Consider the following 999,468-nt stretch of genomic DNA (forward strand, 5'->3'; position numbering starts at 1 on the left):
TAATTTTCTTTGCAGAGTAAATGATCATAATGGGTATCAGAATAAACGAATGTCTATGAATTGAAACAAAGTATGGAAATATCAGTGTACGTATGCAATGACCAAATGTATCAGTGGCCACCGAGCTACGTAATGCAATTAGTTTTAAGTTTTTTCTTTCAGCGACCAGTGTGTCGTCACAGCGCAGAAGACGAGAATTACGTCGAGAGTAGCGGGTACCAAATGAAGAAATGGGCCGCACCTCATATAAACAATTTAGTTATAGGGATATTTATACAAAGGTCATAAGGCAAATGAAAATATACACATAAACATTTAAGCATAAGATTTTACAAAAACCAATTTAATCCTGTCACATGAAAGCTTGAATAATAATATTTCCAGGTATTTGAAAAAGATATGTCTACGATGGTTAAAATGTCATATTTCACACTAAGCTACACGTGATTTGAAGTAAACAGCACTAGCATATGAACAAACATGATACTACACCAATGATTAGTCAGTGCATATTATTTCCATGAAACTAAAGTTCCTTAGCAACTAGTCCATGATTGTACGAGTAACATTTTCCTCGTAAATCCTTGAACAACTAAAGGAGTATATCCCCTTCTTCCCTTCCAAACAAAGGAGACAACGCCAAGCATAGTTAGGCCAGCAATGCATGGTGTTTTTTAGTCCTCTTTCCAATGTTTTTCTACCTCCTCTACCTAAAGAAGAAATGAGCTCCCATAAGTGATAAAAGCCTATCTATAAAATGAAACATAAATGTATCATATGCTTGTAGTGTATCATGATGATGTGTATGTCATTAATTTGTGTATGTGATGTGAACGAAGATAAGTTGAAGCTAACAAACAACTGTAGTAACAAAACCCAGTTACTGAAAAATTTATGATGTTTTAAAACTTAAGAAATTTATGTTTGTAGTATAAGCAATGGATGGAATGTCAGCCGTAGGTATAAGCTATCATGTTATGTATATTGTCATAACTGAATACTTGTATGAATTTTCATTGGAAACCAAACTCTATATGAAGAAATGAACTTCAAAGACAAGCAATTTATACAAGGTTTTGGATGGCTATGTGTGTCTTTCAACAAGTGGACGGTCAACTGTGACGACATTAACATGCATGTGCAATGAAGTAATTTCTGAGTATCGTGGCTCACAACGCTTGACACTAACAAATGAACTATATAGTTGTTTGAGCACCTACTCACCTCATTGACGAATGTGCTGTTGGTTGGAGTTCTCTCCGCTAAAAATGCGAGTATGATGGGTGATGATAATGGATTTTGAACAATGGGCGCACACCCAATGCACCCAGAAAGAAGACAAATGCTATAGCAATGCTTCGATATGTGACACTCCGGTGAAAGTGACACTCAATGTGAAATAAACACTAAGAAAACAAGTGCGCACACGTGTGACAGTAGCAGCTAGCACGCAGACAGTTAGTGTCTAGCTCTTAGTCGCCAAAGTCAACCAGTGTGCCAGCGCGAAACCCGGCAGCGAGAATGAAGCAAACTGAACATTATTGTTAGTGCGCTAAATTCAAATATTTAATAGAGTATCATATTATCTATAATCTTTTAATTTCTTGCAGAAATTTAACTTACTTGGGATACGCTGACACGTCCATTCCATTAAATAAAAACAAAGCTGACAATAAAGGTCATTGACCTCTATCAGCAAATGTAAAAAACTGTATATCCCCATACCACGTCAACGTACATTGTGGGGACAATGGCTTAGGTCCATGATGAAAGACTCCCAGAATACCGTGAAGTTAATGTTTTTTAATAAACAAAAAATGAAACACCAATCGACCAGAAGAGATTGCAAAGATGTTAATTAGAAATGCACGGTAAGGCGCAGATAAACAATAAAAACATTCATTCAATTATTTGTACAAGTTTTTTTTTAACACATACACCCACTCTCGTATGTACAAGAATGATGGAGATGTGTGATTTTAAATATGAAGTATTATGAATTCTATTTATCATATGTGTGCATGAATAATAGTATACTGAACAACAGTATGAAGTATTTTTTATACACTTAAGTGGAGGGAAGATCATATAAGGAGGATTTTCTTGATTATGACAAGCACTGGTGTTCTCAGAGTCCGCTGCCTGCAACTACAATTGAAATGTATGCGAAGTCCGATAGCCAAGAAAAATTCAAATAAGCACAGAACATTTCTAACAACACAGTCATATTATATCCTACAAAAATGTGTCTTCATATGAATATTTAATAATATTTATTAATAATACTGTCATTTTTTATTTATTTCTTTTATTAATACAACACAACAGGACTCCTTACTGTAAATGTGGTACTATTGATGGCTATGGCAAAGAGTGTAACACTTAAAATACTGCCCTGAGGAACACTAGTCTCCTGCTCAAATCAATCAGACAGCATGTTACCAACTCAGGTCCCAAAAAACAGTTGAGACTGGAAAGACCGTATGAAGATGGGGCGGTGGCCACGAAAGCCCCATCGATGCAGTTGGGCGAGAATACAGTGTCTCCAAGTAATGTCATATGCCATACTTATATCGCAGAATATGCCAATACAATGATGCTTACAGAGGAAAGCCTGCTGAATAGCCGCCTCTAGGTGCTTATGGGGGTGGGGGGTCAGACTGTCGACAGTAGACCGAAATCTTCGGAATCCACACTGAGATCAGCTAAGGAGTTGCCTGGTCTCTTAACAAAAAGGCCAGATGATGGTTAACCATTTGCTCCAGGGTCTTTCCTACACAACTCGTTAAGACAATACTCTGATAACTACTAGGACATGTGCAGTCCTTTCCTGGTTTGAGGAGAGGGATTAGAATTGCCTCCCTCCACGAGTTGGGGAAGTTGCCTGAATGCCACATTAGATTAAAACATTAGAGGAGGATTTCTTTTGGTGTCACTGGCAAATATCGAAGCATTCTGTACTAGATTTGGTCATAAACAGGTTCAGTGTCACAAATCTGTCAGTGCTGAAAGTGGAGTTGTAGGCCTCAGAACTAATGGACCTGAAGTCCAACTTTTCCCTCTCTAGAGTCACACGATAGCAATGAAATTCTGGATCCTGGATTGCATTGGCAGTAGTTTGTGCAAAATGTTCGGTCAGCGTCTGAGCAATGTCTCTGGGTGTTTTTGGAGGCAGCCCTGTTTCAGCACTGCTGCTATCGGTAAACGGCTGTGTTTACCAGAAATCCTCCGGATGGCTTCCCATACTTTTATAGAAGAAGTGGAACGATTGATGGAGTCCAGGAACACTTGCCATGACCTCATCTTAACTTCCCTAATGACACGTCGTGCCTTGGCCCTCATGACTCGAAAGGCCTGAGATGGTCTGCTGTCGGTCGTCATTTAAAATATCGAAGAGCCACATGCCTTTCCCGTATCGTGGAATGGCACTCATCTGTCCACCAAGGTACTGGTTGCCTCCTAAGATGACCTGAGGTCTGTGGGATGAGAAGTCAGTGGCGTGAAGGATCACTCACTCATGTGATGCGGTCCACCCATCCTTGGATGCTATCCCACTGATTGAACACAGCCAGCTGGCTGAAACATGCCCAATTAGCCCTACTGATCATCCATTTTCAGGGCTTAACTTCAGGTGGTGAGCCATTTAGTAGGTGAAGGCGAATTGGGAAGTGGTCACTGGAATGAATGTCGTCAATGACCTCCCACTGAAGAGAGTCAGCAAGGACGGGAGAACAGAGAGGACGATGGCTGAGAATGACACAGTAGCAGTAGAGAAATGTGTGTGAGTACCCACGTTGAGGATGCACAGCTCATGAGACATCATGAGGCCCTTCAAAACCCGACCCCGAGGGCAAGTACTGGTCAAGCCCCACAGGACATGATGGGCACTGAAATCTCCCAGGAGGAGGAATGGTTGCAGGAGTTACGTGATAAGATCTGTGAGTGCCTCAGAGTCTAGTGCATCTTGCAGAGGTAAATACAGTGAACAAACAGTGATCCTTCGACATGAATTTGAGCTGCAACTGCTAGCAGGTCAGTAGCCAAGGGGAGGGCAGAGAAGTGGTGCGCACTGGTGACAAACACTGCAACACTTCCCTTGGCCCTTTCCCCTGATTCGTCATCCTTGCGGTATAGTGTATATCCTTGTAGCACAGGGACATCTACGTCTTTAAAATTCATTTCTTCTAAACAAAAGCACAAGGGACATACCTGTGATAGGAGTTTCCAGGTCCTCCAAATGAGTCTTGAACCCATTCACGTTCCACTGTAGTATGGAAGCCATGTCATCAATGCAGATTTAATTTACCCCTATCTTTGCACCGGGGATGTGAGGTATTTTAAGAGCAAGGGGGAGTGGAGGGGCTGCCTGGATCCAATGCATCTTACTCTATGATATCCTCCTCATCAGTTAAGACAGGGAAGAATGATGTCTGATGGCACTCGGGACAGCTTTTGACCTGAATGTCGTGAGCCTTTCCCTGCACCCTGTCCCTCTGAGGATGAGGGGGGGAGGGGGGGTTGTGTGTTGAGAGGCACTCTGCTTTTCTTGTACCTTTTGGATGCTCGCTGTGGAACTACTGTTGGTCTGTCCTGGAGGAATATGAGGAGTCAAAGACAGGGTGCTTCATCACCTTATATTCTTTTTTGGCTTCGGCACAGGGGATCTGCTTGGTCACTTATCTCCTGTGTTTTGCATTCTTCAGCAGAAACAGGGCAGTCTCGACTCCAGCCTGGGTGGTTTCCAGAGCTGTTGATGCACATCACATCACCGGAGATGGGCAGTCAGTCCCAGCGTCATAGCGGGTTTTCCATAGTTCACGAAAATCACTTCACCTCCACAACTCATGGTTGTATGGCTGAAATGCTCGCATTTATAGCACCACATAGGGTTTGGAATGTAAGGCTGAACCCCATCATAAGATGTTCAGGCAGTGTCAGAGAATTGAATGTGACAATGAAAGTGGCAGTCTTTCAGTTGCTCCATTATTCTTCTGAGTTTGTTGCTCCACATTGACTACTCCCTGGGATGCCCATTCTTGCTTCAGTTCTGGTATGTCCACGTCCATGACATCTCAGCATGTGACAATGACCTTACTGGAGCTGAGAGAGAGGTGTGAACCTCAACAATGATATCATAGTCACCCAGTTTCTGCCATTTCTTAAGAAGGTCTACCGGCTTTGACCTGTAAGTTTCAACCAACAATGTGCCACTACACAATCATGTTATAGATTTTGATGCTCCAGGAATGCCTTCCAAACCCTTATGGATATAAAAGGGGGACACTTCCTCTAATGTCCCCTGCTTCCTCTTTATCACCACAAACACATTGTTATTCATGACTCCATCAGCCCTGTTACTGCAGTCCAAAGTATTCTTATCATCTGGAGGACTAGCCTCTCATTCTTTTGGATGGATGGATGGATGGATGGATGGATGTAAATACTCCCAGGTGGTACACCCTACCCACTGGGAGGAGAGAATATTCAAGGATTCCATTTCAGTCCCATGAGCAGCTAGGGAAACAAGGGTCTACTCAGACAAAGTCCCGCGTGCCTGAGTAACCCTTATACAACGGAGGTGCAGCAGGATCCCCACACGTTGCCCAATAATGACTGTTCCACCTCAACAGCCATGCATACCATCAGCGCACAGCAGAAAAAACCAAAAAGATACACTTTGGTGGCACATACACCTCTGCATTTCTAATGGTCTCATTTGAGGTGCTACAGGTCCTGGCTCAACGGCAAGTTGATAAACAACAGAAAAGCTTGTGTGACTGATTTCTTCTGCCCGGGAATGCTTTTTGATGCAGCATAATGTTCATTACAGTTAAAGACGCTATGGGTAAAAATCCTGTACATCAGCTCATGTTACGACTTTTGTGACATGGTGGAAAGATATACTTATCAAGTAACTTATCACATCTACATGCATTGAAAAGTCCTTGACACACTAGTCTCAAATGTAAATGAAATCAGATATCAAAGTGTGTCCACACCAAGAAACTCATCAAAATTACATTGAGTGCATTAGCAGACTGACTTATCGATATTATCACTTGATTATCTAACAAAATGAGTCTTAACAACAGGTTGAAAGCTATTAATATTGTAAAAAGGCACAATGATTATTAATTACATTCTATACTATCAATCCTTTAGGATAGAATAAGGTTCGTGTACCTCTGCTAAAATTACATTCTTCAGGTATAAGAAGTCTCCAAGTTCACTGACTCAATTCTATTGAAAATGCCATTTTTTTTGCATTGCAAGTGATTATTTATTTTTTGTGACCAGTGAGAGAGGTTTGTCACACAAATTTACTTGGTAATGGGAAAATTTTACAGAAATTTTCACACTATTCAAGCTCTTTCACAGTTACATATGTTACAATAGTTCCATCACATTACCTTTATCAATATATAGGTAAGTTGGTACATATATAGATAGTTACATAGATGGATCTGTAATACATTGCTGATGACAATCATATATTCAATGGACTTTCAGCAATGTATCAGCATATTGGAACTCAGTACTTGTTTCATATTCACACATATCAAGGGCAATCTCACAGCTCTCCTTCACAACACGTTTTGGATCCTGCAGGTAATCCTTTAGTATTTCAAAGCATTCCGGAGATGCAATAGCTCCCAGAGCTTCTGCACATTCATGGCGCACCATTTCATTTTCAGAAGCATCTTTCAAGGATGCCTCCAGAAACGGAACAGATACCGCACTTTGTATTTGTCCTAATACAAAAGCAATCTCGTGACGAAATAGGGCACCTCCGACTTTTAGCCCTACAAATCAAGAAATGTTTGAAGATTAGGCATTTTGTCAGAAAATTCAATCTCAAGACAGTTTGACAATTACAGAATTTAAAAAACACTCACCTTCACATAATGCCAATATGCTTTCCTCTGTGTTAATATTTCTTAAGGCAAACATAGCCCTGTATCTATCAAACAGACTGCTATTCTCATCCAACAAGATGTTCTTCAGATGGGGTACATCATTTTCAGATGATGGTGGAGCTGGGTCCACTGAAGCATATGGACTCTTCCGCTGATCATTTGGTTCCCTGGATTTATGAAACCACTCAATCCTTGCTAAAGCTAATTGGCATGTTTCAGCTACTTCAACAGCTGGATCTTCAACATATTTCCTTAGAATGTCAGATACTTCCATTGATCCTATTGCTCCAAGTGCTTCAGCTAAAATATGAAAAAAACCTTTATCTTAAGTGAATACTTTTATCTTTTTAGAATCTAACAACAACACAACAATGGTAATCATTTCAATGTGTCAGGAATTTTTATTATATGCACAGTGAATTGCAAGGTCAAAATATTTTATAATATGTGTGGTTATCCAATGGAAATAAATTTGTAGTAACCCCACGATATTCACTACCATGAATGTTGCTGCGAGTAGAAATGAGGCACTCAATGGTGGACAAGTACAAAAATCTTTTACATATTTGGGTCTACCCAACCATTGGCCAAATTTGATGCCTTGTTTGTTGTTTTATGTTCTACGAGATAATGTCAAAGTCTTTTTAACCACCAAAAATCTTTTCTTTCTGGTGATCAGTCTCCCGAATTGTTAGATGGGGCCCACCATGTCATCCAATCCTCTGTCAATGTCTTCACCATCACAGAATAGCACATAACAGCCAGTGTCTTCAATTATTTGTTAGATATATTCCAACATTTCTTCCCCTACAGTTTTATCATCTAAAGCAATCACTAAATCATGGAAATTATTCCTTGATGTCTTAACACATTATCCAACCATTCTGTCTCTTCTTGTCAATATTTTAAGCAGTCTTTTCCTCACTCATTCTGTGGAGATCCACTTCCATTTCTTATTTAATCTGTTCATCTAATTTACTGATAATACTGTATAAGTCTCACTTTCAAGAAAGTCATACTTTGTAATGCATACCTGAAAATGTTGTTGTCAGGGATACACACAAAAAAATATCACAATATATTTTTGGAGATGCTGCCAAAACCTCTACATAAATTACCATGCTTTTCACAAAGAAGATAATGTGAAGAAATGACATCCCATTGAATGGCTGGACTTTTAAACTCCAATTTTGAAAACTGAGGACCACTTTAACATACTTCAAAAGATAACCCTGATACTAAATTACATAGTTCCCCCAACATTCTCTGTGTCCAGTAGGTTACATGGAACAAAACTATCCATTTAATATGCTTGATGGAGCTACACACTATTGTATCAAAAGCGTTTATTCTGCAGAATTGAGTGATAAGAATACTATGTAAAGCTGACAACAAAAGGTTATGCAGCAGCCTCTTGTGGAATCACAAACAACTGCATCAGTCATGTTATCTATGTTTACTAACAAAAATTAAGTTTCAGACAAACCAAAATAATTACAACATAAAGTAAAAAAGACTTAAAATTGGATTTTACTTATTTGGCTTGGTGCCAAACTGAAGTTCTCTGTTCTTGTCCAAAAGCTTTTTTTGCTAGTTCTCGACGTAATAGTAACCCCAATTTACCCAAAGATTCAACAACCACTTCCACTAATTATCTATATCCTGATGCTGCAACTGTCTCGACACCACCACCAGGCACAGGCTTCCTAGTGCAATATATTCATAATTATTTTCCTCTGATAATGTACACTTGACAGCAAAAGAGGTTGTAGTGGAAAGTCACAGCCAGATTCAAAGTCCAGTGCAGCACCGACACGGATGATATGCGAGGTGCCATTTATCCAAATTACATTGAGAACATGTGTAAAGGCAGTATTACTTGAAATATTATGCAAAACTATTTCTGTGTGTATTCTGGACCTATTCCAAGGACTGATACTCATTAGCTGTAGATACATTACAGAGACCCTTACCAGGGAATTTTTTGGTCGGTGTGATGTTTTCATGGCCTATCGGAGTAAACAACAGAGTTTACTGCAGCCAGAGGTCTTACTCCTTTTGATTATGAGTAATGTTAATGACAACATGCAAACAGACCAATGAAATCCATTGTTAGAGTTGAATTACTATACAGATAAGGGCATCCGTACAGCAATACCATTGACAGCAGATTAGCATAAACAAACAGTCTATAAGAACACAAATTGTGTGGCTTACTGTGCAGCTTCCAACACATCTTTCTGGCCAGTGTCACACAATGGGAACTCCATGTTGGAATATCAACAATCTTAAGAAAAGTATAGATGACACGTTAAGCTGCAGACAGGCACAACGAAAAGACTGTTAGACATTTAGCTTTCAACCAAAGCCTTCCTCAGAAAAAAAAAAACACAAATCACAAAACACACACACACACACACACACACACACACACACACACACACAATTCACGCAAGCAAGCACATCTCATGCACACACGACCAACACATGTGGTTGAGTAGTTGGCCGCTTTGATGGCAGCGTTGATTTTCCTTTTTTCATGGGAGATATCTGCAAAAGAAATGAAGTCTACAGCAGTAAACATACATTTTAATATATAAAATGGTATGCAAGCAGAAATGAAGAATCATATTTTCTGTTACTCGAACATAAATGCTTGCAAGGTTCTGACTGTATAAAAGCCTGTGCAGCATGCAAAGCTTTGGACCACTATGCACAAAATGCCCTGTTACTACTGGAGCTCTTAGCCCTTATGAAAAATTAATGTTCAAAGGCAGAATTCTCCTACACAGCCTATGATTAATGACTGGCCACTGCCAGATAATGATGATGATGATTACTATTTGGGTAGATAGGGCACTCGACATCATGGTCTTCAGTACTCTAATGAAAAGTCAGCCCACAAATCTCACGTGTGGGGACAAAGGCTGTCCGCACATGTCAAGCAGTTTATAATATATTAAAGACTGCCACCCTTTCCCACCAATTTAGGGATTAGGTCTGACAGTTCACAAAATTTCACCACCCTTGTAACACTGTAACCGGTATCTATGAGGATGGTGGGCAGATCTCCAGTATCAGTATATAGGACACACGTAGCCACAATATGCCAAACTGAAAGTGGCATGCCACAAACTTTACAGAGTGGTGGTTCCTCCCGCCAGAGGAGGAAGTCATGTGCTAATGTGCAGTCTCGTAAGCAGAATCTCCTTCCAGTGGCGAGACTGACTAGAAATTCACCATGCATTTGTGGTCGATTTGCGTGACCGCAGTTTGTTGTCTGTCACTTGCAACCATTCAGTCTCCCACTGACGCAAGATACATCTGTCAGAAAATGAGATGATGACATGCAACAGTATGGGACATTGATGGACAGCAGTATCCCAACATGCTTCCTTGGTAGCTTTGTCGGCCATGTCATTGCCCTGTATTCCAATGTGGCCATGTACCCAGCAAAAGATCACCTCCTTGCCAAGGTGTTGGTGCCGCTATAAGGAGTCATGGATGAACTGAATCAGCTGGTCCACTGAATACATTAGACGAAGTGCTTGCGGTGTACCAAGAGAGTCAGAACAGACAAGAAACCTTCCACAGCGATGACTGAACCCTCTCCACTGCCGTAAGAGTGCCATATAATTCCTCATCATAATCTGTAAATTATTGTGGAAGAGACACTTTAAAAACCCCATCAGGGAAAACATCAGAAAAATCGAGAGCATTCTCTTGCTGGGCTCCACCTGTACAAACAAAGATAAAACAGTGGTATGAACTTAAAATGGACAGAAAAAGTTGTAAGAACAAAATCTGGAGTACAAGTTTTCTTGTACTGTGAAAATCACTTTGGGCCTCTGAAGAAGCCTAAGTGGCAATGTGTTCCATCCCTGGCTGTGTATTTTGATGCCTGAGAGATCCAGATTCTTGAGACAACTGTAGAACGTATACCAAATGGCTTGGTTGCATGGGGCCAATTCCTGAATAGTTGTTCAAAGGTGGGTTGGACCACTGAACTGAATGTCAATGGCTGAGGTGACACTGAGTTTTCAGCCCCTGTGAGCCAAAAGGATACGTTGCCGAATCCAGTGTGGTGGTTCACCAGCCTCTGCACACAGACTCTGAACCGGGCTGGTCCAAAAGGCTTCAGTCGATATCTGAATGTCCTCGTGGTGGATAGCATCTAACATCCTGAGGTAGGAAGGACAGCCTGAGCCATAGATCATGATGCCATAATCTAAAAATGATTGAACAAATGCCCTATAAAACTGCAGGAGTGGGAACTGTCAGCTACCCATGTTTTTCCACTAAGCATTTCAAAATATTCAATGACTGGAACCCCTTTGTTCATAGGTCTTTCATGTGTGGGAGCCAAGTTAATTTCGAGTCAAATAAAAAACCCAAAAAGTGAACAGTGCCTTGAAAACATAAAATATTGTCCTCCAGTGTGAGTACTGGTCGGCTAAAATGCCGACGAGCACGGTTAAAATTGACACACTTAGTCTTCTTCGGTGAGAAGTGAAAACCAGTTGTCTTGGTCCAGACTGTGAGGGTCTAGATATGATGGGTGCCCAACAGTGAGGTCAGCACTGTCCTTACACTAATGAAAACAAACGAACGTGGAGATTATCTAAAAGTGTTGGACACGCATGCACTCGAAATGACCGCACAGTTACTCTGTACCACATGCACTCTCATATGCACTAAAACTAATTAGGAGGGAAGAGAACTAATGGGAAGGAAAAAAAAACCATAGGGAAATGTGACTGGCTGACCACTTACAAAAATCTAGGATCAGCCAGCCACCCTTTGACAAATTAAGAACATCTTCCTTAAATCTTGTTAAAAATGTTGGACACTTAACAAAACTTTAAAACCCTAACAACATTAGTTTGATCATTATATAAAATAGATGGCAGATCTGCTGGCAAATCTGCCACAGTCCACTGCTCGACAAATAAAATGCAGTCCTATAAAATGTGGTGCACTGTGATCTGCACGCCACAGGCACCACACATAGGAGGGTCCTTTCGCTGGAGTAAGAATGCATGTGTCATAGAGCTGTGGCATCCGCCCCTTGGTAGCCGAGTGGTCAGCACGACAGACTGTCAATCCTAAGGGCCCGGATTTGATTCCTGGCTGGGTAGATTTTCTCTGCTCAGGGAATGGGTGTTGTGTTGTCCTAATCATCATTTCATCCTCATCGACGCGCAAATCGCCGAAGTGGTGTCAAATCGAAAGACTTGCACCAGGCGAACGGTCTACCCAATGGGAGGCCCTAGTCACAGGCCACATACATACACATAGAGCTGTGGCCTATGCGAAGATGGGTTAGAAGGATCTCATCCTGCTAACTTGGCTGGAAGGAAGTACTCCACAGCCGAGTTGTGGGCTTGATGACACGGAGCTTGTTATCGGTTACTGCCAGCCATTTGTCTTTCCCATCAATTCATGACTTTGTACCTCAACAGTGAAGTGTGCGGGTGAAGGTGGGGCTGCAAGGAACTTACACACCTGACGAACCGCGCTGCCACCAGGTGGTAAGCGGCAGTTCCCCTGCCTCAGCACAGATGCTAGGTATGAGACTGGTCCGATAAGCACCTGTGGCCAGCCGAATCCCCTCATAACGGACAGCATCAATGATCCGCAAGTAAGAGGGCCTCGCTGACCCATGCACCATGCAACTATAGTCCAGCCACGAATGCACAAAAGCCCAATAAAACTGAAGGAGATGTGCTCTGTCCGCTCCTCAAGACCTGTGGCTAAGACACTTGACGATGATCAATGCCTTCAGGGTTCTGGCTTTCACGTCTCGCAGGTGCGGTAACCACGACAATTGGCAGTCAAACACGAGGGCCAGAAATGGCACTGTGTCTCTAAAATGTAGGATGATGTAGCCCATATTCAAGACAGGCAAAATAAGACGGCGATGAGAATGATTAAAAAGAACTCGCACGCACTTATGTGCAGTAAACTGAAAGCCAATTTTTGCAGCCCACTCCTCTAAACTACACATTTTAAGTTGCAACAGATGGCTCATTGTTGTAACACTGGAGGACGAACAGAAAACAGCAAAATCGTCTACAAATAAGGAGCACTGTATAGGACTCCTTACCATAGATGTGATACAGTTGATGGCTGCCCTGAGGAACATCATTATCCTGTTCAAATTTATCAGACAGTGTGTTACCAACTTGGGTCCAAGAAGCAGCCTCTGCAACAAGATCAAAGATTGTACCAGAATGCCACAAAGTCCTTGTGGAGCTAGTGGAAAGTGATAGGGTAAACCTATTGTGGGTCTCTGCTCACTCAGGAATTAGTGGTAATGAGCAAGCTGATAGGTTGGCCAGGATAGGGACAATGACACCATTTATTGGACCAGAACCCATCCTGACAATCACCAAGGCAATGATCAAAATAAAACTTCGAGACTGGACGAGGAGTCAGCATGCAGAATATTGGGCTAAGGTCCAAAAGCAAAAACATGGCAAGGTATTGATGCCGAAGCTATGTTCTAAAAGACGTGTCTCAATCCTGGGCTTGAACAGGGGAGAAATGATACTCATGGTTGGACTATTGAAAGGCCATGGGAACTTCAAAAAACACCTACATACAATGGTGATAATAGAAGAAGACCCCCAAATGTAGGATGAGTGGTGTGGGTGAGGAAATTGCATCACATTTGATCTTCGAATGCGAGGCATTGGAGATTAAGAGACACAGAACATTCGGATCAACCAGACCTGAAGAAACTGTGTCTAGCAAAGCACTGGTAAAGGATCTCCTTGCACCATTCAAGGGCATTGGTTGGCTTTACTAGACACACAGGGAATGATACCACACAATAAACTCTGTTTTGGTGTGGGCACCAGCGGGCTTGACCAATGCTGTATTCACTACCCTGATAAAATCAAATAAAATCAGGTGTCTTCTGTGTTGATGGTCCACCTTGGGAATAGGTTTCTACACCATGGAAGGTGCCAAAGACAGGCAGTTTTGTTGCCTTACATTCTGTTTTCAGCATAGGCATAGGAGACCCGCTTGGTCACTTTTGTTTCCTGTACTTTGTGTTCTTCAGCAAAAAAAGGGCAGTTTCAGCTCCAGACTGGGTGGTTTCCTGAGCAGTTGATGCAAATAGCCGGAGATGAGCAGTCAGTCCCAGTGTCATAGTGGCTTTTCCACAGTTTGCGTTATCTCCACAACTCATGGTTGTATGGCTGAAACGCTGGCATTTATAGCACCATTTAGGGTTTGGAATGTAAGGTTGAACATAAAGTTGAAGGAACCCTGCCATAAGATGTTCAGGCAGTGTCTGAGAATTGAATGTGACAATGAAAGTGGCAGTCTTTCAGTTGCTCCATTATTCTTCTGAGTTTGTTGCTCCACATTGACTATTCCCTGGGATGCCCATTCTTGCTTCAGTTCTGCTATGTCCACATCCATGATATCTCAGCATGTGACAACACCCTTACTGGAGTTGAGAGAGGTGTGCATCTCAACAATGATATCATATCAATCAGTTTCTGTGATTTCTTAAGAAGGTCTATCTGCTTTGACCTGTTAGTTTCGACCAATGATGAGCCATTACGCAACTGCGTCATAGATTTTAATGTTCAGCAAGGCCTTCCATACCCTTATGGATATAAAAGAGGGACACTTTCTCAAATGTCCACTTCTTCCTCTTTATCACCGAAGCACATTGTTATTCTTGACTCCATGAGCCTTGTTACTGCAGTCCAAAGTATTCTTATTATCAGGACTAGCCGCTCTCATTCTTTTGGATGAATGTGTGTAGATACTCCCAGGCGGTACACCCTTCCTGCTGGAAAGAGAAGAAGATGATTTCGAGAGTTCCATCTCAGTCCCACGAGCAGCAAGGGAAATAAGGATCCACTCAGACAGAGCCCTGTGTGCCTGAGTAAGCCTTATACAACTGATGTGCGGCAGGTTCCCCAGAGGCTGCCAGCTAACGACTGTTCCATCTCAACAGCCATGCATCCCTTTTTTTCCCTTTTAATTCTGTCCTTGCGTTCCAGGAAGTCAAGTCCAGATCCCCATTCCCTAAGCCACAACGTTCCACCACCGTGCCACACGTTGGTTGCAGAAGCATACCCAGAGCTTATGGAGACGGGGGATTGGCAGTGCTTACCAGTCCCCAGCTAAGGAACCCCATGGTCGCCAAGCCCATACGCAGCAAATCAATGCTGAGCCCTTGAGAGCCCACAAAATGGTGGCCCAAGGTGTTGGAGATAGCAACAGAGTCCACGATTACCTTGTCTGCTACTGTCAGGCTCGAAATTGGCCAATGGATCTCGGTCCTAGAGAGCCACCGGAGGTTGGCCCACATGACAGACCAAGGGGCGGAACTGTTAAAAGTACTAGTGAATGAAACCCGGCTAGCTTTTTTGCTATCCTGAAGAATGCAATAACACTTTTCATGCATCTGCTTATAATGAATGCAGTTTTCCATTGTAGGATGACTGTTAAAAACACAGAGCATGTCTCCGCGCACGAATTGCATTGCAGCATGTCTCAGTCCACCAAGGGACCAGGACACAGCATGATAAAGAGGAAGTGCGAGGAATGGACTGTTCTGCTGCGGTATGGATAATGTTTGTAAGGTAGTCCACCTGGTCATCACAACTGTGGAAGGTCGTCAGGGAGGAGTAAAGCCACCAGTCGGCCTTAGTAAGCCACCATTTGGATGTGCACACAGGTGGGGTAGGAGTCAGCAAATGGGTAGCACACGGGAAGTTGTCGCTCGAATAGGTGTCAGAAAGAATGGACTGCTCGAGACTATGGGCAAGCTGGGAAGTACAGGATAGTTCCAAATGGGAATAAGTGTGTGAGGAGTCGGAAAGGAATGTGGGTGCTCCTGTGTTAAGGCCAAAGAGGTTAAGTTGATTAAGAGGTTCAGTCAAAAGGGCACCTCTCCAACAGGACCTGGGAGAACCCCAAAGGGGATGGTGCATATTAAAGTAACTGAACAGCAGAAATAGGTGAGGAAGCTGCCCAATAAGTTGGAGGTAGTCTGCCCTCCTGACACCGAATGACGGAGGGATATGAATGGTACAAAGGGAAAAGGTCAAGTAGGGAAAGAAATGGTGAACTGCAACAGCTTGAAGCAGCCGGATAGTTAGGGACATCGTGCGACTATGAATGTCATCCCGGATGAGCACCGTGACTCCCACACATCAGGGAATTCAGTTCTCGGTGGGAGGGGGTGGGGGAAGGTCAAAACAAACCAGAGAGAAATGCAAGAGGTCACAGTGGTTGTGAGGACGCAGTTTTGGTTCCAGGAGACAGAGAACAAGCGGATGCTGTGATTCTAAGAGCAGCCTCAGTTCTCTTTCTCGGATCGAAGGCCAAGAAGGAAGGAGAGTAAGGAAAAAATGAAGGGTTCTCACCTCAGCTGCTGCCGAGTGCCAGCCTTCAAAGACTCACTACTACAGGGTTGGTTGGTTTAAAAGGAGAAAGGGGGGGGGGGGGGGGAAGAGACCAAACTGCAAGGTCATCGGTCCCTTGTTTCCACTAGAACCTTCACCCAAGGGAAAGAAGAAAACAAAGAAGATGTACGGCACAATAACAGGAGAAATTAAGAACCAGAAGGACAACAAACACTACAATGGGCAAAACAGGACAAGAAAACCACAGAGAAATGCAAGAAACAGGGAGAAGCGATTAAAAACAAGTAAGCAGATTACCATGAGAATAAATAAGGAGAAGTCAGCCACTCTGCAACATATTAAAACCTCCACCCTAAAAGCCCTAGTGTGGAGGACACAGAGGGACAAAGGACACGCACTAAAACTCAGATCAAATGATAAAACTCACCCTCACCAATAAAATGTAAAACTAAAGCTGCTGTTGAGGCACTGTCGTCCAACACCGAAGGTAGAGTGCTGGGGAAAAAAGTCTGCCGCAGAGAGAATAAAAGTGGGCAGTCCAGCAAGATGTGGATGACTGTCATTTGGGAGCCACAGCGACACTGAGGTGGGTCCTCGCGACGACGGAGGTGACCATGTGTGAGCCACCTATGGCCAATGCAGAGCCGACAAAGGACAACTGATTCCCGAGAAGCCTGCAGGGAAGACTTCCACACGTATGCAGTCTCCTTAATGACATGCAGTTTGTTGTACATACTATTATGCCACTCTGTCTCCCAAAGCTGAAAACCCTTGCGGTGTAAGACAGAATGCAAGTCAGTTTCAGAGATGCCCATTTCCATGAGCAGTTTCTGCGTAGCTGGTTTGGCCAGCCTGTCAGCAAGTTCACTGCCTGGGACTCCGATCTGTCTTGGGGACCACACAAACACCACTGAACGACTAGACCGCTCCTGGGCAGAGATGGACTCCTGTATGTTCACTACCAAAGGGTGGCGAGGGTAGCACTGGTTGATAGCTTGCATGCTGCTCAGCGAGTCAGAACAGAGAAGAAACGACTCACCAGAACAGGAACAGATGTTCTGAAGTGCACAAGATATAGCCACAAGTTCTGCAGTGAATACGCTGCAACCAGAGGGCAAGGATTGCTGTTCAGTATAGCCTCTGCAGACATAGGCAAAGCCAACGTTACCATCAGTCATCAAGCCATTGGTGTAAATAACTTCAGAGTCTCGGAACAAGTCAAGAATCGAGAGGAAGTGACAGTGGAGAGTGGCGGGGTTAACGGAGTCCTTAGGGCTGTGCGAAAGGTCCAGACGAAGATTCGGCCGAGGTGTACACCATGACACCATGAAGGTGTACGTGAATGGACCTCAAGTAGAGATGGTAAAGGGAAGGACTCCTGTACGGAGAGAAGGGATCGCAAGTGAACCGCAATTGTGACCCTTGACCTGGGCCACCAATGAGGGAGATTAACTGCCACGGGTGGGAAAAGGAGATGGTAATTCGGATGCTCAGGAGAACTACGAATGTGTGCAATATAACTGGTGAGCAGTTGTGCACATTGGATCCTTAATGGAGGACTCTGGCCTCCACTAGGACATTGGTCACCCAACTCATTCTGAAAACTCTCGTTCCTAGGCGAACGCCACAGTGGTGCACTGAGTCCAGTAAATGCAACGCTGAGGGCACTTCCACACCGTAAACCAGACTCCCACAGTCAAGGCAGGATTGAACAAGGGCTCTGTAGAGCTGCTGCAGCGTAGAGCAATCTGTACCCCAGTTGGTGTTGCTCAGGCAGCGACGAGCATTGAGGTGATGTCCGCACTCCTGCTTAAGCTGACGAAGGTGAGGTAGCCAAGTCAAACGGCATCAAAAAACACTCTGAAGAATCAATATGTCTCCACTACAGTGAGTGGATTGTCATTAAGATAAATTTCAGGTTCCGGATGAGCGCTACAATGCTGACAGAAGTGCATGACACACAACTTTGCAGCTGAAAACTGGAAGCCGTGGACTAGAGCCCATGACTGCACCTTTTGAATGGCTCCCTGTAGGCACCGCTCAGCAACACCAGTACTGGAGGAGCAATATGAAAGGCAGAAGTCATCTGCGTACAGAGAATGGGAGACTGATGGCCCTACAGCTGCTGCTAGACAATTAATGGCCACTAAAAATAGAGACACACTCAATTTGGAGCCCTGCAGAATGCCATTCTCCTGAATATGGGGGAACTATAGGAGACATCAACTTGGACATGGAAAGTACGGAGTGGCAGGAAGTTTTGGATAAAAATCAGGAGCGGGCCCAGGAGACCCCACTCACACAATGTGGCAAGGATACGATGTTGCCAGGTTGCGTTGTATGCTTTACCTAAGTCAAAAAAGGTGGCAACCAGGTGTTGGCATCTGGAAAAGGCTGTTCAGATTGCAGACTCAAGGGATACAAGATTATCAGTGGTAGAGCAACCCTGGTGGAAGCCGCCCTGACATGGAGCCAGTAGGCCACGAGACTCCAGAACCCGACCCGACCCAACCCAACTGCCAACACACAGTACATCCCAGCAGCTTACAGAGAACGTTGGTGAGGCTAATGGGCCAATAGCTATCCACATAAAGCGGATTTTTACCATGTGTTAGCACCAGAATGATGGTGCTCTCCCGCCATTGCGATGGAAAGACACCATCGCATCAGATCCGGTTGAAGATGACAAGGAGCTATTATCGCTTGTAGTCAGACAAGAGATGTTTGATCATCCGACTGTGGATCCGATCTGGCCCAGGAGATGTGTCGGGGCAATGTGCAAGGTTGCTGAGGAGCTCCCACTCTGTAAATGGGGTGTTACAGGGTTTACTGAGGCGTGTAGTGAACAAGAGGACTTTCCATTCGCCATTTGGGGTTGTGAAAGGCTGGGGGGTAGGTCTCCAATGCAGAGGCTCGAGCATAGTGCTCAGCAATCGCGTTTGCATCAGCAGAGAGCACATCATTGATGTTAACACCAGGGACACCTGTTGGGGTCTGGTACCCAGAAGACGTCTGATCTTCGTCCAGACTTGAGAAGGTGATGTATGGCACCCAATGGTCGACACGTACCTCTCCCAACACTCCTGTTACCGTCATTTTATAAGCAGGCAAACACGCGCACGGAGCGGCTTGAAGGCTATTAGGTTCTCTAGAGAAGGGCGTCACTTATGTCACTGTAGAGCTCACTGATGCTCTTTAATTGCCTCAGCAACTTCTGGCGACCATCAAGGGACTGTCTTTTGCCTGGGGCACCCTAGAGAACAAGGGATCGCGTTTTCTGCCGCAGAAATTATCATTTAGTGACCTGCTCAATCATAACATTGATGGCACCATGTGGTGGAGATTCATTGGTGACAGCAGAGGTTGCCTTGGTGGTGGTTGTTGGATGTTTAAGGGGGACTAAACAGCGAAGGTCATCAGTCCCCCATTCCAAAATCAGGCGAGCCGAAAATCTACGAAGCAGATAAAAACCAAAGGGGGAGGAGACGTCCCCCCAGGCGCTAAAAGAACACAAATGCAGCAACGAACACTACAGACAAGAACAGAACAGAGGAACACCAGACAGAAAGAAACAGAAGAAAGGAAGAGGGCCGGAGACTGGTTGACTGACCACGAGATCAAAAAAGGGAAAGAGTCAACCATCTCACGGCCTACCAGAACAGCAACAGACACGAGGACAAAAGACACAGAAAGGGAAAGGCGCAGGACCTCCCTAAATCGAACCATAAAAAGGACTACCACGGATAAAATTTAAAACGTCATCAGCCATGGAGGCATCGTCAGATAAAACCAAAGCCAAAGTGCCCGAGAGATTAAAAGATTGCCGGAGTGTGCGCAGTCGAGGACACTCCAGCAAAATGTGGCCGACCGTCAGCCGGGACCCACACTGACACAAGGGGGGATCCTCCCGACGCAAGAGATGGCCGTGCGTCAGGTACGTATGGCCGATGCGCAGCCGACACAGGACTACCGAGTCCCTGCGAGAAGCCCGCAGGGAGGAACGCCACACATCGGTCGTCTCCTTGACAGCCCGCAGTTTATTCGGGGCTGTCATGCCACGCCACTCAGCAGCCCACATCCCAAGTACCTTACGGCGCAACACCAGCTGCTGGTCGCGAGCCGTTAGGCCGATCTCCAAAGCTGGGGCGTCTATCGCCCCTTTGGCCAGCCTGTCTACACGTTCGTTCCCTGGGATGCCAACATGACCGGGCGTCCAAACCAGGACCACTGAACCACCAGAACGGGCAATGGCGGAAACAGCCTCCTGAATGGAGGACACCAGAGGAGAGGAGGGATAGCAGCGGTCGATGGCCTGAAGGCTGCTCAGGGAGTCACTGCAGATGACAACGGACCTACCTGAGCAGAAACGCATGTGCTCAAGAGCGCGCAAGATGGCCACCAGCTCTGCAGTAAAAATACTGCAGCCAGCCGGCAAGGAGCGTTGCTCAATATGGTCAGAGTGAGCAAAGGCGTAGGCAGTGCGACCATCAACCAGGGAACCATCAGTGTAGACAGGCTCACAGCCCGGAAATGATTCGAGGAGCGCAAGAAAACGGCGACGGAGGGCCACAGGCAGAACCGAGTCCTTAGGGCCCTGTGCCAAATCCAGACGGACAGACGGCCGGGACAAACACCAGGGAGGCGTAGGTGTATGGACCCGGAAGGGAGGCAGAAGAGGGAATGACCCCAGTTCTGACAGCAGGGACTGGACACGGACAGCTACGGAAAGCCCAGACCTAGGTCGCCGTTCGGGCAGATGGAGGACCATGGCAGGGAAAAGCAGGCGACGATTGGGATGGCCTGGCGAGCAATGCACGTGGACAGCATAGTCGGCGAGCAGTCGATGGCGGCGAAACCGCAGCGGGGGAACCCCGGCCTCCACCAGTAAACTATCCACGGGGCTCGTACGAAAAGCGCCAGTTGCAAGCCGGACCCCACAGTGGTGTATGGGGTCTAACAACTTCAACACTGAGGGTGACGCAGACCCATAGGCCAGGCTCCCATAATCAAGCCGGGACTGCACAAGGGCTCTGTACAATTGCAGTAGCGTGCAGCGATCTGCACCCCAAGACGTGTGGCTAAGGCAGCGGAGGGCGTTGAGGTGCCGCCAGCATTTTTGCTTCAGCTGAGTAACATGAGGAACCCATGTGAGCCGGGCATCAAACACGAGTCCCAAGAAGCGGCAAGTGTCCACCACGTCAAGCAGGTGGCCGTCGAGGTAAAGTTCAGGATGAGGGTGGACCGTCCGACGCCTGCAGAAGTGCATAACCCGAGTCTTGGCAGCAGAGAACTGAAAACCATGAGCCAGAGCCCATGATGCTGCCTTGCGAACGGCGACTTGCAACCTGCGTTCGGCGACTCCCGTAGTCGTGGAGCTAAATGAGATGCAGAAGTCGTCGGCATACAAAGAAGGAGACACCGACGACCCCACTGCTGCAGCCAGACCATTAATGGCCACTAGAAATAACGAGACGCTCAACACCGAGCCCTGCGGGACCCCATTTTCCTGTATATAAGAGGAACTAGAGGTGGCACCGACTTGCACCCGGAAAGAGCGGCGCAATAAAAAGCTTTGAAGAAAAGCCGGGAGCCGACCACGAAGACCCCACCCATGCAACGTGGCGAGGATGTGATGCCTCCATGTGGTGTCATACGCCTTCCGCAGATCGAAAAATACAGCAACAAGGTGCTGACGTCGGGCAAAAGCCGTACGGACAGCAGATTCCAGCCGCACCAAATTGTCCACTGCAGACCGGCCCCGACGGAAGCCACCCTGGGATGGAGCGAGGAGACCGCGCGACTCAAGGACCCAACACAAACGCCGCCCCACCATACGTTCGAGCAATTTGCACAAAACATTGGTGAGGGTAATGGGACGATAGCTGTCCACCGCCAGTGGGTCCGCACCGGGCTTCACGACGGGGACAATAAGACCCTCTCGCCATTGCGACGGGAACACGCCCTCGTTCCAAATGCGGTTAAAGATGGCGAGGATGTGTCTCTGGCAGTCCCTGGAGAGATGCTTCAGCATCTGCGCATGGATGCAGTCCGGTCCTGGTGCTGTATCAGGGCAATCGGCGAGGGCAGCGAGGAGTTCCCTCTCGCTGAAAGGAGCATTGTATGTTTCATAATGACGCGTGTGGAATGAGAACGGCGTCCGCTCGGCTCGCTCCTTTAGAGAGCGAAAGGCGGGGGGATAGGATGCAGTCGCAGAGCTCTGAGCAAAGTGCGCGGCTAGCCGTTCAGCAATGGCGGCAGCGTCCGTGCAGACAGCGCCGTCCAAGGACAGCCCAGGGACACCCACAGGGGTCTGGGAGCCATAAATCCGCCGGATACGGGACCACACGTGCGAGGACGAGACACGGGAGCCCAGGGAGGAGACGTACCTCTCCCAGCACTCCTGCTTACGCCGTGCAATAAGTCGACGGGCGAAGGCACGGAGCCTCTTAAAGGCGATGAGGGTCTCCAGAGACGGGTGCCGCCTATGACGCTGGAGAGCCCGCCTACGGTCGCGAATAGCCTCAGCAATCTCCGGCGACCACCAGGGGACAGCCTTCCGCCGAGGGAGGCCAGAGGAACGGGGGATGGTAGCCTCGGCCGCTGAAACGATGGACGTGGTTAAAACACGGACCACCTCGTCAATGTCACCCTGTGGGGGAGACGCAATGGTTACAGCGGAAGTAAAAGCTGGCCAGTCAGCCCTGTGGAAAGCCCAGCGGGGCAAGCGCCCAGAAGAATGACACTGTGGCAGTGACAAATAGATGGGAAAATGGTCACTACCACACAGGTCAGGATGCACCCTCCAGTGGAGGGATGGGACAAGTCCAGGGCTGCAAATAGAGAGATCGATGGCCAAGAACGAGCCATGGGCCACACTGAAATGCGTGGGAGCACCGGTGTTTAAGAGGCTAAGGTCGAGCTGAGCCAACACATGCTCCACGGCCCGACCACGATCATCGGAGACAGTCCCACCCCATAGAGGGTTGTGGGCATTGAAATCGCCCAGCAGCAAAAAAGGTGGCGGCAGTTGTGCTATCAGAGCAGCCAGGACATGCTGCGCGACAGTACCATCAGGTGGAAGGTAGATACTGCAGACGGTGATAGCCTGTGGCGTCCACACCTGAACAGCGACAGCCTCTAAAGCTGTTTGTAGAGGTACAAACTCGCTGTGAAGAGAGTTCAGGACATATATGCAGACGCCACCAGACACCCTTTCGTAAGTTGCCCGGTTCTTAAAATAACCCCGATAGCCACGGAGGGCGGGGGTTCGCATTGCTGGAAACCAAGTTTCCTGCAGAGCAATGCAAAGGAAAGGATGACGGCTGATAAGTTGGCGGAGCTCAGCTAAATGGTGGAAGAAACCGCTGCAGTTCCACTGGAGGATGGTACTGGCCATTGCTGGGAAAGGCGTGACGGGACGGGGAAGGCAGATTACGCCACTGGGTCACCCGCTGCCTCCAAGTGAGCACCTGTGCCAGTGCTTTCCATGGCGTCGGAGGGACCGGCGAGATCGAGGTCCTCAGCGGACGCCAGGATCTCCACCTCGTCCTCAGACGCAGAGGGTGAAGGTTGCGGTAGGACAGGTGCCACCGCAATGTCAGGATGCTTGGGAGCCTTTTTCTTCAACGGCTTCGCACGCTGTGCCTTGGGAGGGTCTGGCTGGGAGGGCCCCACTGGGTCAGTCTCAGGGACGGACGACGACCGTGAAGCCCTATGACCAGCGACCGGTTGTTGCTTCAAAACTTTGCGGGTATCCGCTTTGACACTGGGCAAAGCCTGGGAAGGGAGGGCCCCAAGGGACCCCTTCCTGGCTAGAGTAGCCGAAGAAGCCCTACGCTTCTCCGGCTGGGAAGGGGGGACGAATGTCCCCGATGGTTGGGGTGGTGTCGCTCCTGGAGTAGATGGAGCAACAGAGGGCGAAGTGCTCCCCACAACCAAGGGGGCCGGGTCATTTTGACATAGCTGAGAGGCAACAGTACGTGACGACACGGGAGAGGATCGGACCGCTGTTGCAGCAGCGGCATAGGTGGATGTCATGGGCACAGGATGGAGCCGCTCATATTTCCGCCGTGCCTCTGTGTAGGTCAGGCGGTCCAGGGTCTTATATTCCATTATCTTCCTTTCCTTCTGGAAGATCCGACAGTCCGGTGAGCAGGGGGAATGGTGTTCTCCACAGTTAACACAGACAGGAGGCGGAGCACATGGAGTATCAGGATGCGAAGGACGTCCGCAATCCCGACACGTGATGCTGGAAGTACAGCGAGATGACATGTGCCCGAACTTCCAGCATTTAAAACACCGCATCGGAGGAGGGATATATGGTTTCACATCACAACGGTAAACCATCACCTTAACCTTTTCGGGTAAGACATCACCCTCAAAGGCCAAGATGAAGGCACCGGTGGCTACCTGATTATCCCTCGGACCCCGATGGACGCGCCGGACGAAGTGAACACCTCGTCGTTCGAGGTTGGCGCGTAATTCATCGTCGGACTGCAGAAGAAGATCCCTATGGAATATAATACCCTGGACCATGTTGAGACTCTTATGCGGCGTGATGGTAACTGAAACATTCCCCAACTTGTCACAATTGAGCAACCTCCGTGACTGGGCAGAGGATGCCGTTTTGATGAGCACAGAGCCAGAGCGCATCTTGGACAAGCCCTCCACCTCCCCGAACTTGTCCTCTAAATGCTCCACAAAAAACTGGGGCTTGGTCGACACGAACGATTCTCCATCAACCCGTGTACACACAAGGTACCGGGGTGAATATTCGCCACTGCCTTCTTTAGCAAGACGTTCCTCCCATGGAGTAGCTAGGGAGGGAAACGATCTCTGATCCAATTTCTTCCCGTTGAGGTTAGACCTCGATCGCTTAGAGACTGCTGGTGGAGGCCCACCAGCGATAGATGATGTACCACGCTTCATTGCGGGTCATCCGCCCTGATGCCACCTACTCCGACCAAGGGCCCTCCCCACGGGCGCCACCCAGCCACAGCAAAGGCCACCTGGCAGGATGGCCGTTGCCGGGAGTCCCGATGCCCCAGGGAGATGGGCATCTACTCCTTGGCATACGTGGGGAGTGAACGGCGCAGGCATCAGTAGAGCGATCCCTGTGTTGTCAGGGGGCTACAACCAAGAGGGTACATGGCGACCCCACCACAACGGACTGGCTACCGTGCTGGATCTTAGGTGCAAAAATGGCCAAGGTCGTCGTCACAGTTAAAAGAAACACTGCAGAGTGCAGCGTGGTAATCGCCCAAGAGATCGAAAACGAGCGGGACACCATTGCAACGACGAGAAAGACGGCTATAGGTCTAATTGCACGAAGGATACAGTGCACCATGTAAGGTGCCCTTCCCCAATTGGCTCGCTCTTCGGAATAATTTAGATAGATGGAGGTCAAACCCGAGAGGGGACCATCACATAAGGCCGAAACGTTTGAGACTCCTTTTAGTCGCCTCTTACGACAGGCAGGAATACCGCGGGCCTATTCTAACCCCCGAACCCGCAGGGGGGGTTGCCTTGTTTAAAGCCCACCTCGGTAGGTGTCCGTGGGCTTGACGTTGGGTGAGTGACAGGAAGATGGCGAAGTGGTCACTACCACACAGTTCATCATGTGTTCTTCAGTGGATAGATGGGAGAAGTCCTGGGCTGCAAATTGATAAATCAATGGCCGAGTAACTACCATGAGCCACACTGAAATGTGTGACGCCTCCAGTATTTCAGAGGCAGAGGTCGAGTTGGGATAGTAAATTCTGGACATCTCCGCCATGGCCAGTAAGCATGGTGCCACACCACAAGGCGTTAAAACCTCCCAAATGTCGGAAAGGTTTAGGGAGTTGATCAATCAATGCAGCCAAGACATTCAGGGGTACCAAACCATCTGGAAGGATATATATGTTGCAGACACTTATTTCCTGCGTTGTCCGTATCCTGACAGCCACAGTTTCAAGTGGAGTTTGAAGGGGCACAGGTTCACTAAATACTGAGTTCAGGACATAAACGCATACTCCACCTGACACACTATTATATTCGCTATGGTTCTTGTACTATCCCCTGTAGACGCAAAGGGCAGGGGGCCGCATTGCTGGGAACCAGGCTTCCTGGAGGGCAATGCAGGAAGCAGGTGTACAGTTTAAGAGTTGCCGTAGCTCAGCCAGCAATTCCAATAGAGGATGACGCGATCGCGAGACTGGGAAGGCACGAAACACTCAATGAGGCAGTCTATGCCTCAGGGTCACCTGCTACCACTGACTTATTTGCTGAACAGCCTATATCCATTGTGTCTGAGGGTCTGGCGAGATCTAGGTCCTGAACAGACACCAGCGTCTTCACCTCATCCTCAGATGTAGAGCTTGTAGGCAGCAACGGTGCAGATGCAACGCAATTCCCTTAGGCTTGGGGGTTTTCTTTCTGGATTTCTCTTGTTGATCCTTGGGTTTCTCTGGCTGGGAGGGCTTCACTTATTCAGTCTCCAGGACTGAGGATGATCATGAAGCCCTTTCGCCTCTCCGGTTGAGAAGTGGGGACTGGTGTCCCTGATGGTTGGGGGGACAGTGCTCCCGATGTGGGAGCATCAGGGAGGGAAGTGCCCCCCGCCATCAAGGAGGCAGGTGCAGTCTTCCAGCACTGAGAGCTGACTGGAACTCGCCATAGTGATGGGGCTACAACTGTTCTTGTAGCGGTGCCATAAGAGGAGGCCATAGCCACAGGATGTATGTGCTCAAATTTCCTCTTGGCCTCAGTGTAGGTCAGTCAGTCCAGGGTCTTGTATTCTATGATTTTCCTTTCTCGCTGTAAAATCCTGCAGTCTACTGAGCAAGGGAATGATGTTCTCCACAGTTGACACAGATGGGAGCGGGTCACATAGAGAATTGGGATGGGATGGACATTTACAATCTCGACATGTTATGCTGAAAGTACAGCGGGAAGACATATGACCGAACTTCCAGCGCTTAAAGCACCGCATTGGGGGAAGGATATATGGCTTGACATCACAGCGGTAGACCATCACCTTGACCCTCTCGGGTAATGTGTCACCCTTGAAGGCCAAGATGAAGGCACCAGTGGCAACCTGATTATCCCTCAGGCCCTGATGGATGCGCTGGACGAAATGAACTCCTCGTCACTCTAAGTTGGCGCGCAGCTCGTTGTCAGACTGCAAAAGAAGGTCCCTGTGGAATATAATACCCCGGACCATATTTAAGCTCTTATGAGGCGTGATGGTAATGGAAACGTCACCCAACTTGTCACAAGCGAGTAATGCTCGTTACTGGGCAGAGGATGCCGTTTTTATCAAGACTGACCCCGACTGCATTTTGGACAAGCCCTCCACCTCCCCAAACTTGTCCACTAAATGCTCTACAAAAAACTGAGGCTTCATCGAGACAAAGGAGTCCCCACCAGCTCTTGTACATATGCGGTACCGGGCTGAATAAGGTTCACTGCCATCCTTAGCCTGGCATTCCTCCCATGGTGTGACCAGGGAGGGGAACGATTTAGGATCGTACTTCCTTCCATTGTACTGAGACTTGAAATGCTTAGAGACTGCTGGCGTTTGATCACCAGCAAGTGATCACGTACTACACTTCATGGCGTGTCATCTGCCCTGATGCCACCCACTCCGACCACCGCCCTCCCCAGGGGCATCACCCAGCCTCAGTAAAGGCCACCTGGCAGGATGGTCATTGCCGGGAGTCCTGATGCCCCAAGGAGATGGGCATCTACTCCATGGCATACAAGGGGAGTTAAATGTGCAGGCATCAGCAGAACGATCCTTGTGTAGTCAGGGGTTACAATCAACAGGGTACATTGCAGCCTCACCACAATGGACTGGCTACCGTGCTGAACGTGAGGTGCAGAGAATTCCATGGTCATCGTTGGCACAGAAAACTATATTGCATAATGGGTGGAGGAAAACGCACCCAGGAAGGTGTCCTTGCTCAAGAGATGGAGGGTGAGCAGGACTGCAATGCCACGACGAGAAAGTGGGCTAAAGATCTACATGCATGATGGACACGGTGCACCATGTAAGGTGGGACATGATGCATCATGTAAGGTGCCCTTCCCCAATCGGCTCACTCTTGGGCAAAATTTTGAAAAATGGAGGTCAAACCCTACGTGGGACCATCACATAAAGGACAAAACGTGTGAGACTCCTTTTAGTCACTTCTTACGACAGGCAGTAATACCTCGGGCCTATTCTAACCCCCAGGCCCACAGGGGGACTACTACAGGGCACAGTGGCTGGAGGACCCTGCTCTGTGAGATCTACAGAGGCACTGCCATTCTCCTTCTGTCAGTCTGCGGAGTCCAGGGCAGAAAAACTGTTGGTGGTATGCACCAGCAACATGGACGACGGCTGGGTGAGGGTACCACATGGCGACACCATTGAAGAGGAACTTCAAGTCGGCAAAGGATATGACTGTTTGCCTTTGTTTGACGCCTTGGAGCCTTTCCGGTTGGCAAAGGGGGGCTCAGATGTTGGTTGGCTGGAGGGACATATTAAGTCATGGGAGTATTCCTTCCATTCTTTCCGGACTGCTGGTTGTGTAGCAGGTGACTTCACCCAAAGTTTTGTGGCTTGCTGCACAGCTGGAGGAGGAGACTGGGCTGCTACCATAACACTGAGCGATTTTACAATTGCAATGCTGTATTTGAGGTCGTTTGTCTGCAGAACCGTGTCGTTCATGGAGCAAGAAGCAGCAAGAACAATACTTTTAAGTGCTGGGTGGTAGAATGCAGGGTTTCCGACTAGCCAACAACTTGTGAGCGAGCGGAGAAGGCACTTTTTCCTTCAACCAGATCTCCTGGTCAGCCCACTCGTCGAGATACATGGAACAATCTCTGGAGGCTGCGGCATGGTCGCCAGTGCAGTTGATACACCGGGAAGGAGGAGGTGGACAATTGCTCTCGTGAGCATCCCTACCACAGATGACACATTGGCCAGTTGTCGACCGGAGACTCTAGAGTGGTTGTAACAATGACACAGGTAGCAGCGCATTGGGTTCAGAATGTACAGACTGAGAGTGATAATTTCATAACCTGGTTTGATATTTGATGGGAACACCAGAGAAAAGTCAGAAAATGAGTGCTTTTGTCATTAAAGAGGCATTCCCCTTTATCATCGCCTGACGGACTGCAATGAAACCCTGATCAGAGAGGTATATTTGGATTTCTGTCTCTGTCACACCATCGAGCAGCCTAATGTAAATAACATTACAGGAAGAATTCATCATTCAATGGGCCTCGACATGAACAGGATAGCCATGGAGAGGCAGAGCTGCAACCAGTTGTTATGCTTGAGAATCACAAGTAGTCTTCAAAAACAAAGTGCCATTGCGTAAATAAGAGCAGGATTTCACAGGGCCAGCAATTGCATCAACAACTTTCTGAATAATAAAAGGATTTACCAATGCAAAGGACTGCATCTTCAGTACGTGAAACCATGAGGTACCGTGGTGCCACTGGAAGGGTCTTTGAATTGTTTAACTACTTCCATTTACATTTTGTAGACTTTTGACTGTAAAGAAGATAATTGGCTCATTGCAAGAAAATCCACCATGATTGCCAGTGTGTCTGGTGGTGTGATCCTTCCAATTAGGGGCCCCCTTCAGAAGGGGACGCATCCACCTTAGGTGATTGTTCACACCTCAAGCCACGCCTCCCAAACAGCTGACAGAGGGACCAATCGGCAATATGGGAAGGTAGCAGCTCAGGCAATCACCCTTCCCTGGGCCTGGCCTGTACCAGGCGGTATGTGGAAACCCTACCTGTCAACCCAGGCATGGGAATTACGTGTTACCTTCACCTGTTACATATCAGATGTGTGAGCTGGCCTTCAGGAGTGCACAGGGAGGAAGAAGAAAAAGAGGAACCTCAAATGCTGAAGTGGCGGAAGGATAGGAGAAAGTGAATGAAGAAAGAAGAAAAAAGGAATGAAAAACAGTGGTGAGACTGTTCTGATGTCAGTCACTGAAAATGCAGAGTACATTACGAAAAATACCCCAGACATGTTCCCCAAGGGAGGGGAAAAAGAACAGCAAGAGGACAGACATGCATCACGGAAGGGAAAAGATGTTGCAAAGGCTGGGGACACTTGGTAGTCAAGCGCAAACCTGCCAAAGATAGGTGAGCCCCCGAAGGGGGGGTTTCAGGGTGTGCCCATACCAGCCATTTCCAATTGTGGAATCACAGTACTCTTTCCCAAAATGAATACCACAACCATAAATGCACAGCAGCTGATTATACTAATAAAGTCTGAGTTTAAATTTCTGGTATGCACTATTAATAACAAACTGTAATATTTTTGTTGTGTCTCCTAGGGTCATACCAACATGGCCCTAGAGTGCTGATCAATGCTTAGCCCATTATAGTGACCTACAGTGGTGTATTCCTGGATATATGCCAATCTTCAGTCTCCTCATAGGCTGGAATCCACGTGAACTGTGACATCCTTGGTTGCCACAGACAGACATCCAGAAAAATCTGAAGACATTCTGCAATGCTTGCTCAAATGAGATTATATTCAAATGAGATCATAATCAAATGATGCACTAAGATGCAAAACAACAAAGCCACCATATGTAGAAGATATCTGTGGTAATATATTGCCTCAAATATGTCTGCAATCAATAAAGTTTTATTTGACTGCAGAATATAATGGCAGTGCTGTTCTTGTCAGCTGCAAGGAATGTGCTGGCCACAAAAACTTGGCCTCTCTGTTCACACAATCTATTCCAAGCCTCTTTTAAAACCACTGAAACACTCAACATTTTTTGCAAACTTTGACTTCAAAACCAAGGAACCAACTGCACGACAATTCTCCTCAAAAGAGAGTACAAATCCTGAATGATATTAATGACAGTAACTAAACAACTCTATTAATCCCTCCACCAGGAGATCATCCCAATACTATCTCAAGACATCGCTGCTAATGTTGTACTGGAATATGCTGATCTCTATTCCCGAGCCCTGAAACAATCAGGGGATAGAGTACTTTTCTACTACATGTCATTCATATGCAATACATTGCATCATCCTGTTCCATTGCACACTCTATCAACTAAGTTCCTGTAGCTCAATTGGCCCATGATGTTAATCGAATGAGACCCAATGCCGTGCAAGTTATACAATATGAAATGATCAAAATGTGTGTACGAATGGGAAGGTGAACAAAGTCAAACTTGTACAAAGCCCACTCTGCACCATTGTTGAATTCCTGATACCAATTAACATTGATTCTATGTACAAAACACTATTCCGTAGAACAATGAGTGTTATTTGTAATGGCAAAATACGATAAAACTGGGGCCAATGTTTGCTGCTAGCTCACGTGTATGGGATGGCTCTGAAAACTATGCAAAAAACTATAATACTAATAATACATTAATTCCGTAAGTCTACCATCAGCAGCTGAGTATTCTGTCTACACAACAGCTGCATATTATCTTACAATTATATTACGGAATTCTGATAAGGGGTGGATACACACAACTAACCAAGGATTCTGATGCGCTTTGACACATTGACAGTGGACCATTCAAAAGTAACTCTTGTGAAACAATTTAGGTGACTAGGTCTTAGCTATATAGGTAAAAATATAGGTAACTGTAATGTTTATTGTTTCATATTACTGTTCAGGCAGCCTCTTCCTGAACTTTGTCTTTATGTGTCTAATGATAAATGTCAAAGGCACTCAAAACACAAAAATTTTCTGCACCACAATTACTAGCAAGATAGTTCTTTTTTCCAGATGATACTAGTATTGTAATCAATCCAAGCATACATACAGCAACCATAGAAATGGTAAATGAGGTTCTTAAAAGCATCATTGACAGATTTTCTGCAAATGGTCTCACCTTCAATTTTAAAAAGACAACATATTCAGTTCTGTGCAGCTAGGGGTATTACAGCAACGATACATGTAACAAATGGTGAGGAAATAATAAATAGAGTCAAAACTTCAAAATACATAGGTTTCCATATTGATTAGAGTTTAAATTGCACATTTTGGAACTCCTAACACAACTAAGTCATTCAACATTTGCACCTAGAATCACTGCAAATCTTGAGGACACACAAAGCAGTAGGTTCACATATTTTGCACGTTTTCATTCAATAATGTCACACAGAATAATGTTCTGGGATAACTCATATTTAGGAAAGGTAATCTTCTTCGCTAAAAATCATGCTGTAAGAACAATACATGGTTCTCACCCACGATCATCTTTTAGACGCCTGTTTAAGGAGTTGGGAGTTTTGACTATTGCTTCAGCCATTTAGTCTCTCATGAAATTTTTTGTAAATAATCAAATGTACTTCAAAAGGAACAATGATGTATATAATTATGATGGCAGAAGGCAAAGGAAAAATGACATTCACTACTCCACATTATGCTATTCTTTAGACTCCACATTATGCTATTCTTTAGCACAAAAAGGGGTGCACATGACAACTAAAATTATCTATAACTTGCACAGTGATATAAAATGTCTGACACAGCAAAGTAAAATTTGAAAATGAATTGAGGATAAACCCTTTGGCAACTCCAATTCCATAGAGGAATCTCTCTTATTGTAGTGTGTAAAAGGCTGTGGGCAGGAATTGCTAACTCATGCCAGTATATTTAATAATAATAATAATAATAATAATAATAATAATAATAATAATAAACAAAACAAAAATGTTCAGCACATCTACAAATTAATTTGTGATGTGAATGTAAAATGATTCATTTCACATAATTACCATTTTATCATGCAAATGATCCATGTAACATGGAACTAACTGTAGCTGTACTTTGCTTTATTTTTACCTGCATTATTAGATTTTCCCGTAATTATCACACAAAGTACAGTTTTACTAAACACTTCTAAAACTGTTAACTTTAGGGATTTGAACCCACAATGTCCAGGTGAGCAAGTAATCCACCTAATGCCCCATCAACTCTCCAGTCCTAACTAGTCATCAAATGTGATGACTGTAGACCATGTTTCATTCATTAACCAAGGCTTAGTGATCTAAACTGTGTACAGGGCTAAACATTTTAGCAGCATCATACCTGAAGGGGAACATCATTCTGGTGTAATATATAACATTGGACATTACCCCTGCTTGTGGTGGCATAACCTACTACATTGACCGACATTTTAACATGGCAAGTTATATTGGTCACCACATATTAGGTTGCTAACTATTTCAATTGCACAATATGGCAGAAGAAAAACACTATAACTGATCAGCATGTAGGCACATTTACAAAGTACTTTATGATGTGAATATAAAATGATTCATTCTAAATCATTGCGATTTATTGTGGACGTTATAAATGGAACACTGACTGACTGACTAACCAGCCACATGTCTGTGGCAATTTGGACGTGGATGTCTTCATGTGGAGTTTGGATGTTTCACAGGACATATGACTGGCTTGATGCTGCCCAGCATACACTCACCAAGAATTTATACCAAACCTCAGCCCCAATGCCAACATATTGACAGAGATGAAATGGACCATGTGAAACACTGTGCAAGTTTTAAGGCTAAAAATATCTCAATAAGGAATGTCCCCCCCCCCCCCCCCCCCCCCATGAACCATGGACCTTGCCGTTGGTGGGGAGGCTTGCGTGCCTCAGCGATACAGATAGCCGTACCGTAGGTGCAACCACAACGGAGGGGTATCTGTTGAGAGGCCAGACAAACGTGTGGTTCCTGAAGAGGAGCAGCAGCCTTTTCAGTAGTTGCAGGGGCAACAGTCTGGATGATTGACTGATCTGGCCTTGTAACAATAACCAAAACGGCCTTGCTGTGCTGGTACTGCGAACGGCTGAAAGCAAGGGGAAACTACAGCCGTAATTTTTCCCGAGGTCATGTAGCTTTACTGTATGATTAAATGATGATGGCGTCCTCTTGGGTAAAATATTCCGGAGATAAAATAGTCCCCCATTCGGATCTCCGGGCGGGGACTACTCAAGAGGATGTCGTTATCAGGAGAAAGAAAACTGGCGTTCTACGGATCAGAGCGTGGAATGTCAGATCCCTTAATCGGGCAGGTAGGTTAGAAAATTTAAAAAGGGAAATGGATAGGTTGAAGTTAGATATAGTGGGAATTAGTGAAGTTCGGTGGCAGGAGGAACAAGACTTCTGGTCAGGTGACTACAGGGTTATAAACCCAAAATCAAATAGGGGTAATGCAGGAGTAGGTTTAATAATGAATAGGAAAATAGGAATGCGGGTAAGCTACTACAAACAGCATAGTGAACGCATTATTGTAGCCAAGATAGATACGAAGCCCACACCTACTACAGTAGTAGAAGTTTATATGCCAACTAGCTCTGCAGATGACGAAGAAATTGAAGAAATGTATGATGAAATAAAAGAAATTATTCAGATTGTGAAGGGAGACGAAAATTTAATAGTCATGGGTGACTGGAATTCGAGTGTAGGAAAAGGGAGAGAAGGAAACATAGTCGGTGAATATGGATTGGGGCTAAGAAATGAAAGAGGAAGCCGCCTGGTAGAATTTTGCACAGAGCACAACATAATCATAACTAACACTTGGTTTAAGAATCATGAAAGAAGGTTGTATACATGGAAGAACCCTGGAGATACTAAAAGGTATCAGATAGATTATATAATGGTAAGACAGAGATTTAGGAACCAGGTTTTAAATTGTAAGACATTTCCAGGGGCAGATGTCGACTCTGACCACAATCTATTGGTTATGAACTGTAGATTAAAACTGAAGAAACTGCAAAAAGGTGGTAATTTAAGGAGATGGGACCTGGATAAACTGACTAAACCAGAGGTTGTACAGAGTTTCAGGGAGAGCATAAGGGAACAATTGACAGGAATGGGGGAAAGAAATACAGTAGAAGAAGAATGGGTAGCTTTGAGGGACGAAGTAGCGAAGGCAGCAGAGGATCAAGTAGGTAAAAAGACAAGGGCTAGTAGAAATCCTTGGGTAACAGAAGAAATATTGAATTTAATTGATGAAAGGAGAAAATACAAAAATGCAGTAAATGAAGCAGGCAAAAAGAAATACAAACGTCTCAAAAATGAGATCGACAGGAAGTGCAAAATGGCTAAGCAGGGATGGCTAGAGGACAAATGTAAGGATGTAGAGGCCTATCTCACTAGGGGTAAGATAGATACTGTCTACAGGAAAATTAAAGAGACCTTTGGAGATAAGAGAACGACTTGTATGAATATCAAGAGCTCAGATGGAAACCCAGTTCTAAGCAAAGAAGGGAAAGCAGAAAGGTGGAAGGAGTATATAGAGGGTCTACACAAGGGTGATGTACTTGAGGACAATATTATGGAAATGGAAGAGGATGAAGATGAAATGGGAGATATGATACTGCGTGAAGAGTTTGACAGAGCACTGAAAGACCTGAGTCGAAACAAGGCCCCCGGAGTAGACAACGTTCCATTGGAACTACTGACGGCCTTGGGAGAGCCAGTCCTGACAAAACTCTACCATCTGGTGAGCAAGATGTATGAAACAGGCGAAATACCCTCAGACTTCAAGAAGAATATAATAATTCCAATCCCAAAGAAAGCAGGTGTTGACAGATGTGAAAATTACCGAACTATCAGTTTAATAAGTCACAGCTGCAAAATACTAACACGAATTCTTTACAGACGAATGGAAAAACTAGTAGAAGCCAACCTCGGGGAAGATCAGTTTGGATTCCGTAGAAACACTGGAACACATGAGGGAATACTGACCTTACGACTTATCTTAGAAGAAAGATTAAGGAAAGGCAAACCTACGTTTCTAGCATTTGTAGACTTAGAGAAAGCTTTTGACAATGTTGACTGGAATACTCTCTTTCAAATTCTAAAGGTGGCAGGGGTAAAATACAGGGAGCGAAAGGCTATTTACAATTTGTACAGAAACCAGATGGCAGTTATAAGAGTCGAGGGACATGAAAGGGAAGCAGTGGTTGGGAAGGGAGTAAGACAGGGTTGTAGCCTCTCCCCAATGTTGTTCAATCTGTATATTGAGCAAGCAGTAAAGGAAACAAAAGAAAAATTCGGACTAGGTATTAAAATTCATGGAGAAGAAATAAAAACTTTGAGGTTCGCCGATGACATTGTAATTCTGTCAGAGACAGCAAAGGACTTGGAAGAGCAGTTGAATGGAATGGACAGTGTCTTGAAAGGAGGATATAAGATGAACATCAACAAAAGCAAAACAAGGACAATGGAATGTAGTCTAATTAAGTCGGGTGATGTTGAGCGAATTAGATTAGGAAATGAGGCACTTAAAGTAGTAAAGGAGTTTTGCTATTTGGGGAGCAAAATAACTGATGATGGTCGAAGTAGAGAGGATATAAAATGTAGACTGGCAATGGCAAGGAAAGCGTTTCTGAAGAAGAGAAATTTGTTAACATTCAGTATTGATTTAAGTGTCAGGAAGTCATTTCTGAAAGTATTCGTATGGAGTGTAGCCATGTATGGAAGTGAAGCATGGACGATAAATAGTTTGGACAAGAAGAGAATAGAAGCCTTCGAAATGTGGTGCTACAGAAGAATGCTGAAGATTAGATGGGTAGATCACATAACTAATGAGGAAGTATTGAATAGGATTGGGGAGAAGAGAAGTTTGTGGCACAACTTGACCAGAAGAAGGGATCGGTTGGTAGGACATGTTCTGAGGCATCAAGGGATCACCAATTTAGTATTGGAGGGCAGCGTGGAGGGTAAAAATCGTAGAGCGATACCAAGAGATGAATACACTAAGCAGATTCAGAAGGATGTAGGTTGCAGTAGGTACTGGGAGATGAAAAAGCTTGCACAGGATAGAGTAGCATGGAGAGCTGCATCAAACCAGTCTCAGGACTGAAGACCACAACAACAACAACAAGGAATGTTAACTGTTAGTTACATTAATTTTGTGTTCTATGGATTCAACAAGTTAAATTAAAACAGAAAAAATTGCCAGAGGTGTGGTATGATTCAAATCCTGCGATCATATGATTACTTGGAAGTCTGCTGACTATGCTACTGAACTGTGAAGTCACTATACCCTAATCATGTAAGAGTAAATGGAATCAATTCCACGCCAAGTGGTCTACAGGTTCCCACATGACCATAATGGAGATTGATAAAATTTTGTATGAACAACCATACATGTCCCCAATGACACTAGTAAATTTTCATAATTATTAATTCAATACTTCCGGTTGTGTAGTAATTTGTTTGACACCACAATTCAGCTTTTGGAAATCAATAGGAGAATGAAATTTTATATTCTAAGGCATTTATTTCACTCAGGAGAGTGCAAGAAGTTGCACAAGGTGGTCTATTTCTGTTTCTTTCAAGAAAATATTTCCGGAGATACTACGTCGCAGTTTTGCCGAAAACTCACTTTTGCACAACAGGATCAAACAAATGACTACGGGTATATCTCTGCAAGTATTAAACTACTGGAAGTAAAAACTCCAAATGTTCACTGGGAACATGTGCAACTGTTCGCACAAAATTTCAGAAAAACCTGTGATGGTCATGCTGGAATTTATTCTGAAGTTTTTTTCTGAAATTAGACCACTTGACATGGAATGGTCCTATTACATGATCTGGGACTATACTAAATTCTGTGATATTCAGATATTTCTTAGTGCCATTCCACCCCGACTCCACCTCAAGACTTCACATGAGTTTTTCATGTGTGGAATCCTAGGAATGACACTGAGCAGATTTTCTTGTGCGTTTTTAGAGAGAGTGTGCTTTGTGCCAAGAGCTAACAGGACATAATTAGTCACAGTTACAAGTAACCTTTACTTTTATGAGTAGTAAGCTAACTGCACATCTGGAGTGAGGGTCATTCCATGTCAAATCAACACACTGATTCAGACTTGATGTCTCAGATTTCCATGATTTTTGGTATGCAGCGATATATCATAGACTTAAGGAAAAATACCCAATTTCAGTTATGAAGCACAATTATTTTTGAAGTTATTAATTTTCAAAGATTAAAATTTTTATGAAGAAATTTCAAAATGGCCGCCGAGTGAGATCACAGGTATTTTCTTTGTCCGCTAAAAGAACTTATTTAAGAGGAAATAGAGTCAACTTAAATTTTCTTTGTTTTGTATACTTGCTGTAGTGTCCGTTCTTGACACACAACTGAATATTAGCATCCCAGCTGTGCTTGTTCTTGAACAAACTTGTACTTTAGCTGAAGTCCCGATAATTACGACATACCCTGAAATTTTGTGTGACAAACACAAAAAATTCTATGCAAGTTTTCTTGACAGAGCAAAATTTGTTTACAAAAGGCTGCTACTAGTTTCATCAGTGTCTATTGTTGCAATAAAAGTGTAACATTTCTAAATCGTACTTAACTGACACACTTCGTATTGCTTACCAGTTAGATAGGCGCGATCTTGGCCTAAATTTTCCGAGTTATAAACTTTCAAAAAACTGACGAAACAAACTTGATAACGTAAATTCTCTAAAAGCAAATTAATTACAAATTCAGTCTTCTGTCATTTTATCTCTAGATCAGTACAAAAAAATAACCACTGCATGTAAGACCTTTGTGTCTTTTTTGTTTACACACAACCAATCTCGCGTCCTTGGCAAATTTAAAACATTCTTTAAACTTAATTATTCTTTTGAAACTGACTGAGTGAGAAACGTGGGAGCTGTTATAGGGTAGCGAGTACAGGGATTTGTTGCCAATCTTGTAGGAAATATTTTCACTGGGGGGGGGGGGGGGGGGGGGGGGCAGTGGGGAGAAGAGAGGTTCTGCTGGAACTGCAGAGTATGCAGTAGGAACATTTTGATTGGGGAACAGGAAAGGAAAATCTGTGCCCTTCAGACACAGTTGGAGGAAGCAAGGAAGGAACTCATAGGGATCAAGGGAGATAGGAGGGGAGGAGGGTGGCTAGGAACTGGCAGCTGGTAGGAGGACAGGAAGAAAGGACGCGATCTGACAGTTTTATCAACATCAAAAACGGGTATCTACCACTGCCAGAGTTTAGTGGAAAAGAGCCTCAGGTAGAACGAGGAGCAGGAAATCTGCAGCACACTTCAACCAAGGCCAAGAAGCCTAGGAATGTACAAAGTGTTAGGAAGAAGAAAGTGCTGCTGCTAGGTAGTAGCCATGGGCAAGGTGTAGGCCCTCAGCTACAGGAAAGTTTAGGGGCAGCGTACCAGGCCACCAGTATCTTCAAGCCAAATGCAGGGTTGTCATGTGATGGAGGAAGTAGGGTCTTTATGTAAGGACTTTACAAAAGAGGACCATGTAGTGATCGTGAGTGGGGTGGGAAACAGTTTGGACAGGGATGGGGTACATGACATAGTTGGTGATCTGGACAAGAAAGCTTCCCTGACTCATGGCATCAACGTACACTTTGTTGAGCTGTTCCGGCATCATGATCAACCACACCTTGATGGAGCTGTGAGGCGAATCAATGTGGGGTTAGGGATGGCTCTGAGGACAGCCAACTTTGCTCGTGTTTCTCTGGTGCCTGTCGGAACTATCAACAGATGGGGTTTCACTAGGCATGGCCTACACCTAAACATGACTGGGAAGGGAAGATTGGTACAGCTGATTCATGAAAGTATAGGGTGTGGATCTTGGGCCACAAATGGTCAAATACCTGTTGTCATAGGTAGGAAAAGTAGGTCTTTTTTAGGATAAATCCAGACAACTGGTTCCCCTGCCTAAAGAGTATCTCCAGCATTTTAAAAAATACTGAAACAATCACTCACAAGACAGATTTTAACAGCTAAAATATCACATATACCAGATTTCACAAAGAAAAACAAACCATTGGAAAGAGTAACATGGGGCATTTCACAGACTTAATCATCCATCAAAACATGCAATCAATAAAAAATAAAATACAACTATTAGAAGTTGAGCTCCAGTCTTTGAACTGGTGTAGAGACACAGAAATCCAACATGTAGTATTATCTTTGTATGGAAGGGCAATTCAAGGAGTGGAGGATCATGCATTTATATCAGAAAAGGAACACAGTTCAAATCAAGACATGACCTCAGTACTGTATGTGAAGACAAACACTTTGAAATATCAGCTATTGAATTAACAGGGCTTGATATCACCAAGAAATTAATCATTTTGTTTATGTATAGATCTCCCAGTGGTAGAGTGAACACATTTTTCAGTAACCTAACAGAAGTTTTAGATAAAGTCTCAAGTAAAAAAGGTCCACATAATTCTGTGTGGGGACATTAACATCAACACTAACAACATAAATGAATCCTTCATAAACATCCTTCAAAGTTTTAGCATGTCCCTATTGGTCAATAGTGCAACAACGGTTACCACGACAACTTCATCAGTAATTGACCATGTGGTCACAAATATGGACAGGGAAAAATGTGATGTAGCTGTAAAAGATCTCTATCAGCCCATCTCTGTCAAAAAAACAACAGTAAAATTGGGCATCGAATCATTCCCTAAACTACAAGCCTACAAACGACATCTATCAGAAATCAAAATAAAAGATTTTTCAAAGGAACTAGAAAAACAAAGCTGGGATGAAGTGTATAAGGAAACCAATTTGAATATGAAATTCTCTAATTTCTCCACAGTGTTTAAATTGAACTTTGAAAAGGCATTTCCAAAAGTATGCATGACTGTATCAACATCCCACAAAAACAGATGGATAACAGCAGGTGTTAAGAAGTCCTCCCAAACAAACACCTCTGTTCCATGAAAAAGATTTGCAATTATCCAGAATTCTTAAATTTCTATCACAGATCCAAAAAGATCTATAGGAAGTAGCTGCAAAAAACTCATTTAATGACAAAATAATATATAATGCAGAGAATAAAAGCAAAGCAGTTTGGGATGTTATAAAAAAGGAAACAGGGAGAGCAAACAAACAGAATAAAATACTGCTAAGGGAGGGGGATGAAGTAATAAATGATCCACAGCACTTAGCAAACTATGTAAATGGGCATTTTTCAAGTATTGCAGAGAAGGTACAGCAAAAATTCCCCAAACAAATATAACACCTGTAAATAATGTTGCCCTAAAAACAATGATGTTATTTCCAACCACAGAGAATGAAGTCAGTAAAACAATTCAAAAACTAAAAAATAAAAAGTCAGTAGGCTTAGATGAAGTACCAATCTGTGTACGGAAACAATGCATAGGGATTATACAAGGCCCCTTAACAAATATAATAAATGAATCCTTCACATCAGGGACATTTCCAGAGCAGTTAAAACAGGCAAGAGTTACACCTTTGCTTAAGAAAGGTAATGCAGAAGACATAGAAAATTACCGGCCCATTTCCCTGCTGTCAGCATTCTCAAAAATAATAGAAGCAATTATGAAAGACAGATAAATGAATTGCCTGAATAAATACAATCTTTTAAGTGAATCACAGTTCGGTTTCCGAAGTGGCAAAAATATGGAGTCAGCGATAGTAGAATTCACAAAAATTGTACTTGATGTTCCTGGCAAAGATGAGTGTGTCACAGGCATATTTTTGGATCTTTCTAAGGTGTTTGATACAGTTGACCACAAGATACTATTAAATAAATTATAAGCATTAGGAATAAGAGGAGTAGCTAATGACTAGTTACAATCATACCTAATACATGAGGTACAAAGAGTAGAGGTAACACATACTTCAAATAGATCTAAACATTTACTAAAACACTTATCAGAACCAAAATACATTAATATAGGGGTTCACAAGGTAGCATATTAGGACCAATATTGTTCCTGGCTTTCTCAGTAGTGTTACTCATGGCGAAAAAATCCTCTTTGCTGATGACAGCAATATTATAGTCACTGAGAAAACAAGAGAACTCCTTGCTGTGAAAGCAAATGAAACTCTAAAGGAAGTTTATGATTGGTCAATAAGTAATAAAGTGACATTGAACCTAAAGAAAACTAATGCCATGAATTTCAATTTGAAGAGGAAAAATGACAATGTTAAATTAAATGTAGATGGCACCTCTACAGACTGTAACAAATGCAAAATTTCTAGGAATGAATTTCAGTTGAAGTGGTGTGAACACACAAAGGTACTTGCAAACAGAATGTCATCAGCATGTTATGCCCTTAGAATCCTATCATCAGTGTGTAACATGCAGTGCCTTCTAGTTACATATTATTCATATGTACACTCAGTTATTAGCTATGGCATTCTTTTTTGGGGAACAAATGCACACAATATGAACACAATTTTCAAACTTCAGAAAAGAGCCGTAAAACTAATAACCAAAATTACAAGTCGAGCTCATTGTAAAGATCTGTTCAGAACATTGGGGACTGCTCCATGTGAATACATTTACCAGTCAGTTGTACACATCAAAAATAACATTGGCAATTACTGCACAAACAGCTCTGTCCATGACCATGCAATGAGAGAGAGACTCAACTTACATTTACCAAGAAAAAATACACATGAAACTCAAAATAGCATTTTCTACCAAGGAATAAAACTATAATAAATTACCACACTAGAGATTAACAAAATTGCAAAAACACACTTATTTAAAAAGGCAGCTAAAAGTACCAGTTATGTAACACATTTTATACACTGAAGGATTACTTAGCTAACACAGTATGGTTTGGATAAAAAATGTTATACAAATAATAATAATAATAATAATGATTATAAAATATCCAACATTCTACATAACACCTTCCACTTTATATGTTTTTCCCCTTCTTTTTTTCCTTTCTAGAAATACTTTTTCCTTCTTTTTTTCCTTTCTAGAAATACTTACCCCCAAGCTATGCATGGCACAATACTAAAACCTCTTCATATTTCTGAGCTCAACATCTGACTCATTATGGAGGGATGCTGACTCAGTTTTTCAGGATAGCAAATGGGAAGTTGCGGTACAGAAAATGGCCCAGAGATCACCAGATTTAATACGTTATTTATAAAAAAAAGTATTGTATACCAGGAGTAAATGTAATGATTGTCTCTAACTAGAAGTTGGTAAATATATGTGTATACGAATTAGCTTATTTTAAATTGATCTAAATTTGTAAATACTTTGACATGTCCTATATCCTAGTAAAAAGATATCTGCAATAAATAAAGCTGCTGCTGCTGCTGCTGCTACTACTACTGCTTCTACTACATGTTTTGGCACCTTTGGATGCCTATAGGCTAGCAACCAGTGATGATGTAAACCTGGGAGTGGTCTCATTTTAAAGCTGTTGAATGGGGCTTTAATATGATATGCCACAAGATAGGGATTACAATTCTTTTAAAAAAATTGTAAATTTTAAAATCTAAATTTCTCAAAAGTGGCAATCTTAAAAATTCCAAAACATTATTAAATACAGTTTGTAAGGCCTTAATACATATAGCAAAATTTTATCATGGGTTCAGGAGATATAGGACTTCAGAAATACATGTTTTGTGAAAAATACCAGAATTAGTATCACTTCAGAAAATTTTGAATAGTTCATTGAATGAAACAAGCAACACATTACAATGAAACAAGCAGTAGCAATTATTTTTAGATTTTTTAGTGGAAAAAGGTCACATACACGTATAAGTGTAACTTCAAAAATCCAATATTATCAGTAAAGTTAAGGGTTAACAAATTAATTCATTGAGACTTCAATCAGTGGAAGATACCCACACATTTGTTCACTTCACTGTCTGGTAAACTATATTTCAGACAGTCTGTGTGACGGGGTTCACTTTGCATATCACATCTGCAAAAGGGATCCATGGTGTATCATGTGGTATGGGATATATAAGTGTGGGTGATGGACCTGAGGAATGGAGGAATGTAACTTGCACTTTACTGCAATCTTCATCTTTATCCAGAACATAACTCAACCACCAAATGTCGCCACAGATTGATGTTACATATCTACTAATATCTGCTGTATGTCCTTCACAACAGGAAATATGTTTCAAACAACTGCAGAAGAAAATAATTTCACATTTACTTTGGTTCCACATTTCAGAGGTATGAAGGCATGAAATTTCTGGGTGTGTGATCTAGTTCCAGTGGTATTGTACCAGTTGGCCAGTTCTTCAGTTTTAACGTATTCTTCAAGGGTCACAAATACAAAGTCTATGTTAGATATGTTCTGATGTGACCATTCATACAGTTGCCTTGCGTCCATAATTTGGTCCTTATACGGTCTTTGTAGGCTTGCTCTGGCTGCTAGTCTTTTTACTGTGGCCCCCAACCTATCGCATGGTCCTTTGCCATGTGCTGTTGCTGAAAAATGCCTTTCAGCCTCAGCTCCAAAATCTTGCTTGTGATTACACAAGTTAATAAAGTTTTATTTTTGTATAGATAGACGGCTGTGTTGTTGTGGTTGAGGCAATCTGATATTATTACAAAATTTAAATGTTTGGCTTCTTTCTCTTTAAAATACACCACAACAGGGTGAATGGTTGCCTGACTATTTGACCAATGATAGGATTGGATTGTGCCTCATCTTGAAAAATGATCAAATAATTCTAAGAAAAGTCACAAATGACAGTCACTTCACATTCCACAAGATTTTCCTCAGTATGTCTCAGAAATGCACTTTGTTCCTTTGCTGTGAAGTTGTGACGAAGTAGGACAGGAAGTTTTTCACAAAATACATCAGCAAATTCACCTACTGGTTTTTGAATTATTTCCAAGTTACATCGCTCCACAGTCTGTATGTGACAGTCTCAATTGCATTGTCTTTATATGCTTTTTCCAAAAGTTCTCTAATCCTTTTGGTACCTGGACATGAAACAATTTGAAAAGAAGCAGTCAGTTGATGGTGGGCTGCAAACCATCATTTGCAGGCAGTCCTTGTATGTTTTAATTCTGCCATCCATCACTGAACTCATTCTTGCATTTTCAAACATAAGCTTCACATTCCGTTGAGTGGTGCACACACAGACTGAGTGTGTTCTACTCTCGCCCGCTAGCACACAATTTTTAGGCCTAAGTTCTGCAAACTTAGAAAATCTCACTTCTACAGGTGGGAATTTTTCTTTGAAAACTATGTATATAGTGTATGCTTCTTTTAAATTAAATTATTAAGCATCAACCTTTTTTAAACATATTATTTCCACCTGTGCTGTTGTCTTCTTTCACTGATATAAAGTCTTTCATCCCTGGTATCACTCTACTCATTTCATAACTTGTAAAAAATCCTTTAACAATATGAATGGTATGATTTGATAGACCTTTTCCTGATTTCAGATCAGGACCAGACAAGGCGCCCTTTTTTTCTACGTCTTGATTTATTGAACTAAGTAGTTAGAGGCCAAAAATTCCTGCATTACTTTTCCTTACACTCCAGCTGTCAGGCATAAGAGTCAGCAGTTGAAGCTTCTTCTTCTTCCTACTATTGAAGCTGTTGTACACCTACTTTACATGTGTTAAGAACTCATCTTGTGAACCATCATTCTCATCATTGCTAGATGCATTCACTAGCAGTTTTCTCTTGCCAGGCACATTGATTCTGTTGGCCTTCTCAGTAGAGTAAATTTTGGATTGCATCCTCTTTTTGTCTACAGGCGACTCTCCCATCTCTAAAAGAGAGCTGTTAGAGCTTCACATTCATTTGAAAATGGCATATAAATAGCTTCTTCAATTTCAGTATCAGACTGACTTTCTTCATGTATGTTGCTAGTTCCAGTGGAAATTTCTCTATGTTTTTCATTTTTCAACTTCTTCAGCTGCTTCCTACAATGGTCACAGACCTCGGATAACTCAGGTGTTCCTGGAATCAAGTCAAACGTCCATGAAGTAACGTGTCTGAAACCTTTTCTTGCATGGGAGTGATTAGGTTTATTAAAAGGATTAAAACAATCCATTCTCACTATCTTGTCAGTGGTATTCATCCTGCAAGGGAAAAACAGTGAGAAATTAACAAGGAAAAGTATAGTGGCCAAGAAATGGGTTGTGTTCTAAATATACAATAACACAGGAAACATCAAATGAACTTCATACAAACAACTCTGATGCTACACTGGCTATAAATGTGGTCTTGTCTGCTTAACCAATCAGCTTCCACCTTGTGAAAGGGGATTTCCCACGAGGGAAATCCCCTTTTTATCTGAGTAAAAGGGGATTTCCCTCTATTTGTATGGCAATCAGCTCCTGTTTTCTTTTAAAGAGAAGTTTCCAAATATGGTACACTATAAAGTAATCATTGTGTTTTATTAATTTAATAGTGTACTGCATACTGCATAGCAAAATTAGTAATTCAAAAATAAAATTTTACTAATTTGGTACTTTTTTTTACAAAACGTGTGTGTATCTGAAGCCCGTGTATCTGATCCCATTAGATCCCATGATAGAATTTAGCTATATGTATTAAGACATTACAAACTATATTTGATAATTTTTGAAATTTTTAAAATCGCCACTTTTAGAGAAATTTAAATTTTATAATTTTCAATTTTTTAAAAATTGTAATGCCTATCTTGTGGCATATCATATTAAAGCCCCATTCAACAGCTTTAAAATGAGACCACTTCCAGGTTTTACATCCTCAATGGTTGCCAGCCTATGGGCATCTAAAGGTGCCAAAATACGAAATTTTTTAAAAAATTTTAATCTTTAAAAATTAATAGCTTCAAAAATAATTGTGCAGTATAACTGAAATTTGGTATTTTTTCATAAGTCTATGATATATTGCTGCATACCAAAAATCATGAAAATCTGAGACATCAGTTCTGAAAAGCTCCCGAAATTGTGTTGATTTGACATGGCATGACCTGTGACTGGTTTCAGTGGAAAGAGTGGGCAACTTAACTTTCAGCAACTACCACTTTCTGCTGTCAAATGTACATAGTGAACAATGAAGTATGCAATATAGTGGGTACCAGTTTGAGATTTTGAAGTGAAGATATAGTACAGCAAGTGCCATCTATTAATTTCGCACTTATTAATCACAAAATGGAAAATTCAGGCTTGAATGTAACAATCTTATGAAAAGGATAATTGCTACTCGTGATAGAGTAGAGTGGAGATGCTGAGTCGCAGATAGGCAGAATGAAAAGATTGTCAGAAAGTGAGCTTTTGGCGAGCAAGGTCTTTGTCGAAAACTGACAACCCCCCCCCCCCTCCCCACACACACACACACACACACACACACACACACACACACACACACACACACACAGACAGACAGACAGACAGACAGAGAGAGAGAGAGAGAGAGAGAGAGAGAGAGAGAGAGAGAGAGAGAGAGAGACGACAACAGCTTCCTCTGGCAGCTGAAGCCAGACTGTGAGCAGAAGTGCATGGTGGGAGAGGCAACTGGGTGGTGGGGGTGAGGTGGAGGCTGGGGTGGGATAGCAGGGTAGGGGTAGAGAACAGCGAAGTGCTGCTTGTGGGAGTGCGCAGGGATGAAGTGGAGAGAGGGCATGTAACTAGGTGCAGCCAGAAGGTTAGATGGAGGGCAGGGGAGAGTGCGGGTGATGGAAAAGGAGAGGAGTAAAGAGACTGGGTGCAGTGGGGGAATAGAGGGCTGTGTAGTGCTGGAATGGGGACAGGGAAGGGGCTAGATGGGTAAGGTCAATGACTAACGAAGATTTACACCACGAGAGTTACAGGAACATAGGATATATTACAGGACAGTTCCCATCTGTGCAATTCAGAAACATCACATTGGGTGGAGCGCTCAGCAACAGGGTGGACAAGCTGTTTCTTGGCCACCTTCCCGTCGGTGGCCATTTGTGCAGACAGGCAGCTTGTTGGTTGTCATGTCCACATAAAATGCAGCACAGTGGTTGCAGCTTAACTTGTAGATCACATGACTGGTTTCACAGGTAGCCATGCCTTTGATGGGATAGGTGATGCTTGTGACAAGACTGGAGTAGGTGGTGGTGTATGCGACAGGTCTTGCATCTCTGTCTATTACAGGGACATAAGCCATGAAGCAAAGAGGAGGGAGCAGGAGTTGTGTAGGGATGGACAAGGATATTGTGTAGGTTCGGTGGGTGGCAGAATACCACTGTGGGAGGGGTGGGAAGGATAGTGAGTAGGACATTTCTCATTTCAGCACACAAGAGGAAATCTACACACTGATGTATGTAACTCAGTTACTCCACTCTGGATGGTACTGAGTGGCCAGACGATGGGACTTTGTGAGGTGGTGGGTGACTGGAAAGGTAAGGCACAAGATGTCTGTTTTTGTACAAGGGTGGGAGAGTAATTACGGTCTGTGAAGGCCTCGGCGAGAGATTCAATATATTTTGAGAGGGACTACTCGTCACTACACAACCCATGCTCTCAACCCCTTGCCTCATGGCTCATATCCCCGTAACAGACCTAGATGCAAGACCTGTCCCATACATCCTCACACTACCACCTACTCCAGTCCAGTCACAATCCTCATCTACCCCATCAGAGGCAGGACTACCTGTGAAACCAGACATGCAATCTATAAGCCAAGCTGCAACCATTGTGCTGCATTCCATAAGGGCATGACAACCAACAAAAGCTTATCTCCACATAAAAGGCCACCAACGAACTGTGGCCAAGAAACAGTTGGACCACCCTGCTGCTGGGCATGCCATGCAACGTGACACTCTTATTTCAATGACTACCTCACAACCTGTGTCATCTGGATCCTTCCCACCAACAACAGCTTTTCTGAATTATGCAGGTGGAAACTCTCCCTGCAGTATATCCTACGTTCCCGTAACACTTCTGGCCTTAATCTCCGTTAGCCATTGTCCTTATCCATGTAGCCCCTTCCCTGCTCCCATTCTAGCACTGCACAGCTCTCTATTCCACCAACACATCCAATCTTTTTACTTCTCTCCATTTCTGCTACCCCCACTCTCCCCTGCCCTCCACCTAACTCCTGACTGCGTCTAGTTGCACGCCCTCTCTCCACTTCATTCCTGCACGCTACCACAAGCAGCACTTTACTGTCCTCCAATCCTACCCTGCTATCCCTTCCCATCCACACCCCAGCCTCCTCATCCCCACCATCCAGTTGCCTCTCCCATCACACACTGCTGCTCGCAGTCTGGCTTCAGCTGCCAGATGAGACTGTAGTCGCGCACGTGTGTGTGTGTGTGTGTGTGTGTGTGTGTGTGTGGGGGGGGGGGGGGGGGGCTGTCCATTTTCAATGAAGGCCTTGTTGGCCAAAAACTCACTTTCTGACAGTCTTTTCGTTCTGCCTATCTGTGACTCAGCATCTCCGCTCTTTGGTTAGTAGCAACTATCCTTTTCATAATATTATTACCTTCGAGCATGGATTTTCCGTTTTTGATTAATATGTGTGACACTAATAAAGGGCACTTGCTGAACTATATCTGTACAGCACTGTATGAAGGACTGACTCTGCATACAAGAAAGTAACAACAATGTTTGGTGAAATTAAACGCAAGGGCAGTAACATTAACACTGTAATGGGAATTCCACCTTTAAACGCAGAAGAGAGGGCAGTTAGGTGGAAAGAGTGCAACGGAGGCCTCTACGAGTTGTTTGATAATGTGATAGAAGAAGAAACATAAGTCAACAGGACAGAGATATGTAATACAGTATTCGATGGAACTTATGGGTACTTAACAGCAAGGTGATCAGTGTCGAGTATTATACTCAGAATTTAAAAGAGCTTTGGATGACTTAATACCAAATAAAGCAGAAGGGATAAATAGCATTCCATAGGGATTTCTAAAATCATTGGGGGAAGTGGCCCCAAAACCACTATTCACACTGGTCTGTAGAATGTATTGACTGGTGATGTACCAAGCGTTGGCAAATGCGAGTGTTATTGCACAATGAGCTTAACAGCTTATGAAGCCAAGTAGCTGACAAAAATAATATACAGAAGAATGGAAAAGAAACTTGAGGAGCTGTTGGATGATAATTTGGCTTTAGGAAAGGTAAAGGCACCAGAGAAGCACTTTTGATGGTGTGTTGATAAGGAATGAAGACTGAAGAAAAGTCAAGGCACATTCACAGGATATGGCGACTCTGAAAAGCTTTCAACAGTGTAAATTGGTGCAAGATGTTAAAAATTCTGAGAAAAATAGGGGTAAATTACAGCAAAAGACAGGTAATATACAATATGTAAATAACCCAACAGGGAACAATAACACTGGAAGACCAAGAACGAAGTGCTCACATTAAAAAAGATGTAAGACAGTGATGTAGTCTTCTGCTCTCATACATTGAAGAAGTAATGGTGGAAATAAAAGAAAGGTTCTAGGGTGGGTTTACAATTCAAGATGAAAGGTATCAGTGATAAGATTTGCTGATGACATTGATATCCTCAGTGAAAGTGAAGCAGAGTTATAGGATTTTTTGAATGAACAGTATAATGGGCACAAAATATGGACAGAGTAAATCGAAGAAAGATGAAAGTAATGAGAAGCAGCAGAAATGAGAAAAGCGAGAAACTTATCATCAGAATTGGGGATCACAAACCAGATAAACTTAGGGAATTCTGGTACCTAGACAATAAAATAAGCCATGACAGATGGAGCAAGGAGGATGTAAAAAGCAGACTCGTTCTTGAGGCAAAACAAGCACTGTATGATTGTAAGAGGTACAGAAGTGTGCGAGTGTGCTGGGGCTTACCCCCATTCACTACTACCAGCGCCACATCATCAGAACATATCTGTGCTCAACAGTCAAAGAATTGCATCATAATCTAAGGGAGAAATTGAAAAATTAAAACAACTTTCCAAACTTTGTCAGTGTATTCTTCAGTATGTTAATGTTAACATCATAAGGACTCAGAATGATCAAATGAATATATTAGGCATAATATATGATCCAAAGAATAAAATAAGTGGCACCAAATAATAAGACTAAGAGGCTGAAATAAGGTACCTCTGCTAGTTTTCAAATTTTTACTGAAAACCGAATTGGAACAAAAACATTTTTATTCATAATAGATTAAGTATTGTTTGTATTTGTAACAGAAAGTTCTAATTATAGCACTTCATTATATTCATAATATAATAAAGCTGTACAAAGTTTCAAGAATGTATTGTAAATAACTATTAATACAAGGAATCTTAAAAAGGCAGTTCAAAGGCCATGTTCTACTATCAGATCCATACTAAAATTTTAGCCAGCAAAGTTTAAACACAGTAGAGCAAAAACTTTTTCAGTAACTAAAGAAAAAAATTACTGTCTTTATATAAAAATTAAGAAGATTGTAAATTGTTAAACAGAGCTATTAATTAATACATGTCCAAGAAGGGGCCATTTAGATGCTGCTACTTGTGCCTAGGTCGGTAGATAGCACACATTCCTTTTGGACATCTGCTGTGCATAAATACAGCCAGCGAAGCAGTTAGAAGAGACACTTTGCACAAAGATACCAGTCTGTCCGTGTCAATCAAACGCCTGTGTGTGCTGTGCTTCAGATGACATCAGAGCCATGCAGCTATCAAAAGTGTTAATGGTAAAATTAGGAAGTGAACTCATGAGGACCAAACACTGTTGTGGGTCGCTAAGATTTCACGGACGTAACTGTTTGTGTGTTGCCCGTCATGTTGACAAAACCACAAGGCAAGAGGAGAGATCATTTCTACTTTTCAGACAAGTAATTAACTTTTGGTTAGAAGTCAGGGCAATAGACCATTTAACTTGGAACTTACTATACAGGTCACCTCTGAACTGTTAATATTGCTGTTTCTGATAGGGACATCATCATATTTTGTGCATGTCAACCTTTAAAGAATGTATCAATCAGTTAAAACTCAGAACTTTTAATTACAGTCACAGTTCCTGATCCAACTGGGTAAACAGCAAGTAGGAATTTTTTTCTTTCAATGAGTTCAAAGAGTTATGTGGACTGGAAGACTGGAAATAATGTTCAATATGTTTTCCACCACTTTCTCACTGACTGCAATTATCATTTTCAGGCTTTTGTAAATGGTGAAGGTAGATTTAAAGCACACAGGTACACAATTTAAGTGTCTTTTCATGGTGACATAACAAAGGTAATGACCATTTTGATTATTTACCTGCTGTCCGCCACACTGGCAAAAAGGGCATTCCTGACAAAGAGAAGTCTGCTAGTAACAAATATAGTCTTTGAGGAAGAAATGTCTGAGAATGTATGTTTGGAGCACAGGACTATATGGTTGTGAAACAAGGACTGTGGGAAAACTGAAGCAGAAGAGAATCTAAGCATCTGAGCTGTGGTGCTACAAAAAAATTTTGTAAGTTAGGTGCACTGGGTAAGGAATGAGAAAGTTCTCAGCAGAATTGGTGAGGAAAGGAATATATGGAATACTTGGACAAGGAGGGACAGGATGATTGGACATCTGTTAAGACATCAGGGAATAACTTGCATAGTACGAGAGGGAGCAGCACATGGTAAAAACTGTAGAGGAAGACAGACTGGAACACATCCAGCAAATAATTGAGGACATAGGTTGCAACTGCTACTCTGAGATGAAGAGGCCTAAAAAAAAGCATGATGAGGTGGAAATCACTTGCTGCCAAGTGTAGGCTGTAGGACAGATGTTGAAACATGTACAATTTCAACTGATTCAACAGTTATTCTTGGTATATTGCACTTCTTGGCAAATAATTAGTGTGTCAATTCGAAGTGTTCACTTTGTAAGACTGCCCACGTAGCTTGGACTTTACTACAAGTAATTTTTCACTATTTAATGCATCCAAAGTGCCTTGGGTTCCAGCACTGACAAAAAAATTTCAAGATGTTATCACTGGCTAAGTGAGATCTAACATGCAGAAACTTCGAAAGGCTTTATCAACTAGTAGAGATAATCTTTAAGCCCAAAAGATTCGCATATAGTAGTACAAAGAAGTGTAATCAACATCTTTCTAATAAATTTTCTTTTCCCCTTCTACAGTATTTTACTTACATACCACTAGGCCCTACTACTCATACAGCCCATGTAAAAAAAAGGAAAAGGTCCCATATACACCAGGCATCATAGGTACTATTTCGTCTACTAGCAAATATAAATAAACAATGAGAACTTTCAGTAATGAAGTAGATCTGACTTAGCCTATTTCAACTGCGTTAAGTATAGGGACTACTCTACGAGAACATACCACTTCAAAGGTAAGAAAATATCACACAAAATTGTGAGAAACCGCTGACGTGCATATTCTTGAAACAAAAGAAATATCTTTACTAATGCTTTCCGTATCGATAACGATTTGAGATAACATTGCTGTTACACTATCAAATATCACATAGTCTAATGTTAATTTCTCTACGGTATAGGGTCTTGCATTGAAAATACTGTAGTTCTCAACAAAATTAACTGATATGTCATTAAAAGTTCCACGACTAATGTAACCTGACCTGCTTCATGTCTGACCATGGGCTCCTGATTACGGTCTCTCAAAATATCTATCAGAATAGGATTTGCGATGGGATCCTGCATCTGCCCAAGGCAGTATGCCAGTTCATGTTTCAGTAACGCCGAAGGATCATTAAAACATTGCTTAATACATTCAACAGCAACAGGTCCGCCTATGTTTTTCAATGTGAATAATGCTCTAAATCTTTCTTTCAGCGGCCTTTCCTGGTCGTTCAACACTGATCCAATAGCTCGTATTCTCTCTTCAGGAATCAGACTCAAACTCATCTTGCTGCAATATTATAACGAACTTAATTCACAACATACACAGTTACACACTTCGTTTCAACGTCACATCATCAGTCACCAAGACGGCAAGACATGTGACAATCACAACCAACGCATATCGCTGAAAGCTGTTAGGTTGTCACATGTATTGTTTTTATAATTTTTCCCTCTAATTTCCCTTTAACACAAAGTAAACTATTCCTGCATATTTTCTATTTATTTGACTAATTTGCTAGTTCTATTTGGAATGGTTTTCTATTCATTTTCACGCTGTGTCACTGCCGCCTATATTACGGGCAGCCGCGACTTCGTTCACTGTCATGTGTAAACATCGAGTGTAGCGTGGTATAGAGCCCTTATAAGTTCCTGTGTTTACAAACACTAGACAACCACGACCGCAGCTGCGTAGCACTATATTTTTGTTGTGAACAATGTTAGTGATGTATAGATATCTTATTGGTCTATAGGAGAAAACCATCTCTTCTTCGTAGTGTAACAGAAGTGGTGTTCGAAATATTGCGTCCTTCTGAGACATGGCAAGTAGCAGATTAGAAAAAGTTGGAACCATATATTCAAGGTAAATTTTAGTAGTTTTGCTACTACCTCACATCGTGTGGTCTTAAGTTGCATATGATGACAATAGTGTAGTTCACAGGTAGAAACTATGTCCGTGTTTCTCGTTCGCAGGGTTACCGGTCTTCTGAAGTCTGGTGCCATGAAGAATGAAGATAGACCAATTTGGTACGATGTGTACAAATCCTTTCCACCGAAGTACGAGCCAACCTTCTCCAGACCTGCTCCAAATGTACCCATAAGGAATATCTTTTACCCCGAGGATAATTTGCGAGCGTAAGAATTTCAATTAACTCAAATACTCTGCGCTCTGGGCATGCTTCGGCGATCTCAGTGAGCACTGCACAACGGTAGAATGTTATATACCACGGCAGATCTTGGCGCTATCATGTGAATCGTAAAGGTGTTAGAACACTACATAAAAAACGGCCTCAAGGTGTGCTAATGACATGCTGATTTGGTGCGTGGCTGTAAATGTGGAACAGATGTTTGTGGACAAACTCTGGGGCAATGAAATGAAATGTGGGGCAATGAAATGAAATGATCGTATGGCATTTATTGGCCGAGATATCCCCTTCAGGTTTCGGCCGCCGTATTGCAAGTTTTTTTAGTTGACGCCACTTCGGTAACTTGCGTGTCAATGATGGTGAAAATGGTGATTAGATTAGATTAATACTAGTTCCATGGATCATGAATACGATATTTCGTAATGATGTGGAACGAGTCGAATTTTCCAATACATGACATAATTAGGTTAATTTAACAACATACTTAAGTTAATATAACTACTTTTTTTGTTTTTTTTATTTTTTTTTAAATTTTTTTTATCATTATTTTTTTTTTCTTAATTTATATCTAAAAATTCCTCTATGGAGTAGAAGGAGTTGTCATTCAGAAATTCTTTTAATTTCTTCTTAAATACTTGTTGGTTATCTGTCAGACTTTTGATACTATTTGGTAAGTGACCAAAGACTTTAGTGCCAGTATAATTCACCCCTTTCTGTGCCAAAGTTAAGGTGCGTTTACACTGCCATTTGTATCGGCACATGTATGAGATACATGTATATGCGACTTTGCGACATGTATCGCGACTTGTATGAGTTGACAAGTATCAACCTCATACATGTATGAGCGTGCGTTTACACTGGTTGATATGAATCACTGTGCGATAGCTTTCGACGACGATTTGGAAGATTTCACATTTTTATGTGTTGGTACACTTGCTCTTTTGGAAGATGATAGGAAGAAAAGGCGGAGGAAGCGTAGATGGTGGCAGAGAGAGTTTCTCGCGAATTAACGCTAAAGGATGGCGCATATTTTAGAAATTATGTTAGGATGAGTATGGAGGATTTCCGCGGTTTGTTATCACTTGTGGCTCCTCTTGTGTCCAAAACCAACACAAACTTTCGGGAAGCGATTCCACCAGAGGATCAGTTGGCAGTAACACTCCGTTTTTTGGCCACTGGGGATTCCTCTTGAAACGAAGATTTCATTACAAAACATTTGCATTGTCGCACGATTGCTAATGCCAACGTCTCACACACGATTGTCGGCATCCGCTGTCAACATTATCACGCGAGGCCGCCGGAATAATAGCAAAAAATTGATATACGTGCCAGATGAATGAAAAAATTATAGAATGTATTACATACTCTGATATATATATAAAACTTTTACCTTCACTTCTTGGGATAAAACTTGCACAGTAGCCTCGCAAACACGAAGAATAATGTTGCATATGGCACTTTTTGATGTTCTATGCAGATACATTAACGTCGAAACGATAGTCGGCACCTCCAAAACTCAAACAGCCACCAAAGAGCCTGATACTACGCATGCGCTAATCGTCAAAATAAGCGGCAGGTGACAAGACGACAGGAAATGATGGTACTGCGCGTGCGCGAGTTCTTCAAATGTCGCTCATACATGTCGCGTATATGGCCAAAAAGCGATATACAAAATGTATACGCGACATGTATGAGCTCGAGGGTCCGCATACAAGTTCCGTGAATTTTTGTATGAGGTGATGTATCGCGACATGTCAAATTGACATGTCGCTCATAAGGTACGTTTACACTGGGATACATGTATCGCGACATGTATAGGTGCGTTTACACTGCCATTTGTATCGGCACATGTATGAGATACATGTATATGCGACTTTGCGACATGTATCGCGACTTGTATGAGTTGACAAGTATCAACCTCATACATGTATGAGCGTGCGTTTACACAGGTTGATATGAATCACTGTGCGATAGCTTTCGACGACGATTTGGAAGATTTCACATTTTTATGTGCTGGAACACTTGCTCTTTTGGAAGATGATAGGAAGAAAAGGCGGAGGAAGCGTAGATGGTGGCAGAGAGAGTGTCTCGCGAATTAACGCTAAAGGATGGCGCATATTTTAGAAATTATGTTAGGATGAGTATGGAGGATTTCCGCGGTTTGTTATCACTTGTGGCTCCTCTTGTGTCCAAAACCAACACAAACTTTCGGGAAGCGGTTCCACCAGAGGATCAGTTGGCAGTAACACTCCGTTTTTTGGCCACTGGGGATTCCTCTTGAAACGAAGATTTCATTGCAAAACATTTGCATTGTCGCGCGATTGCTAATGCCAACGTCTCACACACGATTGTCGGCATCCGTTGTCAACATTATCACGCGAGGCCGCCGGAATAATAGCAAAAAATTGATATACGTGCCAGATGCATGAAAACATTATAGAATGTATTACATACTCTGATATATATAAAACTTTTACCTTCACTTCTTGGAATAAAACTTGCACAATGGCCTCGCAAACACGAAGAATAATGTTGCATATGGCACTTTTTGATATTCTATGCAGATACATTAACGTCGAAACGACAGTCGGCACCTTCAAAACTCAAACAGCCGCCAAAGAGCCTGGTACTACGCACGCGCTAATCGTCGAAATAAGCGGCAGTCGACAAGACGACAGGAAATGATAGTACTGCGCATGCGCGAGTTCAAATGTCGCTCATACATGTCGCGTATATGGCCAAAAAGCGATATACAAAATGTATACGCGACATGTATGAGCTCGAGGGTCCGCATACAAGTTCCGTGAATTTTTGTATGAGGTGATGTATCGCGACATGTCAAATTGACATGTCGCTCATACATGTCGCGATACATGTATCCCAGTGTAAACGTACCTTATGAGCGACATGTCAATTTGACATGTCGCGATACATCACCTCATACAAAAATTCACGGAACTTGTATGCGGACCCTCGAGCTCATACATGTCGCGTATACATTTTGTATATCGCTTTTTGGCCATATAGGTGCGTTTACACTGCGATTTGTATCGGCACATGTATGAGATACATGTATATGCGACTTTGCGACATGTATCGCGACTTGTATGAGTTGACAAGTATCAACCTCATACATGTATGAGCGTGCGTTTACACTGGTTGATGTGTATCACTGTGCGATAGCTTCCGACGACGATTTGGAAGTTTTCACATTTTTATGTGCTGATACACTTGCTCTTTTGGAAGATGATAAGAAGAAAAGGCGGAGGAAGCGTAGATGGTGGCACAGAGAGTTTCTCGCGAATTAACGCTAGAGGATGGCGCATATTTTAGAAATTATGTTAGGATGAGTATGGAGGATTTCCGCGGTTTGTTATCACTTTTGGCTCCTCTTGTGTCCAAAACCAACACAAACTTTTGGGAAGCGATTCCACCAGAGGATCAGTTGGCAGTAACAATCCGTTTTTTAGCCACTGGGGATTCCTCGTAAAACGAAGATTTCATGACAAAACATTTGCATTGTCGCGCGATAGCTAATACCAACGTCTCACACACGATTGTCGGCATCCGTTGTCAACATTATCACGCGAGGCCGCCGGAATAACAGCAAAACATTGATATACGTGCCAGATGCATGAAAAAATTATATAATGTATTACATACTCTGATATATATAAAACTTTTACCTTCACTTATTGGGATAAAACTTGCACAATGGCCTCTCAAACACGAAGAATAATGTTGCATATGGCACTTTTTGATATTCTATGCAGATACATTAACGTCGAAACGACAGTCGGCACCTTCAAAACTCAAACAGCCGCCAAAGAGCCTGGTACTACGCATACGCTAATCGTCGAAATAAGCGGCAGTCGACAAGGCGACAGGAAATGATAGTACTGCGCATGCGCGAGTTCTTCAAATGTCGCTCATACATGTCGCGTATATGGCCAAAAAGCGATATACAAAATGTATACGCGCGCGTATATGGCCAAAAAGCGATATACAAAATGTATACGCGACATGTATGAGCTCGAGGGTCCGCATACAAGTTCCGTGAATTTTTGTATGAGGTGATGTATCGCGACATGTCAAATTGACATGTCGCTCATACATGTCGCGATACATGTATCCCAGTGTAAACGTACCTTATACGCGACATGTATGAGCGACATTTGAACTCGCGCATGCGCAGTACTATCATTTCCTGTCGTCTTGTCGACTGCCGCTTATTTCGACGATTAGCGCGTGCGTAGTACCAGGCTCTTTGGCGGCTGTTTGAGTTTTGAAGGTGCCGACTGTCGTTTCGACGTTAATGTATCTGCATAGAATATCAAAAAGTGCCGTAAGCAACATTATTCTTCGTGTTTGCGAGGCCATTGTGCAAGTTTTATCCCAAGAAGTGAAGGTAAAAGTTTTATATATATATCAGAGTATGTAATACATTATATAATTTTTTCATGCATCTGGCACGTATATAAATGTTTTACTATTATTCCGGCGGCCTCGCGTGATAATGTTGACAACGGATGCCGACAATCGTGTGTGAGACGTTGGCATTAGCAATCGCGCGACAATGCAAATGTTTTGTCATGAAATCTTCGTTTTACGAGGAATCCCCAGTGGCTAAAAAACGGAGTGTTACTGCCAACTGATCCTCTGGTGGAATCGCTTCCCGAAAGTTTGTGTTGGTTTTGGACACAAGAGGAGCCACAAGTGATAACAAACCGCGGAAATCCTCCATACTCATCCTAACATAATTTCTAAAATATGCGCCATCCTCTAGCGTTAATTCGCGAGAAACTCTCTGTGCCACCATCTACGCTTCCTCCGCCTTTTCTTCCTATCATCTTCCAAAAGAGCAAGTGTATCAGCACATAAAAATGTGAAATCTTCCAAATCGTCGTCGAAAGCTATCGCACAGTGATTCATATCAACCAGTGTAAACGCGCGCTCATACATGTATGAGGTTGATACTTGTCAACTCATACAAGTCGCGATACATGTCGCAAAGTCGCATATACATGTATCTCACACATGTGCCGATACAAATCGCAGTGTAAACGCACCTATACATGTCGCGATACATGTATCCCAGTGTAAACGTACCTTTAGATTTAATCTTGAATAGTGAAGATCGTCCTTTCTCCTAGTATTGTAGTTATGCACACTGCTATTACTTTTGAATTGGGTTTGGTTGTTAATAACAAATTTCATAAGAGAGTATATATACTGAGAAGCTACTGTGAATATCCCTAGATCCTTAAATAAATGTCTGCAGGATGATCTTGGGTGGACTCCAGCTATTATTCTGATTACACGCTTCTGTGCAATAAATACTTTATTCCTCAGTGATGAATTACCCCAAAATATGATGCCATATGAAAGCAATGAGTGAAAATATGCGTAGTAAGCTAATTTACTAAGATGTTTATCACCAAAATTTGCAATGACCCTTATTGCATAAGTAGCTGAACTCAAACGTTTCAGCAGATCATCAATGTGTTTCTTCCAATTTAATCTCTCATCAATGGACATACCTAAAAATTTGGAATATTCTACCTTAGCTATATGCTTCTGATTAAGGTCTATATTTATTAATGGCGTCATACCATTCACTGTACGGAACTGTATGTACTGTGTCTTATCAAAATTCAGTGAGAGTCCGTTTACAAGGAACCACTTAGTAATTTTCTGAAAGACAGTATTGACAATTTCATCAGTTAATTCTTGTTTCTCAGGTGTGATTACTGTACTTGCATCATCAGCAAAGAGAACTTACTTTGCCTCTTCATGAATATAGAATGGCAAGTCATTAATATATAATAAGAACAACAAAGGACCCAAGACTGACCCTTGTGGAACCCCATTCTTGATAGTTCCCCAGTTTGAGGAATGTGCTGATCTTTGCATGTTACGAGAACTACTTATTTCAACTTTCTGCACTCTTCCAGTTAGGTACGAATTAAACCATTTGTGCACTGTCCCACTCATGCCACAATACTTGAGCTTGTCTAGCAGAATTTCATGATTTACACAATCAAAAGCCTTTGAGAGATCACAAAAAATCCCAATGGGAGGTGTTCGGTTATTCAGATCATTCAAAATTTGACTGGTGAAAGCATATATGGCATTTTCTGTTGAAAAACCTTTCTGGAAACCAAACTGACATTTTGTTAGTATTTCATTTTTACAGATATGTGAAGCTACTCTTGAATACATTACTTTCTCAAAAATTTTGGATAAAGCTGTTAGAAGGGAGATTGGACGGTAATTGTTGACATCAGATCTATCCCCCTTTTTATGCAAAGGTATAACAATAGCATATTTCAGTCTATCAGGGAAAATGCCCTGTTCCAGAGAGCTATTACACAGGTGGCTGAGAATCTTACTTATCTGTTGAGAACAAGCTTTTAGTATTTTGCTGGAAATGCCATCAATTCCATGTGAGTTTTTGCTTTTAAGCAAGTTTATTATTTTCCTAATTTCAGAGGGAGAAGTGGGTGAGATTTCAATTGTATCAAATTGCATAGGTATGGCCTCTTCCATTAACAGCCTAGCATCTTCTAATGAACACCTGGATCCTACTATATCCACAACATTTAGAAAATGATTATTAAAAATATTTTCAACTTCTGACTTTTTGTTCGTAAAGTTTTCATTCAATTTGATGGTAATACTGTCTTCCTCTGCTCTTGGTTGTCCTGTTTCTCTTTTAATAATATTCCAAATTGTTTTAATTTTATTATCAGAGTTGCTGATTTCAGACATGATACACATACTCCTGGATTTTTTAATAACTTTTCTTAATATAACACAGTAGTTTTTATAATTTTTGATAGTTTCTGGGTCACTACTCTTTCTTGCTGTCAGATACATTTCCCTTTTCCGGTTACAAGATATTTTTATACCCTTAGTAAGCCATGGTTTGTTACAAGGTTTCTTACGAGTATATTTAACTATTTTCTTGGGGAAGCAGTTTTCAAATGCATTTACAAAAATGTCATGAAATAAATTATATTTTAAATTGGCATCAGGTTCACGGTACACCTCATCCCAGTCTAACTGCTGTAGGCTTTCCCTGAAATTTGCAATTGTTAAATCGTTGACTGAACGTACTACTTTGGAGGACTGTGATGAAGTACACACAACACCCAGTCCTCTGCAGCAGCTGCATGTCGCTTGCTTTCCAGTGTGCTGATTCTGTCCGCATGAAATCTTTATTGGAATGATTCACTGATCTCGTAAAGTAGTCTGGGGTCTCGGTTATGTTGGAACAGGACAGTTTGGCTGTGAGTTGATGAAGCCAATGTATGTGAAGACGACATAAATACTATATTAACAAATTCCTCTGTAGAGTACCCAGAGGTGTACATTTGCTTCATACATAACGCAATTTCGTTAAATTTAAAGTAGCATGACAAAAGTTTTGAAAAATCTTCATTATTTTTATATTCGATGTGCTTTTTCAAGATTCGCTGGAAATTTGAAATCAGTCGAAAGTTTCAAAAATAGGTCATCTCCAACAGAGACCACCTTCTCCAATCAGCCTTCATTGGTGTTGAATGTTAAAACAGTTTTGGAGGTGTAACTATTTTGGCATCCTGTTGGAATAATTTCCTTGGTGTCCCAGCTCTCCCTGTCATTTTGTTGTTCCTGCCCCCCCCCCTCTTCCCCTTCCCCCATTCCCTACACCAGAAAGAGTGAGAAATATAGATAAGAGTAACAACAAATAACAAAATGTGCAAATTTAGGATATCAAGAAATAACAACAATAATATGAGTGTATTGTGTTGTTGTTTTCAGACCTGAGACAATTTTGATTCATTTATTCATGTTAGCCCAACCTAAACAAGTTCCTTCATCTGTTCACCAACTGCAACCCATTGTCATTTCACGCCTACTTAATTTATTCAACCTTGGCATCTCTGCAATTTTTACTTTTTGGTCATTCCATGTCAAGATGGCCAGAGGTCCCCACTCGACCATCTCCAAATCTAATGAAATTTTGTGGGAAGGTTCTATATGGTCTTTGATGGTTATATAACAAATTTCAGTTCAGTACCTTCAGTGGTTGAATTCTTAGGAGCTTTTAAAGAGAGGCTATTCATCTTCGCATCGTGTACAAAGGCATAAATGTGCTAAGTTTGGTAGGCGTTTTTAAAATTTCTAGCAAACATTTGGTCATGTACATTAATATACACAGACAACTTTCTATGCTGAATCACACCATGACAAAAATGTGAGATTTAGCCACTCCTAAACATAGATACAAGCCTCTAAAGTGGCTAAAAAATTTGTCGCACTATTTTAAGAGCCAAGGTTTGACCAACCACTGCTTGTTTTCGTATGGACCAATCACACCAAAACTTCAGAGGATTATTCCTACCTATGATGTCTTTATATGTATCAAATTTAATTAACATTGGATGCCTTGATGAGAAGGTATGCATCTGCAAGTTTGGCCAAAATTTTCTAAGTGCAAATTGTAGCGTATTTTTGGGGGGCAATATCTCAACTGTGTCTTGTTCAATCCATTTTTTTCTTGCCACAGCTGGAAAGAACATGCTTAAGCTTTCAAAGCTATATTATTTAATTTCTGGAGCTTACATACTGATTAGTAAGAATACATTCCAGAAGTTATTATTTTAGCACTTCCTGAAGATCGAAAAGTGAGATATTTTGCTCATTAAGTCCTCTAATAAATTTTTTATTTAGTATATAAATCAGTTTCAAACATTAATTTAACAAACGCCATACACAACACAAGCAAATTTGCAAAACAAAAACACTAAAGTGTCAGCTCCATTTTTGGTTAAATCGTTCTACAATTTTGTCAATGACAGACTGAGGAAAACTGTATTGTCTTCCTGATGATGATGGTGCTTCTAAAGTCATGAAAAATGTTGCTCAGAAATCCAGCAGGTGTCTTGAGCAGTTGGCCAGTGCAAGGAACGAGCAGAACCATGTGGGTTCATAAAGCTGATGAGGACATCATCTTGTTCATATGAAACTTTTCCTACCCACCAAAAATTGTCTTACACCCATGCAACACACTGTCCTGGTTGTAAACTTGCAGTTGAGATTGTTGGAATTTCTTCATCTACTTCAGAGGCATTAACTGTGATTGCTGTAGCATCTTTGGAAACTCTTCTTGTTGCTTGATCAAGCTGAACTTTTTCAAATTTTTTTTATACGCAAAAAACTATGCCTGGAATACTGTCACCATAGAATTTGAAAAAAAATCGTATGGCATCAATATTTGGTTATCGAAGGGCCTCTGCAAACTAGCACAGGTTGCTAGTCTTTCTGCTGTTCTCACAGTGCCAGCACAAGGCGATTTACTGTGGCTTGTTCCAGAAAAATTCCATTCAACATTGATGGCAAAATTTTTTCATGCATACATAAATTGATGAAATTTTTGAAATTCTTTTATTGAGCTGATGAACCATCACTAAAGATGTTTTCGTTCTTTATCTTTAAATATGCTATTAACATTATTTGAAAGGGGTGGACAGCAATGGCATCATGATGAAGACAGTCGCTGATAATACAAATGCTAATACTCTGACATTCTTTGCCACCAAAATAGATAAGAAACAGATGTAATGTGGTCCGGCTATTCTCCCAATGAAATCCTTGCACAGCATCTTGAACAACAAATGAACAAGTTTCAGCAAAATCCATTAATACAATTAATTCATTTCCTGCAAGATTTCTTTTTAGCTGCTTAAGGTATAAACTTCAGTGTTATGTCACAAAGTGATGGCTTCTTAAACCAGTAAGTTTCCAAATCAGTGCCTCCATGAAACCTTCAACAGTTCTCTGGCATGTCTCTAATGTGCCTCTGTCAGAATGGACACACTGCTTGTATTACATTGTTTCTTCAAGGTCATAATCTTTAAAAGCGTCTTTAAGAAAAGCCTCTAGTTGTATTTTTCCTGGACATTTGTCGCAACGTTGCAGTATATAATTTTTTGATTCCAAGCTGCATGTAGTTTCTTCTCAAAACCTTGTAGTCGTCTCGGATGGACGTTTCTGAAGCCAACATTAATTTGACATTTTGATAAATTGCACATACACATACTGAATGTGATCTAGAAGCACCAACTGTAGTGCACCATTTCAGCCCGAGCTCACAAAATTTTGAGAAGCTCAGTTCATTTCCATATTGCTTACAATAAGCAATGAACATTTCTTACAGGTTACAAAGGAGCGGTGGTTCCTGCTTGTGAATCTTTTTCCCAGTTACTCTTACTGCATCATAATCCTTTCAGCTGGGCATAAATGAGAAAACTCATCATCTCCAAACAAGTGAGGACATTTTGTTTTACTTCATCACTGAGCTTTTTCCAATTTTGGTTTGCAGGTGTTGCCAAAATCCAATCTTCCATCTTTAGTTTCCTAGACTTTTTCACCATTTTAGTTGAAACAGCAAATTCTTTAGCCATTTTTTTCAATAGTCCAGCTATTTGTGTCCAGGATCAAAATTTGAACTTTACTGCAATTTCTTGAAGCCTGAAGCTTAATCTTAAGTTCTTCAATTAAGGTGTCTTTATCTTTAAGTTTTTGGCACTCTTCCATTTTTATTTGAACAATATCTACTTGGCTCACACCAGCAGCTGTGGCAATTACCTTAGTAATGCTGCCTTGGGCCTTTAGAACTTTGTGCTTTATGTATCCCATTGAATACCTTTTGCTGATCCATTGAAGCTCTAATGGTGACTCTTCAATTGGTGATAATGAAGTATTAACAGTAAAGCAAGCATCAATGACACCCATGTCTTCAGTGGATGGACTTATCCTGGTAAGATGATGTAAAATATACAAATTAGTCCATCAATACATACTGTTTTAGTGCTTACCTTTAGCTACAACAATGATTATTGATTATTCAAACACTCAGTACTCAACACTAAGATTGTACAGTGTCAACACCAAACATCACTCTGCACAGAAAATTGACTCTGTGAAAATTGCTAATAATGAAAGCAATAATTGAAACTGGTGATTCAGCAATGTATCACTGCTGCGTGGATAGAGCCTTAAAAAACTATTGCTGCTTTATAATGCTGATGGAAACTGATTTACAGTACATATATGCACCACCATGCAGTGTGGGATTACAACATTCCAAAGCAACATAACATTCCATTACGATATACTGTAAAATGATGTATAAACACTTCTTATTAGCATAGTTACATTCCCTAAACTACAAGCAAATCTTATACTATTAAAAGACACTACAATGACATTTTTTGATTTACAGCTTCATATTGTATTAATTTTTTGTATTTATCGATAATCCATTTTCCCCACTTTTGATAGGTATTCTTACTATCAATATGCGAGATCCAAAAATTGGAATAGCTTCTCATTCTTCTTACCAAAGTTAAATATTAGCTATTGGCTGCTCTTCTTTTTACTTTTTTGTACACTTTCATGTAGGATTGTTTACCTGCCTCTCAACTAGAGAGATTAATGGTGCTTGGCTATTGATATTTGTATCTTGATCCAGTAAATCGTAAAACTGTATTTCTTTGTCACCAGTGTTACTCTCTCTTGGGTGGATTGTGTAACCATCATCTCTGGATGCCTTTGGAAAATACATTTGGTTCAGTGTGTTACGCAACATTGTCCATGCTACCCATTCTCATTTTAAAAGAGTGCTTCTTCCAGTATGTGGCTGGCTGGTACTATCAATAGCCTATATCATCACCAGTAAATTGAAGTGCAATATTTTGTAACCTTCAGTGGTGCAGTTTACCGCTGTAGTACTTACTGTGGGCACCCGATGGGAACACAGGATTACGGTGTAGTTTTGCTCCAACTTTGAAGGTAATCTTCACCAGGATTATCATATGTTCATACTCTTTGTAATTATTTAATTAAACATAACTCAGTTTTGTATGGCAGTAGTTCCTTTGCTAGTACTTGTCTGTCCAGCCAATTTAACAATATTTCTTCCATTCAGAAATTAAGAATGTTCTCATACATATTAATGTCTGGTTACAGCCACCTATCTGTACCAAGTATTATGTTTGCATTTATGGTTGATGAGTAAGAGAAATTCTGAGCTGCTTCCCTGAATGCGTTTGCAGTTAACTAATGTTATGTAACATTTTCTTTTTCCTGACCTGCAAGACTGTATATTACTCCTCCCCCCCCCCCCATACATACTAAATACAGATAACTCATTATTTTGTCTATAGAGCTTCATACTTATTCCTTATTGGCCCTACAGAGGGTTTCTCTAACTTAAGATGTGTTCATTTACATGCCACACATTCTCTGCTATCTGAGTAGCTGCTTTCTAGGTGTAGTGCATGACTGACATCTTCAGGAAGACCCAAAAATTTCTGCCTTAGTGTGCAGGTCTAGCTATATGAAAGCACAATAATCACAGATTTGATAATTTTCAAGTTCTGTGGTTTGTTGTTTAAATGTCTCCAGTTTAAGCTGATTACCTGAATCCAAGCCATTTCCTGAAGACATACATTTAATTTCAGTCGCATGAAACATACATACACATATTTCATCTTCAGCAATGAGTAATGTTTTAGGTGATACTTATGATTTTGGATGATTCATATTTATCTCTAGGACTGGAGTAATGTTGCAGATTTAGAGACATAAAGGACATCAGTTCTTTTTTATTTATTTATTTATTTATTGTTCCGTAGGACCAAATTAAGGAGAAGTCTCCATGGTCATGGAACGAGTCAATACATGAAATTATAACACAATATTAGAAACAGATAAAATGAAATATAAAAAAACACATTCAGGTGACAAGTCATAAATTTAAATAAAGAAAATCAACAATGTAACACTGGAATTTGCTTAATTTTTTAGCTCTTCCAGGAGCTCCTCGACAGAATAGAAGGAGTGAGACATGAGGAAACTCTTCAGTTTAGACTTAAAAGTGTGTGGGGTACTGCTAAGATTTTTGAGTTCTTGTGGTAGCTTATTGAAAATGGATGGAGCAGAATACTGCACTCCTTTCTGCACAAGAGTCAAGGAAGTGCATTCCACATGCAGATTGGATTTCTGCCTAGTATTAACTGAGTGAAAGCTGCTAACTCTTGGGAATAGGCTAATATTGCTAACAACAAACGACATTAAAGAAAATATATACTGTGAGGGCAATGTCAGAATTCCCAGACTATTGAATAGGCGTCGACAAGAGGTTCTCGAACTTACACCATATATAGCTCGAACAGCCCGTTTTTGAGCCAAAAATACCCATTTTGAATCAGAAGAATTACCCCAAAAAATAATACCATACGACATAAGCGTATGGAAATATGCGAAGTAGACTACTTTTCGTGTTGAAGTGTCACTTATTTCAGATACTGTTCTAATGGTAAATAAAGCAGCATATAGTTTCTGAACAAGGTCCTGAACATAAAGCCTTCGTTAAATCAAAGAAAACACCCGTTCGCAACCTTTTATTTAATCCGTCCAAAACCTCACAGAGAAAAGAGAATATAGCATTTTCAGTTGTTAAACCATTTCTAAAACCAAACTGAACATTTGACAGCAAGTTATGTGAATTTAAATGCTCCAGTAACCTTGCATATACAACCTTCTCGATAACTTTAGCAAACACCGATGGCATAGAAATAGGTCTATAATTGTCAACATTATCCCTGTCTCCCTTTGTATAAAGTGGCTTCACTACCGAGTACTTTAATCGGTCAGGAAACCGACCACTCCTAAAGGAAAAGTTACATATATGGCTAAGTACTGGGCTAACATACATAGAACAATACTTCAGTATTCTGCTAGATACCCCGTCACATCCATGACAGTTCTTGGTCTTTAGTGATTTAATTATTAACTCAATCTCCCTCTTGTCAGTATCATGGAGGAGCATTTCAGGTAACAGTCTCGGAACACTTTTTTCTAAGAGTGCTATATGATTTCCGGCTGGGACTAGGTTTCTATTTAGTTCACCTGCTATATTCAGAAAGTGATTATTAAATACTGTACATATATGCGACTTATCAGTAACACGGAAATTCCCACTACGCACTGATTCTATATCCTTGACCTGTCTCTGCAGACCAGCCACTTCCTTTACGACTGACCATACGGTTTTAATTTTATCCTGAGACTTAGCTATTCTATCTGCATACCACATACTTTTTGCCTTCCTAGACATTTTTAAGCACCTTACAATACTGTTTGTAATGGGCTGCTGCATTTAGATTTTGACTGTTTCTAACGTTTTGATATAATTGCCACTTTGTTCTACAATATATTCTTATCCCTCCAGTCAGCCACCCAGGCTGCCTGTTTGTGCTAGTACCCTGTTTTGAACGTTCTAACGGAGCACGAGAAAAGTCTTGAGAAAACCATTATATTTATCGTCTACTGTATCAGCGCTATAAACATCTTGCCACACTTGTTCCTTGATAAGGTTTACAAAGGTCTCTACAGCAACTGGATCAGCTTTGCTAAACAGCTGATGACTATATTTAACACGTGTTGCAGCACAAAAATCTTTTAGAGTTAAAATTTGTGCATCATGATCTGAAAGGCCATTCACCTTTTTGCTAACAGAATGCCCTTCTAGTAATGAAGAATGAACAAAAATGTTGTCTATGGTTGTTCTACTGTTCCCTTGCACTCTCGCTGGAAAGAATACGGTTTGCATAAGATTATATGAATTAAGGAGGTCTACCAGCATCCTCTTCCTTGCACAATCACTTATACAATTAATATTGAAGTCACCACATATAACTAACTTTTTGTATTTCCTATAAAGTGAATCAAGAACTTCCTCTAGCTTTAGCAAAAATGTTGTGAAATCGGAGTCTGGGGATCTATAAATAACAACAGTTAGAAGTTTAGCTCCGTTAAATTTAACCACACGTGCACAACATTCAAACACCTTTTCAGTGCAATTCTTTGAAACATCAATTGACTCAAATGAGATGCCGTTTTTCACATACATGGCTACTCCCCCACACCACAATGAGCTCCTCGAAAAGCTCCCAGCCAACCTGTATCCTGGTAAAGGAAGCCTCCTTATTTAAGAAGTGTTTAGATATACCAATAATTTCAGAGTCAACACTAACTTTATCTCTAATACTTTGTATATTTTGATGAAATATACTAATTCCCTCATTACTCGGATACCTAAGCTTTGTCAAAAGTGGTTCCTTTGTTAGAGAGACTTCCCTTAAGCAGGCATACATATCAGCTGACTTCAATCTAAAAAAGGTGCAGCTCTAACACCCACTACTGTAGGAATTTTCCAATGAGTGATCCCACCAACCCCACCTATGCTGTCACCTATAAGCTTTGCCAACCTCCTCTTCCCATACCTGTTGAGGTGCAGGCCATGTCTAGTGAAACCCGTCCTGCTGATAGACTCCACCGACACCACTGAAATGTGACCCATGCTTTCTGTCATCAGCGCACCCCCAAGTCTCATGTTATTATGCCTGACGGCTGTATTAAGATGAGGCCGATCATGATGCTGAAACAGTTCCACGAAATGCACATTCGTGTTGCCAGTCTGAGTGGCTATCTTTTCCAGGTCACCATCTATGTCATACTCCCCATCCCTATCAATACTGTTACCAGCCCCACCCGCAATCACTACCTGATCCTCTTTAGTAAAATCCCTACATAACCCCCCTATGTTAACAGTCACCTGAGCCAATCCTGCATTAGGCTTCACAATGCTGGTGACCTGGTACTCACTCCCCAGCACTTCCTGCAACTGCTGGCCTACACCTCTGCCATGAGAACTACCTAACAGCAGAACCTTCTTCTTCCTCTTCGACTTTGCAACTGTTCTAGCCACCGTAACTACTGAGGTCTGCTGTGTACTTCCTACATCTACAGCTACTAGAGATTCCTCTCCACTAGACTCTGACAGTTGGTCATATCTATTGTAAACACCAATAGTAAAACTATCTGAAAATCTTCTTCTCCTAGCAGATCTCTTGCCAACAGCCAGCTCCCATTCCCCAACCCCCTTCTCCCTCCTCATCCTATCTAGCTCCTCCTGTGCGTTTTCCAACTGCACCTGAAGGGCACAGATCTTACGCTCCTGCTCCTCTATCAACTTACTCTTGCTACATAACTTGCAGTTCCAGGAGAGGATCTCACCAGAATGCCCACTGGCTTCCCCACTGCATTCGCCCCCAGTGAAAATACTTCGAACAAGTCTCACACCGCAATCCACTACTCACGAACCTACGGCAAAGCCCACACTTCTCACTCATGGTAAAATTTTACTTTTCTAAGTTCCGGTGCTACAATAAGAAGATGTTAAAAACCTGACTACAATAAACACAAACTTACTCTACAAGGGAAGTAACTACTATTATTAACAGTATTAATAAACAACAAATGTGAATAAAACAAAAGACTAATACAGAAAGAGAATAAAACGTCTAATGAGACTGTAACAAAGCTGAAAACAGTTCCCAAAAGGTTCTTCTGAAATTATTTCACCAGAAAACATTAAAAACTCCGGTTGAAGACTACTATAGTTCCTAAATAAACCACTATACACAAACAATTAATTAGTACTTAGCTTTCGATGCGCCGCTACAGCAGTAACTGGTCAGCGCGGAATGTAAACACAGGTGAAAGGTTACGTTGCTCGATGCGAAACACTCACAAAGTTCTTATGTTTGGCACGGTGTACCATATGTCTATATTAACAAATTGTGAGGAAATAATATTGTTATAACTTCCTTGCTCACTGTGTGGTTCTTTAGTGGGTACAGGTGTGAGGAATGGACACTGTTCATGAACAGAGAATTCAGATATTAATTTATTCTACATGTTGTTGTTGTGGTCTTCAGTCCTGAGACTGGTTTGATGCAGCTTTCCATGCTACTCTATCCTGTGCAAGCTTCTTCATCTCCCAGTACCTGCTGCAGCCTACATCCTTCTGAGTCTGCATAGTGTATTCATCTCTTGGTCTCCCTCTACGATTTTTACCCTCCATGCTGCCCTCCAGTACTAAATTGGTGATCTCTTGATTCCTCAGAACATGTCCTACCAACCGGTCCCTTCTTCTAGTCAAGTTGTGCCACGAACTCCTCTTCTCTCCAATTCTATTCAATACCTCCTCATTAGTTATGTGATCTACCCATCTAATCTTCAGCATTCTTCTGTAGCACCACATTTCAAAAGCTTCTATTCTCTTCTTGTCCAAACTATTTATCGTCCATGTTTCACTTCCATTCATGGCTACACTCCATACAAATTACTTTCAGAAACGACTTCCTGACACTTAAATCAATACTCGACGTTAACAAATTTCTCTTCTTCAGAAACGCTTTCCTTGCCATTGCCAGTCTACATTTTATATCCTCTCTACTTCGACCATCATCAGTTATTTTGCTCCCCAAATAGCAAAACTGCTTTACTAATTTAAGTGTCTCATTTCCTAATCTAATTCCCGCAGCATCACCCGACTTAATTCGACTACATTCCATTATCCTCATTTTTGCTTTTGTTGATGTTCATCTTATACTCTCCTTTCAAGACACTGTTCATTCCGTTCAACTGCTCTTCAAAGTCCTTTGCTGTCTCTGACAGAATTATAATGTCATCGGCGAACCTCAAAGTTTTTATTTCTTCTCCATGGATTTTAATACCTACTCCGAACTTTTCTTTTGTTTCCTTTACTGCTTGCTCAATATACAGATTGAATAGCATCAGGGAGAGGCTACAACCCTGTCTCACTCCCTTCCCAACCACTGCTTCCCTTTCATGTCCCTCGACTCTTATAACTGCCATCTGCTTTCTGTACAAATTGTAAATAGCCTTTCGCTCTCTGTATTTTACCCCTGCCACCTTCAGAATTTGAAAGAGAGTATTCCAGTCATCATTGTCAAAAGCTTTCTCTAAGTCTATACATGCTAGAAACGTAGGTTTGCCTTTCCTTAATCTTTCTTCTAAGATAAGTCGTAGGGTCAGTATTGCCTCACGTGTTCCAACATTTCTCTGGAATCCAAACTGATCTTCCCCGAGGTTGGCTTCTACCAGTTTTTCCATTCGTCTGTAAAGAATTTGCCCTAGTATTTTGCAGCTGTGACTTATTAAACTGATAGTTCGGTAATTTTCACATCTTTCAACACCTGCTTTCTTTGGGATTGGAATTATTATATTCTTCTTGAAGTCTGAGGATATTTCACCTGTCTCATACATCCTGCTCACCAGATGGTAGAGTTTTGTCAGGAGGCTCTCCCAAGGCTTTCAGTAGTTCTAATGGAATGTTGTCTATTCCCGGGGCCTTGTTTCGACTTAGGTCTTTCAGTGCTCTGTCAAACTCTTTCTGCAGTATCGTATCTCCCATTTCATCTTCATCTACCTCCTCTTCCATTTCCATAATATTGTCCTCAACAACATCGCCCCTGTATAGACCCTCCATATACTCCTTCCACCTTTCTGCTTTCCCTTCTTTGCTTAGAACTGGGTTTCCATCTGAGCTCTTGATATTCATGCAAGTGGTTCTCTTTTCTCCAAAGGTCTCTCTAATTTTCCTGTAGGCAGTATCTATCTTACCCCTCATGAGATAAGCCTCTACATCCTTACATTTGTCCTCTAGCCATCCCTGCTTAGCCATTTTGCACTTCCTATCGATCTCATTTTTTGAGACGTTTGTATTCCTTTTTACCTGCTTCACTTGCTGCACTTTTGTATTTTCTCCTTTCATCAATTAAATTCAGTATCTCTTCTGTTACCCAAGGATTTCTACTATCCCTCATCTTTTTACCTACTTGATCCTCTGCTGCCTTCACTATTTCATTCCTCAAAGCTACCCATTCTTCTTCTACTGTATTTCTTTCCCCTATTCCTGTCAATTGTTCCCTTATGCTCTCCCTGAAACTCTGTACAACCTCTGGTTTAGTCAGTTTATCCAGGTCCCATCTTCTTAAATTCCCACCTTTTTGCAGTTTCTTCAGTTTTAATCTACAGTTCATAAGCAATAGATTGTGGTCAGAGTCCACATCTGCCCCTGGAAATGTCTTACAACTTAAAATCTGGTTCCTGAATCTCTGTCTTACCATTATATGATCTATCTGAAACCTTTTAGTATCTGCAGGGTTCTTCCATGTATACAGTCTTCTTTCATGATTCTTCAAACAAGTTTTAGCTACGCTTAAGTTATGCTGTGTGCAAAATTCTACCAGACATCTTCCTCTTTCATTTCTTAGCCGCTATTCATATTCACCTACTATGTTTCCTTCTCTTCCTTTTCCTACTGTCGAATTCCAGCCACCCATGACTATTAAATTTTCATCTCCCTTCACTACCTGAATAATTTCTTTTATCTCATCATACATTTCATGAATTTCTTTATCATCTGCAGAGCCTGTTGGCATATAAACTTGTACTATTGTAGTAGACGTGGGCTTCGTGTCTATCTTGCCCACAATAATGGGTTCACTATGCTGTTTGTAGTAGCTTACCTGCACTCCTATTTTTTTTATTCATTATTAAACCTACTCCTGCATTACCCCTATTTGATTTTGGGTTTATAACCCTGTAGTCACCTGACCAAAAGTCTTGTTCCTCCTGCCACCGAACTTCACTAATTCCCACTATATCTAACTTTATCCTATCCATTTCCCTTTTTAAATTTTCTAACCTACCTGCCCGATTAAGGGATCTGACATTCCACACTCCGATCCGTAGAACGCCAGTTTTCTTTCTTCTGATAACAATGTCCTCTTGAGTAGTTGCCGCCCAGAGATCTGAATGGGGGACTATTTTACCTCCGGAATATTTTACCCAAGAGGACGCCAACATCATTTAATCATACAGTAAAGCTGCATGCCCTCGGGAAAAATTACGGCTGTAGTTTCCCCTTGCTTTCAGCCGTTCGCAGTACCAAAACAGCAAGGCCGTTTTGGTTAGTGTTACAGGGCCAGATCAGTCAATCATCCATACTGTTGCCCCTGCAACTACTGAAAAGGCTGCTGCCCCTCTTCAGGAACCACATGTTTGTCTGGCCTCTCAACAGATACCCCTCCGTTGTGGTTGCACCTACAGTACGGCTATCTGTATCGTTGAGGCACGTAAGCCTCCCCACCAACGGCAAGGTCCATGGTTCATGGGGGGGGGGGGGTTATTCTACATCTAAGATCAAATAGTAAAAATAATAAATAACTTTGTTGCTGTAGTTGGAATGTCAGCTGCTAATAGTAGTTTTGATTGTTTAAATACATACAGATACTGCAGATTTATAAATCAGTCAGTCTTCAATTCAATAACTATTCAGTAGATCATGAGCCCTGGCCACTATGGAAGTCTGTAAATGTTACTCAACTGGCAAACATACAAAATGGAGTCAGTGCAAGTATGTTTGAACTTAAGTACACCCGCTGCTGAAGCTCCAGAGAGGGGATGCTTGCATCTCATTGGCAGTGGTGTAATCATTCATGGTAGTGTGCTTGTGCTGCCGTGCTTGCTGTAGGAAAGGTGGCAGCGTAACTGGCGTTGCTCGAATTTGGATATGCGGCCGACCAGATAGTGGCCGATACTGCCTCTCTCCCTGACTAACTTGGAGGGTGTGGGTGAAGGCGTGTGCTGTGTATAGTGATGAGGCTGGGTATGTGTCTGGGGGCAGAGCAGACCGAACCGTATCCAGACACTGCAGCTTGCAAGCACCAGGGAAACTGCCTTGGAAAGCCAGGCGCATGATGCGTCCAACGACTTGGAGGGTGCTGCAGAGGGTGCCGGCAACTAGCTGATGGTGACAGCATTGATATCCTTGGAAGAGATGACCTGCAACGTTGGCAGCAATGGCAGTGCAGATGGGCAGGCAGAGACTTCCATCACTGACTTGGCCATGGGTTGAGACACCCGCTCGGTTAGTTGCATAGGAGGATGCATTTGCATCAGACAGATGTGGCTGCATCACAGTAGCCGGACGTCATGCTGTGAAGAAATCTAAAACAGTTTGATCTACTGCAGGATCACTGAATTCGTGGTGCCGTAGCTGATTTTGATGGTGCTGATGCATACCTGCACTGCCACGAATAGTGTACTGTGCTCTGTCAGCTGATCTGAGAACAATGCTGGATCTCCATAGTTGTGGCTTGTTGTACACTTGATATTGAACTCTGACATTTGGGTGCAACTTCATGCTGAAGTCTGAAGCTGGATCAGAGCAAATGCAGCAAAGTTCTGTGGCATCTCCCATGCAAACATTCTGTCAGAAAACTGTTGGGAGCTAGCAAAGTGTTATATAAACTCAGAAACATCTTCATGTGAATGTGAAACTCGAAGTTTTGACATTTGTGTTGTGAACATTTGAACAAAAGTTTGGTCATGCCAGTAGGCTGTGGCAAAAACATTGCTGTCCTGACATGCTGTATTCCATTGCACGTGTAAAATTGTTAAAATTCCTTGGAAGGAAAACAAGGTCCATTGCCAGAAACAATTGTTTAGTGGGATAACAAAAGGATATTTGTAGTTGGCATCGACAATAACTGACCAGCCTGTTTACCAAGAGGGACCAGCAGAGTCTATATGGAGGCATCGCCATGCAGTATCAGAATGCGGCTAGGAGAAAAAGTCCTGGCGCAGAGCAGCCTGATTGTCGTCCACGCAAGCATGACATTTTGCTGTCACGAATTCTGTTTCCTTATCTAAACCAAGCCATGTACAATGTTGGTGCACCAGCTGCTTAGTGCGAACTGTTCCTGAATGAACTCTGTGTAGATGACTTAAAACTTGCTGTTGCAATGAGGTGAGGATTAACACTCTTGTTTGGTCTTTGGGCATGAGAAGCAGAATCACATCATTCAGAAGAGAGAAACTGTTGCAGTACACAAAGTATTTTCACACTAAAGTTGTCTTGTGACAGCCAGAGCGACAGCACCAGCAGCAGCGAGTACTGTTTGTATAAAGCGTTTATTTTGCATTTTGTTTACGACCTTCCACTAAGGAAGGGGTTCTATTTGTGTTTATCTGCTCTGCATAGTAACTAACAGTTCTTGATAAAACTTTACGTAGTTTTCGTGTTAGATTTCTTAGTGTTTTCTTGATCGTTTAGAACAGAAAGCGCCCTAAAACCGTCTTTTGTTTGTTTCGCGGCCGTTAGCCACTAGTCACTTGAATCAGCAGTTGTCTTGTGACAGCCAGAGCGACAGCACCAGCAGCAGCGAGTACTGTTTGTATAAAGCGTTTATTTTGCATTTTGTTTACGACCTTCCACTAAGGAAGGGGTTCTATTTGTGTTTATCTGCTCTGCATAGTAACTAACAGTTCTTGATAAAACTTTACGTAGTTTTCGTGTTAGATTTCTTAGTGTTTTCTTGATCGTTTAGAACAGAAAGCGCCCTAAAACCGTCTTTTGTTTGTTTCGCGGCCGTTAGCCACTAGTCACTTGAATCAGCAGTTGTCTTGTGACAGCCAGAGCGACAGCACCAGCAGCAGCGAGTACTGTTTGTATAAAGCGTTTATTTTGCATTTTGTTTACGACCTTCCACTAAGGAAGGGGTTCTATTTGTGTTTATCTGCTCTGCATAGTAACTAACAGTTCTTGATAAAACTTTACGTAGTTTTCGTGTTAGATTTCTTAGTGTTTTCTTGATCGTTTAGAACAGAAAGCGCCCTAAAACCGTCTTTTGTTTGTTTCGCGGCCGTTAGCCACTAGTCACTTGAATCGGCAGTTGTCTTGTGACAGCCAGAGCGACAGCACCAGCAGCAGCGAGTACTGTTTGTATAAAGCGTTTTTGTACTTATTTGCTGCGCTTAGCTTTTAAATAGTTTTTCTGGGAAAACCTAGCGTAGTTTTCGCGTCTCGTATTTCAGTGAGTGTTTCTTGATTATCAGAGTAGCTCATCAGAAGATTATCTTGGGAATTTGTCACCGTATAGAGTAGGGTAAACATAGTCATGTGTAGGGGCTGTGGTTGTTGTGAGCGGACGCAAGGAGAATTGGCCACTCTTCGGGGGCAGGTGGAGGCTTTGTCTGTTAGGCTCATCGAGCTCGAGGCGCAGGCGTCGGCTCGTAGTGGCGTTGGGGCAACTGTGGTGAGACCTATGCCTACTTCGGTGGCCTTGGAATCACATGGAACCCCTGATGTCGCTGCGTCTTCCGGCAGTGAGCATCTTACCGGTCAGCCATCACTCCAGGGTGAATGGCGGACAGTGGTGGGCTCGCGCGTGCCTGGCCGAAAGGCGAAGGTGGGATCTGGCCGCGTGGCAGCTGCCTTACCCCTTTCCAACAGGTACGGGGTGCTTCCTAGTGGTGATGACATCGTTTCCGAGCCACCACAGGGTGCCTCGCCTGTTGGGCCAGTGGCCGATTCTCCGGCAAGGTCCCGACAGTCACAGAGGGCGGGCCTATTAGTTATAGGGAGCTCCAACGTTAGGCGTGTTATGGAGCCCCTCAGGAAAATAGCGGGTAGGTCGGGGAAGAATGCCAGTGTGCACTCGGTGTGCTTGCCGGGGGGTCTCGTCCGTAATGTGGAGGAGGCCCTTCCGGCAGCTATTGAACGCACTGGGTGTGACCGGCTGCAGATAGTAGCACATGTCGGAACGAATGACGCCTGCCGCTTGGGTTCTGAGGCCATCCTTGGTTCCTTCCGGCGGCTGGCTGATTTGGTGAAGACAACCAGCATCGCACGCGGAGTGCAAGCTGAGCTTAATATCTGCAGCATAGTGCCCAGAGTCGATCGCGGTCCTCTGGTTTGGAGCCGTGTGGAGGGTCTAAACCAGAGGCTCAGACGACTCTGCGACTATAATGGTTGCAAATTCATCGACCTCCGTTATTGGGTGGAGAACTGTAGGGCCCCCCTAGACAGGTCAGGCGTGCACTACACACCGGAAGCAGCTACTAGGGTAGCAGAGTACGTGTGGCGTGCACACGGGGGTTTTTTAGGTTAGAGGGACCCCCCCTTGGGCGAAACGATAAAATACCTGACGGCTTACCAGAGAGGACATTATCATCGTTGATAAAGAATGTCCGTCCTCAGAGACCAAAAACAGGAAAAGTTAACGTAATATTGGTAAACTGCAGGAGTATCCAGGGCAAGGTTCCTGAATTAGTATCTCTTATTGAAGGAAATAGTGCGCATATAGTATTAGGAACGGAAAGTTGGTTAAAACCGGAAGTGAACAGTAACGAAATCCTAGACACAGAATGGAATATATACCGCAAGGATAGGATAAACGCCAATGGTGGAGGAGTATTTATAGCAGTAAAGAATTCAATAATATCCAGTGAAGTTATTAGCGAATGCGAATGTGAAATAATCTGGGTTAAGTTAAGTATCAAAGGTGGGTCAGATATGATAGTCGGATGCTTCTATAGACCACCTGCATCAGCAACCGTAGTAGTTGAGCGCCTCAGAGAGAACCTGCAGAACGTCGTGAAGAAGTTTCGTGATCATACTATTGTAATAGGGGGAGACTTCAATCTACCAGGTATAGAATGGGATAGTCACACAATCAGAACTGGAGCCAGGGACAGAGACTCTTGTGACATTATCCTGACTGCCTTGTCCGAGAATTACCTCGAGCAGATAGTTAGAGAACCAACTCGTGAAGCTAACGTTTTAGACCTCATAGCAACAAATAGACCGGAACTTTTCGACTCCGTGAATGTAGAAGAGGGTATCAGTGATCATAAGTCAGTGGTTGCATCAATGACTACAAGTGTAATAAGAAATGCCAAGAAAGGAAGGAAAATATATTTGCTTAACAAGAGTGATAGGGCACAAATCGCAGAATATCTGAGTGACCACCATCAAACGTTCATTTCTGAGGAAGAGGATGTGGAACAAAAATGGAAAAAATTCAGAAACATCGTCCAGTACGCCTTAGATAAGTTCGTACCGACTAAGGTCCAAAGCGAGGGGAAAGATCCACCGTGGTATAACAATCATGTACGAAAGGTACTACGGAAACAAAGAAAGCTTCATCATAGGTTTAAGAGTAGTCGAATCATAGCTGATAAGGAAAAGCTGAACGAAGCGAAAAAGAGCGTAAAGAGAGCAATGAGAGAAGCATTCAACGAATTCGAACATAAAACATTGGCAAACAATCTAAACAAGAACCCTAAAAAAGTTTTGGTCATATGTAAAATCGGTAAGCGGATCTAAATCCCCTATTCAGTCACTCGTTGACCACGATGGAACCGAAACAGAGGACGACCGAAGAAAGGCAGAAATACTGAATTCAGTGTTCCGAAACTGTTTCACTGCGGAAAATCGTAACACGGTCCCTGACTTCAGCCGTCGCACGGACGCCAAAATGGAAAATATTGAAATAAACGATATCGGAATTGAAAAACAACTGCTATCACTTAGTAGCGGAAAAGCATCCGGACCAGACGAGATACCCTTAAGATTCTACAGTGATTATGCTAAAGAACTTGCCCCCTTTCTATCAGCAATTTATCGTAGATCGCTGGAAGAACGTAAAGTACCTAGCGACTGGAAGAAAGCGCAGGTCGTTCCCATTTTCAAGAAGGGTCATAAATCAGATGCGAATAATTATAGGCCTATTTCGCTTACGTCAATCTGTTGTAGAATAATGGAACATGTTTTGTGTTCTCGTATTATGACGTTCTTAGATAATACAAATCTCCTTCATCATAACCAACATGGATTCCGCAAACAGAGATCATGTGAAACTCAGCTCGCCCTATTTGCCCAAGAAATTCACAGTGCCGTAGACACTGGCGAGCAGATTGATGCCGTATTCCTGGACTTCAGGAAGGCATTTGATACGGTTCCGCACTTACGTTTAGTGAAAAAAATACGAGCTTACGGAATATCGGACCAGGTTTGTGATTGGATTCAGGATTTCCTAGAAGAAAGAACACAACATGTCATTCTTAACGGTTCAAAATCTGCAGATGTAGAGGTAATTTCGGGAGTACCGCAGGGAAGCGTGATAGGACCTTTATTGTTTACAATATACATAAATGACTTAGTTGACAACATCGGTAGCTCCGTGAGGCTATTTGCAGATGACACGGTTGTCTACAAGAAAGTAGCAACATCAGAAGACTCGTACGTACTCCAGGAGGACCTGCAGAGGATTAATGCATGGTGCGACAGCTGGCAGCTTTCCCTAAACGTAGATAAATGTAATATAATGCGCATACATAGGGGCAGAAATCCATTCCAGTACGATTATGCCATAGGTGGTAAATCATTGGAAGCGGTAACGACCGTAAAATACTTAGGAGTTACTATCCGGAGCGATCTGAAGTGGAATGATCACATAAAACAAATAGTGGGAAAAGCAGGCGCCAGGTTGAGATTCATAGGAAGAATTCTAAGAAAATGTGACTCATCGACGAAAGAAGTAGCTTACAAAACGCTTGTTCGTCCGATTCTTGAGTATTGCTCATCAGTATGGGACCCTTACCAGGTTGGATTAATAGAAGAGATAGACATGATCCAGCGAAAAGCAGCGCGATTCGTCATGGGGACATTTAGTCAGCGCGAGAGCGTTACGGAGATGCTGAACAAGCTCCAGTGGCGGACACTTCAAGAAAGGCGTTACGCAATACGGAGAGGTTTATTATCGAAATTACGAGAGAGCACATTCCGGGAAGAGATGGGCAACATATTACTACCGCCCACATATATCTCGCGTAATGATCACAACGAAAAGATCCGAGAAATTAGAGCAAATATGGAGACTTACAAGCAGTCGTTCTTTCCACGCACAATTCGTGAATGGAACAGGGAAGGGGGGATCAGATAGTGGTACAATAAGTACCCTCCGCCACACACCGTAAGGTGGCTCGCGGAGTATAGATGTAGATGTAGATGTAGATGTAAAGAGTCAGGAATACATTTCTGAAAGCATGGCCAACCTTTGTGAATGTAACTTTCTAGCAATGGTAGTGATTGGTCACGCTCCGTGGCTTGCACTATCTGCTGTGAATCACCAGGAAAAGAATCCAGTGATTGCAAACCACTAGAATCAGTAAGTACAAAAGAAGATTCCAGTGCACCGAATGCTGCATCTGTGCTGACAGGTAAACAAGACAGTGTTTCAGCGTGTGTGTGTTGCACTGTTGGGCGATACAGAATTTCATACTGATAATTTGACAATAATAGCAAACAACAATGAAGCTTTTGTGCTGCGTGGTTGGCAACTTGTTTCGATGGATGAAACCTTGCAGTCATAGGCTAGTGGTCCGTGACCAGGAATAATTTTTTGTCAACACATAATGATGTAATTGGGTGACACCATATATTATAGCCAGGGCTTCCTTCTCCAGCTGACTAATTAATCTGAGCACTGTTCAAATTTTGAAGCAAATGCGATGGGGTGTTCTGTTTTGCCAATTTTATGGGACAAAACCACACCAACACCATGGGATGAGGCATTGGCCACAAGCACAAGTGGTCTGATAAAGCAACGTTGACAAAGTAGTGCATTTTTCAGTCTTTGAAAAGCTTAGTCATAGTCTTTTGACCACTGGAACAGAACATTTTTACATCTGAGGTGGTTCAGAGGCATGGCAATTTGTGCTTCATTAGGAATGAACTCCAAGTAGTGAGTCAGTTTTCTAAAAATAACTTGCAGTTCATGTAAATTCTTAAGAGATCGCAGTTGCTGAATTGCTTGCAAATGTTTCATCATAGGACGAGCATAATTGGCATCAATGATATGCCGTAAGTATTCAATGATTGTGTTAAAAAAAGAACATTTCTGCAAGGTATGTTTGAGGCCCACAAACTTGAAAAAGACAGTCCAAATTTTTAAGGTGTTGTTCCTCTGTTCATCCAGATGTCATCAAAATAATTAAAGTTAGAAGACATATTGGATGTTACTTGTTAAAGGAATTTTTGGAACAACACAGGTACAGAAGCCTTTCAGGAAGATAGGCATTGATATTCAAACATACTGACATCAATATTCACAACAAAAATATTCTTTGTCTCTTCATCCAGTGGTAATTGATGATAGGTTTCAGCAAGATCAATTTTTGAGAAGAACTGTCTTCCCTCTAGGTGATCCAAACATTTTGTCTACACATAGGAGCAGTAGGAATCAATGATTGTCTGTCGAACAAATGTTGATACATGTCACAGAGTTGTTGAATTGTGGCATGGGAAACTTTTGTGTCAGTGACATGCACATTGTCCTGCACATCCTATCGGTAGGAATCAAACACAGCCATGCTGAAAATATTTGGACTTGCCCGTGAGCAAACTACAGTGAAAGGGACTTCCTTAGTCATGTTTTTGTATTTTGCAGGTAAGCAGTGTGTTGCAAGCACTAAAACACTATTGTTTTATATGTGGTGAGATGCAGACTTGATTTTTGCAAAGGTGGTTGGCCAAATTTCTTATGTGTGAAGCAGTAGTTTTTTCATAGGTTAAGCGACGTGACAGAAGCTCCAGTAGCTAGTTGAAAAGGCACTGACTGATTACAAATTTGCAGTTTAATCCACATCGTGTGATGTGTTTTCTGAATACAATTGTCCATTCTGTGTTTTGGAAAACTGTCCTCTGTTTTGCTTGCATCTCATTGGCAGTGGTGTAATCATTCATTGCAGTGCCCTCGTGTTGTGTTGGCGGCTGTAGATAATGTGGTGGGCTAACTGGCAGCACACGCATTTGACTGTGTGGCCGACAAGATAGCAGCCGGTACTGCAGATACATAGGATGGAAACTTCAGAATTTAAACTGGTATAAACACATTTTGGAACTCCTAAAAAATCGTAGTCAGCCACATTTGCACTTAAAATCATTGCAAATTGTGGGAAGACAAATCAGTAAATTAAATTTTTTTGCATATTGACATTCAACAATGTCATATGGAATGATGTTTAGGGTAATTCATCTTTAAGAAAGAAAGTCTTCATAGCTCAATAATGTGCTGTAAGAATATTATGTGGTGATTATCCCTGATCATCTTGTAGACATCTGTTTAAGAAACATTGTGTGTTCAGCATGTAGCCATGTTTACCATTTAATTTATTATGTGACTGTAAAATTATTCATTCCACAACATTAAGATTTTGTGTGCAAAACGATCCATGGAACATGAAACTAATTAACTTTGATTATAAAAGTAACATATACTTTGTCCATTGCACAGGGAATGACTGTTAATAACCGCAGAAATGTGATCAACTTGAAATCAGTATCAAGCATGCAAGACACATGTATCCTCTTGGAAAGCAACTTTGAGCCTCTTACAAGTTAGTCAGATGATTATGCTACTTTCTAGATACTTTGAAAAAGAATAGTACAAAAACATGGTGAGCCAACTTTTATCCTACATGATAATTGTATTTATTCTGAGTCCATACATAAAATAACTTTATAAACATATACAGATAGTGATCAAAACACAGCTCCTCTCTTGTACACTAACTAACATCCTCATTGGAAAATGGACCTAAAAACACCACATTAATAAAACACTGTTGCTATGGGTTGTTAATATATTCAGTATTATGTCACCTGGAGAAAATATGTTACTTTTCTACAGGCAAGAAGCAAAAATTTACAGTGAAAGGTCCTGGCTGTAGAGGCAGTGAATAGGAAGTCCCAGAAAAGTTGTTTGGACACTGGGACAAGGGTTGCAATATAAAAATTCCATATATCTGATACCTGTATGTGTATTTGTCTGTGTATGCATTTTTCCATGTTTACTGTAATATGTACTTGCTTTTTCCTAGAAAAGCCAGTTGATTTGAAGAATTTTTGTCATTTTTGTTATTTTCTTTTTCTTAAGATTTCCCTTTTGATTGTATTTTGTCTCAAAATAAATTGACATCTTGATATCATAGCTTAAATTCTTTTTTCAGACGGTTCCACAAGGAATATTCCAATCTCATGACAACAGTTAACATCGCTGATGAGAGCAGAAGTTCAGTGACACAGAAGTTTCTGTCATTGTATAAAAAACTAGAAGAGGAAGGAAATACTGCTGAAGAGGATTTGTTTTTGTCAGCTGTTGAGTTGCTGGAAGCTGAGAGAGAAAGCAGAGTGAAGCAAGAAGAGAAGAATTTTGGAGAAGATCATGGAGAGGAAAAAAGTGATTTGGTTTCATCATTCAAAGCAGCTCAGAGAGAAATGGATAGAAGTGGCAGTGAAAAATTAATACTTTCTGAAATTTTGAAAGAATAGTGTTTATTGCCATGTAATGTACAAACCTGTTGTAAAAATGACTAGAATAAAATGTAGTGTTAAGATGTTTTATTGGTATTATTGCTTGAAAACTCTGACTCATTGAAATATGCCCGTTATGTTGAATGAACATTACAATGAACAATATTCACATGGAACAGTAACGAAGACTGGCTATATTTACTTGTGAAGCTCCTTGGGGTTGATTGATGGATACTTTGTGAAGGATTTGTTTACACATGTTTATTAGCAAACAACAACCATGAAGGAACCATCAGAATATTTTAAATTCTGCTGCAATCCTTTACAAATAATGAGGATGTTATAAGTCATCAATATCAGTGGTTCTCATTGCAGTTTTATTTATTATTGTGTCTTGTAAAATCCAGTTCCAAACTTTAATCTGACACTTGCAAACAAAAATGTGGGCTTTGGATGTGATCATTTCACATTTTTTGCGAAGAGGGGTGGGTTATAGTTTTATCGTTTGTAATTGTTCCTTATTTGGGATTGTTTGCATGGAAACTTACTATTCCCACGCATGTTGGTAATATTGAATTGTGTTCGAGTTGGACTATCTCTGTTTGGATGCTTTAGTTACATCTGGTTTAAGGCCAAATGCCTTGTGTGTGGGTAGTAAATTCACACACCTTGTGCTTTCAGTCAAGCATCTTTTACATAAGTGATTTCTAAAAAGTAAATAATTTGGAAATAGAGGAGTTGATTCACCAAACAGTAGAAGTGTTGGGCCGTTGACAGGCACACGCAAAAGAGTGAAAACTTGCTAGCTACGGAAAAATTATTTCACAGGGTAAATTACACACAAACACACTGCATCATCCCTGTATGTATCTGTATAGTCTCAGATTTGAGTTCCTTGATTTCCCATTGTTTTAACTTTTTGCACTTGAAATTTCTTGCATATCATTGTAGCGGAGCAGGTTGGTTGATGCTGCAGACTTGTTTAATGCTGGAATTGAACTACTTGAAGATGTGGAAATTTTATCAATAAATACAAAGAGTTTCTTCTGGAATGATTTCTTTATATTGTTCTGTAAAATACAACTTCTTCCATTCAGAACTTTACAATCCAGGAAACAACATAGAGAAGGTGACTTATCAAGCTCTGACATAAAAATGTAACATGAATAAATATTGTGTGTTCTTGTCCTGATCTCACACAGTGTTGTTATGCTGCACCCATTTTCTATGAGATTACATTTTACTCCAACATGAGATGACAATGCCACGCAGATACTTCATCTAATGGAGATACTGCGGTCACAGCCCACTGTATACTCATTACTTGCAAAAACAGATAACAAAACCTTTCACTTTCACATTCGTAATTAATAAATTGCTATATTGCTTAAAAGTCTTGATGAATCGTTCATCAGCTAGGTAGACGTATGGTTCCACATCACTCTACTGGAGAGATATGTAACACACATCCCTCTACTCGGATGAATGATGTCAGAACAACTACATAAACCTAAGTAGTTAAATGTCCAATACTGTATACAGCTGAATCCTATAGTAATTGTTTCTAATATGGAGTCACACTGAAAAGTGATGCCTTTAATTTCTTTTAAACATGCTCAATATTGGTTGGGTAATTATAAGTCATACATTTTACTTGGTTGACTTTCCCACTTCCCTGATGCAAGTTGCAACCATCTACCTCTAGAGGAGTCCGAATTGTAGCGTGTAATATGGCAGTGTGTAACGTAACTACGTCACTTCATGAGAAGAACTGGAAGCACAAATTTGAAGAGATCATCTGCACATGGAGTACTCTCTCCTGCAGCATGACAACAGTATGTCACACATGAGCACTGTGACATGTACAATAATCTGACAGCTATCATTAGTCATCCTCAGTCAGTCCCAACTTGTCCTCACTGGCTCTGTCAACAAACTCAAACATTCTACAGTGACAATATCAATGAGAAATGTGTTTGTCACCAGGGTGACTATTATGAGAAGTAAATATATAAATATGAAAAATAAAGATGTAGAATGTTAATTAAGTTAATTTTATTTCGAAAGCTGTATGAGCTTTTACATAAAAGATTGAGAGGCATTACTTTTCAGCACACCCTCAACATAATATCTCTGCCTAACTCTAGAGAATGTGTCAGTAGGTTTATGTTGATTTTTCTATTCAAAACCCTTTTAATCTTGTTCTTAATATCACATTGCCAGGTTTTAATGGTTCATAATGATAATATGAATAAACCTGCAACTCACAGATTTTCACCCTAAATTAAATTTATCATTTACCCATACTCTAATGTTGTTTGGTTTTGTTGGTTCATAATGTTTCGTCTCTTTCTTATCCATGGTGCAGATACACAGATATATCGATACGAAAAGTTGTCCTGTTTGTTGATTTGTTTATTATTCTTCTGTATGCATTAAAGAAACACTTTATTTCACTATTGCCCACAGCGTGTATCTTCGATCCACTTTTGTTGGCTCTCCCTTTTTGACTCTAAATATACCTCAAAGAAACTTTCCCCTGCTGAAATCTTGGCATTCGTTAACCTCTTGGAACTGCCATTGAAAAATAATTGCTTTTCTTTCAATGGAAAAATCTACAAATTAAGAAATTGCGTAGCTATGGGTGCCAGCATAACAGGAATTATAGCTGAAATTTTTCTCAAGCACCTAGAGCACAAACTTTCCACAAGGAAAGTCAGCATCCACTCCAAAAGATCAGTTCTACAGAAGATACATAAAGGATACATTTCTAGTCACTGACAGGATAAACAAAGATGACATCCAAGACACCCTCCAGACCTTCAACAAAATGCACAGTAAATGGGAAACAAATAATATCATTAACTTCCTTAATCTAACCACCTGAAAGCAAGATGACAGATATGTCTTCCAAATCTATGGGAAGCCAACCATCACTGACATAAACATACATGTTTCTTCCTGCCACCCCAACATGCACAAACTAGCGGCATACCACTTGGTGATTCATAGAGCACTAAAATCCCATGGAGTAATGAGAACCTCTGCGATGAAATGAGAATCATAAAACAAATAGCTACATCTAACAGGTATAAACCCACACTAATAGACAATTTAGCTAAAAAAGTAAAAAAAAGGAAGATAATCATCAAGAAACAGGAATATACAACATAAATCCCCTTCCTTGGTAATATCTCCCAGAAAGTTGCCAATATCTTCAAATGGCGCAAAATAAGAAATGCATTTCAAACAAAAAATAAAATTTGCCACCAGCCAAGATAAATTTTCATCCTCTGGCATATACTGGGTGTTTCAAAACTGAATGGCAGAACTTCAGGAATTGATCCCCTATATAAGAAGTAGAAGAAAGAAAAGGATAATTGCCAAGTTATTCTAACTTGTTACTGTTACACATTGCATATTGTCAAGTGTTGTTTGCCAGTGGAAAGTGTATAATTCTGGTTTTTCAATCAAATTATGAATCAATGTGATATGGGCCTGAATATCCTTCAGAACGTGCAGATGAAGTACAGTGGTCACCAGTTAAATATTTACATGGATAGTAATTGTGATATGCAGTCTGCTCTGAAGTGAATCGGAAAGTTAAATGTATGAGTAGCCATTAGCAAAGGTGTGTATGGGGTGGTTTAATTCCCTGTGCTGATGGCTTGCAGTCTGGAAATATACACCAAGCAGTAGCTCGCAACCATGCATTACATGTATGATTTGGCAGGTGGCAGTGCATTGGAGGCATGTCACGTGTACCAGGAATGCTACTCAATGTGCAGATTACCGGACCAAAAGACATATGAAGGAATTCATTGCCACCTCTGTGATTACGGAGGTTTCACACATCTACCAGGCAGCGGTAGTTGGCCAAAATGTATAGCACCAAAAGATGAGGAAGGTCTATTCAATGTTGTGGAGGAAAATGCTGGAGCTGTTGTTTTATTCACATGGAATCCAAAACTTGTATAACCAGCACCTGTGGGTGGGCACAAATCCCCATACAACTTTTCGATTGTCTCACCAACAGAGGTTCTCCCTTAACTGGGTAGCCATTGTTGGTGACTGCTTCTGGGCCCTTAACATCTTCCAGGGAGACTTACTGTGTAGAACTACACAGAGTTCCTGCATACCGCATTGCCTGAAGACTTACCGTGTGCATCCCATCAACAACTACATTCTATATATGGTCGTACTCTTGCAAAATTCAGTCTGACTGCCTGGAAGCATACGAGTGCACAATTTCATGAGTGCTGGATAGGCAGAAGTAGAACAATTGGTTAACCGCCCTGTTTGCCTGACGTAAATCCTGTGAACTTTCACGTAAAGTCTCTCGTGTATTTGACTGCTGTTGTGGGTGAACCTACTCTCCATGCATGCATTGTGACAGCCTTTCAGACAGTGTGAACTACACCAGGCAATAATTTGTGATATATTTCAATGCACAGCAATTTATTTAATCACATACTCCAATAAGTTTTCTGTTTCTTTAGAAGTTTCATTACAGTGACACTGTACCATTGAGGGTCCCCACCTGTATGAACTCTTCTGTTGGGTACTTATGTATCCTGTCCATGCTCAACTGTTCTTTTAAACTTTGTATATACCTGCAATGTATATGTACGATCTTTTTTTAATCAGCCTTGTCACATAAGAAAGCACCTAAAATATAGACATCTAACACTGCATTTAAGAAAAATGTTTCGCCTGCAACATTAAATTGCTAATTGTTTAATTTTTTCCTTTAAATCCATAATACATTTATAATTAGCAATAAGTCTAAATTCAGTAATAACACACTAAATTACCTTTCTTTTGTACTTACGCCCATGTCCCTATTCTGTTACAGCCCAATCATACTTTTAAAAAAAGGTGGAACATATTTATGTACACATTTAATATAATAACTGAATTCATTCTGCAGCATTTCTTCATCTTCAAGCTTCCTCTTGCCATTCCTTTTAGCACTTCTTGCTTCTATGGTAACTTGAAGAGCGAATCTTTCAGCTTCATGCCCCCATTGTCTGCCACATGCAAGCAATTGATCTTCCACATTAGAGCCACATTTTATGCCTAAATTTCTCAGGACTTCCAACCTTCCTATAACTACACCACTGAAACATATCACTGCATCTGGTACACCAACTTTTAATTTAGTTCTACAATAACAATTTTGGGTAATCTTTCCTATATGCAATTGCTGAAACATTCAATTATATTGTGAGTTCCCCATGAAGACATTACTAAGCAAAACAGGGTCACTCAGGGGTCTAAAAATTGGTTTTATTTCATTCATAACAGGCTCAGACAGAGAATGCTTATGATGGTATATTTGACCACTTTCTTTTGCTTTTTGGTAACCACACCAAAATTCTGCTCCTTTATGGCAAAGTCCGTGAACAGGGTGATCATCTGTGGACAACTTATGAAAGTAGGTGACCCATACAGCCTTTTCTCATTGCTGTAAAATCATTCAGAGGTGCAGTTCGTCTAATGGCCAGTCCATAATAACTCTGAAGAAGGTCTATTTCAGTTTCTGCCAGTCTGCCTCGGTCAGACAGAGATTTTCCATCAAATAGCAAGTTTCCTTTCATTTCTCTTCGTAGCTTCCTCAATCTAGCACCCATCCTCTTTCTCACATGTCCGCAACACTCCAGTTTTGTTACCAAGGAATCACCATAAACACTGAGCTCATTAATTTTATTGAAAGCCTTAGAGTCCCCATTGCCTAGGTACTTCGTATATCTAACATTATAAATGGGCACCGACCTCCGAAATAATTTTAGAGCTCCATCACACTTCATACCTCCAATGTAACCATCATAATTCTTAGAACAGTGATGTACAATATGTCCTTCAGTGTTATTGTGGCAGTACTTAGATAATCACTCAACATCAACATGTTTTCATTCTCCAGAGGACATGGCATTGTCCTCGAGATTTCCATGTCATATCAAGTGCAACAGCAATGTCCCTGGTTCCACTAATATTTACAGTTCCTTCTACTGCATGTTTCATAGATGCTTTAGACACAACTGTCAAGGCACCTAAAAGTATTTTTATGTACTTTCTGAACCTACTGGGAGGACAAGGAAGGTCCATCAAACCACAAAACGTGTGAGCCGTCTTTTTTCCTTTTCCTATTGCATATACTAACTTCAAATTCACATCATATGAATTATGCACAATGTTTCGAAGTCATTTTCGAGGTAGATTTATTGCAGGATTTACAAAGAACAACTAATTTTGATGCAAAATCCTTTCTGCTACTTTGTTGTTCAGTTATTTCCAGACAGACTACACCATCACATTGTTTACATTTCGCCACTTACTTTATCAAAGAAGATAAGGTGCCCACATCAACAACACATCCACTACAAAAGGCGTCATTGTTAACACAAAAATTTGAATTACCAGGTGGCATGCCACGTGGGACTTTCTTCCCTGAAGAACTGATACAGAGGTTACTTTCAACAGTGTGGCTGGCTTTGTTTGTGAACCGGTTACCACGGAATTTCCTTTTATTGAATTTGTTGATGCGTGGCATAGTTTGTATTTATTGCACACTAAGGGATATGCACCCCTCCCTCCCCCACATGAATTATGGACCATGCTGCTGGTGGGGAGGCTTGCGTGCCTCAGTTACACAGATAGCCATACCATAGGTGCAACCACAACGGAGGGGTATCTGTTGAGAGACCAGACAATTGTGTGGTTCCTGAAGAGGGGCAGCAGCCTTTTCAGCAGTTGCAGAGGCAACAGTCTGGATGATTGACTGATCTGGCCTTGTAACACTAACCAGAACAGCCTTGCTGTGCTGGTACTGCAAATGGCTGAAAGCATGGGGAAACTACAGTCGTAACTGTATGGTTAAATGATGATGGCGTCCTCTTGGGTAAAATATTCCAGATGTAAAATAGTCTCCCATTCAGAACTCCAGACGGGGACTACTCAGGACGACGTCGTTATCAGGAGAAAGAAAACTGGTGTTCTACGGATCGGAGCATTAAATGTCAGATCCCTTAATCGGGTGGGTAGGTTAGAAAATTTAAAATGGAAAATGGATAGGTTAAAGTTATATATAGTGGGAATTAGTGAAGTTCGGTGGCAGGAGGAACAAGACTTCTGGTCAGATGAATACAGGATTATAAATACAAAATCAAAAGGGGGTAATGATGGAGTAGGTTTAATAATGAATAAAAAATAGGACTGCAGGTAAGCTACCACAAACAGCATAGTGAACCCATTATTGTGGGCAAGATAGACACAGAGCCCATATCTACCACAGTAGTACAAGTTTATATGACACCTAGCTCTGCAAATGACAAAGAGATTGATGAAATGTGTGATGAGATAAAAGAAATTATTCAGATAGTGAAGGGAGACGCAAATTTAATAGTCATGGGTGACTGGATTTCGATAGTAGAAAAAGGAAGAGAAGGAAACGTAGTAGGTGAATATGGATTGGGGGTAAGAAATGAAAGAGGAAGCCGCCTGGTAGAATTTTGCACAGAGCATAACTTAATCGTAGCTAACACTTGGTTCAAGAATCATGAAAGAAGGTTGTATACATGGAAGAACCCTGCAGATACTAAAAGGTTTCAGATAGATTATATAATGGTAAGACAGAGATTTAGGAACCAGGTTTTAAATTATACAATATTTCCAGGGGCAGATGTAGACTCTGACCACAATCTATTGGTTATGAACTGTAGATTAAAACTGAAGAAACTACAAAAAGGTGGGAATTTAAGGAGATGGGACCTGGACAAACTGACAGAACCAGAGGTAGTAGAGAGTTTCAGGGAAAGCCTAAGGGAACAATTGACAGGAATGGGGGAATGAAATATGGCAGAAGAAGAATGGGTAGCTTTGAGGGATGAAATAGAGAAGGCAGCAGAGGATCAAGTAGGTGAAAAGACGAGGGCTAGTAGAAATCCTTGGGTGACAGAAGAAATATTGAATTTAATTGATGAAAGGAGATAGTATAAAAATGCAGTAAATGAAGCAGGCAAAAATGAATACAAATGAGATCGACAGGAAGTGCAAAATGGCTAGGCAGGGATGGCTAGAGGGCAAATATAATGGTGCAGAGGCATATCTCACTAGGGGTAAGATAGATACTACCTACAGGAAAATTAAAGAGACCTTTGGAGAATAGAGAACCACTTGCATGAAAATCAAGAGCTCAGATGGAAACCCAGTTCTAAGCAAAGAAGGGAAAGCAGAAAGGTGGAAGGAGTATATAGAGGGCCTATATAAGGGCGATGTACTTGAGGACAATATTATGAAAATGGAAGAGGTTGTAGATGAAGATGAAATGGGAGATACAATACTGCGTGAAGACTTTGACAGAGCACTAAAGACCTGAGTCGAAACAAGGCTCTGGGAGTAGACGACATGCCATTAGCACTACTGACAGACTTCGGAGAGGACAAAACTGTACCATCTGGTGAGCAAGATGTATGAGAGAGGCGACATACCCTCAGACTTCTAGAAGAATATAATAATTCCAATCCCAAAGAAAGCAGGTGTTGACAGGTTTGAAAATTACCAAACTATCAGTTTAATAAGTCACAGCTGCAAAATACTAACGCGAATTTTTTACAGACGAATGGAAAAACTGGTAGTAGCCGATCTCAGGGAAGGTCAGATTGGTTTCTGCAGAAATATTGGAATGTGTGAGGCAATACTGACCCTACAACGTATGTTAGAAGATAGATTAAGGAAAGACAAACCTACGTTTCTAGCATTTGTAGACTTAGAGAAAGCTTTTGACAATGATGACTAGAATACTCTCTTTCAAATTCTGAAGGTGGCGGTGGTAAAAGTCAGGGAGCGAAAGGCTATTTACAGTTTGTACAGAAAGCAGATGGCAGTTATAAGAGTTGAGGGACATGAAAGGGAAGCAGTGGTTGGGAAGGGAGTGAGACAGGGTTGTAGCCTCTCCCCGGTGTTATTCAATCTGTATATTGAGCAAGCACAAATGGAAACAAAAGAAAAATTCGGAGTAGGTATTAAAATCCATGGAGAAGAAATAAAAACTTTGAGGTTTGCTGATGACATTGTAATTCTGTCAGAGACAACAAAGAACTTGGAAGAGCAATTGAACGGAATGGACAGTGTCTTCAAAGAAGGATATAAAATGAACATCAACAAAAGCAAAACAAGGATAATGGAATGTAGTCGAATTAAGTCGGGTGATGCTGAGGGAATTAGATTAGGAAATGTGACATTTAAAGTAGTAAAGGAGTTTTGCTATTTGGAGAGCGAAATAACTGATGATGGTCGAAGTAAAGAGGATATAAAATGTAGACTGGCAATGGCAAGGAAAGCGTTTCTGAAGAAAAGAAATTTGTTAACATCGAGAATAGATTTAAGCGTCAGGAAGCCGTTTCTGAAAGTGTTTGTATGGAGTGTAGCCATGTATGCAAGTGAAACATGGACGATAAATACACTCCTGGAAATGGAAAAAAGAACACATTGACACCGGTGTGTCAGACCCACCATACTTGCTCCGGACACTGCGAGAGGGCTGTACAAGCAATGATCACACGCACGGCACAGCGGACACACCAGGAACCGCGGTGTTGGCCGTCGAATGGCGCTAGCTGCGCAGCATTTGTGCACCGCCGCCGTCAGTGTCAGCCAGTTTGCCGTGGCATACGGAGCTCCATCGCAGTCTTTAACACTGGTAGCATGCCGCGAAAGCGTGGACTTGAACCGTATGTGCAGTTGACGGACTTTGAGCGAGGGTGTATAGTGGGCATGCGGGAGGCCGGGTGGACATACCGCCGAATTGCTCAACACGTGGGGCGTGAGGTCTCCACAGTACATCGATGTTGTCGCCAGTGGTCGGCGGAAGGTGCACGTGCCCGTCGACCTGGGACCGGACCGCAGCGACGCACGGATGCACGCCAAGACCGTAGGATCCTACGCAGTGCCGTAGGGGACCGCACCGCCACTTCCCAGCAAATTAGGGACACTGTTGCTCCTGGGGTATCGGCGAGGACCATTCGCAACCGTCTCCATGAAGCTGGGCTGCGGTCCCGCACACCGTTAGGCCGTCTTCCGCTCACGCCCCAACATCGTGCAGCCCGCCTCCAGTGGTGTCGCGACAGGCGTGAATGGAGGGACGAATGGAGACGTGTCGTCTTCAGCGATGAGAGTCGCTTCTGCCTTGGTGCCAATGATGGTCGTATGCGTGTTTGGCGCCGTACAGGTGAGCGCCACAATCAGGACTGCATACGACCGAGGCACACAGGGCCAACACCCGGCATCATGGTGTGGGGAGCGATCTCCTACACTGGCCGTACACCACTGGTGATCGTCGAGGGGACACTGAATAGTGCACGGTACATCCAAACTGTCATCGAACCCATCGTTCTACCATTCCTAGACCGGCAAGGGAACTTGCTGTTCCAACAGGACAATGCACGTCCGCATGTATCCCATGCCACCCAACGTGCTCTAGAAGGTGTAAGTCAACTACCCTGGCCAGCAAGATCTCCGGATCTGTCCCCCATTGAGCATGTTTGGGACTGGATGAAGCGTCGTCTCACGCGGTCTGCACGTCCAGCACGAACGCTGGTCCAACTGAGGCACCAGGTGGAAATGGCATGGCAAGCCGTTCCACAGGACTACATCCAGCATCTCTACGATCGTCTCCATGGGAGAATAGCAGCCTGCATTGCTGCGAAAGGTGGATATACACTGTACTAGTGCCGACATTGTGCATGCTCTGTTGCCTGTGTCTATGTGCCTGTGGTTCTGTCAGTGTGATCATGTGATGTATCTGACCCCAGGAATGTGTCAATAAAGTTTCCCCTTCCTGGGACAATGAATTCATGGTGTTCTTATTTCAATTTCCAGGAGTGTAGTTGGGATAAGAAGAGAACAGAATCTTTCGAAATGTGGTGCTACAGAAGAATGCTGAAGATTAGATGGGTAGATCACATAACTAATGAGGAGGTATTGAATAGAATTGGGGAGAAGAGAAATTTGTGGCACAACTTGAACAGAAGAAGGGATAGGTTGGTACAACATGTTCTGAGGCATCAAGGGATCACCAATTGAGTATTGGAGGGCATTGTGGAGGGTACAAATTGTAGAGGGAGACCAAGAGATGAATACACTATGCAGATTCAGAAGGATGTAGTTGCAGTAGGTACTGGGAGATAAAGAAGCTTGCACAGGATAGAGTAGCATGGAGAGCTGCATCAAACCAGCCTCTGGACTGAAGACCACAACAACAACAACAAGGGATATGTACTTCCACAAAAATATGTAGCACTTGGGCAACAAACATTCAGTAAAACAAAAGTAAATACTAGCAAAGATAGTAATTTACAGACACTATAAACATGCACTGTTAGCAATGTATACAATGTATCATATATATAAGCGCTGAAAACAGAAAGTTCACAGACCTTTTCTAAATAGTACCGGTTTCTATAACAGAAATAAAGGGGGCATGGTGGCATACATGATCATAACTTTAAAATTTGGTATATATAGGTCATTTTCATTTAAAACCCTATAATGTATATATCAATGTAATGAGGAAAGACTATAGAATTGAATAAAATCCTGAAAAATTTCGATTTTTTCACCATTTATAAGTGCCCGGTATCATTCACAACACCTTCACTTAAGTAAAATTACCAAATAGAAAACAGGCAGGCTTTCAAGGATAACAGTTCGAGTTTAGTAAGATTACCAAACAGAGAACTGGCAGGTCTTCATGAATAACTGTTTTAGTTAAGTTAACAAAGGGTTTGAATTACCTCCTCAAAGTAGAAGACTTATACACAAGGAACACATGACTACACCAGATAGGAAGGCCAAAAAAGGTTATAACGAGAGGACTGGCTTTCCAAGCCCACTTTCGTTGGGGACAGACTGACAAAGGAAATATTAACGCAGGAAGCCTCTACAACGACGATGAAACCTCCAAAAGAAAACTAAGCTGCCTAATCCAATCACACAGCCTGAGCAATTGCAAATTTTGAGAGCAGGCACCTCCTAAGCCACTATAATTAACAGAGTGGTGACGTCTGCAATGCACAAAGATGTCTTGCAACCGGCACCCGGCCACATTACGTGACAAAAGTTCTTACCTGGTGTTCGAAGACGTTTGCCAGGACCGTCGGCTAAAACTCAATCATCTAGGTACTGCTTGACGATGGAGGGTCTGGCCACACCACAGAAGAAACACATTATCGCTCCAGGTCAGGAAACACCATCGGCTCACACTGTTTAAGATATCCTGTTAACAAACAACCAAGACCAGTATCGACCCAGGAAAAGCAAACAGCCACAATTCATGGAACCAACTGGTGGTGAAGTAGATCATCTAAGAAATCTCAATGATCGCACAGACCTATAGGTATCAATGAGAAAATAACAGTGAAGACCTCAAAATCCAAAACTTAACTGAAGTTCAGAAATCGAAGCTGAAGCTTGCTGGTTCCATAGAGGGCCCAGAATTCGGCACAGCAAAACTGGTTTCAACCCTGTCTCATCAGTGTGCCATGTTCCAGAGCTGGCTGGCCAGGCTTCGCATGAAGATGGCACTCAAAGTCAGCCACGGATTCAAATCGGCCCACAAATATGTCCAGTAACCACGCACCGGAATCTCTGTCTTGCTTCTGCAAGTGTCCGCCTTAGTTACTGGGTGAACCTCACACCCCATCCTCTTCGCTCTGTTACCACTCCCCAACTCGCCACGCCACAACACTCCTGTCCCCATCAACAACCTCGAACAAAGATCTTAGCGGCCTCAAACCAGAGGGACATCACATGACAGATCGAGCTAGTGGCGCCAGGAATTGGAAAGGCGACGCCAACAACCCCACCACGGCTCAACCTCCCCCCTTAAACCAATAGGCACTTGTCCAGCATACAGAAGAAGAAGGGGAAGGCTAATTAATGGGCGTAAGTCGATTCAGGTGCACTTTGAGAACCTTATCAGTGGCCAAATGCCTGACAAGTACTAGAAAGTCGTCTATCTGCATTCACAATCTAGTATATGGTACTTGAAAAGTAGTGGAGGGATAATTCAGCGATGATACAGACATTGGGAAGCATTCCACTATGTCACTGGCTGGCGTTGAAATTATGGAGCAATTGGTATACTTTGATGTACGGTATATGGCTGGATGTACGTACTGCGTAATCATCTATTTGCACTCACAATCTAGTACATGGTACTTGCAAAGTAGTGGTGGGGTGATTTAGGAATGATGCAGAAACTGGGAAGCAATCTGCTGTGTCATTATCTGGTATTGAAATTACGTAACAAATGTATTACAGTACATTATTCCATGTCAACAGTGTCTTTCCCATTCCTTCGATCCACTGGTGAGTTGTTGATTACCACTTAATAATTGACTGAAACTCTTGATTGAGATGGAGGGAGCCTTGGCAGAACACTCGATATCTGCTACTTGTCACGGATATCTGCTACTTGTCCGTTTGGAGCATGGTATTAATGTAGAGCTCATCATCTTCAGATAGTTGTTCCTTGGTACTGTGGTCTTGTTCTATTTCCGTATGCTGCGTTGCCCTCCACACGTTTTTTCCTTTTCGTTAATAATATAACAGTACCTCTTTTTGTTTCTGTTACCTCACGCATGTTGTGAACAGGATCTTCTGGCGATGATCAACACTGGAACAGTAATCATGTACATGACTGCAAAATGAGGAACCAATGTTCTTTGAAATGGAGCATCGAGGAATCCGCTACCCCATCGCTGTGGAAGATGAGATTGACTGTAAAGGACATCACCTTCAGACAGCTGTTGGAATTGCTCTGCAATGCTGGGATAGGGTTTGAAGGTGGATCCACCACCCATTGTATCTGGAGCAGTGTTTGGATGCAGATTCACAATATACCACATTCGAGTTAGAATTCGAGTGTGGATCTGCTGCGCACTATATATATCCGGACCAATGTTCAGAGGTGGATTCATCACATGTCACATCTGTGATAGGGCTATCAGGTGGAGCAATCACACGTTACGTCTGAACAAGTGCTCTCTGTTCGAAGTTTGGTCCACCAGCGGTGGGGAGAGGGTCCTGGGAGCCTTCTGTGACACATGCATATATACAGTCACACAGAAAACAGAGCAGACGCTCTCCAAATGTGGAGGTGACTGGATACAATCGAGTACAGTCCTATTCTACGCCTCCCGATCAGTGAATTTGGGCTAGCTGTTTGCAGATGTACTACATTTACAAGCAATTTTAGAACACAGAACGAGAGGTTACGTCATGATCGCATGGATGAAACTGACATAAAATTTGATACAGCTGCAAAAAATGATGGGGGGATAGGTATAAATTGACCGAATATACACAAAAATGCGGGGAAATTGAGGAAGTACTTGCGTATCTTCTGATTGGCGCAGAGAAATTTGTACATGGGAACAAGTATGCAGCACCAAGAGGAATTCGAGAAAACGTCGACATGGAAGCAAACTGAATCAGGGAAGCAGCCAATTGTTTTTCCGCCGAGGCAGCTTTATACTGCGTGTCTATTGAGGTACCAGTGATACACGCGAGTTGACTACTGTATTTGATGCTTTTCAGGAAGACAGGGAACCATCTGCCTCTAAACTTACATGCATCTGCGTTAAAGGATGACAGAGAGTGGACGTGGTGATCGATTGAGATGGAGCTATAACAAGGTACGATTTAATGGTAGACTGATGATGCATTCTAGAGAGGGAGAATTTGCTGTAGGTCAATTTTTCCACTGTACCGTCAGGATGCATCAGTTGTGTGACATAGCCTGTGTTTGACTCTTATATAGCCATGTGTTCTATATGTGATTTAAAGCACTGTCTACTTGCGATCGTTAACGGTAAATTTGTCGGTCATCAGAGGACTTCCATCTCATGTGTGATGAAACGTGACACATTCCTCTAAACGAACTATGATTTAGGCGGTGTACTCCATCCCCCGGTCGCAGTTTGGATGTAAAATCGAGACTTCAGCTTCATAAATAAGTTAGCGATAGGTTCTTGTGAAGCACTGCAATCCCTGTGTATACATTTCCCTGACAGATGTGCTGTTTACAGAGTTAGTGGTGGAATGACGTAATTTTCATATGTCGGACGCTTCTGCTATGTAACAGGTATTCCCCATTACTAACGATAATTTTATATAGGTATGATGCAGGCAAAGTATAATTTCTGAAGCGTGATCAGATGTGAACAGTGGACGCTATACATCTCTGGAAAGCTATATTGTGATCGTATCACACTGAGCCAATGTTTTAAGGAAGTGGTTTTTCGTTTTACGGTTCGATAACATAGTTTATCGTAGAGAAACCGGGAAGAAGGATGTGTGTCTTGCACTTCAAATATATTTCTTACATTGGAATATTAACAGCGCTACATTCCATATGACTGATAGGTCGGAAACGTAAGCGATCTAACATTATAGCCCGTTTTAAGTGCAGAACGTTGTAGCCTAAGGAGTGCGTGGGTATATGTTCTCTCTTACCAGTAACTTCCAGGTACTGTTCCTGGGCTCTGTAATAATACTTTAAAATTGATAGCTTGGTTGATTTACATCAAAATGATTCGAACTCCATCCATCTGGGGCTCCATCGCGCATAAAAATCATCCGTTTCTTGCTCTTCTTCACCGTCTGCTATTACATCATAACACTCAAATCTGTTACTATACATCGATAAGGAATGCTAACCTCCTCGACATACCGCATCTCGAGAAATCTTGTGCACTTGGATGCGCGAGGACTCGGCAAGCTCCATTCATTCACGAAGAGTGGACTGTAGCGGTCTACTTGTGGTCGATTGCAGATTAAATTGGTAATGGTACTGCAGGATGGGTTGGTCAATGAAAGTGTGAGGGGAGTGTTTCAGTCTCTAATTTTTACCCTAAGACTGCGAGAATGCTCTGTGACTTTCATCAGCATAGAGGAAAATCGTAAATTAAGCACTATGCTCGAAGTGTTAGAAATCTGTAGAGCGCTGTCTGATACACTTTGACGACGGATGTGTTCGAGAATTAACAATGAATGGACGTACTGCACACTCATCTGTCCACATTCGCAATGATACTCGCAAAGTGGGGAGGGAGTGGTTTAGCTATGATACCGAAATTGGGAAACATTTTGTCACATCATTGATCGGTGTTGAAATTACTGTAAAATTGCTAAAATTGTTCTCACAATCAACTGTAATGCTTATTATTTCAGTACATTGGGGGTGTCATTTCCATCCCATCCGTCCACTGTCATGCTGTTGGTTACCATATAATCGTGGGGGGTGTCATTTCCATCCCATCTGTCCACTGGCATGCTGTTGGTTACCATATAATGATTGACTGACAACACTTGTTTGAGTTGGAGAAAGAGTTTTGTGGAGGGGTGACACCTTCTAGTGATGGCTAGCACCAAAACAATGATTGCGTACATGACTGCAGTATGAGGAATCAGTAGAAATGGAACGCAGAGGAATCTGCTTTTCCATCAGTGTCACAGATGAGTTTAAATGTAGTCTGGAAACCAACGCCAATGCCGCAAATCTCTTCCAATTTCCTCATGTTGTAAATCACTTTTGTTTAAAATTATCCCGTGTGTGCAGTGTGTTATGGTAACAGCTGTAACAATATGATTTACGCAGTGCGACATCTAGAGGTAACCCAGTTGACCTATCTTCCCTCCGAAATTCAAACTTCCCGCCAGGAGGGCTTGGCAGTGGCAGTGTGCTTAATAACCATCTTGGGTAACGGTACTCGCGTCATCAGCTGACGTCACAAAAGCCATCGTGAATTACGTAAATCGCTTCACAGTGCGAAATCTTGGATAACGGTACTTTGGGGTGATGTCCTTGTTGTCTGCGAGAGGCTGTGGATCAGAATGTCTTAATGAATGACGTCAATCGCGTCATCAGCTGACGTCACAGCAGCCATCTTGAATGACGTCAATCGCGTCACAGTGCAACGTCTTGGATAATGGTACTTGGGGGTGATGTCCTTGTTGACTGCGAGAGGCCATGGATCAGAACGTCTTAATGTCAGTTTGGAACCTGAGACAGACCTCAAAGTCGTGGCAGAAAAACAAAATGTTTGGTAGTATACAAAGCGTATTAGAGCAGAAAAAAAACAATGTTTCAAACAACGAGACAGGGCCACAGGGAGCGTCTCTTGCAACTTACAATATAGTCCGTGGGATACGATCATCCTCCTACAGTACAGGTGATGAAACTTTAAACTGGTCCTTGCAGTTCATCATTACCTGTATTTAATCGGATCGTCACATGTGCTCGAAGCCTGCACGCACGCGGTATTTGTTTTCGAGACGTGGGAGGTGAAAGCTGCAGTATCAGTATCATCTAGTTATCTATCGGATGAATTTAGTTGAGCTTTTATAGTTCATAATTTTTCTCTGATGGATGGCACAGAATAACGAAGATAGCATTTTGGGGAGATAGATGTGAATGGACGTGGATCTGTAGTACTTGTATGTAGTTTGGGAGTGCACCACAGTACAGTAGTAAAAATCTTCAGCCTTCTCTCAGTTCCCGTTTCCATCAGATGGTCAAAACACAGTCCTGCCACAGTAATGCAGCTTAGCCTCTTTCCTGCGGTATGCAGAAGGTGGTAGATATAGTTTCCTCTGACTTCTACTCAGTTCTGACTTGCATTGGAATGATAACATGCGGAAAGCTGCAGGTATGGTAACGCAGAGTCTGAGAGGGCTGTTGCACGATGGCTAGGGACTACCTAAAATGTGGCTGGAATTTTACTATAGCAGATAGGTTCGAGAGAGGTGACTCTATTCGAGATATGAGAGTGTCATAAATCTGTAATCATTAAAGCACTTCTTCACAGGATCCAATGCAGGTATGTGGTTGAATGGAGGGACTTAATTCCAAATCGTAGAAATCATTTCTAGCAGACAGCGTGATACTAGAGATCTGAAAAGATAGTGTATATTTCTTACGACATCAACCAGCCCAACATCTACTACTGTTTGTGATCCTCCTCAATCAGTCATCACCTATAGCTCAGTGGATTTATCACTTAACCTCTGACATGGTATCAAGACAGAATATGTCACAAATACTGGAGAAATATCTAGCGGCGTGAGGGAGTTCCAAATACCGGTTTCAAACCACGTTCTTTAGCCGAATCACTTTCAAAATTCAGCGATTTTATCTTGAGGTTGTATCATGGGCTATGTGTACCCAGACTACTGGTCTGATAATATACACTCCTACAATCACCGTCGTGGTATCTATCTGGAAAAACCAATTCATTTAAAGGTAATGCCATACCTCGATTTATAAAGCCAGTGTAGCTTTTAACATGGATACTTGTGTGCACCTGTAGAGCCAAGACTGCTTGTGACGGTAATATGGTTGTGTTTTTTAACATCTGACGGGTTGTAAGACGATTACGCCTTTCTTTCTAAGACACAGCGGTACCAGTCACAAGAAAAACTTATGACACATATCCACTAATGGTTGATTTTCAGTCAGTATTATTTTGTACCACTGGCAATCAGTTATTGACGAGGTATTATACTTAGTAGTAGGGGATGTTGGATAGGTTTGCCTTGGGCATCAGACTTAGTATGTGTTTGTGTTCAGACATGTGCAAATGAAGGTATGGATTTGATGTGGAATACTGTGACAGCAAAGGGAAGAGTATGTCAGGTCATAAGAATGGTACAGATATTTCTATTTCCAGAACCACAGCCATCAGCAGGATGTATTTCAGATACTTCGCTCATTGTCGAATGTCGTTCAATTGAGACTGCGACTGTAAAATTTAATTGTAAGTACAATGATAAAACATACATGTGACCAGTTTTCTATGATGATTGTGCCTTTGTACGCTTGGCATGTGGAGCCAGTCATGGTTTCATGTCTTTAGTTTACATTCATTACTGCCTGGGAATGCACTGCTTGTTCTGAAAAGTCAATAATTTTGGTTTTTTGTTTCTGTAAGTAGTAGGACAACAGGGCTATGGCCCCAAGTTGCATGATGCCAGATTTATTTCAATATGGATGATCCAAGATGGTGGCCATAGATGTGGCAATGTCGCAATGACATCATGGTGGGAAGTTCAAATTTTGTCAGGAAAATAGGTCAATTGGGCTACCTCCACTATCCTAACCCACTCCACTCCCCTCCCCTCTCTCTTTCCCCATTTGTATATTGGTGAGAAAAGGATTCAGGCTGTGCTGAGCTGCTGGATAGGATGGACATGAGTCTTTACTCTGTATGCATTGCTCCCCTCCCCTCCCCTCCATCCCTCATCTGCACATTGGTTGGAAAAGGACTCAGTCTGTGTTGGGCTGCTGGATAGGTTGGATGTAAGTCTTGCATGCATTGTTTATGTAAACAATTTGAGTTGTCACAGGTACTAGCTCCATCCAGTGTGTTCACCATGAGGTCCAGAGTCCAACTGTCCTAGTTCACAGTACCACTACCAGAGGGTGCTGTCATCCCTTTCCCTCTCCCCTCCAGTGACGTAATCCAAGATGGCGGCCTGGGCAAAAATGGTGGGAAAAGGACTCAGTCTATGTCTAGTGGCTGGACTTAGAGGATGGACGTTATTGTTTATCATCTTCAATGGACGAGATGTTTGCACCGTAAGAGGAGGTGTATATGAGCATCTGCTGGCTGTATTGATAGCTTTGATATTTGATGAAGATAAATATGGGCTAATTTACACTTTGCAACTCATACTGATAAAAGCACAAGACGCAAGGTGTTCACCCCACAGTCGCTGTACCCCGCTGGAAGAGAGGCAATGCGCTGGGCTACCTACTCCAAGAGTAACTGTGCTGGCTTATGATTTGACCATCTGGTAACCACTAAGCACATCCTGCCACATTGGAAATATCTGTGGCCCCTTCCGTTCCCATCCCCAGAACATGGACATTGTTTGCCCTTAAACACAATCTGCTTCAGGAGCTATTACATCTTGTGTTGCGGAATAATGCCACATACATAACTTGAGTATATCACCGGAACTAAATGTACCACTGCATAAAGAGAGAGAGAGAGAGAAAGTTTGGCAGGGTGGTGGGAAAACGGCTGGGGTGTAAGGTACTATCATTAGTCTTTTTGGTGGGAAATATGTTCAACTAACAAGGTGCTGGTGTTCGACAGAGAGGAGGTTAATAAGTTTATTACGTAGCAAGCAGACAGCGGAGGACAGTGTCTACCATTGTTTGATGTCAGAGTTCGCTACAGACACCTGCTCAAAAATCACCCTGCAGCTCAGGTAATCGAAGACAATATACCCTACCACAGATGATGGAAAAATGCATCACAGTTCTAATTACACTTCAAAATTGTCTTGAAAAAAAAAAAGCCAGCAGTTGTAATGAATGGGTCATAATGCAACACATGGACTGGGGAGAATCATCATTCCAAAAGACAGCAGAGAGGGTGATAGCTGAACATGCCTTCTCCTCGGTAGGAGCCCACTTATTGCTGATAATCGAGGTTCCTCTTACCTACCCTCATTCCTCCCATTCCTCCCTCCAGCCATCCATCCACCCTCAGGGAGGATACAGGCTTTTTCAAGTCAACTGTTATGGCCGAGTGGCCGCATGAGGGCTTTCCCCATAACATCTCCGACACACCCTGCTTCGAGGCAATGGTCCTTTGGGAAAAAAAACACCAACCAGGTACAGTTAACTAAACAATAGGAGATAAAAAGACGGCCATCCCAAGGGCAACTTGTTCGTCTAAAGTGTAGCGACCCAGCTTCAGGGGGGAGGGGGGATGGGCACCTGCAGCGACGGCCTGACACAAATGAGACAGGCCCTCAACGCCACCAATAGGCCTGTCGTTCTACTATGGAAACCACATTTATTTAATGTCAACACAATTCTTTCTTGCAGTCTGTTAAACGTATTTCTCGCAAAGACTAGATCCTTCTTGAACAACAACGAAATTCTAGAGAACAGTCTAGATGGTTATAAGGGATAGCTATCCCGACCGCAGATTGTTTGTCTAAATGGAACTCCTATGGAACTCGGCCACCACGCTGTACTGAGCACTGGACTGTAAAATTTATATTTAATATCAACGCGTCTCCTATAATCGAGCATCTATTACAAAAGGAAAACACAATAGCGATGATAATAAATGACCTCTTTCCACGGAAGTAGATGCAGTCCATTTTCTTTTAGTTTTATGAGCAAAATCGGTTTAGTTTCTACTTTCAACTGCAGGATACAATTCGCATCTCATTATTTTGCGACATCCAGCGAAGTGCACCGCCGCCGATCACAAATGTCAGCAGAGGCATGTCCAACCTGAATAAAATCGGGAAAAAAACTTCCACTATTTTTATGCGAAAACTACGGATCACCGCAGAATGTGGACAAAAAATGGCTCTGAGCACTATGGGACTTAACTACTGTGGTCATCAGTCCCCTAGAACTTAGAACTACTTAAACCTAACTAACCTAAGGACACCACACACATCCATGCCCGAGGCAGGATTCGAACCTGCGACCGTAGCGATCGCGCGGTTCCAGACTGTAGCGCCTAGAACCGGTCGGCCACTTCGGCCGGCGAATGTGGACAAATTACTCGACCTGAGAGCATCACTCGCATTCAAATCAGTGTCTGCAAATAGACTGTCATGCACGTATGTATTACCAACAGTTCAGATACGTGAAATAATATTAGAGAATACAATCTTTCAAGCCATCAGCTCACATGTCCGAAAAACTACAATCATTTTACGTTTGGCAGCAACAAGCTATAATTCAAGAGATGGCTCTGAGCACTATGGGACGTAACATCTGTGGTCATCAGTCCCCTAGAACTTGCATATTGTCTTTGAGCAAATTACTTACACATGTATCGCTCTATTCGAGCTGGGGGGCCAGTGCTCGAAGTCGTTTGCACGGATCTGCACAAAGTTTTGTCGTCTGTACTGGAGGAAGCCCATGTCCAGCAGACTATCAATCACATGAGAGGCCTCCTGTACTATTCCTTCGTAAGCAATGTAAAAAAGATCATTCATTACCATTATGGCTATCGCAAAAAAATGGTTCGAATGGCTCTGAGCACTATGGGACTTGACATTTGAGGTCATCAGTCCCCTAGAACTTAGAATTACTTAAACTTAACTAACCCAGGGACATCACACACATCAATGCCTGAGGCAGGATTCGTACCTGCGACTGTAGCGGTCGCGCCGTTCCAGACTGAAGCGCCTAGAACCACTCGGCCACAACTGCCGGCTTGGCTATTGTAGTTTTCCATGTCAAATCCATACCTTCCCTTAAGACAGGACATTTTCATTTTCTTTTCATAGATCGGAACACACACATACTTTACAAGCCTGTTGCTCAAGGCGAATCTATCATACATTTCCTACTATTAAGTATAATATTTCATCGATAACTGAATGCTGGCAATACGAAACAATACTGATCGAAAATCAGAGATGGGTGGACATGTCTCATAAGTTTTTTCTTGCGAGTGGTACCACTGTGTCTTAGATAGAAAGGTGTAATAGCCTTACAAGCCGCCAGATGTTAAAAACACGGTTGCAACGGCTATGTTACTGTCACAAGCGGTCTTGGTTCTACAGGTGCTCTCAAGTATTGCTAGCGATATCCATATTAACTAACTGTACAAGCCTTACAAATCGAGGTATTGCATTACCTCCAAATGAAGTGGGTTTTCAACACTGCGACACTGAATATAGACGGTGATCGCTGGAGTGTGTACAGGGCTATTACAAATGATTGATGCGATTTCATAAATTCACTGTAGCTCCATTCATTGACATATGGTCACGACACACTACAGATACGTAGAAAAACTCATAAAGTTTTGTTCGACTGAAGCCGCACTTCAGGTTTCTGCCGCCAGAGCGCTCGAGAGCGCAGTGAGACAAAATGGCGACAGGAGCCGAGAAAGCGTATGTCGTGCTTGAAATGCACTCACATCAGTTAGTCATAACAGTGCAACGACACTTCAGGACGAAGTTCAACAAAGATCCACCAACTGCTAACTCCATTCGGCGATAGTATGCGCAGTTTAAAGCTTCTGGATGCCTCTGTAAGGGGAAATCAACGGGTCGGCCTGCAGTGAGCGAAGAAACGGTTGAACGTGTGCGGGCAAGATTCACGCGTAGCCCGCGGAGGTCGACGAATAAGGCAAGCAGGGAGCTAAACGTACCACAGCCGACGGTTTGGAAAATCTTACAGAAAAGGGTAAAGCAGAAGCCTTACCGTTTACAATTGCTACAAGCCCTGACACCCTGACAAAGTCAAACGCTTTGAATTTTCGGCGCGGTTGCAACAGCTCATGGAAGAGGATGCGTTCAGTGCGAAACTTGTTTTCAGTGATGAAGCAACATTTTTTCTTAATGGTGAAGTGAACAGACACAATGTGCGAATCTGGGCAGTAGAGAATCCTCACGCATTCGTGCAGCAAATTCGCAATTCACCAAAAGTTAACGTGTTTTGTGCAATCTCACGGTTTAAACTTTACGGCCCCTTTTTCTTCTGCGAAAAAAACGTTACAGGACACGTGTATCTGGACATGCTGGAAAATTGGCTCATGCCACAACTGGAGACAGACAGCGCCGACTTCATCTTTCAACAGGATGGTTCTCCACCACACTTCCATCACGATGTTCGGCATTTCTTAAACAGGAGATTGGAAAACCGATGGATCGGTCGTGGTGGAGATCATGATCAGCAATTCATGTCATGGCCTCCACACTCTCCCGACTTAACCCCATGCGATTTCTTTCTGTGGGGTTATGTGAAAGATTCAGTGCTTAAACCTCCTCTACCAAGAAACGTGCCAGAACTGCGAGCTCGCATCAACGATGCTTTCTAACTCATTGATGGGGACATGCTGCGCCAAGTGTGGGAGGAACTTGATTATTGGCTTGATGTCTGCCGAATCACTAAAGGGGCACATATCGAACATTTGTGAACGCCTAAAAAAACTTTTTGAGTTTTTGTATGTGTGTGCAAAGCATTGTGAAAATATCTCAAATAATAAAGTTATTGTAGAGCTGTGAAATCGCTTCAATCATTTGTAATAACCCTGTATTAACAGACCACAGTGCGATTACACATCACCGACGGTGCAAGCTCGTAATAAAATCACCGAATTTAGAAAGTGATTCGGCTAAGGAACGTGGTATGAAGCCAGCGTTTGTAACTCCCTCGTGCCACCGCTAGATATTTCTCCGGAATTTGTAATGCATACTCGATTAGATTTTTACCACATCTCTCTCTTCCGATATATCGAAAACAAGTACTGTCTGTGTGCCAGCATCGAGCATATGCAGTAATCTTGTTAAATTTACAGATATTGACCCACTGGAGCAGGTGGTCAGTGATCGAAGTCGCTTGCACAGACCAGTGTAAAGTTTCATCATCTGCATTGTACGAGGACCATATCCCACAGACTATCAGTCACAAGAGAGGGTCCCTGTTTCGTGGTTTGCTATTCTACTTTTTCTGCTTTAACACGCTTTGTACATTGCGATACTTTTCGTTTTTTTTTTCCGCCATGACTTCGAGGTTTGTGTCAGGTTTTAAACTGACATTAACACGTTTTTATCCATTGGCTCTCACAGAAAACTAGACATTGCACGGTGTAAATCATGTTGTTGCTGCTGCTCCCACAACACACACACTAGGTGATTAAAATAAAGACAGTCACAAAATAAGGAAACTGAAAGAGTTTTCAGGCATTATAGAGCATTTCCAAACTGCTGTCCGAACGTGTTTGACGACCTCTACATTTAAACTCATCATTCACAGTGACGGGATAGCTGATTGTGCTGTGTTCAATTTCGATTGATCCCTCATATTGCAGTCACGTACGTGATCACTGTTTCGGTGCTAGCCGTCCCCAGAAAGTGTTGCCCCTCCGCGAAGACTCTTTCTCCATCTCAAACAAGCGACGTCAGTCAATCATTATGTGGTAATCAACAGGTTATCAGTGGACAGATGGGATGGAAAAGACACCGTCGATGTATTGTAATAATAAGCGTAAAAGTTGATAATGCGAACAATTTTAGCAATTTTACCGCAATTTCAACACTGTCCAATTAAGTGGCAGGACGCTTCCCCGTTTCTGTATCATCACTAAACAGCCCCTCCACTACTTTGCAAGTACCACTGCAAATGTAGATAGATGGCTGTGCATGATTTTTAATTCTCGAACACATACACCAAAGTGTACCACACAGCGATCTACATATCTCTAGAACTTCGATCATAGTACGTAATTTATGATCTTTCTCTATTCGATGGGAGTCACAAGGCGTTCTCGCATTATTAGGACAAAGTTAGAGACCGAAAAATCTGCTTGCATTGTCTTTGATCAACTCTTCTTGCACCACTGTCACCGATTTAATCTGCAGCTAACCAGAAGTAGACCGCTAAATTCCGCATCTCGTGAAGGAACAGTGTGAATCGAGTCTACAACAGCTGTCCCGCACCCATCCAAGGGCATGAGATTCCTACAGATGCACGAATGCTGAGGAGGTTAGCAGCACTGCGCTAACAATTACAAAGTATTGTTATACTGTCTGGCGTCAGTGGGAAGAACGTATTGGTAAGAGAGAACGTAAACACATGAACACGGCTATAATGTTAGATCGTTGCGGTTTCCGACCTATTAGTCGTGTGGAATGCGACGCTGTTACTATACCAATGTAAGAAAGCGCATGACACACATTCTCCTTGCAGGTTTCTCTACGATAAACTATAGTGAGAAACTGCAAAATGAAAAACTACTTCCTTAAAACATAGATTCTATGTAACACACGTAGAATAAAGTTTTCCAGAGGCATATAGCGCCCACTGTCCACGCCCGATCAAAGGTAAGAAATTATGCTAGGCTCACATCAGTTCTATATAACATGATCTCTAGTAATGGAGAATGCCTCTTACAAAGAAACAACAAGTGCGTAGCAGCAGTGTTTGATATAGAATTACACGTTATGCCGCCACTAACTCCGTAAACAGGACGTTTGTCAAGCAGATATATACATGGGGACTGCAGTACCTCACAAACACCTGTCGCTATCTTAGAATAACCGTAGTTATTAAACTGAAGACTCGATTTTATGACCAAGATGCGGCAAGGGAATGGAGTACATCGCATAAATCTTCTTTCATCTTCTGTCCGGAACCTCGCGGCTGCTACGGTCGCAGGTTCGAATCCTGCCTCGGGCATGGATGTGTGTGATGTCTTTAATTAGGTTTAAGTAGTTCTAAGTCTAGGGGACTGATGACCTCAGATGTTAAGTCCCGTAGCGCTTGGAGCCATTTGAACTTCTTTCATCTAGAGATATGTATCAAAACAGGACGGTCATGTTTCATCACACATGGGGTGGAAGTCCCCTGATGATTGAGAGTTTTGCTGTTAATGATCGCAAGTAGATAGTGCTCTAAGCCACACACAGAACACACAGTTGTATGCGAGTCAAGCGCTCGTTATGTCACACAACTGATGCATCCCGACAGAACACGGAAAAAAGGATGTTGAAATGAACTGCAGCAACATGGCCCTCTGTCTCTAGAATGTACCATCAGTCTACTATTAAATCCTACCTCGTTACAACTCCATCTCAACCGATTGCTCCATCTACTCTCTGTCATCCTTTAACGAATGTGCAAGTAAGTTTAGAGGCAGATGGTTCTCTTTTTTCCTGGAAAACATCAAAGACATCAGTCAACTCGTGCACATCACTATTACCTCAATAGATATAGAGAATAATGTTACTTCGACGAAAAAAAAAAGACTGTTTCCCCAATTCCCGGAGTTTCCATGTCAACGTTTTTCATATTCCTCTTGCTCTCGTTCTGCACCAACTAGAAGACATGCAGGTATTCCCTCAATTTCCCGCCATTTCGGCGTATTTTCTCTCAATTTATACGTATTTTCCGTCATTTTTCGTAATTTCATCGATGTTATGTCACTTCTACCCATGTGATCTTGACATCACATCTCGTTCTGTATTCTAAAACTGATGTAGTAAAGTTGCCAACACCTAGCGCAAATGCACTATTTTTCTGATTGGGCGGTGTATTACAGTACTGTACTCGAATGCATCCAGTCACCTCCAGCCACGTATTCTACGGCTGCTGCGCGTTCGCTCTGTTTTCTGCTTGTCCACGAGATTATGGGGAAAGGCTGGATGTGGGCAGCGGCCGCTTGGCTGTAGCAGTTGACCATCTGAAAAAGGGAGGAAGGGAAGGGAAGTATGAGGGGAGGTAAGAGGGACTCGGTTTTCGGCAGTAAGTGAGCGCCTACCGAGGAGAAGGCACATTCAACTACCGCCACCTCTGCAGTCTTTTGAGACGACGAGTTTCCCCAGTACATGCGTTGCATTATGACCTGTTCATTACGAGTGCTGGTTTTTTGAGGACAAGCTTCCCTGAATGAGGGACAGCCGGCCCACAATGCCGTACACACATTTCCATTTCACTTAAGAGTATTAAACTCCTCTCTGTCGAACACCAGCATCAGTTGAACATATTTTTCGCCAAATAAGAATAAAGATACTACCTTACACCCCCAACCGTTTTCCCACCATCTTGTAGATGAAGGGTATAGTTTGAGTGTGTCTGTCACTAGTTTCGGGTGGCATTGTGAAATTTTTTCCCAGCAGGATAGCACCATTTGTATGGTATCGCCAATTTTGGAGCTGTATTGTGATTTTAGACTGTCGTTATGTAGCACTATTCATGTAGTTGTCTAATTAGGCCCAATCTTTATGATTAATTACGTAACTAGTACCGATCTTTACGTCAGCTTCCAACCCAATATAAATAAAGTTCACTAACCTAACTTTCCTCTCATGCATCTGAACAGTTTCCTTGTGTTGGGGAGACCAATTGCGCTTTCCATCCAGATCTATTTTTAGAGTCCATGTTAGAGTGTGGCAGTATACATCGCAAAACTGAGGCAAACTACGGTGCATCTATCAGTTTGAAAGTGTGTTTAGAGACAGATCAGTTGGATTTAGTAACTGCTGAAGCAGTTCATACTCAAAGACAAGTGTTTCTCCCACAAAAGTGCACAAAGTGTCCCTGGAACGGTTTCGCAACTGTGTCGCTATCTTTTCCTTTTAGAGTTCGCGTTCAAGTGTGGCGGTGGCAATTTTCCTCGGAATAAAATTTGTAATTGTTTAAATATTCTCGTGTTATCTGCAAAACCTTCTCTCTCTTTGTGCAGTGTGCAAGATGTATTAACTCCTGAAGCAGTTCAAAGACAAAGGGTATCCATGTGCTGGGGATCAGAATGGCGGAGGCCGCAGGATGCGCTTAGCAGCTAACGCGTGGCTGTGCTGTACGATGGCGCAGAGACTCTAGGAGCATGTAGCCCTGCACATTGTCTCTCTTCCAGTGGGGTGCAGAGACTCTGGGGTGAATGGCTTGCCTCTTGAGCTTTGGTTTGACTTTTGTCGAATGATATATATTTACAGCACACGCATTTATCAGTATGAGTTGCGAAGTGTAAATTAGCCCATATTCATCTTCATAAAATATCAATGCTTTTGACACAGCTCGCAGATGCTAATATACACCTCCTCCTACAGTACAGACATCTCGTCCACTGAAGATAGCAAAAAATAACGTCTGTCCTCTAAGTCCCTCAGACAGACACAGACTGAGTTCTTTTCCTGCCATTATTTCCCCAGACAGCCATCTTGGATTACATCGCAAAAGAGGAGAGGGGAAGAGATGAAAGCACTCTCTGTTGGCAGTACTGTGAACTAGGTCAGTTGTTACTCCGGACGTCTAGGTTAACACACTGGATGGAGCTACTGCCTGTGACAACTCAAATTGTTTATGGATACAGGATACTTATAAATGGTGGAAAAATCGAAATTTTGTATGACTTTATTAAATTCTAAAGTCTTTCCTGATTACATTGATATATACATTATAGGGTTTCAAATGAAAAGTGCGCTATATACATAAAATTTTAAATTTACGGTCATGTATGCCGCCACGCCCCCTTAATTTCTGTTTTCCAGCGATTATACGTATGATACATTATCAAAAGCTTTTGATTGTGTAAATCGTGGAATACTTCTAGATAAGTACTGTGTATGATAAGTACTGTGGTATGAATGGGACAGTGCTCAAATGGTTTAAATCATACATAACTGGAAGAGTGCAGAAAGTTGAAATAAACGGATCACATAATATGCAAATACTGGTGATTTCTCAAACTGGGGAACAATCAAGAATAGGGCGCCGAAAGGTTCAGTCTTAGGTCCTCTGCTGTTCTTAATATATATTAATGACTTGCCATTCTACATTCACGAAGATGCAAAGCTGGTACTTTTTGCCGATGATACAAGTATAGCTGTCACACCCAACAGACAAGAATTAACTGGTGAACTTGTAAACGATGTTTTTCAGAAAATCATTAAGTGGTTCTCTGCAAATGGGCTCTCATTAAACTTTGACAAAACACAGTATATACAGTTCCACACAGTAAACGGAATGACCCCATTAATAAATGTAGACTTCGATCAGAAATCGGTAGCTAAGGTAGAATATTGAAAATTTCTAGGTGTATGCATTGATGAGGGGTTGAACTGGAAAAAACACACTGAGGATCTGCTGAAACGTTTGAGTTCAGCTACTTATGCTATTAGGGTCATTGCAAATTTTGGCGATATACATCTGAGTAAATTAGCTTACCACGCCTATTTTCATTCTCTGCTTTCGTTTGGCATCATATTCTGCGGTAACTCATCACTGAGTAAAAGAGTGTTCATTTGCACAAAAGCGTGTAATCAGAATAATTGCTGGAGGTCATCCAAGATCATCCTGCAGACACTTATTTAAAGAGCTAGAAATCTTCACTGAAGCCTCACAATATATATATTCACTTATGAAATTTGTTATTAACAATCCAAACGAATTCAAAAGTAATAGCAGTGTACATGGCTACAGCACTAGGAGAAAGGATGATCTTCACTACTCAAGGTTAACTCTAACTTTGGCTCAGAAGGGGGTAAATTATGCTGCCACAAAAGTCTTTGGTCACTTACCTAATAGCATCAAAAGTCCGACAGATAGCCGTACAGCATTTAAAAGGAAGTTAAAAGAATTTCTTAATAGCAACTCCTTCTACTCATTAGATGAATTTTTCGATATAGTAAGTGGGTAATTTCCCAACCTCCACAAAAAAATATTGAGTGTCATGTAATATTTTGTCTAATGTAATATCTTGTATAGACACCTTTTATTAAGCGGAAACGTTCCACATCATTACGAAGTGTTGTATTCATGATCTATGGAACAAGTACTAATCTAATCTAATCTGTATGTGGTAATAGTGCAGGTTTCTAGTGTCTGTAAATTATCATCTTTGCTGATATTTACATTTGTTTCGCTGAAGCAGTTTATTCATGTGTTACTGAATGTATGTTGCCCAAGTTCTACATATATTTGTGGAAGTACATATCCCTTAGTGTGCAACAAATTCGAACTATGTCATGCATCAACAAATTCAATAAAGAGAAATTCCGTGGTAACCAGTTCACAAACAAAGCAAGCCACTCTGCTGAAAGTAACCTATGTATCAGTTCTTCAGGGAAGAAACTCCCACATGGCACACCTCCTGGTGATTCAAATTTTTGTGTTAACACTGACGCCGTTTGTAGTGGATTTGTTGTTGTTGTGTGGGATCTTATCTTCTTTGATAAAGGAAGTGACGAAATGTAAACAATGTATTGGTGTAGGCTGTGTGGAAATAACTGAACAACAAAGTAGCAGGAAGGGCTTAGCGTCTATATTGGTTGTTGTTTGTAGACCCTGCAATAAATCTACCTCAAAAGGACTTCGAACATTGTGCATAATTCATATGATGTGAATTTGAAATTAGTGTATGCAATGTGTGAAATAGGAAAAGGGAAAAAGGCTGCTCAAACGTTTTGTGGTTTGATGGACCTTCCTCCTCCTCACAGTAGGTTCAGAAGTTACATAAAAATACTTTTAGGAGTCTTGACGGTTGTGTCTAAAGCATCTATTAAACGTGCAGTAGAAGAAACTGTAAATGTTAGTGGAGCCATGGACATCGCTGTTGCACTTGATGGGACATGGCAACGTCAAGGACATCGATCCTTGAATGATGTTGTAAGTGCTACTTCTCTGGAGAATGGCAAAGTTGTTGACGTTGATCGCTTATCTAAGTACTGCCCCACCTGCCACAGTAGCACTGAAGGACATATTATATATCAGTGTTCTAAGAATTATAATGGTTACAGTGGAGGTATGGAGTGTGATGGAGCTCTAAAAATATTTCAGAGGTCGATGCCCGAATGTTGGATATACATAGGCAATGGGGACTCTAAAGTTTTCATTAATATTAATGAGTTCAATGTTTATGTTGATACCTTGGTAACAAAACTGGAGCGTTGTGGACATGTGCAAAAGAGTATGGGTGCTAGATTGAGGAAGCTACGAAGAGAAATGAAAGGAAAGTTGCTATCTGACGGAAAATCTCTGTCTGGCCGTGGCAGATTGACAGAAACCGAAATAGACTTTCTTCAAAGTTATTATGTACTGGCCATTAGACGAAATGCACCTCTGAATGATGTTACAGCAATGATAAAAGCTGTATGGGCCACCTACTTTCATTAATTGTCCACAGATGATCACCCTGTTCGGTGGTCAGATATACCATCTGCTATGTATGAAATAAAAGCAATTTATAGAGACCTGAGTGACCCTGTTTTGTTTAGTAACTGTCTTCATGAGGGCAGTCAGAATACAAATGAAACTTTCAACCATTGCATGTAGGAAAGATTACCCAAGAATGTTTTTGTAGGAGTAAATACATTAAAAGTGATATGTTTCAATGATGAGGTGATAGGAATGTTGGAAGTCCTGAGAAATTTAGGAACAAATCCTAACGTTTGTAAAGCATAGATCTAATTTTTTTCTGTATCTTGCAATAGTCCATACTTATGTAGTAGACCTAAGCTTTATTTCAGATTCAACTAAATTAGGAATAAACAACATTTTTACTAGGAAAAAATTATAAAAAATAAAAAGTAAGATGTGATATTTTTTATCCTTGAAATACACATAATAGGTGAAATTAAATAGGTCTAGTACCTCAGCCATCATGTCAAGCATATCTGGTAAAAATTTGATCTCCTTAAAATGTATAACATTGGATTAAATGGTACCTCAATTTGAGGAAGCATTTTGGAAAAAAACTGCATCCATTTCTTTGTATTTTTTTAATAACCATAAGGAGGTTGAAAAATATTTAAAATACTTCTAATCTGTTTAGCAAGTGTGCTGAAGTACCTGATATCAACTAAAAATCTGTAGAACGTAACTTTATAAACAGAGGCTGAAAGAAATAGGTGTTGATTTTTACATAATATTGAGCCAGAAAAGTGCCCTGTATCCTTCAATAAACAATGCATGCACAATAAAGACTTACAGCTATCCTATCCAGCAGGCTAACACAGACTGAGTCCTCTTCCCGCCAATTTGCAGGTGGATGAGGGGGCGGGGGGGAGGAGAGCTATGCGCGCAAAGTGAAGACTTACGTCCATCCTATCTGGCATCTCATCTCAGACTGAGTCCTTTTTCCGCCAATTTACAGGGGAGGGGACGCGGGATTGGAGAGGTTAGGTTAGTGGAGGTAGCCTGACTGAACTTTTTCCCAATAAAATTTGAACTTCCTACCACGACGTCATTGTGACATTGCCATTTTGGATCCGCCATCTTTAATAAATTTGGCAATAATACAATGTGGGGCCACAGTCCTGTTTCCCTACTACTGCTCTATTGTGTTGAATAACAATCTGCGGGTCTACCATTCGCAGCAACTCTGTGTGATTTTAATAAACGAACAGTCAATATTAGTCCTTCGGTTTGAGCCCACATTATTATTCTATGGATCACGTTCTTAAATGTTTTCCCTTTAATGTTTTCAACTGACATATCATTTTTTTATATTCACTGATACGTCTGGGCTAAATTAATGTGACTCGTGATAGATTCATGCTTTTATAAGTGCTTAAAACAACAGTGCATGATCGACACCTTCTTGTTCAGATGAGCCATGTACAACTTCAAAGTAATGTTTGCACTCTAATCATTAGGTAGCTACGAATTACTGTTGACTGGCAGTTAATGTCTCATCTTAAATTGTTGCCAAATCCGCAGTAGCGTTGCAATACTAACAAACCAATGTATGGTCATACATTTGACGTGTTTTTCCGAGTTTACGTTATGTTTGCTCAAAATTAACTCACACAAACGACTTATTGTAATGGGCCTACATCTGTTAGAGAGTGTTGTTTGCTCATGGTGCATGTTGTTGAATGAAATGTTGTTTTATTCGTGATTGAAGGTATTTATTAACATTTAAGAAGCAAACATATTCTTGTACATCAGTCTGAAACGGTTCCAAAATTTATGATTATTAGGAATTCGAATACCAACGCTGAAAATTTATGATATGAAAATATCAAAGTAAGAGTGAAGGACTAGTAGAGGTATGAGAATTGGGAAAAAGTAACCACAGCCGACTTGTTGACAGTAAGACTTCATCTCTTTTCGTCCAGAGTAATGTAGTCGAATATAATTTTTTCTAACTACTATCTTCATGTGAATTAGTTAAACTAGGCTTTATACTTAGGGAGAGCTAAATGTGAGTTTGGAAGTTCCGATCCACAGAACTCAAATTCTTGACTGGGACAAAACAAAGAGCTATCGGAAATAGCTGAACTGGTTTCACCGTGTGACGTAACTGTTTTTCTTCACGTAATACTGTGGAACTTTGCAGTCACGTAGTGAAACTCAAAATTCGTGTCACAAGTGTTCAGTGTTACTCCTTGATAATTCTGCAGGTACTCTGTTCCTTCCATATTCTACGGATAGTATTCATTGTGCTCGAAGGCACTTCCCCCTCTTCCCTGCCCACCCCCTTTTACACAGAAAAAAAAATGAATTTCAAAGATCGGACTCGCATCCTACTCTGCCATACAGACAGACATACCAATTCAGTATCAACTGAAGATAGGAGGAATTTGTAATGGATACTCACTAGTGGCATGTGTACCCAGAGTCATTTGTCATGAAGTCTCATAATTGTTTCACCATTCAGCGCAATTCCAATGATTTGCATCCTGCTTCCTTCTCCCATCAATCCCTAGCTTGCTCCTAGATTGCCAAAATTCCAGTATAAAGTGCTGGAAAACACATCTCATGAAACGTCAAATAACGCTTACGTTTCCATATGTGCGAATATTGTCTGTGAGGCCATGTAAACTTACGGTGAAAAATAACGGTGCTAATATACTTACTTGAAATATCTTTAGATGCTATATTTGCTTCTAAAGCTGTTTCCTGTTGAAATAATGCGCTGACTTCTGTTTTCTAGGAAGGCGCTTACACAGGGTACTTCAATTCTACAAGACAAATGCTTTTTCTCGGAAACGGTGCATCCGATCATTTTCGGGTGAAATGTGTTTTAGCCAAACAAATAAGCGAATCGAAATTGAGATTTATATTCACTGGAAACTGCCAGAAAATGGAGAAAACTAATTCATTTTAAGAATTTCAGATGGAATATGGGAGAAATTTTACCACTGAAATGTGCTTTCAAAACTAAACATTTTTGTCCAAAGTCTTTACATTTTGCGCATTTTCGATGATTCCGTCAAAAAATGCTTCCTGGGGCTGACGATTTGGATAGATTAAAGGAAATAAAAAGAAAGTTTGATAATTAATGAGCTTTTTAATATTGTAGAGGGAAGAAAACAAAGTCTTACAGCATTCACTTTTAATAAATTCTATCTGCAATTTTAACGTATAACAATATATCTAAAAAAATCACATTTTTATTTATCAGTTTAAGGTGATAGGTGTTCAAACTGCTAGCAGTGTCCGTCATTGTGCATTTTGAGAATTGCGAAGTATCTTTGTATCTGGGAGCGACCGCCATGCTTCGTGTATAGTATCTTTCATCTCATTTCGTAATGTAGGACGCTGTGTCTTCCATGAATGAACGTAGTGGACATATCACTGACTTTCATCTTCCATTTCATCGACAGTTAAAGTTTGCTTTACAGTACGCCTGGCTACCAAGGTAAAGCTGTAATCAGGATGGGACAGTACAAAACGCAAAGAAGACTTTTTATTTAGGAGATGTGATACTATCAGATGATCTTTACGCGATATTCCAATTGTATCATTACTTGCTTACTGTATCTATGAAAACCAATTAACTTCTCATGAAATTAAGTGCACAATAAATAATCCCAATAAATTAATGGAAGGATTATCATACAAATGTTAACCAAATGTAAATACGGGGAACATTCTTTGTAGAATAATATACAACAGAACAGTAGTAATAAACATAGAACTTAATGTAAGACACCGAAATCATATTAGCATCAAAATTAATGGAAATAATGGTGTAATAATGAAGTATTAATTGAGGTAGTCAATGTACATTTAATGAAATTTCAGTGTAAAAACAGAGTTATTTCAACAAGCAATTTACATCAGACATATTGTCACGATATGTTAAGATCCTATCCGTAATTAGATTTATGAAAGCACGTAAATTTCGGTTGTAAGTGTAATTATACTAAGTGATCAAAAGTATCCGGACACCCCAAAACATATGTTTTTCGTGTTAGGTGCATTGTGCTGTCACATACTGCCAGGTTCTCCATATCAGCGACCTCGGTAGTCAGTAGACATCGCGAGAGAACAGAATGGGGCGCTCCGCGGAACTCACGGACTTCGAACGTGGTCAGCTGATTGGGTGTCACTTGTGTCATACGTCTGTACGCGAGATTTTCACACTCCCTAGGTCCACTGTTTCCGATGTGATGGTGAAGTGGAAACGTGAAGGGACACGCACAGCGCAAAAGGGTACAGGCCGACGTCGTCTGTTGACTGACACAGACCGCCGACAGTTGAAGAGGGTCGTAATTTCTAATCGGCAGACATCCATCCAGACCATCACACAGGAATTCCAAAGTGCATCAGACACCACTGCAAGTACTTTGAAAATTAGGCGAGAGGTGAAAAACTTGGGTTTCATGGTCAAGCGGCTGCTCATAAGCCACACATCACGCCGGTAAAAGCCAAACGACGCCTCGCTTGGTGTAAGGAGCGTAAACGTTGGACGACTGAACATTGGAAAAACGTTTTGCAGAATGACGAATCACGGTACACAGTGTAGCGATCCGATGGCAGGGTGTGGGTATGGCGAATGCCCGGTGAGCGTCGTCTGTCAGCGTGTGTAGTGCCAACAGTAAAATTCGCAGGCAGTGGTGTTATGGTGTGGTCGTGTTTTTCGTGGAGGGGGCTTGCACCCCTTGTTGTTTTGCGTGGTACTATCACAGCACAGGCTACATTGATGTTTTAAGCTTCCCACTGTTGAAGAGCAATTCGGGGACGACGATTGCATCTTTCTACACGATCGAATACCTGTTCATAATGCACGGCCTGTGGCGGAATAGTTACGCTACAATAACATCGCTGTAATGGACTGGCCAGCACAGAGTCTTGACCTGAATCTTATAGAACAACTTTGGGATGTTTTGGAACGCCGACTTCGTGCCAGACCTCACCTATCGACATCGATACCTCTCCTCAGTGCAGCCCTCCTTGAAGAATTCCCCAAGAAACCTTCCAGCACCTGATTGAACGTATGCCTGCAAGAGTAGAAGCTATCATCAAGACTAAGGGTGGGCCAACACGATACTGAATTCCAGCATAATCGATGGTGGGTGCCGCGAACTTTTAAGTCATTTTCAGCCAGGCGTCCGGATACTTTTGATCACATGGTGATGGTTCAGTTTAAACAACACTTAGAAAGATGGTGTAATTGTTGGATCTTATATAAGGAGCAGTGGCGGCAGCGATGTTTCGCCAGTTATTAGCGTGTTAGTTTCACTTGAGTACTGCTCCAGTATTACCTTAGATTTAGCTCAGCATTGGGCCAGTATTGTGTTAGCCCTGGGTGAGATTTTGGTGTATGTCTTTGTAGAAATATAAGGGGCGATCAAGAAGTTTCCATTTGAGAGCGTTGCTGCAGCGTACAAGCAAAGTAGCGCGACTCCGATTCGGGTATATAAGCACCTACATGCGGGCAAGAGATCAGTGTGGCATTCGGGTCTTTTGGGCGTGCGTGTGGCAAATGGGGAAACGTGAACTATGGTGACGTTATTGCCAAATGCGTCCAAACAAGAGCAACGTGCTGTTATTCTTTTCTTGGTTGCCGAAGGACAAGCTCTGGTAGACATTCATCGAAGAACGAAAGATGTTTCTGGGGCAGCTTGTCTATCGAAAACCACCGTTGCAGAACGATGCGCCAAGCGGCACTGCTGCTTCATGGTCACGCACGTCCCCATATCGCAAATGTCATAACGCAGAAGTTACGCCAACTCAAGTGAGAGACACTTCTAAAAATGTTCAAATGTGTGTGACATCTTATGGGACTTAACTGCTAAGGTCATCGACCCTAAGCTGACACACTACTTAACCTAAATTATCCTAAGGGCAAACACATATACCCATGCCCGAGGGAGGACTCGAACTTCCGCCGGAACCAGCCGCACAGTCCAAGACTGCAGCGCCCGAGACCGCTCGGCTAATCCCGCGCGGCAGAGACACTTCTCCCTATGCGATAATCAAACTGTCGGTCTCTTAAAAATGGTTCAAATGGCCCTGAGCACTATGGGACTCAACATCTGAGGTCATCAGTCCCCTAGAACTTAGAACTACTTAAACCTAACTAACCTAAGGACATCACACACATCCATGCCCGAGACAGGATTCGAATCTGTGACCGTAGCGGTCGCGAGGTTCCAAACTGTAGCGCCTAGAACCGCTCGGCTACACCGGCCGGCGTCGGTCTCTTTAAAAGGCCTTGAAGTTTCGAAGATTCCTGTCGGATGAGGATGTGCAGCAGGCACCTACGGACTTCTTCACGCAGTAGGACACGGTGTTTTACCAAACGAATATCTACAGCATGGAGCGTCGGTGGAATGACGGCCTGATTGCTCATGGCGATTTTGCCTGATTGGCATACCACTTATGGAGCGTACGGCCTTCGAACGGAAATTCTTTCATCGCCCCCTATAAATTGGCGAAATATTAACTTCAAGGTGTCGACTACATCATTTTAATAATTAATCTACCGAAAGAACTGTCTTGATACGCAAAATGTGGATACCTGGCATGTTTTATAAAGGATGGATTATTCATTTTATGGAAAGTTACACCACCGGTTCGACGGAAAGCATATACGAAACTTTAGGTAGGCTATTCGCGTTTATTCCCAGAAGCAGCGGCAAATTATAAAATGTGCTGGACATCCATCATGCTGCGACCACAATAACAATCCTTTTACTAGTAATCTGTCTTCTAGCAGCTCTGTCAGTGTATGTTGGAGAAATTCAGAGCACAACTCACCGGAAAAATAAGGTAGGATAACGTTGTAAGAAACGGAGATTTCGGTTTAACGTTTCGTCGACGCCGAGGTGGTCAGTGACGGAGCACAACCTCGGATAGAGGAAAGCAGTCATCCGTATCCTTTCAAAGAAGCCATCTGAACTTCACCCTAAGTGATTTATGGAAAGCATGGAAAACCCAAATCAGGACGGCTGTACTGGGATCCGAATTACCATCCTCCGGGACATGATTCCGGTATCCTATCATTGAACCATCTCACTCGCTGCAATAACTTCTTCATGGATGAGTTTACAACAGGCGTTTACGCTCCGCAACTGCTGGCTGTTTGCTGCGCTAACCACTGATGGATTTATCTTCACCATTAGTGAGGACTGTAGGTGTTTGCATGGGCGTTAGAGCTGAAAATGGCGTTATCAGTCCACAATGAGACAATCGTGGATTCCAGATTCTGATTTGTAGAGCAGGTGCAGAAGGCGATTCTTGTCTTAAAGTCATCTTTGCTTAATGCTCGATGAACATAGACCCGAAAACGAACGGATGCACCGTTTCCGAGAAAAAAGGGCCAGTGCGGGTAATCTAAAGTATCCTGTATATGCGACTGGGCTGAAGACTTCCTAGAAAACAGAATTCAGTACACAGAAATTAACGGGCAACGGCGTTAGAAGTGAAAGCAGCAAACAGTATACCTCAAGGAAATGTCTGAGAACAGTTACTTTTTACGACACATTTAAAACGTGCCGAAATGTTAGTAGCTCTGTGAAGCTACTCGCTGACGACGCAGCTATACTCGTATATATGTGGAGCTCACCTACTTGAAAACTGTCAGGTACTGTGGAAGGACTTGCAGACTGTGAGTAGATCGTGCGAAAACAGGCGTCTGGCGCTCAACACAATGAAATGATGAAAATTAATGTGAGAAAGTAGACGAAGACGCTGTAAAATCAATAATGTGTCATTAGAGCCAGTCATAATCGCCAAATATTTTGCTGTTATCTTTCCAAAGCGAATTAAGTTAAACTGTGTTAGAGCTAAAGTCACATGTAAACATATAACCTCCCACTCTAAAAATTCTTTGTGTACAACCAGTCTATATTTGATTTCCGATGCAGCATTACAGCCGGAATTGTTTAACCTGTACTTGAAAGACTTGTGCTGCAGACTTTTAGAGGATTATGCACCGTATGAGACCTTCGTTGTTGCTGTCAGCTGCTGTCTTTGTCGTCATGCTATTGCTTTTTTGAACGAATCTTGCTCAGCGCTGCAATATTTATCCTTCTACCTTGGCTAGAGATGCCGTTCTCTTTAGCTCCATATAGCAGCCGGTAGGACGGGCGAATCATCTGGTTATGCGACGACAGCGGCCATTCACTCTTATCGGTACCTTCTAGCAGCATCTCGATCATTTGCTCCTGCAAGACATTTGCCTTTAACGCTTCTTGACGGGCATCTTTCAGCGCTCCTTAGTTTGTATGTCAAGTAATACTCACGTTAATATTACATCGTAGCAGGACTTTTTCAAGAATTACGGAGGCGTTTGTGCACTTTTAGCTTCCTGCGTTTGATCTCACTAGTGACGTCACGAGAATATACTCATACAGCACAAACTTGCGTGTACTCGAGTTAAACCGGAGTCAGATCCTAAGTGAGGAGAACTGGTAAGTTATACGAGTTAAGCTGGGTATGAATTTAATCGGCTGTTCAGACCTTTAGGCAAATACCAAGCTGGTTTGCCATATCCGTTTCGCGTCTGGTACGCTGCCTGCACAGAAACAAAGTTCGATCCAGGGTGAGCAAAAACATATCAGACCTGGACCCCGCTAAAACAGAAAACACGACGAAAGAAAGGATCTTTTCAGTATGAGGGGCAGTCAAATAAAAATGTGACAGATGGAAAGGAGTTAGTAAACTGTTCATTATTTAAAAAGTAATCGCATAACTATTAATACATTTATCCCTCTGTGAGACAAGACGATCAGTGCCTTTAATAGAAAAATGTTTGCGGTTGCCTACGGAATCATGACTGTCCTGTGGCGTGCACCTTTTTTTTTCGAATCAAATAGACGCCACGATTGTCTTTATTCAGGGCTCCAAAAATATGGCAGTCGCGTGCCTACGGAGTATCGCCTCAGTTGTGCGACTGGATTCGTGATTTCCTGTCAGAAAGGTCACAGTTCGTAGTAATAGACGGAAAGTCATCGAGTAAAACAGAAGTAACATCCGGCGTTCCCCAAGGGAGTGTTATAGGCCCTCTATTGTTCCTGATCTATATTAACGACATAGGAGACAATCTGAGTAGCCGTCTTAGATTGTTTGCAGATGATGCTGTCATTTACCGTCTTGTAAAGTCATCAGATGATCAAAACGGCTTGCAAAATGATTTAGATAAGATATCTGTATGGTGCGAAAAGTGGCAATTGACCCTGAATATAGAAAAGTGTGAAGATATTCACATGAGTACTAAAGGAAATCAGCTAAATTTCGATTACGCGATAAGTCATACAAATCTGAGGGCTGTAAATTCAACTAGATACTTAGGGATTACAATTACAAATAACCTAAATTGGGACGATCACATAGATAATATTGTGGGTAGAGCAAACCAAAGACTGCGATTCATTGGCAGAACACTTAGAAGGTGCAACAGCTCTACCCAAGAGACTGCTTACACCACGCTTGTCCGCCCTATTCTCGAGTATTGCTGTGCGATGTGAAATCCGCTTCAGGTGGGACTGACGGATGACATCGAAAAAGTACAAGGAAGGGCAGCTCGTTTTGTATTATCGCGAAATAAGGGAGATAGTGTCATAGACATGATACGTGAATTGGAGTGGCAATCATTAAAACAAAGGCGTTTTTCGTTGCGACGGGATCTTCTCATGAAATTTCAATCATCAGTTTTCTCCTCCGATTGCGAAAACATTGTGTTGGCACCCACAAACATAGGGAGAAATGATCATCACGTTAAAATAAGATATCAGGGCTCGCACAGAAAAATTTAAGTGCTCGTTTTTCCCGCGTGCCGTTCGAGAGTGGAACGGTGGAGAGACAGCATGAAGGTGGTTCATTGAATCCTCTGCCAGGCACTTTATTGTGAATAGCAGAGTACTCACGTAGATGTAGATGGATTGAAATCGGGACTGTATGGGGAACGTGTAAGGATTTACCAGCGAAATTTCTGCAGCGTGGTTGGGACAGCCTTGGCAACATGTGGACATGAAGGGACTGACCGTCTTGTTTCACGGCTGGGTAAATGTATTAACAGTTATGGCGATTACTTTTGAAATAATGAACAGTTTACTTACTTTTTCTCCATCTGCCTCGTTTTCGTTTGATTACTCTTACACTTAACTGAAGACTTATATATGTTCTGCACTATAACACGAATTAAAACAACTTTGATCGCACGGCAGCTTCATTTATGCGGCGTCCATTGGTTTTTTGCTTCAACAGGTACTATTCATTTATCTATTTTACGTGTGTAAATAACCCTTCACGTATCATGAAACAGACAGAGTTAGTACTTTTTGTAGATGACTTAAATGCTTTAATTAATCCTGTAATAGAAAAAGGCATAGAGTAATTTGTTAATACTGTTTTTCAGAAAGCTGCTAAGTGATTCTCTGCAAATCGGCTAACCATTAAATTCGAAAAAAAGAACAGTATATTCAGACTCATATAACAAATAGAATAACACCAACAATTAATTCAGTATCAGCAGTGAAGTTATTGAATAGGCTAAATGTTTCAAATTTTTGAGTGTAAACGGTGATCAAAGTTAGAACCGGAAGGAATGTTTTACTAAAAAAGGCCAACTTTGTGAACTTCTGTTCTTGGCATAACTGCTAGATTCGGAAACAAATGAATGTATATTTCCACTTATTCATGTTTTAAGATATAATTTTCTGGACTAGCCCATTAGTTACAAAGACAATATCGATTCCACAAAAGCGACTACTGAGAAGTAATAAGTAGTTTCCAGCAGCAGTCATTTTGTAGGGCACCTCTTCAAGTAGTCATTCTATCGCGCTAAAACACACACACACACACACACACAAATCGTTGATCATGTGCCCGTGACGTAACATATCTGAGAGCTAGTAGAGTAAATTGTAAATCTAGCCTGCAATAATTTCTTCTGATCTACTTATTATAATCAGTACTCGAATTTTTGTTCAACAACCAATAGAATACACAGTACAAAAGAGAAAGTTTTTTCTTTTGTCATTAAATTTAAGTGTGTTTTATTAGTAACACGAGTGGTGCCACATTATAATGTAATATGTTGATTAAAAGAAAATCATCTTTACATTGCCTGTAGACTGACTCGTTCAACGTTATTTCGACAGTAGTAGTGTTATTGTTCTAGGAACAGGAAAGTAGCTAACTAATTATACACTTTTCTCACGGCCAACGTTTCGCAATGGTACAGCCTATCGGGTTAGGTGGCCCACACAACGAGAGCTTCAGACATGTTGCACGCAGCGAAGGCCCACTCCAGCACGTAGACAGCCTTAAGCTGTAACAGGTAGCACGCATAGCAGACTATTGTTGCACATACACTGAGATGACAAAATTCTTGGAATACCTCCTAATATCGTGTGGGACCTCCTTTTGCGCGGAGTGCAGCAGCAGCTCGACGTGGCATGGGCTCAACAAGTCGTTGGAAGTCCCCCGCAGAAGTACTGAACCATGCTGCCACTATAGCCGTCCACAATCGCAGAAGTGTTGTCGGTGCAGGATTTTGTGCACGAACTGACCTCTCGATATGTCACATAAGTGTTCAAAGGTATTTATGTCAGGCGATCTGGGTGCCCAAGTCAATCGCTCGAACTGTCCAAATGTTCTTCAAAACAACAAAAATTCCACCGTTGTTTGGGGACATGAAGTCCACGAATGGTTTAAAATGGGCTTCTCAAGTAGCCTAACATAACCATTTTCAGCTAATGATCGGATTAGTTGGACCATGGGTCCCAATTCATTCCATGTAACCACAGCCCACACCACTGTGGAACAACCACCAGCTCGGGCAGTGCCTTGTTGACAACATGGATCCACGGCTTCTTGGGATCTGCGCCACACTCGAAGCCTCAATTATCAGCCCTTACCAGCTGATATCGGGACTCATCTGACCAGGCCACGGTGTTCCAGGCGTCTAGGTTCCAAACGATATGGTCACGAGCCCAAGAGAGGCGCTGCAGGCGATGTTGCGCTATTAGCAAAGGCACTCGCGTCGATAGTCGGCTTTCACATTTCTGAAATTGCTATGTTTCCTGCAGATTATAAATCTTGATCTTACGTTGTCATGCTTAGTAAGAGACTGAAAAGATGATTAAAAATCGTATGATGTCTTCTTTATGTGCTGAGAATTGTGGTAAACCCAAGAATTTCGATATGAAGGGCAGAGGTTACCATAGAAAACATTTACACTGGTGTATCTCTACTTTTTCAGTAACCTTTCTTTTCTAAACAGATATTATATTACGTGTATTACCTTTTTACTAAGCTCCCCCTATACTTAATTTTAACTGTAGTGGTTATTGCAGTGTCAACAGATAAATAAAAAAAAGTAGTAAACAACATTCCAGCATCAAAATCAAAAGAAATATTTTCTATCTGTCTTAGGCACAAGCGAGTTTAATTAATTGCAGCGGAAGCAGAAGGCTATAAAAGTGCTCTTTTTGCACCATCAGTCGCTCATTGGTGTGTATTGATGTAAGTAATATGAATACGAGAACATGGTTGCTTCATTTCAGGAACGCTTGTTATGTGTACCCAACCGAAAATCAGGAAGATTAGATAAAATTTCTATCAAAGAAATGCTTTGTCAAGAATAATACAAATTTCTATAGATCTGCGGACACTGATTTCGCAAAGAATACGGCAAAAACTTTGTCCTATATTACATACACCATGTATCTGAAATTTATTATGTCTTGCTTGCATTTCGGGTATTTGAACAACAAACTGATAGCCAAAATGTATGTTTTCTAGAAGCCAATAATAAAAACGTAAACAACAAAATCTATATCTCTATTATGGATCAGGAATATCATGGAGCGTACTGCGCATGTTGCCAACATCAGTCAGGAATAGTCACCTGACATCGGTATAACGCTGATCATTTACATGTTGCGCCAAGACCTAATTGATATTACACTTGTTTGCCCGATGTTTACTCATTTAGTAACACCATTGGTGAATAATTTTTGCTACCTCTCATGCAAATCTAAATACGTCGGACGAGGAGAAGTTAGTTTTTATAGGTAGTAATGAAGTTATCTCAGTAATGAGAGGAAATTTGTGTATTACAAATAATGAGACCTAATATAACATAGAGTTAATGCTACAGTGCTAATTTATGTGACTATACTGTCGTACATGGTGTGTCTGTTTTAAATTGAGACAACTAAATATCTTGAAAACGACGCAAGACACTGTCCATTCCGTTCAACCGCTCTTCCAAGTCCTTTGCTGTCTCTGACAGAATTACAATGTCATCGACGAACCTCAAAGTTTTTACTTCTTCTCCATGAATTTTAATACCTACTCCGAATTTTTCTTTTGTTTCCTTTACGGCTTGCTCAATATACAGATTGAATAACATCGGGGAAAGGCTACAACCCTGTCTGGCTGGCGCTATAACTGACGAATATCAAGTGTGTTTGCTTTTGCAATCAAGAATCGACACATTTGATTCTACGTTTCTTTTACGACTTGAATGTAATACTCTGTGTTATAACGGTTGGTTTTTATGTCCGAAATTTTGTTTAGTGTTGCAAATGTGATTCTGCAATACAAATAATACCACTAGACAATGACCTTTCTGGCAAATAAGCTGCTTGTATGGTAACGTTGCTTTCTGTTCCCTACGGGTTGATTGTGTTAAGTCCCCAAACCATTGGAATACTTCATCTCAGAGGCCGCCCTCGAACCCCATCATCAGGTTGATTGATTTCGGTGTGTGTTTCCATCCAACTGCCGTAACTTTCGTGCTTTTTATATATATATATATATATATATATATATATATATATATATATATATATATATATATATATATATAATGGTTCAAATGTCTCTAAGCACTATGGGACTTAACATCTGAGGTCATCAGTCCCCTAGACTTACAGTTACTTAAACCTAACTAACCTAAGGACGTCACACACATCCATTCCCGAGGCAGGATTCGAACCTGCGACCGTAGCAGCAGCGTGATTCTGGACTGATGCGCTTAGAACCGCTCGGTCACAGCGGCTCGCACGCGGTTATCGCCGAAGTACAAATCACAACCATTGTAATAAGGTAAAACGTCAGCGAAGTGACAATGACAGACGCACCTTCCATGAATAAACACACACTGTACAAACACTCACATGCTCGTCCCGCCGCTCAGCGCCCCACCACGTGGCGTGCTCCGCCACAGTCGGAGCCTTTGTAAGTACGACACCGAATATCTCGGCACAGCTGCCGGTCTGGAATCCTGACAGTGTTTACTTGCCAACACGTGCGCGTCGTTCGTAACGGTCACGAGTTCTACTCATTGTTGCTGGTCGTAGTGCCTGAGTCGACGTTGATTTGTCGTTTGCCTTCTAAGGAGTTGTTGTTTTTTGTAAGTGTCTCGGTCAATTTGGGATTTATAGGCGGCAGGAGTTACGGTATTTGTCAGCCGGGGCCCTAGCTGTCAGTGGGGCCGCGGCTTAACATGAAAAAGGCCAATGACAAGAATCCGCGGCTTGGTGAATCTTCCGCCGTCCCTCCAAGTGGCAATGTAGCACATACAGATCGACGTCCGTGCCGGTATGATGTCGGAGGCGCCGATAGCCACACTACTCAAAAGGCACCGATAGCGACACTACCCAACGGGCTAAGGACCGATCGTGTCGTGCCCCCCACCACAAGTCACCGGTAACCACTGATACCTATTCACGAGAACCTTGTCCACAGTCCCACATAGGAGACCTATCTTCCACCTTGTCATTCGACGACTCGCATGGCCTCCTGGTAATAGACGTCTCAACCACTAACTATCATGGCATGTCGGCACCAGACACTGCTGCAACCATCACGTGGACGCACCATCGAGTTCGGATTCGGATGCCTCCTACCAGCGGAAACTGCACTTGCTTGTGTCATGGACCAGGGCACTGGTCCCCATCCCAACTGCAAGCCACCAAAAAAGAGAAGATACCTCCTATCATGGTTTACTATTCCACGAATTACATTAAACTGAACACTGAACTGCAACGTCTATTACAAGCTAATTGCAAGTAATTTACCAGAAAGACCATGTCAAGCACTTGCTTGACACAAAGGACGACTATTTCACAGCCCTTAACTTTGTGATGTCGTGGACAATGGATTATTACACCCATCTGGCTCTGGCGACAGAAGAATAAAAATCATAATGAAAGACCTTCCCTCCAAAGTTATGGAAACTGATGTTAGGTGTGAATTACTCCATTTCCTTTGGTCCACCAATATAACAGGAGGGACGCTGAGAACTGGAAGTTAATCCCTATGCCAACCCGTGTTGTCTCCCTTATGAGGAGAGAAAGCGTCGAACATATCTACCAAATGAGGTACCTCCTGTGCACCAAGGTGCATATTGAATCATCGGAAGACCGTAACGGTCCATCCATCTGACGTAGGTGTTAACGTTTGCGACACATCAGTAATTACTGCTCATGGCGTTTCTGGTGTGCCAAGAGTGCCAGCCCGCATGCTTTAGAGGACTGCAAACTCCCAGCCTCAGCCGGCCGGAGTGGCCGTGCGGTTCTAGGCGCTACAGTCTGGAACCGAGCGACCGCTACGGTCGCAGGTTCGAATCTTGCTTCGGGCATGGATGTGTGTGATGTCCTTAGGTTAGTTAGGTTTAATTAGTTCTAAGTTCTAGGCGACTGATGACCTCAGAAGTTAAGTCGCATAGTGCTCAGAGCCATTTGAACCATTTTTGAACTCCCAGCCTCAGACAAACCCATGTGCACCTGAAGTTTGGGCACCTCTCACGACCCCACCATTTGGCCTCCTGGAAGGGTCATCCTGTATAGCAGAAGGCGAGGAAGTCTTCCCACCCTCCAAGAAGGAAACCAAGGACGAATCGGCCGCCACCGCCACTACAGGACCGCACCAAATTCCCCGTTTTATGGGGAAAACCGGACGACCGTCAAACTGTAGATGCTCAGGCATCTTGAAAGGTGGACATATGTAGGTGGAATGGACATTTATTACCACATAGTTCGAGAATGAGTGTAAATTTCGTGTTATGAAAGCGAAGCAGTCAACTTATGGCAGTAGCAGTAGTATTTCCGAATTTGTTTATCTTTGGCTCAGTTGTAGAACGAAGAGTATTCGAGCTTTGGACATAGAGTGAGCTGGCAGAACTTTAAGCGTAGTGCGTATTGGAGGCGAATTTTGTTGAAGAAAATTCTTAGAAATTATTAACACGGTGGAAGAGCGCAGCATTTATTGAACAAGAGAATGGATTTGCACTATAGATATGTTTCCAAGGTAATGATTTTTGCTGGCACGTGCTGATAATGTTAGAGATTATTGCAACAGAACAGTCCGCCTCCCCACCTCAGTTTAGGTCATTTCAAGTTAATTCATTTCAAGTTGCATAATCGGAAAAGATTTTTGTAAAGAAAATAAACTTTTTGGTTTTCTGTGAGTTTTATGTCCTAGTGAAACAAGAGTTTAAAATACCGCATTGTCCTTGTAATGAACGGATTAGTATTTTCATTTCAACGAAGTTTTTGTTTGGTACACGAAAATCATACCAATCTTTCTCTCAGTAGATTAGTTTTACTTTAGCATATTTTAGTTGGCGCGATCTCTTCACGCTGTGCTGTTGCTGATTATGCTGCATTTTTCAGGTGAAATTTTTTTTTCCCCCTCAATTCACGTTTCCATTGAGCTAATTCTAAGCATTTTATTTGTAATTCAGTGTTTTAATGGGCCAGTGAACAGTGTGTGTTACTATGTAATTGCAATGTTACAATTTTTTTGAGTAGTGCACAGTTTGATTTTGTTAATGGTTTTTGAGTAACATTTTTGAGTTAATTCCTGCACAATGAACGCCAGTTACTTTTGTCTTTATGTAAATGTATGCACTGAGACACGATGTTCGCAATAGTAATTTTAGGTCAACCTTTTTACACCAAAAGATAATGCATTCAGTTCTGAGTAACAAGCAGGCAAACATTTTAATGCTCTTGAACGAACGAACGACAAAAGACAGAGCAAATAACTTTCACTTGTCTAGTGCCGCTTCGGATTGACCGTTGGCACTTTTGAAAAGCAGTCAGGTAATTTTATATTCTTTTGCTACGACACATAGCAAATAGCATGTTTATTGTACTAATAATTTCATGCTTCTTTCCTTACAGTTATTTTTTGTGTAACTGTTACGTGTGAAATTTTCTATGTTTTCATGTACGAATATTCATCACGTGTGACAAATATTCAGTACGGGTGGTGAAGTTCCATTACCCGTAAAAATTTGACTATTGGGATACGCTGTTACACGACGGTTACGCCGTATTTTCAGTTACTGCATTTTTTTAGAAATTTATTGTGAGCGATAAACCATATTAAATTTTAGCATTTTTTGGTAACGGTTGTAGTCTCATTTCGTTACAACACTCCATACTAGACGCGTTCAGAGCAGTGACGAACAGCAACACAACCTGGCGCAACACAGCGAAAGTATGTCATTTAACTCTGTTAATAATGAACAATTACCGTTAAGCATCAATACTGTAACCGACACGGAACATAATCTAACTACGCAAGTACAGGGAAACGTGTCTACACCTGAAATAGAACAAAATTTCGAAACGAGCGACAGTTGTCAAACCGAAGAAGAATCGCTAGGCAATAAGTCGCCAGTTTATAATATGCAAACCGGCAAATAGTGAATAACACTGTTAGAGACATGCAGCTGAATAACACAGATTCAGATTTTGCATGGTTTGTCTCCGGTAGATCGGACTCTGTCACTACTTCGAACAATGCGAATTCAGATCAAAGAGTAACATTGATGTTTCAAACACTACTTGAACAGCTTAAACAGTCGCCACTGCGACAAGAACGAACATGCGAACAGACCAAAATAAAAACCGCAAGAACAAACTATTGAGCAGTTTAAACAGACGAAAGAAAATTTAAAAAGCTTATCAAACGAACTCAGGCAAGAAACAAAGAAAGATTTTTAATCAGCGTTTAACGGTGTTGCTAACCGATTACAAGTTTTAGAAGCCGACATTGAGCAAATTAAAAACACACAAAAAAAACCGACCGCGCAGAAATAATGGCGAAAATTAGCGAGGTCGTCACCAACAAAATAGTTACCGAGATAAAAGAGCAGACCGTATTGTTATAAGAAAATGTCAAAGATATTACCGAAAAATTAGGAAGCTAACACTCACAAGTACAGAAAGAACGAATAAGTAACATCTCCGAACAAATAGATGAACTATGCACAAAAATGACAAATTTGTCTGCCAACAATGGTCGAGATTCCGATGACACAGTATTTGTGCACTTCGTGGATGCAGCCGAATACCACTGTTTGAAAAATTTCAATAAAAATAAGGTAAAAACCAATAAACAAGAAAAGAATGACACGCGTGTTTTAATCGATCCTCTTCGTCATCTGGCCGGCCGAAGTGGCCGTGCGGTTAAAGGCGCTGCAGTCCGGAACCGCAAGACCGCTACGGTCGCAGGTTGGAATCCTGCCTCGGGCATGGATGTTTGTGATGTCCTTAGGTTAGTTAGGTTTCACTAGTTCTAAGTTCTAGGGGACTACTGACCTCAGCAGTTGAGTCCCATAGTGCTCAGAGCCATTTGAACCATTTTATTTTTGTCTTCGTCATCTTCCTGCATCCTTTTGCTTCAGAGCGTTTTAGCTGCATACATCACTGTCAGGATACAGTTCTTCAAAATCATTTGCTTCCCACTCTTCTTCTTCTTTAGTGCAGAACGTGCAACATTCATCACTCCTAAACCCAACTAAATTTTTCCACGCATAGTTTTATCAACTGCAAATGCTGCAATGCGTTAATGCGTTGACCCATACCAATATCCTTTCTTCTGCGTATCGTCTTAGCCCTATCAGCTAAAATCCTGTCTGCAATGTGACGACCTGGGAGATCTTTATTTGAAGCGTATGCAATGTCGTGTTCCTTACACGCTCCGTCGAGCAGATTAATGCCCTTATCACCTTTGCGAAGCGTTTTTGAAGCTTTGTTCCACGTCCACAGAATGTGTAGTTCCACTGGCAGTTTGTCTAGAATACCACCACATCCTATAATGGTTTTCCTAGCACATTTGTTACGCTACTGTGCTGGTTGTGGACTGCTCACCCCATTATATAGTAAATCGTTAGCATCATCCCAACTGTTTTGTGGTGCAGGAAAACCAAGCAATTTGACTAGTTAAAATGTTCAAATGTGTCTGAAATCTTATGGGACTTAACTGCTAAGGTCATCAGTCCTTAAGCTTACACACTACTTAACCTAAATTATCCCAAGGACAAACACACACACCCATTCCCGAGAAGCAACGTGCAATTTTTTCACCTTTACTACCTTTCAAGATACAAGTTCTAGGATTCGTTCTTTGCACTTTTGAAACTATAAATATCTCTGTTGAGCAGTTTTGCAGGTATGATTTCCCGAATGCTATCTTGTGTTTTGAGATACATACCAAATCACCTACATTAAATTTCTGTTTGCGTTGATCCAGCATTTTAATGTAATGAGTCCATTATCATGAACATCGGTTGGTCCCATTTTTATTGTGCAATGTTTGGTTCTATTATACTGAGCAATTATTTCTGGGAGGATGTCTGTCCATTTCTATGAGCTACTAAACTTAAAACGCTTCAACATTTGACCTTTAAAATTGTTCTATTCATACGTTCCACGATAGTCGCCTTCAGGTGGTTGACTGCTGAGTAGTGACGTATTCTACACAGCTGCATCACAGTCTAGAAATACCTATTGTAAAATTCTGCACTGTGATCGGTTTGGGGTTTCTTCGGGTATCGATTCGTCCCTGTTTGTAACAAACGCTCAAACACATCCTCAACATTCCACCCTCCCCCCTTTTTGTTTTAACGGTAATGCCCAGGCAAATTTAAATATATTTGAATCCATTAATCTCATATGAATATTCCCTCATATCGTACAGGATCAGGCTGCCATAACTCATCCAAATCTTCAATCATAACATACCTACAAGGGTATGTTTTGCGAGCTGGTTTGTGCAGTTCTCGAACTACCGTCTCAATACTTACTTGATGATATCTCTCTCTATAAGCTTAGAGAATACCGAAACAGTCTCATTCGAATGAGCGGTATTGCCTGCAGCAGCTGATGCTATGAGCAGACACAGTCGATCTATAAGCTCGTTGGGGTCGTCATAATACATTGAAGCGCCAACGAACCTGGTACAAACATGTGTATTCTAATAAAGAGGTATATAAACAGGCAGAATAAGGCGCTGAGGTCTGCAACCCCTGCAAGAGACAACAAGTGTCTCGCGCAGTTTTTAGATCGGTTACTGCTGCTACAATGGCAGTTATCAACATTTCAGTGAGTCTCAACGTGGTGTTATAGTCGGCCCACTAGCGATGGGACATAGCATCTCCGAGGTAGAGAGGTAGTGGGAATTTTCCCATACCACAATTTCACGAATGTACCATGGATATCAGGAATCCGGTAAAACAACAAATCTCCGACGTCACTGAGGCCGGAAAAAGATCATGCAAGAACGGGACCAACGACGACTGCAGAGAATAGTTCAACGTGACAGAAGTGCAATCCTTCCGCAAATTGCTGCAGATTTCAATGCTCGGCCATTAACAACTGTTAGCGCGCGAACCATTCAACGAAACATCATCGATATGGGCTTTCGGAGCCGAAGGCCCACTCGTGTATCCTTTATGACTGCACGACTCAAAGCTTTACACCTCGCCTGGGCCTGTCAGCACCGACATTGGACTGTTGATGACTGGAAACATGCTATCTGGTCGGACGAGTCTCGTTTTGAATTGCACCGAGCAGATGTACGAGTACGGGTATAGAGACAACCTCAGGAGTCCATGGACCCTGAATGTCAGCAGGGGACTGTTCAAGCTGGTGGAGGCTCTTGAATGGTGTGGGGCGTGTGCAGCTGGAGTCTTATGGGACCCCTGGTATGTCTAGATACGACTGTGGCAGGTGACACGTACGTAAGCATCCTGTCTGATCACCTGCATCCATTCATGGCCATTGTGCATTCCGACGGACTTCGAAAATTCCAGCAGGACTGCACTCCACACGTCCAGAACTGCTAAAGAGTGGCTCCAAGAACACTCTTCTGAGTTTAAACAGTTCTGCTGGCCACCAAACTCCACAGACATGAATATTATTACGCATATCTAGGAAGCCTCGCGACGTGCTGTTCAGAAGAGATCTCTTTCGGATTTATGGACAGCCCTGCAGGATTCATGGTGTCAGTTCCCTGCAGCACTACTTCAGACATTAGTCGAGTCCATGCTACGTCGTGTTGCGGCATTTCTATGTGCTCGTGTGGACCCTACACGATATTAGGCAGGTGTACCGGTTTCTTTGGCTACTCAGTGTATAATCATGCAGCAGCAGACAATTGCCTCAAACTCCTCCTCACCAGTCCTTGTCAAACTGAGTGATGAAGTTACTTTTCATGGATATATGTATACAAATTCACTGTGTAACCAATATAGTTCAGTTGGTTAAGTGATGGAGCTATAATGGCTACACATCTTATTACCCTCCTCACAAGTATGTCTTTCTATATATGCCCATTACTTGTCGGTCCTTTTGTAGTCGTTATCATGGCATGTTGAGCGAAACATCCTCGTCACAAGGATTTTGCGGTTGATGACAGGTCCTGTGAAGATGCAAAAGAAGTCCTGGAAAAAAAGAAGAAGAAAAATGGAATAATCCTTCCTGATAATATGTAATGTACATGTCTGTGGAGTTTGGTGGCCAGCAGAAAACTGTTTAAACTCAGAAGAGTGTTCCTGAAGCTACTCTGTAGCAATACTGGACGTGTGGGGTGTCGCACTGTCCCGCTGGAATTGCCCATGTCCGTCGGAATGCACAATGGGCATGAATGGATGCAGGTGATCAGACAGAATGCTAATGTACGTGTCACCTGTCAGAGTCTTATCTAGAAGTATCAGGGGTCCCATATGACTTCAACAGCGCACATCCCACACCATTAAAGAGTCTCCACCAGCTTGAACAGTCCTCTGCTGACACGCAGAGTCCATGGATTCGTAAGGTTGTCTCCATACCCGTACACATCGATCTGCTCAATACAATTTGAAACGAGATTCGCCCGACCAGGCAGCATGTTTCCAGTCGTAAACAGTCCAATGTCAGTGTTGACAGGCCCAGGCGAGGTGTAAAGCTTTGTGTTGTGCAGTCATCAATGGTACACAAGTCGGTCTTTGGCTCCGAAAGCCCATATCGATGATGTTTCGTTTAGCATGCTGACACTTGATGATGGCCCAGCATTGAAATATGCAGCAATTTGCGGAAGGATTGCACTTCTGTCACGTCGAACGATTTTTTGCAGTCGTCGTTGGCCCTGTTCTTGCAGGATCTTTTTCCAGCTGCAGTGATATCGGAGATCTGATATTTTCCGGATTCTTGATATTCATGGTACACTCATTAAATGGTCATACGGGAAGATCCCTACTTCATCGCTACCTCAGAGATACTGTGTCCCATCGCTCATGAGTTGACTATAACACCACGCTGAGACTCACTGAAATGTTGATAACCATCCATTGTAGCAGCAGCAACCGATCTAAGAGCTGCACCAGTCACTTGTCTTATATAGACGTTGCCGACCACAGTGCCGTATTCTGCTTGTTTACATACCTCTGTATTTGAATACATGTGCCTATACATTTTCTTTGTCGCTTGAGTACAGCATTGAAAATAATGATATTAATAAATGTAATACATGGACTATAATGAGAGAGGTATGAAATAAAATACAAACAAGTTTGAGACTTATATATATCATATATCAGATGCAGTATTTAAGAATAATAATTAGAGTCTTTCTTTATCTTATTTGCACCCGTACAATGTTTCCTAAACAATTTTTGACATGCTATAAATTCCATTTGTATCTACTTCAGACCGATGGGTACCTCACAATACTTTGGTTTTTCACATACATATTTAACCTGTTTCTCTTTCGGCTCTGCGTTTTTGCAGAAACAAAGCTACTGCTTCAAATCATCAACATGTACAGTATGCACACATAGAACTTTTACATCATTACTAACGACTCATTCTCTACAATGCAAGGTGTAGCGCCATATCCCCACTGTATAAGTTCATAACTGTGGTATGCCATAGATAAACACATTTGTCACCTCATTTCAACACAGGGCAGAGTCATCATACACTGTTGTAATAAATAGTGTCACACCAGTAAGGCAAATGTCTGGGGTGGTACGAGTTGAATAACACTCTGTGGTCACTGGCGACTGATATGGCGCTCTGCATGACATATTTCGTACCAGTCGAACTTAGATGTAAGAACTTTTACACCATTCGATGCATTTTCGAGTTATACCCTCACATTTAAATGTTTCGTTCCATTAGGAGTTAAACTGTATGTAGAACTGAAAATCAGGGGTACACTTGATACCTTCTTATCCACAATATCCGCATTCTGTCCCTGTACTAACACAAGGGCGTTCTTCTGAGATGGGTCGCATGTCAGTGACCGGTACTGTATTCTATCTTGTTGTTTAGAACCACCAGCAACAATCGAGACATTGGCAGCAGACTGCACATTCTTATCACACAATTCAATGAGTGGGACAGGCAATAACAGCTCCTTGTCCTGCTCCAGTGGGTGGGCATGTGTAGAACCTTCTTATCCACAGCATCTGGACTCTGGCCCTGCACTACAACAGGGATGTTCTGATAGGACAGGTCATATATCAGTGACCAGTACTCACCCGCATTTTGCTGTTGTTTAGGATCATCAGCAGCTTTCGAGATGTCAGGAATAGACTGGGTGTCCTAATCACACAAATCAATAAGTGGGACAGACAATAAAATATCCTTGTCCTGTTCCAGAAAGTGGGCTATGTGTGCTACAGGATACCACTTGGTCGCTGCAGGTTCAGACTCGCTGGAGGTTGTTGCTGCTGCAGGTTCAGAGGTTAGTGCAGGTGTCAACAATCGACAAGATGGCAGCTGTGTTTGCTGTGGGTGCAAATGTGGCAGAGGTCGGTATGTTGGTGCTCACTCATGAAGGCCTTGACATTTCGGTGGCTACTGCTGAACAAGGAGGAGGAAGTGTTACACACAGACCAAGACACAAAAACAATCAATAATAGTACTAAATACAGAAAAGATGTGAGATGAAATACTTACTTTTCTGCTTCTTGCTATTTTACATTGCTGTGCAGGATCTGTTTTGCTGCTACTCACCCTTCATGGTTCTTTTTCTTCTTCATCTTCTGCAGCTGCTGCTGCTGGGTGACTGGTGAGACTGAGCCCACTCTATATTTCCTCTGATGATGCCACCACATGCTGCCATTGTATTGGCTGAAACCTATCACATGATCAGATTCAGCATTCGTATTGGTACCTACCCTTTTTCTCGGCCACCATATCGAGTTATATTACTGGAGGGGAAGGGAGGGGGAGGGCCAATAGCATTCTCTTGTGGCGTTATTGTGAACTAGGCTAGTTGGTCTCTAAACCTCAAGGTGAACACCTATGGTTCATTATGGAATAGGGCAAAGTTGATGTGGGGTGTTATACAATTTCAAAAAAGGTAGGCAGTTCCAGAAGGATCATATATCTGCATGAGTTCTGAAATGCATCTTCTTGCCATCCTGCTGTAATGTCATTATTTGTTGAAAGTATTCACCACATGCCCATCTATTATCTTTTCTTTCCACTCATTGTGTAGGAGGCTGTGGATAGTCCTCAGCTGTGTGCTTGCATGTAGTACACTTATTAAATCAATTTCTGCTCTTCACCAGCATTTTCTCAAATGAACACATGGATGCTTGCAACCAGAGTGTGTGAACATCTTACCTCTTGCACTTCAGAAAACTGATTGGACTTTTATCAAATGATCTATAGTTACAGCACACGCGTTTATCAGCATGGAGCAGCGAAGTGTAACTTACCTCCAACCTGCTGCATCTTCATTATTTTATGAAGTGTACTCATCTTCTTTACACATTCACCAGACTGCTTGGTTACAGCTAATATATCCATTAAACTCCTCCTTCTCCAGCACAGACGTCTAATCCATTGAACACATAATACACAGAAAACAATTATGTCTGTCCTCTCAGGAAGCTCAGCACAGACTGAGTGAATTCCATTTTTTCCCTAGGTCGCTGTCTTAGACTGTGTCACGGGTTGGGAGAGGGAGGGTGGGGGGGAGTAGAGGGGAGAGAGCCAACAGTGTTATGAGCTAGGTCAGTTGGACTCGGAACCTCAAGACAAATGTACTGATTGGAGCTACTGTCTAGTGCTTGATCAATGACAACTCAAACTGTTTAAATAAACAGTATACCAAACTGCATACAAAACAAAGATTTATGTCCATCCTATCTGGCAGTCAAGCACAGACTGAGTCCTTTCTCCACCAATTTCCAGATAGGTGAAGGGAGGGGAGGGAAGGGGAGTGGAACAGGGAGGGGGGGAGGATAGAGTGAGGGTGGAATTAGGTCAGTGGAGGTTGCCTAGTTGGCCTATTTTCCCACCATAATCTGAACTTCCTGCCAAGATGTCAATCTGATGTTGGCACATCTATGGCCGCCATCTTGGAGCTGCAGAGAAGTTTGGTGTGTCCTTTGCCCCACCTGACTTTGAGTCACGGGGTTTTTCTTGTGCAGTTATCTAAAGAACAAAGTGTATACAGAAGTACGAATTACTAGACAGAACATGACTGAATGTTCATAAATGTTTGCGCAAACGTTCCACCAGACATTCTTTTAAGTTGTGTTCATACATTCCACACATAAATTAATAAATGTAGCGAAATGGAAGGTCATCAGTTTGAGAATTTGTTGTGAATTGCAGTTATGTTGAGAGGCAAAGCGATTCACCGAAATCAAGCACGCCAATGCAGAGAGTCAAGAGGCTCACTGATATCAAGCATCCTCCTGGGAACAGAAAAACTATTCCATCCACGTCATTGTTGCTGGATAATGCTAAATGTAGTTTCTAAGCAGACGTTGAAACAGCTAAACATATTGTGTCGTATAATCAAATTTACAATATTAAAGTATATTTCGAACATAATTATCAGCCATTAGAAAACAAAGGTTTACATTCACATCATAAATGAAATGTAGAATCAAATGCGTCGCTTCTTAATTGCAAAAACGGTCACACTTGACATTTGACGAAGAATCCGAATATCTAATAAAAAGGGGGGTCCTTTATAAAGAGACAAAGTTGACCCCACCCACACAGGAGGGGTGCTTAAGAGATAGCCAGTTGTAGCACAGACAGGTGTCCCCTTTACTAATAATGATTGTTTACGTAGAACATTTTTTTTGTGCGATGCGTCGTTTTAGAGATATTTAGCTGTCTCAAGTTAAAACAAACACTAGGTATTTGTGAGACAAGTGCAGGTAAAGACGATAGCGTGTGAATGTGCCGCCACTCAGTCCGTTGAATGTGTACACATTATGAGTAATTTTTACCTACAGATATGACCGATTTAGCTATTACATCCAGATTATACGGATTTCCTAACTATTGTTAAAGTAGCCACAATTGGAAAATGTACTGCTAGTTGCTACGGGAAGTGGACGAAAAGCACAACACATTACCAATGCTAATACGGAGTAGGAAGACCGTTGGCATCGAAAACAGCTCCACTCGTCCCAGAATGAATAAATACAGGCCATGTGTGGTTTTAAAGGCAAGCTTATACCATTCTTCCTGCAAAATAGTCGCAATTTCAGGTAACGATGATGGGTGTGGGTAGCGATCACGCACCCTTCTCTCCAAAGTGGACTTCAATAATATTGAGTCTGATGGCTGTGGCGGCCAATGGAGATGGGACAACTCATCCCTCGTGTTCACAAAATCAGTACTGGTCGATGCGAGTTGCCCTATTATCCTAGAACTCAGCATAACCATGTTGGGAGAAACACTGTATCATGTGGTGGACATGACCAGCTAAAACAGTCACATAATCCTTGGCGGTAATGTGCGGTTATAGAGTACATGGTTATAGCTACCCAAATCATCACTGAAAACCCCGACATGTTTCACTCTTGGGACATAAACTCGGCCAACAGCTGGAAACAGTGTGAAAGAAGACTCATTCTTCCATTGCTCCATAGTCCAGATGTTATGGCTTCAGCACCACGTTTTCCGGTAGCAGGCATCTGCATCACTGGTGAGTGGTTTTGGAATTCCACCCCTCTCCGAAAATCCCTGCTTCTGGAGCTGCTATTGCGTTTTTCTGGTGGTGACAAGGTTGCGAGTGCGACATTCAGATCTGAAGTGACTTTTACAACTGTCGTCCTCTTATTTTTCATTACATATCTCTTCAATGACCGTCCATCAGAAACATTCAACACACACTCGCATCGCATTGTGACTTAGCGGATGTTTTTGCGCTTTCCCTGTATGGAATCTAAACCTTCGATACGATGACTCTTGAAACATCAAACACTTCAGCTTCCTTGGTGATAGAAGCACCCACCATAGGAGCACTAAAAATTTTCCTACGTTCGAATTCACTTAGCTCCGACGTAATACACTGACAACTACACCAAATACAGTTCTGACCACACCTGTCTCTTGAAACGTATTGGGGACAATGCACAGGCGCCGATCGTCGCCAAATGGAACAGCGCAATTTGCAGGTTTGCCTAGCGTCTGTATTTATGTTCAATGCTACGTTTCTCACGGTGTTTCCTAACTTTTGTCCAACCCTGTATGAAGTGGAGAAATAGTACACTGAGGTGATAAAAGTCATGGGATACATCACAATATCGTGTCGGATCTCCTCATGCCTGGCGTAGTGCAGCAACTAGACGTGAAATTGACTCCATACGTCATTGGAAGTCTCTGCAGAAATATTGAGCCATACTGGCTTTATAGTTGTACTTAAATGAGAAAGTGTTGCAAGTGCAGGATGTCGTGCACGACTTGGTTTCTTGATCATGTTATATAAATCATCGATGGGATTCATGTCAGGCGTTCTGGGTGGCCAAATCTTTCGTTTCATATATCCACAATGTCCTTCAAACCAATCGCGAACTACTATGACCGATTGGCATGACACATTGTCATCCACAAAAATTCGATTGTTGTTTGCCAACATGAGCTCCATGATTGGCTGCAAATGGTCTCCAAGTAGCCGAACATAACCATTTCCAGTCAATGATCGGCTGAGTTGGACCAGAGGACGCTGTCAGTAGTGGGACAAGTTTCGTGTCACCCCAATCTCCATTGTTGCCAAACTTATACAAGATGGCGGCGAAGACGTCATCCACGATGGGGGCATGTAGATTTGGGAACAGCGCATGACGTCATCCAAGATGGCGGCATTTGGCGGGAAAATAGGCCAATTGTGCTACATTCACTAATCTAACCTCCAGAAAAAATGGTGGCAATTTTGAATTTTGGCGGGAAAGTAGACCAATTGTGCGATGTCCACTAACCTAAGCCTCCAGAAGAAAAAATGGCGGAAAGTTTGAATTCCAACAGGATAATGCTTGCAAAACTGTACCTATCTTTATTATTATTGATTATCATTTATTAACATTCATTATCATTTATTATTATTTATGATCATTTATTATCATTTATTATTATTTATTGTTATTGACCTGCCTCCACTAGAAAATTCCCTTGAAATTCAAATTCCAACATGATAATGGCGGCAAAACCTTACCTTTGTTTATTATTATTCATTATCATTTATTAACATTCATTATCATTCATTGTCATTTTTTATCATTCATTATCATTTATTACACTGGTCAACACTCATTTTCTTGCCAAGGATATTTGAGTGGCTTTAGGATGGGTTAGTGGTGCTGAGGACGAATATAGCAACCATTTATGCAGTTTGGCTCTAGTTTTTGAGATAATGCATGATTTATTCAAAAAATTAGAAAAAATTGCTAATACTGAACTCGAGCGCTACAAACTACAATGAAAAAGGAAAATAATCTTTATAAATAGCTTCTATGAAAACCTGATAGGCATTTGTCCACGTATAAAACATAATTGAAAAGTTTCTCTATAAGTATATCATTTTCCGTCCATGACGACCCGCTTTCTGCACGCTTTCCTTTTATAGGTCTCTTCAGAACAGTCACGTTGCAGATTCCAGCAATAATCTGCCATCATATGCCTGTCCCATCTTCCTTTATATCTTTCCTCTATTCCTTTCATATCTTGATGGAACCGCTCTCCTTGTTCCTCACTGAAATCACCTAGATTACGAGGAAATCGATCCAAGTGGCTGTGAAGGAAGTGCAATTTTATGCTCATGTTAGCTCCTAAGTTTTGAAAGTTAGTGAGCATGTTTTTGACCAGTTCCTCGTAATTGGGAGCTTTATGATTGCCCAAAAAACATTTTACAACAGCGACAAAACTGTTCCAGGCCGATGCTTCAGTGACAGTCATGACACTTGTAAAATTGGTATCGTTGATGAGCCTGCGAATTTGAGGACCATCAAATATTCCTGCCTTAAGTTTTTCACTACTGAGTCCAGGGAACGTATTGCAGATGTATGTGAAGCAATTACCATTTCTGTCTAAAGCTTTGGTGAATTGCTTCATTAGTCCTAACTTAATATGTAATGGTGGAAGAACAATCTTGTCCCTACTAACCAGAGGTTCATTAATGATGTTTGCTTCACCAACAGCCATATGTTCCCTTGGAGGCCATGTTTTCTGCTTCCAATGTTCGTGCTTTGCCCTACTATCCCACATGCAGATAAAACATGGGTGCTTTGTGTATCCACTTTGTTGTCCAAGCAAGAAGTTCACCATTTTCAAATCAACACAAATCAACCACTGGTGCTGCATATACTGAATTTTCTGCTGAACCATCTTGATGTTAGTATATGCTTCACAAAGTTTTGTTGAGTGGGCAATTGGAATAGATGCGTAACGATTGCCATTGTGTAGGAGAACACATTTTAAACTTCTAGTGGAACTGTCTATGAAGAGACGCCAGTCCTCTGGTCTATATTCCGGCAGCCCCAATTCAAGTAAAAGTCCAGGTATATTGCTGCAATACACTATAACCTCTTCTTGGTTGAAGTATGGAAGAAGGTTTTCTTCTCTCGTCCGGTAAGCTGTTATTTTAACACTTGGATGAAGACAGTTCTTTTCCTTAAGCTTGGATGCTAAGAGTTCTGATGCTTGCTTTGAAAGATTGAGTTCTCGTATCAAGTCACTGAGTTCCTTCTGGTCGAACTGCTGGGGTTGTGTCTCACGTCCTTCGTATTCCGAACCACTACTTGTACATTCCTCGCCGTGCACATCGTCATCTGATGATGTTATCGTGGGTAATGTTGTGAAGGTTGGTACAGGAACATCGTTGCTGTGCACCACCGGTCTTCTTGCTGACTCCAAATCGGGATATTCCCACTTTCGTTTTTTGAACCTATTAAAACCTTTCACATTAACAATGCAAAAATAGCAATCATCTGTATGGTTCTTCTGCTCTCGCCATACCATAGGCACTCCAAAGTTTAAGCTTTTCCTTTTTCGTTTTGTCCACTGCCGTAAGCACTCCACACAGCATTTACAAACTTTATGGGGTGCCCACGCCTTGTCTTGATCTCCAAGTTTAATTCCGAAAAATGCAAGATACGCTTCCTTCACAAAAGGAGTGATATTCTTCTTGTTCTTTTGAAGAACGTATTCACCACAAATGTAGCAGAACTCATCTGGATGGTTCACGCAAAGACGGCGTGAAGAACTCATGTTTTTCTAAAACAAAATTGCACAAATACTACATATTATGCAGAACTTTCTTGTATTTGCATGTCAATCACATCCAACAAACATCATTAATTGTTTTGTGTGAAATGAATACTCACCTCTTATTTGCTACGTCACGATGAAAAGGTTCTATCTCCTTGAAGCTGCACTGCACATGTGTGTGACTTTCGACCATCGCCATTTTTCTTGTTTACACTGAACGCTACCTATCGGCTGTTGCGGGGATTACCTAGGCCAACAAATGAATGTCGAGTACCGCCGAATTCAAATCTGCACAACCCTCAATATCTTCAACACACGCACCGCACAACAGGACTGAACACATGCTGACAGTGTGATGTTTGCATGATGTAATCCTCAACCACACAGATGCACTCCCTGAGCACAATTGTTTAATAAAGATAGTACAATATCACTAATTAAAAAACAGGTAGCAAATACATTACACCATATATGGACCCTGCAGTCGATATTATCCACATGAAACTCTCATTTCCACAAATAACCTATATCTCAAAAACCAGAGCCAATTTGGAAAAAGTACAAATATACTTGGAATGAGTATCATAACAATATCCCATTTTCGTTCAAACTTCCCTGGCAACGAAAAAAAAATTTTATTTTGTAGAGCTGTGTTATCATAATTATTTATTATTATAGGCCTACCTCCTCTAGAAAATTGCCTCAAATTCAAATTCCAGCATGATAATGTCTCGAAAACTGTACTTCTATTTATTATTATCATTTGTTATTTATTCAAGATGTCCGATTTTCTCGGCGAGAAAGCCATTTTCCTTACATCCATAACAAAAATTTGTCACAAGTTTAAATCCCAACACCATAATTGATCGCATGTACGAACTTTCTCTTTCACTTATCTTTTTTCACTGGTAGCCTATCATAATCGTGTCAAATAACAAACTGCACTTATAGTAACGTAAGTCACATCCTTTGATTTTGCAGATGGGGAAGGGACTGAAGACTTTATTTCAAGCAGTACAGTCATCACTTGTTTGCCAACACAGTCAGCACACACCTCTTTGATATCGCAGTGCAGTTGCCACTACATCCGCGCTCCAACTGAATTAGTTCATATCCTCGCCATCCCCTGGCCAGCACACAGAAACACTGCCGACGCCTGTCACGTGAGGCGGCCGGCCACTCGCGCTGGACTGGCGGTACGCTGGGGGCGAGCCCAGCGATTGCTCCCACGTCGTAAACATGTTTTCGCTGGACACGCTGGAACTTGCCGATTTTGACGTCACAGCGGTCCCTTGTCCGCTCACCACGTGTATTCGTCGGCTCCGCATGTTTCCCGCCAAAATTGTTTGCCTCGGAACTGAATCACACAACGGTCGGCCGTTCCCTCCCACACTTTTGGCGCCAAAGTTGTTTTCCTGGACACGTTCAAACCTGTCGATGCTGACAGCTCACCATCCACCACGTGTCCTTGTGCAAGTGAGAACGCAGTGCTACACTTTTGGTGGCAAAGTTTGCTCGACAGTGGAATCCGCCATGACTATATAACAGCACGTTTGGTCCGCACTAGAACGCTCGCTAATTGACTCTCTCTCGCACGCGCATAATAACTGTACAATCGCTGCGCCGCCGCCCCGCTTACGTTACACACCCTCCATACACGCGACGGACATAGTCTTCTGTAAATACCTAATTACTTAATTCCATTTCGATTTTAATCATATTAAATAATTCAATTTACAATTTCATATACATATGCAAAGGTGTTCAACTACCTAATTTCAACTACTTTTCGAGGACCAGACAGCCACCTCTCCCTAGGAACCAGCGCCAAGTTTGAAATCTGCCGGTAAACAAAGCTCATTTGCGCTTCCGCCACCAACCTAAGAAAATTGTTGCAAGTGAAGCTCATCACCACTAAACTAACCCAACAGCACTCAACCTCTTCCTACATGTTTCGAGTAAAAGGACTCGCCCTGCACTAGGCCCATGGATGGAGGAACCAATTTACTTTATTTAGGAATGGAGTATATGTATCACACCGACATGTTCCACACCATAGAGACGTGCAAAACACTCCTACATAACTCATTTATAATACTCTAGACACACACTTGCTAATTGTAAACAGTTAAAAATAACCCATAGCACAGCCTACAGACATGCGAACCGCTCGTAAATATTGCACACCATTTACATCCAAATAGCCAAACAACTCCTAATTTTCGCAAATAATTTCAGTGCATAGGCTGATGGAAGGAGTAACGAGTGTACTTTATTTATTTGGCACAAGTATTTTTGAAACTTTTGCTTCTCATAGGTTTCAATATGTAAGGCTGACCTAAGGCATGTTCTGAACTCCAAAACACTTGGCAACACAACCTCACCCATCAAGATATTCATTCCAATCCAGACCTTAAACTGCTCCACAGATAAATTTGTCCAGTTATCTGTCGACTCACTCACAATCTCACCAATTTGCAGTTTTTTGCGCAAAAACCTATCAGACTGCGCTGTGCTGCTCGGGGAAGTAAGGAAGGACTGCACACTATTTATTTGGATCCCTTTTATTTAGTCGTGGAGTATATTTGTCACAAAACACCCGCACTGATCCGACTGTGCTCATCTGACACAGGGCACAAACATGTAAAGAACTCCTAATTTCACCACACAATAGCAAACAGCTCTTAAATAATGCAGTACACAATATCAGCAGACGAGCTCTGTACTCTTGAACTCTCCAAATACAGCACCGCACAGTGCACATACATGCTCGCAAAATAGTGCAACAGACGCGCCCAAACTCCCCCAGCTGCCAAACCGACCAAACATGACCTCAACATGACCTCAACACAGTCGCATTTGCACCTAACACCGGAGAAACTGATATCGCCTATGCGCCTTAGATTACGCTCCAAGGCCACGCACGCGTGTGGTCGGCAGGGGTGGGGGTTCCAGAGTCTCCAGTCAAGTTCAGCTTCCGAGCGCTCGTGACAGCCGACCAGAAAGGGCACTCTCTTCTGACACATGTCAAAGCTGCATTGTTCTTCTCATGTATACCGCCGGCGTCTCAGGTCCGGACCTGCCTTCACGTCTTTTGTCAGAATAGCTCACAGCTCGTTGACACACACGATTAACACGACCGGGAAAACATTTACTACTCACATGCAACCGAGATGGTGACGCAAAACCAATCACTCTGATCTATGCTGAGGGCGCGTGTAATCATTGAGAACACTATATTTTTCGAACAACTTATTTAACCATACAGTACATCTATCATGCTATCACAAAACACCCACCCAGATGTGCCCTGGGCCATGTTGCACAGCCCACAGACACGCACCCAATCATAATTTCAGTACACACTATAGCAAACTGCTACTAAATAATTCCTCACACAGATGTGCAGATACGCTCAGTACTCGTAAACTATCCTAATAACGCATAGCAGAGCCTGCAGATCCGCTCGAAAAATAACTCAGCAGACGTGCGCAGGTACCCCCCTCCTACCCCCCCCCCCCCCCCCTCCGCACCCTGCTCACGGGATCGTGAAGTCACCCATCCGTCTGATTTCAGACCTCGCACAGCCCCTGCTCGGCTTCCGCAAGCGTGAGTTGGCGCGGTCAACGCGCTCGTCAGCGGTCAAAGCACACACATACGTCCGTCCAGGACCGCGATCCGTCACAATCCCGAGCCGCGACCACCGAACGAGGGTGAAAGTCAACTTTATATCTTTTTTTTTTGGTCATCAGTCTACTGACTGATTTGATGCGGCCCGCCACGAATTCCTTTCCTGTGCTAACCTCTTCATCTCAGAGTAGCACTTGCAACCTACGTCCTCAATTATTTGCTTGACGTATTCCAATCTCTGTCTTCCTCTACAGTTTTTGCCCTCTACAGCTCCCTCTAGTACCATGGAAGTCATTCCCTCATGTCTTAGCAGATGTCCTATCACGCTGTCCCTTCTCCTTATCAGTGTTTTCCACATACTCCTTTCCTCTCCGATTCTGCGTAGAACCTCCTCATTCCTTACCTTATCAGTCCAGATAATTTTCAACGTTCGTCTATAGCACCACATCTCAAATGCTTCGATTCTCTTCTGTTCCGGTTTTCCCACAGTCCATGTTTCACTACCATACAATGTTGTACTCCAGACGTACATCCTCAGAAATTTCTTCCTCAAATTAAGGCCGGTATTTGATATTAGTAGACTTCTCTTGGCCAGAAATGCCTTTTTTACCATAGCGAGTCTGCTTTTGATGTCCTCCTTGCTCCGTCCGTCATTGGTTATTTTACTGCCTAGGTAGCAGAATTCCTTAACTTCATTGACTTCGTGACCATCAATCCTGATATTAAGTTTCTCGCTGTTCTCATTTCTACTACTTCTCATTACCTTCGTCTTTCTCCGATGTACTCTCAAACCATACTGTGTACTCATTAGACTGTTCATTCCGTTCAGCACATCATTTAATTCTTCTTCACTTTCACTCAGGATAGCAATGTCATCAACGAATCGTATCTTTGATATCCTTTCACCTTGTATTTTAATTCCACTCCTGAACCTTTGTTTTATTTCCATCATTGCTTCCTCGATGTACAGATTGACGAGTAGGGGCGAAAGGCTACAGCCTTGTCTTACACGGTTCTTAATACGAGCACTTCGTTCTTGATCGTCCACTCTTACTATTCCCTCTTGGTTGTTGTACATATTGTATATGACCCGTCTCGCCCTATAGCTTACCCCTACTTTTTTCAGAATCTCGAACAGCTTGCACCATTTTATATTGTCGAACGCTTTTTCCAGGTCGACAAATCCTATGAAAGTGTCTTGATTTTTCTTTAGCCTTGCTTCCATTATTAGCCGCAACGTCAAAATTGCCTCTCTCGTCCCTTTACTTTTCCTAAAGCCAAACTGATCGTCACGTATCGCATTCTCATTTTTCTTTTCCATTCTTCTGTATATTATTCTTGTAAGCAGCTTCGATGCATGAGCTGTTAAGCTGATTGTGCGATAATTCTTGCCGTCTTCGGAATCGCGTGGATGATGCTTTTCCGAAAGTCAGATGGTATATCGCCAGACTCATATATTCTACACACCAACGTGACTAGTCGTTTTGTTGCCACTTCCCCCAATGATTTTAGAAATTCTGATGGAATGTTATCTATCCCTTCTGCCTTATTTGACTGTAAGTCCTCCAAAGCTCTTTTAAATTCCGATTCTAATACTGGATCCCCTATCTCTTGTAAATCGACTTCTGTTTGTTCTTCTATCACATCAGACAAATCTTCACCCTCATAGAGGCTTTCAATGTATTCTTTCCACCTATCTACTCTCTCCTCTGCATTTAACAGTGGAATTCCCGTTGCACTCTTAATGTTACCACCGTTGCTTTTAATGTCACCAAAGGTTGTTTTGACTTTCCTATATGCTGAGTCTGTCCTTCCGACAATCATATCTTTTTCGATGTCTTCACATTTTTCCTGCAGCCATTTCGTCTTAGCTTCCCTGCACTTCCTATGTATTTCATTCCTCAGCGACTTGTATTTCTGTATTCCTGATTTTCCCAGAACATGTTTGTACTTCCTCCTTTCATCAATCAACTGAAGTATTTCTTCTGTTACCCATGGTTTCTTCGCAGCTACTTTCTTTGTACCTGTGTTTTCCTTCCCAACTTCTGTGATGGCCCTTTTTAGAGATGTCCATTCCTCTTCAACCGTACAGCCTACTGCGCTATTCATTATTGATGTATCTATAGCGTTAGAGAACTTCAAACGTATCTCGTCATTCCTTAGTACTTCCGTATCCCACTTCTTTGCGTATTGATTCTTCCTGACTAATGTCTTGAGCTTCAGCCTACTCTTCATCACTACTATATTGTGATCTGAGTCTATATCTGCTCCAGGGTACGCCTTACAATCCAGTATCTGATTTCGGAATCTCTGTCTGACCATGCTGTAATCTAATTGAAATCTTCCCGTATCTCCCGGCCTTTTCCAAGTATACCTCCTCCTCTTGTGATTCTTGAAGAGGGTATTCGCTATTACTAGCTGAAACTTGTTACAGAACTCAATTAGTCTTTCTCCTCTTTCATTCCTTGTCCCAAGCCCATATTCTCCTGTAACCTTTTCTTCTACTCCTTCCCCTACAACTGCATTCCAGTCGCCCATGACTATTAGATTTTCGTCCCCCTTTACATACTGCATTACCCTTTCAATATCCTCATACACTTTCTCTATCCATCTTCAGCTTGCGACGTCGGCATGTATACCTGAACTATCGTTGTCGGTGTTGGTCTGCTATCGATTCTGATTAGAACAACCCGGTCACTGAACTGTTCACAGTAACACACCCTCTGCCCTACCTTCCTATTCATAACGAATCCTACACCTGTTATACCATTTTCTGCTGCTGTTGATATTACCCGATACTCATCTGACCAGAAATCCTTGTCTTCCTTCCACTTCACTTCACTGACCCCTACTATATCTAGATTGAGCCTTTGCATTTCCCTTTTCAGATTTTCTAGTTTCCCTACCACGTTCAAGCTTCTGGCATTCCACGCCCCGACTCGTAGAACGTTATCCTTTCGTTGATTATTCAATCTTTTTCTCATGGTAACCTCCCCCTTGGCAGTCCCCTCCCGAAGATCCGAATGGGGAACTATTCCGGAATCTTTTGCCAATAGAGAGATCATCATGACACTTCTTCAATTACAGGCCACATGTCCTGTGGATACATGTTACGTGTCTTTAATGCAGTGGTTTACATTGCCTTCTGCATCCTCATGTCGTTGATCATTGCTGATTCTTCCGCCTTTAGGGGCAATTTCCCACTCCTAGGACAAGAGAGGGCCCTGAACCTCTATCTGCTCCTCCGCCCTCTTTGACAAGGCCGTTGGCGGAATGAGGCTGACTTCTTATGCCGGAAGTCTTCGGCCGCCAATGCTGATTATTTATCAAAATTTAGGTAGTGGCGGGGATCAAAGCCGGGACCGAAGACGTTTTTGATTATGAATCAAAGACGCTACCCCTAGACCACGGATAATAATATCAACGTAGCATAATTCCAAAGCGCAGCCTCTATACGCTAGACACATCATAGCAGCACATGTCTTTACCTCCTATGACACAGTAGCACACTGCGCATTGTTCCTGACACGACATTACACGGCACTTTAACTAAACATAACTACACATCCCTGCTCTCGCCTCGTCGCGTGATCAGCCATCTAAAACCGTCTCAATGTTATTCTTACTTTACAACAATAAAAAAAAAGATCTAATTTACACCTCCCGCCCCACCTAACCTCACACCCGTCCCACCATAAACATACGCAAACGTCCTCAGCCCTATCTTGACACTCATATTTCACCCCACAAACCATGTCCATCAATCAATTTACCATTCTCATCCCCTATTTTCGAATTACAAACGTAGCCTCTATCTAAACACCAATCAACTCATCTTTCTCGCACTTTCAACAGTAAAATTAATTTTACACACACCCAGAAATACCAAACGCATTTAAAGAGTCAAACTTTTATACAGAGCATCAAGCATATACGACACTCACACCAATATTCAAAGCCTGGTCCATATATACCACCTCCACCTTGAATTAAATATTATTACCATTGCCAAAACATTTTGCCAGCGCTCGATTTGTACCTATTTTTCCGCTCTTAACTGTTGTCACTAGCGGTCGAATATCACTATCTATAGATTGCATAAATTTCCACATAAAAAAAAATCTCGCCCCGCCGTTTAGAGATTCCTATAACCGAACACATAGCATCATTCAACTATCACTTGCTCTTATCTAATAACTCATCCATCAGGTCTGGGGGCAAAGTCATCACTAACTTTCTTTCTTTATTTCTTTCTTTCAGCAGCAGACAGCTATCTTTTTGACAGTGGTAGCTAAATTGCGCCATCAACTTAACATCACCATTTGCGAAACATATCTTCAAATACGTAAACACTCTTACTCAATTACACAGCGGTGCCGCTGAGGACATGACCTTCAATATTACAATTCTTAATCCAATAACCACCGAAACAAGTACTAAATGCTCAAACTAATCCCATAGTGCCTTACAAAGCGAGCATCCGAGCGCCGCCGCCGGCATGTCAAAGCCACATAGCTGTCCATCTAAAAAGCCGTCCACTCAGTCCCCAGGACCATCATGCTGAAGTGGGCTCTCCGTATACCTGCTCTCCAGCTGTTGTCTAACGACATACAGTGCACAAATGGATTCCTGAATAGCGCAGATCTCTATCTCCCCCTTGCATCTCCAACAGGACATGTAAACAGTGTCTCCCCCAGCCAGCGAACCCGACGTCATTCACCCTTTGCTGACAATTTCCACTCACAAATCTTGAAACACTCGCATATATAAAACCATATTCACTCCTGCCAAAACTCACTTAATAATAAAAAAGCATTCTCCCTTTCTAAGCGTAGATGAGTATGCCTTTATCTTCACCCATCTGATCTCTGCAATTTAAGTCGGAGAAAGACATATCTATTACCTTCTGCAACCTGTCTATAAACAGAACGATCTCAGTTACTACAACAGGACCTTGTTTTGACCATTCGCCGTAAATGCGCGCAATGTTGTACCCCTCAAACTAGGTACAAGTACAACAGATCCTCAACACCCTATCATCTTTATCCTCTACCATCAAACAGTGAACGAAGGCTCCAATGCGATCCACCTCCAGCGCAGACAAACAGAATTCACAATACTGTCCCTGAATAACTCCATGTGAAGTGCGACCATCCAAGAATTCTTAACAGCTCGCCAAGTCCGACACCTCAAACTACAGATGCCTATATGAATAAGACCATATTAAATATACACACACTGCAGAGACCCCTTTAAAGTTTGATCACCCATACTCTAAGCGAATGAGAAGCTGCCTCTGGCCCTTGTTGAAACAGTGTTTTGTAACACGCTTTTGCACACTGCCGAGCATTTCGTCTTTCTGCCGCGACTTCAAAGTCAGTGTCTGATTCTAAACAGACATTAACATGGACTGATGCACGGCCTCTCACAGGAAACTATACCTTGCACCTTGTAAATCATATTCTTACAGTCGATAGCATAACACTGAATGATTTTAAACAAAGGACAGCCACAACACAAGGAAACTAGAAGAGCCTGGTGGCGTTGTAGCGACTTCCCTCGAAAGTGATTGACCACCTCTACATTTAAACACATATGTCGCAGTGACCGAATAGTTTATAACTCTGCGTTCCATTTGTAGTGATTGGTTCTTTCCTCACATGCAAGCCCCAGTGATAATGTGATTTTACATCCGCATTTAAATGTTTTGTTCCATTATGAGTTAAATTGTATGTAGAACTGAAAATCAGGGGTACACTTGATACCTTCTTATCCACAACATCTGCATTTCGTCCCTGTACTAACACAATGGTGATCTGCTGAGACAGGTCATATATCAGTGACCAGTACTGTATTCTATCTTGTTGTTTAGGACCACCAGCAACAATCGAGACATGGGGAGCAGACTGCACATTCTTATCACACAGTTAAATGAGTGAGACAAGCAATAACAGCTCCTTGTCCTGCTTCAGTGGGTGGGCTATGTTCAGAACCTTCTTATCCACAGCATCTGCACTCTGCCCTTGAACTACCACAAGGATGTTCTGGTAAGACAGGTCATATGTCAGTGACCAGTACTGACCTGCATTTTGCTGTTGTTTAGGACCATCATTAGCTTTCGAGACGCCAGGAATAGACTGGGTGTCCTAATCACACAAATCAATAAGTGGGACAGACAATAAAAATTCTTGTCCTGTTCCAGAAAGTGGGCTACGTGTGATACAGGATACCATGTGGTTGCAGCAGGTTCAGACTCGCTGGAGGTTGTTGCTGCTGCAGGTTCAGAGGTTAGTGTAGGTGTCAACAATCGACAAGATGGCAGCTGTGTTTGCTGTGGGTGCAGATGTGGCAGAGGTCGGTATGTTGGTGCTCACTCATGAAGGCCTTGACATGTCGGTGGCTACTGCTGAACAAGGAGGAGGAAGTGTTACACACAGACCGAGACACAAAAACAATCAATAATAGTGCTAAATACAGAAAAGATGTGAGATGAAATACTTACTTTTCTGCTTCTTGCTATTTTACATTGCTGTGCTGGATCTGGACTGCTGCTACTCACCCTTCATGGTTCTTTTTCTTCTTCATCTTCTGCAGCTGCTGCTGCTGGCTGACTGGTGAGACTGAGCCCACCCTATATTTCCTCTGATGATGCCACCACATGCTGCCATTGTATTGGCTGAAACCTATCACATGACCAGATTCAGCATTCGTATTGGTACCTACCCTTTTTCTCGGCCGCCATATCGAGTTATATTATTGGAGGGGAAGGGAGGGGGAGGGCCAATAGCATTCTCTTGTGGCGTTATTGTGAACTAGGCTAGTTGGTCTCTAAACCTCAAGGTGAACACCTATGGTTCATTATGGAATAGGGGCAAAGTTGATATGGGGTGTTATAGAATTTCAAAAAAGGTAGGCAGTTCCAGCAGGATCATATATCTGCATGAGTTCTGAAATGCATCTTCTTGCCATCATGCTTTAATGTCATTATTTATTGAAAGTATTCACCACATGCCCATCTATTATCTTTTCTATCCACTCATTGTGTAGGAGGCTGTGGATAGTCCTCAGCTGTGTGCTTGCATGTAGTACACTTATTAAATCAATTTCTGCTCTTCACCAGCATTTTCTCAAATGAACACATGGATGCTTGCAACCAGAGTGTGTGAACATCTTACCTCTTGCACTTCAGAAAACTGATTGGACTTTTATCAAATGATCTATAGTTACAGCACAAGCGTTTATCAGCATGGAGCAGCGAAGTGTAACTTACCTCCAACCTGCTGCATCTTCATTATTTTATGAAGTGTACTCATCTTCTTTACACATTCACCCGACTGCTTGGTTACAGCTAATATATCCATTAAACTCCTCTTTCTCCAGCACAGATGTCTAATCCATTGAACACATAATACACAGAAAACAATTATGTCTGTCCTCTCAGGAAGCTCAGCACAGACTGAGTGAATTCCATTTTTTCCCTAGGTCGCTGTCTTAGACTGTGTCACGGGTTGGGAGAGGGAGGGTGGGGGGGAGTAGAGGGGAGAGAGCCAACAGTGTTATGAACTAGGTCACTTGGACTCGGAACCTCAGGGTGAATCTACTGATTGGAGCTACTGTCTAGTGCTTATCAATGACAAGTTGTGTAAATAAACAGTATACCACACTGCACACAAAACAAAGATTTATGTCCATCCTGTCTGGCAGCCCAGCACAGACTGAGTCCTTTCCCCACCAATTTCCATATATGGGAAGGGAGATGAGGGAAGGGGAGTGGAACAGGGAGAGGGGAGAGGAGAGGGAGGGGTGGAATTAGGTTAGTGAAGGTAGCCCATTTGGCCTAGTTTCCCACCAAAATCTGAACTTCCTGCTAAGATGTCAATGCGATGTTGCCACATCTATGACCGCCATCTTGGATCCGGCATCTTGAATAAATTTGGCAACCATGCAGAGGGTGTGGTGTGTCCTTTGCCCCACTAATCACCTGACCTTGTGTCATGGGTTTTCTCTTGTGCAGTTATCTAAAGAACCAAGTGTATACAGAAGTACCAATTACTAGACAGAACATGACTAAATGTGTCATAAATGCTTGCGCAAACGTTCCATCATACATGCTTTTAAGTTTTGTACATGCATTCCACACATAATTTAATAAGTGCAGCGAAATGGAAGGTCATCAGTTTGAGCATTTGTTGTGAACTGCAGTTATGGTGAGAGGCAAGGAGACTCACCGAAATCAAGCACCTCAATGCAGAGAGTCAAGAGGCTCACTGATATCAAGCATCCTCCTGGGAACAGAAAAACTATTCCATCCACGTCATTGTTGCTGGATAATGCTAAATGTATTTTCTAATCAGACGTTGAAACAGCTAACCATATAGTGTGGTATAATCAAATTTACAGCATTAAAGTAAATTTCGAACATAAATATCAGCCATTAGAAAACAAAGGTTTACATTCACATCATAAATGAAATGTAGAATCAAATGCATCGCTTCTTAATTGCAAAGACGGGCACACTTAACTTTGACGAAGAATCCGAATATGCAATAAAAATGGAGGTTCCTTTATGAAAAGACAAAGTTGACCCCACCCACACAGGAGGGGTGTTTGGGAGGTAGCCAGTTGAAGCACAGGCAGGTGTCCCCTTTACTAATAATGATTGTTTACGTAGAACATTTTTTTCGCACGATGCGTCGTTTTAGAGATATTTAGCTGTCTCAAGTTAAAACACACACTCCGTATTTGTGAGACAAGTGAAGGTAAGGACGGTAGCGTGTGAATGTGGAGCCACTCAGTCCGTTGAATGTGTACATATTATGGGTAATTTTTACCTACAGATATGACCGATTTAGCTATTACATGAAGATTATACGGATCTCCTAACTATTGTTAAAGTAGTTACAATTGTAAAATGTACTACTAGTACCTACGGGAAGTAGACGAAAAGCACAACACATTACCAATGCTAATACGGAGTAGGAAGACCGTTGGCATCGAAAACAGCTCCAGTCGTCCCAGAATGAATAAATACAGGCCATGTGTGGTTTTAAAGGCAAGCTTTTACCATTCTTCTTGCAAAATAGTCGCAATTTCAGGTAACGATGATGGGTGTGGGTAGCGATCACGCACCCTTCTCTCCAAAGTGGACTTCAATAATATTGAGTCTGATGGCTGTGGCGGCCAATGGAGATGGGACAACTCATCCCTCGTGTTCTCAAAATCAGCACTGGTCGATGCGAGTTGCCCTATTATCCTAGAACTCAGCATAACCATTTTGGGAGAAACACTGTATTATGTGGTGGACATGACCAGCCAAAACAGTCACATAATCCTTGGCGGTAATGTGCGGTTATAGAGTACATGGTTATAGCTACCCAAATCATCACTGAAAACCCCGACATGTTTCACTCCTGGGACATAAACTCGGCCAACAGCTGGAAGCAGTGTGAAAGAAGACTCATCCGACCAAATGAGATTCTTCCATTGCTCCGCAGACCAGGTGTTACGGCTTCACCACCACGTTTTCCGGTAGCAGGCATTTGTATAACTGGTGAGTGGTTTTGGAATTCCAGCTCTCTCCGAAATTCCCTGCTTCTGCAGGTGCCATCGTGTTGTTCTGGTGGCGACAAGGTTTCCGACTGCGACATTTAGTTCTGCAGTCACTTTTACAAATGTCGTCCTCTTATTTTTCATTACATATCTGTTCAATGACCGTCCATCACAAACATTCAACACACACTCTCACCGCACTGTGACTTAGGGTGTGTTTTTCCACTTTTCCTGTATATGATGCAAACCTTCGATACGATGCCTCTTGAAATATCAAACATTTCAGCTTCCTTGGTGATAGAAGCACCCACCATAGGAGCACTAAAAATTTTCCTACGTTCGAATTCACTTAGCTCCGACGTAATACACTGACAACTACACAGAATACAGTTCTGACCACGCCTGTCTCTTGAAACGTATTGAGGACAATGCACAGGCGCCGATCGTCGCCAAATGCAACAGCACAATTTGCAGATTTTCCAAGAATTTGTATTTATGTTCAAGGATACGTTTCTCACGGTGTTTCCTTACTTTTGTACGACCCCTGTATGAAGTGGAGAAATAATACATTGAGGTGATAAAAGTCATGGGATACCTCCCAATATCGTGTCGGATCTCCTCTTGCCCGGCGTAGTGCAGCAACTAGACGTAACATTGACTCCACAGGTCATTGGAAGTCCCTGCAGAAATATTGAGCCATACTGGCTTTATAGTTGTCCTTAATTGTGGAAGTGTTGCAATTGCAGGATGTCGTGCACGACCTGATTTCTTGATCATGTTCTATAAATGTTCGATGGGATTCATGTCGGGCGTTCTGGGTGGCCAAATATTTCGTTTCAGATATCCACAATGTTCTTCAAACCAATCGCGAACTACTATGACCGAATGGCATGACGCATTGTCATCCACAAAAATTCCATTGTTGTTTGCCAACATGAACTCCATGATTGGCTGCAAATGGTCTCCAAGTAGCCGAACATAACCATTTACAGTCAATGATGGCCTCAGTTGGACCACAGGAAACCGTCCATTCCGTGTCAACACATCCCATAGCATTATGGAACCACAACCAGTCTGCAGAGTGTCTTGTTTGACAACTTGGGTCCTTGGCTTCTTAAGGTCTGTGCCACACTCGAACCCTACCATCAGCTCTTACCAACTGAAATTTGGACTCGTTTGGCCAGGTCACTGTTTTCCAGTCATCTAGGGTCCAACCGATATGGTCACTAGCCCAATAGAGGCGCTTCAGGCGATGTCTTGCTGTTAGCAAAGGTATAGACGTTGGTCGTCTGCTACCATACTCCATTAACGACACCTTTCGCCGCACTGTCCTAACGGACACATTAGTTGTACATCCTATAACTGATTTCTGCGGTTATTTCACGCAATGCTACTTGCCTGTTAGCGCTGTTAAGTGAATGCTGTTGGCCACTGCGTTGTCTGTGGTGAGAAGTAATGCCTAAAATTTGGTATTATCGGCACATTCCTGTCACTGTGGTGCTCGGAATGCTGAATTCCCTAACCATTTTCCGGATGGAATGTCCCGCACGTTTAGCTTCCGCTACCATTCCGCGTTCAGAGTCTGTTAATTTCCATCATTCTGCCATAATCAGGCTGGAAATCGTTTCACGAGACTCAGCTGTGTACAAATGACACTTCCGCCAGTGCACAGCCCTTGTATACATTGTGTACGTGGTACACGGCGGAGGAGCGGACAGAGATACAGGGCACTCTGTTGCCTTTGGTGTGGGAAATTGTCCCCAAAGGCGGAAGAATCAGCAATGATCAACGACATGAGGATGCAGAAGGCAATGGGAACCACTGCATTAAAGACACGTAACGTGTATCCGCAGGACATGTGGCCTGTAATTGAAAAAAGTGTCATGATGATCTCTCCATTGGCAAAAGATTCCTGAATATTCCCCCATTGTGATCTCTGGGAGGGAATTGCCAATGGGGAGGTGACCATAAGATAAAGATTGAAAACCAATGAATGAATAATATTCTACGAGTCGGGGCGTGAAATGTCAGAAGCTTGAATGTGGTAGGAAGCTAGAAAATCTGAAAAGGAAAATGCAAATACTCAGTGTAGATATAGTAGGGGTCAATGAAGTGAAATGGAAAGAAGACAAGGTTTCTGGTCATATGAGTATAGGGTAATATCAATAGCAGCAGAAAATGGTATAACGGGAGTAGAATTCATTATGAATAGGATGACGAAGCAGAGAATATCTTAATGAGAACAATTCAGCGATAGGATTGTTCTTATTAGAATCGACAGCAAACCAACACGGGCAACGATAGTTCAGGTGTAGATGCCGATGTCGCAAGCTGAAGATGAAGAGAGAGGGCGTATATGGGGATATTGAAAGGGTAATACAGTATGTAAAGGGGGATGAAAATCTAATAGTCATGGGGGGACTGGAATGAAGTTGTAGGGGAAGGAATAAAAGAGTAGGTTACAGGAGAATATGGGCTTGGGACAAGAAATGAGAAAGGAGAAAAACTAATTGAGTTCTGTAATAAATTTCAGCTAGTAATAGCGAATACTCTGTTGAAGACACACAAGAGTAGGATATATTCTAGGAAAAGGCCGGGTGATACAGGGATGTGTCAGTTAGATTACATCACTGCCAGACAGGGATTCCGAAATCAGATACTGGATTGTAAGGCGTACCCAGGAGCTGATATAGACGGATCACAATGCCGTAGTGATGAAGAATAGGCTAAAGTTTAAGAGATTAGTCAAGAAGAATCAATAGCCAAAGAAGGGGATACGGAAATACGAAGGAATGGTGAGGTACGCTTGAAGTTCTCTAAGGCTATAGATACAGCAATAAGGACTAGCGAGTGGGCAGTAAAGTTGAAGAGAACTGGACATTTCTAAATAGGCAGTCACAGAAGTTGGAAAGAGAAGCATAGGTACAAAGAAGGTAACTGTGAAGAAACCATGGATAACAGAAAAAATACTTCAGTTAATCCATGAAAGAAGGAAGTACGTTCGACAATTTATTCATTTTATATTTTATTTGTTTATTCATTTCATTAACAGTACAGAGTAACCCACTGGCTTGAAATATAAAGTGGGTCGGATGCTTCTCAATCTAACAGCAAAGACTTCTCATTGTTACAATCTTAATGGTATATAGTTGTTAGTGCTTTTGTTTATAAATAATATAAAGAACATTAAACATAAAAATTTCTCTGAGGTTACAGCGAATTGAATGCTTAACAATTGTTAAAATGGCTCCATATAATTTGTAACTACGTAGTTTTTGACGATATAATTTATATAATGCAAATGTCAAAGAAAATAGAAAAGAAAATGTAATACAATGAGTGTAGTGAAAACAATTTGCAGTATGTAGAGGGAAGTGATATGCTGTATCTGGATGTGTAATACAGTCTAAGTTGCATGTTGGTTGATAATGGCCTATTTCTGCCCATTTCAGTTGAGAAGGTCTCGGTAAAACCTCGAGCTATTCTCATCTGAAATGGTTTGTGCTTATGTATGTTTACACAGATTATACAGATTAAATACTGATTGAGCACTTCATACGTTGAATACATGAATTTTAGCTTTACATGAGAAATAAACTTACGTTTGTAATTTGTTAGTAGAAATAGAACGTCGTTCATTGCTACTTGAATGCATTATTCTTTAAATGACTTAATACATTCCATTTTTAGTGTTATACGTACTTTATACAGAAAACACATTTGATATATAAAATTCGTTGACTGTAGCTTTGAACGGAGAAGAGAATATGCTTCTGTCCGCACACTATACGTTACTACTTGTGTGCAGTATACTTAAACACTATGCAGTATGCCATTGGGGGGGGGGGGGGGGGGGGGAGCCTCGGAATAAAAGTTTTTCGAGTCTTCTCCTCCCAAGTGACATTACATTATTACTACAGTTTTATTATGTGCTATCGGAGTTTGTTTTATAATTGTTGTATTGTTTGTGACTTTTTTGTGGCATGCAGTGTCATATACCGCTGGTTTGGATTCCTTACATTTTGATCCTTTCTGAGTAATGTTCACTTAGTGTTCCTTCCTTGGTTTCGGAATCTGTGCTCGTGCTTGTGTCCTCCCATGTGATTTGTTGTGTGGTTTTTTCTTGTTTACGCCTCCTTCCATATGGCGCTTGTATTCTTCGTGCAGAGTTTTCGACACAATATCGGCTACGCTGTTTATTGCGTTCCAGTCATCGGGATTACGTATTATTCTGACGATGTCATTGTCGTTCTGTATAGGTCTCACTTGTGATGAGTGTTGCACAGCAGTGTGACATGTTCTGATGTCCCAGTTTCTGCGCAGACGCATACTTCATCGTTGGTTAATCCCATGTGGTTGAATTGTACTGGATACGGCCCACGGCCTGTCAGCAAGTGGACCATCCCCCGGCTTGGGTCGACATGTTTCTTGTAGTTTTTCGCGTACATCATGAAAGAAAGAGTGTACGTGGTGACCCTTGTCGGATGCATTCCACTCTCTCTGCCATGTTTGCATCCGCCATTGTTTCATTTGTATTTTGTTCATAATATTGGTTCCCATAATTTCGGTGAGCCCAAGGACTTGTGGCGAAGTATGCGATGGACTGAAATATTGTTCGACAATGTAAAATAGTGCAAGATATTTAAAATTTTGAGAAAGATACGGTTAAGCTGTAGGGAGAGACGGGTAATATACAACATGTACAAGAGCAGAGAGGGAATAATAAGAGTGGACGACCAAGAACGAAATGCCCGGATTAAAAAGGGTGTAAGACAGGGATGTAGTCTTTCACTCCTACTGTTCAAACTGGACATCGAAGAAGCAATGATGGAAATAGAAGAAAGGTACAGGAGTGTAACTAAAATTCAAGGCGAAAGGATATCAGTGATATGATTCGCTGATGATATTGTTATCCTGACTGAAAGTGAAGGAGAATTAAATGATCTGCTGAATGTAATGAACGGTCTGATGAATATAGAATATGGATTGAGAGTAAATCGAAGAAAGACGACGGTAATGAAAAGTAGCAGAAATGATAACAGCGAGGAACTTAACATCCGGATAGAGGGTCACGTAGCAGATGAAGTTAAGGAATTCTACTACCTACGCAGCAAGATAACGAGTGACAGACGGAGCAGGAAGAACATCAAAAGCAGACTAGCACTGGCAAACCACGTATTCCTGGCCAAGAGAAGTCTACTAGTATCAAACATAGACCTTAATTTGAGGGAGAAATGTCTGAGAATGTACGTTTGGAGCACAGCGTTGTCTGGCAGTGAAACATGGACTGCGGGAAACTGGAAATGAAGAGAATCAAAGCATTTGAGATATGGTGTTACAGACGAATGTTGAAAATCAGGTCTACTCACAAGATAGGAAATGAGGGATTCTGTGCAGAATCGAAGAGGAAAGGAGTATGTGGGAAACACTGACAAGGAGAAGGGACTGGACGATAGGACATCTGTTAAGACATCAGAGAATGACTTCCATGGTACTAGAGGGAGCTGTAGAGGGCAAAAACTGTAGAGGAAGACAGAGATGGGAATACATCCAGCAAATAATGGCGAACATAGGTTGCAAGTACTACTCTGAGATGAAGAGGCCGTAACATGAGAGGAATTCGTGGCGGGAAAAAAAAAGAAAAAAAAAAGAAACCGATAGTACCGCCGCTATTAGTACGCTTGCCTAGCGCTATCCCATGACTTGTAGTTTTAGTGTATGTGCGATTAATATTTTAGTTTAATTGAGACTGAACTAAAAGTGCAAATATTGTAGCAGAAGTAAAACTGGGAAATAGGAGGAACTTTCTCCCTAAACATATTTTAATGCGTTATAATTTATTAATCTGCTGCTTGTCATAGCTCCAAACTGGGAATTTTTCCGGGCTCTTGTACTTAGGGTCATTAGGAAGCCAGGTCGGAAAGTCACAGCATAATTTATTATTACAGAGACTCATTAATGATGAAGTGCACTAGAAACCTAAAAAAATCCTGTCTTTGACTATAACAAAAGAACTGGTGACATCTGAGCTATCATAATTGTCACAATCAAGTGAAATCCCTTGCATTTGTCTCTTCGAATGTATCGAATACAAATTACACTGTTGGCCCTTAAAAATGAAATATTATGGAACCAACAACTAACAAACGTCATATTAGCTTGAGGTGTACCGCGTGTTTAGATATGCAAGTGACTGGAGGTGCAGTGCACCCGCACACCGTATGTAGGAGAAACGCCGCCTACAATCTGTATGGATAGATCGATATCCAGCGATCACAGGCCCTGCAGACCACGCGCTGCTTCCACAAACTGCCTCCGTTTCGTCGTGTTTTGCGCCCGGTTCCACCAGGTGTCTTCAATTCCCAGGGCTGCTAGGTCCTTCGCCAGGTCGTCCATCCAGCGCTGCCTTGGTCGTCCAATGGGGCGTTTGGTGTTTGGTTTCCCCGCTAAATCTTTGCCTGTCTTCCATCTGGCATACGGACTACATGGCCCACCCATTGTAATCTTTTGCTCTTTACCTTCTGTAGGATAGTTGTCGCATCAGAAGGTAGATTTCCTCGTTTTACCTCCTCCTCCATTCTCCGTCATCTAAAACTGGTCCCCATATCTTCCTCATTACTCTTCTTTCAAATATTAGTAGTTTTTCCCTTTCTCACTTAGTCATGCTCCATGTTTCTGAACCGTACGTTACTGCTGGGCATATCGCTGTGTTGTACATTTTCATCTTCGTGTTCACTGAGATCAATTTAGAGCCAAGCGTCTCTCTGAGGGTATGCATGCATTTCATTCCACTGCTATTCTTTCCTTGATGTCCATTTTTATGTTGTTGTCTGTGGTAAACCATGATCCCAAGTATTTGAACTGGTCTACTCTCTTGAACCTCTTGCCATCTATCTCAAGAAATTCTATCTGCTCTTGTCTTCTTCCTAATTGCATGAACTCTGTTTTGTCTCGATTCGCTTTGAGCCCTACCTTCTGTGCGTAATTGTCCATTTTCTGGTACATTTCTTTCAGCTTGCGTGCTTTGATTCACTTAATAGTACTATGTCATCTGCATATGTGAGACAATTGAAGTTACCGTCCATCTGTACTCCAGCCCACTCCTGTTGCCTACTCTCTTTTATTACATTCTCTAAGATGACATTGAACAGAACACATGAGAGAGCATCCCCTTGTCTGAGGCCTGTCTCCGTCTCGAATGTTTCTGATGTGGCTCCTCGGAAACATACAAACTGTATACAAGAAAAAATTAAGCAGTGGATTTATCATTCAGAAATTGCATTTGAACATTGTTTGTCTGCTAGAAGGCCCTCTTATGAGAAGATCGTTGCCTGTCGAGGCTGGGTTTTAGCTTTATGTGATATAGCCACTTGCGTTGATCGCAATCCCACTCCAATTATGTGGATATGGAATCGATGGCTCCGTGAAGACCATACTTAACGCTATGCAGCATCTCACCAGCTCAGCACGTCGAGCAGTCCGATAGGACAGCATGCGTGGCCATGCAGGAGTGTACAGCCACGACATGTGCTGCTAGATGTTTCTTCTTCTTAGAAGACGGCGTAACATGATCTTCTAGCAAACCTCGAGTGATGAAATAGCCTTGCTTGCAGCAATACTAGTGACCACACTCATAGTACGACGACGTCTTGAGCAGCCCGAGTTTTCAGAACGACTGCCATTGTTCCCTTAAGGCGACAACAGCAAAGCGCCCAACGACAACACGAACAGATGTTTTCGAAATGTGAGAGATCTGAATAATATAAAGGCGTACACTCCAGTACGGAAGCATACTGTCGCAATGCCAGTAGGGATTCTCAGTTGTCAAACGATAATGGATCTTAGGAATACTATCCTGCAGCAGTAATCACTCCTCACCGAGTTCTGTATCCTGCACCGTAGCATTAGCTTGCTCCTTCTAGCAGCAACAGCGAACCATCTTTCGAGGATGGTCATATGGCTCTGAGCACTATGGGGCTCAACTTCTGAGGTCATTAGTCCCCTAGAACTTAGAACTAGTTAAATCCAACTAACCTAAGAACATCACACACATCCATGCCCGAGGCAGGATCCGAACCTGCGACCGTAGCGGTCTCGCGGTTCCAGACTGCAGCACCTAGATTCGCACGGCCACTTCGGCCTGCGAGGATGGTCAGTGAGTACTTATCCTCTGTGGGGGTATACAGGATCTGTAACACTAGTTATAATTATTATTACCTGCTGTTTATGTATATACTGTAAGTGCTGTCGTAAGTGTGGGGAAGAGCTGTGCACATTGAGTGGAAGGTGTTGTGCAAATATTTGCATAACAAACACTATTAATAATAGGAGCCCAGACCAGGAGGTTATAAGATATAAGCACACACGCGCATCCAAACCTGACCCGGACGCAGAAGACGAATTAACCACTATTAGTTTCATAGACTCACCTAAAGCAAGGAAAGGAAAGACACAGTCACCGACCTTATCCATAATGTCAAGGGCTCCCACCCCCATGGTAGAATCCCCAGCAATGCGAACAGATAAAAGATAATTTTAATTGTAAAAATAAAAGGTGTAATGTAAAAGAAAAATCCATGGAAAAAGTATGAAGAAATATTTAATTGATATGTATTTAAAAAAAGTAATTCCTGTATTACGTAAAAAGTGATGAATGTAAAAGGCAAATTACAATTTTCAATGCTGTAAAAAGAATGTTACCTCCGAGGACGGAGCTTATAAAATTTCCCCTGGGGGAGGGAGGAGTTGCGAATCTCAATCAGCGACGAGTACAAATTAAATGTATTAGGACTTATTCAGCGGGAGAGGCAGCTAGACGTACAATCCAGTACGGAAGCACTGCGACAGTATTTGTCGATGGGCCAGCGCCGACAAAGCGGTGCCAGGAGACAAATAGCGTTACGTGACTAGCTGGACGCTCTAGCCGAATGCATAACAGGGATCAAAGTAGCTTTCTCACAGCACCTGATGATGGAAATATACCAGGTACGTGGTTAGCCTCCAGGGAGGAGGTATAGAACATTCTAGAAGCTTTCTGTAACGCACGAGGGTAGTATAAATAGGCGGTCAGGAGGACCCTATAGTCAGTTGAGATGTGCCGAGTATAACGACGCAAGTTCCGTGTCGTTCTACGACAGAAATGGGTTCAAATGGCTCTGAGCACTATGGGACTTAGCTTCTAAGGTCATCAGTCCCCTAGAACTTAGAACTACTTAAACCTAACTAACCTAAGGGCATCACACACATCCAGGCCCGAGGCAGCACTCGAACCTGCGACCGTAGCGGTCGCGCGGTTCCAGACTATAGCGCCTAGAACCGCTCGGCCACGACGGCCGGCACAGAAGTGGGAATTTAGTACGATTCGCTAGCCTCGACTCCGCAACAACCAGGTAGATAGAGTCCAAAGTAAGAGATTCAACTGACAGAAAGTAGTGCAAGATAGTGCCAGTAGGGATTCTCAGTTATCAAACTATAAGGGCTCTTACGAATACTACCCTGCAGCAGTAATCACTCCTCACCGAGTTCCGCATCCTTCACCTTAGCATTAGCTTGCTTCTTCTAGCTGTCGGAGTTGCAGAAGCTGCCCACGCCTCCTTCTACTCTTCGAGAAGATCGATTGAGGTAAGTAAGACCCCTGAATCTAATTCGCGTCAATCTCACTCCCTCTCGGGACACGACAAGGCTAACACAGAGCTGAAGCAGCACTGAATGATGTACCCATATATATTACCTAATCTCAATTTGAATAGACGTCTAGACAGATTAGAGAAGTTATTTCTACCAGAGAGGGCAGCTCTATGTTCCAAATATCACACCCTCTGTATCCTTAAATCACACACAAATTTAATTTGTATACTTCCAACTTTGCTGTATCGCACAGTAAGTTAGATTTCGTTATTTGCTGTTGTTCCTGATGTTGCAGTTTTAGTGCCACGAAATGAATCTTGGTTTCCAATGCAGAACACTTTTTTCGTGGTAATTTATCCCAAGGATCTTAGTAATTCTGAAGGTACGAGGATATCACCTACCAGGTGCTGTTGTGCCGCAGAAAGATATCCTGGGCGAATGAAAAAGTTTTGAACTCTCTTCCTGGTCATCACCGAGCCAAGCCGAGTGTGGCTCGTACACAATGTCTGCAGTGGAATGCCATACGGGTAGGAGACCCAATCCTGCAAATACCGCGACACATAACTGAGACCACTGGTGCACATTGCTGGAGCAAGATGTCTGAATTGCTAGTGCAGCAGTATTGCCCCATGTGAAGAGAGCGTAATGTCATTTTGCCAACCGTGCATAGCGGACTAACAGCACATAAATCATATGCAAGAACGACTTTCATCCCACTGCCACTGCATAATGTGACGTGCTGAAAGCCTGAAACGAAAGGTTGGGACACGGTGATGCAGCGAAGAATGGTGACGGTCACAGAAAACCAGGCCCCATTCAGCCATCCTCGCAGAGGGATAACATTATTGCCCCTGACAGACAGTTACAAATACTTGCACTTTCGAGCCCTTCTCGTATTCATTTGCCGTGAACAAGATTCAAGGCGGCACCTGTATGCACTGACTACAATTCGCCAGACGACTTCTACCTTTGAGGCACCAGCCTGCTGAACTTAGCTATTGTTAGCTGCCATCCTCTTCTCCACTAATATGAAGACTCAGAGCCTTCTACTACCTGCTCACTGGAGTCCAGATTGATGATGTTTGGCTCATGTTATAGGAGGTGTGCTAGCTCCTGCTATCCACTGACCTGGATCGTGATAGGACACCAGCCTCCACTGCCTTCCTCTAGTGGAAAGGCTACAACACAACTTTGCACAGCCAGCGCCATCTCGTGCAGAAACCTGGGATCTTAGTGGGGCCCTATCTTCGAAGTCCACGAGTGTGTCCCAGTAGACGTTGTTGTCGAACTGTTGGGCGTCATTGCTGGACGAGTAACGCCTGCCACCAGCTGGGCTGGCTACTTTGCACGACGCCGCTCTTACTGTGTTCGCGGCCTTGATCATATCGACCGCCTCGAGACTGCTGAGGTGAACGCATCAGCACATTTCAACCCGCCGTGTAGCTTCTGCTGTCGTCGCGATTGCCGCGGCGAAGATGATTCAATTGCAGAACTAAACAATAAATGAGTAAACCGTTAATGCTGTCTCATTAGCACTCTGGGAACCAGAACCTTCCATACTTCGTCATCCCGCATGCGTAGGGGTCACATCACCGCCGACCCTCGCAGTGCTATGTCAAATTCTTCTCACAGTGTTTCGTCACACATTTCATCTTCATCCACTTCCCTTCTTTTTCCATAGTGTTATAGTCAAGTTTCTTCGATTTATATAGCCCTTGTATACGCGGTGAAGTAGCAGTGTCGATTAATGTAAAGGCCAAACTTGTAATTGGACAATATGTGACAATATTTTCACTATGAAAATGCACCCGTGCATCCTGTTATAGCGAGATATCGTAAATCTTACCCACGGAACATTCAGATGCATAAACTGAAGTGAGCTATTATTATTAGTAGACTCATTTGGATGAGACAGTTCACAGGCCTGAGGAAGGGAATGGTGTACCAACACCCGTATGGTCTACTCAGTAAAATAGTACAGTGTTCAGTCTCCGGTTCCATGTTCGTTGTACTTGCTACCAGAAATAAAGAGAATCGGAGAGGTGGTGGACTGTCGCATATGTGGTCGCCGAGTAAGAAGTGAGAGGCGCTCTTTATGAGACTCGGGAGAATGGAGAGGGGTGGGAGGGATAGGGTTATTGAAAGAAGAATGTGAGAAACTGAAATAAGAACAGCAAGACGCAATCGCGACGGCCTGGGGTGAGGCTAGGCGTCCCGCCGGCCGTTACGATCGTATTTCCATCAACGTCAGCGCCGGCCCGACTGTAAAACGAGCGCGTGCACGGAATGGGCGCCGGGTGGAGGGGGCAGCGAAGGTGAGGGGTTGGGGGCGGGGGAAGCTCATTAGACGCCGGAGAGAGGTGGGGGGGGGGGGGGGGCAGCGACGCGCAGACGGATTTTACGACGCCCGGCCGGCCTGTGGGTGCGGCGCGGCGCGGCGCGGCGTGGCGGGAATTGGGCTGCGCCGTTTTGCTCCTGTCGTGTCTGCGCCGGCCGGCAGCCGCCGCTCAATGGGGTCCGGAGCCCAGCCCTGGTCGGCCTTTTGCTATCCTAGGCCGCGACAGTCCGCGGTTCCCGGAACTGGGGGACGCTGACCGCAGTTCACTCACCGCCCAGGTGTCTCACCTTGAGAATATCACACCGTGTGTGCATTGATTGGCTGTCAGCATTACACGCTGAGAAGACGAGTATCAGATCTCTGGCTCTGCTGTGGCGAGACGCAGGCTGGAAAGAGTTCTCATTTTGCGATATCACTGCGTGTACAATCTGTTCTTTTACACTGAGGTGGTAAAAGTCATGGGTTAGCGATATGCACATATACATATGGCGCTAATATGGCTTACTCGAGGTATAAAAGGGCAGGGCATTGGCGCAGCTGTCATTTGTACTCAAGATGATTCACGTGTAAAGGTTTCCGATGTCACTGTGGCACCACGACGGGAACTGACAGACTTTGAGCTGCCATTCCTAACGAAAAGCGACATTGCATGAAATAACCGCACAAATCAGAGTGGTACGTACGTTAGTGGGACATGCGTTAACGGACTGTAGCAGTAGACGGCCGACGCGAATGCCGTTGCTAACAGCACATCGCCTACAGCGCCTCTCCTGGGCTCGTGACCATATCGGTTGGGCTTTAGATCAGGGGTCTCCAAACTACGGCCGGCAAACCGGCCCGCGTTAGCTGGCCGGACATCCCCGGTATCCGGCCCGCCAAATATTTGAAGTGGTACCTCTACTGCCAACAGTTGAGTTTCGAGGCCTATCGCGACCAATACACCGCGACATTGTCGGACACAATCACGCAACAGAACTATCAAATATAATATGCTCTGGCTCTGCTACTCGCTACAAGTCTACATAACTGAACTTACTGTTGCGCCGCTTGAAATAACAATGCGTTGATATTCTCTATCTCTTCGTCTTGCAGTAATAGTGTTGCCAACAATGATTTTGAGATTTCGTTAACTTTGCAGGACGCTTTCGTGAAGAATGTGCAGTGACATACTTTTTTGTCGGTGAAACTCGTCAGAATAAAATACGCCATAATTTCGTTCAGGTACGTCCACCAATCGAAATTATGTAATTAAATAAAAATCGTAGTTCGTTTCAGTGTTAGCTATTCCCAGAACCTTAGATTTTTGCGATTTCATCTTTCCGTTAGCCTTACATTACAGTGATCATGGATTGCTAGGGTGCTTTAGTCCCACTAGGTAGATCATGGCCCTTATGACTTCGTGGGGGAGTCAATGTGGCCTGCGGACTAAAAAGTTTGGAGACCCGTGCTTTAGATGACTGGAAAACTGTAGCCAGGTGAGATAGTCATGATTTCAGTCGGTAAGAGCTGATGGTAGGGTTCCAGTGTGGTGCAGATCCCACGAAGCCATAGACCCAAGTTGTCAACGAGGATTGTGCAAGCCGGTGGTACCTCCCTAATGGTGTCTGCCTTTGGTCCAACTGAGTCGATAATTGACTGGAAATGGTTTTGTTCGGTTAGGTGGAGACCATTTTCTGCCATTCATGGACTTCATGTTCCCAAAGAACGATGTAATTTTTGTGGATGACAATTTGCGATGTCGCCGAGCCACAGTTTTTCGCGATTGGTTTGAAGAACATTCTGGACAATTCGAACGAATGATTTGGCCATCCGAATTTCCCGACATTAAAACCATCGAACGTTTATGGACGTAATCGAGGGGTCAGTTCGTGCAGATCATCCTGTACTGGTAACACTGTCGCAGTTATGGACGGCTATAGTGGCTGAATGGGTCAATAAGTCTGCAGGGGACTTCCAACGACATGGGGGAGCCCATGCGACATCGAGTTATTGCACTAAGCCAGGCAAAAGTGGGGCCGACACGATATTGGGAGGTCTCTCATGACTTTTGTCACTTCAGGGCATTTGTATTTGTTGTTCACGTTAATGCAAATTTGTCAAATTAACTATTTCTTTAACTAATATAGACGTTTATCAATAGACAGAGGAGTTCAGTTCACTTGCAAAACCTAGACCTCTGCCTACTTTTGCCTTCAGTATTGTTAGTGCAGTCAGATACCCGATTCTTTTTTTTTTTTTAATTCTTAGTCATATCACGACCCATCCGACATAAGTCTTACGCGGTATAGTCGTTTATTTTTTGTATTGTCTCCGTCAAAAACAAGTAATACATATAAGAGAGCGTATAAGGAGAAAAAGTATACAAACAAGACACTGTGCGGCAACAGCTTGGTGTTGCAAGAATATAGCCAAAGAAAGTATTAACTCGTTTGCTTAGCACCTTTTCTTAAAATCATTTGACTGGTCTTGGGCACACATCGCCACTTTCTTTTTTTTTTCTTTTTCTTTCTCTTGGCGCTTGACTGCTCAAGTGTAAGTGTCGTGTAAGGCATTTTATGTCCATAATAACGGTATTTCGATTCAAACGTGTTTAAAGGAATTCATTTAAAAATCATTACATTAAAGATAGCCAATCAACGTATTCGAAGTTTATCGTATGTATAAAAAACTGGGAGTGCAGTATCACTAAACATTATTATATGATTCACAAAGAACCTGTTTTCTACTAAACGAAGTCTGATTATATCCCAATTAGCATTTGAGTGCATCAGAATGTCAATAACTTTACATGGTGAAATGGTACTAAAAATGATGTCAGCCAACATTGTACATTGGCCTGATTCGCATAAGAATTTGCCATGGGAATATTTTTTGAAAGTTATTTTGAAGTAACTTATTTACATATTTGCCTTAGTTTTCCGTCCCATTGCTTTTGAAGTGTCTGTTTTGATGCAGCTCTCCATGGTGCTCTATGCTGTGGAAGCCTCTTCATCTCCGAATAACTACTGCAATCTACATCCTTCTGAATCTGCTTAGCATATTCATCTTTTGGTTCCTCTCTACGATTTTTACCTTCCGCACTTTCCTCCAGTAATAAATTGGTGATCCTTTGACGCCTCAGAACATGTCCTACCAACCGATCTCTTCTTCTGGCCAAGTTATGCCACAAATTCCTCTTATCCCAAATTCTGTTCAGTACCTCCTCATTAGTTACGCGATCTTCTCATCTAATCTTCAGCATTCTTCCGTAGCGCCACATTTCGAAAGCTTCTATTCTGTCCTTGTCTAAACTGTTTATCGTCCATGTTTCACTTCCATATATGGCTACGCTCCATACAAATACTTTCAGAAGAGACTATCTGACACTTAAGTATATACTCAATGTTAACAAATTTCTCTTCTTCATCTTTTTGATTTGCAGATTTGCAGCTCCTTGTATTGGCCGTGTTTGCAGTTACAATTTTTGGATGTGAGGTCCGCCAACAAACAACACACACAACTTCACAATATTCAGGAAACCGACAACCACGAGCACTACCATTCACAACCTATCAAACCATCCATTGACACATAAGCATGCAAACTTCAGATTCATGCTCCACAGATTAAGCAGAACACCCATGAACAAACAGAACTACACATAAGAACTAAACACAATAAAACATATAGCAGTAGAAAATGGTTATACTACCCATATGGTAGACAAGTTAAATAAAATATGCAAACAGCACAAAAATGAACACATTAAACACACACACAAATCCTCAGCCAGCACAGAACAATACAAAACACAAACAATGACCACACACGAGACACAACAGAGCAACAACACACACACAAAACGAAATGGCACATACTCACCTACAATAACAAGATTGTTCACAGAATAGGCAACATATTAAAGAAACAGGGATTCCAAATAGGATACAGGACGGAGAATACAACACAAAAAGATCAGAACATAAGAAACACCCATGGATATATTTAACAGATCAGGAATATATGAACTCACATGCAACACTTGCCAGTCAGTGTACATAGGACAAACATGCAGAAACTTCAAAACCAGATATTCGGAACATCTCAGAGCTTTAAAAAGCAACAGCTCCCATAGCACATTTGCTGACCACCTTATAGCCAACAATCTCCACCCAACCACAATAGAAACGGACTTAAGAATACTAAAAGCCATCCAGAACCTATACAGAAAACTGACCATTGAGGAAAACTTCCAGATACAGAAGGCAATAGCAGAAGGAAAACAGGTCTTAAACGAATACACTGCACTCTGCAAGGGCCCACTATTTAACACATTAAAGGAACTTTACAAATAAAAACAGCACAAACAGATAAAGTCTACACACACGAACACACACACACACACACACACACACACACACACACACACACACACACACACACACGAAAAATAGATACACTAAAATCTGCAAAGACGCACCATTTACACACAAAAGAAATACCATATAAAAGACAACACACACATCTAAGAAGCACATACACACACACACACACACACACACACAAGGATAAAATGCAAACAAAATTCAAATTTGGTGCCGAACTCTCTGGTGAACAAATGAACACTGACTGGGCTGGGACACATAACAAACCACACTCACACTGTGTTCAGGTGTAGTGAAAAGTGTTTTAGTACGTTATTTGTGGAAAATAGTTGTTATAGTTACATATGCATCACAACATCTCAGCGTCCGCATCTCGTGGTCGTGCGGTAGCGTTCTCGCTTCCCACGCCCGGGTTCCCGGGTTCGATTCCCGGCGGGGTCAGGGATTTTCTCTGCCTCGTGATGACTGGGCGTTGTGTGATGTCCTTGGGTTAGTTAGGTTTAAGTAGTTCTAAGTTCTAGGGGACTGATGACCATAGATGTTAAGTCCCATAGTGCTCAGAGCCAATTGAATTGAACAACATCTCAGCATGATGTGGAGAATAGAAGTGCCTGCCACACGAAAACTTAAGTAATTACGAAAATAGGCGCGAACACATCGCAAAAAACTAAATTACATTCTAGAAGATAGGTTAACTCCCAGCACAAGACTTTCTCATCAACATCGTTTGTTTGCAGATGACAAGCTACCTGTAGTAATTAACACAAAAGTGATCCAGAAAATTCATGCAAATGTTGTTTGAACTAAAGTACACATAATTTTATAATTATTTAACAAAAATTTTCACTTTGCAGAATAAATAAAAACGAAAACCCACTGATGATGGCACAGTGGTGCCGAAACATGTTTGGGTACTGAGAAAAGCGGTGTTTCGCATAACTGGCGGACCTCACATCCAGAAATTCTCTTCTTCAGAAACACATTCCTTGACATAGCCAGTCTACATTTTATATCCTTTCTACTTCGACCATCTTCAGTTATTTTGTTCCCCAAATAGCAAAACTCATTTTCTACTTTAAATGTCTCATTTACTAATCTAATACAATCAGCGTCACCTGATTTAATTAGGCTCCATTCCATTATCCTTGTTTTGCTTTTGTTGATGTACTTCTTATATCCTCCTTTCAAGACACTGTCCATTTCGTTCACCTGTATAACATCGGGGATGGGCTACAAGCCTGTCTCACTCCCTTCCCAACCACTGCTTCACTTTCATGCCCCTCGACTCTTATAACTGCCATCTAGTTTCTGTACAAATTGTAAATAGCCTTTCGCTCCCTGTATTTTATCCCTGCCACCTTCACAATTTGAAAGAGAGTATTCCAGTCAACATTGTCAAAAGCTTTCTCTAAGTCTACAAATGCCAGAAATATAGGTTTGCGACGACTTACAGATATGATAATTTTAAATAAATTTTTATTCTTTGCATACTTTAGAGATTAATCTAAAGTTACCATAAAATGTGGGCGAGAAGGTACGTTTCAGCGGGACACTAAATGATCTGACTTCTGGGCACTGCTAACAGTTTGAAATATAGTACGAGGGTGAGTCAAATGAAAACCTTAAGTTTGTAATAACAAATCGAAATTTCGCGCCGTTATCCTGTAAGTTGCTAAGCGTGCTACAAACAGCGTGCAGAATGGCCTGTAGGTGGCAGCATAGTGCAGATGCATGCATACCGTCGCAATATCAGTATAAAGATGGCCGCCCCCCTTGCGACTTGCACCAGGGAAGAACAGCGTTCTGTTATTCGGTTTTTGGGAAGGGAAGGTGTGAAATCTATTGAAATTCATCGACGAATCAAGGTTCAGTACGGTGATGCATGTTTATCACACCAGCAAGTCTACGAATGGACTGGGAAGTTCGCAAATGTGACTTCGGTGGAAGATGCTCCTCGTCCAGGTCAGGCACGAGTTGTGACAGCACAGAAAATTGCAGCAGTTGAGTGACACTGAATGACATTGCAGCTTGTTTACAGATTAGTCATGGGCCAGCGCACCACATTGTGCATGCTGTGCTCCAGTTTCACATAGTGTCTGCAAGATGGGTGCCACGGCAGGTGACTCCTGAAATGAGAGAACGACGTGTTGATGCTTGTGAAGAACTTCTTTGGCGCTTTGAACGAGAAGGTGATGGCGTCCTTGCAAGAATCGTTACTGGGGACGAAACCTGAGTTCACTTCCATTTTGAGTGTCTTCCTCATCCACCATATCCACCAGACCTTGCCCCAAGTGATTTCCATACGTCTGGACCACTCAAAGACGCAATGGGAGGAAGGAAGTTCAGTTCTGATGAAGAGATACGCCACGCGGTGCATGAGTGGTTGCGCGGACTACCAAAAGAATTTTTTTCTAATGCAATTAATGCACTTTGTAAGCGCTGGATGATTTGCATTGAGCGTGGGGGAGATTATGTAGAAAAGTGATACAGTTTTGTACCACTTCTGCACAAAAAATAATATTGAAAAATATTTAAGGTTTTCATTTGACTCACCCTCGTATGTATTCACCTCAAGAACGGTCGAATAAATGAAAGTTCGGAAAAGAATTTCTGAGTGCGTCGACTATGGTAACCAAGGAAATTAGAATGTGGTGCGGAAGTGGCACTGGTCACTCTCCAGAGCATACCATAAGGTGGCTTGCTGAGTGTAGATGTACAGTAGATGTAGATGTAAGTGTAGAGATCGCGAACAGCCAATGAACGAAAGAGATGCCTCAGCGCATCTCTGTACTGTAACTTCCGTAAATACGCAGCCTCGTGGCTTCCGCTGTTGTATTACTGCTGCGCTACTGTTTGCTGATGTGTGTTTCAACTTCTTTACCCCCTACCTCCACTCCGCCCCCCCCCCCCCCCAAAATGGTTCAAATGGCTCTGAACATTATGGGACTTTACATCTATGGTCATCAGTCCCCTAGAACTTAGAACTACTTAAACCTAACTAACCTAAGGACATCACACACATCCATGCTCGAGGCAGGATTCGAACCTGCGACCGTAGCGGTCGCGCGGTTCCAGACTGAAGCGCCAAGAACCGCACGGCCACACCAGCCGGCACCCCCCGCTCCCCTCTCTCTCACCCTCTGATTGGCCGCGAGTTCTTTTAGTACTTTTCCATGACGGTGACCGATTTTTGTGCCCGCTAACTTGTTCGTTCCGTGCTTTCTTTAGTGGTGATGAAAAAACCGTGAGAGGCAGGCGAATTGTAGGTGTGTGCACAGCGCCCGTCGTCGTACTCAGTTCACACAGTAAGGATTTTTTGTAGGTGGGTTTATTAGCCATAGATCTCAGAAAGACTACAGGAAAACCATTCTTTTTTTTTTTGCAAGATATTGCACACTGCTCATCTGCAGAGATGCACATAACAATTAATTTCATTCCTCTCTTAGAAATCAGAACGATAAACGGCAATGACCTTACAACTAGTATGCTAACTTCGTTCATAATAGCCGGCCGGAGTGGCAGAGCGGTTTTAGGCGCTTCAGTCTGGAACCGCGCAACTGCTACGGTCGCAGGTTCGAATCCTGCCTCGGGCATGGATGTGTCTGATGTCCTTAGGTTAGTTAGGTTTAAGTAGTTCCAAGTTCTAGGGGACTGATGACCTCAGAAATTAAGTCCCATAGTGCTCAGAGCCATTTCGTTCATAATATAAGGAAATACATATGTAATGATTGAAAATGTACTTTATTTGTTTTGGCTCTTATGTCCTTGTCCCACCGATTTTTGGTACCATCAGTTCCTAAGCCCCAATTTTCTGCAAATTGGGCCTGGCAACGCTAATTATTTTTGACAGCTCAAAGCAAGTCGCTTGCAGCACGTGCCGTTAGTAATGGATTCTAATGTCTGCATACAAAATTACTGAGTATCAGGTCTGCCTACCATGCCAATATTGTTTCTTATATGAACCCAAACATGTTTCTCCACTTTTGTGACGTTGTCAGCGACGAAAACGGAACGAGATAGCAGTTGACGCTGTCATTGCTGACATTGTCACGCAGCTCGTCGTTGGACGCCGCATGACTCTCGTTCTGTCGAAGGCGTCGATTACCTACAACACCCGCATGTTGTGGAATGTTGCTGATCTTCCCCTTTGCCTATGTCGGCGCACAGGAACATCCAAAAGCCCGCTTCACATTTTCGATCGTATAACAGTCAACTGCATTGCCATTTAGTGAAGTCAGAACATGGGGAAAACGAATTTGTGTATGTTGCTCAATGTGAGACACTTTGTACGAAATATTTTTCCTCATTTACGACTCACGCCGTATATGTATATAAAGGTAGATGAAACTCTGTTCAGTGCTTTTCTTTGCTGGCTGATGTCAGTCGTTCAGACGCTGACTTGCTTGCATTTTTGGCTTACTTGAGATGATGTTAGTCTTCACTGTCTAGTTCTCCGGCAGGCTTTCCTGACGAGGCCACAACAAGCGACTTCATATACCTGAAGCCACCACGGAAGTCACTGCAGTGGGCAACCCTGCCTGGGGTACATTTACGATGTCGTGAGTCTCCATCCCTGCCAGACAGGCCGACAATGCCAGCTGACCACTCCAGTGGGGATCGTTCTCCTTTTGCCCACCTCAGTAGCCTAGGTCACTAATGCATACAAGCCTATGTAGTGGCTGGAGATTCGGAGGTAAATCGATTCAATCCCAGTGGAGAACAAAGCACTCATCATAAAGTTTTTGGCCATAAAGGCGAGGAGAGGTGTTCTCATGAAGTGACGGCATTTGATACCATAGATACTGAACCATCTGTCGGCCCCTTTGTGCTATTTCAGAGAAATAGGCTATGTGCCAGCACATCTCCTTCTCTCATCACCATCATCATCATATAACACAAACACTACAATACAGTATACGTGCATCCATTACTATCACCTACACTCTACAACTTCACATACTACACAACCAAAAGAAAAGGGGCCAGTGTGTGTGGAGGAACAACATCCTTTCTGACAGGTGTCTGAAGCCACCTTGTGGCATATTCCAGCCAACGAGGCCTATAACATTTACGTTCCACATTCTGATTTTGCATCGGCCAGAGGCAACACTGTGGAAGAGGAATATTGGTGAACTATTCTTTGCCACACACTCTTATATTCAGGGGCGAACATGGAAAAATTATGTGCACTTAATCTTCCTGACACGTAAAGCGCTCTGAGTTGTACAGTGCGATAGTTTAATCCCCTTGTTTGTTAGGAAAAGTAAAGCAACAAAGCATATGTCTGTGTTAATGTACAGTTTTTGTTCTCTGTTATCTACTTTTCGTTTAAATAACCTCTTTGTAACCCAATAAATTGATCATTGATGGTTTACCTTCAGCAATCCGATGCCCAGTCTTAAAACGTGACTGATAAGAGCAGAATTCTACTACACACTCCAGTCACATTAATGTGATCACGTCCTATGTTTGACAGCAATGTGTAATAATCACTAATAGAGAGGTGGTGGCAGCACTAACAGAGGAGGGTACGTAACACATACCTATGGGACGTGGAAAACAATGCAGTCAGTGTCGTAAAGTAGAAATGGAGCAATTTATCTGACGTCCAAAAGGGCACGATTACCCGTTTTTGGGTCAATGGTGGAAGCATTTCAGAAAGAGCTAAGCTGGTAAAATGTTCACATGCCGCCATTGTTAGAGTATACTGTGCATGGTAAAATGGCGCTATCCAAAACTGGTGCCGAGGCAACAGTGGTGCACTATGGGCCATAGGAATGAATGACGGCTGTGGAGATGTGTACTTGGGAATAGACGTGCAACAATTGAGCAGCTGATCCCTCAGATGAACCAAGAGGCTACCAATGACCAGTCAGCGAACATTGCTATGACGGCCCTCTGCAGCAGGCGCCGGGTTTATGTACCCATGCTGACTGCCGTTCATCGGCGCTAAAGGATGAAATTTGCACGCCAGTACCACAGCTGGACGTCCACTGAGCTAGAACAAGTGACCTTTTCAGATTAACCTTTTTATGCTCCATCAGACAGAAAGCAAACATCCAGCAATGTTGGAAGAGCCTAGCCCAGAGTAGGGAGCATTATGGTATGGGGAGTGTTGTCGTGGCATTCCCCAGGAGATGACGTCATTCTGAAAGACGCAATGGATCAACACAAGGAAGCATCTATCATTGGGAACCATGTCCACCACTGCATACAGTTTGTTTTAACACAACACGAAGGCATCTACTAGCAGGACAATGCAACGTGTCTCACAGCTCACAGAGCATATATATGATTCATAGGGCACCATGATAAGTGTAATGTACTCCACGAGCCACCAAACTTCCCTGATTTAAACACAATCGAGAATCTGTGGGACCATCCTGATTGGGCTGTTTTTTACCATGGAGTCTCAAGCGAGAAACCTGGTGCAGCTGTCCATGACGCCAGAGTTGTCATGGCTCCACATCCCTGTCGGTACCTTCTAGATGCTCACTAATTCTCTTCACGATGTCTCAAATGGTCCACGCTGGAGAAGGTGGTTATTAAGGCTTTTGGTCACTTTAAAGTGAAGGAACATTAGAGCATAAAACAGAACTTTATCATACAACGAGTTTATATCGGTGTCTTTGTGTATGCTAATTAACTCATGATGACGATGATGATGTCCTGGATGCTTTTCGATACCATTGATATTAGAAAGCTCCTCAAATAACCGAAGCATTTTCTTTTCCTCACTGCAGGCAATCATGGAGGGTGTGTAAACTATAGTGGTGTGTACACAAAATGGGACACAGTGCCGAACATCGAATATTCGTCGGCACCCACAAGATCAACACTTATGCCATGATAGCAGGTCTACAACCATGACCCAGGTGATAGGGCAATAATTGCCATTTCTTGACATTTCGATGGTGCTTGGTGGGCAGCATACAAGACCTGCCTCGTCTTCTATAAAAGCAGGCCTTTCAGCAAAGCTGCGCAAGTTGACATCACTGGCTCTTGAATGATCAGCTACTGTTCGTTGGCTTCCGCTGTGAAGCCACCCCAATCGATCTGTCATCTTATTGGAACCTCTTGCTCAGAGTAGCAGGGCAAAGAGAGAACAAGGACAGTTAGTTTTGCAGTTGCATACATTCAGGAACAAGTGTACATTCAGGGGCAAACCTATTGTTATACTAATTTATTTATGACACCCTGAGGGTTGCTTTATGACTCTATGGGAATAATCCATCCTCTTGAGAAACCCTCCATCCCCCCTCTATCCCTCCCTCTCCCCCTCCCCCTCCTCTTCCCCTATCCCTCTGCAAAATCCCCAACCCTCCCTCCCTCCCCTCACTGATACAAGAAAACTTTTGATATCAAATTAACTGACTAATTAATTAAACTGATCAATTAATTACCCCCTCCCACCTTGGAAATCCCCTAGCCCTAACCTCCCATCACACACACCCCCTCTCCCCATCTGGAAATACACCATACTTAAACAGGTGGGAAAAAGACTTGGTCTGTGCTCAGCTGCTGGAGAGGAAGGACACAGGGTAGTTTATTTTCTCTATTTTGGCTGCCACACTGCTGGAAATTGGCAGGAACAGCTCAGCCCTCCCATCCCCCCCCCCCCCACTCTCCCCTCATCATCTAGAACAAAATTGGTGTGAAAACCTATGCAGAACTGTTGGCATGGAAGGTGCAAGTATTGTCTTGTCCAGCAATTACATGCCCTAATTACTTAATTTCACTGATCTAGATTGGGGATGTAATGTTCTTTGAAAATTTTTGTATGTGTGCTCATCTTGACATGTGAGGATCGACTGAGCTGCTGCACAGTGCCACCACCACAAGATATTCCACACCCTGTCCCCTCCCTCTTCACCCCTCAGAGAAAAATTGGTAGGAAAAAGACTTAATCTGTGATGGAGGGGAAGGATCTCACTACACGAAATTCAAAACAATGTCAATAATATATTGATGGATATACTTTATTTAATCAGTTGCAAGGGACAGGGCTCCCACACCAGGGTAGAGCTCACATCTGCTCCTCCCTCCCCCCCCCCCCCCCCCCTCGCCCGCCTCCACCCGCGCTTCCCACAAGGTAATAACTGTAAGCACTGATAAATGTAATAAAATGTGGTATAGTAATCGCCATTTGGGGTCACCTGCACATGTGTCGGTTGTCCGGGAACAGCCATGGATGTCAAAAACCACCCAGTGTCCTAATTACAGGTCATGATACTAAATGCCACCAACCACAGACATGATGTCGGCGTCCTTTGATCTCATGGCTCTAAACAAACCATCGAATGGCAGCATTCTGTTGACTGGGAAATTCCAAAATCACTTCCTGTCTCTGTCTCTCTCAAGAGCCTACTTCCTGTTTGTGTGTGTGTGAACCAACGTCTCCAAACATGTAGATGGAGGTTTTCATCTCACCCTAGAATAATGTGTTCCTATTGGCTAATGCTGGGAACAAAGGGAAAGCTGATACATTTCGATATCAAAAATAGGGGTAAATAGTCTATTTGCACTACACTATAATTTACTGGAGTCAAATAGATCGCTTAGAGCACTGATTACCACCTTAGAATGATACTTCTTTGTAATAAAAACATATTTTCAATGTTTGAGAACCACACTCAAGCATTTTACAAATCAAGTAATTAAATATCTGCCACAAGTAGATCGTAGTGCTAAATATATCTGAAGTCTGTATGCTCCAACGTTTGACAACACAGGCACCCTCCTCCACCACAGCGTTTCCACCAAATATATCTGGTGAAAAAACCTTACTGATCACACACTCTTGAGACTGCAAAAAGTGCACTGTCTGCCGCTGGGCTCGCGACTGCACCGCACCGCAGAGAAACCCCTGTGCCAGGCGCATCGACCGCAATCACAGTCAAGCACCAATCTTCTGGTATTCGCATGCCTGTCATACCAGATGCTCAGGACCACAGAGAGTATCACCCAGCCATTAACTGATCAATTTACATGGGGGGATAACAGTCCAGCGCAAACACTCTCCACACTTCGGTCACTGATCTACCAGCATACTGTCCAGTTCGCTATTCAGCTATCCAGAGGGAGCTGCGAGAGCCACCGCTAGAGCTTGTCCCTAAGGGTGCGGGCAGGAGCTGACTAACCAGCAGCTGGAATCTTTTCTTTGTACTCGCCACTCACTGGAGGCTAAGCCAGTCTGTGACTTCTGGTCAACCGAAGCTTCATGTCCACTAACAGCGCCAGCCACGGCGCACTACCAAACAAGCAGGTATGGCTCGCACATATAGTTGTAATTACATTTCCTCCACTCACAGATTCTCTCCAATTTAAAAAATCAACTTTACCCAATCTGAGACAGGGATGTTGTTGATCATACACTTATAGTTTTTCATGCGTAATGTAGATTTCTCCATTTTATACGAATTATTTTCGAAGGCAGAAGAAATCGGGTCATGCAAACGTTTCCACATCGTTACTATATCGTAACTTGCTGCGAAAATCCTGTAACACTACTGCATAATGTGCTCCCTGCCGCCTTTGGACAAGCAGCTGCCAGCAGCACGTCGTATACTCTTAGCTCACTTATTTGTAACATAGTTTAATTCTTAATTTCTTTGCGTGTTTTTGGGTACGTGCATTGTTTAATTCATAAATTTCTGGGAGTATCATAGTATTTGAGACTTGTAGCATTGCGTTTTAGTACCCGAATAGTGTAAAATCGCGAAGTCTCCTGCCACCGAGCAGTGTGTCAGCAGTGCACAAGTAGCAGCATTACTGCATTTACTAGACAATCTTGTATTTTAATAACCGTTTAAATTTTGTGTCGAATTGTTTCTGCTCTCTGTAGATTAGTTCACACGTTCTTTGCACAACAGTACTAGCATGGATAGGGACTGCGACTGCTATGTTCAGATGCTGGCAGAGTTGGCATCCCTTCGCTCCCAGCTTCAGGCAGTGTTGGCTTCGGTCACACAGCTTGAGGTTGTTGCCAATGGGCATCATTGTGGGGGTCTGGATGGAGGACGGCCAGCTCGTCCCACGCATCCCCAAATCGGACTACGGCTGTGGCTGCCCGGGATACTGCCCACATTGAGGCTGACCCCTCACCCGTGGTAGAGTGGGAGGTCGTCTCGAGGTGTGGCAGGGGGCAAAAGACCTTCCGGAGGGCTGAACGGAAGGCCTCTCCAGTTTGTCTGACGAACCGGTTTCAGGCTCTGTCTCTGGCTGATACTGATCTTCGGTCGGACATGGCTGCTTGTCCTGTTCCAGAGGTTGCCCCTCAGTCTGCAAGATCTGGGCGGTCGCAGAGGGTGGGCATACAGGTAGTTGGGAGCTCCAACGTCAGGAGCGTAATGGGGTCCCTTAGGGATATGGCAGCAAGAGATGGGAAGAAAACCAATGTGCACTCCGTGTGCATACCGGGGAGATTCATTCCAGATGTGGAAAGGGTCCTTCCGGATGCCATGAAGGGTACAGGGTGCACTCACCTGCAGGTGGTCGCTCACGTCGGCACCAGTGATGTGTGTCCTATGGATCGGAGGAAATCCTCTCTGGCTACTGGTGGCTATCTGATTTGGTGAAGACTGCCAGTCTCGCTAGCGGGATGAAAGCAGAGCTCACCATCTGCAGCATTGTCGACAGGACTGACTGCGGACCTTTGGTACAGAGCCGAGTGGAGGGTCCGAATCAGAGGCTGAGACGGTTCTGCGAGCGTGTAGGCTGCAGATTCCTCGACTTGCGCCACAGGGTGGTGAGGTTTCTGGTTCCGCTGGATAGGTCAGGAGTCCACTACACGCAACAAGCGGCTACACGGGTAGCAGGGGTTGTGTGGCGTGGGCTGGGCGGTTTTTTAAGTTAGATGGCCTTGGGCAAGTACAGAAAGGGCAACAGCCTCAATGGGTGCGGAGCAAAGTCAGGACATGCGGGGACCAAGCAGCAATCGGTATTGTAATTGTAAACTGCCGAAGCTGCGTTGGTAAAGTACCGGAACTTTAAGCGCTGATAGAAAGCACCGAAGCTGAAATCGTTATAGGTACGGAAAGCTGGCTGAAGCCAGAGGTAAATTCTGCCGAAATTTTTACAACTGCACAGAAGGTGTTTAGAAAGGATAGATCGCATGCAACCAGTGGTGGCGTGTTTGTCGCTGTCAGTAGTAGTTTATCCTGTAGTGAAGTAGAAGTGGATAGTTCCTGTGAATTATTGTGGGTGGAGGTTACACTCAACAACCGAGCTAGGTTAGTAATTGGCTTCTTTTACCGACCTCCCGACTCAGCAACATTAGTGGCAGAACAACTGAGAGAAAATCTAGAATACATTTCACATAACATTTCTCAGCATGTTATAGTCTTAGGTGGAGATTTCAATTTACCAGATATAGACTGGGACACTCAGATGTTTAGGATGGGTGGTAGGGACAGAGCATCGAGTGACATTATACTGAGTGCACTATCCGAAAATTACCTCGAGCAATTAAACAGAGAACCGACTCGTGGAGATAACATCTTGGACCTACTGATAACAAACAGATCCGAACTTTTCGACTCTGTAAGCGCAGAACATGGAATCAGTGATCATAAGGCCGTTGCAGCATCCCTGAATATGGAAGTAAATAGGAATATAAAAATGGGAGGAAGGTTTATCTGTTTAGCAAGAGTAATAGAAGGCTGATTTCAGACTACCTAACAGATCAAAACGAAAATTTCTGTTCCGACACTGACAATGTTGAGTGTTTATGGAAAAAGTTCAAGGCAATCGTAAAATTCGTTTTAGACAGGTACGTGCCGAGTGAAGCTGTGAGGGACGGGAAAAACCCACCGTGGTACAACAACAAAGTTAGGAAACTACTGCGAAAGCAAAGAGATCTTCACTGCAAGTTTAAACGCAGCCAAAACTTCTCAGACAAACAGAAGCTAAATGATGTCGAAGTTAGCGTAAGGAGGGCTATGCGTGAAGCGTTCAGTGAATTCGAAAGTAAAATTCTATGTACCGACTTGACAGAAAATCCTAGGAAGTTCTGGTCTTACGTTAAATCAGTAAGTGGCTCGAAACAGCATATCCAGACACTCCGGGATGATGATGGCATTGAAACAGAGGATAACACGCGTAAAGCTGAAATACCAAACACCTTTTTCCGAAGCTGTTTCACAGAGGAAGACCACATTGCAGTTCCTTCTCTAAATCCTCGCACAAACGAAAAAATGGTTGACATCGAAATAAGTGTCAAAGGAATAGGAAAGCAATCGAAATCACTCAACAGAGGAAAGTCCACTGGACCTGACGGGATACCCATTCGATTCTACACAGAGTACGCGAAAGAACTTGCCCCCCTTCTAACAGCCGTGTACCGCAAGTCTCTAGAGGAACGGAAGGTTCCAAATGATTGGAAAAGGAGCACAGGTAGTCCTAGTCTTCAAGAAGGGTCGTCGAGCAGATGCGCAAAATTATAGACCTATATCTCTGACATCGATCTGTTGTAGAATTTTAGTACATGTTTTTTGCTCGCGTATCATGTCATTTCTGGAAACCCAGAATCTACTGTGTAGGAATCAACATGGATTCCGGAAACAGCGATCGTGTGAGACACAACTCGCTTTATTTGTTCATGAGACCCAGAAAGCACTACATACAGGCTCCCAGGTAGATGCCATTTTCCTTGACTTCCGGAAGGCATTCGATACATTTCCGCACTGTCGCCTGATAAACAAAGTAAGAGCCTACGGAACATCAGACCAGCTGTGTGGCTGGATTGAAGAGTTTTTAGCAAACAGAACACAGCATGTTGTTCTCAATGGAGAGACGTCTACAGACGTTAAAGTAACCTCTGGCGTGCCACAGGGGAGTGTTATGGGACCATTGCTTTTCACAATATATATAAATGACCTAGTAGATAGTGTCGGAAGTTCCATGCGGCTTTTCGCGGATGACGCTATAGTATACAGAGAAGTTGCAGCATTAAAAATTTGCAGCGAAATGCAGGAAGATCTGCAGCGGATAGGCACATGGTGCAGGGAGTGGCAACTGACCCTTAACATAGACAAATGTAATATATTGCGAATATATAGAAAGAAGGATCCTTTACTGTATGATTATATGATAGCGGAAAAAACACTGGTAGCAGTTACATCTGTAAAATATCTGGGAGTATGCGTGCGGAACGATTTGAAGTGGAATGATCATATAACATTAATTGTTGGTAAGGCGAGTGCCAGGTTGAGATTCATTTGGAGAGTCCTTAGAAAATGTAGTCCATCAACAAAGGAGGTGGCTTACAAAACACTCGTTCGATCTATACGTGAGTATTGCTCATCAGTGTGGGATCCGTACCAGGTCGGGTTGACAGAGGAGATAGAGAAGATCAAGAGAAGAGCGGCGCGTTTCATCACAGGGTTATTTGGTAAGCGTGATAGCGTTTCGGAGATGTTTAGCAAGCTCAAGCGGCAGTCTCTGCAAGAGAGGCGCTATGCATCGCGGTGTAGGTTGCTGTCCAGGTTTCGAGAGGGTGCGTTTCTGGATGAGGTATCGAATATATTGCTTCCCCCTACTTATACCTCACGAGGAGATCACGAATGTAAAATTAGAGAGATTCGAGCGCGCACGGAGGCTTTCCGGCAGTCGTTCTTCCCGCGAACCATACGTGACTGGAACAGGAAAGGGAGGTAATGACAGTGGCACGTAAAGTGCCCTCCGCCACACACCGTTGGGTAGCTTGCGGAGTAAAAATGTAGATGTAGATGTAGACATAGACTATATTTCTTCTCAGTATTCTCTCACCAGATAAAAAAATCTTTTCTAAACAGCTTCATATCTGTTTCATCCTGCGTCACAGGACTGGAATATTAAACTCATTTTTGGCTCATGACGAAGTGCTAAGGCCTACCTCTGTCACAGAATGCTTCTTCACTTTCGAACTCTGTTAAAATAACCAAAAGCTTCGTCAAGTGCGAAATCTCTTAAGGTCAGCACAGAAACCGATACAGGGACACACACATACACAAAAATAGGCAGCTGCGCTATGCGTTGACAACTGTACAACATTTGCAAGCAATTTTGGAATACTTAGCGAGAAGTGATGTCATGATCACATGAGCGTAAGTGACATAAATTCGGTAAAATTACAAAAATTCACGGAAAATATGTATGAATTGAGGGAAAAGACGCAACTGAGGGAGAATGAGGCAGCACTTACGTGTCAGCTTGGTGCTGTAAAATACTTGTACATGGGAAAGAGTATGGACAGCAAGAGGAATATTAGAAATGGCTGACCTGGAAACACCAGGAACCAGGGAAACAGTCATTTTTCATGGACGGCGATAAGATGGCTTGAATAGGTTGTTTAACGTGGATGACCACCAAATATAAAGTAATAAATTTATGTATGTCATTTCAGAAGCCCAGATGTGACCTCAAAGTTATCGGCAAGCGCCTTATAGATTTTTATAAAGTGTCCTTTGCTAAGCAGCGTATGTATTACCACCTTTGGGCCGCAGTATACAACTACAGAATGCATTGTATGTTTGAACCTGTTTCATGTTTTAAACTCTAACAAACAGTATTTACAATGTGCTTCTCTGTACTCTCTGTGTGGTGTCAGCTAAGAAGAGTTGCTGCATGGTTTCTAACAGCATTCTACTGTACATCTATTGAGATAATACTGATATATACAAGTTGACTGCTGCCTTTGATACTTTCCTGAAAAAGAGAACCATCTACCTGTAAATTGACATGGATCTGCATTAAAGGATGATAGAAAGTAAATGGAGTTGAGAGGGGTCATAATGAGGTGTGATTTAATGGTAGACTGATGATACATTCTAGAGAGAGGGAGATGTTGCAGCAGTTCGTTTATCACACTTTTAACCATTTTTTCCATTCTTCTCTTGGCCTGTAACAGGTGTGTGGTATAACCTACGTTCAATTCATATACAATTGTGTGTTCGTTGTGTGACTTATAGTGATATCTACCTGCAATCGTTAACAGCAAATCTCTCCATACTGCAGCCAGCAGCAGACTTCCAACGCCTGTATAATGAATCATGTCTGCCAAACTGATGAAAAATTCTATTTCGGCATCCTCCTCTAGATGGACGAAGGTGTATGGGAAGTACTCCATTCCTCTGCCACATCTTGGGCGTAAAATGAGCCTTCAGTTTAATAACTGCAGTGATTCTAAGTTAGTGATGGGTTTGAGAGGTCCTGCTATCCCTGTGTATACATTTGCTTGACAGATGTCATGTGTGGAAGAGACCGTGTTCTGTTCACAGACTTGAGCAGCATGACATGTGATTTCACATGTCAAACACCGCTGCTATGCGTTTTTCAATTTCCTCATAGATGTCATTGTTTCATGCATTTTCCGATGCTGACGATCAATTTATATGGCTGATGTGAGCTTACCACAATTTATGAGCTGTAATCAGATATGAACAGTGGATCAGTGCATGGGTCACAAGGAATCTATGTTTTGTCTTTGGTGTAGAAGGTAGCAGTAGTTTTATCATCTTAAAGTTTCTCACCATAATGAGTGGAATAGAAAACTTGCAGGGTGAATGTATGTCGTGTTGCAAATACATTTCCTGTATTGGAGTATTAACAGCGTTTCGTTCCACGTGATTAACATATGGAAAATCATACTGCTTTAACATCATAGCATGCATAAGTGCAGAACCACATAGCCTTAGGTTCAAAATGGTTCAAATGGCTCTAAGCAATATGGGACTTAACATCTGAGGTCATCAGTACCCTAGACTTAGAACTATTTAAACCTAACCAACCTAAGGACATCACACACATCCATGCCCGAGGCCGGATTCGTACCTGCGACCGTAGCAGGCCCGCGGTTCCGGACTGAAGCGCCTAGAACCACTCGGCAACAGCAGCCGGTTGTTGGCAGCAGATCGCCAGTCAAGACCCAAAACTGGGGCAATAAGCGGTGTTCCGACACATTTCTACGACTCGAGCTAGACTACATATGTGATCTCACCCGCAACAAGACCTGCCTTGTATAACAGCTGGTCGTTCGGCTATGCATGTCGACAGAGCTAGGCTTTGAATCATTCTCCACTATACGTTGGCTTCCACCGTGGTGCCGGCCATATCCGTCTGCCATCTCGTCGGGACCTCCTGCTGGAGTGCAGCCATAGAAGGGGACGAGGAAATTAAACGAAACTTCACAGGTTAGGAGGGTATGTGATGTGTTTCCAGCTACTACAAAATCGAGTCAGCTTTTCAACTTTGCAGTATCAGCCCACTTATCAGCATGACGGTGCACCTCATTTAACTTGTATGCATGCACTGATTCGGTTGGGAAGAGTGTCATAAAGCCGTCGTATCCCCTCTTGAGCAAGTTCGCCCACAACGTTGTAACTGGTTCCTAATATTCTGCATACTGGAACAAGGACGGGGTTAACGTCCAAGCTGGTCACATATATGTTCTGCCAGGGACAGATCTGGGAATCTTGCTGGCCAGGGGAGTACCTCATCGTCATACAGACGGTTCATAGAGACATGCGCCGTGTGTGGACGAGCATTATTCTTTTGAAAAATGGCACAACAATGTTCCCACATGAAAGGTAGGGGATGAGGTTGCGAGATGTCTGTGATACATCATTGTGCCGCCAAACTTCCCTCAATCAGTACCAACCGTGTGACCTGAAGTCATACCAAATGTCCCCCCACACCACGACGCCCGGAGTAACACCACTATGCCTCTCTAAAACATTGGAAGAATGAGAGCTCTCTAAGGTCACCATCATGCTTTTCGATAATGGTCGTCCGGGGTAGGGCAGAAACGCGATTCATCGCTAAACATAATGCGACCCCATTCCTCAGCAGTCCTTGCTTCTCGGTCACACCGCAACTCCAAACCGAGCTGTTTTTGTTGTGGTGTTAGTGGAATCGGTGATGCTAATTTCCCAGTTTTCGTGTAACGGCGGCGCTTGGCGAAGCGCGAGTTTTCACGTGAGCTATGCCATTTCTGCCTATTGATCCGTTATCGTGCATTTTCAGCAGAACTTCAGTCTTCTTCAAGCAAATCCATTCTATCAATTTATGTAATTATCAGGAACAGTTACCAACTTCTCCCAGAAGCTATCTGGGAGTTCTCCTTTTAATATTTTAAGTACATTTGTGGAAGTAGTGGAAGATATTTCTTGATCCCAGTTTTTTGTTTTTTTGTTTCGTGCTTTTCGAGATAAGCACGCAAACTGCTTTGCTTACTGTTATAGGTCGTGGGATTGTAAACTTCCTTGCGTAGAAGCTCCTGGTGACCTTTGGGCCAATTATTTGCTAAGAAAGCTTTTACGAAGTCATTGTACGTGGAATTTTTTCTGATGTTTCTACGGCCCAAAGTGTCGAATTGCCTTTCATATACCTAATTACAGTCTTCAAATTTGAGGCTATTCCGACTATTTGGAAAGATGCCACGAAATTATTTAGCTACGAGATGTACCTCCCACCGTCCTGCTGTGAACGTAATAAATTGTCTTTGCCTAAGCATGTTTTCTTCATCATATAGGCGAGAATACAAGCAGTTGCACCCATAGGGTAAGATATATCTGATGTTCAAATACCGCTTGGTGTATTAGCGTCTTTAGAACCATTATTAATATTGTTCCCATTGTATCTGCTAATGCAACACACACTATTGTCAACTAAGACAGACAGGATGGCGTCTAATAATTTCAAATTTTTCTTTAAAATGAGGTATTTTACGATTCTTGGTTTACTCAGCTGACTCTATCGTTTACTGTGTGTACCTCTTTTTGGACACAATCAACGCCGTCGTCGCGATTAATTTTATCTGTCTTCAGATGCTCTACTTGGGTTACATATTGTGTTTACTTGACTTATAAGTGACTGCTGACCGTGTTTTCGACTTCATTATGAAGTTATTTAGTTTATTCCATGGGTAATTTTTCTATCTTTATAATCTTTTCATCTGTCTTTTCGATCAGTCCGGTTAAACATTTCTCCTTCATTGAAGAAACCCATTCTTCAAGTTTCTCGTCAAAATGCTTTTCAGTCTGGATTGTTCCTTTGACGAGACGAATCAGCAACAGCTGAGTTAATTGAACTTGGCCTTCGTCAGTGTTATCTATTTTCTCTACTTTTTGTTCAACGCTGTTCTATTCCTCTACGATGGTAGCTACAACATCCACAACTGAAGCAGAATAACTAAAGCTGAGACTCATTGCGGAATTCATAACTGCAATAATTTTTATAATGAACATGTTCAGATCCAGCGACGATTTTTGTTGATTTAACTTTTATCTTCCTAAATTTTTCCTTTTGTCTCTTTTCCTGTCTTTTTCTTCCACAGTCCGAGTTGTGTCCCATTCAACAAAATCACAAAAATATTTTTGTTAGACAATTGAAAAAACTTAAATGTAGACACATTTAAATTGAAACTAATCATCTTATATAGTTGATATTGTCCTTCAACGCCGGAACCAGTTTTCTTTATAAGATAGAACGCTTGCTTTCCTAATATAGGATCCGTGTGCCACCAAACAGACAGATAAATTTGGAGCACATCTTATAAAAAATAATTTGGACCTCGGAGTAGAGAAACGATCTCGAAACACAATTTTAAATGGGAGTAATATCGTTAGTCAAATAATAATAAAAGGTTATATACACCTTTTTTATTCATTTTTCAAGACCAGCACGATAATGTTCAAATGTGCGACGTTTAATCCTTTGACATGTAAGAACTAAATTCAGTCATTCTTAATTTTTCCTCAATCATGTCAGCATAATTCTTCAGTTGGATCCGCTTCATTCTGCAGATTGATACAATAGCGACTAAACACCATTTCTCTCGAATGGCGGTATCGAACTCTTTCTCAAAAATATGGATATATATCGTCTTCCTCAACAGAAGGAAAAACGAGACGGCAGCCAGACATGTACGTTTGGTCTTTATCCGTGACTTTACGTTATCTCGGATCGTGACTACGCACTGAATTGCTACTTTCATGTTCCAGTAAATAACGGCTCTTAAATGCATTCCTTAAGAGCTATGGGCATTTGTTCAGTAGAAGAGATGTGTCTGAAAGAAGCGAAGATGAACAGGTGATCATCGCTCTGAAGGTACGCATTTTAGAACCAATTTCTTTTGGTTTGGTCCATCTCCTCCAGAAATATGGAAACCAAAGCGCTTGCAGTAGAAGAGATGAGTTTCAAACTGTCGAAGATGAACATCTGCTCATAGCTCAGAATTTAGGAAGCGAAAACGATAGGGCTGTCCTGGGTGTGTTATGTGTACCAAGCTCTCGCCATATGAGGCTACGTAATGGACCCTGGAACGTAGTCGGAAATGATCGTTTTGGTGGTTCAAGTGTTACGCTGTGTGGAGGCATAATGTTACATGAGCGCACTGACCTCCAAATCTTTGAACACGGTATACTCAGCAGTCAACGTTATTGTGAAACGGTACGCCTTCCGTACATGCGTCTTTCGCTAGTGTATTCGGCTCTGACTTTATTTTTCGTTGGTGACAACGCGCGACCGCTTCGAACTGCGCAGGCGGAGGAGCTCTTGGAACGAGAGGACATTTCGCGAATAGTCTGGCTTGCCAGTTCTTCCAACTGTTTTAAATCGCTTCGAGCACGTGCGGGATGACTGGGGAGAGGTGTTGCAGCACGTCCACGTCCCCAACGATCATCCAATTGCTATCAATCGTTCTGATGGAGGACTGGGACGCCCTACCACAAGAAGTCGTTACCAACATTGCCACCAGCATGGCAGCATGTCGCATAGCATGCACTGCCGTCCGTGATGATCACACATCCCACTAAGACGCACGTCCACCCTTTTGCAATGTCCAGAGGCCGTTATAAATCGTGATGACTTCAGTGCAATCATTGTGTTTGAATAAAAGTGTCATTTCTGTTCGTCTCATTGCGTATTTCTTTCAGTTACCTTCTATGTGTGGTCCACATTTCATCGAGCTAAGTTACTTGGCAGTGACACATCACTTTCATCCTCAAGTTTCGTGCACCAGTGTTTTTACTGGTACATTAATTACATTACTGTACTGAAGATGTACAGTAGTGGTTGCCGACCAATAACTTCCTTAGACAGCTTTTAAGTTGCCGGAAAATTGCTGAAAATATGTGTTCGTGAATAATGGGCGTCTTTCTGGACCAGAGTAAATGGCTATAATCTATGTGAAGATTATTCTAGTTTCTAGTATTGATTCCGTGAACTGAGCAGTTGATTTGAAATAGAGACATTGTCTACGACAAATTTAATTAACAATGTTACTTATAATCCGTCTTGATTGCAAAATTTTGATTCATATGACCGGTTTCGGTTCATCTAGAACCATCTTCAGATCTGTAACGATAATGATACTCATTTACTATTTCACGAATGCTAATCTTTTTCATCTTATCTAATGAACATCAAATGTACCAGAACGTACCTGATATTTCGGTTACAGGAGTAACTCGTCCAAATCCAGCAACTTTCACATGCTGTGTCACATAAAATTGGTTGGCAGAATGCACATCATTTATATTAACTATAACACTATTACCGACAGGTGGCGTCTGGTACATTTGTTACATTACATATGCACTTACTATATTCTGTAATTTTTCTCATTAACTTTTATCTCCAAAAATACTTAGTTAAAACCTGTAGATCTCAAGGTTAAAATCTGTACTTATCAAAATTAAAAACCACAGTAAAATTATCACTTTTATACGATCTAAAAACATATGGCGATTTCTATATCTATGGCGCTGGTGTAGACTTGTTTTCCTCCGCGGTCTGCTTCCTTGGTTCCCGGCATTTCGGTGTTATGCCGCGAGCCGCTCAGTTGTCTGATGTCCGTCGTCGTGGGCAGAAATAAATATATTGGGATGGAGCAGTTAGTACCCGAGTTCACTGAACAGGTCTCTACTCGACGTTCTTGAATTCACACCACAAATAATTCGGATTACGCGATTTTGGAAAGCTTTAGCCAGATTTGATAAGTAATCCCAAAACATGATTCCGGAAGTTAATAAGCAAAGTATGCTAGCTTTCTAATTTTTATATAACCTGTGTCTGACAACATCTGCACTGCAAATACAGATTTGTTTAGGTTTTTCGTCAGTTGTGAGGTATGTTCCTGGGAGGAGATTATTACAAACCTTTGATATTAAGAATTTAACACTGTCAACCTCTTCTATCGACAGGGTGGTTGTAATTAAAGTTTCGCTAATTGAGCCAGTGTAGGTGGAAAACTATTTACCGAATGGATACTGAACTTTATAGGAATGATGTTCAGACTGTGCGCTGCAGGATTTGCGTTTCAGTAGCGTTAGTGTCATTATAGTTGCAGACAGTCAGCATGGGCGTGCACACGGTGAGCACGGCTTTAGTCGTAAAACTATTTGGTCAAAACTGTAGTGTCAGTCCTGTTGCTCTTCGCGAGTATCGACACATTAAATGAATACGGCGTGGTTCTCTTTCTGCACCGGGGTTGAAGATCATGATTCGTAAGTTCGAATTAACTGGCGATTTGGGAATTGCTCCTGGGAGAGACCGAAGACCAATTTTTCCACAAATTGTTGAGGAGTTAGTGTTTCCATGGCTGAGAATGCTGGACGTAGTGTGCGATCTTCAAGGAGTGCACGAGCTGTGTCAGGACGGCTAAACATTCCATGGTCAACCGTTCGAAAAGTGTAGTGAATAACTGTGAAATGATATTACCAGCACGATTCCAGGCTGTCACGGATGCAGATGATCATCACACTGAGTAAAGTTTGTAACCTGTAAGGTAAAAATGGTGTGCAATTAACAAAAGTTACACTCTCACTTCTAAATTAACATTGTTTCTTTCAATGGATTTTTCGTTATTTCTCTTCCACATGTCGTTACACATGTTTCCACAAAGTTTCATTGTCCCACGATAAGTTGTTTTTCATGGGGGCCACTCAAGTAGCGAAAGTTTAATTATAACCACCCTGCACTTAGCCTTATGTTTTGGGCACATACTAGAGGGAAACCTCTTACAAACTGTGTGTTTCTTCGAAATTTAGTGACAGGGAAGTAGCTAGGAACTATTTATTAATGTCCGTGAAAATTTTACCAAGCGAACTTTTTAAAACTGTGCTATCAACTTATGTATCAGCCGCAGAAGAAACAAACTTGGCATCTGGTTAATGATGAACGACCGTTTATATATACAAGTTGAAAGGTTTTCGATTCAACCAAATATCTAGGGATTACAAATCTAACAACATAAGCTGGAACCATCGGATGGAAAATGTTGTGGGGAAGGTAAATCAGAGACTGCTTTTCATTGGCGGAGCTCTCCGAAGACTCGACGAATCTACGAAACAGACTGCCTATATTACGCTTGCCCGTCCTCTGCTAGAGTACTGTTGTAAACTTGGGATCCTCTCCAGATAAGACTGACGGAGGATATCGAAGAGGTTCAAGGAAGGGTAGTTCATTCTGTATGATCGCGAATTAGGGGAGACAGATACGATACGCGAGCGGGGGTAGCAACCATTGAAACATGGCGTTTCACGTTGAGATGAGATGTTTCCACGCAATTTTAATCACCAACTTTCTGATTCGAATGCGAGAATATTTTGTTTACTCCCACCTACATAGGGGGAAATGACCACTATAGTAAAATAAGAGAAGTTACAACCGGCATGGAAAGATTTAGGTGTTCAATTTTACCACGTATTATTCGAGAGCGGAACGATCAGAAATAATCTGACAGAAGTTCTGTGAACCCTCTGTTAAGAATTTGGTTGTGAATTGCAGAGTAGCGAAGTAGACGTAAAGACAAAGTAAGGACCCTGAAATTGAACCTTGTGAGACCCCTTAATAATAGTTCCCAGTTAGATGATCTTAGATGGCTCTTTCCTATTGACATCCTCTGTTTCCTATCAGATAAGATTTGAATCATTTCAGAGAATTTGCTGTTCCACGGTAGTACTCTAATTTACTTAAATGTCACTGCGATTTACACAGTCAAATGCCTTTGACAGGTCATAAAATATGGGAGTAGCCTGTAATTTATTGCCTAACGAATTACATTCTCGTTGTACTTATGTGTAGCTAGACTTCTCAACATCGGAACCATTCAGAAATCCGAACTATGACTTCGACAATATATTACTTGTTGTCAGATGATTAAGAAACCGACTGTATTTTCGAGAATAAGGAATTGGAAGAATGTTGGTGGTATTTCCGTATCTCATTTCTTGCATAGCAGCAGAAAGAGTTATCTTTGATCACTGTCCGATTTAGGCCGGCCGCTGTGGCCGAGCGGTTCTAGGCGCTTCAGTCCGGATCAGCGTTGCTGCTACGGTCGCAGGTTCGAAACCTGCCTCGGTCATGGATGTATGTGATGTCCTTAGGTTAGTTAGGTTTAAGTAGTTCTAAGTTCTAGGGGACTGATGACCTCAGATGTTAAGTCCCATAGTGCTCAGAGCCATTTGAACCATTTGTCCGATGCAAGTGGGAAGGAGCTCAACTATGATTCATACACATCCGGACCAGGATAGTTAACAGCTATGTACTCATCTGACGTTTTAGAAACCAGGAAGAGTTTCTAATTACTGTTTGCGTTGCAGCATAGTACTGACCCTCTTGGAAGATTGAAAGGTGCCAATTCTCTGCTCATCCTTCCTCGTCCAATTTGTGTGTCCATACCCTTATAGATTTACTGGGTTTCCATCTGAGCTCTTGATATTCATACAAGTCGTTCTCTTATCTCCAAAGGTTCTTAACAGAGGGTTCACAGAACTTCTGTCAGATTATTTCTGATCGTTCCGCTCTCGAATAATACGTGGTAAAATTGAGCACTGAAAGACCTGAGTCGAAACAAGGCCCCCGGAGTAGACAATATTCCATTGGAACTACTGACGGCCGTGGGAGAGCCAGTCCTGACAAAATTTTTCCCGAGGGCATGCAGCTTTACTGTATGATTACATGATGATGGCGTCCTCTTGGGTAAAATATTCCGGAGGTAAAATAGTCCCCCATTCGGATCTCCGGGCGGGGACTACTCAAGAGGATGTCGTTATCAGGAGAAAGAAAACTGGCGTTCTACGGATCGGAGCGTGGAATGTCAGATCCCTTAATCGGGCAGGTAGGTTAGAAAATTTAAAAAGGGAAATGGATAGGTTGAAGTTAGATATAGTGGGAATTAGTGAAGTTCGGTGGCAGGAGGAACAAGACTTCTGGTCAGGTGACTACAGGGTTATAAACACAAAATCAAATAGGGGTAATGCAGGAGTAGGTTTAATAATGAATAGGAAAATAGGAATGCGGGTAAGCTACTACAAACAGCATTGTGAACGCATTATTGTGGCCAAGATAGATACGAAGCCCACACCTACTACAGTAGTACAAGTTTATATGCCAACTAGCTCTGCAGATGACGAAGAAATTGAAGAAATGTATGATGAAATAAAAGAAATTATTCAGATTGTGAAGGGAGACGAAAATTTAATAGTCATGGGTGACTGGAATTCGAGTGTAGGAAAAGGGAGAGAAGGAAACATAGTAGGTGAATATGGATTGGGGGACAGAAATGAAAGAGGAAGCCGCCTGGTAGAATTTTGCACAGAGCACAACATAATCATAGCTAACACTTGGTTTAAGAATCATGAAAGAAGGTTGTATACATGGAAGAACCCTGGAGATACTAAAAGGTATCAGATAGATTATATAATGGTAAGACAGAGATTTAGGAACCAGGTTTTAAATTGTAAGACATTTCCAGGGGCAGATGTGGACTCTGACCACAATCTATTGGTTATGACCTGTAGATTAAAACTGAAGAAACTGCAAAAAGGTGGGAATTTAAGGAGATGGGACCTGGATAAACTAAAAGAACCAGAGGTTGTACAGAGATTCAGGGAGAGCATAAGGGAGCAATTGACAGGAATGGGGGAATTAAATACAGTAGAAGAAGAATGGGTAGCTTTGAGGGATGAAGTAGTGAAGGCAGCAGAGGATCAAGTAGGTAAAAAGATGAGGGCTAGTAGAAATCCTTGGGTAACAGAAGAAATATTGAATTTAATTGATGAAAGGAGAAAATATAAAAATGCAGTAAGTGAAACAGGCAAAAAGGAATACAAACGTCTCAAAAATGAGATCGACAGGAAGTGCAAAATGGCTAAGCAGGGATGGCTAGAGGACAAATGTAAGGATGTAGAGGCCTATCTCACTAGGGGTAAGATAGATACCGCCTACAGGAAAATTAAAGAGACCTTTGGAGATAAGAGAACGACTTGTATGAATATCAAGAGCTCAGATGGAAACCCAGTTCTAAGCAAAGAAGGGAAAGCAGAAAGGTGGAAGGAGTATATAGAGGGTCTATACAAGGGCGATGTACTTGAGGACAATATTATGGAAATGGAAGAGGATGTAGATGAAGATGAAATGGGAGATATGATACTGCGTGAAGAGTTTGACAGAGCACTGAAAGACCTGAGTCGAAACAAGGCCCCCGGAGTAGACAATATTCCATTGGAACTACTGACGGCCGTGGGAGAGCCAGTCCTGACAAAACTCTACCATCTGGTGAGCAAGATGTATGAAACAGGCGAAATACCCTCAGACTTCAAGAAGAATATAATAATTCCAATCCCAAAGAAAGCAGGTGTTGACAGATGTGAAAATTACCGAACTATCAGCTTAATAAGTCACAGCTGCAAAATACTAACACGAATTCTTTACAGACGAATGGAAAAACTAGTAGAAGCCAACCTCGGGGAAGATCAGTTTGGATTCCGTAGAAACACTGGAACACGTGAGGCAATACTGACCTTACGACTTATCTTAGAAGAAAGATTAAGGAAAGGCAAACCTACGTTTCTAGCATTTGTAGACTTAGAGAAAGCTTTTGACAATGTTGACTGGAATACTCTCTTTCAAATTCTAAAGGTGGCAGGGGTAAAATACAGGGAGCGAAAGGCTATTTACAATTTGTACAGAAACCAGATGGCAGTTATAAGAGTCGAGGGGCATGAAAGGGAAGCAGTGGTTGGGAAGGGAGTAAGACAGGGTTGTAGCCTCTCCCCGATGTTGTTCAATCTGTATATTGAGCAAGCAGTAAAGGAAACAAAAGAAAAATTCGGAGTAGGTATTAAAATTCATGGAGAAGAAATAAAAACTTTGAGGTTCGCTGATGACATTGTAATTCTGTCAGAGACAGCAAAGGACTTGGAAGAGCAGTTGAACGGAATGGACAGTGTCTTGAAAGGAGGATATAAGATGAACATCAACAAAAGCAAAACAAGGATAATGGAATGTAGTCTAATTAAGTCGGGTGATGCTGAGGGAATTAGATTAGGAAATGAGGCACTTAAAGTAGTAAAGGAGTTTTGCTATTTGGGGAGCAAAATAACTGATGATGGTCGAAGTAGAGAGGATATAAAATGTAGGCTGGCAATGGCAAGGAAAGCGTTTCTGAAGAAGAGAAATTTGTTAACATCCAGTATTGATTTAAGTGTCAGGAAGTCATTTCTGAAAGTATTCGTATGGAGTGTAGCCATGTATGGAAGTGAAACATGGACGATAAATAGTTTGGACAAGAAGAGAATAGAAGCTTTCGAAATGTGGTGCTACAGAAGAATGCTAAAGATTAGATGGGTAGATCACATAACTAATGAGGAAGTATTGAATAGGATTGGGGAGAAGAGAAGTTTGTGGCACAACTTGACCAGAAGAAGGGATCGGTTGGTAGGACATGTTCTGAGGCATCAAGGGATCACCAATTTAGTATTGGAGGGCAGCGTGGAGGGTAAAAATCGTAGAGGGAGACCAAGAGATGAATACACTAAGCAGATTCAGAAGGATGTAGGTTGCAGTAGGTACTGGGAGATGAAAAAGCTTGCACAGGATAGAGTAGCATGGAGAGCTGCATCAAACCAGTCTCAGGACTGAAGACCACAACAACAACAACCCTTATAGATGGATGGTAGACTGACGCAAAGGATAAGTTAGGTGAACTGTAGCAATCGCTGCTTATCGAAACAGATAATTTCATATCCCTTGTTGAAAAGAAGCATTCTGATCCTGGTTTTGTAGAACAACCTGCGATAAATAAAACTTCATATGTTATCCTGAAAATCAAATTCTCTACGACAGGGAATTCGATCAATAGGCTAAATAATATGTTAATCAAAAGACTGCACGTCTGTCTTGACGAGCATCTGACATTTAGAGATTACAGTAAAGTAGTGACCGAAAGAGCTTCAAAAATTATGCATAAAATCGCCAAATAGCCCCATTTTAGTGTAAGTGTCCACCTGGAAACATTTGGTAACATGAGGAAATCCTAGAGGCTGCAGTTGTTTTCGAAACCAGTGCCTGGGCACATAAGCCAAAGCAGAAAGCCAATAAAGCTTTTGCGAAAAATTCAAAGTTCATATACGACTGACAGAACGATGCCAGTAGAGTTCCTACGTTTGATATCGATATTATGCCCCATATGTGTGACGACCGTAACTGCTTAGTGCAAGTGCAGAACCGAGAGAATGGACAGGCAATATGGGGAAATACGTGTACTACCTATAGGGTTTGTTCGCCTCTGGCATTATGTAATAACACGATGCATTTAATTCTCACAAATGGTGTAATGCACTTCAACACTGGGAATGGGTCGTAACCTTCGTATTTAAACAAAATTCAGATCAGCGAAAATGGCAGCCGTGTGTGGGTTTAGATTACAGTCTCGAAACGTCACTTTTCATTGTATGGCTACAGATCCTGGTTCTGAAGGCTACAGGCGTTGACTTCACAGGACTGTGTGCTTCCGAAGTGCTGCGTTCCAGAGAGGCACGTGGGCCGTTACGGAGTCTTGCAGGCTATCGGGCACAAGTGGAAATGCAAGCATCACGGCGAAACGTGCAACACGATAGCCCGACGACAATGAAGCACGACGGCTGCAGGGAAGTTGAATGCCTGCCACAACAAGGACGCTTGCAGGATATGGGAAAGTATCCGATAACGTAAACGCGCTACTAAAACATGCAAACGTGAAATTAGCCTTCAAAACAGCAAACAATGTTAGCACAAATCTATGTTCAGGAAAAGCCACACTCCCGAAACACTTAAATCCTGGAATTCACAAAAATAACTGCAATAACTGCACAGAAATTTATATAGGACAGACGGGAAGAAATCTCGTCATCAAATTCAGATAACGCACGAGAGAAATAGCAACCAATCCACCTTCCTTACAAACCTTAAACAATGAAAACACGAAGTTGAGGACATTGAAAACGCACTACAAATCTTGCACAAAACCGCAAAACATCCAATCATGAATATTTTGGAGGAATTTGAAATATTCATATACACTAACGGTGTATATATGCTAAATGGAGTGACCGATTTCAAGTATACACAGTTTTTTAAAAAAAATTATTGATATTTTGTATAGCAATAGCGTATAATCAAAACCACCTATATTACAAACACATCAGTTACAGTTGGATAGATATACGACCCGCAGCAACATAAATATAAACAACGAGCTGTCGAACTAATTCCTACGACTCTCAAAATACTAAAAAAAAAGCGTATTGTAATATATGTGAAACATCAAACCATCAGCTGTAAAACGTTACTGTAAAAATATTACATTCAAAAATGGCTCTGAGCACTATGGGACTCAACTGCTGAGGTCATTAGTCCCCTAGAACTTAGAACTAGTTAAACCTAACTAACCTAAGGACATCACACACATCCATGCCCGAGGCAGGATTCGAACCTGCGACCGTAGCGGTCTCGCGGTTCCAGACTGCAGCGCCAGAACCGCGCGGCCACTTCGGCCGGCTATTACATTCAACAATTAAGAACAGCAGTGATAGTTTGCTCAATGTTGATGTTTATCCATCTACAACGCCAAGACGTGAGTACAATATCTAGTGTAAAACACCTTTTAAAATTATATATTATGTAAAATATAAATAAATGCGATTGTTTGCAGATGTATTGATGAAGGCAATAAAGCCGAAATAAGCTTATACACAAAAATGAAGCATCAGTCAGCGTACTGTGAAGTAATTCTCTGCATAATGTCCTGTTCTGATATAATGTATGCTGCAGATCCCATAATAAAAATAACTTATGGCAATGCGCAGACACGCATAACGCGCTCCTATAACGGCCAGCTCCGCGGACCGCCTGTAATTTACGCCGGATGGATTTCTTTCGGTCGCATTCTCGTGCGTTGGAAAGGAAACACAACAAACGCGAAGCGAAAAATCAGTCCTAACGCTTTACAAGGCTTCATAAAAATATTAACTATACATTCTTGGGTCTCGTTACAGTGTGTTGCAGAGACAGAGTGCCGTGGGCAACATCTTGTGACATTACACTTCATCTCTTGAAAATGAAATTTTCTTGGAGGTTAGTGGTATAGTAGGAGCTACTAAGGAATGGTAAGCTGCCGGACTACACTGAATTAAGACAGCCTTTGGAATAAATTTATTAAAAAGCAGTTCTTACTCAACAGTTATTAGGAAACATATTGCCCGACGTGTGTATTTATTATTTTTTATTTATTTATTTTTTGTTAAGGGCACCAATTACAAGACTTACTCTTAATAATATTTTCAGTGATCCAACGTGGGTGATACGGTAGTGCTGAATTTGAGTCCAAAGCAATTATAACATAATTAAAAGTTTTAACTCAAGCTCGATAAGTGTTGTGATAAAAGATTTAAAATACCGAAGATAATTTCAAAATGCATTTAGTAAACTTTTAAACAAATTTATAGTAACAAAGTGACATCAATGCAAACCTAAAACAGTATTCAGATAATTGTAATTTAACAAAGCACTTGAAATACGCAACAAATTACAGCGGGAGCATCTTATCGCAAATTTTGTACATGCCAGTTTTTCTCGTTGATCATTTACTGTACACGAATACCGAAAAATTTCAAACAAGTTTAGGTGCAGACTTCTTCAGACGAACGCCAAATTTAGAGGTGTAACTAGTTCAGTTCAAAATGGTTCCAATGGCTCTGAGCACTATGGGACTTAACTTCTGAGGTCATCAGCCCCCTAGAACTTAGAACTACTTAAACCTAACTAACCTATGGATATCACACGCATCCATGCCCGAGGCAGGATTTGAACCTGCGACCGTAGCGGTCGCGCGGTTCCAGACTGTAGCGCCTAGAACCGCTCGGCCAATAGTTCAGTTACAAAAGATAATTACTTAACTCAAGAACAAATCTGCAGCATTAGAATTCATCCATTGCTACCTCAGTTGGTTTACAGAGCCGTGATCTTGCCATCTTATTTCATGTCACACGTCAGTCTTGCGCACACTTCCTGAGAATACGTTACATGCATCACTACATTGGCATGATAAGCCGTGAAACCTAAGTAAGTTACCACTGGTCCCACACAAGCATACAAATAATGGGCCCCTGCAGGGCAAACTCAATGACAACCTTGTAACATGAACAGTTAAAACAAACAAATGACCATTCACGAAATAGTGGAACTAATGGCAACCCACAAGAGCAAACTTCATCAGAAGTTTGCAAGATGGGCAAGAACTCAATAATAAGGGTACTCAGCTTCACGTGGAGTTATCCACTACTCGTGTGCCAAAGCAACCAGGGTACAGCGACAGTATAGTGACGGCTGTACAGACCTCCAGCCGTTGCTTTAACCGCCGATCTCCTTCGGGCAACACCAGTATTGTGCAACCGAAACGCTCTTGCGTGCAAAAGGGGAGCTTCCTTCCAAAATGCAGCTCCCAAACCACAGCTCCCAACTACAACTAGGCTGCGCTAGCACACCAGCTGTGGCCAAGTAGTTTTCGGGCACATACGTGGGCTGCTTCCAACACGGGGCCCGGTCGCCACCTTCCTCGTGCCGCTGCTAACTCAAGACTCCATCCCTTCTCGAGCCACGACGCCTCCCGGACCACATTCGCACCACAAGCCTCTCTGGCAAAGAGATTCTACACAACAAGCGATTCCACCAGAGAGGCACAAAGTCGAGAAATACCAAACTTTGCGGAAGGTTTCGATGCACGGAAAGTAAGTAACAGATTCTCTGCAAATGGACTGACACTAAACTTGGATAAAATGTACTGCGTGCAGTTCCGTTCTTTACAAGGCCTGACCATACGACTAGAAGTAATGCGTGATAGTAAATTGATAAATGGAACAGAATTTTCTAAATTGTTAGATATTAATACTGATAGGAACTGCGCTTGAGCTCTGCAAAATGATCGATGGCCGTGAGGCCCCTTCCGGCTAAGTTCGGCCTCTAGGTGCAAGTCTTACTGAAGGTGACGGCACACAGCGCGACTTGCGCGCCGGTGAAGATGAATGATGACGAGGACAGCACAACATCCAGTCCACGAGCGGAGAAAATCTACAACCCGGCTGGGACTCTAATCCAGATCCACTGCATAGCAGACGAACACGTTGCCCCTCTGCTAAGTTCTACAGATTTTGCACTACGAATGAACAGGTTTTGGAGATAAAAATGTCAAAAAGTTTACTTACTTTTCTTATTTTCACTCACTTATGTCTCATGGCATCAAATTCTGGGGCAGCTCCGCATTGGTGATGGAATTATTTGTTACGTAGAAGCAAGTGATATGGAAAATATGTGGTTTCTGTAGAGCTTCTTCCTCAAAGCTCTTTAAACACCTGGGTATAAGGACAAGAGATTCACGGGGATTTTACTTCTTATGAAGGTCATTGTTAACATTCACTTGCAGTTCAAATAATCTAGTAATATTCGTAAGTGTTATCGTAGAAGAAGAAATGATTTACACTATCGCTCATTCGACCTTATTGTGGTCAAAAAAGGAGTGAGACATTCAGCCATAAAAATCTTTGACTTCATACCCCGTGACGTAAAGAATTTAACAGATTGTAAAATAAACTTAAACTATCAAATGAAATCAAATGAAATCATATTTGTTCTGCTTCACAGCTCCTTCTATTCCGTAGAAGAATTTTTGAATGTGTTGTAATCTAATGCACGTTTCTCTCTCTCTCTCTCTCTCTCTGTGTGTGTGTGTGTGTGTGTGTGTGTGTGTGTGTGTGTGTGTGTGTGTATGTGTGTGTTTGTGTGTGTGTGCGCGCGAGAGGGGGAGTAATTGAAAGACAAAAAAAATGTAGCTTAAGATGATAGAGTAAGTGGTCAGTAAGTTGTTATACTTTTAATCAAGTAAGTGTAGTGTACCCCTCAGACCACAAAGTTTCGTTACTGGATTAATAATAAATAGTGAGAAGTTAAGATGGTGGTTTCAGTGCTTTATGTGGTCTGTGTAGTCTAGTGATGTTGTTCACCTCGTGCATCACATTTACACCTTCTTCGGTCTTGGCGAACCATCCGAGACCCATTTTGCAGTTTGTAATTTTTTCGTAGTTTCGTACTGATAACGTCATCTCTAATGGCCTCGTTGTCGATGGGACATTAAACTGTAATCTTTCATTTCCTTTCGTATTGATAACATCAAATCTCATGACCCGTGAAGATTTTTCCAGAAATGATTCGTCCACATTTTCCAATGTAATCCAATCGTGACGGGTGCCCACGCTTCGTTTCTCGTTGCGGAGTCAAGGCGTGAGACCAAATCTAGCACGCACTCTTCTCTCCTTCGAAACATTCGAGAGAATGTCTTGAACACTTGATTTAGAGAGCCGGCCGGGGTGGCCGAGCGGTTCTAGGCGCTTCAGTCTGGAACCGCGCGACCGCTACGGTCGCAGGTTCGAATCCTGCCTCGGGCATGGATGTGTGTGATGTCCTTAGGTTAGTTAGGTTTAAGTAATTCTAATTTCTAGGGGACTGATGACCTTAGAAGTTAAGTCCCATAGTGCTCAGAGCCATTTGAACCATTTTTTGATTTAGAGATATTTAGTTCGTTACTCCATTGTCATACGTGGCACAACATCATTGACACATCACTGTCGTAGGCACACTAAATACTGCCTGCTCACAAGTAACAAATCAAATGCACATCTGTTCTGACACGGAAGTTACTGCGTTGACATTGCTTGTACGCTATGAACAAAATCTGTCTCAAAACTTTTTGGATGGATGAAATAATTGTAAAACTGACTTGTTTCACGTCATAGGCAGAAATCACAATTATAATCCATTGAACATCTAGCCAACTAACTAACTCCTCTACAACTGGATTTGGGTGTGAGAATCTCATGGGGTTCTCTATTGTTTTTTTCTTTAACATCTTATGAAAACTTGATATAAATGTGAATTCGTAAGTCAGAATTAACAATAGAACACAGTGAGACTGCTGAAAACGGATTTAACACCCTGAGAGAGGACAAGTTACTCTCTCACCTATTTTTCGCTTACAGAAAATTATTAAAGATTTTATTACAACATGATGCACCTTGAGCGAGGCTCCAGAAAGTCAACGACCTGAGCAGACGTTGATGCAGCCTGGTAGGGCACTAAAAGTATGAGGTCTTTTTATGATTCTTAGCTCGTAGAAACGGCTTGTTGGGAGCTGAAAGCAATTGGCGGTAAGCCCAGCCCTTAGTACATCTTGCCAGACAGGCCCACAACCATTCAGGGCAGACAGGGTCTCCCCTTATCGAGGCAAGGCTCCAGCAGAACAATGCCACACTACCTGCCACGGTGCCAGCAGAAGCCTGGGCTGGGGTGACGGTCTAAAGGAATGCATATACACAGTGGAGTTGTAAACCGGGTGTTGTGTGTAGAGCCACATGTAGTAAAATATCACATGTTTTCGTGTTCACCTATAGTGCAAATAGGCAGCACTTCCCTCGACCGCCTCGGTTGTATAAGAAAACTCCGGCGTCTGAGAAATGTTTATAGATAGAATCTTTATTTCACCTCATAGCTAGGACTAACAAGCTCCAAGGCACAGGCGAGTTAGATAAAGATCTTTTATGATTGCATCTGTTTTCTTGTTGCTGTGGGAAGAGACAAGATTTTGGAAAAAAAATCATCTCTTCCTCCTCAGAAAAAACTAAAAAAAAGCCAGTAATTGGCGGTTTCTTTTTTTCAGAGATGCAGATTTCTTAACTCTTGCCCTGGTTCGATATGAGTTTGTGCTATCATGTGGGAGGGGAGATTTTGCGCCTCTAGGGCCTTGTAATTGGCTCAAGATGGGGCGAAAGCAGTGTCGTTTGTGCACTTTGCGGGAAAATGGAATTTTTTTCTAGAGAGGTGCTAAGCACTATGGTGCAGGACTTTGGTCTGTTGAGGACTTCTGGTCGAAGCTCTGACATGTGTGGTTGGTGCTTGGGACCTGTCCTGAAACTGACTTCACTAGCGATTAGTTTGGACTGGGGAGTCTGTGGTGAAGTTCATACTGTACCGAAAGTGTGACTTCAAACGTCTCGGACGACTCATTTGCCAAGGGCACACTTATTCGATTTCTTTGGTTTACCAGTCTTGACGTTTGCTATCCTTGTGCACTCTGTCGTATAAGTGAGCCAAATTGGTCCTTGGTACGACCAGCGAACGGGTGTGTCACACACTGAAATCTACTGTAATTCAGGGCTCTGGTAGAGAGTAAGTTGCGATCCGTCTGCCAGATCGCTAGACCGTGAGATTTTTGCGTTTCTTTCGTGGCCGCGATCGATTCACCGGTGCCGCCTCCACATCTCACCTCCGCCGCATACATCTCACCAGCTGCAAGTCACGTCACCCATAAAGTACACAGGGTAACGTACTGCCGCTCCGACATTGTCAGGACTTACAGATCTCAATCGCAACTTTCAGTAGATTTGATCAATCGAATTCTGCTCACCGTCAGATCAATTCAGCTTGCGTTATCCACATTTTTAGGGCTAGAGTACTTGACTCGCTGATCACCTAGTTAAACTGTCTTTTCCTCCCTGGATTCACCCAGTGTAGAATTAAAGCACCTGTTAGTTGTTTAGGGTATTCAATCTATAACTTGTTTAGTATAATTCATGTCTTTTTTGGGAAAATAAATGTTGTTAGCACACTAGCTCTTGCCAACATTCTCAATCAATTAAAAAGTCCCACCAAACTTACCTTGCAACCCCATTGCTTAGAAAATTCAATGACTTGAGTGTTACATTTTAACTGTCAGTACGAAAATGAGAAGACACGATTTATAAGGAACGATGAAAAAGTTTCCTTTCGAAGGCTGTACAGTCCATGACTGATATTATTATTGTTATTATCGTATGCATCAATGACAGTAATACACATTTAGCAAAACAAAGAAATATATATAAAAATGAACATGTGAAATTATATACAGTACACAAGTTTTAAAACGGCTCAGACTACACTCGGATGTTGATGGACTCGATCCAGCGGAGTGCCTCGTGGGATGCTTGATGGAGCTTCTCAATGCCACCAGGGAAGCGTCTGATTGGACATTCATTCACAATGTGGCTGATTGTTTGGGTGTCACCACAGTCACACACACTGTCACTTGAAAAGCCCCACTTATGCATGTTGTATTTCACCTACCCTCTTCAGTCCGATATTTGTGTAACTGCACCCACACCCCCCTTGGTAGGTGGAAGCCTGGAAATGGAACTGTTGGACAGTCTACAAGTTCGTGGTTTCGGGTTCTTGTAGCTTGCCACTCACGTTCCCACTCTGCGTCCTGGTCGAATCCTGTGGACAGCATTTCGACTCCCATTTCATATGCTGGTCTTCTAGATTTGAGGCGTTTCCTGGGCAGTGATAGCAAATCGTCATGAAGAGGGACCGAGTTGTTTTCAGAAACTTACTGACAGAGGTTGTAAAGAGCAGCCTTTCGACGGAGGTCTGGTGGACAGATGTTTGAAAGCACTGGTAGCCAGCAAGTAGGTGTGGACCGGACTGTACCACTAATTACTCTCATAACTGAGTTCAGTTGGACGTCTACTTTCGCTACGTGGGCGCTTCGCAGCCAAACTGGTGCACAGTATTCTGCTGCAGAGTATACCAGTCCTCAGAGGACTGATGTGGTTGCTCCCCATGTACTGCCTGCCAGCTTTCTCAAGAGGTTCACTCGTGTTTGTATCTTCTTGGCCAAGCTGGAAAGGTGTTTTTTGTATGTTAAAAACTGATATGCCAGTGAGGGAAAATCGCCATGAGCAATCAGGCTATCATCCCAGCAACACACCATGTTGAAGATATCCGTTTGGTAAGGTACCATGTTCTGCTGCGTGACGAAGTCCGTAACTGCCTGCTGCACATCCTCGTCCGGCAGGAATCGTCGACCCTTGATCTTTTTTAACGGACCCGGTTTGATAATCACTTGGGGAAAGATCATGACTAGAGGGCAGGGCGAGTGTTCGAGTGTCTCTCATCTGAGTTGACATAACTTCTGCGTTACACATTTGAGATGTGGGGACGTGCGTTATCGTGAAGAAGCAGAGGGATTTTGGCACACTATTCCACAACGGTGGTTTTCGAATGATTCCCTGCGACGTATACGTTCTTCACTGTCTGATGTATGTCTACTGGAGTTTGTCCTTTGCAGCCAAGAAAAGAATAATGGCACGTTGGTCTTGTTTCAACGCACTTGATAATAATGTCGCTGTGGCTCACGTTTCTGCAATCACAGCACCCATGTCGGAAAGACACACTAAGCTCTTGCCAACATATTGGTGCTTGTACTGTGTTGCGTATACACTGTAGCAGTTCGCTGAAATGGAAAATTTTTTATCGCACCTTATAATTACTGATGACTCTGGCTTCATTTATCAGCGCTCCAGCTGTTACCTGTTCTGATAACGTAATGAACTGTACGATCATAAGCTTCTCCGTATACGGGAATAATGGTAAAACTTTACAACTTGTAAAGTTGGCCACAGACTGGAAACATCCCCCAGGCTGTGGCTAGGCCATGACTCTGTAGTGTACTTTCACCCAGAGGTGCTGATTCTGCAAGTTTCGCAGGAGAGTTTCTGTGAAATTTGGAAGGTAGGAAACGAGGTACTGGCAGAATTTGAAGTTGTGAGGACGCGTCAGGAGTTGTGCTCGGGTAGCTCAGTCGGTAGAGCACTTGACCGGCAAAGACAAAGGTAATGAGTTCGAGTCTCGCTCCGGAACACAGTTTTAATCTGCCAGGAAGTTTCATATTTGAGAAAGATTTGCGCCGTGCTTTTTATGTGCAGATTTGTTATTATTATTGTTCTAGGATGAATTTTTTAACTATTTAAACCGATTTGCATAAACTATTATCAATACTGTGTGGAGAAAAATTATTTGAGCCCCACTGTTTAAGTGCAGCTTTATCATTATTGTTCCAGGATTAAACTATTTAAAAAAACTAATGTTATGAATAAGGCTCCTCGTTTGTTGTGGGATAAAATCACTAACTATTTACTGTTGGAATAAGCTTTGGCTATTTAAAAGGGCTGACTGCCTGAGTACACTGTTATTAATTATTTTGTTGTTCGATAAACGTAGTCAAAATGTCATTGTCTTAGATATGAAAATTGTTTACTGTTTAAAGTTGCTTCCTAATTAACCTAGGAAGCTTGTTTTGTTGATTGTAACCAGATTTAAACTAGGCAGTGTATGTAAATGTGAATGCGGCTGTCCTTGCATATTTCCTGGTCCAACCTTCCAGTTCACAGCCATTTGCGCTGCACCTTGCGTCGTTTTAACCCAAAGAGACGCAACGGTGCTAATTAAGTCGATAAAGGAAGACGGTATCGACTTTTTTCTTAACAATTATTTCTCAGCACAAGCTACCCGGCGATATCATTACAGGTTTTTCAGTCCATTTTTGACTACCTTGTATAAAAGCTTCCCTTCACTGTATAAAGCGAAAAGAGTACTCTGTCTGTTTCTAAGGTCTACATTGATGAGAACCGGTCATATAAATGTTAGTCGAACTGCATTCTTACTGTCAATCAGTCGTGTAGGTGCTTCTCCTTCCATAGCTGTCAGGGTAATTCGGATTAGAAAAATGTGTCCTGTCTCCAAATCGCACAATACATGTTACGAACACTCATTATTTTTGCTTACCACCAGTGGGCAACCTGTTGCCCGTACATATGATGACAGCTGCCTATTCTGGCGCATTGCCATAGAAGATAGATCAAACGATCTCAACTGGTAACCCCAACAGCACAGTACGATCGTAAAATGTCTCCAGGTCTTCGATGTTCACGCACTGGCAGCAAGGTGCGCGCGCATCAGAGTAGTAACCTCTCCATCGACTGTGCACGGCTTTGTTTACGGCCTCTCCTCGGTGCGGTGTAAGTCATGAGCACAAGCGCGCATTGTCTAGCCGCGCCTTGCCATCCGCTGTACAATATATCACGACGCCCACCACGTCTCCGGCTCACTGCGCCTGACACTACCAGCAGAATGGCCGGTGTCTCCCATTTAGCGGCTGACAACCGATATACACGGCAACAGCGGAAACCTCGTTTTATTAGCGAACAGAGACTGAAGTATATAAGTTTAAAAGGCCGTTATAATCGTTATTTCATTTGGCGAAGCAGTCGATACACAGTACTATCAAAATTGTCATCACCAACTCAGTGTAAGAACCTACTGTAAAGTAAGAAACACAAATCAGTCAAACGTAATTACTGGAACTCTTGATCATGAAGCTGTAATCAAACAGGATAATAATGTGTCGCATTTGAAAGAGTTTCTGATTTGTATTGCGAAACAATTAATTGCATAAAAACGTGATGTTACAGACGAATATCGTGCGAATGAGCCACGTAGACAGGAGAATTTTTCTACAGGACAACGAAACACTGATTTTAGGTACATAATTAAATTTTGTTCGAAAATAGTATTTATTAACGCCAAGAAATCTCGTTAAGCGTTATTCCAGTAAGTAGATATCACCACTGAAACACGAGTCTTCAAGAGCTGCCAAATATCCATAACCTCTTCATTGGCCTCAAAAGTTTTTAATTCAGAAATTGTTTTAGATACGGAAATACCTGGAAGTCAGAGTAAGTTTGTACATCAGATGTCTTAGTTTTGCTATTGCCAAAGCACGTTTGTGGGTTTTTTCATTTTCCTGACGAAAGGCGATTCATTTCTTTTCCACCCCAAGCCGCGTATCAAGTATTCTTCCATATATAGGATAACTACAGCTTATACAGAAACCAGGCTACAGCTGTACATTGAGTAACAGTAAGGCGAATCAAAGAGAAATTTGGAAAAACAATTAAAGTTCAGGGAGAAGAAACAAAAACTTAAGTATCAGAAAGACATTGCATTTCCGTAATGGACTTGAAGATCAGTTGAACGCAGTGGAAAGCACATTGAAAAATGTTATAAGATGAATATCAACAAGAATAAAAGAAGGCTAATGGAGTACGTTTCCTACGATCTGCCGCTTGGCATCGCCAACGAGCTATAAATACGTGAATCAAACTGAATCCCACTGCTTCACAGTTACGAGGAAGGATTATCCTATGATACCATTTTTGTGGTGTCCTGCCTGCTCGTCGAATATGGGGTGCTTTCTCGGATTGCTAGACAACAATTCAAGCAAATCGTATTAATGAATTTTTATTACAGTAAGATAAATGACAATACTTAACTTAGAGACTTTACAATGTTGTGTCGCCAGCAATCTCATCAGTATAGACAGTGCCTAATACAAGTGAAATTACACAGTTCCTAAGTCGCTGCTGTAGAGCTCGTAGAACGGCTAGTCTCCAATTGGGCTGTAGCCAGGCGGCGCGGCGTTTATGTTCTTCTCTTCGCCTTGAGGCCGCTGCTGTCCCGGTGTCGTCCTAGAGAGGAGTCGGTCAGCGTACTGTTGGCTGACGTCGTCCAGCAGCCCTCTCTGCTCTACCATTCTTGACCGACGTGCCGGGCCTTGACGTTACGCCGGAACATTCCTCTTCCCCAAAGCGACGGACCACCGTCGCATAGGGAGCTCGACAACGGCGGGGGAGGCAGGAGTGTGGACGCTGCTCTGGACCGGAAGATGTGGCTGCAGGGGACGTCAGGCTTTCGGTCGTACCCCGCCATCCGGCCTTCGCGCTGGCGGAAACGTCCCCCGGAAAACAACCAGAAGGGTACGCGTCCACCTTCTGAGGCCCCTAACCAGATATAGAGGGCGTTGGCTGTTGCGGTGTGGGCGGGTCCAGCTCCATCGGTAGGACGAGAGGAGGCGGAGGAGACGAAGGTTTCGTCTACACCCTCTCGCGGCTACTGTGGCCGCGCTGTTCTTGGGCTCCGTGGATCTGGGCGAAGAGACACAGAAGGATCACCGTGCACATGACAGCGGCGAATTTGATTGTGATGGCGGCGCTGCAATCCGCCTGGGCCTGAAATGAGATACATGCATCGCCAAGTCGGCGAAGAATCTCGCATCGCACCCACCGTCTGCTGCCACTAAAAACCCTGTAAAACACAGTATCATGAGGAGCGAAGCGATACTTTCGGCCTTCCTTCGGCGCCGGATGCTGAGGAAGGTGGAGCAGTGTCCGATGCCGGCGGCCGTAAGGCAACTCCACCGGCGATGGTCCATCTGGTGGATGCGACGATAGGAGGCGAGAAACAGTTACAATGCTTGATCCCTGGTGAGTGCGGTGCGAAGTTTAGCCAACTGCTGCTTGAAGGTTCTGACAAAATGTTCCGTTTCGCCGTTGGATTGTGGATGGAACGGTCCAAGGTTAGATGCTGTTTGCCACTGCATTCAGAGAATGTTTCAAATTCATTTGACGTGAACTGGGGGTCGTTGTCCGACACTACGGCTCCAGGCAAATCTTCGAGGCAAAAAATAGAGGACAACGCCTGAATTGTGCTACGTTACCTTGATGAGTTCATGGGCACAGCAAAATGAAACTTGTTGTATAAGTCTGCCACAATCAACCAACGAGTGTTCTAAAAAGGTCCCGCAAAGACTATGTGCACAGGTTGCCATGGTGATTGTGACTTGGGCCAAGCAGAGAGTTTTTGTGGCGGAGCGGACTGATTTTCCGCATATGCGTGACGCTCTGTCTGGGTGTCCATACCCTGCCAGGTATAGTGTCGACGCACTAACTTCTTTCGCACGAACAATCCCCCAGCGACCTTAGTGAAGTAACAGCAACACTTATTTTTAAAGCTTTAGGGATCAAACACGTGACTGGCTACTGTCATTCTGAACAAGAATCACACCTTTCTGTATAGCGAGACTATGCCTACGTGCAAAGTATCGGGGCCCTACAGACTTCTTTATGCTATGCAATATGCAAATGTATTTTAGCAGAATGTTCAAATCTGAATCAGCTTCCGTGACCTGTGCAATTTTCCGATAGTTCAGAGGAAATGATTGAAGCAATTAAGAATACTCAGCATCGATGTGACAACAAGATGCAGCAGAAGCGTCACAATCTGTATCAGGGTCAATCGGAAGACGTGAAAGTGCGTCCGCATTACCATGTTGAGCTGTCGGACGATACACAATCTCATACTGTTATTGAGACAGCAACAAAGCCCATTGATGCAATTTTCGGGCAGCTCGTACAGGAATCGTCTTCGTCGGATGAAACAAGGACTGCAATGGCTTGTGATCCGTTACTGTGTAGAATTTTCTGCCATACAAATAATGGTGGAATTTGGTGACACCATACACAATAGCTAATGCATCTTTCTCTATTTGTGAAGAGTTGCACTGTGCTTTGGACAACACTTTTCATGCGAAAGCGATAGGTCTTTTTTTGTCACCAAATCTGTGCGAAAGCACTGCACCGATTCCGCAAGAGGAAGCATCAACTTGCAATACGACTGGTTTGTCAGAATCAAAGTGAATCAAACAATTAAACATCGATCACTTAGCAACGCATCTCTAAGTTTTTGAAAAGCTTCTTGGCACTCATCTGTCCAAACAAAGGGGACATTCTTGCGATAAAAGCGATGCAATGGAGCTGCGATTTGTGCAGCATTCGGTATGAACTGGATATAATGATTCATTTTCCCTAAGACTAACTGCAATTCTGTGACGTGATGAGGAACTGGCAAATCACGTATGGCTAACAAATGTGACTGAAGAGGATGTAAACCATGACTGTTTATGACATGACCAAGATACTGCAACTCAGGTTTAAAAAAATTACTTGTCCAGTTCACACTTAGTCCTGCATCAGATAACACACGAAACAAAGCACGTAGATTTTCAATATGTTCTTCAAGTTTACGACCAGCTACGACAATATCGTCCAAATAGTTTGAACTGTTTGGTACTTGAGCAATCAGCTGTTCCAAATACCACTGAAAAATAGTGGGTGCGGAAGCACTGCCAAAAGGCAAACGCAATTATTTAATCAAGCCTAAATGAATGTTCACAACACACACTTTTTGAGATTATTCTTCTAATGGTATTTGAAGATATGCATGCAAATCAATTACAGAAAAGTAGCGGCCAGCGCCTAATCTGTCCATGAGATCCTCTGAGAGTGGCAATGGATAAGTATCAATCACAGTCTGGGGGGGTGACTCTAGATTTAAAGCCAACACAGAGGCGAATGCGACCTGAAGGTTTGGGGAGCAAAACCAGTGGACGTGCCCACTGACTAGCTTGTATGGGCGCAATAGCTCCGCTACCTTGCGTTTGTTTAAGTTCAGCAGTGACTTCGTCCTGTAATGCAATGGGAAGAGTTCTATCCTGGCAAAATTTTGGCTGAGCATTGTCTTTCATTATAATATGAGCAACAAGATTTTTAGCCTTCAGAAAAGAGTTCAGGGAATTCTTTCAGCAAGCTAGCTACACTGTCTGTGGCAATGAATGCAGTCACTGACAACACATTGTCCTGAATTTTAAAGCCAAGCAAATCAAATTAATCAAGACCAAATATATTCTCACAATCATGTGATTGTAGCACAGTGAAAGTTACAGTTCACGTAAGCAATCGATCATGGCAGCCAAAGTAAATTTTCTGACAATAGGAGTGTTGTGTCCATTATAAGCCGCCAGGTGCGTGCTAATTTTAGACAGGCGTGGGCAGCCTAACAGTTCTTATGTTTGACCATTCAGCATTGTAACAGAGGCAGCCATGTCCAACTGAAATTTCGCACGTTTTCCACTTATACGCAAATGTATAAAATGTTTGCTGGACTGGCATAGCACTGAAGAAACTGTTTGCTTGCTAGTTTTGCTAATGTCCACAGCAGGCTTTGAATATATTGCATTAATTACATGGGCCTTCTGACTAGAATTTTGAGAGTGGGCAAAATTCTTATGTTAGTTCTGTCGCAGACATAGAGATTGTACACGACATTTCTCGCCGGAAGCGTAACACTATACTTACAGGATGGGCAGTCTTGGTGTTTGTGCCGCGACTCGCGACTGGCACTGAGGGCATGACTTAATTCCGTTCACCTGTTTATGTGGCGTAGAGAATTGTTTATGCGGCGTGCCGTGTGCTAGGTGCCACTGGCTAAGGGGCCGGTCATGAGCAAGCGGCGACTCAACCTGACAAATCTGTGGCCGCCCAGATTTATCGGCCGACACGGCACCTGAATCGTACTGATCTAATATTTGTGCTACTTGCTGAAATGATGAATCGGACTGTTTCAGAATCTGTTCTCTGTGTTTGACATCAGTTACATTGTATGCGATCGCATCACGCAACATAACATCTGAATATAAAGCACCACAAGCACATTTGAATTCACATTTCCTTGTCATACCCTTCAAATGTGTTACCCACTCGCGAAAAGTTTTTCTATTTCTTGCAGTTAAAGAATTGGTACCTAGCTGCTTCCACATTCACTTGTTGGTCATAATAGTTAGTTAGCAAATCTACAACCTGATCACATGAAAGTTCACTCGGAGTGGCGTTAGGAAATACACTCCTGGAAATTGAAATAAGAACACCGTGAATTCATTGTCCCAGGAAGGGGAAACTTTATTGACACATTCCTGGGGTCAGATACATCACATGATCACACTGACAGAACCACAGGCACATAGACACAGGCAACAGAGCATGCACAATGTCGGCACTAGTACAGTGTATATCCACCTTTCGCAGCAATGCAGGCTGCTATTCTCCCATGGAGACGATCGTAGAGATGCTGGATGTAGTCCTGTGGAACGGCTTGCCATGCCATTTCCACCTGGCGCCTCAGTTGGACCAGCGTTCGTGCTGGACGTGCAGACCGCGTGAGACGACGCTTCATCCAGTCCCAAACATGCTCAATGGGGGACAGATCCGGAGATCTTGCTGGCCAGGGTAGTTGACTTACACCTTCTAGAGCACGTTGGGTGGCACGGGATACATGCGGACGTGCATTGTCCTGTTGGAACAGCAAGTTCCCTTGCCGGTCTAGGAATGGTAGAACGATGGGTTCGATGACGGTTTGGATGTACTGTGCACTATTCAGTGTCCCCTCGAGAATCACCAGTGGTGTACGGCCAGTGTAGGAGATCGCTCCGCACACCATGATGCCGGGTGTTGGCCCTGTGTGCCTCGGTCGTATGCAGTCCTGATTGTGGCGCTCACCTGCACGGCGCCAAACACGCATACGACCATCATTGGCACCAAGGCAGAAGCGACTCTCATCGCTGAAGACGACACGTCTCCATTCGTCCCTCCATTCACGCCTGTCGCGACACCACTGGAGGCGGGCTGCACGATGTTGGGGCGTGAGCGGAAGACGGCCTAACGGTGTGCGGGACCGTAGCCCAGCTTCATGGAGACGGTTGCGAATGGTCCTCGCCGATACTCCAGGAGCAACAGTGTCCCTAATTTGCTGGGAAGTGGCGGTGCAGTCCCCTACGGCACTGCGTAGGATCCTACGGTCTTGGCGTGCATCCGTGCGTCGCTGCGGTCCGGTCCCAGGTCGACGGGCACGTGCACCTTCCGCCGACCACTGGCGACAACATCGATGTACTGTGGAGACCTCATGCCCCACGTGTTGAGCTATTCGGCGGTACGTCCACCCGGCCTCCCGCATGCCCACTATACGCCCTCGCTCAAAGTCCGTCAACTGCACATACGGTTCACGTCCACGCTGTCGCGGCATGCTACCAGTGTTAAAGACTGCGATGGAGCTCCGTATGCCACGGCAAACTGGCTGACACTGACGGCGGCGGTGCACAAATGCTGCGCAGCTAGCGCCATTCGACGGCCAACACCGCGGTTCCTGGTGTGTCCGCTGTGCCGTGCGTGTGATCATTGCTTGTACAGACCTCTCGCAGTGTCCGGAGCAAGTATGGTGGGTCTGACACACCGGTGTCAATGTGTTCTTTTTTCCATTTCCAGGAGTGTAGTTCCTGAACGAGTCTAAACACTGCACTTCCTACCGAGGACACTAGATAAGGGAGTTTCACAGCACCTGGTATATTGTGAGCAATTACATGGGCTTCAAACTGTTGCAACCACTCGAGCCATTCCTGTTCTTGTTCATGAAACTGGCGAAAAGGCGGTACAGCTCTTGGAATCACGGATAGTGGTTGTTGTTCTGTTGGGCATGCAGCAGTGGCCAATAGCTGCTGCACCATGTTTAGCAGTGTCGACATTTGCTGACACTGAAACTGAAACATCTGCATTAGCTGCGTTGCATCTATCGCTTGGAGCTGTGGCGCCTGAGCAGGGGGTGGGATAGGTGGGTTGCTCATATTGGAAGATACAAAGGCAATAAACAGACAAAGTATGCAATAAAAATAAATACAAAAGCATAGAAAATTTCTTCAATGCTCACCTGAAAACACTGATTAGCGAAAACACTATAAAAGATACTGTTACATCATGTAAATAAACCCCCGCAACAGAGAAGCAAATCTAGAATTAAGGCGCCAGCAAAACACAAGAGCCCACGAAAAGAAAACAGAAAATCTGTGGTGGCTGTTGCTATGGGATCCATTGACCATCTCGTCGTCAACTGTGTTCTGCCTACTCATCGAATATGGGGTGCCTAGGAAACTTGCTTTCTCGGATCGCTAGACAACAATTCCAGCAAATCGCATTAATGAATTTTTATTACGATAAGATAAATGACAATACTTAACTTTGAGACATTACAATGTTGTGACAAGCAATGGGCGACAGACAAAATAAGAAATCTCAGCAGACAGACGATGTCTAGTGCAAGTGAAGTTATAGAGTTCCTAAGTCGCTATTGTAGAGCTTGTAGGATGGCTAGTCTCCAACTGGGCCACGGTCTGATGGGGCGGCGCTTATGTTCTCTTCACCTAGAGGCCGCTGCTGTCTCGATGTCGTCCTAGAGAGGGGTCGGTCAGCGTGCTATTGGCTGACGTCTCACAGCCCTCTCTCTCTGCTCTACCGTTCTTGACCGGCATGCCGGCGGTTGACGTTACGCCGGAACAATTTTGATCCACCTTCCAAATTTCATCGAGTGAGTGGATGGATGAATCAGTTTGATTTTAAAGTTACACTAGCAAAAAGAGAGTAAAGTCCAGCGTGCAAGAGCTATATCAAACATATTTTGATAGTTGTACAACTGACAGTAAACATAGGGTATGTCAGCGATATTCTGTTCCTTTTCATCCTTGCTGTCAGGCAGTTGCCGAGAAAGTAATGGTTCTTGTTTCTGCGTGCACTTAACGAGAATGGGCCCTCAGGAATCTGTAAACGATGTGGGACTTTTCTGGTGGTCAGTGCGTTATAAGTAAGGTAAACAATCTTTCTTCAGTTTACTGATTGTGTAGTGTCATACAACGATACCATACTCACCAGCGTTTCACAGTTAGCAACGGAAACGCACGTTCTCGATATACATCAATAGTGGTTGCATGGGGACCCGACAGATCCAATGATGTGCGCCCACTGAGCCAAGCTTTCAGCATCTCCGATTACAAACGCCCTCTGTCACCGCTGCGATACAGGGTGGCCAGGGACAGCCACATGGCCCAGTCTGTCTGTCTGACTGTCTATCTGTCTGTCGCAGTCTTCGACAGTCTTCATTCTCAGTTGCAGTCTCAAGTTTGTCAGCCTTCGATAGTTTGCTCGTGCAGTGGTAGTGGGAGCCTCATACTGCACAATCTCTTTGCATCTTATAATAGCTCGACCTTATTCCTGTTTGTTCTTTTGCAAAGTTTCTTCGCAGCGCTCGGGGAAAGCTATAAGTATACCTTCTGCTTACTGTTCAAATGTGTGTGAATTCCTAAGGGACCAAACTACTGGGGTCATCGGTCCCTAGACCTACACACTACTTAAATTAACTTATGCTAAGAACAACACAACACCCATGCCCGAGGGAGAACTCGAATCTGCAGCGGGAGACATGGCACCTCAAACTGTGACGCCACCCTGCGTGGCTCTGTATGCTGTATTTACGTGTTCATTAATCATTTCTACTCCTGTCCAGCCCCCTAGGATGACAGCTGGTGCACTACTCTGTAGCCCACCTCTCCTTACCGTTGCGTATGAAGTAGTACTCAACAGACACATTTTTGAGTTAGGCTTTGAGTTGATATTCCGTCATGTATCAGGTCTCAACAGGTTTCCATTTGAAGCTACAACTCAAGTTATTACATGAAATTATATGAATTTGTGTGGTGTCTGCGGATAGGTGGCACTCGATGGAAGTGTGGATCGGCTGTGATTTCTCTGCCTCGTGATGACTGGGTGTTGTGTGATGTCCTTAGGTTTAAGTAGTTCTAAGTTCTATGGGACTGATGACCACAGATGTTAAGTCCCATAGTGCTCAGACCCATTTGAACATTTGATCGGCTGTGAGGCGAGACGAGATATTCCGTACAGCTGCGATAACAGAGGGTCCCGAATGGCGCAGTTGTTACCGCACCTGCCAAGTAAGCAGGAGATCCTGGGTTCGAATCTCGGTCCAGTACACATTTTCACTCGTCGCCGCCGATTCCGCACAATGTCTCAATGCAGCTGACAGCAGTGATCCATCCCCTTTCCTTCCCTTCTTCACCTTCAATTTACATATAATCAAGTCATTTCCACAATTACATTTTTGGTTTCATTTAATTAATTTCGTGTTTAGAATGGATTTTGGGGAAGTCGGCTTTGACCTAAGAAGATGCAACCACGTGTGCTTATAGATCAATGAGTTTCGCCACTTGAGTTGTTAATTTACTCCTGAATTGAATACTAATTCGTTCATAAAACTTGTACAATCTTTTCTTTCGGAATTTGTGTGTTTTTAATGTGTTCAGTCGTGTTGTATTCTTGATCGTTCATCAATGTTTACGCCACAAGATACTTTAGTCAATTGAAACTCACCCTAAGCTGATTTGATGAATGCATTGTCGCCTTCAGCGAGTGCATTTAGATATCACTCGGTCGCATTTTCGGAAAATTTTAGCCAAGTTAAGGGACTTCCATTCAACGCTGAACAAATAGCCTCAAGCAGATCTTGGCAGTGTCTTTTATTTTGGATTCAGAAAGTAATACTGTACTTCATTTTGTACTACGCAAAATTACTGTCCAAACGAGTACCAACATGTGTAGCGAGTTTCTTCTCTAGTGCATTTATAGAATTTAAGATGTCTTTTATCAGTTCGGTATCTGACAGGTAAGATGACTGTATTCGCCTTGTTTGTACTCCAGTCGATTTGATTGTTGAATACCTATAGATCCCCATTAGATCAAGCGTGAAAAGCGAACATCTGCAAAGAATATGCAACACAAAATAATTATAAATTTTCATATTTGTTGGTAACCCCTAACAGATTTGAAATGGTGGAAGGATGATTAGAATATAATGTCCCTTTGAGAACAAGGGCATTAGTAATGGATCACAAGCTTGAAAGGCTAAGGGTGAGGAGAGAAACTGACCATGTCCTTCCAAAAGAACTATCCCGGTAATTGCCTTAAACGATTTAGGGAATCCATGAAGAAGCTGTATGGTGCGAAAAGTGGCAACTGACCCTGAATAAAGGAAAGTGTGAAGCTATTCACATGAGTACTAAATGAAATCCGCTAAATTTCGATTACGCTGTAAGTCACACAAATCTGAAGGCTGTAAATTCAACTAAATACTTACGGATTACAATTACAAATAACCTAAATTGGAACGATCAAATAGATAATGTTGTGGGCAGAGCAAACCAAAGACTGCGATTCATTAGCAGAACACTTAGAACGTGCAACAGGTCTACTAAAGAGACTGCTTACACCACGCTTGTCCGCACCGTTCTGGAGTATTGCTGTGCGGTGTGGGAGCCGCATCAGGTGGGACTGACGGATGACATAGATAAAGTACAACGAAGGGCAGCTCGTTTTGTATTATCGCGAAATAGGGCAGATAGTGCCACACACATGATACGTGAACTGGAGTGGCATTTATTAAAACAAAGGCGTTTATCGTTGCGACGGGATCATGTCATGATATTTTAATCTCCAGTTTTCTCCTGCGATTGCGAAAACATTCTGTTGGCACCCACCTAAGTAGGAAGAAATGATCATTACGATAAAATAAGAGAAATCAGGGCTCGCACAGAAAAAATTAAGTGCTCGTTTTTCCTGCGCGCCGTTCGAGAGTGGAGCTGTAGAGAGACAGCTTCGAAGTGGTTCACTGAACCTCTGCCAGGCACTTCAGTGTGAATAGCAGAGTAATCACGTAGATGTAGATGAGAATATAAACGTTTTACAAATTTCCTACATGGTTTGTTTTTATCAATATGCACACGTAAGAACTTACAATTTTCTATCCTGTTTATCATCATTTCTTGTTCGTATACTCAGTTACTGGGAAGTGGGCTATTTTTGACAGTACAAAGCTGAGTGAAATGCATTTGTTTCAACGTTTAAAGCTAGCCCATTTATGCAAAACCATTCAATAACCTTCACAAGAACATAATTTACTATTTTCTCTGATGCTTCTTTCTTTTGATTCATAATGCATTTGTCATCTGTAAAGAAGGCTAATTCTGTCTCCTAATTGAGCGTACATTTGAGAAAACGACAGAAGATGTCAGTTTAAACTAGACTGACAGTCACAGTATAATAAACAGAAGATATATCCTCTAGAATATTGAAGACTAGCTTGAAAATGTATTACGCGTGGAAGGTGACACAGAAGTAGAGTAAAAGATGTCTTTCACAATTTTAATTTAATTGGAAACTCATAACTCAACTGTATCACTAAGTATGAGGAATTACACTTTACGTTAGGGAATGTGTACCTATGATAAAAGAAGAGGAATTTGGAATACATTAACAATCAAAATAAAGTAAATAAGTACGATGAAAAATGTACGTAAAGACTGGAACAAACAGCATAGGAAACATTGGAAAAAACTGTTCTCAGTGGTATACTTCGTTAAATTATAGACCGTATATTTATACGAGGGTTTGTCAGAAATAACCTAACTGAGTGGATGTCCAGTTATTTCCCTTCCAGAAGAGTTGGTTTTACTTCCGAATCGTATGAACGTGGATTTCACCTAGTCACTAAGTTATGCAAATCACACAAAACTGTTACTAATCCTGTAAACACAGTAGAGTTAGGCTATAAATCCGTTCTAATCCCTGTAAACAACAACAAAGAAGTTATTGCTCATGAAAGTATGATAAAATGACTAAGTACGATGTAAACATAGCTTGTGTGGTTTGACAGCTGTCACGTTGTAATATCCATGACACTATGTTCTAGCCACAAGATGTTAAAATGAACTAAGTGAACAAACTTCAACAAATATTATCGATACTACGTATAAAAAGACTGTATCGCGTAAAAATGACGATAATTAGTTCATTATTTCTGTAATAATTTAATTTCTATGTGAAATAAAATTATTGTCAGAGAACTACACTCATGGGCAACGACAATTATAATCTATTTTTTTGTTATCTGTGATAACTGTTGTTCAGTTGTTCTTCCTGTACTAACCAATGAACTGTCCGGACGTGAGACGTGTGAGGTCTGGAAAGACAAAACCTATATTTATATATATTGTTAATTATTATTTGAAAAATATAGTCGCTCTTGTCTAGACGTGGATTTGTACTTATTTCAATTGTAATCCAATCTAATTAACGTTTTTAAGTGTTAATTTTCAGCTCCGCAATTAGGAGCGCAGCCATTAGCGCTAGTAACTTACAGCGGAGTTTACTAGTAGCTGGTATAAAAAATATGTCGGTATTTATCATTGAAAATGATTTTAAATGGTAAAGAATAGAGACAAAAGGCTTAAAGAGTTTTATCTAAATATATTAACCTTGGTAACATAAATCGAGAATAATAATAGACAAATTGACTATCATCTGTCTGCCGCCATCTTAGCAAAAATATCTCCGCGGCAGTTTTGAATCGAGAATTTTAACAAACATAAATGTTGTTAGAAATAAATGAATGGAAATAAATATGCACCGTTGGTCCCGAATCTACTTTAAAAGACAGAATTCAACTTACATTGAATCTTTAAAAATAGTGTTCACAGCACGTTACGTAGTATCAATTTCTTATTTGCTGATGTATGAAGCCTAATTATTTCGGACGATTTACATGAAATATTTTAATAGGAGACATACGTCAGTGTTGTGCGCGGGTAGTATTTTGTGACTAAATGTTCCCTTTGCTAGAGAAAAGTGCATCCATCTTAAGTAACAGTTGTGTAAAATCTGATAAATGATATGCAAATTTAGTGCCACTCACAGGACTTTACAGACAACATTTCTACACAACGCCAAGTGGAGATTTCTTTAAATTCTGTTGGTCGATGCCCAGAAACTCAATGCGGACGCCGCGACCTTACCTAACATTAAAGTATGCCAACTCACTTCGATATTACCACTGCACACGCGTTTGTAACAGTTACCTTCAAGAAGCACGTGAAATATATGCAACTACTGCAGCTTTAATTGTGAAGAAAAAGATAGTTTAAGTAAAACAAAACTTCTTGTACGTAATGGTAAGTCAACAAAGCTACATTGAAAGTTAATAGTTCACTTCCAGCAATTTTATTTACTGAGAAGTAATAGTTTAATAATGGAAACAAACGATTTGCAGTATGAAATGCTGAATTCTGTGTGACCTCAGATGTTAAGTCCCACAGCGCTCAGAGTCTTTTTTTTTTTTTTTTTTTTTTTTTTTTTTTTTTTTTTTTTTTTTTTTTTTTGAGATGATGACGGCGGCTCGCGATGTTGCTGATAAAGTTATTGCAGCAACTCTGTCATATTTCCATGACGAAGTGCGCTGGTGAAGTCTCTTCTCGGTTATACTGCAAAGACAACTGCATTGCCATTTAACAAAAAAAAAAAAAAAAAAAAAAAAAAAAAAAGGCTCTGAGCACTATGGGACTTAACTTCTGAGGTCATCAGTCCCCTACAACTTAGAAGATGTTAAGTTCCATAGTGCTCAGAGCCAAGCCATTACTTTCATTACGCACTGCGACATTAATTCCAATCGTCAATCGTTAGGTTCGACGATTCGCTGTTGACCGGCCGACGCTGCAAATTTTTGCATCTCAAATCAACAATCCCGCCATAGTGTCGCGCTAAATCCCCCTCCCCCCCCCCCCCCCCCACACACACAATACCACCCCATCACTGTATAACATTGCTCCCTCGTTACTCTCACGATTTACTTAACAGTTCTCATAAGTTAATATTACAAATGCAGATAAAAAAAAATTTTCCATATTAAAGTCTCATGTTCGGAAAAAAAATAGAACACCTTGAGCAACTAGAGGTAGGACGTTCATTGTTCCACTGTTGCGCCAGAGTACAAGTCGCTCTAATCCATTACCTTCGGTTTACAGCGACAACGGGAACGGCAGGCACATTTCACGGGTAGGTAGTGTTGCGCCGCGATATCGATGTTGACCTTGAACCCGGTTGGTTGTGTTTGGGGGGAGGAGACCAGACAGCGAGGTCATCGGTCTCATCGGATTAGGGAAGGACGGGGTAGGAAGTCGGCCGTGCCCTTTCAAAGGAACCATCCCGGCATTTGCCTGGAGTGATTTAGGGAAATCACTTGAACCCGGGGGCCGACATGGCTCAAACGCTAATCATTTCTGTAGAACACACTAATGTACATCTCCTGTGAACATGAACGTCCTACCTCTAGTTGTTCAAGGTGCTCCGTTTTTTTCTGAACGTGAGTGTAAAAATAAGAAAACATATTTATCCATTAGAGAAAAGGAAATAAATTGCATTTACTTTTTAACATTATTATCAAACACAGCTATGCTACACCATCAAAGATTTGAGTACTTAGTCCAAGACAGCGATAATAATGACAGAAGAAAGAAAAAAAGTACCTATGACAGACTTGAAAGAGGTTTAGCAGAGGAGAATTGTTAATCTGAGTTAATGTACCAGGAGTTTATTGATCTCCAGAGATTCCAAAAAAATCAGTATTTCGCAAATTCCAACAAATTCAGTATTTCGCCATCTGTTCGCCAAGTGTGTGACTGTAGCTGGTAGCTGTGAGGATGGCAATAAAAATCCCCGTTTGGCCATTCCTAATTAGTTCTTCGTTATTTCTAAATAGCTGAAGGTAAATGCTAAAAAGCTTCCTCTGAAAGATCATGGCTGATTTCCTGCCCACTCTTCCCCTTTTCGAGCTTGTGCTCAGTCTCTGATAACCTCGACGTCGACGAGGCGATAAGCCCCAACCACCCTTCCCTCTTCACCCCACAACTAGGATATTTCGCGGGCAACTGTGCGGTTATTTACAGATCAGATATCTGTATGTACCCTTCTCAGACTTGACTCTAATGTATTGGCAACGGTTGAGGCAATTTACTGTTACTAAGTAGAAAAGATGTTTGAAGTCCAAAGTTTACAGTGCTCACGAGCTTTAACATCACTGTAGCTTGACAGCCGTCTGTAGAAGCTTCAATACTATAATGGGATTCGTTGCCAACTGTAAACACTGACGGAAGTTTGGTGTCTGAAAACCTGGTTTCTTCTTTAAAGTGGTTGTTGTGCTTAGTTTCATATAGAAAGCTGGTACACTTTGGCTAGATGCTGTAACGCCGGAAATGCATATCCTCCTATTTCCATCTATTGTACTATAAATTTTTTTCCTTATTTTGTTACGTGAAGATATGACATTTCGGTGCCTTTATATATTGTAATTTTTTTACTATATATATGCATTTATGTCGATGTATAATTGGTTTCAGAATGAGATTTTCACTCTGCAGCGGAGAGTGCGCTGATATGAAACTTCCTGGCAGATTAAAACTGTGTGCCCGACCGAGACTCGAACTCGGGACCTTTGCCTTTCGCGGGCAAGTGCTCTACCATCTGAGCTACCGAAGCACGACTCACGGCCGGTCCTCACAGCTTCACTTCTGCCAGTATCTCGTCTCCTACCTTCCAAACTTTGCGGAAGCTCTCCTGCCAACCTTGCAGAACTAGCACTCCTGAAAGAAAGGATACTGCGGAGACATGGCTTAGCCACAGCCTGGGGGATGTTTCCAGAATGAGATTTTCACTCTGCAGCGGAGTGTGCGCTGATATGAAACTTCCTGGCAGATTAAAACTGTGTGCCCGACCGAGACTCGAACTCGGGACCTTTGCCTTTCGCAGGCAAGTGCACTTGCCCGCGAAAGGCAAAGATCCCAAGTTCGAATCTCGGTCAGGCACACAGTTTTAATCTGTCAGGAAGTTTTATAATTGGTTTGTTTTGTAAATATTATTTGTATTTTTATGCTGGGTCTGGCCGTGGGAAAACTATGCTATCGAACGATTACATCGATAGGTCGTGTGGAGAACCAAAGTGTTTACGATCTCTGGTAGTGTTAACTCTGCCGCGTGGAGCGCGGGCAGAGCAGAGTCTGGCTGGAGTAGGGCGGTGGAGCAGGTGTGTTGTGTGACGCTCCCGCGAGTTGCCGCGCTTTCGGGGTTTGGCAGCATGTAATTGCGCTCGACTTGCTATGATAGTTTCTGACACGGTGTCGCGGACGGGAAGCATTAGCTGGCGCACATCAAGAGCCCGTTTCGCCTGGTGATCGTGTCGAGAAGAAGGCGCGCAAACATCCAGCCTCTGCAACAGCGACGGTCGACAATGAGTGACTGTCGCCACCTCCCCGATCGACGACTGCAAACCTTGAATCAACCAACAAGGAAGACTAAAAGCATGTAAAGTTTTAGAACTGTATGGCGCTTTTCAAACTGTTGCATCACAAAAATACAGCAACTTAGCATGAACCTTTGTTGCTCATTGCCCCGATTGCATTACCAAGCAGGGTCCCTTCCTTTTCTGGAATGAACACGAGTGTCGTTGAAATTCACACGCCAGCATTAAAGTAATATTATTCCATTTCAATGCTTTAATTTCAAAGTTCAGTTAAAGTATTCATAGCTGGCTACAATATTTAGATTACACAAGCAGAAATTAAGAGTGCGAGTTTTATTACCATATTTTAGCTTACCTGTGACTGCAGCTCAGCTTTGTATGTACTAAATTTTACTATTGTTAATTGTTCAGAATCATTTAATTCAAGTTCAAAGTTAAATCTCTTATTTCTAAATTGCGTAGATTCAAGTAGCTTTTGAAATGATTGTTGAGGTAGCCCAAGACTAACCTTATTTTATCTAATTTCGTAGTGCTTCAGAAACAAAGTTCACTATTAATTTCAATCACTAAATTAACTTTCAATTTTCCGGTTTTATTAATTCTTTTGCTAAATTAAGTCAGAGTGTAGCGAAATTTATTACTTCTGACAAACATTCAGTTTTCACACAACACGTGTCAACCTTCAGTTGCCACGCTTTTAGTGCTAATTATATGTGCATTAATCTTTCATTTTCAGTTATTATAGTAGTTGTCCAAATCTCAAATATCTAATTAACGCCAATTAATTGTTAATGTAATGACCGCACATTTACTTTCTTTATTAATTTTACCCTTTTCTCAAAATTAATTTCTACCAATTTCATTTGCATTTTTCCTTTCATTTAGATGTAACACTTTTCTCCCTCTTTACCGACAAATTAACTTCGGTGACGATTGCTTTTCCCAAATTTCCATTAGGTGCACGTGGTTTAATTTTTCACTGCTATTAAGGTCGATAAGTGAGGGGTAGGTTACAATACGTCCTGTGGGATTCTGAAAGATAGAAGTTCTTGTGAGGGGTTAATAAAGTGACGGACCGTTAGGACTTCCAGGATCACGAAGAAAACAGTTCGTTAGTGTGGTTGACAAAGATCCAACGAAATGATGCAGGATCTTTTAAGATCCAGAATGAATTTTCACTCTGCAGACGAGTGTGCGCGCCGATCTGGAACTTCCTTTCGGATTAAAACTGCGTGCCGCACCAGGACTCGAAGCTGAGATCTTCGCCGTTCGCGGACAGGTAGTCTCCCAACTCAGTTATCCAATCACGAATCGCGAACCACTCTCACAACCGTACTTCCATCAGTACCTCATCCCATTTCTTCCTACCTTGCCCGCGAAAGGCAAAGTTTGAGTCCCTATCCAACAGCCAATTTTAAACTACCCGGACAGGTTTATCTTTGATCAGCTTTCAAAGTAGTCTAATCTTCTTCAAAGACTTATAAAACGAACTACTATACTTCGTGTTGGAAATCTCATATTCACAACGTCTTCTTTTTATGTATTTTCTTCATTCACTTCTCTGTACGAGGTAATACAGCCTGCTCAAATTGTTGATATACACTGACGGTAAAAATCGTAAAACAAGAAATAATTAATGTAGAGATATAAGATTTCGGCAATACATTTGTCTAGTTCATGTATTTTACTAACATTACAACAGCACAGGTTAAGATAAGCGCGAGATAAGCCATTAAAAATGTCAAATGCTGGTACGTTAATAACCTGTGTAATCGAGAGAATGTTGAATGCAAGCATGCAAGCATTCATGCAATGCGTTGTGCAGGTGTCGGATGTCACTTCGGGGCATAGAAAATGGTTCAAATGGCTCTGAGCACTATGGGACCGAACTTCTGAGGTCATCAGTCACTTAGAACTACATAAACCTAACTAACCTAAGGACATCACACACATCCATGCCCAAGGCAGGATTCCAACCTGCGACCGTAGCAGTCGCGCGGTTCCAGACTGTAGCGCCTAGAACCACTCGGCCATTCCGGCCGGCTTGGGTCATAGAGTTCCATGCCTGATGCACCTGGAAGGTCATTACAAGGACGGTTAATGATGGTTGCGGATGACACTGGTGATATCCAATGACTCCATATGTGCTCGACTGGAGACGGATCTGACGATTGGGGAGGCCAAGGCAATGTGTCGACGCTGTGTAGGGCATGTTTCGTTACCACAGCGATATGTAGGCGAGCGTTATCCTGTTGGAAAACACACACTAGAACATTGTTAGTGAATGGCAGCATAATAGGTCGAATCACCACAATGATGTACAATTTTGCAGTCAGGTTGCAGCCACAGCAATACGCCGGTAGTGGCAGGGGACGTTCATAGCCCAGTCTTCTTACACACACAACAACTGAAAAACATCAAACACAACAGAAACCAAGTGCAGACAAACACACAACAACAGTTGGCAACACTACACACTGAAAACACACATACGTTAATCACCTAATGGATGTGAAAGTGAAACATGCTATGTGACAAAGGTGTATAAACAACGCCATAATTCGGCCAGGTGGAGTATGAAGAGCAACAAATACATCTCCAGGAACACATACATGTGTTAACAGCGCTCGAAATCGTAAGTACACCGAACGGTACATTCACAATACGGAACTTGTGCTACAAAAGTTGCTTGTAACCTAAAACGCAAGAGAAAAACACAACAAATTGTAATATATCAGCATATTATATCTGTCACATAACACGTTTATTGCATGTATTAAAAGAAAGATGTGTTTCAGGCCACTGATGATACTTCCCAAATAAATGAAGGGAAACGTGTGTAGCAACAAACATACTGCCTTCATTTAGTTGCATGGACGGTACATACCTCCACGAATTTAGAGCAACTAAGCGAAAGTCGGAAAACAGATAAAACGACGATGTTGCAGAAGAGCTTCAAGTTACTTACGGCATGCGGCCAGAGAAAGTCGAATCTAGGAGCGACGTAACAAGTGATTGCCTTGGGAAATTGCACACATTTTACAAACAAATGAGTGCCGCTGTTAGTGAGCTGAGTGAGACATTATCAGGGTGGTCATCGCTGTTAGGTGTGAATAAAAGAATAAATGCCACATTCAGAATACATCCATAAAGGAAACGAGGCGCACTTAATGTAATACGAGAGAGATAAAAAAATGTTATGTCTGAGAATGACCTGTTTGACCAAACTGGTAGTGTTTCAATAAAGAAATTACTTACAGCTGTTGTGCCAATTAATAATTTTTGCAAAGCGTTTAAAGACTCCTCATGATGCACACAGGGAGATGTGCCTTGCTGGTACTTATCGAGAATTGCATCAAGGGACAGTGACCTATTTTCGGGCTGGGAAGCTTTGTGAGGGTCTCTAGCGCGGTGGTCAGTGGCGAGAGGTGGTTATCGACTGGAGTGGGGCAAGCCGGAAACATGACGGGCACGGCTCGGCTGGTGGGCCGAGGGAATTGGCCGGAAACAAGTTGAGTGTTTGAAGCCCTGCTCAAACAGTGTTATTGCAAAAGTATGAGTGCTTGATCGGAAGACATGACAGCTGCATTTTGTGGCAGTGTAAGCACATACGAAGCCAACGTTTGAATTAAGGTGTGATTGTAGAGTCCCTCTGCTGACAGTTTACTGAAAAGCCTCTCGGAACTGTTCACTGCTGTTGTCAAGGTTTCTCTTTTGTGAAATACAGAGTCTATTTGTGGCTCGGAGACAAGGTGACACTGTGCGTAGTGGCCGTGCGGTTTGAGGCGCCATACCACGGATCGCGCGGCTCCTCCCGCTGGAGGTTCGAGTCCTCCCTCGGGCATGGGTGCGTGTGCTGTTCTTAGCATAAGTTAGTGTAAGTAGTGCATAAGTCCAGGGACCGATGACCTCAGCAGTTCGACCCCTTAGAAATTCACACACACACACACACACACACACACACACACACACAAGGTGCTGAATTTAATGTGTCAATACTGTTTTAAAAGTAATAGACAGGTGTTTCTCGAATAGTGTTGGTAGCAGTCTGACGCCACTGACCTCATTCTGGTTGCTTGCATATCATTTGTTAAACTGATGAAATGTCGTTGTTTCCAATGTGTAACATATACATGTTGCAGGTTAATGAAACCAATATCTAAGTCCTACGTATACGAGGACATCGTCTGTGCAGATGAACTTCATGTAATGCTGCTTCTGTAAAAGGAAAACACGCTTTATACACCTTCTATGCTGTTGAACTATTGGTCAGGGGAGTGGCGGCGGTTCTGGCGTGCTGCAACAGAAGGGAAGCATCATTTTGAATTCATAGCAGATTTCTGTATTTCTGTAAATGCTGTTCAGCTACAGGGTTCTAATCTGGATCGAAAGACCAATGGGTTCCATGATTACGGTTTGTCTGATATAGGGGATAAATCCACTGGATTGTGTTATGGTTTTATAAAAGTAATAACTTTGGATGTGTTGTTTTTTAAAGATTCTTAAAATCTTGTTGTCTTTGATTATCCGAAATTATATTATGGAAGTCAAAGGCTGCAAACTGCTTTTTGATAAGATTTTGGGCCCCAAGTCCCTACAACCATAATACGAGGTGTGGCTAGAAAAAAACCGGACTAGTACTGGTGAAACAATAAAACGAATGCAATAAGGCTGAAAGTCACGTGGCCTGTCACGTGACTCTCGCTCCGCCTACTGCTCGAGTTTCATCTGCCTCCTGCACTCAGTCTGCCTGTGGCGTCTGTTTTAAGTAGTTGACGTTTTGTCTGTGCGTCGGAAAATGTTGAGTGTACAGAAAGAACAGCGTGTTAACATCAAATTTTGTTTCAAACTAGGAAAATCTGCAAGTGAAACGTTTGTAATGTTACAACAAGTGTACGGCGATGATTGTTTATCGCGAACACAAGTGTTTGAGTGGTTTAAACGATTTAAAGATGGCCGCGAAGACACCAGTGATGACACTCGCACTGGTAGACCATTGTCAGCAAAAACTGATGCAAACATTGAAAAAATCGGTAAACTTGTTCGACAAGACAACAAGTCACCCCTGTTAACTCAGACACTGCTCTGATTGTTAAACGGCGATCTTGTCGAACAAGTTTACCGATTTTTTTCAATGTTTGCATCAGTTTTTGCTGACAATGGTCTACCAGTGCGAGTGTCATCACTGGTGTCTTCGTGGCCATCTTTAAATCGTTTAAACCACTCAAACACTTGTGTTCGCGATAAACAATCATCGCCGTACATTTGTTGTAACATTACAAACGTTTCACTTGCAGATTTTCCTAGTTTGAAACAAAATTTGATGTTAACACACTGTTCTTTCTGTACACTCAACATTTTCCGACGCACAGACAAAACGTCAACTACTTAAAACAGACGCCACGGGCAGACTGAGTGCAGGAGGCAGATGAAACTCGAGCAGTAGGCGGAGCGAGAGTCACGTGACAGGCCACGTGACTTTCAGCCTTATTGCATTCGTTTTATTGTTTCACCAGTACTAGTCCGGTTTTTTTCTAGCCACACCTCGTATAGTAAAGCGTTTTCCTTTGTTGTAAACCATAAGATGGCATTGTCATGAAGGACGCCAGGTAACAGAAACCATTGTCAGGGACTATGACACTTGGAACATAAGAATAACATGAGGTAGAAGCTGGCAGATTAAGGAACTATTCAATGCACATAGAAGACACACTCAGAGAGAGAGGGGGGGGGGGGGGGAAGGGACGGGAAGGGGTGAGAAGGGAAGGGGGGCTAGGGGTGGCGATGGGAGGGGAAGGGAGCGAGAGGGAAGGGTGAAGCGAAGTGTGAATTGAAGGGAAGGGAAGGGAAGGGAAGGGAAGGGGGAAGAGAGGGGAAGAGGGAAGGGAAGGGGCAGGGGGAAGGGTAGGGTGAAGGTGAGGGGGAAGGGGAGGAGGAAGTGCAGGGGAGGGGGTTGGAGAGGAGGGGAGGGGAGGGGTGGGAAGGGTGGTGAAGGGAGGGGAGGAGAGCCAGTGTGGGAAAGAGTGCATATCTAGTACCAGAATGATTTTTTCCCTTCTAGGGTAGTGTACACGGAAATATGATAGATTCCATTCTGTGTAACCTTGTAATTCTCTAATTTGACTGTCGTCGTCATTATGCAAAACGTATGCCACAGAAAGTAAAGGTACCTTGACTCGTAATCTTTTCTACATGTTTTGTTATTCAGCTTAATAACAGTACCATATCTTCGAACAATACTAAAGAACTGGTACAACGAGTGTAGTATAAGCAACCTCCTTTGCGAAGGAATTATAAACAGATCCTTTGTTCGGTTCAGTCTGCTGTCTGCTTTTCGACAGTAAGATTTGTGTGTTGTTCCGCTTTCAATCGCTCCTTACAGACACTCACACATACTTTACGTTGTGGCGGAATCCACGATGGTAGCATGTCGTGTAGTCAAACGAGGTCGGGTCTGTGTGTCTTTGAGCCCAATGCAATATGTTTATTTATGCTGCCAATCCGCTGCTAGTTTTTCCACCAAGCGCTGATCATTTTCAGCTGCTCTTGCACTTTGTAGAGTATTCTTGGCAGCATTGCCTGTGAACAGTCACAGAAAATTACGAACTTCCTATACCGCGTCACTGTCAGGTAAGTGAGTGCACTGTACCCTTGCATCTACATCTGTAGTCCGCAAGGCACCGTGTTGTGAGTGGAGGAGGTTACTTAGGGTATAAGTGTTTTGTCCCCCACCCTTCCTGCTCTTCTTTTTTCCTCGAGTCATCAGTCTTCTGATTGGTTCGGTGCGTCCCGCCACGAATTCCTCTCAGGGAAGGTATGCCAAAGACTTCTTATCGGCCACAATTTCTGATTTTAGTCTCGTGGCCACTGTATGTAATTGGAGGCAGTACCTTCTTAAATCGTTTTGTAATGTGTGCTATCGTAATTATATTAGTATGCTATTCACGATACACGCTGTCTCTTTTGTAACGTCCCCCGGAGCAGTTTTGTAAACTCACACGTTGTCTAGAGACTCTTATGACAAATTGTGCATCTCTTGCTTGGATCATTTCTTTTCTTCTGTTAATTCATCACAAACAGCGATAACTGGTCGTACGAAGGTTTCGCAAGAGACCTCTTTCGTACACACACTACATTTCCTTGGCATCTATCTGCCCACCCGGGTACAGGTGGGCCCGCTCATGCCGGTAAATGTAAGCCCACTCATATTTTGCCAAGGCTGTTTCGAATACGCTCCAGAAGTTTCACTGGGAAGCCCTCACACATACTCCGTAACAGTTCAGATTTGTCCACATGCAATTTCCATATTTTTGGAACCCTGAAGAAAGATATTCGTGGCCGTCGATTTGCTTCGGACGAAGTGTAGCGGCAGCCGCCGAGCCGAGAGGTCGTGCAGCAGGGCAGCAGCAGCACTTGTGTGATAAACTGTAAATTAGTTAAGTCTTTGTTTTTTGCTTATGTGCTTTTGCAAACTGTGTAGACTAGTGGTTAGAAAATTAATCGTAGTTTATGTTTTTGCGTAAGTCTTGTGAACATCCTTGTGTAGTGTGGCTATTTAAGGTTGGTTGGTTGGTTGGTTTGGGGAAGGAGACCAGACAGCGTGGTCATCGGTCTCATCGGATTAGGGAAGGATGGGGAAGGAAGTCGGCCGTGCCCTTTCAGAGGAACCATCCCGGCATTTGCCTGGAGTGATTTAGGGAAATCACGGAAAACCTAAATCAGGATGGCCGGACCCGGGATTGAACCATCGTCCTTCCGAATGCGAGTCCAGTGTCTAACCACTGCGCCACCTCGCTCGGTAAAGGTAAATTTTCTGCGTAGAGAAATTTGTTTCTATTTAATAGGTTGCCGGTCTCGGAGTTCGCTGAAAAATCTACACATCAACTTTTCGTGTTACTTTATTCACCTTTGGTATATTTTCAAACTCAGTTGCGCCATTTGAGACCTCATAGCTCTCTCATACACATTACGATATGGCTAGGGGCTGTGCTTGTTGTGAGCGAACACAAGGAGTGTTGGCTGCTGTCCGTAAACAGCTGGAAGCTGGGTTGGCTTCCGTCGACAAGCTTCTGGATAATGCTCGAAGTTGCGGTGACGTCGGGGCGCCAGTGACGAGACCTGCGACACCTTTGGTGTCGCTGGAATCCCCTGGTGGCCCGTAAGTCACTGTGGCTTCCGACACGCAACGTCTGCCTGGTCCGTCCTCACTTCAGAGTGGGTGACAGACAGTGGTGGGTTCGCGTGTCACTGGGCAGAAGGCGAATAAGGGAACAGGCCGTGCGGCTGGCTCCCTACGTCTTAGCAACAGGTACGAGGTGCTTCCCAGTGTTGATGATAACTCTGAGCCAGCACGGGATGCCTAACCTGTTGGGCCAGCGGTCGATTTTCCTGCCCAGTCCGGACAAGTACAGAGGGTGGGTATGCTAGTCATTGGGAGCTCCAATGTTAGGTGGGTGATGGAGCCCCTCAGGGAGATAGCAGGCAAGGCGAGAAAGAATTCCAGTGTGCATTCGGTATGTTTGCCGGGAGGTCTCATCCGTGCGCTATCGAGCGCGCTGGGTTCAACCAGCGGCATGTAGTGGCACATGCCGGCACGAATGACGCCTGCCGCTTGGGTTCTGAGGCCATCCTCGGCTCCTTTCGGCGGCTGGCTGATATGGTGAAGGCAACTAGCGACGCACACGGGTTGCAGGCTAAGCTGTCTATTTGTAGCATCGTACCTAGGGTTGATCGCTGTCCTCTGGTTTGGAGCAGAGTGGAAGGTTTAAACCAGTGGATCAGACGGCTCTACGTCGTTATCGGATGCAACATTCTCGACTTCCGCTATCGGGTGCAGAATTGTAGGGTTCCCCTTAATAGGTCAGGCGTGCACTACACACATGAAGCGGCTACTAGGGTAGCGGATTACGTGTGGCGTGCACATGGGGCTTTTTTAGCTTAAAGGACCCCTCCCTTGGGAGAAAACACGATTTGCCTGTTAAATCAGCCACAGCGACCTCAGAGAATCTTGGCCCTCGCAGATCAGCGATAGAAAAGATTAATATGATTTTAGTAAACTGCAGAAGCGTCCAAGGAATGGTCTCAGAGTTAGAATCGCTTATTGGAGGTTATACTGCACATACAGTATTGGAACAGAAGGCTGGTTGAAACCAGACGTCAGTGACAACGAAATCCTAAGTTCAGTCTGGAATGTTTATCGTAAGGATAGGTCAGTCGCCAATGATTCAAAATGGCCCTGAGCACAATGGGACTTAACATCTGAGGTCATCAGTCCCCTAGAACTTAGGACTACGTAAACCTAACTAACCTAAGGACATCATACACATCCATGCCCGAGGCAGGATTCGTACCTGCGACCGTAGCGGTCACGCGGTTTCGGACTGAAGTGCCTTGAACCGCTCGGCCACCGCGGCCGGTGGTCGCCAATGGTGGCGGCGTGTTTATTGCAGTAAAAAAATCGATTAAATCTAGCAAGGTTATCACGAATTCCGAATGTGAATTAATCTGGATGGAACTGAGTATCAAAGAACGGTCAAAAATGGTGATTGTGGTGATTGGATGCTTTTATAGACCACCTGGGCCAGGATCTGTAGTTGTAGAGCGCTTCAGACAGAACTTGCAGAATATCATTAGTAATTTTCCTGATCACGCCGTTGTAATAGGGGATGGCTTCAGCTTGCCATGTGTAGATTGTGAGTGTTGTGCCATCAAAACTGGTGCCAGAGTCAGGGAATCGTCTGGCATTGTTCTGGATTTCTTGTCCGAAAATTACCTTGAGCATGTAGTTAGAGAACCAACTCGTGAGGGTAACGTCTTAGACCTCCTGGCAACAAACAGATCTAAGATTCAGTTAATGTAGAGGACGGTATCAGTGATCATAAGGCTGTGACAGCGTCTACGACGACGGGTCCTACAAGGAATGTTAAGAAAGGGTGACAGGATACAGATTTCTGAATATCTCAGCAGTCAGCATGAAATATTCGGCGATGAGGACGAAGATGTGGAGAACAAATGGAAAAAAAATTCAAAGACATTGTTCAATATGCCCTAGACAAGTATGTTCCGAGTAAGGTTTTAAGGGATGGGAAAGATCCACCATGGTTTAATAGCCTTGTTAGAAAAGCGCTACGTAAACAAAGAGCACTTCATCTCAGATTCAAGATAAGTAAAAAACTAGCTGACAAACAAAAGCTGAACGAAGTGAAAATGAGCGTAAGGAGAGAAATGAGAGAAGCTTTCAATCATTTCGAAAGTAAGACCTTTTCAACCGACCTGTGTAGAAACCCTAAGAGATTTTCGTCGTATGCGAAATCAGTAAGCCGGCTGGAGTGGCTGTGCGGTTCTAGGCGCTACAGTCTGGAGCCGAGCGAACGCTACGGTCGCAGGTTCGAATCCTGCCTCGGGCATGGATGCGTGTGATGTCCTTAGGTTAGTCAGGTTTAATTAGTTCTAAGTTCTAGGCTACTGATGACCTCAGAAGTTAAGTCGCATAGTGCTCAGAGCCATTTTTGAAATCAGTAAGTGGGTCAAAATCATCTATTCATTCTCTCAGCGACCACACCGGCACCGAAACGGAAGATGACAAAGAGAAGGCCGAAATACTGAATCGGTTTTCCGAAGTTGTTCCACGGCGGAAGATCGTAACACTGTCACTCCTTTCAATCGTCTTGCGTACGTCGAAGTGGCAGATATTAAATTAACCGATCGCGGAATTGAAAAGCAGCTACAATCGCTTAGTAGTGGAAAGGCTTAAGGACCGGATGAGATACCTATAAATTCTATAAAGGTTATGCGAATGAACTTGCTCCCCTTCTAGCAGTAATTTATCGTAGATCGCTTGAGCAACAAAAGGTACCTAACGACTGGAGAAAAGCGCAGGTCATTCCCGTTTTTAAGAAAGGCCTTAAGACAGATCCACAGAATTATAGACCTATATCGTTAACGTCAATATGTTGTAGAATTATGGAACATGTTTTATGCCAAGAATTATGACGTTCTTTGAAACTGAACATCTCCTCTATAAAAATCAACATGGATTCCGCAAACAGAGATCCTGCGAAACTCAGCTCGGCCTGTTCCTCCATGAGATCCACAGCGCAGTGGACAACGGCGCTCAGGTTGATGCCGTGTTCCTTGACTTCAGTAAGGCTTTTGACACAGTGGATGTGAGAAGTCTGAATATAGTGGGAACGTAGAAAGCCTGAGGGGAAAAAAATGCTTAAGTTCAATCTAGATACAGTGGTAGTCAGTGTAATGAAATGGAAAGAAGACAAGGATTTCTGGACAGATGAGTATAGGGTAACACCGACAGCAACAGAAAACGGTACAACCGAAGTAGGATTCGTTGTGAATAGGAAGGCATGGCAGAATGTGAGTTACTGTGAACAGAGTATAACAACCCTTTTCCTCTCTGGGTGGTAGACTAATTAAAGAATTACCGTGTTACTAATGGTTTAATATTAATATGCGATAATGGTTCAAATGGCTCTGAGCACTATGGGACTTAACTTCTGAGGTCATCAGTCCCCTAGAACTTAGAACTACTTAAACCTAACTAACCTAAGGACATCACACACAACCATGCCCGAGGCAGGATTCGAACCTGCGACCGTAGCGGTAGCGCGGTTCCAGACTGTAGCGCATAGAACCGCTCGGCCACCCCGGCCGGCTATGCGATAATGCATCGAATCCGAAATGAAAGTATTACCTGTAAGAAGTCAGATACTGTTATAACTTGATCATTATTGTACGATTTACTTTGCGCAGTAACAATCTGCAGAAATAAAAAATGTACAAAATAACATAGAAACTAGCTAGCGAAATTTTGGTCCGAAATGATGGATTAATTTTGACTCTGTTTGAAAACTACTGTAAATGAACGGTCGCTAGCTCACTTAGTATTGTAATATGCTGGCCTGCATGGACAGACGCAAAAGCATTGACTCGCGATCATTGTCAAAACACAGTGATCACCCAGAAAAATTTGTCGTGAACAAAAACCAAACTTGCAGTTACTTCATGAAACTAATTACTAGTTCTTTACACTACCTACGCAAGATCTGAACTGCGTTTCTCACTGTAATAGTAACTGCTATTAGACACTTTTGCAAAAGGAAAACTTATCGAAAAGAATAATTTTAGTATTTAAATTGACTGCTCCACAATAATAACTGGTTTTTAAAATGATTACGGAGTTGGCTCCTTCAACTTATTGTAACATAAATTACTTGTCATACAAAACTGTCTGAACAGGAAGTATTGTTAAATATACCACTTTCTCAAATTACTTGTCAATAATCTGCACTTAGTTAGCAAGTCCAAAAAAACTAAATTTTTTGTTTGCTTTGAATTAAACTAATAATCAATTCGATAACTTCGCTCTTCTCATCATTTACTTTCTGTTCATTGAAGACACACTCGGTTGGTTATAAATACGAAGAGAATCCTGTCAGGTTGTTGTTACTGAGGATTACACACCTTAACACACGTAAGTTGCTAAAGTATTTATTATTTGACGATTCGCGGAGAACACTGGCAAGTCTTTTACAATTCTAAATGATAAACTGGCCGGGAGTTACATCATAGCGGTGCGGTCGGTGAGGCAAGGTCTATTATCCCACAACAATGTCGGCCACAGGATCTTCACTACAGTTAACTTTGGGCCTCCAGCGGTCTTCTCAAACACTAGTTAACCTTGATACTTTGCGCTGTGCCAATTACTTCTCCACATTATGCCTGGTCATACCAAACGTGCGATCTTGCAGTGAACCAAGCCTGGCAGCAGAATTCCTCCTTTTCGTCCAACCCGCTCGCTAGCTACTAACAGACTCTCCTTACCACCTGACACACTGTCCGAACGCTTTGCACTCCTGTGCTCTGCGACGGTACGACATTAACAATAACCTCTTTGGTTTACATAACCATATTCCCTGAATTGGCCAATGCGCGTTCTACAATTCATTGGTTATTTTACATACACGAAATTCTTAAAACATACATACACCACAATAATTCACACAACGTATTTATACGTTTCATTCAAGTGTACATATATAACAAAGCAGAAAAAAATTATGTGGACACTGTATTGTTGTGTTACAAGGTCAGTGATGTTACAAGGCCAGTGAGACGGTTGTTCTAATCCTTACTGACAGAAAACCAACACAGAGACCGATAGTTCCGATATACACGCCACCGTCGCAAGCAGAGGACGAACGGATGGAAAAAGTTTGAGGATACTGAACTGGTAATTCACTACGTAAAGGGAGATGAATATGTCATATTCAGTTAGGATTGGAACGCGGTTGTATGGGTGGGAATATAAGAAAGTGTTACAGGAGAATATTGGATATGTAGTAGGAACGAGAGAGAAGAATAATCGAGCTCTGCCATAAAAATCAAGTTACTGATAGTGAAAATCTGTTCAAGAATCACAAGTGGAGGAGGTATTCTTGGAAAATGACGGGAGGTACGGGAAGATTCCAGTTAGGTTACATCATCGTCAACAGAGATTCCGAAATGTGATACTGAGTTGTAAGGCATGTCCAGGAGCAGACACAGACTCACACAATTTGGTAACGATGGAGAGTAGCCTGAAGTTTGACTTGTCAGAAAGAATCAGTGTTCAAAGAGGGGGGATATAGAAGCACTAAGGAATGAAGAGATACGCTCATTGTTAACTGTTGTTCTTATGGTCTTCAGTCCTGAGACTGGTTTGAAGCAGCTCTCCATGCTACCCTATCCTGTGAAAGCTTCTTCATCTGCCAGTACTTACTGCAACTTACATCTTTCTGAATCTGCTTAGTGTATTCATCTTTTGGCCTCCCTCTATGATTTTTTCCCCTCCACGCTGCCCTTAAATGCTAAATTTGTGATCCCTTGATGCCTCATAACATGTCCTAGTAACCGGTCCCTTCTTTTTGTCAAGTTGTGCCACATACTCCTCTTCTCCCCAATTCTATACAATACTTCATCATTAGTTATGTGATCTACCCATCTAATCTTCAGCATCCTTCTGTAGCCCCACATTTCGAAAGCTTCTATTCTCTTCTTGTCCAAACTATTTATCGTCCATGTTTCACTTCCATACATGGCTACACTCCATACAAATACTTTCAGAAACGACTTCCTGACACTTCAATCTACACTCGATGTTAACAAATTTCCCTTCTTCAGAAACGCTTTCCTTGCCATTGCCAGTCTACATTTTATATCTTCTCTACTTCGACCATCATCAGTTATTTTGCTCCCCAAATAGCAAAACTCCTCTACTACTTTCAGTGTCTCATTTCCTAATCTAACTCCCTCAGCATCACCCGACTTAATTCGACTAAATTCCATTATCCTCGTTTTGCTTTTGTTGATGTTCATCTTATACCCCCCTTTCAAGACACTGTCCATTCCGTTCAACTGCTCTTCCAAGTCCTTTGTTGTCTCTGATAGAATTACAATGTCATCGGCGAACCTCAAAGCTTTTATTTCTTCTCCATGGATTTTAATACCTACTCCGAATTTTTCTTTTGTTTCCTTTACTGCTTGCTCAGTATACAGATTGAATAACATCGGAGAGAGGCTACGACCCTATCTCACTCTCTTCCCAACCACTGTTTCCCTTTCGTGCCCCTCGACTCTTACAACTGCCATCTGCTTTCTGTACAAATTGTAAATAGCCTTTCGCTCCCTGTATTTTATTCCTACTACCTTTAGAATGTGAAAAAGGGTATTCCAGTCAACATTGTCAAATGCTTTCTCTAAGTCTACAAATGCTTTCTTCTAAGATACGTCGTAAGGTCAGTATTGCCTCACGTGTTCCAATATTTCTACGGAATCCAAACTGATCTTCGCCGAGGTCGGCTGCTACCAGTTTTTCCATTCGTCTATAAGGAATTCGTGTTAGTATTTTGCAGCTGTGACTTATTAAACTGATAGATCGGTAATTTTCACATCTGTCGACACCTGGTTTCTTTGGGATTGGAATTATTATATTCTTCTTGAAGTCTGAGGGTATTCCGCCTGTCTCATACATCTTGCTCACCAGATGGTAGAGTTTTGTCAGGACTGGCTCTCACAAGGCCGTCAGTAGTTTTAATGGAATGTTGTCTACTACCGGGGCCTTGTTTCGACTCAGGTCTTTCAGTGCTCTGTCAAACTCTTCACGCAGTATCGTATCTCCCATTCCATCTTCATCTACATCCTCTTCCATTTCCATAATATTGTCCTCAAGTACCTCGCGCTTGTATAGACCCTCTAAGTACTCCTTCCACCTTTCTGCTTTCCCTTCTTTGCTTAGAACTGGGTTGTTGTTAACTAAGGCTATAAATACTGTGATAATGAATAGCTCAGCAGGCAGTTCAGCTGAAGAGGAATGGACATCTCTAAAACTGGGAATCATAGAAGTTGGAAAAAGAACCTAGATACAAGAAAGGCAACTGCGAAGAAACCATGAATAACACAAGAATTACTTCAGTTGATCGAGGAAAGAAGAGGAATGAAATAAACAGGAATTGCAGGGAAGCTAAGGCGAAACGGCTGAATGAAAAATATCAAGAAATCGAAAAAGAAATGATTGTCGGTAGGACTGACTCGGCATATGGAAAAGTCAAAAGTTCCTTCGGTGACCTAAAAAGAAGGATGGTATCATTAAGAGTGCAATGGGAATTCCACTGTTAAATGCAGAGCAGAGAGCAGATAGGTGAAAAGAGTACATTGAAGGAATCTATAAGGTAGAGGACCTGCTTGATGACGTGATGGAGGAAGAAACAGGAGTCGATTTGGAAGAGATGGGGATTCAATATTAGAATCAGAATTTTGAAGATCTTTGGAGGAGTTAAAATCAAGTAAGGCAGGAACGATCGGAATTAATAAAAACTTTCGGGAAAAAGACAACAAAACGACTATTCGCGTTGGTATGTAGAAAGAATGACTCTGGCGACATACCATCTGACTTTCGGAAAAATATCATCCACACAATTCCGAAGACTGCAGGAGCTGACGAGTGCGAGAATTATCGCACAATCAGCTTAGCAACTCATGCATCCAAGTTGCTCACAAGAATAATATACAGAAGAATGGAAAAGAATATTTAGGATGCGTTATATGACGATCAGATTGGCTGTAGGAAAGGTTAAGGCACTAGAGAGGAAATTCTGATGTTGCGGTTGATAATGGAAGCAAGACTGAAAAAAAAAGTCAAGACACGTTCATAGGATCTGTCGACCTGCAAAAAGCGCTCGAAAAGTAAAATGGTGCAATAAGTTCGAAATACTGAGAAAAGTAAGGGTCAACTATAAAGAGACACAGGCAATATACGATACGTACAAGAGCCAAGAAGGAACAATAAGAGTGGAAGACCAAAAATGAAGTGCATGGATTAAAAAGGGTGTAAGACAGAGATGTCTTTTGCCCTGCTATTCAATCTACACGTCGAAGAAGCAATGAGGAAAATAAAAGAAATGTTTGAGACTGGGATTAAAATTCAAGGTGGAAGGCTCAAATGGTTCAAGTGGCTCTGAGCACTATGGGACTTAACATCTATGGTCATCAGTCCCCTAGAACTTAGAACTACTTAAACCTAACTAACCTAAGGACGTTACACAACATCCAGTCATCACGAGGCAGAGAAAATCTCTGACCCCGCCGGGAATCGAACCCGGGAACCCGGGCGCGGGAAGCGAGAACGCTACCGCACGACCACGAGCTGCGGACCAAGGTGGAAGGATATCAGCGTTAACATTCGCTGATAACACTTCTATCTGCCGTGAAGAAGAACTAAAAGGCATGTTGAATGGAATGAACAGTGTAATGAATGCGGAATACGGATTGAGAGTAAATCGGAGAAAGACGAAAGTAATTACAAGTAGCAGAAATGAGAACGAGTAACTTAACATCAGGATTGATGTTAAGGAATTCTACTACCTAGGCTGCAAAATGACCCATGACGGACGGATCGAGGAGGACGTACAAAGCAGAATAACACTGGCAAAAAAGGCATTCCTGGACAAGAGATATCTGCTATTATCAAACACAGAGTTTAATTTAAGGAAGAAATATATGAGAATGTATATCTGGAGCACAGCACTGCGTGGTAGGAGACATGTGCAACGGGAAAACGGAAACAGAAGAGAATCGAGGCCTTTGAGATGTGGTGCTACAGAAGAATGTCGAAAAGTAGGTAGACTGATAAGGAATCAGGAGCTTCTCCGCAGAAACGACGAGAAAAGGAACATATGGCAAACACTGTAAAAGAAGGGTAAATGGCATCTATAAAGAAATCAAGGATTATCTGCTGTGATGTTGGAGGGAGCTGTAGAGGGTAGAAACTGTTGGGGAAGACAGAGATTGGAATACATCGAACAAATAATTGAGGACGTAGGTTGCAATTGCTACCCTGAGATGAAATGGTTGGCATAGGAGAGGAACTCATGGCGGGCCGCATCAAACCAATGCCTTCGCCTTTATGACGGCTTGAACTCTAATGGCAACTTTTTGAGGTCTGAATGTGTGCATAGGAATAGCAACTCATTCTTCATTAAGAACCGAAAGGAGGGAAAATTTGGAAATTTGTGTTAAGGACTATGGGACCAAACTGCTGAGGTCATCGGTCCCTAGGCTTACGCACTACTCAATCTAACCTAAACTAACTTACGCTAAGGACAACACACACACGTACCCATGCCCGAGGGAGGGCTCCAACCTCCGACGGGGGCAGCCGCGCGAACCGTGACAAGACGCCCGAGACCGCACGGATACCCCGCGCGGCGAAAGAAGGGAAGAGAGTGATGTTGGATGCTGGAGTCCGGAGTGAGGCTGACGTTCTAATTCATCCCAAAGCTGTCGCTAAGGGAGCGGGTCGGCACTCTGGGCAGGTTAGCCCATTTCAGACATTGCTTCACGACTGGGTGAATTGCCTTGCTGATGCATTCATCGTCTCCGAAGTATTGCTCAAATATAACAGTACACAGCGATACAAAATGTGTTCATATGCTTCCGCATTCAGCGTTTTCTTAAGTACAATAAGGTGAGCACACGTTAATAACGAAAAGCATCCCCACTCGGTACTTCACTGTTGACACTACACATGATGGCATTTGCCGTTATCCTCGCAATCGCCAAACCAAAGGCTTCCGTCCTACTGCTACAGGATAAAGCGTTATTCATGATTCCAATTCGCAGGTTTCAAGTCATCCACTGTCCAGCGCCGTCGCTCTTTACATCACCTTTAACGTTGCTTAGAATTAACTACAGAAACGTGTTGTTTATGTGGAGTTATTCGACCATTGTATTGAATTGTTTTTAACTAAGCACAGTCATTGTGCTATTTGGTAGGGCTTTGGAACTGACGGTTGATGTCTTCCACTGATTTCAGTCGACTGTCGTAACCACGCTCCGCAGTGTTCGACCTTCCTGGTCTTGTTTCAGCCGTGGGTGTTCCTTCGCGTTTCCATTTCAGTCACATCGCCAACAGGCAACTTGGGCAGCTTTAGAAGGGTTGAAATGTCTCCGATGTATTTGTTACGCAGGCGACATTCAGTTAATAGTTAAATTTCGAAGTAACTGAGCTCTTCTAATGACCCATTCTGCCATTACTGTTTCTGTGCCGACAACACAACGTGCTCCGTCTCATTTTGTACTGACGCCTCCGCCTCTCGCGATGTCTGCTGGTTAATTCCACATTACGTAGGGGTGTCCAGATACTTTTGATCAGGTAATGTATACCCTTCCGTACAAACCCTGTTTTGTCTCCGCAGCCACTGCGTGAGATGTGCACTGGCGGCAGTAGAATCGTTCTTTAGTCTGTCGGAAAGTCCAGTTCTCTAAACTTTCTCAATACAGTTTCGCACAAAGAACTTCTTTTTCCCATCACGGATTCCCAGTTTTACTCACAGAGAATTGACGTAATATTCACCTCGTGTTGGTCGAACCTACCAGTAAAACATCTATCAGTATGTGTCTGAACTTCTTCGATGTCTACTTTCAAATTCACCAAGTGAGAATTCAGACCACTTGAGCAGTATTCAACAATGGGGAGCAGTATTCTGTAACCCGTCTCCTTTATACACGTACTACACAGTCCTTGGATCTACATCTACATCTACGTCCATACTCCGCAAGCCACCTGACGGTGTGTGGCGGAGGGTACCTTGAGTACCTCTATTGGTGCCGACCGCGGTGGCCACGCGGTTCTAGGCGCTGCAGTCCGGGACCGCGCGACTGCTACGGTCGCAGGTTCGAATCCTGCCTCGGGCATGGATGTGTGTGATGTCCTTAGGTTAGTTAGGTTTAAGTAGTTCTAAGTTCTAGGTGACTGATGACCTCAGATGTTAAGTCCCATAGTGCTCAGAGCCATTTGAACCATTTGAACCTCTATTGGTTCTCCCTCCTATTCCAGTCTCGTATTGTTCGTGGAAAGAAGGATTGTCGGTATGCCTCTGTGTGGGCTCTAATCTCTCTGATTTTCTCTCATGGTCTCTTCGCGAGATGTACGTAGGAGGGAGCAATATACTACTTGACTCCTCGGTGAAGGTTTGTTCTCGAAACTTCAACAAAAGCCCGTACCGATCTACTGAGCGTCTCTCCTGCAGAGTCTTCCACTGGAGTTTATCTATCATCTCCGTAACGCTTTCGCGATTCCTAAATGATCCTGTAACGAAGCGCGCTGCTCTACGTTGGATCTTCTTTATCTCTTCTATCAACCCTATCTGGTACGGGTCCCACACTGCTGAGCAGTATTCAAGCAGTGGGCGAACAAGCGTACTGTAACCTACTTCCTTTGTTTTCGGATTGCATTTCCTTAGGATTCTTCCAATGAATCTCAGTCTGGCATCTGCTTTACCGACGATCAACTTTATATGATCATTCCATTTTAAATCACTCCTAATGCGTACTCCCAGATAATTTATGGAATTTACTGCTTCCAGTTGCTGACCTGCTATATTGTAGCTAAATGATATGGGATCTTTCTTTCTATGTATTCACAGCACATTACACTTGTCTCCATTGAGATTCAATTGCCATTCCCTGCACCATGCGTCAATTCGCTGCAAATCCTCCTGCATTTCAGTACAATTTTCCATTGTTACAATCTCTCGATGTACCACAGCATCATCCGCAAAAAGCCTCAGTGAACTTACGATGTCATCCACAAGGTCATTTATGTATATTGTGAATAGCAACGGTCCTATGACACTCCCCGGCGGCACACCTGGAACCACTCTTACTTCGGAAGACTTCTCTCCGTTGAGAATGACATGCTGCGTTCTGTTATCTAGGAACTCTTCAATCCAATCACACAATTGGTGTGATAGTCCATATGCTCTTACTTTGTTCATTAAACGACTGTGGGGAACTGTATCGAACGCCTCGCGGAAGTCAAGAAACACGGCATCTACCTGGGAACCCGTGTCTGTGGCCCTCTGAGTCTCGTGGACGAATAGCGCGAGCTGGGTTTCACACGATCGTCTTTTTCGAAACCTATGCTGATTCCTACAGAGTAGATTTCTAGTCTCCAGAAAAGTCATTATACTCGAACATAATACGTGTTCCAAAATTCTACAACTGACAGATGTTAGAGATATAGGTCTATAGTTCAGCATATCTGTTCGACGTCCCTTCTTGGAAACGGGGATGACCTGTGCCCTTTTCCAATCCTTTGGAACGCTACGCTCTTCTAGAGACCTACGGTACACCGCTGCAAGAAGGGGGGCAAGTTCCTTCGCGTACTCAGTGGAAATACACCGAATTTGACAATTCACATTCCAACAACCGAGCTTTTTACGTAGTTCTTCCATTCCATGTCGGTTTACAACGTTACGTCTAGATATTTAATGGACGTGTCTGTGTCAGTCAACCCACCAATAATACTGCATTTGAACTTCACAGGGTTGTTTTTCCTGCTGGTTTGTATTACCTTCCATTCTTCCAGATTCAGGCAAGGAATTCATCCTAACGAACAGAAATCCAGTATATGTCATCCCGTATCCTCCTGCAGTCACTCAACGCCGAAACTATCGCATACGCTACAGCGTCATCATCGAACAGTCGCCGATCACCCCATCCGACGGATCGCTTACATATATAGCGAACAAGAGCGGTATATTAAACTTTCCTGGTGCACTACGGACGATACCCTTGTCTGTGATGAACACTCTCCGTCTTTGTCAGCGTATTTGGTTCTATTGAGAAGTGGTGAACCAATCACATATCTGAGAAATTATTCCTATGTTAGCACCTTCGTTAACAATGTCCACTGTGGCACTGCACACAATCATTCCCGCAAATCTAGCAGTATTGAACCTGCTAGCTGCCCTTCATCCATGATTCACAGGAAACCGCGCGAGTTAAAGGCGAGTTCTGCACGTGCGGTTCTTCCAACAATTTTGAGTCTAGCTCTCGCCTTTAACGCGGCTAGATTTACGTTTGCGCTCACCTTCAACCAGTGCAAACAGAAGGTGCTAGATACTAGAAGGCAGCAAGTGATTTTAGGCACTGGCAGCACTTCCTTGAGTTATAATTGACGCTTCTTCCGTTTCATGCTATGTGTTCCCCTTGAGAATAACGTAATGAGCTATTTCCGATAAGAAATCTTCACTCAAAAATATTATTAGAATTACTTAGAAAGCAGAAAATTTTGGGACCGAAATCTTGGGAGACGGACATGTGTCCCCAGGCGAGCTCGGAGCGAGCGGCCAGCTGCAGAGGTGAGGCCCCCGGTGCGTGACCTTGCCGTGACCTCTAGCGATAACATCTCCAGACACGGCAGCAGCAGCGCGAGCAGCAGGACGCCGCAGCCAGCCCGCGGTCATCTCTCTAATTCTATCCTCGCACTGCTGCCGCACAAACGCGCTTGTCATACATGTCAGCGTCTCGCTCACCCCTATCGTTGGAACGAAGTAGCAGGATCAGCGATTTTGTTTTTCGTAGACGCCGAGGTTATTAGAATGAGTAGAAGACCAGACTGTGGAAGGACAAGGAAGGAAATCGGCCGTGTCATTTCGAAGAAATGTCTCGGCAGTTATCTTAGGCCACTTAATGGTCAGACGGGGATTTGAACCATTGTCCTCCAGAGTACGAGTCCAGTGTCTTAACCAGTGTACCACATTGTGTACCGTGGAGAAAGAGTGCGCTTTCTCCGAGTTGCAGACGGAGATTACTATCCGTCGACGGGCCAGTGCCGAACCCCAGAGTCGAATCTGGGAGGCCGCATGGGGCCAGCATTTAATCGCCAAGAGGAGAATTACTTCGCCTGGCAATGAAACTGAAAAAGCCCTTTACCAGACCTTCTTCCAGTTAGTTGATTGCGTATCTATTCACAGTTGTCATAATCACTTCGTTGGACTCGTCGGTTATCGAGACAAACGTTTCATTAGATGTGAGAATTGCTGGGATTCAAAGCATGCGCATCTAGTGAGGCAGAGAGAGTCGGGGTGGGGAGGACCAGGGGGTGGGGGGGGGGGTGTAGACAATCAAGCTCGTACTTTAGATGCCTAAATTTTTCCGTTGGCAATGCATGTTAGCCCAAGCATTCTCCTGACAATTCTATTGTCATTGTTTCGTGCATTTTTCATCCTGCTGGACAAGAAATCTTGTAGTATTCGCTAGTTACTTTTTTTTCGCGGAGCCACTGTATTCATTACACTGCTTTGATTCCCGTTTCATTTCTGTCGCATCTTCTCATCCACAATAAGATTCTTGTTAAAAAGTCCCAAGATGGCTAAGAATTTTGTTTACGTGTTTCGTTGTGTTCATTGTTCAACAAATGTTATAACTATCTGGAGCAAAATGTTTTTCACACTAAATGGATCTTGTAAAGTGTATCTTCTTCTGATACATTTACAGTATGAGCTACTTTTTTTTTTCATCAGGTTTCTGGCTAGCTTGATGCGGCCCGCCACGAATTCGTCTCCTGTGCCAACCTCATCTGAGTAGCACTTGCTACTTACGTCCTCAATTATTTGCCGGATGTATTCCAATCTTTGTCCTACCCTACAGCGTTTACCCTCTATAGCTCTCTCTAGCACCATGCAAGTCATTCCCTGATGTCTTAACAGATGACCTATCATCCTGTCCCTTCTCCTGTCAGAGGTTTCCACATATTCCATCCCTCTCCGATTCTGCGAAGAACCTCGTCATTCGTTACCATATCACTCAACATAATTTTCAACAACGGTATGTATCACCACATCTCAATTGGTTCGACTCCCTTCTATTGCCGCGCCGTGTGGCCACGCGCTTTGAGACGCCTTGTCACGGACCGCGCTCCCTCCGGAGGTACGAGTCCTCCCTCGGACATGGGTGTGTGTGTATCGTTCTTAGCATAAGTTAGTTTAAGTAGTGTGTAAGTTTAGGGACCGATGACCTCAGCAGTTTGGTCCCTTAGGAATTCATACACATCTGAAAATTTTTTCTCTTCTGTTCCTGTTTTTCTACAGTCCTTGTTTCGCTACCATACAATGCTGTGCTCCAAACGTACATTCTTACAAATTTCTTCCTCAAATTAAGGTCTATGTTTCATACTAGTAGACTTCACTTGGCCAGGAATGCCCTTTCTGCCAGTGCTAGTCTGATTTGATGACCTGGGGTAGCCACGCGGTCTAAGGGGCCTTGACACGGTCCGTGCGGCTCCCCCAGTCGGAGGTTCGAGTCCTCCCTCGGGCATGGGTGTGTGTGATGTCCTTAGCATAAGTTAAAGTTATATTAAGTAGTGCGTAAGCTTAGGAACCGATGACCTTTTCTTTTATTTCCATCATTGCTTCTTCGATGTACAGTATAGGGTGACAGACTACATCACTGTCATACACCATTTTTAATCCGAGCATTTCGTTCCTGGTCGTCCACTCTTATTACTCCCTCTTGGCTCTTGTACATATTCTGTATAACCGACCTCTCCCCCATTTTTCTCAGAATGTCGAACATGTTGCGCCATTTTACATTCTCGAAAACTTTTCACAGGTCGATGAACGTGTCTTCAATTTTCTTTAGTCTTGCTACCATTATAGAACGCAACGTCAGAATTGCCTCTCTGGTCTCTTAATCGTTAATAAAGCCAAACCGATCGTCATGTAACACATCCTCTATTTTAGTTTCCATTGTTCTGTATATTATTCTTGTAAGTAACTTAGACACATGAACTGTTAAGCTGGTAGTGCGATAATTCTCGCCCTTTTCAGCTCTTGCAGTCTTTGAAATTTTGTAGATGATGTTTCTCCGAAAGTCAGACGGTTTGTGCCCAGACTCATACATTCTACACACGAACGTGAGTAGCCGTTTTATTGCCACTTCCTCTAACGATATTAGAAATTCTGATGGAATGTTGTCCATCCCTAACGCCTTATTTGAACTTAAGTCTTCGAAAGCTCTCTTAAATTCTGACTGTAATATTTTGATCCCCTATCTCTTCTAAATAAACTCCTTTTTCTTCTATCACCTCAGACAAATCTTCCCCCTCATAGAGGCCTTCATCGTACTCTTTCCACCTATTCGCTCTCTCCTCTGCATTTAACAGTGGAATTCCTGTTGCACTCTAAATGTTACCACCCTCGCTTTTAATTCCACCGAAAGTTGTTTTGACTGTCCTATATGCTGTGTTAGTCCTCCCGACAATAATTTCTTTTTCGATTTCTTCGCATTTTTCATGCAACCTTTTCGTCTAACTTATTTCATTTCTCAGAGTCTTTTATTTCTGTTTTCCTGAATTTCTGTGAACATTTTTGTACTTCCTTCTTTCATCGATCAACTGAAGCATTTCTTCTGTTACCCAGAATTTCTTCGCAGTTACCTTCTTTGTACCTATGTTTTTCTTTCGAACTTATGTGATTGCCCTTTTTAGAAATGTCCAATCGTCTTCATCTGTATTGCCTTCTGGACTACTTTATACGCCTTTAATGTACGATCGTCTGCTGATCCCTTTGATGTTTGCTGGTGTGGTGGCAGCCTAGGACGACCGCACCGTGGAGCGACCTGAACAGAGGTACCGTCACACTGACATTCAGCTGTCCATGTCTTAACTGTTCTTACTGAACGAATTTGGGTGAATTTTTATCGGCGAGAAACTCCCAGAAACAAAGAATTTTATGGCCACACGGTGTTCTAGTTTATCCATTAGAATGGAACATACGAAAGACACTGTTTTCAAAAATTGTGTAAATAAAACTAACACACTGGTAGGCAAGAACAAACTATTACCCAGTACCGAAACAGTAAAGCGTTCGGGTGTGCATGTTTTGCTTGATATATTGTGGATGTATACGAGTATGAATTCATATGAATCCCGGTGCATTGCTCCGCTACTAAATAAACGATAATGAGTGTTTGTAAAGTAAAATGACAAAGAAAAGAACATTAGGTCTGAACGACTTATCGACAATAAGGTCATTAGAGAGGGGACGCTAGCTCGAATTGGACAAGGATATGGAAGAAAAGTGAGTTTGTTCTTTTCGCCTTGAGGCAAAGCCGAAAGCAAACCAGTACACCAACGAAGCGATACAGAGGACATTTGAAATTAATCTCACATGTTGTTGTTGTTGTGGTCTTTAGTCCAGAGACTGGTTTGATGCAACTCTCCATGCTACTCTATCATATGCAAGTCCGTTCATCTCCGACTAACTACTGTACCATACATCCTTCTGAATATGCCTGCTGTATTCATCTCCTGTTCTCCCTCTACGATTTTTACGCTCCACGCCTCCCACCAGCCTGATACCTTGATGCCTCCAAACGTGTCCTACCCCGTATCCCTTCTTCTAGTCAAGATGTGCCACAAATTCCTCTTCTCCCCAATTCTATTCAGTACCTCCTCATTAGTTACGTGATCTACCCACCCAATTTTCAATATTCTTCTGTAGCACCACAGTCCGAGAGCTTCTATTCTCTTCTTGTCTAGACTATTTATCGTCCATGTTTCACTTCCATACATGACTACACTCCGTACAAATACTTTCAGAAACGACTTCCTGACACTTAAATCTATGGCTCAAATGGCTCTGAGCACTATGCGCCTTAACTTCTGAGGTCATCAGTCGCCTAGACCTTAGAACTACTTAAACTTAACCTAAGGACATCACACACATCCATGCCCGAGGCAGGATTCGAACCTGCGACCGTAGCGGTCGCTCGGCTCCAGACTGTAGCGCCTAGAACCGCGCGGCCACTCCGGCCGGCACTTAAATCTATACTCGATGTTAAGAAATTTCTCTTCTTCAGAAACGCTTTCCTTCCCATTGCCAGTCTACATTTTATATCCTCTCTACTTCGACCATCATCAGTTATTTTGCTCCCCAAATAGCAAAATCATTTACTACTTTAAGCGTCTCATTTCTAATCTAATTCCCTCAGCATCACCAGACTTAATTCGACGACATTCCATTATCCTCGTTTTGCTTTTTTTTAATGTTCATCTTATATCCTCCTTTCAAGACACGGTCCATTCCGTTCTGCTGCTCTTCCAAGTCCTTTGCTGTCTCTGACAGAATTAAAATGTCATCGGTGCACCTCAAAGTTTTTATATCTTCTCCATGAATTTTAATTCCAACTCCGAATTTTTCTTTTGTTTCCTTCAATGCTTGCTCAATATACAGATTGAATAACATCGGGGACAGGCTACAACCATGTCTCACTCCCTTCCCAACCACTGCTTCCGTTTCATACCCCTCGACTCCTATAACTGCCACCTAGTTTCTGCACAATTTGTAAATAGCCTTCCGCTCCCTGTATTTTACCCCTGCCACCTTCAGAATTTGAAAGAGAGTATTCCAGTCAACATTGTCAAAAGGTTTCTCTAAGTCTACAAATGCTAGAAATGTAGGTTTGCCTTTCCTTAATCTATTTTCTAAGATAAGTCGTAGGGTCAGTATTGCCTCACGTGTTCCAACATTTCTACGGAATCCAAACTGATCTTCCCCGAGGTCGGCTTATACTCGTTTTTCCATTCGTCTGTAAGGAATTCGTGTTAGTATTTTGCAGTTGTGACTTATTAAACTGATAGTTCGGTGATTTTCACATCTGTCAACACCTGCTTTCTTTGGGATTGGAATTATTATATTCTTTCTGAAGTCTGAGAGTATTTCGCCTGCCTTATACATCTTGCTCACTAGATGGTAGAGTTTTGTTAGGCCTGGCTCTCCCAAGGCTGTCAGTAGTTCTAATGGAATGTTGTCTACTCCCGGGGCCTTGTTTCGACTCAGGTCTTTCAGTGCTCTGTTAAACTCTTCACGCAGTATCGTATCTCCCATTTCATCTTCATCTACATCCTCTTCCAATTCCATAATATTGTCCTCAAGTACATCGCCCATGTATAGACCATCGATATACTCCTTCCACCTTTCTGCTTTCCCTTCTTTGCTTAGAACTGGGTTTCCATCTGAGCTCTTGATATTCATACAAGTGGTTCTCTTTTCTCCAAAGGTCTTCTTAATTTTCCTGTAGGCAGTATCTATCTTACCCCTAGTGAGATAAGCCTCTACATCCTTACATTTGTCCTCTAGCCATCCCTGCTTAGCCATTTTGCACTTCCTGTCGATCTCATTTTTGAGACGTTTGTATTCCTTTTTGCCTGCTTCAGTTACTGCGTTTTTATATTTTCTCCCTTCATCAATTAAATTCAATATCTTTTCTGTTACCCAAGGATTTCTACTAGCCCTCGTCTTTTTACCTACTTGATCCTCTGCTGCCTTCACTACTTCATCCATCAGAGCTACCCATTCTTCTTCTACTGTATTTCTTTCCCCTATTCCTGTCAATTGTTCCCTCATGCTCTCCCTGAAACTCTGTACAACCTCTGGTTTAGTCAGTTTATCCAGGTCCCATCTCCTTAAATTCCCACCTTTTTGCAGTTTCTTCAGTTTTAATCTACAGTTCATAACCAACAGATTGTGGTCAGAGTCCACATCTGCCCCTGGAAATGTCTTACAATTTAAAACCTGGTTCCTAAATCTCTGTCTTACCATTATATAATCTATCTGATACCTTCTAGTATCTCCATGGTTCTTCCATGTATACAAATTTCACATATCCGTCCGAAATCAGGAAGGTCATCATGAATCCAAACAGTAAAAGTTCATTGTATGGCGTGAACAATATCTCCAATAAGACAGTAAAAAGTTGGGGCCCTATGATATGTAATGTTTGTAGTCACTGTAGTAGTCCATCATTAATTCTATAATTTTCCCAGACAAATTAAAATATGCCATTGTTGGACCTGTGCATAAGAAGGTTGATTCCATAGTTGTCAATAACAACGGCCTGGTATAATTCATTATATTATTTTCTACAGTACTGGGGAAAGTACTGTACTCGGGGTTGCTATCCACCTATATACCGATGGAATACTTACCCAATAAATTTAGTTTTCAAAATGGGAACTCTACTGAGATAGCTATTTATTTACTGAGCACATAAGAGTGACATGATTATCTCAACAAGAAAGAAGTAGAGAGGAACAACTGGAACAACAATTGGCGAGGAACGATTGAGGAGAGTGGAGAGTTTCAAGTACCTAGGAAGCCTGATACAGGAAGATGGAAAAAACGACAGAGAAATAATCGAGCGGGGGAGAAAGGCAGAAGCATTGCGGAAGAGTGTCAGAAGCCTGATATGGAGCAAGGCTGTACCCCAAATCAGTAAAAAGGTTATATACCGGTCATACTATGTCCCAATCCTGACATATGCGTCAGAAACCTGGATTATGAAAGGAAGACAGAAAAGCAAAGCACAAGTTCTTGAGAAAAAGTATTGGAGTGATAAAGATAGGCAGGTTAAGAAATGAGAGGATCAGAGAGTTAAGGTGGAACCATTACAGGAGGAGATAGAGAAATCAAGGCTAAGAGGTATGGACACGTTAAGAGAATGGAGGAAAAGAAGATATCCAGGAGGATACACGAGATGAAACTGGAAAGAAGAGACCAAGAGGAAGGCCGAGAGACAGATGGCTGAAAGGAGTAGAGGAATGCGTCCAGAAGAAAGGAGAAGACTGGACCAAGGTGAATACGGAGACATGGTGGCAAGACAGAAAACGATGGGGAGGCCTATATTCCATACAGACCCGACCAGAGGCTGGAAACTGTCCAAGATGATGATGATGACTGAGCACATAAGATATCTTAAAATAGTAATGCGTCACCAGCTGGTCTTCCGTGACGTACTGAGAGCATTTGTTTTGTCACTTTGAGAAGTTAAATGTGTATGAAATTCGTAGTTCGTATATGCATGGTTTCGTTCTTTTTTAGAAATTAGAGTGCAGAAAGTTACCCCAGACTCCTCTAAGTGAAATGTCTTATCAACAATCCATCAGAGTTTGGGACAACAGGGACATTCACAAGTACTCTTTAATGAAACTAACTTCGCACAGAAAGGAATGAAATACGTAGATATCAAACAATTTAACCACGGAAATAAAATAACTATCAGAGTTTGAGAGTAACAGATATTTACAAGTAGCCTTTGATGAAGCTAACTTAGGCACAGAAAAGAGTAAAATACGTAACTATAAAACTCTTTGAAAATCTACCCGCGGAAGTAAAACGTCTGACAGATGTCAGAAGGGTTTTGAAATGTTGATTAAAGAAATTCTTGCTTAATAGCTCCTACCATGCCACAGAGGAATTTTTAAATAGAAATAATTAGTTATTTACACAGAAAAAATACCTATAAATGGCCAGCATGTAGCCATGTAAATAATTTTTCCACTTTCTTTTTATTTTTACTACGCTTTTACGTTTTTTCAAGCGACACGTTCCATAATTAGCGTCTATATTGCATATGATTTATGGAACAAATAATTATACAAATAACTAATCGCCCAGAACATTTACATCTGCGTTGCCGCATGGGATTTTAATTTCCGCTCTTCCGGATAAGAGAGCCGCGCCCTTACCTCTACGCCACGTTTTTGTGGTCAAATGAATAACAGTGATAGAACCAGGTCTTAGTGTTTCAGGAGTAGTTAATAGTTGATGATAGCTGACTGTTGTAAGAAATCCTTTCTGGTATGCATACGTCTTACTTTCGAAGTAAACGTGTTTTATATGTCCTATTGTTGCTCCATGAAATTCAAAGCAAGGATTACTTAGTAGTTTGAGAATGAAAACATGACATCATTAGGACGAATTCTTTTAATTATCTATCCAATTGGCCAGTTTCAATCTTTCGCCATTTTCAAGCACCTTTAATACGTTCAAAAATGTCGCCCCCCAGTATGTATATATATAATGTTACTGGTTCTAATGTACGATATGACGTATTTCTTACATTAGAATTGTTTAGTTTTATAGACTGACCGGCACACATCATTAAAAGACCTGACACAATCTTTTATAGTCTCATCTATTTACTGTAATTCATAATATTACATATGGTATGACACATGATGTATGCGTTTCGATCCACTACTTTTAATAAGATAACACATGTAAGAATAGCGAACATAATTTGCCGGTGAATATGGCGCCAGTAGTTTACCTAATGCTATCGACCGTTCATAGATAGGTTTCTAAACATATTTAGTTATAACAGCTATGACCATACTATAAGATAACATATTTCTGTTCGTGTCAGCTAATAGATGTAAACACGTACAATAATGTTTTTGTACCAAATAAGCATAGCAGTAAGATGCATTCCTGTCCACATAATTATTGTTGTGGTGATCTTAGTCAGAAGAATGATTTGATGCAGCCCTCCATGCTACTGTACGATCCTTCGCAAGCCTCTTCATCTCCGAATAACTGCTGGAACCTACATCGTTCTGAATCTGCTTATTGTATGAATCTCTTGGTCTCCGTCTACGACTTTTACCCCCCGCGCTTCCCGCCAGTACTAAATTTGTGATACCTTGATGTTCCAGAATGTGTCTTACGAACCGATCCCGTCTAGTCAGGTTGTGCCACAAATTTTTTTCTCGCCAGTTCTAAGCAGTACTTCCTTGTTAGTTACGAGGAAGAACCTAGATATAGGAACCGTTGGTGTAACAGTTGTAAATTGTCGTAGCTGTGTTGGGAAAGTACCAGAGCTCCAAGCCCTAATAGAATGCACAGATGCTCAAATCTTTATAGGCACTGAAAGCTGGCTAAAGCCGGAGATAAGCTCAGCCGAAATTTTTGCGAAGAACCTAACGGTGTTCCCAAAGCATAGGCTAAACACGGCTAGCGGTGGCGAGTTTGTTGCTGTTAGAAGTAGTTATCTTGTCGCGAAATTGAAGTAGATAGTTCCTGTGAGTTAGTATGGGCAGAGGTCATTGTTGGCAACCGGAATAAAGTAATAATTGCATCCTTTTACCGAACTGCCAATTCAGATGATACAGCTGAGATAAAAGGTTCAAAGAAAACTTGAGTTTGATTTCAAACACGTATCCGACTCATACGATTATAGTTGCTGATGACTTTAATTTACCGTCGATGTGTTGGCGAAAATACATATTTAATTCCGGAGGACACATAAAACATCATCCGAAATTGTGCTAAATGCATTCTCTGAACATTATTTTGAGCAATTAGCTCATGAGCCCACGCGAATAGTAAACGGTTGTGAAAACACCCTTGAAAAATAATCCTGAGTTAATAACGAGCATCAAAACGTATACAGGGATTAATGAACACAGGGTTGTCGTACCGAGATTGAATATTGTAACCACCAAATCCTCCAAAAATAAACGAAAAATATGCCTATTCAAAAAGCAGATAAAAATTCACTTGACACTTTCTTGAAAGACATTCTCCAATGCTTCCAAATTAGTAATATTAAGTGTAGACCAGATGTGGCCTGAATTCAAAGAAATAGTATCAGCAGCAATTGAGAGACTTACACCAAATAAATCAACAAACGGCGGAGCCGATCTTCCATGGTACACAAAACCGGTCAGAACACTGTTGCAGAAACAACGAAACAAACATGCCAAATTTAAACAGACGAAGAAATCCCAAGATCGGCGATCTTTTACAGACGCTCGAAGATTAGCGCTGACTTCAACGCGAGATGCTTGTAACAGTTTCCACAACGAAACTTTGTCTCGAAACCTACCAGAAAATCCAAAGAGATTCTGGTTATGGTAGCGGCAAGAACCAATTAATGCCTTCTCTGCGCGATAGCAATGGAAATACTATTGAAGACAGTGCTGACAAAGCGAATTACTAAGCACAGCCTTCCAAAATGCCTTCACAAAAGAAGAAGAAGTAAATATTCCAGAATTCGAATCAAGTACAGCTGCCAACATGAGTAACGTAGAAGTAAATATCCCCGGAGTAGTGAAGCAACTTAAAATCACTTAATAAAAGCAAGTCTTCTGGTCCAGACTGTATACCAATTAGGTTAACCGTTCGCTCTTACGAAAGATCCGTACCCAAAGACTGGGAAGTTACACAGGTCACACCATTATTCAACCCCCAAAGGTAATAGGAGTAATCCACTTAATTATAGGTCGATATGCAGTAGGATTTTGGAACATGTATTGTGTTCGAATATTATGAATTACTTCGAAGAAAACGGACTATTGACACAGTCAACTTGGGTTTAGAAAACGTCGTTCTCGTGAAACATAACTAGTTATTTATTCGCATGAAGTGTTGAGAGCTATTGACAAGGTATTTCAGATCGATTCCGTATTTATGGATTTCCGGAAGGCTTTTGACACTGTACCACACAAGCGGCTTGTAATGAAATTTGTGCTTATGGAATATCGCCTCAGTTATGTGACTGGATTTGTGATTTCCTGTCAGAGAAGTCACAGATCGTAGTAATTGACGGAAAGTCATCGAGTAAAACAGAAGTGATTTCTGGCGTTCCCCAAGGTAGTGTTATAGGACCTTTGCTGTTCCTTATCCATGTAAACGATTTGGGAGACAATCTGAGTAGCCGCCTTAGGTTGTTTGCAGATCACACTGTCGTTTATCGACTAATAAAGTCATCAGAAGATCAAAAAAAATTGCAAAACGATTTAGGAAAGATATCTGAATAGTGCGAAAAGTGGCAGTTGACCCTAAATAACGAAAAGTGTGAAATCATCCACATGAGTGCTATGAGGAATTCGTTAAACTTCGGTTACACGATAAATCAGTCAAATATAAAGGCCGTAAATTCAACTAAATACCTAGGAATTGCAATTAAAAACAACTTAAATTGGAAGGAATACACAGAAAATGTTTTGGGGAAGGCTAACCAAAGACTGTGTTTTATTTCCAGGACACTTAGAAAATGTAACAGCTACTAAGGAGACTGTCTACACTACTCTTGTCCGTCCTCTTTTACAATACCACTGCCCGATGTGGGATCCTTACCAGATGAGACTGACGGAGTATATCGAGAAAAGTTCAAAGAAGGGCAGCACGTTTTGTATTAACGCGACGTATGGGAGAGAGTGTCACTGAAATGATACAGGATTTGGGCTGGAAATCATTAAAAGAAAGGCGTATTTCGTTGCGACGGAAGCTTCTCACGAAATTCCAATCACCAACTTTCTCTTCCGAATACGCAGATATTTTGTTGACACCAACCTACAGAGGGAGAAACGATAACCAGGATAAAATAAGAGAAGTCAAAGCTCGTACGGAAAGATGTAGGTGTTCGTTCTTACCGTCCGCTGTACGAGATTGGAATAATAGAGAATTGTGAAGGTTGTTCGATGAACCCTCTGCCAGGCATTTAAATGTGATTTGCAGAGTATCCACGTAGATGTAGATGTAGATATACTTTGTGTCTCATTTCCTAGTCTAATCCCCTCAGCATCTCGAGATTTAATTTGACTACATTCCATTATCCTCTTTTTGCTTTTGCTGTTTTGCATCTTATATCCTCCTTTCAAGACACTGTCCAATCCGTTCAGCTGCTCTTCCAGGTCCTTTGCTGTCTCTGACAGAATGACAATGTCGTTGGCAAAACTCAATGCTTTTATTTCTTCTCCCTGGACTTAAATTCCTACTCCAAATTTTTCTTTTGTTTCCATTACTGCTTGCTCAGTATACAGATTGAACAACATTGGGGATAGGCTACAACCTTGTCTCACTCCCATCTCAGCGACTGATTCCCTTTCATGCCCCTCAACTTATATTACTGCCAACTGGTTTCTGTACAATTGTAAATAGCTTATTGATACCTGTATTTTGACCCTACCACCTTTAGAATTTGAAAGACAGTATTTCAGTCAACATTGTCAAAAGATTTCTCTAAGTTTTCAAATGCTATAACGTAGGCTTGCCTTTCATTAACCCATCTTCTACGAGAAGTCATCGGGTCCGTATTGCTACATTTCTCCGGAACCCAAACTGACATACCCCGAGGTCGGCTTATACCAGTTTTCCATTCCTCTGTAAAGCATCCGTGGTAGTATTGTGCAACCATGAAGCATTAAACTGATAGATCGGTAATTTTCATACCTGGTCAGCACCTGCTTCCTTCGGAATTTGAGTCTGAGGGTATTTCGCCTGTCTTATACATCCTGTTCACAAGATGTAAGGGTTTTGTTTCGGCTGGCTCTGCCAAGGCTATCAGTAGTTCTAATGGAATGTTGTCTACTCCCAGAGCATTGTTTCGACTTAGGTCTTTCATTTCTCTGTCAAATTATTCACGCAGTATCATATGTCTTGTCTCATCTTCATCTATGTCCTCTTCCATTTCCATAATATTGCCCTCAAGTAAATCTCCCTTGTATAGACCCTCTATAAAATTCTTCCAAGTTTTTGCTTTCCCTTCTTTGCTTAAGAGTAGTTTTCCACCTGAGCTCTTGATATTCATACAGGTGGTCTTCTCTCCAAAAGTCTCTTTAATTTTCCTGTAAGCGGCATCAATCTTTCCTCTAGTGATATATGCTTCTAAATCCTTCAATTTGTCCTCTAGCCATTCCTGCTTAGAGATTTTACACTTCTTGTCAAGCACATGTTTTAAAAATTAATGTTCCCTTTCGCCTGCTTCACTTACTGCATTTTTTAATTTCTCCTTACGTCAATTAAATTCAATCTCTTGTGTTGCGCGGCACCTGTGGTCGTGATCGAAGACACACCGACAGCTGCGAACCACGTGCATCCCTTCATGCTTGATGTTTATCCCGACGGCGATGTCATCTTTCAGCAGAATAATTGTCGTTTCTTCGAAGTCAGACCCGTACTACAGTGGTTTGAGGAGCATTATAGTGAACTCTCGTTGATGTCTCGGCGAACAAATTGCCCGATGTAAATTCTATGGAACCCATCTGGGTCGCTATCGGTTGCCATCATCGCGTTCTCAAATCAGTGGTCCCTTATTTACACGAATTACATGACTTGTGCGTAGACTTCTAATGCCACATATCCCCACGAACGAACCAATAAACTGACGAATCCATGACATGCAGAGTCAGTGGTGAATTTCGGTCCAAAGACAGATAAATAAGCTGTTAAGCAAGTGGTCATAATGTTTTGGCACATCAGTGTATGACTAAGCAGACAATATTTTAAAGAAAATAACATTTGCTACAGCAGTGAAAAGATATGATGTAGAAAGAAACAATCAGAATTTTAGGCCAATAGCAAAACTTCTGGGAAAGACTTGTAAGTTCAATTACGATGTCATCTTTTTCTGTTAGTTTCTAAGCGGTTTCCTTTAATAGCTGCAGGTCTAAAGAAGCTTACATTTAATTCCGACGACTAAAAGAAGACCTCTGTTGATAGCGCACATGCCGAAGCATTACCATCAAGGGATTGTCAGTTTGGTAGTGGAAGTGTGAGTGTGTGTTTGGGGGTTAGTGACCAAGGCTTCTCGACAAGAAGTAGGTTCAAAAAAGTGTTGGTTGCAGTAGAATGAAAGGCTTGCACAGAATACACCGACATGTTTTCGGAATGAAGAGCAAAGTAGCAGCTATCTCACGTTAAAATGTTCGAAAAACTGAGGGCTGTCGTATGCTCAAAACTTGTAGTAATGGCTCTCTACGTCCTTCAAAAGTAACCGTCGGTCAGAGCGACAACCTGCATCGCACACTGTTCAATCCGCCACGTGAGGAGAAAAACTCGGTCAACTGCTTCATGACGCAGACGAATTCGAGAGCCCTGGGTGCTCAGTACTGTAAAATTAAAGTAGCAGTTTCACTGTTGATACCTACGAGCCCCAGAAAAATCAGCTGTCTCGCGTAATAACTGTAAGTGTTCAAGCTTCATGAAACTTCAAGTCTGGAATAAATGTCAAGTCTCTACTCACTCATGACAAGCTGACAGTCGTCTCTATCTATATAGCTCTCTGCAAATCACACTTCAGTGCCTGGCTGAGGATTCATCGAACCACCTTCATTTCTAATTCTCTATTATTCCACTCTCGAACAGCGCGCAGGAAAAACAACCATCTGTATCTTTCCATGCGAACACTGATTTCCCTTACTTTATTATGATGATCGTTTCTCTCTATGTACGAGGGGGCTGTTCAATAAAGAATAATGATAATTTTAATGGTCATAATTTCTCGCACCTACCCCCATGAACCATGGACCTTGCCGTTGGTGGAGAGGCTTGCGTGCCTCAGCGATACAGATGGCCGTACCGTAGGTGCAACCACAACGGAGGGGGATCTGTTGAGAGGCCAGACAAACGTGTGGTTCCTGAAGAGGGGCAGCAGCCTTTTCAGTAGTTGCAGGGGCAACAGTGATTGGATGATTGACTGATCTGGCCTTGTAACATTAACCAAAACGGCCTTGCTGTGCTGGTTCTGCGAACAGCTGAAAGCAAGGGGAGACTACAGCCGTCATTTTTCCCGAGGCCATGCAGCTTTACTGTATGGTTAAATGATGATGGCGTCCTCTTGGGTAAAATATTCCGGAGGTAAAATAGTCCCCCATTCGGATCTCCGGGCGGGGACTACTCAAGAGGACGTTATTATCAGGAGAAAGAAAACTGGCGTTCTACGGATCGGAGCGTGGAATGACAGATCCCTTAATCGGGCAGGTAGGTTAGAAAATTTAAAAAGGGAAATGGATAGGTTGAAGTTAGATATAGTGGGAATTAGTGAAGTTCGGTGGCAGGAGGAACAAGACTTTTGGTCAGGTGAATACAGGGTTATAAATACAAAATCAAATAGGGGTAATGCAGGAGTAGGTTTAATAATGAATAAAAAATAGGAGTGCGGATAAGCTACTACAAACAGCATAGTGAACGCATTATTGTGGCCAAGATAGACACAAAGCCAATGCCTTCTACAGTAGTACAAGTTTATATGCCAACTAGCTCTGCAGATGATGAAGAAATTGAAGAAATGTATGATGAGATAAAAGAAATTATTCAGGTAGTGAAGGAAGACGAAAATTTAATAGTCATGGGTGACTGGAATTCGAGAGTAGGAAAAGGGAGAGAAGGAAACATAGTGGGTGAACATGGATTGGGGGAGAGAAATGAAAGAGTAAGCCGCCTGGTAGAATTTTGCACAGAGCATAACTTAATCATAGCTAACACTTGGTTCAAGAATCATAAAAGAAGGTTATATACATGGAAGAATCCTGGAGCTACTAGAAGGTATCAGATTATATAATGGTAAGACAGAGATTTAGGAACCAGGTTTTAAATTGTGAGACATTTCCAGGAGCAGATGTGGACTCTGACCACAATCTATTGGTTATGAACTGTAGATTAAAACTGAAGAAACTGCAAAAAGGTGGGAATTTAAGAAGATGATACCTGGATAAACTGCCTAAACCAGAGGTTGTACAAAGTTTCAAGGAGAGCATAAGGGAACACTTGACAGGAATGGGGGAAAGAAATACAGTGGAAGAAGAATGGGTAGCTCTGATGGATGAAGTAGTGAAGGCAGCAGAGGATCAAGTAGGTAAAAAGACGAGGGCTAGTAGAAATCCTTGGGTAACAGAAAAGATATTGAATTTAATTGATGAAAGGAGAAAATATAAAAACGCAGTAAATGAAGCAGGCAAAAAGGAATACAAACGTCTCAAAAATGAGATCGACAGGAAGTGCAAAATGGCTAAGCAGGGATGGCTAGAGGACAAATGTAAGCATGTAGAGGCTTATCTCACTAGGGGTAAGATAGATACTGCCTACAGGGAAATTAAGAAGACCTTTGGAGAAAAGAGAACCACTTGTATGAATATCAAGAGCTCAGATGGAAACCCAGTTCTAAGCAAAGAAGGGAAAGCAGAAAGGTGGAAGGAGTATATAGAGGGTCCATACATGGGCGATGTACTTGAGGACAATATTATGGAAATGGAAGAGGATGTAGATGAAGATGAAATGGGAGATACGATACTGCGTGAAGAGTTTGACAGAGCACTGAAAGACCTGAGTCGAAACAAGGCCCCGGGAGTAGACAACATTCCATTGGAGCTGCTGACGGCCTTGGGAGAGCCAGTCCTGACAAAACTTTACCATCTGGTGAGTAGGATGTATGAGACAGGCGCAATACCCTCAGATTTCAAGAAGAATATAATAACGCCAATCCCAAAGAAAGCAGGTGTTGACAGATGTGAAAATCACCGAACTATCAGTTTAATAAGTCACAGCTGCAAAATACCAACGCGAATCCTTTACAGGCGAATGGAGAAACTAGTATAAGCCGACCTCGGGGAAGATCAGTTTGGAGTCCGTAGAAATGTTGGAACACGTGAGGCAATACTGACCCTACGACTTATCTTAGAAACCTACATTTCTAGCATTTGTAGACTTAGAGAAAGCTTTTGACAATGTTGACTGGAATACTCTCTTTCAAATTCTGAAGGTGGCAGGGGTAAAATACAAGGAGCGAAAGGCTATTTACAAATTGTACAAAAAACCAGATAGCAGTTATAGGAGTCGAGGGGTATGAAAGGGAAGCAGTGGTTGAGAAGGGAGTGAGACAGGGTTGTAGCCTGTCCCCGATATTATTCAATCTGTATATTGAGCAAGCAGTGAAGGAAACAAAAGAAAAATTCGGAGTCGGTATTAAAGTCCATGGAGCAGAAATAAAAACGTTGAGGTTCGCCGATGACATTGTAATTATGTCAGAGACAGCAAAGGACTTGGAAGAGCAGTTGAACGGAATGGACAGTGTCTCTAAAGGAGGGTATAAGATGAACATTAAAAAAAAAGGCTAAACGAGGATAATGGAATGTCGTCGAATTAAGTCGGGTGATGCTGAGGGAATTAGATTAGGAAATGAGACACTTAAAGAAGTAAAGGAGTTTTGCTATTTGGGGAGCAAAATAAGTGATGATGGTCGAAGTAGAGAGGATATAAAATGTAGACTGGCAATGGCAAGGAAAGCGTTTCTGAAGAAGAGAAATTTGTTAACATCGAGTATAGATTGAAGTGTCAGGAAGTCGTTTCTGAAAGTATTTGTATGGAGTGTAGCCATGTATGGAAGTGAAACATGGACGATAAATAGTTTGGACAAGAAGAGAATAGAAGATTTCGAAATGTGGTGCTATAGAAGAATGCTGAAGATTAGATGGGTAGATCACATAACTAATGAGGAGGTATTGAATAGAATTGGGGAGAAGAGGAGTTTGTGGCACAACTTGACAAGAAGAAGGGACCGGTTGGTAGGACATGTTCTGAGACATCAAGGGATCACCAATTTAGTTCTGGAGGGCAGCGTGGAGGGTAAAAGTCGTAGAGGGAGACCAAGAGATGAATACACTAAACAGATTCAGAAGGATGTAGGTTGCAGTAAGTACTGGGAGATGAAGGAACTTGCCAGGCTAGAGTAGCATGGAGAGCTGCATCAAACCAGTCTCAGGACTGAAGACAACAACAACAACAACAACAACAGTTTCTCGCTCTAAAATTTAATCTTATGATATTCTGCTAGCTTAATGCGCAACAAACAAGCCGTAGTAATTTCATTGTTGGGACTCCCGGTTCCCGCCTGTGAGTGTCAGGCAAGGTCAGACAGGTTCAATACGCCTACCGCTGCAGTGAAGGTCACAAGCGAGGAACAATGTGCGGCTTTGAAATTCTGCTTTCGCCTCAACAAATCTGCAGCTGAGGCCTATGCAATGTTACAGGAGGCCCATGGAGAGTTTGTTCTTCCGTACAGCACAGCTCGAAGATTGTTTAAAATGTTTAAAGATGGGAAACAATCAATTTCAAGGGGAGGTGGACCCGGTGCTCCAATTACTGTTCTTACGGAAGAAAACCTCAACACTGCCGCTGTCATTGTGAGAAGGGATCGACGAATATCTTTAAGATCACTTCCTGAAATACTGAACATTTCATTGGGTGCCACCCACAAGATGGTGACAGAAAAATTATACATGATACGTGTTTGTGCGCGATAGGTTCCAAGACTGTTGATTCCCGAACGAAAGGACATTGCCGTGCAGGTCTGCATGCAGTAAAAGTTGATGTTAGAGGAAGATCCGGAGTTTCTTTCTAATGTAATCACTGCTGATGAAACTTGGCTACATCATTTTGATCCTGAGAGCAAACATCAAAGCTCAGTGTGGAAATCTCCTTCATCACCAACCCCCAAAAAAGCAAAAGTGGTTGCTTTTGCTGGGAAAGTTATGGTCATCTCATTCTTTAATATTCATCGAATGGTTTATCAGCATGTTGTACATGCACACTCATCAGTAACTGGGCAATACAACAGGGATCGCCTGAAAAAATTGCAAATCCATATCAGGCGCAAAAGACCACATTTCCGTGAAGTAGGCTGGATGCTGCACCACGATCATGCGCTGCCGCATATTGCCGAAGTTTTTGCTGAATATCTTGCAAAAATCAACGTGGAGTGTATCCCTTACCTTCCCTATAGTCAGGATTTAGCCCCATGTGACTTTTCTCTATTACCTAACATGAAGAAACGCCTTCGTGGAAGGCATTATCAATCATTAGAAACAGTGGTGAAGGCTGTGGAGGCGATTTTGAAGGACCTCTCAAAAAATGGTTTCCAGCATGTATTTGAAGACTGGCAGAAAGGCTGGGACAAATGCATCGCATTCATGGGAGACTACTTTGAGAAGGAGCATCAAAATTACGTGGATCAGTAAAGATATGTAGTAAGAAAAAAATTATGATCATTCTTTGTTGAACAACCCTCGTAGATCGGCGTCAACTATTTGCATTCAGAGGAGAAAGTCGATGAGTGATGTTTCTCGAGAAGATCCCGACGTAACGAAAAACGCCTGTGTTTTAACGACGTCCAATAGACATCCTGAATCATGTCAATTACATTATCTGCCGTATTTCTCGATAACAGGAAACATGCTGCCCTTCTTTGAACTTTGTCGGTATACTTTGTTAATCCTGTCTGGTAAGGATCCTACACTGCACAGCAATAAGGGAGAGTAGTACAATGTGAAACATGGTATACGGTGAAAAATTCCATTTCAGCTGTTTCTAGTAATATTTTTTCTTCCTATTGATAACACTGTACATCGACCTTTAACAAAGACATGTCTTTCTGCAATGGTGGAAAATTTAGTGTGCTATATATTAATATTTCTTTATATGTTATTACATCTTTTTGATATTCATAAATTACAATTAGCAAAGACTTATAAGTTAAATATTTTCTTTAATGCTTCGAACTAACAGTAATTTGTTGTTTTATGGTCAAACATACAGTTTTAACATGTTGACTTGCTTTACATGTGGTAGGTGAGCCGATGAGGGGTTGCTGCGTCACCCTTCGAATTCCTGGCGCCATTAGCTCAATCTATCGTGTTATGGCCCTCTGCTCTGAGACCATCAAGGTCTTCGCTCGAGGTTGTTGATGGGGGACGGGGCGTGTTGTGGCGTGGTGTGTTGGCGAGTGGCAACGCAGCGAGGAGGACGGGGTGAGATCTCCGCCCGGCGCCTTAGCGACGACTTGAGCAAGCGTCTTTGGCATTGAGTCCAGCGAGTGGTTACTGGGCATATTTGTGGGCCAATTTGAATCCTTGGCTGACTTAGAGTGCCGTTTTAATGCGAAGCCTGGCGAGCCAGCTTTGGGACGATGTACACCGAGGAGAGAGTTGAAGCCAGTTTTGCTGTGCTGAATTCTGGGCCCCGTTTGGAGCTGGCAAAGTTCATGAACTCCAGTTAAATTTTGGATTTTGAGATCTTAACTGTTATTTTCTTGAAAATTCCTGGCAGATTAAAACTGTGTGCTGGACCGAGACTCGAACTCGGGACCTTTGCCTTTCGGGGCAAGTGCGCTACCAACTGAGCTACTCAAGCACGACTCATGCCCCGTCCTCACAATTTTACTTCCGCCAGTACCTCGTCTCCTACCTTTCAAACTCCACAGAAGTTCTTCTGCGCAGGAGAACTTTTGTGAAGTTTGGAAAGTAAGAGACAAGGTACTGGCGGAAGTAAAATTGTGAGGACGGGGCGTTAGCAGTTCTTGGGTGGCTCAGTTGGTAGAGCACTTGCTCCCGAAAGGCAAAGGTCCCGATTTCGAGTCTCGGTCCGGCACACAGTTTTAATCTGCCAGGAAGTGTCAAGTCAGTGCACACTCCACTGCAGAGTGAAAATTTCATTCAGTTATTTTCTTATTGATACCTAAAGGTCTGTTGCGATCATTGCGATTTCTTAGCTGATCTGTTCCTTGAATTGTGGCTGTTGTTTGCTTTTCCTGAGTCGATACTGCCCTTGGTTGATTAACAGGATATCTTAACCAGTGTGAGCTGATGGTGTTCCTGAACTGGAGCCAAAACGTGTTTCTTGCATGCTGTGGCCGTCCTCGCCCCCTCCCCGCCCACGCCCTGCCAAACGTCTCTGAACACCAGATAAGTACCTTTCTCCTGCAATACGTCCAGCTACCGGTTTCGAGATGTCTTCAGGCATTGCAGACATCATCGTTCGGTTAATTATGGTTGCTTAGAAGGTGCCTGCGTCTCAAAATTTGCAATTGGTGAGGCTATGTAATTGGATTTGGCAGCCTAGTTTTCTTTCAGGCGTTTCGCCGTCGTTGTAAGAGGAGATATTTTGCGACGCCGGTATACCATTTAGCTAATTATTGTTGCTTTAACATAATTAACCTTGCTGTGTTAGTATTTCTTTTGTCGTCTCTATCTAACTAAAAGGGCCTTGGAAGGCCAGTCATCTCGTTGTAGCCTTTCTTGGCCTTCCTATTAGTGGTAGTCTAGTGCTCCTTGCGTATAAGCCTTCTGGTGCACCCCTTGTGAGGAGACAGTTCAAACTCCTGCTTACTTAACTGAAGCTCTTACATATGAAGGCCTACCTGTGTTCTGTTTGGTAACTTTGCTTAACTGAAGCCGTTATCACTGCAGGCCTACCGTTTCCTATATGGTAGTCCTATTTAACTGAAGCTGTTATTAAACGCGGCCTCGGTTCTAGGCGCTCAGTCCGGAGCCGCGCGACTGCTACGGTCACAGGTTCGAATCCTGCCTCGGGCATGGATGTGTGTGATGTCCTTAGGTTAGTTAGGTTTAAGTAGTTCTAAGTTCTAGGGGACTGATGACCTAAGATGTTAAGTCCCATAGTGCTCAGAGCCATTTGAACCATTCCAATTCCTAAACGCGGCCTGCCTGTTCGTATTTGGTAATTTTACTTAACTAAAAATGTTACTCAAGAAGGCCTGCCTATTTTCTATTTGCTAATTTGACTTAACTAATGCTGTTATCATTGGCAGCCTGCCTGTTCTCTTTTTGTAAATCTTCCTTAACTGAAGCTGTTGTTACTGAAGGCCTACCTGTTCCCTTTTAATTGAATTAAGGTGAGCCGAAATGCTTATTAAGCAAGACCTACCTGTTTTTATTGTGCTATTATTGAGATCTGATATCTTACTGAATCTGTGTTGTAATTAACAATAATTGTGATGGCAAAGGGCCACCTGTTATGGAGGTATTCATGACAATAAGGTAGTAACACGAAATGACACATGACGGCACACACACAGTCCCGGACCTATTGCCTTACTTCTCTATCCATAATTGTAGTTTTCAGTAGGTATGTAGGATGTGAAACTTAACTAATTTTTTAGTTGTTGGTGTATTTAGTACACAGTGAAACACTTGTATATAGTAGACAGTGAAACAGTGTAGACTTATAGATGCTGAGAAATTCAAGCCTATGACAATGTATCATTTGCAGAATATGTTAGTGGAAGTTTTCTTAAGTCAGTGACACCAACAAATGTAACTCCTGGGTTTAGAAAATGCAGAATTTATATATTTAATGTCAACATCTTTGATGAGTCAAATTGCCTTACGTTTGCAATTTCAGACCAAATATTAAATGCTGATTGTATGCCTAACCCAGCAGATCCCTGCCGGCCGCGGTGGTCTCGCGGTTCTAGGCGCGCAGTCCGGAACCGTGCGACTGCTACGGTCGCAGGTTCGAATCCTGCCTCGGGCATGGATGTGTGTGATGTCCGTAGGTTAGTTAGGTTTGAGTAGTTCTAAGTTCTAGGGGACTGATGACCACAGCTGTTAAGTTCCATAGTGCTCAGAACCATTTGAACCATTCAAATTCAGCAGATCCCTTCCAAACACTCATGAAGATAATATGCACAATGAACAGGGAGCCAGTTTCAGTACATACAACGATAAAAGCAGCACCAGCCGATCATTTATTTCACCAAAGGGGTTTCATTGTTTCCCAAAAGTAATTGTAAGTTCTCTTGTTAATTACCTTCCAAATTATTTTTTTCCCTTAATGTGGGCAAGGAATTGTCATTTTAAATAAGTACAAACGTTTTGTTCTGTAAGAAACAATTTCTTCCGGATCATCAAAAGCATAATTTTTGTTTCCCTCCAAAGAGGGACGGACAAGTGAAGTTCAGCCAGTCTCTTTAGTAGATCTGTTGCATCTTCTAAGTTCTTTGCCAATAAAAGGCAGTCTTTGCTTCGCCTTTCCCACAACATTCCCTGTGTGTTGTTTCCAATTTAAGTCGTCCGTAATTGTAATTCCTAAGTATTTAATGGAATTTACGGCCCTTAGGTTGGATGTATTTATTGTGTAACCGCAGTTGACTTCATACTTTTAATTATTTAGGGTCAACTGTCAATTTTCGTACTATCTTATCTAAACCGTTTTGCAATCGGTTTTGATCTCCGATGACTTTACTAAGACAATAAAATATAGCATCATCTGCAAACAGCCTAAGACGGCTGCTCAGATTTTCTCCTAAATCGGTTATGTAGATAAGGAACAGCAGAGGGCCTATAACACTATCTTGGGGAACGCCAAAATCACTGCTGTTTTGTTCGATGTCTTTTCTTCAGTTACAATGAACCGTGACCTCTTTGACAGGAAATTACGCGTCCAGTCGCATGACTGAGATGATATCGTGTTTCACAAGAACGATGTCTTCTAAATCTGTGTTCACTGTGTGTCAATAGACCGTTCTCTCTGAGGTCATCCACAATGTTCATACATAATATATGTTTCAAAATACTGCTGCATATCGACGTTAATTATATGGGCCTGTAATTTCGTGGATTACTCCTACTGCCTTTCTTGAATATTGGTGTGACCTGTGCAACTTTCCAGTCTTTGGTATGGATCTTTCGTTGAGCGAGTGGTTGCATATGTTTAAGTATGGAGCGATTGCATCAGCATACTCTGAAAGGAACCTAATTGGTATACAGTGTGGACTGGAAGACTTCCTTTTATTAAGTGATTTCAGTTGCTTCACTACTTCGAGAATATGTTTCTAAGTTATTCACCTTCTTGATTCGGATTCTGGAATATTTACTTTGTCTTCTTTGGCGAAGGTCTTTCGGAAGGCTGCTTTTAGCATCCCTGCTTTAGCAGCACTGTCATAAATAGTATTTCCATTGCTATCGTGCAGAGAAGACTTCATATAAGACCAGCATCTCTTTGGATTTTCTGCCAGGTTTCGAGACAAAATTTCGCTATGGGAACTGTTATAAGCACCTCGCACTGAAGTCCGCGCTAAATTTCGAGCTTCTGCAAAAGATCGCCAATCTAAAGGGTTTTGTGTTCGTTTAAGTTTGGCATGCTTTTTTTGTTGTTTCAGCAACAGTGTTTTCTCCTGTTTGTGTACCATGGAGGATTAGCTCCATCGTTTGTTAATTTATTTGGTATAAATCTCTCAATTTCTGTCAATACTATTTCTTTGAATTCAAGCCAAATCTGGTCTAAACTTTCATTGTTAATTTGGAAGGAGTGGAGATCGTCTGTCAGTAAGGCGTCAAGTGAATTTTTCTCTGCTTTTTTTGAATCGGTGGATTTTTCGCATACTTTTGGAGGATTTGGGGGGTTACAGTATTCAGTCTCGCTACAACAACTAATCCCCGTATCCGTGTTGATGCTCGTTATTAGCTCAGGATTATTTGTTGCTAAGAGATCAAGTGTATTTTCAAAACCGTTTACTATTCGCGTGGGCCCATGACCTAATTGCTCGAAATAATTTTCAGAGAACGCGTTTAGCACAATTTCAGACGATGTTTTATCCGTACCTCCGGAATTAAACAATTATTTTTGCTAACATATCGAGGGTAAATTAGTCACCACCAACTATAATCGTATGAGACGGCCGTGTTTGAGATCAACCTCAAGTTTTCTTTGAACACTTCAGCAATTGTATCATCTGAGTTGGGAGGTCGGTAAAAGGATCCAATTATCAGTAAAAGGATCCAATTATTATTTTATTCCAGTTTACAAAAAGACCTCTACCCATACTAACTCACGGGGACTATCTACTTGAATTTCGATACGAGAATAACTATTTAGAACGGCAGCAAACACGCCACCGTTCTGAACACCGTTAGGTCCTTCGCAAAAATTTCGGCTGAATTTATCTCCGGTTGTGGCCAACTTTCAGTGTCTATAACGATTTGAGCATCAGTGCTTTCTACCACCGGTTGGAGCTGTGGTACTTCCCCAACATAGCTACGCGAATTTACAACTCTTATACTCATGGCTCCTAGATCTACTTTCATCCTGTGTTCAATCTGCACCCTTTGAAACTGAAGCCCTTTGTTTACCCGAGACCTCTAATCTGTAAAACTGCCCAGTCGACGCCACAGGCACACCGGTAGTACCCTTGAAGGGGCCTCCTACATGTAATGGAATTCTGACCTATTTAGCGAAACCCGAAACTTCATCACTCTATAGCGCAAGTCGAGGAATCTACAGTCTACACGGTCGCAAAACCATCTGAGCCTCTTATTCAAATCCTCCACTACTCTCTGTAACAGAGGTCGGCAATCGGTCCTATCGACTATGCTGCAAGTGAAGAGCTCTGCTTTCATCTCGGAAGCAAGACTGACAGCATTTACCTTTTCAGACAGCCTCTCGAAACTAGAGATACTAAGCGACGCATATCACTGGTACCGATGTTAGCCACCACATGCTGTTGGCAGCACCTTGTTTTCTTCATAGAATACAGAAGGAACAGTTTCACGTTTGAAATGACTCCACCCAGAATGCACAAGGAGTGAACATTGGGTCTTCCCTTCCTTGGCAGCCATGTCCCTAAGGGACCCCATTACATGCCTAACATTGGAGCTTCCAATAATACCACCCTCTGTGACTGCCCAGATCGTGCAGGCTGGGAGTTACATCTGAAACAGGACAAGAGACTGTATCTGACTGTGGAACATTGTCAGCGACAGATAGCATTTGAAACCTGTTTGTCAGACTACCTGGGGTGGCATTGATTTCTATCCCCTGGGAAGTCTTTCACAGCCTACTACACCCTGAGGCGACCTCCCACTCGACCAAGGGTGAGGGGTCAACGTAAATGCGAGCAGTAACGGGGCTGGCCAAGGGTACAGACCGACTGGTGGATTGCTGGGTCGTGCTGGATGTTCGTTGGATCCCCATGTGCGACCTACAGCAGTAACGTCCATCTACTGCAGCCTCAAGCTGTGTAGCCAAAGCCAACACAGTCTGGAGCGTAGAGTGAAGTGTCATCAACTCAGCTCGCATTTGTACACAGAAATCACAGTCCCTATCTACACTAAAGACGATGCAAAACTAAACTATACAGTCAAGCAAGAAATGGAGCGAGCCAGTTGAGAGGTATGCGTGCCATGAAACGGAGTTGTAGTCACGGTGCTTGGTGACTGGGTGGTAACTGTCAATTGGAAACGATAATTACCATTTTAGGAGCATTATCTAGTCTAGTTATTAGTGTTTTCAATGTCAACAGTAACTGGTGCCACTGCTAAAACTGTAAAACTCACTCGTTCCCCGTCATAATGACAGGTCGCAACTGACATCAATGAAACCCGACTTTTAAAATATTACGGTACCATTTCAATAGTCAGTGATTGTGTATCACATCTGGAAACTATTTAGAAAAAACTAAACAGATGATGAAGAAAACTATAGAGTGGGAAGGGGAGACTAAGAAGAGTGTGCCTTTAATATCAGGTGTCAAACTTCACCAGAGTAAATTACTAAAATTTCTGTCAGCAATCAAGTATAGCGGCAACATTACTGCTAAGTCTTTCTGCAATATCGCAGAAGTAATATCCAGCTTCTCGTAGCCCTTTTACTCAAACTCATTGAGGTGTCGATAATGGCGTCTTTGTCGCCTTAGACATTCTTGTCTAACATCGAATGACCACTTCCAATCTCAAAGGTAACGAAATCTCACGATCGTTACAGCATGTATTTAAATCAAACCTGATTTGCATCCCTATGTGGAGCTACTACCGCCACAGTTACAGTCCTGCACTGTGACGTCTACATATAAGCCTCCGAGCAGGGAGTTCAGATTCAGTGAGCCAACCAACTTCAACTCACAACCAACGAAAATAGTAATGGGCGACTTCAACTGCCATGGATCAGCCTGGGGGTACAGGCACACCGACCTAGAAACCTGGGCAGACTCAACTGGCCTTAAATTAATACACGACCCCAAACTTCCATATTCCTTCAACAGCAGCAGGTGGAACCGTGGATACAATCCAGATAACATCTTTGTCAGCGAAAACGTAGCACATCAAACCAGGAAGGATGTGGGAGAACCCCTCCCACATACACAGCACCGAGCTATATTATGTCTGGTTGAAGCAGTTGTTAAACCAGCTATCACCTATTTCCAAAGACGTTTTAATTTTAAACGTGCCCTATGGGACAAATTCTCTGAAGAACTTGACAAAGAGGTGCAGAACCTTGATGCTAGCCCGGAAAAATATGACACTTTCATTGAATTAGTTAAAACTGTCTCCCGAAGAAATATCCCCCGAGGCTGCAGAGCTAGTTATATCCCTGGACTTGACGGAAACTCAAAGGTTCTTCTGGAACATTACCAACAGCTCTTCGAGGAAAACCCTTTTTCAGAGGAAACAACTATGGCGGGAGAAGAACTCCTCCAGGCCATATCAGCCTCAAGAACAATGAAATGGTGTAATCTAATCACAAACCTAGACATGAAACAGAATAGCCGAAAGGCCTGGCAACTCCTTAAAAACATCAATAATGACCCGTCATCTAATACACAAAATTTGTATAAGGTCACACCAAATCAAATAGCAAATCAACTTCTACTTAATGGTAAAACCAACAGGAAGCACCCAAGAAAGAAACTACAGAGAGGCACTCAAGAAAAAGACCACCTAGGCACCCCCTTTACTCTGAAAGAATTAGAAGATTCCATCTCCATAATGAAAATTAATAAAGCCGCTGGCCTAGATGATCTACGCCCAGAACAAATAAAAATGTTCGGACCTGTTACCAGACGGTGGTTACTAGATATGATGAACAAATGTGTTCTTGAAATGAAAATCCCCAAGACTTGGCGGAAGGCAAATGTAGTAGCTATACCAAAACCTGGAAAAAACCCCACAGACCCTAAAAATTTTCGGCCTATCTCCCTGCTTTGTCAGCTCTATAAAGTCTTAGAAAGAATGATCCTTAACCGCATCTCAGAACATGTAGACAAGAATATAATTAAAGAGCAAGCAGGATTCCGCCCAGGAAGGTCATGCTGCGGACAAATCCTCAACCTTACACAGTACATAGAAGATGGATACGAGCGGAAACAAATTACAGGTGCAGCCTTTATCGACTTTACAGCAGCTTACGACACCATAAACCACAGTAAGTTAATATCAAAAATATATAACACCACAAAAGACTACCGACTGGCGCAATTCATCCACTGCCTGTTGCAGAATAGACGGTATTTTGTCACGCGGCAGTCGAAGAGGAGCCGATGGCGGACCCAGAAAAACAGCCTACCTCAAGGTAGCGTCCTCGCCCCATTGCTGTATAATATTTATACCAATGACCAACCGATCAGCATGGACGCTCGCTCCTTCATCTATGCCACCCAGGGAAAAACCTTTGAAGAGGTAGAAAGTAAATTAACTTTAGCGATTGAAAAGCTGGGTGACTATTATGATAATAACCATCTCAAGCCAAACCCAGCAAAAACCCAGGTCTGTGCTTTTCACCTATATAATAAGGAAGCAAGGAGGAAACTCAACATAAGCTGGAAGGGACAACATCTATCTCACTGCGACACACCAAAATATCTTGGGATTAAACTTGACCGTGCTCTCACCTACAAGGAACACTGTTTGGCCACAAAGATGAAAGTGAGTGCCAGGAACATCATCATCCGCAAGCTAACAAATAGCAGATGGGGAGCGCAACCTACAGTTCTCCGCACGTCAGCTTTAGCTTTATGTTTCTCCACTGCGGAGTACTCGGCACCCGTTTGACAAAATTCCACCCACGCTGAACAAGTAAATATAGCATTGAATGAGACTGGACGCATCGTGACAGGATGCCTCCGCCCAACTCCCACAAAACAGCTGTACCACCTCATGGGCATAGCCCCGCCAGACATCAGAAGGAGGACTGCCGCAGAAATCGAGAAACATAAACAGGAGACATATCCCAGGCATCCAGTGTTCGGATACAATCTTCAACCTCGCCGACTTAAATCAAGGAAGAGTTTCCTACGAACAACTAAGCAACTCTTTTATCGCCTAGAGCACGACGAGAAGAGCTGTGGTACAATGTGGACCCAGGAAGACCATGGAATAGCCCCAGGGAAGAACCCACAGCTGGCTCTGAACTCCCATATACGACCTGGAAAGCCCTGAATAGACTACGAACAGGCGTATCAAGATGCAGAGCAAACTTGGAAAAATGGGGCTACATCAGTGCAGACGAGCCCTGCGAGTGTGGAGAACAGCAAGACCCACAACACCTACGGGTCTGCAGGAAACTAAACAACCCGTGTTCGACTCAAGACCTATTTGAAGCAAATGACAAGGCTATTCAAGCTGCAGTGTATTGGGCTTCACGTGGGATATGAAAATCGCTCTGTTTCGCATCCTTAGCGCTTATCATTATATGTTACATACTTTTCTATATTATTATAGTTAATTTACCTTATAACCATGTATTATTGTATTATAACTGCTTCTCTTGCATTGTAATATAATTTTTTGTAAAATGGTGATGGATACGATAAATAAATAAAATCTCTTGTTTAAAATCTCGCAGATGGTTTCTGCTGTCTAGTCGGGCATTTGATGAGTACTTGGGAAAAAAGAATACGACATAGCTATCCTGTTTTATTTCTTTTCAGATCAGAAAACTCTTCCTTTTTCCTGTCATACCTTCAACAATTTTTGTGATGTGTGCATACATGGGTGAGTGATTTCTAATGTTTCGGTGGAGGTCAAAGAAATTTCATTTCTTCAAAGTAAAGTGGTACTAACCTCACCAGGTGCCTTACTTTATTTATTTGCCATTAGTCTTCTGACAAGTTCGATGCGGGCCGCCACGAATTCCTCTCCTGCGCCAACGTGTTCACTTCATAGTAGTGCTTGCACCCTACATCCTTGGTTATTTGCTGGATGTCTTCCATTCCGTCTTCCCCTCGTAGCAGTATGGATGTTATTCGTCGACGCCTTATCATCGTGTTCCTTCTTCTTGTCACTGTTTCCGATATGTTCCTTTCCTCGCCGATTCTGCAGATAACCTCCTCATTCCCTGTCTTATCAGCCCGCCTATTTTCAGCATTCTTTTGTGTCCCTTGCAGAGATTTCCAGTAGCATAACGTGCTTCTTTAGACTCAGAGCTTTCCCCGCTTTTAATTCGTTCAACTCACTAGATCCACGAATAATAAAACTCCCCCACCATGTAAAGATAAAGCGGTCCCGACAGCAACACCCATCTTTTTTTTAAGTTACTCTTGTTCCGGCCACTGACTGGTGTCTCGTTCTTCAGAATATGGTCCGTCTTACAAGTTCAGAGTGCTTTATGTATCATCAAGTGCGAATTGCAATGAGGGAACTAACGCATTTATATCGATTTAGCAGTCAACAATGGTTCTGATGAACACCGCGTTTTATTCTAATAGAATCTGTTTGTAGTACGGATAAGACCGCTTGCACACAGCACGTTTTGTCTAAGTTCAACGTTTTCCATCGTGTCTAATAGTTTATACATGCTAGTTCGCTGAGTGTGACTTTTATCGGAGTGTGTAATATCAATGAAATGTCTCGGATATGACAGAATGTGTGTATCATGAAAGGCCCCTGTGCTGCTTTCCAGTGTAGAGTTCCCTTTTCAGACTGTTAATTAATCACCTTCAGTAATTTACTCACAATACTGGCACGCGATTTCCGTTGGTTAATCGTGTTTACACTATCGCACGTCCTCTAGACTATACTGGCCCTTTGTGTGCTATGGACCACCATATATAACGAAATACGGCATTTGCTGTTACAGAACATTGCGATTAGATAGTGCTAAATTTAATGAATAAAACGAAACCCTATACATAAGGCAACATTTACATGAACTAGATTTTATCGAAATTGTGTTTTTACGGGTTGATTTTGTACTCGATTTCTAACTTCAGTAATTTTCTCGCATCACATAGTGCCAAATTTTCCTAAGAAAAACTATTTCCTATGTGTATAGAAGTATTTCCATATGCCGAGATTATGCATTGTTGTTGAGTGGAGCGGACTTCGGTTCCCATCTGTGTGATCCCCAGTGATCAAAGGACTTTATTGTACTGGTATAGTGTGTAGTAACTTCCTGTAGTTTCGTGTTTTGTGTATGATCACTTAAGGTGCGATGCAGCATTATTCATATCTTAGCAAATCCTGGAAGTTACACGTTAATCTTCTCGTAAGGTGCCTATGCTGATGATTATGTTAAGGAATTTCATAAAAATTTCACCGTGTGTGTGAGATTGTGTGTAAGGTATTATATACAGGGTAATTTTTTTCCACCGTGTACAAACTCCAGGGATCGTTCGATGAGAAGATATGGAACAAAAAAGGTCTAATGAACTTGTTTCCGAAAATGCATAGTTTCCACGCTAGAGAACATTTATTCAATCATACTTTGTTACAGACACTGCGGTTTAATGCGGGCTTTACCATGCAGCCATAGCTCCACTATGCATGGTTTCCTCCCAGAGGGTGGTGCTGTTCTTCATTCGTCATGCCCTAGCGCCCTCTCCTGTCACAGTAATTGGTAATTTTGAGTCTGATGCACTTCTCTTGCTGACTCACCTTGTAGTGGATGTGATACAGCGTTGTACAAAACTGTTCCGTATTCGAATCGAGAGCTTGCCGACATGGTGTTTACTTAAGGAAAGCCAAATGGCAACGGGCGGCAAGGTTGTCCTATTCCTGCCGACAACAACTACAGCACTGAATGTGTGCAACAGTGTTTCGCATTTCGTTTGAGACAGGGTCCTTTCAGGAAGGAGGAAAACATGAAGGACGTAGCCGAAATGTTCGCACACCAGTCTTGAAGGAAAATGTGGAAGACGACCGCCGTGTCAGTATCAGGCAGTTGGCCCGCCAGTAAAGGGTAAGTCAGACGACCGCGTGGACACCCTCCATGACAACTGTTACTACCCTTATCACTTACAGCATGTTCAGTGCTTACTAGCGACAGGCTATCCACATGGGGAGCAGTTTTGTCACTGGTTTCTTCACCAGGCAACCACGATTCCTGGATTTGTCATCCATCCTAATCACAGATGAGGCCACCTTTACGTGGAGGGGTATCTTCAACTTTCTTAAGCCATTTGTGGGATGGTATGCAGAACCCCCGTGGTATGGTGACAGCGAATCATCAACATCGGTGCAGCCGGAATGTGTCGGCCGGGATAATTGGCCACCGTATTTTGGCACCAGTCTTCCTCCCAGACCGGAACTGTAAGCATTTCTTGCGGATGACTCCGCCTCCTCTGCTGGAAGAAGTGCCATTGATGATTCGAAGGTTTATGTGGCTGCTACAAGATGGTTCTCCAGCCCAATTCACCGTTAATGTACGGACGCATCTCAATAGTGTCTTCTCTGGTCTATGAATCGGACGAGAAATCCAGTTGCATGGCCTGCTCGTGCACTGGATCTCAACCCGTGCGATTTCTGGTTACGGGGCCATCTCAAAAGTATCGTGTGTGCAGAGCCCATTCTAGATGTGGAGACGCTGGAGCAGCATATTTATGCTGCCTTTGACGCTGTTCGGGTGCAGCCTGGCCGATGTGAACGTGGGCGTATACACACATGGAATGAGACACATGGAAATTATTTTCAACACATACTGTAACTATGGCTGCGTGGTAGAGTGCTTATTAGACCACAGTCTCTGTAACGAGTATGATTGAGTCAATGGTCTCTATCATGGAAACCATGCATTTCCAGACATAAGTTCATCAGATCTTTTTTGTGCCGTATTCTCTCATCGATCAATCCCTAAAGTTTGTACACGGAGGAAAAAAATCACCCTTTAGAATTAACATTAATCTCATTATGTATCCATTTTATTTTACATAGCGGTAGAGTAAAATTGTAAATAATGACCATTTGATAAAATATGATCTATTGTTAGCCTTACTTCGTCTCACGCCTTCATTTCTCCTACAATTTCGAGAATTTCAGTGACCAGGGCCACCAAGCTCAGGAAAGACTTTCTTGTCTTATAGAATTCAGAAAGGGCTAGTTGCCCCGCTGTGTATCACGAACTCTCAAGGAATCAATTGTCGCCGGCCGTTGTGGCCGACCGGTTCTAGGCGCTTCAGTCTGGAACCACGCTGCTGCTACGGTCGCAGGTTCGAATCCTGCCTCGGGCATGGATGTGTGTGATGTCCTTAGGTTAGTTAGATTTAAGTAGTTCTAACTCTTGGGGACTGATGACCTCAGATGTTAAGTCCCATAGTACTTAGAGTTATTTTTTTATTTAATCAATTGTCACTATGTAATCAAGTCAAAGTCATAGCGATTTTCGCAGCACATTTGAAAATTTAGATGTCAGATTGTCACAGTTTAATAAATAACTTTAACACAACTTCGGACGACATTGCATACAAAGTGTGCGACAGCGAGACCAAAAGAGATGAATAAAATTCTTTCCCCATCATCAGAGACATCAGATCGTTCAAACAAGGCCATGCTGTATGGGGAAATAGGTAATTTAATGAATGACAACTGTTAGTGTAAAGGAAGGAAACAATCCAAAGCCCGTTTTACCAACCCCCTATGAAAGCATAATCACTAACGTGAAGTAGGGATGTTTTTTAAGATACTCGCCAGGTATCAGTTCTGCATCGTATGCATCGCTCCAAAGCTATCTGGAAGTGCACTGTTAATCAGTCACAGAGAGAAAACCTGAGAAATCACAGCAGTGTGCTCTTTTAATGGTATGACTAAAATTTTCCGGCGAGCTTGTGCAAATATACATTAAGCTGTATCAAAAGACAATAATTAGGAATATTCGTAATAATGTAATGTATCCATATAAAATATAAATTACTCCAAAATCTGTAAGTCGTCTAGAACTGGAGCGCCCTTTTGGCAGACGTTTTAATACTATGACTTGAACGGAATAGGTAGGAGAGTACAGTTAAGTCGCAGCTAATCTATCGCAAGTACACAGGCCAGGCAAACGAAAACAATTCAGCGACACACCTATAGCTTTCCTGAAGCTAAGTTCTTGTTTTCTCCTTGAATGGTCCATCGTAAGAAGTGAAACGTCCACCACAGAACTGTAACTTATCAGTGAAGCTATCGGCAGTCTGCTAGGACCAAATTCAGTGTAGCTCACTGTTAACTACCGTCATGATGAGGGGATTCTTTATTACGTCTGAAGCAGTGTTAGGAATTTTTCCTCTGTTCTATTTTCTGCTTCAGTATGGCTTATTTTTTCCTTTCGGCGCCGATAGGCCTACTTTTTTTTGCACCGACCATGATTATATCCCTACAGCTGCCTAAGCTGGCTAGGCCGTGCGGTTCTAGGCGCTGCAGTCTGGAGCCGCGAGACCGCTATGGTCGCAGGTTCGAATCCTGCCTCGGGCATGGATGTGTGTGATGTCCTTAGGTTAGTTAGGTTTAACTAGTTCTAAGTTCTAGGGGACTAATGACCTCAGAAGTTGAGTCCCATAGTGCTCAGAGCCATTTTTGAACCTAAGCTGGCTACTGCGTGTGATACAGACAAAAGCCCTATCTCTTGCCTGCAGTATTCTCTGGGCATGCGCCTTAACTAATCGTTGTAGGCAACCCTCTCCTTGTCAAACGAACCTGCAGGAGGAAGCAGAACTGAGATAATCCTGCACATTGTCACGTACAGGCTGACTTGTGATATGCACCTGCAGGCGTTGAGTCTGTGCATCCCTCCTTCACATATTTAATTAATTTTTGTGATTTTAAAGGCGATTCTATATTGAGAAGCGGCTGCAACGTACGAGAGGAGTACCTGCTACTGAAACTACGAAACTACGAAATCTGAAAATCAGAAAAACTGTTGCACCGGTGTTAAGAAAAAAACACAAATGTATATTAAACCGAGGAATCTGCTAGCTTTAGTCGTGCCACAGTATACATTGTAGTGACGGTTTGTGAAATGTTTACGTGGAGATGTAATAATGGGAGATGACGCTACAGACTTACGCTGCACGTTGCTTTGAAGGCGGCGCAACCATGTTAGATGCCCTAAGACATTAGCAAACTACTGTTTACGATCGCTTCTTGTTTTTGATTTCTGTCGTATGCACGTGACAGCTGTTTCAAACAGAAAATGTTGCAGTACGTCTGTGAATAACACTGCATTAGGAAGGCATTTTCAGACTTTTTTCTGATCTTAAAAGCATATCTGATCCAGTAATATGACACATTTAGTCTCTTGATGTAACGTCCGTTTTGTTTTATTTTTCGAATAATAAAGAAAGGTATGTGAAATGGAAAGACTGCTTTCGTAACCCAGCGTTTTCCTTAATACGTACCGCAAAATTGATGTACAATCTATTTTCTATGACAGAAATAAAACTACAGTAAAATAAATGGTGAGACCAAAATTCATATATGTAAAAGAAAATATTGCTTGAACAAATGAAATGTGATTCCTTTACACTCTAGACTAGAATCCGAATGATTAGTATACCCGTAAATGACGCAGGCTGGCTTTTCTTTTATCATAACACTTCCGCCGGGATGTGGTGTTTGGGGAAACTAACAAGGGGGTTGACAACTCACCTTATTGTGCCCTCACAAACGTTACAACACGTTTTAAATAATCTCAGTGATCACGACATGGAAGCCTGTGGAACTTATTTATGATTACAACATACGTCCATTTTAACGATCCATAAGTTTTGACATTTGCTTGCGGGTACACTCGACAGCAAAAAAAGTGGGTCACGCCTGAATTCCAGCGCGTAGGCTGCACCTGAATGTATGCAACCAACATAGCATATCTGTGTTGCACATCGTCGCAACCCTCCACAGTACAGTCGTTGTAAGATACACAATGGGTACCGCTAGAGACTACTAGAGAACATTGGTCTTTATGACAGTCCGTCCAGCTGTAAAGTAACACCACGATATTACAGAAGAGATCAGACAGTCCTTAACGTTTGTAAACTAAACTTAATTACAATAAGTGACATTTCAAACGTTATGGGACAATTAATGTTGTTACTGAAGTTACATAAATCGTTCAGTAATCCTTAGGCAGAATTAAATATTTGAGACAGTATATGGATTTATAAAGTTGTATGGCAATTGGAAACAAGTACTTTGCTGTCTAAAATGTTTACCCAACACATGCTGAACGTCGTTCAACGTTCAACGGGGAGTGGTTTCGCATCAAGTTTATGTAATACTAAGCAGTTAAAAGAAAACGTGATTAACGACGGCAAGCACCCTACGGAAATCCCAACATTAACAGCGAATCACAAGTAATATCATTGTTCACATTACTCAACAACAGTTACTTGTACACAAAGTTGTACATTAAATGACATGACCAACGTCTTCGTTCTGGATCTGGATGCAAACCCAGAACGTAAAGCCATTGTTAACCAAGCAAAGCTTTGTTTCTTATCGAGACTTGATCACTAGGTAGAAAGAGACGTCAAATATTGACGTTTGCACCAGTATCAGTTCAATTCTCAACTTGAATGTAAATGACGATAATGTTTGTATGAAACCAGGAACCCTAACATGACAATTACCTTCTCGGTAATTAACCTCTAAAGACGTTGTATATTGTTGCATTGTCAAAGAACACAGGATGAACATGTTTAAAATTGAAATGCCATCATGTGATGCTGGTGACAAGGATGCGAACCCAGCACCTTATCGGATTGTTGAATAAGTACGCAAAATCAGAATGTAGATATCACAGTTTGTCACCAGTAGTGAGGTTGGAACCTTAAATGACGACTGAAGTTATATTGCCTGACCGGGATTCGAACCCGGCACTTACCGCCGTCGTTGTGTAACCAGGAACGGACGAGAAATGTCCAATGTTGGTACACCATTAGCGAGATGTGCGCACGTTTAACCAGAAATAAGGCGACGAAAACGTCTATGCTGACTGAGAGTCGAACGCTGCACACACGGTTATGAAGACACGTTAATAATCAAATTCTTATTCAGTAGTAGCTAGGAGTAGCATGTTTAGTTGGAAACCTTAAGGCCTTACTCATCCCTAGTAACGGGTTGCCTAATATATGCGATATCATGGTGTTAATTTACAAGTGGATTGACTGCCGTAAAGAGCAATGTTCTCTAGTAGTGGTGCATCATTGAGATGTAAATGAAGTGCCTCAGCAGAAAGTAATTTCCGTCGTGCAGCACGTATTGTTTCAGAGACACTGAGTACATGTTAAAGTGCACAAAATGTGTATTATGTACTACGTATATACTATTATTTGTAGAAGCTGCCGCCAAACCTGTTTACTTTTACATTCCGCTTAGTTGTCGTGGTTGAATATACGTTTTCTTAAGGCTACATCTAATGCAGAGCGCTTACAAGAAAGAATAGTTTCCTGCGTCATGCTATTGCTAGCTAGGTGAAATATTTTCTGGTAGCTATGTTTAAAATGAATGTATTTTTGAACGTATTGTTCGTCAAATATTTGAATGAATCGTCAACTGCAGGTGTGCGTGCACATATTATAGCATAATAGCTGTAGCTCCGTTAGTTTATACTACAGACTTGGGTAGGTTAGGTGTAACTTTTGATCCTTCAAGGGGTGATCGTGGCCTTGCGGCTCGGGTCTGTACTAGCCGCAAGTCGAGAGCTACGGGCCAGCCAGTCTGGCCGAGGCGAGACGGAAGTGAGCGAGCTGGCGGTGGCGTTGGTGGGCCAACAGCGCGGGACGAGCCAGTACGGCTGCGCCGCATGCCTCTGCCTCTGCCGCTCCGTTTGACGTAAGTATGTTTACCTCCTCTCCTGGCATCAGTATAAGAACGGCAAGCAGAAATACACATCAGGCTGTCTGCCGTAATGGCTCACTGGCATACGTCTATTCGGGATAGTCGCTCTCGTTGAAGAAGGAGGATGTTCCATCAGAGAAGCTGGCAGACGGTATAGTGTACCACATACCACTGCAACAAGATGGTGGAGGATCTGCCTTGAAAGAAGCACCACCAACAGGGCCCCTGGCTCAGGCAGGAAGAGAGTGAGCTCACAGTAGGAAGGCAAGGACCTAGTGTCTAGGAGCAGAGAAAATCCCTTTCTGAACGCGAAGCAGTTGCGGCGGGAGACCAACTTCTCCGGCTCCAGTGAAACGATTCGCCGAAGGCTGAGGGACGCTGGACTGCATGCACGACGATCCACTGTGAAACAAGAGCTAAGCGAAGACAACGTTTTGTACCGGCTAGCATTTGCGGAGCTCCATCTGAGAGCGTCGTGGGACAGCGTCATTTTCACTGATGAGAAGGTGTTTTCCACCAATAACGACGGTCCACGAATCGTTTACAGGCCGCAAGGGACTCGCCATCGACGCGAATATGTAACCTCGACGAGAAGAAGTGGCCGGCTATCTGTTACTGCTGGGGTTGCAATTCTGCGAGAGGGGTGGGAGTTCTTCACAGGATAGAAGGAACTCTGGACAGCGTGCAGTATGCCCGCATATTGGAAAATGTTTTGCTTCCATCAGTGAGAATGCTGTACGCAGAAGGTGACGTCACATTGGAAGAGGGCCATTCTCCCATTCACAAGTCTGCATTTGTTCAGCAGCGGCTCTCCACGTCATGGACTGGCCGCCACGGGCGGCTGATATCAACCCCATGGAAAACATGTGGGCTGAGGTCGCCAGAACATTAACAGAGAACTGGCCACGAAACCAATCAACTACTGCGGACGCTCTTTGGGACTGCGTCCTGGATCCCTGGGAGGAAGTTGCTTCTTCAGGCTGTTACGTCCGACGGCTTATACATTCTATGCCAAAACGTATGATAGGAGCACAAAATAATGAAGGATTCTGGATAAAATATTAGATTCCTTAAAAGGTTTTGTTATGTCTTCTTTTTCGTCATTTTTCCTCATTGGCAGCTAGTGGAAGATCGCGTGGCAACAGAAAAGCTACAATATGAGTTAGCTTTCCTTTGAGTTGCCCTTCTAATTCAAGTGGGTTTCTTTTGAATATACAGTTTGTTAAGTATTCTATTTTGATTTCATTTATACCCTGTCTAGATACTTACAAACTAATCAGCGTAGATTGTCACAGTAGTTTTTCTTATTTCAAATGCATCTCTCTCTTCCTTCTGAAAAATGCCCTTCCTTATCTCTCGGTCCTAAGATAAAACGAACTGTGGCACACATCTAAATAAGCAATACTTTGCAAGCATTTCACGCTGATGTTGTGCACTTCTGCACTTATATCCATTCCCAGATCCCGCGCTCCTTCCTGTTACCCGTCCCTTGACATCTGCATCCACATCTAAATGAATACTCTGCAATTCATAATGATGTGCTTGGCAGGGGGTTCTGTGCTCTGGTGGATTAATCTTGTATCAATGTGTAAAACGTGTAGGTTCACATATCACGTCAGGCGTAAATTTTTAACACACCCAAGTAACTCTCCTTCACCCCTAGTAACGCCAAGTGCAGAACGCCAGTAAGCTCCGTAGTTCAACATCCGCAGTAAAGATAACATCCCTTCGCTGCCGACTGGGGCAGAGCGCATTCGTTTGAGCTGTGACAGTTGGAGAATCCCCGGAAGGCAGAGACTCTGTCATCAGCAAGTCATCGTAAACTATAAAACGTATTTCATTTAATGAACCAATGGCCATGTAAGTTCACAAGGCTCTTACTTTATTTGAAACTGAGACGTTGAAAATTGTGGTGCTGGACTGGGATTCGAATTCGATTTCACTGTGTTCACCAAGATTGCAAACTCTTCTAGGCCTCCTCGAAAGGCACCTATTCTGGTTTCGAATACTGATCAGCACAAAATATTCATTATTTCATTTCAAGCCCTAGCATGTGCACTCCGAACTATAGTGAAAAATAGTTGCATTTTCAACGTCTCTTCGTGCGTTGTCAGCTGTAACGTGTTCGTTTCAACTTACAGCCACATGATGAGCTTTTTATCACAACATTACAAGATCAAACGTTTCCTTACATCTTTTCAAGTTCAAACATCCCTCTCCATCCCACTGGTGAAAACGGATTTGAGTTTGACATTGCGTTCGTTGTGATCACCAACGACGATATGTTGTGGATTCAAATTCTAGCCAGCAGAGTATTTTCCATCACATCATTGAAAGTACAAACATGCCACTCCTAGCTATTATTGGAAAAGAATTTAATAGTTAAAATGTCTTCATGACCACATGTGCGAGGTTTGAATTCCATTCAGCACAGAACTTTTCGTCGCCTGATGTCTCGCTAAACATGCGCACATCTCGCTACTGGTGAACCAACAATAGCTATTTATTGTCTGTTCCTGGCTAGAAAACGACGGCGCTAGATACTGGGTTCGAATCCCAGTCAGGCAAAAACAATTCTATCGCCATTTAAGGTTCCAACATCTCGCTATTGGTGAAAACATTTGCTATTTAAATTCGGATTTTACGTACTTCGTTAACAATCCGATTAGGTGATGGGTTCGCATCCCTGTCACAAGCTGTACATGATGGCATTTCAATTTTAAACATGAGCACACCTTGTTCCTTGTGAATGACACCATATTAAACATCGTTGGGGGTAGTTCCCAGGAAGGTAACTGTTATGGCAGGATTCCCAGTTCAGTACAAACATTTTCGTCATTTATTTTCAGGATCTGAAATGATAGCTGATACTGGTGCAAACGTCTGTACTTCACGTCTCTTTATGCCTAGTGATCGGGTCTCAATAAGGCACAAACAAAGCTTAGCTTAGTTAGCAGTGGCTGTAGGTGCTGGGTTTGAATCCAGGTCCAGAACGACGACGTTGGTCATGTCATTTAAAGTTCAAACCTGTGTACCCTAGCTGTTGGTGTGTTACGAGATGAATGATATTACTGGTGATTCGCTGTTATTGTTGAGATTTCCATAGAGTGCTTGTTGCCGTTAATCGAGTTTCTTTACTGGTTCGTCCAATATCCTGTTTCCAGAGCCACTCGGCGTTGAGCGACGTTCAGCACATGGATGGAAAACATTTTCGAGAGCGAAAACTTTTTTCCAATTGCCGTACAGCTTTGTAACTTTCAAGTATTTAATTTTGACTAAGGATTACTGTACGATATATGTAAAATAATGCGTTTTTTCATAACTTTTGGGATGTCACTTGTTGTAATTAAGGTTAGTTTATGAGTGTTATGGGGTGTCTCATCGTTAAGAACATGTTTTCTAATATGTTTTGTAAGACGATATTCGTTGACGCTTAGACTGACTGCCATAAAGACCTTTGGTCTCTGGTAGTCTCTTGCGGTACCCAGTGTGTGCAGTCAAACGACTATACCCCACAGGGTTTTGGTGTTTAGAGGACCTGCAACACAGACAGCTACGTTATGTTGGTTGTATTCGGCAGTGACCCACTTTTTTTGCTGTCAAGTGTACATTAGCGCTCAGAAAATTGCGTCAAGTTGTTTTGAGGAACTTTTGCCTGAGAAGTGATAAAATGAAAAATTTCACTCACCACATGTGTCGAAAAGTTTATTAGTACGGCGGAAACACTTCGGCAAGTTCTGTGGATAGAGTGGTGCACATGAGCAGTCCCTACAAATAAATTAGTAATACAATTTCTCATCTCATTTTTTCGTAAATATGAAGTTTGTATAGTAAGATGTTCAGTTATGGGCACTGAACCCGATGGTACAGTGGGAAGGTACTGTAGCCGTATTTCGGAGGAATACGATACAAATCCATGTTGAGAGATCGCGAGGCAGATTTATGATGATATCTCTAAACTGTTTGAAGCGAATTCCGGGTTGGTTCCTACGAAACCTCACGGACGATTTCCTTTTCCAGCCTCCTTCATTTCGAGGTTGTATTCCATTGCGCTTGTCGTCTACGGGACATTAAGTCCCAGTGTTCTTTCCTTTTTTGCTTTTCAGTATTTTTAAGCTATTCCACGATCTGAGTGACTTTATCTTAAGGCGGATCTGTTCCGTCGCGTTACATCATCTCTCACATCCTTCCATCGTACACACAAAATGGCAGTACGTTAGCCGCGCGGGATTAGCCAAGCGGTCTGGAGCGCTGCGGTCATGGACTGTGCGGCTGGTCCCGGCGGAGGTTCGAGTCCTCCCTCGGGCCTCGGTGTGTGTGTTTGTCCTTAGGATAATTTAGGTTAGGTAGTGTGTCACCTTAGGGACTGATGAACTTAGCAGTTAAGTCGCATAAGATTTCACACACATTTGAACATTTTTTGCAGTACGTTATAGTTTGCTTGTTTTGCTGTTCTCTCAGATTATGCAGTCAGAACACTAATGTACTAAATTCTTTGATGTGAAACACTCACGCTGTGACATTTATCTTTCGTGGACGCTTCCATCCTAGGCTCTATGGGTGACGCCAATATCATCCAGCAAGAGGAGCAGCATGGTTCGCTAAGTTGCGAAGTATCGCACAGAAGACTAATCTGCCTTGTTCATATCTTTCTTTCCTCTGAGCTTCATCGTTCTTCAAAGTGCTTTCACTTGACTTATGTCAAACCATTTTCAGTGCAATGACTAGCTTGATAGCAGTCCGATCAGCTTCATCGTGCAAGAGGCAGGGTTGTTATCCAGTGCGTCAAGGCTCTGTGGAGCTAAACTCACTTCTGCTCATATCTGTCTATACATTTACACACTATTCAGGCACTTTGCAACAACGATTATTATTTTCTGTGTTCTTTGCTTATTGCTGTTGATGTAGAACGTAGTATGTACTTCAGTGCTATAGGCTGGGCTTCTCTCAGCACCTCATTTTGTAAAATTATCATTTGTGCTGCTGTCCGTCAATGCTCCGATACGAATAATTCCCACACCTAATTGTGTCGGGTTTTGATATCGTTGCGGCCACCTCACCGCACGATATACGTGGTCACGTAATAAGTGACATACGTATCTTAGGAATTCGGTTATCTGCTTTCTAACCTTTCATTGTGCTTCCAGTGCCTCTAGCTACCCCTTCGTAATTAATCCTGATTTCGCTCATTTAACGGAGAAACCAAGAGAACACAACCAAGTAAGTAATTCAGGGCACATGAGCACAATTAATAGTACTCCCTGTGTGAGAGCAAGTGAGGGCTGATTAGCGCAAAGAACAGTAGTAGCTAGAAAACGTCCATGTTAGTAATTAAACCTTGCATGCAGAACACTCCCATCTCGCATGCGTGAAGTGCGATACCTTTGAGATGCCCCTGGTAAAACGTGCCACGTTTGGGCGGAGTTGCGAGAGATGAGCTTTCTCACATGTGTGTCAAGCACCTCGTTCCCCCACACCCACTGCATCACGGAACGTTCATAATGGGAGGCAGGGACAGAGGAATCTAATGAAACGTTGCAGTTGGATTCGTGTTTACGGACGCCAGCTGTCGCCGTATCGGAGGGACAGGGCGGCAGAGTTATTTCTCAGTATGCTGCTGGGCCATAAACTTGAAAGCAGCCGCAGGCTCACCCACTGCATTCCTCCGGAAGCGCACAGGCTTACCTAATTGCCTGTCCGGCCCGTGACACCGCAGCTAGCGCCTCGCTGCAGACTGCAGGCAGCCGCCTGCCCCCTGCGGGCAGAGTCCAGGCTCGTTCACACGGCCGCCTTCTGCTCTCTCTGACACTCACGTACACTGACAGAAATGGAAAGTGTTACGTCATCAACACCTTGGCCAAACGCTACCCAACTGATACTCCAGTACTTCCATGACCGTGGGATGATTAAAATTTCATGATTATGCAAACTTATTTTCTGTAAAGGTAAAAGCTATTCCTAGTGTTGAAGACTGGCGTACGTATACGATGGCTATTGGGTTTATTTAAACGGGCCCTTCACACGTCCAGTATCTATTGCGCAATAATAATGACCGTTTAAGAGCTGTACTGACGTTTGACACAATATGTTGAAGAGACCATTGGACTAAAGAAATACTGAGTTTAGCCAAATATATTGCGCAGTATGTTATACTCTCTAAAGGGAAGTACACTGAGGTGACGCAAGCATGGAATACCTCCTAATAGTCGGCCGCTGTGGTCGAGCGGTTCTAGGCGCTTCAGTCTGGAACCGCACGACCGCTACGGTCGCAAGTTCGAATCCTGCCTCGGGCATAGATGTGTGGGATGTCCTCATGTTAGTTAGGTTTACGTAGTTCTGAGTTCTAGGGGACTGTTGACCTTATATGTCAAGTCCCATAGTGCTCAGAGCTATTTGAACCATTTTGAACCTCCTAACATCGTGTCGGAACTCCTTTCGCCTGGCGCAGTGCAGTAACTCGACGCGGCATGGACTCAACGAGTCGTTGGTGGTCGACTGCAGATGTATTGAGCCATGTTGCCTCTATAGCCGCCCATAACTGCGAACGTGTTGCCAGTCCACGATTTTGTGCACATACTGACCTCTTGATTATGTCTCATAAATGTTAGATGGGATTCAGTTGGTTGGTTTGGGGTGGCCAAATCACTCACTCAAACTGTCGAGAATGTTCTTCAGACCAATCGCGCACAAATGTAGCGTAGTGGCATGTTTGGGAACATGAAGTCCATGAATGGTTACAGATGGTATCAAAGTAGCCGAAAATAACTATTTCCAGTCATTAACCGGTTCAGTTGGGCCAGAGGACCCCAGTCTATTCCCTGTAGACACAGCGCACACCATTATGGAGTCACCACGAGCTTGCACACTGCCTTGTTGACAACTTGGGTCCTTGGCTTCGTAGGGTCTGTGCCACACTCGAACCTGACTATCAGCTCTTACCACCTGAAATCGGGACTCGATTGACCAAGCAACGGTTTTCCAGTCGTCTGGGGCTCAACCAATATGGTCACAAGCCCAGGAGAGGCTCTGCAGGCGATGTCGTACACTACTGGCCATTAAAATTGCTACACCAAGATATACTAGAACTGACATGTGATTAGATTTTCACGCAGTTTGGGGCATAGATCCTGAGAAATCAGTACCCACAACAACCACCTCTGGCCGTAATAACAGCCTTGATACGCCTGGGCATTGAGTCAAACAGAGCTTGGATGGAGTGTACAATTACAGCTGCCCATGCAGCTTCAACACGATACCACAGTTCATCAAGAGTAGTGACTGGCGTATTGGGACGAGCCAGTTGCTCGGCCACTATTGACCAGATGTTTTCAATTGGTGAGAGATCTGGAGAATATGCTGGTCAGGGCAGAAGTCGAACATTTTCTGTATCCAGAAAGGCCCGCACAGGACCTGCAACATGCGGTCGTGCATTATCCTGCTGAAATGTAGGGTTTCGCAGGGATCGAATGAAGGGTAGAGCCACGGGTCGTAACTCGTCTGAAATGTAACGTCCATTGTTCAACGTGCCGACAATGCGAACAAGAGGTGACCGTGACGTGTAACCAATGGCACCCCATACCATCACGCCGGGTGATACGCCAGTATGGCGATGACGAATACACGCTTCCAATGTGTGTTCACCGCGATGTCGCCAAACACAGATGCGATCATCATGATGCTGTAAACAGAACCTGGATCCATCCGAAAAAATGACGTTTTGCCATTCGTGCACCCAGGTTCGTCGTTGAGTACACCATCGCAGACGCTCCTGTGTGTGATGCAGCGTCAAGGGTAACAGCAGCCATGGTCTCCGAGCTGATAGTCCATGCTGCTAGAAACGTCGTCGAACTGTTCGTGCAGATGGTTGTTGTCTTGCAAACGTCCCCATCTGTTGACTCAGGGATCGAGACGTGTCTGCACGATCCGTTACTGCCATGCGGATAAGATGCCTGTCATCTCGACTGCTATTGATACGAGGCCGTTGGGATCCAGCACGGCGTTCCGTATTACCCTCCTGAACCCACCGATTCCATATTCTGCTATCAGTCATTGGATCTCGACCAACGCGAGCAGTAATGTCGCGATAGGATAAACCGCAATCGCGACAGGCTACAATCCGACCTTTATCAAAGTCGGAAACGTGATGGTAGGCATTTTTCCTCCTTACACGAGGCATCACAACAACGTTTCACCAGGCAACACCGGTCAACTGCTGTTTGTGTATGAGAAATCGGTTGGAAACTTTCCTCATATCAGCACGTTGTAGGTGTCGCCACCGGCGCCAACCTTGTGTGAATGCTCTGAAAAGCATATCACAGCATCTTCTTCCTGTCGGTTAAATTTCGCGTCTGTAGCACGTCATCTTCGTGGTGTAGTAATTTTAATGGCCAGTAGTGTACAAAGACACTCGCTTCGGTCGTCTGCTGCCATAGCGCATTAACGCCGGATTTCACTGCACTGTTCTAACGGATACATCGGCGTACATCGTATACTGATTTCACGCAGTGTTACTTGTCTGTTAGCACTGATAACTGTACGAAAATGCCGCTGCCCTCGGTCGTTAAACAAACGTCATCGGCTTGCGTTGTCCGTGCTGAGAGGCAATGCCTCAAATTTGGTATTCTCGGCACGCTCTTGACACTGTGGATCTCGGAATATTGAATTCCTTAACGATTTTCGAAATGGAATGTCCCATGCATCTAGCTCCAACTACCATTCCGCGTTCTAAGTCTGTTAATTCCCATCTTGCGGCCATAGTCACGTCGGAAACCTTTCCAATTGAATCACCTGAGGACAAATGACAGCTTCGCCATTGCACTGCCCTTTTATAGCTTGTGTAGCGATACTACCGCCATCTGTATATGTGCATATTGCTGTCCCGTGACTTTTGTCGCCTCACTGTGGTTGCGCAATAAATGAAAGTTCCTGTCGAGAACGAGTCAAATTCAATTCGTTCAGAATGAATTTCCGTTAAGAACTGAAAAGATAAATGACAAAATATCATGAAGTCTATGGGAGGATGTATATTAAAGCACCATGCGGTGCGGTAATCACTAAGTAAGTGTTTTGTTTGCAATAGTTGTTACAGTAGAGAAATACATAGAAAGCAGCTCGAGTACACGACAAATTACTCAAATTGTGCCACAAAAAGACATCATGGGCAAATGTAAAATTTTCTTAGTTTTCTCCAACCAGCGCCGAGCTAACAAGGGGAGGCCGCCAATTGTGAAATTCAGATTCAATTCATACTGCGCATAATAAAAGCTCATGGTCAGACGTGTAATGTGGCAAAGCACCAAGATGCACTTCTCAGCCGTTGTTGAGAAAATCGACAGTTAAAAGAAACCGTTGCGGTGAAATACTCTCAACGATTAATGATTATCTACAGCGTCGTGGCGCAGAGGTAAGCGCCCGGGTTCGTAATCCGAAGGTCGCCGGATCGAATCTGGCGCCATGCAAGTTTTTTTTTTTTTAGTATTTGTTTTTTGTAATTCAAATGTGTGTACACACACGCACACACACACACACAAACACACACACACACAAACACACACACACACACACACACACACACACACACACATATATATATATATATATATATATATATATATATATATATATATATATATATAATTCCCGGCAATCAGTTGCAACAATTATGCATATAGTAAGTTGTTGAAAGTCGTTTGTCGTGGAAAAACTGGCGACTTCGAACATCATTATGTTTTCCGCAAACAAAGTTGTATTTCACAAATGTTATTAATTGTCTTCATAATGTTAACCACGTATAGTTAACGGAAGACGTAGAAACGATTTTCCGAAACGAATACGTATAGCGTAAGTCAAACGTTCGAATTAGAATAGAAACCCCACGAACAAAAATTTGCTGTGGCAGGTATGAAATATAAACTCCGTTACTCGCTCGTTACACTTGAAGGACAGATGTTGAATGGGCCGAAACGAGCCGCCGCATAACAGCGTAGTTGGCTGCCAACTTCGAAAGAAGGTAGATGCGGTCCCTAGCGCAGCTTATAACATCGTCGAAAATCAGCGCGGACGTGAGAGCTTTGGTACACCATGTTAAACAAACGGAGAAATGGAGGCGGTACAATTGGAGAGCGATCCGCCTTCACCAACATGCATAAGCAATTCATTAATAGTTTTTACATATATGTATATATATATATATATATATATATATATATATATATATATATATATATATATATATATTTGAATTACAAAACGCATTCGGGAGGACGACGGTTCAATCCCGCGTCCGGCCATCCTGATTTAGGTTTTCCGTGATTTCCCTAAATCACTCCAGGCAAATGCCGGGATGGTTCCCCTGAAAGGGCACGGCCGACTTCCCTCCCCATCCTTCCCTAATCCGATGAGACCGATGACCACGCTGTCTGGTCTCCTTCCCCAAAACAACCACCCAACCAATTACAAAAAACTAATAATAAAAAAATGTTGCATTGCGCGAGATTCGATCCGGCGACCTTCGGATTACGATCCCGAGCGCTTACCGCTGCGCTACGACGCTGTATAAAATTATTAATCGTAGAGACTATTTCACCGCAACGGTTTCTTTTAACTGTCGATTTTCTCGACAACGGCTGAGAAGTGCATCTTGGTGCTTTGCCACATTACACCTCTGGCCATGAGCTTTTATTATGCGCAGTATGAATCGGATCTGAATTTCACAATTGGCGGCCTCCCCTTGTAAGTTAAACTATTCCCGCGTGCTGTGTAGCAATCAGAATGACAAACAGAGAGAGAGCCGATACTTCAATTAATATGACTATTGCTTCACCTCGCTAGGCCGAGAAGTCTGAATCGTTAACTCAGCAACTTGACGTCACCGAGGAAGAATGATAACGCCATTACTGAGAGAGGTGGCACAGCGGTTAGCACAATGGACTCGCATTCGGGAGGACGACGGTTTAATCCCGCGTCCGGCCGTCCTGATTTGTGTTTTCCGTGATTTCCCTAGATCACATAAGGCAAATGCCGGATGGTTCCTTTGAAAGGGCACGGCCGATTTCCTTCCCCATCCTTTCCTAATCCGAGCTTGTGCTCCGTCTCTAATGACCTCGTTGTCGACGGGACATTAAACACTAATCTCCTCCTCCTCCTCGATAACGTCATTCTGAGAGTGCGTTGTGAAATCGTGAGAACAAGTAAATGTTCTCTAAGAATGTTTCAGGTCGCCGATGTTGCGGGAAAGCACCAAGCTGAGGTTCTGAAAGCCGCTGTTGTGATACCGAGGTGCAGTGAAGAGCGTTGATGAGCGATGAAACGGACAGATTCGGTAATCATGGGCCAAACGTAACTCGTTGTCTTGGGCGCACAGTAATAAATACTGAGGCTTCTAAGTCCGTATGCTTTTCAGTTACATAGAGCCAGCCACGATGCCGATCCCGTGACATGCTGTCGAGCCTACTGCGTGCCTGCCCTACCAAATGTAGTCGCTGTAAGCTGCCAACATCTCATCTACTGATGTTGTAACACCAATATCGATTGTAAGTAGTTTGTACAGTGTAATTATCTGTATGTGATTATGAAGTGGTTGTTCTTTACTAGTTAAGATCTTTGAATTGTCAGAGGGAGGTTGAAGTTTCTAATGTACTTACTGCAAAAAACTTAATAATGTTTAAAAGTAATGAAACTTAATAAAATATGAATGTTAAGAAAGAGAAATGTATATGTAAAAAACTGGTTCATGGTTAGGGATCTTGTATTGTAAAGTGAAAAAGGTGTAACGAACCCCCTCCGCTACGGAAGTGGCCTGGCGCGCGCTAAAATGTCGATTTGGCGATCGATCTGGGCCGCTACTGGGGGAGCACGCTACTCAGTCAGTGGCTATCCGTTGTACGGCTAACATCAAGGGTGCCAAGTGAGGCATTTGAAAGCCAAATTATATTGAAATTGCCTCGGATGTGGTTTCAGATGTCGTATGGTGCTCTTGTTATAATGGAATGGCTCTAAAACGAGGATAATACGTCGCCAAGAAGAATTTATAAAGATCATTCAACAGCAAGAGTGTGAGACTAAATAGCCGCCACGTGCTTGCCACCACTATTGCGCCACTGCTCCGCCTGCTTCAGGACTCACATATATATCATAGTATGGACCAGTATGTTTGTGTGAGTGGTTTTCAATAATAATTCCAGTGATATAATCATCTGTGTGAACCCTAAAATGGTCCTGATCATGAAACCAATGGAGGGTCCCGTCCTAAACGTGCAGAAGACCGAGTACCCTGCTTCTGAATAACTATTGACTTGTGTCTGCATTAAATGTGCCTAAGTTCAGTGCCAAAGTGTATAAATGCTGCTAGTTAAATTACCTGCTTCACAGGCAGTGAGAAAGGCACACAGATTGAACTTATATGAAAGTAAATTTGCTTTGATTATTACTAAGAACTATTTTCTGAAGTTAATTGAACTTAATATTTGAATTACTTGATTTAAAGTATGAACATATAAATTGTTTCAAGTGGGGTTGGAAATCAATATTGGCAAATTACAATTTGTTTCTGAAATAATCACAGAATTTGCCTGTACAGTTTATGGGTCCCCACTATATTCTTTACTATTATAAGAAAGATAAACGGAATATTGCACTTGCTAAAGAAGCCTGACATATTTCCATAATAGTGAGAGTATATTAAGTGTTTACGTAGTGTTATTTAACTTCATTTGTGGTGTTTGTATGTTAGTTAAACCAGGGCCCTTGTCATCCCCAATTTTAGTTTCGTGATGTCATGAGTAACATCTTTGTGCTGAATTGGTTAATGATTGAGATAGCAACTATTATTGCTATGAGTGAAATATCATTTAACTTTCTATGATTGCTGATTTGTGGAAATAGTAACTACTGCTACCCACTACTCAGTTCGTCTGGTAGTCGTGTGTATTCATTGCACTATTTAAAAAGAGTGTTAATGAAAGTTACTTTAGCAAATCAGTTTCATTTTTGTTTAACCTTAATGTCTCAAATTATTATGTCTAATTAGGCTGGCGACCGCTTGTTGTTTCATTCACGTGAACTTCACCACTTTCATTACTTTCCAAATAAAGCCTTTCAGTTTTCTATTAATTGCCGTAGATATGAAATTACTGTTTCGATGCCCTCTGTCCATTAGGTATACACAAGGTGAAATAAATACAAAAATCCTCACAGAGGGTAACACTAAGCTGCGAGCATAGCGTTATACTTCGCACAAACTTGCAGCATAAGTGTTATACTTGGTGTCGCGTGACAGGACTTTCGTTAGTTTTACTTACCAGTACAGTCCAGGACACAAATATTGAACCAAAAACAATAGTAAGACGAGTATTGAATGTCCAGCGGCACGAATTTGCAGTACATAAGGCAAAAAAGTTAATAGAAGGCTCTGTAGGTATTTGAAAGATAAAATATAAAATAATGATAAAGTAAAAATGGATATAAGTACGTCAGTCGGTCTGAACAAGCAGAACGAAAAAGTACAGGGTGCACTAGGTGGCAGTAGATCGCTAAACGCAAACACAGATGACACCACGAGACGGCAACAGGCTTACGTGGAGTATCATACTCACGTAAATGATCAAATTCAAATGATGAACTCACCACAAGTACAACAAGGCAGGAAAGACGACATAACTAGAGACAGTGGTTATATTAACGATTCGATGGATATGTTTAATTCATCGAAAGTCGGAAGTGAAACTAATGAAACGCAGGGGGCAGAATCCGAAAATGAGGACACATTAGAACGGGAAAGCGAAAAACCACTGAATATCACTGAATTGTTAAAAATGTTGTCTGTACCAATTACAGCACAAGGTCACCAAATTAAAGCACAAGGAAGTTATATAAACAACCAAATTGAAAAACAAGTAGCGGCACATAGTAGCAATATTAATAACCAAATTGCAGCACATAGTTGTAATATTAACAGCCAAATTAAAGCACTTGAGAAAGCACAAAGTTATCAAATTGAAAGGCAAGGTGTTAAAACCAGCAAACAAATCGAAGAGGTAGATTCAAAAGAAGGTGTTCTAAGCAACGCAATCAGGGATTTAGAAAGTGAGATAAATATTTGACACAGAAATAATGAAAATCCGAGACAATATAGAACCTTTGGTAATAACTAAAGTTGACGAAAAAGTTTTTGGTCTCAAAACCGAATTAATAACTAAATATAACACCGAAATTTCTCAATTGAGACAAACGGTGACTTACTCCGAAAAGGAATTGAGTAAACAAGTAGCAACCTGCGAACGGAAGTGTGAACAAAACACTTCACAGATTCAAGCCAAAGTGAGCGATCTTGAACTAGAGATTAGAGAAAAACCAAATTATGCTACTGAAAGAATAATTTGTAACAAATTGCTGGAGGGCGAAGAGTGATTCGGTCTGGCTAAAAGATATAATGGATGTCATCCCTTAGACTTTTTGAAAAATTGCGAGAGGTTCAAATGGTTCAAATGGCTCTGAGCACTATGGGACTCAACATCTTAGGTCATAAGTCCCCTAGAACTTAGAACTACTTAAACCTAACTAACCTAAGGACATCACACACACCCATGCCCGAGGCAGGATTCGAACCTGCGACCGTAGCAGCCTCGCGGTTCCGGACTGCAGCGCCAGAACCGCACGGCCACCGCGGCCGGCAATTGCGAGAGGAATTTTCCTGATTATTTGATGGATTAGGAAAGTATTAACTAGTCATCAGTGCCTTAGCAGGTGATGCAAAAAGATGGGGGTTAAACCAAAATATGGACCAGATGTCATTTGATGAGTTTAGGCAAAAATTTATTAAGGAATACTGGTCACAACAAAAGCAGGACTACTTATGGAGAGAATTCATTATGGCAAGACTATATAATAATAGTGACAAGAACTCTATGAAAGAATTTTGCGAAATATGGTACCGAAAATTGACCCATTTAAGAACTAGGCGAACAGAACCTGAGGCAATGTGGGAGCTATGGAACATCCTCCCAGAGGATTCGAAACGGTATGTGGGAAGCAACCACAAAAGCTTCTCGTCATTTTTGGAGAGAGTAGAAGACGAAGACCACTGGAGAGGAACCCGTGATTATCGTCATAGCAGTAACAACCGAACAAGGGAAAATCACTACCAGAATCAACAAACTGAAAACGAAAGTTACCGAATAAATGTGATACAAAGAGTTAGAGGCAGGGGTCACGGTAATGTATCATTTCACGGTAGGAGATTTGTACCACGAAACTTTCAAGATAGAGATGGTATGGCAAACTGAGGCCCGTGTGTATTATTGGCCAGATTCGCGTGGACAAGTTTTTTGGGCCCAAACTGAAGAAACGTTACCGGGTAAAGCAAGATGAATGTAATGTAGAAACGTGTCACGAGGCGGTGTACGCCGAATGACAGGTGCTGACATATATGTGTCATACAGAGGCGACAAAGCGACAGGCAGTAGCATGCGCACTAGGCCACAGCGTCCACTGAAGTTTGCCGCTGTGAGACTGAAATAGCTGCAGTAAAAAGTGATGATGTAGTGAAAGAAGTCAGTGGACCTCTTTCGGTGAAGAATATCACTGAAACGAATGGAGGATCAGACAGGTTAATCAATAAAAGTAAAAAGGAGGACAAGTTGTGCAAAAGGGAGTCGTCAGGGATCGAAAAAGGGCATGACGATTTAATTAACGGTATAAAACAGTATGAGAGGGAAAAGGACCAGCCGGCCAGAGTGGCGGAGCGGTTCTAGGCGCTACAGTCTGGAACCGCGCGACCGCTACGGTCGCAGGTTCGAATCCTGCCTCGGGCATGGATGTGTTTGATGTCCTTAGGTTAGTTAGGTTTAAGTAGTTCTAAGTTCTAGGGGACTGATGACCTCAGAAGTAAAGTCCCATAGTGTTCAGAGCCATGTGAGCAATTTTTTGAAAAGGACCATAGAAGGACCATAGAAAATGGCCCAGAGGGCCCATATCACATTTGGCCAACATAAAAAAGACGAAAACGTTTTTCAAGTGTAAGAGGTAGGTAGAAATCATTTTTTTGTGTCATGTGCCTTCAAATGTTGAAAGGTAATAAACACGAGGGAATGGAACTCACCTGTGCTTCCCAAGCCATCTAGGTATGTGTGATGGGACGTAATTCCTGTACCAGTGTCAGTACCTCCTTTCCTCTTCCAGTCGCGAATGGTTTGTTGTAAGAACGATTGATGGTAAAAGATCATGAAAATAAAATTAGAAACATTGGAGATCATACATAGGCTTATCAACAGTCGTTCTTCCCCGTCATTGTCGTCTGGAACAGAGAACGAGGAAGTTGATGTATGTAGCTTGAAAGGGTTTTTTACCTTTATTTTTTTATTTTATTCACCTCATTTATTTAGTGAAATTTTCTAAGTTAATAGAAGGGTTACACCCCTAGCTTTATTTTTTCAAAACATAGGCTTTTCCTAAGCTCACACACTTTAATGAGACTTGCGGAGTTTAGACATAGATGCATAACATAAAAATTCTCGAAATTTTAAAAGTGAATCCCGTCGTGATGTAGAGCGCCTATCTCATTTCGTCTGTCACTGGAGTCGGATCTAACGTTTTTGCACTGAATTAAACGAACCCGACAAACCACCAGCATTACGCAGGAAAAATGTGTCAGCAACTTATTTTGCTTTATTAAAATCACTATTTGTGAAGCTGTCGAAGTTGCGAAGAGAAATATCCTTTATTAGCGGTGACTAGTTTCGGACGTTAAGTCCATTATCAAACCATCGCTTTGTATTTAAATTCTTACCATGTTTTGGTAAAGAACATTACGTCCGAAACTAGTCATTACTAATAAAGGATATTTCTCATTACAACTTCAACAGCTTCACAAAGAGTAGTTTTAATAAACTAACCCGTGACGAAACGCTCCCTCCTTCAAGAGATGTGTATTTCCTACGTGCAGCGGTCCCACACTGAGCAGCAGTACTCAAATATCGGTCAGTCAAGAAGCCATGTGGGCTACAAGTGTGGACAAAAGTACGGAAACACCAAAAACACTTTACATCTACATGATTACTGGGCAATTCGCAATTAAGTGCCTGGTAGAGGATTAATCGAAACATCTTTAAACTACACTTGTGTCCAAAATGAAAGCAAGAAACCGAAGGCCGGCCAGTGTGGTCGAGCGGTTCTAGGCCGTTCAGTCTGGAACGGCGCGACCGTTACAGTCGCAGGTTCGAATCCTGCCTCGGGCATGGATGTGTGTGATTTCCTTAGGTTGGTTAGGTTTAAGTAGTTGTAAGTTCTAGGGGACTGATGACATCAGAAGTTAAGTCCCATAGTGCTCAGAGCCATTTTGCTACCCATTAGTAGCCACTACACTGGCACGATGACTAATGCTACTGCACGGACTACCTTAGAACAATGCCCTCCCCGACACAAACAGCAATTCATACCTCCAACTTTTTTTTAACCCTTGTTAGATCGTCACTGTCGCCGAGGCTCTCCAGTCTCGGAATAGCATCCCAGCGCTGGATGTTATGGGGAAGCCCTGTATCTCAGCTGTAAGTGAGCTATAGGTCATATAGGCCTAATTAAATTTTCCGCGACACATTGAGTCTCATCTTTATCTCCGATAATGATGGTTGAACAAATGAATTAAAATTTGTGCCACAGAGGTCTCCTTGCTTACGAGGCAGAAATGGTTGCCAATACACCTCCACACTGTTATGGCTAACATTGCTGCACAGACGAAACAAGTCCAATTCCATGTGGTGGTGTAATGGGCAGCATTCCTTCCTAGTAAGAAAGGAGACCTGGGTTTGAGTCCTATTCGTATCACTGTTCGGACTACGATTGACACTTGCTTTCGTGGTCAAGTACAAGAGCACAACCTGCAGGTTGGCTAGCATCTGCATTTATGTTCAAGCATGCATTTCTCGCAGTGTTTCCATATTTTTCAGCAAGTATTATACCTTGTGACATTACGAGAGCCGGTTGTTGCTGCAAGAGCCGGCAGAGGGTGTGTTACCTGTCAGAGGTGAGTGCAGTGGCCGGGCAGGGCTGGTCTGTTGACCAAGCGGAGTGACTGGTGAGCGCGGGACTCTCCCCCACGTGTCCACGCAGGCATAAATCAAGAGGATGGAGGAGACATAATGGCGACCACAAAATGGCTCTAAGCACTAAGGGACTTAACATCTGTGGTCATCAGTCCCCTAGACTTAGAACTACTTAAACCTAACTAACCTAAGGATATCACACACATCCATGCCCGAGGCAGGATTCGAACCTGCGACCGTAGCAGCAGCGCGGTTCCAGACTGAAGCGACTAGAACCGCTCGGCCACAGTGGCCGGCAATGGCGGCTACAGGATGAAAGTTGCGTTTCAAGGTAAATACGTTACAGATCTTACGAACATTACACATTAAAACTAAAAAAAAAAAAAAAAATCGCGGCGATGAGACGAGGTCATTGCAATTCTAGAATGATTTCACGGGATGTATTACGATAGTTACTACCATTTTTAATTATGAATAATATCCTGAACAACAGAAATTAATAACAGTTAAATCACTGAATCGATCACATCATGTGAAGTATCAAATAAAATCTGACGATGTCAGCAAACACCACGATATGCTACATTTCTAGTCCTGCAGGTATATAGAAAAGTGACAGTCGATTTTGTAAAAGCTTAGTATGTCACAGCCTAGCCGGCCGGGGTGGCCGAGCGGTTCTTGGCGCTACAGTCTGGAACGGCGCGACTGCTACGGTCGCAGGTTCGAATCCTGCCTCGGGCATGGATGTGTTTGATGTCCTCAGGTTAGTTAGGTTTAAGTAGTTCTAAGTTCTAGGGGACTAATGACCTTAGAAGTTAAGTCCTATAGTGCTCAGAGCTATTTTTTGTCACAGCCTAAATTCACCGCAAGCTGCATTTAGTATCAAGGCATCTGAAGTTACCTAGTTCGTCTCCTATTCATCCCACAAGTAACCATTACATACACTGATAAGCCAAAACACTGTGACCACTGTCCACCGCGACGTTGGATGCCGCCTGGAGGCGCTAGAGCAAGTGTCGCGGTAACAAAACTATGTAAGCGGAGTGGACACCGACGGGGGATCACCATAGCGAAGATATGGGCTGCAAATGGGGAAATCTATTGAGATAAGCGACTTTGACAAAGGGCAGATTATTATTATGATGTGCCTGTGAACGAGTATCTCGAAAACGACGAAGCTGGTCGAATTTCACGTGTCTATCTGCTCTGTAAAGTAGGATGGATGGTGATCTGTGGCATTTCTGCCGAAAGAGCACAATTCTGGTGCATGCACAAGTGTTTCAGTGCACACCGTCCATTGTAGGTTGTGGAACATGGAGCTCCGCAGCAGACCACACCTGTGTGTTCACATGATGACCATCGACATCGTCAGATAAGACTGCAGTGGGTACGAGACCATCGAGATTCGACTGTCGATCAATGGAAACGTGTCGGCTCTTCGGGTGAATCACATTTTTGCTACTCTAGGTCGATGGTCGTCTTCACAAACGCGGTCACCGATGTGAACGGCTGTTCGAAACGTGCAGCGCGCCACGGACACAGGAAAGTAGGAGCAGTATTATGGTACGAGGGACATTCTCCTGGGCTTGTTTGGAACCAGCGATAGTAATCGAAGACACGCTGTCAGCTGCGAACCACCTGCATCCCTTCATGCTTGATGTCTTCCCCGACGGCGATGTCATCTTTCAACAGTATAATTGTCCATTTCTCGGAGCCAGAACAGTGCTACAGTGGTTTGTGGAGCATTTTAGTGAACTCAAGTTTATGTCTTGGCTACTAAATTCGCCCGATGTAAATTCTATGGAACACATTTAGATCGCTATTGGGAGCCATCATGGCGTACGCAAATTAGCGATCCGTTATTTACACGAATTATGCGATCTGCTTGTAGACATCAAACGCCATAAACCTCCAAACACCTACCGACAGACTGTCGGATCCCTGGTACGCAGAATCAGTGATGTATTTCGTTGCAAAGTCAGACAGACAAGCTATTCAGCAAATGGTCATAATGTTTTGACTCATCATTGCATACTTCAAGTGATTATCTACGTAAACGGCCATTAATAAAAGGTATTAAATCATTATGGAAGTGCGAATAATAAAAAGTAAAACGCTTTGCATGAAGAAACATGTGTCCAGAGGGCAGAAAAAGACATTTCCTTCAGACTGAGTATATGTATTTTGGAATTCTGATGTAATTATTTTGTACTGTAATGCAAGAACGGCTAGCAATTTTGCTTTTTTAGGTAAGTACCGTTTTGCCACACCGCGGCCGCAGCGCTGCGGTCGGCGTTCTGCGCATGCGCACTGGGTCCCTACATCTGTTGTCTACTCATTGACAGTATTACAGTCTGATTCTTCCTTGTTTACGTTGAGTACTGAGTGTTTAAGATGCCTCGGATAATCGTGAGTACCGCCGACTGTGAAGTACGGGCTGTTATAAGATTTCTTAGTGCTAATGGCCTAAAAGCCATCGATATTCATCGTGGGATCTGTGCAGTTTACAGAGAAAACATTATGAGTGATGGAATGGTAAGAAAGTGGGTGAGACCATTTAAAGATGGCCGCACAAATGTGCATGATGAACAATAGAGTGGGCGTCCTTCGGTCGTTAATGAAAGTTTGGTGGGAGAAAGCAGACACTTTACGATTTCCTCCTTGTGGGATGACTTTCCTAATGTTTCTTGTAGTGTTTTGTATGGAATTGTGACCGAGCACTTGAATTACCGAAAATTGTGCGCACGTTGGGTATCGAAAATGTTGACGGATGTGCACAAAACCAAACGTTTAGACAGTGCATTGACTTTCCTTGAGCGGTACCACAACAACAGTGATGATTTCTTAAGCCAAATTGTTACAGTCGAGGAAACATGGATGGCCTACGTCACACCAGAATGAAAGCAACAGTCCATGGAATAGTGGCATTCAGATTCACCCAGAAAGTGAAGTCTAAGCAAACAATATCTGCCCAGAAAATCATGTGCTCAGTTTTATGGGACAGAAAAGGAGTATTGCTTGTGGAATTTCTGCCTCATAATGAGACAATCAATGCAGCAGCTTACTGTAAGACATTGCACAATCTGCGCCGTTCAATTCAGAACAAAAGACGTGGCAAGTTGAGCAAGGGCATCGTTTTGCTGCAAGGCATTGCCCGTCCGCATGTGGCGAATCAGACCAAAGATCTCATCATATCTTTTCGATGGGAAACTCTAGATCATCCTCCGTACAGCCCCAATCTTGCGCCCAGTGGCTACCATCTGTTCCTGCACTTGAAGAAACACCTGGGCGGTGAGCGTCTTCAAGACGATGACGAAGTCAAAACAGTGGTGATGCAGTGGTTAACAAGTCAGGTGGCAGACTTCTATGAGGAGGGTATTCAAAAACTGGTACAATGTTATGACAAGTGCCTCAATATTGACGGAAATTATGTCGAAAAGTAGATTAAAGTATAGGCTTTCATGTAGAAATAAAATTATTGAGATATCTTAGCATGTCTTTTTTTAATTTGAAAACGGTACTTACTTAAAAAAACACACCTTGTATTATGCTGCTTTTCTAATAAGAGGTCGAAAAGTGCTTGTAATAGTTGTAGATGTATTCTAATAAATGTGTATACATGGTGAAGAAATATTCGCGCACTCGGCCTTCACAGCGCGATTCCCCACATACTAGCAATGCAAAACTGTCTCTCACAAAATTTAGTCGTCCGCCTATTTTGGGGAGTAAATGAACGTTAAATATTGGCAATAAATATTGGCAATCTGGCAACATTGTAATCATATGCACGGTAATTATCTCTCTCAGCATATATACTACTGCTGCGCAGTTGGTGCAATAGCTAGCGTTTTGGTTTTAGAGTGCAAGAGGTCCAGGGTGCGATGCCAGGTTGAGGGTATATGTTTTTATTTGCTTCTGTAGTCAACATCGTACAATACTTGGCGTCTTAAAAGTCATACAGCGATTACAGTGGGACATCTACAAAACATTTGCAGTTACGTATTACGAACACTGAAATGGAAATACAATCGTTTTAACTGGTCAGCTTTTAAAGAAGCCTTTAGTACGTTGTGGACGCGATTGTTTCGCACCACTTCATCGACTAGATTCCAGACCTGTTTTCTGTGTACCCTCACTCTGTGGGTCCACCGAAATTATTTGCAAAGCACGTTGCTAGTCCTGCATAAAGTCCTAACGAAATGTAATGGACGTGCACGTGGCAAGAAAAATAATTTCTATTAACCGATGGGACCATTAGGGGAGGGTACACACAAAACAAGTTTGGAATCTAGTAGATGCAGTGGTGCTAAATAATTCTCTTTCATGACGTGCGAAAGGCCTCTTTCCAAGCTCACCAATGAAAACGATTGTACTTTCATTTCTGTGTCCATATTACGTAACTGCAAATGTTTTGAAGACGATTCAGATACCAGATACCGTACCACGCAGACCACACGTGGCAAATAAAAATAAATAAAACTCTACCTTGAATGGAATCCTTGACCGATTGCAGACTAACTCCCAGTGCTATCCAATGCACCATGTGCACTGCACTACGACACGCTCCGGGCAAAGTTAGTTTACGTTCTTGCGATTACAGTGTTACCAGATTGCCAATCTTTAACGTCCATTTACTGCCTGAAATATGCGCAGGACGAAATTTTGTGAGACATTTTTGTATTGCTGGTATGTGAGGAATCGCACGGGGTAGTACGAGTGCGTGAATTTTGATCATGCTTTCAAAAACATGGTTCAAATGGCTCTGAGCACTATGGGACTTAACATCTGAGGTCATCAGTCCCCTAGAACTTACAACTACTTAAAACTAGCTAACCTAAGGACATCACACACATCCATGCCCGAGGCAGGATTCGAACCTGCGACCGTACCGGTCGCGCGGTTCCAGACTGAAGCGCCTAGAACCGCTCGGCCACAACATTACTTTCAGTATTTAATAAGGATTTTGTAGTGTGTGACGTCACAGACAGTATTTAACGGTGAGCAGACGTAGCAACAAAAATACAGTCTATGTCGGTAGCTTATCATCGCTGCAGTTTTCGTGTTTTTCGAGTGGTACGGCATAGGATGACACGCTTTGCGGCATTCGAGAGTTTCTGGGCAGCGTAGCAGCCACGCTAGTTAACAGTTTAATTTTTCGTTGTTTTGGGCGATCACAGAATCATACTTTAATTTTCCACAGGACTTAGAATGTTTTACGGTGATTTTCAATCATTGAGGTTGAGCGCCCATAAGATTTTAACGTTATTTGTGGGACTTGACGCCGCTGAGAACTTTATTTTGCTGCAGTTAATATTAAGGCTCAGGTGTGATTGACTTGTGTGCTTCTTTTTGCAGTGATTAAAGAAGACAATGAACTTCAGTTTAACCTCGCGAATTGCAGTGAGTATCTGAGCTGTCGGACTTTAGTTTGCCTATGAATTTCGTGATTAATGGCCTGTTAAAAGCACTATGCGTGGACGTGTTTTTCTACTCCGCATCCATTGTTACTTATCTTTAATTTCATTTGAATCCACAGTTATTTTATAAGGTCACCATTTGGAAGTGTGTGAATTATTTGCAGTAAATATTTATTGTATTTAAGCGATAATCATTTTCTTTCGGTAACATTATAAATTACACAGGATTTAACTGCGCAGTTTATTTATTTATAATTTATTTAGCTAATCTGCCTACTACATTATAATAATGTTCTTTATTAAATGCATCGTCTTTAAGGTGCTGGTGTAAAATTGCCCCCTATGACTCACATTACAGCGATCCAAGGTAAGGTGGTGCGTTTCCCACATCAAGAGCGGATTATAGAACTGTTGGTGCAGTTTTAACCCCCTTCCTCTGTGGACAGCAGTTCCGGACTCCTGCAGTGAATTTCAGTATCACACTCGGCTTTTCTACTACCTACTAGTTTTATGGCGTCTCTCTTTCTCGCTCTGTCCCAGCGTTTAAACAGTCTGATGGAGTCAACTCTTTTCATGATTTGGCAAATTTGTTGTATTTTATTTTTGGCCTGATGGCCTAACTATCGCTACACTCGTCGGTTAATCTAACGGAGAGAAGTCGCGTACGCCTTCGTTCTGGTTATCGCGTCAGTGTATCTTCGTGTTTAAAATGTTTGCCTATCGTAGTTTCGGAGGTAGGGTCCCCTAACTTTAAACGAACCTGGAAAAACTGAAAATTCTCAGGCTGACCAGTTGTCATAATCCGACTTAAATTAGTTGGTACACTCTTGAGCTAACGTGCTGGACTTTAGTACACAAAAAGGAGCCTGACGGTATAGGCTTTCACTGTGTTGTCACTTCTGCTGAGTAAACTATTGTGCATTCAGTTCTCTAGTAGTGAATGGCGCCTGAAGCAAAATTTTTGTCAATTTCGAGAAAAAATGTAAATCCTGTCCTGATAAAAATTAAGAACCGTTTTAGATTTTCTTAGAGGAAATTACAGAGATCTGTACAATACGCAAATTTCATAACTGTTCAAATGTTTTAACGTCCTCTTAGAAAAATTATAAATGACTGTGCTTAAACTGACACACAATATTTTTAGCGCGACGCAATCTGACTTTTAATAATCCCTACAAAAGAAAGGCCCTGACTAACATTAACCTGTACCTTTCACAAATAACTTACCTCACAAAAATCTCCGTTACTCAAACTACTGCAATACAGCGAGCGCCACTACTGCCAGCTAAATAAAAGATTCAAACTACTGAAGGCACTAACTACTGATAGGCATAGTTAGCAGATGAAAGATTTTGATAAAGAACAAACAATGTATTTACCTTAACAGTGTTCAAAAGTCATAATATATATCAGTTCATGACATCCAGTCTTACACATTTACTGTTTCTGATGGACACACGTCCAGATCATCCGCTCTCAAAACTCCGCCATCTTTTTCCCCACATCCACCACTGCTGGCGGCTCACCTCCAACTGCGCAACGCTACGCGCTGTTCACATCCAGCTGCCCAACACTACAATAGCAAACAACAATGCAAAACAGCCACAGACTGCACCCAACACAGCCAGTGATTTTCATACAGAGCTCTACGTGGTGTTACCAAAAAAAAAAAAAAAAAAACCTATACAGCCTACTTACAGGTTCAAATGGCTCTGAGCACTACGGGACTTAACTGCTGAGGTCATCAGTCCCCTAGAACTTAGAACTTCTTAAACCTAACTAACCTAAGGACATCACGGCACCAACCTTGTGTGAATGCTCTGAAAAGCTAATCATTTGCATATCACAGCATCTTCTTCCTGCCGGTTAAATTTCGCGTCTTAGCAACTCATCTTCGTGGTGTAGCAATTTTAATTGCCAGTAGTGTAGTTTAAAATCATAGTATAGTCTGAAGTGCGGATTCGATCGGAGTTCGATTCACCTAACTGTCTCCGAAACTAGCACGCTGCGCCTTAAGCTAAGCGAGCAGGTGGATTTCACTTCATAAGTTCGTTCCACTCTGAATACAAGTGTCTGCAAAAGGTGGCTGTGGAGCGGACGCAAGAAGCAGGCGGCGGCACGCACGCCGTTACCGCCACCCAGCGGCGACCAGTTCCGCCAATTTGACGGCACTCGGCAGCCGCGACGTGCCTGCGCATGCGCACTGCCGGTAAGGCGCGACCCGTTCCGCGACGCACGCACCGACAATGGCCGAGCACTCGCCGCCCGACACTCAAAAACAATGTCGACAACTATAGCAGCCAGCCGCGGGCGCTACAACACCTGTAAACGGGCGCGGAGCCGCCTTCTGTACCAATCTGTGTCTCTATGTTCTCTGCTGCCACATCGGGACCTACATCGAGATTTTATGTCCGATGGACTGCAGCGATCGCTTTCTGAATAGTGTACCAAATTTATTCACAATATTCAGAATTTACTGACCGACTTTCCGTTATTAATAAACTGCATCATTACAGCAGAATCGCTGTAACAAATATGTGTATTTCAGCTAGGAACATCCGGTAAAATGTGTGGTTTAGCCCGCACCAGCGGCCATTTGTGTAGCCATTCGAAAATGGCGTCCAGGTAGATCATTCGAATAGATTAATTCCTTTAGCAAAAGCTTGCAATTGGGCTGAAATTAATGTTCAGCAAATAGCACCCGTCGGATTTAGGAGCAAAAGCAATCACCCTCGTTCGAATTTTACCTCCAAAAACAGCAATCCTAAAATTAGTCCGGAGAGGAGTCAGACTTATGGTTCAAATTAGGTCCACCGGTGTATCGGACCTCGGTCTAACAAGGAACACCTTAAATGCTAGGTCTCAAAAGGCCAATCACGTTTTTGGCATTCCAAGTTTTAACCGTCTGGAAAACTAATACTTCTTTTGGATTTTACGTTTCTTTACGTGCGCCGCTTCTACATTTCAAACTTGTGTGAGTCGGTTCACATTGAGTAAGAAGGTAGGCAAATACAGTAATTAATGGCCGTCTTTTTTTTTGTGGAAGCTTTGCACTGTATAGTGGTCTAAAGTTCCACCTAAAAAGCACGTAAAATCTGAAATCTGGTTTTAGGCGAATCACACATGCTGCAATGGTTTAAAGTGATACAGATGATAATAAAAATATATTATTAACCTAACCGCAAGAAGCGTTCGCAAAATCTTTTATCATTCAAGTCTTACGTGCGAAAAATCGCGCGTTTGCTCATGAAACTGTGTTTCGTAGAAATGCATTTCATTTTCAGCGCTTCATTTGGACATAATTTAAAAACGTAGTTATTACAGTTGATTATCGTTTCGTTGTTCATACGTTCAAAGATTTTATTCACCAGTGGCTTAAAACTGTCGAAAAATCTTTGGACGTGCAAATCAATGCATGTACAAAGCAGAATTATGTCCACACTTGTACAAAATGCTATACTGTTTGATGCGCATTTAAACCTTTAGCAATGACCACGCGGAAAATTAAACTAACCCGAAAACAGAAATAAAAATAATTTCCAGAAGAAGGTCACCTTATATCTAACTAATGGAACATGGTTCAAATGGCTCTGAGCACTATGGGACTTAACTTCTGAGGTCATCAGTCCCCTAGAACTTAGAACTACGTAAACCTAACTAACCTAAGGACATCACACACACCCATGCCCGAGGCAGGATTCGAACCTGCGACCGTAGCGGTCGCGCGGTTCCAGACTGAAGCGCCTAGAACCGCTCGGCCACCCCTGCCGGCAATAGAACAAGTTTTACAGAGTTTTCTTCAAAAACTACTTTGCTAACTTGTTCAATGTTGTACAGGATTGGAAAGCTGATAGTTCCTTGTCTTCCTTACATAGTTTCACAATTCTTCTCCTTATTTCAGCCAATCTTACTCATATTTAATTCGGATTGCTTGTTGTAACATTTTGAGGCAAAATTATTCAAGTGAGTGTTTGTAGCAGTGGGTTCTTAATTTATGATTTTTATTACTCCATACTTCAAATGAGAGATGACAAGAATTTTAAGATAAGAGGTAATAATAAGATGTATGCATTTAGACAGTTTATTAGTTGTTGCGTGAATTGTTCAGTAAGTAAGCGATGTAGTAATCTTTTAAGTAAGTTTATCTATGCAATATGGTCGTATCGTAAGTTCGTCTACTTAAAATAAGGCATTATTTCATGTATTTCACACAGTAATATTTCTTTCGGTGTCATATTTATGTTTACTGTTATTTTGTGCACTGTATTACGTATTTATGGTTATTTTTCATATGTTTGCGTGTACACTCTCAGACGTAGCCTATGTAAATAAAATGCGTGCAGTATATAACACAAAATTTAAAAAAAAACAATGAAAATTAAACAAAATTGAAAATAATTAAAAATATGAAACAAAACAACAAAATAAAAAATAGAAGACATGAGAAATAAAAAACCGTTTACCTGGTGGTGAGGATTGTGTTCTCTGAGGATACAGTAGGTTATACCCGGCGGAGGTTTGAGTCCTCCCTCGGGCATGGGTGTATGTGTTTGTCCTTAGGATAATTTAGGTTAAATAGTGTGTAAGCTTAGGGACTGATGACCTTAGCAGTTAAGTCCCATAAGATTTCACACAGATTTGAACATTTTTTTAGTAGGTTATACTGGACAGGTTCAACCATACCAGGCAGGCAAACGTAGAGGAGCCAGGCTAACTATACCCAGCTCAAGACATATGGTTCGAAAGTCAACAAAAAACCTACAACAGATCAGTCGCCGCTAGAGTCAACAAAACTCTACATCGGTAGCCGGCCGGAGAGGCCAAGCGGTTCTAGGCGCTTCAGTCTGGAACCGCGCGACCGCTACGGTCGCAGGTTCGAATCCTGCCTCGGGCATGGATGTGTGTAATGTCCTTAGGTTAGTTAGGTTTAAGTAGTTCTGAGTTCTAAGGGATTGATGACCTCAGATGTTAAATCCCATAGTGCTCAGAGCCATTTGAACCATCTACATCGGTTGCCAAGATGTGGTGGTGTAATGTCAAAATTATGCTGGAGCAAAAGCAGGGAACCAGAACGAAAAATGCTCCTATGATAGTGCAAAAAAGGCGATTATGTCCTGGGCAGAGTTATGGACGTAAAAGAAGAGAACTACCTTTTGAGTTATCTGGTGGCTTCAAAGACATATAAATCAAAATATCTTGACGTATTCGCGCCTTTTTACGAGTTAAATACCTCACTGACCTCTCTTGGCTGCAAGGTGTTGGCACACGTGCATCTTGGAATTTATAGGCTAAAGTGTCCGATCCCGTGTCAAACTCCATAAGATTAGCCAGCCGTAGTAAACAACGTATAGTATCACATGACTGAAGAGAATAGCGTAATAACTAAAAATGGTTTTTTTTGGGGGGGGAGGGATAAAATTTCTAGGGTCGGATTTGTTCTTAGGGGGAACAAATCATATGAGGATGCGTACATTCTAAACTTGAATGACACGCTGTGTCATACTGGACGACATGTTGGATGACATTGTGGTATGTCATGTTATATGGCATGACATCACACATCATCTTGCTTTACTTGGCACGATGTATTATCGTGCATGATATGACTGCTAATACGAAAAAGCAAAAAAGCGCGAATATATCAAGATGTTTTCATTTAAATACCTTTGAAGCTGCCAGGTAAGACGAAAAAGCTAGTTCTCTTCTTTTACATCCCTGAGTCTGCCCTGGACATAGTCACTATTTTGTGCTAAAATAGGAGCATTTTTTGTTCTGGTCAAATTGTTTGTGAAAACTGCAACCCCGGGAAGGGTGTATGAAATGGAAGTATTATTTTAATTAAGTTCTTGAATTTACGCAAATTACAGAACAGTGCATGATATTTGACTTTTGGTGTTCCAATCAAAGCATGTTACCACCGCGGCATGAAGTCGAAATGGGAGTCACTGCCTTCTTATAATGATATTGCCATCTGGGTACACTAACACAGCCAGGTCAAACTTACAGGATTGCTCTTCACCAAATTGCTAAGTAATTTAAAGCACAAATTTCATTGTCATAAACAATAACAATCAAGTATAGTGTCCAAAAAATCTTTGTACCTCAGGTTAATTAACTAGTTTCTAAATAATCAAACTATAGACACACACACATATACACACACATACACACGTATTATATGCAGTCCATGTGAGAGGCCACACAACCTGGGGAGCTGTATTAGCATCCTTTTGGATACTTCATATGTGAGTTCGTTACGTGAGGATAGTTGCTGTCCGGTCAATCACGAGCACATCAGAGACGCGGCACAAGTTCGGATTGTGGAAAGGAAAGGAAGGATGTCGACCACATTATTTTCAAACAAATCGTACCAGTATTTCCCTGAAAGCTGGTTTAGCTATAACGCGAAAAATTAAATTTGGATAGACGGATGGAGACCTCAGCCGTCGCCCTCTCGAATGCGAGTTCATTGCGTGCTAACTTCTTCCCCACCTCCCTCGGAACGGTCTTACCGCTGTCACCCTCTGGTGGGATCGTCAACGACTGCATTTTCCCATCAAAAATCTTAGCCGGAGAATAATTAGCCGTCCAACCGTATCTCAACTATATTCAATGGGCGATACGTCAAGCCAGGGAGCCAGCAGTCCCTGTTGTTTTTGATGGAAGGACTGCACACTCCTTGCCACGAATTACCTCCTACTGTCGTGCTGGAAGTACGCTGCGCAGCAGAACTGAAGGATTACTTTTTCGAAACACCGTAATTTCTCCCATTGCGACGCAAAAGTTTGAAATGTGGTGTCACCGCCAGACACCACACTTGCTAGGTAGTAGCCTTTAAATCGTCCGCGGTCCGTTAGTATACGTCGGACCCGCGTGTCGCCACTATCAGTGATTGCAGACCGAGCGCCGCCACACGGCAGGTCTAGAGAGACTCACTAGCACTCGCCCCAGTTATACAGCCGACTTTGCTAGCGATGGTTCACTGTCTACATACGCTCTCATTTGCCGAGACGACAGTTTAGCATAGCCTTCACGTTCGTCATTTGCTACGACTTAGCAAGGCGCCATATTCAGTTACTATTCTGAACAGATAATATTGTGAATCATGTACCGTGAAGAGCGACGTTCATCATTAATGGATTGAAGTTAAGTATGAAACTACTTTCGTCCGCTTTCTAAATTCTAATTCCTTGTCATGTTCCAGACCTCACGTCAGTATAGTTCTTCCCTCCTCACGCCAGCCTGCGTGAGCTAAAACGCGTGCATTTCGACCTCCTCTAGTAACACGGTGTTGGCACTAGTGCCAACACAACGTGAAATATGGCTCAAAGGTCTCTACAACCTTCCTCTGTAACGGTGCAAAAGCATGGCGCCCTGCGACGACACCCTCGGGCTCGACGAGGCCTCAGACAGCGAGGTGTGGACGCGAGCGAAACAAAGGCCAGAGCTCATGAGTTCATGTGACGTCTAAAGTGGCTTATTGATATCACGTTGGTACCAAATTTAACCAAAATTCTGGCCAACTCGACAGCGGACGAGTCACACGATGGTCACCCCTTCTTTTGACGCCCCTGCGTTGGAGGCCAGAGCCGCGACGCCCACCATTGAAATCACGTAGGGGAACTCGGGGCAGAACGGGATAGCGGAGCACAATGGGAAATTGCTCTTTTCTAGACCGGACAATGCTGCAACTTGTTGTATGGGCATGTACCTATTTCTCCGAATGGAAGGGAAGTCAGGGTAGCCATTTTGATTTAGTTTGAAGTGCGAGATCTAAGTGAATTGTTGTCCGTCATGTTACCGCTTGCGTTGTTCTGACGTTTGGTGAATTTCAGCGCCAGGTAAGCTGTTAATAGTATACCCTAAAATGACACATTCCCTTAAAGTGCATGACATTTGTTATACTTTAGTTATTAAATGCGTTTAAATACGTCAGTTATTACACTCCATAGAAGTTGTTAACCTCAAAAATGCTGTTGGGGCGGAACGGGATGGTGCAGAATGGGATAGTGCCCCGTTCTGCCCCGTCATATTTTGATGCAAGTAGAAAGCAAACTATATTCTTTTTTCTTTCCCCCTTGCTGTTCCAGATGGTGCGAACGTACATGAAAAAGACTAATAGACAGCAATGGGACGTAAAAGCGATGGAAATGGCAGTTTCAGCCGTTTCATCTTCCCAAACGGGATTTTTAAAAGCATCTAAGCAGTTCAACGTACTGAAATCAACATTGGAAATATATGTGCGGAAAGCTACGAATAATCCTGACTACATAATTGACAAATCAGATAGGAAATGTAAAAAGGTGTTCATGGCAGAACAAGGACATGAGCTGGTAACATATCTCAAGTCAATGGAAAGATCTCGGATCAATAGCCTATCAACTAGCCGAAAGAAATGGCTTTCCCCACAGATTTGACAAACAAACTTGTCTAGCTGGACAAGACTGGGTTAAAGGATTTATTACGAGGCATCCTACACTGTCTATCCGTAAGCCAGAAAATCCTTGTCGCGCTCGAGCAATGGGATTCAACAAAGTATCAGTTTCACAGTTTAACTCTCTTCTCAATAATGTTATTGATAAGTACAAGCTGATTGCTGACAAAATATTCAACTGTGATGAAAGTGGCTTGACAGTTTATTCTAAAAGTCAGTCGATGATAATAGCACTGAAGGGAAAAAGGCAAGTAGGAGCGGTAACATCTTCAGAACGTGGAGAAACCGTTACAGCAGTCACCTGCATGTCTGCATCCGGGTTATACATGCCGCTCATGCTTATCTTTCCAAGGAAGAAGAAGAAACAAGAATGTGAGTTTGGATTGCCTCCAGGAGGCTGGTCTGAACTTCACCCCTCGGGGTGGATCACTAGCAAATTATTTCTATATTTTGACTAAAGTTCAGTCTTGATCACATGTTTTAATGATATAGATAACCGGTTTCGGTTCTTTCTACAAAACCATCATCAGACCCAGTTGACTGCGTAGCAGCGAGGAGAGCTCCGCCTACCATCCTAAGGGAGCCATGGGTCTGATGATGGTTTTGTAGAAAGAACCGAAACCGGTTATCTATATCATTAAAACATGTGATCAAGACTGAACTTTAGTCAAAATATAACAATTAATTGATCACTGCTTTCCAAAAATGTTTATCAAAATTGTGAATTATTTCTAGTATGATTTAGAAAGTTTGTGGGATTTTCTAAGCCACGAAAGAATCCCCTGTGCTTCTAATTGTTGATGTACATTCAACTCACACCAAAAACCTGAAGCTGCTTGATATGGCTAGAGACAATGGTGTAGTCCTCCTTTGTTTACCGCCACACACTTCACATAAATTAAAACCCCTGGACGTAACGTTTTTCAAGCCCCTGAGTTGTTATTACAGTGAAGAGATAAAAAAAATGGCTACGGAGCCATCCAGGAAAAGTTATCACTCTTTTCCAAATATCATCGCTATTTGGGGCCGCGTTTTTACGTGCTGCAACGATGCCGACGGCTATAAATGGCTTTAAGAGAACTGGAATGTGGCCGTCTGACCTGAATGTGTTTTCAGACGCAGACCACCTCCCATCAGCGCCAACAGATATCCAGTTCGAAAACTGCGAAAGTCCGACTACAAACTCTACAGATGGACAATCTAACACATTGATTACAGGCTCTCCCGTGTCTACGGAACCTGCCACTAATAGGCCTATGACTAAGACTGACCAAGGCTCAGTCATTGACCCCCAGCCTGGATGTTCATGGATGCCAGACTCTCCCAACCAGCTATGTTCGCCGAACAACTCAGCTTTCCAGATATCGCCCGAGGCTGTCATTCCAACCCCACTAATCTGTCAAAATACTAGGCGGACTACAGGACGAAAAGGAAAAACCGTCGTATTAACAGATTCTCCTTATAAGAAGGAACTGCAGAATGCTGTCGCACGTAAAGTAGGCCTACAGAAAGGAGGAGGGTGCACAAATATGAACAATGTCAGGACAGAGACGTCAGGTGCAATGTAACTTAAGGCAAAAATATTGAACTGCACACAAAAAGAACCAAAACAGAGGACATCAAAGACCTTAAGAAAAATAAAAGGAAGAAGATGATGGAGAAGAGAGAATCAGAGAGAGAGAGGATGCTGAGTGTCTCTACTGTGGGGACATCTACTCCATTTCTAATGAGGACTGGGTCGCATGCCAAAGGTGTTTCAAGTGTGCACACAATTCATGTGCTGGCATAGACAGTGAAGATGAAGAGGAAATGCTGATTCGTGAGTATTGTCGAAAGGACTAGTAGTTAGTGGTATGGTGGTTATTCAGCATTGTACATTTTTCAAAATGACATTAAAATATTTTCTTATTTTGAAGATTGGCTTTTTAATTGTTTAAATTACACATTCCTTAGTCTGAATTGGCTTTTATACAACATTTTGCCATAGTTTAATACGACATTCTTTATTCAAATTCAACGTTTATGCAATAATTTAACAAAAAATAACCTTATCCCATTCCGCCCCGTGGGTGGGGCGGAACGGGAAATATGCAAGACTTTCTTTGAAAAATTGTAAAAAATGCAAAATGTATTCTTTTAACTGATTTTAAAATAAGGTACATTAGGTTACACTTCAAGGTGTTTCTTTTATAACTTTAAGAAGTGTTTCCTTGTGTTCCCTTATTTTATACAAATTGTTAAACAATAAGTATCCGTTTCCACCCCGAGTTCCCCTACTGTTCTTATGAGTGGTCGAGGAAAACTTATCAGGCACACCACCGCTCAGAATCGACAAGAAAAGGCCTCAGGGGATTGTAAAAAGGGCGTCGATAAAACCACTTCTTTGTTTCGCCTCTACTGTTCAGTCTGTACATCGAAGAGGCAATGATGGAAATAAAAGAAAGATTCAGGAGTGGGATTAAAATTCGAGGTGAAAGAATATCAATGAAACGATTCATTGATGACATTGCTATCCTGAGTGAAAGTGAAGAAGAATTACATGATATGCTGAATGGAATGAACAGTCTAATGAGTACATGAAAGGCGAAAGTAATGAGAAGTAGCATAAATGAGAACAGCGAGAAACTTTACGTCAGGATTGATGGTCACTAAGAAGATTACATTAAGGAATTCTACTATTTGGCAGCAAAGTAACCAATGATGGACGGAGGAAGGGGGACATCAAAAGTAGACTAGCACTGGGAAAAAGGCATTCCTTGTCTAGAGACGTTTAATAGTATCAAACATATACCTCAATTTGAGGAAGAAAGTTCTCAGAATACACGTTTGGAGAAAAGCTTGTATGGTAGTGGAACATGGACTGTGCGAAAACCAGAACAGACGAGAATCGAAGCATTTGAGATGTGGTGCTGCTGCCGAATGTTGAAAATTAGGAGGCCTGATAAGGCAGGAAAGGAATATGTGGAAAACACTGATAAGGAGAAATGGCTCTGAGCAGAATGGGACTTAACTGCTGAGGTTATCAGTCCCCTAGAACTTAGAACTGTTTAAACCTAAGTAACCTAAGGACATCATACACATCCATGCCAGAGGCAGGATTCTAACCTGCGACCGTAGTGGTCGCGCGGTTCCAGAGTGTAACGCCTAGAACCGCACGGCCACACCAGCCGGCGATAAGGAGAAGGGTCAGGATAATATGACATCTATTAAGACATCAGGGAATGTCTTCCATGGGACTAGAGCTGTAGAGAGCAAAAACGACAGAGGAAGACAGAGATTTTAATGTATCCAGGACGTAATTTGCAAGTGCTTCTCTGAGACGAAGAGGTTGGCACTGGAGACGAATTCGTGGCGGGCTGCATCAAGCGAGACTGATGAATAAAAAAAGATATGTCATCACAAACGTAATCTTTTAGTGTCACCTGCGGTACGTCAGTACGATTCAAAGCAGAACAACCAACACACCTGTATCACAATTCTTTGTACGTACTTCTCCACAGATGCAGCTCTGCTCACTGTGCGTGCCTGGTGCTCTGCTTTGAGCCATTCTGCATGTACTGGAAACGACACTCGAAGAAAACATATCGTCATAAAATTGGCAACAAGGTATTTACAACGTGGAGGCAGTGATTCCAGTGCGCCAATAAACTGGTTATCGTATTCATCATCATCGTCAACATTACAAATGCTGGAAACATGTGATATCTGCGAAGATACTGGTGTTCCTTTTTTACTTCTGGTTTTCCTTCTTCTTTTCTGGCTGCTCACTAAGTATCCTATGTACAGCTTTCCCATTAGTATTCTTCAACACAGTCTGTTTTTTTTTTTTTTTTCTTTTTCATTCCGTACTTTATCCTTCATGTCAACTTCTTTTTGACGGGAGTGCACCGTTACCCCAGTCTGCCACTTCATACGTAAACGGTTAGAGTCGATATGATAAACTGTTACGTTTAGGAAGCACGTCCATGCAAAGAAACAGCGAATCACAGATTTTAACAATACATTCAGGTAACAGTAAATCAGTAACAACTGTAAGTTTACTTTCTTACTTCCTATCCACTGAAAATAAAAAACTGGCCTGTTTTACTTGCTTCACACTCACGGATTCAACAGCTCTGATTGCGCCTGTTCGTTACTAACAGAAATCAGAAGAGGACAATAGGAATAGCAGGTCGTCATGTTCACCGCAGTTTCAAATACTGTTGCGCGCGGTTTTCCATTGCGTACAGTCATCCAGTTCTCCGTTATAGCCAACGTGCTGAATTACTTACTTTACTTTGTACGACTCCCTCTGTTCCCTGATGTCTTCACACGTTTCCTACCATCCTGTCCCTTCTTCTAGTCAGTGTTTTCCACTTATTCCTTTCTGAAATGCAGCCAGCCAAAGGTGGTTCCTAGGGGAGGGAAAAACTCGACCAGGAAAACTGACCAACATTCACTATGACAAAATAATTTATTATTCTCTAGTGAGGCATTAACATCAAAAACAGAAGTTCAGTAATACAACAGTAGGTACAAAATGATCAAGCTATAAGCTCTGAGGCTGATGATCAGTAGCCTCCAGGGTCAGAATTCAAACCCAGGTAATCTGTGAGCGACGTAGCACGTGCTGACAAGGTAACGCCAACATCGGATACTTCTAACAAATACACATAGGTATCTTAAAGAACAGATTTCAAAGAATTAAATTTTAAAAAAGACGTGGCGAGTTAATAATCATCTTAAGGACAAGCTAAATTCCTTTAGAAGTAATAGGATCAAAAAAATGGCTCTGAGCACTATGGGACTTAACATCTATGGTCATCAGTCACCTAGAACTTAGAACTACTTAAACCTAACTAACCTAAGGACATCACACAACACCCAGTCATCACGAGGCAGAGAAAATTCCTGACCCCGCCGGGAATCGAACCCGGGAACCCGGGCGTGGGAAGCGAGAACGAGCTGCGGACAGTAATATGATCCAAACAGTTTACGCACAAGGAAATTTTCTTTAGGAATAATGAGAATTAGCAGAAGTTAATTATTCAGCACAAGATAAACAACATACAATAAGATTAGAAAAAATTAAACCCCAGGTAATAGGCACTTGGTGCAGGGAGGGGCAACTAACCCTTAACATAAACAAATGTAATGTATTGCGAATACACAGAAAGAAGGATCCTTTATTGTATGATTATATGATAGCGGAACAAACACTGGTAGCAGTTACTTCTGTAAAATATCTGGGAGTATGCGTGCGGAACTATTTGAAGTGGAATGATCATGTAAAATTAATTGTTGGCAAGGCAAGTGCCAGGTTGAGATTCATTCGGAGAGTCCTTAGAAAATGTAGTCCATCAACAAAGGAGGTGGCTTACAAAACACTCGTTCGACCTATACTTGAGTATTGCTCATCAGTGTGGGATCCGTACCACTTCGGGTTGACAGAGGAGATAGAGAAGATCCAAAGACGAGCGGCGCGTTTCGTCACAGGGTTATTTGGTAAGCGTGATAGCGTTACGGAGATGTTTAATAAACTCAAGTGGCAGACTCTGCAAGAGAGGCGCCCTGCATCGCGGTGTAGCTTGCTGTCCAGGTTTCGAGAGGGTGCATTTCTGGATGAGGTATCGATTATATTGCTTCCGCCTACTTATACCTCCTGAGGAGATCACGAATGTAAAATTAGAAACATTCGAGTGCGCACGGAGGCTTTCCGGCAGTCGTTCTTCCCGCGAACCATACGCGACTAGAACAGGAAAGGGAGGTAATGACAGTGGCACGTAAAGTGCCCTTCGCCACACACCGTTGGGTGGCTTGCGGAGAATAAATGCAGATGTAGATGTAGATGTACAGACTCTGAAGTCTGCAAAATCTCCTCTTTGGAATACTGTACCACAATAGGATCTAAAAGAGATAAAAACCCCAGCAGAATTTATTCATGGTCGCAACCGATCACCACAACAGTCCAATTGCAACGCAGATAAAAATTTTAATGTAACAATTTTTACTTATTAACAAAACCAACCATCGCCTAGCAGACCAATCTCCTCACCGTCCCATTTGCAGTCAATGACACTGGTAAATAACCTCGAAAGTATGCAATTAAATAGAGGACAATAAAAGAAATCTGTGATTAAGCCACGGAGCAGAACATAGACCCCGATGGAGAGAAGGGATGGGGTGTGTAAAGGCTGGTGCATAAGCCAGAAAGCCAATAGCCTTTGGCCGTGCGCCAGACCCACGAATAGAAACGAGGCACAGTGATTTCCATGTGACAATACACTAGCACTCACAATCGCAAACCTGTCAGTTTGAAACAAGCTCACTCGATATAGCCTTCCGGGGGGAGATCTGCCAGCGGTGGTTGACGTGCGCGGCTGGTACTGTGCCTCCTCCTCCTCCACAAGCCGCTGCCTACACGACCCCCGGTAGATGCGTGTCCAGGCAGAGGCAGTTGAACTGATGCCTTCCTGGGTCCAACTGGCCACGTATCCGACGAGTCTGCTCGCCTCCTGTCGACGGCGAACCCCGGACCTCAGAGCAGCAGGACGACGCGGAACACAGCAGCCACTCGACTTCCCCACTCAATGCTGTCAGCAACTGACCTCCTGCACAGCCGGTCCGGCCGCTAAGAGGCCTCCGCTGGCGCGAGCTCCTCCTGGAGGTGGATGCTCGTCAACATCACGTCTATGGACACAAAGAGCATACCGCGAGCTGTCGCTTCTCGCAGGACAGCTGTTTCCTCCACGACTTGTGAGAAGCTCCTCCCCTCTTCACAGTCCTCTTAACTTTCAGTGTCCTTCTTTAACACCACAGCTCAAACCCTTCGATTCTCCTCTCCGATTTTCCATTGTCCACGATTCAGTGTCATATAGGCCCCAATACTCGGCTCCAGATGTGCATTCTCAAAAATTTTGTTGTCAAATTAATGTCTCTGTTTGTTACTAAAAGACTTTTTTTTAGCATATAACGCTTTCTACTTCATCCATCATGCATTTTTTAAATTTATTTTAGTTATTTATTAATTTTTTTGTTTCCAGAGAAGAAGTATTTCTTCACCGTATTTACTACGTGGTCCTCAATTCTGTTCTTAAGTTTATTGGCAATCCTATTTCTACTACCTTTCGTTACTTTCACCTTTCTCTGGTCTACCCTCAGTTCATTTCTGTGTCAGTAGACTGTTTAATCTATTTTACATATCCTATAATTCTAGAATGAAATTACCACTGTCCAGCGGAGTCTGCACTGATTTGAAAGTTCCCGGCGGATTAAAACTCTGTGTCGCGCGGAGACTCGAACTCGGGAACTTGGCCTCCCTCCGACCTGTTATGAAGTGTCAGTATGTATCTGCGTCGTATGGATGATTCCAGTGAGTGCTTATATACTATACTGTTGCGTTTATGTTGTTATGGATGAAGGAAAGGGGGAGGATGAAACCTATGCCAGCACAGTTTCTACTCTTCTTAAATAGTGCTAAGTGAGCCGCCGAGCTACCGTCCCCATCTGACGGATGGGTCACAATCAGCAGTGTCACATGCCCTCACTTCATGAGACACTGCGGAGAAGTTTGGAATTTAATCCAGGACATTGGCGATTACCTACGATCACGATCTCAGCGAGCTTCATAGTAAAACCTAAGACTGAAAGAAAGCGATGCATGCTATGTTTTGTAACCAGTGACCACGCAATGGACTAACTTGATTCTGACCACTCGTTACTAAGCTACTGCGTCATTTGATCTATGTATTTTGTTAGCAACTCGTCAGGTGAAATCATGGGATAATCTTGAGACAGGAATACGGATTCTGACCTCATTACCGCACTCTCTATTAAGACAAAGGAGCTCGGCCTTATTACCCACCACGTGGTACGCAAATTATCGAATTTAGCAAGAATTTCCCCTCCAGAAAGTTACGAATACATTATGACGACATAACATATTCTCAAACAGTTACGAAATATGCGACCAAGAAGTGACGACAAAAACAGCACGTGAACTCACACAAAGGAACATCGCAAGAAATTGGAACCTACGTCTTGACACGCCGCTTTATTAAACATCATATGTATAGATACACATCATAATAAAACACCGGAGGGCAAGATAATATTAATACTGAGTAGTTGACTGAAGGCCACGCAGCCTTCGAAGAAGCCTCACTCAAGGAAAGATTTTAAGCATCAGTTTAATGGGTTGATTACGGAATTGCAGTAACTAAACTGTGTGGAGATACGTGAAGACCAAAGTATGATGACCAAAGTGGTATAAGATAATACTCACTCTTAAGATAGTTCTCATTTATTGTTCCATCTCAGCTGCACACTTTTTTAATTTACATTGCATGTTTAGATCACATTGTTATCTTCAGATCTAATTAGATGTGTCAGCAACCCGTCTTGTCTACTCGGCACCACATATCAGAGACAGTAACCTACTCTGATATGCGGTTCTGAGTAGGCAAGATGGGTTGCTGACGCAACTACCTATATCTGAGGGTAATCCCAAGTAACCAGTAAATGTAATTTCATTAAAAATGTTGCAGTGAGCTGTGGCAATAAATGAGAATTATCTTAATTAGCTACACCTTTATTGAATCTCTCAAAACAATTACGTCGACTACAGTGAATTCTCACTCTTGCACAGATACTCCAGCAGCTCCTCCAACACCAGTGTCTCCACGAATCTGCCAGCGCACCGGCCCCTCGTTCTCCGTATCAGCCAAGAGATCCTTTACCTCTGCACCTAAGATTAACCACTTGACTAGTAGTCACAGATTGTGCTGAAGTAGATGTCAACTGTCTTACACGACCACAGCTAAGTGACTTCTTGACCAACAGAAAAGCCACAGTATGCAAAAAAATAAAAAATAAAAATAAAAATAAATAAATAAATAAATAAATAATAATAATAATAATAATAATGCTATTCATGCCAAATATACATGCGATCTATATTAAAATAGATAGTCTAAGATCTGTGAGATTGGTTCTGATCTACCTTCCTACCACAGTTGCGCAAGGACGCTCTGTGAATGCTTTAGAAATTTGTGCTGAACCTACGGCCTGCAAGGTAGGATGATAACAGCTCACCATGCAGAGTTAAGAAGAGTGCAGCAGTATGGATCTACTCAGACACACTCCCTGTAAAGGAAACGTTACAGCTAACAGAAATTAGTGTGCAGGTTCAGGTGTCAGTACTATATGTTAGCAAATTAGAAAATCTTAGATTTTCGTTATTAACGTTTATTTTTTTCCTTTTTACTCTAAGTATGACTTTATGACAATCATAATTGTAATACGTACAGGATGGTAAAATATTTATATTGGGTGTTCACAAATGTGAAGCGAAATTCCTAACTATCCTAAGGTTCTTTAATAATAAGATGGTAGATGACCATATCTGGGGGTCGATAAAATACGAACAAATGAAATACAATTGGGACCAGAAATATCAGTTAAGCTAAAAATGCACAATGAAAATAATCAAACAATGGATGGGGTCGGTAAAGAGCAATCAGAAAGAAGTTCACAACTAAAACAATTCAATAACTTCAGAGTGTAAAGCACTCTACAGTGGCTGATCAGTCCTTTTCTTTAATTCGAATATCTCTCGTTTCTGTTTCAATTAAGCCTCATAATCGTGAATATGTTTAACTACAGGTCATGGCTGAATGTACGAAAAAAAAGAGAGACGGAGATGAACGCAGTTCTGAGTGGAAATTGAAAATCACTTGCTGGCGTAGTGCGAGCGCGCGCGTGTTTACCTTTCGTCGTCGGCGGCAGTGGCGGCTGTCGGCGCGAACTGTGAGTCTGAGAATCTATTTTAAATCTCTCTCGACTGTCAAACACTAGTCTGATACATTTCCTATGTTTTTGGTGGAGCCGAGACTCCCAGTTATTCCCTAGTTAAGTTAATTGGCATAGAACACACTATTTGGCTGAAATAGTATGCATGTCGTTGCTCTCAAATTGCTCTCGAGCGTTAACTGTCAGTGATCCGTGCAATTCTCCGTACTAGGAGACTTTGCAGTTTAACTCGTTAAACTGCCTTGCGCAAACGCTCAACAATTTGCTGCAAGAGAAAGAGCGAATTTCTCTGTCTGCAATTTGCCTATATCAAAGCTGGTGGCCACGCTTTTTCTTTCTGGCGAATCACTTGTTCTCATTCCACCCACTAGAGTTTCTGTAGCCTATCACAAGCATCGTTTCTTTCGTAGGACAGAGTTTAACTTCAGGTAAGTAATACTGAGATAAACAGCTTCTTTCCCAGAGGGTTTTCGTGCAGGTGGCCATATTGAGTCACCAGTGTTATGAGTTGGAGTTCTCCGGTCGTTTATCTGCCATTTCCAGTAGTGTTCCTATAGAAAGGCTTTCCGAAGGGTCGTTGTTAAAAAGACAACGGCAGCTTTTGCCGCCGGTCTGTGCAGTGGCTCGGGGGTTGCATAGTGTCCGCTGAATGTCCCACTGTGAAGGTTTCGGCCTAACATTTGGATGGGCGTTGCCGTCATAAGATTCCCCTTCCCTCAGAACTGCAACTTGTAGTTCGAGTCTGGAAAATTACTTGTGTGCAATTACTAGTGTTGGTGTTAGTGGTTTATATTCACAAAATGCTTATTTGCTTATTCAGTTTGCTTATCAATAATTTGTACATTTTCATGTAACTATGTCATGTGACATATTGATTCTACCAGAATTGTTTCAGGAATTCAATGTAAGGTGTGTTATTTGTTTGACGCCTTACTATAGGAATACTAAATATCGCGTAAACATCTGACTTTATACTGTTACTGGCTTATAATAACATAGCAGGGAACTTACACAATTATCGAGAACTGCTTGGGAAGGAAGGTGCCATGCGATCAAAGAAGATATCTGACTAACTACATTAACTATATTTTAGTACAAGGATGAAAGTGTTATGCAGGTGCTGACACTTATGGTGACCATGATCTAGTACTAATGAAATCTCACGTAAAATTCAAGCAGTTAAAAGGAAAGCAAAAGAAATGTTGGAACCTACACAAGTTGAAGATACTAAAAACTCACTTTGCCTTGGAAAAACATGTGACAAAAGAAATGTCAAGTTGTTACTATTGAGGAAAATCCACAGAATGGTTTCAAAATGGGGATAACAAGTAAGATACTAGAATTAATAAAGGGAAAAGGAAAAAGTAAAAAAGTTGAAAGTGACCAGCACAATCATGCTAAACAAGAATGGGTTGAGGAAGGATGTCATGAGGTAGACGCAAATCGGAGACGTGTTTAAATGGAGCACAATGATAAAATAGTGGTGTGTTTAAATGGAGTACAATGATTAGTGACATAAAACATAATTGGGTAATCGAAACAGAAAATAATACACAGGGATGAAACCAGTATGTAAAAGCGTTTATGGTGCCTAGAAGAAATTAGGCTAATTAAAAATGACACGGTACTAGAAGCTGATATGGAAGATTCAGCATTTATTTCCGAATTTCAAAAGGCCTTGCACAAGTTCGAAACCAATGCCCAGATGATAATGTCGGACACTTCTTCAGGAGAGTACAAGGGGACATAGGGTTGTCTAGTCTGAACGTATTTTAATTGCCCCAGTTATACGACATGAGCCAATTACGCACCATGAAAGTTAATGAATTAGAGATTTAGTGACTGCTGAATGAAACAAGAATCACAATTAATTCGGTTTATTATGTTAAAGTAACTCATAAATCATCTGACAAGCAGTGGTAATTCTAAAGTAAAACGTGACATCTAACTGAAGCGTCTAGGGTAAGATTCTAATAACCGCTTATGAAAACGAAACAACTGCAGTTGCGAAGTTGTACTGTGATTTTCATGATGTAAGTATAAAAGACAGATAGTACTTGAGAAGGGAACATGTTGCATCTGTGGCCAGAGCTGAAAGCAAATTTTTCAAATGTGAAAGCAAGTCTTCAGAGTGAAGCTTGAGGTAAAGTTTCTCTTTAACTTCCAGTTTTTTATGTCAGCCTGTCCTGGCAGTTCTCATGTAGTGTAAACATTTCGTTTTCGTGGATTTTACTTTCGGTGGCACCCCACACTTACAAAGAGGTCGTAAACTGTGGACTCTCATTCCATTTTCTAGACGTTATCTGCGGCATCTGGTGTGTCTCTAAGAAACACAGGTCTCTACAGTTTATTCACAATAGTACGTTTCCTGGACCTTATTAAATACATATGCCACCTCTATCCATTTCTGACTCGTAAAGACAGATGCTGCTGGAGGCATTACATTGTGGTTGGTCATACCTACGTTTCCTGTGTGGTGCCCGGCATCCAGTTGCAGCAACTCAAAAGAATGTCTGGTCAGGTGAGTGGCACTGACCTGTGGCCCATCCGGCACATCCTTCTGAGAATTTCGCTGGGGACGTTCCCCTATCTGGAGCCTTGCTGCATACAATTGTTTTAGTTGTGAGCTGAGGTGAGATTACGTTAGTTACTTTCATGCAGTTGTCTATCGATTTCGTGCGCTACAAATTATGCCAGAGCGCTCTACTGATACTCGGTATCCTCTTAATTACTTGTGCATTGCTGTGTAATACCCTTCACCCAAAAAATACTGTGGTCACACTAAAATTACGTAATTTTCATACTCTTTCCTAGTATTTCAAACCATTATTTTATCTCCGAAATAGCATCTTCCATCCATCCAGTATATCAGCTCATTAGGTTATCATTTATGGGATTTTTTAAAATTGCAGAACGCAGATCTGCAACAAAAACAAAAGTATAATTTCGCTCTAAAACACACAAAATTTACATCATTTCACTTTATTCTACGATGGTCTTTTACCTTACCTACTTCTACTCTCAATAATTCAGCTCTCTGTACTGTCAAAGTTCATGGATGCATGATATCATTATATCACACTCTCATCAACTCCCAAAACACTCATGTAAATCAGCGTAACAAAACCCTCATCATCTTTCACATATGACTCTAACTGTGCAATGTTCCTTACGTCTGCTAATAAATCTTTTAAGCTCCATGGGTTCTTGTTCAGAATGATATCGCATCTGGCATATGTACAAAAATTAAATCACAGTTAATACGCATCTCTTCATCAGGGCAACTACAGCAAATGATCTGTTAAATGTTCCTCTTCTCAGTATCATCTACAGCATCTTCCTCACTCCTGATGAAAATTGCACTGGCACATGCAAAACTCTCTTCTTTAACTATACAGCTCTTGAAACTTCCTGGCAGATTAAAACTGTGTGCCGGACCGAGACTCGAACTCGGGACCTTTGCCTTTCGCGACCAATTGCTCTACCAACTGAGCTACCCAAGCACGACTCACGCCCCGTCCTCACAGCTCCTGCGAAGAGGAGGAGAGCTTCTGTTAAGTTTGGAAGGTAGGAGACGAGATACTGGCAGAAATAAAGCTGTGAGGGCGGGGCGTGAGTTGCGCTTGGGTAGCTCAGTTGGTAGAGCAATTGCCCGCGAAAGGCAAAGGTCCCGAGTACGAGTCTCGGTCCGGCACACAGTTTTAGTCTGCCAGGAAGTTTCATATCAGCGCACACTCCGCTGCAGAGTGAAAATCTCATTCTGGTACACAGCTCTTATATTTCACTGGATCACCTCATGTTGTTATAAAAAAAATGGTTCAAATGGCTCTGAGCAATATGGGACTTAACATCTGTGGTCGTCAATCCCGAGACAGCATTCGAACCTGCGACCGTAGCGGTCACGCGGTTCCAAACTGAAGCGCCTAGAACCGCACGGCCACACCGGCCAGTTGTTGTTATCGATACATCTTTCCAACAGACTGGAGACTAGATATTGCGTCCCTATTCATTTTTGCAATATTTCTCGTTCCCTAAATGCTTTAATGTGCGAAATGTGGTGACATCAGATGACCTACGACTTCTTAAAGTTTCCTGTTCAGTGATGTTATGGTGGACAATTTTTCGTACTAGCTAATGCCCACAAAATATGTAAAAAAATGTACTGTTTAAGTACCGACTCTTCTTTCACTTTTCTCCTTGACGATAGTAAAACTCTATATCGACATTGATTATCATCTGCCGTACTTGTCATTGCTGGTTTTCCTTCCCTTTCTCTGCTTTTGCACTAATCCTCTGTAAGATTAGGTTTTTTGATTTCTTGATGGCATTTGTATTGAGGCAGTGGGAAGTCCATGATCTCTCATATCCACTCCTGAGGTGGTTGATAGCGGTGGGATTAACTACTTCATTAGTGTCGGGTGCCTAAATAAGGGGCAAGCATGCATTCAGGGGCAAACCTTTATTCTGCTCCATGTCAGCCCTTCACCTATTATTCTCTTTTGATTGACAGGTTCTTAACCTGTTGTTATACGCCGCATTGTATCAATTGATATGCAAATTAATTAAACTGTGACAGCTCTTTCCAAGAGATCCCTCCCCACTTCCCCTTCCCCCTTATCATTTCCTACCCGTCCTCCTTTCTCACCCTTCTGAAAACTCCCCTCGCTGCTGCAAGTACACTTGCAGCCCTGAGCTATTCGAATAGCCCCATCCCACTCTATAAATCTGATTGACTAATTAATTAAATCGATCAATTGATTAACCCCTCCCCTTTTGGGGAATCTCCCAGCTCTCCCCTCCCACCCCCATCTGGAAACTGGTGGGACTGTGCCAGATAGGAAGAATCTCACGACAGGAAATTTAATTACACGGAAAAGGATATACCGTTTATTTATAAAATTCTATTTGCAGGTATTAGACCTCTCTTGCGCATCATTCTTTGCTGTTTAGGAAGAAGCAGCTCTTGTAAAATGCATCGAAAATAAGTAATCAAATCGATCGCTTTTTTTATTCCGATTGTCAATATAACTCACCGCACGTAGTTACACTCTTAAAAATCTTTCGCACCGACCGCTTTGTCAGGCTGGCCACTTTGCATATTCCCACCCACTCAGGCCCTGCGACTGCTGTCAGTTACTACACAGCCAACCGACTCCTGTGACACACGGACCAGATGTTGCACTAATCCCTTAACAAAAGCTTCAGGTGGTGGCTAACCTTTGATATTTGATACCTGAGAAATCCCCCCCCCCCATGAACCATGTACCTTGCCGTTGGTGGGGAGGCTTGCGTGCCTCAGCGATACAGATGGCCGTACCGTAGGTGCAACCACAACGGAGGGGTATCTGTTGAGGGGCCAGACAAACGTGTGGTTCCTGAAGAGGGGCAGCCGCCTTTTCAGTAGTTGCAAGGGCAACAGTCTGGATGATTGACTGATCTGGCCTTGTAACAATAAACAAAACGGCCTTGCTGTGTTGCTACTGCGAACGGCTGAAAGCAAGGGGAAACTACGGCAGTAATTTTCCCCGAGGGCATGCAGCTTTACTGTATGATTAAATGATGATGGCGTCCTCTTGGGTAAAATATTCCGGAGGTAAAATAGTCACCCATTCGGATCTCCGGGTGGGGACTACTCAAGAGGATGTCGTTATCAGCAGAAATAAAACTGGCGTTCTACGGATCGGAGCGTGGAATGTCAGATCCCTTAATCGGGCAGGTAGGTTAGAAAATTTAAAAAGGGAAATGGATAGGTTAAAGTTAGATATAGTGGGAATTAGTGAAGTTCGGTGGCAGGAGGAACAAGACTTCTGGTCAGGTGACTACAGGGTTATAAACACAAAATCAAATAGGGGTAATGCAGGAGTAGGTTTAATAATGAATAGGAAAATAGGAATGCGGGTAAGCTACTACAAACAGCATAGTGAACGCATTATTGTGGCCAAGATAGATACGAAGCCCACACCTACTACAGTAGTAGAAGTTTATATGCCAACTAGCTCTACAGATGACGAAGAAATTGAAGAAATGTATGGTGAAATAAAAGAAATTATTCAGATAGTGAAGGATGACGAAAATTTAATAGTCATGGGTGATTGGAATTCGGTAGTAGGAAAAGGGAGAGAAGGAAATGTAGTAGGTGAATATGGATTGGGGCTAAGAAATGAAAGAGGAAGCCGCCTGGTAGAATTTTGCACAGAGCAGAACTTAATCATAGCTAACACTTGGTTCAAGAATCATAAAAGTAGGCTGTATACATGGAAGAAGCCTGGAGATACTGACAGGTTTCAGATAGATTATATAATGGTAAGACAGAGATTTAGGAAGCAGGTTTTAAAATGCAAGACATTTCCAGGGGCAGATGTGGACTCTGACCACAATCTATTGGCTATGACCTGTATATTAAAACTGAAGAAACTGCAAAAAGGTGGGAATTTAAAAAGATGGGACCTGGATAAACTGAAAGAACCAGAGGTTGTACAGAGTTTCAGGGAGAGCATAAGGGAACATTTGACAGGAATGGGGGAAAGAAATACAGTAGAAGAAGAATGGGTAGCTTTGAGGGATGAAGTAGTGAAGGCAGCAGAGGATCAAATAGGTAAAAAGACGAGAGCTAGTAGAAATCCTTGGGTAACAGAAGAAGTATTGAATTTAATTGGTGAAAGGAGAAGATATAAAAATGCAGTAAATGAAGCAGGCAAAAAGGAATACAAACGTCTCAAAAATGAGATCTACTGGAAGTGCAAAATGGCTAAGCAGGGATGGCTAGAGGACAAATGTAAGGATGTAGAAGCTTATCTCACTAGGGGTAAGATAGATACTGCCTACAGGAAAATTAAAGAGACCTTTGGAGATAAGAGAACCACTTGTATGAACATCAAGAGCTCAGATGGAAACCCAGTTCTAAGCAAAGAAGGGAAAGCAGAAAGGTGGAAGGAGTATATAGAGGGTCTATACAAGGGCGATGTACTTGAGGACAATATTATGGAAATGGAAGAGGATGTAGATGAAGATGAAATGGGAGATACGATACTGCGTGAAGAGTTTGACAGAGCACTGAAAGACCTGAGACGAAACAAAACCCCGGAGTAGACAACATTCCATTGGAACTACTGGCGGCCTTGGGAGAGCCAGTCCTGACAAAACTCTACCATATGGTGAGCAAGATGTATGAGACAGGCGAAATACCCTCAGACTTCAAGAAGAATATAATAATTCCAATCCCAAAGAAAGCAGGCGTCGACAGATGCGAAAATTACCGAACTATCAGTTTAATAAGTCACAGTTGCAAAATACTAACGCGAATTCTTTACAGACGAAAGAGAAAACTAGTAGAAGCCGACCTCGGGGATGATCAGTTTGGATTCCGTAGAAATGTTGGAACACATGAGGCAGTACTAACCCTACGACTTATCTTAGAAGCTAGATTATGGAAGGGCAAACCTACGTTTCTAGCATTTGTAGACTTAGAGAAAGCTTTTGACAATGTTGACTGGAATACTCTCTTTCAAATTCTGAAGGTGGCAGGGGTAAAATACAGGGAGCGAAAGGCTATTTACAATTTGTACAGAAACCAAATGGCAGTTATAAGAGTCGAGGAACATGAAAGGGAAGCAGTGGTTGGGAAGGGAGTGAGACAGGGTTGTAGTTCTCCCCGATGTTATTCAATCTGTATATTGAGCAAGCAGTGAAGGAAACAAAAGAAAAATTCGGAGTAGGTATTAAAATCCATGGAGAAGAAATAAAAACTTCGAGGTTCGCCGATGACATTGTAATTCTGTCAGAGACAGCAAAGGACTTGGAAGAGCAGTTGAATGGAATGGATAGTGTCTTGAAAGGAGGATACAAGATGAACATCAACAAAAGCAAAACTTGGATAATGGAATGTAGTCGAATTAAGTCGAGTGATGCTGAGGGAATTATATTAGGAAATGAGACACTTAAAGTAGTAAAGGAGTTTTTGCTATTTGGGGAGCAAAATAATTGATGATGGTCGAAGTAGAGAGGATATAAAATGTAGACTGGCAATGGCAAGGAAAGCGTTTCTGAAGAAGAGAAATTTGTTAACATCGAATATAGATTTAAGTGTCAGGAAGTCGTTTCTGAAAGTATTTGCATGAAGTGTAGCCATGTATGGAAGTAAAACATGGACAATAAATAGTTTAGACAAGAGGAGAATAGAAGCTTTCGAAATGTGGTGCTACAGAAGAATGCTGAAGATTAGATGGGTAGATCACATAGCTACTGAGGAAGTATTGAATAGGATTGGGGAGAAGAGAAGTTTGTGGCACAACTTGACCGGAAGAAGGGATCGGTTGATAGGAAATGTTCTGAGGCATCAAGGGATCACCAATTTAGTATTGGAGGGCAGCGTGGAGGGTAAATATCGTAGAGGGAGACCAAGAGATGAATACACTAGGCAGATTCAGAAGGATGTAGGTTGCAGTAGGTACTGGTAGATGAAGAAACTTGCACAGGATAGAGTAGCATGGAGAGCTGCATCAAACCAGTCTCAGGACTGAAGACCACAACAACAACACCTGTGACATTTCTCCCCCCCCCCCCCCCTCTCTCTCTCTCTCTCTCTCTCTCTCTCTCAAGTGATCACACATTGGCATGGTCACTGCTGGACCAGCACACACCACTGGTCGTGGTCGGACCGAACTACAAATAAAGTGGCGTTTACCTGGTAAACCCCAGCAATGAATGTCTTGGGTATTCCCTCACTCCCAGATTGATTGACTAATTAATTCGTATTGGTGGATACTAAGACTGATATTTGGTGGGTCTCGATCCTGCAATCACTTGGTTTCCAAACCATTCTGTATTTTCCCCCCTTGTCGCCTATCAGCGGATGCTGGCACATTTAGGCCATTTGGTAGGAAGTCTATAACATTGGAGGCAGCTGAAAATTTCAAATTTCGGTTCATTTGAGTGCTATGTTGTTAAACAATGTGCGGAGGGATTGGACTGGTGTGTCTGCTAGCAATACCACTATTGGAAAGAATAAATTGATCTAATGGGAAATTTATGCTGCAATTAGGTTTTTGAAGCACTTTATAATCCCTAAGTTCGTTCCATCAGCTTCACCTGGATGAGGAATGAGCAGCACAAGAACGAGGATGAGGAGGAGGAGGAAGGACCTATCGTGTGATGGGATAGTAACAACGAAAACCAATGCCACCTTCTGCTGCAAGACAGAGTCCACTGGGCTGCACTGAGAAGCAGTAAACACCACACAGTTAAACCTTGTTCCATTCTGTAGAGGTAGTTGTCATGGATAGATGTTGGAGATCGCTGAAACACTCGTACATCCTGCTTGCTCATGCTCCGATGCACACACGCAGTGCACCAATCGCCTCATACGCTGCCAATGCCAATGCTCAGAGGTGGGAGAAAATTGTCGCTGTGACCACAGTGGTGGATCTTTGTGTATTCCAGAGTGCACCATACAAGGCCATGGAGGGCATCTGGGGGTGATTGGAGTGATTACATGTGATCGCGGAGACAGCCCAATGCATACTGATTATTAGTTCGCTATTAAGCTATTCAGAGTGCACCGTCGCTTGCCTCTGCAGCTGTGGGCAAGAACTGGCTAGCTGGCTGGTGGGAACTTTTCTTTGTACCCGTCGCTCGTGAGAGCCTTCAGCCGAAAACGTCCATACGTTCTGGCCAGAGGCTACCTCCACCATGTGCCGCACATGCCAAACGGTGTCGTTCCAGGAAACCAGTCACATACTTATCACTGTAATTACTATTAAATATTACGATTGCAAGACCAATTTGATGATATCCAACAATGAGCAGAGTATGAGAAGTAGCTCCTCCCAATGGCTGTGGCTCTGGAAATAACAATATCTATATCCTTCTTCTGACTGGACATAATTTTACACCCAAAATCCTTCACTCTCTTTAAATCTAACAGTGCACTGAAATCACACTCTCCCACGTTACATCCATACCTCCCTTACCACTGGAGTCATTTTCGTATCACATATTGGAAAAATGACCACAGTAACTTTACACCCCAACACAAGAATTATAAAACTGCATATCACAGAGAATCTATCACACATCCCCTGCTAAGTATAAAACTTCATGATTAACAGAATGCACCAAACAATGTTAATTTAAAATCCGCGATAAGTGGACATGCTTCATTTCTTTTTCTTGTGAGAGGTGCCAGTGTATTTTAGGAGGAGAGACGTAATCGTCATATAAGCGAGCAGGTATTAAAAATGCGATCGCAATGACCATCTTATTGCCAGCCTGCATAAAAAGCTGTTTCGTTTCAACAGGCACACACAAGTATCACTAACGACATCCATGTTAAAAACTATACAGGCTTTATAAATCGAAGCATGGTATTAATTCTGAATGAAGTGGTCTTCCACAAATATACTGCAACAATGAATATAGATGGTGATCGTGGGGTATACATTAACATATGGAAAGTGCGGGTTCACGTTTGCCAGCAGTGTAAGCTCTTAATGACATCACCCTTATCACCGAATTTAGAAAGTGATTCGTGGTGGAACGTGGTATTTGCAACTCCCTCTTGCTGCTTCTGGATATTTACCACACTAACAATCAGTATTTGTAACGCATTGTCCCTTGATATCATATGGACAGTGTAACAGAGGTTCTGCGATACATCCTTGGGGTTTAGGCAAGGGAGGATGATAGTTGATTGAGAATGATCGCATACAGTAGATCGTGTACTATGTGAGGAATCACTTAAAAATGCAATGCCAGATTGAAGTCATAAGAAATGTCCAAAATCCTACGACAAATATACTAGATTTTCAGATCTTTCTGGTAGAAATAATGTCTGTGATTTGGAATCAAGTCTCTCCATTTAACCACATACTTGCGTCAGATGAGATGGAGATGTCTTTGAATGATTGCAGTCACAGATGAATCATATTTGTGACACTCTCGTATCTCGAAATGAGTCACCTTTTTCTAACACATATGCTAAGCACCACATGCAGCCAAACTCCTGTATGGTTGTAGACAGTCTATCTGCATCTTGTAACTGTTCCTCAGTCTGTGCCCCATGCTTGCTGCAGATTTGTTCATGTGATTATTCTAATTTAAGTTGGAACTGAGCGGAAGCCAGATTGTGCTGTATCTAAGACCTCCTGCATCCTGTGGAGAGCCAGGATGAGCTGAGTTAATTCAACAGGAATGTGTTTTGACCACTCTGTGGAAATGGGAAGATGTTGTCACAGCTCAGCCAACTGTGTATGATGTGTAAGGCCAGCGCCAAACGAAGGTTTCTTCTGCAACACAAGGCAGTAGAAAAGACAGTACAAGCAATTACAGCGTTGTTTCTTATTGGGAATATTAGGAACACTCCACATTGTATGGGAACTGGAAGAAGGAAGAGGATTCTGCTACTGCACTGCTGTGCTTCTCCTAAATACATATAGTTACCACAGTCCTAAGGAGATATGTGTCATTCAGGGTGCAATCATATCTATCACCCAAACGTTCTCTCTATCCTCATTATTTTGTGCTATCTAATAGAGAAAGACTACAAACTATAAAAACTCCACTAATGTACCCAGTAGGGAACTCAAAAAGATGTTGCCATTTCCTTCTCTTCCCACATGTCTAAAACAAATACTATCTGCATGGTAACATCAAACATAGGGGGCGATCCTATTAAATATACACTAGAGCAGGTGGCCAGTGATCAAAGATACTTGCACAGGCCAGTATAAAGTTTCATCAGCTGCACTGTAGGAGTTCCATATCCTACAGACTATTAATTGCTAGAGAGGTTCTTTTGGTTGTTCTTTCATAAGCACTTTGATACACTGTTTTCCTGCTGTAACACGTCCAAGCAGTGTATGACTACAGCTTTGTACACCACCATACATTTTGTTTTTCCACCATGACTTCAAGGACTGTGTAAGGTGCTAAACCGACATTAACACGTTTCGATCGATTGGCTCTGACAGAAAGCTGGACATCACATGGTATAAACCATGCTGCTCCTGCAACGCACTGGATGACGGAAATAAAAGAGAGAGGCAGTGTCTTTTATTGAAAAAATCATCACAATGTATGGAAACTGGAAGAGTTTTCGGCATTGTGGAGCATTTTCACAACTGCCTGAAGGTGATGATCTCTACATTTAATTTTTTCACAGTGATATGATAGCTGCTGCTCAGCTGTCCCATTTTGAAGAGATCAAGGGCATTGCTTCCTTATATTGTAGCCATGTATGCGATCACAGTTTCAGTACTGGCCATCCCTGAACGATGTCTCTCTCTCAGTATGAAACAAGTTGTGTCAATAAATCATTACATGGTAATCAACAGCATACCAGTTGACGGATGGTGTGGAAAAGATACCATCAACAAGGGACAATGTACCATAAGAAGTACCACAGTTGACAGTGCGATCAATTTTAGCAATTTTACCAGTTTTTCCATAATTTCGACACTGACCAATGACACGGCAACATGCTTACTAATTTCTGTATCATTGCTAAACTACCCTGCACTGCTTTGTGTGTACCATATACCAGATTTTGGATGTAGATAGATGACTGTGCAGTATGTCCATTTATGTTTAATTCTTGAATATATACACCAGCATATGCCAGACAGTGGCCTATAACGATGCACTTAAGTTATCTATAGATATCTAGCACTTCGATCATAGTGCATAGTTTACAATTATGAACACGATCTTTCCCTACATGGATACGAGACACAGAGTATTCTTGCATTCTTAGTATAAATTTGGAGATTGAAAGATCTGCCCACTTTGTTCTTGACTAATCTCCTTACAACAGTGTTGCTGATTTAATTTGCAGCTGACGAGAAGTAGGACAGTCTATACCTACCACATGTCTTGTGAAGGAACAGAGCGAGTTAAGTCCATAACTAGTGTTCAGTGAAGACTGTTCCATATCAGTCCTACTCATGGCACCCATTCAAGTGCACAAGATCTCTCCAGATGCTCATGTGTCGAAGCAATTAGCACCCATTATCAGTGTGTAGTAAGTATGAGAGTGTTGTGATGATACAACAACAGATAGTAATGTCTGGTTAATGCATGATGGAGCCGCAGATGGATGGAGTCTGAAGCATTTTATGTAAATCAACTGTGCTATCAGTTCTAAAGTATTGTCTGGGGTCAGTATCAAGAAGATGTTGGCAAGAGTGAAATGATCATAGAAGATAAACACATACATTCCTAAGGCTACACAATTCTGCACTTAAATACTTTATAATGTTAAAGTCATACAGTTCCTGAAATATTAGTCATGCTGAGTGCAATGCTCTTAATACTCTAACGCAGGACATATATGTCCAACATCTAAGATACATACACTGCGAGTTTTCTATCCGACTCACTATGGTGACAAACTTTAAGATGATAAAACCTCTTCCTTCTACACCAAAGAAAAACATCGATTCTTTGTGATACATGCAAAATATATCTTTCTAGAGGTATATAGTACCTACTGTTCATATACAAATACGGTTCAGAAGTTATACTATGCTCGCATCAGTACTGTAAAATGATGGTCAGCAATCGAAAACGCCTCTTGCAATGAAACAAACACACAGCAGGGGTGTTAGAACGTGAAATTACACGCAATGCTGCATTAACTCTGCAAACAGGAAAAATGTCAAGCAAATGCGTACCTAGTGTTTGCAAGACCTGACGAACTCCCATCACTAACTTAGAATCTCTGCAGCTAATGTAACTAAAGACATGATTTGCATCCAAGATCTGGCAGAGAAATGGAGTACTTTGCATAGATCGCTATTCAAATAGAGCAGGGTGTTAAAATAGGTTTGAAATCGTGATTACTTAGGCTTTCCCGGCGTAATAAGTCTTGAAAGTCTCTTCGGGTTTGCTGCCGGATCCTAAAATCAACTTGACTCGATATTTCGGCGATCCAACTGGCCGCCACTTCAGGAAAATGCTGCTTCTGCTGATGAGTCCGCTGAGAATTGACGCCAGGTTGCAAATCGACGTCCTATATAGGCCACCGTTCAGTACACGGCACATGCGCCGCCGATCACGGTTTCTGCCTTCCAAAACAGGGACGTGGCGCCGCCCTTAGTGAAACACTGCCGGCAACGATACGTCGCAATCAAGGCCGCACCGAAGAACGTTCAATTTTGATGCGAGATAATACAGGATTCCACGTCTTGCTAAGAGGAAACCCATTGTCTCTGTTGATTAAATTATCAGCCAACCTAATTTCAATCGCCTCTTTATAGACACTGTTCCAAAAACCGGAAATGTTGGCAACAACCACAGTTTCATCAAAGAACTTGAGCATTTGATGACTGTTTTTAAGGAAAAGGAATACACCGAGAAGCAGGTTCGTCGGACTATGGAGTTTGGACCATCTCCGGAGGTGTATGAAGAGGAGCATAGATCTGTGGCCTTTCTTCCTCATGCTGGAGGCTTATCGTTTAAGATTGGACGAATTTTAAGTAATTTTCACATTAAGAGTGTGTTCCGTCCACCTTCTAAGATTAGGGCTCTGCTCGGCTCTGTGAAAGATGATTTGGGGCCTAGGAAACCCGGTGTCTACAAAATTCCGTGTCAATGTGGGAAAGCTTACATTGGCCGTTCGATTCGCACAGTGCATGACAGGTGTGTGGAACATCGCCGTCATACGAGGCTACAACAGCCGGAAAAATCGGCAGTAGCAGAACACTGCCTAAATGAGAGACACAATATGAAATTTGATGAAAGTGTGGTTGTTGCTAACATTTCCCGTTTTTGGAACAGTGTCTATAAAGAGGCGATTGAAATTAGGTTGGCTGATAATTTAATGAACAGAGACAATGGGTTTCCTCTTAGTAAGACGTGGAATCCTGTATTATCTCGCATCAAAACTGAACGTTCTTCGGTGCGGCCTTGATTGCGATATATCGTTGCCAGCAGTGTTTCACTAAGGGCGGCGCCACCTCCCTGTCTAGGAAGGCAGAAACCGTGACGGGCGGCGCATTCGCCGTGTACTGAACGGTGGCCTATATAGGACGTCGATTTGCAACTTGGCGTCAGTTTTCAGCGGGACTCATCAGCAGAAGCAGCATTTTCCTGATGATGGCGTCCAGTTGGATCGCAGAAATATCGAGTCAAGTTGATTTTAGGATCCGGCAGCAAACCCGAAGAGACTTTCAAGTTTTTAAATCTATGGACATGATTAATCACACATGCATTAGAAGCCCTCGGCAGTCTCTGGTATGGAGACATTTGCTGTTAACGATTGCAGGTAGATAGCGCACTAAGTCACATGCAGGACATGCAGTTGCATACAAGTCGATCGCAAGTTATACCACACAACTGATGCGGCCTGAGAGAACCATAGAAAAAAATGATTAAATGCATCATAAATAACCCACATCAACATCTCCCTCTATCTAGAATGCATTATCAGCCTAATCATATATCATTAAAACCCCTCTCAACCGATCAGTCCATCTAGTTTCTATCATCCTTTAACGCAGATCCATGTCAGTTTAGAGTCAGACAGTTCTCTTTTCCAGGAAAGTGTCAAAGATAGCAATCAACTTGCATGTATCACCATTACCTTAACAGACATACAGTAGAATGTTGTTCACCATACTGCAACTGTTCTGTAAGGTATTTGTAAGCTGACACTGCATGGTTGTGATTGGTGGAGAGTACAGAGAAACACATTACAAATACTGTTTGTTAGGATTTAAAACATATAAACAGTCTTGCACAGGATCAAACACACGATCCATTCTATAGTTGTATATTGCAGTCCCAAAATCGATAACGTGGTTGCCAATAATTTTGGGGTCACACCTGGGCTTGTGATCCAACATATATAAATTCATTACTCTAGATTTGGTGGTCATCCATGCTAAACAATCTATTCCAGCCGTATTATTGCTGTGCTGTCCATGAAAAAGACTGCGTCCCTAGTTCCTGGTGCTTCGATGTCAAATTTTTCTAGTATTCCTCTTGCTGTCACATAATCATCCCCCCCCCCCCCCCCTGTAGAACAATGTAGCTGCACCAAGCAGAGACATGCACGTACTCCTTCATTCCCCATCAATTGTCCCTCATTTTTCGTAATTTCATCGATTTTATGTTATTTTTGCCCATGTGATCTCGACATTACTTCTTACCACATATTCTAAAATAGCTTGTAAATGTAGTACAGTTGTCAACACACAACGCAACCACACCATTTTTATGTGCAGATGGTATAGTATACAACTGTACTTGAACACATCTACATACCTCCAACGACATGTTCGAGAGTTGGTGCATTTGCTCTGTTTTCTCTATGTCTGTGTCTGTGCATGTGTCACAGATGGCTCCCATAACCCAGGGTGTCCCTGAGTTATTGTTCAAGTGTAGATACGCCACAGTTATGTCCAGAGCGTTGTTCATACGCGGATCCACAATACATTACGTCCAGGATAGGGTTATAAGGTCGATCCACCACTGTCCAAATATGTATTCAGTGTCTGAATATGGACCCAATGGCGGGAGGACTGGGTCATGGGAGCCATCTGTGACACACACACGTAGACACAGACATACAGAAAACAGAGCAAAAGCACTGCACCTATAGAATATGTGGTTCGAAGTCACTGGATGCATTCGAGTAAAGCACTAAACTATATCATCCGAGAGAAAAATAACGAATTTGCGCTGTGTGTTGACAACTGTACTAAATTTACAAGCAAATTCAGAATATGTGGCTACAAGTGATGTCATGATGTCATGATCACATTGGCAGAAGACACATACAATCGAGAAAATTACACAAATTGACGGAAAATACGTATAAATTGAGGGAAAACGCAGGGAAATTGAGGGGCTTGAGGGAGTACTAGATGTCGTCTGATAGGTGCAGAAAAAACCTTGAATATGAGAATTACTATGTGGCAGCAAGAGGAATACGAGAAAAAGTTGACATAGAAGCATCAGAATCAGGGAAATAGTTATTTTTCTAACAGTCACTTTTTCTAAGTTTGTGACAGGTTTTTCTGAGGTATCGTAAATCCTATGTATACATTTGCTTGACAGCTGTTCTGTTTACAAAGTTAATGCAGTGTGGCATGTAGTTTCGTGTGCCAAACATCGCTGCTATGCGACTGTCTGTTTCCTTGTAAGAAGCATTTTCCTTTGCTGAGGATCGTTTTATAGGACTTATGTGAGTATAGTATAATTTCTGAACTGTAATCAGTCTGCAGCTCGTGGTCGTGCGGTAGCGTTCTCGCTTCCCATGCCCGGGTTTCCGGGTTCGATTCCCGGCGGGGTCAGGGATTTTCTCTGCCTCGTGATGACTGGGTGTTGTGTGCTGTCCTTAGGTTAGTTAAGTTTAAGTAGTTCTAAGTTCTAGGGGACTGATGACCATAGATGTTAAATCCCATAGTGCTCAGAGCCATTTGAACCATCTGAACTGTAATCGGATGTGAACAGTGTTATACGCCTCCAGAAACCTATATTGTGCATGTATCACAGAAAATATATGTTATTCTTTTTGGTGTAGTAGGGGCCACATCAGGACATGAGCGTGCAGGATGTGCATGTGTTTGAGCAATCTCTGACATCTAGCCATGACAACTCCTGCTTTGGAAGGGAACAAGGTTTAAGTTGTGGTGTTTACGGAATGAAATGAGGTTTATGTGTGTGATGTTTACTGCTTCCCAATTCAGTCAGTGGACTCTCTGTTGCAGCAGAAAGGTAGCAGTGGTAGTCATTGTTGTTACTATCCCATGACATGGTAGACCACTCCCCCTCATTCTCATTCTTTATCCTGTTGTAGTTGAGTGAACCAACTTAGGAGTTATACAGTACATTAAAAACCTAGCTGTATCATCAAATTCCCGATTGATGAATTTATTTTTGCCTATTGCAGGCACACACACACTAGTCCAACCTCTCTGAAGATTGTTTAAGGTCATAGCATGCAACTAAGCTGAAATTTGAGATTTTCAGCAAACTCCAACATAATGGGCTTCCTACCAAATGACATAACTTTGCCAGCAGCCTCTCATAGGAGGCAAGCGGGGGGGGGGGGGGGGGGGGGGGGATAATCCAGACAGATCTGGAAGCGAGGTGGTGGCAGGCTGGAATCCTTCCAAATACTCCAATCCTAGTATCCACCAATACGAAGGATGGAATATTTCCAAGGCATCCCTGGCTGGAAGTTTACCAGGTAAATGCTGATTTGTTTAGAGTTCAGTCCAATTGCAACTGATTTCATATGGAGGCTGGGCAGTGGCATGACCTGAATCCTGTAAAACACCTTTGGGATATTTTGGAACGCCGACTTCGTACCAGGGCTCACCGAACGACATCGATACTTCTCCTCAGTGCATTACTCCGTGAAGAATGGACTGCCATTCCCCAAGAAACCTTCCAGCACCTGATTGAACGTATGCCTGCGAGAGTGGAAGCTGTCATCAAAGCTAAGGGTGGGCCAACACCATACTGAATTCCAGCATTACCGGTGGGGGACGCCACGAACCTGTAAGTTCAAAATGGCTCTGAGCACTGTGGGACTTAACTTCTGAGGTCATCAGTCCCCTAGAACTTAGAACTACTTAAACCAACCTAAGGACATCACATACATCCATGCCCGAGGCAGGATTCGAACCTGCGACCGTAGCGGTCGCGCGGTTCCAGACTGAAGCGCCTAGAACCTCTCGGCCACCCCGGCCGGCGAACTTGTAACTCATTTTCAGCCACGTGTCCGGATACTTTTGATCGTATAGTGTACTCTCATGCCAACCTGAATTGCGTTTCGTCTGATTATCATGCAACCCACTTAACGGAACTGTCTTGTAGCTCCTCTTGTCTCATTTCGGCACAGTCGCTTGACTATACAAAATGGTTACCACAAGTGACTACTGGAAAACATGGGTAACTTCAGGTGTAATTAATATCACGATGCATCACGTGTCAGGGAACACTTGAGACAGTCCTTAACGCTTGTAAACTCAAATTTATTGCAATAAGTGATTTTACTAAACTTTTACCACTCTCGTTAGTTTCTGACACAAATAATGACCACAACTCTGATATACCACCTATTCCATAATTCTTACTCAAAATTAGATTTCTTTGCGAATACGATATTTTCAAGACTATCTTCACTGCTAAATCGCTATGGTTACCCGTGGTATTCTTGCTATCTGAAAGGTTTTCCAATCACATATTAACCGTCGTTGACTAGGCGAACGCCATTGCATGAACTGAATAATGGTCTAACCATTACATAAATCGTGATTAACAACGTCGAGCATGATCGTTATTGCTGACTAGCTTTTAAGAGACACGATGTATTGCATATTTAGCCAGTATCAGTTAGCACATCTGAACTTTAAATTACATGACGAAAATGGTTCTAGACGCTTCAGTACGGAACCACGCTGCTGCTACGGACGCAGGTTCGAATCCTACCTCGGGCATGAATGTGTGTGATGTCGTTAGGTTAGTTAGGTTTAGGTAGTTCTAAGTATAGGGGACTGATGACCTCAGATGTTAAGTCCCATAGTGCTTAGAGCCTTTGAACCATTTAAAAATTTTTGTACTTGATCGGGACAAATATCCAGAAACTGTTGTCCCTATTAACTAATCACGAAAGTTATTAAACATGGTTTTATTTCCAAATAACAAACTTGAAATAATGGAACGTATACGTGCATGGCGATTCGAACCCAGCACTTGAACCGACTCATATGTAAGCACAGTCAAAGAACAGATATCGAATTTGCTCAGCAGTAGCGAGATGTTTCACGCTGCAGTGACGAGAAAAATGAATAATTTCTGCCTTCCTAGGATTAAAAACCCAGCACCTATTGCCGTTATCTTCTAGCCACGAACGGAGATTATACATAGATTTCTTTCATCGGAAGCGAGATGTGCGCCTCTGTGAACTAGAATTGACATGACGAAGACTACAGTGATGACTGAGAATCGAACCCGGCACATATCGTTGTTGACTACACACGGAAATATGTCAACTATCGAATTCTTTTTCAACAGCAGCTAGGAGCAGGATGTTTCCACTCGAAATAATGATACGAAAAGGACTGTGTCTGTCTGGAAGTGTAAACCGCCACATATCAAAATAAAATTTCATCAACATTTAGGTGTGCTAACGCTAAAGCATAAAAGGACGTTATGAATGTTTTTGTGTCGAACCAGGACAAAAACCCAGACACGAGCCTTCAGTGATAAACTTGAGGAGTTTGGAACCTTGAGCAAACAACTAACTGCACTCTCTGGTCACGAAGGGATCAAATCGCGTGTTGTCATCAAAACAAAAACTGTGTATGAAGTCCTTTTAATAATTAGAGGTAGTTATCATTAGCTGCCGAATAAAACAATGAAAAAAGACGTGCTCATTATTAACTACTATAACATGGGGCTGTGGTGTGTCGCTGCCGCTGAAGCATTGTTAAGGAGGTTTGAGCAATAGTCTGGTTGACAACGAACGGTGTTAATGGATCTTAGTATTTCAACATAATACAACTACAGCATCTAGATAGTCTGTACACATCTGGACACCGTCTGGCCATCTGCACCGTCCATTCGTATCCCCAGGTATTTCTGTAGGTCGCTGACTGTAATTGCCACTACATGCTAAATATTTAATTTCTTTTTATTCAAGGGCATGCTGTCATTGAGAAAGAACGTTACTTATTTTCCTTTTTAAATTTGACTAAACAGTCAATCCTAACATTTACTCCTCGGTATTTCTCATATGAATATTCTGTTAACCTGCAGACTAAAATAGAAATAAAATACTGACGACTATTTTGAGGAAAGCCATCCTTACCAGTTTTCCTGCTTTTAATTTTTACTATTTCCGTCGATTTACAAAGATTTGTTCACATTTGGCGCTTTTCAAGTATCTGTAAATATGCGACGTACTTCCGCTGCGTCATGCAGTGCAACCTTTCTTTACTCATGGATTGCTAGCCTGCTCAACAGACTCATCGGTGTGAACTGTATTCCTTACCGCTGCGACGATGATTGGGACTTGACGACACTGTAGATTAAATTTGGCTCCCTGTGATAGTAGCGATACTTCCTGGAGTGACACAGAATTATCGTGCCAAATTCACTTGATATCGTCTTCGTATTTCAGTTAAACATTCTGAACGATTTTCCTTTATGACGGGTCATTTAATTATGGAATGTGTGTTTTTAGTCCATGAAGTACATCCCGTGCAAAATGTACAACTAAAATCGCCTTCATTGCGAATTATCTCTTTTCGCCATCACTAGCACGATGAGGAAGAAATGCATGCTGCAGGAGGTTGCTCGGTCGGTGGAAACGACATCGGACCACGAAGCCGACGCTGCCTTGGTTCTAGGTCCTAATCACACAGGAAACAAGCATTTTAAACTTCATGTGACAGAACTACAACGGTTCGGTTGCTGAATTAGACAGATAATTCACGTTAAAATCTTACTACAAGACACGAGAAATCTATTTTTCGATTTCATTTCTTCGATAACACTCACACCGTACGGGGCACAGACGATCGAGTTTCCTGCCTTCCACTCCCTTCTACAAATCTAAACTCGCCACAAGTCTATGCAGCAAACTCCCTTTTTTCTGGAAAATATTGCCGTCAGTGGTAGATTACAAACTTAGTATTCCTCAGGTCATACGCTGCGAGAATGCTGGTTACAACGTTGTTATTACTGTGTGTTGTGCACACTATTTGTAGAGAATATTTTACGCCGAAGAGCAAACTGCATCATCATCATTTAAGACTGATTGTGCCTTTTAGCGTTCAGTCTGGAGCATAGCCCCCTTATAAAATTCGCGATCCGTCGCGATCACCTGGGCTGACGCCGGCTGGCGTTATGCGGCCGTAGGCCGGTGGAGCAGCAATTGTTCTGATCCCGACAGGCGGCCACGAGCTCTTCTCGGAGAAGTTTTCCCAAGGTTTCACCATTACTGGTGGATTATGAAATGAAATAAATTGTTTCTAAGTTCCAACAGATTGATACTGTTAGCAGACCGACGAGTTGCAGTTTACTACATTACGGAAGAATCGCGTACAGTAACTCCTCTTTCCTTTTGCACTCCGCATGGTTGGCCATGGAGAGCAGCTCGAGTGGAAGCAACCCTTCCTATGCTAACTTCCGCGTCCTGCAGTGCTGGCAGATTGTGCAGACGACCGTTACGTGATTTTAATTCAGTGATTACAAAATGAACTTGAAAATACGCACTGGGTAGTTAGGCAGTTGACTGTAATCCATTCCAGGAAGTCAGAATTTTCATCGACTGTGGTGCACCAATACTACGACAAAATCTTGATCCAGCCACATGTGAGGTCCAGCGTTCTGGGATTTGATACTAGCTTCGTACTCATAGGTTCGGGATTCGATTCCCACTTCAGGCGAAGGATTTTTATTGGCGCTAGTAGATTCTGCTTACCGCCGATTACGCCAAATGAAGAACATGCCATTCTACCTTGGTTCCAGATTCACATTAAACGTCCTGTCCCTTCGCCATCGACTACTAGGTTGGGCCGTAACATAGGCGTAAGTGGTAGCATGTAGAAACTCTATCACCTTTCACCTTTTTTACACTAGTAATTTCATTTTAATTAAAGAACCAGATGTCAAGTTACGTCAAAGGGCACTAATTCTGCCTTTCATTTCAGATTGAGATGTTGAATATATTGGTTCTGATTTCACGCGATTTGATCCCTTCGTGACTAGAGAGTGCTATCAGTTAGTTGTTTACTCAAGATTCCAAACTCCTCAAGTTCATAACGTAAGGCTCGTGTCTGGGTTTTAGTCCGGTTCGGCACAAAAACATTTATAACGTCCTTTCATGGTTTAGCGTTAGCACACATAAATGTTGATGAAATTTTATTTTGATATGTGGCGGTTTAGAATCCCAGACAAACACACACCTTTTCGTATGATTATTTCGACTGGAAACATCCTGCTCCTAGCCGCTGGTGAAAAAGAATTCGATAGTTGACGTATTTTCGTGTGTAGTCAACAATGTAATGTGCTGGGTTCGATTCTCAGTCATCAGTGTAGTCTTCGTCACGTCAGTTATAGTTCACAGAGGCGCACATCTCGCTTCTGATGAAAGACACCTATGTATAATGTCCGTTCGAGGCTAGAAGACAACGGCGATAGGCGCTGGGTTTTTAATCCCAGGAAGGCAGAAATTATTCATTTTTCTCGTCACTGCAGCGTGAAACATCTCGCTGCTGCTGAGCAAATTCGATATCTGGTCTTTGCTTTTACTTACATATGAATCGCATTATGTGCTGGGTTCGAATTGCCATGCTCGTATACGTTCCATTATTTCAGGTTTGGTACTTGGAAATGAAACCATATTTAATTACTTTCGTGTTTAGTTAACACGGACAACAGTTCTGGACATTTGTCCCGATCCAGTACAAAAATTTTCGTCATGTTGTTTAAAGTTTAGATATGCTAACTGATACTGGCTAAAAATGTATTATTTCACATCTCTTTTAAACTAGTCAGCAATTACGATCAGTGCTTGACGCTGTTAATCATGTTTTCTGTAACTCCTTAGTCCATTATTCTGTTTATGCAATAGCGCTTTCTTAGTGAACGATGGCAAACAAGTGGTTGGAAAATCTTTTAGATAGCAAGAATATTTCGGTTAATCATAGAGATTACGGAATCGAGGTATGCTTTAAGATATCATATTCGCCAAAAAAATCATTTTGAGAAGGGATTACGAAGAAATTGATGTATGACAGTTGGGCTTTTTTTCGTTAGTTTGTAATGAGAGTAGTAAAAGTTTAGAGTTGTCACTTATTGTAATAAATTTGAGTTTACAAGCGTTAAGGTCTGTCTCATGTGCTCGCCGGGGTTTCGTGTATCGTGGTGATAATTACACCTGGAGTTACTGCCATACAGAGCAGTGTTTTCCAATAGTCACTTGTGGTGTCCATTTTGCGTAGTCAAGCGACTAGAGGAGCTGCAAGACCGTTACGTTAAGTGGGCTGCATTCAAAGGAGGCGAAATGCAATTCAGGTCTTTCGAACATTTCTGAGTAAGATAGTACGTGACGAAATAATTTAAAAAATGATGAGATGTGTCCACCCGTTGTGCAGAGGCTCGCTGTATCATACTCCACTTATAAGAATGAGTAATGCGTCAAAAAATCATCACTGTCACCGTGTACAGTGGTTACACAGTAATGAGTGGGAACCATTATTTCCGTCTCAGTATACTGTACAACAAAATTAAAGAATAACTTTTTCGAACTTCTATAATTGTCTGCTGTTTTAATTTTTAAATTTGGTTCAGAATTGCCGTCGGAAGTTCATATGATATAAATTGAAGATGGAGGGGGATAAAGGAAAGTAAGGAGAGGAACTGATGACATCAGCTGCATCTGTACTTTATGCGGAATCGGCGGCTACAAGTGAAAATGTGTGTCGCACCAGGACTCGAACCCGAAATTCTTGGTTACTGGGCAGTTGCGTAAACCACTGCGGCAGTACATATCCCAAATGCACAAATTACCTCACCATGCTTCCCAGCCGACTCACATTCCCACCTGGCCCCACCTATCTGCGGTCCCCATTCCATGTCCTCCATGTTTCCTAATTTTAGATCTCCGCAGGAAGTTGAACGATATCGTACATCTGCACTGAACGTTGTGGACTCATTCCCATCGAGCCGAATCAATTATTCCGACTGCGTAGTGTCTGTTCTATTCGACATGTCCGAGACAACGGACGCCATGTATTCATATAAGTTCATGTGCGTTATTTCTTCTTTTGTCATCAATCTTTCGGCTGCTTTGATGCGGCCCGCCAAGAATTCCTCTGCTGGTCCAACCTCATCATCTCAGAGTAGCACTTGCAGCCTACGTCCTCAATTATTTGCTGTATGTATTCCAATCTCTGTCTTCCTCTACAGTTTTTGCTCTCTACAGCTCCCTCTAGTACCATGAAAGTGACTCCCTCACGTCTTAACAGATGTCCCATCATCCTATCCCTTATTCCTGTCAGTGTTTTCCACATATTTCTTTCCTCTCCGATTCTGCGCAGAACCGCCTCATTCATTACTGTGGTGTCACCGCCGGACACCACACTTGCTAGGTGGTAGCTTTAAATCGGCCGCGGTCCATTAGTACATGTCGGACCCGCGTGTCGCCACTGTGAGATCGCAGACCGAGCGCCACCACAAGGCAGGTCTCGAGATACGGACCAGCACTCGCCCCAGTTGTACGGACGACGTAACTAGCGACTACACTGACGAAGCCTCGCTCCTTTGCCGAGCAGATAGTTAGAATAGCCTTCAGCTAAGTCCATGGCTACGACCTAGCAAGGCGCCATTAGTAACATTGCATGTATCTAAAGAGTCTCACTTGTATCGCCACAATCTCCAGATGTACCAAAAGGATGGATTAAAGTTAAGTATTCCAGAAGCTACGTACTTTTCTTTATAGCATTCATTACGTATCCTGTTTCAGACCTCATGCCATCCTGCTTTAGCTTAGCGCGTGCCTTTTGGTTTCCTCTCATTGTGTCTAGGCTGTCTTGTCTAGACACAACAATTACATTATCGGTCCATCTGATTTTCAACATTCGTCTCTAGCACTACATCTTAAATGCTTCGATTCTCTTCTGTTCCGGTTTCCCCACAGTCCATGTTTCCCTACCATACAATGCTGTGCTCCAAGCGTACTTTCTCAGAAATTTTTTCCTCAAATTAAGGTCTATTTTTGATACTAGTAAACTTCTATTGGGCCGGAATGCCGTTTTTGCCAGCACTAGTCTGCTTTTGATGTCCTCCTTGCTCCGTCCGTCATTAGTTAATTTGCTGCCTAGGTAGCAGTATTACGTAACTTCGTCTACTTCGTGAGCATCAATCCTGATGTTACGTTTCTCGCTGTTCTCATTTCTCCTACTTCTCATTACTTTTGTCTTTCTTCGATCTATTCTCACTCCATTTTCTGTGCTGAGTAGAGTGTTCATTCCATTCAGCACATCATGTAATACTTCTTCACTTTCATTAAGTATAGCAATGTCATCATGTATCATTGATATCCTACCACCCTGAATTTTGATTCCGCTCCTGAACCTTTCTTTTATTTCTTCTATGTACAGACTGAACAGTAGAGGTGAATCACTACATCCTTGTCTTACACCTTTTTTAATCCCAGCACTTGGTTCTTGGTCGTCCACTCTTATGATTTCCTCTTGGTTCTCGCATATATCGTATATTATCCATTTCTCCCTAAAGCTTACCCCTATGTTCCTCAGAATTTCGAACATCTTGAACCATTATACATTGTCGAGTGTTTTTTCCAGGTCGACAGTTCCTATGAAGGTGTCTTGATTTTTCTTTAGTCTTGCTTCGATTATTAACCGGAACGTCAGAATTGCAATTCTGGTGACTTTACCTTTCCTAAAGCCAAACTGATCATCATCTAACATCTCCTTAATTTTCTTTTCCACTCTTCTGTATATTATTCTTGTCAACAAGTTGAATGCAAGTATTATTACCGTATGTATAGCCTTAGAGAACTTCAAACTTATCTCGTCATGCCTTAGTGCTTCTGCATCCCACTTCTTTGTGTATTGAGTCATCCTGACTAATCTTTTAATCTTTAGCCTACGCTTCATGGTGATAGTAAGTCTACACCTGTGTACGCCATACAATCTAGTATCTGATTTTGGAATCTGACCCTGATGTAATCTAACTCAAATCTTCTCATATCACCCGGTCTTTTCCAATCATACCTCCACCTGTTGTGATTCTTGAACAGAATATTCGCTTTTACTAGCGGAAATAGTCTTTCTCCTCTCTCATTTCTTGTCCCAAGCTCATATTATCCTGTAATCGTTTCTTATACTCCTTCCCGTACAACTGCATTCCAGTCCACCATGACTATTAGATTTTCATCTCTCTTTGCGTACTATATTGCCCTGTCAATATCCTAACATACTTTATGTCTTCATCTTCAGCCTGCAACGTCGGCATATGTACCTGGACTATCGTTGTCGGTTTTGGTTTGCTGTCGATTCTAATAAGAACAACCCTATCACTGAATTGTTCACAGTAACGCTCTCCATACCCTACCTCCCTGTTCATAACGAATCCAACTCCCTTTGTACTATTTTTGGTGCTATTGATATTATCCTACATTCATCTGACCAGAAATCTTTGTCTTCTTTCCATTTCACTTCACTGACCAATACTATAGCTAGATTGAGCTTTTGCATTTCCCTATTTAGATTTTCCAGCTTCGTTACCACGTTCACCTTATCCTTCCGTTGGTTATTCCATCTTTTTCTCACGGTCAACTCTCCTCCAAGAGATTCGAATGGGACACTATTCCGGAATCTTTTGCCAATGAAGAGATCATTTTCATATACAGGTGACATGTCCTGTGGATACACGATACGTGTCTTTAATGAAGTGGTTTCCATTTCCTTCTGCATCCTCATGCCGTTGGTCATTACTTATTCTTCCGCCATTAGGGGCAGTTTTCCATCCAAAAGATAATTAGTATCCTTAACCTCTGTCCGCTCCTTCGCTCTGTTTCATAAGGCTGTTGGCAGAATGAGGGTGACTTCTTATGGCGGAAGTCTTCGGTTGTCAACGCTGATTATTAATGAAAATTTAAGCGGCGACGGGTTTCGAACCCGGGACCGAGAACGTTTTGATTATTAGTCAAAGACTCACCCCTTGACCAGCTAGGAGGCTATGATATCACATTGGAACCAAACGTCACCACAATTTTGCCCAAATGCCACCGTGGGCGTTTCACGCAATGGGAAGGTCGTCATACACTCTCTTAACCATATTTCCCTCCTTCTCTTGCCGCCTCTGCGATGGAGGTCAGAAGCTCAACACCCATCACTGAAATTATATAGTTTACTTACGCGTGGCCGAGGAAAACCGCCGTTAATAATCGACACAAAACGACCTCAGTGAAAACACTTCTTCCGTTGGTGCGCTGATTCCCACACGTTTCGCGGTCGAAAACGGCAGTTCAAAGTGTGATAAGCAACAGGATGACGTTCTTGACAACGTTCGACACTGCTGTCTGCCCCTGGCCGCTTCAGCCCTGCTCCAAGGATATCGGGGGCAGCAACCCCATTGAGCGTTATGTGGCACCTTTGGAATTTAGTGCGGGCGCAGTTTGTACCCTGGTTACAGGATGGGCCCATTAGGGACCATTCAAAACCATTGGATGAAATTTATTTTCAGCCCTCCTGTTTCGAGCATGCCTATGTTGTGATCATGGAAAAAGGGGGGGGGGGGGGTTATGGAGAGCAACATTACTATATGCGTGAATAAAACAACAGGTCCATCTAGACCTACCACCATTTCGGCAGCACTCTTGGTGTAGCCTTCACACCTTTTAAAATGTGCCTTTCTTTCAGAAACCTGGACAGCGATTCAGCGCTGCAGCGGCTTTAGCGCCTGGGAGTTAGCCAACCCCATCAACATCCTTTAATTGGGGTTTTTCTACCCTCAGGTACTAGAGTAGCCGTGAGGCTGAATTGGTGTGCAGTATCTAAAAGGTATATTTTTAAGGTGTTCAACAAAAGTTTGTTTAGATTTTCTAGATGTTTCTGCAGTGTCTGTGATTCCCAAAGTTTTGTTCGCAAAAGAGCATTTTCCGAACCTCGCTAAAACGTCATTTCTCCTGTTTCCATCTTTGGGTCGTAAAGACAGTCATTGTTGGTGGCCTTACACCATCGGAGATCATATCTGCGTTGCCTGTGGTGTGCTCGGCATCCGTTTCTGGCAACTCAAAAGAAAATTTAATCGACTGAGTGGCATTACCTGCAGCCCATGGGCGCGTCCTTCTGAGAATTCCTCTAGGGGTGGTCTCTGCTTGTCCCAACTACTGGCAGATCCTTTCATTGTGCTTCCAAATGGCTTCATACTCATACATCTCTAACAGACCCAAATAAAACTGTAAATTAAGATAATTAATCACTGACAGTGACTACTAGTAATACGTATTTTATTTCTTAGTGTTAGTTAATCAGTTCTATCCAATGGCTCTTTATATTCTGATTTTATATTAGTAACACAACAGTTTTGAAAAAAAAAACGATCATGTAAGAAGAGATAAATGTAAAATTTAGGGCCGCGCGGGATTAGCCGAGCGGTCTTAGGCGCTGCAGTCATGGACTGTGCGGCTGGTCCCGGCGGAGGTTCGAGTCCTCCCACGGGCGTGGGTGTGTATGTTTGTACTTAGGATAATTTAGGTTAAGTAGTGTGTAAGCTTAGGGACTGATGACCTTAGCAGTTAAGTCCCATAAGATTTCACATTTGAACATTAAAATTTAGGAAAAGATTTTTCAAAACGGTTCAAATGGCTCTGAGCACTATGGGACTCAACTGCTGTGGTCATCAGTCCCCTAGAACTTAGAACTACTGAAACCTAACTAATTTTCAGCCTGAGTTGCACGTCATGAATGATGACTAGTTTAGTTTGTGGCTTCTCTCGCTGGGTGCACTCTTTTCATTGTTTAAAACTACCCTGTAGGTGACTGATGCCTGTACTTGCATTTTGTCTTATGCTGAAGGGAAGTGGAAAACATGGTATCGATACATAGCCTACACTTTCTCTTGAGTGACACGAACGGGCAAATGTAAGAGAATTTTCAAAGACAAGGAAATCTGTGATAAGACTAGAGACATTTTAGCTCTTCTGTGACGGAAATTAAGGTACTAAGTCTTTTTTTAAAATGATTTTTTTGAGTAGTAATACACTAGTCTTGATCACTGACGAATATGTTTATTTATTATCTCACTACATGTTTCGGGATAATTCCATCATTAGATTTGTCAAAATACGAAGTACCCTACCGCTTACAACTCCGTTTCGTAATACGATCAGTGCGCATGGAACTTCGTGCTTCGACAGATGTGATGATAGGTTATCCTGAAATGGATAATGAGATGCTAAATAAAAAAAATTATATTGGTGGCCATTCACAGCTAAAGAGGGTCGAAGATCTAAGAGACCTCATATCTAACGTGTTAAAATCACTCTTTGATTCTTCTTCGGAAAGTTGGTTGCGGAGTCGCACGAAGAAAAATGAAGATGAACGCTGAATTATTGTAAAGTCTGTTGCACGGTCGGGGTCATCTCCGGCGCGCTCGTCGACCTCGAGAATCTCATTATTATCAGCTGGTTATCGGTCCCCATGTTCGTTTCCATTACACGATTGTGGCGGAGTGTAACTCGGGCATGAGAATTTGTCACTTAGCAGTGAGCTCGTCACTCACACAAAAGCAGAGTTTTTACAATTTTATAAAATGATATACATATTTGAACATGCAAGATTTGCAGATCAACGTTGAATATTCAGGCTTCAATGCTTTCATACTAATTTCAATGAAAAGTATTATTTCACTGACTTCCTAGCGGTCAGTGTCACTCTTCAACAATGACCATAGTGTGAAGACACTCCGATTTAAAACATGATTCGTCGTGTCTATGCTTTGATATTAATTTCCAGTGACAATAGAGGAAAGTATACCTTGTGAATATTTATCAAATCTACACACAGTGACAAAGCGTGGGAAGTAATGCTGACAGGCATGAAGGAAGTTTCTGGGACGGCAAGAGCTGAAGGTTTACAGAGTTGTTGATGAAACCGTAAATTCTAGCCGAATTTGGAATAATCACTAATAAGTGACTTGGCAATTTAAAAAAAAAATTTGTGGCAACGAAACTTAGCAAAGTACAGCTTTCTCTCGCATTAAATTAAAAGTGGTTCAGGGAAATTTGTAATTTCAAAGTGAAGAAACGTAGAATTTTCACGGAAGTCTTCTGATGAAACAAAGTAGCCACCCTGAGAGAGGTTGCAGATGTAACCGGGAGTATTGGTTATGTACACAATCTACAGTATTGCACGTGAAAAAGGCGGGGCGTTGCAAAGTGGCAGCGCAGGTTGTGCCACCTGGCGCTGCAGCCAGCGGTGCCATCCCGCCACGTCCGTCTGCTGCCTGCGCTTCAGGGTGCGCGGAGAACATTTAGCCTGTTTTTCCACTTTATTTTGTCCCTGGTGGAAGTACTTAGCCACTGTAGTGTTCATTATGCGTGGCATAAAACGAACGCAAGTGCGACGTTAAGAAGTGATATGAATAGTTTTCCGAGCGTATAAATTTACGTAGGAATAGTCGCAAGCAGAAACAGTGGCCCAGTGTGACGCTTATCTCAGTGTTGCCAGAGAGCGTGGCAGGCGACAGCTGGAGGGCGTGGCGTGCGACAGAGGCCGAGAGCACACTGGCGCGCTGTGAAGAGTTCGTATGTCTCTGAACAGAACGCACTGCGCACCCGACTCCGTAATTGAAAGTCAATATAGTCACCAGGAACTGTGGTTAACCGCCTTTTAAACCTCCACCAATCAAACTCTGGTAATAAAGAAATTATTTCCCACTAGGAATCGTACTGTTTACCAACCTATTCAAGCACTAGCACACCATATTGCTCTAGCAACAATGTCACGAACTTAAGACATGGCTAAAATTTCTTTTCGTTTTGGCAAGTCTGTGCGTTGCTAGTACACTGACCAGTCACATGAACGTAACCAGCTGTCAAAAGCCTGAATGACCACCTTTTGCAGCGCTGACTGTACCGAGTGAAGTGAGAGTGAATGAGGTTCTGGAAGGTACCGACAGAAATGTGAGGCCGTGCCGTCTCCAGTGTCGTTGGCAGCTGTGCCGGGTTTCTCAGTTGAGGATCCATCATGGGTGGGGGTGGTTGCTTTCAGAGGATTCAAGCCCGACACGCCAACGGCCATCTGTCCGATGGAGCATAAAACGTGGTTCAGGAGGCCCCACAGATTCTCTATTGGGTTTAAATCTAGGACGTTTGATGGCCAGGGGAGTAGGGTAAACTCATCCTCTTGCTCTTTGTACCAAGCACGTACACTGTGAGCTGTGTGACACTTTTCATCGTCCTGCCGATACAAGCCACTATGCCAAAAAAAAAAGAAAGAAATGGTTCAAATGGCTCTAAACACTATGGGACTTAACATCTGAGGTCATCAGTCCCCTAGACTTAGAACTACTTAAACCTAACTAACCTAAGGACATCACACACATCCGTGCCTGAGGCAGGATTCGAACCTGCGACCGTAGCAGCAGAGCGGTTCCAGACTGAAGCGCCTAAAACCGCTCGGCCACAAAGGCCGGCCACCATGCTGAGAAAAAGCAAACTGCATGAGGAGCTGGACATGCTTTGCGAGAATAGTTCGTCCACTGTGCCTTCAACAATGAAGAGATCACTCAGAGAATGCCACGAAAACATTCCGCGCATCACAACCCTCCCTCAGTTGTTACAGGATGGTTGGTTTCAGAGGTTTCAAGCCCGACACGCCAACGGCCATCTGTCCGACGGAGCATAAAACGTGATTCATCTGAAAACGCTACCTGTCATCACTCAGTGGATGTCCAGCTGATGTGCTGGTGTGCAAATTCCAGACTTCGTTGCCAATGGATGGGTGCTTGAACCAAGCGGCTGTTGTGAGGCCCGTGCAAAGCAACTTTCTCTTAACGGTCGTTGAGGAGACACTATTGGCGGTCATTTGGTTCGTCTGGGTAGTAAGTTGCTCGATAGTTGCACGTCTGTTCGCCCGTACACATATCTGCAGCCATTGTAATAAACGGAAAGTCATCGAGTAAAACAGAAGTAATAGCCGGCGTTCCCCAAGGAAGTGTTATGGGCCGCTATTGTTCCTGATCTATATTAACGACATAGGAAACAATCTGAGTAGCCGTCTTAGATTGTTTGCAGATGATGCTGTCATTTACCGTCTTGTAAAGTCATCAGATGATCAAAACAACTTGAAAAATGAATTAGATAAGATATCTGTATTGTGCAAAAAGTGGCAATCGACCCTGAATAACGAAAAGTGTGAAGTTATTCACATGAGTACTAAAAGAAATCAGCTAAATTTCGATTACGCGATAAGTCACAAAAATCTGAAGGCTGTAAATTCAACTAAGTACTTAGGGATTACAATTACAAATAACCTAAATTGGAATGATCACATAGATAATGTTGTGGGTAGAGCAGAACACTTAGAAGGTGCAACAGGCCTACTAAACAGTTTGCTTGCACTAAGCTTGTCCGCCCTATTCTGGAGTATTGCTGTGCGGTGTGGGATCCGCATCAGGTGGGACTGACGGATGACATCAAAAAAGTACGAAGAAGGGCATCTCGTTTCGTATTATCGCGAAATAGGGGAGATAGTGTCACAGACATGATACGTGAATTGGAGGGGCAATCATTAAAAAAAAGGCGTTTTTCGTTGCGAAGGGATCTTCTCATGAAATTTCAATCACCAGTTTTCTCCTCCGATTGCGAAAACATTCTGTTGGCACCCGCCTACAATTTAAGTGCTCATTTTTCCCGTTCGTTGTTCGAGAGTGGAACTGTAGAGAGACAGCTTGAAGGTGGTTCATTGAACCCTCTGCCTGGCGCTTTATTGTGAATAGCACAGTAATCATGTAGATGTAGATGTAGATTGTTCACCGCTGCTAACTATGGCCCTTGTATACCACAGCTGCCTCGGCGCCGGTTTTGGATAGTGCATTTTGCCACCCGCGGTATATTTTAACCACGGCAGCACGCGAATAGTTTAAAGAACTTAGCCATTTCGGAAATTTCATCCTTGGCCCGAAAGCCAAGGAGCATGACCTTTAGGAGGTCAATTAATCGCTCCATTTCCGCACTACGACAGCGGCTTCAGTTTTACGGGTCCCTACGAATGCTTCATACACTCTCCACTGCTAGTGCTGCCACCTACCGTATGTATGTGTGTGTGTGTGTGTGTGTGTGTGTGTGTGTGCGCGCGCGCGCGCTTGTGTGGTTATTCCACTTTGACGTCGAATATAGGCGGTGGTGACATTAATGCTGCAGGATCATGTAGTTGCCAAGCGCCCTTCGACAAAGGCGCTCCACAGCGCACTACAGTGACCTGTCGGCTCAGAGCAGTTCGCTGGCCAGCTGGCAGAGCAGAGCAGAGCAGAGCACGGCCAGAGCAGGGCCGGGGGCGAGCACGCAGCGGCTGGCCTGTCACACACCACTGACACAGCTAACAGACACACTGCTTCACTTGTCCGCCATCCAGCGTATCGGCCCACTAACAGCCTTCTAAGCGGACTGCTTGCTCCCATTCCAGAATGATGTTATGCTATCTCCTGGACTAGCATGTGATCAGCCAAAGGCCGACTTGTTCGCATCACCATGAAGTCAGAGAAGCCAAATACAACGCAATTATTTGGGTGTCACTTTCATGCGCCGCTACTTGTATACAGATTATTACTGCAGAGAGTTATGGTTCCGCAGCTTTCAAATATAGGTTGAAAGACATCGTGGTTTGGCTGAAGTTGTCTTATTTGAAAAAAAATGTTTTGTTTCTTACTATTCCTCACTTTCGACGAACGGTCTTTATCAAGTGTCACGTATAAGGTGCTATCAAAAAGTTTCCATTCGACGGCCGTACACTCTAGAATCGGTATGCCAATCAGGCAAAACACCCGTAAGCGTTGAGGTAATCATCCTACAGACGCACCAGTTTGGAGATACGTGTTTGGTGAGCTGCGCGAAGAAGTCCGTAACTGCTGCTGCACAAACTCGTCTCTCAGAAATCGTCGACCCTTCTAGGCCTTTTTTAAGGGACCGCATCGGGAGACATCAAGGCTGTTGGATGGGTGCTCGGTGGTGTTCCACATGTGTTGGCGTCACTCCTGCGTAACGCCGTTCATGAGATCCGACGTGGGTTATCATGAAGTAGCAGCATCTCTTGTTGCACTTTTTTTACATACTCCGCAATCCACCATACGGTGCGTGGCGGAGGGTACCTCGTACTACAGCTAGCATCTTCTCTCCCTGTTCCACCCCTAAACAGAACGAGGGAAAAATGACTGCCTATATACCTCTGTACGAGCCCCAATCTCTCTTATCTTATCTTTGTGGTCTTTCCGCGAAATATAAGTAGGCGGTAATAAAATTGTACTGCAGTCAGCGATTCACGAAAAGAACGCCTCGTTTCCTCCAGAGGCTCCCATCCGAGTTCCTGAAGCATTTCCGTAGCACTCGCGTGATGATCAAACCTACCAGTAACAAATCTAGCAGCCCGCCTCTGAATTGCTTCTATGTCCTCCCTCAATCCGACCTGATAGGGATCCCAAACGCTCGAGCAGTACTCAAGAATAGGTCGTATTAGTGTTTTATAAGCGGTCTCCTTTACAGATGAGCCACATCTTCCGAAAATTCTACCAATGAACCGAAGACGACTATCCGCCTTCCCCACAACTGCCATTACATGCTTGTCCCACTTCATTTCGCTCTGCAATGTTACGCCCAAATATTTAATCGACGTGACTGTGTCAAGCGCTACACTACTAATGGAGTATTCAAACATTACGGGATTCTTTTTCCTATTCATCTGCATTAATTTACATTTATCTATATTTAGAGTTAGCTGCCATTCTTTACAACAATCACAAATCCTGTCCAAGTCATCTTGTATCCTCCTACAGTCACTCAACGACGACACCTTCCGGTACAACACAGTATCATCAGCAAACAGCCGCACATTGCTATCCACCCTATCCAAAAGATCATTTATATAGATAGAAAACAACAGCGGACCTACCACACTTCCTTGGGGCACTCCAGATGATACCCTCACCTCCGATGAGCACTCACCATCTAGGACAACGTATTGGGTTCTATTACTTAAGAAGTCTTCGAGCCACTCACATATTTGGGAACCAATCCCATATGCTCGTACCTTAGTTAGGAGTCTGCAGTGGGGCACCGAGTCAAACGCTTTCCGGAAGTCAAGGAATATGGCATCCGTCTGATACCCTTCATCCATGGTTCGCAATATATCATGTGAAAAAAGGGCGAGTTGCGTTTCGCAGGAGCGATGCTTTCTAAAGCCATGCTGATGCATGGACAGCAACTTCTCTGTCTCAAGGAAATTCATTATATTCGAACTGAGAATATGTTCTAGAATCCTGCAACAAACCGATGTTAAGGATATTGGTCTGTAATTTTGAGGATCCCTCCTTCTACCCTTCTTATATACAGGCGTCACCTGCGCTTTTTTCCAGTCGCTCGGGACTTTACTTAGTTTTCGACAGGCCTGCTGCCGCATACACAGTCCTCATTCTCCAATGGTACCCATCGCTGCTTGTTCCTCGGGACCCGAGAAAAGAATAAAAGCTGGTTGGTTCTGTCTGATCGCATTTGGTAGTAATATCGCCATAGTCCACATTTCCGCATTTACCGCACGCAATTCGGAAAGACACGAATGCCACACTAATCCGTTTCTTACATGTCTGTGCCAATGCACTTGCATCGGAGTCGCACTACGTCGCATATATGCTGCAGCAACGACCTCAGACGGAAACTATCACGCCTTATACATATACTCACATACAGGGAGATTAATTTGTATTGACCACTCCGAATAACTTTTTCTCCAGAACTAATATAACAAATGTACCAAGAAAATGTTTAATGACCTGGGGAGACATTCACCAGCAAGGCTGTCTTTCTTGCAACTTTATTAGTTCGGAAGAAATGAACAGCAGTACATCTTTTTTAAATAGCACCCTGTATTTTTTGTTTGGTAACACATTTCGTCTTCTCAAAAACTCTACAAAAACGTATAGCAGTGTGTCATTCACGTAAAAATGACGTTATTTAAAACATAACACAGAATTGACGTGAACTCTGCTGGACTAGCGCACAGTGCACGTAGCCGCAGTGATTAAATCGTCCGCTTGCTGGATATGACAGTAAATAAATGGAAACACAAAAAAGTACATAAACCATTCAGTCAACCATGTTCAGTAGAAGTTTTGTGTGAGTACAGTGCACACCAGCGGAGATAAGGTAAATGCGACATGTGGTTCAAAAGTACTACGATACTATATCAAATGTACCCGTATTGTGAATAAAAGACATTATTGCAATTACTGTTATGCTAACTTACGTCTCCGTAGATGAGAAGCATTTGTAGCTTAATAATGTCGTGTTTTCGTGAAAGGTACACTGTGAAACGTTTTTGAACACATCATCAAGAAGCTACAAGAAAGACAGTCATGCTGGTTAACGTCCCCATGTAGGTAAACAACATTTGCATTGCACCTTTTTTATTTTGTTTCTGGACAAAAAGTACGTGTGCTGCCCAAGATAAATGGGACAGCCGGCCGAAGTGGCCGTGCGGTTAAAGGCGCTGCAGTCTGGAAGCGCAAGACCGCTACGGTCGCAGGTTCGAATCCTGCCTCGGGCATGGATGTTTGTGATGTCCTTAGGTTAGTTAGGTTTAACTAGTTCTAAGTTCTAGGGGACTAATGACCTCAGCAGTTGAGTCCCATAGTGCTCAGAGCCATTTTAAATGGGACAGCCACTAACTCCATAACAGCAGACCATACATGCAGTCGTAAATTTTCTTTTCCTATTTCTGCCGTTAGAATACGTATTAGGACGACTATGAGAAACTTTAACAACAGACGCGGCCTACGCGCTTGACCTGTTGTAATATTAAGAACCGAATCATCGAATGTTGTGACGGCCAAGAGGGCGTGTTTTGCGACCTTGTCGGTATGTGGTGGCACCTTTGAGACACAATGACCGGCAGAGCTCAAAGAATGAGAAATACTGAGTGCTTGTCAGTTAACCAGAGGCGCTGACCACACAGTGGGAAAAGCCCGGCTTTTCGAGTGGACTTCGAAGAGTATCGGCCATGGCTGACTTAACTGAATGGAGAAAATATCCAATAAGGGAAATTCTAATAAAAAGTAAACACAATCAATGGCAGAGAATCCCGCAACATGCCTTCAAGATAAAACTTAGACGAGTGCATCAGTGAAGACGCACCTTCGTTACTGGATTTAGTTTCCAAGTTATTTAATGTTAAATGTTTTAGATATAAAGTGATGATTAAAATTTAATAACTTACTAACGCCTTAAGCGATTTATACTAACGTGGTGTCTATGGCCAGATTTCAGTAAGAACTATCGAACTATTATGGTAGATTTTTTGTGCATATTACACATTTTCAATTACAGTTCGCAATATACATATCGCGCATAAAAAAGTTAATTTTCTCGTAAATAAAACATGGAAAATTGACAGCAGCAGCATTGGTAAATATGTGTTATTATGGATGATTGACTGTAATTAATTTTAACTGCTTTTTTATTAATGACAAACGACGTAAAATATCGGCCTCATGGACGCAAACACCAAACTATTAAAGCTACAGAAAGCTAAGATCAGTCTTAGACCGTTGACCAAATTTTCGTTCAAATGCATAACTTCTTAATTCGCTGTGATCTGGCTGCTCATTCTTCTGCCGATATGACATACTTCTTCCGTTCTGATGGTTTGAATGTCAGCCGTGTGTATTTGTTTTTCAGAAGCAGTTTCTCTTCTCTGTGTTGAGTTTGGTGTGAGGTGATGTGCAGTTCATCCAGATCACTTTGTACTTCTTTAAACCAGATGTTTTTGGTTTTACTGTTCCAGAAGTAGTCAAAAAGTTGCTTCAGGATTCTAGTATTTGATAAGCGAGGTATGTGGGCGAAAACTGCAATCCTTCTTTTGCGCATTGTATCAATAATGGATCCACTTTCTTTATACACTATCGAATTGGGCAAAAGTTTCCACTGCCCATTAACTTGATGTTTCTTACTGTTAAATGTTCGGAGTATCTTCTATCAACTTTCTGCAATTTGTCAGTTGTTGCTTGAGTATTTAGTATGAATAGCGTTTCACTTGCATATGTTGCTTCCGGTTTAACGACGGAGGAGTAATGTCGAAATTTAGCATTTATTGAGAGAGATCATTTTTTGTAGGTTGGCCACGTGGTTCTTTGCGCTCGCTGAACTTTTAATGTTCTGTTATCTATTGATGCTCTTTCATTAACATTCCAGGTAATAATCCCACCAAGATTTTTAACTTTTTTACTACTTTAATTTTTTGATCATTATGGAGTATGATATGGGATGTGTCAACTGGGAAGCTGGGCATCATTTCTGTTTTCTCAAACGAAATTTGCAATCCAACCTCTGCCGCTAATCGTTCTAGTTGTTCTATCTGAACCTTTACTTTATCAGTATTGTTTGCTAACAGCGCCAAACCATCTTCAAATGCAAAGTAGTTAAGTCGAAACTTTCTTCCAATCTTAGCGGATGGTGGGAATATCTTGTTCCATTCACGCATGATTTTCTCCAGTACACAATTGAACAATAATGGAGACAATTCATTGCCTTGTCGAAGGCCAGTATGGCTCTCAAAAGGTTCAGAAAAATCATTTCTGAACCTTACTCTAGCTTTAGTATTTCGAAGGGTGACTACAATGAGGTTGACAAGTTTCTGGTGTAAACCAGATTCTTTAAGAACTGACAGTAGAGATTCACTATGGATACTGTAGTAGGCTTTTTTAAAATCGACAAACCTGATCACTAGTTTCTTGTCCCTGACCCTTTGATGTTTCATTATCCATTTGAGACCAATAATTTGATCAGGACAGCTTCGTCCTGGACTAAAGCCTCCTTGATATTCGCCTAGTTCACCATCAAGCTGTTCATGAATTCTGAAATACCGAACCTTGGAAAAATTTTATAAGTAATATCCAGCAGGGATATACCCCTATAATTATTTGGATCCGATCTATCTCCTTTTTTTTGAGGTGGATGGATTATTGCAACATTCCATTCCTCTGGTAACTCCTCAGTATTCCAAATGTCAGTAAGATGTTTGTGTAAGTTCAGAATAATTTGTATATTTGCATATTTCCGAAGTTCTGCCACTAGTTTGTTCTCATCTGCTGCTTTATAATTCCGAAGTGAGTTAATCGATGCTTATACTTCATCTGGGTGTGGTGGTATAACTCATTCTAAATGCGTTTTGTTTCTTGGATAGGAGTCTAATTCCAAATAATGTTCAGGTTCCGCGCTATTTAGTAACTGTTTGAAATATGTAGCCAATATTATTGTATTGTCATAATTGCTATGTGCTACCTTTCCGTTTGTATTATTCATCATAAGAGTAGATGGAGTGTATTTCGACTGGTACTGTTTGAATGTCTGATAGTAATCTCTTGTCTTGTGGCGATTGAAAGCATCCTCGTTAGATTTTAGCGAGTCCTTATAAAATTGCCTTTTGACCCTTCTGATTTCTTTGGCGGGTGATCGTCTAACATTTATTAATTCCTCCCTGGAGCTTTCAGTTCTCTTTTGTTGGTCATTTAACCAGGCCTTATGCCTACGTTGTTTAGCTACATCGCATTCCTCATTCCACCAAGCATGTTTCTTGCGTTTTCCGTACAGGAGCTACTTCTTCAGCCAAGGCTTTTAATCGCTTTACAGTGGCTTCTAGATTGTCACTTAAAGCTATTCTTGATCTCTCGTAATATATATGATTATTAATAATGTCGCTAGGGTCATATGTTCTCTTTGTGTCTAACTTCTGAGGAATGCTTTTTCTTTTAGGTGTCAGTTAGATTTTAATTTTTGAAATGTAGTGGTCTCAATCAACATCGACGCCACGCAGCACATTAACATTATAGATTTCCTTATGGAATTTGTGATCCATGGCCACATGATCTCTCTGGAACTCTGCTAGCTTCACGCTTGGAAATTTCCATGTCACTAACTTATGTCGCAATATTACATTTACACGACACTTCATAAGAAGCAAATCGTCAAAATTAGCGAATAGAGGCAATGTTTTTAGAAATAATATAGCCTCAATGCAACCATGATGTACACTAAGTGATACGTACTACGTGATCAAAAGTATCCAGACACCCCCAGAAACATACGTTTTTCATATTAGGTGCCTTGTGCTGCCACCTATTACCAGATACTCCATATTAGCGACCTCAGTAGTCATTAGACATCGTGACAAAGCAGAATGTGGTGCTCTGCGGAACTTACGGACTTCGAACATGGTCAGGTGATTGGGTGTCACTTTTGTCATACGTCTGTACGCGAGATTTCCACACTCCTAAACATCCCTAGGTCCACTGTTTCCAATGTGATAGTGAAGTGGATACGTGAAGGGACACGTACAGCACAAAAGCGTGAAGGCCGACCTCGTCTGTTGACGCACAGAGACCGCCAACAGTTGAAGAGGGTCGTAATTTCTAATAGGCAGACATCCAGCCAGACCATAACCCAGGAATTCCAAAGTGCATCAGGATCCACTGCAAGTACTATGACAGTTAGGTGGGAGGTGTGAAAACTTGGATTTCATGGTTGAGCGGCTGCTCATAAGCCACACATCACGCCGGTAAATGCCAAACGACACCTCGCTTGGTGTAAGGAGCGTAAATATTGGAAGACTGAACGGTGGAGAAACGTTGTGTGAAATGACGAATCACGATACACAGTGTGGCCACCCGATGGCAGGGTGTGGTATGACGAATGCCTAGTGAACGTCATCTGCTAGCGTGTGTAGTGCCAACAGTAAAATCGGGAGGCGGTGATGTTATGGTGTGATCGTTTTTTTCGTGGAGGGGGCTTGCACCCCTTGTTGTTTTGCGTGGCACTATCACAGCACAGGCCTACACTGATGCTTTAAGCACTTTCTTGCTTCCCACTATTAAAGAGCAATTCGGGGCTGGCGATCGCATCTTTCAACACGACCGAGCAGCTGTTCATAATGCACGGCCTGTGGTGGAGTGGTTACACGACAATAACGTCCCTGTAATGGACTGGTCTGCACAGAGTCCTGACCTGAAGCCTATAGGACACCTTTGGGATGTTTTGGAACGCAGACTTCGTGCCAGGCCTCACTGACCGACATCGATACCTGTCCTCAGTGCAGCACTCCGAGTAGAATGGGCTGCCATTCCCCAAGAAACCTTCCAGCACCTGATTGAAAGTATGCATGCGATATTGGAAGCTGTCATCAAGGCTAAGGGTGGGCCAACACCATATTGAATTCCAGCATTACCGATAAAGGGCGCCACAAAATTGCAATTCATTTGCAGCCACTTTTCCGGATAACTATTGCTTTAATAGTTTCAACTTAAATCGCTTCTCTGAAATTCATTTCACTACTTTCCGACGGAAACGAAAAATATTATAATTTAACTTCCCGTTGGCGCGACCTGTTCATTAAATAGCACGCATAATCTCCGATCAGAAAAGGATATCGGCTCTACCCTTTCAAAGAAATCATTTAGACATGCGCCTTAAGCGATTGAAGGAATTCACGGAACCCAAAAGCAGATTGACAGACGGAGTTTCGACCTACCTTCCTCTGAATACGAGACCAGTGTCTTACCACTGCGCCACCTCCCGTGGTATTAGTTTCCGATTTCCTGATTTCGACAAGCAGTAGTACAGAAAGTAGCGCAAGTCACTGTGTGTGTGAGTGTTATGACGACACCGTCCAGCCATTAGAAGAGCGCAACTACTTTGGGGGAACGCAGCGACCACTGAGTCAGGTTGCGTTTGGAAGGGAAGACTTAGGACCTGACCGATCACAAATCACCTCTGGTTTCTCTTTGAGAAACTATATTTTGCTAGAACTAGACCGAAGGTCATTCCCGGAACGCGGGATGTCCTTGCACCGAGACGCAGGAGACGGGTGTGAAACTGGGACAGTACAAAAATACAGTTCCGAATTCCACGATACAGTTGATACCCTGTAAAAGAGATAGTTTATTGCCATGACAGTTGGACCGAAGGTCATTCCCGGAACGCGGGATGTCCTTGCACCGAGACGCAGGAGACGGGTGTGAAACTGGGACAGTACAAAAATACAGTTCCGAATTCCACGATACATTTGATACCCTGTAAAAGAGATAGTTTATTGCCATGACAGTTGGACGTGATCAGACTTCCACGATTAGGGCGACTGCGGCCACTCTTAAGATGAAACAGTAAGGATGGGGCATCTTGAAAATGTCCGGCAAGTTGTTATCGGAAGCTGTAGTTCTGCAAATACACTACTGACCATTAAAATTGCTACACCAACAAGAAATGCAGATGATAAACTGGTATTCATTGCACAAATATATTATACTAGAACTGACATGTGATTACATTTTCACGCAATTTGGGTGCATAGATCCCGTGAAATAAGTACCCAGAACAACCACCTCTGGCCGTAATAACGGCCTTGATACGCCTGGGCATTGAGTCAAACAGAGCTTGGATGGCGTGTACAGGAACAGCCGCCCATGCAGCTTCAACACGATACCACAGTTCATCAAGAGCAGTACATGACTGGCGTATTGTGACGAACCAGTTGCTCGGCCACCATTGACCAGACGTTTTCACTTGGTGAGAGATCTGGAGAATGTGCTGACCAGGGCAGCGGTCGAACATTTTCTGTATCCAGGAAGGCCCGTACAGTACCTGCAACATGCATTCGTGCCCTATCCTGCTGAAATGTAGGGTTTCGCAGGGATCGAATGAAGGGTAGAGCCACGGGTCGTAACACATCTGAAATGTAACGTCCACTGTTCAAAGTGACGTCATTGCGAACAAGAGGTGACCGAGACGTGTAACCAATGGCACCCCATACCATCACGCCGGGTGATACGCCAGGATGGCGATGACAAAAACATGCTTCCAATGTGCGTTCACCGCGATGTCGCCAAACACGGACGCGACCATCATGATGCTGTAAACAGAACCTGGATTTATCCGAAAAAATGACGTTTTGCCATTCGTGCACCCAGGTTCGTCGTTGGGTACACCATCGCAGGCGCTCCTGTCTGCGATGCTACGTCAAGAGTAACCGCAGCCATGGTCTCCGAGCTGATAGTCCATGCTGCTGCAAACGTCGTCGAACTGTTCATGCAGATGGTTGTTGTCTTGCAAACGTCCCCATCTGTTGACTCAGGGATCGAGACGTGGCTGCACGATCCGTTACAGCCATGCGGATAAGATGCCTTTCATCTCGACTGCTAGTGATACGAGGCCGTTGGGATTCAGCACGGCGTTCCGTGTATGTAAGCTTAATTGATCATTTTATATCACACGATTTGCTATCAAACGTACAGTTCGGCTTTAGAAGTCGTTTGACAACTGAAAATGCTATATTCTGTTTTCTCTGTGAGGTACTGGATGGGCTAAACAAAAAGTTTCGAACGCTTGGCGTATTTTTTGATTTAACAAAGGCATTTGACTGTGTTGATCTCACAATTTTGCTCCAGAAGTTGGACCATTACGGATTAAGGGGAGTAGCTCACAATTGGTTCACCTCTTACTTTAGCAACAGGCAGCAAAAGGTCATTATTGACAATATTGATAACGGCAGTGATGTGGGATCTGAGTGGGGTACTGCCAAGTGGGGGGTGCCCCAGGGATCAGTGTTGGGGTCGCTCCTGTTCCTTATTTATATAAATGATATGCCTTCTAGTATTATGGGTAACTCTAAAATATTTCTGTTTGCTGATGACACTAACTTGGAAGTAAAGGATGTTGTGTGCAACATTGATTCGGTTTCAAGTAGTGCAAATGGTTCAAATAGCTCTGAGCACTATGGGACTTAATTGCTGTAGTCATCAGTCCCCTAGAACTTAGAGCTACTTAAACCTAACTAACCTAAGGACATCACACACCCATGCCCAAGGCAGGATTCGAACCTGTGACCGTAGCGGTCGCGCGGTTCCAGACCGTAGCCCCTAGAACCGCTCGCCCACTCCGGCCGGCCTCAAGTAGTGCAGTACATGACCTCAGTTCATGGCTTATAGAAAATAAACTAACGTTAAATCACAGTAAGACTCAGTTTTTACAGTTTCTAACACACAATTCAACAAAACCTGACGTTTTAATCTCACAGAACGGGCATATGATTAGTGAAACTGAACAGTTCAAAATTCTAGGTGTTCAGATAGATAGTAAGCTGTCATGGAAAGCCCACGTTCAGGATCTTGTTCAAAGACTTAATACTGCCATTTTCACTATTCGACCGCTTTCAAAAGTGAGTGATACTTCGACACGTAAATTAGTCTACTTTGCTTATTTTCATTCACTTATGTCGTATGGTATTATGTTATGGGGTAACTCTTCCCATTCTAGAAGGATTTTTTTGGATCAGAAACGGGCGGTTCGGTAAGTGGTGTGAGTTCACGAGCCTCTTGTCGACCTCTGTTAACGAGTCTGGGTATTTTGACATTGGCCTCTAAAAATGGTTCAAATGGCTCTGAGCACTATGGGACTCAACTTGTGAGGTCATTAGTCCCCTAGAACTTGGAACTAGTTAAACCTAACTAACCTAAGGACATCACAAACATCCTTGCCCGAGGCAGGATTCGAACCTGCGACCGTAGCGGTCTTGCGGTTCCAGACTGCAGCGCCTTTAACCGCACGGCCACTTCGGCCGGCTACATTGGCCTCTCAATATGTATATTCCTTATTGTCGTTTATTGTTACCAATATTAGTTTATTTCGAAGAATAAGCAGCTTTCACTCGGTTAATATTGGGCAGAAATCAAACCTCCATTTGGATCGGACTTCCTTACCTCTTGTGCAAAAAGGTGTGCAGTATACTGCTGCATCCATTTTCAGTAAGCTGCCACTCGAATTCAAAAATCTTAGCAGTAATCCACGCGCTTTCAAATCGAAACTGAAGAGTTTCCTCATGAGTCACCCCTTCTATTCTGTCGAGGAGTTCCTTGAAAAATTAAGCTGATTCTTATTTTATTGCTGATAGCGTTTACTTAAACTTATGGACTGACTTTTTTTCAGGGTCATGAACATTTATTTTGATCTGTTATTACTATTATGTTGTAAGTTCATGTACTGACACGTTCCATGACCTTGGAGATTTGCTCCTCAATTTGGTCCTACAGTACTTGACGTGTAAATAAATAAATAAAAAAATTACTCTCCTGAACCCACCGATTCCATTGTAAGTAGGCTGTTTATGTTTTCTCTATGTAAGTAGGCTGTTTATGTTTTCTTATTGGCAACGTTACGTAGCGCTCAATATGAAAATCACTGGCTGTGCTGTGTGCAGTCTGTGGCTAGTTTGCATTGTTGTCTGCCATTGTAGTGTTGGGCAGCAGCAGCTGGATGTGAACAGCGCGTAGCGTTGCGCAGTTGGAGGTGAGCCGCCAGCAGTGGTGGATGTGGGGAGAGAGATGGCGGAGTTTTGTAATTTGTGATGAACTGCTATATATATTATGACTTTTGATGATATCAAGGTAAATACATTGTTTGTTCTCTATTAATATCTTTCATTTGCTAACTATCCCTATCAGTAGTTAGTGCCTTCAGTAGTTTGAATCTTTTATTTAGCTGGCAGTAGTGGCGCTCGCTGTATTGCAGTAGCTTGAGCAGCGAAGATTTTTGTGAGGTAAGTGATTTGTGAAAGGTATAGTTTAATGTTAGTCAGGGCCATTCTTTTGTAGGGAATTTTGAAAGTCAGATTGCGTTGCGCTAACAAAATATTGTGTGTCAGTTTAAGCACAGTCTTGTATAAATTGTTCAAAGGGGACGTTTCACCATATTCTGCTAACAGTCATTGGATCTCGACCAACGCGTGCAGCAGTGTCGCGATATGATAAACCGCAATCGCGATAGGCTACAATCCGACCTTTATCAAAGTCGGAAACGTGATGGTACGCATTTCTCCTCCTTACACGAGGCATCACAACAACGTTTCACCAGGCAACGCCGGTCAACTGCTGTTTGTGTATGAGAAATCGGTTGGAAACTTTCCTCATGTCAGCACGTTGTAGGTGTCGCCACCGGCGCCAGCCTCGTATGAATGCTCTGAAAAGCTAATCGTTTGCGTATCACAGCATCTTCTTCCTGTCGGTTAAATTTCGCGTCTGTAGCACGTCATCTTCGTGGTGTAGCAATTTTAATGGCCAGTAGTGTATGTCAGGTATGATACAGTCCCTTCTGGTCCGTCGCACAGGACACGCACCAGCTAGGATCCGACAGCTGGTGGGTCTTGTAGGCTACCTGACTCTCCAGGGTGTTCCTTACCACTGACACACGTTAGTGCAATGGCACTTGACACAGATGTGGCCAAATGTTAGACTGAAGCTGGAGGAAACTTACCCAAGAGTATTTGACTGTCAGTGGCAGGAATTGTGCCCTGTGCTAAGCCCAGTGTATTTTCCAAATCCTTTGCTGTTTTTCGTCTCTGACAGGTTTACTAGTCATCGGTAAACAGAGATGTGGACTGAAAAAGAAATATACCCTGCATCGGGCTCTTGTAGGGTAAAACAGAGACTGCAAATATCAAACCCACATCCACAAAAACACTGGGAAATTACCATATGTTGGTTTATATGACCATGAAAAAGAAAATAAGACTTAGTTCACGAAGTTAGATCAAATGTCGAAGTATCTGCGGTTTTTATATTTTTTTATTAATTACGTAACACCTGGCCATCTCACCCGTGTAGCAGAGTTAGATGGTCAGACACGTAAGGAACAGATGGCGTGTTTCGCTCTAGTGTTTTCCTTGGAATATTGAACTATATAGAAACTTTTCTGACTTAAAAAGTATCATTTATGTAAGTCTTCAGGTTTTCGTGGCCGTTGTCACTAAGGTTAGAATCTTCTGCGTTGTTAGGCCGCGTCACATTTCCTTCTAAAATAACCGACATGTCGACCCCTCTGCTGGGATCTTCTTTAGGATGCTTCGGTGTCCACTATGTGTTCTAGCAAGAGTGGACACCGAAACATCCTGTCGAAATGCTGATTACTTTAGAAGGAAATATGACACGACCTAAGAACCCAGAAGATTTTAACCTTAGTATCTTTTTTTTTTTGCTTTATTAATAGCAATTTGAAGTGTTCTTCGTCCATTTGCCTGTATTGGAACGATCTTAGGAACGCATTTCGTTGGCATCTGTAAATAAAAATGAATTCTTGTCGAAGCTAAAAAAAAACAAGTTTTACGTGGTGGCTAACTATTCCAAAGATGGTATGTCCATCTCTCCCAAACAGCAAGGAGAGATGGCCATAGTGAGCGAGAAGCAAAGAGAAAGAACATACCTTTGTGCAGCTAGACCGATACAATGCTAAAATGTAAGTTTCCGTAACTACTCACAGTCTATCTTATGGAAAAATGGAAAAGTATTGACATGCTGTATAATATTAAGGTCTACTAAAAGTAAAATGATTAAAAGTACTTATTTGAAGAGTCAAGGGAAACATCAACGACTCACTCGCGACGAAGACTCACTATCAACGTATCGGCAGCGCTGTAAAGTGGGAAACTGGAGAAACACAGTCGATGGTCATCTCCCCCGCCTGGCTACCTATCCCTGTTTTGCACTACAAGCCGACATAGGTGAAATGCAAGTAGAAAATTTGAGGGTTATGAAGTTCTAATTATTCTGACACGCGCATACTCAATAGATTTTCCATCCTCTCGACATCCAGACATTCACAGGACTGAAGAAATTGGTTGTTTCTTGCCGAAGGTGGGTATTTTACAGACCTTTCAAGATCGCACTTTCCGAATGAAATATACGCGCTGGATGAAGTGGAGGTTGGAAAAAGTACATAGGAAAATAAGGGCATCCAAAAATTGTACTTTACGTTACATTGGAGGTATGAATTAAACAACGCCTTCAGTCACAACTTTTTCGTGTTTTATTAACTACACGATACATTTCGGACCCTGTGGGTCCATCGTCAGGTGTACTTTGTTTTAATACATGTCTTATTTCTTCTCCTGAATGACGTGAAATGCATATTCCTGTCACGAAAAGGTTTAACATTAGGTTATCAATTTCCCTAAGTCGAACGCGGAAAATATGTTCAAAATAGTGGAAAATGAAAAGTGCAAACTTACCATGTAATCCAAGGAAAGCATTTTCAACGTTTTAGTACAGGCAAACATTCTTTTCTCCGTCATTTTATCACATGTCACTTCATTCAGGATGTACATTTGCACACACTTGTTTATAAACACTTCACAGATTCTAGAATGAAATTTTCACTCTACAGCAGAGTGTGCGCTGATATGAAACTTCCTGGCAGATTAAAACTGTGTGCCGGACCGAGACTCGAACTCGGGACCTTTGCCTTTCGCGGGCAAGTGCTCTACCAACTGAGCTACCCAAGCACGACTCACGCCCCGTCCTCACAGCTTTAATTCCGCCAGTACCTCGTCTCCTACCTTCCAAACTTAACAGAAGCTGTCCTGCGAACCTTGCAGAACTAGCACTCCTGAAAGAAAGGATATTGCGGAGACATGGCCTGCGAAAGGCAAAGGTCCCGAGTTCGAGTCTCGGTCCGGCACACAGTTTTAATCTGCCAGGAAGTTTCACTTCACAGATGTTTTTGTACCTGTTGTTGTCAAAGACGAATTTATACGTAGTGCTAAAGATATTACTACAAACAATTGACATATGCAAGGAATAACTTTAGAAAGGGTCTTTGAAATTACTGAAATAACTATGACTTGTGAAATCTGTTTTTCATTTAACACAGATTCTGGTTTTTTGATTTTGCGGCAGTATATCTCCGGTTGTTCTAACAGACTTACGGTCTTACCATTGGGTTCGTTATGTAGTATTACCAAATTGTTTCCAAGACTGTTGATGACATGTTTAGTTTCCAACATATGTTGTGCAATGACTGATTTTTCGAAATTCTTGAGTCTGAAAGCATTTACATGTTCTTGAAAACGGGTGTTGAAGTTTCTACCTGTTTTCCCCACATAGTAGGCAGTACAACTTAACGTTATGCTGAGAACTTTTCAAGTTATACACTCGTGGTTTAGCAAAGCGATTCGGGCTTTGCTCGATCCCTCGATATCATCTCAGAGATTGTGCGCCGGCAGACGCCTCGCGGCCGGTTGGGCAGTAACCGCAAGATTTGTTGCCCGGCTGTCTGGAGGGAGTGGTCTGTTGAATAATTTAGAGGAGGCCGGCGGTGTGACACTGCCCGGTTTCCCCGAATCTCGGTCCAGCGCGGCAGGGCGCCCGGCCGCGCGCGTCGCGTGACCGTCGCGGCGCGGCGCTGCTGTCGCGGCGGCAGGCGGCAGAGTCCCGCGGGGCGCGCGTCTTCGCCAGTGAGACGCCGGTGGCCGCCGCAGCCAGACGGCAACCTCTGCTGCGGGACACAGGCCGGACGCGCCTCTCCTCTCCACGCCTCACCACAGCACACACCCACGCCGGACGCCTGTGCTGACGCGCCCGTGAGTAGCCTCGCGTACATGCCCTCTCTGCTGCCTTACACGGCTCTCGTCTTCAGCGAGAGTTCGTTGACTGTAATCTAAGCATTATTGCAGTGTAGTTGTCCTTGTGCACTGACACTTGTTGGGATAAAGCCTGGTATATTACGAGATTGCTGCACATGCGCACCAGATGTTAACTGCATTTCTTAACATGTAGACTGTGGTTCTAGGTCGCAGCACAAGATGTAAGCGTACTGCGTGCGTTATTGGCATCATCTTCCGTGACGTATGATTACATGTTTCATTGTCTTAGCCTGATCGAAAGCGGAACAGTGAATTGAGTTCTTTTTATTTATACACTACCTGAGCGGGTACTTAAGTGTATATGAATATTAGTTTAGAGTTCCAAAGTATTTTGAGTGTAAGTCTCGGGTGTAAGTCTCGGTGAGTCAGCTGCTCGATGAGTTCCATCAGTGATAGAAGAAAATTGCTGTATATGCGTGTTTTTTGTGTAGATCACGTTTCAATAATTCTTTTCTCATTCTCGGATGAAGTTACATACTCGTGTTTAAAGCCGAAGTGCGTGCAGTTGTGCCTTTCAGTGAACTGATCATTCATTCAGCCTCGCAGCGGATGAAGTCCTGCAAAACTTTTATAACTCTGGGAAAAACTTAATCTCAAATATAAATAATTTAGTTTTGTATTTCACCTCGCGGAACCTCCCACAAACACTACCCATCATTTATAACTTCACTAAGTGTTCAGTACCCGATGAGGAAAGATTTGTTAGCAGAAGGTACTGTAGACGCAGCAATTTGTTCAGACGATCCTCTAGAGTCCCAGAACGCTGCGTATCGGAGGGCAATACCTTTCTCTGATTCGGCACACGGCTGAAACAGCTCATACACACGTTGGGACGGATCAGCAATGGTCAGTAACAGCATACCTCGGAGCGAAATAACTATGGTCGTTGGTAGGTAAATCCAGCTAGGAGTACGAGGAAGCAATCATTTGTGGGTAACATGTTGAGGCCGATTTTGGTTTGAGAATGTGCAATAGAGAGAATAGTTCGGATTTGCACGTACCAGTTAAATGTAAGCTGCATACTGAGTGTGTACTTAAACTCTTATTCCATTCCTTGTGATAATTACAGAAGGGAATGACGGCAGTGCCGTGAGACAATGCATCTGACATTTAAACCTTACGGGAATGCCTACGCACAACTTTCTACTGGCATAGTGCCATTTCACTGCTACATGAAGTATCGATTAAATGAGACGACACAGCAATTAAGAGTAGCCACATTTCCTAAAAAGAATTAAATACAGATGCGTTGGATCTATTTCAATGTTTCAATTTTCAGTCCTTCTTTTCCTTTCACAAACTAAGATACAAGTAGATCACACAATTAACAGAAACTAGGTTCACAATTAACGTACGAAGCGGAGGTGCAGTAGAATGAATAGGTGGGTGAAGAACTTCTGAAAAAGCCGCTTTCAGAAGTCTAGATACAATTCCGGAACATTTACTAAGACATCCAAGAACGATTCCTTGGCACTGGACGAAGCAGTAGAAGAAAGAGACTGAAGGCACAGGCGAACATAAGAACAAGTACAAAATCATCCACGGTGTCGCGTTTAACATAAGAGCAGATGCGAAGAGTTTAGTGCAAGATAGGGAGAGGAGTATGACAACAAAACACTTTGTTGGCTTCAGAAAAACAGTTACATTCAACCTAAAACTCAAAAGACCCTCATAGGACCGACAGAAAAACTATATGTAGTAGCGATTAAGAGATTACAGAAAACAATTGCACATCGGGAGAGACTGTTGTAACAGACAATTACGTGTGTTTCTCATCCGAAGACGGAATTATAGTTACTTACAGTTAGGCAGCCCCTTCTAGCAATAGTGTTGGTGCTATGATGTATTCGCGGTCTACTCATGAGTTAATTGTAATCAACGATGTCAGGAATGTAGCCGGCATTTCCACACTCATTTTGTTACAATGTTACCAGACCGTTGCAACGTCATATTAACTTACATTGTGTTTTCTGAATCACATATAAGTGCGCACACCGTGCTTGTGTGACAGGCATCTCTACGTTGGTCTCGCCGCGAGTGTGTGGATTTATCCCACGGGCGGTGTGAAGTGATGTGATATTTGTGGTTGTGCAGCGTCATAGTGGGGTAACGGTTTTGTGATAGACACGCCGGCGGCTCGCCAAGTGCTCGTAAACGGCAAGCCTTTTAGCATAGTAATTACCGGTAGCCACTAACCATCCCATCCTTCTCTCGCTATGTACAAGCCAATATCCACCTATTACGCTTTCCCCAGCTCTATGAAAGCCTAGTGCAATTATTCACATTACGCAGCTAACAAACGCCATGATTACGCGTTATCTGCGTAAGAAGTTACTTCCCAGCTTTCCGCTTTCCTGCATTAAAACTTCCACAAGTGATTCCTGCAACACTATTTTCACCTTAAAACACATTTTCCACAGCTCTTCATAGTTATACCGAGGCTTAAGGGACGAGCATTCGAGGGCTTCTTTAGATAACACTCTACCCGATTTGCTAGATGAAGAGCCTTTATCAGTGCAACGAAACGTGTACTTGATGCACGATGAAGATTCTCCTCATATGCGTTCATCATCACAGGATTCTAAATAATAGATTCCTTAACAGGAGGATTGGAACAGGTCGACCAATTACACGGGTTCCTTACTGTCTGCTCCTAAACTCCATAGATTTTCAGTTATGAAGCATTTGTGTATCTATCACTGGTACAAGATGCAGACAGTCTTTGAGCCCGTATTTCAGGGAAGCTGAAAAACTATACGCAGAACTCCAGGGCTACATCATCGCAGCTGGGCATTCCTTGGGACGGATGGTTGTGAATGTACCAGTGCGAAGGGGGGATTTCTGAACATTTCATGTAAGAAATATGTTCATATAATATGCCGGTACGTTCTTTTTCTAGGTGTTTCCCATTGTTAAAATGCTGAAACAGTTTTAGAAAATGAACTATGTGCAAATAAAGCATTTCCGAGACCATGTCCAACCAACAATTTCTGGTTCCTTCAAAGTGCGCGAAACGTCCCCTGGAAGTGTGACCGTGCCTTTTTGGTAATCCTGTGTATATACAAGGTGCTTGATAATTAACACATTCGAGACTACACTGTGATCCTGTATGGGGCAGCCGGACTGCTGTTTTTAACAAATTTTTTGAAAATAATTGCTTTGTAACTGTGAGTACAATAGTTGTCTGATATTTCGTTTGAAATGATCAAACTTCGTTTATCTAATCTGAAATTCTTATGAAATATTAATGTTAGCAGAGATAGGAAACATGTTTTCATTATGAAGAAAATTTCTATATACCGTCCTTATACATAATTCGCTTGAGAGTTTTAAGTTTTCAAACATTTGGGCATACAAAGAGCTACCTATCACAGTTTGAACACCACCAGAATATTTCTTTTGGCTTGTTTACCCCCTTCTGGTTTTTATTGAAATCGAAACATGCTTTGTAGACATTCACTGGGTGCGTTTTTTTATAGCAGTTTTTACTACCAAATTTGTTTTATGAATGTTCATTTAGCCGATGCAATATTTTAAACACTTCACAAAATTATTTTCTTCTGTTCCTTACTAAGCATTCAGCCACACACAAATTTGGGTCAATATCACAATAATTAAGAACCCCTTCCGAATCCGAATCGACAATTTCATCTTCCAGGGCATTGAAAACATTGTTATCATCTATATTCCCAATACCAACGACACGTATAGCGCGAGCATTCGGGCAACACAGATACAGGCAACAGGTAAGAGCAATGTAGGACTCAGCACAGAGGAGAAAAATACAAAGCGCTATCACTGTGTAGAGACAGTTCAGAATTCGAAAAACACGTGGTAGGACAATGAAGAGAGCCTTCATTGTGCTATCTACATGGCTACAACACAGGGCGCGTGCAAGACTCGGAAGCCGTCCGTCTGACTGCCACTACTCGATTCCTACTCGGGCACCGTCCACAATTTGTTAATAGTAAAAAATTAAAGCGGGGAAATTTGATACTTAAAGCTAAATGCTCGTGTAAACACAGTTCTGCAGACAAACCTTTTGCAAGATAATTGTGAGAATAGATAACGAACCACAGTGACTTCAGTACGAAGTATTGTCCGAGTTAGTACAAATATAAGTAAAATATAAAATTTTCAGTTGAGCCCCCACTTTTTTTTTTGAACCATCAGTCTTCTGACTGGCTTGATGTGGACCGCCTAGAATCCCTCTCGTGTGCCAGCCTCTTCTCAGAGTAGCAATTGCAACTTAATTTTCAATTATTTGCTGGATGTATTCCAATCTCTGTCTTCCTCTACAGTTTTTACCCTCCACAGTTTCCTCTAGTTCTATGGAATTCACTACCTGGAACCTCCTCATTCTTAACCTTATCAATCCGCCTGATTTTCAACATTCGTCTATAGCACGACATCTCAAATGCTTCGATTGTCTTCTGTTCCAGTTTTCCCACCGTCCATGTTTCACTACCATACAACGGTGTGTTCCATACGTACAATCTCAGAAATGTCTTCCTCAAATTAAGGCCTATGTTTCATACCAGTTAATTACTCTCGGTCAGCAATGCCCTTTCTGCCAGTGCTAGTCTGATTTTGATGTCCTCTTTGCTTCCGTTACTGGTTATTTTGCTGCCTAGGTAGTAGACAGTCTACTTCGTGACCATCAATCCTGATGTTAAGGTTCTCATTGTTCTCATTTCTCCCACTTCTCATTACTTTCGTCTTTCTGCGATTTATTCTCAGTCCATAATCTATACTCATTAGAGTGTTCATTTCATTCAGCAGATGATGTAATTCTTCTTCACTTTCACTCAGGACAGCAATGTCATCAGCTGAATCCTTTCACCTTGAATTTTAATTCCACTCGTGAACCTTTCTTCTACATCCATTATTGCTTCTTCTATGTATCGATTGAACGGTAGGTGCGAAAGAAAACATCCCTGTCCTACACACTATTTAATTCGAGTGTTTCGTTCTTGATCGTCCACTCTTATTATTCCATCTTGGGTCTAGTACATACTGTATATTACCAGTCTCTCCCTGCATCTTAGACCTATTTTCCTCAGAATTTCGAACATCGTGTACCGTTTTACATTGTCGCACGCTTTTTCTGGGTTGACAAATCCTGTGAATGTGTTTTGATTTTTCTTTAGTCTTGCTTTCATTATGAACTGCAACGTCAGAATTGCCTTCCTGCTGCCCTTACCTTTCCTAATGCCAAACTTATCCTCATCTATCAAATCCTCAATTTTTTCCCCATTCTTCTGTATGTTATTCTTACAAGTAACTTGGACGCTTGAGCTGTTACGTTGATTGTGCGATAATTCTCGCACTTGTCAGCTCTTGCAGTCTTCGAAATCGTGTAGATGATGTTTTTTCGAAAGTCAGTTGATATGTCGCCGGATTCATATATTCTACACACCAACGTGAATAGCCGTTTTATTGCCACTTTCTCCAATGGTTTTAGAAATTCTGATGGAATGTTATCCATCCCTTAAGCCTTATTTGAACTTAATTATTCGAAAGGTCTCTTAGATTATGATTGCAATATTGGATCCTGTATTTGTTCTAAATAGACTCCTTTTTCTTCTATCACATCAGACACATCTTCCACATCGTAGAGATTTCTGGTGTACTCTTTCCTCCTCTCTGCTCTCTCCTCTTCATTTAACAGTGGAATTCCCGTTGCACATATAATGTTACCGCCCTTTCTTTTAATTTCACCGAAGGTTATTTTGACTTTCCCGTATGCTGAGTCAGCTTTCGACAGTCATTCCATTTTCGATTTCTTCACATTTCTCATGTAGCCATTTCGTCTTAGCTTCCTTTCACTTCCTATTTATTTCATTCTTAAGCGGTCTTTATTTCTGTATCACTCAGTTTCCCTGAACACTTTAGTACTTCCTTCTTTGATCGGTCTACTGAAATATTTCTTCTGTTAGCATCGGTTTCTTCGCAGTTACCTTCTTTGTCCTAATGTTTTTCTTTCCAACTTTTGTGATTGCCCTTTTTAGAATTGGCCATTCCTCTTCAACTGTACTGCCTACTGGGCTATTTCTTATTGCTGTATCCATAGCCAAAGATAACCTAAAGCGTATCTCTTCAGTAGTAGGGGCAAGGGCAGCGTCACCCCAAGTTGCATGTTGCTAAATTTATGCAAGATGGCAGATCCAAGATGGCGGTGATAGATGTGGCAAGGTCGCAATGACGTCATGGTGGGAAGTTCAAATTTTGACGGGAAAAATGGGTCAATTGGGCTACCTCCACTAACCTAATACCTCCCCTCTCCTACCACTCCCCTCCCCACCCCAAGAAAATGGCGGCAAAAAGGGCGAGAATAAAGGTCAGTTGGGCTAACTCCACTAGCCTAAGAGAATGGCGACAAACATTTCGGCGGGAGAAGGTCACTAGGGCTACCTCCATTAACCTAAGTCGTCCAACCGCCACCTCTTCCTTGGAATTGGTGGGGAAAGGACTCAGCCTCTGCTGGTTCGCTGGATAGGATGAATGTAAGTCTTTATTTTGCATCCATTATTAAAACAGTTTGTCAACTGGCAGCAGCTCTATCCAGTGTGTTCACCATGAGGTCCAGAGTCCAACTGACCTAATACACAGTACCACCCCCACAGGGTGCTAACGTCCCTCCTGTGACATAGTCCAAGATGGCTGTCTGGGGGGAAAATGGTGAGAAAAGGACTCAGTCTGTGTCCAGCTGTTGGAAAGGAAGGAGTGTACTTTATTTATTTTCAGTGAGAGGTTGGAACAATTTATTTAGGTAAGCTTATTTATTACACTAATACCAAAAAATCGCACTGATGTGCTTTTTGTTACAATAAATAGCCTTCAGACCGGCAAACTGCTCATCAATTACCGTAATAATACAGTACACTGATGTACATACACGCAAACAACTCGTACATTGTCAAATTATAGCATGTAAAACGCTCTGCAAACACGCTCACTAATTATAAGCTGACAAAATAATGCATTTCACAGCCTACAGACATCTTCACAAAATAATGCAGTACACTAATGCACAGACACATTCACTATGCGTAAAATTGTCAAAAACAATGCGTGTATAACGCTCTGCAAACATACTCACAACACTTAAACATCCTAAATAATGCAGTGCACAAACACTCATTGCATGTAAAAACGCTTTCAAACTACAGAGGCCCTACGACATGCGTGCTGGGGCATCACATGCACACTGGTCCAGCTCACCACACATGCAAGACATGTATGGCCGTACACACATGTTTACCTACCCACTGTGGCTGATGCATTGCTGGGAGATGTGACTTACCCTCGCAGGTGCAGTTGAAAGCCTATCACTGTTATGCTGACGTCTCATGTCTATGTAAATAAGAGCCAAGTCTCCCTTCTGAACTCATGATAGAAATCTTCTGCAATGCTTCCCAGCAATTCAGCTCGTCCATGATGTATCAACCCTTTCCAGAAATCGTAACGTGCATGAGAAATAGTTAACGGTTGCTTTTGTTGTTGTAGGACCTTTTTTGATGTCTCAGGTTGTCTGCATGGAAATTCTTGTCCTGACAGGTCCTGTTTACGAAAATAGCCCAAAATAACGCTGAATGCATTCATCCTGATGGTCCTAATGGGGCACCCCACCCACTTCTTTTTTTTTCAGATGAGACTTTTAGTGGCAACACAATTTTGTACAGACTGCCATATTTCACTGACAGCTAAACACTGCATAAGTGGTCTACAGATCTGCCAATGGGAGCTTGATTATTTCAGTGTGAAACCGATATCCAACCCAGCTATATGTTCCCACATACCATATCAATGTAGTAAACATACAATTCATATCCTGTGCAATACAAAATCACCACTTCTGCATCTGCATTTAGTTATCAAATGGCTCTGAGCACTATGGGACTTAACATATATGGTCATCAGTCTCCTAGAACTTAGAACTACTTAAATCTAACTAACCTAAGGACAGCACACAACACCCAGTCATCACGAGGCAGATTTAGTTATCGACAAGCAGACCATCATTATGCTTACTACATAAATATGGTATGTGGTGACATATAGCTGGGTTGGAGATCGGTTTCACGCTGAAATATTCAAGCTTCCATCGTCAGTGGCAGAGCAGTGTAATTGAGTAAGTGTCTTTACGTATTTGAAGATCTGTAGACCACTTATGCAGGGCTTAGCTGTTAGTGCAATACGGCAGTCTGTACAAAACTGTGTTGCTGCTGAAAGTCTCATCTGCAGAAAAGAAAGGCAGACAGTGCTCCCACCCTGGCAGCATCAGTAATTTGCTTAATTCATTCACAAGACATTCTTTGTGCTGGGACATAGGAGCCTGTACAGACTGATTCAAACAAGATGGGAGCATAGTATTTGGAAAGTTCTGAGGGTAACATGATGTCTTCTTTGTTCAAGTGTCAAAGACAAGTTGAAGCAGACCATCCATCTCTAGTGGGATGCTATCCCTCATCCGCCATAGAGGTAATAAGACATCTCCAGACCACTAGCTTTAGGACACCGAAAATTCCAGCCATTTTTCTCTTCTGTAGGACAGTGCTTCGAATTCTGTTTGTGTAATTGTTCTGATTTTGCCGTCTGTGCTTAGACCATACTCGCTTTCCAAACAAAAACAATGCTTTTATGATTAATGGTGTTTTTGCAAGCATGCACAGACATGATGAAGGCTTTTAGGGGTGAGAACATGAGGCTAACGTTCACCGTTTCTGAGACATATGTTGAAAGTGGGACATACGATGTCTGGGAAGGGTAATATGTAATGGGTGGGGTGCCTCATTAGGACCACCAGGAGGAATGCATTCGGCGTTATTCTGGGCTATTTTTGTAAATAAGTCCTGTTAGGACAAGAATTTCCAAGCAGAAAAGCTCCTACAACAGCAAAAGCGACTGTTAACTGTTTCTGCAGCATGTCACGATTTCTGGAAAGAGTCAATACATCATGGATGGGCAGTCCTGTTATAATCGCTAGGAAGAATGTGCATCCTGTGTCATTCTGGGAAGCATTGCAAAAGATTCTATAGTGTGTCCAGAGGGGACTTGGCTGTTATTTACATAGACATGAGATGTCAGCATAAAACTGACAACCTTTTAGCTGCGCCTACGAGGGTGAGTCGCTAGGTAAACATCTCCCAGCTATGCATCAGCCACACTGGGCAGGTAAACCCATGTGTACAGCCAGACATGTCTCACATGTCGGGTGAGCTGGACCAGTGTGAATGGGGCACACCAGGATATGCAACTTAGGGCCCCTGTGGGAACAGTTCACTGATGAATTGTGAACGAATTTCTTAATGATAGTTCGAAAGCGCTTTTACATTCAATGAGTGTTTGTACAATGCATTATTTTGGCTGTTTAAGTGTTGTGAGTGTGTTTGCAGAGCATTATACATCCATTATTTTTGACATTTTTACGCATAGTGAATGTGTTTGTGCATCAGTGTACTGCATTATTTTGTGAACATGTCTGTAGGCTGTGCAATGCATTATTTCGATAGTTTACAATTAGTGAGCATGTTTGCAGATCATTTTACATTATTTATTTTGACTATTTACTAGCTGTTTGAGTCTCTGTACTGCAGTGTACTGCATTATTACGTTAATTTACGAGCAGTTTGCAGGTCTGTAGGTTATTTATTGTGACACCAAGCACATCAGGGCGAGTGTTCAGCGTATAAATAAACTATGTGAAATCCATCCCTAAGTAAATTGTTCTAACTTCCCACCGAAAATATATAAAGTACACTCCTTCCTCTCCAACAGTTGGGCGCAGACTGAGTCCTTTTCCCGCCATTTTCCCCAGACAGCCATCTTTGACTAATTCACAAGAGGGATGACTGTGCACTCTGGAGGTGGTACTGTATACTAGGCCAGTTGGACTCTGAACCTCATGGTGAACACATTGGATGGAGCTACTGCCTATGACAACTGACTGTTTAAATAAAAAATGCATCCAAAATAAAGACTTACATCCAGCCTATCCAGCAGAGGCTGAGTTCTTTTCCTGCCAATTCCAAGGAAGAGGTGGTGGTTGGTAGCCCAGTTGACCTTTTCTCTAGCCGTATTTTTCCCTCCATTTTGGTTCAAATGGCTCTGTGCACTATGGGCCTTAACATCTGAGGTCATCAGTCCCCTAGAACTTACAACTACTTAAACCTAACTAACCTAAGGACATCACACACAACCATGCCCGAGGCATGATGCAAACCTACAACCATAGGGGTCGTGCGGTTCGAGACTGAAGCACCTAGAACAGCTCGGCCACACTGGCTGGCCCTGCCATTTTCTTGGGGAGAGGATTGGAGGGTGTAGGGGAGGGGTTGAGTTAGTTGAGGTAGGGGAACTAACTTATTTTCCACAAAAAATTTGAACTTCCTGCCATGACATCATTGTGACATTGTCACATCCATCGCCGCCATCTTGGCTCTTCCACCTAAAATAAATTTGGCAATAACGCAACATGGAATGACGCTGTCCTTGCCCTATTACTTTCATCATTCCTTAGTACTTCTGAATCCCAACTCTTTGCATATTGATTCTTCCTGGCTAATCTCTTAAACTTCAGCTTATTCTTCATCACTATCAAATTGTGATCTGAATCTATGACTGCTCCTGACACATTACAATCCAGTATCTGATTTCAGAATCTCTGTCGGACCATGATGTCTGAAATCTTCCTGTATCACTCAGTCTTTTCCAAGTATACCTCCTCCTCTTGTGATTCGTGAACAGGGATTCGCTATTACTAGCTGAAATTTATACAGAACTCAACTAGTCTTTCTCCTCTCTCATTCCTTTTCCCATGCCCATATTGTTCCTGTAACCATTTCTTCTACTCCTTCGCCTACAATTGCGTTCCAGTCCCTAATGACTATTAGATTTGCATCTCCCTTCATATACTGTATTCCCCTTATAATATCCTCATATACTCTCTCTATGTCTTCATCTTCAGCTTGCGACGTCAGCACATACACTCGAACTATCGTTGTCAGTGTTGGTTTACTGACGATTCTGATAAGAACAACCCTATCACTGAACTGTTGGCAATAACGCACACTGTGCCCTACCTTCCTATTCGTAACGAATCCTACTCCCGTTATACTACACTCTGCTGTTGTTGATATTACAATACACTAATCTGATCAGAAATCCTTGTCTTCTTTCCATTTCAGTACACTGTCTTTATTGTATCTAGTCTGAGCCCCCGAATTTCCTGTTTCAGATTTTCTAGCTTCCCTTCCAAGTTCAAGCTCTCGACATTCCGCACCCCAACTCGTAGCACGTTATCCTTTCGTTGGTTATTCCATCTTTTTATCATCGTCTTCTCCCATTTGGAAGTCCCCTCCCGGAGATCCGAATGGGGGACTATCCCAGAATCTTTTGCAATGGACAGATCATCACGACACTTTTTCAATTACACGTCATATGTCCTGTAGATACACGATATGAGTCTTTAATGCAGTGGTTTCCATTGCTTTCTGCATCCTCATGCCGTTGATCATTGCTGGTTCTTCCGTCTTTGGGGGCAGTTTCCACCCCGAGGACAAGAGAGAACCCTAAACTTCTGTCCACACTTCGCCTTCTTTGACAAGGCCGTTTGTAGAATGAGGGTAACTTCTTGTGCCGAAAGTCTTCGGCGCCCTTCTAATGGGGCTCAAATTTCACCTATGGAATGGTTGGGGATTAGGGTAGATACATGATGAGGCACTAGCACATTTTGCTCCTGAGGTTTGACGGCATGTAACGAGGCAATGTGGACAAGTGCAGCGTGTACAACACTCCACTTCAGATGGGTGAGAAACTGGAGCAGCAAATTGTGCAGTCTTGATTTAGGAGATGATCCTAGGAAGTTCGAAAGAATGCTGCAGAGACGAGTGGAGTATAGCATACATATGCGAGGATGGCACGTGGAACATCTACCGTAATAAGTAAGAGCGTACAGCAAACAACGACATGTACTGAAAAAGTATACTCTGAGACATAAGAAACGATGAACCACGAAGGAATGATCCAAAATGAGATGGAAATCGGTAGATATGATATACATGTATATACATATAAGGACAAACAAATGATTATAATATCAGAAATATTGGATGATTTATTCAAGAGAAACAGCTTCACAAACTCAGCAAGTGAATAGGCGTCGTTCCACCTTTTGCCCTTATGCAAGCAGTTATTCGGCTTGGTATGATTTATAGAGTTGTATGTTCTCCTAAGGGACATCGTGTCAGACTTGCCAGGCACGTCTTCGGTGGTCATCGAGGCTCATTTCGAAAGGGGACTCATCACTGAAGACAATTCTACTCCAGTCAAGGAGATTCCAGGTCGAAGACGTGTCTGGAGATGCTCCGGACAGCGGTGGGATACTAACCTGACTGTTGTTCGCCGTACGGCCGACAACCAGGACTGATGGTCGGGGCTGCCATTTTGTTCCACAGAACGACCTCTGCACCCATGCAGCATAGCGGGACCGACAGTATTCTACGCTGCCTTTTGTTGACCTTCTTGGCAAGCCATTCTAGGGTTACATTTCAGCAAGACAACGGCCGCCCGCACACGGCGAGGTTTTCTGCTGCTTGTCTTCGTGCTGCCAAACCACACGTTGACAGCAGGGTCGCCGGATCTTTCCCCATTTGAGAACGTTTGGAGCATTATGGGCAGGGAACCAACCAGGTCAAGATTTTGGCGATCTAACGCATCAACTGGACAGAATCCGCCATGATATCCCTGAGGAGAACATCCAACAGTTCTGTCAATCAATGCCAAGCCGAATAACGACTTGCGTAAGCTCCAGTTATTAACTTGCGCCATTTGCGAAGCTGTTTGTCTCGAATAAAGTTTAATTTTTTCTGAAATTGTAATGATTTGTTTATCTGCACATGAACAGCACAACTACAGATTTCCGTCCCATTCGGATGAATCCCTCGTGGTGCATCATTTTTGCATTTCTACTAACAGGGGCATGTTTTTCATTATGGAGTTAGTGGCGACTCATAATGACATTCTGATGTACCTCGCAAACGTCTCTTTTGCTAAGTTTACTGGGATGTTTTTGCTTTTGCTGAAGTATACTTTCTCCGCTGTCAGTTTTTTTTTTTTGCTTTTGTCATGCGCCTTGTAGAAATGAAACAAAAAGGAAATGAAATGATAACAACAACCACATGCATTTAGTTCACACCAGTCTATCGGTTACAAGTTGATTCAGCACAATTCGAAATATCAGCGTCACGGTACATGCCGCCGTGCAGAAGAAACACTACAATGAAAACCACAATGACGTGAATCGACACTGTTTGCATTACGGAGAAGCTATTTACCGTCTCGTATTATTGTAAGAGTGTCTCTGGCCGTCGAACTTCGTTCGTTTGATGTGAAACCTTAGTCGAAATTGAACGACTCAATGGTACTATTGTTCAACTCCGCCGAAAAAGTATGGTACAAGTTTCACGAAAGGAATGAGATTGTTGCTGCACATTTATGCAATTCGTAGACATGTTTCATTAGCGGGGGTTATCTTTTAAAAGAATCATTTTCAGTCCACATGGGTCTGCATTCGCTCGTTCAGCTGGTCAAGACATCTACACTGACCGAAAGAAGTCGCCACACGAAGAAATAATTAACGTAATGAAATTTCCGTAACACATTTGTCTACGTTTAAATGAATAACATTGCAAGATTATAGGTTAATGTTAGCGCGAGATAAGCCATTGCAAATGTGAAATGCTGGTACATTAATAACATGTGTAACAGCCAGAATGTTGATTGCAAACGTGCATGCATTTTATTTTACAGATGCCGGATGTCAGTTTGTGGGATGGAGTTTCATGCCTCAAAAATATTCAAATGTGTGTGAAATCTTATGGGACTTAACTGCTAAGGTCATCAGTCTCTAAGCTTACACACTACTTAACCTAAATTATGCTAAGGACAAACACACACACACACCCATGCCTGGGGGAGGACTCGAACCTCCGCCGGGACCAGCCGCACAGTCCATGACTGCAGTGCCTCAAACCGCTCGGCTAATGCCGCGCAGTTTCATGCCGGGTCCAACTGATCCATCAATACAGGGGCGATTAATGCTGGTTGTGGATGACGTTGCCGTTATTGACCGATGATGTCCCATATCTTCTCCATTGGAGGCAGATCTGGTGATCGAACAAAGCAACATGTCGACACCCTGTAGAGCAAGTTGGGTCACAAGAGCTTTATGATGACGAGCATTATCCTGTTGGAATACACCCCTTGGAATGCTGTTCATGAATATCAGCTGAACAAGTCGAATTACAAATTTGTTGTCGGAATGCGTGACCGTAGCTCCAGGTGTAGCTCCACTGTGTCTAGCACTGGGACAGGTTGGTTGCGGTTCCTCAACTGGCCTCTTTAAAAGTACACACAGCCGTCACCGGCACCGAGGCAGAACCAGCTTTTATCAGAAAACACAACGGACCTCCACCCTGCCCTCCAATGACCTCTCGCTTGACACCACTGAATTCGCAAATGGCGGCGCTTTGAGGTCAGTGGTATACACGCTACACGGTACATGGGGGCTTAATTAAATAAATGAAAATAATTTTTTATTTTTCGTAGCTGTACGTCCGATTACGCAAGTCTCGTAAACGGTTGGCCCTGACTAGTATTATTACGCAATCTGACTGCATAGAACAACAACAAAGAATGAAATGAAATTTTCCGTTAACACAATTAATTAATTAAGTCCCCAGCAACTATAAAACCTACGAAACCAACAAAGCACAAGTGTAGCTGTTCTGTGTGTGGAAGTGTGATTCAAATGTGATTTGAGACTTTCTCGGCGTATTCCATTCGTGAAATCTTCTCGGGTGATCAGCCGAGTAAGCGAGAAGACGACGCCTTTACTCGGCTGATCACCCGAGAAGATTTCACGAGTGTGAATCAACGTACACATCTGGCACGGTTCTTCTTCACTAAGACAAGAAATTTTAACTATCATTTATACTGAAGTAATTAAAAAATAGAAATACTATAATTGCGTAAGGAAAGCAGAATTACACTTTAATACAAGAACACAAGCCAGATGCTTTTTTGACTGAACCTGTAATGCTGCATTATTTAGGACACTGAAATAATGAGAGAGAAAAGAAAAAATTTTTTTACCTTCATTTATATTGATGAAAAGCACTCTAATCATTACAATATATCACCATACCGAGTCGCTACTACCACATCTCAACAAGAACTGAGTACTGCCAAATCTCGACAAGCACTGAGTACAACGAGCTCTCCCCAAGCACTGCCAGTGGAGGCGTCTGAATAATACTCTTTGGCGCAATCTCTGGCACAGTGTCTCAGTGTAGCCACCTTTCAACGGCGTCTGGCTCGGAGTTATCGTTAAAGTAACCGATTTGTGTGACAGCTCGTCGTGTCACTGTGGTGCCAACTGCTGCTCAGATTTCTGCTGCAGGTGCAGCACGATGCGCCACAGCCGTACGCTGAACTCGACGGTCTTCCTCTCGTTCGTGCCACGTGGCCGTCCGGAGCCCGGTCTTCTTCCGATCGTACATTCGCGTGACAGTCGCTGCCAGCAATCATGGCCGGTCGCAGTGGTCTAGCGGCTCTAGGCGCACAGTCCGGAACCGCGCGACTGCTACGGTCGCAGTTTCGAATCCTGCCTCGGGCATGGATGTGTGTGATGTCCTTACGTTAGTTAAGTTTAAGTAATTCTATGTTCTAGGGGACTGATGACTTCAGAAGTTAAGTCCCAGAGTGCTCAGAGCCATTTTTGAAATCATTTGCACTTACCTGCATAAGGTGTGGTTTGATATTTTCATTTGTTGTGTGTGTGTGTGTGTGTGTGTGTGTGTGTGTGTGTGTGTGTGGGCGCTCAAATGTTTTTTGTTGTGTGTAAATGTGTAGTTCTTTCTTGAGAGTGTGATGACAGCTGCGAACTTTAAAACTAGAAATAAAGAACATATAAGTTGAAAATATGATGACAGCCATTCTACCTTCACCGGACACCTGATGAAACATGGACACGAACCATCGAACATGGAATATTACATGACTGTTATTAGAGCGAATAATCTCAACGAAGAGCTTTTGACATAGCAAGAAAACTTACATGCACAAAGAGCTACTGCAATGAAAAAGAAGGTATCCAGTAACCAAGTCCATATAAGAAATAACTCCTTAATCATGTTGGCCACCAAAACAGTAACAACCAGAGATCCGAAACATAACAAGAATAAATAACTAATGATTATTCCTCTACCCCTTATCTCTCTCTCTCTCTATCTCTCTCTCTCTCTCTCTCTCTCTCTCTCTCTTCTCTCTCCCTCTCTCCTTCCCACGCACACACACACACACACACACACACACACACACGCACACACACACACACACACATACAAAAATATACATTTAAAAAAGTCACATGTACATACAGGAACACGCGTTACATGCCCCTGAAGATGCTTCACAAATAAAAGAAGTGAAACGCATATAGCAATAAACAAACTGCCTTCGGTTATATGTATAGACGGAACATGCCTCCACGAATTTTGAAGCAACTAAGGAACGACGGAAAACAAAAAATGACGATAATACAGCCATGTCACTCATTTCCCCTCAAGTTATACAACAGTTTCAAGAATATCCATCACAGCCTCCACTCCATTCAGCACCTTAGATTCAATAAGACCTGCAAAATAAATAATATAATTCTAATATTAATGTAAAGGTCAGAAGCGACTCTTCGGTAGCACAAAGAACGAAATCATTTGTAGAAAATACTTGGTTAAAAATGAAATCAGATCGCTTTATACCGAGAAATTCATACTTAATAGAATGTTATATGATTTACATCTTGAATTATCAACATTTATTAACAACGCAACAGTGATGATCAACAGAACACAAAAAACTGAACACATCGCAGCAAGAACACTGCAGTATACACAGAACAAACACAACGAAAAATCGAAACAGTCAATAACAAAAATGTGTGAAATCTTATGGGACTTAACTGCTAACCTCATCAGTCCCTAAGCTTACACACTACTTAACCTAAATTATGCTAAGAACAAAAACACACCCATGCCCGAGGGAGGACTCGAACCTCCGCCGGGACCAGCCGCACAGTCCATGACTGCAGCGCCCGAGACCGCTCGGCTAATCCCGCGCGGCAATAACAAAAATAACCAGAAATAAAAGCACCATAAAGCACAACACACCCACCACCACAAATTTTACCCAAAACTAATAAATCTCACAAATACATAATTAATAGAGAAAGAAGCACAGCTCTTAGAGAAAGAGCTTAAACACAACATCGGTATAAAAATATATAACCACTACACAGAAAATCTGATTCTAGAAACAGAAAGCATCCTTACAGAGGAGGAGATACAAGAAAATCACACTATAAATAATAGGCTAACACGAAAATTTGTGAAGAAAGAAATAAAAAATATAATTACCATGTCAAAGGAAGAGCAAAACAGGAAACCCGAGATTGAAAATAACACTAATGAGAAATAAAAGGAACAACTACAGGCTAACACCACAGTCGCAAGAGCCGATAAAGGGAACTGCACAGTACTGACCAATAAATAATGATATTTAGAAAGAACTAAAGATTTCATCTCCTGTAACAATATCAAAAACTGAAATCGGATCCAACAGCATGTTCCCAGACATACATAAAAAGCAACCTCAAAGACTTAAGACACGCACTCACAGATAAACGAAAAGAACACATCACACAGAACAACTCAAAGGCACCAACACTCAGAAGCCACCCAAAATCAGCAAACCCATTATTTCGTTGAGGCCTGTTATTAATTTCATGAACGTACCATCGTACCATGTGGCAAAACACATGAACAAAATCATAATGCAACATTATGAAATGAAGGACAGCAGAACACATATAATAGATTTGCAAACCCCACAAACAGCATCACTCATCTCTTTCGACATGGAAAACATGTGTTAGCACCCAATTGAACAAAACTTACAGACATACAGCAAACTATCTGCAGACAATATGAATGACATAACTAAAGCCCTCAAAGCAATCACATCCCAAACTACTTCCAATTTGAAAAGGAATTTTACTTACAAGGAAATGGGTTTCTAACAGGATCCTCAACATCAGGATCATTGGCAAACATATTCATCAACTGCATAGAGAACACAATCTTTGATACATTCATCGCAAAGAAAGGATACAAAACTGTTTACTGATACAGATGTGTGGATGACATAATCAGTATGGTTGATGAACCAACAGAGAAAATTTAAAACTTCATACAGCCATAAACAATATACATAAAAATATTGAATTTACCATGGAAAAAGAAACACAAAAGCAAATAAATTTCTTGGATGTAACAACAAAAGGAGGCAACAATAAACACACATTTGACATCTTCAGAAATCCAACAGCCACGACACAATTATACATGCTTTGTCCAACCATCTGCACAATGAAAAATTAGCAGCCATACCACACATGTTAAACGGACTAAATAACATCCAACTCAGCAAAGAAAACTATGAAAAAAATTTACAAACAATACAACTCATAGCCACAAACAACCGTTACAACACCCTTAGAGTACAAAAACTCAACCAAAAATTAAAACACAACTAAAGAAAACAAGCAGAGAACACAAACACCAAGGAACCACAGAGACGCTACAGCACACACGGAAACACAAAACAGTAACACTCATACATGACTAACAGAAAAAAAGGGTACACTTTAACATACAAACACAAAGCAACACACAAGGTAGCAAATATACTAAAGGAACAGTTACTGCACATTGGTTATAGAACAAGAAACACACGTCAGTCACGTTTACGAACAACAGACAAATCAGACAAACACCGAGGTGCAGGCATATACCAGTTAGAGTACCAAGAATGTAAATCAGTACAGCTGGAGATGATGGATAGGAATTTCAAACCCAGACATAAGGAATACATAAGAAGTTGGAAATATGATAACAGCCATTGTACCTTCACCTGACACCTAATAAAACATAGACACGAACCATGAAATATGGAACAGGACAGATGTTAGAGTGAATAATCACAGCAAAGAGCTCCTGACATTGGAGGAAAACTTTCACATACAAAGAGCCATTGCAATGAAAAAGAAGGTACTCAATGACCAAATCCATACAAGCAATGACTCTCTGCTCATGTCAGCCACCGAAACAGTAACAAACAGTGATCCAAAACATAACCAGAATAAATAATTAAGCCAGCCGGAGTGGCCGAGCGGTTCTAGGCGCTACAGTCTGGAACCGCGCGACCGCTACGGTCACAGGTTTGAATCCTGCCTCGGGCATGGGTGTGTGTGATGTCCTTAGGTTAGTTAGGTTTAAGTAGTTCTAAGTTCTAGGAGACTGATGATGACCTCAGCAGTCAAGTCCCATAGTGCTCAGAGCCATTTCAACCATAAATAATTAATGAATCTTCCTCTCCTCCCCTTTCCCTCTCTCTCTCTCTCTCTCTCTCTCTCTCTCTCTCTCTCTCTCTCTGTCCCACGCACGCACACACACACATACACACACACACACACACACACACACACACACACACACACACATACACATACACACACACACAACATATGAAAATATCAAACTACACACACAACAGGAACAAAAGACGAAAGATAAGCACACAGCGACAGTTGGCAACGCTACACACCGAAAGCACGCACATGCTGAACACAAAATGTGATGCATGCGATATGTTGAATCAAATGTGGGTGAAAGAACACCGGAAATCGGCCAACTGGAGCATGGAGACTAATGAACACATCTCCAGGACCACACCGAACGATAATTTCACATCACGAAAGTTGATTCTAACCTAGGGAAAAAGAAAACAAGAGAAAAACACACGAAAAAATGTAACATAGTAACATACTGTAACCAACACCTAATACGTTTATTCTATGTATAAAAAGAAACATATATTACAGGTCACTGAAGATGCTTCACAAACAAAAGAAGCGAAACGCGTATGGCAATAAACAAACTGTCTTCAATTAGTTGCATAGACGGAACACACCTCCACGCATTTCATTATTTATATATATACTGACCGAATTTAAAAATTTATTTGCTGTCCTAATCTACACATTAAGATGTATAATCTTATGTTAAATGTTTAACACCATACACCAATTATTAGTTACAAATTATGTATACTCGTGTGTCTTGAAGCAGTGTAACTTACCGCATGCAAATGCCCAGACTATACTTATCGAGCATTTGAAAATGAGACTACTTGGTGACTCGCCACAAACTTGGTACGTTTTCTCAAAACCTTACGAAATTTTTTCTCGCTGACTGCCTCACAAAATGATGCAAGGAATAAAGTTTATCCCTTATTTCATTTTCGCTGATCATGCAGTAAAACTGCCCCTTCAGACATGACGTTTTAATTTATTTGTTTTTTTACTGCTAACTGTTTTCGCACCATATTTTACACATAGTATCCACATATAGCACTGAATGTACCTACAAAATTATTTCATTGTACTAGACATAGTTTAGAATATATGACGTCATAAACATTGAGATGCGTGTAACACTAGCTTTTGCTTAAAATGAGTGCAAATTATCCAGACTACATGCATCCAGTGTTTGATAAGGAGAGCGCTTAGCTGATTCCAACAAACTTTAAACATAACTTCAAACTTTTTCTTGATTACAAGTTTAACGCCAAATATTTAACACATCAGCTCATCTGTAAAGTTATCACAAATGTGAAACTTTTTTTCAGGGTGTTTCAGAAGTGGTGGTCAATATTCGGGGACATTACAGGAATGATCATTCGAAACAAAGAAGTCAAGTAAACATGGGGTCTAAAACGCATACCTTAAGACTTATGAGCAATTCTTGATCTTCGATACTGTGAAACAAATCCCTTCTACTGCAAGCTCTTTGCTTTCCATATTTATGGACCAAAACAAGAAAAAAATGTCCGATAAACATGTGCTCGAAAATGCATACCTTAAAAGTTATGAGCACCTGTTCATTAGAAAAGTTGTGTTTCAAAATAGCGAATATGAACAACCGCTCATAGCTCTTAAGTTATGCGTTTTACGGCACATGTTTACTGGACTTTTTTCCTTGTTTTAGTCCATACTAACACTTCCCAAAATATGGAAAGCAAACAACGTGCACTGGAAGAGATATGTTTCACAGTATCGAAGATCAAGAATTGCTCTTAATTCTTAAGGTATGCGTTTTAGACCCCATGTTTGCTTGACTTTTTTTTGTTTCGAATGATTATTCCTGTCATATCCTTGAATATTGACCATCACCTCTGAAACATCCTGTATATGCGAGTGCGGTTCTTTAAAGTATCGAAGATTTACTGATTTCTGTGTGTCGGTCACCGTGAGGCTGTACGGGACCCGTATATACTTTGTATTTAGTTGTTCTCATGCACGCTATGATATTCATTTTAAGAGTACTAGCCATTGCTGATTGACCAAATCCAGAAGAAATGTCAATCGGGTACGGTAGTTGTGCTTCAAAACGGCAACAATACCAGACGCAGGTGACTCCATTCTTCTCATTTTTTTCTAAATGCAGAAAGCTGATTAACCTGTGATCATAGCGTTCCCTGTCGCACATTACTTCGTTTTAAAGACACATTGACTACGCCCCTGTTCAATGTCCTCAATACGTTCCAAGTGTCAGTCGTCGTCAGAACAACGTTCTGTGTAGTTGTGTGTGTGCTATCTCGGAGCTAAGTTACTTCGAACGTGGACAGATTGCTAGTGCTCGTATGGTGGGAGATTCCGTAATCAGGGCAGCAGAAGTTTTTAGTGTTTTAAGAGGCTCCATATGGACAATTTATACAACACACAAGGAAAGCTGAGAATCATTATACGCTAAGTCATAACGCGGACAAAAGTGAGTGTTGATTGATCGTGGCGGGCTCTCATTGTGACGAAAAATAAGGAGACGACAACTACAAAAGCGTCTGCAGAACTGAATGTCAAACTCGCGAAATCTGTCAACACCAATACTACACAAAGGGAGCTCCATAAGCAGGGAACTGCAAGGCCGGCTGCAATTACAAAACCACCCATCAGTGATATAAATTTCGTATCAAGGAACCGTCCTGTCGAAGCTATAAAAACTGGACTATGGAGCAATGTAAGGAAGTTGTTAGACCTGTTGAGTCTTGTTTCGCGACGTCCGAGTTAACGACCCAAGCGTGAAACGGAGGAGGTGGAGGGTGTGGCTGGGAGTCGGTGATGATTTGGGCAGCCATACCGTGTATGTATAGAAGATGTTGATCATATGTGAACGAAGCTTCAGGATGTTTATTTTTTATTTTACGTTAGTCTGTAACTTCCATTCGACTAGTGAGATGGTTAAGGTTCAAATGGTTCAGATGGCTCTGAGCACTATGGGACTTAACTTTTAAGGTCATCAGTCCCCTATAAATTAGAGCTACTTACACCTAACCTACCTAAGGATAGCACACACATCCATGCCCGAGGCAAGATTCGAACCTGCGACTGTAGCGGTCGCGCGGGTCCAGACTGTAGCGCCTAGAGTCTCTCGGCCACCCCGGCCGGCGACGGTTAAGGCACTGGAATTGTATTCAGTAGGATTAGAGCTCAAAATTCCATCTTCTAATCTAGATTTTTACTTTTACGAGGTTTTACTACATTTGTTTATGTTGATGCCTTAGTAATTCGATCGAGGAGAACAGAGCCGAACTCATTAACAACCCAATTTGTGATCCGTCTTTAAAAGGCTGCATCGTCGGTAGAAGTTCAAATAGTTCAAATGACTCGAAGCACTATGGGACTTAACATCTGAAGTCATCAGTCTCCTAGACTTAGAACTACTTAAACCTAACTAACCTAAGGACATCACACACATCCATGCCCGAGGCAGGATTCGAACCTGCCACCGCAGCAGCAGCGCCGGACTGAAGCGCTTAGAACCGCTCGGCCACAACGGCCGGATCAACAGAAGTTAAACTCTAATCTTTCTTTCCTTCCTCCCACGTTACTGACCGACAAGCCGACAGAAGAAATCATTTGCTATTAGGATTCATCGAACTTCCTTCAGAATATAGCTATGCTTCGTCTTTCAGAGCAGTGCAGTGTCGAATGTGTGTGAATTCCTAAGGGACGAAACTGCTGAGGTCATGGGTCCCTAGACTTACACCGAGCGAGGTGGCGCAGTGGTTAGCACACTGGACTCGCATTCGGGAGGACGACGGTTCAATCCCGCGTCCGGCCATCCTGATTTAGGTTTTCCGTGATTTCCCTAAATCACTCCAGGCAAATGCCGGGATGGTTCCTCTGAAAGGGCACGGCCGACTTCTTTCCCCGTCCTTCCCTAATCCGGTGAGACCGATGACCTCGCAGTTTGGTCTCTTCCCCCAAAACAACCCCCCCCCCCCCCCCCCCGTAGACTTACACACTACTTAAACTAACTTATGCTAAGAACAACTCACACCCATGCCCAGGGAGGACTCGAACTTCCGGCGGGAGGGGCCGCGCAATCCGTGACAGGGCGCCTCAAACCACGCGGCCACTCCGCGCGGCAGTGCAGTGTCGCGCGGTGCATCACTGAGCCCGCTTGAGGATGGTGGACTCCGAAAGAGTCCCGTCTCCAATTCTAAATCATGGTGGCGAGCGGGTTTATAATGAAGACATAAAGCCCGGGCCGGCCGTGCAGATGTGTCGGCTGATAAAGCCAGGCCATCAGGCCAGTCGAGGTAATGGCGCGCGTTAGCGACTTGTTTACGACTGTCCTCGGGACACGGGTAAGTCAACACGACCCGCGCCCCGTGCTCCGTCCCAGCTGCCTAGCGTTCTGTTGCTTTCCAGATTAATTAGCTCAGCTTAAGAGGGGCGCGCCGTAAAACAAAAACTCGCATCTCTTTTCGGATGAAACCTGTTTCAGCATTCAAAGAGCTTAATCGACGGGACCGTCAAATACTAAGCTGTTCGTGCTAAGCTATTTGTATTGCTGGTTACTGATGCTCTCAATTTCGTCGACGAATTGTAGCCCTAAATAAGGTACACTTACTTGCAGAGGCAAGGACGATTTTGGCAAAAGACAAATTATAGTCCTATATTTTGTTTTTTATTCAAATCAGAGATATTTACAATTTAATTTATAAATGAATCACTGTGATAAATATTACATGCTGTCGCACGGTTCCAGATTCTATTTACGTCTTTAGTTGCACGTGCTAGATACGTTAATTGTTTGTATGCACGCTACTTTACCTAACGCGGTGGTACACTGGTCAGAATAATGTACTGTATTCATATTTCGAAGTAGTTGGGTTCAAATTCCTACTCAGCGCCCTGCTTTAAGTTTTCCTAAATCGTCTTCAACGAATACAGGAATAATTCCTTAAACAGGGTACGTCCTTTTCCTTCCTAACCCATATCCAGCTGATACGTGCTCGGCCACTACGACCACGTCGACGAAACATTTGACAGTAGTTAGTTTTTAGTAACAGCCAGTTCAGTGAGCTTAAATTTCGCCTTTAACTACCCACTCACAGTGTCCTTAGGGCAAGAAAGGAAGAATGAATTGATTGTTGGTGTCAATAACGGTCATCCTCCTTTACCTCCTCTGCATGACGTGTCACTGACAAGGGAACCTCCCCATCGCACCCCTCTCAGATTTAGTTATAAGTTGGCACAGTGGATAGGCCTTGATAAACTGATCAATTGAGAAAACAGGAAGAAGTTGTGTGGAACTGTGAAAAAATAAGCAAAATATACAAACTGAGTAGTCCATGGGCCACATAGGCAACATCATGGACCATATGAACTCAGGAGCGCCGTGGACCCGTGGTTAGCGTGAGCAGCTGCGGGACGAGAGGTCCTTGGTTCAAGTGTTCCCTGGAGTGAAAATTTTACTTTCTTTATTTTTGCATAGTTATTATCTGTCCGTTCGTTCATTGACGTCTCTGTTCACTGTAATAAGTTTAGTGTCTGTGTTTTGCGACCGCATCGCAAAACCGTGCGATTAGTAGACGAAAGGACGTGCCTCTCCAATGGGAACCGATAACATTTGATCGCAAGGTCATAGGTCAACCGATTCCTCCACAGGAAAACACATCTCATATATTCTATACGACACTGGTGACGGCATGTGCGTCACATGACAGGAATATGTTGTCGACCCACCTAACTTGTACACTTGGCGAATGGGTAAAAAGATTCTTCTACCTTGCCCGATTTAGGTTTTCTTGTGGATGTGAGAATCACTCCCAAAAAGGTGATGAAAACATAAGAGTTTGCCACATAAACTGAAAATAAAAAATTAAACTTTTCACTCGATGGAAGATTTGAACCAAGGACCTTTCGTTCCGCATCTGCTGACGTTACCACGAGACCACAGAGCTCCTGCGTTCCGATTGTGCTTCATGTTGCTTATCTGCCCATGAACAACTCATTTTGTATATTTTGCTTATTTTTTCACAGTTCCACACAACTTCTTCCTGTTTTCTCAATTGATCTGTGTTCAGTTTTTCAAGGCCTGTCCACTGTGCCAACTTATAACTAAATCTGAGGGGGGTGCGATGGGGAGGTTCCCTTGTGAGCACATTTGTTCTGTGCATGCAGTACACGTGAGGCGCCTAGTTGTTTCCACTGCACTATGTGGAATACGAAGGTTCTGTTATAGTTCACTAACCTGCTGTCTTAAAGATGATGTCCCCAGCGCAGAAAACAGCACGCAGGTCGTAGGTTCTGTATCTTGAGGCTGAAACTGACTTTTAGCGAGGTTCTGTCCTGAAATAATGTATCATTTCTTTGGGATGCCACTCGCGTATTTTAATATAGCCACGCGAGAAGACCATAATCAATGTGAAAATGATTTTGTAAGAAATGTTTGGAGCTCTTCATTAACAGATCTAAATTTTGTAATCGATTTCTTACTATGGACGAGTTGTTGGCCCAGCAGTAAACTTTACTTACGAAATTGGAATCAAAGCAGTGGGTGGTAGTTCACCACCTAACTGTAAAAAAAGGTGATTTCATTTTCAATAAAGATAATGAGTAGCGATTTCTGGGAAGCAAAGTGTGCAAGTTGATTAGGAATAACCAATAACCCCAGTTCTTTAAAGAACCTAATTCCCATGTATAAAACATGTCGAAGAGCGATATAATTTTGCAGGTAAATTTAATCGTATAAGCGGACAATGCGTACAAAAGCGTTGACACTAGAGTTAGTGGTAAAGAAGCTATAAATCATGCTACAGTTTTACTGCACGAACACCGAAAATGTAGTAAGCGATAATGTTTTTTTCCTTTCATCATTTTGTAGGGGGGGGCGGGTCGGAGAGTTTCAGCGAGAAAAAACTTGGTAAAGGTCTGAAAGTATGCGTAAAATTTGTTGGAAGCCTCTAAGTGCTCTCATTCTCAAATACTGGATGAATAAAGTGTAGGTAATTTGCGCGCCATGAGTTATGCTGCTTCAAGATATTTATACAGTTTCTGTCATTCTTGACTTATTGTGTTAAACCATTACCATAGCTCTTAATGAGTAGGCGACAGCATTTAAAATTTTTAAATTCAGTGACTAACTGAATGAATATTGAAAATCAATTTTTGTTGCCCATAGAAGCTCTTAGACAGGCAACCTGCAACTTGACTGTGCCTCAGGTTAGCCACTGAGTAATATGTAGGGTGATTCGCTTGCATCTGTTGAAAGATTTTGTGCAACTCGCAATACCTTAAAAAACCACATGCAAGATTTTCATATCCTCTCGCTCACTACGCACAGACTATATAGGTCGTATGGAGAAAATGAACAGCAGCTATTTTATAGGAAAAATGGAAATTAGTGTATAGCATTGTTGGCCGGGAGACCCCATCCGGGGAAGTTCGGCCGCCCAGTGCAAGTCTTATTTCAGTCGACGCCACATTAGGCAACTTGTGTGCCGTTGATGAGGATGAAACGATGATGAGAACAACACAACACCCAGGCCACAAGCGGAGAAAATCCCGAAGCCGGCCGGGAATCGAACCCGGGCCCGCTGGATGGGGGGCAAGCACTTAACCACCCAGCTAAACAGGCGGACTAATTATAGGGAATTTTTTGTAGTTAAATTTTGTACTAGGATACGTTTTCGTCAGGGGGCCACAGTTTTCAACTCATTCAAGAAAAATGCTTTTGAAGGTCACTTTTGTACCTTTTCCTTGAGTAATTCGAAAACTACAGTCTCTAGCGAAAACGTATCCGAGTACAAAATTTAACTGCATTAAATTTCCTATTGATAGGTCATGTGCATCTGTAGAATAGTTTACACGTAATGAGAGAGAACATGAAAATCATTTGCATGGTATTTGCAGGCATTGTGGGTTGCATAGAACCTTCTTGTAAGTCCAGCTGAATCGCCCTGCACATAATTGATGAATTCTAACTAAGTCTTCTAGAAAAATTAGATGAAGAAATGACTGGGAAGAGGTCTGGTTTGCACGTGAAAAACATAGAAATCCTTCATGAGGAGAACTGACATGCTCATAAAAAATGAGATGTATTTCAAATACCAATTATTGAAGCAACAGTACAATCCACCTGATGATTTGTTAGTCTTTAATGTACGTATTCCCACAGGATATAATTGTTTTTGGTTGATGAACGATAGATCAGTTGAAGAGGGTATGGAAGCCGTTAAGGTATTCGCACACTTTCTAGTACCGAACTTCAGCAATACTATCTAGTCCTTGGCAGAAAATGAATGGATCTAAAAGTGGACTTCGTCGGAACTGACTGCAGGAAGAATCAGGCTGAAGAAGTTTCGCTTACACTACTGGCCATTGAAATTGCTACACCAAGAAGAAACGCAGATGATAAACGAGTATTCATTGGACAATATATTATACTGGAACTGACATGTGATTACATTTTCACGCATTTTGGGTGCATAGATCCTGAGAAATCAGTACCCAGAATAACCGCCTCTGGCCATAATAACGGCCTTGATACGCCTGGGCATTGAGTCAGAGCTTGGATGGCGTGTACAGGTACAGCTGCCCATGCAGCTTCAACACGATACCACAGTTCATCAAGAGTAGTAACGCGTATTGCGGCGAGCCAGTTGCTCGGCCACCATTGACCAGACGTTTTCAATTGGTGAGATATCTGGAGAAAGTGCTGGCCAGGGCAGCAGTCGAACATTTTCTGTATCCAGAAAGGCCCGTACAGGACCTGCAACATGCGGTCGTGCATTATCCTGCTGAAATGTAGGGTTTCACAGGGATCGGATGAAGGATAGAGCCACGCTCGTAATACATCTGAAATGTAACGTCCACTATTCAAAGTGCCGTCAATGCGAACAAGAGGTGACCGAGACGTGTAACCAATGGCACCCCATACCATCACCTCGGGTTATACGCCAGTATGGCGATGACGAATACACGCTTCCAATGAGCGTTCACCGCGATGTCGCCAAACACGGATGCGACAATCATGATGCTGTAAACAGAACCTGGATTCATCCGAAAAATGACGTTTTGTCATTCGTGCACCCAGGTTCATCGTTGAGTACACTATCGCAGGCGCTCCTATCTGTGATGCAGAGTCAGGGGTAACCGCAGCCATTGTCTCCGAGCTGATAGTCCATGCAGCTGCAAACGTCGTGGAACTGTTCGTGCAGATGGTTGTTGTCTTGCAAACGTCCCCATCTGTTGACTCTTGGATCGAGACGTGGCTGCAGTGATGCAGCGTCAGGGGTAACCGCAGCCATTGTCTCCGAGCTGATAGTCCATGCAGCTGCAAACGTCGTCGAACTGTTCGTGCAGATGGTTGTTGTCTTGCAAACGTCCCCATCTGTTGACTCTTGGATCGAGACGTGGCTGCACGATCCGTTACAGCCATGCGGATAAGATGCCTGTCATCTCGATTGCTAGTGATAACGAGGCCGTTGGGATCCAGCGCGGCATCCCATATTAACCTCCTGAGCCCACCGATTCTGTATTCTGGTAACAGTCATTGGATCTCGACTAACGAGAGCAGGAATGTCGCGATACGATAAACCGCAGTCACGATAGGCTACAAACCGACCTTTATCAAAGTCGGAAACATGATGGTACGCATTTCTCCTTCTTACACGAGGCATCACAACAACGTTTCACCAGGCAACGCCGGTCAACTGCCGTTTGTGTATGAGAAATCGGTTGGGAACTTTCCTAATGTCAGCACGTTGTAGGTGTCGCCACCGCCGCCAACCTTGTGTGAATACTCTGAAAAGCTAATCATTTGCATATCACAGCATCTTCTTCCTGTCGGTTAAATTTCGCGTCTGTAGCAATTTTAATGCCCAGTAGTGTAGATATCGTAGCTACTTGTAGAAACAGCTGGAGTACCGGAAGTTACGTCTTTTCAGAAGCGCGTATCGTCCACCTCCTTGCAGCATTCTAGGTTAGCCGCAGGCGGCCAGTGGACTAGGGGCCGGCAGCTCACCTGGGGCTGCAGCTTTCGCTCTCGTCTGGCGCCCACGCCCACTGGTCGGCCGCGCGAGGCCCTAGCGGGACGTCGTGGCCGCAGCTGGTGGGAACACGGCGCGTGGGACCGCGGCCCTCGATGCGGAACGAAACGCCGACCATTGTCTTGCTCGATTCCCTCCCAGCTACCCTGCAATACTGACGCCACACCTTACGACGCGTATTAGTCTCGAGAGCACGAGGAGCAAATGGTTTAAATGGCTCTGAGCACTATGGGACTTAACATCTGAGGTCATCAGTCGCCTAGAACTTAGAACTATTTAAACCTAACTAACATAAGGACAACACACACATCCATGCCTCAGGCAGAATTCGAACCACAGCAGTCGCGTGGTTCCGGACTGAAGCACCTAGAACCGCTCGGCCACAAACGCCGGCTGATTATCCATCATGCAGACCAGATATGGCTACATCTGATTTTCATGTCTGTTCATGTGGACTACTGTCTGACAGCAATTTAGCTTAGAAAACTGGGGGAATTGGTGGCAGCTTTCTGCGATGTGGATGTTGGAAAGTTGGTCCCACATATAACTGTTTAAGTCGTAGTGGCAACTGTGTAGAGAAGTAGCTGGGAGATGTAGCTAAAAGTTCCAAATAAAACGTTTTGATTTTCAGTGTGGTTTCCATTTTCCGATCGATCGAGGAATGGAGAGAAAAAAAAAACCTTCCGTAGTCAGGCATTGGAAAGAAGACAGATAAAACATTCTACGATAAATACAAAAACTACAAAACGTGATACCTATGAAGTAAAACATAGTTCTAGCTGCAGCAAGAGTGATGATGAGGCCAGCTGTAACTATCAGAAGGAACGGGAAGATGAGAAAACAGATGAACTTCATTAGTATCCAAAGGGTAGAAGAAAATTTGACAGATCGCATGTATAAGAGGGAAGCAACAGGTAAAGCGGAAGGATGATTATGGATGTGAAAGGGAAAATATGAATCCTGTTGGCTGCTCAACTGTATCGAGGGGAGAGTACCAAGCTTAACATTCCCACCCAACAGACTATTATCATAAAGGCTTTCATATGAGACGAAATAACACAGAAGTATTTGGGATTTGGCGTAGGCAACAGATAGATAGTTTTATTACGTGGCATGCCTCCCTCCCCCCCCCCCTCCCCCCTTAGATAAAGTGCCGCTACAGAATTATTCTTCAGCGTCCTCGTTTCCGAGGCAGTTATCTTACAATAGCTGAGTATCATGGGGCTTGAGCTACTCTTTGCCATATACCCGTGATAGGACGGCTCTACAAGCAACCTACCTACATGAGGTGTTTTATGAATTAACCACACAAATATTATGTTTCGCTAAGTAGGTGATTTTCGTTTTGCTAATGAACCTCCGACGATCTTCCGTCAAATTTTTGTAGTTTCCTGCATTGTTGACAGAACCATAATCTTTTGCTTAACTTATGGCAGTTTATTTCCATTTATTTTATATGAGTGACACTGGGTAAATATACAGGACCTGGAAGAGCAGCTGAACAGAATGGACAGTGTCTTGAAACGAGGATATAAGATGAACATCAACAAAAGCAAAGCGAGGATAATGGAATGTAGTCGAATTAAGTCGGGTGATGCTGAGGGAATTACACTCCTGGAAATTGAAATAAGAACACCGTGAATTCATTGTCCCAGGAAGGGGAAACTTTATTGACACATTCCTGGGGTCAGATACATCACATGATCACACTGACAGAACCACAGGCACATAGACACAGGCAACAGAGCATGCACAATGTCGGCACTAGTACAGTGTATATCCACCTTTCGCAGCAATGCAGGCTGCTATTCTCCTATGGAGACGATCGTAGAGATGCTGGATGTAGTCCTGTGGAACGGCTTGCCATGCCATTTCCACCTGGCGCCTCAGTTGGACCAGCGTTCGTGCTGGACGTGCAGACCGCGTGAGACGACGCTTCATCCAGTCCCAAACATGCTCAATGGGGGACAGATCCGGAGATCTTGCTGGCCAGGGTAGTTGACTTACACTTTCTAGAGCACGTTGGGTGGCACGGGATACATGCGGACGTGCATTGTCCTGTTGGAACAGCAAGTTCCCTTGCCGGTCTAGGAATGGTAGAACGACGATGACGGTTTGGACGTACCGTGCACTATTCAGTGTCCCCTCGACGATCACCAGTGGTGTACGGCCAGTGTAGGAGATCGCTCCCCACACCATGATGCCGGGTGTTGGCCCTGTGTGCCTCGGTCGTATGCAGTCCTGATTGTGGCGTTCACCTGCACGGCGCCAAACACCCATACGACCATCATTGGCACCAAGGCAGAAGCGACTCTCATCGCTGAAGACGACACGTCTCCATTCGTCCCTCCATTCACGCCTGTCGCGACACCACTGGAGGCGGGCTGCACGATGTCGGGGCGTGAGCGGAAGACGGCCTAACGGTGTGCGGGACCGTAGCCCAGCTTCATGGAGACGGTTGCGAATGGTCCTCGCCGATACCCCAGGAGCAACAGTGTCCCTAATTTGCTGGGAAGTGGCGGTGCGGTCCCCTACGGCACTGCGTAGGATCCTACGGTCTTGGCGTGCATCCGTGCGTCGCTGCGGTCCGGTCCCAGGTCGACGGGCACGTGCACCTTCCGCCGACCACTGGCGACAACATCGATGTACTGTGGAGACCTCACGCCCCACGTGTTGAGCAATTCGGCGGTACGTCCACCCGGCCAGACTAGGCGCTTCAGTCTGGAACCGCGCGACCGCTACGGTCGCAGGTTCGAATCCTGCCTCGGGCGTGGATGTGTGTGATGTTCTTAGGTTAGGTGGGTTTAAGTAGTTCTAAGTTCTAGGGGACTGATGACCTCAGAAGTTAAGTCCCTTTGTGCTCAGAGCCATTTGAACCATTTGGCCGTGCGGTCTAACGCACGGCTTTCCGGGCGGGAAGGAGCGCCTGGTCCCCGGCGCGAATCCGCCCGACTGATTTGTGTCGAGGTCCGGAGAATCAGCCAGACTGTGGATGGTTTTTAGGCGGTTTTCCATATGCATCGGCGAATGCGGGCTGGTTCCCCTTATTCCGCTTCAGTTACATTGCTGTGCAAACAAGTTCTCCACGTACTCGTACAATACCATTACTCTACCACGCAAACATAAGGGTTACACTCGTCTGGTGTGAAACATTACTTGGGGGGGGGGGGGGGGGGGTCCACCAGGGGCCGAACCGCACAATAACCGTGGGTTCGGGGTGGGGGGGCGGAGGGGTGAAGTGGACTGCGGTAGTCGTCGTGGGGTTGTGGACCACTGCGGGCCCGGCAGTGACGGAGCCTCTCCGTCGTTTCTAGGTCCCCGGTTACAATACAATACAACCACATGAAATTATCGGCATTTAGTCACAAAAATAGACACACTGTTACTGAATCGAGGAAGAAAAGACGAGAGAAAGCACCTGTAAACCAATACGTGTGCCCTAACAGCCGGTTGGATTGCCTATGCGAACGGTACGGTACCGCGTCTCGGGACGCTCGCACTCGAGAGGAGAGGCAGAGGCGAGCTGTTTACTCTCGTGGAGAGGGCGGCTCGTCCTCGGCGGCGCTGTGGCCAGCCCGGCGTGCAGCGGCGCTCGTGACCGGCCCTCACTGACTTACGGCCGGGCGCGCTCGTTACTCTCGCCGCACCGCGACTCACTTGCTGCTCGCTTTGCGTTCCGCTCCACGTATCTCAGGGCCTCCCCCTATTTGTCTGCTACTCATATCGTTGCTTTACTAATGCACCATTAGCCTTCCAGCGATTCATCACTACCTCTCAAATAGAGGCAAGAACCGACCAGTCGCACTCACCGTTTGTTTGCACCCGTTCCGCGCCCTCTAACGGACCTACAGAGTGACAGTTACTGAACTATATGAAAAAAAAAACGTGAATTACGACGGTGAGTCAAATGAAAATCATAAATTTTTTTTAAATATTATTTATTGTGCAGAAGTGGTACAAAGCTGTATCTTTTTTCAATATAATCTCCCCCAAGCTCAAAGCGAAGTCCAAATGGTTCAAATGGCTCTGAGCACTATGGGACTTAACATCTGAGGTCATGAGTCCCCTAGAAAGTAGAACTACTTAAACCTAACTAACCTAAGGCCATCACACACATCCATGGCCAAGGCAGGATTCGAACCTGCGACCGTAGCAGCAGCGCGGTTCCGGACTGAAGCGCCTAGAACCGCTCGGCCACCGTGGCCGGCAATGCAAAGTCCTCCAGCGCTTACAAAGTGCATAAATTCCTGTAGAAAAAAAAATTCGTTTGGTTGTCCGCGCAACCACTCATGCACCGTGTGGCGTACCTCTTCATCAGAACGGAACTTCTTTCCTCGCATTGCGTCTTTGAGTGATCCAAACATATGGAAATCACTTGGGGCAAGGTCTGGTGACCTTGAACAGAAACAGAAATAAGAAACAGAGAGGAGGGACTTTGGCAGAGGGCTTGGGAGGAAGAAGAAACTGGGAGAAGGACCTTCCAGTTTTTACCAGATGTAAAAGAGTGTGGGGGCATGAAATACTTTGAACCTACACGAGGACTCATTCACTTTCTCACTGGCCATGGACCCTATCGGTTTGGGAAGAGGGCAACCCCCGCGTGTGACTGTGGCGCGGCAGAGGGTACTGCCAACCATGTGGTTTACGAGTGCCCTCTCTTCAATGATGTCGCGACAACACTCCGAGACAGACTTCCAAATAACGTCACATACCACCTACTCAGACAAGAAGACACTTCTTCTGCATTGGCAGATGGGGTATCACGAAAAGTGTTAGCAGAATACCTGAGGGACCTAGATTAGGTATCAACTTGTAGATCAAACTGATTGAGACCAGTTCCCATTCCATACCGCCTGTGCGTGGGCTGGCCGACTTCCATCATTGTTGGAATCCGCCACGTACGGGACTAGAGGGGAGGGGAGGGGGGTGTCAACACCACCGATCAAGACAAGCACCGGATACGACGTAGGTTAAGTTAGTTTTGTAAGACTTAGATTAGGGCATTAATTCTGGAAACTGCAGCGATTACTTATCTGGCACACCTGTGACGCTGCAGGTAATAGTCATAGTAGATTAGTTAAGTAACAAGTAGTTAGATCAAATTGCCCATTGTCGTAGAAAACTGAAACTAACACATTGTAGTAGTTAAACTGTAGCTCACTAACATAATTGTAAAAGCTACATTCTAATCTAATCTATGTATCTTTTTATGACCCACTAATCATCTAAGGAGGTGGGTTAACATTGTATAATTAGTATTGTTTATGAAATAAAGAAATTTTTTTTAAAAAAGGACTGGTGACTATGGTGGATGAGGAAGACACTCAAAATGGAGGTCTGTGATTGTTGCAACTGTTGTATGGACAGTGTGGGGCCTTGCATTGTCATGTTGCAAAAGGACACCTGCTGACAGCAATCCACGTCGCTTTGATTTCATTGCAGGCCGCGAATGATTTTTTAGGAGATCTGTGTGTCATGCACTGGTGACAGTGGTTCCTCTAGGCATGTAATGTTCCAAAATGACGCCTTTTTCGTCCCAAAAGAGAGTCAGCATAATTTTCCCTGCTGTTGGTTCTGTTCGAAACTTCTTTGGTTTTGGTGATGAGGAATGGCACCATTCCTTGCTCGCTCTCTTTGTTTCCGGTTGGCGGAAGTGAACACAGGTTTCGTCGCCAGTAACGATTCTTGCAAGGAAGCCATCACCTTCTCGTTCAAAGCGCCGAAGAAGTTCTTCACAAGCATCAACACGCCGTTCTCTCATTTCAGGAGTCAGCTGCTGTGGCACCCATCTTGCAGACACTTTGTGAAACTGGAGCACATCATGCACAATGTGGTGTGCTGACCCATGACTAATCTGTAAACATGCTGCAATGTCATTCAGTGTCACTCGGCGGTTTTCCTTCACTATGGCTTCAACTGCTGCAATGTTCTGTTGGGTCACAACTCGTTGTGCCTGACCTGGACGAGTAGCATCTTCCACTGAAGTCACACCATTTGCGTACTCCATTCGTAGACTTGCTGCTGTGACACACATGCATCACCGTACTGAACCTTCATTCGTCGGTGAATTTCAATAGGTTTCACCCCTTCACTACGCAAAAACCGTATAACAGAATGCTGTTCTTCCCTGGTGCAAGTCGCAAGTGGGGCGGCCATCTTTATACTGATACTGCGACAGTATATGTGCGTCTGCACTATGCTGCCACCTACAGGCCATTCTGCACGCTGTTTGTAGCACGCTTACCAACTTGCAGGATAACGGCGCGAAATTTCGATTTGTTATTACAAATTTAAGGTTTTCATTTGACTCACCCTCGTAGTTACAGACTACGGCTTGTACACACTTTATTCAGCATGTAAACGTCACTACAGCTATTCGGATTGAGGTTATCACATGTTCCATATGCCTGTCATCATTGGCGATGATGTGGCGCAGACGATTAGCGAAATTATGCATGACTCACTGAAGTGTCGGAACATCGAAGCTGGCGGTGACCTCCAGAATGGCGGTTTCCAGCTCAACAATGGTTTTGGAGTTATTGCTGTACACATTTTCTTTAACATAGCTCCACACAAAGAAGTCGCATGTGTTCAGAATCCGGGGAATGTGGCGGGCAGTGGAGGTCCATGCCAGTGGCCTCTGGGTACTCCAGAGCCAGAATGCGGTCCCCAAAGTGCACCTCCAGGACATCAAACGCTCTATTGCTTCGATGGGGTCGAGCTCCGTGTTGTTTGAACAACATCTTGTAAAAATCGAGGTCAGTTAGGATAACGGGAATGAAATCATCTTCCAAAACCTTCACGTACCGGTCGGTAGTCACCGTGCCATCAAGGAATATAGCACCGATTATTCCGTGACTGGACATTACACACCACGCACTCACCCGATGAGAGTGAAAAGACTTCTCGATTGCGAAATGCGGATTCTCAGTCCCCCAAATGCGCCAATTTTGCTTATTGACGAATCCATCCAAATGAAAATCGGCTTCGTTGCTAAAGCAAACCATATTCACATCAAAGTCCTGTTTGTCAATTCTGTGGACAATAGTGTAGGCGAAACAACCGCTGTTCCACGGTCCTGGGGCTTAATAGCTGATGGGTTTGAATTTTGTATAGGAAGAGAAGCACGTCTTCAAAAACAATTTGTCGCAGTCTCTCCCGGATTATTCTCACCTGTTGTGCAGCTCGTCTGATCGATTTCCTGGTCCTGATCTGAAATACAGCGCGTGTCTTCTCGATGTTTCCAGGCGTTTTCACCCTTTTTGGACGACTGACATTGCCAACACCGTCATCAGGAACACTATCCGTTCTCTCAAAATTACGAATCAAATTCTTGAATGTTACCACACCTGGACAGGTTGTCTTCAACTTGAACTCAGTCGCAAATTTCCTTTGTACCGCAGTTGGGCTGTTATTGGTCGCGTAGCAGGCCTTCACAAGCGCTATACCTCAGGCACGCTGCAGCGTGACATTTTCACTTGCGAATAGCCCACAACAACAAGGCGCGTGCAGTTTGGACGGCCTAACGCAAACATACAGTTCAATAATTGTCATCCTGTATACAGACCGCGTGTAGGTTCCAAAATTGTTCCTTTTCCTTCTCTAAGTGTTTTGATTTGAGATGTAGGTAAGTACGTTGTTAATAATAATGCAGTCTGCCGAAAGACAAACTTGTTCAGCGATTCGTTATTACAGTGGCCGTCGCGAAATTATACACATCAAGGTCATACCCGCTCCTTGCAGTCCGCCGGAGCAAAATAGTCGTGATTCGCCCGCTTCATAGTTTTGTTGCCGCATGCACGCTGTTAAAGTGCAGTACGTCAGCGCCAGCTGAATTTTCGGTGTTTGCGTGCGGTATGGTGTGTTCACGTGTGATTTCAGTCTTCCGTGGAAAGGTGCATTGACGTGTGTTTGGTAGTGAGCGATATACAGGAGCAAGGGCCTAAATGTAATGCTAACACGGTCGGTCTGCGAGAAGGACGATGAGATATACGAAAGTAATCTACAATTGTCGTATCGAACATACTCAACCTGTTTTTTCGTTACTGAACTGGCCAACAGTGAACAAGTCAGAAATAATATAAACATTCCGCAAGTTCATAAAATGACAATAAATCCTTGAGCTCGTTTCCAAAGTGCCGGCCGGGGTGGCCGAGCGGTTCTAGGTGCTACAGTCTGGAACTGCGCGGCCACTACGGTCACAGGTTCGAATCCTGCCTCGGGCATGGATGTGTGTGATGTCCTTAGGTTAGTTAGGTTTAAGTAGTTCTAAGATCTAGGGGACTGACGACCTTAGAAGTTAAGTCCCATAGTGCTCAGAGCCATTTTTTTGTTTCCGAAGCGACTGTATTCCACACTAACAGTGCAGTAAATCGGCATAATCTCTAGACATGACCACGTATTTTGATTTTACATGAAATGGTTATAAATGAAAACAGAAATTACGGACTTTGATGATTTTGACAAAAAATTAGTGTCCAGATCTGTACTTGGTTACTACGACAGGGGAGAGTGTCTGACAGCTAGAAAAGTACAGGGTGATCTCCGTGAAAAAATTAATTATTCTGGTTCAAACACCTCCGTTCTCTGTCCTCTCCCCTCACATGGGTTTTGGCTCAGAAAGTATAATGGTGGACGAATTTTTTTAATGTAATGCAGAGACATTGCAACACCAACAACGAATTTTTGTGAAAAATGCACTTACTGCGTACTGAGGTCAATAGCCTCGTATACTTCGAAAAAACGTGGATTTCACAAAGCCACACGCAAAAATATATTTTGTTCTACTTCAACGGAAATATTGGCCTGAAAGTGCCTACGTTTACTTTTGTACTGCGTATATCGACGATTTGGGTGATGGGCGCAGTGTCGAAGGATCAGTAATAGCTGCAAATAAAAATTTTTCAAGATGTAGGGAATACTCTTAGTCGTACTAAAGCGAGCGGTCGGAGCAAAGAATCCTGGTGACGGCGTACAAATACTCGCACGCTGCCGCTCACGGAGCCTCCTGAAAATAAAATGCGTCTATACGTAACACGATGCGGTAATGATGTCTCAGATACTACCAAAATTAATTGCATAGTTTTCTTTTTAACAGCTTTCTCGCTACAGGTTGCAGCAGAACGCAGTTTCATCAGCGACGGCATTTTTCGTTACACAGCCGGAACAGTTTCGCACCTCTTACGGTATTTCTTGTTTCTCATCTCGAAATACTTTGTTTTTCCACTGGTTGGAGTAAAAAGATATGTTCCTTCAAAATTCCTTATAACGTTAGTTTCTACTTCTTTCACAGCACCTGGGAAGAATCTATTTTGGAAACTGCTGCATCATATACTAGACTAAAACTGAGATGTCTAACACTTTAATCGGAGTTTTTACTAACATCTGAAATTATAATAACTGGAAAAGGACGGTGAGATGACCTTGAGGTGCCTATTTTCGTGACGGCCGCTATAGTTTTTGCTTCCCTGTATCCTTAACCTCGAAGTTTATATGTGGCTTAACTATAAACAACTTCCCCTATACTGTATTAAACAATCCACAGAAAGCTATATGAAGGTATCTTTGTACATGCAAATGTTTTTGTTGTCGTTTGTGGTCTTCAGTCCTGAGACTGGTTTGATGCAGCTCTCCATGCTACTCTATCCTGTGCAAGCCTCTTCATCTCCCAGTACCTACTGCAGCCTACATCCTTCTGAATCTGCTTAATGTATTCATCTCTTGGTCTCCCTCTACGATTTTTACCCTCCACGCTGCCCTCCAGTACTAAATTCGTGATCCCTTGATGCCTCAGAACATGTCCTACCAACCGATCCCTTCTTCTAGTCAAGTTGTGCAACAAACTCCTCTTCTCCCCAAATCTATTCAATACATCCTCATCAGTTATGTGATCTACCCATCTAATGTTCAGCATTCTTCTGTAGCACCACATTTCGAAAGCTTCTATTCTCTTCTTGTATAAACTATTTATCGTCCATGTTTCACTTCCATACATGGCTACACTCCATACAAATACTTTCAGAAACGACTTCCTGACACTTAAATCTATACTCAATGTTAACAAATTTCTCTTCTTCAGAAACGCTTTCCTCGCTATTGCCAGTCTACATTTTATATCCTATCTACTTCGACCATCATGAGTTACTATGCTCCCCAAATGTATGGTTACATAAAGTTTTCACCACTTTACCATTAGTTTGTCCGGGGCTACATAATCGTGAGGTAACTGGAGAAAATAAATCTGTAGTTTAAGTCAAAAAGAAATATGTTAATCATTTGGCAAAAGCAGCGCTTCAGTTTCCACAGTTTGTGCTTCATAGTGGAAGAAACAACAACTAACTGAAGGACTAGAGTAAGAACATTTCTACGGAATTTTTGTCATTAACCCTAGATTACTGGTACTGTCGCTCAAGGGATGTAAATCAGGACATTTTCTCATTTCGTCTGTGTGACATACCGTTGGCGACATTATAATTGTGATTATCTAGTGCAGAAACTGTAAATTATTAAATTATTACTTTCTTTGAATAACATGTGGACCACTAAAATTTACGATGGTTTAGTAACAATGTAACACCCGCCGCTCCCTCCTCCCCCTCAAATTAGTGTTCGAGGGTTAATTGCAACTCCAGCGACAAGGTACCTATGGAAGGGATTTCACTTAGTAGAGATACATCATTTTATAAGCAGTCGAATTAAGTGCAGTAAACACACTAGTATCCGAAAGATAAACACTTTCGGGAAATATGAAAACGCAAAGAGCAGTGGCTATAGACGACACAAACATTTCCCCGCCATCTATAATTGTATTATTTGTATAGGAAAGGCGTTCTTCCTACTTCGAATGGGCATGCAGTGGTTGATGCTGAATTCACGTACGACAGGACATCGGTTTCCCCACAGAAAGAAATCCGGGGACGTCAGATCCGGTGAACGTGCGGGCCGTGGTATGATGCTTCGACGACCAATCCACCTGCCATGAAATATGTTACGTGCGCATTAGCCGCGACAGTAGCTAAAACACCTACTTGGGCATCATCATTTGTTGCAGGTCGTGGTTGACGTTTCACATGTGGCTGAACACTTGTTTCCTTAAATAACGTAAGTATCGGGTGAACGGTCCGGAGACTCGGATGATGTCGTCCAGGATACCGAGCAGCGTACATAGCACACGCCCGTTGGGCATTTTGATCATAACAGCCATACATCAACACGATATCGACCTTTTCCGCAGTTGGTAAACGGTCCATTTTAACGCGGGTAATGTATCATGAAGCAAATACCGTCCGCACTGGCGGAATGTTCCATGATACCACATACTATTGTGACTATTACAGCGCCATCTATCACAAAGCGAAAAAAGTGGTCCAACTAAAACATTCATATTTCTTTACGCACTAGACGAATATGTAATAAAAATGGGGGTTCCTATTTAAAAAAAAAACGCAGTTGATATCCTTTTGACCTATGACAACGCCATCTAGCGGGCCAACCATAACGCCATCTGGTTTCCCCCTTCAAGCCAGATGACTTTCGTTCTTTGTAGTTTTTTCGTTTGATGCTTGTTTCGTGAGATATTTGGCCCGGTCACTATCAATGGGCCACCCTGTATAGCCATGATCAGATAAAAATAAAAAAAGATTTGTACAACGTGTCTCGGTAACAGCTGAAATAAACGTGACAGTGTTGCGTACCAGATCCACTGTTACGTTACCAAGCAGTTAGAAAAAAAAAGTGTGTGAAATCTTATGGGACTTAACTGCTAAGGTCATCAGTCCCTAAGCATACACACTACTTAACCTAAATTATTCTAAGGACAAACGCACACACCCATGCCTGAGGGAGGACTCGAACCTCCGCCGGGGTAAGCAGTTAGATGTAACGCTTATTTGTGACTGTGTTGTAGCGAGAATAGTACGAATTCTACCTTACGTGGCGAATACGCTTGCTCTACTGTCCTTCGTATTTTCATTTATTTTCGATGTTTATACTGTATTTATGGCGTGACGAGCTGCGTGCTGAGTGCAGCTGCAGCGCTCCCTCCTGAGAAGTGGTGCAGACCTGCAGTCTGCAGTCTGCGCCTGCGACAGCAGCGGCGTCCGCGCTCCACTGCGGCCGCTCACGTCCGCGGAAATTCGCTCCGCACGAGCCGAGGCCGAATGGCGCTAAGAGCACGACGCAGCATTCCACGGCTCTCACAGAATGACCGCGCTGCCAGCGCCCCGGGACAGCCGCCCTGGGGGACGCGAAACGTTCCCGCACAACGGAAGATAATTAGGTCCCAGCGTATTTCCCTAACTTCCTATCGAGAAATGTTGCAACAAAATATACTGTCAGAACTGCAGAGACATACGGAACTTGAAATACGTCTCACAGTGCAGGCTTTCACGTTCCTTATTGATATCTCATCTTTAAGCAATTCCCTCTCTCGCTTCCCTCCCTCTACCATTTTGTCCGATGGTAAGAAGGCACGGTTAGGGACTGTGGACGTAAGTATTCAGAGTCTCCGGCGCTTGCAGATAACCTTAACAGCGGCACTGTTTACTCGCAACGCTGTGACCTAGCGGTTCTAGGCGTTTCAGGCCGGAACCGCGCTACTCCTACCGGCGCAGGTTCGAATCTTGCCTCGGGCATGGATGAGTTTGATGGCCTTATGTTAGTTAGGTTTAAGTACACTACTGGTCAATAAAATTGCCACACCACGAAGATGACGTGCTACAGACGCGAAATTTACCGGACAGGAAGAAGATGCTGTGACATGCAAACGATTAGCTTTTCAGAGCATTCACACAAGGATGGCGCCGGTGCCGGAACCTACAACCCGCTGACATGAGGAAGTATCCAACCGATTTCTGATACACAAACAGCAGTTGACCGGCGTTGCCTATTGAAACATTGTTGTGATGGCTCGTGTAAGGAGGAGAAATGGGTACCATCACGTTTCCGACTTTGATAAAGGTCGGATTGTAGCTTATCGCCATTGCGGTTTATCGTATCGCGACGTTGCTGCTCGCGTTGTTCGAGATCCAATGACTGTTAGCAGAATATGGAATCAGTGGGTTCAGGAGGGTAATACGCAACGCCGTGCTGGATCCCAACGGCCCCGTATCACTAGCAGTCGAGATGACAGGCATCTTATCCGCATGGCTGTAACGGATCGTGCAGCCACGTCTCGATCCAAGAGTCAACAGATGGGGACGTTTGCAAGACAACAACAATCTGCACGAACAGTTTGACGAAGTTTTTCAGCAGCACGGACTATCTGCTCGGAGACCATGGCTGCGGTTACCCTTGACGCTGCATCACAGACAGGAGCGCCTGCGATGGTGTACTCAACGACGAACCTGGGTCCACGTCATTTTTTCGGATGTTTACAGCATCATGGTGGTCGGATCAGTGTTTGGCGACATCGTGGTGAACGCACATTGGAAGTGTGTATTCGTCATCGCCATACTGGCGTATCACCCGGCGTGATGGTATGGGGTGCCATTGGTTACACGTCTCGGTCGCCTCTTGTTGGCATTGACGGCACTTTGAACAGTGGACATTTCATTTCAGATGTGTTACGACCCGTGCCTCTACCCTTCATTCGATCCTTTGCGAAACCCTACATTTCAGCAGGGTAACGCACGACCGCATGTTGCAGGTCCTGTACGGGCCTATCTGGATACAGAAAATGTTCGACTGCTGCCCTGGCCAGCACATTCTCCAGATGTCTCACCAATTGAAAACGTCTGGTCAATGGTGGCTGAGCAACTGGCTCGTCACAATACGCCAGTCACTACTCTTGATGAACTATGGTATCGTGTTGAAGCTGCATGGGCAGCTGTACCTGTATACGGCATCCAAGCGCTGTTTGACTCAATGGCCAGGCGTATCAAGGCAGTTATTACGGCCAGAGGTGGTTGTTCTGGGTACTGATTTCTCAGGATCTATGCATCCAATCTGTGTGAAAATTTAATCACATGTCAGTTCTACTACATTTGTCGAATGAATAACCGTTTATCATCTGCATTTCTTCTTGGTGTAGCAGTTTTCATGGCCAGTAGTGTAGTTCTAAGTTCTAGGGGACTGATGACCTCAGATGTTAAGTCCCGTAGTGCTTAGAGCCATTTGAACCATTTACTCGCAACGACGCAGTAATTGTCGTGCTTTATCGTAATCTCTACACTGTCATGCGTAGCGGAAGACGAAAGGTGACCAAGTTGGACGTGAACTCCGCTCAAAGTTTGCGACCGTCATGTACGTTTGGATTTAGAACTATTAACAGTGAGATAGAACGGTTGAACACAGTTACATTATGACAGAATCAAATAAAGTTATGTCCCCATGGGTGAGTGATGCTGTGACAGCGAAAAATTTGTTTTCACATCGTAAGAAGTGGACATATAAAGTACGAATCGAATAGACATCAAAAGGTCTGCGAGAAGAAATAACGTATCGAAAATTTTTATCATAAACACGCCATGTTTATGCGTTTTGAAATAGTCAGCTTGGAGCTGAATGTAAACGTAATGGGTGGGATTAGGAAGTAGAAGAGACGCTGTAACGGTAGACATACATAGAATACATAAGATTACAGGGGTTTTCGGATGCAGGAGGCGTGCTGACGAGCCAATATTAGCACGAGATAGGACAGACGTACAGTAACTTCAAACCAGTTCCCTTCATATAATCTTTTTTTCGGTACCGTTTCGAACCACCATTTGCGACCTTGGTTAAAAATATTGGCGCTGTGAATGAATTGTTGCATGTTACACGCAAAAACGGTTTCGCCCCTAGCTGGTGTTGTTTTTTGTTTCTTGATAATAATAGATTAACCGCTTCTTGCTCTGACTTTAATATGATGTCATTTGCTTGGTAATCGTGTCCAAATCTCAGCAGAAAGTTATTAGCAATGTACATTATTCCACCGAGGTACAGCGTAACGTCTCACATTTCATGTGTTTGCGCCTCTGGCGTCAGACGGCCGCCGCATTTCTACGTGACACTCCTCATAATGAGGACCACCTGGCGATACCGGCCTCTCACTGTGTAATTACGATAGCTCCTCCGAGCGAGCAGTCCATTCATTTGGTGGAGCGCAGAGGAACGGAGCGTCCGTAAGCCGCCGACAGACGGCAGGTGTGGAGGTCGCACTCCGAGCTGGAATGTCGCCGCTCTTCTGGACCGTTTTGCGGCCTACCAGACGCTACTTGTTTTTCTAGCGCCGTACTCTCGTCCACAGCAATATTTTGTTTCTTTCTTCGTGAACATTAAACGCAGCGACGTTACTATGTCGTTAATAATGCCAACGTATGAGCACCGCTACCTGCACGTGTAAGCATAATAATATTTTGTAGGAGAGTCGCGCTGTCAGCACGTTGTGGGGTAAAACGAGAGAAGACGATAGGCATGGGAAAGAACCGGATAACTTTTTCTGTTTAATTTAACGTTCCGCCAACGTCGAAACCGTTGAAATCGTCAACGTTAATTTGCTTTTGTTTTGTTGTTATTTTCTGATGTCTTAACAGATGTCCTATCATCCTCTACCTTCTTCTCGTTAGCGTTCCCCATTTATTCTTTCCTCGGCGATTCTGCGGAGATCCTCCTCACTCCTTACTGATCAGTCCATCTAATTTTCAATATTCTTCTGAAGTACCACATCTCAAATGTTTCGATTCTCTTTTGTTCTAGTTTTCCCACAGTCCACTGTCGCATTACCATACAACGCTGGGCTCCAACGTACATTCTCGGAAATTTCTTCCTCAAATTAATGTTTCATACTAGTAGTTTTCTCTTGACCAGGAATGCTATTTCAGACAGGGCTCGTCTGCTTTTTATATCCGCCTTCTTCCGTCCGTCATGGTTATATTCCTGTCTAGATGGCAGAATTCCTTAACTTTATCTACTTCGTGATCACCACCTCTAATGTTAAGTTTCTCGCTAGTCTAATCTCTGTGACCTCCCATTACATTCGTCTTTCTTCGATTTATTCTCAGTCCATATTATCTGCTCATTAGGCCGTTCTTCCATTCAACAGTTCCTGTAACTGTTTACTTTCACTGGAGATAGCAATGTCGTCAGATCTTATCGTTGGTGTTCTTCCACCTCGAATTTTAATCCCTTCTTTTATTTCCAGCATTGCTACTTCGATGTATATATTGAACTGTAGGAACGGAAGACTACATCGCTGTCGTACACCGTTTTTAACCCGAGCACTTCGTTCTTAGCCTTCCAGTCTTATTGTTCCCTCGTGGTTCTTGTACATACTGTATTTTATCCCTCTTTCCCTATACCTTACTCGTATTTTTCTCAGGATTTGGAACATCTTGCACCATTTTACTTTGTCGAACGCTTTTTTCAAGCCGACAAATCCTATGGTCGTGTCTCGATTTTTCTTGTCTTGCTTCAATTATCAATCGCGTTATAACTGCCTGTATGGTGCCTTTACCATTCATAAAACCGAAATGATCGCATACCATATATGAGCAATGCATTAGCTGCTGTTCTGGGCGAGACAGAGAGGGAGAGGGAGAGCTCTCCTATCACAGTGGCGGATGGAGTAGCTGAACGTGTCTCGTGACTTTCATGTCGTCAGACCTAGCACTGACCATCAACGTGACAGTACAGTGGATAATGGGCAGAACATGAGGTAAGCTCACCAGATAAAATATTAATCGACACCTTAGGAGAGCACACATTCGTCGCCCTGGAAAGCTGTTGATCTGTTGCCGAGCTCTCATGTGATGCTTCCCTGCTGCTAAAGGTCATGGCACCAAAGTAAGATAGAGCCATGTGGAAACGAGACAGAATGACAGATGGGAAGTGTCGTGTTTGGACGAGCCCACGTCTGCACCATGAATGAAGTTGCTCGATTTGCTGTCTTGCAAGCAGGAGATCCCAGGTTCGATTCCCGGTCCGGCACACATTTTCACTCGTCGCCGCTGATTCCGCATAAAGTCCCGATGCAGTTGACATCAACAGTTCCTTCCCTTTCTCAACCTCCACCTTCAATTTACATTCGTTATTACCTCGAAAATAATAGTTGTGTGATTTCTAGTGGTTGTTGCAGGTACATGTCTGCAATTCTGGTCCACACTTAAATTCCTGCTCACAGCTCCTTAGTAGCTGCTAAAGGAGCCAAAAGATAATATTACATGCCTCTCACAAAGTGGAGTATCGTACAGTAATTCGTTTCCGGCAGCAGTGGAAATTTTGCAGCTGTGTTAGACCAATATGGACGGATTTTTTAGTAATTTATAGATGGCTTTCGCAGCATCAAGAAAGACGGCAGTAGTGAGGGTTCTTTTCCGCAGTCTTCTGGATCTCGTCAGCGAACTAAGAAAGCTAAGACTTGCAAAAGAATTTAGCGCGTCTGGTCATTCCATAGAATGGTCTCACAGTCGTGTAATGTGATTTGATAACAGTGACAGTAAAACACTAACAGTAACTCACTTGTATTGCAGCAGCGTTTGTGTAGCAGACAGTGTAGCGCTGGCAGGCTCACGAGACGTGAAGGGGCAAGTCGAGCGCGAAACACGAGAAGTGGTAGACGACACAGAAGCTGGCAGTTCCCTTAATCGCAAAGCATAGTTAATAATATAGTGTTTGTGATATGATAAATGAAATTCCGTTCTGCGAAAGAGTCTTGAAAGTTCTACTATCCCGGACTGTGGATTCGAGGCATGCTCTCAATTAGCCTCCTATGCAGCCGATGTCAAGACGACACACCGAAAGATCGATAAAAAGTTGCTCTCCACCTCTTTCCTTTCCTGATTTGTGCAGTCTCATATGCCAGTCCGTGCCGCGCTGTTTGTCGGCTACCGTCCTGCAGCAGCGCTACTCAATCTCTATTGGATTTTCTGTTTTTCGCGTTTTAGTGACTACATCTACATCTATACTCGTCAAGCCACCTGACGGTGTTTCGCGGAGGGTACCTTGAGTACCTCTATTGCTTCTCACTTCTATTCCAGTCTCGTACTGTTCGTGGAAAGAAAGATTGTCGGTATGCCTCTGTGTGGTCTCTAATCTCTCTGATTTTATCTTCATGGTCTCTTCGCGAGATATACGTAGGAGGGAGCAATATACTGCTTGACTCCTCGGTGAAGGTATGTTCTCGAAACTTCAACAAAAGCCCCTATAGAGCTACTGAGCGTCTGTCTTGCAGAGTCTTCCACTGGAGTTTCTCTGTCATCTCCGTAACACTTTCGCGATTACTAAATCATCCTGTAACGAAGAGCGCTGCTCTACGTTCGATCTTCTCTATCTCTTCTATCAACCCTATCTGATACGGATCTCACACCGGTGAGCAGTATTCACGCAGTGGGCGAACAAGTGTACTGTAACCTAGTTCCTTTGTTTTCGGTCTGCATTTCCTTAGGATTCTTCCAATGAATCCCAGTCTGGCATCTGCTTTACCGACGATTAACTTTATGTGGTCATTCCATTTTAAATCACTCCTGATGCCTACTCGCAGATAATTTATGGAATTAACTGCTTCCAATCGCTGACCTGCTATATTGTAGCTAAATGATAAAGGATCTTTCTTTCTATGTATTCGCAGCACATTACACTTGTCTACATTGAGATTCAATTGCCATTCCCTGCACTATACGTCAATTCGTTGCAGATCCTCCATCATTTCAGCAAAATTTTCCATTATTACAATCTGTTGATATACTACAGCATCATCCGCAAAAAGCCTCAGTGAACTTCCGATGTTATCCACAAGGTCATTTATATATATTGTGAATAGCAACGGTCCTAAGACACTCCCCTGTGGCACACCTGAAATCACTTCTCTCCGTTGAGAATGACATGCTGCATTCTGTTATCTAGGAACTCTTCAATTCAATCACACAGTTGGTCTGATAGTCCATATGCTCTTACTTTGTTCATTAAACGACTGTGGGCAACTGTATAAAACACCTTGCGGAAGTCAAGAAACACGGCATCTATCTGGGAACCCGAGTCTATGGCCCTCTGAGTCTCGTGGACGAATAGCGCGAGCTGGGTTTCACACGATCGTCTTTTTCGAAACCCATGCTGATTCCCTCAGAGTAGATTTCTAGTCTCCAGAAAAGTCATTATACTCGAACATAATACATGTTCCAACTGATCGACGTTAGAGATATAGGTCTATAATTCTGCACGTCTGTTCGATGTCCCTTCTTGAAAACGGGGATAACCTGTGCCCTTTTCCAATCCTTTGGAACACTACGCTCTTCTAGAGACCTACGGAACACCGCTGCAAGAAGGGGGGCAAGCTCCTTCGCTTACTGTGCGTAAAATCGAACTGGTATCCCATCAGGTCCAACGCCCTTTCCTCTTTTGAGCGATTTTAATTGTTTTTCTATCCCTCTGTCATCTATTTCGATATCTACCATTTTGTCATCTGTGCGACAATCTTGCAGTCTTCCTCTGTGAAACAGAGTCTGTCATCCTCTGTTTCAGTACCATTTTGGTCACAGCGTGTCTGGACATTTTCTTTTGATCCACCTACCGCTTTGACATAAGACAAAAATTTCTTAGGATTTTCTGCCACAACGTTAAAACGAATATCGCACTGGGCTGACCAGGAGCCGCACTATATAATATGCTCGTAAAATCCCACATAAAATCTTTTTAGTGAGAAATAAATCAAACAATTGCGTTGTAACTGGTCGGCACATGAAACACAGAATGAGCAGTTTTTATTTGGAGGACCTCTGTCAACGTATCTCAAACATTAAATTAAAAACATTTGCCGAAAGAGCAGAGAAAATTCACCTGACGGTTCGTAGGAGAGGCTCTAGGTACCCGGCTCCGAGTGTGCACTGCTCAGCACGAACAAGAGCTGTCGTTCAGCCTTTCGAATGTATTCAATTCTTCTGCAAATCAGTATGTATCAAAAATAAGATTAGATTTAACGTCCCGTCGACAACGAAGTCATTAAAGACGGAGCACAAGTCCGGATTAGGGAAGGATCTCGGTAATTGCCTGGAGTAACTTAGGGGAGTTTCGGAAAACCTACATCTTGATGCCCCGAAGCGGACTGGAACCGTCTTCCTCCCGAATACTATTCCATTGTGTTGCCCACTGAACCGCCTCACTCGGTCGCCGTAAGTATCGTCACCGTGCCCCGTCTGGACTGAACTACGTCGCTGTGGGTTTGGTATTCTTTTTTCTGCGTGTGCGAGAACAGCACTGCAAATCGCGTCGTCACGGCAACCCAGTCGAATGTCTCGGAATAAAATCACTGGCGCGACACATTGCTCACGAGAAAAAACCTCGCCTCTAGCGTAACAAGTCGAATTACTTTTGCAGCTTGCTAACCCTGAACAAGTGTTACAATGCATAAATAAATTGCCTGCGGAACAAACAATTTCTGCAGAGGATGTCGAAGCAGCACCGTGAGGACGCGAAAAAAGACGATAGTTATGTACTTGTAAAATTTGAAAATATCTTGCTTTCTAAGAAACACAGCTGGTAAATGGCTATTCATTTATTGTAATATAAGAAAGCGTGGGCGTGTATCAGCTTTAGAGAGTAAAGATTTTTATAAAATGTTCAAATGTGTGTGAAATCTTATGGGACTTAACTGCTAAGGTCATCAGTCCCTAAGCTTACACACTACTTAACCTAAATTACCCTAAGGAGAAACACACACACCCATGCCCGAGGGACGACTCGAACCTCCTCCGGGACCAGCCACACAGTGCATGACTGCAGCGCCATAGACCGCTCGGCTAATCCCGCGCGGCAAAGATTTTTATAGAACAAGTATTTTCACATATAATTTTGATACATTTCGTTGGCCTTGATTTGCATGAGGATAGGTATAAATTTGTCTGCAGTAGTGCAGCGCCATTCATCATGTTTGTTATACATGTGAATAGGTTCGAGATCTGACAAACACGTTTCTTTCTTGGTTGGGTCATCAGCACTGTGTGACAGCCCGCTGTGGCACCCTCTCCTGTGCCAAACCCTCCATATCACAGAAGCAATTACGCCCAACTACCTAAATTATCTGCTGCATATGTTCTAGTTTCCGTCTTTCCCCTACAGTTTTTGCCCTGCGCGCACAAATTATATTGACCTCTATGTGTACAGACAGCGTGATAGAAGAGGCGACAACAGCAGAGGTGGGGCCTCCGGCATGAAGGACCACTGCGTGGTGGAAGAGGTAGACTTTGGCAGACGAAGCACCTATCTCATGTGATTTATAATAACCTATAGCTAGCGAGTATGCAGACGATCGTATTAACAGGTGTCAGTACGACTGATAATCCTCAAATATACACGTTAAAAGTCAACAGTTTCTCACTAGAGTACCATAAACGGAATAGCGGTATAAACAAAGGATCAAACAAAGAAAAAACTTCCGACCATATGCGTCCATAAGGAAACCCCATAAAACAAAAAAGGAATAAAAATGTAATCTAGGAACGAACGTCGTTTACCACGACATTGACAGTGTAATAAAGCACAGGCATCACGTAGAACCTGCTTGTCAGTTTCCTGTGTGTAATGTTACCTATAAATAAAACTTTATTCCCCTTCTTTCGCTTCTTTCAAGAGAAGTAAAGCCTTGGGAAATAATTGCAGCTTTGTTTTCCCCCTCCTTTTTTATTCTCGTTCTTGTGCGGATGGAATAGCTAGCGGTCCCTGCAAACCTCTCAGGAAAATATAATTGCATAGGCTTCCGCGGCCAGAGTCAGTCGACATAAAAGTTTCCTGGGTTTGATACCGCGTCATAACGTAAAAACTACTGCTGCTATAGAAAAACCAACGTTTCGGCCACGATTGCAGCGGCCTTCTTCTGGATATAATGGACCGCTGCAATCGTGGCCGAAACGTTGCTTTTTCTATAGCAGCAGTAGTTTTTACATTATGAGGCGGTACCAAACCCAGGAAACTTTTATGTCGACTCTCAGGAGCAGTTTGCCTCTTCCAACATAAATTTAATGGCATTGCATGTAATCACACATGACTGATAATGAAGAACTTTCGCTGCACATAGGATGCACAAAGATTGTGGCGCCATGCTACGTAGTGAAAAGACAGCAACGAGAACGCCTGAAGTGCGCTGGTCAGCGGGCGACTCACAATAGGATGGACCCACTCACCACTCAGGCCGAAAATGGATTTCTGTAGGTGGGGCACCCTACTTTGTGCAATTCCTGCATCTAGTACCATGGAAACTACTCCTCGGTGCCTTTAACATTTGTCCTATCATCGTGCTCCTTCTTCTAGTTTGCATTTTCCACATAATCCTTTCCTTGTCGATTGTTCGCAGAACCTCGTTTATTGTCTTATAACTACACTCCATTTTCAGCGTTATTATTCAACACCACATATAAAAAGCTTCGAGTCTCTTCTATTCTGCTGTTCACACAGTTCATGCTTACTGCACTTCTGCAGATACCAATGACCTCTGCTGAGTTGTTTACTTAGATTAACAAGAAGGAGTAACTGTTTCACTCATAACATTGCAATGCATTATGTATTATGGCTTGTAATGACTCTGAGATTTATGATAGTTTTGTCTAAAACAAAGGAAACTGGCAAAAATATTGATAAATAGATAAGTCGATGGAATTGAAGCTTTGCCAAAATGTAGGGAAATATGATACAACAGAAATAAAACAAAAATGCTGTTCCAAAAAAAGGAATTAACTTTGGTGTTAGGGCATGTTTGATGTGACCAAAATACTGTTGCTATGATACCACCATCACCAAAATGTGATGCAATACCTACCAAAGCATTTCAGCCGCTGTCGGATGCTATTTATGACAGTTTCTTTGGTTTCCATCAGAAATGAATGTCGTTTATTTCGCAGTGTTGTTCCACCGTGGCAAGTGTCTGCATCCCCGCCCCTCCCCCATCCATTCCCACTCCTCTTACTCCCCTCTCCACTCTTCTCCTCTCTCCCCTCCAAAGCATCCCAAACAGAGTGGAAACTCGGCATGGCTGCTCCCTGCAGTGAACTGTTTGCTTTTGGAGATGTGAGTGGCCGAATCTTGTCGTCACTTAGGGTATTTTAATCACTTAACCACCGTCTCTCTGAATGTGAACATCATCTGGCACTGGGGTGGAGGAGGATCGGGATGAAGTGAGAGCATGATCTAGCTCCCTCATAGTAAAGGTGGTATTGCACCACTCAAGATTCTGAGAAGAGGGATGTATTTAAACGTCAACGACATCATCACTACACAGATGCTCGGTCATGGATCCGCATGGAAATAAAATGTTTTGTACGTTCACCTAAGCACATACCATCACATAGCCGGCCGGGATGGCCGAGCGGTTCTAGGCGCTGCAGTCTGGAACCGCGCGACCGCTACGGACGCAAGTTCGAATCCTGCTTCGGGCATGGATGTGTGTGATGTCCTTGGCTTAGTTAGGTGTAAGTAGTTCTAAGTCCTAGAGGACTGATGACCTCAGAAGTTAAGTCCCATAGTGCTCAGAGCCATTTTTTGAACCATCACATACATAAATACTGCTCCTTTTGAAATCGTTGATTTTGATGGACTTCCGATGAACGAAAACTGGTTTGTGAAAATAGATGTTTCAAACTGCGAAGATCTGCTGACCAGTTGCTTTTACTACTGGTTTTCGAAACTCTGATCGCCTGCAGTTATCGTTAAATTATTTACAGCAGCCTACACATCAAAGTTTTTACTGTGACGTTTGATGAAATCATGCGTCGCTGTCGTCACTGATAAAATTACGTTTTTAAAGTCAATAGTAAACTGTACTGATCGTTGACTGTATAATGTATTTTACTTTTGCTTGAAGTGTCGCAGACAGGCTTTTATTTTATTTGATATCACACTAAGAACTTTGCCCAGCAGGCTGTTGTAAGTAATTTTATGTTTCTTGAAGAGTTACTAAATAAAAATACTTTATCAACCGTTCTTTGCGATTTCAGATATGACCGTTTTGAAATACTTAAGAGCTTTGAAGCACCACCTGCAAAAAATGGGTTTCGGCTAGTCAGCACATCAGCATACGCCTGCTGTTATTTTATAAACTGACTTGTGAGGCGATCAGCAGTTAGTTCATTTTGCTGTGCCCATTGTAAAATGGTTCAAATGGCTCTGAGCACTATGCGGCTTAACTTCTGAGGTCATGAGTCGCCTAGCACTTAGAACTAATTAAACCTAACTAACCTAAGGACATCACACACATCCATGCCCGAGGCAGGATTCGAACCTGCGACCGTAGCGGTCGCTCGGCTCCAGACTGTAGCGCCTAGAACCGCAGGGCGACTCCGGCCGGCTGTGCCCATTGTAAATTCTGGGTTCTATCGTGGTCGATGAGCATGAGACTACAAGCATCACCAAAGCCATAAGGTACATTGTAAGCCACGTACTCGATGCTATCACTCTCAAGGCGACTGCTGCAGCAGCAGACCGTAATTGAGTTGAGTATAGTGTCAGAGTAAATTACCTGTGCTGTCTGTAAGTGAAACTTTTAACAACATAGCACATCTACTTACTTTGCAGGAAAATGAGAACATGAAATACCATCGGCTGTGTATTGGAATAACAACAATGAATATTTGTTCCCCTGTTATTTCGAGGCCGGCCGGAGTGGCCGAACGGTTCTAGGCGCTTCAGTCTGGAACAGCGCGACCGCTACGGTCGCAGGTCCGAATCCTGTCTCGGGCATGGATGTGTGTGATGTCCTTACGTTAGTTAGGTTTACGTAGTTCTAAGTTCTAGGGGACTGATGACCTCAGATGTTAAGTTCAAATGGTTCAAATGGCTCTGAGCACTATGGGACTCAACTGCTGTGGTCATCAGTCCCCTAGAACTTAGAACTACTTAAACCTAACTAACCTAAGGACAGCACACAACACCCAGCCATCACGAGGCAGAGAAAATCCCTGACCCCGCCGGGAATCGAACCCGGGAACCCGGGCGTGGGAAGCGAGAACGCTACCGCACGACCACGAGATGCGGGCAGATGTTAAGTCCCATAGTGCTCAGAGCCATTTGAACCACTTTGGTGTTTCGAATCATAATTTGATCTGTTTACAGTCTGGCAATGGCAATTAATGCGGCAAATGATGTCGGCGTCTTTTCCCATAGTTCTGACTTCTATCATTGTCACATCACACACTGCGGTCCTTATTTCAGACCTACTGTTGCTGTTACGTAGATGACGCTAGTGTTTTTATGCAACATCATTTTAGATGTGATAGTTCTAATCTGTCAGAATTCGATACAAAGTAATTCTTTCTGGTGTGGAAATCAGGTGAAATGTACAAATAATGTGATGTTTCATCCACTGGTGCCGACAAGCTTCAGCAGGATGGCTTTCATTGAAAGTGTACATGCTGTTGAGCCAAAACGTTGTTAGCCCATCTTTGGAACGCAACACAGCAGCGGTTTTGCGTGTTTGAGAAGTCCTTGGTAGGTTACCAGAAGTATGTGGCACCAGATGACTATGTACAGGTCGTGGAAGTCCCATACATCACAGATCAGTGATTTGTGGGTGCCTTATAGCATCCCACAATTTAGATCAAGCGGATTTGGTGACGAGGAACTAGGTGTGAGTTCACTATCATGTTCTTCGACCCACTGTAGCACGATTATCGCCTTGGGACACAGACAGTTATCCTGCAGGAACCTGCTTGAAGGGATGCACGTGGTCCACAGTAACTTCCGTATAGTCCACAGTTGTCATAATGATGCCTTAGATTACTACCACAGGTCCCCTGGTAGCTGTAGCAGCACACACATCATAATAACTCCCCCATCGGCTGTGTACATGGTGCCGTGTTTGTTTCGAGCAGCTGCCCGCTGGATGACGGCATATCCGGACACTACCATCGATTAGGTGTAACAAGCAAAGTTATTCATCCGAGTGGGCGATACATTTCCATCGATCCGTGATCCAAAGTCAGCGATCCCGTACTCGCTACGACTGTAATTAATGATATTGTTGGGTCAACAAGGGATACTGTAGAGTGCGTGTGGTGTGGAACCTCATGTTCAACAATGTATGCTTAACGGTATGCTCCAAAACACTTGTGACTGCCCAGGATTGTAATCTGCTTTACAAAGCGGAAAAGCCTCAGACGTCGATGTTCTGTGGACGTCCAACATTTGTCACATACTCATCATCTGGACATCTGTCAACCACTTTCCATAAATGCTTACAATATTAGCACGCGAACAGCCTACCAGATTCGCCGTGTCCGAGACCCTCGTTTCCAAGACGTTATCCGTAATAATCTTCCCTTCGTCAAAGTCACTTCTGTCAGTGTATTTTCCTATTTGCTACTCGTCTCGTTGCTGGAATAATTCTCCATTGTCTCTGTAAGGCGTGTGAGTGCAGTCACTTTTACATGTGGTACCTTAATATGGACACATCGGTATGTTTGTTTTTCTCTACGCGAAACAATTTTCCCACAAGCAAGTTACTAACTTTACGACGTGATGTTTTCTGCATGGTTGTAACTGCACAACTAAGTGGACTACACCTGTCAGTAGAGACAAACCATTTTGCGTCCAAGCGTCCACACTTCAATACCTCATCTGCTGCGCAGGGGAAAATAAGCGTTGATAATGGCTTGCTCTTCCCAAACATACTTGAAGATTCTAACAAATCTAAAAACATACAGCTAATAATAGCTATAATTATTAATCTAGAAATGACGTAATGTAGTTCAGTGCACCGTTCTCAGTCACCAATATAGTATCTGTTACTTCCTGTAAACTTTCTTTACTGCATAATGTGCCACCACGTCGTATTTCAACTCACGTTGGGCAATGATTCTCAATGTTTTGGCGCTTGAATGTACGTAACACAAGTCTAGAATGAGTGATGCTGATGTGACGTTTCAACCATTGTTTCAAGCAGCTTTCAGTAGCGTGACCACTTCTATTGTCGCTCTAAACTCTGTGAATGCTGCAGAGTCTCTATCCTGTCAGTTATGACACGGAGGCAGTTCTGCAGACAGTGTCACGATTAAATAACAAGATCGAGGAGAAAGGAGAGAAGGAAGGCAGATTACAATTAAGGTCCCACAATCGCGCGCAGCACTAGCTCAGATTACGGAAAGACGAGAAAGGATATGTCCAGGTCCTTCTCACGGTAGCCAGCCGGGGTGGCCGAGCGGTTCTAGGCGCTACAGTCTGGAACTGCGCGACCGCTACGGTCGCAGGTTCGAATCCTGCGTCGAGCATGGATGTGTGTTTTAGTTAGGTTTAAGTAGTTCTAAGTTCTAGGGGACTGATGACCTCACAAGTTAAGTCCCATAGTGCTCAGAGCCATTTGAACCATTTTTTTTTCTCACGGTAGTTATTCACGAAACCAACGCGACTACGGTATGTTGACAGCCGGAAAAGAGAGACAGGAGATACGCTGATTGTAAGATGCAATTTCTGAGGTGGGAGTTCAGCCACTTAGTAACTGATATTCCTGTTCTACAACTCTATCATCCAGTGATCACTCTGGTTTTGAACAGTCATCTGCCATGTCATACATCGGTTGAAAGGAAGGAGTGTAACGCCCCTCGTTAAGTAACTGGGACACAGTAGCCCAAAAATGCGATAAAACGTTGATGGTACCTGACTGTAAGGTAACCGAAACGTCAGTCATCATTTTACATCGTAACAGCAGAGGATTCATTAGAATCGCTGTTGACTAACTTGGAGCGCCGTATGTGAATCATATAATTTAAGGTAGCTGCAAAAGTGACTGCTCGGGAAGGAATGAACTTAAGGACTCCCAGACGGATGACTAACGACTGGTGTTCGGTAGCGGGCCGGTGACGCATTTTATGTTCTCCGGTGGCAACTATTTTCGTTAATCGCCACAGCCGACTGCGCAGTCTAACAGTCGATAGCATCGGGTCGCGTCCGGCGCCGGTGTTGAATGGGTGCCAAGGTCTGCGGCCGGGGTCGCCACACAACTCTGGCTAATCCCCGCCCTGCGGAGGGCCTCTGCTTTTAACCTATTCCCGGCAGTGTCTGCCGCTAAGAGGCGGCGCGGCTCCGCCGAAATTTATCCCCGGGCCGGCGCCGCGGGAAGGCCGTGCTCGGGTCGCCGGTGCTCTTCGTGTTCTTTACGAACGAGAACCGGCCGCGAACAGAGGCCGGTCGCCATTTGGCGGAACCCGCCCGTGGCTGCGGAATTTAAGCCGCCGACGATGTTGTGGAAGCCTTCGCGCCTTGCCGGCCGTAAACTCAGCCGTCCCTCTGCCTGCCGGCCGAAGTATCCGCTAAATCTGCTCCAGCGGCATTCAGGCTGGGCTACAGTACAGACAGACGGAGCACCCAGGCTGCTCTTGCTGCCTGTACAGGGTGATTTAGCTGCCCCTACCTACAGGATTTAGGTGACCCACAACGCCTTCAAATATCACGCACACGAGGCCGAGACTCCAACTCGGGACCTTTGCCTTTCGCGGGCAAGTGCTCTACCAACTTAGCTACCCAAGCACGACTCACGCCCTTACTTCTGCCAGTACCTCGTCTCCTACCTTCCAAACTTTACAGAAGCTCTCCTGCGAGCCTTGCAGAACTAGCACTCCTGAAAGAAAGGATAATGTGGAGACATGGCTTAGTCGTGCTTGGGTAGCTCAGCTGGTAGAGCACTTGCCCGCGAAAGGCAAAGGTCCCGGGTTCGAGTCTCGGCCCGGTACACGGTTTTAATCTGCCAGGAGGTTTCATATCAGCGCACACTCCGCTGCAGAGTGAAAATCTCATTCTGATCACCCACACGAGTTTCATATTCTCTCGCTCGATATAGTCCCACAGAAAAAATCAACAGGACCTTTTTGTAGGAAATTTAGTGTACTTTAATTCTGTACAGGGATACGTTTTCACTACAAGCTGTAGTTTTCGAATTATTCGAGAAAAACGTACAAAAGTGCCCTTCAAACGGGTTTTTCTTGAATAACTCGAAAACCGCGGCCGCCAACGAAAATGTATCCTAGAACAAAACTTAAATAAATAAAATTTCCTACAGAAAGGTCTTGTTCATTTTTTCTTTAGGGGTAACAGTTTGCCGTAGCGGCTGATAGAATATGAAAACCGCGGACATTGTTTCTGAAGGTTTTGTGGGTTGCACGAAATAGAGAAAAATCCTCAGTCCGGCCGGGAATCGAACCCGGGACAACGTGATCCAGAGGCAGCAGCGCCAGCCACTAGACCACGAGCTGCATGTGCTACTAGTGGAACGAGCGTGCGGGACCGAGCAAACAAAGCCTGTCCATGAATCGCTGTGGCAATCGCTGGTGGATACAACAAACTGCTTTCTTTCTGATATTATATAATTAGAAAAAATATATTCTAAATGGTTTACCATGGGGTAGTCATAAAGTTTTGATTAACACCTCAGGATAATAGTTATGCTTTTAATCCCGCATCAACGGAAATATTAGACATGTGCCAGGCCATTCGGGATGACAAACGAAGTCATCCCAATTGGTACGGCACAACTGTGTCATTTTCGCTGTTGCCGAAGAATTACACTCTAAAACAAGAGCCGACGGAAGTTGGTAGATGTTACGTACAGGTACAGGGTGTTTCAAAAATGACCGGTATATTTGAAACGGCAATAAAAACTAAACGAGCAGCGATAGAAATACACCGTTTGTTGCAATATGATTGGGACAACAGTACATTTTCAGGCGGACAAACTTTCGAAATTACAGTAGTTACAATTTTCAACAACAGATGGCGCTGCAAGTGATGTGAAAGATATAGAAGACAACGCAGTCTGTGGGTGCGCCATTCTGTACGTCGTCTTTCTGCTGTAAGCGTGTGCTGTTCACAACGTGCAAGTGTGCTGTAGACAACATGGTTTATTCCTTAGAACAGAGGATTTTTCTGGTGTTGGAATTCCACCGCCTAGAACACAGTGTTGTTGCAACAAGTCGAAGTTTTCAACGGAGGTTTAATGTAACCAAAGGACCGAAAAGCAATACAATAAAGGATCTGTTTGAAAAATTTCAACGGACTGGGAACGTGACGGATGAACGTGCTGGAAAGGTAGGGCGACCGCGTACGGCAACCACAGAGGGCAACGCGCAGCTATTGCAGCAGGTGATCCAACAGCGGCCTCGGGTTTCCGTTCGCCGTGTTGCAGCTGTGGTCCAAATGATGCCAACGTCCACGTATCGTCTCATGCGCCAGAGTTTACACCTCTATCCATACAAAATTCAAACGCGGCAACCCCTCAGCCCCGCTACCATTGCTGCACGAAAGACATTCGCTAACGATATAGTGCACAGGATTGATGACGGCGATATGCATGTGGGCAGCATTTGGTTTACTGACGAAGCTTATTTTTACCTGGACGGCTTCGTCAATAAACAGAACTGGCGCATATGGGGGACTGAAAAGCCCCATGTTGCAGTCCCATCGTCCCTGCATCCTCAAAAAGTACTGGTCTGGGCCGCCATTTCTTCCAAAGGAATCATTGGCCCATTTTTCAGATCCGAAACGATTACTGCATCACGCTATCTGGACATTCTTCGTGAATTTGTGGCGGTACAAACTGCCTTAGACGACACTGCGAACACCTCGTGGTTTATGCAAGATGGTGCCCGGCCACATCGCACGGCCGACGTCTTTAATTTCCTGAATGAATATTTCGATGATCGTGTGATTACTTTGGGCTATCCGAAACATACAGGAGGCGGCGTGGATTGGCCTCCCTATTCGCCAGACATGAACCCCTGTGACTTCTTTCTGTGGGGACACTTGAAAGACCAGGTGTACCGCCAGAATCCAGAAACAATTGAACAGCTGAAGCGGTACATCTCATCTGCATGTGAAGCCATTCCGCCAGACACGTTGTCAAAGGTTTCGGGTAATTTCATTCAGAGACTACGCCATATTATTGCTACGCATGGTGGATATGTGGAAAATATCGTACTATAGAGTTTCCCAGACCGCAGCGCCATCTGTTGTTGAAAATTGTAACTACTGTAATTTCGAAAGTTTGTCTGCCTGAAAATGTACTGTTGTCCCAAGCATATTGCAACAAACGGTGTATTTCTATCGCTGCTCGTTTAGTTTTTATTGCCGTTTAAAATATACCGGTCATTTTTGAAACACCCTGTACATACAAAGAAATGATTACATTGTCAGAAAGAATGGATGACTTATTCCAGAGAAAGAGGTTCACAAAATTGAGCAAGTCAGTATCGCTTCGGTCAAACTCTGGCTCTTATGCAAGCAATTATTCAGGTTGGCATTGGTTAACAGAGTTGTTGGATGTTCCCATGAGTGATACGGTGCCAAATTATGTCCAATTGTCGCCTTAGGTAGTCGAAATCCAGAGGTGGTTGGAGGGCACTGCCGATAATGCCTAACGCTGCAAACATTGTCAATTGGGGAGGGATCCAGCGACCTTACTGGCCAAGTTACGTTTGGCAAGCGCAAAGGCAAGCAATAGAAACTTCCGAAGTGTGTGGGCGAACATTATGTTGCTGAAATGTAACCCAGGATGCTTTGCCATGAAGGGCAACAAAACGTGACGTAGAATATCGACGATGTACCGCTGTGCTGTAAAGGTACCACAGGGTCTTTTTATGAAAGAAATGGCATTGCAGACCATCAGTCATGGTTGTCGTGTCGTAAGGTGGGCGACAGTCAAGTTGGTATCCCACTGCCTTTGGGGGGCGTCTCCAGACATGTTTTCGCCCTGGAATCTCAGTGACTGGAGTAGAATTGTCTGATGACTCCTGAATTTAACTGAACCCAATGAGCACCGAAGACGTGTCTGGAGACACCTCAGACGGCAGTGACCAGCCATAGACCCCAACAACCAGGAATGCTAGATGGCCTGGATTGTCATTTCTTTTCAGAACAGGACCTTGATTGTCATCCGCGGCACCGTTACAGCACAGCCGTACCTCGACGCTATTCTATGCCCCAATTTGTTGCCCTAACGGGAAGCAGTTCTAGGCTTACATTTCAGTATGGTGATACCCGTCCGCACAATTCGAGAGTTTGTACTGCTTGTCTTCGTGCTTGCCAAACGCTACCTCGGCCAACAAAGTCGCCGGCTTTCTGCTCAGTTGAGACGCTTGGAGTATTAAGGGAAGGGCCTTCCAACCATCTCGTGGTTTTGATGATATAAAGCGCCATTTGGACAGAATATGACACGGAAGTCTCAGGAGGACATCCAACAACTCTATCAATCAGTTCCAAGCCGAATAACTCTCTGCATAAGAACCAGAGGTGGACCAACACGTTATTGACCTGCTCAGTTTGTAAAATCGTTTCTCTTGAGTAAATCATCTAATTTTTCTGCAGCTGTAATCGTTTGTTAGTCTGTACACGAACGTCACATATACCGATTTCCGTCCCATTCTCATTATTCAGTCGTGGTAATGTCATCAGAGGTGTCCGATTTCGTTTCGGATCCTGTAACAGTGTGCTAAGGGATTTCATTGTGTGCCACGACTGCAAATATGTACCTGAAAATAAACAAAACAATTTATTGCGTGACTCTAAGGTGATGATTAAAACCCTGGGTATCCTCGTAAATCAGCCCGTAGTTGAAAGTGAGCGCGCACGCGCGGTGGCAGGGCGGCACGTGCTGCGCCGCGGGAGAAAGCGCCAGCTGCCGGCTGCTGGCCGGCGGGGCAGCTGCCGAGCTGCAGCCGCGGCCTCGGCGCCGCCCACCGCCGCCCACGCGGGCCCGCGGCGCTTCCAGCGCACTGCTACCTCATTCCGCGCCGCCTGTTCTCTCTGTACCGCCGCACTGTCCTCGCACATGCTCCCTGTCTTCTGGATAAGCTACGCTGGCAGTCCAAATGGTTGAAGTGGCTCTGAGCACTATGGGACTTAACATCTGAGGTCATCAGTCTCCTAGAACTTAGGACTACTCAAACCTAACTAACCTAAGGACATCGCACACATCCATACCTGAGGCTGGATTCGAACCTGCGACCGTAGCAGCCGCGCGGTTCCGGACTGAAGAGCCTAGAACCGCTCGGTCACCACTTCCTACGCTGGCAGTCCGCAAACGGGATAACGAAACCTTCATCGGTCATTTTCGCAGTGATATAAGAAAATGATACGGTTCCTCTGGAGTGAATCCATTTGTAGCTACATGCATTCCAACGCCTCTACGGCTCACGTGCGTGCCTCTTGGTTCTGCCTATCAGCATTAGTACAATCTTTCTGACTGACTGGTCAACAATCGTTCAGCATATCATTAGCGTTGGCGCAATAGGTTCGCAATCGGGGGAAAAGATGTTCAGATCTAGACCCACACATCACTATTTTCCTTAAACCATAGACGTGAATACCACGACAATTTCTTTAACGAAGGAACAGAAGAAACAGAGCTAAATGTAAGGTAATCCTCTATCTCCAGTGACCTGACGTTGATCAGAAACTAAAGTGTGATCTTACTCTTTCTCAGTGTCTTGTTTGGAAACCATTTCGCCGGCCGCTGTGGCCGATCGGTTCTAGGGACTTCAGTCCGGAACCGCGCTGCTGCTACGGTCAAAGGTTCAAATCCTGCCTCGGGCATGGATATTTGTGATGTCCTTAGGTTACTTAGGTTTAAGTAGATCTAACTTCTAGGGACTGATGACCTTAAATGTTAGTCCCATAGTGCTTAGAGCCATTTGAAACTTTTGAAACCGTTTCTTATGTACCGTACAAACAACGCGGTGCACGTAAATTGGTGGAAACGCTATTTATTGTTTGACTACACGATCGTCAAACAATCAGTGGACCCCAGTCACATCCATTAAATACTCGTACTTGGAAACATGTCTTTGGAGCGATTTTAAGTGGTATGACCGTATGGAACCAATGGCAAAAAAGACAGAATGGGATTCACTGGAAGAATCCTCAGGAAGTATAGGTGGCCCACGAAGGAGGTAGCATACAAACTCTTCGTTCGACAAATATTTGGGAATTGTTCCTCAGTTTGAAATCCTTGTCAGGCGGGATTGATAGAGAAAATGGAGAATATCCGAAAAAGAGCATCACATTTCGTGACGGTTGCTCTCAGTAAGCTCGAAAGCTCCGTGTAGACTCTCACTCAATTTCAGTGGCAGGCGCTACGAGAGAAAGCTAATCTGCACCACATTGTGGTTTACTGTTAGCAGAGGTTGCACATTCCTGTAAGAGAAAACCATCATCTTGCCTACACTGTGTATACATTACGCGAAAAGACTACGAGGGTAAAATTAGACAGATTAGAGCTCACGCAGAGCTTACGAATTCTTGCCGCGCACCATCCGCGACTGGGATAGGAACTGAGGGTAGCGGGTGGAGTTCAGCTGGTACACAAAGTACCCTCTGCCTCACACCGTAACATGGTTTGCGGTGAGTAAAATTTAGGTGCTGATGGAAAACTTATTATCGATCTTATTATCAATCTCTGTCTCTGCATTCTAACATTACTGGAATTTGCAGCAAGAAGGAGGATAGGCCTACATGTTATTGAAATAAAAGACTCCTCGAGAAAAGAGTTCCAGGCTCATAGAAACACAGCAGAGGAAAGGAAATACAGAACTAACCTGATTTCAGCAGATGTTGAAAGTGACCACTATTCATATCTTGGCACTATTAGGCCTGGTCAGCAAGTTGCTGAAGACGGATCTATGCTGGACTGCTGGAAGTGCTGCAGTCTCATCCGAAAAGTTCTACTGCAGTACTTGAAGAAAGGTCAAAATAGGGGTTCGGTTATTTTCCTGGGGAATCTTCGAGCATGTGAGTTCACAAACTATCAAAATTTAAAGATTTTTTTTAAATAAAAAGAAGCACCAGTTCCGTTTACAGGATTGAAAAAACAATCTCGAGAAAGGTATTACGTGGTTATCTGCTGACTCTCTCGTATAATGACAAAAATTGCGCTTTCACATAGTAAATAGTGTACTTAAGCTGTTATTGCGTCACTAAAGATCTATGCCTTGCGACTGTTTTTTTAAGTTCGTCTTGCACACATACTAGCTTAAGTCCAGAAGACAATGACTGTTCCAACGCAGAAACGTGTACTGATAGTGTCGCGATGTGTGCCCCATCTCGTGCTTTATTTTCGGATTCTCTGTTCACTTAGAGCAGTGTAACTGAGTGGAAAAACTGAAGAAAACATACAAACCACACATTGTTTTTTGTGAAGATTTATCTTTGCGTCTGCCAGGTTCTGCAAATCAGTTTCTCATATTATTTTTTTTAGCAATATCACGCATCAAAAGAATTCAACACAGTTTAATTGATATGACTTCCTGAAGAATTTAAGGATGTTTATACGTACAGCACTAGGTGAATTAAAGTAGCACTAATATGTGGTAGAAGTCGTTTTTCTGTACGGTTTAACAGGCGACTTGGCAGCGCTGTTAAAGGCATAAAACGAAGGCTGCTGTAGACGACGCCATTAATTTGCCCATAAAATCGTGTTGACAGCTGATACCGCCCCGAAAGAGTGTCGTTCAGACCCCGCACATGAAACCAGCATTAAAAACGAGAAAATATTATGTTTGCAAGTACAACAGAAAATTTATGTCGTAGCTGAAGTTAACCTTTCCTTGAAAGAAAAGGGTGGAGGAGTTGCTGCAGCTTTTATTTAACAAGAGAGAAGAATAAAAGTAAGCTGGCCGCGGTGGCCGAGCGGTTCTAGGCGCTTCAGTCCGGAACCGCGCTGCTGCTACGGTCGCAGGTTCGAATGCTGCCTCGGGCATGGATGTGTGTGATGTCCTTAGGTTAGTTAGGTTGAAGTAGTTCTAAGTCTAGGGGACTGATGACCTCAGATGTTAAGTCACATAGTGCTCAAAGCCATTTGAACCATTTTAATAAAATCAAATGAGATATGGTTGCTTGTTGCTAGAGCTTCCGCCGCAAAGTATGTTCACATAATTAAAACATCTGCACTGTCATTCATTGGCTTAAATACATCAGTTGTGTTCGTGTGTATTCTGTTTAAAAAAGCTAATATTATACCACATTTTGCTCAGCTATTATAATCTCTTTCATTTCTCATCCACATCATTAGAAATTAATGAAGAAATAATGGAAATAAGGATACTTCCAGATAGCAACTGTTTCTTCTTTGCGATCAGTTTCGCGTATACAGTGTATCTTGTGTACTAGTTGATAATGTGAACCCATTGTCGTTGTGTGTGTGTGTGTGTGTGTGTGTGTGTGTGTGTGTGTGTGTGTGCGCGAGAGAGAGAGAGAGAGAGAGAGAGAGAGAGAGAGGAGAGAGAGAGACAGAGACAGAGACAGAGGAGGAGGAGGAGGAGGAGGAGGAGGAGGAGGAGAGAGAGAGAGAGAGAGAGAGAGAGAGAGAGAGAGAGATTGAGATTTCAGCGCAACTTGTGTTTCTACTGTTATAACCGATCTCTGTGCATTCATTGCATTCATTTTACAGAACAACAACAATGTTTTCAGATGGTTTTGTGAGGGGCCATTGCTGCTATGGACAACCAATGATGTCTTCCAGTGTCACGACTTGTCTTACTCATATGGCGCTATTCCTTTCGTTTCTGTGCCCTGTTACGAACTTTCTGCAAGTTGTTACGAGCGTCAGAAAACCTTTCAATCTGCTTATCGTACTAGGTAATTCTGTAAACAGGCATCCTTGCAATAAGCTGTTTAGTCTTAAACGTGCTAGGAATGTAACATTTCTCTCCGCACTAAAAAGCTTTTGCAGAGGGATCTAGTGTGACGACAATGAAAAAAAAATTCTTGGTTATTGCAGCTTGTAATCCTGTCGATCTCCTGACCGTTTTTAGTGTTGGCTCAAATGGCTCTAAACACTATGGGACTTAACATCTATGGTCATCAGTCCCCTAGAACTTAGAACTGCTTAAACCTAACTAACCTAAGGACATCACACAACACCCAGCCATCACGAGGCAGAGAAAATCCCTGACCCCGCCGGGAATCGAACCCGGGAACCCGGGCGTGGGAAGCGAGAAAGCTACCGCACGACCACGAGATGCGGGCGTGTTAGTGTTCTTTGACTACACATTAAATCACGCAACGTTTCCTTCGCTCTTCGGAACTTCGCGTTTTCATTGCTTGAACTGCCTACATTAGCATGTAAATGTGCTTCATGAAAATCAAATTTAAATTAGCAACGGAATTTCTTGTAACGGTGTTCCTGTTACGCGCTCCCTGATGATTACAGGAAGGAAGCTGTGGGCAATCGTCGCTACGTTGCGCTGTTGCTTCTACGTGTACAGTTGAGTTCAAGGTAGGAGGTTCGCTGTAAATGATGCTCGAATTCCGGACTGGAAGTGGCCCGCGTCATTCCTAGTAAATCACACGGGGAGCCTGCGAAAGTGACAGCCTTCGTCCTATAAGTCTTTAAGAATAACTTAACAAATTTCAAACGGGTGGAATATAGACTAGTGTTCGAGGACATTTTGATTTTCGGGATGTTTTATTTTCGGGATGTACGTAACTGATATTGAGCTGGGGAGACAATGCAAAGTAGCAGACTTCACCGTTGTAGTTAAAACACTGATAACGTACAGGGTGGTGAAAAAGAACCTGTAACAAGGTCAGGACAGCGTAGGGGAAGAAGCATGGAGCAGAAATGGCCAGTTAACCATGGGTAGGAAACGCACCACTGTGGACCTGTAGCCACGAAACAGCGGCCAGTCAGCGGTGAGTGTGAGAAATAAAATATCTGCGAAGAGCTGCTCACAATAATTATTACGACGCAGCAGTCATTCGCAACATGCCCCGAATTGTGGAGAGGATGCACTAATCATTTCTTCAGCGTTGTCAAATCTGCAACGATCTTGGAGTTAGGATTTTCGTCCATGTGCTACAAAAATTGTGATTTGATAAAAAAGGATTATTTATTCCTGTTACGTTTTTCACATTATTTTAGATAACACTTACTGATCTATTTTACTTATTACAATACATTTTCGCTAATACCCTGTGTACAACAGTAAAAATCAAAACGTGTGGTCTTTAGATTTCATTTTTAACAACGTAGTACACTGTGGTACCACATGTCGACTATCTTACTGCCGTACAGCTGTTATCTTGATAAATTAAAGGCTTTACAGTACATTTAGCATAGCTCACTCAGTACTCGAAGTTAACCGAGTATACACTGCAAAAGATTCGCTTCTAATGTAATCATCCATGGAAACCAATTTAGAGTTTAGCTATATTCCATTGTTCAGCTGAAACCATTAAGTTCAGCTAATTTAATATGTAACTGCACTCTTTACGATAATCGGTATTAAGAGGGGAAAATTACTTAAACTGCAAACACTTCACCTCTCTCGTTAGTGACTGCATGCCGTTTTATGGTCGCAACACCACAGCGGTGTTTACTTGTAAACTTTCCGTCAATTTCAAGCAATATTGACTATTAATCATCCGAGACTGAATGTGTAAATAAGAGTCTTTATTTCTTTTGAAATAATCGCATAGAAATCTTACATGACACCACAAAGTGTTTCAACATTAAATTGAAGAAGCAATTGAATAAAACATATTTCTTGTCCACAAGCGAAGCAACTCAGAGATTAATAATAACGAAACTTACAGCTCCATACTTATAGGCCCACTAAACTACTGACCCTGTCAGACTCATTCTTAATGCTGTGAACCATCCTGGCTACAAATGTATTAGAAAAGTCGTATTTAATTTAACAAAATCAATATAAATTTCCAACCCTTTACTCAGTAAAAATTAGTTACTTAGCAATTCAAGACCTGAATGACACTCAGATCCCAGTCAATGCAAAGCTGATTTCCCTGGACATAGCAAACTTGTACAACAGTATACCTATCAAAGAATTCATAAGTATAATTGAAAACAAATTTATTAAAATACCAGACAATATCCATGACTGAAACAGATGAACTAATATTGTTACTAGATATTGTTCCCTTCCAGAACTCTTCAGTGCTAAAATATGTAAACATAATGTTGGCCTAGCAGTAGATAGTCCACTGATTGGGATCACTGCATAAATTTTCATTAAACACCCTGAAAATTAATTTCTGAAAATCACAGATTTATGGTATGTACTGGGACTTCAGAAGAAATAGAAACTAAGTTAAGTAGATTCAGTAGTTTGCACAAACACATACACGTCACCATAGAACGCCAGAAAGGTAACAAAATAATTTTTTAGACATGGCAATAGCTAACAGAAACTAGATACTGAACGTTTGTGTGCACAGAAAACCAACCAATACAAACTCTGTCATTGACAAGTATTCCACACATTCCAGCTCATATGAAGAGGCTGCATTCAGAGCTTTCTGAAATAGAGCACATAAATTCCCACTTAGTGCTAACGACTATGAGACGGAAATACAGTAAAATACACTGCACACAATAATGGCTACCATGAACAAGAAGTAGATGCACTTTCATACCACATATTCATAAGTAAAATTAAACACACCAACGTCGCCACCACCCACAATAACAAACAAAAACCTAAGCATATAACTATACCATATTTACGAGTCGTTTGGATGTGTGTGATGTCCTTAGGTTCGTTAGGTTTAAATAGTTCTAAGTTCTAGGGGACTGATGACCACAGATGTTAAGTCCCATAGTGCTCAGAGCCATTTTACGAGTCAGTTTAGATCAAATAATCAAACTGTTTAAAGAAACTGGCATTAGGATCATCTACACCAACTACTTAAGGAAGAAACTTGTACATGACATCTCACAACCAGATAAGAAACTGAGCAAATCAGGCATTTACAAAATAAAATGCAGTCATTGCAACAAACGAGCAGAAATTTTAAAGAACACATTGATTGTTTCAGACTTGATAAAGCTAACAAATCAGGGCCCAGTATTGCAACAGACAACGATTTTAAATTATTGTCTCACTTTGCCGATGGGAAGATACGCGATCTGATGATTTAAAACATGTGCAATTTTCTTTATTGGTTATCGGTTTTGGGTCATTGAAGAGCCACCCTAAGATTAAACTAAAAAGTTGTTCAGTGTGTCCAGTGACTATTACACACTGAACAACATTTTAAACTGAACTGAGAATGGCGCGTCAGCGAGTCGAAACCGGTAATCTATAAAGAAAATTTGCGATCTTGACATAGAAGTTTTAGCCACACTATGTTAAAGTACTGCATACTTCAGAGAAGAGCTGAAAAATGGACGTCTTGGAGGAAATATAAATATTCATCCACGTCCAAAAGTGGAAACCTGAGATAATAAACGAAATTACAGAGCTTGAGAACTCAGTTTTCCTCTCTAACGTCAATTCAACCTGTTAAAACAGAAAATACGTAAAAATTAAGAACGTATTTGTATCTGCATTCCAGCAATATCTTTGCAAATCTGTAAAATAATTTTTGTACCGCCAGTATTAACGTGACATTGCCACAGGCTTTCATATTGTATTATTTTTCGTTGACCAACATCGGGGATGCGACAGCAAGATGTGCAGAAACATTGTAACTGATTGACACCAGGGTCCCGAGGTATCGATAGTTAAATGGAAATAAGTATTGTTTTTACCGTCATCTTGTTGACTTTGATATAGTGAATTAAGTATTCTGTGGAATTTAATAAGTTCCAAGGAGCCACAGCATTGTAGGTAACTGAAGATACCACAAAACGACAGCTATTTTACATGTACAAAGTGGGTAATTACTGAAAAACTAGTTATGTGAACAGCAAATCAACATATGAAGTGAATATTCTCTCTTATTAGGTTATCCTCATTCCTCGCAGGAAGAACACAGTACATGCGAAGTCTCTACAAAATAACTTTACTGTTTGTTACTACTTTTGTCAAATGTTGATATTGTCCTTTTAGCCTCAGTATAGCGTTTATACCTCAGAACAAGGACCTAATTAGATATCTTGAAAAAATATTTAGTTAGTGGTAGCGGTCTCTGGGAAACCTTTTCAACATTTTTATTCAATTCAGCGTCCCTATCCTGCTCCGATCTTATTGTGAAGTTGTTTTTGCAGGCGACTTTTTGTGAAAAATTTGCTAAAAGTGCTCACTCATAGATAGGTGGTCATAAAGCGGCAAAACATTCAAGCAGCGAAGGCTATGGGTAGAGGTGTTTCGAAGATATCTGTTCAGTACTTGATGCTGTTTAATATGAGGGTGGGTAGATAAGCCTGGTTAGAAAGAAAGAAAGGTTTGTTTCGTAAACGACTCACCTTACTTCTCGATATAACCTTCTTTGAGGATATACACCTGGTCCAGTGACCCTCCAGTTGTTTCATCCCAACGGAAAAATAAGTTTTGTCAAACTCTTCAAAACACTCGTTGACTGAAACTAGGCCTATCACTTCATCGTTTGATGAAAATTTCTTCGCAGTAAGCTGAAGTTTCAAGTTAAGGAACATGAAGAAATCGCTTGGGGTTAAGTCCGGCGAATAGTGTGGATGAGAAACAAATTGAAAGCCCACTTCATGCACTTCGCCATTGTTGTCGCCGATGTGTGGGGTGGTGCCTCATCCTGGTGAAAGAGCACTTTTTTTGCGACCCAACCTTGATCTTTTTTCAGCCAATGCAAGTTTCAGACGACCCAGCAATGAAACATAATAACGTCCAGTTATGGTTTTGACTGTTTCCAAGTAATCAATGAGGATTATTCCTGGGGAATATAAAAAAACAATAGCCATCAACTTAATAGTTGACAAAATGGCCTTTGCCTTTTTCGATGCACTTTCACCAGTCTTTATCCCCTGATTTAACTGTAGTGCGAAACGACGGATCTAGGTTAGATCGAAGGTCACAAATCAGAGCAAAACGTCTTCCGGACTGCAATCAAACACCGCCACACATTATGTTCAAAACTGTGCTGGATGCGCTTTTTGTCGTCTGTGAGCAGACTCAGCACCCATCTCGCACACAGCTTCTTCATAGCCAATTCTCCATGCAGAATATTACGGAATTGCTCCGTTGAGATGCCTACAGTCTCAGCAATCTCACGAATTTTTATTTGTCGGTCTTGCATTACCATATCACTTATTTTGTGTTTCATGTTAACTGAATCTTCCGTCGGTTCTTGGTAGAACAACATTATAATAAAGCAAACTAGCGCTTTTCATTATTATTTTGTTTTTTCCTCGTTGTGGTGACAACAATTGGACGGAACGCGCTTCGTCTTTGGTGCTTGTTCGACAACGTTTAAATTCATCAATCCAAAAGTAAATGCTCTACAATAACGGTGCAGAATCCGCGTCGATTTCATCCAATTCTGTTTTGATTTGTGCGGCAGTCCAACCCTTCAAATGAAAATGGTTAATAAACCTCACGAAAATCTATTAGCTCCGTTTCAATCGCAGTCTACGTACTGACTAATTAAGACGGCTTCAACAATAAACTGTACCCCCTGTACATTGTTGGAATTCGTTATACGGTCCTTAGAATACTCAAGCTTATACTGTACCACCCACGAAGGCGCAGCAAAAATGTTACATTCTTTCACAGTAATTTACCAGACTTGTGAAGCCACCCTCGTACAGTCACGATGTTTTTACAATCCCCTTTAAATCCACACGTAAAGCTTCTATAGTAGGCTCACGCTTTGAGTGCGTTTGCAGAGAACAACGCGCTAGATCTACATAAAAATAGCAAGGCGAAGGCCAAAATTTTTTCATTGTTAGAGGTAAATGGGTTAAGATAGCAAATGCAAAGTACCCATATTTGCCATACAAAGCACATTATCGTAAACGTAGATTATGTAGCGTAATAAGTGCATTGTTAACCGGAAAAGCAATCTTCCAGCGAGAGTTCGATAAATTTTTTCTTGACAATTTAGATTTATATGCATGCATTCTCTTAAGGTAGCCAGATGCATCGTCACAGTAGACACAAATAATGCTGTTGCACCCTGAAGCTTGTAATGGTTCTTTTTTTACATGACCACTACGGCACTCCAACCCCAGTTCTCGATACCAGTAATATCGTACTACTTCTTCGAAGTAACAGAGATATTTTTGTGACAATATTCACATTTGGTTTTATTAATGTATAGGTACTCCGATGTATCGATATATTATAGTGATATGGTTCTTGTGTGTATTCATTTCTGTAGACTGTCATAATCTTTGACTTACTTGTAACCGTTTTGGCGCGAATGCGCACAGATTAGTCTTTGTTTCACTTTGCTGAAGTTAAGTTGTTATTTCGCTTTGTAAAAGAACAGTCAAGTCTTGTGTTCGGTTAAATATCTGAAGATTGATACAAAACTGTTTTCTTAATGATGTGACAATTAAGAAGAAGTATATGTGAATTTACAAGAGGTTTAAGAAAAATGTGGATCGCGAACACCAAGTCAAAAATTATTCTACCATACCATTGTTCTGATCGGGCATTGTTTGATCATTAAGGATTTCCTGAAAAACGCATTTGTTAGGTCTTCAAATATTGCTAAAATACAGACCTGGACCTTCTAGCAGTCAAAGTGGAATCACCCTAGAATCAACAAGATGAGCCATAACAACTTGGACGAAATCTACGTGGTAATCCATTCAAGATAAGTGCCAAAATTAATGACTTTTTTACAGTGACTTCATTATTTCCATTCTGACGATACCATCCACAGTCAATAACTTTGTTGTTGCCCGATAAAGCGAACATATGCTGCGTGAGCAACATTATTAATCTGATTTCTAACCTACTTTGCAAGTGGTGGTATTGTTAGAAGCTCCGGTTCTCGATCTTCGCTCATCTGGTTCGTGGTTGACATTACAGATCCCTCATAACATCATAGAAAACGTGTTCAGCCTTGATCCCTTTCTTCTACACTATGGATCAGCGTCTACAACACGGGAATCACTGTCCTACGATTCAGAAGTGCTAGGCGGAAAAGTACCGCGCACGACACTGAGGTGGGCTCAGTACGAGAAGTTAATGCATACCTACAACTGACAAAACCGTCTTGACATTTGCTTGATCTTTCAGAGATGATATGAAAGCCCTCCCGAACAGATCCGGTGAAGTTTCTGGAGAGTGACACGAGTGTGTTTCCCCTCAGTTGCCTTTTATTTGCTCGCGCGAGACGCGCTAGCTCGGCCGTTACAAGTCCCGACGCAGCCCCGCGCGACCTGCGAAGCACTGGCGCCAGTAAATAACGCGCCAGGGCGTGTTCTCGTAGCGTGAAGACCCTTACGGCTAAGCAGCTACAACGTTCGCGCACCACCAACAGTATTGCCGCAGCCGCGAACGAGGCTTCATATTTCAAACCTTATACGGCATCGACGATGCGGGTACTTGGATTACTTCCTCCCTTTGGAGTTGTTCATAGCGATGAGTTACTCGTCGTACTTGGCACGGCTCGCGCATCGAAGCAAAAGGAACAGAGAGGAGGAGGAGGAGGAGAAGGGAGGGAGGTCGGTCGTAACTCGCAGCTGGTTAACGACAGGCCGCGGGTGCTGCGCCAGCGCCACCACGCCACCAGCTCTGGCCGCTGCCCGCGATGGGCCGCGAGAGCGAGCCTTGTTTGCACGTGGAAACGTGTAGATTTCATACTAACAACTGAATAAAGTCAACAGGATTCTCCTTCTCTCCTTTAATTTTACGACTAAGACTGTTGATGTAGTGTTTAAGGTAGGTTGCACGGGAAAGGAACGGGGTTCAAAGTCCGTCTGACTAAACAGATTAACGTTTTTCACAGTTATTCCGAATCGCTTCACGCAAATACTAGTTACTTCATTAAGGTAGCGGTCGATTTACTCTCGCACACTGTAATCATATAACACCTATTTTTTGTCTTGAACTCAATTCATTAAGATTAGCATGAACTGAAAGTGGCAAACGAGATGCGATGAACTAAGAATTATAACAGTCACAAGCTATAAAGTCAGTTATTCGCCAACTCTTGGTTTATTTAGGCCAAAGAAAAAGTGGATAACATCGATAATGAGTATGACACTTCACCACAATACATACAGGGTGTAATGGGTGTAAGTGAAGACTTTTGTGACTGGGAACAGTGACAACATTGTATCAGTACTTAAAAAAACATTATATCAGTATTTAAATCATGTGCAGACTAATAATTATAACTACACTGAGACGAAAAAAGTCAAGGAGTGCCTCCTAATATCGTGACGGACCTCCTTTTGCCCGGTGTAGTGCAGCAACTCAACTTGGGATGGGCTCAACAAGTCGTTGGAAGTCCCCTGCAGAAATGTTGAGCCATGCTACCTCTATAGTAGTCCGTCATTGCGAACGTGTTGACGGTGCAGGATTTTGTACACGAACTGACCGCTGGATTATGTCCCATAAATGTTCGATATGATTAATGGCGGGAGATCTGGGTAACTAGGTCATTCGTTCGAATTCCCATGGGTGAAACAAACCAGTGACAATTCGTGCTGCACTTCCCTGAGTATGTTCAATATCCCCTGTTCAATTTAACACGGGTTCCATACACCTGAAGAGTATTCTAGAATGGATCAAACGAGTATTTTGTAAACAATCGCCTTTGTAAACTGGTTTCACTCTCCCGGCATTTTACGAATGAAATCCTCCACCTCTGTACCTACAATTGAGCCTTATCATAGTTCCATTCCATATTCCTACAATTTGTTACACCTAGGTATTTGTGTAAGTTATACTCCATTGTGATTCGTTGATACTGTAGTCACGGAATACGTTTCTTTACTTCGTGAAGTGCACTATTTTACATTTTGAACTTATGTAGCAAGTTACCTTCTTTGTACAAACTTTATCATGATCCGACTGAATATCGTGCAGCCTTTCTTACACGAGCTCGATACGCCATATGATCGTATTTTCGATAATAAGTGCAGGTGTGACACTGAGTCAAATGCTTTACAGAGACAAGAAGTACAGCGTTTACCTGACTGCTGATCCATGGTTTTCAGGATGACACCTGAAAGAAGTGCTACAGTGGCCGGCACGAAAACAAGCACCCATAGGTTATCTCACTATCTTGTAGCACTGTCAGTTAGTGGTGATGTCAAACGTTTCTAAAAATTCCGAAAAAATTGTACGCCTCTATTTTTAATTTAGAATATTCTGGAGTACATTTCAAAAGAAAATTTTTGCCACCTGCTACAAAAAAAAGATAAAAACTAACGAGAAATTTTGAAGAGAAAAATTTTTTTGCTTCAACCTCTTGATAAAATAGAACCACTAACATATTTGGACTGAAAAAAAAATGAAAACTCTGAAAGTTTATATATGCATGTGGTGCATCCTTTATCGTAAAAACATAAAAGAATTACGAGATACAATATTAAATACAGTAAGATATGTGAAAGTCTTCCACCCGTGTAGCGAAAAATGTAGTCGCTGATGAATTTACGTTCTGTCGTACCATGCAGAAATTTCCACTGAAAACTACGAAATTAATTTTGGTGACATATGAAACATCGTTATTGTTTCGTGTCACGTATGAATGCATTTTATTTAAGAGCTACTCCTTGTGCGACAGCGCGCCAGTACTTGTACACCGCCACCGGGATTTTACTTTCGACGGCTCGCCTTAATACCACCGATAATATTCCCTAAATGAAGAAAAATTTTTATTTGCAACTCTTCTGACCCTTCATCTCTGCACCCATCACCCATATCGCCGCTATACGCTATACGGAATGAACTATATGTACTTTCAGCCCAGTGGTGAAAAATATATTTCTGCTTATGGCTTTGTGAAACCTAAGTTTTGTCGAAGTATACTACAAGACTGTTCTCCTCAGCAAGTAATAAGCGCATTGTTCACAAAACATCGTTCTGCTTGCTACAATGTCTCCGCATTCCATTAAAATTTTCGCCCACCATTACACTTTTTGAATAAAAAACCAAGTGAAGCGAGAAGACAAAAAACGGAGGTCTCTGAGCCAGAATGAGTAATTTTTTCACCGAAATCACCCTATATTTTTTTCTAGCCGGCAGATACTCTTCTGTGTCATAGTATATAAGTACAGTTCTATCCCAATTTTATTTTGTAAAAAATCATTAAATTCCATAGATTTAAGTTTTGATTTATATCTCTGTCTTGGAGAATCAGAACACATACTCATATCCAGAGTTTCTGCTGGTATTACTGCACTGCTAATGTGAAATACAGTCGATTCCGAAATACCACATGGTTTGGTTGCCATTTTACGAACTTGAGCCAAGTTTATATTATTCCTGGTTCGTTCACTGTTAGCTACATCAGCAAAAAACTTCAGTACATTTGATACGACAATTTTAGGTTGTTTTCGAACGTCTTTTTGCCCTTTACGCACGCCGACTGGTGTAGCAGTACACGTTGGTTCTAGCTGTTGCGTTTCGCTCAGTCGGCATCAAACATAAGTAAATGCACCGTTCCACGAAAGACGGAAACAACACGATATCGCACGGGAACACTGAACATTCAGCAGCCGCTGACCTTCTGCACTGCTCTATGTATGACAACAAAGCTATGAAGCGGACGAAAAAAAAATGGTTCAAATGGCTCTGAGCACTATGGGACTAAACATCTATGGTCATCAGTCCCCTAGAACTTAGAACTACTTAAACCTAACTAACCTAAGGACAACACACAACACCCAGCCATCACGAGGCAGAGAAAATCCCTGACCCCGCCGGGAGTCGAACCCGGGAACCCGAGCGTAGGAAGCGAGAACGCTACCGCATGACCACGAGATGCGGGCTGAAGCGGACGAACCGCAGCGCTTAGCGCCTTTGGACTTCCAGGCAACGGGTGTGACCTTGAGGTGTCTAATTGCGGGACGGTCACTGTATTTAGGTTTCACGTGATCGACGGTTTTAGAGTCTGTGCTGGCTGGCATAGGAGAAGTGATTCTTTTCGGATACATCGTTATAATTCAGCTCAGAATCAGTTAGATTCTTGAACAAATGAACATCAAGGATTTTGCACGGTAGTTTTGTTAATCACTTCTTGTAGATTAACATTCTGAAGAATTCACGTAGGCTAAAGGTTATCCTGTGTATGTGTTGTGGTCCGCAGTCCGAAGACTGGATTGATGCGGCTCTTGGCACTACTCTAAGCCGGACGGAGTGGCCGAGCGGTTCTAGGCGCTACAGTCTGGAACCGCGCGACCTCTACGGTCACAGGTTCGAATCCTGCCTCGGGCATGCCTGTGTGTGATGTCCTTAGGTTAGTTAGGTTTAAGTAGTTCTAAGTTCTAGGGAACTGATGACCTCAGAAGTTAAGTCGCATAGTGCTCAGAGCCATTTGAACACTGCTCTATGCTGTGCAAGCCTATTCATCTCTGAGGAACTACTGCAAAACTACATCCTTCTGAATCTGCTTACTGAATTCAGCTCTCCCCCCCCCCCCCCCATTTCCCTCCAGTACTAAACTGGTGATGCCTTGATGTCTCAGAATGTGTCCTAGCAACCGATCCCTTCTTCGAGTCAGATTGTACAACAAATTTCTTTGCTCCCCAATTCTGTTCAGTACCTCGTCATTAGTTACGTGATATACTCATATAATCTTCAGCATTCTGCTATAGCACCGCATTTCAAAAGCTCTTCTTGTGTAAAATGTTTATCGCTCATGTTTATTTCCATAACTGGCTACAATCCATAAAATACTTTCAGAAAAGACTTCCTGACGCTTAAATCTATACTCGAAGTTAACAAATATCTTTTCTTCAGAAACTCTTTTGTTGACATTATCAGTCTGTATTCTATATGCTTTCTACTTCGGCCACATCAGTTTTTTTGCTGCCCATGTAGCAAACCTCATCTACCACTCTAAGTGTCTCATTTTGTAATCTAATTCCCGCAGCATCGCTTGATTTAATTCGCCTGCATTCCATTACCCTCGTTTCGCTTTTGTTGGTGTTGATTTTTTAGTCTCCTTTCAGCGCACTATCCGTTCCGTTCAACTGCTCTTCCAAGTCCTTTGCTGCCTCTGACAGAGTTACAGTGTTATCGGTTATTTCTTCTTCCTGGACATTATTTTGTCTTTTGTTTTCTGTAATGCTTGCTCAGTGTACAGATTGAATAACATAGGGGATAGGTTACAACCCTATCTCATTCCCTTTTCCACCACAGCATCCTTTTGATGGCCTTCGGCTCTTACAACTGTCTTCTAGTTTTTGTACAAGTTTTAAATAGCCTTTCACGCCCTGTATTTCACTCCTACTACCGTCAGAATTTCAAAGAGAGTTGGCCATTCAACATTGTCAAAATATTTCTCTAAGTCTAGAAATTCTACAAAAGAAGGTTTAACTTTACTTAACGTACATTATTGACCATTAAAATTGCTTCACCAAGAAGAAATGCAGATGATAAACGGGTATTAATTCGACAAATATATTATACTAGAACTGACATGTGATTACATTTTCACGCAATTTGGGTGCATAGATCCTGAGAAATCAGTACCCAGCACAATCAGCTCTGGCCTTAATAACGGCCTTGATACGCCTGGGCATTGAGTCAAAGAGAGCTTGGATGGCGTGTACAGGTACAACTGCCCATGCACTTTCAACGCGATACCACAGTTCATCAAGAGTAGTGACTGGAGTATTGTGACGTGCCAGTTGCTCGATCACCATTGACCAGACGTTTTCAATTGGTGAGAGATCTGGAGAATGTGCTGGCCAGGGCAGCAGTCGAATGTTTTCTGTATCCAGAAAGACCCGTACAGGACCTGCAACATGCGGTCGTGCATTAGCCTGCTGAAATATAGGGCTTCGCAGGGATCGAAAGAAGGGTAGAGCCACGGGTCGTAACACATCTGAAATGTAACGTTCACTGTTCAAAGTGCCGTCAATGCGAACAAGAGGTGACCGAGACGTGTAACCAATGGCATCCCACACCATCACGCCGGGTGATACGCCAGTATGGCGATGACGAATACACGCTTCCAATGTGCGTTCACCGCGATATTGCCAAACACTGTTGCGACCATCATGAAGCTGTAAACAGAACCTGGATTCATCCGAAAAAATGACGTTTTGCCATTCGTGCACCCAGGTTCGTCACTGAGTACACCATCGCAGGCTCTCCTGTCTGTGATGCAGCGTCGAAGGTAACCGCAGCCGTAGTCTCCGAGCTGATAGCCCATGCTGCTGCAAACGTCGTCGAACTGTTCGTGCAGATGGTTGTTGTCTTGCAAACGTCCCCGTCTGTTGTCTCAGGGATCGAGACGTGGCTGCACGATCCGTTACAGCCATGCGGATAAGACGCCTGTCACCTCGGCTGCTAGTGATACGAGGCCGTTGGGATCCAGCACGGCGTTCCGTATTACCCTCCTGAACCCACCGATTCCATATTCTGCTAACATTGGATCTCGACCAATGCGAGCAACAATGTCGCGATACGATAAACCGCAATCGCGATAGGCTACAAGTCGGAAACGTGATGGTACGCATTTCTCCTGCTTATACGAGGCATGACAACAACGTTTCACCAGGCAACGCCAGTCGACTGCTGTTTGTGTATGAGAAATCGATTGGAAACTTTCCTCATGTGAGCACGTTGTAGGTGTCGCCACCGGCGCCAACCTTGTGTGAATGCTCTGAAAAGCTAATCATTTGCATATCGCAGTATCTTCTTCCATCGGTTAAATTTCGCGTCTGTAGAACGTCATCTTCGTGGTGTAGCAATTTTAATGGCCAGTAGTGTACCTTATATGTCCTAAAAGAATTGCGAATAGCTGTTCATTTAACAACCACCTCGAAACGCTGAACAGTTTGGACTACAACTGAGATTCTTCTAGTGTTAGGTCTGTGCCATTGTCTCCCTCCGTCGCACTGTCGCAACCGCAACGACCAGTGCGGACGCCGTCGGTGTAGCATTGTCCACTCGCGCGGTGAGAGAGTGCCGGTCCAGCCGCCGGATGAGACGGGTCTGTTTGTGTTTGGAGCCCCTCAAACTGTGCCGCGGACCATAAGCGGCCGCGAGTGGGTCGCCCCGCGCCGCGCTGCGTAAATTAGGAGCGAGTGGCGCATTGTGCTGAGGCGTCCGCTAGCCAGCCAGCCACAATAACAATCGCGGCGCGGCCCATTGTCGCCGGCAGGGCGGGCCTTGGGCGGCGCGGCGCCGCAGTCATTTGCACACAGAGCCTCGTCACCCCCTGCCGCAGAAGACTCCCCGGGCGGCCTTACCCAATCCTACGATGCGTCCGGGTATTTATTAGTAGCTCACAAATGTAGTGACCAACGAAATGCTTTCTGTTTCTTCGAAAAAAAGGTTCGATTTGTGTAGTATTTTTTAAATTTTTATATTATGATCAGTGTCTCGGTTATTTACTGTGTTGTTTCTTATTTTGGTTCAAATGGCTCTGAGCACTATGGGACTTAACATCTGAGGTCATCAGTCCCCTAGAACTTAGAACTGCCCGAGGCAGGATTCGAACCTGCGACCGTAGCGGTCGCGCAGTTCCGGACTGTGGTGCCTAGAAACGCTCGGCCACCTCGGCCGGCCAGGGATGTACTCTGCGCCTCTGCTATTCAATCTGTGCATCGAAGAAGCAAAGGCGGAAATAAAAGAAAGGTTCAAGAGTGAGATTAGAATTCAAGCTGAAAGGATACCAATGATAAGATTCGCTGATGGCGTTGCTATCCTCAGTTGAAGCGAAGATTTGCAGTATCTGTTGAATGGAATGAACAGTCTAATGAGTACAGAACAGTTGGATTCAGAGTAACTCGAACAAAGACTGAAGTAATGAGAAGTAGCAGAAATGAGAACTTCGAGAAACTTAACATCACAGTCGGTACGTGAACTTTACGTATTCTGCTACCTGAGCAGCAAAATAACCCATGACGGACGGAGCAAGGGGGACATCAGAAGCAATGGCAAAAAGGACAGTCCTGGCGAACAGAGGTCTACTAATATCAAACATAGGCCTTAAACTGAGCAAGAAGTTTCTGAGAATATACGTTTGGAGCAGAGTACTCAAGAGAATTGAAGCATTTCACGTGTGCTGCTACAGAAGAATGTAAAAAATTACATGGACTGATAAGGTAAGGAGTGTAGGGTTCTCTGCAGAATCTGCGAGGTTTGGAATATATGGGAAACACTGAAAAGAGGGACAGATTGATCGAACATCTGTAAGACATCAGCGAATTAATTCCATGCTTCTAGAGGGGGCTGTAGACGATAAAGACTGTATACAAAGATAGGTATACATCCTGCAACTAAATGATGACGTACACTATGTGATCAAAAGTATCCGAACATATGGCTGAAAATGACTTACAAGTTCGTTGTGCTCTCCACGGGAATGCTGGAATTCAATATGGAGCTGACCCACGCATAGCCTTGATGACAGCTTCCACTCTCGCAGGCATACGTTCAATCAGGTCTGGAAGGTTTCTTGGGGAATGGCAGCAAAGTGCTGCATTGAGGAGAGGTATTGATGTTGGTCGGAGAGGCCTGGCACGAAGACATCCCAAAGCTATTCTATACGATTCAGGTCAGGACTCTGTGCAGGCCAGTCCATTACACGGCTGTTATTGTTGTGTTTTGAACAGGTGCTCGATGGTGGTGAAAGATGCAGTTGCCATCCCCGAATTGCTCTTCAATAGTGGGAAGCAAGAAAGTGCTTAAACATCAATGTAGCCAGTGCTGTGATATAGCCACGCCAAACAACAAAGAGTGCAAGCCTCCTCTGTGAAAAACACAACCACACCGTAACACCACCGCCTCCGAATCTTACTGTTGGCGCTACACACGCTGGCAGATGACGTTCACCGGGCATTTACCATACCCACACCCTGTCGTTGGACCGCCACATTGTGTACCGTGATTCGTCACTCCAACAACGGTTTTCCACTGTTCAATCGTCCAATATTTACGCTACTTACACCAAAGCGAGGCGTCGTTTGGTATTTACCAGCGTGATGTGTGGCTTATGGGCAGCCGCTCGAATATGAATTCCAAGTTTTCTCCCGTCCCGCCTGACTGTCATAGTACTTGCAGTGGATCCTGATGCAGTTTTGAATTCCTGTATGATGGCCTGGATAGATGTCTGCCTATTACACATGACGACCCTCTTCAACTGTCGGTGGTCGGCCTGTACGCTTTTGTGCTGTACGGGCCCCCTCACGTTTCCGCTTCACTATCACATCGGAAAGAGTGGACCTAGGGATGTTTAGGAGTGTGGAAATCTCGCGCACAGACGTATGATACGAGTGACACCCAATCACCTGACCACGTTCGAAGTCCGTGAGTTCCGTGGAGCAGTCCATTCTGCTCTCTCACGATGTCTAGTGACTACTGAGGTCGCTGATACGGAGTACCTGGCGGTAGGTGGCAGCACAAGGCACCTAATATGAAAAACGTACGGCTTGGGGGGTGTCCTGGTATTTTTGATCACATAATGTAAGTTGCAAATGCTACTTTAAGAAGAACAGGTTGGCACAGAAGAGGAGTTCGTGGCGGGCCGCGTAAAAACTGTCACAAGACTGATGACTTACACATGGATGGACAACAAAGTGGCCCTATAAGGGTTCCGTCTTTACCGGTTGACTTACGGAGCCCTAAAATGTAAGAAAGTAAGCTCGGAATGTACCTGGATGGGAAATGTACAATAATGGCGAGGGAACAATCTTACGTGATCCATCGAAACTACTGAAAATCTAAACAGGCGTGGGACTCGATTTTTGAACTTTATTCGTTCCGCATTTGTGTCCTTTTGTTTAATCACTGCGCCATCTCGCTCGGTGGAACCGTCACTGTTCTCGCTATCTATTGTGAGTCACACAAAAAGCGAAAATTTTTAATGCCGTAAACTAACGAGCTGTAAAGTCAAAGTCGGTGGAACCGTCACTGTTCTCGCTATCTATTGTGAGTCACACAAAAAGCGAAAATTTTTAATGCCGTAAACTAACGAGCTGTAAAGTCAAGTACTTTTTACTGTCCTCCAGTGGAACGATGACCTTTACTTAAAGGCACTGGACAGCTCGTGAAAAGAGAACAATAATACAATATATGTCACTTTTTATAATGGACCATTGAAAAAGAAAGGCCAAGTGCGAGTAGTATTAGAGCTGTGAGATTCAATAGAAGCTTAACTATGTGAACAGACATAGTTCACCCGTCCCGCGAATCGAGAACGTTGGCGATTTTTGTCTATTATCGATATCGATACCGCCGAGATATCGGTCCCGGGAATTCCAAGACTGTATCAAAATCTCTACAATAGTTTCTGAGACTAGCTCAGACATACAAAAAGAAGCGAGCTGGGCAGTTCATTTTCATATGTAGACAGAGAAGGTTTAATAAAATATGTTTATTTGCTTACTAAAACGTAAGTGTAACTTACATTTTATGTTTGCATGCAGTAATATTTTTCTATTATCATTTTGACGTACGAGTATAATGAATCCACTGTAAGTTCCAAAGGCAATAATATAAATTAATTTCGTACAATTACAATTTTAGTATTTTTCCTTTACCTTTACTGTGAAACCCTGCCTCTTGCCAAATTCCTTGATTCTATGCTAATACGTTTTGATGAGTGAGTTTCCGAGTGTCAAAATATGTGACATAAATGGCCTATCCTTTAATTGCATTGACTAAGAATCTTAAATGGTTTACACCACCACCTTTAGCACGTGCCATAGATTTTTAACTTGATACGCCCACCCGTTCCTGTGGAAAAAGGGTTCTCAACAGTCGGACAGACAGGCAGCAGACGGATAGACAACAAAGCGATCGTATCAGTTGTTCTGTTTCTACCAATTGAGGTACGGAATCCTAGAAACAGACGGAAATCGTGATAATCATGACCTGTTGGCATGGAGCAGTTTTGCTGCTATTGTCACAAGAAAATGAAGAAAGTTCACAGTGCCGGCGACGTTGGGCTTTAGCTCTACCACATTTTTCACCATCGTTTCCAATGTTTATTGATATTTGCTATATCACTGTACTTTTCTTTTCACTAGTAGCGGATACAAAAAATCGGTTCTTCCACTGAAGCACGTTTGTTCCCTTCATATTCTCGATGGATAAAAAAGCTGGAGTATTAAAACACACGGTAAAGTACTGTCCTATTTAGGCACCATCATTGTCGGTAAAACGTCCTTTAGACATACTGAACAATGTTTGAAACACTACATATATTGTAGGTTAGATAATTCACTGTATATATAAATTACCTGATGGGCATCATTGACAGATGCATAATGCCATTCGCGAACGATGCTATAGTATGTTGAGAACTGCAAAATCGTACATTGTAGAGAGACGCAGGAAGTCCTCCAGAGGTTCGACGCACGGCACAGGGACTGGAAAATGATCCTCAAAACAAACAAATGCCTAAATAGACATGAAAACTCATTGTTTGACTACACTACTCGCAATCAATCACTGGATTAGTCATTTATTACAAGAATTTTGCGGAAATATAATTCATCCGTGAAGAAGAAAGCTCACAAAAACTCTTACTGAATACTGCTGATTTAGATGGGCTTCTTGTTAATAACAAACAGAGCAGGCACTGAGGATTCAAAAAAGAACGCAGGTTTCTACATAGAAAAGCTGTATCAGTTGTTACTCTATTGGAGGGCTTTATGCTGCCTGTGATCGCTGTGTAATGCTGTAGAAACGCTAGCCTGGTTCCTCTAGAGTTCACTTAAACTGTTTGTGATATCTGTAACTGGCTCTTATTCTCTGAAATGGCGTGTGAGAATCACATTAAGATTCTGGGGCTCAGTTGGTAGAGCACTTGCCCGCGAAAGGCAAAGGTCCCGAGTTCGAGTCTCGGTCCGCCACACAGCTTTAATCTGCCAGGAAGTTTCATATCTACGCACACTCCGAGTGAAAATGTCATTCTGGAAATACGAGGTACTGTTCTAAAAGGAGGTTCGAATCAATCTGTTTTCATAAGCAAGTTTTTACATGTTCAAGGAAGATGCACAGGCGTGCTGAAATATATGTGACTGGTTAAAAGCAGGGGAAAATGTTTCGTGACGGCTGATTTTCCGAAGACAATTTTTTTTTTCTTAAGGGAAGTAAAAATACGAGCTACGACATTCATAGACTGTACATTTCGAACAGGCAATACATTGATTCTGTCAGAGGCGGCTAAGGACTTCGTAGAACAGCTGAACGAAATAGTTAGCATCTTGAAAAGAGATTGTAAGATGAACCTCAATAACAGTAAAACAAGTGCTAGTCAAAGTAAATCAGGCTGTGCTAAGGGAATTCGATTAGGAAATGTGACAGTAATAGATGAGCTTTGTTATTTGGCCAGAAAAATAACTGATGGTGGCCGAAGTAGGGAAGATATGAAATGCTACGAATAGCAAGAAATGGTTCCTAAAAATCAGTTTAAGTGTTAGGAAATCCATTCTTAGTAAGGTATTTTTCTGGAGTGTAGCCTTGTATGGAGGACAGGCAGCTCAGGCAAGAATAGAATATAAGTTTATGAAGTATGATGCTATAGATGAATGCTGAAGATTAGATGATAGATCGAATAACAGATGAGGTACTGAATCGAACTGGGGAAAAAAGAAAGAAATGCAACAATTTGTCTAAAAGAAGGGACCGGATGATAGGACACAAGCTGCGGCATCAAGGAATTGTCAGTTTGGAAATGGGTAGAAGTTTCGGGGTAAAAACTGCAGAGGGAGACCAAGCTTGAATAGAATAAGCAGCTTCAAATCGATGTAGCTTGTGGTAGTTATGCAGAGGTGAGAGGCTTGCCTAGGCGGACTAGCATGGAGAGCTGCATCAATCCAGTCTTCGGACTGACGGCAACGACCACAACAACAATGTTATTGGAGTTGTGTACGAGTAACAGCTGAGCGCGGCTGTCTACAGGCAGTCCTAATGCGAGACATGAGAAACGAAAGTGGTTCGCGGCAGGCAGATTACAAACAGGGGCGGAAGCCGGGTGGAGTACGGACGCGGCCGTGTGAGCTGCCGCCAAGTAGTCTGGAAAACAGGCCAGGGAGCCCGGCTGTTGCAGTGGCTGCTGTTCTCAGAGCGTGTGCCCAAGTTAAGTACCGAGCCAACTTTCGGAACTCCTGGCTGTCCCACGGTCGGTTCACACCCTACGGCCATACCGGAAACATCACGAATCGCAACCAGTGTGAGAATTTCACTCTACGCCCCGTCAACATTCGTGTTCCGCAAGTCACCGTAAGATGTGTGGAAGTGGATACATGGCGTTACCGGAACATTCCTCTGCCCCTTTCCAGTTGGTGCACGACAAGAAAGAATGTTGTACTGCTCTGTATATACCCAAATTTCGCTAATTTTTCGCTCTTTGTTATTATGCTAAATATAGGTAGAGGCAATGATATCTTTCCCGAGCCTCATCGGAAAAGTGTCTAGCCGACTTTTTAGATCAGTGCTCTCCGCGTACAAGGCACTTTCTCACAACGTCATCGTCAGTTCAAGGATTGCTGTGAAGCTTTCGCGCTGACTAAATAAATGACGATTCGCGCTGCTATTCTAAGAACTTTCTCCAACTATTCAGTTTATCAGATATGGTCGAAAAATACTCAACAGTTAATCGACGGAGGGTTAAGCGACCTCTTTCGTGGGCTGATTGCGTTTCATAGGATTCTTCCGATAAAGCGTAGCCTGCTATATGGATACTCCATTGCTAAATTTATGTTGTTCTATCTTACACCTCTGTGCAACAATAGCTCTACTTAATTAACGACTGGGACAATCCAGTGACTCTGTGACCGATAAAATAGGGCCCCTGCGAATATATTTGGCACGCCGAACTGAATAAATGACACACTAAAATTTTTTCGTTTATGTTGTCTTGAGATAACAGATTCACAGTTCCATCGTCTGCTTCTTAATCTTTGAACTGAAGCAAAATCTGCGTTTTCTTTCTTCCTAGCTTTAGCGTTCTTTTATATTTTGGCCTGATGCGCTTCCTGCCTACATAGTGACACACTTAAATTTAAATGGCGGGGAAGTGATGAATACCATCTGTCTGCGAATCGCCTAAACTTCATTGTGTTTCATAAAGTTATTATTGTTTGTGTGTAAGATTTCTGAGGGGAAAAATGGGGAATCAAAGCGATATTTACCTACGTAGGCGAGGAAAACCACCGATATACCTCAGTGGCACTGGAAGATTCACCAGACCGTCAGATTTTAATCCGGCACGCGTATTCAGTCCATGTGCCAAGGGATTTCCTTCTCGGGTGGAAAGGATTCAATTCCCCTTATGACTAATCATAACGAATGCTGAAATGATTTCTTCACGAAAGTCACTGCAGTTTTCTTTCTAGAGCCCTGTACAGCCTGAGTTTATGATCCTTTTGATATGACCTCTATCCCTATTTCGGTGTCTGGTTCATCTCCCTTACTTGCAAAATAGCCCGCTGTTCATCACGCTAGGCAGCCAGGTTGCAAAACAGGGTTTTGTTCACAGCGCTGGAACTGTTAAGATGTCTGCACAGCTGGTGATGCAACCATCCAACAGCGTATGGCATCATGAATCTGACTTTACAGACCACAACCAGGTATCAGGGAGCTACCATGTGCTGGGTAATAGCACACTGTGGCATACATGGCAATGAAAAAAAAAGTTCAAATGAGTGTGAGATCTTGTGGGACTTAACTGCTAAGGTCATCAGTCCCTAAGTTTACACACTACTTAACCTAAATTATCCTAAGGACAAACACACACACCCATGCCCGATGGAGGACTCGAACCTCCGCCGGGACCAGCAGCACAGTCCATGACTGTAGCACCTTAGACCGCTCGTGGCAATGGAACAGTTGACAATCTTGCTACAGTAGCTGTCTATGACGGAGCGAGGCGACTCATGGAATTACCTGCTACAGATCTACACGTTATTAAATCAACAAGTTGAGAACAGTGGAAAACAGAATGGCAAGAGGCCTCCAAATACAAAGGAAAAATTGTGACAAAGTGAACCTGGCGCCGATTGCTAACGTGTGGCAGGAGAAAAATCTATGCTCCAGTTAAGTCATGAATAGTATAAGGCGCCTCACACTCAAAAAAAGCTGCTACAGAAAGCATCTACATCTTACCGGCCAGATCACATCACCATAGTGATAATGTGGCGGTTCTAGGCGCTACAGTCTGGACCGCTACGAACGCAGGTTCGAATCCTGCCTCGGGCACGGATGTGTGTGATGTCCTTAGGTTAGTTAGGTTTACGTAGTTCTAAGTTCTAGGGGACTGATGACCTTAGAAGTTAAGTCCCATAGTGGTCAGAGCCATTTGAACCATTTTTTTTTAGAATGTGGTGAATAAGAAACTGTCAGTCACATCTTACCTGGTTGCCCGAACAGATACAGCGCTAAAAATCACGTCCTGCAACTTCTGGTCAACATCGGTCGCTGTTCGCCGACATGTGTCGTCGTACTGCTCTGCTTGAAAGACTTGAGAATATATCACTTTTTATGTGCCTTTTTGTTGGAAGAGCAGGTAAACTTCTAACACGATTCTGCTGTAATTTCATGTTTATGATGGAGTGCAATGTCCACTCTAAGACAGAAAAGAAAGACGCACCAGGAAGGAGTTATCTGAATGGGACGGCAATCGATAGATGTGATGTAGATGTACAGACAAACAAATGATTACAATTTCACGAAAAACTGGATGACTTATCCAAGGGAAAATGCTTCGCAAATTGACCAAGTCAATAACGCGTTGGTCCGCCTCTCACCCTTATTCGTGCAGGCACTGACTGATAGAGCTGTTGGCGTCCTGAGGGATAATGTGCCAAATTCAGTTCAGTTGGCTCTTTAGATGGTCAAAATCCAGAGCTGGTTGGAGGGCCCTGCCCAAAATGTCCAGATGTTCTCAGCTGGGAGAGAACCGATGACTTTGCTGGCCAAGGCAGGATCTTACAAGCACGAAGACAAGCAGAAGACACTCTCGCCGTGTGCGAGCGGGCATTACCTTGCTGAAATGTAAGCCCAGGTTGGCTTTCCATGAAGGTCAACGATCAGGGAGGTGGAATATCGTAGACATACTGCTGCGCTGTAAGGGTGCCACTGACGACAACCAAAGGGGCCCTGCTACGAAAAGAAGTGACACTCCCGACTGTCAATCCTGGCTGTGGGGCCGTATGACTAGTGACAGCAAGTCTGGTATCTCACCGTTCTCTGGAGCTGCTCTAGACGCCTCTTCGCAGGTCGTCGGAACTCAGTTCGAAGCGGGAGTCATCACTGAAGACAATTCTAGTACAGTCAATGAGATTACAGGCCGAAGACATGATTGGAGGCAGCCCTGACAGCGGTGGGATATGAACCTGCCTATATATAGCCCGCTACACAGCCCCAAGCCAGGATTGAGAGTCTAGAATGCTATTTCTTTTCGTAGCTGGACACCTTTGGTTGTTATCCGTGGCACCCTTACAACGCAGCGGTACGTCGACGATATTCTACTCGTTTTGTTGCCCTTCTTTGCAAGCGATCCTGTGCTTAAATTTCAGCACGATAATGCCCCCCCGCACACGGCAAGAGTTTCTGCTGCTCGTCTTTGTGCTTGCCAAACCCTACCTTGGCCATCAAGCTGGCCGGATCTCTCCTCATTTGAGGACGTTGGGAGCTCTATGGGCGGGGCCCTCCAACCAGCTTGACATTTTAACGATGTAATGCGCCGCCAATTGGATATAATTTCGCAATATATCCCTCAGGAGGACATCTAACGACTTTATCACTCAATGTCAAGCTGAATAGCTCCTTGATTAAGAGCCTGAGGTGGACCAACGCATTACTGACTTGCTCAATTTGTGAAGGTCGTACTCTTGGATAAATTATCCAATTTTTTTTCTGAAATTGTAACCATTTGTTTATCTGTACATGTAAGCCACATCACCTATTTCCAACAAATTCTGTTAGTTCCTTCGTAGTACGTCTTCTCTCTTTTTTATCTTAGGGTGTATTAAGTCCAATGCGTACGTTGCTCATGAATGTGTGAAACCTTATATGTATGATGAGGGCTGTATGAGTCCTACTCGGACGCAAAAAGAAAATAAAAAAACACATTTGTCTCATTGTGAGTCAGAGATACTATTCTTCTTGCTGACAGAGTTATTTCCGGGCAAAGTTCCAGCCCAGTTATGATTTTTGACTTGGTGCCCAATTACGGGACTTTAAGCTGTGTCCCTCTTAAATGGAAATGTTGGCGGCTGTTTGTGGTGTGGCCCGACCCACTGGCAAACGGCCCGGTCTGCAAAGAATGATCGGGGACCAGCTGGCAAATCTGATGAGGGACGGCTGTTTGTAGCAGGCCCGGTGACACGGGCCCAGCCGGCCGCTCTTCGGGACCACTGTGCTACGGGCTGTCTACTGCCGGCGTGTTCCGGAATATTAATGTGGACCAGTCGCCGCCATAACGCGCGTTGGCGCTAGACACAGCCCCGTCGATTTACGACAGCGCCGTTATACGCGCCGCGCGCCGTCTATGCAAATCACCGACGGAGCCGGGCACCGCTTTCTCACGTGGCGGAGCCACATTTATCTGCACCCTTCTGATAAGGAAATTTCCCAAGGAAGCCTTGTTCTGCAATGATTTGCGGCCAGGTATTGCGGGTAACGGGACTAATGTCAGCGGAACAGGCTATTGCGTCACGGTACGCTTTATGGGTGCTCTACACCATACATCACTTTAATATGCTGTCTTCATTTGGGAAATGCTACGCCGGCGATGGAAAGGTATAGGCGCTTTGTCTCCAGCCCAGGTTTTCGGTCGTGAATTTACGACACAACTTCGCAAACTCCGCCCGTGAATCCTGTTTCGGCACTGGGCCGTCGTAGAACAACAGGAATAAATCGTGCGAAGATCACTAACATCGGTCACACGACCGAGTCGCGGTTAACTAGAGAAGAATAGAACTTGTAACAAGATCTGATGCGTGGAATGTGAGTCAACGTAAGCACACCTCCAAAATAACTCTCCTGCCGCCCTTTCCGCTGCCCTTTAATAATATGCAAATTTTCGCGTTCGCTATCGAATCAGTGTTGAAATATCGTGTAAAACTGCAGTTACATTCAGAGTATAGAATGCAGATGACGGCTGCTCCTGTTTGGGCTCGAATCAAACAATGAATTGAGTTTTTTTAACGTTCTGTTTTAGGATTCGACACAATTTCAGTCCTCTTATTTTCAGCCAAAAGGCATCGCCTAACGGCACCTCCTCACTCGCTGCTATTCAGGACATTAGGTGTTCCGTGTGATATGAACGTGACTAGTATCTGATAAACAGTCCAACACTGATTCGAGCAAACGATATTACAACATTCGATATTGATTCTTATAATACTTTAGGTTAATATTGTTGCACAGAGTCCTGTATCGTGCAGCGAGTACCAAAAGAGAGTTCTCAATTAAGAATATACAGCTGTTCGGAAATGCTACTTACAAGCGTCTAGGACTTGCAGAGGGAAGTGACTACATAGCATTATGAATAGGAAGTCATGTCCGGAGATGTACCATTCCCGTGCTACAGCCGTTTGAAAACATATTTGCTAGGGAGTCATGGCGGAGTTCGGTTACGTCAGATCGGCTGATATCATTAGACGTCTATTCTACCTCTCTGACCTGGTTCGAGCCTCATTCCCGTACCTGTGAGTGCCACATCAACATTGTTGAGTACACGTTTGCAGAATACGCCGACATGAACCTTCTGAATAGCGAAGCTGACGGTAATGGAAGAGCTGCTCGTCGCCTTTATCAGGATCGATCCCCATGTCATTTTCTTTTCGCTATGATTACCCGACGGATTCGAGAAAATTCTACCTTCATCGTCAGCAGGCGTGAGGGTGGTGCTCCAAGGGAACGTCACACACCCGAATTGGAAGACATCTTACTGCATCACGTTGAAGAGAACCAGTCAACGCGTACACGAGTAATTCCTTTGGGTATTAATGAGTCGAAATGTAAAACAAGTGATGTACTCGATCACGCCTAAACAATTACTTGTGAAAGTGGTCGCACTACGAACGTGCTTTCAAGTCGTTGTAGCACTGAGAAGGTACATTTTCGGACAAGGGTTCCTTCAAAATATTGTCTACTCACTCCCCTGTATAAATACTAGAAGTTTGTAAAGGAAATTTCAGAACTGTATATGTCTGCGTGTGGAGTAAGAGAGGGGGCTGGCGACAGATAATTTCCAGTTAAACCATTTATCTTGCAATGTAGAAAACCATCCTAAAAACACTGATCTGAACCCCAGAAGTACACCTAATTTTATTTATTTTTAATTTAATTTAATTTTAGGATAATGGAATGTAGTCGAGTTAACTCGGGTGATGCTGAGGGAATTAGATTAGGGAATGAGACACTTAAAGTAGTAAAGGAGTTTTGCTACTTGGGGAGCAAAATAACTGATGATGGTAGAAGTAGAGAGGATATAAAACGTAGAGTGGCAATGGCAAGGAAAGCGTTTTTGAAGAACAGAAATTTGTTAACATCGAGCATTGATTTAAGTGTCAGGAAGTCGTTTCTGAAAGTATTTGTATGGAGTGTAGCCACGTATGGAAGTGAAACATGGACGATAAATAGTTTAGACAAGAAGAGAATAGAAGCTTTCGAAATGTGGTGTTACAGAAGAATGCTGAAGATTAGATGGGTACATCACATAACTAATGACGAGGTACTGAAAAGAAGAGGAGTTTGTGGCACAACTTGACTAGAAGAAGGGATCGGTTGGTACGACATGTTCTGAGACATCGAGGGATCACCAATTTAGCATTCGAGGGTAGAGTGGAGGGTAAAAATCGTAGAGGGAGACCAAGAGATGAATACACTAAGCAGATTCAGAAAGATGTAGGTTGCAGTAGGTACTGGGAGATGAAGAAGCTTGCACAGGATAGAGTAGCATGGAGAGCTGCATCAAACCAGTCTCAGGACTGAAGACCACAACAACAACAATTTACTTTTATTATTTATTAAATTTTATTTTATTTATCTGATTAGCAACCAGAGTTACATTTCCTGGATCGCCGTATCCTGCGCTTTACTTAAACTGAAGCCTCAACCCTGATGATCAACCTGTCCGACAACGTAACGTCGGCGTATGCACCACAAGGCTGGCGTCGCACTTCCTTCTGTGCTTGCAGCTTAGGCAGTGCTCGCTGCCTGGCCCGGCTGGAAGTTCTAAAACAGAGTGGTGCTCTTTACACCTTTGTCCTGCAATTTTTATAATTTGTTCTACATACTTACCACACTGACGCGGGATGCGGTATACATCCGGTTCGCTGATGTCTGAATTATCTATTAGACAGGTAGCAGGTCTGTCTAGTCCTATTGCAGGAACCGGCATACACTGAAAGCATATTTCACAATTGCAGTCAGTATCTGTTCAGGCGTCGCTAGGTTGGGCTATATTATTAGTACTTAGTGTCCTTTACTATGTGGTCTTCTTTTCCTCTGTTTTAATTTAATTTAATTTTTTTTCCTCCTGTACGTGGTATGCAATGTCCCCATTCGCGTTTGTTAGATAGCGCATCAAATACGTAACTTTAAAACTTGAACTATAATGGAGTTGGTCAACTATTAATTACAGAACGAAAAGATAGTGTTTAACGTCATTACGAGGACTGAGACAGGAGCTGTTCTGACGACCAATGGAAACGGAAGTAGAAACCAGTCTCAGTGGCTACAAGTAAGCAGTAACTCACACGACGATTTCTCAACCTACTACATCCACAACATCTTGTCTCTAGGCACTTTGTTTCTTTAACGGTTACTCACATAGAATCACTGGTATTTCCGCAAACGTAATCAGCTACCGTATCTCTGCATATTAAGTACTGCAATTTTTCGCTACCGGATTCATCTCGCCTTAACTTATTTATTTCTGCTTACTTCTTCCTACATAGAATGCGCTGTGAATTCTGTATTTGGATATATTTTTTAATAATGCGCAAGCCTGAAATCTTTTGTCTTGTCAGCTTCATAGGCGTTTTTAAAGGAGATATCACACTTTTTCCTTAAAGACTACCTATTATATTTCTCGATAAACATACATATTAACTTAAACAACTGTTCTGCTCAACATAAAAAGCAACCCACATTCGAGACAAACCCCACTCATTCTTCCAGTAACCAGTAATGATTTAATTTCATAGGTGTTCTGTGCCACAGATATCTTCTAGACGATCAGCTGTGGCCTTGCTAATTTTTTTTACTGCTAGCAAATATTATTACGGCAACCGGCACGAGTAGAGTCCCAGGGAAGTAGGAAAAAGCTCTATTGGACAGGCCAATCGAGATTTTAAATAGGCGCCTTCCGAAAACGAGTGGAGCGTCTTAAATTCCGCGCTACCTCATCCTGTTAGTTAAGTGTAATGTTGTTTTACTGTTGCTGTAGATGAATACGAGGATGAATCAAACTTGATGTTCTAACACAATTTTTGTCCTTGAGACTATCAAAGCGGCCGACGACGATCAATCAGGAGCTCTGTTTTGTCCAGTACCTCCGTAGCTGAGAAATCAGAAAGCCTGACTGCAAATAGAACACTTCAGGGTTGATTCCCATTGCCGGCAAAGACTTTTTGGCGGACTACAGCTCTGTCCGTTCTATCTCATGACAACTGAAGAGTTACCGGAGGAAGTTCGAGGTAGCTTACAAAACACTTGTTCAACGATTCTCGAATGTTTCTCAGCAATATGGAATCCTGCTCAGTAAAAGTAATTGAGAAAATAGATATGATTGAAACATAAGATGCGGTTTTTTCGAGAGGAACGTTAAATCACCGCGAGAGTGTCGCTGTGGTCCTCATGTAACGCCTGTGGAGATTCTACGAGTACATCGGCGCTGAGCGTTTTGTAACGCGGTTGCATCCCTCACCTGTGTTCGTTCCTCTTCATTCAAACTGATTGTAATGTCTGTAACTGGATTTCTTTTTCGGAAGTAGGGGTTGAGGCTTATTTTAGGCCTCTGCTTCCAGAGGCCGACAGTAACGATCATCAGAGTTGAGTTCTGATCACAACACTGTACATCACGACAAGAGGCGATACATGTGGCGCCGTAGTTAGATGATGGTTTTTTCTTTGAAAATAATCGATCTCTACAATGTGTAGAGATCCGCGTAGTGAATTAAGACACTTGTTTCCACAGTTATTTGGAGTCGAAATAGCAAACAATCTACATCTGCGTTCGACATACCTGAACTTAACTGTCTTCGTTTTACGCGATATTTCAACATGAGGAAAAAGTTCTTTAGAGATGGGAGTACATTGACTCATTTCCTGTGCATTAGGACTTGTGAGACGGCCCGTCCCTCTCTAGCTGTCGTTCCGCACTAGGCCGTGTGACTAGCACGGGTGCCCTCCACTACACCTGCGGAGTTTGCGAGATTGTATAGTACATTCTTAGCCGAAGACTTGGACTGTACCAAGAGAAACCTACCTCACGTCTATCACTTTCCATCGCTATCGTAGCATTTCCTAAATGAAGATGAAATTGTAATGGTTTAACACATGTCCTGCTACTGCGAACGTCGCTTCTTCTTGCCAAAGTTTCCCATGTGCTCCTTTCTTCGGCGATTCTGCAGAGCCCCTTCTCATTTCTTTTCTTATCAGTACACCTACAACTTCGTTCTGCACACTATACCTCAAGCGCTCCCGTTCGCTTCTATTCTGGTTTTCCCACAGTCCTGATTCACTACCATACATTGCTGTGCTCCTAATATACATTCTCAGATACGTCTTCCTCAGATTAAGAACAATGTACGATACTGCTACACTTGTTTTGGCCGGAAAAGCCGTATTCGGCCACCTCAGTCGGTTTTTACGTCCTCTTTGTTTCGTCCGGCATACGTTAGTTTACTTGTATGCTAGCAGAATTCCTTAACTTCGTCTGCTTCGTAGTTCCTGATTTCGATAAGTTTTTCACTAATGTCATTTCTGCAATTTCTTATTACTTTAGTCTTTTTTCGGTATACTCTCAGTCCATATTCTGCGCTCAGTAAACTGTTCATTGCATTCAGTATGTCCTGTTACTTTTTCTCACTTTCAATGAAGAAAGCAATGTCATAGGCGATTATGATTGATATTCTTTCACTTTGAATTTTAATCTCATTCCAATCATTTCCGTGATTGCTTCTTCGGTGTACAGATTGAACGATAGGGGAAACAGACTGTCTACCTGTGTTACACGATTTTTAGTATGAGCACTTTGTTCTTGGTCTTCCATTATTATTGTATCTTCTTGGCTCTTATACATATTATGTATTATCCATCTTTACCTTTAGATTACTCCTATTTTTCTCTAAATTTCGAACACCTTGCACAATTTTACGTGGTCGAACGCTTTTTCCAGGTCGATAAAACCGAAGAAGGTGTCTGGATTTTTTTTTTTTGTCTTGCTTCTGTTCATCAAGCACAACGTCAGAACTGCCTCGCTGATGTATTAACCTTTTAGAAATGGTTCAAATGGCTCTGAGCACTATGGGACTTAACATCCATGGTCATCAGTCCCCTAGAACTTAGAACTACTTAAACCTAACTAACCTAAGGACATCACACAACACCCAGCCATCACGAGGCAGAGAAAATCCCTGACCCCGCCGGGAATCGAACCCGGGAACCCGGGCGTGGGAAGCGAGAACGCTACCTTTTAGAAAGCCAAATAGACTATCATCTAACAGATCCACAGCTTTATTATCCATTCTTCTGAATATTATTCCTGTCGTCAACTTGGATGAATGAGTCGATAAGGCGATTGTGTGAAAGGTCTTGTACTTATCATCCTTTGCTGTCTTCGGCGTTATGTAAATGATACGTTAATCATGATAAATGTCAGTCTACAAAATTATGTCGTGTACAACGACATTGCCACGTAAATTGGTCTAAGACCTTCACAGACGAATTTAGCTCTGCAACTAAAGTCCAACATGACTTTTATTGAACTAACAACGGTTGATCCAAGAGGACGGACTCGGACCTTTAGACGTGGTCGATACAGTGGTCATATGAGTATCTTGAGTTACGCTCCAACTTTTGTAGAAGCAGCACATCAGACATCTACATCTACATAAATACTCTGCAATCCACCATACGGTGCGTGGCGGAGGGCACCTCGTACCACGACTAGCATCTTCTCTCCCTGTTCCACTCCCAACAGAACGAGGGAAAAATGACTGCCTACATGCCTCTGTACGAGCCCTAATCTCTCTTATCTTAGCTTTGTGGTCTTTCCGCGAAATGTAAGTTGGCGGCAGTAAAATTGTAGTGCAGTCAGCCTCAAATGCTGGTTCTCTAAATTTCCTCAGTAGCGACTCACGAAAAGAACGTCTCCTTTCCTCTAGAGACTCCCACCCGAGTTCCTGAAGCATTTCCGTAACACTCGCGTGATGATCAAACCTACTAGTAACAAATCTAGCAGCCCGCCTCTGAATTGCTTCTATGTCCTCCCTCAATCCGACCTGATATGGGTCGCAAACGCTCGAGCAGTACTCAAGAATAGGTCGTATTAGTGTTTTATAAGCGGTCTCCTTTACAGATGAGCCACATCTTCCGAAAATTCTACCAATGAACCGAAGACGACTATCCGCCTTCCTCACAACTGCCATTACATGCTTGTCCCACTTCATATCGCTCTGAAATGTTACACCCAAATATTTAATCGACGTGTCTGCGTCAAGCGCTACACTACTAATGAAGTATTGAAACATTACAGGATTCTTTTTCCTATTCATCTTCATTAATTTACATTTATCTATATTTAGAGTTAGCTGCCATTCTTTACACCAATCACAAATCCTGTCCAAGTCATCTTGTATCCTCCCTCAGTCACTCAACGACGACACCTTCCCGTACACCACAGCATCATCAGCAAGCAGCCGCACATTGCTATCCACCCTATCCAAAAGATCATTTAAAAAGATAGAAAACAACAGCGGACCTACCACGCTTCCCTGGGGCACTCCATATGATACCCTCACCTCCGAAGAACACTCACCATCGAGGACAACGTACTGGGTTCTATTAGGGCACCGAGTCAAACGCTTTCCGGAAGTCAAGGAATATGGCATCCGTCTGATACCCTTCATCCATGGTTCGCAAGATATCATGCGAAAAAAGGGCGAGTGGCGTTTCGCAGGAGCGATGCTTTCTAAAGCCGTTCTGATGCACGGACAGCAACGACTGTAACTGAGAGAGCAACCTGTTGGCGGCGGCAGAGCCGAGGCAGGGCTGGGCCCGCCTCGTGGCTGGGGGCCGGCCCGCTACCAGACCCGTCGTAAGGTTTCCGCCGCCTATCTTGTTTCAGCTTTCTCTCGCTTCCACCTTGAACATCGTCTTCAGTGACGCGATAATATTTCACCGATAAATGCCCGCCTCGTTTACACACTGGTCATTAGGCTCCGTCCAGTGTCCTGTCACCCACAGCCGGCTCGGTGTTGTGCTCGGGAGCGCCAACATAATGAAATGACAGCAGCCAGACAGATCGGTGGCGCGCACGTCTTGTCAGCTATACTTCGTAAGCCATCTTACCTCGCACAGCAGAAGGAGCAAAGTGTTTTGTTTTCATCCTTCCTGTTCACGAGTGTGCAGTAGTACCCAAATAACCCATCAGTTGGATACCTTTTAATATCATGTCGGACCTCCTTTTGACCGGCGTAGTGCAGTAGCTCGACATGGCATGGACTCATCAAGTCGTTGAAAGTCCCCTGCAGAAATATTGGGCCATTCTGCCTTCTATAGCCCTCTGTAATTTCGAAAATGTCGCCAGTGCAGGACTTCGTGTACGACCTGACTTCCCAATTGCGTCCCATGCGATAGGATTCGTGGATGGCCAAAGAATTCTCTCGAATTGTCCAGAATGTCCTTCAAATCAATCATGAACAATTGTAGCCCGGAGACGCGGCACATTGTCATCCACAAAAGTTCAATCGTTGTTTCAGAACATGAAGTCCACGAATGGCTGCAAATGGTCTCCATGTAACCGAACGTAACAATAGATAGGCAATGATCAGTTCAATTGGACCAGAGGACCCATCCATTCCGTATACACACAGCCAATACCATTATTGAGCGACCACCAGCTCGCCCAATGGCTCGTCGACACTTGGGTGCATGGATTCGTATTGTCTGTGCCACATTCGAAACATACCTTCAGCTCTTACCAGGCAAAGGTATTCCAGTCGCCTAGGGTCCAATCGATATAGTCACGAGCTCAGGAGGGGCGCCGCAGGCGATGCTGTGCTGTTAGCAAAGGCACTCGCGTCGATCGTCTGCTGCCACACTCCATTAACGCCAAATTTCGCCGCCTGTCCTGTCGGGTTCGTTCGTCGTTCTTTCCACATTAATTTCTGCGATTATTTCGCGCATTGCTGCTTGTCTGTTTGCACTGACAACTATGGGCAAATGCCGCTGCTCTCGCATCGTTAATTGAAGGGCGTCGGCCACTGCGTTGTCCGTTGTGAGACGCAATTTGATATTCTCGGTAGACTGTTGACACTATGGATTTGGGAAAATTGAATTCCTTAACAATTTCCGAAACGGAATGTCCCATGTGTGTAGCTCCAACTACCATTCCGTGGTCACAGTCTGCTAATTCCAGTCGTGCGGGAATAATCACGTCGGAAACCTTTTCACATGAATCATCTGAGTACAAATGACAGCTCCGCCAATGCAGTGCCCTTTTTGTACCTTGTGTACTTGACGCTACCCCCACCTGTATATGTGATATCGCTATCCCACGACTTTTGTCACCTCAATGTAGAGGGTAATTTTTTTCCTTCATCAAATAAATATTCGAAGAAAATGTACACGAGAGATACAAAATAATAGACAACATCAAGGAAAAACGTATTCTCATCCATCGATGAGAAAAATGCGCGCGACGGGACTGTGACGGCGAGTCGGGGTGCGCATAATGACGCGCTGTAGGCAGAATACTACGAGCCATTGTAAAGACCTCTCCATGAACGCAATTACGTCAAAATTGTATCTGTGACTCATACGAAGAGATTCTTGTGACGTAAATAGATTAAATCGCCACACCTCTTCCGTGCACAGATATTTTCGAAATAGTGTCACTCATATTCACCATTTGTGTGAACTTGATTTCTGTAGCTGCTGTGTCAATAATTACTTAATACCGGTACTGTGTGTGTAACAACAGAAAGGCGGTGTTTCATCGCTGTACAAGTTTTGTTTTGTTCAGTTTAAACATCGCCAGTAGTACAGTTTTCTGATCCATTTCTGTTTACATTGTGGATGTCATGTCTGCAAACACGTTGCATTAGTTCTGTCTTCTTCCTCACTGGTGCTACAAACAAAAAAATAAAAGAAACTGTGCACCCTCCGCCTCACTCCTTGCCAGCATTGTTCCGAGCACGCTACTATGCGTATAATTCAGATTAATCCGGCCGTACTATTGACATCTAGTCTCTCAGAATTCGCGAACGTTTTCTTGACCATTGATTTTCTTGAATTATTCTTATGTCATTAAGTATCGACATTCAAAATCATTCTTTTTTTGTGGAACTCCGTTCCCGAGTGCGCATGGGAAGAACGACTGCCGGGCTCCTTACAGGCTGGAATTTCTCATTTCGTGAGGTTTGTGGGATTAAGTAATACGTTGCTAGTTTCTTCTCGAAGTGTTGACATGATGCATAGCTTTGCTCTCGAAGCGTCTGCCACGAGGCGGGGGAGCATCTTGGTGACATTCTCTCCATGAGTGAATAACAAACACACGACTCTTCTTTGAGGATTCTCTGTCTCCTGCGTTAATCACAGCAGGTACATAAATTGAGCACTGCAGCAAACCAAGCATTAGGCAGATGAGATGGATGTGTAGCAACGCTTACATGATTAGTATCATCTGGCTATCCTGACCAACTGTGCAGTACTCCTCGTCAAAAGAAATTTTTATATAAAGTACCTACCGTTCCAGGTGTGAGTCCTACATTTCTTTATATACTTCACCTTTGCGTAAGTACTACAGTTTCGACCTTATCCTGTAGAATATTTGTCGAGTTACTGCTTAATGACTACGTCTTTGTCGTGGCTTGCTCGTCATCAGCGATCAGCTTCTGAGACCTCCCAGAAGAAGTCTACATCCATCATGTTGCTACCAAAGTCTTCAAAAGCTGAACAGCTTAATCACTAATCGTATCCCCCGTCTTCATGTTCATTACCAAACTAATTTTTGAGAAGTTATCGCAGATTCATTCATCTGATAAGGCTAAGCAAAAAAAAAAAAAAAAAAAAAAAAAAAAAAATCGATTGCTCTGTTAATTGACAATCAATTAAATTTGCTGTGATGTTATGTAGAAACACATTTCAAGTATATATAAGGAGTTCATTTAAGTTTTTTATTTGGTTTTCTTTGGTTGGATAGCACTGCAGCAAATCGACAGTATGCACAGTAACCGTATGTAAAGACACAGTTTTAATGTGCGGTAATTTTGTCTTTTAGGAGCATGCATCTATGCACCATAGCGTTAACAGACCGCAACTCTAGGCTCTTTAAATTAATATTTCAAACAAATATTTAGCTGGTATTATTTTCAATTGAAATTCCGATTTGTCATATTACGGCCAGGGTTCTTAAAATTTCTTAATTTGTGGGAAAATAGTGTTAAAGGAATTTCACTTCAGATATAAGACTTTTGAAAATATTAGATAGTTAAGGAAAGAGGGATCACTATTGACTGATTCAGTTAACTTGGTATGCACGTATCGCTACAGCGGAGGGGAAATTATTGAAAAATTGTTCCGGAAATCATTAAGATAGGAACAATTAATTTTCTGTCCTCCATGTTCTGTTAATTGTAACTATGCACTTGGTTTGTATTTCTGTCATGTTTAACTTAGTCATTATAAAATTGCAGAATTGTTGCCTTTTTATCGTATGTGTAGGGTGTTTCATCTGTCATGCTATCACATCAGTAATTGGTATCATTTTCTTCATGTGGTGTACCTCGGTCATATATAGACTTTGTGAAGTTTTCCACCTCGGCTGTTTTAGACAAGTATTCATTTTGTTACATCTTTCACGATTGGTCAGTTCAGTTTTTAAGCGGAGTAGGTGTCAATATATTGTACAATTATCCGATTATAAAACGGCGAATTAAACCGATTAAAAACTCGCACATAACGTGCAGGTGTGAGGATTAAAACCAGAAGACTTGCAGCAATCAGCAAGTGTCATCTTCATAGCTAATTCCACATTATAGAACATTGTGTGTGCTCGCTTTTTGTTGTTAAACCCCAAATGTCACTTCTGTCCACGCGGGTACCAGTTACAGCTCTTCCAAATGGCCTGTAGGGGCGAAATTGGCCAGTCGTGCAAGATGTAATAAAGTGAGTACTTGTCAAAAACAGTTGAGATGGAGAACTTAAAACTTTTTTAGTTGAAAGGTTATTTATAAGTTTCAGTTCAATAGTTGTACAAGTTTTAATGTATACCTTTTTTCATTAGTAAACTTAATACTTGACTGAATAACTTCTGGTGCTTGGGGTCCACAGTTGGAATGAATTTCTTGAAGGACATCATATTAAGCCTACGTGAGGATATTGCAATCATGTTCGGAAAAATAAAACATTAGCCACACTACACACCTCTAGAGAGTTACTGTTTAGTGTATGTTGTGTGGCTCACTGAATATTATCATCATCATCGTAATCTCCTTCCAAGGATTAGGTGTTGTAATCACCTGTTTGGGTCTCTATCATCCATGCATCCATATATTACGAGGTCTACCGGTCTTTGCAGTCGGCCGGTAGTTCATTATCTTTTTTGGCAATATGTTTTCTGTCATTCTATCAACGCGATCCTTCCATTCCACTTTATTCTCTTCTGTCTTGTCATTAGACGAAAAGATTTTTAAACCTGATCTTATTGTTTCATTCCTCATTGTATCCATTTTATTACAGCCTCTTACATATCTCATGAACTTCAACTCTGCTGCTAGTATAGGCGATTTTTCTTTTTTGTTACTGTCCATGATTTGGAGCCAGATCCACGAGTAGATACAGCCGTAGTTTTACAGAATTTAATTTGTATTTCCTTTCTTGTTTTTCTTCTCAAAATTTCGGTCAATTGTTCCACAGATAACTTGATATTTTTTAACCTTCACCTCAGAGTCTTTGCCATAGGCAAAACATCTAGAAAATTGAAAACTGTATTATTTTATTTTCGATCTGACTGGATTCTTTCCTTTGAAAGCCATTACGTTTGTCTTATTGTAGATGTAGTTAATTTGTTGTATAACGCGTTTTGGCTCAGCTTTTATACTACTCTTCGTAAAGTAATTTCTGTTTTCTTTGTAATTATCTGGTCATCCGCATATAACAGAGAATTTAACGGTACGCTACATCCTTCTGTAATTCCTAACTGTATTTCATCTGTCCCCTTCATAGGCTCTGAGCACTATGGGACTTAACATCTATGGTCATCAGTCCCCTAGGACTTAGAACTACTTAAACCTAACTAACCTAAGGACATCACACAACACCCAGTCATCACGAGGCAGAGAAAATCCCTGACCCCGCCGGGAATCGAACCCGGGAACTGTCCCCTTCATAACTAGGTCGTCAATACACAAATGAAATAAAGTGGGTAATTTCTGTTTTCTTTGTAATTATCTGGTCATCCGAATATAACAGAGAATTTAACGGTACGCTACATCCTTCTGTAATTCCTAACTGTATTTCATCTGTCCCCTTCATAGGCTCTGAGCACTATGGGACTTAACATCTATGGTCATCAGTCCCCTAGGACTACTTAAGCCTAACTAACCTAAGGACATCACACAACACCCAGTCATCACGAGGCAGAGAAAATCCCCTGACCCCGCCGGGAATCGAACCCGGGAACTGTCCCCTTCATAACTAGGTCGTCAATACACAAATGAAATAAAGTGGGTGATAGACTGCACCACTGTCGAACAGCTTGATTTATTAAAATGTCATCTGAAATTTTAGAACTTGAACTTGTAATTATTTTTGTATTAACATATAGACCATTCATGGTAGTAATAAGGTGTTTAGGAAAACTTTTTATTTTCGTACTCATTGAAGACGCGGAGCGTAATGTGGCATTGTGAACAATGGCCTTTTGCGAGGTAACCTACTCCAAATGCCCATTGCATGGTGTTTTATTAACAATGTTAGCTCGGAAACTGGTTGAGATGGACCTACGTTGATATGAGGGATTCCTATCGGCTTTGAAAGAGACTGTCATTGACAAGACGTGACCCTATTCTCCGATCTCACGTTCGACAATCGGCGGTGTTACTTGTAACTTCAAGCAACATGTGGTCACGGGCACGATCAAACACGACAGCACTTTACTGCCTTTCTGACGCCTCTCGACGACAACCCATCTTACTGCGCTGATACCGTACAACCGACAGATTTGTAAACAGCACTCCATGCCATGACTTACGTAACGGTGCAGGGTCAAAGGACCAGTTCTACAGCATCTATGACCAGTGCGCTCAGTGAGATGGTTACTAATACTTTGGCCGGTGAGCGCCTGGTCTACGCCTCCCCCCACCCGTCCCTAATCAGTATAAGAAGGCAAGCGTCACGGCCACAAACAAATGCAGCTACGTCAGTTGAGCTGGCAGACAGAGTGACGCACCACGGGGCTGCGCGCCTGCCGCAAAAACGCACGCAGTGCCGCGCTACTCGCACGCACTACGCGTGCAGCGTGGCGTGAGGCGTGAGACGCGAGACGCGAGACGCGTGCGACTGCTCTGCTGTCCCTTTATCTATGCTGTAGTCCGCTGCTGCCGTCACACCACCTCTCACTGACAGAGAGAGATTGTGTGTCTTCTCACATGTCAGATACATTACGGACATCATTCGTGAAAAATGAGCGGCTTTCTACGCTCGCGTGACAGAGCGAAATCAGCGAAGATTGTTTATATTTTTGATTTGTAAATGAGAGAAGATAGGTTTACAAAAGTGTAAGACGGCTTGCAGCATATTACTGGGCTGCTCGAACAAACAAATTCAGCAACTTTTGATCCTCGCATAACTGCTGGTTTCAGAAACAAATAAATCTATATCTTCGCATATTTTCCACGTCACACTCTTTAATATCTTATGGCATAATTTTCTGGGCTAAATAATCAGTTAGAGAGAAAGTATTTATTACACAAAAGTGAGTAGTGAGGTGAGTATGTTCACCCACAATCACTTTGTAGCCACCATTTTAAGGAGTTGTAACCACTCCTCCATATTGTCTATATTTTTTAATGAATTTCGCCATAAGCAACCTGGACGTACGAAAATGTGTGATGTTGCGATTCTCACAATAACAGAATTCTGACAGAGAAAAAAAGAAACAGAAATTCACTTTCCTACAAATCTCACAATTTGAGAATGGTAGTGATGTCCATACCTACAATAGAAGAAGAAAATATTGCCTGTGTGATAAAGCTGCCAGTGGCTCAGAAAGAATTTCAATAGGTAACCACTAAAATCTTTCAGCATTGGCGTTGTAACACAAAATGTTTAACAAGTAGCAAGAAAATTTTAAATGTAGCCTGAAGTCATTTCTTCTTGACAACCCTCTCTCTATTCCACGAACGGATATTTGTTAAATACTGATAGTGCATGTAGTTAAAAAAAAACTAAATTACAGAGTGTCAGTTGTTACATGAGTAATGTTAAGGACTAATATGTTCATTCTCATTAAACTGAAGAAAGTGTGGCATTAGTAACCTGTAAATGGCCAGTGTGTAGCCTTACGGGTAAAGAGGATGGTTAGAAACAGTTTGAAAGTCTTGTCAGGGTGTTGCAGGGCAGGCTGTGCTGAGAAATATTTGTTAAGAAAAAATTGATACAGTGCCGTTTCCTATTTAATCAGCCTTGACATCAGTAAATCAGGTCGTTGCACGCACGCACAAATTCAAGCTCTTCCCTGCTCTAAAATGCGGTAATGCACAGACGTCTGTGGGTCAGTCAGTTAACATTTGTTCAAATGATCATTCACAGTTAAAAAGTGTCTTTTTCGGTTTGGTGATACCTTCTCTGGCAGGTTGCTTGATGTTGTGCAGCCAACGACCTCATTTCCCAACTTCATCGCTAATTAAATGGGAAACGGCGCAACGTATCGAATTTTGTTCTAAACAATTATTTCTCAGCGTAACCTACCCTGAAACACCCTTAAACTTGTCAAACTGTTTCTGACGACCGTACACACACAACACACACACACACACACACACACACACACACACACATACATACATACACTTGTCGGTAATACTGTACGTTCAATCAGGTGCTGGGAGGTATCTTGGGAAATGGCAGCCCATTCTTCACGGAGTGCTGCACTGAGGAAAGGTATCGATGTCTGTCGGTGAGGTCTGGCACGAAGCCGGCGTTCCAAAACTTCTCAGAGGTGTTCTGTACGATTCAGGTCAGGATTCAGAGCAGGCCAGTCTATTATAGGAATGTTACTGTCGTGTAACCACTCCGCCACAGACCTTTCATTATGAACAGGTGCTCGATCGTGTTGAAAGTTGCAGTCGCCATCCCCGAATAGCTCTTTAACAGTGGGAAGCAAGAAGGTGCTTAAAACATCAGTGTAGGCCTGTGCTGTGATAGTGCCATCCAAAACAAGGGATGCAAGCCACCTCCATGAAAAACTCTACCACACCACAACACTACCGCCTCCGAATTTTACTGTTGGCACTACACACGCTAGCGGATGACTTTCATCGGGCATTCGCCATACCCACACACGCCCATCGGATGGTTCAAAGGGCTCTGAGCACTATGGGACTTAACAGCTGTGGTCATCAGTCCCCTAGAACTTAGAACTACTTAAACCTAACTAACCTAAGGACATCACACACATTCATGCCCGAGGCAGGATTCGAACCTGCGACCGTAGCAGTCGCGCGGTTCCGGATTGCGCGCCTAGAACCGCGAGACCACCGCGGCCGGCACGCCCATCGGATCGCCACATTGTGTACCGTGATCCGTCGTGCCACACGACGTTTTTCCACTGTTCAGTCCAATGTTTACGTTCCTTACACAAAGCGAGGCGTCGTTTGGCATTTACCGGCGTGATGTATGGCTTATGAGCAGTCGCTCGACCATGAAATCATAGTTTTCTCACCTCCCGCCTAACTGTTATAGTACTTGCAGTGTATCCTGATACAGTTTGGAATTCCTGTGTGATGGTCTGGAGAAATGTCTGCCTATTACACATTACTACCCTCTTCAACTGTCGACGTTCTCTGTCAGGCAACAGACGAGGTCGGTGTGGTGTCACCGCCAGACACCACACTTGCTAGGTGGTAGCCTTTAAATCGGCCGCGGTCCGTTAGTATACGTCGGACCCGCGTGTCGCCACTATCAGTGATTGCAGACCGAGCGCCGCCACACGGCAGGTCTAGAGAGACTTCCTAGCATTCGCCCCAGTTGAACAACCGACTTTGCTAGCGATGGTTCACTGACAAAATACGCTCTCATTTGCCGAGACGATAGTTAGCATAGCCTTCAGCTACGTCATTTGCTACGACCTAGCAAGGCGCCATTACCAGTTACTATTGATACTGAATCATGTACCGTCAAGAGCGACGTTCACCATTAATGGATTAAAGTTAAGTGTTCCACCAGCTGCGTCCGTTTTTTCTAAATTCTAATTACCTTGTCCTGTTCCAGACCTCACGCCAGCCTGCGTGAGCTAAAACGCGTGCCTTTCGGCTTCCTCTAGTAACACGGTGTTGGCTCTCCTGCCAACCACAACAGTCGGCCTGTACGCTTTTGTGCTGTACGTGTCCCTTTACGTTTCCACTTCACTGTCACATCGGAAACAGTGGACCTAGGGATGTTTAGGGACGTGGAAATCTCGTGTACAGACTTATGACACAAGTGACACCCAACACCTGACCACGTTCGAAGTCCGTGAGTTCCGCGGAGAACCCCATTCTGCTCTCTCACCATGTCTAATGACTACTGAGGTCACTGACATGGAGTACCTGGCAGTAGGTGGCAGCACATTGCACGTAATAGGAAAAACTTATGTTTTTGGGAGTGTCCGGATACTTTTGATCACGCAGTATGTATGTTTTTGGGAGTGTCCGGAAACTTTTGATCACTTAGTATATGTGTGTGTGTGTGTGTGTTGTATGTAAACTGTCTGTTCACTTGCAAAAATAGTGTAATTTATCTACGGAGCACTTAGCTTAAAATGGACTCTCTAAAGAAGGAATTTGATATTCAACAAGTTTCCAGGCAAAGTACAGCAGAAAGTGTCATGTGAAACAGGAACTCATTTAGTGTTTATGAACTTCGTTGATGATTTTATGATCTTTTTGGCAACAGACGAGTACCTTTCAGCTCCCTTGAAAAAGCTCCAGCAATTTTCGGACAAACGTGCACTCTAAATCTCGTATATGAAAATGCAATACATGTATCACAACAACATTCGACCATCTACGCCTAATACCTGAATTAGGAAAGACTACTTAAATTGAAATACCTCGGAAAATTGAACTAAGCTTCACAATTAAACAGAGAAGATAATAAAGAAGAAACTTCCAAACTGGAAAATCTTATTGAGTCTCCCTCAACACGTACGACAAAAAAGAAAAGGCTTATGTGCAAAACTAAGACACTACGATACTGTAATTAATCCTAAACTATTCTCTGCGTCGTAAACCTTGCTTATTGATGAGAGATCGTCAATTATAAGCAGGGGAGGGCAAGAGTGAGTGAAACTATTTGATTACATAATAAGAACGAACAACTGAGTAACCAAAGAATTCTCTTTTTCCTGTCAATGAAAGCCGAGAGCAATACTGGTTATTTGAAACCGAAAGAGACCTTCAGGAATTAGATATCGCTGTGTCATCATTTATGAACAAAGCCAAGCTTCTTACTTAACAAGGAAGCCAGGACAACGTACATAGAAGGAACTTTAGAAAAATTTTGTAAGGAGAACATAGGAAATGCATGTGCTAATTAAATTCGTTCACGCTTCTCAGATATGCATAACGATGCAAACAAACGAACAAATAAAACGTACCATTATTGTAGATGGGAGTGGTTTTTTGCGCTGAAAGTATAAGTGGTGGTGTCCGGTTATCACACGATTGTTGCCCTGTGTGTAGAAAGCGCATTATTTTATTGTATCCTCAATGGAAATGGAAACGTCGTGTGGCTAGGGCCTCCCGCCGGGTGTATCCTCAATGATGACATGTTGGTAAACGCTATTAGTGCTGCACCCTGTGCTCTTGCTGTTACGGAGTGTTCATGAGGGCATTAATATTTCTTCGTTGTGTCTACAGAACAAGCAGCGTGCATTTTGTGTTTTCACTTTCATGTGATGTATGGTAGCGAAAGTCACGAAATCCTGTCCGCCAAACAGCACAGAATGATGTAAAAATAAATACTCCGAAACAATTATCATACGTAGATATTGATTCATAGGACTAGCCTGGTCGAAATTACAAATATACTTTCGTGTTGCTAACCTAGAGGCTAGAGAGGTAGAGGTGGTTCAATTTTACTAGCTGACTACGAAGGTTCTTTCTTGTGACTAATCAATTATTATCTAACTGTGCTGCGGCTGTACGATTTGAGGCCTCGTGGAGGCCTTAAGTTCTGATCTTCAAGACAGCTAAATATTCCTAAGGCACTAAGTGAACGTGACATTTAAAACACATCGGCATTCCATTGATTTTCTCTTTTTACGAATAGCTGAAGCTGTTTAGCATTGAAACGAAGTTATTAATATTCTGTTACAATCCTACGCATCGCCACCACTCTAGACTTTCTATTTACTCTACGAATCTTATTCACCGATTTGTACGTGTCGCGTTATGGAGGACCGTTTTCCTTGACCCACATTTATGCTGTGCAAACAAAGCATGTATTACATCATATATTAAGGTTATTTCGTGTACCATTCACAGGTGGATTCTGGAATAAATTACTGGTTGTTCGTCTGTCAGCGATCTGTCATTAATCACATTTAATCCCCACTATGTACGGGAGCAGCATATAGGAGGCAGAGAACGATCCCCGACGATGTATTGCCGAAATTTAGCTCTGGCAGGAGGGTGTCCACAATGAGGAAATCAAAGAAAAACTGGGAATGAACTCTATAGATGTAGCAGTCAGGGCGAACAGGCTTAGATGGTGGGGTCATGTTACACGCATGGAAGAAGCAAGGTTACCCAAGAGACTCATGGGTTCAGCACTAGAGGGTAGGAGGAGTCGGGGTAGACCAAGGAGAAGGTACCTGGATTGGGTTAAGAATGATTTTGAAGTAATAGGCGTAACATCAGAAGAGGCACCAATGTTAGCACTGAATAGGGGATCATGGAGGAATTTTATAAGGGACACTATGCTCCAGACTGATGCCTTCTTAAGCACGTGAGAACGTTCTCGAGGGCTGCTGAAAATACGAACTGAAATTCACATTATTCTGAGAAAGAACGACCTAATGTAATGAGTCAATAAGCATGGTACGTACTGAAGTTAGTTCTTGTCTTCAATGGTTCTGAGACTGTACGCGTCAGGGCTTTAGTAGTTCTCAGATAATGCTCTACAATCTACCACGCAAGGCGGGAAATGGCAGCGAGTCAATGAATGGTCAGGCTGGACATTAAGTCAGGGTACACGTGTGGGAGCCCCAGACAGCTACTCACTGCTCCCTCGGTGAGTCACGCGCTCCCGCTTGCCATTGTTCAGGTCTGCAACTGCTTCATGGCTAGCCGCAATTAATTTGCAATTACTGCACTTTGAAGGCCTTTCGTTCTTCAAGCATACCTCACGATAGCGTCCGCGCAGCTGACGCTGACATACAGTGATATCTCTCATGTTTTACAGTAGTACACTAGCCGCTGAGTTTTGTTTACGTGACCATTTGACTTACACGTTAGGAGTACTAGCATGATTCGTTCTTCTTCTTCTTCTTCTATGGCCCTAGCACTCCCTAATGCCTCAGCTTCACGTCTGAGTAAGATAGGAGAGATAGTCAACACTCAGAGGAGAATCAGCTCCTTGTTCTTAACGAGACGAAACGCACAAATGATTGGGATACCGCAAGATAGTATTATAGCTCCGATCTTTTTTTTTATGTTTTTTTAAATTTGTTTTTTTGAGTCATCAGTCTTCTGAATGGTTTGATGTGACCCATCACAAATTTCTTTCCTGACCAACCTTTTCATCTCAGAGTAGCACTTGCAACATACATCCTCAATTATTTGATAGATATTTTCCACTCTGACTTCCTATACAGTTTTTATACTTTACAGCGCCCTAAAGTTTTAAGACATCAGGGAATAACCTCCATGCTACTAGTCATCCTCTCTCTTTCTCTTGTCAGTGTTTTCGATATATTCCTTTCCTCGTACATTCTGCGGAGATCTTCTTCATCCCTTACCTTATAAGATCATCTAATTTTCAAATTTTCTGTAGCAGCATATCTCAAATGCTTCGATTCTCTTCCGGTGTTTCCACCGCCCCTATCTCACTACCATACAATTTTGTGCTCAAAGCGTACGTTAGAAAAAAATTCTTTCTCAAATTAAGACCTATGTTTGATATTATCACACTTCTTCTCTTGTAAGTAGGCTGTTTAGGTTTTTATATTGGTAACGCCACGTAGCGCTCTGTATGAAAATCACTGGCTGTGCTGTGTGCAGTCTGTGGCTAGTTTGCATTGTTGTCTGCCATTGTAGTGTTGGGCAGCTGGATGTGAACAGCGCGTAGCGTTGCGCAGTTGGAGGTGAGCCGCCAGCAGTGGTGGATGTGGGGGGAGATATGGCGGAGTTTTGAAATTTGTAAGACTGGATGTCATGAACTGCTATGTATATTATGATTTTTCAACACTATTAAGGTAAATACATTGTTTGTTCTCTATTAAAATGTTTCATTTGCTAACTATGCCTATCAGTAGTTAGTGCCTTCCGTAGTTTGAATCTTTTATTTAGCTGGCAGTAGTGGCGCTCGCTGTATTGCAGTAGTTCGAGTAACCAAGATTTTTGTGAGGTAAGTGATTTGTGAAAGGTATAGGTTAATGTTAGTCAGGGCCATTCTTTTGTAGAGATTTTTGAAAGTCAGATTGCGTTGCGCTAAAAATATTGTGTATCAGTTTAAGGACAGTCATGTATAATTTTTCTAAGGGGACGTTTCATACTTTCTTTTGCCAGTGCAAGTCTGCTTTTAATGTTCAGGTTTGTTTCCATTAGGAACAGCGTGCTCCACGACCGTGTTATGCGATTCAAGATAGGAGGAAGAGCAGCATCATTTGTAATTTTTTGATCTGTTTAGTGCATATTGCAATGGATTAAACATTTACGACCGCTGCAGACCTTCCTGCTATCTTACTTTTTACGTTATCTTTGCTCTGTCCATCTTGGGTTATTCCGCTACCTGCATCTTGATCATCAATTCTAATAATAAGTTTCTCGCTGTTCTCGTTTTTTTTACGTCTCATTACTTTCGTCTTCCTTCGATTTACTGTCAATCGATTCTTCTTCACTTTCGCAGAGGATAGCAAAGCTATATGCGAATATTATAATTGGTATTCTTTCACTTTGGATTTTAATCCCACCTTCGAACCGTTCTTGTATTTCCGTCATTACTTTTCGATGTATAGACTGAGCAGTAGGGCGGAAGACCATATCTTCGTCATGCACCCTTTTTAATCCGACCACTTCGTTGTTGGTTTTCCACTCCTATTGTTCCCTCTTAGTACTTACACATGTTTGTATATTACCTCTCTTTCCCTACAGCTTATTCCTATTTTTCTCAGTATTTCGAACATCTTGCACCGTTCTACACTGTCGAACCTTTCTCCCAGGTCGACAAATCCTTTGGACGTGCCTCGATTTTTCTTCAGTCTTGCTTCCATTAACAAGCACAACGTGAGAACTGCCTCTCCGGTGCCTTTATTTTTCCCGAAGCCAATTTGATCGTCATGTAACAGATTGTTTACAGTGTGTATTAATGATCTAGCAGATGACGTCGGCAGCTTCAGGACGCTGTTCCCAGACGATGCTGTTGTATGTAGGAATATTGCTACGCCAGAAGGCTGTAGGGAAATACAATGAGACAATTGATGACGGTAGAGCGAAATACAATAGGAAAATTGATGACTCTGCAGGGATTGGCAGTTGGCCCTGAACGTAGATGTAGCGTGTTGCACACACACTAACTGATCAAAACTGTTCTGAACGCAAAATTGGCCACTTGATGTCGTGAGAGACGGACCCAACAATATAAAAGGAGTCAGGGTATGTGGTTCTGTCAGAAAAAATAGTAACAGCAGTTAGGAGACCTCAGTGACTTCGACCGTAGACTTATCACTGGATGTCACCTGAGTAACAAATCCATAAGGGACATTTCAATCCTTTTAAAGGTGCACAAGTCGACTGTTGGTGGTGGGGTTTTAAAGTATAAACACGAAGGAACAGCCAAAGCTAAACCGTGACCAGGCTGACATCATTACTGATGGTCAGGGGCCGGTGAGCACTGCGGAGAGTGATTGTAAAAAATCATATGAAATCGGTGGCAGAAGTCAGTCCTGATTTACAAAGTGCTACCAGCATTCCACCAAAGAAAGTGACTGTATAGTAGTTAAAATGAATGGGGTGCAACGGTTGAGTAGATCCACGAACGCCACACATTTCTGCAGTCATTTCCAAGCGACGCTTGGATTGGTGTAAAGAGAAAGCCAGTGGACGTGATTTTCAGCGATGAACTGCGCAATATCCTGTGGTAATCCGATGGAAGGCTTTTATTTTGGCGATTGCCTAAAGAACGTTACTTGTCATCATGTGTAGTGCCAACATTGAAGAACGGAGGCGGTGGTGTTACAGTATAGAGATGCTTTAGTTTTTGCCCTAAAGAAAACGTTAAATGTGGAAGGAATTGAACACATTTTACAGCGTTCTGCACCGTTTATAATAAAGAAACAGTTCGTAGGCAATATTGTATCAACATAACAGTAGTGGGATGATGGGGCTCCTACCAAAATTTTGATATCAAATTGATAAGAAATTTATTTAGATTCATCAATTAATTACCTACCACCTCAGGAAGACATGAGTTTTTTCCAGCTAGCTCATGGATCTCCACCCACTCCCCCTTCTCACCCCTCCTCTCCCCCATCTACCCTATTGGTGGGAATTTCGAATTTTGGCGAGAATTTAAAAAAATGGTAGAAATTTCTAAAATGATGAGACTTTCTTTATCTGAGGCTGTGCTTATGTCCCACTCCACCCCCCCCCCCCCCCCACCTGGGCAATGCCCTTTCTGCGACCCGAATGCTGGTCCTTCTGGTGGATAAGCCCAAATACACCCTTCCCTCCCCCCCCCCCCCCCCCCCCCCCCCCCCCCGCCCGCCTGAACACGGGGAAATTGTCCAGATTCAAGAGAGGTTTGTTAGGTTAATGCACTTTATTTGTTTTGGGTGCGCAACTGAAGTAAAGATCGATCTTAGTTACGTAATAAATCATAAGAATCGATCCTAATTATAAATCTATAAGCATAGTGCTACACAAGGAGCACCTGAAATCGCGATAAAGCTCAAATATTGACGATGTCATACAATCGGTGTTATGCTGCTGGAAAAAATTTCACAACAGTACTCGAGCCTAGTGGCAGACGTACTCAAACTCTACATAGTATGGTCCCTCCACCTGCAAGCTGACGGGAAAAAGGTTGTAGTGGAAGGCGCTATCTTTATTGTTGGCGGAAAATAATTTGAATTGACGAGATATTGGTGTTGGAGAGAGAGAAGTTTAATAAGTGTATTATCTGTAAGCATACAGCTGAGGACTGTGTCTATCGCTGTTTGATGTCTGAGTTCACGGCAAGATCTTCCTGTTGCATTACTCGACAATCGCCCTGCAACCCATTTTCTCGAAATTCAGGAAAGTCAATATATGTTACCACAACTGATGGAAAGTGCTTCACCATTCTAATTACTCATAGAAATTATCGTGCAAACACTTGTAAACAATCGGAAATAATGCAACACATCTATTGGGGATTGAGAAAAATCGTCATAATGACAAAACTTTTGCAAAAACCAACCCAAAAGGTAGCACAAGGAGATACGGAAGGCAGCTGCATAGGTTTTCTCCCCAATGTGTGGTCACAAACTAACAAAGTTAGAGCCAGTCTTATCTCCTTCCTCCCAACCATCATCTCTCCCTCTCCTCACTACAGGTCTGTTCTATCTTGTCGCTGACGGTCCACAAAGAAAACCACCTCCTGGCAATAATATACTGTGTCTAGTTTGCAGAAGACAGTCACTGATGGAAGCTTCCTGCACGCCATAAAACTTATTTCTCAGAAGGGCTGGACCCCCCCCCCCCCCCCCGGAACAACAACGAAGTTCTGGAGAACTCTCGAGAATGCTTTTTCAAACACCTGCTGCTTGGCAAACAGACAACTGCTACCACTTCTGCAAGCAGCTGTGCAAGCCGCCCCAGCAGGCAGGCATGGCCAGCCGTAAATGGAGCTCCAGGCGATCCAGGTGCTCAGCGCTATCATTGCCAACATACACAATAAGCCATGACGCTGGCGGGTTATAGAACAAATCGAGGTAAATGTGAGCCATGCTGTGTGTTGTTTGTCTAAAAGTGCGGCGGCGGACCCTATGAAGCACGCCCCAACAGCGCCAGCATCCCGTCCCTGCAAGCACTTGCAGTTCAGAGAGGAAAGACACATCAGTGTAACGGTTGTAGTCAACATCAACACATCTTATAAGCAAGCGTTCATTAAACAAACATAGTCGCGGCTACAATAAAAAACTATATAGTCTTCATAAAAATAGGCGCAATCCATTTTCTTATAGCTATTTCAACAAAATTGATATAGTTTGATAGTATTCGTTGTATTCAAATTAGAAATTGTCCTGCACGAGGGTATCACATTCTTTTCAGATGATTCAGTTATCCACATGAAATGGCTTCTAAACAGTCATTGGCTAAATGGCTCTGAGCACTATGGGACTTAACTTCTGAGGTCATCAGTCCCCTAGAACTTAGAACTACTTACACCTAACTAACCTAAGGACATCACACACATCCATGCCCAAGGCAGGATTCGAACCTGCGACCGTAGCGGTCGCGCGGTTCCAGACTGTAGCGCCTAGAACCGCTTGGCCACACCGGCCGGCTAAACAGTCATTCTTTCATGTTTGATTTCAGGGTAAAATTCAATCCCTCTCCCTACCTCCCATTATTTTGTGCCATTCAACGAATTGAAAAAGAAAACATCACTGTCGCTGGCTACACATGACCAATCTGCAGAGGTCAAAGCTCTACAGTGATACATATGACATACATATTAACTTATTTCACATCTCCTACACATGCCCACCATGTGTATAATACGAGTAGAAAAAATGACTTCCACTGTTTCGCTGCGAAAACTACAGATCACTGCAGAATGTCCACATTATTTTGAAACTTTAATCAGAATAAAGAAAAAGCGATAATTTAAACTCTGAAGTACATGGTTTGAGAACATCTCTGTCCTTCAAGCCAGTGTCTGAAATGTTTGTAATACACACATGCATGACAGTTTATTTACAGACACATGAAATAACATTACAGAATACAGTTCTTCATGTTATCTGCTCACATGTCAGAAAAAACGTAATCATTTTACTTTAGCAACAACAAGCTATAATTGAAGTGGATATTGTGTTTTGTACACTAGGGCAACTCTTGTTTTACCAGTGCAATGGTACTTCACACTAGCAGTTATGGAACATAAAAACAAATTGCGAGAGCAAGCGTTGTAATAGAACTTCTCAATGTCACCTAGTAGAGAACCCTACGAGATTCCATCGATAAATCCAAAATATATACCGTCTGCATGCTGATACCTGATATTATTTCTCCATAACTCGCCTTTACCAACCTGTGTTTAAAGACCCTGTCACCCAGCAGGCATCATCTGTAGTGGGAGCAGATTCATGTGTTGTAGATATGTAAACAACTTTGTCATCACAGAATAGCCTGTTTCACACGTCTGAAAAAAACCTACAATTTCTAGGTTTCACAACGAGCTATAATTCTAGTGGTGGTTGCTTTATAATTAGAGGCTCTGAAGTATGAAATAACACAGGACTTGCAGTAATACTTATTTTTAAACACACAATCGTGATGATAACAATAAAAACAGTCATGAATCCATGAGAATAGATACCATAGACCGTTATTAGTTTTATGAGCAGAATTGGTATAGTATGAGAGCACTCTGCATGTTCAAACTACAAAATGTCATTCACGGGACTTTACATTCATTGCAGATGGAAAAGTAAGGACCAATACAGATCACACCTATACAGTCATTTGTAATGTTCAAGAGCACAGCTTGTCCTTACACTGTAAAATCCAGCTTAGTTAAAAAAGCTATGAACTATCTGCTTCAACTATTTATACCACTCATTGTAATAGAACCTTCTATAACATTTTACTGTGTGTACTGGACTCGCATTCGGGAGGACGACGGTTCAATCCCGTCTCCGGCCATCCTGATTTAGGTTTTCCGTGCTTTCCCTAAATCGCTTCAGGTAAATGCCGGGATGGTTCCTTTGAAAGGGCACGGCCGATTTCCTTCCCCATCCTTCCTTCACCCGAGCTTGCGCTCCGTCTCTAATGCCCTCGTTGTCGACGGGACGTTAAACACTAATCTCCTCCTCCTCCTTTACTGTGTGTATCTCTTTTCCAATATACCAAAAAACAAGTACTGTCATGCATACTGACATCGCCCACACTTCATATACAGTATACACGAATTGGTCCATTGCAGCAGGTGGCCAGTGATCCAAGTTGCTTGCACAAACTTTATCATCTGTACTGGAAGAAGACCATAGCCTAAAAACTATGAGTCACAAGAGAGAGCTCCCGTGTTACACTTTCATGATCAGCTTAATACATGTTTCAATTGTCCAAGCAGTGTATAACTACAGCTTTGTACGCAGCCATACATTTTGTTTTTCTACCATGCTTTCAAGATATGTGTCAGGTGATAAACTGATATTAACATGTTTTGATCCATTGGCTGTAGCAGATAGTTGGATTTGTAAGATGTAAACTGTGCTGCTCCCACCAACTCACAGTATGGTAGAAATAAGACAGAGGCACTGAGCATAAACATGGACTTCTAAGTTACACAGTTCTGCACCTAAAAACGCTACATTGTTAAAGCCATATGATTTTCGAAGTATTAGACACATGGAATTCAACACTCTTAATACTTTAATGCAGGATATACCAACATCTGACACATAACTACGCTGCAAGCTTTCTATCCCAATCACTATGATGACAAACTTTAACATGATAGACCTACTTAGCCTGCATCTCGTGGTCGTGCGGTAGCGTTCTCGCTTCCCACGCCCGGGTTCCCGGGTTCGATTCCCGGCGGGGTCGGGGATTTTCTCTACCTCGTGATGGCTGGGTGTTGTGTGCCGTCCTTAGGTTAGTTAGGTTTAAGTAGTTCTAAGTTCTAGGGGACTTATGACCACAGCAGTTGAGTCCCATAGTGCTCAGAGCCATTTGAACCATTTTTTAGACCTACTTCTGTCTACACTGTTCTGGCACCCTGGCCATTGACTGAGCTCTTGCTCACTATGAAGTTATCGTCAGTGTATATGCAGTGTATATCCGCCACTTGAATTGCTTATAAACCGAAGTAGAGCGAATTCAGAAGACTGATGATTGGTCTCTTAGGAACTTGATGGTTTGTATTCATCTTTTTAAGTTGGAGACATACATACCCTCAATCACTTTTCCTGCTTCAGTTGTACTTATTAGTAATAGTAGCAGTTTTGAAGGATACGAATGTGCCTCAGTAGGAAACAGAGCGAGGAAAAACGACATGAATATTTTTGATAGATCATAGATTGAGTTCCCATCCGTGCCGTGATGGACAAAAATGTGCGCGAAGAAACAATAACTTCTTACAAGGGAGTAAGCACCACGATCAGTAGCCAAGGAGATGTAACAGTCTTGTTGCTATTTAAAGATGTGTCCCCATGGTCCTGGTAGCATTCCTCTTGCACACGGAAGTCATGGTCTGATATTAGGTATTTTTGCTCATGTATAGGATAGTATAGCAATTTCGTCCTAACACCATATCTCTAGATTGCACCCTCCTCACACTGTTAACGCAGATACATGTAGCACCAGTCCACTTTCCTTACAGAGCACGCTACGGAGCGGCTTAAATCTGATAAACACATTGATCCTTCTCCTTAATAATTCCGAATTTATTGCTTGTGAGAACCAATCGTAATTTGGTAATGCCTATATCCGACGGTATGTCTGAGAACAGAGTCTTGGATTGGGAAACATATGTTTCCCCTGCTTTAGTATAGCACTTCTAGGTTGTGAGAACGTATCAGAGTTGTTAGGTATAAGCAAAAGTAGTGAAGGTCAATTGGTAAGCAATAAGAGCATATGGGGAAAAATATCAGACCACCAGCAGCAATCAACTCTGTGCACATGTCAGCTCCCTGATTTTTTCCCAGTCCCAGTACATGTGTTGCATTACGAACCCTTGTTTATGAGTGGCGGTATTTTTCATGATAATTTCGAGCGTTTTCCATCAGTTGCGGTTGCATGTCTCGGCGTTCATGAATTTCGAGCACCTGGACTGCAAGATGATAGTCGAGCAGTTCAACAGGAAGCGTCTGTAGTGAATTCCGACGTCAAACTCTATGCTCACGGTACTGCACTTACTACACTCCTCTCTATGCAACACCAGCATGTCGACAGCTGAAAATTTTTCCCGCAAAAAATAAAATAGCACCTTCCAATCCAGCCTTTTTCCGCCAAGTTGTAGGTGATGCGATCATTATGCGTAGAGCTTGAATGCGTCTGCCACTAGGTTCGAGTGAAGCTGTGAAATTTTTCCCAGCAGGATAACACTAGTTGCATGACTTAGTCAATTTTTGAGCTGTATCGCGATTTCAGGCGCTCCTTCTGTAGCGCTATGCATGTTGTTGTTATGGTCTTCAGTCCAGAGACTGGTTTGATGCAGCTCTCCATGCTACCCTAATCTGTGCCAGCTTCTTCTTTTCGATGTACCTACTGCAACCTACATCCTTCGGAATCTGCTTAGTGTAATATCTCTTGGTCTCCCTCTACGATTTTTACCCTTCACTCTGCCCTCCAATACTAAATTCGTGATCTATTGATGCCTCCTACCAACCGATATCTTCTAGTAAAGTTGTGCCACAAATTCCTCTTCTCTGTAGGAAAAGGGAGAGAAGGAAACATAGTAGGTGAATATGGATTGGGGCTAAGAAATGAAAGAGGAAGCCGCCTGGTAGAATTTTGCACAGAGCACAACATAATCATAACTAACACTTGGTTTAAGAATCATGAAAGAATGTTGTATACATGGAAGAACCCTGGAGATACTAAAAGGTATCAGATAGATTATATAATGGTAAGATAGAGATTTAGGAACCAGGTTTTAAATTGTAAGACATTTCCAGGGGCAGATGTGGACTCTGACCACAATCTATTGGTTATGACCTGTAGATTAAAACTGAAGAAACTGCAAAAAGGTGGGAATTTAAGGAGATGGGATCTGGATAAACTGAAAGAACCAGAGGTTGTACAGAGTTTCAGGGAGAGCATAAGGGAACAATTGACAGGAATGGGGGAAAGAAATACAGTAGAAGAAGAATGGGTAGCTTTGAGGGATGAAGTAGTGAAGGCAGCAGAGGATCAAGTAGGTAAAAAGACGAGGGCTGGTAGAAATCCTTGGGTAACAGAAGAAATATTGAATTTAATTGATGAAAGGAGAAAATATAAAAATGCAGTAAATGAAGCAGGCAAAAAGGAATACAAACGTCTCAAAAATGAGATCGACAGGAAGTGCAAAATGGCTAAGCAGGGATGGCTAGAGGACAAATGTAAAGATGTAGAGGCCTATCTCACTAGGGGTAAGATAGATACTGCCTACAGGAAAATTAAAGAGACCTTTGGAGATAAGAGAACGACTTGTATGAATATCAAGAGCTCAGATGGAAACCCAGTTCTAAGCAAAGAAGGGAAAGGAGAAAGGTGGAAGGAGTATATAGAGGGTCTATACAAGGGCGATGTACTTGAGGACAATATTATGGAAATGGAAGAGGATGTAGATGAAGATCAAATGGGAGATGTGATACTGCGTGAAGAGTTTGACAGAGCACTGAAAGACCTGAGTCGAAACAAGGTCCTCGGAGTAGACAACATTCCATTGGAACTACTGACGGCCTTGGGAGAGCCAGTCCTGACAAAACTCTACCATCTGGTGAGCAAGATGTATGAAACAGGCGAAATACCCTCAGACTTCAAGAAGAATATAATAATTCCAATCCCAAAGAAAGCAGGTGTTGACAGATGTGAAAATTACCGAACTATCAGTTTAATAAGTCACAGCTGCAAAATACTAACACGAATTCTTTACAGACGAATGGAAAAACTAGTAGAAGCCAACCTCGGGGAAGACCAGTTTGGATTCCGTAGAAACACTGGAACACGTGAGGCAATACTGACCTTACGACTTATCTTAGAAGAAAGATTAAGGAAAGGCAAACCTACGTTTCTAGCATTTGTAGACTTAGAGAAAGCTTTTGACAATGTTGACTGGAATACTCTCTTTCAAACTCTAAAGGTGGCAGGGGTAAAATACAGGGAGCGAAAGGCTATTTACAATTTGTACAGAAACCAGATGGCAGTTGTAAGAGTCGAGGGACATGAAAGGGAAGCAGTGGTTGGGAAGGGAGTAAGACAGGGTTGTAGCCTCTCCCCGATGTTGTTCAATCTGTATATTGAGCAAGCAGTAATGGAAACAAAAGAAAAATTCGGAGTAGGTATTAAAATTCATGGAGAAGAAATAAAAACTTTGAGGTTCGCCGATGACATTGTAATTCTGTCAGAGACAGCAAAGGACTTGGAAGAGCAGTTGAACGGAATGGACAGTGTCTTGAAAGGAGGATATAAGATGAACATCAACAAAAGCAAAACAAGGATAATGGAATGTAGTCTAATTAAGTCGGGTGATGCTGAGGGAATTAGATTAGGAAATGAGGCACTTAAAGTAGTAAAGGAGTTTTGCTATTTGGGAGCAAAATAACTGATGATGGTCGAAGTAGAGAGGATATAAAATGTAGGCTGGAAATAGCAAGGAAAGCGTTTCTGAAGAAGAGAAATTTGTTAACATCCAGTATTGATTTAAGTGTCAGGAAGTCATTTCTGAAAGTATTCGTATGGAGTGTAGCCATGTATAGAAGTGAAACATGGACGATAGAAGAGAACAGAAGCTTTCGAAATGTGGTGCTACAGAAGAATGCTGAAGATTAGATGGGTAGATCACATAACTAATGAGGAAGTATTGAATAGGATTGGGGAGAAGAGGAGCTTGTGGCACAACTTGACTAGAAGAAGGGTTGGTTGGTAGGACATGTTCTGAGGCATCAAGGGATCACCAATTTAGTATTGGAGGGCAGCGTGGAGGGTAAAAATCGTAGAGAGAGACCAAGAGATGAATACACTAAGCAGATTCAGAAGGATGTAGGTTGCAGTGGGTACTGGGAGATGAAGAAGCTTGCACAGGATAGAGTAGCATGGAGAGCTGCATCAAACCAGTCTCAGGACTGAAGACCACAACAACAACCAGTTCCATTCAGTATCTACTGCATTATGTGATCTACCCATCTAATTTTCAGCATTCTTCTGTAGCATCACATTTGAAAGCTTCTATTCACTTCTTGTCTAAACTATTTATCATCCATGTTTTACTTCCATACATGGATACACTCCATACAATTACCTTCAGAGAAGACTACCTGACACTGAAATCTACACTCGAGGTCAACAAATTTCTCTTCTTCAGAAACGCTTTCCTTGCCATTGTCGGTCTACATTTTATATCCTCTCTACCTCGACCATCATCAGTTATTTTGCTCCCCAAATAGAAAAACTCATCCACTACTTAAAGTGTCTCATTTCCTGATCTAATTCCCTCAGTATCTCCTGACTGAATTCGACTACATTCCATTATCCTCGTTTTGATTTTGTTGGTGTTCATCTTATATCCTCGTTTCAAGACACTGTCCAATCCTCTCAACTGCTCTACCAAGTCCGTTGCTGTCTTTGACAGAATTACAATGTCATCGACAAACCTCAAAAGTTTTAATTTCTTATCCATGGATTTTAATTCCTAGCCCAAATTTTCCTTTGTTTTCTTTACTGCTTGCTCAATATACCGATTGAGTGACATGGGGGATAGACTACAACCCTTTCTCGCTCCCTTTCCAACCACTGCTTCCCCTTCATGCCCCTCGACTCTTATAACTGCCATCTCGTTTCTGTACAAATTGTAAATAGCCTTTCGTTCCCTGTATGTGACCCCTGCCACTTTCAGCCTGCTGCTATGCGTATAGATGTTTAAATAGGACCGAGTCTTATGACTAACTACGCAAATAAGACCGATATTTACTTCCGCTTCCCACACAAATAAATGCAGTATACTAACGTAACTTTCCTTTCCTGCATCTGGACAGTTTCCCTGTGTGGGGAGGTTCACTTTTGCTTTCCATCCAGAAGGACTGGGGTTCGAGACCCGGAAAGGGCACCGCTATTTTGAATTTACCACCAGTTCTCGGGTTTGGGGGTGGGGAGTGAGATTTCATCACAGCTTTTTGACAAAGAAATTCGCGTCATTTTTGAAATCCTACATTTACTGAATTTCGTGCCAAAATTTGAAATTCGTGGCAAAATTCTAAATTCCCATCAATAGGATCGGTGTGGGACGGGGAGGGGTGGGGAGGGGGAGGGTTCAGGGATCGAAAAACCAGTCGTGAAGAACCCATGACGTCATCCTGGGTTGTGGAGTTGGAGGGATAATTAATTTTTCTATTTCGTTAATTTGCATATTACTTTGATATCAATTTGTATATCAAAACTTGGGTAAATGGTCCGTCATCCCACTACTCATGATAATTCACCCTGTTATGAAGCAGCATCTGTAAGGCAAGTGTTTGTGGTGAGTAACATTCCTGAAACGGACTGGCGTACTGAACATAGTGGAGCACCTTTGGGATGAGATAGAACATCGACTTCGCTGCGGGCACAGCTTCCAACGTCACTGCGTTCTCATGTTCCTGCTCTTGAGGAAAACCGGCCACTCATTTCTCCACAGTCATACGGATACGTCGTTCAAAGTGTCCCCAGCAGAGTTCACATCATGATAAAGACGAAGGGTGTCCTGATACTTTTGATCATGCAATTAGGCGAAGAGATCCATCACCCACGCTGTTGGCGATAAGCCACTGGAAACAGAAACAACCATAATAACTTAGGATGGACCGTCCGAGCGACATAAAGTGGACTCGTAAGACTATATGCAGAGAAGACATGACAATTTGAGATTCAGTGGAAGAATATTAAGTCAATATTAAGTCACATAATTCATTCACGAAATAAGTGCTTCACATAACATTTTTATATAGGTTATTCAGTATTGGCCATCAGTCTGATCCTTACTAGATTTGATTAATGGAAGAGATAGAGGACCTGAAGTGAAGAACGGTTCGTTTCGTTTAGAAAGTGCAACAGCGTTGCGGAAATGCTCATCGGCCTTCAGTGTCAGACGCTACAAGAGACTTTATGTATCACAGAGAGGTTTCCTATTTATATGCCGTGAGTGTCGTTCCAGAAAGAGTAGGGCAGCTTGTTGTTTACTCCCAGACATGTTTCGCAAAATGACCATGACGAGAAAATCTTCGAAATTAGAGCTCGTACGGAGATTATGGGCACTCATTCTTCCCACGCACCACAAGCGAATGGAACAGGACTAAGGGCAAATAATAGTTATCAGAAGTTTCTTCCGCCACAAACCGTACGTTGGCTTGCCGTGCTTAGATGTGTATGTGAGAAACCAGAATTTATATACTGCATTTCTTATGTTTCGGCATTTTAACGGCATTTGCAGACGGTTGATGAAACAGACTAAAAATCATGATGTAGAGAGCTTATCAAACCAGAAATTTGAACACATTTTCTCTCGTCTCCCCGTGTAGCAAACTAGCGCACTACGTATTGCGCTACACACGCAGATCGCCTCAATTATGCAATCCCGGTTCCGTTTGTAAGCAGAAGCTCTGTTGTCTCTGTTAGGTATTCGGGAAAAGCAGGATTAAAGTCCGCCCCTGACCATCCAAATTTAAAAACTCTGCGATTTTATTTAATCACAACTATTGAATTATGGCATAGTTCGAAGAGGCCACGACCGATTTCCTACCCACTTTTGTTCACTGTAAACTTGTGCTACATTCATAAAGAAGGGGTTGAAAATCCTTACCTTGCTGTAACCCTGAATGGGCCCTTGGACCATGCAATAGAGCGTGTGTCAAGCGTCAGCCTATGGACGTGGCGAGTGGAAGAGGACTGACTGCTCCCCTCGGCCACCTTCTGTTATAGCGGTGCCCGGTATCAGAATGCACGACGCTTACCGCACAGCTATTTCCGGCCGCACGTCGCATAAGTGGCCAGGCACACGGCGCAGTGGAGACGAGGTGCACGTCCAGCGGAGACTCACTTCGGCCTGATGACTTGCGCTGTTGCATACGTCTTTATACGAAAAAATCCATGTTACAATCATTGTTAATGAAAACAAAATAATTACGGTCGTCTCCGCTAGTTACAATTACTGATATTGACGATTGTTCCATTTTGGTTTGTGTTATTAATAGTTACAGACTTTAAATACGTCCAGCACTTCTTCCACGATTAGAGGAAGATTCTGTGATAGTGTCCGGAACTGCAACCGTTTTTGGACAACTGCAACAATATATAGGACTTGAAACCGTTATTGCATGCAATACTAATGCCTTAATAATGGTTTATTTATAAATTACTTGCAATTTCTCGTCACTCACAAAACATGCATAGGGTGACAGAGAATGAAGTCATGGAAAAAGACTTTCATGTCTGTGACATCACGGAATGTGCTGTTTCAAGAATTTGTTAAATAGAGGAACACCCAGATTTTCAGTACTTTCAAAATGCGACGAATTGCATTGATGAACTCTTCTTGGGTTATCATCCGGTTCGCCGACAAGATTTCATCAATTTTGCTGATAGTCTCCAATGCGTTAATACACGCGCGTTCCTACAATATTTAGCAATGTAGCTGTCCTCTTTCGTTGCATAGCGATAATCAAAAAGTGGGAAAAGGTTCACCTCAAGAAAGATGCAGAGGGCACGATATTTAGCGTAATTGTACGTACTGATCATGGTGGAGCTCGGTATCTCACATTAGTATCCTGCACCGCTAACTGTAATTTCTGCAGGCAGTGTGAACTGTACCACAGCGTACGAGAAACCGATGATGAGCCGTACACGTACAATTTAATTCAGTATGACGAAATTCAGGGTTTACGACTACGTACTCAGAGGTTTGAGTCTACAGTGTTAGGAACAGCAAATGCTTCAAACTGCTGTGCCGTATGGGTTTCCGCGTCTGTAACAGTTTGATCAGCTTATGCCGCAACGTTCTGAGATTCGTTATCTGGACGTAGCCAACTTCCATGTCTGTCCCAAGTGACAGATACGACTGCATACTTCACGTGCAGTGTTAGGGACCGTCTCATGTTCAAGTTGGACAACCCTAGATTTGGTGTAGAAGCCGTACTCCATGGGAAGCCCAGCCATGGTATATGACGCCAATGGACTGCTGTGATCTCATAAATCCATTCTAGGCTCGCATGCAATCTATTCGCTGACAGTGTTGCAGCCACTAAAATACCACACTTTTCTGGGGTAGTATAGCCTGTTCCACAGTTCATAATGATGTACAGCCTGATGTAATCGTTGCGACAGGCATTTTGAAAACCTCCTTTAAAGAATGAGATCTACGCACTATCGAAGTGATTACAAAAACTACAATAAAGAAGGGGGTTTTGTTTGATGATTGTTGCGTTTCCGATGTCACTGGCAAGTTCGTCGTATTTGATGCTGAAAACAAGACACTTTGGTCGGCACGACGTAGTGAGTAGTTTGTAAATCTTTATTATCAAAGTCCCTGCGTCACTGTGCTGGAGACATCACATGTCTAGCACATCAACATAAAAACGGAGCGATGTAGCACTCTGGTTAAAACGTAAACCCCATCTGGTCATCCATATTGAGGTGATGTCCTCTTGAGTATTGACTGGCGATCTTCGAGATGTGTCCACTGATTATCGTGATGAGTTAAAGGCAGCGTAGTATTGTTGTGGAAGTGAACAGTAAAACCGATTACTCTCCGCGCACCATTCGTGACTGGAACAGGTGGGAGGAAAGTAATAGTGCTCAACGAAGTACCCTCAGCTTCAAACACTATAGTGGCATGGGGGATATAGATGATGCAGATGTAAAGTAGTAATGTGTCAGAATGCGGCATCTGCTTGATCCGGTTGCGTTCAGAGTCATAGTGTTCGTGTTAAATAAGAAACTTCCAGCCGAAACAATCAGCATCGTAACTAACTTAAAATGAGAATGAACTACTGTGAGTACGTGTGCCACTGTTACGATAAAGGTTCCGAAAGAATGATGAAATGGTGACCAGGCGCGAATTCAAAGGGAGGAGTGTGAGAGAATTTTATGTAGATTATGATCCCCCTGTGGTCCCCCACCTCTCCCCAAAAAAATCTGAAGTGGCGAAAAACCGGCATTCTTGAAAATGACAAGGAATTGTAGATCTTACAAAGTACGTCAAACACGGGATACTTTCCGTTGCTCGTATGAGGGCCCGCTCACGTGCGCCCTGCCCGGTCACGCTGCAGCCAGGTAAAGGCAGCCGACCGTACCTGCTGCCAGCAATACATGCGACAGGGTTCGCGAATCCGCAGACAGAATTGTCAAACTAAAGGAAGCTAAATAAGAGAACACAGAAAGGAAAACATACTTTACCAGGGAAAACAAAAATTGACTTCACGAGCGTAGGCGAAAACCACTGCACCTCGTTTACACGCTCGTATAGCCATAATTTGCAGAACAATCTTCACAATCGTGTCGCTTGTTGGACTGCTGATAACTGAGTGTGCACACCTAGATTTAATATTGTGCGAAGTTATGACGTTATCTAAGTTGTGATAGTTTACTGCTGTTATTATTGCTTTTGTTGTGGTCTTCAGTCCGGATGCAGCTCTACTTGATACCGTAATCCTTTGCAAGCCTCTTCATCTCCGAATAACTACTGCAACAGGCATGCTTTTGAACCTCCTTACTGTTTTCATATGCCCCCTTCTGCAATTTTTACTCTCCACTCTTCCCTCCAAAACTAAATTGGTGACCCCTTGATGTCTCAGAATTGGCATCCGATCGCTTCTTTTATTCAAGTTGTGCGGTAAATGTTTTTTCTCTCCAAATTCTATTTAATAACTCCTCATTAGTTACATGATCTACCCATCTCATCTTAAGTATCCTTCTGCAGCACCACATTTCAGGAGCTTGTATTTTCTTCTTGCCTGAACCGTTTACCGACGACTTCTCTCTTCCATACAATGTTTCCTCCACACAAATACCTCCAGAAAAGACTTCCTAGCACTTAAACCTATATTCGATCTTCTCTCCTTCAGAATCGCATTTCTTGCCATTGCTAGTCTACATTTTATATTATTTTTACCTCGGCTATCATGAGCTATTTTACTGCACAACATAGCAAAATTCATTTACTGCTTTTAGTGTCTAATTTTCTGACCTAATTCCCTCAGCTCACCTCATTTCATTCGACTACATTCCATTTCCTTGTTTTGCTTTTGTTATATTTTGTATCTTCGTCTCAAGACGCGGTCCATTCCAACCAAACGCTATTTCATGTCCTTCGCTGTCTCTGATAGGATTGCATTGTCATCCGCAAAACCTCAAAGCTTTTTGTTTCTCCTCCCTGAACTTTAATTTCTTCTCCAAATTTTTCTTTGGTTTCCGTTAATGCTTGCTCAATGTACAGACTGAATAATATCGGGGTACGATACAATCCTGCCTACTCCACCCCAACCGCCCCTCCATTTTAAAGCCGCTCAACTCTTATGACCGCCGTCTGGTTTCTGTACAAGTTATAAATAGCCTTTCAATCATTGTATTTTCCCTCTAATACCATCAGAATTTCATAGAGAACCGGCCAGCATGGCCGAGCGGTTCTAGGCGCTACAGTCTGGAACCGTGCGACCGTCACGGTCGCAGGTTCGAATCCTGCCTCGGGCATGGGTGTGTGTGTGATGTCCTTAGGTTAGTTAGGTTTAAGTAGTTCTAAGTTCTAGGGGACTGATGACCTCAGAAGTTAAGTTCCATAGTGCTCAGAGCCATTTGAACCATTTCATAGAGAGCATTCCAGTCAACACTGTAAAAGCTTTCTCTAAATCTACAAATACTTTAAAACGTGGGTTGGATTTCCTAAACATATCTTCTAGGATAAGACATAGTGTCAGTACTGTCTCCTATGTGCCTACATTACTCCTGTTTTCTTCTGTATATTTGTTGTATTGGGTATGGATATTTCGATTAGTTGTGTTAATTTCTTCTTTTTATTGGTGAGTATGATGTCAGGTTTGTTATGTGGTGTTGTTTTATCTGTTATAATGGTTCTGTTCCAGTATAATTTGTATTCATCATTCTCCAGTACATTTTGTGGTGCATACTTCTATGTGGGAACGTGTTGTTTTATAAGTTTATGTTGTAAGGCAAGCTGTTGATGTATTATTTTTGCTACATTGTCATGTCTTCTGGGGTATTCTGTATTTGCTAGTATTGTACATCCGCTTGTGATGTGATCTACTGTTTCTATTTGTTGTTTGCAAAGTCTGCATTTATCTGTTGTGGTATTGGGATCTTTAATAATATGCTTGCTGTAATATCTGGTGTTTATTGTTTGATCCTGTATTGCAATCATGAATCCTTCCGTCTCACTGTATATATTGTCTTTTCTTAGCCATGTGTTGGATGCGTCTTGATCGATGTGTGGCTGAGTTAGATGATACGGGTGCTTGCCATGTAGTGTTTTCTTTTTCAATTTACTTTCTTCATATCTGTTGATGTTATGTGATCTAGAGGGTTGTAGAAGTGGTTATGAAATTGCAGTGGTGTAACCGATGTATTTATATGAGTGATTGCTTTGTGTATTTTGCTAGTTTCTGCTCGTTCTAGAAAGAATTTTCTTAAATTATCTGCCTGTCCATAATGTAGGTTTTTTATGTCGATAAATCCCCTTCCTCCTTCCTTTCTGCGTAATGTGAATCTTTCAGTTGCTGAATGTATGTGATGTATTCTATATTTGTGGCATTGTGATCGTGTAAGTGTATTGAGTGCTTCTAGGTCTGTGTTACTCCATTTCACTACTCCAAAAGAGTAGGTCAATATTGGTATAGCATAAGTATTTATAGCTTTTGTCTTGTTTCTTGCTGTCAATTCTGTTTTCAGTATTTTTGTTAGTCTTTGTCTATATTTTTCTTTTAGTTCTTCTTTAATATTTGTATTATCTATTCCTATTTTTTGTCTGTATCCTAGATATTTATAGGCATCTGTTTTTTCCATCGCTTCTATGCAGTCGCTGTGGTTATCCAATATGTAACCTTGTTGTTTAATGTGTTTTCCCTTGACTATGCTATTTTTCTTACATTTGTCTGTTCCAAAAGCCATATTTATATCATTGCTGAATACTTCTGTTATCTTTAGTAATTGGTTGAGTTGTTGATTTGTTGTTGCCAGTAGTTTTAGATCATCCATGTATAGCAAATGTGTGATTTTTCGCTGGTATGTTCCAGTAATTTTGTATCCATAATTTGCATTATTTAGAATGTTGGATAGTGGGTTCAGAGCAAGGTAGAACCAGAAAGGACTTAATGAGTCTCCTTGGTATATTCCACGCTTAATCTGTATTGGCTGTGATGTGATATTATTTGAATTTGTTTGGATATTAAGTGTGGTTTTCCAATTTTTCATTACTATGTTTAGGAACTGTATCAATTTAGGATCTACTTTATATATTTCCAATATTTGTAGTAACCATGAGTGGGGTACACTATCAAAAGCTTTTTGGTAATCAATGTATGCGTAGTGTAGCGACCTTTGTCTAGTTTTTGCTTGATATGTCACCTCTGCATCTGTTATCAGTTGCTCTTTACATCCTCGTGCCCATTTGCAACAGCCTTTTTGCTCTTCATTTATAATTTTGTTCTGTGTTGTATCTGTTATTAATTTCTGTGTAATAACTGAAGTTAATATTTTGTATATTGTTGGTAGGCATGTTATGGGGCGATATTTAGCTGGGTTTGCTGTGTCTGCTTGATCTTTAGGTTTCAGATAAGTTATTCCATGTGTAAGTGTATCAGGGAATGTGTATGGATCTGCAATGTAACTGTTAAATAATTTAGTTAGATGTGAAAGTGTTGAGGTGAACTTCTTTAGCCAGAAATTTGCTATTTTATCTTTTCCAGGGGCTTTTCAATTGTGAGTGGAATTAATTGCTGGGGTGACTTCATGCTGCAAAATTATCACTTCAGGCATCCGCAGTATCATCTTGTATGTGTCTGTTTCTGCTTGTATCCACCGTGCATGCCTGTTATGTTGTACCGGGTTTGACCATATGTTGCTTCAGAAGTGTTCCATGTCTGTTATGCTTGGTGGATTGTCTATTTTAATGTGTGTGTTATCTATTGTCTGGTAAAATGTCTTTTGGTTTGTGTTGAATGTTTGGTTTTGTTTCCTTCTATTTTCACTTTTTTTGTATCTTCTAACTCGTTTGGCCAATGCTTGTAATTTCTGCTTCTTTTCATCTAATTGCTCTATCGCTTCTTGTTGTGAGATTTTACCCAACCTTTTTCGTTTTTTTTCTGACATTTCATTTCTTATAAATTGTGTTAGCTGTCCGATGTCTTTTCTCAGTTTTTCTATTCTGATCTTTAGCCTGTGTTGCCATGCTGGTTTTATGGGTTTCTTCTGTGTGTTGGCTGGTTCTGATCTCTGCCTAGTGTGTGTATTTAGTGTAGTGAGTGCTCCTATATAAACCAGTAGTTGTAACTCTTCCATAGTTGTGTTTTGATTTATTTTGTTGTGTATGATTGTGTTGATAGTTTTTATTGTTGTTTCGACTTGTGGGTTATTGGGCAGTCTATGCAAGAATGGTCTAATGTCTGTATTTGTGTCTTTGTATTCTATATATGTCAGCTGAAATTTCTCTTCTATATCTAACATGTGTGTCACTTCGTGTTCTATTGGTGCTTGTTCTGGTGGCTGTCTTAAGATTTCGTTTTCCTCTGATTGTTTAATTGATGCGTGTTAGTCTTTGTTTGTTTGCTCTGGGATGTTTGAGTCCATTACTGTATTTTCTTCTTCTTCTGACTGCACATTATTTTGTTCCAGTATTTGTTGTACTTGTTGTTTGATGTTTTCTAATTCTGACTGGGGTATCCTGTTATTTTTGATTATTACACGGATCTGATCAGCTAGTCGTTGTTCTGTTAAAAATTTTAATTCTGGGTATCTGATAATAAATGTTGTGTATACTTGTGATCTGTATCCAGTTGTGTTGGTTCCTAGGTTTGTTGCTTGGTAATAACAGAACATGAGGCGTCTATTAACTTCATCTGACCATCTCATCCTCTGTCTTTGTTTTCCTTCTAGGGTGGTTGGAGGAAGCATATCCTGCAAAACACCTCTATTTGGATTTAAATCATTTTCCAGTTGGCTAGCAGTGTCGTTACCATTGTGGGCGGGCATAGGGTTCAAGCGTCGTCCCCGACCATGACGGTGCTTGTCCGAGGCTTCTTTAGTTCTGTCCTGAACCAAGTAATCACACTAAAAGGGAGGTTAGCCCTATTAGTGGTTTGTTCTTTTCGTCGCCTTTTACGACTGGCAGAACATACCGGAGGCCTATTCTTTTCCCGGGCCTCCACTGGGTTTATTATTATTATTATTATTATTATTATTATTATTATTATTATCCATGCTAGGCCATCCTGTACCATGTGATGCGACATTTTCAGGGTTTCGTTTTAGCTTGCCTGTGTGCCCGTATTACTTTCACTCGCTCAGAATTGGCTTTCTCCGCTCTTCAGACCAAGATGCGTCGGTCTTCTTTGCTTTTTCTGCCAGGCCAACTGCCTGCTCGTGAATTTCCTGTCCAAAAAATTTGTGTCTGGTATACATAGTGTTATTTCTGCTTCCTTCACGTTGTCTTTAACTGCAGCGCTCCATTTTTTGCTTCAGTTTTAAATTAATCAAGTGTTTCATAGAATTTCACAACCTATATAGTTAAGCTGGTTCGTCCATTTCATTTAATAAGCCTATAGAATTTTAGCCAAAGTTTTTTTTTTTCCTTACGTGAATAAATGTTGGTATACTTCTCATTTTATTTATTTGTTCTTCAACATAAATTAGGTCTAAAATCTTACTGATTGCTTTTACTTCTCTCTGTTGGATTTGTTAAATGTCCTTTCTGTTTAAAATGAGTATTTCAGCCAACAAAAGGCAGTTTGGTTTGACTACCGTGTTGTAATGTATCAGTTTTGTGTATTTTGAGATGGATGTTTTGTTATAGATGTCTCCTGTAAGCCTGAAAGCTGTTTCCATTTTGTGACAACGAATTCGTAACCAGTCGTCTCGAGAACGGTTTTCTGAATAGTTTCCTCCAAATATTTGAATTGAGGAACTCTCTATTCTCCCGCATTTAGTTTCTAAAATTTTGAATGCCAGGTTGTTGCTAGACGTGTGTTTTGTTTCTTCAAATGTTGTTTGGAGATCTACTCTTTCTGGTGTTTCTTTAAGAATTTCTGTTTTTGCTGTTTCAGTGTCCTGACATAGATCGCCAGTTCGTCTGCAAAAAGGTAAGCAGTCTGTCCTATTATTTCTAATTTGATTAATTTGCCAATTTTAAGCTCTGATATCAGTTTCCGCCGTTCTTGAACTATTGGGGCAGTGTTTAAAAAAAAGTAGTTTGTCACCTTGCCTCACTCCTGTTTGAATTTCAAAACTTTACGGAAGTAATTTTACCCTAGATTTTGTGCAGTTTTATGTTTATTAGTAACTGCTGTGGTTTTGAAGTCCAGACCTTGTGCTTTGAGGATCTGGAAGAGATAATTAACGATCCACTGAGTAAATAAGCCTTTTTTTAAAAATCTGCGAATGTACCGCACAATCTACTTTCTTATAACAAGATTTTTGATGATTGAGGATTAGCTTTTGATGATTAGTTTCAGGATCAATATTTGTGCTGGGAAAGCTCTCCTTTTCATGTAGTGGATGAATGGATGAAATTTTCCTATCATTTGGAATCTTCTCAGTAAGCCAAATGTTTTGCAAAATTGGAAATTTATGGTAAAGTTTTATGGGACCAAACTGCTGAGGTCATCGGTCCCTAAGCTTACACACTACTTAATCTAACTTAAGCTAACTTACGCTAAGGACAACACACACACCCATGCCCGAGGGAGGACTCGAACCTCCGACGGGGAGAGGCACCCGGGCCGTGACAAAACGCCATAGACCGCGCGGCTACCCGCGCGGCCAAATGTTTTGCATGCTCAGTCTAATTTGTATTGGGCCAATTGATTTCAGGAATTATGCAGCAAGTCTGCCTTTACTAGACGCTTTTTGTTTTTTAAGCCTTTAATTTGTCTAACAATTTCCTCATTTGGTGCCTGTGGATCTGGATTGGCTTTTAGTGCAATTTCTGACAGAAATCTGTTTATGGGTTCTTGGCAATTTAGAATTTCCTTAAAAATATTTGCAGCGTTCTCTGTAGTTTTCTTGGTTGTTAAGTGCCAGTTGCCCATTTTCCTCCTTGAAGCAGAAATTTTGGATCTTGTATCCATGTACACTGCTTGACAAATCCTAAGAAACAGAAGTATTATTGGACAGAAATAATCACAAACAATGACGGACGACATGAAACACAGTACGTAAGTTGGCATATTCGTTGAGAAACATAACTGCCAAAACCATCCCAGGCTTGCGCTGTAATCTTTAGGACCTAGACATATGCAGCCCATTCCCCATGTTCAATGTCTTCACTTCCTGTTGTGTCCGACAACACAGCGGTCCCGTGCGGGCGGGCATTGTCATACACAAACAGGAAGTCGAAACCTACCTCACTACCTCGAGCATCATCAGTTATTTTTCTCCCCAAACAGCAGAACTCGTCTACTACTTTAAGTGTCTCATTTCCTAATCTAATTCCCTAAGCATCACCTGATTTAATTCGAATTCATTCCGTTATCATCGTTTTGCTTTTGTTGATGTTCACCTTATATCCTCCTTTCAAGACACTGTCCAATCGGCTCAACTGCTCTTCCAGGTCTTTTGCTGTCTCTGAAAGAATTACAATGTCGTCGGCAAACCTCAAAGTTTTTTTTCCCATGGATTTTAATTCCCGCTCCAAATTTTCCTTTTGTTTCCATTACTGCTTGCTCAATATACAGATTAAATAACATCGGGGATAGGCTACAGCCCTGTCTCACTCCCTTCCCAACCACTGCTTCCCTTTCATGCCCTTCGACTCTTATAACTGCCATTTGGTTTCTGTACAAACTGTAAATAGCTTTTGGCGCCCTGTATTTTACCTCTGCCACCTTCAGAATTTAAAAGAGAGTATTCCAGTCTAAATTGTCAAAAGCTTCCTCTAAATCTACAAACGCTGCAAAATGTAGGTTTGCCTTGCCTTAATCTACCTTCTAAGATATATCGTAGCGTCAGAATTGCCTCACATGCTCCAATATTTCTACGGAATCCAAACTGATCTTCCCCCAGGTCGCTTGTGCCAGTTTTACCACTCGTCTGTAAAGAATTGGTTTTAGAATTTTGCATCCGTGACTTATTAAACTGACAGTCCGGTAATTTTCACACCTGTCAACTCCTGCTTTGTTTGGATTTGGAGTTATTACATTCTTCTTGAAGTCTGAGGGTATTTCGGTTGTTTCATACATCTTGCTCACCAGATGGTAGAGTTTCGTCATGGCTGGCTCTCTCAAGGCTATACGTAGTTCTAATGCAGGGGTTCCCAACAAAATTTTCTCGAGGATCCCCCCATCGAGCATGATTGGTACCTTGTCATATCACAGTATCAAGTACCTAAAAAAGCCAAATTAAGAGTCTTTTTATACTTTTTCTATTTTTGGTACTTAGAAAAAACATTTATATATTCATTACTGAAAAAATATTGAGCTTAAACCTTTTTCAATTTAGCCATCATTGTTATTGTTAAATTTTTGATTATTGCTCAAAATCTTTGTCTTCAAATCTGGGTGTCTAGTATAATAATCTCCTTAAAAAAATAAAAATTGAGTATGAACTGAAAATGACAGGAAAAAATTAAAACTGATTGTATTGGTCTTTCAAGTGTACTACACCTGAGATTGCATGGAGTACACATGTGTGAAAAATAAGGCATACCGCAGAACTATTTGCCTCTATCTAATTCTAGTTTTGCGCTAGAGTGTGCTAGTGTCAGTTGGCTCTAGGAAGACGCTAGACGCAGAAGTTAGCGTTCGCTAAAGGTCTGCTCATGCAAGAAGCGTCCAAAATAAAAAATCTGTTATCATACAAAATATATTTAAGTTATTTTTTATTCTAATAGCATCTTGCGGACCCCTCTGGCATAGCTCGCGAACCCCCAGGGGTCCGCGGACCACCTGTTGGGAACCACTGTTCCAATGGAATGTTGTCTACTCCCTGGGCCTTGTTTCGACTCAGGTCTTTCAGTGCTCTGTCAAACTCTTCACGCATTATCATATCTCCCATTTCATCTTCATCTAGGTCCTCTTCCATTTCCATGACACTGCCCTCGAGTACATCGGCCTTGTGCAGATCCTCTATATATTCCTTCCACCTCTCTGCTTTCCCTTCTTTGCTTAGGACTGGTTTTCCATCTGAGCTCTTGATATTCATACAAGTGGTTCTCTTTTCTCCAAAGGGCTCTTTGATTTTCCTGTAGGCTGTATCTATCTTTCCCGAGTGATATATGCCTCTACATCCTTACATTTGTCCTCTAGTCATCGCTGCTTAGCAGTTTTGCACTTCCTGTCGGTCTCATTTTTTAGACGTTTGTAATCCTTTTTGCCTGCTTCATTTACTGCATTTTTATATTTTCTCCTTTCATCAGTCGAATTCACTATCTCTTCTGTTACACAAGGATTTCTACTAGCTCTCGTTTTTTTTCCTACCTGATCCTCTGCTGCCTTCACTATTTCATCTCTCAAAGCTACCCATTCTTCTTCTACTGTATTTCTTTTCCCCGTTCTTGTCAAGCGTTCCATAATGCTCTTTCTGAAACACTGTTCATAATCAGTAAATTGTGGCCAGAGTCCACATCTGCCACTGGAAATGTGTTACAATTTAAAACCTTGTTCCTAAATCTCTGTGTTACAGTTATATAATGTATCTGAAACCTTCCAGTATCTCCAGGCCTCTTCCACATCTACAACCTTCTTTCATGATTCTTAAACCAAGTATTAGCTATTATTAAGTTATACTCTGTGCAGAATTGTACCAAGCGGCTTCCTCTTTCATTTCTTAACCCTAAGCCATATTCACCTACTACTTTTTCTTCTCTTCCTTTTTCTGCTATCGAGCTCCAGTACCCCATGAATATTAAATTTTCGTCTCCTTTAATTATCTTAAAAATTTCTTCCATCGCATCATACATTTCTTCAGTTTCTTCATCATCTGCGAAGCTAGTAGGAATATGAACTTGTACTACTAATGTAGGCGTGGGCTTCATGTCTACCTTGGCTACAGTAATGCGTCCACTATGCTGTTCGTAGTAGCTTATCCGCGCTTCTATTTTTTATTCATTATTGAACCTGCTCGTGCATTACCCTTATTCGATTTTGTGTTTATAACCCTGTATTCACCTGACCAGAAGTCTTGTTCCGCGTGCCATCGTACTTCTAATTCCCACAATATCTAACTTTAACCTATCCAGTTCCCTTTTTAAATTTTCTAACCTACTTGCCCGATTAAGCGATCTGACCTTCCACGCTCCGATCCGTAGAACTTCTGTTTTGTTTCTCCTGATAACGACGTCCTCCTGAGTAGCCCCGCCCGGAGATCCCAATGGGGATATTTTACCCAAGAAGACGTTATCATCATTTCACCGTACAGCAAAGCTGCATGACCTCGGGAAAAATTACGGCTGTAGTTTCCCCTCGCTGTCAGCCGTTCGCAGTACCAGCACAGCAAGGTCGTTTTGGTTGATGTTACAAGGCCAGATCAGTCAATCATCCAGACTGATGCCTCTGCAATACTGAAAAGGCTGCTGCCCATCTTCAGGAACCACATGTTTGTCTGGCCTCTCAACAGATACCCCTCCGTTGTGGTTGCACCTACGATACGGCTATCTGTATCGCTGAGGTACGCAAGCATCTCCACCAACGACAAGGCGAGAGTAATGAATGACACGTTAAATCTAAGGGAAGAAGACAGTGAGAATAACAGACTGTGCCCGCAGACCCGAACTCTGTATCTGCGCTTGCTGACAGCGAAGAGGGCTAAGCGCCAAAATTTCCCAGTTGGTGTCGCGCCGCGGCAAGCGCGGGAAAGTCCGGATATGTTCGCATCTCGCTGTGGCGGCCACGGGCGTTTCTTGATGAAAGCGGGCAGTTTTTGCTTTCCCCGCGCCGCTCCGCAGTAGCAAATTGCGTCAGAGCTGGAGCGAATTACAGGTCGTAATAACATGACGCGGATCCTTGCGCACTCGTTGTGTAATGGTCTCGGCTCAGCAGTAATAACGAGACACTAATTAAGGTCGCGGCGCGCGGTTCGGCCGGCCGATTATTTAGGCGGCCGTAATTACAGCGGCAGCGGCTGTGTCAACACTTTTAGCGGCGCGAATAGGAGCTCGGGCCGCTTTGTGGCTTCTTCCCTGCCCTGCCCTGCCCCGCCAACTTTTTCTCTCATCTACTCCAGAGGCCGCGTCTCTCAAAAGATCGCCGACTGGGCGGGTTGGAGGGCGCTGAGTCACCTGCGCCGGATCAGTTTCTTCTCGCCACCAGCAGAATAGCCCCTGTAATGCGCGGCCTTCACGTGTGTGTGTGTGTGTGTGTGTGTGTGTGTGTGTGTGTGTGTGTGCTACACGCTGAATAGTTGACCGTCACCTTGGCGAGCGCGCTTAATAACGCGATAATTGAATTTCGGCGGCTATTTGCGAATTGCTTTTACACGATGAAGGCGGGAATGTACCGGCGTAGGTCATTTATTTGACATTTGTCCCTGGGGAGGCGTACAACAGTTTGCAACATTTCACGAAGCACCTTCAGGCGCGAGTGAAGTAGCACGTCTCCATGAAGCTTTCGCACTTATTAAATGTACTGCTCTTCTTTGGATCTTTCTATTTCTTCTATCAATCCGATCTGTACAGATCCCATATTGAACAGCTGTATCCAAGTATTGGTCGAACGATTGTTTTGTAAGCTACTTTTTTTTATTAAAGGACTACATTTCCTGTGGATTCTTCCAGTGAATCTCCGTCTAGCATCAACCTTACTCGCGATAGATTTTATGTGGTCGTCAGATCGCTCCGTTCGCATACTTCTAGGCATTTTATGGAAGTAACAGCTTCCAGCGAATGTTGTGCAATAGTGTACTCGTCAAGTAACAGATATTTCTGTCTATGTATTCGAAATACGTTACATCTGTTTTTGTTGACGACCAATAGCCAGTCCCCGCAGCAAGTACCGGTACTCCGTGCATTTCATTGCAATTTTCTAGCGTTGCAACGTTTCTGTATAAAACAGCATCATCCGCGAAAAGCCTCACGGAACTCCCGACGTTATCCATTAGGTCATAGTCCTATGACACTCCCTCAGTGTTCGCTTCTCTGTTCTCTGCTGCTGTACGCTGATATCACGGGGTTACTAGACAAGTAACAGAAACGTCCAGCTCATGCTGCGCAGACGTCAGATCGCCTGCGACGACCAGGTATCGTGAGCGAAGAATAGAGAGACTGGCACGGAGACAGGGCCATGTGCCTAAGGAATCAATAAAGAAAGCTCCTAATTGGACTCCAAAATTGTGAGGAGCTGAGGGCCACAGTGCTCAGAAGGGTGCGTGAGCTCTGTTCACTGCTAAACGCGACATCCACGCTCCCACAAGACCTTGGAGTTCTGCCGCGATGAGTTTTGGAGTATGCGACAGGTGTCTGGTAAAATGCGACCGGTGCACATATCTATCGCTTGCAGAGGATGTAAAATCGAGGTCTTAAACTTGCACTTATCTCGAGGTTTCCCGGCCGCAGAACTCCATCCGGTGACCGGAACACCTTACGTTAGGATGTTGGGAATTGGTCAAAGAGATCTAGAAGAACTGTACAAATTCACAGAAGCAACGTCCCGCTAGCTAAGCATTAGGATGAAGCGCCACAAGTCATTACGTGGGCACACCTGCTGGGGGAATAAGATTGTTCAAAAATGGTTCAAATGGCTCTGAGCACTATGGGACTTAGCATCTGAGGTCATCAGTCCCCTAGAACTTAGAACTACTTAAACCTACCTAACATAACGACATCACACACATCCATGCCCGAGGCAGGATTCGAACCTGCGACCGTAGCAGTCACGCGGTTCCGGATTGAAGCGCCTAGAACCGCTCGGCCACCGCGACCGGCTAAGATTGTTCCTTTCAGCATAATAGTGTAATATAATTTCGTACACAGACTAGAGCTGGTACGAGGGTGCTTAATTACATCTTAGTGAGAATTAAGAAACTAGCCAACGTAGATCCCAAAAGTTTGAAATCGATACCAGATAAGACTATCACGAACAAGTGCCACTAGAATTGAATCAACGAGGAAGCGTGAAGAAACAGCTCAGAGGGGTAAGCCTTCAGAGCAGAACGAAAGACAAGGCTTCCCGTCAAAAGTGTCTGGCTACATCCCAAGAAAATGGTGAGAACTTATAAGCGACACAAGCGCTGAGAAATACCCAGAGATTTCCATTTGCGTGGGGAAAATCAATAACTTTTCCTCTAAGCTAGCTCCCACCTGTATGGAAAGGCGCTAGAGACCGCTAGGGCAGGCGGCAGGTAGCACGGTTAACTTATGTCATTGACTACCGAATCTAATAATATACTTAAGCCAATCATACACAAGGAGTTTCAAGACGAAATTTCTAGAACGTGATAATACCGCGCAATGGGAGATTTGGGATGCTGCTTTAAGACGCTAGCGGGAGGTACCGTCAGGCGATGTGCGATAAAAGTAAAGTCCCAGTTCTCGTATCTGTGTTACAACGCAGTACAACGCTGAATACATTTATACGAGATAGTCTGCATTGATGTGTGTTAGTGATCTATCTACATTTACACTGAACAAACCACTGTGAATTGTATAGCAGAGGATACCCCACAGCGTACCAGTAGTTTATGTTGATCAGAGTTAAAAAATAAATAAAGAAAGAAAAATGATACAATCTAGGCATGAGATTTCATTAAGTGCTTAAAATGATGTCAGATCGCTTTAAAATTTAACCGAATCCCACACGTACCACACGGCGTCCCATGTGACCTTAAGCTGGCCAGACGATGGTGGTCTACGCGTCCTACATCCAAGTCACATTAGTTCCTCAGTTTACGGTGCCAGTGTTACGTCCACTATTCTGTACGGTATGGGCTACACAGATTCGTCGCTTCTGCTATTTCCGAAGTTTGCTTACAAATGATGATCCTGAACAATTCTTTACTCGAGGGTTCTATACGGCATTTCTAATGAAGCGTTGCATCCTATTGCAGGACAGTAGCCACATTCAGTAGCTCGGTTTGGAATTCCACGCACAAATGGCCTTCGTTTAGGTAAATCTCGCCATCTCCTTTATATACATGGAAAAATGCGTGAGATAATGCTCTCTTGTGCTACGTGTTTATTACGACCGGTTTCTGTCATTGGATATCCTCAGAAGAAAAATTTACTATCATATCAATAACTGATCGTAGTCAAAATATGTAAAACAATTTAGACAGCATATTGCTTGCCACTGTTCGAGCCATATTGCTTTAGTGCTCTAAACTTATGTTGACTGTTTTAAGTATTTTGACTATGATCGGGTTATTCTTTGTATATGAAGATATGTATGACCTGTGACGGGATTGTAATTTTCTCTTCAGTGAGGATGGTCATTGAACGAGACCAGTCGTAATAAGTAATATAAGACAGCATTGTGACATGCAGTACGTATATTCTGTAAGCTGTCGCGAGAAAATAAAAGAAATCCATTATAAGCTACATAGCACCTAATATCGGGAAAGGACCAAAAAATGAAAAAACGTCAACTTTAGCTGACTACGCTTCTTTTTTCTTCGCATAAATCATCGGAATTTTGCCATTGTTGTACCGAGGAGACGGGCCGAGAAGAGCCCATTGTAGAAAGACACTCGGGACACTGTAGTCTAGAGATCTATCAGCTTTAATATCACCATTAGTGGTTATTAAGGTTACATTAACTTTTCGGTAGTATGTATTCAGCATTCTTTTGTTCCTCTGATGCTGAAGTAGAAAATGCAATTTTTTAGCAAGGCAGTCTTAGTGCTCATGTTGCAGGTGTCGCAATGGAAGATTTCCAAGACCTTACAGTTCCACGGCGTCCATCGCGATGCGTAACCGGAGCTCTGCTGGTATCACACGTAATGAGTAAATGACTGCATCACTCCACCATGCTACTCCTGACTGTGGAACATATGGAGCTCGTTGTGCGGTTAGCATCAACCATAACCACGCAATAAATGATAACAGCTGTTATTGAATCGATACCTTCAGGATGTCAGCAACATATTGAGCACACAGAAATGACACGTGTAGTCATAAGTGTTCGTATATGCTCAGAGAGGAACTTGGTAGTAGTATTGTTTGATTGCTGCTTGCCACGACTTTTGATGTCCACCAGAACTTTCGTAGGCACACCCTTAAGTAATGTTGCAGTTTTATTTTCTTAGAGTATTCTTTGTAGAGGTTTGTGGATTTGTATGCCCACCATTAACGTCTCACTGAATTTTCAATTTGTTAATGGGTTACCAAATGGTGGCCTTTAAGAAGTGTGCTTCAGTCTGGAACCGCGAGACCGCTCCGGTCGCAGGTTCGAATCCTGCCTCGGGCATGGATGTGTGTGATGTCCTTAGGTTAGTTAGGTTTAAGTAGTTCTAAGTTCTAGGGGACTGATGAGCACAGATGTTAAGTCCCATAGTGCTCAGAGCCATTTGAACCAATTTAAGAAGTGTACTTTTTAAAACGTGCGGCATCATTTAGTTACTGGGAGGAATAATCTGACAGTCCCAGGAGAATTATAGAATATTTAGAATCAAAAATCAAATACTCAAAAATACAGAAACGACCAACCGAAAGAAGTTTGGGCTTTAGAAAGCTACTTTCGGTAGCACTTCCATTTTATTTACGCGAAGGCATCAGGCTTTGTCAAATGCACTACCGTGATATTAAATTTTTGCACTGCTGAGGGCAGGTATGTTAGAAGTGGACTGTAGTGACTGGAGCAGAAAACCTACTGTTTTACCTCTTGAAGAAATTTGACATGGCATTTCGGTGAGAAGCGCTTATGATGAACAACATAATGAAGTAGCGCATGCGTGCTACATTTGTATGCCAAAAGCACTATGTTTCCTGAAACATAGGTGGAATCGGCCGCTGTAACTGAGATTTTGTGACTGGAAATAAAATATCGAAGAATCAGCTAATACAGATATGGCTGTGGAAGATGGTTTATCCAGAGAGTATGTGACATCCAAATCGTACTAGTGTACGTTTACTTGCTCTCGTAAGTCCAAAATTCTCTCTCTGTTTGCAATATCCAGAACGATCCACGATGACATTTATTATATGCTTGTCGTGCAAGTGGTTGTCATTACGGGTAATTCGTTAAGGTGGAGTTTAACGTGTTGTTCGTCTATCTCAACCTTTCACGTAGTTTTCCCTTATTTATTAGACGAGAGACCTGTGTGCGCAACACTGGCTGGTTCTGCTCTTTCTCCTCTCTCTCTGAAAGCGACAGTAAGGCGGGCGACCACAGGAAGTGTCTAGTACTTCCATCTTTCCAGAGTTTTAAGCGAGGAGAGCGCGGGCACGTGAATTACGGCTGGCAGCTTCTCTGGGGATGTCGAGTCTCACGAGCACCCACGACGACGACCGAGGCGGAGTACACGGGGCAGGAATGGGTGCTGCGCCACCGTCGGCCGTAGTTGGGTGCAGCTCGCAGTGCAGGAGTGACTGCTGACCTCTAGGAACTAAACTCTTAACCACCAGCCTTATAACGATATCGGTTACATCAACTTGACCCTAGTACGGCCATATTCCTCGTAAGGAACATACTTCTCGCCCTTGCTTAATACGACCAATGTATATACTTGTACCTAGCATATAAGGTCATTTTTACCCTCAGTTAGCAAGAAGATTTTCCAATAATCATTGTACTGTGGAAGGAAATCTGTTGTAATATGGCAGCCTGGCACATTGTTCTCTCTCCTCTTCCGTCAACAATAGGTGTAGTATAGGCTCGTCACGTCATTGTTACCTCTCCTTGTAGTGAAAGAAAAAGAATTTGCCAAGAAATTAAAAAATGAGGAATTTGTGTGCAACAGTGGCGGGAATGACAGATTCAGGCAACGTGACGGTATTTCTTTCGGTAAAGTGAGCGGTGAAGCCAACAGTGTGAATACTGAAACAATCCAACAATGGCTCGCTACCCTGTGGCCTACGAAGCGTGGAGGGTATGCATTTTGTGACATCTTTAATGCACACGAGACTGGCATTTTCTTTAAATTGACGCCTGACAAAACCCTGAAATTCAAGGGCGGAAAATGCGTTGGTAGCTAGTTATCTAAAGAACAAATAATGGTTCTACTTTGTTGCTAACGCAGATGGAACTGAGAAACAAAAGTTTTTGGTGATAAGTAAATTTAAAAAAATCATAGGTGTTTTAAGCATGTAAAAGATCTGCCAGTGCACTTCACTGCTAATAAAAAGTCGTGCATGATCTCCGAACTCTTTGAAGCTGAAAGAAGGCTTTGGGATCGGGAACTTAGAAAAAGAAGACACTGACTCTTGTTGACAACTGTCGAGCACATCCTGCACTCTCTGGTCTGGAGAATATTAAGCTTGTTTTTCTTCTTGCAAATATTATAAGGATTAAGATAAGGAGATGGGTTGTCACCTAACCTATTCAACTGTGTGTTAGAAAAAGTTATTAGAGAGTGGAGGAAGAAAACGACTGAAGAAGGAATACAAAAAATCAGATTAGGAAGAATAAAGGATGGATTAGAAGTAGATTGCCTCGCTTTTGCTGATGACTTAGCGATTCTGGCAGGAAGTTTGGAAGAAGCAGTCAAACAGATCAATATTCTGAATGAAACATCAGAAAAATCAGGACTGAAAATCTCCTTTGAAAAGACAGAGTACCTAACCAATGTAAAAGAGGCACCGAACAATATGATTACAAAGTATGGCCAGATAAAGAAGGTTTCTAATTTCAAATATTTAGGGGAAACCATCCAGCCCAATGCTTCAGATAAAGAAGGAAATAAAACAAGAACAAGAAAAATGGAAATGGCATTCCAGCTAACAAAGAATGTGTACAACAATAAGTCAGTATCAATTAACGCAAAAATAAGGCACTACAACACTGTGATTAAGCCAGAGTGTCTGTACGCATCTGAATGTTTAGCAATGAACACTAACAAGGAAATGGAAGCTACAGCAAAAAAGGAGCGAAAAATCATTAGAAGAGTACTTGGGCCGAGGTTTGAGAATGGGACTTGGAAGCTTAGAAGTAATAGAGAAGTGTATGACAAAATTGAGAAAGTGGGAGATACTATGAGGAAGAGAAGAGTAAGCTTTTACGCCCATTTAAAAAGAATGAATGATGAAAGGCTGACAAAGAAAATATTCATGTTTTTTGACAAGAACCCCAGAACCCAAATTACCTGGTTCAAAGAAGTCAAAGCAGACTTAGAGGAGATGGGTATAAGAGAAGATGATATAACCAACAGAGACTTAATGAGAGACAAAATTCAACATTTTGAAGGATTTGAAGTGAAGAAGAGAAGAACTGGAGGAACAGTGTGGACAGAAGACCGAAGGGAGCAGCACAGAGAGAAGATGAAGACATATTGGCAGAAGAGAAAAGAGGAGGAGCGCAATAGGAGAAATGTACATTGAAAAATAGTTGTTTAACGCGGTCCCTAGACGGCCAAAATCGGAAAAAAATAAGCTTATTGCAGCCATGGACCAATGAGTAATTAGGAGTCTGAAATGCTAGTGTCGTAAGCTTATATTACTGAAAATGATACAGTGCAGTGAGAAAAAGTAGGATTATTTTATTACACTGATGGATGCGATCCGATGCACTACCAAAGCGTGGAGCAGGGTCAGAGACCAAACCGTCAAAAACTGTTTCCGTCATGCGGGATTCGCAACCGAAGAAATAAATGCCACCGAAACAGAAGATACGTTCGACGACACTGATGATCTGCCGCTGTCTGCATTGCTATCAGAAACCAACTGTATTCTCAGTCAGTGCGACTGTGAAATGTACGCAACAATAGGTGATGACCTAATTACAACCATGTGCCACACAACAGACTGAAAATGCGAATCTCCATTACAACTACACTCGTTTATAACAGCGTAATTGTCATGGTCCTTTGAATGTTGGTCAGGTTCCAATGTCAGGTAAACCCGTTCACGACAGCCAGGTCAGTTGCAGGTTACCTATCTAACGTCTTACAGGGGGAACAAAAATTCAGCTTTCAATATTTTGTGTAATTATTGACCGAATTTAAAAATTTAAAATTCTGTCATTATCTGCTGATTAAGAGGTATAATCTTACGTCAGAGGTTTAACACTGGAAGACAATTATTACAGTCAGAAAATGTGCATACGTCTTGCGGCAGCGTAATTCACTGCGCGCAATTACCCAGGTTATAATTACTCGTTCACTATTTGAGAATGGGAGCACTTAGTAACGTGCAACAAACTTTAAACATAGTTTCAAACATTTATGAAACTTTCTCTCTGAAACCCCTCGCAAAATGATGAAAGGAAGAAAGGTCGGTTACTACATTTTCGCCACAGCAGGCGTGGCATACCTGTTTATTACTTCTCTACTACTAACTTTATTGGGAACACATTTTGCAGACAGTATCCACATGCACCACATAATGTACCTGCAAAATTATCATTGTACGATTGTTTTCAGGATAGATGACGTCATAAAAATTGATATTCGTGAAATACTAGCTCTTGCTTAAAACCTGGTGCTGATTTTTCGCACTATGCTCACAATCAGTGTTTGATAATGGGAGCACTTAGCAGCTTCCAAGAAACGTTACGCATAATTTCAAATCTTTTTTAACTTTTGCGTCCATACATTCTTAACGTCAAATACTTAACATATTAACTTATTTATAAAGAAAGCAGAAGTTTAAAAGTGCTTTATACATGGGAAATGCGACTCTGTAAGGAATCTCTGACGTACTGGTTATTGACTAGTACCTGTGCCTGACACGCACACTTGTACTCTGTAAGCTGGTGGCACTCTGTGGACAGAAACAATTTCCCCCCTTACAACTGTGGGTTGTAAGCGAGGAGCTGCGCGGGGTAGCCGAGCTGTCTCAGGCGCCATGTCACGGTTCGCGCGGCTTCTCCCGTCGGAGGTTCGAGACCTCCCTCGGGCATGAGTGTGAGTGTTGTCCTTAGCGTAAGTTAGTTTAAGGTAGATTAAGTAATGTGTAAGCTTAGGGACCGATGATCTGAGCAGCTTAGTACCATAAGACCTTACCATAAATTTCCAAATAATTGCAAGCGAGGAGAGGGCTTTCCGGTATCCTTGGTATAATCTCAAATTCTCCATGGTCATTAAGCGAGATGTAAGCCTATATAGGATGAAATGGTGTGCTTCTTGATTCGTATTTGAAGGGAGGCTCGGGGAATTTTCGAGGATATGGTTTCCCTTCTTCCTTTGAAGTTTATTGAAAATTTATGTGACCGAATAGCATTATCTAGACAAACGCATGACGGACCGCGTATGTCTTCCATGGTAAGAAACTGTAGAATTGTGTAACGAGGGTTTAGTAAGCTACCTCCTTCGTGTATTAATTACTTTTCCTTAGGAGTTCCCGATAAAACTCAGACTGGTATCTATCTTCCACTGGGCTACAACTGTGTGGTTACTCCTCCTCAAATAACACCTGACATGTTTTCCTAGATACTTGACGGCTGTGACCGATGTTATGTGTTGTTCAGATAGTTGTCAAACGGTGTCGAGTATTCCGCCTTTTTACGTGCACTATATTGCATTTATTTTTGTTGACGGTCAGCTGCTAGTGTTTGTACCAAGAGATTATCATCTTCAAGTCGTCTTTCAGTATATAAGTTTTCTAGGTACGTGACATCTCTGTGTACAACTACAAACAGCGGATCAGAGCTACAAACGCTGTATCTCAGGTAATTCGTACATAATGGGTATGCAAAAATACGAGTGCTCACACGTAACGTGGCTGTCGTATTTAGTTAATTTATCAACTTGTTTGGAATACATACAATTGACAGAGTTAGACGACGTCATTCAAGGTACATTTGTCTGCTGATGGATGCGTGTGTCGAAACGAAGAACTGGTCAGCGCCTGAATGCTGCTGACGCGCATCCGTATGATAGCGCCACTTGAAGTTGGCTTAACAACCGAAACAGGTCTATAATGGATGCTTTGTAGGTGGCTATTTGGAACTGAATAAACTTTCTGGGTGTCAAGAAACAAGAAATAAGAAATTCGCTGCCTTCTGAATCTCGCTAACGAAAATAGATAACTGGGTTTCTTACGATTGATGCGTGCAGGATCCCGGTTAGTTATTCGGTACCGCAGACAGCAAAAGGCCTTGCCACATTGGTAACAGCGGTTAACTCCTGATCACCGAAGTTAAGCAACGTTGGGCGACCATCCGGGGAAAACCGGGTGCAATTGGTTTTAAGGAGACGCAAGTCGCAGTTGTGGCGTCCAATTCAAAAACTTGGACAAGGCCGAGGTGCCACAAGACATTGTTTCTTGCCGACAAGTCGCGCCTTTTTCCAATCCAGTTGCGTGCACCATAACCGATTTTGCAATTTACAGAAACATCTTTATTATTCCACCCAAACGGCCGATAACAAATTTATATCGTCCATACCAGTTCCCGCTACAAGAAGATTATTCTCAAGTGCAACTCTGAGCAGTATTAGTGTTCTCACGTCACGCTATATTTGGAGAAAGTGCTGAGGAAAAATACTTGCGGCGTATCAAAGCGCAGAAATTGTTCTGCGGTGCGGATACCTCCTGTAATGAAACGCGTACTCGAAGGTATCGTGAGCGTTGAGCGTCTTTTCCATGGGCTCTCACCTCACCTCACCTCACCGTAAAGTACAGTCGTGTCAGCGAGCTCATACAGCTCGTAGTCCATTCGCATCAAGACCCACATATGTGAACAGCGGCAACTGGTAACTCCCACTGAAGAATTAGAAGAGAACAACTACTGAGAGGTGGAAATGGCATGTTGCGCGCACGTCCCTCATGCACATGTAGCTCGATATACACTGAATGTTAACGGAACAGAATAGAAGTCAAAGGGGAGTCTAGTCACCCTAGACAGAACTTCAGCACGTCGTTTTTCTTAGCCCATTTCTGAACGATGAACGTGGCGTTATGAGATTCTAAAAGACACAATATAGTATCGCAATTAGATAGTAGAATATATCAATGGAGTAAGCAAAATTCATAGCTATTTTGCTTGACAGAGATTATATGATAAATTTTTCACGCTGCTAAGAACAGAATGAGCAGCACGAATGTTGACCAAACAGTTCATACAATCAACATTCATTTTCTCGACGAAATATATACAAAAAAATCCTAAAATATTCAGAAGGCAATAGTAGCACCTTTTTCCCTCATTCTTTTTGTTTTGTTTCTTTCTAAGTAGCCTACCAAATAACATGTAAAACAAATGTACTTTTCGCCTTCTATAAAGCAAACTTCCATACTGTTAAAAATGTTTTAGTTATATTGTCTTAATTACGCTCGGTGTAAAGTACTTCTTTGTTCAGATACTGTAAAACCTAAATCATTTTTCACTTTTAGATATTACGCTTCCTCTGGGAAAGAACACTCCTAGGGAAATTGTCCAAGTCCTCTTGCAGCCTTGGCAATTTGTCACGAAAACAAAGCAATCAGTGAAGTAAGGCTACGAAAACACAACAGCACAAAATACGCCGCTATAAAACGTGTGTACTTCGTATGTTAGCAGACGATGTCCCTCTCTTCTCACCCTGTCATTATCAAAACTTTCTTCCTGATACTCCCGGACCACTGTCGACCCTGACGTTGGCATTCCGTTTCGGCCCGTTCCGTGTGAATTCCGCGATTTTAAATGCATTTTAGGACGCTTTGACGTTCCGTTCTATTGAGAGTCTACCGTCCTGTGTGAATCTACCGTAGTTCGGAATAGAATGGCTGAAAATTGGTAAACTTATCAATAGTGACCTCGTCACACATACAGTTTTCTGGGTATTTTCCCGAAAAACCGCGTACATACCGTGAACGCGTTCTAGGTGGAAATTATGTTCAGAGTCACGTTGGCCACGACACTCACTGCTGACGTCAGTGGGCATGTCGCTGGCGCATCTAAGTTGCCGGATTCTCATCTTACAGGCGATGGTAGTTCTCCTCGTTTCATATCCTGTGTGAGCTGCGTCAGGCAAAAATAATACTACGTTACAGGCGTTACGTGGTTCTTTCTCAATATTCTGTATACTATATTTTGCAGTTAAGTTGTAGTCGTCATTGTACCTCCGGAATGTACCCTCTAGCGACACTAGTAAAGTATGTGTGTTATTGTTATTATTTATTGTTATTTTTGAAGAACTTAGTAAAACCACTGACACGATATAAAGTACTCCGTTAATCAATAGTAAAAAACTGTCCACAGAAGATTCCAGATTGATGCAGATGCAGCACTGTGCTCACGATCTCTTCGCTGTTTCAGTTATGTTGTCACGAAATGCTAGTTTTATTTAGGCCACTCTGTAAACTGTTATTTACATTATGCTAACAGAGCACTCAGCGAGTTACCTGTAGCTATTTTAAGTCCTGAGTATTATTCGTCCTTGGATGTAAAGTTCATGTATCACATTATTTGTAACATTCCTCAATTTTCCATCTTGGTAATAGAACATAGCAGTAAGCAAGAGAAATTAGGCATTAATAGCTATGTGATCAGTTTAGTCTTTTTTCTTCTTTAGTGTAGCAGATTCTGTTTATCTGACCTCCGTAAGAAAAATCGACTTCCTGCTTTGAAATATCTCAGCTTTCTATTACTGTTCAATATTTCTGTCAGTATTACACTCATTTCGTATGTAGGTGCGATATCACTTGTCACAAAATAACTTCTGTTACAGTCGGCAGTAATGTCTTTTAGGCTTCTCACTCTTCAGGAATACATACACAGATGATCGATTTTATGTATATGGGCCCACCGTTTTGGAGTTTGTTTAAATTTTTATTGGGAATCCCGGAAGTTGAGTGATGGTATAGTTATTTCTCGTTGGGAATAAGCAAATTATGTCACCAGTAAGTTCTTAATTACTTGACCGGGTTTCATTTTTATTGCAAGAGTTTCATGCTTACAGTTTTGTTCTTGGTCGGTTATGTGTTCTTGTCTCTCTAGCAAAGTAACATACTTAATGTTCTGTTTCGTCTGTTTTCCGCGTTTTTGATGTTTTTTAGTAATAATTCCCTTGTGACACTGGTGTGCTCGTGCGAGTTCCTGCAGCATTGGACCTCTAATGTGCTGTAAACAAAAGCGAAACATAGCATGAAAGACATTACCTCGCTCATAAGTGAAAGTCGTAACACATCGTTGGCTGCGAGACCCCGTGGGGTAGGCTCAGCGAACTAGCAGGAAAGGATTTTCCTGCTCTGCGCTCTGTGGATTCCTCCACGCGGGGGTCGCGAGTTGTGTCATAAGTTTATCTAGTGAGTAAATGTGTCTGTAATTTGTGTGTGTGTGTATTTGTAAGTACTATGGTGTGACGCTATGTTGTGTGATGATGAGACGAGCGAGATAGAATCATGGGAACGCCGGGATTGACGTCCACCTCTGGCGGACGGATCGCCGTCAACAGTGTCACATCGTCTCACTTCACGAAACACTACGGAGAACTTTGGAATTTAATCGAGAACATTGGTGCAAAATCTGAGGAAAAGGGACTTCCCGCTACCACATGTCTTCCTCTTGTGGGCCAGTCGCTGGCGGTAAAAGATTTCTTCCATTACCAGAATTAGAAATGACTACTTCCGAGTCGAGAGACAACGCACATGCGTGGGCCAGCGATCTCAGCTACAAAGGCTTGATATGTACTATGTACTATAAAATACCTCAAAATGGCAAATTGCTGAAAGGCGTCGTGCTTAGCATAATAAAACAGTAATGTAAAGTGACTACAAATAAATTATTTTCTATGAAAAATACACGTTGATGTTTAGTGGCTTAAAAAATAATGTTTGCCTATTACCGTCTTATAGCTGCAACAAAATCTTATTTTTTTCGTTGTATGTAATTCCCCGGAAATTCTTTATTGAATAGATCTGAAGATTTTCACTACGGAAGAACAAATATTACAATACAGGATCTCGCCCGATAGATGATTGAATAATCAACAGGATTGTTCATTGATGCACGCAGCACTCAATCACTTTTGCTGTTCTTTCCTCTCGTCTTAATCCGCTTAGCAACTTCCAGCCCTTTGTCCTCCCTCACCGTGAGTCTTGTGTTGCTTTTTCAGTGAGCACTTCTTCTGAGGTCGCAATGCTCACTTGCTCTAATAATAGGAGTGACACATATCTCTCGATTGAAACTCGACTAAATACTTCTCTAAGCGTCCCTGTCTTTATCCTTATATTCGAGGAAGAGCTGGGATACTAATATAGCATTCGAGCTAACAACGTACCAGGTCAAACACTGGATCGCAGAGCATTGGGTGCAAAATGTAACTGTTTTAATCTGAATTCTTACTAGATCTTTCCACTCCGCTGAAATGAAGGGTAAAGTTGTAATTATAGGAATTTATGCATTAATCCATTGATCACATTTTTTGTTCATCAATAACGAAGTCAGTTATTGGTTACTGACCTTCGCCATAAAGTTTCTTGAAACTGCTGACTTAGAATATAACAGTCCATCATCCGTGCTATGATTAAAGTAAGAGAGTTCGGGAACCTCTCTTTAGAATCGAATGTTTCCGACGTCGACCGTTTACGCACTTCAGAATATTGTGGTGGGCTTAAGCATATTTCGCCGCCCGGAGTGGCCGTGCGGTTCTAGGCGCTACAGTCTGGAGCCGAGCGTCCGCTACGGTCGCAGGCTCGAATTCTGCCTCGGGCATGGATGTGTGTGATGTCGTTAGGATAGTTAGGTTTAATTAGTTCTAAGTTCTAGGCGACTGATGACCTCAGAAGTTAAGTCGCATAGTGCTCAGAGCCATTTAAGCATATTTCACGTGGTGAAAAGTAGAGTAAGGAGAAAATTTCTCGACCTGCCACAAAGATAGCGTAGATATCAATAAATTTTTGTTCTGACATTGATCAATAGAGTAGTTCAGTATCAGCTAGACGTGCGGAAGAGTTTACTACTTAAGTAATCATGTTCAGTGTGCTTCGTTCATATGGTTGAAGCGATACGTATAGAAGTCACAGAACTATTTTGAACAGTTTATCACAGTCAGTAATTAGTCTAAAATTTGTGAAGGCTTACAAGGATTCTGCTTCTTGGTGTTCAGCAGATCAGAAATGGGTTGCTGAACTGGAACTCAGCCTTGCTGCTCTGGAAGATGATCCACGTGTAGGACGTCTTAAAAGTGGTGTCACAGGAGATGAGATCGAGGAAGTGAGCAGTGTGGTGTCGTGCCATTGCTGATAAAAGGTGTATGAAATATGTAACGTCATAGGCATATTAGTGAAAAGAGTTCCGTTAATTCAACATAAATAATTAATTAACAAAACCCTATCTACAAGGCTGGTGCCGCGATTGCGGAAAAAAAATACTAGCCTAGTTTGGATCGTTTAATAAAGAATCCAGCTGATACAGTGTACCGATTTATTACTGTGGACGAAACCTGGGTCTACCACGTCACGCTACAAAAGGAAGCAACGATTAAAGCAGTGGCTATAAACTGGTGAGCCATTATCTGCTGCAAAAAGTTACAGATAGTTTTTCCTAGAATGAAAATGGAATTAGTCTCATTGATTAGCTTGTACATTTTCCTAGCGCGAAGAAAGAATTATTAATTGGTTGACTTGTAAAATTTTTTTTCGAATACTCCGAAAGTTTTCAGGACCAAACGCATAAAAATTAGACGAGGACTGTTTTGCAAAAGAAAAAGAATCATCTTTTGTCTGATCTATGCACGATCCTGTAAAGAAGTTTCGCCAATGGGAAAAACGGTATATCTAAGGAACGGATACAGTAACCAACATATTCAACGAATTTATAATTCTCTGTCTTTCTATTTCCCCAGCTAAATACAGTAAAGGCTAGGAAACGAGTTGATTACATGAAAAGTTTGGATATTTTTCGGACTTCCAAAATTGGCTCTTCAGCGGAACAACTTGGAAGAACGTTGGACTAACTACATTGTCTTAAAAGGGGTATAAGTAGAAAAATAAATGCAATTTTTAAATTAAGAAACGCTGGTAGGCAGCTTAGGACTGCTCCATGCCCTGTGCAGAATACCTAAATATGGGAAGAAGTTGTTTTCAAAGCATTTAGACTGAAATTCTTTGAGGAAATTCGTATCTGTTGTTCTTTTTCTGAGCAGAAATTTCGGCCTGCGCTATCGCCAGACTCGTAGATACAGCGGGTGCCGTGGGTGAACAGCCGTAGCGACGAGCCAACCTTGGCTGCGTCCGTTGGCTGTGAGGGCGGCGGCACCGCTCCCTGCGTCGTACGCCGCTGCACTTTGTTTTTGTTGTCATTATCTGCACCAGCAGCAGCAGCCGCTGCCGGGCAGCCGTGCCAAAGTGATGAATCCCGGCGCGCCGGCCATTGTCTCCTCGGCTGGGTTATTACACTCGCCGTGCCGCTGAACCTTTTCAGCTCTTCACTGACGTCATACGCATTTTTCACGCTTTAATGTCCGGCTGAGGTCGTTTCATTTTACCTAAACTATCAGTGGCAAACTACAAGTGGCACAGGTGATTTACACCAACTGATTATCCGTCCGAAGATCACATCGTCTTTTAACCTCGATTGGAGGAAACTTGTTTAATAAGCAAGCAGTTAACTAAGTCGATGTAATTGTGTGCTCAGATGTGTGTGAATTCACATGGGACTTAACTGCTAAGGTCATCAGTCCCTAAGCTTACACACTACTTAACCTAAATTATCCTAAGGACAAACACACACAGACCCATGCCCGAGGGAGGACTCGAACCTCCGCGGGGACTAGCTGCACAGTCCACGACTGCAGCGCCCTAGACCGCTCGGATAATCCCGCGCGGCTCGATGTAATTGAACATGGAACAGAACTCAGTTTAAAAAAATTGAGGTGATGGTGCATTATGAGGACAAAAAGCAGTGTCCTTGAGTTAGTATGAAAAACTGGGAATTCTGTAAGTATAATCACTCTAAATACACCCTGCCTGACAAAGAAGTGAAGCACCCTCAACGGTTATGCAAATAATTAAATTTCGAATTGTCTGTGAGGGACAGGACGTCCATCAGAATGCATTTCTGTTCGTAGGGTTTAATGCTGTTGCTAGGCCTGGTAGCCCACACAAGGGGCGTGAACGGCGTCTTTGAAAGCGACCTCCGTGTGTGTCCTCGTTTGGTCTGTAGGTCGAATCGTGCAATATGGAGATTTCTGAGGTATTCCGATGAGACAATGGCCCCACGTCGGATTGCTTGGGAACGTGAAGGCAGGCATACTCGTTGTCAAGTCGTCTGATCACCACGGGTGGCGATCATCGTATAGTACACCAAGCACATCGTCACCCTCTCACGTCTGCGCCTTCCAGCCGACAGGAAGTAATGGACTCCCTGCAGCATTCTGTGACAACCTGCACTGTTGGTCGGAACTAGCACCTGTAGGACTAGAGAATTACCGTACAGTGGATAGAGTCCCGGTAACACTTCAATAGAAAGGGATCCGTTTGGAGTAGCGCCGAGACCGGGAAACATAGACTATTGATGAATCGCGTCGCACTGTGTACAGACATAAACCACTGTCTTTACTACCCCAGACGACCATCGTCGACAAGTATGGTGGGGTCCTTGGGAGAGATCCCATTCTTCCTAACTTTTGGAGAGTTATAGCCCTGAAGGCGGAAGGATCAACACAGATCAACGGGCCGGCCGGAGTGGCCGAGGGGTTAAAGGCGTTACAGTCTGGAACCGCACGACCGCTACGGTCGCAGGTTCGAATCCTGCCTCGGGCATGGATTGTGTGATGGCCTTAGGTTAGTTAGGTTTAAGTAGTTCTAAGTTCTAGGGGACTTATGACCATAGCAGTTGAGTCCCATAGTGCTCAGAGCCATTTGAACCATTTGAACAGATCAACGACATGAGGATGCAGAAGGCAATGGAAACCATTGCGTTAAAGAGACGTAAAGTGTATCCACAGGGCATGTGGCCTGTAATTGAAGAAATGTCATGATGATCTCTCCTTTAGCAAAAGATTCCGCAATAGTCCCCCATTCGGATCTCCGGGAGGGGACTGCCAACGAGGAGGTTACCATGAGGAAAAGATTGAATAAGCAACGAAATAATAACCTTCTACGAGCCAGGGCGTGGAATGTCAGAAGTTTGAGCGTGGTAGGGAAATTAGAAAATCTGAAAAGGTAAACGCCAAGGCTCAATCTAGATCTAGTAGGGGTCAGTGAAGTGAAGTGGAAAGAAGACAAGGATTTCTGGTCAGATCAGTATAGGGTAATATCAACAGCATCAGAAAATGGTATAACGGGAGTAGGATTCGTTACGAATAGGAAGAGAGGTCAGAGAGTGTGTTACTGTGAACATTTCAGTGATAGGGTTGTCCTTATCAGAATCGACACCGACAACGATAGTTCAGGTATATATGCTGACGTCGCAAGCTGAAGATGAGATAGAGAAAAAGTATGAGGATATTGAAGGGGTAATACAGTATGTAAAGGGAAAAGAAATCTAATAGTCATGAGGAACTGGAATATAGTTGCAGGTGAAGAAGTACAAGGAAAGTTTACAGGAGAATATAGGCTTGGGACAAGGAATGAGAGAGGAGAAAGATTAATTGAGTTGTGTAACATGTTTCAGCTACTAATAGCGAATACACTGTTCAGGAATCACAAGAGGAGAAGGTATACTTGTAAAACGCCGGGTGGTATGGGAAGATTTCAGTTAGATTACATAATGATCCGACAGAGATTCCAAAATGAAATGCTGGATTGTAAGGCTTAACCAGGAGCAGATATAAACTCAGATCACAGCATAGTAGTGATAATGAGTAGGCTCAAGTTTAAGACATTAGTCACGAAAAATCAATATGCAAAGAAGTGCGATGCGGAAGTACTATGCAATGACGAGATACGGTTGAAGTTATCTAAGACTATAGATACAGCAATAAGGAATAGTTCAGTAGGCAGTACAGTTAAAGAGGAATGGAAATTCCTAAAAAGGGCGATAATAGAAGTTTGGAAGGAAAATATAGGTACAAAGGAGGTAACTGCGAAGAAACGATGTGTAACAGAAGAAATACTTCAATTGATAGATGAAAAATGTGAAACAATCGGAAAAGAAATGATGTCGGTAGGACTGACTCAGCATACAGGAAGGACGAAACAACCTTCGGTGACATTAAAAGCAAGGGTAGTAGCATTAAGAGTGGAACGGGAATCCCACTGTTAAATGCAGCCGACAGAGCGGATAGGTGGAAAGAATACATTGAAAGCCTCTATGAGGTGGAAGATTTGTCTGATGTGATAGAAGAAAAAGCAAGAGTCGATTTAGAAGACATAGGGGACCATGTATTAGAATCAGAATTTAAAAGATCTTTGGAGGACTTAACGATCGAATGAGGCAGGAGGGATATATATCATTCCATCAGAATTTCTAAAATCGTTGGAGGAAATGGCAACAAAACGACTATTCACGTTGATGTTTAGAATGTTGAGACTGTCGACATACCATGTGACTTTCGGGAAAACATCATCCACACAATTCCGAAGACGACAACAGCTGACAAGTGCGAGAATTATCAAACAATCAGCTTAACAGCTCATGCATCCAAGTTGCTTACAAGAATAATATACATAAGAATGGAAGAGGAAACTGAGGATACGCTCGATGACGATCACTTTGGCTTTAGGAAAGGTAAAGGCACGAGAGAGGCAATTCTGATGTTGCGGTTAATAATGGAAGCAAGACTAAAGAAAAATCAAGACGCCTTCATAGGATTTGTCGACCTGGAAAAAGCGTTCTACAATGTAAAGTGGTGCAAGATGTTCGAACTTCTGTTAAAAATAGTAGTAAGCTATAGGGAAAGACCATATACAATATGTACAACATCCAAGAGGGAATAATGACAGTGAAGACCAAGAACGAAATGCTCGTATTAAAAAGGATGTAAGATAAGGATGTAGTCTTTCGCCCCTATTGTTAAATCTGTACATCGAGGAAGCAATGACGTCAATAAAAGAAAGGTTCAGGAGTGGAATTAAAATTCAAGGTGAAAGGATAACATACGATTCGCTGATGATGTTGCTGTCCTGAGTGAAAGTGAAGAAGAATTACATGATCTGCTGAATGGAATGAACAGTCTAATGAGTAGAGAGTATGGATTGAGAGTAAATCGAAGAAAGACGAAGGTAAGGAGAAATAGTAGAAATTAGAACAGCGAGAAACTTAATGGTTCAAATGACTCTAAGCACTATGGGACTTAACATATGAGGTCATCAGTCCCGTAGACTTAGAACTACTTAAACCTAACTAACCTAAGGACATCGCACACATTCATGCCCGAGGCAGGATTCGAACCTGCGACCGTAGCAGGGGCGCGGTTCCGGACTGCAGCGCCTAGAACCGCTCGGCCACAGCGGCCGGCCGAGAAACTTAATATCAGGATCGATGGTCAAAAAGTAGATGAAATTAAGGAATTCTGATACCTAGGCAGTGACGGAGGGAGCAGGGAGGACATCAAAAGCAGACTAGCAATGGCAAAAAGGGCATTCCTTGCCAAGAGAAGTCTACTAATATCAAATATCGGGCTTAATTTGAGGAAGTAATTTCTGAGAATGTGCGTCTGGAGTACAGCATTGTATGGTAGTGAAACAGGGACTGTGGGAAAACCGGAACAAAGGAGAATCGAAGAATTGAGATGTGGTGCTACAGACGAATGTTGGGAATTAGGTGGACTGATAAGGTTAGGAATGAGGAGGTTCTGTGCAGAATCGGAGAGGAAATGAGTGTGTGGGATACACTGAAAAGAAGGAGGGACAAGATCATAGGACGTCTGTTAAGACACGAGGGACCGACTTTCATGGTACTAGACTGAGCTGTAGAAGAAAAAACTTGTAGAGGAAGACAGAGATTGGAATATATCCAGCAAATAATAGAGGACGTAGGTTGCAAGTGCTACTTTGAGATGAAGAGGTTAGCACAAGAGAGGAATTCGTGGCCGCATCAAACCAGTCAGAAGACTGATGACACCCCCCCCCCCCCAAAGAAAAAGGTGATATTAATCCTAGCGTTATTCATTGGGGGAGCCATCGGGTATGAGGTTACGGCTGGTGGTGATAAAGGGAACTCGGACGGCACAACTGCACGTTACGGGCATTCGGCGTCCTCATGGTTTACCTCTCTTGTGACAGTATTATGTTGCCATTTTTCAACACCACAATGCTCGTTCATACATGCAACACGGGACATCGGTGATCTCTCGCATCACCACAATGCGCGGCGTCGCCGGTAGCGGGGGAAGACATCGAATCAAGTGATACATTAGGACGGGCAGTGTCGGGCCGGTGTATCGGCTGACGCACCTCATCATCCATCGTCGCTTCCTCGGACTGGTCTACTGCCTCGGTCGTTACGCGCCGTGACTTAAGGAGCTTCGGCGATTTCTGTTTACGCTGTCTTGCCTCTGTGTCAGGCGCAGGGCAGGGGGTGAATGCGTCCTGTTCTTCAACTGCTACCGCAACGTCGTCTTGTCGTTGCAGCGGTATATGCGTGTTGCCTGGGCTCGACGAGTGGGCTAACAGAGGCATCAACGCTAGAAGGCGCTGGAGGCTGCTCAGACACAGTTGCAGGAGCCTCCAAGGCTTGTACCAACGTGGCAGGGTTGTCATAGACGGCTGGCTTCTCCCGCCTCGCCATCGCAACATATCTAATCGACATAGTCACTATCGCCGGTCTCATCCGATCGTCAGACGGCATCTGCACAAGACGGAGTTGCAGGCATTCCGTACGTACAGGACCTTCCTGTCCACATGCGAATCAAGTCCTTGGTTGACTGTCGTAAATAATTATCTAACGGCAGCCAGCGATCGTGAGATATGAAGGTACATAGCGGCCAGCTCAATGCGTACCTGTCATACCCCGTTTAGGTCAGGGTATTGTGCAAATTTATATATATATATATATATATATATATATATATATATATATATATATACAAAATAGCAATAATAAAGGGTACATAAATAAAGAGATTAATAGAAATTAATTATTTTCAATTAATGCCCAAATTTTGGATTTTTATAGTTTCTCTTCTTTGAGTCCGCTTTAACGTGAACTTACTTCCATGTAATCGAGATCTACACACTCCTGTTAGGTGCTTCTTCTTCCGACGCCGCAGAACTTATCATTCTTGACCGTGTAGGTAATGTAATTTTCATTTATCGGACTTCTTCCGTATATACAGGCAGCACTCGTGACATGACGTTTACGTATTGTGCGGAAGATAACTGGATAGCTTCTTGGCTTTGTTCCAATAATAATTATTATTCGGACAACACAAATGGCTACCACACACATCTTACAAAAAATACGTCTTCTCCACTCGAGAACTAGACAGAGTCTCTCTATTAACTGACAAAAAAAAAAAAAAAAAAAAAAAAACTGAATGAGGTTTCTCTCATTTGTTACCGCCTTCCGTCATAGTAAAATACATCTTTTGCTGACGCTTACAGCGGTCGCGCTAATGTTTGTCAGTGATTTTCTTACGTACCAATACAGTACGTTTCGGAGGTCTTCCATTTTTCCGCCGTCTGGTCGAGGAGTGTGCTACTGTGTCGAAGAGCATGGGCGATTAATTCCGCGCCGGCCGAAGTGGCCGTGCGGTTAAAGGCCCTGCAGTCTGGAACCGCAAGACCGCTACGGTCGCAGGTTCGAATCCTGCCTCGGGCATGGATGTTTGTTATGTCCTTAGGTTAGTTAGGTTTAACTAGTTCTAAGTTCTAGGGGACTAATGACCTCAGCAGTTGAGTCCCATAGTGCTCAGAGCCATTTGAACCATTTTTGATTAATTCCGCCAGGACTTCAGATGCTAACTCAAACAAGAGCACATTTTGTATTCGCAGTACATCACGTTTGAATGTTAGCACACCCACGTTTCCGTCAGTGCGACAGAATCAGTAACCTCGCGTCGAGTGGCAGAGAAGTTTGTCACAGGCCTCATCGTCAATGAATTTGAGATGTACACTGTTGGGGACGATAGACAAATGGATACCGAGCAGCTCCAATCAATGTGTATCACATCTCGTAAAAATCGCTCTACTTCATGGGCCTCGGATCTGGAGTACGTGGCGTCAAACTGCAGTTTGACCGTGGATTTCCGATACGAAACTGTCGCCGGATCTCAGGAACGCAGCTATGACACTCGACAACAACGCGGTGGCGCGGTAAACAACAGACCTGGAAACGCGACACGAGCAGCCGGCACATATCGTAAAGCTCCACATGCAAAGGCCAACTCGTCATTCAGCTATGGAGGCGGACAAGAAATACAGATAAGATGAAAATCTAGTAACTTACACCACCTCGCAAAAAAAGTGAAGGAAACGAAACTTCACGGACTGAGAGAGTGATATCATCTCAGTGACTAGAAAATCGAATGAAATTTACAAAGACTTAGGCAGTATGAGACCACTCCCAGTACGACGTTGGTACCCCTCTGGTCTCGATATATACACTGATTTTGTCGGTCAGGGTGTTATAAAAACCTTGTATACTCTCCTGAGACGAGCTGGCTGACACTTGTTGAAACTGGTCCTTGATATCCTGGATTCTCATACTGCAACAAAGTTGACGTCGGAGTTGGTCCAACATATGCTTGCTAGCTATGGTAGTACTTCATCGTCACGCAGACAGTTCATAGAGACTTGTTGCATGTATGAATATACAAAGTAAAAGATAAATGAATAATTAAAACGGAGTTTTATTCTGACGTAGATAATAGAGAATTAAACTGAGTACTGGTTAATCAAGAAAGTAAAGTTCAACTAAGTGGAAAGCGGTCCTGTGATAATTAAGTATAATGCAGACAGAAATAACGTTATTAAACGCGGTAAAGTTGCTTTGCGAGCTTTATAGGAATTGTAGCAGGATCCACACCCTAAACAGTCATCAAAGATGTATGAAAAATAAGTCAATTTCATATTCACAATACACGAAATATTCACCGCCTTAAATGATTCAGTTCAACATGATCATTTACAAGTTAACACACTCGAGATTACAAGCAGAACCTAACACCGCGTCTGTTCTCAGTTCCATAATGCGATCGGAAAAAGTTAGGACGTCACCACAGACGGCTCTGCCTTCTTGCAGCTAACACATCCGTCTGTCCACTTCTTAAATTACCGTCATTTTGTATTAGCAATTGTAACTAGTACTTAACAAAGTATCTGGCAAAAATAATAATATATTCATGACAAGATTTGAGGTATTCATACTGCATTCTTTCGCTGTGTTATTGTGGAGAACAAGGTGTTCTGACAAAACATTTGCATAATTAAAAGGTATAAAAAGAGTTATAAATGAGAAAAAAATAGATACAGATACGTAGATTTCAGGGATGACAGCTATATTGCAATGCTATCATCTGAGATATCGTTTATTGAAATCGCAAGGGTGTTCAAAAGTTGTTAATTCGGAGGTTTGTTGTGCAAATGTTAATCATTGTATAATATTAAGTTCTTTAGTTTTAAAGGTATGAAAAGATTGTTGCGTCACTGGATGCTTGTCATTTTTCTGAGTCGCAGCTGTATTCAGATTAGTTTTATGGGGCAAATGTGATTTATTGTCGGATTTCTAAGAGTTGTAACTTAGCCATCTTTCATATTGTCTCAAAGTCCACGATTTGAGGTGCATTTCACTATCCTCCTAAGCGAGCGACCCACTGTCCAGCTCCCCTCTTCTGAGATTTTCCAATCTCCGGCCACGCTACTCGCCTTCGCACCTGTCCGGCCCGTGCCCGTCACTCAGATGGACTGCCAGTGGCGGGCCCCCCGCCCTGGCGCCTCCAAGTAGCGTTTCGCTGTTGGGCCCTACAAACCAATCCACCTCACCTTGTACCAACTCTAGGTGGCCAATTAACTCGCCAACATACGGGTAATGTTATACACATCTCTACTTGTCGTTGCACCTTAGCTCACTAACTCGATATATCAAGTCACACCAAATTTGATATACTGACATGATAAGTGAAAATGCAACGTAAATAAATAGAGTACCCTACTTGTGTGTTAGAGCAAAAATGTAAGTATCTTTGTGATGGAGTATGAAACAGCGTTTACCTCCTAGGATATATCAGCATAAATTTTGTTGCTCAAACAGAAATTACAAAAATTATAGCATATTAGTTAAGTGCCACAATAAACAGAAAACATTAAGTTAAAACTCAAGTCGACTTTTACAAAACTTTTTGCACTATCGCGCTCATCTGATGGCGCTTTTTGCTTTGACCACATCGTAGCACTTCACTGTCGCAAATAAGCACATGATCGGTGTTTTGGCGTCGAAGTTGCATTGTCCGCAGTTCAACCACCTCTGCAGAAATTCATGACCCTCTTGGCAAAGTACTGCGCTGAAACATGCGTCAGTCCGCAGCCACCATCAGTAGTCAAGGACGATAGCTGTTGTAGTTATCAATTATCATACGACTTCCCAAATCCCCATAGATCAGGCGCTGTATGTCCTCACCAGTGGAATACGATACAGTTACAAACAAGTGAGCACAGCAAAAAACTGGTTTATAATACTGGCAAAAGTACATTTGGTTCAGCTCAACACTTCAAGCACGCTGTCCAGGTTCCCATAGAATACAGGTTTTAGTACTAAGAAATATGTCAACACCATAGGTACTGTATCTAAAATTTTTCGTTTCCTTCAATCAGAATCTCTAAAGGAAACTGAAAGTATGCAGGGAAAAATTCCCCCATTCAACTTTCATAGTAACTCAGCGGATTGCTGGATCATCAATTCAGCGAATGTTCACTATTTTTTGCACTAAAATACCATTCATCCCCAGACATCATTCTCAAAAATATATTACGAAGTTATCCCCAACGTTAACTTATACAAATTTATTCAAAATCCTTCCAAAATAAAATATATTTTAGAATTTCTAAAAGAAATATACTCTGTAAACTTCGCTTATATTGACATATACTGCTGAAACATTAAAATTTCAGTGAGGTCTGATAATTTCCAAGTACCAAATTTTGTGCGAATAATAATTACGAATAAACTAAGTACAATAAACGAAATACCCATCCAACAAATAGCATGTTTCAGTACCCCTTGACATTTCTCCCCAAATGATATGTACACTACAACTCATTCCTGTCTTACGTAAATAATGAAATTACTTTTGTTCTGTCGACCTCCACGCACCAAAAGTTGCGCAGCTAAAATGTACTCCCTTCTTGCATTAAATTGTACCTCTCTGCTTCATCACACTAAATTCATCAAATTACTACTGTACAATATACCCCTCCCCCCAAATTCTTACATACTACACGTGAAATCACATGTGTAGACACCCACACACACCCACACCCACACACACACACACACACACACACACACACACACACACACACACACACATTTTGTAATATTGCTACATGAATTTGCTATGCTGAAATCGGGTGCTAATAGTAGAATAAAAGCGGGTTAAAAGCTGTGAGCTGTCTGGCGAAGTTAATCTTGTATTACTAAGCAACTGTTTCATCAGGTATCTAGTCTAAGTTTACCAAATTCCCAAACAGACTAACATTGATTATAATCTTTTACAGTCATACAACAACCGGTAATACATCTATATATAAAAAGGAGAATTTAAATAAAAAGAAAGAAATCAGTTTATATTTGGAAATTTATTTTAAGATTGTTCTTTGAAATTTCAGCATATTATACGTGAGTTATAACTGAGCTGGTGCCTTGTTTAAGGACTGTAAAAATGTGAGATTTTAATCTTACGGAACACATCAAATATGGAGCCAAGATTGGGAGACTACATACAACCCTGCATTCACAAAACAACACCCAAAGAACGTTGAAACATAAGCAAGGAGAAATTAACCACAACCAACAGATTCAGTTTTCACCCAAAGAAATTACGTTCGTAACACAATCCTGTCCGTCATGTAATTACCACACACTGGTATACTACACTCCTGGAAATTGAAATAAGAACACCGTGAATTCATTGTCCCAGGAAGGGGAAACTTTATTGACACATTCCTGGGGTCAGATACATCACATGATCACACTGACAGAACCACAGGCACATAGACACAGGCAACAGAGCATGCACAATGTCGGCACTAGTACAGTGTATATCCACCTTTCGCAGCAATGCAGGCTGCTATTCTCCCATGGAGACGATCATAGAGATGCTGGATGTAGTCCTGTGGAACGGCTTGCCATGCCATTTCCACCTGGCGCCTCAGTTGGACCAGCGTTCGTGCTGAACGTGCAGACCGCGTGAGACGACGCTTCATCCAGTCCCAAACATGCTCAATGGGGGACAGATCCGGAGATCTTGCTGGCCAAGGTAGTTGACTTACACCTTTTAGAGCACGTTGGGTGGCACGGGATACATGCGGACGTGCATTGTCCTGTTGAAACAGCAAGTTCCCTTGCCGGTCTAGGAATGATAGAACGATGGGTTCGATGACGGTTTGGATGTACCGTGCACTATTCAGTGTCCCCTCGACGATCACCAGTGGTGTACGGCCAGTGTAGGAGATCGCTCCCCACACCATGATGCCGGGTGTTGGCTCTGTGTGCCTCGGTCGTATACAGTCCTGATTGTGGCGCTCACCTGCACGGCGCCAAACACGCATACGACCATCATTGGCACCAAGGCAGAAGCGACTCTCATCGCTGAAGACGACACGTCTCCATTCGTCCCTCCATTCACGCCTGTCGCGACACCACTGGAGGCGGGCTGCACGATGTTGGGGCGTGAGTGGAAGACGGCCTAACGGTGTGCGGGACCGTAGCCCAGCTTCATGGAGACGGTTGCGAATGGTCCTCGCCGATACCCCAGGAGCAACAGTGTCCCTAATTTGCTGGGAAGTGGCGGTGCGGTCCCCTACGGCACTGCGTAGGATCCTACGGTCTTAGCGTGCATCCGTGCGTCGCTGCGGTCCGGTCCCAGGTCGACGGGCACGTGCACCTTCCGCCGACCACTGGTGACAACATCGATGTACTGTGGAGACCTCACGCCCCACGTGTTGAGCAATTCGGCGGTACGTCCACCCGGCCTCTTGCATGCCCACTATACGCCCTCGCTCAAAGTCCGTCAACTGCACATACAGTTCACGTCCACGCTGTCGCGGCATGCTACCAGTGTTAAAGACTGCGATGGAGCTCCGTATGCCACGGCAAACTGGCTGAGACTGACGGCGGCGGTGCACAAATGCTGCACAGCTAGCGCCATTCGACGGCCAACACCGCGGTTCCTGGTGTGTCCGCTGTGCCATGCGTGTGATCATTGCTTGTACAGCCCTCTCGCAGTGTCCGGAGCAAGTATGGTGGGTCTGACACACCGGTGTCAATGTGTTCTTTTTTCCATTTCCAGGAGTGTAAATTCATATTAACTCTTTGTAAAATCTTCCCAAAAGGAATAGCTGAAGGCTACTTTGATGATTACACCACATGCTCCACGTGGTCAACTTGGTTTACAGAAAGCGTATAACTCCACAGTAATTTTGATAATTAAAATAAATTCGATCGAAAAGCAATTGACAAAAGAAAAGCCTTGAACTGGTTACTAACGTCTTACTATTAACCTGATGGGTCAAACAGTTATATAAGCACGTGGTACTGGTCTCGCAAAGTACACTCCACGTGGGTTGAACATAAAGAAAAGCATAAAGAAAAGTTGCTATATTGTAAAATATTGTCAAGACGAGACGTTATAATCACACAAGCATTCACATTTAAGATTGATGAACTTAGTTAGAGTTACTGATCAACACGTGGTTCCACTTTACTCACAAAGTAGTAACAAAGCAACAACCGGAAAATAATATGAACTTCACACGAGAATTACACTACGCTGCAATTTAAGATAACCTTAGATATTTTAGAGCTAAACCCGAAATAAAGATGATTAAATTTTCAGTTAGGCTGAACTTAACAAATCCATTGTCCCACGGACTTACCAGACACACGCTTAGCCGGAGATCTTACCACTTCAGACGCTCGCCACGGTCCCACCGCAACTGCCTTACTGCCTAGCGTGCTTCCTGAGGGAGGCTCACAAAGACAAAGGGAAGGGGCCAGAGGGGCAGCTTCCTATACCAACATGACAACGGATGGACAGTACCATACTAAGGATAGAAACCTCTCTGCTTTAAGAAAGCGTAGCTACCTGTTCCGACGTTGGTCCTACTGTTCTCTAGCAGACAGCCTTGTCTGCTACCCTCAAGCATGCAACTACAAACACATTTGATCATTCATACTCTCACACAGAAGGGAAGGGGGATGACAGTATCTTATCATGAACAGTATATAAAAGAAAGCGGATGTAGGTTCCGTATGAGACTGTGTGACATGAATTACATATAAACTGTGTTTTAAAGTGTAGTAGTGTGACAGATCGTTCTTGTTTATGTGTAAAAGTAACACGTTCCACTACTCAGTCTCCTCCCAGATAGTCAGAAACGCCACAGTAAATTTAGAAGAGGAATTTATTCCATAAATGACAACAGATTTAAGAAATCAAACATGAAAGGACTCCAACAGAGACCTTTCATAACCCCAACGCTCCGGGAAAAGACTGTGCAGGGAATTTTCTGGCCATGCTAGGACATTCCCAAGCAGGCTTCTCACACCCTACTTAAACCAAAAGTGTAAATAAAAGGCAAAAGGTCACCAGCTACTTGCTAAAACACAATAATTTCAACAAATCTTTAAAATCTACTAATTTCAAACAGGAAAAAAAGCACAATCTGTGACACCTATTTAAAAGATAGTGTAGACCTAATTCGGTCAGCAAGTAAAAACAATGGTTCCTGTGTCATTAATATGAAAACAATTTCTGGTTGTTACCCTTATGGAGTTCACCAGTATTTGCTCATTGCAAGAGCCAACTGATCACAGGAAAATTTATGACTGTTTATTAACAAGTAAAATTTATGAAAATAGCAAATATGCCACAGCAATTAAAAAAAAGAACATCAAATAACATCGGTATTATAAAGCAGAACATTACAATGCACAATCCGCAAAAGCAAAAAAATGATAAGAGAAAAAACATGTTTTACAAAGTGGTTATCGCAAAAAAAATTCTATGTCTTATAAAACTAATAATTTGTAGAATTAACATAACTATGTGGCATTAATTTAATCACTCTACTATATTTCAGTTAGTTAGCAAACAATGAGCACTGTGTCATTATACTGAAAATACAATTAATTATGAGATTGTTACCCTTAAGGGGTTCCTCACTATAAATATGCCCCATGCAAAGGCTAATTGATCACAGTCCAATGAGAATGAATAACAATCTGACTGATAAACGAAGCAATGCCACATGAATGAATTTACGAAACAAAATGACACAAATCTAATACATCACACAAGAACAAACATTGATCAATAAAACAGTACAATAGTCAATATCTAATAAAAAACACCAATAAATAAAACACCTGCAAAATACAAGAGTCAAAGTCTAAAATAAACAATAAATAGAACACCTGCAAAATACGAGAGTCAAAGTCTAAAGAAAATTAATAAATAGAACACCTGCAAAATACAAGAGTCAGTCTAGTAAACACCAATAAATCGAATCCCTGCAAAACACACGAGTCAAAGTTTCTGTGACAGAATCACACGTATATGCATTGAACTAAGAACCGTATAATCACTGTTCACTGATACACTCACTAGTTCCACTGTTCCGAGGCACAATATAAGGGGTGGGGGAGGGGGGTTCGTCGCCGCAGCTGTCAGTAGGGATTTTTGTCCATCTGTTGCGTGCAATCCCGCCGTCTCTGCCCTCTCATGAAGTTTCTCTTGGTGGTCTGTGTCACGTACATCTCGATTTGGTTCCATGTTTGTGTTGTCAAATTCGTGCGGTATCCTCGATTGACACGCCAGGTTGATATTCCTGGGCAAGGATGACACTTAATGGCTCTTCTTTTGTGCCACCCTTAGCGACCAGAGAACATCGAACCACGATTTACTGTCGCTTGACAGTGGGCATCCGTCAGGAGATGTTGATAGGCGTCGTTGAAGTCTGCCAGTTTCTCTGGACAGTATGTGTCAAAAGGCTCCACGCCCTTTGTGTTGTTACATTCTTGAGTTATCCTCAATTGACTCGTCGGTTTGATATTCCTGGGCAAGGATGACACTTAATGGCTCTTCTTTTGTGCCACCCTTAGCGACCAGAGAACATCGAACCATGATTTACTGTCGCTTGACAGTAGGCATCCGTCAGGAAATGTCGATAGGCGTCGTTGACGTCTGCAAGTTTCTCTGGACAGTACCTGTCAAAAGGCTCCACGCCCCTTGTGTTGTTTCTCCGCGGCCGTCTCGTCACGGTCGCGTGCGTGTGGTGCGTTGCCAGCAGATGGATTTCCGCGCGGTGGACCGCTCGCCCATCTCAGGTCATCGCCTCGAGGAAGGGTCGCCCGGGGCGGCCGCCCATTAGCTCCAGGTACAAGGGAAAGTGTTTGCCGCGTACCTTCTTTTGTTGTCGGCCGCGCTCCCGAAGTGGCCTGGCTGACGGCGTGTCCTGCTGGGAAACCCGCCAGTTTACAACTAGTCCGGCTGCTCCCCCTGTCTCTTAAGAGTTTTGCCGGTTCGCTTTCACGTTCTCAACTGCATTCACAGAAATTTTTCATCATCCTTACGTGATTACACAATGTCATACATAATACCACTTAGTATTGTCTTTCACAATTTTTAAGAACAAAATGAGACTTAATTTTTTTTTTATAAAAATAATTAGATGAATCGACAATATAAAATAAAATTTAAATGACTTGACAATGTAAAAAAATAAAAGTGAAATGACTTTACAATGTAAAAAAAATAAAAAATTAAATGAACTGACAATATAATATTTAAATCCACATCACTAATGTGGTTCACTTACGTTTTAATAAATCCAGTGCTACTTATTAATTCACTAAAATGAATAGGATTATGCCTTGTGCAAGTATAGGTCAGGACAGCATAGGGTTCACATGTTATTTACACACACATACATGCACACCTGTTGTCTATTCTACAAACTAACTACCCATAAACATGCATTACTCAATATTCTACTTCTATCCACTACTAGTTAAGCCAATAAGCTACTTCAATGCTATTTCAACACCGTGTATATACCACTACAACATTGTTCTAATTCGTCCTCTTCTTGACGCTCGCGGCATACGTCTTGTCACATGATAAATATGGAGAAACTTTCCTTAAACATACACAGTAAAAAGAACAATGGTTATTTACACACCAAAACATTTATACCAGTTCGCACACCTGAAAAGAGACTCGCAATTATACATTTATCATACTCATATATTCACACATAAAACAGTAAGAAAATCTTCATCTAAAATTACGTTATCACAAGAATTAATCACACAGATGGCTCTGAGAACGGTAAAAATGTCTGCACTATACAGGTTATACTACATTTTCTTACCCATTTTGCTGCGATTTCGTTCCTTCTTTAAGTTACCTCTCGCTTCCAAATCAGTCATTTCGCCTGTGGTGGTTATTCTGGATTCATTTCTCATGAATGGCAAAATTGTGGTCACCTCTATTCTGTAAAACAGTATCATCTTAACATATTGAACTTACAACAGACACAAAAGATCCGAATCCTCCTGCAGTTTAAATGACAAATGTTTTGCTTCATCCTTATTACCTTAAACCAAGCTTTCCTTCGTTCCCATAATCAAAATTATTTAATCATCCTCTACCTTCAAGAGGGAAATTTACTCAGTACAAATCATATAGGCTGCAGTGCATCCCGCACCAGCGAAAACGGTAAGCTGTAATGCTCACAGCATCAGCAAAAATACATAAACGTCGCTTTTCTAGGACAAGTATTAACGCAGAATAATTTTTTAGGCTCTGGCTCAACATCAGTGAAGACTACAAAAAGGATCCACATTTCCGTTCCATTCTCCATTTGCTGGAAAACTGCTCGTATTTGACTGCCACAATAATACTTCAGGGCGACGTAAATTACACAAACCACAATTCTTCTTTCACCTTGAAGGGAATCAATCTACTTACGAAATCCACAGACAGCACTTTCCGTACTCAGCTATAAAGAACAAAAAAGACATATATCATCAATATTAACATATCATCGCATATTGGGAAGCCAATGGTTAAACAATCGTATTATCGCATCCTGTTTTCAAGATTCCAAACTTACTCATTCCTTTCTCAGAGTTCTCCTATCTTAAAATATTCATACAGCACGCATATTATAGTAAGAGATCCTCATTTATACTGACAGATATAGAATAGTAATAGATAGATAGTAGCACTGAAAGCAGAAAATCGGAAACAAGGCTACTAACAGCTGGGGACCTGGGTTTGCCAGACCCATAATACCCACAGATCGGATATTCCCCTGAGTTTTGCATTAATTCAACACAGATCTTGCTTCTCACAGGAGCGGCTCTTTTCAATTTACACACACAAAAAAAACAGCATTTCACTCGTTCACAAGGAAACCTTTTATCTTTACGTTTGAATCGAACTAAATCCTAATTGCACAAGGAAAGAAAACAAATTAACAACATCACTTCAATCAATCACATAAAAACATCTTTATCATTAATTTTTACCAACATATTATTCAAAATGCATGTCACAAATTTAAACTAATCAATTCATTCTCTTCACCGTCCTCTCTACTTCTCACTGTCCTTTCTACTCATTTGCCATGTCACTCATTTGTTCCGATTGGGCGCCTTCTGCGCTGATCATTTATCATTGTCGGTTTTGTTCATTTCCATTTGCTGGATTATGTCTAGGGTTGGCCGGCCGAATTTCAACATCATGAGGTGCTCCGCCTACAGTCCTATTCCCACCGTATTCATCGTAGTATCGATTCTGGTTGCCGTACCTGTAGCGTTCACGATCTTGTCCACGTCCTCGATCATTTCTGTTGTTCCACCTGTGTTCGCGACTGTTACCCCAGTTTCTATACGGCCGGTCCCGATTATTGTTTCGTTCGCGTCGCGACGACCAGTCACGCCGTTGATTAGTAATACGGCCACGACTGCGGTCGCGCTGCTGTGCCCCGTAATAACTTTGTGCCTGATTAGGCGGGCATTCTGCTGTATTATATTCCAACTCTTGGAGAAGTGTTTTAAACGTTTCCACGTCCTCTTTGCATCGTCCCGCAAGAATGACGTGCCGCAAGTGCATCGGCAATTTGGTGATGCATATCCTAATTAGTTCCGCAGGCCCGTATGGGTCGTATAAAAATTGATTTGCCTGCAGCATGTGGTCGAATAGGCGTGCAGGGCTGCCGAAACCAGACTGGTTCAAATTTGGCAGCATAATTATGCCATGTTTGACCCTGTCTTGTGCCGCTTCCGACCAATAGGCGGAGAGAAAGGCTTGTCGAAACTCCCGAGTGGAGTTGCAGTGACGCGCTGCCGACCTCATGCGACTCGCCGGTTCGCCTTCCAAATAGCCACACATATATTCTATCTTATGTGAACTTGACCAGTCGGGGGGAAGACAAAACTCAAATTGCTCGAGCCATGCACGTGGATGTATTCCTTTTTGCGAATTTCGGAATATCTCAAACTTTCTTACTGTAAGGAAATGTTTGAAATCAAATCCCCGCAGTTCCTCCTGGCGAGGCCCTTGAATGTTTCTATGTCTCTCATATCTGCCCCTTAAATTACATTCTTCCCTGTCGTCAAAATCTCCCTCGCGGCCGGAGTCCCTCTCTGCACTGTTCGTACGGCTATTTTTAGTGCTATTGGCGAGTTCGGAATCACACGCCATGCGGTTTTCCAGATGCGCCACGCGTTCTTGTAATTCGCCTGTTACAGCTTTGTTTTGCCTGTTCACTTCGAATTGTCCCTTCTGAAATCTCAGAAGCGAATGCACTTCTTCGGTCTCTGCGGCCGCTACCGGTGTAGTATTGTTCTCGCTTTCCGTCAGCTTCATCCTGCCTACAATGTCCGCTAATGCCGCAATCTTATCATCTATTTGTCTCTTGTCCTCCGCCCCAGTCTGCTTCAATTGTTCTACTTGCTGTTCCAACGCGTGGATCGCTAAACTGTTGTCCGCTATTGTGTTGCTAACGGACGTGGGACAATGCGTTTCCGTCTCTTGGACCCTCGAGAGTACCTGCTGGTGTTCCCTTTGGCATTCTTCCCTCAGCTCTTGGAAATTCCTAAGTAGCCGTTTTTCGCTTTCTTAAGATTCGGCATCGCGACTCCGCTTGCTCTGTTCTAAGGCTTGCAGACGATCATCGATTTGTTCAAATGTACGGCCTAATTCTTTCATAATATCACTTTTTATTTCACTTGCCAGATTGTTTATTCTTTGTGAGATATCATCGGACACTCTCTGCATCGACTTGTCGACTTTATTTGTCTGCTGGATTAGTTTTTCGTCTATTTGTTCGCCTAGCTCGCGGATCGATTTTTCAGATTTCTGTGCGTTTTCTTTATTTTGTTGCAATAAGGCTTTCATGAGTTCTGCCAAATCATTTTGGTTAGTAGGAGGCAAATTAATTTGTGGCTCTGATGTGAGCCCGTTCGTGCTGTTCTGCATTTCGTCTGAAGTATTTCCCATTGCATTTTCGGAACCGCCCGACGCGTTAACATTCGAAATCAAATTATCCCCTTGGTCCATGTTGCTTAAGTTGTTGGACCGCTTACTTTTAGTTTGGTTACGTGTCTGCATTAGTTCAATTTATACCCAGTACGCAACACACTAATCACAGTAAATGTATCCCCCAAAAATTTCGACAGTTACACGAAAGGTACCCAACCTAGTACTCACTTTTTCACACGCAAAACAAATTTTTATCTTTGATCGAAACAGTGGAATTTACAAGCGAGAAAAAAAAACACACACACACACATATAAAACACACAAATATAGAAAACAAAACAACAAGACAAACGACACAACGCCGCTCAACAACGCAGAGAATCTTTAGAAAGTCTCCTCAGAAACAACGCAGAAGTTGTTTGAGCGCTGTAGGGAAAAAAAATTAAGATTATACAACGCTTGCAATCTAACGTCTCAGAGATTCCAGAGTCTAGCGGAATCACAGAACAGGGTCGCCATGTGTAATATTGCTACATGAATTTGCTATGCTGAAATCGGGTGCTAATAGTAGAATAAAAGCGGGTTAAAAGCTGTGAGCTGTCTGGCGAAGTTAATCTTGTATTACTAAGCAACTGTTTCATCAGGTATCTAGTCTAAGTTTACCAAATTCCCAAACAGACTAACATTGATTATAATCTTTTACAGTCATACAACAACCGGTAATACATCTATATATAAAAAGGAGAATTTAAATAAAAAGAAAGAAATCAGTTTATATTTGGAAATTTATTTTAAGATTGTTCATTGAAATTTCAGCATATTATACGTGAGTTATAACTGAGCTGGTGCCTTGTTTAAGGATTGTAAAAATGTGAGATTTTAATCTTACGGAACACATCAAATATGGAGCCAAGATTGGGAGACTGCATACAACCCTGCATTCACAAAACAACACCCAAAGAACGTTGAAACATAAGCAAGGAGAAATTAACCACAACCAACAGATTCAGTTTTCACCCAAAGAAATTACGTTCGTAACACAATCCTGTCCGTCATGTAATTACCACACATTGGTATACTAAATTCATATTAACTCTTTGTAAAATCTTCCCAAAAGGAATAGCTGAAGGCTACTTTGATGATTACACCACATGCTCCACGTGGTCAACTTGGTTTACAGAAAGCATATAACTCCACAGTAATTTTGATAATTGAAATAAATTCGATCGAAAAGCAATTGACAAAAGAAAAGCCTTGAACTGGTTACTAACGTCTTACTATTAACCTGATGGGTCAAACAGTTATATAAGCACGTGGTACTGGTCTCGCAAAGTACACTCCACGTGGGTTGAACATAAAGAAAAGCATAAAGAAAAGTTGCTATATTGTAAAATATTGTCAAGACGAGACGTTATAATCACACAAGCATTCACATTTAAGATTGATGAACTTAGTTAGAGTTACTGATCAACACGTGGTTCCACTTTACTCAAAAAGTAGTAACAAAGCAACAACCGGAAAATAATATGAACTTCACACGAGAATTACACTACGCTGCAATTTAAGATAACCTTAGATATTTTAGAGCTAAACCCGAAATAAAGATGATTAAATTTTCAGTTAGGCTGAACTTAACAAATCCATTGTCCTACGGACTTAGCAGACACGCGCTTAGCCGGAGATCTTACCACTTCAGACGCTCGCCACGGTCCCACCGCAACTGCCTTACTGCCTAGCGTGCTTCCTGAGGGAGGCTCACAAAGACAAACGGAAGGGGCCAGAGGGGCAGCTTCCTATACCAACATGACAACGGACGGACAGAACCATACTAAGGATAGAAACCTCTCTGCTTTAAGAAAGCGTAGCTACCTGTTCCGACGTTGGTCCTACTGTTCTCTAGCAGACAGCCTTGTCTGCTACCCTCAAGCATGCAACTACAAACACATTTGATCATTCATACTCTCACACAGAAGGGAAGGGGGATGACAGTGTCTTATCATGAACAGTATATAAAAGAAAGCGGATGTAGGTTCCGTATGAGACTGTGTGACATGAATTACATATAAACTGTGTTTTAAAGTGTAGTAGTGTGACAGATCGTTCTTGTTTATGTGTAAAAGTAACACGTTCCACTACTCAGTCTCCTCCCAGATAGTCAGAAACGCCACAGTAAATTTAGAAGAGGAATTTATTCCATAAATGACAACAGATTTAAGAAATCAAACATGAAAGGACTCCAACAGAGACCTTTCAATTTATACACACTCCGTTCTTTTTTTAAAAGGTGCAACTCTGTCACCGTCGCCTCTTACAACATCTGTCACGACAGAGTGAGTGTCTTGTAAATCTCAATTTTTTCCGTTTTTTCACCGGCTCAAATTCGAGCCTCTTTTCCTCATTCAACAACGGACTTTTACATTTACAGACAAAATAAGGTCTGTTGCTATTTTATATATCTCTCGTGTCCACCAGTGAGGTAGTAACGCTTTCAAAATTTTTCCGTGCGATTTACAGACATTAACAGAGTAGTTACTTCCTTCCTTGCCACACCATTCAGTACTAACATCACCTACTAAACAAATATTTGCGTCCGCAGCTAGTGGTCTCGCTGTCGCGTTCTCGCTTCCCGAGCACGGGGTTTCCGGTTCGATTCCCGGTGGGGTCAGGGATTTTCACCTGCCTCGAGATGACTAGGTGTTAGTGTTGTCATCATCATTCATGAAAGTGGCGAGGTTGGACTGAGCAAAGATTGGCAATTTGTACGGGCGCTGATAACCGCGCAGTTGAGCGCTCCCCTAACCAAACATCATCATCATCAAATATTTTCCTCATTACCCGTTTCTATATACTCCCGATCTGTCTCTAAATCATTTGTAGCATCTAAGTCTTTCATAAAATCCGTCGTTTCATTGTCCTCTTCAGATTCAAGTATACTGTCATCTCCCTCCGAATTAACGAAATCAGTAGCTTCAAGGTTCTCGCAGTTAACCACACAACAGACAACTTCGTCTCTCCGAAACAAAATCTCACTTATTCCCGCCGAATCATCATGAAGCTAATCATAAATAACACCATTAACATCCGTCGATAGCTCATAAGAGTCATTACTTGAAACATACGTTACATCCATCGATATAATATAAAAGTCACTAACAATAGCTCCGCCAACTTCTGCCGGTACACCACATAAATTGCCGCTTTTGCATCGCTTCCCATTAGAATTCACATTACACACGAATCCCGCGAAACTCGGATCTACCTCTGTCTCCGTTACATTTTCTCTACTCACATTTCTTCGATACTTTGCATTCTTATTGATGCCCAACATGTTACTTTCACATCGAGAGCCATCTGTTCACTTCCGTCAACGGAATTAAATGCACAAATTTCTTCGTCGCATATATCTAAATCAGTTGTTTAAATCTTCGCAACATCATCGTCTAAAACATCACCGTCATCTGCCTTTAACAATAAGTCTCCCACTTCCGTCGATACAGAATAAAGTCCATCACAAACTGGCGAGACTATCGTTATGCCGCCCTCATAAATACGAGTATCTTCACATACTTCCGCCATTCACCACAAAATTCATCTCCAGATGAGAGGCTAGAGCGACGTCGCCTTCACTGATGTTTTTACATACATCCATCGAGACAAAATCATCTCTATTACTTTCACCTACATTACTATAATTTTTGCTGCTGACTTGTGCCTCATTAGAATTCAATATACTTTCCACTTCCAGCAAATTTTGATCTATCTCTGCCTTTCTTCTGATCACAGAATTTTCTCTCATTCACACGTTCATTGCATCATCCACTTCCCTTCCACAAAATAAAATTTTGAGGCCCATGTGCTCATTATCAAATTTCTCTAAACGTTTTCAACCTTTATTGCGTCCTCTTTATGGTTGCGACTCATAAAAGTATTCCCCATTCTATTCTTACTTCTTACTACCTGCATTTCCAACATTTGTGGCTTCTTTACCGAAATTTCGATCCCCATAGAATTTTCAAAATAACGCGTCATTTTCAATGCGGGTTTATTTCGCCATATCCGGACCTAAGGTGCTGCGATCTCTAGTTTCCCGACCTGTCGTCCGGGGTTGCATTTCGTCAGGCTCCTTTCCCTCAAATCTTCGTTCCCGGTTTTGATTTGCGTTATGATAATTTCCATTACCATTTCCTCTTCGAAAGTAATTGTTACCATTGCAGTGATAATTATTTTGGTGATTAATATGATCCCCGTTCTGGTAACCAATTCCTTGTCTACTGTCCCGTTATGTTGCTTGAATTTCAACATCTGTTAACGTCTCTCAATAAATTCTAAAAGTCATCGACGGAATTTGTCGGACTGTGGACATGATCCCATTGTAAATCTTCCAGTGAGCGTCTCTTGAGTTCGTAATCTCTGTGAAAACTGCCAGCGGACGATTTACATGCATTCACTTAGCCGGCTCATGCACACAAAAATCCCTTATCGACCATTGGCGTATTTGAAACTTTGTCCTTTTAGGAACTCATTCTGAAGTCGCGTTTACCTTGATTCACTCCGGAATTTGTTTACGGGATGTGTAAGGATATGGAGACAACCTCATGAATCCATGGACCCTGCATGTCAGCAGGGGACTGTTCAAGCTGATGGAGGCTCTGTAATGGTGTAGGGCGTGTGCAGTTGGAGTAATATGGGAACCCTGATACGTCTAGATATGACTCTGACAGCTGATACGTACGTAAGCATCCTGTCCGGTCACCTGCATCCATTCATGTCCATTATGCATTCCGACGGACTTCAGCAATTCTATCAGGACAATGCGACACTCCACACGTCCAAAATTATTACAGAGTAGCTCCAAGAACACTCTTCTGAGTTTAAACACACATTTAACAATGTTCGATTTTCTCTTTCTTTAGTTGTATTGTGAAACGTTGCTATTCGCGAAATTTCTTAATTCTAGGTCAGCAGGAAGTAACTTATAGGCTTTGATGAATGAGCTTGATTGCATTGATTTATAAGGTTAAATTTCTTACATCGCCAAAGGACCATAGACCTTGAAACTTTCTGGCAGATTAAAACTGTGTGCCGGACCGAGACTCGAACTCGGAACTTCTGCCTTTCGCGGACAAGTGCTCTATCGACTGAGCACGAGTCAAGTCTCCTTCCCACAGCTTCACTTCCACCAGTACCGCAGCTCGTACCTTCCAAACTTCACAGAAACTCTCCTGCGAACCTTGCAGCACTAGCGCTCCTGGAAGAAAGGATACTACGGAGACAAGGCTTAGCCACAGCCTGGTAACATCCCCCAGGCTGTGGCTGAGCCACGACTCCGCAATGTCCTTTTCCCCAAAGGTGTTACTTCTGGCAGGGTCGTAGAAGAGTTCCTTTGAAGTTTGGAAGGTACGAGCCGCGGTACTGGTGGAAGTGAAGCTGTGGGAAGGAGACTTGACTCGTGCTCAGTCGATAGAGCACTTGTCCGCGAAAGGCAGAAGTTCCGAGTTCGAGTCTCGGTCCGGCACACAGTTTTAATCTCGCAGGAAGTTTCATATCAGTCCGCACTCCGCTGCAGAGTGAAAATATCTTTCCAGACTACAGATCTTAGTTTGTGACACAAATTTCAAGTTGATATATCTACCGGTTCACGAGGAAAAAGCGTTTTTAACAGTCGCAGTCGGTCAGATAGACAGGCGGACAATACAGTGATAAAAAAAAAAAAAAAGAGAGAGAGAGAGAGAGAGATTGAGGAGAAACCGTGTTTGTGTTTCATGAGCTCTTTCTACTAGAATTTCGAAAGCCGTTATTTCGCTAAGTAGCTCAGATGTATTGATATTACTGCTACATTTGTCACCAAAATCTGCTATATATTTTGCAAAATAAAATAAGATGGAAAGGTGTATTGATTTCACATTTTAGTTACTATTTGATGCACTCTAGCCTACCCAGTTCATTCCAGTCCTCAGTTGGCAGAAGTCGGAGGAAATGTGAAGCCTTCCGTCAAATAGCATACAATATTTGCTTCCGCTCCCGCTCGCCAATCTTTATACTCTACAATACCACAGCGAACTTACCGCAAACACTCCACTGTTGAACATGAACTGTTTAGGCGGCTGCTACGCTTTGTGATCAGAAGTATCCGGACACCCACAAAAACATATTAGGAGCATTGTGCTGCCACCTACTGGCAGGTACTCCATATCAGCGACCTCAGTAGTCATTAGACATCGTGAGAGAGCAGAATGGGGCTTTACGCGGACCTCACGAACTTCGAACGTGGTGAGGTGATTGGATGTCACATGTGTCATACGTCTGTACGCGAGATTTCCACACTCCTAAACACCCCTAGGTCCACTGTTTCCGATGTGGTAGTGAAGTGGAAACGTAAAGGAACACGTACAGCACAAAAGCGTACAGGCCGACCTCGCCTGTTGACTGACAGACACCGCCGACAGTTGAAGAGGGTCGTAATGTGTAATAGGCAGACATCTATCCAGACCATCACACAGGAATTCCAAACTGCATCGGGATCCACTGCTAGTACTTTGACAGTTAGGCGGGTGGTGAGAAAAATTGGATTTCATGGTCGAGCGGCTGCTCATAAGCCACACATCACGCCGGTAAATGCCAAACGACACCTCGCTTGGTGTAAGGAGCGTAAACATTGGAAGATTGAACAGTGGAAAACGTTGTGTGTCATGGTACACAATGTGGCGATCCGATGGGAGAGTGTGGGTATGGTGAATGTCCGGTGAACTTCATTTGTCAGCGTGTGTAGTGCCAACAATAAAATTCGGAGGCCGTGGTGTTATGGTGTGATAGAGTTTTTCATGGAGGGGGCTTGCACCCCTTGTTGTTTTGCGTGGCACTGAAACAATTCAGGCTTACATTGATATTTTAAGCACCTTGCTTCCCACTGTTGAAGAGCAATTAGGGGGTGGGGATTACGTCTTTCAACACGATCGAGCACCTCTTCATAAGGCACGGCCTGTGGTGGAGTGGTTACACGACAATAACATTCCTGACCTGAATCGTATAGAACACCTTTGGGATGTTTTGGAACGCCAACTTCGTGCCAGGCCTCACCCAGCGACATCGATACCTCTCCTTAGTGCAGCTTTCTCTGAAGAATGGGCTGCCATTCCCCAAGAAACCTTCCAGCATCTTATTGAACGTATGACTGCGAGAGTGGAAGCTGTCATCAAGGCTATGCGTGGGCCAACACCGTATTGAATTCCAGCATTACCGATGGAGGGCGTCACGAACTTGTAAGTCATTCTCAGCTAGGTGACCAGATACTTTTGATCACATAGTGTATGTCAACCAAGCGCACGTTGGCGCATAGCCTATGTGAAACTTGTTCTCCAAATAGTCATTTCTAGATGATACTGCTTGACGAAATGACACTGTGACAACAGCGTGTTTACAGTCTTGGCCGAGGTAAAGGCTTGTTCTCGCAGGCAGAAGACAGCAACGTGATGGGTTAGAGAACTCATACCTGGTGATTACAGAGCCCCAGTGTGGGCTGTAACCATCGTATGGCAGCGAAATTTTGTAGATATTCTAATGAGTTATTTATTTTTATTAATTTTTATTAATGAGTTATTTATGCTCGAAGAAAACTTAGTTCCAATTTTGACCTCCAGGTGTGTTCGTTTCCATTTATAATGGGTTAGATCGAGGACTTGAACAGGGAAGGTCAAACAAGTAAGAAAGTAGTGTTGATTACATTATTAAACTCAACTTACACAGTTCAAAATGAGCACCAGCGACCTCGACGAGGTGCTGTACTGCTTCAGATTCGTACCTTGTGGCCAAAATTGTTTCCGTACTAAAGCTTTAGCACATGTACCAAGATTCGCTGCCATACGATAATTACAGCCCACAATGGGCCACTGTGAGTGGCAGCAGTTTAATTATAACCCTCCAGTACAACTCCCTGGTATTCCTGGAATCTTCTTCTTTTTTCTTGCGTCGCCTCTGCGCCTGTGCTTGCGCCTTGGCGGTGGCCTGTCTCGCTGTAGCCTCGGTACGGCCCTGGAAGTGACTTAGAAGGGAAGGTTTCCAGACAGCAAGAGCAGCGACGCTGGAAGGGATGCTGGAAGAACGGTGGCATAGCGTCGCTGCACAGTGGCAGCTCAAAGGCCACAGTGGCGGTGGCAGCAGCAGTAGCCGGGCGGGGGCGACGGCGAGAAAGCCGGGAGAAAGCGACGGCCCCGGGACTCATGCCACTTCTAGTGCTAGCCTAGCCGACTGCCCGTATCGAATCGAAGCACCAGTTCCTGTGCCGCTCCTGGACAAGAATTTTTCTCACGTCTGGCAGGTCTAGCAGCGTACTTCACCCGTGTTTTCAGACCCACGGTGCCAATGTTGGCGTTTCTGGACCTGTGCATGTGCTGAGCGCTTGATCTCAGCGCCCCGAGGAAGCTGTCAGTTATCAGAGTCAGAGACTCATCACCTATAAGTGGATCGCAGAATATACGAGTACCTTACTGTAACGTTTATTGCCGCAAGGGATTAGCTGAGCGGCCTGAGGCGCTGCAGTCATAGACTGTGCGGCTGGTCCCGGCGGAGGTTCGAGTCCTCCCTTTGGCATGGGTGTGTGTGTTTGTCCTCAGTATAATTTAGGTTAAGTAGTGTGTAAGCTTAGGGACTGATGACCTTAGCAGTTAAGTCCCATAAGATTTCACACACATTTGGCATTTTTTTTTTTTTTTTTTTTTTTTTGTAGCGTTTATTGGTAATTGCCATGACGAAAGAGAATTCCGTCACATGTATACCTTGATTTGCACACTTTAAGCATCCTTCTTAATATCAGGCTTAAGCACTGGTGCTGTACCAAGGCGAGCAGACACGGTCGCAAAGCGATGATGGCAAAATTTAGTTTTCTCTTCTCCCCCAAGAGACACCGTGCCTCTGATCATCAAAAACTAAAGTCCAGCCCATATCCAGAGACGTCGCTATCCACACACCATTGCCACAGATTCTGCTTTATAAGAAGGTACGTGACTGATAGTCACGTTTTAGAACTGTTCCCCTACTGTACGCAGTACACAATGCTGTAAAATTTGTCCATATTTTTTGCATTTAACATTTTCTTAAGCATAATAAGCATAATATCTCGGAAGCACAATAACTGAGGACTTGAGATGTCACCAGGAGGTGAAAACTCGAATTGCCATAGCGAAGGAGGCATTCAACAGAAAGAGGAGACTCTTATGTGGCAAATTAGGTAAAGGACTAAGGAAAATGCTTGGCAAATGTTTTGTCTGGAGTGTGGCAGAAACGTGGACGCTCAGACGAGAGGATGAAAAAAGGTTAGAGGCATTTGAGATGTGGATGTGGAGGAGAATGGAGAGAATAAGCTGGATGGAAAGAGTGAGTAATGAAAGAGTATTGGAAAGGGTTGGTGAGAGAAGATGTCTGCTGAAGGTTGTAAGAGAAAGGAAAAAGAACTGGTTGGGACATTCATTGAGAAGGGAGTGCTTGCTAGTAGATGCTTTGGAAGGATTGGTTTGTAGGAGAAGACTGAGAGGAAGAAGGACATACAAGATGATAGACGACATAAAGGGAAGAGGAAATTATGCAGACCAGAAGAGGATGGCAGAAGACCGGACAGCCTGGAGAACCACCATGTGAAAACCTGCCTTGAGGCAGAACACTGATGATGATGAAGCATAATATGTGGACCACATCTTAATCATGTAAAACACTTCCAAATCATACTACCACCTCCTCCGTACTTTGCTGTTGGCCCTACAATGATTCGCCATTCCCAAACAATTCCACCATATTTCCACAGAGTCACTCCAAATCATTCGTTTCCAGTCATACACTGTCCAGTGGTCCGCTCTTCACACCAAAAGCGTCGCTTAGCATTAATTACAGATACTGTACATGTGATTTTTGAGGAGCTGCTCCATCACTGTACTCCATTCTTTTTAACTCCCTAAGAACACTCATTGTGCTAGCTGGGCTACTGGTGGCACTTTGGAACTCAGAGTGATTCCTTCCGGTGACACCATGCGAAATTTTACAGTAACCCACCGCAGTGTATGACAATGTCAGTACAAGCGGTCTGGCTGGTCTCGGTTTAGCTATGGTTATTCCTTCGCTTTTATACTTTACGATTACGTCACCGACAGTCGAGTTGTGCAACTTTATAAGGGTGGAAATATCCCTAATGGATCTGCTACTCGCGTGACATCCAGTGACTAGAATGAAATTTTCACTCTGCAGCGGAGTGTGCGCTGATATGAAACTTAATGGCAGATTAAAACTGTGTGCCGAGCCGAGACTCGAACTGGGGACCATTGCCTTTCGCGGGCAAGTGCTCTACCGAGCTACCCAAGCACGACTTACGCCCCGTCCTCACAGCTTTTATTCCGCCAGTACCTCGTCTCCTACCTTCCAATTTTCGCAGAAGATCTCCTGCATACCTTACAGTACACCTTGCAGAGCACTTGCCCGCGAAAGGCAAAGGTCCCGAGTTCGAGTCTAAGCCCGGCACACAGTTTTAATCTGCCAGGAAGTTTCATCCAATGTCCAGCCCACGTTCGAAGTCACTGGGATCTGACCGACCACTTCTCCTGCTACTGGTTCGCTACTGACAACGCAATACTCCCTGACTGCTCCGACACTGGTGAGTCCGCCTCTCTTGACATCCAGGATCAATTCCGCATAAAATGGGGATGTCGGATACTTTTGATCGGATAGTACAGTTCTGCTTTCGGCTGCTACAGCTGCAGGGATCGTGGCGATCGCGACACGTGGGATCAGCCGTGGGGCGTCTACCCGCTGATGGACTGGCGATTCGTACCTTTTTATTGAAGCTCCAGTTCTCTGACACAACTTCGCTTTTATGGACCCCGATTTTGGCATGGAATTTTCTGTGAACATGTGTTACTGTTCAAGACGCTCCTGGCAATTTTAACGTTCTTTCTTTGTACGTTCGTTCTTTGTTGCATTTCCGTCCATCTTGATTCCCAGACGCCGGCCGGTGTAGCCGAGCGGTTCTAGGCGCGTCAGTCTAGAACCGCGGGACCACTACGGTCGCAGGTTCGAACCCTGCCTCGGGCATTGATGTGTGTGATGTCCTTAGGTTAGTTAGGTTTAAGTAGTTTTAAGTCTAGGGGACTGATGACCTCAGATGTTAAGTCCCATAGTGCACAGAGCCATTTGAGCCTTTTTTTTTTTTTTTTTGGATTCCCAAACGGTGCGTGCAACGCGCTAATCGGTAGCAGATGAAGAGATATGTTAGTGGGGCATGGCTGAAGGCATTCAAGAAATGTTAGCTAGCCACTGAAAGCAACAGAAAAAGGGGATGGAAGTGCTGGATGCTTAGACAAGAGTAGAACATCTGCAACAGGTGATGCACGCTGTCTGGTGCGGTAGGTAAGCAGAGTGGCAGAAGTTCCTGTATGGACTTAATCTGAAAAGCAATACGCGTGTTTGTAGGCAGCAGCAAATAACCGGATATCCTGCTCACATTCGCTTTAGTAAGACTGCACAAGAGCTGGTCGCCATACACAGCCGTCCCGAGACAACAGCTCCAGGACAGGGGTAACTGAACGCCGGGGCCAGCCCGCGACCACGTGCCCTAATGAGTTGGCGCAGTTAATCAGCAGTTACGAGCCGCACGTGGGTATTACAGCCGATCTGCCCGCTGACAGTGCCGGCTAATGTTGTCCTCATACGCTGCGGGCACGCAATCTGCCGCTAGTAACGCAGGCGTTTCTCATTACAGTCGCACTGCCGTAATGATCGCAGCAGCCGTTCCCGAAGACTTTCGCTCTTGGCCGCGGCGCGGCGCGGCACGCTGTTCCTTTTGCGGCCTAGACATTGACAGCTAGGCGCGGCTGCCTGTGCAGACTCTCTGCAGCCAACGCCTACGCGAGGTCAGGGAACTTGCCAGATGGCGAGAAAGAGAGAGTGAACGAGCGAGCGAGAGAGAGAGAGAGTGAGGGGGGGGGGGGGGGGGGGGTAGATCCCAGTTCGCGGGGCGCTTAGCAGCACGTCGTGCATCGAACTGCACTCGCCGATCGCGTCGTTTAACAGATACTGCTGCTTTCTGATTGATCGCAGACTGATAGGACCGACCATTAGCGCTAACTTGCCTTCTGGCTGCCGTCGGTCAGATGGATGAAATGTTCTCTTGGGAACGAATAATGCCCTAAGTTTCACACGATTCTAAGATCTCTCGAAAGTGTTGAAGCGCTACTAATCGATGGGCGTGACTCATCGGTTCTGGACTCTGTGGCGACTTCCCTTGAAATTTCTTTCTGATCGTCTGACCGTGTAACACTTCCAGCTTCTTATCTTACGGTTTCATGAGCAGCCGGAGCATCTGCTGATATCATGTGTCAGTGTGAATGAAAACTAAGTGAATTCGTTGTCAACAAGAAGGTTGCTTTCAGCACCGCAATGCTTTTCTAGTGTGGTTCTATTTGGGGTGGTGTGGCCTTGACTTCCTACAACAACTGAAGCGCCTTACACATCCAGTGGCATTTTCAACTTAAACTTAAGAAAGAAGCGATAGGTGGCGGGAGAAAATCCTGGGACCCTCTTGACCTGAAGCCCGGAACTCTGAAGTCGTATTCTGGTCTATTTTTGTAATGTATACCATTCTAAAAGCTGATAAAGATATTCTGAATGTCTTCTGCATCCAGTAGTTGTGGTAAATGGACATTTTTAATATATGGATATGCAGATGCAACGTTTACTGCCTTATCAGAGAAATTCCATTCCTCCTGCAACTGGTTACGAACACTACTTGCTCATTCAGGGTTCTTGCAGTTGGATGGCGTGCAGAGCAACGTTTCAGATCAGGCAGGTGCAAGCAGCGTCCGGCATGGCACAGGTAACATTTCCTAGTTGAGAAGGACGAATAATCTGTGCGGGCGAACTAAATTGTTCGTTACATCGCATTGTACTGAACGATTAAAACAAGTTGATATTTATTAAACTGGTCAGAAAACGTTTTGCACGAGATAAATGTGTGCGAACATTTCTAGACTTAGATTCAAGGGAAACTAGAAATGAAACAGTAAGCGTTATGAAACTTAATAAAAACTTGACTGTGAAAAAAAATAGAGATAGCCTGTTCGAAAAGGCACATACCAGAAAATAAATCAAAATCAGTTGTCGGACAAAATTCAATACTATATTACTCTACTTTGAGAACTGTAACATGAAGACACGTTATTGTCTTTAAAGACGAAGCCATCACCAAATGTTGACAGTGGGCACTAGGTAGGAGGTTTCTATCGAGACACTGTATAGCTTTCGAATTTCCTTCGATAGTGATGAGAGGCGCCCGACATGGTACCACCCCCAAACTTCGCTGTCGAGACATGAGGACTACTCACTTGAGGTATGTTTCAGTTTCCAGAATTAATTTTTCACTCTGCAGCTCAGTGCGCGCTGATATCCTTTGTTCCAGTACTGCTGGTGCCACAAGTTTTACAAGATAACTTCTCTGCAGTAGTTGAGATACTGGCTATTTGAAGATGGGTCATGAGTCACGATTGCTTAGCTCAGTTTGTAGAGAACTTGGCCTTAAAAGATAAAATCTCAAGTTCGAGTAACGGTCAGGTATGCAGTTTTAATCAGCCAGCAAGTTTCATACGCTTCAGTGTCTTACCATCTCAGGACTGTCATCTTGGATCAGACAAATCCTGCATTTGTCGATGTCATTCATATAGGTTCCATTCCGGGTGTTCCCTCGCCCACCTCCTTCGTGCATCACAGCTTCGAGGAGTTTGTACTGTTGTTCATAATGGATGCCTGGAGGCCTAACTGATCGCGTGGAACGCGCAGCACCACTGGAGTCTCCTCGAGTACCTGCGACCCACAATTTGTACGAGCACATGACGGACCTCATTTGTTGATGTAGACCGCAAGCAACCACTACCAGCCACATCTTTCATATTTTGTGTTACGTGATAGCGACCTAATGTTCGAACGGTATTGCTGTAGTGTACACTAATTCGGCGAGCAGCTTTTAACAGTCCGTTTTGCCCTTAAGTGACAATGCACGCGAGGTCTAACACTGCAACGATTCTTTGAGGCATATTGACAAACTAAAGTCTGCGTAAGCCCCACTGCTTTGTTCACCAGTGAAGGCATACTGCGCTCCACTGTACTGCACTGAGAATACGAGTTTGTTTTTGTCTCCATTCGATAAGAAGCTGCACGTCGTTAGAGTGTTGAGAAAGAGGTTTCCAGTCGAAAAAACAAAAATGGTTCAAATGGCTCTGAGCACTATGGGACTTAACATCTGTGGTCATCAGTCCCCTAGAACTTAGAACTACTTAAACCTAACTAACCTAAGGACATCACACACATCCATGCCCGAGGCAGGATTCGAACCTGCGACCGCAGCGGTCACGCGGTTCCAGACTGAAGCGCCTAGAACCGCACGGCCACACCGGCCGGCTCGAAAAAACAAATGCTGCTGGTGAGGTATTTCTTTTGTTGTGCAGTATATTAGAGCCGAATCAAGAAAAGTGAGTGACTGGTTGTGTACCTAGCGCTTATAGTTGTCGATATGTGGTTGACAGTTTTTGAGTGCTTTGTATCGACTGACCATTAATAAATGAAACTACCATTCTGTAACTTTTGTTATGTGCACAGGCGTGGCACCGCCACGGAACCGGACGCATCTCACTATTCTAGCCGATAGCAGGTGCTCGACCCAGAAGCAGGGACCGCGGAAAAGAAAAACCTCTTATGTGCGGGTCATTCTGTGCGGGGGCCCAGAGAGTCGGAACACTGTGTAGAGACTGACCTGGAGAAAAGCACGGAACACAGTCAGCATGAATAACCGAAACAACAAGCAAGCAGGATCAAGAATACGGCACGACGCGATAGCCATCAGGTCCGTGTTAGTCATCTCAGCGGAAGAACTGATTGAACTGGTCATTCGCCGCTGTCGAGTGAACACCAACGCACTATTCTGCCAGCTCGTCTACGTCCATATGTATGTCCGCTGACAGATATACTTAAGGAACAATGTAGATAACATTTAGAGGAAACTAACGATACAGAAGAGTGCAAAACGTTGTGAAACTGTGTCACTACACTAATTAGCACCTGTTGACGACAGTGTTTTTATTATTTATTCAATGGCTCCCTCATTTTGACGTACTGATAACGATAACTTATCGTTATGTTAACTACGTTCTGTGAGAACTCCTAATGTTCTGCAGGTTTTCAGCATTGCTACCTTCTGCGGTTGAAACAGGACGAATGATGCTATCGGTCTTCTGTCACCACTAGGACGATCTGCAGCAAATTTCTGTCCCTGTATGACTTTTATTTAATATGCCAGACCCCTGTATGTGATCTTCTAATCACTGTAGACTATTTACAAATTATATTTATTGTGAACTACAATGTCTATAAGGAAGGAGATTGCCTAGCTTGGTTTGTCAAATCGACAACTTCAGATTGTTTCATCGGTTACTAGCGACCCGCCCTGGCTTCGCACATGTAGCACAAAGTGCCTCTGACCGGACGACTTGTCTGGCGTATCGGCAGTTTATTTATGGGCCACTGTGTCGAGTTATGATTAAACTTCAGAGAACAATATTAGGTAACTGAAGATCATCACCTTCATACAACTTAAAAATAAGCAGAGCGTGCTCGGAAAGTTCTCTGGGGACACGAATGTTATCTGAGTCGTCGGAGCTTCCTCACAATGTTATTCATTGTTTTAAGTATGGTTTTAGGGTTTTTGATCAGTCAAGTTTAAAATCATGTTTTAGTCTCACTAGCATTGAATTTTAAATGTGTTCCTCTTTGCTTGGTCTTTTAATTAATTTAAAAAATAAATAAAAGCTTAATTGGCTGCTGTGTGATTGAAACTGTGTAAAATAAATTTGTGTTCTACCAGTGAATGAAGTGTGTAAAATCCCAATTGGTTTTCCTACCTGGCTGAATTAAGAGGCCATAATTATCGCCATAGAATGAAATTTTCACTCTGCATCGGAGTGTGCGCTGATATGAAACTTCATGGCAGATTAGAACTGTGTGTCGGACCGAGAATCGAACACGGGATCCGAGTTCGTGGCTCAGTCGCACACAGTTTGTCTGCCAGAAAATTTTACGAATATTGTATGTTCTGTATTTAATTTGGTGTGGAATGCCAGAACTATGAACGTGAAACGGAAACTAGAAAATCTGAAAGGGAAATACTAAGGCTGAGTCTAGATATAACGGGGGCCAGTGAAATGAAATGGAAAGAAAACAACGATTTTTGTTCGGATGAATATAGGATAATATCAACAGCAGCAGGAAAAGCTATAATGGGAGTAGAATTCGTTATGAATAGGAAGGTAGCGCAGAGCGTGAACTACTGTGGACGGTTCAGTGTCAGGGTTGTTCTCATCAGAACCGAGAGCAAACAGCACCGACAGTAATACACTCCTGGAAATTGAAATAAGAACACCGTGAATGCATTGTCCCAGGAAGGGGAAACTTTATTGACACATTCCTGGGGTCAGATACATCACATGATCACACTGACAGAACCACAGGCACATAGACACAGGCAACAGAGCATGCACAATGTCGGCACTAGTACAGTGTATATCCACCTTTCGCCGCAATGCAGGCTGCTATTCTCCCATGGAGACGATCGTAGAGATGCTGGATGTAGTCCTGTGGAACGGCTTGCCATGCCATTTCCACCTGGCGCCTCAGTTGGACCAGCGTTCGTGCTGGACATGCAGACCGCGTGAGACGACGCTTCATCCAGTCCCAAACATGCTCAATGGGGGACAGATCCGGAGATCTTGCTGGCCAGGTTAGTTGACTTACACCTTCTAGAGCACGTTGGGTGGCACGGGATACATGCGGACGTGCATTGTCCTGTTGGAACAGCAAGTTCCCTTGCCGGTCTAGGAATGGTAGAACGATGGGTTCGATGACGGTTTGGATGTACCGTGCACTATTCAGTGTCCCCTCGACGATCACCAGTGGTGTACGGCCAGTGTAGGAGATCGCTCCCCACACCATGATGCCGGGTGTTGGCCCTGTGTGCCTCGGTCGTATGCAGTCCTGATTGTGGCGCTCACCTGCACGGCGCCAAACACGCATACGACCATCATTGGCACCAAGGCAGAAGCGACTCTCATCGCTGAAGACGACACGTCTCCATTCGTCCCTCCATACACGCCTGTCGCGACACCACTGGAGGCGGGCTGCACGATGTTGGGGCGTGAGCGGAAGACGGCCTAACGGTGTGCGGGACCGTAGCCCAGCTTCATGGAGACGGTTGCGAATGGTCCTCGCCGATACCCCAGGAGCAACAGTGTCCCTAATTTACTGGGACGTGGCGGTGCGGTCCCCTACGGCACTGCGTAGGATCCTACGGTCTTGGCGTGCATCCGTGCGTCGCTGCGGTCCGGTCCCAGGTCGACGGGCACGTGCACCTTCCGCCGACCACTGGCGACAACATCGATGTACTGTGGAGACCTCACGCCCCACATGTTGAGCAATTCGGCGGTACGTCCACCCGGCCTCCCGCATGCCCACTATACGCCCTCGCTCAAAGTCCGTCAACTGCACATACGGTTCACGTCCACGCTGTCGCGGCATGCTACCAGTGTTAAAGACTGCGATGGAGCTCCGTATGCCACGGCAAACTGGCTGACACTGACGGCGGCGGTGCACAAATGCTGCGCAGCTAGCGCCATTCGACGGCCAACACCGCGGTTCCTGGTGTGTCCGCTGTGCCGTGCGTGTGATCATTGCTTGTACAGCCCTCTCGCAGTGTCCGGAGCAAGTATGGTGGGTCTGACACACCGGTGTCAATGTGTTCTTTTTTCCATTTCCGGGAGTGTAGTTTAAGTATAAATGCTGACGTCACAAGCAGAAGCTAAGAGATAGAGAAAGCGTATGAGGATATTGAACGGGCAATTCAGTACGTAAAAGGAGAACAGTAAGCTAATACTCATGTGGGACTGGAATGTGATTGTAGGGGAAGGAGTAGAAGAAAGGGCTACAGCAAAATATGAGCTTGGTAGGAGGAATGAGAGAGGAGAGAGACTGCGTTCTACAATAAATTTCAGCTAGTAATGGCGAATACTCTGTTCAGGAACCACAAGAGGAGGAGGGTTACTTGGAAAAGGCCGAGAGATACGGGAATATTCCAGTAAGATGACATCGTGATCAGGTAGCCATTCCGAAATAAGATATTGGATTGTAGGGTGAACCCAAGACCAGGTAATATAGTAATGAGGAAGAGTAGGGTGAAGTTCAAGAGAATAGTCAGGAAGAATCAATACATAAAGAAATGGGATACGGAAGTATTAAGGAGTGAAGAGACACACTTAAAATTCTCTCAGGCTATAGATACAGCAGTAATGAATAGCTCAGTAGACAGTTCAGTTAAAGAGCCATGGTCATCTCTAAAAAGAGCAATCACAGATGCTGGTAAGAAAAACATAGATACAAGGAAGGTAACTGCGAAAAAACTGTGGGTAGCAGAAGAAATACTTCAGCTGACCGACGAAAGAAGTAAATACAAAAATGTTTAGCGAAATTCAGTAATACGGAAATACAGGTCACTTAGGAATGAAATAAATGGGAAGTGGAGGGGACCTAAGGCGAAATGGCTGCATGAATAATGTGAAGAAATCGAAAAACAAATGATTGTCGGAAGGACTGACTCAGCATACAGAAATGTCTAAACAACCTTTGGTGAAAATAGAAGCAAGGATGGAATTCTATTGTTGAAAGCACAGGAGGGACCGGATAGGTGGAACGAGTACACTGAGGTCCTTTTTGAGGGGGTGGACTTGTCTGATGACGTGATGGGGGAAGAAGTCGACAGTAAGGAGACAGGAGATCCGGTATTAGAAACGAAATTTACAAGAGCTTAGGACGACCTAAGATCAAAAAGGCAGATGGGATAGAGAACATTCTATCGGAATTTGTAATATCATTGGGGGAAAGTGGCGATAAAACGATCATTCTCGTTGGTGTGTGGAATGTATGAGTCTGGCAATATACCATCTGACTTTCGGAGAAATATCGTCCACACAATTATGAAGATAGTAAGAGCCGAGAAGTGCTAGATCTGTCGCACAACCACCTTGACAGCTCTTGCATTCTAGTTACTGATGACAATAATATACAGAAGCACAGAAAGGAAATCGAGGGTCTCATAGATGATGGTCAATTTGACTTTAGAAAAGGTAAAGGCACCAGAGGCAGTGTTCTGATGTTGCTGTTGGCACTGGAAGTAAGACTAGAAAAAAAAAAAAAAAAAAAAAAAAAAAGATAACACGTTCACAGGACATGTCAATCTGGAAAAACCTTTCGACAATGTGAAATGGTACAAGATGTTCTAAATTCTGAGAAAAACAGGGATAAGCTATATGGAAAGACGGGTAATGTACAAGAACCAAGAGGGAACAATAGGGCTAGAACACCAAGATCGAAGTGCTCGGCCGCGCGGGCTTAGCCGAGCGGTCTAAGCGCTGCTGTCATGGACTGTGCGTCTGGTCCCGGCGGAGGTTCGAGTCCTCCCTCGGACATGGGTGTGTGTGTTTGTCCTTAGGATAATTTAGGTTAAGTAGTATGTAGGCTTAGGGACTGATGACCTTAACAGTTAAGTCCCATAAGATTTCACACACATTTGAACATTTTTGAAGTGCTCGGATTAAAAAGGGTGTGGGACTGGGATGTAATCCTTCGTTCCTATTATTGAATCTATGCATAGAAGAACCAATGACAGAAAAAAAAGAAAGTTTCAAGAGTGCGATTAAAATTCAGGACTAAAGGATATCATTGATACGATTCGCTGATGACATTGCTATAGTCAGTGTAAGTGAAGAAGAATTACAGTATCTGTTGAATATAATGAACAGAATATGGACTGAGAGTAAATCGAAGAAAGACGAAGGTAATTTGAAGTAGCAGAAATGAGACAAGCGAGAAACATGAGATCAAGAGTGGTGGTCACGAATTAGACGATTTTAAGGGACTCATCTACCGGGCCAGAAAAATAACGCAAGATGGACGGAGAAAAAAAGGACATAAAAGCCGACTCTTTTTTGTGGGTCATCAGTCTTCTGACTGGTTTGATGGCCCCGCCACGAATTCCTCTCATGTGCTAAGCTCTTCATCTCAAAGTAGCATTCGCAACCTAAGTCCTCTATTATTTGCTGGATGTATTCCAATCTCTGTTTTCCTCTACAATTTTTGCCTTCTACAGGTCCCTCTAGTACCATGGAAGTCATTCCCTCATGTCTTAACAGATGTTCTGTCATCCGACCCCTTCTCCTTATCAGTGTTTTTCAAATATTCCTTTCCTCTTCGATGCTGCACTCAACCTCCTAAATCATTACCTTATCAGTCCTTCTAATTTTCAACATTCGGCTGTAGCACCACATCTCAAATGAAATTAGAAGTAATTTAACACCATCAGCTGCTGATGGGCCTTGATATATATCAACGGGGACAGGCGAAAATGTGTGCCACGACCGGGATTCGAACCCGGGATCTCCTGCTTACATGGCAGACGCTCTATCCATCTGAGCCACCGAGGGCACAGAGGATAGCGTGACTGCGGGGACTATCTCGCGTACGCCTCCCGCGAGAGCCACCACATTCTTACCATGTATGTCCACACACTACATACGTAATGTCCCACCCCAATTTCGTTCTAGACGGCTGCAGATCAACAATGGTGTCTGTTCTTTCGGATATGTCCGAAAGAACAGACACCATATATATATGTAAGTATACAACTCAAATGCTTCGATTCTCTTCTGTTCCGGTTTTCTCACAGTCCATGTTTCACTACCATACCATGCTGTACTCCAGACGTGCATTCTCAGAAATTTCTTTCTCAAATTAAGGCCGATATTTGATATTAGTAGACTTCTCTTGGCCCGGAATGCCCTTTCTGCCATTGCTAGTCTGCTTTTGATGTCCTCTCTGCTCCGTCCGTCACTCGTTATTTTACTGCCTAGGTAGCAGAATTCCTTAACTTCATCTGCTGTGTGACCCTCTGTCCTGATATTAAGTTTCTCGCTGTTCTCATTTCTACTATTTCTCATTACCTTCGTCTTTCTTCGATTTACTCTCAATCCATACTCTACGCATTACACTGTTCATTTCATTCCAGATCATCTAATTCTTCTTCACTTTCACTCAGGATAGCAATGTCATCAGCGAATCGTATCACTGATATCCTTTCACCTTGAATTTTAATTCCACTCCTGAACCTTTCTTTTGTTTCCATCATTGCTTCCTCGATGTACAGACTGGACAGTAGGGGTGAAAGACTACATCCTTGTCTTACACCCTTTTTAATATGAGCTCTTCGTTCTTGGTCACCCACTCTTATTATTCGCTCTTGGCTTTCGTACATATTGTATATGACCCGTCTCTACCTTGCACCATCTTATAATGTCGAACGCTTTTTCCAGGTCGACAAATCCTATGAACGTCTCTGGATTTTTCTTTAGTCTTGCGTCCATTATTAACCGCAACCTCAGAATTGCCTCTCTCGTGCCTTTACCTTTCCTAAAGCCAAACTGATCGTCATCTAGCGCATCCTCAATTTTCTTTTCCATTCTTCTGTATATTGTTCTCCTTAGCAACTAGGATACATGAGCTGTTAAGCTGATTGTGCGATAATTCTCGCAATTGTTAGCTCTTGCCGTCTTCGGAATTGTGTGGATGATGTTTTTCCGAAAGTCAGATGGTATGTCGCCAGACTCACACATTCTACACACCAACGAGAATAGTAGTTTTGTTGCCACTTCACCCGACGATTTTAAAAATTCTGATCGAATGCTATCTATCTCTTCCTATCTTTGTTCCTAAAGTCGTCCAAAGCTCTTTTAAATTCTGATTCTAATACCGAGACCCCTATCTCTTCTAAATCGACTCCTGTTTCTTCTTCTATCACATCAGACAAATCTTCCCCCTCATTGAGGCTTTCAATGTATTCTTTCCTCCTATCCGCTCTCTCGTCTGCATTTAACAGCGGGATTCCCGTTGCACTCTTAATGTTTTCACCCTTGCTTTTAATGTCACCGATGGTTGTTTTGAATTTCCTGTATGCTGAGTCAGTCCTAGCGACAATCATTTCTTTTTCGATTTTTTTCACATTTTTCATGCAGCCATTTCGTCTTGGCTTCCCTGCACTTCCTACTTATTTCATTCCTCAGCGACTTATATTTCTGTATTCCTGAGTCTCTCGGAATATTTTTGACTTCCTTCTTTCATCGATCAATTGAAGTATTTTTTCTGTTACCCATGGTTTCTTCGCAGTTACCTTCTTTGTACCTATGTTTTCCTTCCCAAGTTCTATTGTCGCCCTTTTTGGGGATGTCCATTCCTCTTCAACTGTACTGCCTACTGAGCTATTCCTTAGGTGTATCTGTAACCTTAGAAAACTTATCTCCTCATTTCTTAGTACTTTCGTATCCCACTTCTTTGCGTATTGATTCTTCGTGACTGATGTCTTAAACTTCAGCCTACTCGTCATCACTACTATGTTGTGATCTGAGTGTATATCTGCTCCTGGGTACGCCTTGCAATCCAGTATTTGATTTCGGAGTCTCTTTCCGACCGTGATGTAATCTGACTGAAATCTTCCCGTACCACCGGCCTTTTTAAAGTATACCTCCTCCTCTTGTAATTCCTGGACAGAGTATTCGCTATAACTGGCTGAAGTTTATTACAGAACTCAATTAGTCTTTCTCCTCTCTCATTCCTTGTCCCAGGCCCATGTTCTCCTGTAACCCTTTCTTCTACTGCTTCCCCTACGACTGCATTCCAGTCCCCCATGACTATTAGATTTTCATCTCCCTTTACATACTATATTACCCCTTCAATATCATCATACACTTTCTCTATCACTTCATCCTCAGCTTGCGACGTCGGCATGTACACCTGAACTATCGTTGTCGTTGTTGGTTTGCTGTCGATTCTGATAAGAATGACCCTATCGCTGAACTGTTAACAGTAACACACTCTCTGCTCTCCCCTTCCTATTCATAACGAATCCAACTCCCGTTGCATCATTTTCTGCTGCTGTTGATATTACTCATCTGATCAGAAATCCTTGTCTTCTTTCCACTTCACATCACTGACCCCAACTATATCCAGATTGAGCCTTTGCATTTCCCTTTTCAGATTTTCTAGAGTCCCTACCATGTTCAAGTTTCTGTCATTCCACGCCTCGACTCATAGAATGTTATTATTTCGTTGAGTATTCAGTCTTTTTCTCATAGCAACCTTCTCCTTGGCAGCCCCTTCGCGGAGATCCGAATGGGGGACTCTTCGGGAATCTTTTGCTAAAGGAGAGATCATCATGACACTTCTTCAATTACAGGCCACATGTCCTGTGGATACACGTTACGTGTCTTTAATGCAGTGGTTTCCATTGCCTTCTGCATCCTCATGCCGTTGACGAGATTCTTCCGCCTTCAGGGACAGTTTCCCACCCCTAGGACAAGAGAGTGCCCTGAACCTCTATCCGCTCCTCCGCCCTCTTTGACAAGGCCGTTGGCTACCAATGCTGATTAGTAATCAAATTTTAAGCAGCTTCGGGATTCGAACCCGAGACTGAAGACGTTTCGATTATGAATCAAAGAAGCTGACCACGACTAACATTGACAAAAATGGGTATTCTTGGACCCGAGAAGTCTACTAGTGTCAAAGACAGGCCTTAATTCGAGGAATAAAATTCTGATAATGTACATTTGGAGCACAGCATTTTATGGTAGTGAAACATGGACTATGGGATGACCGGAACAGATGAGAATCGAAGCGTTTGAGATGTCGCGTTACGGAAGAATTTTGAAAATTAAGTGGACTGATTTGGTAATGTATGAGCAGATTCCCCACTGAATCGGCAAGGAAAGTAATATACCGAAAACAATGACAACAAGAAGGGACAGGATGGTTGCACATCTGTTAAGACACCAGAGAATAACTTCCTTGGTACTAGCGGGAGCTGCAGAGGGTAAAAACTGTAGAGTAACAGAGTCTAGAAAGCATCTAGCAAATAATTGACTACGTAGGTTGCAAATGCTGGGACGAAAAGGTTGGCGCAGGTGAGGAATTCTTCACGGATCGCATCAGACCAGTCAGAAGAGTCACTCGATTCGCCTGACTGCGTCAGCAGTTCGACGCGAACTGTGGCCAGTTTCTGGTCAACCAGCTCCAGTGCTAGTCCAGCATGGGCTACATTTTCTGTGAGACGTTTCTCCTCATTTCCCTTCACCCCCTTAAAAGTTAACTTTATACCAAAAGAATCTGTTCTTATCGGCTTAGTGTCTAGTACGTCCTGCATCGCAGTTAGTTTAGGAAGATAGCAGTACGTCGCTTGGGTCTCCCAGGAGCAATAGCTCGCGCTAGCCTGGCACTACAGTTGAGTGACCTTGCGTCTGTCGTCTGTGCCCACGATCCTCCTTCACGAATCAGTCGACCTGTTAGTGAAAACTGTATCAAAGTACCTACGATAGTTCCTGAGACTATCCTGAATATGAAGACAATATGAATAGATTAAACTTTGGTTCCAATAATTTCTGAATTTGACATTATATATATATATATATATATATATATATATATATATATATATATAATTATGGGAGAATTATATCTGTGCTGCAAATGAAAGTCTTTCATTTCAGGCTCCGTGCTTTAGATGTCTCTGGCATACGATGTTAGTTTTCCTGCACATTTAGGCATCCATTGGTATTTGCATGAATAAATAAATGAGCTTGAATTTCAGCTAAAAAAGCGTTAAAGTCAATAGATAAGACAGATGTACTGTGGCTCAGCTAAATCAGAAGAGGTTAGCAAATACCGCCTTATTTGCAGATGATCAGACTATTTTATGTCTTAGGACATGATATGCAAAAATATGTTGGCCTGCTTCACAAAATTTCTCAAACATAGAACTGCAAAAAAAATCAGCAGTCAAAAATGTAAGGGAAAGACTCAATGCAATCACAAACCACACTTCATATACTACGTCTTCGGTGCAGTCTGATGTACAATTAGAACCAAGACCTTAAAGGTAATATTGCGTTTTGTCGAAAATATATAGTACAACGTGTTCAAAAATGTTTGTGAAATCTTATGGGACTTAACTGCTAAGGTCACCAGTCCCGAAGCTTACACACTACTTAACCTAAATTATCCTAAGGACAAACACACACACCCATGTCCGAGGGAGGACTCGAACCTCCGCCGGGACCAGCCGCACAGTCAAAGACTGCAGTGCCTTAGACCGCTTTTTTGTGCAATAATCTTTATGGAACAAACTAACAGTACATTGATATATACACAGTGCAACAGTTCTTCAAGGTCCCTTTTAAACATATACAAATGATTGTTAGTTAAACAAAAATATTAGAATAACATTAAATACAACAAAACATAACATATTCTGTCTTCCTCTTTTTTTTCTGTTCGATGCATGAGAACATGGATAAGGGTGTTGCATCATGTGACGGGTAGGCATGGCACACCCCACGTTTGAGGGGGGTCAGGGAAGACGCTGCGGAGGTAACCGGCAAAAGTTTGTCGGTAAGATGGCTTTCGGGTGAGGGTGCTATGCGCGGTCACAACTTTGCACCAGAAGTCAAGGACTGTATGCGGACCACTCTGAAAGAGGTATCCTAAAGCCTGTCCTCGAAACCAGATTAGTGTATGGTGCTTAGTAAGAGGGAAGTGAAATGTCTGGGGCTACAACAAGAAATCCGGGTTTACCGTCGTTGGCGAGGCACAGAGGTAAATGCCCACGATTCGTTGGATGAGGAGCCATACGTTTCGTTTGAGGGGGCACGTAAGACGGTGCTCGTCGGTGTCTTTGAGCTGACAGTCAGGGCAGAGTGGGGAGGTGGCCAGTCCTATGCGATAAAGTCGACTATTAGTCGGGAATTTACCATAGACTAAAATATAGCAGAGTGCAGACACAGACTACGATAAAAAGGGTGCATGCACCCCCCCCCTCCCCCCAAACTGTTCGCCAGTTAATGTCAGGGTGCTGTAGCACCATGGGGTCGCAAGGGTTGGACAGCATAAACAAACGATAATAATCTTTTGTACGGGGAGGACGGGTGACTGGAAGATCGGGCCGAACGTAGCTGAGTTATATGAAACAATTGACGAGGTGATACAATAATGGAGACATAGGTGCCACATTGATCGGTGGATCGAGAGAAGCTGGTCGGAGGATATCTAAGAGACTGCGTGTTAAGGACGGGACCGGCCCCCGCCAGTGCCGCAACAGAGTGTGGACAAAGAGTGCAGAAGATCGTGCCCGCACGTTGACGAGTCCGAGGCCACCTTTTGCAGGAGGCAGTGTTAGAGTGTTGTAGCGGACTTTGAAAAGTGCCCCTGCTGACACGAAATATCCAAAGGCTGGTTAGATGAGGCGACCAAGGAGTAACGGCATTGGGAGGATCTGGGCGACGCGTACCAGTTTAGGGGCGACATACATGTTGACATAGGACACACGTTGGAGTTGATTTAGGTTACGGTGCACTTGACCGCGGTCATAGTGCCGAATCGAATGCAAAAGCCGCCGGTAAGCGAGTGTGTGGAGCTCGTAAATTCGATACCCAAGTAACGAAGGGTGGTACTGACTGGGAGTGGGATCGGCACCATAGCAGGGAGGCCGCGCCCGATGTGCATCATAGTGCTCGGCTAATCCCGCGTGACACAACGTGTAAATTGTCGGGTGGTATTGCAAAAGAGAAAGAAAAGTACAAGCGCGGAAAACAAAGGCTTTGCTAGTCTTTTCTATGGGAGACAGGTGTGTGTGCTGAAAGCTAGAGACGAATCCAATATGCATACAGCTGAAACGAGATTCCTAGATGCAATTAAGGTCTTCTCCAAAGAGACCGCATAAGAAATTAGAATACCGAAAAAGACATAATACTAGAAAAGAAATAACTGTCCATCCCATGAAAGCCAAAATGAGTGAATATCGAATGAAGCAATTACAACGTTTCGTGACGCAAAAACTCGTAAATAAAGTGCGACGGACTATTGATGCGACGATAAATGTAAAATACTTGCACGAGAGATAAATACTCTGTGGAATTTAAGCATCTCCGTGCGAACTCGATAACAAAGATATATCGACTGTATTAAGCTACTTCAAAGAGATAATTATCCCCTGTTGGACATTGGAAGAGAGATGTTCTATATCGGATTGAGAGGAGATTGTTGGAAGCCGCCATTAAGGCAGTAATCTATGTTTTACGGTATTGAAGAAAATAAATACATATAAAAGCACAAAAGGAGTACCAGGTGTGTAGAATTCATAACCCTTAATCATTTCAAAAGAAATATTCATTAATTATAAAGACCAAAGTCGTTCTGGAATGTTGTGTGGTTTGATGGTGCGAACCTGCAGTTTTACACGGTTTTGGGATTCGTCGAGAATATTTCTCCGAAAACCTAAATAATTTCACGAACTAAAGATGGACGCCACATTCCATCCACATGACACAGCATAGCACTTGGCTGTACCGATCGATTTCCGTAGAGCGATAAATTATCTTTACCGATTTCAGGTGGAGAAGTTCCAGCAAGGAGACTCAACGAGATCTGCTGCTGCGAATCGCATATGGTATTACCGTATTCATTAACTTACGGAGAACAGTAAGCAATACAGACTTCATAACCACCGCAAACATAATTAAAAGGACTCAAATAAAAGGAGCAAACAGTGAAAAGGAATCGCTCAACCAAACCATAAATAAAATTCAATTAATAATAATAAGCAATCACATTAATAAAACGCTCATTGAATAATAGAGAGAATAAAAATAAGAACTTTAAACAGTTCCAGCATTTAATGACAATGGATGAAAATTGCGTCCCAAAATTAGCTCTACGTCGTACCCCTTCAAGATGACGCAGTGTGTGATGTCTCAGAAAGATACGGAGTGTTAAATCTGCAATACCTAGTGATCTACCCATAAAACAGTTTGTTTTGTTGTTAGTCGTCACACTTAATGTCGGTCACTTGCTTGTGAACCCACTTTAAAAAAATTGATATTTTGTTTTCCATCTTAAAACGAAGTTTAAAGTATAATGAACTAATTGGCAGTTAAAAGAACTGGATTGGACATTGGGAAGTTGTTTAAAAATCAACGTAAACGTCACTCGTTGTGCAGCCGTACGCATTTTTCGCCTGCTTTCCCACGTCAAATGTCGTCGTTAAACTCCCGTTGGGAATAGTTATACTAAGCAACTGTTTTACGTGTTGGTAGCCCTGTTAAAAGACACACTTGTTGATGCTCGTAAGATTTCCCTTGTATATCTTTCGTTTACGATCGTGATTTTGCGTTTAAACTTTCGTGTAGCTTGCTGCAGTTTATCCACAAGAAGTCATCAAAGTATCAAGATGATGTAGAAGCGACGAAGAAAATAATTTCGGCTACCTTCTTCCACAAAGCGTCTACAGATGACGCGCACTAGCACGGGTTTTTTGACAGTCATGTAGCCCCAGCATGTGGATGCAGGAAAGCACGTGAACTGATGGAGTTTGTGATCAACATCACTCCCTGCTATTTGAAGTATTAAAACCAATGAGGCCCATATACCGGAACATAATCGACATTAAATTATCGTCGTAGTGCTTATGTAGGAAGACGATAGATGTGACCAAGGTTTTCAACCATTTGATACGGAGACGCCTGCCAAAACGAGGTTTAGTTTGATTCAAAACTATGTGATTAGGATGAGTTGGATGCTGTAATTAGTTTTTGGTGATGGGGCAGTTAGCAGGTGGGAAGTTATAGTTACTAAGAATATATTCTGCGTTCAGTATGAGACCATCACTGGAGGCGCTTGATTCCATGAGAGCGGCCAAAGTTGAAAACGGAGTCTTCGAGGCAACTAAAGAGGCCAGGTAAAAAGCTGAAAGGAAGAGAGAAGATGGGGAGCATGTAAACCAAGATGATTATGCAACTGGAATATATTAGAAATAACAGAGGGGAGTCACAGATGAGATATAACTTTAAACTGAATTTCTTGAGAGTTAAATTTTCTGACATGTTTATTTTATGCACAAAAAAATCCGTTTGAGCTAGAGTTCTGAATTTTTATGGAATGTTTCAGGATACTATTTGGAGGAGAGTGGGCTATAGACACTAACGTACTATCAACAGTAAGAAAATACATTACCCAAAAAAGTAGCCTTAATTTTATCAGCTGGAGATATTTCTAGAATCAAAAATTGTGATTAAAATAAAATGATTGTAGTCTACGTTGTAGGTAGATATGTTTTAATGTTTCACGCAGCTGAGTAAGACAGATAGTGCACAGATTCCAAGTAAGCACCGGCAAGTAAAAAATGTAAAAAAAGCCGTAATTAAGTCAATATGAGAACTAACGTGATTGCAATTTTGTCATATGATGACATGATGGAGACCGTGGCTGTTGTTTGAAGACAAATGTTGATGGTTTTAGGATAGCAACCAGTCACAAATTTACTTTCAGTTCCTTTATTCAAAGGGCACCGTTACCGGTTTCGAATCGTTGTGATTCATCCTCAGGCGGTTTACACGCTTTCTTTATGACATGTTGTGTGTTTTTTACAAATTAATTTTCCTAAAATATAAATAATACATAATTATAGACACACCACACACAGATGGTTGCGTTACAGATTTTCGTTGCATGTGACTTACGTGAAACGTCGGTTGGATTGTTTGTTTCCATAACATTCGTCCAACAGATGTAAATGCATTCCCACTGCATTCTTGTTGTTGCACACGTAAATTGTTCTCACTAAACACTTTCGATTTGTCACTGAGAAGATTTCTACCACACGCCACATGTTTTGATACATACAAAGAGCTTACAAACATATGATATCACAGATGCTATGATATATCGAAACATTTGACGATGATGTCCTGTGTTTGGAAAGGATCATATATTCATTTACGCAACTGTAATACCTTTTACACTAGTACAGAGACATTGAATTTTTGAGTTGATATTTTTAAATTAATTATAAAGTTTTTTTTAAAATAACTGTATAGGTAAAATAGTATAATATTTAATTACATTTAGCATCATGAGAATTATAGTAACACATAAATTTGCTACTTGATCTGCAGATAGGTGTACTAATATTATTTGCTTTTGAGGCTGGAAAGTAATTTTTGGAAATTTTTCAGGAAAGGGGTGTTAGCTAACTCTGTTTGTTCGTTAAGGATATAGTCTGGGGTACTGTTTTTGTGTGTGTGTATTCCTAATTCTTCTAATATATTCATAGTGGCTCCTTTTTCCGCACCAAGCAAAATTTTTGTCATCTATGTTTCCCACTGAATGGTTTTCTTCAGCAATATGAGCTGCAAATGCTGATTTGTTCAAGTTACCAAGTCTGAAAGCATCAATATGTTCTTTGTATCTAATTTTGATGCTAACGATTCGAAACCGGTAACGGTGCCCTTTGAATAAAGGAACTGAAAGTAAATTTGTGGCTGGTTGCTGTCCTAACACCATCAACTAATGTGATTAATTGAAAATCAAAATGTCCAGCATAAAACACTCCTATTGTCCAACAACTTTCAACCTGCTAAGCCTTCACCTTTTTTTGTTAGAACCGTGTAAACTTCACGAAAATTGTTAGCGTTTTTCCAGGCGTTCGCAGGTAAGTTACCTTAATGGACGCATTGAAACATGTCTCCTACGATTGCCAGCTTCTGCCTTCGCGCAGTTCATTGTTTAACTGACTGGAGTTTAGAGATGTAATGGGAAAAGGCTGCCGCTTTGTGTTGGCTCAGCTCTGGACAAAGGCTCCATTTCGCACTACCGCCAAGTGTTGCAACGGCACTGGCCGTCTCAAATGTAGTAGCTATGTTACGCACCTGAAAAAGATCACAAGGCCACAATACAACATTGGCTTGCGAAGTCTTGATTCATTTCTTTTGAAAAAAGGTATTAAGCCCTCCCTGTAATTGCACATAATGGTTTGTGCTTATACGATCTCCTCCTACGCGAAACGCAATAAAAGGACCGGCCGACAGAATCATCGAAGCTCGAGTTCCTCTTACCGCGTTAATTGAGTATAATGCGGCAGAATGTGGGAGAATGCGCTCGAGCGCCGAGTATAATCGCTGCAGCCATTAACCGGAGAAAGCGAAACCGCCATGTAATTATTCATATGTGTCGGTGACTGCTGTTGGGCGACTGACCGGCCAAAAGGAAGCAAAAGCGCCCAGCGCCTTTGTTGTGTAGTCCGGGCTGGCGTGACTCACAGCGGCGCGTGCTGCACTGCTCCGGGAAACCAATTAACCCCTGAGCAGAGCAGCCACGGCGAGGAGGCAGGCGCTCGGCTGTTCGGCTGCCCTCGGCAAAACTCCGTCGCGCGCTCCTTTTTACGCTCCGCTCGGTCCCGATACCGTTCAAGGACGCTATCATTTTCCAGCCCAGTTATTTCTCAGCTGCTTATCCAGCGGGAGTGGGCAGGGACATGGCTGTCTCTTGTGAGAACCCACGAACTTTTCCGGTGGCCTTCCTGTGGTTTTGGATACATACCTGGCGCACAAGACAATGCTTGTTTATACCGCAATTTTTTTTTTTTACTTTCGTATGTTCTGAACAGCTCAGAATATTCGCCGGAAAAAAGCAGTTGTAGGCACTAATTGTAGTGCTGGTCGCAGGCAGCGCCGTCGTGTTTACGATCGAGAGAGAGAGAGAGAGAGAGACAGACAGACAGAGAGAGAGAGAGAGGGGGGGGATTGAGAGAGACAGGAACAGTGTGCGCTGCGGTATTGTTACAAGCAGAGCGCTGTCACGTCTTGAAAGCTTAGTGACTAAAACGGCGATTGTCACTTTCGTTGAACAATATACAAGGTGTTACAAAAAGGTACGGCCAAACTTTCAGGAAACATTCCTCACACACAAATAAAGAAAAGATGTTATGTGGACATGTGTCCGGAAACGCTTAATTTCCATGTTAGAGCTCATTTTAGTTTCGTCAGCATGTACTGTACTTCCCCGATTTACCGCCAGTTGGCCCAATTGAAGGAAGGTAATGTTGACTTCGGTGCTTGTGTTGACATGCGACTCATTGCTCTACAGTACTAGCATCAAGCACATCAGTATATAGCATCAACAGGTTAGTGTTCATCACGAACGTGGTTTTGCAGTCAGTGCAATGTTTACAAATGCGGAGTTGGCAGATGCCCATTTGATGTATGGATTAGCACGGGGCAACAGCCGTGGCGCGGTACGTTTGTATCGAGACAGATTTCAAGAACGAAGGTGTCCCGACAGGAAGACGTTCGAAGCAATTGATCGGCGTCTTAGGGAGCACGGAACATTCCAGCCTATGACTTGCGACTGGGGAAGACCTAGAACGACGAGGACACCTGCAATGGACGAGGCAATTCTTCGTGCAGTTGACGATAACCCTAATGTCAGCGTCAGAGAAGTTGCTGCTGTGCAAGGTAACGTTCACCACGTTACTGTATGGAGAGTGCTACGGGAGAACCAGTTGTTTCCGTACCATGTACAGCGTGTGCAGGCACTATCAGCAGCTGATTGGCCTCCACGGGTACACTTCTCCGAATGGTTCATCCAACAATGTGTCAATCCTCATTTCAGTGCAAATGTTCTCTTTACGGATGAGGCTTCATTCCAACGTGATCAAATTGTAAATTTTCACAATCAACATGGGTGGGCTGACGAGAATCCGCACGCAAGTGTGCAATCACGTCATCAACACAGATTTTATGTGAACGTTTGGGCAGGCATTGTTGGTGATGTCTTGATTGGGCCCCATGTTCTTCCACCTACGCTCAATGGAGCACGTTATCATGATTTCATGCGGGATACTCTACCTGTGCTGCTAGAACATGTGCCTTTACAAATACGACACAACATGTGGTTCATGCACGATGGAGCTCCTGCACATTTCAGTCGAAGTGTTCGTATGTTCGTACGCTTCTCAACAACAGATTCGTTGACCGATGGATTGGTAGAGGCGGACCAATTCCATGGCCTCCACGCTCTCCTGATCTTAACCCTCTTGACTTTCATTTATTGGGGCATTTGAAAGCTCTTGTCTACGCGACCCCGGGACCAAATGTAGAGACTCTTCGTGCTCGTATTGTGGACGGCTGTGATACAACACGCCATTATCCAGGGCTGCATCAGCGCATCAGGGATTCCATGCGACGGAGGGTGGATGCATGTATCCTCGCTAACGGAGGACATTTTGAACATTTCGTGTAACAAAGCGTTTGAAGTCACGCTTGTACGTTCTGTTGCTGTGTTTTCCATTCCATGATTAATGTGATTTGAAGAGAAGTAATAAAATAAGCTCTAACATGGAAAGTAAGTGTCTCCAGACACATGTCCACATAACATATTTTCTTTCTTTGTATGTGAGGAATGTTTCCTGAAAGTTTGGCCGTACCTTTTTGTAACACCCTGTATTTCCACACCGAGGACAATATTTCTTCACATGTAGTGCGTGGGAATCCACATGTTTTCGAAATAAAACACCGTTCATTTGAACACTGATGCTTTATTTCCTTCATAAAAATGAATACTGTACAAGTATGAACAATAACGGCCTTCAGTCACAATTTTTTCGTGTTTTATTGACCAACACACGCGTATCGGACCCTGTGGGTGTACCACCCGAGGCAAATTGTTGTAGTCATCGTTTATTTCCGCACTTGACTGGGGTGATGTGATACAAATGTTCCTGTTTCAGGTTTCGAAATTCGTGAATCAAATGACGGAAAATATGATGCGAAATGGTAAAAAAACTTACCGAAAAATCCTGGAATAACATTTTTACCGTTTTAATCTCAGCAGAGCTTGATTTACCCATTCTGTAACCGCATATCACATCACTCAAGTCGTATCCTTGTTTCTACACTTGAAAACACTTCACAAATGCAATTTAATGTGAGGTGACCAAAAATGAAGTTTATCGTGTAATGTTTTAAATCAGCAACTACCATCACGCGGGGTAGCCGTGCGGTCTTAGGCGTCTTGTCACAGTTTCCGCTGCTCCCTCCGTCGGAGGTTCGAGTCCTCCCTCGGGCATGGGCGTGTGTGTTGTCCATAGCGGAAGTTAGTTTAAGTTAGGTTTAGTAGTGCGTGAGCCTAGGGACCGATGGCCTCCGCAGTAAGAAAGGAACACGTGAAACGTTCCCCCCCTTTTCGTGACGTGAAGTTGCGAAATATACGTTCAGTTGTACTGTTTACGTCCTCTAAGCGAAATGTCACGCGCCCAGTTTGGGTAAGCGACGTGAATGCCTACCGTCGGTGAAGAAAAACTTATCAGGTGTCCAGCATTCACCACGAGAATTTTTTTTAAAATAATGGTTGCCTGCACTTTTAGAAAAAAATGGCTCTGAGCACTATGGAACTTAACATCTGAGGTCATCAGTCCCCTAGAACTTAGAACTACTTAAACCTAACTAACCTAAGGACATCACACACATCCATGCCCGAGGCAGGATTCGAACCTGCGACCGTAGCGGTCGCGCGGTTCCAGACTGTAGCGCCTAGAACCGCTCGGCCACTCCGGCCGGCGCACTTTTAGACCTCTAGACAATGTTAAATAATGAATTTGTGTCGAGAGTGATGTAAGGTGAAACAACCACTTAAATCTAGCAGTGCAGGAGGCCGATGCTAGTCCGATATGTTGGAAGAATACGGCGGAAACGTAATCCACACAAATAGAGCCCGCTTACAAGACCAATTTTCGACGAATTCATGAGTACTGTTCGATTGGATTGGCTGGGAGTCTTACCAAGCACAGAATACAGTCTGTAACCCTACGCTACTGCGCACGATACTTATTAAAGCCTGTACTATGGTAAGTTGACGGGCTTCACCTTATAAGAAAGGATTTTGGTATATATGTTGACCGCGTGTACCTGAATGGAGGCAAAATCAGACTTCCACCCACTCAGTAACAACAATGATACGTCAAGCAAGTCTAAAGTGCTACTACACGTTAGGACGGACAAGAAACGACACAGCAGATGCTACCAAATTGTTAATAATACGGTCGCCAGCCTAATTAGGCATTAACTGAGTTTCTTCCCAGTACAAGTTGATGTACGTTCATACAAAACAGCACGTAATAGCACTGCATAATATGATAAATTTTAGAACCAGAAAATCTACTGAACTAATAATTTCACTTTCTGTACTAATATGGACAAGCCAAAAATATACAACAATACACTATAATGTTTACTACAAACATCGTACTGTCTACTGATCTGATTAAAATCGGGCATAGGTTACCCTAGAAATAGCACTTTCGAAACACACATACAATGTCAATTTTTAAAAAGGTAAAACACTAATAAATTTTGGTTTTATCTTGACTTTAACTTTGCTGGACAAATCAGTCCAGTACATTTCAGAATTTACATGAATAGAAAAGAAAAAGGGGGGGGGGGCTGAAACTGTTATGATCACTGTACTGAAATTTTTGATTATCGAAATCGTTAAGCACTCAAGATTTCCAATATATGAGTTATTACCCCCTTTTTGTCTTATTTCTTGCTCATTTAACTACCATTATTTTTGTCTCATATTAATTAGCCTTCATTACTAAACCAATTTCAACATTATCTTCCAACTTTGTCAGACCTATATTATTTACTTATATATTCATTAAGAACAAAGTTCTTTAAACATCATTCTAACATAGATAGGTCTGCAGGTAATTATTATTAACATAAACTTTAAATCTTCATCTCGGGACACTCGGATTGCACAGCATGTGGAAAAGGACCCTGTCTAGGTTAGTGATGAGGATAATTAAATGATAGGACAGTTCTGGTAAAAGTTAAGTTGTTATTTTATTTATTTATTTTTATTTTATTTATTGATTTATTTAACCTGGCAAGATTAGGGCCATCAGGCCCTCTCTTACATCTAACCAGGCATTCTACTTATTTTACATTCATATGTTATAGTAGGCATGTTAAACTACATCTAGTACAAAAAGTGAAATAAACAATTTGAAAGGTACACCTGGAAAAATACATACATATAGAGTTTATATTCTTAGGCCACAAGTACTGTTATAATTAGACATTATTGAAGAGACAGATTGTAGATAGGAGTGCCGGCAGCAGGGAGTATGAGGGAGACTCATGGTGAAGGGAGGAGAAGAATAGAGACATGATGAAACATAATTAAGGAAATATAAAGGAAAAGAAGATTGCGTGGCTAATAGAGAAAGATGAAGAGGAAGGCATCTCAGGAGCAAGATAGGAGACGCTAGCTTTGCTATTTGACAGATGAGGGGATTGTCCTTGTACATTAATTTTGTGGAGAACTTTGTGAGGATGATAGTAGGAAATGCTTCAACTTCTTCTTAAAAGCAGCAGGAGTTCGAATTTTGCGCAAGGTCAGGGGCAGTTTGTTCCAGAGGCGGACAGCGGCAACTGAGAAGGAGTTTGCAAAGTTTTTGTTTTGTGAGTGGGCACAGTTAGGATACCAAATAAGAGTGACCTCGTGTTTCGATTATGATGACATGACAGGTTTTTAATCTCTGAAGCAAGGTACTGGGGTGCTTGCGCGATGAGGAGTCGGTGGAACAGTAAGGAACAAAAGTAACACTGGTCCACACGAATACAGTACTAAAAGTTTCAACCTGTTCGTATCGATGCGGCGGTTGGCGGGCGGCGAGATGGCAAGGCGCATGGCACACATACAATCACAGCTATGGCTCTTGATGTATCGGCACTTTACTTCTTCATAGCGTCGCAATATTTTTCCATTTAGTGCCTATGGAATTTTGCCATGCTGTATAGTCGTCGGAAACGGCACATCCGAGGCTCAACGAAATCACGTTTTCCAGGAGAGCCTCCTCGATCCAGAACGTGTTGCTCAGATCAAAGCCCAACTCCGACTACTACTGCTGAGCCCGTTATGCCGTGCAGCGCCCGTGAGCATTTTTCCGCGCTCGCCTGCCATCCACCTTTTACCGCTCCCCTACAGACAGGGTATTCACCCGAGGTTTTGCATTCTACTTATCCTAATACATTGCCTACGTATGGACCAGGCGCACAATTACAACTTCAACATCTTACAACAGTTTCAACATTTCTTACATTTCAATTTTGTTATAATATTGCTTGCAATTTGACATAAACATTAATATTCACATCGAAAATTGTTTACAGTTTCTTTAACATAATGACAAGAAAAGAAAAGAAATGAAATCAGAACATCGATTACACTAATTTATCGAAAATCAGAAGAAAAAATTATTATATGTACAATAGTACAGCGTTGTTGTTGTTACAAACCCGTTTACAAGATCCAAGTTCGACCAATTCCTGAGTCTTGTTCGGTAACGTGGGATCCTTATTATGTTCGATAAATGGAAGAAACAGAAAAAAATTCAAAAGTAGAGCGGCAGAGTTCTCCAGAGGTTTCGTCGCGAAAGCGCCACGGAAATGCTAAACTAACTGCAGTAGGGACTAGGGAGACGCTACAGGAAAGATTACGTGTACGGCGGACAGCGGCAGGCACTCATGTCACCTTCAGGATTTGTAAAGCTGCTTCCCGAACTAAAATCCGAATCAGATTATATACTGCCACAGGCTCATAAAACGCAGAGTGGTGTTTCCTTGTCCGCAGCTCGTGGTCGGGCGGTAACGTTCTCACTTCCCACGCCCGGGTTCCCGGGTTCGATTCCCGGCTGGGTCAGGGATTTTCTCTGCCTCGTGATGACTGGGTGTTGTGTGATGTCCTTAGGTTAGTTAGGTTTAAGTAGTTCTAAGTTCTAGGGGACTGATGATCATAGATGTTAAGTCTCATAGTGCTCAGAACCATTTGAACCATTTTTTTGTTTTGTTTCCTTTTGTGTTTTGGAGGCTGCACAGTGAGTCGGCCTGTCACACACGAAGGCCAGGCCTCTCCCGACCGCAACGCGGACAGCCGCTGCAGTCTGCAGTGGCCGCCTCCTGTTTGTGTGTATACTCGCACCGCCGCTGTCTGCCAAGGCCACAGAGTTGTCGCTCGGGATTGCCGCTCGCGGCTGCTCCTATCCGCAAAAACTTGTTTTCATTGTGGTTTATCCTACGTTGTACTTTCCTCCCGGCGAACTACGTTTTTACTTTCCTCTGCAGTTTAAAGTCAATTGGCGGGCTAACCGAAGTCATTCGGACAAAGCAGTGGCGAAACAGCGTAATTCCACATTTATACCTGCTCACCTGGAACAATATGCATAAAAAGCTGCGTTGCTACAGTCACCTCTGTGCTTACACCTTGGTACTGAGGTCACCGTCATCCATTCGGCATCACGTATTGGACACAGTCCTCCTCTTGACCACTACATGACTACAGCATTCATCCATACACACACGTGTTGCTCCTCCATGTTTTCGAATGCTATCCACCCACATCCCATAAGCTCGTCATCTTGTGGTCTTCAGTCCGAAAACTGATTTGATGCAGTTTTCCATGCCAGTATGTCGTGTGCAAGTTCTGTCATCTATGAAGAACTACTGCAGCCTTCATCTATTTGAATTGGTAGCTGTAGCTGTTGTATGCCCCCCCCCCCCCCCCCAATTGTCGTTCCTCACACTTCCCTCCGTTGATAACTTCACTATTCCTTGATTCCTCAGGGTGTGTGCTATCAAATGATCTCTTCCTTTAGTCAAGCTGTGGCACGAATTTCTTTTCCCTAATTAAAATCAGTACCTCCTCATTGGTTTCCGACCTATGTATTTGATCTTCAGCATTCTCCTCTAGCATCACATGTCAAAACCTTCCAGCCCCTTTTTGTCTAAACCGCTTATCGTCCACGCTTCCCTTCTGTTAGAGGCTACGCCCACACAAATATCTGTAGATATGACTTAATTTTATATTCGATTTTAACCATCTCTTCTTTTTTCAGAAATATTTGTCTTACTCTTACCAGTCTCAATTTTATATCTTCTCTACTTTAGCCGTCATCACTTATTCTGCTTTCCAAATAGCACAGCTCATTTATTACTTTTAGAGTCTCATTTTCTGATCTAATACCCTCAGCGTCGCCTGATTTAATTCTACTACATCGCGTTATCATTGTCTTACATTTGTTGGTATTGATCTTGTAACAATGCCACCGGCAAAACTTCATATACACTGAATTTTAATTCCCTTTCTAAATTTTTCGTTGATGTCGTTCACAGCTCGGTCTGTGTACAGCTTGAACAAAGTTGGAAATACGCTACAACCCTATACGTTTCCCTTCTTAATTACTGCTTCCCTTTCATGTCCTTCGAACCTTACATCTGTAGACTGGCTCCTGTACAAGTTGTTGACAACCTTTCACTTCCTGTTTTTCATGCTTGCTAACTTCACAGTTTCACAGAGTATCTGTCAAACAACAACGTCAAAAACTTTCTCTAAATCTATAAATGCTACAACGTAGGTTTGCCTTTCTTAAAACTATTTTCTAAGGTAGGTTTTACGATCAGTATTGCTCGAACTTTTCTCTGTAACCGAAACTGATCTTTCTCGATGTCGGCTGCTATCATTTTTTTTTTTTCATTCTTCTTTCCTTATCTTTTGCCTATACAGCTAAGAACTTCCATGCCCGTCTATCATCGGGTCGTGCTCTGCGTACTTTGCCAACATTGCTTTCATTTTCCGCACAGTTCTCTTTCCATCCCAGTCTGTTCCTCAATTCCTTGTTTGTTTCCTTCTCTCTCCAATTAGTTCGCAGTATGCATCTGACCATTTCTTCCCTTCCAATCCTCGGTTTTTTAACGGTGTCTGCGTTGGAAGTCCACGTTTCATTATCATAACACTGCGAACATATTTCAAACATTTCATTTGAGAAACACCAACAACTTAACTAGTTTCTTTGCGTGGCCATCCTCTGCAGCAAGCACAGAAATATTTTTTTTGTAAATAACAACACCTTCTCTTGTTGCAATGTGTTTTATTTTCCCAGACGCGTTTCATCTTTTCATTTTAAGACATCACCAGTGGGATTTATAATGATACATTTATTACACACGATTTTTTCGATGTGTATCATTGATAGATTAAAAAAACAGTTAATTTCTCGTTTTTTGTCCAAATAAGTGATTAATTACGATGCTTTCCGTTTTTATTTGGCATCCGTGTTTCCTCCCATCTGGTCATATAAGGGTTGCACTATCGCTCTATTTACGAAACATAAGCATATTTTTTGTGTTTCGATATTTTTCTTCCCTCTGTTCACTTTTTTTTTTTTTTTTGCACTTGTTGTTTTGATGCATTATCAGTCTTCTGTCACAACTATATGCAGCCGGCCGCTGTGGCTGAGCGGTTCTAGGCGCTTCAGTCTGGAACCGCGCAACTGCTACGGTCGCAGCCTCGAATCCTGCCTCGGGCATGGATGTGTGTGATGTCCTTAGGTTAGTTAGGTTTAAGAAGTTGTAAGTTCTAGGGGACTGATGACCTGAGATGTTAAGTCTCATAGTGCTCAGAGCCATTTGAACCATTTGAACTATATGCATAACACTAATATAAACATAACTAACTTGAGTTCATTTTGTATCTCATCATGTTTGGATTGTTTACTTACACGCACATGTTCCCAACCTAACGAAGTATCTTCTGAAAACTAATGTCTATTCATTTCTGTTATGTTTATATATCTGTGCGTGTTTGTGTGTGTATGTGTGTGTTTGTGTGTGTGTGTGTGTGTGTGTGTCTGTGTGTGTGTGTGTGTGTGTGTGTGTGTGTGTGTGTGTGTGTGTGAGAGAGAGAGAGAGAGAGAGAGAGAGAGAGAGAGAGAGAGAGAGAGATTTTCACTTGACTTGAGTTTTGGTTCAAATGGCTCTGAGCACTATGCGACTTAACTTCTGAGGTCATCAGTCGCCTAGAACTTAGAACTACTTAAACCTAACTAACCTAAGGACATCACACACATCCATGCCCGAGGCAGGATTCGAACCTGCGACCGTTGAGGTCGCTCGACTCCAGACTGTAGCGCCTAGTACCGCACGGCCCCTCCGGCCGGCTTGAGTTTTGGTTTGAATTTTTTGTGGAGAGGTGAGTGGAAAGAGGGTGGTTGAAATGGCTCTATGCACTATGGGACTTAACTTCTGAGGTCATCAGTCCCCTAGAACTAGAACTACTTAAACCTAACTAACCTAAGGACATCAAACACATGCCCGAGGCAGGATTCGAACCTGCGACCGTAGCAGTCACGCGGTTCCGGACTGAAGCGCCTAGGAAAAGAGGGTGGGAGAGTGAGAGACATTATTATTATTATACTAGTCCTCTGTTGTAGTGATATTCTATTATTTTATCTATTATCGTCAGTAACGAGTTGTTTGGTATATGTACTTGACTGTCTGCGGATGGCAGCTGGCACGTCTGCGGGCTCGGCGACCCCTGAGGAGCGTTTCCCGGTTCGTGGCCCCGCGACGCTATTTGTATTCCGCTGGGCTGGGCCGGGCCGGCGGTGCGCGATAGCATCTGCTCGCGGCGCACTTTACGGGCGGCCGGCCGCCTCTAGCGCCCACGCCTCGCCTCGCCTCGGCACAGCGCGGCCCCCTTTGCCCCTAGCCGCAGGTTGAATGACTCTGGCGGGCCGACACCTATGTCGCCGTCGTGGGTGGTCGCGGACTGTGCGCCTACGGCGCTGCTGCCGGCCGCTAAGCGCACCGCCCCTTTCTCCCCTCCATTCTATTTGCACCCATTCAACCGTCCTTTCCGACAACTACTATCCGCGACCTGTTTGTTCTGGTTTAGAACAACACGGGGTCGCGCGCAGCACGAAGAAAACGACACCGAGGCGGCACACGCGGGAGTAATAGCTCAGGCGGAGGCAGCAGCAGCAGCAGCAACGGGTTTGGAGCGCCAAACAATGCGCCTCGGGGTGTTTTACTGTGCGAAGCCGGTTTGACAAACTTCCTGCTACGGCGTTAAACACACTCGCTCTGGCGGGTAGTCGTGCGCGTTACAGAGCTGGTCTCCGGGGCAGGCGGGCATGGGATCTGCCGAGTGGCTAAGTTCGTGACGTCATAAGAAAGGCAGCGTGCTCGTTGAGTAAGATCCGATGTAAAGCCTTAGCTCGCGGTACTGTTACTGTAGCGGTGATATTCGAAATGGATTTCGATGTCAAAGATGTTGAAAGTTTCGCCAATTTCCAGACGCGTGTGTCGCATATTAAATGGACCCGCGTAGCTTCTCGTTGCCTCCGGAGCATCGTTTCTCGTTAGAAGTTTTCGTGATACATTTAATTTGAAACGTGGTGTTTTTTCGGTGGATGACAGAGACAGCATCTGTGAAAGAACTGCTGTGCGCAATTTTGCAGATGCAAATTATATTTGAAAAACGCTCTGTGAAACGGAGACAGAAACAGTGAGGTTACACAGCGCAATCTTCGATGAAATGGAAGACCCATATTGAAGAAGGAAAGAATCGACATGGTCCGAGAACTATTACAGAAGATTTACAAAACGCTCGTACGTCTCATCTTTGAACATTTCCGAAGCATGTGAGACGCATATTAAATACGACACAAAGTGTATGCTAACCGAACCTAATCTTATAATTGAGTAGCTGAGTAACCGCCATTGGCAGGGTATATATTTATTACAGTCTTCTATTAGTCAATCCCCTCCTCCCCCCTCCCCCTCTGTCCATCTTCACCTCCGCCTCTCTCTGCCCAACTCGTCCATCTTCCACTCTCTGTGCATCTACTCCTCCCCCCTCTCTCTGTCAGTCTGTTAATCACCCCTCTATTCATCTGCTGCTTCCTCCTATTTCCATCTCCTCCTCCTCCCCCCCTCTAATTCCATCTCGTCCTCCCCTCTCTTTCTCAAACTTCCCCTCCCCTCTGTAACCATCTTCTCCTCCTCTCTTCCTGTTCATCTCCTCCCCTTTCCTTGCTGTGTCCATCTCCTCCTCTCCCCTCCCTCTGTCCATTCCCCTTCCCCTGTCTCTGTCCATCTCCTCCTTCCTTTCTCGCTGTCTGCTCATCTCCTCACCACTCACACCAATAGGTGGCTGGTACTTCTTACTCTGATAGTATTTCTTTCCAATCTATAAATAGTATATGTACTCAATTTCATTGAAAGCTTTCCAGGGGTTTAGCATGGGCTATTTACCCATGGTTTTGCCCATAGGCACGTGACTGACACACACACACACACACACACACTTATTTCTACACACAGTTTTATTCTCACGCAGCTCAATGTTTATGATGTCATACCTCCTGAAATATGTGCTGTACAATATTGCAGCTGTATCCAATGGTGGTACACATGGATACTGTCTGCGTAATGTGTTGTGACGAGAGTTAATAGTAAACAGGTAATAAATTAACAGTCACGCATAATGCTGCAGTCTCTCACACATCTCAGTATTTATGATGTCTTATCTCCTGGATTATGTTTCTTACAATGATATATTTTTGTAGGTAGATTGAGCAGCATAAGTGGATACCGTCTGCGAAAAGTGTTGCGAATAGAGTTAGTGAACCAAATAATAAATTTAAACTCCTTGCATGATGGGATGATTTTTCACGCAATCAATGTTTATGATGACATATCTCGTGAACTAAGTGTCGTCCAATGTTGTAATTTCTCTCATACATTCAATGGTATATGTGGATACTGTCTGCAAACTGTGTCACGAATATAGTTAGTAATAAAGAAGTGGTTAATACGTCATGCTTTATGTGGCAGTTTTACTCCATGGACAGGGAGAATATAGTAAGCGATGAACTTTTCTCGTTTCATCAGTTTTTGGGGTCATTTTCGTAAATATTCACCGCTTCCATCACCCCTTTGATGGGTGGGTGGTCATAACTCCCACAGTGATTCTTTCTAGACAGTAAGTGATATGTGTACCAAGTTTGCTTGAAATGGGTATAGCAGTTTAGGAGGGGGGCGCAGGAGGGGAGGGGGTGCAATACATACACGCATTTTTTTATGTATCCAGTTCAAAGTCGACCCCTTATCTCATAGCATTTTTCACGTTAAGCAGTCAATGCAAGAGGTGAAAGAAGCGGCAAATGAATACCACCAACCCTATAGCATAAATGTGAGATTAAACCTCAGATCTGTACTAGCCTAATCCAGTAGCCACTGACATGTGAGATTGAACCTCAGCTCTTTACTAGTCTAGTCCAGTAGTTACAGACCCACTGAACCCGGTAGGCGGTATCTGTTAAACATTCATATGGAGTATTTTACCAATGGTGAATTCACTTCTTTCCGTAATACTCTCCTCAGTTGCAAGAATGACGTTTGCAAGTTCAAAATGGTTCAAATGGCTCTCAGCAATATGGGACTTAACATCTGAGGTCATCAGTCCCCTAGAACTTAGAATTACTTAAACCTAACTAACCTAAGGACATCACACACATCCATGCCCCAGGCAGGATTCGAACCTGCGGCCGTAGCGGTCGCGTGGTTACAGACTGAAGCGCCTAGAACCGCTCGGCCACTGCGGTCGGCTGCTTGCAAGTTATTGGTTGCGAAGTAAGAAAAAACAACAATCGCTTCCAAAATTAAAGTGAAAGTGTCATTCAAGGGATAAAGAGCTGTTCACTGCGTCTGCCAGAATGGCTACCGCCGTGTTGTACCGTGATACCCCTTTCTGAATATTACCGCTACGAAGTGATACAGCACCGTGACTAAACTGCGAAGATTCCAGAGACATTTATCGACTCGTGCTTAACGATCAAGCTTTCTTCCTTATGACATCACGAATGACAGCCAGTTAGCAGACCCGACGCTGACCTGTTATAACTTCTCTGTATGCTGATGAGCGAGCAGCGCTTGTGGTCGGGGAGATGGTCTTTCCCGGAAGAACGCTAAATTGCCGTTCAGGGTGCCTAACAATTGGTTTCCGTCTACCACTTCGATGAATTACACTGATCCTGTTTCTGCTCGTTTCTTAGATATAACTTCCTAGTCCTTTATTCCGTATAGTGCGACCGATCCAAAGAAAAATAAAGAATCTCCGAGCGTTACAATACGCTATGGATTCAAAAAGCGCGCTACGGAACGGTCGATGAAGTTTTGTGCAGAGAGAGGGCAGCGGTCTGCTCGAGCCTTAGTTTGCAGGGAGACTGTGTGGGCGCTATTAAGCATCGCTAAGCACTCAACCGAACAGTCGCAGGAGGTAGTCAAGAAGTACATGGAGCAAGCATACGTAGCAATTTAAAGTAGGACAACCACATAAAACTAATCGTAGAAGAAACAGACGCCAGACTGATATTCATTGCGAGAATCTTCAGGAAGTGTAGTTCACTCACGAAAGAGGTAAATGGTATGTGGCATGTATGTCAGAATTCCTCGTCACTCTGGGACGCTAACTACACTGCACAACAGGTTTTTCGAAACCCCCTAGTGGCCTTCCATTGCAACGTGCAAGTTTGAGGTTTGGATCAGAGGTGAGTACAACCTTCCTCGGTAGTGGTGCAAAAGTGTGGAGTTCTGCGGCGTCACTCTCGGGCTCGGTCAAGTATCAAACAGGAAGGTGTCGACACATGCGAAGAAAAGGACACAGAAGTTCATGTGAGTTGTACGGTGAGTTAATGATGCCACATTGGCACCAAATCTCATAACGATATGCCCATCGCCGCCAAGGACGTGGCACACTATGAGAAGGTCGTCACAGCCCCTCTTACTCACATTCACCCCTTCTTTTGGCGTCCCTGCGATGGACGTCAGAACCGGACGTTTCAACCCTTCTCTAAGTACATTGTGGTCCTGCATCGCATTGAACGTAATTGCAGGTTTTGGAGGGCAGCGAGACCGCAATTTTTGTTCTTGTGTACAGCTTTGAACCAGTGGGGACCGATCAAAACCATTCGACGAAATCTGAATGTGGCCCGAAGCAGTAAAAGGTCTTATGCGTTTTACACTTCTGTTTTCCAGCGTGATCACGTTGGAGTACAGCATTAACATGTGAGTGAATAGATCGGCAAAGGGTCCATAAAGATCCCCCATTTCGGCAGCATCCTCGTTGCCACCGACGCACCTTTGTTGAACACGTTAGACATGCACTTTCAGAAATTTCGACACCAAATCAGCCTGGCTGCTGCTCTAGCCCTTTAGGTTAGACAACCCTTTCGACATCCGTTGGGAGCCGTTTGCCAACATTGAGGCACTAGAGCAGGCGCCAGGCTAAATTGGTGTGTAAGTTTCTGACAAGTATATTTGTAACGCGCTCAGCAAAGTTGCTTGCGTGGCACTGAGGTGTTCCCGAATTCCGGACGGGGTCTTAGAGGGAGCCGTTGCCGGTTTATTCAAGCACATAATAACGTTACGCTCCCGCGTGATCACGCCGAAAAATAGATGGGAGGAAAATAGGAAAGCTGTAAAGCATAAGTGTCTTTTGCTGCTGAGAATCACGTTCAATTTTCTTTGAATGCTTTTGAACGGTCCCTAGTGATTCCAAATTGTCAGGACAGCAAAAATTGTAGTCGTGCTGCACTCCAAAGGAGTGGGATCATGTTCAGTGGAGATCCAGCCTCACGACGTTCTTAGGTAAGGGTTGAAACGTCCGAGAGTGTCAGTAGTGTCGGAGGTTGTCAAGAACATTTTCTTATTGCTCAACGCATCTGTGGGAATCAACACCCAGGGAAAGGAGTGGTTTTTAGTTGACGTCCTTTATGCCACTCCCTGAGGCCTTTCCGTGTCGACTCTGAGCGTCGGTATGTCTGAAACGTTTTCCTCTGCCACCCATAAGAAAACTGCGTGATTTGAGTACTGGGTGCCGTGGTTCTGTCCTACATCGCAGAGATGTCAACAGAAGGTGTAAAATCTGGGTAAGAGGGGTTGCGACGACCTTCCCATAGTGTGACAAGCCCTCGGTGGCGTTGGAAAGAATTGTGGTGAGATTTGGTGGCAGTGTGGCATCATTAACCCAGCTTATAGATGACTGCAGCGATTTTTTGTCCTTCGCGTCTGTCGACACCTTGCTGTTTGGAGAGCGACTGAACCGAGGGTGACGTCACAGTGTGGCACGGTTTTGTATCATTGCAGAGGAAAGTTATAAGCACCTTTGAGCCAAGTATCAAACTTCTGCGCCTCAATACGAGGCTGTTACGGGATTTCGAAAAGGTGATCCTGTGATTTTGGTTGGCAATGTAGCTAGAAGAAATAGAGAAGATCCAAAGAAGAGCAGTGCGTTTCGCTACAGTTGCTCTAGCAAGCGTGAAAGCGTCACGGAGACGTTGATTAAATTCCAGTGGTAGAGTTTAGGAAAGAGAGGTTGTACATCAAGGTTTGGTTTGGTACTAAAATTCCAAGAGCTTACGTTCCTAGTGAAGTCAACCAAATATTGTGTCCTCCCACGTACATTCACCAGAATACCACGACGTTAAAATAAGAGAGATTCGAGCTCACACTGGGACCTGCCGGGAACCGTTCATCTCGCTGACCATTCGCGACTGGAAAAGGGAAAGGAGGAAATTACAATGATATAGAAAGTACCCTCCGGTGGCTTGCAAAAGTGTAGATATAAATGTGAATGTAAAGGCAAAAATAACGCAGCTACACAATATATGGAATGCACGATTAAAATTTCCATAAAATGAATTTATTGGTTGCTGTTCAAATATCACAGTAACGTCCTTGGCAGGCTTCTCTGAATCACAGTGATGTGATGACATCCGACCCTGAGGTCTGGAGTTCGAACTCCATTGGCGGGAGATATTTCCAGCAAAGAAGGTGAGACACATAGGCACACACTTTCAGTTTCTGATAACGGTGCACCATAGCTACGAATTAAATTTTACATTTATTTAGAATTTCTTTCCAACTTTTGAAACCTATTCTTTGTTGTGGAATGAAAAGCGCACAGAGAATTTTTTAATTTGTGAAATAAGACATAAGTGCCGATTTGGGAACACTATCTAATTCTTTGTTACCAACCAACTTATGATGCAACGCTGATCTGAACATGCAACTATTCAGTGTAAAAATAAAATCAGCACTTGTCGTCCAAGATAAGATAAAAAAAGGACTCTGTATTTTTCTGACAAATGACAGTATTTACAAGTCTGCCAAGAGCGTTGAAAACCCAACAAGATACGTGGTGACGTATGGTCTCTTTGCAAAAGTTCGCTGACCCGGCGCCACTACTGTGTTACAGTAGGTGAGCTCGCAGCCGGTGATGTAGTGCGACAGAGAGCCTGTGTGGGAGCAGTGCCGGCGTGGCCGCGAGGAAAGTACTCGTTCTGGCCAGTCGCACTCCACCGGAAAAACTCCAGAGGCGGGCTGCAGGTCGTGCGGAGAGCGAAGTCCTTGCAAACGGCGTGCTGGGCAGGCGAATGCCAGGCGCTGTCACGGAATGACTGGAGCGACTGGAGTGTGTGCTGCCCATTATACAGCAGCAGAGCGTCCAGCTAGCCACTGCCTGACTGAGAAGTACGCGCCACACACACGCTACAGTAGGCCTACAGATTGCAGCCGGCATCTCGCTGTCGACTGTTGAATGGTCAGACTCTCGCTGCGCTTTCGTGGTACATCTTACTCCGCGAAGGTATAAATCTGTCAATAAAAGACACGAAATCCGAACACGAACCCTCAATCACAAAGCGCTAATTAATATAATACTCCATCTTGGTCGCTTTTTGTTTTGCGTTCAACATCATCCGTTTCCGTTTATGCCATTATCATATTCTATGCTATAAGAATCGTGAGGAAAAACTGGGAAGCGTTTTTTACACAAAGCACAAGTTCTACACGTACGTGAAATCTAACATACCACTTTAAAAAGCCATCGATTCACAACATGTTTTCAGGTTTCTGAGTACGGACACATGTCGTAGATTAGTGCTTTCTGTACAGTGAGGCAGCCTACAGTAATAAAACGCAAATGACAACTATGGCCGATAGACGGCCCTGGCGCAGCACTTTTTTCGTGTTAAGTCATTCAAATATACCGTATAACAGTGAAGGCTGATACCTAAAATGACTGGGGCTTCACTACTTTTACTGTGTTACGCAATTTACATCTAAAATAATACTTTTTTTTAAATTCCTAAAAATATTTCTGTAGTTCTAAAATTACGTTAAAATGAGTCTGACCACGTTCATGCGGTTGAATTTCCTTTAGAGGTATATTTATAGAGAGAGTCCATCCTTCTTTTTTGGCGAACCTGTCTGTGACTCTCTCGTTGAAATCTGGAACCCTTGGACCGTTTCCTTCATAACAGATAGCATGACAAGAACAACAGCCTACCTTGATCCATGGTACCTCTAAGTAAAATTTTAGTCCGCGACAAAATGGGGAAACACGTCTCCGCTTCACGCGTTGTCATGAGGATAGAGGGTACTAATCAACAATTTCATAACACGACGAAAAATATCAAGAATCCGGAAACATCCCACATCGCTGCGGCCGGGAAAAGACCCTGCAAGAACGGGACCAACGGCGACTGCAGAGAATCGCTCGAAGTGGCAGAAGTGCAACCCTTCCGCAAACTGCTGCAGATTTCGATGCTGGGCCATCAACAAGTGTCAGCGTGCGAACCGTTCAACGAAACGTCATCGATAAGGGCTTTTGGATGACTGCACGACACATAGCTTTACGCATCGCCTGGGTCCGTCAACACCGACATTGGACTGACGATGACTGGAAACGTGTTGCCTAATCGGCCGAGCCTCATTTCAAATTGTAGTGAGCGGATGGACGTGTATGGATATGGAGACAACCTCATGATTTTTTTCATAAAGCGGGGCCACATTCATAATATATTTCTTTAAAGTCAGTACCGCCATTAGACTGCTGTTTATTTACAGTATTACATTTACGCTTACACAATCATGATTTCCGCTTCAGAGTGCCATTATCAACTGTTTTAAGTGTTATAAATTGCCTACGATGGCATACTGTCATATTAAAAGACTCTATTAGACACATTGTCTAAGAGTCAATATTTCTGGCAGAGCCTACTGCTTTGTTTCATTACGAGTACACCATCTTGAAGTTATAGGGTCGTTGCCCGTCGACATTGCGGTTTAGCGTTCTGCTTTTACATCTCCATCTACCTCTACATCTTCTTCTATACCCTGCCAACCACTTTGAAGTACATGGCAGAGGGTACATCCAACTGTGCCGGTTATTTGGACTTTTTCGCGTTCCATTCACGCATGGAGTGCGGAAAAATGATTGTTTAAGTGCCTCTGTGCGTGCAGTAGTTAATCTTCTATTATTTTCACGATCCCTATGGGAGCGATATGTAGGGAGTAGTAGGACATTCCTGAGGACATAATTTAAAACCGATTCTTGAAACATTCTTACTAGACTTTCTCAAGATAGTTTTTGTTTGTCGTCGAGTGTCTGCCAGTTCAATTCTTTCAATATCTCAGTGACACTCTCCCACGGGTCGAAAAAACCTGTGACTATTTGTACTGCCCTTCTCTGTATACGGTCAGTATCTTCTGACAAGCCTATTTGGTGCGGGTCCTACACACTTGAGCAATATTCAAGGATGGGGCGCAAGAGTGATTTGTAAGCAACCTACTTTGTAGACCAGTTGCATTTCCCCACTATTCTACCAATAAACCGATGTCTACCACCTCCGCTACTCACGAATTAGCCTATGTGGTAATTCCTTTTCAGATAATTACAAAGGTTTACTCCCAGATATTTGTGTGAGTTAACCGATTCAAACAGTGACTCATAGATACGAGGACTACTTTCTTATCTAACCAGTGATCGGTCGCGAAATGGAAGCCATAGTGAAAATCAAAACTGTTTTATTTGCAACATTTAGTTACACTTTCCGCCTAATTCTCTATTTAGTAGCCGCTCGGACGTAGACATTTGTCGTAGCGTGGTACCAGCTTTCCAATATCCTCGTCAAAGAAGGCAGCCGGCTTTGATTTCCGCCAATTCCCTTCGCTAGTCTACAACTCGTTGACCGTGCCAAACTGATGTCCTGATAGCCAGCGGTTCACGTGAGCGAGGAGCTGAAAATCAGAGGCAGCCAACTGCGGACTGTATGGTGGCTGGTCAAACACTTCCCATCGAAAACACTGCAGAAGCGTCGTCGTAGTGCAGTGTGCAGCCGAGAATTGTCATGAAGAAGGAAATGCGTGACATGTCATGTGGGCCCCATGAGATCAGGCGATACCTGTCAGCCGGAGCTTCGCACTTGGCGACAGACAATATTTTTTAGGCATCTGTTTAAGAGCTCACAGTACACACAGAACTAACAAGTCTGACGTCACGAGATAGGCATACTAGAGAGACTGTGCAAAACACCTGCGCAAAACTTCACACTCATATCATAAAATACCAATTTTTTTGCTTTGTGAACAATTTTACATTTCTCAATATTTAAAGCAAGTTGCCAGTCTTTGCATCACTTTGAAATCTTATCAAAGTCCCACCGAATATTTGTGCAGCGCCTCGATATTGGCGCTCGCGTAGGTCGTGATCCCGGGACTGTCATCCAAATATTGAGTTCAAGAGGCCCATCCTCAACACCACAGAGGATTTCAATAGCCAGGTGCGACAGAGAGGACAGATACATTCATTCGTGCAGGATCGTATTGCCCTGTCAGATAACTTAGGGAATGTTTGCAGAAAGACGAATATTCACTCGGATGCCTGGAACATCGCTAACTGTCGTCACGGTGACCACTACTGCATGGCAGCAGCGGGAAGTTCGACGACATGGTGTATCCAGCAACTCTGGACACACCACCTCGTCACTTCATATGAGTTACGGTTGTGGGTCAGAATCACGGTGGACGTATCCCTGTATGTAATCTCTGATTACAATGAACATTGCCAGATACATTTCGCCGCTGTACGGTCCCAGCACGTAGCGTGCTGGTACGGAGTGTAATCGGGTACACAACATGACCACCTCTGCTTAGCATAGCTGGTAATTTAGACGGCAGCCTTAAGACGAATGTACCCGTAAGTCATCACTTGCTTGTGGCAGACTGCCACAGCGCCACTCGCCAACTACTATGATGTACCCTGTCACAGAGTTCAAGCAGTATGGAATGACGTACCTGTATCTGTCAACCATGCTGATACCCAACCGAGTTAGAACCGTTGTTGCCGCGCGGGATTAGCCGAGCGGTCTTAGGCGCTGCAGTCATGGACTGTGCGGCTGATCCCGGCGGAGGTTCGAGTCCTCCCTCGGACATGGGTGTGTGTGTTTGTCCTTAGGATAATTTAGGTTAAGTAGTGTTAATCTTAGGGACTGATGAACTTTTTAGAACCGTTGTTGCTGCCAGAGGAGGCAGATGTGTACCAAATGCACGCGATGTACCCGCCCAAACTACCTACAAATTTAATTGTGTATTCTTCAAGTTGTTTGTTATTGCTGTCTTCAGACTTCTTCAGAGGGAAGGCTGGTTTGATGCTGTTCTCCGCAGTAGTCTGCGCCATGCTAGCCTCTTCATCTCTGGATAATTGCAGTAACCTACTGCTGCGACCTTAGAAAATTTTAATAATTTTAATCACATTTAAGATCATAACGAGACGAGTGCTCAGGGTTCCATACTGAAGCCGACCCACGTAGGTGATAGATGAGTCAAACAGGATAGCGGGAGAAGAACGCTCCGCTAAGCAGCTGGTCACTACGTTTTTCTAAGAAGGCTGGATCGCCGAAGGCCCCGATGGTCGAGGTTAGTGGAATAAGAGGAAATGTCCGACGTGTTTGATGGAAGAATCCAGAGTGAAATTTAGGACGATTAATCGAACGTTAAGGTGAGCACATGTCCACGGAAGGTTCCAAGGAAATTTTTCAGACAGATGCTGAAGAGGGCCCTGTGCACATTTTTTTTTTTTTTTTTTTGTTTCCTTCAGGTCATCAGTCTTCTGGTCCTCCTACGTCCTCAATTATTTGCTGGAACTATTTCAATCTCTGTCTTCCTCTAGAGTTTTCGCCCTCTGCTCCCTCTAGTGTCGTGGAAGTCATTTCCTAATCTCTTAACAGATTTCCTATCATCCTGTCCCTTCTCCCTGTCAATATTTTCCACATATTCGTCTCCTCTCTGATTCTGCGCAGAACCTCCCCATTCCTAATATTATCTATTCACCTATTTTTCACCTGTGCACCTAGTATCAATTAACAACGAAGTAAAAGGACAGCCAGCATCAGACTGCGGAGTATGTAGCAGTGTCAGCACCGAGTATCCAGAGGGCAGTGACGCTCCGCACCAGCATCTGATGGAGCAATAGTCACTCTAAGTACGAGAAGACGGTGACAGATTCTGTGACAGATTGCAGCATTCATTGAAATAGAGCTTTACGGAGACTGCCTGTCTCTTTCCCAAAGAGTTAGAATAGAAGAATTTCTGTGAATAGCAGAAACAAGCCACTGCTTAGTACTTGTCTCTTTCATGGTAGACCATGTGGCCCTTGAGTATTGGTGAATTAGTTCAAAGTGCTGATGACTGATTAGTTGGACCAAGAGACCAGTAGGTAGCAGACCGAGTCACAGTGCAAGAACTTGTCTGACAGAGGTCTTTTCTAGTAATTATTGAAAGCATCTGACACTGACCGAGCGAGGTGGCGCAGTGGTTAGCTCACTGGACTCTCATTCGGGTGGATGACGGTTCAAACCCGCGTCCGGTCATCCCGATTTAGGTTTGCCGTGATTTCCCTAAATCGCTTCAGGCAAATACCGGCACGGTTCCTTCCTTAATCCGAGTTTGTGCTGCGTCTCTAATGATCTCGTTGTCGACGGGACGCTAAACACTAATCTCCTCCTTCTCCATCTGACTCTCTGATAATGAGCTATCGGACCAAAACTCCTTAAGTAAATGTGTATGTTAGAACAATAAATTGGTTAAAAAAAAGTAATAACTGGCTGCTTCAGCAAACCACTCCTGCCAAATCTACGAGATTTATTACCCTTCCGTAACGTAATCCCCTCTAACCCTCTTATCTCCTTCATTGTCGTTAACGTCCTGAGTGCGCCACACAGGTCACATAGAGAATAGTGAACCGTGCCGGGACGCGAAACTACGTTCATTTGAACATGGCTACTTTATTCAAGCCTTGGTCTCCACCTACGATTTTTAACACCCCCCCATCTCCCCCCCTCATTCCTCCCCCCTCACCGCCACAGCGTACACACGCACTCACACTATTTATTTATGCCTCAGGTTGTGTACTATGAAGCATTCCTTTCTTTTAGGCGAGTTAAGTCATACATTTCTCTGTTATTCAGTACCTTCTTATATGTTACCGACTACCCGTCCATTTTTCAGCTTTCTTCTTTCTTCTTTAGCACCACATTTCAAGAGCTTCTATTCTCTTCTTCTCTGTATTGCCTATCATCTACGTTTCCAAACCATACAAGGCACAAATATCTTCAGAAAACACTTCCTAACGCTTAAATTTAAATTAGATTTTAGTGACATCACCTCGCCACACCTAGCCGTTGGGAATGTCGGAACAGTCAAGGCCGCTAAGCCTACGCTTTGCAGGAGACAGTAAATCACTACTAGCTGTCGCTGCGGGGACATCAGTGTCTGTCGTTGCCGGACGTGCGTTGCGTAAAATAATAAGCGCCACTATAATAGTATACGTAATTGAACCGTGATTTATTTTCAGAGAATACTCTTAAGAATTTATTTTATTTACTAGTGATTCATCAAGAACATGTAAGCATGGAAGTAGTTGCTGAGTAACTAATGAAATCATAACCAAATTCCTTTTAACAAATGAGAATTTTATTCACTTTAATAGTGCCTAAAAGTATTTTTTAAAGAAACAGATTTAAAATTATAATCAGAAAGAACCCTCTAAATATCGAAGTTACAATTTATTCAGAGGCAGAAAGAAACAAGTTTTGACTGTATGAGCTTTCGGGCAGAGAACCTTGCCGGTCCCTTTTGACACGGCCGTAGTTACGACCGCTCACAACAGCCTCTGAAAGACTACACTGGTGCAAATCTGCAACACACCAGATAGCTTTAAACTAAGAGTTTTAACAATTTACACAAGCACACAAACTATGCACCCCCCCCCCCCCCCCTGGCCACCGAAGGTGCAACTTGATTTTAACTTCTAAGAAAAGTCTTACGGTCAAAGGGCAGCAACTTTATATACTAACATGATCATTTAAATAAAAGCCCATGAAATTAAATCTTATATAAAATTCTACACGGTTGGCCAAACAATAGTTAAGATGCTCTACAGTACACAGATACCGCCTCTCAAGATCATAGGCAATAATATCAAAGATTCCAAAGATCAAAACATATTTCAGGTATTAGGCCGTTACACTCCAAGCAATAAATTCGTTAACACACCAAATCCGACAAACATGACAGAGGCAGTTACTAACGTACGGTAGATTGATAGGGAGATTACCGAACAACCCGAACCGCAGGTTGCTCTAACCTGCCCCTACTCCACAAGGGAAAAACGGAACACCCAATTTATAAACAACCACCTTCCCGCGGGTGGGCAAACGGAGAAGAACGGTGGGACGGCCGCAAAGCAAAACGGCTGGTGACCTCACCAAGAAAACAAGTAGAATTTAACAAGAGTAAATCAAACAACACATCACCAATCACTTAACTTCTAATAAACTGCGATTTCTTGAGGAGACCTGGCGCAGCACCCCCAAATCGCTCTCCCGAACCGTCCGCCGCCAGCCGCTTCAACGGACGCAGGAGGGCGCGCTGATCTCCCGACTCACGGCGTCGCAGCTCGCACCGGCCAGACTGATGTGGGTTGACTCCTGTTGCTCTCGTGTCAACCGCGAAGTCACTACCCCTCGCTATACGCAGCGGCCCACTGGACTTACGTGGCGACCTCACATGGGCCGACGCTCAAGACGGACAAGTTATCTTGTGTCTCAGTGAGCGACCGATCAACCGATCGATCCTACCGCCAATGACCATTGCCTTAGCAAACTCGAGCAGACTGGCGGCCTAGCGCGCAGACTCAGATGCAGGAACTAAATCCCGACCGGGCGACCACTCGCTGAGTTCTCTTACTGGCGGATTGGAAAGACTCTCATTTTGCCGGCCTTAAAGGTTGATCCGAATGACTGACATACTAGCACTCCGAACGACAGACAGACACTAACTACCTAATAAATGAGGACGAGAGACAGATTAGCGAGCTGGGGACGAGAGACTGACCCAGACTGACTGACTGGCGAGCTCGTAGCGCCCCTTAAATGCACGTGAACCGGCAACCTTTCCCCTTTCCAACCAGAGGGAGACGCCAAAGATGCGATCGACACAGCGGCGCCACCGCCAGAAACGGAGGGCGACTGCTTCACACTACGCGCTGCGGCGCGCTCTTCAAAATAGCAATTTTTACCACGGCTCAGTAATAGCAGTTTCTTATCTTGTTTTTATGCAGATTAAGAAAACGCCATTGTCATGGCGTGTACTGTTTCTTAAATACCTACAAATGATAAGAAAATCCTCTTTTTCAGAAATGTTTTTCTTACTATATCCAGTCTCCAGTTTATATCTTTAGTGCATCGGCCGTCGTCAGTTACTTTGCCACCTAAATACCAAAACTAATCTACTACTTTTAGCGTCTCACTTAATCTAATTCCGTCAGCATCGTCCTATTTAATTCGACTGCATTAAATTATCCTTGTTATGCATTGGTTAATAATCTTACAATTCTTTTTCAAGACACTATTCATTGCGTTTAACTGCTCTTTCAGCTCGCTAGCCGTCCCTGACTGATTTACGATGTCATCGGAAAAGGTTTTATTTTTCAAAACTTTTTATTTTTCTAAATTTGATCTTGGCTTCTTCATATCTTCCTCAGTGTACACATTGAATAACGCCTGAGATAGTCTGCTAGGATGTCCCACTCCATTCTCAACTACTGCATTCCTTTCGTGTTCTTAGACTCCTACAACTACAGTATGATTTGTAAACAAGTTGTAACTAACCTTTAGCTCCCTATATTTTATTCCTGCTGCCTTCGGAATTTGAAAGAGTGTATTTCAGTGAACACTGTCGGAAGCTTTCTTTAATTCTGCAAGTCTAGCTTTACCTTTCTTGAAGTTATCTTCTGCCGACCGCAGTGGCCGAGTGGTTCTAGGCGCTTCAGTATGGAACCGCGAGACCACTACAGTCGCAGGTTCGAATCCTGCCTCGGGCATGGATGTGTGTGATGTCATTAGGTTAGTTAGGTTTAAGTAGTTCTAAGTCTAGGGGACTGATGACCTCAGATGTTAAGTCCGATAGTGCTTAGCCATTTGAATCATTTGAAGTTATCTTCTAAGAAAAGTCGTAGGTTTAGTATTGCCTCAAGTGTTCCTACATTTCTACATAACCCAGACTGGTCTTCCCCAGTGTCGATCTCTGCCAGATTTCCCACAGTTGCGTAAATAATTCGTGTCAATATTTTGCAAACTATGACTTATTAAATTGATGATTCGGTAGTACTCAAACCTGTCAGCACTTCGCTTCTCTGGAACTGGAATTATTACGTTCTTTCTGAAGTCTGAGGGTATTTTCATCGGTCTCATATCTTGCAGATCAGCTGTAGTAATTTTCTCACTTTTGGCTCTCCTTAGGATCTCAGTTCTGAGGGAAGTTGTCTGCTCTGTTATACAGTATACGCATAGTACGTAAAAATCCGTTCGTTGCTATACATCGCAGTGTTTAAATTTAATGTCCAGCGGTTTAACTAGGTCGATTATTCGCTTAATGTCATAATGAGCGTTATGAAGTTGCCTTGTCAGCCGTATTACATAACTGGAAGGAAAAAATCTTGAGTGGCTGTCAGATGTAGCGGCTTCCCGGCGAGTACCAGGTATCCACACCCGGTGCGCGCGCGAAAAAATGCGAGAGGAACGCGCGGCCGCAGGTGGCGTGGTCAGTGGCCAGTAGTCAGTAGTCAGTGGTCGGCTGTAACGGGCCGACCGGCGCTGCCGTTTTTGAGCGCCCGGGTCCGCGTACCTCCGATACTCGAAATTGCGAGGGGACACCCGCCGGCCTGCGGGGAATACCGGTTGAGCCGCTCGCAAAAAACCCGCCCGCCGGCCGCCGGCCGCCGCAGCCGACGCGCCGAATCCTGGCGGCAGCCGCTGCTGCGGTCGCCCTGCCCTGGATGCGCCGCTGCACGCTGCCCGCACCGCGCAGCAGCCCTGGGGCTCGCAACTGGCGCACAGTGAAAGGAAGCAAGCGCTCTCCGTCCCACGACTCGTCTCCTACGACATGAAGACCGCAGCAAGGATGTGCACCGAACTGTACAGCCGGACAAATGAAACATCTTTTCAAAATCAAATTTATTAAAACAAAATACAAATGAAAATGAAAATCCTTTTACATATAAGTACTGATATCTTTCATGAGTTACTTGATGTTACCCCCTTCAGCGGCAATGACAGCCTCCAGTCTTGACCTGAAGCGATCGCACGCACTCTTCAAAACTGCGCTGCCCATATCTACATCAACATCTACATGTACATCCATGCTCCGCAAGCCACCTGACGGTGTGTGGCGGAGGGTACCTTGAGTATCTCTATCGGTTCTCCTATTCCAGTCTCGTATTGTTCGTGGAAAGAAGGATTATCGGTATGCTTCTGTGTGGGTTCTAACCTCTCTGATTTTATCCTCACGGTCTCTTCGCGAGATGTACGTAGGAGGGAACAATATACTGCTTGACTCTTCAGTGAAAGTATGTTCTCGAAACTTCAACAAAAGCCAGTACCGAGCTACTGTGAGTCTTACAGAGTCTTCCACTGGAGTTTATCTATCATCTCCGTAACGCTTTCGCGATTACTAAATGATCCTGTAACGAAGCGCGCTGCTCTCCGTTGGATCTTCTCTATCTCTTCTATCAACCCTATCTGGTACGGATCCCACACTGCAGAGCAGTATTCAAGCAGCGGGCGAACAAGCGTACCGTAACCTACTTCCTTTGTTTTCGGATTGCATTTACTTACGATTCTTCCAATGAATCTCAGTCTGGCATCTGCTTTACCGACCATTAATTTTGTATGGTCATTCCATTTTAAATCATTCCTAATGCCTACTCCCAGATATTTTATGGAATTAACTGCTTCCAGTTGCTGGCCTGCTATATTGTAGCTAAATGATAAGGGCTCTTTCTTTCTATGTATTCGCAGCACATTGCACTTGTCTACATTGAGACTCAATTGCCATTCCCAGCACCATGCGTCAATTCGCTGCAGATCCTCCGGCATTTCAGTACAATTTTTCATTGTTACAACCTCTCGATATACTACAGCATCATCCGCAAAAAGCCTCAGTGAACTTCCGATGTTATCCACAATGTCATTTTTATATAATGTGAATAGCAACGGTCCTACGACACTCCCCCTGCTGCACACCTGAAATCAGTCTTACTTCGGAAGACTTATCTCCACTGAGAATGACATGCTGCGTTCTCTTATCTAGGAACTCTTCAATCCAATCACACAATTCGTCTGTACTTTGTTCATTGAACAACTGTAGGTAACTGTATCGAAAGCCTTGCGGAAGTCAAGAAACACGGCATCTATCTGGGAACCCGTGTCTATTGCCCTTTGAGTCTCGTGGAGGAATAGCGCGAGCTGGGTTTCAAACGATCGTCTTTTTCGAAACCCATGCTGATTTCTACAGAGTAGATTTCTAGTCTCCAGAAAAGTCTCGAACATAATACGTGTTCCAAAATTCTACAACTGATCGACGTTAGGTATATAGGTCTATAGTTCTGCACATTTGTTCGACGTCCCTTCTTGAAAAGGGGGATGATCTGTGCCTTTTCCAATCTTTAGGAACGGTACGCTATTATAGAGACCTACGGTACACCGTTGCAAGAAGGGAGGCAAGTTCCTTCGCGTATTCTGTGCAAAATCGAACTGGTATCCCATCGGGTCTAGCGGCCTTTCCTCTTTTGAGCGATTTTAATTGTTTTTCTATCCCTATCGGGAATGCTGCTTCGATAGCGGTGCTTAGAGATGCGACATTAGGGTGCCTCGTCTTATTGGTGACTCAACTATGCTCCAAACATAGTACTCGAGTCGGTTCAAATCCGCGCTATTAGGTGGCCAGAAGTCCTTTGACCAGAACAGGTCAACGTCAACCTAGAGCCAGTTTTGGACTAAATGGCTCGTATGAGATCCTCCTCTGCCATCCGACGCACTTTTCGCTCGCTGACATTTGATAATGACGCCAGTTTCTTCAGCGATTGCCTCGGGTCCTCCGAAATCAGTGCATGAGCCTTTTCAATGATTGCCGCAGTTCGTGATACGCGTCTCCTCGAATGAAATTTCCTCGCCGAGTTACCGAAACCTTCCCGGACTTCTCCGAAGCATTATACTTGGCCACAATATCGTAAACAGTTGATCTCGAGTACCATAAGAATAGAGCTATTTCAGTGGGCGAACGTCCAGCGCGAAGATTTTCGGTACTCGCGGCTCCTGTGTTGCACTCCGCACTTGTCCGTAACATCTCGGCCATTTTGAGGTTCTGACTGTTTACTAGATGCTTATGTCTTTAAAGAACGCCAATCGGCGGAACTACAATATGGCGGGAAATTCAAACTGAAATTTGTTCGGATTTAAACGCCGCACCCTGTACAACTGCATATGACTTTTTCTTTTTCTTCCTTTTTTTTTTTAAAAAAAAAGAAAAGAACTACTTGCCAATGGTATGAGCATGGTGGTACAAAGAACGTCAGTAACGTGTGTGATTCCATCACATGTCACTAAAAGAAACCACAACAGCTTAGGGGAACGGCAGCACTTGCGGTAGCCTCAACCATAGCGGGGCAATTGTACAGCGTGATTCAGCTGCCGCTGCCGATAGGTTTCCTGCAACCCACAACACCTTCAAAAACCATGCACAAGGTTTTCATTTTCTCTCCCTCACTACTTCGAATGGTTAGTCCTACACAAAAACTGAACAGGACCTTTTTGTAGGAAGTTTAATGTAGTTAAATTTTGTGCTAGGATACGTTTCCGCTGGAAGGCACGGTTTTCGAGTTATTCGAGAAAAACGCGTTAGAAGGTCAAATGGTTCAAATGGCTCTGAGCACTATGCGACTTAACTTCTGAGGTCATCAGTCGCCTAGAACTTAGAACTAACTAAACCTAACTAACCTAAGGACATCACGCACATCCAAGCCCGAGGCAGGATTCGAACCTGCGACCGTAGCGGTCGCTCGGCTCCAGACTGTAGCGCGCACGGCCACTCCGGCCGTACCTTTGAAGGTCACCTTTGTATGATTTTCTTGAATAATTCGAGAACTACAGTCTCTAGTAAAAACATATCCCAGTACAAAATTTAACTACATTAAATTTCCACAAAAAGACGTCGTTCGTTTTTTTTAGGCCTAATAGTTGCTGCATAGCGAGCGAGAGAATATGAAAATGTTGCATGTTGTATTTGACGGCATTGCGGGTTGCATAATGCCCATGGGTAGGGGCAGCTGAATCACCCTGTGTATTGTGTTTTTTTTTTTTTGGTCATCGTCTACTGACTGGTTTGATGCCACGAATTCCTTTCCTGTGCTAACCTCTTCATCTCAGAGTATCACTTGCAACCTACGTCCTCAATTATTTGCTTGACGTATTCCAATCTCTGTCTTCCTCTACAGTTTTTGCCCTCTACAGCTACCTCTAGTACCATGGAAGTCATTCCCTCATGTCTTAGCAGATGTCCTATCATCCTGTCCCTTCTACTTATCAGTGTTTTCCACATATTCCTTTCCTTTCCGATTCTGCGTAGAACCTCCTCATTCCTTATCTTATCAGTCCACCTAATTTTCAACATTCGTCTATAGCACCACATCTCAAATGCTTGGATTCTCTTCTGTTCCGGTTTTCCCACAGTCCATGTTTCACTACCATACAATGCTGTACTCCAGACGTACATCCTCAGAAATTTCTTCCTCAAATTAAGGCCGGTATTTGATATTAGTAGACTTCTCTTGGCCAGAAATGCCTTTTTTGCCATAGCGAATCTGCTTTTGATGTCCTCCTGGCTCCGTCCGTCATTGGTTATTTTACTGCCTAGGTAGCAGAATTCCTTAACTTCATTGACTTCGTGACCATCAATCCTGATGTTAAGTTTCTCGCTGTTCTCATTTCTACTACTTCTCATTACCTTCGTCTTTCTCCGATTTACTCTCAAACCATACTATGTACTCATTAGACTGTTCATTCCGTTCAGCAGATCATTTAATTCTTCTTCACTTTCACTCAGGATAGCAATGACATCAGCGAATCATTGATATCCTTTCACCTTGTATTTTAATTCCACTCCTGAACCTTTCTTTTATTTCCATCATTGCTTCTTCGATGTACAGATTGAAGAGTAGGGGCGAAAGGCTACAGCCTTGTCTTACACCCTTCTTAATACGAGCACTTCGTTCTTGATCGTCCACTCTTATTATTCCCTCTTGATTGTTGTACATATTGTATATGACCCGTGTCTCCCTATAGCTTACTCCTGCTTTTTTCAGAATCTCGAACAGCTTGCACCATTTTATATTGTCGAACGCTTTTTCCAGGTTGACAAATCCTATGAAAGTGTCTTGATTTTTCTTTGGCCTTGCTTCCATTATTAGCCGGAACGTCAGAATAGTCTCTCTCGTCCCTTTACTTTTCCTAAAGCCAAACTGATCGTCACCTAGCGCATTCTCAATTTTCTTTTCCATTCTTCTGTATATTATTCTTGTAAGCAACTTCGATGCATGAGCTGTTAAGCTGATTGAGCGATAATTCTCGCACTTGTCAGCTCTTGCCGTCTTCGGAATTGTGTGGATGATGCTTTTCCGAAATTCAGAAGGTATATCGCCAGACTCATATATTCTACACACCAACGTGAATAGTCGTTTTGTTGCCACTTCCCCCAATGATTTTAGAAATTCTGAGGGAATGTTATCTATCCCTTCTGCCTTATTTGACCGTAAGTCCTCCAAAGCTCTTTTAAATTCCGATTCTAATACTGGATCCCCTATCTCTTCTAAATCGACTCCTGTTTCTTCTTCTATCACATCAGACAAATCTTCACCCTCATAGAGGCTTTCAATGTATTCTTTCCACCTATCTGCTCTCTCCTCTGCATTTAACAGTGGAATTCCCGTTGCACTCTTAATGTTACCACCGTTGCTTTTAATGTCACCAAAGGTTGTTTTGACTTTCCTGTATGCTGAATCTGTCCTTCCGACAATCTTATCTTTCTCGATGTCTTCATATTTTTCCTGCAGCCATTTCGTCTTAGCTTCCCTGCACTTCCTATTTATTTCATTCCTCAGCGACTTGTATTTCTGTATTCCTGATTTTCCCGGAAAATGTTTGTACTTCCTCCTTTCATTAATCAACTGAAGTATTTCTTCTGTCACCCACGGTTTCTTCGCAGCTACCTTCTTTGTACCTATGTTTTCCTTCCCAACTTCTGTGATGGCCCTTTTTAGAGATGTCCATTCCTCTTCAACTGTACTGCCTACTGCGCTATTCCTTATTGCTGTATCTATAGCGTTGGAGAATGTATCTCGTCATTCCTTAGTACTTCCGTATCTCACTTCTTTGCGTATTGATTCTTCCTGACTAATGTCTTGAACTTCACCCGGTCACTGAACTGTTCACAGTAACACACCCTCTGCCCTACCTTCCTATTCATAACGAATCCTACACCTGTTATACCATTTTCTGCTGCTGTTGATATTACCCGATACTCATCTGACCAGAAGTCCTTGTCTTCCTTCCACTTTACTTCACTGACCCCTGCTATATCTAGATTGAGCCTTTACATTTCCCTTTTCAGATTTTCTAATTTCCCTACCACGTTCCAGCTTCTGACATTCCACGCCCCGACTCGTAGAACGTTATCCTTTCATAGATTATTTAATCTTTTTCTCATGGTAACCTCCCCCTTGGCAATCCCCTCCCGGAGATCCGAATGGGGGACTATTCTGGAGTCTTTTGCCAATGGAGACCTCATCATGACACTTCTTCAATTACAGGCCACATGTCCTGTGGATACACGTTACGTGTCTTTAATGCAGTGATTTCCATTGCCTTCTGCATCCTCATGTCGTTGATCATTGCTGATTCTTCCGCCTTTAGGGTCAATTTCCCACCCCAAGGACAAGAGAGTGCCCTGAACCTCTATCCGCTCCTCCGCCCTCTTTGACAAGGCCTTTGGCAGAATGAGGCTGACTTCTTATGCCGGAAGTCTTCGGCCGCCAATGCTGATTATTTATCAAAATGTAGGCAGTGGCGGGGATCGAACGCGGGACCGAAGACGTTTTGATTATGAATCAAAGATACTACCCCTTTTTTTCCATAACTTTGCAAAAATAAAGTAAATAAACTTTTCACTCGAGGGGAGACTTGAACCAAGGACCTCTCGTTCCGCAGCTGCTCACGCTAACCACTTTTTTTCATAACTTTGCAAAAATAAATAAATTAAACTTTTCACTTGAAGGAATACTTTTTTTTTCAAATTATGAGGAATAACCAAGGAAAAGTTTTTTTTAATTTTTTTTTCAAAAGAAAACAAAGACCAATTATACTGGTTTCTCCTTCCAGTAATCAAAATGAGTCTCCTCCGTCTTATTGGCGAAGAAGCAATCTTGTGGAACAAAAAAAGTTCTTCAAAGCCAAAATCAAATTTCGTTTTCCTTTAAGAACATAGTATGAGGAATAATTAAGGAAACATTTTTTTTTTAAGTCGTCGTGCGACTTGTAGTTAAAGACCAGTTCTTACAGGAGCTCCTGAAGTGTCTCCGCCTACAGCATGCCAGCTCGTCCAAACGTTTCTTCTCATGGCGTAGGCGTGGGTTCTGGGTAGCAGATCTATTCAGTTCGGTTCGGTTGATACAGTTTTCAGCTTCTCAGGGCTTGGACGTTCCAGCTACTAGGTGGGTCGTCGAAAGTGCTCCGTAAGAAATTGGAAAAATATTGCTTATAGCGTGGGTTGCGTATCAGGACGCAGTGTCATTCGTTGAGGTAAGTCCAATATCATAGCGTAGACTTGTCGCCTGAAGTAAAAAGATAGCGGATCGTGTGGCCACAGATCCAATTCACAGAGTGAGTTTTGGCGGAGGGGTAGAAAGTCTTATCGGGGTACAAAAGCATGTGGACGTCGATCTGAGCCGGTGTCTGGCGAGTAAGAAACGCCAAAATTCTCCGCGCAAGTGTCCAGACGTCGAACGCTGTGCCACAGTGGAACCGGTGGACATCCGTGTCATCCACTCCACAGCGGGTGCAGAGGGATGAATCGGCGAGATGGATGCGGTGCAGACGATCTCAGTTAACTTGTTTGCCATTCACGGTGATGTACCACGCTGATTGAACGTCTGATTCGAGAAAACGCGCATGGATCGCCTTCCATATGTGTCGCCACACGTGGTGTGGACACTGACGTTCGATGGGGTTGGACGGGCGGCACTGTTGTAACAATTCGGAGACTGTTTTCGTGAGGTACAAACGTGTAAGTGGTCAGGACCGGTAGATATAACTGAACTCCAGGAAAAATCGTTGGATGTAATAAAAGGGGGTTGGAATGGTCGATACCAGTACTGGGGCGGACAAGGAGGCCGGTGCAAAGTTGTGAAGCAGGAGGCTAGTAAGGCTGTGCGGGCAACGATGCCAAAGTTTTAGTTGGGAGCTGACGTATAGTGCCTTGACACGAGTCGGCACGTGGATGAGTCCCACCCCGCCACGATCTCGTGGAAGTGCAATGGATTCATACTGCACCTTGAATAACATCCCCGAGCTGACGAAGGAACCGAAAGCCATCAATAGTCGTCGCGCCAGGAGATTTGGGACTGATAGTACTTGAGCCACGTGTGGTATACGGGATGCATGATACATGTTCACGTGTTGCGCGCGTTGGATAACGTCGAGAGCTCGTAGCCGGTGATCTGCGAGATTTGCTCTGATTGTCTGTAACAAGCGTCTACCATTGATAGTCGCTGAGCGGGGCAGGTCTGCCGTGAAATCAAGTCCAAGACCCCGTATGGTGGCGGCGACACTGAGGGTGGCGGCGCATCTCTCCGGCAAGCCCTCACCAATGAGCAGGACCTTGGATTTTGACACGTTGAGGCAGCTCCCCGAAGCTTCGCCGTAAGTCGCCACCCATGTCATTGCTGCTCGTACTTCATCTTCACTGCGCAGATATAGTACTATGTCGTCTGCGTAGGCTGTACAACAAAAACGGTGGCCGTGCACAGCCATACCTTCCAAACGTTGGCGCCTGCCCTGGAGCAGGGGTTCCAAGGCAAAAGCATACAAAATCGTGGAAAGAGGGCAGCCTGGCCGCACAGATCGTGCGATGACCAGGGGTGGTGTGTGGCGACCATTGTACATGATTTTAGAGATTGCACTACTCAACAGGCGCATAACCACTGTGACAATACCGCCAGGAAAACCCATATGCTGAAGAACTGTCCGTAAATAGAAGTGGTCAACACGGTCGAAAGCCTGGCTAAAGTCCAGTGAAGCCAAGGCGCTGATAATGCGCTAATGCTATCATGTCTCTGTTACGGCAAAGGGCCGTACGGATGTTGTTGTCGCCTCCTAGGGAAGTCTGGTCGCAGGATGTGACGTAACGCGCGACCTTCTTGAGTCGCGATGCCAGTAGCCGTGTGAATATTTTCATGTCGCTGTTGAGCAAAGTAATTGGTCGATAGTCCTGGACCCTCGATAACCCGCGCGGTTTATGCACGGGGATAATAATGCCTTCGAGAAAGGCACTCGGGACCACTGTCATCGGTGACATTAGCTCTTGTGCGATTGGCGTCCATGTTGAAGCCAACAAATAATGAAAATTTTTATAAAATTCGATGGGTATACCGTCGGGTCCAGGAGATCTGTTATCGGAACCCGCCTTGATAGCATCTACCACTTCATCTGTGGTTACGTCGTCTTGGAGGTCATTCACTGCATCCTCCGGAAGAGTGTTCGTAGTAAGCTGAGCGACTTCTGTGATCAGTGCTGCAGAATGCGGTACGGCTGCGTATAGCCCGGTTCAAATGGCTCTGAGCACTATGGGACTCAACTGCTGAGGTCATTAGTCCCCTAGAACTTAGAACTAGTTAAACCTAACTAACCTAAGGACATCACAAACAGCCATGCCCGAGGCAGGATTCGAACCCGCGACCGTAGCGGTCTTGCGGTTCCAGACTGCAGCGCCTTTAACCGCACGGCCACTTCGGCTGGCCGTATAGCCCGGCAAAATGAGCATGGAGAGTACGACCTATGCTTTGTTGGGTGTCGTGCCGGCGCCCTTCCACATCAGTGAGGACTTGGATCAGAGCTCGTCGTCGTCGTTGTCTTTCCTGAATGAGGTGGTACATCGACGGACGTTCTTGAGCGACTCGATTAGAAGCTCGAGAACGGACTACAGTGCCTTCCAAGTGACGCCGCATGATCAAGGAGATCTGCGCCTTCGTGCGATGGACCAGCGACTGCCGGGCTGGCGAGAAAGGCATCGTCGTACAGTCGCGTAGTATGGTGTAGTAGAAGTGCAGGGTATTAGTTTGCCACGCCTTTAATTCCTTCCCATAACTCATCAGAGTCTTCCTGAGGGTCGGCTTTGCACAGGAGAGCCACCATGATAAGGTGGTCATAGGCTTCTCGACGATGGTGGCAGCGTGCCCACGCTTCTTCGACCATACGGCGACAGTCTGAGGAGGTCAGGTGTGCGACATTGAGTTTCCACAGACCACGACTATGCCACACTTGCTGTCGGGCGAGAGTGACGTCACAGTGGTACGCATCATGGTCTGAAAGGGCCAAGGGCCAGACTTCCGCATGACGTGTGCCATCAGCAAGGGAGCGGGTAACGTAGATGCGATCTATGCGGCTTGACGAGTGAGAGGTGTAGAATGTATAGCTCAGTTGAATTCCGCGGAGCTTCTTCCATGTGTCAACAAGTCGTAGACAGTCGATGACCACTGAGAGAGATGCACAAGGGGAATGTCGCGGGAGTTGGTCCGCGGGCTCTTGTGTCGATTTAAAATCCCCACCGAGTATCAAATCGTCCTGCGGACCGGTGAAGAGGGGTGTGACGCTTTCGGCAAAAAAAGTTTGTCGGTCATGACGGCGGCCAGTGCACGCCGAACAGTGTGAGGGCCATACCTCGCGCAATGGAGAGGTAGACGACGTCCTCTGCAGGGAGTCCGTCGCGTAGCAGGATGGCGACGCCGCTACCGGTGTCGGATGCGGGGGAAACATGGGCGTTGTATCTGGTGGGAACCAGGAAGTCAGCTACAAACACCTCTTGTAAGAGTGCGATATCCACATCTGCAGAGTAAATAGAGTCTCTGAACATGGCCAGTTTATGGGGGGCACGAATGGTGGCAAGATTCATCGTGGCGATACGATATTGCTGTGTACGGCCATCCACAGTATTTGCAGAACGTGCGGTAGAAGTAGCCAGCAGGTGAAGACCCGCCGGTGGTGCCGCAGTGGTTATCATTACTGGCGGGGCGCCAGCCCCAGTGTCGCCGCGGTGGACTCTTGTGCAGACACGCTGGCAGTCTGCTCCACTTCTTCTTCAGCGTCATCGGCCCAGGAAGCTGACGACGTGGACATGTGACGGTCACGTACTTCCGGAACGGGTGCTGTGGATTCCGCAACTTGAGTGGCAGGGGGACCGCCGTCATCATTCGTTGACAACGGCGAGGACACGTCCCGAACTGGGAGAGGAGGCGTCACAGGAGGGGCGCCTGTTGTTGCTGCATCGCGTGACTGGACGCAATGTGGGAGATCACCGTCAGACATCAGGTCGACATCTCGCGGGGCCATCTGAGAAAGGGCGTCATTGGAAGGCGTTCGTCGTCGTTTCCTGTGTCTGGACAAAGGCAGACGTCGGCACGACACCGAGGTCGACGTCCATGGTTCCAACAGGAACATCGGTTTCGGTCTGCAACCCGGACGGTCCTGAAGCGAGCACTGGAGGCGACGCCGTGCTTGTGTCGTCAGCGCGTTGTGCTGCGGCGGGTGGCGTTGACGATGCTGCTGGCGCAATCGAGGTTGGTACGACCGGCTCCTGTGCAACCTTGGCGTAGGTGATGGGTAAGGATGTGACCGTCGAAGCCTGGGTCTCTTCACGTAACGGCGTCTGTATTAAACGGCGGTGAAAGCATTCGGAGCGTACATGTCCCTCCTGGCCACATCCTGCGCACGTTCGTGGCTGTCCATCGTACATGACGATGGCCCTCACACCGCCAATCAGCAGGTACGATGGGACATATTTCGTCAGTTCAATTTTTATTTGCCGGACGCCATTTAATACGGGGTAGGTCGCAAATGTTTGCCACTTCTCCGCGACGTGACCCAAAACGGTGCCATATGGTTGAAAAGCGGCAATGACCACATCCTGAGGCACCTCGAACGGGAGCTCAAACACCCGCAATGTCCGGAGACCGAATCCAGCATGGGCGACTGTCACAGCACCCATATGTCCATCAGAGTGTTCAAATTTGAGTCCGGTGGCATGACGGTGAATTATGTCATTGCAAATTTCCTCCGTCGACATCTTGATGTAGACAACACTTTCTGTCCAGAGCTTAACAGTGTAGTAAACAAACGTCGTTTAGCTACGAGGGGAAGTTAACCAGCATGACTGCCTGACAGTAAACAAATGGAAACACATGGGAAACGCACCCCGTTCATTACTGCTCTGCCAACTTATATTCCCCGTAGATGAACATCAGTGATACCTTTTCTTCATTGATCTACACTGAACGCACAAATCTTTGTTTGAAGACGCTTGACACATAATGACTGCTGTTCATTTTCCTTGTTTGTTTGTTTACTTTACCAAGTGGAAATTTATATTTGTGCTAGTTACAAGTGAGTCAATCAGTTTTGTGTTTCGTTTTTAATAACGTCATGTTTCCGAGAATGGTACACTATGATACGTTTTAAATCAGGTCTTGTTGGGAGAATAGATTATTACAAGAAAGGAAATCGTTCTGCTTAATATCCCGCAGCTAAATAACATTTGACACATTTTGTATTTTACTTCTGGACAAAAAGTTATTTGCCGTTGTCAAGATAACTGGGACGTCGCGTGTTGTCTTGAATGCACAATGTTCTCGTCAGGATATATGAGCTGTCGATACTTGCAAGGGCTAAGGAAAGCGACATACCTTTGATCTTGATTTTTCGTACACTTACACGCGCGTTTCCTTTCCGCCGTGCGAGCGGCTGCATGGTGTCTGAGTCATCCCTCTCTTTTCTACTGTGGCAGAGCTCACTTACACTGACGTCAAAAAATCGCAACACCAAAAAGTAATTAATCTAGAGTAATAAAATGTCGGGAATGCATTTTTCTGGGTAACATATTTAAGTGATTAATATTGCAAGATCACAGATTAATGTAAACGAGAGATAAGCCATTGAAATATCAATAACCGATGTAACCGCCAGAATCTTGAATGAAAACATGCAAACGTCCATGCACTGTGTTGTACAGGCGCCGGATGTCAGGCTGTGCCATAGAGTTCCATGCGTGTTCCACTTGGTTGGTCAATAAAGGGACGGTTAATGCTGTTTGTGGACGACGTTGGAGTTATCGTCAGATGATGTCCCATATGTGCTCGATTGCAGACAGATCTGGTGATCGAGCAGGCCAAGACAACATATCTACACTATAGAGACCATGATGAGTTACAACAGAGGTATGTGGAGAGCGTTATCATGTTGGAAACGCCCCCCTCCCGCCGGAATACTGTTCATGAATGGTAGCTCAACAGGTCAAATCACCAGACTGATGTACAAATTTGCAGTCAGGTTGCGTGAGATAATCACGAAAATCGCACACCGGACCATAACTCCAGGTGTAGTTCCTGTGTATCTAGCATCAGAAAGGTTGGTTACAGGTCGTAAACTGGTCTCCTAAACAGCATACTGCCGTCATTGCCACCAAGGCAGAACCACTTTTATCAGAAAATACGAGAGACCTCCACCCTTCCCTCCAACAGGTTATCACTTGACACCACTGAAATCGCAAATTGGGGTGGTTTGGGGTCGGTGGAATGCGCACTACAGGGTGTCTGGCTCGGAAATGTCCTCGAAGTAACCGATTTGGAACAGTTAGTTGTGTCAGTGCAGTGGCAACTGCTGCTCGCACTGCTACTGCAGATGCGGTACGATGCGCGAGAGCCACACACCGAACAGGGTAGTCTTCCCTGTCGTTAGCGCCACGTGGCCGTCCACAGGCCGGTCTTCTTGCGACCGCACATTCTCGTGACCACTGCTGCCAACATTCATGTACAGAGACTACATTTCTGCCAAGTCTTTCTGCAATATAGTAGAAGGAACATCCAGCTTCTCTAGACCTATTACATGTTCGCGTTCAAACTCAGTGAGGTGTTGGTAATAGCGTCTTTGCCGCCTTAAAGAGATTGTTGACAAATACACTCTCACCAAGTCCAATCTTAAAGGTAACTAACGTTCACGACCGCTACTTGATTGCATTCTCCTTTTCGGCGCTGCGATTTTCTTCCGTCAGTGTATATGCGATTACCGAAAGCCGCTACAAAGCGACTCCAGTGCTGTTCTACGTCACACCATACACTAGAAGCTTCGCTTCATAGTCTGACTCCTATTAATTTTTCACATACCACATAACGTTTGCTGTAACAGCATTGAGTCTGTCAATCCGGCAGCCGCCATTTCTTCTAGGAAATATATTCAGTAGCGCACGTAGTGCCATTACAGTATTATAAGGATGAGAACAGCCTCTCAGAGGGATGAAGATGAACAGGCAGCCAGAATCACACTCCAGTCTAATCCATGACTCATATGAAAACAGGACTCTAAGTCATTGTTCCTGCCCCCTCTCTTGCTGGGTGAGACAAAACGTTTCCCGGGAAACGCAGTGCCGTTACTTGAGGCGATGCACCTGATGGGTCACTGAGCGTGCAGGTCACCCTCTCGATGCCGACAATATACGATCTGATGGATGGGTGACTCAGGAAAAGTGCCATGCTGTTTTGACTTCATATAAAACTTTATCATAATGCTCCTAGCGTTAGGTGTTACCAGAAACGCGGTCTCCGGAACACTCGTGATACGAAGTGACGGCCCAGCCAACGCCGACTGGGATCACGCTAAGCTGCCAGCGTGTAATTTCATCCAGATGTATTAACTGTGTCATTCTGCGAGTTGAATAGTTACGCAAAATATGCAAACACACAGTTATAACTACTATAACCAGGGGCTCTGCACAACGAATGTTGCAGACACAATAATTGTTTAGTGCTGGCGTACAATGTACGTCACATGTCCATATGGTAGTCCAAAATGGTTCAAATGGCTCTGAGCACTACGGGACTTAACTTCTGTGGTCATCAGTCCCCTAGAACTTAGAACTACTTAAACCTAACTAACCTGAGGACATCACACACATCCATGCCCGAGGCAGGATTCGAACCTGCGACCGTAGCGGTCTCGCGTTTCCAGACTGAAGCGCCTAGAACCGCACGGCCACACCGACCGGCTATGGTAGTCCCATTGGAGATTAATCCGCACAGGGGCGTTATTTTATTGGACCTCGAAGGTCCCTCAATTTTTTAGATATGAGCGCATGTTGCCAAAAAATAAGAAAAATACTTCATGATATCGAAGTTAATCGCGGTAGTTCTCTATAAGTGCCTTAGAAATTCTTATATAAATATGGCCAAAGCAACGTACGTTGTAAAAATATTCCTAGTACCTGCGCAAGCGCAACAATAGCGTCACATCGTCCTGTCGACACAAAAGTCACTACCTTAACCACCGGTACGTGCTCGACCCGGAAGACAGGGAGGTGGATCCTGGAAGAAGAAAGACTCGACGCGCGGATCAGTCTGTGGGGGAGCAGGGTCCCAACACTATGTAGAGACTGTCAGGGAAAAAGAAACACAAAACGCGACCATTGCGAATGACCAGTTCTGTGTTAGTCGATCTCAGCGTAAGAAGTGACTGGCCCGTTCTTACGCCGCCAGAAGTTAAACACCTGGATCAGGGGTTCCGTCTATACGACGCTTGGTGTGCGCCCATTTGATACCTTTCCGAGACCCACGGCAGCCCATGTGCATCTATATCGATGTCCGCTGGCGGGGATACTAAACCACGATGTACACTCCTGGAAATGGAAAAAAGAACACATTGACACCGGTGTGTCAGACCCACCATACTTGCTCCGGACACTGCGAGAGGGCTGTACAAGCAATGATCACACGCACGGCACAGCGGACACACCAGGAACCGCGGTGTTGGCCGTCGAATGGCGCTAGCTGCGCAGCATTTGTGCACCGCCGCCGTCAGTGTCAGCCAGTTTGCCGTGGCATACGGAGCTCCATCGCAGTCTTTAACACTGGTAGCATACCGCGACAGCGTGGACGTGAACCGTATGTGCAGTTGACGGACTTTGAGCGAGGGCGTATAGTGGACATGCGGGAGGCCGGGTGGACGTACCGCCGAATTGCTCAACACGTGGGGCGTGAGGTCTCCACAGTACATCGATGTTGTCGCCAGTGGTCGGCGGAAGGTGTACGTGCCCGTCGACCTGGGACCGGACCGCAGCGACGCACGGATGCACGCCAAGACCGTAGGATCCTACGCAGTGCCGTAGGGGACCGCACCGCCACTTCCCAGCAAATTAGGGACACTGTTGCTCCTGGGATATCGGCGAGGACCATTCGCAACCGTCTCCATGAAGCTGGGCTACGGTCCCGCACACCGTTAGGCCGTCTTCCGCTCACGCCCCAACATCGTGCAGCCCGCCTCCAGTGGTGTCGCGACAGGCGTGAATGGAGGGGCGAATGGAGACGTGTCGTCTTCAGCGATGAGAGTCGTTTCTGCCTTGGTGCCAATGATGGTCGTATGCGTGTTTGGCGCCGTGCAGGTGAGCGCCACAATCAGGACTGCATACGACCGAGGCACACAGGGCCAACACCCGGCATCATGGTGTGGGGAGCGATCTCCTACACTGGCCGTACACCACTGGTGATCGTCGAGGGGACACTGAATAGTGCACGGTACATCCAAACCGTCATCGAACCCATCGTTCTACCATTCCTAGACCGGCAAGGGAACTTGCTGTTCCAACAGGACAATGCACGTCCGCATGTATCCCGTGCCACCCAACGTGCTCTAGAAGGTGTAAGTCAACTACCCTGGCCAGCAAGATCTCCGGATCTGTCCCCCATTGAGCATGTTTGGGACTGGATGAAGCGTCGTCTCACGCGGTCTGCACGTCCAGCACGAACGCTGGTCCAACTGAGGCGCCAGGTGGAAATGGCTTGGCAAGCCGTTCCACAGGACTACATCCAGCATCTCTACGATCGTCTCCATGGGAGAATAGCAGCCTGCATTGCTGCGAAAGGTGGATATACACTGTACTAGTGCCGACATTGTGCATGCTCTGTTGCCTGTGTCTATGTGCCTGTGGTTCTGTCAGTGTGATCATGTGATGTATCTGACCCCAGGAATGTGTCAATAAAGTTTCCCCTTCCTGAGACAATGAATTCACGGTGTTCTTATTTCAATTTCCAGGAGTGTATTATTTGACAAAAATATTAAGACCTCGGTTAAAACCCAGTAAATATGTTGTGCACGTGACTTGATACTGCATGTAACAGACTATCGTTTTAATGAGAACGATGAGGAGTGGCAGAACTGTTGAATGTTATGAGCTAGTTGGTGGCTGAGAGATAACTCATGGAAAACAAACATGTTTCTTCCATAATTATCCAGAATTCTCACCAAGTAGGCTTTCGCAAATTGAGTCTGTCTTTAAAACTTCTACATTTAATGTTTTTAAAAGTTTCCGTGGCCCTCTTCCAGTAGTTGAACAAACTTATGATTCAGATTTATTGTAAAAATCCTAAGGAAGTCTAATTTAGATACGAAAGAGTTACCTTGAACATCGTCGTTCGACCAACTGTTCGCCAGTCTGGGACCCTTACGAAGGTGGAGTGGTGGAAGAGACAGAAAAGATTAGAAGATATGCTGCATTATTTGTCACTAATTAGATTCGTCAGCGTGACAGTGTCACGGAAGTGCTCACCAGACTGCTGTGTGGGATGCGACGTACTCCGTGAAGAGACGAACTTCCGCGAGCCCACTTCCCAAAATGAGTCAGTAAACACACTGTTCGCTGTAATGTACCGATGCCGTGTGATTCAAAAATGAAGAACAGATTTGTTTGTTTGTAGCAACATTTCGACTACACCACAAGAGAAATAATTTGGTGTGTTGGAATTTGCGGGTAGTCAATCCATTTCTCAAGTGCAACGAGCACTCCGCCGTCGATTCAGCAAGAACCCGCCTCTGCACAAGCAGATGTATGACCGGCGTACAATATTCTTGGAAGCTGGATGCATATACAAGGATAAGATTACTGCTCGGGCACGGAAGTCTTATGGAAACGTCGAGTATATCCGAGATGCTGTCACGCGGAGCCCTCGGAAGTCCGCAAGCTGGGAAGGTCAGGAACTTCAACTTCCTCAACGGTGTGGCGTGTTCTGAAGTGACACCTGCATATGAAGCCTTGCAAGTTGTAGCCACTGCTGCAATTGCCTCCCAGCGACCATAAAGGAAGATACAAATATAGCACTTCATTTCTCGATAAGGCAGAGGACACTTTTTCCGAACGACTCATATTTTCGGACAAACCGATGTTTCATCTATATAATAAAGTAAACCGCCATAATTTTGGGGTCACAAAATCTTTGCGTCGTCATCGAACATGAAAGAGACTCACCGAAAATGAAAGTGTTTTCTACCTTTTCCGTTCACAAGGTTTATGGACCTTTTTTTTTTTGTGGAGCAAACCGTGACAGGAACGTCATACCTGGAAGTGCTTCAAAATTGGTTGTTTCCTCAGCTTCACGAAGATTGCAACGATTTCGTTTTTATTCTTGATGGCTCCCCGCCTCACTGGCGCTGTCTTAACAACACCATTCTGCAAGGTTGGATTGGAAGAGGTAGATAACAGGATCTTGTTCATTGCTTTTTACCTCCCTGGTCTCCAGACCTCTCACCTTGCGATTTTTTTCTGTGAGTGTATATAAAAGACGGAGTCTTTGTCATCAAGAGCTGAGAAATCGAGCTGTTGAAGCTGTCGATTTAGTAACCAGGGACCTGTTGATTTGGGTGTGGAATGAAATGGACTACCAAAAAATGTTCAAATGTGTGTGAAATCTTATGGGACTTAACTGCTAAGGTCGTCAGTCCCTAAGCTTACACACTGCTTAACCTAAATTATCCTAAGGACAAACACACACACCCATGCCCGAGGGAGGACTCGAACCTCTGCCGGCACCAGCCGCACAGTCCATGACTGCAGCGCCTAAGACCGCTCGGCTAATACCGCGCGGCAAATGGACTACCGTTTTGATGCTTCTCGAGCAACGCATGGTGCTCATGTTGAATCTACGATATAGTGTCTGATAGAACTTTGAACCTTTCTCTATACACTGACATGCGTAATATATTTCTGTCTTCCATAGTAGAGAACTGAAATCTTTCTTTCTAAGTCACCATGTATATCTCGCGTGATTGCCTCGACGCTAAAATTAGAGAAATTCCGGACCATCCGAAAGGGAAACACGAAGCTTTCTTCCCGCATTGTCCGAAGCTCGTGGTCGTGAGGTAGCGTTCTCGCTTCCCACGCCCGGGTTCCCGGGTTCGATTCCCGCGGGGTCGGGGATTTTCTCTGCGTCGTGAGGACTGGGTGTTGTGTGATGTCCTTAGGTTAGTTAGGTTTAAGTAGTTGTAAGTTCTAGGGGACTGATGACCATAGATGTTAAGTCCCATAGTGCTCAGAGCCAACTTCCCGCATTCCATTTGTTAATTGACAGGAGCGGAGGAAGATGAGGCAAGTACACTAAGAAGGCCATTCACAGACCATACGTTGCTCACAGGATACAGGTGTTTGTGTGGAATGTTTTCTTCACCTAAGGATGTATTTTTCTTGTCCTTTTAGTCACCAGAGAGCGGATCTCATGTAAATCACGCTTCGCGAAACATGGACAGAGGTGCGGAAAGTGTCCAGCTGATGGTCAAACACCGTGACGGCAGCACACTGAGACTAGAAAGCCGCAGCTGCACGTGATTTGCATGTGGCCTGGGTCCCGTGCAGCAGCCGTCGCTCTGGCGCTCCTAGAAGACGGGAGCGGCTGCGGCTGCGGCAGGCGGGCGCAGTTCCTCGCTCGGAAAGCGGCCGCTCGGAAGGCAACCTTGGGGCGGTTGGCTGCTGACGTGTTGCGTGCTGACGTACTTATTTGCTTAACTCTGGCTGTTGACATCTCCTGAACTTAAGTGAACCAGAGTCTGCGAAGTTTTCTCTCAAATGGCGGATTAGGGCAAAAAGAGTCGTGTAGAACATTGCTTCCTTTAGTCAGACACGTTATCTTACAAATGTAGATAAAGGTAGAAGTTAAAGCTATAAATTAAAAAAAAATAAAAAACATAAATCTTGGAGTGTAAAATGAAAATCGATGGTGGGATCGTATTGCCGTTGCCAACGGAAGAAGATGTGGCCCCTATAATCGCGCCGAGGCTCCATACTCGCCGGTAGAGGCACGCCCACGTGACGACAAAGCGGGCAGGCGCACATGTCAACAGTGCATTACACACAGCCGTGCTGAAAACGATATGGTATAGTGCGTTTCCTGTCAGCGAAAGGATTGCGGGGGACGGAAATCCACGAAAGAATGGCGGAAGTATATGAAGGGCACACTGAGGCTCTGAGCACTATGCGACTTAACTTCTGAGGTCATCAGTCGCCTAGAACTTAGAACTAATTAAACCTAACTAACCTAAGGACATCACACACATCCACGCCCGAGGCAGGATTCGAACCTGTGACCGTAGCAGTCCCTCGGTTCCAGATTGTAGCGCCTAGAACCTCAGGGCCACTCCGGCCGGCGGGCACACTGTATCTCGTTGAAAGTGTCAAGTAGTGGCACAAGCGAATCCAGGGAGTGTGGATATCGTTGACCAATGGGGCACGATGTGGAACGGCACACCGTATTACCGATACCGTTGTCCAGCAGGTGGAGGCTCTCATCACTGAAGACCACTGAAATAACTGGCAGCCATAGCTCCAGAGGAGGGACCGAGCGTCGGAACTGCAGCGAACATGCAGTGTTCTGCGTGTGCTTGTGCCATTATTCGATGAATTTCCGTTTCCTGCATTCCTTCTGCTGTCAGGAAACGCTCTATACACCGTTGCTCTTCTTTTGAAGCCTCTTTTTCTCTGCTTTCAGCGCGACTGACGTGACTGCAGTCGACTGTCGACGCGTGCATGTGCTAGCTCTGTCGCCATGTGGGGTGTGGGATCAAACTTTATTTCCTACGCAATGACAATGCGAACCCATCAGCGGTTTCCATTTTACAGCCTCTGGCTTGTGTTTATTATTATTATCATTATTATTATTAGTAGTAGTAGACCCCGTGCCGGCCGCGGTGGTCTAGCGGTTCTGGCGCTGCAGTCCGGAACCGCGGGACTGCTACGGTCGCAGGTTCGAATCCTGCCTCGGGCATGGGTGTGTGTGATATCCTTAGGTTAGTTAGGTTTAAGTAGTTCTAAGTTCTAGGGGACTTATGACCTAAGATGTTGAGTCCCATAGTGCTCAGAGCCATTTGAACCATAGACCCCGTCTTCCTAGATTCACGAAAGGCATCCGATACAATACCTCATCGCGCATCGCAATAATGCTCAGTGCGCCCTTAAGGTCTTTAAAGTTATTTTTCTTTCCAGTATTGCATCGCAGCCAATTAAAGAAAAGATACTAGTATTCTTTGATCCGATCTCCTCTTTCTTCGATTACCAATTCAGTACCGCTCAACAATTTGCACTATAACAACGGCATGTGAGTAAGATTTCTAAAATGCGAATAGTTCATCAGCACCAATGTCTTCAAAAATCTGCTCCCCGTCTGACTGACTGAAATGTACGCCATGATTCCTTTTACTGCCGGCCGCTGTGGCCGAACGGTTCTAGGGGCTTCAGTCTCGAACCGCGCTACCACTATGGTCGCGGGTTCGAATCCTGCCTCGGGCATGGATTTGTGTGATGTGCTTAGGTTAGTTAGATTTAAGTAGTTCTAAATTCTAGGGGACTACTGGCCTCAGATCCTTCTCAAATGTTAAGTTCCATACTGCTCAGAGACATTTGAACCATTTTTGATTCCATTTAGTCTGCAGACAGATGCCCATTGACATAAAACATCTACAACTGAAGGACACTGTTTAGTTATTATCCTCGAACGTTGCAATAGTGAGTTCGATGCACCATACGAACAGCGCTACTTTTCCCTGTGAAATTTTTAGTAGGTGCTAGCGACCCGGCTCTGCTTCGCACGGCTGCAACTAAGTATCTGTTGCAGGACGACTTATTTGGCATAACGGTAACAGCTTATGTGCAAAAACCTTGGTTGTAAATCAGTCTATTGACGACAACCGTATCAAAATCCTTACAATCGTCCACCGAGGTTACCCTACACATAAACCGCGTCGGGAGACTTTATTGTAGTAATATGTGTAGGCACTGCTGTTTTTTGTACCTTCAATCAAACATGCTGAACAATATGTGAAATTAATTAATAAAATAATGGTAGGTAATTAAAACTCCGGATTATGTTCGCATGTGATTGAATAACCAACATCGAACTTTATTTTTGAAAAAGCGGGACCTAAAGACATTCGAAAATACTGTTTCGGTATTCAGCCGAGCTGTTGTTTTCATTATTTTGTCCGATATTTCGACTACCGAGCCAGTCGTCTTCTATACGTAACACCAAATATGTAGTTAGAATTATGTAATCACTTGTCTTAATTCCAACCAGACTGAAGCACTGTCGGTGTCGTGCTGCTATTTATAGCCGATTTCGACTACCGGCGAGTGCTACTCTCACTGGTACTGATTTGTTTCCCGGAGCGCATTTGCCAGCTCTAGTGAATCGGGTTCTTCGAAAATTTAGTACCGGCTCCCAAGCGTTGCTCAAACTGGAACCTCCGTGTCGGTATACAAGGTTTTCCGAAGTTTCGATAGACGCATTAATTGCAATGTACACGAATATTTATCACATCAAACAACCTGAGAGATCACATTTGAAAGTATGTTCCACATACCAGTCATTTGCAAAGATTAAACCAGAAATATGCGCGAAAGATTACATTCGTGGTACAATGTGGAATATTATCGTTCTGAACAGCAAAACGATCTGGCCCCAGGAATCCTGAACTTTGCACTCTGCAACTGATGTAGTGTGCGCGGAGCTGCTGCTTCCAGTGTTGGCAAATCGGATGTACGGTATCAAACTAAAATTTCGGTCTTCGCATGTATCAGTTTCTTTTTCCGTCTTGTGTAAATCGTACGCCATACCGATTCGCCACACCATGACTCTGAGCATCAATATGTTTTTTGGTCATTAGTCTCCTGTCTGATTTGATGCAGTCTGGCACGATTTCCTCTCTTATGCCAACCTTGTTCTCTACGTCCTCAATATATGAATAGGTTGTAGTATTTCTGAGCTGACTGTAATGTTGGCTTTGCGCTGTTCAGTGCACTGCACACCCAGAAATAATGTCTAGTGAAAATTCATTCGTGTCCTCAAACGTTGGATGAACTGGGTTTAACGTCTCTTCGGCGGCGATTTCATTATAGACGGAGCACATTCCCGCATGAGGAAGCAAATCGGTTGTGTCCTATTCAAAGTAACCACCGCATCATGGCCTTTAAAGCGATGTCCGGTAACCAGGACAACGTAAATCTAGACGGCATTACCTAGACCTGAACTGCCACCCTCCCGAATGCGTGTCGAGTGTCCCACCACTGCACCGCCTCGCTCCGTGTCAAAAGAGGAATGACCGCCGCTAGTTATTTCCTTGCAACATGCTGAACTCTTCCTTCCTTGAAGCGCACTGGCAAACGTGTTTTTCGCAGATGTGTGCGACCCGAACTTGCCGATGAATGCTATTCTATAATACTCTTAGTACACAGCTAATTATCTATCATCACCAACCGATGTGAGACCCTATTTACATTACTTTTCAAAGTAATTTCACCTGTTTTAAGTCCGTATCTTTATTCTTCGAAACTGCTTATAAGGAATGTCTTCAAACAGTTGTTATATCTGAAGTGTCAGTTAAGTCTTCTATTTTCCTACAAAATATTGACGTGATAGTTCCATTTGCGTCATATATTCGCCTCTTCTGTTCGAAGTCAGTAAAGGCTACAGTTTTGTAGTATATTGCCTGTTGGAACTCAGAATATAGTTAAAGGTCACTGGCGCCGGCGTTCTGTGTCGTTTACAGGCTCAGCGCGTTTGAGTGTCCTGCGTGATTTCCGCTGGGTGCAGTTATTCCAGGCACCGCCTACGGGAGATGCTCACTTGTATTTATAACGCCCGTGCCTCGTGAACTAAGAGCTCCTTGGTCCTAAAGTATTACAGTAGCCGCACACACCAAAATAACTTTGTTAGTATTGTCATAAAGATCTACCAGCACTACCAGCCTAAGGGTACCACAAGAAGTGTAGATTGTTACTATCTGCGAAGAAAGTCTTTTTCTTCGAGGTAATTCTGTGCAAATTAATAAATCATTTAGGCAAACAGTGGAACATGTAGATCAAAGTGGCAGGACGAGGATTCGGACACCTCTCCTCCCGAGCAAGGCTCCAGTGCTTAAACGGTGTACCATTCGTTATATTATTCCTCCAACACTATATTCCAGTAGTCTAGAGAACTATTGTCTCGGATAGCTTGTTTTTAGCTTTCCGTAGACTATCTCTTTGAAAAAACTAGTCGTCTAACAGTACGAAAATGAAGGAAGTTGTGGTGAGTGCCGCGAAATATAGAAGAGCGGGTTGCTCAAACATCACTTTTGAACTATATTAATTTTCGATTTAATGATGACGTATTGTCCGTGGTACCTCTACCACGGAGCAGATACCTACTGAGGCGCCGTACAAGTCTCAGTTCGTACTTTTAAGAGATTATTTCGAGATTTAATTTACTATATACTAAAAAACGAATGGAAGAATTGAAGTACGAATAGTATGAACTGCAGTATATTCATTCGCGTATGGTAAAAATGGAATGTAAAGAGATGGTGGTGGTAATAAGACTTCTCCTAGCCCGTAATAAATGCGCATATGTTAAAGCGCGGAGCACCTTGTCCAAGAGTACTACATGCAGCTTCTGCATAGGTTTCCTGTGAAAATATAGAAAATTCTTTCAGTGAAAAGAGGCTTGCAGTTCCTCCAAAACGCTGTCTGAATTACAGTGCTAAGAGGGAGAACCCGTTCCTGTTCGTATTTCGACAGATCTTTCGAATTTAGACGAATGATTAATACTGTGTCTAGAAAAGAGTGGGAGAGTCCTGAGTAGCACGCAATTTTTTTGTGAATGTGTTGCTTCGAAGATATGTACTCGGTTGAGGTATAGGCGTTTACTGAAGAGGAAACTACTGGCGTTTAAATGAAAAATCCTGTTTTGAATCTCACTTTAGACAGTATGCTGGAGGCGAATAATCGCCTGTTGGAAGAGAGTAATGGAGACAGCGAGGGATCTACCTGCTAGCGCTGTATGCCGGGGCTACGGTCGCAGGTTCGAATCCTGCCTCGGGCATGGATCTGTGTGATGTCCTTAGGTTAGTTAGGTTTCAGTAGTTCTAAGTTCTAAGGGACTGATGACCTGAGAAGTTGAGTCCCATAGTGCTCAGAGCCATTTGAACCATTTGTGTGCCGGGCCGGCGCGTCCCCTCTGTCCACGAGCCGCGGGCTGGTTAGCGACGTACGGGCAAGGCCGACGAGCCGCCTGCTAACCACTGCCCCAGGGACTGCAGCTCTTAGCACTGACGCGATCGCTTGGACGGTCACACGTGCGGTGACTGACACAGTAGTCAAGGACTCTATAAAGAGCCATTTGCCGCAAACAAACTAAACAATGTCACGTTGAAGATGACACATAAAATTACGAAACTGTCTCGTTGTCATTAGAGATGGAGCACTAACTCCAACTCTACACGTGGATGTACATCAAGAATATATCGCACGGTGTGTGGTAGAGGGGACATTGGGGGACGCGGTATTGTAGAATCATTCTCCTCCTCGTCTATTCCACACCATTCCATGGCAAGCGGTAAGAAATATTCCGGTACCAATCTGTGTAGGTCCGAGTTTCTCCTCGTAGTGATTACGAGACATATATGAAGATTTGATAGTAAGCGACTGCATGATCCACAACACTATCTAAATGCTTTTTTTATGGTTGTTGATAGGTCAGACCGTATCGTTTGGTTGACATGGTTGCGGTTGTTTGTCTTCTTCTCGTGTTGACTGGCGCCACTTGGTTTCACAATCGTTGACTGTCCGGTAGTGGCAGCAGCGGCAATTATCGATATGTAGTAACTGTGGCCCATCTTTGGGGTGACGTTGTTGTTCTTCTGGGTCGTGTCAGTGGGCAGTTCCGTTGGGGACTCAGCAGGAGCGAGGTCTGCGCAGTGCGAGAACATGCCGGGGATCTGGTTTACGACGAGGTCGTGCACCCTCATGACCTCAGGCTTTCGATCCGGCAGTCCATGCGCGCCACCAATGGTCCCAGCATGTTTTCTGGCACTGCGCGGACCTGGCTCCTCCTGAGTGCCCCTACCGAACTGCCCACTGACACGACCCGGAATAACAACCACGTCGCCCCAAAGATAGGGCCACAGTTACTACATATCGACAAACCGCCGCTGCTGCCACTAGTGGACAGGCAACGCTTGCGAAACCAAGTGGCGCCAGTCAACACGAGAAGAAGACAAACAACCGCAACCATGTCAACTAAACGATACGGTCTGGCCTCCAACAGAGGACGGAAACTTACAAACAACACCGACGCGAACCGCAGCACGGCTCAAACGCATGATGCTGTGGTTACGTTTTTGTAACACCACAACGCCTAGGCAAAACTGGGACTATTTCTTCGTTAAAAGGATTTAGTATGTTTCCGATAAATCTCAGTACGTCGCCTACCTTTCTCAGTGCTAGATTTATGCTGTCCCTCCACATTAAAATACTCCCTGCAAGTACTCCCAAATACTGACTGCCGTTGCTGATTCCAAAGAGTGATCGACAGTCGCATACTGTTAACAATATCGCGGCTTTCACCTGTTTTTACGCATTGAATTGCATTTTTTAAGGTGAGTGGCCTGTTTTCACACCAAGCGGTGGTCATTTGCGAGTTTCCTTATACTTCGTAACAATATTCTAGCGATGTGGCTTCCTAGCGTACAACTGCATCGTCTGCAAACTGCGTCACACAGCTGGAAACGTGCTTTATCATTGTAGTAGAGCGGCAAGTGTGTCCCAAAATTCTGCAACAAATGTACGGCAGTAAGGGAGGTCTGCAGCACTGCGCCTCTGCCCTGTTAAACATTAAGCACTGTGAATTTCTTCTGATGAAGGAGTCAGGGTATTTACTCTATATTAAAAAGAACACTTTCTAATGTTCTGCAAAATTACATTTATTTGCCCACGAATCGGCTTTCGGCTTCTTAGGCCATCTTCGCAAACATAAATAAGCATTAAGAAGTTTTCGACGGCACTGACCCACAGTCATGCAATGCTTTGTAAAAGAGTAAACCACCATTTGAATGTGTATTATTATATCTATCTTCTGTACCATCCAGATTTCGGCCTTTTTTCCATTATCAAGTTGTTAGACCATTACTGTTATATCTGTTAATGCCTTAACTCATATGAATTAATAATGGTCTAACAACTTTTAACATTGTACTTGATAAAAGCATAAAAGCGAATCTGGATGGTACAAAGAATAAATATAAAAATACGCAGTAAAATGGCGGTTTACTCTTTTAAAAAGAGATGTGCAACTTACACGTGTGTTATTTATACAGAAGTTTAGTGACGAAGTGTTTACATAGGAAAATATTAGAATAATTACATTGACTAAAAAGGGGAAAACAAAGCTTTTATGTGGAGGTACACTTAAAAAGACGAGAAATAAGATGATTTACTGTTTGAATCTAGTGTTTGTAACTAAAATTTAATTTAAGAAAGCGGATAATGGGAACTGAGTGTGAAGATTTAAAACTAGGCTGGCATTCTGTGCCATTCTATGTCATTTCCAGAAGGATCATTTTTTTGCTTTTTCTTGGCAGAATTTAAAACATCAAATTCTACACCATGTATATGGTTTTCTGCTAAAAGACGATGTGCCAAGGTCGAATATTTCTTCCTTAATCGCCAGCTTCTATCATGTTCACATAGCCTAATTGCCACAGCTCTGCCTGATCAGTATACACTTTCGCAGACTGCTTGCAAATGATTTTTATGCACACCGCTTTGTGCCAAAGTGTTGGCACGTTGGTGGTAATGTAAAATGCAGATCTGTAGTTGCGAAACATTAACTTTTTTGCAAGATTGGCTGAAATTTTGCAATATACCCAATTTTGCAGCAGGCTTTATAATTACTGAGTGATTGCTGTTGGCCGGCGTCGTTTAATTTTATTGAGCAAATATATATAATTTTGCAGAAAATTTGGAAGTGTTTTTCCTTTTTAATAGTGTTATCGAGTTCTGCCAAGTATCGATGGAAAATTCAGTTAACGCAGTTAACCTTAAAACCGTTTTATTTCTGCAAAGACCAACTTCCCAGACTTTCTGTAATTCCTATCACTGATTTACCTTTCTACCTCCTGTAGTTTTCTGAGACAAAATGGTTTTCTTCTTATCTAGAAAGCTAGAGTCTTAATGCTGAATTTGTTAACAGTGAATGTAATCTATTTTAGTATGTCGGTTTCCAGTGTGCCTACCTAAAAAGTACTTTTTCTTGCGACAAAAGGGTATTGAGAATGTGTGATTTTTGTCAAATGAGCCGGACGGGGTGGCCGAGCGGTTCTAGGCGCTACAGTCTAGAACCGCGCGACCGCTACGGTCGCAGGTTCGAATCCTGCCTCGGGCATGGCTGTGTGTGATGTCCTTAGGTTAGTTAGGTTTAATTAGTTCTAAGTTCTAGGGGGGACTGATGACCACAGAAGTTAAGTCCCATTGTGCTCAGAGCCATTTGAACCATTTTGTCAAATAAACTTCTGGTCCTCGAAAATACACTGATAGGGAGAATTCCGACTACGTGGATTTGGGGCTTGGGCTAGTTGCTGTGATAGCCTTTGTTCTATGGTGCGAGAGGTTCAAGTTGAACTTACACGTAGGAGTTGATGCTTTGGGTATGATTAAAAAATTTAAACGCGGTATCTAAGATCGAGTGGTGCTTCGCGGTTTGCTCTGGCTGATTCCTCTTTTTACGGCACCCTCTGACCTCTATCCCTGCTCCTTTATCTGCGCTTAGCCCTGGCTTCAGCAGTTACTAAACTATCCAGTCCACACAATGGTCTAACTACTTTGGAGGCACTTAGTTACGTAATATTAAATTTGCTTTACCTTTTTATGACAAACAAAGATGAGTGTTTCCCTCTATACCAAATAGAAGTAACCTCCTCTCGACCCAGTGTTGTACTGCACTTAATTGCACCTGAAGTATACAGACGAGACTTTTTAATGTAAAAAACGGTCATGTACACATCCCTTGTCTTTTCTTACCCGATTCACTGCTTTCCACGTCAAGTGCACACCTGAGCTATTCAGACGAAGTGTATTATTTTGTACCTGATAGCGCAGGTAAAGAAGTCTCCATCAGAGAAGAGACTAGCTTCCGCCTCCCATGGGCTGATGCTACAGAATGCTAGCTGTGTTTTTTTCTTCGCGAATCAGGATAGTTGACTTCAGCATTTCAGCCAGCAGCTGTAGTCACAACATTCTACAGCCGACTCTAAAACTCAAAGGAGACTCCTGCCGAACGTACCGAGCGGGCACTGGACTTCCTGACCTGACTAATATTTCCCTAAGAGCTGCATCGTGCATATAACACTGTACCTACCATGTTGTGGCGTAACAAGACAGCTACGCCACACTGAAGTAGCCGAAAGGCACGCGTAATCTCACGTAGGCTAGATAGAGGTCTGAAACAGGATTCGTAACGAATGGTAGCAAGAAAAGTACGTGGCTGCTATAATACGTAACTTTTAATATTCCTTGATGATACAAGTGAGACTCTATCTTTAGGTACATGCAATGTTACAAATGGCGCCTTGCTAGGTCGTAGCCATTGACTTAGCTGAAGGCTATTCTAACTGTCTCTCGGCAAATGAGAGAAAGGCTTCGTCAGTGTAGTCGCTAGCAATGTCGTCCGTACAACTGGGGCGAGTCCTATTCCGTATCTCGAGACCTGCCTTGTGGTGGCGCTCGGTCTGCGATCACACAGTGGCGACACGCGGGTCCGACATGTACTAAATGGACCGCGGCCGATTTAAGCTACCACCTAGCAAGTGTGGTGTCTGGCGGTGACACCACATTCCTCCCCCGCAAATCGGCGAACGGTCGTGGTATAAGGCTTCCGCCCGCCGTGGGGAGGACCCCATGTTGACGTATGCGATGAGGTGGGGAGCCTAACAACAGGCGAGGCTGTGCCACCCGCACCCGGCCATTCGGTCCGAGGGGAGCTAGGAAACGCCTGAAAACCTAGTCCAGGGTGCACGTCAACATGCGGTGTATGCGCCTGGAAAGAGACAGGAGGGGCCGAAGGGTCGACCTCCATTGCGTCGGGCTATCCGACGCGCGATGACGTCATGTGGTCCGGAGCGGGCAAGAGTTCCATGGCGGAGGACAGCTGGTCCCGGGAAGCGATCGGCGGCGCGTGACCCAGGGAGGCGCTTGGCGGCTGCAGCGAAGCGTCGAATGCGGGCGGCGCCGGCTGGAGGACAGGCGGCGGCGGCGGCGGAGGCGGCGGCGGCGGCGGCGGCGGCGCGTCGCCATGGGGCAAAATGGAAGGCATCGTCGGTAACACCTGGGGATGAGGCGAGCCAGTAGATGGGTCCCCAGGGCGCTGACCGGACGGCACCGTCGCTGAAAGCAGACGGGGAGCGGCAGAACCCGTGCGACGACAGAGGCGCAGCTGATTGAGATGCCGACGCACCTCACCAGAGGCCCCCAAAACCAAATACATCGCGCGGCCGAGACAGCGAAGAATGCGCCCTGTGAGCCAATGCCGTGAACCTCGATAGTTGCGAGAAAATACAACGTCGCCTGGAGCAAAAGCAGAAGTCTGCCGCTGCACAGGAACCTGATGCGGCGGATGCAGCAAAGACATCAAGGTTCGATGAGGACGACCGTGGAGCAACTCAGCCGGCGAGCGACCATCTCGGGGCTGAGAGCGATACGAAGACAAAAAGAGCAACAACGCGTCCTCCCGAGAATGCGACTCTTTCAACATCTGTGACTTGAAAGTCTGGACCAATCGTTCAGCGGCACCGTTTGACTGAGGCGAAAACGGCGCAGATGTCAGATGTTGAATACCATTGGCCTGGCAGAATGACTGAAATTCTGCCGACATGAATTGTGGGCCATTGTCGGAAACAATAGTCTGCGGAAGACCTTCAATGCAAAAGATAGCAGACAACACTTGGATGGTGGCAGAGGACGTCGTGGAAGACATCCGGACAACAAAAGGAAAATTACTGAAGGCATCTACCAGAATCAACCATCGAGCATTCCAGAATGGACCAGCAAAATCGATGTGCAAGCGCTGCCAAGGGGAAGTGGCTTTTGGCCATGCAAAGACTTTCCGCGGCGGTGCGGATTGTTGTTCGGCACACGCCATGCAAGAAGAACACATATTCGTAATCGCAGCATCGATTCCGAACCAAGTACAGTGCTGACGAGCAAGTTGTTTCGTTCACACTATACCCCAATGTCTTTGGTGAAGAAGCCGTAAGACAGAGAACTGTAACGAACGTGGGACCACGACTCTGGACTGATCATTATCAGAACGCAACAACAAAACACCACGTCGAACAAAAAGTCTCTCCTTGTGAGCAAAAAATCGGCGAACCAACGGATCCTCGATCCGAGACTTTGACAAAGGCCACTGCGTAGCAACAAAACGCAAAACGGTAGCAAGGACAGGGTCAGCAGCTGTGGCTGTAGCTACACGACGAAAATCAATCGGAAACGATTCGACCACTTCATCGGTTTCCGAATCAATGAACATGCAAGCAAGTTCGGCAGAATCGAATGCTCTATCCTTAGCAACAGGCAAACGGGACAACGCATCGGCGTTTCCGTGCTTAGCAGTGGACCAATACAAGATATCGTAGCGGTACTGCGAGAGGAAAATAGACCAGCGAATGAATTTCTGCGCTGTACGCGGAGGTACAGGCTTGTTCGGATGAAAAAGCGATGTCAAAGGTTTGTGGTCTGTGATGATGGTAAAGTCACTACCATACAAGAAATCATGTAACTTAGTAACACCAAAGACGAGAGCCAAAGCTTCTTTCTCTATCTGTGAATAATTTCTTTGCGCAGACGAGAGCAATTTGGACTCAAAGGCAATAGGGCGATCATGCGACCCATCTTTGTGCGCAAGCACAGCACCGATCCCGAAATCCGATGCATCTACCATCAACAAAAGAGGTTTCTGGGGATCGAATGGCGTAAGGCAAGTATTTGAAAGCAACGCCGATTTCAACTGGCGAAAGGCGCGTTCGCATTCCGTCGTCCAGACGAACGGAACACCCTTACGGCATAAGCGATGAAGCGGAGCTGAAATGGAAGAGGCATTGCGCAGAAAGCGATGATAATAGTTAATTTTACCCAACACACTCTGTAGCTGTTTCATATTCTGTGGCGAAGGCAAATCTTGTATGGCACGGAGGTGCTCTGGACTCAGATGTATGCCTTGGGCATTGATGACATGTCCCAGGTATGGTAAGTCACGAGCAAAAAACACACATTTGTCCTTCCGCAAGCGAAGACCATTTTGTCGCAATACCTGAAATAATGTTCGTAGGTGTGCTAAATGCTCGTCGGCTGTCTTTTCGGAGATCACAATATCGTCCAGATAGTTCGCAGCAGTAGGGACTGACGCACAAACAGTTTGTAAATATTACTGAAACAATGCAGGGGCGGATGCACACCCGAATGGCAGTCTTTTGAAGCGGTACAAACCAAGATGCGTGTTAACCACCAAGACGCGCTGGGATTCGGCGTCCACTGGGATTTGCAAGTACGCATCTGCTAGGTCCAACTTGGAAAAGTATTTACCCGGGCACAGCTTATCAAAAAGATCTTCCGGGTGGGGTAAGGGAAAAGTTGCAATCACGAGTTGTGGATTCCCTGTTGCCTTGAAGTCCACACAAAGTCTCAGTTTTCCAGAAGGTTTTGGCAAAATTGCTAAGGGTGAGGCCCAGAGAGAAGCTTGCACACGTTCAATTACACCTTGGGATTCTAAATCGTTTAATGCTCTTGCGACCTCATCACGCAATGCGTGAGGAACATTGCGCGCTCGGAAAAATTTCGGTTGCGCGTTCACTTTCAGTTCCAAGTGTGCTTCATAGTTCTTAGCGCAACCAAGGCCCGGTGCAAAAATGTCTGCAAATTCTTCACACAGACGAGAAACACTGTCTGAAGACACAGTCTGATTCACTGATAGGACCTGATTTACTATAGACATGTTAAACAACTGAAATAAATCTAAACCAAACAAGTTCACTGCAGTAGAAGAACGAAGAACGTAAAATGACACAAGTTTTGTTTGTCCCTTGTATGTTGCAAGAAGGCTGCACTGTCCTAACACAGGAATTTTCTGTCCTGAATATGTAGTGAGCTTAACAGTTGCGGCACGCAACGGAGGTTTGCCCAGTTGTTTGTACGTGTCGTGATTGAGCAGTGAAACTGCAGCTCCGGTATCGAGCTGCAATCGTATGACCTTGCCATTAAAGTCCAAATCTACAAAAAGTTTATTGTCCTGCTGACGACAAGAGCGACTGTCTCGTGCCATTTGAACTGATACAGGCACAACATCACTTGCTAATTGACGCGATTTCCGGCGACGTCGACGCACACTTTTTGTGGGATGAACACAGTCACAGGTAGAGACAGTGGCACTGGACGAAGTGGAATTAACTACATGAATGTCCATGGGGGAAGGTCCACGAGCCTGAGTGTCCTTGGTTTGATTCCGGCGCGAAGCAAAAGGCCTGGAATGGTTGTGATTGTCTGATCTGAGCTTTTTCTGGCAAACACTTTGAACATGTCCTTACTTATTACATAAAAAGCAAATTGCTTGGCGTGACGGGCAATTTTCACGCGAATGTCTAGTAGCACACCGCAGGCATGATTTCACTGCATTTGTATGCTGGCGCGGCACACCTGGTTTAGGGCGGCAGCTGTGCGGACGTGCGCGAGGGCAGTTGACTGGGCCGCGCAGCGCGCCCGGCGGGCCGGTGAATGTTACACACAGCTGGCGAAGTTGCAAATGATTCCTGAGCAAAGTCAAGCGTGTCTTGTCTATCCAATATGTCTATCACTTGTTGAAGGGAGGGATTAACTAGTTTCAAAATTTGCTCCCGTATACGAACATCAGAAACGTTCTGTGCAATTGCATCACGTACCATTGTATCTGAATAAGGGAGTCCACATTCACACTCAAAAGCACAATCCCTTGTAAGGCCTTGCAATGTTGCAACCCACTCCCTATTAGTTTGACAGGCCGTACGTTTTGTACGAAAGAAAGTATACCTTTTTGCAACTACATTAACCGTTTCTTTGAAATAGGCGTCCAATGGCGACAAAATTTCTTCGTAGGACAGAGTTGCTACGTCGCGTCGGGGAAACAATTTCACTATCACACGGTAGGTGGACACACCGACACAGGATAATAAGTGAGGCTGTCGCTCATTACCTTGAATTCTGTAGGCGGCGAAATGAAATCCAAACTGGCGTGACCACTCGGTCCATGTCTCTTGCGTTAGGTCAAACGGCCTAAAAGGCGGTGCAACTGCGAGTTGTGGCTGCGGTAGCGGTGAAGCGGCGGCTGCCGCATCGTGTTGCAGTGCACGTTGACCCTGGATGAGCTGTCCAAGGGCATCCAATAACGCCTGCGTCTGCTGATTCTGCAAGCGATAAAATTCGGACAGTACATCTGGCGAAGCCATGACACAAGTAAATGTAAGCAATTAGAAAGAACAAAACACTATCCCATCCTGATCGCCAACTGTTGTGGCGTAACAAGACAGCTACGCCACACTGAAGTAGCCGAAAGGCACGCGTAATCTCACGTAGGCTAGATAGAGGTCTGAAACAGGATTCGTAATGAATGGTAGCAAGAAAAGTACGTGGCTGCTATAATACGTAACTTTTAATATTCCTTGATGATACAAGTGAGACTCTATCTTTAGGTACATGCAATGTTACAAATGGCGCCTTGCTAGGTCATAGCCATTGACTTAGCTGAAGGCTATTCTAACTGTCTCTCGGCAAATGAGAGAAAGGCTTCGTCAGTGCAGTCGCTAGCAATGTCGTCCGTACAACTGGGGCGAGTCCTATTCCGTATCTCGAGACCTGCCTTGTGGTGGCGCTCGGTCTGCGATCACACAGTGGCGACACGCGGGTCCGACATGTACTAAATGGACCGCGGCCGATTTAAGCTACCACCTAGCAAGTGTGGTGTCTGGCGGTGACGCCACATACCATTAAAAATCCATCTCTCTACGTGCATGACACAACCTTATAGGGAGATCATCCTAGTCCCAGCAGAAGACAGGAATGGTATGCACCTAATTCCCGTCTTGGCGTCCAATGACAGCCCTGCGACAAACATTTACATTCGCCTAGGACCTGCAACGGAGCTGCTGACCGTCATTCAGTACCTGGTGAGAACGAGCCGGCGAGGCCGAACGCATCGGAAGGCGCAGCAGCGTCACAAACGCCAGTCGTGCGAAGGCAGTCGCTCGCTCTAGTTGTTACGTCGCCACCGTAACTGGGGGCAGCAGCCTCAAGTTGACCGACGCACCTTCCAGCTGTTTCAGAACAACGATCAACTCCACCTGCAACCAGACATCAGCACACACATAAAGAACTGATTGCACGGAATAAGAGCAGAAAAACCGAACGCTGCCTACGGTGAAACCCCGTGAACTGCTTCGCTCATTTACGACATCTTGCAAACGGCAGATTCAGGTGAACAGGTAGACTCTGTGTTCCTAGATTAACAGTTCCACGCTGCTCCACGTCGTCAACTAATAGCCAATATACAAGCATACGGAGTGTCTTCTTAGATGTGTGACTGGCTGGACTACTTGAGAAAGAGAATAGAATCTAGTACGTTTAACTGGACGGCGAACGTTGCACTGGAAAGAAAGTAGCATCGGTTGTGCTACGAAGAAGCGTAATAGGACGTAGAGGTGGTAGTCAACAAAATATTTTTGGGCTCGGAGCAGATAGTTGGTCATTAACGTTTTGTGGAAACACCTCCCTGCAAATAGAAACGCCTTTATTTTAGTGATTGCCATCCCAACTCACGTATCACACCCGTGTCATTCTCTGCCCTGTTGTTTGATAACACAAAATGAGCCACACCTTGAATTTTTCCGATGTTCTCCGTCAGTTCAACCTGATAAGGATCTCAACCATACAGCAGTACTGCAGCAGAAGAGGACTGAAACGCTTCTCTTACAACAATTCAGTATTCAAGGACGTATCTCCCATATTCAGATTTGTGTCATTTGAATACAGTTCTTAAGAAAACTTGTTGACTTAAACAACTTTCTAAGCTGATATTTATCTCTGTTTACGGTGGATTTGTTGTCTTCTTCAGGGGTAGTAAACGTTGGCCTTGGTTTTTCAAGTTCGATGACGCTCTAATTACTTTAAAATAGAACTGTATCACGCTGGTAGCATGAGATATCGAGTAACACGGACTTCTTTTGAATTTCACTCTTCTGTATTTTAGCCTTCAAAATAATCTTCCAAATTAAAACACATTAAATCTTCTTACAGTTAATGACAGAAAATGGTCACCGAGTCGTCAAGTGCGATCTGTCAACTCTAACTGCTAACTGCTAACTGACGCCAAGCGTGAGGGGTACATAAAATAACGATCAAACAATATTTTCTTTTACGATAAGTGTTACAGTATAATTTATTGCACAAATATCTATTATAATCAAAACATAAAGTAATAACATTCAGAATATTAGTGTGCAAAATGCATGATTGGATTTTCTGTAACTTAAAAAAAACTAAGAAAACGTTATTACTAGTTGTAGCGTAAATTTTACGTACTCGCTTTTCCTACTTAATAGTCATTGAAAATACTTAATCTGTACAAAAGAAGACAGAAACTCGAATTACACTACTCGCACCTGAAAATTAATTAACACACCCTTTAATTTTCTATGGTAGTTGTCGATACGATTTGCTGTCATGCACCGAGGTTCAAAATGGTTCAAATGGCTCTGAGCACTATGGGACTTAACTTCTGAGGTCATCAATCTCCTAGAACTTAGAACTACTTAAACTTAACTAACCTAAGGACGTCACACACATCCATGCCCGAGGCAGGATTCGAACCTGCGACCGCAGCGGTCGCGCGGTTCCAGACTGCAGCGCCTAGAAGCGCTCGGCCACTTCGGTCGGCTGCACCGGGGTGACAAAAGTCGTGGGATCACGGTGGGGTATGCAAATGACGGTAATATCGCGTTCACAAGGTGTAAGAGGGCAGTGCATTCGTGGAACTGTCATTTGCACTCACGTGAGTCGTGTGAAAAGGGTTCCGACGCGATTGGGACCACACGGCGGGAGTTAACATACCTAGAACGCGGAATTGTATTTGGAGCTAGACGTATGGGATATTCCAATTTCGGAAATCGTTATTCGGAGATCCGCAGTTTCAAGAGGTTGTCGAGAATACCAGATTTCAGGCAATACCTTTCACCAGCACTGCATAGTGGACAACGGCCTCCATCTAACGACCGAGAGCAGCGGAGTTTGTGTACATTCGTCAGTGCTGAAAGACAAGCAACACTGCGTGAAATAACGGCAGAAATGAATGTGCGACGTACGACGAACGTATCCGTTAGGACATTGCGGCGAAATGTGGCGTTAATAGGCTATGGCAGCAGACAACCGGCGCGAGTGCCTTTGCTAACAGCAAGACATGGCCTGCAGCGCCTCTGCATGTCGGTTGGACCATAGACGACTGTAAAACTGCGGCCTAGTCAGAGGAGTCCCGATTCCAGTTGGTAAGAACTGATAGTAGAGTTCCAGTGTGGCACAGACATGAAATCATGGAATCAAATTGTCAACAAGGCACTGTGCAAACGGTCTTGGCTGGATAATGGTGTGGGCTATGTTTATATGGAGTGTTTCCGGTCCTCTGATTCAAAAGAATCTATCATTGACTGAAAACGGTTGTGTTCGGCTACTTGGAGGACATGTGCAGCCATTCATGGACTTCATGTTCTCAAATAACGATGTAATTTTTATGGACGAGAAAGAGCCATATCAACGGACCATAATTGTTCACGATTGGTTTGAAGAAAATTCTGGACAATTCGAGCTAGTGATTTTGTCACTCACTGAACATACATGGGGCATTATTGAGAGGTCAGTTAGTGCGCAAAATCCTGCGCCGGCAACACTGTCTCAATTCTGGACGGCTGTAGAGACAGCGTGATTCAATATTTCTGCAGGGGACTTCCAACGACTTCCATTCCACTTCGAGTTGCTGCACTGTGCCGGGAAAAAGGAGGTCAGACACGATATTGTCACCTGAGTGTGTTAGATAGTAGGCTTGATTACGTGACAGGATGGACACGTCCTGTACCGGCCTGCTAAATCGCCAGATGTTAGCCCCGGAGACGATATCTGGAAATAATTGTAACAGTGGCTGAAACAGCAGTCAACATTCCGGCCGTTTAGGAGCTGCACTTGAGCTAATACACTATTGGCCATTAAAATTGCTACACCACGAAGATGACGTGCTACAGACGCGAAATTTAACCGACAGGAAGAAGATGCTGTGATATGCAAATGATTAGCTTTTCAGAGCATTCACAAAAGGTTGCCGCCGGTGGCGACACCTACAACGTGCTGACATGAGGTAAGTTTCCAGTCGATTTCTCATACACAAACGGCAGTTGATTGGTATTGCCTGGTGAAACGTTGTTGTGATGCCTCGTGTAAGAAGGAGAAATGCGTACCATCACGTTTCCGATCTTGATAAAGGTCGGATTGTAGCCCATCGCGATTGCGGTTTGTCGTATCGCGACATTGCTGCTCGCGTTGGTCGAGATCCAATGACTCTTAACAGAATATGGAATCGGTGGGTTCAGGAGGGTAATACGCAACGCTGTGCTGGATCCCAACTGCCTCATGTCACTAGCGGTAGAGATGACAGGCATCTAATCCGCTTGGCTGTAACGGATCGTGCAGCCACGTCTCGATCCCTGAGTCAACAGATGGGGACGTTTGCAAGACAACAACCATCTGCACGAACAGTTCGACGACGTTTGCAGCAGCACGGACTATCAGCTCACAGACCACGGCTGCGGTTACCCTTGATGCTGCATCACAGACAGCAGCGCCTGCGATGGTGTACTCATCGACGAACCTGGGTGCACGAATGGCAAAACTTCATTTTTTCTGATGAATCCAGGTTCTGTTTACAGCATCGCGATGATCGCATCCGTGTTTGGCGACATCGCGGTGAACGCACATTGGAAGCGTGTATTCGTCATCACTATCCTGGCGTATCACCCGGCGTGACGGTATAGGGTGCCATTGGTTTTTGAACAGTGGACGTTACATTTCAGATGTGTTACTAGCCGTTGCTCTACCCTTCATTCGATCCCTGCGGAACCCTACATTTCAGCAGGATAATGTACGACCGGTTGTAGCAGGTCCTGTATGGGCCTTTCTGGATGCAGAAAATGTTCGACTGCTGCCCTGGCCAGCACATTCTGCATATCTCTCACCAATTGAAAACGTCTGGTCAATGGTGGCCGAGCAACTGGCTCGTCACAATACGGCAGTCACTACTCTTGATGAATTGTGTTATCGTGTTGAAGCTAAATGGACAGTTGTACCTGTACACGCCATCCAAAAGCTCTGTTTGACTCAATACCCAGGCGTATCAAGGCCGTTATTACGGCTAGAAGTGGTTGTTCTGGTACTGATTTATCAGGGTCTAACACCCAAATTGCGTGAAAATGTAATCACATATCAGTTCTAGTATAATATATTTGTCCAATGAATACCTGTTTATCATCTCCATTTCTTCTTGGTGTAGCAATTTTAATGGCCAGTAGTGTAATTAATTGGTGGCGTCACTGGATGTGGCATATTTAAAATACTTGTGAATTTTCTTCCTTGCCGAATTGATTATTAGCAACGCTAGGTGCGGTTGCATAGTTGGACTGCCAAACTTTTTGCTGGCTGCTCATCTGTGTGACGACACAGGAGCGAGGGGCGGGCCGGCTGCGGACAGGTGGGGGCGGTCGTTGACCGCGGCGGAGCCTCCCGAACTGGACGCGCCGGAGACAGCGGCGCCGCCCTGCCACAGCCGCCGCTGCCGCTGCCGCTGCACCTGCTTCTCGTGCCTGTGCAACCCGTGGCTGCAGTCGCCTCTGACGGCAGCACCGTGGCCGAGGTGCTCGCCTGTAAACGTGACACTTCGCGCTCGCCGCAGTCTCCTCAATACACAGTTCTGCACATACATTTATGCTTCTCAAGCCACTTTACGGTGTGCGACGCACGGTATTTCCGATACTGCCATCATTTTGCCCTGTTCTTGTGACACTCGCGAATGCTACGTGCGATGTCGAGCTCTAATTCATCTAACGTTATCGTAGCGTTCGTACCGCGAGAAGTATGTTCGATGAAGTAAGACTGTGCCGGCCCTTCTCGGAACTTACGATCTCGGAATTTCCACAGAAAATATTTCGTAATGTATAATGCCTTGTAGCGTGTGCCGTTTGAGTTTGGGGAGCACTCCGCGAAGCTTTTGCAATTACTACACGAACCAGTGATGAAACGCTTCGATACTCGCCATCTCTACCTTGAAAGAAACCCAGACAAACATTAGTATCGATCGAACGAATACTTTGTTAGCCACTTCTTTAGTGGATCATTACATTTTCTTGTGAGTCTATTAACGTCTCTCAGCTAGATATCTGCTACTACTGTGTTGGCCACTAAAATTAAGCAGCAAGAACGATAGCAAATAAAGAAACTGTGCCTGTTGTGCGTACATTGTGTAGTACAGTAGTTCCCAACCTGAGGGTAAGTATTCCCTGAGGGTTAAAAACAAAAGTGCCATTGTGTTTCGGTAACGAAACTAAATTTTTGAAAGATCGTTACAATTACCATTACTTTGTAATATTGAAATACAGATTACGAAAGTTACTAATAATTTGCACAATGGGGCTGATGTTGCCGCTCTGAAACGAATATATGACCATCTTACTAACGCAGTCTACCCCCTACACACATATTTTGCACTTTGCAACCTGTATCTACGACAGTAAAAATGAGACATTAACATCAGCTATGCTTAAATATCTCACTAAAATGCCTTCTCCGAGTTCTAGATAAGTCCCGCTATTGAATAGAACTTGCTTCATTATTCACTTTTCAACAATAAACGAATTAATTGACAGCACGACACCACAACAGTAACAATCTGATGACTACTACACTGCCGCAGGACACAGGCATTATTATTAATATTATTAATGTTGTCGTTGCTGTAGTTGTTAATGGCAGTGGTAATTCCTTTCATTTCAGATGCAAGGAGTCTAGCAGTCGCGTGATTTAGGCACAGTAGGCATAAGTACAGTGCACACATTTTAATTTGTGTTGATTTTAAATGGCGGTACAGGGTGTGGGTGAAGCAAGGGTCGCTAGAGAGACGAGTGGTCTAGAAAAAACAATCTTTTGTAACAAATGTCTGCCTTCAATATGCGTAGTTAACTTTCTTTTCTCAGGAGGAACTGTAGGTACCACTCGTGATGCACAGAAATGGCTTCATTATTCTACAAAAAAAAGTTGTGAGAAACAAGCAGTACCAATCGTTAGTTGTGATTTAATAAAACGCCTAGAAACTTTCTTATGTTATATAAAAAATGAAAGTGCTCAAAGAGAATTGTTTTTCGTTCTAAAGTTTAGTTAGGCGCTAATGTTGATCTGATTGCACGTAGGAGTAGTGGTTACAGAAAGATCGAGAACTACTGGTGAAGCGTACACAGCTAAATAGGTAGGTTCAAAAATGGTTCAAATGGCTCTGAGCACTGTGGGACTTAACATCTATGGTCATCAGTCCCCTAGAACTACTTAAACCTAACTAACCTAAGGACATCACACAACACCCAGCCATCACGAAGCAGAGAAAATCCCTGACCCCCCGGGAATCGAACCCGGGAACCCGGACGTGGGAAGCGAGAACGCTACCGCACGACCACGAGCTGCGGGATAAATAGGTAGGTGATTTGCGGGAATACAGGATACGAACTTTGGTAGACAGCAACAGTGGCTCTAACCAGGATGGCCATTAAGATGAACCAAGGTGAGCTGAGTAATTCCGCGCTGTTTCAAAGCTGTCTACCGTAGTCTCTTGTGAATGGCGATCTACCAGTCTCCCGACAACCCTCGATCAGGTGTGTTCAGAGCCAAGCACGGCCAACATGCGGTTTTACGTTATCTTAATGAAACATAAGGCCATACAGATCTCTGAGTTGGGGCACAGCAAACGGCCTCAGCAAGTCAGAGATGCTGTCGTGGCACGGTCGTAGGTTCCCGGTCAACACGAGCGGTAATACAGCGAAGTGATAAATCAGTCTCGGTGGGCCACCACCCTGCCGTTGTCCAGTTTTGAAACATGCTGGTACACATTTTCCTTCTTACAACGAACGACAACACGATCTTCTCGGAATCAATAAACATTCAAATGGAATTTCTGATTAAGGAACTCTCTGCGTAAGCTTTCAAAAAAATTGTTCAAAGGCTCTGAGCACTATGGGACTTAACATCTGAGGTCATCAGTCCCCTAGAACTTAGAACTATTTAAACCATCTAACCTAAGGACATCACACACATCCATGCCCGAGGCAGGATTCGAGCCCGCGACCGTAGCGGTCACGCGGTTCCAGACTGAAGCGCCTAGAACCGCTTGGCCACATCGGCCGGTATGTAAGCTTTCGACATAAATGTAAGGTAGGTGGCGTTAGTCCCATCTATTTTGTGCAACTGCAGTGAGATGTTAATCATAAGGTGTTCATTCCAATTTGACAGTGGCTAGTGGTACAGTATTAAGAGGTCTGGACGGACGCTACTAGGTATTTCACGGTCGTTACTGCTCCCAGTAATTTATCGCAAGTAGTGCAGTAAAAATGGATCTCTCCGACTATTTGTGCGACAATGCGCTACATTTATTTGCCTTCAGTATCAACTGCCAGTCCCTTTCACCATCATTTATTCAAGTCTTTCTACATTTTGCTATAGTTGCATAGGTAATAGCCCACCCCCTACCTCCCCTTTGCTAGAAGAAATTCCTTAGGAGAATCGCACGCAGTGTTGCTGTACACTTACATGAAGCGAGGTGCTTGCTGGGACTGGAGACAGACACCCACACTTTCCTTTTCGGCCGGACGGAGCCAGAGCGCCGACCGCAGTGAGAAGGAGAAGGCCGCCGGGCTGACCCGCTGGCACGCTTTCCTTTCGCTGCGTCCAGTGTTGGCGATGGCGATGGCCGCCATCGGCCATTACACGCACCGTCTGCTGTCCGTCCATTTCTCTTTTCGGCTTACCTTGATGTGTCTGCTCTCATTTTATACCCTCTTTGGTTCTGAAATGTGGCAGTCCCGCTTTACCAAACATTACACGCACACACACACACACACACACACACACACACACACACACACAGAGAGACACGCGCGCGCGCAGTGACAGAGTGAAAAAGAGAGAGAATGAGGGAGGAGGGGAGAGGGAGAAAGAGAGAGAGAAAGAGAGAGAGAGAGAGAGAGAGAGAGAGGACAAAACATTTGCAGTCTTAATTTTTGATTCCCTACTGAGGCAGGTCGCTGGAGCTCTTTACAAACCACAAGTCGGGTATACAGCTGGGCTGGTTGAAGCTATGCGGGATCTGCTCCCTGGTATACCTTCTGCCAATGTTCTTCCCCTGCTACTCCTCCTCCTTCTACTCCTCCTCTTCTGAATATTCTCCCCTGCTCCACAGTCTACCTCTTCGACGTGTTACGGTTGTAGACATATGAGACATCTTTCATGACAGTGTCCTATAAAAATCTTCCTTTAAAATCCTTGTGCTTGCTCCATATATTTGCCTTCCTACAGCAGGGAGGAAGTTTCATCCTCGATATTTACCGTCAGATATAATAACATTTCACAAATGAAGTACCAGACATGTCTCACAATAATTTAATTCGCTATATACACTTGGTTAAAAGTACTGTCGTAAAGCATTTAGTCGTACAGAGGACGCTGATTTTCTGAGAATTTATAGTGAACTCTTTCCTAAAGTTATCATGAAATGTGGCACTCACGAACTAGCTGTTAGTCATCTATTTCTATTCTTTTCTCTGTCAATAGAATGGATTTTGTTCCAAGGTCACATGATAATCTCAAAACGTATTATATAGTTTTACCATTATCAAATCTACACCTGCACAGTAAATATTGTTGTTTGTCTTTTATCATTGTTTTCTTTTGTTTCTGTGGCTAAGTGAACACCGGACAGACTGCTCACGAGCACCACAATTCGATCTCGATACCATGAAAGGACTTTTCCAACTGCAAAGACTGAGACGGGCCGGAGTTATTCGAGTAATAAGAACTGTTACGCTACTTGAAAAATAAGCAGCGGTCCGGTTTTGGCAAGTATTATTCATGAGTGGGAGATCAGTGTATCGACAGTGAGGTCTCATGAAGACCATGAAGCAGTGATTGGTCTGCAGTAGTGATGGGGAGTTCGTGAAAGAGTCGTTCAAATGAACGCTTCACTCCAGTGAAGTGTGAACTAACCACTCAATTTCAATGAACTGGTACTTCCAACTCTTCACAGATAACACACCCCACACTTTTTTCTAGTTCACTCACTCTCTTCCCCTCTCCCTCTCCCACTACATCGGCGCTACGTCACTCATTCTCCCTTCACTTCAGTCCTCCCTTTACTGCCTGTCGACGAATCGCGCGGTGTTTGTGGGGAACGATAGGTTTAGGAGGAGTTGGGGTGTTGAGGGGCGAGGGGAAGGCAGCGTCAGCTGCTTCCTGCAGTGCTGACATCATTACCCGCGACTATTTGTGCAGTTCTACTTCGCGTCTACGGGTAGCCCACTGTTGGCAGCGATTGCAGACAAATGAATATTAAAGATACAAACGAAGAGGCTGGCTGTGTGAGCACGCACAGCCAACATGAAAATTAAATGCTTACCTTGTGAGTCTGGAACTGAAGCATGCGTGGAATCCACGCTTGAAAGATAATCGTTCGTGTAGGAATGTTTATCTCGTACACATTATTGAAATAGTTACACTAAATGTAAATTTAAGGATTGCCCTAATTATATTTAAAAAATACATACATATTTATGAATAAACATCAACGGATTCGGCGAATGTTCAGAGATTTCCGTTTAAAAACACGTTTTGTTCCACTTTTTTTTCCCTGTCAGGCGATTTCTTCTGTCGGTTATAAGGTGTTCCGCCTTCGAGAACACTCTTTCACACGTCGTGGAGATTGCAACAATACAATGTCGTATTTTTGCAAGTTCAAAGAGCGAGCGGTATACTGACAGCTGTTCAGACCACCACTGAAGCGGACTTCCTTGTCTCTGTAGCAGGGGCTCTTGTAAATATCTGTTCACTTCCACTATTGCAGCAGCTCTTGGGTGTGGATTACTATGCAGCCTGGAAAACACTTCATCAAATTCTAGCCAGAGACTAGAAGTAGATTCAGTGGTTGGAGCTGCGATTGTTGCAGTAGCAGTGGATGTGTTCATCACAAATTTCTCACAGTTCCTGATCGGGTTTAATTTCACCTTCTCAGCAGAATTTTTATCAGAAAAACCACGTAATTTGAACCGGGGAATCAATGAAGTTGGTTCTGCGAAATTGGAATTTTCCTCTATATTTCGAAATCGTCGTTTTAGGTCTTTAGCTAACTTTTCGGGCATCTGTTGCACGTATACATGAATATCAGTGTTATTAACAAACCTACAACACCGTTTTTTCAACGAGCGACTAAGGAGTATAACTTTAGCAGTGACAACATTTTCACTTGACATTTCCTCGGTGCAGTCTTCGAAAACTTTCAACAGGTCACAGGCTTGTGTTACACTTGCAATGTCCTCTGCAGTCAGATTTGGAAGATCCGGATAATTCAGAGTGATAACTGTCATTAGGGAATTCTTAACCTCGATTATTATTCGCAGCATATCATATGTTGTAACAGTGTCCTGTTTTAGTGTCAGAACTGGCTCTTTTAACTGTTCCTGCATCTTTCTCAGTTTCGTGCAGGTCTGCGAACTTCTTTTAAAAAATTGAACCATTTTTTTATGTTATTCAGAATGGGTTGAATGTGCGGAAGCCCATTCTGAACAATTAAATTGAGTGTGTGTGTTCAAAGCAGGGGATGTGTTTCCAGGCTTTGAGTCTTATAGCTGCCACAATATTAGCAGCATTGTCGCTAACAACACACACGACTTCTTTTTTGAATGCCCCATTCCCTTGTGACATGTCGCAGTTGTTCGGAGAGCTTTTCTGACGTGTGCCTTTCTTCGTATTTAAAGCACTCCAGGAGGGAAGACACCAGCTCCAGGTCTTTAAAGTAGTGTGCTGTCATCGACAAATAACTCTCATTTGTGGCTGAAGTCCACCCATCCATTGTCAACACAACCGCTTCCGCTTAATTAATTTCGACTCTCACAATTTCTTTCATCATGGTGTACTGTTGTTGTAGTAGTGTATTGGAAATGGTCTTCCGAGCTGTCATTCTGTAAGCATCATTAAGTTTGCCTACAAAACTTTGGAAATGTTTTCTTTCCACTATGTTGAAGGGCAAATAATCCTTTACAACAGTCTCCAGAAGTGCGAAATCTATCTCCTGATTTCTTTTGTTCGGAAGAGGTTTATACATAGGTAATGATATTGATGTCTGCTGTCTGATAATGAAGTGATACTGTTCTTTTCTGGCACCGACTGCTGTTCGCTTCTGACAATTGCTGGTGTTGGTTCCGCATAGTCCGGGTTATTTGTCCAAGAAGTATCGGAAGATGCAGGAGCAGGGGGCGCTAAGTGTCTGACTGACAATGACACTGTTGGATGCAGCACTCGAACATGGCGCGCTAGATTAAATGTACTTCCTCCTTTATATGAAATACACTTAGAACAACAGTTGAACTTTGCTTTCCCATCACCTAAATCGGCGAAGAAACCCCAAATTCGACTACTTTTACGCGATCGCGAGTTGCTAGCCATTGTATAAGAGTCAACAGAGACAAAAAACTGCTTTCCGAATAAAATAAAGAGGGATTTTACGTGAAATCGTACCAATGACTACAGGTGACAGTTTATGTTTTGAATTTGGAGGGTTATTATTCTCAACAAAAATAAAATCTACAGGAAAACTTCTGAATAATTACTTTAACATAGGTATATAGGCTTTGTGACAGTGGTAAACATACTCATTCTATTTTGGATTAAACTTTAAAAGGAACATAAAATTTGACTGTATTTCGTTGGTAGCCCTAGTTTTCAGTCCATGAATACAACAAATAAGGTTTCACTTGGCAGATAAAGACTTTTTTGGGCGCTTCACGAGAAAATGTTGAGCAACATTAAATGTAATACCTTCTTTATATGTGACAGGCTTCTCTGTTTATCTTTCCTTTGTCCCCTTCGACCATGCTCTATTTAAGTTAACTCAGACGCTGTAAGAGCGTAAAACGTTGCGTGCACGTTACTGCATAGTTGGACCATCTGTTGGTAAAATTATGAAGTATTACGAAGCTTTGTTGTACGAGCGAGGCGAAGCGAGCGTAGTCGCGGTTGAGTGGCGAACTGGGCAACTTTGCCAGGCTTCCGTACTTCATGAATGAACTACTTCATTTGAACGCTTCTCGGCAAAGAGTGAAATGAATGAAGTAGTTCACGGGACAGAACGAGTTCGACCCATCTCTAGTCTGTAGGACAGTGTGTCATGAAACGACACCGGCATAGTGTTCACTCACACTCACTTTTCAAAGACTACCTACGAAGTAAAAAGAAGGTAGTACGATGTAATCATTGGCAAATAAAGACTATACACAGTAATTTTTAATTTGTACTTATTTCGAAGTGCACACCACTGACGTCAGGTTTTATAAATGAAACCAACCGTCACTGACAGTGAACAGATGTCCATGTGTCTGATAATGATTCATGAAAATGAAAAGGAAAAATCAGTCTGAACTTACAAACATTAGAAGAAAAGAGTTAACACGTCACGAAAATCTATTTGTAGAGTTAAAGGACCCGATTTTGAGGGTAGAATCTTTGAACGTTCTTCAGCTTCCTATGTGCCACTCTAGCAGCAGCCGTGAGAATATTGGACGGGCAAGATGTCACACTGGCTCATGAAGAATCATCCACAAATGGAACAAGAATAAATTTTCATTTATGGCACAAAGGAAAGCATTCTCTGCAGGATAACTTACAGAGATTTTCAGGGTAAAGTTGTGGAAAATTGTTACCCTCCGTGAAACGATCCCTTCTTCCTTCATAATTCTGCTAATATGCACCAAAAGACTTCAAAGACAACGTGAAGAAATGCGAGTTGCTAATTAATGCACATAACACCACATACATTAGCCAGAGCCAGACCATTACGGTGCTCAAATTTTTCGCGAAAACTCTGTGTGTACTACCTAAATATGAACATTAGTTATTACATGATGATTTTAACTCTAGGCACCATATCTCTTTGATTCCCGTTACGTTGTTCATAATGTTCATATCACTCTACAAGAGTACTCTTTAATATGTGCCTGGCGAAGTGAGTTTATATCTGCTGCTGGCGATGATCATAGTTTTGGGCGTTAAACTGCTACGTCTACATCTACACTCCGCGAGCCAGCTCTTGTTTGTGGGGGAGGGTATTTTGTGTACCACTGCTACGATCCACTTTTCCTGTTCCAGTCGCTAATGGTTCGCGGGATTGCCGGTAAGCCTCCGTTCTGCCTCGAATCTCTGTAACTTTATTTTGGTGGTCTTTTTGCGAGATATTCATAGGAGGAAGCAATAGACTATATTTTTTGACTCTTCTAGGGACGTACATTCTCAGAACTTTGACAGTAAACCACAGATTCTGTCAGTGGAGTTGGTTGAGCATTTCCGGGACGCTTTCGCGCTTACTCAATGGACTTATAACAAAAAATGCTGCTCTTCTTTAGATTTTCTCTATTTTCTCTATCAGTCCTATCTGGTGCGGATCCCAGATTGCTAAGAAATATTCAGGCATTAGTCGAATGAGGGTCTTTTGAGCTACCTCCTTTGTGAGTTCCTGATGATTCTTCCAATGAATCTATCTGGTATCTGCCTTATCCGATATTGATTTTATGTGGCTTTTCCACTTTACATTGCTCCACACGCATATTGCTAGTTATTTATTATTGATTTGACTGTTTCCTGTCATTATTCCGCAATCGTGCAATAATAAAAATTAGCAAAAAGTCATATTTGTTTACATTGAGGGTCAGTTGCTATACCCCGCACCAAATATCGATCCTCCGCAGGTTTTCCTGCATTTCACTCAGTTTACAGGCGTCGCGACTTCTCTCGTTATTTACTATGTCCTTGTAAAAACTAACGGCCCTATAACACCCCTTTCAGTACGCCCGAAGCTATTTTACGTCTGAAGATTTATCTTCGTTGAGAATGACATGCTCCGTTCTTTGTGCTAGAAATCTTCAGTCCAGCAACACAGCCGATCCGATATTCCATACACTCGTATTGTGTTCATTAGGCAGCAATATGGAAAAGTTTAGGACGCCTTCTGGAAGTCAAGGAGGGCGGCATCAACTTGGCGGCCGGTATCTAGTGCTTTCTGAGTCTCGTGGACGAACAGAGAGCTGGATTTTACACGATCGATGTTTTCGGAACCCATGTTGGTTCGTACAGAGGAGTTTTTCGGTCTCGAGAAACGTTATAATACGCGAGCATGTAACTTGCTCCAATGTCAGAGGTATAGACGTACAGTTATGTGCGTGTGTTCGACGATCCTGTTTGAAAAGGGGAGTGACCTGAGCTTTGCTCCAATCACTAGGAACGCTTGGCCCCTCCAGTGATGTACGTACACTGCTGCTAGAAGAGCAGCAAGTTCTTTCACATAGGTTGCTCTACGAGTATGTACACTCCTGGAAATTGAAATAAGAACACCGTGAATTCATTGTCCCAGGAAGGGGAAACTTTATTGACACATTCCTGGGGTCAGATACATCACATGATCACACTGACAGAACCACAGGCACATAGACACAGGCAACAGAGCATGCACAATGTCGGCACTAGTACAGTGTATATCCTCCTTTCGCAGCAATGCAGGCTGCTATTCTCCCATGGAGACGATCGTAGAGATGCTGGATGTAGTCCTGTGGAACGGCTTGCCATGCCATTTCCACCTGGCGCCTCAGTTGGACCAGCGTTCGTGCTGGACGTGCAGACCGCATGAGACGACGCTTCATCCAGTCCCAAACATGCTCAATGGGGGACAGATCCGGAGATCTTGCTGGCCAGGGTAGTTGACTTACACCTTCTAGAGCACGTTGGGTGGCACGGGATACATGCGGACGTGCATTGTCCTGTTGGAACAGCAAGTTCCCTTGCCGGTCTAGGAATGGTAGAACGATGGGTTCGATGACGGTTTGGATGTACCGTGCACTATTCAGTGTCCCCTCGACGATCACCAGTGGTGTACGGCCAGTGTAGGAGATCGCTCCCCACACCATGATGCCGGGTGTTGGCCCTGTGTGCCTCAGTCGTATGCAGTCCTGATTGTGGCGCTCACCTGCACGGCGCCAAACACGCATACGACCATCATTGGCACCAAGGCAGAAGCGACTCTCATCGCTGAAGACGACACGTCTCCATTCGTCCCTCCATTCACGCCTGTCGCGGCACCACTGGAGGCGGGCTGCACGATGTTGGGGCGTGAGCGGAAGACGGCCTAACGGTGTGCGGGACCGTAGCCCAGCTCCAAGGAGACGGTTGCGAATGGTCCTCGCCGATACCCCAGAAGCAACAGTGTCCCTAATTTGCTGGGAAGTGGCGGTGCGGTCCCCTACGGCACTGCGTAGGATCCTACGGTCTTGGCGTGCATCCGTGCGTCGCTGCGGTCCGGTCCCAGGTCAACGGGCACGTGCACCTTCCGCCGACCACTGGCGACAACATCGATGTACTGTGGAGACCTCACGCCCCACGTGTTGAGCAATTCGGCGGTACGTCCACCCGGCCTCCCGCATGCCCACTATACGCCCTCGCTCAAAGTCCGTCAACTGCACATACGGTTCACGTCCACGCTGTCGCGGTATGCTACCAGTGTTAAAGACTGCAATGGAGCTCCGTATGCCACGGCAAACTGGCTGACACTAACGGCGGCGGTGCACAAATGCTGCGCAGCTAGCGCCATTCGACGGCCAACACCGCGGTTCGTGGTGTGTCCGCTGTGCCGTGCGTGTGATCATTGCTTGTACAGCCCTCTCGCAGTGTCCGGAGCAAGTATGGTGGGTCTGACACACCGGTGCCAATGTGTTCTTTTTTCCATTTCCAGGAGTGTATAATGGGCAATCAAATGGAAGCAAGGCAGGTGGAACATAAGTAAGTAAACGGTTTACTACTTCGAAAGTAATCTCCATAAACGTTAATACACTTATCTCACTGTCTGACAAGGGTCAGAGCCTTCATGGAAAAATGTTTGCTGTTGCCTGCGGAACCGTAATTGTTCCCAGGCGTTCACCTCTTCGTCGGAAACAAATCGACGGCCTCGAATGTCTTTCTTCAGAGCTCCAGAAACTTGGAAATCGTATGGGGAAAGATCGCGACTGTATGGAAGACGTGTATGGGCTTCCCAGCGAAATTTCTTCGGGATACTCTAAACAACGTGGCAACATGTGCCTCACAGTGAGATAAACACATTAACAATAATCGAGATTACTTTTGAAGTATTAAACAGTTAACTTCCTTTTTTCCATTTGCCTCGTCTTCCCTCGACTGCCCCTAAAGGAATCGTGGCGGAATGCAGTCAGATCCAGTGGTCTTTCCTTTGTTGTTCTATTTGGTTTCTTTTCTGTTCCCTGGTCTGTTATTTCGTTTATGTCATTTTGATGTCCGTGCGGTGATTTAAAGAAGGAAGTGCAGTGTGGTCTTCCTCTGTGAAACAGTTTTGAAAATAATAAGCCGGCAATGGTGGCCGAGCGGTTCTAGGCACTTCAGTCCGGAACCGCGCGACCGCTACGGTCGCAGGTTCGAATCCTGCCTCTGGCATGGATGTGTGACATGTCCTTAGGTTAGTTAGGTTTAAGTAGTTCTAAGCTCTACGGGATTGATGATCTCAGATGTTAAGTCCCATAGTGCTCAGAGCCATTTGAACAATTTGAAAGTAATAGAAACATCCTGCGTCTTCAGTGCCCTCTTATGACTGCAGCTGTTGATACTTCAACATTGACTGTCTAAACCGTTAACATGGGTACCTTCCGTGAATTTCTGATACGAACTGTTGTGACTGTAACATGTAATTACCCTTTCTGTTATTATGTATTGAATTACTTTCCGCGTCAGTACGTACGAAAATCTGCAACCGAGATGGTCAGGTCAAAAGGTTAAAAATGTTTTCCAGCGGGCAAGGTTCGTCCAGCAGGCGGCATTGTAATAGCTCTTCCTACATTGCAGTTCTCAGCAGTCGCAGAGAACCTCCTGTGGACTGGACAGGAGCCTCGCTGTAGTTTTGGTTGTTGTTGTCCCAGACTTCCCCTGTTAGGACGTGCCATTCAGAGACAGGGCAGGCTCTGAGTTTTGGGCTGGATCCAATATCTAAAATTCTCTCCTCGGAGTTCGTTGTGGGGCGTCCTCTGGGACTTACGTTCATTGCAGGAAGCTTGAGAACTGTAGAAGCAAGAACGGCTGATACGAAGCAGCCCTATTGCAGTTTCCCTGATACTGTAGAGGTAATCCGCCGCAGATACGCCCGCGCCTGTTGAGTCCTGTGTGCCGGGCGGCCGCCGGCTCGAGACCGGCGACCGGCGTCCTGCGCGGGGCTGGCCAGGCAGCTGCGCCGCGTCGTGCGCTGATTCGCGTCTCTCGGGAGAAACCACTGGCTGACTGCGCGCTCTGCTTCTGCAGCTCCGTGCTCCACATCGAACAAGAAACTGATAACGCATTGCTTGTATTTAATCTATATGTAAAACTGGATGTACACCTATATGTGTTTATGTATGTATGTATGTTCCACAACTCCTCCTAAACCACTGAACTGATTTCAATCAAACCTGGTGCGCATGTCACTTATTGTCTGAAAAGAATCATTTTGGGGTAAGAACCACCTATCTACTAAAGGAAAGGCGGTGGTGGCGAAAAAGCGGTATAACCCAGTATTTGTGAAGGAGAGCACTTAAGAGAGTTGCAACAAATTTTACACATAATTTCAAACATTTGCGAAACCTTTTAGCGCTGACGATCCACACAAAATAATGAAAAGAAAAAGTTTATCACTTACTACGTTTTCGCTGTTCATGCAGTGAAACTGCCGCATAAAGCATGACGTTTTAATTTATACTTTTTTACTACCTTCCCTATTCGCGACACATTTTGTAGATGGTATTCGCATATATCACTGAATGCACCGCAAAAATTACATCATTGTACGACACATAGTTCAGGAGCTATGGCGTCTTTACACTGATATGCGTGAAAGCAGTCCATCATAAACGACGTTTCAATTAGTTACTTCTTTACTACTAACTATATTTACGAAACATTTCGTAGACATTAGATACTTATACCACTGTATGTACCTTAAAAATTATATCATAGTTCAGGAGATACGACGTCATAAGCATTGAGCTGCGTGAAAATTAAGCTGCAGGGTAAAATTCGCTAGGATGCAAGTGAAATAGTATATAAAATTCTTCTGATATGTGTTATATATCTGTAAAACATATTTAACATGTGGTTAAATATATGCTAAATATATTTAAAATGTGTGTAAGAGGGCAAAGCAATCGGTAAAAAGCTCATCTAAACGAAATTTGGTAAATGCGTTAGTTGCAATTTGGAAAGATTTATTGTGGGAGTAAGAAACACAGAGCTCCTATTGGGGTTAGCGTGATGACGTATAAAGAGAATGAGGCGACAACGTGTGGGAAGGATATGTGCACAGATAAGGGGGGTAAGGGGAGATGGACAGATAGGGTGGAAAAGGAGATGAACAGAGAGAGGGGGAGAAGTATAACATTATTTATTTATGGTTCATTTAAATTTTTATAATTTTCTTGCCTTAAAATTTTCGCATATTGGTACTAAATTTCCTGTAGATGAAAAGTAAAGTGTGCTAAACTGAGTTTAAAGTTTTTTACATTGTGTGTGAGAAATATATGTAAAATACTATGTAAATTGTATTATTACGTTAAATAATTTTCTGATGACATTTTGTATGTAAAAGTATTTGGGTGCATAAATTGTTCATGTTGATGTAAATTTGACAATTTAAGAAATGGCCACGCTTAGGAACGACGTAAGAAATAGGTGTTATGTATAAGCCAGTGTGCTTTTGTTTGAAACGAAAGTGGCCCTGGGGAGTGGAAAAGATGGCAAGGGTGAATTGGCGCGCTACCTAGAGCAAGGGCGGAAAGTAAGTCACATTTGTTCTGTTGGTGTACAGTATACGTGGCAACATAGAGAAAGAGTTCTCTCTTATTTAGGTAAAAGCATACTAAATTACAATAGTAGTGGCAGGGTTGTAGAAAGAGATGGACAAAGAGACGAGAAGGAGGAATGCACAGAGAGAGGGCCAGGAGGAAATGGACAGTGTGTTGAGGTGGAGGAGACGGAGAGAGAGTGAAGGAGGAGATGGACAGGGAAATGAAGAAGGAGAAGATGGATGGAATAAATACACAAAGGAGGAGATGGATTGAATAAATATATAACCGAACAATGCCGGATATTCAGCTTGTAAACCCATAAATACTGGCCAACGACAGTCCTAATGGTTCAAATGGCTCTAAGCACTATGGGACTTAACACCTGAGGTCATCAGTCCCCTAAACTTAGAACTAATTAAACCTAACTCAAGCGCCTAGGACCGCTCCGTCACAGCGGCCGGCAACGACAGTGCCATCTATCTCAAAAGGCCACTGAGATGTATTATAGAAGCCCATTAGTGTCGATCGTGGGAATGTCCCTTTCGTCCACACGTCGGAGCTTCCGTGGCATAGTGCGAAGTCACTCACACGGCCTCTGACAGAAGAGAGGCGAAACGCTCGCTAAATAATTAGCCGACGTGCTGCTCCGCGGGGTCAGTCGGAAATCTTTACTGGCTGACCCGGCTCATTATCACTTTTCTACATTCAGCACAAGTAAGTGACGACACTCTCAAATAGATCCGCGGGTTTGGGTTAACATTCTCTTTGTTCTATGTTAATAATTAAAGCAGTTTGGCAATCAAAGTAGTTTCAGAAAAATTCCGAGACGCGACCACTGGCCTGCAACATGTGCGCTGCCTAGTTTCTACACGGCCTCTAACTGGCTACTATCACCTCTCAACGATAATCAACTCAACAATAATGGACAGGAATACTGTTCAACTCAGTGAGGAAAAAAGTCGCACAAACATATGTCGCTCAAAATTCCACGAAGGGAAGTCCGCATATTTCATCCGACACCATCCCCACTAGTTACTGACTCTACGCTCTGCTAATTACCTAGTGAGGTGGCGCAGTGGTTACCACACTGGTCTCGCATTCGGGAGGACGACGGTTCAAACCCGGGCCCGGCCATCCAGATTTAGTTTTTCCCTGATTTCCCTAAATCGTTTCAGGTAAATGTCAGGGTGGTTTCTTTGAAATAGCACGGCAGATTTCTTTCCCTAATCCCAGCCTGTGGTCCGTCCCTAACAACCTCGGTGTAGACAGGACGTTAAACTCTAATCTCCTTCTCCTCCTCCACTGCGTAACCGCCGTCGAGATAATGGTATAGTGCTCAAGCACAATTACGCAGCCACGCGCGAGAACACATTTTCGAATGGTACATAGGTCTTCCATAGCAGTAAAGTAATCTCATTGATCACAAAAGATCGGAATCTCTGGACTTCTAAAACGGTCACTACTTTAAAAGACACAGGACGGACCACGTGTCACCCCACGAGGACTGATGGCCGACTCCCCGATTTCGAGACCTCCGAAAACGCCCCCCGAAATTGATTAACTTTTAGGGGTATCCAGCTGATCGGCATCAGGAGCATAATGTAGGCATTTCCATTGGCCGTTTCCCACTGCCGCTTATAGCGCTTCTGTCAAGCTCTACTTCCTGCCAGCTCTTCCAGAAGTTTCTCTGCCACTGATGTTGACAACACTGGCGGTCGTGGGAAAACAACTCGCCCTTGAAATCAGCCTTGTCGTCTCTAGACACTTTCATAAGGGTCTCCACCACCCCCTAACGTTGGAGCTCCGAATGACAGGCAATTCCACCCTTTGCGCTCGCCTCGATCTTTGAGGTACATCGGCCCAAGTCCTAACAAGCGAGACGTGCTATTATGGCTCAGTTGTACTTTCAGTAATGGTCAATACCACCCACCTGGTTAGCCGTGCGGTCTAATGCACGGCTTTCCGGATTGGGAAGGAGCGTCTGGTCAGCGGCACGAATCCGCCCGGCGGACATGTGACGAGGGCCGATGAGCTGGCCAGTCTGTCGATGGTTTTTAGGCGGTTTTCCATCTGCCTCTGCGAATGGCGGCGGGTTTCCCTTATTCCGCCTCATCTACACTATGTCGGCGATTGCTGTGCAAAGAAGTTCTCCACGTACGCGTACACCACCATTACTCTGCCACGCAAACATAGGCGTTACACTCGTCTGGTGTGAGACGTTCCCTGGGGGGTCCACCGGGGGCCGAACCACACAGTAACCCTGAGTGGTTCGGTGTGGGGCGGCGGAGGGGTGAAATGGACTGCGGTAGTCGTGGACCACTGCGGCTGTGGTGGGGACGGAAACTCTCCGTCGTTTCTAGGCCCCCGGTTAACATACAATACAATACAATGGTAAATACCTGTTTCTAGGGCGTGAAGGGACAGCCGTGGAGGCGACTTACATTGGACCAATACTTGAATATTGCTCGGCTGTCTGGGATTTATAGCAGAAAGAGCTGACAGGACAAATACAGAAGATCCAAAGAACAGTGAGTCTCTTTAGAAGTCCATTCAGTACGCTGAAAGCGTCACGGGAGATGCCGAGCCAGCAAAACAAGCGTTTCGCATCACGATGATGTTAAGTGTTGAAAACCCAAGATTGTATGTTCCTTGAAGAATGAGACAACATATTGATTCCTCCTAGGTATATCTCCCCAAAAACATTCAAATGGACAGTCGTAATCCCTGCGAACCATTTGCAACTGGAAAGGGTGGATGGAGAGGGAGGGGACGAAATCGTACGTAAATTATCCTCTGCCTCATAGCACAACGTGGTTTGCGGAGTATAAATGTACGATAAAAACGCAACCATAAATACAAAATCGTTGTCAGATACAATTGTATAGTAACATGGCGGTGGACAGTTTTAATAAAACAGAAGTTAGTCGTAGTGAGTGGCTAGTAATAGAATCCCGGGTCCTCGTCTCCGGGACACCCTAGGACTGGCAAGCGGAGGCTGTGTGACCGCATCCTCAAAACAGAAATGTAGAACATCGTAACCAACAGCATCTGTAGCATTTGTTTGCGTATAATTTTGTCCAGTGAGAGGTACAACCCGTTTAAATAGTCCTTGTGCGACATGAGATGTGAGTGAGACGTGCGTGCCGGCGTGTTGCAGGTGCGGTGACCGACAGACCGCCAGTCCCCTGGGCCCCATGGACCGCTGCCGGCTGCCTCCGCTGCGGTGAGTACAGCACACAGCAAGCAGCGTACAGCACGCACCACCGCTTGATTCAGTACACCTGATTTACTCTCAGCTAGTCGTATGGGCTTATTTGGGATTTTGTGAAGGCCTGAACCACTGCATTCCACCCCCTTTTGTACGCTAGTCACTTGTTCCTGGCACGCTGTCCCTTCTTCAGATGAGGCACACTTCCTTCCGCTGCAGTCTGTCACGTAACTTCGTTACTGTCACACGTGACGGTGGCGCAGAACCAAACACTGTCCACCGTCGCCTCTGTCTTTCTGTGACGTTTTCACATTTCCAATAACACTTTAAAATCCACTTTCTTTGCTCCAAGGACAAGTACCCAGTCATCTTGTTATTTGCGTGAAGTTATTGGTAACTAAAAGTAAAAAAAAAAAAGAAAAAGAAATGAACGGCTACACACATTGGGCCTGAGGCGGCCATATAATCACAATTGGATTAGGTTATCATTAATAACTCTTAGTTATTAAAGTTCAGAGAGTGTAAATCCCATTGTGGGACACCCCGTATATGCTACATTATTCTAACACAGGCTGATACAACACTTTCTTTCTCAAGGGGCTCGACGGCAAGGCAGCAGAAAATTTTTCTTTTTAATGAGAGTGTAGGGAGAAATCATAGCAACAACAAATATCTGAACCATCATTATTTTTACGTTCAAAAACAATCAATATGTGTAATTAGTATCTACAAATAAACCTTTTCTGGTATTAACACAAATTTCCATCTGTACTGGTGAAAAAAATAGTAGTCCAAACATTTGAGAGTGTGTGTTGTCTTACAGCTGTGTGTTCTACTTCTTTCTGTCCCAAAGCTAGGTTCACTAGAGGAGCAAAATGTATAATATTTCCTTCTAGCAGGGGAGAGTGTTGTACGTTGAGGATGTGTACCTTGGAACACATGATCTTTCCTGATCGGTTTTTTACTCTAATAACCGACTGTAGAATCATATGAGGAATGAGCACTAAAGATCACTATAAGCAGTTTCTTGCAGTTTATACTTTTTGTTATGAAGCATGAGATTGTGTTTGGCGCAGCGTTTCTAAATATATCTAGTGCTTTACATTTAAGTGCTGCATATTCTATGAAAGCTATGTAGAAGATATTGTTAATTCTTCAGTTACATAATTTTATCCTGAGTAAAATTCTGTATGTTTTTAAATTGCTTATATAATGTGTGTACAGCCAAGCCATACTTCGTTGGCCGTGCACTATCCTGTACCTTATAATGGTAGAAGAACTTCTACCATATAAAGTGTGATATTTTCAAAATAGCTCAGTTTCTTTAATGTCTTAAGAATTTTTCTTGTCTGGAAACTGAAAATTTGTTTTGCTTTCCAACAGGCCGAGATCGTGTTTCTCAACTTGTAACTGGATTTTTGTAATATTTTTACTTAATTCGATTTCCCTTGCTGATTACTGGTGTGTCGCAGAGAAATAGTGTAATAGATAGACTATTAAACACAGCATTGACAACATTTTCGTGGTTACAACATTTTCACATTTCAGTAGAATAATTGTTCTAGGCACATGATCAAGTTGTTCTTTGGAAGCACTCTTCGCATTTTGTAACCCATTACTTCCCCAAACTAATTTTTCTAACTACGGAAAAAACTGCAACACACAAAAACTGAATGTAATCATTTAAAAATAGAACAAGAGATAATGTTACGCCTATATTACAGGGCTGGCTAGAGGCAAAAATGTGAAAAGTGTACCAAGGTAAAACATTCCCCCTTACAGAATTTTTAAATTACTCTAATGCTCGCAAATGTATCGCGACTGATAACTATGATCTTCTGTCCACTAAAAAAAACTGTGGTTCGTAACAGTTTAAACAAGTGACTGTAAGGATGGAAGAAATAATTTAACGTATTTAACGTCACATCGACGAAGAGATTGTTGTAGAGGAGTACATGATCATACTTGATAAGGATCATCAAGGATATTGATTGCATCCATTGCAAAGGACCATCCAGACATTCACCTTAAATGATTAAGGAAAGCCAAAAAAAAATTTAATCTGTATCGTCGGAATGGGTATTGAGCTCCGGTCTTTCCAAATAATAAGTCCAGTGGTGTAAACACTGTACCACTTCGCTTGGCAGGCAACACCAGTACACCAGCAGTTAAATGTAAATGAGACAGATGGTAAAAAAGTAAGTGAACTGTTTATTATTTCAAATAATAGTCATAATTTTTAATGCATTTATATGAGGGTGATTCAAATGAACACCTTAAAACTGCTATAACATTTTTAATTGTTACAATGAACAAAAAACTTACGTGTCATTTTTCGACATAGTCTCCCTGACGTTCAGTGCACGTATTCTACTACTTTTAATGTGCATAGATACCATGATGAGAGAATTCTTCTGGTCGTGCGTGTATCAAGCCGTGCGCTGCAGTTTTCACCTCTTCGTCACTTCTGATAAATGCCTGCCCCCCCTTTGCTTCTGTGAGTGCCCCTAACAAAAGTCACTAGGAGCGATGTCTGGTTAATAAGGATGATATACCAGTCATTCAAATTTAATTTACTGTATAGTCTCAACTGTCTTACAGGCCGTATACGGTCAGGCGTTGTCATGTTGTAGCAATACGCCTTAAATCAGTAGTCCTCGTCAGTTACTCCTGATTTTAGGGCGAAGGTGATTTTTCAGCATGTCTTAATCAGAAGTACTGATTAACGTCACTCCCTTATCCATGTAATGCTACAAAATTACTCGATTTGTATCCCAGAAGAGAACATGACTTTTTCAGCAGATGGTTGAGTGTGTAATTTTTTTGGTTTTGGTGATGAGTTGTGGTGTCATTTCTTGCTTGACCTTTTCATTTCTGGTTGGTGGTACTGGACCCAAGTCTCATCGCCTGTGCCTATTTTTCCCAGCAATGCATCACCCTTGACATGGAAACAATGCAAAAATTCCCCAGACCTTTCTATACGGCAGTCAACTCACGTGGCACCCATATTGCAGAAACTGTATTGAAGTGTCGTACATTGTGAACAATATTGTGCCCTGAACTGACAAGAAAACTTCAAATTCGAGGCTATTTCGTTCACAGTTACGCGTCTGTAAGGAAACGGCCTTGCCACAGTGGATACACCGTAACGTGTGCAGTGATAGTGAACAAGTGCAACACAAAAGATAAAGAGCTTTTTCTTCTCGCATTTAATAGTGAAGTATAGTAGTATAAAGTGCTTCTTCCTAGTGGAATCAGTGACAAAAAGTGCTCCTTAGTGGAAAGTGCCAACTACTCATTATTATTAGATATTTTGATTTCCTTTACTTTGTGCCTATAAAATTCTATTGGTTACTCACACTATCCTTTCTGCTTCTCTTATGTAATATGACAAAATTTTCTCTCTTCTTCAATTAGGTATATTCTGTAGTAAATGTAAAAAAAAAGTTTCTTCCACTTCTGCTCCACCTATCATGGTGACGTTCCTTCATACTGTCCCACTAAACAGTGTAACTAGAGGAAGAGATCAAACCAGAATACACAATGTGCCTGTGTCATCACAAGTGCATCACATACAGAAACATAAACTCAAATCAATGCAACGATGCCAAATATAAACTGTTATGCCTGTCCTGCAATGTCTACCCCCCTCAAAAAAAAAAAAAGACCACAAATGGCCATGTAAAAGGGTTTAAGGAACAAACAATAAGAGAAAAACGAAAAAGGAAAATATAAAAACGAAAACATATAAAATGACAATAATATTAACCATCACTAGGATAATAGATTAATAGAATAAAATGTCTTTTTTTTTAAATGTATCGTTGTTAAAATATTTAAATAAATATATATGATTACAAAAAAAAAAAGTTCCCGTGAGATCACCGAAGTTGAGCGCTGTCGGGCGTGGCCGGCACTGGGATGGGTGACCATCCAGCCGCCATGCACTGTTGCCATTTTTCGGGGTGCACTCAGCCTCGTGATGCCAATTGAGGAGCTACTCGACAGAATAGTAGCGGCTCCGGTCAAAGAAAACCATCATAACGACCGGGAGAGCGATGTGCTGACCTCACGCCCCTCCTATCCGCATCCTCAGCTAAGGATGATATGGCGGTCGGGTGGTCCCGATGGGCCACTTGTGGCCAGAAGGCGGAGTACTTTTTTACGCGTCTGTCCTCATTTACAAGCTCCTCTACTAGCTCAGTGTTCTCGTCCAACACACTGAGGCTACCCTGGTCTTGGAGCATCTTCCACGTAAGTTACACCGCTTGCTACTCCAATCATACACTTGCTGCAACGACAAACACGAATCACCGTATGGCACTGTCATTCTGCGATGAATTCCGATTGGTATGACACCATCAACACACAAGAAACGCATCACAGGTGGCTGCTAAATCGTAGTGCATGTTGATGACAGTGGGGCGGCTATCTTGTTGGGAACACTGATGGCTTCTCCTGCTTTGTAGCATCAATCTGCCACCTCTCGGTCATTTTCTGAACATCAAGGAACACTACTGCCACCTAGCAACTGCACCACAAAACTTTTCGAAAATTTATGGAACTCTTATTTAAAAGTTTTCGTTTGAATCGCTCTTGTCCAACAGTGAGACGCATGCTGCCATGTTGTTTCGAGTAGGCTGCAGAAATCTCGCGGTGAGCTCTTACATACTCTCAATAAAGTCTCGATCTCTCCCTATGTGATTTCCGTATTTTTGGAGCCCTGAAGAATGACTTTGGAGGCCATAGATATGTTTCGGACAAAGAGATACTCACCTGAGTACAATCACGTTTCCACAGGCAACCGCAAACATCTTTCCATGAAGACATCGGCGTGTTGTCTCACAGTGGGATAAATGTACTATTAGGTGCGGCGATTACTTTTGAATAATAAACAGTTTACTTATTTCTTCCCATCTGTCTCGTTTTAATTTGACTGTCCCTTATATATATATCCCCTGCAATAACAATTAGCCATATAAATTCAAAAGGACTTTTTTGAAACTTGTCCAAGCATTGCTGAGAAGACTGCTGCGATTTTAGTTTTCACATCTACTCTTCGTCAGGATTCAATAAACACAGCACTCATCTTTCACAAAGCTTTCACATGGTCAGTTACTCATGTAAAATGTTCCGTGCTCTTTCTTCCGTATTGTTGTAGCGTTAAGAATGTTGTGCGCATTTCATCCCCGACCGGTGTTTTCATCTGTGGTTGCAGTTTTAGGCTTGTAGTCGCATGGGTCGATCATCTTCAGTAGAAGTATGGCCACGTTTGGTTCAAAAATGTCTCAAATGGCTCTGAGCACTATGGGACTTAACATCTGAGGTCATCAGTCCTCTAGAACTTAGAACTACATAAACCTAACTAACCTAAGAACATCACACACATCCATGCCCGAGGCAGGATTGGAACCTGCGACCGTAGTAGTCGCGCGGTTCCGGATGAAGCGTCTAGAATCGCTCGGCCAAGCCACATTTAGACTCACTCACTCATTCATCAGCTGTTGAAAATGATAGACTCGTTAAAAACCTTCATTCTGCTTCCAATAAACTATCTAAAACAAAGAAGTTTACGACAGGCGATTTTACAGTTTAAGCGTGTTAACAAAGTACACACATTTTAAAAATTAATTTTATCTACTTCATAGATCTATCTCACAGATCGAATTGACGCTTTAATTACGTTTTTAAGTGATCTGTACCGACGTGATATACACAAAATTTCAGTGATTTCTTTGCGTAACTAGCTGTAACTTACTACCTCGCCCTCGTATGCTGAATTAATTATTCCTACATCTCCAAACCAGACAATTATTTTATGACTTGACAGTGTATTTTGTTCTACCATAGAACTAAGAATTATAATTTCAAATTCCTGAATATCTGTCATGATAGGTTGTGTAAAGTTCAACTGTCTACACCATACTAACATGGCTGCTAAAAACAGGGTAGCCAAATTACTTGGTCTGTTGAGCCCTTCCCACACCAGGTGTATGACTTCACATCCGTCTGCTACGAGATGCGTTCACTAGTCGACTGACATTTAAAATAGATCTCTCGCACCATATTAAACTACTGATTATTTTTAACTTGGGGCTGCGACTCGTAATGTCACGAATCATACAACGTTCTCGTAAGACAACAAACGTTTTCAAAGAAGAGGTTACTCTTCGGGTAACGATTTTTTCGCATGTAAGTCGACTCTCCATAGCAGCTGTCTTGACTCTGTACTTTGCGATGATAAATGAAGACATTCCGGAGAGACAGCAAAGAACTGGGGACAAGAACATTACGGGCTAACAAATGGATGTCCACGCTGCGGAGAGCGCTGGTACACGTATGTGACAGTGGCATGTTAAACAAATGAATATAGGTTGGTAGTGCGCTTGATTTGTCGCCGAGGAGCATCGCCCTGACCTCGCCGGGATGCACGACGGCTAGGTACGCTTTGTGACGCCACAGCCGCAGCTGCCGGCTTATCCCCGTCCCCTCGTCTGCGGCAACTTGTTGCGCGTCTCAGCCGCTTTGTTTCCGTGACGTCACTAAATCAGAGGAGGGGCACAAAGCCGTAAGCAGATTACCCCGCCCTGTGTACTCGCTTCCCCTGGCGAGCGACAAAATGTCGACTGGGAATACTAACCCCCACTCCCTCCATCAAACCCTCTCTCTCTCTCTCTGTCTCTCTCTCTTTCTCTTTCGGCAACTCAAGTGTCTCAGCGAGCCACCTCCTCGGTCTGCTCGGAATGAAAAATCTGCCCCGCTCTGCCGACCTGTCCAGCTGGCCCCTGTTTGCAATCAAACTTCCTTAGCAATAAAAATAAATGAAAGGGTTCATTACGACTGAGAGAACAGGTTTTCCGCAGTGTCGCACGCACGGCATTCATCAGACGACCGGAGAGTCTTGTAGCGTGGGTTCGGGAGCTTGTAAAGGCGCTTGCTTCGTCGGGCTATCAGCTTAACACGATTGCTTCGCGGACTGTTGCCAGACTCGATTATGTCGTACGTTGGTCTCGGGCAGTCTGAAAACTGTGAAACCGTTTCTCTTGCGGATGGACTCGCTCGACGAGTTCAGGTTTTTCTCTTTCAACATTCCTTACGACAAAAACGAATAGGATGAATGACCTCCATTTATCTACTTAAGTTGCAGCAGTATTTATCTTCGCTTAGTAAAAGTTCTGCCCGACAAGTCTGAAAGATAAGACGCTAATAACTACAAAGTGATCTGGGTGTGGGTATTTTAAAATTCAAAAATATCTTTTTCCTTACTGTAGCGATTACGGACCATCTGTTGCTAATGTTGTTGCTGTTTACGATGTTTAGTCTAAGGACTAGTCTGATACAGCTTCCATGCTAGTCTAACCATTCTTAAGTCTCTTTATCTGTGCATATCCAGTACAAGCTATATGCAGCGGAACCTGGTTATTGCAGTCAAGTTTTGTTTTCCATATACAGTCTTCCGTCTGCCTCCCTCCACATTTCCTTCTGTTACCAAGTCAATTTTTCTTTCGTTCTTCATAATGTGTCCTCTCACTCTGTCTTTTCTGTACTCAAAGTGTGCCATAAATCTCTTTTTTCCGAAATTCGCTACAATACGTCTCCATTAATTCCCCGATGTCGGTGGTGACCTCAATCTACCCTCGATATGCTGGAAAAATTATACCTTTAAAGTCATCCAAAATTGTACTGAATGCTTTGTCAGAAAATTATTTTGAACAATTAGTTTATGAGCCCACTCGAAGCGTAAATGGTTGCGAAAGCATACTTGACCTCTTAGCAACAAATAATCCTGGACAAATAGCGAGTATCGTGACGAATACAGGGATTAGCGTCAAACGGCAGTAGCTGCTAGGCTGAATACCGTAACTCCTACAGCCATCAAAAACAAACGCAACGTTTATCTACTTAAAGAAGCTGATAAAAATGCATTTTTAAGAGACAGTATGCCTCCTTCCGATCTGTTCATGTAAGCCTAGAAAAGTTGTGGAATGATTACAAAGACATAGTATCGACAGCAATTAAGAGATAACCACATAAATTAATAAGCGATGGTACTGATCCCCCATGGTACACAAAACGGGCCAGATCACTGTTGCAGAAGCAGCGAAGAAAGGTCAACATAATTCTGTGTGGGGACATTAAGATCAACACTAATATCATAAATGAATCCAGCAGCACCTTCATAAACATCCTTCAAAGTTTCGGCATGTCCCTATTGATCAATAGTGCAGTAAGGGTTACTTCAACGACTGCATCAGTAATTGACCATATGGCCACAAATATGGACATGAAAAAATGTGATGTAGCTGTAAAAGATCTCGGACTATCAGACCAGCTCTGTCAAATAACAACAGTAAAACCAAGCATCGAATCATTCCCCTTAACTACAAGCCTACAAACGACATCTATCAGAAGTCAAAATAAAAGATTTTTCAAAAGAACTAGAAAAACAAAGCTGGGATGAAGTGTATAAGGAAACCAATGTGAACATGAAATTCTCTAAATTCTCCACATTGTTTAAATTGAACTTTGAAAAGGCATTTTCAAAAGTATGCATGTATGTATCAACATCACACAAAAACAAATGGATAACGGCAGGTATTAAGAAGTCCTCCCAAACACTTAAACACCTAAGTTCCATGAAAAAGACTCGCAATGATCCAGAATTCTTAAATTTCTATCATAGATACAAAAAGATCTATAGGAAGGTGCTGATTGCTGGAAAAAAGTCATTTAATGAGAAAATAATATATAATGCAGAGAATAAAAGCAAATCATTCTGAGATGTTATAAAAAAGGAAAGGGGAGAGGCAAACAAACGCAAAATAACATACTGCTGAGGGAGGAGGATAAGGTAATAAATGATCCACAACACTTAGCAAACTATGTAAACGAGCAATTTTCAAATATCGCAGAGAAGTTACAGCAAAAATTCCCCCAAACAAATATAACACCTGTAAATAATGTTGCACTAAATACAAAGATGTTACTTCCAACTACATAGAATGAAGTCAATAAAACTGTTCAAAAGCTAAAAAATAAAAAGTCAGTAGGCTTAGATGAAGTACCCATGTGTGTACTGAAATAATGCATAGCGATTATACAAGGCCCCTTAACAAATATAATAAATGAATCCTTCACATCAGGGACATTACCAGAGCAGTTAAAACAGGCAGGAGTTGTACCTTTGCTTAAGAAACGTAATGCAGAAGACATAGAAAATTAGCAGCTTATTTTACTACTGTTACCATTCTTAAAAGTAATAGACGCAATTGTGGAAGATGGATTAATGAATTACATGAATAAATACTATCTTTTAAGCAAATTACAGTTTGGTTTCCGAAGTGGCAAAAATACGGCGTCAGCCATAGTAGAAATCACAAAAGTTGTACTGGATACTCTTGATAAAGATGAGTGTGTTACAGGCATATTTTTGGATCTTTCTAAGGCGTTTGATACAGTCGACCACATGATTCTATTAAATAAATTAGAAGCATTAGGAATAAGAAAGGTAGCTAATGGCTGGTTTCGAACATACCTAACAGATAGGGTACAAAGAGTAGAGATAACACATACTTCAAATAGATCAAAAATTTAGTAAAACACTTATCAGAATCAAAATACATTAATATAGGGGTTCCGCAAGGTAGCATATTAGGATCAATACTGTTCCTGATATACGTCAATGGCATTCCCAGTAGTGTTACTCAAGGCGAAAAAATTCTCTTCGCTGATGACAGCAATATTGTAGTCACTGAGAAAACTAGAGAACTCCTTGCCGAGAAAGCAAATGAAACTCTCAAGGAAGTTTGTGATTGGTCAATAAGCAATAAAGTGACGCTGAAAATAAAGAAAATTTATGCCATGAATTTCAGTTTGAAGAGGGAAAATGACAATGTTAAGTTAAATGTAGATGGCACCTCTAGAGACTGTGTAACAAATGCAAAATTTCTAGGAATGAATATTGATTCTCAGTTGAAATGATGTGAACACACAAAGGCACTTGCAAACAGAATGTCATCAGCATGAATCCTATCATCAGTGTTTAACATGCATTGTCTTATAGTTACATACTATTCATATGTACTCTTAATTCTTAGCTATGGCATTCCTTTTTGGGGAACAAATGCACAAAATATGAACACAATATTCAAACTTCAGAAAAGAGCCATCACAAGAATAACCAAAAATACTAATCGAGCTCATTGTAAACATCTGTTAAAAACACTGGAGATTTTAACTGCTCCATGTGAATACATTTACCAGTCAGTTGTACACATTAAAAATAACATTGGTAATTACTGCACGAACAGCTCTGTCCATGACCATTCAACAAGAGATAGACTCAATTTACATTTACCAAGAAAAAATAAACATAAAAGTCAAAACAGCATTTTCTACCAAGGAATTAAACTGTACAATGAATTACCAAAAGAGATTAAAGAAATTGCAAAAATACACAAAATAGGCAGCTAAAAAGCACCTTTTTGCAATACATTTTGTACATTGAAGGATTAGTTAGATAAAACAGAGTAGCGGTTTGATAAAAAAGTGGTATACAAATAAATAATAATAATAATGATTATAAAACATCCAACTTTCCACATAACACCTTCTCTTTGGTTTTTTTCCTTCTTTTTTCATTTCTAGAAATACTTACCCCCATGCTATGCATAGCACAGTAGTAACACCTCTTCCTCTTTCTGAGCTCAACATCTCACTCATTATTGAGGGATGCTGACTCAGTTTTTCAGGATAGCAAATGGGAAGTTAGGGTACAGAAAATGGCCCAGAGATCACCAGTGTGTGTGTGTGTTTGTGTGTGTAGTGAGTTAAGTGTTATGAAACAATGTGTGTATAGTGTGTGCAGTGACTGATAGTGAGATATGAGCGAACAGTGTGGCATTACATTATCTAATAAGTTAGTTGTAAAAAAAGTGTTGTATACCAGGAGTAAATCTAATGATTGTCTCTAACTAGAAGTCTGTAAATATATGTGTATAGCCGCGCGGGATTAGCCGAGCTGTCTTGGCGCTGCAGTCATGGGCTGTGCGGCTGGTCCCAGCGGAGGTTCGAGTCCTCCCTCGGGCATGGGTGTGTGTGTTAGTCCTTAGGATAATTTAGATTAAGTAGTGTGTAAGCTTAGGGACTGATGATCTTAGCAGTTAAGTCCCATAAGATTTCACACACACACATGTGTATACGAATTAGCTTATTTTAAATTGATCTAAACTTGTAAATACTTTGACATGTCCTATATCCTCGAAAAAACAGATCTACGGAATAATAAAGCTACTACTACTACTACTACTACTAATCCTAATTTAAAAGAAAGCAAAATTCCCAAGATTGCCAAGTTTCACAGAAGTTCGAAATACACTGCGTAATTCAATGCGAGATGCTTTCCATAATTTCCACAAAGAAACTCTATCTCGAAAGCCGGCAGAAAACCCAAAGAGATTCTGGTCATACATAAAATACGCCGATGGCAAGACGCAGTCACTGCGCGATAACTACGGTGAAGTCACTGAAGACAGTGCCACTAAAGCAGAGTTATTAAACACGATTCTTCGAAACTTTTTCACCATAGAAGACGAAGTAAAGATTCCTGAATTCCAATCAAGAACAACTGCCTTGATATCCACGGTGTCGCAAAGCAGCTTAAATCACGTAATAAAAGCAAGGCTTCCGGTCCAGATTGTATACCAGCCAGGTTCCTCTCAGAGTATGCTGATACAATAACTCCATATTTAGCAATTATATACAACCGCTCGCTCACAGAAAAATCCGTACCTAAAGACTCGAAAATTGCTCAGGTCGCACCAAGACCCAGAAAGGGAAATAGGAGTAATCCGCTGAATTACAGGCCCATATCACCAACGTCGATATGCAGTAGGGTTTTGGAACATGTACTGTATTCCAACATTATGAAGTACCTTTAAGAAAACGATTTATTCACAGGTAGTCAGGAGGGACTCAGAAAAAAACATTCTCGCGAAACACAACTATCTCTTTATACTCATGAAGTAATGAGTGCTATCGACAGGGGATGACAAATTGATTCCATATTTTTAGATTTCCAGAAGGCTTTCGACACCGTTTCTCTCGAGCGTCTTGTAACCAAACTGCGTGCCTACGGAGTATCGCCTCAGTTGTGCGACAGGATTTGTGATTTCCTGTCATAAAGGTCACACACAGTTCCTAGTAATAGACGGAAAGACCTCGAGTAAAACAGAAGTAATATCCAGCGTTTCCCAAGGAAATGTTATAGGCCCTCTAATGTTCCTGACCTATATTAACGACATAGGAGACAATCTAAGTAACCGTCTAAGATTGTTTGCAGATGATGCTGTCATTTACCGTCTTGTAAAGTCATCAGATGACCAAAACGAATATCAAAAGATTTAGATAAGATATCTGTATGGTGCGAAAAGTGGCAATTGACCCTGGATGAAGAAAAGTGTGAAGTTATTCACGTGAGTACTAAAAGAAATCCCCTAAATTTAGATTACGCGATAAGTCACACAAATCTGAAGGCTGTAAATTCAACTAAATACTTAGGGATTACAATTACAAATAACCTAAATTGGAACGATCACATAGATAATGTTGTGGGTAGAGCAAACCAAAGACTGCGATTTACTGGCAGAACACTTACAAGGTGCAACCGGTCTACTAAAGAGACTGCTTACACCACGCTTGTCCGCCCTATTCTGGAGCATTGCTGTGCGGTGTGGAATCCGCATCAGATGGGACTGACGGATGACATCGACAAAGTACAAAGAAGGGCAGCTCGTGTTGTATTATCACAAAGTAGGGGAGATAGTGCCACAGATATGATACGTGAATTGGAGTGGCAATCATTAAAACAACGGCGTCCTTCGTTGCGACGGGATCTTCTCATGATATTTCAATCACCAGATTTCTCCTCCAATTGCGAAAACATTCTGTTGGCACCCCCCTACATAGGGAGAAATTATCATCACGATAAAATAAATCAGGGCTGGCACAGAAATATTTAAGTGCTCGTTTTCCCCGCGCTCCGTTCGAGAGTGGAACAGTAGAGAGACAGCTTAAAGGTGAAACTTCCTGGCAGATTAAAACTGTGTGGCCGACCGAGACTCGAACTCGGGACCTTTGCCTTTCGCGGGCAAGTGCTCTACCAACTGAGCTACCGAAGCATGACTCACGCCCGGTACTCACAGCTTTATTCTGCCACTATCTCGTCTCCTCCCTTCCAAACTTTACAGAAGCTCTCCTGCGAACCTTGCACAACTAGCACTCCTGAAAGAAAGGATACTGCGGAGACATGGCTTAGCCACAGCCTGGGGTTCGAGTCTCGGTCGGGCACACAGTTTTAATCTGCCAGGAAGTTTCATATCAACGCACACTCCGCTGCACAGTGAAAATCTCATTCTGAAAGCTTAAAGGTGGTTCATTGAACCCTCTGTCAGGCACTTTGTGAACAGCAGAGTAATCACGTAGATGTAGATGTAGATGTACGCATGTGGTCCTTAACATTCCTCGGTTACATCTCATTTCAAAAGCATCAATTCTATTTTAGTCTGTATTTTTTTATTTTCCATGTTTCTTTTTGATTAAAGCCTGCATTTGACAAAAAAAAACTTTCATTAAAAGTTTGCTAACTCATACTTTTCATTAGATATCAAGATATTTCTCTTTTTTAGAAAACATTTTCTTTCTGTAGCGAGTATGTCTTGTTACCCACTTTACTTTGGTCCCTGGCTTTTGCTATCCAAGTAGCAAGAACCGTCTTTGGCTTGAGTGTCTCATTTGCTAATCTAATTCCTTCAGCAACACCTTACTTAATTCGAATACACTCAATTATACTTGTTTCACTCTTTTTGGACTTTGTCTTACAGTCTCTTTTCAATATTGTATTGAAGATAATTCTCATTTATTGTTCCGTCTCCTCTTTAATTAGATTACATATTTCGATCATTCAGTATCGTCTTCAGTTCTAAATAACTGCGTCAGGAACCCATCTTGAGAAGACAGGCTATATATCAAATAATTTTGTGAATAGGTTTGGGGCTCATGAAATCGAAGAACTGGCCGCGGTCCTCGTGGTATTGAAGCGGCAAGTCGTGGGCCCTCTGTGGCACAGGTAACATTTTAAAGCTTTTATCATATCGAGAGTCTGAAGGTGAATATCCTCAGTGATCAACGAGATTATCCTTTTCCCACAGAAATCTTGATAAGCATTCGAATGTGCGTTCCTGTGCGTGGGCGTCGCATTCTGCTTAGGCATTTTACTGTTTCATACAGCGAGTTTCGTGGGTCAGTGAGGGTGGACTGGTTCTGTAGAGAGAGGTCTCAGCGCAGAACGTGGAGCTGGGAGTTGGCTGGAGGTGGTGTTGGATGAAAGTGACGGACTAGGCTAGCGTTAATTGACAGCAATAAATTTAATGTTTCCCTGAAAATCGGAGTGTAGTGTTTCTGTGTGACTTTTTCCCTATCGACAGTATTATGAAAAGAATAGATTGTTACTCAACACGTACAGGAGACGCTGAGTCGCAGACAGGCGCAACAGGGAAACTGCTATACATCTGAGCTCTCGGCCTTCTGAAGTATAAAACACACACACATCGCGCAAGCACAGCTGTCATACACATGACTGCCACCTCTGACCACTGAGGACGGAGACAGTGATCATGTCTCTGAGTTGTGGGTGCGTGAATGTGTGTGTGTGTGTTTTCTACTTTAGAAGAAGGTAGTTTGGTCGAAAGCTTGAATGCATACCGTCATTTTGCTGTGGCTGTGCGAGTCAACGTGTCCTCTATGTGTCAATGTTCCACCCGGATTTTCCATTGTTTGATTTTTTCGCTACTTACTTGTAAGTGTATGCCTGTTTCACTGTTGTGATTATCGGCGGTAGATGTTAGTAACCTATTGGAGGCGGTGGGTGTATTGAACTGTTAGATGTGGAGATATTTCAGTGCAGTGATCGAATGGCGGAATTTTTCCTGGAAATAGTTAGATAGCTACAGAGCTTTCAACGATCGATGTTGGAATTTGAGAAGTCTAACGCTGTCTCATAGGTCACAGCGAGGCTGGTGCCCCTTATTTAAACTGCGTCATTAATTTTATACTCTACTATATTATCAAGAGTCCACCACAAGAGCCGCGCAGGGTAGCCGCGCGGTCTGAAGCGTCTTGTCACGGTCCGCGCGGCTGTCCCAGTCGGAGATTCGACTCCTCCCTCGGGCATGGGTATCTGTGTTGTCCTTAGCGTAAGTTAGTTTAAGTTTGGTTAAGTAGCGCGTAAGCTTAGGGACCGATGACCTCATCAGTTTGGTCCCATAGAAGCTTACCACAAATAAAACAATAAATACCACCATAAGACGTTCCCTATTAAATCCACGGAGCAGTGCATTGCATAATTTTTCTCGTCTTCCGCACATCGCCAAGAGTGTGTGGATTCCGGTTGTCAACCTCTTCGTATCAGAGTAGCACTTGAGCCCAATGCCCTCAAGTGTTTGTTGGATGTATTCTAATATCCACTCTCCCCTACGGTTCTCGCCCTGTGCGGCTCTACCTAAAACAATGGCAGTTATTCCCTGGTGTGTTAACACATGTCCTGTCATCCTGTGGCTTCTTCCATTCAGTGTGTTCTATATATTTCTTTCCTCGGCTATTCTGCGGAGTACCCTCTCATATACTATCGGTCCACTAAACTTTAGGCATCCTTGTATCACACCACATCGTAAACGCTACGATTCTCCTCTTGTCCGGTTTTCCCCACAGTCTGGTGATTCACTCTTAATAATTTGTACTCCAGATGTAGATTTTTCAGAAATTTTTCCCTCAAATTCAGGTATGGGTTTGATACTAGGAGACCTCTCTTTAGCAAAGAGTGCCCTCGTTGATTGTGCTAGCCGACTTCTTATATCCCACTTGCCTCGTCCGTCATGTGTTTTTGTACGACCAAGACAGCAGAATCTCTTCACTTCATCTGTCATTTGGTCAACAGTTTTCATACGTTTACTACTTATTTTCGCTCTGCTACTCTTCATTACTTTCGTCTTTGTTTGATTTCCTCTAAATCAATGTGCTATGCTCCGTAGACCGCTCATTCAAGTCAATAGGTCTTCCTTTCTCAGTTTCAAGGATTTTAGAAATTTCGAAAAGATGCTGTCTGTCCCTTCTATCAGTCGCAAGTGTTTTCTTTTAATATGTACAAGGTCGCTGATAACCTCGCCGTCGAGCGCCCGTAAGCTCCAAACACACACTCACAAGCGTTCCAAAGCCTTCGAACTTACAAAGAAACACTGTCCAGTTTAAATTGGCTTCTCAGCAGTGACACAGCCAACAATACCAGGCAAGTACAGTCGTGAAATGAAGCGTACGCTAGAGCGAGAAAACAGTAATTACAGCAGCAGCGTTCTGAGAACACATGTGCGGGACCCGGTAGTGGGGCTGTGGCTTGCGCGTGACGTAACGCCAGCGGCGGAATGCCGGCCTGCCGCATTAGCATTCGAGGTTCAGGTTCAACCACACCCGCTCGTCGTGCCACTGTCCCGTGCTTGTAACAACCTTGTTTATTGACACACTGATCGTAACATTAATGCCACGTGGTTCTCTCTCAAAATGGACCAGGCATATATCGCTGGTACATCACTGGAAAATCATTGCGACATCACGAAATACTCATCGGAAACTAATGCCAAAAGGCTATCATAAAGTGAACTTCAGTCTCATTGAAAAGTCAATACCAACGAATCGTCAGCATGGAGAAAAAAAAAATGTTGCTGCCGGGAAGAGACTCAAACGCACGTTATCTGATGGCTCTTTCTGAGTTTCTATATGGTGCAAAAAAAGACTTGCTTTTGCCAGTAATATAGTTGAATAGCGTTTTTCCATATGTTTAATAAACACAACAGATGCACATCACAGAGACTTTAGTCACCAGTAATAATTTCTCCTTCACTCTTTACAATAGTCGCCAACGCCGGGTAACTTTTCGATTCAGCGACTGTGGAAATGGCGTGGTTTTGAGGCAAAGAACTTGTTCGAGCCAGATTCGGAGTGAATTATCATCCGAAAAGGTAGTTGCTGGATAGAGAGCGAAATAATTGAAAATCTGAGGGCGCAGTATAAGGTGAATAAGGTGGAATCTAGACCCGTGGTCTAGGGATAACGTCTTTGATTCATAATCAAAACGTCTTCGGTCCAGGGTTCGATCCCCGCCACTGCCTAAATTTTGATAAATAATCGGCATTGGCGGCCGAAGACTTCCGGCATAAGAAGTCAGCCTCATTCTGCCAACGGCCTTGTCAAAGAGGGCGGAGGAGCGGATAGAGGTTCAGGGCACTCTCTTGTCCTAGGGGTGGGAAATTGCCCCTAAAGGCGGAAGAATCAGCAATGATCAACGATATGAGGATGCAGAAGGCAATGGAAACCACTGCATTAAAGACACGTAAAGTGTATCCACAGGACATGTGGCCTGTATTTGAAGAAGTGTCATGATGATCTCTCCATTGGCAAAAGATTCCGGAATAGCCCCCCATTCGGATCTCCGGGAGGGGACTGCCAAGGGGGAGGTTACCATGAGAAAAAGATTGAATAATCTACGAAAGGATAACGTTCTACGAGTCGGGGCTTGGAATGTCAGAAGCTTGAACGTGGTAGGGAAACTAGAAAATCTGAAAAGGGAAATGCAAAGGCTCAATCTAGATATAGTAGGGGTCAGTGAAGTGGAGTGGAAGGAAGACAAGGATTTCTGGTCAGATGAGTATCGGGTAATATCAACAGCAGCAGAAAATGGTATAACAGGTGTAGTATTCGTTATGAATAGCAAGGTAGGGCAGAGGGTGTGTTACTGTGAACAGTTCAGTGACCGGGTTGTTCTAATCAGAAGTGACAGCAGACCAACACCGACAACGATAATTCAGGTATACATGCCGACGTCGCAAGCTGAAGATGAACAGATAGAGAAAGTGTATGAGGATATTGAAAGGGTAATGCAGTATGTAAAGGGGGACGAAAATCTAATAGTCATGGGCGATTGGAATGCAGTTGTAGGGGAAGGAGTAGAAGAAAAGGTTACAGGAGAATATGGGCTTAGGACAAGGAATGAAAGAGGAGAAAGACTAATTGAGTTCTGTAACAAGTTTCAGCTAGTAATAGCGAATACCCTGTTCAAGAACCACAAGAGGAGGAGGTATACTTGGAAAAGGCCGGGAGATACGGGAAGATTTCAATTAGATTGCATCATGGTCAGACAGAGATTCCGAAATCAGATACTGGATTGTAAGGCGTACCCAGGAGCAGATATAGACTCAGATCACAATATAGTAGTGATGAAGAGTAGGCTGAAGTTCAAGACATTAGTCAGGAAGAATCAATACGCAAAGAAGTGGGATACGGAAGTACTAAGAAATGACTAGACACGTTTGAAGTTCTCTAACGCTATAGATACAGCAATAAGGAATAGCGCAGTAGGCAGTACAGTTGAAGAGGAATGGACATCTTTAAAAAGGGCCATCACAGAAGTTGGGAAGGAAAACATAGGTACAAAGAAGGTAGCTGCGAAGAAACCATGGGTAACAGAAGAAATACTTCAGTTGATTGATGAAAGGAGGAAGTACAAACATGTTCCGAGAAAATCAGGAATACAGAAATACAAGTCGCTGAGGAATGAAATAAATAGGAAGTGCAGGGAAGCTAAGACGAAATGGCTGCAGGAAAAATGTGAAGACATCGAAAAAGATATGATTGTCGGAAGGACAGACTCAGCATACAGGAAAGTCAAAACAACCTTTGGTGACATTAAAAGCAACGGTGGTAACATTAAGAGTGCTACGGGAATTCCACTGTTAAATGCAGAGGAGAGAGCAGATAGGTGGAAAGAATACATTGAAAGCCTCTATGAGGGTGAAGATTTGTCTGATGTGATAGAAGAAGAAACAGGAGTCGATTTAGAAGAGATAGGGGATCCAGTATTAGAATCGGAATTTAAAAGAGCTTTGGATGACTTACGGTCAAATTAGGCAGAAGGGATAGATAACATTCCATCAGAATTTCTAAAATCATTGGGGGAAGTGGCAACAAAACGACTATTCACGTTGGTGTGTAGAATATATGCGTCTGGCGATATACCATCTGACTTTCGGAAAAGCATCATCCACACAATTCCGAAGACGGCAAGAGCTGACAAGTGCGAGAATTATCGCACAATCAGCTTAACAGCTCATGCATCAAAGCTGCTTACAAGAATAATATACAGAAGAATGGAAAAGAAAATTGAGAATGCGCTAGGTGACGATCAGTTTTGCTTTAGGAAAAGTAAAGGGACGAGAGAGACAATTCTGACGTTACGGCTAATAATGGAAGCAAGGCTAAAGAAAAATCAAGACACTTTCATAGGATCTGTCGACCTGGAAAAAGCGTTCGACAATATAAAATGGTCCAAGCTGTTCGAGATTCTGAAAATAGTAGGGGTAAGCTATAGGGAGAGACGGGTCATACACAATATGTACAACAACCAGGAGGGAATAATGAGAGTGGACGATCAAGAACGAAGTGCTCGTATTAAGAAGGGTGTAAGACAAGGCTGTAGCCTTTCGCTCCTACTCTTCAATCTGTACATCGAGGAAGCAATGATGGAAATAAAAGAAAGGTTCAGGAGTGAAATTAAAATACAAGGTGAAAGGATATCAATGATACGATTCGCTGATGACATTGCTATCCTGAGTGAAAGTGAAGAAGAATTAAATGATCTGCTGAACGGAATGAACAGTCTAATGAGTACACAGTATGGCTTGAGAGTAAATCGGAGAAAGACGAAGGTAATGAGAAGTAGTAGAAATGAGAGCAGCGAGAAACTTAACATCAGGATTGATGGTCACGAAGTCAATGAAGTTAAGGAATTCTGCTACCTAGGCAGTAAAATAACCAATGACGGACGGAGCAAAGAGGACATCAAAAGCAGACTCGCTATGGCAAAAAAGGCATTTCTGGCCAAGAGAAGTCTACTAATATCAAATACCGGCCTTAATTTGAGGAAGAAATTTCTGAGGATGTACGTCTGGAGTACAGCATTGTATGGTAGTGAAACATGGACTGTGGGAAAACCGGAACAGAAGAGAATCGAAGCATTTGAGATGTGGTGCTATAGACGAATGTTGAAAATTAGGTGGACTGATAAGGTAAGGAATGAGGAGGTTCTACGCAGAATCGGAGAGGAAAGGAATATGTGGAAAACACTGATAAGGAGAAGGGACAGCATGATAGGACATCTGCTAAGACATGAGGGAATGACTTCCATGGTTCTAGAGGGAACTGTAGAGGGGAAAAACTGTAGAGGAAGACAGAGATAGGAATACGTCAAGCAAATAATTGAGGACGTAGATTGCAATTGCTACTCTGAGATGAAGAGGTTAGCACAGGAAAGGAATTCGTGGCGGGTCGCACCAAACCAGTCAGTAGACTGATGACAAAAAAAAAAAAAAAAAAAAAAAAAAAAAAAAAAAAAAAAGAAAAAAAAAAAAAAAAAAAAGAGGTGGGTGCAGAATCAGAATGGCTTCCCAATACAACTCCCACAACATAGCGTTCTTTCTCAGTCTAGCGTTATGCGGATCGGCGTTATCGTGGAGTAGCATTACTTCACGCAGTCTTTCTGGTGCTTTTTCGCAGGTTCGAATCCTGCCTCGGGCATGGATGTGTGTGTGTCCTTAGGTGAGGTAGGTTTAAGTAGTTCTAAGTCTAGGGGACTGATGACCTCAGATGTTAAGTCCCATAGTGCTTGGAGCCTTTTTTTTTGGTCGTTGTTCTTGGACTGCGTCTTCAAGACGTGATGGTTACACCTCGGCTCGGGAAAGTAATTCGTACCACAGCGTCGCTGTTCCATCAGATCCTTAACGCAATCTTTTGTGGATGTGTGCAAGTCTTTGCAGGGGGAATTGGTGCTTTGTCTGAGCCTAACCATTCCTTTCTTTTACTTCTTAGTACGAAGACACCAGTTCTCGCCACCAGTAATGACACAGGATAAGAATGGTCCGTGTTGTTCACTAGCCAACTGATGATAAGCAAGCAGCAATGCACATACGGCGACACGCAGATTCTTGTGATTGTGGCTTAGATAAAGCGGTAGCCATACAACCGATTTTTGAGCCTTCCCCATTGTATGCAAATGTCACACGATGGTGGAATGATCACTGTTCATCAGATCCGCCACTTCTCGGGCACACTGACGTGAATCATTGTGGATTAATGCATTGAAACGATCCACATCAAACCCTGAACGTCTTCCTTAACGTGGAGAGTCACTAATGTCAAAACGATCCTCCTTAAAACGAGAAAACTATTTTCTTGTCGTGCTCTGTACAATGGCATTATGCCCATGAACGGCGCAAACGTTTTTGGCTGCGTCCGCTGTTATCACGCCTCTGCTGAAATCAAACAGAAGAATATGTCGGAAATGTTCCGCTTTCTCCTCTTGGTGCTCCATTTTCTAGAGTCCACTGCTCAACTCACTGTCTCCAAATGACAAAATTACAATATACTAACTCAAACAGCAACAGTGAAATAATAATAAAAGATGACAAGCGTTAAATAAACCCATAGAAACTGGAATACAATATGCAGAACAAAAGCGCTAGGAACTTCCGGATTATATTTCGTGGCGTTGCTGTTGTTTTATACGGCAGAATAAAAAAAAGTACACTTCTGCAGCTGCAATGACTACAGTATCAAAAAGCTAATTCTTGCGCTGAAGCACCAGTGAAAAAGCAATAGAAAATAGTAATCTGTCTAACAACTGCACGTCACGTAATATCTCGGACCTAGCCTGGCAGGCAGCGCAAACGGGCTATGTCTTTTTTCACAAAAACGCACGCACGTACGTAGACTCTGCTTGCTCTTGCAATAGAGAGAGCGTAAATGTGCTTTCCACACGGCTTCTGCCAGTTCGAGGAATGGAGGTAGGAATGCTTTGCATATCGATATTTACGCCATAGTAGAATAGGTGGCAACGTACTCTGGCTCATCGTCCGATTGTGTTCCTGTATGCTTGATTCCAGGTTTTAAATTGTAAGACATTTCCAGGGGCAGATGTGGACTCTGACCACAACCTATTGGTTATTAACTTTAGATTAAAACTGAAGAAACTGCAAAGAGGTGGGAATTTAAGGAGATGGGACCTGGATAAACTGAATGAATCAGAGGTTGTAGAGAGCTTCAGGGAGAGCATAAGGGAACAATTGACAAGAATGGGGGAAAGAAATACAGTAGAAGAAGAATGGGTAGCTTTGAGGGATGAAGTGGTGAAGGCAGCAGAAGATCAATTAGGTAAAAAGACGAGGGCTCATTGAAATCCTTGGGTAACAGAAGAGATATTGAATTTAAATGATGAAAGGAGAAAATACAAAAATGCAGTAACTGAAGCAGGCAAAAAGGAATACAAACGTCTCAAAAATGAGATCGACAGGAAGTACAAAATAGCTAAGCAGGGATGGCTAGAGGACAAATGTAAGAATGTAGAGGCGCATATCACTAGGGGTAAGATAGGTATTGCTTACAGGAAAATTAAAAAGACCTTTGGAGAAAAGAGAACCACTTGTATGAATATCAAGAGCTCACATGGAAACGCCGGCCGCGGTGGCCGTGCGGTTTAGGCGCTGCAGTCCGGAACCGCGGGACTGCTACGGTCGCAGGTTCGAATCCTGCCTCGGGCATGGATGTGTGTGATGTCCTTAGGTTAGTTAGGTTTAAGTAGTTCTAAGTTCTAGGGACTGATGACCTAAGATGTTAAGTCCCATAGTGCTCAGAGCCAGATGGAAACCCAGTTCTAAGCAAAGAAGGGAAAGCAGAAAGGTGGAAGGAGTATATAGAGAGTCTATACAAGGGCGATGTTCTTGAGGACAATAATATAGAAACGGAAGAGAATGTAGATGAAGATGAAATCGGAGATATGACACTGCGTGAAGAGTTTGACAGAGCACTGAAAGACTTAAGTCGAAACAAGGCACCAGGAGTAGACAACATTCCGTTAGAACTATTGACAGCCTTGGGAGAGCCACGCCTAACAAAACTCTACCATCTAGTGAGCAAGATGTATGAGACAGGCGAAATACCCTCAGACGTCAAGAAGAATATAATAATTCCAATCCCAAAGTAAGCTGATGTTGACAGATGTGAAAATTACCGAACTATCAGTTTAATAACCCACGGCTGCAAAATACTAAAACGAATTCTTTACAGACGAATGGAAAAACTGGTAGAAGTCGACCTCGAGGAAGATCAGTTTGGATTCCGTAGAAATGTTGGAACACGTGAGGCAATACTGACCCTATAACTTATCTTGGAAAATAGATTAAGGAAACGCAAACCTACGTTTCTAGCATTTGTATACTTAGAGAAAGCTTTTGACAATGTTGACTGGAATACTCTCTTTCAAATTCTGAAAGTGGCAGAAGTAAAATACAGGGAGCGAAAGGCTATTTACAATTTGTACAGAAACCAGATGGCAGTTATAAGAGTCGAGGGACATGAAAGGGAAGCAGTGGTTGGGAAGGGAGTGAGACAGGGTTGTAGCCTCTCCCCGATGTTATTCAATCTGTATATTGAGCAAGCAGTAAAGGAAACAAAAGAAAAATTCGGAGTAGGTATTAAAATCCATGGAGAAGAAATAAAAGCTTTGACGTTCGCCGATTACATTGTAATTCTGTCAGAGACAGCAAAGGGCTTGGAAGAGCAGCTGAACGGAATGGACAGTGTCTTGAAAGTAGGATATAAGATGAACATCAACAAAAGCAAAACGAGGATAATGGAATGTAGTCGAATTAAATCGGGTGATGCTGCGTGAATTAGATTAGGAAATAAGACGCTTAAAGTAGTAAATGAGTTTTGGTATTTGGGGAGCAAAATAACTGATGATGGTCGAAGTAGAGAGGGTATAAAATATAGACTGGCAGTGGCAAGGAAAGCGTTTCTGAAGAAGAGGAATTTGTTAACATCGAGTATAGATTTAAGTATCAGGAAGTCGTTTCTGAAAATATTCGTATGGAGGGTAGCCATGTATGGAAGTGAAACGTGGACGATAAATAGTTTAGACAAGAAGAGAATAGAAGCTTTCGAAATGTGGTGCTACAGAAGAATGCTGAAGATAAGATGGGTAGATCACATAACTAATGAGGAGGTATTGAATAGAATTGGAGTTTGTGGCACAATATGACTAGAAGAAGGGATCGGTTAGTAGGGCATATTCTGAGGCATCAAGAGATCACCAATTTAGTACTGGAGGGCAGCGTGGAGAGTACAAATCGTAGAGGGAGACCAAGAGATGAATACACTATCAGATTCAGAAGGATGTAGGTTGCAGTAGGTACTGGGAGATGAAGAAGCTTGCACAGGATAGAGTAGCATGGAGAGCTGCATCTAACCAGTCTCTGGAGTGAAGACCACAACAACAACAACATGCTTGGTTCAATCTTCTTTCTGCAGGGTATTAAGTACAATGAATAAAAGCCTTAGACGACAGTGTTTTGTTTGTAGAAGGTCCGTTTTCATATCAGAAACATGTTAAATATTTTCGGAGAGTTGTCGCTCATGTACGTCTGATCACGCGAGTCTGCGATCCGTAATAATCGCTCGGCCGCTAACTGAGAGTGCGCCCTAATCAGACTTAATAAAAGGCCTAAGCTGTGATCCTCCTCAACTTAAATTTGCATCTCTTTATCAAACTGGCAACGCTTTTACAACCGAAATGTGAAATGATATCGATTCGAGTCTTCGTCATTTATAGAAATTTACTTCAGCAAAGAGAAAATCAAGGGTTCTCAAATACAAATTCTCGGGACACCCATGCTGTTTGCCGGCTTTGGCATTCTATGATTTTCATACATTGCAGCACCCAAGGAAATTTTAGGCTGGTAGCATTTTAGCTCCAGTGATGATTTTATGGCAGCTGTGGGTCTGTATTTTGCAAAAATTTTACTTGAAGGATCGAATAAACTTACTAGAAAAAAACTTTCGTGGAGGATTATGTCGAGAAACAAGTGACTACGTCGAAAGATAAACTAATTTTTTTTTATCTTAAGCAGCATAGCGTTTCAATGTGAGGCCTAGAGATTTTTCCCCTTTGTCCTAGTAAACGAAATAGAAACACATATAACGCAGAGTTCTCAATGTATAGTAAAAATCAGGGATCAGCTTCAAAATCCCAGGCAGACATGACACAAATATCGAATTATTTCGCACTTTTCTTTTCCAAAACGAATCAGCATTCCATCTCTGAAGACTTGACGTCAAAGCAAACTTATCACAAATACACCATGCAGTAACGGCGCTGACGTCGCTGTATATGAACTATATTCGCTTGCCGTTCCTCTTAAGTAACGTTGTTGACAAAGCAGTTAGATATGTGTGTCGCAGTGCGTACCATAGAGATTGATGGGAGCGAGAATACTTGACCAGCCTGTTGAGCTATTCCGCATAAGCGTGCATTGAGTGTTCCACTGACGCATGCGTTAAGTGACTGCTCGCGACGACGCATGGCAGTCTTTATCACTATTGAAAGCGCTTTTAAGATCTGTTTGTCAATTCAATGTACCATGGACAATGACGTACTATTTGACACCGAGTCATAAACAAACGGCCTGTTGCGCAAAGACAGAAAATGAAACCACCTTGCCTCCGTTTGATGCACTGAGTCCCTGCTCCTCGCCATACTTTTGATATACGACACCTGTCAGCTGGAAATGATTCATGGTGCTCATTAGATGTCACTGCTGGACTGTGGGTGGGAGATTCTTATTGTCAGTCGTGTGGTTAAATACTGTGCGGCTGATGAAATGTGATGCTGTCGCTACTTGGCGAACAGTTTCACTGACACTCACTGTGCTCATAACGTAGGAATAAGCTGAGTGCGGGCCCATGAAGCGAATGAGGGCACAACCACACTATAGGAGGCACGGCCACGATCACGACAAACGGCTGATCGTGGCCGCAACTACTTCAGTCAGAGCGTATGGCCGTCGATAGGCCTCACCTCAGTTGCGTCTTGCATATGGCTGAGACTGCTGTGGCTTTGAACTTCCGGTGTGGTAGGCGATACGAGAGCAGTAGGTACTGGGTACATCCCAGCCCACAGTACGGCCCTACGAACGCCATGTTTATTTCTTTTTGTGAACTTTGCGAACTCGAATGGAAATGTTTACATTTCACTAAAATGTATGAAGAATGTTTCGATGCACTGTTGAAGGAAATTGGTTTTGTTTGTTGTCTAACGTTATTTGCTGTTGCCAAATCATGACTTTATTTTCCGACATCGTGCTTCGATAAATAGCTCCCATTATGAAATGTGTGTTTTCATGTACCGTACAATGAAATTTCTAGCCGTGACGTGTGCTGTGTGAGTTGCTCCATTATTTTGATGAAGCAGCTTACAAATCCCAAACACATGTTTAAAAATGTCATACAACACGAAAGATGCTCTTGATAACGGGAGTTGTTTTTCGAACCGGGTAGAGCGAAAAGTAAAGAGCAGTAGTGGCTAGCGACAGCAGATGTTATTATCTAACAACAAATGATTGTTTTTGTAGCCAAAAGCTTACAACAACCATTTTATAATCGATAATATAAAATTAACACTGACTCACCGCAAGGGATGTACTGTAAGTAGCCTGTTTGTGTGTTGGCAGTGCTATAGACGTTATTAATATCCCCGACATCGCTGTGCTCACTCGGCAAGAGATTCTGTGGTTGGGCGGACTAGCAGTTAGCGAGTGGACAGAGATATGTATGGACATGTTTTTCTTAGTGGAGACTCTCTGTTGGTAGGTTCAAAATGGCTCTGAGCACTATAGGACTTAACTTCTGAAGTCATCAGTCCCCTAGAACTTAGAACTACTTAAACCTAACTAACCTAAGGACATCACACACATCCATGCTCGAGGCAGGATTCGAACCTGCGACCGTAGTGGTCGCGCGGTTCCACACTGTAGCGCCTAGAACCGCTCCGCCACCCCGGCCGGCTGTGTTGGTAGAGTATGCTTTGTAAAGTGAGACGCAAGGAAATGTATGTGGATGGGTGTACGGTTTATAATATTGTCGTTGCAGAAGCTGAGGAACACCGTGGTGTAGTGGTTATGATGCTAATCTGTTGCATAGAGGGTCGTGAGTTCAAAACTCACCTGAACTGTACAACTTTAATTTCTATATTCTCTTCGAGTACATTCTCGAAGTATCGACAAATGTTCCAACATGATGGTGCACCTCCACACTCTGGAATTAATGTGCTACAGTACTTGGACAGAACATTTCCAGGAAATGGCTCAGACGTGGAGGTCCAGTTGTATGAGCACCACGTTCACGTGACCTAAACCCTGGGTTGCTTCCTGTGGGGACACCTGAACGAGCACGTGTACTCTACTCCGCCTACGAATGTGGGAGAATTGGTAGGACGTGTTCATGCTGCTCTTGCTGCTGTGGACGCAGCTTTGCTTTGCAGCAAAGCTGTGCGATCCGGCGGGTTGCGCAATGTTTGGACGTGCAGGGAGGTCACTTTGAGCATCTGTTGTTCTGAGGACAACGTATTCTGTTGTAAAGGTCATGCGGTCATTAATATGGACGTTATTGTTGACATTGGCTGCTAATGTACGACATCTGAGCGCTCATATTACATGTAGTGTAAATGACAAGTAGACGTTGTGTTACTGTATTGTGCTATCATTTTTAACATCTCGAAACTGATATTGATTTTGTTCTGTCGTATGACAGGTCATTTGTTTCAGTCTATTTCTTATTTGTTATGTTCGGCGGTATAAAAGTCGTAAATTTAGGATACATGTGACCTGATAAACGGTGTATATTACAGCAGGAAATGTCAGAATGAAATAAGCAAATTAAAAAAATATATATAAAAAAGTGCCTCAACGCAGGATCGAACCCTCGACCTCCTGCATGCCAACACAAAACTCTGTCCACTGCACCAACTGTACAACACAACTAATGTATGCCAACAGGGATAGTTACCACACATATGGTTACAGTGTTGCCAGACTGCTACTCTTTAACATACTTTTTCTGCCGGATGTACTCGCTGGACGATATTTTGTGAGGAGTCGCACTGCGAAGCCCGAGTGCGCGAATTTCGCTTCACCCTATTTTGCACTGCGTCTAGTGCTGAAGGTATTTCAGTTTTGAGGAGCAGTCACTAGACACACGGCATCGTACCATCATCACAATGACATAACATAAGCTTCGGTCGACATTTTGGTTGCACATATCTTAGAGACTGAACTCTCTGAAGTTGAATAGTTCAATTAATACTCTCACTACTTGTAGAGCCCGCAATACGACTACATTACGTCCCACGTTCGATGTCTCTTTAGGCAACTGCTCCACTGCTTTAAAATACATACCGTTATAACTTTTTCTTAAAATTTCACGAGCAATCGGTTCCTCAGCACGATCCCCATTTATTATTACTATTTATTATGAGTTTCTATATCAATGTAGCCCTTTTTGTGATTACTGAGACTTCCAGTGAGTTTTGGGTTTCTAAATTGTAACAAATGGCTCGCATGTAGGTCCAAAAATAAAACAACCGGAAATGACGATACTCACGTCGCCAGCTGTTCGGAGGCAGAAGCTATAGCTTACAGTAAGCCTAGCTTACACGACACACTACTTCACGTGCACAGAGCTGCCGACCGCTGCGCATGTGCGGCGCTCCTTTGGGCGACTCGGTGAGACTAGACAGTTTCGGCCTGTTCCAACTTCGAGGACACTAAATGAATGACTCCACGTGTTTTTGGGTTTAACGTGTAAACAAACTTAAACATGAAGCGGAAAACGAAGGAAATTGTTCATTTGTTGGATATCTTTGCATTGCATAAATGTCTGTGACATTTTAACGATCTGGATTATAAAAAACAAGTTGTAATTTCAGTTCTGGCGACAATGCTGCGTGCATTACAGTATCATTCTCCCTAATTGAATCGTTAACTCCATTAAGAAGAAACGTCAACTGTTCAGATCACATTCTCAAGTGACTGAAAAAAATGAATATTGTGCCCATAAAGGATCACATCACGAGGGCTGCGACTGTTGATAAATATAAATAAAACAGTTTACTGAGTCACTCACTCCTTTATTTTCCCAGTATGTGTTTCAATGGTTCACACCATCATCTTCAGGTGGAGATCTGTGTAGTTACACTGTTGGTATTGGAGAAGAGTACAGACGTCTTTTCACACCAGCAGACCAAGTGCAAGGCAGGTTATGTTTCGTCTTTTGAAGGAGAGTCTAAAAGATGTTAATTATTGTTACTTGCTGCACGTGCTCTTCACTGTACGTTATATTTACACTGTCACCTCATTTCTTTGTCTCGCAATTGGACTGCTACCGTGAAAAGGCGTCTGTGCTCTTCATTAACACCAAGAACACAACTACACAGTTCTCCACCTGAGCATGTTGATGTGAACCATCGATACCCGTAGTGGTAAAATAAACTAGTGACTGATGAACATCACTTCTCAGGTCTTCCACAACAACATCTTGGCGCTAGAGGCTAACATCTATTCTTTATCTAGTCATGAATCGAAATACGTCTCTTACTTATTTTCTTAGGTAGCGATTTCATACAAATAAGCGTCAACTCCACCACTACTCGTGCAGCTGCCAAACCTTCCATTTCAGACACGACTCTGGCTTTCACGAAGCAGCGAAACTGAAATGTACACTGGTGTCTGCAGTTCAGTTTCGCGAAACTATTTTCACGAAACGAGTTTCGGAACCTGGTATCTTAGTGGAAACTAGCCTTTACGATCAGCACCCGCTTCTGTCTGCGTCCACTCCCACAAGGCTAAGGTTGCCACGTGTACGGCTTTATGCTCGTGTCCCGATTTTTACGGTCGTTGTGATATTTCCCAATGAAGTATGTTACGTGTAATTAGAAAAAAAAGTGGAATGCCAAACTGCATTGTGCCTCGGGATACTATTGTCCTCAGATGAGGAAAATCACAAGGGCTACAGCAAGAATGAAATGTCTCTATTCGCCTTTCAATTGAGATACCATTTGTACAAGTTCCCACTGGAACTGACTTTGCGCGTACCCGTTGTGACGAAGCCAGGCGATGCGATGATTTGGGCGATGGCTGACCGTGTTAAAAGTAGCACAATGCGATGAAATATGTCGCAACGCACAGCAAGAAAATTCGGCCTTCGAATAACAAACAATTTTGACTGCAAGGTCTAAGAAAAGAGATGAAAATATGCGTATGGTAGGAAGCTGATGGTGCGTAGTCGTCATCACCTAAATTTCGCTTCTCAATAGAATTGGAAGATATAAGAAGTGGTACAGAGAATTTCGTTTCGTATAAAAGAGAACGAAATCAACCGACTGATTCTAATAAATCGAGATTAAGGATATAGAGATGTCTCTGCATATTACTTGATTAAGCGAAAAAAATAATTTATTAGATTGTTTGCGGCCAAGTATATAAAATTCAGCCCTGACCGGGTTTCCTTAGGCTCTTTATCCATGACCATTTTTTTTCTTATCTCTGTGTCATATGTTTATCTTCCTAGGCCGAACGGGCGTAATGCACAATGTCACAACGACTCTACGGGCAGAGTAAGCGAGGCAAAGTAGAATGTGCCAATCCGCAGGTGAAAACCCGACCTCCCCTCCTCCCCCCTTTCCAACCACGCTCAATGTCAAACGTACCCGTGTTGAGACACGGAAGTGTGAACGTGGTTTAGTCTGCGCTGAGCCTTATGAAACCGTGCCACGCATGCTTTCGTACATGACATCGTTCATTTTACAAGTGACCGGCATACCTTATTGTTTATTTTCTTAGCGAATAACTGTTAATTTGACGTAAAATTATATTAGGAGGAAGACTGAGCAATTAAGAAGAGAGGGCGTAACGTAGTCGGTTTCCTTTTCGTAATTCAAGTGGATCTGTTTGTTACTTTCCCGCACCTGCGAAATTAAAACACGTCGGTATGTGACAAGAGAAAATACCAACGCTACAAACTCTAACTCGCAACGTACAACAAGTCAACTGCGTTATCAGGACACGGTGGTCTAACAGGACTTTGTGGATCAAGTGGCGCCACCCACACCTGTGAAACTTACCCATGGAGTAGCTCACTGCACGTTATGCCCCAGCCAGTGAGTTCTGCGTACGAAAGTACTCCGAAACTGATACTCTAGGGAAATAGTTACCCTAGTAAATAAAAGACAAACGAAACTGGTGAAATCATGCTTTGTCTTCGATGCGCAGTGTCCGCACGTTACGGATGTGTACAGTCGTTAAAGCACTGGTATAAAGTACCAGCTGCTTCGATCAGAATTCACAGTGCACTGGCGAACGCAACTTTTGCCTCTCGGTCCGAAACTACCGACAATGCAATTACTCATATTTCCATCAGAAAGCACAATAATAATCTCCCACCATTCTGCTCTGTTTAAAACTGTACCGAGTACACGGGTGTTGTTAGCACACACAGGACTGTTTTGGAAATACTGGCACTTCCGTAACGAACACAAGGTGACTATAATCTTTCCTGTCGAAGCCAAATGGTCGTCAGCGAAGCTAATTACACATCACTGACACAGCACACACTGGAACATTAAAGAAAAAAAAAAAACTTTCTTGCATGGTGGCTATGGCGAGGCGACTGACAAAAGCTTTGCTCTTTGTTTCACATCGTCTAAGCATCTGTGTAATTCGCAAAGCAAAAAGACACTTATAACCACTAAATAAGCGCTTCCTACGTGGCTTGACTATTGAAAACAGTATTTAAGCAATATCCGTAAAGACAAAACGTATTTTGCCACAACTGCGGAGCTGCCTCGCGATACGTCCGTGCGTTTCAGACCCAAGCCGCGTTCTCCTGAATCACAGTGCGTCCTTCCGTTTGCTGCTCCACATGGCGACAATGACGTCAATCTAACACCTTTAATTATTTTGAATGTTGTTCAGATTAGATATATTTCGATGATACCTCCAAATGCGCCGCTTATAGATCGTTATCTGCCAGACTTGTATGTCTCTCATAACCATTATAGCCCTTAACATTCTCAGGCCCTACTTTTTATGTTGCTGTGGATTCGTCCAAACTTTCGGAAAGATGGGATGTTCTGCTACTGCAGACTACGAAGTATTTTTGCTTTACGAAGCATTTCGTACCCATCTGGAGGCCTTGGAACTTTCCCGAATTGGTGGCTGCGTCCGTGCCCCGATGACCTGCGTTTCTCACCCAATACCTGGCCACGCCACGCAGCGGCGCTAGTGGCGCCCGCTCACTTTGCGCACTCGTGAATTACGACCGACAAGCTTAATTAAAAGGCAAATATCTCCGGAGTCGCAACGCGGATCACGTCGCAGTTTTCACCTCCATTAACCTAATAGAAATTCTCTATGCACCTACATATGCTTTTATTTGCTCATGATTTAATTATTTTAATTTACGCAATCGTGGAGGACGAGTACCAATACCACAGATGGTGAACAACAAAATCATTGGCACGTCTGAAGGGCACATAGTTACTTTCACAATTGCTAAATTACACTGAGGTGGCAAATGTCATGGACACCCATATGCGCATATCATTATTGTGGTAGTACCACGTAGACAAAGTAAAAAAGGGCGGTACATTGGCGGAGTTGTCATTTGTACTGGGGTGATTCTTCTGAAATCTGATGTGATTGTGGTTGCACGATGGGAACAGACTTTGAACGCAGAATGGTAGTTAGAGCTAGATGCGTGGGACATTTGATATCGGATATCATTAAGCAATTCAATATTCCAAGATGCACAATTCAAGAGTGTACCAAAGACATAAAAATTTCAGATATAACCTGTCAACGTGGACAACACAGTGGCCAAACGCCTTCACTTAACGACCGCGAGCAGCGGCGTTTGCGTAGAGTTTTCAGTGCTAGCAGACAAGCAAGACAGGGTATAACAACCACAGAAATCAATGTGGGACGTACGATGGACGTATCCGTTAGGATATTGCGGTGAAATGTGGCGTTAATGGGCTATGACGACAGACGATCGACAGGAATGGCTTTGCTAACAGCACGATATCGAATGCAATGCTTCTCCTGGGCTTGTGACCATATCGATTGGACCCCAGTCAACAGGAAAACTGTGTTCTGGTGAAAAATGGTCACATGGCTCTGAGCACTATGGGACTCAACTGCTGTGGTCATAAGTCCCCTAGAACTTAGAACTACTTAAACCTAACTAACCTAAGGACATCACACACATCCATGCCCGAGGCAGGATTCGAACCTGCGACCGTAGCGGTAGTGCGGTTCCAGACTGTAGCGCCTTTAACCGCTCGGCCACTCCGGCCGGCTGATCTGGTGGGATGAGTCCCGATTTCAATTGGCAAGGGCTGATGATAGTGTTCGAATATGCTACAGACCCCACGATGCCATGGACCTAAGTCGTCAACAAGGCACCGTGCAACCTGGTGGTGGCTCCATAATGGTGTGGGATGCGTTTATATGGAATGGGCTGTGTTCTTTGGTCCAAATGAACAAATCTTTGACTGGAAAATGTTGTGTTCGGCTATTGGGAGACCTTTTGTAGCAAAAACAATATAACTTTTATTGACGGTGCTACAATTGTTCACGATTGATTTAAACTACAGTCTGGACGATTCGAGTGAAAGTTTTGGCCACACAAATCGCGCAATATGAATCCCACTGAACATTCATGGGACAGTTCGTGCACAAAATCCTGCACGGGCAACACTTTCGCAATTATGGATGACTACAGAGGCAGCATGGCTCAGTGTTTCTGCAGGGGACTTCCAACGACTTGATGAGTCCTTGTCCCCTCGAACTGCTGCACTATACCGGGCAAAAAGTGGTCCGACACTTTATGACGATGTATCTCGTGACTTCCGTCTCCTCAGTGTGTAAGGGCATTTATTGAGTTTCTTTCTTTTTAGTTTAAGCACCTTTAAGGTTGATATCACAACAAACTGTAATTGATCATTGACTGAAAATACCCAGTTGACTATTTCTATTCAAAACTGGTAGTCCTGCTTCTAGGGCGAATTGTCCGGCTAAATGTATTTGTAGAGTGTGGCTTTTCTATTTTTGGACCTCGAAACGCTACACGCATGCCATCTGTTACCCCAGCCACTGCTGCCTAATGCTACAACATGCGCTTTCTTGCGCTGAAGGCGACATGATGCAGTGGAAGAACTTGTAATGACAGTAATCTGAAATTAGGGTGTCGTTTGTGGTGGAAACATCAAAATATCCACCAAATTTGATACACTACTGGCATTAAAATTGCTACACCACGAAGATGACGTGTTACAGACGCGAAATTTAACCAACAGGAAGAAGATGCTATGATATGCAAATGATTAGCTTTTCAGAGCATTCACACAAGGTTGGCGACGCGGGCGACACCTACAACGTGCTGACATGAGGAATGTTTCCAACCGATTTCTCATACACAAACAGCAGTTGACCGGCGTTCCCTGGTCAAACGATGTTGTGATACCTCGTGTAAGGAGGAGAAATGCGTACCATCACGTTTCCGACTTTGATAAAGGTCGGATTGTAGCCTATCGCGATTGCGGTTTATAGTATCGCGACATTGCTGCTCGCGTTGGTCGAGATCTAATGACTGTTAGCAGAATATGGAATCGGTGGGTTCAGGAGGGTAATACGGAATGCCGTGCTGCATCCCAACGGCCTCGTATCACTAGCAGTCGATGACAGGCATCTTATCCGCATGGCTGTAACGGATCGTGCACCCATGCCTCGATGCCTGAGTCAACAGATGGGGACGTTTGCAAGACAACAACCATCTGCACGAACAGTTCGACGACGTTTGGAGCAGCATGGACTATCAGCTCGGAGACCTTGGCTGCGGTTACCCTCGACGCTGCATCACAGACAGGAGCGCCTGCGATGGTGTACTGAACGACGAACCTGGGTGCACGAATGGCAAAACGTCGTTGTTTCGGACGAATCCAGGTTCTGTTTACAGCATCATGATGGTCGCATCCATGTTTGGCGACATCGCGGCGAACGCACATTGGAAGCGTGTATTCGTCATCGCCATACTGGCGTATCACCCGGCGTGGCGGTATGGCGTGCCATTGGTTACACGTCTCGGTCACCTCTTGTTCGCACTGGCGGCACTTTGAACAGTGGATGCTACATTTAAGATGTGTTACGACCCGTGGCTCTACCCTTCATTCGATCCCTGCGAAACCCTACATTTCAGCAGGATAATACATGACCGCATGTTGCAGGTCCTGTACGGGCCTTTCTGGATACAGAAAATGTTCGACTGCTGCCGTGGCCAGGACATTCTCGAGATCTCTCACCAACTGAAAACGTCTGGTCAATGGTGGCCGAGCAACTGGCTCGTCACAATACGCCAGTCACTACTCTTGATGAACTGTGGTATCGTGTTGAAGCTGCATGGGCAGCTGTACCTGTACACGCCATCCAAGCTCTGTTTGACTCAATGCCCAGGCGTATCTAGGCCGGTATTATGGCCAGAGGTGGTTGTTCTGGATACTAATTTGTCAGGATCTATGCACCCAAATTGCGTGAAAATGTAATCACGTGTCAGTTCTAGTATAATATATTTGACCAATAAATACCCGTTTATTATCTGCATTTCTTCTTGGTGTAGCAATTTTAATGGCCAGTAGTGTATTTTTGGACCTGGCAACCCTACACGCGAGCCATCTGTTACCCCAGCCACTGCTGCCTACTGCTCCAACATGCGCTTTCTTGCGCTGAAGGCGACGTGACGCAGTGGAGCAACTTGTAATGACAATAATCTGAAAGTAAGGTGTCGTTTCTGGTGGAAACATCAAAATATCCACCAAATTTCATAAATATCACACTCTTACTTTGTGGAGTAATACTTGCCATTTCCACCAGCACATATCTTCCTGACCATAGCGACTTCAATGTTGCGGTCGGAATATTTCCTATGAGACTCAAGGAATCCCTCTCCCAACTGTGTTGTGCAGCTGCGTGAGTGCCGTACGAATGGGACTCAGCTCTGAGTTCCTGATGCCGATCATCCGGTGTGTAGTCCCTACTGTACGAATGCAAGCACCGTTTTCTTTTCTCTTTTGTGGAGGCCAGTGCTGGTGTAGGTCGTGGAAGATAGTGTGCCTTACTAACCACAACACCTTTCTGCCTCTCCACACACATACCCGGCACCCGTGGCTGTGGCGAGCAGCGGAATGTGGACGGGTTTTCTGTAGCTCCGGCGTGACTCACTACCGACGCTGTCTTCAGCGCCAGCGCCAGCGGCAGCTGCGGCATCTCCCGCAGTGAGCCGTGCTGTCTGGTAGCTGGACACGCCACGCGCCACCGCGCACTCACAAGGGGAGGCCACGACGTTTGGAACGCGGATTTACTGCAGACTTCGTACACTCGTAGTACTCCATTAGGACAACAAAATGTGTAAGCAGTAGCGTGTACTTCTCAAGCGTTATTGAGAAAATCGCAACATAATTTCGGTCGTCAAATATATACACCTGTGCGTGGCCAATTTTACCGTGAAGCGCCGGCTGCGGAGTGGTTAGCGTTCAAGCACCGTAATCGCTGGGTCGCTTGATCGAGGCCCGCTCGTCAGTTTTTTTTCTAGCACAGTCATTTTCTTTACTATTTATATTACAGTTGATGTAATGGGAAAAATACGTGTAATCGGATGAACTTTTATTAAATTTACAGTGTTATTTGGCAGTCTACAAATATTTATTATCACAAATAACATAATATTCATAACTACCGACTAGTAAACGACCAAACGCATCAAGTGATACTGAAAATATATGCTTGTCCGTGTCTTTAAAATTGTTCGTATTTAATCGAAAGAAAACGAGAAATTGCTTCTCGTGGAGACGCTGTTAAAATACACTCGATATTGATTGACCAATGATCAGCGCCGATAGTTAAGGAAATGCTGCGTTATGCATGGTTTGCTTCCCAATTATCGGCTGAAAGAGAGGTTTTTGAAAATGTTAACGACGTTTGTTTTTCCACGGAAAACCTCAAAAGACCTTGTACCTGCGGAAACATAGCATTTATTCAATGCGGCTGGTGCCGTTTAACTTTGTTTTTCATGTTTTTAAGAAAAATGCCATCCCGCAAATTGTATTCGTAATGTCGAAAGCGACGATTAATTGTAAATCTTTCGAAAGCCGTCTATACCGGTCATAACTTAGAGGTAACAAGTCGTTTCGGGCTCCTTCCAGGTATAAGGGATTTCTCAAATTACGGACAAGCATACATTTTCAGTATCACTTGATGCGTTTGGCCGTTTAATAGTCGGTAGTTATGAATATTATATTATTTGTGACAATAAAAATTTTTAGACTGCCAAATAACATTCTAAATTTAATAAAAGTTCATCCGATTACAAGTATTTTTCCCATTATATCAACTGTAATATAAATAGTAAAGAAAATGACTGTGCTAGAAATAAAAAAAACTGACGAGTGGGCCTCGATCCAGTGACCCAGCGATTACGGGGCTTGAACGCTAACCACTCCGCAGCCGGCGCTTCACGGTAAAAATGGCCACGCACAGGTGTATCTATTTGACGACCGAAATTACCTTGCGATTTTCTCAATAACGCTTGAGACGTACGCGCTACTGCTCACACATTTTGTTGTCCTAATGGAATACTACGAGTGTACGAAGTCTGCATTAAGCTCTCAATAACGCTTGAGACGTACGCGCTACTGCTTACACATTTTGTTGCCCTAATGGAATACTACGAGTGTACGAAGTCTGCATTAAACCCGCGTTCCAAACGTCGTGGCCCGCCCTTTTCAGTCTCGTGGCGGCGCGGTCACAGCAATTGGAGACGGCGTCCATTGACGCCGCGGGCAACCTGTGGCGCGCTCTCCTTACGGCGGCGAAATTGCAGCGGTCCAGTTGGAGAGCGTTTTCGAGTCACGATGTGTATTAGCGGGCGTCTGCTGGAACGGCGCTGCAGGCGAAATGAACTGTTTTATAGCAAAAGCAATTAATGTCGCGGGGAACGCGAGCTGCGGAGAAATCGAAAGCCGCCTTATCTCTGGCGAGGAAAGCGGCTTGCAGCAAACGTGAGCACCGACCCACTCGTGGCCGCCGGCGCTCTTGTACCACATGCAGCGTAGAAATGCTGTAATTCCTTTAATATGTTGCTGACTCCTCTGAAACCCTTTTAAAATACTCTGAGCCTCTCTTCCTCGCAGTGTTGAGGTACCTTGTAGTACTGACTACAGGGTATCCAGTTACAGATGACACATACTCGCAGCCTATTCCTCCATTCCTTTTAATCCCGCACAAATATTAATCAGTGCGATGTGTGTGATTCGCGGCGCTAGAAAACACGTGCTGTCCGCCTAGTCCTGTTATCTACAGACAAAAAACACGAAATATTTTCCAAACCAAGTTCTCTTTCTCACTTTCACTAGCGGTGTGCCCGGCACTGTGGCCGATCGGTTCTAGGCGCTTCAGTCCGGAACCGCGCTGCTCCTATGGTCGCAGGTTCGAATCCTGCCTCGGGCATGGATGTGTATGATGTCCTTAGGTTGTTAGGTTTAAGTAGTTCTAGGTATAGGGGACTGATGACCTCAGATGTTAAGTCCCATAGTGCTCAGAGCCATTTGAACCATTTTGATGGGTTGCTCCTTATGACGTTACCAGCTCTCTTTCAGTATTCAAAGAGATAGATATTTCGTGATAATCGAGATATAATGCCGTAAGAGAATCATGTTTTCTCGGCTGAGCTCGTTTTTTCACTAATTGATGGTTATAGTGTATTTGCCTTTGAATAATCTCCGTGTTTCATCCGGCTGGGCTCTCGTTTTTTGTTCGTAGTGAAGTGCAGTGATAAAACACAATTAAATGCCCGACAAGGTATTGCATGATCGCCTAGATATTTAGCTCACTGCAGAGTATCTATCACTCATGCTTACTGTGAAACAAAATTGAACGAGGTATTCGGCCACAAAAATCTTTCACTTACCCAGTGATGTGAATAATTTAAAAGATAATAAAATCTGACTTCTAACGCAAACCGAAATCATATCTGCTTGACAACTCCTTCCACATTTCAGAATTTGCAGTAGTATGATGCGTCTTAGCAGTGTGTGTGTATGTGTGTGTGTGTGTGTGTGTGTGTGTGTGTGTGTGTGTGTGTGTGTGTGTGGTGTGTATCTTTAGAAGGAGGAGGGGGGAGAGGGAGGGGAGGGAGGGAGAGAGAGAGAGAGAGAGAGAGAGAGAGAGAGAGAGAGAGAGAGAGAGAGAGAAGTAAAATTCATCGCAAAGGAAGAATTCGTAACTTAAGAAGTTATGTAAATGTCCAGCATGTTGCCATGTTTCTCACTGAGAAAGTGTAACAATTTCAAAGCTGATCCGTCCCACATCATAAAGAGAAGTAGTAATTATCATTCACGGAAAATGCAAATACCTAACTAGCTAAAGTAAATTGCAGAGACACAGGATTCTTCAACGTCACACGCAATTGAGAGGAATGTAGCGCTCGACATGAAAATAAAACGAAATGCTAAAGAGAAACTCAGACCAAAATAAAAGTACACTCCTGGAAATGGAAAAAAGAACACATTGACACCGGTGTGTCAGACCCACCATACTTGCTCCGGACACTGCGAGAGGGCTGTACAAGCAATGATCACACGCACGGCACAGCGCACACACCAGGAACCGCGGTGTTGGCCGTCGAATGGCGCTAGCTGCGCAGCATTTGTGCACCGCCGCCGTCAGTGTCAGCCAGATTGCCGTGGCATACGGAGCTCCATCGCAGTCTTTAACACTGGTAGCATGCCGCGACAGCGTGCACGTGAACCGTATGTGCAGTTGACGGACTTTGAGCGAGGGTGTATAGTGGGCATGCGGGAGGCCGGGTGGACGTACCGCCGAATTGCTCAACACGTGGGGCGTGAGGTCTCCACAGTACATCGATGTTGTCGCCAGTGGTCGGCGGAAGGTGCACGTGCCCGTCGACCTGGGACCGGACCGCAGCGACGCACGGATGCACGCCAAGACCGTAGGATTCTACGCAGTGCCGTAGGGGACCGCACCGCCACTTCCCAGCAAATTAGGGACACTGTTGCTCCTGGGGTATCGGCGAGGACCATTCGCAACCGTCTCCATGAAGCTGGGCTACGGTCCCGCACACCGTTAGGCCGTCTTCCGCTCACGCCCCAACATCGTGCAGCCCGCCTCCAGTGGTGTCGCGACAGGCGTGAATGGAGGGACGAATGGAGACGTGTCGTCTTCAGCGATGAGAGTCGCTTCTGCCTTGGTGCCAATGATGGTCGTATGCGTGTTTGGCGCCGTGCAGGTGAGCGCCACAATCAGGACTGCATACGACCGAGGCACACAGGGCCAACACCCGGCATCATGGTGTGGGGAGCGATCTCCTACACTGGCCGTACACCACTGGTGATCGTCGAGGGGACACTGAATAGTGCACGGTACATCCAAACCGTCATCGAACCCATCGTTCTACCATTCCTAGACCGGCAAGGGAACTTGCTGTTCCAACAGGACAATGCACGTCCGCATGTATCCCGTGCCACCCAACGTGCTCTAGAAGGTGTAAGTCAACTACCCTGGCCAGCAAGATCTCCGGATCTGTCCCCCATTGAGCATGTTTGGGACTGGATGAAGCGTCGTCTCACGCGGTCTGCACGTCCAGCACTAACGCTGGTCCAACTGAGGCGCCAGGTGGAAATGGCATGGCAAGCCGTTCCACAGGACTACATCCAGCATCTCTACGATCGTCTCCATGGGAGAATAGCAGCCTGCATTGCTGCGAAAGGTGGATATACACTGTACTAGTGCCGACATTGTGCATGCTCTGTTGCCTGTGTCTATGTGCCTGTGGTTCTGTCAGTGTGATCATGTGATGTATCTGACCCCAGGAATGTGTCAATAAAGTTTCCCCTTCCTGGGACAATGAATTCACGGTGTTCTTATTTCAATTTCCAGGAGTGTATATACTAAGGCCTACATAGTGTCTCAGTATCTTCATATAATTATCTTAACAAATTTGTGATTATGTTTAATGGTTTAGATCACTTCTACCTATAAACATTGCTCTAGCTCATAGTATTTTCTCTGTCTATCTTACAGAGTCACTTTTTTCATTAGAATTTCACTGGTGCTTTAGACATCCCACACGTAGCAGCTAACAGACGTAGGTCGATCTCCTTGATGTCTTGGGAGTATTTCAGCAGTCTGAACTCTCTGATCGCTTGTGCTCTCTTTCAGTAACATTTCCGATTATACTGTAAGCTTCTCCGACATTGTCATGTACGTCCAACGTAGTTCAACATACTGCGGAGCTGCTGTGGGAAAGTCCTTTATTACGTCATCGCTATGTTGGGTGGTGACCTTCAACTAAAATTGTCTGATCACCTTAACAGAAGACACTAAAAGGTCGCATTCCACTTATTATGTGAAACTGATGTCTACCGAGTTACATATTATTGGAGCTAATGAGAATGTGGCACAAATGGTTCAAATGGCTCTGAGCACTATGGGACTTAACATCTGAGGTCATCAGTCCCCTAGAACTTAGGACTACTTAAACCTAACTAAACTAAGGACATCACACACATCCATGTCCGACGCAGGATTCGGACCTGCGACCGTAGCAGCAGCGCGGTTCCGGACTGAAGCGATTAGAACCGCTCGGTCACAGCGGCCGGCGATAATGTGGCACTGAATCGTGTTTAAGTTTCATCCTTGGTATGCATACAAAATACACGCATCAAAAAAAGTTTTGCATCACCCCGGTTCCCAGAACTCCGGAAGATAGACGTTGACTGTGGATATTCTATCACAGTCACAAAGGGATTTGTGGTCAGAGATGTCACTAAACCGGCCCATAGATGCAAACAATCGTGTGAGAGCAGCGCCAATTAGACGGAGGAGGTCCGACAGCCGATCAGTTCCAGTCATTCCACCAGGAGGTACATGGCTCATGTTGTCTGTATTTCAACCATACCTAGACGGTCAATGCCGCGGTTCTGTGGCGTCCGCATTACTTTGTGCCAGGAAGGACTCTCAGCAAGGGAAGTGTCCAGGCATCTCGGAGTGAACCAAAACGATGTTGTTCTGACATGGAGGAGATACAGAGAGACAGGAATTGTCGATGACATGCCTCGCTCAGGCCGCCCAAGGGCTACTACTGCAGTGGATGACCGCTACCTAAGGATTATGGCTCGGAGGAACCCTGACAGTAAGGCCACCATGTTGAATACTGCTTTTCATGCAGCCACAGGACGTCACATTACGATTCAAACTGTGCATAATATGCTGAATGATGCACAACTTCACTCTCGACGTCCATGACGAGGTCCATGCGACCATGACACCATGCAGTGCGGTGCAGATGGGCCCAGCAACATACCGAATGGGCCGCTCAGGATTGGCATCACATTCTCTTCACCGATGACTGTCGCATGTGCCTTCAACCAGACAGTCGTCGGAGACTTGTTTGGAGGCAACCCAGCCAGGCTAAACGCCTTAGATACACTATCCAGCGAGGTGGAGGTTCCCTAGTGTTTTGGGGTGGCATTATGTGGGGCCAACGTAACCCGATGGTGGTCAAGCAAGGCGCTGTAACGGCTGTACAATACGTGAATGTTATCCTCCGACCGATAGTGCATCCATACCGGCAGCATATTGCCGAGGCATTCGTCTTCATGGACGACAACTGGCGCCCCCATCATGCACATCTTGTGAATGACTTCCTTCAGGATAACATCTCTCGAGTAGAGTGGTCAGCATGTTCTTCAGACATGAACCCTGTCGAACATGCCTGGGATAGATTCAAAAGGGCTGTTTATGGACAACGTGCCCGACCATCTACTCTGAGGGATCTACGCCGAATCGCCGTTGAGGAGTGGGACAATCTGGACCAACAGTGACTTGATGAACTTGTGGATAGTATGTCACGACGAATACAGGCATGCATCAATGCAAGAAGATGTGCTACTGGGTTTAGAGGTACCGGTGTGAACAGCAATCTGGACCACCACCTCTGAAGGTCTCGCTGTATGGTGGTGAAACATGCAATGTGTGGTTTTCATGAGCAACAAAAAGGACGGAAATGATGTTTATATTGATCTCTATTCCAATTTTTTGTATGGGTCCGGAACTCTCGGAAACGAGGTGATGGAAAACTTTTTTTGATGTGTGTATTTGATAACGAAGTAAATGCCGTAAGTGCTAGTCACAGTTAAGAATAAATAAAAAAATACAGTAGTCACTGGGAAAAATGGACTGCGGTATATATATATATATATATATATATATATATATATATATATATATATATATATATATATATATATATATCAGCAAATTTAGGAGTCATAAGCTAACTGGACAAAAAATTAGGCAGTCCCCAGGAAACATCACGCTAATACCATACGGCAGTGTGTTCAGTACCAGCGTTCATGCTGCATTTCGGCGTTGAACAGAGCCCACAAGTAGCTTCAGGTACGCTGCACTCAGCTGAGACCATACACTGATGACTGGAGACCTGTACAACTACCGAATTATTTCGGGTACGTAGCTTGTGTGGTTCACCCGTTGTTCCCATAAGCCCCTGTCACTTTAACTTTGATTAAGGTGGTCACAGCCTGTACTGAGCACATTAACCAGTTGTCAGAAAGTGTGTTCAAATTCTTTAAGTTGAAAAAAAAAAGAAACGAACTACATTTTTGTCTACCGTTATGCATGTTGCAGCTGATTATGTTCGGTATTCTTTACATTGTCTCTACTTTATTATCACCTGTTTATATTGTTTTGTGACAAAATAAACTCAACCTTGCAAAATTTCCGTTCTTCGCTTTAATTTTGGACACCAGTATATTTGTTCCACAAAATTTCGGGCAAACTGTCGGATGTTTGTAACTTCCTGCCGCAATATTTCGGCGCAGAGTCTTCTGGCTATCTTCAGGTGAAACTGGCGAAGACTCGCTGAGCTCTGGTATTTCAGTCCCGCCAGCACACGCGTGGTGGATTCACTTGGCGCTGCGCGTATGCTACTAGAGGGCGTTCGATTCTGCTGCGCTGCGCGCCCTCCGTGGTGGAAACTCGCCGCATCGATATCAGTTCGATTGTCTTCCCGTGGTTCCATCACAGAACTACGCTGACTACGGATGTCACGAAGTTTTTCAACGAATTCAATTGAAATCCGCTGTCTCGATTAATACCCCTTAAATACCAGAGCTCAGTGCCTGTTCGCCAGTTTCATCTGAAGATAGCCAGAAGACTCTGGGACCAAATACTGAGGCATGAATTTACAAACATCTGGCAGTTAGCCCGAAATTTTGTGGAACAATATGTACGCCGGGAAAGTTTTAAATCTCACACCAGCGTATTTCTTTATTTGGTCCCCGAACACAATTGTCATCTTTGTTCTTGATTGGTATCGCAGGATTCTTCTTTCTATATTTTCCAAATGTTGTAATGGCCTTCTGCATCCCTGTAGAAGTGGTTCTTCTGCCCCGTAGAGGACTTCTGATTTTACAACTGATTTATAATGCCTTAATTTATCATCTTTAGAAAAAATGTTTTCATATTTTTATTGTATGGATTTCTCACTTTCTTGCAGGCTCTCTTTACTTTTTAGACCTGATTATGATTGCTTATGTTTCACTTTTTATTTTTTTGTTTTCACCCATACATTTAAAGTAGTCTGTTTTTTATGTTCCCATGCTTGGTTTTAAAATTCTTGGTGAGCAGCTTTCATCGGTGATGTATTCTGTCTTTTTAACGATAATTTTAGACATGTCTTCTAAGCTGTTTTCTTCTGAAGTTTTAGTCTTTCCTTTGCTTTCTCTAGGGCTCATCTGCTATTACGAGACCGATTGCAAAGGCCAAACGATTTATTTCTTCTTTCGATCCACCCAATTTTATTTAGTTACTAACTTTTCCATTCTCTTATAACATTTTCCAGCACTCAGTTGAATAACAATTCATCTTCTTGTCAGACTCCTGACACAATCTGAAAGGGACTAGAAGTTGTTCCATGAAATTTGACTTTGGATACTGTGTTTGTAAGAGTATGTGTAGTTATATCCGGAGTTTTCCTATCTAGTGCTAATTCCATCAGGGTTTTGAGAAGGGAGTCTCTGTTTATTGAATCATATGCCGTTTTAAAACCAACAAATATTAGAACTATATTTTTATTTGATATTTTCATGTATCTATTATTTACTTAAGGTTTAGAATTTGATCTTGACAGGATTTGTTAGTTCTAAATCCAACCGGAAACACTCCATTTTGTTTATCTAATTAATGATTTAATACGTCCAGTAGAACTTTTGACAAGTTTTGCTTTTTATTCATTTTTTATTGATTTTTATTTTATTTATATTTAATTTCACAAATTATTGAAATGCTTACACTAAATTAAGAATCTTGAAGCGAAAGTTTGTTAGAGTTATACACAAAAATCCGTATTAGATTCCAGGTTGCGCGCTTCGGAATTGTAACCAATAATAAGTAAAGAAACATGAAATCTGTTTTTAATATGGTTTTTGAAGGCACAAGAGCCTCAAAGCTTCTAACGTTTGTTATGAAATATGTGTTTTGTGTGCGCCGAGTTTTAAGATGGCTAAAACCTAATCTTCCTCGCTTCTTGAAGGTGGTGTGCGCAAATGTATTGTTTCTTTCAGTGCGGAATCACGAATATTGACGATGGTAACAGAAGTGGCCAACTGTATAATGTCCGCGACAAACTTGTACAGAAAATTAACGAAAAACCTCGCGTAAAAAGGCGTTTCACGATATTTCAACTGTCGCACAACTTTTCGCAGATCTCCGTATGTAATCGTGAGTGAAGAATTAAAGAGGTTGTGGGTTCTTTGGGTTAAAAAGTATTTTCTGAGGCGTAGGAATCTCAGTGGACGACTGCTTCTCAAGACTTTCTTTTTCGTCACAATACGGAAGGAGGAGGCCACCTGAACAGAGTCGTGAGCGGTGATGAGACATGGGTTTCTTATGCTAACTCGGAGAAGAAACAGCAGTCAGTCGTACGGAGTCACACCACCTCGCCACAAAAAGTGCCATGTGAGACTGTTCTCTGATGATGCTGTGAATGCTGTTGTGTACACAAAGGCGTCTTCATTGAGTGGTTGTAGGATACAGGATGACTTAGACACAATTTCTAGTCGGTATGATGAATGGCAGCTTGTCTCAAATGTAGAAAATGCAGGTGAGTAGGAAAAGCAATCCCGTAATGTAGTGCACTGCTTGGCACGGTCACGTCGATTAAATATCTAGTCGTAAGTTGTAAGACGATATGAAATGGAAAGAACCATTAAGGGCATCGATTTATTAGGAGAATTATAGGAAAGTGCTGTTCATCTGGAAAGGAGACAACTAGTGCGACCCATTCTTGAGTACTGCTCGAGTGTTTGAGATCTTCACCAGATCGGACTAAATGAAGACATCGAGGCAGTTCGGAGGTGGGCTGCTAGGTTTGCTGCCGGTAGATTACATCAGCGTAAAAGTATTACGGAGATGCTTCGGGAACTCATATGGGAATGCCTGGAGAGAAAACGAGGTTTCGTTCGCGAAACACTGTTGAGAAAGGTTAGAGAACTGACATTTGAAACTGATTGCAGAACGATTCTACTGCCACCAGTGTCCATTTCACGTAAGGACACGAAGCAGAATTTAGAACTCTTACAGAGGCATATATTCAGTCATTTTTCCTTGCTCTATTTACGAGTGTAGCAGGAAAAGAAATGAATAGTAGTGGTACAAGATACCCTCCACTACGCACTGTACGGCGGCTTGCGGAATATGAATGTAGATGTATATATGTAGATGTAGACTGTGGTGCTCGGAACGACAACACTGGAGCCAGGAGTGTTGTCTTGTCGACAAGTCCCGGTTCTCCTTCCAGCATCACATCGGACGTATTCGTGAGTCTTAGGTTGGATGATTGCTTTATTCATTGTCATAGAGGCCCAGAAATTGTCCTGATTCTATGGGATGCCATTGGCTTCACAACAGATACATTTTTATCGTGTTAAGGACGGCGCATGCCTCTAGTCATTTTCTTCTTGGCGTTACCTCTGCATTAGATAACGCATGGCCGTATGCTACCCAGAGCGTGCAAATCTACCTCGACTCAGAGGGTTTTCGAGTGTTGCCCTGACCAGCGCTTTCTCTGGATCTGTCATCCATTAAAGAAATGAGTTATAGAGAGACTCACCAGCCACTACGACCTGTTAGCTGTGGTAGAGTATAATGTATCCTTATGTGACATCCAAGCTCGTTAGACTAAATGCCCAGCCGGGTTAGAGTCATTGTTGCTGCCAGAAGTGGGAGAGCTGTGTACTAAATGTAGCACCATATTTACCTCTAACTTACCTACAAATTTAATCATGTGCTCTTCCTGCAGTAATATGGTGTCATGACGGCACTGGAGTGGTACATCACGTACAGATTTTTCGTCTGTACTGATTACGTCAGTGCGCTATGTAAGTTATAAACTACTTCCCAGGTGGAGACAGCTTCGTCTCCCCCGCCCCCTTTCTTCCCTTGAGAAAGAAATGCTGAATTTTCGTGAGAACGATGATGATCATACTGTCATCGTCATCTTCCCCCTGCTGTACTGTACAGGCACAGTAAGTAAAATTACGTTATTTGCTTTCCTTACCGATGTTGTAATTTCAGTGGCCAGAAGTGTACGTGGATACATGATTATTTCGATGGTTTGATTTATTCACCCATGCCGCTCCATGAGGGCAAGCGACGTTTCCCCATATGAGAGGAAGATGAGGAGACGTTCAAAGCGGCCGCTGGAATCGTGCCGCGGTGCTCTCTGGGGTAGCTGGAGCGGAAAGACGGGCAGCACGGAATTAACGGGGCGGCGGCGCAGCAGACGAAAGCTGGCCATCAGCAGCAGTAGTCGGCACTGCCAACAGCCATCGGCTAACGCTTCCCTCGCGTCCTGTCCAGTTCGGTGACCGAAGCTCAAACGGCACGCACGTATCATCACTGAACAGGCGCGTGCAACCAAGCTATGTATTGTTATTGAAAGGGAGGTTACAGCTGCATGCGGAGCACAGAGTTTCAGAGACGCTGTGAAGCTTGAAATACCAAAGTCTGTTGGTTTTCGTGGTCGTTCTCATTGAAAGTGAAATCTTCTAGGATGTTATACTGGGTCATGTTACACTTCTATTGATGACTGACGCGGTTGACGTCTCGGTTTCAGCAAAGCCATCGAAACGTCTATCGTGCATAAGAAACTGTAACTTGACGCCGCATAATATCCGAGAAGCTTGAAATGTTTGTCCCTCTCATTATTGGAGATGCCACGCAGCCGTCCAGCGCGGCGGCAGAGCAGCCAAGTGGCGTTCTGCTTTGACACCTCCTTCGCGCGACTGTAGACGAGCCACTGGAAAGACCTGCATATAGTCGCACTAAAGGAGTGCCGCGGGATATGCGCACGGATACTGCCATGTGGCAAGGGATGCCACAGCCGCTACAATGGAATCGTACGAACTGTGCATGTGCAGCGCTACTATAGCCGGGAAACTGTTTATCACCGAACACGAATCTGTTACCGGCACTCCACACTTTTAAAACAGTCTTGAAAGAACCAGCCAGTTTCGCTTCAATTCATAAGAAATGATTAAACGTATCAGTAGTCCGGTATAAAAAATGTCATGTAGCAACTTAAACGCATTCAGAAAGATTTCGAGATCCGACCAGTAGGTTGAGAAAGGAACACCTCTGTCAAAGCTCCGACACCAAGTGTTCCCTAGACACTGCCGCAGACAGTCTCCACGAAGGTGAAACGTGGCACTAGCTCAAAGTTGCGTTCCCAAGATAAAAAATGCAAGTTAGTAGCTGAACTTGACCGTTGCCCAGTTGGTGCACTCCGTCAACAAGAACCTCCAGGTACCTGATGGCTGCATGATCTAACAAGACACTGCTCTCTAGCAGTCGCTAAATTGCAACCCTGTACCATAGAAACAGGGAAAACTGGTCGCAACTGCAAGTCCGAACGCACTAAACAGATCGGCTAATTCTTTTAAACTTTCCGTGATGAAGCAATATCATTAATATCATTATCGATCACTCCCGGATTCACGAATATGAACCAACATTAAACATCAGCTCGGCTCCTCAGCCGCAACTTGTCTCCTACGTATAGGAGGGCTGCGAAACGACCTCTGAGCAGCCATCAACTACAGAAGTTGTTTCATAATACTCAGAATTGTTTATTATTGGACGTTCAGGTCTTCCCATCACTCAGTTCAGTGGCAGAATGTGGACGTTCTCTTTGTCATCCTTTCCTGTCGCTAGTAACAATCCTCTGGAAAATGCTACTTTCTGCCATGAGTTCTTCCATTATTGTTGAGGGTGCTGAGACGTAATCGTACTCATGACAAATCTAGTAGTACCCTGCGAAATATTCAGCTTATACTGTGCATCTCCTCTGTTGCACATTTTATGCTGATAGGCAAACCCAACGTCTCATCTCGAGACCACAAAGGGAGCACTTGTTGCTGAGTGGTTCGGAGAAAATCAGCGAGACAATGGCATTCCGTTGCCACCAGCAAAGATTAGGTTTTCATGTTACGGTCGTGTATTCGACCAGGTCAAAAAAATCTAAAATGAAACTCCTCCCGAACAGGCCATGAAGGCCCAACGATACCGACCGGCCACCGTGTCATCCTCAGCCCACACACGTCACTGGATGCGGATATGGAGGGGCATGTGGTGAGCACACCGCTCTCCCGGCTGTATGACAGTTCCCGAGACCGGAGCTGCTACTTCTCAATCAAGTAGCTCCCCAGTTTGCCTCACAAGGGCTGAGTGCACCCCACTTGCCAACAGCGCTCGGCAGACCGGATGGTCACCCATCCAAGTGCTAGCGCAGCTCAAATGGTTCAAATGGCTCAGAGCACTATGGGACTTAACATCTGAGGTCATCAGTCCCCTAGAACTTAGAACTATTTAAACCTAACTAACCTAATGACATCACACATATCCATGCCTGAGGCAGGATTCGAATCTGCGACCATAGCAGTCGCGCGGTTCCGGACTGAAGCGCCTAGAACCGCTCGGCCACAACGGCCGGCTAGCGAGCGCAGCCCGACATCCCTTAACTTCGGTGATCTGACGGGAACCGGTGTTACCACTGCGGCGAGGCCGTTGGCCTACCAGATTCAAAGGAAATGTAAAAATCTTATCAAAATCTGAACGATAATAGCTCGTCCAGAAACCCACCCTCCGCCATGAGGCGTGCTGTGACGGTGCAATTGGTAGCGCACAGTCCATGGAAGCCATAATTTCCGATGTGAGCATATAGTTTCAAACAAAGACAGTTCTGCAACGCTCTAGGAACACTGCTAAGTACTAGGAATTCGTCATCTAACCAAACACATTCTAAGACAAAAAACGATGCACACGAATAAATTATTTGAATGGAATGGAAATCTAGAGATGTGATTAATATTTACAGACAAACAAATGATTGCAGTTTTAGAAAAATTGGATATTTATTCAAGAGAAAGAGCTTCACAAATTGATTAAGTCAATAATGCGTTCGTCCACCTCTGGCCCCTACGTAGGCCTTTAACCTTCTCAGCATTGATTGATGTGGTTGTTAGATATGTTTCTGAGGGATAGCTTGCCAAATTCTGTCCAGTTGGCGAGTTATATCATCAAAATCCCGAAGTAGTTGGAGGACCCTGCCAATAATGCATCAAACATTCTCAGTTGGGGACAGATCCGGCTACTTTGCTAACCAAGGTAAGGTTTGGCAAGCACGATGACATGCAGTAGAAACTCTCGCCGTGTGTGGGCGGGTATTATCTTCCTGAAACGTGAGCCCAGGATGGTTTGCCACGAAAGGCAACGAAACGGGACGTAGAATATCGTCGACGTACCGTTGTGCTGTAAGGGTGCTGAGAATGTCAGCCAAAGATGTCCTGTTATGAAAAGAAGAAGCACCCCAGATCATCACTCCTCGTTGTTGGGCCATATGGTCATCGGAATCACTCCGAAGCGGGACTGATCACTGAAAAGTATTCTAATCCAGTCAGTGAGACTAGAGGCCGAAAACATGTCCGAAGACAGCAGTGGTATGCCAGTCTCAGTGTCGCCCGCCATACGGCCGGACAGCCGGGAGTGCTGCTTCTTTTCATAGCGGGACATCTTTGGCTGACATTCGCGAAGATAATATCCATGTACACACTGCGAAAGTCTTTACCCTTTGTCTTCGTGCTTGACAAATTCTGTTTTGGCCAGCAAGGCCATCAGACCTCTCAACAGCTCGTGATTTTAACGCACCAGTTGGGAGAATTTGGTACGATATCTTTCAGAAGTACATCCAACAAATCTGTCAGTCAATGCCAAGCCGAATAACTGCTTGTTACACTGCATCTACCAATTTTCACCCCATTGGGATAATTCCTTCGTCGTGCATCGGATTTTTATTCTTAGAGTGTTTGTTCGTATATTTCACTGTGTTCGAGTACATGATGGGCAAACCATTTAATACAAGCTTCATGAGATATACCGCTTCGTCTACAGTTTCTCACTGCGTTTACACTGTCAGATGAAATCGCATTAACCTTTTGCTGCCAGTACACTAACTTCAACTCCTCCTTTTACGACTGTATCGTTTCCGCAAAGTGATCGTGGACGCATGTCTCATACACAATAACAACTGCCACACAAAATCAGTTATATATTTTTGAAAAGAATGTAACCGTTTCTGTAAAAGTGATTAGCTCACTTGTTGTCGTCTGACTGAAGTAGAGCACTGCTTTGTGGCTGGAGTCGTATTCCTGAGGACAGCGATTCGACTCCCCCCCGTCCGGCCGTACAGTTTTAAGTTTTCCGCGATTCCCCTAAATCATTTAAGGCGATTTCAGGGATGATTACTTAGAGCACGGCTGATTTCCTTTCCCATCTTTCCCCAGTAGCAACTTGTGTTCCTTCGCTAAAGACCTTGCCATCGATTTGGAATTCAAACTCTTAATCTTCCTACCCTTTTCTCTCAGTTGCTTCTGACCAGTTTCCAATAAAGGCGGTATCAACGTACATTGCACAAAATTTCCCATAGATGCGTGTCGTCATGTGAAATATAGCAAATTATGTCTTCTGATAGGGCTTTGTAGCTCTTTTACACAATTTTATTTACCGACAGTCCAATATCATACTTCGCAATTTTTCGATGTTTTCATTTGGTGTCGTGCATTTCGGTCGTCATTTACGGGGTCTGTCTTAAAAACAAGTTCGGCTATCATTTCATCCACTTTTTTCTCAACACTTCGTAAACTTTTACCAAAGTCGAATGAATCAGGGGAACATGACTTTGGCGTCTGCTGTACTCCACTGAGCAATAATTGAGGACATGTTATGCTGCCAGATTATACCTTTATCTTTCACAAATGGAGTACACAACAACACATCATTACATCATCGATTACTTATATAAAGAATGTCTGCCAGGTGTCGAAAAAAAAGTAGAAACAATCATTCATCCTGTCACTCTGTATGGTCTTCATTGGACTTTAAGAGCTTTAATAACGTATATGCCCTCCGTCAGCGTTTATCACTGCCTGAAATCTACGTGGCGCGCTCCATATTAGTCTACGGAGGCTATCACCTTATGGTACTGGTTTCCATTTTCAATGAGAGTTCTTGGAGAGTCTGTGATGGAACAAGACAACCATGAACATGTCTGTCAGGATGTGCCACATGTGCACGATCGGATTTAGGTCGGGACTCAGTGCCGGCCATTCCATTACTTCAACGTGCAGGCTTCGCAAGACATCCCTGCTGACGCCTGCCGCAAGGGCCACCACCATAAGCAGCAGTCACAACATAGTCCAAAAGAGTTTGTTTGAGGTACTGCCTGGCAATAAGGCGACCAGGGACTACAACGCCCGTGTGGCTGTCACTACTGAAGCCTCCCACAACATCATACAACCCGGGTGTCTATTTTCTGGTCAACGTTTGACAGGTACCGCAGACGAACACCGTCACCACCATGCGTCAGAGCATGTCTCGACTCGTCTGTGACGAAGTAGCCAGTTGACACGGGAACGGCAGAACTGAAGGCAAGCTGTTAGATATTGTCGTGTCAAGGGGGGTACTCGAACAGGACGTTTGGGTCGTAAGTTCCTTTCTCGTGAGCTGTTCGTAACAATCTGATCGGACACATCGGCTCCAGTGACCCTTCTGTGTTAGTCTTTGAGTGCGCTGGCGGTATCCGTACCAGGCCGCTATGTAGAAATGGCAGATACCTGTCTGGACGAGGGATTTTATTTAATACGTCGGCGACCTTGTCCATCTCGCCTTGTGTACAGATCCTGTCTCCCTGCAGCGTGTGCATAAACTATGAATGGCACATAGAGAGACTTTGACATCTGCAGCAACATGACCGAAAGTTTATCCTTTTTGGATCAAACAGACCGCCGTTGCAACTTGTACTGCAATAAGATGTCGCGCTTTGTTGTACATAACATTCACAAATGACAGCTGCCGTCCGCTTTCCTCACTAGGTAACACTGGAACATCGGTCACTTCCTTCTGAGTGGTCACCTGACACTGTAATGCATAACACATGGAACATCGGTCACTTCCTTCTGAGTGGTCACCTGACACTGTAATGCATAACACAGCCAACTGCTGGCGAATGACTTTAGTTGTTCCCTTCATCGGAAAGCAATGATCTCAAGCCGTGCAGTAAGATTACAGGTACAGCCTGTATCAAAACAGATTTAACATACCAGACGCTGATACAGTTGCTCCCTTAATTCTTTTGAACAGTGCAGTTGACGATAAATCGACCAAAATAATATTTGATAACCGTGTTTATCAGTTTGAACGAAACACACGTACACTACTGCTCTAAAAAGCCGTCCGTATAATTTCACATATTACGACCTCTGATAAAGCTGTTGGCCTCGTGTGTGGATATAACAAGGAAAAAAATCTTTGATATCAAGTCCATCCGTATGTCGGATTAATAAACCTTCTCCTAGCTTCCGTAAGAGGTAACTACACGGCGTATGACCTTGACAGAGCTCGGATCAGCGTGAAATCGTTGTCCACATCGTATCGCTGTTTTTCAGAGCTCAGGTGTGTTTGTGTGTCGCCTGTGAGGAACATTTGCATCATCACGACGGCAGAGAACACTTTGCTGGCGGTGCGCGGCTGCGTCAATTAGAGGCGCCAGCAACAGGTGGCGGCGGCAGGGCCCGCGGCCCGGCACGCCGCTAGGCAGGTAGGCAGCGCCGCCTGCTGTGTGTGCTGTGGTCTACTGCGTGGCCGCTACACCGCCACCACTGAGCGTGGACGCCTTTTTGCGTCACGTGGCGATCTAAATCGTTCTACGAATAGACCACAGTTCAATGGCAATGTGTGTTAAAAAAGTGGCCTGCGGGTGGGGACAGATATCGAGAAATGCTCCAAGCTGAAGTAGTTTGCGACTAGTAGAATGAGATGAGTCTAAGTGGCTACCTTTTGCAGTGGTTCAACGCATAAACATCACTTTTTAGGGTTTCCTACCTCAATCGGTAAAAATAGAACTTATACGATCGCTTTGCTGTCTGTTCGTCTGTCAGTCTGCCTGTCTTTATGAATATTGAGAGCGCTTTTTCTCACTAACGGATCGATCGTACCAAGTTGAAACTTAGGTCACATAATGTGGACTGCGGGCCTTTGCACAAATACTTAAGCTTGTAAGTCAATGCTGTCAAAAGATATTGTCTTTTATTTCACATATTTTGATATTTGCAAACTCACTCATCAAAACCTGTAGGGTCCCTTTGGCCTAAAATCACGAAATTTGGCAAGATGCGAGATTGCACAGTAGAAGTAAAAGAAAAAATCCTAAACTGTAGTCATATCACATAAAAATAATCTCTTTTCCATCAGTCAGAAACCTAATAGGAAAACATTACTACATGCACGTTGTGCTACGTGTACGTTGGAGGCATATTTTAGTAAGGAGTTAAAAATATTTTATTGAATCTTCTATCTCTCTCTCTCTCTCTCTCTTTCTCTCTTTCTCCCTCTCTCTCTCTCTTTCTCTCTCTCTCTCTCTCTCTCTCTCTCTCTCTCTCTGTGTGTGTAAACTGAACTCCCCTGCTCGTTTCCTTTTCTGTATCAGGGCTAGTCCCAGGAACTACGCCGGCCATTGTGGCCGAGCGGTTCTAGGCGCTTCAGTCCGGAACCGCGCTGCTGCTAGTACTCAGAGCCATTTGAACCATTTTCAGTTGCCCCTACCGACATCGTTTTATGCAAACCGTCATGTTATGCCTGGACTTCAAAACCACATGTCATTTTTATATTCTCTCAGCGACGTGCAGACTGTTGTTCGTACTGAAAAAAATGAAAAGAACTTTCTATAGGAAATTTAATGGTCCAGTTGTGTTTGGGAAAACGCCGCGGTTTTCGAGTTATTGAAGAAAAACGTACAAAAAGACCTTTGACGCGCACCTCCACCTCCACACTCATTCCCCAGCAGTCAGGATTTATGGTATGTTGTTCGTGGCTCTCTCCTACCAGCGTACAAAAATTTCCGGCTACACGAACTATTCCTGGTATTAGACCAACATGGTTTCTATTAATAAGGCTAGTAGACTAGCAGCATAATCGGATATTTCGTTAAGACTATTAATTTAAACGTGCCCCTAAGGGCAATGAAAGAAAAACAACTTTTCTAAATGGTACTTTAAAATTAATTACGTTGACAATTTGATACAAACGTAACTCATATAAGCACAGTACTTTCGTAGTCAAAATTTGACAAATACAACGATGTAGTTGTTTATATTATGCTGTTAAAATTAACAGAACTATTAGGTAAAATTTACACAAACGTGTATTTTACAATTTGTAAGTGCTCTACTAAGCGATAATAAGGACAGTCAATGAAGAAGAACAATATACGTTTCGACCTCGCAATCGCAAATTTTTATACAGTGGCAGGAAGGAGTCCCATGAACAACATACTAGAAATCCAGACGGGTGGGGGCTGGATGAGAGAGTGTGGATGCATCTGAAGCTCACTTTTGTACGTTTTTCTTGAGTAACTCGTAAACTATGGCCTCTAGCTAAAACGTATTGGAGTAAAAAATTTAACCAAATTAAATTTTTTATAAAAAAAATACTGTTCATTTTTCTGCGCGATTAATAGTTTGTGCTTAGCGGGCGAGAGAATATGAACATCTCGATCGTAGTTTTTGAAGATTGCGGGTTGCGTAAAACATCAGTAGGAGCTGCTAAATCACCCTGTATGATGCGGTTCTGGCCTTGTCGAGGGCGCTCCCCTATCTACCACATCTACTGCAGGTTTCATCAGTCCTCCTTCCTTTATGGCAACCACAAATTCGTCTCGGGACCATCTTCCTCCTCTTTCTCCATCAATTTTTCTTTCATAAAATAAGTGCGCCATTTGGAGTGGCGCAGAAGATGGCCAATGAAGCTATTCTTTTCATCACTCTCTCTCTCTATAAAGCTACTTTTTCCTTTATTCTTACCGAAACCTTTTTATTTGCCTCCTTGTTCGAGCAATGTATTCCGTAGTTCTCGTTACCTTGACAGAGCGTTCAATTTATTCATCTGACTTTTCCTCATGATCCACGTCTCTGAGCAATAGCTGATGTTATCTCCGTCTTGCATCGCCCAACGGAGGAGATAATACTACCCACGCATCTGAATTACTTTGCCTGGGTGAATTTTATTTCTTACAAGGTGATTCTCGCCTTTTCTAAGGAACGACCAAGTGATGAAATACGCCAGAAGTGACTCGCATTGTTCCTTCACGTACAGAAATTTGTGAATAGAAAACGTTTTGAGTTCAGTGAAGAGATTATGGCTGCATGAGATTGATATTTTATAGACATTTAAAGACTTTATAGACTTTTAAAGACACGTAACGTATATCCGCAGGACATGTGGCCTGTAATTGAAGAAGTGTCATGATGATCTCTCCATTGGTAAAAGATTCCGGAATAGTCCCCAATTCGGATCTCAGGGAGGGGACTGCCAAGTGGGAGGTTACCATGAGAAAAAGATTGAATAATCTGCGAATGGATAACGTTCTACGAGTCGGGGCGTGGAATGTCAGAAACTTGAACGTGGTAGGGAAACTAGAAAATCTGAAAAGGGAAATGCAAAGGCTCAATCTAGATATAGTAGGGGTCAGTGAAGTGAAGTGGGAGGAAGACAAAGATTTCTGGTCAGATGAGTATCGGGTAATATCAACAGCAGCAGAAAATGGTATAACAGGTGTAGGATTCGTTATGAATAGGAAGGTAGGGCAGAGGGCGTGTTACTGTGAACAGTTCACTGACCGGGTTGTTCTAATCAGAATCGACAGCAGACCAACACCGACAACGATAGTTCAAGTATACATGCCGACGTCGCAAGCTGAAGATGAACAGATAGAGAAAGTGTATGAGGATATTGAAAGGGTAGTGCAGTATGTAAAGAGGGACGAAAATCTAATAGTCATGGGCGACTGGAATGCAGTTGTAGGGGAAGGAGTAGAAGAAAAGGTTACAGGAGAATATGGGCTTGGGACAAGGAATGAATGAGGAGAAAGACTAATTGGGTTCTGTAACAAGTTTCAGCTAGTAATAGCGAATACCCTGTTCAAGAATCACAAGAGGAGGAGGTATACTTGGAAAAGGCCGGGAGATACGGGAAGATTTCAATTAGATTACATCATGGTCAGACAGAGATTCCGAAATCAGATACTGGATTGTAAGGCGTACCCAGGAGCAGCTATAGACTCAGATCACAATATAGTAGTGATGAAGAGTAGGCTGAAGTTCAAGACATTAGTCAGGAAGAATCAATACGCAAAGAAGTGGGATACGGAAGTACTAAGGAATGACGAGATACGTTTGAAGTTCTCTGACGCTATAGATACAGCAATAAGGAATAGCGCAGTAGGCAGTACAGTTGAAGAGGAATGGACATCTCTAAAAAGGGCCATCACAGAAGTTGGGAAGGAAAACATAGGTACAAAGAAGGTAGCTGTGAAGAAACCATGGGTAACAGAAGAAATACTTCAGTTGATTGATGAAAGGAGGAAGTACAAACATGTTCCTGGAAAATCAGGAATACAGAAATACAAGTCGCTGAGGAATGAAATAAATAGGAAGTGCAGGGAAGCTAAGACGAAATGGCTGCAGGAAAAATGTGAAGACATCGAAAAAGATATGATTGTCGGAAGGACATACTCAGCATACAGGAAAGTCAAAACAACCTTTGGTGACATTAAAAGCAACGGTGGTAACATTAAGAGTGCAACGGGAATTCCACTGTTAAATGCAGAGGAGAGAGCAGATAGGTGGAAAGAATACATCGAAAGCCTCTATGAGGGTGAAGATTTGTCTGATGTGATAGAAGAAGAAACAGGAGTCGATTTAGAAGAGATAGGGGATCCAGTATTAGAATCGGAATTTAAAAGAGCTTTGGATGACTTACGGTCAAATAAGGCAGAAGGGATAGATAACATTCCATCAGAATTTCTAAAATCATTGGGGGAAGTGGCAACAAAACGACTATTCACGTTGGTGTGTAGAATATATGCGTCTGGCGATATACCATCTGACTTTCGGAAAAGCTTCATCCACACAATTCCGAAGACGGCAAGAGCTGACAAGTGCGAGAATTATTGCACAATCAGCTTAACAGCTCATGCATCGAAGCTGCTTACAAGAATAATATACAGAAGAATGGAAAAGAAAATTGAGAATGCGCTAGGTGACGATCAGTTTGGCTTTAGGAAAAGTAAAGGGACGAGAGAGGCAATTCTGACGTTACGGCTAATAATGGAAGCAAGGCTAAAGAAAAATCAAGACACTTTCATAGGATTTGTCGACCTGGAAAAAGCGTTCGACAATATAAAATGGTGCAAGCTGTTCGAGATTCTGAAAAAAGTAGGGGTAAGCTATAGGGAGAGACGGGTCATATAGAATATGTACAACAACCAAGAGGGAATAATAAGAGTGGACGATCAAGAACGAAGTGCTCGTATTAAGAAGGGTGTAAAACAAGGCTGTAGCCTTTCGCCCCTACTCTTCAATCTGCACATCGAGGAAGCAATGATGGAAATAAAGGAAAGCTTCAGGAGTGGAATTAAAACACAAGGTGAAAGGATATCAATGATACGATTCGCTGATGACATTGCTATCCTGAGTGAAAGTGAAGAAGAATTAAATGATCTGCGAACGGAATGAACAGTCTAATGAGTACACAGTATGGTTTGAGAGTAAATTGGAGAAAGACGAAGGTAATGAGAAGTAGTAGAAATGAGAACAGCGAGAAACTTAACATCAGGATTGATGGTCACGAAGTCAATGAAGTTAAGGAATTCTGCTACCTAGGCAGTAAAATAACCAATGACGGACGGAGCAAAGAGGACATCAAAAGCAGACTCGCTATGGCAAAAAAGGCATTTCTGGCCAAGAGAAGTCTACTAATATCAAATACCGGCCTTAATTTGAGGAAAAAATTTCTGAGGATGTACGTCTGGAGTACAGCATTGTATGGTAGTGAAACATGGACTGTGGGAAAACCGGAACAGATGCGGTGCTATAGACGAATGTTGAAAATTAGGTGGACTGATAAGGTAAGGAATGAGGAGGTTCTACGCAGAATCGGAGAGGAAAGGAATATGTGGAAAACACTGATAAGGAGAAGGGACAGGATGATAGGACATCTGCTAAGACATGAGGGAATGACTTCCATGGTACTAGAGGGAGCTGTAGAGGGCAAAAACTGTAGAGGAAGACAGAGATTGGAATACGTCAAGGAAATAATTGAGGTCGTCGGTTGCAAGTGCTACTCTGAGATGAAGAGGTTAGCACAGGAAAGGAATTCGTGGCGGGCCGCATCAAACCAGTCAGTAGACTGATCACCAAAAAAAAAAAAAAAGACTTTCGGAGCCTGTCCTCTGGAGTATTAGCTACTTAGTGGAAAAACCTTGGAAATAATGAATTCGTTGAGTAATGTGTAGTTTTGATCTGAGAACCACTCTCTTTCACTGTCAGGTAGGAGAATTTTCGATATGCCCATGAATTCTTTAGGAAAGTAATACTGTTTCTGTTGTTTGACAATGAGTAATCAGAACTGCTCCTCATTTTCAGACTGAACGGATGGGCGCGGTGATCGGAGACTGGTCTCGCATACAGGAGCCCGTAGGTGCGAATTCCCGACTAGCCATCCATATTTAGGTTTCCGTGGTTTCGCTAACGCTAAAAACAAATGCCATTATGGTTCGTTTGAAAACCATACTGTAAATTTTCTTTCGTATTCAGAGCTCGTGCTCCATCGCTAATGACAATGGCGTCGACAGGACATTGGAACCTAATGTTTCTTCTCCCATAGCTTCACTACTCAGAAACATTGTGGAACGAAACTCTCTTGCCACTGTAGTTATCCCATATGTAGCGGAGTCTGGAAAGGCCTACAATATAATTACAGTCTGATGCAAAGACTAGCAAGCCTTTTCACTTAAAGTAAATACAGAGAAAGGAATATAAGTAGTAATTCACTTGAATACTTCTTTAACAACACAATCAGCTGCGCCGGCCGCGGTGGTCTAGCGGTTCTGGCGCTGCAGTCCGGAACCGCGGGACTGCTACGGTCGCAGGTTCGAATCCTGCCTCGGGCATGGGTGTATGTGATGTCCTTAGGTTAGTTAGGTTTAAGTAGTTCTAAGTTCTAGGGGACTTATGACCTAAGATGTTGAGTCCCATAGTGCTCAGAGCCATTTGAACCATTTGAACAATCAGCTGCATATCGTTAGTAACGGAGGGAAAGTTACTCTTTTGTCAACTGCTGACAACAAATTTACTTAATAGGAAGCTCTCGAATGCACAAACGGCAAACAACAGTCATGGTTTTCAGTATGTCCTTACTTTTGCAGGTGACATCAATAGGAGTCTTATGAATAGCAGAATGAATATCCCTTAATGTATCTTTTAAACAGTTTGATTTTTTATTAGAGGTGAAATGTGGGGGGCACGAAAAAAAAAACAATGAAAAACGAATTACACTTGTGTCGAATCCACAGATTTCAGAGTCGCTACGCTGATTGCTGTCAGTCGCGATGCCATTCACCCCTACAGGCGTGGTATGGGTAACAATGCATGACACAGAAGTAAGTAACTGGGCAAGGCCAGATAATCAACTACATAACATATGATGATGATGGCAAGGAGTGTATAGCATAAGCATTTATTTCAATTTACAAGTTTTAATTATGTTCAAGGGAGGGGAGAAATTTCATCGCGTTTTTCTATCAGGAAGTTTTCCTACACTCGTCTTTGGTGATTTGGGAAGAGTATGGCAAAATTTTGACGGTGGAGTGGATAAACAAGCCCGTATCTTCTTTATGTGAACAGCTTAGTACTTACGACACATTAGTCATAAGAAGACTCAAGGTGGCCTAGAGTAGTTATACGGGAAGGTTAAAAAATAAATATCCCTTATTCTAAAAGCAGGTAGGAATGGTCAAGACTATAAAAAAGTCCTATAAAAATACGTCTAGGAACAAAATTTCTGCCAAGGTATAAGCCATTTTATTTTGGTCGGTGAAGCTCAGTACTCCATGCCCAGTGGTACGAGCTGTCTTCCTGTTGACGCTACTTGCTCATTTATTGTTGGATGTGTTCGTCTGTGTATTCAACTCTCTGACTGTACTGCTCTTCTCAGACGTAGCACTTAAAACTTCCTTTAAGTGCTATCGAGTCCTACTACCAGGCGGGAAATTGCAAGCATGATTTAGCCAACGGCGTTAATCGACATATACATATCATATACGCCGGACGACTTCCTCAACGTAATGTTATAGCTGAAATAAAGTTCACCAGGATGTTCAAAAGACTTGCTGATACTGGATCACTACAACTACAAGAGGTGGCGGTAGACCTCGCTCGGTTCACTCTCGAATTTGGAGGACCGAGTGCTGCGACAAGTAGAAGATGGTTCTGAAACCAGTGTGCCAACAATTGGAGCTGCCGATGGCGTGAATCAAGCACTTCGTTTGTCCACATCACGTACGGCGTGTGCAGGCGCTGAGGCTACAACACTACCACGGCAGATTACAGTTCTGCCAATGGGGTATAAGACGGATCGCTCAAGATCTGCGTTGTTATTTACGAATGAGGCAGGATTCGCACAGAGTCGGATGATATATAACCACAACAATGACATATGGGCAACTTAAAACCCTCCAGCGCTCGTGAAAGCAAGATATCAGATTCACTCCACTATCGATGTGTTGACAACATTTGTAGGTGACACAGAGAAGTATACTGTACTGGACAGATTAGCAGGTGCTGTTTATCAACATTTTCTGCACGACTGATTTCCAGCCCTTACACTTGCAGAAAGATAACGAATGTTCTTTACGTACGACGTGGCATCGTTCCATTTTCTACATCTCGTACGACAGTACATAACTTTAATGTTCAATAAATGATGGATTAGCACGGTCGCTTCCCACGCCCGGGTTCCCGGGTTCGATTCCCGGCGGGGTCAGGGATTTTCTCTGCCTCGTGATGACTGGGTGTTGTGTGATGTCCTTAGGTTAGTTAGGTTTAAGTAGTTCTAAGTTCTAGGGGACTGATGACCATAGATTTTAAGTCCCATAGTGCTCAGAGCCATTTGAACCATTTGATTAGCATGGCTCCCCTATTCATGTGACTTTAATCTCGTCCACATGGTTCAAATGGCTCTGAGCACTATGGGACTTAACATCCGAGGTCATCAGTCCCCTAGAACTTAGAACTACTTAAACCTAACCAACCTAAGGACAACACACACATCCATGCCCAAATTCAGGATTCGAACCTGCGACCGTTTCGGTCGTGAGGTTCCTGTGTCGTGTGTCCCATGTGCATGGCCAAATCCGACAGCAGGCTACTGGGTTCGCAAACTTTCGTGATTCTTTGAGAAGGAGATCGGAAGGCTGTTCAAGAATGAGCTCCTCCCATATTGTTAACAGAAAGGCGGCTATCGTAGAACGGAATAGCTGAACAAGTATTTGTATCTAAACATGCGTTGACAGACTTTCTTTCTGCTTTGGTCAGCACTATCTCGTGTAAGACTATGGGCCACTTTTTTTATAAACTCCCTGCATACAATCTGCATGCACAGGATTTTACTTGTATCCCTGTTGTCCCTCCGTCAAAGCTTAGTCCGCACAGTGTCACTGTTAAAACCTTTATTTTGTGGACTTCGGAGGTGTCCCAATTTAAGGATGTACATGTAATTAGACTGAGCGCTCGTAAATGCGTTCCTGCTCGTTCCACTTGTAAATCCTTCAGTAATGTCAAGCCAAGCGAGCTGACGACATACGAGCGGCCCCTGGTGCCTCGCCGGCCGCTCTCCGTCCGCTTGTTCCCCAGCTCTGTTCTCGCTGTCAGCTGCAGCTGTGCACACTGCGTTCGCTACTACACACGATCTAGCCAAACTGTCCGACAGGCGTATCATGTGATACGCAGATCATTAACCCATTACTTAGGCTGGCCCCATGGAATCAGATACTTTTCAGGCAAGTGTTAAATAGCTGCCTTCGTCACGGGACAGTTGCCCTGCAAGCCATTTTGCCAGAGGAAGCAAGCCGGAACATACACCGCGGGTGATTTAATAGGCTGCTACACGGCTTCTCCGAAGCGCAGCGCCGAGGATCACATTGTTCTCGTATTTGGTTTAGCTCACTGGCTACAACGCCACACTCGGTTCGTAAGCTGTCGTGCTGAGCAGTCTATATCCCCCCTCGTCCACGCTGCCCAGCGAGGTGGTTGCCTCTTCACCTGTGTTGTGTGGCGTGGCCCGGCGATTAAGGCATTGCCCTCGCATTCGGGAGTTAACATATGTACATCTGTACTCTGCGAAACACTGCGAAGCGTGTGGCAAACGATAATTTCCACCGTACCAAATGTCAAGGTATCTTTCCGGTCCATTAACGGATGGACGGCTTGTAACCTTCCGTGGAATTGTCATTTGCCTAATTTGATCTGCACGGTCCTTGCGGTATACATAAGTAACGACCTGAAGAATTTTCCTAATCCCTGCCCTAGAACGCGTTTCGTAAGCAGATACTTTCGAAATGGCTGCTTCTATCTCCAAGTGCCTGTCAGTTAAGTTTTTGCAGTATTTCCGTTACACTGTTATCAACCACACAAGCCTCCGACAATTCGCGTCGTCCTAATTCGTATATACTCTACGTCCCCTGTAAGATTAACTTTACCATAAATCAAGTATGGACTGTGTATTTTGCACACAATCTACATTTTCCCACTTTGAATCGTAGCCTACTATTTCCTTTACCTATAATTGAGCTTATACAGTCATTCCATTTCGTAACGCCACTCAGTGTTTTATACCCAGATACTTGTATGACACAATTGCCTAACAGCAGCCAAATGAAACGACGGTTTTACGTTTCGTAAAGTGCACCACTTTGCTTTTTTTGCATTAAGAGAAATTTGCCAATCTTTACTCCTGCAGTATTTTATAGAGATATGACTGGATATTACTGGACCTAATAATATTTAGTTACTGAAAACTGCATCATCTCTGAAAAGGCGAACATTGCAAGTAATCGTATCCGCTAACTCACCAGTGTATAATGTGGACAGCAAAGGTGCTATTACACTCGCCTGGGACACACCATAAATCATTGTAGTGTGTGTAGATAACCCACGAACCAACCAGGGTCTTCCATGTCAGGAAATTTTCGGTCCAGTCTTATACACATCACGTGAAATGGTAAATGTATTGAGTATAAGAAGTATTGAGGGCGCTGTCAAGCTCATACACAAACGTACGATTTTGTCATCCTCTGCTCATCACAAACTTAAATATATCATATTCACTGCACCTGATAAACAGATGACAAGGTATGTTAGCTAAACGAATGTTGCAAGGAATGCAATAGACAAATTTTAATGTATATTCTGCTTTATGATATATTTGAGTTACGTAAAATTCTCTAAATGTTTGTTATATTTCCTCTACATCTGAAATAATTTACGAAGAAAGCCAAAGCCGTAAAAAGAACCTTCGTGATCTACACGGTGAAGAAACAAATATAAATTATTAGAATAGCAGATCTCAGGACACTATATCACAGCTATGGTGCTAAGTTTATGCAAGTATAAAGTAAACTATGCATCATCCAGCATACTTTTTTTTCAATATATATTTCAGTGTTATGTTTGCATTGTTTTTTATCTTTATGTTTCAAATAAACTGTTCGCAATTCTGTAGTAAGAGACAGATAGAAACAAACATAAAGGACTACTCATGCGAGACCTCCCAAGAACCAGCCTGCAGTTCTCATTCTCCTCTCCAGTGCTGCCGAGACGAGCCAGTCCGCTACCTGAAACGGGAGGTTTGTTTTCGAATGTGGTCTTGGAATGCGTCACGTCATTTGTAACACTTTGTTATCTAGCTCTCGGTTCTCGGTTCTGGGACTATCCAACACTAAGCCACGCAGTAAAAGCTTCTCTAAAACATTAGTTGTTGGCTGCACGTTCCTTCTCCAATCTAAAAGTCCAACTCTACGCTCACAGTTCCCATGGATAAACCAGCAGCATTAGTACTAATATTTATTTGTATTGATGGGAAGGCTTGCCAGAAACGTGAGTCGGTTTCAGTCCGTCTGCCACCTGTTGATGGAGCATACCGCCCAGAGACGGGGCCCCGTAGCTGCTATCCCCCACGGACGAAATTTACATTTCTGCCCTTGCCCTCTGCAGACCGAATGAGATTGGTGCCATTTCTCTTTAACACCGCATTTTAGTGCAACTCGACAGGACGACGGTATAAGCTGTTTTTGTAAACATTGTTTTACACGCCAAGAAAAGCGAGAAAACAAAACAGGCGGTAAGGTCATTTTTTTAATCTTAAACACGTGCCCGAATCATCTGGAACCGGTGTTACGCTAAACCTTATTAAAATATGTAAATGAGGCGGAAGGACGTCCACGCGTTTCACAACAAGCTTTCAAAATGCTGTTGACTGATCGGGCATCCCGATTATAAAGAGATCGCATTTACATGTAAACGGCTGCAGCGGTCGCTCGCCACACGCGATGTTGGTGTGCCCGCCAGGGCTGCCGCGCGCCGCGCCGCGCCCGCCAGCCTCTGATCAGCGCTGACGATGTCTGGATGGCACCGCTGCAGCGGCCGTGTTTTCCTATTACTGGCTTATGCAGTCTCGTCCGCGTCCAAGCATTAATGTGCCTCGAAATATAACGCGGCTGTGGAATGTGAAAGCTGGAAAATTAGACTCTTAGTAGACAAGTTTTGCGTTTCGTATTAAACAAGCTTGCCAGGTAAAATATTGGTCACCCCCTAAAAGAGCACACTGATCGCTCTGGAGGCCTGCAGGTGAAGTGAACTGGCACCAGGTGACGTAAGTCATAGCAGTGAAATGGTACGTATAAGGAGTAGACAAATGTAAACGAGACAGTAAGAATGTACCAAAACTGTTTATTATGTCAAAAGTAATCGTCATAACTACTAATAAATGTATCCCACTGTCAGACAAGACGATCTTTGCCTTCATGGAAAAATGTTTGCGTTTGCTTAGTGAACCACGATTGTACCAAGGCGTGAACCACTTCGTCCGAAGCAAGTGGACGACCACGGATGTCTTTCTTCGGGCCTTCGAAAATATGGAAATCGCATGGGGAGATATCGCAGTTATACGGAGGACGTGTAAAGCCTTCTTAGCAAAGTGTTCGCAGCGTAGTAGAAACAACAGGTACGCCAGCCATCGGAAAATGGTGCTGACCTTTTTCTTTGACTGCAAGGGTCAACTACTCATCGGACGTCTAGAACACGGCGCCACAACGGTACGTGGCCACAATGCAAAAGTTCAAGGACGCTCAAGAATGTTGACGTGTACGGTACTATTATGTTGCAGTAATAACGTTAAAGGTAACGGTCTAGTTACACACTGTCAGCACGGATTCAAAAAATATCGTTTTTGTTAAACACAGCTATTTATTCGCACGAAGTAATGAGTAGATTTCCTGAGGACTGTCCTTACAAATTGCATACCTATGCAGTATCGCTTCAGTTGTGCGACTGGATCAGTGATTTGCTCTCAGAGAGATTATAGTACGTAGTAATCGACGGAAAATCTTCGAGAAAAACGGAAGTGATATCCGGCGTATCCCCAGGAAGTATTATAGGTGCTCTGCCGTCCCTAACGATTTAGGAGTCTGAACAGCCCTCTTAGACTTGCTTGCAGATCATGCTGTCATTTACCGTCTAGAAAAGTGATCACAAGATCAAAATCAATTCGGAAATTGTCTTTCATTAAGAAAAATTGGGAGGTCATCCAAATGAGTACATAAAGAACTTTCGATTACATGATAAATCCCACAAATCCAAAGGATGTCAATTCCACTAAATACTTAGGAATTACAATTAGGAACAATTTAAGTTTGAACGATCACATAGATAATTTTGGAAGACAAACCGAAGACTGCTTTTTATTGGCAGAACGCTAAAGAGATGCAACAGGCCTACTAAAGAGACTGCTAACATTACGCTTGTTCGCCTTCTGTTAGAGTGCTACTGTGCTGTGTGGGACCCTTACCATATATGACTGACGGATGACATCGGAAATATTCAGAAAAGAGCAGCTCGTGTTGTATTACCCCGAAATAGGGGAGAGAATGTCACGAATATGATAAGCGAGTTGGGATGGCAATCATTAAAACAAAGGTGTTTTTCGCTGCGTTGAGATATTTTCACGAAATTTCAGTCACCAATTTTGTTCTTCTAATGTGAAAATATTTTATTGTTGCTGGCTTCCATAGAGACAAATGATCTACGTAATCAAATAAAAGAAATCAGAGCTCGTACAAAAAGACTCAAATATTCATTTTTGTCACGCACTGTTCTAGACTGGAACGATAGAGAAATAATCTGAATGTGATTCGAAGAACCCTCTGCCAGGCACTTAAGTGTGAATTGTGGAGTAGTCATTTAGATGTAAATGTATATATAAGATAATACCCACCCACCTGTTACCAAGCTTATTTCAACTACACTTCAGGAGTTTCACTGGGAAGGGCTTACACATCCTCTGTACAGTCCCTATGTCCCCCATACGATTCCCATATATTTCGGAGCTCTGAAGAAAGATATTGGTTGCCGTCGATTGGTTGCGGACGCAGTGCACGCCGGATACAATCATGTTTCTGTATACAACCACAAACATTTTTTCCATAAAGGCACTGACTGCCTTGTCTCACAGTGAGATAAAAGTATAACAGTTATGGTGATTCCTTGCGAAATAATAAACACTCAGCTTACTTTTTCCCACGTGTTTCGTTTTGATTCGAGTCTCTCTTACACGTTCCAATTTATTTTATTGAATTGAAAAAGTAAGATAGATCGAAGTGAAGACGTGACAGAATGGCAGAAAGATCCATCTCGTTTAGGCGTAACGATGCATTTCTCCGATTTGCTGGTGTATCAACGCGGACTGTACAGTATGTCTACGAGAAATGATGTACCACTCCCAATCATGCATCGCAGCTCCAGAGATCCTAACAGACAAGGAATACATCTGAGTTTCATTCCTCGTCAACGACAGTCGGTTTTAAATCAGAGAGGAACAGCTGCTGTCAGTGAATGCAACCAGTTTCCGAGCGGAAACTGCTAACACATGGATCGAGTGATCATTTGGAATCGGGTATCTCGCCAAAGTCCATACCTTACGTCGTCAAATAAACCTGCATATTTTCAGTATGCACTAGGTGGACAGTAGCCGATGGGGGCATTTTCCTTCTTTTCAAATGATGCAAGGCGTGAAGTGCATCTGCTACCCAGTGTTGCGTTTAATCTGCAATGTGTGGGGCGTGTGATGGTGGTTTTGTGTTATTCTGGGGGCGTTTTTCCTACCACTTATTCAGGTTATCGTGACGATCAACCAATATTCTTATTTGAACGATCTCAGTGATCAAGTGGTGTCCATTCTTCCGCATCTTCACGATGAGTAGGCTGTGACCAGTTTCCTCTTCCAAGAGGAAGACCAGACGTATTCGCATTTCTGCACACACATCTTCCTGGTTTGAGGAAAACTCACACACCTCAACTAGCTGAAATGGTTCAAATGGGACTTAACTTCTGAGGTCATCAGTCCACTAGAACTTAGAACTACTTAAACTTAACTAATCTAAGGACATCACACACATCCATGCCCGAGGCTGGATTCGAACCTGCGACCGTAGCGGTCGCGCGGTTCCAGACTGTAGCGCCTAGAACCGCTCGGCCACACCGGCCGGCCCTTCGACTAGCCAACTAAATCACTCGACCTTAGTCCGAAAGGAAATGTCTGGGACTATTTGAATAATGGGTGAAACGTAGCGAGCAACGTCCCCGCAGTTTGGTGGCTCTACGGAATCTAACCACTCCAAGTGGCCTCACCTGGACATGGGATACATATACATAATGAAGCTTCTGAACTCTCTTTCTTGTCGAATAGCGGCCATTATGAAGGCTAGGAGTGTTCTGACACTGTACAGGCTGGATGTCTATTAGGAGTGACAATTTTTTTTTGTATGGTGTACTTAGTGTCTGTTCATCTGCAGGCCGAGCTGTTCGGTTCGGACGGTCGAGATTCGACAGAAAGGAGCCGAAAGCGTTAAGACGACGCGCCTCCCAAACACATTATAACTCAAATCAGATACAGCCGGAAACTACAGCACAAGAAGAGGAAGGACTGGCTTCACTTCAGCTATTCACTACGTCTAGACAACTCTCGGACGACCATGTGACGTGATATAAAAAGAATGCGGCTGGTGTTGACATTAGCAGCGCTCTACGCGCACCGTAACCTAATGACATGAACAGCGAGACAGATTAAGATAAATATGATTATTTTACAAACGATCTCACAAATGGTTTTAGAACTGGACGGAACACGGTTGCGAGGAGAATCCACGTCGCAAAGTCTACTCACATCATCTGTCTTACTTATGTAAGGATACAAACTCCCCTGTAATTGTAGCAGTAAAATGAGGTACGTTGGAGCTGACATTCTGGACTTAAAAGTGGAATGAGACGATACCATTAGGAAACGCGAGAAAAATCTCCACACTGCACTCTCACGCTCTTGCCAATAACAGTTATAACCTGCGCACAACAAGTACTGGAAAGAGTTGAAGTACAGACTGGAGTACTGGCTGTGATGCAGAGGATCGAGTAAATGAAGTGAAGTAAATCTTTTACAAGAATTTCAAATTATCAAAGTGACTTTACTTTTTAAGTTCGGATATGCAGCTTCACTGCATAGGATAAAGTAAAAATCATCGAACTGCGTCCACATCATAAGTTAATTTTAAAGAAAATTAGTTAAATGGAACGTTTGAACTTGTTAAATAAGAGTACAGTCACCAGGCTAATCAGACTGCGATGGCCGATCGTTTTGCAACTCTGCAACTCTGCAACTTGCACGTCGTAATCCCGTTCAGATAATCCTGTTCAAACTCTCAGGATTAAATGAAAATGATAAAGGAGTCTATTATAACGCAAACATGCTCATACGACACTGAAATACCTATCTTGTTGCACTAACTTCAATGCTCTTACTTAGATTCATTCCATACCCATCCTTAACACCACAAACACAAACATTCATTGCTAGATACAAATACACGCTTCATTGCCATGTGTGAGAAATGCAACGGTAATCTACTAGAGCGTCTCATTAAAGCACTACGGAATAACCCCACTTCTGATATAATACTGACGTACTGAGTAGTGTATACGATCTGCACCTGAATGACTCGTTTCTTTCATATGTTCCTACAACTTTCATTACGTATTGCAGGTAACCGTTAGATGTCACCTCGATTCGAAGCAAAAAACAAAGGTGGTTAGAACCCAGAAGTTTTGGTTTTTTTAGTCTCTCTCTCATCAAGTATTAAGACGCTGAAAGCTGTTACACGGACGTTGCAACCACCACGACGCTAACACGTCCCAGACTGCACTGCAGAAGGAAGATTAACGCCCTTATGAAAATACAGGGATGTCTTTTTTGGAATTTCCTGGATAATTCTGGGCGGAATATGAATCAATTCGTTTAAACACTGCCTGAAAATTTCATCATCTGATTCTTTTCGAATCTGGGATACTGCTGCATCAGTGAGAACTTTGCTGCTGACAGTAGTTAAGCGCAAACATGTACTCAGCGAGTTCCATGAGGCTTATTACAGCTAACTACATTCCTGCCGTGTATGGGAAGCCGACGACAGAAGGTACGGCGCCCGGCGCACATCTGGGGCGGCAGCTCTGTGGGAGAGGCGATCCACTAACAGCCACTCTGGAGGCTCATTTGAAAGTAATATGATACCGTATCACGGCTGCATCTGACCCGGCGGCCCTTAGGGCCGGTATTACTTTGTTGTAATTCCGTCCCCTGCAGACCACCGAAGCGCCAGTTACGAAGACGGATCGCTACCTCGTTTGACATTCAATTATGTTGGTCAATACGTCATAAATAACAATTCTGTAATTAGTAGCCGCGGTGGGAGGAGCGTGCTCTCTGCCAGCGGGAAGGAGGATGGCACGGCAGATTATTGAGAAGGGCATCGTTTGTTAACTGCTGGAGCCTGTAGCTGCCTATCTGATACTCCGGCGCGTCGCACTTGTCATTCTGCTAATGAGGTCTTCCGAGAAACCTTACTACAGGCACTTACAGCGCCAGTATTTGGCTTCTAATGTGGCGGGCTGTTTCCGAAGTTCGTTGTGATTGACGTTCCTTTTGTTTCATTGAAAGAAATATTAATGTTCGCCACTACAGCGTGCTGAATACGCAAATCGAAAATATAAAGATAAATAAACTAACAATATTGTTACACGCTGTTTCCGTTAAATTTCTCCTTATGAGAAGCTATAATCATTTAATAGTTCTTTAACGAGCCTTCTTAACATTCCTTACAAAATTTGCTGCAAAATAATGTTCAGATTTTTCGCAATGAACAGCAGCGATTCCTTTTTTTTTTGTTTTTTAATCCTTATTCTTGATCTCTATATATTATACATAACAACCCACCACCTCAGGTGATTAGTGGATCCTTGAATGTTACAATAATATTATTATTATCAGCTAATTTACAGTGTTTACATGTGAACTACAGGACAGTACAGTGTATTACAATGAGCAATTTATTTACTGTTGCTAATAATTTACTTATTCTAATGGCTACTTAATGGCTAACCTCTGCTGCCTGCAGCGTCACAGGTGTGTCAGTGAAGTGTATAAACCTACTACACGGCCTTGCCCAACGATAAAATCTCGATGAGGATCCCTCTGACACTAGGCTGACCAAGGATGACTTAGTCGTTGCAGGTTCCTATTTTTGTTTCCTAGTTCTAAGCCCTACTAACTAGATTCCATCCTATGCCAAGTCCGGTGCACGTCTCAGTTCGGTATTGTTGTACCCCAATCCTCCTAGTCCTGCACGTGGCGGATTCCAACTGTGATGTTAGTCGACCTATCCACGCCCAGGCGGTACAGGATCGGGGTTCTGGGACACATGTGGTTAGTAGTTACTGTGGTGTCACCGCCAGACACCACACTTGCTAGGTGGTAGCCTTTAAATCGGCCGCGGTCCGTTAGTATACGTCGGACCCGCGTGTCGACACTATCAGTGATTGCAGACCGAGCGCCGCCACACGGCAGGTCTAGAGAGACTTCCTAGCAATCGCCCCAGTTGGACAGCCGACTTTGCTAGCGATGGTTCACTGACAAATTACGCTCTCATTTGTCGAGACGATAGTTAGCATAGCCTTCAGCTACGTCATTTGCTACGACCTAGCAAGGCGCCATTACCAGTTACTATTGATGCTGTAAAACATGTACCGTCAAGAGCGATGTTCACCAATTATGGATTAAAGTTAAGTATTCCAGCAGCTACGTACGTTTTTTGCTAGTCTCATTTCCTTGACCTGTTCCAGACCTCACGCCAGCCTGCGTGAGCTAAAACGCGTGCCTTTCGGCTTTCTTGCCAATCCACAACAGTTACTTTTCACGAATCGTCTCTCAGAAATTCTAATAGAACTTTCCGTGATACCTCGTTTGCTAGATTGTTTAAAGTACGAAATGTATCCTCACGTCTCATAGGAAGCACGTGTTATTATCTGGTGGTTGTCATAATGCGGCGCTCCCTCCGATGCGCCACAGTCACACGCAGGGGTAGCCCTCTTCCAAAACCGACGTAGATATGTCAGATAAGGCCCATGACCAGTGAGAAAATGAAACAGTCTCTGAGTTGGCTCAAATTATTTCATGCCCAACCGTTCTTTCACGTCTGGTAAAAGTTGAAATGTTCTTCGGCCAGTATCATCAGCTTCCCAGGGTTCCTGCCATAGCTCCTTGCCTCTTCTCCTAATCGCACTCTTATCACCAACCCGAAAACCCAGAATGTCCCCTGTTTTCTCGATGTCCACTTTCTTGACCCAGAACCATGCCGCTTGCTCCCTAATTTTGATCTCGAAGAGGACAGAGCCCCATTATCACTAACGGGGCCTCACCTGGAGATGTCCTGTAGGGCCCCACCTGGAGATGTCCTGTAGGCCCCCACTGACCTTAATATCATGTTCCTCTGCACCCTTCTCACCGTCATGGCGGGCACCACTCTCGTGAGCTTGTGCGCCCATACTCCCGAGCCGCAATCCACTATTGATGTTAATAAACTGTTATAGTTTTATCAGATGAGGGGGAAGATGGAATCTTTTCTGACCAATGGAGATAAGGTTGTTGATTACTTGTAGGGCCCTTTGTGTTGCGGTTTCGATGTGCTTTCCAAAGTTCCACCTTTCATCAATGAGAACTGGCGAACCCTCAGTTCTCATTGTGACCTTCCGTATGAGTTGTCCTTTTAGCAAAATATGTTGTTGTTGTTGTGGTCTTCAGTCCTGAGACTGGTTTGATGCAGCTCTCCATGCTACTCTATCCTGTGCAAGCTTTTTCATCTCCCAGTACCTACTGCAACCTACATCCTTCTGAATCTGCTTAGTGTATTCATCTCTTGGTCTCCCTCTACGATTTTTACCCTCCACGCTCCCCTCCATTACTAAATTGGTGATCCCTTGATGCCTCAGAACATGTCCTACCAACCGATCCCTTCTTCTGGTCAAGTTGTGCCACAAACTTCTCTTCTCCCCAATCCTATTCAATACTTCCTCATTAGTTATGTGATCTACCCATCTAATCTTCAGCATTCTTCTGTAGCACCACATTTCGAAAGCTTCTATTCTCTTCTTGTCCAAACTATTTATCGTCCATGTTTCACTTCCATACATGGCTACACTCCATACGAATACTTTCAGAAATGACTTCCTGACACTTAAATCAATACTGGATGTTAACAAATTTCTCTTCTTCAGAAACGTTTTCCTTGCCATTGCCAGCCTACATTTTATATCCTCTCTACTTCGACCGTCATCAGTTATTTTGCTCCCCAAATAGCGAAACTCCTTTACTACTTTAAGTGCCTCATTTCCTAATCTAATTCCCTCAGCATCACCCGACTTAATTCGACTACATTCCATTATCCTTGTTTTGCTTTTGTTGATGTTCATCTTATATCCTCCTTTCAAGACACTGTCCATTCCATTCAACTGCTCTTCCAAGTCCTTTGCTGTCTCTGACAGAATTACAATGTCATCGGCGAACCTCAAAGTTTTTATTTCTACTCCATGAATTTTAATACCTACTCCGAATTTTTCTTTTGTTTCCTTTACTGCTTGCTCAATATACAGATTGAACAACATCGGGGAGAGGCTACAACCCTGTCTTACTCCCTTCCCAACCACTGCTTCCCTTTCATGTCCCTCGACTCTTATAACTGCCATCTGGTTTCTGTACAAATTGTAAATAGCCTTTCGCTCCCTGTGTTTTACCCCTGCCACCTTTAGAATTTGAAAGAGAGTATTCCAGTCAACATTGTCAAAAGCTTTCTCTAAGTCTACAAATGCTAGAAACGTAAGTTTGCCTTTCCTTAATCTTTCTTCTAAGATAAGTCGTAAGGTCAGTATTGCCTCACGTGTTCCAGTGTTTCTACGGAATCCAAACTGATCTTCCCCGAGGTTGGCTTCTACTAGTTTTTCCATTCGTCTGTAAAGAATTCGTGTTAGTATTTTGCAGCTGTGACTTATTAAGCTGATAGTTCGGTAATTTTCACATCTGTCAACACCTGCTTTCTTTGGGATTGGAATTATTATATTCTTCTTGAAGTCTGTGGGTATTTCGCCTGTTTCATACATCTTGCTCACCAGATGGTAGAGTTTTGTCAGGACTGGCTCTCCCACGGCCGTCAGTAGTTCCAATGGAATATTGTCTACTCCGGGGGCCTTGTTTCGACTCAGGTCTTTTAGTGCTCTGTCAAACTCTTCACGCAGTATCATATCTCCCATTTCATCTTCATCTATATCCTCTTCCATTTCCATAATATTGTCCTCAAGTACATCGCCCTTGTATAGACCCTCTATATACTCCTTCCACCTTTCTGCTTTCCCTTCTTTGCTTAGAATTGGGTGTCCATCTGAGCTCTTGATATTCATACAAGTCGTTCTCTTATCTCCAAAGGTCTCTTTAATTTTCCTGTAGGCGGTATCTATCTTACCCCTAGTGAGATAGGCCTCTACATCCTTACATTTGTCCTCTAGCCATCCCTGCTTAGCCATTTTGCACTTCCTGTCGATCTCATTTTTGAGACGTTTGTATTCCTTTTTGCCTGTTTCACTTACTGCATTTTTATATTTTCTCCTTTCATCAATTAAATTCAATATTTTTTCTGTTACCCAAGGATTTCTACTAGCCCTCGTCTTTTTACCTACTTGCTCCACTGCTGCCTTCACTACTTCATCCCTCAAAGCTACCCATTCTTCTTCTACTGTATTTATTTCCCCCATTCCTGTCAATTGCTCCCTTATGCTCTCCCTGAATCTCTGTACAACCTCTGGTTCTTTTAGTTTATCCAGGTCCCATCTCCTTAAATTCCCACCTTTTTGCAGTTTCTTCAGTTTTAATCTACAGGTCATAACCAATAGATTGTGGTCAGAGTCCACATCTGCCCCTGGAAATGTCTTGCAATTTAAAACCTGGTTCCTAAATCTCTGTCTTACCATTATATAATCTATCTGATACCTTTTAGTATCTCCAGGGTTCTTCCATGTATACAACCTTCTTTCATGATTCTTAAACCAAGTGTTAGTTATGATTATGTTGTGCTCTGTGCAAAATTCTACCAGGCGGCTTCCTCTTTCATTTCTGTCCCCCAATCCATATTCACCTACTATGTTTCCTTCTCTCCCTTTTCCTACACTCGAATTCCAGTCACCCATGACTATTAAATTTTCGTCTCCCTTCACAATCTGAATAATTTCTTTTATTTCATCATACATTTCTTCAATTTCTTCGTCATCTGCAGAGCTAGTTGGCATATAAACTTGTACTACTGTAGTAGGTGTGGGCTTCGTATCTATCTTGGCCACAATAATGCGTTCACTATGCTGTTTGTAGTAGCTTACCCGCATTCCTATTTTCCTATTCATTATTAAACCTACTCCTGCATTACCACTATTTGATTTTGTGTTTATAACCCTGTAGTCACCTGACCAGAAGTCTTGTTCCTCCTGCCACCGAACTTCACTAATTCCCACTATATCTAGCTTCAACCTATCCATTTCCCTTTTTAAATTTTCTAACCTACCTGCCCGATTAAGGGATCTCACATTCCACGCTCCGATCCGTAGAACGCCAGTTTTCTTTCTCCTGATAACGACATCCTCTTGAGTAGTCCCCGCCCGGAGATCCGAATGGGGGACTATTTTACCTCCGGAATATTTTACCCAAGAGGACGCCATCATCATGTAATCATACAGTAAAGCTGCATGCCCTAGGGAAAAATTACGGCTGTAGTTTCCCCTTGCTTTCAGCCGTTCGCAGTACCAGCACGGCAAGGCCGTTTTGGTTAATGTTACAAGGCCAGATCAGTCAATCATCCAGACTGTTGCCCTTGCAACTACAGAAAAGGCTGCTGCCCCTCTTCAGGAACCACACGTTTGTCTGGCCTCTCAACAGATACCCCTCCGTTGTGGTTGCACCTACGGTACGGCTATCTGTATCGCTGAGGCACGCAAGCCTCCCCACCAACGGCAAGGTCCATGGTTCATGGGGGGGTAGCAAAATATATGTAGACTTATTCGGTGAAATTGTCATCTTTGTATTCCGGCACCATAGTTTTAATTTTTCCGTGACTCTATTTTAGGCTCGATATCTTCGCGGCTACGGCCGCCAACCAACAAGAGGAGGTCATCTGGGTAGGCTATCATCTGTAGCACCTCTTCACTCTGTTGTAGGCTAGCCAATAGTGGCTCCATGTGGATGTCTCAGAACAGGGGGCCTAACACGGAACCCTGGGGGTATCCCTTTGTTATCATTTTTCCAACTTTCCCGCTAGAGGGTGATAGCCAGACCTCCTGATCCTCGCAATAGCTCCCCAGACAACCGTATAGCTGCCCTGGACACTCTGTCGTAAACAGGAGAAGAGCGAAGGCCACCACAGGAAGTTGAAGACACCACTGTTGTCCAGCATGATTCCTACCACGTACTTGTACGGGGTTGAGTCCCAGACCTCGGCCACCAGGGCGATCGCGTCAGTTGCCGACCGCCCAGGCTAAAGCCGAACTGCCTGCTACTCATCCCGCACAGCACACGGTATGCATCCAATCTGTCAGCCAACAATTTCTCAAGTAATTTCCCAAACAAGTCCAATAAACAGATCGGTCTGTATGATTTAGTTTCAGTCGGTTCTTTGTCGGGTCCTTTTTTAATAATTACAGCACTTGGAACTTTCCAGTTTTTTAGGAATTTTTCCTACCTAAGGCACTCATTAAATAATTGGGTGAGTGGTGTTACCAGCTGAGGGGCTAAGAATTGCACCACCTCCGCCACAATGCCGTCTCGCCGGGAGATTTTCCCTCTCTTTAGCGATTTTATATTGGCAGCTACCGCCTATTCAGAAAAGGGGTATACTGCCCTATCGTTGGTATATCTAACAAGACCTTCATTTCTCAACTGGCTCTGGCTTTCGGTTTCCCCGTCCGCACTGTCGTCAGGCAGCAGGGACTGGAGGGGGAGCCGGCCGCGGTGGCCCTGCGGTTCTGGCGCTGCAGTCGGAACCGCGGGACCGCTACGGTCGCAGGTTCGAATCCTGCCTCGGGCATGAGTGTGTGTGATGTCCTTAGGTTAGTTAGGTTTAAGTAGTTCTAAGTTCTAGGGGACTTATGACCTAAGATGTTGAGTCCCATAGTGCTCAGAGCCATTTGAACCATTTTTGAACTGGAGGAGGACCTCGGCAGTTTCCTACCAGGGTTCCGTCATCCTGTCCCCGTGCCTGACTGTTGATATCTGCATTGGAGAGCGGATCTTTTCTCTCACTAGCTTGTAAGGTACTCCCCATGGGTCTGTAGCTAATTTATTTATTACGTAGCTTACCCCAGCTTCTTACCCTTACCGCCCGAAGTTCATTCTGCAATCTCTCCTTTGCCTCCCGGTACTGCTGCAACCATTGTTGCTTTCCCACCAGTCGACAGTGCGCTGGTAGTGCCTCCTCAGCCTCCTGACAGACTGAAGCATATCCTCTAGTTTGGCTGACCATGGCCTTCCTCCTAGTTGGTACGGCTGCTTTCACCGCTCTGGTAATCGCACTCACTAGCTCTTCGGCATACTCATTCACGTCTGTGTCCTGGTGTGGGTCACCTTCTGGTAACGGAGGAATGTCGCACTCCCTAGGCGTTCCCAATCTGCTCTGTTGTAGTTTATCTGAACCTCCCATCCCATGGTCCAGTGGCACTTTCTGTCGCCTGAAGTGAAAGTGATGAGATTGTGATCACTTGTGGTGGCATTGTCTTCAACCTTCCAATTCTTTATAATGTTAATGGCGTTTGATGTGGTTAGCGGCCAGTCAATATTTGTGCCTTGTCCTCCTCCTGCTGTGTAGGTGGGCGGTTTGCCAGGCTTGTTGGCCACCACAAGTTGCAAGGCCATGAACTACTCTTCCACTTTTTCTCCGTTTGCGTCTCTTGTGCCACTGTACCATAGGGGAGATTTTACATTAATGTCAGCAGTTACAATTACTTTTCGTCCCCGCAACGCCGTGATTACTCTTTTAAGATGGTCTAAGTGTTGCTCGGTATTGTCTCCGTACTGGAAGTACATTTATACGAGAGTTAGTACTACCGCGGGGTAATGCATTTCCACGACGTTGCAGTGACTGTTTGTGTACTGAGAGAGAGTTGTTACCCGCAATATTATTGGCGCTTTTGGGTCATCCCCACTGATGACAGTTTGCCATGTTGCAGCTGCAGAAGCTATTTTTCCAGCTTGGGAGTAGGCTCCTGCAAGCAGATCACTTCTAGTCTCTTCTCCTCCATCACCTTACGCAGCTCCTGCATCACAAATCTGCTATCCAACCAAAAGCGATGCTTTCATTTGCCAAGACTGATTGTGTATAGTTGTCATCAAGATCGAATTTTTCGCCTCGTCTTTGAAAAACTTTCTTAAGCAGATCTCGCAGGGCTCCGAAGTCGGTGGGGACGTCCTCGACTTGAGCTGTATTCTGTCTACAGCCTCCATCACCGAGGAGGTGGCCTTTTTGCCATATTTATGCCCTACACGAACCACATGTCGCAATGCAGTGGTCAGGGTAGTTGGCTGCTCCAGCCTTGCCAATTGCATGGCGTATTCTATATTCGGGTACACTAACTGAGTCAGCGGGTGGTAGTCTGACCAGAGTGGTGTCTTGTGTAGCTGGGAGCACACTGGTACTTGTTATTATATTTTGTTGAACTGGATGTTCTGCTCCGCACAGTTTACTTTTCTGCATGGCCACAGGTAGGACCATTACCACAGGATGCCCTTGTCGCTCCAGATTTTTTATCGGCCTAAATCCCCGACTTTGGGAGGGGGAAGCTACAACCAACGTGGAAAACTCCGTTTGTATCCTTATGTAAAATATTTCGATTTTATGGGTGAGCGATCTCAATAATTCTCTGAATTTACTTGCTCTCATAGCGTCCCTCCTCCTTCTGCTCGGGGATTTTCGCTTTGGCGTCCTGTTCCCACTTCTGTTCTCAGCCATAGTCTGTTCTGGAAATGAGCCTTTGCTCAAGCATCCTGTAAGTAGGGCAGTTCCGACCAGTGTCTCCACATGATCTTTTACCTCGTTTCTTACATGGGATACATACCCCCGCTACCTTGCAGTCTTTGCATGCATGACCTTCCTCACCGCACTTGGAGGAGCCAACCCCCTGGTGCAGTGCTGAAGAATGTAGTCCAGGTCACCACAGTTATGGCAACGAGGTACCATGAGGTAATCCCTGATACTGACCGCTTGAAAACCAATATAGAGTTTGCCCATTGTCATTACTTTTTTCCACATTGCTCCGGTGACCTCAGCAACGTGATGAACGACATTACGTTCCTGAGGCCCCGTTTTATATCTCAAGTTAAAACTCCTTTTAAACTCTTCGTCTTCAAAATTTTGTCTCTTTATTGTTTCATACAATTCCTCGTCTTTCATTACTGTAGCTACATCATACAGGACAACTAAAGGATTTCTTTTCTTGGGTGGTTCGCATTTGACCACCTTGCTTAATTTTTCATTATTCGGAAGTTTTTCTTGATCTTGATCAGCAGCTACATCTACAATTACAACATATTTACCGGGTTTAACCTAGTTGATCTTAATTTTATCTTTAACAGGATTAACAGTTGTTGTAAAAAGTTCCTGTACTTTTTTGATGTCTTGGCCGGGTAGAGGCTTAAGGAAGACCGCCGTGTCTGGCCGTTTGGTTACCTTCGCAATCGTGTCTTTAGTAGTCTGGTGTGGCTTGAGTGGCGCTTGTGCGACCACTCCCGCCCAGGTCTTAACTGGTTGCTTCCTTAATCTATCGTTTTCTTTCTCCAGTTTCTCAATGCGGCCTTCGAGTTTGGCATTGGCAATAGCCCATTCAGCCAACTCGTTTTTGTTGGTTAGCAGAGCCGCTAGACTAATTTTGCCATTTTTAATGTTCTGCTCCAAGAACAGCGTAATTCTAGCACATCTCTGTGAAACATTTTCATCAGTCGCCTGTCCCAGCTCGTCCTGTGGAGATGGATCAGGCATCGTAGATGCCAGTGAAGGCGCAATCACATCCCTCGTTTCTAATTCAGCCATCATGAGTTAACGAGTGATAAAAAGGTGGTAGCCTGTCTCTTACCCCAGACCGGCTCCTCTGGCATAGGATGGGGAGGGGGGGGGGGGGACAGATGCAGCTCGCCCACCGGCCTCGCCCCTAGTCCAAGGGCACTCCCGAGCTGCAGGGTTCAGAACGCCGTCGCCAACGTACTGGTCCCCCTCGGTGGCCCCGTCACCCGACATCGATGATTTCACTCGACGCTCCTCTGCAGGTACACCCCGCACTCCAGAGAAGCGGGTACACTTCTCGTCCTTCTCCGCCTACTAGACCGAGCTTCCACCTTTCGGCCAGGGACCCACTACTGCTCTGGATGTGGGCGGGTCACTCAGTCGTTCAGTGGGCTGGATCCAGCTAACCTGGTCCAGGCGATGTCACCACCTCCTGGGTTTGGCAGAACACGCCCCGGTTACCCACGGGCACGGCGAAGCACCCTTGCCGACTCGCGCCGAGATCCCACGCCGACAAATGAAGTCGCCAGCATGCAGAGCACTTGGTGTTCTGTGCTCTGCGCAGAGAGGGAGAGGAGCAGCAGCCGCTCAGCGCAGAGGGGTCGCACATAGAGTGAGCAACACCCCCTGCAGCCTGGCAGCCCCGCTCAACCCTCCCCCCTAAGGGACAGATCTTCGGTCCCTGGACATAGCTCCCCATGTGCCACGCACCATTCGCTTCCGCGTCGACAAGGCAACATCCTGGCGGGGCCCGAGAAATGCCGAGCTTGACGTCTGGCACCAAAGGAAGGCGGAAAGAGTCACTTGGGAAAGAGAGGCTATGAATGACGCATCACTTCCCCATATGAAATCTGTCGCCGGCACGCCCGATCAGAAGCGATACGCCCTGGTGCGAGATTCCGTGCCTTACAGCGCGCCGGCGGTGGGCGGGCCCGTACCAAGCGCACAGTCAAGCGACCGAGGAACTGCGAGCTCGCGCCTGTGCTCAACTCATCCGACCACACGCCAGACGAACAGCACCGATTATTACAAACACATTTTTACCGACTACACCAGCGAGGATGTATTGTATAACATAAAACGGCTGCAGGGACAGACAGGAAATGTCTCGCGCTGCCAGTAAAAGATTATATTGTTCAGACCAGAAACTAAACTTACATTCCGTTGCCGTCATCCTTGAAACCAGTGTACCTTGTCAAACTCTTTCTATCGACTAAACTCCACCTGTAAAACGTTATTCTTAAAGGCCTGCACTGTACCTGTCTACAGCTGCCAGACCACAGCATGGGACAAAACGCTTCGCAGTATAAAAGTGGGATGAGCCAGCAGTAGGAAAAGGTAGAGGTAGGGCAGGCTACAGTTGATTGGATGGACAGATCTCTCGAATTATTTCCTGGTCTGTTAGCGGAGGACGGTTAAAATTGCCTATAGAAAGGACATGAAGAGTGTTTGAGGTGTAAGGAAGCAGGGACCTGTTGACGAGGCGCGGCAGCTAGACGGCACATGCAGTGGGATGTTGGGATTCTATTTCGCGGGAAACACGCCTGGCGACGATATTACAGGTATTTGAAAAGCTGTGGTTACTTCATCAGATAGTACAGTATAAACTTTCACCAGCTTTATATGAAATGTCGTCGGCAATAAAGGGTCAAGAACAAGTTTTTTGAGACAACTTGGTATTATACACTACCGTTTGTGAAAAGTGTGACACTCGGAATCAATGTTCTTCACCATGCCACGATGAGAGAAGGTGTAGAACAGCTGAAAGATAATAACAGATTTAAATGGCGGACAGGTGGCTTGCACGTAGCCGCCAACAGAGACCTTGAGTGTGACTGGGCAGGTTAGTGTTGCGAAACGCTCAGTCGGTGCGGAGCCGTCGTACCAAGTGGAAGCGTGTAACAAGTGCCACTATGCCTTGCCGACATCACAGGGTGGAGTATCGGCATGCGAGTGCGCTCGACTGCTTCAACAGTGTGGCTTATGTGGCAACAGTGGAGAGAAGAGGGCCGCACACAGCGCCGACAGGGTAGTGGGCGACACAGGGTGAACACTGCCGTGTTGTCCTCTTGGCCGTGACGGACAAAACAGTTTCGTCCACAGTGTTGGCGTGATGTTGGTGCCCTGCAACGGGTGAGGTCATGTCTCCTCCGACAGTTCGACGCTGTCGTCTCCGGGCTGGACTGGTGACACGAATGCCATTCCCTCGGCTTCCATTGACCAGAAGCCACGAACGTCGCAGACTGAAACGGGGACGTGAACGCTGACAATGGCGTGCTAAGTGGCAAAATGTGGTCTTTTCGGATAAGACACCTTCAACTGCCGGCCAGAGTGGCCGAGCGGTTGTAGGCGCTACAGTCTGCAACCGCGCGACCGCTACAGTCGCAGGTTCGAATCCTGCCTCGGGCATGGATGTGTGTGATGTCCTTAGCTTAGTTAGGTTTAAGTAGTTCTAGGGGACTGATGACCACAGCAGTTAAGTCCCATAGTGCTCAGAGCCATTTGAACCATTTTTTAGACACCTTCAACTTCTCCTACACTGATGGACGCATACGCGTTCGACGCCATCGTGATGAACGGTATTGGGCAGACTGTATTATTGAGCCCCTTAGTGGACACACGACGAGGATTATGATTTGTGGCGTCATTGCCAATAACAAGCGATCTCGCGTCCTACGTCTAGAGGGCAATCTGAATAACTACCGCTACATCAGGGAGGTTGTACAGCTCGAGAAACTGCCCCTCTTGCATGCCTTTCCACATGCCATAATCAGCACTGCAACGTCCGGTCGCTGTGGTGACGAATGTGCAAGCCTTCTTCGAAGAACGATGGGTACTATTGCTTCCGTGGCCTGCTTGTCGCCTGAAATGTCGCCCATCGAACATGTCTGAGGTATGATCGCTTTATTCCTTGCTCGTTCAGGTCCTCCTGCAGCCACACTTGATGCTTTGTGGACGCCTTTTCAAACTACGTGGCAGAGTATTCCCCCAGCAGCATATTGAGGCACTCTTAGATTCCATGCCGCGACATATAGCGGCTCTGATTGCAGCACGTGGTGGCACCTCAGTCACAGTGCAAGTACAGATTGGTAATGCTGATCATTTGTTTAGTATAATGTCCCTAATCGGTGGAATATATTTCATTGTGATCACGTCTCTGTCTTTGTGTTACACTTTTTCCAAGCATCTGTGTAGCTTATCCCTTTGAATGAAACACTCAACTAGTTTAAAAACGTGGTAAACGAAATTATTTGTAGATCAATTAGACATTTGACTGTAACATGTGTCAATGTGCCAAACAAACCAAAGTTTCATTGATACCAACGCTATCTCTGAGGTAAACCGAGAAATTTCTATTTATTTCTACTACAAAGGAATGCAAACAGTTTAACAACAGATCAAGGAACACACCAGAAAACTAAATGAAATAGTAAGCATGCTCAGCCCTATCGTGGAACAATCACAGGATGCACGAGTACTTGATCCAGCAAAATAAGGGACTAGGTAAGTCTCGAATTATTCTAAGTATCAAGGCCTGACTGACCTTATCTTTGTGCCCAATGTCTCTCAAAAGACAAGTAAAGGCCGCCCCGGAGTAAGTAATCCCGCAACCTCCGAAGGAGGTAGAACTTTGCAATCACACGCACAAACACACCGACACACACCAACACACACCAACACACACACACCCACACACCCACCCACCCACCCACACACACACACACACACACACACACACACATATATATATATATATATATATATATATATATATATATATATATATATATATATATATATATATATATATATATATATATATATATGCGCGCGCGTGCGCTCGCTACGAATTGACTTTTAGCGTCGGAAAATTTCAACTGTAATAGTTGTCAAAAACTGTAAGATTTGTTAGGAATAAGTTAATTGAAATCCACTTGCTTTAGTTCGTAGAGACGAAGGCGTAGAGAGCTGAATGGTGAGACAGTGAGGTCAGTGAAACGCGTGTACAGCTAGTGTGCTGCATATACACCCTTTGGTTAGTTGTGCTTTGTGGTTGGTTTCGAACATACAGCTAGGCAACAGTCGATCTAGTTTCCGTTCCTCGACTCAGATGTCTCGTATCCCATTTATATTCAGTTCTAAGTGCAGATGTGACTACAGAAGTGCCATCACGAGACAAAATTGCAGTATATCTATCAATTATTTACTAGATTAGAGGCCATAGCAAGTAATAACATACGAGTATAAACAGAGTCCGTCTATGCCGTATGCATACAGTAACTCAAAGTTTGTAGCGCCTGGTGCCGGTCTCTTCAGTACGCTTCTGTATGAAAAACTTCGGTACATTCCATTATTTCAACTCCGTCTACTTATTTACTTGACATATTTGGATCTTATGCACTATAATTCAGTGCAGAGACTTCCCAACTGCGCGAAATCATTGAACCAGCCACTTAATTTGCTCGCTGTAAACAATAAAAACAAGGCCAGAGGTTGACGTCTGGGTTCTAAGTAGACCATGCAATTATCGATACACTTGCGTGTGAAATGATCACTAAAAATTCTATAAGCCGCAGTGAAATGCACTCAGTCCAACTGAAAACCAGCATTTCTTGTACATCTGGTACGGCATACAATTTACACGCACCAAGTGCTGCCTCTGAAGACGTCCAGTCATTTAGTTCTAAGCAAGAGCGCACATTCTAATAACACAAGGAGACCAAATATATGACTGAACGAAAAACAGGACGCCTAGGACCTGATAACCCATCTTGGCCATAATATTTGTCGCAAATTCCTCACACCTAGGGTTATCATCTGATATGACTTTTTGCAACATGTGCTCTTTATAAGCGCATGCTTTTGCTTTTCAAGACTTTATCGTTGTTGGCTTTGGAATAAACTGTTACTTATATGTTGTATGAACTATGGATAAATGCCTTACTTGTATTACTGCACCTGAAAGACATAATTTTCCTGCACGAGGTGTTTTTAATTTGAAATATGCACTTCATTTCATTTTCGAATATCAACTTTGGTCCCCTTGCGACCACACTAAAATTACATTATATGCTTACAGTACATGACCCACACAGCAGCGTCGAAAAGAACGATGCAGTAAGAGAACAGTAAAAACATACTAAATAAAATCGCAACTATGACGCATGTGGAATTCTGTATGTACGAGCAGAACTAAAAAAAAAAAAAAAGAAGTCCTTATCCGGCTTTAATCATACCAGTTGTCAATTGCTTAAAATTACCTGTTTTAATATGTCGCCTATGCTGGCATGGTAGCTAAACAGGTTTATGGATTGCAGTTTATTTCGTTCTACACATAAAGCTTCGCATCAGAGACTAAGCATACCTACCACATCGGTCTAGCATTCTTGTTAGAGATGGCGTCGCGCCTTGCTCTTTCCACCCCGCTGGTATACGAAGCACATAAGCTAATTTTTGGGAAATGTTGTTTTATAATGTCCAACGGGAGTGAAATCAGCAATCCGTCAATTAAGCAAAGTATTTTTTTCTATGAAAAAATCAGCATCACACAGCAAAAGTTCATTGAAGAAATTTATTGCGGCTGTGGACGCAATCTTGAAAACGGCTGTTGGTGGGTGATTTAACTTCTTCCTTTTGATTTAACACAATGCCACTAAAAGGTGCCCGTTGTTCTTTCTGTAATGTTTTCTTTGCACATTGATGCTATCTATTGTCAGATTACTGTCTGATTGTTAATTCTGACTTTAATATAATACATGAAACATCTTTCGCCATATGCCATGTACTTTACTAAGGCACTGTGCTATTTATGATAAGCAGGCAATGCCTCTCTACCTGCAATATCCTCTGAAGAGAATTTAATGGAATTTGTCGCAATGATTTATCTGTAATGACCAAAGGAATCTAACTAATCGTCTTCAGCACCGTTGACCATGCAACGAATTTAGTTAATCATATACAAAGGCATTGCTCAGACAGGACAGTTATTGTTAATAATCACAGGAGGTGGAAGGGAGGAGTAGGGGGAGAAGACTAACGAACTGTATTCCATAAAAGAAGATGTTTATTATGAGTGAGGTGTTCTCTCCTCGATTTAAGCAATCTTTCAACAACGCAAAGTCATCTTAATAATGTGGTTCCTTCAGGGGGGATGGGGGGTTAGTTCTTAGCAAATTCTGTTGACATGATTCTCTCGGTAAAAGGATCATGTCATCAGAAGGGTGGGACTCAGTGTTCTTGTGAAGGCACTAAAACACTCGTTACACATGGAAAAGAAGACAATCGTAATAATGCATACGAATTGCAGGCTGTGGCCATCGGACCTAGTTTGTGACCATTACTCCTACCGGACAAATTGGGTAGAGTACAACGGAGAAACGCTAGTGTGGGTGGGTAATGAAATCAAAGACGTCCTTCCAAGAACTAAATTGAAAACGATAAAACTGACACACGCAAAATTTAGCTACCTAACTCCCTCGATAATTGAATTTAATTACTATACATATTACCTATATGAAGAATTGAAACGACTAATCAGAATCCCAATAAAAATGGTTTATCGTAAATGTGCCCGAAAGCAGCACGACTTTCTCAGCAAGCTGTCAAACCCCGATGAGCTCAGAGAAATTTCTAAAACTTCTCAGACGCTATGGTGTGATGCAATGTCCATAGTGGGGGCGGAGGACAGGTAGTCCTCAGAAATGATTCTGCAGTGCCAGGCACTTTGGCTAATCGGGTGAATGCTGAAAACGCTAGCTAGCATCCGCCACTCAAGCTCACACCACTTTATTGCGCAAAATTTGAAGAAGAATACGACGGAAATTTCCACAGCTTGGTCTGCCTGACGCCAATAGCAAGGGATACATTTTTAAGAAGAATAGGACAAAAAAGTGTTGTGCCCGGTCCGGTCACATCAGTTTTGAAAACTAAATTTGACGGACGTTTCCGTGGCTCTGCAACGAGAATCGTGAGAACTGTTCTGTTTCTACGGTCGCACATGCACTTACAATCGTCCACAAATTCATACGTATGTTTAGGTTTATGGACCATTGGTAACATAGGACGCTGATACGAAATACGATGGTGTGCCAATAAATAAGTGGGAAACGGCAGAATATCGCATATCGTTATAAATTTCGCGTCCATACGTGTCTAGAAGGAGGCAGCCGTCGCGTGAAAGGTAGCGATTGACGGTATTAACGGTCTGCAGCTGGACCAAGGCGGCAGGCGATCTGTAACTGTGTACCCAGTGAGAACAACGCGATATTTGTGAGCCAAGAGACTGTCCGCCGAGGATGCTCGTAGTGAAATTCGTCAGGTATATGGCTAGAAATTTATTTAATGAAAAGTTTTGTTTTGTTGAGTACAGGAATTCAACAAAGGACAAGAAAAAATCACAAACAAAGAGCACCCTCGACGCGCTCGTTAACCATTGATGGCACAATCTTTCCCAGTTTAGGGGTGTTTCGCTACTCCCAGAACACACCAGTCTTGTGGGTTGCAGCAATTTAAGGAACCAAATAAACTCTTTACAGCGCGAGAAATCATCCGTTAGATGCTACCGCTGCAACAAGAATTTATGTTGTAGGCTTTTAAGGACTTGTCGAACTATGGGATAAGTGCTTCAGTTTACAGGAAGACTATGGTGAAAAGAAAAAAAAAACATTTCAGGCTCGAACACGCGGCACTGATGACCGTACCACAGGTTGTGGCTTATTTATTGACTCATCCTCGTAGAAAGGAAATAAAATGAATAATGGTTCTCTACGCAACCCTTCTCCCAGGTATGAGTATGTGTTAAGCAAGCGGTAGAAAAGCAGTTTACGCTGAAACAGGTGAATACAAATTAATCATAAGCAATAATTTCATGAAAAATGGCTGAAACCTTTCACAACATTTTCTTGAAACTGTAGACTCTTTTATTTATATGTGTTATGTTGCTAAATTCTGTATTGTATCAATCAGTATTTTCATCTTCGAACTACACATCTCTTTTGCGTATTCGCCATTTTTGCTTTGCCGTCCTTGGAAATATAGTGTTGTCAGTTATAAGAAAAAAAAAACATTTTGAATATCGGGAAAGCTTTTTAATTTGCAGTACCTGTACCGCAAAATTACAGTCCGAGAAGTAGTGTGGCAGTACCCTGCATAGCAGTTTGAATGGAAGTGGGACCCGCAAAACAACGCCGATAGAGTGGAGGTAGCGACAGCTCGCTGGATTGCGCGGCGTTCTCTGGGAAACAAGGGCACAGAATGACGTCACGTGTTGGACTGTGGATGGGAGCGAGCACGAGTGTCGCCGGAGGCCGGCGTGTGTTTTGAGAGCGCCAGGCGTGTGGTTTGGAGCGCCAGGCGTGCCACACAGCGACCTCCAGACCCCTCCTCCCATCCCTTTCCCAATCTCGATTCCTGCGATCGCGCCGTACCGACACGAAATTACATATCTAGGATTGTTTGAACAGATGGACACACAAATGATTTATGCGACTTGGCTGTGCCGGCCCCTCCTTCTCGGAAGCGAGGACGAGTAATTACATATTTGAAGAGCCGGGGCCCCAAACATGTGGGCCCCTCGCCGACTGGACACGACTGCGGTGTAGGCAGAGGTATCGCGGGTTGCCCACTGAGTGAGAGGGGGGGGGGGGGAGGGGGAGGAGGAGGCTTTTATTGCCTCCTCGCAGCCGCTCCGCCGCTCTTCTCGGAACCGAATTATTGATTGCGCGCTGGGCCGGACAAAGGGGCCCTCGGCGTGTAATAGCGGCGGGCCGGGCCCTTGTCTGCGGCGCACAGTATATCACTTTTACAGCCGGCCGCAGATAAGCGCCGGCGCGGCCCGCGCTCTCCGCTTTCCGGACAATTTTGCGGAAGACTTGTGGCCGCGCCGGCATCTTTTCCTGTCCGTGGCGTAGGAGCCGGGCCTCGTATTCCAGCAGTACGAGGCTAAAACGAGGCAAAGCCGGTCTATTTACTCGTGAATAACGTTTAAATTAACTACAGGTACTCACGGGTTTTTAAATAAATCTTCTCTTTATGACCTGATTGCTATCGGACGAGGCGGCTCATAATGAAAGGGCTACATTTATCCTCATTACTCGAGACACAAGTCTCATCCAGAAAAATAAGCCTCGCCGTTGCCGTAGACAGAAAGGAAACGTGGTCGTCTCGAAACATTTATTGCGATAAAAATAGTAGTCACCATCTGAATTGAGCCACTTGTGTCATCTGCCCCATCCCGCCCCCCCCCCCCCCCCTCTTCCTCCTCAAGCTGTGGACCACCTTTAGTAGGGTATCTCAGCTACACAGAGACACATACTGTAGATGTAGTTACGTCGGAAGCTTATATGAACTGCTCACTGCAGAAAGGGAGCAAGTCCACTATTACAAATTTTATAGGTAAACTGCTTTATACAAAAGCTCTAAAGCGAAACAGTTCAACTTTTTTTTTTTTTTCAAAAAATATTTGGGTAGGGTATAAGGTCCTACAGGTTTTGTAATTTTTTATCCAGCTTTGTGTTACTGGTAGCTTTAATATTTATTTCCTACTGGACATATTCCCTATTGGCCGGCCGGAGTGGCCGTGCGGTTCTAGGCGTTACAGTCTGGAACCGAGCGACCGCTACGGTCGCAGGTTAGAATCCTGCCTCGGGTATGGATGTGTGTGATGTCCTTAGGTTAGTTAGGTTTAATTAGTTTTAAGTTCTAGGCGACTGATGACCTCAGAAGTTAAGTCGCATAGTGCTCAGAGCCATTTGAACCATTTATTCCCTATTTGCAGTAAACAATTGGGAGATAAATTAAAGGTCCTATATTTTGCAGGTACAAATTTATTTTATACATATTTCTCAAACTAAATACATTTTAAACATCATTACACCAAAATAAGTTCATGGACTAATACGTTCTCTTTCGTTTCATCTCCCTTTGTTGCTGCATATGTCAAAATTTCTTTCTAAAAGTTCATCCTTCCTTGTAAATTAAAATCATCCATTTTTAAGATGTTTATGTGTAGGTTGGCTTTGTAAGCAGATTCCTTGCGAAGTTCTAGATTCATCCGAGTACTCTGTAAACAAAAACTATCAGCTTGCAGTTCATTGATTTTTATCTACATTGAGCTACCTGTGAGTATTGTTGCTGAAACTAAATTCGCCGGCAGGAGTAGCCGAGCGGTTCTAGGCGCTTCAGTCTGGAACCGCGCGACCACTGCTGTCACAGGTTCGAATCCTGCCTCGGGCATGGATGCGTGTGATGTCCTTAGGTAAGTTAGGTTTAAGTAGTTCTAAGTCTAGGGGACTGATGACCTCAGCTGTTAAGTCCCATAGTGCTCAGAGCCGTATGAACCATTTGAACTAAATTCATGAATGATACGACAAAAGAAATCTTTTGCTTCTTTGAATAGCTTTTCCTTAGTAATTACTACTAAGCAAGATTTTTTTTGTCATGGCCATCAATTATTGTACCCTGCAGTCTTCTATTTTCATGAGAACAACACTAAATTTGTCTTGCTTCTGTGAAGAAGTCTACAAGAGGTATATCACCTCATTAACAATGTAATACCTTTCCTGGTTTCTCAGTTTTTTCGCGACTCTGCCAAAATCCATATATTGTTTATAATAGAAAGAGAACACGTCCAGGGCACAGTCTCTTTCTGCAGTAAGCGGCGAACCCTACCTGTTGCTAGAGCTGCTTTGTTCACTGGCAGAGTTCCACATGTGCGCGTAAGTGATGCACTTACCCAGTTAACCTCTGACGCATGGTTGCAAAAGTTTGGACGCCTTTCCTTTCTGCAGTTATCGAGTCTGAAAGTACTTATGATAACATAAATGCTCGAACAGGGCTTCAAATGTTATGTGATGTGTGAGGGTAGTTGCTTTGATATAGCCGTGCTGCAGCACACAAGGATCACACGGCAAGTAGTCGGAGGAACTGCCATTCGTCAGCGCCATCTACCGTGGCTATGTTGCACTTCCGGACACATATTCATATGACCCTTTTTCCTCCATTTTCAATCAGGAACCCGCCCCAGCAGTTTGTCGGTTTTTTTAGTGTTCAACCTGAACAGAGCGCAAATAAGAACATCATACATTCTTGCGAAATGCTGCGAAGGCCAGATGAATAGGTCGCATAGCTAACGAAGCTGACTGGAACAAATCTAGGAGAAAAGACATATATGGCAGAACATGATTAAAAGAACGAATACTTTGATAGAGCACATTCTCAGCAATGGGGAAATAGTTAATTTGTTATTGGGGTCAAGTATGGGGCCTAGGCTTTGGATTCAATAATCAGGTTAAATGGACGTAGAGTGCAGTAGATAAGCAAGTATCAATAGAGTTGCATGATTTTCTCAAGCGTTGATAGTTGTATCACACCTACATTGAGAGTCAAGTGCACAACCGAGCGAGGAGACGCAGTGGTTAGCACACTGGACTCGCATTCGGGAGGATGACAGATCAATCCCGCATCCGGCTATCCTGATTTAGCTTTCCCGTTATTTCCCTAAATCGCTTGAGGCAAATGCCGCGATGGTTCCTTCGAAAGGGCACGGCCGACTTTCTTCTCCATACTTCCCTAATCCGATGAGACCGATGACCTACAGTTTGGTCTCCTCCCTCAAATTAACTCAACCCCAAGTGCAGAACAACAACTAGTGTGCTGCCTGGGGTTGCAATCACAGCTCCTCTACCTTTCCGTCACCATGAAAATAGTGATCGGAGGGAAATATCTTTCGGTGCAACAAGACAAAAAAATGGTAAGGGCGAGGTCAGTTGCAACGTATTGATTGTTAAACATCTTTCGGCGTATTGCCTGAAGAAAATAAGTGCGCGCCGAGCTGTATACGGCGATTCACGGATCGGCAGAACACCGTCACTCTCCTATTCGTCGTGTTTTGAAAGGTGCATTCCGTGTGCAGGATGGAAATATTCGCGGAAGATGGTTGGTGAGCCGAGTAACTGCCAAGTGACACACCTCCGCAAGGCATTCGTCACGGACGTTTTGCTGACTCAGTAGCAGGAGACAGTATTACGTAGGAATAAGATACTAAGACAAAATTTCACTCGACTCTTAGTACTTGGTGTTGTTAACGCAGTTATCTTTGCGCCCCCCCCCCCCCCCCAAGCTTGCACTCCCATAATGGTAGATGCTACAACTATTTCATCGCACAGTAGAGGACGTAACAGATCAGAAAAGTTACTTTACTGGAGATGTTTAAAATCTTTGTCACGTCTGCACAATGATGTGTCTACACTACGGAAAACCCTAATCGGTAGAATCCGAACCCGCTTTGTGTGACGTGTACTCGTGCATGTTTGATCTCAGTTAAACCCGTATTTCTCTATGATGAAGCGTACACTTTAACGACTTAGACCGTAGCTTTGATCCCACGCTTGTTGAGTATAAGTATTCATAAATGTGTCACGTGCGTATATCGTTTTATGTTTTATTGAGGGTGGTAATTTTGGCCGTTATGGCAATAGCGCTGCCTGTAATCAGCTTTCGTTGGAACGTACCACGAAGGCGACAAATGCTGCGCGCTGTTAAGTATCGACGAAACGTCCAGATTCCTTTGTCCGCTTGCAGCAGGAACAGAAACGACGGCTCCGTCAGCTAATACTCCCAAGGCCGGGCCGGGCACTGATCACGCCGCGCTGCGTGACTTACTGCGCTAATTAAAAACTCGCCTGTTCCGCCATTAATCGCCGCAGCCGGCGCGCCGTTGCAGTCCACAGTGACGTCACGCAGGTGCAACGGCGCGGGCCGAGCTGCAGCGGCGCCGGTGCCACCGGCTGCAGCGGCGGTACAGAGACGGGCGGGGAGCTTTTGTCCTCAGGCAGATACAGAGATGATATTTAGGAATCGTTTTTCTCACGTTGGTACATCAAGCGGAACAACATAAATTATGCGCCAGATTGAACTGCGAAAAAGTTTTGTTTCTACGGCTCTCAGGAGTTAGCTAGTAACGTTGTGTTTTTCACTCAAACGGAAATTCATCTGAAACTAATGAAGCTTTGTAAGGAGCCTGCACATTCAAAATCAGCATTTAAAAAATGGGTGAGTCGCGGTATTATTTGACGTGAAAGCGATCATCGTTCAAGATGTCTCAGAACCATTATGACGAATGGTGTCTTCACGGTCGTCGGTTTAACGTGTATGAAGTAGCTGATCCCATTTGAGAAGAAAGAATGCGCCACACTTTACATAAAGAGTAAAGAATCATAAAGAATGAGGAACATACGTGCCACCTTTGCTGAATGCTTATGGAAAGAAAAGAAGGAAAAGCACTTTCCAAAAAATGGTTCAAATGGCTCTGAGTACTATGGGACTTAACTTCTGAGGTCATCAGTCCCCTAGAACTTAGAACTACTTAAACCTAACTAACCTACGGACATCACACACACCCATGCCCGAGGCAGGATTCGAACCTGCGACCATAGCGGTCTCGCGGTTCCAGACTATAGCGCCTAGAACCGCTCGGCCACTCCGGCCGCCAGCACTTTCCAAAACATTGCAAAAAGTGGAAAAAGATTAAGCACTCTGGCACCTTCCACTGTCGTTGCCTAACAGCCTAGGAGTTAAGCGCTATTCTCTGTCGGTACTATTATTTTACGAATACTGGCTCTCAATAGACACAGCCGCGCGGGATAGCCGCGGATCAAGTGGCTGCCCCCGTCGGAGGTTGGAGTCCTCCCTCGGCCATAGGTGTGTGTTATCCTTAGTGTAAGTTAGTTTAAGTTAGATTAAGTAGTGTTAAGCTGAGGGACCAATGACCTTATCAGTTTGGTCCCATAGGACTTGCTAAAAATTTCCAAATTTTTCTCAATAGACACCGGCCAGCATCCAGCATGTACAGTACAATATCAGTTGTACGAGCTTGGCCTCGAAATAGTTCCTCTGTTCCCCAGCTTTGATACCCTGCAATTTTTTCGCCGTGAAGTGACTTGGAGAGAAAAAGCTGTTGTCGAAAATAATTTTTATGTATGCTACGAATGAGTGTTATATGAGTTGAGCTGAAAACAGTTTTATTTTCCCGCAAATACAGTACGATACATTCTGCGCAGTGCAGATAAGAGAGTGAGAGATTTATTGTTCTACAAAACAGTTACGTACTCATTTTTTTACAAAACCCGTCAAAAAAGCTCTATGTGTCTTCTTTAACGACCGTGGGAAGTTGCGCAAGCACAAAAGTAGCTGAATAAGACAAGGGATTTGGACGACACAACAGCGCCGCAAGTTGAGGGACTGCTGAAAATGACACATCACTGTCTCATAGAGGCTGTTTACAGATAATAACACTGAGGTCGGAACTCTAGAGTGAACATCGACAAAGTGGGGTCGCATTTTATTATGAGACCACTCGAGTTACAATATGTCTCGGCGCCTTGGAGCCTAATTTTTGGGGACAGTAAATGAGGGGCAGCTCGCGAGCCGTGCCGGGGCACGCTCTGAGGCGTGGTGCGCACTCCCCCCGCTGCCACACCACTGTCTCACCGCGAGGAGGAGGAAGAGGAGGAAACCGTGAACGCACCACATTTAAATGACAGTGCAGGCGTCCTGTATACGACTTGGTTTTATATTTCACATTTCACAACAACATAAATGACAAACAAAACAAATTTTCAGTATCATTTATTTTAGGCATTCTGAAAGATCTTGACCAACCGTCCCTAGAACTCTATCGCAAATTTAATTTTCAGCTAACCACAAGTAAGAGGTTACCACACGCACACTATGCAACAGAGTGAACCAAGGCCGAGATTAACACTCCTTATCGGTATATAGTAGATATGAGTGTGTTGTAATGATACTACAGACGGTTATGAAGAAGAAGCGTGTGGTCTATGCATGATGGAGTTCCAGACGGGTGTAGTTTGAAGAATTTTACGTATATCAACTGCGCTATCAATTCAGATGTATTGTTCTAGCGTCTCGGGTCAGTACCACGAATGTATTGGTAAGAGAGAAATGATCTTGGATAATAAACACATACTGTCCTAATGCTACACGGTTCTGCACCAGAAAATAGAGCAAACGCACTGCAGCTGTAGAATATGTGGTTGAGGTGACTGGATGCAATCGGGAACAGCGCTGTACTATGCCGTCCAATCAGAAAAATAGTGTATTTGCAGTAGGTGTTGACAACTCTACTATAATTACAAGCAATTTTAGAATACATGGAAAGAAGTTATGTCATGATCCCATGGGCAGAAATGACACAAAATCGATAAAATTACGAAAAATGACGGGAAATACTTATAAATTGATGGAAAATACGCCCAAATGTGGGGCGAATTGAGAGGAATGAGTGGGTACATGCATGCCATCTGCTTGGTGCAGGAAAATTCTTGTGCATGGGAACAAGTATGCGACAACAAGAGGAAGACGAAAAGAAATTGACATGAAAGCACCTGGAACATGGAAAACAGTCATCTTTTCGTCGTCAGTAATAAGATGGTTGGGACAGAATATTTAACATAGATGACCATCAAATGTAGAGTAATAAATTTATATATGACGAGTCACAAGCCCAGGTGTGAACCCAAAGTTATCAGCAGCAGCCTTATAAATTTTATGAAGTGGAATTACATAAAGAGCGTTGTATTACCATTGGGGTGACTGCAATATACAAGTACAGAATGGATCGCGTGTTTGACCCTGTGCAGGACTGTTTACGCGTTTTAAAATCTAACAAACTGTATTTAGATTGTGCTCCTCCGTGTTCTCCCCCAATCATAGTCATGCAGTGTGAACTAACAAAAACCATACAAACAGTTGCTGCTTGGATTTTTCTTTTATATGGCGATTGAGGTAATAGTGGTACATGGAACTAAGATGCATATGAGGGAGAGGGAGCTGTTACTACATTCCATTTATCACGTATTTAATCATTTTTTTCCGTTATTCTCTCGGGGCATATCGCTTGTGTGGTATAACTTACTATCGACGAGTATTCACTTACATGTTCTGTGTCTGTGACTTAGAGCACTATCTACCTGCTATGATTAACAGCAAACGTCTCCATACCACAGTCATCAGAAGCTTCCAACGCATGTGTGATGATGAAACACATCCAACAATGGAAAACCTGTTTCGTCACCCTTGTCTAGACAAATGAAGATGTATGTGATGTACTTCATTTCCATGTCACATCTTCAACATAAATCGAGTCTTCAGTTTCATATATGTATTTCAATCACGAGCCATCTGCTCCATTGAACCAATTTAAGTCGGACCTGAAAGGAAGTCTGAGAGTGCTACAGCTAAGAACTTCAACATCCTGTGGAGAAACAGGATAAGCTGTGTTAATTAGGCTCGTCATGTGTGGTCAATGCCGGTATGCAGACTGTATTTGTTTTCGATATATCAGAAGAAAGTGACACAGTAATATCTTATCGAGTTCTCTAGCAGATGACGTTAGACCTGAGAGAAGCAGATCTCCTTCGGGCTGTAGTAACTGTATGTAGTTTGTAGACATACTGCAATGCAGTAGCAAAATCCTCATCCTTCTTCCATGCCCTGTATGATGTGGAGACTTCCTCATTTTTCCAACAAGAAACACCACCGTAACTGCTCGTACTGTCTTTTCTACTGCCTCGCGTTGCAGGGAAAACCTTCATTTGGCGCTGGCCTTACACATTTACATGATTGGCGAAGCTACGACAACATGTTCCCATTTCCACTGAGTGGTCAAAATGCAGTCCTCCCACATTAACACAGCTTATCCTGTTTCTCCACAGGATGCAGAAGGTCTTAGCTGTAGCACTCTCAGACTTCCGTTCAGGTCCGACTTAAATTGGGACGATCATATGGACAAAGCTACATGGAGGGCAGAAAGAGACTGAGGAGCAGTTACAAGATGCAGAGACACTGTCTAAAATACATTCTGGAACTTTTTCTGTATGGAATCCTTAGCAGATAATTTCGAAAAAGATGACTCGTTTCGAAGTTTGAGAGTGGCCCGAATATGATTCACCAGTGGCTGTAACTATTAAAAGACGTCTCTACAGGATTTAATGCACGTATGTGGTTGAATGGATAGACTTGATTCCGAGTCACATACAGTATTTCTAGCAGAAAGCGTAACGCTTTCATCGACACGTATGTGCCTGTAGACCCAATATTGCATTTTATGCAGGGTGACGGTAAACATAGTCGCTATGATCGTGTTTTTAATAGCACCGTCATTACGAGAAATATATGTTGTGGGCTGTGGAAACCTTCTACAGTCAGCTTCAAATTTCGATTCTCAATAGTGTTCCTTGAAAAGAACATCGTTCTCCCTCCACAGATTTCCATGTGACCTACATAGTGAATGTAATCCGACTGCTGGAAGAAAAAAGAATTACTCGCCGTGCAAAGTGACTCTAATGATCAATTTAATTAGTTAGCCTATTAATTTGATGACAATGACTTTCTACCTGGTGGGTGGAGGAGATGGCTACGGCACCAATGATTCTTGGCTTGTGTTTCTTCTTTTTGTGTGTGGCGATATCTTTTAAGCAGTCTCCTACCTACACCTACATGAACAGACTCTCACGATTTGCTTCGTAAATGCTAGTGCGATATAACATCGCATTGGTAAAACGAGACCTGCCATAGTGCACAAAACAGCTACAGCCTCTTGAATTATAGCGAGTTGTTGTTGAATACAAAATAATTGTTGCTTTTCCATCATATGAGCCAATGTGATGAAAGATTGTATTCTCTAATGTTATTTCACATGTTTTAAATGTTTGTAATACACACATGCATGACAGTTTATTTAAAAGACACTGATTTGTACACGAGAGACGCTCTCAGGTCGTGTAATTTGTCCATCAAACTGAAAAAAATTGCTTCGGTTCTCAAATAACACGGACATTCTGCACTGATCGGTTTTTTTGCATCAAAATAGTGGAAGTTTTTCTTCCTGATCTTACACATGGTGGACATGTCTCTGCTGGTCATTTGTAATCGGCGGCGGTGCGTTTCGCTGGATGTCGCAAAATAATCAGATGCATTTTGTATCATTCAGTTGAACGTAAAACTATACAAATTTGCTTATAAAACTCAAAGAAAATGGACTGCGCCTATTTTCGTGGAAAGAGGACATTTCTTATTATCGCGATTGTCTTTTCTTTATTTAATAGATGCCGGATTATAGGAGATGCCTTGATGTTAAATACAAATGTTTCAGTCCAGTGCTGAGAACGACATGGTGGCCGAGTTCCATAGGAGGTCAGGCAGTACCTTTAGACAAACGACCCGTGGTCGGAATAGCCCTCATTTAGCACAGTTTTGTACTGAGGGATGACGGAGTAATGCTCTATTGTATGTGTAGCTGTTGTCGACATCAATAACGCTGACAGCCCAGCATCGTGCTCGCGGCGATGCATTGCACTGAAGACTCTGCGGGTGATCCGGACAATTCTCCAGAATTTTGTCGTCGTTCCAGGGGTGCCCAGTCTTTCTGAGAAACACATTTAACAGATTGCAAAAAAGAGTTGTCCTGATGTTAAATAACTGTGTTTCTTTGCAGATGACAGGCCTATTGGAGGCGTTGGGGGCTCTGCCTATTCCCTGTCAGATCGCCGCCTCAGGTGCGCTCTCTGACCACTATGGTCGGCATTTAGGGGCAGGGCTGTGACACTATACTTTAGACAAACAAGTTGCACTTGTGACAGCTACCCTTTTATCTTCTATTGTTTAGTTAACTATACCTGTTATACCATCGCCTCAAGGTCGCCTGTGTCCATAAGTTTATTGCAGAAAGCCATGTACGGCCAGCATCCGAGAGGCACATGGCCGTAGCAGTTGACCACCTGTGTCCCCCGTGTAAGTGGATGGATGGACAGAAGGAAGGAGGGGACAGACGAGGATAGGTAAGAGGGCCTTGATTTTCAGCAGTTTGTGAGTGCCCATCGAGGATAACACACATTCAACTACCACTCCCTCTGCAATCTTTCCCCAGTACATATGTTGCATTATGACCCGTTCATTACAAGCGCTGATTTTTTTGCGACATTTTCGAAGTGTAACTAGAACAGTGATGCATTTTTTCCATCAGTTGTGATAGCATGTATTGGCTTCGATTACCTGAGCTTGTGGAGCAGGCGTCTGCAGTGAACTCTTATGTCAAACTGCAATACATCTACATCTACATCTACATCTATACTCCGCGAGCCACCTTACGGTGTGTGGCGGAGGGTACTTATTGTACCACTATCTGATCCCCCCTTCCCTGTTCCATTCACGAATTGTGCGTGGGAAGAACGACTGCTTGTAAGTCTCCGTATTTGCTCTAATTTCTCGGATCTTTTCGTTGTGATCATTACGCGAGATATATGTGGGCGGTAGTAATATGTTGCCCATCTCTTCCCGGAATGTGCTCTCTCGTAATTTCGATAATAAACCTCTCCGTATTGCGTAACACCTTTCTTGAAGTGTCCGCCACTGGAGCTTGTTCAGCATCTCCGTAACGCTCTCGCGCTGACTAAATGTCCCCATGACGAATCGCGCTGCTTTTCGCTGGATCATGTCTATCTCTTCTATTAATCCAACCTGGTAAGGGTCCCATACTGATGAGCGATACTCAAGAATCGGACGAACAAGCGTTTTGTAAGCTACTTCTTTCGTCGATGAGTCACATTTTCTTAGAATTCTTCCTATGAATCTCAACCTGGCGCCTGCTTTTCCCACTATTTGTTTTATGTGATCATTCCACTTCAGATCGCTCCGGATAGTAACTCCTAAGTATTTTACGGTCGTTACCGCTTCCAATGATTTACCACCTATGGCATAATCGTACTGGAATGGATTTCTGCCCCTATGTATGCGCATTATATTACATTTATCTACGTTTAGGGAAAGCTGCCAGCTGTCGCACCATGCATTAATCCTCTGCAGGTCCTCCTGGAGTACGTACGAGTCTTCTGATGTTGCTACTTTCTTGTAGACAACCGTGTCATCTGCAAATAGCCTCACGGAGCTACCGATGTTGTCAACTAAGTCATTTATGTATATTGTAAACAATAAAGGTCCTATCACGCTTCCCTGCGGTACTCCCGAAATTACCTCTACATCTGCAGATTTTGAACCGTTAAGAATGACATGTTGTGTTCTTTCTTCTAGGAAATCCTGAATCCAATCACAAACCTGGTCCGATATTCCGTAAGCTCGTATTTTTTTCACTAAACGTAAGTGCGGAACCGTATCAAATGCCTTCCTGAAGTCCAGGAATACGGCATCAATCTGCTCGCCAGTGTCTACGGCACTGTGAATTTCTTGGCAAATAGGGCGAGCTGAGTTTCACATGATCTCTGTTTGCGGAATCCATGTTGGTTATGATGAAGGAGATTTGTATTATCTAAGAACGTCATAATACGAGAACACAAAACATGTTCCATTATTCTACAACAGATTGACGTAAGCGAAATAGGCCTATAATTATTCGCATCTGATTTATGACCCTTCTTGAAAATGGGAACGACCTGCGCTTTCTTCCAGTCGCTAGGTACTTTACGTTCTTCCAGCGATCTACGATAAATTGCTGATAGAAAGGGGGCAAGTTCTTTAGCATAATCACTGTAGAATCTTAAGGGTATCTCGTCTGGTCCGGATGCTTTTCCGCTACTAAGTGATAGCAGTTGTTTTTCAATTCCGATATCGTTTATTTCAATATTTTCCATTTTGGCGTCCGTGCGACGGCTGAAGTCAGGGACCGTGTTACGATTTTCCGCAGTGAAACAGTTTCGGAATACTGAATTCAGTATTTCTGCCTTTCTTCGGTCGTCCTCTGTTTCGGTGCCATCGTGGTCAACGAGTGACTGAATAGGGGATTTAGATCCGCTTACCGATTTTACATATGACCAAAACTTTTTAGGGTTCTTGTTTAGATTGTTTGCCAATGTTTTATGTTCGAATTCGTTGAATGCTTCTCTCATTGCTCTCTTTACGCTCTTTTTCGCTTCGTTCAGCTTTTCCTTATCAGCCATGATTCGACTACTCTTAAACCTATGATGAAGCTTTCTTTGTTTCCGTAGTACCTTTCGTACATGATTGTTATACCACGGTGGATCTTTCCCCTCGCTTTGGACCTTAGTCGGTACGAACTTATCTAAGGCGTACTGGACGATGTTTCTGAATTTTTTCCATTTTTGTTCCACATCCTCTTCCTCAGAAATGAACGTTTGATGGTGGTCACTCAGATATTCTGCGATTTGTGCCCTATCACTCTTGTTAAGCAAATATATTTTCCTTCCTTTCTTGGCATTTCTTATTACACTTGTAGTCATTGATGCAACCACTGACTTATGATCACTGATACCCTCTTCTACATTCACGGAGTCGAAAAGTTCCGGTCTATTTGTTGCTATGAGGTCTAAAACGTTAGCTTCACGAGTTGGTTCTCTAACTATCTGCTCGAAGTAATTCTCGGACAAGGCAGTCAGGATAATGTCACAAGAGTCTCTGTCCCTGGCTCCAGTTCTGATTGTGTGACTATCCCATTCTATACCTGGTAGATTGAAGTCTCCCCCTATTACAATAGTATGATCACGAAACTTCTTCACGACGTTCTGCAGGTTCTCTCTGAGGCGCTCAACTACTACGGTTGCTGATGCAGGTGGTCTATAGAAGCATCCGACTATCATATCTGACCCACCTTTGATACTTAACTTAACCCAGATTATTTCACATTCGCATTCGCTAATAACTTCACTGGATATTATTGAATTCTTTACTGCTATAAATACTCCTCCACCATTGGCGTTTATCCTATCCTTGCGGTATATATTCCATTCTGTGTCTAGGATTTCGTTACTGTTCACTTCCGGTTTTAACCAACTTTCCGTTCCTAATACTATATGCGCACTATTTCCTTCAATAAGAGATACTAATTCAGGAACCTTGCCCTGGATACTCCTGCAGTTTACCAATATTACGTTAACTTTTCCTGTTTTTGGTCTCTGAGGACGGACGTTCTTTATCAACGATGATAATGTCCTCTCTGGTAAGCCGTCAGGTATTTTATCGTTTCGCCCAAGGGGGGGTCCCTCTAACCTAAAAAACCCCCGTGTGCACGCCACACGTACTCTGCTACCCTAGTAGCTGCTTCCGGTGTGTAGTGCACGCCTGACCTGTCTAGGGGGGCCCTACAGTTCTCCACCCAATAACGGAGGTCGATGAATTTGCAACCATTATAGTCGCAGAGTCGTCTGAGCCTCTGGTTTAGACCCTCCACACGGCTCCAAACCAGAGGACCGCGATCGACTCTGGGCACTATGCTGCAGATATTAAGCTCAGCTTGCACTCCGCGTGCGATGCTGGTTGTCTTCACCAAATCAGCCAGCCGCCGGAAGGAACCAAGGATGGCCTCAGAACCCAAGCGGCAGGCGTCATTCGTTCCGACATGTGCTACTATCTGCAGCTGGTCACACCCAGTGCGTTCAATAGCTGCCGGAAGGGCCTCCTCCACATTACGGACGAGACCCCCCGGCAAGCACACCGAGTGCACACTGGCATTCTTCCCCGACCTACCCGCTATTTTCCTGAGGGGCTCCATAACCCGCCTAACGTTGGAGCTCCCTATAACTAATAGGCCCGCCCTCTGTGACTGTCGGGACCTTGCCGGAGAATCGGCCACTGGCCCAACAGGCGAGGCATCCTGTGGTGGCTCGGAAACGATGTCATCACCACTAGGAAGCAGCTGCCACGCGGCCAGATCCCACCTTCGCCTTTCGGCCAGGCACGCGCGAGCCCACCACTGTCCGCCATTCACCCTGGAGTGATGGCTGACCGGTAAGATGCTCACTGCCGGAAGACGCAGCGACATCAGGGGTTCCATGTGATTCCAAGGCCACCGAAGTAGGCATAGGTCTCACCACAGTTGCCCCAACGCCACTACGAGCCGACGCCTGCGCCTCGAGCTCGATGAGCCTAACAGACAAAGCCTCCACCTGCCCCCGAAGAGTGGCCAATTCTCCTTGCGTCCGCTCACAACAACCACAGTCCCTACACATGACTATGTTTACCCTACTCTATACGGTGACAAATTCCCAAGATAATCTTCTGATGAGCTAATCTGATAATCAAGAAACACTCACTGAAATACGAGACGCGAAAACTACGCTAGGTTTTCCCAGAAAAACTATTTAAAAGCTAAGCGCAGCAAATAAGTACAAAAACGCTTTATACAAACAGTACTCGCTGCTGCTGGTGCTCTCGCTCTGGCTGTCACAAGACAACTGCTGATTCAAGTGACTAGTGGCTAACGGCCGCGAAACAAACAAAAGACGGTTTTAGGGCGCTTTCTGTTCTAAACGATCAATAGATGCTATCCTCAGACGTATGCTTACAAATAATAAACTTTTTTAACCCCTCTCTGCCCAACACCAGCATCTCATCACTTGCACGTATTTTCCACCAAAAAGAATAAAGATAGTACATACACCTCAGCCTTTTTCGTGCCATCTTGTAGGTGAAGGGTAGACTTCGGGTGGTTCAAAATGGTTCAAATGGCTCTGAGCACTATGGGATTTAACATCTGAGGTCATCAGTCCCCTAGAACTTAGAACTACTTAAACCTAACGACATCACACACATCCATGCCCCAGGCAGGATTCGAACCTGCGACCGTAGCAGTCGCGCAGTTCCGGACTGAAGCGCCTAGAACCGCTCGGTCACCACGGCCGGCAGACTTCGAGTGGTATTGTGAAATTTTTTTTGCTCAGTAGGATAACACCAGCTGTGTGGTATCGCCAATTTTTGAGCTTTATTGCGATTTTGGCAGTCCTTTGCATATACACTATGCATATAGTTGTGTAATTAGGCCTAATCTTTATCGTTAATTACGTAATTAGGATCGATCTTTATGTCAGTTTCCCAACCAAAATAAAGTACAGGAATCCAACCTTCCTCTCCTGCATTTGGACAATTTTCATGTGTTGGGGGGAACACTTGAGCTTTCCATCCAGAAGGACCAGGGTTCGTATGCCTATAAGGGCACCACCATTTTTAATTTCCCACGTATACCAATCGCCTCTGGCGGTGTAATTATGTTTAGGGGTGCACTTGGACTTTCCATCCAGGAGGACCATGGTTCGAGTCCCAAAAAGGGCGCAGACATTTTTAATTTCCCGAAGATTCCTGGCTGGGGTGAAACATCAGCACAGCAGAGGAACAAAGAAATTCCCACCAAAATTCGAAATTCCCGCTAAAATTCGAAATTCCCGCGAGGGGGGTGGGAGGGTGCGGAGGCAGAGGGGAAAGAGGCACATGATGTCATCTGGGGGTGGGAGTGGGTGTGGTTGGGGTGGATTAATTGATAAATTTAATTAATTTGCGTATCAATTTGATATCAAAATTGCACCTGTAACCCCATCTCCCTACTACTCATACTTTGCAGTAATATATAAACACTCTATTCTCTACGTTCTGTTCCATCGAAAGTTGTTGCTACTGATAATGAAACAATGCGTGCCACTTGTGAAATTTTGCTGTTCATACCACCAGTCTCTTCACGTTTTGCATGCCTGCAGATTGAGCACGAAGTGCTCTTTGATGTACAGAACAATGAATCCCGTCTGTCGATCGTTTTAAGTTTTCTCTCTTCCATTGTCAATCAAATATTTAAATTGTTTCTGCATGGTATGGTAATATCGTTTCACAGCAAATTGACAGTACCTGTCGCTTGTGAAGCTGCATAATATATATTGAAAATGTTCATGCCTCTAGTTTGTCTTTCTCATTCATTTCTAAAGGCATTTGACGGTAGATGGCTAATTGCTTCTCTTCGTACAAATAGCCACTGAAGCAGCAAACAGCCGACCGAAAGATGCCACTCTGCAATACTAAATGAAGTGTCCGATTACATTCTTGAAACATCCACATCGAAGCCATTATTATAGTCCTACATTTTGCCTTCGTGTTGAGGTCGATTAATGGAGCGAAGCCGGAAAAGACGGTACTGAATAAAGTGTGTATGGTTGCATAATGATCACACTATGCTTACTGCTAAGCAATTCCTTAAAAGGTAAAATGCATGCTATCTGCTTCCTGGCATCATATGATTTTTTTAAATTGTGAAACGTAAGTCAACAAGGTGGTGGTTAGTGTTTAACGTCCCGTCGACAACGAGGTCATTAGAGACGGAGCGCAAGCTCGGGTTAGGGAAGGATTGGGAAGGAAATCGGCCGTGCCCTTTCAAAGGAACCATCCCGGCATTTGCCTGAAACGATTTAGGGAAATCACGGAAAACCTAAATCAGGATGGCTGGAGACGGGATTGAACCGTCGTCCTCCCGAATGCGAGTCCAGTGTGCTAACCACTGCGCCACCTCGCTCGGTGTAAGTCAACAAAATGAAAATATTTGTATGTTTGAAATGAATACGGGAAATTAAATTTCGATAGTGATTTATATGGTAACCGTTTGCAGCAAGCGACTTTCTACAATATGTTCTATATGAAACGTAACATCAAAAAGTTGGCTGCCTCCAATGCATAACCAGATGTGCACATCATCAGGCAAACGAAAGTGTTTACAGTTCCCATCTGAAGTTTATGGTGTGAGCCCGATGCAGGCAATTTGCCCTATATCTTGTACAGCTGCAACACAAAAAAAAAGAAAAACGGATCAACCTAAATGCCATAAACGCAAACCACTATAGATGTAAAACTAGCATTTGTTATGATGTCAGCCACTATTAGCAGGAAAATACTTCTAGTTCGTGTCAGTTGCGCACAGATCTTCGTTTATTCTTTTGGTTCGAGTTTCTGTTTGTGACCTAAGGTTTCAATTTTTCTACTGAACGTTGACATATCTTTATATTGTGTTAAACCACTTGATATTTATTGTTTACACGTAAAATTACAGAAGGTGACATCTCGGTCAGTACGGTTTAGTAGGTGAGGTAATACGCTGATCGTTTATTTGTACACTCCCACGGGTGGCAGGTATTCTCGCGCGCCCCGCGAATCAGATGGAGGTGGTCAGATAGTGTCTGGCCGAGTGTCAGCTGCAGGGCAGCCAGGAGTCGCACCCACTCGTGTCCACCCCACCCCAGCACCCCAGCAGCCGCCTCGGTGCAGCGCTCATTACAAGAACCAGTCACGTAGAGCGTCTTTGTATTTAGCCTTTGTCCACCGTCAGGCGGGCCTGATACGGATCGAGAAGCCTGAAAGGGCGTACGGCAGGCGGCAAGTCATTGTCTGCTCGGCCATTCTCACGCCCGTCCTCACCAACACAGCCGTCAGCCGAGCACTGATCTGCGACTAATACCATAGAGGGTCGCGGAGCGGCATCCACGCTAAAATAAAGTTTCCCTTGTAACAGTGTGGGTAAGTCAGTTCGAGTGCTGAAGGAAGGCAACAGGACCGTGCCTAATAAATGTCTTCACTATTCTGATCAATATTCTCATTGAGGACAGGTTTCACTTCACTACAGAATGATCAAACAGCAAGCATTCTTCTTTGCTACCCCATCCTTTTATAATCATTTATGGCCCGTTAGCTTTAATCCTATAATTCCTAGGTAAACTAATTGTAAATTGAGCTCTCGAGAAGTGGCTCAAGGACGGAAAAGACCCACCGTGGCTTAAGAACAAAATTCGGAAAATGCTGAGAAGATACCAGCTTGCGGAATATCAGCGCTGCTTTGTGACTGGATCGAAGACAACACTTAATAACAAACAGAAATCTTCAGACGAAAATTAACTTCGGGCGTACCGCAAAGGAGTGTTATAGAACCATCATTCTTCAAAATATATGTAACTGACATGGTGGATAACGTTGGATGATGCTGGTGCATACAGAGAAGTCACAACGCTACAGAGCTGTTGCGAAATGCGGAAAGATCTACAGAGGATCGACTCTTGGCGCAGAGATTAGCAGTTACCCTCAACATAAACATATGTACTAGCCCATCCACAAAAGAGACAGGTTACAAAACCTTCTTTCGCTCTTTGCTTGATTACCGTTCCCCAAGGGTCGGTGCTGGGGCCGCTGCTGTTTCTTATTTATATAAACGATATGCCTTCTAGTATTACAGGTGATTCAAAAATATTTCTGTTTGCTGATGACACCAACTTGGTAGTGAAGGATCTTGTGTATAATATTGAAACATTATCAAATAATGTAGTTCATGAAATAAGTTCGTGGCTTGTGGAAAATAATTTGATGCTAAATCACAGTAAGACTCAGTTTTTACAGTTTCTAACTCACAATTCAACAAGAATTGATATTTTGATCAGACAGAATGAGCATATTATAAGCGAGACGGAACAGTTCAAGTTCCTAGGAGTTCGGATAAATAGTAAGCTGTTGTGGAAATCCCATGTTCAGGATCTTGTTCAGAAACTAAATGCTGCTTTATTTACCATTAGAACAGTATCTGAAATAAGTGACAGTTCAACACGAAAAGTAGTCTACTTCGCATATTTTCATACGCTTATGTCATATGATATTATTTTTTGGGGTAATTCTTCTGATTCAAAAAGGATATTTTTGGCTCAAAAACGGGCTGTTCGAGCTATATGTGGTGTAAGTTCGAGAACGTCTTGTCGACCCCTATTCAATAGTCTGGGAATTCTGAAATTGCCCTCACAGTATATATTTTCTTTAATGCCGTTTGTTGTTAGCAACATTAGCTTATTCCCAAGAGTTAGCAGCTTAAAACTCAGTTAATACTAGGCAGAAATCAAATCTGCATGTGGAATGCACTTCCTTGACTCTTGTGCAGAAAGGAGTGCAGTATTCTGCTCCATCCATTTTCAATAAGCTACCACAAGAACTTAAAAATCTTAGCAGTAGCCCAAACGCTTTTAAGTCTAAACTGAAGAGTTTCCTGATGGCTCACTCCTTCTATTCTGTCGAGGAGCTCCTGGAAGATCTGAAAAATTAAGCAAATTCCAGTGTTACATTGTTGATTTTCTTTATTTAAACTTACGAATTGTCGCCTGAATACGTTTCTTGATTTTATTTTATCTGTTTCTACTATCGTGTTATAATTTCATATATTGACTCGTTCCATGATCATGGAGACTTCTCCTTAATTTGGTCCCATGGAACAATAAATAAATAAAAATAAACTGCTCGTCAAACTGGTACCCTCACAAGGTAGGATTGATAGAGAAATTAGACAATATCCAAAATAGTGCAGTGGTTTCGTCATAGGCTGGTTTGGTGAGCGCGAAAGTCTCACGGAGATTCTCATTCAGCTCCATAACCAGACGTCACAATATACGCGTTGTGTCTACTGTTACAATTCCGAGAGCGTACGTTCCCAGAAGAGTGAGTCAATGTATTGCTTCCTCCTACGTAGAGGGATCCCAGCTGACACGAGCGGTTGTCAACTCCTGCTCTTCCCGTGCACAGTTCGCGACTGGATTTCCTCAGCCACACACCGTAAGGTGGCTTGTGAAGTATTAATGTAGATTTAAGTGCAGATGTAAGCCGTCGTTCCAGAAAGAATATGCATTCTGGGATACTGGTTTCTCAGCGAACTGTTCCACCTGGCACATTTTCCAGCAACATTTTACGCAGATTTCTTCTAGTATTACGAGGCGTTCTTGGAAAGCACTCTGAAGTTTCTGTGAGATAAACTGGCTCGATGTTTCGATATGGGTTACCACTGTACAGCCGCGTGGGACTAGCCGAGCTGTGTGAGGCGCTGCAGTCGTGGACTGTGCGGCTGGTCATGGCGGAGGTTCGAGTCCTCACTCGGGCATTGGTGTGTGTGTGTTTGTCCTTAGGATAATTTAGGTTAAGTAGTGTGTAAGCTTAGGGACTGATGACCTTAGCAGTTAAGTCCCAGCCGGCCGCGGTGGTCATGCGGTTCTAGTCGCTGCAGTCCGGAACCGCGGGACTGCTACGGTCGCAGGTTTGAATCCTGCCTCGGGCATGGATGTGTGTGATGTCCTTAGGTTAGTTAGGTTTAAGTAGTTCTAAGTTCTAGGGGACTGATGACCTAAGATGTTAGGTCCCATAGTGCTCAGAGCAATTTGAACCATTTTGAAGTTAAGTCCCATAGGATTTCATACACATTTGAACATTTTTGAACCACTGTACTGAGTTTACTGCTGGCCGCTGTTTGATGGAACAGTCTGGTATATCCAAATTGAAACACAGCCTGTAGATAATCTAGAGCTCTTCTGTGTAATGATACTGTAGAAAAGCTCGGTTTAGGTTTTCAAAGATAAATTGCCAAGTACCATCCAGATACCCCTGTGTGTCCAAATAGAGAGAAACTATGCATAAAACATTTAAGCTGAAAATATCCTATTCCTTCTAGCTGCCTACAAACACAGACAGATTCTCAACAAACGTCGCTTTACCAGACAAGGCGATGTTTCCTAATTATTAATACTGTACCGTTACTACAGCCAATCGACTGATGTAACGTATTGTTATTCGGGAGAAGCAGGTTCCGTAACCTCCTCCTTTATCTGTTCTGTGGCTTCACGAATTTGTTGCGGAAGTTGTTACGACGTTTCCTCAAAAATCACAACTGTTGTTGAGAAAGTTGTCTTTTTGGAAAATGTCATATTACCGCCTAGAGGTGCTAGTACAAATATTTATTTACGCTCCCAGTTTCGGTTGACCAACCATCATCAGGTTCATAGAAGTATTCACGGCTTCATGTTAGGCGAAATATAAAATCTGTATCGTTAAGTGACAATACCATGAATTAGATACTGTTATCATATCACAGTATAAATTACACCATCACCAGATAAAAATTGTGCTGGTAGTGTACTCATTAATGTTATAATGTAATCTGCAATAAAGCTACGAGCACATGTGGTAAGAATCCGTTCACAGAATTACCGCCGATTACAGTTACAACGTGAAGGAGTATACTACCCACCATAGTTTTTATAGACTGACGATGTAGTTTATATTACGATATGGTAACAGTGTCTAATTCATGGTTTTATCACTTGACGATAATGATTTTATATTTACATAACATGAAGCTGTGAATACTTTTAAGAACCAGATGATGGTCATTCGACCGAAACTGGTTGTCTGAATAAAGAATTATTCAATAGAAGCGTATTATACAATAGAAGCGAAAAAATATCGTTAAGAGGAAACACAGGTGCATTCACGCGAAGTTTTTTTCAGTGAGATCGGCTGCGAACAGCAAGCAATAGGAAGAACAAAGAGGATGGAACTAGAGGTCGGTATACAGCCTACTACTCCAGTAGCGAAATACGATGGGAGCCTCCGAGCTGAAAGTTCCCATCCGATGGACGGAGAGATATGGCCAATCGGCGTCTGTGGCCTTGGGCTAGCTTACTTCCACCTTTTATGTATGTTGGATGCATCTATAAAAAGAATCTCGCTAACTTAATGGTCGCGTAGCCGAAAATAAGGTGAAGCTGACGTTTTCCGAACTAAAGGGTTATTTGCGGTATGAATTCCTAAATTCACTGAAAAGCCTATTGAAACAACTGGGGATACAAATTCCTGCTTCGCATTATATTTAATTTCATTAACATTTATGTAAAACTCAGTGTGCTCTTGGTGTCCACTCACAGTGAGCAAGATTGCACATTTATTTACCTGTTATATGCCTTAATTTGAGAATTAGAACTACACCTCTAGAAGCCGTCGGTACAGAACTCATCGTGAGGACTCCAGCCAGGAAGGCCGTGTTCTAGTTGGACAACTTCCGGCACATAACATGGGTTTGTCACGTCGTCGATATTGGGTATATTTGAATGCTTCCTACCATCTGCAGTTTCCTCATAGCCATAAATTGATACTACAAACTACGTTCAACTTCCGACTCACTTCCGGACGCCTTTAGTCATTCATTTATTCATTCATAGCCATAATGAAAGAGAAACTTAAGGTTTGTGGAAAGAGTCAACTTACACTTTATTAGGCAGAAGGAGCCACAGAAGGCAACTTCTGTAAGGTGTTCTACACTGCCTGATAAAAAAAAAATGTTAAGCACCCAAATTGGGAAGATGAATCGAAATGAAATTTCGTGGGTTGAGAGGGTATTTACTATTAATCCAGAGATTACAGCGTCAAATTTACGAAGAACTTGCAGTATGAGGCCACTTATCAATATGACGTTGTATCGATTCCCCCTCCCCCGCAACCCCCGCACTCCCCGTGCATGCATTCACTGATTCGACTAGGAAGCCGTTACACCCTCTCCTGGGGCAAGCTGGCCGCCATCTTTTACCTTAATATGCTGGCTAGTGGTAATGGGAAGCAGTTGACGTCAGAGCTGGCCCCACACATATTCTGTTCGGATGGATCGGGAGGTTTTGTTGGCCACGGTAGCACCTCAACGTCACCTTCATAGAGACACATGGTATACGTGGACGAACAATGACCTGTTGTAAAATGGCATCACGATACTGCCGGTCAGAGGTAGCATACGAGGATGCAGAATGCCTGTGACGTCAGAGGTCCCACATTTACTATCAGCTGTGACCTCAATTCACACCAGTGGTCCCCTCCCTCCCAATCACATTCGATGAGTAACACCGTTGTGCCTTTCCAAACCACTGAAGAACGAGACCTCGACCTATATCGCTGTCGTACTCGCCGATGATGGTCATCCGGAGTAGGGTTGATAGGCGATTCATCGCTAAACGCAATCCGGCGGTATTCATAAACAGTCCATGGTCACATCACTCTAGAAGCAAACAATTGTGTTACGGTGTTAGTGACAAGCTACGCATGGGGCGGTAATTTGTGGCGCGGGTGCTGGCAGCCTCAGACCAATGGCGAGGAATGTAGCAGAACGTTGCAGGGAGCCCATTACTTGTTGTCGGATGGCAGGCATAGATGCGAAGAAGTTACAACGTGTTTGGTGCGTAATACAGTGACCCTCACGCGATCGACAGGAACCCTTAAGACGGGTATACCTGCCCTCACGTTACCACAGAGTCCGCCGCGCGGGATTAGCCGAGCGGTCTTAGGAGCTGCAGTCATAGACTGTGTGGCTGGTCCCGGCGGAGGTTCGAGTCCTCCCTCGGGCATGGGTGTGTGTGTTTGTCCTTAGGGTAATTTAGGTTAAGTAGTGTGTAAGCTTAGGGACTGACGACCTTAGCAGTTAAGTCCCATAAGATTTCACACACATTTGAACATTTTGAACCACTGAGTCCAACATCGGGCATCAGAATGCCCCACAAATCTGGATATTGCACCACTCAACAAGCCGACCAAGAGGAGATCAAGAATGATCCCTCCTTCAAAATCTGTCAGGTGACGAGAACGCGTCTCACACGAAGACGCGAGTGTCTGTGTTCACAGTGGTCACTCAGCATCTGACTGTTCACGACTCTTATATACCCTACTAGGTCTGGTAACAGCACGACACACGAAAAAGACTTGTGCACTCTGGTAGCCGTTCTACCTGTGACACAGGATTGCAGCCCTAATCATTTACTTACCCACCGGTGGCGTGTATATGTTATAGTGACATCTTAACCATGTCCTCTAAGTACTTCACTTTTTCTTTCAGCGTTGTAAAAACTAATTAGGACACTGTTAACTATGGGAATTACTTTTAGGTTACTTTATATACGCTTTTGTTGTAGTGTTCAGTCTGAAGAATGGTTTAATGTCGCTCTCTGCCGGCCGTGGTGGCCGAGCGGTTCTAGGCGCTACAGTCTGGAACCGCGCGACCGCTACGGTCGCAGGTTCGAATCCTACCTCGGGCAGGGATGTGTGTGATATCCTTAGGTTAGTTAGGTTTAAGTAGTTCTAAGTTCTAGGGGACTGATGACCTCAGATGTTAAGTCCCATAGTGCTCAGAGCCATTTGAACCATTTTGTTGCTCTCTGCCTTGTCTGTGCCATCTCATTTCTGCATGACTGCTTCAACCCATATTCAGTTCAAATGCTTAACTACAGTCAAGGTATAATCTCTCTATAAAATGTTGACCTTCTACACTTCCCTCAAGAATCGAATTAACTATTGCTTAGTGTTTCAGGCTGCGTTGTGTCAACTTTTATTTTAGCCAAGTTATACCACAAGTCTCTTTTCTCTTTGATTTGATTTAGAATCTCTTCACTAAATATTCTATCTCATCTAACCATTTGCGTTCTTGTGTAGCACTACATTTCAAAAGCTTCTGTCCTGTTTGTGCCTTTACTGTTCAAATGTGTGTGAAATCTTATGGGACTTAACTGCTAAGATCATCAGTCCCTAAGCTTACACACTACTTAACCTAAATTACCCTAAGGAAAAACACACACACCCATGCGCGAGGGAGGACTCGAACCTCCTCCGGGACCAGCCGCACAGTCCATGATTGCAGCGCCTAAGACCGCTCGGCTGATTCCGCGCGGCTTTGCTGTTCATCGTCTATGTTTAATTTCTATGCTTCCCCAACTCTTCAGATAAATATTGCCGTAAGAGTTCCTGACACTGAAATTTATATTTGAAGTTAGTGTATGTCTCTTTTAGAAAAAGCGTTCTTGCTGTGATTTCCTCTTTACTTATTTTGCTACCCACATATCTAAACTCGTGTTCTACATTTAGTGTCTCTCTTCCAAATCGAAGTGTCATAGCGTCACCTAATTTAACCGATCTATATTCCATTACACTTTACTACTGATGGCATGTTTCTTGTACCATTTCTTCAAGAAATTATCAGTTGTGTACAAATAAACCTTCACTTCCCCTGACGTCTCTGACAGATTTACAGTTTTAACGGCAAATCTTGAAGATTTAATTTCCTCTCTCTAAACTTTAATACCCTTTCTAAATACCTCTTTCCCTGTTTCTTTATGTACAGACTGAATAACATGTTGGAAATCTATATAAATATTCTCGTATTAGGTGAGATGCAGCTGGTTTGAGAAACGTCACTGCGCCACTTGTTACACCATTTAGCTGCTGTTTTTATCTACCTTAAGCAGCCAGTGACCTGGTCACAAGTAATGTCAAAGAAATTCATCAGTTATGATATATCCGATCCCTCTCCCCTCCCCGCACCACTCCCGACCGGTTAACCAGACATCTGAGCACACATCAGAGCCACTGCAAGGCCAACAGTTGCACGCACAGAGAGCGGATCTCTTACAGGTGTGCCATGTATATCACGCAACACACATCATCACAGTTAAGCCTGCAACGTGACGCAACTTGTTTTCATGGATCTCACAGAGCTTTTAACTTCTGGACATGGACGTATGTAAATGTAAATGTAGATCATCTGAATATCTCTGCTATCGGCAATATATTTACATGGTCTCTCGGGGGATATCATTCCAATCTTTAAGTGGGCAACTTGTCAAGAATGAGTGAGTGTCTGCACGCGCACAGACCGGCTGCCGGCGCTGCAGAGCTGCTTGTGTACAGAGAGTACGCAGTGGCCACTGCCCTGTGTGCGCATGCGCCGAGCTGTCCTTTGCTCTGCCCCTGGCACGGCGCGCTCTGCCGCAGGAATGCCGGCCCATTGGCCTTACATTTATTCTGGCTGCCCCCCTGTAGACGCAGACCACGCAGCCTCGCAGATGCGATTCGGCGTTCGCTACTTAAAAATTCTTCCGCGATTCTGCGGTTCGCCGAGGTACTCAACACAGCAATTGGTGAACCTAAATATGCTGTTTGCTGCGCTCTCAATACTTTGTAGTCGATCTCTGTCCATTGCACTCGGGCGGTCATTCACGTCGGTCTCGAATATCTCCCAGTACGCATGGAATCCAAAAATGCTTTCTACGAAAGCTCGCGTTGTAGGAAAAATACAGTGTAAGTCTGAAATAAAGAAATAAGGCCGCTGACGTCTAGAAATAAAAGAAATTAAGCATTGTTGAGCCTGAACGAAACCAGCAACAAATACTTTTTAAAGAAGGTCTGTTTTATTTCGATGATCAATTTCGGGTTATCATGCCCTTCTTCAGGTAGTTAAATTTATACTACAGTTTTATATTCACCAGTAGCATGTCGTCCGCTCCCGTGCTGCGTAAGAATATTTAAGTACGTGGCATCACTTTATATTCTATGGGAATGACTTTAAAAACACAGAAAAACATGCTAATGAGCAACAGTTAATAACATATCAAGTGAATTAGCTATACGTGTTTACATTCGTCCCAGTGGACGCTCTATATGTTACCAAGATGGAAACTCAAGGAAAGGAAGTGTTAATTTCGTTTTCACACATTTACTGTTAACTCAAAACGGCATCAGGTTTATGCTTTTACGAAATATCAAAAGCTGCTGTTTTATTGACTCATTGTCCTAAGTAATATTATTAAGAACGAACTCCCAAAGATGGGCTGTCGTGATTAATATTCTCGAAAAGAGCATTTTATGAAACTTCCAGTGAAATTTAAAGTTGTGAACTCACTCTACATTATAACGTTTAAAATGAGGAATAAATGTTGTTCTCTACAAAGGCGTGGAATGAAATCTGTAGAAGGAAGAACAGACAGCCTAGCAAAGTAATGACCACAATATCCAAGCGTACTTAATTCTTAAGTAAGGAAAGCAGTTACTGGTTACAACGTAAGTTATGCGTGTCTCCGTATACACACATCAAAAAAAGTTTTGCAACACCTCGGTTCAGAGAGTTCCGGAACCTGTACAGAAAATTGGAACAGAGATCAACATAAACATCATTTCCGCCCTTTTTATTGCTCATTAAAACCACCTATTGCACGTCGTGCCACCACACAGCGAGACCTTCAGAGGTAGTGGTCCAGATTGCTGTAAACGTCGGTACCTCTATTACCCAGTAGCACGTCTTCTTGCATTTATACATGCCTATATTCGTCGTGGTATACTATCCACAAGTTCATCAAGGCACCGTTGGCCCAGATTGTCCCACTCCTCAATAGCGATTCGGCGTAGATCCCTCAGAGTGGTTGGTGGGTCACGTCGTCCATAAAATGCCCTTCTCAATCTATCCCAGGCATGTTCGATAGGGTTCATGTCTGGAGAACATGCTGGCCACTCTAGTCGAGCGATGTCGTTATCCTGAAGGAAGTCATTGAGAAGACGTGCATCATGGGGACGCCAGTTGTCGTCCATGAAGACGAATGCCTTGGGAATATGCTGCCGATTGGTTGCACTATCGGTCGGAGGATGGCATTCACGTATCGCACAGCTGTTACGGCGCCTTACATGACCACCAGCTGCGTGCGTCGGCCTCACTAGCTGGACAGTGTGTCTAAGACGTCCAGCCTGGCAGGGTCGCCTCCAAACACGTCTCCGACGATTGTCTGGTTGAATGCATATGCGACACTCATTGGTGAAGAGAACGTGATAGCAATCCTGAACGGTCCATTCGGCATGTTTTTGGGCCCATCTGAACCGCACTGCATGGTGTCATGTTTGCAAAGATGGACCTCGCCATGGAGGTCGGGGGTGATGGTTGGTTGGCTCTGAGCACTATGGGACTTAACAGCTATGGTCATCAGTCCCCTAGAACTTAGAACTACTTAAACCTAACTAGCCTAAGGACATCACACAACACCCAGTCATCACGAGGCAGAGATAATCCCTGACCCCGCCGGGAATCGAACCCGGGAACCCGGGCGCGGGAAGCGAGAACGCTACCGCACGACCACGAGCTGCGGACGTCGGGGGTGAAGTTGCTCATAATGCAACCTATTGCGCATAGTTTTAGTCGTAACACGACGTCCTGTGGCTGCAGGAAAAGCATTATTAAACATGGTGGCGTTACTGTCAGAGTTCCTCCGAGCCATAATCCGTAGGTAGCGGTCATCCAATGCAGTAGTAGCCTTTGGGCGGCCTGAGCGAGGCATGTAATCAACAGTTCCTGTCTCTCTGTATCTCCTCCACGTCCGAGCAACATCGCTTTGGTTCACTCCGAGACGCCTGGACGCTTCGCATGTTGAGAGCCCTTTCTGGCATAAAGTAACAATGTGGACGTGATCAAACCTCGGTATTGTCCGTCTAGGCTCGTACGTGACGACATCAGTGGTACGTATACTAATTTTTCTTAAGTCGCAGGAAATAGTCTACTGTCAGTTGCAACAGATTTCGATGGCACTGAACGAAGAACATGGTGGCTTTATGTATTACTGAAAAGTCCGTTGGCTAAGTCAACGGCTTGCTTGGAACGAGTTTTGGATCTAAAACCCGCTTTTGATGAATTTGTAAAGGAAAAAGGAAAGCAGCAACAACAATTAGAAAATCCGAAATGGACCGCAGACCTCGCTTTTTAGGTAGACTTAAGGAAAAAGGAAAGCAGAAACAACAATTAGAAAATCCGAAATGGACTGCAGACCTCGCTTTTTAAGTAGACTTGACTGCACACTGCCCACAGTAAGTCCTAGCAAGGGGAGGAAGAACTTATTTGTGATATGATGGGGATGTTCATTTCCCTAAGCTCTCCAGCGCGAAGAACACCTGAGGTCTGTAGAATTCATTGTGGCCTTGAAAGAATTACATGGATAGTTTTCAAAACATTTTGAGGACACTGACAATCTTACAACTGTTTTCGATCTGTTTTCGAGACCGTTTGCCGTTTCAGCTGAGAGCGCCCCTGTGCATGTGCAGAGGGAACTGGATATCTGCAATGTAATTCCATTTTAAAAAACAAATTCTATTGCATTAAAATTGTCAACTACATTATTTTCCTCGGAAACAAATTCCGTCTCTCCTTAATGACGCTTCAAACGTGATAAAATACTTCAGTCAACATATCTGTGTGAATGGCTTTTTTTCGATAACGAAACTAAATTAAGTCACGATTACATGGCAGACTGAGTGCAAAAATCTGCGCAGCTGTCTGCATCTGTCTGTATGTCGACTGTCTGTACCATATAAAATTGTATAAAGTTTTCAGTGCGTCAAAAATAATTAAATAATACCAAAATTTGTTTCATTTGTGATCTATGTTGTTGAGAAATAATAAATCAAGTGGTATGCTGCGTAACTTTGTTGCCATTTAAGCGAGGCTCGTTCGCATTTCCTACTCACGCTCAGATAGTGTGGCTTGGTGGTGGGGTAAGAGAGTAGCCAGGCGGCAGAACTACGGCATGCAACCGAGAGCACAGCTGGTGTGCCGAATTCTTGGCTGTCCCTGAACTAGAAGAATGAACAGAGAAAAGTTTCGTTTCGTTTAGCAGAGTGACGATACACACGAACGCATTTCTAGCACTGCTCAACTCTGTGCTGCGACAGAGTTCGAGGGTTTGTACAGGTACCCTTTAGGAAAAAATCGAGGACAGAAACTCGGGTCTGCTAACTTCGCCTAACGACACTACAGAGTGCCGAAGTTACAGGCGCTGGCGCCCTCCACTGGGACACCCCTTCGGTAGCAAACGTAACTTTGTGTGCAGGCGGACCGAGGGCAGACTGTATCGCAGTGTTGTTTGTTATTCGGTGATCGTGACGGCTACCACGATCTTCAGTGGAGAAGCTGGAGCTAGCTGCTGCCTAGAAAGGCCTTGTCTCTCATGAAAGCGATGCTCTGTTGCCTCGGTGGATGCCAGTTTCGGAAACGGATTTTCATTCGCAATTCACTATTGTCCTGGAACCTTCTAAAACCTCCACTGCTTTACGTATAAAGGAGAAAAATAAACTGCAGATTGAAACTTGTGTTTGAAACCGTCATCCACCAACGCAACAGAGCATCATCATTTACACTGCTGGCCATTAGAATTGCTACACCAAGAAGAAATGCAGATGATAAACGGGTATTCATTGGACAACTATATTATACTAGAACTGATATGTGATTACATTTTCACGTAATTTGGGTGCATAGATCCTGAGAAACCAGTAGCCAGAAAAACCACCTCTGGCCGTAATAACGGCCTTGATACGCCTGAGCATTGAGTCAAACAGAGCTTGGATGGCGTGTACAGGTACAGCTGCCCATGCAGCCTCAAGACGATACCACAGTTCATCAAGAGTAGTGACTGGAGTATTGTGACGAGCCAGTTGCTCGGCCACCATGGACCAGACGTTTTCAATTGGTGAGAGATCTGTAGAATGTGCTGGCCAGGGCACCAGTCAAACAATTTCTGTATCCAGAAAGGCCCGTACAGGACCTGCAACATGCGGTCGTGCATTATCCTGCTGCAGTGTAGAGTTTCGCAGGGATCGTATGAAGGGTAGAGCCACGGGTCGTAACACATCTGAAATGTAACGTCCACTGTTCAAAGTGCAGTCAATGCGAACAAGAGGTGACCGAGACGTGTAACCGGTGGCACCCCATACCATCACGCCGGGTGATACACCAGGTTGGCGATGACAAAAACACGCTTCCAATGTGCGTTCACCGCGATGTCGCCAAACACGGATGCGACCATCATGATGCTGTAAACAGAACCTCGATTCATCCGAAAAAAAGACGTTTTGCCATTCGTGCACCCAGGTTCGTCGTCGAGTACACTAACGCAGGCGCTCCTGTCTGTGATGCAGCATCAAGGGTAACCGCAGCCGTGGTCTCCAACCTGATAGTCCATGCTGCTGCAAATATCGTCGAATTGTTCGTGCAGATGGTTGTTGTCTAGCAAACGTCCCCATCTGTTGACTCAGGGATCGAGACGTGGCTGCACGATCCGTTACAGCCATGCGGATGAGATGCCTGTCATCTCGACTGCTAGTGATACGAGGCCGTTGGGATCCAGCACGGCGTTCCGTATTACCCTCCTGAACCCACCGATTCCATATTCTGCTAACAGTCATTGGATCTCGACCAACGCGAGCAGCAATGTCGCGATACGATATACCGCAATCGCGATAGGCTACAATTCGACCTTTATCAAAGTTGGAAACGTGATGGTACGCATTCCTCCTCCTTACACGAGGCATCACAACAACGTTTCACCAGGCAACGCCGGTCAACTGCTGTTTGTGTATGAGAAATTGGTTGGAAACTTTCATCATGTCAGCACGTTGTAGGTGTCGCCACCGGCGCCAACGTTGTGTGAATGCTCTGAGAAGCCAATCATTTGCATATGACAGCATCTTCTTCCTGTCGGTTAAATTTCGCGTCTGTAGCACGTCATATTCGTGGTGCAGCAATTTTAATGGCCAGTAGTGTACATTTGTTGCGTAATGCATGGCCTACTGGCAGGCGCTTGCACCTATACTTTTGACGGTCTGAGTATCACTGGATGACGTTTCCGAGTACGAGTTCTCGAGAGCACCTTTACACCCTGTCGAAGTTCTCTGTAACAGGTCTGGGCAATACATGATATATGGTGCCACGCATGTCTGAGTTACATAACTTGAAACAACCATAGTTCAGCCACAACGACAGGTGGAAGTAGCATGGGACTCTGCTCCCAGAATGAAAGCCGACACATCTGCAATTGCCTTATGCACGTGTGCAGACGTTGAAGGAGGGAAGGAAATTTTGGATCAACGTCCCGTCGACGACCTAGGGCGGAGGAAGGGGACTGAAATCGCCAGAGCCATTTGAGAGGAACTCTCCCAGCATTCAGCCTAAGTGATCGTCCCGGAAAACGTAGATGCCTGGATGTGAATGGCTGGACGAGGACTTTAACAGCCGTCTGCAAGAGTACGAATGCAGTGTTTCAGCACTGCGCCACCTCGCCGTGGGCAGTAGCTCAGTGAGGGCTACGGCAGGCTATGAGGAATTCCGTAACTGTTACTGAAAGAGTCTGTCCGTAGGTGTGTGAGCCTGTGATTCTGATCGCGCACACTGTTAAACCAGCATAAGAAGTGAATAAACTTCATTCGAGTCAGGTGACGTACAATGTACAAGTACATTATCCGCTGAAACAATATCTCGTTTCTCTGAACGACTATCTTACTGTCAGTGCTCAGATCGTCTAGGGATTATGTACGGTCCCTGTACTTACACATCGATTACATGATAGAATTGTTTGTTAAATTTATTAATTGATGTCTTTTGAATTAGTGCCGTAACAACACTCATGGCAATACTGCTTGTCGAAAGCAGAAGCGGCCGTGAGCAGCGAAAAAGGGCACTGGCCCATGTGGGTCGCACGGGGTAGCCGCGCGGTCTAGGGCGTTTTGTCACGGTCTGTGCGGCTCCCCACGTCGGAGGTTCGAGCCGTCCCTCGGACATTGGTGTGTGTGTGTGTTGTCTATAGCGTAAATCAGTTAAAGTTCGATTAAGTAGTGTGTAGGCAGTTTGGTCCCATAAGACCTTACCACAAATTTCCAAATTGCCCATGTGAAGCATCACAGGAGCCTGTCCGCAAAACATCGCTTCTGTCCAATAGTGTTGCCTGTTATATTGCAGGACATGATCTAAACAGCTGTTGCACTTTGTTATTAACGTAGCATAGGAACTAGTCACTTAAATATTTATAATGTTATTATCAGCGTTAAATGATTTCGATGACAGTAACGTTTAGAGAGGAACTGATGCCTTCCACGTCAAAATGCACAGTGAGTGTCACGATTAGTCTGTTGAGTTGCTCTTGGAATGTAAAGATTATTAAATAATTTCTCACACAAGTCTTAAACGATACGCTACTACACGGGTCGGTAAATAGACCGTCGAACAATTCTGTGACAATTTTTTTGTTTAAGGAAAGGAATTATCTTCCTGGAAATTTCTGAAAGTAGGAGATTGGTTAAAAGAGTGAGGTAATACACCGTCTGCAAGAAAAGGTTCCTCCAAGAAATCAAAGACGTACTCGAAGTTACTAAGGCAGTGCTAATCCATGTAGTCACAGGGTTGTCCAAGCATTTGTTCGGCAAACAAACCCGTTGAAACCGGCATGAAAGAAAGCTGTGTTCAAGTTTTACGGGCACTTAACCACAGCCATCTGCACGTCAGCGTCTGTTGTGAAGTGGAAACTGTGTGCCGCCCCAAAGTATGCCCTGACGTTTCTGTGCCTACCCTCGGGAGCAGTACGTAAAATTTCCTCAGCTATAAGCAGCCAAACTGTGGTTGATGATACGTCTAAACACGCTACTAACAAATTCTTTAACTGACGATTGCTTATTTTTCCTCTGGAAAATAACCAGATTGAAGCTTAAGAATGTACTATCGTTGCAGTGTTTGAATTATACGAAGCGTCACGAGTAAAGTTGGTATTATTCTCATTTATATCCTTTTTATACGTTTAAGTGTAAAACAGCTCTGGGAAGAAAAAGATTCCTACGAACACAAAGTTTACTTGCTGCTCACCGTTAAAGCCCTGTTGGTCGTATTTACGGTGAGCTAATATAAGAATTTCTACGTACAGCACCATAGTTCAATAACCGAGCGAGGTGGCGTAGTGGTTAAACACTGGACTCGCATTCGGGAGGGCGACGGTTCAATCCCGCGTCCGGCCATCCTGATTTAGGTTTTCCGTGATTTCCCTAAATCGCTCCAGGCAAATGCCGGGATGGTTCCTTTGAAAGGGCACGGCCGACTTCCTTCCCAGTCCTTCCCTAATCCGATGAGACCGATGACCTCACTGTCTGGTCTCCTTCCCAAACAACCCAAACCCCCCCCCCCCCCCATAGTTCAATAGAAAGTACATTTGTTTCCTAATATTAATGAATGAACGTCTACGAAATAGATTCTGGCTGTCACCAAAACGTAGCAATACGCCTGTGATGTGTCCCCCCCTCCTCTCTCTCCCTCGCCCTATCAGTAATAATTGGCACAAATATCTGTTTATTAGCTGGCATGTTCTTTTATTAGTCTCAAAAAAAAGATTTTTCTTTTTTGTCGAATTTGGTTCATTAACTTAAATCTGACTGCCTACTTTAGATTAGTTTTTCTTCATTTCAGATTTAAACATAAGTTCGTAATTACTATTATGTCTATGTATAATTTTACACTTTTCCTATTTGACTTTTACGGTTGTTTGGTCATTTTTACATTCGTTCTTTTCAGGGAAAGAGGAACACATTATTTCTGTTATTCGTTCTGAACGTAAAGAAGTCTAATTTTGGAATAAAAATGAAGAGGTGGAATTCTTATGTTAATTTCGAACGCAGATTCAAGTTTCTTTTAGATACAAGTGTACACTAGCTGTATCAGAGCTACATTGTGTTCTCCAATGATACTAAACTCTGCATTTCCGAAAGATAAAAATCTTGTCACCGCCACTTTATCCCTATCAGTTACAAATGTCATTAGCAAAGCTCATTCACTTCAGGCATTGGCGTCTATTTAACAATGCTCAACCCAATAACTTTGTTCGAGAAATTTGTGGATGCCCAAAGCCGGATTTTCTGTAAGATGGAAATAATGCTGTTCGTAGTTTTTCCTCAGTACCATCAGGAAAAGGAATCTATTAACTGTTTGTACAGTAAGTTTATTACTAATCAGGTCACGCAACGATCAAACTACACGCTAAAAATCGATAATGGCCTCCGTTTCATCATCAAACTCACGTAATTGAGTCTTTGTCAGCACTCACTTTGAACTACCTGTAATCCATCAAACACACGAAATAGAAAGAGTAACCTATCTCACTGGATACGGTACTACCAGTTTGAGTCAAAAAATTTTTTCTCGACCGATGAGTCCCATATCTGACTTATGTCATGCTGCGATGGTAACAGCAGATCACGATTTTCCGAAAATAAAAATAAAAAAATAAAAACGCTCTAAGTTAGAACAAACAGAGGTGATTGTACTCAAGTGAACTCAATAAGCTTACTTCCTGTAGTTGTTTAGGTGACCTTACGTAGATGACTCACGAATCTAGTCGACTCCCGATAACAACCTCAACTGAGATCTGAAAACCATTAATAACTAGAGACCTAACTACAAAACAAAAGAAACAGCGTTATTAGCACGTTTAACTATAGTAAGATTGTACATACTGGCCTCTGTGCTTTATCTGGTGGCCAGCTTATATACTGAAAGCGTACATTACATCCACGGTGTATGAGCACAACGTACTTTGTTTTCTTCTGTGTCGGTAATTTTGATGCTTCGCACTACCCCGTAAGTCTACAACATTTTCATAAAAATTTGCACATGAAATCACAATACATAAAAAAGGATAAATTTTCACATAATCGATAAGAACAAAAATATTTATTATTCAAATTAAAGGCAACCTGAATCTACCACTCTCGTGACGTCATGTACTCAATTTTTAGAGTATCACAACCGACCAGGTGCTTCTTTGGCGGTCTAAAGAGAAGACAGATTGATGAGAGGTCCGGGATGTACAGAGAGTGCTTCAATACAGTCCAACGGTAACGCCGCACCAGATCATACATAGTGGAGGCCATGTGCACAACTAATCCTTTGAAAGCAATCCCAGTCGTTTTTTTTATCAATCGCGTTCATGGTTTCCTTGTACCTCAGGAAATCAGCCAGCGGCATACCCTGCATGTCGCAGAAGATTGAGCATAACTTTCTTCGTGTGCAAAATTGTTACGACGTACTTATGAAGACGGGGAACGAAGGACAGGGGGTATCTCAATAACACTGATGCTTTCTTCGTGTCAGACATCAATAAGATGCATTCATGTCTCGTCCGCTGTGACGACACGCTCCAGGAATGGAATACCCTCCGCCTGATAAAGGATTACATGTTGGAAAGACAACTCCTTTCACTTGGCTCTTTATCGTCCTGTGAGAGTCGACGCCATACCCAAACAGAACACGTCTTCCGCTATTCCAACGTGCTGTAGCGTAACGACCATACAGTGTGGTGACAGAAGTCACGGGATAACCCCCCCGCCGCCCATATCGCGTCGTGCGGCATAGTGCAGCAACTCGACGAGACATGCACTCAACAAGTCGTTAGAAATCTTCTGCAGAAATATTGAGCAATGCTGTCTCTGTAGCCGTCCATAATTGCGAAACTTCTGCAGGAATTTGTGCACCATCAGACCTCTAGTTTATGTCCCATAAATGTGCGATGGAACTCATGTCGGGTGATCTGCGTGACCAAATCATTCACTCGAATTCTCCAGAATTGTTTTTCAAACCAATTGCGAACAATTGCCGCCCCGTGACGTGGCGCATTGTCATCCATAAAAATTCCATATTTGTTTGGGAAGATTAAGACAATGAATGGCTGCGAATGGTCTTCAAGTAGTCGAACATAACCATTTCCAGTCAATGATCGGTTCATTTGGACTAGAGAACCCAGTCAATTCTATGTAAACACAGCCCACTCCATTATGATGCCTCCACCAGGCTGCACAGTGCCTTGTTGACAACTTGGGCCCAGGGCTTCGTGGGGTTTCTTACCCACTAAAATCGGGACTCATCTGACTAGGCAAAGATTGTCCACTCTGCCGGCCGGAGTGGCCGTGCGCTTCTGGGCGTTACAGTCTGGAACCGAGCGACCGCTACGGTCGCAGGTTCGAATCCTGCATCGGGCATGGATGTGTGTGATGTCCTTAGGTTAGTTAGGTTTAATTAGTTCTAAGTTCTAGGCGACTGATGACCTCAGAAGTTAAGTCGCATAGTTCTCAGAGCCATTTGAACCATTTTTTTGTCCACTCTCCTAGGGTCCATTCGATATGGTCACAAGCATAGGAGAGACGCTGCAGGCGATGTCGTGTTGTTAGCAAACGCACTCAAGTCGGACGTCTGCCACTGTGTTGCTTGTCTGTTAGCACTGACAACTCTAAGCAACGCCGGAGCTCTCTAAAGTGAAGGCCGTTGGCTCCTGCATTGTCCGTGATGAGAGGTAATTTGGTATTCTCGGCTCTCCACTGTGGATCTCAGAACACTAAATTCCCTTATGATTTCCGAAATGGGATGTCTCACGCTTGGTGATTAAGCGAAGGCCATCGCTCAATGGGCTGACCATGGTGAGAGGTAATGCCTGAAATTTGGTATTCTCGGCACACTGTGGATCTCAGAATAATGAATTCCCTAACAATTTCCGAAATGGAATGTCCCACGCGCCTAGCTCCAACTACCATTCCGTGTTCAGAGTCTGTTAATTCCCGTCGTGCGGGCGTAATCACGTCGGAAAGTTTTTCACATGACTCACATGTCTACATCTACATCTACATCTACATCATACTCCACAAGCCACCTAACGGTGTGTGGCGGAGGGTACTTTCGGTACCACTAACTGATCCCTCCAACCCAACCCAACTTAGAAATGACAATTTCGCCAATTCACTGCCCTTTTATACCTTATACCTTGTGTACGCAATATTACCTCCATATGTATTTGTGCGTATCGCTGTTCTAAGACTTTTCTCACCTCAGTGCCTTTTTTTTATTTTATTTTTTTTAATCATCAGTCTTCTGACTTGTTTGATGCGGCCCGCCAGGAATTCCTCTTCTGTGCCAACCTCTTCATCCCATAGTAGGACTTGCAACCTACGTCCTCAGTTATTTGCTGGACGTATTCCAATCTCTGTCTTCCTCTACAGTTTTTGCCCTTTACAGCTCCCTCTAGTACGATGGATATCATTCCCTGGTGTCTTAACACATGTCCTGTCATTCTGTCGCTTCTTGTTTTCCCAATAATCCTTTCTCCTACGATTTTGCGCGGAACCTCATGATTCCTTATCTTATCAGTCCACCTAATTTTTAGCATTCGTCTGTAGCCTCACATCTCAAATGTTTTGTTTCTCTTCTGTTCCGGTTTTCCGACAGTCCATGTTTCGCTACCATATAATGCTGCGCTCCAGACGTACATTCTCAGAAATTTCTTCCTCTAATGAAGACCTATGTTTTATACTAGTAGACTTCTCTTGGCCAGGAATGCCATTTGGCAGTGCTAGTCCGCTTTTGATGTCCTACTTGCTCTGTCCGTCATTGGTGATTTAGCTGCCTGGGTAACAGAAGTCCTTAACTTCATTTACTTCGTGACAATAAATCTTGATGTTAAGTTTCTCGCTGTCCTCATTTCTGCTACTTCTCATTACTTTCGTCTTTCTTCGATGTACTTACAACCCATATCCTGTGTTAATTAGACAGTTCATTCCTCTCAGCAGATCCTGTAATTCTTTCACTCGGGACAGCAATGTCATCAGCGAATAGTATCACTGATATCCTTTCTCCTTGATCTGTAATGCCATTGCTGAACCTTTCTTTTTCACTTCCGTGGAGAATAACAGTGTTATGATGGAATCTTATCATTTCACTTTGAATTTTTATCCCACCTTGGACCTTTCTTTTACATCTTTCACTGCTTCTTCTATGTACTGATTGAAAAGTAGCGGGTAGCGGGGGGGGGGGGGGGGGGGGGTAGAGGCTGCATCCCTGTCTTACACCGTTTTTAATCTTCCACTCTTATTGTTCCTTCTTGGTTCTTGCACATACTGTATATTATCCGTCTTTCCCTATAGCTTATCCTAAGTTTCTCAGAATTTCGAACATCTTGCATCATTTTATGTTGTCGAACGCTTTCCCAAGTCGACAAATCCTGTGAATGTGTCTTCATGTTTCTTGATAATGGGTGCAAGAGTGAAACAAAATGAAGAAACGGAAACACGGATAGACAAAACACCAATTACTCTACATGTAAGAGAAAAATGTGCGACTATAGGATCGAAAGCGTCAGCAGACCTGGTATCGGTTATTTCAGTACATGCTAGTCCAGTGTGCACCTATGAAGCCTGTGCGGCGTCGCACAGCAGGTGAGAGGCAGGGGACTGAGCCGAGGCGTGCGGCCGCTCTCACGGCCTTGACCGCGGGGCCGCCCCCTGCAGCGGGTATCCCCGATACTCCCACCGCGACCCGCACTTAGATTTTGTCGGCCTGCGACTCGCTCCCACCACCGAGTTTACTAACCCGCCGCCTTGCTCTGCTTCTCGTTACAGACGTAATCTCCGCAGTTTATCTCGAACGATAAAGTGCCGTGTCAGCGTACAACTCTCTTGGAGATGTAATTAAATCGTATCTTATACTGCAGTTTACGTTATTAATGTCCAGATTTCCTAGAAAATAGCCGTCCTTCATTTTTATTCTCTAGACGATCACTTCGTAGATCTTCCTTTTTGTTGTTGATAACAAAAGAGGAAACAACTAAGAGCGACGGCTTAAAATAAGTGCATCAAGCAAGGTAGCGCAGATATTCTTCACGGGTTTGCAGCCGGATCATGTCGTCGTCCAGACCAATATTTCGGCGGACCAGCTGGCCGCCATTTTCAGGCGAGTGAATGCTCGTGCACTGCCTCGCCGGAACTGAATTCCAGTCTTTTTTTTTCCTTTATTGATTTTCAATTCCCCCCGAAGGGGGCGGGCTGGCAGCAGCTTAGTATGCTGCTCTACAGCCTACAGACTTTTATTTAAAAAAAAACGGAAGAAGAAAAGAAACAAAAAAACAGGCGATAAAACGGTGACGTCAAGTGTAAAATGGCGGAAAAATGCGGAAAGTTAAAACAGAAAGCAAAAGGGGTTGGCAACGTTAATAAAAGACACAGGAATCAGACAAGTAACATAGTACACACACAATTAAAAAGAAACACGGCGACAGTCTGGTTTCTGTTCGCAAGAGATAAAAGGCACACCCGGCGACAGTATGATGGCCGTTCGCAACACTTCCCAAAAAACACAACACGGAACACTCACTGTAAAACACTCATTGTAGAACACTCACTGTAGAACACTGCACGAAAGTGGCGGCACAAAGATGACACTCCCGAGCAATTCCAGTCACAACGACGGAAACCTTTATACGCCACGGACAGAGCACCGCGCGTGCGCGAGATGATGGGCAGCGGCTCCTGGCGGCAAGTAGACACGCAGCGCGCCGGTGGGAGAAGACGGCAGAAACGATAAATAGCTACAGCACTAGTTGGAAGAATCCAATGATAGAAAAGAAAAAACCGTTGTTGTTTAATGTCGGACAAAATCGGATTCCATATCTCCAACTCAGGCACTGCAATAGCGTATTTATCTGAACGGCGGCTCTGCGCTGCCCCAGAACTCATGGCGAGTTTGGCGGCGACCTTGGGAGAGCTCACATTTTTCTAATGTTTTGGAGAGACAGAGCGGTGTTACTCCTGGTTAGCAGTGTGGGGAGCCATCAGGTATGATTTTAGGTCACGGATGGTGGTGACTAACGGCACAACACTACGTCCTTATGTGTTATGTCTCATCTGACAGTGTCGTGATGCCATTTTTCAACAGGATAATGCTCGTCCACTCATGGAACGTTACTCTATGTCTGCGTGATGCTGGTGTACTGTCGTGGACAATAGGATCCTCAGATATGTCCCAGTAGAACATGTGTGGGATCAGTTCAGACATCAACTCCTTCTCAGTGCCGGTATCAAGGATATCAAGGACCAGTTACAACGGTTGTGTGCCAGACTGCCCGGTGGGAAGATAGAACGTCTTTGACACCCTTGCCAACAAAAAAGCGCATGCATCCAGGCCGAATGGGGCGAAGCGTCGTATTGACAAGTGACTTATACTGCCAAGTTCCTTATCAGTTTAACTGGATTTTATAATCACTGCAATAACGTCACATACCCTCTTCACTCGTTAAGTTTCATTCCGTTTCCTGCTCCCCTTCTGCGTGCTTCCCTTTCTTGTGTGACAGTGTATAAGTCAGAATTCTAGATAAAGTAACAAGTCTGTTATTGCAGGCGGAAAAAATTAGATGATTATATTTGTTGAGAAGTTTTGTGCCTCTGCAGTGAGTTTTTCACTCCGCTGTGGAGTGTGTGACATTCTGATACTTGCTGGCAGATTAAACTTGTCCTTTATGGACACCCGAACCCGGAACGTTATCTTTCAGTGGCAGTGCTCTTACCAAGTCAGGTATCCAGGCTCAGATTTACTTTCGCCAGTACCTATTTTCCTGCCTCGAAAGCCTCACCGAATCTCTCGTGCATATCTCGCTGGACTAGCAGATAGCTCATCCAAAAAAGGCACTGCCTGCTAAAGGAAAGGCTTTGAGTTCTAGTTGCAATCTGTCACAGATTTTGAGTCTGCCAACAAATGTCAAAACAATACACACTACACTGCAGAGTGAAAGATACATCATGCAAACTATCCTCGGAATAATTTCTCCGCAGCATGCTTTCTCCCAGAAATGCTGTTCGTGGGCGAGCTTATGCGAAGTTTGCAAGATAGGAGATAAGGGATTTGCGGAAGTAAAGCTGTGAGTCTCGCCTCGAAAACACAACCAATAAGAGCGTTTCCCGCGACAGACGAGGTTCCAAGTTCGAGTACCGCACCGGCACATAGTTAGAATCAGCCAAAAAATTTCTGGTTCTATATCGTTCAGTGAATAAGTCGGAAAAGCGTTATCTGTTAATACAGGTATTTGGCAGTAAGTTTCAGTTCGGTACACAGTTTTAACCGGTGATGACTGATCAGCACAGCCCGTACCATCATCACGAGTTAAATAATTATGTTCTAGTACCGTTCGTCTTGTACACGAAGTCGTTAGGTTATTTCACGTTTGGAGCCAGTTATCTGGAGCGCCCCTCGCAGCCGGGATGCTGGCCGTGGTTTTATTGAAGCGAGCGTGCGGTCGGTGACCCTGACAGAGACGGCGACCGCGACCGCGACCGCGGTATTGGCGGGCCGTGATTAGGCGCCATGACTTGCGCCGAACCGCGCCGTCTCCTCCAGCACGGACCCACCCGCCTGCCGCGTTCCCACGAGAAACACACACGCACTTCCTACCTGCCTACGCCCGTTACGTTTACAGCCATTATAGCACGGTAGGGTCTTGCACAACTCTTGCAATAGCAGATTTCGCTCTGTAATACTAACACGGTCGTTCCTGGTATTTAGACTCTACATGTACAGTCGTGGACAAAGCGAGCGAGACCCCTCGCCTTTTCGTTATGCTGATCCGCCCAACTTTAAAGTCTGCTACACAGCATAACAGGCAAGGCGTCGAAGTGCTACCAACATACTATGCAAGTTCGCTCAGCTGATGTGCTGATATAGCCAGCACTGCAGAAGCTCGCGCTTCGACGACGCCACAGCATCGTCTGCCACCATTTCGTGGGAAACGAAATACCTCTAGTAAAAGCCAATGTGTTGCATTCACATATCTATGACTACGACTTGGATCTAAAGAATTGGAAACACTATAGAATGCGTTTGGCAGCTACGTCGCCGTTTATTTCCTGGGGGTCTGGGAAGGGGGTGAAGAATAATCCTACTAAAGTTACTCGCTAATAACAGTTTTTTGTTATTTCGATAAACATCCCTGATGATTGTCACATAAGCCGTGACATAAAGGTAGACAATTCATGTTTTTGAGTCCAGCCCGCATCTCGTGGTCGTGCGGTAGCGTTCTCGCTTCCCACGCCCGGGTTCCCGGGTTCGATTCCCGGCGGGGTCAGGGATTTTCTCTGCTTCGTGATGGTTGGGTGTTGTGTGCTGTCCTTAGGTTAGTTAGGTTTAAGTAGTTCTAAGTTCTAGGGGACTGATGACCATAGATGTTAAGTCCCATAGTGCTCAGAGCCATTTGAACCATTTGAGTCCAGAAAGGTCTATGCAACAGAAACTGCAGATCATTTTGCCATTTTCATTGCGAAATTGCCGGCTTATTCATGTCTGGGGTAATAATAGAGGGCTGTTTGCCTGAGTTGTCTGCTAGCGTAGTGAAAGGTGTTTGCTACTGGTTTGTTTTCGGTTCTAATTTCGATGGAGGCTGACAGACTATCAGTAAAGGAATTTTAAGAAATTCTCGCGCCAACAATACGTTTTATTGCTACCTTTATTCTGTACCGGCGCCCTGTGGATGTCGATATGAAACTTTTGTAACTTTTTCCGCTTATGTCAATAATTGAACTGACTTAAGTGTGGCACTGAATGATTTTTAACTGAATTTCGTTATGAATCTTCACGCATTGCTAAATTTGCACAATATTCATGGTAGGTCAACAATGGTAATCCAGTATGACTGGTCTGAACGTTGACACAGACCATGTCGCGGCCGAATGCGCATAGTATTTTGCCAGTTCGTAACGATCTGGGGTACTTTGTCTTACTAAAACAGTTATGTTATCTCGATAAGCTGAAATTCATTTTTATTAGTACAGTTCATACTAATTAGCGTTTCTTCTTTCATTTATATCTTATATTTAGGTCTTGTGGTTAACACAATAATCAGCACTAATATAGTCTTACACATGATTGAAAACAGTCTGACAAATTTAGGATAATTTTTCAATTCACGCCTGTGCGTAGTATGTCGGTAGCACTTGGTCGCCTTGCCTGTTATGCTGTGTAACAGACTTTAAAGCTGTGCGGATCAGCATAACGAAAAGGCGAGGGGTCTCGCTCGTTTTGTCCACGACTGTACATCTAGATACATACTCCGCAAGCCAACGTACTGTGCATGGCAGGGTGTACCATATTCACTGCTAGCATTTCCTTTCCTCTACGGCTCGCAAACAGAGCTTCCTTGTAAGCCCTAATTTCTCTCCTCTTACCTTCGTGGCCCTTACAGGAGATGTACGTTGGCAGCAGTAGAATCATCCTGCAGTCAGCGTCAAATGTCGGTTATCTAAATTTCCGAAACACCATCTCGCGAAAACAGCGTCGTCTTCCCTCCAGGGATTTCCATTTCATTTCACGAACCATCTCCGTAATACTTGCGTCCCGATCGAACCTGCCCATAACAACTCTAGCCGCCGGCCTCTAAACTGCTTCGATGTCTTCCTTTAATTCGACCTGGTGGGATACCAAACACTCCAGAAGTTCTCCAGAAGGGGCCGCATTAACGTTCTATACGCCGTCTCCTTTATAAACGAGCTACACTTCCCCAAAATTATAACAGTACAAATAAATCGAGCAGTCTCCTTCCCAGCTATCAACGTGACGTGGTCTTTCCATTTTATATCGCCTTGCGACGTTACAGCTCAGTACTAGGTCAGGCAGCACACTACTAATGCTGCATGTGAACGTTACAGGACTGTTTTTCCTACACATCTGCAATAACTTACATTTTTCTACATTTAGAGCAAGTTGTCATTCATCACACCAACTAGAAATTCTGTCCAAGTCATCTTGTATCCTCCTACTTTCACACAACGATGACACCTTTCCATACACAACAGCACCATCAGACAACAGCCGTAAATTGTTGCTCACGCTCTTCGGATATCATTTACGTATATAAAGAATAATTGCAGTCTTATCACATTCCTCTATGGTAGTCCTGACGATATCTTTGTCTCTGATGAATACTCGCCGTCAAGGACAACGTACTGGGTTCTATTACTTAAGTCTTCAAGCTACTCACGTATCTGGCCGGCCGGGGTGGTCGAGCGGTTCTTGGCGCTACAGTCTGGAACCGCGCGACCGCTACGGTCGCAGGTTCGAGTACTGCCTCGGGCATGGATGTGTGTGATGTCCTTAGGTTAGTTAGGTTTACGTAGTTCTAAGTTCTAGGGGACTGATGACCCTAGAAGTTAAGTCCCATAGTGCTCAGAGCCATTTTTTACTCACGTATCTTGGAACCTAAACCGTATAGATGGACTTTATTCAACAGGCTGCAGTGACGCACCGCGTCAAATGCTTTCCAAAAATCTAGGAATATGAAGTCTGCCCGTTGCCCTCCATCCTTGGTTTGTAGGCTAGCATGTGAGAAAATGGAAAGCTGAGTTTTGCACGATGGCGATCGGTTTTCTGAGACCATTTGGGCCAAAGAAACTCCGATATGGAGCGTGCCCTGAAATACACATAGAATACAGATTGAAAAACAGCTGTTACAATTGCAACACCTCTGACACGTGGTACTTACTGGAATTAAGGAAAGCTTGGACGGGAGGACCCACCAATATAACATTCTTTTCACACAACCTGTTTATTTAACAATATATAAACTGTGTTTTACAGATAATCGAAACATTTAACCATAAAATTTTCTTTAACAAAATGAACGAATTTGCAAAATTCTCTTGACCTTAAGCCTGGAGTTGAATAAGATTTTAATCTTTGCAAAAAATATTTGAAGTGCTCTATTACAAAACAGCAAACAATATGACAATGATTACAAGACGGCCGGACCTGAAGCCCGCCCGTTATCGGATAAAAAAGCAGTGTTTACTACCGCGCTGGACACTGTCTGTCATATTAAGTGCCCTGCTGCAACACATGAAAAGTATATAAGCATCATTCATGGCAAGAGTGATTCAATTAATCAAAACAAATGACTTAACTTTTAATTTGAAAGCTGTATGTCGAAAGATTCGGGGTTAAGATGCGCACCTGTGCTTAAAGGTTTAACAGATTAGCAAACAATATGACAAGGATAAGGCTTACTTCAAGGCAACCAACCTCTTAATTTTAATCGGCCACCAAGGTGCGACTGGACCCCAACCCGTCCCTTCTGACAATGGACTAAAGCCCTGGTGACAGTTGGCTGTTAACTGATTGTCACTTATTAAGACGGCTCTGAAGGAACGTCTTAAAACATCACTTGTGAACATTTATTACAAGAGAGTTCACTCAACGTAACCACAAGATCCAGCTAAAATACGCTAATGACCTGGTCCCTCGAACACGGAAACGAACAGCTTAGTACAACAGGTTGTTCAGATTATAACTAATGACTGAGAAATGCCATTACAATCAAAGTATTGAACCGGTTAACAGTAAATCTAACCACAAGGTCCCTCTTTTGTTTAACGGCAACTTGTGCTTTAGTATAATCAAATGGTTCAAATGGCTCTGAGCACTATAGGACTTCACATCAGAGGTCGTCGGTCCCCTAGGCTTAGAACTATTTAAACCTAATTAACCTAAGGACATCACACACATCCATGCCCGAGGCAGGATTCGAACCTGCGACCGTAGCGGTCGCGCGGTTCCAGACTGAAGCGCCAAGAACCGCTCGTCCACTGCGGCCGGCTTTAGTACAATCGTTCCGGCTGTATTTACGACCATGAACTGATTAATTATAACATTAATGATCGGATAGAAACCAGAAGAGAGAGGCAATTTTCAAACGACAACTAGTGTCTTAGTACGATACTACTGCCTACATTTACGACCAAAGAGCCGACCGAGTAAAACTCTGAAGGTCGGATTCAACCCAGAAAATAATAAGGAGGGCAGCTAGATAAAGAAACAAATCACCACGAAAATTACAGAATGCTACTCACCTTTATCAGCAAGCAGTTCCATGGATCCACGGTGCCTAGCAGCGGTTACTGAGTGGTGCCGATGAAAGCCAGGTAGGAGAGGGCAGCCACGCCACGAGCGGTCGTCCGGCACGAATGTTGCCAACCAACCGACGGGATGTCGGCCTGCTGCTCCTAGTCAACGTGTAACAACACCAACGCTGTACTATTGTACAAATAAATAATTTTTTTCTTCTAATTTTTCGATAAACTGATGTTCTGATTTCATTTCTTTTTCGTTTCATGCCATTGTGTTAAGAAAACTGTAAACAAGTTTCAATGTGAATATTAATGTTTATGTCAAATGTCAAGCAACATTGTAATAGAACTGAAATGTAACAAATGTTGAGACTGTTGTAAGATGTTTAAAATTGTAACTGTGCGTCTGGTCCATACGTAGGCAATGTGTTAGGATATGTAGAATACAAAACCTCGGGTGAATACCCGGCCTGTCAGGGAGCGGAAAAAGGTGGATGGCAGGCGAGCGCGGGAAAATGCACGCGGGCACTGCACGGCACAACGGGCTCAGCAGTAGTAGTTGGAGTTTGGCATTGGTCTGAGCAACACCTTCTGGAGCGAGGAGACTCTCCTGGAAGACGTAGTTTCACTGAGCGTCGGGTATGCTGTTCCAACGCCCACACAGCATGGCAAAATTCCATAGGCACTAAATGGAAAAGTATTGCGACGCTAAGAAGAATTAAAGTGCCGATACGTCAAGAGCCATAGCTGTGGTTGTATGTGTGCTCTGTGCCTCGCCATCTCGCCGCTCGCCAACCGCCGCATCGATACAAGCAGGTTGAAACTTTTAGTACTGTATTCGTATGGACCATAGAGTGAACTGTTCAATAATAACCTAAATTTTACCAGAACTTTCCCATCATTTAATTATCCTCACAACTAACCTAGACAGGGTCTTTTCCAAATGTTGTGCAATCCGAATGTCCCGAAATGAAAAATTAAATTTTGTGTTAATAATAATTACTTGCAGACCTAACTATGTTAGGATGGTGTTTAAAGAACTGTTTTGTTAATGAACCAGTAAATGAATAACGAAGGTCTAAGTTCAGAGAGAGATAACTTTAATATTGATATAGTAATGAAGTTTAATTATTTCGAGACAGATATAAAGGTATTTAAATGAGAAGTAAATAAGATAAAAAGAGTAGTAACTCATATACTGGAAATCTTGAACGCATGATAATTTCAGTAATCAATTTTTTTAATATAGTGATCATAACAGCTTCAGGATTCCCCCCCCCCCCCCCCCCCTTTACTCATTTGAATTCTGAAGTGTTCCACATTGGTTTGACCAGCAAAAGTTAAAGTCAATATATAAGTCAAAATTTATCAGTGTTTTATCTTTATTAAAATTGACGTTTTGTGTGTGGCTCGAAAGTACTATTTCTAGGGTAACCTATGCCCGATTTTGATCAGATCAATAGACAGTACGAAGTTTTGTAGTATACATTATAGTGTAGTGTTATGTATTCATGGTTTTTCCATATCAGTACAGAACATGAAACTATAAGTTCAATAGATTTTCTGGTTCTAAAATTTTACTATATTATGCAGTGTTACTACGTGTTGTTTTGCATGAATATACATCAACTTGTACAGGGAAGAAACTCAGTTAATGCCTAATTAGGCTGGCGACCGTATTATTACTTTTGGTACATACTGACGTGTAATTGCATTTTGAACTTACTTGACGGATCATTGTTATTACAGAGTGGGTGTAAGTCTGATTTGCCACCGTTCAGGTACACGCGTTCAATATCTATACGAAAACCCCGCTCACTTACCATAGTACAGGCTTTAATGAGTGTTGTGTGCCCCATGCGCACGTTACAAACGCTGTACGCCGGTATCTTCGCTCTGCGCAGGCCCTCCTTGCGCGGCTCGTGGCTTCGGCCGCTCGGACCTCGTCACCACCTCCTCTTGTCGCGACGCTACCGCCAATCACCAAACTTCGTGTCAGATGACACCTCTTCCTCATAGATGTTGGCAATGGGGCCGCAAGAGGGATAGTCGATACTACACCCTAGCCAGTGGCGCCAGACAGAACAGTCTACTAATTCAGTGGCGTCACGGCTCAACCACGAAGGCGGAATGCAGCAAACGTCAATCGGGCATGAAAAGTTCTACAAGCTGGAATACGCAAGTGACTAACACTACATCGCAATCTACATTCTGTACGTAAGAAAAAATTAAGCACTGCGTTCCTCACTTAGAAAGAAAAAAATTGTTCAAATGGCTCTGAGCACTATGGGACTTAACATCGGAGGTCATCAGTCCCCTAGAACCTAGAACTACTTAAACCTAACTAACCTAAGGACATCACACTCATCCATGCCCGAAGCAGGATTCGAACATGCGACCGTAACGCCCGCGCGGTTCCAGACTGTAGCGCCTAGAACCGCTCAGCCACTCCGGCCGGCCCTCACTTAGAAACAGTGATGGGTATCTACAGCTTTCGACAGCATAAACTTGATGTGCTATGGTATCACAACAATTTATAGGTTCAAAGTGTCAGTAACTGTCGTTTTGCGTCATCATTGTAGTAAATATAGATAATCTGTGAGAATAGCTAAGAAATACCATTGACTTAATAAATCCAAGAACAGCTTCAGAAACGGGCGTGATGAAAAATAATTTAGATACAGTATGAGGGAGAGAAATAGCATGTCACACCACCGACAGGATGCACGATAAACTACGGTATTAATTCGCTTATAACCCCATATCGTCTTGTCTGTAAAATTTTCTCATCGAAGCGCTAACGGGGCAGGACTGAACTTATGCGTGTCGACATCTTCGATGTCATTAGACCAGAAACAAAAGCTTGCGCTGGAGGACAGGAAACGAAATTGGTCGTGGCCTGTTTTTCCTGAATCATCGCGAGTCAGTTCCAGCATAGTTTCCCCATAAATGTAGCAATATTTACCTTCAGTTATCCTTATTAACAGGATCCAGCACCCCGAATCCTACGACCTTACTACTGAACGGATGACCCACTTGCCAAAAAGAACACAACGCATTTTAGGCTACAGTGATTCACACGTACTATACGCAGTACAGCGCATTGCTGGAAGGCGGTAAGTTTCTGTCGTGCATAGCTACCTCGCCAAACAAATAATCTTGTCGCTTCTTCGTTAATTTATTCGTGTAAATTGGCGTTCCCGTGCACCGCGTATGGGTGAACGCGGCGCTTGCCGCAGCAGAAAATGGCTCCGCCGATATAATCAGTTCCGGTAAAGAAACGTGCGGCCCCTCGGTGATATATTTCGTGTGTTGAGAGTTATCGTGGACGTGATCTACATGCCAAAGTCTTTTCTTTTACTGTTTAAACAAAGAAGGCGAGCAATTGGTGGCGGCGGAATGTTTCTTTTGGCGCCGCTGGCCGCTGGCCGGCGATTACCCAAGGCCGCGGAGTCTGCGGCAGCCGTAATAAGCACTCCCGGCCACATAACGAGGATCGCCGCGCTCCTACTTTATGTGCCATTGTTCCGAGCACCTGCGATCAGTTTCCTCGCGATAGCTATAGCGGCCATTACGGGCGTTCAGATATTTCAATATCTGTATCTCATTTAGCCGGTGCAGCCAGGTGCCGAATGCGATGCCCGCGACCTACGGCGGTCGGCCTGTGGCAGCACCGGGCTGTATTTCTAGAGGGAAGCTTATTTCTCGTCTGTCAGCGACCCAACAGCCTGGCGAATAGCTCGGCGTGTTCACGCCCCCCCCCCCCCCCCTCCCCCCAGTACCAACCGACCAGGCGACCCCACAGTGTATCGAAAAGGTCCACACACCACTTTAAAAGACTACTAAACGACGAATAAATACATATAACATTAAAGTTCGGGCAACCACAGCTACGTAATGTGAAGGACAACTTCTACTTCCTTTAAGGAACAAACCTCCATCGCAGTGGGCACAATTTATCTTAATTACAGAAGGAAAATGATGCTGGTGTGTGTATCTGACATCATCTACTGATATGGGTTTGCATTCAGTATTTGACTAGCAGCTGGGTAGAGTAACACTGCACTTTGACAATAGAATACTCAGGGCATTCCAAAACGATTCATCCGATTCCACAACACCATCTCGGTATGCAAGTGACAGCATGTCTACCTAATGTGTTCCAATACGCTGCACATAAAAACTGGATTTTCCGGTGCTCATACCTTGTGTTCTACTGGAGATAAAAAGGTAGGGTCTCGTGTTTTGGATAGTCCTTGGGTGAGGGACAATTTGCGTACTCAAAAGAAGGCTGATCTTAGTGGCACTATTCTACATTACAGCGTCGGACTATGAATATTACACACTTCCTCCTGCATATACAAATGCAGCAAATTTGTTCGTTCTTTTTGAATTTGATGTGTTCTACGGTGGGCTTGATGGAACATACGGAGGCACCATTAGTTCATGGGCGATGCCTCGGAAAACCCCACAAAAAGTAAATTTTTTTTTCTATATTTTCGCCGTCACCAGTCAAGGATTCCGAGACGGCTATGCACAGAAAATGGCTGCAATTTTTACGATGTCTACCTAAGATCCCGATCTCGAGCGAACCGTGAAAATTTTCCTCCTATGTTTATCCGCTTCCGAGATGTAGGGGCTCAAAGTCATCATATCTGTACGCATAATACACGCACGTAAAATCTGGTGTGAGGCGAAAACATAGTTTATAAAGTGACATAGTACGGAGAAATACTCGTATGCTGTAGAGTGTCTCAGTTATCATCTGGGAATTTATCTTAATTACAGAAGGAAAAATGATGCTGGTGGCCTCACTATAACTAAGATATAATATGTTCTCACTGAGGTTTACTTGTATACTCCCACCTGAGTCTTTTGCACGTAACATCCTGCATGACGTGTAAGACTAATTTGTTGCATTTCAATTCCACACAAGTAAACAGTCTACATTTTACTGACCAATACGTTTCTTTTCATATTAGCTACATGGGCTGCTGCAACGGGGAAAATAGGGGAACCAGTCGAAAAATGCTCTTACGGAAGCACAAAAAATGCGAGTGTGTGTTACTCTTTATTTAAAAAAAAACTCCGATTGAAAAGTGGGGTACCAGCTGTCTTTTCCTACCTTCCTTGACACCTTTACAAGTTTTTCCAAAAATTTAGCGTGAAAACTTATTGGCATTTCTTTATGCTGAGATTAGAGAAGACAGTGGCATTAGGAAAGAGACGAAAAAGTAATAAATACTGGAAGATAGTAGGTAGTGGTTGTGTTATAGAAAGAGCGAAGGAGACAATGGCAGTGTGAGAGAAAGAGAGGTACACAGTGGCAGTGGGACTTAATTGAGGTGAGAGCCAGTGATAATGGGTGAGAGAATATATGACAATGAGGAAGAGAGAGATAGTGGCAGTGAGAAGGGACAGCTGCAGTAGGAAGGAAGGAATGAGGTATCTGCAGTACAGTGAGCAAGAGGGAGTAGTGACAGTGAGAGTAAGAGGAGGCTATAGTAATAGGACAGAACAGTGGGGACTGGCCTCTGACACAGGAGACAGTGACAGAGAGAGTCAAAGAGATAACGACAATGAGTTGGGCTGAATGAACGAGCTAGAAAGGGCAACTGGATGGGTATGAGTGAGTTACAGCGATCGACTAGTGGGTGTGAGTGAGTTAAGGTTAGGGGTGCTCGTGGGAGTTTGAAGTGCGTTGCATATTGAGAAAAGCGCGAATGTGTTCGCATGGCAAACTTTTTGAGAAAAATTTTAAAGATGCCAAGGAAAGTAGTTGCGGCAGCTGGTACCCCACTTTTCAGCCAGAATTTTTTGAATAAGCAGGAACATATTCGCGTTTATTGTGCTTCGATAGAAGCATTTTTCGCCCGGTTCTCATGCCTTCCCTTCTGCAGCAGTCCACGTAAATCATTGAAATCGAAAGTAAAAGTTTGTTTTGGCACCAGCTGTAGGTTGCTTCCGGTATGGGTCTTCTATTGCGGCTAGCTAGCTCGCTCGTCCGTCTGGTATGGTTTTTCCACAAGTCAAGTGAGAGTACGTGCCGAAAATTTCACATTTCAACGGGACGGAGCACGACCACACTGGCACCTGCCTGTAAGAGCGTTTCTTAATAGTGAGCAGCACAACATGTCATCAATGTTGTTGCAAACAGTTTGATAAACCCAGTCTTTAAAATAATCCCATGTTAAAAGGTCTCAGGGTGCAATGTCAGAGGATTTGGACCACCAGCATTTTAAACCATATTCACTAGTCCCACGTCTAAGGCAGTTGTACTTCAGGACATGTCTTATTTCAAGGGACCAACACAATGGTGCACAGTACTTCTGGTAAAAGATAGCTAATGAAGGTAACAAAGACACATCCAGCATGCCAAAGTACTATTAAAGGAAGTTGCCACAATGCCATCACTGATATCTAAAATAATAACCTTCATTAATTTCTACCCCTTCTTGCACATTTTCTGGTACAGTATGAAGAATTATTGAGTCCGTTATATATATTATTTCATAAATATGAAATCTTTGTGTTTTTGGAAGATGGTACATTGTTTTAGGAAATGTCCGTACTCTTCGAGACGTGGCAAGAGCTATTGCGTGCATTTCTACCATCTCGCTTACTTGCTTGCTATAACTTCAGCAAATACAATGCCTTTGAACACGTGGCAGTCGAGAGGGTTTTCACTGTCGGTTTGTTATATGACGTTTCTCTCCTCCTGTATGTCTGATCTTGTTTCAGTATACCAGTTCTCACATAGCCGTCTTCGTACACTGACATCGTTGTAGTCTACTTCAAATATCTGCTTATGTGTCTGTGCACGGGACAGACTGTATGTCGTTCTTCTTTTGCGTCGTATTGCGATGTGAAGTCGTCTTCATGACTCTTCGTTTTGTTTTAATAAGTAGTAACTTATTCAGTGAAACACTTTCTTCAGTGATTCATCTCTTAAGTTTTATGGTTATATTAAAGAAGGGGCCCAATCTCAAAGCTTCAGCTGTGCAAATACTGGAAATCAGTATACGCAAGAAATGTGGTTTTCTCTTTACACTATTACACAACCTGTAAATCTGTTTACAGGAATACCAGTAATTGACTTGAAAGAGTATAGAGTCCTAGTGACAGACGCGAACAAAATTTACGACTAAAGCAAAAAATATGGAATAGCTAAATAAATAAAGTGTTTTACTTGCAAAATTAATATACTGTTTTGTATATTGATCGCGAATTCATATCGTGAATTTTATGTCTTTTATTCACATCAGTTGTAGAATGTTTAGCAGCAGAAACACTTGAACGGCTCGTAGCGAGATTACCTAAACGTCGTCGTGAAATCCATTCGGGAGCAGAGAGGATGTTATTTGATGAAACGTTTACGTAACGCTCCAGTTGATTCCAGCAAATGAGGCTATTAATGTTATTAATTGTCCGCTTCCGCAACAGGTGCAGCGAGCAGTGGGTGTCGTGGGCAACCAAGTTCTCACTGTGCGCTCGGCGTGTTCTCAGGGTGCTGACACGTCTTGGTGCGACCGGCAGTTTATCTCTTCCTCGATATCATTAATAACCGTCCCATCTCAGAGAGTTAAGAATTTGGGTACACGGACGCGGATGATGGGAATTCAAGTTATAAATTTTGTCGATTTTTCCCTCAAATTACATAAAAATTGAGGACACTGAATCACAGCAAAGTGCTAACATTTTAAACGTTATAAGAGCAAAATAAAAATATCTGTGCTACTTTCCCTGTTGGAATGCTGCGCAAGTGTGTGGGATTAATCACATCAGACTAACAAGTGACATAAGAAATGTACAAAGGAGGACAACGCCTTGTTTACTTGCGGAATTGTGTACTAGACATATTGAAAAACCTCAGCTGGCAGGCGCAGTAACAAGGTTGATGTTTTGTGTGAATGTTCTTAGAAAATTCGAATATCGGTTTTTGGAGCTTGAATATAGGAAAATTCATCAGCTCCTTACGTACTGTCAAGGCAGGAAGAATAACTGTAAAATTAAACTACACTACTGGCCATTAAAATTGCTGCATCACGAAGATGACGTGCTACAGACGGGAAATTTAACCGATGCTGTGATATGCAAATGGTTAGCTTTTCAGAGCATTCACACAAGGTTGGCGCCGGTGGCGACACCTACAACGTGCTGACATGAGGAAAGTTTCCAACCGATTTATCATACACAAACAGCAGTTGATCGTCGTTACCTGGTAAAACGTTGTTGTGATGCCTCGTGTAAGGAGGAGAAATGCGTACCATCACGTTTCCGACTTTGATAAACGTCGGATTGTACCCTATCGTTATTTCTGTTTATCGTATTGCGACATTGCTGCTCGCGTTGGTCCAGATCCAATGACTGTTAGCAGAATATGGAATCGGTGGGTTCAGGAGGGTAATACGGAACGCCGTGCTGGATCCCAACGGCCTCGTATCACTAGCAGTCGAGATGACAGGCATCTTATCCGCACGGCTGTAACGGATCGTCCAGCCACGTCTCGATCCCTGAGTCAACAGATGGGGACATTTGCAAGACGACAATCATCTGCACCAACAGTTCGACGACATTTGCAGCAGCATGGACTATCAGCTCGGAGACTATGGCTGCGGTTACCCTTGACGCTGCATCACAGACAGGAGCGCCTGCGATGGTGTACTCAACGACGAACCTGGGTGCACGAATGGCAAAACGTCATTTTTTCGGATGAATCGAGGTTCTGTTTACAGCATCATGATGGTCGCATTCGTGTTTGGCGACATCGCGGTGAACGCACATTCAAAAATGGTTCAAATGGCTCTGAGCACTATGGGACTCAACTGCTGTGGTCATAAGTCTCCTAGAACTTAGAACTACTTAAACCTAACTAACCTAAGGACATCACACACATCCATACCCGAGGCAGGATTCGAACCTGCGACCGTAGCGGTCGTGCGGTTCCAGACTGTAGCGCCTTTAACCGCTCGGCCACTCCGGCCGGCTGAACGCACACTGGAAGCGTGTATTAGACATCGCCATACTGGCGTATCACCCGGCGTGATGGTATGGGTTGCCGTTGGTTACACGTCTCGGTCACCTCTTGTTCGTACTGACGTTACTTTGAACAGTGGACGTTACATTTCAGATGTGTTACGACCCGTGGCTCTACCCTTCCTTCGATCCCTGCGATACCCTACATTTCAGCAGGATAATGCACGACCGCAAGTTGCAGATCCTGTACGGGCCTTTCTGGATACAGAAAATGTTCGACTGCTGCCCTGGCTAACACATTCTCCAGATTTCTCACCAATTGAAAACGTCTGGTCAATGGTGGCCGAGCAACTGGCTCGTCACAATACTACAGTCACTACTCTTGATGAACTGTGTTATCGTGTTGAAGTTGCATGGGCAGCTGCACCTGTACACGTCATCCAAACTCTGTTTGACTCAATCTCCACGCGTATCAAGGCCATTATTACGGCCAGAGGTGGTTGTTCTGTGTACTGATTTCTCAGTTTCTCAGGATCTATGCACCCAAATTGCGTGAAATGGTTCAAATGGCTCGGAGCACTATGGGATTTAACATCTGATGTCATCAGTCCCCTAGAACTTAGAACTACTTCAACCTAACTAACCTAAGAACATCACACACATCCATGCCCGAGGCAGGATTCGAACCTGCGACCGTAGCGGTCGCGCGGTTCCAGACTATAGCGCCTAGAACCGCTCAGCCACTCCGGCCGGCACATTCAGTTGGTTTATTAGCAAAACTTAAGGGTGGCAAGACCACGCTGCTAATGGGTGAGCAAATGGATAATACCATACTCGATTTCAAATGCAACCAGAGAATTTACCATTAGTTGCTAGTTGCTTAAATATTTACACGAACCTGAACCCGGGTATTATACGTAGTGGAAGGCACCACACGTTGCCCAATAGATGACTGGTGTGCCACTTGCACATTTACAACTTTTCAGATTGAATACAACCCCTGGTCCGATTGCTCCTAAACATCCTCATAGTCTCGAAACCCCGGCCGCAGATACATCTTACAAACTGAGTACCAGGAGCTGCAGCTGCAAGACATACGTTGTTGCAACCGAATAAGCCCGAAACATCAGTTGCGGGACTGACAGTCGTCCTTCCGCTTTCGCAACTACTCAGCGTGAAATTTTCCTAAGTCTGGAACGAGCGTGAACAGTACTTAATGAAAGCCAAGACCTGAGACAACTTCACTGCCACGTAATATATCACACGACTCTTTTTTTCTCTGCTCCAGAATTCGGTATTATAATTTCGGTGCACTTTTCTCTGCCAATCGGAGGGCTAGCTCCAAAGCTTCTGTCGAATGGAGAGTTTTATGACAAAGCTACATCTCTACGTAGTGGAAGGCACCGCTCGTTGTCGAGTAGATAACTGGTGTGCCAGTGGGCATCATTTCCGTGCACAGAGAATCGATCGATCAAAGTTTTCCCAGGATCAGTGACAGTTTGACGCCTTCTGCGTGTACAAAGCAGAAGACAAAACATAGCCAAAAGTAGCGACGGGTTCTCAAGGAAGATGGAGAAGTGCTATGACGATGGAAACGTTTTTCAGTCAGGACTCCAAAAATGTACTCTTTTAGTGAAAAGCTGCTTTCATTTTTCCCTACATCCGGAGGTTTTAGACCTACACTCCATGTTTCTTGAGACATCCCTGTATCCACAGACACAATTCCTGAGTCGATCCACTGCCAGCGTGACCCCATCGCCTCTGATTGCACCATTCGGCGGCAGTAGACTCCAGGAAGCAAACCCTGCTGCAATAGGAATCTCCCCTTCAAGGCAGCTGCCAGCTAAACCACGACCACTTCCTGTATCCACTCGTCCCCGCAGCTCACAAACATGGATTTTATGCACTTCACTCTAAAAGAAATTCGGTAAAAGGGATGAAGTGGAACCTCGGATGTATCATATAACCACTTATCGATCTCGGAAATAGTTGAAAGTCACAAGCATGATTGAAATTACGGATGTGAGGTAATGGTTGTTTTTACAGTAATAATTGGTAACTTTCAACTGTGTTTCTGTGCTACACACAATATGTATCTAGAGACAATGCTATCATCATAAAGTTGTAAAACATTGTTTATGAGAGTTTTTTTGAATTGTGCTGTCGCCATTTGACTGTAATAATTATTATTTCGTTGTCATACAATACGGATTTCGGCCTTAGACCATTTCCAAGTACAAAAATTTATATGTCAAAAGACTTCAGACTGGTATGAAATGTCTTTTGACATGTAAATAAACTTTTGTACTGTACATTGGTCTAAGACCGATATCGGGACTGTATGAGAATAAAATAAAATTTATTACTGTCAAATGGCGGCAGGATCACTCCAGATACCTGATGAAGTAAGCTCATGAAAGCTCATTGGTAAAGGTCCCAGATTGATGAAAATAGTCAAGAATCCGTTAAATTGGTGTTTTCTAAGGTTTTTAGTGAATGAATTATGTTTCCTTAGATTGTTCCAGTTAATCTCGTCCTGGTATCTGCTTTTACTACTTATAGTTTTGTCCTGTCATTCCACTTTAGATCGGTCTGTACAGTGACTCCTCTACATCTTGTGGTTCTTATTGTTTGCAGCGATTTGTCAGCAAAATTATAATCAAACAGTAATGTAACTCTTCGCCAATTACCGCATAGTATGTTAAATTTTACGTTCAGGGTGTAGTGCCAGTCGCTACACCAATGGGGGATGCTGCGCAGGTCTTTTGCATTTAGCTACTGTAATATCACTTATCAGTACCATCCCGTGGGCGTCAAAGCTGGCAACGGAATTGCAAGTTTCTGTCAGACGCCGATAGCAGTGGTGCAGGATCCGGCAGAGCCAGTGGAGGCACGCCTCCAGCGGCTCCGTATCACGAGCGCCCTCAGCCCCGTGCAGTAGAGGACGGCCGGCGGCGGCCACACGGCCCCACTCACGCTACGTGACGATGCGCAGGCGCCACGTAGTCGTGGCGTTCTTGCTTTAGTTCAGAAAGCCTCTCCCTTGTTGACATTGAGAGCTAGACTCTATATGTTGATGCGTTATTTGTAACGAGTCTTCATATACTTGGAGAAATGCAAGTTATATAAATCTTCTGCTTACGGTGTTAGGTTGTTCGCATACCGATTCTGCTCTTGTCTAGCTTTGCTATGACGACACTCTGTAGCCCATCTCTCCTTCTGTGCAAAGTTGTACACATAGCTAACGTCTTCCGGTGTTGCAACCATCCAACAGACAACATCATCTACACAACTGGCCATTAAAATTGCTACACCAAGAAGAAATGCAGATGATAAACGGGTATTCATTGGACAAATATATTATACTAGAACTGACATGTGATTACAGTTTCACGCAATTTGGGTGCATAGATCCTGAGAAATCAGTACCCAGAACAACCACCTCTGGCCGTAGTAACAGCCTTGATACTCCTGGGCATTGAGTCAAACAGAGCTTGGATGGCGTGTACAGGTACAGCTGCCCATGCAGCTTCAACACGATACCACAGTTCATCAAGAGTAGTGACTGGCGTATCGTGACGAGCCAGTTGCTCGGCCACCATTGACCAGACCTTTTCAATTGGTGAGAGATCTGGAGAATGTGCTGGCCAGAGCAGCAGTCGAACATTTTCTGTTTCGAGAAAGGCCCGTACAGGACCTGCAACATGCGGTCGTGCATTATCTTGCTGAAATGTAGGGTTTCGCAGGGATCGAAGGAAGAGTAGAGCCACGGGTCGTAACACATCTCCACTGTTCAAAGTGCGGTCAATGCGAACAAAAAGTGACCGAGACGTGTAACCAATGGCACCCCATACCATCACGCTGGGTGATACGCCAGTATGGTAATAAAGAATACGCGCTTCCAATGTGCGTTCGCCGCGATGTCGCCAAACGCGGATGCGACCATCATGATGCTGTAAACAGAACCTGGATTCATCCGAGAAAATGCGGTTTTGCCATTCGTGCACCCAGGTTCGTCGTTGAGTTCACCATCTCAGGCGCTCGTGTCTGTGATGCAGCGTCAAGGGTAACTGCAGCCATGGTCTCCGAGCTGATAGTCAATGCTGCTGCAAACGTCGTCGAACTGTTAGTGCAGATGGTTGTTGTCCTGCAGACGTCCCCATCTGTTGACTCTAGGGATCGAGACGTGGCTGCACGATCCGTTACAGCCATGCGGATAAGATGCTTGTCATCTCGACTGCTAGTGATACGAGGCCGTTGAGATCCAGCACGGCGTTGCGTATTACCCTCCTGAACCCACGGATTCCATATTCTGCTAACAGTCATTGGATCTCGACCAACGCGAGCAGCAATGTCGCGATACGGTAAACCGCAATCGCGATAGGCTACAATCGGACCTTTATCAAAGTCGGAAACGTGATGGTACGCATTTCGTCTCCTTACACGAGGCATGACAACAACGTTTCACCAGGCAACGCCGGTCAACTGCTGTTTGTGTATGAGAAATCGGTTGGAAACTTTCCGCATGTCAGCACGTTGCAGGTGTTGCAAACCGGCGCCAACCTTGTGCGAATGCTCTGTAAAGCTAATCATTTGCATATGACAGCATCTTCTTCCTTTAGGTTAAATTTTGCGACTGTAGCACGTCATCTTCGTGGTGTAGCAATTTCAATGGCCAGTAGAGTATTTGTGGGCAATGATTTTCTGGCTCTCTTGTCAAAGTATTTATTAGCTGCCTCAAGAAAGGCTTCAAACAGCAAGGAAAACATCACAGTTTCATACGGCTGACTCATTTTCCCATCTCTTTCTTGTGTGTGTGTCTGTGTGTGTACTGGTCTGATCGGTAGTGTTTGCAGATGTTTCCGAGTGTGGGTGTATGCAGCAGCGTGCGTCGCGTTGCAGGCTGCGGTAACAGCGCGAGCTGCGCGGCGATGCGGGCGCGGCTGTGGCCGGCGGTGCTGGCGGCTGCTGCGGCTGCCGCGGCGGCCTCTGCGGCCGGGGCGCGGCCCGAGCTCAGCACCGAGTTCTTCCTGGTGCCCGAGGCGCCGCGGCCCGCCACCAGGGCGCCGCCGGGCCCGGCAGCCCCCACGCCCCCGCCACCGCCCCCGCCCCCGACCTGCCTCTCCGCGGTCAACTGCACCGCGGGCGGCGCCGCGGCCGCAGAGCACGACGGCGTTCTGCGCAGGGAGACCTGGGTGAGTCGCCGGCGACACGCGCTCCACATCTCCCGCTTTCCACGCGGCGCGGCATCGCTCACCGGTGATTCCCTCCTTCGCACGCGCGCGGGTGACCACTCTCGACTAATCTCGTAATATAGAGGGCGTACAAACAGCTCGGTTCCTAGCTGTGCAGTTTTGTAGAGGATTGGCAACGGTACTCGAGGGCGTCCGCGTTTCGAAGGCCACTGCGCATTAGGAGAGGTACAATTCGACAGCGAAAGCCTCTGCACAAACGTATATTTCGCAGAATTTCTTACCTACAGTTAGCGAGTCTGCAGACAATCGTATTATTGGGTTATGTATTTACGATAAAGATGGACAGCCGGAAAGTAATTAAGGGGGGTAGGACGTCAAACGGCCCGACTTGGAGCAGGAGAGGCATCACAGGACATTTTAATTTCCAGTGTCTATACTTTTACAAATAAATTCATAAAACCTTCTCAGCATGACCAGGAAGGATTCAAAATGCACACTCATTGCAATGGAAGTTCGAAAACATAAAAAAATAATTTTTTTTACGTGTGAAATTTCATCATTTTCTCTCTTACTAATGGCTGCATTTGTTGCTATAGGTACACTTTTCTTCATAAGTTAGAGAGATTCTTCGATGAATTTTGCACAGCATAGAATTTATTTAATTTATAAAAAAACGAATGATCTGTTGTATTTTAAACTTCATGTATAGAAAAAACACAAATTTTGTAGTTAATTACCTCAATTTTTACCACAGTTTTTAATAGATCTGGAAAATTCTAGAGTTTCATACACCTTTAAGTATGGTTTGTATGCTGTGTAAAATTCATCGAACCATCTCTCTTACTTATGAAGAAAAGTCTACCTATAGCAACAAATGCTGATATTAGTAAGTGAAAAAAATGATGAAATTTTACATGTAAAACAAATTACTTCGTTATGTTTTCGAACTTCCACTGCTATGAGTGTGAATTCTGAATCCTTCCTGGTCATGCTGACAAAGTTTTATGAATTTATTTGTAAAAGTATAGACAGTGGATATTAAAATGTCCTGTGGTACCTCTCCCGATCGAAGTCGGCCCGTTTGACGTCCTACCCCCCGTAGAAGAATTATCAAAGGCTGTCCTCAAGGGTCGATCTGCGGCCCTATCTTCTGAGACATGACAATCGAACCCCTCCTACAACTTCTGGATGGGGATGATATGTCAGACAGAATTGTCTCCTAAGCAGATGACCTATTAGTTGTAATCACTGCAAACAGCAGAGCCCAGTTAGAAGAGAAAGCCAGTGGAATACTACAAACAATTACACAATGGTGTCACAAAAATAAACTCAGGATAGCCGGAAACAAACCAACATGCACATTACTGAAAGGAACACTCAAAAGGAATCCTTCGGTTAAAATTGCGGACACAAACATCAAACGAGCACACGTTACGCGCAATCTTGGGGTACACGCAGATGAAAATTGAATTTCCGCGAGCACATAAGCTAGCAACAGACAAAGCAGAAAAAATACTACGCAAACTGGTGAGGCTAAATTCAAAACAGTAAAGATTACCTCTACCAGTCATACAGACATACCACTGTGCGCCCTTCGAATCAGTACTCAGCTTCGCAGCCAGCACGTGGGCATGTAGACTGAACGTGGTCATCAACAAAGCATCGGTCAGACTAGGGCAGATAAGTGTCCTACTTAGGCTGTATGGAGTCTTCGGCATCACCTCAGCGGGTGCACTGTGTATGGTGCTCGAACTATGCCCCATAGATATCACGATCAAATACAGAGCTGCAAGGTACTGGTTAAAGACGGGGAGACTAGATAAGGTACATACAATAACTGGTGTGACGATAGAGAGGATACGTCACCTTAAAAGTAGGCGCATGGATACATGACAACGTGAGTGTGATGTAAGTGATAAGGGACGTAGACTGCACGACTTCCTCCCTGACATAAGGGAGCGGTTGAGAATGAAACATATCGATCCCAGCCGCGGTATGGTACATTTCAGATTCGGACTCGGACCTTATCCCACGCACTTAAACCGCACCAACGTGCACGTGCTGGGAAGAAGGTTTCCCAGAACACACTACCTTTTTCTGCGGCCAATACGCGAACGATATACATACACCACGCTTAGACTACAGATACAGACATACATATATACACAGCAATAAGGGACGAAGAACAACGGGCACAATTAAACGTATTGACAAACAGTATTTTAAAAACAACACATGAAGAGTACATGCGGACACGACATAACAGACATGCCTATGTGAAACGTAACAAAAGTCTCCAGAGGATGGACAGCGATACGCCAGGGACAACGAAAGCAGTGACAATGCTTAGGAACAGGAGGAGGAAGCCGAGATGTGACAGTAAATAAACATAAGATCCTGGCGATCTAGCCAAGAAATCAAAAGATGCTGTACACGGATGCGCACCTAAAGTTAATACATACGATTAGTTATAAATAGGACAAGCAATACCATATTTCTACTAACAACCATTTGTGTGTGTGTGTGTGTGTGTGTGACTGGCGGTCAACGGCTCGAAGAAACCATTCCGAGGTATTCACCGTCAGTCACATTCGGTGATGGTACTAACAAATGTCTCCTCTATCCTATCATATTTTTATTTTCTTCTTGAATAAAAAACAAAATTTTATTTATATTTCAACCTTAAATTATTGTTATTTTGAAAAGTATTATTCTTTGTAACTGTTTTAGGTAAAAGAAAAGAAAACTGCAAAAAGTTGAAAAACGAAAATTGTAAGATGTATGACCTGTTTTAAAACATCAGGTAACAGGTCTATAATTTGGCAGCAAATAAATAAAATATAAGACAAATAATCCCACAAATACAAAAGTTCAGAATCAATAGTCTCTGATTAGAGTACTGAAAATAAAGAATGCATTAAACGAAAGATCAATCAAAGTAGAATGGAAGCTCTAACACACACGGCAACAAGGAAATCTCATAAAACAAGAAAAAGAGAAAATTTTTGTCGCATGAGCGAACTGATCTTTCATTTACTAGCTGTCATCAGAATGTGTGGCTCGAAATTCGTTGTCACCGTCGGTGTCGTCGACATCGCTAGAATATACCGTATTGCGTATTGTGTATTGAAAGCGGGGAACTAGGAAGGATGGAGAGGCTTCGTCCCGCCGTAGCGCTCAGTAGTTCACAAACCCACAGCAGGCCACAGCAGTCCACCCACCGCCGCCCCACACCGAACCTAGGGTTATTGTGCGGTTCGGCCCCCAGTGGACTCCCTCCCCTCCCTCCCCCCCCCCCCCCCCCCATGCCCCAAAAAATCCCGCAAGGAACGTCTCATACCAGGAGTGTAACCCCAAATTTTTGCGTTCAAAAATGGTTCAAATGGCTCTGAGTACTATGGGACTTAACATCTGAGGACATCATTCCCCTAGAACTTAGAACTACTTAAACCTAACTAACCTAAGGACATCACACACATCCATGTCCGAGGCAGGAGCGGTCGCGCGGTTCCAGACTGAAGGACCTAGAACGGCTCGGCCACTCCGGCCGGCAAAATTTTTGCGTGGTAGAGTGATTATTGTGTAGCGTACGTGGAGACAGTGTTGTGCGCAGCAATCGCCGACATAGTGTAACCGGGGCGGAATCACCGGACCCCGACACTAATCTGCAGGGGGCATTCGTGCCGGGGACCGGCACGCTTTCCCGCGCGTTAGACCGCGCGGCTAACCGGTCGGGTTGAATATACCGTAGACCACCAAGAACTTCTATTTCGTTCGTTCATTTGCCATTCTTCGTATATTTCTTTTTGACATTTTCAACTTACCTGAAACTCCTGCCTACTCTACCTCAGTAATTGACAGAAGTTTTACCTCAACTGGTTTCCAAACACCCTCGAGCTTAAAAGTAACGATCTTGGCACCCACCCAAACTTTGCAAGCGTCCTTTTAATTTCTACTGCGTTTAGTTCTGGGTGATTTGGAGACAACCACAAAATCAGAATGTCCGTAAATGTTACAAAAGTTGGTCTACACTAAACATATTTTCTAGCTTGTTACTTTTTATTAAAGCGTGTAACTCAGCTCTCGCGTTTCCTTTCTCGCACTGAGTATCGCGAGAATTCAACCAATTTACCATCTCAGCCTTCTTGCCGATCATTATTGGTGGTTTTCCTTCTTGCAGATTGTGATAGCTCGCATTGTCAGCCACAATAAAGGACTTACATGGTAAGTTGGGTATTAATTTCTGTTCCATACCCCTGATAAAAAATGAATAAAGTGATTCAGTCTAATTGCAATACTGCTTTCCTCAGCATTTGAAGTGAATAGTAATGGCTCATATAATTACGTCGAAAATTTACAGCCATCACGCTGGTCTTCCATTTTCCTCCCTTAACTAGTTCTCCTGACTTGTTCTTTCCATTTGTCTCATTTTACTTCTTTCTTTTGGCTCTGTTATTACTTTCCACCTTCCAGACTCTCGTTGATTACGTCCTATATTATTGTGATGTCCCTCAGGACTCCATCCACCTCTACCTTTACCAGGTGGCCCCCTAAAATTTTCTCTGTGATCGTCTCATCGTCTGTCTTCCCTGTCTTCATGTTCCTAGATTTCATTTTCATTGCTGCCAATTCTTTCTGATAATTCCCCCTTTGTTTTTCCTGCCATTTATTCAGCCGATCAGTTTTAGTGTTTGTCCCCAGATGTTAATGCACTCTTTTTTTAGATCATTCAATCTTAAATTTCTGTCTCAACTCTTCACAAGATTTGGTCAGCTGGTCAGTTCATTCATTACGTTGTTAATTTGGTCTAACTTCCTACCCAAAGTCCCTTTAGTTTGTTCAATCTTATCATCAATTTTCTTACGCAAATCTTTCGGATATCCGTCTCATATAACGCAAATGTTTCGGATATCTGTCTCATTTCTAGTAATAAGTCCCTAAGGCTGATATTTTCTTCTTTTCCAACACTAAACTCATCATCTTTGCTTGACAGTCCTGTTGATCACAACATGACTTACAATGTCGTTAACCTCTTGTTCCCCACTTACCTCAACAATATCGTCATATGCTACGTCGTGAGATTTACTCCAAGACAGTAGACTATCATTGTCAATATTAAGAAACTTGTGGATATCGATCGTTCTCTTGATTATCAACACTTCCTTGAGTGATAATCTCACTACCTGTATTTTCATTAACAGAACTCATTTTGCCTGATTTACAATAGCCGTTATTCGTAAATCACAAAAATTGTAAGTCCTAAAATTCCGAGACGAATTTCTAATAAAACTGGAACAATAGTTCCTTTCTTGGACAATAATGCAAATACACTGACGGGAAAAAATCGCAACACCAAAAAATGACTAATGTACAGTAATGAAATATTGGGAATACATGTTTATAGGTAACATATTTAAGTGATTAACATTGCAAGATCAAACGTTACTGTAAGCGCGAGATATGACACAGCAAATGTGACATGGTGCTACATTAATAACTCGTGTAACTTCCAGAATTAACACAAGCATCAAAATGTGAATGCGTTGTGTTGTGTTGGTGCCGTATGTCAGTTTGTGGGTTGGAGTGCCATGCCTGTTGCACTTGATCAGTCCGTATTGGGACGGTTAATGTTGGTTATGATTGACGCTACAGTTTTCGTCCAATGATGTTCCACAAGGCAAGGTCTCGACGTATGCGAAAATACACTCCTGGAAATGGAAAAAAGAACACATTGACACCGGTGTGTCAGACCCACCATACTTGCTCCGGACACTGCGAGAGGGCTGTACAAGCAATGATCACACGCACGGCACAGCGGACACACCAGGAACCGCGGTGTTGGCCGTCGAATGGCGCTAGCTGCGCAACATTTGTGCACCGCCGCCGTCAGTGTCAGCCAGTTTGCCGTGGCATACGGAGCTCCATCGCAGTCTTTAACACTGGTAGCATGCCGCGACAGCGTGGACGTGAACCGTATGTGCAGTTGACGGACTTTGAGCGAGGGCGTATAGTGGGCATGCGGGAGGCCGGGTGGACGTACCGCCGAATTGCTCAACACGTGGGGCGTGAGGTCTCCACAGTACATCGATGTTGTCGCCAGTGGTCGGCGGAAGGTGCACGTGCCCGTCGACCTGGGACCGGACCGCAGCGACGCACGGATGCACGCCAAGACCGTAGGATCCTACGCAGTGCCGTAGGGGACTGCACCGCCACTTCTCAGCAAATTAGGGACACTGTTGCTCCTGGGGTATCGGCGAGGACCATTCGCAACCGTCTCCATGAAGCTGGGCTACGGTCCCGCACACCGTTAGGCCGTCTTCCGCTCACGCCCCAACATCGTGCAGCCCGCCTCCAGTGGTGTCGCGACAGGCGTGAATGGAGGGATGAATGGAGACGTGTCGTCTTAAGCGATGAGAGTCGCTTCTGCCTTGGTGCCAATGATGGTCGTATGCGTGTTTGGCGCCGTGCAGGTGAGCGCCACAATCAGGACTGCATACGACCGAGGCACACAGGGCCAACACCCGGCATCATGGTGTGGGGAGCGATCTCCTACACTGGCCGTACACCACTGGTGATCGTCGAGGGGACACTGAATAGTGCACGGTACATCCAAACCGTCATCGAACCCATCGTTCTACCATTCCTAGACCGGCAAGGGAACTTGCTGTTCCCACAGGACAATGCACGTCCGCATGTATCCCGTGCCACCCAACGTGCTCTAGAAGGTGTAAGTCAACTACCCTGGGCAGCAAGATCTCCGGATCTGTCCCCCATTGAGCATGTTTGGGACTGGATGAAGCGTCGTCTCACGCGGTCTGCACGTCCAGCACGAACGCTGGTCCAACTGAGGCGCCAGGTGGAAATGGCATGGCAAGCCGTTCCACAGGACTACATCCAGCATCTCTACGATCGTCTCCATGGGAGAATAGCAGCCTGCATTGCTGCGAAAGGTGGATATACACTGTACTAGTGCCGACATTGTGCATGCTCTGTTGCCTGTGTCTATGTGCCTGTGGTTCTGTCAGTGTGATCATGTGATGTATCTGACCCCAGGAATGTGTCAATAAAGTTTCCCCTTCCTGGGACAATGAATTCACGGTGTTCTTATTTCAATTTCCAGGAGTGTATTTTATACGCTCCCACCCACATAGGGAGAAATGATCATCGTAATAAAATAAGAGAATTGGTAGGTCGCACGGAAAGATCTGTATCTTCATTTTTGTCGCTTGCAGTTAGACAGAGGGACTGCAGAGAAGTAACTCGAAGGTAGTTCATTCCACCCTGCTTGACTGAAGACAGATCTGATGATCGAGCAGGCCAAGCTAACATATCGACACACTGTAGAGCATATTGGGTTGCAGCACCAGTATGTGAGAGATCGTTACCCTTTTGGTAAACACCCCCTGGATTGTTGTCCATGAATAGCTGCACAATAATCGAATCACCAGTCTGACGTACATCTTTGCTGTCAGGGTGTGTGGCATAACCACGAGAGTGCTCCTGCTGTCATACGAAATCACACCCCAGACCATAACCCCAGGTGTAGGTGCAGTGTGTGCAGCACGCAGACAGGTCGGTTAGAGCCCAGGGCTCCTTCTAATGAACACACGGCTATCAATGGCATCGAGGCAGAACCAGCTGTCATCAGGAAACACAACAGACCTCCGCCCTGCCCTCCAATGAACTCTCGCTTAACGCCACTGAAGACGCAAAATGGTTCAAATGGCTCTGAGCACTATGCGACTTAACTTCTGAGGTCATCAGTCGCCTAGAACTTAGAACTAATTAAACCTAACTAACCTACGGACATTACACACATCCATGCCCGAGGCAGGATTCGACCCTGCGACCGTAGAGGTCGCTCGGCTCCAGACTGTAGCGCCCAGAACCGCACGGCCACTCCGGCCGGCGAAGACGCAAATGGTGATGGTTTGGGTTCAGTGGAATGCATGCTACAGGGCGTGTGGCTCGTAACTGTCCTTTTGAAACAGTTCGATGTGTCACTGTGGAGTTAACTGCTGCTCAAATGGCTGCTGCAAATGCACCAGGATGCGTCAGAGCCATACGCTGATTACGCTCGTCTCCCCTTTACGTAGTGCCACGTGGCCTTCCGGACCCCTGTCTTCTAGCGACTACACATTCCCGTGACCATTGCTGTCAGAAATCATGTACATTGGCTACTGCCAAGTCTTTCTGTTGTACCATAATGTCGCCCGAGCACGCCGGCCGAAGTGGCCGTGCGGTTAAAGGCGCTGCAGTCTGGAACCGCAAGACCGCTACGGTCGCAGGTTCGAATCCTGCCTCGGGCATGGATGTTTGTGAAGTCCTTAGGTTAGTTAGGTTTAACTAGTTCTAAGTTCTAGGGGACTAATGACCTCGGCAGTTGAGTCCCATAGTGCTCAGAGCCATTTGAACCATTTGAACCATCGCCCGAGCATGTCCATTGTCTACAGTGATAACACATCGTCGTCATAGAACGCTCATTCGGCGTGGCAATTGAGTTCATTACAAATCCTACATTGCTTGAAAAATGACATCTACGTCTATAGCCATTCAAAAAGCCTTGCTGTCACAGTCCATTAATATTGCTCCACAACAACAGTCGAAGGAACATCCAGCTTCTCGGCCGGTCGAGGTGGCCGAGCGGTTCTAGGCGCTACAGTCTGGAACCGCGCGACCGCTACGGTCGCAGGTTCGAATCTGCCTCGGGCATGGATGTGTGTGATGTCCTTAGGTTAGTTAGGTTTAAGTAGTTCTAAGTTCTAGGGGACTGATGACCTCAGAAGTTAGGTCCCATAGTGCTCAGAGCCATTTGAACCATTTTGAACCAGTTTCGCGTATTCCTATTACACGACCTCGTTCAAACTCACTGAGGTGTTGACAATGGCATCTTTGTCGCCTTAAAAGCATTCTGGCCTAACATCAACTCACCACGTCCAATCTCAAAGGTAACTAACGCCCATGACCGTTACAGCGTATATACAACAAATCTGATTTGCATCCTCATAGTGGCACTACTACTGCAACTCTTATGCGACAAGGGCGAAATCTGAATAGACATCATCTACCAGATATAAAAACACGCCTATCATCTTTCGTTTATGTCGCTCAACACCTTCTTGGCCTTGCGATTTTTTTCCGTACAACTTACGTCAATCACTGCGAAGTTATACACTGCACCAACACTGTCCACGTCGATCTGCTTAATCGACCAGGCCCACGCCAGTAACCAGTGAGGTGCTTCTGCCAACTGCCATTCTTGGAGTCGCTCCCACCTTCGACCACGCGTCCCTGATGCCATGCCACCGAGACCGCTGACTGGTCAGACCAGTGCCAGCTGCCGGTAGTGCACTCTGCCGCTGCTGCACTCATAGTATCTCTCAAGCCGTCCAATAAGCAAGCAGCCTACATCCGTTCAGGTCCACTTCACTCTCCATTACCACGTCGACATCTCGACAATTAACATCCGCGCGCAGTTCGTAATAATTCTCACTGTACCATAATGTCGCCTGAACACGTCTATTGTCCACAGTGCTAACACATCGTCTCATAGATCGCTCATTCGGTGTGGCAGTTGAGTTCATTACAAATCCTACACTGCTTGCAAAATATCTACGTCTACAGCCTTTCAGAAAGCCTTGTTGTCACAATCCATTAATATTTATCCACAACAACAGTACAAAAGCTACGTTATTTCCTAATGTTCACAGTTTATAATTAACGTTGCCACCTGTAATATCTATTAAGAGGCAGAAATATTGAAAATTTCTGTTCATAATAACGTTTTCCTCAACTACAGTTCAAAATCAGAGTTATCCCCTGAAGGTCAATGTTCAATGTCATAAACTTTGTCACATGTAATATTAATTATCCAAAATAGTTTCTACCATAGCAGTTATTCGCTGTCTTATGGCAGTTACCGAAATTCACACACGGTAGTCTTATCATACCTAGTGTTAACTGTTTAATGGCTGTTTCCCAAAAGTTCAGACGTAATATTCACTGTTCAAAATCTTTCATGCCATGCCAATTACACACCGTTTAATTGCTAGTTCAGATCAGAGATGCGAAGTGTAGTGGTCCCTAGGCCAACTACCTAATTCGTTAAATAACTGGGATGAACTATGGAATTTCTTGCCCTGACACATTACTATGTCAGACGTGCTTATAGCGCAAGTTGCTCTTTGTGAAATGTCGATCAATTCGCGATGAGAAGGTCATCTTCCTTGGCTGTACGGAAGGTTAGGTTTACTTACCTTGTGTCTTCTAAAATTGTATCGATATCCTCATTGCTTTTCTTCTCTGTCAACAACAGATTCTAACATGCAAATGATGAATAGTGAATAGTGGTATGGCAAATGGGCATATCTCCACACCACTACACTGGAAGTCTCAAAGTAAAGCGGTGCCGCCTGATCATTGTATATCCCAATCATAAAGTCAGGAAATGAATTTTTATTATAATACATCACTTAAGAGTTACCCTAAAAGTGATGTATTCATCAAAGATTGCGGGCTCGAATCATCACTCAGCGAGCACCACTATTGTCACAAAATATCTTCACATGGTTTTGATGAATGTACAGGTATCGAGCACAAACTTTTCCTGGGGCAATTCAAGAATTAATTCACTTTTACGCAAACTCGAGAACAGTACACGGTGCGCACGTATTGCCAGTCGGAACACAGTCGGTGACTAGCCTACCGTTTTGCCCCTCCCTGTTCAGTGAGCGGTAATGTTTGTCGGTTCACTCAGAGAATGGTTTATGACGTTAAATGTAATCTTTACTTCAGCTTTGGGTATGAATTTAGAGTTTCTGAACTCATAATTAGAAAGTCATCAGTGTCAGTAATGTCATAAGCATAGTTGGAATTCTGCACAAACATTTAAATAGTAAATATAAATAATCAAGTTACGCGCAACGCGCCGAGCCAAGTAGGTGAATCACCGCTCACTCTATACGCTCCAGCGAGATACTGCTTCTATTCGACCACCTTCCGCATGTTTCATGGCCATCTGCGCTTTGTGAGATGGCAGGTTTACCAGTCTTCACTCTTTGCTAACTTATAGCTGCGTTAACCTTTCATATACCGCATCATAAAACATAACGAAACATGGAGTGAAACGTGGCGCAAATGTCACAGGAAGTAGCAAGCGGTTTCTCTTCATTGTTCTGAATTTTAGTCCTCCTTTCTGCTCTCTCTTGCAGTAGTTTCGAAACCAGCATTCATCCTAAAAACACCCCTGCTGTTTACAAATGTTCTTTCCTTTGTGTTTAATGTTGTATTTCTTGGCGATTTAATGTTTCACCCTCATACTGCTAACATCTACCAAACACCTGCTAACGCTCTGTCCTTTTTCAGTGGGCAGCAGAGCCATATCCTCCGACGGTATCACGTCTCCACGTAACCGAGACGGTTCGCTAATATCTTCCTAGGGAACAATGTAGGAACAATCGCCTTGTGGACAGCAGGTCGTGACGAATGCGCCTTCTCTTCTGCACTTCGACAGCAAACCACATGCCGAGGCGGCTGTGTCGGCAGGCTATATTTCTGTTACAGATCACTGGCAAGGTCTCGACGTATGCGAAAATATTTTATACGCTCCCACCCACATAGGGAGAAATGATCATCGTAATAAAATAAGAGAATTGGTAGCTCGCACGGAAAGATCTGTATCTTCATTTTTCTCGCTTGCAGTTAGACAGAGGGACTGCACAGAAGTAACTCTACCCTGCTCCAGGCACTTAATTGTGAACTGCAGCATAATCATGTAGATGTAAAAGTATTTACTGATAAATGGATAGTGAAAGTTGAATTCGTTGACTGCAGAATACTGGGAGTCACTGCAGTCATCCGTCGATACCAATTAGTGGACATTCTAAGGATAAACTTGATAGCTGGTTCTGCCTACTGCCATTTATGGGAAAAAATTTTCACTTTGTACTTGAGAGTACCGTCATCTCTAAGGATAAACTTGATAGCTGGTTCTGCCTACTGCCATTTATGCGAAAAAATTTTCACTTTGTACTTGAGAGTACCGTCATCTCTACGGGACAACAGGTACTGTGGACATTCACGAAAAGTGTTTCTGAAATTACGAAATACCAAGAGAAAGTACCGACTTTGGTAAATCGTGCCCATGTAATCAGTACGTTTTTGTATAAATAATAACTTATACTTACACTTATGCTACGCAAGCCACTGTCCTGTATATGGCAGGGACTTCTTCGTATCACTATTAATCGCCTAGCATACGAAGCGAGGGAAAATGATTCTCTGTATGCTTAGGTGCCCTATTCCCTCATTGTTATTATGCCTACAAATAGTTCAAATGGCTCTGAGCACTATGGGACTTAACATCTGAGGTCATCAGTCCCCTAGAATTTAGAACTACATAAACCTAACTAAACTAAGGACATCACACACATCCATGCCCGAGGCAGGATTCGAACCTGCGACCGTAGCAGTCGCGCGCTTCCGGACTGAATCGCCTAGAACCGCTCGTCCACAGCGGCCGGCAAGCCAATTAACTGAAATATATTTACGCTCATAGTAATATTTAGCGAGCACTCCCATAGTTTAGTTAAACATGAATACAAGATGTTGTAATGTGATTCAACTAAGCAACTATACTGTATTATTTTAAAAATGTGACTGCTCGCTGTTTGCCAGACACGGGAAGGCGAGAACCGTCTCCGTTTGCCCCGTTACTTTGAATCGCTTTTGACATTCAGCCCGTGTGTGGTTTTTTACACGGTTTCTCCACAATTGGCTAGGCGAAAGCTTATCTGGTTAACCATATCAGCTTCATTTACACGACACACAAATGCTTAAAACACGAAAAACATCTACACAGTACGCAGACATATTTCAACACACATAAGCTTACCTTTAGAGGTAACCTTTGTTTGCATCGTCGAGATTGTTGTGTTGTTGTAAGAAAGTGGAAAGTTTGATATTTATAAACTTTTGTTCGTATATACCGCTTAAATAGAAGCAAATAAGACGGCAAGTATATTCTGATGTACCAAAAGCCTGATGAAAACAAATAAGCCTTATATATGTATCACAGTAATAATATAAGAATGGGAGAAATCAGATGACTGAGTAAGGTGTGGTCCTCAAGATACATTCAGTACGATATACATACATCAAAAAAAGTTTTGCATCACCCCAATTCCCAGAACTCCTGAAGATAGATGTTGACTGTGGATATTGTATCACAGACACAGTCCCTTAGACTGTTCAGATATGTCACAAAACTCGCCCAAAGATGTAAACAACCATGCATGAGCAGCGCCTATTAGACGAAGGGGGTTCGATACCCGATCAGTTCCAGTCATTCCACCAGGAAGGAGGTATACGACCCGTGTTGTCTGTAGTTCAGCCGTGCCTAGATGGTCAATACCGCGGTTCAATCGCGTCCGCATTTTCACTTTGTGCCAGGAAGGGCTCTCAGCAAGGGAAGTGTCCAGGCGTCTCGGAGCGAACCAAAGCGATGTTGTTCGGACATGGAGGAGATACATGACATGCCTCGCTCAGGCCGCTCAAGGGCTGCTACTGCAGTGGATGACCGATACCTACGGATTATGGCTCGGAGGAATCCTGATAGCAACGCCACCATGCTGAATAATGCTTTTCGTGCAGCCACAGGACGTTGTGTTACGACTCAAACTGTGCGCAATAGCCTGTATGATGCACAACTTCACTCCCGACGTCTATGGCGAGGTCCATTTTTGCAACCACGACACCATGCAGCACTAACACTGTTATTGAACTTCAAATGATATGAATATTTCTGTGATTCTTCTCAAGGACAGCTACTCTCCACACTCCTTACTATTATCCGCTGCATGTGTCCCATGTTTTCCGTTTTCAGTTTTACAAGTATTGTCATAGCTATTAAAAACTCAAAAGCACAAATGCTCAGGATTATCTGCATAGGTCAGAATGGACTGTTTAATACTTTTTAATCCGTCTTAAAAAGTATTGTATTAAAAAGTGTTTTATTTAAATAGGTACGCTCTGCTTTGTAGTCCCGCGCTTGTGAAATTTTTCAATTGATTTCAAATATTTTGATGAGATTACGACACAGAGACATGTGGTAAATGTCAGGATTATTTCAGTTTCTCTTCAACTGAGTCAACAATATATCTCTTCCTCCCACCTATATCTCGCGAAAAGACCGCCAATGTAATAATTATAGAGAATCGAGCTCACAAGGAAGATTAGTGGCATTCATTCTTAACTGAGAAACATGCGCGACTGCACGAGGAAAACAGGAAAATAGCAATGGTACACCAAGTTCTCTTCCCCACGCAAGCAAAGAAAGCGAGCTAATGTTGCATTGTCATCCAGTTCTGAGCTACGCTAAAAATTTTAAGTCTTTAGCTTACTGGGAAGTTAGTTTAAGATCAATTGCAAAATTTGTTTCTAACACACAAAAAGACCAAGTGCTGCGAGCCACACCCCACTCGAAAGCTAGTTAATACTGAAGCGTCATCGAGTTCTGATTTATGTTGGAAGTTTCAGGTGTCTAGCTTATCGGGAAGACAGTTATAAATCAAGTACAAAATTTGAACCGGACAAACAGACAAGAAACTGACCTAATAAAAACTTGTTAAAAAGAGTTTGTTGGTTTATATACGCATAAATTTACTGTGCAGCATGAGGTATTAAACTTTTAAAACCAACCAAAAATTGATACTTAATGCTCGAAGTACTAAAATTTGTATTTAAGTAATTAAATACATACATTTTGAAAATACTTTATTTCTAGAAATTTACGTCTTATTCACATCTCCTTGAAATAAAATACTTTTTTCCGTGTGAAAAAGTTTGTCAATTCTAGACATGGTTCATGTATAACCGGAAAATCTGAAAAGGTCTGTTAATAAAACCCATAGACTGAGTGGAAAACGGGCAGAAACGGACAGAGACTTGTGTCAGTCGGTTCTCTCGCATTTAACTCGGTGAGTGAAGGAAAACATTAATATAGCTGACAAGGCTGCAGAGGATAGTTCCATTCGGCTGTTTCATTCGTCTGAAAAAACCAACTGAACGAAAAAACAACCGTCTGAACAATGCATTGAAGTACTCGTCTCGTGCAAGGTGCGGCATTTGACTCTAGTGGAGTGCCAGCTTTGTGTGCTGTCGTGCGTTCTCCAGGTAGTGCGCCTGCCGGTGCAGTGCAGCATGAGGGCACTGCAGATGCTGGGTATCAAGGTGTTGATGGTGTGCAAGGCGCGCCATTTGACTGTAGTGGAGTGCCAGGTTAGTGAGCTGCAGGCGTTCGGCAGGTGGTGCCGCTGTTGGTGGTGTGCAGCGTGAGCGCACTGCTGATGCTGGGCTTCGAGGTGTTCGTGGTGTGCAAGGCGCGCCAGACGGCGCCCAGCCGGCGCCACCTCTTCCTGGGCCAGACGCTGCTGCTGGGGCTGCTGCTGTGCGCCGCCGTCGCCGCCGTCGCCGCCGCCACGCCCACCCCCGCCGTCTGCGCCACCATCAGGTACCGTCGCTCACTCTTTGCTCAACTGTGAAACTTCACAAATGATACCACGTGTTCAGTAAGTACTTCATCTTGTCTACCGTTTACCTTGCCTCTTCTGCATTCAGACCCTGGAGACTATGTCATTCTGACTCGCTACTGCTTTAATTTTCACATGAAGGTCAGTACACGATGGACATCACAGAACAGGACAGAATGTAACGAAGCGTCACCGTCAAGAATTTTAGGGGTGGAAGTTTTGTCGTTTGCAGCTACCCTATCCTGCTGTCTTCCACATATCTTTGCAATCCCTGACAGCGAAAATAAAAGACGCTTACCTCAGTTCTTCAGTGTGGTAAACGTTGAGAGGCCGACAGGGTTTTAAATTGATCGACAGTGTAAGGCACGGGAAACGTAGTTATTTGCAGGAGGTCCCTGTTTTGTTTCAGTGCTGGGAGGGGCCGAAGGAAATCCAAACTCTAATAACAAAGAATGAGGAGAAACAAGAAAACATTGATATAGTCTGAAATTAGAATTAATCAAAACACAATATTTAGAGATCAGCCTTCACTAATGTTATGAAACGAGAGATGACACAGAACACGTACGCAGAACTACGATCAGGGCGGAGAGGGAATACTAACCAGAGAGAGCATATCAAAATGCCAAAGGACGAGATTTCAGTGAATCTTACCATGCGGCTGACGCCATGGGATTGTGCTTGTAGCATGAGATACTTTTTACTTACTGAGTAGACGAATATGCCAGCGTAACCTAATGATGTCGCTGTGTTCTGTGCAAGATGATAGACAGCTAAACTGCTACTAATTGCAATTGGTTAAATACCTGTAGCAAGATGCGTCCACAATGGAGATGAAGCTGCAACTGCTGGTCCGACTCGAAGCTCAAACTGATTAAGTAGGACATGGCGCTGGTCAGGCCTTTTGTGGGTTGAATGGCACCACTGTCCTGGCACACACTTCAAAAAGTAAAGAGCCGTTGCCAACTACCTAGGAGGGCAGGGGCTGACGCCTTCTTAGTGAGACATAGGAGCTGTCACGTCATTTTGCCGAGAGAGGTTTCCTGTTCTGGGTCACATCTAACTGGCACAAAGGCGGTTCTCACTGTATCCCAATGCCTTCACGAGTAAGGAGGAGGACCGTTTTTTACAACAGGAGTAGTTTTTACCGGTTGCTGCCATTCGGAGTATATTATCAATTTCTTTTAATGACGGCAGCTGAAATCTATTTCCACATCCTGGTTCCTCAGTATGTTAACAATAATTGTCATAAACTTTCTTTTCCCTCGGAAGTTTCGTTAATGGTTTCAATCGTGGCTGAAATTTCAAGAAATTCGAAATAAAATTGATAGAGAAATTATGTTTACACCACCGGGTTGTACATTACTAAATGATCCTCGATCTGTCATTCGATTAATTGCTTACTAATTCCTATTCGACTCTTTCTTTCTTTGTAACCTTGTCCGGCTGCCCTTGCTCTTGTACACATCTCATCACTTGGTGAATGTTTCTTCTGTGAGCGTTCATTTATAAGGGAGTCCAAATATTTGAAAGCAAAAAATTATTTGGGTTTCATAATACGCGAACAAAGGTAAAGCTAAAGCTGTACGTAAGTAACAATATAAATGGGTTCTTTTCTTTAAAAAATTGCGACATAGTGGATGAGCTAGACCGTAGAGTGGGAACAACTTAAAGTAATATACTATATAGCGAGACATGGCTGTTATGATGTATTTCATGTTGCTTTAGAGAGTAAAAATATAAATGTTGGTGAAATTGCTAGCTGGATTATTGTGAAAGACAATGTGCCGTATTGACGCTCTGTCTGTAATTTCACAACGGCGTATACTTCGCTGGAGAGGGAGTGTGGGTTTTAGGTAAATTTTTAGGTAAATGTTGCTTCTTCTCTGCGACTGTCTCATTACGGGTTAGACTGGCAGCTCTTTACAGACGAAGAGTCACGTGATGCAAAGGTTGAGACACAGGTCGCATATTTGGAACGAGCAGCTCGCTAATAGAAATTCGCCCATCCTAGAGAGGAATTTTAAAATCTTACTTGGGTGAGGGTGTTCTCTTGGACAGAACAAGTATGATGAAGCTCTAGCCTTTCTGATGGAAGCATCCCGCCACTCGCCCCAAATTATTTAGGAAAAAAAAAAAAAAACAGGGAAATCTGAATAAGATCGCTTGAACAAAGACTTGAACGCGGTCCTCCCGGGTACGAATATAGTTTCTTCATCATTGCACTTCGTCGTTCGGCTGGTTTTCAAAGATCAGCTGAAGCGAATTCCGGTACTATCTGAAAACTTTTATATATTTTATGGCGCAATCTTTTCTGACAGAAACAAATATTTAATCATTTTTTTATAATACCAGGACTCAGACAGACAAACAGTGCGTCCGAAGAAGGATCTCGTATTGATGATGTGAAAGAGATTCTTCTGTCTTACCACGAACAAACACATAAACACGTTTGCGTGGATCTTTGTGTTGTGTAGCAAACAGGTTCGAGTCACATTATCTAGTTCCCTGACAAAGTTTTCCTGTCTCGTCACCTGCTTCCATCTCAGCTGGCAGAGAGACACGGAGTGAACTTCGGCGAGGGGCAGCCCGTTCCGCACGAGTGGCGATCGCCTGAGCGAAGAATGTCGGCCGTGGTGTCGAAGCAGCCACGCGGCGCCGGCGGCAGTGAAAAAGCGTCGCAAACCTGTCGCGCGGCCGCCTCGCGCCGCGGCTCGCCAGCGCACAGGCGAGTCGCGATAAGTAGGCAATTAATTAAGCCGCAGCGCCACTTGTCATCTCAATTCCTCGCTCCGCTGTCGTTACTCATGTAGTGCAGTTGTACGTGTTTCATAATTACCGTGACGGCTGTGTATGACACGCGGTAATCGGATTATAATACTCTCGTGCTTAGACTATTCGTGGAACCAGCTTTTCAAATTTGTCACTGGACTGCTCTGCTACAATATAGAGAAGATATGTTCGTACAGTTATGTCAGTTTCATCTACTGCTGTGGCGCGCTACTCCGAACGGAAGCAGAGAGTAATTACTAACTTTTTTTTCCAAACATAGGGGACAAGCGAACGGGTTTTCAAGAAACCAACTAGCTTTTCTAGTAAATTTGTTTCACTTCAGAATAGCCTTTCATTTATCATTTCGTTCACGGGACCATCGAGATCAAGGAAATAGCATCAGAAGTGATTAAAATAACTTCAGAATCAAAAGCACATTTTCAAAATATCAAAATAGTACACAGAATGCCTTACGTGCGGCCCAATACATCGAGGTGAGTCTGCAGACAGACCACTAACTCCCATCAGATGTAGCGCTTTCCTCTTTCGTCATTTACTGACCGCAACGTACTTTAGTAGAAAACGTGGATGATATTTACGAAATATTGAACCGTAACGGAGAGGAGAATAACGTTTCTTTTCTGGCTCTCAAAGAGTAACTTATACGTGCTCAGGGATACAGTTCCCTGTGGGAAGCCGGCCGTGGTGGCCGAGCGGCTCAAGGCGCTACAGTCTGGAACCGCGCGACAGCTACGATCGCAGGTTCGACTCCTGCCTCGGGCATGGATGTGTGTGATGTCCTTAGGTTAGTTAGGTTTAAGTAGTTCTAAGTTCTAGGGGACTGATGACCTCAGAAGTTAAGTCCCATGGTGCTCAGAGCGATTTGAATTTTTTGAACCCTGTGGGAACACAAAATTTGATTCGAATGGTTCAAATAACTCTGAGCACTATGGGGCTTAATATATGACGTCATCAGTCACCTAGACTTAGAACTACTTAAACCTAACTGACTTAAGGACATCACACACATCCTTGCTCGAGGCAGGATTCGAACCTGCGACCGTAGCAGCAGTGCGGTTCCGGAATGAAGCGCCTAGAACCGCTCAGCCACGACGGCCGGCTACACACAATTTGAAAAAAGAAAAAAGTCGCTTTGTAAACGTCTTGATAACTATAGCTCACACAGTGCACAAAGCGACACACACCGTCAGGCACGCACACGTATTTTCTGTCATATTGCCTTCAGCATTCAAAACACGAATTACATTTTCAGTAACTCCACTGAAAAATTAAATACATCGCTGTACCCAGAAGAAAGAACTGCAGAGAATCGATGACTTATGCAGATATTGGATATTTATCCCGAAAGTAAATAAATGTAACATACATAATTAGTTGAAGAGATCCCTTGTAGTTTGAGTAAATTATTGGCTATACATCTCTGTGAAAAGTACCAAACCAAACTATTGTGCCAGATCTTCTTTTACTTGGATGTTAAAAACTCGTTGCCAGGTTAGCAGAAAATGTCACCACATCCTAACGCAAAAAAGCTCTAGAGATGTGGAGCAGACGGAAACCCGCAGGGCGTACGTTCGATAGAAGCTGCAAGAAGAGTCTGCCAACACAGCCAGAATCGCTGCCTGGTCCTCACAGTGCAACAAATTACCACACATTTATCTTCGACAACCGCTGCTGGGACTGCAACACTGCTGACGCTGCAGAAGTACGGAAGTAGACTATAACGATGGCAATCTGGATTACCGCATGTCCATACCCGCCACTGAGACACTTCCTTGGTCTACGTGACGACGAGTGATGGCACCCATTAATACAGACCGTCCCGACTACGCATTGTCTGTTTCCACCTGCATCCAGCTATCATCCATCTGAAATGAGCCATCTAGTTCTTTCTAAAAAATGGTTCAAATGGCTCCGAGCACTATGGGACTCAACTTCTGAGATCATCAGTCCCCTAGAACTTAGAACCACTTAAACCTAACTAACCTAAGGACATCACACACTTTCATGCCCGAGGCAGGATTTAAACCTGCGACCGCAGCGGTCGCGCGGTTCCAGACTGTAGCGCCTAGAACCGCTCGGCCACCCCGGCCGGCAGTTCTTTCTACGTGACGCTGTTTTTGCTAGCTGTAGAACTACCGACTGCGTCTAGGCCTGATGCTGCTGGGAGTCGAATTGGTGCATTTCAGCCGAGGACCATCTGCCGGATGACTTCTACCGACTTCATTGTGCCTACGTGGGGGTTCATGTTCGTGCCTGGGTCTATCCTCCTAGCCGCCACCTGGCTTTTCAGGGCATACTCTGCTATTGCAGCACCGCCCCTACATCCTGCGCTGGGGCCCACGGTTCAGTTCTGCGTGCTCGAGTGCTTTCCGCACTGTCCTGCATCTTCACAGTGGCGTGCCAACCGCCTAGCCGAGGCATGACGCTGCCCTACACGGCCGCGGTGCTGGCATCGTAACTTCGTGTAAGCTGCTGCCTGCTCGACGGGGCGAGGCCGCGCGCTGGCCGTTGCAGGGGAGGCCACCTGAAGAGATAAGAGCACTTCACCGACCGAGACCAGCCTGGCCTCGGGTCTCTGACCGGCGCCTTACAACACTAAGACTGCTGTACTTTTCGCACGGAATAAATGATTCTATGTAACTGCTATTTCTATGACTTACGTCGTGAGTCCACCTTCTTCCGTGACCCTGCTGCCCTGTTAATCGACACTCATTGCCACCGCAGTCCGTAGCTGGGTACCTAATCTGATCCGTTTACTGACACCCCGATACAAAAGTAAAAAACGTTGGAGTAAGAGTCCAGAGCGACCGTAAGTCGGACTATCACATAAAGAGAGTTAGAGGAGAAACGGATGCTGAACTTACAGAATACTCGTTTCTAACGATTATTGCGTAATTGCGGTCTGTTTTAATGGAAGACACAGAGATCTATTAGAGAGCGGCGCATACCGTCGCTGGCTTGTTTATCAACCGCGAGACCTTCTGATGGACGTTACAAGGGAGACGCTGTACGACACGGAGAGATTTACTGTTAAAATTCGGAGAGCGTACACATCAGGAAATTCAGAATGGTTCAAATGGCTCTAAGCACTATGGGACTTAACATCTGAAGTCATCAGTCCCCTACACTTAGAACTAATTAAACCTAACTAACCTAAGGACATCACACACATCCATGCCCGAGGCAGGATTCGAACCTGCGACCGTAGCAGCAGCGCGGTTCCGGACTGAAGCACCTAGAACCGTTCGGCCACTGCGGCCGGCCACGTCAGGAAGAGTAGAGTAACACAATACTTTCTCCAGCGTGTCTCGGAAAATGACCACGACTAAAGATCAGAGAAATCGGAGCTCTTGCTGCCGCCTACCGACAGTCCTGCTTCCCAGGCATTATTCGAGAATACGGCACGGAAGCAGGGATGGGGAGGACGATACTGACGCCAGAAGAATCCTCCGCTACACGCAGTAAGGCGATTTGCTGAGCACAGACGTATATGTAAAAACCTACAGATGTGCACATTTTATTAGTCGAAGATTCCAAAGCAATGTGTAAAACGCAAAACCAAGAAATAACGGCCAAAATGAATTCATGATAGCGACTATAACACCACCCTCAAAGTCCAATTAAATCTTGATAACCTGCCGTTGTAGCAGCAGTAACTGATCTAATATCTGCACCAGCCACTTATTGTCTTAGGTAGGCGTTGCCGACCGCAGCGCCGTATTCTGCCTGTTTACATATCTCTGTATTTGAATACACATGCCTGTACCAATTTCTTTGGCGCTTCAGTGTATAACGGAAGCAAGACAGAAGAAAAATTAAGACATATTCATAGGATTTGTCGATCTCGGAAAACATTCGACAAAGTCAAATGGTGCAATACGGTTGATATTCTGAGAAAAATAGGGGTAAGCCATACGGACAGACGGGTAATGTACAATATGCACAAAAATCAAGAGGGAACAGTAATACTGGAAGACCATGAGCGTAGTGCCCGGATTAAAAAGGGGAGTAAGAAAGGGATGTAGTCTTTCGTCCCTACTGTTCAATCTATACATCGAACACATTGCGGATAAACAACAAAGTTTGAAGAATGGGATTAAAATTCAAGGAGGAACCATATGAATGATAAGATTCGCTGAGGACATTGCTTATCTTCAGTGGAGGCGAAAAAGAATTACAAGGTCTGTTGAAAAGAATTAACAGTCTAATGAGTACAGGATATGGGATGAAAGTAAACCAAAGAAAAACGGAAGTAGTGAGAGGTAACAAAAATGATAACAGTGAGAAACTTAACTTAAGAATTGGGGATCACGAAGTAGACGATGTTAAGGAATTGTTCTACCTCGTCAGCAAAATAATCGATGATGGACGGAGCAAAGAAGACATAAAAAGTAGATTTGCACTGGCCTTCTTGGACAAGAGAAGTACTAGTATCAAACATATACCTTAATTTCAGGAAGAAACTTCTGAGGATGCATGTTTGGAACACGGGAGTGGATGGTACTGAGTCATAGTCTGCGAGAACACTGGAACAGAAGAGAATCGAAGCATTCGCGGCGTGTTGTTACAAAGAATGTTGAAAATTAGGTGAACTGGTAAGGTAATGATTGAGGAGGTTCACCGCAGAATCGGTGAGGAAAGGAATATATGGAAAACATTGACAAGAAGAAGGGACAGTATTTTATTTATTTATTTAGCGTATGACATTACATATGAACAGCGACTAGCGTTTGTGGATTACATAGTTTTACAAAATTTTACAAAACTATATTAATTTCATAATTTATAATTTAAAAAATAAATCTATAAATTAATATCTATCTTGTCGATTCATTCAAGGGCTGCCTCCATCACTTCAAAGAAATCTTTCAAGTTCCCATGGTAGGCTCTTCTACTACAGCTTGTTGCAATGTGATGGATCGTCTGGAGTTCATTTCCACAGTCACACTGAGATGATGAAACCCTTACCCATTGGTAGAGGTTTTCAGCACAGATACTGTGGCCTGTGCGGATCCGATTTATTGTTTTCCAGGCACGTCGCGTTAGTTCCATACCGGCTAGTCTTTGGAGGGTCTGATGTTCCTCATGGGCAATAGTGTTCCACATTTCTGTGCATTTTTTGTTGATACTGAAAGTAGCTGCCTGTAGCGATTCTATCAGTAGGACAGATGGTTGCATAGGTTTTAATCGGTTCATTCGGAATGCAGGAACGTCAGAGTGCATTGGTTTTCCTTGAGGAGGGCGTTCTGTCTTCGGAGTTCTGGTGGCGCAATGTTGCTTAGAGGTGGTAACCAGTATAGAGAAGTAGATTTGATGCAGCCTGTTATTGTCCTAATTGCTGCATTTAGCTTCACGTCAATTTTTTTCACATGTGTGCTATTGAGCCACACTGAGGTACAGTATAAGGCAACAGAATAGACCAGCTCTAAGGCAGCGCATCGCCCCTTGAGGTACCACTCAGCTTCTGTATCATATTATTGCGTGATCTCAGCTTTGCTGCGGTGTTTTCTATGTGCTTCCTGTTTCTGTCAGGAGCCACTTCTAGATATTTTGATCAGTCTTGGTGGTGAAGGACCCGACCATTAAATGTGACATTCAACTTCGCATTGGCCATTCTGTTGTTTAGGTGAAAGCAGCTGACTTCAGTTTTCGTTGGATTTGGTATCAGTCTCCACTTTTTGTTCATCTATTGTAATTACATCTGCGGATAGGATCTCCTCACCAGCTTTAAGAGTTCTCTGCTGCGTGGCCAAGGCCAGATCGTCTGCATAGATGAACTTTCTTGACTCTGTTTAGGGAGGTCAGATGTATACAAGTTGAACAGGATTGGCGCCAAAACTGAGCCTTGAGGAAGACCATTATTAAGTTTCTTCTGTCTGCTTAGTTGGTTGCCAAGGGCTACTTGGTAGTATTTCTCAGATAGCACGTTGTTAATGAGCCTGATTGTGGTTAGACAGTGTATTACAATGGCGAGCTTGTACAAGAGTCCTTGTCTCCATACTGTATCATAGGCAGCTGTAAGATCAATAAAAGCCACTGACGTTTTAAGTTGACGTTGGAATCTAGCTTCTATGTGTGTAGTTAACCTGAGCACTTGATCTGCGCAGCTTCTGTTTGGTTTGAATCCTGCCTGTTCGATGGGAATAACTTCATAGATCTTTGGACCGATTCGGCTGAGGCTGACTCTTTCCAAAAGCTTGTAGGAGCAGCTCAGGAGGGCGATTTAGCTAGTAGTTTTGTTCGCTGGTTTACCCGGATTCAGTATTGCTATGATTTTTGTTTTTTGAAGGCTTTTGACATGATCCCTGATTGCATAATATTAGTGGAAAAGCTTGCAAGCCATCTAAGAGTCCAGTATCCAAAATTGATGAGGAACTCTGGGTGTATCCCATCAAATCCTGGAGCTTCGCCTTTTTTTATTTCTTTGATTTGCTGCGATGATCTGGATATCTATTAAAACATCAGGGAATAACTTACATCGTATAGAGGGAGCTGTAGAGGGTTAAGACAGTAGAGGGACCGGCCTTTGTGGCCGAACGGTTCTAGGCACTTCAGTCCGGAACCACGTTGCTGCTACGGTCACAGATTCGAATCCTGCCTCGGGCATGGATGTGTGTGATGTCCTTAGGTTAGTTAGGTTTAAGTAGTTCTGAGTCTAGGGGACTGATGACCTCAGATGTTAAGTCCCATAGTGCTTAGAGCCATTTTTTGAACAGTAGAGGAAGGCAGAAACTGGAAACATCCAGCAAACAATTGATGACGTACGTGGCAATCACTACTCCGAGATGCAACGATTGGCATAGGAGAGTAATTCGTGGCTAGCCACACGAAAATGTCAGAAGACTGCTGTTACGGGAAAAAAACGGTCTCCTCCTCTCCACTCCCGGCATCCAGCCATATGACGAAATTTTATTTAACGCTTTTAAAGGATTGCCATGGCCTTGCCGCAGTGCTAACACCGGTTCCCGTCAGCTCACCGAAGTTAAGCGCTGTCGGGCCTAGATGGCACTTGGATGGGTGACCGTCTGGTCTGCCGAGCGCTGTTGGCAAGCAGGGTGCACTCAGCCCTTGTGAGGCAAATTGAGGAGCTACTTCGCCGGCCGCGGTGGTCATGCGGTTCTAGGTGCTCAGTCCGGAACCGCGCGACTGCTACGGTCGCAGGTTCGAATCCTGCCTCGGGCATGGATGTGTGTGATGTCCTTAGGTTAGTTAGGTTTAAGTAGTTCTAGGTGACTGATGACCACAGATGTTGTCCCATAGTGCTCAGAGCCACTTGAACCATTTTTGAGGAGCTACTTCATTGAGAAGTAGCGGCTCCGGTCACGAAAACTGACATCGACCGGGCAAGCGGTGTGTTGACGACATGCCCCTCCATATATTTATCCAGTGACGCCTATCGGCAGAGGATGACACGTCAGTCGGTCAGTACCGTTGGGCCTTCCGAGGCCTGTTCCTACGGAGATTTTAAGCGACCAGTAATGATAACAGTATAATAAAGTGAACGTTGGGTTGTCCCAGAAATATTACATATTCTGACGTTAGTGCATCAGTTTACAACATGACATGGTCTACTATCCACGGAATGACTCTGGCCAAGAAAGCCTACAAATTTACATCGGCGTCCGAAAGTTCAGTGTAATCATAAAGAAGAGCATATTTCGAGGGCAAGCTGCCGAAAGGATTACCAAACTAAGGAAAACATAGAACACTTTCCAATACACCCGGAATATCGTAAATATATCTTTATTTAAAAAACTAAAAACGGAATAAAAATCACTTCTAGAACAATAACATTGTTAAAATTTAGAGCGGTTACTCTGGTGTGTCACACGTTTGAGTGCACCGTGACACGTTATCTGTGTTGTGGCTCAAGAGCTCTATTTACAGTCGATTCCATACTTCATCCTTCAGGAAGAGTTGTGATTTGTGACGATATTAGGAAAAGTTCTTGGTGGCAACTGATAGGCGGCAGTTCGTCTTTCAGTTGCATTGGAGACCCGCTCTACACTGCTTGATCGGAAGTATCCGCAATTCCCCACGTAATGCGGAACTGACCAGTAGATCTCACGAGGGGCGAAAGGAGGCGGGGATTATTATGTTGTCTGTAGAGAAGCAGCAACAGCAGAATGGCTCTGTGCAGAGAGGTCAGTGACTTAGAACGTGCCGTCCGAGTAATAAATTCATCAGGAAGCCTTCTAAAGTTGCTCAGTTCCACTGTTGGTGACGTGATTGTGAAGTGGAAACGCCGAGGCACAATTACAGGTAAGTGAAGACCAGGCAGATCTCATCCACTGGCAGACAGGGAGCGTCGAGCATTGCGGAAGGTGGTCGTAAAAAATCGAATGAAGTCAGCGGAACGAATCACGCGTGAGTTGCAAAGTGCTCCCAGGAGACAAGCAAGCACAGTGGCGTGTGTAGGGTGTTAAGACGTTTGGGGTACAAGATCGAACAACTCCTTGTAAGACACATTTATATAGTCAGTGCTAAGCGACGCTTGAGGTGGTGTCAAGAGCGACGTCACTGGGTGGTAGATGATTGGAAACTGGTGATCTGGATTGATGCATAATGCTATACCGAGCTGCAATCTGATGGAAGGACATGTGTTTGGTGATTGATGCATAACGCTATACCGAGCTGCAATCTGATGGAAGGACATGTGTTTGGTGAATGTCTGCAGAATGTTATCTCCCACCATGTATAGTGCTAACAGTGAAGTAGGGACGATGTGGTGTTACGGTATGAGAGAGTTTCTCTTGATTAGTCTGAGATCCCTTTACTGCTCATAAGAAACCGCTAAACGGTAGTATATGAACACATTTTAAGGCATCGTATACTGCAGAGAGTAGACAAAAAGTTCGGAGGAGATGTTTGTTTGTATCAACATGAGAAAACATTCTGTCATAAAGCAGCATCTGTGAGGCAATGTCGACAATAACATTCTTCAAATGGACTGACCTGCCAGAAGTCTCGAGCTGAAAGCTATGTAACGCCTTCAGAACGACTTAGAACGTGACTTCGCTCGAGACCTCAGCATTCAACGTCACTACCTGCTCTGGCTGTGGCTCTGTAGGAAGAACGGGCTGCCGTTCCTGCACACACATTCAGACCTCACTGAAAGTGTCCCAAACAGAACTGAAGCCGTCAGGAAGACGAAGGATGGACACATTTCACGTTAATGTCAACTAATAGATGGTCTGTATACTTGTGATCACGCCGTGCATATGTTTTTGAGTGGGCGGCCTCACTGGCAGTCAAATAGGCGTACGTCTTCACCACGTGCAGCTCAGTAAGGACGAGCATTGTAGCCCAAGTAGCTAAAGCCCAGATCAACTCCACTTCTGGAACGTCGCATTTGGGGCGATCACACCACTCCTCGGGTCAACAATGAACGCGTGAATCCCGTACGTCCAGCTATTTCGATGCTTCCCCACATCGCGGTGAAAATTATCCCTTTCTGCTGTATTGCTGATTGAATCTCCGCTTTGTCGTCTGCGCTCTGTCGTGAGAAAGACGCACACTCTTCCGTATGTCGGTTGTACGAACTGACAACCCTGAGCTTACAGTACACCGTTTGCCAGGAAACTAAATTCGTGAGACAACTGTAATTTCCACAGAGAATTGTCTATCATCACTGTACCTCATGGTACAGAGGAAATTAGATATCAGTTCTGATGTCGTGTGATTAGTCTTGAACGAGCTTGTACTGACCTACAACGTACAGGAGATTAGGATATGTGTTTGGTGAATGTCTGGAGAACGTTATCTCCCACCATCTACAGCGCTAACATTATTTTGCCTATCCCGCATACGTATGTTGTGTCTTGGACCCCATGTCAGAGCTGTCAAATAAAATGATGTTCTCTGATTCACTGAACATGACGCTTGCCCTTAGTACAGCTGCGATTCTTCTTGGAATACTGGCATATAATAATTGTATACTCTCCAGTGTAATGTTATGCCATTCTTCGATCAGAACCTCTTCTGTAATGACGAGGAGGCGGAAATCTGCTCCAGAATCTGCACTCCATACCGCCAACAAGGGTTCGGTAATGCTCGTGTCCGGGGAGTGTGCTGCCCAGGGAAGACGCTGCAGTTCAGTTGCATGCTCCTCACACCATGATTGTACTGCCTCATTACTGCCACCGTTCACATTGTTTCGCCTATCCCCTGTACGTGTGTGGTGTGTTAGACCCCAAGTCAGAGCTTTGAAATAAAATTATGTTTCTAATACATTGTGACGCTTGATATTCACATACACTGGTGTCCACAATTAAAGCAACAAATCGCTATTTCCCCGTCCTGTGTTTCATTCACGATATAATGATCCATAAGATTGTGTTCTGCACGGAAGATGGAATTCCGGCAACGGACAATCACGCCAACGACGGCGCCAGGGGACCTCTCAAACGGCGTAATGTTTGCCGGGTAGTCCACTATACAATCGCACCAAAAAGTATTGGCACACGTGCGTATTTATCGTTGCTGGTTACAAACGCCGCACATTCCGGTACACAGCGCTCGTACGTGCTACCTCACATACCAGACATCACAATTCTGCCCACAGTGCCTACAAAGGAATGCAATGTTAAGGGCAAACATGTTTCTCCTCTGCACACAAAAAGCATTGGCTCAGAGCGTGGCTTCTCGGTATATTGCTGGGTTTTCAGGTACCGGAGCGCCATCTGCTGACGCACTAGACACTGCGTGTTGTTGACGGCCCTGTCATGGGGCCGAAGAAGAAGGAACACTCAGTGGCGTTGCGTTAGAGAGTGGTATTGCTCCATTCACAAGGGAGAAGCTATCGACAAATCGGAGCAGAAGTGTCTGTTAGCTATACCACGATACGAGCCATCATTCATAAATATAAAGACACTGGAACAACAGTGAATAAGTGTTGTCCTGGACGTCCAAATGTGCTTACAACCCGAGAGCGTCACCGTATCATCGCACTTGCTGGGAAGGAACCTGCTACAAGACCAGCAACTATTGCTGAGGTTGTTCAGACAAAGGCAAAGTCCGACAAGACGGTTAGTGTTTAAACTATACGAAATGTGTTGAATGAGTCTGACATACATGGAGGTTCTCCCAGTAAAAAGCCATTCATATCGGAAATTAACCGCCTGCAGTTTGCCAAGGACTACATCAGCAAGCCGATGGAGTTTTGGAACACTGTGATATTTAGTGACGATTCGAAGTTCAATGTGTTTGGATTTGATACAAGAAAGAAAGTTCGGCGCAAGCCGAATACGCACCTGGACATCAAACACATGCATCCCACAGTCAAACACGGTGGGGGCGGTATCATGGTCTGGGGCTGTATGGCGGCGTCTGGCGTAGAAATCTAGCCCTTAATCCACGGTACAATGGATCATATGAGATAAATCGACGTGTTGCGAGGTAATTTACACGCTAGTGCACAGACATTGGCCATTACTGGGGTGCTTCATTTCCAGCAAGACAACGACCCAAATCATACCGCCATGACAACCCGCGAGTGGTTACTGTACAATGCCCCCAGAAGGGTTCTAACACCACTTCAGAGCCCTGATTTGAGACCCATTGAGAACCTGTGGGCTCATCTTGACACGCAAGTTAGAAAAAGGCGTCCGTCTGGTAAAAACGACTTGGAGAAAGTGCTCCTGGAGGAATGGTCGAAAATTATCCCTGATATCACCCGGAATTTAATACAAAGCATTCCTAGGCGTTTACGTGCTGTTATAGATGCTAAAGGGATGCACACTAGCAATTAGAAGGTGAACATCAATGAAGAAAACGAACACAATGTCCGATTGATATGCGTGTGCCAATACTTTTTTGGATGCAGAAGAGCGATGTTTATTTTCATAACACTGTATGTTACTTTACGGACAGGTCATTTGGACGTATTTGTAACCTATGTAATGTGTCACGTGTCTGGGTTCTGTTCTGAAATATAAGTTTCGTTTAACCCACAACCATTAAAATTTAACTGTGCCAATACTTTTTGGTGTGATTGTAGTTGTGTATACAGTTGCAAATGGTGCAGTAGGGCACAGAGAAGACGTCTGCCAGACTCTCTGTGGTGGAGGACTACAGTAAGAATGGAAGTAGGATAGTTGCAAACTGATGTGGCCCTATGTTTTAATGTGAATCTTTCTGTATTTTATCGGACGTGGAGGCAGTTTTTAGAGACCGAAACTGTATCCCAAAAGGCACGACAGGGACGACCACGTGTGACATCAGAGAGAGAGGACAGTTTTTGGCTGTAAAGGCACGAAGATACCTCCATAGTACAGCACAGCAGATGGCATCTGACCTCGCAGCATCCACTGAACTTGTTGTATCGAGAAAAACGGTGTACAGAAGGCTTCGGCAGAGTGGTCTTTACTGACGCAGACCTGCCGTACGTCTACCTCTGACGCGTCTTCACAGGAGAGAAGTCTACAGTGGAGTCGTCAACATGCCACCTGGACGGTCGAACAGTGGGTTAATGTTCTTTTCACAGATGAGTACCGGTTTGATCTGGAGAGGAATTCACGACAGATTCGCATCTGGAATGGACGTGAAACACGATTACTGGATTGAAACATTGTGATAACAGACCGATAGAGAGGAGAATCCATAATGGTGTGGGCAGGGATTATGATGACCAGTGGAACACCTCTCCATGAAATTGTATCGGTGAATCAGCATAGATCCACTGCTGTCAGGTGTCTTGAGGAAATCATGGGACCTCATGTGCCGTTGTTGCGAGGAGCTGTGGGCCTAGACTTCATAAGTGGGCACAATAATGCTCGACCTCATAGAGTACAAGTGGTTGATGTTTCCTTGGAAACGGAAGATGTTGCACGCATGGCCTGACCTTCTCGCTCTCCAGATTTGAATCCCGTAAAGCGTATCTGGGATGCACTAGGGACACGCGATGCGTCATATCAGCATCCACCAACCACTCTCCAATATTTGCGTGCAGCTCTGCTGGAAGAACGAGCTTTATTGCCTCAACATGAAACTGGTGACATCATTTACAGCATTCCCCGTCGTTGTCAGGTCTGTATTGCTGCCAGAGGTTGTCACACACCATACTATACAGATTAACCAGTTGTGAGAATGCGTCTGCAAATCCGACAAGTTGCAAAAAACGAAGAACATGATTGTCTACCGCTACGCATGTTGCAGCTGTTTAAGTTCTGTATTCTTTACATTGTTTCTACTTTATTATACCTGTTTATACTGTTTTGTGGCAAAATAAAAGTAATCTTGCAAAAGTTCCGTTTGTTGCTTTACTTTTGGACACAAGTGTATTTGATCCAAAGGATATCGGAACGAAACTTTTGGCAAGTGCTAAAAGTGTTTGCAGTCGCTCGTTTTCATGTCTGTTTGAGCTAAAGATGAGATTAAAAGAAAATAGAAACGGTGGATTATACATTTATGATGAACAAACTGCCTTTTTATGTTCTGCAATATGAGAAATTCAGGCGCATTTCATTTTTGTTTAAAAGTGTCTTCAGTCAGTGGGTTCCAACGTTGTACTTGCTTCTGGTTAAAAAAACGGTCTTCTTTGATGTAATCCCTCCCCGTGTGGTTTCCATATTTTGGAAGCCTGAAGAAAGAAATTCGGAGCCGTCTATTTGCTTCGGAGGAAGAGATGCACGTCTGAGTGCAATCATGGTTCCGTAGGCAACGGCAAAAATTTTTTCAATGGAGGCCCGGACCTCCTTGTATCACAGTGGGATAAATGTGCTAATAGAATTGGCGATTACTTTTGAAATAAGACACAGTTTACTTAATTTCTTTCCACCTGTCACGTTTTCATTTAACTGCCCCATTATACACGTCAGATGTAAAAGCTTACTCCATTACTTACGTGTTTCTCTCCGAAGAAAGGGTGCCTGTTCTTTCAACCCTCTTCCTCTACCAAACATTAGAAATTTGTTTGCTGAGTGAAGAACTCGGTGTGGCCGTGCTGGTCTAGGCGCTTCAGTCTGGATCCGCGTGACTGCTACGGTCGCAGGTTCGAATCCTGCCTCGGGAATGGATGTGTGTGATGTCCTTAGGTTAGTTAGGCTTAAGTAGTTCTAAGTTCTAGGGGACTGATGACCTTTGAAGTTAAGTCCCATAGTGCTCAGAGCCATTTTGAAGAAGAACTACATCATCACCTGAATGGAATGAACAGTCTAATGACTATAGAATATGGACTGAGAGTAAATCGAAGAAAGATGAAAGTAATGAGACGTGGCAGAAATGAGAACAACGAGAAACTTAACATCAGGACTGATGGTCACAAAGTATATGAAGTTAAGGGACTCTACTACCTAGGCAGCAAAATCACCAGTGCCGGATGGAGCAAGGAGGATATCAAAAGCAGACTAGCACTAGCAAAAAAGGCATTCCTGGCCAAGAGAAGTGTGCTAGTGTCAGACCTTAATTTGGGGAAGAAATTTCTGAGAACGTACGTCCGGAGTACAGCATTGTACGGTAGTGAAACATGGACTGTGGGAAAACCAGAAGAGAATCGAAGCATTTAAGATGTGGTGCTTTAGACGAATGTTGAAAATTAGGTGGACTGATCAGGTGAGGAATGAGGAGATTCTGCGCAGCATCGGAGAGGGAAGGAATATGTGGAAAACACTGACAAGGAGAAGGGGACAGGAACTGCGCGACTGCTACGGTCGCAGGTTCGAATCCTGCTTCGGGCATGGGTATGTGTGATGTCCTTAAGTTAGTTAGGTTTAAGTAGTTCTAAGTTCTAGGGGACTGATGACCTCAGAAGTTAAATCCCATAGTGCTCAGAGCCATTTGAACCATTTTTGAGAAGGGGCAGGATGATAGGACATGTGTTAAGAATGTGGGAATGACTTCCATGATACTAGAGGGAGCTGTAGAGGGCAAAAACTGTAGAGGAAGACAGAGATTGGAATACATCCAGCAAATAATTGAGGACTTAGTTTTTAAGTGCTACTGTGAAATGAAGAGGTTGGCACGGGAGAGGGATTCGTGGCGGGACGCATCAAATCAGTCAGAAAGCTGATGACTCAAAAAAGAAAAGGAAGGAGTCCTAGTCACTGAACTGTTCAAATCCCGGTTCATAGGCATCGGTATTTAACTACTCGCGGATATTTTCATCACCTACGCCATCACAATCAGAATATTGTATTTGAAACGAAAATACTGGCTCCATTTATAACTGAACACTTTAGCTATTCTTTGTCTTTTTCAAAAGTTATTGAGCTATGTATGGATAATCCGTAAGGGAGATATTCTGCATCCTGATAATTGGGAGCTTTACGGATTACAATTTAAGATTCAAATGTCCCACAACGCGAGCACCGCTTATTATTGTCACTTGCACTAAATTTCTGTTTTTTCACATACATTTACATTACTATTGTGCTTTTCGACAAGATGAGGTAAATATTCGTACCACCCTTATTATAGTTCTAATCTCTCTGTTATTCCTTTCAGTGACAACTGATTTAACTGTCGGAGGTAATCTGTTAGTTTACCGGCTGTCAGGTGCTTCATTTGTGGCGCGCGCGTGTCGGCAGGATGGGCGCAGGCGTGTCGTACGCCGTGGTGTTCTCGGCGCTGCTGGTGAAATGCGTCTTCCTGATCAGCCTGAACGGCGGCGTGTACCTGCCGGCGGCCTACCAGGCGCTGCTGCTGGCCTTCGCGGTGCTCACGCAGGTCGCCGTCGGCGTGCAGTGGCTGCTCGCGTCGCCGCCCGCCGCCGAGCTGCGCCCGCTGCCGCCGCTGCTGCACGTAAGCGCCAACCACTCTTCCAGTCTCTGCTAATAGCCGACACCTCGGTCGGTAAAGTAAACATTAGTCGACGGAGCCTGTACCTTTATTATATCTGCCTTAAAGAAAGCCTATACTACTTCCAGAACATCAAAATTCACCCACTTCTTCTGGAGTCCAATTTTGCTCATCACATTACATTACAACTTCCGACTGAAGAACATGGAAAAAAAAATTGAAAATGATTACCGTATTTGGATACAAACGTTTATCGATAATGTTCCTTCCACCCTCCAAGATTGTTCACTACCAATTTTTTAACTTTTATAGTTCAAATAAACACAAAAAATACTGAAAATATAAATCTTTTAGAAAATCTGCATTTGGTAATTTGTGGTAAGGTCTTGTGGAACCAAAATATTGACGTCATCGGTCCCTAAGCCTACACACTACTTAATCTAACTTTAACATACGCTATGGACAACACTCACACCCATGTCCGAGGGAGGACGCGAACCTCCGGCGGGGGGAGCCGCACGGAGCGTGACAAGACGCCCCAGACCGCGCGCCTACCACGCGCAGCAAATCTGCATTCTAAAATAAATTGATAGGCATATGTTTCATACATATGCACGTTAGTTCTACTCCTCTACCGTTGCTCGCACGCTAATAACGGCGTGGTGATTCTGACGCTAAGATTCTTCGGTTTTGCTACTCGCGTATATCTGTCTGTGACTCCTGCCAGGATCTCTCGCACTGTTATTTAATGCGCTTGAAGTGGTCTTAAAACTGAAGTCTTGGGGGAGGACGGTTAGGAATTAACGTGTCGTCCTCTTCATTGTTAATACAGGCGAAACCAAGCTCAAATCGGCCAACGGTAGGTAAGGAAATCGGTCGTGCACATGCCTTACCAACCTTCCCAGCATTCGCGCTAATTATTTTCAGCAAACGATGGAAAGTTTAAATTCGAGTGGCGAGACAGGGTTTAGAACCCTGCTCCCTCAGAGTGCGAGTCCATTGCCGCAACCTCAGCGTCACATCGGCTGATGAGAAAGTCTGCCATCAGAAGGGCTTTTCAGTGTTGTCACGCTGTGTTTAGAAGATCTCTTATTCTAGGAGTCAGGCCTTATCCTTTTACGTCTCTCAGGTTTTAAATTTTATTTTCCGAAACGTTTAATTGTGAATACTGACATATGATATTTTACTGTACTTTCGTTTTCACGATCTATTAATTGTCGATAACCGTGGTAGCCGAGCGGTTTGGAGCGTCTAGTCACTGTTCGCACGGCTCGTCCCGTCGGAGGTTCGAGTCCTCCCTCCGGCATGGCTGTTTGTGTTTCCCTTAGCTTACCTTAGTAAAAGTTAGATTAAGTATTGTGTAAGCTTAGGGACCGATATCCTCAGCAGTTTGCTCCCATAAAACTTACCACAGATTTCCAATTTTATTTTCATTAAGGTACCATACTGTTCCATTTTAAAAGGTATAGTTGTTTCTTTATCTAATTATTGTGTTAATAACCTACAAACCCAGAGACAGAGAGAGAGAACAGAGAGAGTAGATTTTAATATTTGTCTGGGACGATCAATAACATTGTTGTTGATATTTGATTTATTGGCATAAGGTCGTGGTCCATAGATAATTCTCTGCCCAATATTTCATCTTACATTGGTGTCGAGTACATCGGAGGCTTTAACGACTCAGACAGCTGTTACAGGCTCAAAACAGGTGAGCAAGCGCAACCGCTTATATGTAAAAAGAATGGCTCTGAGCACTATCGGACTTAAGATCTGAGGTCATCTGTCCCGTAGAACTTAGAACTACTTAAACCTAACTAACCTAAGGACATTGCACATATCCTTGCCCGAGGCAGGATTCGAACCTGCGACCGTAGCGGTCGCGCGGTTCCAGACTGAAGTTCCTAGAACCGCTCGGCCACAAAGGCCGGCTGTTTATATCCACTGAACAGTTTGTTCGTTGCGTCATCAGAATGCTGCCTAAGATCGCGGTGTCGTTAAAGCCTCTCATGGAGTCTTCAGCAGTTGAAGACGAAACGCTAAGCAGAGAATTCGCATTGTACCACTGCCTTATGCAAATAAATCATAGCCGGCCGGTGTGGCCGAGCGGTTCTAGGCTCTTCAGTTTCGAACCGCGCGACCGTTACGATCGCAGGTTCGAATCCTGCCTCGGGCATGGATTTGTGTGATGTCCTTAGGTTTAAGTAGTTCTAGGGGACAGATGACCTCAGATGTTAAGTCGCATAGTGCTTAGAGCCATGTGAACCAGATAAATCATATATCAAGAATACCGAAGACGCCGGCCGTGAATGCCTGCATTCCGACCGTGACACTGTACGAATTAAATTACTTTCCCAGACGTTAAATAAAATAGTCTCAATTCCCCTTTTCCGTCCTCGATTTTCGGGAAGTTTCCCTCGGTTATCAACTGAATACGGGAACTGGAAGTCCTCTCCCAAGTATTACCAATTCGGATTCGCTTTGTCCTTTTTCTCTAGTGCTGGGACATTTGACCGAAGAGAATCGCGACTCTTCAGTGACCGGGATCTCTAACAGCCCGCTGTGCCCCGTGGCGTAAGGCTTAGAAAAGAACGCCGTTACGTGTACCGTCACTTTCCGAAAAAGGAGTGTAACGATAAACGGTGTGGAGGGTGAACGCACGCTGGGCGCGCCCGTTGCAGGGCGGCGGGGAGCGCTGGGTGTGGTCGTGCCGGTCGCCGTACGCGCACCTGGTGGCGTCGCTGTCGTACTGCGGCGCGCTGCTGCTGCTGGTGGCCGTGCTGGCCGTCAAGTCGCGCGCCATCCGCGACAACTACCGCGAGGCCACGTTCATCGGGCTGAGCGCGGGCGCCGCCGTGCTCATCGCGGCCGCCTGGCTGCTGGCCGGCCTACTGCTCGCCACGCCGCCCCAGCGCGACGCCTGCGTCGCCTTCGGCCTCGTCGCCACCGCCGCCGTCGTCTTCCTCGTCATGTTCATGCCCAAGGGCCGCCAGCTGGCCGCCATGGGCCGCGACGGCCTGTACGCCGAGGACCGCGACGACCGCCTCAGCTCGCTCAGCAGGGCCGCCTCGCCCTCCTTCTTCCACTTCACGCCCGCGCACCACCCACAGCCGCCGCCGCCGCCGCCACACAAGGCGCCCGTGCCGCCCGGACTCACAGGTAAGCGCGCACGTGCCTCCGTGATACGGGCAGGCCGCTCTCGCCTGGCAAACGTAACTCCAAGGGGCAGTCAAATGAAAAAGAGACAGATCGAAAGAAAGTTTCAAAAGTAATCGCTGTAACTGTTAATATTACACTACTGGCCATTAAAATTGCTACACCACGAAGATGACGTACTACAGACGCGAAATTTAACCGACGGGAAGAAGATGCTGATATATGCAAATGATTAGCTTTTCAGAGCATTCACACAAGGTTGGGCCGGTGGCGACGTCTACAACGTGCTGGCACGAGGAAACTTTCCAACCGATTTCTCGTGCACAAACAGCAGTTGACCGGCGTTGCACGGGGAAACGTTGTTGTGATGCGTCGTGGAAGGAGGAGAATTGCGTACCATCACGTTTCCGACTTTGATAAAGGTCGGATTGTAGCCTATTGCGATCGCGGGTTATCTAATCGCGACATTGCTGCTCCCGTTGGTCGAGATCCAATGACTGTTAGCAGAATATAGAATCGGTGGGTTCAGGAGGGTAATACGGAATGCCGTGCTGGATCCCAACGGCCTCGTATCACTGAAACGTCCCCCTTGAACAATTATACAAGACTGTGCTTATACTGACACACAATGTTTTCAGCGCAACGCAATCCGACTTTCAAAATTCCCTACTAAAGAATGGCCCCGACCAACATCAAACCATACCTTTCACAAATCACTTACCTCACAAAAATCTTCGCTGCTCAAGCCACTGCAATACAGCGAGCGCCACTACTGCCAGCCAAACAAAAGACTCAAACTATGGAAGGCACCAACCACTGATAGGGATAGTTAGCAAATGAAAGATACTAATAGAGAACAAACAATGTATTTACCTTGATATCATCATATATAAATATAGCAGTTCATGACAAATTTCAAAACTCCGCCATCCCTCTCTCCACATCCACCACTGCTGGCGGCTCACGTCCAACTGCGCAACGCTACGCGCTGTTCACATCCAGCTGCCTAACACTACAATGGCGAGTATTACAACAAGCTATGTAAGTAGGCTGTTTATGTTTTCTCTATGTAAGTAGGCTGTTTATGTTTTCTCTATGTAAGTAGGCTGTTTATGTTTTCTCTATGTAAGTAGGCTGTTTAGGTTTTTTTTTTGGTAACGCCACCTCTGTATGAAAATCACTGGCTGTGCTGTGTGCAGTCTGTGGCTGCTTTGCATTGTTGTAATACTCGCCATTGTAGTGTTAGGCAGCTGGATGTGAACAGCGCGTAGCGTTGCGCAGTTGGACGTGAGCCGCCAGCAGTGGTGGATGTGGAGAGAGGGATGGCGGAGTTATGAAATTTGTCATCAACTGCTATATTTATATATGATGATATCAAGGTAAATACATTGTTTGTTCTCTATTAGTATCTTTCATTTGCTAACTATCCCTATCAGTGGTTGGTGCCTTCCATAGTTTGAGTCTTTTGTTTGGCTGGCAGTAGTGGCGCTCGCTGTATTGCAGTGGCTTGAGCAGCGAAGATTTTTGTGAGGTAAGTGATTTGTGAAAGGTATGGTTTGATGTTGGTCGGGGCCATTCTTTAGTAGGGAATTTTGAAAGTCGGATTGCGTTGCGCTGAAAACATTGTGTGTCAGTATAAGCACAGTCTTGTATAATTGTTCAAGGGGGACGTTTCATCACTAGCAGCGGAGATGACAGGCATCTTATCCTCATGGCTGTAACGGATCGTGCAGCCACGTCTCGATCCCTGAGTCAACAGATGGGGACGTTTGCGAGACAACAACCATATGCGCGAACAGTTCGACGACGGTTCCAGCATCTCCGAGACCGTGGCTGCGGTTACCCTTGACGCTGCATCACAGACAGGAGCGCCTGTGATGGTGTACTCAACGACGAACCTGGGTGCACGATTGGCAAAACGTAATTTTTTCGGATGAATTCAGGTTCTGTTTACAGCACCATGATGGTCGCATCCGTGTTTGGCGACATCGCGGTGAACGCACTTTCGAAGCGTGTATTCGTCATCGCCATACTGGCGTATCACCCGGCATCATGGTATTGGGTGCCATTGTTTACACGTCTCTTGTCACCTCTCGCACTGACGACACTTTGAACAGTGGACGTTACATTTCAAATGTGTTACGACCCGTGGCTCTAACCTTCATTCGATCCCTGCGAAACCTTACATCTCAGTAGGATAATGCACGACCGCATGTTGCAGGTCCTGTACGGGCCTTTCTGGATACAGAAAATGTTCGACTGCTGCCCTGGCCAGCACATTCTCCAGATCTCTCACCAATTGAAAACGTCTTGTCAATGGTGGCCGAGCAACTGGCTCGTCACAATACGCCACTCACTATTCTTGATGAACTGTGGTATCGTGTTGAAGCTGCGTGGTCAGCTGTACCTGTACACGCCATTCAAGCTCTGTTTGACTCAATGCCCATTGGAGGCCCTTATTACGGCCTGAGTTTGTTATTCTGGGTACTGATTTCTCAGGATCTCTGCACCCAAATTGCGTGGAAATGTAATCACATGTCAGTTCCAGAATAATATATTTGTCCAATGAATACCCGTTTATCATCTGCATTTCTGCTTGGTGTAGCAATTTTAATGGCCAGTAGTGTACTTATCCCACTGTGAGACAAGGCGGTCAGTGCCTTCACGGAAAAATGTTTGCCGTTGCCTACGGAACTATAATTGTACCCACCGGTCACTTCTTCATACGAACAAATCGACGGCCGCAAATGCCTTTCTTCGGCGCTTCAGAAATAAAGAAGACGCATGGGGAACGTTCGACCAGCGTGTTGCCAAAATTGTTTCGATTACACTGCCGAAGTTTCACTGGGAAACCCTTACGCGTCCTCCGTACAGTCCCGATCCCTCCCCATGCGATTTACATATTTTTGGTGCCTTGAAGAAACACGTTCTTGGCCGTCGATTGGCTTCGGCAAGAGAGATGCACGCCTGGGTACAATCGTGGTTCCGTAGGCAGCCGCAAATATTTTCCCGTGAAGGCACTGACCGTCTTATCGTACAGTGGGAGAAATTTATTAACACTTACAGCGCTTTCTTTTGAAATAATAAACAGTTTACTTACTTTATTCCATCTGTCTCGTTTTCGTTTCACTGTCTCTTATACAGGGTGTTTCAAAAATACTTTTACAAACTGTGGGGACGGGTTACTGGCACCGAACAAGAAAAAATCTCTGGTAAACATGGGCTCTAAAATGCATATCTTAAGAGCCATGGCACTTGCTCGTCTTGGTTACTTTGGAACACATCTCTTCTACTGAACAAGCGCATATAGCTCTTAAGGGATGAATGCAGAGCCCATGTTCACTGGTATCTTTTTTTTTTCTTGTTTTGGTCCGTACTACCTCTTCCGAAAATACGGAAAGCAAGGAACTTTCAGATGGACAGACGCGTTTCACAGTATCGAAGACGAAAAAGTGCCCATAGCTCTTAAGGCATGCGCTTTTTAGAGGCCATGTTTATTGTACATTTTTCTCGTTTCTGTGCAAGGAACTTCTCACAATAGTTTGTGGAATTATTTTTTAAACACCCCCTCTATTTCATCGTACTTGCGTCTGAACGAGCGGATAAGACTTCCTATCAAATATTTCGTTGCGCCAGCATCTGCCTGCAGCTTCTAAGATTCTCCTTCTCCCCACTTACTACTTAATTGTGGTGCATGTATCCTTGAATGAATAATGCTTAAATGTGGAAAAGCTTTGTAAAAAATAAAATTATTTGATTGCAGAATGGCCTCTGGATCTGTGAACACAGCTTAAAATATGATTATCACTGTTCATTAAATGACTATAAAATATGCAATGTACCTTGATTATTAGTTTCCTTTTGCAGACTCACACAAAATACGGCCGAATTTTCTGCGGACAAAAACTTCTTGTATTATTAGAGCCATTAGTAACGTTCCATGAATAACTTATTACAATGGCGTCACACGCTCATCTACCTGTATTTTTCGATAAAGCATAAAACCTGATTTTGAGAACATCCGCAGTTGAGGCTCATGTTGACTGAAGTAAATATCCGCTGCTGTTGTAATTAATGTATCATTTTATTGGACGACTACTTCCGGAAGTTTACAGCCCCATCATCATGTGACATCAAGTAAATTGTTAATTGATAGAGGCGTGGCGATCGGGATACACAATCATAAAACGTCTAAGATATGCCTATACAACAAACAGCAGCGTCGGTACAGTACCTGCTTCACTTTGCAGGACGGCGGAACATAACTTTTCATACAAGCTGTCTCTCTCACTCTCTCTCTCTCTCTCTCTCTCTCTCTCTCTCGAGACTATTAATCAAGGCAGATAACTCCAGGCTAATCATTGATAATCTTCATCTTCCTCTACAGAGAAGATAAACTAAGAATGAAATTACAATGAAATGCAGACCTTTAGCTGCTTACAGGCGTTGATAAATATAAACGGGGATAGTAAGCAGCTAAAGGTCTTGATTTCATTGTTCTTGAGCTGCAAGATTACCAATGGTATCTGTTCTTTCGGACATGTCCGAAAGGACAGACATCAGCTTCATATATATAAACTAAGAAGGTAGTCAGCGATGTGTGGTGTATCGTATCTGTGGATGACATTATCTCAGATTGTGGCTAATCGCTGAATTGCTTGACATTTATTAAAAACTTTACGAATATGTTTCCCACCCCCGATGAAAGGCGGAAAGCATATGAGATGTTACAAGCTCCTTTATGCGTGGGATAAGACACAGATTTTCATGTGACGTTCCGTTAATAATATACTGGCTTTATTTTGAGAGACTGTGGTGACGAGGCTACTGTGTGATGTTTAGTGAAGCATCATTAACTGAACTTCATTTAAAAGCACTTGTTAGCAGACATTTGCCACGTCGCGTCAAGACATGCCTCATAGCTTGTCGACAGCACATCGGTTAAGGCTCGGGAAACAGGGAGCGGTCTGCCAATAAGGCCAGAGCACGTTCTTGCTCGCTGCGGCTGTTACCTGGTGTCCGGTAACGACTTTGCGTTACCAGCTGTGCTCCAGAACCGCAACTGAACTGACACCTGGGTTATGCTCTGTACACGTGTTACGTCAAGGCGTCTGACTGGAGAACCAGATTCGAAGGCCTTAAGTAACAAATAAAAGTAATTTCACTCAGACTATAAATTTGAATGTTTCTTCATTAGTGAGTTGATAGATTATACTCAAGAGTACATGTTCCAACTGCCATACAGACGGCCACGATCAGTGGGATACAAAATTATTAGGTTCCTTCCATTCGTATACCAAAGGGCGAGACGCTACAGATCTGTGGAACCAATCACAGTTTGTACAACGTCTTCTTGTTCACGTACAGCCGTCATTTCACCACTCCGGACAGATCTCCAGTCCCATTGTCAAATCGATACATTTAGTAAAACTAACCTTCCGTAGGTACATTCCCAATATTGTATAGTCTAGTGAGCTTCCTCGACTGTACTAAACCAGGGAAGACACTTTTACCTGAGATTTGACCCAAGCAGTGACTATCTGGCGGATTTCCTATTGCCACATTTCAACTAAGATAATTGATGACTCCTCACTCCGAACGTGGGGTGATTTTGAAAGTTGGAAGTACACTGCAGAAGGCCATATGTAAGTGGATAAGGACGAGTTAAGGTCTAATTAACATTGCCCCATGAATGCGTTTTCGTGGCCGGAGGCCTTTCTACCATGTACAGAGGGCTGCACGCATACTTTTTGCCACAGGGCAGACGTTTGCTGGAGTACCATCACGTAGAACCCACGTGACCGAAGCCACCGAGACACTTCTTTCAGCAGCAAGGCAGTGAGAGGACGACAGTTCCTAAGGGGATAAGGTACAAGCTCCGATGAACAGTGTCGCCCTTTGGTATGCAGCAATTCAGGAATGTTCTACACAAAGTGATGCATGGTACGGATGAAGTGACATTTAGCACGGAAACAAACACCTCTGGACAAATGATAATTTAGAGCTTGTTTGTTCTTTATGTTTTAGGCAGTATCTCTCACAGGTTACGCCTATTGTTCGAAATCACCCTTTATTAAATCCTCACATACATTTGTCAGTGTGGCTTATTAAGCCATGTCGTTCATATCTGGTGCTCGTTGCTTCTTGCGAAACTGAAGTAACAGTTCACAATGGGTCGTAAAACATTTCCTAGGCCATCACCGGGAACCATAATTGTCTACGTATAAACGTAACACCTGTGCATGACTTGAATGTCCCATCGGTGTGAAATTTATTTTCACCATCAATTCAAGCTAGTCCTTGTTTTTATATTATTATTATTATTATTCTCAGGAGAACCTCCACATTCCTCATCAATCCACCTAATTTTCAACATTCTTCTGTAGCACCATATCTCAGATGCTTCCATTCTCTTCTATTCCGGTTTTCTCACAGTCCATAGTTCAAAACCATAAAGTGGTCTATTCCAGAAGTACATTCTCAGAAATTTGTTCCTTAAGTTAAGGCCTATGTTGGATACCAGCAGACTTTTCTTGCGCAGGAATGCCCTTTATGCCAGTCTAGTCTGCTTTTTATGTCTTTACCCCGTCCATCATGGGTTATTTTCCTGCTTAGGAAGCAGAAGTCCTTAACTTCGTCTTGTTCGTGATCCCCAATTCTGATGTTAAGTTTCTCGCTGTTTTCATTTTCGCAACTTCTCATTGCTTTCGTCTTGCTTCCATTTACTCTAAGTCCATATACTGTTAGAGTGTTCATTCCGTTCAACAGCTCCCGCAATTCTTCTTCACTTTCACTGAGAATAGCAGTGTCGTCAGCGAATAGTATCATTGATATTTTTTCACCCGGAATTTTAATCACAGTCTTGAATCTTTCTTTTATTTCCGTCTCTGCTTCTTCGGCGTATAGATTGAAGAGTAGCGGCGAAAGAGACGAAAAAGTACGTTCCTCTCTTACACCCTTTTCAATACAAACACTTCCTTCCTGGTCTTCAAGTCTTACTGTTTCCTCTAGGTTCTTGTACATACTATATAATCACCCCTCTTTCACTATGGCTTACACCTATTTTTCTCAGAATTTCGAACATCTCGAACCATTTTAATTGTCGAATGCTTTTTCCAAGTCGACAAATACTATGAACTTGCCTTGATTTTTTGTTAGCTTTGTTTCCATTATCGGCCAATGGCCTTGCCGCAGTGATAACACCGGTTCCCGTCAGATCACCGAAGTTAAACGCTGTCGGGCTGAGCTAGCACTTCGATGGGTCCTCATGGGGGTCTGTCGAGTGCCGTTGGCGAGCGGGCTGCACTCACACCTGCCAAGTAAGCTTCCAACGAACGTGGAAAGAAACGGTAGACCGTCAGACCATGTTGCTATCATTCGACATGATGGTTCTGCTGCTTCTGCTTCAGAGCCAATGGATTTCGAAGTCATCCCAAGGCGACCATCTTTCCCCAAGTTTGATGCTCCACCCATTGTGGGCTCAATCCCTGTGCTTATGTTTACAAGAAACACATCTGAAAGCCACTGATGCCTCTGTACTACTGGGCTACACCCTCCATTGAAAGGACGACCCGACTGTTGAAAGAGCCAAGACGGGTTGCTGTGTTCGTCAATAAAACACATCACTCCTCTGCTTTCTCCTTGGTTACTGACCTACAAGCAGTAGCCATTGCAGTACATACGGGTGAAAACATCACTATCTGCCCCCTGTACTTACCTCTGCATACTTGCCCTGGCGCTCTCACAGGCGTTATTGAACAGCTCCCCCACCCGTTTCTCCTACTGGTTGATTTCAGTCCCCACAATGTATTAAGAGGCTCAGATTATTCTTGCCCCACAGGTCGAGTCTTGGAGGACGTCTCGATGTCTCAGGAGCTGTACGCTGCTGAGTCGACCTCTCTTTCCGCTCTCCAGCCCTTGCACATTCAGCACACTGGGAAGCAGTTGATGACCTTCATTCCTGAGACCAGTTCCCACTGTGAATTCATTTGGATGGAAGATTTCTTGAACAGGAGCCACCGAAATGTATGATCATCAGGGCCAACTGGGCACTGTTCAGTTAGCTGTCTGTGTTTAAACACCATGACGAAATACAGGAATGGGTAAACCATATCAGAGAAGTGTGATCCATCATGCCATTGACTTATCGACCCCAAAGTCCTTAGGTAATTTTAGGAGGACAGATGAGCGCTGTTCAAAAATCCACGACAGGCGTGTCGTTTTTCGACGGTTTAGGTACCGCCCAACAACAGAAAAACTCACAGCCTTTCGAACTGCGAGAGCAAAGGCCCGCCTCGTACTCAAAGAGAGCAACAAAAGGTCATGGCAAGGTTCCTGGACTCTGTCAACTGTTCCACTACTTCTTCAAAGGTTTGGGAAACTATCTGGAGGATCCCCGATCAATATAATCATTTACCAATAGCAGCAGACGGTGACACAGCATTTTGCAAAACTACTGTCATGCAAGCCAGGAACCAGAGTTTTCTCGCTACAATGTGGTTGTAGAGAGGGGAAAATTGGACTTCAGATCCAACAATTCTGAGTCTTACAACTACCGTTTCTCAATGTGGGAACTGAAATCGTCGCTGTGTGAGATTCGTGATACTGCACCCAGGCACGACCAAATCCAGTACTGCATGTTTCGACCTTTGCCAGCAGTGTCAAAGGAAATCCTCAATGAATGTTTTAATTTGATATGGCAGACAGGTCACTGCCCCGATTCGTGGAAAGAGGGAATTTTGTTACTTCTCCTCAAACTAGGATATGACCACACACATCCCAGTAGTTACCGGAGTATCACATTAACGAGCTGTGTAGGAAAGACCCTGGAATGAATGGTTAACGTCGACTGGTCTGGTTGTTAGAGACCAAACAATTCCTTAGCCACCCTCAAAGTGGATTCGTGAGATTTCGGTCCGCTGTCGACAACCTGACCCTGCTAGAAGCGGCTATTCGGCAGTCTTTCCTATGTGAACATCATCGCTGTATTGACATATTCTTTGACAGCAGTAAGGGGTATGACCTTACTTGGAGACACAGTATTCTCGCTCAACTGCAACAGTGGGGCTTTCGTGGCCACCTCCATATCTTCATATGGTCTTTCATGTCTCAACGGCTTTTTAGGACCCTAGTTGCTGATACGCCGTCAGATCGTTTTGAGCAGGAGGATGATGTCCCTCAGGGCAGTGTTTTGCGTGCTCCTCTCTTTGCAATAGCCATAAACAGTATCACGTCTACAGCAACGAGTCCTGTACAGTCCTCCTCATTTATGGACGTTTTTTGCTGTTTTCTGTTTTTCCTCCAGCAGTGCAACTGCGAGCCATCAGGTGCAATTCACAGTGCAGAGGTTACAGGAGTGGGCTGCAAAGACTGATTTTCAGTTTTCTCCAGAGAAATGTGTGTGTGTTCATTATAATCCTTCTCGCCGTATTTTAATTTACCTGAATTCCATGTAATGGACACCATTCTACATCTTACACACTCAGTGTTTCTGGGCCTCATTTTTTACTGCAAATTGTCGTGGTTGTCACAACGGGGAGATCTGAAGGCCAAAAACATAAAGGCAGTGATCATCATAAAGCGCCTTAGCCATAGGTCTTTGGGAGCGGACAGAGCGCTTCTGCTCCAGTTTCATAGGTCTTTCATGCGTTTTCGGCTAGATTAAGGGTGCAGGTGTATGGATCGGTGAAGCTTCCTTATTTCCAGTTCTTTGACGCTGTCCTCCATGAGGGGATTAGACGGTCCGCACGTGGTTATAGGAGCAACCCCATACCCAGTCTCTGTGCTGAGGCTGGCAAACTGCCACTTACAATCCGACGGCAGCTCCTCATGGTGCGTCAGGCGTGTAAAGTCCTCGCAGCTCCGAATTCACCTGCATACTATACTGCTGCTCGCCCACCTCTGGAAAGTCTTTTGTCCAATCATTCTTGCGCATCAGTGCCGTTTGGGATTCTCCTGCAGCGTGTGCTGGAGTCGCTTGGTGTGGAGCAAGTACAACCCAAAATCCAGGGCTTTAACCATCTGCCACCCTGATTACTGCACAGGCCCAGAGTAATTTTAGATTTGGTGCAGTACAGGAGATATTGCACTTCTGTGTATGTTTTAAATACATTATTTTATGACCGAGCGAGGTGGCGCAGTGGTTAGCACACTGGACTCGCATTCGGGAGGACGACGGTTCAATCCCGTCTCCATCCATCCTGATTTAGGTTTTCCGTGATTTCCCTAAATCGTTTCAGGCAAATGCCGGGATGGTTCCTTTGAAAGGGCACGGCCGATTTGCTTCCCAATCCTTCTCTAACCCGAGCTTGCGCTCCGTCTCTAATGACCTCGTTGTCGACGGAACGTTAAACACTAACCACCACGACCATCATTATTTTATGACATTTTATGTGAGCACCACTACTCCACAGCCGTCTTTACAGATGGGTTGAAACAAGGGCACTCTGATGGTTGCTCTATCGTTTTCTCTGATCCTCAAGGTCAGACTGCCTCGAGACTTTGCTGTCATTGACGTGGAATTATATGCGATCTTGCGGGAGCTGAAGCAAATGAGATGTGCTTCGAGCACTAAACTTCTTGTCTGTCCCAATTCTCTATGTGCCCTTCACTCTCTCCAACGCTTGTACCCAGGAGATAAAGTAGCCAGAATACGGGGGCACGTGGGTATTTCAGGGAATGAAAGGGCAGATGTAGCAAAGGAGGCGCGACGTGATTCTTAATTATTTCAGTGTCCTATCCATCTGCACGCAATCACTTCGCTGTTGATGTACAGAGTTATGCATCGATGGGAAGACGAGTGGCTGTAAGTGACTGATAATAAACTGCATCTCATAAAGCCGACTATGCGACCGTGGCGTACTTCCTTTCAGCCACGAAGACAGGGTGAGGTCCTCCTCATTCGTTTTCATATAAGCCACAATCCTCTGATCCAGGGCTTCTTGCTCCGGCGAGATGACCCACCAATGTGTGGTGCTTGCGACGTACAGATCTCTGTGCGCCACATTTTACTAGATTGTGTTTTATTTTCGGACGAGACGGCAGCGGCACATTTTAAGTGACGTTCAAACAAATGTGGTGTGGCTTTTAAGGTTTTCTGATGTGTCCAACACGTTTCTTCCAACTTTAGGGAGGTGTAATCGGATAGCTTAAACTGATAGTCATTGACAAGATCATTCACAGTTATGTTGACGTCAAAGTGGACTTTTAGTGAAACGTGACCGGAATTTCGTTTCCACCATAGTTTCTTATTCACAATAATCGATCACATAATTGTCATTTTAAACCATTAATGCCATGAATAGTTATTACATGTGAAAATATCATCCTCATATTTCCTTAATGTTCTGTAAAAAATAACGCGAAAACATCAAATTAGAAATAACTCAGTTCTGGAGTCCAGATTCAGGCACTCTGATATATCATAACTCATTTCGTGAAAATTGGTCGGAAAGTCATCTAAATAGAAAGCACGTGGTTCTTCCTAAGATTGTTAACAAGAAAGATAATATTTTCAATCTTATTCTGTTCGAAATGGAGAGACAATGAAAACGGAAATGATGGCAGTTTTGAAGCAGCAAAATTCTAAACGTAGAATGCTTCACTTGGTTTCTTTAGTGCCAAAAGTTAGTGGCACAAAAATTAGACTGCAGCACAATCATACAGATCGTAACTGTGGCGGTTCGGAACTGGATAATAGGCTGAGCGAGTAAGTCTAAGAGCGGGAACCAGTGTTAAAAGCCAGAACGTCCCAGCACGTAACTGAGTGAAGGAGTGTGGTACCGAGCGACTGTATATACAACGCTGTGTGTGGAATGTGCCTCTGCCGCTAATAACGGTTTGTTGGGCCTGATGGCTGAGAACTGCCTTTTAGCGTCACTTTCTTCGAACGTATTACCCTGGTTGCTAGCGTCAAAACGCGCGAACTGGAGATTTGGATATACAGAACTCATGAGACACTTAGGAAATCAGACATTACGACCCGCCAATAACTGAGTTTGTGCGAAAACCGACAGTAATACTGGCCTTACACAGTTAACCAGTTTTAACATCTGTCCAAAAATGAACAGAACTCGTCATATCTCCAAACAACTGAGAAGAAAGCTTGTGTATCTCGAGAATCTCGTAAACTTCGCTAATTGCAAGGTTCATGCGGCAGACCTTTTGTCATCAAAATGCGAAAAATCACAGAGTCGTTTATACCGTGGCCGTGCATACAATCTTCAGATGCTTGCTCTCTGACGTCAAAGAGCCGTTATCGCAGGTAGGTTTGTTTCTTGATTCCTTTCAGGGAAAATAGAAAAAAAGACGAAGGTGAGAAAACGTTTTAACACGATGTAATAGGAATAAGGAAACGACGAAGCTCCTGAGGACATATCATGAGACGTTTTACACAGTCGCCTAGTGCCCATGAGGATAAGGTTCTAGATTTGGATCCCGGTACGACATAAGTTTAAATGTAACGCAGAGTTTCAACACAGCGAACATTCCGTTCCGACATGAAAGATCATTATGTAGCCAATAGGTTTAAATCGTCGCTTTACCAATCTGATTTCAATTTTTCATGATTTTTCACACTTACATTGGGCGAAGTCGCTACCTCTTAACAACAGATTCCAACAAGCTGAAAAATTCCAGTTAAATAAGTTCAGATTTAGCAATTCTTATTAAAGTGAGCCGTTCGTGTTATATACTATTCGTGTATTCGACAGTGCTGACTGAACGTCTGACGTATTGTAGATAAACTGACTTTTCTATGAGGAAAAGTTATCTGATAAGTGTTGAATTAATATCCTGTTAGATTATGAAACGAATGGCGTCAGTTCATGAAGCAGAGAAATGCAACCTTCTCCACATTCAAGGCTTGGTATAAACCTAAGATGTTATGGCCTCTGACTATGAAATTACTAAATCCAATCTAGAGTCAGTGTTGCCACAGAAATAGCTGATGCTAGCAATGAACAGCAGGTGTGATTTGTAAAGATTAATGAGGCATACTTTTAGGTAAAGCAAAAAATGGAACTTGAGGGGCTGGACAAAAATATGTAAATACCACGAGAAATGCATCCTTGGACATAAATGCAGTTGATAGCCAAGCTTGCAGTTTGCTCTGTTGTACTTGACCACGATCGCCACTGTCTAGTTGTAACTGTGTTATTTCGAAGCTAGGTGGTTTAGGTTGTAGGAAGATTGTTGATGCTCGTTTGGTGGGAGCTTCCGCAATCAAAATAGTCGACGTGTTCGGTGTTTCAAGAGGCACCTATCGGGGATTTATACAGCATATAAGAAAGACGGAGAAACATCATCCGCTAAGACGCAAAGCGGCCGTATGTTTTGTTAACTGATCGTGACAGAAGCTCAGTTATGAGGATTGTGACGAATAATGTAAGGACAACAGATGCAAAAGACACTACGGAACTGAATGTCGCACTCACGAAGCTTGTTTGCACCGAAACATCATGAAGAGAGCCCCATAACTACGGAATTTCAGGGCGACCTAGATCTCCAAATCCACTCATCAATTATGCAAATGCCCTTAACAGGAAACCATGGTGCCGAAGCCATAAAACGTGGACTATCGGGCAATGGAAGAAAGTCATTTGGTCAGATGAGTCTTGTTTTACACTGTTTTCAACTTCTGCCTGAGTTTACATCCCAATAGTGAAACATGACGGCGGTTCGGTGATGATTTGGGCGGCCATATCGTGGTATTTCGTGGGACCCATTGGTACTGTGCAAGTTTGCTTTACTGCCAAGGACCATTTTGGCTGATCAGATCCATCCCATAGATCAATCTTTGTTCCTAACGGTGACGCTGTATTCGAAGACTGTATGACCCCTGTTCACAGAGCTTGCATCGTCCAGGATTGGTTTTGTGGGTACGAGGATGGATTATCGCATATCTCCTGACCATCACAGACGCCAGATCTCGATGTTATTGAGTCTTTATGGTCTACTTAGGAGAGCAGGGTGGGTGATCGCTATGCACCTCCATCATCGTTACCCGAGCTTGCCACTATTTTATAGGAAGACCGGTATAATAAAATTCCACTGAAAACCTTATAGGGCCTGTATTTATCCATTTCGAAACTAAACTGTTGTGGATGCTAACGGTTTTCCTACACTCTAAAAGGCACGGCAGTGTGTTGTGTTTTTGGTGTTTCCATATTTAAGTCCACCTTCTGTATTTTAGAAGATGGGCTTAAAAAATGAATTGCTTACAAATTGTTTGAAATTCTGGTAAGTGAACTCTAACGTCATAGGAGTACGCAAATGCAGTGGTTTCTTATTTGCCCGCTATTTTAAAGTGCTCCTGCATAGCTCAAGTGACGATTTTGGATTTTTTAAAAATTTACAACAGTGTAAAATTAGGACAAATTGTCTGTCACATCAGAGTGAAACGCACCGGCTGTCTTCGATTCTGAACTTAGCAGAAGTGATGTGGTAACCATGCAGGCTACGCCCATATTCCCTTTTCCATCATCTCGGAGTCTATACTTTGCACAAGTGACCTGATTGGAATTCCCGCCAACAGGGAAACTGCCCATCTTTTACCATTTAGGACAACTGGTCTGCGAGATGTGACTTCAGAGGGGAGGAGAAAACACTTAAGCACAACTAAAATATCTTGAATTTCCCGTCAGGTTTTGAATTTCTCGCCGTATATAACATCAAGGCAATTGGCCTGTGGCGTGGGGGCGGTGGGGAGGGGAGGGGGCAAATCTGGCAACATGGAATTATGTCATGTATGAGATATTTGGAAATGTGGCAACAATGCAGACTGCACGCATACATTCGCAGCTATACTACTGATCGTCGACTGCGATATTCTGTGAACTGAGCGTCGATGTGATAACAGCACAACCGTGCAGATCAGTAAGATTTAGTTTCGGTTGTTGATCCATGTAAAATCCTAAACGTTGTTTGGCGTCGACTTTTTCTTATCATTTTTGTGACTCGTTTGGCGAGATCCGTTACGACTTCCTCTACTACACGAACCTCCTCATCTCAGAGCCAGCGTCTTCAACTATTTTACCCCTTACCCTCTACCTACAATGAAATTATTTCGGGATCTCTCGGCAGATGCGTCATGCTATACGTTTGCTATTTTAGACACGTTCCTTCACTCGTCGATTATCTGGAGAACACGTTTTCAGTATTCTGAGGTTCATGTTTGTGACAAGGGTCATCGTTCTGCAGGTGGCAGAAACAAACGGCGAACAATTTAATTTGAATTGAATTGCACAGTTTTTTCAGTATAATAAATTTCTCAGCAAACATCAAACTTATTTTCAGTAGCAGTTAAGGAAGGAAAACTAAATAACGTAAAAGTCTTAAGAGACTCGAATTGTACAGAACAGACTATAAAAAGACGGTCCACAATGGCAGAAACTCACTGTCCTCCCGAAAGTAGGCCGCGTAGCTTGAAATAAGAGCTGTTTGGGCCCACTCTGCAATTTGGGCAGTCGATGTTTTTCGTTCCCAGCGCCGCCAGCGTGGATGAAAAGGCGAGCAACGCACCGTAGCCGCCCGCGGCGAACGTTCTGCGCGGGTTTACGTACGGGGCGTGCCTTTCCGCTCTGCTTGTGGCTGCGTCGCCGCTTCCCTCCCCAACCTACACGGCCTTGACTCTGCGGTCCGCTGCCACGCTCCCGTCTCCATACTCACTGTCTCACGAGATAAAAGCAACAACACCAGCCAGCCAGAGATGTGCCGCACTATCTCATTCCGTTTTCATGTTATGTGCGAAGGATCTTGTAAACAGAGTACTGTCGCAAAGCAATAAAGTTGATATCTACAAAAACGACACAGTGTGGCTGAAAATGTCCACACCTGCAATAATGTTCGTTACAAAGACACCAACCTAGTAACGACCTGCGTTTAGAAGATCTGTTTTCTGCTTTTAAAACATTTAATCTCTGACGTCGATTCCTCAGTAAATTTGGGTACATTTAAATCGGACAGTGTTTATACTCTTCCTCGACGAACGGATCTCACATGTAACCAAGGACGTACTGCACCAAGATCTGTAGTAATGTGTTCTCTTATGTCGCTTCCATGAATTATGTTGGAAAAACGTCCTGTATAGTTTCTTGGTTTTTCCGCTGTGTAATTTGCAAACCTATTTCTGGATGGAGCTTGCTTCAGTTCAGCTGTTTTAAGCGTAGTAATACAAATAAACATTCCATATTTTTCCACTTCGGGAACTATTTTATTTGCAAAATTGGTAGTGGCTGAGGATTCTCAATCAAACAATTAATGTATTTACTTATTTTAAATTTGTCTTGATCGCACATTTATAAAATGATGACCCGTTTCATCAATAAAAGTTCTTCACAGTGAATAACTCTCACGTGTATTAAAACACGCACTGTGTTTCGTACTTCTCGTGTTTAATATTGTTTTGTATGTGTTACAAGTATTCGCCGCCGCCCCCCGCCCCCTCCCCGTTCATTCCACGAGAGGCTGCGCACAAGTTCAAAATTTAGCTCAGTACATTACCGCAAGGTCTGATTATCAGGTTTATCACTATTCCACCTCTCTTTGCCCCATAATTTCGAAGCGGGTACCTCAGAGGCTATTGCTACAGCACTACCGTGAATTTGCGACCTGAGTTACGAGACGAGGCCTCGGGGAACGATGAATCATATGAAATAGCCAGATGTCACCCAGTCACTGTGACACCTCAAGTATTAACGATGAATGTGTTATCATAATTACATACACTGTTTCTCGTTTTATGCGGTAGACAGGACAAGTTGATGAATCCTCAGCTCGCTCCGTCCGTCCAAGGTATGCAGAATGTCTTAGATAACGGCGTCCAGGTTGGTACCGTGTTCTTTAACTTCAGCAACGCTTACGATACGGTTCCGCTCTGTCGTTTCCTGTAAAAAAATACGAAACTGCCGAGTACTGGACCACATCACTAACCAAGTTCCGAACTTATTTGCAGATGGAACGTCGTTCTTAACGGAACAAAATTGGCTGACGCCAAAGTGATTTCAGAAGCTTCCCTAAGAAATGCGATGTGGGTACTGCTATTTACACTATACAGGGTGAGTCACTAACTATTGCCACCTAGAATAACTCAGAAAGTATGATAGTAGCTGAAAAGTTTTTGGGACAAAAGTTGCTTGACAACGGGGGCCATAATATGACGCTGGTTTTTTGTTGCTAGGTGGCTATCGAGACGAATCCAGTGATGTGTAACAGTAAGGTCTTTGAAGGTCAACGAAGCTCAAAAAGGTGACAAGAACCTCCATTTACAGAAGGTGTTCGAAATGATGACCATTGGTATCAATACAGTGCTGCAAACTTCTTATCATGGATTGCGTGGTATTCCTTATGACATTGGCACTTATCGAAGCACATGCTCTGACAATTCTCTCTCGTATATGGTGCAAATAGCAAATATTCACCGAATACGGCGTATCCATCTAAGGTAACATTGACATGTAAACACCATTCGACGGTTCCGCAATACAACACTAATAGGAAAGATAAGACTGGTATCCTCGAATCAAGCGAATGTGAATGATGAATTTCTTCGAAGAACAAGTCGATATGCTTCTCATTTACGGAGAATGCCAATTCAGTGAGAGCTAGAGACTTATACGTTGAAAGATATCCTCAACGTACTCACCCTACACGTCGTACATTTAAGTATGTGTGTGATAAATTGAGAACAACTGGATATTTAACGCATCGGAAAATCGGAAACATATCCGGCAAAGGAAAGTTACTAACGAGGAAACGGAAATTGGTTCGAGATCCTTGTGTTAGTTCGCGTCAAATCGCAAGGGAATCTGGCATAAGCCGCCAGAGTAGTGTTGTTCGTGTTCTGCAACGCCATAAATATCATCCTTACCATATCAGTTTCCACCAAGAATTAACCGGTACGGATTGTATGCGTCGCATTGAATTCTGCCGATGGGCTCAACTTCAGATTCAAAGGGATGACACATTTATTAATTTGATTTTATTTACTGATGAGGCTAGATTAACGAACCATGGAAATGTTAATTTGAATAACATGCATTACTGGGCAAATGAAAATCTATGTTGGCTGCGGCAAGTTGCACACCAAAAACCATGGTCGGTGAATGTATGGTGTGGGATTCTGGAGGGCAGAATGATAGGCCCCTATTTCATCGAAGGAAATCTTAGTGGTAGGAAGTACACTACATTCCTGAAAGAAACATTAGGTCTGTTATTGGAAGAAATACCTTTAGGAACAAGGAATAGAATGTAGTATCAACACGATGGGTGTCCGGCACATTTTTCGCTGATGGTTAGAAATGAGTTGAAGAGACAGTTCCCAAATCGATGGATTGGACACGGAGGAATTGTGTCGTGGCCGTCTCGTTCGCCAGACTTGAGGGCTCTGGATTTTTTCTTGCGGGGATTCGTGAAAGGCATTGTTTATAAAGACGTTCGAACTACACCTGAAGATATGCAAGAGAGAATTGTCAGAGCATGTGCTTCGATAAGTGCCGATGTAATAAGAAATACCACTCAATCCATGATAAGAAGATTGCAATGGTCATCACTTCGAACACCTTCTGTAAATGGACGTTCATGCCACCTTTCCGACCTCCATTGACCTTCAAAGACCTTACTGTTACACATCACTGGATTCGTCTCGATAGCCGCTATCAGAAAATAAAAATAAGTACCAAACTATAGTATCCTATTAAAAAAAAATTGACCTTCATATCTCTGAAGCGACCCTACCTAGCAACGGAAAACCAGCGTCATATTATGGCCCTCGTTGTCCCATGCAACTTTTGTCCCATGCAACTTTTGTCCCATGCAACTTTTGTCCCATGCAACTTTTGTCCCATGCAACTTTTGTCCCATGCAACTTTTGTCCCACAAACTTTTCAGCTCCTATTATACTTTCAGATTTATTCTTGGTGGCAATAGTTAATCAGCTTGTATATAAACGGTCTAGTGGCTGCCTTCTGAAGCCCCATGAGGCTCTTCGCAACCTAGGTATTCGTGTATGGGAAGGTAGGAACGCCAGAAGTTGGTAGCGAAATTCAGAAAAATCAGGAGAGGAGAGGAGATTGCTCGAGGACCTGGCAGTTGACGCTGTACATAAATAGATGTAACGCACTGAGAATAAATAGGAGAAGCAATTCATTAGTTTTCGTTACATTATTGACGTAAAATTACTGGAAAAACTACCCTTCTATATCTGAGAGTAACCATCAGGAAGAACCTAATGTGAAATGTCAAAGTAAAACAATTGTAGAAGTAGGTGGCGGGCTGAGATTGATACGGGAGTATTTTAAGGTAGGGCAAATCATCCACGAGAGGTGTGGCTTACAAAACACTTATTCAGATTGATATTGTTCATCAGTCTTGGACCCATACAAGGTTGAATTAATAGAAGAGATGGAGAAAATCCAATGAAGAGGGAGTCGTTTCGTCACAGGATCGTCGTCGACATGAGAGCATTTTGGAGATGCTCGAGAAAAGTAGACGCTGAAAGAAAGGCGTTGTGCATTATAGGGAGTTTTACTGTTGAAATTCACAGGGAATATGTTCGTGGAAGAGTCGTGTAAAATATTATTTCCTCCACAGAAGTCTCACGAAACGATCACTATGGAAAACTGGAGTTCGTACAGAGGTTTATCGACATTCATTTATTTCCACCTACCGTTCGTGAATGGAACAGGTAGAGAAGGTGGTAGAAGAAATAAACTCCGTTACACACCGGTAGCTGTCTTGCGGAATATAGGAGGTTGATGGAAAAGCCTATTTAGCGAGGGATATAGTGCATCTGAAGTACTTTCCGCCATACATGTAAAGACGTAAGGAGGCTTGCAAAGTGTAATGTAGATTTAGATCATACAACCGGTACAAATTTGACTTAGCTAGGCAAAACGCGAGTTCGAGTCTTTAATCCTAAGCAGTCTGAATCATGCGGAGTAGCTCCCTTCGTGAATTACACCAAGGAGATACCGAAGCTGTATGATGTTCTTGTAAGAGCTCTGATATCTATTTGCTACGATCCTGCGGTGCTGAGAGTGAACCTCTCTGGAGCTAACTGTACCAGCGTTTACTTCGAACTCTGGAGGTCATTTGAGCGTGTGGCTGGACTGCTGGAAGCAGCTATTCTAGTGCCCCGAGAGCGCTTATAACGGGACGCCACTTAAAACAGCCGTCAAGTGCTGCGCGGGCTGCCGGCCTGCCAGGGGCGCTCTCGCTGGACGATGACCCTTATTTGGCAGAGCAGAGCAAGTCGCGCTGCTTCTTCCCATTACTTCTCTCATCAGTGCAATTCATAATTTGACATTTTGTATTATGCTTCAACTTAACTGATGCACATGTTGTATAGATATCCTGTTATCATTGTTTATTGATCATACGACTTCCAGATCTTCATAAGTCACTACATTTTCATGGGCTCATAAACCTAGTTTTCCGTAAATTGATTTCCTAATGCCGCTTCTGGTGGGTCATGTAAACACTCCAGTATCGATTCTGGAAACATGATTTCGGCTTCTGACTTTAAACAACAATCGCTTTTCAATGCTTGTGAAAAATCTATTGTATTTGAATCGTGGTTGGCTTTTTAGGGTTTTAAAATGTTGTTTAATGTGAACGAAATGATTTTGTGTGGAATGAAGGTTAAGTAATAGTACTGAACTACTCATGAATTTACTCGTTTACGTTACTTAGTCGATGAGAAGCAACTTTTATGTTTATTAGATGGGAAGAGATGTATAAATGCTGTTATATTTAATGAATTAGCAAAACAGAACGGCTTTACAACATCCCTGTATCCCGCATAGTTGGCATATTTGTAAATCTCTATATCCACTCCCGCTTTTAGTGGCATAGGGTCTAACAGACAGAAACAGCTGGGAACGAAACATACGCTAATTCTGTGTTCAAGGTTAAAAATATATCTAGACTCAATAGTAAATTTTTAGCCATTTAAAGTCTCCAAAGCCTCGGAGTGCAACAATGTTCCATCAGTACTCACTTCGTACTCTTTGAAAAGGCAAGCGAGCTGGATGGTTGTTACAAAAAGAATTTCACACACATTCATTGGCATGATGAATAAAATTTTTAAGCTCCTTTATGCACAGTGCCCCCTTCATCCTCCAGTTCCATTCACGTCCATGGAAAATCATGCCCTCTATTTATTCAAAATAATAGAATGGTATTGATATCCTCACTTTATCATGCTGATGAAGCCTGAGAAGTTGATTTAACAAACGCTATTCGTGTAGAACAATTAAACGCTCTGGAAACCTATTGGGCTACCAGAATGAATTCAAGTTGAGCATGCAAACATGACACAGAAAATCAGTTTATGAAATCTAAACCTCGTATTCCGAAATTTGAGTCTAATGTAATAGCGGTGACTGTTCAGTTCTCCACATACTTGTTTTATCTGTTAATAACAACACTTCTATTCATTCTCTCATCGACAGACTGGTAGCACGAATCTTCCTGATCTCATCACAAAATTTTTCGCATACATGTATATATGTGTAATATTTGGAAAGTCATGCATATTTCTTAATCTACATAAAATATAATAACAACAAACAATACCAGTTCCACATCTATGAGCGTTCGGCTCAAAGTGGGAACCTCGTATTGATTATTCTTTTAAAACTATAATTCGAGGAACCTATGAGGTGAACACACATCGCTAATTTCAGCTGCACAACAGATGATAAGATGACGTCATGAACTGGGCCTGTTTTGTGTCAGATTTAGTGAATGGAGACGCCCGACACTGAACAGAGCATGGATGTAGTGGTCCAAAAGTTCCAGCATTCCGTCGGATTTCACACGAATTACATGTAGGCTTACGCTGTGTTAACGATCAACTGTGATGTCAAACATCAGAGACGTCGCATTCGCAGGACCATTGGGGAGATCACTGCAATGTACAGCTAGCTACCTATAACCAGCAACCGCCGGCTACTGTGATGCATTTACATTAGAGACAAGCCAGAGGCAGTACGATATTTTGAGAGACGATGTGAGTCAGTTTTAGTGATAGTGTTGCTGATCTACGGCAACTGACAAGGGGAGGCCGCGATATTGACATCACAGATTTACGCCGAACTTTGTACACTTTTAGTAGGCCATTACAACAACATAATGCGCAAATAGTGAGGTGCACTACTCTGTCAGTTCCGAGAAAATTGCATGAGAAGTTTTACGCGTCTGTTATGTAACTGATGTAAGTGTGCGTTTGTGCCGGACGTTGAAGTTCGTCGTAATCAAGTGGTTAGTGTTCTAGCCACGTAAAACGAATATGTATGAGCCGACGGTTCGACTACTGCTCAAATTTAATTTTTAAACCGTATTTTTTATTACTGGTCATATTATTTAGCTGACATTTGAGAGGTAGTATAATTTTAAAAAAAAAAAAAAAAAAAAAAAAAAAAAAAACATGCCTTTGAACGAACTTTTAGTGAATTTCGGGTTATTTGACTGCTCTGTGTTATTAATTAAATTTAATTATTGCAAGAAACATATTTTTAGCCATCGACAAGTAAATGAAGATACGCATAGAGTTTTGCTGAAAATCTGTGCCTGTCGTAATTTGCGAAATCGCTCAAACGTGCAATTTGGCGAGGTACCCGAAACTACTTTGCACCTCGACGGTTCGAGCTGTAGACACAGAGGCAGGCCCCATTTCGCAGTTAACCAGCGTAGCGGTGAGACGTTGCCAAAGTTGAAGAACGAATAGTTCAAAAATGGTTCAAATGGCTCTGAGCACTATGGGACTTAACATCTGTGGTCATCAGTCCCCTAGAACTTAGAACTACTTAAACCTAACTAACCTAAGGACATCACACACATCCATGCCCGAGGCAGGATTCGAAGAACGAATAGTGTAAGGGCAAATTTTTTGAATATCACTGAGTTTATACTTGAAGAACAAAAATGGAGGTTTCAGCGGGTGTCACTGTCTTTTCATACACGTTCGTCTTGCGAAGAGCGAACGCTAACCACTTGACCACCATGAACTCTAACTTCCGGCACTTACCCAGAGATACATCAGTTGCATAATAGGCGCGTAAAAGTTCTCTTGCGATTTTCTCGGAACTGGCGCCTTACTACTTGTGCCTTACTACTTGCACATTGTTTTAACGACATAGTAAAGGTGTACAACGTTTGAAGTAAATCAGTGATCGCACTGTCGTTTCTCCCCTTGTGAGAACAAGAAATAACAAGTATCATAAATTAGAGCAGAATAATATAGTGGTACAAACTACGCAGTCATAGCAGAAAAACTCTCAATGAGTGACGACTTGGATTCGTACATCCATCGTATCAGCATAATACGCGCTTGGTTGCAGTCTCCATAGAAATTATCTACGTATATTCTATTTTCCGTCGCTCTAGCGATCTGGAAACAAAATCAGAAATCGGTGAAGATATTATTGGTGCGGCTTACATTTCCGTCTAGACGGATGCCCTAGGAGTCGCGGCATACGTGTCACGTGGGGATAGTCGTTAGCCCTTTACCGGTAATATGCACTCTTAAGACAGAAAAAAACTCATCCCGAAGCAACTATCCGAATGGGACGGATGTCGGTAAATGTGATGTATATGTACAGACAAACAAATGATTGCAGTTTCAGAAAAGTTTGACGGTTTATTCAAGAGCAAGAGTTTCATTTATAGATCAAGTCATTAATGCGTTGGTCCACTTCTGGCCTTATGCATGCAGTTACTCGGCTTGGCATCGATAGAGATTTTGGATGCTTTACTGGGCGATATTGTGCCAAATTTTGTGAAACTGGTAAGTTACGTCGTGAAAATACCGAGCTGGTTGGAGGGCCCTGCCCATAACGCTGCGAACTTGCTCGGTTAGAGAGAGATCTGTCGACCTTTCTGGCCAACGTAGGGTTTGGCAAGCACGAAAAAAAGCGGAAAAAAATGTCGCCGCATGCAGACGGGCATTATACTGCTGAAATATTAGCCTGGGGTGGCTCGCCATGAAGAGCAACAAAACGGTGCGTAGAACATCGCTTTCCTGTAAAGGTATCGCGGATGACAACCAAAGAGGTCCTGCTATAAAATGTAGTGGCACCCCAGACCAGCATCTCTTATTGTCGGGCCGTATGGCGGGCAACAGTCAGGTTGGTATCCCACCACCCTCTGAGGCGTCTCCAGGCACGTCTTCGCTGCTCACGGCGCTCGGTTCGAAGCGGGACTCATCACTGAGGACAGTTCTACTCAAATCACTGAGATTCCAGGTGGAAGACGCACATGGCGAAAATTTCTACTGCTTGTGACACGGCTAGTGACTAAGCATATGTTTGGTGTCAGGCCACCGTACTAGAGATACGCTTGTACTTCGCATACCATTGTATTGTGTGGGGAAAACAGTGTGCGAGAAGAAAAACATCGTATGAGCTCGAATCTCTCTGATCATCATTTTCGTTGCAACTTTCGTGAGATGCACGTAGGGACTTCAGAAGATAAGTTACACGTAGCGTCACACGTGAAGAAAATTGCGCAACAAGAGTGGCGCAATGTCAGAAGAGAGTATGTGTTCTGGGTTACATGCAGAAACAGTTCCGCTCTGGTACTGACAACAGTTGGCGTCGTAAGGCGCGAGCGAAATGTCGCGACAACTGGAAATGCACTCTACAGCTGAAGTACGACAGTCTGTACGATTCTTGTGGACAATACTTCGGGAATTAGAAGAAAAGAAAGAAAAGGAAAAGTAGAAGGTGAATATGGACTGTGGAAAAGGAATGAAAGAGGAAGCCACCTGGTAGAATTTAAGAATTGATTTAAGAATCATGAGAAAAGGTTGTATTCATGGAAGAGACATGGAGACACTGGACGGTTTCAGACTGGTTATATAATGGTAAGACAGAAATTTAGAAACATGATTTTAAACTGTTGCCGCAGTGGCTACACCGGTTCGCGTGAGATCATCGAAATTAAGCGCTGTCGGGCGTGGTCGGCACTTGGATGAGTGACCATCCAGGCCCCCATGCGCTGTTGCCATTTTTCGGGGTGCACTCAGCCTCGTGATGTCAATTGAGGAGCTGCTCGACCGAATAGTAGCGGCTTCGGTCAAGAATACCATCACAACGGCCGGGAGAGCAGTGTGCTGACCCCACGCCCCTCCTATCCGCATCCTCCACTGAGGATGACACGGCTGTCGGATGGTCCCGGTAGGCCACTCGTGGCCTGAAGACGGAGTGATTTTAAACTGTAAGACATTTCCAGGGCCATATGGAGACTATGACCACAATTTATTGGTTATAAACTGTAGAAGCTGCAAAAAGGTAGAATTTTAAGGAGTTGGACCTGGATAAACTGAAAGAACCAGAGGTTGTAAAGAGTTTCAGAGGGAGCATTGGGGAACGATTGACAAGAAAAGGGGGAAAAGGAGTACAGAAAGAAGAATGGGTAGCTTTGAGAGATGAAATAGTGAAGGCAGCAGAGAATCCAGGAGGTAAAAAGACGAGGGCTAGTAGAAATCCTTGGGTAACATAAGAGATATTGAATTTAATCGATAAAAGGACAAAATATAAAAACACAGTAAATGAAGCAGGCGAAAGGGAATACAAACGTCTAAAAAATGAGATCTACAGGAAGTGCAAAATGGCTAAGCAGGAATGGCTAGAGGACATTTATAAAGATGTAGAAGCATATATTACTAGGGGAAAGATGCTGCCTATAGGAAAATTAAAGAGACCTTTGGAGAAAAGAGAACCACCTGTATGAGTATCAAGAACCCTGATGGAAAACCAGTATTAAACAAAAAAGGGAAAGCAGAAAGGTGAAAGAAATACGTAGAAGGTCTATACAAGGGAGATGTTCTTGAGGGGAATATTAAGTAAATGAAAGGGGACATTGATGAAGTTGATAAGGGAGATATGACAGTACGTGAAGAATTTGACAAAGCACTGAAAGACTTCAGTCGAAACAAGGCCCCAGGAGTAGACAACATTCCGTTAGAGCTACTGATAGCCATGAGAGAGCCAATCATGACTAAACTCTTCCATTTGGTGAGCAAGATGTATGAACAGGCGATTACCCTCAGACTTCAAGAAGAATATAATACTAACACGAATCCTTTATAAAAGAATGGAAAAACTGGTAGAAGCCGGCCTCGGAGAAGATCAGTTTGGATTCCGGAGAAATGCTGGAACACGCGAGCCAATACTCACCCTACGACTTCTCATAGAAGATAGGTTAAGGAAAAGCAAAACTATATTTGTAGGCATTTGTAGACTTTGAGAGAGCTTTTGACAACGTTAACGGGAATACTCCCTTTCAATCTCTAAAGGTGGATGGGGTAAAATACAGGTTAAGGAAAGACAGAACTATGTTTGTAGCATTTGTAGACTTAGAGGAAGGTTTTGACAATGTTGACAACAAAACTCTCCTTCAAACTCTAAAGGTGGCAGGGATAAAATACAAGGACCGAAAGGCTATTTACAATCTGTACAGAAACCAGATGGCAATTATAAGAGTAGAGGGGCACGAAAGAGAAGCATTAGTAGAGAAGGGAGTGAGACAGGGTTGTAGCCTAACCCCAATGCTACTCATCTGTATATTGAGCAAACAGTAAAGCAAACAAAAGAAACTTTGGAGTAGGAATTAAAATTCTGGGGTTTGCCGACAACATTTTAGTTCAGTCAGAGACAGCAAAGGACTTGGAAGAGCAGTTGAACGGAATAATCTTGAAAGGAGGATATAAGATGGATATCAACAAAAACAATACGAGGATAATGGAATGTAGTCGAATGAAATCAGGTGATGGTGAGGGAATTAGATTAGAAAATGAGACACTTAAAGTAATAGATGAGTTTCTCTGTTTGGGAAGCAAAAGAACTAAGGCTGAAGTAGGGAGGATATAAAATGTAGACTGGCTATGGCAAGGAAAACGTTTCTGAAGAAGAGAAATTTGTTAAAATCGAATAGCGATTTAAGTGTCAGGAAATCCTTTCTGAAAGTATTTGTAAGGAGTGTAGCCATGTGTGGGAGTGAAACATGGACGATAAACAGTATAGACAAGAAGAGAATAGAAGCTTTCGAAAAGTGGTGCTACAGAAGAATGCTGAAGAATACATGGGTAGATCAGGTAACTAATGAGGAGGTAATAATTAGAACTGCGAAGAAGAGCAATTTACAGCACAACGTGACTAGAGGTAGGGATCGGTTGGTAGGACACTTTCTGAGGCATCAAGGGATCACCAGTTTAGTAGTGGAGGGAAGTGTGGGGGCTAAGCCAATAGATGAGTACATCATGCAGATTGAGAAGGATGTAGGCTTCAGTAGTTACTCGGAGGTGAAGAGTCTTGCACAGGACATAGTAGCATGGTGAGCTGCATCAAATCAGTCTTTGGACTAAAGTCCACAACTACGAGTGAAGTGGAAAATTTAGCAAAGAGTTTGTTCCCTTGCACGACAGCTCAACATCTCACACTGCGCGCAGACCACAAGCTTTTGCGTCAATGTTTTTGAGAGGAGGTCTGGGAACATCCATCGTGCAATTCAGATGTTGCACCAAGCGTTTTCCTTCTTTTCGGCAAGTTAAAGAATATCTTTGGAGGGGGGGGGGGGGGAGAGAGAGATTTTCCAACGATGTGGATGTTCACATAGCTTTTCTCCGATGACTCCGTGGTGAAGGAGATGATTTACATCGTCGAGGAGTCGAGCTATTGGTAGAACGTTCCGATTTTTGTTTCCAGAGACTTGGTGACTCTGTTGAAGAATCGTGAAATGATACATCGGTGTCACTTTAAAGTGTAGCGTACTAGTGCAACATTCAGTCAAAGTTACTTTGCCTGCCATGACAATGTGTAAATTACTTTTTGAAATCTCCTTATAATTGCGAGGAAGGCAATGTTGATTGACCGTGTTAGGAACTGATGCTCTCGTAATTTCACTACGATGCACAGATGACCATCTTGTGGTGTTAGCCACTCGTTTCGGATGACCTTCTCCGCGACTGTACCGCACGTCTCCCCCGCTAGAGCTGATGGCTTGCCGAGCAGCAGTGGCAGCAGAGTGTGTGGTGTTGCAGATCAGGTGGCCGTGGTGGGGCAGGTGCCGAGCTACGCGCGGATGCTGCACTACTACCCGTACTGCTACTACCCGCGCTACGCCTGCCCTTGCACGCCCGCCCCCGCGCCGGCGCCGGCGCCTCTCCCCAATTCCGGCGACCAGTACCACGCCGGCGCCGCCCCGCGCTGGAAGAGTGAGCACCGCACCTGCCGAGCACGCCGCATGTCGCACGCCCGCACCCACAGCCTAGCTTCCTGCCGCTACCTGCTTTGCACGCCGAGCTTCTTGTATGCCTTGCGACTAACTCGCCCCTGCACGGCACAGCTTACTTGTTCCTACTCTACTGGGTGTGCCTCCTCTCGCAGCTCAGAGATGGCACGTCGTAACAACAATCTGCTGCATGCCTGCGCTGTGATGTAATTAACTGGTCGATGCGTAACATTTTTTAATTTTTTTTTTAATTTCTTTGTGCATTGTCTTTTAGAACATTTTGTGAAACTATTTATGACAGATTCATTATAAATTACTTGACTGTTTCATAACACTGTACGTCAGTCGTTATTCTTTCGTACATCAGCCCGAAGACAGGTTCGACGCATTTCGCAGTGCTACTGTAGGCCTACCTTGTACAAGTCTGTTTACACGTGCATAACCATTGCACCATACTCCCATTAGAACCTGGAAGCCTTGGTTTACCTCTACGCTATTTACTCCCACACTTCCCTCAGTTACCAAATTGCACCACCATGCCTCAGGATGTGTGTTATCAACTATCCTATCCGATATCAAGAAGTCACAAAAACCTCCTTTTTCCACAAATCGATTATGTATGTCCTCATTTCTTACTCTGTCTGTATAATTTTCAGCATGATTTACTATCACTAAATTTAAAGTGTTTCTATTATCTTCTCGTCTGTATTTTTTATCACCAATGATTCATTTTCATATTAGGTTAGACTACAAAGAAATACTTTCAGAAAGGACTTCCTCACTTACAGCTTCAGCAACACTAAGTATAAATTACTCATGATCCCAGATCCACCCCTACATCTTCTTACATATTCCGAAAATCACCGTACGGTGCATGGCGGAGAATAACTTGTACCACTATTAGATACCTCCTTTCCTGCTCCATTCGAAAATGGAACGAGGGAAAAACGACTTTGTACGAGCCCTAATTTCTCTTATCTTTGTGGTTTTTACGCGAAATGTACGTTGGTGGCAGTAGAATCATTCTGCAGTCAGCCTCAAATACCAGTTCCCTAAATTTTCTTAATAGTGCCTCGAGAAGACAACGTCGTCTTCCCTCCAGGGATTCCCATTTGAGTTCACGAAGCATGTCTATAATATTTACTTGTTGATCGAACCTACTAATAACAAATCTAGCAGCACTCTTTTGAATTACTTCGATGTCATCGCCGGCCTTGTGACCGAGGGGTTCTAGGCGCTTCAGTCTGGACCTGCGCGACCGCTACGGTCGCAGGTTCGAGTCCTGCCTCGGGCATGGATGTGTGTGATGTCCTTAGGTTAGTTAGGTTTAAGTAGTTCTTAGTTCTAGGGGATTGATGACATCAGATGCTAAGACCCATAGTGCTCAGAGCCATTTGAACCATCGATATCTTCCTTTAATCCGTCCTTGTGGGGATCCCAAACACCCAAGCAGCACTCGAGAATGGATCGCACTAGTGTCCTATACGCCGTCTCCTTCGTAGATGAGCTACACTTCTCAAAAATTCCCACAATCAAGTGAGGTCGACCATTCGCCTTCGTTGGTACCGTCCTAACATGCTCGTCCCACTTCATACCGCTCTGCAACGATACACCCAAATATTTAATCGAGGCGATTGTGTCAAGGAGCACCCTACTAATGCTGGATTCGAAAAATTACGAGATATTTTCCTACTCATCTGCATTAGCTTAAATTTTTCCACATTTAGAGCAAGCTTCCACTCATCAGACGAACTATAGATTGAGTCTAACTCGTCTTTTGCCCTCCTAGCGTCACTCAGCGACAATATCTTCCCGCACTCCACAGCAGCACCACGAAACAGCCCCAGATTGCTGCTCCTCTGTTCGTCAGAGCGGCCTTAGCACACTTTCCTGGGGCGCGCCTGATGATACCTTTGCCTTTGATGAACACTCGCCGCCTGTGACAACGTACTGGGCTCTTGCTTAAGACGTCTTCGAGGCAGTCATATATCTGGTAACTTATTCCGTATGCTCTTACCTTCGTTAAGTCTGCAGGGGTGTAGCGTGTCGAACGCATTCCAGAAATCTAGAAATATGGAATTTGCCTGTTTTTGTCTTCATCAGTTCAAATGGTTCAAATGGCTCTGAGCACTATGGGACTTAACTGCTGAGGTCATCAGTCCCCTAGAACTTAGAACTACTTAGACCTAACTAACCTAAGGACATCACACACATCCAAGCCCGAGGCAGGATTCGAACCTGCGACCGCAGCGGTCGCGCGGTGCCAGACTGTAGCGCCTAGAACCGCTCGGCCACTCCGGCCGGCTCTTCATCAGTGGTTCGCAGGATATACGAGAGAAGGGCAAGCCCAGTTTCCCACGAGCAACGCTTCCTGATACCGTGCTTATTTATGGACAGCAGCTTTTCTGTCTCAAGGAAATTTATTCTATTCAGACTCAAAACATATCCAAGAATTCGACAGCAAACCGATGTTAAGCATGTTGGTCATTAGTTATGCGGGTCCTTTCTTTTACAGATCCGTTCTGTGAAAGAAATAACCTTGTAAGTTATTTGATGTGAGGTCCGAATCTTAAATGACAGACATTCAAACATTAATCCCGTTCTTCCAAAACCCCCTGCATCCGACCTGAAATAATGTCCTTGTTGGAAGAAAGCATATCTTATCACTGACGTAACTGACAAGAGTAGTTTGTCTGAATTGCTCAGGTCGAATGGCGAGGTAACTTGTGATCAGTCGCTAACGATCTCGAATTTTTTTCGTGGAGCGGTGATTCCTAATCTCTGTATCTTTCTTTCCATAGCAAGAAACCACGTGCTGGGAAATCCAGCAGTCGCGATGGCCATACGCTGTGGTAGTTGCCTGTGGCCTGTTCACGGCCTAGCAGGTCTGATAAACTCTTCTCCAGACATTCGTATGGCACTGGAGGTATGAATTAAAAAACGCCTTCAGTCACAACTTTTAGTGTTTTATTAAGTACGCGATACATTTCGGACCTTGTGGGTCCATCATCAGGTATAATTTCTCTTAATACACGCTTTAATTTTTCTCTTGAATGAGATGAAATGAATATTCCTGTCACAAAAAGGTCTGATGTTAGGTTATGAATCTCGTAAGTCAAACGCGGAAAATCTGTACGAAATCGTGCGAAAATTCGCACATATTTTCTGCTTTTGCCTTGCGAAATTCATAACCTAGCATCACACCATTTTGTGACAGGAAAATTCATTTCACCTCATTCAAGAGAAAAAAATAAGGCATGTATGAAGAGAAATTACACCTGATGGTGGACTCAGAGGGTCCGAAACGCACCGTATACTTAATAAAACACGAAAAGTTGTGACTGAAGTTTTTTTAATTCATACCTCCAGGGTATTGAATACAGTCACGCTTGAAGCTGCGAAATATGGATAAAAGTAAACTCGTATGGCAGTTCTGAAGGATAAACTGCCCATATCATCCAGAAACACCTTCTCGCTCTGTGGGCAAAAGTCACCATCCCAGATGTATACCTCTGTCCATCACGTGTCAGAGTTCGCAGGGATTAGCGAAGGCTCAAAACATAGGCCAAACAACGTTCAGAGAAATCATAAAATGAACCATTAAACTGAAGGCACATACCTGATACTTAGCATCGTCCTTTTCGAGTTGATGACGGCAATGCTGCATCATGACATGGACTCCAAGCGTTGGGGAACAAAGTGTAACCCACGATATGCACGTTCTTCGTCCATAAGACGCAGAGAGGCGTGGATCTAGCTCCAAGACACGCACATCTTACTCTATGGCATCCCATGTTGAATGTACAGATCACCTGTGAGGAAATATAGGCAAACAAATGGATGGATATTTTCGTGCGCGTATGCTGATCTCTATGCACTGCTATTTGTTGTGAGCACAGGTAGTCGCACGAGACTGTGGTTTCCTTACCCACAGCGAGGAGATGGTCCTGCATGTTATGGTTGTTCACCTGTTGGTATTGCTGGCTTAGTGATTCCTGCCATCTTGGTACTATTGCAAACTACCATAGTGAACGGCGACCCCCTGTTACCAAGATGATGTGTGACAGATGACTCCGCTAGGAATGATTTTCCCCGAATCTAGACACTCGAGGCGACCATGAAATGGAGGTTCGTGATAAAGCCCAGTGGTTGTACGACTTCGAAAAGTGTCGCAAGTGCCGGGCAGTCGTGGTTAAAGGCGCTGGCAACTACCGTCACGCCCATCCTGCCAGTTCATAAATTGGGTTCACATTTCAGAGGCGCGATATGCCGACTGTTCCATTTGGTCTGGTTACAGGGACGCTCCCTCTCTCCAACTGAGTAGCTACACTTGTCATTTTCTATCTCAAACACTGCGCATCATTTCACGTAAAACTCAATTCCGGTGGTGGGCTTATTGGTTTCCCACATAAATGAAATATCATTGCATCTTGATGTTTCAGTCTAGCAAGTCATAGGAGTATAAAATTCTAACAAAACATGCTTACTGGATGCAATATGTTGTATTTTCCGTATTAGATACTGACGGTAGGTGATCTACTAGAAATTCTGGATTTCATGGCGTTTGGTGTACATAGCAGATCTTCTTCACCGCTGTTAACAATACTAACTGCAACTATTGGCTGGTTCGCAGCACTGATTCCTGAACTTACTCTATGAAAATTTGAAATACTCTGCCGATTTTTCTTGTACGATAGAGGCATCTACTTTAGCGAAATTCTTCGACAAATCCACACCGGTATCAGGAAAAGACAACGATGCCGCAATTTCCGTTTAAATGCCATAGATACACATCAACTGTATCCTTTTGCACATTGTTGGATACATCAGCTACGATAGATCGGCAACGTTGCCAAGTACACTATCCGTTCAAAAGTATCCGGACACAGACTAGTGGACATTAATATGGGAGTTCGTCCAGCCTTCGCTCTGATGACGGCTTTAAGTTTGTTGCAGACGCTTTCGATAAGGTGTCTGAATGCCTGTAGAGGAAGGGGAACCCTGTTCTTCCTCTGGAGCCGAAACCACAGAGGGTAGTGTCGTCAGACGCTGGAATCTGGAGCCACGTCTATGTTCTAACTCATCCCAGAAGTATTTAATTGGGTTCAGGTCGGAATTTATTGTCCACAAACCATTGTCTGATAGATGCTGCTTTATGACAGACTGCATTGTCATGCTGACAGAAACGATCATAGTCTCCGAATCGTTACTGTACTGTACGCAGTACAAAATGCTGTAAAATTTGTTTATATCCTCGCGTATTTAGCGTTTCCTTAAGCACAATAAGGGGACCACACCATAATTACGAAAAACACCCCATACTGTAACACCACCTCCTCCGTACTTCACTGTCTGCAAGTACGTAATGTCTGCCTTGTCTCGGTTTATCTGTGGCTGTTCCTTCGCGTTTCCGCTTGACAGTCGTATCACCAATTGTTGACTTGGACAAATTTAGGACTCAAATGTCCCTGTTAGATTTGTTATCCAGGAGACCTCCAATGACTAGCCCACATTAGCTCTGTGCTCTCCTGACCGATTCATTCTCCTGTCACACCTTCGCTAGTCACAGCACAATACTTGCCGCCTCCTTTATATTGTCCTCTCGTGACATCTAGTGGTCATTTCTGCATTAGAAAGGGATGCCCGGATGCGTTTGATCAGTGTACCATGTTACACTGTAAAGGCATTACACAAAAAGAAACGAATAATTAAATTCGAAACTTTTCACTTTTGTATAATGGTAAGATGGTATACTTATGTTCACTTGTAGTGAAAATATAATCATACGGAATCGTTAAATAAAATCGTCAGTACAGACTATTGATTATGGTGTAGACTGGAATTCTTAGTGTTGCAGAGCTACAGAGACCAAATGTAAGCAGCTCCCTCGACGGATAAACTAGTTTGAGTCGGTGAGACGGCAAGAAAGAAGAAAACGTAAAAGTGTCGGTTCAGTATTTTCAACAAGCAAAAAATGGTTTCTGATACAATACGTCGAATGAGGATCTTCTGTGTGCCAGGCGGATGGCACTGATCGGGCGTCTTTAACCCAGAAGTGCTCCTACTCAGCACTGCATCGTGCAGATGTAAATCGTCGGTTGCACAGCTTAAATAGCGGCGAGCTGAACTGGATCGGTGAACGTTGCAGCCAGCAGGCCCATCTGTCGACGCACGGTGACTGAGTATGGAGGATGCACGAGCATCTCCGCACGGGACGCAGGCGGCGGTGCGGCAGCGACTGTACGTCGTTAAGCGCCGCTTTGCCGCGAGCTGCACACGCTCCTCTGCGGTGGCGGCTGGCAGAACCAACACGCGGCCGGCCGCCGCGTACCAACTGCACTCCACTTACCTTCCCACTCGGTGCGATGCACTGCCTTTTGCGGTTTCCGTTTCTACAACTTTTTGGCCAGACGATCCGCTGCCTATACGTGTTATGATCACACGTCTAGTTACTGGTGGAGAACTCCCTCCCAATAAAAAGAATGTTTCACAATATTCCACGATCTCAATCGGGATAGATATAAAATATAATTGGAGTATGACGCATAGTACCGTAAAGCTAAAGGAACAGCGTTAGGGAGTACTCTCACTGGCCAGTGATACAACCTGGGAGATTTTAGAAGGCCAAAGATGAACTTCGAATGATGTTCAAATGTAGTTTAACCCACAGCGCGTTAACCCAGAAAGAAGATTAGGGAAATTAAAACTCAGTATTCCGATGAGTTCATAAGACAAGTGCGAAGTCAGATGGGACATGGCATGAGGAGAAATTCGGCCGTGCTCTTTCTCAAAGAAACCATCCTGCCGTTTGCTGTCCTTCAGTTGGTCAAGGGATAACACTGATGGCGACATGCAACGAACTGACGCATGGTGCAGGGAATGGCAATTGAATCTCAATGTAGACAAGTGTAATGTGCTGCGAATACATAGACAGAAAGATCATTTATCATTTAGCTACAATATAACAGGTCAGCAACTGGAAGCAGTTAATTCCATAAATTATCTGGGAGTAGGCATTAGGAATGATTTAATATGGAATGATCATATAAAGTTGATCGTTGGTAAAGCAGATGCCAGACTGAGATTCATTGGAAGAATCCTAAGGAAATGCAATCCGAAAACAAAGGAAGAAGGTTACAGTACACTTGTTCGCCCACTGCTTGAATACTGCTCACTGGTGTGGTATCCGTACCAGATAGGGTTGATAGAAGAGATAGAGAAGATCCAACGGAGAGCAGCGCGCTTCGTTACAGGATCATTTAGTAGTCGCGAAAGCGTTACGGAGATGATAGATAAACTCCAGTGGAAGACTCTGCAAGAGAGACGCTCAGTAGCTCGGTACGGGCTTTTGTTGAAGTTTCGAGAACATACCTTCACCGAGGAGTCAAGCAGTATATTGCTCCCTCCTACGTATATCTCGCGAAAAGACCATGAGGATAAAATCAGAGAGATTAGAGCCCACACAGAGGCATACCGACAATCTTTCTTTCCACGAACAATACGAGACTGGAATCGAAGGGAGAACCGATAGAGGTACTCAAAGTACACCGTCAGGTGACTTGCGGAGTATGAATGTAGATGTAGATGGAGCTTTCTAGTCTTCTGTGCCTGTCCTCTGAGATAACCACGGCTCCACTTCACTTGGCGCTCTGATGTCACAAAGGAATGTGAGACCATCCTCGATCTGGCATAACAATCATTGGTTTGGTAAAAGCCAGCGTAGACTTTTTTTTTGTGGCTTACACCCTCATCTGAGCGAATTTCTTGCTGGTTCCCTATCCCTCCCACACACAGAAAAACAGTTAAAAATGTATGAAAATATCACGAAAAGTTTGCTCGATTCACAGACAGGTGGAATACGTGACTCTTTTCACTTAGAGTAGCTAACTGGTACCGGCAGAAAATGCATTGCATGAAAATCAGCTGCCAATTCTAGGATGCGTAAGTGCCCATCATTAGCATACTCTACCATGGCGGGCCATATCGAAAGAGAAAAAATAAGAATAAGAACTGAAGAATAAGAGGCGGGTTACCCAGGAGGAGGAGAATGATGATGATGATGATGATGAAGTTGGACAGACAAGTAAGTACGCTGCCAAACAAAAAAAATGATTCTGAAGACGTGGTTGGAAGTCAATGTCAGTTTGTACTCGTGCACACCATCGGCGGGTACGCAAATGATTAGAGTTGTAATTCTCTGTGATAGGTAGAACGGTCATAAGAGTACATTAGTTTTGTTCGTATTTAGAGTTCACGGGATGTGAACAAAGTCACGTGTTATCATTGCGAAGCACGCGGAGATACCGCGTACCTGTGTGAGACAGCGTTATCAGTACTGGACCTGGTTTGAAAAGGTTCCCATTGTGGGTATCCATTTGTTCGGCTAGTCGAATCTTGCAGTATCCATTGCCATTCCGATATGACGAAGGCTCGACGTTGAACGGCATAAACTTGAGCGCAGGCCTACTCGTTGCCAAAGTTATGGTCGGCTATCATGACTACAAAGAGGTACGAGTAAGGCCACCGTATTGTGCACCAAGTACATCGTAAGCCGTCCATATCTGTACCCTCCATCCGACAACAAGTAATGGACTCCCTGCAGTATTCTGCGTCAGCCTGCGCCGTTGGTCGGAGACGCAGCGGCCGGCCGAGGGTAATACCGTCCCACGTGTAAGCCGGCGCTAACACCACAACATAAACGGCGGCGTCTGGAATGTCGGCGTGACCGGGGAAGCATGCGCTGGTGACGAATGGCGTCGCATACCTTCTGGCTTTTCCCTATTTTAGCAGGATTCGAATTATATTCAACTGTCGTCTGAGATTAAAAATATCATCTGTAACTAACTACTTTATTTTACTTTGTCACCAGATGCATGAGGAGCAAAATTAGCTTTTATACTGAAATAAGAATAAATTCTGAGAAAAATAGGAGTAAGCTATAGGGAAAGATGAGTAATATACAATATGTACAAGAAGCAAGAAGTAAAAATGACATTGAAAGACCAAGAACGTATTGTTCGGATGAGGAAGGGTGTAAGGTAGAGATGCAGCCTTTCGCCCCTACTGCTCAATCTGTGTATCGAAGAAGTAGTGACAGAAAAATTCAAGAGTGGGATTAAAATTCGAGATTAAAGGATATCAGTGATAAGATTTGCTCATGAAACTTTTATCCTTAGTGAAGGTGAAGAAAATTTACAGGATCTGTTGAGTGGTATAAACACTCCAATGAGAGCAGAATATAGATTCAGAGTAAACAGAAGAACGACGAAAGTAATGAGACGTAGCAGAAATGAGAATAGCGAGATATTTACCGTCAAAGATGTTAAAGAATCAATCCGTTTGTATTATTATTCTCCAGCGTAGTTCTTCTAAAGCATTCCCGTTAAAAGAGATAACATGATATGACATTATGTCTTATTGCTTATACTAACCCAAACTTCTCATCCTCTTTGTCTCTCTACCGACGCTTCACGTATTGTAGCCGCACCTGGATTGCTTTCCTGTTTGTTGTATTCTGAGTAATTAGTTTTTTGTAGTGATTTGCTTACGAAACAAAAGATTATAGCATTGGTATACAGAGTATCAGAAAACGATAGGGCATACAAAAGAACTTAGCGCTAAGCTATAGGCCTATCTGATTTAAAAATTGTCTCCAGTTTATTTTTAAATTGTTAATAATTGTACCACAAAAAAGAGAATGCATTTTTTTAAGTTACGCAATCGTTTAAACAGACAGCATGTTATGTCACTGTAGCACGCACCAGGATCTAAGATGAATGTTACGTTATCTGTTCACAAAATCGCTTGCTTCAGCAGTACTAGATTACCGAAACGTGACCGACATTGTATTAAACTGTAGCAATTAACCCGAACTAGCCTTGATATAAAAAGTGTTGTTAAATAAATACGATCCCCTTGTTAGAATAGGAGCATATAATTCTAAACACATGAATGAAATCATAAAAGGGAGGGATTTTACCCTGTAAAATATTAAAATGCGACAGGAGTATGAAATTTCCGAAAGGAATTACCTAGAAACTGAAATGATTTCATCTTGCACTGCATTGACACAAGAAACCAAAACAAGAAATAAAGAAGAACACCGGAGAGTAACTACGTTGCAACGAGTGGTTTTTGCTTACCTCTGAAACGAATATTCAAAAACTCTATGTTCTCAGTTCAAATTATGGCTCCTATTCGATCATCTAATTTGTCAGCTATTATCAGAAAAAGTAGTGCGTCGGAACGAAAAGTATGGCATACTGTTCCATGTCTGATAGGGTAGGGCCACATTGAGAGCATAGCTATTAGTCAGAAAGAAGTACATAATTGCGTTTGCATGTTCTTTAGCTTTCTCTACTGAACCATTTTTCTGCCTCGGAAAGACTGATTAGTGATGTGCTTGCGGGTGTACAGACAAGCTGTTGTTTACATTCTATGCACGACATAGCGACCCAGTCGTCTTTCTCATGTGCTGTGACGTGTATTACGCCTACAAGTTGCCTTGAGTCCAGGACGACAATGATTGGGTCGGTCGTCAAAATATCAAAATATGTTGTGCATAAAATGAAATGAACAACTTTGTTGCATATCCGAAAAGACGTGATTGAACATACTTCTTCTCTATCATTATAATTAATTATTAAGGACTGAACTTTCCTAAGAGACTAAAAACCTACCCCACTATAACACTACGAATACAATTTTACCATAATGAACAAACACATCATCTGATCAAAAGTATCTGGATGCCTGTTAGTGGACATTAATGTGGTGTGCGTCCACCCTTCACCTCAATGATCGCTTCAGCACTACTGGGATCACTTTCAATGCGGTGGCTCATTGCCTGTGGACGAAGGGAAGCCCATTCTTTCTCAAGAGCCGAAACCAGAGAAATTAGAGATAATAAACACTGGGGTCTGTAGCGAAGTCAATGACTTAAGTCATTCCAAAGGAGTCCCACGGGCTTCAGGTCGGGACTCTGAGCAACCCAGTCTATTTCAGAAGTGTTATTGTCCCACATTTGCTGCTTTATGACAAAGTGCATTGTCGTGCTGATACAGTCACCGTCTTCAGCTGTGTCTCTGATGCACGCAGTACACATTGCTGTAAAATGTGTTGCTATCCTTCCGCATTTAGAATTTCCTTATTTCCTTAAGGGGGCCAAAAAAAAAAAAAAAAACGTACCGTAACCTCACCACCTCCTCTGTACTTCACTGTTGGCAGTACACATGGCGGCAAATAACACTTCCAGGCATTCGCCAAACCCAAACCCTTCCATCGGGTTGCCACGAGGTACAGCGTAATTCAACACTCCAATTCACTCGTTTCCAGTTATCCATTGTCCAGTGGCGTCGGTCCTTTACAGCACCTGAAGTATAGCCGAGTATCGGGTACAGTAAAATGTACTTTATGAGGTAGTGCTCCACCATTGTGCCCCATTCTTTGTAACTTGCTACACAGAGTCGTCGTGCTAGCTAGGCTACTGGTAGCTCTTCGGCACTCAAGAGTGACTTCTTCCGCTGATTTCATGCAATTGTTTAACAACTCTCTGCATTGCTAGACGTTTCTCGTTCGTCACTACAAGAGGAGTGCCTGATCTCTGCTTACCTGTGGTTATTCCTTCTCGTTTCCATTTCACAATCACATCACCAGAAGTCGACTTAGGCAGCTGTAGAAGGAATGAAATGTCCAAGATGGATTTGTTATTCAGGTGACATCTGACGAGTACTCCAAGTTCGAAGTCACTGTGTTCTGCTGACTGACAAATACTGTCTTGCTGTTTTTCTACCGACGACACAGTACTCCCCGCTTCCTTTTATAGTGGCTGGTCCGCCTCTCGTGACACCTTGTGGCCAACTGCACACTGCTTGGGTGTGTCTGGATAGGTTTGATCAGACTGTGTTGTACATGTTTTTGCTTTCACATAGCCAGAATAAATTTAAATATTTTACCACATATAATATTACATGTATTCAGTTACGCCTAAAAATACAAAAAAAATCCTTTGATCTCTCTTCCTTATAAATCTGCCTATAGTAAGAAAATAATGTCCGGCTGAGACAGAGCCCGTGCGCTGAGAGGGGAGGTGTTGCAGCAGTGCGGTGTGTTCGCAGGCGGGCTGTACCTGAAGCCGGACGACAGCAACCTGTACACGACGGTCGAGCCGACGCTCTCCAGCAACCCCAACGTGTTCTTCCAGCGCAGCGGGCTCCACCCTGGCCTCATCTACTAACACAAGTGAGTAATAAATAAACACCGACCGTTTGACAAACGTTTGGAATGTCAGGCAGCAAGGCACCGATTAATTGAGAACAAACATCAAACAAAATTATTTGTCTAGTAAGTAATTGAAGAACTTAGTTTCGTAATCTACGGTATACAGATTATTTAGACCAGGTTTCCAAGTTGTTTGTAAATAACGGTGAATGTGAGGTGTTCGACCTGTCGGAGAAAAGTTAGCTTCGGGATACTGCTTGGCTGTCGTGCTTGATGCTATTATCTTGGGGAATGTTGTGGTGTGGATAAAGGTAGCTAATTTGTTCATGTTTTTCATGTTATTGGCTGAGAGCATTAGTGACATATTACCTGCTACTCTAAAATTTTTTCAGTCAACACTCGCAAAACTTTGCGGCTATTTCGGGTTTGCCTGTCTAGTAACTATCAGTGACCTATAAATATCGCTTGGCTGATGGCTACATCGAAATATGCTAGGAGTCAGCACATGTCAGGAAATCCTAAGATGTTCTGGTCTTCAGTTAAATCAGTAAACGGATCAAATCCAACTCTCCAGATTCTCTGTGACCGTACTGACATCGAAACGGAGGATGACTGAAAGAAGGCTGAAATACTAAAATCCTTTTTCTGCTTTAATAACTAAGTCTGACAAAGGTTACTCTTTAGTTATTGCCTACAGTTCTGAATATATTTCTAAAACCATAGATTTTTTAACGAAAATAATATTTCGCAACTGCGTGAGGATCTGACTCCAGAATTACAAAAAGAAGTCAGGTCAACCATCAATAAGGCAAAATTTCTATTTTATTATTTTTTTAATATAATCGTATCGCTAGGGCCCCTCGTCGGGCAGACCGTTCACCGGGTGCCGGTCTTTCAATTTAACGCCACGTCGGCGACCTGCAGTCGATGAGGAAGGTAGCATGATGATGACAGCACAACACCCAGTCCCTGGACGGAGAAAATTCCCCGACCCAGCGGGGAATCGAACCCAGGTCCAGAGGATTGGCAATCCGTCACGCTGACCATTCAGCTACCGGCGGGTATTGATGCATGTGTCAACGTTCAACCTTTTCTGCTTCAGATCAGGTCCAGATTTCGTCTAATGGTTTTGAACGGTCACTAGTTTTCCACCCTGTACACCAGAGCAAAAACTTGTTGTCGCACTTTACTCCAAACGGGCGTGGTCACTTCCACTGGGGCTGCATGCCCAGGATGTCCTTTGCTAAGGTTCGAGTTGTCCAGGAGTGTCATCAGAGTCAGAAGCTGTCAAGAACGTAGTCCTGTTGCTCATCGCAAGGCAAATTGTTGTTTCCGACCGCGAAATGTGTGACCGAACGGGGTACCGCAATGCTTAGCTCGCTGGACTCGCATTCGCGAGGACGACAGTTCTAACCCGCGTCTTGCCATCCTGATTTAGGTTTTCCGTGATTTCCTTAAATCGCTTTTCCTAATCCAAGCTTGTACTCCGTCTGTAATAACTTCGTTATCGACGGAATTCTTGACCACCCGTAAGAGAATCGCGTAATTTCAACACTGGGTCTTGCAGTTCTGATACCCATCGCAGAAGCGTCAAAAGGAGTGAAATATGGGCAAGAGGGAGTACGACGCCCTTCCCATCGTGTAACACGTCCACGCTGGAGATGGAAAAAGCTGTCGTGAAATTTGGCGCCAATGCGGCGTCATTGAAATTTGGCGCCAATGCGGCGTCATTAACGCACGTTATGCGTCCGTCACATGAAGTCCCGGGCTGTGACGTTCTTCGCACTTGTCGACAAGTTGATGTTTAAAGCGTCGCCAAACCCGAGGGAGACGTCGCAGGGCGCCACGCTTCTGCAGCGTTATAGAGGAAGGCTGTAGGCACTTTTGAACCACCTTTCAAACTTCTGCATCAAAATAGGAGACAATTACGGGGTTTCAAAAAAGTGACACTTTATTGCGCTGGCAGTTTATACAGAATGAAATTGCAGTCAATGCAGGAAGGCCCGCACAGGTTCGAATCTGCAGGGATAGGCAGGCAACTCACAACAAAAACCAATGTAGGGTTTTACGCGTAAGTAGGCAGAAAGATCTGTTATAGTATGATTGCACGATTGCAGAACAGTCACTAGAAGCAATCAAATTCGTTATTATCGGGGACAACGTTTAAAGAGCAGTTTCAAGTAGAGCGATTACATAAAACTAATAACAGGTTATAAAGCTGCCAGACGAAGATTCATTGAAAGAATTCTCAGAATCTGTAGTCCACCTGAAGGAGACCAATACCTGAATACTGCTCACCATTCTGGGATCCATACCAGAAGCGTAAATAAAAAAGATCCAAAGAAAAGCAGCACGTTTCGTCACACGTTCATTGAGTTTTCCAGCTTTGCGTCGACTGTTGAACCACACTGAGATATGAGTCAACATAAGTCGATTGCTCTGTCAGTTAATGGGTCAAACATAGGTTTGTGCGATTCTGCACTGCTGCACATTGGATTTTGCGATAATACTTGTCCGTTCACAATCTCAAAATTTTTCTTTCTGTCTTCTAGATTTTACGTTCCTGCTGCAAAGTGAGCGACAATCCAGCGCTAGGTGATGTAATTGCCGCCATCTGATGTCAGTGCGATGCGCTTGTAACATAGCTCGCGGAAAAAAGTAGGTATTTCAAAGCAGTAAAATAGCGACTTGTCGTCGCTTCTGGCCACAGCTTCCCTAACTTACCACAGTAACAATGTTCAGCACGTCCAGAATGGGCAATACAAAGTCCACTAGTGAGTTTTCTCTTATAATTTCTTGTGTTAAATCTGAACTTTCCTAGAGAAGAGTTATTTTACAACTTCATCTTCATTTATGCTCTCAAACATCCATTGTACTCCTGAAAGGGAATTTTGCTGTAACTCGGTTTTTGTAACTGTTCCTAAAGGCTTCTTCATCCGAGTGTCAGGAAAAGTGGTATCTTCCCTTTATTTTTAAAACCATGAATTGTCTTATGAGTTTTCTCATTGACAGTTACAGGAATTTTAAATTTTCTTCTTTAATCAGAAAAGCAACCCTTAAATATGTCTCGTATCCAGGGACTTTGTGTTAAAAGACGTATCTTGACTATCAATCTGTGTGGCTTTCTTTCTCGAATATTTCAGTTATTTATTACTAGTTCTCATTTGGTTCAGTGTCATGTTCCATGTGTCGTCTTTTCAGTGCTTTGTGTCTTACAGTTTATGGTCGTTGCGGTGAGCTTCGTAGCTGCAATTATGTTCATGATTCGTAATGGAAAATCTGGGAGAAAAATCAGCTGCGTCGTAGTTCAAACACATTACTTCAGCTCACTTAGCTCCTCGCTACCGATATACTTCCATCCAATACGGGGGACTCGTAGGCTACAATACGACTTCCAAGGATTTTATCCACAGATAAGCACAATCCAGTGCAGTATGAGCACATTCACACGACCACATCACATGCTGAACTTGTGCGTACGATGGTTCACCTTCGGTTGATTTCCTCCTGCAGATTGTGTCTTAAAGTCCCGGGTATAAAGCAGCCATACTTTCTCCAATGCGTATTGGAGAGAAGCGGATCCATGTTTGCTTACTAAGCGGAGTTCTGCATTGTAGGACCTGCTCTGACTCGTTTGTTGGTCCTGACAAGCTCATTAAGTGCTTACAGTGTTTTTTCAAAAGGAAAGTAATTAGTACTGTCGAAGGAAAATGTATCTGGAAGTACGCATCTGCTTCAAGAGAAACGTCCGACTCTGTAATTTATTCTAGGAATAAATAGTCCCATTTGGCCAGAACTGAAGAAAATAGTGTTTAAAAAACTTACCAAGTTACAATCCAGCCGAATTAGATGACTTGTACTTTGTACCAACACATGAATTCTGCATCCGGCCAACCACTGACAACACCGAGTGACCACTGTCGTAGAGACCACACTGAAGACGACTCATAGTATCCCTCGGTGCGATGACTACCTGCACCTCCTAAATTTTCCCCATTTTCCGTAAACTGTGGCTGTCGATAGGCCGCGATTTGAAAGGAAAAAGAGATAACGTTACTGTTCATATAAATCACTGAAACATCTGTTTGAGCTTCCAAGCGCTACCGTAGTGCTTAGAGACATCTAATATAGGAATGAAATCTTGAGTCGTTATATTACACAACCCATGTGAAACATGGTAGTAACGTAATTCCCAAAAACAGAACGTCCCTCCACTCTGTAAAAATTTGCGGGAGTAAGTTGACTGAATACAGTCCTCGTAGTAGGTGTCCATTAGAAACGCGGGTGGAAAGTTGGACCACAGATTTGGGGAACTCAGATATCCCCCCAAGAGAAGAGGGTGCTCCTGGTACAAAGGCTATTCAGTAATGAAAGAGACAAATGGCTATAAAACAAAAATCGTATATTAAATCAATATTGTTTTTGTGATTCTTCAGTTTCTCCCGGCGTATTTGTTGCTCGAACAGTCCAAGGGTATACTGCCGGTTCATAGTGTCCAACGGGCACAATATTTCGGCGATCAGACATGTCGCCATCGTCAGCGCAATATAGTTTTTGTCTATTTCACCATATAATTCCCACCACCTTCTATGCACTTGTCTCATGTATCTCGCAGATAGTTTTGTACTTTTTTTTGTCTTCTCTGCCGTTGGACCTGACGCCACCCAATGCTCCTTCCATCGAACAAGAAAGATAGAAAGACGATGGGGCAAAGAGGTCAGGGCCGTAAGAAGCATGAGGAAAGACCTCCCAAACTACTTAGCCAACAGTTTTAGCGTCATGGGCCGTGTGAGGTCGATCTTTGTCTTGGAGAAGAGGCATGCCTTCTCGGCCATTCCGAACATACCCTCTAAAACGCGAACTTGTCTTTGTTCCTAATCATACCAGCGTAGTATGGCTGTTGATAGTGTGTTACCCCTCCAAAAAACTACATAAAATCGGACAGTGGGCATTCCAAAAGATAGATATCATGACCTTACCAGCTGTTGATTAAAGGCTGCGTTTCAAATTTCTTACGGACAGGCGGGTAAGGGTGTCTCCATTGCATGCTTTTACGCTTGGACTCCGGTTCAGAATGATGTGTCGAAGCTGTCGTTTGCTAAATAAAAGTATTTTTGAGATCAGGGAAAATGCGAAATCTCTGTTCTGTATGATGAACGGTAAGCTCTCGGGGAACCCATCTTGGATTAGTCTTACGGTAGTTTAGTTAGTTTTCAATAACGAAATGAGTTTTACACCATCACTTACTCGACGTATTTCAGCAGTTTATTCAACCGTAGGCCCACCATCTCGGATAACCGAATCAATTCGGGCTTGCAATGCCGAGGTCAACGCTGCCACCAGATACGGGAACTGTGCTAGTCACTTACGCTTTCGGGGACATTTTTAAGCTTTTCCATTCACGCGTAAAAACTCGCACGTTACATGCAATATACGCTGTACTTTTTTGTTCATCGAGAGAATATTTCTCATTGTAGTACGCTTTCCGAAAGTATAAATCCGATCACAAAATGCTGTTCTTCAGAAGTACTTAATTTAAACAGACACACGATCGTAGCTAAATTTCCTAGCAAGAAAACAGAAGCAGCCAGAAAGGTGGGGGAAACGAAATTAAGCTTCACGGGATGAGACAGTATGGGAGTTATTTCAGTGATTACAGAACTGAGAAAAATTTGCAAACAGTATGGGAGTATGACATTGCATCCCCTCTGACCGAGAGCCATGTACTAATTCAGTTGAGAAGCTTGTCACAAAGCCACAGTATCCTCTCCCGAGGCAAGCTCACAACTGTTGTAACTGGTTCTTGATATCCCGGATACTGAAACCTGGACAGAGTTGAAGCCCGATCTCATGCCACTCATGTTCTATCGGAGACAGGACAGTGGATCTTGCTGGCAATGGGAGTACCTCAGCGTCACGCAGACAGTTCATAGAAGCACGTGTCATGTATAGACGATCATTACCCTGTTGACAAACGCAATCACGATGCTGTCGCAGCCGGCCGCTGTGGCTAAGCGGTTCTAGGCGCTTCAGTCTGGAAGCGCGCGATCGCTATAGTCGCAGGTTCGAATCCTGCCTCGGGCATGGATGTGTGTGATGTTCTTAGGTTAGTTAGGTTTGAGTAGTTCTAAGTTCTAGAGGGGACTGATGACCTCAGATGTTAAGTCCCATAGTGCTCAGAGCCATTTGAACCATTTCATGCTGTCACATGAGAGGTAACACGTGAGGATGCAGGCGACCGTGATGTGTCGCTGTACCGTCAGAGTTCCCACAGTCACAATCAGCCGTGACCTCAAGGCTTACCCCAAGCCTCTGCACAGCAGGACGCCAGGGGTAACACCGCTCTCCAAAACATTTCAAGAATGGGGCCTCTCCAGAGGTTGCTGCCATACGCGGCAGCGATGGTCATCCGGTGTCGGAACCGCGACTCGTTTCTGAACACAGTGCGACGCCGTTCATCACCAGTCCATGCTCCCCGGTCACGTCAACTCTGGAAACGCAGCCTTTTGTGTTCCCGAGTCCGACTGCCGCCAGTCTCCGGCCAGTTGTGCAGAATGACACAGGGAGTGCATTACACGTTCTTGCATTGCAGGTGCTGATGTGAAAAAGAAAGGATGCGCAATACAGCGATCCTCCCTTGTGGGTCGATTGGGACCTTGACTACAAGTATGTCTACCCTCGTACTCGCGAAGTCCAACATCGTATCACTGTCACATGCGATACGACCAGCCGGTCAAATGGAGTCCCCATTCAGACTGTGGCGCAAATAGCGTCGTCTCACACGAGTGTGCGTCATCTCCGTGTCCGTCACGGTGATCAGTGAACATCTGTCTCTGTCCACGTCCCCTTTGCATGCCCTACCAGGCCTGATAATAACACTAAAATGGTCGTCGTTCTACTCTAATCATTTACAGACACGCCGATGGTACGTACGTGCAGGAAGTTACATTGACTTTCGACCGTGTCTTTCAGGTGCCTCCCTGTTTTTGTCATGCAGTGTAAGACATTAGACATTCCGTTCACGTAAATATTAATCGAACAAATTACTAAAACGCTTCACAAAGTTGGCGACTAACATAAAAATTTCAATTCTGTATATTAGGTTTGCCTTCAGTATAAATGTTTATCTGCTCCTCGTAGTACGCTGAGGTGACCTTTGAACGGCAGTGGCACGCTGCAAGATCAGTATGTGGAAGTGATGCCTCCTTCTGGATGAGGCAGATGCTCTGTTTGTGTGTCTCCGTGTGAGGCGAGGTGCAAGATACGGGCCACTTGCTGCATTGCCGACTGCTGGATGAACCTTGCACACGAGAAGACTTTTTTAAAGTTAATAAAATGGCCATTCGTGCCACAATTTTCTGAAAAAACGGACAAGAAAAATTAACAAATAAATACTGAGCACTACATTCGAATAACGAAGTGAATTACAAGGTGCCTGAATCTGTTAAGGAGGTCTAGTCACCAAACCCTGGCGGCGTTAAACCGTCCTCATGAACTATAAGTAGGTAACTGTAAACTGCGATTCAGCTAACAACTTCTAAATATTCGTATTAAGTACCATAGATTAGGTGCGAAGATGATATTTTGCAAAATAACAATTATTTTTTAAATACTTAGGATATCCTTCTTTTAAAGACCTAAATATAAAAAATCGTTCATTCATTTACTTCAATAATCAACAGATAGCGCCCACTGTCATGTTTTTTATTACTTTTATTCCTATTTTGTTTCATAATACCATAAGTAATTACCACAAAACACGTAAGTCCAAAATCATTCCACTGTCTTCTAGATCATTCAAGACTGGTTTTTTTATGTTTTCTTTACAATAATTAGAGAATGAAACCAGACGAAGGTGTAAGCTACCACATGGCTCTTCCTGTTACGTCTGTGAGTATTATGTTGGGCCTAAAGATATTAAACATAACATTGTATTAGACACAATCTTTTTGCTGCGTATAAAGCTTTCTTTGGAATGCCGGTTGCAGATGTGAATGTTTCTTGGGCTCCTTGTGCCTTACGGAAGTTGTAGGTCTACATTGGAAAGGTGGCTTCGTGAGATAAGAAAGAGTATATCTTTTGCAGTTCCTTGTAGGTTCAAAACATGTTCTAATGTGTGTGAAATCTTATGGGTCTTAACTGTTAAGGTCATCAATCCCTAAGCTTACACACTACTTAACCTAAATTATCCTAAGGGCAAACACACACACCCATGCCCGAGGGAGGACTCGAACTTCCGCCGCCTCGTATGTTGATGGAGCTCACAGACCATTATAATGGTAACTGTTTTTGTATTGTAAACATATGCATATCAGATTGAGATTAATTAAACAGTTCATTAAAGATGTGGCAACTGATTCCGCTTCTCTTCACTTTCTGATACAAATCTTTTGCCCCAAACCATGCTGCAGATATGGAAAGTGGAATTTTTTCGTGGTTTTCAAATTCGGCTCATGTTACAATCAATCAGTCAAAAGATATATAGCAAGCAGTGACTCCAGCAGAACGTAATGAATGCGAGTCATTCAGAATGTTGGTGAATGGGTTTCTAGGTAAGAGAATAAGTGAGAATGTCAATTAAAATGCACTACTTGCATTCACATAGTGATTTCTGTAGGCAAGACTTAGGAAACCTGGTAAACGATTTCACTGCGGCATTGACACTATGGAAGAAAGAAGCCAAAGAAAGTGAGATGCATCTATGACAGAGGACTACATCTGGGTCTCAGTGCCTGAAATGAAGGCAGTACTACACAAGTGAAGAAGCCGTTCTGATGTTCATTTTTCAATTAATTTCTTCCCAATCTGTTACGTGATATAAGAGGTGCTGTGTTTGTAAATATTAATTTTTCTATATTAATCTAGTTCTTATATACAATAGCTACTTACGTTAGTCTAGTTTTAGTAAAAGTTAATATTTTGAAATACGACTAAAACATTGAAATTAGATAAAAAGTAATTTTACATGCTATGTCAGTGTGGACAAGTCATATATAAACATCAAAAAATTATGATAAACAAAAACTTGGTTTTGCTACCCTGTATTATCACCATAATAAGGAAATGTACAGGAATAACTATATATTACAACAGTACGAACACTCTTAGCCGCTAAATGACAATTAACATGAAAATAAATTTTAAAAGTGTTAATTATACAATACATTGAGGTGCCAGTATAGTTCGTTCCCACTCTTGTTAAGACCATGTCACTGAGTGAATAGAGACTTTTCCGAGGTGTACTGCTGATGAAAAGCTCACGAGTTTCTAGGCGAGTGGCAGCGTTAAAATATCACCACGTTCCGATGAGTGTCATACTCATCTCCTGGCCAGGTGACTAGGATTCATCAGATGCTTTTGTACATAACAAACTTCGAAACGTCGCGGTATCTTCAAATTGTTACCCGGCTGGAAAACTGAGAGCTTTCCCGTCAGCATGTGACCCTGTTGTGATATATCTATTGCTGTTGATATTAATCGTACAACTCTTTCTCTGCTGTAATTAAAACCACATGCTTTACGATTTTTTTCTGTCGCTTGCTCTGGTTTTCACGCACTACTCATTTAAAAGCTGGAATTTACCGTTACAGGTGCAGATTACGGCCCGTCGCAGCTGCCAGTCATACGAAAGGACTCGCGGACTGAAACTACTGATTTCCTACTGTATACCGTCCCTGAAACTTGGCCAGTCCTTTACAAAGAAGCTTTGTCACCCAGAATTAGGTTTCGCGGGGTAAGATGGTACTGCTATACTACCGCACATTGAAGTAAAACCATTTCATAATTTGCTGCTAAGCGACCTCTCAACTGTCGCTTTCATTGTTTCAGATTCCCCTGGTGCTAACGATAACTGCTTGCAAGGACATACGACAATGTTGACTGGAGCAATTTCGTCGTTATGGTAAGCTAGCGGAGTCCGAAGCGCCGCCGGCTGCAGGATGTGAACCGATACAAAAAATACAAACCGTGCCAATTTACATTCCCTGATCTCAGTGCAGAGAGTACGGCAGACTGCTTACTACTCCTCATCTACTAAAGGCGCGTTGCTGCGTCTGCTCTGTGACTGCTTATCGGAGCTGAAGCTCCGCTGTGTGACAAAGTGTGAAAGTAGAACGTTCAGAGTAACTCATAGTGAAAAGAAAGTGAACGTCGTACCATATTTTCCCTAGTCATCCTATCGTTGAGAGACCAGCGCTCAGACGTGTAGAAACCCATATCTGTGACTTCTCTGGTTTACCTTGCGTAAGTTCCACAAAAAAAGAAAGTCACCATCGCTGCATCATTGAATAAAATTTTATTCAATTAATCGAATAGACATTGATGAGTTTCGGCGCTGTGATTCTCTACATTGATTTGAAATGAACTGTAAGGTGAACTGAAATATACTCAAGTCAATCTTATGTGGCTCATCTGCTGTCGAAGCATTAGACTATTAATGGTTTTGTTCGATTCAGGCTTGAGACTTTAAATTCAAAATACATGATTTGTTATTACCCGCCGATTCCGTCAGGATTATTTTGAGAACAAACATAACTATATGAGTTCACATTTCGTCAAAATATTATAATTTGACACAAGAAAGCTCTCTACGAGGAAAGACAGGGAGAATCATTTTGTGTTCAAGAATCTTGTAACAAGATTTAAAATAAATCATTTTGTACAAAATTTCAGTTTGTCTTCACCAGCATTTCTTTCTGTACCTGCTTAGCTCTTATTTAGCGTATCAGCGAAAACAAAAACATAGCCAGCTGTAATTAAGTAATTTACTTCTTCATTATTATGACGCGGATACAGGTAAGACGTTTGTGTAGTTATGGTTCATGAATCCTATTCTAAAGATCCCTTTTCGTCCCCAGCATCTGTTACAAACTGGAGAAAGATCTACAGTCTGTGAAACAAACACATTAAGGGTATGATCAACGACCTAGAGATAAAAAGTGCAACACAGATCAATGAACTAGACTTCGTACTGTAAATGCGCGCGCTGATGACCGCATAGTTGAGCGCCCCAGAAACGAATCATCATCATCATCACCATCATTATCATCATCATCTACTGTAAATTCAGAGTTATGTGTGACAGGACAAACTGAAATAAAACGAGAGTGAAATAAGACTTACAAATAGGCTGATATAAGATATAACCATTTAGCCGTTGGTACTGGACAGTTTCGAAAGGAAATGTTAGCTGCAAATTACTTTAAAAAATGCAAGCCAGCCACTTTTTTGTATAGCTTTATTTTATGTCAAGACATGTTTCGTGGTTTCACCTGTCTGCGGCGTGTGTCATGAGTTTATGCCTTGTCAGTATAACATTTTTATTGACTGCTTTTTGAATGTTGCAGTTGTTTTCCTTCTGTAATTTTTGGCCCGTTCTTATGTCAGATGAAATGGATAAAAGCCCAGAAATAAAGTAATTCTGTACAAAAAAAATGGACTGGCTGTTGTTTCTCTTCAAGTAATTCAATCCATAGCCACAGAGCTCAACTACCATTAATGTGGATACATTAATATTATCCACAAACCGGTGAGTTATAAGAAAAGGAGAATCAATATTCTCAGAAGTGTGACGAAACCAACATCTGCTATCATTACACAGCATGTTAATAGTTTGTATTAATAAGTTCATTCTAAATTATAGATAAGTATTTATTTCACACAGCAGTGTAGGTAGATTATAGCGACGTCACCTCTAATAAAATTTATGTTGTCACAGTGCTGAACTTGGGTTGTATGTGGTTACACAAAATATCAAAGTCAAATTAACAACCTACCAGCTCAGATACATAGACTGTGATGAAAAAATCACATTTGAGATGACTGGCAGGACATTTAACACAAGATGTAAAGAGCACATCAGCGCATTGCTGTAAAAACCATTCATCAATTGCAGAACACTATAAACAGCAATAATATAGGCCAGGCACTACAGAAAAAGATAGGAACATTACAAAAATCGTTTCCAAGGAAACGTCTGTATGCGAAAAGCATTTGTACACAATAAATAATTGTTCAACGACCAAATAAATATTGGAAACCCGACACTGTATAAAATAAGTGGCAGAATCCCATAGGAAAGAAAATGCATTTCCTTTCCCATCCCTGACTCTCTCTTACCACCCCCCCCCCCCCCCCGTCACCCTCATGTACCCTATTAATTTCACTTTTCGCTCTTCACTCTTTCCTTCCAACTCACCCTCCATCCCACTACTTTGCATTCTTTGGCTAACAGCTAAGGATGGCAGTGAATGCTGTCCTCCTACGAAATGTCACCTCGCTGGTGAGACAAAGGCCGACGTGTCCCTGAGTGGGATGACTGAAGCTGAAAGACAATGAACTGTGGTCGTCAGCTGTGGCATTCCTTCTTTCAGTGACTGAGATGAAGGAAAGGAATTGCAACGTGACGTCTAATACGGCACTGCCCGATAACATTAAGGTTTAGGAGAGCACAAGTTAAACAGACGGAGCTACTACTAAGCACACCGTACACATACAGTAACAGAAGAACATGAAGTTTACGTATCACTGAAAGGTGACTCCAGCTCTGGATATTGTTCTCCTTGAATCGTGTTGACAGGTGAATCAGCAGTAATGAGAGGTATGTAACATACAAAAAAAGATGAAGAAGTTTGAATTGGACAAGTATTACAATGTTGTGCGAAAATTTTAGTTCTATCCGACAATTTTATTTCGATAATTATCTTTTCTACACGAGTTGGTAATGACTGTAGGACCCTAACCAGCAGTGTTTTCTTTGCTGAAGCTTAAAGCAAACAGTAACATAGGCCCTTTCTGATAGTTACAGTTAGTTAGGATAAATAAGACAGTGTTTTACAATATAGAAACTTCACAGTGGAAAACAGAATAATTATGACTTCAGGACACACGGTTTTAAGAATAGTTTATAAGAGATGACCTGGGATAAAATTTATAATGTACCAACTGATAACAAAATTTAATATATTTCTTGATAAATTGTATCATAATTTGAAAACTGCTTTCTGCAAAAGCTAGTTAGAAGCAACATTAAAGAGCCACGCAAAAAACCATGGATCACTAAAGGGGTTAAAGGAATACGGAAATGTAACAGTTGGAAACAACAAGTAAAAATTCTGCAGTAGATGAATGCTACAAAAACTACTCAAAACTAGTAAGAAAAGTTATTAGACAATAAAGAAATATGTATATTATTTCAGAAATCACCAAGTCTGACAACAGAGTAAAGTCTATAAGTCTATATGGAATCTAGTGAAATTAGAGACAAGACAACAGGCAACAGAACAGAATATCACTGCTGATTTTAATGAAAGGCTTACACATGATCAGTCACAGCAGCAAAATGTTTAACAGACATTTTTTAAATATAATAGAAAACATAGGAACAAACAAAAATAGGAAAATCAAAGCTGTATGTTGAAAAAACACCTCAAATAAGATTCGATGATACAGATGTCTCACACAATTCTTCTTCTTAAATTAAAAAAAATTATATATTTACTCCAAAATAAATATCCATTTGGATTTGATGGTGTTTCCAACATAGTGCTAAAGACTTGTTCCCATATAATAAGCGCTCTCTTTTCTGAAGAATGTACTGCACCACTAGCTCATGGCTGTTGTTCAGATAGACTGAAACATGCCATTCTCAAACCGCTATATAAGAAAGGTGATAGAAGAGATGGTACTAATTGCTGACTCATTTCACTATTGACCTCATTTTCCAAAATTTTTCAGAAGGTGCTGTATTCTAGAATAGAATCCCACCTGAGCAACAATAATACATCAGTCAGGGGTTACGTCTTAGGTCTGCTCCGACTGGCTGACTACTGCCTACAAAGCAGTACGAGGAGCGATCTGTGATCGTGGTCAGCGTGTTACCAATCCCTCTAGCCGTTACTGCCGGTAGATGAATGCTGATCATGCTACTGACACTTTACTCTAGTAGAGTCCCATCTGGCCTTAAAAGGCTGAGTGGACCCCATTCCAGACATTCCTAGCTCGAAATGATCTGAGGAGGTACTGGGAATCGAACAAAGATCCTTCCCCACCGACGGCAGTGAGCAACAATAATATCCTCAGGAAATCACAGTTTGGATTTAAGAAGAGTTGAGCAACTGTAAATGCTATTTACCCACCCGCTCATCAAATTTTACAAGCATTAAATAACAAAATAGCAGCTACTGATATTTTTTGTGACTTTGAGATGTGGTAGTGACATGCTTTTTTCCTGTCCACGCACATTCCCAAACCTAAATTACGTACTCTCTTGAGTTGAGGAAAAGTGTAACTTGTTTTCTAACAAAAAAAATGGTTCAAATGGTTCAGATGGCTCTGAGCACTATGGGACTTAACATCTATGGTCATCAGGCCTCTAAAACTTAGAACTACTTAAACCTAACTAACCTAAGGACATCACACAACACCCAGTCATCACGAGGCAGAGAAAATCCCTGACCCCGCCGGGAATCGAACCCGGGAACCCGGGCGTGGGAAGCGAGAACGTTACGTTTGCAATTTGCTGATGGAACCCGCATTTAAATCTGACTTTTCGTTAAAGAGTTATGTGAATTTTAATCGAATAATGCACCAGAATTCAAGCAGGCGAGAAGCAGCTGTGTTCGACCATTGGCAAGCGAGTTATTTTGGCACGCCTGCTCGAGACGAAAGTCCGCTGATTAGGCGGAAGCAAGACCCCATAGAGGGGTGTAAATGCGGCTTCTCGAATGGTCTAGAACTCCATCTTACTGTGTATATACTCAGTGTTGTAGTAGATAATCGTCGATGGCCATCTGGTCGTGACTGTATGTTGAAATTTAATGGTAATGGAGAATCTTGTTGGTCGAAATGCTAAGCAGTGCCAGAACTACTCCGGTATTCTTCTTAAAGTCCTCTGTGGCAGCCTTTTCTTCTGATATTCTACTACAGTTGCTAGTTCGTCAGAGTACCGTTGGAAAGACATTTCTTTGAATTGGTGACTTCTGTGAAAGCTTCGTGAATTCTGCTGTAATGCACATTTATCTTTGATTGGAAATTGTTTCTAATGTACACCAACGTAACTGAAGGACGCACGGCCTCGACAATACAGTTTGTTTTTATCAGATACATTGGATACTTATTTGTTGGTGAACCAACTTCATCCTAGGTCCACAAATTAATTCAAAGATTGTGTATGTACCAGTTGAAGTGCAATGTCAGAACGAATGCAGTCCAGCAATGTAGGTGAGATTTAACAGGTTGCAATGTCGTAGACACCGATCGAGTTGCAGAAACCATCAGATGGGTCCACTGTAGCCCTGTGTTGTGCAAACCTGTTATTCTTCCTGTTTCAGCTGCAAAGAGTTGTTTTCTGCAGAGACATGACATGTTCTTCTCTTTCTCACTTATCCTGTAAAAATCGATGCATGAACATTAATGGCCGAGGTGAAGTATGTTACAAGCTATATAAGGTAGTTGACTGGGCGAATCACAATATTCTCCTAGATAGGCTAAAGTTTGGTGGAATTGATGACATAGGAACCAACGGATGTCATCTCTTACCAAAAAAATGCAGAAAGTTGTACCAATGTAAACAGGGGACAATTCTTCCACGTGGGGAAAATCACTTGAGGGGTTCCACAAGAAGACCACTATTGTTTCTCATATATGTGAATGACCGTCCATCTAACGTAGAATTAGTTTTTTAGCGGAATATACTAGTATTATAATCAATCCAAACATACATACAACAACAGAAAATTTTTTAAATAATGTCCTAAAAAGTATTATTCAAGGGTTTTCTGCAAATGGTCTCACTAAATTTCTGAAACACACGATGTACCAATTCCAGTTCTGCACTTCTAGAGATACTATGTGTAACCCATGGTGAGGAAATAATAACTAGTGTCGAAACTTAAAAATTATTAGTTGCTCATATTGATGTATACATAAGCTGGAAAAACATTTTGGAACTCCCAAATCAACATAGATCAGCCAAATTTGCACTTAGAATTATTCTAAATCTTAGTGGGAGGCAGATCAGCAGAACAAGTCGACATATTTTTCATGTTCTCATTCAGTTATATGGAATAATGTTCTGGCGTATATCATGTTTAAGAAAGTAAATTCCATTGTTCATAAACGTCCTGCATGAATTATATGTGTTGCTGCTTACCCACATCTTGTAGACATCAATTTAGGGAGTTAGGGATTTTGAGTATTGCTTCACAGTATATGTATTCCCTCATGAAGTTTGTTGCAAATAATCGAATTCAGGTCAAAAGGAACATTGATGTACATAATTACAATACCAGAAGAAAACGAGATCCGTTACTTCACAGCAAGGTTGGCTTTAATAGAAAAATGGATGCACAGTCCTGCCACCATACTTTTTGGTCATTTCCTCAATGGTATAAAATGTCTGACAGACATTTAAGTTAAATTTGATAACAAATTGAAAAAGTTTCCTTTTGACATCTCCTGTTATTTCATAAAAAAATTTTATTTTTCCATTTTTGTAGTCTGTTAATTGTAATTGATAGGAATTACTAACTCACATCTATATTTACAAAAAAAGATATGTATGTGGTCAGCATGAAGTCTTATTTACATGTGAATGTATAATGTGAATGTAAAATGACTTGCAGATCATTATGATTAATCATGTATATGATCTCTGGAACATGAAACTAATCAACTTACAAAGAAGAAGCAAACACACATCAATTCAATTACAACTCTGCTCCTCACTGTCCAGAATGTTCCCCACTTTGATGTTACAACTGTGCACAAGAAGATTGAATCTACAGGAACTTGATAAATTAATAGTACATTGTTACATGCAGAAGCATTATACTGCAGTGAGCTGAGCAACTGTACAACATAAAAGGAGCTGACGTCTTATGTGATCATTTCGAATTTATTATAAAAGTTTCCTTTCTGAAGTGAATTAACCAACTATGTAAAGGTGATGTTGAAGTACCATGATTCATTCATGTGTGAATTGCATGTACATAAAATTTACAACCATGAAGAATCAACACTGAGTGGAGTTCAGACTAGTGCTTACTAAGAGCATTTATATGTCTGTCTCTTTGTCTGATGCTTCATAATTTGAAATTTAAGTACTTTTCAAATAATCAATAGTCCATTCATACAGTATATAAGTTTTCATAACAACTCTAACAAACAACATGTCAAGACTTTTAACAATGAGAGCAAACAGTAACAAATCGTTCCACAATATTTAGCAGTCACTATTGAATACAAAGAATTTATGAAAGTTTAATTTCACTTTAAATAGTCTTTAGTAATGCAGAATTGGAAACTACAAGTCTGAGTTGTGTACACTGTCTGTGTGACATGCATGTGGCACATTTTTCAGGAAGAACAGTTTGATACAGCAGCAACAGAGAGCAGAGTGAGTGTGCTGCACCTGATTAGCAGTGACTGGCACACTATGCTCACAGTTAGCAGTTCCACAGTCTGGAGCAGCCAGCAGCCATTACAGTGGGATTTCTGTGTTGATTGCTCACACACAACCTCTACAGACAGGCAGCAGACATGGTCTATATGAAATCTAATTGGAGTTTATCTTATCAGAGTCTGGTGTGTACTGTTTATATCAGATAACATTTATTGTGCAGAGGATTTTTATTTTCAGTTTATACAATGACTGTCTTAGGTGAATATCAATTTACAAATTTAATTTAATAGGCGAATTTCAATGTACATACTGAATTTAATTGGTTTATGAGCAGCTGATATAAAAGAAACATACATCATTTACTATTACTTCCTTCTTAATTACTGTAATTACCTCTTCTTGATTTTTAATAACTATCTGTGAGGAAATTGATGTCCATGGCTTTCATGGCAGAAAAGGAAGTATTAGAAAGGTTTATCCAGTAAAATGTACCAAACATTTTCTCAAATGGTTGATAGATTTTTCTTCAAACAGGTGATAGATTTTATAACACAGATGAAAGACTGCTTGATGTGAGCTCACATTTTAATGGGAAAATGGTCAAACTAAAAAAAAGAAGGAAATTACGATTTCTCTATATACTAGATTCATTTGCTCATCCAGATATAGTAGAAGAAAAGTTAGAAAGCAACTTACCATTAGTTTGCCACAAGATATTCCAGTGAATATAGTGCAAATACTATAAAAAGAAATAACAGGAACACATGGTAAGTTAGAACAAGCCATAACTAAGAATACAGAAATGCTTTCAATCTTTAGATATGAAATGAAACCACAATTGGGTAGTGAACAAACTAATTAAACCATAGATTTGAAAGAAGATAAATCACTCTCTTGTGTTACTACTGTACATACATAATGATGTACATTACATAATGATGGAGACAAAAGAATGCCACACTTTATTCACATGTCAGCAGTTACCAAAGCTTTGAATATGTCATACATGATACAAGCAAACAATTGCAAGATTTATGTTTTGGTCCAAATAAGTGTGTGCTATATATGAATAAAGCGTATTACTTTAACAGTATGTTCAGAATTTTCAAGAAAATACTGGGACCCTCTAGCACATCAGCAAGTGAAACAAATCATTTCAGGTATACATAGTTCATGTATGATGATACTAAAAGGCACTGTGAATCTTTTGGTTGTAGATGTTTTCGGTCCATTGCATCATGATCCAGGAGAATTAGCAGAGATATTTTCATATTAGATACGTAAATACTGACAGCAAATCTTACAGAACGTGCCATAGAAATACTTACTGAAAATATTACATAATGTGACATAGAAGTACAAACAACAAAGATTAAGAAATGTTTAATCAATGAGGGACACAAACGAAAGAATAAACTAGAACATGGGACTCAGTTTCAAAGTCAGCTCAAAAATTTGGGCTTTAAAGTACTTTCAAATACAGAGATATGTAAACAGGCAGAATACAGCACTGCGGTCGGCAACGCCTACGTAAGACAACAAGTGTCTGGTGCAGTTGTTAGATCGGTTACTGCTGATACAATGGGAGGTTGTCAAGATTTAAGTGAGTTTGAACGCGGTGTTATAGTCTGTGCATGAGCGATGGGCCACAGCACCTCCGAGGTAACAATGAGATAGCGACTTTCCCATACGACCATTTCAAGCCAAATTCATCTTCACCTGTCTTGACACCCTTGCCCAAGCCTCTCCTCCCTCCGCCTTCACCTTCCTGCCTCTCCATCCTGGTGTGACGACAGTATCACCTTCTCTATCAAAACATCTGCTCCTTCCCCACTAACAAGCCTTATAAATGCATACCCTGTCCCAGCACCAAGTTGATGTTTCATCCTCAATGAAATCTTCCTCCAACCTCACTATGTTGTCTGCACCTATGTCTATGTCCTTCACTGAACTGATAATCCCCATGATTTAGCGCAAGATGACTACTGGCCACCTTAAGAATATCCCTGTCTGGCCACAATTCCTGCTCAATGATCCCACCAAACACCTTAAAATCAGCATCTTTTGCCCCACCCTCATGATCACCTGCGCCACCATCTATGTCCACCCTGCTGCTCCCATCCCCTATGGCCTCCTCTCCCATATTGACCACATCCATAGCCACTACCATGCTACACTCCAGCAGTGGTATCAGTTTCTTTCCACCCTCCAATGTCACCTTGTCCCCCTCCCTCAGCATACATATCCAAAAAGTAACCACACCCCCTCCAAATGTTGTCCTCACTTCTCTTAACTCCTTAGGTTACGACTGCAGAGGTCTTTGATCCCACTGGCAGCGACCATCTCCCCATTCTTCTCACCATCTTCTTTGCCCCTCGCTCGTCTGGCTCTCTGGCTTTTTGCCCCTCCCAAAGTCATACACACCTACCCCCCACCACACCAACTGAAATTCCTGCTGGGAATCTATCGCCACCCACGGTTGAAGGCCACCCCCCTCACCTACCACCCTCCTGATGACATCGCTCATGTTTCGTATTTCCCCAGAAGACTATCTCTGACACTGTAGAGGCCCACATTCCCATCAAATCTATCCACCTCCACCATTGTACCCTTCCTCCAGAGTTCATCTTCTCTCTGAATCGTGCTGGCTCTACTGTTCCTTCCTCCACATTCATGACCAGGACACACTCCTCCTCCACCAGCAACTACAACGACATATTCCGAACCTTCTGCTGGAACTGTTGCCAAAGATGCACATGAATCAATGCCACCCTCCCTCTCAACTCCTCCAAGTACTGGTCCGCCATCCACCACCTTACTAGTAGCCATCCTGCTTCATATTACCCGCTCCTCGATAACAACTGCCCCTTCCCTGAGAACCTCAGTAAAGCTAACCATTTTGCTCTCATCTCGCCAAAATCTTCTCCATATCAGATGATCCTCACTTTTATTACTCCCTCTTCCCCAGCATCCTTGACTTCACTAATATTACTATCCCACCATTTGCTCCAAGCTCCCCTACTTGGACCAGTTCCTGCCCTCAGAATTAAACATTCCTATTACAGCACATAACAACCTCTTTCTCTGCTCCAAACGCAACACAACCTCTGGTCACCATTGCATCACCTACTACCACCTCAAAGAATTTCCTTCCTCCTTCCTTGCCACCCTTGCCACCATGTACAACACCATCCTCTCCCCTAGCTTTTCGCCTGACCTGTGGAGGACCTTCCACATCCTTTTGTTCTTTAAACCAACAAACCCCCTTCCGACACATCATCCTATGGTCCCATGTGCCTCACCCCTGTATGCAGTAAGGTCTTTGAGTTTATCCTCTCCTATCATATCCATCACCACCTAACTCAACAACATACTCTCCCTTTTACCCAGTGTGGTTTCCATCCTCCTTCCTCTCCAACGACCAGCTCCTTAACCTTACCCATCTCCTCTCCCTTCAACGTAACTCCTGTCACTCTGCTATTTTCATTTCCCTTGACCTTCAGAATGCATACGACCATGTATGGCACTCTGGGCTCATTTTCAAGTTCCTTACTAACTTTGTTCATCTAATTGCATCATTCCTCACCCACCATCCTTCCTATGTCACCATCCATACTACTAATTCCTGTACCTTCTACCCTCCTGCAGGTGTGCCCCAAGGCTCTGTTCTTGCTCCTCTCCTTCATCTCCTGTACACCCTTGATATGCCCAAAGCACCCCCACCTGTCCATCTCCTTAAATATGCTGAAGATACAACCTTTCTTGCCGTCTATCCTACCCTCAACGGTCCTAGTGCACCCTTCGAACACTCCTAGATGAGTTTACCGGTTGGAACAACCAGTGGCTCCTTCAGAGCAGTCCTCCATAAAAAACACAGGCAATCATCATGAGGTGTACTACACCCTCATTCCAGCTCCATAATTTCTACCTCACCATCTATGATCGTCCTATCCTACTTATTCCCACCTTGAAACACCTCAGCTTCACTCTTGACTGTCACCTCACCTGGACGCCACATCTCTATACCATCCTATGTAAAGCCGATAGTTGACTCTGTCTACTGAAACTCCTGGCTAGCTGGACATGGGGATTCCACCATCCTTCACCTACAAATCCTTTATCTGTCCTATCCTTCGGTAAAGCTGTGTTGCCTGGATCTCTGCTCCTCCCAAATTCTATAAAGCCCTCCAAATTCTTCAATGCCATGTACTCTGCCTCGATTTCCATACCCACCTCCCATCCCCCATGAGGATTCTCTATGACCTCAGCCCTTTCCCACATCTCTTTCTTTTCTTTGAACACATATGTATCCTTTACACCATCTGCAGACTCGATCCCTTTCGCCCCCTGTTGTCTCCTTTCCTCTTCACTACCCACCTGCTGCCGCGCCTCTACCGATGTGTCCCACCCTCTGCATCTCCAAACTCTCCATCTCCGCTCCCAAGGAAACTTTTCACATCGCGCCATTCTGGATGATGAGATTCGCTCCAATATTTATCCTTCTATCCAACTCTGACGCTCCTTTTCCTCTCCCCCTCTCTCTAGAGTTCTTTCTCCCTCCCCCTTTGCTATTTCCTCCCTCCCACCCCCTTGTCCTCCTCGATTCTCCTTTCCCGGTTTTTGCACTCCTTACTGGATTGGTCCCTTTCCCATCCTCCCTGTCTCCTGTTCCTTAATGTGCTACCTGCTCCCTCCCCTTCCGCTCCTTCCTTTCCCCCCTCCTCCACCGAACCCCTCCTCACCCTTCCTCTAATCCAGCTTACTCTGCACCATGTTTGATGCTTGCTGTATATGTTACATAAGTGCAGTGTGTTTTAAGTGTCGTCATCTAGTGTCGCTTTTTATACTGTGGACACCGTTTTTTATTGTGGTCTCAGTGCTGCCAGTGTTTTTGTACTATATCTTCAACGAGTGTTATTTTATATATATATGGATTTTATTCAAATGTAATCGTTAAATTTCTTCTTTTTTATGTATTTTGATCCCAATTGTTTCCCATTATCATGTGTCAACTTCATCTTTTATCCCCTTATTATCTGTTTCTAAAGTTTCTCTCGTATTATTTGCACAGTTTCTGGCTGATGAGTGGCGAATTGTGCCACATGGAGCAGCGGTATGAAATAACAATAAAGGACAAAAAACAGACCCTGTGCGACATTGGGTCATTGTTCTAAAATTATTGTTACCTATTCTTAGGTTTCTCCCATCAGCAGCTATTTTCTTATAGATCGGCAGCAGGATACTCCCCTGTACCTCAGAGGTAGCTTGCTGTCCTATCATCATTACCCATTGGCTAGACTGGCTAGTGCTCTCTTAGTGCTAGGCTAACAGCAAAAATATCCATTCTGCATCCAGCAGTTACAGACGAAATTGGATGGAGCTACTGTCTAATTTTATAATATCATCTGTGTGCTTTAATAGCTTAGTTTCTTGAGTTTCTAAGTGTTAATTTAATACCTAATAGCCACAGTTCTCGCCTTTTCGTTTGCGTTGGAAAGTAAATCGATTTTGTGACATATTACAAGTTCCTATTCAGGAGCGAATTATTTAGTTTCACCTGAGTGCTTCGATAGTTAGGTTTTTGAATCTCTGAGTATTAATCTAATTTATTAGACAAAATTACTGTGTTTTCGTCAGGGTCTACAGTAGAGTTGCGCTGCACTTGCCGATAGGGACTGCGATTGTAGTATGCGGATGAGAGCCGAGTAGGTTTTATTTATCTACTTACACGTCAAGGAACTCCCCGACAGAATAGGAGTGACCCATGAGGAAATTCTTCAGTTTCGATTTGAAACCGCGTGGATTACTGCTAAGATTCGACTGAAAATGGATGGACCACTATACTGCATTCATTTCTGCACAAGAGTTAAGGAAATCCGATCCAAATGCAGGTGTGATTTCTGCAAGTGTTAACTGAGTGAAAGCTGTTTATTCTTGGTAATAATCTAATATTGTTAACAAGAAATGACAGTAAGGAATATATAGCGTATGCTGAGAAGCCAATGTCAAAATCCCTAGACTCGTTAACAGGGGTCGACAAGAGGTTCGAGGAGTTAAACTACTTATTGCCTGAACTTCCAGATTCTGAGCCAAAAATATCCTTTTAGAATGGGCAGAGTTACCCCAGAACATAATACCATATGATATAAGCGAATAAAAATAAGCAAAGCAGACTAATTTTCGTGGTGAACAATCACTCACTTCAGATAACGTTCGAATAGTAAAAATGGCAGCATTAAGTCTTTAAACAAGATCCTGAACGAGGGCTTTCCACGATAGATTACTATCTACCTGAACACCTAGAAATTTGAATTTTTCAGTTTCACTAAAACGTCAGGTTTTGCTGAATTGTGTGTTGTTGTTTTGGTCTTCAGTCCAAAGACTGGTTAGATGCAGCTCTCCATTCTACTCTATGCTGCACAAGCTTCCTCATCTCCCAGTACTTACTGCAACCTACATCCTTCTGAATCTGCTTAGTGTATTCATCTCTTGGTCTCCCTCTACGATTTTTACCCTCCACGCTGCCCTCCAATGCTAAATTTGTGATCCCTTGATGCCTCAGAACATGTCCTACGAACCGGTCCCTTCTTCTTGTCAAGTTGTGCCACAAACTCCTCTTCTCCCCAATTCTATTCAATACCTCCTCATTAGTTATTGATCTACCCATCTAATCTTCAGCATTCTTCTGTAGCACCACATTTCGAAAGCTTCTATTCTCTTCTTGTCCAAACTATGTATCGTCCATGTCTCACTTCCATACATGGCTACACTCCATACAAATACTTTCAGAAACGACTTCCTGACACTTCAATCTATACTCGATGTTAACAAATTTCTCTTCTTCAGAAACGCTTTCCTTGCCATTGCCAGTCTACTACATTTTATATCCTCTCTACTTCGAGCATCATCAGTTATTTTGCTCCCCAAATAGCAAAACTCCTTTACTACTTTAAGTGTCTCATTTCCTAATCTAATTCCCTCAGCATCACCCGATTTAATTCGACTACATTCCATTATCGTCGTTTTGCTTTTGTTGATGTTCATCTTATATCAAGACACTATCCATTCCGTTCAACTGCTCTTCCAAGTATTTTGCCGTCTCTGACAGAATTACAATGTCATCGGCGAGCCTCAAAGTTTTTATTTCTTCTCCATGGATTTTAATTCCTACTCCAAATTTTTCTTTTGTTTCCTTTACTGCTTGCTCAATATACAGATTGAATAACATCGGGGAGAGGCTACAACCCTGTCTCACTCCCTTTCCAACCATTACTTCCCTTTCATACCCCTCGACTCTTATAACTGCTATCTGGTTTCTGTACAAATTGTAAATAGCTTTACGCTCCCTGTATTATACCCCTGGCCACCTTCAGAATTTGAAAGAGAGTATTCCAGTTAACATTGTCAAAAGCTTTTTCTAAGTCTACAAATGCTAGAAACGTAGGTTTGCCTTTCCTTAATATTTATTCTAAGATACGTCGTAAGGTCAGTATTGCCTCACGTGTTCCAATATTTCTACGGAATCCAAACTGATCTTCCACGAGGTCGGCTTCTACCAGTTTTTCCATTCGTCTGTAAAGAATTCGCGTTAGTATTTTGCAGCTGTGACTTATTAAACTGATAGTCCGGTAATTTTCACATCTGTCAAAACCTGCTTTCTTTGGGATTGGAATTGTGTGTCATAAACTGTAAAAATTGAGTCTTGCTGTGATTTAGCGTTAGTTTATTTTCTATAAGCCCTGAACTTAGGTCATGAACTGTACTATTTCTAACCAAGCCATTGTTGCACACAACATCCTTTTTTGTGTACTAGAACATCCAATAAACCTTGGGATATGGCGTATACAATAAACCCACACGTACGGACCGCTATCTTCATTCTACGAGCTTTCATCCACCACATCAGCGCATGAGACTTTTAAGAACATTGGTCAAGAGAGCTTATGCCATTTCTGATTCTGAAAATTTGACACAGGAACTGGATGATCCTAAGGCTGTCTTCAAGCTCAACGTATAAACCGATCATCAAATTAACAGTGCTCTTCAGTTTGGACCATAAAGAGAACCAGCGCCGGATTTTAGTAAATCAATTGCTTTTCTACCCTTTGCTGGAAGTATTTCTTCAAAAATTTCTAGAATTCTTAGGAAACATGATATTAAACTTGTTCATTTAACTTTGGCCAAGACTAGAGCCCTGTTTGGACTTGTTAAAGATGATTTGGGATTTAGGAAGCCTGGCGTTTATAAAATTCCAGTCATTGTGGAAAGGCCTATATTGGACAGACTATTCGCACTGTTCATGACCGATGTGTGGAATATCACCGTCGCATACGTTTGTTCCAGCCAGGAAAAGCAGCCGTCGCCGAACATTGTCTCAATGAAGGGCAAAACATGTCGTTTAAAGAGACGCGAATCGTTGCTACGGCTTCTCATTACTGGGATTATATTCTCAAGGAATCCATCGAAATACGATTATGTGATGACATTATTAACAGAGATAAAGGTTTCCCTTCAAGCAAGATATGGAACCCTATTTTATCTTCTTTTTTTTTTGTCATCAGTCTACTGACTGGTTTGATGCGGCCCGCCACGAATTCCTTTCCTGTGCTAACCTCTTCATCTCAGAATAGCACTTGCAACCTACGTCCTCAATTATTTGCTTGACGTATTCCAATCTCTGTCTTCCTCTACAGTTTTTGTCCTCTACAGCTCCCTCTAGTACCATGGAAGTCATTCCCTCATGTCTTAGCAGATGTCCTATCATCCTGTCCCTTCTCCTTATCAGTGTTTTCCACATATTCCTTTCCTCTCCGATTCTGCGTAGAACCTCCTCATTCCTTACCTTATCAGTCCACCTAATTTTCAACATTCGTCTATAGCACCACATCTCAAATGCTTCGATTCTCTTCTGTTCCGGTTTTCCCACAGTCCATGTTTCACTACCATACAATGCTGTACTCCAGACGTACATCCTCAGAAATTTCTTCCTCAAATTAAGGCCGGTATTTGATATTAGGAGACTTCTCTTGGCCAGAAATGCCTTTTTTGCCATAGCGAGTCTGCTTTTGATGTCCTCCTTGCTCCGTCCGTCATTGGTTATTTTACTGCCTAGGTAGCAGAATTCCTTAACTTCATTGACTTCGTGACCATCAATCCTGATGTTAAGTTTCTCGCTGTTCTCATTTCTACTACTTCTCATTACCTTCGTCTTTCTCCGATTTACTCTCAAACCATACTGTGTACTCATTAGACTATTCATTCCGTTCAGCAGATCATTTAACTCTTCTTCACTTTCACTCAGGATAGCAATGTCATCAGCGAATCGTATCATTGATATCCTTTCACCTTGTGTTTTTATTCCACTCCTGAACCTTTCTTTTATTTCCATCATTGCTTCCTCGATGGACGGATTGAAGAGCAGGGGCGAAAGGCTACAGCCTTGTCTTACACCCTTCTTAATACGAGCTCTTCGTTCTTGATCGTCCACTTTTATTATTCCCTCTTGGTTGTTGTACATATTGTATATGACCCGTCTCTCCCTATAGCTTACCCCTACTTTTTTCAGAATCTCGAACAGATTGCACCATTTTATATTGTCGAACGCTTTTTCCAGGTCGACAAATCCTATGAAAGTGTCTTGCTTTTTCTTTAGCCTTGTTTCCATTATTAGCCGTAACGTCAGAATTGCCTCTCTCGTCCCTTTACTTTTCCTAAAGCCAAACTGATCGTCACCTAGCGCATTCTCAATTTTCTTTTCCATTCTTCTGTATATTATTCTTGTAAGCAGCTTTGATGCATGAGCTGTTAAGCTGATTGTCCGATAATTCTCGCACTTGTCAGCTCTTGCCGTCTTCGGAATTGTGTGGATGATGCTTTTCCGAAAGTCAGATGGTATGTCGCCAGACTCATATATTCTACACACCAACGTGAATAGTCGTTTTGTTGCCACTTCCCCCAATGATTTTAGAAATACTGATGGAATGTTATCTATCCCTTCTGCCTTATTTGACCGTAAGTCCTCCAAAGCTCTTTTAAATTCCGATTCTAATACTGGATCCCCTATCTCTTCTAAATCGACTCCTGTTTCTTCTTCTATCACATCAGACATATCTTCACCCTCATACAGGCTTTCAATGTATTCTTTCCACCTATCTGCTCTCTCCTCTGCATTTAACAGTGGAATTCCCGTTGCACTCTTAACGTTACCACCGTTGCTTTTAATGTCACCAAAGGTTGTTTTGACTTTCCGGTATGCTGAGTCTGTCCTTCCGACAATCATATCTTTTTCGATGTCTTCACATTTTTCCTGCAGCCATTTCTTCATAGCTTCGCTGCACTTCCTATTTATTTCATTCCTCAGCGACTTGTACTTCTGTATTCCTGATTTTACCGGAACATGTTTGTACTTCCTCCTTTCATCAATCAACTAAAGTATTTCTTCTGTTACCCATGGTTTCTTCGCAGCTACCTTCTTTGTCCCTATGTTTTCCTTCCCAACTTCTGTGATGGCACTTTTTAGAGATGTCCATTCCTCTTCAACTGTACTGCCTACTTCGCTATTCCTTATTGCTGTATCTATAGCGTTAGAGAACTTCAAACGTACCTCGTCATTCCTTAGTACATACGTATCCCACTTCTTTGCGTATTGATTCTTCCTGACTAATGTCTTGAACTTCAGCCTACTCTTCATCACTACTATATTGTGATCTGAGTCTATATCCGGTCCTGGGTACGCCTTACAATCCAGTATCTGATTTCGGAATCTCTGTCTGACCATAATGTAATCTAATTGAAATCTTCCCGTATCTCCCGGCCTTTTCCAAGTATACCTCCTCCTCTTGTGATTCTTGAACAGGGTATTCGCTATTACTAGCTGAAACTTGTTACAGAACTCAATTAGTCTTTCTCCTCTTTCATTCCTTGTCCCAAGCCCATATTCTCCTGTAACCTTTTCTTCTTCTCCTTCCCCTACAACTGCATTCCAGTCGCCCATGACTATTAGATTTTCGTCCCCCTTTACATACTGCATTACGCTTTCAATATCCTCATACTCTTTCTTTATCTGTTCATCTTCAGCTTGCGACGTCGGCATGTATACCTGAACTATCGTTGTCGGTGTTGGTCTGCTGTCAATTCTGAATAGAACAACCCGGTCACTGAACTGTTCACAGTAACACACCCTCTGCCCTACCTTCCTATTCGTAACGAATCCTACACTTGTTATACCATTTTCTGCTGCTGTTGATATTACCCGATACTCATCTGACCAGAAATCCTTGTCTTCCTCCCACTTCACTTCACTGACCCCTACTATATCTATATTGAGCCTTCGCATTTCTCTTTTCAGATTTTCTAGTTTCCCTACCACGTTCAAGCTTCTGACATTCCACGCCCCGACTCGAAGAACGTTATCCCTTCGTTGATTATTCAATCTTTTTCTCATGGTAACCTCCCCCATGGCAGTCCCCTCCCGGAGATCCGAATGGGGGACTATTCCGGAATCTTTTGCCAATGGAGAGATCATCATGACACTTCATCAATTACAGGCCACATGTCCTGTGGATACACGTTACGCGTCTTTAATGCAGTGGTTTCCATTGCCTTCTGCATCCTCATGTCGTTGATCATTGCTGATTGTTCCTCCTTTAGGGGCAATTTCCCACCCCTACGACGAGTGCCCTTAACCCCTATCCGCTCCTCCGCCCTCTTTGACAAGGCCGTTGGCAAAATGAGGCTGACTTCTTATGCCGGAAGTCTTCGCCCGCCAATGCTGATTATTTATCAAAATTTAGGCTGTGGCGGGAATCGAACCCGGGAACGAAGACGTTTTGATTATGAATCAAAGACGCTACCCCTAGACCACGGGTACTATATTTTTTATCTTATATACGCTGCAATTCTTCACTTGGAAGGGGCAGCTCTTCCGCTTCTCGGGCAGGCGCAATGGCCTGGACCAGAGGTATAAAATAGCTGCCGTTTTTGATGTTCATTTAGTTCCAGCGTTATTGTATGCTCAGCGATCGCATGTGAAGATGGCGGCCAAATGGATCACCGAACTATCGCGTAGTGAAGACGATCATATCTGGCAGCATACCCGCGAAGAGCATAAGCTGCCAGTGTTGCTTGCAAGATGAAAGCAGACCTGACCATTTGCAGCAGAGTCTTCAGGACCGATTGCGGACCTCGGGTACAGAGCAGAGTGGAGGGTCTAAATAAGAGGCTCAGACGGTTCTGCGACCGTGTAGGCTGCAGAACGTAGATACAGGAACCATCCATATAACAGTTTTAAATTGTTGTAGCTGTGTTGGGAAAGTACCAGAGCTCCAAGGGCTAATAGAAAGCACTGATGCTCAAATCGCTACAGGAACTGAAAGCTGGCTAAAGCAGGAGATAAGCTCAGCCAAAATGTTTCCGAAGACCGTTACGATGTTACGAAAGGATAGGCTAAACACGGTTGGCGGTGCTGTGTTTGTTGCTGTCAGAAGTATTTCATCCTGTCGCGAAATTGAAGTGGACAGCAGTGGGATGGCAACCGGAATAAAATAATAATTGGATCTTTTTACCGACCTCCCAATTCAGATGATACAGTTGCTGAAAGATCAAAGAAAACTTGAGTTTGATTTCAAACACATACCCGACTCCTACGATTATAGTTGGTGGTGACTTTAATTTACACTCGATATGTTACCGAAAACACATATTTAATTCCGGAAGTACGCATAAAACATCATCCGAAATTGTGCTAAACGCATTCTCTGAAAATTATTTCGAGCAGTTGGCATTATGTGGGGACGACGTACGTCACTGGTGGTCACGGAAGGCGCCGTAACGGCAGTACGATACGTGAATGCCATCCTCCGGCCTGTAACGCCGGAAATGCATATCCTCCTATTTCCATCTATTGTACTATAAAATTTTTTCCTAAATTTGTTACCTCAAGATATGACATTTCTGTGTCTTCATATATTGTAACTGATTTACTATTTGTATATATATGTATATATATATATATATATATATATATATATGCATTTATGTCGATGTATAATTGGTTTGTTTTGTAAATATTATTTATATTTTTGCGCTGGGTCTGGCCTAGGGAAAACTATGCTATCGAACGATTACATCGATAGGTCGTGTGGAGAACCAAAGTGTTTAGGATCTTCGGTAGTGTTAACTCTGCCGCACGGAGCGCGGGCAGAGAGAGTCTGGCTGGAGTAGGGTGGTGGAGGAGGTGTGTTGTGTGACGCTCCCGCGAGTTGTCGCGCTTTCGGGGTTTGGCAGCATGTAATTGCGCTCGACTTGCTATGTTAGTTTCTGACATGGTGTCGCGGACGGGAAGCGTTAGCTGGCACATATCAAAAGCCCGTTTCGGCTGGAGACCGTGTCGAGAAGAAGGCGCGCCAACATCCAGCTTCTGCAACAGCGACGGCCGACAACGAGTGACTGTCGCCACCTCCCCGATCGACGACTTCAAACCTTCAATTAACCAACAAGGAAGACTGGAAGCACGTAAAGTTGTAGAACTGTATGGCAGACCTCAGCTTTTCAAACTGTTAAATTTTTCACGCTAAATTACAGCAACGTTGCGTGAACCATTGTTACTCATTGTCCCAATTGCATTCCTTTTCCGGAATGAACCCGAGTGTCGTTGAAATTCAAACGCCAGCATTAAAGTAATATCATTCCATTTCACTGCTTTAATTTCAAAGTTCAGTTAAAATTTCGGTTAAAGTATTCATAGCTGGCTACAATATTTAGATTACACAAGCACAAATTAAGAGTACGAGTTTTGTTACCATATTTTAGCTTACCTGTGACTGCAGCTCAGCTTGGTACGTACTAAATTTTACTATTGTTAATTGTTCAGAATCATTTAATTCAAGTTCAAAGTTAAATCTCTTATTTCTAAATTGCGTAGATTCTAGTAGCTTTTGAAATGATTGTTGAGGTAGCCCAAGACTAACCTTATTTTACTGAATTTCGTAGTGCTTCAGAAACAAAGTTCACTATTAATTTCAGTCACCAAATTAACTTTTCAGTTTTTCGGTTTTATTAATTCTTTTGCTAAATTAAGTCAGAGAGTAGCGAAATTTATTACTTCTGACAAACATTCAGTTTTCACACAACACGTGTCAACCTTCAGTTGCCACGCTTTTAGTGCTAATTATATGTGCATTTATCTTTCATTTTCAGTTATTATAGTAGTTGTCCATAGGACTGGCGACCGTAATTTTCCCCAAATCTCAAATATCTAACTAACGCCGATTAATTGTTTCAAATGGCTCTGAGCACTATGCGACTTAACTTCTGAGGTCATCAGTCGCCTAGAACTCAGAACTAATTAAACCTAACTAACCTAAGGACATCACACACATCCATGCCCGAGGCAGGATTCGAACCTGCGACCGTAGCGGCAGCGCGCGGGATTAGCCGAGCGGTAAGGCGCTGCAGTCGTGGATGTATGGCTGGTCCAGGCGGAGGTTCGAATCCTCCCTCGGGCATGGATGTGTGTGTTTGTCCTTAGGATAATTTAGGTTAAGTAGTGTGTAAGCTTAGGGACTGATGACCTTAGCAGTTAAGTCCCATAAGATTTCACACACATTTGAACATTTTTTTGTAGCGGCAGCTCGGCTCCAGACTGTAGCGCCTAGAACCGCACGGCCACTCCGGCCGGCCTCCGATTAATTGTTGATGTAATGACCGCACATTTACTTTCTTTATTAATTTTACCCTTTTCTCAAAATTAATTTCCACCAATTTCATTTGCATTTTTCCTTTCATTTAGATGTAACCCTTTCCTCCCTCTTTACCGACAAATTAACTTCGATGACGGTTGCTTTTCCCAAATTTCCATTAGGTGCAAGCGGTTTAATTTTTCACTGTCATTATGGTCGATAAGTGAGGGGGAGGTTACAGACCGACTGTGCAACCATATCGGTAGCACATTGGCGAGGCATTCGTCTTCATCGACGACAATTCGCGCCCCCATCGTGCACATATTGTGAATAACTTCCCTCGGGATAACGACATCGCTCGACTAGAGTGGTCAGCGTGTTCTCCAGACAAAAAACCCTACCGAAAATGCCTGGGATAGATTGAAAAGGGCTGTTTATTGACGACATAACCCACCAACCAGTCTGTGGGATCTATGCCGAATCGCCGTTGAGGAGTGGGACAATTTGGACCAACAGTGCCTTGATGAACTTGTGGATAGTGTGCCCCGACGAATACAGGCATGCGTCCACGCAACAGGACGCGCTACTGGGTATTAGAAGTAGTGGTATGTACAGCAATCAGGACCACAACCTCCGAAGGTCTCGTTGTATGGTGGTACAACATGCAAAGTGTGGTTTTCATGAGCAAAAAAAGTGCGGACTATTCCAGTTTCCTGTATGGGTTCCGGAACTCTCGGAACCGAGGAAATGCAAAACTCTTTTTGTTACGTGTTTGTTAGCTGCAAGAAAGAATCAATGCCTTCCCTGTGCGATAGCAATGGCGATACTATCGAAGATAGTGCTGCCAAAGCAGTTACTAAACACAGCCTTCCGAAATGCCCTCACAAAAGAAGACGAATTAAATATTCCAGAATTCGAATCAAGAACAGCTGCCAACGTAAAAGTAAATATCCTCGAAGTAGTGAAGCAACTTAAATCAATAAAAGCAAGTCTTCTGGTCCAGACTGTATACCAATTAGGTTCCTTTTAGCGTATGCTGATGCATTGGCTCCATACTTAACAATCATATACAACCGTGCGCTCGACGAAAGATCCTTACCCAAAGACTTGAAAGTTGCACAGGTCACACCAATATTCAAGAAAGGTAGTAGGAGAAATCAGCTTAATTACAGGCCCATATCATTAACGTCGATATGCAGCAGGATTTTGGAACATATATTGTGTTCGAACATTATGAATTACCCCGAAGAAGACAGTCTATTGACACATAGGCAACACTGGTTTAGAAAATATCGTTCTTGTGAAACACAACTAGCTCGTTATTCGCATAAAGTGTTGAGTACTATTGACAATGGATTTCACATCGATTCCGTATTTCTGGATTTCCGGAAGGCTTTTGACGCTGTACCACACAAGAGGCTTGTAGTGAAATTCGTGCTTATGGCATATCGTCTCAGTTATGTGACTGGATATGTGACTTCCTGTCAGAGAGGTCGCAGTTCGTAGTAATTGACGGAAAGTCATCGAGTAAAACAAAATTGATATCTGGTGTTCCCCAAGGAAGTGTTATATTCCCTTTGCTGTTCCTTATCTATCAATCTGAGCAGCCGTCTTAGGTTGTTTGCAGATGACGCTGTCGGTTATCGACTAATAAAGTCATCAGAAGATTAAAACAAACTGCAAAGCGATTTAGAAAAGATATCTGAATGGTGTGAAAGTTGGCAGTTGACCCAAAATAGGGAAAAGTGTGAGATCATCCACATGAGTCGAACTACGGTTACACGATAAATCAGTCAAGTCTAAAGGCCGTAAATTCAGTCAACTAAATACCTAGGAATTACAATTACGAACAATTTAAATTGGAAGGAACACAGAGTAAATGTTGTGGGGAAGGCTAACCAAAGACTGCGCTTTACTGGCAGGACACTTAGAAAATGTAACCGATCTACTAAGGAGACTGCCTACACTTTGCTCGTCCGTCCTCTTTTAGAATACTGCTGCTCGGTGTAGGATCCTTACCAGATAGGACCGACGGAGTACATCGAAAACCAATCACCAGCTTTCTCCTTCGAATGCGAAAGTATTCTGTTGACACCGACCTACACAGGGAGAAACGATCACCACGATAAAGTAAGGGAAATCATAGCTTGTACGGACCATGGAACTTGCCGTTGGGGGGGGAGGCTTAAGATATAGATACAGATAGCCTTACCGTAGGTACAGCCACAACGGAGGGTTATCAGTTGAGAGGCCAGACAAACGTGTGGTTCTTGAAGAGGGGCAGCAGCCTTTTCAGTAGTTGCAGGGGCAACAGTCTGGATGACTGACTGATCTGGCCTTGTAACGCTAACCAAAACGCCCTTGCTGTGCCGGTAATGCGAACGGCTGAAAGCAAGGGGAAACTACAGCCAGTAATTCTTTCCAAGGTTCAAATGGTTCAAATGGCTCTGAGCACTATGGGACTTAACATCTATGGTCATCAGTCCCCTAGAACTTAGAACAACTTAAACCTAACTAACCTAAGGACAGCACACAACACCCAGCCATCACGAGGCAGAGAAAATCCCTGACCCCGCCGGGAATCGAACCCGGGAACCCGGGCGTGGGAAGCGAGAACGCTACCTCACGACCACGAGATGCGGGCATTCTTTCCAAGGGCATGCAGCGTTACTGTACGGTTAAATGTTGAAGGCGTCCCCTTGGGTAAAATATCCCGGAGGTAAAATAGTCCCACATTCTAGCGTTCAACGGATCGGAGCGTGGAATAATGGGACAGGCAGGTTAGAAAATGTAACATGGGAAATGGATAGGTTAACGTTAGATATAGTGGGAATTAATGAAGTTCGGTGGCAGGTGGAACAAGACTTCTGGTCAGGTGAATACAGGGTTATAAATACAAAATAAATAGGAGTAATGCAGGAGTAGGATTAATAATGAATAAAAAAATAGGAGTGTGGGTAAGCTATTACAAACAGCATAGTGAACGCATTATTGTGGCCAAGATAGACACGAAGCCCACGCCTACTACAGTAGTACAAGTTTAATACCAATTAACTCCGCAGATGACGAAGAGATTGATGAACTGCATGATGAGATAAAAATTTTTTTTCAGATAGTGGACGGCGACGAAGGGATCCATATGCCGGCTTGGGAAATCCCCTGACGTCATAAGGGGGTGGGGATAAATAATTTATCAATTTAATTAATCTGAACAATTAATTTGATATCTAAAGTGGGCAAGGAGTCCTATCATTCCACTACTACTTGGGAATAGTTGTTCTACACAATATTATCAGTGGTACAGTGAGTCCTTCGTGTTTGGTACTCTGTCACACACAAATCGCAGAATTTACCAATCAATTATCCTCATTATCTGTCACCATTTTTAGGCCGAATAAGCTATTACACAATTAATTCATATGTTATGTTGCCTGTGGGATTCACATACCTTTCTACCTCAAAAAAATTCACTATAAATCTCCATTAATGGAACGAGCTTGCTTGGGTAGTTCTATAAGTTTTTCCTGTGTCAAGGAAGGCCTCCCAATCCCATTCCCACTCCAGCTTCCCTCCATGCCTTGACACAAGACAGGAAGTGATGATTCTGATGCTATGATTACTGGAATGGCATTGGAGATAAGAAACTGCTGATGCTGATGTGACTTGATACCTGGTCCCCCTCCACTCCATGATCTTGGTATGTGGCAGAATGTCATATTTCCTGCTTTGGCATTAGAGATAAGGAATTGCTGATGCTGATGGTATTGAAATACACTACTAGGAAAAAAATCTGGACATCAAGAAATAATTAGTGTTGAGTAAAAAAATTTTGGGAATATATTTGTCTAGGGGTAATATATTTTAGTGATTAACGTTGCTGGATGACAGGTTAATATAACCACAAGATTAGACATTGCAAATATATGAAATGCTGGTACATTAACAACTAGTGTATCCACCAGAATGTTGAATGAAAGTATTTAAATGCATTGTGTTGTGCAGGTGCTGGATATGAGTTTATGGGATGGAGTTTCATATTTCTTGCAACTGGTTAGTAAATACAGGGACAGTTAATGTTGTTTGTTGATGATGATGGAATTGTCGTCAACAGTCTGTAGAGCACGTTGGGTTACAACAGCAGTATGTGGGCGAGCGTTATCCTGTTGGAAAACACCCTCTGGAATGCTATTGATGAATGGCAGCATAATAGGTCGAATCGCCAGCTTGGTGTACAAATTTGCAGTCAGGGTGCATGGAGTAACTGCGAGACTGCTTCCACAATCATACGAAATTGCATCCCAGTCCATAACCCCAGAAGTAGGTCCACTATGTCTAAGTGGCAGATAGATTGGTTACAGCCGCTCACCTGTCGACCTTCTAACCAACACACGCCCATCACCAGCACTGAAGAAGAGCCAGTTTTTATCTGGAAACACTACACGCCTCCACTCTGCCCTACAGTGGCCTCCCACTTGACACCACTGAAGTTGTGAACAGCAATGTTTTAGGGTTAGTGAAATCGATGCTACAGGATGTCCAGCTTGGAGCTGTCCTTGAAGTAACCAATTTGTATCAGTTCATTGTGCCACTGTGGTGCCAACTGCTGCCCAAATTGCTAATCCAGATACGGTAGGATGAGCCATAGCAATATGCTGAACATCTTGATGGGGCCACGAGGCCATTGAGAGCCTGATCTTCTTATGACTTACCTTCCCATGACGACTGCTTCAAGCAATCACATACAGTGGCTACATTCGTTCCAAGTCTTTCTGCAATACCACAGAAGGCACATCCAGCTTTTCGTATGCCTTTTACATGACCTCATTCAATGTAAGTGAGCTGTTGATCATGGCGACTACGTCGTCTTAAAAGCATTCTTGGTCAGCATCAGCTCACTTTGTCCAATTTCAAGGTTAATAATGCTCACGAAACTCGAAGCATATATTTGAAGCAAACCTCATTAGCATCCACATTGTGGCGTCACTGACATCACTCTTAGCGACTGGAGTGAAACTTGAACAGACATTAGCAGCAGGGCAAAGGGGGTATCAGCACAATATTTTAGTGCGGGATTTCAATTTTCAGAAGCAAGCATACGTTCAGGGGCAAACCTGTTGTTCTCTTTTGATTGACAGGTCCTTAACCTATTGTTTTGCTAAGAGGATTATGATCCTATGGGGATAATCATTCCTTCTGATTGACAGGTACTTACCCTTTTGTTCCCCCACCCATACCCCTCCTTCTTCCGACTCCCCCTCTCCCTGCTCCTCTCACCATCCCTTTAGGAACTCTCCTCGCCGATACAAGCACACTTTTGATATCAATTTGATTTATATCAGTCTGCACAGAGTCGCAACATACCAGGGGAATTTTGGAAAAACCAGTGGGCTCACCCCACTGCTGTTGGCTGTTGGTTGCTGTTTCAAGTGGTCTGTATACATGAACCAATCTGTCACATACCAGTGCACGCAAGAGATGCCTTCCTTCCAAAGCAAATACCTGATTGGGAAATGATCCTGAAATAATGCTGAAGTTAATAAATAATTAATTTTTGGTCACATGATTGTGATATAGGAAATATAAGCCAGGCATGGTAGCTATTTCAGACACACACAAGTTGATGATGTCACAAAACTAGAAGCAGGTTGACTCGAAATACACTTTAAAAAAAGAGAGAGAGAGGGAGGGAGAGAGCTGTAGTTTGCTTTGCAGACGACATAGGAACCAGCATGAGATATTTCATTTCACAATGGGCTTTAAACTGCCCCAGCCTTCCTGGCACACTTCCTAGTGGTGCATTTCACGAACTGCTTCGGGAGTTATTAAATATGGAGCGAAATATCACATTTTGACGATGTCACAAATGTTGTTTAAGAAGATGTGCTATGGAAACTATTAATCAAATGGTTAATACAGCATTTAAACAATTTGCTTCCACAGTTTTAAAAAACTACTCGAAATAAAAAAACATCTTCACAACATAGTAGTTTCCGGCATCAACAACAGTGTTATATTTATGATGAGAAATCAAAACCTATTAACATTTGACGTCAGGACTGGAGAGGTAGTGTATGACATGTTAGTTGAAATTTCAAATTACCACTTGATTTTATACCGTCACGATTAGAGAGTTCATGACCACTACAGTTCTGCTAAGTGTATTTTCTTTTTTTAAAGTACTATAAAATCCCGAGTTTGCCGATTCTCCCCGCAACAGCAGGATGAAGAAAGAGGCACGAAAGAGTCTAGCATGTGATGAGATAGTACAATTGAATGAAAAGTAATGCCTCCACCTTCGTTAATTGGCTTTGGATGGGAATATTTTAATAAATCAAACGCAGAAATAATCCTAAGAATGTGATCTTTAATTACTAATATTCACTTTGCCACACAATCACCAACCAATTGGATACATTTCTGCCAACAATGAACAAGTTTGCGGAAGCCGTCACGGAAGAAGTCGACACTCTGCTCCCGCAACCACAGTCTCACCCACACAATCACCAACCAATTGGATACATTTCTGCCAACAATGAACAAGTTTGCGGAAGCCGTCACGGAAGAAGTCGACACTCTGCTCCCGCAACCACAGTCTCACAGTTCTCTCAACGTCTTCATCAGAAGCATAATGATGTCCCCGCAGATCGTCTTTCATTATCAGGAACAGATGGAAGTCAGACGGTGCTAAATCCGAACTGTATGAAGGATGCCATACGCTGATGAGATTTAGTCTCTGAAGTTTTGCTGTAGTGGCACGTGAAGTGTGTGGTTTGGCATTGTCATACTGTAGGAAAACATTTCCCTTTTCATTTCGAACCCTTGTGAGCCATCGTTTCAAAGTTTGCAGCGGTGTGATGTAACGCTCTGAATTTATTGTTGTTCCATCATCAGGGAAATCAACATGGAAAACACCATCTACGTCCCAGAACACTGTGGCCACGATTTTTCCAGCTGAGGGCTGCGTCTTGAATTTCTTTTTCTGGGGCGAGTCTTTGTGTCGATATTCCATAGACTGACGTTTCGTCTCCGGGTCGTAATGGTGCACCCAGGTTACGTCTCCAGTGGTAATTGAATGGAGAAAGACGTCACTTTCAATCTCGTAACGCGAGAGGAGTTCCTGGAAAATTTCAAATCTGTTCAAATGTGTGTGAATTCCTAAGGGACCAAACTGCTGAGGTAATCGGTCCCTAGACTTACCGTAAACTAACTTAACGCTAAGGACAATACATACACCGAAGCCCGAGGGAGGATTCGAACCTCCGGGGGAGAGGTCGCACAATTAGTGACATGGTGCCTCTACCGCGGGGCCACTCTGCGCGGCTTCAAGTCTGTGCTCTTTCATTTCAGGAGTCAGCATCCGGGGTACCCATCGTGCACAGATCTTCCGATAGCCAAGCAGAGCAATAATGTGACCCACACGTTCTTGTGAAATGCCGATTGTGCTTAGAGTTTCTCTCTGAGTGACACAACGATCATCCTGAATCAATCTGTCAACATTTTGCTTGTGAAACTCAGTGGTTGCTGTCACAGGCCGCCAACTCTTTGTTTGTCACACAGGTCAGATGTTCCCGCCTCAACAGCTTTAAATTTACTTGCCACAAGACACACAGTACTCACATCAGCGCAATCACCATAAACTGCTTTCATTCTCTCATGAATCTCCTTTGGGGTGACACCTTCTGCTGTCAAGAATTAAATGACTGTACGTTTCTTAAATCGCATTGACCGACCGTCTGCGCAGGGTTCGATACTTTACACTGTAACAACAAAACTGTTCACTGCTAAGGCTTCAAAATGGTTCAAATGGCTCTGAGCACTGTAGGCCTTAACGTCTGAGGTCATCAGTCCCCTAGAACTTAGAACTACTTAAACCTAACTAACCTAAGGACATCACACACATCCATGCCCGAAGCAGGATTCGAACCTGCGACCTTAGCGGTCGCGCGGTTTCAGACTGAAGCGCCTAGAATCGCTCGGACACACCAGCCGGCTGCTAAGGCTTCCCACCAACTGCAGTTGTAGGGAAGAGGCTACGGAACAAGCCGGTACCTGCCGCATACCAATGTTGCCAACTGTTGAAGAGTTACGAAGGTGGAGGCATTACTTTTCAGTCAACCCTCGTAGCAACAAAAACAACAAATACTTATGCAAGTCCACTGAAATGTGATGAGAAGCATTAAAGACGACACACTTAAACAATGATCCAGTCTATACCAGTAGCTGTCATGACTAGATGTCGGAGATCGCTAAAACACTCGCCTATCCCACATGGTCATGTCCCAATGTACACACAAAACGTGCCGCTGGCGCCAACTCTCGGAAGTTGATGAAAACTACCACAGTGGCCGCAACTGCAGTCTTCGAAGTGTGTTTATACTAGAGTACACCACCCCTGACCATGGAGGGCCAGGGGATGATTTGAGTGGTAGGAATTCGGATGTTATCAATACCTCCAAAACACAAAGCCCCTATTGTGCGTCTCACAATACACACCTCCACTTCTGTCACGCTGACCCAGCACACTGGTCAGTTCGTCAGCCCACGTTGCTGTGGGCAAGATCAGACAGTTCGGTGCTTTCTTTGTACCCATCACAGGCTGAGCTAACCCGCATCTTCCAGTCGCCGAAGCCTCGTGACCACCATTGCAACTAGTCGTGGTGTACTGCAAAACAAGCAACTACAGCTTGGATGTATACAGTACCGGTAGTTCTAAACAACTCAACTGCGACATAGGCCCACCACTTTGAAAAATCTACTTTACCTAATCAGAGGCAGCGATGTTGTTGACCACACACCTCGAATTTCTCACGTGAAATGTAGATTTCTCCCTTTTGTACGAGTTACTTTCGAAGGCAGAAGAAATCGAGGCATACAAGCTTTCTCAAATCTTACTTGTTGTGAAAATCCTGTAGCAGAGTGGCATAGGCTATAATTCCTCCAAGTTCTTTCTCATCAGATACGAAAAAAACTTTTCCTATCTGTTACGTTATGCATCATGGAACTGGAATGTTAAACTCATTTTTGGCTACCTCTATCACAGGACGCCTCCTCGCTGTCGAGCTCTCTCAATGTAACCAAATACCTCGACACATGTGAAGTCTCCTAAGGTACCAGCTCAGAGAAGTTATAAATATCAGGTTTATACTACATACTAGTTTATAAATTCGGTAATACATCTGTTTTTATTACGATGGTCGTCTCTCCTTGTGTAGGTGAGAGAGTGAAATATAACTAAAACATACCTCTGGAACGAAAAATGCCTGTTTACCACTGCAAATCAAGAATCATATCTGCTGTACCCAGCTGTCGCTTCCACCTAGAAGGCAGCACGTCGTTGATATCAAATTGATAGGCTAGTTAATTAAATTAATCATGAGAGTCACTCTGTATGACGAGTAATTTTTGTCCAGCAAAGGGATTACACTCACCAGGGAGCTCAAATGGGAATCCTAGGAGGGAAGAAAATGTTCTTTTCGAGGAACACTTTTGAGAACCGACATTATAGTTGATCGCAGAAGGACTCTACTACTGGTAACATACATTTTGTGTAAGGACCGCGCTATTAAAATCACGGTCACAATGACTATGTTACTTGGTTCTACAGGCACACGAAAGAGTCGCTGATAGTGTTGCGCTTTCTGGTAGAAATGTTGTCTGTGATTTGGAATCAAGTCTATCCATTTAACAACATACTTGCGTAGGATCCTAAGGAGCTGTCTTTTAATGATTACAGCCACTGGTGAATCATATTCGTGACACACTCATGTCTCAAAACCAGTTACCTTTTTTCAAATCTACCTGCTACAGCAAAACGGCAGAATGTTTTTTAGACAGTCCCTCGGCTTCTTGTAACTGTTCCTCAGAGTCTGCCCCACCCTACCTGCAGCTTTGTGCATGTGTTCGTTCCTGTTTAAGTTGGAACTGAGCAGAAGTCACAAGGCGCTTTATCTACCACCATCTGCAACATGTGGAGAAACAGAGCGAGCTGAGTTCTTGGGATAGGACTGTATTTTGACCACTCAGTGGAAATGGGAATATGTTGTCATCGTTCCGCCAAACATCTATGCTCTATTAGACCAGTGCCAAACAAAGCTTTCTCCTGCAACACGAAGTAGTAGGAAAGACAGTACAAACAGTTACAGTGGTGTTTTTTATCAGGATAATTAGGGAGACACCACATCATACAGGAACTGGATGAAGGATGAGGATTTTGCTATTCCAACTACATATAGATATTGCAGTCTGAAGTAGATCTCTGTCCGTCAGGGTGGATTCATGTCTGTCACCAAAACATTCTCTCTATCATCGTTATTTTATACCAACCAAAAGAGATAATCTACGAACTATATAAGCTCCGCCAAGGTCATCCGATAGATAACTCGCTTACACTGACCAGTGTAATGTTTCGTCACCTGTATTGTAGGAGGACCATATCCCACAGACTATCAGTCGCAAGAGAAAGTCCCTGTGTTGTTGTTTGATACATTGTATTTTTCTGTTGTAACACATCCAAGCAGTGTATGACTATGGCTACATACACCACGATCATTTTGTTTCTCCACCATGACTACGTGGTCTGCGTCAGGTGCTGAACCAACATTAACGTGGACACAGTGGACATCGAACTGCCCACACACAGAGATGCAGAAAACAGACCCAATACATTGCATCTGTCGAACATCTAGTTGGAGGTGACTAGATGCATCTGAGTACAGTGCTATATTATATTGTCTGACCAGAAAAATAGTGCATTTGCGCTAGGTGTTGGCGACTGTACTACATTTACAAGCAATTTTAGAATATGGATCGAGAAGTGATGTCATGATCGCATGGGCAGAAGTAACATAAAATCTATGAAATTAGAAAAAAATTACAGAAAATATTAAATTGTGGGAAAATACGCCGAAATGCAGAGAAATTGAGGGAGTACTTGCATGTCTTCTGCTTGGTGCTGGGCAATTCTTGTGCATGGCAACGAGTATGCAGTAGCAAGAGGAATATGAGAAAACGTTGAGATGGAAGCACCAGGAAAAAGGGAAACAGTCATTTTTCGTCGACAGTGATAAGATGGTTGGGATAGAATACTTAACGTGGATGACCACCAAGTGTAGAGTAATAAATTTATATACGAGGTGCGACAATAAAGTAATGAGATTGATGTGAAAAAAATTTTGCTTACCGTTTTAGTCAAGTTTAGTGTTGTCTCCTTCAAAGTAGTTCCCTTGTGATTGCACAACTTTTTCCAGCGCTTCTGCCATTGATGGTAACATTTCTGGAACTCATCTTTTGTAATATTCTCCAAGACCCTCGTCACAGCTTTTTGGACATCTTGTGTTATTTGAAAATGGTGTCCCTTGACCGCCGTTTTGACTCTTGAAAATAGGAAAAAAGTCGCACGGAGCGATATCTAGTGAATAAGGTGGCTGTGGTAGTACTGAAATTGTTTTGAGGTTAAAAATTGCTGTACTCACAGAGCAGTATGGGATGGCGCATTATCGTGATGCAGAATCCAATTATCAGCAACGTTGGCACGGACACAAAGAACTCTTTTACGGAGTCTTTCAAAAATTTCTCTGTAGTAGTATTGGTTAACTGTTGTCCAGGAGGCACCCACTCTTTATGAACAATTCCCTTGGAATCAAAGAAGCACATAAGCACGCATTTCACTTTTGACTTTGACATGCGAGCTTTTTTGGTCTGGGTGATCCCTTTGAGCACAATTGCGAACTTTGGCGTTTTGTCTCTGGATCGCACTGAAAAAAACAACTTTCATCACCAGTGATAACACAGCTCAACAATTCTGGAATGATTTTCGTTTGCTCCAACAGGTCGGCTGCCACATTTATCTGTGTTTATCGCTGTTGTGGTGTGAGATTTTTGGGGACCATTATTGCACAAATCTTTCTCATACCAAGATCTTCAGTTATTATTAGGCGAACTGTTTATCGATTGATGTTCAGTTCTTCTGCAATCATTTTCACGGATAATCTTCGATCAGACCGTAGGAGTTCACGCACCCTGGCCAAGTTGACGTCCGTCCGTGAGGTTAATGGTCGTCCACTGCGGTCTTCATCTTCAATACTCGTTCTGCCTTCACTAAACATTTTAAGCCAACGAAAAACTTGAGCTCTTGAATTAACCTCCTCTCCAAAAGCCTTCTGAAGCTTACCGGAAGTCGTCGCCGCGTTTTCATCCCATTTAACGCAAAAAGAAATGGCATACCGTTGCGCAATATTATGCGCTTCCATTTCCGTGACGAGAGACACAAACACGTGTTAACTTATTACAGTGCAACTCACGACTGTGAAGTTTAATCGATATGCCGCTTGGACTTGCAAAGAAAATAAGTTTCATTACTTTATTGGGGCACCTCATATGTCGGATCACATGCCCAGATGTGGCCCCTTATAAATTTTTATAAAGTGTTCTTAGCTAAGGATCATTGTATTGCCAGCTGGACCGACTGAAATATACAACCACAGAATGGGTCACTTGTTTGACGCTTGTAGGACTGTTTAGAAGTTTTAAACCCTAACAAACAGTATTTGTAACGTGCTTCTCCATACTCTCCGCAAATCACAACCTTGTGGTGTCAGCTAATAAACAGTTGCTGTATGGTTTTTTTTAACAACATTCCACTGAATGACTGTTGAGGCTTTTATTTATTTACACATCTAGTTCTGTAGGTCTACAATGAAGAGGAAATCTCCAAGGTAATGGAAAATGTCAGTTGTAGTTGCTCTTGGGGGGGGGCGAAAAGAAAAAGAATTGTTCCTTTTTTTTAATGACGAAAAAGTGAATATTTTGGTGGGCCACTTGGCAACAGAATTAGGGATTGATTACACTATTATAATAACATACGCTAAGCATTAAATACCTGAATAAGAGCAGCATATTGATATATATTTACATCGTTCGGAAGAAACATTATCATTTCTATGCATTTTTATAGTCGCGATGTAGTCATACCCGGAACAACACTAAGGGACCAGAAGATTTATAGACTTTAAAAGAAATGCAACACTACACAATTAAAAAAGAGTTGATTCAGAAATAATAGGAAAACGATAGTGTTCCTTCTGCCTCATGCTGCGTTCGGCCCATCAGCGTGATCGTAATTTCTGGTAATGAACTAACACAAAATAATTATCGTTCAAGTAAATAAGGAGATGGAAATCATCAAGGTTACTTTACTAAAATAAGCACACTTATCTGTAACACACGTTTTTTTTAATGCTACGTACCTTTTCATAATTAAATTACAACAGATGACCATTGTGGTTAAATACTTTATACATAACAGTCAAAATGTTCTCTTGATGCTGTCTGTTCGTAATCAGTTACAAGAAACTACATGTTTTCTGATTGGAAAAATAACAATTAGCATATTCGCTCTATATTTTCACATAAAATATAAAATACCGTTGCGGAGCGCAGGAAGTCCGCTTCCGCCTTTCACGGAATATAAACAATAAAAGGTGAGGCGCCCAATGCCTCATTAGTCTTGAAACAACAGAATGCTTTTTTATATCATTAATCGATACAGGTACATAGAGATGTACAGGCACCGCGCAAGAACGGAAAAGATAAAGAACAATAGATTCTGTCGCTGCTATGCGATGGTTCATTTCTTTTACTTTACAATTGTTCGATAACTTTAGGCCATCAGGCGTGTACTATTGAGCGTATATTAATGTTTGTTAGGCGAAAATTACTAATATTACACTGCCTCCCATGAGGAGGGAAGGAATACCGCATGCCCATTGGAATATTTGTAATTTTCCGGTGTAACATACAAGTTATTAAAAGTTTTCATTTCACATTCATTCCATAATAAAAGAATTCTATCTATATCCGAATCCCGCTCCAGCTACTGCCGGGTCGTGGTGCTGATGAGGCCTTTCCATTTGGCTCGGTCCTCCCACCACTTTTCTTCCTCCACTTGCTACCAGGCCACACCTCTCCTTTCTACAGATATTTTCACTCCCATTTTCCAACGTGTTCTTGGGCGCCCTCTAGGTCTTTTCCCATCCATCTTTAGTTCTTCCATAATTTTGAGAAGTCTCTGCCCATAAATCCTCTTAACATGCCCTTACCATCTTAATCTCTTTCTTTCATTTTCTTCTGTCATACTGTCTTGTTTCAGGTCCTTTCTAATCTCTACGTTCCTTACTCTGTCCATTCTTGTTTTTCCCTTAATTGCTCTGAGAAATTTCATTTCCCCTACTTGCCGTCTGCTCCAGTACCTTTCTATCATTGTCCATGTTTCTCCACCATAGGTGACAATAGGGATGTAATAATTCTTATACATAAGGAGTTTTGCTCTTTCTGAAACTTTATTATTCCAAAACATGTGTTTTATTGTTTGGTAGAAATTGCCTCCCTTCTGTAACCTCCTATTAATTTCGTTAGTTATTCTTCCGTCCCTAGAAATTTCACTCCCTAAATAAGTGAAACTTTCTACCACTTTGAGGGGTTCTCCATTCAAGGTAATATTTCCGTTGATCCCTTTCTCTCTTCCAAATACCATTACTTCACTCTTTTCTTTATTTATTTTTAATCCATACCTCTTCATTATTTCCTTCCACGCATCAAGCTGTAACTGTACATCTACCTCTTTATCACCCCATATTACCCTATCCTCTGCAAAAATCATCTTTTTGTCTTTTTCTTTTACTATATCGTTAACTGCCCTATTCATCCCCTCCATTGCAACATTAAAAAGTGCAGGAGATAGAATACTTGCTTGCTTAAGTCCTTGTCTTATTTCGAAGTATTCAGAGTTCCCCAATGGTGTTCTAATTCTACAATTGTGTCCTCTGTACATTGTCTTTATAACATTAATGTATCCATCTTCTATATCTATCTTCTTCATTTCCTCCCAGAGTCTTTCCCTGTCAACTGAGTCATATGCCTTTTCTATGTCTATAAAAACCATTATCACCCTTTTGTTATACTCCCAACTTTTTTCCATCAGTTCCTTTTCTATCTTTTCACTTATTCGATGTAGTAAAATTCTTTCAAAAATCTTGGCTGTATGACTCATAAGAGTTATTCCTCTGTAGTTTTTACAAAGTCTTTTATTGCCTTTCTTGAAGATGGGAACAATGTCTCCTGCTCTCCAATCGCCAGGTATTGTACTATTTCTCAACACGCTTGATATATTTCTCCACACGCTTGATAGTACTCTATACAGCCACTGCATTCCCACTGGACCTGCTGCTCTTATCATGTCCACTGATACTTCATCAGGTCCTGGGGCTTCCCCCCCATTCGTCTTCTTCACAGCTTTTCCCATTTCTTCCCGTGTAATTTGTCCCAATTCTGCTTCCCAACTTTTCTCAATTCCTCCATTATTTGTTGTTCCCTCATGTACCTGCTCCTCAGCGTTTAACAGCTTCTTAAAATGTTCTCTCCAGAGATCTTTTATATTCCCTGGGTTTTAATTAATTAAAGAATTAACGTTGCAATTTGTAATTATTGACGGTAGATCATTGTGAATTTGTTCTGTGTTTCTATGAGTCTTTTTATGGATTCAGTCTTTCTTGATGATTCTTAAAATTAAGGCTATAAGTACACATATTTACAAAATTTATAAGGAAAAAAGTCACACTTTATTTTTCATCGTTGCAAAAGTAATTTGACTATCACAACTGGTACACAACTTTCTGTTTTGACTATATTCATTATATTGTCATCCTCTTGTCAGTTGATTGCTTTGTCCATTATCGCACTTAATTATAGATTTATTTTCGTGCACATACACTATTTATGATAGACTTGGATTATAGAGAGGCCACTGGTGATGGCTTCGACAAGGAAGTCCGTATCTTCTTTCACTTTCAGGGTTGAAGAGCGACTCTCCACATTATTTCACATATGAAACAGATAAAATACACTCCTGGAAATTGAAATAAGAACACCGTGCATTCATTGTCCCAGGAAGGGGAAACTTTATTGACACATTCCTGGGGTCAGATACATCACATGATCACACTGACAGAACCACAGGCACATAGACACAGGCAACAGAGCATGCACAATGTCGGCACCAGTACAGTGTATATCCACCTTTCGCAGCAATGCAGGCTGCTATTCTCCCATGGAGACGTTCGTAGAGATGCTGGATGTAGTCCAGTGGAACGGCTTGCCATGCCATTTCCACCTGGCGCCTCAGTTGGACCAGCGTTCGTGCTGGACGTGCAGACCGCGTGAGACGACGCTTCATCCAGTCCCAAACATTCTCAATGGGGGACAGATCCGGAGATCTTGCTGGCCAGGGTAGTTGACGTACACCTTCTAGAGCACGTTGGGTGGCACGGGATACATGCGGACGTGCATTGTCCTGTTGGAACAGCAAGTTCCCTTGCCGGTCTAGGAATGGTAGAACGATGGGTTCGATGACGGTTTGGATGTACCGTGCACTATTCAGTGTCCCCTCGACGATCAGCAGTGGTGTACGGCCAGTGTAGGAGATCGCTCCCCACACCATGATGCCAGGTGTTGGCCCTGTGTGCCTCGGTCATATGCAGTCCTGATTGTGGCGCTCACCTGCACGGCGCCAAACACGCATACGACCATCATTGGCACCAAGGCAGAAGCGACTCTCATCGCTGAAGACGACACGTCTCCATTCGTCCCTCCATTCACGCCTGTCGCGACACCACTGGAGGCGGGCTGCACGATGTTGGGGCGTGAGCGGAAGACGGCCTAACGGTGTGCGGGACCGTAGCCCAGCTTCATGGAGACGGTTGCGAATGGTCCTCGCCGATACCCCAGGAGCAACAGTGTCCCTAATTTGCTGGGAAGTGGCGGTGCGGTCCCCTGCGGCACTGCGTAGGATCCTACGGTCTTGGCGTGCATCCGTGCGTCGCTGCGGTCCGGTCCCAGGTCGACGGGCACGCGCACCTTCCGCCGACCACTGGCGACAACATCGATGTACTGTGGAGACCTCACGCCCCACGTGTTGAGCAATTCGGCGGTACGTCCACCCGGCCTCCCGCATGCCCACTATACGCCCTCGTTCAAAGTCCGTCAACTGCACATACGGTTCACGTCCACGCTGTCGCGGCATGCTACCAGTGTTAAAGACTGCGATGGAGCTCCGTATGCCACGGCAAACTGGCTGACACTGACGGCGGCGGTGCACAAATGCTGCGCAGCTAGCGCCATTCGACGGCCAACACAGCGGTTCCTGGTGTGTCCGCTGTGCCGTGCGTGTGATCATTGCTTGTACAGCCCTCTCGCAGTGTCCGGAGCAAGTATGGTGGGTCTGACACACCGGTGTCAATGTGTTCTTTTTTCCATTCCCAGGAGTGTATCTTATATTAGAATAGCTAACAAAACTAATTTTATGTTCGTGTGGGATGGGATATAGGAAGGATCGGATCCTTTGACGTATTTTCGTGTGCTTATTTTCATTCGCATTGTGACCTCTCGTAAAGTTTACATTTAAACAATGTTCAGAGGTGACCTTGTGGCTTATCTCTGTGTATAATCAGTCGTTATACTTATTACACTAACTTCTCTATCTTAGAGTCTCTCAGAAGGTTTATGATACATACAAAAATGTTTTCAGTACTGAGTGTCAATGTTTTTGCTACAGAATGTAGCGCACAGCAACTGCTGTTGGCGGTTGAACGTTTGCATTATTTCGTCACATTGTGGCTGTCCGCCTCCAGTGTTGCGGGAAGTCTTGAAATTCAGTCTGCGCGCGCACGTGACCCGAGCTTACTTGCAGAGCGTTGATTTCACGTTTGAGGTGCCTTGCGTCGCTTTTGTTCGTCGGATTGTGGCTTTGTGCTTTTTAGATTGCTGGAGGGAGCTTCTATAACCAAAACTGCCTCACATCACTTACTGTCCACTATCCACTTACGGATTCAAAGGTAAGTGGTAGCTACCGCTGCAACTGCATGTGTGGAATGACACTGATTATGACACACTGCACACATCAATGAATTTTTCACACTGTGGTACAGTAGAATACTGCTACTGGAAACCGTCGAACTTTAAAACTTCACTGGCACTGTGGTGAACGCTGTATTCGATGAAATTTTCACTTCATAATATCACACTGTGTTTACAAATTGATTTACATACTAATATTTACAAGAGTTCATTTAAATCGAGAAATAATTTAATTGACCACTTTGAATCACAACAATTGTTTCTTAATTGGTCTTTTCTTTTGCCATTTATGCCTACAGTCACAGGTAAGCTATTAAAAGTCCTTTTTCTTTGACCAAATTCATTCCAATCTCGTTTACAAATTAATTTCATTCATAGTAATGTTTATCACGCTTGCTTATTCATTTTTTAGGCCCAATACATTTTTTAATGCTCATCTTATTTAGTGACTTGTGAGTGGTGCTTCATTTATGTCAAAGTTTCTCTCGTAAGTGCTTGTCTTTAAAAAAAAATTCGAGGACAGATTTGAAAATAGCAAATCCGCTTCTGGATTTCGTGTAGAAATACAAACAGTCGAAAAAGAAAAGTGGGCAAAGCGGCCCTACTCGCGGATCGTCGACAGAGTTTAAATTACTCCTCAACGAGGTCGAAAATTTAATTTACATTGCGTAATACAAAAGCAATTTGAGCGTCGCGAACCTACTCATTTTTATATGTAGTGCCTCACTTCCCAAGCGCACGTGCATCTTTACAAGTTGATCCTTGGGTGTGGATAGGATCAAGGATCTTAAAGGATTTGCACTTAGGGGGGGGATTCAGTATTCACATAATCACAGAGAAAACAATAAATGTTGCAGTGCTCACTTAAAATAAAATCTATAACTTCAAGCATGAATATCTAATATGTATCTTGATGCAGCTTTCTTACTGTTCTTTGTTCATTTCGTAGACTAAGTCAAGTTTATGCATTGGGGTATTAATTATCATTTGTATACATAAACCTCTCTCTAGAGTGATGTTGTTTGCTGCTGTGGCGATCTGTGAAGCTTCGGCGAGATTATTATTCTATTTGCTGCCAGCTTCTGAATTTGCAGTATCGCTAATGCTCTATAGTACCGTGAAGTTGCCATAATAAATCATGTTACTCATACGTTCTTTTACTCAGCTTGTTTATAGTCTGGACTCATCTTAATTTGCGTTATATAATTAACTTCCTTTTTATTCCATCAGACTTTTACTTAAGGTTAACGTCAGGTCTGTTTAGAACAATTGTGCTGCGATATCAATCTGTTCATGCTTAATCCTAGGTATCTGTTTACATCAAAGAGATGTTATTTTATCGCTGACACGGCTCTGTGCTGGAACTGCCAAGTTAAATCTACCGACTACTTCACATTTGAAATTAGGGAATAACCTCATGGAATCGAATCTTTTCACACTACTTTCCTCCTTTGTCTGGACGTTAAGTATTTTCTTTCAAAACAGGTCATTAATTTGTCCTCGACTAAATTTCACTTACCAATACTAAGAGCATATAATCATCATTTTTGTATTTACTACTTAGCGAGAGAAGTGCATTATTCGCTCCTTCCTCCTCATTTTCATATTACTATTTAGCGAGAGAAGTGCATTATTCGCTCCTTCCTCTCTCCTCATTTTAGTACCTCGGGGCTAATTAATACCTCTCGAGTACATCATTTTTCTTACATACTGACTTATAACTAAAATTGGAAATCGCCTCTAGGACATGTCCGCCTGTTTGCATAAAGATTATTCATATAAATACTTGTCTACAACTTATTCTGTATTTTATTTTCCAGACACGTTAATACATAAGGTTTCCTTTTCGCACCGGTTAACTTCCGTAGTCAGTTCAGTTCAGTTCTTGGCACTCATTTGTTAATCTTGATCTCCAAAACCTTAGAATTTTCTTACAGCTTAAATTAAATTAATTCCTGGCGTTATAAAATTTTCTTAAATCATGATGGTGGAACAATCCTTTGATTTTATTCGTGGCAGGGTCAGATAACAAATAGCTACCAATGTGTGGTTTCCTCATTATCACAAAAGGACCTTCATAAATGTGTTACCACTTATACGATTCTTCTTTAACAACAGGGATGGTTTAAAGTGAGTCCTGACTAATACCTTTTCTCCTTCTTTGAAATCAATGACTCTGTTTACCTTATCAAATGCCGTTTTTTTCGGAGGTTAGCATACGTTGTCAATGATATGAGATAATCTTGCATCTAAGACTAGCCTTACGCTACCATCTGATTTTAGTACAGACAATAAAGGACTCAAATAAGGTGAATGAGATACTACTATCACATTCCAGCGTAACATTTTCCTGATCTCGCACTTGAGAGCTTCGCGTCTCGCATATGGAATGGAATAGCTTGTTCTACAGTAGATTGAATGGGGCAGGACACCCATTCGATATTCAAAGCCGTTTATTAGTCCAGGTTTCTTAGAAAATACTTGAACGTAATCTGTTAACAAATTGTAAAACTCATTCTGCTGTTGTTTGGATAATTCAATGGACTCACTAGCTGTAGCGTATAATTCATTCTGACCGGGAACCAGGTTTTTATACTCACCGTCATTAACACTTTCAAGATCTGTCATGTCTCCTGTCTGACTGTACTGTTGTCTTTTAGTCCATGGCCATAATGCTATTTGAAGGACACCAGAGTTTGCCTTACTTCTTAACAAATTTACTGTTGTTGCTGACCTGCTACTAAAGGACAGATTCCACACTCGATGTCAATTTTAGCTTTCGTCTGTCTCAAGAATTCCACACTCAGGAAACATGGCACTGATAGGCTTTTAACAATAAGAAAAATGCATGTTAGTGAAATAGACTCTATCTGGATTTGAAGCTGAGTCTGGAGATTTACTCGTTGTGTTAGTGGACCAATTGCTCCAGAAACGGTGCAACCTTGAATTGGAAGTGATAAAACTTTGCGTACAGAGGATATTTGCTTAAATAAACATAAAGATAAGACGTTTATATTAGCTCCTGTATCTAAAATGGCTGTTACTGGTATGTTGGCATTTGATACTCTTATGCAAGCTTGAACTTGTTCGACCCACGCGTCATCATTGTCATTCGTCTCAGTGTCTGCTACTAGGTCATCCCGTAAGTTTTTATCTCTTTGTGATGCCTAATTGCTTTAATTTCGTGTGGACTAATAGACAGGGTGCCCCCATTCAAACCTGCAGCATCCTCTAGGAGGTTCAAAGGTGCTGCTTTTAATTTTCCGCTCGACGCTTACTTTCCTGCTGATTTATATTTCTTAAAGTTTATTCCGTCTCGAACTGGTGCTGGTTTTGTGGTACGAACTCGGGTGGAAATGGATCTTCTTGTCCCGGCGTATTCGCTTGCGCATAATAAATTTGCCTATTATGCGGGCGTTTAGGCTTCAGACTTCCCGAAGGTCCGTTCGCTTGTTGCGTGAAGTGTATATTTTGTGGCTGAAAAGTATTTTGCTGTAGATTGTGTTGATTGTAACCGTTACTGAAAGGTGTACGTTGGTCTCCACCTTGATTATGCCGTTTATTTCCTTTCCACTGACGATTTGAATCGTAAGACTGATCGTTTTGATAATTACCGTTGGTCGGTTGCGTGTATCCATATAGCTGGGCCTGTGAATTATAATGGGCATTTCTGTACTGATGTGGTGATGAATTATATATTGGATTGTATCTCTTACCGTTATTGTACTTATTTACTGTTGGAGCACGTAGTGTGTTTATTTTTGAAACCGTTGTGGGGTTGGTACTGCCCGTCGCTGTGACGCGCTTTCGCTCGGCCACCAATGTTGCCTGCGTACCCCGTATTGTGCTGGGCGCCTGCACTGAAGTAGGCATTGCCAACATCAACTCTAGTGTCCTCGCAAATCAGATCTAATGAGTCTAACACAGGTAGGAATGCGTCCGTATCGTCCTCAGACACGCTTACTAACTATTCTCTGATCGCAATCGGTAGCTTTGTTTTTAGAATCATAATAACGTCTTTGATCGGCGAATCCCAGATCTTGTTTTTCGCTAAATAGTTTTCAAAATATCTCCTCAGACTACCGCGCTTACTGTTAAACACTTCGGCGTTGTAAACCTCTTTTCTCAGGCGCTGCTGCACACCAGAACTCCAGAATTTAGCTAAAAACATCTGTTCAGACTCTTTGTAACTTTTACAAGGGTCGACAATTTCGTTTCCCCATAAGGTAGCATCGCCTACGATAAATCGAGTAACGAATTGTTGGCTCTGAGCACTATGGGACTTAACATCGGAGGTCATTAGTCCCCTAGAACTTAGAACTACGTAAACCTAACTAACCTAAGGACATCACACACATCCATGCCCGAGGCAGGATTCGAACCTGCGACCGTAACGGTCACGCGGTTCCAGACTGTAGCGCGTAGAACCGCTCGGCCACTCCGACCGGCGAGTAACGAATTGAATTCGCTGGCGGTCACTCTAGCTATTCGGAAAAATTCCTGAAAAATTTCTTTTTTCTGTGAGTGAAAGGCCGGAGAAACACGATGTTTGATTACGCTTTCCTCCTACATTAAACTGACAAAAGTGGGTGGGCTGGTACTCTGATTAAATTGTGCTTCTATAGAACTATGAGTTCGAACGTTATCAAGTGGTGAACGTTAATGTACCTGCTGTTGTTCATCACATGGTGGTGAATTATTCCACTCTCGTGACACGAGATGTGGGGAATTTTCAACTTGACATTTTAGTGCACGAACTTCATCAACTATCTGTTGACGCCATTCAGGTAAATCTTGAGCTAACGTTCGTCTTATCTGGCCTAATTCTGACATGACCGTGTCTCCTGCATTTCCAGGGGCTGCCAGTATTTGACAGTTTCCCTGAGTTAGTTCTTGACCTTGTTTTCTATGAATCCGTCTTTGTTTTTAATCCACTCTTGGTAGTGGTCGGACAATGCTTCAGCATGTGCCTTAACAGTATTCTTTATTTGATCCTCTACATTAAGAGTCTCAATCTGTTTGGAAAGATCTTCAACAACATTCGCGATTGTGTCTACTGCGGTTTTAACTCCCTTAACCTCATCAGAGATTACATTATAATCTTCTCTTAAGGTTGCAGCTTGTTGATGATATTCCATCACTTTTGAATTTATCTCTCCCTTGGCTGCTTCGACTGCTTCGATTTTTTCGTGTAACCGTTTTGAGATATCCTCTATTTTTTACTCTACTTGTGTGTCAATTTCTAACCTCATGGTTGTGATCTGACTACTGATTTTGTTCTGGACATTGCCCAACAGGGTGTTTAAATCAGCTGTTATGTCTGGCTTTAGTTCGGCCTTTACCGAATTTAACCGTGTATTTAGGTCATTTAACTCAGTTTGCAGATCTGTTTTTACTGACTTGATGTCTGTTTTTACTGCATTTATGTTTTCATTAAGATTTACAAGGCTCTGGTCCTTATTACGCCGTCTTTCGGCATTTTCTTCTTCGTCTAATTTTTCCTGTTTCCGACTTTCGAACTTACATTCCATTATTGCCTCAATATTTGTGGCTAAGTCATTTTTTTCAAATGCGGGAATAGTTTGCACACTAGGGCCGGCTTCTAAAGCTTCGGTCGGGGCTGTTTTTGCCTCCTCTCGTGTACCTATCATGCGTGATCGTAATGGATGCTGAGGTCCATTCGCATCACCGCTGTCATCTGCTTTTACTTGCGTCCGCTGTTTACTGTCAGCCATGTTCATGAATTGTTTATCAAACGTCAAAATGCTACAGATATTATTTGTCACTGCCGTCAGTAGTTTGCCGGTAACGCAGTGCTATGGCTTGCTGGGACCTAATACGAAATTTTAACTCTGGGTAACAACTGACGTTCACGTACGCCAAGAAGACAAGATGGTTCCTGCTAATTACAAACAAATGAAATATCACAGGTTTTACCAGTTTTGAGCGAAATTATCCGCCATATTGTCAAAATTTTTTTGATGCACTGACAACAGTGGTACACTTTCACTGAATTTAACAACATAAGAACGGACTATGGACAAATTGAAATAAAGCTGTTTCAAGGCAAGGAGAGACAGGTTTACGTTCTGATCAGCTCGAAAGATGCTACGTCACTACAAAAGCTTGGCTACTGCGTATGATAATTTCACTTACTATTGGCTGTCTTCATATTTTGGTGGGCCACTTGGCAACAGAATCAGGAACTGATTACACTATTGTAATAGCTTACGTTGAGCATTAAATACCTGAATAAGAGCAGCATATTGATATATTTGAGATCGTTCGGAAGAAACATTTTCATTTCTGTGCATTTTTATAGTCGCGATGTAGTCATACCCGAAACAACACTAAGGGACCAGAAGATTTATAGACTTTAAAAGAAATGCAACACTACACAATTAAAAAAGAATTGATTCAGAAATAATAGGAAAACGATAATGTTCCTTCTGCCTCATGCTGCGTTCGGCCCATCAGCGTGATCGTAATTTCTGGTGATGAACTAACACAAAATAATTATCGTTGAAGTAAATAAGGAGATGGAAATCATCAAGGTTACTTTACTAAAATAAGCACACTTGTCTTCAACACACGTTTTTTTTAATGCTACGTACCTTTTCATAATTAAATTACAATACATGACCATTGTGGTTAAATACTTTATACATAACAGTCAAAATGTTCTCTTGATGCTGTCTGTTCGTAATCAGTTACAAGAAACTACATGTTTTCTGATTGGAAAAATAACAATTAGCATATTCACTCAATATTTTCACATAAAATATAAAATACCGTTGCGGAACGCAGCAAGTCCGCTTCCGCCTATCATGGAACACAAACAGTAAAAGGTGAGGCGCCCAATGCCTCATTTGTCTTGAAACAACAGAATGCTTTTTTATATCATTAATCGATACAGTTACATAGAGATTTACAGGCACCTCGCAAAAACGGCAAAGATAAAGAATAATAGCTTCTGTCGCTGCTATGCGATGGTTCATTTCTTTTACTTTACAATTGTTCGATAACTTTAGGCCATCAGGCGTGTACTATTGAGCGTATATTAATGTTTGTTAGGCGAAAATTACTAATATTACACAGTACATGAAATTACAACTTAGAAGTAATAACAGATGAAATAAAGTGTTTATGAACCCAAAAAAGTGAAGCCATGAGTTTAATTAAACTCAATCAACAATATAGGAATCAGCTTAATGTTTCAAAGAACTCCTCACCAGATTAGAAGGAGTGATCCATGAGGAAACTCTTCAGTTTCGATTTGAAAGCGCGTGAGTTACTGCTAAGTTTTTTGAATTCTTGGGGTAGCGTATTGTAAATGGATGCAGCAGTATACTGCACACCTTTCCGCACAAGAGTTAAGAAAGTGCGAATCCAATGCAGACTGGATTTCTGCCGAGTATTAACTGAGTGAAGCTGGTAACTCTTGGGAATAAGCCGATATTGTTAACAAGAAACGATAGTAAAGAATATATATATTGAGAGGCCAATGTTAGAATACCCAAACTAGTGAGCAGGGGTAGACAAGACGTTTGTGAACTCAAACCATTTATTGCCCAGACTTCCCATTTTTGAACTAAAAATATCCTTTGAAAATGAGGAGAGTTCCCCCAAAATATAATATCATATGACATAAGCGGAGGAAAATAATCAAAGCAGATTAATTTTCATGTTGAACAACCATTTACTTCAGATACCGTTTGAATAGTAAAATTGGAAGCATTAAGTCTTTGAACAAGATCCTGAATGTGGGCTTTCAATGACAGTTTACTATCCATCTGAACATCTAGTAATTTTAACTGTATCCTTTCACTAATCATATGCCCATTATGTGAAATTAAAATGTCGGGTTTTGTTTAATTGTGTGTTAGGAACCGTAAAGACTGAGTCTTCAGTGTTACTGTGATTTAGCGTTAGTTTATTTTCTACAAGCCATGAACTTAGACAGGGTGCCCCCATTCAAACCTGCAGCATCCTCTAGGAGGTTCAAAGGTGCTGCTTTTAATTTTCCGCTCGACGCTTACTTTCCTGCTGATTTATATTTCTTAAAGTTTATTCCGTCTCGAACTGGTGCTGGTTTTGTGGTACGAACTCGGGTGGAAATGGATCTTCTTGTCCCGGCGTATTCGCTTGCGCATAATAAATTTGCCTATTATGCGGGCGTTTAGGCTTCAGACTTCCCGAAGGTCCGTTCGCTTGTTGCGTGAAGTGTATATTTTGTGGCTGAAAAGTATTTTGCTGTAGATTGTGTTGATTGTAACCGTTACTGAAAGGTGTACGTTGGTCTCCACCTTGATTATGCCGTTTATTTCCTTTCCACTGACGATTTGAATCGTAAGACTGATCGTTTTGATAATTACCGTTGGTCGGTTGCGTGTATCCATATAGCTGGGCCTGTGAATTATAATGGGCATTTCTGTACTGATGTGGTGATGAATTATATATTGGATTGTATCTCTTACCGTTATTGTACTTATTTACTGTTGGAGCACGTAGTGTGTTTATTTTTGAAACCGTTGTGGGGTTGGTACTGCCCGTCGCTGTGACGCGCTTTCGCTCGGCCACCAATGTTGCCTGCGTACCCCGTATTGTGCTGGGCGCCTGCACTGAAGTAGGCATTGCCAACATCAACTCTAGTGTCCTCGCAAATCAGATCTAATGAGTCTAACACAGGTAGGAATGCGTCCGTATCGTCCTCAGACACGCTTACTAACTATTCTCTGATCGCAATCGGTAGCTTTGTTTTTAGAATCATAATAACGTCTTTGATCGGCGAATCCCAGATCTTGTTTTTCGCTAAATAGTTTTCAAAATATCTCCTCAGACTACCGCGCTTACTGTTAAACACTTCGGCGTTGTAAACCTCTTTTCTCAGGCGCTGCTGCACACCAGAACTCCAGAATTTAGCTAAAAACATCTGTTCAGACTCTTTGTAACTTTTACAAGGGTCGACAATTTCGTTTCCCCATAAGGTAGCATCGCCTACGATAAATCGAGTAACGAATTGTTGGCTCTGAGCACTATGGGACTTAACATCGGAGGTCATTAGTCCCCTAGAACTTAGAACTACGTAAACCTAACTAACCTAAGGACATCACACACATCCATGCCCGAGGCAGGATTCGAACCTGCGACCGTAACGGTCACGCGGTTCCAGACTGTAGCGCGTAGAACCGCTCGGCCACTCCGACCGGCGAGTAACGAATTGAATTCGCTGGCGGTCACTCTAGCTATTCGGAAAAATTCCTGAAAAATTTCTTTTTTCTGTGAGTGAAAGGCCGGAGAAACACGATGTTTGATTACGCTTTCCTCCTACATTAAACTGACAAAAGTGGGTGGGCTGGTACTCTGATTAAATTGTGCTTCTATAGAACTATGAGTTCGAACGTTATCAAGTGGTGAACGTTAATGTACCTGCTGTTGTTCATCACATGGTGGTGAATTATTCCACTCTCGTGACACGAGATGTGGGGAATTTTCAACTTGACATTTTAGTGCACGAACTTCATCAACTATCTGTTGACGCCATTCAGGTAAATCTTGAGCTAACGTTCGTCTTATCTGGCCTAATTCTGACATGACCGTGTCTCCTGCATTTCCAGGGGCTGCCAGTATTTGACAGTTTCCCTGAGTTAGTTCTTGACCTTGTTTTCTATGAATCCGTCTTTGTTTTTAATCCACTCTTGGTAGTGGTCGGACAATGCTTCAGCATGTGCCTTAACAGTATTCTTTATTTGATCCTCTACATTAAGAGTCTCAATCTGTTTGGAAAGATCTTCAACAACATTCGCGATTGTGTCTACTGCGGTTTTAACTCCCTTAACCTCATCAGAGATTACATTATAATCTTCTCTTAAGGTTGCAGCTTGTTGATGATATTCCATCACTTTTGAATTTATCTCTCCCTTGGCTGCTTCGACTGCTTCGATTTTTTCGTGTAACCGTTTTGAGATATCCTCTATTTTTTACTCTACTTGTGTGTCAATTTCTAACCTCATGGTTGTGATCTGACTACTGATTTTGTTCTGGACATTGCCCAACAGGGTGTTTAAATCAGCTGTTATGTCTGGCTTTAGTTCGGCCTTTACCGAATTTAACCGTGTATTTAGGTCATTTAACTCAGTTTGCAGATCTGTTTTTACTGACTTGATGTCTGTTTTTACTGCATTTATGTTTTCATTAAGATTTACAAGGCTCTGGTCCTTATTACGCCGTCTTTCGGCATTTTCTTCTTCGTCTAATTTTTCCTGTTTCCGACTTTCGAACTTACATTCCATTATTGCCTCAATATTTGTGGCTAAGTCATTTTTTTCAAATGCGGGAATAGTTTGCACACTAGGGCCGGCTTCTAAAGCTTCGGTCGGGGCTGTTTTTGCCTCCTCTCGTGTACCTATCATGCGTGATCGTAATGGATGCTGAGGTCCATTCGCATCACCGCTGTCATCTGCTTTTACTTGCGTCCGCTGTTTACTGTCAGCCATGTTCATGAATTGTTTATCAAACGTCAAAATGCTACAGATATTATTTGTCACTGCCGTCAGTAGTTTGCCGGTAACGCAGTGCTATGGCTTGCTGGGACCTAATACGAAATTTTAACTCTGGGTAACAACTGACGTTCACGTACGCCAAGAAGACAAGATGGTTCCTGCTAATTACAAACAAATGAAATATCACAGGTTTTACCAGTTTTGAGCGAAATTATCCGCCATATTGTCAAAATTTTTTTGATGCACTGACAACAGTGGTACACTTTCACTGAATTTAACAACATAAGAACGGACTATGGACAAATTGAAATAAAGCTGTTTCAAGGCAAGGAGAGACAGGTTTACGTTCTGATCAGCTCGAAAGATGCTACGTCACTACAAAAGCTTGGCTACTGCGTATGATAATTTCACTTACTATTGGCTGTCTTCATATTTTGGTGGGCCACTTGGCAACAGAATCAGGAACTGATTACACTATTGTAATAGCTTACGTTGAGCATTAAATACCTGAATAAGAGCAGCATATTGATATATTTGAGATCGTTCGGAAGAAACATTTTCATTTCTGTGCATTTTTATAGTCGCGATGTAGTCATACCCGAAACAACACTAAGGGACCAGAAGATTTATAGACTTTAAAAGAAATGCAACACTACACAATTAAAAAAGAATTGATTCAGAAATAATAGGAAAACGATAATGTTCCTTCTGCCTCATGCTGCGTTCGGCCCATCAGCGTGATCGTAATTTCTGGTGATGAACTAACACAAAATAATTATCGTTGAAGTAAATAAGGAGATGGAAATCATCAAGGTTACTTTACTAAAATAAGCACACTTGTCTTCAACACACGTTTTTTTTAATGCTACGTACCTTTTCATAATTAAATTACAATACATGACCATTGTGGTTAAATACTTTATACATAACAGTCAAAATGTTCTCTTGATGCTGTCTGTTCGTAATCAGTTACAAGAAACTACATGTTTTCTGATTGGAAAAATAACAATTAGCATATTCACTCAATATTTTCACATAAAATATAAAATACCGTTGCGGAACGCAGCAAGTCCGCTTCCGCCTATCATGGAACACAAACAGTAAAAGGTGAGGCGCCCAATGCCTCATTTGTCTTGAAACAACAGAATGCTTTTTTATATCATTAATCGATACAGTTACATAGAGATTTACAGGCACCTCGCAAAAACGGCAAAGATAAAGAATAATAGCTTCTGTCGCTGCTATGCGATGGTTCATTTCTTTTACTTTACAATTGTTCGATAACTTTAGGCCATCAGGCGTGTACTATTGAGCGTATATTAATGTTTGTTAGGCGAAAATTACTAATATTACACAGTACATGAAATTACAACTTAGAAGTAATAACAGATGAAATAAAGTGTTTATGAACCCAAAAAAGTGAAGCCATGAGTTTAATTAAACTCAATCAACAATATAGGAATCAGCTTAATGTTTCAAAGAACTCCTCACCAGATTAGAAGGAGTGATCCATGAGGAAACTCTTCAGTTTCGATTTGAAAGCGCGTGAGTTACTGCTAAGTTTTTTGAATTCTTGGGGTAGCGTATTGTAAATGGATGCAGCAGTATACTGCACACCTTTCCGCACAAGAGTTAAGAAAGTGCGAATCCAATGCAGACTGGATTTCTGCCGAGTATTAACTGAGTGAAGCTGGTAACTCTTGGGAATAAGCCGATATTGTTAACAAGAAACGATAGTAAAGAATATATATATTGAGAGGCCAATGTTAGAATACCCAAACTAGTGAGCAGGGGTAGACAAGACGTTTGTGAACTCAAACCATTTATTGCCCAGACTTCCCATTTTTGAACTAAAAATATCCTTTGAAAATGAGGAGAGTTCCCCCAAAATATAATATCATATGACATAAGCGGAGGAAAATAATCAAAGCAGATTAATTTTCATGTTGAACAACCATTTACTTCAGATACCGTTTGAATAGTAAAATTGGAAGCATTAAGTCTTTGAACAAGATCCTGAATGTGGGCTTTCAATGACAGTTTACTATCCATCTGAACATCTAGTAATTTTAACTGTATCCTTTCACTAATCATATGCCCATTATGTGAAATTAAAATGTCGGGTTTTGTTTAATTGTGTGTTAGGAACCGTAAAGACTGAGTCTTCAGTGTTACTGTGATTTAGCGTTAGTTTATTTTCTACAAGCCATGAACTTAGGTCATGAACTGCAATATTTGAAACAGTGCCAATGTTACATACAACATCTTTTACTATCAAGCTAGTGTTACCAGCAAACAGAAAATCTTAGAATTACCTGTAATACTAGAGACCATATCATTTATATAAATGAAGAACAGGAGAGGCCCCGACACTGATCCCTGGAGCACCTCCCACTTGATCATACCCCACTCAGACCACACGTCACAGCCATTTTTAACAATGTGAATAATGACCTTTTGCTGCATGTTGTTAAAAGAAGAGGTGAACCAATTGTGAGATACTCCGCATATTCCATAATGGTCCAACCTCTGGAGCAATATTTTGTGATCAACACAATGAAACACCTTAGTTAAATCAAAAAATGTGCCTAGCCTTCGAAATATTTTGTTTAATCCATCCAGTATCTCACAGAGAAAAGAGAATATAGCATTTTCAGCTGTGAAACGACCTCCAAAGCCGAATTGTGCATTTGACACCAAAGTATGTGATATAAAAACATCAGTTATCCTTACATACACAGCTTTTTCAATAACTGTAGCAAACACTGATGGCATAGAAATAGGTCTAAAATTTCCTACATAATCCCTTCGCCACTTTTTGTGAAGTGGCTTCACTACTGAGTACTTAATCATTCAGGAAACTGACCATTCTTAAAGGAAAAGTTACAAATATGGTTAAGTACAGGGATAATATGTGCAGCACAGTACTTTAATATCTTGCTAGGCACTTCCGTCATGTCTATGAGAGTCCTTAGTCTTCAGTGATTTAATTATTGACTCATTCTGCCCCTTGTCTGTATCACAGAGGAGTATTTCAGACATCAATCAAGGGAAGGCATTTGCCAAGAGTGTTATATGATTCCCTGTAGAAACTGATTTTTTATTTAATTCACCAGCAATGCTCAGAAAATGATTGTTGAATACTGTACATACATCAGACTTACCAGTAGCAGAAATATTTTTACTACGAACTGACTTTATACCGTCAACCGTGTGCTGCTGACCAGACAATTCCTTCACAACTGACCATATGGTTTTAATTTTGTCCTGTGAATTAGCTGTTCTACTTGCCTTCCTAATAATATTTTAAGCACGTCACACTCCTGTTTGTAATGGGCTATTGAAGCTTGATTGGGACTACTTGTAACATTTTGATGCAATTCCCACATTGTTCTACATGATATCCTTATACCAATAGTCAGCCACTCAAGCTACCTTTTACTGCTGGTACCCAGTTCAGAACATTCTAATGGAAAGCGAATCTCAAAGAGCATGAGAAATGTATTAAGGAAAGCATTATATTTGTCGTCTGTGTTATCGGCAATATAAACATCCAGCCATTCTTGTTCCTTAACAAAGTTTAAAAAACTCTCTACTGCCATCGGATTAGCTTTCCTATATAGTTTGTAATTATACGTGACATTTGTTTGAATATAAAAGCCTTTTAGTGTTAAAATTTGTGCTTCATGGTCTGAAAGGCCATTCACCCTTTTCCTAACAGCATTCCGATCTAGCAATGAAGAATGAATAAAAATATTGTCTATAGCTGTGCTACTATTCCTCTGCGCAGTTTGTATCAGATCATAAGAGCTTGGGAGATCTACCAACATCCTTTTTCTTGCACAGTCATATACAAAATTAATACTGAAGTCACCACATATAACCAATTTTGGTGTTCTTATAGAGTGAACCAAGAAGCCTGTCTAGCTTGAGCAGAAATGCTCTGAAGTAAGAGTTCGGCGGTCTATAAATAACAACAATTACAAGTTTGGTTTCACTAAATTCAGCTTCCCCTGCACAACATTCAAATACCTGTTCATTGCAGTGCCATGATACATCTACAGACTCAAATGGAATATATACATGGCCACTCCCCCACTCTGCAAGGAACTCCTTGAGAAACAGCCAGGTAACCTGTATCCTGGTAAAGGAAGCCTCTGAATTGTCAAATTATTTAAGTGATACTCTGATATACCAATAATGGTTAGAGTCAACATCTGTAAGCAGTTCACTAACTTCATCTCTAATACATCTTGCATTTGGATGAAATATGCTAATTCCTTCTCTACTTGCATACCTGACCGCCTTTGAAGGTGATTCCTTTGTTAGAGGAACTTCCTTTAAGCAGGTATTTCTATCAGCTGACTTCAATCTAGAAAACGTGCGACTCTAACACCAACTACTATAGGACTTTTTCCATGAGTGATCCCACCACCACCCACTACACTGACACCTGTAAGCTTTGCCAGCCTCCCTTTCCCTTACCTAATGAGGTGCAGGCCATGCTTGGTGAAACCTGATCTATTAATAGACTCAACTGACACCACTGCAATGCGGTGTAACTCTGCCATAAGTGTCGTCTCCAACCCCATGTTAACATGCCTAACAGCCACATTAAGATGAGGCCGATCATGACGCTGAAACAGTTGCACGAACTGCACTTTAGTGCCACCAGTTTGAGTAGTATCTTTATCAGTTTATCATCTACATCATATTCCCAGTCCTGATCAAGGCTGTTCCCTGCTCCATCCACAATCACTACCTCATCCTCTTTTATAAAATTCGTACATAAATCCCCTGTGCTGTCAGTCACCTGAGCCAACTGTGCACCAGGATTCACAATGCCTGTGACCTGGTACTCATTCCCCAACATTTCCTGCAACTGCTGTCCCACACCGCTACCATATGAACTACCTAACAGCAGAACCTTCTTCTTTCTGTTAGACTTTGAAACTGACTTATGCTTCCTAACTGCTGATGACTGTTGCATGTTTCCTTCATCTACAGCTACAAGAGGCTCCTTTTCACTCAGCTCTGTCGGTTGGAAATCTATTGCATATATGCAGAGTACAACTGTCTAAGTATCTCCTCCTCCTAGCTGCCTTCTTTTCAACAGCCAGTTCCCATTCCCCAGCACCCTTCACAACCAATCTAATTCCTCCTTTGCGTATTGTAACTGCACCTGCAGGGCACAGGTCTTAGGCTCCTGCACCTATATCAACCTATTTCTGCTACAGATTCTGCATTTCCTGGAGAAGATCTCGCTAGAATGCCCACTGGGTTCCCCACTGCATTCCCCTCAATGAAAATACTTTTGACAAATCCCACACTGTAACCAACTATTCACAAACCTACGACTAAGCCCACACTTCCCATTCGTGGTAAAATTTCACAGTTACTGAAAAAACTAAACGTCTATGATACCGAAATTCAGTTACACCAGTAGAATTATTTATAAAACTAACAACAGTAGTCTCGAAATCCTCTCTCTTCTTAGAAAGCAACAACTGTTATTAATACTACTAAACAACAACTAATACCCATACCCTTGCCCGGTTGGCCTTGCCGTCTAACGCACGGCTTTCCAGGCGGTAAGGAGCGCCTGGTCCCCAGCACGAATCCACCCGGCGGACTTGTGTCGTGGTCGGGTGAACCGGGCAGTCTGGGGATGGTTTTTAGGCGGTTTTCCAACTGCCTCGGCGAATACGGGCTGGTTCCCCTTATTCCGCCTCAGCTACACTAAGTCGGCGATTGCTGTGCAAACAAGTTCTCCACGTACGCGTACACCACCATTACTCTATCACGCAAACATAGGGGTTACACTCGTCTGGTGTGAGACGTTCCCGGGGGGGGGGGGGGGGGAGGGAGGGGGGAAGGGGGGGGGGTTCCACTGGGGGCCGAACCGCACAATAACCCTGGGTTCGGTGTGGGGCGGCGGAGGGGTTAAGTGGACTGCGGTGGTCGTCGTGGGGTTGTGGACCACTGCGGTTGTGGTGGGGACAGAGCCTCTCCGTCGTTTCTAGGCCCGCGGTTAACATACAATACAATACCAATACCACCAAAACTTCACACAACTTCTTAGCTAAAACGAAAAATTCAAGCGGCCACTGGAACACACAACGAAGCTAAACCGATTAATGAAAATTTTATTGAAATATTTCACTACAAACAATAATAATGAGACATGCAAGTTCACTGCTGTCTTTCATGCTTTCCTGGAAAAGGGAGTCATCTACCTCTAAAGTAACATGGACCCGTGTTAAATGACTATAGACGGTAGATGGAGCGATTGGTTGAAAGTGAGAGAGGGATATGTTGCTGGAGGTCATTTATCACGCATTTAACGTTTTTTCCGTTATTCTCTTGGGGTGTGTAAGTTGTGTGGTATAACCTGCGAACGACTCATATACATTTACATGTTCCGTGTGTGAGTTAGAGCACTACATACCTGCGATCGTTAACAGAAAACCTCGCCATAACAAAATCATCAGAGGACTTCCATCTCATGTATGGTGAAACACGTCCTTCGGTAGAAAACCTGTTCCAGTACCCTCCTCTGGATGAACGAAGATGTGCGTGAATTCGTCCGTTTCTCTGCCCACCTTGCACGTAAATCGAGTCTTCAGTTTCATATAGGTACAAGCCGGTTGTTACTATTCTTTGCATGTTTGTCCTATCCCAAACGCATGTAAGTGGATCATCGGGGAGGAGGCAAGTCTTAGGATTTTTTAGTAGGTTAGTGTATAAGATGCTCAAACTTTCTCATATAAAATCAAACAGCACATGAGTATGTCAGCAATATTATCACATACGTACAGAAAACTGTGGAAAAAACATGGAAAATGACATAAAATCGGTAACATTCGAGGAAAATCTTGTATAATCACGAAACATTGATGTGAGATACGTAAAAAATGAGATGCTTAAAAATTGACGGAAATACCATGAAATATTTAAAAATCACGAATGTAAAATTACAGAAATTGACTGAGAATACATAAAATTAGAGAAAAATACCTTGAAAAACGTACTGAGGAACATCAATAAAATTGTGTCTTCTGGAGGAGGACAGTATACTGATGCTACATGTACACACCCCAATTGTGTAGATAGAAGGCATCAAGGAGAAACAACTGTATTATTCTGCACATGAGCAATACAACCTAACATCGGGCGGTGACTTCTGCATGTAAGAGGAGGGTTGCCAGGGGCTGTGGTAAACTGCAGTAAAACTTTTACATCTCCTCTGGTTGCTGATATTGGTGCTTATTTCCTAGCAAGATGTCACTGTTTTTTTCTATACATTTTAGGCTTCCCCAGTCATTTTATAGGGCTTTTGTGAACATATCATTCTTTCCGAATCGTCATCAGTCTTGAACTTCGTAAACTACAGGCGTCATAGATCTCTGGAAACCTCTCAAGTATTTTGCTGTTGAAAATAGCAGTTTCATCACTTTACAGTTTGACATCATAGTCTGTCGTAGAGAAACTTGCAATAAGAATGTACGCCATGTGCTGGTAATATATTTCTTACACTGAAATATTAATAACGTTGCATTCCTCACGACTAATACACTCCTGGAAATTGAAATAAGAACACCGTGAATTCATTGTCCCAGGAAGGGGAAACTTTATTGACACATTCCTGGTGTCAGATACATCACATGAACACACTGACAGACCCACAGGCACATAGACACAGGCAACAGAGCATGCACAATGTCGGCACCAGTACAGTGTATATCCACCTTTCGCAGCAATGCAGGCTGCTATTCTCCCATGGAGACGATCGTAGAGATGCTGGATGTAGTCCTGTGGAACGGCTTGCCATGCCATTTCCACCTGGCGCCTCAGTTGGACCAGCGTTCGTGCTGGACGTGCAGACCGCGTGAGACGACGCTTCATCCAGTCCCAAACATGCTCAATGGGGGACCGATCCGGAGATCTTGCTGGCCAGGGTAGTTGACTTACACCTTCTAGAGCACGTTGGGTGGCACGGGATACATGCGGACGTGCATTGTCCTGTTGGAACAGCAAGTTCCCTTGCCGGTCTAGGAATGGTAGAACGATGGGTTCGATGACGGTTTGGATGTACCGTGCACTATTCAGTGTCCCCTCGACGATCACCAGTGGTGTACGGCCAGCGTAGGAGATCGCTCCCACACCATGATGCCGGGTGTTGGCCCTGTGTGCCTCGGTCGTATGCAGTCCTGATTGTGGCGCTCACCTGCACGGCGCCAAACACGCATACGACCATCATTGGCACCAAGGCAGAAGCGACTCTCATCGCTGAAGACGACACGTCTCCATTCGTCCCTCCATTCACGCCTGTCGCGACACCACTGGAGGCGGGCTGCACGATGTTGGGGCGTGAGCGGAGACGGCCCAACGGTGTGCGGGACCGTAGCCCAGCTTCATGGAGACGGTTGCGAATGGTCCTCGCCGATACCCCAGGAGCAACAGTGTCCCTAATTTGCTGGGAAGTGGCGGTGCGGTCCCCTACGGCACTGCGTAGGATCCTACGGTCTTGGCGTGCATCCGTGCGTCGCTGCGGTCCGGTCCCAGGTCAACGGGCACGTGCACCTTCCGCCGACCACTGGCGACAACATCGATGTACTGTGGAGACCTCACGCCCCACGTGTTGAGCAATTCGGCGGTACGTCCACCCGGCCTCCCGCATGCCCACTATACGCCCTCGCTCAAAGTCCGTCAACTGCACATACGGTTCACGTCCACGCTGTCGCGGCATGCTACCAGTGTTAAAGACTGCGATGGAGCTCCGTATGCCACGGCAAACTGGCTGACACTGACGGCGGCGGTGCACAAATGCTGCGCAGCTAGCGCCATTCGACGGCCAACACCGCGGTTCCTGGTGTGTCCGCTGTGCCGTGCGTGTGATCATTGCTTGTACAGCCCTCTCGCAGTGTCCGGAGCAAGTATGGTGGGTCTGACACACCGGTGTCAATGTGTTCTTTTTTCCATTTCCAGGAGTGTAGGTCGGAAGCCACACCATTCTAGCATTATAGCATGTTTGAAGTACAAAACCGTGTAGCCTTAGGAATGTTTGTGTTTATGTTGCACTAACATTTTTCTCTTGCCAATACCTTTTTGATACTGGCCTCAGACACTAGTGCAGTTGATTTACGTAAAATGCTTCAAACTCTGTCCGTCTGGAGCTCCATCAGACACAAAAACCACACCTGTCTTCCTCTTAACTGTCTGTTACATCATCACAATACTTTCACGTTTACTATACACTGATAAGGGTTGCCAACCTCCTCGACATGCGAGCATCTGGGGAAATCTTGTGCACTTGGATGGGCGCCATGAATAAGATTGGTACAGAATAGTGGTTACGGACTCAGCTCGCTTTGTTACTTCACAAGACGTGAAATGTAGCTTCCTATTTCAGGTCAGTTGCAAATTAAACAAGTGACAGTGTTGCAGGAGAGGTTGGACAAAGACAATGCAGGAAGATCTTTCAGTCTCTAACTTTATCCTAAGAAGGCGAGAATGATGTGTGACTCTCATCCATACAGCGAAAGATGGGCAGTCGCAGTCGTAAATTACGCACTATGATCAAAGTGCTAGAAATATGTATGTAGGTATAGGACACTGTCTGGTATACTTTGGTATACGTATGTTCAACAATTAACAATGACTGGACATATTGCACAGTCATCTGTCTACATTCCCAATCTAATATATGATGCTCACAGAGTAGGGGAGGGGTGGTTTAGCGATGATACAGAAATTGGGAAGCCTGCTGCCATATCATTAGTCAGCATTCATTATGGAAAAAACTGGTAAAATTCCAGAACTGATCACACTATCAAGTACGATGCTTATTACAATACATCAACGTTGTCTTTTCGATCCAATCGATCCACTGGTTCTGTCTGATTGCTGTATAGTGATTGACATCACTTGTTTGAGATGGACAATGAGACTTAGTCGGAGCAACACCCTCTGGAGATAGCCATCACCGAAACAGTCATCGAATACATGACTGCAATATGTGGGATCAATCAAAATGGGACACCTAGACATCTGCTACCATGTTACAGTGAAAGATACATTTAAATGTAGAGGTCGTCAATGAGGGATTAATCGAAATGGGACACCAAAACAGCTGCTGCAACATCACAGCGAAAGATAACTTTAAATGTAGAGGCCATCTATCACACATGGGCCACTGTTTGGAAACATCCCACAATGCCACAAAACCTCCAGTGTCCGCTTTTTTTCTTTTTAAGTAATATACGCCGCCCCTGTCTCTTATTTCGGTCATCCTGTGTATTTTGGAAGCAGTTGCAGCATAATTTAGATCTTGCAATGTCCAGTTTTCTGTGAAGGCCAATAAATCTACATGTGTTAGTGTTGGTTTAGCACCTGACACAGACCTTGAAGTTATGGTCAAAGAACAAAATTATGGCGGTGTATGTAGCTGTAGGCATACACTGCTTCGATGTGTTACAGCAGAAAAAGAACAATATATCAAACAACAACACAGGAACCCTTTCTTGTGACTGATAATCTGTAGGATATGGTCCTCCTACAGCACAAGTGACAAAACTTTACACTGGTATGTGGAAGCGACTTTGAGCACTCGCCACCTGCTCCAGAGAACCAGTACCTGTATATTTAATAGGATCGTCACATACGCTTGATGCCAGTATGCAGACAGTATTTGTTTTCGATATATCTGAAGAGAGGGACGCAGTAATATCTTACTGAGTTCTCTATCGGATGACGTTAGTGGAGTTTTGTAGTTCGCAGTTGGTCTCTGTTGGATGGTATTAAATAACAATGACACATAAACGCTTGGGTGACAGACATGAATACACCCTGAAGGACGCAGATCTCCTTCGGACTTCAGTGCCTGCATGTAGTTTGGAGGCGCATTGCAATGCAGTAGCAAAATACTCATCCTTCATCCAGTTCCTGTATGATGTAGCGTCTTCCTAACTTTCTCGAAAAGAAACACTGCTGTATCTATTTGTACTGTTTTTTCTATTGCCTTGTATTGCAGGAGAAAGCTCCGTTTGGCGCTGGCCTTACATGGTTGGCAGAGCTACGACAACATATTCACATTTCCACTGAGTTGTCAAAACACGGTGCTGTCGCATTAACTCAGCTCACCCTGTTTCTCCACGCATTGCATAAGGTGGTAGATAAAGCGCTTTCCAACGTCTGCTCAGCTCCGACTTAAATTGGGACGAACACATGCACACAGCTACAGGGACGGCGGGGCAGAGACTGAGGAACAGTTACGAGATGCTGAGCGACTGTCTAAAAAATCGCACAGCCGTTTGGCTGTAGCAGATAGGTTCGAAGAAAGGTGACTAGTTTTGAGACGTGAGTGTGTTACAAATACGACTCACTAGTGGCTGTAATCATTAAAAGACGTCTCTGTTGGATCCAATGCTAGTACGTTGTTGAATGGATAGACTTGATTCCAAATCAGAGACAGCATTTGTACCGGGAAGCGTAACACTATCAGCGGCTCTTGTGTGTGCCTGTAGAACCAGACCGCTTCTTATGCAGGGTGACAGTAACATTGCCATTGTGATCGAGTTTTTAATGGCGCGGTCCTTAAACGAAATGTATGTTGCTGGCAGTAGAATCCTTCTGTGGTCAGCTTCAAATGTCGGTTCTCAATAGTGTTCCTCGAAAAGAACATCGTCTTCCCCCCTCCCCCCCCCCCCCCCTGGGATTCCCATTTGAGCTACCCGGTGAGTGTAATCCCATTGCTGGCTAAAAATTACTCGCCATACAAAGTTACTCTCATGATTAAGTTAATTAATTAGACAATCAATCTGCTATCAATGACGTGCTGTCTGGTGTGCGGAAGCGGTGGCTAGGGTACAGCAGACATAATTGTTGACTTGCAGCGGTAAACAGGAATTTTTTGTTCCAGAGATATGTTTTAGCTATATTTCGATCTGGCTCCTACACAGCGAGAGACGACCACCGTAATGAAATCAGATGTATTACCGAATTTATAAACTAGTATGTAGTGTAAACCTGATATTTACAGCTACACTGTGCTGTTAACAAGAGACTTTATATGTGGCGAAGCATTTCGTTACATTAAAGGGGTTCAAATGGCTCTGAGCACTATGCGACTTAACTTCTGAGGTCATCATTCGCCTAGAACTTAGAACTAATAAAACCTAACTAACCTAAGGACACCACGCACATCCATGCCCGAGGCAGGATTCGAACCTGCGACCGTAGCGGTCACTCGGTTCCAGACTGCAGCGCCCAGAACCGCACGGCCACTTCGGCCGGCTAAAGGGTTTCGAAAGTGAGTAAGCGTCCTATGATCTTAGCACTCTGCCGTCAGCCAAAAATGAGTTTTACACTCTAATTCTGTGATGCATGACGTAACAGATAACGAAAAGATTTTTTCCTATCTGATGAGAAAGTACTTGGAGGAATTGTAGCCTATGTCACACTGTTACAGGATTTTCACAAGTAACGATACTTGAGCGATGTGAGAACGCGCGTATGCCCCGATTTCTTCTGCCTTTGAAAATAACTCGTACAAAAGGGAGAAATCTCCATTTCACATGAGAAATTCGATGTGTATGATCAACAACATCCCTGCCTTTGATTGGATAATGTAGATTTTTTAAACTGGTGGGTCTATGGCGCAGTAGAATTGTTTAGAACTACTGAGCATTTCCAAGCTGCAGCAGCTTGTTTTGCAGTGAACTGTGGCTGGGTGCCAGGGTACTCATAAGGCTTCGGCGACCAGGCGTTGAGGATTAGCTCAGCCTCTGATGGGTACAGAGAATGCGCCGACCTGTCTGATCACGCCCAAAGCCAGCGAGGGCTGGGGAAGTAAAAAGTGTGCCAGGTGAGCATGACAGAAGTGGACATGTGTGTTGCGTGAGAGGAGATTAACTGTGGACATCGTTTGCGCTGGACTCATTGATGACATCAGAATTCCTACCCTTCCAGTCATCCCCAGATACCTACCCTCCATGGCCAGGGGTGGTGCACTCTGGTCTACACGCACATCCAAGGCTGCGCCTGCGGCCACGGTGGTAGTTTTCACAGAGCCCTAAGCGCTGGCGCCGGTGGGGCATTTGTGTGCACATCAGGACATGAGTGCACGGGGTGGGCGAGTGTCTCAGCACTCTCCAACAATCAGCCATGACAGCTACTGCTAAGGACAGGATCGTGGTTTAAGTGTGTCGTGTTTAGTGCTTCTCAATACATTGCAGTGAACTCTGTCTTGCATAGGTATTTGTTGTTTTTGTTGCTGCTATTCCATCGTGTGGTAGGCCCTTTCCACCCTCCTTCTTCATTCTGGTTTAGCAGAGAGAACCGGCAACTTAGGAATTCTATAGCACTTTAAAGAAGAAAATACACTTAGCAGAACTGTAATGATCAGGAACTCTCCAACTGTGACATTGTAAAGTCATGTCGAAATTTGAAATTTGAACTATCGTTACATACATCTACATCCATACCCCGCAAGCCACCTGACGGTGTGTGGCGGATGGTACCTTGAGTACCTCTATGGGTTCTCCCTTCTATTCCAGTCTCGTATTGTTCGTGGAAATAGAGAAAGAAAGATTATCGGTATGCCTCTGTGTGGGCTCTAATCTGCCTGATTTTATCCTCATGGTCTCTTCGCGAGATATAAGCAGGAGGAAGCAATATAGGCCCTACTGCTTGACTCCTAGTTGGAGGTATGTTCTCGAAACTTCATCAAAAGCCCGTACAGAGCTACTGAGCGTCTCTCATGCAGAGTCTTCCACTGGAGTTTATCTATCACCTCCGAAACGCTTTCGCGATTACTAAATGATCCTGTAACGAAGCGCGCTGCTCTCCGTTGGATCTTCTCTATCTCTTCTATCAACCCTATCTGGTACGGATCCCACACCGGTGAAAAGTATTCAACTAGTGAGCGAACAACCGTACTGTAACCTACTTCCTTTGTTTTCGGACTGCATTTCCTTAGGATTCTTCCAATGAACCTTAGTCTGGCATCTGCTTTACCGACGATTAATTTTATTTGGTCATTCCATTTTAAATCACTCCTAATGCCTACTCCCAGATAATTTTTGGAATTAACTGCTTCCAGTTGCTGACCTGCTATATTGTAGCTAAATGATAAATGATCTTTCTTTCTATGTCTTCGCAGCACTTTACACTTGTCTACATTGAAGTTCAATTGCCATTCCCTGCACCATGCGTCAATTCGTTGCAGATCCTCCTGCATTTCAGTACAATTTTCCATCGTTACATCCTCTCGATATACTACAGCATCATCCGCAAAGCAGGCCGGTGTGGCCGTGCGGTTAGAGGCGCTTCAGTCTGGAACCGCGTGGCCGCTACGGTCGCAGGTTGGAATCCTGCCTCGGGCATGGATGTGTGTGATGTCCTTAGGTTAGTTAGGTTTAATTAGTTCTGAGTTCTAGGGGACTGATGACCACAGATGTTGAGTCCCATGGTGCTCAGAGCCATTTGAACCATTTGAACCATCATCCGCAAATGGTCTCAGTGAACTTCCGATGTTATCCACAAGGTCATTTATATATATATTGTGAATAGCAACGGTCCTACGACACTCCCCTGCGGCACACCTGAAATCACTCTTACTTCGGAAGACTTCTCTGCATTGAGAATGACATGCTGCGTTCTGTTATCTAGGAACTCTTCAATCCGGTCATACAATTGGTCTGATAGTCCATATGCTCCTAATTTGTTCATTGAACGACTGTGAAGAACTGAATCGAACGCCTTGCGGAAGTCAAGAAACACGGCATCTACCTGGAAACCCGTGTCTATGACCCTCTGAGTCTCGTGGACGAATATCACGAACTGGGTTTCACACGATCGTCTTTTTCGAAACCCATGCTGATTCCTAAAAAGTAGATTTCTAGTCTCCAGAAAAGTCATTATACTCGAACATAATACGTGTTCCAAAATTCTACAACTGGTTGACATTAGAGATATAGGTCTATAGTTCTGCACATCTGTTCGACGTCGCTTCTTGAAAACGGGGATGTGCCCTTTTCCAATCTTTAGGAAGGCTACGCTCTTCTAGAGACCTACGGTACACCGCTGCAAGAAGGGGGGCAAGTTCCTTCGCGTACTCTGTGTAAAATCGAATTGTTCTCCCATCAGGTCCAGTGGCCTTTCCTCTTTTGAGCAATTTTAATTGTTTTTCTATCCTTCTGTCATCTATTTCGATATCTACCATTTTGTCATCTGTGTGACAATCTAGAGAAGGAACTACAGTGCAGTCTTCCTCTGTAAAACAGCTTTGGAAAAAGACATTTAGTATTTCGACCTTTATCCTCTGTTTCAGTACCTTTTTGGTCACTGAATGTCTGGACGTTTTGTTTTGATCCACCTACCGCTTGGGCATAAGACCAAAATTTCTTAGGATTTTCTGCCAAGTCAGTACACAGAACATCACCGTTTCCAATCATGATGTAAAATTATAATATGTTAGGATTGCTTAATGACATTTCTTTCAAAAATATAACACTGTTTATGCTGTGCAGTGTCCATCTTTTTTATTCCGACTAGTTTTAAACTGTTTGAAACAGTTTGTTTAAACGCTATATTAACAGTTTAATTAATTTTCTCTGAGGCACATCTTCTGAAGCAATATCTGTGAGATCTTCAAGATGCGATATTCCGCACTAGATTTAATAGCTCCTGAAGCAATTCATGAAATGCAACACAAGGAAGTGTACCAGAAAGGCCGAGGCAGTTTTGAACCCATGGTGGTGAAATGTCCCATGCTAGTTCCTACGTCATCTGCAAAGCAAACTACAGCTCTCTCTCTGTCCCTCTTTGTATGCAACGATCTTTTTTTAGAGTGTACTTCGAGTCAGCCTGCTACTGCTTTGCCGGCCGGAGTGGCCATGCGGTTCTAGGCGCTACAGTCTGGAATCGGGCGACCGCTACGATCGCAGGTTCGAATCCTGCCTCGGGCATGGATGTGTGTGATGTCCTTAGGTTAGTTAGGTTTAATTAGTTTTAGGTTCTAGGTGACTGATGACCTCAGAAGATAAGTCGCATAGTGCTCAGAGCCATTTGAACCATTTTTTTGCTACTACTTTTGTGACATCGTCAGCTCGTGTGTGTGTGAAACAGATACCATGTCTTGCTTATGTTCCCTACATCATGATCATGTGACCGGAAATTAATTATTTATCAACTTCAGCAGTATCTCAAGATCGATTCCGAATCAGGTATTTGCTTTGGAAGGAATGCGTCTCTTGCAAGTGCTGGTATGTGACAGATTGGTTCATGCATACAGACCACTTGAGACGGCAGCCGACAGCCGACAGTGGTGCGGCGAGTCCGTTGGTTTTCTCAAAACCCTCTGGTGTGCCTGGCGAGAAACGAGAAAGTTTTTCAGATATGTTTAAGATGTCTGCGACAACGTAAATAAGTGTTTCCTTACGTGATCGGAATGTAGAAGCATCACAGTGGTTTAAATATTCCATACATCACCTTTTATCCAATAAAGTGTTTAAATAAATAATGCTTTACACATATTGTCTTAATTGTTTAAACAATATTCCATACACTGCTATCGATTTCCCTCCAAATGGCCAATGAATTGAGTCTTTCTCCCACCAGTTTCGGGGTGGGGGTTGGTAAGGGTGAGGGCTGGGGGATTTCCCAGAGGAAGCATTAATTAATTGGTCGATTTTATTAATTAGCCAATAAAATGTATATCAAATGTTCTTGTATCACTGAGGGGAGTTCCCAGAAGCATAGGGGAGAAGAGTCGGAGGGGGAGAAGGGAGGGGAGGATAGTTGGGGGAACAGGACCTCTCAATCAAAAGAAAGGATTATCCCCAGGCAGGTTGTAGTAGCAGAACAATAAATTAACGACTTATCAATCAAAAGAGAATAATAGTTTTGTCCCTGAATGTATGCTTGGCTCTGAATGTTGGCAACCCGCACTTACAAACTGCGCTGATACCCTCTTTGCCCTATTATTGACGCCCTCTTTCAGATGTTGAAACTCGCCTATCACCTTTCGTTTACGTCGCACAACTCCCTCTCGGTGCTGCGATTTTTTTTCTGTCAGTCTATGACATGCACAATTGCATCATTTCGTGGTTGTTGAAAGTGATGACGTATTCTGTGGCAGCGTTTTTGGCCAGAAATGGCTGTGCCCTGCTACAACTGCTAACGTGTGCAGCCCGTCAACATCTTGATGAAAATCCATGGCTAGTGCATTGCATTACACACCAAATTAAGCCAGTATACCAACATCAGTCTATCGTGAATAACTGGACACGTATGTGCAAGAACTACTGATTGTCTTGTGTTGTTCTCTTTTCTACTATTGTTTTTATAACAACTATATTTACTGTTGTCACATGAACTTCGATTAGTGGGCGAATATATGGATAATGCTACGAATGAATAAGTGTACACTAGAGCATTATTATGTGTAAGTGGTGTAAGAAAGGATCTTAATAATGAACTGGTTAAATGATCGGCCACTGACTTATGGCATCTCTTCCCAATGTCAGATTGTGAGGTTGCTTTTCCTGACTGCTCTGAAACATTGTTATGAAGAAAACTGGACTGATGAGATCGTATGATAATTACTGGTTAAATGATAATTAAAGTGCTGTTAATTGTTAGGAGCTGTTCGTTATTTCATTGGGTTACGATAAAAATAAACTTGTTAATTAATGAAAGCGAAGCCCATGATGTAGAGTGTGTTATTTCCCAGGTTGAATAGAGATGCCAAACATCTTTCGCTAAGTAGTTGAGAAGTAGTATAGTGGTGCTACAGGGGAAAGACGAATATACTACCAAGTAAGTAATTTTATAAACGGTGGATCGTCTCATTTAAAGTTCAAATAAGACCACAATTAGCTGGTCGTAGGCACCATATTAAGATGCTAAAGGCAAATGGTGACATTCTAACTCCACACAGATCGACGTGCCATTATGTGCACAGCGAAATTACTAATGAAATGCTACTTACATCCGTGGTTTCCACAGATCGCTTGAAGCTGTCGGTTGTGGTCGTTCCAACTGGTTAGTTCGTTACAGCTCGTTACCCAGTTCATAGAATACCTACATCTACATCTACATTTATACTCCGCAAGCCACCCAAGGGTGTGTGGCGGAGGGCACTTTACGTGCCGCTGTCATTACCTCCCTTTCCTGTTCCAGTCGTGTATGGTTCACGGGAAAAACGACTGCCGGAAAGCCTCCGTGCGCACTCGAATCTCTCTAATTTTACACTTGTGATCTCCTCGGGAGTTATAAGTAGGGGAAAGCAATATATTCGATACCTCATCCAGAAACGCACCCTCTCGAAACCTTGACAGCAAGCTACACCGCGATGCAGAGCGCGTCTGTTGCAGAGTCTGCCACTTGAGTTTGCTAAACATCTCCGTAACGCTATCACGCTTACCAAATAACCCTGTGACGAAACGCGCCGCCATTCTTTGGATCTTCTCTTTCTCCTCTGTCAACCCGACCTGGTACGGATCCCACACTGATGAGCAATACTCAAGTATAGGTCCAACGAGTGTTTTGTAAGCCACCTCATTTGTTGATGGACTACATTTTCTAAGGACTCTCCCAATTAGTCTCAACCTGGCACCCGCTATACCAACAGTTAATTTTATATGAGCATTCAACTTCAAATCGTTCCGTACGCGTACTCCCAGATATTTTACAGACGTAACTGCTACCAGTGTTTGTTCTGCTATCATATAATCATACAATAAAGGATCCTTCTTTCTATGTATTCGCAATACATTACATTTGTCTATGTTACCACGTGGTGAGCGAACGACGGTTAATAGGTAGGTACAAATCTTTGAGAGAGCAGGAACAGTTAGAATCATCGTAGAACTTTAGGCGTCCTGGTATTCTTAAAAATCAATTAGTCACAAAAAATAAGTTTTAACAGCGGATTAGCGAATTCTCGTGTGATAGAGTATCAGACATATTTGCCTCAGATACTAACGAGAGTAATAAAATTTTTGAAATGCCAGTTATTATAATAAATTTGAATTTACAAGCGTTAAGGGATGCATCTTGTGCAATAACGTGTTTCCTGATATTTGCAATATTGTGGTATTAGTTTGCATATGCACTCGTTGCCACAAGGAGCAGTGGTTTCTAGTGCTCACTTGCAGTAACCATTTTGTACAGCCAGACGATTGGGAGATTTGAAGACATGCAAGAAAGTTAAGTTATGTAGGCTGCACGCAAATCAGCTAAAAGCAGTGCTGTTAGTTCAGATACTTCTAAGCTTGGCAGTACATATCATACATTTCTCATCGTGTCAGTGTTTCTCTATTGTTCCACTTGATAGCAACCTGTATATAGTGTATTGCTATTAGGTAGAGCTGTCACGCCGGCCGCTGTAGCCGACTGTAAGCAGGAGATCCCGGGTTCGAGTCCCGATTGGGGCACACATTTTCACCTGTCCCCGTTGATCTACATCAACGCTCGTGCGCTGCTGACGGTATTAATATAATTATTGCCGGCACGGTAGCTCAGCGTGCTCGGTCAGAGGGTTAGCTGCTCTATGTAATAAAAAACTGAGTGAACGGATCAACACAGAACCAGAACGGGTGTCAGGGGACGTCCTCCACGAACAATTACAAGGAACTATAACGAACAAAATGAGATTTTAAAAAAAGCGGTTCTAGGCTGTTCAGTCTGGAAATGCGCGACCGCTACTGCCGCAGGTTCGAATCCTGCCTCGGGCATGGGTGTGTGTCATGTCCTTAGGTTGGTTAGGTTTAAGTAGTTCTAAGTTCTAGGGGACTGATGACCTCAGCTGTTAAGTCCCATAGTATTCAGAGCCATTTGAACCATTTTAGAGCTGTCACAAGAATACTCGCGAAGACCTGTATAACTTATGGATGTATCCACAATTTTGCCATTTATCAATAGGAAACAAAGCAGAAGATGATGCTATCGTTTCGAGTTTTAAGGATCCCCACAGTGCAAATTCAATGTGTTGTTATTTATAAGAATGAGTTTCTGTATATCGGTACTCACTTTTCCTTTTAACTCGTGCGATAATAAGTGTAAATCAATAAAGAAAATATAGAGACGTGGATCACATACAGAGTATTCAAATCTTCGCTCTGTGGTATGTGGACTCAGCCTTTCACAGACACACACAAAACCAACAAACACGTGCGGAATTGAATGGTGAAGCATGCTGCACAGCACGTATTCCAAAGCAAATAAGCAGAAAGTCTGTTGCTTCGATTTGGTCTTCTTTTGGTGAATACAAACGGGCAGCAGTGGCGATTCATTAGGCGCGTGCAAGTGCTTGGCGCCCGAAAGGTGAGGGCCGGGACGTGTGAACTGCCAGCTGGCCAACGGCTGCGCCTGTGTGTGTGTGTGTGTGTGCTGCGCGGCACAAGAGTACGGCGCTTGTTGTCGCGGTGACCGCCTCGTCCTTCAAAGCGGCCCGTCCCGTCACAGTAAGTTCGTCATTCAGTTCAGTCTTACTGATCTACCAACTACAACTCTCCACTCGTAACAGCCTTTAACCCACAGCCGTATTTTTGTGTTTACTTGTTCTTGCAAAAAAATAAATGCTTATGGTACAAACGGTTTGCACACAAGCGTGTGAGATTTTACCTCTTTTAATTGCAATCAGAAACAGTTCAACAATAACAACTATTAATATTAATTTTTCTACTAGGTTTGTGCCAGGAGACGCATTGATTGGAGATTGGACACGTATTTGGGAAGATGGCGGTTCAAATACCAGTCTACACTCATGCTCATAAATTAAGGATAATGCGGATACATGGTGAAACAACGCTCTGGTGGGCGGTTTGCGGGTTTAAATCACCTCGGGGTATGACCATGCGGTGCATTTGACCTGCGGTCGTCTCACGGTGGCACTGGCAACAGTCCACACACGCAGAGGTGTGTTGGGGCTTGTCAGAGTACGGTGCAGCGAGTAAGTGTGTAGACGTTTTCACAAGTGCCAATGGTGACTATGTGCTGAAAATGGCTCAAAGAACTCATATTGATGACGTTATGAGGGGTAGAATACTAGGGCGATTGGAGGCTGGTCAAACACAACAGGTCGTAGCACGGGCCCTCAGTGTTGCACAAAGTGTGATCTCAAGATTATGGCAACGATTCCAGCAGACAGGAAACGTGTCCAGGCGCTACAATACGGAACGTCCACAGTGTACAACGCCACAAGAAGACCGATATCTCACCATCAGTGCCCGCAGACGGCCATGGAGTACTGCAGGTAGCCTTCCTGGGGTCGTTACCGCAGCCACTGGAACAGTTGTCTGCAGACGCACAGTCTACAGACGACAGAACAGACATGGTTTATTCGCCCGGAGACCTGCGAGGTGCATGCCACTGGCCCCTAATCACAGGAGAGCCCGTAAAGCCTGGTGTCAAGAACACAGTACATGGTCATTGGAACAGTGATCCCAGGTTATGTTCACGGACGAGTCCAGGTATAGTCTGAACAGTGATTCTCGACGGGTTTTCATGTGGCGTGAACCAGGAACCAGATACCAACCCCTCAATGTCCTTGAAAGGGACCTGTATGGAGGTCGTGGTTTGATGGTGTGGGGTGGGATTATGACAGGTACACGTACACCCCTGCATGTCTTTGACAGGGGAACTGTAACAGGTCAGGTGTATCGGGACATCATTTTGCAACAGTATGTTCGCCTTTTCAGGGGTGCAGTGGTTTCCACCTTCCTCCTGATGGATGATGACAGACGGCCCCACCGAGCTGGCATCGTGGACGAGTACCTTCAAACAGAAGATATCAGGCGAATGGAGTGGCCTGCCTGTTCTCCAGACCTAAACCCCCGGAGCACGTGTGGGATGCTCTCGGTCAATATATCGCTGCACGTCTTCAAACCCTTGCGACACTTCAGGAGCTCCGACAGGCACTGGTGCAAGAATGGGAGGCTATACCCCAGCAGCTGCTCGACCACCTGATCCGGAGTATGCCAACCCATTGTGCGGCCTATGTAAGTGCGCACGGTGATTATATCCCATATTAATGTCGGGGTAGATGCTCAGGAAACAGTGGCGTTTTGTAGCACATGTGTTTCAGGACGGTTTTCTCAACTTATTACCAATACTGTGGACTTACACATCTGTGTCGTGTGTGTTCCCTATGTGCCTATGCTATTAGCGCCAGTTTTGTGTAGTGCCACATTGTGTGGCACCACATTCTGCAATTATCCTTAATTTATGAGCATGAGTGTAGATTGTCCAGATTGAGGCTTTCCACGATTAAGGCAAATTCGAGGACTGTTGCTTTGAAACGGACACGCAGGATTTCCTTCCCCATCTGCAGCTTATGCTTTGTTTCGAACTATCATTTCGTCGGCGGAACGTTAGAACTTATTCTTCCTTCTTTACTGGTAGATTATAACTTACTGCCACTTACTCAGTATTTGAGAAGGTTCTCTTCTCTCGGGCAGAGAGACTCAAACACCCACAGGAGCAAATATTACCTCCATGTCATGCTATATTTTGTGATGGTTAGAGGCGTAAGTTAAAGCTCGGAAGAAGAACGGCTCACCTGAGTGTAACGTCCACATACAAACCGATTCTGTTCAGTTTCCTCATATTGGCTTTGAGAGACTAAGAGAGGCTCATTTACACAAAGCTGACCCACACTGCTGGAAAAAATCTCAGCTTCTGGTCTTCTCACTCTATAGAAGTAACCGACAATTTCCCACTTGGTACCCGACAGCAAAAAATTTGTTTATCCCTCTACCGAATGATTTACACCTACAGTTGATATGTAACACATTGATACTTCACTCATTAATGTGCACAAACATGTCTCTTGAATTAAATTAAAGTTACTGATGTATACAGGACATATGAGCACATTGAGGACATTGTGACACCCCGGGTTGGTATTTTGTAGATCTTTTTGTCACTTCGGGAGTGGAATTTCCTCTCTTCCTACAAGACCCATAATATTTCTTCCTGAAATGACATTTCATCTGTTCTGCCGATTTTCATAGGTACGTGAGCTACAGTACCTGTTATTTGTGCGGCTTCAAAAATATTGTCGCAAGCTAAAATACTGGATTACATTTCGCGTAAAAGTGTTGTCACAATCCGAAAACTTTTTACTGCAAATCACTCTGGCAGTGGAACATTGAACGCAGTATGTCGAAAAACACGAAAACGATCTAATAGAGGAATCTTTAGCATCAGGTTTGCACCTATGGCTTCAGAATACGCTGTGCTTCGACCTCGGCCGGAAGAGGACGCGGATGGCAGCCCGCAAGTTTGGTCGGCGCGCCGTGGCCCCGGCTGCGGCGGTGCGGAGGTGTGGCGGCCGGCGAGCGGCCAGCCTGCGCCCGCTGCTCGCCGAGGCGGCCCGCGGCTGCTCCGTGCACGGCGTGCGCTACCTCGCTCCCCACGCGGGCGCCTCGCCGGCAGCCAGGCAAGTGGGGCCTCGTGAGTCAAAAAGTACCTGCTACCAGTGTTGCCAATGTAGCGACTTTGTCGCTAGAAATGGCGACTTTTGCCTTCGTCTTAGCGACAAAAACAAAAAAAAACTTTTTTGCGACAAAATATATTTAGCGACTTATCTGGCCACTTTTGGAGTACTGACGACTGACTTTTGAAGTACAAATCAAAACTATTTTGGACCAGTATTTTCATTAACAAAACTAAGATTTTAACTATAGAATGGGTACTACACTGACTTTGCTCTAGATTTACTAAGTTAAATTAAGTTCTTAGCAGATCATGTAGCATTGTTCAGCATTTGGTAAACCTGAATGTGGGAATTGCCTGCAGAGTAAGAAAACTACAGAACAATTCATTATTCATTATCCACTACCCTGTTATCGTCGATAGCGTATCGATCTATAATTCTTCAACTTCTGAACTCCCTTTATTTTTCGAATTGACAAAAAACATACGTAATATTAAGTATAGTAAAATACATTTCTGTCCAGCAACCGCTAACTTTTCGAAGTTTTAACTCGCAGTCAAATTATTACCACATGCACAGTGGTAACGCAAGAACAATTCAGCGGGGGTATCTCAGACATTATTACCTTTTAAACAATGAACAATAGGACTGATATAGAGTTACCGAGTGAGTAGATTGTTTCATGACCTCTAATTCGCCTGAGTTTTAATGTATTTTCAGTGATTATAAATTGGTCAAACTTAGGTTGTGGTGGCTTACATAACGGATTTACCGCAGAAGAAGAAGCAGTACGCTCAAAAATATCGGGATGCGTGGGAAGCAGAACCTGAATTCAGTGGGTGGCTGAAACCAGTCGTTGGAGACTTATCCAGGGCAAGATGTCAAGTATGTGCAACAGAGTTTTATGCTAAATTGTGTGATATTAGAAAGCATTCGAAAACTATTAAGCATAAACAAAAAATTGATTTAAAAAAACGCAAACCACCTTACCTGTGAAAATTGTTCCGACAAATACAGTTAGAATAGCAAACAGAGCGGAAGGCGCCTTTTTTTTAATTTATTGCTGAACATTGTTCTATTTTAGCTATATATCATTTAGGAATACTGTGCTAGAGGCTGTTTTCCGGTGATGAGGGCGTTGAAAACATGCAATTACATCGTACAAGGTGCACTAACATTATAACTGAAGTTTTGGTTCCATATTTTACACAATCATTGGTTGAAGATATAGGTAACCAAAAATACAGTGTACTAATAGATGAATCCACAGATGTATCAATATCTAAAATGCTAGGTATCGTTATACGGTGCTATAGTGTAAACATCCAAACCATTAGATCAGCGTTACTCAAACTCGCTGTAGTAGAAAATGCAGATGCAAGAAATCTGGCTGCTGTGCTTGTGAATTCTTTGAAAGATCTCAAACTTCCATTCGCTAATATGGTAGGAATTGGCACAGATAATGCTTCAGCAGTGGTTGGAATAAACAATCGAACAACTCAAGAGAGAATATGGTTTGAAGCATTTGGTATTGATGCGTTGCATTTGTCACTCTCTTCAGCTTGCAGTTTCGCACGCCTCAGTGAATATCATACCTAGAAACATATAGTTTCTTGTACGGGAAACCTACAATTGGTTCTCCATTTCACCCAAAAGACAAGAGGAATATAAAAAGGTTTATGAGACAATAAATTTTGGAAAACAGCCACTAAAAATTTTGAAGGTCTGTGCAACACGTTGGCTTTCAATTGAACCAGCAATACGAAGAATTCTGGAGCAGTGGGAAGAACTTAAGCTACATTTTTCACTTGCCATGGTTCAAGACAATTGTTACACTGCCGATCTTTGTACAAGATGTATTGTGAAGACTCAAATCATCTTTACATACACTCCTGGAAATGGAAAAAAGAACACATTGACACCGGTGTGTCAGACCCACCATACTTGCTCCGGACACTGCGAGAGGGCTGTACAAGCAATGATCACACGCACGGCACAGCGGACACACCAGGAACCGCGGTGTTGGCCGTCGAATGGCGCTAGCTGCGCAGCATTTGTGCACCGCCGCCGTCAGTGTCAGCCAGTTTGCCGTGGCATACGGAGCTCCATCGCAGTCTTTAACACTGGTAGCATGCCGCGACAGCGTGGACGTGAACCGTATGTGCAGTTGACGGACTTTGAGCGAGAGCGTATAGTGAGCATGCGGGAGGCCGGGTGGACGTACCGCCGAATTGCTCAACACGTGGGGCGTGAAGTCTCCACAGTACATCGATGTTGTCGCCAGTGATCGGCGGAAGGTGCACGTGCCCGTCGACCCGGGACCGGACCGCAGCGACGCACGGATGCACGCCAAGACCGTAGGATCCTACGCAGTGCCGTAGGGGACCGCACCGCCACTTCCCAGCAAATTAGGGACACTGTTGCTCCTGGGGTATCGGCGAGGACCATTCGCAACCGTCTCCATGAAGCTGGGCTACGGTCCCGCACACCGTTAGGCCGTCTTCCGCTCACGCCCCAACATCGTGCAGCCCGCCTCCAGTGGTGTCGCGACAGGCGTGAATGGAGGGACGAATGGAGACGTGTCGTCTTCAGCGATGAGAGTCGCTTCTGCCTTGGTGCCAATGATGGTCGTATGCGTGTTTGGCGCCGTGCAGGTGAGCGCCACAATCAGGACTGCATACGACCGAGGCACACAGGGCCAACACCCGGCATCATGGTGTGGGGAGCGATCTCCTACACTGGCCGTACACCACTGGTGATCGTCGAGGGGACACTGAATAGTGCACGGTACATCCAAACCGTCATCGAACCCATCGTTCTACCATTCCTAGACCGGCAAGGGAACTTGCTGTTCCAACAGGACAATGCACGTCCGCATGTATCCCGTGCCACCCAACGTGCTCTAGAAGGTGTAAGTCAACTACCCTGGGCAGCAAGATCTCCGGATCTGTCCCCCATTGAGCATGTTTGGGACTGGATGAAGCGTCGTCTCACGCGGTCTGCACGTCCAGCACGAACGCTGGTCCAACTGAGGCGCCAGGTGGAAATGGCATGGCAAGCCGTTCCACAGGACTACATCCAGCATCTCTACGATCGTCTCCATGGGAGAATAGCAGCCTGCATTGCTGCGAAAGGTGGATATACACTGTACTAGTGCCGACATTGTGCATGCTCTGTTGCCTGTGTCTATGTGCCTGTGGTTCTGTCAGTGTGATCATGTGATGTATCTGACCCCAGGAATGTGTCAATAAAGTTTCCCCTTCCTGGGACAATGAATTCACGGTGTTCTTATTTCAATTTCCAGGAGTGTATTTTATCTTACACATTCTTTAAAAGACGTATTAGCAATAAAAGCTTTTGAAGGAGAAGACAATGACCCCACTAAATTACTAGATACACTTGCATTTCTCATGCAGTCACTCTGACAAATCATAGTTTTTCCAGCTTTTGATTTGTTGACAACACCTGTTCCAAACGAATGTACGTACGCAAATCCGAACCTTGTCTTTATGTTTGAACAGTCAAAGTTGTCTGAAGAAAATAAAGTTTATTTGAAGAAGAGATGCATTCAGTTTAGTCTGAAACTGATAAAAGAAATTCAACAAAGAATGCCAAGTAACGTTACGATCCTGAAAAAAATGTCAATGCTGAATGTTGAAGAAACACTAAAAGTGAATAAAAATAATGCTGTAGCGGATGTAGCCAAAGAATTGGGTTTTAGTGGCGATTTCATAGACGGTATACTGCAAGAATGGCATAATATCAAGTTCATTAGATGGAATAACATTACTAACACTGTTCGATTTTGGAGTGAGGTTTTGCAGTATAAAAATGCCGCAGGGGAGAATTCTTTTTCTTTGATTTCACAGCTAGCAATGACTGTTCTATGCCTACCGCATTCAAATGCAGAAGTGGAAAGAATATTCAGTTCTATGAACATTATAAAAACTAAACAACGTAACAGATTATCGTTAAAGACAATTAATGCTTTGATCATATTGAGAGACCAGCTGAAGAAACAAAATAAAGATTGTGCATCTTTTGACATACCGTCAGACGTATTGGAGCTTATTGGAACGAACAAAAGTTACTCTTTTGCGACAAAACCAGTCTAACTGCAACATCATCTTTTGAGCGACGTTCAACCCTCTACATCAACTATAGTTGTGTCACAGCATGAAACATGAGAGTTATGCGATCTTCTGAGTGACGACGATGACTACCGGTATGTATATATTTTGTAACCTAATTTGAGTTCTTACTTTCTTTTTTTACAAATATAGTTGTACATTTCGAGTATATTTGACTACTGTGATTGAAACAACAATTGATGTGTTGCGTCAATTATGATAACATGTTTAATTATGCAAGCGATGCGTCATTTAATTAAGACAATATAGCAATTACGTATGAGACAATTTTTACTAATATTTTATAACCCCCCCGCCCACCCGCCCACTGGCTTATTGCACCATTCACAGCAGGAAATTTTCAGTACACCCCTAGTAAAATCAGTTTTAGAGACTTTTGATGTTGAACATTAATACGCCCTGTGACTCCTCTTGAGAGATGATGCCAAGTACAGCCGTCATAAATGTGCTGATACAAAAAAGATACCATTGCAGAAGACAGGTGATATTACACTGAGGTGACAAAATTCGTGTGAAACCTCCTAATATCGTGTCGGACCTCCTTTTCCGCGGCACAGTGCAGAAACACGGCGTGGCATGCAATCAATAAATCGTTGAAAGCCCCCTGCAGAAATGCTGACTCATGCTACCTCTGTAACCGTCAATGATTGCGAAAACGTTGTCGGTGCAGAGTTTTGTGCACGAACTGACGTCTCTATTACGTGCCATAAATGTTTGGTGGGATTAATGTCGGGCGATTTGGATGGCCAAATCATTCGCTCGAATGTTCTTCAAACCAACCTCGAACAAATGTGGTTCGGTGAATTGGCGCATTGTGTTCCATAAAAATTTCATCGTTGTTTGGAAACATGAAGTCCATGAACGGCTGAAAACAGTCTCCAAGTAGCCGAACGTCCAGAGGACCCAGTCCATTCCATGTAAATACAGCCCACCCCATTATGGAGTCATACCAGCTTTCACTGTGCCTTCTAGACAACTTTGGTCGATAGCTTCGTGCGGTCTGCGCCACACTCAAACCCTACCGTCAGCCCTTACCAACTGAAATCGGGGCTCATCTGACCAGGTCACGATTTTCCAGTCCTCTAGGGTTCAACAGATACGACCACGGGCCCAGGAGAGGCGCTGCAGACGTTGTCGTGGTATTAACAAAGGCACTACGCCGGTCGTCTGCTGGCACAACCCATTAATGCCAAATGTCACCGCTCTGTCCTAGCGGGTATATTCATCGAACGTCCCACATTGATTTCTTTAGTTATTTCGCTCAGTGCTGCTTGTCTGTTAGCACTGACAACTCTACGCAAACACTGTTGCTCTTGGTCCTTAAGTAAAGGCCATCGGCCACAGAATTGTCCGTGGTGAGAGGTAATGCGTGAAGTTTGGTATTGTCGGCACTTTCTTGACACTGTGGATCCCGGAATACTGAATTCCGTAACGATTTCAGAAACGGAATGTCCCATGCCTCAAGCTCCAACTACCATTTCGCGTTCAAAGTCTTTTAATTCCCGTCGTGCGGCCATAAGCACTACGGAATCCTTTTCATATGATTCACCCGAGTACAAATGACAGCTGCGGCTATGCACTGCCCTTTTATGGTTGGTTGATTCTTGGGAGGGGACCAAACAGCGACGTCATCGGTCCTGCCGGATTAGGGAAGGAATAGGAAGGAAATCGGCCGTGCCCTTTCAAAGGGACCATCCAGGCATTTGCCTGAAGTGGTTTAGGGAAATCACGGAAAACCTAAATCAGGATGGCCGGACGCGGGTTCAAACCGTCGTCCTCCCGAATGCGAGTTCAGTGTGCTAACCACTGCGCCACCGCACTCGGTCCTTTTATACTTTGTGTACGCGACACTACCGCCATCTGTTTATCTGCATATCACTATTCCACGACTTCTGTCACCTCAGTCTGATAAGCAGTAGACAGAATGCCAGACAATTAATGTAGAGGCTCGATTCCGCATCAGCACTTGTGATTCTGCAGGGACATGATTTCGAGATAAATCAGAGAGAGTACAGAGAAAATTGAGCTCGTGACAAAGTGGCTGAAGCGTCGAAAAGGGGGGAGGGGGGTTCGATGTAGTATTACCCGATGGCGATGACGACAGTTTTAGAGATTAGATTTCTGGATCGCTCCTGCACGATACAGTTGCTCTCAGTCAGTTAAATCCATGGCCCTTTATACGAGTACCAAGCAACATTACGCGTCTCGGACCAACATAACGAACAGCAAGGAGCTGAACGAAACATTTGTTCGTTACTCTGAGTGCATCATCTAACTACGACAGCACTTCGGACCAGCGTCGCAAAAATAGTGGAGCCTGGGGCAGCTGTGCTCCGGACTTTTGGTCGTCAGAGTGAATGCTCCTGAGTACGCTTCCGTTCTCAATAAATAGGTCCCCTGCCAACTGCTGAAAAGCACAGTGGTCAAGTTCTACCTGGTGAGACGTAGGTACAAAGCAGACAATGTCTTTCTTCCTCCCAGTTTTCCCACAATGCCTTGGCGCCAAACGTCGCAACAGAGGACTTTCGTACCAAAGCCTGCCTTTCGAGTAGGAGCCCTTAATATTTTTGAAAGATTGTAACTGTTTTTCCAATTCTGATGAAAATCGTTTCTCTCGTTTTAGACATTATATTTCTGGATAATTTTCTCTAGTACGTAATGAATCTAGTTGTCATTCTCCCTTTTCTCCCTGATATTTCTTTGCGGAAGTATGTAATGTAAGTAACATCGAAATAAAATCAGCATCAAGAACCAAAGTACCCCCGTGTGTTAGATGCAAAGAAAGTACCAGTATCAGATAGGATTGTGAGTACGATTTTAATTAATTGAGGTCTCTCTTAATTCACCTTACGTGAGTACAGGAGTAGCTACGCGTTCGACACGGGACAAGACTGGTTCAAGCTGTAGCGTCACAAGTGTGCTACGAAACAATTACAATATCTGATTAAAAGCATGCGGAGATTCCTATGTAATGCGGAATTGAGGTCCATATGTCATAAGAGGCGGACGTGCCAGTAAAAAGGCGGCGGGAGTTGTTGTCAGAAGAGAAACAATAACACAGAATGGATCGCTCAGGAGAGCTGAGTTACTTCGAACGTGGACTTGTCACTGAATGTCATCTGAGTAACAGATCTATCAGGACGTTTCAGTCCTCCTCAGGCTTCCAAAGTCGTCTGTTGGGGATGTGACTGTGAAGTGGAAACGTGAAGATAAACCACACTTAAATCAAGACCAGACAGACCTCATGTACTGACGAACAGGCACCGTCGAGCATTGCGGAGGGTGGTAGCAAAAAATCGCATGAAATCAGCGGAAGGAACCACTCCTGATTACAAAGTGCTACCACAATTACATCTGGGACAATTACTGAAGAAGAATGGGATACAATGGTCGAGCAATACATTTCTGTTGTCAGTGCTAAGCGACTCTTCAGGTGCTGTAAAGAACGACACCACTGGAAAGTGGATAACTGAAAACGAGCGATTTGGAGTGACAAATCGTGCTCTGCCCTGTTGGATTTCCTATGGAAGGGTTTGTGTTTGCCCAACGCCTGAACAACGTTACTTGCCATCGTGTGTAGTGCCTACAGTGAAGCATGGAGGGGGTGGTGTTATGGTAGGGGTGTGTTTTTCGTTACCATGATGTAGTCCACTTATTGCACTTAAGAACGAGGAAGGATACGAACACATTTTGCAGCATTGTGTACTGCGAGCAGCAGAGAAACAGTTTGGAGACCATGACTGTATCAGTACGACAACACACCCTATCATAACGAAGCATCTGTGAGGTAATGGTTTGTGGACAATAAAATTCCTGGAATTGACTAACAAGTCTCGAGACCCGACCTGAATGCAGTGCAACACCTTTGGGATGAGTCAGAACGTCGACTTTGCCCAAGAATCCAGTGCCCTAGACCAATACCCTCTCTAGTTTCGGCTCTTGAGGGTCAGGCTTCCATTCCTCCACAGGCATTCAGCAAAGTTCAAGATGTCATGAATGCGAAAGGTGGGCACATTAACGTCCACTAATATCCCGATACTGTTGATCAGATAGTTTATTTCCATAAGAAGTTCTGTTTCATTACATAGTATGTCATTTGAGTGTTATGCGTGATATTTCAAAAACATTCATCCAGTGACACAAGACTCATTCTTCTGCGTGAATGAGAATATAATCTTGGGATAAATTATAACTTACGCGTAGGACTACGAAGTTTTTATTTACTAAAGAACCATCCGATTTTACGAGAGCATTTCTTTTACATGTATGTACGTTCAATGTTGTGGTGCTTTTTGCAGTTACGTTTTGTGACCGAAAGCTCAAAGTGTTCTCTACCAGGCGAACTACAGAGAGCCAGACGTTATTCAGACTCGCTTCATACTACTGCGAGCATGTCTGCAGATACTATACTACTGGCCGTTAAAATTGCTACACCAAGAAGAAATGCAGATGTTAAATGGGTATTCATTGGACAAATATATTATATTAGAACTGACATCTTATTACATTTTCACGCAATTTGGGTGCATAGATCCTGAGAAATCAGTACGCAGAACAACCACCTCTGGCCGTAATAACGGCCTTGATACGCCTGGGAACTGAGTCAAACAGAGCTTGGATGGCGTGTACAGGTACAGCTGCCCAGGCAGCTTCGACACGATACCACAGTTCATCAAGAGTAGTGGCTGGCGTATTGTGACGAGCCAGTTGCTCGGCCGCCATTGGCCAGACGTTTTCAATTAGTGAGAGATCTGGAGAATGTGCTGACCAGGACAGCAATCCAACATTTTCTGTATCCATAAAGGCCAGTACAGGACCTGCAACATACGGTCGTGCATTATCCTGCTGAAATGTGGGGTTTCGCAGGGATTGAATGAAGGTTAGAGCCACGGGTCGTAACACATCTGAAATGTAACGTCCACTGTTCAAAATGCCGTCGATACGAACAAGAGGTGACCGAGACGTGTAACCAATGGCACTTCATACCATCACGCCGGGTGATACTCCAGTATGGCGATGACGAATACAGACTTCCAATGTGCGTTCACCGCGATGTCGCCAGACACGGAGGCGACCATCATGATGCTGTAAACAGAACCTGGTTTCAAAATTGCTCTAAGCACTAGAACTTAGAACTACTTAAACCTAACGAACCTAAGGACATCATACACATCCATGCCCGAGGCAGGATTCTAACCTGCAACCGTAGCAGTCGCGCGGCTTCGGACTGAAGCGCCTAGAACCGCTCGGCCACAGGGGCGGCACAGAACCTGGATTCATTCGAAAAAATGACGTTTTGCCATTCTTACACCCAGGTTCGTCGTTGAGCACACTATCGCAGGCGCTCCTGTCTGTGATGCAGCGTCAAGGATAACCGCAGCCGTGGTCTCCGAGCTGATAGTCCATGCTGCTGCTAACGTCGTCGAACTGTTTGTACAGATGGTTGTTGTGTTGCAAACGTCCCCATCTGCTGACTCAAGGATCGAGACGTGGCTGCACGATCCATAACAGCCATGAGGATAAGATGCCTGTCATCTCGACCACTAGTGATACGAGGCCGTTGGGATCCAGCACAGCGTTCCGTATTACCCTCCTGAACCCACCGATTCCATATTCTGCTAACAGTCATTGGATCTCGACCAACGCGAGCAGCAATGTCGTGATACGATAAACCGCAATCGCGATAGGCTACAATCCGACCTTTATCAAAGTCGGAGACGTGATGGTACGCATTTCTCCTCCTTACACAAGGCATCACAACAACGTTTGACCAGGCAACGCCGATCAACTGCTGTTTATGTATGAGAAATCGGTTGGAAACTTTCCTCATGTCAGCACGTTGTAGGTGTCGCCACCGGCGCCAACCTTGTGTGAATGCTCTGAATAGCTAATCATTTGCATCTCACAGCACCTTCTTCCCGTCGGTGAAATTTCGCGTCTATAGCACGTCATCTTCGTGGTGTAGCAATTTTCATGGCCAGTAGTGTACATTCCCTGCTGTTGCTACACGGTGTTGCGGCTCTCCCAGGGGTGTTGGAATTAGAGGCATGTGTAAGAAGTCTTTCACGAATATCCACATTACGTGAACTTAGGAGACGATGAAGACTGTGAAACTGCTGGTGCCATCGTCAGATGCTTTGAGGAGCCGCCGTCCTGTATCCTCAACGAATATCACGCCGAATAATAGCAAATGAATTGAATTTGTTGTAACAGAAGACGCAAAGTGCCTTTTATTTCTATGTTACCGCCATTTCAACTCGACGCACATGAATTGATAATGAACGAACAGGCTTGCTATCTGCATGAGGGAGACCCGTCGCAGCAAACACATGGACCGTTAACGTACAATTGGCGCCAAAGTAAAATTTTAGTTTCGATGCGTAAGTTAAAATTCTCCCCTGGTTTCTGCAGCATTCACGCAGGAGACACAGTTTCGTGACATTAGATGAATAATTTTGTAACCTAATAGATGTACAGCAAATAATTCACACATTAGAATATCAACTGCAATGTAAGACCTACACTGCATTCCATAGTATGACTCAGCGACGAACAATTTCTCATATATTGTGACCCAGGGCATACTTCTGTAAGGTGTTATAAATTAATGTAACAAGTCGTTACGCTCATAAAATAGCTTCCATTGGTTTTTATAAGCACATGTGTTAGTTACAGCATTAAAGTTCAGTAGACGAGCTGTGCTATAGCAGGTACTCCTCATCTGATAGTCTGCATAACGCGTTTGATCAAGCAAAATGATGCTCCAGATAGGGCTGAGTTTGGTTACTGTTGACGACATGATGGCTGTGGTTACCGCAACAGTGGGGATTCACACCTGAGGAAACACGATAGAAATGTATAGAAGAAGGTAACAAAGAACGTCGACATCATGCGAAACAGTGGTTCTTTTCCGCCTTCCTTTGACCTACGGTACAGCAGTGAGCTCAGTACGGTAATATGGAAGGGAACATGACTCTCATACATAAACAACCTGTCCTCCATAACTGAGTGTCTAGTGTTTCTCTTTCTCACCATTTGCTAAGAGAGAAGATGATATTCTTCTCGCTATAAATTTATACTTCTGTAAATGAAACCCATCTTTTTTAAATTCGCTGTTTTTTAAAATGTTTCTTAAATATGTTAGATGGTCATTGTGCAGTCCAGGTAACCACTGCCTCTGCCCCATCCCTCCTCTCACTTGTACCGTACTACACCGTCACGGTCCCCACTTGTCTTCCTTTCGCGGGGCAAAGCCTGGCGGAGTGCGGCGAAGTGTTAAGCAGTAGAATTCCGGCTGGCATGTGTACTGCTAGGTCTTCGAAGCCAGAAAGATCATTTCACAGTGCACCGGAGCAGCTCCGGCTCTATATTTCCGAACCAGAACAAAAACTTGATAGCGGCACCCTTCCCCCTCGAGCATTTGAGATAGGACGTCAAAATATTTTTAAAAAATCGATATTTCAAAAATACGTGCATTTTGTAGCGCTAATTTTTATGAAGAGTTTGATACATAAAACATATATGTTCGAGGAAACGTAAGACATATTATTTGGTCTTAAATGTACCAAAGTGCAGTGCCACGTCTCTTCACACAGCATTTTTCTGTCGCACGTCACTGTATTTTGCTCTTTGGAACTGAAACGATTATACAGGGTGATTCAAAAAGAATACCACAACTTTAAAAATGTGTATTTAATGAAAGAAACATAATATAACCTTCTGTTATACATCATTACAAAGAGTATTTAAAAAGGTTTTTTTTCACTCAAAAACAAGTTCAGAGATGTTCAATATGGCCCACTCCAGACACACGAGCAATATCAACCCGATACTCCAACTCGTTCCACACTCTCTGTAGCATATCAGGCGTAACAGTTTGGATAGCTGCTGTTATTTCTCGTTTCAAATCATCAATGGTGGCTGGGAGAGGTGGCCGAAACACCATATCGATTTTCCTGGGCTGCGAACAAATGCTTGCTGGATGTGTGCTACATTTTCATCACTCGTTCTCGGCCGTCCAGAACTTTTCCCTTTGCACAAACACCCATTCTCTGTAAACTGTTTATACCAACGTTTAATACACCACCTATCAGGAGGTTTAACACCATACTTCGTTCGAAATGCGCGCTGAACAACTGTCGTCGATTCACTTCTGCCATACTCAATAACACAAAAAGCTTTCTGTTGAGCGGTCGCCATCTTAGCATCAACTGACGCTGACGCCTAGTCAACAGCGCCTCAAGCGAACAAATGTACAACTAAATGAAACTTTATAGGTCCCTTAATTCGCCGACAGATAGTGCTTAGCTCTGCCTTTTGTCGTTGCAGAGTTTTAAATTCCTAAAGTTGTGGTATTCTTTTTGAATCACCCTGTATTTTGTAGTGGAAGCTATTAAACCTACATTCAGAGCAGTGGAAATTAAAATGTCCTGTGATGCCTCTCTTGCTCCCAGTCGGCTGGTTTGACAGCCTGTCCCCCTTAAAAAAACTCACAGATGATATTATGTGGGATTATTGGTAACAGGGAGAATAAGAACTCTTCAGGAAATTTTCACTCTTTATTGCCTATTAGCTATTACCTTCTCCTTTGTGTGACATAAAACATAGGAAACATAAAAGCAGTAAAGAAAAGAGACAAGTAAGACAGTACATGATTCTTCAATCCTTAGGTCCTAGCATTTTTTCCTCTCCACACAGCTTTACACGGCATGCTTTCCTTTCTGCGAAAGAATCTATCAACTCATCAAAATTCGTTAAACGTTTTGATACATGAAAACACCAGATTTTGCTACCTAATACTGAAAAAGCCGTTAATACGAATTGTACCCAAGACTGGTGTGGTTTCTCGACTTGATTACGCCTGTTTTGTCACTGTCTGCTAGGTGAAACGAAATGGGCCTTTCTAATATTGCGGCACTTGTAACACGCCAAATAAGAGAGACTTTTATGGCACAAGTGGTCATTTTTGTTAACCTCACTTACATAAATAGCACGACGGAATATAATTGAAGAAGTACCAATATCAAATCCCTACTGCAAACAAAAAGTTTTATGTTAGGAAATAGATTCACATTTCATTCATATGCTCCAGTTGCTCTAGCATGAGATCGAAAAGCAGTATTACGAAATATTCTTCCTTACAATTTTCATGATGTCCCCGTTTCTTCGTGAATTATATTCTGTTGTGTTATTTATGTAAATGAGTAGATAAAAATGACCATTTGTTCCAAAACATCTCGCTTATTTGGTGTGTGCCACAATTGACGCAATATTAGAAAGGCCTATTTCATTTTATCTCGGAGACAGTGACAAAATAGGCGTAAAGAAATCGAGAAACCACGCCAGTCTTGGGTACTATTCGTATTAACAGCTTCTTCAGTATTAGACAATGACATTTTGCTCCCTACAATATGTGCGATGTCCCCGTTTCTTCTCCTTTCTCGTTCTAACAATCTTGTCATCACTAATTCTGTCACTATTCCAGCCACTGTCAAAACCTATTCACCAGTTAACCTTGTTAGAGTCACCGGTTCAGTTAATTAAATTAGTCAATTAATTAACCAACTCCCTTTGGTAAATTCCCAGCTCTCCCGTCCACCACTTCCCCCTCCCCTCCTCTCCCACCCTGAAACAGGAGGCTCTGTCCTGAAGAGGAAGGACCTCACGACAGGAAATTCAATTATATAGCAGAGGGTATATTGTTTATTTATAAGAAATTCAGTTTTCTGGGGCTGGATCTCTCTTGCTAATTGTTCTGCGTTGTTTGAAAATATGCAGGTCTTGTAAAATACATAGAACAGAAGAAATTATTTCGATCGTTTGTTTTTATTCCTATCACACAAGGAATACCGTCATGAAACATCACACATAATTACACTGTTAAAAATCGTTAGATCATCTGCCATCTGCTGGCCTGTACCCAGTGCCGACTCGCACTAACGCAGCAGCCGCCAGGCTGCACCATATGCGAGTGTCCAAGAGATCGCAATTTGCTTGCTCAGGCCCCACAACTGACAGAATGGATGTAGCGCTGATCCCCGAACAAAAGGGGGTGGCAGCAACTCTTTGATATTGATACCTTAGAAATTCCTGTGGAAAAACATGCTCTCTCTCTCTCTCTCTCTCTCTCTCTCTCTCTCTCTCTCTTTCAATGGCCATGTCCTGTCTCCTGTCACATGCAACTGCAAAGCCTGTATGCGCTATCAGTCACGGTTGGATTGAATTTTAGACAAATCAGCACTTACGTGGTAAATCTCTAGCAATAGATGTCTTGGATATATTTCCTTATTATATCAGATTGATTGACTAATTAAGAAATTCAGTAACCTTTGTGTGGGATACTTTTTCCTTGCTTCCTATTGGCAGATACTAGCAATGGGATATTAGGCGGAATTTGATCCTGCAACCATCTGTTTTCCAAACCCTACTACATTTTTTCCCTTTGCCTCCTATCAGTGGATACAAGCACAATTAAGCAATTTGGTAGGAAGTCCATCACGTTGGAGGTAGCCAAAATATTCCAATTTCAGCACAACTGCATGCTATGTCCTTAAATAATTTGCAGGATGGGTTGGACAGATGTGTGCTCGCAACACAACTATCAGAAACAATAAATTTATCAATGGGGATTTGATGTTGTGATTGGATTTTACAAGCACTATAGAATTCCTAAATTATTCCTCTCCATTACATTCGGAAGGAGGAGTGGTGGGATAGTAAAAATAACAACAAATACCTCTGCAAGAGAGACATTGAGAAGCATTAAACACGACACATTTAAATCGTGACCCAATCTGTAGTAATAAGTTGTCATGGATAGATATCAGAGGTCACTATCAACCAGGAATTTGATATCATGAATGGGTTTTTAAAGCAGTACAAAATTCCTAAATTAGTTTCCAAACTACATACAAACACTGCAGTCTGAAGGAGATCTGTGTCCCTCAGGGTGCATTCATTTCTGTCACCCAAACAACCTCCCTAGCATCG

The 999,468-nt window shown here is 43.3% G+C and overlaps 3 protein-coding genes, 1 long non-coding RNA gene, 1 other non-coding gene and 1 pseudogene across 5 annotated transcripts; 4 read left to right on the top strand and 2 right to left on the bottom strand.

The window, feature by feature from the left end:
- Positions 1-5,768: 5,768 nt before the first annotated feature.
- Positions 5,769-53,934, bottom strand: LOC126477367 (deoxyhypusine hydroxylase). The gene is made up of 3 exons (XM_050103611.1): positions 53,551-53,934; positions 6,897-7,217; positions 5,769-6,803 (listed from the first exon to the last, which is right to left on the bottom strand). The coding sequence occupies exons 1-3, from the start codon at positions 53,834-53,836 to the stop codon at positions 6,496-6,498; spliced, it is 915 nt and encodes a 304-aa protein (XP_049959568.1). The 5' UTR covers positions 53,837-53,934; the 3' UTR covers positions 5,769-6,495.
- A 212-nt stretch (positions 53,935-54,146) lies between these two features.
- On the top strand, positions 54,147-85,836 carry LOC126477383 (probable 28S ribosomal protein S23, mitochondrial). The gene is made up of 3 exons (XM_050103612.1): positions 54,147-54,413; positions 54,524-54,685; positions 84,481-85,836. The coding sequence occupies exons 1-3, from the start codon at positions 54,370-54,372 to the stop codon at positions 84,800-84,802; spliced, it is 528 nt and encodes a 175-aa protein (XP_049959569.1). The 5' UTR covers positions 54,147-54,369; the 3' UTR covers positions 84,803-85,836.
- Positions 85,837-382,821: 296,985 nt separating this feature from the next.
- Positions 382,822-822,499, top strand: LOC126477399 (uncharacterized). The gene is made up of 4 exons (XR_007587433.1): positions 382,822-382,941; positions 517,072-517,107; positions 672,388-672,453; positions 822,448-822,499. It is a non-coding gene; the product is annotated as an uncharacterized LOC126477399 (long non-coding RNA).
- On the bottom strand, positions 578,036-578,110 carry Trnat-ugu (transfer RNA threonine (anticodon UGU)). The gene has a single exon. It is a non-coding gene; the product is annotated as a tRNA-Thr (tRNA).
- Positions 822,500-822,641: 142 nt separating the features above from the next.
- LOC126418866 (uncharacterized) lies at positions 822,642-910,125 on the top strand (the record flags this gene model as incomplete). The annotated part of the gene is made up of 7 exons (XM_050085903.1): positions 822,642-822,740; positions 838,043-838,248; positions 856,585-856,798; positions 859,474-859,951; positions 887,988-888,161; positions 900,295-900,418; positions 909,988-910,125. Coding segments are annotated over 6 exons (1,290 nt in total), but the record flags the coding sequence as incomplete, so codon positions are not given.
- LOC126427196 (5S ribosomal RNA) lies at positions 867,124-867,242 on the top strand (annotated as a pseudogene).
- Positions 910,126-999,468: the final 89,343 nt, after the last annotated feature.

Source organism: Schistocerca serialis, chromosome 1, assembly GCF_023864345.2.
Source record: "Schistocerca serialis cubense isolate TAMUIC-IGC-003099 chromosome 1, iqSchSeri2.2, whole genome shotgun sequence".
Classification (NCBI taxonomy): Eukaryota; Metazoa; Arthropoda; class Insecta; order Orthoptera; family Acrididae; genus Schistocerca; species Schistocerca serialis.

What these genes read in the sequence shown, in the direction of transcription:
- LOC126477367 (XM_050103611.1), bottom strand. Translation starts at nt 53,836, where the DNA reads ATGAGTTTGAGTCTGATTCCTGAAGAGAGAATACGAGCTATTGGATCA. An exon ending in CATGGTCAGACATGAAGCAG is followed by an intron (nt 7,218 to 53,550) that starts GTCAGGTTACAT and finishes TTCATATTTTAG; the next exon opens with CTGAAGCACTTGGAGCAATA. An exon ending in CATATTGGCATTATGTGAAG is followed by an intron (nt 6,804 to 6,896) that starts GTGAGTGTTTTT and finishes CTTGATTTGTAG; the next exon opens with GGCTAAAAGTCGGAGGTGCC.
- LOC126477383 (XM_050103612.1), top strand. Translation starts at nt 54,370, where the DNA reads ATGGCAAGTAGCAGATTAGAAAAAGTTGGAACCATATATTCAAG. An exon ending in GTTGGAACCATATATTCAAG is followed by an intron (nt 54,414 to 54,523) that starts GTAAATTTTAGT and finishes TCTCGTTCGCAG; the next exon opens with GGTTACCGGTCTTCTGAAGT. An exon ending in CCCGAGGATAATTTGCGAGC is followed by an intron (nt 54,686 to 84,480) that starts GTAAGAATTTCA and finishes TTCTTTTTTCAG; the next exon opens with ACGGTTCCACAAGGAATATT.